The 1,153,433-nt window shown below is 35.8% G+C and overlaps 3 protein-coding genes, 1 long non-coding RNA gene and 2 other non-coding genes across 6 annotated transcripts; 3 read left to right on the top strand and 3 right to left on the bottom strand.

Annotated features, from left to right (window-relative positions):
* Positions 1-427,177: 427,177 nt before the first annotated feature.
* Positions 427,178-427,282, top strand: LOC125123760 (U6 spliceosomal RNA). Its single transcript, XR_007134145.1, has one exon. It is a non-coding gene; the product is annotated as a U6 spliceosomal RNA (small nuclear RNA).
* Positions 427,283-528,254: 100,972 nt separating this feature from the next.
* KCNH7 (potassium voltage-gated channel subfamily H member 7) lies at positions 528,255-1,016,616 on the top strand. The gene is made up of 16 exons (XM_047770438.1): positions 528,255-528,580; positions 530,253-530,483; positions 846,014-846,169; positions 873,417-873,845; positions 878,685-878,705; positions 887,394-887,608; positions 936,488-936,913; positions 954,839-955,238; positions 966,741-966,940; positions 986,156-986,408; positions 989,365-989,570; positions 992,217-992,316; positions 1,000,597-1,000,848; positions 1,006,626-1,006,794; positions 1,014,369-1,014,561; positions 1,015,934-1,016,616. The coding sequence occupies exons 1-16, from the start codon at positions 528,505-528,507 to the stop codon at positions 1,016,201-1,016,203; spliced, it is 3,597 nt and encodes a 1,198-aa protein (XP_047626394.1). The 5' UTR covers positions 528,255-528,504; the 3' UTR covers positions 1,016,204-1,016,616.
* An 8,194-nt stretch (positions 1,016,617-1,024,810) lies between these two features.
* Positions 1,024,811-1,063,623, bottom strand: GCA (grancalcin). The gene is made up of 8 exons (XM_047772748.1): positions 1,063,450-1,063,623; positions 1,058,595-1,058,768; positions 1,057,390-1,057,459; positions 1,036,572-1,036,615; positions 1,036,139-1,036,283; positions 1,032,750-1,032,863; positions 1,028,582-1,028,640; positions 1,024,811-1,027,677 (listed from the first exon to the last, which is right to left on the bottom strand). The coding sequence occupies exons 1-8, from the start codon at positions 1,063,474-1,063,476 to the stop codon at positions 1,027,651-1,027,653; spliced, it is 660 nt and encodes a 219-aa protein (XP_047628704.1). The 5' UTR covers positions 1,063,477-1,063,623; the 3' UTR covers positions 1,024,811-1,027,650.
* LOC125123835 (small nucleolar RNA U3) lies at positions 1,047,658-1,047,875 on the bottom strand. Its single transcript, XR_007134205.1, has one exon. It is a non-coding gene; the product is annotated as a small nucleolar RNA U3 (small nucleolar RNA).
* A 17,908-nt stretch (positions 1,063,624-1,081,531) lies between the features above and the next one.
* On the bottom strand, positions 1,081,532-1,093,375 carry LOC125123237 (uncharacterized). The gene is made up of 3 exons (XR_007134012.1): positions 1,093,051-1,093,375; positions 1,092,113-1,092,287; positions 1,081,532-1,082,251 (listed from the first exon to the last, which is right to left on the bottom strand). It is a non-coding gene; the product is annotated as an uncharacterized LOC125123237 (long non-coding RNA).
* Positions 1,093,376-1,093,752: 377 nt separating this feature from the next.
* IFIH1 (interferon induced with helicase C domain 1) lies at positions 1,093,753-1,148,125 on the top strand. The gene is given in 17 exon segments (XM_047772747.1): positions 1,093,753-1,094,457; positions 1,102,677-1,102,845; positions 1,107,425-1,107,565; positions 1,121,795-1,121,899; positions 1,126,668-1,126,888; positions 1,132,036-1,132,246; positions 1,133,365-1,133,582; positions 1,134,930-1,135,046; positions 1,137,200-1,137,323; positions 1,137,853-1,138,125; positions 1,138,495-1,138,754; positions 1,141,076-1,141,225; positions 1,143,189-1,143,285; positions 1,143,288-1,143,349; positions 1,146,567-1,146,757; positions 1,147,441-1,147,534; positions 1,147,639-1,148,125. Coding segments are annotated over 17 exon segments (3,069 nt in total). The 5' UTR covers positions 1,093,753-1,094,001; the 3' UTR covers positions 1,147,819-1,148,125.
* The last annotated feature ends 5,308 nt before the right edge of the window (positions 1,148,126-1,153,433 follow it).

Raw genomic sequence — 1,153,433 nt, 5'->3', positions numbered from 1 at the left:
AGTACAGATTTTTATCCTAGGTTTTCTACTGGGGTTCAAAGGGGAGACAGAAGAACTTTTGGCCCATTGGGACTGATGGGAAGTATTCTATAGTTAAGAGATAAGCATAATGGAATGAGATAAGGTCATAATAGTGGTAGGAGGAGCAGTGAAGAAAATGGGGATACAGAAAAATATTTCACAGAGGAAGTGGTATTTGAATAGGGCCCTTAAAGTAAAGGAGGGTTTGCTTGAACATAAGCATTTGGAGCAGAGGGGAATAGTATCTTTAGAAGCAGAGTTGTGAAAAGGTTTAGCTTATTAGGAAAGGAATTTACTATCATTAGATCAGATACAAAGCTGTTTATCCAGAGAATAGGCATTAGATAGTGCTACATTAGTATTGGTCCAACCTTTCCAGGCCGGGAAAGAGTCTTGATTCACACTTAAGTCAGCTCACAAACATCACCCTTTCAGCCACAGATTTTTGAGAAGACAGATGTAAAACACAGTCACTACCTGCATAAGCTGAGAAGACAACAGTGCACATTTTGCAGGGCAAGCCTCCTCCTCCCTCACTGATTAAAACTCATGACAATGCAGAATGGCTTATAGGCTACATGAAAATGTGGACTTCAGGATCTGACATATATGATCAGGCCATTACTTTACCAGTGGATTTTACTGTCATGAAGAACTATGCCTATATTAAAGATGTAGTAGGAACTAGAAGGCTGTGAATTATAGCTTTGTCCTATTGAAGACTGAAAAAACGCTGAAGTCAGGGAAATTAAGTGACTTGTCCAAGATCATACAATGTATCAGTGAAAGAGCTGGTACTAGAACAAGAGTTTCTGGCTCCCAGACCAGTATCACATCCATTCTATCATGTGCTGTTCCCATCAAATGGAGGTATTTGCTAATATATGAAGGGATTAAGAAGTTCAACACAAGACAGAAATGGTAAGGTCCCTCAGGAGCTTTGAAGTTAATAGACTTCTACTCACTTTTTTTCTGAAAAACCCTGCCTTAAATTTGTCCTTAATTCTGGATTCCCAATAATGCAAATTTGACTGAGTTTTCAGAAAGAAAAAAGTCATTCTTTTTTGGTTAATTAGTTACCATCTAGATACCATTAGTTTTGACCTGGTTGAGACTGACATTATCTGTGTATTCAAGGTTTAGGGCAATGTTAGCCTGAGTCCCAGTGAATAAAGAAAATTACACTTATAAAGCGCAATTAAAGAGACTTAAGCAGAGACACTATTTTCAAAGTAGGTAGTATTAAGGGAAACCAAGGAATGGTCAGTCGTGCTGGGACCAGCTATAGTAGGAGAGATGTTAACCACCTAAAGCCTAAAGAGGGAAGGAGGAAAAACTGTTCAGAATCTAAAGGGTATATTTGTAGATATAGGAGATGGCCCTCAGAAATAAACTGTGATTTTGTCAGTTTAGGAATATACTCATTGCCAATCTGAGGCACAGCAGGGAGAAAAACAGTGCTTATAAACACCCTAACTCCAATTTTTCCTGCCCTCTGCTCTCTTTTATGCCTCAGTTTGATCAAACCCAAAAGAAAATCAGAAAAAGACCATATAAGTCAGCCTCCAAGGGCACACAGGAGAATGGATAAAAGTGGGAGTGGATTGGGAGGAGGAAATATAGACTCTTCTAGGACAGAGCAAATAAAAAATTGTCCATGCCCTAGCGGAGGATCTCTTCAGTCCTCCCATTCCACAACCCTTTCTGGATGTGCAACTCTACAAACTGCTCTGATTTCAAAAAGTTTACCTAATACTACTGGGAGAATTATGTAAATATGAATAGTTTGGCTGAGCAGTGACTAAGGAGAGAGGGAAACATGACCTCCATCTGCAAGCAGTGGTGGGAATGGAAATGATTTCCTGTGGGAACTCAGCTGGTATTACTGTTAAATCATTTGTATACTGTTAAATGAGTTACGGGCTGGTGGGGCAAAGAGGTCTTGGAACTGTGTTTGCTGGCATTCTCCCTACCTCCATCATTGTCTCCAAGCATTTGAAAGGTTGGAAAAAACAGCAAGAGAAGGCGTTGATTCAAGGTGATAGAACCAGAAGTAGTAAGCTAAAATCAAGAGAAAAATATTGTAAGTTAAAATAATAAAATAAAAGTGCCCATAGCAGAAGTTAATCTTTTATTAGGGTATTCTAAGAGAATAAAATATTGGAAAGCTCTTATTTTGCATATTTAATCTCAGAGTGAACAATGCTCTAAAAACTCACTATTTAAGATAATCTTTTTGGAGGAAAAAACTATATATTTTGTTTTTTGTTTGCATATCCAACAAGTATACTTGGTAACATTAGCAAGCTTTAGCAAGCTTCACATTTAGGATATGGCTAATTGATATTTAGTTTTATGATCTGAAATATTATTTCTAATATTAAACATTAAAAAATCTCTAAAGATAAAATTTCTTTTTATTCCCCCTGGTAAAATGCTATACATGTAGTTTAAAAAAAACTTAATAAAACTTTATGAAAAGGGGTTTGGGTATGAAGCTTGCTTTCAAAGAATATATTTAAAATATAGTATAAGCCTTCCTTAGAATTTTCAGTTAAATTAAGCCTGTATCAGGAACCTGCTAAAACTGATATTTTTCCAGCTTAAGATTTTTTTAACCTAATCTGACAAATTCTAATGGACAAAAAGTGTTTATTTTTATTTCTCCTACACACCCAACACCCAACATAGTCCCTTAAGCATATAGTATAAAATTTGATTAGACAAGATATGTAATCACAACAATAATTAACGTGACTGATCATACTGTGTCAGATGTTGTTCTAACAGCATGAGATGTTTCAATCCATTTAAACCTCTTAAAAACTTTACAATTCCATCTTTGTAGATGAGGCTTGAGAAGCTGTAAAACTTGCTCAAGATCGTGCAAACAGTTGCTGAGAGAGCCAGGATTTAAACTTAGAAATCAGATCCTAGACTTTGAGTTTTTAACCATGATACCATACAATCTTAAAGGCCGAGATAAGATGGGGCCAGAACATAAGGAGCCTTGAATGGTAGGACAGTAGGTTGTCAACTCATAACAATTGTAGGTTTTTACAATGAAAATATCATGATCAGTTTTATCTTTTAAGAAGATAAGTTTGATGTCTTTTTTTGAGTTTTAATTAAATCATACAGAAACTATGTCTTAACTGTTTAGCTCAATGCATTGTTTACTTAACATTTATCCAGTGTCTAAAATAGGCTATGAGAATAAAGAAAATAGATAGAGCTTATTACATAGACTAGTGGTTTTTAAGCCATTAAAAAAAAACTTTGCTGTGGACACAATATGAAAAATATATTAAGTTTAAATAAATGCTTAAATATTTTATTCCTGTGATTCTGGGAGGAAAAAGTAAAAGTCCTGCTATGAAAACTGAAAACAACCAACCCTTTTCTCAATGGTTGTTACCTGTCGTCTTCGACATGTCATGTCTGGCTGACATGGACCTTACTAACCAGGGCAGACTAATTGCTGTAACAGACAACTGCGAAATTTAAGTGGCTTAACATGTCAAAGGTTTTTTTTTTTCTCCTTTCTCATCTTATAGTTCAGTGCAGGTTGGAGAGGGTAGGAGAGACCACTGCTCCACAGTTATTTAGAAAGCTAGGCTGATAGTGGTTCCACCATCTCCAATGCATGAAATTCAACATTAAACTAGCCAATCAGGAAAAGAGAAAGGACAGCAAAAGCACAGCCATTGTTAACTTAGCCCTGAAGAGATAAGTTGCTTCAGCTCATATTCGACTAGTGAGACCCAGTCTCACGGCTCTGCCCTGCTACAGAGAGCTGGGGACTGTAATTAAGCTGTATGTGAGGAAGAGAAAATGTGTGGAGTACATATCTCTGCCACACATCAATATTTGAGTACATATTCCAAATTGAAATGTCTTTTGAGTAAAACACTAAACATACAAAAGTGAGTCACACATGGTCCTTACTTCCAATGAGCTTTCTGTCTAGAAGTGGAATTTAGTGAAATAACTAAAGATGAAGTAATATCTAAACCTTCCAATGGCTTACAGTGTACAAGGAAGGGTTGTAAATACTTTATAAGAGTAATTCCTATCATCATTGAGATAGTATTAGCCCATTTCATAAATGAAGAAATTAGAGCAAAGAATAAGCTGTCCAATGAGGCATAGCTTTTAAGATGTGGAGTCTTGACAGGACTTGAACTCAGGCTGTCTAACTGCAATAGTCATACTTCTTAGAACAGGAAGCCTTACAAGCAAAATACAGTCATGATACATATGTGCCTTTTTTGTAATTACTTAATGAATTTTATTACATTTACAGGTGTACAACAATCATCACAACCAAATTTTACAGTATTTCCATCCCAAACCCTCAGTGCATCCCCCCACTTCCCAATCTGTCTCATTTGGAAACCATGAGTTTTTCAAAGTCTGTGAGTCAGTATCTGTTCTGCAAAGAAGTTCATTGTGGCCTTTTTTTCAGATTCCATATGTAAGTTATAGCATTTGATGTTGGTGTCTCATTGTCTGACTGACTTCACTTAGCATGGTAACTTCTAGGTCCACCCATGTTGCTGCAAATGCTGTTATTTCTTTCCTTTTAATGTCTGAGTAATATTCCTATGTATATATGACCACATCTTCTTTATCCACTACTCTGTTGATGGACATTTAAGTTGTTTCCATGTCTTGGCTACTGTATATAGTGTTGCAGTGAACATTGGAGTACATGTGTTTTTTCGAGTGATGGTTTTCTCTGGATAGATGCCTAGGAGTGGGATTGCTGGATCAAATGGTAATTCTATCGTTAGTTTTCTGAGGAATCTCCATACTATTTTCCAAGTGATTGTACCAATTTACATTCCCACCAACAGTGTAATAGGGTTCCTTTTTCTCCACTCCCTGTCAGGCAGTTATTGTTTATAGACTTTTTGATGATGGCCATTCTAGCTTTTCGCCATGAGAGTGATGTTAGCTCTGGATTTGTCATATATAGCCTTTATTATGTTGTAGTTTCCCTCTGTGCCTGCTTTCTGAAGGGTTTTTATCAGAAATGGGTGTTAGATTTTGTCAAAGGCTTTTTCCACGTCTATTGAGAGGATCATATGGTTTTTATTCTTCAGTTTGTTAATGTGGTGTACCACACTGACTGATTTGCAGATATTGAAGAATCCCTGTCATCCCTGGGATAAATCCCACTTGATCATGATGTACAATCCTTTTAATGTATTGTTGGATGCGGTTTGCTAGTATTTTGTTGAGGATTTTTGCATCGATGTTCATCAGTGAAATTGGCCTATAGTTTTCTTTTTTTGTGGTATCTTTGTCTGATTTTAGTATCAGGGTGATGGTGGCCTCATAGAATGAGTTTGGGAATGTCCCTTCCTCTGCAATTTTCTGGAATAGTTTCAGAAGGATAGGTATTAGCTCTTCTCTAAATGTTTGATAGAATTCGCCTGTGAAGCCATCTGGTCCTGGACTTTTGTTTGTTGGAAGTTTTTTAATCACAGTTTCAATTTCGGAACCTGTGACTGGTCCGTTCAGCTTTTCTATTTCATCTTGGTTTAGCCTTGGAAGATTGTACTTTTCTAAGAATTTGTCCATTTCTTCTAGGTTGTCCATTTTATTGGCATAGAGTTGCATATAGTAGTCTCTTATGATCCTTTGTAATTTCTGTGATGTCCATTGCTACTTCTCCTTTTTCATTTCTAATTTTATTGATTTGAGTCCTCTCTCTTTTTTTCTTGATAAGTCTGGCTAAGGGTTTATCAATTTTGTTGGTCTTTTCAAAGAACCAGCTTTTCATTTCATTGATCTTTTCTATGGTTTTCTTTGTTTCTATTGCATTGATTTCTGCTCTGATCTTTATGATTTCTTTCCTTCTACTAACTTTAGGTCTTGTCTGTTCTTCTCTCTCGAGCTGCTTTAGAAGTAAAGTCAGGTTGTTTATTTGAGCTTTTTCTTGTTTCCTGAGGTGGGCTTTTATTGCTATAAACTTTCCTCTTAGAACAGCTTTTGCTGCGTCCCATAGGTTTTGGAGTGTCATATCTTCATTGTCATTTGCTGTTAGGTATTTTTAATTTCCTCTTTGAATTCTTCAGTGATCCATTGGTTGTTTAGTAGGATGTTGTTGAATCTCCACGTGTTTGTGTTTTTTGCAGTTTTTTTCTTGTTGATTTCCAATCAAATAGCACTGTGGTCGGAAAAGATGATTGATATGATTTCAATTTTCTTAAAGTTACTGAGGTTGGATTTGTAGCCCAGGATATGATCAATCTTAGAGAATGTTCCATGTACACTTGATAAGAATGTGTATTTTGTTGCTTTTGGATGAAATGTCCTATAAATATCTATTAAGTCCATCTGGTCTAATGCTTCATTCAGGGCCTGTGTTTCCTTATTGATTTTCTGTCTGTATGATCTGTCCATGGCTGTAAGTGAGGTGTTAAAGTCCCCCACCATTATTGTGTTATTGTTGATTTCTCCTTTGAAGGTTGTTAGCAGTTACTTTATATATTGTGGTGATCCTGTGTTAGGTGCATAGATATTTTAAAATTGTTTTATCTTGTTCTTGGATTGATCCTTTGATCATTAGGTAGTGACCTTCTTTGTCCCTTAACATATTCTTCATTTTAAAGTCTATTTTGTCTGATATGACTATTGCTACTCCAGCTTTCTTTTGATTCCCATTTGAATGGACTATTTTCTTCCATCCTCTCACTTTCAATTTGTATGTGTCCCTAGAAGTGAAGTGGGTCTCTTGAAGACAGCATATATATGGATCTTGTTTTTGTCTCCATTCAGCCAGTCTGTGTCTTCTGGTTGGGGCATTTAGTCCATTAACATTTAAGGTAATTATTGATATGTATATTCTTATTGCCATTTCATTAATTGTTCTGTATTTGTTTTTGTTGCTCCTTTTTCTTCCCTTCTTTTCTTGTTCTCTTCTTTTGTGGTTTGATGACAATCTTTAGTGTTGTATTTGAGTTGATTTTTCTTATTTGTTTGTGTATCAATTGTAGAATTTGGTTTGCAGTTATTCTGAAGTTTTGATATAGGAGTATGTATACACACACACATACATGAGATTGTTTTAAGTTGTTGGTCTCTTAATTGCAAGTGCATTTCCAGTGTCCTGCATTTGTAGCCTTCTTTTCTCAGGATTTCTGATTTTGGTAACATCATTGTGCATGGATGATTTTGTATCTTTACTGTATATATGCCTTTACTGGTGAGCCTTGTCATTTGTGGTATTTTTGTTTCTGGTTGTGGCCTTTTCTTTTCTGCCTAGAGAAGTTCCTTTAGTATTTGTCATAAAGCCGGTTTAGTGTGGCTGAATTTTCTTAGCTTTTGCTTATCTGTAAAGCTTTTGATTTCTCCTTCACATCTGAACGAGAGCCTTGCTGGGTAGAATAATCTTGGTTGAAGGTTTTTTCCTTTTATCACATTAAGTGTATCATGCCACTCCCATCTGGCCTGCAGAGTTTCTGCTGAAAAATCTGCCAACAGCCTTATTGGGGTTCCCTTGTATGTTATTTGTTTTTGTGCTTCCTGGATTTGAGTGAGTGATTCCTTCCCCATGTTAGGGAAGTTTTCATTTATTATATCCTCAAATATTTTTTTCTGTCCCTTTCTCTCTCACTTCTCCTTCTGTCACCCCTATAATACAGATGTTGGTGTGTTTAATATTGTCCCAGAGTTCTCTGAGACTCTCTTCATTTTTTTTAAATCTTTTTTCTCTTTTCTGTTCTGCATCAGTGATTTCCACTAATCTGTGTCCTACCTCACTTATTTGTTCTTTTGCCTCCTGTATTCTGCTGTTGGCTGCTTCTAATGAAACTTTTATTTCAGTTATTGTATTTTTCATCTCTTCTTGCTTAAGTTTTATATCTTGTATTTCTTGGCTCAATGTTTCCTGTAAATTATCCATCTTTGTTTCAGTTTATTTCCAATGCCTTTTTATCATCTTCAGCATCAACAGTCTAGAGTCTTTTTCCTGGAGGCTGATAATCTCCTGATCACTTAGCCGTTTTTCTGGGTTTTTTTCTTTCTCCCTTATCTGAGTTATAGTTCTTTGCCTTTTCATTTTTATAGGTTTTTGGTGTGGTGACCTTTTTGCAGACAGTAGGTTTGTAGCCTCTCTTACTTCTGGTGTTTGCCATCCTTGTGGCTGAAGTAGGTACAGAGCCTTGCTGTAGACTTCCTGATGGGAGGGACTGGTGCCTGCCCACTGGTAGAGGGGGATAATTCCTATTCCTCTGGTGGGTTGAGCTTTGTCTTTGATTGAGATTAAAGGCAGCTCTGTGCTTGGGGGGTCTTTAGGCAGCCTGTTTACTGATGGGTGGGGCTGTGATCCCACCTAGATTGTTGTTTGGCCTAGAGCTTCTCAGTGCTAATGGGTGGGGCCAGATTTTTCCCATAATGGTCACCTCCAGAGAAACACACACTGATGTATATTCCCAAGAGCTTTGCCTCCAATGCCCTTCCCCTACAACAAGCCACAGTCTCTGCCTGTTTTCCCGGGAGATCCACTAAAAACTGCAGTCAGATCTGACCCAGATTCCTATGGAGACTTTGCTTTGCCCTGGGACACGTGCATGTGAATGTCTGTGTGGGCCTTTCAAGAATAGGGTCTCCCTTTCTCCAGTCCCATGGAGCTCTTGCACGCAAGCCCCAGTGGCCTTCAATGCTAGATGCTCCAGGGGCTGTTTCTCCCAGTGCCAGAACCCCAAGCATGGGCATTTGACATGGGGCTCAGAACTCTCACTCCTGTGTATGAGTCTCTGTGATACAGTTACTTTGCAGTCTGGGGGGTCTTCCCACCCAGGAGGTATGGAGTCGTTTATATCACATAATTGTCCCTCCTACCGATTGATTCTGGAGTAGGCTATCTTTTTGAAAATTTCCAGTCCTGGAGTTCCCGTCGTGGTGCAGTGGTTAGCAAATCTGACTAGGAACCATGGGGTTGCAGGTTCAGTCCCTGCCCTTGCTCAGTGGGTTGACGATCTGGCGTTGCTGTGAGCTGCAGACATGGCTCGGATCCTACATTGCTGTGGCTCTGGTGTAGGCCGGTGGCTACAGCTCCGATTAGACCTCTAGCCTGGGAACCTCCATATGCCGCGGGAGCAGCCCAAGAATTAGTAGAAAGACAAAAAAAAAAAAAAGAAAAAATTTCCAGTCCATTTGGTTGAAAGTTGCTCAGCATTTGGTTGTAATTTTTTTTTTTTATGAGAGAAGTTGAGCTCCAGTTCTTCTATTCCACCATCTTAATTGAACCTGAATGACAAATGAATGGCCGGAAGGCCAGATGGTTGGATAAATGGTGATACATATATGCCTTTGTGAGAGAGGAGTAGTTGTGACAGTAATAGGTCTCCACCAAACTCCAGAATTTACGTGGGAGTGCAGGATGACTGTTCAATAAATGCTAGTTATTTTTATTATGATAGTAGGTTACCAATAAAAGATAACATTTTGTAAATGATTTTAAAGGAAATGGGCCACTTGACAAATGAGAAATTAATGTGAATGGGACTTCTTACAAAGTCATAATAAGGTTTTTTAAAAAGGTACACGGACTAGAAAAACAAATGAAAAGAGTCTGAGAGAGCTTCATGTGACTGGAATGGGGAAGACAGATTTCTGTGTAGGCACATTTGCTCTTTCTTACCTTCCTATAAGCTTCTTGCCATTGTCTTTCTCTAACTTCATATTCAATCATCCTTCCATTTGCTTTCCTTCACTAGAAACTGGCCTAGTAGCTGTACACTGTTCTGAGGAAGTTTAAAATAGGAATCGAGGAAACAGATTCCTCTGGCTCAGACACTAACCCCCTCCCTCCCCTTTTTAAAATCTGGGGCAAAGTACTTAGACCCATGAGCCTCTGATTCATTATTTTTAAGAAAACATATAAAGCTCATTATTTCCATACCTCTTGCTAGTGTTATAATTCTTCAAAACGTTTGACATGATAGAATGTTAGTGTTTTGAAATTTTAGAAAATGTTTCTTTTGGCATCTCATTTTGGGCAGCCTCATGTGGTATACCAGATTAATTTTAAGATATAACTGTTTTCTATATGTAGGTGTTAATTCCAAATCTGAGTTTAAATATTTTGGTATAAACTGATTTTGTTATACTGCTAACCTTTCCCTTAATACATTTCATTGACATTCTGTTTTGTTTACAGGGCAGGATTTTCACAGTATAATTTGGCAGTGGGATCATGGAAATTTTTAGGATATGAAGACATCCATAGGACATATGAGTGGGAGTGTGTTTTCCTGAAGTTAATACAAACAATTTAAATATCAGATTGACAATAATGTTAAGAAATGGCACTCTTTATTGATGAAAGTTTCTGTGAGTATTTTAGTGGAAGATGAAAATTAGGATTATAATTATGTAGACCTTGGCTGTGAAAAGCAAACATTATATCATCTATTTTCTGTATTTACAAAACAGAACTGTTTTATCTATTAAGTGAAACTGCAACCTGCCATCATCAACCTACAACATGAAAGAAGTATATGAAAACTTCAGTCATTTTCATCTCAGCATGATGATACCCCCCATGTGGTTTTATAATTCTCAATTAAAATGAGTAGTTCCAATGAAAGAACAAGTCCCATGAGGGAAAATGCCAAGAAGGAATCCTAATGTTAAAAAAAAATCTTCCATAGTAAGCCTGATATGGTTGGTGATACTTCAGACATACCCATGCCCATAGTTGTTTTTTTTTTTATTCTTGCCTTTTTCTGGGGCCACTCCGATGGCATATGGAGGTTCCCAGGCTAGCAGTCTAATTGGAGATGTAGCTGATGGCCTACACAACAGCGATAGCAACACGGGATCCGAGCTGCGTCTGCGACCTACACCACAGCTCATGGCAATGCTGGATCCTTAACCCACTGAGCAAGATCAGGGATTGAACCCGTAGCCTCATGGTTCCTAGTTGGATTCGTTAACCACTGAGCCACGACAGGAACTCCCATGCTTGTAGTTTTTAATTAACATCTTAGCATAGTAGTACTATAAATAAATTCAGAAGCAGAAATTTAAAATGGATACTCTTGTACTAACAATTGCATTTTTTTCTATTAAAATTACCCTGTCTGATGAACACATCTTTTAGTTATTTTTATACACTTAGTATATGTGGCACTGGATTCATCGGAGCTGTGAATTTTTCTGCTTCCAGTTTCACACATTGTATTTGTATATCTGCTGTTTTTCTGCCATTTTTCTAGATTTTGCCATAAATGTCTAGTTTATTCCTCAGAATAATTCTATATTGTTCAAGCAAGTGAGGTGGCTTGACTAAAAAGCCACACAGGTGATGTGTTCAGGATTTGAGCTTAAATCCTTTAAAAGTCTTTATATAGTCAAACATTTTTAGTATTTTCAAACAACGAGTTCGCCCAAACCCCAAATTTTTGAGTGCATAGGCCCTGGATCAGATTTAAAGAAGGTATCAAGTGTATTGTTGGGTTACAAAGAATAGCTGGAGTAACCAGCTCTGCCCCTAAATACTAGGTAAGGTTGAAAGGCTAAAAGACAAAGCACCTTCCCTTGTCAGCCTTCCAGTAATTAAGTTTCCTGTGGAACAAAAACATGTCAAAGTCATCAGTTAAAATGCAAAAATGCTTCCTAGGAGGACAAACAAATTATAATCTTAACCATTAATACCTTAGTCTGAATTATTTTTCAGATTTTATCTCCAAATAGAGCCCCAAAGGCATGGAACATAGGTCAGGGGAAATGCAATAGTGAATTGAAAGATTCATAGTCTTGGGGGATGCTTAAAATTGAACATCTAAGAGGTTATCGAAGTGGGCTTCTCTCATGGTCACTGCTAGCATATATATAGCACCTTTTTGTGGATTTATAAAAGTTTCCCCTTTTTAAGGAAAAATTATAAAAAAGCACTCATTCTGGGTGGTTGAATTCCCGAAAGACAACTTTCCCTCCAGTAGCTTTGAGCCAGGGTACAAAGTTTGCTGAGAGGGTTCTGAGCTGTACTACAGCTCTACATATTCCTCCTTGCCTCAGTACCTGTGGAACAACTTATGCAACCTTACTTGGCAGCCACAGTTTTCCCCAGTGGATTTCATGAGATCACAGGCCCCTAGGAAAAGGAAGAAAAGTATACTTATTATAAAATTTAGAATCAAATTTTTTCATGACTAAACCTTCTTGTCTTTGATCCTGGCAACAAGGAGCTCTAGCAGCTTTACAAAGCTCTAGACTAACTGAGGCTCCACCCTGAAGGGTAGAAGCTGGAACTAATGTGAAAAATATATTTGGTTGAGGAAGAATCATAATTATTTAAAGATATTGTCAGGATGACCTTCCTCTGATATTGGGCCTAGAAAAGGATCTAGGTGTTTTTAGTTATTCACTAAAGGAGTATCAGTTATGGTGGAGTATCAGTTTAACAAGTTTCTAGGGACTGTTATAGCAGACAATGAAGATTTCAAAACTCTTTTAGAAAGAAGATACTATTTTAATTTCTATAAGGAGCTCCAAGTTTTTCCTTAGGCTGGGCTTGCATATATCTTGAACCTGTTATTTAGTTAACAGTATTACATATTGACATATCCTTTTACTATGTGTATACTGCTAGCAGCAGTAATCACTATAAAAATAATATATCTTGTTATATAAATTTTTGAAAATGTTGAGAATGTAATAGGAATTAATTACAATCCCATTAAGAGACACAAGTTTTATTTTGGGCTTGTATTGCATTCGTTTGTGCCTGGCAATTTTTTTCTTTCCCATATGGTTAAAATCAAGAATATGCTATGCAGAATCTAAAAAATACAACAAACTAGGGGATTAAGATGGCGGAACAGAAGGATCGGATCTCAACTTCTCTCCTAAAAACAACAAAATTCACAACTAAAGACTGAGCACTCTTCACCAAAATGGACCGGAAACCTTAAAAAAAGATACCCTACTCCAGAAGAAAAAGAGGAGGCCACATCAAGAGGTAGGAGAGGCGATTTCACGATATAAACAACCCCATACCTCCTGGGTGGGAAGCTCCACAGACTGAAAACTAACTGGTTCACAGAGACTCACCTACAGGAGTGAGAGTTTTGAGCCCCACATCAAACTCTCATGTGTGGGGATCTGACACAGGGAGAAAGAGCCCCAGAGCGTCTGGCATTGAAGGCCACTGGGGCTTGTGTGCAAGAGCTCCATGGGACTGGGGGAAACAGAGACCCCATTCTTAAAAGGCGCACACAGACTTTCACATGCACTGAGTCCCAGGGCAAAGCAAAGTCTCCAAGGGAATCTGGGTCAAACCTGACCGCAGTTCTTGGAGGACATCCTGGGAAAACAGGGGTGAACATGGCTTCTTGTGAGGGAAGGACATTGAAAGCAAAGCTCTCAGGAATATTCAGCCGCAGTGCCTTTCCCTGGAGGTGGCCATTTTGGGAAAATCTGGCCCCACCCATCAGTCAGCTGCTGAGAAACCCCAGGGCAAACAACAACCCAGGTGGGATCACAGCTCCACCCCTCAGTAAACAGGCTATCTCAAGACCCCTCAGGCACACAGCTGCCTCTAATCCCATCCAGAGACTAAGCCCCACCCACCAGAGGGATTAGAATTGGCCCCTCCTACCAGGGGGCTGGCATCAGCCCCTCCCATCAGGAAGCCTACACAAAATCCCCATACTGACTTCAGCCACAGTGGGGCAGACATCAGAAGTAAGAGAGGCTACAACTCTATTATCTGTAAAAAGGTCACCACACCAAAAACCTATAAAAATGAAAAGACAGAGGACTATAACTCAGATGAGGGAGAAAGGAAAAACCCCAGAAAAACAGCTAAGCAAGGAGGAGATTCTTAGCCTCCAGGAAAAAGACTTTAGACTGTTGATGCAGAAGATGATGCAAGACATTGGAAATAAACTGGAGGCGAAGATGGATAACTTACAGCAAACACTGACCAAAGAGATACAAGATATCAAACTTAAACAAGAAGAGATGCAAAATACAATAACTAAAATAAAAAATTCACTAGAAGCAGCTAACAGCAGAATACAGGAGGAAGAAGAACAAATAAGAGACGTAGAGGACAGATTAATGGAAATTATGGATGCAGAACAGAAAAGAGAAAAAAGATTGAAAACAAATGAAGAGAGTCTCAAAGAACACTGGGACAATGTGAAATGTACCAATATCCGTATTATAGGGGTGCCAGAAGGAGAAGAGAGAAAGGAGACAGAAAAAATATTTGAGGAGATAATAGCCGAAAACTTCCCTAACATGGGGAAGGAATCACTCACTCAAATCCAGGAAGCACAAAAACTACCATATAAAATAAACCCAAGGAGGAACACCCTGAGACACAAACTAATCAAACTGACCAAAATTAAAGAAAAAAAGAGAAAATCTTGAAAGCAGCTAGGGAAAAGAAAGAAATAACACACAAGGGAACACCAATAAGGCTGTTGGCAGATTTTTCAGCAGAAACTCTGCAGGCCAGAAGGGAGTGGCATGATATACTTAATGTGATGAAAGGAAAAAACCTCCAACCAAGATTACTCTACCCAGCAAGGCTCTCATTTAGATGTGAAGGAGAAATCAAAACCTTCACAGATAAGCAAAAGCTGAGAGAATTCAGCAACTCTAAACAGCCTTACAACAAAGACTAAAGGAACTTCTATAGGCAGAAAAGAACAAGAGAAGAAAGAAAGAAAAAAGAGCAGCAAAAACAATCCAAAGTAATTAATAAAATGGCAATAAGAACATACATATCAATAATTACCTTAAATGTGAATGGACTAAACGCCCCAGCCAAAAGACATAGACTGGCTGAATGGATACAAAAACGAGACCCATATATATGCTGTCTTCAAGAGACTGAGTTCACTTCTAGGGACACATACAAATTGAAAGTGAGAGGATGGAAGAAAATATTTCATGCAAACAGTTATCAAAAGAAAGCTGGAGTAGCAATACTCATATCAGACAAAATAGACCTTAAAATGAAGAATATTTTAAGGGACAAAGAAGGACATTACCTAATGATCAAAGGATCAATCCAAGAAGATGATATATCAATTTTAAATATCTACGCACCCAACTCAGGTTCACCAACATATATAAGGCAACTGCTAACAACCTTAAAAGGACAAATCGACAACACAATCATAGTCAAGGACGTTAACACCCCACTTACAGCAAAGGACAGATCATACAGACAGAAAATCAATAAGGAAACACAGGCCCTGAATGAAGCATTAGACCAGATGGACTTAATAGATATTTATAGGACATTTCATCCAAAAGCAACAAAATACACATTCTTATCAAGTGTACATGGAACATTCTCTAAGATTGATCATATCCTGGGCTACAAATCCAACCTCAGTAACTTTAAGAAAATTGAAATCATATCAATCATCTTTTCCGACCACAGTGCTATTTGATTGGAAATCAACAAGAAAAAAACTGCAAAAAACACAAACACGTGGAGATTCAACAACATCCTACTAAACAACCAATGGATCACTGAAGAATTCAAAGAGGAAATTAAAAATACCTAACAGCAAATGACAATGAAGATATGACACTCCAAAACCTATGGGACGCAGCAAAAGCTGTTCTAAGAGGAAAGTTTATAGCAATAAAAGCCCACCTCAGGAAACAAGAAAAAGCTCAAATAAACAACCTGACTTTACTTCTAAAGCAGCTCGAGAGAGAAGAACAGACAAGACCTAAAGTTAGTAGAAGGAAAGAAATCATAAAGATCAGAGCAGAAATCAATGCAATAGAAACAAAGAAAACCATAGAAAAGATCAATGAAATGAAAAGCTGGTTCTTTGAAAAGACCAACAAAATTGATAAACCCTTAGCCAGACTTATCAAGAAAAAAAGAGAGAGGACTCAAATCAATAAAATTAGAAATGAAAAAGGAGAAGTAGCAATGGACATCACAGAAATTACAAAGGATCATAAGAGACTACTATATGCAACTCTATGCCAATAAAATGGACAACCTAGAAGAAATGGACAAATTCTTAGAAAAGTACAATCTTCCAAGGCTAAACCAAGATGAAATAGAAAAGCTGAACGGACCAGTCACAGGTTCCGAAATTGAAACTGTGATTAAAAAACTTCCAACAAACAAAAGTCCAGGACCAGATGGCTTCACAGGCGAATTCTATCAAACATTTAGAGAAGAGCTAATACCTATCCTTCTGAAACTATTCCAGAAAATTGCAGAGGAAGGGACATTCCCAAACTCATTCTATGAGGCCACCATCACCCTGATACTAAAATCAGACAAAGATACCACAAAAAAAGAAAACTATAGGCCAATTTCACTGATGAACATCGATGCAAAAATCCTCAACAAAATACTAGCAAACCGCATCCAACAATACATTAAAAGGATTGTACATCATGATCAAGTGGGATTTATCCCAGGGATGACAGGGATTCTTCAATATCTGCAAATCAGTCAGTGTGGTACACCACATTAATAAACTGAAGAATAAAAACCATATGATCCTCTCAATAGACGTGGAAAAAGCCTTTGACAAAATCTAACACCCATTTCTGATAAAACCCTTCAGAAAGTGGGCATAATGGGAACCTACCTCAACATGATAAAGGCCATATATGACAAACCCACAACAAACATTCTCAATGGTGAAAAGCTGAAAGAATTCCCGCTGAGATCAGGAACAAGACAAGGATGTCCGCTCTCACCACTACTCTTCAACATAGTTCTGGAAGTCCTAGCCATGGCAATCAGACAAGTAAAAGAAATGAATCCAAATTGGAAAGGAAGAAGTAAAACTATCACTATTTGTAGATGACATGATACTATACCTAGAGTATCCTAAAGACTCTACCAGAATACTGTTAAAACTCATCCACGAATTTGGCAAAGTCGCAGGATACAAAATCAATACACAGAGATTGACGGCATTTCTATACACTAACAATGAAAGAGCAGAAAAGGAAATTAGGGAAGCAATCCCATTTACCATCGCATCCAAAAGAATAAAATACCTAGGAGTAAACCTACCTAAAGAGACAAAAGACCTATACTCTGACAACTATAAGATGCTGATGAAAGAAATCAAAGATGACACAAATAGATGAAAAGATATACCATGCTTGTGGATTGGAAGAGTTAATATTATCAAAATGACTATACTACCTAAGGCAATCTACAGATTCAATGCAATCCCTATCAAATTACCAAGGACATTTTTCACAGAACTCAAACAAAATATTTTAAAGTTTGTTTGGAAGCACAAAAGACCCAGAATAGCCAAAGATATCCTGAAAAAGAAAAATGGAGCTGGAGGAATCAGGCTCCCGGACTTCAGACTATACTCCAAAGCAACAATCATCAAAACCATATGGTACTGGCACAAAGACAGACATATAGATCAGTGGAACAGGATAGAAAGCCCAGAATTAAACCCACACGCCTACAGCCAACTAATCTATGACAAAGGAGGCAAGGATATACAATGGAGAAAGGACAGCTTGTTCAATAAGTGGTGCTGGGAAAACTGGACAGCCATATGGAAAAGAATGAAATTAGAACACTCCCTAACACCATCCACAAAAGTAAACTCCAAATGGATTAAAGACCTAGATATAAGACCAGACACTATAAAACTCTTAGAGGAAAACATCGGCCAAACACTCTCCGACATAAACAACAGCAACATCTTCTCAGATACACCTATCAGAGTATTGACAATAAAAATAAAAATAAACAAATGGGACCTAATCAAACTTAAAAGTTTTTGCACAGCAAAGGAAACCCTAAACAACACAAAAAGACAACCCACAGAATGGGAGAAAATCTTTCCAAGTGAATCAACTGACAAGGGATTAATCTCCAAAATTTGTAAACACCTCCTGCAGCTCCATACCAAAAAAACAAACAAGCCTATCAAAAAATGGGCAGAAGATCTAAACAGACAATTCTCCAAAGAAGACATACAGATGGCCAAGAAACACATGAAAAGATGTTCAAAGTCACTCATTATTAGAGATATGCAAATCAAAACCACTCTGAGGTATCACCTTATACCAGCCTGAATGGCCATCATCAAAAAGTCTACAAACAAGAAGTGCTGGAGAGGGTGTGGAGAAAAAGGAACACTAGTACACTGTTGGTGAGATTGTAAATTGGTGCAACCACTGTGGAAAGCAGTATGGAGATTCCTCAGAAAACTAAAGATAGAATTACCATTTGATCCAGCAATCCCACTCCTGGGCATCTACCCAGAGAAAACCACAACTCGCAAAGACACATGTACTTCAATGTTCTTGCAGCACTATTTACAATAGCCAAGACATGGAAACAACTTAAATGTCCATCTACAGAGGAGTGGGTAAAGAAGAGGTGGTACATATACACAGTAGAATATTACTCATCCATTAAAAAGAACGAAATACCAGCATTTTTTGCAACATGGATGGACCTAGAAACTATCATGCTAAGTGAAGTCAGCCATACAATGAGACACCAACATCAAATGCTTTCACTGACATGTGGAATCTGAAAAAAGGACACAATGAACTTCTTTGCAGAACAGATGCTGACTCACAGACATTGAAAAACTTATGGTCTCCGGAGGAGACAGTTTGGGGGGTGGGGGGATGTGCCTGGGCTGTGGGATGGAAATCCTGTGAAATCAGATTGTTATGATCATTATACAACTACAGATGTGATAAATTCATTTGAGTAATAAAAAAATGGAAAAAAAAAAAAGAAAATGCTATGCATTCATCTTCAAAACCAGGAAGTCTACTGTAGATCAGCTGTCAAGGCCAATTCAGTTTGCAAGTCTTTGATTTGTTTCCTGTTTCTTCTTTCATCTAACCTTGGATTTCTTGGCCCTTGTCTTCCACATATTCTGTTCATTCTTGCTAAGTTTTTTTCTGATAACCAGTTTTGTTGATAACAACTTGGTTTTCACTATGACTTTGGGAAAACTACTAGGGCCAAGTTTTATGAATTGCTTTGGTTCTTTCTGTAAGAATTTTCAATGATATCCTCTCCCAGTGGTTGGAAGCAAAGCAGTTAGGCTGTTAGTATGAACACAGCTTCATTTATTTGAGTGATTCATTTCAATCTACAAATCAAATATTGAGGGAGGCCCCCTTCCTGAGGACCTTTATCACTACCATTCTGAACAAAACCTGGAGTTTTTTGTGAGAAGGCATTAGAGTCAATTCTGAGTGGTTATGTGTAGAAATACATGTGTGGAATGGTAGAGGAGGGAAGGAAGAAGGAGGCATGGGGAAGGGTGGGATACTTAGGCTAAGTAGGCTTCAGGGAAGAATGCAAGCATTTAAATTTTTCTATTCATTGTTGCCTGGCATGAGTACTGTATGCAGATAAAAAGGCCAGAATAAGCATAAGTTTTATTTTAATTAACTCTCTAAGATTTGTCTACCATTTAGTTGCCCCCTCCCACCCTCATCTGTTATTTTATTCATTTTAGGGCCATAAATATTATTAATCCACAGAGATTTCTTCCTGCTTCCTTTAGTTAATTAAAGATACTCTAGAATTTATCTTAGGCTACCAGCAGGAGGGCACAAAAAGTGAAATATTATACTGCTAGATAGTTCATACATTAGCATAAAATAATCAGTGCAATTGTATATTGGAGTTTCAAATACCTCTGCCAGATTTTCTTTAAGGGACAAATGTAGTCAACATAAGAAAATAAAGAAAGAGAGGAGAAAAGGAGAGTAAAAAATTAAAGAGATAGGCAATAGAAAAGAAACTAACTTTTTAAAAAAAATTTGTTTTTTAATTTTTTAGAAATAGTCTCACTAGATTTTAGCCTGGGAATAAACTATAATAATTCCCTGCCCAGGTATCATTAGTAAGAGACACAGTTACTAAGTTTTCTTCATCTGTTTCAAGCTGTGTTGCTTAGTTTGGAGAAAAAGGGGGGCATCAGGGTAGCTGTCAAAGAAAACCCACTACAAATGATATGCTTATATTTTACTTTATTTTATATTAATGGTTTTATTACAAAAAGAAACTATGATGTAAACTTAATGTATCATTCACTTACAACATTTTAGACCAAACCAAGCAGAACCCAACACTAGACAGCTCCACTATTTATATTCCTCTAAGGGTAGCTCATCCTGCCCTCTTTTTCCACCCTCAGTGTTTTTCTTCCTTCAGGGAGAGATTCTATATCAGTGTTTCATTTCTCCTCTGGGTAGACTTAAAGGCCAGACACATTGATTATTAATCATTATATTGGGGTTTCTCTTCTTTCTTGACCAATGACACAATCTGCAGAGCATGATAGGTACACTGTAACTGACATCTGTACTAAAAAAAAAAATCAGGTTATGGCATGTATATCTGCACTAATAAAAAAAGCCATTTTTCAATCCTTCTTTTGAAAGTCTTACTAAAAAGACCTCTGTGTTACAAATGCATAGGCACTGAGCCATAAATCCAGTAACAGAGACATATCTAAAAGCCCATTTGGGGACATTCTTTACTTGGACTCTTGGGACACTCCAGGCTTAACAGGAGTCACTTACTCTTTTTCTAGGTTGTGCTGCTGATGAATACTAGGGAGAAAACTTGAAACATATGGGAATTTTTGGCTCTTTTAGCTGGCTATGCTGTTTAACTTTATCCAAATTGGTGTATATTTTTATTTGTGTAAATTTCTCAGCTTAATATTATTTTGCCATTCATACTTTATAAAATGCTTTGGCTTTCTGATGTCAGGACACATTTGAAATATATTTGTGTCTGTCAATTTATTGTTTCCTATAATAGGGCATGAATTTTCATGAGTTGAAGAGTTGTAGAAATCTAGTGTAATGAGTAAGAGCATGGATATTATTCAGGCTGACCAAGGTCTGGAATCATGACACCCAGCCTAAATGTGTGACTTTGGGCAGGTTACTTGACCTCTGAGAAGTTCAATTTTTCTAAGTATGAACTGGAGTCAACGTAATACAAGCCCTAAGCACAGGGTCTGCCTCACAGTACATCCTCAATAAGTGCAAGCATTATTGCTATTATTATTAGGATGGTAAAATCAGGATAATTTGGAGATAAACAGGGTCACTGTACGTATTTTTAAAAAATTATACTGAAGTAACAGGCATACACCAGCACTTCTTCTGAATATAGTGGGACATATAGTCAAGCTGATTATTGTAGGCTATAGACAATCTGAGTATGAGCATAGGAAATTAGATATTGACTTTCTTGTTTTGATCCAATGTTAAGAGGTTCATAGGACTACCAGAGTAACAAACCACCAGATAGGTTTTTTGGGTTTGCTTGTTTTTCATTTTAGTTTTTTGTTTGTTTGTTTGTTTGTTTGTTTGTTTGTTTTTTTGGTAAACCTGCTTTCAGTGTAGAAAGGGACAGTTTGTAGTTATACTTTTTAGTTTTGTTCATGCATACACACATGCAAAGGTAGTCCCTCATTTAGTTGCACCACTTTTGACTGTAAAGGACAATATGGATTTATGCTTGGTGACCTCCTGTAAATTTTCTTTCTTTGTTGCAAAATTATGGAGAACAACACCTTGATTTATTCCATGAGTTTTGAACTGCAATGCCGATAAGTAAATTGGTTCATAGTAATCACAATATTCACTTCGATTAAATGATCATCAATTGAGTTATTTGCCTTTTTGCATGTAATTTATTATGTTCTACCTTCCTCTTTCAATTAAAAAGTTGGAGTATATAATTTACTTGATTCTAGGATGACAAATAAGGGAACTAGAATTCTAAAATGAGTACCTTACAGATTTAACAATTAGAAATGTTTATGTTTCTTTATATTTTACTGACAATACATGAGTAGGAAATTATTTTGTTGTATGCAATCAAAAACAATTATTTTCTCATGCAAAAACTACCTCAGAAAAAGGAGAGATGAAACATATGAGAAAACACATTTTGCCTAATGATTTTCTTTCAGGAAAAATATTGCTATCATTATTCTTTTTAATTAAATAAGAATTTAGCACTTTTGCGTGTGCGTTCTTAATGTCAGACTCTTTGGTTATCACACTTACACCTCTGTTATTAATGTTAGCTATGGTTTGCAGATGAGGAAAAGCTAGTTATCAATGAATAATTCAGATTCCATAACTGTCAGACCTCATTATTTTAAATAGGGCCTGGTAGTTCCAGTTGTAACCAGCTAATTGCCTCCTTTAAACTTAAACTGTTAGACTATTTCACATAATTCCAATTTTTAAAAACTTTAAACACATTTAAAATTGCTGTAGCAATAAAGCAATTTGCTTTAAACAAATCTAGAAGAACAAAAGGCATTCTGCTCATGATATATCTTCAAATTAGAATTAAAATTTATTTTAATTCAATCTACTATCTGTCATGAAATGCTTATTTAACACAGAATGAACAAAATGCTTTTAATTTATGAAAAGTAAAAGAAGACTAAGATTGAATAATCTATTTAAAAATTGATGTCTTCTGTTTAACCATATTGCCAGATAGAAGTTCAAAACCAGAGTGAAGGTAATGGACGGGATAATTGTTATTGCTTTCACCTCCTGAATCCCTGGCATTTTAAAAACTACAATAACTATAACTTTACTGATGACTTAATCTGTAAAGTCTCTGTGGTGACAATGCAGGTGAATGGCTCAGATCTTCCTTCAAGAGAAACTGCTGCTAGGGGCACAGTTGGCCACACCTTCTGATCTGCCTAAATGTTCACGCCAAAGCCACATATTTCTTGGTCTTCTCCTAGCCAATGACTTAGCATGATGGAATACTACTACCAGGCTATTCCTTCCTATGATGGCAATCCTTTTTCTGGGACTCCTCCTTAACCTGTCCCAGACTTTCTCAGAACTGTGCTTCTCCTTTCCAATTATTCTTCATTCCCTCTATCCTTTTCTGGGCATCATCCCTGCACCATGCCCTGAAAGCTCACCATATCTACTCCTGCTTGGGCTTCTCTTTATCATTCATATGCATTTTCCCCAATAAATCTCTGAACATCTAATTTTGTCATGTTGTTTGCTTCTTGGAGGATGTGGACTAACATAGCAAGAATTCTACAGTCTCTTCATGGTCTAATAATTCTTTTCACAAATATAGTCTCTTTTATTTGTCTTTGATCTTCTTTAGAGATAATGATCTTTAACAAGGTATGTCCTCCCAATAATGAAGACCTCCATGTAGTAATTGAGGATCATGTAAATTATATTTTATTTCTTTATTCAGGCCAAATAACCTTACTTCTCTTAATTCTACTGTAACCCCAGTATATATATTTTTTCTATTTTCCAAGTCTTCTCCAAGTTCTCAATATATCTCAATACGAATAGATAAGACCTGAACATGAATATAATGTTTTTACATAAACACATCTTAAAGTCTGGTTTAATCTTTCTTTCAATGAGGTCACTGCTTTTTTGAAAAATAAATTTTATCCCAGGTCTATAATGTTATTTTGATGTGAATTCCACCTTTATTTTATAAATTTTGCCTAGGAACAATGTATTTCTTTGCACTGAAAAGTTATGCTATACTGAGGGGAAAATCAACAATTTTTATTTATTTATTTATTTATTTAGTCTTTTTGTCCTTTTAGTGCCACACCCGCAGCATATGGAGGTTCCCAGGCTAGGGGTCTAATTGGAGCTGTTGCTGCCAGCCTATGCCATAGGCACAGCAACGCCAGATCCAAGGCGCGTCTGCGACCTACACCACAGCCCCTGCCAATGCCAGATCCTTAACCCACAGAGCAAGGCCAGGGAGCGAACCTGCAACCTCATGGTTCCTAGTCAAATTCATTTCCACTGCACCATGACAGGAACTCCTCAAAACCATTTTTAAAATTCGGTAAAGCCTTATTGTAATTATGTAAGCTATTCAGCAAGTACAATTTCAGATTTTTGGGAAATATTTATTAAAGATCTATGCCTATGTTCATGGTTGCATAGGTATAGAAACAGAATAACTTTCATAATAAGGAAGAAGAAACACTTACAATTCTGCTTTACTATCTACTGATGTTGTGTGTTGTGTTATTCATTGTATATGTTCTTTAGCATTTAAAGTTTCTTTTACTGTTCCAAAGATAAGAAAAGGGCAGCTATGGGAAGTTACATGAGCATTTTGAAATAATGTACAGAGTTTTCAGCTAAGTTTAAAATAATGTTTTCAAATTTTAATACCAAGGTGTCGTCAACATTGTGTTGTACTCATTAAAAGGGTAAACTATGAGGACACACACGTTGACATGATTCAATTATAATACCACCTTCACACTAGCTTTGAGACTTGGCTTAGTCCAGACACTCTCTGGGTCCCCATTTTCTCACTTATGAAATCGGTAGTGAAGTGAGGCAGGGGGTGGGACTAGACAAATTCTGAGGCCACTTCTAGACCTTTGAGTCTCTGAGTTGAGAGAGTAGAATGATCAACACTTCTCTAAAGGAAATATTCTTTGCATATTTGAAGAGGATGAATCTTTGTTTACTTTTCTAATATAAATCCATATTGGCCAAAACATTAGGTTGTCCAAATTTAATATCTCCTTGTAAGAGATAAAAATGAAGTTGTTTTCCTCTGATTCAGATGTAGGGCATTTTTATTATTTTTTTTCACAGAGAAGTCTTCTACCCTAGACCACCATAGCATAATTAACACCATACTAAGTTTTAAGAAAGTGTAACTCAGGTTACTTTTCTTCTGTCATTTTACATGTAACAAACAACTTTTGTAATAGTAGCACATTCTGGAAGGTTTGTTCCTCTTTGTTACCATGTGATCTCTGAACAATGACTTGTTTCTGTCTGCCTGTAACATTCTGAACATATAATAGGGTACTGTGAAATAATATAGTAAATATTTCCCTTCATGAATTTTTATATTCTGACAGGTTCTCCCCACCAGAAAACCCAGTGAAAATGAAATACGGACCCATACAATTAATGTTGGTTAAAATTCATAGAAGCACACACTTCTCTTCCATTGCAATAACTGAACATTTAGAAACTGAAAGGTGTACCATCTGTAAGCTATGTGAAATCTTAGCTGTCTCAGATCAAGCTTTGTATTTTAAATATTGTCCTCTGAGAGAAGCCCACCCTGGGGTCTGAATGTCATGCTTGTGACCACACTCAGTTCCTACAGTAAAATGGAGGCCTTCCTTGTCTATCTTAAAACTCTGGCATTGGCTTTTCTCCTCTCCCATGATATATGCCTTTAATGAAGCCGACCATTATGTTTAGCAACTGACTGAATTTCTACCCCCCAAAATGTTCACCATGAATGTACTACATTTAACTTGTTTAGATAATTACATAAGTAAAACAATAAAGTTTGCAAAAGTTATACTTTATACTCTCTTCACTGGGGTTTAGAATTCTACTGTATAAGTATTTTCTTGTTAAAAGCACTTAATCTAGTTAATTTTTTGTTATAGAACAATAAAAATAGATGCTTTTGCTTTTCTTTTGCATTAAAAAAAATCCCATTAAATTAAAAATTTTAAACCCATTTTTATTGTGTAAAATTTGTTTTACTAGAAATAGAAGGTTTCAATTTTCCAGAAGAATAAATAACCCCATTCAAGTAGAGCAACATTTTGGGTTGTGCTATATACATTTGTCCACTATTTGGCATTAAGGAGAATTTGATAATGTAGGGCAAGTTTCTGAGGATTCAATGGACTTTATGCACATAAATCATATTTAAGTCACAGATTACTTCAAAATCACTTGAACCTGGTGGAGGTGAGAATCCTAAGAAATGCCTCACTTTCTGATATGTAAAAAAATTGGAATATCCTCAAAACAAAGAGTGGAATTTTATAGAGTGACTTCTTATGGTCATTGTTAATACCTGTTCCATAGAAGAAAAAGTCTTTTTATGATTATGATATTGTGATAAATGGAAAGTTCCAGGAAAAGAAACTGTGGTTTCCTAAGGATTGAGTCACACTTTCAACATATACTGGGTGCTTCTAACATATGGTACAGATGGAGTACAAGCTACACCTGAGAAATTGACTAGTCCTAGCATTCAGTGTTTATGTTGTAACTTTATTTTTTTTAATTTTTTTTTTATTTTTTGTCTTTTTTTGCTATTTCTTGGGCCGCTCCTGCGGCATATGGAGGTTCCCAGGCTAGGGGTCTAATTGGAGCTGTAGCCACCGGCCTACACCAGAGCCACAGCAACGCGGGATCTGAGCCGCGTCTGTGACCTACACCACAGCTCACAGCAACACCAGATCCTTAACCCACTGAGCAAGGGCAGGGACCGAACCCGCAACCTCATGGTTCCTAGTCGGACTCGTTAACCACTGCGCCACGACGGGAACTCCTATGTTGTAACTTTAAAATGGCCATTTATTAACTCTATGTGTGCGTAAAGGCAGTTAAGAAAAACATTATTTTTACTATTTAAGAGCACACCTGACTGCTATTTGTTCATCAGTGACTTAACTTTTTTTTTAATTTTAGTTGGTTTATAATGTTCTGTAATTAGTGACTTTTAATACTTAGTCAACATGAGGAATGGATGGCTTATGGAGATACCTTTTTTTTTCCCAATATTCTAAAATATAGAACTTACACCTTAGCTTTTTAAAGAATAATTGTTTCAATTCCCAAAACCATCGAGCAGCAATAACAATAGATCTGGCATTTATGATCTTGATCACTTTGACATTTAAAACCCTGCATTATCATTTCAAAATTTTTGTCCACTTGGAAACAAATTGAGATTTTAAGTCCGAAAAAATTAAAATTAATGTAATAATTCATTAATACATAATTAATACATATTAATTACATTCAGATTCCTGTTTTTATGAGTTTGGGTTTTTTTTTAGCTTCCACGTATAAGTGAGAACATATAGTATTTATCTTTCTTTTTCTGGCTTATTTCACTTAGCATAATGCACTCAAGGTACATCCATGTTGTTATAGTTGCAGGATTTCCTTTATCTTTTATGGCTTTGTGTGTTTGTGTGTGTGTGTGTGTGTTTATACATTTTCTTTATCCATTCATCTATAGATGGATACTTAGATTTCTTACAGGTCTTGGCTATTATAAATAATGCTGCAATGAATGTTGTGGTGCAGCTATATTTATGGGACAGTGATTTCATTTCCTTCAGATACACTCAGGAGTTAAATTGTTGGATCACATAGTAATTCTATTTTTTTTTTTCTTTTTCTTTTTTTTGGCCACCCTGTGGCACATGGAGCTCCCAGGCCAGGGATCAGATCTGAGCCACAGTCTCAACCTAAGATACAGCTGTGGCAATGCCAGATCCTAAACACACTGTGCTGGGCTGGGGATCCAACCCATGTCCCAGCACTCCCAAGACACTGCCCATCCTATTTCACCAAATGGGAGCTCCAATAATTCCATTTTTAATTTTTTAAGGAACTGTCATATTATTTTCCATAGTGGCTGGACCAATTTATATTCCCACAGTGCACAAGGGTTTTCTTTTCCCTACATCCTTGTCAGTATTTTTTGTTTGTTTGTTTGTTTTTGGTGATAGCCAACCAATAGGTGTGAAGTTTTTTGTTTTTTTGGAGTTATTTTTGTTTTTGTTTTTGTTTTTTTTTTTGCTTTTTATGGCTGCACCCAAGACATATGGAGGTTCCCAGGCTAGGGGTCAAATCAGAGCTGTAACCGCCAGTGTACGCCACAGTCACAGATCAGAGCCACATCTGTGACCTACACCACCTCTCAAGGCAATGCTGGATCCTCAATGCACTGAGCAAGGCCAGGGATTGAACCCACATCCTCATGGATACTAGTTGGGTTTGTTAACCACTGAGCCACGGTGGAAACTCCATCAACAGGTGTGAAGTTTTATTCCAAGAAATATGTCATCTTTCTTTCTGTGGAAAATGAATTATTACTCATTATCATTCTAAAGAGTTTCTAGTGTCTTGTGTAACTCTATTTAGGAACAGATCCTATAATTAAGAATTCAACCATATGTATAGTTCCGTCTCATTATGTGCTTGAGGGTATGTAGAAGATTTTTGTTTGTGAACATCTTCAGTGAGTCTATTTCTAGTTGTTGCATGAAGTAAGATTCTTTTAAATTTGTATTATTTCTACTTTTATGAATTTTAACTGTGGAAAAATTCAAATATATATAAGCAGACAAGTAAGGAGAATCATATCATGAAACTCCATGTGTGGATTACCCAGTTTTAACAATTATCAGCACCTAAACTACAACACACCCTCATGTCATACACAAAAATAAACTCAAAATGACTGAAAGACTTAAATATAAGACAAGACGCCATCAAACTCTTGGAAGAGAACCTAGGCAAAACATTCTCTGACATCAACCTTACAAATGTTTTCTCAGGTCAGTCTCCCAAAGTATCAGAAATAAAAGCAAAAATAAACCAATGGGACCTAATCAAACTGACAAGCTTTTGCACAGCAAAGGAAACCAAAAAGAAAACAAAAAGACATCTTACAGAATGGGAGAAAATAGTTTCAAACGATGCAACAGACAAGTGCCTAATCTCTAAAATATACAATCAACTTCTACAACTTAGCAAAAAAGCCAACAACACAATTGAAAAATGGGCAAAGGATCTGAATAGACATTTCTCCAAGGAATATATACAGATGGCCAACAAACAGTTGAAACAATGCTCAACATCACTGATTATTAGAGAAATGCAAATCAAAATTACTATGAGATACCACCTCACACCAGTCAAAACGGCCATCATTAATACGTCCACAAATAACAAATGCTAGAGAAGGTGTGGAGAAAAGGGAACCCTCCTGCCCTGTTGGTGGGAATGTACACTGGTGCAACCACTATGAAAAACAGTATGGAGGTACCTTAGAAATGTATACATAGAACTACTATATGATCCAGCAATCCCACTCTTGGGCATATATCTGGACAAAACTTTCCTTGAAAAATACACATGCACCCATATGTTCATTGCAGCACTATTCACAATAGCCAAGACATGGAAACAATGCAAATGTCCATCAAGAGATGATTGGATTACTACTCAGCCATAAAAAGAACAAAATAATGCCATTTGTAGCAACATGGATGGAACTAGAGACTCTCATACTGAGTGAAGTAAGTCAGAAAGAGAAGGACAAATACCATATGATATCACTTATATCTGGAATCTAATACATGGCACAAATGAACTCTTCCACAGAAAAGAAAATCATGGACTTAGAGAATAGACTTGTGGTTGCTGAGGGGGAGGGGGAGGGAGTGGGTTGGGTTGCAAGTTTGGGGTTAATAGATGCAAACTGTTGCCTTTGGAATGGATTAGCAATGAACTCCTGTGTAGCTCTGGGAACTTTGGTCGCTTATGATGGAGCATGATAATGTGAGAAAAAAGAATGTATACATGTATGTGTAACTGGGTCACCAAGCTGTACAGTAGAAAATTGACAGAACACTGTAAACCAGCTAGAATGGAAAAAATAAAAATCATTACATATTAAAAAAACTAATTATCAACACCTGATCATCTTCTTTCAACTGTCCCATTTACTCTCCTGCTGTTGTCATCAGATTATAGTGAAACAACTCTAAACATAACACTGTTTTATCCATAAATATTTCAGTCTGTATCCTTAAAATTAAGAACTTTTTTACATAAGATAATAGATTCATCATATCTAAAATAATTAAAATAATTCTTAGTATCACTAAATGTCCAGTCAGTATAAAAATTTCCCTTATTGTCGCATGTATATTTTTCCAGCTGGTTTCTTCAAATCAGAACTCAGACAGTTTCTCAACATTGCACTTGGTTCATATGTTTTTAAGGCACTTCAAATAATTAACTTCCTCTCATTCTTTTTTATTGAATTTTGTTTAATGAGGAAACTAGAATTTCCTCCATACTATATTTTTTTGCTGATTGCATTTCTTTAGTATCTTACATACTGAATTTTGCTGATTGCATTTCTGTAGTATTGTTTAACATGATTCTTTGTCCCAATCTGATCAGGGTGGAATTTTTTCAAGTAAAAGTAATATAGTATATTTTCCATTGCAATACACCAGGAATCACTGTTTGTCTCTTTTGAAATATTTGTATTAGTCATTGGATTTAGATATGCATTATCAGTCATATATGTGCATTATTCATTTTTGATTAGCTTTTCTTTTAAGTTACTCAATGAATTTTTATTACATTTATAGTTGTACAATGATCATCACAACCCAATTTTACAGCATTTCCATCCCAAACCCTCAGCCCATTCTACCACCCCCAACCTGTCTCCTTTGGATACCATCAGTTTTTCAAAGTCTGTGAGTTAGTATATGTCCTGCAAAGAAGTTCATTGTGTCCTCTTTTTAGATTCCACATGTAAGTGATAGCATTTGATGTTGGTGTCTCACTGTCTGACTGACCTCACTTAAGATGATAATTTCTAGAGTCCCTCCATGTTGCTGCAAATGCTGTTATTTCTTTCCTTTTAATGGCTGAGTAATATTCCATTGTGTATATGTACCACATCTTCTTTATCTCCTCCTCTGTTGATGGACAGTTAGGTTGTTTCCAAGTCATGGCTGTTGTATATAGTGCTGCAATGAACATTGGAGTACATGTATCTTTTCAAGTCATTGTTTTCTCTGGATAGATGCCCAGGAGTGGGATTGATTGGCTTTTCAACCAAAGGTTTTCATAGCCATTATTGATCACTGCCTAATTTCAATAGTTCCTTAAGAGGGCATGTCTCTTTTTGCTCTGTAATCTCTTTACATAAAGCACTATTTCAGATCATATGATACATTCCTTATGTAGACCAGGGTGATATAAGCAGGAGGAAAATGACATTTTGTAACATTTTTCTTCTAGGGATACATGAAAATGGAAGCATTTCATTTTGACACATTTTTGTGTGTGTGATTTCAATTAGCTATACTGTAATGCTATTTTCCTATATAAATGACAGTAAAGTCAACACTCCTAAAAATACTATGACATGACTCTAGCTATTCTGAAGAAAACAGCTTGATTTAGTTGCAAGTAATATTACCTACTCTAGGGCTAAATATAGATAATGTTTTTTTGTGCATTCGGCATGTCTCATTTATTTTACCATTCAATTCTCACAATGACTCTATGCCTTAAACAAGGAAAGAATAATTTCCTCTTTTACGGATGTGGAAAGTGATGTTCAAAGAACTGGAAATAGCTTTCCATTGTCATTCACCAAGCTGATGAAGGAGCTGGGATCAGATCTCAGATTCCTGACTCCAAATCCAGTGTTCTTTTTCTTGTGTAATACTTGAGTTATGTCTAGATTCAGGATTTTTGGCTATTTGTTAAATTCTGTGTAAGCCAATAAATTAATATAGAAATGACAGCATGCTCTATATGAATGAATAAATAAAATTAACTATGTGCATAAAATTAAAAGTTGCTTATAATTTTCATGGACCCATTAAAGAGTATCAGCTACCTACCAATTTTCATTTTTTATTGCGATTTTTGTTACATTAGCACATTCTCAAAACTTTCTTTAAATCTTTTTTAAATGTATGACAGATTCAGGGAATAAGATATTTTGTCTCCATAGGAGACCTTGATAACATGGTGCAAGGAAAGAGGATAAACCAATAATTATAGCATAGCTTAGTAAGATGATGGGTTTTGGGCTTCAACAATTGTCAATTTTGACTTGACCCTACATTTTGTTTTTCTCTTTACTGTCAGTATATCAAGTAACTTGTTCAAAACACATAAGATACATTTTACAAATACAGCTAGTGGCTTTTTGTACAAATAATTCTATTTGTTTTTAAGGGTCAGGCATGGGTAATTACACCTCTGAAATTTTCTTCGTATTTTTCCACCTGAGGAAATGACCTTCCCTATTTGGTTTCCAAAGGCCAACTCTCGGGTGGCTCCTGTGTCTAAGGATGGATTTAGTATTGGCCCTAACACCAAAAGGGGCAGGAACCAAGTGTAACCTACCTAGAGAGATCCAAATGTCAGAGCTGGCACAAAGCTGGCTTTCCACAGGCCCAAGCTATTCATTTATTCTTGGCCTTAAAAGAGTCTGGTATGCATTTAAATTCTAGCAGTTTTGAGTGTCTGTTTCTGGAGCATAATCCCTACAGCATCTCTGATAATATTTGATTCCCAGCATAATCCCTACAGCATCTCTGATAATATTTGATTCTCAAAGTTAAGGATAAAAACACCATTTTTAAGAAGTTCTTCAGACAGTGGAGGTTTATTTGAATGACTTAATGACGTGTTTTCTTTAAAAAAGCTAATTTATTCTCATTGAGGAAACCTGGGTTTTTTTGTTGTTGTTGTTGTTTAGAGTAACTAATAAGATGGAAAAGTAAATAATACCATGAAAAAAAAGTGAGAGAAAAAAATATGGACATGCTGTGGATACTCACATACTGAATTAGGTAAATTTTAATGTCATAAGTCCCTGGCCTAATGCCTGCATAGATTTGGTATTAGAGATGTTCTTAAGCAGATTGGAGAAGCAGCTATAAGATATGTTATTTTTCTTGATGTCTTTATCTTGTGTGGTACATGAGCAAAGTTTTTAATCTGTTGGAAACCTTGAGACCTTCCTGGTCTCTACATCATGGCAAGTTGTAGAGAATTGTCTGTACCTCCAAAGCATCTTATCTTTGTTTGCTAGTATGTCCTTACTTATATATTTGATATCAGTCAGGATACACTTATTAGCCATTTTATTCCTACTTTCTAGATAATGAAACCAAAGCTCAAAAGCTAAGTACTTAGGATATCTGAACAGGAATTAGGAATTTGATCTTCCCGACTCAAAAAAGCCAAAAGTTTTAACTTGTTCCTCAATTCCAAGAGATAATGTTACAGATGGGTACTCTTTTACTTTGTTTAAAAAAGCAGAGTGCCAAGATTATGCCAATTTTATGAATTTAGATTGAGATTAAAGGTAACATTTTGAAAAATATAATAAGTTTATCAAGAGATGTTTTAGGAATAAGTGCAAGGCTTTGCCTACTGTTTTTTTGTTTGTTTGTTTTATTTTGTCTTTCTTTCTTTTCCAGGGCCACACCCATGGCACATGGAGGTTTCCAGGTTAGGGGTCTAATCGGAGCTATAGCCACCAGCCTATGCCACAGCCACAGCAACGCCAGATCCGAGCCATGTCTGCAACCTACACCACCGCTCATGGCAATGCTGGACCCTTAACCCACTGAGCAAGGCCAGGGATTGAATCAGCAACCTCACGGTTCCTAGTTGGATTTGTTAACCACTGAGCCACGATGGGAACTCTATCTACGGTTTACTAGAATTGTAAATGCTTCTATAGAAGGGACATAAGGGATCATTCATTGGTCCAAGTTCCTTCCCAATGAAAGAGTTCTTTCCATGCCACCCTCAAGAGAAAGCCATACAGCTTTCCATGAAACATTCTAGTGAGGGGGGATTGTGCTTGGAGAAAAATGTGGTCTGTTCATTTTCTTGAATTATTGTAAGGTTCTTTTCTGTCTAACTGAAATCTACCTCCTGTTATATCCACTCCTTTCCCTTGGTCTGACTTTAACCATCATATATAAAAAATTTATTCCTTCATTTACACAGTAGCTTACTTCTTGGCTATACACGTTCAGTGTTTTTCAGTGTCCCTGAAACTCACTTATGTATGCTAACAAGACCAATTAAGTTAAAAAGAAACTGAGCTCAAGAAGGGGAATGAGGAGTTCCCATCGTAGCTCAGTGGTTAACGAATCCAACTAGGAACCATGAGGTTGCAGGTTCGATCCCAGGCTTTGCTCAGTGGGTTAGGGACTCGGCATTACCGTGAGCTGCAGTGTAGGTCGCAGACACAGCTCAGATCCCGCATTGCTGTGGCTGTGGCATAGGCCAGTGGCTATAGCTCCAATTAGACCCCTAGCCTGGGAGACTCCATGTGCCGTGAGTGCAACCCTGGAAATAACAAAAAAAGACAAAAAAAAAGAAGGGAAACGAGTATTGAGGAATCAAAGAACTAATGACCAGTTCAAAATGATGCAGGCAGATTTTCATCATCATTAGATAAGAATCTCCATTATTTTTAAAACTACCCATATTGTTGCTTCATAAACCATTATCAACAAGAAATATTTATTAAGAACCCAATGGGAAAATGACACTGTGTTAACTGAATTCATGAGATATTTTCAATGGCTTGTTTCCATATGGGAATCTCTTCTTGCCAAATGATGAGAGCTCTTAAGTACATTTGCATTAACATCATTATTTGTTTAAAAATGTAGTAAGAAGGATGATCTCTTCTTGAAAAGAGATGATCTTGTGTTTAAAGAGAAATATTTTTTTCTCATCAGACTGATATAGTTTACTTAACTGTGTTTTTCTTTAAGCACTAGTGTGCTAAATGGAATCATCATGGACTCACAATACTCACCCTCACATTTTTCTATAATATAACCTTTAATCATAAATCATTATGAAGGAATATCTAAACACAATTTCAAAAGATATTATTAGGAAATTTTCAGTAATTTCTAGGTAGCAGATACTGGAAAAGTCCACTCTAATTCTCAGAGCTACACAATTTAGCCACAGGTTGATTGTATTTTGAAGCTGTAAAACATTCTTTAGGAATCCTATATCGTCTGAAACAGGTGAAGTTCTGAAAGCTTTGCAATACCAAATCCTCATGGTTTTCAAATTGTATTTGAAAGGTTAATCATGAGTAAAACTTACCAATATAGTTAATCCTCATTACAATGTTATTATAATATAAAATCATCAAAATACAATAAGAAATTATAGATATGATTTATAATCTCTTATTTCTCTAAATCTCTTACAGTAGTTTCTAATCAGCAGCAAGGTGTATCAGTGTTTATAAATTATAAATTTATAAATGTTGAGCATACAATTGCTTCTTGATTCTTTAGTCTTTATTCAACCCAATAATGACATACCCAAGACAAGCACATTTCTAAGTAGAAGGAAAATGGAAGGGCATTGATTGTGGCAAAGGTGATAGAAAATGAGTTCATGCCTTTAAAAATTTAAAATGATGTGAACAACTGCACACAGATGAAAATAACTAAAGACTAGGGAAGAAAGTATAAATAACATACATTCAAAAAAGTTCATAAATAATGAAGGGAAACAAATAAGTGTTTAGAAGCAGGAAAGGTATTCTTGAAAGAATTTTGGGGAGGGGCTAATTTTTCAAAAAAGTGAATGGGCAGGAGTATTGTGTCTGTCTGTATGTGTATTTGTATGTGTATAGAGTCGCAGTGTTAAAAATAAGGAGAAATATTCAGTCGTAGTGACTACGACACAAATGGGGAATAAGAATGAAGATGAGTGAGTGTTAGCTGACAGTTGAAGCCGAACTTTATAGAGAAGCATAGTTCTCTTTAACCTCTAGTTATGTTGAACCATATGCAATTGTTGATATTTATCTATTTTAACCCGTAAACACAGCTGTTTCCTATAGTTCACTGTTAATTTTTTATTTGAGCTGTAAGAATTGCCCATATCAGAAAGGAAGCCATTTAGGAAAACCGTTAGGTCCCAAGGCAAGACAAAACTGCTGAAGAGGACTGTCTGATATTTTACATCTGAATTAGAATCTTCAGGTGATTTTTATGTATGCCACAGTTTAATAACCATCATTTGGCTCACAGAATAGTTCTAGTACTTCCCTTTATGCTTTATCCCACAGGCCCGGTACCATGATAATTAGGTGAATACATTCCCAACCCTAAGTAGCTATGAAATCATAGCTACTGGAGCCTAAGCTCTGCCCAGACATGTGAAGTGATGATCAACAGGCCCAATTATCTTCTCTTTTTCAGAACCCTTAGCCAGAAGTATAGAATAATGATCAATTAGTATGTATGTATACATAGTGGAGGTATATATGTAAACACAGCGGAGGCATATACAAAGCATATTTTCAGAGTATTAAAGTAAAAATCAAGGTTACTTACTTATTAGGAATACTTGTACATTTTTGAAATTACTTATATATGTTGAAATTATATTTTGGAATTTGCTATCTAACTGGAGCTATGTTTGGAAACTGAAGACAGTCTTGTCTTCCTAAAGCCTGGCAACATGGTGGAATTTCTTTGTGTATCATTAGAACAAGTTTATAGTATATTTAAATGACTGAAATGAGCTCTGTTCATCTCAACCTAAAGGGCAATCGGACATTAATGTGAAATCCAAACTAGGATTTTGAGGACTAGTGAAATGCTTTCGTTTTAGAATTTAGAAAGGGGAGAAGCCAACACACTGGTTATTTGACTGTCTAATCAGCCCTGAGTAACTGAGTTTAATATACCTTCAGAAATAGAGTGAAGTAATGTTAACTTTTATCCTTTTCCTCCCCACCGCCAATCTGAAAACACTAGAAAGATGTCCTGTCATCCTGCTTGTTAATTTAAAATTAGTCCACACAGCCCCAACTTCCCTTGAACTTAGGAGCAAAATCTCCAGTAATGAGGTCACAATTTTGAGTGACATTCTTCTTCCATTGCTTTAAATGATCAGAATTATCGTGATTAGGATTCCAGTTTTCTTTGGTAGCAAGCACAAGTGTTTAAGCAATAAGTAATGTTCACAGTAGTGACAGTGTCCTATTTTAGAGGACACATTGATAACATGTTAATAATTTGCCCGAAAAAAAGAGGTACTAAGGGAATACTGCAGTGGATAATATCACAAACATGCATATGCAATAATTCTTGGGGATAAAAATGTTTTACTTATTTTATTTCATGGCCTTTAAAGGCAAAAATTCCCTAGGATTTTTCCCACAACACACCTTCATTTAATTTTCATATGTTAGTCCAGAATCCTACTATGTACAATGGTGCCTGTGCTTTCCTTGATGTTATAAGCCTCTGATACCTTCTGTAAGGAATCTAGTTTCTGAGCTTTAAAAATGGTACTATTCAGTTGTTTGTGAATTTCAAAGCTTCAGAGGGATAAATCTATGATCAGTCAGAAAATACTGTAGAAGTCAGGCTCTTCTATCATTGCTGCCAACACCTAGTCTAAATCATAATATCTCTTGACAACAGGAACTTCCTAAATGGTGTCTCTCCTTTCATTTTTATTCACCAAAAACATTTCCCATAAAGCAGCCAAGTGAATTTTTAAAACTCTGTCTGATTTTCTCTCTCTCTCTTTCTCTCTCTCTCTCTCACACACACACACACACACACACACACACACAAAACCCCTTATATACTCAAATTTATTCAGTAGCAATCTACAGCTTTTAGAATAAAATCCAAATTTATCCTTGTGAACCCATCTCTATCTTCATCTCATGCAACTCACCCCATACTCAGCCCATTAGTTAAGTAAATTATGAGTCATATATATATATATATATATACATAAATTATTTTATAAATATATGCAAAATATATATATTTGTACATTGACATGGTAAAACCTTTATAAAATCTTGCTGAGAGCAGAAAGTAGTGGGCTGCAAAGCAGCATATATAGAAGTAATTTATTTACTTAAATTATGTACTGCTATATATTGATAAGGATATTTTATTATAGCTATTCAATATAATTCTGTCCCAGGAGTTCCTATTGTGGCTCAGTGGGTTACGAACCCAATTAGTATCCATGAGCATGCGATTTTGATTCTTGGCCTTGCTCAGTGGGTTAAGGATCTGGCATTGCTGTGAGCTGTGCTGTAGTTGCAGACATGACTTGGATCCTACATTGCTATGGCTGTGGTGTAGGCCAGCAGCTGTAGCTCCAATTAGACCCCTAGCCTGGGGACTTCCATATGCCCCCAGGTGAGGCCCCTAAAAAAACCAAACCAAACAAAATAAAACAAAATAAAAACAACAACAAAAAAAAACCCCAAATTCTGCCTGTGGTTGATTATGTCCAGATTGTGGTGTTTCAAGGGATTTTCTCTGTCTCTTTTCTAGCTTTCTCTATTTACTTGTTTTACAACCAGTGTGCATTTTTGTGACAATTGTAAAAAGTGGGAAAAAAAATTGCAGCAGCAAAAATACTGTTATAAATTGTATAGCAAGATGGGGAAATATTTAAGTGGGGGAAAAATGAAAGATTGCACAGCTATACAGTAATCATAATTATGTCAACATACATAAGGATTAAAGACCAAAAGGACTGGCACAAAAGTAACAATTATGTTGGAGTCAGTAGGATTAAGAATACTAATTCATATACTGCTTTAAAATTTTTAGTAATGCAATATGTGTACAAATAACAAATGCTAAAAAGGGTGTGGAGAAAAGAGAACCCTCCTACCTTGTTGGTGGGAATGTAAATTGATACAAACACTATGGAAAACACTGTAGAGATTCCTCAGAAAACTAAATATAGAACTACCCTATGATCCAGCAATCCCACTCCTGGACATATATCAGGACAAAACTACAAATCAAAAAGATACATGCACCTGTGTTTTCTTTTCTTTTTTTTTTTTTCATCTTTTGTCCTTTTAGGGCCACACCTGAAGCATATAGAGGTTCCCAGGCTAGGGGTCGAATCGGAGCTGTTGCTGCCAGCCTACGACACAGCCACAGCCACAGCAACACCAGATCCGAGGTGCGTCTGCAACCTACACAGCTCACGGCAACACTGGATCCTTAACCTACTGAGTGAGGCCAGGGATCAAACCTGCAACCTCATGGTTCCTAGTCAAGTTCGTTTCTATTGTGCCATGATTGGAAGTTCTTTTTTTTTTTTTTTTGTATTTTCATAGCAGCACTATTCATAATAGCCAAGACACAGAAACATGCTAAATGTCCATTGACAGATGAATGGATTAAGAAGTTGTGGTACATATGTACAATGGAATACTACTCAGCCATACAAAAGAATGAAATAATGCCATTTGCATCAATACAGATGCAACTAAAGATTCTCATACTAAGTGAAGCAAGTCAGAAAGTGAAGGACAAATACCGTATGATATCACTTACATGTGGAGTCTAAAATTTGGCACTAAATAACCTATCTACAAAACATAGAGAGACTCACATAGAGAACAGATTTGTGGTTGCCAAGGGGGAGGAATGGGATGGACTGGGATTTTGGGGTTAGTAGATGCAAACTATTACATTTAGAATGGGTAAACGACAAGGTCCTACTTTATAGTACAGGAAACTATATATCCAGTCTTTTGGGATAGACCATGATGGAAGATAATATAAGAAAGGGAATGTATTTATGACTGGGTCACTTTGCTATACAGCAGAAATTGGCACAACATTGTAAATCAACTATGATTAAAAAAAAGACAAGTAATTTCAGTAATACTATATTATTTTATATAATTGAAAGTATTTTAAAAGATGAATCTGCATATAGATATTGATTGACAGAATTTGGCAATTTGTAGAAGAGTTGTGGCTTGGTAATTTGGGTTAGAAGATTGGAATATCAAATATGCTATTATGTACATATTATACATTTAAATGAATTATTACATACAAACATATATACATTATCATGAAATAAAATGCAATAAAACTACAATATGTGAAGTCTGTAGAGAAGTAAAGTTAATCTTGAGTTCTAGTCTAGTATGTCTACACAGGTAGAGTTTTATTTTAAAGACCTCTTTGTAATCAGTAGACTGAAGAATTTCAGTATTTCACAATATAGACTTCAAAGCTTCAATTCATGCTTCATGGCAGAAGCACTCTTCTCTTACTTGGTTCACCACTTTGAACTATGTTAGCAACTAATCTAGTCACCTTGTAGGATCTAATGGGAGCATATATGCCACAGATAAATCTTGGTTCTTTAGAAGAACTTTGATCTTGTACTCTCTTTCATAGTGACTGAAAGAACCTTATGAATGAGTCTAATGGAAAAGTTGCTATGCAGAACAATTCTCACAAAAAATATTCTAGGTGCCAGTCTTATGTATCTTTTCTTCTGGATTTAATATAATAACAATTCCAACTATGTCCCTTGGAATATGTTCATCATGTGTCTGTTAGTTCATCAGTATTATTTATATCTTTGAAGAGTACATACCCTTAAATGTAATCATAATTACATATCAATAATCTGAGGTTGGCATCAATAATTAGTACTGTTTTAAAAACAATATAAGATATAAATCCATTTAGTTAAAGTTTGGAAGTAAAACTCAGATCTCACTCAACTGCTTTATAAATTGGTGAGTATTTGCTTATATTGCTTTTAAAAATAAATAAATGAAACTTTAGAAAGTCTGAAAAATGCAAGACAAATATCAAAGCACCCATATTGTTTTTATGGCTCTTTTAAATATGTTATTTCAGGAGTTCCCGTCGTGGCACCGTGGTTAACGAATCCAACTAGGAACCATGAGGTTGCGGGTTCGGTCCCTGCCCTTGCTCAGTGGGTTAATGATCCAGCGTTGCCGTGAGCTGTGGTGTAGGTCGCAGACACAGCTCGGATCTTGTGTTGCTGTGGCTCTGGCGTAGGCTGGCAGCTGCAGCTCTGATTCGACCCCTAGCCTGGGAACCTCCATATGCCGCAGGAGCGGCCCAAAGAAATAGCAAAAAAGACAAAAAAAAAGTCATTTCATTTTGAAGAAAATTAATTTTTCCCTTTCTTCATTATTTCTGTTATTGCTTAGTTTATATAATATCATAGTTTGGGGGCATACTGATTAAATATTAAATAATACAGTTCATACAAGGCAGTCATCTTTCTTATAAGCAGAACTAACAAGAGAGAGAGTTGAAACAAATGTTTACTGAGCTCTTTATACTAAACATGATGCTTGGCAATGAAAATTTCAGGATAATAAAACAGAGTACTGTCTTCACGGCCTACCAGGAAAGAACAAAAGCTCTACTTATGTGCAAACACACTGTGTAGTGGGAAGCTTCCAAAACATGGGAAGCTGTTTATATATGTGGGTGGAAGGACATAATGTAATGTAGAAAGTGGTCAAAATTGAGATTTGTGTAATATACTGTCTAAATTCATGAGGAAATGATTCATTTTATCTGGGTAACTATGGGAGAATTGATTCTCAGAGAAAGCTGCAAGAAGTGAAGCCATTTGAGAAGGACCTCAGATGATGAGTTAGATCATTCCTGGACAACACACAGCAGGATGTGAAGAGGAGAATTGATTCTACTATGTCAAGGACTACTTCATGTGGTAGAATAAAAATGCCAACTATTTTACTAATTTTAATTCAGTACAAACTCATATTACTGGATTGCTTCAGTGGTTTCATTTCTATCTCTTTCTAAATTCTACACCACCAAAATGTAATGGGGTCCTTTACTTTTTGTGAATTTGGCACTTTGACAGCAGAGGCAGCTGGCCATAGATAAAATGCATTGAAAATATATTCTGGTGAGTATATTCCAGTCATCACTGCAGAGGTTGATGACACCTTGTTCTTCATAGTAGGTCTTACCTTTTTCCACCTGGCACAGTCCAGTGGCTGGAGTCTGAAATGAGGAGAAAGGATTTTGATCACTCAACACAACTGGTATAAAAAATTCCCTAAGAAAATTATTTCCTCAGTTGGTTCTGTAGTCTGTTTCTGATCTCAGTGGCATCACATGCTATAATAAATCCTAGTATGGTTTAGTTTCTTCTAAAGTCTGGAAAGTGTACAAGTGCTAATAAATAATATGTTTTTGAGTCATGATCCTAAATCATAAGATAATGCAAAATGTTAGACCTTGAGAATACTGTATGGGGATAAAAACAAAGAGAGAACAAAATTGATGTTGATATTAGAATTAAGCTTATAGTACAAACTCATGTGGCACAAAAAGGAGCAATTGTGTTTAGTAAGGAAGTTGTGTGTGTGTAGAATAACTCTAGTTTTAGCTTTAATCTAGGTTGTTGAGCTATAATTGGCTCAGGGGTATTTCATAGTCTTAATTTACAACTGATAAGACACAAGAAAAACTCTTATTTAGGTACTTGTATTTGATCATTGCCAGGAGGGAGATATGTTTAGTCTGCCTCAAACAACAACAACAATAGCAATAACAATTCCAGGGAAATAGATAGAAATGTGACACTATAGTTGATAGAAACTTGTGTTCATTTTATACATCTAAGAGGTGATGACTTTTTTTCTTCACAAAACAATATGACTTTGGCATTGCAAAAAGTCTTATTTTACTTTGCTCATTAAATAAAATTTGAGAGCTACATCTAAAATTCTTAAGGGAGGCTAGAGTTGATTTTAGGTAGTAAAGGATTCCTGGAGCTATTCAGGATTCTGTAAATGCTGCTGTTCTTTGGAGGAGCTGTGAAAGCATGGCAGGCTGTTGGTGTGTGAGTAGCAAGAGCAACTGCTAATGGCTGAGAGTGCCATTGAGACATGTAGGATCCAGGAGACCTTGTTGTTCAGTGATACCTAACCATTCACCCTGGGGGTTTTCTTATATAATTTTCACTGAAGGAAGGAAAACAATAACATCCCACCAGGATACCAGACTGAGATTTGGGCTTAGGAACCAGGGTTGAAGATTGAAAGCAAGAATGGAGTGTAGAGAGAGAAAATTGGTCTTATTCTGGGCTGGAAATACGTGGCTTGTGAAGAAAGTAGAACTGAAATCATTTAACTTCCAAGCATTCTTTCATTTGATTTTTTTCCAAGTAGGTACATGGCAACTGTCTGCTTATCACTATCAGAACCAAAAGAATAATCTGTTGGTCTAGATTTTACCAGTCTAAACAAATGTCATTTTAACTAAGCTAATGTTATTATTAAAATCTCTATTTAAGTTGTTCATGTCTTTGAGTAGGCATAAAACAATTTCTTCAAAATCATTATGTCTTCCTGGAGTTGGCCAGATTTCTTTCCACACAGAATGGGAAACCACATTGTCTTCAAAACAGAGTGAATATAATGAGATTTAGAAAATTTCTATTTAAGGAAGGATTAAGAACAAATGTATTCGTAAGTGACAATGAGACTTTACCTGCCTACCAAATTCTTATAAAAATCTGAGTATTCTTAATCTAATAATGCTCCCAAATGATGATCAACAGAACTATCTAAATAGGACTGTTCTCAGAATGTTAATCTTGACAGAGGAGATATGCCAGGGTACAGATGGTTGCTTGTCTATAAAGTGGAACCAAAACTGTTTAGAAAAGACAATGCTTTTGTTTTACATAAATTTCCTGTGGCCCGATTCTATGTGGATGTGGGGACTATCAGTTAAGGTTTAAGTTGTACATAGACTTATTGTCATGGGAGGAGGAAAACTTTATTTTTAGCTCATTTAGTTGTTAAACATACGTATCTGCCCTTAATAACAGAATTTCAGCACTCTAACTTCTTGCCAGAATATAGTCTCAAATTTGCTACAGTGAATACTGCACAAGAAATATGTGGTCTATTTATCAAAATCAGTGTTTCACTGATTCTTTAGTCAATGCTCCTATTAATAAATATAAAATCTCATACTTTCATAGGCTCAAATCTTATCTATTGAGTATAATTATTTTCTGCATATTTTTGCCAATCAATAAGTTGTGTCATACTTTCTACTGATATTGTATTGTAATAAGAATATTATTTAATATTATCAATATTAAATAATATTTTAATTTTGAACTCACATTATGATTCATGCTCCCTTCCTGAGATACTTGTACCTGGTAGGGGGCAAGCCAGGTGGTGAAGGATGTCACCAATTGAGAACCATCCCTCTAGATTATCTTAAATACTCTAAATGTTAATTTTGGGTCTAATCAGGCCATCAGAGAGCTGCACAGCTCGCTTGAATTCCCCCCTACTTCTTCCTTAACTTGAAATGGAAATAAGGAATGCTTTTTTGATTTTTGCATTGATTCTATTGAGAGACTGGATAAACAAAAATTAGATAAAACTCGGTATTATATTTACTGTAGGATGTTGAGGATAGAATTCACTGCATTTTACATATCCTTTCCATTAATACATGAAGTTATATATGTGGCAGTGTAGGTGGGGGAGTGAAGATTTTACTTATGCTAAGAGAAAGTTTCATTTGTTGAATCTATGCGTGCATCCTATAACTGTTCTGTTTTCTTCTTTTCTTTGGCTGTAGGGATTCTGAGTCCAAACATAAACCCATTCCTTTTAACTTTATGTTAAAATATCATAACTATATGAGACTTTATGATGTACATTTTATGTAACTTAACCTCTTAGTATCCTTAATTTGTTCTCTTTAATTTCTCCTTTTATTTATGTAATTTTTAATTTTTTGTTACTTTGTCCTGCCCACCCTCAACAATACTTCTCCTGTCTTTAAGAATCTATGTCCTCCTTTTGATCTCTTTGCCCAAAACTTTGAGGCTATTTAATGTACTCAGTGGGCTATTAGATGGGATAAATTTGAGTTGAGAGTACTATCCATCTCTAAGGGAGCTAACTTGAGGACTGACAAAGAACTGCCTCCCATGCCTCCCACTCACTATCTGGGATGGTCTGATGATCCATTAGTATTTAGGACTGCCTCTGAAGAACAGGGTTTACCTTTTACAGCTGCCCAGTGTTCTCCATGGAGGACCTAAGAAGTGAGTTATAATATGAAAGCCGATGCATAGGTAGGGCTCAAAGCTAAAATAGAATGTTAACATATCTTAATTAGAATAGTTAAGTGCATCGAACTTTGTTACTGAGTAAAGCCAATTGTATATTTGTTTGTCTTCTGATAATATTTTTTGTCTTTTTTTTTTCTTTTAGGGCCGCACCCACAGCATATGGGGTCAAATTGGGGCTGTAGATGCCAGCCTATGCCACAGGCACAGCAACATGGGGTTGGAACTGTATCTGTGACCTACACCACAGCTCATAGCAATGCTGGATCCTTAACCCACTGAGCAAGGCCAGGGATTGAACCCGCGTCCTCATGGATATTAGTTGGGTTCATTAACCACTGAGCTACAATGGGAACTCCCCTAGTAATAATATTGATTAAGATCTTAAAAGTAGCATTGCGTTAATCTAAATACTAACCACGAGGGCATGAAACTTAGATTATCTTTTTATATACTCCTGACTGGAGGTTAACGAAGTTGTATTTAGAGCCACTATTCAATTTAAGCATACATTTTCTGAATGTACCTGAAGTAGGAATAAATAAAATGGAAGAAAATAACCATCAGAGGTAGTCCATCACAGATAATAGAAAAACATTTTAAAAAATTCTTAAAGTGATTTTCCTTGATAGAAATTTCTGAGTTTCTCTAAACATATTACCTTAAACTTGATCCTAATGAAATTTCATTCACATTACTCCACAAAACTGCTTTCACCTCAGTTACCAGTGACCTCCATGTGACTAAACACCATAATCAATTTCTGGTCTTCATCTTGAGTATCAGCACCATGTAATACAATTGATCACTTCTATTTTCATGAACTTTCCTCATTCAAATTCAGGAACAGTATACTTTATTTTTCCTACCTCACTGATTGCTCCTTTCTGATTCCTCCCCTTCTACATAAACTCTTTAGCTTTGTAGAACCCCAGAGCTCTGGCTTTGTATCTCTCTCCTCTGCCCTTACCTTTACTTTCCTGATGATCTGTTCAGAGATATTACTTTATATACTAACCATATGCTGATGAATTCCCAGGTTTTTTTTTTTTTGGATGACTTCCAAATTTGCATCTTCTTCTTTACTTCTGTGCTGGATTCTAGATTCATATATCTAACTACCTATTCAACATCTCCCTAACCATGTCTAGTAGTCACCTCAAATCAACATTCCTAAAATAGAAATTCCTGATCTCTCTCATCCTCAAACCTGTTCCTTTGCCTTTCTTGGCTCAGTTGACCTTCAGTCTGCCCTTCGAGTTATCCAGGCCAGAAACCTTAGAATGATATATTTCTCTTCCTTTATTCCTAATTTCCAATAGGAAATCCTATTGACACTTTATTCAAACTATTTTCATGATCTTATTATTTCTCATCATTCCCTTTGATAACACCCTAGTTCATGCCACCATTATCTCTTATCTGTATAACTATAATAGTTTCTTTAAAAGGACTCTCTGATATTATTCTTGCCCCCACTATTTTTTTCTCAACCCAGTAGCTAAATTGATACACTGAAAACATGTTAAACCATGTCATTTCATGCTCAAAAGTCATGTCTGGAGCTTCCATGTCATTCCAAGTAAAAGTGTAAATCATTACAATGACTCACAAAGTCCCTATACTCTGGCTATTTTCTGCCTCCATATCCTCATGTACGCCTCTCACCTCTGCTCACCCTACTTGGACCACACTGACAACGCTACCTCTTCTATAGAATTCTCTTTCCATGGGTATTTGTGAGACTAACTTTCTTACATCCTTCAAGCTTTGCTCAGATAGCTCATTTTGAATGAGACCTTTCTGACTACCCTTTTTAATACTACAGCCTCTCCCTCCTTAATCCCCTACTCCCATTCCCTGTTATCCTGTTTGACTTTCTCTTTTTCTTTAGCACTTAACACCATCTAATATACTATATAAGTAACTTATATATCACATTCATAATTTGTTATTTTTCTCACACAAATAAATGTAAGCTCTCTGGGGACTAGTGTTGGGTATTTAGTGTTTCCTTTACTTATTGATTTATTGATTGCAATTTTATGGTTTTTTACCGTAAACAACTTTGTTCATAAGTCTTTACCTGTTTAAAGAATTATTTTCCAAAAATAGATTCCTGCAGATGGGATTACTGGGAATAAGACCCTTTTCAGGCTCTTGATAAATATTACCAAATTGCTTTCCAAATGGAATGTCCCAGTTTACATTCTTACCAGCAATTCTAGTGTCTACTTCATTACATCCTCATCAGTATGAGTGCTGCCATCTTTTGACAGTTTATTTGCCAAAAATATTATATGCTGGTTATTTAACTGTAATTCTTGGGACATTGAAAATGTCTTCTTTATTATTTTTGTAAGTTGCCTGTGTTCTTTATACCTTTATAAGTCACCTGTACCTATTTTTGTCCAATTATCTATTAGTGTTTTATGTTTTTTTCTTGTCAGCTTGTCTATTTTTAACACATTATAAAAATTGATATTTATTTTACATGGGTAATTTTATCATGCTATAATATATAGGTATAATGTACATAGTTGTACATATATTGTCATAGGTGTAGTGTACATATATTGTCTTTAAAATGGAGTCTAAGGGATGTAAACTTTCAGCAGCTTTATTCATAGGTGTTACAGACAGAAAAAAATCTCCATGGAAACTTTTAAATGTCTGTAAAAATTTTTGCTATTTCACAGTACATGAATCTCAATGCATATCTCCAAATGAAATCTTTGGAGTATTTGTAGGAAAGGGTTTGAAGTATTTGTAGGAAAGGTTACTCTTGAGCAATGTCTAATGTCCCTACAAAAATGTAGCAAAAGCGCAAAGCAAGTGGAGCAGAAAAATAAACAGAGGTTTGGTGCATAGATGAGCACAGCTTAGAAATGTACTTCCATTGATAAACTGTCAGCATCAATTGTACTTTTAAATTTTCCTCTTCTTAGAATTTATTCTCTGGTACCAATTTCTAGCCAATGAGGATGACATTGATTGTAGATAATTGAGACTGAACTTTTGGGGTGATTTTAAAGGTGACTTTAAATCTCTTCATATTTTGCTTGTTCGTATTTTAAAGATCTAATAATAATGATCTTACATTTGCAGCTAGGGCAAACTAAAAAAAAATCTCCCATTACTGCAGAGACCCTGTCAGAGATAATTCATTCTATTGGATTTTTTTGTGTGCGTGTGTGGTATTTTTAGTTAAGAAAACCATATGACCTCTTTAACTTTATTACATTACATGTTCTAAAACCTTTACCCTAAAAGTGAATTTATCCTGATACTATGCAGAAGGATCAAGTTTTCACCACAGAAATACTATCATTCCCAGGGTTAAACGTGACCTCTGTTTAGCGCGTGCAAAAACGTCACACAACAATGTGAGACGAGAATGAAGAATCTCTTTGGACCCAAAGAGAATTTAAGTAGGCAGAAAGTAATTATCCAAGCTGGACTTAAGCCAGAATGACGGGGTTAACATCCTTACTAACATCCATCCTAATTGAAGAAAATTGAAACTAACAACAGCTACTTTCCCAAAATGTGAGTCACACACCTTTTCCTAGTGTCCTTCATTTTCTCTTTATTGATAGAGTCTCCCAGGCAAGAACTGGATTTTTACCTAAGTCAAATGTCTGTTGCCAGCAAAAACTGTTGTTCTTTAAAGATATAAAAATAAAATCTAGTCATTACTCAAAAAATTGTGAAATATGTGAAGTATAACTTTTCTTTTGGTTTCTAGTCTAAAACCAAAATAAAAAAACTATGCACATGGCATGAAATCCAAGTATGTAGAGTTTGAGATTATTTTATTTTGCTCTGATATTAAATCAAATAAAACAATACTTGGCTAAATCTATGGAAACATTAAAATATAAGATTCTGAACAATCTTAACTTTAAAAAAAGACTACAAAAGGTAGTACCATCCCTTTGATATCATTTGTTTGATTCATTTGCTTGCATTTCTTTCTTCATACACTAAAATGTGAACCCTTGTGGGTAGGAACTATTTTTTCTTTCATCTGAACATCATCCCTTAGCACATGCTCCTGCCACAAAATAGATGCTCAGTACAAATACTGAATACTTCTCATTTACTTGCATCATAACAACTTCTGATCCAGTTTACATGAAAGTAACAATGTAAAAATTGTCTTCTTTTTGAAATGTAGCTTTTTTTAAGATTCATTAATTCCTGCTTTTTCCTTTTATTAGAATATTCCCTACTCATACCATCTAATACTCAAATATTTTCTTATTTTTTTTCCTGTCTGGAAGCAATCAATATCCTATAATTAAATGCATTTAATTAACAAAGAGATTTTCTAATTCTTAAGATCTTGGAAATTGCTTAAAATTCTAATCCCAGTTAAAAATGCTGAATGCAAGAAAGATCTTGCTAATGTAGGGGCATATTAATTTATAGCCCAATCTTGCTTTCTGCTATTTGTTCTTCAAATGACTTTTTAGGCAAACATCACAGAGCTGCCCTCTGATAGGGGCTGGGTAGACAAGCAAGACAACCTGAAGAACTTCTGAAGGTGAACATCAAGGAAACAGTTATCTGCTTCTATGCTTGGCAGTTTTGAAACTCTGCTGTAAGACGGTTTGTATCCTATAGCAGAAAGAGAGAGAGATGTAGGTGTGATATGGTATTCAAGACCAGAAACAAAAGAACATGTGAAAACTGAAATAACATGGTTGCATGGATAACTTATTTTTTGAGGTTTTAAAACTTGTTTGTTACACTATGATAAGAGTTGAACAATTTGGCTTGAATAAAGTAATCTCTAAACTTTTAAATATCTCAAATTAAGTTTTGTTTTTGTCTTTGTTCAAAATTCAGAAAGTTTGGTAACTTGATGCTGCACATTGCATGAAGCTATGCATGCATGGTCTGAGATTAGGACAGGTGTCAGTTGGAAATATGGCACTACTGTAAAAAATGCTGTTCTTGAAGAATTTATAACCCGATTTATGCTTATTCATTCTTGATATCTTAAAGAAATATTTAGTATCATGGCATTTACAGCCCAATTTTCTGACTGAACAGGTTCAGATAATTTCTAAAAAGCTTATGATAAGCATCTTAGAATTGTGACAGAATTTGACTCTAGATATCCTTCTAGACCACAACAAACTACTGTAGTAAATGCTCCTTAATCCTAGATATTTGATTATTTCTATGTAGATGATTAATGACACATAGTGGACTTCTGAACTTCCTTCCCCAACTAGTAGGTGGTATGGGCTTAAGGTATTGCTAGTTTTATTTTATGTTTCTTAATAAGTTTAAGCATACCCAGAGTTAAGTTTGCTGTAGAAAACACACAGTGCCTTCCATTGTCAAATGTAAATGGCATTCATAGCATTGGCAGATAATTCACCTCTCACACACCTAGAGAGGAAGGCAAGGAACCTATATATGTCTAGTCAGGTGCTTCTACTCAGAGTTAGAATCTTGGGTGCATGAGACAAAGGCAATAAGTTCCATTGAAATTGTTTTTGTAGTGAAACTGGTGGTTTGAGGATTTATAGTTTGATCTTTTCAGAGTTCATAAGTGTCCTTAGGTGACATCTTAAACAGAAAGAGAGGGTTTTGGCTATTTTTCACTCCCTTGGATTCTTTCCAGGCCTGTTTTCTAGCCTTTCTGGTTATCATTCATGCTAACTTATGCCCTTTCAATAAATTCCTTTTCACTTTAAGTTAACCAGAGAAGATCTCTGTTGTTTGCAACTAAAAACCCTGACCAAAAAGTAGAGAAATATAATGCTATGTTGCTATGACTTGCTTTACATCTGAGATTGGCATCTTAAAACTGTAGATATCAAATGAATCTAAATTACTGTAAATCTAGTCTGCAGTAATTGCCCAATAAATATTAAGACTTCAATGAGGGACAATTAAAATGAAAGAAAACTCAATAGCATATACTATGCACATAATATGCAACATAAGCAGAGGGGTGGAAATTCAAAGAAAGAGCCAAAAGGGAATGCTAGAGATTAAAAAAACAAAAAACAAAAAGCAAAAAACAAAAAACAAAACCCAGTGTAACAGAAATAAAGAATGCCATTGTTGACCTCATTAGTAGACTGGACTCACTGAGAAGAGAATCTCTGGGCTTGAGGATATATCAATAGAAATTTCCAAAATGAAGGAGCAAAGAGAAAAAAAGAATGAAAAATCAGAATATCCAAGAACTGTGGGACAACTACAGAAGATGAAACATATATGTAATAGGACTATCAGAAGGAGAAGAAAGAAGTGAAGCGATATATAAAGCAATAATGACTGTATATTTCCCTAAATCAATGTCAGACACCAAACCACAGATCCAGGAAACTCAGAGGGCTCCAAGCAGGATGAATGTCTCAAAACAAACAAACAAACAAACAAACACAAAAACCCAAAAAACTACACGTAGGGATGTGATATTCAAACTTCAGAAAAATCACAGGTAAAAGAAAAATCTTGAAAAATCCAGAAGAAAAAACATCTTACCTATGGAGGAGCAAAGATAAGAATGGCATTTGACTTCTCAGAAACCATGCAAGCAAGAAGGGAGTGAAATATTTAAGATATTAAGGGGAAAAACATCAACTGGGATTCTGTACCCTGTGAAATTATCCTTCAAAATGAAGCAGAATAAAGACTTCCTCAGACAAAAAGTTTAAGGAATTTGTTGCTAGTAGAACTTACCTGTAAGAAATGTCAAAAGAAGTTCTTTAAAGCAAAGGAAAATGATAATAGGTTAGAAATATTTTTAAATTATTTCTTCCTATGTAGTACGTTTGTACATGAATATATTAGTCCTCAAATTATTTTTTTAAAAAGCAAAATAACTCATGACTAATTATTCAACCACTATAGATGAATTTATGACCACTATTTATGGTGCTTACAACTTGGATTTCCTTAGATCTAGTATTTTCATAGTTGAATATGTTATGTCCATAGTTGTCAAAGTACAAAGCAACATTTTCATTTAGCCATCTGCAGAGAAACACTACCTGGCATCTTCAACTTTCAGATAATTCATCACTTCTTTAAATTTCTCTATTAACTTATAGGAAATCATTTAGGGCCTGTTTTTTTTGGTAAAGTGAAATTAATCTACATACTCCCTCTATGTGTGTGTGTATCTGTGTGTGTGTGTGTATATACAATGCACATATACACATTCATTTCTATAGTATTTTATAAACTATGTACTTTAGAGCACTTTAGAGTAATTATAGTAGTAAAAAAAAATAATGTTCCAAAGTCAGAACACTCCACTCCTATAATTTGCCCTACTTTAGTCTGGTTATTTAATATTTCTAAGCCTCAGATGTCTCATCTATAATAATTTTTTGTACTTCATAGGCTACTCTAGAATTTAAATGAGATAATATATATAAAATGCTCAGTTCCCTGAGTATTGTTATTATTGCCTTGCTCTCACTTTGTAAGTTCCTAATCATCATCATTATCACCATCTAGTTTAGGCCTCAAATTTTTGAAAAGCAAGTTTTATCCTTGGGTCATCTTCTCCTCTGTCTTCTATTTCATTTTGTTAGGCTACACTGTGTACCCTTTGGACATTTCAAATGAACTCCTGTCATTACTGAATTTGTGAAAGTTTCCTACTACTGCCATTCTTTCCCACTGACACTCAACCCATCCCAATCTGGTACCTTTTTCTCGTTGTATTAAAGTTGATCTTATCAAAATTGCCACTAAGTTATCCATTGCCAAAATATGTTTTTAAAAATATTTATGTAGTACATTAATTTCCCTGTAATAATTGATTGTGGAAATAAGCATTACAGTGTTTTCTCCATTGGCCTCAGCAACATAACACTTGGCTTTTTCTCTTAATCTTTATGACTCACTATTGCAGCTCCATCACCTTAATTGTTTCACATTCTATATTTTTTTCCTATTGATACTATTAACTTGGTTAGCCTCATTTACTTGCTGTTTTATCATTTAAACTAGGTTCCCAGTTCCAAGGGCAGTTGGGTATTGCCACCTCCAATTCTCCAGTTCTCTCTGCTTCTACCCTCATATTAAATTGGAGACTCATTTATCATCCTAAGATACTTGCTAAGTATCTATCATGACTGTCTTCTGCAACAGTCTTGATTTAGTGCCTGCCAGTTCTTGTTTTTATTATAATAGCTTCCAACATCAGAGCTCTGAAAGTATCCAGTTAATTATGGCCAAACTTACACTTTTGTTACAACGAATTATTCAACACTCAGTTGCTTAAAACAGGAATAATTTATTTTCATAAATCAGTGGATCTCTGTGCTTGGCTGGACTCAGGGGTTTTGCTGATCTTGGCTGGCTTGTTTGTCTCTCTGGTCATTGGTTGATTGAGGCTAGGGTAAGGGGAGGGCAGTTTGACTCTGCTACACCTGTCTTTATTCCTCCTTCTAGAATAGGGATTTAGTCCAGGCATGGTGATTGTAGGGCCACATGAGTGGAAACAAAAACTCTGAAGGCTTCTTGTGTTCTAGGTTGGGAACTAGAAACTCACTATGCCTTATTTTATTGCTAAAACAAGTCACGTTCATTTGTACTCAAAGTCAAGGAGTGGGGAAATATACTGTGCTTCTTTTGTCATATGGCATTGGCTATGGATACAGGGATGAATAAAGAATTAGAACTGGTGATGCAATCTACCACACTGAGTAGCTTCTTCCCAACCCAATCTGTTCCTTATTACCACTGATGCCTAGAAATGTGAACTTTATCATGTTAATTCCTAGCCTAAAATCTGTTGGTTGCTTTTTGGATAAAATGCAGACTTCTTCCCTTGGCTCATCAGACTTTTTATCTGATCTAAATTCCTTTGCCAACTGGAATGCTCATCTGTTGTTTTGTCTGCCTAGCACTTCCATTTTCCCTGAGGAAATCAGTCACCTCTCCACCATTCCAAAGGATCCAGGAATGGGCATGGGCTGCAGGGTGAAAAAATCCTATTGCCCTTTCCCTTGCAACAGGAATTCTTGCATTGGTGGGGAATATTAGAGTGGGAGAAGCAAATTCTTCTTTTTACTGAAGTTATTACAGTCATTTTGTCACCTTATAAAGAGAGCCTGCCAGCAGAATAAAGGCATTATATACAAGAAGCAGAGCTGAGAAATGGAGAATAATAGAACAAGCTCTGAAAACATATTTCTTCTCCTGATCCTGGATGCAGCCATGCTTGCATCTGTGTTTAAGTAAAATCATTTGAATTAATTTCAGTATTACGTAACCAAAAACTCCTGGCCCAACCCCACATATGTATATATGGTCACTCACCCTTCTCCTATCAGACCATGAACCAACACTCTCACATGTTTTGTAAATGTAGTATGTTCCACTCCCCACTGACATTTGTTTTGTCAAAGTTTCCAATGATTTACTCACTGTAAAAACCCTGGAGTCTTTTTCCCTTTCTCCCAGCCAGAAAATGTTAGTCATTCTTTAAGAACAAATTCACTGTCAAATGTCATTTTTCCTATGCAGTATTTCCTAACCTCTCAGACAAAATTAATCTGTGGTTGTATGCATATTTAAAGGTGGTAAGAAGAGAGAAAAAAGAGACCCAGATTCCTGTTGCATGTTTCAAACTCGATAAGCATGAAGTTAAGAGTGATTCCTCCTATCCCCCTGTAAATGCAGGCAACTCTACCTTCAGAATTTACCTAGAATCAGATAACTTCTCATAACTTCCATTATCACCTCTCTAATGGATCATTGCAGGAGTGCCTGCTGGGTCTCTGTGTTTCTGCCCCTCTCTTCCTATACTTTATTTTCAACACATTATGTCCCTGTAATACCAAGTGGTATATGTTCACAAACTTGTCTCCAGGGCCCTGAAAAATCTGGCCCCTCTTCCCTCTTTTTGGTCTCATCTCCTTTCTCATTCTGCCCTGGATACAAGACCTTTCTGCAGCTTCCCACACCCATCACACATGTTCTGCAGGGCCTTTGTAATTACTGTTCTTGGAATTCTCTTACTCCAAATATCTGCCTTAGTTTCTTCTCGCCTTCTCATGTCTTTGCTGGGATGACATCTCAGTGAGGGCCTATGAGTTTAACATATTTGAGGTTTAGGCCTCTGTCCTCCTTCCTTGCGTTATATTCTCTATAGAACTTATAAATATATAATATATTGCATATCATACTTGCATATTTTGTTTTTTGTTTCTGCTCACTAGGATATAAGCTCAGTGAGGTCAATCAAGTTCTTGATTGTTTATTTATTTGACTATTTTATTCAATGTTATCTCTTCATTATCTAGAATAGTGTCTGACACACAGGAGGCTCTTAATAAGTTTGTGTAAAATAAATAAGTGGTAACAGATACTTTGGGTGTGTTTCACCATTGTTCAGTGGTGTGAAGGTCAGGGACCATATGAAATGTATCCTTTTCTCTGCCCCTTACCCCCATTGGACACTGGAGCACATAATAGGTTATGTGTTTTATGTGTTTTGTTTTTTGCTTTTGTTTTTTAGATGCCCACAACTAGTGAGTGTTAGAGCTGAGAGGGGAACTACATCTTCTAAAACTAAGTCTCTCCATGACTGTTTTCTTCTTATGACAATGAATCTCAGCCTCAGAAAAATCTGGTTGGAGAGGTCTGAGTGTTATCCTTTGACTTTTCAAAAACACTGTCTCATTCATGCTGATTTCCTATCAAAAAATACGTTTAATACTTGATTCACCTGTGAGAATTTAAGAAAATGATAAAAATCGGTAAAGAAATATTTGTTTGCCCCTTAAAAGCATGGAGAGAGCAATTATAATAGTTTTCAGGATCATTCAACATTTTTTTCTCAGAATCCTAGTCTTACTGTAAGGAGACTAATTTACTGTCACTACTATTACCCTCACCTCTGCTAGTGTTTGTTAACATTGCTGAGCTGTCTTACTTGCATATCTTATTAATTCTCAAAACTCTCTTTTGAGGTGGTTACTATTTGTTAACCTTATTTTGTGGAATAAGAAATTGACTCAGAGGGGTTAGGTAATGTTTTCAAGGTTGTTTTCAAAGCTTTTAGGATTTGAACACAGACCTGTCTTCTTTCTGTCTGAATGTGTGATATGAAGCTCATGACATTGCTGCAAAGTCTATATCCTAAATAATTGAGTTCTTCCAGGGTGCATTTTAACAATCTATTGAAGGAATTCCAATACAATTCAAAAAATTGATTCAATGTGTTATGTTAACACTTTGCTTTTATGTTAAAATTATGGAGTTCCTGTTTCAGTGCAGTGGAAATGAATCTGACTAGTATGCACAAGGATGCAGATTCAATCTCTGGTTTCACTCAGTGGGTTAAGGATCTGGTGTTGCTGTGAGCTGTGGTATAGGCTGCAGACACAGCTTGGATATGGCATTGCTATGGCTGTGATGTAGGCCAGCAGCTCTAGCTCCGATTTAACCCCTAGCCTGGGACCTTCCATATGCTGCAGGTATGGCCCTAAAAAAAAGAAAAGAAAAGAAAAGAAAACATTATTTGAGAAAATTTAAAAAGAGAAAACTGTAACAAGATTACAGGTGATAATAGGATTCTATATGTTCTTAAATTGTAATGATAAAGGAAACAATTCAGTGAACATTCTGAGGATAAAATAACACAAATGAGAAGGATTCATTTTGAAATCTGATCTACTTACTATAGGACATTATATGAACTACTAGGCTTAAAAATTAATAAATATAACTCTGTTTTCAGGAAAGATTAATTTTGTTCAAAGTAGGAAATCCTCCTTGAATTAGCTTTGAAGATGATTAAATTAGGAAAAAATAATAAAATTTTACAGTGCATTTTACATGGCAGATTTCAGATTTCCTCACAAAAGCCCTTGGAAGTTGGCATTTTATCCTAGTTTTAAAGATGAGGAAACTGATGCTCAGAGGAATTAAATAATTTGCTGAAGTTTTCCAAACCAGATAATTGCATAACCTGGATATGGTTTCCAAATTATCTACACATTGGCCAACTCAATTCTCTTGGTCTGTGTTGCTAAGTGTTGAGTCTATGGTGAACTAGAGGAGGAATGGTGGGGAATAAAATCAGATGAAATCAAGATTTGGGTCAGGTAAGTCCTTGTAGGACATTAAGAGTTTGGCTTCACTTTGAATGAAATGGAAAAGCACTAGAGGCTTTTGAATAGAGACACAACACACTCTGACTTAGGTGTAACACTACTACTGCTCTGACTATTCTCTTAAAAATAGACTAGGATAATAAGGGCTGAGACAGGGAGACTAATTAGGGACTATTGCAGTAATTTAAGCAGAGAATCTGATTTAAATCATATTCTGATGATAGAACCAATGGGATTTGCTGATGGATTGTGTGAATATTCACAGCATCATGCTGTGCAGAATATCTATCTTTTCTGCCTTCTCCTTCACCCTACAAAAACACATTACACTTTTGTCCTAGTAAGATTTATATTTTAGAAGGAAACCTGGGGAGAGAGTTCCTCCTGTGGTGCAGTGGGTTAAGAATCTGACTGCAGTGACCCTGGTATCTGTAGAGATACAGGTTCGATCCCCAACCTGGCTCTGTGGGTTAAAGATCCAGTGTTGCCACAGCTGTGGCAAAGGACACAGCTGTGGCTTGAATTCAGTCCCTGTCCCAGGAACTTCCATATGCTATGGGTGTGACCATTAAAAAATATGTTGGGGAGAAAATATTACATGAGAGTGTAACTAGAGGCAAGGAGACAAGGTAGAAGCCTGTTGCAATAATCATAATGATAGATCGTGGTGGCTTGAACCAAGAAAGTGGTTGAGGAAAATAGAGATAAATCTATAGATTTAAGATGGGAATTAGTGACTGATTAGTAATAAAGCATAAATGAGAAGAATGACTGATAGCTTTCTGAGTTAAGCAACAGTTTGGGTGACAATGCCATTCTAAGATAAGGAAATAGGAAACAGAGATTAAATGTGGGAGATGGGGGCAAATACTATGAATTCAGCTTTGGACATGTGAATTGGAGATTGGCACTTGCCATCTGCCTTTATATGGGTTGAATCATGAGCCACTGCAGCTGCTGACCTTCAGGACCCCCTGAAAAGAGCTCAGGGTGGAGATCAGGAGTGAGGCACTCTGTGCTCTGGGAAAACTGGCAGAACAGGTCTTTAGATAGATATTTTCAGGAGAAAATTTTATGAGCCCAATTCTTGTATATCCTCGTATCTAGAAAAGCACAAAAAACTTCATGGTGACATCTGCTCCTCGTGAATAGCAGTAACCTTCACAAGACTAGCACCTAAGTTCTGTAAAATGTGTGCTTGGTTGCATGTACCTCCCCCTTCACCGAAATTGCATATATACTGACATTTCCCTCTGCCTCTTTAGAGCAGTATTTCAGAGCTATCTGAAATGCTGCCTCCCAGGCTATCCTCATTTTGCCTCTAATAAAACTTAACTCTCAACTTTTAAGTTGTGCGTATTTTTAAGTGGACAGACACACTGAGTTCAGGATGCTTGGGGGGGGATATAGGTGGTTTTCAAGGGAAGAGTAAGTTTCATGAGTCTGGGCTCAGAGGAGAAATCAGACCTGGGGTTGGAGAGCCAGCCTCATCATTGCAGAGATAATTAAAACCACAAGAATAGTTGCTATTATCCACATAGAAAGTTTAGAACGGAAAGAACAAATGGTTGAAGACAGATCTAAGAGGAATACCTCCATGTAAAGAGTAGGCTAAGGCAAAGGAGTCCAAAAAGCAGGGTTAAAAAAGAGTTGCTAGAGGGAGTTGGGACAAAATTATGAAGGTTGAGTGTGGGAAAGCCAAGGGAATGAGAGTATGTGGTTAACAATGTCAAATGCAAATGTCAAATGTAACAGTCACAGTAAATCAAGGATTGAAAGTAAATCCAGAGGATTTAGCAACATAAAACTAGCCGTGACCTTACTAATTTCAGGGGTGAAGAAGAAGTATATTACTGTAGTTTGCCTGTTGGCCTGTCCACTTGACAAGGAGCTCCTATAGCATGGTGCTGAGTTCTTGAGTCTTTGTTCAATTCCTGCCCCTCTTCCCCACCTCATGGCTTATCAAACAATAGAGATTTGAGGTTTGACTGTCTGTCTGAAGTGGTGACTTAAACCATGGCAATAAATCATGGACTCCACATTGTATGTGCTGTGCCCCTTATGCTTCTTAAAAAATATTATCCTCAATTAATTTTCACTGAGCGACCAAGACAACTGGAATATATAGTATCTTGAATTGCATTTGTCATTTCCTGCTTAATCATAGATGTCTCATCTTATTTTTAGTGCCACTAAGAATTACTATCTTTGGGAGCTAATCGCTATAGTGTCAGAGTGTCAGTTATTTGTGACTTGTACATCTATTTTGATGACTGTACAACTTACATCCAAGGAATGCCACATTCCACAGTGTGCTGTGTTGGATGACAAGATCATTTTACACTGAATTCCGTTCTCTACACTCCACCACTAATATATCTGGATGTGAATACCCTAATTTGTGAGCTACATAACTCCTTTGTTCCTTTGCAATAGATGTTGTATTAAACTGTCCTTCATACCCCAAAGACAGTATTCCTTCCCTATAAAGCACCCCATTATACCCGAGTGCAGTGTAGGGCTTTTGTAGTCTCACTCAGACCTCCATTCACATCCTCTCTAATAAAGGCCTCTTTGTAACATGTGCATTAGTAGGACTCCCTAAAATCTCAGGTTCTTTGGAAGAATTCTAAAGAGAAGAAAGGGGAAACATTAGGTTTTATTTTGGTGCAAATATAAATAAAAGACTGATCCGTTCAAGATGTTATTCTCCTTACAATAATGCCAGTGAGATGAAGAATTTGTGTGCCTGTTTTCAGCACATTGTTCTGATGATAGTGCCTCTCTTCTTTGCCTGCTTTAATGTTGTTTACCTACTTATTTTTTCTACCTTCCACCTTTGGCCTTGCTTTTTCAATGCAAGAAACTTATGCACACCCAGAGACCAAAAAATTTCCATAAGCTGCTTTTTATCAAATAAAACATTTGTACAAATATAAGGATTTTTGGATTTTGGAGTTACCTTTCCTATCCCTACCTATACAACATTTCAAAGGAGATTAACTTCTTAAGCAAAAGCATTTTTTCCTCGATTTCGCCTATCTAATTTGATTTTTTGTCATTTTCTCATTTCCAAAAAAAAAAAAAAAGAAGGAAAGAAAAGGAAGAAAGAAAGGAAGAAGGGGAGGCAAAAGAAAGAAAAGAAGGAAAAAAAACCATAGTCCAGAAAAGTCAGACCAGAGATTATATTAGGCTGAGGCAAATGGTATTCACCTTTTATAGTCCCTATGTTTTATAATGAAGATACTTCATTGAAACAATGATGCATACTTCAAGGGTTCCCTGGAGAGCTGTGAATCCTGTTTGGAGAGATTCATGAATATGTGCATTAGCACAATCCAACTGGAACTTGCCCTTAAAAAAACGAACCACAAGAGAAGCTGATCAGTTTCCGCTTATGTATATAATCAGAAGGTTATCATATTATCTCCCTCTCCACGGGAAAAGCGGATGCATATTTTTCTACCACCTTAAGAGGAGAAATGCCAAAGGGAACAGCAATTTTTTACCCCCTCTGTGTGATGTTCATTACAAGAAACCCACACAGAGACCCTTTTTAAAACAGGTCTCCAGTAAAAAGAGCAGAAAATTAATATAGGCTTGATTTTTCAAAATGAGTTTTGTTTTTTGCATAAGTTGAATCATCACACAAACCTTCAAAACACACATTTCTGCCCTAATTTGCTGAAGGTCATTAATAAAACTGCATTGAGTTTAGAGATTGCAGATATTTCAGAGTCAAAGCTCGCAAAAAGTATGTGAAATTCTGTGCCTTAAAGATGACTAAGGGACACATGGCAAATCTTGAAGTAGTAGTTTATTTAAATTACAAAGAATTCCATGAAAACTGTTTCCAACCAGCAGTTGGTGCCCAAGTTTCAATAAAAATGGCAGACTACCACTAAGCTAATAACAGTGATATAGAGCATCCAGGTATATTTGCAGTTATCTATCAACTCCAAACAAAATGGAGAGTATAAACAGAAGGAAACCCCCCAAACCTTAATCATCACACGGCAACAATAGAGAAAAATTGTTGTTACCTAAAAACTGAAAGTTAAATTATCATCAATGCTGTGCCAAGCAGAGAAAGCATTAGCGAATGTGAATAAGCACTGACGAAAATGTGAGGTTTTTCTCCAGATTTGTGGAAAAAACCCTGCTGAATTACTTGGGAAAGAGCTTACATTGTTTTTTATGCCTTGTTATTTTTATTGTAACTTCTGAGTTCAAGCATGTTACTGTTCCCAGCATGTTATGCAAACACAGAGGAGCAAAATGATTGTTTCAAAAAAGATGAGTACAATTATTTTAATGTTAAAAACTACTTAATTCCTGTTTGGCAATTTCTTTTTAACTTGTCAGTTAGTCACTACTTAGGCATTTGGTAATGTATTGCCAGTAACAGTTTCAATTTATTATTTCTAGTCCCCACATTCATGGAGAAAACAATGTTTAAACTTGCTTATGTTCTCAGACCTCTAGATTCAAATGCTTCCTGGACACTTTAAGCTCTCCCAATGTGATCTGAGTCTGCACCATTCTCAGGATGTCGGGTGGGGCCCAGGGAACATTGTTAATTTGAGAGGGTACAAGGATGTAGTCATGCATTCAAATTATTTCTAACTTCCCACCAGAAATCAAATTCGTGTTTTGGAAAATTAGTACTTAGCCAAGTTCTGGGGAAGAAAGCATTTTATTTAATAATAGTTCAAATAATGCAGTAAAAATGCCTCTCTGTGCATTTGAACTGGCCCTGGTGGCCTGATTCAGTATTTTGCACATTTTCTTGACTTTTCAAGCTTCATACACACAAAAAGAAATTGTACAAAACATTTAGCACTATTTTTTTTTTCCATAGCTGGTAATGGGGCTTTCACAACACAAAGGCAAGGAAAAATTATTTGGAAAGGTGAACAGGATTTTAGAAAAACTAAAAAACTCTCCTCATACATTTTAGACTCAGCTTTCTGTCCCTTTCCTATGTGTTTTAAATCGAGTCACTAGATTCCCTGAAAGAATTATGCTTATGAACTTTAAATGCTGAATGTAATCATCCATAATTGACCCACAAAAACAAATTTCATAGAGAAGAATGATGTTAAAGACTGCTATTTACTGACAGTTTTTTTTGTGCCTCTGCTTACCAAACAGGTAAATAATCTACCCCTATATTGCCCAAACTATTTCAGAATTCACATATGCACCAAAGAAAATGTGGCTTTGAGCTCCTCTTGCAGATAGGTCCTATCCTAAGATCTTAGAAGTTTTATCTTGTGCAAAAAGGCAGTTTTCACCAGTAACACAGCCATCTGTTTAGTAAAAACAAGGCTAGCTAGTGAATTGCAACTTGTGTGTGAATGTGTGTGTGTGTGTGTGGTGTGTAGTGGAGGTGGTGGTGAGAGAAGGTCAAAGGATAAATTCCAATTGCTGTGACATATTTTTATGAGCTGAATCATACCCAGCTTTTAGCCTTGAAAGGGGAAGAGGATCTTAGAAAGGGAAGTAACATGAATGGTCAGGTCAAGAAAATCCTCAAGAAGAGCTCTTCCAAATTAGTGTTAATTGCTCCCCAACCTGCCATATTCATCCATTTGAATTTTATTTTATTGTCCTAGGACTTGAAAAGATCCATTTTCTCTTACAGGAATCCCAGTAAAATTTGGATTGTCAAAGACAAAGTTCTCTTAGAGGATTTACTTCCCTTTTTATACCTTTGGTATTTTTCTCCTTGTTGGAGGGGCGAGGGGTGAAGCATCCTCAAAAGTCAGGAAGGAGGAGGAGACTACGTGCACAGTTAGTTCCCAGCCCAAGGCTGACAAAGCACTGCTGCAGCAGGAGGGAAAATGCTAACCAGAGCGAGGGAGAAAAGACAGAAGGGGCCCCAGAATCCCAGCTTGCTTGGAAGCCTTAACAACTTCACCCTACCCTTCCTCTCTGGGCTCCCATCTCTCTGACAAATGTGGAGGCTATTTTCTGCTTTTTACAAGACGTACTGCCAGGATTAAAAACAAAACAAACAAACAAACAGAAAAGAAAAGCTGATTCTAAAATCAAGAAAGAAGAAGCAGAAGGGTCAGGGGCAACAGTCAAGGCAGAAGCAGCGGCGGTGGCCAGTTCAGCGCCGGTATCACCGCTCCCGCGGCGCTGTCGCGGGCAGCGGCCGCCGCGGTGACAGCCCCAGTGGCAACAGCTGAGGGGAGGCCAGGCTTCTCCCGGTGCCAACGCACTGGGGTCGGAGTGGGGAGTCCCTATCGCTACCATCTTCTGAGCAAGCACATTCTTCTCATTCCTTCACTCTCGCCTTCTCAGTGTCAGCTGACCGACTGCTCCCTCCCTTGCCTTGGGGATTGGCAAAGCCGCCTTTCTTTTTCTGCGATGCAGGAGAATGACACCCGGATTTGTTCTAGTAGGTGTCCCTGCCGCCTCAGGCGTGAGTTCCCAGAGCCAGTTAGACCTGGGCCTCCGTGGGCATCTGTCTCCCGGTTGGCTCATCGAATCCCAAGGCATTTTGTGGGTGAGATTGCCAGTGACTAAACAAGACCTTAAATTTCAAAGTTGATGGATATAAATCTAGGCATCAGTTGAGAGGGTGACCAGCTCCAAGGCACTGAAAGAAGATGAACAAATGAGGCAATTTCAGTATTATCAGAGACAACATTATGACCCTTTTTGTTGTAAAAGGAACACAAATGTAGCTACAGATTGAATGAAGTTATAGGCCATTAAAGGGCAAGAGAGAAGAGGGAAGGGATAATAGGCACTGTCCATTTCAGCCTGTTATACTTACTGTTTCAAATCTATTCAGACAGTGTTAGTGGCAAATACATAGTTTACCAGCAATAATAAATGAAGGAAGGAGTAAAGATAAATCTTAGGGAGTGCGGCAGTGCATTTAGAGTAGTGACAATTGCTATTTATTTGCTTTTCTCTTATGAAAACTATACAGGGCAAGGTTATATGTGCGATGCACATCTTTATAATATTTTTTTCCCATATTTTTGGAAGTCAGGGTGAAAGAAAGCATTCAACTTTATTTTCTTTAATTAGATATATGAAAAAATCAATAAGCCTTTTTTTAGTATGGATTTCTCTCCTCTAGTCAATGTTCAAGCAAAACTAATTGTACATTTTTTTACATTTATAGCCAACCTGTTTGCCTACCCCATATGACTTTTAAATTCTACCCTAAAATTTTACAATATTTCATGTATATGAACTTTAACTCTGCCATACAGCTGTGTATTTCTTCATACATTTGGCCTTTAGCAATCGAAGGGTTTAGACACGTTCACTTGCTGGAGAAATAAATAGAGTTATTTGTTTTTAAGTAGAAGCTCCTGAAGGGCAAAACTGGGGATTTCTTCATAGTCTGGAGGCTGCCAAACTCACAATTAGCTTTAAGTAAGTGCATTTTTGGTTGTGAAGAACAAATAAGTCAAACTTCAAAATTTAAACTGTGTATATAAGATAATTGGTTTTAATTAAATGGGGAAATTAAAAAAAATTTTAAGAGGGAAAGAACAAATGAACATAGTGCCTTAAATTAGGAGAGGTAATTATTTGATCTGATGACAAAAGTGTATAGAAATTTTGAAATGCATTACATTTTATTTTATTTTTTTTTGAAATGGAGTGGAATAATTACAAGTAAGATTACATTTGTTGCATAAATGAATGTGATCAAGATATTCATTTGTATTAGAAAAACAATTACACTACATGTAGATAAATTGTCTTACATATTTCAGTAACATAATGTAGCATTTTGCAAAATTTCAAAAAGAATTTTCTTAAAGATAATTAAGAGAATTAACCCTATCGACTCATTTAAGTACTTTTTTCAATGTGAAATCGAAGGATTTATTATAAATGATATGTGAGAGTAAGTAGAAACTTACACTGCATTTAGAGTATTCTTTAAGTGGCTTAAAAAAAGAAGAATGAAGTGTTTATACTTCTGTGGTGAGCTGAGTAAATGGAATTTTTGTGTCTCCAATTTCATTTAGACATTTTATATTTTTATAAAGTATAATTTTAAGATTTTGATGTAGTTTTTAATGTGTCACTTAACATGTACATGGGGTTTTGTTCTTCACTGGCTCTTTTAATTAAAGAAAAACCAAAGCTTTATTCATTCATCGATTGATTCCAATTTGTTTATTATTTTATCAAAGCTCTTTTCTAAACACAGTGACGTTGATCAAATTCATATTACAGTATTTTTACAAAATATAAAATGAGAGACTGATTTAACATAATAGAAACAAACTTCAGCATTACATAGTTTAAAATGTGTCATTTTAAATGTACACTAAAATTACATTTTATTTCTTTATAGTCAAACAAAAGCTCTCTGAATGAAGATTCAGAGATTTCTTGGGCTTTGTCTAAATTCAAAGTGCCCTCTACTGTCTAAAACATGTACTGCTGAGAAAGAAAATTTGACGGGTCTGAAATCAAAATCTAGACAGTGAGACACAGATGGAAGAAAACCAGGAGAGGTAATGGTACTCAGCCCTGGGGCAATTCAGTTTGGAATGTTCCATCAGTAATAGTTAAGCTCCTGCTCCAAGTTAAAAGTTACTTACAGTTATTTGTATTTTATAGCTATTGCCTTGTACTTTTCTTTTTTCTTAGTTTTGGTTTCAAAACTGAAATTTCACTTTGGTGTCACTATATGTTTTACTGTAATGATCTTAATAGTGTATTTTATAACTTCCAGGGTAAACGCTAAAACTACACATACCCTGATATCTTTATTCTATTCTCATAGAATATTGTTTAGGGGTTCTTTTCATATATTAAAATATTGAACAATTTTATTTTAACTATGGATTATATGTACTTAAAATGAAAAATATTCATCATTATTGTGTTAGAATAAAGCTGAGTAATCAGTTGATCCAGTGTGGGGGAAAAAAAAAATCAAGCTGACTTTAAAAAATACCATGCAAACAGTTAAGTGGTTGCCTATTTTATTCACTCTTAAGGTATTTAAACATTATGAAGACAGTTATAAGCATATGCTGTGTGCTTAAGTATAAGCTTGTTTCAATCTTTCAATTAAAATCAGTGACCTGAAGAAAAATTTGCCATAGGAAATTCAGGCTATTCCATAATATTAAGTTTTATAAAGTATTACAAAGCCATGGAACTTGAAATTTGTGGTAGATACAGGTGAGCTGTTTTAGAAATGTTTACTGACATGTTTTATTAAAACACTGGATACAATTATAACATATAAAAAGAATATTTTGATTGCACTTTAACTTTTTATAATAAAATCAATAATGTGAAGTGAAATTAAAGAGGCATTAAGATAATTGAGGGATGGAAAAGCTCACAATATGTCAAGAGTAAACATATATAACAAATCTTGGTTAAGTAGCTCCATGAAATATTTAGTCTTCATTTCAAGCAAAAACAAACTAGAAATATAGATAATTGGGGAGGGGAGAGAATTTCTAGAAAATCAAAGGCTTTTAATGTCAATAGTTGTAGTTTTTCAAGTTTCATCAACAACTAGGGATTTTAAGTATGACTGTTTGGTGGAGAAGCTCAGAGAGCTACTTTCCAATAGAGTAGACCTCAGGCAGCCTCCCTATTTCCAATGCTTTCCTTCTCTTTGCCTCTTCAGCACCTCTGGTTGGTTACTAACACACATCCCACATGTCCAAGCTACTTTCTGTGATGAAAAAGGGCATTCAAATAGCATTTAGTAGTCTTTCTTGATTTAAAGGGTTGTATCTAGCAGGGCATTTGTGTGCTGACAAATCAGCAAGTAGACAATGGACACGTGAATGAAAGAGAAGCAAACTTAGATCAGTGGTTCTCTGGTAGTAGAATTTAGAAGTGATTTGGAAAATGAGAAGCTTGTCTGGTAAAATATTATATGCCATCAGAGTTAAAGATTGGCTCTGTTTGAAGCAAACAGCACTTGGTCTTTTCAATTGTTTGAAGAATCCAGTAGATAGAGTATATCTAAATATTTCCTCTGGCTATTTTCAGTACTTCAGGGAAAATCTATCAATCCAAGTGTATACTTAAAGCTAATTTCTGTGGAATCATTTCTCTTGATCTGTGCTCAGTTATTTTCCATTCCTTGGAAATGAATTGGTTTTGTAATATTAATCCTAAATTCCACAAAAATGTGCCTACATTACAGAAAGTATAATTCAGTGATATACTAAATAACCAACTAAATGGTTGATGCTTTTCTTTCTGTTGCTTTTTAGGAATCAACTCTTCTGAGTTCACCTTGAGATCTAATCTAATCCAATCTAATCCAGTCTGATCTAATCTGATTAATAACAGATTCTTGGCATAAACACTATTCATCATTATGAGTTGAGTTAGGAAAATTTTAAATCAGGGAGTTTGATACCCTGTAGCCAATGATAAGCTAAGGTAGTTCCCATAGAACTCTTTCTTCTAAAAAAAGAAATTTTGACTTAAATGCTATGAAGATAGAAAAAATTATTTGCTCCCTGAAGAGATCATTCTTTATTTCCTATTACTTGGGATCTGGGAGCTGCTCGTACTTGTGTCCTTTTTGGGGTGCTAGTTGTCCACCTGTCTCACAATTTCTGTGGACTGCACAGTATCTTTCTGATAAATTCCATTTCTCTGCAAGCTAGCCAGTCTCTGTAAGCTTGCTTTTGTTGGTAACCAAATAAATCTATTTGATATAATGCGTGTATTTCACATTGAACAACTCATAGATTCATTGGTGATGTTTAAAGAAACCTCACAGACTTTCATTCATGATACAGAAGGTTAGTTGAGTAGAGACGTGGCGAAAGCAACACAGCATGCTTTTGCAAGGAAATGAAACTCAGTCCCAGCCTTCTGAAGGCCACAGCATTACACTGAAGCACCAATTAATCATGTCCATTCCCATGAGGTGCTGGGTTTTGTGCATAGTCTTGTTGACATACAGTCTTATCTTTCTCTTCCTTTCAGACTAATATTGAGAACATTGTTTGGATACATAAAAATAAAAATGACGTATATAATGGAGATCAAACCATTTTAGGAAATGAAATATGATAAATTTGAGTTATTCAAAAGTGAAATGTTGGAATTTCTGCTGTAGCTCAGTGGGAAAAGAATCTGACTGTGGTGGCTCGAGTTGCTTTGAAGGAGTGGGTTCAATCCCCTGAGCAACGTGGTGTGTTAAAGGATCTGGTGTTGCCCTACCTGTGACATAGTTCAGGGACGTGGCTCAGATTCAGTCCCTGGCCTGGGAACTTCCATGTGCCATGGGGTGAAGCCATTAAAAAAAAAAGTGAAATTTAGTGTATTTAAATAGGGGAGAGAACATGCTTGGATTCTGTATGTTTATATATCTGCATAAATAGCAACTATCTATTTGCAACTTGATAAGATGTACAATGAAACCCTTCTCTTTTTCTTATGATAATTGTTGCAGATAGAAGAAAGTATGAATTGTGGAAAATTGCCTTTCTTTAATACAACAGCAGTAACAAAGCATGTCACAAGCATTTAATAAAGGGATTATTGCAGACTTTCTACATTCCTGGGAACCAACAGAAAAATCTCAAGGGACAGATCATTAAATCTTCTTCCTCAGTGGTGACTTGGACAACAGCTCAGGAAACATCTCTGAGGGTGTGAGGCACTTATTAGAAGCATGTTTAAGAATCTCTGACTGTTTTTCAAAAGCCACTTCTGCAGAAAACAAGACAGTTACCAAGCATTTCTGGAAATCATGTATAACTGAGAAGATTCAATTCATTAGAAATATGATAAACTGTAAATGGTGAAGGCTGAAAAAGGGTAATTTGTGGCATAAATATAAATTAAATAAGAGAAGTATAATGTAAGTATGTTGATAACTCAGTATATATTACTTTACTATATTTATATTACACTTTTTGAGATAAAGCAGTTTATAACAGTACTATTTTATACTCCACTTACTTTACAGCGGAAAGAGCAAAGAAAAAAATTGGAAACAAAAATGTACAAACTATTTTTCTTACTGCTATTTTTCTTTTATACATTTTTATTTAAATATTATGTTTTTAATATAGAATGTTTTTATGGATGCTTCATCAGCTGTAATTAATTCCCATTACTTTTTTTCTTTTTGTAAAATGAGTATTATGGAAACCGTGGTTTTTCTCCCAAATCTTTATCTTTCCTTGATTCAGCACTTTATATTTTTTTCCAATGGATTCCAAATAATAAATACAATGTCTTTCACTTGTGTAGTGATTCAGACTTAATAAGTATTTCCACGGTCAAAGTTTCATCTGCTTCTCCTAAGGGTTCTCTTTCATTGTCGGCAGGTAATTTCTTGATAGGTAATTTGTTTATTTTGCTTTATAAAAAAATGAGGTGATTAGCCCAAAATAACCCACATATTTGGAGATTAGAGTAGGTATAAAGCTCAGATATTAGGACTCACAGTCTGGCACTCATTTATTCACTCATTTATTGAATCACTCATTTAGGTATTTATTTTTTCAACAAGCATTTGTTGAACACCTACTTATATTAGATACTCTTGCAAGCACTGCTCATGACTACTTTCTGCCTGGAACAGCTTTTCCTTGCCTAGGGGGTAAAACAGGAAAGTTTATTAGGTCCACTTGCTCCCCAGGCCTCAGGGGACAAATATTTTGCAACTAATTACCTTTAACTATTTTCCAGGAAAGATCTTTTTTATTGCTTCCTTTTTGCTTTTCAAAATTACTTTCCTGGACTCTCCATTTTGGAATTGATGCTTATTATGGTTCTGAAGCATCTAGGCCCAACTTTGCTCCAACCACTTTTGGACATCCGCACCCAGCTCTTGGGAAACTGGACATGTGGACATTTCTACTGTCATCCTCCACCACCCCTTATGTCACCACAACAACCACACACAGCTTATCTGGGAGGAGACCTCTCTATCTAAGGCCAGAACACAAGTAAATCTTTCTGAACTCCAGAGAATGTCAGATTCCTATGTATTCACTCTTTTTCCCACCTTTCTCCTCTGTGCTTTCTTGCTTCAGTAGGCTAGACTTTTGCCCAGTTGCCCTTTCATTATTTCCTTTTCTATAATCCCTACTTCTACCCACCTCTACCGTTAATTATATCATTTACATGTGCCAATGGGCAAGTCACTTAACCTCAAGGAGCCTGGTTTTGTTACCCAGATAAAGAGAAATCACTGTATTACAGAGCTGATCATTAAATAATACTTTTAGAAGTGCTGGACTCTTTTTTTATGTGGTAATTGCAACTGGTGAGTGCCTATGAACATTAGTGTTCCTGGGATTTGTGGATAAAACCTCTAGACACATTTTAAGGTAACTTGTGAGGTTGTTATAAGCAACAGTTCACTCCATGTAGACAATTTACTGTGTTCTATTTTATTAGTATTTTATACTCACTTCTTAGATATTCCTCTTGTGTTTGTGCTTATTATTGTTGTGATTTTTAATTGACCAGTTTCTTACATCTTAAAAACATTTGGTAACCAAATAGAAACTTGTATCTTTTTTCTTTTAACTTTAACATATGAATTAGAGGGATTAGGCTGCAGTATTTTCTATTTATAATCACTGGATATGAGATCTTACCATTTGCTCTAAGTTCCTTTTATATGCTGATAATTACCAGATTTTTACTCCCGGCTTAATCTAGTCCTTAAACTCCAAACTTACGTATTCAGCTGCCAAAGTAGTATCTCCATTTGATATTATATCAAGTAACATCTCTACTAGATATCCCAAACCTGTATGTCTAAATCTAAATTATTGCTGCTTCCCATAAAGCTTCTCCCTTTAAGATTTTTTTAACCTAATTATGTAGTCCAAACACTTTGGACTTTTTTCCCCCTCTCATTCTTTAATCTAATTTCTGATTAAATCCTGTCAAACTCAGTCTTCAAAATGTATCCCAAAGCAACCCTTCCAAAACTACAAGCCTCGTCCAATCCACCTTCAACCTTATCTCAACCTCTGTAATGCTCCTAGCTGGTATTCCTGCTTTCACTCTTGCCGCTCTACCGTCTGCTTTTCATATAACAGCCATAAGGATATAATAAATCATGGGCCCCCTCTCCATAAAACTTTTCAAAAGCTTCTTATATTTAAAATTAAATCCAGGAGTTCCCATAATGGTGCAGTGGAAATGAATCTGACTAGGAACCATGAGGTTGCAGGTTCGATCCCTGGCCTCGCTCAGTGGGTTAAGGATCTGGTGTTGCCATGAGCTGTGGTGTAGGTCTCACATGGCTTGGATCCTTTGTTGCTGTGGCTCTGGTGTAGGCTGGCAGCAACAGCTCCGACTAGACCCTAGCCTGGGAACCGCCAAATGCCGTGGGTGAGGCCCTATAAAGCCAAAAAAAAAAAAAAAAAAGACCAAAAAATAAAATAAAAATAAAATCCAAAGTTTTTATACTGGCTTTAAATGTTCTACCTACTGGACAGATAATCTAAATTAATGAGAAAAACTTCTGGCTACATCTCAAAGTTTATTTCTTACCACATTCTCTCACTTTTTTCCATGGGCTTCATTGCAGTTCTTCAAAAATATTCCAACTAGGTCCATTGCTCTTATTATTCTCTCTGTCTAGAATATGCTTTATTCAGATATCTATGTTCCTTGTACCTTTGCTTCATTAAAGTTTCAGTTCAACTATCACTGGATTAAAGACATATACTTTGACTACCCTGCATGTCCTATTTATCTAGATAACTCATCCTTTCTGCTTCTCTTGCTTCAATTTTTCTATTTCAGGTTTCCCTCTCACATTATTTCCTTTTAGTTTGGAGAACTTAGCATTCCTCTTAAAGCAAGTCTACTATTGACAAATTCTCTTAGGTTTTCATTATCTGAAAATTCTTTTATTTTGTTTTCATTTCTGAAGGATGTTTTCATTGGATATAGAACTCTGGATTGACAGTTTCTTTCTCTCCTTACTTTCTAAATGCTGTTCCATTGTTTAATGGCCACCACGTTTTCCAATGAGAAATTGAATCATTCAAGTAATTCAAATAATTCAATAATTCAAATCATTATTCCCTTTTTTGGTAACATATTCTTTTTCTTTGACTGCTCTTAAGGTTTTTTTTTTTTTGCTTATTTATTTGTTTATGTTTATCCTGTTTTGTGTTTGCAGAGCTTCCAACCTGATGCCAAATTTGGAAAATTTTTCAGCCATTGTTTCTTCAAATATATTTTATGTACCAATATATTTCTCCTTTCCATCTGGGGCTCTTATGACATGAATGTTAGACTTTTTGACATTGTTTTACAGATACCTGTGGATCTGTTCACTTTTTTTTTTAAAAAAAGTCTTATTTTATTATACATTTCAATATGAATAATTTTATTGTTCTATCTTTAAGTGTACTAATTCAATCCTCTGTTGAATTCTTCAGAGAATTTTTAATTTTCATTATGGTAAAACAGCAAGGCAAAAGAGTTTGAGAGCCTTCAGAGTTGCCTTTGCTGCCACTGCTGCTACTATAGGAATTTAGCTGTATTGCTGGCTTTTATTAAGAGGAAAGCCAAGAAAGTCAAAAGAACTTCATCTTTCAGGTGCTGCTGCCACAGGGCAGAATGGGGGAGAGTGTTGCCTCTTTGTTACAGCACGTATTTGAATAGGGCAGATCAAGATGTAAGTGCCCTTCTGCTGCCTTAGGGGAAATAGGAAGGGTGCTGCTTTGTTGTTAACACTCACCTAATGTAAGGTGGGGAAAGTTGGAAGGGATTGCCACTACCACTACCACAACCACATGCCAGTGAGAATGTGACTGGATGCATGACTGTCCTATCTTTTAAAGCCTCTCTGAATTTGTCCTCTATTTGCCTATTTTCTGTTTCACAGAAGTTATTACTACCTGAAAAAAAAAAATAGCAGCAACTAGATACTGGATGATAACATGAGAACACAAGGGGTGTTAAATAAGCCTGGCAATGGCCAATGCTGGGCTGCTGCTCAAATAGATAAAGCTCAAGGAGAGGGGATTTTTTTTTTAATGGGGGTACAAAAGACTTATTTATGTGTCCTGACAGAGAGTTGAGGAGAATGTGGTTTCTCTTTTTTTGTGTGTATATATTAGGGATTTTGGTAGGGAGGTACACACTTTTTTCTTCAGGAATGTTGGGTAACTGTTTTTCTTCCCATTGAGAATTTAGGGAAACTATTGAGAAGGGATTATAGGTTTAGAGTCAAATAAGAGAATCAACACATAAGGTTCTGGGTTTACTAGTATATATATATTGTCTGTTTGGAAGATACAATTCTGAAAGAATGGATCTTCTAAACAAAAACAGTGCTTATGTTTTTGAATAGTGTCAGGAAAAAGAATGTTGCTGAGAATAGGTAGGCCTAAGCAAAACTGCCACAATATATTTGTAAAAAACTAAGGGCCACCATTTTTCATATCTGAGCCATCTGGCAAGACTTTTCCACATCTTTCTTTTTCCCTGGTGAAAATAAAAATTTAAAAGTTAAGTAAATATTCTCCCTTCTAGGACATTTTTTTGGGGTGATCCTCAAATAATGAGTACATACCTAGCTTTTAGCAATTAAATGATGACAAAATTGCATTTATTAGACATTAAAATGGAGGATTGGTTATCCTTTGTTTTCCTTCCACTCTGCTGGTTGTTTCTGAAGCTGTAGTGGTTTCCTAGGAGACTAGGAAGGAATGAAACTTGGTTGGCTATGCTGGAAGAAAGATTGTTGGTGAACATTTTGAGAAACATTTACATATCAGCTGCACACAATTACAGTATGAAAAACCTTCTTGATAAACTAAAATTAGAGGTGGGAACAATAACCTAGTAGGTTGTTCATCTTGTCAATCCCCTTGTCAAGTACTCCTTTAGATATTCTCCTCCTTGCACAGTACAGTTAAGCTAAAGTCTATTATTTTAGCATAATTTCCCAACTGGACTATTTCTTTTACCAATTTGCTACATATTTGCTACTTATTCTACATCTTTCTTTTTTAAACTGATTACCTTGCAAGATTATCAGAGGATGAAAAAGATGTACAAAGAATGACTCCCTCAATATCTGAGCAAGAAGGATGCACAAGAGGGAGTAAAACAAGCAAGTAACAAACAGACATAACTCTAAATTCATGTTATACAATGTTCTGCAAAACTACTAGCACTGGATTCAATTTACTTTTAGGGAAATGGAGTAAAGCAGAGGATAACTTTAAGAGATTCACATACAGGAATCATTTACTTGAAAGGTCATAGATGGGAATACCTGACTCACAACAAGGCCAAACGAACCAAAACATCTGGAGCTTGGAGCAGAGAAATGTTTAGTGCATGGACATCCAAGGAGACAGGTGGCTCATAACCCCAAAATATCCCAAACTCCCTGAACCAAAATTACAAAGCATATTTAAAGGCAAGGTGAGGGAGGGCTTGGTTGGTTGTTGTAAACTTCTTAATGCAGAAATCCTTTGTTCTTATAGCTGTCCACAGAGGTCAGGTCATGATGTTCCTATAAACCTCCAACTAGATACATGTTATACCTTTAAAGAAGAGCTAAAACAGAGGATATAGTGGAAGAGCCTGCCCCAAGAAGCCCCTAAAGTGTCCTGTTAAGTTACAGGACCAAGGCTTCAGTTCTAACTGGTCCTTAATTTGAAAATGTATGCAGATAAGTAGCTTGTTTTTATAATTTTATTTCAAGATTTTTAGTACAATTTTTTCGCTGCTATCTACATCTGTAAATTTCATTCCAAAAATATTTTCATTTAGGAAGACGTTATCAGCACATTTTTTTGAGTAAAGAACTTCACTCTTTGTTGATAGGTATATATTTTCAAGGGAGAAAAGCAAAACGAAAAGAAAAACTAAAGGAAAATTTTCTCTGTGGCTTGATCTTGAAATTGGATTCTACAAACTATTTTAGGGATTTTTTTTTTGCTGTGTTATTTTCCTTGATTAAATTAGTGCTTAAATTCAGTGCTTACTTGAGAGAGGTTTATATTCCTCACACTGATAGAAGTGCAAAGAGAGAAGAATGAGGGCTCTAAGATAGCATCTGACTCAGGGGAGACTATTATCTATTTTGATAAGAATAAAGACAAGGACAGATGTAAAGTAGCATGTGATTAATGTTAAAAAGTCTGTCTATATGAGTATATCATTATAGCCAAACTGCAGCATAGTTGAAAGTCATTATGTAATATCAAATAGAGACTAGCAAAAAAAAAAAAAAAAAGAAAAACAAAGACAAATTCTTGACCACAAAAATTATTCCAATGGAGATTTTTGGACAAAATTTACTTTGGTATCTATGCAGCAATAATAATATTTATGTATTTTGGTAGTTTTTATATTGGCATTTGTATTATAAATTATGTCTCAGAAAATATTTCATTTCTTGGATGTTACTTTACATGTTAAAATATGGCTTAGAGGAAGACACCTCTAGGATTTGGAGCTGTTCATAAAATAGAATTATCAGGAGGTATTGAATTCTTCATCACTGGAAGTTTGGAGGGAGGGAATGAAAGACTACTTGTTGAGAATGTTGTAAAGGTATTTCATGCCTTAGATGATTTCAATGGATGATCAATGATGGCCTTTCAAAATCTGTGACTTCATGAGTCTATGATAGTCTATGACATACTATAACATTTAAATAGTGGCTCTTCACTGTGGACTAGAATAGTCTAGGAATTCTTAGGCAAATATGAAACATAGGCTAGGTTTTGAAAAACAGGCAGGATTTAAGTAGGCAGAAGAGGAGAATAAGGTCATTATAATGAGAAAGGAAGAAAGAGAATAAGGAAGAAAAAGGAAGGCAACAATGAACTTGGCATCTTTAGGGACAATAGGGTATTTTCTCTGACTAGAACATAGGATTTATGCTGGGGATTGTGGAGATAATAAATTTATAGAGGACAATCTAATCATAAAGGGTTTTCAGTACTAGGAACTGGTTAGGGAGAATTTTATTTATATACCATAGAACTTTTAGATGTTTGTCTGTTAGGATAATCTGTTGATAAATGTGTTGCATCAAGATAAAACTGACATTGCTATTTAAGAGAAGGGAGAAGAAGATATGTAGATAATTTGGGCATTAGCAGATGAGGACCTAGTTCTTAGAGAGTGCAAGTAAGAACAGTCTTTATATCAATAATTATTTGAAAACTGCTCTATTTATATTTAAAACAGGGAGTTCCTGTCATGGCTCAGTGGTAATGAACCTGAGTAGTATCCATGAGGATACGCGTTCGATCACTGGCCTCACTCAGCGGATTAAGGATCCAGCATTGCCATGAGCTGTGGTGTGGGTGGTAGATGCAGCTTGGATCTGGGCCAGTAGCTACAGCTCCAATTCAGCCCCTAGCCTGGGAACTTTGATATGCCATGGGTGTCACCATAAAAAGCATATATATTTAAAATAGACATAAACTGTTTTTCTTCTAGTGTAGAGTGAAATAATAAAGAGCTGAACATAAATTGTATTGCAAGAGCCAAAGGCGTCCTTTTAGCACATGTATTGGTCTGGATTATCCAGAGGAAACGAGGGAGAGAGAGAGATTGATTTTAAGGAATTGGCCCGTGCAGTTTTGATAGATGGAATATCTGAAATCCATAGGGCAGTTTAGTGGGCTAGAGACTAGGGTAAAAGTTGATATTGCAGCCTTGAATCTAAATTCTAAGGGGATCAGGTTGGAAACTCAGGCAGGGTTTCTGTATTGAAATCTTGAAGAGAATTTCTTCTTCCTCTGGAAAATCCCTGTCTGATCTTTAGGCCTTCAACTTATTGGATGAAGTTCACCATATAATGGAGGGTAGTTTAATTTACCCAAAATCTACTGATTTAAATGTTAATAATATTTTAAAAATATCTTCACAGCAACATCTAGACCGGTGTTTCACCAAATCTGGCAGCAGATTTTACAGATCCACATACAGATAAGCATGTAGTTGATTACTTATTAGAAAGAGCTGTAGAGAAAACATAATTGGTGGGACAATTTGGTTTCTCCAACCATCCACCACATAGTTCATTAAGACATAACTTCTGATAGCTAGATTAAGTGCAATGTCAAATGAAGCCTAACCTAAATAACTCTTTAAACTTACAAACTTTTGAAAAAATATATAATATGGAATAACAGGAACCCCCCACGCACACACCCAAAAGAAGCAACTAGATTCTCTTTTTTTGATAGTTTTCTCTATACCCTGTGTCTTAGAGAGAGGGGATGGGGAATAAGATAGCGTTGATCTTTGTAGTATTTACTTCATGGTTATTTGAAAAGTCACATTAATATTACTTTTTTCCCATTACACCTTCTGATCATTCTCTTTTCTTTGTTGATTTACATCTTTATATATACACATTCATAAGCCTTCTCTTCTGTATTTTTACTGCTTCCCAAGATTACTCCTCTTCACAATTAAATGATTAAGTGCAATTAGCAATATACTGATAGCTAAAGCCTTGGGATGGCTTGCTCTGATTTTCAGCAGGAGGGGAAAAAAGAAAGACATTTGGCTAAAAGTTAAATTCTTCTTCTTCTCCAGGGACTGTATTATAAAAGAAATTAAGAAGAAACTAGAGAATGAGTTTGGCATATGAAGACATAATTAAAGTATTACAGCTTTAAATAATCAGATTGGCATTCCTAGTGTGCTAGTGGGTTATGCTGTAGGGATACATCCTGGGCAAATGGTTTGGGGTAGGTAATTCCTCCTGAAATGTAACTGAAATGACTTTCCAAAAAAAAAAAAAAAAGGCAGGAAGGGAACAGAAGTGGTAGTATTCAATTTAGTGACCTCTGAGCAGAACAAATAATTTTAAAGTAAAATTAGCCAAAATGGAATAAAATTTGATGTTACATAATAAGATACATAGCCTTAAAGGAAGGATTCAGTTTGTAATAGTACTAAGAGAAAGTGTTCAACTGGGAAGAGTGTCCAAGTAGAAAAATTTACTAATGGGATGACCTAGAAAGAAGCCCAATAAACAAGTTATGAAAGAAATGTTGCTGACAGAGTAAGACGGCAAGCAAGATGCAGTCTGCTAAAAATAAATTTAAAAAAATTTAAAAATGCAACCGCTAGAAACAAAAACATCAGTCAATTTCACTTTCTCAGAAATTTATTCACCAAGAGTTAATGGTAAAATGATCTTGGTGAAGACTAACGAGTCAGGAATTGCTAGTTTTCCCCTACTCCTAAATGCAACAGTACCGCAAGTCATTTTACAATCATCTTTTTAAAAAAAGCAGTAAAGCAAAGTTAATCAGATTATTTACCTGTCCCATACAGTGGAAGTAGAAGGATTAATGAGTTAATTATTGTGAAATATTAAAACACTTTGGGATATCTGAATGAAAAATGGAAATAATTATTTATGGCTTTGATAGAATGTCTCAGTAATCATGGTTACTTTGTATATGGACTTTTTCCTTTCTGGTTTAGTTACTACTATATATATATATTTTTTTCCCCCACCCCACTAAAAATTAAACTTGTAACCTAATTTGGCTCCCAGAACAAGTATTTGATAGAACAAAACTACCTAGATAAAATAATGATAAAAATAATGTCATTGATTTCTCTCCTGATAAACGATCATTTTCTACTATTAACATAGTAATTTCTTTGCCTATGAATGAGTTTAGATGATTAGACAGGGAATATATAGACTAGTGCTCACTTCTTAAAATGGGATACATTTGTGGGTATTTGGTTATTTTCTCCTTTAGATACACTTGAAAACATGTTGAAACAATTTGATGAAAAATAATTGAATGGAATGAGTAACAACTACTAAATCTTACAAAAATGAAGTATGCTTGGTATTTGTTGAGCTGTATGCAATAGGAAAAGACAAGTTAAGCCTTGACAGATAAAAAGAGAAACAGAGGAGTGCATAGCCATAGAATTTGAGGGTTGGAAAGGACTTGGAGAGGTCATGGAGGTTACCACCTTTCTGGCAGGACTGCACTAAAAACCACTGAGCCTGTAAGAATTCATCCTAATGTTGAAAACAAAACAAAGTTAAAAACTAAAATCCTGTAGTGTGGGAGATAGATTTGGGTCTCCTGAATTTCCTTTATTTTTTCTTGGCAATTCTTTTCATGTTATTCTGGGTTTTAATCTTATGAGGTACTGACTACTTTGTTGCAAATGTACCAACTCTGTCCTTATATAATATTCACTACATTGGTTAAATAAAATAAAATCTTCAGGTTCAGAAAACAGCCTTTATGTCTCTCAGTTCACATTGGCTTTCATACTAAACCCTGGCAGTTTCTAATACGTTTTTTTTTTTAATCACTTAATAATATTTTCTAGATGGGGGGATAGGCATCCTTTGATACAGGTGTGACTGAAAAGTAACCAAGATCATTGTTGCTAGCAAACTGCTACTTATCAACACTTCTTTTCTCCTCTGCACATTTCTTCTCCTTTTTTTTTTTTCCATCACCTTCATTCTCTCTGCTCTATCCATTTCCCTTCTTCCTCTTATTCTCTTATTTTCTTTCTCCCTCCTTCCTTCCCTCCCTTCTTCTCTTTTTTCCTTCCTCTGCAAACCTTACCTTGCCATTAGCAGGCCTCCTGTTTATATGTAGGATTAAAAATATAAGCATGCCATAGTCTTGATATTCAAATGTGCTCTGAGAACCAATGACACTGACATCTCCTGGGAGCTTGTTAGAAATGCAAAATCTTAGGCCCTACCACAGAGCTTCTAAATCAGGATCTGCCTTTTAACAAGATCTTCAAATTATTCAGATAAGCATGTTCAAGAGGTGCTTTTCTAGAGTATGTAGATGTCCAAGAGATACCCCAAACTTCACTTTCTTTTCTTCCTTAGATAAGACTCTTCCTTTCCCTTATTCTCTATCCAAGTCAGAAGACTGTGTTCACAGGGTAACTCAAGTCAGAAGACTGTGTTCACAGGGTAACTCAAGTCAGAAACCCAGAATTCTTTTTTTTTTTTTTTGTCTTTTTGCTATTTCTTTGGGCTGCTCCCGCAGCATATGGAGGTTCCCAGGCTAGGGGTCGAATCGGAGCTGTAGCCACTGGCCTACGCCAGAGCCACAGCAACTCGGGATCCGAGCCGCGTCTGCAACCTACACCACAGCTCATGGCAACGCCGGATCGTTAACCCACTGAGCAGGGGCAGGGACCGAACCCGCAACCTCATGGTTCCTAGTCGGATTCGTCAACCACTGCGCCACGACGGGAACTCCCCAGAATTCTTTCTTGATCCTCACTTCCCATCTACAATATGTTATCAATCTTGTTATTTCTGTTTTCTTTCTCTCTCTCTTTTTTTTTTTTTTTTTGGCTTTTTAGGGCCACACCCACGGCATTTGGAGGCTCCCAGGCCATGCTAGGGGTTGAATCCGAGCTACAGTTGCTGGCCTACACCATAGCCACAGCAACATGGGATCCGAGCCGCATCTGTGACCTACACCACAACTCACTGCAACACCTGATCCCTGACCCACTGAGTGAGGCTGGGTCTCAAACCTGCATCCTCATGAATACTAGTTGGATTCATTTCCACTGCACCATGATGGGAACTCCTCATTTCTGTTTTGTAAATATCTCTTGAATATTTCTCTCTTCAGTGCATCCCCCCAACTGCTGCTTCTAAGGATCCCACTTTTTTCACATGAACTTTAGCATAACCTTTTAACTAGTCTCTCTGCTTCTAATCTCACCTTTCTCTAATACCATATCCTTGACAATTCAAAAGTATCTTTTTAACAATTTAAATCTGATCATAGACTTGCCATACTAAAAAAAATTTTCATATTTTCCTTTCCACTATAGGAAAAATATAGTTCATGTAAAATCATTCAACCAACTTCATCTACACCAGCTTCCTATCTTATTCCATATGCTGCAGTTATAGCCAATGACTTGCAGTTTCCTAAATATGTCATATTATCTGGCACCTCTAAATTTGTATACCTTTTCCTAGGACTGACATTCTCTTCCTCTAACTTGTCTACCAGATGAACTGCTACACAATATCCTAAGACTAGAGTCAAGTAACCCTTGCTTTGTAATGCTTTCCCTGATGACCTCTCTAGGCATTGTTAATTTTCTCCCTTCAGCATCTCCATCACAATAATTAACACACACTATGTTACAATGATTTGGTCACATGTCTACTCTGATATGGACTAAGCAGCTAGAGGAGATTATATAATGAACATTCTTGGTATCTTTGGTATTGCACATAGTAGCTGCTTAGTAAGTATTATTGAGTTGATATCAAATATAATTTTTGAAAGAAATGATACCAGTCAAAATAATTGTCCACAAGACCATAAGCTGCACATCACTAAATCAAATCTTTTGTGAAATATATTTTGACCTTACTAAATGTCATATGATAGACAGCTGTTTTTTCCACCCAGGAAGAATTCAGATGATTGATAAGAATGATGAAAAGCAAAACCAGAACTAGGTAAGATTGTTTGGGGCTTAGGTTTCAGGAAAAAAAAATCATTAAATCTATTTTCACTTCTGATTTTCCTTAATACCAGATAAATAGGTACAAATCCAAATAAATCTTCTAAGCAAATTTGTGTGCAGGTTTTTGTATAAGCATATATTTTCATTTCTCTCAGATGAATGCATGAGAATGGAAAAGGAAAAATTGTTAAAGTGGATATCATCACAGTACAAAATTTTTTGCTTTGCGAGGGAGAGGACAAGATGGCGGAGGAGTAGGGGGACACGCTCGCCCTCTCCCACAAACACAACAAAAAAAAGCACATCTACAGAATAAATGACTCGCACAGAACAGCAACCAATCGCTGGCAGAAGAACCTAAACTCCAATAACGGCAAGAAGTTCGTGACATTATGGGGCAGAACGGGAGAAAAGAGGAGAGTGAGAGAAGGTGAATCCAAGCGGGACGGGCGCTCCCGAAAGGGAACTGCAGAGGAGAAAGGGATCCCGCACCCTGGAAAGTCACCTACACGGGGGAAAGATCAAACGAACCGGAGGAATCTCCAGATGCAGAGAAGAGTGTAGCAGTAAGTTGGAGTACGGAAAAGCCGATCAAGAACCGAACGGACCATCTGAACTACGGGCACAGTCACCAAAAATTGAGACGCCTGGGTGGGGGCTGGGCACCGAGACCTCGGCTCCAGAGGTTAGTCCCCGGGCTGGGGAGAGCGGGTCGGAGCGGAAACTGCTTGGGAGGTCTAGAAACCGTTTGACGGGGCAGAGACTGCCTGGGAGACTAGAAAACAAAGCTGTCGCAGAGGAAGGGAGCAATACTCTAGGGGCGGGGAAGTGGAAAGCTGCATCAGAGGGAACCTGGGAAAAGAGCCTGGTCTGCGCCCGTGCTGGGGAGGGGAGAGAAGAAGGGGTGGGTCCCCACAGAATACCCCCCACGCCACAGCAAGCTTACAGGCCCGCTAGCTAGCTGAAAGCTGTGCTTCCCAGTGCATCCCCTCTCCCCACCCCCCGCCACCCCCTACACTCTTGCCGAACCTAGGGGCTGCCTGCCATCCAGGAGGGCTGGCCTCAACAATTGCCTGAAGCCTACCACCGCAGGGGCTGTCCCTGCACAGGCCTGCTTGCCCTTTGGAGGGGCTACACTTCCGCAGAGTAGCACCAAACACCACCAGCCCCCGAGAAAAGGCCTGCAGCCCAGAAAAGCTAGAACAAGCCTAGCCAGGCCGTGAATAGATCTGCCTAATTCCCGGATGGTTTTTCTGAGTCAGGGGAGGAGACTCTTCGGTTTCCAACGGCCCTGCTACCCGCCCAAGCCCCCAGGGGGTGCCCTAGTGAATCAGCTGTATAGGACTGCCAGCTCCAGGCAGGACTCCCTACAGCCCAGAAAAGCTGCAGCAAGCCTGGCCGAGTTGGGAAAAGATCTCAGACGGTCTTTCTGAATCGGGCTGCCCCGGGGAGGAGCCTTTTCGGTTTCCAACGGCCCTGCTACCTGCCCAAGCCCCTAGGGGGTGCCCCACTCCCGAGGAATAGCTGCTCAGCACCACCAGCCCCCTAGAAGAGCCCCTGCAGTCCAGAAAAGCTGCAACAAGCTTGGCCAGAATGTGAAAAGATCCGCCTACATTCTCAGGCCATCCTTCTGAGTTGGGCTGCCCTAGGGAAGAGCCTCTTAGGTTCTCAGTGACCCAGATAGCTGCTCCAGCCCCCAGGGGGTGCTGCACTCCTGAGGAACAGCTGCCCAACACCTCCAACCCCCTGCAAGAACCCCACAGCCTAAAAACACCAGAGCAAGCTCTGCATGACCAAGTGAAATCTGCTACCATCGTGGTGTGGACCTCCTAGTCCTGTCTGCCCTCAGGAAGTCCTCCTTTGCTTCAAAGGAACACTGTTAGCCCCATCAACACTCCAGAAAAGCCACACTGCCTCAAAAAAGATTGACCAACAACGCCAGCCCTCAGGAAATATTCCACGGCAGTGGCAAGGCAAACACTGCCTGATCAGGGAGAGTACAACTCCCTCAGGAGAAAGAAAACAACAAGCAAGATGAAGAAGCTGAGAAACCACCCCCAGTCAAACCAACAGGAGAACTCACCTAAAACAGTCAACAATGAAACAGATCTCTGCAGTCTGACAGACCTGGAGTTCAAAAGAGAAACAGTGAAAATACTGAAGGAATTAAGAGAAGATATGAACAGTAATGCAGATACCCTCAGAAAGGAACTAGAACATATAAGGAGGAGCCAAGAAAAACTAGAACCTTCACTTGCAGAGATGCAAACTGAACTAAGGGCAGTAAAAACCAGAATGAATAATGCAGAAGAACGAATCAGTGATATGGAAGATAGAATAATGGAAATCACTCAATCCGGTCAACAGACAGAAAACCGAATCAAAAAACTGGAAAGCAATATAAGAGACCTATGGGATACTATAAAGCGGGCCAATCTATGCCTAATAGGAATTCCAGAAGGAGTAGAAAAAGATAAGGGGATGGAAAATATATTTGAAGAAATTATCGCTGGAAACTTCCCAAATCTAAAGGATGCTGGGTTCAAGATACAAGAAGCACAGAGGGCCCCAAACAAACTGAAGCCAAATAGACCCACACCAAGACACATCATAATAAAAATGGCAAAAGTTAGTGATAAAGAGAGGATCCTAAAGGCAGCAAGAGAAAGGCAGAATGTTACCTACAAGGGAACCCCCATAAGAATATCAGCTGACTTCTCTACAGAAACACTACAGGCCAGGAGGGAATGGCAAGAGATATTTAAAGTGCTCAAAGGAAAAAAATATGCAACCTAGAATACTCTATCCAGCAAGAATATCATTTAAAATAGAAGGGGAAATAAAAATTTTTTTCCAACAAACAAAAACTTAAAGAATACTGCAACACAAAACCCAGGTTAAAGGAAATATTGAAAGGGCTTCTCTAAACCAAAAAGAAAGGAAGGAAAGGGAAGAAAAAAGAAAAGAAAAAAAAAGAAGAAGAGGAGAAACTAGGACTGAGGAAACCGCAATCAGAGAGCAGTCACTCAAATAAGCCAGCATACAGATTTAACCATGAACAGGCCTCAAACAAAATAAAATTAAAAAGAAAAAAATAAAAAAGAGTCATCAAAACCATAAAATGTGGGCAAGGGATTTTAGGAAGTAAATAACCCTTTTTGTTTGTTAGTTTGTATGTTTCTCTTCTTAATTTTAATATAGTAATGAAGTGTTTGAACTTACAGGACCATCAGGCTACAACACACAATTATGGGAAGGGGTTAGCATACTTAAAAAACAGGGCAACCACAAGCCAAAACCAAATATTGCATTTGCAAAAAATGAAAAAAAAAATACACTCAAGCAGATAATAACAGGAGACCATCCAACCAAAAAATTTTTTGCTTTGCAAAATCCCATGTAAAGAGAATGAAATTACAAATTCCAGACAGGGAGGAATTGTTGGTAACCACATACTGGTTAAAAGATTAGTGCATAAAATATGTGAAGAATTCTTACAATTGCATGTTAAAATCAAACAGTCCAGTTAGAACATGGGCAAAAGACATGAAGAGACAGTTTACCTAAGAGGACAAACAGATGGCAAATAAGCACATGAAAGGATGTTTAACATCATTAACCATTAAGGTAATGCCAATTAAAACCTCAAAGAGATATCACTACACATCTGTCAGAATGGCTAAAATAAAAAATAGTAACAACATCAAAAGCTGGCAAGAATGCAGAGAAGCTTGATCACTCACACACTGCCAGTGACAATGTAAAATTGTACAGTCACTCTAGAAAAATGGTTCAACTGTTTTTAAATAAAGCATAACATTCATATAAGTTTTTGGAAATAGATTGTAACCATCATATAGTACATTAATGTCAGAAAAATTCCACAGATAAACTTAATGGATTGACATTTAGTATCTGTGCATTGTAGATGATAGACCACATTCAGTAAAATAAATCTGATATACTGATATTGAAAATATATTTCAGTTAACATAGAAACCAGAACAGAGCAAAAGAATGGAAATGTGGGCATCAGTAATGTGATGGTGTTTTGCAGTTTGTAAGGTGCTAGAAACATGTTGGATATCACTGCTATTATTTATCTCACGGAGTTATTATGAGAATCAATTAGGTAATGTAGGTAAAGTCACTTTGAAAACTGGGAAAGTATTGTAAATATATTAGATATTAAGAATCATTTTGACATCACTAAATTCAATGTCAGTATGTAGAGATGTAGAAATTTTTTAAAATATTTTAATTACTCTTTTCTTCTCATTGATCTTTTGAAACTCCTTTGTAAATGGATCATTTTAATCAGTTTCTTTTACCTTGATTTGATGAATATATCAGTATCTACTTTTAAAATATAATCGATTTTCTGGATCTAGTAAATTAAAGTTATGATGCAGCTTTAAAATTTGGGGAAATTTAAAATCATTTCCCCATATCACCAAGGCCAAACCTTCAACCTCTCGGGACACTCCTTTCTTTTTATTGCCTTAGGTGTTGCCCTAGTCTTAGCTATCATCATATTATAGAATAGCATCTTAGCTGCTCACTTTCCTCTTGGCCTCTTTTTCAAGTCCATCCTTCCCAAAGTTTCTCAAAAACTGACTTTTTAAATGGTGTCATACATTTTTTAAAAAATTGCCTTTACAGGAACTGTGATAATATAAGAAAAAAAAATTAAACTAAGGGTAAGAAGAAAACATTCATTGTCATTTGTTGATTATGGAATTTATACCAAGAAACCTAAAATGAATAACTAAAAAAATTATAATGGAAGATGCCATTCAAAATGGCTTATCAATACCAACATGCTGGAGTAGAGAATGGAATCGTGAAACATTTCCTTAATTCTGTGCCTCATTTCAGAGATTGTACTTTGAAGAAGTTTTACTTTTGTTTAAATTCTCACAAAATTTCTTTTGATGACAAATCCATCAACTTCTGGCCCTTATTCTCTTCTTAAATCTTTTTCAGTAATGTGATATCTCAACACCTTTACGTCTCCTAGATAAGAAATGCCTTTAAAGTACATTCTCAAATATAGACAATATTTATATTCTTGCACCTGAAGAAATTCTAGTTTCCATTTCAATAGAAGATCTTTGTTTTTTATTTGTATCTCTAAAAGGACCATTAGTGTGGTTTTCTCAGAATAAATATGCCCAGGAATCTCTATCTCTTGTCAGATAAGAATTTTTTTTTAGTTTTAAAGTGTTTTTTATTTTTATTTTTTTCCTTTTTGGCTGCCCCACAGCATATGGAGTTCTAGTGCCAGGGATCAGATCCAAGTGGAAGTTGAGACTTACATCACAGCTGCAGCAACCCTGGATCCTCAACCCACTGTGCCAGACCAGGGATCAAACCTGCATCCCAGTGCCCCCAAGATGCTGTTGATCCCATTGTGCCACAGTAGGAACTCCTAAAGTGATTTTTAATGCATTTTCTATCTTCTACCTACAAAGGTTCCCCAAATCATAGGCTTCTAGCTCCAGCCTGAGCACCTCATATACTTGGTGTATAATTCAGTGTAATTTATGATTGCAATGTTTTGTTTGCCTTTATGGTAAATAGTAGCACTTGGGACAAGTATGTAAGTTTCTTCTTATCAATATTGCTTGTAAAATTGATTCTAAAGGATAGTGTCTCTTACCAGGATATCAGCCTAAGATACTAGAAAGGAAATTGTTTCTTTGTAGTCTAGCTGAGGAAGTTGGGCATAATGGAAAAGAGCCTGTTGTCCATGTCTATGAGTCTGTTTCTATTCTGCAGATGGGTTCCTCTGGGCCATATTTTAGATTCTACACATCAGTGATATCATATGGTATTTGTCTTTCTCTTCCTAACTTACTTTACTTAGTACGAGAATCTCTATTTGCGTCCATGTTGCTGCAAATGGCATTATTTTGTTCTTTTTGGCTGAGTAGAATTCCATTGTGTATATGTGCCATATCTTCTTAATCAACTATAATAATTTCTTTTTTAATTTTAAAAAGTTAAAATAAAAAGTGTTCTTGTTGCGGCACAACAGAAACAAATCCAACTAGGAACCATGAGGTTGTGGGGTTCAATCCCTGACCTCGCTCAGTGGGTTAAGGATATGGCATTACTGTGATCCGTGGTGTAGGTTGCAGACATGGTTCGCAGATCCTGAGTTGCCGTGGCTGTAGCATAGGCCAATGGATACAGCTCTGATGTGACCCCTAGCCTGGGAACCTCCATATGCCTAAGTGTGGCCCTTTAAAAAAAAGCAAAAAAAAAAAAGTAAAAAAAAGAGAAAAGAGCAAGAGTTTAAATTGAAAAAGGTCTAGTTTTGCATCACAGCTCTACTGCTTATGAGGTGTGTGGCCCTGCTTAATCTCCCTGAGCCTCATTTTTTTTTTCTATTTCTAAAGTAGGGATAGTAGTCCTACCTACCTCTCAATTTTCCGTGAGGATTAGAGACATAATATAAAGCATGTTGCATGTGATGTCTGGCATGTAGTAAATTCTGTATAGCTTTATTATTATTTGTGTTAAGTTTGGGAATCAAATCTGGTATGTCAAGAAAACATTTTTAGCAATTTAAAAATTGAAGGTCATAGAACATCTTTGACAAAAATTTGTGCACTAGGAAAAAAGATCTGAAACAGAAACTTGGGGGCCCCTCTTCTTGAAGTTGGGGGTCTTGAACCACACTTTCTTTTGTTCCCCTTCCCCTATTTCCTATTTTAAACAAGAACTGCTGTCCTCAGAACTAGATTCCTACCCCCCAATTGCCTGTACACCTATCCATTAATTTGTGCAGTATCTGCAATTCTTAAATGATTTGTGCAAAAATCCTAAGAAGAAGCTAACACCTCTCCATCCCTTGTTCCCAGCCTCCTGAGTCAAGACCATTCCTTGACGTGATTCATGCCAAACAGACTGCTATTTTTGGATAGATTAAAACCTATTTAAATCTCTAATCCTAGGTAGAGAGAAACAGTATGAGGGCCTTCCATGTAGAAAGTGGGGTTGGGAGACCAAGAAAGGAAAGATGAATGTATATCCAAGTCACTCAAGAACTTTTATTCAGGTGAAAAAAACTTATGTCGAAGTGGCCACAAGATTGTTTAATAGGAGACGGATAAATATATCTCCATGTTTACTGATAGAAACCAAAGCTTTGTGTGAAATCTTGAATTTATGGGGAGGAAGGGAGGGAAGGAAAGCACGTACCTGTCTGTTCTTTGCCTCATCCCTTCCCTTCATTACTGAACTGTAGGAGACTGAGCCCTCTTGTGCCTTGGTGACTCTATCTGGGGAGTGCTTATTTGATGGTTGATTTTGCTGTGCCGGGTACTTCTTTTCCTATTTTACCATCATTTTATAACACATATGCTGACCCTTTTCCCTTCCCCTTCTTTTCTCTGGGAAGATACAATGAATAAAGACTTACTGGTACTGAAAGAAAAAAATGAAAGTCAAAAAGAAAAGTTGCAGGAATTCTGTTGTGGCATATCAGGTTAAGGATCTGGCATTGTCACTGCAGTGGCTTGGGTGGCTGCTGTGGCCTGGGTTTGGTCCCTGGCCCAGATACTTCTGCATGCCTCTGACATGGCCAAAACAAAGACAAAATAACAACAAAAACAAAGTTACAGACATTAAGTAGAAGTCCTGAAGGGATAATCAGAAATGACCCCTTCTCTTCCAAACAAACAAACATAAATAAATAAGGCAATGTGTTAATGACTGCTTCAGAAAGAATTCTATTAACTTCAGTTACTTTTATGCATTTGGTGTACTGGGCTGCTTCTGGAACACCTTTATAAAGCTTTAGCATTAGACCAGACAGACACAGGTTAATATATGAGTGGGGTGATAGGTGTCATAAACAAATCAACTTGAGTTTTGTATATTTTAAGTAAGTTTATTTAGAATTTTGATATACACCTCTTGAGATTCAGAACCTGGTCTTTTGCAATTAACTTTGAACTTTCTAAAGTACTTGCTCTACTGGCTGCTCTATTTGATTACCTGTGCTATCTGTGATTATCTACAGCAATGATATCTTTTATTCCAGTTAGGTTATAGGAGAGTAGAACAATGCTGTAAAGAGGGGTTAGAAAACCATTTAGAGAAGGCACCCACCCAATAATTATCTAGTTACCTATATTTCCTAAAATATCAGCTATTTACCTTAGGAAAAAGCTCTTTAATTCTCTTTCATTATAATGTCACTGTCTCTTGCCATATGCTTCAAAGATCTAACATTCTGTATTCACTCCACTTTCTTAGACTCTGCTGTAATTCGTAGCTCATCTTATGCCATGATACAGCTATTAGTTTGCAGTTCCATGGAAAAACTTTTCAGAAGTCCATCCTACTTTGTGAATTACAGATTCCTTTTTTTGGTTCAGTTTGTATATAATGTCTTGACAGTCAATAAATGCAATTAATTTCAAAAAATTTAGAGCAGCTGCTATTATAAAGAACAAATGTACTATTAAAACAAGACTACAATAAAAACCTAATATGTTGTTTGAGAAAGTACTCGTAGTAAAAGTTGTTTTTTAGTATATCATATTTTACAGATAATAAGTCAATATTTTTCCATGTATTTGATGCTGAGGACATAAGTATTGATTGATAGCCAAAGTAACAGTTATGTGTATCACTCATGGATTTTAGATTTCCTAATTTTTAAATAACTCTACTATAAGGATAGTTACTTAATGTTGAATTCATAGTGATTCCAGTTCATCTATTTTTTTCTCAGAAACCCCAGATCCTATAATTATTATATTTATCTTGATAAGTCCCAATTACCAATATTAGTACTCAGAAAACCATTTTGTGTACTTGAGTATGAATGAATTTAGAATAAATTTGAATTCAAAATTTGGGTTAAGGAGGATTTACATGCGAAAAAAAGAAAAAAGCATATTAATGCCTTTGATAAATTCTTTCATAATCAAAGTGGAATACTGGAAAAATGCATGCAATTTGGAGTCAGATAGATTGGGGTTCAAATATAAACTCTTCAATTTATCAGTCATATGACCTTGGAATAGTCACTTGACTTCCTGAACTAAAGATTTCTCATCTAAAATGAGAATAATTTGATTCTGTGATGTGTGAAGGCTTAGAGATAAAAAACGTAAAACTTCTGACAGAGGCCTGGCTTATAGTAGGTATTCAAAAGTGGGTGCTACTGATATTAAAAATATTAATAATAATTATTAATAATAAAGAATCTAATGCAACATAGCAATACTAAAACTATTAAGTAGTCATAATATGTCAAGGTATAATTTAGAGTCAGTAGGTAATAACTAGTTCTAGATTAACACTCAATTTTAATATTGAAAATATAACTCTTTTTTCCTGTAAACCATAAAAATACACTTCTTGAATCAAGAATTCCAAGTTTCAACAATAAAGTTCCCTCATTTTCCCATTCATTCAGTTATTCAGCTTGAAATTTACAGCCCTTCATATTTGATGTTCTGCTACTTCTCTGAATTTTGGTTTTCTTCCCAAAGGGATTAAAAGGATTGCTTATGAGAGTCTTATTTAGTAGATGCTTATCTATCTCTTTTATATAATTAGAAAATACTCAGTAAATACAAACAGGTTTAAGATACAGAAGATTTCTGGTAAGATAGAGGGAAAAATTATTGTGATCTTAGGCTAGTCTGTTGAAGAAGAATACATTTTTATAGATATACCCATAGAGATTGATTAAATTTTAATTGATTATCCTTGTTTTTCAAAATGAAGATAAAATATTACTATCTGAAGGTTATTTTGGAGAATTAAATGTCTAAGCAATATAAGCAATTTTTAGTTCCTGGCAAGTAGAAAACATTAATTAATTATTTGTGATTATGATAATTATAGAGTGGTGGTGATGATGGTGATGATGATGGTGTAAAGAAGTACCAGGAGAGTTTTGAGGTGAGGATAAGATGATTTGACATGATACATTTAGGGCTTTGCAAAAATTTTCTAAGTAAGTGGTGTCATGTTCTGATATTCCTACCTAGAACAGATATCCAAGACAAACATTCTGCCCCTGGGTAATACATGTTTTAACATCTAATTATTCAGATGTACCACATGATTAGAAATCAGGGAGAACAAATCCATAAGTGTGTAAAAGATATAAGGGAAATTATCTGAGATGCAGCAATATAATATTCATACAATTGAAGCAGCCAAAGCATGATGTAAATCATTTTACTAAGTCAGATTAAAGGTGCTATTACTCATGGTTATGTAATACTATCTGTAATTTCTGTGTTAAACTTGACATTATAAATCCTTTAATCTGCGTATTTAAAAGCTGTTCTATGGCTCATTTTTCAAACAGATTCCCGTTAACACATTTACTGCTAATGAACCACTAACGTGTTCTCTCTTTCTTAGATAAACGCTGTTGACCAACATTATTATTTGCTCCTCATATAATTATTTTTTTGGCTTTTTAATTTAATTGCTTCAATAAAAAATACACCAATAATGCATTTTTAATTACACTTCCCAGGTGACCTATGTAAAAAGAGGTTTTATAATGAAGCCACAATAATTAGCCTGTCACAGTCCAGTTTGGGGCTATTGTCTAGTTGTCCTTTCCATGGCTTGTTGTGGCATGACTAGAATTCTAAAGACCTTGTGTATTATCTCCCATAATACTTAGGAAGGTATTAAAAATGTGTGCAATACTGGCAGAAGCAGGCTTTCTAATTATTGTCAGCTATTTCTAGTGTGACGTGGTAAATTCCCTTGAGAACAGCAACAACAGCCCACTCCAGGGTTTGTAATAGGCCCTAGAGCCTAAGTAGTTGTAGACAGAGCTGTTTCCCTCCGGATAGATAATTGGTTTACAGAGCAGCTCAACATCTGAACCAAATCCATTTTTTTCCTATTGTGATTTCACTGTTTACTTTAATATACATAAACTATTTTGTTATATTAAATAGCATATGACTCATTCTTTAATCACTGAGTAAATTTGCATGTTCTGCCTCACCTGGAATACTAATGATTATTATGTCTACCCATTTCTCATGCATGAAATATTAAATATTTGGTTTGTTAAGCACACATGCTTACTGTAAATAATGTATTCTGGCAACTTCTTAAGTATGATTATCCTCTAGTTTCATTTTTTTTTTTTATGAGTGAAATCTGGCTTTAACCTAAAGAGAAATGTAGATGATTTCCAAGAAATTTAAAGGATGGTTGTCCTTATTAGTACAGTACAATCAATTATTGAGAAACATTTGTTAATGTTTGTATACTACTATTAATAGTAATATAGTGTTATTTTATTGTGCAAAGAAAGTAACCAGATTCTCCTGGGTATGCAGATACTTTGCTTCATAATGATAAATAAATGTATCATGGTATATTGAAGTTTCAGTTAGACTTGGTTTTAATATCTCTGGTCTCTCACAGATAAACTGCTATTGCTGTTTGTTGTAAGCAAATCCTATTGTAAATGCTTTTCCTTTTAAATTATATTAGATGTTCAAATCACCACTCTTGTCCTCAATTCCAAAGCAAGTAAAGGGATTATCATACCTGGGAAAGCCAGGCTTCTTGAGTAGAATCTGGAAACACCTTCTACTGTTTTGCAGTCCTTTTTTCCAACCCTCCCTGCAATTAAGTAGTATAATAATCCATTGATGCTTCCTGTTTTTAGCCTAAATGTGACTCTTTTATATGTGTATTCATTAGAATCTTGTGTAAGGCATTTGTTATTACTCTAGGATAGATTCTCTTGCCATCAGTATTCCTTCTCTACCACTGAGGAAGCTTTGTTAGATAATTCGGGGACTCAGAATGATAGGATTACTTGGCCAAATTTTATTTAATGTCACACAAATGGGCATATAGATCATATGCTATGACATTCTGATTTTTATTTTCACAGAAATATACAAGTTATCATCAATTAAAAAGAATCTAAAATGGGAACTAAAACATTATGTTGTTTCACAGATCGATTTGTTTTCTCTTGTTTTGCCATCACGTCTAATAGAAAGAGAACCCTTCCCCACCTCAGGGTAAATGGTACCAGTAAGTGGCTCCATGAGTTTAAGCAAACTCCTAGTTGCTCTGACCCTCAGTTCTCATATATAAAAGGAGAAAAATAAATAACATCAACTTTATGAGGGGATAAAAAATAGGTTCTTTAAAGTATATAGCATAGTGCTTGAAACAGGATAAGCACTCAATAAATGCTAGTTCCTATTTCTTCAATAGATATTTTTTACATTCAATTGTTTTTAATGACATTAAGACAAAATGTTCTATAAATATATGACTATAATTTTAATTAATGGTGCAGAATTTGCCCTTTGAAAAATAATCTGCCAAATACTTTACTTGTTTGCATTTGGCATCATATGAAATGTTAATACCTATATTCCACTTTGAATTTTTAAATATCTGTGTTTGTATTTTAATAAAGATTCAATGAGGATTTATCCAAAGGTATTTTAGCAGATAATAAACATCTAGAAAATAGCAAAAAGAGACTAAGATTAGAACACTTTGCTTCATTTAAAAAAAATTTCTTAGAAGAGCAGAAAAAGTAAAAAAAAAATCAGTCATGTGAGTGGTCAAATATCACCTTTTGGCATCTAATAAACTGTTGCTTAGCTAGAAATATCAAGCTATTACTAATGGCTATTAATGTGTACATGCTTCATGTAATTTTATAGTATCTTATTTTAATATCTGTAATTTTAATGAATTGCAATTTAGGAAAGAAACAATTTTCATTTACTTTATATAACATAATTATGGATCAAATTAACCCCACACTAGTCTTAATTACATTTAGTTTCATTTGGCTGATCAAGCAATTAACATGCCACTGTATTTTGGAATTTAAAACCAAGTTGTTATGGTCTTTCTTCCAAAAAACATGTACTTGTTCATCTCAAGTGTAGCCACTGTGTGAAATTATTTCTTGGAGGTTTTTTTTGTTTTATTTTTTTTTGTTTTTTTGGTTTACTCTACACTCAGTATGTTGCTATTCAAGAATAGGTATAATGAGGAAGTACTGCACCTGGGAGCCTGTTATAGGTTACTGCTTAATAATCTTTCTTCATGCCACCCTTTATCTGCTATTCATATTGGTTTCCATGCATTTCTCTTCTAATTGGAACTAATTTTAGGTTTGCCATTACTTGTGATTAAACAGCCTCTTTACCACACATATATTTTCTTCCCTTTATGTATTGTTACTTTCACAATTTTCTTTAGAAGAGAATGATTTGTCAGGAAGAGACCATCTTTTTACTCCATTAGCTAAGTTATATCTATAAGGAGCATAATTTTAACAGCAATAAAAAATATTGAGTTTAATAATAATAGCATTCAGGACCCTCTGAGTATCACTGCAACTAATCCCTTTCAACTAATTGAAAATGAAAATGGCCCTTTGCAATATGTGTGTATTGTGAATAATCCTAATTAGGATAATGCAAGGTTATTTCAGCACAGTTCAGAGGCAGGGTACAGTCTCAGAAAAACAGCTTAGTTGAAGTGTAGTCCATTTAGAATTACCTTGCAGCCTATGAGAAAGCACAAACTTTGAGTTATGAACACCACAGAAGAGAGGTCCTTTAGAAAGCATGGTTCCTGATTGTATTTAAATAGGCTTAAAAACAGAAAAGGGCCCCAGATTGTGATTTTTTTTTTTTTCGTTTTTGATTGTGATATTTCTAATACTTTCCAGTGGAGGAAAAATAATTTCTAAAATCCATGATAGCAGCCTAATATCCATGATAGAATATATTTCAAAGGGCTAAATATAAGAATTTTGAACAAGTTCCATGATGATATATTATTTGCTTATATTCTAAAACTTTTGTTTTTATGTTTCATGATAAGTATGTTTTTGTCTGGATAGAGATAGTAGTTTTCCCTGTTTTCCTGTGACAGTTCATGTTGTGACTGGATTTGTCAGAGTGCATCAGTCACATTTGATTATATTGTACCATGTCAAGAAACAATGAAAAATAAAGTATTTTTAATTTTTTCCCATTAAAAACAAGACTCATAGTCCATCAGACTTCTTATGTAAATATTCCCTTTCACCATATAATGATAGAAACAAAAGTTCTTTAAGAGTAGTAAAAAAATGAAGGAAACAACGGCTGACAATTTAAGCAAGACATGTTCATTGTAACTAATTTTATTTCACTTGTGTGACAAAAAAATATAGCTTTATGTGTGTCTAAATCTATTAGTGATTTATTGCTTTTTAAAAATTATGGTTAGAGTTTGAGTGTTTCCAATCAGTACTGACAAAAGATAAATTTCTTTTAATTTGAGCAAATATTTTTGAGAAGTTATGTTATATTCACAGTGAGATTTTTCCACTGTTTCTGCTCTTCTCACTTTGTATTCGCAGTGAAATAGCTTCCAAGTAGATGCTTGTCAATAAATAGGGTGTTTGATTAATAACTGTATATTGACTACTTTAAATCAATTCAAAAAAGTGGCAATGCACAGTGGTCATTAGGTTTAGTTTCTCACTTAAAATGGTAAAATAGGAAAAAAAAAATGTGGGAATTCTCTTTTCTCTCAGTGACCTCTAGGCAAAGACTACCAGAAACACACTTGAACTTTATGTTGTGACTATTACTTGTTGCAAAAAGAGAAAACAAGGGGTGAGTGTGTGTGTGTTTGTGTGTGTAGCTGGGTTGGGATGGCCTACTGCCTTTGTGCCTTTGTTCAGCTCTTGCCCCAGGGCCATGGTGGTGAGAGTCAACATTAGAGCCTAAGGGCTTCCATGTCCCAGCTATTACTTCTTTATTTTCTGAGTCCTTTCTTGTTCTAGTCATTTAAAACTCACAACAACCCTTTGAAGTTGAAGCCTAGAGGTTAGGTCTATCACTCTGGGTCACACAGCTTGTAGGTGACTCTAGGGGTGTTCAGGTGATTAACTGGAAAGCAGCATCTAGAGGAGCCATGGAAGGAACCCATAGCCAGTGGGACATGGGGAACTCTCACAAGTCTGGGGGTCTTGAAAAGCACATTTGGCAAGAAGGTGCTGGAGAAGAGGAGTTCCTTGGATACTTGCTCTAAGCAACGCATCTGGGCTTCAAGGTGCTGCACCGGCTCCTAGCTCACGTGAGGTTGCCGGAGCACCATCTTCCCACAGAGCTACCTGCTCCTGCCCTATGTCCCTGAGGGACTTATCCTCCCAGACTATCTTATCACACTCGTGGGTGACTCAGAGGTTTGCTGTGCCAGACTTCCTCTGGAAGTGGGCTGGGGCTTTTGTGTGCCAGGTGGGGACAGCCAGATTGAAAAGTCCCAAGTCCCCAGTAGCCACAGAGTAATTAAAGGGCCTGGGAGGGTTCTAGCATCAGTCCTCCACTCTCCAGGAACTTAAGGGCTCTTAGGGGCTTCTCCTCACATTTTCAGTCAGACCTGAACCTTCAACAGAGAACTGTGGGCTTAATAAGAGGTTTTTAGAAAGGACTTGTAAAGTTCAAACTTTGGCTGTGTGATTTACAGGTGCTTCAAAGTGAGTGGGAGTTTGCTCTGGATTGGTTACTAGTATGTCAGCAAGTGGGGATAATTCTATGATTGGATATTTTATGTTTTTACTTATCAAGAGGGAAGACTAGAGTGAAGATGGTGGTGTCATTGGTAGGGAAGCAGCAGTCACTCATACCAGCCAGGATCAGGGATGTTTGATCATTTTGTGGTTTGGAAATGTTCATCTTTTATCTGTGTTCAGAAGTGATTACAGACTGGTCTTTGTCTTGTTTGTCATGATCACAGAGAGGCCTTGTCTAATGTTGATGTTCTGTGAACCCTTTATGCTGAACAGGAGAAACCAAAGCATAGCTGATAGAACCAGGCCAGCTCCTAATGACACCAAGGCCTAGCTGAGAGTAAGTACCAGACTACCAGTTCCCGGATGTCAGGGGCTGCTTTATCCTATCAGTTCTATGCTGTTTCATCTTGACTATACAGCTGGTCATGGTGGGTGCCTGCCCAGAAGAAAAGTGAGGAAAAAGTCCAGCTTCTTTGTTTCTACATAGCCTTGATAGGACAACTCATTCACTCTTGTGAAATTTCTGTGTTAGAAATGTCAAAATCTATAAAACAGTATGACTCTTTTCTTCAAATCTAAGCCTTTTTTTGGTTGCCTATTTCTTATCATTCACTCAAAGTTTTATTGTCTAAAATGAACTTCCATTTCTGCCTCCTCGGATTTGCTCTGCGGCATGACCATCCTGAATTCCCACCTCTCTCCTATGAATTACATCACCAAGACTTGTTTATTCTCCCTCTAAAATTCTGAAATATGTACTTTCATCTCTTTAGGAATCAGCTCAAAACTTCTCTGATTTCACCTGGCAGAACTAGTTACTACTTTGTTTACAGTATGTGTTTCTTTATAAGTGTGTTTATCATATCTGCTATGTTTCTTGGTTTTTTTTCACCACCTGGACTCTGATCTCTTTGCCTATGTCTTAATAATTTTTGCCTATTCAGGCTTTACACAAGAGAAACTACAGCATAATGGTTAAGACTATGGGCTTCAGAGTCATCCTGCCTACATTCTCTTTTTGGCTCTGACTGTTCCCAGCTGTGACTCTTGGCTGTATGACTTAGCTTCTCTGGACCTCATTTACCATTGTCTGTAAGATGAGGCTGTTAATAATGGCACCTGTCTTACAGAGTTGTTCTGAAAATTAAGGAGGCATGTTTTTGAAACAGCACCCAACACATAGTAAGCCCTTAAATGCATTAGCAGTCATTATCACATGCCTGCCACATACATGAGGCTTAATACATCTTTGTTGGATTAATATTGGATTCCCAATCATATATGGCATATATGTATGTGTATATGTGTGTGTGTGTGTGTGTGTGTGTGCAATTAATGTAGGATATAGGGACAATATTTCATCTTTAACTGAGTTATGCTAGGAAGTTTTCATGAGGGCTGGAGTCTGTGACCTTGGTACTCCACTGAAGAGTATTAAATCAGTGGGTACAATGATTTCGAAATCAGGTAGACCCAGGTTTGAATCTGAACGGAGTTTTGGTAAATTCTGTTAAGTGAGAATGATATCTAATTCACAGGATTATTTGAAAAATTAAATGAGTTAATGTATGTAAACTAATGAGTAAGTCACCAATCAGGTTATATATGTTCATTAATTGGTTTCCCTTAACTTCTCCCCCAATGTTCAAGGACATACCCTCCCACATACAACCTTCCAGAAAGCATGGTGAGGGGCTAGGAAGGGATATAAAACAATTCTCTGAGGAATGTCTTTGGAAGTTCCTACGAGATATTTCCATACATTGTCATGATACCTAGATCAGAAATGAAATCCATCAAGCTAGAAGTAAAGTGGAAACACAGGATGTAAAGTGAAATTGGATTAACTAGTAATAATTAGTGATAAACAAATAACATCAGGCACTGGTTAGGAGAGTTAGGCAAGAGCCAGGTCTGTGCAGAGAAGGCTATTTAAGGCAAGCATGGCAGTTTAGTTTACTGAGCATGGCTGGTATAGAATCTCTAGGATTTAGACAGAAAGAGGAGGTTAAGCAAGGCCTATTTTTGCTGGGAAAATAGAAATAATAAAAATTTCAAATAGAAAATTGGTTGAATCGCTATTAGAGGACTGGAAAGGAAGCAGAATTATATAAACACAGAGTAACTGCAGGGAACAATTACTTCCCTAGGATGTGGGGGCCCCAAAGACCCTCACAGTGAGTTATTGCTCTTCCATCTCTCAGATGTACACTCTCTGGTTCCTGGTGCTTATTGTTAAGACGCTGTTTCTTAGCTCCAAACTTACTCGTCTAGACTAAGCTTTGTGATACTGGGGCTGGGACTCTGCAAACTTCATCTCTCCTTTGCCAACTGTCTCCCTTTAAGTTCTGCTAATAGGGGGCACTAAAGAGAGACTACATGACTGAAGGAGGGAGAAGGGACTCACTCCTATTTGTTTTGCATGATGTTCCTATTAAAGGCACCCCAGCAATGGCCTTCTCCCTGAGTATTGGTAATTGATTCCAATTTCCAACTTTTTCCCCATGACCACTCAGAGCTTTATTATGCCCATTCAGAGGTCCCAGCTCTAGCTGGAGAGTGTACTGTCCTCAGAAGGGGCTTAACTCTGTAGGATTCTTCCTCTGAACTTTTAGGGTCTGGTACCTTCTATCTCTGAGCCCACATTTATAGAGAGGTATCCTCTCCCTGAGGTTTTTATCTCTTTGCTACCTGCATGTTTTCTTGTTGCTTCTCCAGTCCTTCAATATCTGTTTAACCAATTCTCAGTTTAAAATTCTCTTCATTTCTATTTTTTGGATCAGTTTCTAACTGACATATCATCCTACGCCATTATGAGATTTTTGTATCTGCACACAAAAAGTAGATGATGCACACTCACTGTTGTACAAATGGGATGTCTCGGAGAGTGAGAGACTCTGGGAGGGAGTTTGGGAGTATTATGTTCCTTGTATTATCTCAGAGAAAAAGCATCATGTGCTTTTCATTCCTACTCTTACCATGATTGTCATTCTTTGTTCTCTGTCAATCTTTCTTTCTATGTGGTACACTCTAGGAAGAATTTGATCACATGGCAGCCTTTAGCCTGGCACATAGGCATTTATTAAATATTTGTTGATAAATCAAATAAGAAAATAGGGCATGGAAATGTTTTCATGTATTTTCATAAAAATGATGACAACTTCCTATATCTAATACTCAATAAGGCAGTCATAAAATATATGCCTATTTTACTATTTTCTTCTATGATTTGTTATTGAAGAAGTCATGAAATTTATAGTTCCTTTGTGACTAGAAAGATGTGTAATTTACAAATACAGCCAAATATATTTGTCATAACCTTTCCTGGATATTAATGAAAAGAAATGAAGTTTATGAACTTTTTGGAGCCAGATTAACGTTGAGAAAATTTGAAGCAAATATATAACCCATTCCTATTGAATAGAAATGTATTTAATAGAAAATTCAGATCCAGATGGAATGTCACTACATATTTTACAAAAGAATGAAATCTATATCCTGTTGGATATTGTAATTTACATATTATTTTAAAACAATAGTTTAGAAAGTGAGTTTTGCTGGAAATTTAAGTTTGAAGTTTAAGACTTTAGAATTTGTTAAATTTGCAAGAGTATGACTTGGAGAAAATTATGCTGTTGGTGATACCCAAGTTAAAAGCGCATTTTACATACGTGTGCAAAAGGCTGGCCCTAGAAGTTCCAGGTTGTTTTCTCATTTCATACAGAGAAGACAATTGCTACGAATCCTCTACTATCAGTACTTACCTAAATGAAAGAATAATTTAAATAGTTGTGTATATGAAGTATGTGTGTACATAAGCTATGTTTTTAAGCCTGTTATGTAACTAAATGAGGTAATGTGACAGAGTGATAGAAATTATCCAGGACTTGAATAGTAAATGAATTTCAAGCCATGATTCTGGAGTGAGGGACACTGGAGGAGACTGAGAAACCTACGAGCCTAAATATTCCTCAAATAGATAGGATATTTATAGGGAGTAAACACAAAGCATGAAAGAGTAAAGGCATCACTGCTATGGAGGAAATAGGCTAATAATTCCTCCCACTCATACTGTAAACTTAGGGATGGAGAGAAATACTGTCTTGCAGTGACAGTATTCACAGAACACAGCTTGTTTTCCTTGTCAACTCTTGGGCTGAGTATATGGGTTATTGAATCCTTTATCATTAGGACCTGGTCATAGAAAAGCAAAATGGTTGAAGAAACGGACATGGTGCCAAACAAACTTGTTCTACCAGTTATATAAAACATCACATGTTAACAAGTTCACATGGATAATTTATGAATATTTTAAGAATAAATTGCAAACCTTCACAAGGTTGTTATGGATAATGATGATAATTTCACCTTCAAAAATACATGTGTGTGTGTTCTTATGTAGTATCTTTTAAAGTCCCATGACATTATTTGTGGTACATCAATTGAGAATACTACTTTCAGCTCTCTGATTTGTGAAGACAAATAAAGCTCTTCCAAAATTTTAGAGTGAAGCATTATTGAGATTTTCTACATGGTACCAAAAACATAGGTAAGAATCTCTTCCTGCAAATCTGCATGTGTAGATGTGTTCTGAGAATGCCTCCTGCATTCCAGGCCATATTATGAAAGCCAACTAAACCATTGTGAGAGAAGAAACAACATAATCCATTTTTATACTTTTAAAAGAATCTCTAAGAGAAAAATGTACTGCTAATTGTGGCTTGGTGATTTTGTGTAGGAACAGAGTATTATAATCTATAGTCTTAAAACCATAAACTGTTAAGGCTGGAGCCAATCAAAAAACAATCAAAATCCTTTTGGCTCCCAACTTGCTATATGGTAGTCATTTAGTTTATGTTAAACATCTAGAGACAGAAGTTTCATCACTTTGAGGTGGTCTACACAGTAACAGCAGTTACTGGGACAAGTTTGACCTCGTGAGGTTAGAATATGGCTAAACTCGTCTATGTAAAGAGAATGCCATATCATATCACATTGGAGTCAGTATTTCCATGTGAAATGCCCATTTTTCTATTAATTATTCCTCTTACATGGTTTAAAGTTCCTTTCTCATCCTAGCCAATTGTTTCAGAAGTAGGTAAGCTTTCCATTTACCCACCTTTCTTCTTGCCTCCTATGTTTAAAGATGCACCCAGCAGTAATTTTGTAGTTGTGTATTTCAGTGTTTCCCAAAGTGGATTCTGTGGAACATTATTCTCATAAGCATACTGTATGAAAGAAATTTCAAAGGACAAATATATTCAAGAAAGTTTGCAAATCTTTGTGCTTCTAATTGTGACTCACAGTGAATATTATCATACTGAATGTTCTAAGAAGGCCTTGAGAAAAGAAATCTGTTTATCTTTCTATAGTTTAGTATTCCCCAAACATTTTCGATCCTAGAATCCCTTTTAAAGTTAACACCCACTAGCGTTTCTTTGAACCAACTGTTCCCTAAAAACGCATGTTGAGAAATGCTGTCCATAAAACTATTGAGATGTCAAATTATAGGAAGAGGTTGGAACAAATATTTGGTAAAGTAAACTTTCACTAATGGAAGATGTCATGTAATAATAAGAAAAATCAACATTATCACCATGGTATCATTGTTTTTTGGTTTTGCTCACCCTGGTTTTTCCAAAGCCTTCCCTTCTGTCTCACTATTTTGTCCCTTTTTGTCTTGGTCTGTGCATGAGAATTACAGCTTCATATGGAACCAAGTCAGAGAATATTTCTAAGAGCTCTATGGAACCTTAAAACATCATAAAAAAGACCAAAACTGTACTGTCCTTTTTAAAAGAAGGTCAATGAATTAAGGAGAATTAGCCAGAGTAAATATTGTGAACCTTTGTCCTCCTTCATTATACTTTAGAACAAGTGGTTATATGGCACCAACTCCTTGACAGACAAAAATATTATAACCAAAACCCTCTATGAATATTTAATAATTAAAGATAGTTAATCTCAAATGACGTTTACCAAAGAAGTTGCTAGAAACTTCCTTTCATTTGGATGGCAAACTAAGAGCAATGTAAGATCTTAGAAAGGTATCACAAGAAAAGAAAGAATCTTGGAGTTCCCATTGTGGCTCAGTGGTTAATGAATCCGACTAGGAACCATGAGGTTGCGGGTTCGATCTCTGGCCTCGCTCAGTGGGTTAAGGATCCGGTGTTGCCGTGAGCTGTGGTGTAGGTCACAGACGCAGCTCGGACCCCGCGTTGCTGTGGCTGTGGTATAGGCCAGTGGCTACAGCTCCGATTTGACTCCTAGCCTGGGAACCTCCATATGCCACAGGTGAGGCCCCAGAAAAGACAAAAAAAAAAAAAAGAAAGAATCTTGTTTACTTAAACTATATCTTACAGGTAAATGCCAGGAATTGTGGCTTTCCATTGATAGTTCTTTGCTATAATTTGGTGATATTTGCAACAAGGGTTTAATACTTTTGACTTGTGTTTTATTACTTAACAGTAATTTCACAGCTAACAACCAAAACTAAAGCGAAATCAAAGAATGGGCACAAATATGTTAGAATTTACAGAGAATCCAGTTCATTTATCTCTGACAAGGCAATATAAAACCCCTTTGTTAAAATAAATGGTCACTCTCAAATCAGGGTTTTCTGGATTGTTTGATTAGACAATATTTTAAAAATTAAGAGAAAACATTACTATAATAATATGATGGTTTCATTGACTAGAAAATAAGATATCCTTTTAAAAATTTCCTCTTTTTCAGAACATTATCCAATACGCTCCATAATGGTAATTACTATATTTCTAAATTGAGAAAACTGGTAGAAAATAAAATCTCCTTTACTGGCAGTCAGTAAATGTTAAAAAAAAAGGCAAAATAAAAAAAGCCCTGAAAGCAGAAACAGCAGGATTCCTCAGAATGTAGAATTGAGAAAAGGGAATTGACTGAGAAGTTGCCCAACAATAATAATTTATGAAGTGTTTTATATGTACATATCACACACACACACACGAGAATCATCTTCAAGAATGTATATTGAAATTTGATAGCAGAAAACCCGTGAATGGGGTCTTCATTTGTTTTATGGTCTCTAAAATTGGAATTTATAAGAAATGAATTCATATAAAATACTAAGAAAGCAGATGAAACTATCTCTGCTTTATTTCAATTTTATGACTGAAACTAGCATAAAAATTAAAAGATGTTATTATGCTGATAGACATACAATAAATCATGTGATGAGTATTTTTAGATTGAGGAATATTTCTATAAATTTATCTAATCATAAACACCATCTCATTAGAGCTACCACCTTCCTGTCTTAGGGAGACATAGTATGGAATTTTTTTTTTTCGCTTTTTTTTTTTTTAGGGCCACACCTGAGGCATATGGAGGGTCCCAGGCTAGGGGTCGAAATAGAGCTGTAGCTGCTGGCCTACACCAGAGCCATAGCAATGCTGGATCCAAGCTGGGTCTGTGACCTATACCTCAGCTCAAGGCAACGCCGGATCCTTAACCCACTGAGCAAGGCCAGGGATCAAACCTGCATCCTCAGGGATGCTAGTCAGATTCCTTAACTGCTGAGCCACCACAGGAACTTGAGACATGGTATGAAATTTTGAATTCCAGTTTTGCCACTTATACGCTGTGTGATCATAGGCAAGTCATACACCCCTCTGAGCCTCAACCGGTGTTATCTGTATGTAAAATAGGCATAACAATGCCTTCTGCACTGTACTGGTGTCATGGTTAATATGAGATTCCAGAGTCTTTTTCCTTTAATAAATGTTATATATATTCTTTCCTCTCCTCCCCTACTTCTTCCTCCTCCTTCTTGTCTTCTCATACCCTTGATTTTTCCTTCTCTGTTATCATCTTATTATTAAATTCTCTTCTACTGCTACCCCATGGAGAATTACCATGTGATTTTAATTCTCCCTTGACTCCGACTTCATTAGATTAAAGGCAAATTTGGCAAAATGCAGTGGCCAAAAATAGACATATCTTGATAAGTTAATGGAAAGGAAACAGGGAAGAGAACTGTGGTACCTCAGTTTCTCAGCCTTTCTCCTTTCATTAGTTCCACCTTTAAGATATCTCTAATAATGCAGTGAAATGATTCTGAAGGAGCCTTTCAGAGGAGCAGGCTTGAAGATAATGATGGAAAGTATGTCTCTGTTTGCCTAGACTTTCTACCAGCAGAACTATATACATAGTACTCAGAGGAGGGGTTGTGGGCAGGGGATGTTGAGGAAGGAGTTAAGAATTTAGTAGCAAAAGTTGAAGAAATGAGGATTCTGACATTTAAGAATTTCTTTTATAATTTTTAAATGTCAGAGAGAATTGGAGTGGCTGTTAAGTCTGAGATCTTAGCACAAAGTTAAGTCAGTTTTATTTTGCTAAAATTGGCTTGTTTATTTCTAGCATGTAAGCATCACGTGCCAAAGTGACCATTTTTTCCCCTCATCTTTAACTAGTCTATCACTGGTTTTAAGACCAAGGGCCACGATTTCAAAGACAGAGCACTAAAAACAAAAGCAGATTCACTTTGTTGGCTGTAGGGTTTTTTCTCTATTAGGACAATAAAACAAGAAAGAAGCTAACATGTTTGACATGTTTCATAGCCAAATGGTTTTATTATTGAGAGTGTTATCAATAAGCAGCATTAGTGCATCTAGTCAGAGATCTCCCACAGTCACCTTTATAGTAATATTGGTATTTAGATTTAGATTTTCTATAGTGGTCAATTAGGTTGTAAAATGGTGTTTTTTCAAAAGTAAACCCAAAGAAGAAAATCCAGTAAGTTACATATTCACTTAATTTGCTATCAATGCAAGGCAAGAAATTTCTAAAATTTGTAATAAATAGCAAGTTACTTAGCATATGACTTGCTGGTAGGCGGGAAGAAATTCTGTCTGTATAACTGATTCTGCTCTTAAAATTTCTTCTGTGATCTTGTATGTATACAAAGAGTTTTGGAATGATTAGTTCCCCATATTTAAGGCTTGGTTCAAAGACCATATTCTTAATGAAATTTTCCAAGACTGCCTCAGGTGGGAGCATTTTCTCCCTGCTCTGAATTTCCAAAATGTTTTATCTATACTTCTCATGCATTTCCTATTAGTTTCTGCTGTATGCTGTCATTACTTCCATACAATTTGAATTTTTCCTATGTAAGTGTTGGTCCAGGAAAAGAGGGCATTTGTGTTGTTCACTTCTATATTCACCACACTGCTTTACCAAAAAATAAACATTCAGATTTATTACAATATATAAATGAATGAATGACTCGCCACTTGAGGTCTATCACTTTGGAATTAACTGCCAAAGTGAGACGTATACACTCCTACGCCTGCACATTTGACAGTTTTTCCATAAACAGACATTTCAGAGTCGAGTGATCCCAGAGATTCCTGTTTTCCACTCTTTGTTCATATTTCACTCATTAAGATGTTGAAGCTCAGAGAAACTGAATATTGAAAGCAAGATAAATAGTATGTCTAAGAACACATAGTGAAAGTGTTTTGGAACTAGAAGAAAACTTAGAGATTATATCGTTTGATACCTTCATTATTTTCTGAACTGTTTCTATTTATATATATGTATGTATATATGTCTGTATGCACACATGCATATATGTTTGTGTTTATTATTTTAAATAAATAACAAGCCCCAGGAAAGTGACTAGTAAAGGTCATGTCAAGAACTATTGGTAGAGCCTAGTCTAGAATATTGTTCTCCTGGTCACACATTATATACATCCTGGAAAGGTATTGTTTCTCTGATGCATGGACCCCCTAGTTACTTCTCCACTGGGCTCAAACAAAAGAGGTCACAGATGTTATATGGGAACTGGAGCTGTGTAAGAATGCCCCATATAAATAGGCCTCAAAGACTCAGGTGAGATAACATGGCTCTCCAAGATGGTAAAACAATTTAAAATTCAATGGCCTACCTTTTACCTTTATGTTAGTATCTCACTTTCCTCTTTTTTTCAAAGAACCTTTCTAGATGTCATTGCATTTGATCCTTACAACTGTGAGGAAGACTTGAATTCTCATATTCATCTCTCACTTTTAATAAGAAAGGGACAAGGGCATGTTTAAAGTTATAAGCTGAATTGGAGATCAAACCAGAATTTGAATCTAAATGTTTAAAATCATAGCCTATTGTCCTTTTCACTTTCTGTTGTTGTCTCCACATGTATGTGAATGAATGTATAAAATGAGGAATGATTATGTTTCTATAGACATGCTAACAGTTATCCTAATGAATACTTTTTAATTAAGGAAATCAAAATAATTTGTGAACGTGCAGCATGAAGATGCCAGTGGCCGTAAAGTTAGAGAAGGCCCCTTTGTATTATATTCTTTATCCAAGAAGAGACTCAAACTTAAACATTCAGCCTATATTTTTTTAGTGATCCTGTTTTTATGTTATTTTTTTTTTAGTATCTCAATAGCTTTTTATGTAACAAAATCAAAGACAGAAATATATATACTGTGTGGAGAGCTAGATAAGCATGGCTGAGTTTATGATATTGTCCCAAATCCTTTTATGCACATATAAACATATATCTAAACATATCATATAGGGATATTTTAAAATTTAACCATATGTGTATTATTCTATAACTAGCTTTTTAACTTCATACTATGATTTGTATAATGTATTTAACCATTCTCCTATTAACGGATATTTAGGTTGTTGGGTTTTTTTCCTTTTATATACTGATATGTAATGAACATTCTATCCCTTACAACTTCATAAACCTGTGATTATTTCCTTATGATAAAATATTAACTGTAGAATTGCTGGGTATTGCACTTTGTGTCTTCCAATAGCATACTCTAAGAAAAATATTATATCTAAGAGGTATGTTAGGAAGTGCTCACGGGTCAATGGCTGTGGAATGGGAGGGAAGGAAGCAGGACTAGTGAGAAGCTGGCTGCCATCCAGTGTTAAGAAAACCTCAGCTGATCCTCCAGGGAAATTTTAAGCTGGAATGGCCCATGGAATGGCTTGAGTTGTCTTGTGCTGGAGTGAGATAGATGATCCTTAAATTAATTGGTCACTGGATGCAGGCTGTCCAAGGAAGGAGGTTGGCCTGCTCTTGAACAAGGTGGCTCTCTTCAGACTCCTGAACACTGTTGACAGGTGAGGGCTGTCTGCCAGCAGCACTCCCAGCAGCTCTCCCAGTAGCTAGGGGAATGAATTCCTGAAAAGGGGTTTTGGGCAGTGCATCACTGCACTGGGTCAAAGCAATGGATGTGATATAAGTTGATACATTGATTGATTGATTGGCCACAACCATGGCATATGGATATTCCCTGGGCCAGGGATTGAAACCAAGGTGCAGCTGCAACCTATGCCACAGCTGCAGCAATACTGGCTCATTTTAACTCACTGTGCCAGTTTGGGGATTAAACCTGTGCCACAGCAAAGACAGTGCTGGATCCTTAACCTGTTGCACCACAGTGGAAACTCAAATTGATACATCTAGAAGTTGATAAATTGTATCACATACTATCCATAAAATTTGCTGAAATATGCTAATTCTATCAGCAGTGTGTGAGAATGCTTGTTACCCCAAATCCTTAACAACGCTAAGAACTATCAATCTTTATAATATTTGCCAACCTGATAGACAAAAATCCTTACTGTTGTTTTAATTTGCATTCATTTATTAGAGAGATTAATATCTTTCATATATTTAAAGGGCATGCATATTTCTTCTTCAGTAACTTGCCTGTTTATGACACTTCTGCCTTTTTCTATTGTGCTGATCTTTATACAGCAAGGATATTAACCATTTATTAGCTACATATATTGCTTTTATTTTTCTGAGTTTGCAATTTGCTTTTTAATATTATTTATGTCTCCTTCTGTGTGGTCTTTTGTATGGTTAAATCTGTAGATCTTTCCTTAATTTCTACCCTTTGTGGTAAAAAGGTCCTTTCTAATCCAAGAATATAAATGTATCTTCATATATGCTTCTAATACCTTATGGTATATTAAATGCACATTAAATTTATATTTATAAATATGTATAACATGATACTACAATTGAAGTTGTGTTAAGGTGCCAGAACACAATAGATACCTGCTAAGGTATCTAGAGGGACCAGAACATGATGCAACCATCACAATTTTATATTGCGGTGGTTGCAAGACTCTTCAACCTCTCAACTACATAAGGGATTGATAAGGGTCAGGAGTTGCTGGTTAAAGGAATTGATATTCTTGAGATAAAGCTCCTGGGGTCCAATGGATATCACTATATTGTCAGGAGAAGCGGTGGCATAGGCGGATCTCCTTTCACTTTAAGGAGACCACTTAGCAAGTTCTGTGTGACCTTTAAAGTTTCAGGACATGATGGATAGGTGTCTGATACATAATGGAGAACTTATGGGAAAAGTGACTAGCTTACTAGGTTCTTTGATGTTAGAATGAAGGGCAGATTGCTGCTCATTGGCTGATTTGCATTCCCTAAATTTCTCAGAACAGAGATTCCTGAGTGTTTCCTATGGTCAGAAGTTCCTCCACTATTCCCCTCAGCACAAAAGCACACCTTGTGGGGTCAGCTTAGGTCTTGTTCCTAAGGGTCACCAATGGGGGGAAATAGATATCAGCAGACTTCAGATCATATTTAAAGTGAAAACGAGGCAAGACAAAGTGAGTTTATAATTGTCCTGCTTTTTCAACATAACAGAGTAGTGTGAGAAAAGGATCTAACTTTTTTTCTCAAATGTTCCCAATTCTTGCAATATTATTTGTAAAACAATGCACCCTTTCATTCTTGGATCTGAAATGTCATCATTTTTTATGTAATAAATTTAAGTATCTACTTGCTCCTGTAATCCACATTGTCCCAAGAATATAATCGCTATTCTGCCTTGTGATATTCTTTTAGTAAAATGAGTTTATAAAATATTTCAATATCTGATTAAAGAAATCTATCATTTTCTTCTAAATGTTTCTTGTCTATACTTTAGCATTTCTCTTTTTTCCAAATGAACAAAATAAATTTTAACTTGAGCAGCCTCCCAAACTGTAGATACTTTATTGGAATAAATTTATAGAATAATTTTTGGGGGAGATTTAACATTTTATAAAATTTAGACTGCCTACCATATACTTGATATGTCTTCTTTTATGTTCCTTAATAACTTTTTACAGCTTTCTTCCTATATATCTGTGCAATTTTTTCTTTTTTTCCTTTTTTTAATGGCTGCCCCTGTGGCAAATGGAAGTTCCCAGGCCAGAGATTGAATTCAAGCCACAGCTGCATCAGCACTGGATCCTTTAACCCACTGTGCTGGACCAGGGATCGAACCTGGGCCTCCATAGTGAGCCAAGCCACTGCAGTCAGATTCTTAACCCACTGCACCATGGCAGGAACTCCAGTCTGTGCAATTCTTATATCCAGTTCTCAATATCTTGTATTTTAATTGTTATGGTGAATTTATCATTAATTAATTAATCAATTGCAAACTCCATATGTATATGTACATACATATATATATATAATTGTTATGTGTATACTGATAAATGCTTAACAGGCAACTCTCTGGAAGAATGAAAAAATCCCCAATTTTTAGAATTTGATTATTTTCATGGTGTAAATATTTCTGCCATGGTCATTTTAAGCTATCGGCATCAATGCCATCAGATGTGGCATTAGGAAACTATGTGAATTTACTCTTGTGAAGTTTTATAAATTTATTCCAGTACGTTACCATTGCTTACATCTTTTCTAGTCAATATTTTTTAAATGATACAATTACCTATTTGTAAAGTTCAAAATAAACTTTATAAGTAAGAATTTGGGATCTAAGAATTAGAATCTAAGAACCTGGGAATTAATATTTAGAAAAAAATCAAGATATGTTATACTTAAATATATTTTTCCTTGATTCCTCACCACTCTTTCTGTTCTACATTAGTTGTGGGGATGTTTATAATAATTTATCTTGGTCCCCCTGTTAGGGGCTCTTGATCTTGTGGTTTTCTCTCCCTTTGGTGCTTAGTTTACAGTTGGACTTGCAGATGAGTGTGAAGTGAGTCCACCAGACCCAACATGCTTAAAGTCTTCACTCAACTGTGCAAATTCTCTGTGCCAAGTAGACTTTGCGAGAAGTCACTTAAGGCACTGGGTTCTTGTGAAATTCTCAAAGCTTCTTAAATATGTTCTTTTTTTTTTTTTTTTTTTTAAATTTTCCCACTGTACAGCAAGGGGGTCAGATTATCCTTACATGTATACATTACAATTACATTTTTCCCCCAGCCTTTCTTCTGTTGCAACATGAGTATCTAGACAAAGTTCTCAATGCTATTCAGCAGGATCTCCTTGTAAATCTATTCTAAGTTGTGTCTGATAAGCCCAAGCTCCCGATCCCTCCCACTCCCTCCCCCTCCCATCAGGCAGCCACAAGTCTCTTCTCCAAGTCCATGATTTTCTTTTCTAAGGAGATGTTCATTTGTGCTGGATATTAGATTCCAGTTATAAGTGATATCATATGTTCTTTGTTGGAGCTGTTCCCCAATGTTCCTCCAGCATCTGCTGGTTGAATTTTATAGGTGTTTGCATCAGTTAAAAGTGGAACTCACAGTTAGAAGATTAGGAATACTGTGGAAATTAAGCAGAGTTCTGAACCTTTTGGTTTTAACTCATTTTTGTTATGATAACTCAAATTTACCTGTTATGATGCTAGCCTCATTCTCTATGTTTCAATCAAAAGCCATCAATATTTACTTACATTAAATGACACCTATGGATAAATGCTGCCTCCAGTTGCTTTGAGTTCAACTAAATTTGACTCCTCCATCATCTTTCTCCACTACCTTTTTTTGCTATCCCAAACTGAGGTTACAGCATCTTTCCAAATATGACCACATGCTTGAGAAAGTTTTTTGTTTGTTTAGAGAATGCTTCACTTAATTTTGAGGTAGGTCCTTTCTTTGCCAGTCTTAGGGGTTTTCTAGGGCTGCCATAACAAACTACCAACAGAAATGTATTGCTTCACTGTTCTGCAGACTAAGTGTCCAAGATCAAGGTGTCTTATTTCTAGATACCAGTCACTTTCTGAAGTATTAAGTGTTGGGCTTCAACATAAACATTTTGGAGACAAACAATTTAACCTATAGTACTGGGGTTGAAATTCAAACTATTGTCTATTAATTGGTATTTACTTAATCTGCCTCTTTGATGACACCTAAGCTGGTTTGCTATCTTTAAATCTATCTTTTTTGGAGTTCCCTTCGTGATGCAGTGGAGATGAATCCAACTAGGGACTGTGGGGTTGCAGGATCTATCCCTGGCCTCGCTCAGTGGGTTGGGGATCTGGTGTTGCCATGAGCTGTGGTGTAGGTCGCAGACATGGCTTGGATCTGGTGTTGCTGTGGCTCTGGTGTAGGCTGGCAGCAACAGCTCCAATTGGACCCCTAGCCTGGGAATCTCCATATGCTGTGCAGGTGCAGCCCTAAAAAGACAATAAATAAACAAACAAACAAACAAACTTTTATTTCCATACTTCCTTGGACTTTTCAATAGGATTTGGGGAAAAGGGGAAGATAAACATATAAACTTGAATTGATATCTTTTTATTGAAGTCTTTTGATGTTTTTCCAATGCCTGTGTGGAAAAAAAGAGGAGAGAGAACATATCATTAGTGATTGCTATAGTGTACTAATCTATCCTAATCTCAAAGGGTATGAGGTGTGAGTTTCCCTGTGCATGAATCCTCAGTGAAGAATAAAATGGAAATGCTATCACATTTCGTACTCATTTGAATTGCTCCAAAATGTTTATAGTCTACATTTTAAAATTAATTAAATTTAAATAAAAAGAAACATTAATACTATTTTTGAATTAAACATGATATACAAAGAGAATATTCATGAATTTTCTGAGATCATTATCAGAATATTACAGTAATACTTTTCCTGGGTACATATATATTTAAAATGTTTATGCCTAACTGTGTTTATTTTAATCTTATTTTCTAGTCATATCAAGGCATGAGTCTTTATAAACTACACAAGCATTGTTATCAAGGATGGTTAAAAATGGGTCTTAAGTTTTCATATTGTAAGAAGATTTTCTGTGAATGTATTCCATTCTTCTCTGGACACCTCAGCCTATACAACCTATACAACTGCTTCCTTTAATTAAAATGAGAAAATATATTACTTATAAAGGTTAGTCTTTAGCAAAGCCACATATAAAATCTATAATCCCTATAATGGGAGATGCATTATAAAATGATAAATTGATAAATACATGGTATAATTATTTGTTCCCTGTAGCTATCTATCATTTATCAATGGCAAAAAAATACAAAGGAATTATGATGTCTCTCTTTAATAAAAAGAAAACCATGAATTATATAACTTAGGAGATCTTACAGTTTAAAAAAGTTTTTGAAGTTAAAATTCTCCAGAGGTCTTTCCCCCTTGTCATAATCTTTTCCCTTCTATTCATAATAATTAACAGACTCCTTCTGGATAATATCTCCACTTATTTATTTCAGAAAAGCCAAATTATTGAAAGAAAAATAGTTTTTAATGACATAGACTTTGTTTTGTATTTGTCCAAGGGTGCTTTGGTCATACATTGGAAAAATGAGAATAATTGTATTATAAGATAAACTTTAGATACAAAAAAGTATTTCCTGAAGGGGAAGAAAAAGAAATATGAGCTGCTTACTCTGTGAGCTTTCCAAATCCTTTAATCTCTTTAAATTATTTTGATGCTGTTAATTTAAAGATTAGTGTTTTGTTGTTATGGCAAGCATGCCACAATTTGCCCTTCCCTATCTGTGCTGTTTGACAGTTGTTAGGACTCTGGAATCAGGATTTCCTTTCATTCCGCCTGAAGTACAGTTGGGTATTTCTACTTAATATTACATTTTTACTCAAGTGAAATTTTCACATTTCTACTCATAAAATAGATATTTCCTGAGGTGGGGAAGGAGGAATATGGTGACTGAGGGAATCAACCTTAATGGGCTACTGTGCTCACATGTATTTGATCATATGAATGGATGAAAATATTCTATGCCTCCATAGCCTTGTTTATGGGTTTCATCTTAAATGAAAGAGACACAGTCATGTAGAGTGCTATATTTAGAAGACTACTCACACTCAAAGCATTTTCAAGATGTTTCAGAGGATCTAATATGTATTTCATTTTAACTCTTTTTAAAATAAAGCATCAAGGTGCTACTCCACTTTAGTAGACTGTTGGCTTAAGTTTCTTTTTCTTTTTTTTTTTTTTGATCACACCCATGGCATGTGGAAGTTTTGGGCCAGATTGAGCCTGCACCAGAGCAGCAACCCAAGCTTCTTCAGTGAAAACAATGGATCTTTAATCCACTGTGCCACAAGGGAACTCTAACCCCCACTTTTTAAGGCAGGTTTAAAAATTCTTAAGTCTTCAAGTTTGGTCCTAGGGAACATATAAAACTAGGTTGAAAAGTTCCCCAATGGTCTAGTGATTAAGGATCTGGCATTGTCACTACTGTGGCTCAGGTCTGATCCCTGGCCGAGGAACGTTTACATGCCTTAGGCACAGCCAAAAAACAAAACAAAACAAAACAAAATAACTAGGTTGAATCCATCCTTACTCTAATGTGTCCTGCTTCTCTGCAATGAGAAACTGAATAATAAAAATAACATTAACATACTTACTGTCAGATACATTTCTCTATTTCTCATAACCCTTAACTACTCTATTAAGGTAAATTATTTTAATTACTTTTATAAAGTAGAAAAATGGACTTACAGAATAATGGTAGTGCCACAATTGGAAAACAAGGGTGATTATTTTACTCAAAAATTATACTGATCCAACTCATGTAGTTGTCTCAAAGCATCAGAAAGCCTGTACTGATTCCATGGCTTATAGTGACTGGTGCATATGAAGTCACAATAATTAGGGTGAAACACAGCTGAGGTGAATCACAATTCTCAACTTTCCTTTGGCTCTACCCAGGAGCTTCAGCCAAACAATTATAACCAAAGAAATGAATGAAAATATCTCTATATAAGTTATATAACCCACTGCTCAGTGTCTTCCCAACCAGGGTGCCCTGGAAATACCTCAGATGAATAGCAGACATGCTAAGATTCATAGATGAGGAATATCTGAGTTCTTGAAGTAGTGTATCTACATCCTGCCTCAAGATGCTTACCTCATCCCAGCCATTCTGCCATGCTTGTAACCATAGGAATCCTCTGCATTTCAAGAACATCCTTGTCTAGCTGCTCCAGTTCTGTCTTCTGCCACACTACATTTTGCACAGCAATATTGAGATACTAGCATTTCCAGGACATACCATGTTCTTCTAAACCATTGTCTTTTATCAAGTTGACCTCTCTGTTCGAGATGTTTATACCACTGCTATGTTCTTACTTAACTCAATTTGTCTATTTGGAGTGTCAGACAAAGATAGTTGTCTCTGTGGCTTCTTCTGTAAGTCCCCAGATAATACAAAAGCAATCCTTCTAGGCTCCTGCACACTTCGTATTTATAAAAGCAATTATTCAAATTAAAATGGTTTGTTTTGATCTTTCATGACTATCTTCTCATCATTCCCTTAAACGCATTCTGAAAGAAACAATACTCTCCCTGCCTAAATTGGTGATTGCATCAGAGTAGACCTTCACTAAAATTTATTTAATTAATTGTTTGATAACTAATCTAGAATATAAGGTTACAGTTTCCTCTTCTTTTTAGCTTTCTTTTGGCAAAGAAACCAATATTTATGCCATCCATGTAATTATTAGCAATGAAAATACATTCTCAGGATTTGTGCTACTGTGTACATAAAAAGAGTATGTATAGTATCAAGTTCTATTTGACAAGAAAATTAAGAAAACAGCTTTAAGAATCATTCTTTACTAAAAAAATTTAAAAGTAACAAATTCTGTATTTTAAAAAATTGTATTGGTTCCATATTTTGTTTCAGTGCTCCTTTAATTTAAGCACTTGAGTTAAATAGTAATGAGTGTAAAGCCAATGGACAGAATCTTTCCCCTTTTTATTCAATAGTAGAACCTACCAAGGGGAATTACTAAAGAGCTAAGCTATTTTTCATGAATTCCCATCAAAGGGGCTTTTGTATGCTACTTTCAATTAAAGTTCTAGAATTTATATACAGGAAAGCTGATGTGTTCTTTTGTTTATTTTTTGCGTAAGTTAAAACTTGAATTTGTTTAAAATATCACAATCACAATGAAATATTAAGAATATATCTAAAAGTGTTATCACTCAGGGAGTATATCAGATACTTGTACCTCCAACATAAATATTTTCCTGAAATGTCTTGGGATAATATAGCACTTGAAGAATTATTTCATAATAGTTAATTATATAGCGTTTTTTCATTGTACATAAACTTTTCCACTATTTTTCAAAGATATGTAAGATTTAATAACATAAAATAATCTCATAAAATTCAGAGAAGTTTTATTTTATTTATTTACTTGTCTTTTTGTTGTTGTTGTTATTGTTGTTGTTGCTATTTCTTGGGCCGCTCCCGCGGCATATGGAGGTTCCCAGGCTAGGGGTTGAATCGGAGCTGTAGCCACCGGCCTACGCCACAGCAACGCGGGATCCGAGCCGCGTCTGCAACCTACACCACAGCTCACGGCAACGCCAGATCGTCAACCCACTGAGCAAGGGCAGGGACCGAACCCGCAACCTCATGGTTCCTAGTCGGATTCGTTAACCACTGCGCCACGACGGGAACTCCCAGACAAGTTTTATACTCAAGCTTATAAATCCAGAAGCATTACTCACTGGATTATTTGTTGGGAATTAAAGAGTATGCACTTGGAGCCATCAAAGGAGTCATTTGGAAAAAATTGCCAAAGTTACCTCATTTCCCTTTGATATAAATAGTGCTAGGATAAAGATCCTTGTAACTACACTTTTTCTCACTTGTAATTTTTTTCTTTAGAAAATTACTTAGAATTTTGGGTAAAAGAATATGCAAAATAAGACTTTTTGATCTGTATTCCCAAGTTATTCTCCAGAAAGTTTTCATAAATTTTTACATCATCATCAGGATATGAATGTTTATTTTCCCATTCAAAGTTATGGTATTTGTAGAATCCCTACCACTTTGATTAATTAAAACAATCTTATTTAATTTACATGTTGATTTGTGATGAAACTTATTAAGGTCATAGCTACTTGTATCTGTGTGAGTGTGTGTGTGAACATCTGAATCTTTTTCCATGTGGAAAAACTGTGTGTTTATCTTTCTCTTGTGAATGTCAAAAGGTTTTTGTGTATAGTAGATAAGTTAACTGTTGCCTGTAATATATATTTTCAAATTCATTTTCCTACCTTTTTTTTTGATTTTTGACTTTATGTTGATTTCTGAGAAATTTAAAATTTATAATTTCAATTATTGTTTTCTATTATGGTTTCTGTGTTCATTTCCTACTTAGATTTTTTAACGTAGTAAGATAATATTAATGTTTACCTATGTGCTCTTGGAGTGTTTTAGCCCACTGTGATGAGGATAATGGCGTAGGTGATTATGTTCTAAAATGTGCCTTAGTATTGAGCCTAAACAAGCCCATGGTACCATTTTCCAATCACATGCAACTTTATCCCTAAAAGATCTTTAAGGTTTCTTCCACCTGAGGCACTTTCTGATCTTATGATTCTGCATTATTGCTGCCTATATAAACCTTCATTAATTACTTAATGCATTGGATATTTATTATAAATAAGTATATAATTTTATTTATTATAAATTACTTAATGCATTGGATATTTATTCTCTTTATAAGTTTTTATGGAAGTTCCATTTTTGATCATCCCTTCTTTGACGAGACTATAAAGGCAGTCTGTGCTTCCATTAAAGATTAGAAAAAATTCTGAAGCATCTTGGGTCTTATGACAGAGTGAGAAGTGAGTGTCTTGCCATTCAGTCTCTTGGCAGAGGCAGCAAAACGTACTAGCAGAATACTGCTTAGTAAGTTCATCATCGAAGAAAGAGTTGTATTCTTCTGTGCTATCATGTCAGTTCTGGTAGTCCTGTTTTATTTTGTCTCATGATTTTTCCCCTTTGATGTTCACCTTACCTCTATTTGCTCTCATGATTATTTTACATGAATCATAGACACAGGGACTATGGGGAAAATGACAGGTCATTGTATTCAGACCTCTGTACCTAGTGCATGTTATTGCCAGACACTTACATTATTCCCTTCAGAATTATATTTAATCTTTTTCTGAATGTCTTATTGATGTTTCCTCAATGACCTCTTTGGGTGGCTATTCCATTGTTAAACTGCTCTTGCTTTTAGGACACTTTCTCTTATAAGTAATTTAAACATGCCCTTCTTATTTCTTGTAAAACATTCTAAGTCAACCACAAATGAATCTTCCCTCTACAGTATATTATTTTTTTCTTCTCCAGTAAAATACCACATGTCATGGGAGACAAGCTCTCCATTCAACATGTAGGCCATTCACAAGAAACCTAATAGGTTTATTCCATTCCTTCATCTATAATAGGAACATCCCAATGTTCCTACAGTTCTTTCCAGCTCCAAAATTCTGTGATCCTACGATTCCTACATTTGGTTGTAGAATTTCTGAATTAGTCTCCTTTCAATAGTTTGTCATGCCTGTGAACTTGTAAGTCTTGTGTTCTTAAATTTATTGTTTTTAACTTTTAACCATCTATTAATTTTATCTTATAAGATTAATAATGCCTACCTTTATAGCATACTCATTATGTACTACTTTATATTACTGAAATATTTGTATATTTAAAATTTCTCTCCTAATATTTTGTAGAATTTTGTTGGAGCTAAATACATGTACACACATAAATGCAAACATGTAATATACATTTAATTTATTCCATTGGAACCATTACATTCAACACATCCTTTTTTTAAAATCCTTTTTTCCTCTCGCTGTATCACATTTTTCCTTTCTCTTTATCAAGAACTTCTGGAGTTCTCATTGTGGCTCAGCAGTAATGAACCCAACTAGTATCCAAGAGGATGCAAGTTCAATCCCTGGCCTCGCTCAGTGGGTAAAGGATCTGGCTTTGCTGTGGGCTGCAGTGTAGGTCGCAGACGTGGCTTGGATCTGGCGTTGCCGTAGCTGTGGTATAGGCTGGCAGCTGCAGCTCCGATTCGACCCCTACCCCAGGAACTTTCATATTCTGTGGGTATGGCCCTAAAAAAGAAAAAAAAAGAGAAAAGAATTTCTGAGGTTCTGAGTATCTGTCCCGTAGACTCTTTATCAAGTTCTTGTCCTATTCCCTATGACACTATTTTTCATATCTTTTTATTTCTTTATGGCTACCAAGAATACTTGTTTACTTCCACATATTTTTAAGAACTCTAAAGCTAACGTTTTCAAAAAAGAGAAATATAATTTATTCTTTTGGAAACTCAACTAGGAAAGTGGACTTTTAAATTGATAACCTCATACTGAATAGTTTCTTTGTTGTATGAAGTGGGTTTTTTGTTTTGTTTTATTTTACTATTGATTGGGTGAAGTCATCTGTTAATAATAGTGAAGAGATTGGACTCTCATACTGCCATCGTATGGCAAGGCCTAGACCTACAAAGGGATTTTTTTCGTTAATAATATTGAATCGAAATACATTTCTTAGTGTGCTCTTTAGGCAGCATTTCCAGATGTTTTACTGAACAAAGTAGAAACTAGCATGTTCTTAGAGCATCTGGCAATAGAAAATTGTCCCCAGCTTTATACTATGTACGTCTGCAAGCAAAATTAGTTCTAGCCTCTGTGTGCCTTAGTGATTTGGCATTGCCACCTAAAAACCACACATCTGTATCTTCCTTCTGACAGCCATTCCATCTCTCATTTTTTTGGAAGTTCAATTTCTGGAAAGGCTATTCAACAATTAGTGTTTTCACAGCCTCTCCTCCCAGTAATGTAGCTCCTCATTAAACTCATCTTCTCACCTCACTACCCTACCCCATGTTACCACTGTCTCAAACTGTCCTCAGCAACATGGGTTCTCTGTGTTTAAATCCAGTGGATGTACCCTAATCCTTATCCTACATGACCTTCCTGAGCAGTTGTCACTATTGACTATTATCTCATTTTTGAAACTTTTCCCCCATATTGGTTCCTGCGACATCATTTCTCTGGTTTTCATTCCTACTTAGATGAAATAGCATTCTGACTCTAGAGACATATTACTTGCTTTCACATTCTGACTCCTTCAATTTCCGTGTGAATGCAAGGATACCAATTAAATTTTCCATATAAAATAGGATAACAATGGTATCTACTTCCAGGAGTTGTGAAAATAGCACATCTAGGGACATAGTGAAATAGCACTTCTAGGGACACTAAGAATATTTCTAGGTATGTAGTAGGTATTAAATATATGTTAGCTATTCTTAATTTTCAGACTTATTCCTGGGATCTTCTTCCACCTTGCTCTTATTTTTCATGTTCACCATTATAAACAACAAAATCTTCTACTGTCAATGAATGTTGAATAATGCCACTGTAGTTTACAGTACATGGGTATAGAGTGGCTAGATAGTAAAACACTGCTTAACTGTGCAGAAAGGGTACAGAGGGCTGGGATGCAGAACAGGACAGAAATCTGTTAACACATATCAAATAACAGTAACGTATTTGAAAAGGTAAGACATAACAGCTAAGAAATGTCCCTCCATCATCCACTTGGAGGCCTAGAGTCCTCCCATCTGAATTCCTGTCACCATGGTCAGTCAGTAATTAATCACTGCTTAATCACTTATAAATGACCATCACTGTCCCTCTCCGCAGTCTGTGTATTCTGAGGACCTGTCCTTGCATGCTCACACACAGCTCCCTGAAGAGTGGAAATTACACTGATCTTGATTTGAATCCCATTCCAATTACAGTGACTTAACTGAGAGGGATGAAAAAAACAGCATCTTCATGTGTATGAGTTAAATCAGAAAATATTTCTGGCCCAGGATAGGAAATTTGGCCCTCTCCCCTTGCCACATTTGCTACTGTAGATGCTTTCTTGGTTTTACTGTCAAGTCCAGGGGTAGGTGGAGAGATTCTCTAGGCAACCTCAAAATTTTTGCTTTGTCTTGAATTCCCTATTATCTGCTACTATGGTTTAGGGAAAAGTGTAAATGGAGCAATTCCTCCAAATACACACGTGTTTTGCCCCGTGGCCAAGAAAGACGTTATTAACCTTGTGAAATTGCCAGGGTTCCCTCTTAATTGATTATATGAGAACAATCACTTCATGGGTGGGTAAAAGGCCATCGTGCACTCCCTTCCTCTCTTCTGGATGTCACTGTCATTTCAGTCTATATCATGGGTTTGTGACAACTGTCAACCTTTCCTGACAAAATATTGAGGTTCTTAAGACACATATTTAGGCCTTAAAAGTTATTTTCGCAAAGAATCAGTTCTAATGTTTGGAGTCAGTTATCTTTAGTTTTGTCAGGAAGATAAAACGGTATAACCAACAAATTACAAAAATTGGTCAAATGTAATAAAGAAACACCTCTGTAATCATTGGTGAAGTGTTTTCAGTGTTCAATAACTTCCAGAATTTGTATCTTCTAATGGTTAAGGGAAGATAAAACCCAGTAAATAATTCACCAAAGATGATTTTTATGGCACCTGCAAAATACAGCTGTGGGTTCTTTTTTTAGGTAACATATGTTTCTATGTTTTGGAACTGATAACCTGCTTTGCACTTCTCAAATAGCAGCAAAACAAAATTCCCTTAGAATTGAAGAAATTTTAAACACATCAAATAGTATGTGAAGTTGAGAATCCTCTAAGGCAGAAGAATCCAGTTTTTAAGAGGGGAGAGAAATAAGCAAAATGACCCAGACAGAAAACTTACCCTAAGAGAGAAAATAGCTGGGAGTGGAAAACCAATTCTTCAGAGGACAAAGATAGGAGAATAATTGGTTCAGAAGAGAAACTTCTAACTGAAGTAGAGAAAAAGCAGGTTGATAACCCTTGTGGAACTATGAAGGAAGAGAACCAGAGCTGTCTTCATAATCATGTAGGCTGGAATGGCCCCCAGTATTAGGGACTCTATTGTGGAAGTTAAAGGATGGAAGAAAAGGAAGTCATTGTTCACTTGGAAAGGAACTAAAATATTTTCAGACCAAAGAAAATTCAATACTGGAATTGAAACTATGAGAAAATAGAAAGATAAATGAAACATTAGATGGAAAACCAAAAATTAATAACTTTTAAATAATTAAAAGAAGGATAATGCATATTCTCCACATTATTGAACTTATTCACACTTCTGTTTCTATTAATCCTAAATATCATTTCAAAATCAGTGAAGAAAGTGATCATTTTTCTTTTTCCTACACTTCAATTTATAGGTATGTATTGAAGATTAACGCATATCAAACATGATGCCTGCAGAGACTACTCAATGCTGTGCGAGATATTTAAGCCGTTAAGCTTTGAGCTACTGGAATGGAGTAAGGGGAGTGTATATGTTTAAAGGTGTTGTGTTGATGATGGGATGGTATCTGAATTCCTTTATAATTATAGGAATATTTTCTGTTTGAGCTGCATATTGGAATTTTCTTCCTTTATTTCCAAAGGCAAGAAGAATGAAAACCCCAATATTGCTAATTATGGAGTTATATAAATAGAGAAATAAATTAGAGCATTTCAAATAGATAAGCAATTCTTGGAGAAAACAGGTGCCTTTAAATATCATTTTAAAGGTTATGAGTTAAAAATTGGAGAGTGAGGGTTTTTTAAAATAACTTTAGTGGCATTATGCAAAAGAGGAACCATCCAAATGTAGAAAGACTTTGGACAAAGGAAGTGGACATTTAGTAGAGAATCATTAGAAGCTGAGTAATTTAAGAGAAAAGTATATTTCTGACTCACTGTGTGTTATTTCCTAGCCATATCTGTACAAGGACTTTCTTTAAAAACAGTCAATGCTTTGTGAGTGTAAATTTAAAACTAAATAAAATATGCAGTTGAGAAGACATTGAGAGTTCCTTTGACCTTCAGAAATCTAGTGAACTTCTCTTGAAACTTCTGTTAATTCCAGAGCCAAAGGAAATCAAAACTCCACTGGAGTAGAGATGTTGGTCCCCTGCCCATGTCCCTTGTTTCAATTTTCAACTTCCAACATTTGCATATTTATCTCTATCTCTTGGGGGCAGAAATGCCAAGAAATACTCTTTGAGATTAGCTCTTAACCAGTAATTGACAGGAATGACAGATGAATACCCCTGTCCCTCAAGTATAATAACTCTGAGTTGTGTGTTTCACAATGGCTCCCTCTTCCCCAACAAGATTAAGTCTTGTCACCCACAGTGGTAGATGGCTTAATAGTGAACATTTTGGGGGGCTGCCTTTCCTTCCTTGTCTAATTCCCTCCCTTCCTACTGGTGGTTTCTTCTCCTCCCAATTGAACTCTTTGTATTAGAACCCTTGTCTCAGCATCTTCCTCTGGGGCTCACAAATTGTGACATTCTCTCTGCGATTTATACGTACTCCAGGGTCATTACATTTTTAGAGGCCCTGAATCTTCATAAGCTTACCAGGGGTGGAACTCAGCTGCCTCTTCCGTTCCCACAATGAATATTTACTCCAACAATTTTAACAAATTGAAAAAACATTGCTGAGAATTTAGTCACTTTGCTCAAAGTGCAGCTTTTCTCTCTCCTTTTTACCTTCTTCCCTTTCCTTTTGCAGATTGCTTGGGGAACCTCAAGTTCTTCTCCCTTCTATTTCATAGAGCAATTTCTTTTTATGGCTTAGTGTCAGCCAGCCAGAGTTTGAGAACCCCACTTGCTATTTCAAGACATTCTGCTCTTTTCTCAATGGTAACTCTCCCTTAAAGGAACTCTTTAACTCTAAGCAGTTACAATAATAACATTTTCTACACTGTGCTGTGGTCATGACCTCAGTGTATTCTCCGTAAGAACATCCCTATATTTTAAAGTTATTGTTATTCTTATATACAGTCAGAATAAAGTATTTATTCATAAGGTTCTTAATAGTTATTTGGATTGGATTTTCCCTACTCGATCAGGGTGGAATTAAGTTCTATTAGACTTGAAGCTTATACAATTTGGGATGTGCTTTAAGAAGAGAAAAATGCAAAGATACGTTGATGAGCCTTGAAAAGTCAAAAGCTCAGAAACAACTTTGACTAACTTTGCAGTGAATCAACCTTGGTATGTGGCTTTTGTACAAAGAGGTGGCAAGTTAGGAATGTAGCACCTCCTAAAATCACACCTTTTAAAGCAACCAGAACATTGAGTACTTAGAATCTTCCAGGCATTGTTCTAAGCAGTTTACTAGGATTAATTTATTTAATCAATTTTTATGCCAGATTTACAGATGAGGAAACTTTGGAACAGATAGGTTAATATACTTTATGGAGGCCATGCAACTAATAAATGGCAAAGCTATAGTTTGTACTGTGATAGTATATCTCTAACAGTAGTACATACAACCTCTGTGCTATAGTACCTCTAAAACCTTTTTCTTCTTGGCCCCTAAAGAGCTCACTATCTGTGAAAGGAAGTATATACCAAAGATAAATGCAGCCCGAATAATAAAACTTTATTTGCTACTTTCATATTACCTTCAAAAATCATTGGATCAGCCATATACTCAGGTGAGGGGCACCCAAAGATCCACTTATCTTACTGTTTTCCTCATAGAGGATTAACAGGAGGAGCAGTCACAACATTAGGAAGCTCACTACTTGTTTCCCTTCAAAATACAATAAAAGGTCCAATGAAGCCAAAAACAGAAATTAGCATAGGCCTATTAATCCGTACAATGTGGTAATAATACAATTACTACAGGTCCAAATATAGGCTGCTTCAGACAACCCATATTCCTGGGTTAATAAATGGACCCAGATTAGTGGGGTATAAAAGCCCTGCTAGGATTATAATAAATACCCCTGGAATATTTTTTCAACTTACAAATAGTCACTGCTGCAATAGCCTTTAGTCAGCTATACTTGGGTACATAATCAATCTTCCCATTCTAGTTGTTTGAATCAGAAGAGAACTCTTCAACCTGAGGGGGGAAAAAAATCTCTTTCTAGGGCATTCATAAGTGATTCTAGTATGTCCTTGTTTAGTTAGGAGCAACTGTAAACTTAGAAGTATGAAGTGACTCCCATTTACCCATGTGCGGTGGTGATTGAGAGGCAGAGAAAGCCAGTTTGCAATGAGAAACTGCCTGTGAAATTTCTTGGTTCATAATGTATAGCATTGTATTTTTTCCTATGGAGTTATAATATGCCTGTGTATCATTTATAATGTTGGGAATTTTCTCTTTGCTTTCTCATATCTTAATCTAGCTTGGGTTCATTTCTCTTAATCGCAATTTAGAGTCATAATTAATACAGAAATACAACCCAAACTTATGTTTATTTTAAAAATGCTTTTTATTGTCTGTCCCTATTCAGAATGGAATTGTAACTAAAAGTTGCCACAATGCTTTTCAAATATTATTAACAAAAGCCAGAAAGTTCAGATTAATCTATGACCAGGGACATATCTCAGGGTGAAGGGACCAGGACTGGTAATTTTGAATGCAATGGCGATTTTTCAAGTGAAATTGTATTAATGTGTCTTTACCAGATACTTCCATAATTTCATGTTCTCCTTTTAAAGATTGAGGTCATCTTATTTTTAGTTTCTTCAAGTCATTAATATATTCTGTGTTTCCTCTTCATAGAAACTTTTGATAATGAATCCTTGCTTTATTAGAGCTTGGGGCTTTTTAAAGGTCCAATTTTACTGTGAAGTCAAGGTCTTAAAATTTTCTTAGCACTAAATGATTTTTGCTTTATTTTCATCTCATTTACTAGATTAGTTATAGCCTTAACTAAACTTTGATTTGATATTTCATGTGTATATGAGTATTCATGCACATTTTCAGTACTCACTTATGCATGTAATAGTAACTGTCTAAAATAAATTATCATACTGAAAACATAGGCCAGTGAAGATTATTAATATTAACTTATTAAATAAAATAATTTATTCAGTTAATCAGGTATAATCCTTATATGGATATTATTTGGAAGTCCAAAGTAAGTCAAGAATTTTCTGGGGTACAGGATGTTCCCTTACTAATAATGCCTATTTTGGTTGTCTTCTGACTCTTGTTAGATTTTCTACTAATGAGAAATATGCAATTTTAGAAGAAGCTGAAATATATTTTAAGGAGAATGATGCCATTTGTTAATTTTTCCAAGCAGATGATTATGTTTTTGTCACAAAAAATTGAAAAATGGGGTTTGTATTCTTTTCAAATTTTGGTCTCATGAGTAGTTTAAAAGGTTTGGATTATCATCCTTATACCTTCAAAAGAACAATAAAACAAAATTACACAAAGCAAAACAAAACAAAAAAAAAGCCATAGATTTGACTCTTCCAGGAAAAGCTAATAGTATTTGCATGTTATTACAGTTGCCATTGTTATTTCTCTCTTGAAGCAGATATTTAAAATTGAAGCTATACTTGCTATTTAAAATAACATAATATAATAGAAACTGTAGGAACCCTCAAGCAAGATCTTTTTATGTGTCTAAACATAAGAATTTTGTCCTCTCATGACACTAGTAAGACTCACTAGGGAAAATGAGATTTTCTAATAACTGATTGTAATTTTCTTGTTGCAAGCTGAGCAAATCATATATAAAAAATTGGAACTACAGTTAAAGCTTAAAAAACATGCAGGATAGAGCAATCATTATACAATACATATTTTGCCTGTGGGGCCTGTCTTTTTACATTGTTGATTGTTTTGTGTAAAATATATCATACATGAAATACATAAAATGTATAGAAACAATTCACTTGTCTTTATTTATTGTTTTATCATGTATGTAGTCACCCTGAAATTATGTTTTTTATTTTTGAACTTCACTTTTTACTATTTTTGAATTTTTGAAATTTATTTTTTTGCTTTTCAGGGCCACACCTGCTGCATATGGAGGTTCCCAGGCTAGGGTAGAATTGGAGCTACAGCTGCCAGCCTACGCCACAGCCATAGCAATGCAGAATCCTCATGGCAATGCCAGATCCTTAACCCACTGAGCAAGGCTAGGGATTGAACCCACAACCTCATGGTTCCTAGTTGGATTTGTTTCCATTGCATGATGATGGGAATGCCTGAATTTTTGAATACTTTTTAACCTAAGAAAATCATTGATTAAGTTCCAAGAATTCATCAATAATTTGTAATGGATTTTCTTTGAGGGAAATTTCTTTGAAGGAAATTTGCAAGTAATAAGTTTAATATTTCCCCTCTAATTGGGAAGTTATATGTTGCAGTTTTATTAATTTAGAAAATTTATCATGCATGTAAAATTTAACAATCTACATTTAATAAAAATCTTTACCCTTCTCTCAAATAATGCTAGCATTTAGAATGCTTAAACTCTGATCACTCACTTCCTAATATGCTATTGTTGTACAAGATTTTTATTCTGTCTTGATTTTATACCAACCCCACAAAATAGTTGTTATAGTTTTATAGAGCAAATCTGTCTACTTTAAAGTTTTCCCTCATGCAATTGCTTTTTTCATCTCAGATCTCACTTCTTCTTGAAAGAAGTACATACTCAGAATTTCCTTTAGTGAGAGTCTTTTGCTTTTAACTCTCTCAGTTTTCTCCTCCTCCTCTCCACTCCCCTCACTCCCCAAATAAAATGAAGTGAGGGGCCAAATCAAGCAATTGTCTGGAGGAAGAATATTCTGGGAAAAGAGAATAGCCGTTCAGAGGTCCTGAAATGGGAACTTCTTGGCAAACATATTGGGAAGCTCTATGATAACACCTAAAGGGGAAAATAAGGAAAAAGGAAAACCTTTCCAGCAACTGGATCTATAGGAGAGGTCTGTTACTAACACACTTTTTTCCCACTTGACACTAGAATGTGTTTTTCTTTTTTTTTCTTTCAGTTTCATTCATATATAATTAACATACAGCATTGTAAAAATTTAGTGTACAGCATAATGATTTGACTTACTTCATGAAATGATGACCACAATAAGCTTGGTGAACATTCATAATGTCATATAGATAAACAATAAAAGAAAAAGAAAAAATTTTTTTCCTTGTGATGAGAACTTTTGGCATCGATATTCTAATTTTCTTAATGGAAAAAAATCTTTTTTTTCCCCCCTCTTTGATTTTTTTTTTGTTTTTGGCAGGATATGTAATTCATTATTCACAATTATTTTGCTAGTTGAAGAAATCATTTGATTTCCTTCTTTCCCTGTATTCTTCTTGAGAAACCAGTTATCCTTGCAATTATTATTTCTTGATAGTCTGTCTTATATTTGGCTGCTTTAAAAATCTTCCAATTTAGTGATTTCCCCTTTAGCCTTGTTTAAATTCTTTTGTTACTTCATGAACTTCTGATTACATTTAGTATGTTTTATTTTTTTCCAAAAATTCTATTTTGTGCTTTTTGAGATCTTCAGTCTCTAATTCATCACATGAATAACTCTGTTTTATTTTTTAAATATGCTGAATATTCTTATTTTATATTCTCTTTATATTTATTCCTCCAAACATCTGCAGGCTTTGTGAGTTTGATTCAGAGATTTTTTTTCTGCTTATATTCATTTATAATGTCTTTTTTCTATATATTTTAGTGACTTTTTAATGTATGAGGTCGTCTGTAAACATCATCTGTGGCAATTCGGGAGGACTGAGTTAAGGATAGACCTTCCATAGAAGATTTGTATAAGCTTCTACTAGGAACATGGGGATTTATTAACTATGTAACATTTTTTTTTCTGTCTTTTCGCCTTTTCTAGGGCCGCTCCCACCGCATATGGAGGTTCCCAGGCTAGGGGTCAAATCAGAGCTGTAGCCACTGGCCTACACCAGAGCCACAGCAACATGGGATCTGAGCCGCATCTGCAACCTACACCACAGCTCATGGCAACGCCAGATCCTTAACCCACTGAGCAAGGCCAGGGATTGAACCTAAAACCTCATGGTTCCTACTCAGATTCGTTAGCCACTGCGCCATGAGGAGAACTCCTAACTATGTAACATTTTAAACTAAAGATTTGATTTGGGATTTTGGGAACCTAAATTGGAATTCGAATTCCAGTTCCCAAACCACACAAATATAGAATAATCAGAAATTTTCAGGGGAAACTTTTTTCCCCATTTTTCTCTAAATGCACTCAGAAGCAAAGCCAAAACTGTTAAGCGTTCTTTAAAGTGACAGGTTTTTTTCTTAGGTCATTTACAAAAGGCTTCATACTTTTGCAGGGGTCTATATTTGAGGGAAGTATCTGACTTCCATCTAACTGCAGTCCTGCTTTTCCAGATGGCACCTTTGGCCAGGAAGGTCAGCAAATATCTTTAAAGCAAAAGCTTCAGGGCTTCCTTACTATTGTAGAACCTGCTTCTTATTGTTCCTCACCTCTTCTGAGAAATGTTTCTTTGCACATTTAAGCTCCATATTATGAGAAATTAAAGCCCCCCCCCCTTTTTTTTTCTTGTTAGGGCTGTACTCGTGGCATATGGAAGTCCCCAGGCTAGGGGTTGAATTGGAACTACTGGAACTGCAGCTGCCAGCCTACACCACAGCCACAGCAATGCCAGATCTGAGCTGTATCTGCAATCCACACCACAGCTAATGGCAGTGCTGGATCCTTAACCCACTGAGCAAGGCCAGGGGTTGAACCCACATCCTCATGGATACTAGTTGGATTTGTTACTGCTGAGCCACAATGGGAACTCCCCAAATTTATCTTCACAAAATTTAGGCTATTTGAGTGCATAGAAGATTATAAGTTTAAGCAAAACCATGATTCTGGCACCATTCTTTTTTGGTTCATAATTGTGCTTTGGGCATTTATTAATAGCATGCTCTTGCGAAAGTTATTTAACCTGCTTTTACCTCAGTTTCCTTTTGGGGTTAATATTAGTACCTATGTTATGGGTTGTTAAATTATTAAAGAAGTTTAATCATTAGAATGGTTAATTATACATGGTATATTTTCAGTAAATGTTAATAGTATTGTTGTTCTTTCTTATAAAGTAGGAAATATTTATTGTTGTCCTTTTGTTAAATTTGTCTGCATAGGCAGGGCTGGTTAAGTTAGGACAGGAAAAATCCATAAAATTTGATGTGTAGACTGAGTTAAAGATGAGGGTCTTATTAACAGTAAAAGCTAGAGCATGGAAGGAGGGGTTCCTATCTCAACTTGGAAGTTGTACCCTTTTTTTTTCCTGCTTTTTATGGCCACACTTGTAGGATATGAAAGTTCACAGGCTAGGAGTTGAATTGGAGCTATAGCTGCTGGCCTATGCCACAGCCACAGCCACAGCAACGCCATATCCAAGCAGTATACACAACCTACACCACAGCTCATAGCAACACCAAGTCCTTAACCCACTGAGGGAGACCAGGGATTGACCCCACATCCTTATGGATACTAGTCAGGTTCCTAGCCTGCTGAGCCACAACAGGAACTCTGGAAGTTGTACACTTTGATTATTATCTTTCTTTCTTTAAGGGTCAAGCCATTGAGATTCATTGCAGTAGGCTCACTACTGCAAATTGCCGGAAGGTCCTGATAAAAATCACTTGCATCTTTGTATCAAATCCTTATTTTCAGAACCCTTCCTTGGGGATTCTAATTCAATAAGCCTATGTTGGGTCCCAGGCAACTGTATTTTAATAAATGACTGTAAGGGAGGAAAAACCTTTCCTCTACCCTCTTGGGTTCAATAACTGGATATGGTAAATTAAGCTGACATAAGAGACATTAACAGGAGAGAAAATTTATTTATGAATGTAACATGCATATGCATAGAAGTGGTCAGTGATGAGTAACTCAGAAAATTGGTTAGAATTTGGGAATTATATACTAGCTTACTAGAGGAAAGATATGAGGTAGAAAATACTCCAATGGGAAGAACAAAGAAGTTTCTTTAGAAAGATCAAAGTTTTTTTCTTAGGAGAACAAATATGAGATAAGAAACTTTGTGATAACGCCTGTCAATACAGGTATGTGTGGTCTTTGTATCTTCCGCTGGACCATAAAACTCCTCTGGTAAAGGGATTTATGGTAGATTTACTCTTAGTTTCTCTACTAATAGTAGAAGCAGCCTCAAAGAGGCTGCCCTCATTTTCAGAAGTTTCTACTCCTAGTCGGATGAGGGAGGCTCTGAGGCTTCTTTCTGTGTCTGCTGAATCTCAAATGTCTCCTATCTAAAAATTTTTTTATGCCAACTCTGGAGTTGCAAGTGGGTTCTCACAGGCCCTTGGGAAATCTAGGAAACACAAACCTATGGCATCAGGTACTAAAATAAAATGCAGCATCTATTCTAGTTCTGATTTCTTTAAGATAAAAGACATTAAGGAAGTTATTTGCAGTTTCTTGCCTTTCATTTTACACAGATAATCATGTTAACCCATCATCACTCAGTTGAGAAAAAGTGGGTTTGAAATACATATGAGCATTTTGAAATGAAGTACCAAATTCAACTGCAGCTAAATAATTTTCTAAGGTATAGTTTTGACTCTCCTTTTGGTATTTGTGTATTTTAGTTATGTACTCTAAATGCATCCAGCCACATCAGTAACCCCTCCTTGATTCCACAGCACAATTTCCTCTTCTATAGTTTCGCTCACATTGACCCATACCTCTTTTTACCTCCTTAGAGATGTTTTAAAAATAAACAACTTTAGTGGTTTCACTTGGAAGGTGTGTGCTATATAGAGAGTGAGCTCATTAATAAAGAGCAGCCAGATCAAGTCATATCATACATGAAGGTGGTTGACTCCAATGTGAATAGCAAGATTTGTCGTCTTTCACATTGAGAATAGCTTTGTGAAGAGACAAGTTGTACCAGATTTCCATAACTCATAGGCAGAAAAATCTTATGCCTATTAGAAAAAGAGCTTTAACCACTAATGTAAAGATACAACCTTCTGGTTTATATTTAATATATATTCCTGATAGTACTTCACCATTCTTATGAGTTGAAGTTTTTTCACCATGGCTCTATCACTTTAAAATTTTAGGACTATGAGGCTCTAGATTCATATATATTAAAATAAAATATTCAATTGAAAATATGTTCCAAACCAATTAAGAAAGGTTGCAATATAGACATTTTCAGCCCATTTACTGAATGTTATGCATATTTAATTGAAAAATGGATAGGAAGATTTGTTTCCTGCCTTTCTCATTAATGTAATCTGGCTCCCCCAGTTCCACTTCCCCCCAACCAATCTCACTAGAATAGAAAAAGTAGAAATGACTTTTAATAAAAAGTACCTTATTTTCTCCATACATTATATCAGTTCTGATTATAGAGTAAAGCCCTATGGCTCATTTATATCTAGTATTGTGAGTTCTGAGGAAGGAGCAATTAGACTTCAACAATGGGATTCCAGAACATAATGGACAATATGCCAGGTATTTAGTTTCAGTATCTTCATTTTTATTCACATCTGTGTACTGTGTGATTTTTTTCCTTAATTTAATTTTAGTGCCATTATTGTATCTTCTGTTTAATTTTTTTATAGCTTGCTATAATTAAGCTTTTATTTAGAAGTCATTTTAAAACCACTGCATCGTTGTCATGGAATTGTTGGTAATATGTGATTACATTATGTTGTCTTTTGCCAGGACACTCTTGTAAATGAAGCATTATCCTCAGAGATTTTCTTGGCTGAAAATGTAAGTAATTAAAAATGTAAACAAATATTATCTGTTACATATGCTACAATAATAAATACTTCAGTATAATACAAGTTAATGTCTCTTTGGGGATACAGTTTAATTCTGCTACAACATGTTTTATAAATGGACAAATAAGCAGTTAAGCACTTAATATCTTATGCACTATGGCATGCAGATGCCCAGGACATTTATATGTTCTTTCTTTGTGTATTTATGCATTTCTTAAGAGATTTTACAAGAATATTTTAGTATTCATTTGTTATTTTATAACAATGCCAGCTGTAAAGATGTATGTAAAAATACAATAAAAAATTCCCAATTTATACCCAATATAAATGATAGTCTAGGAAAATAAGCACTCTTTGTCTATAGATTTTAGGACAGAAAATTAATACATCCTGTTTGGAAGGTAATTTGGCATTGTGTATCAAAAGGTTAAAAATGTACTACTTTCACCCATTTTTAAAGTTATTTTACTTATTTTTAATTTATTTTATTATTTTATTATTAGTAGCAGTTTATTATTATTTTAGCAATTTATCGCTTGGAAAATATCCTAAAATCATTGAAATAAACAGAAAAGAAAAGTATACATAATTTTCATTTTATTATTTCTAATATCAAAATATTATAAATAACCTAATCATATATCTGTAGGAAATTGGTTTAGTAGACTATAATAAATTCATAAAATGGAATACTATATAGCTATTAAAAATCAAGTTGTAAGGGAAAAGCAAATGATGCGATAACATAAAAGTTTGTATTATATGGATAAGTATCAACAATTAAAGTAGATTTAGTTGAGAACATCATTCCAGTGATTATTTGCATCTTCTAAAAAGAAGTCATATTGGGTACCATGTGAGCAGTATCTTGTATATTACTATTTTGTTACACTGAAGGAAACCACACAAAGGAAATTGTTAGATTGGGAGTTCCCATTGTGGCTCAGTGGGTTACAGACTGGACTGATATCCATGAGGATGTGGGTTTGACCCCTGGCCTTGATCAGTGGGTTAAGAATCCCGCATTGCTGTGAGCATTGCTGTAAGCTGTGGTGCAGGTTGCAGACTCAGCTATGATCCTATGTTGTTGTGGCTATGGCATAGGCCAGCAGCTGCAGGTCTAATTTGATCATTAGCCTGGAACTTCCATATGTTGCAAGTGTGGCCCTAAAAAAAAAGGCAAAAAAAGAAAAAAATTGTTAGATCAACTAGTTGAATAGACTGATTTTTAAAACAAATTAATATTTGGTATTCTATAAATATCTCAGACTTTTGCAAAACTTTCTCAGCCTTGCAATAACATACATGAAACAATACATTGTACTAAAAGTCCAGGCAACCTGATAGAAAAGCAGATTTTTTAAAGGCAGTAAAATATTATTAGGGGAGTTCCTTTGAAGTGTTTAGAAACTATCTTTTTTTGGACAAAGATAAATTTACCTAAGTTTGGTTACAATAGGACATGGTTTTTGACTCTGGCCAAGCAAGGCGATTATCATTTTCTTTTCTTCAAAGTAACTATAAAACTAGACAAAAACAACTATTTTAGCACACAGAAGACTGACAATTGCCATAAAACATTCTGAGAAGGATTCATGCTTGAAAATATGCTGAATTGGGGGCAATATTATTTGGAATCAATGGCATTCTGGCTGATACTAATTTCCTATTTCCCACGGCCCCCTCCCCCACCATCCACCAGGTACCTCTGCTAGGATGAGCTAATTTGGCAGCTTCTTTGCAGTACACTAGATTTGGAGTAATGGGTGGTGCCCATCCCCAGCAACATCGTTAGTGAACATGACATCCCAAAGGCAGGTGAAAGGAGAACCGATGATTCAGTGTAGCTAGCCTAAGGTCTCAGGCAGGCACAGCTTAATTCTGGTGATTGAGCATGCTTAATTCTATTGTGGTTGTGTACATGATCTGTAGGGACTGAAGAAGCTCCCAGATATTCATACACTCTTGGCCAACCTTGAGACTGTGCACACATATAGAAGACTTGAAAGGGCCCACACAGAAGGTAAAACCTAAAACAGATCTTAAATATTCTCATCAGAAAAAAAGAAATGTAATTGTATGATATGATGGAGGTATTAGCTAATGGTATGGCAGTAATCATTTTGCAATATATAATATCAAATTAACTTGTTGTGTGCCTTAAACTTACCCAATGTTATATGTAAATTATATCTCAATAAAGATGGAGAAAAGGGCCTAAATTTGAAAATGGCACAGATCTATCAGAAAGGCCAACAGCTATCCTAGGAAATCATTGACTGATGAGATTGAGATTCTCAATAAGGATACACACACACACACACACACACACACACACACAGAGGCATATTAGTTGTATATGCAATATCTAATATGTGTGTTTATATATATAAACATATACACATATAAACACAGAATTCACTATCTATCTATAAGAAATTCTGGAGTTTAAGAGTATAGTAGCTGAAATGAAAAACTCAGTAAAGAGCTTAACAACAGATTCAAGATGGCAGAAAAAAAAGAATAAGTGAACTTGAAGGTAAGTGAAGGAAAATTAAACAACCTGAAAAGAAAAAGAAAAGAGTGAAGAAAATTGAAAGGTCTTAGAGACAAGTAGGTGAACATCAAGTGTACCAGTATATGTATAATCAGAGTCCTAGAAGGACAGAGGAGAGAGAAGGGGCAGAAAAAAAGAATTGAAGAAATATTGACCAAAACTCACCCAATTTGGTGAAAAACATGATCTGTACACTCAAGAAGATCAATGAACCCCAAAAAGGATAAATAAAAGATGTATATACACATCATAAAATTTTGAAAGATAAAGGCAAAGAGGAAAGCTTAAATGCAGCAAGAGAACAACACATCACTTATATGGGAGAATAATGCCAATTAAAAGTTAACTTTTTAGAAACAATGAAGACCATTGTTTATGGAATAACATATACAAAGTGCTGAAGGAAAACAAGAAAACAAAAACAAACATAACTCTGTCAACCCCAAATTCAATATTCAGAAAAGATATTATTCAAAAATAAAAGCAAGAGGGGAGGAGAGTAGACATAATATTTCTATTCCTTCCTCTGCATACTGCTAAAAATTAAAAGTTATATATAAAATAAACATAAAAAGAATTTGAAAAATATAGACAATAAGGCACCTGACTAGAGATTCTTATGCTCCAAGGACTAACATAGTACTGTCTCATGTGGTTGATGTATATATCCAAGACTGGGTGCCAGAAAATGTGGAAGTGTTGAATGCCATTAGTCCCAATAAAGACTTATCTGTCTAACCAAAGAAGGGGGAAGTCTGGTAAGATAAAATATTTTTACACAATAACGATACTATGCCAGTCAAACATTATCCCCATCATGGCCAGCAAAGGTCGACAGAGAACCTAGACTTTCACCCTGGCTGGGTTGTAATGAGGTACCCAAACATCCCCTTCTCCTCATTTCCCCTTGCACTGAGGTGGTGTAAGAGAAAATTTATTGGGGAGCTGGGACTTTCATCTCCATGGAGTGACAAGGAGGCCCCCAGCCTCAGTGTAAGTAGAAGACAACATAGCAATAACAATGTGCCCTCCCTGCTCCCAGTATGGTGTATCAGTGGAAGTCTAGTGAGAAATCTCAATACATGCTTGTGCAGTAGTAAAGAGCTCTCCCTTCCAGGGGTCATTGGTGGCATTTTGGAGAACTTCAACCTAAACTAAGAAAGTGGTGGTGCCTCTTCCCCTGTCATATCTTTGTTGGAGGCCTGCTGAAACAAGATTGATTAAGATCAAAAGTCATATAATAATTCACAAAATGTCTAGCTTTCAATTGTAAGTTACTGATACAAATAACCAGGCAGATGTCCACTTGAATAAAAAAAGATGATCTTAATGGGTGCTAACACAGATGTTAGCATTATCTGACAATAATTTTAAGGCAGCTAATTCAAAATACTTCCACTAACAATTATGAACATACGTGAAACAAATTTAAGAAATAGAAAATCTCATCAAAGAGGTAGACTCAGAAAATAAATAAAAGATGAACCAAATGGAGAGTTTATTTTTTTTATTTATTTATTTATTTATTTATTTATTTATTTATTTATTTATTGTCTCTTAAGGGCCACTCCTGTGGCATATGGAGGTTCCCAGGCTAGGAGTCAAATTGGAGCTGTAGCCACCGGCCTAAGCCAGAGCCACAGCAATGCTGGGATCCGAGCAGCGTCTACAACCTACACCACAGCTCACAGCAACGCTGGATCCTTAACCCATTGAGCAAGGCCAGGGATTGAACCCACAACCCCATGGTTTCTAGTTGGATTCATTAGCCACTGAGCCACGACGGGAACTCCTTTTAACTTTTTTTTTTAAATAGAAATTTTAGAACATTAAAAACATTTCAGAACATTGTATAAAAATCACAATAATGTAAATAAAAACTCAGTGAATGAGCTCAGCAGTAGGAGGGAGAGAGCAGAGGAAACAATCAGAGAGCTTGAGGACAGCAAAATAGAAATTACCCAATCTGAAGAACAGAGAAAATAGACCAAAAAAATGAGCCGAACCTTAAAAAAAAGTTGTACTATAACAAAATATCTAACATTTGTGTTATCATAGTCTCAGAGAGAAAAGTAAATGTGTCTTAAAAAGCATTCAAAAAAATAATAGCTGAAAATTTCCCAGATTTTGAAAGAGACATAAACTTACAGATTTAAGAGCTAAGCAAACTACAAACAAGATGAACTCAAATAAATCGATGCCAAGACACATCTTTTGTCAAATTTCTGAAAACTTAAAGAAAAAAATCTTGAAAGCAGCTGGAGCGAAATCATGCAGTTTGTAGAGAGAAGAAACAAACCAGATGATAATGAATTTCTCACAAGAAACCATGAAGGTCAGAGGAAGTGGCGTAATACTTTTCAAGAGCTGAAATAAAAGAACTGTCACCTCAGAATTTTATATCCAATTAAAATATCCTTTAAAAACAGAAGAAAATTTTCAGAAATTTCATATTGTGAGAAAAACTATCCTAAATGGATGGCTAAAAGAAGTTCTTTAAGAGGAAAGGAAATGATGAAAGTAGGAACCTAGAAACATTAGGAAAGAAGAAAAAAATAAAAGAGCGAAATACTTAACAGTTTTTCCTACTCCACTTGAATTTTCTAAATTATGTTAGGTGATTTAAGGAAAACAACACTGTCTAATGTAATTACATTAAATAAAAATGGTTAAAATACGTCAATTAAAAGAAAAAATTGGTAAAGTGGATAAAACAAACATAACCAAAATATATGCAATCTACAATAATCTCATTTTTAATATATTCATATACCTAGGTTAAAAGTAAAAGAGTGGAAACAGATAAACCATGCAAATATATACTCAGAAGACAGCAGGAGTAGGTAATACCAAATAAAGTTCATTTCAGAACAAAGCAAAGAAATAAAGACATTAGATAGAGTAAAAAGTCCAAATCCATCGAGAAAAAAATATTCCTACATCTGAGTGCACCAAACAATAAAACTGCAATGTGTGAAACAAAACGTAATAAAACTGAAGTGAGAAATACCCAAATTCACAATTATAGTTGAAGATTTCAACACTGTCTCTCAAGAAATAATAGAAATAACTAAAGACAAACATAAGATATGCAAGAATTCAATAACATTATCAACCAGTAGGATCAATGCTGCACCCAAGTGTCCTCAGAACGTACATCAGGATATTTCATATCCTGGTCTATAAATAAATAAATAAATAAATTCAACAATTTCAAAGATTTCAAATCATACAGTTCTTTAGCCACAGTGTTAAATATCAGTAACAGAAGGATAATAGGAATATTGCCAAACATTTGACAATAAAACACATACTGCTAAAAATTCATAGGTCAAACAAGAACTCTTACTGTAAATGTAAATGTAAAAAAAGTACATTAAATTGAATAAAAATGAAAAAAGAACATCAAAACTTGAAGACAGCAACTAAAGCAGTGCTAAGAGGGAAATTTATGACGCAAATTACTTACATTAAAAAGAAGTTGGGAGTTCCCATTGTGGCTCAGTGGGTTAGGAACCTGACTAGTATCCATGAGGATGTGAGTTGGATCCCTGGCCTTGTCTGTGGGTTAAGAATTCTGTGTTGCCATGATCTGTGGTGTAGTTCACAGACATGGTTTTGCTGTGGCTGTAGTGTAAACTGGCAGCTGCTGCTACAATTGGACCCCTAGCCCAGGAACTTCCATATGCCCTGGGGGTGGCCCTAAACAAACAAACAAACAAACAGAAAAAAAAGAAATTTATGATCTAAGCTAACTCATAGAGAAACTAGGGGGAAAAAATCTATAAGTTCTTCAATTGAAAAACTAGAAAACTAGAAGCAGAATAAACTCAAAGCAAGCAGAAAGAATGGAAATAATAAAGAGCAGAAGTCAATAAAACAGAAAAAATTTAAAAAATCAATAAAACAAATAGCTCTTCTTTGAAAAAAAAAATCAATACATTGCCCAACCTCTAGCAAGACTGATGGAGAAAGGGAGCCCAAATTATTAATATTAGGGATGGAATAGGACATGTTACTACAGAGCTTTCAGACATCTGAAAGATAATAAGGGAGTACTATGGATTGCCCTACAAACATATATTTGATAACATTTAGATGAAATGGACTAATTCCTTAGAGAATATATACTGCCACAACTCACTCAATATAAAACAGATTATTTGAATAGCTCTCTAACTATTGAGGAAGCTGATTTCACAATTAAAAAAATGAATTCTCTGATTCTAGTGGTTTCACTGGAGAATTTTACTAAATGTTTAAAAAGGACTTATCACAAATTTCACACAATATATGCCAGAAACTATACACTGAAAGAACATTTATCAAGTCATTTTATGAAGCTAGGATTACACTGATACAAAAATCAGACAAAGATAATACAATAAAAGAAAATTAGGGATAAATATTTTTCATGAACTTTAACTTAAAATACTCATACAATATTGACCAATTGATTAGCCATGCATAAAATAAATGTATAAAATACACCAAGACTAAATGCGATCTATACAAGGTATGCAATGTAAATTCAACATTCAAAAATCAATGAAATCCACTGTAATACAAGGCTAAAAAGGTAAAATCACATGATCATATCAATGAATAGAGAAAAAAACCCTTGGCAAAACCCCTCACCTATCACAGTAAAAACCTGTCAACAAACTAATAATAGAAGGGAACTTCAGCAGTTCCCATCATGGCTCAGTGGTGATGAACCTGACTAGTATCCATCAGGATGCAGGTTTGATCCCTGGCCTCGCTCTCTGGGTTAAGGATCTGGTGTTGCTGTGAGTTGTGGTGTAGGCCGGCAGCTACAGCTCCAATTTCACCCCAAGCCTGGGAACTTCCATATGTGATGGGTGTGGCCATAAAAAGACTCCCCAAAAAGGAAACTTCATAATACTCAAAAAGGGCATCTAAAAAACTCCACATCTAACATCATATTGGATGGTGAAAGACAAAATATTTTCTTCCAACATTTGTAAACTAGGTAAAATTATTCACTTTTTCATTTATACTCAATGTTGTACTTAGAGGATCTAGCAACTAGAATAAAGCAAGAAAACAAATTAAGACATCCACATATTTTAAAGAAAAAGGTAAAATTGTTTTTGTTTACATATGAAATTATCTGGTCAGTATAAAATTCCAAGGAATCCATATAAATCTGTTATATTTATATGTGTTAGCAATGAAAGTAGAATTAATAAAATATTTTTATTTACAACAGCACCAAAAAAGCAAAATATTTATGAACAAAATAAATAAAAATGTTCAAGTCTCTTGTACTAGAAATTATAAAACATTGCTGAGAGAAATTAAGGGGGATCCATATAAAAAGAGAGATAGTCAATCTTCATTGATTAAAGTCCCAATATTGTCAGGATGACAGTTCTCCCCAAATTGATTTCTAAACTTATTGCAATCCCTATTTTATGATAGCAAGCTCTTTTGGTAGATTTGTTAAGCTGATCCTAAAATTTGTATGGAAATCAAAGTACCTAGAAAAGTCAAAATAATTTATAAAAAGAAAAAATTATTGAAAGAAATACATAATTGATTTTAAAACTTATTAAGTCTGCAGTAATCAGGACAGTGTGGTGCTAGCATAAAGACAGAGACAGATCACAGGAAAAGAGTTGAGAGTTCACAAATAAATTCTCACAGCTGAGTTCAATTGATTTTCTTTTTTTAAAAAAATAATGATTTTTTAATTTTTTCCATTATAGCTGGTTTGCAGCATTCTGTCAGTTGTCTACTGTACAGCAAGGTGACCCAGTTACACATACATGTATACGTTCTTGTTTTCTCACATTATCCTGCTCCATCATAAGTGACTAGATATAGTTCCCAGTGCTATACAACAGGATCTCATTGCTTATCCATTCCAAAGGCAGTAGTTTGCCTCTACTAACCCCAAATTCCCAGTCCACCCCACTTCCTCCCCCTCCCACTTGACAACTACAGGTCTTTTCTCCAAGTCCATGACTTTCTTTTCTGTGGAAAGTTTCATTTGTGCCATATATTAGATTTCAGATGTAAGTGATATCATGTGGTATTTGTCTTTCTCATTCTGACTGACTTCACTCAGGATGAGAGTCTCTAGTTCCATGTTGCTGCAAATGGTATTATTTTGTTCTTTTTATGGCTGAGTAGTATTCCATTGTGTATATGTACCACGTCATCTTAATCCATTCATCTGTCCATGGATGTTTAGGTTGTTTCCATGGCTTGGCCATTGTGAATAGTACTGCAATGAACATGTGGGTGCATGTGTCTTTTTCAAGGAAAGTTTTGTCCAGATATATGCCCAAGAGTGGGATTGTTGAATCATATGGTAGTTGTATGCATAGTTTTCTAAGGTATCTCCATACTGTTTTCCATAGTGGTTGTACCAGAGTACATTCCCACCAACTGTGCAGGAGTGTTCCCTTTTCTCCACACCCCCTCCAGCATTTGTTATTTGTGGACTTAATGATAGCCATTCTGACAGGTGTGAGGTGGTACCTCATAGTAGTTTTGATTTGCATTTCTCTGATAATCAGTGATGTAGAGCATGTTTGCATGTGCTTGTTGGCCGTCTGTATATCTTCCTTGGAGAAAAGTCTATTCAGGTCTTTTGCCCATTTTTCCATTGGGTTGTTGGCTTTCTTGCTGTTGAGTTGTATAAGTTGTTTGTATATTTTAGAATTTAAGCCCTTATCAGTTGTATCATTTGAAACTATTTTCTCCAATTCTGTACATTATCTTTTTATTTTTATTTTTATTTTATGGTTTCCTTTGCTGTGCAAAAACTTGTCAGTTTGATTAGGTCCCATTGGTTTATTTTTGCTTTTGTTTCTGTTGCTTTGGGAGACTGACCTGAGAAAACATTTGTAAGGTTGATATCAGAGAACGTTTTGCCTATGTTCTCTTCTAGGAGTTGATGGTGTCTTTTCTTATGTTTAACTCTTTCAGCCATTTTGAGTTTATTTTTGAGCACTGTGTGAGGGTGTGTTCTAGTTTCATTGATTTATATGCAGCTGTCCAGTTTTCCCAGCACCACTTCCTGAAAAGATGGTCTTTTTCCCATTTTATATTCTTGCCTCCTTTGTCAAAGACTAACTGACTGTAGGTGTCTGGGTTGATTTCTGAGTTCTCTATTCTGTTCCATTGGTCTGTATGTCTGATTTGGTACCAGTACCACACTGTCTTGATGACTGTAGCTTTGTAATGTTGCCTGAAGTCTGGGAATGTTATGCCTCCTGCTTGGTTTTTGTTCTTCAGTATTGCTTTGGCAATTCTGGGTCTTTTGTGTTTCCATATAAATTTTGGGGGGGATTATTTGTTCTAGTTCTGTGAAAAATGTCATGGGTAATTTGATAGGGATTGCATTGAATCTGTAGATTGCTTTGGGTAGAATGGCCATTTTTACAATATTAATTTTTTCCAACCCAGGAGCATGGAATATCTTTCCATTTCTTTGAATCCTCTTTAATTTCCTTGAAGAATGTTTTATAGTTCTCAGCATATAAGTCTTTCACCTCCTTGGTCAGGTTTATTTCCAGGTATTTAATTTTTTTTAGGGGGGTGCAATTTTGAAATGTATTTTTGTATTCCTTTTCTAATATTTCATTGTTAGGATACAGAATGCAGCTGATTTCTGAACGTTAGTTTTATATCCTGCTACTTTCCTGAATTTGTTGATCAGTTTGACTAGTTTTTGGGTTGAGTCCTTAGGGTTTTCTATATATATAGTATCATGTCATCTGCATACAATGATAGTTTTACCTCTTCTCTTCCTATTTGGATGCCTTTTATTTCTTTTGTTTGTCTGATATTCTTGTTGGATAGAGTATTGTGGGCTGCAGTTTTTTTCCTTTCAGAACTTTGAATATATCTTGACACTCTCTTCTGGCCTGTAGTGTTTCTGTAGAGAAATCAGCTGATAGCCTTATGGGGATTCCCTTATAATTAACACTTTGCTTTTCTCTTGCTGCCTTTAGAATTCTCTATTCATCTTTAACTTTTGCCATTTTTATTATAATATGTCTTGCTGTGGGCCTATTTAAGTTCAACTTGTTTGGGGCCCTCTGTGCTTCCTGTATCTTGATATCAGTTTCTTTTAGATTTGGAAAGTTTTCAGACATAATTTCTTCAAATATATTTTCAATCCCCTTTTCTTTTTCTTTTCCTTCTTGAATTCCTATTATGTGTAGATTGGCTCACTTTATATTATCCTATAGATCTCTTATATTGATTTCGTGTTTTTTCATTTGGTTTTCTGTCTGTTGCCCTGATTGTGTGATTTCCATTATTCTATCTTCCACATCACTAATTTGTTCCTCTGCATTTTTTGTTCTGCTCTTTAATGCCTTTAGCTCAGTTTTCATCTCTACAAATGAATTTTCTTATTTTTCTTGGCTCCTCCTTATAGTCTCTAGTTCCTTTCTAAAGGAATCTGCATTGATGTTTATATCTGCTCTTAATTCCTTGATATTCAGCCTTAATTCCTTCAGTATTTTCACTATCTCCCTTTGGAACTCAGTGTCTATTAGACTGCAGAGATCTGTTTCATTGTTTGCTGCTTCAGGTGAATTCTGTTCTTTTAATTCAGGTGAATGGTTCCTGAGCTTCTTATTTTGCTTATGTTTTCCTTTTTCTGTGAGTTTATGGAAGCCAAGCTATAGTCTTGGAGGGCTACTTCTATGCAAGAGCAGTCCTTTGTGTTTTGTGGGGGGTTACTATTTATTTTTGGTGTGGGAGTTTGAGTATTTGCTGTCTGTTTCTTCAGTGTGAGCAGGCTGTTATCCCCAGGGTTCTGAGTGTTTTTTCAGGGAGAAGGAGGCACTAGGTAGGACTAGTATTCAGTGCCAGGTTTCTGGGCTCTTAAGAGCAGCAAGGACCTGCAGGAAGGTGATGCAGGCTACTCCTGGTTGCAGGGCCCTGGGAAGTGGTAATGAACCTAGGCAGATTTACAAGGTGCCCAGAGCATTTGGCAGTGGCAGCAGCAGGGTGTGTGAGTTACCAGGGGAATAGGAGCCATAACAAGTAGTGTTCTATTGCAATGCTCTCTGCTCAGGTGATTGGAACTGCATGTAGTACCTGTTCAGGGACCCCTAGTGGTAGCAGGCCAGCCTACCTCTCGAGTCAGAGATAACTGCAGTGGTTTGCTCCCATCACCTTGCCCCCATCACATGCAAGATGCACCCCATCTCACCTACCCCTCACAGGAGGTGCTACGCAGGCTGCTCCTAGTTGCAGGATCCTGGGAAGTGACAAATCAAGTGTGTGGTCTCTGCCCAGAGTGTTCGGCAGTGGCCGCAACAGGGCTAGTGTGCTCCCAGGGGTGCGAGAGGAACAACAGTTGGTTTTTGGTCACAATGTCCTCCTCTGTGGTACCCTTGAGGTGATTGGGGCCACAAGTGGTGCCTGTTCATGGACTCTATGGTGGTGGGCCATGCCCATCTATGGAGTCAGAGATAACTGTGGTGGTTTGCCCCTACCACCTGCAGAGCTCACAAGAAGCACCCTATCCCGCTTAGCCCACACAGGAGGTGCTGGACCAGCTGCTCCTAGTTGTAGGGTCTTGGGAAGGGACAGTGATCAAGCATCTGGGTGCTGCCCAGAGCATTTGGCAGTGCAGCTGCAGGGCAGGTGTGTTCCCAGGGGGGTGAGAACAGTAACATGTGGTGCTTGGTTACAGTGCCCTTTTTTTTTTTTTTTCCAAACCCTAGGTGACTGGAACCTCAGGTGGAACCCACTCACAGGCCCCCAGTGGTGGCAGGCCACGCCTCCCTCTGGCCTCTGAGACAACCACCATGGTCGGTCCCTGCCACTTGTAGATCATGCAAGAGGCACGATGTTATACTTAACCACCTGCAGATCATGCAAGAGGCATGATGTTGCACTTCCCTTAGCCCCTCGCTGCCCTAAGCCTAACAAGAGGTTCATGGCCCCCAGCCACCCATAGCTTGCACAAGAAGTGCCCGGTTTCCCATAGCCTGAGCAAGTGGCTTCTCACCACCCATAGCCCGCACCAGAGGTGCCCTGCCCTTTGAGAGCCCGCACAGGCACGCGCAGGGAGATTCCTATGGCGGTCCCTCTTCCTCTTGTCCTCCCCAACAATGGAGGCTTGCTTCTCCTGTGGGTCCAGACCTTCCCCCAGGTTCCTTCTGCCGTGGTGTTCCACTCTCCAGCCCATAGCACACTGCTCCCCCACGCATGGCACAGTGCTCCTTAGCCCTTTAGGCTGTCCCCACACAACCAACCCTAGTCTTCTGCTCAGGACTGACCTCTGTAGCCTAAGTCTCAGTGCCCAGGCCTTACCCAAGCATCTCAGGCATGGTGTCCAGGGCAGTGGTATGGATGGTCTGTGCAGCTCTCACTCTACTTTGCCATCCTCTGTCCAGCTGCTGTGCTTTTCTCAGCAACTTTGAAGTCCCTCTGTCTTGGCTGAACTCCCAGTCAGTTAGTTGGCTTCCCAGGGTGTGGGTTCCTTTTCTCCTTCACAGCATCCTCTCAGGAATGTTAGTCCCAACCTGATTCCTTCTCTGTCTCTCTTTTTCTTTTGTTCTACCTAGTCATGTCAAGAGTTTCTTGCCCTTTCTTGAGGCTTAAGTTCTTTTTTTCAGCATTCAGTAGATGTTCTGTGCCAGTCATTTTACATGTAGATGTGTTTTTTTGATGTGTTTGTGGGAGAAGGTGAGCATGATGTCTTACTCCTCCACCATCTTGATCCAACTCCTCAGCTGATTTTCAATAAAGACAAGTCAGTGGGGGAGTTTCCATTGTGCTTCAGTGGTGACAAACCCGACTAATATCCATGAGGACGTGGGTTTAACACTCTGCTTCACTCAGTGGGTTAAGGGTACAGCTGTGAGCTGTGATAAAGGCCAGCAGCTGCAGCTTTGATTTGACCCCTAGCCTGGGAACTTCAATATACTGCAGGTATGGCCCTAAAAAGACCAAACAAACAAACAACAACAACAAAAAAAAACACAAGTTAATGGGGAAAGTTCAGCTTTTTCAACAAATGGTGCAGGGATAATTGGATGTGTACATGCAAAAAAAAAAAATACAACAAAACCCCCCAAAAAACAAACAAACCCATGAAATTTAGACTTTATCTTACACCACTTTCAAAAACTAATTCAAAATGGACCTTACATCTAAATGTAAGGGAAAACACTATAAAACTTCTAGAGAAACATAGGAGAAGCATCATCATGACCTTGGGTAGGATAGAGAGTTCCTAGATGTGACACTAAAAGCGTGGTCAATAAAGAAAAAAAATGATACACTGGATGCCATCAAAGTTAAAATTTTGTGTTCTAAGAGTCCCCACGGTGGCTCAGCAGGTTAAGAACCTGACTAGTATCCATGAGGAAGAGGGTTCAATCCTTGACCTAGCTCAGTGGGTTAAGGATCTAGCATTGCTATGAGCTGTGGCATAGCTTGCAGATGTGGATGGGATCCTGTGTTGTTGTAGCTGTGGTATAGGCCAGAAACTGTAGCTCTGGTTCAATCCCTAGCCTGGGAAATTCATATGCTGAGGGTGCAGTCCTAAAAAGGAAAAAAAAAAAAAAGCTCCAAAAGACATGATTTAAAAAATGAAAAGACTAGCTATAGACTAAAAGAAAATTTGGCAAGTCATATATCTGAAAAAGGAATTGTATGTAGAATATGAGTACATAATGACTCAGTTAAAAGACATACAATTCAATTTAAAAAAGAAGACAATATTAATAGAGATTACACCAAAGAAAATATATGAATTGCTTATAATAGATCAAAAGATACTGGACATTATTAGTCATCATGAAAATGTGAAATAAAATCGTGAAAGACCACTACAAATCCATTCAAATGGCTATAATTAAAGAAACAGACAGTATCAAGTGGTGATGAAGATGTGAAAAAAGTAGATTTCTCATGTGTTGGGCTAGTGGGAATGTAAAATGTACTAGAATTTTGGAAAACATTTTGAGAGTTTCTTAGAAAATTAATCATCAATTTACCACATGAACCAAATATTCCTTTTCTAGGCTTCTAAGAGAAATCAAAATGTATTCTCACACAAAGACATGTTGTAAATGCTCACGACAACATTACTCAAAATAGTCAAAGTGTAGAAAAAATCCAAAAGTCCATTAGCTGATAAATTGATACATTATGATTATCCATTCAATGCAATAGTATTTAGCAATTAAAAGGAATGTGCTACTGATAAATTGATGTTGAAAATATTATGCTCAGTAAAAGGAGCCAAAGGCAAAAGATTGCATTCCAGTTATTTGAAAAGTCTAGAAAAGGCATATTTATAGAGATAGAAAGCATATCAGTGATTGTCTAGGACTTGGGAGTGAGAACAGGGATTAACTGTGAAAGGGCACAACTTTTCGTGTTGATGAAAATGTTCTAAACTAGACTGTGGTGATATTTTTACATCTTTATAAATGATCTACCAACATTATTGAGCTGCGTGTTTACAATGGGTGACTATTATGATATGTCAATTATTTATCTCAATAAACCTGTTCAAAAATAAACGTTAACATTATTACATGTAGCATGTATTTTATTTGAGCAAATATAAAATAGACTATTGAAAAACACTAAGTCCTTCAGTCACACTTGTATGATCTGGAATTTTGATGATACTTATTTGTTTTGTTTTCTGTATTTTGATATGCAAATTGTATATGTCCTTGTTTTCAAGTGAACAGATTCACTTGATAAGTTCATAATACATTCAGTAAAATTTAACTTAAGAAAACTTAATGTTCTCTTTTCAAACTATGTTTTTATACAACCCATTGAGTCCATCAATTTTAGAAATATAGTTCACACTCTGGTGTTTCCTGACGCTTCAGTAGTTCTTTGAGCAGGTGAACACACAGATGTATAGCTATCTTTATTAGGAAACATTTGTTTAATGTTCACCTGTGCACATGTATATTATTACCCAGTTTATTCATTTTGTATTTTGTATCCTTATAGGGTAAAATTGCTCTAACAGTACTTTCTCATGCAGGATTCTAAAATTGAAAATTAAAAGAAGTATCATCAATGTTAAAATAGTGTCAGATGCAGAGCTAGAGAACAGGAAAAAGCTAGAGGAAAACTTGAAATCAAAGATACATTGCATGTCTTAAGTGAGACTAGAATTAAATCCTATCTTCTGGTCTTTAAATCAGCTCTAGTTTGTTCCTTTTCTTCCTGACAATGCACACATTTTACTTTCAATTTCTCATCACAAAAAAAAACCCTTTTAGTGTATCTTACCTGTACCTAATGGCATGCAGAACTGGTTAAACATATGTGGTCTTTGACCTTAAAGCAAATAGTTTAAAACAAGTAACATATATATGAAAGGTATATGAGCAACTAAATACACATGATTCTACATGATTCTAATATTATGCCTTAGGCCTTAAAAATATGCTTAGTTATCATTAATATTTTATGAAAATGGTGAATAGGCATTCATACAATGTCATTTTATTTTACATTAATCTTCATTCACTTTTATAGCTCCATATAAAGATCTCTCAGGCTTTGTTTTAAAGGAGTATAAAGAAAAGTAAGGGATATCATAAAGTAATTTATATAAGGAGTTTAAAATTAGGCTTTCTTTTTTTAGTTGTTAATTTTGAAGACTTTTTTTAAGTCTTAGAGAAGAGGGCCAACTAGATTTAGCGGCCCTGACAAATACCCAGTTGTATCCAGTAATGTTGAAAGTCTTATCTCTGTGCTGAATGCATAGGAGTTCATTGACCAAAGCAGTGACTCACACAAAGGAAGAGAGAAAGAAAACCTAATGGGACAGTGGAGTAAATACTGATTTGGGGGCCATTTCTCCACTGCAAAAGAAGATGGAAAATGCCGCCATTAATTAAATCCCTGTCTTATGGAGGCAAATTGTCTTCAAAGAAAGCCTAACAGAAGTGAAGAATTTCAATGAAGGGAGCATATATTCAACATATAGATAGATGGTTCTATCTCTGCTTCTCCAGTTTTGAAACCAATTTATACTTTAAGAGTTATAGGAATCTCAGCTGGCATCTGCGACTGCTATTTCAAAGCAATAACAAAGACAGCAAGGAAGGCACTATTAATCAGAAAAAGTTCTTACTTTTTTTAAATAAAAGAAAATGGCAAAATATATCAATAAAATACTGTATGGCATTTGTACTGTGTTCATTCACTGTCACAAATGCTTAGATGAAATTTAAAGAGAACGGTTAAATCACAATAATAAAAGTATCTCATTTTTGTGTATCACCTCCCAGTACAGAGTAGCCTTGATGAAAAAAAAAAAATAGTACCTATTTTCTAAATCAGCAGGAAGGATTTCTAAAGGATGTGGGCTTTTAGTCCTTATTAATTAAAAATTGCTATATTCTTCAAACTCAGACCATGCATCAGACATTAGCCCTCCTATACTCTCTGTTTCCTTTTCCTCCTTCCTCTTTGCTCTGTGGATGAGAAGGGATACCAAATCAATAGCTGAGTAGAAGAAGCAGATATAACATTCCCAGAGACATTGGAGACAGGGAATAGAAGCAACAATTCATTTTTCTGTCTCAGTTTAGATTGTATTTATACCACCTGCTATGCCTGTGGGAATAGAATCTATAGTAGTGTCTTTAGATACAAACTTTCTTTTAGTGACTTTCCTTTTTCTATTCAGTGTGATAGGATTTTTTTTTTTTTTTCCCTGGGAGAAGTAGCCTGTGGCACTTGGCTGAAGAGATGAGACTTCAATGAGATATGGGAGACAAAGAGTGACAAATTAAAATGACAAGGTTGTCTTATAAGATTGTGATCCAGTGAAATGAAGTATTTCTGGCCCAGTCAATGTAGACAGCATTATGCTATGTGGTAATAGATTGCAAGACCTGGGCAGCCTGTGTATGTCTTTGAGATAACTGAATTTGTCACTATCAACACTCTCCCAAATTGTGTCTTTCCTGGATTTTGAGGATAGGAGTATGGAAAAAGCTATACATATAAGTCAAGTATTTAGGAATGTTTTATTTTTCCTAAAGAATACTTTAAATTTTTAAATAATATATTAGTCATTTGCATGAAATTCATCCAAGGAGAAGCCTTGAATAATTAATAGCCCTGAATGTGACAGTGAACTTTGGCATTGTGTCTATTGAATGTCTTGTTACATCTGTTTCCTCATAACTCTACTGGTAGTTTACCACACATTCTCTCCTGAGCTATTGTCCAGCCTGCTAGACCTCTTTACCTGGCATTAACAACATCACTCCAAATTCAACACACATTAAGTAAAATTTGTAGACTTTCTTATTAAAAAAAAAAGCAGACAAACAATTGTATATTATAAGACAAAAGTTTATGTTTCATTTGTATTTAGCTGCATTTTTCTAAATAAGGAAGGGGCAGAGAATAGAGAATTGTAAGCATGCTTGAGTCAGATAAAATTTGGAATCATGTCTAATATGCCCTTCTTTGTCATCTCCTACAAAAAATTACAGTTGTTTCTTTGCAATATTTCTTACAAACAATTTTTCCCTTTCCAGTCCTGCCATCTTCCTCACCCTAGTCCTCATTCTTTTCAAAGTGTGAACCTTATATAATTCATTTAGGGACACTAACCATGTTATAAAATACTTTCTGTAGAATACTGAGAATACATAAAAGAGTAATATTTTGCTTATATCAAAGTTCTTTGTAATGATTGTGGCCAATTATATTATGTTAAGGAGCCGGGGCTAACCATAGTAGGTTGTATATTTTGGAAATAGTCTAAGATTTCTTGAGGATTCAAGCCAAGAAAAAGTTATCCCTTTATGAAATAGGTGATATCTTCAGCCATGGATGGCCATGTTTTTCATCTTTTGGCTGGTTGTAGATTTTTAGTTTCTTGTTTATTGATGCAATCACTACAAAAACTAGAGGATGGTCTGCTTTTTTTTCAGAGCTATGTGACACTTGAAGGATGATAATATTATCATATGTCTTCGTTTAAGTATCATACTCATTTTCCCCAGTTACACTCTATATTTCTTTTTTTAATTTATATAGTGTGAGGAATATTTAAGATGATTTCTGTTTTCCAAAACCACATTCTAGAAAGTTTAGATAATTAGTAAAAAGTTTAATGAATGAGTGATGTCACACCTTATTGTTGCATAAATATTAGACTCCCCATTGGGAGTCTTAAGATTGGGGCAACTCTTTCATACCCAGCCTTAGGAGTGTGTATAACAGTAGCCCTTTGGATGCAAAAAAAAAGCTTGAGTGGAGCAGTGTTTTGTAAATCAGAAACATAAAGGAAAGTTAAGATAGAGCTATTATTGGGAATAATAGTCTTATGCTGAATCAGGAAGCTTATATACATATTCCCATAGCATGAGGAAATAGAACTACCTCTCAGAGTCCCTCTCTTTACCCTCTTGTCTTATTTTTGGAAAAGTTAGATTATTTTACTTAGTTTCCATTTTTTGGATTTTCCCAGTGTGTTGAATAGAGGAAAATAAAATGTAAAACATAAAATTTCAAAAAGAAATTTAAAATACTGATAAAATTCAAGACTCAAATGTGGCTTACTTTTCAGATCCATGCATATAAGAATCAATAAATATCTTTTGTAAAGTTAAGTGTTTTTAAATTATATATTGCACAATATACAATTTTTCTTCTAGAGCCAATGGAAAGAAAATAGGTGACTTACTTCAAGATCAAAAATAACAGTATATGAATGAGCTCAATGATGGCCATAGTAGTAGACTCAATTGGGTTTAAGATGAATAAACAATTTCAATAAATTGAATTAATTAGATTGGGTTTACGTGTGCAAGCAGTTTGTTTTCTCAAATCATATGCAATAACTTGTTCAAAAAAGTGCTGGTGTATAATTGCCTGAAGTCAGAGGATAAAAAAAAGAAAAAGCTGAAAATCCATTATGTTCGTGTTAACAGTCTAACTAAACTAATTAACTGCTATCTGAATTTTCACACCTCTATTTCATGATCTTTCTTGCCTCAAACCTCCAAGCTTCAGAAGCAACAAATAAACAAAAAAAGCATTTGAAAGAGAACAGTACTAAATATAATACAAAGTATCACATTTTGAAAATAAGTTGCTCTTATTTTCTCCACCTTCATGTGTTTACATTACTTGACCAACAACCTTGTCGTATGTATGCTCTCTAAAAACTTACGTCTAATCTGTTACGTGTGCATAAATGAAATAATAAAATATTTTCTATACAGCTATCAACTGTGTCATGTATGTAGCTACTTTTTAAATTTAATACCAATAATTAAAATTCCTAACATCCTAGAAAATTTTGGAAGATCTTCAAATTCAAACTTTTAAAATAATTAAATGAAAATTTCAAATCCAATATCCAGCTCTTCATATTTGTTATGCAATATTGAAAATGTCTAAAACGTTTTCTTTAGGTGCTATCTGGATTTAAATATATTAAACACTTAGTTATAGCTAGAATCAATTTATCCACAAACTTCCCTAACTGGTTTCTTCTCTTTTATATGTAACCTCCCTTTTTCCCAAAAGCCCTCCTTGCAAATACCATCATACTGGGCATTAAGATATTTGTAAGAGGTCTTTAAAAAAAAAATTGAGGTATAGTTGATGTACAACAATTATATAAGTTTCAGGTGTACAACATAGTGGTTTACCATTTATAGTTATTATAAAATATTGGCTATGTTCTATTTCCTGTGTTATATGATATATCCTTATCATTTATTTATTTTAAACATATTAGTTTGTACCTCTTAATCTCATAACTTATCATGCCTTTCCCCCTTCTCTACTCTTATATTTATTTTTAAAAATGTGTTTCATTTTTCATGTGAAATGGAAACACTTTTTTTTTGTCTTTTTAGAGCCACACCTGCGGCATATGGAGGTTCCCAGGCTAGGGGTCTAATCAGAGCTGTTGCTGCTGGCCTACACCAGAGCCACAGCAACGCCAGATCCAGGATGCATCTGCAACCTACACCACAGCTCAGAGCAATGTTGGATCTTTAACCCACTGAGCAAGGCCAAGTATTGAACCTGCAACCTCATGGTTCCTACTTGGATTTGTTTCCTCTGCGCCATGACAGGAACTCTAGAAACACATTTTTTATTTTTTTCTCTTTCGTTTTTCTTTCTTTTTTTTTTTAGTTGTTATTTCCCAAATACAATTTTTTTTTCTACTGTACAGCATGGTGACCCAATTACACATATATGTATACATTCTATTTTCGCACATTATCATGCTCTATCATAAGTAACTAGACATAGTTCCCAGTGCTACACAGCAGGATCTCATTGCTAATCCATTCCAAAGGCAATAGTTTGTATCTATTAACCACAAGCTCCCCAACCACTCCACTCCCTCCTGCTTCCCCTTTGTAGCCACAAGTCTAATCTCCAAGTCCATGATTTTCTTTTCTGTGGAAAGGTTCATTTGTGCCTTATATTAGATTCCAGATATAAGTGATAGCATATGGTATTTGTCTTTATCTTTCTGACCTACTTCATTCAGTATGAGAGTCTCTAGTTCCATCCATGTTGCTGCAAATGGCGTTTTTTAAATTGAGAAGTTATGTGTAGGTAAGAGCAAAGTGACCAGCAGCCAGCAAAAATCAGACAAAGCTGTTATATTGAACCATATGAAATTTGCAAAATTGATTCTTTTTGTCTTATATAAATGGTTATTTAATATGGTTCAACCAGATTTTATTCTGGTTTAAATCAGAATTCCTCCTTTTCTTACATTCCAATTGATAAAGTCCATATAATAAAAAAATCTCCCTAAAGCCCTACAGTTTTCATTACTTTTTAATGTCATTATGCCATTTTTACCACTGAATATTTAGAAAACATTCTTAATATATACTGATCTTCAAAAAGCACTGTCTTCTAGACTTCTCACTGTGGCACAGTGGGTAGAGAATCTGACTGCAGTAGCTTGGTTCTCTGCAGAAGCCCTGATTCAATCCCTGGCCCAGTGCAGTGGGTTAAAAGATCTGGTATTGCCACGGCTGCAAAATAGATTGCAGCTGTGGCTTGGATTCAGTCCCTGGCCTGGGAACTTCCATATGCTGTGAGTGTAGCCAACAGACAAACAAACAAACAAAAAACACAAAACACTGTATTCTAAGTCACTATAATATGTAGTTTATTGAAGGTGAAATTGTTTACATGGTATACTATATTACTCTCTTGTAGAAAATATTCTGATATTGCTCAGAATTTGTTTTATAGATAAGTATTTCATTGTCATTTACTTTATATAATGTAATTTAGTTCAATTTCATTTATAAGAAGAGAAATTGATAGCGATGGTATTTTACATTTCAGTAAATATATTTGTATATTATTTTATGTAATGAAATATTTATATTGTGCATAAAACATCATAGCCATAATATTTTTATATTGATTATTTCTTTGTAGCTTCTGATGTACTTTACTGAATTGTAAACAAAACTACACATGAGCAATTTTCTTATTTTTTTTTTCTTTTTTGTCTTCTTTAGGGCTGCTCCCACGGCGTATGGAAATTCCCAGGCTAGGGGTTAAATTGGAGCTGCATCTGCTGGCCTATGTTATATCCGCAGCAACACCAGATCCTTAAACCACTGTGCGAGGCCAGGGATAGAACCCACGTCCTCATGGATATTAGTGGGGTTCATTACTCCTGAGCAACGACAGGAACTCGTTATTTTTCTTAATAAAAATTCTTTTCTGATGGCTTTTTATCCATGATTCATGAATAACACTGAATTTAGAATTACATCATCAATTTAAATAAAGGACTCACAAACCACAAATCGTGTTATAGTCTAAGTGCTGCATCTGCTACTAGTCAGTGTTATATTCATGAACTGAAATCTTTGAGAATGATCAGACCCTAATTTCTTGTATTACTATCCCTCTTTCATGCACTCTGGTGTACAGATTGTCTGGCTAATTTCTGCAGTTGAACTCTCACTGTGAAGTGGCATTGAAGTTCAGCAGGACACATTTCCTGTATGTAGCCATGGCTGGTTGTACAATTGGCGAGAACATTCAGCTAATGAATCCAGGGTTAGCAGTTCACTACTGTGTGCACCCATTTACTTTGTTGTATACAAAGGTTATGGATCGCACCCTTCATCACAGGTAACTTTTCTTGTGCATGTATGTTACTTGTCACTAGAGAGGTCCATGTGATGGTGTTTGGAAATGTTAAGGCTCTCTGCATTATTCCTTTTGGTTCTTGACCATGTGCAGCAAGGAATTGAAGCAGCAGGCATTAGGAATGTAAACAAACTCTTTAGGCGGGAGCGTTCCAGCTGGGAAGTGCCACAGCAGCATTGAGATGGGGCAGTGGTCAGGCCACCTCAGAACCAAAGGGAGCCTCCTTAAAGTGACGTCAGGGATGCAGACAGGCAGGCCCTCTAGGCAGGAGCATTCCCCTGGGATCTGAACAGCAGCTGGTCAGAGCCAGGGGAACCCTCTTTAAGCAACAGGGTCTCGGGTTGAAAATTACAGCTCTTGTTAGGGTGCTTTAAGGAGCTGTCCCCTGGTCTGCCTCTGCCAGAAGGAAAACACCTCCCCAACAGGCTGCCATGGAGATCACAATCAAGTCCAATCAAGTTAACAGAAACAAAGTACACAGCAGATTTGTTTATGCTCTCAGAGAGAACAGGCCACCCTGAAAGTAGAGACTGACCCTCTTCACAATTGGGTTTCCTTTTATATCCCCATGCTGTGGACTTGATTGGGGACCTGATTTCTCCTGCCCTGGTCTGTGCATAAGGGCTGAGCATTGATTGATCTCTGTATGGGGGTGCATTTTGATCCTCCAATTGGTATCAGGCAGAATGCCTCATCTGCATGGGGAACAGATTTTAGGGAAGGGGAACAGGTTTTAGGGAAGTGCCCTGAAGAGCCCCATGGTGTCTGCATGTGTTCTCATTGTTTGATCACAGGCCTCCTGTTTTGGTAATGATTGATGGCCTGTTCTGAGTCAACTGGATTTGATTCCATATTCTATCCTATCTAACAGAAGGACTGAAGCAAATCCATATGCATGGTTGGGAAAAGTACTCAAAGTGCATGTTTGCTTGAGACTGAATCAACATCTTCTTCACCTGGGAATCCCAATGTTCTGTGTTCTATGTTTATACACCCTCCATATTCCTCCATATCTCACAGCAGGGTAATGATGGGACTCTTCAAGTCTGGGGAAGAGAACCCTTTACTAATTACATTCTGCCACCCTCCTACACCCATGGTGATGGAAAAGTATATTTATCACTTAGAGTCAAGAATCTTGTTCTTCCAGTCTTTATGTATGGATTTTGAGTTTTAATTAAGATCATTAAGAACACAAAATTTCTCAGATCAAGAATCATAAGCTCCACATACTTAGGAAATGTTCAACATTATGAAAAAAATTATGAGTCAAAAAAAGCTGTTTTTCTTTCCAGTTATTTATAAAATCATTTTATAAAACAGTGCTTGTTATCACCACCTAGTCCCTCCTTTAAGACATAATCTCAAGTTATATATATATATATAGTAAAGAGAGAGATGCAAATTAAATCAAAGAAGAAAGAGGAAGAAGAGAAGCTTAAATGAACATGTTAATCTGACTCCACCTAAATTTCTAAGGATATTATTTTTGGTAAGTTTTGAATTTAAAATAAAAGTGAAGTCTGTTCTCAGAACACTCTTGATACCAGTGCATTCAGCAGATGTAAGTGATTAATTTACCTCATACTTTCAGCAGAGACACCACCAGTTCTCATTTATCATGTGCTTCTTACATTCTGGCAATGATACTTTCAGATTTTATTAATTCGGGGATTGTTTTTCTAATAAGGCTATTTGTGTGATGACATGCCTATGTGACTTTTAATACATTTGGTGAACTTAAAAGAGTACATTGTGCATATTGAGCTTGATTAGAAAAAGTGCCACTGATTGCCCTACAGCTAAACTCTTTATTAATTTGTGCCATGCAATTTCTAGTTTGAAATTCATAGACATTTAGAAAATTAATCCTTCACAGATAGAGGGTAATTCAGGTAGTGAACTTAGTAGAAGGAAGGCCTTTTGGGTATTTACTTTGGACACATTATCTGCAGCAGGCCTAAGTGAAGAGCACTCTCTGAATGATGTGCTCTAAAAATCCTTCAGCAAGGCAAGTTCAGATGTTGGCCTTCATCAGCTTATGGCGAGTGAATAACTCTGGCATTCACATGGTCCTTTGAAAATTCTTAAAGGGCTTTACACACTACTACCTGATTTAAGTGGGCAGAATTATAAAATCTCAGGGGCTAGGAACCATAATACTAACCTCACACACACTGCATTATATATATATATGAGATACATATAATATTATATATATTATATGTATATATAAACAAAAAAGAAACTACCCAGGAGTTCCCGTCGTGGCTCAGTGGTTAATGAATCCAACTAGGAACCATGAGGTTGTGGGTTCAATCCCTGGCCTTGCTTAGTGGGTTAAGGATCCGGCATTGCCGTGAGCTGTGGTGTAGGCTGCAGACACAGCTTGGATCCCGCGTTGCTGTGGCTGTGACGTGAGCCGGTGGCTACAGCTCTGATTGGACCCCTAGTCTGGGAACCTCCATATGCCATGAGAGCGGCCCTAGAAAAGGCAAAAAGACAAAAAAAAAAAAAACAAAAAAAAAGAAACTACCCATTCTTCCTCAGTGTTAGAAATTGGTGCTGACAGGAAAATCTTTCACCAAAAACCAACTCTGATATCACAAGCTTATCTTATCATAATGTAAGATTATGGGCAAAATTTCTGCCAGCCAACTATGTGGAAACTTCAAGCTCAATTCTGTTCTTGGTGATTTTGGTTTAATTCTTAGAGGAGCTTTGTGGCATAAATATCAAAGTGCAGAATCAACTTCAAAGCATAAGTACATGAAATAAAACCTGGTTTCGTAGAAAAGGCAGTGGAATGATTAAATTAAAATAACATTATTTAATAATTCCTTATTTCTTTCATATAACTCAAAGGGCCAAAAATAAATTCACAGAGCATTATTTTTTAATTTATTTTTTATTTTTTTGCTTTTTAGGGCCACACCCATGGCATATGGAGGTTCCCAGGCTAGGGGTTGAATTGGAGCTACAGCTGTTGTCCTATGCCAGCCATAGCAATGCCAGATCTGAGCTATGTCTGTGACCCACACCACAGTTCACAGCAATGCCAGATCCTTAACCCACTGAGCAAGGCCAGAGATTGAACCCACAACCTCATGGTTCCTAGTTGGATTCATTTCTGCTGTGCCATGATGGGAACTCTGATATTCACAGAGCATTATAAAATAGGTGGAAGCAAGGCAAGATGGCAGAAGAGTAGGGGGACGTGCTCACCCTCTCCCACAAATACAACAAAAAAACCACATCTACATGTTAAACGACTTGCACAGAACAGCAACTGAATGCTTGCAGAAGAATGCTTGCTGAATGCTTGCCAAAAATGGCAAGAATCTCATGACATAACTGGGTAAAACAAGAGAAAAGAGGAGAGTGAGAGAAGGGGAATCAGGACTGAACTGGCACTTGTGAAAGGGAACTGTGAAGGAGAAAGGGAACCCACACCCTGGAAAGTCACCTAATTGACGGAGAGCTCAACCGAGTCGGAGGGATCTCCAGATGCCGAGAAAAGTGCAGCAGCATGTCTGAGATGTGAAAAGCAGAGTGAGAGCCACACAGACCATCTGAACTACTGGCACAGTCACTGAAAACCGAGATGCTCAGATGGGGGCTGGGCACTGAGACCTAGGCTCTGGAGGTTAGTCCCCAGGAATAGGCTGGGGTTGGCAGTGTGGAGAGAGCCTGAGGGACTAGGAAACGGTGCATCGCAGGTGGAGGGAGCAATACGCCAAGGGCTGGGGAGTGGAAAGACATAACAGAGGGAACCTGGGAGAAGGTCTGGACCCACAGGAGAGACAAGGTGCCAGTGTTGGGGAGGAAAGAGAAGGAGGGGTGGGCTGCCATAGAATACTCCTTGCATACCAGCGAGTGCACTTGCCCACCAGCTAGTAGAGAGCAGTTCTTCCCAGTGTATCCCCTCTCCCCCACCCCACGCACACCTGGCCAGAGGCCACCTGCCATCCTGGAGGACTGGCCTAACCACTCACGGAAAGCCAGCCATCTCCAGGGCTTTCCCTGGCCTGGCCTGCCTGCCCAGCATCACCCACCTTAGGAAGAGCTCCATGGCCCAGAGGCAGTGGGGCAGGCCCTACCTGGCCATGGGAAGTCTGCCTCTATCACAGTGCAGACCTACTCATCCTGCCTGCCCTGGGGAAGTGCTTCTTTGCCTCAGAGCTACCTGGCTAGCCCCACCTGCCCTCAGGAGGCACTGCACTCCCGCTTAACAGCTGCCCAGCACCGCCTACCCCCTGGAGGAGCTCTGCGGCCCAGAAGCACTGGGGCAAGCCCTGCTTGGCCTTGGGAAATCTGCCTCCATTGCGGTTTGGGCCTGCCAGTCCCGCCCGCCCTGGGGAAGCACTCCTTTGCCACGGAGTGACCTGGCTAGCCCTGCCTGCCTTTGGGAAGCACTGCATTCCAGCAGAGCAAGCCACCCAGCACCACCCACCCTCGGGAACAGCTCTGCAGAACAGGAGTGCTAGGGCAAACCCTGCCTGGCCACAAGAAGTGAGCCACCACCACGGTGCAGTCCTGCCAGTCTCATCCACCATCAGGAAGTCCACTTTTGCTACAGAGTGACCCTGCTAGCCCTGCCCACTCTTGTGAAATTCCCCACTGCCTCAAAGAAGGCAGGCCAACACCACCAGCCCTCAGGGAACACTCCACAGCAGCACCCGGGCAAACTCTGCCCAGCCACAGTGAGTGCACTCCACCACGAAAAAGAAAATAACAAGCAAGATGAAGAAGCTCAGAAACCATTCCCAGTTAAACCAACAGGAGAACTCAGCTAAAGCAGTCAACAATGAAACAGATCTCTGCAGTCTTACAGACTTGGAGTTCAAAAAGGAGATAGTGAAAATACTGAAGGAATTTAGAGAAGATATGAACAGTAATGCAGACTCCCTCAGAAAGGAACTAGAAAATATGAGAAGCAAAGAAAAACTAGAAAATTCATTTGCAGAGATACAAACTGAGCTAAGGGCAGTAAAAACCAGAATGAAAAATGCAGAGGAACAAATTAGTGATGTAGAAGATAGAATAATGGAAATCACTCAATCAGGACAGCAGACAGAAAACCAAATGAAAAAACATGAAAGCGATGAGACCTATGGGATAATATAAAGTGGGACAATCTATGCATAATAGGAGTTCCAGAAGGAGAAGAAAAAGATAAGGGGATTGAAAATATATTTGAAGAAATTATCACTGGAAACTTTCCAAATCTAAAGGATACTGATTTCAAGATACAGGAAGCACAGAGGGCCCCAAACAAGTTGAACCCAAATAGGCCCACAGCAAGACACATCATAATAAAAATGGCAAAAGTTAAAGATGAATAGAGGATTCTAAAGGCAGCAAGAGAAAAGCAAAGTTTCAATTATAAGGGAACCCCCATAAGGCTATCAGCTGATTTCTCTACAGAAACTCTGCAGGCCAGGAGGGAATGGCAAGAAATATTTAAAGTGCTGAAAGGAAAAAATATGCAACCTAGAATACTCTATCCAGCAAGAATATCATTTAAAATAGAAGGGGAAATAAAAATGTTTTCCAACAAACAAAAGCTAAAAGAATACAGCAATACAAAACACATTCTAAAAGAAATATTGAAAGGGCTTCTCTAAATCAAAAAAAAAGGAGAACTAGGATGGAGGAAACCACAATCTTAAGAGAGCAGTCACTCAAATAAGACAGAATACAGATCTAATCATGAAGATGTTTAAAACAAAATAAAATTAAAAAGAAAAAAGAAAAAAGAAACATCAAAATCATAAAATGTGGGCAAGGGAAGTAAGGAAATAGATTCTTTTTTAATTTTCTTTTTAAAATTTTATTATGGTAAAGAAGTGTTTAATAAATGACACTTTAAAATATTAATAGGTGACACTTTAAAATATTTTCCCTTTTTCCTTTTTTTGCTTTTTTTAAAGTTTTATAGTTTTAAAGAAATGCAGTTGTGGTAATTTCTGCTTTACAACAAGGTGATTCAGTTGTGCATAATCCATTTTTTTTCCGATTCTTTTCCCATATGGACTGTCACAGACTATTGGGTAGAGTTCCCTGTGCTATACAGCAGGTCCCTGTTGGCCAGTCATTCCATATACTACAGTGTGCATATGTCAATCCCAAACCCCTAGTCCATCCCTTGCCCACTACCTGTCCCCTTTGGTAACCATAAATTTGTTTTCAAAGTCTGTGAGTCTGTTTCTGTTCTGCAAATAAGTTCATTTGTATCCTTTTTTTTAGATTTCAGAATGTTTCAAGTCTGTGATTTCTCCTTTTTTTTTTTGTCAGTGTGTTTTAATACTGCAGCAAAAGCTAATCATAAAGCCTGACGTTTTGGTTGATGATTACGGTACTCGTGAAGCTGCTGGCAATCAAAACGGTCTCCTTAGCTAGGAAAGTGACCAAGTATGCCTGTTTTCTTTTTGCTGTTGCTGTTTAAAGAAAAATAATTGGAACTTAAAAACAAAAATGAAAATTCCTAGTGAGAACCTACACTGCAGACTGTGTGTTAGTGTAAGTACAAACTAATCATTTTGATCAAAGTTAGGCAGTTGATTGACAATAGTTGGGTTGTACATAACATTCAAGGTGTGTCTGTGTGAGTTTTGGCTATTTACTTAATTAATAGTTTCTGAATTGCGTGTAAACCTCCCAACCTTCAGCTCAGTTTACATCTGTTACTATCTGCATATAGACCAAAGGGTCCTGATGCCTTTCTGATAATGAAGTAAATAGCTGAATATGACAAGCTTACCCCATGCTACTCTTCATGCCTAGCACTTGATTTTTGATACTTTTAAAATCTTAGTTTAAAATAAACTAGGCCTACTAATAATATGGTCTGCGATTTTCACGAATAAGGGTCCTGAGAAAGGAGTCAGTTTTAGAAATAAGTAGGTTAGAGATGGGGTACATTTGCACCTTAGGGCTGAAGCACACCTCTGGCCAATTCTGAATAGATTTCTACCACCTTTCAGCCATAGCCTCTGTGCTGTGCTAGCAGGTTTGTAAACATCCTCAAAATAACGAAGTGGTTAAGAGTGGTTGGGAATAGCAACCAGATTGTCAAAAATACCACATTGTCATCTTTTATTCCTGATATTTTAAAAAATGCACAGATTATTAATTTTCATAGCGTATATAGAAGAATAAAAGAAATGATCTAAATGTCTATTATCACATAGTATCTGGGACTATATTAAGGAGGTGCTGGTCAGCTTGGCTTCATTTGTACTCCAGATGCTGCAGAGATGTGAGGGCAGGCCAATTGGGGTTAAAGCAGGCAGGGAACTGATACAGCTGGGGATCGTTAAGAGTGATCAAGGGCCAGCCTGCAGAAAAAGTCAGCTGAAAACAAGGCTGAGCGCTCTTCCGGGCAGAGCAGCAGAATGGTGTGCATTTAGGAAACAGGCTAACCTCATTCAGCAAACTTTGTTGATTTAATTAGATTTTGTTTAAAATTCCAGAGTAGGAGTGGCTTGGTCAGCTTTGATGCGAAAATTGGCAGAGGAAAAGATTTGTTAATTTGTAAAAGTAATATTATTAGGGCATTTAAGAAATATTGAAAATCTTGTTCATAGTAAAAATTTATATATGTAATACGGCACATGTATATCTCCTTGCTGACAAAATATTATCATCTTTTCTTGACCAGTTAATACATAGGTTATGGATTTTTAGTTGGAGCCTGTTAATTTATGTACTTTTATGTTGGCTTTTTTCCTGTTTCTGGCTCACGTTTTTACTCCCTCACGGTACTTTCTGGTTGACTTTACAAATAAATTCTTTGCACTCAAATCCTTGTCTCAGAGTCTATTTGGTGACACTAATCAAGATGTACTAATCCTAGTAATGATTTAAATTTGATCCTTGCGTCACAGAGATATTTTGAAGATCACATTTGATAATACACACACACACACAAAGTTAATAGTAGAGTGCTACAAATAGGAAGTTATTCAGTTTCCTCCACTGAAACTATGAATTTTTAAAGACCAAAAACTTTATCTTTGTACCCTTGATAATTTGCAGAATTAACAAAATAGGGGAGGAATTTAATAAATATCCATGGAAAAATGCTAGAACTCTGATGCTTACTTGGACACCTAAAATATATTGAGAATTGAAAGAGGATTTGTTGTTCTTATAGGTACATATTTATGGGAGATGCTGCGACTGAGTTCCACCTTCTGTGGTTCTAAGAGGGTAAATGTATAATAACACTAGGGAAGAGGAGGCAATGAAAGGGACAAATAGTACAGTCATCCCTTTTCCCTTGGTATCCTTGGGGGATTGGTTGCAGGAGCCCTGCAGATATCCTCAGATGCAGAACTTGAGAACATGGAGAACTTGACTATATTAGCTAAAACTCTATCCTTACATATATTGCTCCTTGCCTACAAAATCACATCCTTGAGAAAGACATACTTCTGAGTCTTTAGAGTTCCAGTTATTTTCTAAAGATAGGTTAAAACCAATTAAGACGATAAAGAAGGAGGTGGACTCAGTTCATTTGCCGTATTTTTGTTGACTTTTCCATGGTGCCCTGAAAGTTCATCCCTTCTAGAATTTGCCTGTTAGGCACACTTACACAATGGTTCATGGACATCATCTGAGAACTCATTAGAAGTGAAAATTCTCTTTTACTCTAAATGATCAGCATAATAAGTCCAATTAACATCATTACCATACATGGTTACAAAATTTTTCTTGAGGTGAGGACTTGCAAGATCCATTCCTAGCTGCTTTCAAATATGCAATACAGTGTTATTAACTATAGTCACCATTCTGTACATTACATCCCCATTACTTATACATTTTGTTGCTGGAAATGTTCCCCTTTTGACCCCCTCAACCCATTTTGTCCACCCCCCCACATGACCACTTATTTGTTCTTTATATCCATGAGCTCATTTTTTTCTTTGTTTCCTTTGTTTTTAGATTCCACATATAAGTGAGATCATATGGTATTTATCTTTATCTGTCTGACTTATTTCACTTAGCATAATGCTTTCAAGATTCATCCATGTTGTTATAATAGGCAAGATTTCATTCTTGCTTATGGAGATGTATATCTCACATATTCTTTATTCATTAATCCTTCAATGTACAATTAGTTTGTTTCTGTGTCTTATCTACTATAAATAATGCTGCAGTGAACATGGGGATGCAGATGTCTTTTTGAATTAGTGTTTTGTTTTCTTAAATAAATATTCAGAAGTACACTGGTGGATCATATGGTAGTTCTATTTTTAACTTTTGAGGAATCTCCATACTATTTTCCATAGTGGCTACACCAAATTACATTCCTATCCACAATGCACAAATGTTCCCTTTTCTCCAAATTCTCACTAACACTTGTTATTTCTCTTGTTTTTGGTGATAGCTGTTCAAATAGGTATGAGGTGATATCTTATTGTGGTTTTCATTTGAATTAGGCTGATGATTAGTGATGTTGAGCATCTTTTCATGAACCTGTCAACCATCTGTATGTCTTCTTTGGAAAGATATCTACTCAGATCCTCTACCTATTTTTTAATTGAATTGTTTTCTTGCTATTGAGTTGTATAAGTTCTTTATATATTTCAGATATTAACCCCTTATATGTAATTTACAAACATTTTCTCACATTTGGTAGGTTGTCTTTATATTTTGTTCATGATTTCTTTTGCTCTTCAGAGGGAAATTCTTGAGCCCTATCCAAATGAGTCAGAAGCTCTGGACCTGGAGCTCAGTAATGTGTGTTTTAACAAATCTTCTAGGTGGTTTTGAGACACTCTAAAATGTTAGAACCTCTGGTGAACAGTGATCTTTTTAGATAAACTAGGTGCCTCTGGTTTAAAGTGAACATATCTAGAGCAAATCCTAGAACAAATCTACTCTCTTAAAATTCTATTAGACTAAAGCTTGCCTATTTCAGTTTTTAGATAATCTAAAACTGATGATCTTAGTTGCATTATCCAAGCTTCCACGTGCCAGGAAGAAACATTTAGGATTTCTAGGAACAGGACATTGGAAATCAGGTCCTGCAAAACTTGGTGAGGGTAAGGGAAAACAGAAGCCTATGCACATCTCCCAGGGAGGGAAAGCTAAGTTAGCAGTCAGAATGGATGTGTCTCTCTCAAATGACTTCTCAAAAGGTCAGGAAACGATACCTTTCTAGTACTGTCTGGAGAGAGAAAGAAGGGTCTTCCTGTATGTACGGCTTCTTTCTCCCAATACGTCTCAATAATACTCAAATGTATCACTTTCTTGGGAAAAAAAGAAGTCACTTATCTATCTCTCTTTTTTCTTTCTTTCTTTCTTTCTTTCTTTCTTTCTTTCTTTCTTTCTTTCTTTCTTTCTTTCTTTCTTTCTTTCTTTCTTTCTTTCTTTTTCTCTTTCTTTTTCTCTTTCTCTTTCTTTCATTCATTCATTCATTCATTCTTTCTTTCTCTCTTGCCACACCTAAAGCACACAAATATGGAAGTACCTGGGCTAGGGGTCAAATCAGAGCTACAGCTGCTAGCCTATACCACAGCCACAGCAATGCCAGATCCAAGCCAAGTCTGGGACCTACACTGCAGCTTTAAGCAACTCTGGATCCTTAACCTGGTGAGTGAGGCCAGGGATGGAACCTGGATCCTCATGGGTACTAATCGGATTCTTAACCTGCTGAGCCACAATGGGAACTCCCTATTATTCTTGATCTTGTTTACGTTACTTGATAAAAGTCCTGGCATGACCTCTGTGTATGGTGACCCACACCATTCTTAATAAATACTGCTTCTTAATTAAGTAACCCTATCTATATTTGGAAAGTACATGGAAATTGGGTATAATGGTAGTATTTGTATTTATTTTTTGTGTTTTACTGATTGTTAATATGTTTAAACTCAGTATCTCTATGGCCAATTTGATGTTTTTACCTTGGGTATTTAATTTGAGACTGTGTTAGCATTTGAGGTCCTCACATTAAGATTAAGCTAAATGTAGAAAACTAATGACAATGTGAAGGAAAAAAAAAAAGGAAATAACCTAAGGATTTGAAAGCAGACCAGTGAAGAAAGGTTAAGGGAATTCATATTAAAGAATTTAGAGAAGAGAAGCCTGAGAGACATCTTACCACTTTATCTCAAGTCTATGGAGAATAGTCACTCATAGTTATTCCCTTCAATGACAAGAATAAAAGGATGAGCTTAAGTTGCAGTACTTGGGATAAAGATTAACTGGAGTGACCTCTTAGAATTAGGATTAACTGGAGTATTACTAACTCATAATTAATAAAATTGGACTTCTTCAGTGGAAAACTGATCAGTGACTTAAAGGGAAGGAAGCCTAGGTATTTTCATTCCTATTCTATGTTTGGGAATGTTACTGTGGATTCCAGCTGTTAGAAATTCAGTAAATGGCAAAGTATTACAGGAAGTGACTAGTTCCATTATATTGATGGTTCAACTCCAGTTATCCATGGATATTAAAAGAGTATTTAAAATCTATAACATAGAAAAAAAAAAAAAAAGGAGTTCCCGTCGTGGCGCAGTGGTTAACGAATCCGACTAGGAACCATGAGGTTGCGGGTTCGGTCCCTGCCTTTGCTCAGTGGGTTAACGATCCGGCGTTGCCGTGAGCTGTGGTGTAGGTTGCAGACGCGGCTCGGATCCCGCGTTGCTGTGGCTCTGGCGTAGGCCGGTGGCTACAGCTCCGATTCAACCCCTAGCCTGGGAACCTCCATATGCCGTAGGAGCGGCCCAAGAAATAGCAACAACAACAACAAAAAGACAAAAAGACAAAAAAAATAAAAATAAAAAAATAAAATCTATAACATAGGAAGTCTTTGAGTCAGTGACCTACCATTTAGCCAAACCTTCATTATTTTTCTCTAAGTTTGACCATTCTATTTTCCACAATCTCCAAAGATTAACTATTTTTCCTTTACATTTTTTTCCATTGAAAAATAAACTACTGATATTTATAAAACTCATTTTTTTAAAAACTTATTAGGTTCCAATGGTTCTTTTATCAAAAGGGGTTTTTTTTTCATGATAGAGAGTGGGAATATTCATGTCTGAGAGGAGGATATACAGATGCCCACTGGCAGTCAAATCCATAAAATTTTAAACTCCCTCGCATCATATATACAAAAATAAATTCAAAATTGCTTAAAGACTTAAATATAAGACATGCCACCACAAAACTCCTAGAAGAGAATGTAAACAAAACATTCTCTGACATAAATCATACCACTGTTTTCATAGGTCATGTCTTGTCTTGTCTCCTAAGACAATAGAGATAAAAGCAAAAATAAACAAATAGGACCTAATCAAACTTATAAGCTTTTGAACAGCAAAGGAAACCATAAACAAAATGAAAAGACAACTTACAGACTGGGAGAAAATATTTGCAAATGATGCTACTGGCAAGGCTTAATTTCCAAAATATACAAACAACTCATACAATGCAATACAAAAATTAAATAAAATAAATAAATAAATAAGCAGAAGATCTAGATAGACATTTCTCCAAAGAAGACATACAGATGGGCAACAGGCATATAAATAGATGTTCAACATTGCTAATTATTAGAGAAATCCCAGTAAAAAGTACAATGAGGTACCACCTCATAGCAGTCAGAATGGCCATTATAAATAAGTCTACAAATACCAAATGCTGGGGAGGGTGTGGAGAAAAGGAAACCCTCTTAGACTGTTGGTGGGAATATAAATTAGTGCAGTCATTATGGAAAACAGTATGGAGGTTCCTTAAAATACTGAAAAACTAAAAATAGATTTGCCACTCTGGAGAAAACCATGATTCAAAAAGATATATGTGGAGTTTTCTAGTGGCACAGCAGGTTAAGCTTTTGATGTTGTCACTGTAGGGATGCACGTTTGATTCCTAGCCCAGAAACTTCCATGCACCATGGGTGTGGCCAAAAAAAAAAGATACATGCACCCCAATGTTCATTACAGCAGTATTTACAATAGCCAAGACTTGGAAGCAATGTAAATGTCCATGTCTGTCAACAGAAGAATGAATAAAGAAGAAGATATGGTGTGTGTGTGTGTGTGTGTGTGTGTGTGTGTGTGTGTGATGGAATACTAGCCAACCATAAAAAAAGAATGAAAGTCATTTGCAGCAACATGGATGGACCTTGAGATTATCATACTAAGTAAATCAGAAAGAAAAAAGACAAATATCATATCACTTATATGTGGAATATAGAATATGACACAAATGAACTCATATGTGAAGCAGAAACAGACTACAGAAATAGAAAACAAACTTATGGTTACCAAAGTGGGAAGAAGGTGGGGGAGGGATAAATTAGGAGTTTGAAATTAGCGTATACAAACTACAATATATAAAATAACTGCTTTATATAAAATAAACAACAAGGTCCCACTGTATAGCAAAGGGAACTCTATTAAATAGCCTCTAATAAACCATAATGTAAATACAAAAAAGGATATATATATATGTATAACTGAATCACTTTTCTGTACATCAGAAACTAACACTGGGTTGTAAATCAACTATACTTCAATTAAAAAAAAACTCAATAGAAAATTTGAAATGTGTATTTCAGTTTATTTCTCACATTATAAAGGAGTTGAGAAGTTTAATAAATTAATAACAAATTTTGTTTCAGTAAGGTAAAAGTTTGGTATTCATTGTATTTTCAAGTGGAGAAAAAAATTAATGCTTAAATTTTTTTAGCAGTTCCAGGGAAGCTGAAACTGTGTGTCTCTATAGGTCAGAGGGTGGCTAGGTATGTGCTTATGTTTGCATATATATGAGCACACACATGTACACTCATATTTCAAATTTCTGTGTAATTATATAAAAAATAATCTCTCAAGAAGATAATTCTAGGACATGACTGATGTAAATGCAATCTTGAGGCTTGAAAAATGATGGAACACTGAAGAAATACTGGTTCAATGATACTTTATTCAATCATTGATTTTTAAGCAGCGAACAGTCAGTATTATATAACCAATTGGAAAAGTATAGAATTTAAAACTACAGCGTGCTTCACCCTTAGAAATAATTGTATTTCAAGCCTATAAACATGTATTCTATAGTTGTAAGAGTTAACATAGAACTATTGCATGTCAATTTAGATAGTAATGATTTGAATGTGCTCGCAATTATCATTGCATTATTTTATTAATCTTTTCACATCTGTTAAATAACATTTACAACACAACTATATAAATCCATTAAATAGATAAATGTTTTGATTATATTTTATTGTTTATTTTTCATCTTCAGGGATTCATTACATTGACTATACCTTTCAAAACATAATCTACAGCTTAATTAAGCCTTGCAGTTATAAATTTTGAACCAACATATTAAGAGAGAAGTTATTGCTTTTGGGGATACAATATTACTAATGAATGTTTTGTTCTGCGACACCACTGCTGGTATACAATTCTAAGTCTATCCAAAAGAAACTGTCCTTGATTTCACTATTCAGAGATCATAAGTCAACTTTTTATGTACTATAAGCTTCTTAGGAATAAAATCCAAACCCATTGATGGCTTATGAGTAAATTTCACAGCTTGTAGAAAAGACACATATCATTGTAATGTGTGAAATTTTAATCAAAAATGTTATGAAGGAGAAAGGTAAACTGACTGCTATAATTAATGTGTTCTGACACAGAGATTTAGCAGGCACATTTGTGGACTGTGCTGTGCTATGTTAACTGTTCCATTGCTTAAGGACTGTCAGAGTTTGAGGTGTTCCTATGCTAAGGTTTCACCATTCGACACATTTTCCTAGAGAATCAGGTTTGCCATGGATTGAAATGTAAAGCCATTTCTTTCTTGGCTTTTCTATTAATATTTAGTTAGGTGTCATGTGTGTCTGGTGATTGGGTATGTTATCTTCTTTTTAAAAGAAGCTTCATTTAAAATTAAACTACATAAGCATAGCTTTTAAAATGAATCACCTTGTGTTTTCTCTTCTATTTAATGTTATCCAACGTCTTAAAGGTGAGGGTACTGAGTAAAAGTAATTGAGTTAATGAAGAAATTAGGAACCACACCCACATATAACACACCAAAATAAAATATTTTTATATTATGCCCCATATACTTCATAACTGAATAATACTTGCTTGACCTCACAAAGTACACAAAATATTTCTCCGTATAAGACATAGTTCTGGTGTGACTGGGTCTCCTTGCTGTACGGTAGAAAATTGACAGAACACTTTAAACTAGCTATAATGGAAAAAAATAAAAATCATTAAAAATTTTTTAAAAAGGAAATAAGCTCTGATTTTCAAAAGGACATTTGCTATATGTATATCTATAATTTGGAAGTAGCATCAGATTCATGAACTGTTTGTAAAATGCTGCTAAAATATTCCTTCATGCCAGACACTGAGTAAATAGTTAAGTTTCATGCCAGACACTGGGTTAGACGGTGGCTCTGTATTTCAGAGAGATTCCTCAGAAAATTATAGATTGGGTTCCTGGCTCTGCTGTGTCAATCTCCTTGCAGAGATCTACTGCAAACTCTCTCAGAGCACTGCCAGTGTGGTTGTGCAGTAGACAAAAGACGTACCTGAAAGGGGAAGACAGATATGCCACTTAAATTAAATAGGAAATGAATTGGCCAGCAAGTTGGCATGTCTGCTGAGACAAATCATGGACAACATGTCTCTCAACAACAAAACTTATTTGTTTTCTCTTGCCAACAGATTCATCACTGCCCAGGCAAAACAGGCAAAATACATTAGTGTCATGGTAAACTGATAAAGAGAAGTGCCTCAATCTAGCATCCTCAATGGCGAAAGTCTTAGGGCAGTATTGATCTGTGTTATATAAATCTTGTTTTCTGTCTGCAGAAGTGAATCAGGAATGACCCGTAAGGTTAACAAACATTGTAATGTCTTTCAGCTGGGGCAGATGCCTGTGAGTTCCACACATTGTATTTGGTCAAGTTCCATCTTGTCATTTTACCGCCAAGAAGCTTAACTAATTGCTGGCAATCATAAGAATGTTTGACGGAAGGAGAGAATTCCTACAATTTTTACCCCATCTCCCGTCTCCTCTTTTTTTTTTTTTTTTTCTTTTTCTTAAGTCTTAACAAGCAGTCAAAGCCAAGTAGCGGAAAACAATCAACACTGAATTAGTCAGCAGGAGTCTTCACTTAGCTGAAAGTTTATGTAATTGGCATGTCATGTTCCTACATTGCCAAGAACAGACCTGATTAAGCTGATGCACTTTGTTTCAGTAAAGTTTGACAAAGAAAGCTTCTCATCCTTTTGAGTTACATGTCAGGGTATGTGCTTAACATGATTTTCTTCTGTTCAGAAGGAAGTGAAAGCTAAATGTGTACTCTACGAACTGATGAAATAAAAATTCTCACCAAACTAAGAGTGAACAAAGTCAATGTTTTCAGGAAAAAGAGAAAATATTGGTAGTGAAAGGTAATAATCGAAGAAAATTGATTAGCAAAAATGAAATTACCCATAATAACTTTATTTTATAAACAGCAGACTCTTAAAGAAATGACAAATTCCATGTTATTTCATAGAGGAGATTAACCCGACAATACATGCTTTCTTCACATGTAGCGCCTTATGCTTTTACTTATTTAATAAATTTTCCCTGTAGCCTTAACAAATTTGTACAATGGAAGCTCTCTTTGGGGGTTAATCAGCCATCTGAATTTGTTCTGCTAACTCTTTACAGTGCTTTATTAGGCTGTGAATGATGAATTTTGCCCTTATTTGGAAGCTTAGCCTTTATGGTGAAAAAAAAAAACAAAAAACAAATGCCCAGCATTAGAAGAGACTATGTAAAGCTTACGATATTTCATTTGTATTTGCTCACACTAGTGTTCCTCTTGCCATAACCCTAAATCAAATGATAGATTTGAATGTGGCTTTAGATTATTAAAGCTAAAAGAGAGCAGTTGCTGAGGAAACAGTCCACGCATCTCTTACGTCATAGTTGACAGTATAAAGGCAAGATCCAGGGAAGTAGAGTTTTTTTCTCTTCTCCCTTTTTGTCATAGAAAGGTCAAGCTAGTTTTCAACATTTTTATGTATGTCATTCTCAATATAGCAACAGAATCTCTTATGGAAAACAATGTAAGTAAATGTCTCCACAATGCTACTAGTCACCTGATCAAAAGCCAATGTTGAAAAACACTTCTAATGACTGTCTCTTATGCATCAGTGCACCTACTAATGAGCTGCCAGAAAAGGCTTTGTAAAGCTTTGCTAAGATAGAGCAGGAATCTGAGAAGCCTGAGATATAACTTCCCTGCTGTGATCCCTGCCTTTCTACTAACAGGGAGCCTAGACTCAGAGCTGCTAATGAGCGTGCTGGAAAAAGTGTCCAAACCAATGCAGGCTGGAGACAATTCACCTGTCTGCTTTCAGATCCAGGGTATGATGCATGACAGTAAGACGCTCGGTAGTAGCTTTTCTTTAAATAATTTAGATATTTATTGATTTTCCCTCTCTACTCCTATATTTTTATTAAGTCCCTGCATTTTACTTTCCTTCAGTGATTTCTAGCACCATCAGAGAAAAAGAAATAAGGATTATTCCTATTACCTTACTTCCCTACCCACACACTTATGAAATTGTCATTATGTCATATAATAGCAATATGGGATACCTAATTAGTTTTCTGTAGGGAAGAGAAATAGAAGCTTTTCAGAGGTGGTGTTTACAAAGTGAGTCAGTTGAAATTAATTTTTAAAAAGCCAAAATATGGCCTATTTGAATTAAAGGAATTCAAAATATGACATATGTTTTGATGCTTAAAACAATGGACTGCACAAGTTAAAGACTTTTCTCTCTCTAGCAGTGCCTTGTTCAACATCTTTATCCATAGGCAAAACCCAGCAAGATCTTTATAAAGAACGCTTACTTAACTTGGTTGGTGGAAATTCCTGGCCTATAAATGAAATAGTTAACTGCAGGATACCTTTCAAGTTTAACGCTAAGCTGTTCACATTACACATTTTGATGCTATGCTTCCTTTGAGTTTTCCTAGAAGCTATTCTAATTACTTAATATATTTTTTTAGTCAAACAAAATTAAGGAATATAAACTGTGTAATTTTACCAATTTGCAATGCCACAGTTATCCCAGAAAGAGAACCAACATCCCTATTCATTAATTACAATCCTGACTATCTTCTAGCATCCCTGGAGCAGCCTGTGCGGTTCACATGGGCTAGTGCTATCTGTCCTTTCCAGTTGCCAATGTTCCTATTTTCCACAGCTCACCCTTGCCTTTTCTCAGGTTGATGCAACATGCCATGGGAAATCGCAGGCTCTGTGGCAACTGGGGAGATAAGAATGCTGTGTGCCTCGGCAGCCCCTTTTATCCAAGGATCTCCAAAGAGCTTTATAAAAATCTATTTTTTTAATCCTCTGGATACCCCCATGAGATAGGTATTAGCCTGACTTCACAGCTAGCAGAGCTGAAATCAAGGAGCATCTACCTGCATCTCAGTCCTGAACCCTTCTTGTCGTTGGATATAGTGCGAGGAGAGAGCTTGAATTCTGAACCCAATTCTGACGATGTGGGGAGAGGGTTAGAATACACATTTCCTGCTAAAAACTTATGGGACCTCAAAGAAATTAAGCTGCATATAAGTACATTTTTAAAAAAGGAAAATAGCCAAGAGAGATACAAATAATACCATAAGTATTTGAGGTAACAACTTATAATAGCCCTGATTTAGAACTCTGTTACCAAGAAATCCTTACCTTCTCCAACTTGGGACTCCAAAGTACCCTATTTTAATTCTCTATTTGGTAAACCACTTGCTGAAAGAGTATGGGCAATAGAGGTAACCAGTAAAGATTTTGGAGCAAATCTCAATTCTGTAGAGAGCTACCTAACGTAAAAATTACCTTTCTGCTCTCAGGAGACTTACAATCTAAAAAGAAAGAGAAGAAATTGTTAAGTTTATAAACATAAATTATGTCATTAATATAACCTGCTACTGCTATAAAGTTACATTTTGAGAATTTCACTATCTATAGTTATAAAATATTGAGAAAAGTGTCTCTTTTTCTGCTGTTCTTTGTGGAATTCTTTCATTGTATATTCACATCTATTGGAAAAATACATTCTTACTTAATGTAGTATTTTCTTATTAAGAAGTGACCTTGAAATGCCATGGAATGTTCTATTAAGCCTGCTAAGATACCCCAGGGAGCAAAGTAGATGTATTAATGTTTTTGTCCTTTGGAAGTTTACATAATTTATTAACTGTCTTTTATGTACGTGTCTGCTAGATGTTGAGGTTGTTAAGGAAATTGATAAGTTATTATTACTTGCTGTCTGGAAACTTAAAATTTTGTTGAAGTAATGTTTGAAAGTTAAGCATAACAACATGACTATGAAATGACTGGCTATTCTAGTGTATACAGTCAATCCAAGGCCATATTCCTTACCGTGGTTTGGTTTTTTTGATTCCTGACAATCAAACTTACATATATGTTTCTAGCATTTTTTTTTTTTTTTTTTTTGCTTTTTAGGGCCGCACTTGTGGCATATGGAGATTCCCAAGCTAGGGGTCGAATTGGAGCTGTAGCTGCCAGCCTACACCACAGCCATAGCAACATGGATCCCAGCTGCATCTGTAACCTATACCGCTCATGGCAACACCAGATCCTTAACCCACTGAGTGAGGCCAGGTAGGGAACCCTCAACCTAATCGTTCCTAGTTGGATTCATTTCCCCTGTGCCATGATGGGAACCCCTGTTTCTATCATTTTTAATGTGGTTATAAAGTTCCTCCAAAACAACATGGCATGTAATGTTTAAGTCTAAAGATATGTCAATCTTATGTAATGTGCATTTGTTTTACAATGTTTTTTTAAACCGTTCTCTTGAGGTTAAATATTCAACTTACATTTTTTTGACCCCTTTTGTCTGTTATGATCCCAAATACTTATGTTTTGTTCTTTCTTTTAAGTCATATAGCATAAATTCCAAATAGCTAAGTAACAAATCAGCACATAACAAAGTAAAACATGGCTTAGTTTTTCTACTTTTTCTTCTTGGGAATAATTCATGGAATAAGTGATGGATAGGATTATCATTTTAAGGAAACTGTATGTGTAGGGGGGCTGTTTGTTAAACCTCTAAGATAGCATAAAGGAGAAAACCTGCACTTTAGAAATATTTTATAAAGTGATAAGAAATGGAGAAATCAAGTTTTTGACCCATATGTACTATGTACTTTATACTGGTTACAAGCTATCTTTGAGGATATGGAATATTTGGAACATTTGTAGCCTTTATCAGAATACATCATGCAAACAACAAAATGTATATGCTAAAATTGAAAATGGTTTGCAAAGAAACAGTGAACTGTCAACATATAATAACGCTATGTTTACAGTTAATGAGTAGAGAATTCCACAAGACTGGCTGCCATCTTCTCCATGTAGCTTTGGCTTGAAAATGTTTCCTATATACTTTGAAAAGAAATATTTGAAAGCATAGAAAGACATAAAATTTAAAGTGAGTTTTCCTATCAACTCTTTCTGCTGCTTTCCTCCATAACACTAAATATTAAGCTCTCGATTCTATTAATCTGTCAACCATAAATGGCTTCTTTTAGTTTTTCATTAAGAAAGATAAAGAATTGGAGTTCCTGTTATGACTCGGTGGTAATGAACCTGACTGGTATCCATGAGGATGTGGGTTTGGTCCCTGTCCTAGCTCAGTGGGTTAAGGATCTGGCATTGCCATGGGCTGTGGCATATGTTGAAGATGTGGCTTGGATCCTTCATTGCTGTAGCTGTGGTGTAGGTAGGCCAGCAACTACAGCTCCAGTTGACCCCTGGCTGGGAACTTCCATATGCTGTGGGTGTGGCCCTAAAAGACACACACACACACACACACACACACACACACACACGAAGGATAAAGAATGGAGCTCACTAATATTTTTCTTCTTAAACTCCTTCAAAGTTTGTGAATATATTTTTATCTCTAGTTGTACGGGTTATGTCTAAAAATCAAATACTATTCTTAATCTATTATTTCTTGATCCAAAACTTTTTGATGTTATATATAACTCATCTGTAGGTAAGAAGACCTTGATACAGTCTCTTTCTTCATCCCTATTTCCCTTACCCCTCCCAACTTTTATTAGCTGTGCCATTAGTTGTATTATTAATTCTTTCCCTTCCTTCCTTTCCTTTCTTTTCCTTTCATTTCTTTTCTTTTTCCTTCTTCCTATTCTCTTTTTTCCTTATCTTCTTTCATTAGTGTATATTATATATATACATATAGTATGATATATATATACTATATATATTAATATAGTATATAATATAGCATATTTATATGAAATAATTTAGCTTTCTATACTTTGCATCTAGATTAATTCTGAAAATTGCTAATGATTAGTATCTGAAATATTATTATTATTAAAATAGTAATGTGTTTTGTAGAGTACAAAGTGCATTATGTATTCATTAGTTCTATAGAAAAGCAAGCACAGTTTTGGGAACTAAATCTATTTCTCTTAAAGAGGATAATCTAGATGTTAAAGTCAAACACCTTCTATTTTCTCTCAATCAATCAATGCTTCAAACTTTGGGGCTTTCTTGAACAGGTAGTTTCTAATTATATAGTTTTCTCCTTAAAAATAGAACTATATATTCTTTATACTACTGGATGCATGATGAAATTTGAGCAAACAACTTTCTAGGACTTAAAGTACTCCTGGATCGGACCAGCTACATTTCATTTTCATTTTCTAAAATATTCTAATTTTTAAAAAAGTAGATGAAAGGTGAATGGTGCCTAGCACTTTTTAAAAAAACAAACGAAAAACAAACAAACAAACAAAAACTACTTCGCTGATTTGCTGGAGCTGGCTCGTACCAGCTCTTAGCATCTTTTCCCAATTCTGGGGCTTCAGTTTTAGAGGATTGAAATTGGTCATGATGTATTTATTCCATAGAAATAATCAAATGCCACAAATCAAGTTGGGTATTTTCTTTGAGAGCTGGTTGTTAAGCTTTTCTCAGCATACCACTCATCCACCAGGTTGGGTATAGAATTTTAGGTTCAAAGTTCCTTTCACTACATGCACAGAAGCTCTAGAAAATATTCTTCTATTGGCTACTTATCTTTTATTGGTTCTTAATGATTCTTTTTCTTCTCTTATATTTTCATTTCTCTTTCTTTCTCTTTGAAATGCTTTAAAAATTGTTTATCTACTTAAATACAATATAAACTTCTTGAAGGCAAAGGTTCTCCATTTCCATTACCATGGCAAAAGCCATAAGCAAAATATTAAAGCTCTTAGTAAGCACTCAACATACATTTGACTAATGAATGCATCAAATCCTGTTAGAAAAATTTGTTCTTCCCAAATTTATTTGCCGTGTATTTTTACTTTTTACTCAGTGTTCAATCTCTGATGTTCTACTCTGTGTTCAAGGAGTTTTTCAGTAAATTCAGTAAATTGCTATTATTTGTTATTATGACTGCTACTACTTCATCGGCACATCAATTTCAGGAGCTATATCTTGTTTTCATAACAGCATGTTCTTATGTTTTGGTGCAATGTCACTTCAACACTGTTTGAGAGAGTACTTCTGAAATTCTTTTAGCATCCCCTTTCTTTCTTTTAATTTTCTTCATCTCCTCTGACATTAGTCTTTCTGTCTCTTTATCTCAGTCTTTTTCTTTTAAACTCCTAATATTCTCTAGGTCTTATGATTCTTTAGTGATTTTTATATGTGGATGAAGAAGTAGTTTGACTAATATAGATAGTTCATGTGGCTTCTCTTATTGTTGGCCTTTCACCTGATTAAGAGAATGGACCACAAAACTAATGTGAGTGCATACTTTGTTAGCAATTTAAAGGCTTCATTTTGATCTAGTAGACAAGAGCCTTGTCACACCTTACTCCATGTATGTATCAGAACTGAAAGGCCCTACTCTGAAGAATCAATAAATATATATTTATATTTTAAAATTAGCTAGCCCTTCTTTATCCATAGATTTGATTCCACATGCTTTCACTTTTAAGAGTTTACAGAATGGGAGTTCCCATTGTGGCTCAGTGGAAATGAATCTGACTAGGAACCATGAGGTTACATTTTTGATCCCTGGCCTTGTTCAGTGAGTTAAGGATCTGGCATTGACGTGGTCTGTGGTATAGGTCACAGACACAGCTTGGATCCTGTGTTGCTGTGGCTGTGGTGTAGGTCAGCAGGTGTAGCTCTGATTTGACCCTTAGCCTTGGAACCCCCATATGCCATAGGTGTGGCCCTAAAAAGCAAAAAAAAAAAAACAAAAAAAAAAAATTACAGAATGACTGGTCCTCTGATATTCCTATCCTCCTCTTCTACTTCAGAATTTTTAAATTTTTTTGCACAGTTATTCTCCATTATAGTCAATTCAATGAGTCTTCATGGGAGAAAGTAGTTAAAATGTGTGCCCAGTTCATTGTCTTAAATCATACGGTTGACTTACATCTTAACTTCCTCAACAATAATTTTGAATTCTATTTAGATTTCTTTCACTTCAAGGAAATAGATAACAGATATTTGTAAAGAATAGAATTTACATTATCAAATTTGCAATTAATGGTACTATATACATTCTGGGATACACTGTAAGTGAAAATTTTCTGCAGCACATCTTATGATCTTAAACTTAATACCTTCTTTGGAAAATGGGGATGTAGGAGAAGAGTTTGGCAAGTGCGTATTTCACACAAAGAAAACGTCTATTTAATATTAAAGTCCTATGTAGTTCATTCATTTAAAATATGACACTGGGCTCTTCCATGGAAAAATGAAGAATAGGTGTATTTTGAACATGGTATATTAAATTAATAATAGAAAATTAAAGCTGTTTCCTTTGAGATAGTCTCTTATAGATGTTTAAGTAACCATAATTGCTTAATGAGTTATGATGAGAAAACTTAACTAAAACCTCTAAAGTATATTTGGTGGCCTATTGTATTTAGACACAAGAGGAGATTATTAGGTGTTAAAATTCCTTATTGGCCCTGCTTCTAGAATTCCTGGAACTTTTCCTCTATTAATAAATGCTCTTAGCTTGAAATTTAACTGTGACAAATGATCACTGGCATATCTGTTCATTTCCAGTAATCAAGCAGGCAGTCTATAACTCCATGTACTATATATAGATTTGTTGTGTTATAACAATCTAATTATATTAATGCCATTCCTTTACAATTCTATATTCTGATTGTCATGTCTTCTTGCCTTCTGGAAAAGATGTAAGTCAATTACTTAATCCATGTATCACATATACAATGGTTTGGATTGCTGCCATAATCAACATGTTCAGAAAATGAGGACTTTTAAATATCTATATCTAAGAATCTAAATCTCTAAATTTTGGTTTAAGGAAAGTAGTTCTATGGCTCAGCAATATTATATTGATCATTCTGGGCTATTTACCATTTCTAGGTTCAGTGTCTTTATTCATCAATAAAACAAGGAAATTGTATTATTATTTCATATATCTTCTAGCTTTAAATTTCTATGATGATAAGACTCAAAGGTGATTACATATACAATAATATACTTATATATTAGCACATAACTGTAGAAACCTAAGAGGGAAATTTAAATTTGGATACATTGCCTCATATATGTTTAAAATTATAGGAACAACCCTCAATTAATGCTATAGTGATACACTTGATAACTCTTGAAATTACATTAATGTAAATCTTTCTTAAAATTCTTCTTTAATTTTGGCAAAAATTTAATTATCTTTCAATGTATTACTAAAGAACATATTATATGCCAGAAAAAATGATTAATAAAAGTTGAAATCATCTAGTAATTTCATTAAGTGAAATGGAAAATCAGTGGCACAAAAGGTGAAAAGTAAATGCCTCTTTCATGTTCTCATTTAACTCATAAATAATGCAATTAGAACTTTGTCATAAATGTTTATTGAGACCATGCTCTCTTCGAGAACTTTCAGACTTTTCTCTTCTTTGCTTAAATGTTCAATTTCATTAATATAGAGTTGGCATGAGTAATAAAGTATAAATACTTTACAGAATCAGAGTTCTAAGAAGAGACTATGAAACAGTTGGTGTGTTTCTTAAAGTAGTACCCTCCAAATTAATTTAAATTGGCTCTGGAATGAGCACTGAAAATTTGCTTAAGGACCATAGGAAAAAGGTAATTATAAATGGCAGAGCATCCCACTTAGGGGAGCTGTCTGGTGGGGTGTTTGGTGTTCATCCAAGTTTTCTCTAACAACTTTATTAATTATCTGGAAGAAGAAATAAACAGCATGTTAATTAAATTTGCAGCTGATAATAATTGGGAAATGTTTCCAACTCCAATGCAAAAAAAAAGAAGGAAAAGAAAAATGAAACCAAGAAAGAAATTACATGTGATAGAGGAAAATAAAAGGACAGAATGAAGAAACTCACTCATAAATCCATGAAGACATTAATAAACAATTTTAAGATTTTTATAGCTAGTAATATAATAAATATTTCTAAATTTAAATGTAGTAGAAAATCGTGACCATCTGTTATGCATTTGAATCTTAAATATAGGGATCATCAATGATCAATTTAATATACAAATGCATGAAATTTTGGTGTTTGAGATATGGAGAGATCAATGTGATGACCAGTGGTAAGAATATTGTGTATCAAAGTAAGTTATATTTAGACTTTCTTCTTTCTAATCTTCATTTGAACACTGTGTCAATTTGCTTTTACGCAGTCTTTACCTATTCTTGAAGGCTAACAATTGGGACTTTTAAAAAAATCATCAATTGTTTCTTTTTGAATGACAACTGTATGATGTACCATATATCATTCATACTGTCAGCATTTCTTGCTCACAAAAAATACTTTCTGACATATATTCAAGCCTAGGTAGCCATAAAATAGAAGAGAGACAAGGAAAAATAACAAGTAAATGAAAACCTTTGAGGAAAGTTTAAATAAAAATGCAGTTCTTTCTTTTCATACTCTCCATAGTCTATTCTCCTAGTCAGGATACCCAAATTACATGAAGACTTCATAGATTAAACTCCCATAGTGTCCTAAAATGGATACTTTACATTACTTATCACACTACAAGTGTATGTTTCTTTACCTGCCTCTCTTCACTACATGGTGAGATTCTTAAGGATAGAAACCTTATCTTAAACATATTTGTAATTTTCAGCATCTAGAGCCATGTCTGAGTTCAGATGAAGTTTACTGATTGCATATTTTGGAAACCTCTCTTGGCTACATCAGCTCTGTGACATTGAGCAGATTTTTACCTCTGAGTCTCATTCTTCTTATTCCTAAAAATGGAGAAAAATATCCTGTTTTACATGGATTTGGATATGGTGCTAATGCCTAGTCCAGCCCCTCCCTTTTATTTCTCTTCTTCTTTCTCTCCCTTTCTTTCTCTCTCTCTCTCTCTCTCTCTTTCTTTCTTTCTTTCTTTCTTTCTTTCTTTCTTTCTTTCTTTCTTTCTCTCTCTCTCTCTCTCTCTATCCCCCTCCCTCCCTCCCTCCTTCATTTCCTTCCTTCCTTCCTCTTCAGAAATCTTAACAAAACCAATCTGGGTAGAGATTATTCCTTAAAAATAAATTAGCTCACTTAAAAAATAGAATATTTATAAATATTTTAAGGGAATAGATGCTTCTGAGAGAGTTAGGCTTTATTTTTAAACAGCCATAATGGCCATATATTTTTTAATACATAGCTTCTTCTTGAAACTTGCAGTTTTCTTTTTAAATTTTAACCAAATTTTACGTTCAACTCTATATGCATTGTTAAGTAGGTGTTAAGTGACTTACCTTGACTTCTCATAATGATAATATGTGAAAAGATTTTATGATTTATGTATTTGGGAATTTTAAGACAATTATTACTTATAACACTATTTGACCACTCCATAAAAAAACACATCACCATAAAATAACTGCATATGGAGTATTTAATCCTGAACTTCTAAAGATGAAAAGTGAAAGTAGTTACAATAATCATTATTTTCAATTTTATGTAGTTAAGTGGTTTTACACAAAAAAATTAGCCTTCCAAATGACATAGTTATAATGCATTAATGGTAGCATAACGTGTTATTACATTATGCAACATAATTTCATGGATATTATGTATGGCATTTTAGAAACTCATGTACTTATAGTTATTAGAAGATACTCAATTTTTTTCAGACCACATTCTTCTTAATCCTATTACTTAATGTAATCGTTGAGTGGTTTCTCTGTCTTTTGATGAGGTCTTTGTATGGATTGTAACTTATTTTCTAACACTTCAACTTACTGCTCCCTAGTTACTTCATTATTAACTTTTTGTATTATTCTATTTCCATTTGAATACTTAAAATATTGTCTTATAGGGTTCTCAAAGTCAAGAAGTAGTAATGATCCAATGTACATAGTGTATAAAAAGCACTTTAATTTTAAAAGTTGGCTATTTGTACAGTAAATCTTTTTTATAGTAAATCTTAATACATTTTTATTGAATTGGATATTTCTTCTATCCCCATTAGCACCAAAATAATGCTTTATTCCTCATAATTTATTCAATTCTTTAATAGCAAATTCTTATTTATCAAAAGCTGAACATTCATTTAAATTCACTTTGCTGAGTACCTGCTTTTTGAGAGACTATGTACTTAGTGGTTAAAAACAGAACTTTCCTTGAAACAGAACTGTTTTGAAATACCAGATTTGACACTTTATTCTTGTGTGAATTTAGGCAAATTAATCTCTTCTTGACTCATTTTCCTTACATATAAAAGAAATTAAGTAATCATTATTTCAAACATTTTTTAAAGGATATATTAAAATAAGATAGCTAAAATGTCTGGCACGTGGTAGTTGTTCACTACATGATAACAGATATTGTGATCCTAATTGACAATTCAATGTGTCAAGTGGTAGTTTTACAAAAGTCAAAGAGGAGTTCATAATTTTATGAGTCTAGGAGCTGAAAAGATTACATAATCAGGTAGGATTAAAATTCTCTGCCCTCAAGAAATGCCATGTAGTATTTTTGGAATAAATTTAAAAATTGAATACAGGAGTTCCCACTGTGGCACAATGGTTAAGACCAACTGCAGTAGGTTTGATCCCCAGCCTGGTGCAGTGGATTAAAGGATCTGGCATTGCCACAGCTGTGGTGTAGGTCACAGGTGCAACTCAGATTCAGTCTCTGGCCTGGGAACTTCCATATGCCACAGGTATTGGCCATAATTTTTTTTTTAAGTGCAAAATTTGTATTGAATGATTATGGTTGAGGAGGATGAGAAAAGGCTTATAGGTTTGAATTTGGAGGATAAGCAGAAATCAAACATTTAGAGAAGGCTGGGAGAGTTTTCAAAGCCAAGAGAAAACCAGGGACAAAGTCATGAAAACATTAAATTATTGAATGTTTGCAAGGTCAAGATTTCTAGTATTTTATGAATGAGGTGCGTAGAATTCAGGAAATGGAACAAACGTTTGTGGAGAATTATGCTAAGTCATACTGATGAGTGGAACAATGTATGTGACTTTGTTATCTGCAGAAAATGGGGAGATATTCAATGATCAGAATTATCTCCCAAATTTAAAAGGTTTATCTTTTTGCATGTGTATGTGAAATACTTGTTCGTGAGAAATACAGTAGTGTTTTAGGTTCTATTCATAACAGCCCAGAACCTGCCCTCCAGTTTCTTGTAATCTGTTCGGACATTGATTGCAATAGATAAATGAAGGATGTGCATAAAGTGGTCTGACAATAATCAACATGTTTTGGATGGTAAATTAGAAGAAAGAAGGTGATTCTGATGAGTGTACGGACAGGGTAAAGCAGTACCTACAGTCTGAGAAGACCCAACAAAGATGAATGAGCAAGTGCCAGCAAAGATTTTATTTCTCAAAACACAAGTGATGATGGTCTTGCTCCTGGCTTCAGTTTCCTCTATTAGCTAGTGGTCTTTAATACAAGCAGGTGGTTTTTTTTTTTTTTTTTTTTGTCTTTTTGCTATTTCTTTGGGCCGCTCCCGAGGCATATGGAGGTTCCCAGGCTAGCGGTCGAATCGGAGCTGTGGCCACTGGCCTACACCAGAGCCACAGCAAAGCGGAATCCAAGCCACATCTGCAACCTACACCACAGCTCACAGCAACGCCGGATCGTTAACCCACTGAGCAAGGGCAGGGACCGAACCTGCAACCTCATGGTTCCTAGTCGAATTCGTTAACCACTGTGCCACGACGGGAACTCCCAAGCAGGTGGTTTTTACTCCAAGTTTGTTCTCTTCATTCTCTCCTTCAGGCCACTCTTTAAGTTTTGCTTTATTCCTTTCCTTTCCTGCTTTTCTTGGAAATGGATCAAGAAATGTCTCTGGCAAGAAGCCTAAAATGGGAGAGAGTGTCAAGTAATAATATCAAGTAATCCATATAAGGTATTGAGTCAGTGTGGTCTTTGAATCGGAGTCCCATAAACAGTTTCTTACTTACTATGCATGGTCTGAGTGGCCTCATCTGTACAATGGGAGTGTTAATACACCTCCTCTATAGCATTCCTCTGGGAATTAAGTTCAGTAATGACTGCAAAGAACTTAGTTCAATTCCTAGCATATAGTATGTGTTCAATACAACTTAACCTTTGTTATTATCTTGATGGTAAAGGCACTAGACTAGTATTTTTGTAAGAGCTGGTTTCTTTTGTCTTCACTACTCACAAACTACATACATTAGAGAAAGTCATTTAACACCTTTAACCCTCAGAGCTAAGTTGGTTAACATCTCACCCAGGTATTGTCAAGCACAAATAGAATAGTGCATAAAATATTGCCATTGGAACCATAGAAAGCTTTACAAATGTAAGACATTATTTTCATCAATGTGGTTGTTAATAGTAGTAAAACCTAATAACCAAGCTTATTTTGGGGTAACAGTAAGGGCTGGTTGTTATAGACCTGGCAATCCTGGTCCAAAAGATGTCAGCACACTTTACTAGTCTATTCAGCTGAGATTTTAGAGTTGTTTGTTATCACTAGCCTACCCTAACTTGTACCTTGATTCTAGAATATGATCACCAATCAAAACAGGTTGTTAATATTGTTCTGTGTTGTCTTTATCAGGTAGACGCATTATTTATTTAACCAGAGAAGTGACTTATCATAAAATATAGAGATAATTTACTAGTTTTTTATAGTAATGGTGCTAGTCTCCATGAAAATAAAATATCTTTGCTTTTATTCTAGTCTAGTCAACCATCATATCTGCCTTGACAATAAACCTATATTGATGTAATAAGCATTTTAAATAGTGCTAAGTTAAAATTGTTAGTGAAAATACATAAGGTAACATTCTTCTTTTTATACCACTCTTATAAGTCAATTTCTTAGAATTCATCAGTTAGTAAAGAGAATTCATTTACCTGCAACATTAAGAAAAGATCAGAATATATCTATGTTAATTCTACCACTTTGAGAGCCTCTGCTTCCAATTGATAATTTCTATTTGAGAAGCTCTTTAGCTACTAAAAAGTTTTCAAATTCTTCAAACCAAATTATTTCCAAGATTGATGTTAAATCATTAACTATTATGTGAATCATTCTGTGAAATTGTTTATGTGAAAAATGATGCTTTGTTATGATTTGAAGATTTTAACACTCTTTAGAGCATTTATTTTTTTTCTTTTACTTCTCCCTAATAGAATATCAATCAGATTATGAAGTTATTCTGTTTGGAGTTTCCCTTTTGTGATAAAAAATTATTGACCACAAAATTAAATAAATTATTTGAAACATTTCAGGCATTGTATATTTTCCCTCAACAAATACCTGAAGAGATGAAATCACCTGAAACAGCAAGTAATTTGTTCTGACCATCTGCTCTATTTATTTCAACAACTGTGCATCCTCATCGTGCCTTGATTTTAATTTTTTTAATGTGTCTTGTGAATAAATAAGCTGTACAACAAACAGCTCCTACTCCCAATGTACAACTGTGTCAAATGGGTAATCTTGTAAGGTACATTGATAGACTAAGGAGGAAGAATAAAGATCTCTTAGCTAAAAGCCAGGGAGCAGGAAACATGCTGCTTTGCTCAAGAATCAAAAGTAAAGATACATAATATTAACAACAACATTTATTTTTATTCAGTGATATTTAAAATATATGATTCCTTTAAGAGGAATTTATTTTTTATCCCTGAAAGATGACGCTGTTTTAAATTCATAAAAGCCAATGATTTTGTGGGCTGGCCTGGAGCCTTCATTACTACCCATACATTTTGTGAAAGAATCCATTCCAACTGACTCATACATTTTGGGTGTTCAATCTATTTCTTTGGTGGCAAGACTTACTATAATGCCTGGAAGTTAGATGTATGCCAATATAGTACCATTTAATTCAAATTTATGGGAACTTATTTCCTGCTCTTCAGAATAAAAAATGTTACCACTTATGGAAGGTTGATTTTGTTCTAGGCCCAATTCAAGACATTTTTCATGCATTCTCTAATTTTTTTCTCCACAAAATCACTGTGATAGGAACTATTGTCAGAGATGAGATAAACCAGGATGAGGAATGGATATGTAACGAAAAAGATTTATTCATTTCCATTATGAATGTGGGTTTCAAGAAGCAAAGAGATGTGTTTTTAAAATAAACTTTTTATAAGGTAAACAATTTTTTTCCCTCTCAGTCTACATTCACCATATATGTGTGTGTGTGTGTGTGTGTGTATTTAAGCTGATCATTATGTGGGACTTTTGGGAAAATAATTGTTTTCATGTCTTTCTAGGGCCACACCTGCAGCATATGGAGGCTCGGCTAGGGATCGAATCAGAGCTGCAGCTGCTGGCCTATGCCACAGCCACAGCAGCATCAGATCCAAGCTGCATCTGTGACCTACACCATAGCCCATGGCAATGCCAGATCCTTAACCCACTGAGCAAGGCCAGGGATCGAACCTGTGACCTCACAGATGCCAGTCAGATTCGTTTCCACTGAGCCATGACAGAAACTCCTGAAAAAATAATTTGTGTTATGTGGAATTTTATAGGGTTCCTTGCCTTGTACCTTGAGACAGAGCTGGGAAGTAGGACAGCTACTCCAAAAAGCCCACAGAATCAGGCCTGCCATTACTCGTGCCCTTTCTACCTGCTGTTCTGGACACCAGATGCTTCTCTCTGCTGTGTGACAGTTGGGAAGGCACTGTGTCTTGATTCTTTTCATCATCCTGCTGGGCCTGTTCCTGAACTTTTGACAGTAGCTGCTGCTTAATGACAGCAAGGCTGTTGGTGAAATAGCTGTTACTCGTGTTAAATGATCTATGAATCCATGATCAAACACTGTGGTCTGAAGAAAGTGGGTATGGAGTTAAATGTGGCCCAACCATTTAATAAGATGAATTGTGAAATGTTGTAAGGAAAACCAAGTGAAAAAAAAAAAAGACTTAACAGGATGGTCATAAGAATATAACGACTTTCTTATTACAACATGGGGATGACCTGGCTGCTGTTTTCAAATTTAGCAGTAAGTTGCATTTTGGCTTGAGTCTCAGAAGTCAGAGAGACTTCCTAATGAGTCCACTTTCCTAGCAGCCAAAAGCTAGTTATCTGACTCTCCTCTGGACACCAGAGGTCTCCATGATCTATGTTGGACAAAGCAGAGATTATTCTGTACTTTATAAAAGTTAGTTATTGAGAAGGTTTTATGTTTTACCATTTCTTAAAAGATTTCAAAAAGGCCATTGCAAAGAGCCGTGTGAATATGGAAAATGTAAAGATTAGAGGAGACAATCATTAGTTATTTTTAAGCCACAAAATCAATGAGAGGATTTGTACACTGAAGAGACTTAGATGAACCTCAAGACATTTTTCCTCTATTTCAATTTAAGCCCGGACTTTTTAGAGGCAGATAAATTTAAGATAGAAATAAATTCATGCTTTGTAAAACTCTGATGAAAGTGGATGCGCAAACTGACAAACTGGGTGCTGCTGGTTCAGCCCCTGTGGCACAGCAGACTGAATTCCTAATAAACAGTGGATGTGGATAGGGAAGAGCAATGTGACCCTTAAAGCCAAACCACCTGCAAGTTGACTGGGGGCATATTAGACCAGATCTGCTCTAGCAAAACGCAGTTAACCTGCAAGAGAAATGTATTGACATGAGGAAGTTACCTAATTCTGAAGGTAATTTTTTTTTTATTTTGTTCTTTTTCTTTTTGGCTGTTTAGGGCTGCACCCATGGCATATGGAAGTTCCCAGGCTAAGGGTCGAATCCAAGCTACAGCTGCTGGCCTGCACGACAGCCACAGCAACACGGGATCTGAGCCATGTCTGGGACTACACCACAGCTCATGGCAACACTGGATCCCCGACCCACTGAGCAATGCCAGGGATCAAACCCATATCCTTATGGATACTAGTTGGATTTGTTTCCATTGCACCATGACAGGAACTCACCTGAAGGTAATTTTTGTCTTGTATTGTTTGGATAGAGGAGTACTGGGGACTGCATTTTTAGACAGTGTCAAAGAGAGGGAGAAAATGAGGGGCTAGAAAGTGTTCCTCCTAACCAATTCCACAGCCAGTTGCTGGACAAGCAGGACTATTTCCATAAAATTTAAATGAAGCATTTAAATTGGCTCACTGTATAAATTACTCTACATAGGTATCCTCTTATCTGACATATACGCTGCTGATTTAGATTGATCTTGCTGCTACATGGAGTGTAGTTTATGTAAAATGGGTAAGGATTGAAAAAAAAAATTAGATGGTCCCAATGAGCAGGTTAAACTATAATAAGGGGAGAGAATACTTTTCCCAAAGCTTACATTATTTGTAAAATCAAGTGCAAAAAAAAATCTTACATTAATGAAAAATTAAGTTTGAGCTCTTCATTATGGAAATATAAGGAATTTACAAGTTACAATAGGATGATTCCTTAATAGGAAAAAATCTGGTTTCTGAGAGCATATACTGCTTCATTTGAGGAAAAGAAAAGAATCATCTGCAACTAAGGACAAAATGGAGCCTAAGAAATTGGAGATTAAATTTCATGACTCTTCTGAGCCTCATAGGTTTCCTCTGCTGAGAACTGGAACACTGTCCACGATAAAAGATGTGATGAGTGAAGGTAGGGAGTAGGATTACTCAATCATAGTCCTCCTTTGGCTTCCTGCCCTTCTCAAATACATGGAAGGTGATTTTTCTCTTCCTCTCCTTCCCTATCCTTGTATTAGAGTAAGTACAATAGCTCTGAATCTGAAACTTAAGTAGAAATGTCTGCTCTGAGGTCAATGTTAAAGAAATAGTAGGAGTTCTTAAGAATGAACACTTGGGGAGTTCCTGTTGTGGCTCAGTGGGTTACGAACCTCATTAGTATCCATGAACATGTGGGTTCAATCCAAGGCCTCATTCAGTGGGTTAAGGATTTGGCAGCGCCATGAGCTGTGGTGTAGGTCAAAGACATGGCTTGGATCTCGTGTTGCTGTGACTGTGGCATAGGCTGGTAGTTGCAGTTCCAATTCGATTTGACCCCAGCCCAGGAACTGCCACATGCTGCAGGTGGACCAGTGCCAAACAGAGACAGAGTTTTGGGTAAAGGAGGAAAAGATAGATTTATTGCTTTGCCAGGCAAAGGAACGTCACAGCAGGATAAGGCCCTAAAGACTGTGCCCCCCACCCCCACCCCTCAGAAGTTGGGAGGTGGTTTTATAGTCTGGGAGTGAAAAATAGGGCCAAAGATAAGGATCAGGATAGATGCAAGCTTTCGTTGTTTTTCAAAGCTGGTGATCCTTCTTTCCGGAATGAAGAATGCTTCATTAACATTTCCATTTGTTGGGGGTTTTTGTTCTGTGGAAGAACTCAAAAGATATTGTTATCCATATTCCTTCAGGAGGAACCAGAACCCTGACCCAAGGCTGCACTATTGTCTTTTGACTACTCCTCCCTGGTATCTGCATCCCCTCCCTTTCCTGATTAGCAACTGTTTGAACCTGCTTTTTGGAACTCAAGAAAGGTCATGGAGGCTGAATAAGGCCTATTTCCTAAAAAGCAATGGGGGACATAAGCTTTTGTGCCCAGGAGCCCCACAGGGCCCTGCTTGGTTTCAGCCCTAAAAAAGAAAAAAAATGAACACTTGTTTTCCTATATCATGTTTCATTATTAATATGAGAACAGTGCTTATAAAAGTATGTTTAATTACTCTGTTTACTGTTTTTAAAAATATGAGTTATTTCCTTATTGAAATACAGAAAATAAGTCTAATAATTATATTGATTATTTGAACAGAGTGTTCTCATATTTTTGATTCTCCGAAATATTAGAATACACTTTTCTCACAATACATATTTTATATTTTTAGGTACTTTAAATTTGTACTAGTAAAATATTTAGAAATTCATGTAGTAATCTTAATAACTATATTATATTCTATAATTGAATGATATAATGATAGAATGCCAAAGAACTAGGGGATTTTAAGGATATATACATTAATTTGATTACAAGTCAGATGTTTGATAATATCTGATGGGGTCTGGAACTCAAGATATCCTGAAATTGCTGGAGAGGCCATATAGATTCCAGAAATTCCAACTGTTACCTGTTAGGAGCTGAACTGTGTGTTTCCAAAATCCCTATGTTGAAGCCCTAACTCTCACTTCCTCAGAATGTGACTTTTTTTGAATATAGGTTCTTAAAAATGTAATTAATTAAAAATGAGGTTATTAGGATGGCCTCAATCTAATATAAAAAGTGGAAATTTAAACACAGACACATACAGAGGGAAGACCATGTAAAAATGCAGAGAGAAGACAGCCATCTACAAGCAAAGAATAAAAGCCTCAGAAGAAAGTAATTCTGCCAATATCTTGATCTCAGACTTCCAGCTTCTATAGCTGTACGAAAATTAATTTCTGTTGTCTAGGCCACCCATTCTATGGTTCTTTGTTATGGCAGCCTTAGCAAACTAATAAAGTACCCAGGGGTTAAGAAAGAGATAATGTCTTCCCCAAATTACCTTGCATACTTCTTGTTGCTTAAACTCAGCCTCTGGCCATTTGGTGCCAGAAACAAGAGTTTTGAGCAAAGGAGAAAAAGATAGCTTTATTGCTTGGCCAGGCAAAGGAAGCCACAGCAGGCTGATGCCCTAAAGACTGCCCTCCCTTGGAAGAAATTCGGAAATGGTTTTATAGTTTGGGAGTAGAAAATAGGGCCACAGACAAGGATCAGGGTAGAAGCAGGCTTGTAGTCTTCTTCATCATTGGTGTTTAGTGGCCTTTGGACTGGTTCTGGTGGTCCTCCTTCTTTCTGGAATGAAGAATGCTTCATAACATCTCTCATTTGTTGGGGGTTTTAGTTGTTCAGAAGAACTCAAAGACATTGTTATATATATTCCTTTAGGAGGAACGGGACCCTGCCCCAAGGCTGCACTAATGTTTCTTGACTGTTCCTCCCATGTCTCTAGATCCCCTCCCTTTCCTGATTAGTAGCTGTTTGAATCTGCCTTTTGGAACTCAGGGAAGGTCATGGAGGCTGAAGCTTATTCCCTAAAAACAAGAATTAGGCTTGTGCCTAAAAACACAGAAAGGCTTGTGCGCAGGAGTCCTGCAAGGCCCTATTCTATTTCATTCTCCCCATCCCCAAATAGTAAACTCTGAGACAATCTAGCTGATTTACTCTTTTAGTAATATACTAATTTATAATGTCACAAATAAGCACTAATTGAATATATTCTATCTACTTGTTATGTAGGATAGGATAGGGAATCGGACCTGTGTGATTCAAAACAGGCTGTTTCTCATTACCAAGAACAGGAGGCCTGTGATCAAACAATAAAGACACACACAGACACCAGAAGCATGCTTTTCAGAGCACTTCCCTATACAAATGAGGCATGCTTTTTGGAAAGTACTTCCCTATAACGTATTCCCCATGCAGATAAGACATCCCACCTGAAATCAATCAAAAGGCACCCCCACACAGAGATCAAACAACACTCAGCTCTTAGACACATGTATGGAGCTGGGACAGGAAAACTTTGTGGGCCTGGAGTGGGAGAATTGGGGTCCTCAAACACGTTGTATGGGGATATAAGGAAAGACCCAGTTACAGCCAGAGCCAGTCCCTACCCCCAGGATGGTCCACTCTCTCTGAGGGCATAAATAAAATTTGCTGTACACCGCTACAAACCTGACTGTTGATTGCGATCAGGATTGTGATCTGCAAGGCAACTGGCAGGAGCATTTTTTGCCCAGGGAGATGACAAAAATGGCTCATTAAGAGCACCCAAAGGAAAGGTGTAACTTTCAGCCTAAGGCATTGTCGGTTTGAGGGGAATTCCCTTCGAACAGAAGTGCTCCTATCCCGAACTGAATGCTCCTACATCCCTACACTTAAGACTGCTTGCTCTATCCCAGTGCTGCTGCAGCACTTCCCAGCTGGGAACCATCCCCCACCAGAGCACCCACACCTCCCAATCCTTGCTATGTGTGGAAAAGAATCAGGAGAAATAATGCAGAGGGACATGACACACTGGTTGCTTGCTAAATTCTGGAAGAATGATATCTTCTCAAGTAATTCACAGCTAGCAGGCAATACAGACATGCAGAAATAATTGCAGTCAATTTGGGAGATGTCAAAGTAAATGTATTCATTCCTTTATGCATTCATTCATTTTCCAAATCCAACACACACTTGTTGAGATCTTATTATGTGCCAGTACTGAGCTGCAAGAGAACTGGACTCTCATTGAGAGAGAGTTCAATAAATCACTCCATAATAATTTGTTCATCCTCCAATGAAGAAGGAAGTTTTTAGTCAATGTATTTTATTGACTATCATCTGGATATGTCACCTGTATCTCACACTAAAACCTCCATTAGCAGTTCTTATTGTCTCCCTGAGTTGAATCCGCTCCTCTTCCTGGTTCTCTCACCATGTTCTGTGACTTATCTATCCAGTCACTCAAGTCAAAACCTGAGTTTAACCTTGAGTCATCCTTTTACTCTTACCCCATATCTGTTGGATTATCAAGTCTGGTGACTCTTTTCAAATATCATTAAACACTCTCTCCATACCTCATTCTTTATTGCAGGCCTTCTTCACCTCTTGCTTAGATAAGTTGAAACTATAATTATTACAGCCTACAATCTATGATTTAGATTATTATCTTCTAGAGTTATATTTCTAAAGCAGAAATATGGGTATGTAACTTCTCTGCATGATATTTTCATGCCTACTAATGAGATGTAACATGAATTCCTTAACCCAATATACTATATCCTGTTGGCTTCTCCAGCCATACGTTCCATCATTAACCAGAACATATCTTATACTATTGTCATAAGAAAACTAAGATTTTGAAATTTTTAAATATAGGCTATAAGCCTGGATAGAAATGGGGGGGGGTGTTTCAGTTATTGTCACACTAGAAGGATGACCATCTTAGATCTTAGTATTTGTGTGCCCTTTCAATATTTAAGATTCAGTGCTATTAAAACACATGTTCTTACTTAGGTCCTACTTATTATCATCATCATCATTCTCTCTGCAATACACATAGAAGACTTTGAACAACATAGTAAATCAACTCAACATGTTTTCCCCCAATTGCATTTGATTTTCTTAGAGAAATCTGACTGTGTGAGTCATATATCTATTAAAAATATTTGCTTAATTAACAAATCTCTATACTCTTTTCTCATAGGATAAAGAATTTTCAAAGAACAGTATTTTCAAGGAAATTTTAAACATTCAATCATGTAACTTAGTGAAGGTAATAGCAAACATTGTATCATATTTTTCATGATTAGTAAAAGAAGTGTTACGTCGTATGACTTCCAAGTGTTTTATGCCTCATATAAACCCAGAAGCAGAATCAAGGAGTTACTGAATATAGCTAATAATGTAAACAGTTATTTCCCCCTACATTAATTAATTTGCTAAAATATAATTTCATGAGCCATTTCTTCAGAATAATAAATATTTGGAAGAAATACTGACATATTTTAAATCAGCCAAAGAGAAATTCTCCTAATTATTGAAAGAAAAAACAGACAACCTGAGTATTTATACATTGCATTCTTGTTTTCTTCCCATTGAAAATCAAATTACATATTTCTAGCTTCCCCCTGTGGCCTTGATAGAAACCAATAAATATTAAGGAATTCTTTCAAAAAAAAACTAATAGTTTCAGGCCATCCAACCATGCATATTGTCTTCAGAAGTTCCGGCCTTGTGGAACCAGCCATCATATTCATGAGTGTTCTGGAAGGGAACAGTCCAATGACTGCCAGGATGTCTGAGGATAAAGGCCCTGAACACTATGCTAAGAAGCACTGATCATCAAAGAGAGAAAAAGAACTCAGCTTGATTTTAATGAAATATTTTTAAAGTGCTGGTGAGGCAAGGAAGTGGCAAAAACATCAGTGACTTGGAAAGCAGGTTGGGAAGAGACCCCTTGTCTATTCAGAAGATAACTTGAAACCAGACAATAATTATTAGATAGTTTCTTGGAAATGAATTACTGGAGGACCCTTGTTCTGGGCTGGCTTATTCCTGTCCAAAGCCCAAATTATTGCCCAAACTGGATCTGTTAATACTCTCCTGCCTACATCAGTTGGGACCGGACACTACAGTCTTTTCATTGTCATTTCCAGAGCTCCTAAAAAAGCTTTTCCTACTCTACAGGTTTTGAAACTAAATGAAAGTTCCCAGCCTGTAGGGCTGCTAATTTAACAGCTTTTGCAAGTATCACAGTTCAAGGAAAATAATCCTTTTTAAAAAGTGTACATTAAGTTATTTCTCACTAAATCATGGGAAAGGCCTTCTCTACCAATTACTAAGTATTAAAAAGTTACCAATTATTAGGGGCTTTACTGACAAGGTCATTTATAAAAGAATCATCCAATCTAGCCATAAAAAAACCACCGCTAAGAGCACAACTAAAAATAATTCTTCAGTTTAAATTCTCAGGAAATTAATGTTTCTGTTATCTATATTTATGTTTAGAGAAGGAGCAGTGAGAATGTTTCATCCTTGAACTGAGAAACTACCTCTGAGCTCTTTGCAGAGAGAAAAAGAAGAAAGTTTGATTGCAATGGCAGGCTTGAACAGTTTGGACGTGCAGAGTATTGATTTCTCTCCTGTATTTATTCTATTCTTGTGTTAGGAAACGTTAAGTATCTGGAGAGGGATGGCAAAGTGGACATTTTTAAAAGAGTTTGACATGATTGAAAGTCTTCATATTTGTCAAGGTGTTTACCAGCTATATGGAATTGTTTTGTTTTCACATTTTTGTTCTCAATAGATGTCATATCCTTGAAATGTGGCAGATTCATGTCTCTGAAGTATCAGTTTTTCAGTTTAACACCAGATACAGTCAGTTGTAGACTAGGAAGCAGCAGCATGTTGATTTAACCACATGTTTTGCTCCCCTTTTTACTAATAAAACATTTGGCAAGTGCAAGGAATTGCCTATATTGTGCTGCTCAGCACATGGATCAAACATTGTCCTTAGCACTGTATTCTAACCAGCCATGGCCATTCTTTAGTCTTGTCTCAAAAGGTAACACAGTTCCCAAGTTGGTTTCTCTGGCAACTGTAGAGACAGTTGAATTATAATTCGTAATTGACCAGTCACTAGCCCTGGGGATTTTTCTTCATCCGCCAAGCTTCCATGTGGCCTGTGAAGTGTGGAAAGTGGTTGCCCCTCCCAGTTTCCTGAGTCCTTTGAGATAGAGCCAGTGAACCACAACCCTCTGTGTTCTGATCACTGGAAGGATTTTTTTTTTCCTTTACAATTCATTCACAACTACTTTGACTTTCTTAAAAGACTGTTATCCCAGGGAACAATGGTGCTTGTTTTGGATTGTTTTGTGTTCTTCATACCTGTTGAGCTGGAATTATGCTAAAGCTGCCAACTCACTTTATAAAGAGTCATCTGGAAAACAATTTGAAAATGTCACCTTTTTGCTTTGTTAACAAACTTCACTTCAGTGTGACTCTAGTATGGCCAAATGTAATGAGAATAATAACTTACTAGGCTCCTAAAATGTCTCTTTGATATGCCTCATGTGGAAGCCATTTCAGATAAACTGTCTTGAGTTAAAGAAATTATCAAAGACTATGTCTTAAATAATTTGTTGAAAAGTTCCTCCTCAGTCTATGAAAAAATATTTTGTATATTTCTTTTGAGGATTATGCAGTAAAAAGTTGTGGCATCTGAAAACACGCTAGTTAATTTAGGCATTGAGAGTCTGTCAAATTTGTCACAAATATAGAATAATTCCAAATAAGCCTGATATCAGGAAGCATTACATATTTTGGGAAATATCCAAGTACATTCCTCCATTGGTTGATGTTTAAATAAATTACCAAATTTTGATAACTAGGGTAGTTGCATTTAGAATTATAGTTACTTAGAGTTGCATTAACATTTTTTTTCATTTTCCATGAATATCAATTTGATCTAATTTGGTGAGGATGGTAGACTGATAGCAATCTTTACCTTTTAAAATTCACATCAGTGTCTATACAGTGCACAGACTAGTTAAGGGCACACGCTGTGTGGAATTGCCAGGCTTCAGAAAAACAGCCTGTAAGCACCAACGCCATAGAGAAAGCTCTAGTGCCACTAGAAGAAAAGCACTTCTTTTGCTTACCGTTGTCAGTCACATTATGGATCACCCGCACCCTAAGAAGAAATGTTACAACCAATGGTATAAACTAAGCCAGAGAAGTAACTCAATTAACGTGATTCCAGTGCCACAACCACTTTTTCAAGATGTGTTCTTGCTCACTCAGTGACTTTCCTATTTCATTGATTCTGGTCATGTGGGTTCCATAAGAATATATATGACCAAGTGCTCTTTCTTTTTGCTTTTATGGCTTACCATAGCACGAATTGCTGCAGATGTGAATGTTCTTATTGGCATACATGGAAGAATGACGTTACTTTATAGTGCTATTATAAAAGCACAGTTTAAACCAGCCTTTCAATTTTTGTGTGACAGAAGAAGGGGCTAATCTTATGGGTCTTGACCTCTTTCGAGCATTCAAACTATTGATGCCAGAGCATAAGGCTCTTTACATTCCTTGCTTGTCATTTTCTTGGCCTTAGATGACTTCCAACTCATTTCAGTGCATATGTCTTATTGACTTCCTACACTGGAGGGTACTGCATCTTCTTAGCCCCAACATCTCTGATCTACTCATCTGTAAGGATTAAGGAAAGAAACGATCTTACTTAGTCCCAGGCCTGGTTTTCTAGGTCTCCAACTCATAGCTGTAGAAATATTATTAGAGGTGTAAGACCTCTTGCCTTATTAATAATAACTAATCAATGCATTATTTCAAGCAACTAGTTGATCATCCAATTTCATGGCTCACATTTGTTCACTAAACTGGATATTCCTCAGAGACACCTTTAATTTCTTTTACAGCAGATATCCTCAAATTAGTTTTATATTTTTTAACTTAAGTTTCAATGAGTATTCCATCTACTGTGCTTATTCTTCCCTAGGCATTATCAATACTCTGTACAAATTTAAGCATGGACATTTTCTAATTTCTCATAAAAGTATACAAATGAAAAATATAAAATTATTAAGAAGGTACTAAATGCAGTACAAAAGAAGATATAAACAATACTCAAAGAGGCACCCTAAGCCATCTGTCAGTTTCATGGTTTTCCTTGGAGATTCCAAGGTCCTGGCCTCTCCTGTGTTTCTTCAGAGGGGTTCCTTATGCAGGTGACATCACCACTTTTACCACATACAATTGGTCCCAGAGTGTGTGCTAGATACAAAGGCACCCACAAAGAGTCTGGTCAGCAGAGTGTATATTGTCCTGGCGAGAGCACTTTCACCAACTGGCTTGCCTTAAAATGGATGAGAGTGACAGACCCAATCAGATTTTCATCTCTTTTGTGAAGTTTGAATGGGACATTCAAAGAAAGGCTGAAGACAATAGGGGAGTAAAGTTGCTCAGAGATACACAGAAAAGAAGCACTAAGCAGAAACTGTGGGGATGTAGGACTCAGGGCTAAGAAAACGCCTCAATAGAGAGGAGAATAATGAGGATCAGCTTGCAAGTGACAACAGGAACTGTAGATGGAGAGAATGACTGAGTTGGCGTGATGTGCAACACTACAGCAGGGAGGAGAGGGTGACTTGTGCTGAAGAAACAGCTTGGTTCTCTAGAGCTGTTTTTACCCTAAATGATTATCCAGTTCTCCATGGAACCTGACTGTGTGTGTGTAGGTATATTCAGAAAGTTGTTTCCATTACCATGAACTAAGTTAGGCATCTGTTTTGCTCGCCCACATGTCCTCATTTATCTTCTCAATAAACTACAGCCGGAGTAGATAGCTATTCTTAGGAAACAGGAAAAACTGGCTCAATATTTATAGTCATTTTTGGTGCAGTGATGGGTTATAGATGATCTCTAGCTTAGAGTACTTGCAAACATGTTGTTGAGAAAAGTTATGGATTTGGCACCAAAAAAAATCTTTTACATTAAAAGTGGTAGTAAAAGAGTTGTCAGGATAGGTATTTCCCTACTGTTGAGGAACACATATGGAGGCAATTCTTAATGAGAGTTTAGCATGAGGATAGTGTGCTAAGTTTGGACAAGATTTAGGGGGTAAATTAACTGATTAAAGGCTCTGTGAAGTCTTGCAATTAAGAACAAATATTACTTCTGTATAACCCAGCAAGAGAGAGCACCTTTTCATTTCATCAGCCCAGCAGATAATATCTCACCAAATTGTTTTTTTTCCTGTGGTATGCAGTTTTCAAAACTTCAATTTATATGAATGATCTTAATAACTACATTACATCTTATAAAAGATAGCTGTCCTTGAGATTGTACTCAGCTGTGAATTATTCTAAACTTTGGAATTTTTATTGCTTCCAATGTCATACAGGAGGTCTTAGAAATAATACTAAAGGTATAATGGTTATTAAAAGTTCTGTGAATAACAGTGTGAAAAATTTCTTCCTGTCTCTTCCAGCCCACCCTCTGGTTGTCTGTAGTAGAAGAAAATTTCCTTTGTGGATTGTCAATGCAGTTTAGAGGTTTTGTACATAAACTTTCTAACCTGAGGAAATTAAAAGAGCAATAAGAATAAGATGCGAATATGGTTTTCTTAACCTCTTTGAAACAGTGTGATAAAGACTGAAGAGACCAATGGGGTGGGATAAATTCATGTTTCATACCCGTTGTATGGCTATAACTGAATTTAAATACTACTTGACACAGGATATTAAAATGCTGAGTATTCTGAGATATACAGTTTGAGACAAAAAGTAAAATATTCAATTTTTACATTTCAATAAGGAGGATGGTAACTAGTACTACTTTAATGGGTCCACAAAAAGAAAAAAAGAAGAAAGGATTTTAATTTTAAAAGCAAATATTGGTTTAATCTAAAGAAGATTTTTAGTAATCTGAAAGTAGAAAATCAGTTGTAAAATTTTGTGCTATTGCTTTAATAACTCGGAAAATAAAATGGTCAGTGAATACAGTTATAGGCAATCTTTAATCTGATAGCTTTTAAGTCTAATAATATTTATGTGTAGAGTTGTGTGGGGGAAGGCAAATATATTAAATTTTTCTGATCATTGAAGTAATAAACGTACATTCTGAAAATTTGGAGCAGCATCATAAAAGGGAAATTGCCACCCACTCATAATTACACTATTTAGCATATTGACAGTTCTTTATTTAGCAGATATTTTCTTCCAGTCTATTTTATGAATATATCCTTTTATAGAATTGAGTTATTGATACATTTTTTTTCAGTTTTACCTGTGCTATTTTACCTGTGCTATTATTTTATCAAAATTTCCATATTTTCCATTTTACTTAACCCAATAAAGATGATCAAAAACTCTTTCCAACCGTCATTTTAAGAGTTACATAATATTCCTTTGAAATTTATTTAACATTTCTCCTACATTGGTTAATTCAGGTTGATTTCTATATGAATAATTTAAAATTTCAGTTCTACCAATAGTACTGTGAGGTGTGTAAATCTTTTTTTCTTTTAAAAGAATTTTAACTTTGGGATAGATTCCAAAAGGGCATTAATAGGTCAAATGTTTCAAAGCTTTAAAAGCTTGCAACATGTACTTCAAATATTTTGTTATAAATCTTGTAAAAATTTACATTCTGTTCTGTAACATACTAGAACCATTACATTTACTCATTTGCGAATTTCTTGTTCGCATTCTTTCGGCTTTGTGTTTTTCTTTTGATTTTATATGAAGTTTTTTCATATAATCTTTTATTTTGAGTATTAAATTGAAAAATTGGTAAATATTTTTCCAAATTGTTTGCCTTTATGTTATTTTAATAAATAGAAGGTTGACTGTTATGTTCTTAAAGTGATGATATTTCTGCCTTTTTTTTTCTTTTCCTTATAAGCTTAGTATATCTTCTTGTCTTAGGACATATGCAAATTAGGGATGGATCATCTCTTGGGGCTATTGTACTTGCTGAAGGAGAGAACTTTCTGAACATTTATAGAGAGACTAAAAATATATATATTATTATTTCTTTATTTCTTAGTAATTTTTTTGGAGGTGGGGTGATTTTCTGAACTTCTTATGGGTCTGTGGTAACATCTCATGAAAATTCTGAACTTTTGAGTGAAACCAGTTTTTTTAGCCTTTCCCAGAATCAGATAGTAACCTGCATTACTTTTAAACAGAGGCTTTGAACATTGAATTTTATAGAGGTTGTTTTCTTACCCCTCAGTGCAGACTAGTACTTAGAGAAAAAGGATGTAAATATGTATGTGTGACTGGGTCACCTTGCTGTACAGTAGAAAATTGACAGAACACTGTAAACTAGCTATAATGGAAAAAAATAAAAATCATTAAAATTTTAAAAAAGAAAAGAAAAGTAGCAGCTAGGAGTTCCTGTCGTGGCTGAGTGGTTAATGAACCCGACTAGCATCCATGAGGACATGGGTTAGATCCCTGGCCTGGCTCAGTGGGTTAGGGATCCGGCGTTGCAGTGAGCTGTGGTGTAGGTCGGCAGCTACAGCTTCAATTTAACCCCTAGCCTGGGAACCTCCATATGCTGTAGGTGTACCCTAAAAAGCCAAGAAAGAAGGAAAGAAGGAAAGAAGGAAAGAAGGAAAGAAGGAAAGAAGGAAAGAAGGAAGGAAAGAAAGAAAGAAAGAAAGAAAGAAAGAAAGAAAGAAAGAAAGAAAGAAAGAAAGAAAGAAAGGAAGGAAGGAAGGAAGGAAGGAAGGAAGGAAGGAAGGAAGAAAAGTAACAGCTAGATCTTGGTCAGACTTGCTGATGAAAAGTAAATGATAGTCACAGACTGTTTATTTCATCTGATTTATAATACTATCTCTTGTAATATATCAAGTCCTTTGCAGAGTTTGTTTCTAGACTATCTTATTCTACTTTATTAATCTGATATTTGTTCTTATATTATCACATGGTTTTAATTGTGTAATTTTATAATATAGTTTAAAATCTTGTATGACAAATTTTAAAAACAATCAGATATACTAAGCTTATAAGAAAAAGAAAAAAACCATAGAAGATAGCAATAGCTTGTAGAACATAATCATCAATCTTCTATTTATTAAAGTAACATAAAAGTGGAGTTCCTGTCATGGCTGAGTGGTTAACAAACCCAACTAGTATCCATGAAGATGCGGGTTCTATCCCTGGCCTTGCTCAGTGCATTAGGGATCCGGCATTGCTGTGAGCTGTGGTGTAGGTTGCAGACTCAGCTTGGATCCAGAGTTGCTGTGGTTGTGGCGTAGGCCTGCAGCTACAACTCCAATGTGACCCCTAGCCTGGGAACCTCCATATGCTGCAGGTGCAGCACTAAAAAGACAAAAGCCAAAAAAATAAAATAAAAAGATAAAATAACATAAAAGCAAACTATCTGGAAAAATATTAGGCTTCTTTTTTTTTTACTGTCTTCCTAACTGTTAATGCTTATTCATGTTATTCTTTCTGTAAAACATATCAGGTTCTAAAATCATCCTTTTGAGATTTTTATTGGATTATTATTAAATATATACATTAATTTTAGAAGAAAATTATATTATCTTTTAATAGATTGTATAACTCACAAAAGTCAAAATTTGTGTTTCTCTGAAGTATAACATTTAGTGGATTGTAGTTTCTTGTAGTGGAAAGAACAGTGGGTTAGGTATTAGGAGATCTGTTTCCTAGGCCTGGGTCTCAATTTTCTACCTTTGTGAACCTGGGAAAATTAATCCACTGCTCTATGGCTCAGTTTCTTTATTTGAATAATGAAGAGGTTGTACTAGATAAGTCATTAGAATGGTCAATGAGTTCCATTCCAAATTGTGAATGCAATGAACATCTGATGTTATTAAAAATAATTGTTTTGTGCCCACTGGCTACTTAGCAGTACCATCTTAGTTCAACAACCACTCTTCCTCCAATTTTAACACTCTTTTTCTAGGTACAGATATATTCTGCAGAAATGGATGGAAATTGCTATGCATTAGAAAATTATGCTTGCCTACAAATAGATTACCTAATTTCAAGCGGGATGGCACTGTGCACTATACATATCAAACTAGAATCCTAGCTTTGATTAGTTTAGTTTTTAGTAGAATAACCCCACTGTTCTTCTGATATCTTACATAGAATTCCAGTATACAGAGATTAATCTGAGGGGGAGGAAGTCATCAACAACCAAAAAAATAAAGCTGCAAAATAAACATAACTAGTAAGATGCTACAAAATGTATTTAATGTAAAACAATTTGGTTAAAATGAAATCCAGTATTTATTTTTAAAATATTTTTTATTTTCTCCATTATAGTTGGTTCACAGTGTTGTGTCGATTTTCTTTTGTACAGCAAAGTGACCCAGTCACACATACATATATATGTTCTTTATCTCACATTATCCTCTATCATGCTCCATCGTAAGTGACTAGATATTGTTCCCAGTGCTATACAGCAGGATCTCATTGCTTATTCATTCCAAAGGCAATAGTTTGCATGAAATCCAATATTTAAAGCACATTTATAATTTTAAAGATATCAACCTAAACTATAAAAATAATGCTTTAATAAATCCTAAAGCAAGACATGCAAGCTACAGTAACAAAAACATGATTCTCCGTGTCTTAATACAATTAAAATTTATTGCTCTCCATGTCATCAGCATTCAATGTGGATTTGTTCCTTGCTGTCAGTGAGAGACTCAGAGTTCTTACCTCCTGTGGATCCAACATCTCCTGGGTCCTCATTTTTCTCTGCATTTAATGGTATGGATGAGAATAAAATGCAGAAGAAGGCATATTCTCTCTTCACCACCTAAACCTGGGCATGGCATATCACTTCTCCTTACTTTCTTTGGCCTCAGCTGTATGGTTCTACATAAATGTAAGGAAATCTGGAGTAAAGAGTCCAGTAATGTGCCTAGAAGAACAGAAAATATTTAGTGGTGAAAATTAGCAACATCTGCAACAGTCAGCCATTCTAGGCATGAAATATTACTTACCTCTTTTTCTCAACATATAGAGCACACACATCCCTCTTCCAAGAGAGAACAATCCAATCTTGGTACCCAGCACTAAGCCTAGGATATTCATGTGATGGACAGCACTCTCCATCAGTCCAATTGTGGCTCTTCATTTCTGGGGATCTGTATACTAAACAGGCAAGTCTCCTGCTCATCTCATACCCAAGGGGCAGACGTGCTTAGTGTCACCTTGCCCTACTAATTGAGAATTTAGTGCTTTAGTTAGGCTCATACTATTCTCTGGAAGGAATTCATATGCCCATTGTTATTAGTGTCCCTCCTCTCTGACCTCTGCGAGTTTGTTCTTCATTAATTATTCTCCATACCACATCTGAGGTGGACACTGGGGAGTGTGTCCTCGCTGGAAGCTGTTCATTTTTGTATATTGTTTCTAATTGCCAGTATGGTTGGCAGTAGAGCTCTACTTCACAGAAAAAAAGGCTTCTTCAGCTGTTTTCTAGGACTTCATTCTCTCTGCATTAAATAGCTGGTTGGTAAAAGGGAGTGAGAAGAAAGTACACACATTTTTAATTGCCTTGGTCCAAGAATGATGCATATCACCTCTGCTCACAAAATATTGGCCAAGAATCCATTACACCACTGCAACAACTGCCCTAGAATCTAGGTGATGTATACTAGATGTATGTGCAGGAAGAAGTGGAATCCTGCTTCTCTACCACAAGCCTACAAGTTACTTAACAAAAAGGATAAAAATACAATATTTGTTAAATTTGTTGCTATCACTTCTTTCTGAGCTCAATTCACTTCTAATATAATATTAGAAAAGAGAAGAGTGCAGCAGTGATACAGTTCCATCTCTCTACTTTGTTTTAACTTTCTTTCTACATTTAATTGTTCAAGTATAGCAGCCCTACAGTCTGGAAACATCAGGCTTTCCTTTGCTTGCCATAACCCCTGAGCAATGACCCTACTCCATTCTTAAAACAAATTGTTGGCAGAGGAAGATGGCACTATTACTTGGCAGATGCAGGGACAAGAATAAATGATGGCTATTTTAGGTCACTGAGTCGTGGGATGTTTTCTTAAGCAGGAATAGTTGATTGATAGATTCCTTAACAAGTAACAAAATGGATTATGATAAAAGTTGCTTGCCAAAGGCAAGAGCCAGAACATGTAATCAAATGATTTTATTTGCATGATGAGCTTTATAACATCCTCAGTTTAAACTTAGTTTCTGTAGAAATCTACCCTATGCCACAGTTTAAGTTCCAAATAGTAAAGCTTATATATTTTCAATGCAAGCAGAATTAAAATGTTATTAGAGAATTAAGCTTTGTTTATGCTTTTTGTTATAGTTTTTCTAGAGTATACTTTAAGCATTGGCTACAAGCCACATTGAGACATTAAGTAATCACAATACTAACACATTTCAATATTCAGCTGGCAACAAGGCCTACAATTATAGTTAAGCTTTTATTCTCTGTGTCTGCAATTACCTAACCAGTGAAAGGAGATTTTCATGATTGCCATTAAGGGTTTAATTATGATGAGTCATATACAAGACTGTTGTCAGATAGACATCTATCCATCTCTGTGGGTAAATTGGCCCATCTGAGAGCAAGGCCTAGAAATATAAGCCACAGTACTAAAGTCAGCCAATCAGTTGCATTACTGTGGACTCAGGACACATTGCAGCCACTCTAATTCCCTTTCAGTAGCTTCCTATGGTATAAGCTACTTCAGTGGCCTCAGAGCCTTGAAAGGGCCAGTTGACCTCAGGTGAAGAACAGTCTATTGTCTGATGCAATTCTCTTGCTTTAGGAGTCTGGCTACTTACCCTGTAACAAAGGGTGAGATGAAAGAAAGTTCTTAGCATCTAGTAAGAGACAAAGTAAACACTTTGAGTTACTTGAAAATGAACTGGAAGACTGGATATCACTAACTCACTAGTTTTATTTATTGAATATTCCTGTCACTTTAATAGGTCATTTTTCAAATGCAATTCAACATTGACTATTTAGTGGCTTTGTTATAAATGGTATCGAACAATTTGAATCTAAGTATTTCAAAGAATGTCACTGGTTTCCCTAGATTTTTGACAAGTATGTTTGTTGGCAGATAATAAACCAAGAGTGCCATTGTTTTTTAAAAATCTGTGGAATCCAGACAACATTACGAACAAAGGAATAACTAGGAAATAGCAGAGATCAAGTTATTGTGGAGTGCTTTCAGAAGCAAGTTAGTAAAGATGCTAGATCATAATGGAACTAAGCAAAGGTGATCTTTTTATCTGTCTAAAGTACATATTGTCCTGATTAGATGTTTGTTTAAACAAGATAGTAGCGATTATAATACAGACAAAAAAATAAGAAAACAAAAACCCCTTCATGCTTTTCTTACATCAAGAAAAGAAACTTTTTTCATTGTCCATATGCTGAATTTATTTTAACAAGGATGTGTTGAAACACTTTTATAGCTCTAAGACATTTTCTTCTCTTCAGCTCAAACCTGTTCTACCATTTTAACTATTTGGAAAATAAATTTGATGAGTTTTAGAATATACTAGAACATAAAGGATTTTCGGTAGGAATTTTGTGCAACAACCTATTTTTAGAAAATGTTTAAAATTACTTTAAACCTGAAAAATGTGAATTTAATTTTTCATATTTAAAAATTTCCTTAAAATGAATTTAGTTTAAGCAGAATTTTTATTTTGTCAGTGATTAAGTTGAACAGAATCAGAATTATGCTTTAAATCAATTTAAAAATATTTACATTAGTATTTACTAACTTTGCAAAAGAGTATAAAGCATGACTATGTGATGTACTTTTTCAATAAAATTGCATATTAAAATTTAAAGTGAAAAATACACAAAGTAATGAGATACAGTGCATATGAAAGTGAAGAGGGCCACTCTATAAAAGTCTTCTAAAATAAACATCTTTTCTACCATACAGAATTTTAAAAGAAAGAACAAAAAAGCATGCGCTAACATAAAAGATGATTGCATCGCTCATTTATTTTATTATTTGCTTTTGTTTTTGTTTTTAAAACGTAATTTTGGAGCTCTCGCTATAACTAGGCACTAGTCACTAGCCAGTACTTTTCAGCATCAACTTATGTAATCTTCTAAGTAATTCTGTCAGGTAGGCATTGACACTACTACTGATATGCAAGACAGGTAACAGCTTGCCCAAGATCACAGAGCAGAAAATGGTGGAGGTAACATTCAAATCCAGGCAGGCTGATTCCAGAGTAAGTGTACAGAACCACTAGGCTTCACTGACTCTGGAGTAGCTCAAAAGTGGCCACTTCTTTGTCTACATATGTCACCCCACCTATTTTTGGATTTTCAAGTTGTTGAAAATGAATAGTATATATGCATTATTATATTATACTATATTAAATTGAACTCCATTCTCAGTCAACATAAGTTGCATGCTGTTCATTTTGGTATGTACTACTCAAACATGAGAAATTGTGGTTCCGCTGGTTGAATAAGATCCTAGTTTTTTTTCCCTCAATTTTTTCCTTTAGAAGAGAACATAACCTGTAACTGAGTTCTTCCAAAGTTTGTTCAGAGATGGTAAATTAGAAATAACAATCATCAGTGTTATTTTTGGATGATTATAAAAGTTACCTATAATCTCTATACTTTTTTATTTTACTTTATTTTAGGGCCACACCACAGCATATGGAAGTTCCCAGGCTAGGGGACAGATGGGAGCTACAGCCGCCGGCCTACGCCACAGCAACACAGGATCTGAGCCACGTCTGTGACCTACACCACAGCTCATGGCAACGCCAGATCCTTAACCCACTGAGTGAGGCCAGGGATCGAACCTGCGTCCTCATGGGTGCTAGTCTGATTAGCTTCCGCTGTACCACAGTGGGAACACCCTTTATATTTTTTAAAGGGCTTAAATACAGATTTACCTAATTATCTTTGGGACTAAAACCAAATTGCATTAGATGCCACTTACATAAATCTTTTACAGATTACTTTAAAAGACAAGATAGTGGCTGATTATATTATAGGGAACACATACTATCAAAATTCATTACTTAAAAAATAGATAAAAATAATGATAGCAACAACAGAAATCTTAAATTTACTTAGAATTATACAAATAGAAAGTTGTAACTTGGAGTAAAAGCTCCAGTGACAGCATCACATATTGATTCAGAAACTCTCTGTATCAAACTATCTGAACAAAAAGATACAGCTTTCTAGGAAATCTTTCCAGATGACGAAGCTCCAACTCAGTTCACAACAAATAAATTGATGTTGAAGATGCATAAGAAGAGTTTAAATAAAAGTGTTTCATAGAATATAAGAGCAGAAAATTAAATATAATTTTTAACATGTGGCATTAAATCATATATGTAGATAGATATTTAAAGGAAATACTGCAAAGAAACATCAGACTTTTTAATTATAATTTGAAAAGTTTATACCCCAAACTTTTTGTGGTTACATATGCTAATTATTCAGTTTATGGTATCTAAAATTTTAAGTGTGTATGATGTTAAAAATTTAATATTTAGAAGTTATTATTTTTATCTGCTGTCCTCATTGTTTGAATAGCAGAAATGAAATTAGGAAGTTTGCTTCACTAGATTTTCATATAATTCTATATTCTGTTGCGTGCTGCTCATGATTAAAACCTCATTAAATATTAAATGACAATGCTCTCTCTTGCACAGTATCTAAATATACCTAAATATACTTTTGAAGGTTGCATTAAATAATTGTACATTTATTTATATTAATATATACTTATTTCATAATTAAATTTTGTGCCTATACATATGTATACATATATATATTTGTATGTGTTTGTGTTTGTATCCTTCAGTAGTGATAGTTTTAAGGTATTAGAAGAACTGGCCTCATATATTTATTCTCTGAACTTGTTTCAAGTACTAACTAAATGTATTACACCATATGCTTGAAATGATTGGAAAGCACAAAATAATGAGACTATGATATTCTTAAGAAAAGAAAAACAAGCCCCCAACAACTTTAGACCATGCTTTGTGAATAATAATATTCATTAAATATTTTATGAATATTTCATGTAAGAATAGTGTTTATGAATGTGCCACAAAATGTAGGCTTATATGATGGAGGAACACAGATTTAGATTCATTCAAGATGACGAACTGTGGGAAGGAATTTAAAGAAATTGATTAACATCAATGAACAATCATTCTGGCTTTTTTTTTTTAGGGCCACACCCGTGGAATATGGAGTTTCCCAGGCTAGGAGTCTAATCAGAGCTACATCTGCTGGCCTACACCATAGCCACAGCAATGCCAGATCCAAGCCGCCTCTGTGACCTACACCACAGCTCACAGCAACACCAGATCCTTAATCCACTGGGCAAGGCCAGGGATCAAACCCATAACCTCATGGCTCCTAGTCGGATTCATTTCCACTGCACCACGATGGGAACTCCTGAACAATCATTCTGGGGGGCAGGGGGAAGGGGCAGATATCACAAGTATAGGGAAAAGGGCCTTACAAATGACAGAAATTCCCATGATATCTTTAAATGATAGATAATGGGACTTGTCTGGCTAGAGAGATATGGAAAAATAGCAGTATGTGTACGGGAATGTGTGTGTACATATATATACCAGTGTCTTGGAATAAAGATGGGATGGAGTTGAAAGTCAAATTAAGAATTTATAGGAGTTCTTTTTATGGCACAATAGGCTAATGATCCAGAGTGTCTGCAACAGTTTGGGTCACAGGTTTGAGGCACAGGTTGAGTTATAGGTTTGATCCCTGGCCAGGCTCAGTAGGTTAAGTGTCCTGCATTGCAGGATGGTTGCAGCTGTGGCTCTGATTCAGTCCCTGGCCTGGGAAACTCCATATACCACAGGTGCAGCCAAAAAAAAAAAAAATTGAATTTATTTTTAAACACACATAATGGGATTCCACAAAAGATATTGATTGAAAGAAAATACTTTATAGAAATAGTAATGGTGTGAAAATGGTCTTAAGTAAAATGATCCTTTTGATTTTGACTTTATGGCTGTGTATATAATGGACTAAAATAGAAAGAAATCAGATTCTAAGCAAAACAGAATAGCTGGCCATATCAGTGTAGAGAAGAAGTCCATTCATGAGATCATAAGAATACAAGAATGATGTCCCTTTTGGAGAAAAGTGGGAACAACATATACATAAATTGTCAGGACAGTAGGTATACTAAAGTTTTAATTTGTGATAAATATATAAAAAATCCATTGATAGGTTCCAAATTTGCATTTTTCTTAAAATTAAGAAAACTCCATTCCCCACTTCATTACCAGATTTGTAAGAAAAAAGTTAGATACAAAATCAAGATGATGGGAGTTCTCGTTATGGCTCAGTGGTTAATGAATCCAACTAGGAACCATGAGGTTGCGGGTTCAATCCCTGGCCTTGCTCAGTGGGTTAAGGATCCGGTGTTGCCATGGGCTGTGGTGTAGGTCGCAGACGTGGCTCCGATCCTGCATTGCTGTGGCTCTGGCATAGGCCGGCAGCTACAGCTCCAATTAGACCCCTGGCCTGGGAACCCCCATATGCTGCAGGAGTGGCCCTAGAAAAGGCAAAAAAAAAAGAAAGACAAAATTAAGATCGTGAATTTTATAAATCAATCACAGGCAAGAGAGAAAATGCTTAAACTCTTACTCCTAAGAGATTGGTCCATAGTGCCCCCTTGTGTTGATGACTCATTTTTGTTTTGTATTTGTTTTGTTTTGTTTTCAAAGACTAGTTTTCCTACTGCTGAACCACATGCAGGAGTAAATATGAGTGATTTTATACACTAATTTCAGATGAGTGAAGTACTGAAATATGCAGCAAATAAATATTTTAAAATAATTCTTGACCACTAGTCAATTTTTCTGCTCATGCTGTTGCATATTATTGTATTAATTTTTAAAATTAAAATGTGGTCAGTCCACTGGGGTCATGGAAAAGAGTATTGGGAACAGAAGGATTCTGTACTGAAACTATTGGTGTAACTAAACAAAGCATGTTCTTTTAAAGAATATGTAACCAAAGAAGGTACATGACCAGGGTATGCACATTCAAATAAAATGCTACAATTAATTTGCATTGGATAGTTTTTATTTATGTTTTTACATCTATTTTTTAAATGGCACAAATTACTGATACTTTAATTTAAAAATTTTTGTAAATGCACTGTTTTGAAAGTAATTGAAATAGGGACGGAATCAAATATATCTTTAACAAGTCTTTTATTTAGTCTTCATTATTTGAACCAACAATTGATTACTATTTTTAATCACCACCCAAATTGGATCTTATTCCATTAATCCCTGGGGAGCTAGTAGATAAAATGCTTGGGGAAAAAATCATTTAGACAATAAACTACTAGCCCTATTTTGAAAGCTACTATCCAAATTTGTTTCATTGCCTTCAAGTCTATGGATACTTTGCATTGAATACTTTTTTCTTCCTAGAAAATCACCATAGCTGTTTCATTGTTTTGTTTTGTTTTGTTTTTCCTATCTTCCCTTGTCTCAATGACTGATTCCTTTAGGGGAAAATAAGCTTGAATTGGCTTTTTGTGCTTTCCTTTTCCTCTTGTGGAATGACCTTTATGTCCTTAAACATATCCTGGTATCAAATTAGAAAGTAAAGATAGCATATGTAATTTATTTAGAGTGTAATCTACTAAGATTCTAGACCTATCCCTGAAAAAGAAAAAAGAATTCTCAGATTTGAACTTAGTTCAGTTTAACTGCTTAATTAAAAATTTAGACATACCAACATAAACCTGGAGTCTTGATTTTTTATAAAGAAACAAAAGGTTTAGTGTCTTTTATATATATATGTATGTGTCTTTTATATATATATGTATGTGTGTGTGTATATACACACACACATACATATATAAGTATTACAATGTTGAGTTATATAAAAACTTTAAAATATCAGTTTTAAGTGTATAGATAATGTTTGTGCATATATATAAATATATATAACATAGGTACAATTCTACTGAATACTTCGTATTTACATGGATGTGGGATGTGCAGTAATGGTATTATACATTCTATATCCTCAGTAGTATAGATAATGAGATTCTTAGAGTGTTCATTAGGAAATGATTACTACATATTATCTTGGGAATTCCTGTCATGGCTCAGTGGAAACGCATCTGACTAGTATCTGTGAGGACACAGGTTCAATCCCTTGCCTTGCTCAGTGGGTTAAGGATCCAGCATTGCTGTGAGCTGTGGTGTAGGTTGCAGATGCAGCTAAGATCTGACATTGCTGTGGCTGTGGTGTAGGCTGGCAACTACAGTTCTGATTCGACCCCTAGCCTGGGAATCTCCATATGCTATGGGTACAGCCCTAAAAAGACAAAAAAAAAAAAAGAAAGACATATTATGACCAACTCAACAGTATGTTTAATTACTGTCAAAGAATCTCAGCTCTTCATAAATGACAAGCAAGGAATTTGTTACTAACACTTATTCAGAATGTTATGTCTTTCCTTTTCATTATAAACATTTCTGACATTCCTTTGCAGAATGTATATTTGTGTCTATTTGAAGTACATTATTTTTAGGAGGAAAGCTGCTCAACAGATTAGGGAATTTGAACTAGCCAGTGGAGAACTTAACTACATAAACCCACTACACCTAATTATAAAAGATGAAGGTTTCAAAATTTGCATAATTGCAACTATTGGTAGGGGTCAGTAACATATTTGCATTATCTACTTATGTTCTATACCAACACTTTTAAGCACCACTTTAAACAAAAAAGTCTGCTAAGTCAGATGCTTGTAGGTGTCAGGATATTGTAACCTAAATGCAGGCAGTGCTTTTTTCTACCCACACCCCTGGGTTCTGACAGCTTTCTAAAATCAATTTCTAGGTTCTGGTACTGTTTCCTCTTCCAGATTTTGAAATAAATAGTCTTTTTATCCATAGCTGCATGCAGCGAGAGAAATGCCTAGTGCCTCTGAACCAAGTCCCAAGTACTTATGTATTCTTTTGCAAATAAGCATTCTGTTTACTATAATTCATAATAATTAATATTTACAAAAATGGCATTCACACAATAAAAGTACAGAGATAATCAAGAGCAGTGGTTGGTTATAAAAATTCCCCTTGTCTATCCAATAACACAAGAACATTTAGCTCTTGTTAGAAAATGCTTGTTTTATACCTTTCTAATATAATATTAAGATTTGATATTTGTGTTTTATGCATAGGAAATTTTTTAAAATTCTGCATATCATTAGAATACTCCAAAGGAGGGAAGGTGTCAACAAAGCATCTCAATCTATACAGATAATAAAAAACTAGAAAATAAAATTTTTAATTTTTATATTTCTCCTTCCTTAGCTTTTATGGAAACTAATTAGCAATAACTGTAAAAATATATTTGATGAAAGAAGCTAAATAACCTTAACACCAGGTAAATAACAGTCATCTAATTATTGTTTCCATTGTGGTTTTAATTTGTCTGTTGCGTTTTGGTAGTCTATTCTTAACATTTTCTTCTCCAAATATTCTTGGCACAGTTTTTAATATTTAATTGAAAGTAAGTGTTTTGGTTTATTTTAGTTGATCCATGTTAATAATTTACCTGTCATCAGAATAATTCTGTATTGAAATGATGCTAAAATTCCTATTTTGACTTTTTGCTTGCTCAGTTTTATGATGTTCCATAGAGCCACCTAGCTATCATTTATTACTGGTATAGTAATATTTAGTTTTTATTATCATACTCTAAGTTCTGCTCACTTCCTATTTGATATTTCCACTATGGCTATGGTAGCATGCTGCACAGAGCAGGTAGTCATTTTTAAGTAAGTGAAGACATAAGTGAAACACACTTGCTATTATTTTAAGGACAACCAATCTTATTAATAAAAAATATTAAAGCGATATGTCATATTAATATTAGATTATTCAGGTCCTGCCACTAAGGTATTATTCATAACATATAGTTTTAGAATTATGGGAAGAAGGCAATGTAGAATAGTGAAAAAACCATGGACTACAAAGTCAGAAAAAACAGGTTTAAATCCAGGTTTAATTTCTCTCAACCTTATATAAACTTGGGCAAGTTATTGAACTTTTATGAACTTCAGGTTCATCTTCTACAAAATAGGGGCAAAATTCTATTTAATTGGGTTTATTGAGAATTAGAATTACCATATGTAAAGGGCCTGGACCTTGCACACAGAAACTACTAAATTTATGGTAGCATATCATAATTTTTAACCCACTGCACCGCAGCAGGAACTTCTCCCTTTCCACTTTCTAGTTCAGTTACTGTAAATGTTACTTAGATATTTAAACAATAGCAGCTGCAAAGTGATGTTTATTCCCCTAAGATTCAGAGATTCTTTTTAGCCTCTTCTGATGGTTGCATGACCCTTACTAGAAATCATTTCATAGTTGAGAAAACAATTCTCAAGGCATTGGGTGATTTCCTTCAGCTGAATTGCGAAACGCAAATGGTGAGAATTGGAATTCAGGTCTTCCCGATTACTGTGCTAGGTGTCTTCTACTGGACTATGTTTAAGCATGTACCTGTGAAGCAAGTAAGGCTCATTCTCCTCCAGGATTATTGTGACTTGAGACAGCTAGAAAGTCTCTCAAGGAAAGTCCGGCACACACGTGGCCATCTCTGAAGTTTCTTTTGGCCTCTGCATTACTGGGCCTGCTACTTCCATCCTGTCCCCCAGGAGACTGACATGTACTCTTCCTGATGCAACTTTGTGTGTGAGGACTTGGTTGGAGTGTGCCCCCTTTGGCATTAGAAAGTTTCTAAGAGGGAATATTTTAATTTTAGTTTATACCAAAAAAAAAAAAAAGTGTCATTCTTGGCCAGCACAATGTTTAGTCAGATATAAAGACTTAGAGAAACAACTTAGGAAAGGGAGATTGTAAAAAAAAAGAAAATGGCATTTTATTTCCACAATGAGTCACATGCTTTGTAGAATAAGGTCTGGAGAGTCAAATTGTCTTTTTTTTTTTTTAACAATACAAATGTGACTGGAAGATAATTTATTCAGTCATAATGCTATATTCATTAAAAAACCCAAATAACATTTGCTTACAGATCAAATATGACAAGAAGCTACTGTTTCCCATAATTAAAATTGCTTGTGGGTATTCTGGCCAATCCCAATAATCAGAATTGCACAGGAAGTGAAGTTGTTTGAGCTGGCTCTTGGTGAATGAATACATTTACTTCACACTTACAGTAAATATTGAGAGTTTTCACTTGCATTGCCCAGGTTGCCTTCAGTTTCTGCTCTCCTGAGGTAACTTCCAAGCCCAGCATTTTCTGTAACTTGATTCCTCAGCACTTTCCCCGAAAGAAGGCTATCAATGGGCCTCTAGTTTTATTAACCCCTTCATAATAGGATAAAGCCTATTCATCATTTTTAGCTTTTTCATAGAAATAAAAAGAAAATATATAACCACATTTTCTTTTTATTTAATGTTAGACTATCACCCCTCAATATAATAAAATCTGCACTCAGATTTCTCAGAGTGAACATCAAATCTAAGTGTATGTGCATGTGCGTGCACTTGTGTTTGTGTACCTATGTGTGCCATATATTTCCTGTCATATCTTTACCTTGATAATAACGATAGTGTATGCCTCCACATGAGTGTTTTTCTCACCACAGATTTAGGTTTAGTGGTTTTTGAACTCTTGACAAATTTGGTGACACTGTGGCTGATCCACTTTATCCCTGCTTTGTTTGGGGATGGTCTTGCTCTCAGAGGCCCCACTTCCCCATTTTCATTGACTTCAGGAAAAGGTTCATTAAGCCTGATCTTTCTCAGTCTTTTTTTCTTCCTCCCCTTTCTTCTCTCTTTTCCACGCTGGACTCTGGGGCCCTTTATTCCTCAGGTCCCCTGTAGGTTAAGCCTAAGCTCTTATCCTCTCTTCTCTTTAACTCACAGTCAGCATTGGCATCTGTATTCTGTAACCCTCCATATGAATAAATAAAAGTAGGTACCAACCTCCCAAATCTTCAGGTCTAGCCAAACAGCTTGAGTCACAGCTACTGTCACAATTTTTTGTCAACCTTGGAGCAAAACCTCCCCAGTGGCACTGAGATGCATCTGACTACAACTTCAAATCCCTGTTAAGTTTGCCGGGTTTCTACAAAGATTCTACATAACCTACAAATAATTAACATCTAAAGAAAGACAAATTATGGACATAAAAGAAGGAAGAAGGTATGGATGTATTTGTGCAAGGGTTTCTGTGGAGATCTTTATGCTTTTCAGAGGGTCTGACCTGTCAATAGACAACCAGGGTCTGACCCAGTTTGAAAATTTGGAGAGGTAATTTGCATTTGTCAAGATTTTTCACTCTTTGTTCTATATATTCATGTTTCTTGCTCATTGTGGACATCATGCATTTGTTGATCATTGATTTGTTGATTTCTTTCTTTTTTTTTTCTTCTTCTTTTTAGGGCCACACCTGAGGCATATGGAGGTTCCCAGGCTAGAGATCTAATCGGAGATATAGCCTATGGCCTACTCCACAGCCACAGCAATGCAAGATCCAAGCCACATCTGCAATCTACACCACAGCTCATAGCAATGCTGGATCCTTAACCCACTGAGCAAGGCCAGGGATTGAACCTACGTCCTCATGGATGCTAGTCAGATTCATTAACCGCTGAGCCATGACGGGAACTCCGATTTGTTGATTTTTAAAAAATTCCTTTTTACCCCTGTTCCTTAACCACACCCATCACTCCCTGAATGTGCAACCATTTGAATATGTAGCTTTTTATTATATTGTGTTTTTTGTGTTTTGTGCATGTATTTCAACATAAGTGATATTGTTACATAACTCTGGTTTCTACCTTTATCATCTATGTTTCTAGTATCTAGCCTTGTTTTTAGATATACTACTAGTTCATTGCTTTTAACTGGTACATAATGTTCACGGTGTACCTACTGCATTTTGCTTATTCATTAGATGTGTGAGCTTCAATTTAGAGTAAAACAAAAAACAGACATATACTCTAAATTTGTTTCCTCCTTTTTTGCTTGCTCTTGGAGTTGTTCTTCCTGTGTCTATGCTGGGCTAAGGGGATATAATGACCTAATTTAAGGATGGAAAAAAAGAGAGACAGGATGTGATCAGAATATGAGTCTTCTAGAATAAACACGGTTAAGGCTAATGCCTTTTATTTTATTTTATTTATTTATTTATTTTTGTCTTTTGTCTTTTTTGTTGTTGTTGTTGCTATTTCTTGGGCCGCTCCCGCAGCATATGGAGGTTCCCAGGCTAGGGGTTGAATCGGAGCTGTGGCCACCGGCCTACGCCAGAGCCACAGCAACGCGGGATCCGAGCCGCGTCTGCAACCTACACCACAGCTCATGGCAACGCCGGATCGTTAACCCACTGAGCAAGGGCAGGGACCGAACCCGCAACCTCATGGTTCCTAGTCGGATTCGTCAACCACTGCGCCATGACAGGAACTCCACTAATGCCTTTTAGATTCAGTATCATGCAGTAGTCAGGTCTGCCAGGCATACATCTCTCTGTACTTGCAGAGGGCTAATCTTGGCTCATCTGCTCACCATCTCTAACCTTAGGAAAGTTACTTTACCCTTTGAATATCAGTTACCTCTTCTATAATATGGATATAAACATAAAACATTTCTTTTGCTAATCAAGATAGGTTATACTAGGTGGCTATAACAAACCTCTCCAAATCTCAAGGGATTAGAACTACAGAAGATATTTCTTGCTCATGTTACATGTCTCTCAGGGTCTGCTGGGGGCTCTGCTCTGTGTTGCTCTTATCCTCACTGCATGACCTAGGTCGATGACCACCATATGAATTTCTGGATACTGAGATGGTATGAAAAGAGAGCTCTGGAGTCTCACACCCACAGGTAACAGCTGTACTTTACTGCTCACAGGTTCTTGGCTATAATTGATCTTATGACTCTACTCGACTCCAGGTAGTCATAAAGGAAAATCTTTCTTTGGGTCCATAAGTTGGAGAACCTGAAATATTCAATGAAACATCCTAATGATTACCATATGCTTCATATAGTTGTCATAAGGATTAATGGAGTTATAGTTATGTCTTATCAAGTGGTTGTCCAACACCTAGAGCACAGTAGGCATTGAATAAATATTAACTGTTACTTTATAGTCTTTAGTAAGATGTATAAGGCCTTTCATGCTTTCTTCAAACTTTAACACTGAATTCTATTACTTATAAATCTTCCTTTTCCTCCTACATATCATTAGAAAAATATGCCAACACTTTGTTCAAGTGAGCAGTATCTTTCAGTACCTTGATTCTTATTCCATTTCTTTTGGCTTTCCTCACCATTGGCTCCTTGCTAATCTGTTATTATAACCACATCTTACCTCCTTGGATCTACTTGTCCTACCAGTCTTAGTGACAATGGTGACAATTACAGTGCCTTTACTATGGCTTTACTTATATATTTGTCATATAAGTAAAATTATTATACAAACTAGCCCTTCTTTAAACATACAAGGGGGCAGGAAGTCAAAACTGGGACTGTCTCAGGGAAACAAATAGATAGTCACTCTGTCAAGCTCAGCAATAAATTAATGAGCTGCTTTAATAGCTTCCTATGGTCCCCTTATTCCATATGGTGCCAGCTCACTAGGCTCATCCTAATTTTGAGGATTTTCTCATTTCTCAAGACACCTCAAGCATCACTTTTCTTGGGCACCCATTCTTAACTCCCTCATTCCTCCAGAGTTAGTACATTCTTCCTTTGTGTTCCCAAAGAAACAAGAGTCTACTTCATGTTGCATGAAAATTAATTATTTACATGTCTATCTGTGAAGCTGTGAGGTCCTTGAACACAGGGGTCTCACTTCATTCATCTTTGTATCCCCAGGAACCTTCAAGTCCTGACACACGGTCAGCAATCAATGTTTGTTGCATGGATGAATGCAGTCCTAGAAATGTAATACCTTAATTAAGAAGACCAAATCTTTAATGGGGTGGGAAATGGGTATTTCAGGCATTGTGGGAGGACAGCTGAAGATAGGTTTGAGGAAGAAGGGTATTTCAGTTTTTTATTAAGAATTCATTCAATCAGCTTTTTTGTTTACATATGAATGCTGATTCTAATTGATTTGTAGCATTTGGAGTCAGTTTATGAGAATTATAATACTCTAATACTATCTCTGTAGGATAGTTTTAGATATTCTAAAAAAGCAGATATTTTATTAATAATGAATTGCAATAATAGTCAAATAAATCTTTAAAGAATTTAAGGTCTTGGAGTTCCCTGTCTTGGCGCAGTGGAAATGAATCCAACTAGGAACCATAAGATTGTGTGTTTGATCCCTGGCTTCGCTCAGTGGATTAAGTATCTGGCGTTGTCATGAGCTGTAGTGTAGGTTGCAGACGCGGCTTGGATCTGGCATTGCTATGGCTCTAGCATAGGTTGGCAGCTGTAGCTTGGATTTGACCCCTAGCCTGGAAACCTCCATATGCCATGGGTGCGGCCCTAAACAAAGACAAAAGACCAAAAAAAAAAAAAAAAAAGAGTTTAAGGCCTCTAAATACCCAGAATTTTTTTAATTAAAAAAAAAAGTCCTGAATCCCATTTTTGACAGAAGTTAGGTCGCTTCTAAAACATCCCTCCCCCAAAAGCTGGTGGCAAACCTTTTTAAAAAGGCCAAAATTTGCACAACAGTTCCATAGCCTCTTTAATGCTCATTGGGATTCACTATCTTTGCCATGCTGCCTTCCCCCGCCCCACCTAGGACATTTCATTATTGCAAGAGCCTCCTAAGTGACTTCCCTAACTCTGATTTCTCATGCCTCTGAATTCATGCATCTGCTGTCGTATGGCCAGGGACTGCAAAATAATAATTAGAGCATGTGACTCCTTCTACCAAGAAGTATTAGTAAGGTGGATCCCTATGATTTGAAAATAAAAGAGTAGTATGTTCATTCAAAATCCCTCATCAATTAGACCTAACTTACCTTCCCAGACTCAGAACTGACTACTGTTCACTATAATTTCTACTCTTCATTCATGCAGTTGCCTGCCTGAATGTACTCTGAACTTGTGCAACTGTCTTTTTCATGTTTTTTATCTCCTTTCCTCATTTTACCAAAAAAAAAAGCCAAACTCTACTTTTTCAATATCACTTTCCTTCCATTTTATTTTCATATATTTAAGAGTTTAACTTAGATGAGCTTTTACATCTCCAGTGGATTTTCCTTGATAAAAAACTTTCATGTCCTGTTTGTCCTGTTCATTTTTATCCCTTTAAACTCCTGCAAACTGTAGGTATCAGTTTTTAAATTACAACTGAATTAATTATTGTAAAATAACTTACGGCATTAGAGTTCCAATTCTGAACAAATAGATAATTTTTTACACTGTCAGATTTGGAGGATGGAAGGAGTTTCACCAAAGTTTTATGTTTCTTAAATGATTTTACACAGGTTCATATATGTAGGCTGAGGACAATCTTTCTTATTCTTGATTTCATTTTCTTTCTATATATCAAGAGTTATAAAACAATAATGGAATGTGTTTTATAAAGTATAAAATGTTTTGTGAATTATTCACAATGATCATGAATTCAAAATTGTTAGTATTGTTTGACACTAAAATCTCTAATACTTTTAATATAAGATGATGTATTATGCCTATAATAGTGACATCTGGTGGCTCATAGGGAATGTTACATTAATCTACCAGTTTTAATCACTAAATGTGTATTTATTTTAGTAACACAGTTGCTTTTGTACTTGTAAATTAGTCCCAACTATTAAAAATATTTATTTCATCTCTTACTGAGAAAACTAGTATGTTTTATGTTTTATTCCCTAATATGCACAAGTTTTTAAGTTCATATTGTTAGTTAGTAACAATTGGTTAGGTTGCAGACGTGTGTTCTTTTTATGCCTGAAAGGGATAGAAAGTGGAAGAAGGTATAATAGTACCCACAATGAACACCACTGTAACTCTGAACTCAACAGTCCCTAAACAACCCTGGTCTTCTAGAACGTACACGTTATCATCTATACTTTGGAGCTGGTGTGAATCATTGGGGTGGATCAGAAGATTGGAGTTCCAGACCAACCCTATCACTACTGAATTGTGTGACCCTGAACCAGTCCTTTCATTTCTTGGGCCTCAATTTTCTCATCTAAAAGATTGAGACTAGCTAGATCTCTTTCATCTTAAAAATCCTTAATGACAGGGACCTAATAGACAGTAGTAGTTAATTACAATGACATAGCCCTCCTCTGATATTTGTCTTTTGGTGCATAGAGGATAGGTATTTTAAAAATGATAATAAAGCTTTTTTAAATTTATATTTAGTATTCACATAACATCCATTATCAGAGTACCCAATGGGATAACTCAAGAGTCCCAGGACCACTGGCAAGGAGCCAAAGCTATTACAGTTACATTTGTGAATAAATTAGAAACAGCTTAGGCTCAACTGACACTCAAGAATTGACTAAACGTACCTGCTGCTTTATCCCCATTTGGTAATTCCAAAGTCTGTCAGAGAATAGATTTATTAGAATGATCCAGTCACTTGTTAAATCTATGTCTCTCATGCTCCCCACTAAACCAACTGAAGGGAGATGACCGGAATCCACATTTTTAACAAGCTCTCCTAATAATAAGTATGCTTCTACTAGTTTGGATACTGTTTACTATCCTGACTCAGAAATCACATAGATTCAGACAGAAAGGGATATTGGCACCATCTAGGTGATGAAAGATAAAGTCCTTTACATCAGGATTTGTAAACTCTATAGGGCTCAGAGAAGTAACCTAAAAGAAAAACAAAAAACAAAAAAACAACAAACAAACTGGCCAAATAAAAATTAAGGAGAACACTAACAAACATACTCCATGTAATGCAGATTCCTTTAATTAGCTCTAGTGTCTGTCAGGAGGGCAAGCTTCCCAGGGTTGCACCATGCTTTGTAAAAAGAATATGAAAACAGGATTCTTACGTGAAATCTCCAATTTATAGGACTTGGAACTAATTCAGTGTGAGCTTAATGAAACACATATGTGCCTTCAGGTTTGTATTGTCTATTTTAGATTCAATGTTCATTTGCGCCCTTTAAATCACATTTCTCTCTTTATCAGCTCCACTTCATTTTTCAGTCTGATTCATTTAACCAGTCAGATGAATCTACAGAAAACTCTATGTAAAGTGGTTATTCCATCTTTTCTGTTGTCATGTCCTCTCAAATTCTCATAAAATTTGTAGAAACCATGTCCCTCCCATAAAGCCTTTCAGAACTTCACTCTCCAAACATCTGCAAATGTACTCTTTTCAGGTACTACTCCCAAATATTTTTCCATCTTTCATATATTTAACAATTACTATAGGTATTATTCATTTTCACATAGTAATATCTATTAAGGCTTTAGCTAAAATAAGTGGATATAATACTTCCAATAATATTTTTGTTAATCACTAAGTTATTATACACAATTAGCCTTCATATATAAATTAGAATTTTGAAACTTTATTGTTTATTCATTATTGAGTGCCTATCACTTGCTTATATTACCCTAATTCAAAGTAAATACTGTGCCTATCTCTTTTCTAAAGCAGGAGTCAGAAGTTTTTAAAATAAATTAATTAAAATAACCTTTCCCAATAAATCAAAAAGAGGCCTTGCAATGAGGTGTTCTCATGACCCTGGATCCTAAGGTAGCACGAGAGAAAGCCCCTGGGGCAGGTGGCAAGGCAAAGGACTTTAAAACAGAAACCCAGAAACTTTTCATAAAAATAAACATTACATCAAATGCTAGAATAGAGTTTTAGTAATTGTTTTGTTGTGTGTTTTTGGTCATGATGCATTGGTGGAGTGATGCTTCCAGGTGACAAGGAAATACCTGAAATCTCCTGAAGAGAAAGGAAGGAAAATAAGAGCATATTATTCTGAGAGAAGATCTGTAACAGTAGAGTGAGGAGTAAGGCACACCAAAGCACCATCAATTATCTCCACATATTCGAAGTGGTCATCTAAAGGAACTTAGGGATTTATTGTAACCTGGAACACATCCAAAAGCCACTATTTCTGAATATATGACATATCACCAGGACTCATATCATTGTAAAATGATATGACTCGATTAATTTGAATGAAGATAAAAGATATCTAAATTTTATGTCCTATAATAAGCATCACTTATATGACACATTAATAGAATTTATAGAGGGTGATGATTTATCGAATGTTAGCTATCATCATGGCCTTATATGAGATGATGGAGAAAGAATAAAAATAAACACAAGAGATTATCTTCTCTCTACAGTATCTTAAACTCTAAACTATTTGAAGAATACACATAAATACAGGCATAAAGATGCTTCAGAACACAGCAGAACTCTGAATGAATTGTGTATTTTAATGAGAACTTTGTCCACTGAGTTTTAGGGACATAATGATTCAGAGTACAGTGGCAATAGCTAGGGAAATTAAATAAGCTATTTTTAATTTGTCAGCATAGCTAAGTAACCTTGAGCCTTTTAAATTCATTCAATCATTTATTCATTCAACAAACATTTGTTAAGTGCTTCTCTGCATTTTTATTGAAAGGTAACACATTCACATGGCTCAAAAATAAAAGATATATTAAGAAGTTTCACTCCTTCTCCATCTATATATACTCCCATAAGTGATTAATTTCATTATTTCTTTCTTTTTATGGCTGCACCCAGGGCACATGGAATTTCCCAGGGATTGAATCCAAGCCACAGCTATGACCTATGCTGCAGCTGCGGGAACTCTGGATCCTGAGCTGGGCTGAGGATCAAACCCATGCCACTGCAGCAACCAGAATAGCTGCAGTTGGATTTTGAACCCACTGTGCCACAGCAGAAATGCCTATTAATTTATTTCTTATCTTTCTCATTTATTTATGCAAACACAAGGAAATATTAATGTGATTTAGGAGTTTAACCCTTTTGGCATACAAAGCGTTGCATATTATATACACTGGTCTTTACGTTACTTTCAGTATTATAAAAGTTCCCTATAAAACCTAATAACACTCTGAGTCATTGTTTAACCCATCCCCTACAGATGGATACAGGTTATATCCCACTTCTTGCTAACATCAGCAGTACTAGCATTGCTTCCATAATAGTCTTGTAGATGATATTGTGTTCATATTCCTTGTCTTTTCACACCAAACTTGCTCAATAGACTCTAAAACTAATAAAATGTAAATTCTTATTGATTGAAGAGAAAAGAGGGTTGGGATCTATCTATTTATCTATAATTTTATATACTCGTACATATGAGTATATAAAACAGTTATACATAATTATATATATTATATGTAAGATATAATTTAAAACTATATATGCTCTTGCTATTGGATATAGATAAGTCAGAATGACTTATCATTCATTTCCTTTGAAATAATTTTAAGAAACCCTAATGCAACTAATCTTAAGAGAAAGATGCTATTCTTTAGCTATCCATATCTCACACTATAATAGCTTTCCTAATAATAATCATCTTTTCTATCTTAATCTGTTATTGGTATTAAGTTGTGGATCATTACCCAGTCATAACATTAACTGAATCATGTCAGGTCCCATGGAGTTTTACCTATTTTGAATTTTCAGAACTTGACTTCATATAGGAAAATTAGAGGTATTAAAAATACCAAAGCTTAGGTTTTTCTCAAGCTCCAACAGCTTGAAAGGAACACCAACAGAGAAACAGAAGTAAAAGGAAAACTCTTGGAGCCTTCGCCCACCCATACAAGTCTAATTGGCAGCCTTCATAGGAAATTTGTCAGTCATTCAAGTTCTATACACTATATTCCTGATTAAATTTGAAAACGTCAGTGTGATACTATAAGTTGTCTCAAAATTAAAATAATGTTAGTTTAATATTTTATAGAAGTTTGCACTTAATGTGTACATTTATTTTAAAACACAGCCATAATATATTTATTATCTTTTATTTGTTTGAACTGTTGCTAGAGTATCCACTTCACATCCTAGTCCTTGTGCAAATTAGATCATGTTCATGATATTTTAATTCATGGATCATTTAGGAAATGTATCTTTTAAAAATGTCTCTATATAATTATAAAATATTTCAAAGCTCTTCTCAATGATGTAGGTACATAATAAAACACACTTGACAAGCACTTTTGGAAACTTGTAAATCCCTTGTTAATTGAAAAAAAAAATAATGCTGTACTTCAGAAGGTATAAAGGAACTTTCAAATCATCTGGTTTTAAAATCCTGTACCTTTGTGAGGGATCAATATTATTTTGAAGAATATGTGACTTCTGAAAGCTCAGAGTCAGTGGTGGAGCTCAAAATAGAACCAATGAATCTTGACTCTCAATTTGTGTCTCTAGCTAACCACATTAACTGGACAATTTTCTTTCATCTTTGTGTTATTAATAACATAATATCCTGTGACACAACAGACTAATAGCCTCTTTGGAGAATTACCTTAGAGTTATGTGGTACATGTTTTTAAAGAACACGTTATGTACAGATATATATAACTTATGGATAGTCACATAATTAAAGAAATGCTGGCTATTTAGATCACAATTTTCACTTCCAATAGTCTTAGCCTTATAACTATATATATGGGTCACTTGGAACAATGAAACATCTTAAATTTATAGAGTACCTTTTTTTCAGGAAACCACTTTTCTCCTATTCTGGTAACTCATGAAAAGGGAGATTGTTAGAACTTTCACATCCTATCTTTATTTCAGATTTGGAATAAGGTAGGTCTGGACTAAATAAACTACTGCTTCTGGACCCAAAGGAAATTAGTATTAGGTAGTATTTTGGGCCCAAGGTCTTCAAGTTCTAATCAAGACAAATGGGTTTTCCAACTTCTATGGCTTTTGGGTAATGTTATCACTGTTAGCTACTTAAGTATCATGATTACTTTTCTCTATTTCCTCACATTTCAAACTCTTCAATCCTTTAGTGGCAATCATAGTGTGCTGTCAGAATTTTCATTTTATTTCTCTATTTGTAATTTGTTTTATACCTTAAATAAAGATTTTCTTCAAAGATTTCCCCTTGAACTTCCTTCTTTCTTTCTGTCATAACCTTCCATGGCTTAAATTACTGATTATATGAAGCATATTCGAACATATGTAACAACAGCTTAACTTCACTCCTGAGATTTGTTTGCCTTCTAGTGATTTCCTCTTGCATTTTCATTAGCAGCTTAAATTCAACATGTTCTAAGCTTTCCTTAACTTTTTTATTCTTGAGGCTATCAGCCTCATATACTCTGTTATCCCATATAAAAATCCTGTTTCTTTTCAATATTTATGATAGTTATATCTTTATAGGTCTTTCATCCCAGCTAAGTTGCAGGCTCCTTGTGTTATATGAGTAACAACAGGGTGTTGTTCATCTTTGCTGTCCTGGTGGATAGCATAGTATATAGCATCTGGTAGATGCTCAATAAATTTTTGGTGAAAGAATGAGTGAAGAAATGATCATTGTGTAAGTTTTAAGGATATACGAGATGGAAAGAAATCCATTTCCTGCAGGAAAAATAATTTAAGCTTTGTTTTTAAAAATGTCGTCAGAGAGTAAATTATTAAAATCCAGTTTGTTAATATACTGAAACATTATTGCAATCTGTATTATTATTATTTAGTTTGGGGATATAATTTTAATAAAATTTCATTTTTTGATGGAGCACCTTCAGAAAGAGATGTTAGTCTCTTAAAGTGGGACTTATAAACTTTATGTTCTTTTATGTTTGTTACCAAAATGTTAGGTATTTATAATTATGAAGGAAATACAATTAAGACAAAAGCATTTCCAATCAAATAGGATTTGATTATCCATTAATGCTAAATGGGAGGTTCATGACCTGAGTCTAATGGGCCCTTTACAAGTTGTAGTGGACAATTAAACGACTCAACAGTGAAACTGACATTGAGGAGCCGATTTTGCCTGCCAGCCGCTCTCAGGGTTTGGATTTCACTGGATCATGTTCCAAAAGGTCAGCACTGGCCAGATGACCGGTCTAGAAACTGCAGATGGCAGTGTGGTCACCTGACCACTCTGGGGCTCCCCAACCTGCTGCACAGGCTCAAGTTCACTGAAAGGTCATGACAGGCGCTGTGCCATTACTCTGGAATACTATAATTCCTGAGTACTCTCTCTTCTACATTATGTGGAATAAAATAGATACTTTGGTCTCCCAGCCAGAGGATAATATAATGACACTGTGATGACATTCAAAAGATAGCAGCTTAGCTATAGAGATCAGCTCAGGGTAAGACAGGCTTCTTCACAGGAATGTTCATATTCTGTAAATGAAACAGCATTTACATACTCACCAGAAACTTGGGGGACATTCAAGACACCAGAGTTCAATATGACTACACCAATTATAAGCTATATGTCCTTGTGCCCATCATGTCATCTCCTTGAATCTGTTTTATTCCCAGCTATAAACTGGAGAAAACAATATTGTACCTATCCTGCCCTGCCAACTTCAGAGAGTTGAGAAACACAGCACGTAAGTCATTGGCAAACTGTCTGGTGATATCCAAACATACTATCCATTTTCTTCCTGCTTGAATGCGAGTCTTTTGTGACTTTACAGAGAAAAAAAAGTGAAAAAGTTTTTTTCTTATTTTTAAATCATGTGAGTTAAACTTAGTCAGTTTTTTAAAAAAGGATTTATTGCCCCTAAATGTTTTTAAAGAGACCCCAAAGGCGGACACAATATAAAAACATCTCGGTCAATGATTCTCTTGCTCAGATTTTGCTCAGTCTAGCAGGAAAAGAGACTAACTTTAATTTTGAGTATTTTTTTTTCTTTTTCAAGGTCAGAATTAAGGAATACATGTTTGAACATGACCTGGAACTATTGTATTATTTATGCCCAAGTAGCATTTTTAAAAAATCTTACGCAATACAATCACATGATCTTTCTCCATTGCTGTTATTCTTGACAAGACAGGTTGGTTTGACTGCAGCTCTTGCTGCCTCAATAGCATGGTTCATTTGCCCAGAGGCCCAGCCTCTTAGACATTACTCACTCAAGGTAAATGGAGCAAGATTATGTCTGTAATATGAAGTACTCATCTACACACGAGAGAGAGAAAGCTGAGCTCGCAATGGTGCTGAAATCTTAAACAATGAGCTTATTTTTTCTGAAAAGCCTCTTAAGAATAATCAGAAATAGATAGCAGATCTGGAAACTACCCCTATAACCCATAGAAGAGCCCTTAAGAGTGATTCTGTACTTTGAGCACAAATGTCATTAGGAAACAAATAGCTACTCTTGGAGGTAAGATTTTAACTTCTTCGTTTTAAATTGTAATGTCCTAAAGAAGGGCTTAAAATATTTGAACTTAGAACAAATGTGAAGAAAATTTAATGTGTTGGATTGAGAAAATTTTCACCAGATGAAAATCAAATTTGCACTAGTGCTTTCTAATTTTGCCCAGTTTTATTTTTCTGTGATGCATCAGCTAAGAGAACAGAGGCATCTGTCTGCAGCTAACATTCTCTGAAAGTTCTCAGGAAAAATAACCAAGAACACAATGAAAAAAGGGCAGATGTACAGTCCTCAAGCCTCCTGTTGGCTTGGCTTGGCTTGGCTTCAGGTCCTGGGAAATTGAGAGAATGCTGATTTGCATGGTTGATGCAGATCAAAGGGAAGGCAGAGTGCTCTTGCTTGTGTCTGAGTAAACACTGCTGGTTCCTTGGAGCTGAAGCAAGCAGACAATAAATAGATCAATTGTCTTCTAGAAACTATAAAACTAGAATTTCTACCTTGTTTTTGTGAAAACTTAATAACACAGTGAGTTTTGTAGCCTGCAGGAAAGGAATACAGTCCTTAGGATGGAAACAGACAGTTGTTGCTATTTAAGTGTCCCCTTTCAGCGTGGGTAGTGAGCATTTGGAGTAGCTTATGTTCTTTGTGTTGCACCTGCTCTCCTGTTGGTTTATAAAAACTATGCCTGCACATATGTGGCTAAACTTTTCTCTCTTGAGTGTCTCCTGTCTCTGCTGGAGGATTTGGCCCCAGGAACTTGGATTTCTCTTTGTTCACCTGTTCACCATCCCCAATATGGTACCCACATTCATGCCTCCACTCACCTTCATAATATCCAGTACCTCAGTTACCACCAACTTTTGCTGCCCTGGATTTATTTCCCAGAGGGAACTATTGGAACATCTGTGGGGACAAACTGTACTCTTTGACTCTTCTTTTATACTTTGCACTCAAAGGTACTTTGTTCAGAAAAACATGCTCTGTATGCCTAAAAATGCTCCTCTGGAGGCTGCTCTAGAAACAATTGAACTGTGTGCAAATCTAACATCCATTTCTGAAGCTGATTCCCCCCACCCCTTTTTCAGCCTAGGTATCTATACAGACCCACACAACCCAAACCTGGCTTGCAGGGTCAAGCTGTCCCTTAACAGTGGAAAAAGCTGATGAAAATCCTTCACACAGAGGTGTTAAGAGCTTAATGATGAACACTCCCTTGAGTATCTTCATTTTGAAAGAGATTGCCTGGAGAGGTTATTGATTTACACAGAGAAATGGATTTCTAATCTTGGAATTTTGTTTGGAGAAGGGAAAGAGATTGGGTGGGTATTTTTTTTTTTTTTGATAATGCCAGAAATTAAACAGAAACAGTCACTTGATTTGTCCTTTGGTGAAATGTCCCAGATTATACTAGTGCCTTTAACTCAAATATGGTAATAACCTTTGATAGAAAACACAGAGAAGAGAAAGAGAAGAGGAGAAAAACTAAAGAAGATGGGAAAGAAAAACTTGAAATGCAGTGTCACTTTACAATAATAGGACAGAGGGTTCCATAATGCCCACCTATGTGAGAAAATGTGTTTCTAGGCAAATATTTAGATTAATTTGACATAGTATTCTAATCATGGATTTTGACAATTGAACTAGACTGAAATGGATGTGTATTAGCAGCATAGAATACAAATAAATAAGTACTATCCAATAATTCAGAATAAATCTAATTGATTATAGTGTCCTTCTCTTGAATGTGTAACTGAGCTAGAGCCCAATGGAGCTCATAGGCACACAAGCCTTTCATTTCTTGTTTTTAGGGAATAAGTTTCAGGCTCCAAGACCTTCCCTGAGTTCCAAAGGGCAGTTGCTAATCAGGGAAGGGAGGGGATGCAGAGACCATGGAGGAGCAGTCAAGAGACAATAGAGCAGCCTTGGGGCAGGGTCCTGGTTCCTCCTCAAGGAATATACATAGCAATATCTTTGAGCCTTTCTGTAGAACTAAAACAGCCAACAAATGAAAGATGTTAACTACTCCAGAAGCATTCTTCATTCCAGGATGGAAGACCACCAGAACCAATCTTGGGGTCACTAAACACCAACTTTGAAAGACAATGTGGGCTTGCCTCTGATCTTTACCTATGGACCTATTTTCCACTCCCCAATCTGTAAAACCACCTATTAATCTTTCCTAAAGAGGCAAATTCTTTAAGGCATTACCTGCTGTGGCCCCCTTTGCCTGGCAAAGCAATAAAGCTATCTTTTTCTCCTTCACCCAAAACTCTCTCCGCATTTGTATTCAGCACCAGTGGACAGAGGCCAAGTTTCAGCAACAATGTGCTTCTAAAAAGTTTCACCTGCTAAAGATTATGACTCTAGAAAAGAAAAGAAAAAAGAAAAACCAGACAGACTGGGGCAAAATGAGATCACTGTAACTGGATATCAAAGGTGAGTTTTAAAAATAGTCACCTCATCTCCAGATCAGCAAAAAACAGAGTGAGTAGAATACCAGTAATATTGATGATATTTATTTAGGATAATGGTAATGGTAAGGATGATCACATAACATTATTTCAAGTCCTTAGAAAACTGGATCATTACAGCGATTCTATGAGAAAGATACTATTAACATTTTAGAAAGAAAAAAAAAAGGCAGAAGTTGATGGACTTTAAATCAGTGAATGGCAGTGCCCAGAATTCAGCAAAGTAGTTCTATGGTTTTTCTTTAGTTATTCTGAGGCTTCATATTAGCATTTCAATGCAAGCTTGTCCTAAACTTTTGCTGTGCTTTTGAGTCATCCTAATCCGCTCCTTTCTTTCTGGTGGTAGTTCCTGATGACAGAGCCCCTACAATGACACATCTTTACAATATTTACAAATCCTGCAAATCAGTACTTCAAAGGGAGTAGGAACCAGTTGCTTTGGGAAACAAAAATGGAGGACAATTGTTTAAATCATTCTCTCAATTGCCATAATTTTCTTTCATTAAATAACAATTGCAACCATACTATTTAAAATTCTTGGTTTTCAAGTTTGGAAGAGACACTGGAGAAAAAAAAATCTCCTCTGCCACTCAACCTTTACGGATGAGGAAACTAGGTCCCAATAATGGCATTCAGTAATTTGCTTAAAGTAAAACAACATGGAAAAGGACTAATTCTCCAAAAAGCATCTTTAAGTGGCATTAGCCATTGTACTGTGCAGTGATTTGTGGCATAGTTGACTGTATATTTCATATGACAAATGTGAAAGTAAACAAAGGACCTTTATATATCTGTTCCTCCTTTCCTCTTTTCTTCGTTCCCACCTTCTTCCCGCCCACCTTCTTTGCTCTCCTTCACTAAAGGATGAAAACCTTTTACAAGTTTTTTTTTTTTAGGGAGGAATCATTCTTATCTTTCCTTCCTTTACTTTGTTTTTCAAGAATGTTTCACTTCTAGGACCTACAAAGAAATTATGTGTTAGTAAATATATTTTTTACTTCTTTTCCTATAATTAACTCCCTAGTTCCAGAATTTTTTACTTAATCTACATTTTAAATTTGGTACTGAATTATGTGTATATGTGTATATATATATATATATATATATATATATATGCAAATATGTATGTGAATAATACATTTTATATGCGTGTATATATGTGCACATATGTATAAATATGTTCCTACCACTGCACACATGGAAGTTCCCCCGCTAGGGAATCGGAGCTGCAGCCTCTGGCCTACACCGCAGCCACAGCAATGCGGGATCTGAGTTGTGTCTGCAACACACACCACAGTGCACAGCAATGCCAGATCCTTAACCCATTGAGCAAGGCCAGGGATTGAACTCCCATCTTCATGGATCCTAGTTGGGTTTGTTAACTGCTAAGCCATGAAGGGAACTTCCTGGCTCCAAGTCTTAAAGGGCATGCAACTTTATACAATAGTCTTTGTAACTATCTTGTTTCTCCTTATTTAAATTAATAATAGCATTATTTTTTGGAGTGGTGCATATAGTAAGTGATCAAAAAATGTTACTCTTATTTTTGCCTGGCCTATAGTATGTGTTAAATAAATATTCTAGGAGTTCCCGTCGTGGCACAGTGGTTAACAAGTCCGACTAGGAACCATGAGGTTGCGGGTTCGGTCCCTGCCCTTGCTCAGTGGGTTAAGGATCCGGCGTTGCCGTGAGCTGTGGTGTAGGTTGCAGACGCGGCTCGGATCCCGCGTTGCTGTGGCTCTGGCGTAGGCCGGTGGCTACAGCTCCGATTCAACCCCTAGCCTGGGAACCTCCATATGCCGTAGGAGCGGCCCAAGAAATAGCAACAACAACAACAAAAAGACAAAAAGACAAAAAAATATAAATAAATAAATAAATAAATAAATAAATAAATATTCTAGTGTTATCATTGTTATTATCATTCTATGTCTTGGAAAGTTCACCATTTCTCTCACTAGCAGAGCAACGGTGCTTTATAACAACCACCACATAACTTTATTCTTCAAGTGCAAAACTAAGAGCATGTAATATACTTGTGAGGATCATCCATATACAACCACTATATAAAGTGCTCCATAAATGGTAGATACTTTTATGATTTTGCTTGCCAACATCATTGTTGTTCAAGGCTTGCCATGCACATCTTCTTTCCTAGCTGCTCTAGCGTCTTAGCTCTTCAATTCTAAGAAAAACAGAAAAACACCAATGATATGGAAATCTTAGTTCTGCCTATACTGCCTTTTGTGGCTTTGGTCAGGTCATTTATCTTCTTTAACACTGAGTTTTTCAGTCCTAGAATGAAGTATGTAAATGAGATCTTGAATGGACCTTCCACAATTTCATATAGAATCATTTTCTTGAATCTTTTATGTGAGTGAAAGCCATAAGGCTCTAACCATTCACCACAAAAACATGTGACTCACTACTTTGCTTTCAGAGTCTAATTTGAAATAATCCAATGAGATTTCTTATAAAAGAGACATATGCCAGTGGAAGTTAAATACTAAGTATCCCTGCTTTAAATACAGTTTTTAATTTCTGTATTTCTTCACTCCCTAATTTGGCTGCCTTGTACAAAGTCAGGATAAAAGGCAGTGTATACATTACTTAGACAGTGAAGATCTCAATGTGAGTCATTTCTTTTGTAAATGTCATTGTAAATTTTCTACAACATCAGCCTAGATATTATTTTATGTGGAACCATGAAAAGTCATAGTCTGATGAGCCATAAGCAAAGTACTTTAAATTTGTTGAGTAAAAGGCATTTAAGGTTGCTTGTTTTAGCACACGGTGTATAGTGACATCTATCGGAGATTGTATGTAATGAATGACACACAGCTAAAAATCAAGATTCTATGGGTGTGGTAAGCTTTTAGTGTGAGGAAAATGCATTAAATGGTAACAGAAAAATATAAATTCACTATTAACACCCAGGGTGGGTGTCTCTTTGAATTATTAAAGATCCTCAGTATATAGCCCATAAAATAAACAGCTTCAAATGACTAGGAGAATCGAGGGGAAGAGAGCAATTTCCATGGTAACCATATAAAGGGGAATTTCTAAAAGGAAGAATAAGGTGAAAAACAGATATTAAAAAAAAAGTTTGAACAAAAAGGAGAATACACCTGCTAGGAAAATAATAGGGCAGAAGTAGTTCCTTAGTTAAAATGTATATGTAAAATACTATTTAATTCTCTAAAACAATAATATTCATAAAACAACTGTGGATATAATTAGAGTTATGTTGGGTACTACACCATATAAATTATACTTCCAATTAAAAGTATTATGTCATTGACGGAGTTCGCGTCGTGGCGCAGTGGTTAACGAATCCGACTGGGAACCATGAGGTTGTGGGTTCGGTCCCTGCCCTTGCTCAGTGGGTTGACGATCTGGCCTTGCCGTGAGCTGTGGTGTAGGTTGCAGACGCGGCTCGGATCCTGCGTTGCTGTGGCTCTGGCGTAGGCCGGTGGCTACAGCTCCGATTCAACCCCTAGTCTGGGAATCTCCATATGCCGCGGGAGCGGCCCAAGAAATAGCAACAACAACAACAACAACAACAACAGACAAAAGACAAAAAAAAAAGTATTATGTCATTGACATGTCTGAAAAAGTAGTGGCAACATGACATGGACATAAGAGGGAACTGGTAGTCAAGGGTGTGGTTCCAGATACCAGGTCTGCTCAAACCTCCGTGTGAAACTGACAACACCTATGAATTGAACCTAGCCAGAAGCCAGATTGGGACTTGAACTCACGTTTTTTTTTTTGTTGTTTTTTTTTTAATTAGAATCACTCACCTGGTGTCTAGATTTACTGAAGTTCAGGTTATTTGTATCTCAGTGCAGAAGGAATTTAGCCAGCGAGAGACAAAGTGATAGGCAGGAAATAGATTAAGATAGACACTTGTGAAATATTCAAGGGTGCAGGCAAATATGCTCTGCTCAAGAATTAGGTGGGCTACATTTTTATAATCCAAGGAAAGTGGGAAGCGGAAAAGACTGCCTTCTTCCTCTTTCCTCAAATACAATAGTAGATGTCAGACTTAGATCACTACTCCTCCTTTGTGTCTGGTAAGAGAGTATTTGACTCTATGAGGTCAAACTAGGACTGTCATGGTGCTTATTCAAATCAGCAGAAGGGGGATAACTACACTAAAATGTGTTGAACCATCTCAGGTTTCTGTATAATGAGGATCTCCTACTTTCCTACTTTGGAATGTCATCTTTCCCTTAAATTCCTGTACTTGGTTCTAAGAATCATTATCTTGCTGAACTTGAATGGAGGCCTCATTTTATCTTTCACTTAAAGACCTGAGGCATCTAGTGCTTTTGTTTACAGTTTTATAGTGAAGCAAGCCTGTTTCATTTTGATGGCTTTCTCGAGGCAACCTCATGGTTCCTAGTCAGATTCGTTTCCACTGCGCCACAACAGGAACTCCTAAACTTTCTAATTCAATGAAGGTTTTATAACTATTTTATAAATGAAGATAATAACACTTTAAAAGTTTAACGTATTAAGCTTAAATCTGAATTAAAGTATTATGAACTCACACTCATTCTGCCTTTCTGTCACACATATATGTGTCAGTGTGTGTTTGGCACACACATACATGCATACACATAGGTTCACTTTAATTGGTTTCTACCATCATTATTAAGGTTTAGTCTTTATATTATGAGCTAATGGTCAGCGGAGAGTTCAGTGTCTATATAAAAAGGGTTAAATTAATTTTTGGGCAAACAAATGGCTGTATTTTTTATTTCTGGTATTATTGTTTGTCATGGGAAATAAAACTGCAGAAAACTTTATATGAGGTGAAGAAATATTAGTTACTACTGATAGAGGTGAATGGAGAAATTCAAGCACACTAAATTAAACTTAATCCATTTCTTTTGAGCAATATGTGTTAAAAATTTCATTTCAAAACTTTTTTTTTTCAATTTGGCCTTTTTACCATGGAGATTTTCAGCATATTAAAAATAGAACAATAAAATGAACCCCAACTAACAAAGCATATAAGCAAGCCTGCCTCAACCACAAATCCATTCACTTGCCTCTGCTATATTATTTCAAAGCATTTCCTTAGCATCACACCATTTCATTGTTTTAGAATGTGATACTAAGATATAAGGAATTTTGTAAAATATGATGATACATTTATCACACACACCTCCAAATAATTTATTATCAAATATTTAGTTTTTTGAAATGCTAATGAATTTTAAGAATGTTTCTTAGCAAATAAGATAGAAAGGAACTTTCTTAATATGTCAAATGATGTATCTTTAAAAGCTACAGCATATATCATAATTAATGGTGAACTACAGAAAGTTTTTATCTAGAGATCAAGAGCAAGACATGGATCCATACTATGACTGTTTATAGAAAACACAGCGTTTGAATCCTAGCAATATAAGAAATCAAGGGAAAAAAGACATTAGTTTGCAGTGCAAGAAATTAAGCTATCAGTTTTGCAAACAGCATGATTGTATACCTTGAAAATACAGATTCTTAGCAAGGTAGCTATGTAGCAAGGTAGCTATATACAAAGTAAATATTCAAAAATTTATTTGTAAACACTAGCAATAGGCAGATGGAAAATTAAAATTTTTAATAACATAGAAAATATGAAGTACCAAGTAAAAATTCCGTTAAAGTATACAAGACCTCTTCATCCAAAACTAAAAACACAATTGGGAGAAATTAAAGAAGTCCTGTGTAAATGGAGAGATGAACAATGTCCACGGATTGGAATTGTCAGTATTACAAATATATCAGTTCCATGTGACAGGCATTTCCAATTAAAAACACAAATTCACATCTATAGAATTTACATCTGGTTGTGTATTCATTTGAAGTATACACAAATATTGACAAAAATGAATTTATGCAAAATATTAAATTAGAGATAATATCATGGAGGTTCACAAACACAAGACAAGGCAAAGCCTGACAGTTTCAACTGGTAAAAATACAGTGAGCCAAAAAACACATGAAAAGATGTTCAACACTCATTATTAGAGAAACGCGAATCAAAACCACTATGAGGTACCACCTTACACCAGCCAAAATGGCAATCATCAAAAAGTCTACAAACAATAAATGCTAGAGAGAGGGTGTGGAGAAAAGGGAACCCTATTATACCGTTGGTGGGAATGTAAACTGGTGCAACCACTGTGGAAAGCAGTATGGAGATTCCTTAGAAAACCAAACATAGAATTATCATTTGATCCAGCAATCCCACTCCTGGGCATCTATCCAGAGAAAACCATGACTCAAAAAGATACATGTACTCCAATGTTCATTGCAGCATTATATACAATAGCCAAGACATAGAAACAACCTAAATGTCCATCAACAGAAGTGTGGATAAAGAAGATGTGGTCCATATACACAATGGAATATTACCCAGCCATTAAAAGGAAAGAAATAATGGCATTTGCAACAACATGGATGGACCTAGAAATTATCATGCTAAGTTAAGTCAGTCAGATGGTGAGACACCAACATCAAATGCTTTCACTGACATGTGGAATCTGAAAAAAGAACGCAATGAACTTCTTTGCAGAACAGAAACTGACTCACAGACTTTGAAAAACTTACGATTACCAAAGGAGATGGGTTGGGGGGTAGGGGGATGCACTGGGGGTTTGGGATGTAAATGCTATAAAATTTGATTGTGATGATCATTGTACAACTATAAATGTAATAAAATGCATTGAGTAATAATAAAAAAGATAAAATGAGCCCCATTTAGATTTACAGAATTTACTGCTTATGTGGACAAGAAGAAAGAAGAATAATCCAAAGATAGCAACTTGCTTGTATCCTTACCTACATATTAAAAAGGACAACACTGAAACAAAAGAGGTAAATGACTACAGTGCAAGTTGTAGAATATCATGTTACTGCGGAACCAATTCTAGATTGTAGCTAAATGGTTTTATATTCTGCAACTATGTACTTGGGGGCGTGGTGAGGCAAAAGCTCCACAACTCATCTGACTCAGGAGGTGATGAAAAACTCTCATGACAGCCTTCTAGGGGAGATAAAGAGATGAGTGGGCAGTACCTCACAGAAGCTCCTTGATGGCCTCCCACATCATATCCTCAGAAGATCATAAGGTGTACTGCCAAGACTCACATAAGCTGCAAGACTCAAGTCTTTGCCTATATGAATACATGCAGGGTCACCAAGGTGACATGGATGAGCCATTTCCTGAAAACTATGTTCTTTATAAAACATTTAGTAGACAAAGATATATGGACAGAAAATAAACCTATGAAAAGATACTTTGCATCTTCTGTCATCAGAGAATTGCAAATTAAAATTCAATGATGTATATGTACCCATAAGCAACAATAGGAACTCCAATATGTTTATGTGTATCCATCAGTATCCACATTAAGTTAACATTAATTCTTACTGATGTCCCCAACACAAATCTGTTACCACATGGATCAATCTCCTTGCTGATCTGCAAGAAAACTATTTCCTGCCATTCATCAGACATTTACTGAATTGTTCAATCTCAGTATCCTTGTGTACCAGAATAAGAATTCTTAACCTGTACCCTTGTAGGAATCAATATTATCAACTAGGGTATAGTACTGATGTGCAGTTCCTTTTTCCTTTGTCTTACAGGCTCCATTCATATCTATATATCGATATATTTATAGGTATATGTATATCCACAAATTAGTATACAAACTATTATTTGCTGTGTTAACTGATCAGTTCTAAAAGCAATGATCATGCCAGTTTCAGCAAGCACACCAAATGCCTAGATCTTGGTTTCTAATATTATTCTCTGATAAATAGAAGCATGCTCCTTGGAGGAAATAACTGAAAATAGGACAGGGGTAGAAAAAATACAAGATGAATTTGAAGCATCTCATTGTGCCAGAAAGTAAAAAAGTGCTTATTCAAACAAACAAACCCCTTCACATTGATGGGCGGTATGTCGAAGAGGCACAGGAGCCAACAGGACCCAATGAGAAAGCTGAAGCAATTTGAGCAACAAAATAAATAGATTATAACCCAAAACATAAACTAAACATTCATGAGTCTAAGTTGATACAAATTAATGATTCACTGAATGAATGATTACAAATAAATTTCGTGTATATTCCACAGTTAAGTGGGGAGCTTAGCTGTTTATATGGGCTGCACATAGTGACTTCCTTTCAAAAAGTGAAGTATGGTAAACCGTGAAGAGAGTAACTTTACTGTGGAGAGTCTGACAAATAAATAGTACTCAGTCAGGTGATCAAGGTCAATATCAACAGTCATAAATCTTATTGATAGTCTATATCCCAGATATGATGTGGTAAAAGTGGAACTTACCCACAGTGATCTTTTCCCCTCAAGGCCATAACCCCAAACTAATCATGAGAAAAACATCAGACAATTTTAACATTGAACATCCTACAATATATGCGACCAATACTCCTCAAAACCATACTCCTTGGAGGAAATTAAAACAAGGAAATTTAGAGAAACTGTCACAGCCAGGAGGAACCTCAGGAGACATGTCAAGTAAATATAATGTGGTATCCTGAAGTACAAACAGGATGTTAGATAAAAATAATAAAGAAAATCAATAAACTGTGAACTTTAGTTAATTTAAAAAAAGAATGGTATGGGAGTTCCCGTAGTGGCGCAGTGGTTAACGAATCTGTCTAGGAACCATGAGGTTGCGGGTTCGGTCCCTGGCCTTGCTCAGTGGGTTAAGGATCTGGTGTTGCTGTGAGCTGTGGTGTAGGTCACAGACGCGGCTCGGATCCTGCGTTGCTGTGGCTCTGGCGTAGGCCGGCGGCTATAGCTCCGATTAGACGCCTAGCCTGGGAACCTCCATATGCCGTGGGAGCGGCACAAGAAATAGCAAAAAGACAAAAAAAAAAAAAAGGGTATGACAAGAAAAGAAAAAAAATGAAAAAGAGAACTAATTTCATTAATTCATACCCACCCAGATAATTTGGGATAATCTCTCCAGGTATGTAATTTTAATCTCATCTGCAAATTCCTTTTGCCATATAAGGCAAAATATTTATAATTTCCAGAGGCTATGAAGTAGATGTGATTGAGAGGGGGGACATTTTTCTGCCTACCAAAGGAATCTAAAAGTAACCTTGATTAGGAAGAGAAATACACTATATTTCTGAACAGAACTATTTAATATTTTTACTGAATTAATCTGTATAAATGCAAAGCAATCTCAATACAAATTTTGGTGGATATTGAAAGAACTAAATAGCTGATTCTAAAAATGTGTATAGAAAAATGAGTGACAGAAAAGCTAAAACACTTTTGAAAAGCAAAAGCAAATGAAAGGAATTGCATATGATATTGAGTGAATCTAAAACATAAGTAAATGCAATGTTTTACTTGGGAAAGACCTGATAAACAGACCAATGGAAAGAAATTCCATGAATAGACCTTTGTAGATACTGAAAATTGGTATACCAGAGATATGGCATAACAAATTAGTGAAGAAAGGCTAAATTTTCTTACTGAAGGTGATGGAAAAGTTTCTTACAACGTGGAGAAAAATAGTTTGGGATGTCTAATTTACATCATTTAAAAATTTCTGGGAGATGTCTGGTGGCTCAGCAGGTTAAGAATCTAGAACTGTCACTGCTTTGGCTCAGGTTGCTCCTATGGTGCAAGTTCAATCCTCAGCCCCACAAATTCTAAATGTCTTAAGAGAGGCCAAAAAAAGAAAGATGTGTATTTAAGGGTAAATTAGAAAGCTGTTAAATCATATTTGGAATAGCCTTCTAATGCCATGATGGATCCAGATGTCTCACACAACATCTAAAAACAGAAAATGCAATGGGAAAAGTTGTGGGTTTGACTACATTAAAAACTATGATTTTTTTCACTATGAATACACATAGATTGACGGAAGATAGTTACAATGCCCCACATCAGAAGAGTATTAATAGTTGGCATGAGCAAATTCTCAAGTCAACTAGAAAATTATAGGAAACTCATTAGAAAAAAAAAATGGGCAAAAAATAATATAAATAAAAAAGAAATAGGAACTGCAGATGTTAAGCCTGGATAGTTAGCAGTGTTTTAAGTGATGCTCTGGCTCATAGTCAGAAAAGCAAGAATAATGCTTTCAGATTGGTAAAAAATTAGATGTTATTTTTTAAGTATTGAGAAGAGCAACCACTGATGGGGCCATTATATACAATGTTTTGACATTTTTTTTCTCTCTCTTTACAACAAGCAAACATATGTTAGATACATACTATATATGTCAGGATACAATTGCTGTCCTCATGGTGCTTATATTTTGGTAGGGATACATAGATCTATAAGCTGATATACTAAATATGTTGAAATTGGGCTTGAACAAGGATAAAGAAAACAGTTCATCAAATTAGATAAAATACGGCAAGGGCCTTGCACGGACCCAAATCATAGTTCTCCATGAATTATCCCTTACAAACATGATGTATCTTACCACTGTATGTCTGGGCTTGGAATTTACAATGCATTGTGCGACAAGATTTTAAGACGTATTAGGGAATAAGAGCACCTTAGAAACATAATTTTTCAATCAGTACACTGAGACATCATCTATTAAAAGCAGAAAAATCAAACAAAGTCTGGTTGCTGCAAAACAACTGAAATTTAGAAGGTGACTGCTAGCTCTAACTGTTCTTAGTGGTGAAGATATCCCTGGAGAAGTTATTCAAGACAACATCTCTGACAGATTTATAGCCACAAGAATCCCCTAAGTGGAATCAAGCACCTGCTCAATTTTATAGAGAAAAACTGCAAGTTTTTTCAAGGATGCAGGGGATTTCCCCCTTCAAATCAAGGATTTACAGTACTTGGTGTACAGAAAATATAAAAGAATGCAGGTAGCTCAACATGTCCTTCTCCTCCCAGGATATAACCCCCCCCACACACCAAAAAAAAAAAAAAACTAGAAAGAACCACGAGCAGCAAGATTTTGCAGACCAAAGAATTCATTTTGATTTGAGGCAGCGATTGAATAAATGGATTCCCCTAAGAATCTGCTGATCCTATCATGTGCCTTAAAATTTCTAGGTTCCAGTATGTAGTGTCTGTTCTATTCTCATTATCAAGGTTCATTTCTTTCTAAGAAGTCTCTTTATTCTCTTTTTGTAAATGCTAATTTTTATTGCAATTTCCCTCTAGTAGGGTGACTAAATTTTAATTTAGAGTTTGATAGTGAGGCCTTTTCCTGACCCCAGTTATAAAGCTCAAAACAAACAAACAAACAAAAACAAACAAACAAAAAACAAAAGGAAGAATAATGGATGTAACCTGGATATTGTAGACTCTGAGAAATGTCACTGCTTCATTTCTCCAATCCTTGGGTTGTACTTTGAGATGAATACTTTTGAACCTGTGTCTATAGTTGGAGTTGCATTGTGTTTTAGGTAGACAACGTTTGGAATCTTATAAATGTGAATAGATGGTTATATGTGCCAGGCAAAATATATATATATACAGAATAAAATATACAGAAATTCCAAATATACACTCTCCCAATCAGCTACGGTATGTGAATTTGGTGTTGGTAGTTAGAGTTGTCTCAGTAGGACTGAACGTGAGGGAGGATCTTTGCCAAGGTGATGTGAGTATAGGAAGAATGTGTCCATGAGGACCAGTGTCAGAATCTCCTTACTTGCTTCCTATCAAGTTTATGGTGCTCTGAAGAACTTTTTCCTGTTCAGATTAGTTAACTTTCTTTTTCCTCTCCAACTCCTTGCCAATGCTATTTGTTATGCTGTGTTATATCTAACATTGTTACAAATACAGAAAGTATAAAGATCATATGTTTTGGCAAGTGGGTTAGAGAAGCCCAAATTAAAATTTGTATTCTTTTTTTGTAAAGGCAATTAATGAAATGAGTAATCAAGAGACACAATATTTATTCCCTGGAGAAAATATTCACATGCTTCCATTCACATGTTAAAATGGGTCTTGTTCAAACCACATGGGATATTTTTGTATAATGGAAACATGAAGGTGACTCTGGCTTTGAAATATTTTGGTGAAACGGTTCAAAATATTTGCAGAATTTATCAATTAAAAATATACTATTGACTGGAGCAGTGGAGAATAAAGATTAGAATGTGAGTCCCAGAGTGAGGAGTTGGGAGAGAAACATAGTTGCTTCAAATATTTCTTCTACCCCTTGGTTTCTTTCTTCTCCTTCTGGTAATCCCATTTCATGTATGTTACATCTTTTGTTGGTGTCCCACAGTTTTTGGATATTCTGTTCCAACATTTTTTTGTTTTGTTTTGTTTTGTTTTCCTCTTTGCTTTTCATTTTGGGGATTCTATTGACATATCCTCAAGCTCAGATTCTTTCCTCAGCCGTGTCCAGTCTACTAATGAGTCCATCAAAGGCATTTTTCATCTTCTGTTAGTGTTTTTGATCTCTAGCATTTCTCTTCCTTTCTTAAAATTTCCATCTCTCAGCTTCCATTTCTCATCTGCTCTTGTGTGTCTACTTATTCCATTAGAGATCTTAGCATATTAATCATACTTGTTTTAAATTCTGACAGTTCTGACATCCCTGCATGTCTGCTTCTGATGCTTGCTCATCTTCTTCAATATGCCTTCATAATTTTGGGGGTGAAGAAAACTGTGGTAAATTAGCTTTTAATGGTGTAGTGATAAGCTGTAGGGGAAGGGGAAGCATTTTATAGTCCTGTGATTAGGTCTCAGTCTTTTAGTGAGCCCTGCCCCTGGGCTGTGAACTTCATAAGTGCTTCTCGGTTTATTTATTTCACCCTTTAGATGGTAATGGCTAGAGGGTGCTGGATTTCTGTTTTCCTTTCTCCAGGTAGTTTATTTAGGCTCTGATAAAACCTCAATAGGTAAAAGTTTCAGAGTTCCTATCAGGTCACAGTGGAAACGAATCTGACTAGGAGCCATGAGGTTGCAGGTTTGATTCCTGGCCTCACTCAGTGGGTTAAGGATCCTGCGTTGCTGTGAGCTGTGTTATAGATCACGGACGTGGCTCAGATTTGGCATTGCTGTGGCTGTGGCATAGACTGTCAGCTGTAGCTCCAGTTAGACCCCTATACGAGGGACCTCCATATGCTGTGGGTATGGCCCTAAAAAGCCAAAAAAAAAAAAATTAAAGTTTCTTTTGAGGTAGGCCTTATTAATAAGGATAGAATCCTCTCCTGTACTTCAAAAGTGGTTACTTTTTCCTCTCCCCCTGCTGGAAACCCAAGGGGATTTTTCTCTGATTTTACAGATTCTCCTGAACCAGTTAGAGCTCCAGGAGTCAAAATGCATAAGAATGTGGTTGAATCCCTCTGACTGGATTCCCCTGGAGTTTGTTAATTCCTAGGCTTGTCCACACTGTACCCCCAGCAATTTGTCAGTTACAGTTCAGGCTTCCCAGGGAAGCAGCTGCTGGTGGGTCTCTAGTAAATTGTGATCCTATATATCTGCCTGCCTACCTATCTAATCTGGGGGACAGTGGTTTGCCCTGTGGCCTCACTTCTCTGATGAATCTAAGAATTGTTGATTTTTTTTTTTTATTTGTTCACCTTTTGCTTGTTAGGATGAAGTGGTGACTTTTAAGCTTCTAGATGCCTGACTGGAAACCAGGAGTCCTAAACCTGTAAACTGTAAACTTTTTTTCTTTCCTTATATCTAATTTCATTATAGGATTTTACTAGCATCATAAAATTAGTTAGCTATTCCAGCATCTTCTTACCCTCCTTCTGTTTGAAGAAACAATTATTCATACCTTAAATGTTTGATAAAAATCACCTGCAAAATAGTGTGGGCCTGGTGTTGGTGGGAATAATCTTATGATTCTCTATGACTCAACTTAAAATTTTTTGAGTTTGTTAGTTCTTTGAATTCAGCCATAACATAAGAAAAACAATGGTACTTCAAAAAACTTTGGGTTATGGAGTTCCCGTCGTGGCGCAGTGGTTAACGAATCCGACTAGGAACCATGAGGTTGTGGGTTCGGTCCCTGCCCTTACTCAGTGGGTTAACGATCCGGCGTTGCTGTGAGCTGTGGTGTAGGTTGCAGACGTGGCTCGGATCTTGTGTTGCTGTGGCTCTGGCGTAGGCCAGTGGCTACAGCTCCGATTAGACCCCTAGCCTGGGAACCTCCATATGCCACGGGAGTGGCCCAAAGAAATAGCAAAAAGACAAAAAAAACAAAAACAAACAAAAAAAACTTTGGGTTTTGTACATGCTATCTCTTTTTTTAAAGTACATGCTATCTCTTTTTTTAAAGTACTTATCTTTTCATGTATTGTGCAAGCTAACTTTGATCATTCTTTAGTTTTCTTTCATTTTATCAGATGGTGGTGATCATATGTTATAAAGAACTATGTCTTCCAGAAAGCCTTCTTTGGTCTAAGTCAGGCTGCTCTGTGTTCCTTATTACACTGTATTGTCATCCACTGTGGATTCACTAGTATGTCCCACTAGTCCATAATCTCCTTGAAGGTAAGAATTACATCACTTCTTAATTCTGCAAAATCAACTTTTTTTTCTTCTTCTTTTTTGCCACACCTGCAGCATGTGGAGGTTCTGGGAGCCAGGGATCAAACTCGAACCACAGTAACAACCCAAGCCACTGCAGTGACAATGCCAGATCCTTAACCTGATGAGTCACAAAAGAAATCCAACATGTATTTTCTCAAAATATTTGTTAGATGAAATAATTATAATGCTATAACTAAGTTATGGCTTCAAAGAAGAGATAATTGACTTTCTGCATACCTTTGTTTTGATATTGACATTTGAGGAGAGATTTTAATCGGTCAGTGTATACTTTAAAGTAGATAACCACTACCATCTAGTGCCAGTTATATGAATTACAGCCATAGCCTCAAAGTGACTCCAAGTGTGTTCTTTTAAGCCAGTAGTTCTCATTTAAGGAGTTGAAAAATGAGATTAGAGAAAAATGAGTAGCAAATAATGTGTTTCTCAAAATAGTTAAAAGAGCAAATGTAACATTTTTAAAAGCATTATGGATATATTCAGTGGTAAATCTATAATTGCATATTTTACAATCCTGAAGCTCAAATATTCTTTGAAGATATTTTGCCAGATGAATACACATTAATTATTGCTATATTTTCTCACCAAATTAATTTTTTCATTATTATGAAATGTCTTTTATTTCTAGCGACACTCCTGGCCTTAAGTTCTACAGTGCTGTTAATTATAGTTACATCAGTTCCTTTTGATTATTGTTTGCAGGCAAGTCTTTTTCTGTCCTTCACTTTTAACTGATCTGTGTCCTTATATTTAAAGTTTGTAACTATCACTCTGAATATTCCACTGGCTCTGGTTTATATGTTGGGTAGAATTCTGGAGGCGCCTACACCTATCCTCTAGGAGGGCTTTCAGAAACGATTACTTTATCTCTTGCTTTCAACAGTAGGTGACATGATGTTATCCTGGTTTGGCCCTAAGCTGTTCAAAGCAAGGATGGGTATTCCTTGCGCAAACAGAATGCTGGTTTTGTTCTGCCTATGGGCACTTCCCTATTCTTTGCTGATGGCTGTGCAGGGAAGGCACTGAACAAAATCACACATAAGGAGAGTGTGATTAGAGCCTAATGTTTGCAGAGAAGACATGGGTGGAAGATGTGTAGTTTATGCTATGAAATCCCAAGTAAGACATTAAAGATGACCGAAAAAATGTTATATTTCACATTTCCCTGCCTACACTGAAAAATTATCAATGATGCTATTAAAAACTACTATTCATGGTCAGCATACTGGATAATGTAGCACCATAAATACTAGTATTAAATTACTAGTATTAAGACACTGAAGGAGTTCTCATCATAGCACAGTGGAAATGAATCTGACTAGGTACCATGAAGTTGCAGGTTCGATCCCTGGCCTTCCTCAGTGGGTTAAGGATCCAGCATTGCCTTGAGCTGTGGTGTAGGTCGCAGATGCAGCTTGAATCTGGTGTTGTTGTGGCTCTGGTGTAGGCCGGCAACGGTAGCTCCGATTAGACCCCTAGCCTGGGAACCTCCATATGCCACAGGTGCGGCCCTGAAAAGACAAAAGACAAAAAAAAAGACACTGAAGAGGAAAGATCTATATTGTTTCCATACAGACAAATTCAAAAAAACCACTATATCGTGATTATTAACAATGTTGCTCCCTTTTCCTAGATACTGGAAATATGAAGCTAGCCGGGGACAGCCATTTGACGATATAGAACGCTAAAAATAATTCATGAAGCTAAACAGAGATTATGCTTGGACATTGCAAAGAATTATCATGTGTGCTGTTAAATAAATACATAAGTGCATTGTCTTGGCACACTGTTAAAAATAACTCTATTAAAAATCACTGTACTCAAGATACATTTTAAAAGCATACTGTTGGTATAGAAAAGGCCCCACATAAAATATTTGCCTGATATTCTGTTCACCATAGAGATGAGCACTAGAAATGGCCATGTTTGTAAGCATCTCTAATTAGACAGAAGGAGACTTGTTGAGGATTAGGATCATGGAGGGGGAATACCCTTAAGTGATCAAGACAGATCTTCCTCGACTATGAGTTCTATCCTGATAAATCTATAATAAGTCGAAAATATCAGAAGTTGAAAATGCATTGATACACCTAACCTACTGAACATCATGGCTTAGCCTACCTTAAGCATGCTTCAAACACTTAACATTAGCCTATAATTGGGCAAAATCATCTAACACAAAGCCTATTTTATAATAAAGCATTGAATATCTCATGTAACTTACTGAATACTGTACTGAAAGTGAAAAACATCAATGCATAAGGAATAGTTCTAACCTTATCAGTTGCTTACCCTTGTAATCATATGGCTGATTGGCAGCTGCTGCTGCCCAGCTGCAAAAGAGAGGATTGTGCTGCACATCTCTAGTCTGGGAAAAATATCAAAATTCAAAATTTGAAGTACAGTATCTACTGAATGCATATTGGTTTTGCTTCATCATAAAGTGGAAAAATCTTGAAGTCAAACCATCATAAGTTGGAGACCATTTGTATAATTAAACAGAACATGTTACAGACTTTGCTTGTAGTGAGAGAAGTGATGGTAATGTTCCATAAATTAAGGGAAAGCACTGATTCGAGCTTTGGCAAAAGGATGGCTTAGTCACAGAACTCTGATCGTCATACTCTTCTGAGTTTTATTTTGTTTTTTTCCTTCACTAGAATAATGCAGTGTGGTATTCTAGAACAGGCAAAACTATGGGCATGGGAAATAATTCTGAGGCTTTATCAACAATCTACCTTATCTGAAAAAGATACTCAGGGTACTATTATCATTAAATGACAATTAAAACCGAGATTTTAAAGTGTGTAGTTACCAACAGGAGAGGACAATTTTGTTGACATCCCTCATCTGCGACCTACACCACAGCTCACAGCAACGCTGGATCCTTAACCCACTGAACGAGGCCAGGGATCGAACCTGCAACCTCATGTTCCTGTTGGATTCGTTAACCACTGCACCACGACGGGAACTCCCATTAATTGTTTATACATTATTTTACTCATTACAGTTATCACATAATATTTATTTAACATTTCAATAAGGAAAGTATTAACTAACTAATGGTTATTCATTACTGTGGAAAAGCATTACAGATCTTTTGTTGAGCACCTGCTACATTCAAGATATTTTGCTGAGGTGGAGAATTTAGAGCACATTTGAAAGCTGCCCTCAAGAAACTATCAATCAGAGTTCCTCTCATGGCTCAGCGGTTACAAACATGACTAGTATCCGTGAGGATATGGGTTCGATTCCTGGACTTGCTCAGTGGGTTAGAGATCTGGCGTTGCAGTGAGCTGTGGTGAAGGTTGCAGGTTGGTGTAGGTTGTAGATTATGGCTTGGATCCTATGTAGGCTGTGGCATAAGCCGGTAGCTGCAGCTCTGATTCAACCCCTAACCTGAGAACTTCCATATGCCACAAGTGTGGCCCTAAAAGGAAAAAGAAAGAAAGAAAGAAAGAATAGAAACTATCAAGCATTTTTCCTCTTCCATTAAGGAGGGACTAGGTTATCATCTGGACATATTCAGGCTTTGGATAGTTACATATATCAGGACTAATGGGAAATAACAGAAAGTTTAGCCCAATATTTAGTGTAAGTTTTTTCCCTTGATGTATTTGCCAATAGCATGTACTATCTGATAGGCTGAAAAGATGGAAAGCAATTGGTGGCTTAGTGTCCAAAAAATCAGCCAGAGCTTCTGATCTTTTCATGAGGCTAGTGGGAAAAAATTATGTTTCAAAGCAACCACAAAGGAGGAGGTTTGGCGAACACTTCAGGCTTTTTTTTTTTTTCATATACTGAGGGAATAAAGGAAATCTCACAAAATTTCAAGGGAATGAAATAACAGAGTATATTTTGTAAAGCAGTGATATTAAACTAAAATAAATAATAAAAATAAGAATACCTTTAAATATATGGAAATTGTGAAATATACTACCAAATATATCATAGGTCCAGAAGAAATGACAAAGACCATTAAAGAGTATTTTGAACTGAATGGCTATATAAAAATACCATACAAATATTTAGGGAATGCACCTATAACCTAACAAAGAAGAAAAGCTATAACCACACTTCCAGGGAAATTCATAGCCTTAGAGGCCTATGTTAGAAATGAAGAAAGACTGAAAAGATAATTTTAATATCCATCTCAAGAAGGTAGAAAAGGTAGTTAAAACAAAGAATAAAGTAATAAAGTGAAAAAGACAAAGCAAAAAATAATTAAATAGCAAACACAGAATAAAGACCTCAGAGCCAAAATTAGTTGTTTGAAAAAAAGGAATAAAGTTGTTAAAACATTAGAATGATTATTGAAGGAAAAAGAAGGCATGAAATGCCAGTATTAGAAATAATAAATGAGAGAGCAGTCTAGATTGTACAGACATTACACACATGATAGCACAGTGTAGTGAACAGCTGTGTGACACTGCTTCACAATATATTTTGTTATATAGATGAAATGGACAAATTCTTTATAAATCACAAATTACTAGAACTGGCATAGGGGAAAGAGAACATCTGAATAGCCCTACATGTATTAAAGAAATGCAATCTGTAATTAACATTTGTCAACTAAGAAAACTCCATGTATAGAAAGCTTTAATGGGGATTTCTAATATTTAAGGAGGAGAACACTCTGTAAGTTTGTTAAACTATTTCAGTAAATTGAAAGGGAGTAAACTCCCAACTTATTTTACAAAGACATAAAACTTTATGTAAACAGTTAAGACAGGGATGATTAGAAAGGAAAATTCTAAGCTAATTGCCCTTAACACAGATGAAAAAATTTTAAACAAATACTATCCAGTCAAGGTAAACAAAGTATAAGAATTAAATCATAACCAATTTTTAAGGCTAGAATATTAAACAGTTTGAAAAATAAATAATATACCTCATTAACAAAACAAAGAAGAAACATTATATAATCTTATTTATGGAGGGAAAAATATTTAATGTAGTTCAACACTCACTCACAGTTTGGGGAAAAAAACCCAACTTGTAGCAAACTAGGGTTAGAAAGTTCTCTCTCTAATCTAATAAATAGTACCTATAAAAACCTATGGCAATATTAGTAAAAATATTTTTAATGAAAAAATAATTTATCTTTGGAGTAAAGTTAAGACATATATGGATCATGGCAGTTAGAAAACAGAGCTGGGGACATTAAGAGAGGCTGAAATTAGAAAAAGTGAATTTGATGGTTTGTAGATTGGTCAAGTGTTCTTTTCAGGCAAGGAAACAGTGTGAGCAAAACCATGGAGGTAAGAAAGTACAGGGAATATCAACTAGTAATTCTTTAGTTGTAAGTGGTGCGTAGGGGTTTCAAGAAAGATGAGAATGGTGAAACAGGAAGAGGTTAGCCTGAGGAGGGTAGATACACTTTTATATGAATAGTAATTTTCCCTTTTGTCAATTTAGGACAAATCTCAGGGAAGAACTTAAAGTGGAAATACATTTTACTTACATTAATATTTATTTTTGCCAATTGAAAGAAATTTGAAGAGGATTTTCACTTTTATGAAAAGGAGGAAAAGTGAAAATAGCTCTCAACCTGTGTTTTGCAGCGAGCCATTGTAGAGGCAGGATGAACCTCAGCAGTGAAAGTGGCACAGCCAGGCTCCTTCCTCTGAAACTATGCTCAGCATCTCAGCATTAAGCTTTCATAGCTTTGAACTGTGTCTGTCTCCATTTATTTTGTCCATCCATTAGCAAGCTGTTCCTAAGGTGATGACTTCTTTGCTACACATCATTAGGAATGCTATACTTTTAGACAATTGGAAAAGCCTGTATAGATAACTTCTCTCAAATTCTATACAGTATTTCCTTTATTGGGTTATTAATTTTATATAGTACTTATAAATTTACATGAATGATAAGCCTCAGTTTTCTTATGAAACTCCTCTAGTTATAAGTAATTTATCCAAGAGTTACAATGTGACAAAGTCCAACATTCTTGAAAAATAGATATGAATACAGAAAAATGAAAGGGGGCTCTGAGGTGCTGGACGTTTTCAAAATGAGGCAGTGTGGACCCATGGCTGGAGCTTTGAACCCCATAAGCTATGATACCTTGTCCAATCTCATCATCTCTGCTGGTTCTCTAATTAGGAATAAAACTAAAGGATATTGTCTTTTTCCTAAATACCAGTTGAGCTGGTTAAAAACCAATTGGCTGAAAAATCTCAGAATCATTTTGAAATCTATTTTCTACCTCTATTTTCAAATCTAATCGAATTTTTTTACACCTGTATCTTATTCCTTTATTTTTATTCCTAATTAGAGAACCAGCAGAGATGATGAGATTGGACAAGGTATCATAGCTGATATCAAGCCATGAAAAGACATGGAGGAAGTTTAAATGCATGTTATTAAGTGAAAGAGGCCAATTTGAAGAGGTTACATAGATTTTATTCCAATTATACAAAATTCTGGAAGAGGCAAATTGTGGAGACAATTAAAAAAATATCAGTGGTTAACAGAGGTTGAAGAAGGGGAGGCCAGAGGATTTTAGGATAGTGAAAATATGCTGTTATGGTATGATAATGATGGATACAAGTCATTATACATGCATAAATGTTTAAACTCATAGAATGTATAATACCAAGAGTGAATAATGTAAACTATGGACTTTATATAATTATTTTTTCTTTATATATAATTTTAAATTAAAGTACTGTTGATTTACAATGTTGTGCCAATTTCTGCTGTATAGCAAAGTGACTCAGCCATACATATGTATACATTTTTTTTTATATTATTTACCATCATGGTCTATCCCAGAAGATTGGCTATGTTTCCCTGTGCTATACAATAGGACCCGATTGTTTATACATTCTTTTTTTTTTTTTCCTTTTTAGGGCTGCACCTGCAGCATAAGGAAGTTCCTAGATTGGGGGTCAAATTGGAACTGCAGCTGCCAGCCTGTGCCACAGCCGTAGCAACACAGGATCCAAACCACATCTGTGATTTATGCTGCTACTTATGGCAATGCCAGGTCCTTAACCCAGTGAGAGAGGCCATGGATTGAACCCACATCCTCATGGATACTATTCAGGTTCTTAAACTCCTGAGCCACAATATGAACTCCCTGTTTATTCATTCTAAGTGCAATAGTTTGCATCTATTAACCCCAAACCCCCAGTCCATCCCACTCCCACTTGCCAACCACTCATAGTCTTTATGACTATGAGTCTATTTCTGTTTTGTAGATAGGTTCATTTGTGCTATGTTTTAGATTCCATATATAAGTGATGTCATATTGCATTTATCTTTTTCTGACTTATTTCACTTAGTATGAGAATTTCTAGTTGCATCCGTGCTACTACAGATGGCATTATTTTGTTTGTTTTATGGCTGAGTTGTATTCCATTGTATATATGTACCACATCTTCTTAATCTGTTCATCTGTCAGTGGACATTTAAGTTTTTCCATATCTTGGCTATCGTGAATAGTGCTGAAATGAACATAGGGGTGCATGTATCTTTTTGAATTATAGTTTTGTCCTGATACATGCCCAGGAGTGGAATTGCTGGATCATATGGTAATTCTATATTTAGTTTTCTGAGATACCACTATACTGTTTTTCATAGTGGTAATCCCAATTTACATTCCCACCGACAGGGTAGGAAGGTTCCCTTTTCTCCACACCCTTTCCAGCACTTGTTATTTGTGGAATTATTATTGATGACCATTCTGACCAGGTGAGGTGGTACCGCATAGTTTTGATTTGCATTTCTTAAATAATTAATGATGTTGAGCATTTTTTCATGTGCTACTGGCCACCGGTATGTCTTTGGGGAAATGGACTTCTGCCCATTTTTCAATTGGATTGTTTGTTTTTATGAAGGTTCATCCATTGTAACAAACGTTTCTCTCTGGTAGGGCAATATTGATAATGGGGGAGACTATGCATGTATGAGGGCAGAGGGATTTCCTCTCAATCTTTCTATGAAGCTAAAACTGCTATAAGTATAGTCTTAAAATATCTAAGGAAAGAGGCTATATGTCAAACATCTATATCTTAGACATCTGTGTATTCTATTAATGCCTTAGTACAGTGCTCTACACAAATATTCTGCTTAACAAATATTATTACATCTATGTGCAACCCAAACAGTGTTATTCTGATTTCTCAGTCCATAGAAGGATAATTAATTTGAGAACTAAAGAGAGAGACGTTGCTAGAGGCAGACTGAGAAAAGTGATAATCAATAGCAAAATAATAAGAAATAGAATAACTATACAAAAGAGCAGTAGTTTAAGAAACCAAGGAGTAATTTAGTCATAAGTATAAAGAACAAATGGTCATCCCAACAACTTAATAGCTCATCAAGAGATTAATGGATTCTAGTATGGAACATTTTTGAAAGTGAGAGTTGTGCCCAGGAATCATTAAGAAATCTTCATAACTTAAAGCTTTTGCTTTTGATTTTTTTTTTTTTGTAAAATCGATTCATAAAAGAACACATTACAAATATGTCCTGTAGAGTCTTCATTATTTATTCAGATTGAGGTGGAGGTAGAGTGGGATGAGGTTTGAGAAATAAAAGATTGATCAGAATTTACATATACATATATAATACATTAACATATATTATTTATAATGTATATCCATGAATTATTATGCCAATTTTTAAAACCTCTTTGAAAACTTTTATCATTCTCACAAAAAGAATTAGCTGAAAGCCAACTATGCTTCATTTAAAAAAAAATCAGCTAATAGCCAGGGTTTGGCCTTGGGGATAATTTTTCTTCACGAGTCTATTTTTTTATTTGACCCTCTAAATCCTAACAGGGGCAGCAAGTACTAATAACTTCAGACCAAAACAAGAATGTATATTTGTGACATTCCCATTAAATACACACATGCACACCCACACACATCATTTTGGCAAACCAAACTTTAATGATGATGTTTGGATGATGAGACTTGGATACTATATTTCCCAACAATAGTAGATAAATAAGGTCTCATTGTATATATTATCAGCTGTTGAAATAGCTTAAATCATGGAACTACAATCACCAATTCTGTAATTTAAAATTGCATGGTTTTATTGGGAATATTTATTTAATTAATTATTTATTTAAACATTATTTTTCTATTCCCAAAGAGTCACATAATGCATAAGCATAAATCTTATCCATCATTTTAGAAAATTTCTCATAATTTATTGTTCCTCCTTTAACATTTTAACAAAAGCTACAATTTTTATCCTTACCTCTTCCTGCATCCCAATTTCTCCATTTAAAAAAGGGGTAAGGTTTATGTAGAATTATTTTTTTAAGTGAATCATGATTATGAGAAAACTGTGAAGTCATAAAGGAAGATTTTTCTGAGAAACATAACTATGACCTAGATTGAAAGTTTGCTCTATAAAGAAATGTGCCTACATTCTTGTGCTGTTAACATAACATTGCTATAAAAAGTGAGACTAATAAAATCCCAGTGGAATATGTACATTGCAGCAGTTGCTAAGGTAACCCCCTTAGTCTTTAAATAGAAAAAAATTAAAAATACATTCTTTGAGGGCAGATAAGTTTAGGCTGTCCCAAGGCTTTCTAAGATTATTTTTGTGGCAGCAGTAAATGACCATAAGGAAAATAACTAGGATCTAAACTGAGACATAGTCACAGGCAATTAGTAAATTGGCCAGTATAAATGAAATTAAAACGGCTCAGGATATAGCCCTTCTGAAGTTACCTTTAGGTGCTCACTAGGAAGAGTAGCCTCAAGGAGAACTAAAAATGAAGAAATTAAACTACATTGTCCTATTCATCCCTGAAGGTGAATTCACTATTAAGACAGAAAGAGCCTGGGAATCATTTGCTCACTATATAACTCTTCCTATTCAAACTTTATCTTTCCTCTGGGGTGACCTTTGAAACTATAGGTTTCTTATATAAGAGCCTAGAAATGCACAGAAAACAAGTTTCAGAACAAGATTAAATTATCTTTGATTCAAAAAGTCTACAATATCTAAATATATATTATTTGAAGAGGCAGCCACTGGATGTCATTGTAATGCCATGAAAATAAAACTTTTATAAGTAAACTTTTACTCCATAAATTTGATAGCATTAACATAGTACAGTCTGCATCACCTAAAACATCATTAAAGATTGCTTTCCAGATTTGTTTTATTTGGTGGTGACAATGATGAAGTATTTAGTAAAGAATTTAAATGCATTATTTATTTTTCCTTTTTTCTCTTTTATTTGTCAACTGATAAGTAGACCGAAAATATTTTATGGTCTTCTTGTTACCATACTTTGGATATTTAAGTTAAATTGATTTGTATTGTTTACAATGAACAAATATTTTATTGACTATGACATTATTATGGTTCAGTAGAACCAGAGAAAAAAATTATAAAGATTTGAACATGGACTTGGAAAATAGACTTGTGGTTGCCAAGGGGGAGGGGGAGGGAGTGGGATGGATTGGGAGCTTGGGGTTAATAGATGCAGACTATAGCCTTTGGAATGGATTAGCAATGAGATCCTGCTATGTAGCACTGGGAACTATGTCTAGTCACTTATGATGGAACATGATAATGTGAGTAAAAGAATGTATATATGTATGTGTAACTGGGTCACCATGCTGTACAGTAGGAAAAAAAATAATCTATTGGGAAATTAAATTAAAAAAAAAGAAAAAAAAGAAAAGATTTGTGGCTCAGCCCCATGACATGCTTTAGATTGTCTTGGGGCTTCTGGAAATGAATGATTCACAAGGACTGCAGGCATGGAGGGCACTCATGGAGACTAGGCTCTGGAACACTATATCTGCCAATGAAATTGGCCCCTAGACTACTTAGGATGTCCTGTTCAGAGGACCAGTTGGTCAGAAAGCTCCTGATAGGTTTCTAGTTTAAGTACAAATTTAACAAGTCAAATTGCATCGGTCTCTTTTCTACCCAGCTCAAAATTCTATCCCTGGCAGAAATACCAAAAAAAAAAAAAAAGGATTTGGGTGAGGTTATCTGTTTTCAATTTGAAGTCAGACTTAAAACCTTAGGTAATTAAGAAGGTAACTTATCCCTATCTCTGACATCCCTATCTATCTTAATAATAACCCCAAACAAATCTATTATTTATTTATCTAAATGAAGTTACACAATAAATTCAATGAAACCAGGTTTCACCACATTTTCTGTAAATAATTTTCAGTGGTCAAGAGTTAAAATCAAAATAGTTTATGAACCTCTTAGAACTTTACTATGAATTTTATAGTATAAAAACTCAGAATTCTTGCAGTAAATCACGCTATCTACATATGTTTAATATAGATTTTATTTGATGCCTTTTAATTCCTATCAAAATCAGTTCTAATATGTTGTCTATTATATCATACTTATAATTTATTAGTAGGTTTTCTAGAAAAAAGAAATACCATATTAAATGCACACACAAAATTTTTAACCAATTATAATGTTTAATTATTCCTGGACTTAAATGCTACTCTCTTTTTCAATAGAAACATTTAAGTTTCAGTCTAGAACTTCTTCACATTCTGAATTAAAGTTTTTCTGAATTACTCTGGGGTCAGAGTTGTAAGGATTTTTCTACAATGCCCTTTTATCATGTTCAGTTCTAATACACCATTTCGAAGATGGATGTTTTTCAGTTATTTGGAGTATTTTATTTCTACCATGCTCACATTCTGAAAGCTTTGGTGCAGATATCTTTTAATCTTACTGTTAAGGCAGCAGGAGAAAAAACCCAGTACACTATAGCTTTCATACTCTTTCCTTAAAAAACTGTTCTAAATTTTAGCATGAGTCAGATACACTTGGAGGGCTGTTAAAACAGAGGTTGCTAGGGGAGACACTCCCAGAGTTTCTGATTCAGAATGTCTGAGAGGGACCTCAATAATTTATATAGAACACATGCCTAGGTGATGCTGATGGTGTGGCCAGGAACAACACTTAGAGAACCACACCTTAGGTCTTCTCTAAAATGGTTTGTCCAAATGTTAGGAGATTAAAGGTGGTTAGCTGTACTAACAGGAGTAAAAAGTATGTCATAGGACTTTCTGCTAAACCGATTGGATGAATTGATTTTTCATGGAATGCATTAAAAATTTATGGATTGGTTGTGTTAACTAAACATCTCTTGTATGAATATTCAACTAAAGTTTACTAGTCTTGTATCAGCACAAAAATCTTAACAGTCATTGTTCATGCAAGTATAATCATACATTTGAGAAAAATATGCATTCCTGAGGTTCCTGTTGTGGCACAGAGGAAATGAATCCTACTAGTAACCATGAAGTTGCAGGTTCGATTCTTGGCCTCACTCAGTGGGTTAAGGATCTGGTGTTGCCATGAGCTGTGGTGTAGGTCGCAGATGTGGCTCAGATCCCATTTGCTGTGGCTATGGTGTAGGCCGGCTGCTCTAGCTCCAATTCAACCCCTAGCCTAGGAACCTCTAAATGCAGCTAATGGGCCCTAAAAAGTTAAAAAATATATATATTCCTGTATAACTTGACATTTAAAATCATATAAGATAGTAGGAGCAGCAATAAATGGCATCAAAGTGAAGCACTTCATTTCAAAACTGGCACTTTCTGAAATTAATATCTTTAACATCTTTAAGACTGACAGTAAGATTTTGAAGTAGATTTGACACAATGTTTTGCTAAATTTAAACTTAGTTATTTTCTTCATTGAATCACTAAAAGTCATACAGCTTCTTCTGAAAGTCAGATCTTAAAGGAATGGAAATATGTCACCAGATTGATATTTCTTCATAATGCACAAAATGTATCATAAATTCTTTTAGCTTTGAGAAGTCCATGGTCTTGTTGTAGAGATCTGGAATGTGTATGGTCTTTAATTGCATTGCCTAGAATTTGGCAAACAATTATTTTGAATAGATCTCAATGACAAAATAAAATACAACCTTATCTATTTGTGAGTATCTTGCATCTTGAAATTCTGAAAGTTTCTTGATCGTTTTTTCACAAGAAAATACAGAAATGTTGTTTTCTTCTCCAATAATAAGTGTTTAAATCCCATAACTATATTTCTGTGTTTTCCTTTTGTTTCAAAACTTCATTGTAATGAAAAAATTTAAAGGACACTTTAAATGACTTACGTGTACAAATATAAATATACATTATATGTGATTTTATCAGTGCTAATAACCTAAGTGACAATTTTTCAGATTCTTTTTATGCATATTTGACATAGTTACACCAATGACAACATCTTTTCTGTCTAGAGGTTGGTGTTAAGATGTTAGCAAATGTACATGCATGTAGATGAAATCAAGGAAATACAGTCTTAAAAAACAGGAAAATAGTGACATTTAATTCATTCTTAAAATTTTAGGAATTGGTAAATTTTTATACTCTGAGCTTTTATATATACATTTTCTTTATGTTTTTATAGACCAGAGATAGTGGTATAGGTTCTACTGTTGCTAGGACTGTACAGTGGAGAGCTTTTTAAATAACTATTAACTATTTCATCTCTTTAACTTAGCTTGAAATTATCTAAAGGAATTTGATTTAGGAAATAAAAATATCAAAACAATTCACAGTCTAAATAGCATGTAATATTACATGTAGATATAATGCAAATGTTTTATCCTCATTTTTATATAGACAAGTGAATATACTATATTTCTATATTAAAACAGCAAGGGGAAATTAAAGAATCATTGCATAAGAAACAATAAAATGCACAGAGACATAAACTTAAAGCTTAGTAATAGAAAGGTTGTAGAGATCATCTAGAACGTTTTATTTTACAGGGGAGAAATTTCTCATCTAGCGACAAAATGAATTTTCCAAAAGACTGTGTTCATAGATTATAAACATCATAAAGATAGTGACAAAGTCAGGACAGAACTTTTCTACCAAAGAACTTTTCTACTACATATTTGAAAGGAATGTCTCAATAATGTTTTCTTCTCAGATGACTACAGATCCCAAATATATTTTTCCTTCAGAGCTTTTCCTCTATGACTCCTTTTCCTTCTGCATCACTTGCACTCTTTATTTCTGTTTCATTCTGCATAAAGTGCACTTTTTAAATAGTGCAGAAGAGTGTGGAGAAGAGTTACCTTCTTTTTACCTTCTTTTTCCTCTTCACAGTTTTAATCCCTGAAGGTAGAAGAGATAATTTCCTAAGCAAGAAGTGGTCAGGTGGTAATCAGTAATGCCTCTGAAATGGGTGAGGAAGAAAAAAGTGCATTTAGGGACTGGAAGTAGGTGGACAGTCAAGGGAGTGGAATTTGATGCTGCTGAATTCAAATGTTCAAGCTTATCCATACAAAGTAAGCAGTCATTCCCTTACCTCAAGGAAGCATCTCAAAAGACTGCACTGTGGCATCTTATCCATTGTGTGTGTGTGTGTGTTTGTGTGTGTGTGTGTGTGTGTGTGTGTGTGTGTGTATGCATGAGAGAGTGGGGGATGAGTTTCATGTTTCTTCGGGTTGCAAAATCATGAGTTACCTATGGTTGTAAAAGGTCTTGGGATCACATAGCATAGTATTGAACACATAACAGGGACTTTGTAAATTACCTGCTGATTGGTTGATTGGTAATGTTATGTATATGTTTAATGTTCTTAGTTTTGGAGTAACAGGTTTGTATAATTATTTATTGTTTAAAAGCAAAAGAAAAATCAATTCATTATTTCATTTATTCAAAAACACTAATTGAATGCCTATTATGTGGTGCCAGGCTGGTGCTCCAAAGACTCTGCAGTTGCAAAGATGTTATTTCTTCTGCCACATCCTCCATCACCACCACTAATGAAGATGTCATAGCACTTGCTGCTGCTGATGATAAAAGATGAAGCTAATGGTTGCTAACATTTTTGAGTACTTATTATTTTTCAGGCATTGCTCTAAATGTCTTTTTCTAAAGTGTAGTTGATTTACAATGTTCCTTCAATTTCTGCTGTACAGCAAAGTGACCCAGCCACCCATACACACCCATTTTTTTTTTCATTTTCCATCAGGTTCTTACCCAAGAGACTGGATAGAGTTCCCTGTGCTGTACAGCAGGACCACATCACCCATCCATTCTAAATGTAACAGTCTGCATCTACCAATCCCAAACTTCCTATATGCCTTCCTCTCCCCCCTCCCCTGTGGCAAACACTAGTCTGCCTTCCATGTTTATGATCTGTTTCTGTTTTGTAGTCATTGGTGCCACATTTTAGACTCCACATATAAGTGATATATGGTGTTTGTCCTTCTCTTTCTGACTTACTTCCCTTAGTATGAGAGTCTCTAGTTCCATCCACATTGCTTCAAATGGCATTATTTTGTCATTTTTTATGGCTAAATAGTATTCCATTGTATATAGGGGACACTCTAAATGTTTACTCATTTAATCTTTAGAACAAACATAGGAAGTATCTTTGCTATTTATTTTCATTTTATATTTGAGAAAACTAAAGCAACTTGTTCAGTGTCACGGCACTAATAGTTGATGCACCTGCCATTAGGTGATGCATCTGGGGTTAGGTGAATCACCCCTAGCAGTGCAACTGCAGAGTCATTAGGCTAGAGAGAGGGTTTTGCCATCCATAAGATAACAGTCTGAGGGAGGAGCAAGATACATACAGTGGACATGAGAAATGCCAATTATGATTTGCAAATTAAGTTCAGTAATGCACAGACAGACATGTTGAGCCCTCCTTGAGGACTTGTGGAAGCTTTACAAAGCAGAAAGTATGAAGTAGCTCTAACATGAGTTCTTAGCGTATTTTTCATTTAGAGCCCTCTGGTAGTCTGATGAATTTTTCATAGAATAATATTTTTAAATGCATAAAAGAAAGTACATTTAAATTTAACTGAAACTATATAAAAATAAAGGTAGTTAAAATAAGTTTTTTCAGGAAGTAATAGATGTATTTCATTAATGCGTAAAATAATAATATCTAATGGTTGTTCTAATAATTACCCTAATTCAAATAAGTGAGGAATCTAAATGATATTTTAGCCACCTGCAAAAACCATAGCCTGTTATGAAAATATCTGTGATTTCCATTAATGATAAAATCACAGGTTCTGCTAATAATACTAAAATTTGTAGACTACATTTACTTTTGAAATATATGCTAAATTTCAGTCAGGGGTTAGCAAAAGTAAAGGTATAATTTTTTTCCATCCACACGCATAGACATTGAATTCTATCCATGATCTCTCTGGGGTCTGTAGACCCCCCAGTCAAGAAGCCCTAAAAGAATGAAGAAGCATTTATGATGTAGACAAGGTGGTATAACCCCCTATGTTATGATTTGGGAAATGTCCTATTGAGTGTTATCTTGACTTTAATCACAATCAAAAGTCCTTCCCCAAAGTTTAAGCAGCAGATTATTATTTTCACACTGTGGAGTGTAAGAATGGCCTGATGAGAAGCACCATTAATTAAGACCAAACAGTGAGCCATTTGCTCTCTTCAAACTTTGTTCCTTTGTCACTACAGCCTACTTAGAATTTATAGGATCATGCCAGCACCATCCTGCAGATTTCATTGTCTTATAGTTATATTACAAAGTAAACATTTGATGCCAATGAAGGCATAGTTTCTACGTGGGTAGCATATATAATCTGGCAAAAAGAAGACCCCAAAATGTGATAATAAAAAGAGTCCCCGATTGTGCTGGGACCAACATTTTGGCAACCAGTGGAATGAAAGAATTTAGTGAATATCCAAATTGGGACCCAGGAGACATCTTGGAAGTACTGATAGAAGATAAGAAAAAAGAGGGAATGGGATCCTTGTTCGCTTTTTGAAGGCAAGGTGCCCACTGAAATGTAATGGACATCACCAAAATTCAATGTTCAAATATTTGTTTACCACCTAGCCCCCTGCTGCCAGGTTTCAGTGTATGCTGGGAAGTTTTCCACAGCTCATGCAAAGGCTCCAAGTAGTTCATTAAGGCTTCTCACCTCTTTCTTGCTCACCCTCATCTTTGGAGGTGTAAATTAGAGAGGCAGATGTACAATCTGGGAAGTTTTCCAGTTACATATTTAGAACGTGGAGTGTTCAGCACTGTGGGTGTTGAGCAGTTTTTCAGTCTGTCACACATCTAGCCTTGGTGCCAAGGAAACCCCCCAAAATGGCCGTTCAGTGCTTTGTTCTAGAAGAAAATAGTAACCTTTATTGGGAAAGGCCGCAGTTTGCTTTTTAATTTTTATTGTATAATGAATTACCATTGAGCATAGTGAAGAAAAAGAGGATTGTGATTGAAGTTTGGGAAGCCCTGAGTTTCCCAGCTAAATGATATCTGTTAGGAGAAAGTTTTAAAGGGTCCCTTTCTTGTAATTTGCAGAAAATTCTTGTGCATCAAGAAGGACATTAGATGCCAGAAGACTGAAGTGGCATAAGAGCATACTTCCTTGTATTTGAAGTCTTTCCAGTTTGAAAAGTGCTTTCCTATATTTTATCTCATATTATCCTTCCTAAACTTCATATCTACAGGATGGATGTTATTTTTCCAAAATTTGATAGGAAATCAGACTCAGATTAAGTAGTTCAGCCAATGTTGTGAATGAATACGTTATGGTAGAATTAAGTCTTAATCTCTTCACTCATAGAACAGTTCAGTGACTGCCATTTGTCAGGAGAACATAGAGGGAAACAAAATAATACAGAACCCCACACCCATCTAACTTCTTCCACTCTCCTAAATAACCTAATATGGAGAGGACTCATTTGAGAAATAGGAATAGTCAATTATTGAATGAAGATTAAGGGAAGCCTCATGAAGAACATGGCAGGTGGGGAAAATTGTTCCCATGAGTGCTTAGAGTGCATAGAGATGTTTCCATCTCACACTCTTTTCAGCACAATTGAGTTCTCCCATCTTCCCTGCTCTTAATTTCTCTTGTCTTCCTTTATGCTAAACTGTGAAGGGTCAGAGTCCACTGATGGTGAAAAAGCTCTTTTCTTTTGTTCCTCGGGTAGGTAATTCTGAAGTAGGTTCCATAAGGCTCTTCAGAGGCTCCCAGTATTGAGGGCTTACAGAGATGACCAATTCAAGACCACATACTGGTAATGACTGTCCCTTGTTTTTGCTTCTCATTCTTTCCAACTTCTCTTGTTCTCTGGGATCACTTCCAAAAGAAGCCACTTGTGTACAGCTCTCATTTAAAACTCAACTTTCTGGGGAAAGTCTAGGTGAACACAGGGAAACTATAGGCCTTTGATTTTGTGCAACCTAAATTCCTCAGTTGGCTCTATGTAGAAAAGAATTCTGTTGCTATGTACTATCAACTCCAGAGATTAATAGTTGAGCCAAAACCTCTTAGGAAAGGAAGCAAATGCCATATGCCTCCAACTTTGAAAGAAACCTGAATGAGTAGAGCCCAAGTTTCAATTGCTCACAACCCACACCACGAAATTGTGAGAATGTTGCTAGTATTATGTCCTTCCATCTCTCCTAATTAGAGAGAACACCTCTACCTGCATGTTTTACCAGCACAGACACAGCCTTAAATCAGATTCCCCTTTCAATTATGTAGGCCCCCACCTGGGAACTCCACTCATGTCCCCCATTCTATTTTCTTTTTAAAAAATTTTTAATTTAATTAATTAATTAATTAATTTTTGTGTTTTTTGTCCTTTTTAGGGCTGCACCCATGGCATATGGAGGTTCCCAAATGAGGGGTCCAATTGGTGCTACAGCTGCTGGCCTAGGCCAGAGCCACAGCAATGTGGGATCCGAGTCACGTCTGCGACCTACATCATAGCTCATGGCAATGCTGGATCCTTAGCTCACTGAGTGAGGCCAGGGATCAAACCCGCAACCTCGTGGTTGCTAGTCGGGTTTGTTAACCATTGAGCCGCTATGGGAACTCCTATTTATTTTAAATTTTTTAAATTGTTTACTATTTTTTTTTTTTTGGTCTTTTTGCCATTTCTTGGGCCGCTCCCACGGCATATGGAGTTTCCCAGGCTAGGGGTCTAATCAGAGCTGTAGCTGCCAGCCTATGCCAGAGCCACAGCAACGCGGGATCCGAGCCACGTCTGCAACCTACACCACAGCTCTCGGCAACGCTGGATCGTTAACCCACTGAGCAAGGGCAGGGATCGAACCCGCAAACTCATGGTTCCTAGTCGGATTCGTTAACCACTGCGTCACGACGGGAACTCCTAAATTGTTTACTATTTTCATCATGAATTTCAACTTCCTTTTCTTGGTGAGATCCCTTGCAAGTGAATGTGCTAGGAATTTCCTATCCCCTTTGACTTTTCTATGGCAGCAGAACACATGTGGCCTTGTCCTTGACAGCCACAGGGCCAGAGGCACCTTCCCTTCACCACACATTACACACTCATCAGGAAGCAACGCCTTCTGCCTTTACCTTCTTTGCAGAGCGTCCTGCACTGACTTTGGGAATGAGACACAGTCTAATATCTGGACACTTCTGCCCCTAGTTACTCTAAAAAAAAAAAAAAGTGTATTTTCAAACCCCTTATTCTGTATTTAAATGATTAGTAGACACTTATTTTTCAGAAATACAGGGATAAGACATATGACTGACTTGCACGATGGCATCACTCACAAGAAGTTAGAGGGCAGGTCATCTAGCCACTGTCTCCATTCATGTGCTTCAGAGGAAGTCTTTATATGAAAGTTTTTATTTTCTACATGATACCAGTTTGCATAAAGAGCATAAAACATTTGGCTATTGTTTTTTGTTGCCTATTGTTATAAAAATTGAAGTTTCATTTTATTTCAATCTAAGGATATTCCCTTTTAACAGTCTGGTGGAGCCCAAGAAAAAACAAAAATATCAGACAAGGGGGTGCAGCAACTGCAAAGTCAAAATATTTGACACATTTTTAAATATTAGACAAGTAAGAAATCTTTACTTTTAGGTCATGGCAGTGTATTTGTTCAGGAGTGGACAAAAGCACTCTTATTTTTTGAACATGTGAAATGGCAGGTTTTGTGGTTTATATTCAGGGTGAGTATAATCATATGCACTCTTCCTATTTAAACAAAAAATCAGAGGAAAAACTTTTGCTGTTTTTTAAAGCTACCACTAGATGGTATGCAAATACTCTTTCTTCAATGCCAGTTATACTATTTTCACATTGTCAGAATATGAGACGGACCTGTGTGTGGTGTTCTGATTTAATTTTATTCTTGTTTTTGAGGTGGGGGGTACCCAGAAGGGAATTTTTCATTAACTATCATCAGCTCCACAGGACGAATTTTATTCTCCTACATGTTATTGGTGATTTTTTGACTTTTTTAAAATATAATTTTTCTCATACCATTTTTCCAGTATACCCAAGAAACAACTATTTTTTTAATTTATTTTTTATTTTTTATAATTTTTAAAAAATTTTTTCCTGCTTGTACAGCATGGAGATCAAGTTATTTATACATGTATACATTTTTTCCCCCACCCTCTGTTCTGCTGCAATATGAGTATCTAGACACAGTTCTCAATGCTACTCAGCAGGATCTCCTTGTAAATCTATTCTAGGGGAGTTTCCGTTGTGGTTCAGTGGTTAACGAATCTGACTAGGAACCATGAGGTTGTGGGTTCGATCCCTGCCCTTGCTCAGTGAGTTTTAGATCTGGCATTGACATGAGCTGTGGTGTAGGTTGCAGATGGGGCTTGGATCCCACATTGCTATGGCTCTGGCATAGGCTGGTGGCTGCAGCTCCGATTAGACCCCTAGACTGGGAACCTCCATATGCTGCAGGAGCGGCCCAAGAAATGGCCAAAAAAAAAAAAAAATTCTATTCTAGGTTGTATCTGATAACCCGAAGCTCCCGATCCCTCCCACTCCCTCCCTCTTTCATCGGGCAGCCACAAGTCTATTCTTCAAGTCCATGATTTTCTTTTCTGTGGAGATGTTCATTTGTGCTGGATATTAGATTCCAGTTATAAGTGATATTATAGAGTATTTGTCTTAGTCTTTTTGACTCATTCCACTTAGTATGAGTCTCTAGTTCCATCCATGTTGCTGCAAATGGCATTATGTCATTATTTTTTATGGCTGAGTAGTATTCCATTGTGTATATATACCACATCTTCCTAATCCAGTCATCTGTCGATGGACATTTAGGTTGAGAAACAACTATTAAATAATAATGTTTAAGGATTGCCTGCAAGTATACTTCATATCTAGAAGTTCTTTGGACTTGAATAACTAAAGATGTTTTATATTCATGATTTTTTTTTTGCCATACCTGCAGCATGTGGGAGTTCCTAAACCAGAATCAAACCTATGCCATAGCAGTTAAAACACCAGATCCCTAACCCACTGACCCACCAGGGAACTCCAACATTCATGATTTTCAAAAATTACTTAGAGATTTAAAAAACTACATAGTTACCAAATATAAATACCACCTCATGATAAGGAAAAAGAAAAACAAGAAGTGTTTTTTTCCCTATAAATTATCTAATACTTTTATTAGCTAAAATTAATTCCTGGTTTGACCTACCCAAATATCTATGCCTTTCAATATATGTGAAAATGCTAAATGTCCCTCCGTCCAGCTGAGATTCCGACCTGATTTCTTCTAACTCATACATAAAAGTAGTGGGCTGATATTCCCAATGAGGTAATGACATTCATCATTATATAACAAATCAATGGTGAGTCCAGTTCTTTCTAAAACAAGTACTATTTAAGTACCAATCAATTCGAGCTTCTAGTGTTTGATAGTGTGTTCACCATTCCAACTTCATTATTCCTGCTGTAATACAAGAGAGCTTCTCTGCAAGAGTCACCTATAGGTTGTCCCAATTGATCAAGCAGTGGTCCCCTCTCGATGAACGATTAATGAAAGATCAGCAAAGAATAGGGAAGAAAGTGAGGATGAGGTGGGATGGCTGTAAGAATCAACTGTCAAGCTTAAAATTAACCTTTTCTCAGAATAGGTAGCATAGTCCTTTGCATTAGTGCAGTTTCAGAGATAAAGAGCATTTGATCTCATTATATTATTTAGCTGCTTATACAACCACATATACCTACATTGTAAATGTAAAAAGCCATCCACACATGTAACCACAGAAATAGTATGGGACTGCCTTATATCTCAAATTATCATTCTCAGATAATTAAGACTTTATCATCAGCCTGAACTCCATGTTCATTTAATTGCTCTTATTGGTATATATATATTTTCTAAATCCTGAGCTTTTAATCTCATCCTTGCTTTCTCTGTTTTTGTTTTGAATCACAAAGTAATCCTGGAGGAAGATAGATAACCATGTACATTGCATGCAGTGTAGGGACCAGCTCAACAGCAACCTTCCTGCTTGCTAATTTACTACAGAAGACCCCAAAGTAATTATATTCTTTGCCTAAGTTCTAGACTCACTGATTTCACACATGCACTATTTGTGGATGAACTCACCTTAGGCTTCACTGAAAGAATGGAGACTCTTGGATCTATTCTCCTTAACCCAATCTCACATTTTCTAAAAAATAGTTGCAGGAAAAGGTGTAGCAATCCTTTTGATCTCTAATCACTTGCCTTTGATCTCAACATTTCCTGACATCGGGAAGTTATGCTCCTATACGTGATTCTGTATTGTCGTTTCTCTTAAGCAACCCCTTCTTCTACTTTAATACATGCTATTTCTTTTTGCTCTTAAAAGAGCAAACAGGGAAAAATGAATAAATCATCTCTTTGTCCTTCCACACTTATATGCAGTTACCAACTTTTATCATTTATTTCACTGAAAATGTGTCAACATTCCAACATTTTCATTCTTCTCTTTATCAACTGTAACCTCTGCAAATTTACATCCGGCCCCACTCTTCTGAAAAAATGCTCACTTTCTAATATTCCATTTGTTGCTACTTTTGATGACATTTCTTATCTGCTTTGACCTGTGGACTATGTTTTGTTCACCAAACTTTCTTTTGTGAACCTCCCTTGTGCTGTGACCTCAGTGATCACTACCTTGATTCTCTTCTCATCATTCTGATAGCATATCCATTTATTTGAGGTCACCCGAACCTCCTCTTTCTTCTTAATTATAAACATTTCTCAGAGCTCACTGCATTCTAATTTTGTGTTCTTCTATTTATTCTCTATTTATTTACTTTTTTATTAGCCCTTACTTTTTTTTTTTTTTACAGCGAGCATACCAATTTACCCATTCTAGTACTAAACTCTATTATATTTGCTTAGGGTATGACTCTACAAGGAAAAGATCATTATAGAAGAGCTCATTAGCAAACCAAAGAATGCTGTGGTTAGGAAATCATTTTGTAACCACATAAAGTTAAATATATAAGCTATGTAATCATAGTAAAGATTATAGGCAAAAATAATCAATGGAGGCTAAATCTAGAAGGAAATTTTGATGAAGTGAACTTAAGATATTTACATTATCTTAAGTTTTCTTTCCAAATATTTGCTAGTAGTTTCAAAAGCAATTATAGGAACCCTAAGGTGGAGGAAGTAAGCATGATCTTAGCTGGGTGATAAATTAGCATCACAAAAGGAGACAATGATGGACATCATCTGCCTTCAGGTATTATGCCCTGGTACAACATCATTTAAGTCATCAATTCAGCTTCTTTAGCAATTAATTGAGGATGTGCCTTGTGAATTCAAGGACTCAATACTGTGCCTGAATTATTGTAAGCATTCAATAAATGTTAACTTCTTCTTTCAAATTCTTCCACACTATGTCTTCATACAACATTTCTTACATTTTCTCTGGTTGTTCTTCATTATGTTTCTTCACTCAGGTCACATGTGTGTCCTCTTTCCCCAACTGTATTGTCAGGTAGTGTTTAGTAGTGTGTCTTACATAGAGTAGATATTGATTCATGTTTGTTGTTGCTATTGGTGTTTGGTTATTAATATATACATTATTATGTTTGATGAATTTGAAGAGTAAAGACTCTTCTAATTTATACAAAGTCTGTTACTATACATGCCACATTTTTCTCTAGGTTTTCATTTTTTTACTTCTCTCTATGTACTAGCAAATTATTTTCATCACATCTCTTTTTAACTTGATTTAGCTATATAATAACAAGCAAGAAACAGAATAATTTAATTTAAAAGACAGTCTAAATGCAGTACTTATAAATGATTGCTCTCGTAATAAATATTATCTAATAACTAAACATATTGGAAGATATATTTATTGATTGTGCTGTGAAGCATGAGATAACACAAAATTTTAAAGTAGTTCTTATAATAGTGACTAAAGAAGTAAGTTAAGACTGAGTACAAGATGCAAGTTAAATACTTTAAAATCTCATCAGTTACATTAAAACTGTATTGGAAAACCATGTTTATTGATTACACAGAAAAATACAAAGTAACTGTAGGTTTTAAACTAAAGTTATTTTCCAATTGAGTCTAAGAAGTATTTAAGGTGTTACGGTTTAATGCATAATTTATTTCCATTTATTTTCATTGGAACTTCGTCCTTTACATTAAAATGTGTTTGCCAAATTAAATTTTTGATTTAGAGACTAAGAAGAAATTTGTTTTATTTTTTGTTATTATATCTAGCATAGAGTTTGTGCTCATTAAAACATATTATTATTTGTCTATATAGTGGCAAGAAATGTTTCTTTGAAAACTCCATCTTGTCCTTCTTTACTTTATCCCATCTTCTTGCCTTACTTTATCCCATCTTCCTGCTTGGAAAAGCAGTCACAGTGCTGGTAAATGACTTATGCTTAAGAACAAAGACCTAAAGGCATAAGTGATTTAAGCTTAAGAACTGTTCTGTGCCTAGAGGTCAGAGTAAGAGCTTAACCTTTTGCCACCTAAGTGGCTTTTAAAATAGTAAAAGAACTTATATAACAGTAAACAAACCCTATATCATCCACCCATAGCCACTCCTCACTTGATCTCATCTAAAGAGCACAATAAAAGCAGTGTAGTTTCTTGAGGCAGGGCTCTTTGGTCCCTGAGACCTTGAGTCCCCCAGTTCCCAGTTTTACTTAAGATAAATGTCTCTGTGGCTTATTTTATGTTAACTTTTTTCCTTAAGTTCCACAGCACCCTTTCTTCAGCCCCATCCTGCAGAGCTGGTCTCAGCACTATATTATAGCATGAAATAAGAAAAGTTATACTCATTTGATACAAATAAAATGGGTGAATCAGAGTCAATTTAATATTTTGTGTAATCTTCTTAATTGATTGCTTGGTAATTTTATAATCGTATAGTGATTTAATTTTTTAATTGAGACAAATATTTTTAAAGCTTTTTTAAAGGCAACTTTAGTGAACATATTAAGATAATAAATGTTTTGGAAATTAGTATATGTTCTTCAATTAGAAAATCAAATGCTTGTACTAGAACCTGAATTCTCTGCATATACAAATCAAAGCAACTACCTAATCTAGTTAAAAAAATTCAGAAAAGAAATTAGCTTTATGACATCCTAATCCATAATATTTTGTAGCTTGTTTCCAAATGGAGGGTAGTGTTGAATTCTCAAGATAAAAAGCATTGAATAACATATAGAACAATTTTTTTTCTTTCTTTCATTGTATTTAAAGACACAATGCTATAAGGGACAATTAGAGAATGACATAATACTATTCTTTGCCTAATTTATCTGTAATTTCAATACCTATCAAATAATGAATAAAAAGAAGTGAAACATATGTAAATAGTACATTCAACAAGCCTACAGGATAAAGGAAGTATTATTTACCAAGATTCTATATCAATAATATTAATAGTCTCTATTTTTCAATAAATAGTACCTTGGCTACATTAATTTTTGCCTTAACTCTATCAGTTGTATTTAACAAGTAAGAAAATAGACTTATATTAGCTTTATTTGGCACATGAGAAAATAGAGACTTTCAGAGGTTAAATAATCTGGTCAAGGTCATGAAACAAGTATGGACAAAACCAAAATTCAAAAATAGGTCAGTCTAGGTTTTAACTGGTATGTATATTGCCTTCATGGATATGCTTATATTTCAAGTGTGAAGGTCAAGCAAGTTTTACTTTCCGTTGTTCTTTTTAAATCATGGTTATATTTTACTTTCTTCTCACCAGAAAATTGGTCACAAAAAAATATGAGATCTTTTACATAATGTATGATTTTTTTAATCTTCCATTGCATAGAAAGAAACTATGGATGCGAAGCTTAAAATGGTGATCTTGGTGATTCCTGTTATTATTTCCATTTTAAAGTGAGGAAAATAGTACCTATCCTCCAAGGTTGTTGTAAGCATTAAATGAGATGAGGCATCATGAAAGTTATATGTAAGAAATTACTCAAGTGTGCGCTACAGATGTGAGCATTATTTTTGCATTTCTCTATGCTTTTTTTTTTTTTTTTAGCTGTACCCACAGGATGCAGAAGTTCTCTCTATGCTTTTTATAAGTGCTCAACATCATGATTTAATTATAACTTGAAAAAGGAGCTTCAACTTTTGGATAAGTAAGTGCTACAAATAAAGTCTTAAGTATGCTACACTAAAAAGTTCTGCATTGCCTCTAGAGTATAAGGCAGATATGAGTAATTTAAGAAATCTAACTGGTATGCTGATACTCTGATACACTGCAAGCTTAGACACTCTGGGAAACTAAAAATGTTTCATGAAATATTTTATTAGAATCAAAGTTTGTGTGTCTTTGTTTTGAAAATGAGTACATATACACACATATATACATAAAATGAGTATTATGTGAATTGGTAGCATGCTCACCTGCTATAACAAGACCTTGTGAGATAACTGATACACATCCTTTTTTTCTGATATTGTATACTGCCATGTGTCCATATAGAAGGGCCCTTTGGGCAAGAACACAAGTAATACTTTCACATTTTTTCAGTAGAATGCAAATTCTACCACCTGCACATCTGGTATCTAAAGCTATGGATCTCTCTAATGAATTATGTGAATATTATCACTCAGATACTTGTCACAGAATTCAATCACGAATTGACTGTGATTTAATACTTGCCAAATCTTCACTTGAAGTAGCTAATGGTTTAGAGGTGGCCCGGGGATTCATTAAGTATCCATTCCTTAGAGCTCTCTAACTTCTCCAGATTTCCCAGTACTGTATCAGACCATCAGAAAGTAAAATTGGGTTTTCTTAAAAGTTAAAGCTTCTCATAAAACACTTTCAAAGTTGAGAAATAGGGGCCCAATCCCTATGGCTATAGATGGCCACATCCAGATCTTTATTCTTCTTCCTTCATTAAAGCAACAGTTTTCTGGAGTTTCCACTGTAATTCAGTGGTAAAGAACCTGACTAGTATCCATGAGGACGGGGGTTCAATCCCTGTTCTCTTTCAGTGGGTTAAGGGTCCTCTGGTGTTGCTGTGAGCTGTGGTGTAGGTCGCAGATGCAGCTGGGATCTGGCATGGCTGTGGCTGTGGCTCTCGCCGGCAGCTGAGGCTCTGATTTGACCCTAGCCTGGGAACTTCCATATGCCGTGGGTGTGGCCTAAAGAGAGAAAAAACCCCAAACAAACCAGTTTTCTTCTTTGATATGCAAAGGGCTTGGAATGCTTACTCCCAGGCTCACAATAAGGAAAAAAACAGAAAAATTGAAAGTCAACAACTCTTTTTAGAATAAGGTTACTGTGCAAATTGTTGTGCCATAATTGGAGAGGCAGGCTCCAATATAGGGAATCATGGTTATTGGGAGCAGAAGAAGCTGCTGGAGCCAGTGACTGCTAGGAGCACTTAAACAGTAATTGATAAAATTCTGGAAACTGAATATAGGCTAGATTCAGAGTTAAAAAGAGTAGAGACAAAATCATAGGGACCTCACACTTTTACCTTCTGGAGCCCCTCTAGATTCTCAAAATAAAGACTGAAAAAAGTCCTCCTGTACTTCAGGGAGGAGGAGGGAAAAAGCAACCATTTTTAAATAGGTCTAGAGCATTCTGATCTTCTAAACAAAGGTCCATCCCCAAGGGAAACTGCTTTATCAGAGCTCTATTCAGCCTGGGGGAAAGGCAGTAAACCAACTCCAGTCCCCTCTAGCCTTCCTGTCTTATGTTAAGTTGAGAAATAAAAAGAAGAAACTTTTCTGAAGGTTTCAGTCCAACCATTCTGCACTTGCTCTTCTCCCAAATGAAGATTTAATCACAGAGTTATAGAATGCATCTCCCCCCAATACTTCGTACCATATCATCAGGGCTCTTGTATAATTGCAGTAGATTGCATCTATGAGAGTTGTAAGACAAAGACTCCCTTTAAGGAGTTTCTAGGGAAATCCAACACAATCAGAATAAACAAATATGAGAACACTTCAGTAAAGTTGAAAATATGTAGATACTTCTAAAACTGAAATTCAGACAGAAAAAAACATTGAAAAAGAATAATATATTCAAGATATTGTGGGCAATTATAAAAAGATAATGGGAATGAGAATATCAGAAGGAGAATAAAGACAGAATCAAGAGAAATATTTGAACTAATATTGGCTGAGAATTTTCCAAAGTTAATGACAGACATAAAAACATAGGTACTCAGAGAACCCCAGCAGGATAAATGCTGAAAAAAGTACACCTAGGTGTAATACTCAAACTGCAGAAAACCAAATACGAAGAGAAAATCTTGAAAGAAGTTAGGGTAGAGAGCAACTTTATCTAGAGAGGAACAAGGATAAGAATTACATTGAGCTTCTAGTCAGAAACTATGCAAACAAGAAGAGAGTGAAGTGAAATATTTAAAGTCTTGAAAGGAAAAAAGAAAAATCAACTATCTTGGATTCTGTATCCAGTGAAATTATCCTTTAAAACTGAAGGAGAAATACTTTCCTCAGACAAACAAAACTGTAGGAATTTGTTGTCAGTAGACCCAACCTACAAGAAATGTTAAAAGAAGTTCTTTTGATGATATAGATCAGAGACTCAGATTTACATGAAGAAAAGAAACATTGGAGAAGGAATAAATGAAGATAAACTCTTTTAAATATTCTTAATTAGTTTGAGATAACTGTTCAAAATATTAATAGTAATGTATGGAGCAATTATATCTTATGAATAAGCAAAATGAAAACAGCAAGTTATAAAGGATGGGAGGGAACAGTTGAGAATATTCTGTTATAATCTACCCTATCCATGAAGTGGTATAGTTTTATTTGAGAGTGAACCTAGATTAGCTGCAAAAGTATATAGCAAACCCTAAGGCACCTGCAAAGAAATGAACTTGAAAGTATAACATCAAAGTTTGTGAGATGCAGCAAAAGCAGTGCTTAGAGGAACATTGAAAATAGTGAATGCATGTGCTAGAATAGAAATAAGATCTAAAATCAATCACCTAAATTACTACCTTAAGAAACTATAGAAAGAAGACCAATGTAAGCCTAAAACGTTAAAATAAAAGAAATAATAAAAATTACAGCAGAAATTAAGGGAATTGAAAACCTGAATATCATAAATAAAGTCAATGAAACCAAAAGCTAGCTCTTTAAAAAGAACAATAGAATTGATAAACCTCTACCCAGGTTAATTAAGAAAAATAGCAAGAAAACAATTTGTTAATATCAGAAACGTCAGGAGTTCCCGTCCTGGCGCAGTGGTTAGCGAATCCGACTAGAAACCATGAGGTTGCGGGTTCTGTCCCTGCCCTTGCTCAGTGGGTTAACGATCCGGCGTTGCTGTGAGCTGTGGTGTAGGTCGCAGACGCGGCTCGGATCTTGTGTTGCTGTGGCTCTGGCGTAGGCTGGTGGCTACAGCTCCGATTAGACCCCTAGCCTGGGAACCTCCATATGCCGTGGGAGCGGCGCCAAAGAAATAGCAAAAAGACAAAAAAAAATTTTTTTTTAAATTAAAAAAAAAAAAGAAATGTCAGTGGGTCCGTAACTACTGAGTCCATGATATTAAAGTATAATAAAGAAATATAATGAACAGCTCCATGCCCACAACTCAGATGAAATGAACAAATTCTTTGAAAGGCAAAAATCTATGAAAACTCAACAACAAAGAGATGAACTATCTAAACGGGTCCAACAACCTTACAAAAAAAGGAAGTATAAGGCTTAGGTGATGTAATTCGTGAATTCTACCATTTTTTTTTTTTTTTAAATAAAGGCAGATTGCCACATGCAGAATCTCATTTGGATGTCTGGAGTCTTGTAAGCTTGACTAGCCTACATTCTCTTATAAATGGACCTTGAAAGCTTGTTTGGTCTACAAAATATTTAAGGAAGAAATGATAACTATTATCTACAATATTATCTATAAAACTGAAGCAGAAAATATTAACATTATCCTAATATCAAAACTAGACAAAGACATCATTAGAAACTACAAATTGGAGTTCCCGTCGTGGCTCAGTGGTTAACAAACCCGACTAGGAACCATGAGGTTGCAGTTTCGATCCCTGGCCTCGCTCAGTGGGTTAAGGATTTGGTGTTGCCATGAGCTATGGTGTAGGTCGCAGACATGGCTCAGATCCTGGGTTGCTGTGGCTCAGGCGTAGGCCAGTGGCTACAGTTCCAATTAGACCCCTAGCCTGGTAACCTCTATAGGCCATGGGTGCAGCCCTAAAAAGACAAAAAGACAAAATAAATAAATAAATAAGTAAAAATACCAAACAACAACAAAATGAATAAAATGTGATGAATACCACCCAGCATGAAAAAACACAAAACTAGTGATAAACTCAACAATATGGATAATCTTAAAAGCATGTTGCTTAGTTAGAGGAATCAGATGCAAAGTACTACATAATATGTAATTCCATTTATATGAAGTTCAAGAACAAGTAAAACTAAACTAGTCAACTCAAAAGAGCTGCTACCTTTGGGGATGGAGTTAGGCTAGAAATGGGCATGAAGAAAATTACTGGGCTGTATCTCAATTGATGTAGGAGTTGTATGGGTGTGTACATTTGTCATAATTCTTCAAGCTCTACTCCAAAAATTCTTTATTTTTGCAAGAGAATTACACATCAATTTTTTAAAAAAATCTTCATCCTCACATAAATACTTGACTGTCATGCTATCTCCAATCTTATGCCTGTTAGTGCCACATCCAATCAACAACTTCTGGAAATCATCCTGTTCTGCACTGCTGCCTCATATATTCCAGCTATTATTTTCTCTCATATGGTTTATTAAAATATCTCCTACTTAAGACCATTGTCTGCAAATTATCTGAACTCTTTTTTTAAAATGCAAACAGATCATGTATCATTATTACTTAAAATCCTCCAATAGCTGTCTATAAATCTTAAGACAAACTCAAAGCCCTTTCTCTATCTTCATGACACTTTTGGGCCTGGACCCCTGTGTACCACTTCAGTCTCATCTTTTACTATTTACCTATTAAATAGTAAATATTATTTAATATTTATTAAATACCTGGGACTATTTAATTTCCACCCACTCTCTTAATTCTAGTTCTTCCCTCATGCTTTTTCTCTGACATGAAGCAATTCTATTTTTCTCTTACTTGACTAATTCCTACTACATCATCTGATTTCAACTTAATTAACCTTTTGTTTTAGGAGGCCATAACCTAGCCACATAGAATGTTTAGGGCATAAATGCTACCATAATATCCTATTCTTCTCATTTTGTACTTAATAATTTGTTTATTTGTCCATATATCTTTCTAGATTCTAAGTATATTTGAAGGATCACATCGGTCTCATTTACTGTGATATACAGCATTACAAGAATCCCTGGGCCATGGTAAGCTCTTAATAAATATATGATTATTTCTAAGTCACTGATTAATTGAATGAATAAATGGATTATTCAATGAATGAATAAGTGAACATTATATTCTTGGCCTTTTAAAGAGAGAAACTCTATAAAATAGCCATTTAAAGAATAGTTGGATGCCATTTACAAAACTGTAGTAAAAAGTTTCACCCATAAAATCTCATGGCTGCTTAAGTTTGCCAACTTTTGTGTCAGCTGTTGATAAAAACCTCTGCTTGATATAGGGCAAGATAGTCATAACAATTTCTACTAATAATTTCTGAAATATTAAATAAATATATTGTGACAAGGTTAAAACTGGTCTGTTCCTGTATAAATAGGACATAGGTTATCCTGTGACAATAACTCCTAAATAGTTTAAAATGAAAATAAACAGTTTATAGGTCAACTGCCCAAGCAAAACTCAAAGGAAGCATAGTTAATATCCTTTTATAAACCATGTCAATTTCTAATTAGAGAAAAATTCTCAGTAGGAAACTTGGAATGTAATTCGTGACACTGTTCAGGTAACACAAGAAAGCACAACTGTCTAATGATAACTATCTAAATTATTTCTTTTAAATGTATTGCCACATTATGATTTCTCATTATTTGTTGAACCTTCAGAGCTTCCCCAGTTGAAGCCTGGAAAAACCATCAGATATAAAACATTTGAGTGATAAATAAAACTTTAAAATAATTAAATGTTTGCCATCTGAAATGTTTTCAGCTCATTTTCTTTTTTTCTTTCTTTCTTTTTTTTTGTCTTTTGTTTTTTTGAGGGCCATACCCACTGCATATGAAGGTTCCCAGGCTAGGGGTCAAATCAGAGCGGTAGCTTCCAGCCTATGCCACAGTCACAGCAACACCAGATCTGAGCTGTGACCTACACCACATCTTATGGCAATGCCAGATCCTTAACCCACTGAGTGAGGCCATGGATCTAACCCGCAACCTCATGGTTCCTAGTCGGATTCATTTCCGCTGTGCTACGATGGGAACTCCTTTCTTTTAAAAAATTTTTAAAATTACTCAATGAATTTTATTACATTTATATTTGTACAATGATCATCACAACCCAATTTTATAGCATTTTATTCCCCAACCCCCAGGCCATCTCAGCTCATTTTCTGTAGTAATAGATTATGATGCTATTAGCCAGCATTTACCACATGGTTATTTTATGTCAGACAGTGTTCAGTTACTGACCACTGAGAGGTCTTATTTCATCTTCTGGAAAAAGCAGTTATGAAAATGAATGGTGGAGATATTCCTACAGTGTATTATTGGGAAAATAAGCATATTATTAAAAAGCTTACTGAGTACATTTCTGATTATTTACAATATTGGAATATGTTGTGTATGGTGTGTTTAAATGTAAAAAAGCCTAAGCAGATTCCTCACCAAATATTGACAATGATTATGTCTTAAAAAAATATATGCAGTGTTACAAAAGGCATTTTTTGATGAGCGCACATTATTTCATTTATCAGTAACTACCTCTCTTCTCAACACACATCTTCACTTTGAAGAGATATATTAGACTTTTTAAAATCATATTTATATTATAATCTTTCTTCTATTTCCATGTCCATAAATAGAAACCTTCTATCTCAAGCTTTATAATTCAGAGTTTCTTTTCTGTAGCTTCTATGTCTGAATCACAGTTTGCTTTTTTTTTTTTTTTTTTTGGAGCATGGACTATCTTCCCATTTCTTTACATCTTCTTTAATTTTCTTGATAAATGTTTTATAGTTCTCGGCATATAAGTCTTTTACCGCCTTGGTCAGGTGTATTCCCAGGTATTTGATTTTTGGGGTGCAATTTTAAAAGGTATTGTATTTTTGTATTCCTTTTCTAATATTTCATTGTTATATACAGAAATGCGACTGATTTCTGAATGTTAATCTTATATCCTGCTGCTTTGCTGAATTTGTTGATCAGTTCAATTAGTTTTTGAGTTGAGTCCTTAGGTTTTCTATATGGAGTATCATGTCATCTGCATACAGTGACAGTTTTACCTCTACTCTTCCTATTTGGATACCTTTTCTTTCTTTTGTTTATCTGCTGTGTCTAGGACTCCAACACTATGTAAAATAACAGTGGTGAGAGTGGGCATCCTTGTCTTGTTCCAGATTTTAGTGGGAAAGCTTTCAGCTCTTCTCCATTGAGTATTACGGTGTGGGTTTGCTGTGGGTTTGTCATAAATGTCTTTTTATTATGTTAAGATATGTTCCCTCTATATCCACTTTGGTAAGAGTTTTGATCATGAATGGATGTTGGACTTTGTCAAATGCTTTCTCTACATCTATTGAGATGATCATGTGGTTTTTGACTTTTCTTTTGTTAAGGTGGTGTATGATGTTGATTGATTTGGGTATGTTGAACGATTCCTGTGAACCTGGGATGAATCCCACCTGGTTGTGGTGTACGATCTTTTTTATATATTGTTGGATTTGTTTGGCTAAAATTTTGTTGAGAATTTTTGTGTCTATATGTATCAAAGATATTGGCCTATAGTTTCCTTTTATTCTTTCTTGGTGGTATCTTTGTCTGTTTTTGGAATTAGGGTGATGGTGTCATAGAATGTCTTTGGGAGTGTTCCTTCTTCTTCAATCTTTTGGAAAAGTTTAAGGAGGATGAGTTTAAGTTCCTCTTTGTATGTTTGGTAGAATTTGCCTGTGAACCCATCTGGTCTTGGACTTTTATTTGTAGGGAGTGTTTTTATGACATATTCAATTTCATTTCTAGTGATGGGTCTGTTCAGTTAATCTATTTCTTCTTAATTCAGTTTTGGCAGGCTGTAAGTCTCCAAAAAGTTGTCGATTTCTTCTAGGTTGTCAAATTTATTATCATCCAGACTTCAGGCAATATTACAAATTCACAGTCATCAAAACAGTGTGGTACCGGTACCAAAACACACATACAGACCAATGGAATAGAATAGAAAACACAGATATAAACCAAGACACCTATGGTCAATTAATCTTTGACAAAGGAGGCAAGAACATAAAATGGGAAAAGGGGAGTTTTTTAAGCAAGTATTGCTGGGAAACCTGGACAGCTGCATGCAAATCAATGAAACTAGAACAAACCCTCACACCATGCACAAAAATAAACTCAAAATGGCTTAAAGACTTAAATATAAGACAGGACACCATCAAACTTGTTAAGAGAACCTAGGCAAAACATTCTCTGGAGTTCCCGTCGTGGCACAGTGGTTAACGAATCCAACTAGGAACCATGAGGTTGCGAGTTCTGTCCCTGCCCTTGCTCAGTGGGTTAACAATCCGGCATTGCTGTGAGCTGTGGTGTAGGTTGCAGACGTGGCTCGGATCCTGCGTTGCTGTGGCTCTGGTGTAGGCTGGTGGCTACAGCTCCGATTCGACCCCTAGCCTGGGAAACTCCATATGCCGCGGGAGCGACCCAAGAAATGGCAAAAAGACAAAAACAAAGAAACAAAAAAAACCCATTCTCTAACATCAACCTTACAAATGTTTTCTCAGGCAGGTCAATCTCCCAAAGCAACAGAAATAAAAGCAAAAATAAACCAAAGCGACCTAATCAAACTGACAAGCTTTTGCACAGCAAAGGAAACAAAAAAGAAGACAAAAAGACAACTTACAGAATGAGAGAAAATCATTTCAAATGATGCAACTGACAAGGGCTTAATCTCTGAAATATACAAACAACTTATACAACTCAACAGCAAAAAAGCCAACAACCCAACTGAAAAGTGAACAAAAGACCTGAATAGACATTTCTCCAAGGAAAATGCACAGATGGCCAACAAGCACATGAAAAAACACTCAACATCCCTGATTATTAGAGAAATGCCGATCAAAACTTCCACAAGATACCACCTCACACCAGTCAGAATTGCCATCATTAATAAGTCCACGAATAACAAATGCTGGAGGGGGTGTGGAGAAAAGGGAACCCTCCTGCACTGTTGGTGGGAATGTACACTGGTACAACCACTATGGAAAACAGAATGAAGGTAGCTTAGAAAACTATACATATAACTACCATATGATTCAACAATCCCACTCTTGGGCATATATCTGGACAAAACTTTCCTTGAAAAAGACACATGCACCCACATGTTCATTGCAGCACTATTCACAATAGCCAAGACATGAAAACGACCCAAATGTCCATTGACAGATGATTGGATTAAGAAGATGTGGTATGTATACACAATGGAATATTACTCAACCATAAAAAAGAAGAAAACAATGCCATTTGCAGCAACACGGATGGAACTAGAGACTCTCACACTGAGTGAAGTATGTCAGAGAGAGAAAGACAAATCCCAGTGATATCACTTATATATTGAATCTAATATATGGCATAAATGAACTTTTTCACAGAAAAGAAAATCATGGGCTTGGAGACTAGACTTATGGTTGCTAAGGGGGAGGCAGAGGGGAGGGAGTGGGATGGATTGGGAGCTTGGGGTTAATAGATGCAAACTATTGCCTTTGCAATGGATTAGCAATGAGATCCTGCTGTGTAGCACTGGGAACTATGTCTAGTCACTTATGATGGAGCATGATAATGTGAGAAAAAGTATGTATACATGTTGTATAACTGGGTCACCATGCTGTACAGTAGAAATAAATTGTATTGGGGAAATAACAATTAAAGAAATTGAAAAAAGTTAAATGAATCATTTTAAATGGGATAAATTGTAATTGTACCTTGAGTCCTATCTCTTCTTCTTAGTATATAGCTAAACAAATTACTTTAGAAATATATTGGATTAAGACATCCCACCATAGTATAATAATGTAATCACTAACAACATTTCATTACTTTAAAAAGTTGGAAATGAATTATTTAAAAACAATAATTTCACATCAATAAACGGAATGTTTTGAAGATAAAAACTGAAGGTGTTCAAGACAAGAATTTCCCAGTGTTTAGACAAACAATACAAAATCTCTCCATTCAAAGTCTACTCAACTCTTTATGAAGCTTAGACTTGAGACTACAATTTGCACCTAATATATTCTAGTAGGCTCAACAAAATCTGTGAACTACAAAATCAGGCATTGTACTAGAGCCATCTAGAGATTTTCTTATTGCTTATACTTACACTTAAAATTTTATAGGTTTCAAGTTCCTACTTCTCCAGGCTTTAGGGAGACTTTAGAGATCATTTTGAGAAAATATTTGGAACTTACTCCTCCAGTGTGTCTTCTCACAAGAGTACAATGGCACCATACTTTCAATTATGTAATGTTGACAAAGTTACTTAATGAAATGTTATCTAAAGCAAAGGGAGTCTCGGTTTAACCATTTAAATAATTTCTGTTCTTTAGATATTGACCAGAGAGCTTCATTCTTCATTGACTCTTCCAAATCTCGTCAAACAAATATTTGAAACAAGTATTCCTTGAGAAAGAACATCCAGAAAACATGCTACTATCAGTAACCAATTGTGCTCACTTCCTTATGAAATAGTCACTTCTACAAATAAATCTTTTGAAGGTGATTTCCTACTTCAGATGGTGAAACTTAGGAATATGATCTAGTGAAAGACATGTCCCAGCTTCAGATGACAAGAACAAGTGAAATATTTTTAAGTCCATCATGGGCATTTTCCTGATTCTTTTTTTTTTTTTTTTGTCTTTTTGCCATTTCTTGGGTCGCTCCTGCGGCATATGGAGTTTCCCAGGCTAGGCGTTGAATCAGAGCTGTAGCCACCAGCCTACACCAGAGCCACAGCAACGCAGGATCCGAGCCACGTCTGCAACCTACACCACAGCTCACAGCAACGCCGGATTGTTAACCCACTGAGCAAGGGCAGGGACAGAACTCGCAACCTCATGGTTCCTAGTCGGATTCGTTAACCACTGCACCACGACGGGAACTCCTTTCCTGATTCTTTGAGACCTGGTTCTACTCTTTAATCCCATGTTTTGAATTAGCAACAACACTGAGGGCCAAAAGGTATCATGTCTCATCTTCTATCTTGCCTTAGAACTAAAGATGGTATAAGAGAATATTTTGTTTTACAACTAAGTGTTGAAAGTGAAGGGAGATAGTAGGGTAGTGCTCCAACAAATAAGCTTCCATCTTTTTGAAGATTTGCAGTTGATAATTGATTTTTTTTATAATATTTGTACAAGATATTGTGTTCTAGAAGATGATACATGTTTTTTACTTCACACCCTTTATTCTTTGGACCAACACAGAAGACCTTATTTGGAAATGTCTATTGACAGAAAGGAAAGATTTTTTTTAATGTCTATCAAGGATCAGTTGAGTTAAACAAATAAATAAAAGCAAAAACAAAACAAAAATTTCCCATCATATATAAATATTTAATGCATCTTAAGTAAATTGTTATTCTTTCTAATAGGAATAAGAGAGAAATGACAAATTTCTCTAACAATCTAGGGCAAGAAAATGTGTCTCACTTGACAATCTTTCTCCGAATTGCTCTAAGGATACAACATACATTCTCTGCTAATCATAGTATACCATGAATTAATATTAAATCACTGCATATGTAATTTAAGGACCCTATTACAGTATAATTCTATTTATGTCTCTCCTTTTCTTTGAGCAATTTTGTCATAAGTTTTATTTCTAAATATATTCCAAGCACCATAAACATTACTATTATTCATGACAATCACTTTACTTTTGGCAAATTTAAGAAAAAATATAAAAATATTATTTTGTATTTATTTACACAATTAACATTTCTAATATTTATCATTCCTTCCTATATAAAAGGATTTCCATCTGGAGTCATTTACTGGAGTCTCAGTCATTTAAGTTTGAGAACTTGATTTAGCCATATTTTAATGTAAATCTACCACAATAAGTTCTATTAGCTTTTGCTTAACTGAAAATGTCATTTTTTTTGCTTTAAAATTTTAAATATGTTTTTCCTGGATATAGCTTTTTTCTTTAATTTTTTTTTTTTTTGTCTATTTGCTATTTCTTGGGCCGCTTCCGAGGCATATGGAGATTCCCAGCAACGCGGGATCCGAGCCACGTCTGCAACCTACACCACAGCTCACGGCAATGCCGGGTTAACCCACTGAGCAAGGGCAGGGACCGAACCCGCAACTTCATGGTTCCTAGTCGGATTCGTTAACCACTGCGCCACGATGGGAACTCCTTTCTTTAAAAATTTTTACTGTTATTCCATTGTCTTCTGATTTATACTCTTTCTAAAGAGAAATAGGCCATATTTTTTACAGCAGTCCCACTGTCTGTAGTTTCTCTCTTATTATCAGCAGTTTGACTATGATGTGCCTAGGTGCATTTTTCTTTTTATTTATGCTGTTTTGGGTTTACCGAGTGTGATGCATCTGTAGGTTGCTCTTTTTGATGAAGTTTAGAAAAATTTCAGCCAGATTTCCTTTAAATATTTTTTTCCTGCACCTCTCTTTCTTCTTCTGAGACTCTAATTACGTATATGTTATATTGTTTAATACTGTCGCATTGGTCATTGAGGCTCTATTTATATTTCTCAGTCAACATTCTCTCTGTATTTTAGTTTGGATAATTTATCTTGACTTATTCTTGTTTACTAATCCTTTCTTCTCTTGTGCAGTCTGTTTTTAGTCACATGAAATGAATTTTCAGTTTTACATTTTTCATTTGTTCCTTCTTTATAGCTCTACAGCTTTTCTGAAATTTTCTTTTGCTTCACCAATTTCACCATATTTTTCTGTAATTCTTTTAACATGTCATAATTATGTTAAAGTTAGTTCTAACTGCTAGTTCCAAATCTGGGTCATATATGGTTTTGTTTTGTGAATTATATTTTCTGTTTCTTCAGTATCTGTTTTTTTTTTTTTTTTCTTCAGTAGTTGACATGCATTGTAGAGAATCTGGAATCTGTTCTTGTCTTTTGAAAAGTGCTATATTTTGTAAAAGCATGCAGTTAAAAAACATGCAGTTCTTTCAAAGTCATGTCATGTGGACTCGAGAATTCCCTCAGGAGAAGTCACATAAATGGGGATCTTACCCAGAATGTTTCTACTCTTTTGGGGTTAAACTCCCTCTAGTTTGTGCTTGTTTTTGTTGCTTCCCAGTTACTTTAAGTAATTGTATTTTATATTTCATCTATAGTTTATAATTGCTAATAGCAGATCAGTTAGTCTATTATAAGTTTTTCTATCATTGCCAGAAGCTAGAGGCTTTCTCTACTTTTATTTTCTTAATTTGAAAATTACTACTGAACTAGGAGATCTTTGAAATATTTTACTGAAATTAAATTCATTTGCATGCAAATTACCTCTTAATTATGTGACTGTTGGTACAACAAATGAATAAGAGCCTCGGAAATTAGATATGTCATTATTTTAAAGTAATTAGTCATTATGCAATGCGCACACTAAAACAGATAGTTGAAAAATGGCAATCAGGAATCTCAAGCCATCTTTATCTAAGTATTTAATAAAGCTGCTAACAGGTTTTCTAATGTCTATTGATTTTCTAATGTCTCTTACATTTTAGCTCTACAACTGTTTAGATTAATTTGCTTGTTTAAGGCACCATCAAATGTTTTGAGAAAGGATCTATGTATTTATTCAACATAAATGATTATCCTTAAGGACATCTCACATTCACAAAATAGAGTTTGCAAACAAAATTCGCATATGTTTACCTGGTTTAATTTTCTTAACCACACTCTGAGGTAGCACATCAGTATCTCCCCTTTATAGATTATAAAATTAGAATATTAAAGTGATTTTGGTGACTTTCCAAAACAAAAACAAAAATAAATAAACCACAGATAAGAGGTGATAGAGCAAGGTTCAGGATAGAGATATTCTGCATCCCAGTAGAGTTTTATTTCTACTAATCCACAGCAATCACCTTTACTGAGCCCTCTCTAATTCTGCTTTGGATCTTAATGCCCTTCTTGGTATAAGTCGAATCCTATGTGTTATTCTTGATATAATACAGAATAATACAGGATATTGGATGGTAACTTCAAGTTTCAGACTGGTTACTTTAATGAGAAATTATAAATTGGGAAAATGTTAAGTAGCATGAAAGATACATCAATCGACACAGTTCAGGTTAGAATTTGGGTATCCTAAATACTAAATGTTTTATAGCTTCATGCTTGGCATAAAGAGATGCATTCTGGCTCATTGTTTTCTGTTACTCATGTTTATATTTCTAAACTTTGATCAACTTCAAACTTAATACAAAAAATTAATTTGCACTTGAGCAAGAAAAACTTTGTAGTAAAGAAATGAATAAGTGCAATTTTGGAAATAAATGCTAGACAAAACCCCGTCTTTTTTAGCATCTAATGTCTTATATCAGGCCTGATGACAAATTAAAAAATTTACCTGCAAATATCCTTTTATTTCTGTAACTTATAACTAGTCTAGTTTATCTTTTGGAAAAAAAGACGAACGTTATTAAATTTTTTATTCACAAGTCTCATGGATTTAACCCACTTTGGAATTACACGATCTTTTAAAAAAACTTCTAGCTCTAAAAGTAAGACTTTAGGCTCTTAAGGCCTATACAATGTGCAGCATTTTGATGATATTACTGATTACTGTGGGCATCTCCTTCTATGTGACTTTTTTGAATTGAGTCTGACCTTAAGACATCTGCTGCCTGAATATTTCTTTGTCTTTTCCTTCTTCTATACTATAACTGCACTCTTACTTTGTTAGTAGGCACTACTTCTGAGGAGAGAGCTTCTGAGGAGCTCTTACCTTGCTCATACGTGGAAGGCATGTGATAGCAGAAAGGGAGCTACTTGAAAACTAACATGTGATTCTTGTTACCAGGAAACCGTATTCCTAGATTAAATCTATCTCACATATAGCCATTGCTCAATATAGACATATATAGATATGTTATACATACATATGTATATGCATACCCAAAACTTTGGACACACATAAGTTAAAATAAGAATGATCCTTACAGAGATATATGATTTCTACAAATCTAGTGGGACTTAAAAGCAGGTCGTTTTGAGATGTCAAGCAATCATCTTATTAACCCTACATCTTATATTGTTGACTTTAGAAATACACAGAATGCAGATTTAAGGAACAAAACAAGTTAAATTTGAAATCTTTCCAGATTCTGTTTCTTCTGTATTGAAAAATATGTATGGAGGGTAGTGACAAAAGGCATTTGGTTAACCTATCATAGGTGAATTTAGATATATTACTGGATTTATGAATTTACTTTCTTTTAAGACATTAAGAAAGACATATGTATATCAATGTAATCCATTTCCTGAGACTTAAAAAATGTTATAGACCATTTAGACAAATTTTCCTTCTATTACTACATTTTTAAATAAAATTACAGAAAGCTGCCTTTTGCAAATTAGTATAATGGTTAAGTGCATCTACCCAAATAATATTGTTCAGAAAACCTCCCCTTGTTGGGACTTTTCCTAAAATTAAACCTGACATCAAGTGACATTAAAAGGAGAATCATTTTGACCCAGTGGCCAGAATGACCACTGAGTTTCTTGGGATAGAAAGAAGGTTCCTCTGATGGGAGCTATCTTCGAGAGCACAATGATTACCAACTAGAATATAATTGAAGGAAGCGTTTTAGACTGGTGGCAATGTTTAACCCCTCCAGATTTGTAGGTCAGGTTGCAGATACACTCCCAGCCCTTAGGGAGATTAAGAGACTTCATTATAGTATATTTCTGAGTTATAAGGGGTTCATATGATATTATATGCCTATCTGAGCTTTAAGCAGTTCATGCATATGTGCTTTGTGTGTGCACACACACGTTTGAGTTACATTACCAAGCTGTAGGTAGTTGACCTAGGAAAATTTGTTCTATAAATATTGGTATGCAGTTGATACAGATTAATAAGAAAAATATAACTGTTTTAGTAGCTAGAAATGTGTATCCATTATACTAGTATTTCTGTGGCTTTGTAAGTTAGAGGGAAGAGTTGTGGTGGAAAAGTGAGTTGAGATTATAAATCTAAGAAGAGTGGGTAGTTGAGGGTGTTCAGATAGCATTAATGATAGAATTGTGAGGAGACAGTACTTGAGGAGGGCTGGAAATCACAGAATTGTGAAGTTTCTGATTTGGAAGATATTTAACCAGTCACAACACTCCGATTTCACAAATGTTTATGTTGTAGACCAGAGATTGATTGCTCAAGCTTTTAAGATGTAATGACAGAACCACAACTCTATCTTCACTCTCTTGATTTCTGTCCCTGTTATGTTGTATTGTATTCATAGGTGTGTACCCTATAGGCTCTTATGCAATTGCATTTCTGTTACTCTCATTACCTGAAGCAAAACAATCTCCTTTGAATGAGGGCCTAATCTTACATAAATCAAAGCGTCCAAATGCAGAGACAAAAGACTTCCATCAAGAGAATGAATGGACTTTGAGGGATCCTAGGTAGAGAATCTCTGACCATATAATTGTGAAGTTAAACATATCTACAAAGTTATGTGATTTTGGTTAAAAAATGAAAAGCTAAGTAATTTAACATTTAGAAAATATCCAGCCACTTAATATAGCTCAAATGCTCATTTTTCCTTTTCAGGAAGAAGTAAATGAAAGGAATTGAGACATTGACAAAATAACAAGTACAAAATTAAATTATCTTCTAAGTCACCTTTTAGGTATTTCTGTAAACTTCTGAAGTATAAATGATCTAAGTGGAATAAGTATTCCCAAACTGCAGAAATAAACTTGTGTAATATATGCATAAAATCAGATAGGAACTATAGTTATATTATCTTTGCTCTGAATTTTGGTTGGCTTCAACACTGCTTTTGCATTAATCATGGATGACTTGTAGGGATAGGTGTGGAAAAACCTATCTCTATGAAATATTGATCAGGAAGAAATTTATTTGGCTTAACTGACCACTTCAGCACTTTGAAAAACACTTATGGTAAGATAGACCTTTTTAAAACTATTTTTTTCTTTTGATATATATTAAGTATGACATAAAGTTGAGAGGCAAGAGAAAAGATCAATGACTCAACTAAATAAAAATAAATAAAAATGACACAACTCAAAAACAACATGAGCAAAGCTAAAATGTAACAAATTTTCAGAAAATGAGAGAAAAATTTTACATCATGAGTTACAGATTAAAGTGTCATATCCATAATATATGAAGAATGTTTATAAAACAAGGATAGGAATTCAAAAAAACTACTTTTAAAAAATGAGCAAACTCGACAAAAAAAAGTGAACAAATGAAATGAATAAAAATTTTCCACTGAAAATATAGAAATAGCCTTTGAACTTATAAAATGATATTCAACCTTATTCATAATAAGAGAAATGCTAACTAAAATTACCCCATGATATCATTTCTTATCTATCAGATTGACAAAAATTCAACAGTTTGAAAGTACAATTTTTTACCAGGGTTGTGTGGCAACTCTCACACGTCATACATTGCTGATGGGATACAAAAACCTAAAATCATTGTCAAGAATTTACCAATAGCAGAAAAATAATTACCAATGAAATTACTCTTTTACTCAGTAATCTCACTTCTAGGGATTTACTTTTAAAATACATCTTCAAAAAAACATGACAGGAAGTTCCCGCTGTGGCACAGTGGGTTAAGGATCTGACTGCAGCAGCTCAGAGAGGCACAAGTCTGATCCCAGGCCCAGCTCCAGTGGGTTAAGGATCTGGCATTGCTGCATCTGTGGCTCAAATTTGATCCCTGGCCCAGGAATTTCCATATGCAAGGGTGCAGCCAAAAAAAAAAGAAAGAAAAAAAGAAAAGAAAATAAGATACAACAAATATTCAAAAAGACATATATTGCAGCAATATTTCTAATAACAAAATATTTGAAATAAATAAAATTCTAATTTATAAAAAATTGGCTGAATAAAATATGTTAAATCCATACAAATGGACATCTAAGCAGATGTGATAAAATGAGGATGACCTCTAAGAATCAGCATTGCTTTATTTTCAGAGTATGTTATGAGGTGGAAAAAACAAGTTTGGAAAAATATATTTATTATAAGACCTCTGTTTAAGAGTGAAGGGGGAATACAATATTTATATATATTTTAAAATTCTTATGTAACAAAAAAAAGAAATATGGAAAGGAACAACTAGATACTAAAGAAAATGTTTACACAGAGGGAGTTTTGGGAATTGAGCAGAAGGAAATAGGTTGGGAATGAGACTCAGATTCTAACAATGTTTACACATTGGAACTACATAATTTACTGTAAACTATGTAAATAATTTACATATTCAAAAATAAGTCAAAAAGGACAGAAAAGAAGCAAAGACCTACATGAAAAAAAACAGAAACAAAGGAATGAAACATGATCATAAATGAAATATGCGATCCTTGATTGTATCATAGGTTGAAAGAAAAGTGAAATTATTGGGACAGTTAGGGAAATTTGAATATAGACTTGTTCTCACCTTCAGAAAAATGATGCTTGCATAATTTGACATTAATTTAAATAAATTATCCAAAAATTAAAAGTACCCAGGAAATATGGTCTAATTTGCCATTACTGACAACATATTTTATATAAACCTTTTTTTCTTTTTTTTTTTTTAATGACCGCACCTGTGGCCTATGGATATTCCCAGGCTAGAGGTCAAGTCAGAGCTGCAGCTGCAGGCCCGTGCCACAGCCACAGCAATGTGGGATATGAGCAGCATCTGTGCATCTGCGGCCCACACTGCAGCTTGCGGCAATGCTGGATTCTTAACCCACTAAGTGAGGCCAGGCATCAAACCTGCATCCTTATAGACACTGTGTCAGGTTCCTAACCTTCTGAGCCATGGTGGGAATCTCCTAAATCTTTTTTCTATATTTACCTTTTTTTGCATGGTTTGGCTGCTTCTGTGTGCACAATTTTTCACTTAATGCTATACCATTTCCAAATATCCTTGAGTATTATACTGAAACTTTGTTTTCATAAGCAGAATAATATTATATGATGTGGATATGCATCTTTATGTTTTAACTATTTTCTAGATTGGTTTAGCAAGGCCATTTTATGCTTAAGTTCACTTTATCAGGAGATATGATTTTTTCCTATGTTCTGGTGTGTATGTTTATAAATACTTTAAAACCCAGGAATGGTCTGTTTATGAAGTAAACAAAGCCCACAACCACATCATACTAACAACCTCACATTTGACTTGCTTTTCTTTGTAAAATATTAAGGGTCTGGTGCTTGTTAGCTGAAGACATACAGCATCAAATGGAAATGCTACTTGAAATGACAAGAGTGTTATTTTCCTTGCTACTATTTGTGCTTAGAAGAAATGGGGAAGGTTCTGATACCTGACCTGGGAACTGTGTATGCTGTGGGGTGGTGAAAAAAAGAAAGAAAGAAGGAAGGAAGGGAGGAAAGGAAGAAAGAAGGAAAGACAGAGAGAGAGAAAGGAAGGAAGGAAGAAAAAAGAAAAGAAGGTAAGAAAGGAAGAAAGAAATAGGGAAGGTTTTAATCTAGACTGCTGGAGGCACAGTTTAGGGACTGCACACACAAGAACAGGGTAACTGGCAAAGACAGTCTCTCAGGTTATTTTGCCCTGGGTTTAGGTACAATGTATCTCCCTGCTCCCCTGCCCTGGACTGGGGGCAGGGGTCTGGCAGTTGCCCTCACACCCTAGAATCTTTCCATCACAGCTTGTCTCCTAGCTTCTGAAATGAGATTCCATCTCCTCACACCTCATGCAGGCGGTGCTCATGCACTCGCACACTTTGTGCTGAGCCGCTGCTTTTTGTGGAGTGTTTATTGCCCCAGTGACTAGGTAAACACAGTTTCTTTGAAATCACTTACACACTAAACTTATACACTAACCAATCCAAATCCAGATCTGTAATTCACAAAAAACCTCACACTCTTTAAAATATTCAGTAGACACATGAAAATAAGAACTTAGCTTTATTTAACATATTTACTTTGAAAATATTTGGACATTAAAGCCCATTTATTTTTGTACATGAGAACAATACACTCTCTGCATATTATAGGAAAATCAGAGCAGAGCTTTCTGTGTTCAGGAAGCCAGCAAGACGAGTTCAAACATTAATACAGTTTATTTTTTTAATTTTAATTTAATTAACTGTGAAAGAAACACAAATTTAACTCTAATTTCCTTGTATTTTCCCCAAATATCCCCTACACCCCTTCCAGTATAAGGATAAGCAATTCTGCCCAGTAAAGTTGATGGCACTAATTATTGCTGTATCACTTTCAGCTGCTACATGAGGCTCACTGCAGCTATGGCTGGCTGCCAGCCAAAGGGCAGTCTCCCTTCTCTTCAACCTTTCTTATTCTCTCATTAGTTGCATGTGAAATTGTCACATATATTTTTATAAGAAGGCTTTTTCATGAGAACCTAGTTCATTCCATATAAATATCTAGCCTGAAATTCTGGCATCACACGCTTCTATGTATTTCAAGAAACTTTATTTTTAGCTTGTTCCTTTATGTGCCCTGTCAGCACTTACGGCTTTCCTCCCTCTGTAGTGAGGTGTTGAGGAAAGGCTATAAAGAAAGATCTATTCAGAAAGAGGAGACTCATGTATCCTTGGGATAACTATTTCTCTTGCTATGCCAAATATTTATATAGCAGCCTATAAATGACCATCATTCAATTTGGGTTCTTTCCATTGGCACCAAAGATCAATACTTGCTTTTATAGATTCTGCTTAAATATCCATTTACTCTCATGAAGCCAGGATTTTGGTTTCTGTCCCTTCATCATCCAAATTAATCCAGCAAAATGTAGTTCTGATATTCTGAATAAAAGGTCTGCTAGAATTTAGTCGTAATTCAGTCCATGAAATTGGCAGGCTGTCTCTCTCGTTTGTATTTGAAAAGTAGGGCTTCAAATACTTTGCTTTTAATGTGATTTTTTTTCATTTGAAAAAATTTTATTGAAGTATAGTTGATTTACAATGTTATGTTAATTTCTGCTATATAGCAAAATGATTTAGTTATACATGTACACATACCCATTCTTCTTCAGATTCTTTTCCCTTTGGTTATCACAGAATATTGAATAAAGTTCCCTGTGCTATAGAACAGATCATCATTGACCATATTAATTCCATATACAATAGTGTGCATATTTGGCAGGCTCTCTTGGGTCACCCTTCATCACTCTTACTCTGAAAAGTTTGTAAAACTGATCTACACACCCAGGAAATATAAATTACTTGTAGGCTTTCTTGGGGGTGATAAGGAAAAGAATTTACTTGGAGTTCCCATAGTGGCTTGGCGGTAATGAACCCAACTAGGATCCATGAGGATGCAGGTTCATCCCTGGCCTTGCTCATTGGGTCGGGGATCCAGTTTGCCATGAGCTGTGATGTAGCTCGCAGATGTGGCTCGGATCCTGAGTTGCTGTGGCTGTGGGAAAGGCAGCAGCTGTAGGTCGATTCGACCTCTAGCCTGGGAACTTTCTGGGTGTGGCTCTGAAAAAAGCAAGAAAAAAAAATAATTTATTAAGGTCAGTGCAAAAAATAGTGCTGTTACTACTTTTAGAAATTGATTTAATTTGAGCCTAGTTTTTTAGTTTTAGGAAGAAGCAAGGTTCTCTCACTCCAAGGTGTCTGCCTTGGGCTGAAGGACAAACCCCAAAGTCACTGATTAGTAACTCTGAGATGAGAAGATTTGAGACATCCACTGGCAGTGCTCTTTGGTGAAAATACTTAAGAAGAGATGAATGGATATATGCTCATTGGTTTCACAACTTCATCCTACCAAAAATCATAACAAGGAATTAAACGTTTAAGTCTAAAAATAATTTTCTTCTCAAGAAAAACAAAAGTGGCTAAAAACTTTTTACCCTTGTTGTCTACAGCTATACTCTAAAAGTAGCAGCATATTCCTCCAAAATTTTATACTGTGGAGTTTGAAAGCCAGTAAGTACCAAGACTTTATTCTTCAGAAGCTGTTGAAGTGGCCAGCAGGGAAAGTGCTGGAGCTTATCAGCTGCAGCCAATGTGGAATCAGGAGCAGATGACTTCAATCAGCACACAGAGTCAAAATGCTGATCTCACCAACCTAGCAAAAAAAAAAAAAGGTATGAAAAGGAAATTCATTAGAACTTTTAACAGCAGTAAATTTCCTACTGGTCTGTGTTTGGTGAGCTCCTTTTTCTTGTGTTCTTTTTCTCCAGCAATTTCTGATAAAACTATATATTCTTTCTATTCTTCTGGTGATTGATTATACTTAGAATTTTAACAAGTATTTTGAACTAAGTTTAAAGTTAATCATTATCTCTACTCACCCAACAACACAAGTGAACTAGTGTTATTTAACATGAACATTTTCTTCTGCCTTACATGGTATTTTTGTCTGTTATTTAAGTTTATTTTTTCTCCATTTTAATAGCACAAATAATTATTTTTATAGAGTCAATGTAAATATAGATTTATCCATGTTTACCAATATTTTGGCACATTTTTTTCTGTCTTGTCTTCTGAATTTTCCTTGTATACTTTTCTTTTTTGAAGTACATCTACTAGAAGTTTATTTAATGAGGCTCTATTGAAGGTAAATTTCTTAGTCTTACCTAAATATGTATTTTATCCTATTTATTCCTGGCTCTGCCCTCCATTCCCATTCAATTCTAAATATACTTTCCTCATATGCTCCATCTGATCTTTCTAAAATCAGTAATATTTGTGGGTTAATTCTGGTGATGGTTGTTTCTGCTTACTCACGGTGGTTGATTTTTTAGTGTATTTGATAATTTTGGATTGTGAGGTCATACGTAGGTGTTCTTTATTGAACTTCGGTAAGAATGGGTTGAGGTGTACCCTTCTAAAGAGGATTTGTGTTTGATACTCCTAGAAACTTGGGACCACACTAAGGTCTCAGCCTGGAGTTTCCTAGGACTTACAAATTGTATAAATTCAGGCCTACAACTGTGTGAAAACACCTCTGGCCGTGAATTCTCAGGAGAGACATTTTTCTTCCAGCTATAATCAAGTTGAAGACAGACAAATTATCTTCTCATTTTTAATTGCCAGAGGGAATATTTTTTTTAGTGTATCTTCCATTCCAGAGAGATTCCTGGAGGTTCTCGCATTTGGCACCTGCCTCAGTTTTAACTCAACATATTGCATGGCCCAAGGCCCTATTTTTCTTCTGTCATGGGAACAGTTGCTGTGTCAGCTTGAGCTTTCTATTACTCTTTCACATTATTTTCCTTTTTATTTTTTACCACTTAGGATTTTGTTTTTATTTCTCAAAAGTTTATCTAGGTATTTAAAAGGATATTTGTACTTATTTATTGAGAATTTCTGTGTTTTTTTAAAGGAAGTTTTTCAGGCTTTCTAACTTACCTATAGAACCAGATATTGAAGGTCACATTATTTTTTTGCAGTGTGATCCAAAGAATTAATGGAAGTAAACATTAAAAATATGGATTATCATCCTAAACTCATCATAGATACTCTGAATGTTCATGTTTATGAACAATGAGTAATATGCCTCTTTTCCTGAAATTTTTTTTTTTCTGTGATGAAACTAAACTTACTGGCTTCTCAGATCCAGATTCTGGGGCACTTTAGCATGCCTCAAAAATTCAAGTTTGATCTCAATTTTGAATTATGTGAGGAGTACTTTTGATAGCTCATTTTATATTAGACAGCTTATTTTGTATTGGTATTCATTTAACATTTTTCATTACCTGCGATTGCTCCTTTTTAATGAAAAGAAAGAGAACCCCAAGCTTAAAGCCAAATATATCAAACAACAGTATGGTGTCTAGGTAGGTTTTAAAAGCATTATTTTTATGATTATTGCATTTATTTTAAAATTATCTTGTATTTATGGCAGTTACTATTTTATTTTATAGTAATGATGTAAAGTTTCCTTATGTATTTGAGTTAGAAAGTGAGTCATTTTAAAGAAAATGAGTATATAATGAGCATATATAATATATATTATATACATAATACATATAATATATAATAAGTATATAGTATATAATGAGTATATAATAAATAATGAGTATATAATAATGAGTATGTAAGATGTGGACATGGTGAGACTTTAAAAGTGGTGTTGGGAAACAGGGATGATAAACCTTGATTAACCATGTACTCTGAGGTACCAGTCCATCAGTAACCATGAATTTGCCCTGATCTTAACCAAACTTTTTCATGTGCTTTCTCTGGTTATAAACAATTTATCTAAAAGGCTCTCAGTGAAAAACTTGGGGATAGAATATGGTTACAGAAAAGACTCTAATCATAACCTATGCCTTAGTAGTGTGATGATCTACCTGGGCAAGGTAAATAATCTGATTATAATTAGTTGGTGACTCACATAATTTAAATAATCAAACCACCTCCAAAATAAAAATCAAGTGAGAAGTCAGCCAAGGAGCAAATTAGGAAAATTAAATTTCTAGAGACGTCATTGCTAAACTATCACATTAGGATCACCTGGGAAGCCTGTTGCACTGTTCATGCCTTGGGCCCACACTGATGATGAAGTGGAATTTTTAGTGGTGGATCCTCTCAGAATAAGTTGGAAGCAAATTACTGCAGAGAAATGATTCTGACAATATATTCTTGAAATATATTGGAATTAATGCAGTATAAATTTTATTCCAGAGGAAAAAAAAAGACACGTTTTAGGTTAAAGGAAAGAAAAACAACATAGGACTAGGTGACTAAGAAATGAATTTTAGATATAACATATATACATATCTAAGTCATAAGGTATTTATATTTTTTTCTTGGTTTATATTATTAAAATACTCTATGGATAGCAACTATTTGGTTTTGCCATCCTTGTTGTGTTGCTCTGTATATTGGCTAAAGACCAACATTTATCAATTCTGAACAATTCTTCTGTTTCATTTTCAAAAGTTCAGTCATATGAAATATTTCTAGTTATTACTATTTAAATGAAAGATTTATAGCAAGTAGTTTTTGAAATGATTGGAAGAGTGGAATGAAAACAGGTTGTCCTTAGTAATTGTAGGCCATCTCCATGCTAATGATGTGTATAAAAAGTTTAATACATTGACAAATATATAAGAATATGTCATGGAATCCCTGTCCACCTGTCAAAATATGGTCCAAAATGCCATGTAAAACTCTTGCTCTCCAATCATAAAATACATACATATATACAGAAATATATAAAATATTTTAAATACAGATTAAACCCCCCAAAATAAAAGGTTGTTCAGAATTAAAATAATTTTAAGAGAGAAAGAGGATTTGCTCAGAAATTAGGTTGATTGTGTAGAAAAAGGAAATTATGACTTCATTACTAGTGCTGTTGACATCTACTAAAAGAGGGAGAACTTGGTGTTACATAATGTTTAATTTCATGAGTAGAAGCCTCACACTTGATTTAATGATTTCCTCTAACTCATTTCTCCATGAGAGAAAAAATAAAAAAGATAGAAAAGAGAAATTAAACTTTATAATTTCCTTTTACACAGACCTCATAATGTCATAACTATGCACATATTCCAGAATTGTAAATACTTTCAAGAATTTTATGATTATAAAATAGAGTATAACGGAGTTATCTCATCACAGGTCAGCCATAGAACATTTCTGGATTTTTTTTTTAACCTCCTCCTTTATAAGATGAAACAATGCAGAAATAGATAAGTAACATGAAAGTTCACCTTAGTACTATAGATTTTTTGTTTATTGTTCGTTTATTTTTTTGTTCTGGTATATTGGAGAACAAATTATAGAAGATAGAGGTTACTTATGCTGCTGTGAAATTACAGAAGTAACAGATACTAGAAATTATCTAATATTGTTTGCGTGCAGCAATAACATTATCTTTAAAGCCCTACCTGCAGGCACATACTCTGAAAATGGATCCCTTAGTAGTGTTTTCAGAAAATGTCTTTATTTCTTTTCAATTAGCTGTGGGAGGATCCAGGCTCTTGTGTTCATATTTTATATTTGTTAAAAAGAGATGAAATAAATTCAAACAATGGTTTTTGGTGGAATTCTAAATTTAACACTTTTTAAATTGAAGGTAAATATACCAGTGAATAAAATGAGATAGGAAGTCCTTATAGTCTACCTTTGATACTACTTTTGATATTATGCCAGGGTTTAAGAAACCGCTCCTGGTCATTTTCACTCCTCACTGTACTAACTATTCTTTTTAAGGATCAGACAATACTCAAACTAACTTGAAGGCATTTTCAGACTGATTAAAGAAGGGAGATCTACAACAATGAGCTAAGGCAAGAATATTTTAAAAATGTATGCATTAGTGCTAATTCATGCAGTACACACACACACACAAGGTTTAAGAAAAGGAACATCATTTTTTATGGTTTGGAAAAGGGGAAATGTGAGTTCTATTTTTAGAGTACAGATAAAATGTTAATTCAAGGATAGGTGGGAAGAGGACTATTATATTCAGGGGGATGGAGATGACTAAACAAAATTTATGCTAAGGAGATCAGCCTTATTGGTAAATATCTGTATTTACATATAAAAGCTGAGAAAATGAAAGCATAAAAATTTAGTAAATTCCTTAACATTACATATCTAATAAATGGCACTACCGGAATTTCAAACTGTCGCACTGCTTTGTCAATGCGGAGCCCAAGGTTTGCCCAGGGGAGCAGTGACAGACATTAATATGAATAGGAAAAGCTGGTCCTCTTCTAAAAATCTATTTGTCCAACTTATTCCTATTTCTCAGACTTCATTCTGCTTTCCTTTATTTCCAGTCTTTAATATTCTCTCCTTTCCAATTTATTTTTCATTTTTGTTTTTCTCAAAATAAGATTCTTTAACTTTATTTCAGAATTCTCTGGCCACTACTAGCGAAACAGAAAAAAATACGTTTTCTCCTACTGAGCTTTTTGTTTTTACCTCATTCAGAGATTTTCCCTGAGAATTAAGGACAAAGAGCAAGTGAAGAACTGCAGAAAAAACTGGACTGGCTGATTACCATTTCAAAAGAATCAGGTGGAAGGTGTCCCCCAGCCCCAAGTTCAGAGCTCAGCTCTTTCACAGCCTGTAGTCATAATAGTTCACACACATTTTAGAGCCATAGAAATTGCTTACACTCCATAGATCTCTGCCTTTCTGTCTCATTCCATCTCTGCCTTCTAAGCACCTCTCCCTTGCAATTGCCTAATCTTTAAATTTTCTCTCTCATCTTCTCATCTTGATATATTTCTCTTTGTTCTTACATTTTATCCTACTCCTATCCTACTCCCTCAAAAATATGTAATGCTTTTACATATATATAAACATATTATATATTAGTATATTTTAAAAATACTTTTTGAAATTAAAAATGCAAATTTATTTTTATTATTTATTAAAGATTACCTTTATTTTACAATTTGAAACATGGTTTTCTTTACCCTTTTACCTCTCAAAAAGAATTTATCTACAAGAATTTACCTTGAAACTCAATCTTATTAAAAGATAAACTAATGTGTATTAAATTTTTTTTTTAACTTTTTCAGCTGCACCTGTGGCATTTGGAATTTCTTGGTTTAGGGGTTGAATTGGAGCTGCAGCTACAGGCCTACGCCACAGCCACAGCAATACTGGTTCCCAGCTGCATCTGCAACCTATGCGGCAGCTTGTGGCAACATTGGACCCTTAATCCACTGAGTGAGGCCAGGGATTGAACCCACATCCTCATGGACACTGTGTTGGGTTCTTAACTGGCTGAGCCACAGTGGAAACTCTTAAAGAGTTTATTTGAACAAAAATTGATTGGAATTAGGCAGCATCCAATGTATCAGATAGAAAGAAGCTCCTAGGAACTGTATAAAATGAAAGACATAAGCAGAAGGGAGCAGGAGCAAGGACGTTTATATTAGACAAAAAAGCAGGTTGGTTATCAAAGGTTACTTTCCATAAGAGGATGGCAGGAGTCTATCAGGCAGATTAGCTAACTAGTGCCGCCAGTTGATTCCTGACTGGTTTAAGATTTCATTTTTGGGAGAGCCAAAACTGTATCAGCTTGGTGACATGGGATTTATCATAAATGACTCCATTTTGGGTCTTTTATCTTGTTTTTAACAATCTCCAACACTGTTTTTTCAGTATTTCAATTCCCTATAAACAAAAAAATAAAAAACCTATTTTCCTCTCTCCTTTATGGGCCATATTTGGAACTTTTTTTGGGGCATAGAAGAGTAGTCTCCCTTTCCCTTATAAAATCTCCTAAAAATGTATTCTTAACTTCTCCTATTTCAAGAGTTTAGAAAACACTACTGTATCTCTGCTCTGTCATCTAAATAATTATCTGGCCTTCAGTTTTTTCCCTAGCATGAGTCATTCATTACATGTTGTACCACACATATAGCCACAAAGCGAAACTTCAGTGCTGAAAGAGCAACAGATTGATTCACTAAGATTGATACTCAGAGGCTGTAATGTAATAATGCACACTGAATTCTCTTTAATTCTTTTTTTTAACAATTGAAGTTTTTCTTCCAGTTTGATTGGGGTATAATTGGCATACAGCACTGTATGAGTTTAAGATATGCACTGTAATGAATTATCTGACATACAACATGAAAAGATTATCACAAGAAGTTAGCTTAGTGAATATCCATCATTTCATATAGATACAAAATTTAAAAATAGAAAAAAAATTTTTGTGTGATAACTTCTATTATTTACTCTATAACAACTTTTGTATATAACGTAAAGCAGTGTTAATTATATTTATCATGTTGTACATGACATCCCTAGTATTTATCTTATAAATTGGAAGTTTGTACATTTTGACTGCTTTCATTCAATTCACTCTCCCCCCCAGCCCATGCTTTTGGTAACCACAAATCTAATTCCTTTTTCTTTGAGTTTGTTTGTTTTTAAATTATAACTGACCTAATTGGAGTTCCCATCGTGGCTCAGTGGTTAACGAATCCGACTAGGAACCACGAGGTTGTCGGTTCGATCCCTGGCCTTGCTCAGTGGGTTAAGGATTGGCGTTGCTGTGAGCTGTGGTGTAGGTCGCAGACTCAGCTCGGATCCTGTGTTGCTGTGGCTCTGGCATAGGCTGGCGGCTACAGCTCCAATTCGACCCCTAGCCTGGGAACCTCCATGTGCCGTGGGAGCGGCCCAAGAAATGGCAAAAAGACGGAAAAAAAATTATAATTGACCTGAAACACTATATTAGTTCCTGTTACCCAATATGGTGATTTGGTATTTCTATACATTTTAAAATGTTCACCAGGATATGTCTAGTTATGATATGTCACCATGTAAAGATATTATTTAATTATTGACTATATTCTTCCACTGTACATTTCATACCTGTGACTCATTTATTTTGCAACTGGAAGCTCTTATTCTTTAATCTCCTTCACCTATTTCTTTCTTCTCCTTACTACCTGCCCCCCTGGCAACCACCTGTTTGTTTTCTGTATCTATAACTTGGCTACCATTTTGTTATGTTTGTTCATTTGTTTTGTTTTTTAGATTCTACTGTGAGTGAAATCATACAATATTAGTCTTTCTCTGTCTGACTTTTTTCACTTAGCATGATACTGTCTAGGTCTATCCATGTCATCGAAAATGGCAAGATTTTATTCTTTTTTTATAGCTGAGTAATATTCCACTTGTGTGTGTGTTTGTGTGTGTGTATCACATCTTTATCCATTCATCTATTAATAGGCATTTAAATTGCTTCATATCTTGGCTTTTGTAAATAATGCTGTAACAAACATAGGGGTGCATATATCTTTTCTAATTCGGGTTTCTGTTTTCTTTGGATAAATACCCAGGAGGGGCATTGCTGGAACATAGAGTAGTTCAATTTTTAATTATTTGAGGACCCTCCACACTGTTTACCATAGTGACTGCACCAATTTACATTCCCAACAACAGTGCAGAAGATTCCCTTTACTCCACACTATGATAGAACTCATTATTTGCTGTCTTTTTTATAATAACCATTTGGACAGGTGGGAGGTGGTATCTTTGTGTGGTTTTGATTTGCATTTGCCTGATGATTACTGGTGTTGAACATCTTTTCATGTGCCTGTTGGCTATCTGTGTATCTTCTTTCGAGAAATGTCTCTTCAAATCCTCTGCCCAGTTTTTTTATGTTGAGTTGTATGAGTTCCTTGTATATTTTGATATTAATTCTTATCAGGTGTAATGTTTGCAAATGTTTTTCCCATTCATCAGGGTTTTTCATTTTGTTTATAGTTTCCTTCACTGTGCAAAACATTTTAATTCTTTCTTTTCTCCCCAAATTTCATGTGCTCTGCAAACATCCTGTGGCAAAATCATTCATTTTCCACATTTGTATATATATTACATAATCAAAACAAATGTCTATAAATAGTATTTATTTAACTGCATAATAAAGACAAAAGGAGTTCCCATTGTGGCTCAACAGTTAATGAACTCAACTAGCATCCATGAAGATGCAGGTTCGATCCCTGTCACTGCCCAGTAGGTTAAGGATCCAGCATTGCTGTGATCTGTGGTGTAGTTTGCAGACGCGGCTTGGATCCCACATTGCTGTGGCTTGCAGCTGCAACTCTGATTGGACCCCTAACCTGGGAACCTCCATATGCTGAGGGTGCAGCACTAAAAAAAAAAAAAAAAAGACAAAAGATTCTGTTAAACTTCTGTAAGAAAAAAATATTGAATCTGAAATAAGAAGAGCAGTATTGATATTATAGTGTTACCTAGAAGTACCTTAGAGAATCTATTAGAGAATCCTTAGAGAATATATGCTCCCTTGGTTCTTATATTAAGAGTTAAAATATAGATTAGATATAAACAGAGCTGACATACTCACAAATATAGAACATAAAATGGTTCATAACCATTTTTCCAAGATACCTTGAAAGGAAATTTTACTTGATAAGGATTTTGAGATTTAATTTAGAGATCCAAAAGAATAACATTGCTCTATTAATAATTGGCAACGTTCGATATTATCTTTATGGCACCTGATGCCTTTTTCCCAAAATGGAATTAAAATCTGATAACCATGTTTTCTCAGTATAAACACAGATATACACAAGAATACACAAGGATTATAACGAGATTGCTATGTCTGCATCAACTGAAAATTAATTTTTTTGAAATCGATAATTTAAATTGAAGAGCCTGACAAATTATGTTGAAAATAATATTTTTCTTATCCATGAGTTGCTAATGATAAAATAGTTATTTCTTTTAGGCACTCTGTTGTGAATGATTATTTAGATTTTCTCATTCTTGAATGGAAATTATGGTTTTGCGATTATAGACTTGGGTTCTGTGTTTGCTGATGGTTAAACAGATTTTTAATAAATGTGCCATATTCAAAATTTGTCATCTTTCAAATCATTTAAGCTTACCCTTGAAAGTGAGGGTCTGCTCCTGGTCTTCCACTTTGGATTGTCAATCTACATTAAAATTAACCCTTGCCAAAACTAATTAAGTTACTTTAACCTTTAGAAAGAAATATTAAGTGTAGTATCTGGTGGGATGATGACCTAATTTTTGAAACTTCAACAACACCATTGACATCTTTGCAATTAATACAGGATCAAGCTTCTTTCACAGGGCTTCAAAGAGATATGATGATAAAATCTGCAAAGACCTTCCAAGGTGGAAATTAGAAAATTAATAGAGGTGACCATGGGTTCAAGTCTATATTTCTATTTTTTTATTTGCTCCTCTCCTAGCTCCTACTGGGAAATCCCACGCAGAGATGTTAATCAAAATTCCACCAGAATTGCCTCAATCTTTTCATGATGACTCATCAATGAAAAGTCTAGTGTGTAGCGAGTTTGAAAAGTTAAAGTTAGAATGGTCATCTTAGAGCTGGAGAAAGGGGTGGAAAACTTCTTTAACATTATTCTATCATTTGATACTAACACTCTGGATTCACATCACAGTTTTATATTTTAGGGAACCTAATATGTTTCAAAAGCTTTATCTCCCTTTTTCCCCTTCACAGGATCATTTCAGCAGGGGCAGGAACTATCTCTTCTATTGTAAGAAAGGTCACATTGCACCAGGGAGCTTATAGAGAAGCCCGTCCTGTGTCATTCTAAATTTAGTAAGAAGATCCCACTGTGCACAGACATTTGGTCTACATAATTGCCAGAGAGTCCCAGGCTTTGTTACAGAAGCTTATGAAAACAAATGTAATGCTCCACTGCAGCAATGGCCAAGTACTCTTGAGCATCTCTAGGCCCTGTTTAATTGAAGCTTTCCACAGCCTGCTGCTTCAAACATGCAAAATTCCAGCTGTATCTACAGATAATAATCAGGCTGCAGAGAAGAGGAAGAGTGGAGAGACAGTCCCCAAGGCAGCCTGAGTTCTGTACCGAACCTAAAAGCTGGTACTTCTGCCAGGAACAGAAATAAAATATTCCTTTGACAATAGTAATTGGGAATAGTTGCTTAACTGTGTCCTCTTGAAAATGTATTTCAAGGTTGCCTTCAATGTGAAGAAATATCTGGTCTTAATAAGCTTCAAATAATAATGGGACAGTATTTTTATAGAGAATAACATAAGAACTATACCTGAAAAATGAATACACATATTATGAATCAGGAGACTGCAAAATGAATCCCCAAAACAAAATTATATCCTTCCATCTTGTCTTGTTTTAATTTGAGTTAGTTTCTAACATTTAAGAATTGGGAAGGTTTCACTGAAAGAATCCATTTAAGAATTGAGATGGGGAGTTCCTGTCGTAGCTTAGGGGTTAATGAACCAACTAGCATCCATGAGGTTTGGGGTTTTGTCCCTGGCCTTGCTCAGTGGCTTAAGGATCTGGTATTGCTGTGAGCTGTGACATAGATCGCAGATGAATTTGGATCTAGCATTTTATTTAATATGGTACTCATTGTGCTTCCTGGATTTGAGTGATTCCTTCCCCATGTTAGGGAAGTTTTCGGCTATTATCTCTTGGAATATTTCTTCTGTCCCCTTCTCTCTCTCTTCTCCTTCTGGCACCCCTATAGTATGGATGTTGGTGTGTTTCACGTTGTCCCAGAGTTCTCTGAGACTCTATTCATTCCTTTTCAGTCTTTTTTTGATTTTCTGTTCCACATCCATAATTTCCACTAATCTGTCCTCCACCTCACTTATTTGTTCTTCTGCCTCCTGTATTCTGCTGTTAGCTGCTTCTAGTGAATTTTTTATTTCAGTTATTGTATTTTGCATCTCTTCTTGTTTAAGTTTGATATCTTGTATCTCTTTGGTCAGTGTTTCCTGTAAGTTATCCATCTTTGCCTCCAGTTTATTTCCAATGTCTTGCATCATCTTCAGCATCAACAGTCTAAAGTCTTTTTCCTGGAGGCTGAGAATCTCCTCCTCGCTTAGCTGTTTTTCTGGGGATTTTCCCTTCTCCCTCATCTGAGTTACAGTTCTCTGTCTTTTCCTTTTTATAGGTTTTTGGTGTGGTGACCTTTTTACAGATAATAGAGTTGTAGCCTCTCTTACTTCTGGTGTCTGCCCCCTGTGGCTCAAGTCGGTATGGGGGGCTTGCTGTAAGCTTCCTGATGGGGGGAGCTGATGCCTGCCCCCTGGTAGGAGGGGCCGATTCTAATCCCTCTGGTGGGTGGGGCTTAGTCTCTGGATGGGATTAGAGGGAGCTGTGTGCCTGAGGGGTCTTGAGGTAGCCTGTTTACTGAGGGGTGGAGCTGTGATCCCACCTGGGTTGTTGTTTGCCCTGGGGTTTCTCAGCAGCTGACTGATGGGTGGGGCCAGATTTTCCCAAAATGGCCACCTCCAGAGAAAGGCAGGGCTGCTGAATATTCCCAAGAGCTTTGCTTTCAGTGTCCTTCCCTCACAACAAGCCATGTTCACCCCTGTTTTCCCAGGATGTCCTCCAAGAACTGCGGTCAGGTTTGACCCAGATTCCCATGGAGACTTTGCTTTGCCCTGGGACCCAGTGGTTGTGAAAGTCTGTGTGCGCCTTTTAAGAATGGGGTCTCCGTTTCTCCCAGTCCCGTGGAGCTCCTGTGCACAAGCCCCACTGGCCTTCAATGCCAGTTGCTCCAGGGGCTCTTTCTCCCAGCACCAGATCCCCGCACGTGAGAGTTTGATGTGGGGCTCAGAACTCTCACTCCTGTAGGTGAGTCTCTGTGAACCAGTTAGTTTTCAGTCTGTGGAGCTTCCCACCCAGGAGGTATGAGGTTGTTTATATCGTGAAATCGCCCCTCCTACCTCTTGATGTGGCCTCCTCTTTTTCTTCTGGAGTAGAGTATCTTTTTTAAGGTTTCCAGTCCATTTTGGTGAAGAGTGCTCAGTCTTTAGTTGTGAATTTTGATGTTTTTAGGCGAGAAGTTGAACTCCAGTCCTTCTATTCTGCCATCTTAATCCTGTCTGTCCCAGCAGGAAGTATCTTGAATTAGAGTAAGAAGACCTGAATTTTTTTAGGCCTGGCACTGCCCCTCTATAGCTATGTGACTTTGGTGCAAGGCCTTAAATTAGTCTCTTGATTAACATCCTTAAGATTCAGCAACTCATCTGTAAAGTACGTGTGCACGCGCACGCGCATGTGTGTGTGTGTGTGTGTGTGTAAACATATACTTGGACTTAGATTCTGGTATCAGCTCCTATCTCAACAAAGAATGGAGGACAGTTTTTGTGTGGTCTGCTATCCTTCTTCTCGTCCCTGATTTTCCAGTTCATTTAGGAAGCAGCTTCTGGTTTTCATGTTGTTTTGATTTTATTGCCATTGTTCAGCCAGTGTATCCTTAGCTGCCGGGGTCTGGGCTCTTCTCTTTCCCGCTGGGGTCACGTCCGGGTGGTGCAGCCACTGCTGGGCCAGGGCAGGGAGGGGCTGGGGCAGGGGGAGGAGCCACTCCCAGGCCTGGCATCTAGAATCCCACCTGAGACCAGGGAGCACCAGTAGCTAACCTGGCATATCTCCCTCATCAGGTACTCCCAGTATCAGGCAGACGCCTCCCTGGAAAAGAACCATGCTGGATCTAGAATTCTAGCATTGCTATGTCTGTGGTGTAGGCTGGTGGCCACTGTTCCAATTGGACCCCTAACCTGGGAACCTTCATATGCAAAAAAAAAAAAAAGAGGGTTTTACTCAATTTCTACCATCTCTTGAGTGTTCATCAATGGATGAATAGATAAAAAATTGTGATACACACACACACACACACACACACACACACACACACAGGAATGTTATTCATCCATTAAAAAGAAGGACATCTTGCCATTTGTGACTAAATGGATGTATCTTGAGAGCACTGTGCTAAGTGAAGCCATAGAAAGACAAATACTGTGTGATCTCATACATAAAATCTAAAACACTGAACTTAAAAAGAGAGTAGAATGGTGTTTGCCAGGGGCTGATTGGTGAAGAATATGGGAAAATATTGGTCAGAGGGTACAAACTTCCAGTTATAAGATGAGTAAGTTCAGCATAGTGACTAGTTAACAACACTTTATTGTATACTTGAAAGTTCTTATGAGAGTAGAGCTTTTATGTTCTCATTATAACAATAACAATAACAACAATAAAATAGTAATTAAGTGAGGTGAAGAATGTGTTAATTAACCTTATTGTGGTAAACATTTTGCAATATATACATGTATCAAATCATCACATTGTACATCTTAAACTTACACAAAGCTATATGTCAGTTATATCTTAATAAATCTGGAAAAATATATGTTATTTAAAATTAGAGGACCTGGCAATAGTGAACTCATATCCTTAATTTCAACAATGAACTGAAGCTTTCACCACCATATTCCCTGTACTGGGTCTGTTTTGCATGTCCCTTGGCATCTGAGTTTGTAAATCCTGCTCTAAAGGAAGTTTGAGATATAAAAACTGCCCCTGGATGTCACCTGGAGGCTCCAAAGTTTTTAGATCATTGTAGTTTATCACTATTTCTGCTTATAATGAACTAAAAAATAGGTACCATAAAACAATAATCTAATGTGAGTATATAAGTATTTCAAAGCCCATACTCAGGAATGACTGAGGCCCTGTGAATCCATACTCCTCACCCTGAATATTTAAGATTGCCACATACATTCATCTGCTCTGACTTTCGTTAATGCCCCAGGACTTTGGGAAGGCTCCTGGTTTAGAGTATGGTATAATGACCTGTCTGTATTACAGTTTTTCTCCTGAAATAAGCGGGGATTTCTCTTCGTTGAGATCTTAAGTTGTTGAGCGTTTCAGCCAATAACTACCTTGAATGACATAGGGGCACTTCATATGTGACAAATTATATACAATAAATTTTCATCATATTTTGCAACATTTAATGTGGTCTTACATGCGTTAACTCCATTTCCTAACAACTCTGAAAAGTTGGCAAGTCAGATATTTGCTACTTTTAACAGTCTCTGACAGTAAAAATGGCTTGTGTCTAAAAACAAAAAAATAATTTAAAAAGCCATGAGCAGAACTCTGGTTTATTTTCTACCAATAAGAAAATTTTAGAGTGTGTAATTTAAATATGTAAATTATAGATAATTGAGTAAATGTTATAGAGAAGTAGAATTGTTAATAACAAAGTTCTGGAATTAATAGATCTGGGTTACTACTCTGAGTGTGATGTTTAGTACCTCTGAGACCTTGGACAATTTTAATATATTTTTTAAGGTTTTGTTTTTCTCATCTGTAAAATATACAAAATTGTAGTTACCTTACAGAATTATTGTGAAAATAAATGTGATAATGCCTAAGTACTTGTAATAGTGCTGGCCCATGATAGGAATTCAATAAATAATACTTAAAATAATTTAAGATAAGTAAGAATATAGAGAATTTGAATTTACCTACCTGGCTGAAAAAGTGATTTAGGTTATTTTAATGTAACTTTCTCTCTATTAATTCAATAGCATGTAAGGAAAAAAAAAGTCAATGTGAAATTTAACTTAGGTAATTGAATATACATTCTGACTCTTATAAACGTGTCAGAATGTTACCTGGGAGATCTAATTTATAGCTTGGAAAAATCTATTGCAGACTTTGTGACAGCCTATATGGGGAAAGACTCTGAAAAAGAATGAATGTATATGTGTATTTATGGTTGATTCACTCTGCTGCACGCCTGAAACTAACACAACATTGTTAAGTCACTTAAACTCCAGTAAAATTTATTTATTAAAAAAAAAAAAAGAACGGTACTTTGAAAAAAAATTTCCGTTGGATTTCATTATTCTTTTTTGTGCTACAACATATTTTGAAAGTCATCTTATTTATTTATTGACAGGATATTTTTAACACTTGAAATGCTCTCAAGCACAATGCTTTTCATATTTCATTCTAAATTTGCATTGACAAATGGAAACTTTCTAAACTGATGCTTTCTCCATTACAAATGTGAAATATTTTATAAAGTTCTTGGAGAGTTGTAACCCGATTTTTAGTTTGAAACAAAGTTGACTTTTTGTTTTTCTCTCTGTCCTTGAGTTGCTATAATTCTCTTACTGGGTAATGAGAAACAGGCGTACTTGAGTCAAAACTCATTAAGATGAAAACCAACTGAGGCTCATATTTCTCTGAGTATCGTGTAACAGATACAGGGCTCTCACATTCAAATAAGTATCAATACTTAATTTGTTGCTTGATTATTGTTAATTAAAAATAGATCCTGATAACAAAACTGCAATAATATTGACTCAATATATGAACTACATTCCTAGAAAACAACAAAACTGCATATTCTTTACATTTCATTGCTCACACACTTTCCATGTTCCAAAGGCAACAACGCAGTCACCTCTAAATCGCTTTTAAAGTGCTCATTGAATATCATGTCTTGTTTACTATCTTTCATATTCCAGGATTTCATGCAAAATTCCACTGTTTTATATTTAGTTATTCAAAGCCTCTAAATCAAACTAATGAAATTTTGGGTGTCAGCTTAACTAAAGCACTGAAAGTTTAGGTCAATCCATCAGTTTTCAAGAATTTTGTTATTTTGCTTGTAGTTTATTTGCATACTTTTTGTGAAAAAAAATTAATACCTCTCAAAACTTGGTAGTTTTAAGAATTATTTATAAAAGTGAAACCAATCTTTTCTTTCTCTTTAAAAATCTTTTAAAAAGTTTAAGGATGAAATGGATTTTTATTTTGATGTGCAGCTCTCTCACATTCCAAGAGTGTAATCACAGCAGAAGCTCAAAGGGAAACTATAAAATCCTCTTTCAATTGTAGTGCTAATATTTTTAAACTGCCCTCTAATTAGCTTAATAGTTTATACTTCATTTCATGTCTCTTTTCACATGGTTATTTTTATATGATTCTAATTGTTACTTTTATATATTTCATTGACTGTATCAAACTGTTTTTCAGTTACTAATTATGCAAATTATTTATGTATATACATACTTTGGTCTTCATAAGATGTTTGTATATTTTGTGATCATACCAATAGTTTTTATTAAATCTATACCCATAATTAACATATTTTCCATTAAAAGAAAGGCTAATAAGTAAATTCTTAGAATATCTAATAAAGTTCAAGCAGTTCTATGAAATTTTTCATAAGATATATGCAGTGTTTATGCATATTATAAGAGAAAAAAAAGTGTTGTATAAAAGGATTTACCCAATGAAGCAGCATTAAATTATTACTTATTCTGATTCATTGCAGTATTTGTTTAATAAACATTTTTCACTGCAAGTCTCCTATAACAGGGACTAAAAAGCCTAAAAGCAATATAGAGAAAAACTAGTAGCCAGGAAAGAAAGTTATCCAGAGCTTAAAGAAATAAGCAACAGATCCTTACTGACTCCTTGTATAATGCAAGTTGCTAAAGGAAAACAGAGCCCTTATATTGTTTGCACACATTTTTTCAGAAATGTTTCAGAAATATGTAAACAGTAATATTATTGTTGATAGAAAGTACAAATAAAAAAATTGAAATTCAGATGACAGAAATATAATTTGGCATTATTGGCTATTGTTATATACATGGCAGTTTGTTTTTCTAGAAGTTGTTATATACAACTAACAATTCTAATCTTTATCTAAAAGCTATTTAAAAAAGAAAGAGTACCCACTATTGACAAAAAGCCATGAAGGGTCTGCATCTCTCCTTCAGGGGGTCTTTAGAGTAGTATAAAATAGTATAAAATATTTAATTACTTCTCTTAAAAAGACACTTTTTTCCTAGCCTGAAATTTTAAGTCTGGAAAACTCGAAGAGATCCTATTGTGGTTCAGTGGGTTAAGAACCCATACAGTATCCATGAGGATGCTGGTTCGATCCCTGGCCTCATTCAGTGGGTTAAGGATCTGGCTGTGTCACAGATATGGCTCGGATCTAGCATTGCTGCAGCTGTGGCATAGGCCAGCAGCTGTAGCTCCCATTTGATTCCTAGCCTGGGAGTTCCATATACTGTGGGTGTGCCCCAAAAAAAGGAAAGAAAGAAAGAAAGAAAAGAAAATTTTATACGTAGATTCTAAGAAGACAGAGGACAGAGTAGCAATGTATTTGAATCTTCAGCTTATCTCAAAAACAAATTGTATGAACACATTTTCTAACTCTCTATTGCCTATCCCCTTTTAGAATTTCTATTAAAAAGAAGAAAATGCATTTTATTGAATAAATCTGAAAGTCATATATCTTCCTTGAATTTCATAAAATAATTTGGATCACAGAATTTTACTACTGTGATGTTTTAAACTATATTGGTAAGATTATCCTAATTATTTGCATTTGTGCACTGGAACAAGAGAACTATTTCAGGCAACATATAATCATTACCAACACCACCATTATGACAGCTAATATTTCTAAAATACTTTCTATGTGGCAACCTTGTGCTTTAATACATTATTTCATTTAATTCTTACAATATCACCACAACATTTCATCAAATATAAGATGCCATCAATTATATGAAGCATCATCACTTTTTGTGTCACTGAAAGAAATGATGCTTCCAATTGAACCAAAGTTTCCACATGCTAAAAAGTCCCAATGCTAAAAAGCATAGTTCTAGTGCTAAAAAGTCATTGGTTGTAAGATACATCATGATTTTAGAGATGTGGAAATGTGGGGAAAATGCATTTAAAATCTATCCAGTATAACTACTCTAAAGAAATAAGGATACTTCCATAATTATTTCATAAAACACACATACACACACCGAGAGACATGCACACACTGAAGAAATGTCTCTTAGCATTTATAAAATGAATTGCAGCATTTTGGTCTAGTTGTCTTTTCAGTTACTTGGCAAAATTATAACTACATATCACTATACCATAGTTATCTGCTGTTTTGCCACCCATTTTCTTTTTTTTTTCTGTTAATGACACCCTAACTTTGCTTTGGGGGATCCCATTATGGCAATTAGATGCACTCTCCTTGGATTGGAAAGTATAAACAATGTCAAAAACACCAAATATAATAGATAGCATCCTGAAGAAATTGTCAGTTCCTTCCTCCCTGATTTTAAGAGGTGCTTTGGACCTTACACTTCCAAGACCAATGGATCAGTGATTTTTTTTTTCTTTCTTAAACTCTGTGAGCTATCTTACTTCTTACCAAACAACTCCTTTCATGTTTCACTTACTTGCCACTAACAGACCCTGAATTAAACCTACTGTAACAGCCAAATGATCTTCAATACATGATTTCATGGTCATTTGGATATTATAACAGTAGAGCAACAATCCAATGGAAATAGCAAATTGAATATATCTGGATACCTGTACACATCTATCTCTCAATTTGGTTTTAATTTTAAAAATTAACTTATTAACTGATTAATTAACATGGTAGTTTCTAATACTAGGAGGGTTTTTTTTTTTTTTTTTTTTTTTAGCAGTAAAGTCATCATCTGGGAACTTGTGACACATGAAGATGTACTGAATCAGAATCTACATTTCTATAAGGTCACCGTTCTCAAGTGTTAAAGTTTTTGAGAAGCACTGCTTTAGGTCTTATTCTGAGTCAAATGCATGAAATGGAATTCTGTCTGCTAACACAAATACAGGTCACTTTCAAAGCTATTATATCCATTACATTGAGAGACATCCATGATTATTGCAAAATGCCCTTGGAAAACCTACAGCTTTTCAAAGTGGCTAATATTCAATTAAAACTGTCTTGTCCGTTCACTATTTTAAAAAGTTTTTCTAGTTGAAGCATAGTCAATTTACAATGTTGTGTTAGTTTCAGGTGTACAGCAAAGTGATTCAGTTTTACTTACATACATATATATCCTTTTTCAGATTATTTTCCCTTATAGGTTATTACAAAATATTGGATATAGTTCACTGTGCTATACATTAGGTCCTTGTTGGCTATCTATATTATATATTTATATTATATATAGTTTATGTATATAGTATATAAGTGTATATATATAAGTGCGTATCTATTAATCCCAAACTCCTGATTTATCCCTCCTTCCTCTTTTTCCCTTTGGTAACCATAAATTGTTTTTTAAAATGATTTTATTTTTTGATCATAGCTGGTTTACAGTATTCTGTCAATTTTCACTGTACAGCAAGGTGATCCAGTTACACATACATATATACATTCTTTTTCTCACATTGTCATGCTCCATCATAAATGACTTGATATAGTTCCCAGTGCTATACAGCAGGATCTCATTGCTTATCCATTCCAAAGGCAATAGTGTGTATCTATTAACCCCAAATTCCCAGTCCATCCCACTCCCTCCCCCTCCCTCTTGGCAATCACAAGTCTGTTCTTCAAGTTTGTGATTTTCTTTTCTGTGGAAAGGTTCATTTGTGCTGTATATCATATTCCAGATATAAGTGATATCATATGGCATCTGTCTTTCTCTTTCTGACTTCCCTTAATATGAGTCTCTAGTTCCATCCATATTGCTGTACATGGCATTTTTTTTTATGGCTGAGTAGTATTCCATTGTGTATATGTAACCACATCTTAATCCATTCATCTGTCAATGGACATTTAGGTTGTTTCCATGTCTTGGCTATTGTGAATAGTGCTGCAGTGAACATATGGGTGCATTGATATCTTTTGGTATGAAAATTTTGTTTGGATATACATCCAAGAGTGGGTTGCTGGGTCATATGATAGTTCTCTATTTAGTTTTCTGAGGTACCTCTATACTGTTTTCATAGTAGTTGTACCAATTTACATTCCCACCAACATTGCAGGAGGGTTCCCTTTTCTCCACACCCTCTCCAGCATTTGTTATTTGTGGGCTTATTAATGATGGCCATTCTGACTGGTGTGAGGTGGTATCTCACCTCAGATTTGCATTTCTCTAATAATCAGAGATGTTGAGTGTTTTTTCATGTGCTGTTGGCCATGTGTATATCTTCCTTGGAGAAATGTATATTCAGGTCCTTTGCCCATTTTTCCATTGGGTTGTTGACTTTTTTGCTGTTGAGTTGTATAAGTTGTTTGTATATTTTAGAGATTAAGCCCTTGTAAGTTGTATCATTTGAAACTATTTTCTCTCATTCTATAGGTTGTCTTTTTGTTTTTTATGGTTTCCTTTTCTGTGCAAAAGCTTGTCAGTTTGATTAGGTCTCATTGGTTTATTTTTGCTTTTATTTCTGTTACCTTGGGAGACTGACCTGAGAAGACATTTGTAAAGTTGATGTCAGAGAATGTTTTGCTTATGTTCTCTTGACAAGAGTTTGATGGTATCTTGTCTTATATTTAAGTCTTTAAACCATTTTGAGTTTATTTTTGTGCGTGGTGTGAGGATGTGTTGCAGTTTCACTGATTTACATGTGGCTGTCCAGTTTTCCTAGCACCATTTACTGAAAAGACTGTCTTTTTCCTATTTATATTTTTTTCTCCTTTGTAGAAGACTAACTAACTGTAGGTGTCAGGGTTTATTCCTGGGTTCTCTATTCTGTTCTATTGGTCTGTATGTCTGTTTTGATTCCAGTATCACACTGTCTTGATAACTGTGGCTTTGTAATATTGCCTGAAGTCTGGGAGAGTTATGCCTCCTGGTTTTTGTTCCTCAGGATTGCTTTAGCAATTCTGGGTCTTTTGTGGTTCTGTATACATTTTTGGATTGTTTGTTCTAATTCTGTGAAAAATGTTCTGGGTAATTTGATAGGGATTGCATTGAATCTGTAGATTGCTTTGGGTAGTATGGCCATTTTTACAATATCAATTTTTCCAACCCAGGATCATGGAACATCTTTCCATTTCTTTAATCCTCTTTAATTTCCTTGATTAATGTTTTATACTTCTCAGCATTTAAGTCTTTCACCTCTTTGATCAGGTTTATTTCCAGGTATTTGATTTTTTTGGGGGGGTGCCATTTTAAAAGGTATGGTATTTTTGTATTTCTTTTCTAATATTTCATTGTTAATATACAGACATGTGGCTGACTTCTTTATGTTAATTTTGTATCATGCTGCTCTGCTGAATTCATTGGTCAGTTCGAGTAGCTTTTGGGTTGAGTCCTTAAGGTTTTCTATATATTGTATCATGTCATCTACATACTATGACAATTTTACCTCTTCTTTTTCAATTTGGATACCTTTTATTTCCTGTGTTTGTCTGATTGCTGTGGCTGTTACTTCCAATACAATGTCAAATAAAAGTGGTGAGAGTGGGCATTCTTGTCTTGTTCCAGATTTTAGTGGGAAGGCTTTCAGCTTTTCTCCACTGAGTATTATATTTGCTGTGGGTTTGTCATAAATGGCTTTTTATTATGTTAAGGTATATTCCCTCTATACCGCTTTGGTAAGAGTATTTATCATGAATGGATGTTGGACTTTGTCAAATACTTTTCCTGCATCTATTGAGATGATCATGTGGTTTTTGATTTTCTTTTGTCAATATGGTATATGATGTTGATTGATTTGAGTATGTTGAACCATCCTTGTGGAACCTGTGATGAATCCTACTTGGTCATGGTATATCATCTTTTTTATATGTTGGATTTGTTTGGCTAAAATTTTATTGAGAATTTTTGTGTCTATATGCATCAAAGATATTGGCCTATAGTTTTCTTTTTTGGTGGTATCTTTGTCTGGTTTTGGTATTAGGGTGATGGTGGCATCATAGAATGTCTTTGGGAGTGTTCCTTCTTCAAACTTTTGGAAAAGTTTATGGAGGATGGGTATAAGTTCCTCTTTTTATGTTTTGTAGAATTTGCCTGTGAACACATCTGGTTCTGAACTTTTATTTGTAGGGAGTGTGTTTATTACATATTCAGTTTCATTCCTAGTGATCGGTCTGTTCAGTTGATCTATTTCTTCTTGGTTCAGTTTTGGTGGGATGTTTAAGTCTCTAGAAAGTTTTCCATTTCTTCTAGGTTGTCAAATTTGTTGGCATATAACTGTTCATAGTATTCTCTTATGGTTTTTTGTATTTCTGCAGTATCCATAGAGATTTGCCCTTTTTCATTTCTTATTTTGTTTATTTGGGTTTTTTCCTCTCCTTTTCATGGTGAGTCTGGCCAGAGGCTTGTCAGGTTTTTTTCTTTTTTTAATTGTTTGTTTGTTTTTTTACCTTTTCAAAGAAGCAGTTCTTAGTTTTATGGATTTTTTTCCTATTGTTTTTTGAATCTCTATTTTATTGATTTCCTCTCTGTTCTTTATGGTTTCCTTCCTTCTGCTGACTTTAAGTTTTGTTTGTTCTTTTTCTAATTGATTTAGGTGGTGGATTAAGATGTTGATTTGAAATTTTTCTTCTTTTTTGAGGAAGGCCTGTATCACTATGAATTTCCCTCTAAGCACTGCTTTTGTGTCATCCCATAGATTTTGAGTGGTTGTGTCTTCATCATCATTTCTCTCAAGGCATTTTTTAATTTCTTTTTGATTTCCTCACTGACCCACTTGTTTTTTAGTAGCATGTTGTTTAGTCTCCATGTAGTTAGTTTTTTCTCATTTCTTTTGCTATGGTTGATTTCTACTTTCATGCCATTGTGGTCAGAGAAGATACTTGAAATAATTTCTATACTCTTAAATTTGTTGAGGTTAGTTTTGTTACTCAGTATGTGATCAATCCTTGAGAATGTTCCATATGAACTTGAAAAGAATATATATTCCTATTTTTTTGGATGTAATATCCTGAAAATATCAATTAAGTTGAACGTTTTTATTGTGTCCTTTAGGATCTCTGTTGCCTTATTGATTTTCTGTCTAGAGGATCTGTCCATGGATATGAGTGGGGTGGTAAAGTCTCCTACTATGATTGTATTCCCATCAATTTCTCCTTTTATGCCTCTTAGTATTTGTTGTAGCTATCTGGGTGCTCCTATATTAGGGGCATATATATTGATGATTGTAATATCCTCTTCTTGAATGGATCCTTTTACCATTAAATAGTGCCCTTCTTTATCTTTTTTATGCCTTCATTTTAAAGTCTATTTTGTCTGATATGAGTATTACAACTCCTGCTTTCCTGTCTTGTCCATTGGCATGAAATATCTTTTCCCATCCCCTCACTTTGAATCTATATGTGTCCTTTGTTCTAAGGTGGGTCTCTTGTAGGCAGCAGATTGAAACTTTTTGCTTTTTTATCCAATCTTCCACTCTGTGTCTTTTGATTGGAGCATTTAGTCCATTGACATTTAAGGTAATTATTGATAAATATGTATTTATTGCCATTTTAAACCTTGTTTTTCAGTTGAGTCTATGTTTTTCCTTTCTTCCTTTCTTTCTTCTTTTTTTTTTTTTGGTTGGGTGATTTCCATTCATTTTATGCTTGTGTACTTTTCTTTTTGGTTTTTGTAAATGTAATGTTTGGTTTTGATTGGTGGTTGCCCTGTTTTTGAAGTATGTTAACCCCTTCCTATATCTGCTTGCTTTAACCTAATAGTCATATAGGCTTAAACACATTATTAAAAAAAAAGAGTCTAGATTTTCTTACTTTCCTTCCCCACATTATATGATTCTGAAGTCCTTTTTTAACATCTTCATGTTTGTACTTGTGTTTATTGTCACTTTTACAGTAGTTTTTTTTTTTTTCTTTTTCCTTTTGGTTCTCTATGCTGGCTTACTTCAGTGATTGCTTTCCAGTTGTGGTTTCCTCCATCCGATTTCTTCTTAGATTTTTTTTTAATTTATTTTTTTTTATTTAGAGAAGCCCTTTCAATATTTCTTTTAGAATGGGTTTAGTATTGCTGTACTCTTTAAGCTTTTGTTTGTTGAAGAAATTCTGTATTTCCCCTTCTATTTTAAATGATATTCTTGCTGGGTAGAATAGTCTAGGCTGCAAATTTTTTACTTTTAGAACTTTGAATATATCTTGCCACTCTCCTCTTGCCTGTAGTGTTTCTATAGAGAAATCAGCTGATAGCCTTATGGGAGTTCCCTTATAATTAGTGCTTTGTTTTTCTCTTGCTGACTTTAGAATCCTCTATTTAACTTTGACCATTTTTATTATAACATGTTTTGCTGTGGGCCTATTTGGGTTCAACTTGTTTGGGGCTCTCTGTGCTTCCTGTATCTTTATATCTGTTCCTTTTAGATTTGGAAAGTTTTCAGACATAATTTCTTCAAATATATTTTCAATACCCTTTTTCTTTTCCTTCTGGAATTCATATTATGTGCAGATTAGCCTGCTTTATATTATCCCATAGATCTCTTATATTGCTTTTGTGTTTTTTCATTTGGTTTTTTATCTGTTGTCCTGATTGAGTGATTTTCATTATTCTATCTTCCAAGTCACTAATTTGTTCCTCTGCATTATTTATTCTGCTCTTTAGTGCTTTTAGCTTAGTTTGCATTTCTACAAATGAATTTTCTAATTTTTCTTGGCTCCTCCTTATAGTCTCTAGTTCCTTTCTAAAGGAATCTGCATTGATGTTTATATCTGCTCTTAATTCCTTGATATTCAGCCTTAATTCCTTCAGTATTTTCACTATCTCCCTTTGGAACTCAGTGTCTATTAGACTGCAGAGATCTGTTTCATTGTTTGCTGCTTCAGGTGAATTCTGTTCTTTTAACTGGGAATGGTTCCTGAGCTTCTTATTTTGCTTATGTTTTCCTTTTTCTGTGATTTTAGGTAAGCCAAGATATAGTCTTGGAGGGTTACTTCTATGCAAGAGCAGTCCTTTGTATTTTGTGGGAGGTTACTATTTATTTTTGGTATGGGAGTTTGGATATTTGCTGTCTGTTTCTTCAGTGTGAGCAGGCTGTTATCCCCAGGGTTCTGAGTGTTTTTTCAGGGAGAAGGAGGCAATGGGTGGGGCTAGTATTCAGTGCCAGGTTACTGGGCTCTTAAGAGCAGCAAGGACCTGCAGGAAGGTGACACAGGCTACTCCTAGTTTCAGGGTCCTCAGAAGTGGTGATGAGCCTCAGGCAGATTTATGAGGTGCCCAGGACATTTGGCAGTGGCAGCAGCAGGGTGTGTGAGTTCCTAGGGGAGTGAGTGCAACAACAGGTAGTGTTTGGTCACAATGCCCTCCTCTGGTAACCTCTGAGGTGATTGGGGCTGCAAGTGGTGCCTGTTCAGGGACCCATAGTGGTAGTGGGCCATGCCCATCTCTGATGTCAGTGATAACGTGGTGGTTTGCCCACACCACCTGTAGACCATGCAAGAAGCACCCTGTCCTGCTTAGCCCATACAGGAGGTGCTGCCACACTGCTCCTAGTTTCAGAGTCCTGGGCGGTCTCAGTGATCAATCATGTGGATGCTGCCTGGAGCATTTGGTAGTGGTAGCAGCAGGGCAGGTATGTTCCCACAATAGTGAGCAACAACGGGTAGTATTCAGTCACAGTGCCTTCCTCTGTAGTGCTCTTAAATTTGTTTTCTATGTCTGTGGTTCTGTTTCTGTTTTGAATATGTTTGTATCATTTTTTTTAGATTCCATGTATAAGTGATATCATGTAATATTTGTCTTTCTCTGTCTGGCTTACATCACTTAGCATAATAATCTCTAGGTCCATCCATGTTGCTATAAGTGGCATTATTTCATTCTTTTTAAGTTCCAGGAGCTTGCATAAAATCATGACATCAATAAGAAGTGTCTGATTCTTGGCCATCACCTCTCCACACAATATTTGATCATGTATTAGGTCATACTCAGAATGATGGCTTCTTTGCTTTTTTACAGTCAATATGCTCAGCCACATGGGAACATGGTTGTTTTCATCTACTTTTCCACGGGGGTCTCTGGGGACTTTGAGATTGAAATATGTCCATTTGCCTAGGTGCCCAGATAGCCATTTCTTCTCTCTTGTGCCATGGTAGCATGGACACTTGCCTCTCATATTTCTAGGCAGAAGATCAAATATAAGCCTTTCCTACTATCAGGTCTCTGAAATTAACCTAGCAGTTCTATTCATCACCTATGATAAGCACAAAGGCAGACATAGTGTCTTTTCTCAGCAGATCTTGCCAGTGTTTAACATTCTTGTTCCTTTCCCTGTTGCAGTAAATGCTATCATTTGCAGTTGGGAAAAATCTACCTATAATTGTCTCTCCTCAGTTCTAATAATTATCTCTTTCTTTTAATATGTATTTTTTTGCTTCTACTATTTAGTACCTTGGCCCCTCTAACTTTCAATAAAATGCCACTTTATCAAGTTAAAAAAGTTTTCTATTTCTAATAACCATTTAAAAAAATCTGTCAAATTCCTCATGGTATTCTCCTTGAAACTATTAATTTCCTTATAGGTTCCTTAATGTTGAGTCCTTCTTCATTTTTAGGACAAAGCCTACATGGTTACAATATTAAATCTTTTAGTACACTGTTGCATTCAATTTTTAATATTTTATCTAGGAACTTTACCTCTATGCTCGTAAGACTGTTCTACTTTTCTCTTTAATTTTTATTTTATTTTACTTTATTTTTTGTCTTTTGTCTTTTTAGGGTTGCGGCATATGGAAGTTCCCAGGCTAGGGGTTGAATTGGAGCTGTAGCTGCTGGCCTATGCCACTGCCATAGCAATGATAGAATCCAAGCCATGTCTGCAAACTACACCACAGCTCACAGCAATGTGGAATCCTTAGCACACTAAGCAAGGCCAGGGATAGAACCCATGTCCCTGTGGATACCACTTGGGTTCGTTACCGCCGAGCCATGACAGGAACTCCAAATTTTCTCTTTTATTAATTTTATGTTTTTATTTTAGTGTTGTCCAGCATGGTTATCAATGTTAAGAATATTATATGTGTCACTACGAAAGGACAAATGAATAGTATCTTACAGGGTACTTTGATTAACCAAATTATATATAATGGGGTGGGCTGTCCAGCCATCAAATTCCCATGGCTCTCCTTTGTTTGCATTCTATTAAAATTAACTAAATTTTACTAACAGGTATGCCACAAGTATCACTATTTTCTAAAGCATTTTTATATAACCATTATTAAACTTACAAAATGTTTTCATTGCCCACATTTTCTTCCCTTTTCAAAATCCATTTCCAATACTCATTCACTTGTGAATAATGTATCTTAATCAGGTAGAAGCTGGGCATATTTCCTTCCTGATGTTGATGATTTCAATATGATAAAAATCAACACATATTAAATAAATAATATAAAATATTAATATTTTGATATTTAATTTCAAAAGTACATAAGAACCTTTATTAAATAGTTCACCTTTGTATGGTGCTATAAAATGGGAAGATGAATCTTATGTTTTTTTGGGATCCTAGATAAAATAGTTTTTCTCTCTGAGTTCAAGGGAAAAATTGATAAATAGGCACAAAGCAACAATAATATATTTTTTACTCTATATGAGCATATGCACTATTTAAGAGTTTATTGAAGCAAATATTGTCAGTTGTAATTTGTAAAGAAAATGTATATATTTGTCATTCATCAACAGTTTAGAGTGTTTTAGTGTATATAACATCTTCAGAAAATTAAATGCGTCTTGGCTAAATATAGAGTTCAGGTTTCTTTGCGTCTACTTAGTTTCATCTGTCTTTGCAGAATGTATAGCTTTCACTCGTCTTAGGAAAAATTGCCTATGCATAAACACACAGACACACACATAAACTAATGTGACAAATAATTAAATGTACTCAACTAAAGTGAGTTAACAGAACCCACAAAAATATGAGGGATAGTGGAAACATTCCTTGTATTTCAGGATTTCTGAAATATGTGTTGGAAAATGTAATTTGATATGAAACAGCACTTAATTCCAGCAGCAAAAAAATACACACACGTCTCCCTGGTTGAATCTATTTTGGTCTACAGACTTCATTTTTATTTATATGCCAGCATAGCTAAGTTTAGTAATTCTCTCTCCTCTGCTACCAGCTGTAAAACAACAGTCTTGTGATAAAAATATGCTTTTCACTTTAACCTGTTTAATATTCATTTTTAAGTTTAGTTTTATCATATGATTCAAATATAAATTGATTTCTTTCAGGCAATAACTAGATTCCCAACTGCCTTTCTTATGCCTTTGCACTACATATTAACTCTAAGAAATGGCACAGAACCCCTAAGTATGAAGTATGAGGATGGGACATAAAAGAACTACTGAAATCAAATTTCCATACAGTTTGTTGGAATACCAGCTTGAAATAAAAATTAAGTACAATCATAGAAATGAAATATAGTTTTTATAGACATAAAGTTGTAGGCTGAAATTTATACCCTATGTAATCATACAATTTGTTGTTTTGTGAAGGGGAAGGCAAAAGAATGGACATTCTGGATAAGAACAACCTATGGAAAGTTGAACAAGTTAAACTGAGTATTTGCTCTTGTGCCCAAAGACCACATGGCCCTGATACAAAGCAGCTGCAAAACAAACTGTTATTGAATGTGCCAAATTAAGCACTGACACAAATACCTAATGAAACATTTTGCTTTTCTATATAAAGAACCTATGTTACTAAATTCAGTGTATTCATAAACACTTAAGAGATCTACCTGTTCAATTTTCAAATGCTGTTCATACATTCCCACTTGTGTTTCCTACCCCTAACTTAAAACATAGTCTCAAGTGAAATGGTGTTCTTTTACTTCACCAAATCCAAACTGATTTTAATTTTTTAGTTCTTCTGTATCCTTTCAATTATAGAATACCAAACATTCCATACGGGGTTTGAGATATATTTGCAACATTTTGGTTCTCTTAAACCAAAAGTTTCTCTATTTCCACAAACAGCTACCAAGGAACTTGGCTTATAGTCAGATATATATGATTCCACTCAGCTGATTTTCCTGTTCTTGGGCCCTTTCTTGGGCACCCATCTGGTATATCTACAGTATTTCTGATATACAGTGCCTATATTTCTCAAGAATCTTGTCAGTAACTTAAATCAATTCAAGATTTAATAAATTTAATGTTATAGCCTTCAATCTCTTATAATTTCTACATTTTAATTTTTCTAAATTTTCTATAATACAGCCCTTAAATTGATTTCCCTATTTTCTACATACTTATATGGTACTGAACACTGCTTTTTGGCCTTTTAAAAAAATATATTGGAGTTCCCATCGTGGTTCAGTGGAAACGAACCTGACTAGTATTTGTGAAGATTTCATCCCTGGCCTAGCTCAGTTGGTTAAGGATCGGGCATTGCTGTAAGCTGTGGTGTAGGTCAGAGACGTGGCTCACATATGGCATCACTGTGGCAGTGGTGTAGGCCGGCAGCGACAGCTCCAATTCGACCCGTAGCCTGGGAGCTTACATATGCCATAGGTGGGCCCTAAAAAGACCAAAAAAGAACCACAAACAAAAACGAAATATATTGGGATTTATACTTCTATATTTAAGCTTAATTTGCCTTTCTGTAAATTATTATTTTGTATTTGTTAAAACCTAGTTCATTCTATGACCTCATAACACTCCTAATAAAGACAAGTGGCTTTTCTCAACAAATGATTATGGGTCCTACTTAATTGACTCAGTAACTATTTTCTTAGTAGTTGGGATAAGTTTGACCTTTATATTTCAGATTCTATTCCTAGGACCTTATTAATTTATTTGTTCTTTTTAAGGCCACACCTGTGGTATATGGAAGTTCCCAGGCTAGGGGTTGAATTGGAGCTGCAGCTGCAGTCTGTACCACAGTCCCTTGGCAACATGGGATCCAAGCTGCATCTGCAACTTATGCAGCAGCTTGTGGCAATCCCAACCCAGGCCAGGGATGGAACCCATATCCTCATAGAGACAATGTCTGGTTCTTAACCCCCTGAGCCACAATAAGAACTCCTTATTACTAGGACCTTAAACAAATGTTTCAATGAAAATTCAAATATATAGTAGATACATTTTGAATTCTTATGACAATATGTTAAGGAAATAAGTTAAGTACTATATTTCAAATGAAATAAAACGAAGCTTAGTAAAGTAGGGCAATTTATCAAAAGCTGTTTAACTAATGGCACATTAAAAAAGAATATACAGTTTACTCTGAAAACTTGTTGGCCAAACTTCTGTTTCTCAACTACAACAATATCATACCACATGAATAGGAAATTAGTCAGAAATTCAGATTGAAGAGGATTTGCATTTTAAAATAGCTCAAGTGGAATTCTACTTAAGTAGCATCTGTTCCCACCCACCACTTCTTTTGATTTTCTTTCCCCAAAATTCAAAGAAGTGGTGATTGAGGATATTCAGCAATGCTTTTATGTGTTTTACCTCCAAATTCAAGATTTAAATTGAACTTGTGCTGTGAGCCACATTGTCCTATAAGGAACCAACTTGTACATATTATATAGTTAAAAATTCCTTACATCGAAATAGATGCTAAGTTTAAAAAAATTGAATTGGATATTCAGCTAATAATTTCTTTTTTTTTTTTTCTTTTTGCTATTTCTTGGGCCGCTCCCGCAGCACATGGAGATTCTCAGGCCAGGGGTCCAATCGGAGCTGTAGCCACTGGCCTACACCAGAGCCACAGCAACGCGGGATCCAAGCCGCGCCTGCAACCTATACCACAGCTCACGGCAACGCTGGATCCTTAACCCACTGAGCAGGGGCAGGGACCGAACCCGCAACCTCATGGTTCCTAGCCGGATTCGTCAACCACTGCGCCACGACGGGAACTCCATGGATATTCAGCTAATAATTTCTTATGGTAATATTATAACAAGGTTTTACTGAATATGCATTTGTGTATTTTTATTTTAGTAACAAATACGGTTTGTTTGCCAAATATATGATCTTCTCATTTCTGTTTTCTATTGCAGGGTTTTATTTTATTTGCATTTTGCATAGGAAGATGAGCTGAACACATCCATAATTAGCACCCCATCACCTACAAAACAAAACTACCAAAGCCTTTAGCTTATAAAATCACACATGATTCCCAGCTTTTTAAAAAATATGTATTACCATTTCTGACCAGTCATTATGGCTGTAGAACTCTCATAGATGTTAGGAAGCACCTAGATATGTGTAACCACTGCCAGAGCTGCAACTAATGAATATGGGCCTCCATGTGCAGTCTGCCATGCTTCTCTCTCCCCAGTACAGCTCTCTACTTTCTTCTGCAAGCAAGGGAGGCAAGTTTGGGTATTTATAGATGAGTTTCTTGGGATTCCATGGAAGTAGAAAGTAGAAGATGATGTCTTATTTCTCTACTAGTAAGCACAAGCTTAGCAAGACAACGAGTCTCTGATCAGTACCAGCATACCAGAGATAACATTCCGAGTCCTTGGTGCTTCCTTGAAGGTTTTAAGCACACTTCTGTAAACTAAAGACTAGGGCTTTTCTTCCCAGTGGCCAACATCCTGTTTCTCCTGCATAGAAATAAGACAGGTCTGAATCCAGACGAGGGCCCATAGAGTTTTTTGTTTTTGTTTTTGTTTTTAAATTAATTAATTAATTTATTTTTCCGCTGTACAGCATGGGGGCCAAGATACACTTACATGTATACATTTTTTTTTCCACCCTTTGTTCTGTTACAATATAAGTATCTAGACATAGTTCTAAATGCTACTCAGCAGGATCTTATTGTAAATCCATTTCCAAGTTGTATATGATAACCCCAAACTCCCGAACCCTCCCACTCCCTCCCTCTCCCCCTGGGTGGCCACAAGTCTATTCTCCAGGTCCATGATTTTCTTTTCTATGGAAATGTTCATTTGCGCTGTATATTAGATTCCAGTTATAAGTGATATCATATGGTATTTGTCTTTCTCTTTCTGACTTATTTCACTCAGGATGAGAGTCTCTAGCTCCATCCATGTTGCTATAAATGGTATTATGTCATTCTTTTTTATGGCTGAGTAGTATTCCATTGTGTTTATATACCACATCTTCCTAATCCAATCTTCTGTCGATGGACTTTTAGGTTGTTTCCATGTCTTGGCTATTTCAAATAGTGCTGCAATGAACATGTAGGTGCATGTGTCTTTTTCAAAGAAACTCTTGTCCGGATATATGCCCAAGAGTGGGCTTGCGTGGTCATATGGAAGTTTTATGTGTAGATTTCTAAGGTATCTCCAAACTGTTCTCCATAGTGGCTGTACCAGTTTACATTCCCACCAGCAGTTCAGGAGGGTTCCCTTTTCTCCACAACCCCTCCAGCACTTGTTATTTGTGGAATATAGAGTTTTTACTTGTGTATCTTTCCTTACTTATTCCTTACTTCTACCTCTATTTTCTCCCAAAACTTTTAAAAGATAAGAGATTTTTTTTTTTCCAAATAGAAGCTAAAATGATAGATAGTTCTCTAATTGGAGCATAGTGAAGTTTAGCTTGGACCAACAAAATTTCATGTTGGACACAGATTTTGGGGTATCTCAGAACTCAGAGTTTCCAAATTTGTCCATTAATTTTATTTCCCTTGATTTATCAGTTTTTTTCTACTCAGTAACTTTTAACAGGCATTTAAACTCCTTTATTCCTTTTAGCTTACTAGCAGTTAAGTGAGAAGAAGAGAATCTAACGTCTAAGCTGTCCTAGTTTTTTTTACACAGTCTAGAGGTGTTATCACAATCACTAAGTCAGTCCTATTAAATACACTGTAGCACAAGATTCGGATTATTTATTGCACATGGCCCGGTGAGAGAGTGAAGGTGTGTATGTGTCTGTGTGTACTGCACAGAAAGGTTTTACAAAGCACTAAAACCTGACAACGTATGATGGCAAAGATTTGGGAAAAAGCCATTTAAGTAAACATAAAGTAACCATTAAGCTCAATATCCACCTGAGAAAACCTTTTTGTCTTCATAGTTATATCACAATAGAACAAAGAAGTTATCAATAATTCAGTGGGCTAAGAAACATACATTTGAGTAAAGAATTATTTTGAAATGACATAATATTTTGAAGCATATGCAAGTTTACCTTTTGTAAAAAATATCTATATTCTTCCTTTGACATAATCTGTGTTTTAAAATGGCTTCCTGTTTCTAAAAAAAAACACGAATGCTTCAGGAAACTTCTCTCAGCTTTGGATGTTTTATTTTAAAAGTAGAGAGAGATTTCTGGAGATATTTTTGGTATTATTGACCACAGTCAGATGGATATGACCTACAAAAATACTTTTTTTTTTTTTTGGCATTTGTACTATTTGATGTATCCAAAAGAACAGCTGTGTAAACAGAATCAAAGTTAGTGCAGATAATGTCCCAACAATAGCTAATATTTATTGAGTAATTACAATGGGTCAGATACTATTGCAAGTATTTTATGCTTATTAATTTGGTAATCCTTACAATAACTCTAGTAGGTTATTTTAATTCTCCAAATAATTCATGTTGGTGGGAGTTTATATTAATTATTATTTAATACAAATCACCCTACTTTTTCAGTAGAAAAATTCCATCAAGCCTTATCTCTTTCAGTGCTATAATAATTAAATTATAAACAAAAAGTAAAATGATTAGTCAACTAAGTTAAACCAAATTAATTGAATCAAAACAAAAAAATCTGTGTTAAAAACGAGACTATCAAGTGACAATTTGGCATAATGAATCAAGAGATCATGATGGTGTTATGGTATTACAGTCATTACAATCATTTTCAATAGAAACCTGGTGTCCTTTGGAATTTTCCTAAAGGTCAATGGCTATGGATAGCTTTACTGTGGATTGGTAGAAGGCTATCTTAATCCATGAACTGATTATTTTGCTACTGATGAATAGAAAATTTTGTCCATACATAACACTTTTTTAGAAAAGGGACAATTTATTTAAGAAACTGACAATGAATAGTTATCATTTTGTGTGTAATTTGAAACCATCCTCACTTCCAAATTCCACTGCCACTTTCTTATTGTGAGTCACGTCACCAACCAGAACAATTACTGCTGATCTCCAATTCCACTCTTTCAATCCTGCAGTCATGCCTCCACTCAGCTTCTAAAACTGCCATTTTCTTGTTTAAAATCTTGCCTGGGAAAATGTCCAGCTGCAGAGTGTAATGACCACCTGTATCTGAAACTTTTCATACAACTTTCCTCAAACCACAAGATCAACAATGACAAATAAAACAACACAAATAATGAACACTACTAAAATTTTATTTGCCATGCTTTAGAAATACTAGAGGACAGATAATGCCAGGAACTTTTAATTATTTACAAGTAGAGAAATTAAAATTAATTTCAACATACTCTCATGGCTGGAAGAATCTATAAGTATGAAGAAGGAGGGAAGGCAGAAAAAGAAGAGTGGGATAGAAAATGAAGCTAAAGATAGATGAAATCACTTCCAAAAAGTGAAATTACAACAGTAAGTTCCAAAATACTAAACACAAGCTGAAAAACTGGCAATTCCCAGCATCAGCTATAAAAACTGGGCTTGAGAGTAAGCAAAACTACAGGTATTAGTCTTTTGGAAGCATTGCTCTGGAGGGAAAATCTGCCAGATAGAGAAAGACTGGCAGTGAAAAGAAAGAAGGAAGCAAAGGGAAGAAATAAAATGTTTTTGGATTCCACAGAAACCAAAGGCAAACATGACATTATCTCGCCTCTCTTCCTGCCACCATCCCTACCATCATCAATATAATCAAATTTTCAAAATGCATTTTAAAATACTCGTAGAACAGGGTACTCTTGAGCCAGGAAAATTATCAATAAAAGGCCTAGGATTAAAAAAAATTAATCCAATTTAACATAAAGTTCTACAAAAAGTAAACAGAAAATTCAGATTAAAATATTTCCTGTGATAGTCTTTCTAAAAATCAATGAGAGCAGAAGAATATTTCAACAAACTTCTCAATTGAATTAAATATTCTTAAATAAGCAATTAGTTTCAAGACAATTTTTAAAATGCATTGAATCAGAAATTAAAAAAAACTAATGACAAAAAAGACAATACACAGGAAAAAAATTCAATGAAAGTCAATCAAGCTCAGAAAAGAAATTGAAGAAAAAGACAAAGCCAGCCAGGAAATGAAGAACAAAGTAGAGGGTGCCCAAGGGAGTATAGATTGGAATAAAATTTTAATAAGAGACTTTGAGGAAAGACAGAAAACAACCAAGAGAATACATTTGAGATTTTTTAAAAAGCATAAAAAAGTTTAAGGATATGGCATTGCAATGCCAGGCAGGCAAGAAAAAAATATCTGCTCTTTATATATAATTAGAGTTACCGGAAAGAATAAGAAACAGAACAGAAATAATATTTAAATCTCTAAGGCAAGAAAACTATCTGGAAATAAAAAATACATGTTGAGAGGACCTACCTTGTACCTGGGAAAATGATTGAAAGACAAATGACTTTGAGAAATGTGCTAGTAAACTGATTCTACTTTAAGGAAAAAGAATCCTCTAAAAAAATAATCAAATTATCAATATTGAGAAGAATATTAGTCTAGAACCAACCTCTTGAGAGCAACATACAATACAAAGCAGTAGTGAAACAGCATTTTCAAGATACTCCATAGAGGAAAAGTTAACCAAAGTGTTTATATTCAGCTAAGCTGTCTTTAACATGTCAAGTCTATAAAGTTTCAATTGTGCAAGAATTCAGGGACTATTGTATAGGTGAGTCATTTCATGAAGAATTTAGTACAGGATGAGCTCATGTAAATAGCACATACTGAGGAAACCTTGATATAAGGATCACTGGTGATTGTTTAATATAATTAATTGTAAATCAAACACTAACACAAGTGAGGGTAACGGGTTAGAGAGTGATGTTTAAATGTTATATGTTCTTACTGTGCAGGAAAAATTCCATTAAAATGGGAGAGGGGAGGGAAAAGGGTGAAAAAGTTAACTGACTGTTGTTGTATACATGAGTTTCATGACTACCATTTAATATTACAGACAAGATAGTAAAAGATTATTTAAGAAAAAGGCAAATTAAGGGTATTGTAACGGCTGTAGATGTAAAGATTACTAGAACAAGACAATCTTTCCTAAAAAAACAAATAAAATAATAAAAGAAAAAGTTGTCACATTTATTTTAAATAAAGCACATCAATTATAGCATAAAATAATATTGGAATTGAAACCAAATGTGCTTAAAACATTAAAAGTACATGGGCAAGAATTCTCTCAACACTTTTATTTGACATTGTACTCGAAGTCCTAAATAGTGCAACAAAACAAGAAAAAGAAACAAAAGACATATAAAATGAATAGGAGGAAATAAAACTGTTTATGCAATCACTATCTATGTACAATAATCTACTAGAGCTAATAAGCAATTTTGGCCAGTGGCAGGATACAAGATCAATATAAGTCAATTGCAGAGTTCCCATTGTGGCTCAGTGGAAACAAAATCTGGCTAGAATCCAGGAGGACACAGATTCAATCCCTGGCCTTGCTCAGTGGGTTAAGAATCCAGAGTTGCCATGAGCTGTGATGTAAGTTGCATATGCAGATCAGATCTGGTGTTGCTGTGGCTGTGGTGTAGGCCAACAGCAACAACTCTAATTCGACTGCTAGCCTGGGAACATCCATATGCCTTGGGTGTGAGCCCCCCCCCAAAAAAAAAAAATCATCAATTGCTTTCCTATGTACCAGTAGTAAAAAAATGATGTTTACAATAGTATAAAAAAGTCAACACTTAGATATAAACATAACATATATACAGAAAGAATTTGTATGTGGAAAACAGCAAAACCCTGCTGAAAGAAATTAAAAATGAAGTAAATGAATGGGTAGATATTTCTGTTCATGGATTGAAAGAGTCAATATAGTCCAGATGTCACTTCTTTCCAACTTGATCTCTAGGTTCAATGCAATCCTAATCTAAATTCCAGGGAAATATTTTGTCAATATTGATAAAGTAATTCTAAAGTTTACATGGAAAGGCAAAAGACAAGCGATCCTATTTAACATGATCTTCTTTCATCAATTACCATGGTTTCTTTTAAAAATAGATTAATTGTATTCTTAATTCCAGACTTTCATTTTAGTAGAAACATGTCATTAATACCCCACAAAGGTAAACTCTTTATTGGAAAATTACCTTCGAAACCAAACTCAAGTGTATCACACTATGGGATGCACTTTTATCATTCTTAAGTAAATCAGCAGTTGTTGATTTGTGTTGCTTTGGGATTCCATTTTAAACTTTTCACCGGTTGTGTCCCCTTAAAGCATTACACATACCTGGTGGCAAGTATGCTGAGTGTGGACAATCTGATTCACTTCTTTGCTTAGATGTTCAATACTCATCATGGGAATATACAAATTGAAAATCACAATTCTCTTTTTGCTGAACATAAGGGACTTATCAATACTGACAATTCTTTTCATTCAGGCTTATGTTCCTGGTTCAGTCTTTGAGACAGCTGATCAATGACTGGTGCCATTTGAAAATCCATTATGATCCCCAAGGAGGACACAGTGCTGTTTTCTTTTTATAGCACAGGAAACTTCTGAAAAGCCTGCAACTATTCCCTTTGACTTCTTGACTGAGGATGGCCTATTTAGAAAATACAAACTACAAACCTAAAGAGAAAGACAGAAAAGAAAGAAGTAGGTTTCCTCTATTATAAAAATTTCAAAAGTCATATCAGATCTTTATAGAACAAAGTTAGTTAAATAGCATGATGGAATTAAACAATTAGATGAAAATTCATTAAACAAAAACAAAACTCAAGCTATTCAGTAGTTCAGTCTGGTAATAGAGTCTGTAAAGTCAGATAGAAATTCTATCCTTACCTAATCCTGCACATGAGTTGATTAGCTAAAATTTATGCAATCTACTATTACTGATCATTGTACTTACCTAGCAGAGCAGCTAAGTTTTTATTTGTAATCATAACTACCTAGATTACTTGTTAAACTAATGGATGGCCAAGGCTCTTCCCCCACAATCTTATTATATGAAATCTCCAGGGGACTGTCTTTTCTATTTTTAACTAGCTCCCCAGGTAATTTTAGAGCACACCAACATCGTGAATCACTAAGTACATAGTAGGCCCTCTAATATGGCGCATGACAGGAATTTACTATTGATTCCGCCTTATCTGTATCCAGTATATAGAGGATATTATCTTTTGCTGCAACTACACTTCTTTGCCATCATTTTCTTGGAATTTCACTTCACATCAATATATCTATCTTGTACTGGTAAGAGGAGGGAAAGAGAGATAAAATGAAAATTTGTCAATTTTTCTCCTCAAAGGTTTTGATAAAAGGAAGAATAAGAAATAGATTGAAATCAATTTTAAGAACTGTCTAAGGAGTCCCCACTGTGGCAAACGGCATCAGTGGCATCTCTGCAGTGCCAGGACGAATGTTCTACCGCAGCCTGGCACTGTGCATTAAAGGATCGGGTGTTGCCCCAGTTGCCCCAACTGTAGCTTGGATCTGATCCCTGGCCCAGGAACTTCAGATGTATGGGGTGCCCAAAAAAGAAAATAAATAAATACATAAATATATAAATAAATAATGAAATGATCTTTATGGAGTTTCTGTTGTGGCCCAGTGGGTTAAGGAACTGACATCTCTGTGAGGATGCAGGTTTGTCCTTGGCCTCATTCAGTGGGTTAACGACCCAGCGCTGCCATAAGCTGTGACATAGGTCACAGATGCAGCTCCAATTTGACCTCCACCTGGTAACTTCCATATGCCTCAGGCGCAGCCATAAAAAAAGAAAAATAAAAAAGTATTGTCTAGGAATTTTGTTATCTATACTCTACATATTTTTGGTTAATACAGATTAAGAGAGATGATTATATTGCCTTTGATACTAAATAGGCCCTAAAATAGATTCGAGTCATAGCACTGGAGAGTTAGCAATAGTCTCTGAAATTATCTAAATTACCTCAGTTTTTTGATATGGAAGCTGAATGATTGTTTAAAATACTCATACAGGCTTTCACTTTGCCTGATACCTGCTTCAAATGAATACAGATACAAGTCAGAAATAGAGTTAACTTTTTTTTCCTGCACCCATCGCATATGAAAGTTCCCAGGGATCAAATCCGAGCTGCAGCTACAACCTATGCCACAGCTATGGTGACAGCGAATCCTTAACCCACTGTGCTGTGCTGGGAATTGAACATGAGCCTCAGTAGTGACCCAAGCTGCTACAGAAACAACACCAGATCCTTAAACCAGCATGCCTCAGTGGGAACTCCTAGGGTTGTCAACTTTTAACAAATGAACATAATGTGAACATGCAGTCATCTTTACATCTCGTCAACCTTATAAAACATATTATAAAATATATCTAGTCTTGAGCCAACCAGTTTGAGAGAAGGGGAAAATCTGAAGAACAATTTGCAAAAAGGGATGTTGAAAAGAAGGAAAATGAAAAACATAAAGAACTTATAAGAAGGACTATCATGCAGGAGACTAAACATGTGTTTTGTTTTTCAGTTGGGGTAAAAAATAAAGAATATGTTTTAAATTGCTTCAGAAAGAGTTGGCCCTAATCTCTACTTGCAGGTTCACTAAACTGAGTACACCCTCATGCCTCACCTCTTTGCACATGCTGTTTCTTTGGCTTGATGCTATTCTCTTGCTCTTAATTTCTTGACTTCACCTACCATGTAATTTGCCTACTCTTTGCTTTTAATAGAGTGGGATTGAATTGTTCCTGCACTTCCTTGTTACATCTCCTCCCAGGCAGAGATCATATTTGATTCATCTTTAATTCTCCATTCTTATTACAGTGCATTGCATATACTGGTGCTTGATGTTAGCTGAATGAATGAAAAGTCAAATGGAAAAAAGAAAAATACAAAAGCTGAAAAATCTCTTGACTAAAGAGTTGTAGGCTGGAGTTCCCATCGTGGTGCAGTGGATAATGAATCCGACTAGGAACCATGAGGTTGCGGGTTTGATCCCTGGCCTTGCTCAGTGGGTTAAAGATCTGGTGTTGCCTCAAGCTGTGGGGTAGGTAGCAGACGCGTCTTGGATTTGGCGTTGCTGTGGCTCTGGTGTTGGCTGGTGGCTACAGCTTCGATTAGACCCCTATCCTGGGAACCTCCATATACCACTGGAAGTGGCCCCAGAAAAGGAAAGAAGACCAAAAAAAAAAATAGTTATAGGCTAACAAAAACAAGTCACTGGGAAAAACAAACAAACAAATAAAACCTTCTTCTATTATCAGATGGACTAGAAGGTAAAGCTTCTGTTGATTTCTTCAACCCTATCCTCACCTCTAAGGATACAGGGGAGGCAACAAGCAGGTCAGCTGTGGTGACCTCTGAGAAGCTTCTGTTTTAGTTAGATCTACCATTTTCTAAGTTTGAGCACAGAATCTGGAGGCAGACTGCTTGCAATGATACCTTACTTTGCAGTCCCTGAATGGCATGGACTACAAGTTGTACCCTCCTGTATCAGAGCAGCAATTTCATAGCATGAAACCACAATAGGCAGAGAAGAAAACACACTGCACTTTATTTTAACCAGAGCTCCCCTACGTTTAAAGTGTGTAAAATTCATGTAGGGAGCTTGTAAACCCACCTTCCCTTAACTGATTACTTCTGTAGGTGTAGGAAGCCACCCAGGACTGTGTAACTGAAAACCAGTGCCTTGTAATTCTAATGCAGTTGGTCCTTTGAAAATCACTGCTTTATATTGACTATAGGGGAAAATTCTTGCTAGTTATATAATAAAATTCTAAAACTTACCCAAATAAGTAAAAACGATTTAAAAATTTATTTAGTGTCTGTGGAATTAATCAAGTAATGTAGAAACTTTAACTCCCATTCTTTGCAAGATGTGGCATGTGGTATACAGTAGTTCAAAGATTGTGCTCTGGATTCTTCCTGTGCCATTGGACTACTGGGTGTTTCAGGGAAAGATGCTTAAATATTTTGCATCTTTTTTTTTCTTTTTAAAGAATGGGATTAATATAAGCACTCTCAGAGCTGCTGTAAGGATAAAACCAGTTAATATGAAGTGCTTAGTACTTGTACTGTTCCCAGGAGAAGTTATATAAAGGTTATGATGATGATATAACTTACAGTTTTGAAAGAGTAGGTAATACTTGGACAATAATAACTATAATATAAAGGGGATGGGAAAGAAAGAAAACATACCTAAATATCTATATTAGAACAAGAACAATGGGTTGTAAAAGGTATAAAATTGTCAGTTCCACAACACAAGTAAAGATATAGTTCTATGGAGGTCCAGAAGACAGAAATAGTTTATTCTACTGGAGGACAGAGCACAGAGATGGCATTGTGGCTAGAGCGACATTTGATTTGGGCCTTGAGGATCGGTAACCTATGAACATATGGACAAGAGCATCCCCCAAGGGGGAAACCTTGAGCAACATTTAGAAGCATTGAAGCACATGGTGTATATGTGTGAGAGAGTGCTTCTATTTTGAGCTTATCAGGGTAGTAATGAGAAATAAGATAGAAATGTTACACGAGTCTGAAAAAATGTAGAAATGAATGCCATTGTCTATTTGATGGCTTTTTTCTGCACAGGTGTTTCTATTGTGAACAGAGCAGCAGACACATTTCCAGCTTGAGAAGCAGTCCCAGAGGTGGTAACTGAAATGTCAATATCACTGCCTTTTCAAAATGCAACAGGTCAATTGGAGTCTAAAAAAGAGGGCTTTATTAGTCATGGATAAATATTCAACTGAGCCTGTCACATGAACCTAGCAAGATGGGAGGTTTCAACAGTATTGAACAGATGCAGCCTTTTCACACTGCCATCTCGAGCTTCTTTCTAAAGGAAATATTAAGAAAATGACAATATTTTTAACCAAAGAGAATGAACTACAGCCTTTGGTAATGAGTGTGATAATGTAAGCAAGAGTGCCCGAGTCCAATCATGGCTACAGCATTGACCCCTTCTATGGTTTGGGGTAAATTCTAAAGTAGTAAGGCCACTCTCCTTCCTGGGCTGTGACTCCTAACTAGATTGAAAGGAAAATCATTATAGTAAAAATATCTCAAGACCTTGCATTAGGCCAGCAAAATTGATACTAGTAGCAAAGAAATATTAAATTAGTACTCTGTTTTTGGACTTATGGTGCAAAAAATATGCTTTATACTCTCTTAATTCTATCAATACTGTAGAAATTGAAAATGAGTTTCTGAACTTTGCAAAGAAAATCCATATGTTAGCCATTCAGCCATCTCTTGAATATCAAGATACTAGAAGATAGTCATACTCATAATAACAATGTTCTGGTATTTTTTTTTCCCAGGAAAACCATATAACAAAAAAACTATGGAGCTGAGTTCAAATGCTGTAAATTTACCACAGGGACTGTTGGCTATGTTTCTCTCTACATCAGAAATTTATAGCCTTTAAATACATGTATGTATACATATGTGTATATATTTTATATATACATGTATGCACACATACCCACATTTTATACACACATATATGTGTGTACATATTTTATACACACGTGTATAAACAGGTGTTTAAAACGATAAGATAAATGTTTATAGGATTCCTGAGAGGATTTTCATTCATATATGTTAATGTGATATGATTAGAAAACCTGACACTATCAGGAATTTTGCCTGTTGTTCTGGGTAAAACTTTGAATAGACAACCTTAGGTGATTTCTACCTTATGCTAAAAATGAGCTGACCTTATGTAAAATGTAGGCCACATTATTGTTCCTGAAGTTAATATTACACATCAAGTGTAAGGGACATGGTTTGTTGAATGACCTTCAGAATTCAATATGGCAGCCATTAGCTTTGACACTTTTGCTGCCTAATGTACTCAGTGGTGTTATTGGCTTTTCTGATGACACATCTTTTATACTTCTAAAATGCATATATCAATTATTGACAACATCATCAGAATGACAATATACAAATACAATATCACCATAAAGATGCCACATAAAAAAGTTACCCAACTTATTAAAAAATTATCACTAAAAGAAGCATACATTAGTTTTAGTACAAAGAATAATGGTAACATGAACCTAGGGACAAATGAAGGAGTAATTTCTGTAAACATCTAACTCAATATCTGGTATAAAAAACTGAGGGGAGCGACTGGATAGATCAGAAAGGAAAAATCCCAAATGAATTTTGATTTAAATTATTTAATGAATTCTATGATTTTGTTATTGATAACGTTTATATAGAGAGAATAGGCCTGTGGTATTAAATAGCTTGGCAACCCACGTACTAGTAATATTTTTAAAATCACCTTTTATATCCTAGAATATTAATGAGTGAATATTTTATTTGAGAACATTTTATTACAGAAGTGATTCCAAATTTTCTTATCTTAATTGATAAAGTACATTGCCTGTAGAAACATGTGTCTTTTTAAAATAAGCTTAGGAAAATCCTAAGCTTATTTTTTTTAGTAATGTCTGCTTCTGCTCTGATAGTGAAACATCATGAATTTGGCTAGTCTTTCCAATGAATAAATTATGTCTGAGGCAAATTTGCACGCTTTGGGACTCTGAATAAACAAAATCATGTTATGTGTCTCTTTATTCCTCCTAAAACTCAATCCTCAGAGCTTGTAGGCAGAACTAAAATGGTTATTTAGTAATCATGTACCACCTTTTGTCATTTTATTGTTTTATTCTGTACATGCTGTATTTATAAAAAAACATATAGGAAACAAGGGGAAATAATTTACCATGGCCTAGAGCAATCTAGTTCAACAAAGATTTGCTACATACCCACTGTGAATCAAGAAATTTGTGTTTATATATAGTATTCAAGAGTTTTAAGCAGAGAAATTAATCTGGATGGACATAGACACATAGTCCATATCATTTAGCATCTGTAAATGATAGTGGAGTAAATCACTTCAGGAGAGAGTGGAGAGGAAGAATAAAAACAGTTTGATGGAAAAACCTTATAAAGAATATTAATGTTTGTGTCACAGATAGAATAAAAGTTACTATAAAGGAAACTGGGTGGAAATATAAGAAAGGTAGAAGAAGAACCAACAATATGGTTTTAGTGAAGCAAAGGAGTTTAGTGAATAACCAAGCTGAGTGTTCACTTAAAATGACGTCTCCCTTGGAGTAAGACACCTGCCTGACTTGTTCACTGCTGAATCCCTAGCACTAGAAGCAATGTCTGAGTCTTAATGGACACTCAATAAATCTTAAGTGGATGAGTAAAAAAGAGGTATAATGTGCATCGTAGAAGTTTATTCAGATAAACACTAAAATCTTACCATTGATGACATAAATGAGGACATGACCAAAGGGATTTCAATGAATTGGTGGCAGAAATCAAACTCTAAGGGAAGGTTACGTAATACAAGAGTAAGAGGAAGATAGAGCTTAAGATAATAAAAATAAAGCTTGAGATACAGAAGATTATCAGAAGAGAGTCCTCTAAACATCAGCATACAAAGGGTCAAGTCATCTTAAGTGGAGCATGGAAAGGAGAATCGCACCGCCAGACTTTAATTTCCTGATAATAGAGACAGTATCTTACAGTATGATTTTACTACAGGCTCTGACATAAAGCAGGTGCTCACATTGGGTGTGCTTGCTGAATCAACTCTACATAAGCTAACTTTACTCCAAAATAAAACCTTTATTGATTTGTACTTATTAGCCCAGTCCTTCCTCTCTCCTCTCTCCATTCTGCCACCTTGGCAGCCGAGAGAGAGATTTCAGGAGCTGGGCCCACGCTTGAAGTAAAAATGATTAGAAATGATCAGAAAGTATTAGCACTCTCTGCAGAAAGGGGCTTAATTATGCTCTGGTTCTGGGAGCTCTGAGGAAATGAAACCATTGCTTGTTATTATGAAATTAATTCTCACTCATGTAGAGAGCAGATGTGTTATACAGTACTTGAAAATTTTTTTGTAGGAGTCAAAGGGTTTGAATCAGATACTAAAACTATCTGATATTGACAAAAATACATATTTTAGAGCTACTTGGCTCAAATAAAAGTTTGTTTCTAGTGGATACAATTAAATAACTTTCATGTGTTTGCCTGTATATTGAAAAATAGTATTATTTTCATCCTGGAATTGTTTTTTTTTTTCTTCCTTCCTTCTTTCCTCCCTCCCTCTCTTCCTCACTTCCTCTTTTCCTGCCTTCCTTCCTTCCTTGCATCTTTGTCTTAGAATGGATATATGTGGAAGCTAGATGTTTCCATTTAGGTGATCATATCCCTATTTTGTTTCAAGTTTCTCTCTTGCCTTTACACAGCTAGTTTACAGTGTTTGAATACATTCTTTGGTATCTCTAGTGATTTGCAAAAATACTAGTTTATGGAGATTGTTATGTAAGTTACTGTTGCTCTGAAGACTGTGAGCATTTGGAGCTCTGTCATTGACAGTTGCAGATATTGGGAGCTGTTCTATCTAGATTTACAGGATGTCTCAGCGGATCTTTAATCTCATGTGATTGTGCCAAAATAACCTGGTGCCATGCATGTACAATATGTCTGTGCTAAAAATTCCCACACAAAATTTTGGATGAGTAACCTCATAGACAAAGTAACTGGGATCTGCTGTTTTAAAAACAGAACCAACATGATTGTGTTTGTTGTTTTCAAATAGCAAAAAATATATTACCACTAAATATGCTCAATTGCTTAACAGTCTTTATATAAATATGTGTTATGCTAGGTTTCCCTTAGAAAATGTCAATTTAACACACAGGTTCAAGTGCTTGTTTATTTTTTTTCATACTCATGACAGACCCTAGAGTCTCTATTGCCTATTTAAATGTTCATTTGTGTTGGGAAATTACTTACTATTTCCTAAAACTATTATTGACCACCTCAAAAAAAGTCTGTTTATAATCAGCTTTAAAATCAACTATAAACACCAAATAATTAACAAGAAAGAAGAGGAAAAGCATTAAGATTGGACTTGTGTTAATGTTCCTCAAACTTTCATGTGTGTAAAAGTCACCTGGGAAGCTTATTTAACTTACAGTTCACAGGCTCTGTCTCATGCATACTGGACAGGAATCTATGGGTATGGAGGCTGGACTAGGAAATCTAATAGCCACCTTTGTGAATTTTATGTCAGTGGTCCTAGACAAGAACTGTGTCCAGGCATAGTTTTAAAACTTTCTGGGATTCAATACAAGATTGTTTGTAATCTTAGTTTTTATATTTTATTTCAGCCTCTATTCATATTGGGATTATCAATAGTCTGGCAACCTAGAGAGAGTAAAGATCAAGAGACAAGATTGTTCAGTTATTTTTTTTAGTTATTACTACTTATAAATATGAGCCTGGAACCCATTAAAATATTTTAAGTTGCAAGTCACAGAAAATCTCAATCTAGCCTAAATAATAAAGATGATTTATTGACTACTCAAAGCAAATGTTAGTATAACTAATATTGTTTCAAAGAGGCTTGATCCTGGAATTCAAATAAGGACTTGGTATTATCCTCCTTATTTCTTCACCCAACTTACCATCACTGACTCTGTTCTGCAGGACCATCTTTCTTTGTGGCCATGAAACAATAGCCAGCAGTACCTGAAGTGAAGTTTTTCTTCTTATCCAGCAGGAAAGAGAAAACTTTTTGTTCTTCTGGAAGTGGCAGGATTAAAATCTCACTGGCCTAATTTGGATCGTCTTCCTGTTCTAGGGGCAGAATGGATGGTATGATGAATGGATGGTATGATGATGATTGGTTTAAATCAGGAAGAGCTCGCACTTGAAGGTAAGTTTCTCAAAAACCCATTGTTAAGGGAAAATGATGTTCATGGAGATCAAAATAATTTTGCTTGTGAGAATTCAGATTTCAAAGTCCCAATAGCCTTTACTATTGATTTTAAAAAAATATTTGCTTAGTCAGCTGGAGGTTTGTGATAACAAGAGTCAAAACGTGAGTAAGTAGGTAGACTGGTTTTACAGAAGAAAAAAAAATCCCATTATTCTCTTTTTTTTTTTTTTTGTCTTTTTGCTATTTCTGGGGCCACACCTGTGGCATATGGAGTTTCCCAGGCTAGGGGTCGAATCGGAGCTGTAGCCACCGGCTTACGCCAGAGCCACAGCAACGGGGGATCCGAGCCGTGTCTGCAACCTACACTACAGCTCACGGCAAGGCCAGATCGTCAACCCACTGAGCAAGGGCAGGGACCGAACTCGCAACCTCATGGTTCCTAGTCGGATTCGTTAACCACTGCGCCACGACGGGAACTCCCCATTATTCTCTTAATTCTGGCCAGCACTCTGACAAAACTTTACTTTTGATAACCAAAAGAACCAGGAGAGAGAGTGTGCAATATTTATAACAATTTATTTTTCTATTAATATATAAAATATTAACACATAAACTTATGATAAAAATTCATGATAATGAGATATATAGACAGTACATTTTATACCAGTAAGTCTTAAATCACTGATCTTTTGAGGACATGGTGGGCCATTTCTTTGGCTTTTTCCAGCCCTGCTTTCCAGAGCCTTGTTGGGATAAGAAAAGTTAGCCTCTTTGTAACAACATTGACAGTAGTTACTAATATACAAAAAGAATGTATTGGAAAAATATGGAAGCAGAGGACATATTAGGAGAGTAATTTTCATAGGTCTCCCTTAGAATTCTCCTATGCCAAAAGAAAAACTCTCTAAAGTTTAGGAAAACTAAGTTATCTTGAGAGAAACCATTCCAATTTTAAGAGCAACAGGAGTTTACACATAAAAGTAAGCATTAAAGTGCTTTATTCAATAAATGAGTATTTCTTAAGCAATATCTCTATGCAAAGTATTTTTTAAACATCTTATTCAGTTAGTGCAGAGGATAGATTGTACTTGGTGGTTTTCTTTTCTGTTTGTTATATTTATGGACCGAGAAGTCTTTCATCCCAAACTTTCTTTATAAGGATATTGATTTGCCTTTTGAAAAACCACAATTTTCAGTTCATATGTTTGGGGCATATTAACCATACCTCAGTTCTAGCAATGAGCCATGACTACTCCCCTGGACAAGAAAAGTATTCCTGTTTCCCTGTCCACAGTCAATAGCAGTTATTTCAGTGAATTTTGCTGAAACTATTAAGAAAGAGAAACTGGTATTACTTTTTACATGAACTACTGAGATAGAGGCTTTCAGCTTTGGGGGACTAACGCTGGGAAGGGAACTGGCTGGGAAATAAAAACAACATGGAAGAGAGCAGAGACAAAAGATACAGATGAAGATCTAGTCCTGATGATAGCACTTGAGGAGCTGTTATCATCAGTGTCTAAATGATACTACATATTTTTCAGTTAAAAAACCCTGTATGAACTCGCTCTCTTTTTTGTTCAAACCAGTTGGATTTGTGTTTCTTACACAATTAAATTATGGATTAACATAGTTGCTGATGCACATGTGTTTATAAATGTAAACCCTTTGTGTTATTACTCAAATGAATTGATTACATCTGTAGTTGTATAATGATCACAACAATCTAATTTCACAGAATTTCCATCCCACAGCCCAAGCACATTCCCCCACACCCCAAAATGTCTCCTCCGGAGACCATAAGTTTTTCAATGTCTGTGAGTTAGCATCTGTTCTGCAAAGAAGTTCTATCTGTCCTTTTTTCAGATTCCACATGTCAGTGAAAGCATTTGTTGTTTGTGTCTCATTGTATGGCTGACTTCACTTAGCATGATAGTTTCTAGGTCCATCCATGTTGCAAAAAATGCTGGTATTTCGTTCTTTTTAATGGCTGAGTAATATTCTACTGTGTATATGTACCACCTCTTCTTTACCCACTCCTCTTTCGATGGACATTTAGGTTGTTTCCATGTCTTGGCTATTGTAAATAGTGCTGCAATGAACATTGGAGTACATGTGTCTTTGTGAGTCGTAGTTTTCTCTGGATAGATGCCCAGGAGTGGGATTGCTGGATCAAATGGTAGTTCTATTTTTAGTTTTCTGAGGAATCTCCATACTGTTTTCCACAGTGGTTGCACCAATTTACAATCTCACCAACAGTGTACGAGGGTTCCTTTTTCTCCACACCCTCTCCAGCACTTCTTGTTTGTGGACTTTTTGGTGATGGCCATTCTGGCTAGTGTAAGGTGGTACCTCATAGTGGTTTTGATTTGCATATCTCTAATAATGAGTGACGCTGAACATCTTTTCATGTGTTTCTTGGCCATCTGTATGTCTTCCTTGGAGAATTGTCTGTTTAGGATGGGGTTGTTTGTTTTTTTGGTATGGAGCTGCAGGAGGTGTTTATAAATTTTGGAGATTAATTCCTTGTCAGTCGATTCGATTCACTTGCAAAGATTTTCTCCCATTCTGTGGGTTGTCTTTTTGTGTTGTTTAGGGTTTCCTTTGCTGTGCAGAAACTTTTAAGTTTGATTAGGTCCCATTTGTTTATTTTTGTTTCTGTTGTCAATACTCTAAGAGGTGGATCTGAGAAGATGTTGCTGTCATTTATGTCAGAGAGAGTTTGGCCTATGTTTTCCTCTAAGAGTTTTATAGTGTCTGGTCTTATATCTAGATCTTTAATCTGTTTGGAGTTTATTTTTGTGGATGGTGTTAGGGAGTGTTCTAATTTCATTCTTTTCCATGTGGCTGTCCAGTTTTCCCAGCACCACTTATTGAACAAGCTGTCCTTTCTCCATTGTATATCCTTGCCTCCTTTGTCATAGATTAGTTGGCTATAGGTGTGTGGGTTTAATTCTGGGCTTTCTATCCTGTTCCACTGATCTATATCTCTGTCTTTGTGACAGTACCATGCGGTTCTAATGATTGTTGCATTGTAGTATAGTCTGAAGTCGTGGAGCCTGATTCCTCCAGTTCCATTTTTCTTTTTCAGGATATCTTTGGCTATTCTGGGTCTTTTGTGCTTCCAAACAAACTGTAAAATATTTTGTTTGAGTTCTGTGAAAAATATCCTTGGTAATTTGATAGGGATTGCATTGAATCTGTAGATTGCCTTAGGTAGTATAGTCATTTTGATAATATTAACTCTTCCAATCCATGAGCATGGTATATCTTTCCATCTATTTGTGTTGTCTTTGATTTCTTTCATCAGTGGCTTATAGTTTTCAGAGTACAGGTCTTTTGTCTCTTTAGGTAGGTTTACTCCTAGGTATTTTATTCTTTTGGATGCGATGGTAAACGGGATTGCTTCCCTAATTTCCTTTTCTGCTCTTTCATTGTTAGCGTATACAAATGCTGTCAATTTCTATGTATTAATTTTGTATCCTGTGACTTTGCCAAATTTGTGGATGAGCTCTAACAGTTTTCTGGTAGAGTCTTTAGGATTCTCTAGATATAGTATCATGTCATCTGCAAATAGTGATAGTTTTACTTCTTCCTTTCCAATTTGGATTCCTTTTATTTCTTTTACTTCTCTGATTGCCATGGCTAGGACTTCCAGAACTATGTTGAAGAGTAGTGGTGAGAGCAGACATCCTTGTCTTGTTCCTGATCTCAGCAGGAATTCTTTCAGCTTTTCACCATTGAGAATGATGTTCGCTGTGGGTTTGTCATATATGGCCTTTATCATGTTGAGGTAGGTCCCATTATGCCCACTTTCTGAAGGGTTTTTATCAGAAATGGGTGTTGGATTTTGTCAAAGGCTTTTTCCGTGTCAATTGAGAGGATCATATGTTTTTTATTCTTCAGTTTGTTAATGTGGTGTATCACACTGACTGATTTGCAGATATTGAAGAATCCCTGTCATCCCTGGGATAAATCCCACTTGATCATGATGTACAATCTTTTTAATGTATTGTTGGATGCGGTTTGCTACTATTTTGTTGAGGATTTTTGCATCGATGTTTGTCAGTGAAATTGGTCTGTAGTTTTCTTTTTTTTTTGGTATCTTTGTCTGGTTTTGGTATCAGGGTGATGGTGGCCTCATCGAGTGAGTTTGGGAATGTCCCTTCCTCTGCAATTTTTTGAAATAGTTTCAGAAGGATAGGTATTAGCTCTTCTCTAAATGTTTGATAGAATTTGCCTGTGAAGCCATCTGGTCCTGGACTTTTGTGTGTTGGAAGCTTTTTAATCACAGTTTCAATTTCAGTTCTTGTGATTGGTCCATTCACCTTTTCTATTTCATCTTGGTTTAGTCTTGGAAGATTGTACTTTTCCAAGAACTTGTCCATTTCTTCTCGGTTTTCCGTTTTATTGGCATATAGTTGTATATAGTAGTCTCTTATGATCCTTTGAATTTCTGTGATGCCTGTTACTTCTCCTTTTTCATTTCTGATTTTATTGATTTGAGTCCTCTCTCTTTTTTGCTTGATAAGTCTGGCTAGGGGTTTATCAATTTTGTTGATCTTTTCAAAGAACCAGCTTTTCATTTCATTGTTCTTTTCTTTTTTTGTCTTTTTTTGTCTTTTTGTTGTTGTTGTTGTTGTTGCTATTTCTTGGGCCGCTCCCGCAGCATATGGAGGTTCCCGCGGCATATGGAGGTTCCCAGGCCTATGCCAGAGCCACAACAACGCGGGATCCGAGCCATGTCTGCAACCTACACCACAGCTCACAGCAACGCCGGATCGTTAACCCACTGAGCAAGGGCAGGGACCGAACCCGCAACCTCATGGTTCCTAGTCGGATTTGTTAACCACTGCGCCACGACGGGAACTCCTCATTGTTCTTTTCTATGGTTTTCTTTGTTTCTATTTCATTGATTTCTGCTCTGATCTTTATGATTTCTTTCCTCCTACTAACTTTAGGTCTTGTCTATTCTCTCTCGAGCTGCTTTAGATGTAAAGTTAGCTTGATTATTTGAGCTTTTTCTTGTTTCCTGAGGTGAGCTTGTATTGATATAAACTTTCCTCTTAGAACAGCTTTTGCTGCATCCCATAGGTTTTGGAGTGTCATATCTTCATTGTCATTTGCTGCTAGGTATTTTTTAATTTCCTCTTTTATTTCTTCAGTGATCCATTGGTTGTTGAGTAGCATGTTGTTTAGTCTCCACGTGTTTGTATTTTTGGAGTTTTTTTTTTTTTCTTGTTGTTGATTTACAGTCACAGAGCATTGTGTTTGGAAAAGATGCTTGATATGGTTTCAATTTTCTTAAAGTTACTGTGGTTGGATTTGTAGCCCAGGATATGATCAATCTTAGATAATGTTCCATGTGCACTTGAGAAGAATGTATATTCTGTTGCTTTTGGATGGAATGTCCTATAAATATTAGGTCCATCTGGTTTAATGTAACATTGAGGGCCTGTTTCCTTATTGATTTTCTGTCTGGTTGATCTGTCCATTGCTGTAAATGGGGTGACTATGATTGTGTTATTGTCAATTTGTCCTTTTAAGGTTGTTAGCAGTTGCCTTATATATTGTGGTGAACCTATGTTGGGTGCATAGATATTTAATATTGTTATATCTTCTTCTTGGATTGATCCTTTGATCATTAGGTAGTGACCTTCTTTGTCCCTTAAAATATTCTTCATTTTAAATTCTATTTTGTCTGATATGAGTATTGCTACTCCAGCTTTTTTTTGATCCCCATTTGCATGAAATATTTTCTTCCATCCTCTCACTTTCAATTTGTATGTGTCCCTAGAAGTGAACTGGGTCTCTTGAAGACAGCATATATATATGTGTCTTGTTTTTGTATCCATTCAGCCAGTCTGTGTCTTCTGGTTGGGGCATTTAGTACATTAACATTTAAGGTAATTATTGATATGTATGTTCTTATCGCCATTTTATTAATTGCTTTGGATTTTTTTTTGCTGCTCTTTTTTCTTTCCTTCTTCTCTTGTTCTTTTCTGCCTATAGAAGTTCCTTTAGTATTTGTTGTAAGACAGGTTTAGTGTTTCTGAATTCTCTCAGCTTTTGCTTATCTGTGAAGGTTTTGATTTCTCCTTCAAATCTGAATGAGAGCCTGGCTGGGTAGAGTAATCTTGGTTGGAGGTTTTTTTCCTTTCATCACGTTAAGTATATCATGCCACTCCCTTCTGGCCTGCAAAGTTTCTGCTGAAAAATCTTCCAATAACCTTATTGGGGTTCCCTTGTGTGTTATTTATTTCTTTTCCCTAGCTGCTTTCAAGATTTTCTCTTTGTCTTTAATTTTGGTCAGTTGGATTAATATGTGTCTCGGGGTGTTCCTCCTTGGGTTTATTTTATATGGTACTCGTTGAGCTTCCTGGATTTAAGTGAGTGATTCCTTCCCCATGTTAGGGAAGTTTTCGGCTATTATCTCTTGGAATATTTTTTCTGTCCCCTTCTCTCTCTCTTCTCCTTCTGGCACCCCTATAGTATGGATGTTGGTGTGTTTCATGTTGTCCCAGAGTTCTCTGAGACTCTATTCATTCCTTTTCAGTCTTTTTTTGATTTTCTGTTCCACATCCATAATTTCCACTAATCTGTCCTCCACCTCACTTATTTGTTCTTCTGCCTCCTGTATTCTGCTGTTAGCTGCTTCTAGTGAATTTTTTATTTCAGTTATTGTATTTTGCATCTCTTCTTGTTTAAGTTTGATATCTTGTATCTCTTTGGTCAGTGTTTCCTGTAAGTTATCCATCTTTGCCTCCAGTTTATTTCCAATGTCTTGCATCATCTTCAGCATCAACAGTCTAAAATCTTTTTCCTGGAGGCTGAGAATCTCCTCCTCGCTTAGCTGTTTTTCTGGGGATTTTCCCTTCTCCCTCATCTGAGTTACAGTTCTCTGTCTTTTCCTTTTTATAGGTTTTTGGTGTGGTGACCTTTTTACAGATAATAGAGTTGTAGCCTCTCTTACTTCTGGTGTCTGCCCCCCTGTGGCTCAAGTCGGTATGGGGGGCTTGCTGTAAGCTTCCTGATGGGGGGAGCTGATGCCTGCCCCCTGGTAGGAGGGGCCGATTCTAATCCCTCTGGTGGGTGGGGCTTAGTCTCTGGATGGGATTAGAGGCAGCTGTGTGCCTGAGGGGTCTTGAGGTAGCCTGTTTACTGAGGGGTGGAGCTGTGATCCCACCTGGGTTGTTGTTTGCCCTGGGGTTTCTCAGCAGCTGACTGATGGGTGGGGCCAGATTTTCCCAAAATGGCCACCTCCAGAGAAAGGCAGGGCTGCTGAATATTCCCAAGAGCTTTGCTTTCAATGTCCTTCCCTCACAACAAGCCATGTTCACCCCTGTTTTCCCAGGATGTCCTCCAAGAACTGCGGTCAGGTTTGACCCAGATTCCCATGGAGACTTTGCTTTGCCCTGGGACCCAGTGGTTGTGAAAGTCTGTGTGCGCCTTTTAAGAATGGGGTCTCCGTTTCTCCCAGTCCCGTGGAGCTCCTGTGCACAAGCCCCACTGGCCTTCAATGCCAGTTGCTCCAGGGGCTCTTTCTCCCCGCACCAGATCCCCACACGTGAGAGTTTGATGTGGGGCTCAGAACTCTCACTCCTGTAGGTGAGTCTCTGTGAACCAGTTAGTTTTCAGTCTGTGGAGCTTCCCACCCAGGAGGTATGAGGTTGTTTATATCGTGAAATCGCCCCTCCTACCTCTTGATATGGCCTCCTCTTTTTCTTCTGGAGTAGAATATCTTTTTTAAGGTTTCCAGTCCATTTTGGTGAAGAGTGCTCAGTCTTTAGTTGTGAATTTTGATGTTTTTAGGCGAGAAGTTGAACTCCAGTCCTTCTATTCTGCCATCTTAATCCCGTCTCGTTAACCCTTATTTTTAAACAAAGAATTAAAGAATTAAAAAATGTACATTATATGAAGAGACTATAGAAATCTACAGTGGATAATATGTTACATAGACACAGGTTGCTTCTACTTATTTGTAAGCAATTGAAATTTTCTGGAGTGTAGACCCAATTTAATTGCAAAGTTTCACAGTAGAAGCCATGCCCCTCCTTTATCACAAAAGATCTTGTATTTTATCCCCTTCATGGAAAGACTAATGCAGAAAAAAATCTCTGTTACTTATTTTGTTTTTAAATAAAATGTGCCTGTTTCTCAGAGGCGGCTCCTCTAGGGTCAGGGAATTATGTTACAGAGGTGACCTTGAGCATTCTTACCATTTAATTTTACCTTAAAGAGGTTAAACAGGGAATTTTAAATTTGTAGATTTTTGGTCTAGCATGTTCATCTAAGTGACTTTCTGTTTGTGACGTTTGGAAAGTGCAAACCACGAAACAACTGAGTGTTTTGATAACTCCTAAAATAAATGGTAAGAAACCATAAGAAGGTGCCAAATTGTGCACCTTTAGTTTAGGTTCAAGTTGGGAAAATCATTCTTTTCTTTCTTATTGGGGTAAAATTTGCGTACAACAAAATTTAAAAATAAAAACACACCCCCAAAGTGTATAGTTTGATGAGCTGTGATAAATGCATATACTAAATATACCATAATAACCACCACACCAGTGAAGATACAAAAAAATTTTCAGTTACACCAAAAAATATTCTGGTGTAATATTCCAGTCAAAGAACATCTGCAAACAATCACTGTCTCATTTGTTCTTTTTATTTATTTATTTAAAAAAAACCTTTTGGAGTTCCTGTTGTGGCTCAGTGGAAATGAACTGGACTAGTAACTAGGAGGACGTGAGTTCGATCACTTCCTCACTCAGTGGATTAAGGATCCTGCATTGCCATGAGCTGTGGTGTGGGTCACAGATGCAACTTGGCTCTGGCATTGCTGTGGCTGTGGTGTAGGCCGGCAGCTGTAGCTCCAATTTGACCCCTAGTGTGAGAACTTCCATATGCCGCAGGTGTGGTGCTAAACAAAACAAAACAAAACGAAAAACCAAAATTTTTTGTTTTATTTTACTTTTTATTTTTTTTTTTTTGAGTTTTTAATATCTGTAGATTATTTGCCTTTTTTTGAACACCATATGAATGGAGTAATGAAGTATTTACTCATTTGTGTCTAATTTTATTGGCTCAATTAACATTTTAGAGATTTATCTGTATTGTTGGGTCTATTTATAGTTCATTTTAATATTAACTTTATTGAGTCATGATTTACATAAAATAACATTTAAAAATTTTAGTGTATAATTCAATGAGTTTTAACAAATTTATATAGTCATGTAACCATCACCCAAACCATGATATAGAATATGTCTATCACCATTTCCACATACTCCCTGATGGTCAGCACTTTCCCTACCCCAAAGCCCTGCCAAACACTGATCTGCCTTCTGTCATTATAGCTTTGCTTGTTCCAAATTTTATAGAAATAGAGTTATTGATTGTGTAGTGTTTTGTGTCTGGCTTCTTTTACTTAAAATAATGCATTTACAATTCATTCATTTTGAAATGTGGTATTTTGTTTCTTTCCATTGCTGAATATTATTCATTGTATCTTATATGAATAGACTATCATTTGTTTTCTATTTTAGGTTTCTTCCAGCTTGAAACTATGAAGAATAAAGTTGCTATGAACATGCAAGTGGAAATATATTACAGATAAGTAATTTCATTTTTCTACTTATACAACTAGCTAGTTGTATAATTTGTATGGTAAGTTTATATTTAACTTTAGAGGAAATAAACTGTTTGCCATGTAGCTGCACCACCTTGTATTCCTGTTGGAAGAGGTCACTGAGAGGATTTGACAGCCCTTTGACCTGCAAGCTGGCCTCTTGGACAATCCGAGGCATTTCACACCCTCCTAGATCCTTGGAATGTATGTTCTGCCTACCATTTCCCACACTAGAAACTGTAGCAAGAGTGCAGCTTTGAGAGAAGAAGGTAATGTTGAGACCATCTGGACTGGATACAGTGACTGAACCTAGTTAAAGCCTCTATGTAAACTTAAGGTTCTTGTGGGCAGCTGTGGGATCTACCTGTCTTTTGGTCTTGAAAGATAAGTCTTATATGTAATTTCCCTTGCTTACTAAACCTGCCACCTGCCAATCTAAAGTGGCCTTTCTTTGGTCTCAAATCCTTGCCCTTCATGTACTGTGAGGGCTAGTTTGCAGACCAGTAGGTCTTACCAGCCATATATGAGTTCCAGTTTCTGTACTTGTCACTAATACTGCTTGGTACCATCAGTTTTGTGTGTGTATGTGTGTGATTTTTCGGTTTGTTTTAGCTGTTCTAATAACTGTGATGTAGCTATCTAATATTTTAAACTTGTATTTCTTCAATTACATGATATTGAACATTTTCCATGTGATTTTTTGCTATTTGTACAATTTTGATAAAGCATCTGTTAAAAGATTTTGCCTATTTATATATCTTTTTTTTTTTTGTCTTTTTAGGGCCACACCTGTGGCATACAGAGGTTCCCAGGTTAGGGGTCGAATCGGAACTGGTAGCTGCTGTCCTACACCACAACCACAGCAACGTGGGATCTGAACTACACCACAGCTCACAGCAATGATGGATCCTTAACCCACTGAGTGAAGCCAGGGATCGAACCTGTGTCCTCATGGATGCTAGTCAGGTTCGTTTCTGCTGAGCCACAGTGGGGAACTCCTTATATATCTTTAAATTCATTTTTCTTAAAGTGTGTAAATCCAAGTAATTTAGGAGATATGTTTTGCAAATATCTTGCTTTTTCATTTTTTAATACATTCTAAATAGCAAAATATTTTAATTTTGATGAAGTCCTATTTATTTTTAGGTTCATGATTTTGTATTCTAAAAAGTATTTACATAATCCACTTTTCTTCTGTGATATTTTTTTCTAGAAGTATAGCTTTTACATTTTAGGTTTATTAGCCATTCTTATTCAAAATTTGTAATGGTGTAGGCAAAGTTCGAGGTTCATTTTTGCATATGGTTATCCAACTGTTCCAGCACCATTTGTTGAAAAGGTTATTGTATTAATTTCCTACTAGTGCTAAAACAATTGTCAGAAATTTATTATCTTATAGTTGTAGAGGTCAGAATTCTAAAATTAATGTTACTAGGCTAAAGTCAACATATTGGCAATGCTGGTTTCTTCTGGAGATTCTGGGTGAGACTCCTTTCCTTAAATTTTTAGATCCTAGAAGTCACCAGCGCTCCCGGCCGCTTTCTCCACCTTCAAAGCCTGTCTAAGTTTACTGATTCTGCTTCTGTCATCATACTGCCTTCTTTCACCCTAAACCTTTTGCCTCTCTTTTATAAGAACTTTTGTAATTATATTATGCCCACCTGAATCATTACATTGTTCCCACCCAGAAAATAAAGCTCTTTAACAACATTGAGGTCCCTTTTGCTGTATAGGTAATATTTCACAGGTTTAGAGGGTTAAGACATGGATATCTTTGGGAGGGGGCATATTCATCCTACCATATGTATCATTTTATCCATTGAGTTACTTTTGTTGAAAGTCAATTGACCTTATATGTATGGGTCTGTTTCTAGACTCTGTTCTGAGCCACTGATCTATATACCCACCTCTATACCAGTGCCACACGTCTTAATTACTGTAGCCTTAGAATGATTACTGAATTCATGTAGGATAAGTTCTCCAACCTTATTCTAGTTTTTCACGCATTGTCTATTCTAGAGCCTCTACACTTCTTTGAATTTTAAAAGCAGCTTTTTAATGTCTACATCAAAGCCTGTATATCACTTTGAGGAGCATTAACAGCTTAGTAACATTAGATTTTCGGATCAGTGAGCATGAGATGTATATACCCTTTATTTAGGTCTTCTAATATTCCCTGATCAGTTATCTATAGACTTTACTATATAGACCTTGCACATGTTTTGTTGTTTATTTCTATGTATTTCATATATTTTATGATGCTAAAATGGTATTTGTTTTTACATTTTAATTCTCAAGTGTAGCAAGTATACAGAAATATACTTGAATTTTTATTTACTTTATATCATCATTTTGATAAATCCATTTATTAATTTTAGTAATTTTTGTATATTCCTTAGATTTTTCTATGTAGGCAGATTATTTTGACTAAAAGCAATTTAACTTCCTTCTTTTCAATCTGAATTATTTATTTATTTAATTTTCCCACTGTACAGCAAGGGGATCAAGTTTTCCTTACATGTACACATTACAATTACATGTTTTTCCCCCCACCCTTTGTTCTGTTGCAGCATGAGTATCTAGACAAAGTTCTCAATGCTACTCAGCAGGATAGCACAAATGAACATCTCCTCAGAAAAGAAAATCATGGACTTGGAGAAAAGACTTGTGGCTGCCTGATGGGAGGGGGAGGGAGTAGGAGGGATCGGGAGGGAGCTTGGGCTTATCAGACACAACTTAGAATAGATTTACAAGGAGAGCAATCTGAATTTTTTTACTATCTTCCTTGATTTATTGCTCTGGCTAAAATTTCCAGCATTATGCTGAATAAAAATTGTGAACATGTTTGCCTTGTTCCTAATCTTAGGAGATTTCATTATAAAATATAATGCAAATGAAGTCTTATGCAAATTCCTTTATTGGTTCTAGAAGTTCCTTTGTATTATTGGTTTACTGAGACTTTTTAATCTTAAATTTGTGTTGAATTTTTTTATATGCCAGTTTTGCATCTACTGATATACTACTTTTAAAAAATCTGTTGAGATGAAATATATTGATTTTTATCTTAAAACCCTAAAGAAATTTAAAATTCATCTTGCGTTCCTAGGATAAACTCACTAAGTCATGGTATTATCCCTTTTATATATTGGCTTTTTTTTTTTTAACTCTATGATTTTACTTATATGTAGAATCTAAAAAAAAACCCACATGGATTTGGAGAACGGGTTGGTGGATGCATAGGTGGGGGGTTAGGGGAGAGCAAAATGGGTGAAGGGGGTTAAAAAGTACAAACTTAGAGCTATAAAATAAGTCCTGGGAGTGTAATATACAGCCTGGTGAGTATAATTAATACTGTCTCATATACTTGAAAGTTGCTAAGAGTAAATCTTGAAAATTCTCATCACAAGAAAAAAATTATAACTTTATGATGATGTTAAGTGGACTTATTTGTATATTGAGAAATGATCACAATATCAAATTATGATGTACCCCTGAAACTGTTATATGTTAATTATGTATCAATTAAAAAAAAAAAACCTAATTTGAGCTATAACAGAGACAGAAGCTTTACACTCGTTTAATGTAAACCATGTGATGAGTTTGCCTCATTTTCAGTTTTTGTACTTAACTAAATTTATAGGCCTATGTCTGGGAAGAGGTCTTATATTTTCCTACTTGTCCTGTGTTTCACTGGCAGTTTCCCACATTGTTTTATTATTGTAAGTATGTGGGTTCCCCCCCCCAATGAAGATATAGGAGGAATTGGGAAGTTTATAATATCATGGTACAACAAGGTTGAGCCAGAAGCCCCCAATAAATATTACAGCTAGAAAGGAAGTGGTTGGGGAGCAAGGTGTTTCCCTGGTCTTAGTTTCTCCCCACTGACGGCTCATTAATGGTTAGAATTTCAGTAAAATAAATACATTCCTTGTATTCTGAAGGCAGAGGAGAGGCAAAGACCTACCCTATATGAACTCAGGATTGGGTACTGTGATGGAGTAAATATGAAGCCTCCAGACACAGCCCCCTCCATTGAGAAGCCCCACCTTCAGGGCTGTAGTGATACCAAGCCCTGGAGTTGGACCTATGTTCTGCCTTCACACTGTGTGTGGGGATGAATGGAGAGGAGCAGTGATTCCTGGGCCTTAGTTTCTCCAGCTGCAAAATGCAAGCCTTGAATGAGATGATCATCACTGACACAAGCCAATGGCCTCTCTTTCTGTATGCAAGGGAGCCCAGCAGACACGTGGTTGGCCAAGGAGCTTTGTAAGCAGCTGAAAGTTTTCGAAAATCCCAAGAGACTGATTCTCTGCAAGGCAGTGTTAATGGCCTGGGGTGGAGTCAACTTAGCTGACTGTGGGTGATAGAGCATGCTCAGAAGTGGGCCTGGATGACTAGTTACAGTCAGGGAGGTGTAGTGAGGGGCCCAGGAGCACGTTCCAAGTTGGGGAGAGCCATTGCCTCCTTCAGGAATGCTGGCCCATGTCCCAACTTCATGCATTTGGACCATTTTTTCAGGTGCCTAAGAAGGGATCCAGAAGAGCCTGCATTGTAAGTGTGGGTGCTGTGGGTGCTGAGGGGCTGCCAAGCTCAGCTCAGGGCTTCCTTGGCTGCAACACACATAGGTACATCTGGAGACCTTTCCATTCCCAGAGGCCCCCTGATTGTAAAATGCTGTAATAGATGAGGAGGCAGGGTGGCTGGTGACAGATAATAACCTCTGAATGGTCCATGAAATCTTGAACAGGACTCACTCCTAGGGCACCTGGAAGGGGGTTGTGGAGCCGATTTTCCCCTCAGCCTCCTCTCCAACTTCCTTTCCAATTTCTCCTTGATGCAATTTTCTGTTTTAAAAATTTAATTTAATTTTTAATTGTTTTTTCTTTTTAAGGCTGCACCCACGGCATATAGAAGTTCCCAGGTCAAATCTGAGCTACAGCTGCTGGACTATGCCACAGCCACAGCAACGTGGGATCCCAGCCATGTCTGCAACCTACACCACAGCTCATAGCAACACCTGATCCCTAACCCACTGAGGGAGGCCAGTTATCGAACCTGCATCCTCATTGATTCTAATCAAATTTGTTTCTGCTGTGCCTCAATGGAAACTCCAGTTTGATACAATTTTCTAACAGTTTGTAAATTTTTTTTATGAGTGTTGAATTATAGTTTTCTTATAGTATCTATGTTTGATTTTGAAATTAGGGTAATGATAACCTTATAAATTGAAAAACAGCTAGTGTAAAATTACCATCATTTCCCTTGCATGATTGATAAAATTCACCATTGGCTCTATCAGGCCTAGAGTTCTTTCTTGGAAAGTTTTTAATTATGGATTCAGTTTCTTTCATAACTATCAGGATATCTTCTTGATTTAGTTTGGTAATTTATAGCTTTCAAAAGATTTGTTCACTCCATGTAAGTAATCAAATTTATTGGCATAATTTTTTCATAAAATTTCCTTATTATCAGTTGTCCATGGTAATGCCCCTAATTTCACTCCTGGTATTGGTAATTTGTATTCTCTTCTTTTATCAATTTGTTTTATCCATTTATTGTATTTTTCAGAGAGCCAGTTTTTTAATTCATTGATTTTACTCTTTTGATTTTTTATTTCATTTTATATTTCACTGATTTCTGTTATTATTTCCTTATTTCTACTTATGTTAGATTTAGTTTGGTTTTTTTCCCTAGTTTCTTAAGTTGAAACTTAAATCACTTCTTTGAAGCTCTTCTTCTTTCCTAAAATGATCATTTAATTTAATGCTATAAAATACCCTGTAAGCAATGTTTTAACTATGTGCCTCATATTTTTGTATGTGATATTTTTCTTTTCATTCAATTTAAAATATTTTATAATTTGCCCTTTTGATTTCTCTTTCGACTATGAGTTTTTTCATGGTGTGTTGTTTAGTTTTCATATATTTGGAAAGTGTCCAGATACCTTTCTTTAATTTTGTTTTGTTCAAAGAACAATCTTATATGCAGTCAGTCCTCTTAAATTTCTTTTAAATGCTTATGGACCAGAATATGGTCTGATTTGATGAATGTTCTGTGTATACTTTAGAAGGATGCTTATTCAGCTAACATGGAAAGGAATGTTCTATAAAAGCCAATTTGGCAAAGTTGATGGTGTTCAATCCATCTTTTTCTTTATGCTTGTTCTATCAAATTTTGATAAAATGGTTTTGGAATACACAATTGAGTTATTTTCACAGTAATCAATTTAATTGTTCAGTTGCTAGAAGGACTCACACACAGGTTTCAGTTTTTACTGATAAAAAACTTTATTATTGAAGGTCTCAAACCATCACCAACCATCCTATAAGCAAAGCAGCTTCGTACCAGGAAGCTTGAGGTCTATAATGGTGAAGGCCTTTTAGAGTATGCTGACTCTGTAGGCATATTTTAGTTATGTGACCAGCCCTATTGCAGCCTCTATTACTGCCATTTATTGAAACCAGGTGCAAATCATAAATCCAATATGTATTTCTAGACAATACTGTAAAGCCATTAAATCTTGTTCTGAAACAACTCACAGGCCCATGGTTGCAGAATATTATTTATCTTTACAATAGATTCCATAGCATTGCCCTGAAGATAAGATGTAAGATATAAGATGTGAGATAAGATATAGCTCTGAAGATAAGCATGAGATCAATTGGGACCAGGTGAAATGAATCTGCACTGTACCAGTGAGGTGTAGATATCAATTTAAGAAGGCAATTAAACTAACATAATTCCTGTGAAAATTTTCCCAGAATTTTGCACCAACTTAACTATTCTCTTATACTCTTTGCCTACTGTAATTTGAACTTTATTGTAAACATATTCTTATGGCTTATAATAAATAACCCATTATTTATGAGATTTAAGTCATCTTCAGAACCATAATCTTCTACTGAGATTACATCCCAAGCAGATTTTTTTTTTTTTTTTTTGGTCTTTTTGACCTTTCTTGGGCCACTCCCGCGGCACATGGAGATTCCCAGCCTAGGGGTCTAATCGGAGCTGTAGCTACCAGCCTATGCCAGAGCCAGAACAATGTAGGATCCGAGCTGCGTCTGCGACCTACACAACAGCTCACGGCAACGCTGATCCTTAACCCACTGAGCAAGGGCGGGGATCAAACCCCCAACCTCATGGTTCCCAGTCGGATTTGTCAACCACTGCACCACGAGGGGAACTCCCCAAGCAGGTTTTTAACTCACTTTCCTAGTACATTTGACCAACTATGTCTGTATTATCATGTCTTATTTTCACCTATCAAATTGACATTACCAATGATCTCAGTGTTGTATGAAATTAAAATATTACTATGGGAGTTCCCATCATGGTGCAGCGAAACTGAGACTGACTAGGAACCATGCGGTTGCAGGTTTGATCCCTGGCCTTGCTCAGTGGGTTAAAGATCTGGCATTGAGGTGAGCTGTGGTGTAGGTCGCATATGGGGCTTGGATCTGGCATTGCTGCGTCTGTGGTGTAGGCTGGCAGCTATATCTCCAGGTAGATCCCTAGCCTGTGAACTTCCATATGCCGTGGGTGTGGCCCTAAAAACACACGCACAAAAAAAATTACTATGAATATTAGAAATATAATTACCAAAAAAAATCAGAAATTATGACTGTATAAGTTATTGTTACTTCCCAATTGAAATAACTATTTGTGCTGAATATTATTATGTACACAATTATTAACCAAAGACTGTATTTTAGTGAAATATAGAGTTATAGGTATTCTGGTTGAAGCTACCTTCCTTCATCACACAGGATAAAAAAAAATGGGCTTCAAATGAAAGGAGTCTTTTAAGAAAGCCCCTTAACTATCCCTTGGTAGTATTCACGTAGAGTTAAAATTTTGTTTGTATTCACAAGTCATACAGTTGGGATGTCTTATTCAAGTCTATTGATGTTGCTAGAGATATTAAGAAGACTGATGTAGAATATACTCCCCATTTGGAAATTTGTGTTAATGAGGGGATCAATATAGTTCCATGAAAGGACAATGTTTTGGCAGTTCCAATGGGATTAACTTTTTTTTTTTTTGGCTCCACTTGAAGTAATATGTCTGAAATTCCTGCTTGTATTACAATACGAAGCTTTTTTTCCTCTGTTGTATTTGGGTGTGTTGTCTTTGTTCCATTTGTAAAAACTATTTAGTTAAAACTGCATTATCAAACTAAACAGCTTGCAATTTTGTGTCTACTTCATAAGATTTGAATACTCCCCAAGCCACCTTTTTTTTTGCAAGATCTTTTTTTCTTTGTGAACTCTCTTAATTAAAGCAAATTCTGTTTATCTAAACATTCCTAGGCTTGCTCTTATTTTCCCTAAAGTGCTCTTTGAGCTGGTAGTAAATGTTTTATCCACCATGTATGTTGTTCTTACTATGTGCTAATTGCCCATGTGTAATTGGTAAACATATCCTGTAACCAAAACTGCCATTTTTCCAGGACAAAGTCACATGGGAAAGGAGTACTTCTGTGTATACCTTTGTGGATACCAAAATGCCCTCCATAGGTAGTCTTTTCAAATTGCAGATATTGTATTTCTGCTATATGAAAGAACTAGGTGAGCCACATGGATTGATCAACCTCAATAACACTAATGGCCGTTTAGTTTTTCCTTAAGGGTATGATTCTAGAACACTATGACATACTAGGCAAGTAGTGCTTATGGTTTTAACCTTTTCTTAACAGTTTTTCAGAATTTATAAGTATACAATGATTCTCAGTTCTAACATTAAACAGAATGCATGAGGTTTGACTTAGGGAAAGAAATTCCCATAGGTATTCTCTCATCGAGGGTCCTAATAGTAAGTGTAACCTGTGAAATGAGAGCCAAAGACATACCATGTTTGTATTGTTCCATGTAGACTTCATGAGGATTTCTGTTATTTCACTGACACATATGACAAAAGCCATTCCATTAATGATGTTGTTTAATGCTATTTCCCAGGTCATGGTATTTTGCTCTCGTAAGGATGGAGCATCAGCTGAAAAAATAAATAAATAAAAAAGTATTGAGTCAAAACTAAGAAAGGAATTTATTTTTTGACTATTAAGTCTTTGTCAAGATACCAAAATAGTGTTTGATGTTCCCTTGTGAAGAATTCCTTTGTTAATTCCTTTACCTGCAGTTATTATTTTACATTCTTTTCATTTACTTTAACTCCATTTTTTTCTCCCCAAGAATGCGCTCAGGTTTGGCTACTGTGCCAATCCACATTATTTGAAGAAATACATACCTTGCTAGTGCAGCCTCCTCTAACCATTCCTATTCATTTAAGTGAAGATTAGATAAATACAGGCTTTTGGATTATCCACCAGGTATTATATATATATATATATATATTTGGATTATCCACCAGGTATAATATATATATATATATATATATATATATAAAATATGTATATAAGGCACTTGACCTTGTTGAAGCCAGTTTTAGCTTTATATATTTTGAAGATTAGGTGCATCTATGTTTAGGATTTTATGTCTTTTTGATGAATGATTTTTTTCCTGTTTTATTGAGATAATTGACATATAGTACTATTTAAGTTTAATGAGTTGACTCCCATATATTGTGAAATGATTACCACAATATGTTTAGTTAACATCTATTATCTCATATAGATACAAAAAACATTTTCTTTTTCTTGTGATGGGAACTTTTAGGATCTCCTTTTAGCAACTTTCTTATATTCTATACAGCAGTCTTAACTACACTCATTATGTAGTACATTACATCCCAAGTACTTGTACTTATTTATCTTATAACTGGAAGCTTGTATCTTTCGACAGCCTTCATCCAATTCAATTATGAATTGACCTTTAACATTGTGACATATCACGGTTTATCCCCCATAATATTCCTTGCTCTAAAATAAACTTTCTTTTACATTTTTATTATAGCTTATTTATAATGTTCTTTCAATTTCTACTGTACAGCAAAGTGACCCAGTTATACATTTATGTACATTCTTTTTTTCACATTATCCTCCATCACATGTGATTAGATATAGTATTCCTGTGCTATACAGCAAGATCTCATTGCTTATCCAATCCAAATGCAATAGTTGGCATCTACTAACCCAAAACTCCTAGTCCATCACACTCCTTCCCTGTCCACCTTGGCAACCACAAGTATGTTCTCCATGTCCATGAGTTTGTTTCTTTTCTGTAGATAGGTTCATTTGTGCTGTATATTAGATTTCAGATATAGTGATATCATATAGTGTTTGTCTTTCTCTTTTTTTTTTTGTCTTTTTTGCCATTTCTTGGGCTGCTCCTGTGGCATATGGAAGTTCCCAGGCTAGGGGTCTAATTGGAGCTGAAGCCGCTGGCCTACGCCAGGGCCATAGCAACACAGGATCTGAGCCCCGTCTGCAACCTACACCACAGCTCACGGCAACACCGGATCCTTAACCCACTGAACAAGGCCAGGGATCGAACCCACAACCTCATGGTTCCTAGTCGGATTCGTTAACCACTGCGCCACGACGGGAACTCCCAGTCTTTCTCTTTCTGACTTACTTCACTTAGTATGAGAGTTTCCAGTTCCATCCTTATTGCTGCAAATGGCATTATTTTGTTCTTTTTGATGGCTGAGTAGTATTCCATTGTATTTATATGTACTTCATCTTCTTAATCCATTCATCTGTTGATGGACATTTAGGTTGTTTCCATGTCTTGGCTATTGTGAATAGTGCTGTGATAAACATAGGGGTACATGTGTATTTTTCAATGAAAGTTTTGTCCAGATATATGCCCAAGAGTGGGATTGTTGGGTCATATGGTAGTTCTATGTTGAGTTTTCTGAGGTACCTCCATACTGTTTTCTGTAATGGTTGTACCAATTTATATTCCTGCCAAAAGTGTAGGAGGGTTCCCTTTTTTCCACACCCTCTCTTGCATTTGTTACTTGTTGATTGCTAATGATGGCCATTTTGACCAGTGTGAGGTGTTACCTCATTGTAGTTTTGATTTGCATTTCTCTGATAATTAGCAATGTCAAGCATTTTTTCATGTGCCTGTTGGCCATCCATATGTCTTCTTTGGAGAAATGTCTATTCAGGTTTTCTGCCTATTTTTCAATTGGGTTGTTTGTTTTTTTGCAGTTGAGTTGTTTGTATGTTTTGGAGATTAAGCCCTTGTCAGTTGCATAATTGGAAACTATTTTCTCCCATTCCGTAGGTTGTCTTTTTTTTTTTTTTTTAATGCTTTCCTTTGCTGTGCAAAGTTTTTTCAGTTTGATTAGGTCCCATTTGTTTATTTTTGGTTTTTATTTCTGTTGCTTTGGGATACTAACCTAAGAAAACATTTGTACAATTGATATCGGGATGTTTTGCCTATGTTCTCTTCTAGGAGTTTTTATGGTGTCTTGTCTTATGTTTAAGTCTTTAATCCATTTTGAATTTATAAATTAAACTTTGATCATCTATATAGCCATTCCAACTTTGTTTTATTTTGTGCTTACATTGTCCATAACTTTTTGTCCTTTTACTTTTAATGTATCTTTTTCTTTAATTTAAAGTAGATTTCTTGGGGGTTTACTTGTGAAGAAGTGGGTTAAGGATCCGGTGTTATCATTGCAGTGGCCGAGGTCACTGCTGTGGTGTGGGTTTGAGCCCTGGGCTGGGAACTTCTACATGCCATAGGTGTGGCCAGAAAAAAAGTGGATTTCTTACAGATAACATATAGTTGAGTCTTATTCTTCTCCATTTTACAGTTGGACATCTAGGCCATATATATTTGATGTTACTATCAGTATACTTGCATTTAAGTTTGTAATCTTTTTCTTTGTTTTCTGTTTTGTCATGTCTTTTTTTTCCTTACAGTTAGTGAAACATTTTACTTATTTAAATTCTCTTAAAATATTTTTTAAAAAACATAATGTTGGAGTTCCCGTCGTGGCACAGTGGTTAACGAATCCGACTAGGAACCATGAGGTTGCGGGTTCGGTCCCTGCCCTTGCTCAGTGGGTTAAGGATCCGGCATTGCCGTGAGCTGTGGTGTAGGTTGCAGACGCGGCTCGGATCCTGCGTTGCTGTGGCTCTGGTGTAGGCCGGTGGCTACAGCTCCGATTCGACCCCTAGCCTGGGAACCTCCATATGCCGCAGGAGCGGCCCCAAAAAATAGCAAAAAGACAAAAAAAAACAAAAAAAACAAAAATCATAATGTTTTCCTCAAATACAGTTTTTGGCAGTGAATAAAGTTTACCATAAAGAATATTAAACCCTAACTTCCCATAGCAACTTTTAGTTTTCTCTAAAAAGAAAATCCATTTTCCTACAGATACATTCATTCAGATATGTGTTCTAATACACATGAGATTTTTTCCTAAAGTGCCAAAACTCAAATAATTTCCATTATTTTATGGAGAATTATAATAAGAAAAAGAATGCATCAGTTTAAATACTCAAGGTCATCTCAAATACTAGAGTCCTTGGTTTCTGTGATAGAGAATAATTTTGCTAGCAAATAGTTGGACTGAAATTCAAGCAATATGCTCTAAAATCTTCATCTTCTGATTTTTAATCTTTTAATATATTGCAACAGATTACTTATTCATATCTAATTATGTAGTAAAAAATACCTGAGAATATTTTGGTAAAGATTTGTTTTAAAAATTCCTACACAAGCTTCATTTGCCAATTTTCTTTCTTTTTCTTTTCTCTTTTGCTTTTTAGGCATGTGGAAATTTTCAGGCTACAAATCAAATCAGGGCTATAGCTACCAAGATATGCCACAGCCACAACAATGAGAGATCCAAGCCCAGTCTGTGACCTACCCCACAGCTCATGGCAACGCAGGATCCACGACCCACTGAGTGAGGCCAGGGATTGAACCTGCATCCTCCTGGATACTAGTAGGATTCATTTCCACTGCACCACACTGGGAGCTCCCTTGTTTGCCAGTTTTCCAGTCTACCATCTATATTTTTCCTTTGTTTTGTCTGTCATTTTTTTCTTTTTTCTTTTGAAAGCAAATCAGTATTTTATAATGAAAGAATGTCTTTTTTTCTTTTCACAAATTCTCAAGGATAATTCTTAAAAAAAAACCCTATTCATCTTATTGTTTGATTAGAGATAAATTAATCCCATAATCATGAGATCTGTGGCTGTCTAGAGTTATCAATCTAAAGACCAGAAGGCTTCCAGTGGTAAAAGCAGGGCAGTAGGGAGGGGTCTGGTCACTGTTTACTCCCATCAGGCTCAGTGCCTCCAGCATCATGACACTGAAGCCATTGAGCCACTGTTGGTTGTCTTCACTGAGCCACAGTGCCATAACCTTAGAACCACCAGAATATCATTTCCTTCTGTTCTGATGGGCATAGGCAATATCCCATCTCTATGGGATACTTTTATATGGGATATTATTATGTGGATATGTGTCCATCTAATTGCAGAAAAATAAAGAGGCAGGCAAAGTGATAAGTCACAGGAGTCCTTGAAGGCACACTAATGTTCCCCAATTAAATGTCAACCCCAAGGCTAATTGAGACCTTGTAATTCTTTTCATAAGCAGTTAGGTGATGCCAAGAAGTAAGGATGCTTCTTCCAGAGCTGTACATTTTGTTGTTGTTGTTGTTGTTGTTGTTGCTATTTCTTGGGCCGCTCCCACGGCATATGGAGGTTCCCAGGCTAGGGGTTGAATCGGAGCTGTAGCCACCGGCCTACACCAGAGCCACAGCAATGCAGGATCCGAGCCGCGTCTGCAACCTACACCACAGCTCACGGCAACGCCGGATCCTTAACCCACTGAGCAAGGGCAGGGACAGAACCCGCAACCTCATGGTTCCTAGTCGGATTTGTTAACCACTGCGCCAAGATGGGAACTCCCCGGAGCTGTACATTTTAATGTAAGTCCTGGTCTCAAACTTTAATGTGAAGTTTAATGTAAGTCTCAAACTTTAAAGTTTAATGTAAAGTCTCTTACTTTAATGTAGGTCCTGTGTCATTAATGGTACATCCTCTTCCATGTATCAGAACAGCTCTAATGCCAAAGGGGTATAATATGTATGAGTATGGAAAACAGCCTGGTTCAGAAGCCAAATAAATGCTCTAGGTATATGGCAGACACATCAGTCAGGTTCCAATGGGCTTGTCCAGCCATATGATGAATGGGTAGGCTTTAGAGCATGAGATGCCAAACCCGTGACCTCCAGTGCCACAGGCTAGTGGCTGCTGCAGCTGATATCTGTGAGAGTGGGATGCAGGTCAAGAAACAGCCCCAGTTCCAGAGCCATGCCTGCGTCCTGCCAAGTCCCAAGTGAGCATGTGTGGGTGGAGCTAGGAGGCATGGTCCCCTTGTCATGGGTTCTTTGTTCTTTTTTTCTCGTTTCCTATTTTATTTTGGATATTGAGTACTTTTACGATCCTATTTATCACCATAATTATCTTCTTAGGTCTATCTCTGTGTCTGTATTCTTCAGGAAAGCAAAACCAGTCAGACATATTAAGAGATTTATTTTGAGAAATTGGCTTATGTGATTGTGAGACTGACTATTAGGAATTCTGACGCTTCAGACAGGAGTTGATATAGTCTTGAATCTGAGATCTGTAAAAGAGGCCAATAAGTTGGAAATTCATGAGGGGTTTTTATGTTACAATCTTGAGGTGGAATTCCTTCTTCTCCAGGAAGCCTCAGTTTTTGTCTTAAGACCTTCAACTGATACAGAGCATATTTGTCATTGTGAAAACCCCTCATGTTGCCATTTTAGAGCCATGCCCACTTCCCTTCTGCCCCTAGCCTCTCCTTAACCACTGTCAATCACAAATCTGTTCTCCATTTCCATAACTTTGTCTTTTCAAGAATGTTATATAAATGAGATCATAGTTTATGTACTATTTGAGATTATTTCTTACACTTAGCAGAAATTCCTGGGGTTTTATTCAGGTTTCCTTATGTCAGATAATTCTAGCATTTTTGTCATTTTGATCTTGGCATCTGATGACTATCTTTTAAAAATTCAGTCTGGAATCTGAGTTGATGGATTGTTCTTGGTATGAGGAGTGAATTTTTTTTTAGTTGAAATCTGGATGTTTTCATGTTATGGTCTCAGAATTTGGATCCTACTCAAACTTCTGGTTTAGATTGCTTTATCTGTTCCATCAGGAAAAGGAGGGAATATTGCCTCGTTACTTTCAAATGGAAGTAGAAGCACCAAGTTCCCACTTGTCCTTTGTTGACAACCAAAAGAGTAAGGGATCCTTGTTACTTTTTGGTGGACATTGAGCACACGAGTTTGAGCTTGCCACGTGGTGTCCTCTTGTTGTGGGATTGTCTCATTACTGCTGTGTGAGAGACTTGAGTGTCTACTGGGTCTGCTATAACACCCCTGGGGAGGGACATCTTGTTACAGCTGGGCAGGTGTGAAAGTCTAAGCTGTGGTCTCCATTAACTCTGTAGAAGGCAGCTCATTACTAGATGACGGAGATGAAATCTTGGCTCCTTGCTTGATCTTCTCTGGCACCACATTGGAAGGGTTGTGAGAGCACTTCATTGTAGCCTCAAAGAGTAGAAGTCTAGATTTCCCACTCAGACTTTGCTGGTGTGGATGGGCTGTGGCCAGTTTTTTTCTTTGATTTTGATTGAATTATTTATTGTCTAAGCATTTTCTGTCTGCTAGATTGCCCTATCTTGGTACCTTGGCTAGAGAGAACAGACACTTATGGACACTTTTTCTGTCTGTACTCTTTGGTATTTGTTGGCTACCAGCTTCTTAAGCTCTAAGTCTGAGATATGAACAAAAGGAAATCCTAGAGAACTCACCACTGTGTTGTCCCTTGGGTCCTGAAGTCCCTGCTGCTCTACCTTCTTGTGACCTTTCAGTCTTCTTAGAGTCTCCCTCTCTTTCCCTCAGTCTCTCTCTCACACACACACTATCTATCTATCTATCTATCTATCTATCTATCTATCTATCTATCTATCTATCTATCTACCTATCTATCTATCTTAGTTTTCTAGAACTGTCTTAATACCATACACTAGATGGCTTAAACAATAGAAATTTATTTTCTCACAGTTGTGTATGCTCGAAGTCCATGATTAAGGTGTCAGCACATTTGGTTTCTTCTGAAACTTCTCTCCTTGGATGCTAGGTGACTGCTTTCTTGCTGTGTTCTTGCATTGTTTTTCCTCTGTGCATGCATATGTCTGGTGTTTGTGTGTCCAAATTTTCTTTTTATAAGAACACAAGTCAGATTAGATTAAGCCCACCACAATGGCTTCATTTTAACCTAACCATATCTTGAAAGCTGTATCTCCAAACACAATCACAGTTCGACTGGGGTTTTGGGCTTGAGCATACAAATTTGGGGGGGGGACATAATTCATACCATAACTCTCTCTTTCTCTCTTTGTATGTGTATGTCTAGCTCCAGGAACTTAGGTTGTACTTAGAGGAAGACATAAGGAAAAATACATGTACTCCATCTTCCCCGAAGTGGAAGTCTTTTGTGTTATTGGTCTTAATGTCATCACTGTAAAGATGGCATTACTTTCTGGTCTCCATTGTATTTAGTGAAATTTCAGTCAACATTTGTGGTTATATATCTATCTATCTATCTATCTATCTATCTATCTATCTATCTACCTACCTACCTACCTACCTACCTAGATACACACACACATTTGTGTTATCCTACTTTGTATTTTCTGAGCTTTCTTGTAGTTTATGTTCTTTACCAAATTTTGAAAAAAAAAAAAAAAAGCTCTTAAATCCTCATATATTTTTTTCTGTCCTGTTTTCCTCTCTCTAGTCCTTTTGGTACTCCAGTTACACATAACATATCACTTGATTTTGGGTCACAGATCACTGAGGCACTTTTGTTTTCTTGTCATTTTCCTATCTCTGTTTTTCAGATTAGATTATTTCTGTCAAACATTTTCTACATATATGGATCCTTTCTTTGGCCATCTCCAATCATCTGTTGATCCATTTCAGTGAAACTTTTATTTCAGATACTGCTTCTATGTTCTAAAATTTCTATTGGATTATTTTTTATATCTCCCATTTTATATCCTTCATATGCTCATTCATTTTGATAATTGTTCTCATTTGATTTTTAAACATGTTTCAAATAGCTGCTGTAAAGTTCTTTTCTAGAAATTCCAACTTCTGGGTAATCTTGAAATCTGTTTTTATTGACTATTTTTCTTTTAAATACAGGCCACATTTCTGTATATTTTTCTCATATATTTAAATATTATAGATAATAGAACTTTGGATTCCATTACCTTCCTCTGAAGAATGTTGATTTTTGTTTTGCATGTAGTAAATTATTGGCTGTTAATCTTAAAATATGGAAGCTTGGCTTTATGCTTTATTAGAAGATAGCTGTTTTGCTTTTATCTTTGTTCAAAATAGATATTTTAGTTCCTGCTACATCTTTAGTCTTAAGGCATGATCTTGTAGTATTTCTCTGAGAAGAACCCAAACTCAAGATTTTATTTTCCTTCTGTGGGAGGAAACTGAGAAATCTGTCCAGTTAATTCAGGATTCCACTTGATGATTTCCACTCTTCTCATTAGCGCCTTCTTCATGCATGCACAGTTTAGGGAACACCCATTGATATAAGGATGGTTACATACATCCTTACATAAAAAACATTGGAAAAAATTCTTTTTCAAATAAAATTTTTTTCAAAGAATTTTTGCTCAATTTCAAGCACTTCTGGCTTCTGAGACCTTAAACCAATGAGGCAGCAGTCTTGGGCCTGAGTTCTAGTCATTTCATGTAATGTGGACTGGAACATGCTTTAGCGAAAAGTGGAATTCACTTTTAAGATAATCCCCCTTAATTTTTTGTCATTTTTTCGATTGTCCATGCCTTCAAATACTTATTTTATTTTTTGTTTTTTGGGGCCGTACCTGAAGCATATGGAAGTTCCCAGGCTAGGGGGTCAGCTGTGGGGTCATCTAGGGTCAGCTGTAGCTGCCAGCCCACACCACAGCTACAACCACATAGGATCTGAGCTGCGTCTGTGACCTACACCACAGCTCATGACAATACTGGATCCTTAACCCACTGAGCAAGGCCAGGGATCTACCCACATCCTCATGGATACTAATCTAGTTTGTTACCACTGGGCCATGACAGGGACTTCAAATAGTTATTTTAAAAATATTTTGTTTTCGAGTTTATAATTGTTATCTGGGAGATTGTGAGGTTAGATCAATAAAAACTATCCCAACATACCAAAAACAAAATGTTCTTAGTTTATATTTGTAAGTAAAAGAATTATAAAAAATGATAAAAAGATAGAAGGAAATATAAATAAAAAATTATTTTCTTTTATTGGAATTGTATAGGTAATATGCCTTCCAGTGGGTTTTGAATTTTAATCATTTGTTTTTGTTTTTATTTAAATAAATGTTAAGAATTTCAGATAGTTCAAATGAACTATGAAGAGAGTTGATAAAAACAGAAAAGTTAAAGATATGTGGAATTTGGCTTTATAGCATTTTAAAACCTAATTTTTAAACTGAGTATCAAACCAAGTTTACTAATTCTAAGGCTACATGGAACAATTTCAGTTACTACATCTAAGACCTAAAAGGAAAAATAAATAATGATAAGCTTTAAATTTTCCTTTTTTTTTTTTTTTTTTTTCAGGGCTGCACCCTCAGCATATGGAAGTTCCTGGGCTAGGGGTCGAATCAGAGCTATAGCTGTCAGCCTACACCACAGCCACAGCAATGTGGAATCCGATCTGTGTTGTCGGCTACCTACACCACAGCTCACAGCAATACCAGATCCTTAACCCACTGAGTGATGCCAAGGATTGAACCCACATCCTCATGGATCCTTGTTGAGTTTGTTAACTGCTGGGCCACAAAGGGAACTCCCAACTTTAACACTTCTTAACAGATTCTGTAGAAAGCAAAATTTCTCTTCTTATGATTCACAGAATTATACTATCAATAATAAAATGTCAGGCAATGATCATTGTATGCAATCATAGCAAATTACATTTGTTAGTATGTAAGAATGCATTTAGTGGGTATTTGTGAGGAATGGTTGGTGTCAACAGATGTAATTTTTTGTTCTTTTCAAAATTGTTCTTAAATTCTTCAGAATACTTGCAAGCAGCTTTCACTGTCAGAGAGTAGAGTAATCAGCTAGTTCATCTTGACTGGGAAGGGAGGCTCAGTTTCATAAAGCCAAATTTGTACTCCTGTGGTTTCAGTTTTCTTTTGCTTCCATACATAATTTCAGGAATCAAAATTAATTCCTCCTTATAGCTATCCCTGTAAAATGTTTCTAGTAAATAGAATTAAATAGAAATACAATTATGTTCACAGAATAAAATAATTATCTCAGCCTAAACATTGAATTTCCTAACCATGTCAATGTTGTAGCCTGTCTTTTCTATTATTTAAGGTGGTCCTTTTTTCATAAGCCCTCTTTTTCTTGTTGAGCTTGCAATTAAATGGAAAGGCCGCCTCTAGGAGGATTAAAAAGCAATTTTCTGAGAAAATACTTTTACACAATCAAGTGCTTCTTTTAAAGATAAATATTAAGAATTATGTGCACAATTATAGTAATTTAAGCTAAGCTACTATACCCCATTGGGTAAATCTCTTTTCATACTTTATTTTTTTCACAATATTGTTTACAAAATAGACCAGAAATATTATACAATTCAAATTTGAAATATATGTTGTCTATAAGAAAAAAGTTAAAATTGTTTATATATAAAATTTTGTTTATATTTTTATTATTAGCATACATATTTTTTTCCTAAAAGTTTTCAGCTTAGGGGGATTTCTATGCAAAATACAATTGAAATAGTTATGCTAACTCAAAGTGGTGCTGGCCAAGAACTTTTTAGTATTGGTCATTTAGGTCAGATATTTGGACACTGTCTCTCTATGTAGCTCCATTATAGCTGTGAAGATGGGAATGAGTGTTTATTAGTATTTATCTTATGTATAATGTAAAATATACACATGTATATGTACACTTGTGTGTCTTTCTCTCATCTCTTAATCATATGCCTCTTGCACTCCCTCTCTCCCCTTCCCATCTCAGTCTGTCAATTCAATTTTGTAAGTGTTTATATTTGCTAGTGACCTTCTTTCTAATTCATCACACTCTTTAGGTAGGTGTTCATCATTTGCCTTTTGCTACTAAGTACACATCTTCTTTTCAAATCCTGTTTGCTGTCAACTTTATCACCCCTGATTGTCAATCAGGTAGAGTATATTGGACTTCTAGGTATTTCTTTTGCACCTACTGATTCAAGAAACAACGAAAAGGCATGTATTGGTTGAAGAAGAGGATACATATCTAACTGTGGGCTCTTTGGGGGGAATTGTTATGCCAGGGCTTCATCTTTCTTATTGTTTATTGTGCTTGTTGCTGTTTCTGCTATTTTCAGTATTTTGTATTTTGTTGAACTCTTATTGCAGTGTATAGGACACAAAGAATTTAGTTATGCTTTGGCTCTTATCTCCAAGTATCTCTTACTACATATGTTAGCGACTGTTCTGTATTATATTTTAGAATAGTTTAACACATATTTTATCTGACAGCTAAAATAATTTGTTCTATTTATAGAACAATTACATTGATAAAATTAAGCAGCAGCAAAATTTGATTGAATCATGTCTTGCTTATATTACCTATTCCTATCACCTGTCTGTCCTATAATACTTGCTCAATTTTGAGTTGCATTTATATAATGTGATTGAATATATTTCACACAAATGCCACAGACAATATGGCATTTTGTTAGTTGTAGCTTCCTCAGACTTAAGGGGGTGAAGTTTATTCCATTCATAGTTATCGAACACCCACAGATGCATGCCATTTATTATAATTTACTTGCCAGAGTGCTGCCTACCAGAGTTAGAGTCACATTTATCTTCTCGTTCAATTACTCCAAATTTGTTGAAACTTTAAGAGACAATGTCAATAATGGTTCAATTTTTTAAAAAAATCAATACCTCAGGAGTTCCTGTCGTGGCTCAGTGGTTAACAAATCCGACCATGAGATTGCTGGTTCGATCCCTGGCCTTGCTCAGTGGGTTAAGGATTTGGTGTTGCCATGAGCTGTGGTGTAGGTCGCAGACATGGCTCGGATCCCGAGTTGCTGTGGCTCTGGCGTAGGCTGGCGGCTACAGCTCTGATTCGACCCCTAGCCTGGGAATCTCTATATGCCATGGGAGCGGACCTAGAAAAGGAAAAAAAAAAAATCAACACCTCAGAATTCTCTTGTGGCGCGGTGACTTAGGGAGCCAGTGTTATCACTGCAGCAGCTAGAATTACTACTGTGGCACACGTTTGATTTCTGTCCCAGGGACTTCCATATGCCATGGATGTGGCCAAAAAAACCAAATTATACCAAGAGATGTTTGGCATGATGTACAATCTAGGTTATGGTTAGGTTGCACCTCTTGATTATGGGCCAAATCAACTCTATTAGCGTTGTTTCACTACTGTCCTGTGCTGAAGATGTCAAGGGTCTGTTCTTTCTCAAGAAGAAAGAGTAATGAATTCATGATCAAGGGACTAGAAATGGCAGCCCTTTTACTATTCACGTTCCAACATTGGTGTAGACCAAAGCACAACTGATTTACACAATTTATTCACTTTCCAAACAGTATGAGGCTATGAGCCCAGGACTTTAGTTATATCTTAAAATAAATCATTCACAGATGGTTAAACATCTTACTAAAGAGAGTCTAAAACAACAAGGTAAAAAATATTAAATAGTCTTAAATAAAGCAAAACTTCTTAGTGTGAAAGGCTGAAGAAGGACTAGCATGTACAGTAAGAAAGGATTTTTCCATGGTTGGAAAAAGAAACAAATTCTGTGGATTCCCATTGTGGCACAGTGGAAACGAATCCATCTAGTACCCATGAGGATTCGGGTTCGATACCTGGCCTCACTCAGTGGGTTAAAGATCTGGCATTGCTGTGAGGTGTGGTGTAGGTTGCAGATGATGCTCAGATCTGGCATTGCTGTGGCTGTGGTGTAGGCCGGCAGCTGCAGCTCGCATTCAACTCCTAGCCTGGGAACCTCCATATGCTGCAGGTGTGGTCCTAAAAATAATAAAAAAAAGAAAAACAAATTCTAGAAAAGTTTGCTAGACAGATATGAAAAATTATTGATAATTTAGTATTCCTAAATGAGGAAATTATTGAGGAAGAAATTTTGAAGTAGCTATAAATTCAAATATTAAAAATAGGAAAAACATAGAGATCGATGTTGGCTCCTGAGTTGGAAATCATCATTATCCCTACCAAATTATCAATCACTCAGTTTCTGTTGGATTCTGGGAATGATGAGAAACTCATTATCTCATGAGCAAGCCTATACCCTCCTTAGACAAATTTAATTGTCATTTTAAAAAATAGCCAACATTTTTTTCTACAGAATTTCCAGGAGTTCCCGTTGTGGCTCAGTGGTTAATGAATCTGACTAGGAACCATGAGGTTGTGGGTTTGATCCCTGGCCTTACTCAGTGGGTTAAGGATCTGGTGTTGCCGTGAGCTGTGGTGTAGGTTGCAGACGCGGCTCGGATCCCGTGTTGCTGTGGCTGTGGCATAGGCCGGTGGCTACAGCTCCGATTTGACCCCTAGCCTGGGAACCTCCATATGCCGTGGGAGCGGCCCTAGAAAAAGCAAAACGACAAAAAAAATAAAAAAGTAAAAATAAAATAGAATTTTCACATATTGGTAGACTTAAAGAAAATTAAATCAAATGGCAAGCTAAAAATATCACTCCTTATGTTTTATTATATGACTTTTTTGAAAAATAAAATTCTGCTTAATTTCTAACAGCATGAGGACACTGACATGAAAATAGATAGGAAAGGAAATAAGTAATCTAAGACAGTGACTTTCCAATTTCATCCAGGTTGGGTTTAGTTTAAGTTTGAGATGAAGTTATACATTTTCTTTTAATTGTGACCTTTCCTATTAATGAAGAATTCCATAATTTTTTCATCTCTTTTAATAAATAAGTATAAGGATACTAAATGTCAATCTTCTTGCTGAACAAATTTCAAGATATAGCTTGTAAGTGTATTATCAATCTTGAAAGCTGCCTTGAGGCCTTATTTGTTGAGAGGTTTATATGGCTAATTTAACTTAGCTCAGTTATTAAATGCTCTTTGTTGAATCACTTTTTTACCTTTTCTGACTGATAATAAAGTGACTCTGTGATGGTGCCTCAAACGGTGCAGGAGGGGATTGCACTCAATTTCCCCTCTATCCTTATCTCCTGCTTCAATCCATTAGTCTCTAAATGTTTGTTCTTTCTTAGAACATTTCAGAGGTATGCTTGTTGGGATTTCCAAAAGGCCCCCATAAATAACATCATTCTTTCCTACCCAGTTCTGAATAATTTGAGAAATAAGAAAAGAATGATAGCATAGGAGTAGAAGTAGTGCCTTTGTTATTGATAATGAACATGTTATGGTAGTAGGTCTGTTCATTTGGAAGACTAATATTCCTATCACCCCTGCCCTGCAGGTTGCTGACATCACTGGATAATTGAAAGAGGCACCATCCCAGAGATCAACACCCTTGGGAGCAGCAGATAGCATGCTCCCAAGAGGAAGGAAGGTAGAGGTGAGTCAAGTGCCTTGGTTAATTTCCTCAAATTTACACATCAAACAGATCATCTCGCTTTTCTAATGACAAAGAAAGGTGAAGAGTACGTTGAGAAAAAAGCTCTTCCTCAAGAAAGATAAGAGTAGGGGGAAAAAGGTTTTTCCAATTAATATGCTTAGTGAGAAGAAATGGGGATGGGGTCTTGCTGTTCTATCACAGAAGCTTCAGAGCACCATTTTCTTCTAAAAGGCTACTGCTTCAAAGGGATATCAGGTGAGGTTAAAAAATACTGGTGTACACTATTTTCTGTACCTTTTTGACAAGTTTCTTCTCTAGCTTATATACTTTTTTCTTCCAGGGGCAGTCACAAGCATTCAAACTCCTCAGCAAGTCCCTGGCATTGCCACTGTGTTCTGACACTTATGCTTTTGTAGCCATTTATTAACAGTTACTTCTTTTATTGTATTGTATTAGGACCACATTTTAGAAATCTCTAGTTTTTGGAAATGAAGTATTTATATCATGACGTCCTTAGAGCAAGAGAGGTTCTTAGTCAACATCTAACCCTATACTCACATTTTAAATGTAAATAAACTGCAGTCAAGAGACACAGACTTATGAGTTCTCAACATTAAGGTAAAATGCTTTTTAAAAGAAAACCACCACTTCCTGATTTTAAAAATGTAATAAGTGACTAGAACAATATACTTAAGAATATATTTATTTTATAAATGGATATGTCAATTGATACAACTCTGTGAAGTCTGTAATATTGTCCTAAATTTCTGCATAAGGAACTGGGGTTCAAAGGAATTATACTGGTGTTATAATAGAATAGTTGCTTAGATTTATAATATAAGAAAGGAGAGCTGGATTATATAAATTTTATCAAACTGGCATTCAACTAATTATTTCACTAATGTAGCCTCTTTGAAGACTTTGTAGGATTTGTTTGCGCAAATCGCATTGCTCTCAGTTTCCTATATTTTAGGTTTTGGTGAGTTTAGCTTTATTAGGGTATCCAATCAGTTACTACTATTTCCACAGCTTTCCAGCTTTCAACATTTGGTTGCTGTTTTCTTCTCTACTGTTCTTTGATTTTTAAATTTAACTTTCTTTACTTATAATTTAGTGAGATTTTAGTAGGGAGCAGAAGGAAGGAGGTGGGTTCATCTGTCATCTTTAACCAGAAACTATATTTGGTCAAGATTTAGGGTTTTGATTAAATTAATCCAATAAACTTAAATATTCTTCATAAATTATTTTTTCATATGTTCCCCATATTTTTCCTTTAGGTACTTAAAGAATTTGTTGTTGTAAACCTGTTGTATATTCTAAGAAGGCATTATTAGTATAGAAAAAGTTAATAATTTTCTCCTGTTCCCAAACAATTAAGAAAATTCTCCTTTAATTTCAAACTACTCAGTTTTCCAGATAGGTAATAAATCATTTGTTAATGATGTTTTACTTTTGAAATGCACTTTTATCTGATATTCAGTTAGATATAGACAATCAGCTGAGTTATGAAATAAACACCTAGCACACCCTTATTTGTCCTTAAGCAAATTACACAGCATTGAAATAGGTTGTACCTTTAAAGTTTACATACATTATTGATAAAACTACTTTTGGAAAGCATTCTTGAATTAATATCTTTTAAAAATTCTGCTGTTTATTGTTTCGATCTCTTTTTTTCTCTTTGTATAAGTAAATAAATATATAATACATGATATTGTATAAATATATAAAAGTATTATATATTCCATATATAATTATGGAAAATTTTTTCATTTTGCTTAAATTTTAAAATATTCTATGTGTAATTATGTATAATTTAAATTATAGTTTTTATAGTATCTTGCCTACATTTCTTGTTACATCTTCTGCTGATTTTATTTATATTATCTGTTTTTCTCCTTGATTAGATTTTCCAAATGACTGTATAATTTTTGGGGAAAAATTCTCACTTACATGTCAATTTTATTGCTTTTTAATTCATTTTCCCTGTTTTATCTTTAATATTTTCCTTGTAACTTTCTTTATCATTTGTTAATTTAATGAGTTGAATATTTATCTAATTTAATTATTCATTTTCACAATAATATAGTTAAAGAGAGTTTCCACTCTCAATTTGTAAACTAAGATTTCTTTAGATACAATGATTTTTATTCTATTTCTCTTTGAAATTTCTACTTTGGTAGGATGGGTTGTGTAAAATCTGACCAAATTTTTCAATTTTTTTCCTTCTTTAAAAATTGTTTTTCTTTTGTCTCTTTGAATTTGGGAAAATTCTTGAGATTGAATTTTCTGTAATATTTTGATCTTCTATAGCATTCACTATCTACACTATTTTTTAATATGGTAATTATGTTTTAAGTTCTTTAAAAATTCCTCAGAAAGCAAAATTGGGCTGCCATTTTTATCCTCTTATATAAGCAGTCTTTTTGAACCTTATTGAGGACACAAATCAGGGGTTTCTAATGTAATTTTCTACTTATTTAACTAACTTTTAATAAGAATTTCTATATCTTTCAAGAAGTCAACTTCTTTTGCTCAGTACTAACTTGTCTTCAGACATAAATAGACAAAGATCAGTAAGGATCTCTGCCCACATGTAAAGAAAAATTTTGTCAAGTTCTGTTTATGATTACACAAGAAAAAGTAAGATCAAGTGGTAATTTGCATATGGATGAATTCCTAAAAATATATTAGTAATGATATTAACTGAGAAAAGAAAAAAAAAGAATATTGTCTAGTTTGTATATTGAATAGTTGTGCTGCGAAATATATAATGCATCTGATTTTTTTGCATTGATCAGTGAATCTACCTCTACAATGAACTCAACTTTTCCTGTTTTATGAACTTTTTCTTTTCTTTTCTTTTTTTTTTTTTTGAATTGGTCTTAGGGGAAAATAACCCAATAAAAGACAATTCTGAAATATTCAGAATAGGCAAATTCATAGAGACAGAAAGTAGATTAGTGGTTGTCATAGGATGGGGGAGAGAGGACTGGGGAGTAACTGCTTACTATGTTTGGAGTTTCCTTTTTGAGTAATGAAGATATTTGGAGACTCAGTAATGGTGATAATGGCACAGCATTTTGAGTGTCACAAAATTGAACACTTTAAAATAGCTTTTATGCTGTGTGTATTTTCCCATGATAAAAAAAAAAGGATCTACCTACCAAAAAAAAAAAAAAGCCAATTCCTTTCTTTTAAGTAACAGCATCTATTATGCCACATGATAGGATTTTTCCTTCTCCGATAGACAAGAACAAGGGGGAAGCACAATAAGAGGCCAATCTCTGGTCCAGGGTGGGGCAGCTATGGCCAGCATGTTGATCTAAGTTTGTTAGGCACCCTGTGGTCTGGAGCTATCTAGCTTTACAACACATGATATAAATTGGTCGAAGAGAAACGCAATATCTATAAGGAAGGTACCTGCTTGAAAATAAGCAGAATAGGATCTGCAGCAGTGTCTTCTCCATAGCATATATTTCCTGCTAAATAGAAATAGTTAAGAGTGCCTGCCTGCTTGCCAGTGTGTTGGCCAGTGTGGAAGACAGGTCTTCTCTCAAGAGGAGGCCCCTTCTCCATTGTCCTCATGACACGACAGAGAGGGGCACTTTCTCCATCCACACTGCTTTAGTATTCCATTTCCTGTTGTGGTAAGTCAGTGGCTTTAGGATTGAACTTTCATAGGTCATTAGGTGTCTTCCAGCAGTAGAGTCTCCTCAAAAACTGAATAGGCTTCTATAATACTTATTTGTTGGGCCATTAACTACAACCAAAATCTTGACTACACTCCCTGTTCTTCCCGCATCTAACTTTTAGTTTAATGGCCTTTTCCTTGAGTCCAGGAGATTATAATGACAAATCAGATTTTCTTCCTGATCTAGTTTATTCATTCTGTCTGGTGAAGAATGCCTAATGAAGGAACTCTAGAATAGGTATGAGTCTCATTCTCTACAGTTATATTTTCTGCAAAATTGCTTACTCCCTGATTTTCTGAAGGTACAAGCTTCAGCTCAAGGATAGAGAAATTGGTCTTATAAACCTGGAAAAAGCACCAAATAAAGGGATTCAGTCTGCTTAGAATACCTCTTACCAACAGAAATCATGTTTTTTTTTTTTTAAGGTTGCATTTTTTCTCTTTCTCCTTTCAGCTCAATCTTCCTTAGGCTAAATTTTCCCTCTGTTGTATAGTCCCTTGCTGAAAGCTACAGTATGAAACCAATACACACAAACATTTTGAATTTTTCATATTATTTTTTCTACTTCTCTGTCTCTCTGGTAGGAGACATGTTATGCTAGAAATAAAGCAAAAGTGGTGGTGGTAGGGTGTGAAGATAGACAATGACTATTGATTAAAAGGCAGCAAAGTCTGCTAGATTCAGGTCTTAAATGTTTATTGAATTATTTTGCTTGGATTCATAGTTGCTTCTGACAACTCTTAATATTAGGAATGCCTTGTTATCTTAGAAATATTTTCTTTTTCTTTTTCTTTTCTTTCTTTTTTTATTTTATTTTTTTAGGGCCACACTTGTGGCACATGGAAGTTCCCAGGCTAGGGGTCAGATTGGAGCTGTAGCTGCTGGCCTATGCCATAGCCACAGCCACACCAGATCCAATCCATGTCTGTGACCTACACTACAGCTCACAGCAACACTGGATCTTTAACCCACCGAATGAGGCCAGGGATGGAACTTGCATCCTCATGGATATCAGACTTGTTTCCGCTGAGCCATGATGGGAACTCCAACAAATCTTTTCATAGTCTGTGTTTTTTTTCCCCTGGTGGTAAATAACACTGCATTAATTATTATGAATGGGCTGCCATACAAAACACCATTGGTTGAATGGCTTACAAAACCAGAAATTTATCTTCTCAAAGCTCTGGAGGCTAGAAGTCCGAGATCAAGGTGCCAACAGTGTTAGTTTCTGGTGAGACTTCTCTGTCTGGCCTACACATGACTGCCTTTTCCCTGTCTTTTCACATGGCCTTTTCTTTGTGCATGAGTGGGGAGAGAGAGCTCACTGGTGTCTCCTTCTTCTTCTTCTAAGGACAACAGTCTTATCAGAATAGGGCCTGCCCTTATAACCTCATTTTATTTTAATTACCACCTCAAGGGTCCTATCTCCACATAAGGGGATTAGGGCTTTAATATACAAATGTTGGAGAGACACAGTTCCATCCATAACAATCCCATTTTTAAGCAAATGTTAGTAATGACTAAGTTTCTCTTGGAATATCTGCTTTGCTCACTGTTAAAGACACATTACCCCTTACAAGTCAAAGGAATTGCTCAGTACTATTACTGAGGTGGGGAACCTTTCATATTGAAGCAGAGTTAAGAAAAATTAATATAGGGAGTTCCTGTTGTGGCTCAGAGGGTTGAGAATCTGACTAATATCCATGAGGATGTGAGTTTGATCCCTGACCTCACTCATTGGTTTAAGGATCCAGCCTTGGTGTAGCTGTGGTGTAGTTGCAGATGCAGCTCAGATCTGGCTGTGGCTATGATATAGGCTGGCAGCTAGAGCTCTGATTCAGCCCCTGGCCCAGGAACTTCCATGTACTGCATGTGCAACCCTACAAAGAAAAATTATTAATATAGAATGTATTTAGCAAGAGAGCTAGAAAGGTTTAATCATGTGATTAGTGAGCTTGAAAATGTGTGTTGAGTTGTTAAAAGTGGGATATGCCAAGCTGACAGAATGAATACAAGAGATCTTAATAAGAAATAGGAAGACGCAAGGGAGAATAGGAAGAAACTTTCAGGATTCTGCATTCTTATAACCAGGAAACTGAAGTATTCTGGGAGCTGTTATTAAATCTGACCAAGTGGAGTAAAGGTTTTAATTAAGAATAGGCTGTGCTGATTTCCTTCATGATTTCCTTGGTTAATGGACCCCTTTGCCAAGATAAACCATTTGTTACAGGTGCCTAACACACACTCGGCACTGAGGATACAGCAGTGAATTAGATGCAGGCAATGCAAGGACTGATGTTGCCTCAGCCTCTGACAGTGGAGGACAGTTCCTGTGCAGTCTGACAGCTTTTCCACTCAAGTGACTTTGCTTCTCAGTCTAAACCTTAGGCTTTCTTCAGGACTCAGGAAATTGTTCATCTCACACAACTGAGAGCCCAGAACTGAGAATTGAGCATTAACAGGAGAAATCCCCTCAATGAGAAAATTCTGATGTACCATCAGTTGTGTTATCATGCTTGTTTGGAAAATGTGAATTTTTTTCCAACACAGTATATTAAGGAATTATTTGAGCAGATCCCAAATATTTTGTTTGCTTATGTGTGATTTCTTCCATGAGAAACATTAAATTAGAGACTGGCAAACTCTGGTCCATTGTCTGTCTTTGTAAATAAGGTTTCATTGGAGCAGCACAGGCTTGTTTGTTTCTTTTAAAACCCTTTTTATGACTGTGGCAGCATCTATGTGTCCCTCAATATTGAAGATATTTATTCTCTGATCCTTTAAGAGGTGATAATCCCTGATTAGGTGAATGCAGAAAATAGCATGCAGCTGACCAAAGCCACATTTTAAAAAAAAAGGGGGGTGGGGGGCAGTTCTTGTCTTGGCTCGGTGAAAACGAATCTGACTAGCATCCATGAGGAGACAGGTTTGATCCCTGGCCTCACTCAGTGGGTTAAAGATCTGGCATTGCTGTGAGGTGTGGTGTAGGTCGCAGATGCTGCTTGGACCTGGCATTGCTGTGGCTGTGGTGTAGGCTGGCAGCTGTAGCTCGGAATTGACCCTTAGCCTGGGAACCTCCATATGCCTTGGGAATGGCCCTAAAAAGACCAAAAAAAAAAAGCACACACCTCGAATATATACCTCATGCACTATATATCTTATACACACTTCATCTTAAACTTTCTACCAGATTTCATATAATCTTTCCTTCATCCCTTTTCTCATAAGTAATTCACAAACTGCAACCCTTCCAGCATGCCTATCCACAAGCAAATATCAGGTCTTCAAAGAAAAATGCCATATTTGTTGTAGATTTTATGAATTTCTTAACCACTTAGCATGTGTGACACTGTGCTACCATTTTTAAGAATTCTATCTTTTTTATGTATGACTGATGAAGTTTCTGACTGTTGTGCTTCTAACTTCATTTCTTTCCATAAGCCCTGTGGTTTTTATTGCATGATTTTGTATAGCACAGTGATTTTTTTTAGGAACACATATGCCACATTCTATCAGAACTGACTGTACTTTCTACACTGTTTCTAAGTTCCCCAGAAGAGTGTCTCAGTTGGCCAATCAGTGACTTGCTTATTAACAGATGGATTAAATGGCTTTTCTCTCTTCCCTGCCTCACTTCTCCCACTCCCTTTTTTGTGCTTCCTTGGATCACCTTTCCCATAAACAACTTGCTCCCTCATCGTTGTCTCAGGTTCTAATTCTGGGGGAACAAATCAAGACAAGAGGTTCCTATCCTCATGGAGCACAATCCTACTTTGGGAAACTGTGATCAAGCAAATAAATGAACAACGAGAAAATAAGATAAATACTGGTTGTGGTATTTTATGCAGGAAATAACCAGGGTGGTGAGAGAAAGAAGAATAGGTGGAGGTCACTTGAGAGAGAATTGAGGGAAGGCTTCTACAAGGAGAGGACACATGAATTGAGCCATAAAGGATGAACATGAGTCAATCATGGTAAAATGGTAATGGTATTATAATAAGAGATACTAGAGCCAGACCACTAGATAGAAAAGAACCAGTGTGGTGCATGAAGTTAAGTCAATACTTGAGGATGCATTGGACACTGCAATGCTTATCATTTCTCCTGCTGGTATGACAATGACCAGCATAAGTACACTACATCTTTTTTTTTAAGTATACTATATTTTAATAAAGCCATCTTATACTGTGTGGATGGGACCACAGCCTGGAAGACTGAAGTTCACACTTAGCATTTGTCAGTCAGCACACATAGGTAGCAACTCACTGCCTCAGTCATTCTACCTGTCTTTTAGTTCTGTGAAAGTACGATTTTCAGAAAAAAGATAAGAACCAACAAGTAGGTTAAGAGATCAACAAGTGTGGCCTAAAAATACAATATGTGGTATAGATAAAGCATCTAAAATGAACCTGGGAATCCTCAAGCCTCCAGTAGAGGCTCTCAAGGAATAGTAATGGTTTTGACATTGTTTTGTTAGAGAGTGGTGATAATCATGATGCTGATTGATCATCAACTCTTAGTGTAGAAGAAAAAAAAAGAAATACATGCTCAATCATTAGACTTCTTGCCAATTTGAAAGAGACACACAATATGTTATAGCACTGGCTCCTAAGACTTAAGGTATCTTATCAAAAAGAAAGGAACAGAGGGAAGAAAGGATGGGTCAGGAGAAACGGCATTGCTGAGTGTCCATGTCATCACTCTTTGGCACATTTTACATGTTATCCTAATCATCATAGAGATTGTATAATTTTCCCAAGTTCACAGAGCTCATTCAAACCAAAGTTTATTGGCTGCATGTTAGAGAAAAAATATCATTACTAATGTAAGCTGAGTGGATATGAATTATTTTAAAGAAAAGAACAAACATGGAAAAATGAGTGCCAGCTTTGAGTTTAAGACTTTGTTTAGAAGAGGTTAGAAAGGAGAGAAGATAAGAAAGCCTATATTAGGACTTTAGGTAACCTCATTTGTATTGTATGGTCTTCAGCAGTGGCTTCATTCTTGTGGATCCTCTCATCTACTAAGATACACAGTATCAAAATTACTGTCAATAATTAAACATTTGTGCTGATTTTGAAGAATTTTATGAACAAAATAGGGAAGCCAAACTGATTTGTTTTGCTAATTGCTATTTAGCCTCAGTATAATGGCAGGTGTTTGCATTTGTGTATTTAGGAAGAGGGCCAGAATATCATTTGTAAGAAATCCTACATTAAAATTTGAGAAATGAGAACTATATCAATTGATCAAGTTCTGTACCATAAAGAATGTAGTTTGAATTTTTTCAAGTTTTAAAAATAATATTGGTAGTGTCTGTAGCTCTTCTTTACCCTCTTCAGGAGAGTGCACTGATCTAGATCTATCTATTGGGAGATCCCGTTGTGGCTCAGCGGGTTACGAACCTGACTAGGAACCATGAGGTTGCAGGTTTGATCCCTGGCATTGCTCAGTGGGTTAAGGATCTGGCATTGCTGTGAGCTGTGGTGTAGGTCACAGATGTGGCTCGGATCATGTGTTGCTGTGGCTGTGGCGTAGGCTGCCAGCTCTGATTTGACCCCTATCCTGTGAACCTCCACATGCCACAGGTACAGCCATAAGAAAGAAAGAAAGAGAAGTAGATCTATCTACATTCCTATGTATCTACTTACCTACTTACCTTCTTTTTGTCATACTTAGGAATGTGGCTGTTAATGGGCTAATGGGGATTACTAAATATGGAAAATCTGAAACTAGAGGAAAACTCATCAATGGTAGTGATTCTCCTCCATTCATCTCTTTGTCTTCCTTTCAGCTCTTCAATTTACTTTCAAGTTTAACTTTATAAATTTATCTTCATAAATTTATTTTTTTAATTCATTCTGTTTTAAAATCCTGTTCTTATTTACACTATGCTGTACTCCTTTACTGTACTTTGAGTTTAGTCTTCAAGTTAAATAATCTGTGACAATAGGGCTTCTCTGTACATAAATGTTGTTTGAAATCTTTTATGTTCTACTTGAAAGACAAAGCCCTATTAATGAACGAATGGCCTGTTGGTTGAATAGATTAATCAAGATTTCAAGAAGTTTGGGGAAATTTCTACAAACATACACTACACTGTTATTATTTTTTTCATTGCTTTGTTTTATCGATATGAAAAAGGTGAAGAAGGAAGCAACTGAGCTAATCTTTATCTGAATCATGTGCTTCCATGAAACATCAGTTAAAATATCCTCTCACCATTTTGTTTTCTAAAAATCTCACCATTTTGTGTTTCAACAAACAACTAATAACAAATGTCCTGCCCTCTTCAAAAAAAAAGGACTCATTCTACCCCCACCTTTCCTCAGTGATTCAGATTAGACTCATTGCTATTCTTCGTCATGATTCCCCTAAGACTCACTGATAATTTTCTTGTTTACCTGCCTTTTAAAGATTATTCTTCATTAATAAGCATTCTTGCTATTTCAAAAGCATTAATAGACCCAATCCTTAACTGTCCAGTGCCTTTTCTCTTTCACAGGAAGTTGAATGACTTGGAAGAGATACTTGAATTTAGACTTGACAAAGGCTTTCATTCCACTCATTCTTCTTTGTCCTTTAAGTAGCCAGATGGCTGAGGAACATAGCACATAGCATAGCTAGTTCTAGTCATAAGTTCTTGGCACAAATGTGGCTCATAAAGCAGAAGAGATGGTGTTGAACTTCATTACTACCAAGTGATATGAGTTGAGTATCATAGCATGATTGTCTACTCCAAAGTTTTTGGTACACACTCACAGAGCTAGCAAAGAAAACGTGCAAAAATTTTAGTTCAGTGACTAGCACACAGTGAATGTTCTGTAAACATTAGCACCTTTTACTATTATTGTCAACCAAGTACTCACATTTCTTCTAGTAAATTAAACTTTCATTTCTTCAGCTTCGAAGTTCTTCCATATCTGAGATGCTCGCTAGTGAATGCAAATCCTTTTGGAATGGGTGACATTTGAACCTATTATTGGAAAAGCTCTAGATTAGTGTGTATTACAATAACAGAGGAGCCAAAGCAATCTCTGTAGTAATGGGTGGCCAAGAAAGGAAAAGGCACCACAAACAATCTATTTATAATTTGGCCTAATATTGGCCGCTCAAGGTCATGCTACATCCTAGAGTTTCATGTTATTAACGGAGTAACAAATTTATACTTTATACTCAGATATGCACAAAAAACATACTTTGCTTATTTTTTATAATGTAACTTTCCTTAAAAACATCCTACCACCACATTACATATATACCTATTCTACTGATATATCTACATATTTGTATCTTTTTCTACTTGTATCTATTCTTGAAAAAAGCTAGCTAAATATAGCTCTATCTGGTAAAATCAATCCAATCTGATAATTTAGTCTCTGTATCTTTCAGATTTAAACAAATCTTGAAGATAGAGTTTCAATGAAATGGCAACTAAGGCTTACATGACATTGCTTTTTAGGGGAGTGGGGAATGAATACTGGGCCTTTGACCCACGTGGTAACTTTGATGCTCCCTGTTAACTACTGAAGTGTGGCCAATCTAGGCTACTCTCTTAATGGGCAGTTGTTGAGATAAGACTGATCCTGTTCAGCCATTAAAGCTATCTTGTCTTAGCCTTTATCCTTGTTCAGAAAGTCCTCACACATACGGGCTGCTGGTTCTGAGCCCAAGTCTCTTTAGACTTACCAAACTTATCAATTTCCCTGGGCTCTTCAACAAGGACACACAAAACACCTGAACTCTCTATGCTTCATATAGAGCTGAAAACCAGAAGTATTTCAAAAGATTTTCCTAGGCACTTCCTTCTGCCAGTGCTATACAGTGTTCCTGTGGTATATTAGCCGTGACTGTGTGGAGCTCCACCAGGAGGTTTGGATTCTTCCCAGAAAAATATACCCCTGGCCAGTGTCAACACACTTCAGCTCCCATCCATTTCTGGGTATTTCTCCCATTCTGTTTTCACAGTCTTCATTTCTAACCTTGAAGGATGGAAAGCAAGGACGCAAGTGCTGGTTTCCTATCTTCTTCACATATCTGTCTGCTCTTGGTTACCATACACTGAGGCCATAATGGGTGACACATCTTTGTTTTGCCATCCCATTCAAGGAAGAAGCCCCCAACATCCACTTCCTTGTCCCACTTTCTACTGGAACAATAGATCCTCAGGACTTCAAGAGACCCTCCTAGCTAGGACCAATGGGCATCTTCATGATAAGCAGCATGGGAGAAAAAAGGGATGGATTACTTTCAAATGTACTGAATGAGACTTTTACTATTTCACATGATTCTCTGGAGTAAACACCAAAAGTAATTGAGCTCTAATTTCCCAGCAGGCCAACTGGATGAGGGCTCTTTTTTGCCCCCCATTGCATTTAATTAAATTAAAAGAAAATAAACAAATAAGAAAGAAAGATATCTTTTGCAAATTTTAATTTGTGGATAACTCACATCTGCTACATAATGTTGTTCCTCTCCACTATAAGTTCAGTATTCCTGAGTTGCTTAATATTTGCAAGGATTAATGATATAAATTTAGAATTTGATACCTTTAATTTAAAATAGGCTTCTTCCTCAAAGTGTAATTTGAATTGATTTCAACCTTACATGCTCTTCATAGACTGTAACAGTTATTTATTCCTCTGGAGGACATTGAACTTTTGCAATTTACTATACTAGAATATCCTTGAATTTCCCGTCATCATATTGTATGATAAGTATACCATATTTTCTGTATCTATATTTTTAATAGTTGTGGCTTTTAAGAATTAGAGTATTTTAGAGACAAGACATACTCAACTCACACATTAATTCTTTATGCTGTGCAAAATACCTAAATCAATAAACACTTTAGAAGGAAAAAGATCAATACTGCCCAAACTCCAGTGAGTAGAACATGTCCTCGTGCTTCAGGTAAGTGCTGAAGATAGGTGGGGAAACTCACAGTTGGATTGATTTTGGTTCTGACTTTGTGATATGTCTTGATTATGATACATGCTATAGTACCAGTGTCACCCTTTGCAGTAAACCTGTGCATTCACATTAGAGCCCCATTTTCACTGCATATGTTTAGTGTGTAAGGGACATCTAGGGTCATCTGCATGAGTCATTACATGAGGAAGTGGCTATATAAGAACAAAATGTTAAAGGTGATTTGTAGACTGAAGACTTATTTATTTACTTATTTTTTGTTTACCAGGCCATTGTCATGGAGAACTATAGCATTTTACTTAATCCTGGAAAAAAGAAGGAACATTAGAAATAACTGAGTTCTACTTCCCCAGCAATAGACCAGATAAGGGCCCTACATTGACCTCTACTGAATTCAATTTAGTTAAAAGTAAATAAATAAATAACACATTTCCTGCAAATCTATCTCAGAATGTTAATGTAAATCTGTTATAACTAGATAAAGGAAGATAGCTATAATCCCATTAGGCATTAACCCCCCCCAATTATATTTCATCAAACATTAATATTGTTTCACCCTTTCTATGGTTTAGAGTCAGTTGTTTGAAAATTAGGCATCCCTAACTTTCCAAGCCAGCGTTGCTGCATGTGTTCTTTTCACTTATAATTAGGTGTCAGGGGGCACCCAGGTGAATCAACTGGGTCTCACAGGTATTGTTCTTCATCACCTGCGATGGACTTAATTTTATCTTCCTCCAAATTCATTTGTTGAATCCCTAACAGCCAGTGTGACTGTGTTTAGAAATGGAGCTTTTAGGAGATAATTAAGCTTAGATTAGGCAGTAAGGGTTGGGTCCTAATCTGATAGGTTGTTGGCCTTACTAGTAGAGGGAGAGAGATCTCTGTCCATTTTCATCCATCAGGGAAAAGATCTGTGAACACGCACTGAGATGGCAGCTGTTTGCGAGTCAGAAAAAGACTCCCCACCAAAACTCAATCACACAGACACTCTAATCTCATACTGTCAGCCTCTAGAATGGTGAGAAATGAATTTCTCATGTTTAAACCTCCCAATCTATGGTATCTTGTTATGGCAGCCTGAACTAAGACATGGCCATTTTGCAAAAGCACCCCTGCCTCTTTCTAATCAAGTTTTTTTTTTTTTTTTACCTTTGCTAATGTGATGATGACTCTTCTTGCCTGCTGGCCCTTGGTCAAAGGAATCCAAAGAGCAATGGTAGCAGCTGTAGCTTGTAGTTTAGTGAGTCATTGTGTCCCAAGAGTGCACCCTCTTTGGAGACTATTACCTCTTACCCCACAGAAACCAGAGTTGCCAGGATAGAACATGACTTTTTAAGTAGGTTTTTGGGAGTGATGGTAGCACCTTCAGTTCTCAGCTTAATGTATTCATATTGAGAACATAGTTCCATATACAGCTTTTTGATCTAATACATATACACTTAGTGCTGAATGGTGACACCTAAATTTTGCCAAATACTGCTTCTAAGCTGGCACTTTAACATTGTCTTCAGTAGGCCATCCTTATATTAGAGAAGACTAGCTGCTTTTGCATGTTGCAGCCTGAGATGTAACCAGTGGTTCTCAACCTTCTAGACCCATTCTCACACATTCTCTGCTATAAAATGGGGTCCTCTGGTTGGATACCGTATTATGTGGAATTTAATGCCTGAAGATCAGGCATTCCCTAAACCCATAGATAATGGTTCTGGCTGCAGCTTTGTAAGCCAGAAGGGCAAACCTGTGCCTGGAAGAGGTATCCATCTCTGTGAGGATAAATAACTGGCACTTCCAGGACATAAGGTCCAGTGTAGTTAACTTTTCATCAAGTGACCACTTGGTCTCCTTGAGGAATGGTGCCATATTAGTGGCTCAGTGTTGGTCTTTGTTGCTGACATTTTGGATGATCAGAGGCAGCATTAGCTAGACTGGCCTTGGCAAGTGTGCTATTAGGGTAAATTATATTTTAGGTAACTGCTCGCAGGGATTTGATTATTTTCTTTTTAATTATTAACATATCTTTCAGCCATTTGGTATCAGATTTCCAAAGGTTTTTTTGTTTGTTTGTTTGTTTTTTGTTTTTTAAAATCTATCCTTTTAGCATGCAGACTGACAAAATAACTATCAAATTGGAGAGGTGCCATGCTAAAAAGAATCATAGGTTTGGAAGAAATGTAAAGATTTTGTGCTCTGAAGCAAGAAATGTCACCAACTGACTGGGTGTTCTTTGGCACATTAATGTATATGTTTTCCCACATCAAAAGTAGGTGTAATCATATCCAACCTGATTCTTGGAAGTTTTATGAAAAATATTACCTAGTAGAAAACAAGGCACATTTTTTCTGTTAGTTTTTCAATGTGAAAATACTTTTTTTTATGGCTTAATAGGTACAGAATGTGAATATTTCTTCACTTAAATTTGTTATTGTTTGCCTTGATAAAACAGAATCTTTGCAGTTATTTCTTTGATTCGGGATTCTTTTTCACTCTATGTTCAAACTACTTCTCACATCAATTGGCTTTAAACTAATTTCAGCATCTGTCTACGGGGTTCTTCACTGTTTACTGTTTCCTCCATACATAGTTTCATCCATCTGTGAAAATCCCAGTTTTTCTTTTGCTGCCTTTTCCTCCAAGATAAATTTTCTCCTTCCTTTAGAGTAAAATTCATCAAGATGGATCTTTATTTCATTTAAAATATTTAAGCAGTAATGTATATCAATTTCTTCATTATTATACAAATTGAGTAGCACTGACATAAATATATATTTGGTTTGTTATTTATAAATGTAATATTTTACTATACCTTGCTCTGAATATCTGTTTAGTAATTTTAAATGTTTTGTTTGGCAGTGCAAGATACACTCTCTTAAGAAGCCACTCTGATGCTTTAGGAAATCTAGAGTACTGTCGAATTTAAATTCAAGTAATATTACTACAAGCTAATTGCTATATTAAGTGTAAAAGGAAAGATTTTTCTTTTTTAAAACTGAGAACAAATGTATCTCTTGAGGGAAGAGTTGTTTATAAATAAAATCTTTACTTTTTCATCACCCATTTATCCTTTATCTCAATCTATTTTGAACTTACCCTCTACCATTTAATTTCATTACCTTTGTCAAGGTCATAAATGTTTCCTAAATCCAGTGAACATTTATCAGTTCTTATTTCACTCAGTGGGCTTAGGTTTTCATAGTTGAACAATCCTCCTTTGTGAATCACATTTCTATCTTGACTTTCATGTTATCATATTCAAGTGTTTTATTTTTCTCCTTTCTTACTTCCCTGGCCACTATAATTTGATTTACATTTCTGGCTCATCAAAATGTGTTGCAATATTCTATGAAGCCTAATTTGGTCTTATATATCTTGCCAGTTATATTGGCCAGCTACTGCTGCAGAACAAACAAGTACAAATTTTCAGTGGCATATATTAAATTTTTGTTTCCTCTGTAAATGCCTGTGGGATTGGCTGGAGTGCTGTGCTGATCTTGGCTGGGCTTTTTCATGCATCCATGGACGGGGGGTTAGATGGGACAGATAGAATTAGCTATGATCAAAACTGAAAAATTTGCTAAGAAGGTGAGTGGCTCTGCTTCATGTGTCTCCCATTCTTCTAGACTATTTGGCTAGGCAGAACATGTTCTTCTTGTGAAGATGGCAGATGTGTAAGGTGAAATGCCAAAGCTTGCATTGTTTGTAAGGATTAGATTCAGAATTGGCATGCCTACCAATTCCACTCATATTCCATTGATCAAATAAAGGACAAATTGAAATCAAATTGAGTACAAATTCAAGAAGCATGAAGATACACTCTGCCTTTATACAAGGAAATACGTTATCATGTGACAAAGGATGTGTCTATAAAGATAAAAAAAATTGGAGTTAATAACTCGATCAACCACACTAAACTAACTTACTTACATTTTGATCATCAGTTCCACAAATAGATTACATTTTCCCCATATCAGGATCTTTGCACATGACATTCCCATTTTCTGTAATATTCTTCTTTCTGATATTTGCCTGTTTTATGCAAGGTTCATCTCTTCAGAAGTATCTTTTTTCCTGGTCCTTATAGAAAAATCAGCAATGTCCTCTCACTTTTTCATAGTACCCTATTGTTTTTCTTACAGCAGTGTGTAGTATTCTGTGTATCATTTTATTTGTGTTATTAGATGTTTCTTTCTCCAGAATCCAAGCTTCGTGAAAGCAGTGTAGGCTTTTCATGTTCATCACTGTTCCTCAGTACCTAACACAAGTTCTTGCATGTGGTGTCTATCAATAAGTATTTGTTGAATGAATAAAAATAAAAGTATGATTGGACTATTTGTTTTTTATTTTAATATTACAGAAATGAGGTAGAATCAAAAATATTATGCTTAGCTTTTTATGCCCTGGATATTTCTTTGTTGTGGTGAAAGGGAGAGGCTAGTAAGATGGTTAATAAGGATAATGAAGTCTTATTTTCCTTTCCTTCCAATATCTTCCCTTTTTGTTTCAGGTAGCCTGTTACTATTAGAAAATTTTCATTTTCTAACCCACAGTGAAATAGCATCTCAAAAGCAAAGCAACCAGTAGAATATTATTACAATGGTGGAGGTGAGATAATACTTGGAGTAGATTGGCAAAATAAATAGGAAATTTGGGAGGAATATGGTGAGTTCTACCTTGAACATGCAGTGTATAAGGGGTTTATGAAACATCTTAGTAAGCCATTGGGAATGTGGGTTGGAGAAAAGTATCTGGTAGGTCATCAGAAATAAATTTGTTAAGGAAAAATAGATAGTAATTGTAGCCATGGTGGTGGGTAATACCGTCTCTAGAGAATAAAGAGAGGGAATGAAAGATGCCCTAGAACTTTGTTATGAAAAGCTCTAGCATTTGAAGTTTAGACAGAGAAGATGAAATAAATGAAAGTGAGAAGACACACTTAGAAAGGTAAGAAGAATATTATGTTATCAATGATTACATCGGAAGACGGTGTTTTCTGAAAGGGAAATAGTAATCTAGATGGACCGCTGTGGAAATGTGAGAAGGATAGTATCCATTGGACATGGACATGTTGAAGACTTATTTTACACCATCATGAGCAGATCAGAGGTGTCCTGTGGGTGGAAGCTAGAATAGACTGCGCATTGAATAAGGCCAAGAAATAGAATCAAGAGGTGTAGAGTTCCCTCTGAGAAGTTTTTCCAGGAAAGAGAAAAAGTATAAATATAAAACAATTCCTCCATATAAGTCTTACATCACTCCTGTAATATCTTTTTTCCCCCTCCTTTGTCACATGGAGTAGTTATATATCTAGTGGACTACCTAGCCCTGGATTTGAATCTGAGCCCCACCAATTACCAGTTATTTTCCTTTAAACCTCAGTTTCCTAATATGTAAAAATGGGGATAGTAATACCAAATTTACTGATACCTGTGTCAAATAAATGATTGATGAGAATATGACTGTCATAGAGAACATGCTTTATAAAAATTTGATTTTAAAAAGGTAAATTACACATACTACAGGAACAAAGTACAAACTGAGGACCTTTTAAGATATTTAAAAAATTTATTTTCTTGTCTTTAGCTTTGGTATTTTGATCCTATACCTTGCTTTATTCTGTTGTGATAGTACTTTCATTTCTCTTCACTTTTCCTCTTTTTGTTACTATCCATTCTATCAGTGTTGGAAATTATTATGTCCTTTGTTCTGATTACCTGAACTTTTCTCCCTGGTCCACTCCAGTATCCTTATATAATGGTTGCTGTTACACAATGATGTAAATGATTGGGGAAGGTACTCATTGAAGAAAAAGAACATGCATTGTCTTGACACAGGTATATTTTACTATATTTTTTTCTCCTTGACACTATGCTGAGTTCTGAGTATTCAATGATGAATTCCACATAGTGTCTGGCCTTGTGGAGTCCATATTCTGTAAAGAAAGTATCCTTGATTGAATAATATTTCAGAGGAGGCAGGAGGAGATGGGATTTAAGCAGTGATGCAAAGTGTGGTCCAGTGATGGCAGCATCAGCACTACCTGGAGAAGGTACTCATGGAAGAAAAAGAACATACATTGTTTTGACATATGAATATGACTATAGAAAGCAAAATTGCCCCAGTTGAGAACAACAGGTCTACCACTGATCTATTTAATTGAGTTTTCCTTTTTTTAAATGTATATGCAGCCTTGGTTCAGTCATTCCACTCCACTAAGCCTCAGATACCTCATCTATAAAATGTGCGTAATAGTAGCTACTGCACAGGAGTGTTATAAAGACTAAATGAAATGCTGCATTGCGGCGCCTCTCACAGAAGTGTATCAATAATACAATTTGTTAACCTCAATTTCAGACATCTCTATTGTTTATTTAGGCAGAAGAAGAGAAAATGCTAAAGGCACCTGAAGGGTGGAAAAAGATCGTGCTCATTTCTAACTCTGCTACTTCTTTCCCACCTTGGCTTCACTTTCCACTTGATTTGACCTATCTTTGCTATGGAGCTAAAATTGGCCCCGTGTTAAGTAACCTTTATGCACCACCTGTCTCTTCTGGCAGCCTGAATTTAAAGAGAGACATGTCAGAAGTAGAAGGGGAAAAACAAAACACAACAACCAAAGTACACCAGCAGCCAGGAGTAGATGGAATTCTATAGTTAGAGAGAGTCAATTCTTTGTCCTTAGGGAATACAACACATTTCCTGGATGGCTTCATGATGTTCAGGTACCTAGACCAAACTTGAGGAATACTATTTTTTATATTTTAAAAATAATATTTCTTAAATGGGTAATTTAATCATTATAGAAAGTGGAATATTAAATATTCCCTTTATAACTTAGTAGATTAATGAAACTGCTGTGTAAAGTGAAATTATTCTTTAAAATTGTTTGATTCAGCAAACCAATTCTATCTTCTTATGGTATTGAAGCCATGAATAAAATATTACAATTACTGAAATAACCATGAATGCCTTAGAAATATAAAACCAAAATTAAATACATCAAAGGATGCAGATATGGGGTCCTTTCCCAGAGGATGTGGTAGCTCTTAGATGTAATGAAAAATCTGATAGACCAACAAAGTTGCTGTAGTTTGAGCTATACTTTTAACTTGAAGAGTTTTCTTTGCATGGGGTTTTCAAAACTTTCCAAATTGCTGTAAGAAAATCTTTGTACATTTTCCTGACTTAAGAAAAAAAAAAAAACCTGAGACATTCCTTGCCAATACATGTTCTTGAAATGCTTCAGGGGTCTTCAATCTCTTGAAGAATGAATAATGAAGAGATAGAAAACATTGCAGTGAAATACTCAGAAAATTATTTTTAAGACTGAATTCTAGAGATCCACTCATTTTCTTATATTCATTTCTGTTTGATGGAAAGCAAACACAAAAAGACCTAGATTGTTTAGAATGTATTGTAGTGTGTTGATTTTTATCAAAAAGTATAATTTAAGGGAGTTCCCCTATGGCACAGCAGAAACAAATCCGACTAGGAACCATGAGGTTGAGGGTTTGATCCCTGGCCTCTTTCAGTGGGTTAAGGATCTGGCATCACTGTGAGCTATGGTGTAGGTTGCAGACATGGCTCAGGTCTGGAATTGCTGTGGTGTAGGCCAGCAGCTGTAGCTCTGATTAGACCCCTAGCCTGGGAACCTCCATATGCCATGGGTATGGCCCTAAAAAGCAAAAAAAAAAAAAGTACAATTTAAGATCACTGGAGTTCTTTCTGAGATCATAAATCACTGAGCTGAGTCTACTTAATACGACTGACCTAAATTCCCAAGGGATTCTGGTTAAAATGTACAATATATTGTTCTTGTAACTTTTCCTTTCCTTTCTTTCTCCCCCCTCCCTTTCTTCTTTCCTTCCTTCTTTCTTTCCCTTCTTCCATCCTTCAATGCTTTCCAGATTCAACAAATATTTAATAGCTATGTTAACCTGTTTCTGATGATCAGTTTGATCACTACTGAAAAATAGTTGGCTGTCTCAATGCTAAAAAACAGTGTCTTTGACACTGAATGTGCTATAGACACCAAATATGTATTTTATAGTTACTAGACATCTACCTATTACTATCATTCATTTTAAAACAGAATTCAGTCATAAACTGCCACACAAAATAATTTGACACTATTTTATTTTTTCTCAAACTAATAATTTGTAAGACTACATCTGCCTTGATTTCAAAAGGATTAAAAAGAGAGAAAAGAAATAATCTTATTATTGGTTGTAAGTGGCAGATAAATTGTAACTGTCACCCTGCCTTGACACATACATACATATATACACTGAAACACAAATACACATAATCCTCCACTTCATACATATACTGGTTTGTTATATAAGGATTTTTTAGAATAGCTTGTTGTTCCAACAGAAAATTTCACTTAATAGAGAAAGCTCAGGTTTGTCTGTGACTCAAAGAGTTTTCTCCCTGTGGTTTAACTAATTATTTTTAATCAGTGTTCTTTCTGATTCCAACTACTCATTATTTTTATTTAATAGTCAACTTATATTTGCTTCTCTGATATTGCTCCAGCACTAGTATTTCTTTGACCTTTTGTACAAGAAACAAAAGATGAATTATTTCGCTTCACTTTCCTATTTTAGCTGTTTTTTTCTCTGTAATTCAAGAAAATTTGCTCAGAGTATATATCATAGACTTAATAACAAAATAAATAGGAATGGCCTTGGTCTTTCCCATGACCATTCTATATTGAAAATATGTTTAATTTACTGTCATTTAATTAGAATTATTGCAAATATTTCTAAGACCTACTTCAGATATCGCAAATACCTCACACACATGCAAAGGCATGATGAAAATTCTAGCTCAAGAATGCTAGCGGTGGAGTTCTCACTGTGGCACAGAGAGATTGGCAGCATCTTGGGAGCTCTGGGATGCAGGTTCAATCCCTGGCCCAGCACAGTGAATTAAGGACCAGTGGTCAAAACTGCGGCTCTAATCTGATCCCTGGCCCAAGAACTTCATATTCTGTGGGGTGGCCAAAAAGAAAAAAAAAAAAAAAGAGAATGCTAACTTAAGAATATGTAATTATATAATTATTTATTTTCAATGATATATGTTTGCACATATATTTGCAAATTGTACTTTTCAGTACACTTTATATATTTTGTAAGTATTTTTCATATGATTTAAACCTTAAATTTTTTTCTCCCTGCTTAATAAAAAAGGAAACAAAATACAATCTGGTTAAATAGCTTAAGGTCACATAAGCAGGAGTATTCAGCCTGAGACTAGAATGCGTCTGATTCCTAACCTCATAGCATTTCCACTACATGCTTTAGCTGGGTGGGGGTGTTATAACCCTAGTGAAGGCAAAACCCATAAAATTGACTTGTTTGAGCCCAGTTAGGTACACTGGAAGTAACCAATGTTTAAATCAGTATAACATTGACAAGGAACACTATTTACTTAAATTTCATTTTGTGCATATCTTTCCAAGCAACACAGGCAGGCAAATTTCCTTTTACTCTCTAAATACTCTTTTTTGGATTATAAATGTTTTGCTTCTCTATTCTCTTCACCTCCCCATCCTTGCATGCCCTTCTCCCCACCATTGCTTGCCTTTTTTTCTGGGCAGTGTTCCCAATTTAGGGGGTGTGTGCACTCACAGCTGACTGTGTCTGTGCGCATGTTTCTTTTTGTTTGTTGTGATGTACTGCATCCCAGATTCTGTTTTTGAGTGGAGTGCTTTATAAATTGTTGTTGTTAATGTTCTCATTAAAGCTCTTTACAAATAGAATGCAGTATTCAAGCATCATACCTGCCACAAAACAGGTAGATTGGGAAGCTAATTATTCATCTTTGCCTTTCTAGTCTTCCTCAAGGAAAAATAAAAGAGGTGTGTGTTTAGAAAACACACACAAAGGTGAACACAAAATGCTTGCTATTCTGAGACGTCAGCGAGTCAACTCAATTCAGGAATAGCTATGCAATATTCAAAAAGCTATTGTGCTGGGAAAGCAGAACTAACATGGTCATGCATAACAACTTTAAAAAAGCTGCTTCATATACAAATCTGCTATTGTTCCTTTATGTGAGAAGTGAGCTTGTGTAATTTGAAATAAGAGCCAGAAGTCTTCACTTGATCTTGAAAATGTGAAAGAAAAAAAATCTAAAACTAAAATAATTTTTTTCCTTTCATTTTACTTGGTGAGAACAAATTGTACAATTTTTACCACTTACTGAACAACTCTAAACTCAATGGAAATATCACTTAGCCTCTCTAACCTGTTGTGTAACATTTGAAAAAAAAAGCTGAGCCATTTGTGTAACTGGGCTGCTCTTAAACTGTGGGTGCTGGCTGTACCCACTTGGACTTCGGTCACAGAGGCCATATGTTGGAGCTCAGAGAAGTGTGGCTGGCTTCCAAATTTCTTTCTTTCTTTCTTTCTTCTTTCTTTCTTCTTTCTTTCTTTCTTTCTTTCTTTCTTTCTTTCTTTCTTTCTTTCTTTCTCTCTCTCTTTCTCTCTTTCTCTCTTTCTCTCTCTCTCTCTCTCTCTCTCTCTCTCTCTCTCTCTCTCTCTCTCTCTCTTTCTTTCTTTCTTTTGTCTTTTTAGGGTCACACCTGTGGCATATGGAAGTTCTGAGGCTAGGGGTCTACTTGGAGCTGTAGCCACTAGCCACAGCCACAGCCACAGCCACAGCAATGTGAGATCTGAGCCATGCCTGCAACCTACACCGCAGCTCACGACAATGCCAGATCCTTAAAAGATCCTTAACCCACTGAGAGAGGCCAGGGATCGAACCCGCAACTTCATGGTTCCTAGTCAGATTTATTAACCACTGAGCCACAATGGGAACTCCTGGATATTCAAATTTCCTTGTGTGATATTATTTCATAGAATTTTGTGTTCACTGTGACATTAACAAGACAGGGGTTTTAGTTTAAATCAGCAATCATAAATAAGATTTAGTTTTAGTAACATAGCTGATATTTCAATAAAAAGAATTTCCCATAAAATGTCTGAAGAACTTATTGGCTATATAAAAGACAATATATTAAATATTTTGTTCTTAATATCACTGATATGATAGATTTACACTGGTGATCTACTAAATCTTGCCTAATCTCTCAATAAAGCACCAATAAACACCCAGTGAACAATGCTATTGGACTCCCCCCTCCCCCAACTGGGAATATCAAGTACCTCTAAAGCTTTCCAAGATAGTTTTCTAACATTTTTCTTGGCTCTTATCTGATTCATGTCTTAATGACTTGAATCAAGGAGAAAAATGAAAAACTTGCCACCAAAGGTATCACAACTTACTTTCTGGAAACAAAACCAATATATCATCTAATTTCAAGGAATATAAAGAAAATTCTTCTATTTATGAGCCTGAGTACTTTTAAGCCTGACAGTTATGAAAAATATCATGATCTTGTGGCTACAGTCTTGAGACAGACAGTGTGAAGCAAAAGAGAATTAAGGAAATTAGACTATAGTGCAAAAAAGCAGCTCATTTGTTATTTTCAAGTTACTCGCTGTCTGAATAGTCTAGCATCAAAGATTGCTATAACCATGGGCATCTGGTAGATTAGCATGATCCCACAGATATGTTTCTTATGAATAGCCTAAATTCTGATAAGTCAATTCAACAAAAATTGGGAGGGCATCTAATTTATACCAGGCCCTATATGGGAGCTTATAGCCAGAGCTGCAGTTGGCTTGATGATGTTAAAAGAAGTAAAACACAGAGGAGAGGAATTGCCTTGTATGTGGTAGACTATTGAATATTCACATGGCCCTCACCAGCCTAATATTACAAAAGGCAGGGAACTATCAGCTCTTCTAATCTCCCAGGAACCTCATTCTGTATAAGCTACACTGACCACAAAACTTGGGAGGCCTTTTGTGAAGAGCTAGGGAAGTGAAATTGGGAAGTGAAATCTGCTTATTCATTTGCATCTTTATCTCATATTATTATTTGCACTATTTCTTTATAGTCTGCTAGTAAACCTAAGTGAGAGCAAGTCTGAATCCTCCTTTTAACAGATATTCTGAATGAAATAGATCTTTGTGGTTCACTTTGGCCCACATTTTGCTAGGTGATAATGAATGTACAAGAATATGGATTCTAAATGTGAAAAACTTAAAGCTTTGATATTTGCTGTTCAATTTATATCCAAAGATTTTATTTTGGTCAATTAAATGAAAGAATCAGTCAAATAGTTTTTTGTATGTTTGTTTGTTTTTGCATTGAATTAACTAGCTCCAGTTGACTATGTGAGTGCTAAATATGGGATTTATGTAGATAGATATGGGTAGATATGAGTCATCAGCTTTCCCTTTGAATTCTTTATGATTCCTTCTTAAGACCACAGTAGAATCAATCAAAATATCATATATAATTAAGCTCTTTTGGTTCATATTTTTGATATTTTAGATGGTATATTATCTTTAACAAATGGAAGTTTTTCATCTGGATTCTACTTTTAAATATAATTGTTGCATATTTGATGTTTACATAAAACATGCAAAGTATTTTAAAAAAAGAGCAAGTACACTGTATGCATAGCTGGTGATGTACTTCACCCTCTGGAGAAAATGTCCTGGTGCCTCATCTGTTGTTATCTAATATGGAACAGAAGAGTAGAATTATTTGCCCATGATAGCAAAGAGGCCATCAACCTAGTCTAGATTATAACTGAAAATTCTCACAAAGTGTTCTTTTTTATGTAAACCCTGTGTTGAGCAGTATGAATATATTTGTTTTCTCAAAAATTGAAAGCCAAATTCAACAAAGGCAGGGAATGCCAAACCTGAAATGCAATCATAACCAAAGCTAATTACATATCTTTTATAAAGATAAATTATAGTTTACTAGATAGCTTTATTAATTAGAATAAATATTTGTATCTGCTTGTGTAGTGTACTTCCCATGCATTCAAAGTCGTTGAATTCTAACTGGAATCAAATCTAATCTAGACACTATATAGATTTACCAAGAAAACTTAAAAATTCTTAAAAAAATCAGAAATTATATTATAAAGTCTAACTATGATATTTAAATACTTAAATCAATATTTATAGTTGACTTTCAATCAAATTCTAGATGTTCTCTCTTCCAATGTCCTGGAGCCCTTCAGAGTAATTCTTTCATGTAAGCAGGTGTTTTGCTTATTAAATTCCTGCCATTAATTTATTCAAGGCCACCAATAACCTATCTGGTCTCTTTAGAAAAAGGACTCATTCTGGGCAATTGATTAGGAAAAGGCACTCTCTTTTGGCAGAAGCACCCCCATGAGCACAGTACTTGGCGAGCTGAGCGCTGGCTAGATTTGAATCCCCGTTCACAGCCCCAGTTGGTGCCTTTGTGAAATGTCCAGCATGCTGAAGGTCCTGAGGTCACCCTTTCCACATTCTCACTTTAAAAATTTCTTTCTTTGATTTTAACAATCATGTCCTTTTGTAAGAGACATTGATAACCAATGCATGTCCTACCTTTTAGTTTTAAAGCAGCCCAGATTCCAGCTTTAAATATCCTTGGATTTATCAAGAAAATGACAGCAGCAAGAAGACAAAGCTAAACTCCCTAAGAGATAACTTTGCAGAATGTGGAAATTTAGAGGGAATACAAAGACAGAAATCGTCAGTGAGACCAAATAACCGAGACTATTAAATATTTTAGCTTAAATTCAATCCCATGAGGGCACACATGAAATATTTATACCTTAATGTCCCCAAAGTAGTTTAGTCTGATCTGCCAAGTCATAGCTACAGCAGAATACTGTGTCCCAGGGTCAGGCAATGTGCTGAACTCAGCAGGACGGGCCCAGTTTTCATGGACAAAAGTATATTATATGTCTTACAGGCTTTGGTGAAAAGACTGTAACCAAGCATCTCCCTCAACTCTCAGCCACAGGGCTCCCTTAGAAATGTTACAAATTTTTCTTTGATCTCTGGATTTGCTATTCCTTAATTGTTATTATTAGTGAGAAAGTTAATAGGATCTGCAGAATTGCAACAGAATTGCTACACACACACACATTAGCCAATTGTCAACAATTTCCAAGGACTGTCTATAATTAGAGCTATAAAGTTGCTTCAAAAATTTAAACATTATTACTAGCTAGTAATGAGGAGACTTTTTAAAAGGGATAGTGTAGTAAATCAATTTTAATTCATTTATCAGTTACTCAGAATAACACCATGATAAATAATTATCACCTAAACACAACTGGTTGTACCATTTCCTTTCAAGTGATATTTATGACATATTATCAGCATACACAACTTAAAAGCTTACATATGTTTTTCTCATTCATGTAATCTAATCAAAGGTGCAAACCCTGGATCTATGCCAATACAAACCTCCCTTGTTACAAGGTTGCAGACTGCAGGTCCATCTGGAGTTGCTGGTCTGCTTGATGTCAAATGACAGATCCTACCAGCATAGAAGATGAAAGGATGTTCAGGCCACGTGTCTGGGGATGACAGTTCTCTTTGTGATGAACCACAGAGTCACAGCTTGTTAAATAAGCCTGTGACAGTGATAAAAGACAAAGCCATCAGTTTACAGCAGAATATGGCCTATCTGCCCATGACAAACTGTGCTATCTCTACTCACACAGGCTGACATCTCATAAAGCATTCCCACAAGTGGTGGCTAGAAATAGTCACTGAAGACAGCCCCCAAAGAGAGTAATAGCTTGCTGCTTATCTTCAAGCAAATGAATGGAAAAAACCTGGAATGCACATTGTAGTTATTTTCACCTCCCAGATAAAGGTGACTTCTACTTAGGACATTTTGTATGGTTGGGTCTATTTCGCATAACATTAAAATTTTGAGCAGTATCATAAAGGTGGCCATGAGGCCTTTGTTTTTAAATACATGAGAATTTTGAACTCCTCTTCCATTGTTTTTAAGTCCATAGGCCTACTTTATAAGACTGCTTCTGTTTATTCAGAAACAATAACCAAATAGTAATTAAAAAAAAACAATAACAAGAGCTATCAGCTAGTCAACACTTACAATGTGCTAGGTGGAGTGCTAATCACACAACATACAGCTCAATGGATCCTATAGCCCTTATATTTCTTAAACACAACTGGAGGTACCACTTCCTTTCAAGTTACAGTAATGTTATACCATTTTGCAAGTGAGGAAACTGAGACCCAGAGAAATAATTTATCCAGGTCACTACATGGATACATCCAAGATTGAAATGTGAGATTCCTGATTTACCCTTCCTACTGTAACAGAATTGTAACAAATGTAGTGAGTAACATTATAAGAGTGGATGGAAGAAAAAGTATGAGGTCTATGGTCTTGTACCTGTATTTTGAGGTCCTATTCAAATGATTTAGATCAAGACTGAGAATTGAAATTGTTAGAGCCAGTTATCACAGTTAGGTTCAGATATGTCAAATGTAACTGACAGATCTAGTTACGTCAGAGATGATTGTTCTTCCAGATGTTCTGCAGATGTGTGGTTATTCTCAAAAAGAACATTTAAAATAACCCTTTCCCTTTGCTTCTTTTCCCCTTCCTCTCATTTCCCTAGTTTATTTCTAGCTATCTTATTTTCCTATATCCCATTTCTTTTCATTGGATTCACTCACACCTTAGACTGCCCATGGTACCTTTGAACTTTGGTCCCTTCTCTCCCTGATCAGCCATTTTACACCGCCCTCCCACAAACACACACAGAGGTTGATGTTAGGTTCCATTTAATCATAGGATGGTTTCATATAGTTCCATAATTATCCTATATATATAAATTATGCCTCCCTACTTTTCCCAGAACATTTCTTGAGGATGTAAATGGGTCATACACTTCCTTTGTAATTATATCAGACTTTGCATAGTTTTAGACAACTAGAAGACACCCAGTGAATGGTTACCCAGTTGAAGTACTTTTCTTAGTGAATTGATTTCAAAGACCAAAGAGAAGACTGAACCCCTAATGCTAAGGAACAATAATACCTGACAAATCTGAATTCTGAATAAGCTTCTCAGTAGCAATAGAAGCTTACTTTGAAAAAAAAATGACTTTTTCTAGTTCACTAAAATTGAAAAAAAGTCCTTTCACTCCAGGGGTTCCTACTGTTCTGAGGGGACTGACTGAATGTACTGCTATTTTGGTTTTGATGACCACCTTAATTCAAAGTGCTTATGATAGGCTTTTAATAGAATTTACAGACATATTAGGATGCAAAAATTAGTACTGAAAAACACCGTTTTAAATATAAAGTAACTAAATAAGAAATGTTTAGGCTGGAATTGAAGTTTTAAGCTTAATTACTTAATTTATCTTAACTGCTTCTCAAATTTGTATATTTCAGTCAATCAATCTATATATTTAATATACATATTAAAGTGAGACTTGAAGTGCCAAAGCATTTAAAAAATATTTTCAGGTGATTTTTATGTGTATTAAAAGTTAACCAGTGGGAGTTCCCATCGTGGCTCAGTGGTTATTGAATCTGACTAGGAACCATGAGGTTGTGGGTTCGATCTTGGGCCTCGCTCAGTGGGTTAAGGATCTGGCGTTGCTGTGAGCTGTGGTGTAGGTCGCAGACACGGCTTGGATCTGGTGTTGCTGTGGCTGTGGTATAGGCCAGCAGCTACAGCTCTAATTAGACCCCTAGCCTGGGAACCTCCATATGCCACAGGTGCAGCCCTTAGAAAAGGCAAAAAGATCAAAAAAAAAAAAAAAGTTAACCAGTGATCTAGTTTAACCACAGATTAGTTCTAGAGTCTCCTTTATAACACACCCTCCCAAGATCAAGCAACCTATTAACACCTTCAAGTGACAAAACAGTGTCAGTATACATAATCACTTTCATGAACTAAAAGGTCACTTGCAAAATATATTATTTACAACCAGAGAAGAGAAACTTGCTTCTGATTACAACAGACAAGAATCTTAGATCTCAAACTTAGTATTTTAAAAATCTACTTAGAATTAAAAAACACGATTTTGTTCTTTTTATGGCTGAGTAGTATTCCATTGTATATATACATCTTCCTGATCCAATCATCTTATATCTGGAATCTAATGTATGGCACAAATGAACCTTTACACAGAAAAGAAAATCAAGTACTTGGAGAATAGACTTGTGGTTTCCAAGGGGGAGGGGGAGGGATTGGGATGTATTGGGAGCTTGGGGTTAATAGATGCAGACTCTTGGCTTTGGAATGGATTAGCAATGAGATCCTGCTGTGTAGTACTGGGAACCATGTCTAGTCACTTATGATGGAGCATGATAATGTGAGAAAAAATAATGTATACATGTATGTGTAATTGGGTCACCATGCTGTACAGTAGAAAAAAAAATAATGTATTGGGGAAATAAAAATTAAAAAATCATTAAAAATTTGTAGTATTCAAAGTTAAAAACCAGTAGTATTCCACTGTATATATTACCACATCTTTTTAATCCATTCACCTGTCAATGAACATTTAGGTTGTTTCCATATCTTGGCTATTGTGACTAGTGCTGTGATGAACACAGGTGTGCATGTATTTTTTTGAATGAATGTTTTATGCAGATATACGCTCAGGAATGGAATTGATGGATCATATGGTAGTTCTATATTTAGTTTTCTGAGATACATCCATTCTGTTTTCCGTAGTGGTTTTACCAATTTAGATTCCCACCAACAGTGAAGGAGGGTACCCTTTTCTCCACACTCAGCCATAAAAAAGGATAAAATAATGCCATTTGCAGCAACATGGGTGGGACTAGAGATTTTCATACTGAGTGAAATAAGTCAGAAAAAGAAAGGCAAATATTATATGATATCTCTTATATGTGGAATCTAAAATATGGCACAGGTGATCCTATCTACAAAACAGAAACAGATCATGGACATGACAGGCAAACTTGTGGTTGCTGGGGGTAGAGGGGGAGGGAGTGGATGGACAGGGAGTTTGAAGTTGGTAGATGCAAACTGGAACATTTGGAATGGTTGGGCAATGGAGTCTGTGTAATTGGGTCACTTTGCTGTACAGCAGAAATTGAAGAAACATTGTAAATCAACTATATTTTAATTAAAAAAAAAAAACCCAAACAAACATATACCAGACGATATGACCTTCAACTCATGTCTTATTCCCTAGTACATTATTCTGGATGTTTGGCCATATCCTTTGCTTAGTTTCCAGGTTCCAGCTTCTAGTCAGAAAAACAAAAACAAAACCAAAAAAAACACTAGAAATCTGATCATATGTGCATACATGTGTGTGTTGTTTTATTGTTCAAGAACACTGGTGGACTTGGTGGGAGATGATCAAAACTCATTCTCAGGTCAAATCAACTAAAATTTATCAAATATCTATTATATGAAAGATGTTATTAGAAAAAAGGACTTAAATAAAGACAGTAGCACTAGCCAGCATATGGAGGGCCAAACAAAATTAAGCAGGCTTGTTAATGTGGACCAGTCAGATTTGAAAAAGACCAGAGGTAGCCTGTAGCTAGAGACAGAGGTAGAAAAACTATTAATGGCTGAGAGGAATGGTGAGAGCAATGAATAATGATTCCAAGTGAGATGTGAACTTGGCTCCTATCATAGAAGAAGAGTAAGGTTATTAGAAAATAATTACCCACTTAGGAAGATAAGCTTCTGAATGACTTGATAATATTCAGCTAATGATTTAGGCCTCTATCTTTTCCTAGACCAAGAATTATATTATGATCCCCAAATTGAAATTTAAAGAGAGGCAGGGAAGGATGATATTGCAAGTGGAAGATATGTGAATTTCAGCTGTAGTTATTTGAAATTCACATGGACAGGGGCCAAGAAGATCATCACAGACACTTTGCTATACATAATCAAAGATATCAAGGGGATTAGGGTATTCTCTTCCTTCCAAAAGACAAATTCATGAAGAGATAGTAAGAAACAATAAAGTTCAAATATAACAATAGAAGAGGTGTCATGAGATGCAGAATATTAATTGCACAGGAATGAGTTGCTCAGACAATAATGGCTCAGAGTCCCAAAGAGGTACAGATCCTTCAACTGAAAAAGCTAAGGAAATCTGAAGAACCTTGTATAACTAGAGGTAATATTCCAGGGAAGTTTTCTGACCTTAAATGCTTAGAGGTAGGGTCCTAAGTGAGTCATATTAAATAGTGTATTTGATAAATATTTGTCAAGGATAGCTAGACTTACATACTTGAACACATGCTGAATAGTTCAGACTTTATTTTGCAAACAGTGGAACACAAAGACCCTCCTTTTACAGAGGGAAGCTACTTGTGATCAAACTTAGCATTAGAGAAAATTGACTTGATAGTTTGTAGAGAGTGGACTAGAGGATAGAGAAATGAGAGGGCTGAAAATCAGTTTGGAAATCACTAGGGTTTGCCTTTGGATTGTGGCAGTGAAATAGAAAAGATCCAACGCAGGAGTTATTCTAACAAGTGAACTGAGAAGATGTTGTAACCACTTCTTAATAACTTTAAATGATACTTCTATCATTTAACCGTGATCAGAAGTCTCAAATGAGTTGATTTGGTGAAACATTAGCTCAGTTGAAATGTGTGACAATTTACCACTTAAAAGTTCATGCAAGTCAAACCCAAAAAGCTTTCTTATCCAGATATAATTATTCAAACACCATTTGGAAAGAGCATTTCACTTAGATGCTGCCTACCAAAATTTAGCCAGTCCCTTCAATTAGGCCTTTTCATCCATGGAACGTATCCAAGTCAACAATGTTCCTTGGCCTCTGATGTCCTCTCCACCTCCTATCTGACAGGGAGAGAACCCTCTTTCTGTACTGAAGATAGAAAATAGCATTAAATTCTAAGGCAACACTGATTCATTATCATTTAAAAGGCTTTTGAAAATACAGAGGTTAAGAATTTAAAAGCTTCACTTAGCTCGCGGGTGCTTTAGGTGAGAGGTCAGTTTTATAGGTGGCAAAAGCAATAACAATAACAACACAAAAACTTTAAAAGTACATAAAACATGAAAAAAGCCGCTTCATACCTGGATTTTTCAAATAAGTGAATATTTCCCAGGTGGATCCTGTTTATAGGTAATTACTGAATAATTAAATTTTGTTTATTATGGAAAATGCATGAACTTTGGAAGAGTATAAATATCTCATGAGGATCTATTATTAGATAATATAGGTAGAATCCTTAATTTTGTTCTCTTGGCCCTACATTCCTTGAGAAGTCCCAGGTGCACAAGGTGTAACTCTGATTTGTTGGTGGTACGCTACACTCTTTAATTTGTTCTATAGAGAACATTCTAGATTATACAGGCATCTCCAACACATCCTGAGATGATAATTCTTCACAGAAAAGTGACAACTTAAATTTGGAAACTCTTTTGGAAATTGTATAGCCAACCTCCCACTCAAAATAGAAATACCTCCTCTGACAAGGATATCCCTGACAGAAATCATCACCCAGACTGAATGCTTGCCCATATTCCATTCTATAGCAATCTACTCCAAAAAAGTCTTCCTTTTATTTTATGCTTATATAAGACATTTGTAAAATTGTTGAAAAAGCAGAGCCAAATGCTTACTCCACAGCAACAGAGAGCTATTAGAAATATCGCTATTCCTTGTTTTTTTTGTATTTGACCTCATATTGCCACCTTGCCTGCAATGAAATAAGAGATTGTAAGAACTAAGTTAATAGATACTTTTGAAGCAAAAGCATATCTAAAGAGAAAAATTGAGGCTCTCCATCTAGGGCATTCTCATCTTCCAGAGGAAATCCAACACCAGGGCATGATTTGTTCTTTGAGAATCCATGATATTTTCCTAGTTATCACCACTTTACCTCTAAAGTGCATACAACTGATCTATTTGATAACTTATTCTAGAATTCTTCCAGGGCTTAATATTAAATTCTCCAGAATTTATGTTCATGGTATAATTTATTGGTTCATTCCAGTTTGACAAATACCATTAAGCACCTACTCTATACCAGGTGCTAATCTGGTTTCTAGTAAGGTAATGATAAATATATTCTCCATATTCCAGGAGCTTATAGTCTAATGAGAAAAATAGAAATTTAAAAAGACTGGTATAAGAGATAAGAAATGAAATAGAAGGCTTTTGACAGCATACTTAAAGTCACTTACTGAGGCTAGGTTAAATTTTCTAGAGGAGTTCAAATCTCAGCTGAGATATAATCAATAGGTAGAAGTTAAGTAAAAGCAAGGATAATCAGTGATAATGTGGAAAGCCAGCATGTTCGAAGGTCCTAATGATAGACTTTCATTTCAGTGAAGAAGGCCAGAATATGTAGAGAAGAGAGTATTAGGCTAGGTTGGGGGACAGGTGGGAGATGAGGTTGTAGCAAGAAATGAGACAAAGGAGAACAGTACCCAGAGGAGCCTTAATATCCAAGGAATATACCACATACACACACATACACACACACACCTATACACATATTAAAAGTGTGTGTTTAGGAGTTCCCATCGTGGCTCAGTGGAAATGAATCTGACTAGTATCCATGAGGACACAGGTTCGAACCCTGGCCTTGCTTAGTAGGTTAAGGATCTGGTGTTGTCGTGAGCTGTGGTATAGGTCACAGACATGGCTCAGATCCTTCCTGCATTGCTGTGGCTGTGGCATAGGTCAGCAACTGTAGCTCTGATTTGACTTCTAGCCTAGGAACCTCCATGTGCCATGGATGTGGCCCAAAAAAGACAAAAATAAAAGTGTGTATTTAAAGCAGATAATGAGATATAGAAACCATAAACATAGAAGGAAAAGCTAAAGAATATGGTGGCATAACTGGGAAAGGGAGACCATTTTGAAACAGGAGTCAGTTATGCCAGAGGTATTTTAAGAAATTAAGCCAGATAAAGCTGAGAAGTGTTTACTGGATCTAACAACACATGGGTTCTTGGTAACTCTGTTGTGAACAATATTTAGGATATGCTAAATTCTAATTGTTATGGATTGAGGAGAGACCATGAGGAAAAAAAATGAGTATAAGTACAGAGGACTCTGTGGATAACTTTACTGTGAACAGAGGGTTAAGATAATGCAGTCGTTAGGAAAACATTTCAAGGGAGAATTTCTTAAAGCATGGAGATATTAAAGTGAGAAAATGTATAAATCTAGATATAGAATTATACCTAGGAGTAGAATTAGGTATAGAAAAAAAAAAGGAGCAAAATTTATATATCCTGGAGTTAAGGGACAATAAGATCAAAATCAAATGGATAAATCACCATAGACAAAAGAAGAGACACCATTTTATTTTATTTTATTTTATTTTATTTTATTTTATTTTATTTTGCTTTTTAGGGCTGACCCCAGCTAAAACCCTGGTTCTCAGGCTAGGGGTTGAATCAGAGCTATAGCTGCTGGTCTACACTACAGTCACAGCAATGCAGGATCCAAGCCTAATCTATGACCTACACTACAGCTCATGGCAATGTCGGTTCCTTAACCCACTGAACAACCTTCAACCTCATGGTTACTAGTTGGATTCATTTCCACTGAGCCACACTGGGAACTCCTCATTTCATTTTAAATAGGTAAAAAAAAAAAAAAAAAGAAAATATGGATGAAACTCAGGAAAGTTTATAAGTTTTTTCATAGCTATAGGAAATCAAGAAAATACTAATCTTGTGTCTTCTACTTTCTCAATAGCTTAAGTGGAAATAGGTGTTTAAATTCAATGTTTGTAATGTTTGTAAGAATGGAGAAGGCCTTGCAGCAAAGAGAACTAGATGTTGGAATGGCTTGCCTTCCAATTCATTGGAAATCTTGAGAAATATTAAAGTATTGAGACATCATGAAAATATTTTCTGGTAGCATTGAGGCCTCATTAGGGGATGATAACTATGAAGTTATAATTTTTGCAGTTTTGTGAAGTTTATCCATCAGGATCACCAAAGAGATTATAGACGGGAAAAAATGCTCACACTAGATGAAAAATACCCAAGAAATATTGGCTAAAGTAGAGTGAAGGTGAGGGTTATTAGAGATAAGATCAAAATACTAAAAGATAAGGTAATTGAATGAGTTGTCTTTGTGGAGGTAAATATGTTCCAGGATGATGGAAGAACTGGAGTGGAGGCACTAAAATCTCCAGTGAATGAGGAGTATAGAGAGGGTGGGGGTGTGTATTGCAGGGATGAGGAGGACTGTAGGCAAAATGGCTTGATATTATTCATCCACAAAGAGGGATTGTTACAAGGAAATAGAGTCAATACTGGAAATCCTGGTAGGGATGGGCCTTGAGATGTAGGGAAAATAGCAGTCCCCTTTTGAGGGGTCTGCAGAAGGGTAGGTGTTATTTTTACCTTATTTTAAAAAGTATAAATTGGAGTTGCAGCTCCAACCTATGGTACCTCTGTGATTGAGCAAAGATGAATGATAAGGTGGCTAAGGTGTCCAGGATCCTCATAGTTGTGACTGCTAAACCATTGTAAGTGACTCCTTAACTGTCACTAGCAGGTTTTGCTCCATCCCATATTAAAGAATGTTCTTACTCATATAAGGTATAAGCCAGACTAGAAAAGTGTGATGCTGACTGAAAAATAATTCTTTCTCACTACTGGTTATAATATAACAGCATGCTCCTAGCCTACTCACCAAGACTCTCCTGTGAGACAACCTCATCAAGACATATGTCTCTACACATGGCTTCTGGCTTTCATCACTTCATTTTGTTACTCTAGTTTTAACATCTGTGGAATACCCTGGACCTTGTTCTCAGCCACTATACCAGTACTGAGTGCAATAATATGGAGCAGAAATATAACTTCACTGCCTTCTAAGGAAATTAGAAACTTAGCAGAAGGCCAAATATTATCTCAAGGCTTCCTGACTTGTAATTGTATATGAAGATAACTGAACTTAAAAAAAAATTGATTGTAAAATGTGCTAATTGCCATTGAAGTATCTTTAAAATGCTGAAATCCCATGATTCTATGACCTAAACTTAGTAAACACATCTTGTTCTCCAACATGCTCCAGACTATTGTGAAGTTATTGAATTTGAATCCCTAGTATATAAGCGGGAATTAAGCCTCTTGGGGTTATGGGTACAGAAAACTTACAACCTCTTGAGGCTGATTGTGTATTGCAAGCCTGCAGAGCTTGATGGGCAAGTTATCATAAATGGAATATATAAATAAAATTTCTTTGGACATGAAGTAAACATTTATATATCCACAAAAAAAGATAATTTTCCACTCCAAAGTGGCAACTTAAATTTTTATTTCATTCACCCATTCATTCATAAGTATTTTCAAGTGATTTCTATTAGCAAGGAAGTTGGGAGAGTATAAAAAAGAACTTACAGACTGCAATTATTAAAATGATTTTTTCCCATAGGGAAGAATAGATAATAATGTGAATAATTATGATTTGTTAAAATATTATAAAGCCCTTAGGAATCTCAGCATAAATTTAGCTATAATATTTAAAGCTCACTATTCTCAATTTTTCATATATTGATAGATATAGGAAACTTACAGCAATTCTTTTTGGTGGTAGGCTGATAGTGGAAGAGTTGGAAGGAAAGTAGAAGAATGTGTACCAAAATCTTCTGGAGGCATGTGCAATTTTTAAAAACTTCCAAAAGATTAGTATATAGTGCTCCCCCCATGGGCACAAATGTGCATCTTCTGAGGACTTCCGGGCTAAACAAACATAAACTACTCTGAGATGTTTCTTAGTTCATTGTTTAGGAAGAGTATCTTGTGGCTGAGGGATTATTATTGGTTTTAGGAGCTTAACAGGATTTCGAGTTCACTGCTTATTATTATTAGTGAGTTTCCAAACTAGAAAATGTATTTAGTTAAAAATTTAAATGATTATTTTAATAACAAAGTACTTTTTTTCTAGTTTTTGTAAATAAAATTTAAAATATAGGTTAGATTCTAGGTAGAATAGGGAAAGTGTCTTAAATTTCAGGTTAAAAATGCACAATGAGTTTATATGAAAATAAACTGTAGAAAAGGTTAAAAGAGAAAACAACTAGAACTAATTGGGTGAATATCATGATTGTTATGGATCAAGAACAAAAATCTTACTAATTCCAAGGTGCTCATTGCCATGGCTTTAATGAAAGATTGAGCTACCACATTTAAGAGGGTTCTAGAACTATCCTTATTAGTCCTCTTTAACTCAAGTGCAAAATAGGATGCTGATGGAATGTTCCACTTGAGTAAAGGGAGAACTGTCTAATGGAGATACTGGTGTCTATTCAAGACCCTGTAGGAAGGTGAAGAAGGCAAGAGGTTTGGACTTGGAGCTCAAATGATCAGGTATTTAACAGAACAGTCCTGTGTTCTAGAAGGATATTTATCCATCCTTGATAGTCATATTGCAGATGCAAGTACATAGGATTAAGTGGCCAAAGATTTCTATACTTGGTAAGATTGCATATAAGGATAAAAACAATATCCAGAGAGGTTCTTGGTGTTTATCCATCTCTATGTGACAAGGCAAATCGAGTCCACAATTTCAAATACAATTATTTAACAAAAATGACTCCATCAGATTATAGACTTTTCTATTCTCTCTTTTTCCACCACTGTCCTTTCTTTTGCTTTCTTCATCTCTTCCTTAGTCCAATACTGTCAATCATTTCTACCAGATCTACAAAATTCATTTAATTTACGCCATATAGTTTGTGGCAAAAGACAAGGACAAAATAAAAATTGGGTCCATAAAAATACATACATACATATGTAAAACAAAACTCTATGATAGAAATAAAATTCAGATGATTAATTATAAAGTTAAAAACATCAGTACTTAAAAAATAAAATAGGCATTCCCATTGTGGCACAGTGGAAATGAATCCTACTATTGTCCATGAGGAAGCGGGTTGGATCCCTGGCCTCACTCAGTGGGTCAGGAAACCAGCATTGCTGTGGCTGTGGTGTAGGTTGGCAGCTATACAAATTCATCCCCTAGCCTGGTAACTTCCATATGCCATGGGCATGGCCCTAAAAAGCAAATAAGATAAAACAAAATAAAATAAAATAAAATAATAAAATAAAATACAAATAATAAAAATAAAATCCATTTACAACAAAAATATAAATTATCTAGAAATAAACATCGATATTATAGATTTATAGTAAGATAAAACTAATAAGTAAAACACATTTTACTACAATGTATAAAATAAAATGAATACATGAAGGCTACTGAATAAATGTTATTGAATTGAAAATTTCAAAATTGTAAAGATTTTAATAGCTGGTACATTGATTTAGAATTTGAATGAAATTACTGAATGTCAATCGAAGTATTATGGCATTTTTTTAATACATAAAAGAAAAATTTTTCCATTGTATCTTTTCAAAATTTTATTGCATATAATTACTTGCATATAATATTAAATAATTTATAGGATTGTTGCATCAAATCACTAACTGGAGACTAATTTGCCTCATAGAAAATTATGCCAAGGGTTTAAATGTAGAATGCAAAGAAAAATATAATGGCCAATGAACATGTGTAAGGTAAATATGTAACTTCCATAATATAAAATGCAAATAAAAAGATATGACATCCTTTTCTACTTCAGACTGAGTTTGAAACATTCCAATACTCTGTGTTAGTGAGGGTGTGAGGAAGCAGTCACCTATACTGCTGGTACAAACATAAGTATAAATAATGAAATCCTGAATCTTTAATGGCCCCTTGCCCCTTCCCCTGTGCATCAGCAATTCAACTTTCAGGAAATTATCTGAAGGAAATAATTGAATAAAAAAAAAAAGAACAAAAGGTATCTATGAACCTATTTGCAGTATAATACTTCATAGAGAATAAATCATCAATCAACATTTCAATTGATTTGTGTGACCCAGGGAAAGTTACTTAACTACCCAGGTCTTTATTTCTCCACCCTTGAAATGGGATCAAAACAGCTATCATTCAAGATTGCTGTGAAAACAATTATGATGATGTGTGTTAAACACATAGCTTATTCTGAACAGGGAAAGTGTGCTTGAGAAGGGCAGTTAAATAAAAATATATAAATATATAATCTATTTATACATATATCAAGATTAAACACTTCTGTGTGTATGTGCCTATAGACTTGTAATAGACTATACTTCTAATTTTTCTATTCAAATATAGCTGTGGTTATTTTTGTTGGTTTTCCTTCATAAATAGAACTGCTATGTAGGTGAAAATATCTTGGTAAATGATAGTCTGGGGGAAAATGTAATTCCTAAATATTTAATTTTCTCTACAGTCTCCCCAACCACCCCCTCTCAACATGCACGTACACACACACACATACATAGTGCTGAGGTATACAGTAATGTTTGGTCTTATGCTCCACAATTTAATGTTTATTGTTTCATAAGCTTTCCTCAAATCATCAAATGTATTCTCACAATTGCATTTATGCCTAACACATTCAGTGCATGCACTGCCACTTCTGTGGAGCAAAAATTTATAGACTATGACTCGAGATTGACTGCTTCAAGGAAGGACAGGTGTGATATTGTTGGCTCTTCTGTTCCATTTTTTTGTGTTCTTGGCAGAGCCACTTGCCTAATATAGCAGCCTGGGACTGTTTGATTGTTTACACACACACCTCATTTTAGTGTCTTACAAACTGCACTGATACCAAAGTCACACATAGCAGTGACACAAGTTAATTACACCATTTTCCAGAGTGTCAGAACACAGGGTAACGTGGGAGGAAGGCTACTTGAAAGAGAACTCTATTTAAACTCCTAAAGACAGCCAAAAGTAGGTTGCATACTCCTGTTATCACAACTCAAAGGAGTCAACATCTATATAAACTCCACTGTTTAAAAATCTTTCTGCAGCTTGGTTTATTTTAACCTAGAAATGATGCAATGCTGGTGCAAGCACCATGTCTCCTTTACATTTTCTTCAAATACAGAATTTATGTTTAATCCCTTAAGACACATATTTGGAAAAAAAAGGGATTTTTGTGTTGACCTAGAATGTTCTCAAATTTCTAACTAGACAAACTAGACTATTTCTTGACAAATTTATTCAATTTAAAATTTGTAAAGGTGACCTTCAGGCCACCTTATCTCAGATAAATAAATCCTTCCTAATTATTCTCCTCTTCTCTAGAGTGAAATGTAAGCAATGTGCTGCCCTATTTCCAATGTGGAGGCAGAATTCCTTTGTTTTTTTTTGTTCTCTTAGCTAAAAAATAAGCCACAGTAACCAGAAGTTCTTTCCCTGACTCTTTGCCCAACTATACTGAAAACTCTCTTGGTTATTGGAAGTCCGGAGCATAAGATCAATGATCTGAGAAACTGAATAGGATTGGTAAGAAAAAGCTCAACAGAATATGCCAGAATGTATGGTACAGTTTGTTAACCCTTTTATCACGTGGTATGGTGAGAAACAAAAGTCATTTTGCATTTTAATAGAACTTCTCCTGAAGAGTTCGTGCTGTCCCAGACTTAATGAGGAGAATTAGAAGTCTCCAGTGATCCCTGGGTGATCAAATGTCTCACTTAGAAAGTGACATCTGCTGTCTGTTTTTATAGTTTCCTTAAATTTTTCCTTATGCTTCAAATCTGTTCCTTCAGTTTTCTTCTATATTTATCATTATCATATCTATAACATTAAAAATGCTTTGATGACTAGATGCATTCTGTCTACTCCATTAACTTGCACCCATACAATAATTTGAAGCAAACTCTTCTTGAATATGTGATCTGTGTCATGGGTCTTTAAATTAACACATTTTTAAATACTCTGATCAGAGATTTCACCAAGAGGTAGACTGTATAATGTTTTTCACAAACTGCTGAGAACTTAGTAGTTTTATTGTTGGTGTTCTCTACATTCCATCAATAATATTTTTTATTTTATTTCATTTTATTTTACTTTACTTTATTTTATTATTTTATTTTTTGTCTTTTGTCTCTTTAGGGCTGCACCCATGGCATATGGAAGTTCCCAGGCTAGGGGTTGAATCAGAGCTGTAGCTGCCGGCCTATACCACAGCCATAGCAACACTGGATCTGAGTCGTGTCTGTGACATACACCACAGCTCACAGCAACACCAAATCCTTAACCCACTGAGCAAAGCTAGGGATTGAACCCACAATCTCATGGTTACTAGTTGGGTTCGTTAACCACTGAGCCACAATGGGAACTCCAATAATGTTTTTTTAAAAAACAAAATAAAATGATTTTACTTCTAAAAAAAAGAAAGAAAGTAAAACATCAGGATGCCATTATTTTAGCATTTCAGGTTTGGAAAATGACCTCCTATTCTTCATATGAGATGTTTCTCACTGTAATTATGGGGTCAGTTCACTTAGAATAGGTTGATGGGTTGACAGACCAAATTCCATTGTGAAAAGGGTTTTATTAAAGCTAGAACCCTTTGGGGTCTAAACTGAGGTCATATACAACTAAAGTATAAATAAGCAACTTGTTTATAGTATAGACATTCACATTTAAGAATAGGGGTAGACCGTTCCATGCATTGCAATAAATGTGGGTCCACCTTGAAGATATTCATGACCTGGAATGATCATCTTTGTTCCTAATCATTCATGTTGGGATTTGAAACATGTACATATTTGGGGCAACACATGTATCCTTTGGAATCATTAAAGTAAATCTTCATGTCAATTTGAGAGAGAAGGACCAAGAAATGTGATGATTAACAGAGAATGACTGATGGGGTACAAAATATTTGACTAGTTTGATCCCACAGTGAATAATTCACAGATGACTAAGAAGTTGGATTTTTTTTTGTCTTTTTTTTAGGGCCTCATCCATGACATGTGGAGGTTCCCAGGCTAGGGGTCTAGTCAGAGCTACAGCTGCCGGCCTGTGCCACAGCCACAGTAATGCCAGATCTGAGCCACATCTGTGACCTACACCACAGCTCACAGCAACCCCAGATCCTTGACCCACTGAGCAAGGCCAGGGATCGAACCCGCAACCTCATGGTTCCTAGTCGGATTTGTTTCTGCTGTGCTGCAACCTCATGGTTCCTAGTTGGATTCATTTCTGCTGTGCCACAACGGGAACTGCCAAAGAAGTTGTGTAAATCAAAATCCTTTATATTGTTACCTCTAATGTGATTACATCAGTTCTAGATATAATTAATTCAGAGAGCAGCCAGTCTATCTTCCTAATATATGGGGAAACTAATTGAAATAATTTGCACAATCATGTGACCAGAGGTAGGAATGGAATCCATAGATATTCTTCTACTGTAAAATTTGCTCAAGGACAAGGGATTAATCCCCCGAATATACAAATGACTCATAAAACTCAACAACAAAGAAACAGACAACCCAATCAAAAATATGCAGAAGACCTAAATAGACATTGCTCCAAAGAACATGTACAGATGGAGAGTACACACATTAAAAAAATGCTCAACATCACTAATTACTAGAGAAATGAAAATCAAACCTACAATGAGGTACACTGCTCAGAATGGTCATAATTAATAAATCTACAAGTAACAAATGCTAGAGAGAGTATCAAGAAAAGGGTCCTATAGTGTTGGGGGGAATGTAAATTGGTACAACCACTATGGAAAACAGTATGGAAGTTCCTCATAAAACTGAATATAGAATTACTGTATGATCAAGCAATTCTATTCCTGGGCACATATTTGGACAAAACTACAATCCAAAAAGTTACATGCACCCCTATGTTCATAGCAGCACTGCTCGCAATAGCCAAGACAGGGAAGCAACCTAAATGTCCATTGACAGATGAATGGATATGTGATATACATACACAATGGACTACTATTCAGCCATAAAAAGAACAAAATAATGCCATTTGTAGCAACATGGATACAACTAGAGATTCTCATACTAAATGAAATAAGTCAGAAAGAGAAAAATAAACACCATATGATATCACATATATATGGAATCTAAAGTCTGGCACAAACGAACCTATCTATAGAACAGAAACAGTCACAGACATAGAGAACAGACTTGTGGATGCCAAGGGAGGTGGGAGGAGGGAAAGGAATGGGCAGGGAGTTTGGGGTTAGTAGATACAAACTATTACATTTAAAAATGGATGGGGAATGGGGTCCCATTGTATAACTAATATCTTGGGACAGAACATTATGAAAGATAATATGAGAAAAAAATATATATATGACTGGGTCATTTTGCTATGCAGCAGAAATTGGCATGACATTGTACTTTACTTTAATTTAAAAAAATGTGGTCAAGGAGTTCTCTTGTGGCTCAGTGGGTTCAGGATTCAGTGTTGGCATGAGCTTGATCCCTGGCCCTGGAACTTCCTCATGCCGTGTGTGTGGCCGATAAGTCAGTCAGTCAATTAATTAATTAATGTGGTCAAAAGGCTAAGTTAGGACTTAAGAACCCTACATGAAACTTTACTAAATATATAAAATCACACACACAAATAGTAGGCAAAATAATGCTTCCTTAAAGATGTCCACATTCTAATCTCTGGAACTTGAAATATGTGAATATACTACATTACTTGGCAAAAAGGATTTGCAGATGTGGTTAAGGATAAGAACCTAGGACTGTTCAGGTGGTGCAATCTAATCGCATGAGTCCTAAAAATAGAAAACAATGTTTTCTGGCTATAGTTAGAGAGGAAAAAGGATCAGAAAATTGCTGCCTTTGGAGATGAAGGGAGAGAGTCATGAGCCAAGGGAAAGGGACAAGCTCGAAAAAGCAAAGGAATTTCAGTGTTTCGTAGAGGTTCCAGAAGGAAATAGAGCTCTGCTGGAAACTTGTTTTTAACACATGGAGACTCAAGTCAAACTTCTGACCTACAGAACTGCAAGACAATAAATTTTGTTGATATAAGCCATTAAGTTTGTAGTAATTTGTTACATCACCAATAGATAACATACTATAGATACACAGATTTTTAATAATGTATAATATATAAGAAAATCACTCCAAAGAAGACATACGAATGGCAAAAAAACACATGAAAAGATGTTCAACATCGCTCATTAGAGAAATGCAAATCAAAACCACTATGAATGGCCATCATCCAAAAGTCTACAAACAGTAATTGCTGGAGAGGGTGTGGAGAAAAAGGAACCCTCGTACACTGTTGGTGGGGTGGTAAATTGGTGCAACCACTGTGGAAAACAGTATGGAGATTCCTCAGAAAGCTAAAAATAGAACTACCATTTGATCCAGCAATCCCACTCCTGGGCATCTATCCAGAGAAAACCACGACTCACGAAGACACATGTACTCCAATGTTCATTGCAGCACCCTTTTAATAGCCAAGACATGGAAACAACCTAAATGTCCATTGACAGAGGAGTGGATCCAGAAGATGTGGTACATATACACAATGGAATATTACTCAGCCATTAAAAAGAACGAAATACCAGCATTTTTTGCAACATGGATGGACCTAGAAACTATCATGCTAAGTGAAGTCAGCCATACAATGAGACACAAACATCCAATGCTTTCACTGACATGTGGAATCTGAAAAAAGGGCAGACTGAGATTTGCAGAACAGATGCTGACTCACAGACATTGAAAAACTTATGGTCTCTGGAGGAGACAGTTTGGGGGGTGGGGGGATATGCCTGGGCTGTGGGATGGAAATCCTGTGAAATTGGATTGTTACGATCATTATACAACTACAGATGTGATAAATTCATTTGAGTAATAAAAAAAAGAAAAATCACACAAATTATAAGTATTTTAGCCAATGCTTTATCACAAACATCACATGTGTAGCGACCAACCAGATCAAGAAACAAGTGTCACAAGTGGTACAGAGCCCCTTTCACGCCCCATTCCAGGAACTACCCTGTTACTCACTGTAACTAATAACCACTAGTAACCATTGTTCTAACTTTTGACAGCATGCAGTTTTTGAACTTGAAATGTATGAAGTCACATACTATGTGTTATTTTTGTATCTTTCTCTTTTAATTGGCATTATGTTTTTTAGGTTCATGTAAATTATACTTATAGACTTTATTCTTTCTTGCTTCATAAGATTCCATTGTACAAATACAATACAATTTACTTAACCATTCAACTTTTAGGTATTTGGGTAATTTTTAGTTTGAGACTTACAGAAGTGCTCTCTTATGCATTCTTGTACATGTCTTTAATGAACATATACCTATATTTCTTTTTTTTTGTCTTGTTGTTGTTGTTGTTTTTGTTGTTGTTGTTGCTATTTCTTGGGCCGCTCCCGCGGCATATGGAGGTTCCCAGGCTAGGGGTCTAAACGGAGCTGCAGCCACCGGCCTACGCCAGAGCCACAGCAACGCGGGATCCGAGCCGCGTCTGCAACCTACACCACAGCTCACGGCAACGCCGGATCGTTAACCCACTGAGCAAGGGCAGGGACCGAACCCGCAACCTCATGGTTCCTAGTCGGATTCGTTAACCACTGCGCCACGACGGGAACTCCCATATACCCATATTTCTATGTCCATACCTAGGAATGAAATTGCTGGGTCATGGTGTATGTGCACATATAACATTAGTGTTGCTCTAAGTTTTTCAAAGTTTTGTACCTAGCTTCAGTTGTACTAGCAATGCATGAGAAATCCTAGTGCAGTACATCTTCTCCAAGTTAAATAAAACAACTTTTTTTTTTTTGTCTTTTTAGTGCCGCACCTGCAGCATATGGAGGTTCCCAGGCTAGGGGTCGAATCAGAGCTGTAGCTGCAGGCCTATGCCACAGCCACAGCAACGTCATATCCGAGCCGTGACTGTGACCTACGCTACAGCTCACAGCAACGCCAGATCCTGAACCCACTGAGTGAGGCCAGGGATCAAACCCGAAACCTCATGGTTCCTAGTCGGATTCATTTCCACTGTGTCACAACAGGAACTCAAATAAAACAAATTTTGATGATTTTTTTTCTATTATTTGTATGTTTATTTTATATTTCATCGATGTTTTTTCAGTTTTATTACTTGCTTTCTTCATTCTTGCTGATTGATTTTTTTTTTGTCTTGAGATGGCTTCTTAATTAATTTTTTAGTATTCTTTTCTACTGTATGTACTTATGAGTTTACATTTTCTTTTAAGCAGTACTTTAGTTCATAACATTCTAATTTCCATTGTAATTTCTTTTTTGACATATAGATAACTTGGAATTTCTAAGCATATGGAATTAATATTATTTTCTTTTTATTATTCACTTTTAGCTAAGTCTGACTGCAGTGAGCAAATATACTCTAAATGATTTCAGTCCTTTGATATTTGTAATACATTTTTAATAGTTTAAAACATGGTCATTTGGGTGAATGTTTTTCACAGTTCAAAAAATGTAGATGATATGTTTGTTGGGGGCAGTGTTTTGTATATGCAATTTTGGTCAAGTTTTGTTTGTATTATTTAGATCTGTAATCTTACTGGTTTTTCTTTTTTTTTTTTCTTTTTTTCTTTTTTTTTGTCTTTTTGCCTTTTCTTAAGCCGCTCCCACGGCATATGGAGGTTCCCAGGCTAGGGGTCTAATCAGAGCTGTAGCCACCAGCCTACACCAGAGCCACAGCAATGCAGAATCCAAGCCACATCTTCAACCTATACCACAGCTCACAGCAATGCCGGATCCTTAAACCCGCTGAGCAAGGCCAGGGATCGAACCTGCAACCTCATGGTTCCTAGTCAGATTCGTTAACCACTGAGCCACAACGGGAACTCCCTTACTTGTTTTTCTATCAGTTATGGGAACAAGTCTGCTAATTCTTCCTCTGTAATAGCAGAATTATCTGTCGTCTATTTAGATCTCTTATTTTCTGCTTGATATATATTAAATATATGTTATATATAATGTATATATTTGGGGTTATGATATTTTCTTGGTTGATGTTTTCATGTTTTAAAAATGTCTCTCTATTGTTAGTAGTGTTTCTTGCTTAAAGCTCATAGTTTCTATTAAGATCAATATACCTGTGTTCTTTTTATTAGTATCTTAATATTAATTCCTATCTTTCTATTTTTTAATATATCTGTATGTTTATATTCAAACTATTTTTCTTCTTAGCAGAACGGAGTTATTCTTTATTTCAACCTAACAATCACGGTATTTTAATTAAAATAGTAAATCCATTTACCCTTAATATAATTACTGATATAGTTGGATTTAAATCTACAAATGTAGTCTTAGTTTTCTCTCTGCTCCAGGTCTCCTTTATTCTTTTGTTTCTCCTCTTAAGTTTTCTTTTGGATTTGCATGATATTTTTATTTTTCTATTTTCCCTTTCTATTAACTTATGAATTATACATTATTTTTCTTTCAGTGCTTACTGATTTAAAATTTATCTTGAAATATTACCATTTAACACAAGTTATTAATAATTTCACTTCCCTATAATGGTAGCATCATAAAACACTTTACTTTCAATAATTCACCTTCCATTTTTGGATTGCTGTAGTAATGCATTTTAAATTTATATTTATGTTATGAGTTTCATAAGATATTGCAATTATTTTTTATACAATCAATATATGTATTCACTCAAATATTTACCACTTCTAGTGCTCTTAATTCCCGTTTATTTGCCTGGAATTATTTCACTTCAGTTTAAGAACTCCTTTTATATTTATTAATGATGTATTCTTAGTTTTTTTGTTGAAAAACATCTTAATTTCATGTTTGTTTTTGAAGAATATTTTTACTAGGTATAAGATTCTAAACAATTTTATTAACACTTTAAAAATATCAACTAATTACTTTCCAACCTTATTTCTGATGAGAAATCATCTATTAATAATATTTTTGTTATTTTAGAAATAATGTCCTTTTGGAGTTCACGTCATGGCGCAGTGGTTAATGAATCTGACTAGGAACCACGAGGTTGTGGGTTCAATCCCTGGCCTTGCCCAGTGGGTTGGGGATCTGGCATTGCCATGACCTGGTCGCAGATGTGGCTGAGATCCCTCATTGCTGTGTCTCTGGCGTAGGCCTGTGGCTACAGCTCTGATTAGACCCCTAGCCTGGGAACTCCATATGCCATGGGAGTGGCCCTAGAAAAGGAAAAAAGACAAAAAAAAAAGAAGAAGAAAAGAAATAATGTTCTTTTTATTTATTGCCACTTGGGAGATGTTTTCCTGGTCTTTAGTGATACACAACTTGACACTAACGTTAACAATTATATACTTTAAAATCTTGCTTGTTGTTTGCTGAGCTTTTATTTATAAAAAGCTGATCATTTATTTTTAAAAATTCTCAACTCACATTTCTTTCAAAGTATCCCTCTTCTTTTTTTTCCATTTACATGTATGTTAGAATTCTTGATAGAGTTCTTTTATGCCTTTTTTGTTGTTATTCTGTACCATGAATTGGATTTTTCCTATTGATCTGTCCCCTGTTTTGTCTAAACTTCTGTGAAAACCTTTGTTTTCTTAATCTTCAGACATCGTGCTTTTGTTACCACAACACCCCTATTATTTCTATAGTATATTGAACTTTTCCATATGCTACCAATTTTCTATATTTCCTGTATTTCTTGAATACATTAGTCATAGTCATTGCCTTTTAATCTCAATAGCAAGATCACTGAGAGTCTGATTCTATTGTCTATTGTTCCTCTTGGTTACTGATCATACGGTGTTATCTTTTTTATGCTTAAAGTTTTTTTTATATAATTATGAACATTCTGTATTAAAAAAACTGCAAAGGTTCATATTATAGATGCTGTTTTTTCACCATAAGTGTTCTGGGAAATGAAATAGATAAATGGTCACTTTAATCCAATCGGAGATAGGGCCTAGTCAAAACATCACAGGCTTTTTGTCAAGATGTAGTTCTCTACTTTGTCTTTATTTTTAGGGTACACTCACCAAGACCTTTTAATTAAAAGGCTATAAAGTATTTTTCTTCTCACTTGTGGGAGATTATTGGAATCCCTGCTCTGCTTTTCAGAGATTTTCAACTTGTGTGTTATGAAGTTTTTGAATTGCAATTATGAGGAAGTCTGGCTGTGTGCTTGACTGACAAAATTCTTGCTTGTTTCTTGTTTTTCAAGAATTTCTCTGCCAGGGACCAAGGCTGGCTTCTTTATCTCTAGCTGTATTCAGAATAAGCAAATATGCCAGAAAGAAAAGCTAATAGTAGAATGTGAGTGTCTGTTCACCACACTCTCCAGTGCCTTCAAAAATTGTTTCATGGACCTTTCTTTCCTCCAGCTGAGAGATGTAGTAAAAAATTCAATAAAATGTCCAAGTTGGTTCTTTAACTATTCACTCTACCATCTATAAATTATGCTCTTATTAGAGAAAATGGTGAAGTATTTGAGGCAATTTAAATCTCTAGCCCTGGATGACTGCTAGAAACTCTGTTGACTTTGTCTTTTATCATTGGTTTTCTCTGTAGAAAGCCCAGATTCTCAAACTCTAGGTCACATTCAAAATCTTTACATGCTTCTAAGAAAAGACAACTGAAAATACTGAGCTCACCTCTGAATATTTGTCTGAATATTTTCTCTGAAAGTTTAGTCCCTATAATCTTCCTTGCATTCATATCTGACACCTTTAAAATATGATTTTTATGATTTATATTGTTTTCCTGGGTATTCTCATTAAGAATGTTAGCCTCCTGAAAATTACTTCATCTTTCTCGGAAGTGAAATTCTCCATAGATATGTCTTCATTTTTATTTGAATACCAATAAAGAAAGCAATTATTCTCTAGTTTACCAAAGATTTGATGAGCCTCTATTATCTAAAATACATAGCCTCATACATTGTAGAGTAAGTTGCAACTACTATGCTAAAAGAAACTATACTTTTTCACCTCCTGTGCTGCCCAGTTCTTATCATTTTTTTTGAGATTCAATTCAAGCCAAACTCTTCTGGGACACCTTGCTTTACTGGCAAGAGATGTCTAACTTTCAATAAATTACTTAACATTACTATTCTCTGCCATTCTACTAAAAAAGAAATATTTGTAAAGAGCTCATATGCTCCAAAATAAAATAATATATCTATTGTTCCAAATAGTTTAGATATGAGTAGAGGACAGGAAAGAATGGCTTTTGACGCTTGCAAGTTTCATCTCATCTTTAAAAAGGAAAAGTTGTTTTAAAAGACTTTAATTGCTATAGATTGCATGGAAAATAAGCTAATAATTTTTGAAAGAAGCAGTTCTTGGAACACTTTGGAAAAGTTATCTTAGAAGGCTCCCCAGTGCTATCCTTTTCTGCAAACTAACAACGCAATAAAAGAAAGAAAGAAAGAAAGAAAGAGAGAGAGAGAAAGAGAGAGAGAAAGAAAAGAAAGAAAGAAAGAAGGAAAAACAATCATAGAAGTCACTTGTCCCTAATAGCAACATCAGATTTATCTAATTCCATTAACTTGTTCACTTGAATATTCCACTTCTGGCTATACTTAAAAACCCTCAAGCTTCAGAGTTGGGAAAAAAGCCTGCTATCCTATTAATTAATTTTATCTTCCCAGTTTAGGTAACAGCATCCATGTGTCCCAAAGGCAATCAGCTAGTGCCCTGATGCACACAATTTAAATATATAGTTACTAATGTTAATAAAATTATGGCTCTTATTTTGAAAAATAGCTTATAACAGTATTGATAATATTCCAGCAGCAGAATTTGAAAATCTAACCACAATACTTTAATATCAAATTCTGTATATTCAGTAGTGTACATTTATCAATACACCACCACATGATTTATTCATATCGTTCACCCAGTGTCCTCTAGCATTGATCTCAAGGCTCTGTAATGAAAACTCTAGAGCTCAAAATCCTGATCAAATGTCATCACTACAACAAATCAGAAATATGGCCTGTAGGGGTTTAGGTAGGATAAACTCTTTTTGGTTTGCATCAAAAAATCTTGCTCAGAGCTAAAGTTGAGAAATAGGGGGAAACAACTCAGTGAGTCAAAAGAATTACTGTCATCCTCCCCTTATCAGTGTAGATTGGATTTATCCTGAACCACTTGCTCCAGATATGAAAAAAAATGTCATTGAGAGGATTTTTTTTTGTCTTTTGTCTTTTTTGTTGTTGTTGTTGTTGCTATCTCTTGGGCCGCTCCCGCGGCATATGGAGATTCCCAGGCTAGGAGTTGAATCAGAGCTGCAGCCACCGGCCTATGCCAGAGCCACAGCAACACGGGATCCGAGCCGTGTCTGCAACCTACACCACAGCTCACGGCAACGCCGGATCGTTAACCCACTGAGCAAGGGCAGGGACCGAACCCGCAACCTCATGGTTCCTAGTCGAATTCGTTAACCACTGCGCCACGACGGGAACTCCTGAGAGGATTTTTAATTAGGATATGACTTTGGAAATGCACTTATGATGGAAAGTAAAAGCAAAAATCGTACAAATAAAAGAACTTAACTAAAACACTAAAAAAAATGTTTAAAATGTGTTTAATTTAAAATTGGAAATAGTAGAAGTGAAAACCTCATTAAATTTCTCCATTATTGATTGTTAAATGCTTAGAAAAGAGTTAGCTCCTGTTTGAATAAGTAATGTTACCACAGGCTCTGAAGCATGACAGCGACTGTTTCATAAACAAAAATGAAAAAATTCTAAGGAGACCACTGTAGTATTTCTGGTCAAATTCTTCTTTGAGGGTATCTTGTAAGCAAAAATAAGCATCCCATGAGACCTCTGACTATATGTGCAGTTGGAGATAATGGTGGGGTGTCACACTAGGCTTTTGAACAATAGCAAGGTACCTAGTTTCTATATTGCTTTATTCTAACAAAAATTTCTATCATATGTATTTAAGAACTGTGGATTGCCAATAAAGTCAGTCCTCTTGTTTATATTTTTACACTCCTATATTAACTATATATATACTTTTATATAAACGAAAGTATTATACATGAAAATAAGTAAGATTCCAAACGCAATTATTGAAGTTGACCTAGGGAAAATTAGACTGTAGCTATAACATTCACAAAACTAACATAATACCTTCTAGAAAGGAAAAAATCTCTGAGTTTAATTAATTTGTAAGATGTAATAGTATTTTCACCAAGATTAGGAAACATAGTTTAGTAATCTTAACTATATTTCATTGGTGAATGTTTCATATGGAATTATAATCCAGGTAACTGTATAAATCAGGATTAAACCAGAGAAGTAGAATCAGTAAAAATATGAATTAAGAGATTTATTGTGAGGAACTGACTTACACTATTTGGGGGGCTGGCTGAGCACATCTGAAATTGGTAGGGCAGGCCATCTGTAATGTCAGGCTGGATAACACTGCTGTCCACAGAATTTCTTCTTATGAGAGCCTGGGTTCTGCTTTTAACCTCTTTCAGCTGATTACATCAGGTGTGCCTTAACTATAAAATAATCTCAGTGTTTAATGTCAACTGATTATAGGTTTTAATTACATTTGCAAAAAACTTCACAGCAGCACCAAGAATATTGTTTGAAAGAATAGCTGGAGACTAGCTAAACTGACACATCAAAAAAGACTACCATAATAATACATAGATGTTGCAAATTTAAATGTTAGATGATTTCCCCAAATCTCAAAGATCATTAAAGATTACTCATTTGAAATTCAAGCCTTGATATCTTTAAGAAACAACTAAACAAATGTGATATATATCTCTGATATTTTCTTCTTACCTGGTTTTCATGGTAATTAAATTAAGTTAAAGAAAGCTCAGATATTTCTTACTATAAATTTTTGTCTTAGTTTTTTATAAATATAATGGTTCAAAGGAATTATTTCTGGATAAAGATTTTCCTATAACATAAAGCCATAAAATATGCCTTTCTACTATTCCTCTTTTAAAAAAAAATTAGAAAGGATGATTTTGTTAAAAGTAATTGTCAATAATGGATAGCATTAACATTGATGTATTGATATGTTAACAGAAAATTAGAGAATTTGTTTTCATAATCCTTAATCAGTATTTAGAAATCTCAGTATTTAGTAATCCATCAGCAGATAAAAGATATTTCATTTATAGAAGAAGATATACCATGGAGTATCTATAATATTTTAGAATGAGTGACATAACTTTATTCTTTTGGTTTTGAGATCTTCATTGTTTAAAATTATGTAGTGTTGTGCTCACTTTGGCAGCATAGATACTAAAATTGGAATGATACAGAGAAGATTGACATGGCACCTATGTAATAATGATATAAATACATGAAACATTCCATTTTTTTTTTCTTTTTGCTATTTCTTGGGCGGCTCCCGCGGCATATGGAGGTTCCCAGGCTAGGGGTTGAATCAGAGCTGTGGCCACTGGCCTGCGCCAGAGCCACAGCAACGCAGGATCCGAGCCGCGTCTGCAACCTACACCACAGCTCACAGCAACGCCGGATTGTTAACCCACTGAGCAAGGGCAGGGACCGAACCCGCAACCTCATGGTTCCTAGTCGAATTCGTTAACCACTGCGCCACGACGGGAACTCCCCATTTTTTTTAAATAAATGTTTTGTTGTAGGTGAATCGCACGGTAACCATAAATCAAAAAATTATAATAGAAACAGAAAAAAAGGAGAAAGAAATCCAAACATAACACTAAAGATAATCATCAAAACACAAGAAAGAGAGCAGAAGAAGAAAGGAACAAAAAAGAACTGGAAAAACAACCAGAAAACAAATATTAAAAGGCTGATAAGTACATTTCTATCAATTAATACATTAAGTGTAAATAAACTAAATGCTTCAATGCATAGACAATGAATAGAGTAGCTGAATAGATAAAAAGCAAGACCTATAGGAGTTCCCATAGTGGCTCAGTGGTTAACAAATCTGACTAGGAACTATGAGGATGCGGGTTTGATCCGTGGCCTTGCTCAGTGGGTTAAGGATTCGGTGTTGCCGTGAGCTGTGATGTAGGTTGCAGATGTGGCTCAGATCCTGTGTTGATGTGGCTGTGGCATAGGCCAGCGGCTACAGCTCCAATTAGACCCCTAGCCTGGGAACCTCCATATGCTGCCGGAGCGGTCCTAACAAAGACAAAAAGACAAAAGAAAAAAAAGCAAGACCGATATATATGCTATCTATAAAAGACTCATTTCAGGAGTTCCCGTCATGGCACACTGGAAATGAATCTGGCTAGGAACTATGGGTTTGATCCCTGGCCTTGCTCAGTGGGTTAAGGATCCAGCGTTGCTGTGAGCTGTGATGCAGGTTGCATATGTGACTCAAATCTGGCATTGCTATAGCCCTAGAGTAGGCTGGCAGCTGCAGCTCCAATTAGACCCCTAGCCATGCCACAGGTGTGGCCCTAAAAGGAGAAAAAGAGCAAAAAAAAGAAGACTCATTTTAGATCTGATGATACACACAGACTGAAAGTGAAGGGATGGAAAAAGGTATTCCATTCAAATGGAAATAAAAATAAATCTGGGGTAGCAGTACTACATTTGTCAAAATAGACTTCAAGACAAACTATAACAAAAACAATAACTGTAAACAGACTGTAGCAAAAAGCAATGAAGAATATTACATGATAAAGGATTAATCCAATGAGAAGATATAATTGTAAGTATATATGCACCCAACCTAGGAGCACCTAAATACATGAAACAAATATTAACAAACATAGAGGGGGAAACTGACAGTGCTACAATAATAGCAGGGAACTTTAAAACCACTCTTACATCAATTGGTAGATTATCCAGACAGAAAATCACTAAGAAAATACTGGCTTTAAATAACACCTTAGATCAAATGAACATAGATATATATAGGACATTTCATCCAAAAGCAGCATAGTACACATTCTTTTCAAGAGAATATGGGAAAGTCTCCAGGATACTCACATACTAGGTCACAAAACAAGTCTCAATAAATTTAAGAAAATTAAAACCATATCAAGCATCTTCTCTAACCACAGAGGTATGAGACTAGGTGTCAACCACAAGGAAAAAAGTGTAAAAGACATAAACACATGGAGACAAACAATATGCTACTAAACAATGAGTCACTCAAGGAATCAAGAGGAAATAAAAATATACCTGGAGACAAATCAAAATGGAAACATAGTGATCCAAAAATCTATGGGATGCAGCAAAAGTAGTTCTAAGAGAAATGTTTATGATAATTCAAGCTTACCTCAGGAAATAAGAAAATTCACAATCTAATCTTACACTTATATGGGGAACTAGAAGAGAATCAAAACCCAAAGTTAGTAGAAGAAAATTAATAATAAATTCAGAGTGGAAATAAATAACATAAAGACTAAAAAAAAAAAAAAAAGAAAATACCAATGAAACTAAGAGCTGGTTTTTGAAAAGATAAAGTTAATAAATATTTTGCCAGACGCAATAAGAAAAAAAGAGAGAAGGCCCAAATAAAATTAGAAATTAAGGAGTTAAAACTGACACCACTGAAATACAAAGGATAATAAGAGATCATTTCAAATAATTGTATACCAATAAAATGGACAATATAGAATAAATGGATAAAGTTCTAGAAATATATAATCTCCCAGGACTGAATCAGGAAAAAATAGAAAACATTAATAGACTGATTACCAATAATGAAATTAAATAGGTAATTTAAGAAGAATAACCCCCAATAAACAAGTCCAAGACCAGATAGCTTCAAAAATAAATTCTACAATGCATTTAAAGAGTTAACACCTATCCTTTCAAACTATTTCCGAAAAATTGCAGAGGAAGAAACACTTCCAAATTCATTCCACGAGACCAGTATCACCCTAACGTTAAAACTAGGAGTTCCCGTTGTGGCACAGTGGAAACGAATCCGACTAGGAACCGTGAGGTTGTGGGTTCGATCCCTGGCCTCGCTCAGTGGGTTGAGGATCCGGCGTTGCCGTGAGCTGTGGTGTAGGTCACAGATGTGGCTTGGATTCTGCGTTGTTGTGGCATAGGCGGACGGCTATAGCTCCGATTAGACCCCTAGCCTGGGAACCTCCATATGCCGTGGGTGCTAAAAAGGACAAAAGACAAAAAACAAAACAAAACAAAACGGACAATAAAATCACACAAAAATAAAATTACAGACCAATATCACTAATGAGCATAGATGCAAAAATTCTCAACAAAATATTAGCAAACTGAATTCAATAATACAGTAGGAGGATTATTCACCATCATCAAGAGGGATTTATTCCAGTATGAATGGTTCAGTATCTGCAAATCAATCAATGTGACATATCATATTAACAAATTGAATAATAAAAATCACATTAATGTCCTAATAGATGCAGAAAATATTTTTGAGAAAATTCAACATCCATTTATGATTAAAAAAAAAAAAACTCCAGAAAGTGGGCATAGAGGGAACTTACCTCAACATAATTAAGTAATAAAGGCCAGATATGATAAACCTATAGCTAACATCATACTCAATGCTGAAAAGTGGAAATTTTTTCAACATATACTTTTTATTCTCTAATCTTTAATTAATATTTGAATATTAAACTGCCTTACATTCTGAGGACAACTCCACTTGATATGGGGTATTAGTTTTCCTCTCTACTACGTCAGTGAACTTTCATCTCAGAGGCTCTCCACTTCCCTACCCTCTGACTAGAAAACCAGAGTTTTATTTTTCCCAGTCTGTTGCATACTTTTAATAATTGTGACTGCCTTTGAGACCAAGTGATGAGAGGATGGAGAGAGATAAAAAGTGATCATGATTCTCTCCATGCTTTTGGGGCCATAGTTCCTCTGGACAGAGATAAGTGTTCACATCCTCCAGAATTTTTAGTGCCTGTTCCTCTATTGATTCCATTGCTGCCCTCACTGCCATGGAAATGCCTGGAGCCAGAACAGGGGAGGATGGATGAAACAGAAACACAGGGCCTTTCCCTCACTCTCTCTGACCCATCAGAACTTCCTTTATCTCTCCTGAAGACCAGAAACTGAATCCTTTCCTTGGTATACTTTCTGTCTATTACAGTGTGCACAAATTTCCTTTGAGCCCAGCCTGGGAACTACCAGAAAAAAAAATAAAATGGGAAACTCCCCTCCAGTTCAGTGGTACTTCAAATTATGATTTTTTTCTCTCGACCACTTGCTTTTATTATTTGTCAGAGTTGTCAGAGGACTTCAGCATGCACTGTATTCAGAGATTTTAGCTGTATTTAGTGGGATAGAAAGAATAGAAAGTTCTTACTCCATCTTACCCAGAACCCGCACTGATGCAGGTTATTTTTTGGTAAACATAGTAAATAAACACCCTTCATGCCTCTGGGTACAATATATTTACTGTTATTATTTTACCTTAAATGCATTTTGGTCTTCAAAAGTTAAGATGGTCATTCCTCTGTACTGTTGAACTGTACAGATTTTCAATTTGCAAACTTCCATCCTCAGAAATTACAGCAGAAATTATCATAGATTTTAAAATAAAGAAAAAAGAAAAGTAAGGTATCTATAAATTGGAGGATTTCTAGGTTCATGGGCACTGCAGACTAAGTAGAGAATTATTTGTCATTCCTATACATAAGTTGTCCAGGAGCTACAAAAATGGCTATAAGCGTGGCTTCCTGGATCAGGCAGCACAGTTCTGGACAAAGAGAATGAGATAGAACACCTTGGTTCTAGACCAAGTAATGCCTTACCATACTATTGTGTGTTTGAATTTTCTAACGCTTAAGACTCCTATTATCTCATTTGATCTTCCCAACCCTGCTGTCAACCAAGAAGACTTCATATTATTTTCCCAGTTTTAGGAATGAGAAACAAAGACTCAAAGCAGTTAAGATCTTCTACTCTCTGTTAACCTGATTCTTTCCACTTGAATGTCACTAGTCAGATGTGTTATTAGGAAACTCGGGTTTTTGATCTGTAAAAGTAAAGATTTTTCTCTCATTTTTTTCAAGGCCATTTCAAGCTTGATCTTGTCACATTTTCACATTTTAGACATCTATCAAACATAATCTGTTACTTTATAAATGATTTTGTAGAAAATTTTTCATAATTTCTCAACCTATAAAATAGTCCTATATCCTGTCACTAAAATATCAAGCATTTCTTCTGATCATACTCCAGTGCATATGTACTGGCTGTGAATAAGGACAGCATATATCTTAGTATAGTTGAATAACATCTGATTTCTCATTGTGTTTACAGAAATATTTAATTTGAGAATTATGATCTATTTTAAAAGCTATTAAATGTTGTTGATCTCAACCACTCACCAAATTCATTCAATTTAATTTGTCTTTTAATATAAACATCCAGTAGAAAGGCAGAGGATATAAATGGACAATTCATTAAAGAGGAAATGAATTAGACTAGATAGATAGATAGATAACAACTTCACTAATAGCCAAGTAAATGCAAATTTAATAATGAGATACCATTTTGCACACATTAGACTGGAAAAATTATAAAAGATTAGTAACATACTGTGATGCTAAGCATACACAGAAATAGGAAGGCTCATATGATGGATTACTTGAGTTAATATTTGTTAAGCCCTTTATAGAGTGTCTGGCTTATGGTAAGCATTTAAAATGCTTGTTAAAAAAATCAATCAATAAATTAAATAGTTAAACCACTAGTGCAAATGCGAATTGCTTCAAATCTTTCAGAAGGTTATCTAGAAATATCTATAAACATTAACAATTCACTTAAACTTTGAATGAGCTTTGCCACTTTCGTAAATATCTTACAGAAACAAGAGCACTACTATTTAAGAATATATGTAGAAGGATGTTTATTTCAACAAAAATACTGCAAATATAGTAAGTGTTCATTAGCAGGGGAACAGATAAGTCATGAAAATTTGAGGAGAGTTTATTCACAAAAGGGATATTTTAAAAGTATAATAAGTATGTAGGGAATCCACAAGAGCTATTTCAATAAACTAGTTTTAGTAGAAATAGAGCTGTTACCCTTCCTGGGTCAAGGAAGAGAATTTGTGAAAGCTCAGAAGGAAAGTAGAGTAGAGGAAACCTCTATGGAAGAAGTGCCTTTAGTTGAGGGACACAGCCAGGTGAGGCAAACTTGCATGGAGGGAGCCAGGAAATAAATTCTTTTCCCTTGGAGTTCCTGTTGCGGCTCAGCAAGTTAAAAGCCAAACTAGTATCCATGAGGATATGGGTTCTATCCCTGGCCTTGCTCATTAGGTCAAGGATCTGGCATTGCCACAAGCTGCAGCATGAGTTGCAGATATGGCTTGGATCTGGAGTTGCTATGTCTGTGGTATAGGCCTGCAGCTGCAGCTCCAATTTGACCCCTAGCCTGGCAACTTCCATATGACACAGGTGTGGCCCTAAAAAGAAAAAAAAAAAAGTAAATACTCTTCCCTCAGCCTTTTTTCTGAGGATCTGGGTGGTCAATCAGAACATATCTTAACACAATACTGATGTCACATGGAAACTATTGAATGATGCACAGTAATGGAAAAGACATGAATTGAGATGGGTAGTCCATATAGTGGATATATGTGTCCATGTATGCTACATATTTGGGAAAAAATGGAGTGTAAAATTTTGAATATTATTCCATTTAAAAAACAATCATTGCATGTGTGTGTATATGTATATATACATGTATATAAATGTATAAAAGTATGTGTATATATATATAAACACATGTGTGAATATATTAGCTTTTTATCTTAGTGTTTCTGCAAGGTCCTCTTAAATCCAATAGGATGTTAAGAAGTCAGAAAGATTGTGATAGTGCAAAATGCACTTAGCATGTTTGTGGCAGGTGATTAATAATATCGATTAATTGATGGAGTGGCTGAAATATAAATATTGTCTATAATTCACATAAACTAAATTTTGCTTTCTAATATGAGTAGATAAAACTATTCAGATAAGTGAATCTTCAAAAACAGAAGATACCATTTCTATGTTTCTCTCTTATCCACATGACTGGAATTTAAATGGAGCAAAGCATGCTGGGATATGACCTGCTTTCTGAGTCAAGGAAACCTAACCATCATTTATAGTCAACTCCAAAGTGAGGGAATTCAATGAGGCCCTTAGCTCTGCAGCAACCTATCTCAAAGTCAAATTTTTACTTCCAAGTCTGGAACATTTGTTAGATATTTTCAGGTAACAAATTTGTTTTCTTTTATTCAATTGAGAATCTTTAAATATTTGGGAACTTTTTTGTGTTCAATAAGATTTTTATAAGCATCCCCTCCCCCATTGTTTAATAGATGCTTATGTTTATAGCACATTTCCCATTTTTAAAATATTTTGTAATGTCATTGTCTTTCAAATATTACCTTTTCACAAAGTAACTGGCAGACCTTGTTTTTTTGAAAAACATACGCCAGACTTGGACTTGCTACTGATAACACACCACGCTTGCACAGCTGTTTCATCAGCCTTACCTGGGATCATTTTCAAAATTCCAGGGCAAGACAGGAACCCCACAACCAAATGCCTGGAACACAGCCAGTCTCACAGCACTGAGTCAGTATGACACACAGACAGTGAGTCAAAGCTGTATTTGGTTCTTAAGTCTACAAGACACTAAACATCTGGTATTCTCTCTGTTCTCTATTTCTCTCTGTCTCTCTCTTTCAATCTCTCTCAGTCTCTCTCTCTTTGAGAGAAATACAGGTGCCCTGGCATTATGGGCACAGAATCTGTTGTGAAGAGTCCTAAGAGAGCCCAAGATTATGTTTGAGCTGTGTGGGAAGGGATGTGAGTCACTCTTGATCTTTTCAGGCATGGCTGCACATGCAGAGAGCACGGGCCATCATTAGTGCTGGCTTCCAATGTGAAAGGCAGAAATTCCATAGCTACGCTTTAAAAAGAAAAACTCAGGTGTGACAAAGAATCTGGTAAAAGGATATTAAAATAGGACTCTCACTTTTTAACTTGAAGGAGCAGAATCTTGCTTTGAGGATGTTTGGTTGGTGGACTTGTGTACATTAGCCTGAGGAGCAATTCCTTGGGTTCTAAATTCTGATTACTTAACATAAATGAACTATCACATGGAAATTATAGCCTTGACATTGTAGAATTACAACTCAAATAAACATCTCATAATTTATGAATGCTTTTTTTTTTTTAATGGCTGCACCTGCAGCATATGGAGGTTCCCAAGCTAGGGGTCTAATCGGAGCTGTAGCCGTCGGCCTATACCACAGTCCCAGCAATGCCAAATCCGAAACGTGTCTGTGACCCACACCACAGCTCACAGCAATGCTGAATCCTTAACCTACTGAGCCAGGACAGGGATCGAACCTGCACCCTCATGGATGCTAGTTGGGTTCGTTAACCACTGAGCCACGACGGGAACTCCCATGAATGCTACTTTTAATCATAAATTCTGTATAGCAAGGTAGACAGCAATGTTGAACAAGCTAGTCTAATAATTGCTTACTTTGTTTTTATGATTCATCTTGCCTGAAAGTGGTGATATAGGTAGAGGATCCTAAAGTGTCTGAAAGCTTTCATGACAAAGACTGAAACAAGTTAATTATTACTGAAAAACTTGCATAAATCAGGTCAAATTTTGAGAATCTTAATGTTTTCCCAGACCTCCAATACCCACTACTTTAGCACAGAGGAGGCTTCAATGCTGGTAGGAAATGGAGCAGAAAAGCAATGCAACAGCAAAATTGAGCAATAAAAAGTTAAGTGAATAAGTAACCAGTGGGGGTAAATCAGAGACCGTGACTATTTTGTGATGCCATGAAAGTTAGAACAAATGGCCACTAAATGATGGGACAAATTTTTAGTGAAATATAGCTCAAAAGCAGAATTATAGGTCAATACTATAGGTTAGGATGCTGGCAAAGGGATATTTAACTGAATAAGAATTTTTCAACCAAGTGTATTTTCTTCTCAGTCCATTTTCTTCTTTATTCCAACAGTGTTACCAGTAAAGAGGTTACACCAGGCAACAGTTTTGACAGTGTTATGTCATAGTATTGGAGCTGATAATCCTTATGGAGTTAATACTAAATTTTCACTGGCAGTTCATGACTTAATACTGACCCATAGATAAAAATATCTGTTATTTTCCCTGCTGCCTCTCAACACCACTGATTTTCTCTCACTGCCATCTGTCCTTTCCCACTCCCCCCATACTGTGGTAGCTCTTAAAGAAAAGCTAAAACTTTGCTACCCAGTTAGGGAGACTGTGGATTCAGAAGCAGAGGGTTATGTGAAGAGGTGAGAAAAGAAAAAGATATTTTAGGGGAAATAGTGTTTCATACTCTTAGACTGGGCTGATATGCCTACTTGGTGACACACTGCCAAAAATTCTTCATGAGCTAGCTGAATTTTCCACTTAGCAGAATATTGGGTAAAAGGTCCAAAGCCTCTTGCTGGGTTTCAAAAATTAACAGAATTATCTAATATCTGTTGAGTGACTGCTAAATAACAAGCTTTTTGATAGACATCTTATTCTTACCATCACCTTGTGAGCTATGATACTATTAATGAAATTTAAGATTCGAGCGAGCAGAAGCTCAGGAAAAAAGGTTAAGTAATTTACCAAAACCAGGGTGATGGAGCCAAAATTCAAAGACAGATGTCAGGCCCCAGCAAGTATCTCTGCTGCTGCTTCCACCATTCCACATTGGCTTCTGCACCTTAAGCAGTGCTTCATATGTTAACATGATTTAACTCAACCTAGGTCCATTCATTCAGCCAGCATTCAAGAAGCATTTATTGAGAACTGTGTGGATAACTGTGCTGCCTCCTGAAGCTTCCTAAGATTAGGTGCACTGAAAAATTGAGTTTGATGTGGGGGTGGGTCAAATGGTTGCAAGCTGATTATTTAGCTCAACTATTGATAGGCACTGCCTGATGAGGGCCCCTAGGGACTTTGTGGGTTGAGAATTGGAAAAGAAATAGGCAACAGAAAGCAAGAAGTTACTAAGGACTAATTTTACATCTTTTAGAATATTGCTGGATTTCAGAGCTTTTAAATATGTCAATTGACCTACATTTCACAAAATTCCCTACATGTTTCCAATTAGGGTGGGAAAGAAATATTTTCCTGAGGGATTTGGAAGGCAAGAATAAAGCAGCAACCAGTTTTGTCTTTAGCTCAGGTCGAGGGAGCTGCTTTTAAGGCTCATGCATGTTGTTTGTCACTGTTGGTTCACATTTGGATGAGTGAGAACCATTGCCTCATCTTCCCCAAATCCTTCTTCAGTGTTTCTGACTCTTGGGTCAGGGATGTGTTTAGCTCCATGACAAAGGATACCAGATTTTTGCTGCAGGACAGTTACTTCATCCAGGTTGTCCTCATGGAGTTCTGTCCTCATGGAGTTACAGCTAGTGGGTGCTCGTAGGTGTCAGCTGGTCCTTGTGCTTCCCACTTATAACCATTCTCTTCCAGACTGTCTATGAGCTGTGCATTTCAAGCTCCAGCATCAGAAACAAAGGCAGTAGTCTCACTGAGACTGCTTAGCCAGCTTCCACCTCATATGAGATCAAATTCCTATATCAAACCCAGCTTTTTTTTTTCCCCACTGTACAGCAAGGGGGTCAGGTTATCCTTACATGTATACATTACAATTACATTTTTCCCCCAGCCTTTCTTCTGTTGCAACATGAGTATCTAGACAAAGTTCTCAATGCTATTCAGCAGGATCTCCTTGTAAATCTATTCTAAGTTGTGTCTGATAAGCCCAAGCTCCCGATCCCTCCCACTCCCTCCCCCTCCCATCAGGCAGCCACAAGTCTTTTCTCCAAGTCCATGATTTTCTTTTCTGAGGAGATGTTCATTTGTGCTGGATATTAGATTCCAGTTATAAGGGATATCATATGGTATTTGTCTTTGTCTTTCTGGCTCATTTCACTCAGTATGAGATTCTCTAGCTCCATCCATGTTGCTGCAAATGGCATTATGGCATTCTTTTTTATGGCTGAGTAGTATTCCATTGTGTATATATACCACCTCTTCCGAATCCAATCCTCTGTCGATGGACATTTGGGTTGTTTCCATGTCTTGGCTATTGTGCATAGTGCTGCAATGAACATGTGGGTGCACGTGTCTCTTTTAAGTAGAGTTTTGTCCGGATAGATGCCCAAGAGTGGGATTGTGGGGTCATATGGAAGTTCTATGTATAGATTTCTAAGGTATCTCCAAACGGTTCTCCATAGTGGCTGTACCAGTTTACATTCCCACCAACAGTGCAGGAGGGTTCCCTTTTCTCCACAGCCCCTCCAGCACTTGTTATTTGTGGATTTATGAATGATGGCCATTCTGACTGGTGTGAGGTGATATCTCATGGTAGTTTTGATTTGCATTTCTCTTATAATCAGTGATGTTGAGCATTTTTTCATGTGTTTGTTGGCCATCTGTATATCTTCTTTGGAGAACAATCTATTCAGGTCTTTTGCCCATTTTTCCATTGATTGATTTTTTTTTTTTTGCTGTTGGGTTGTATAAGTTGTTTATATATTCTAGAGATTAAGCCCTTGTCGGTTGCATCATTTGAAACTGTTTTCTCCCATTCTGTAAGTTGCCTTTTTGTTTTCTTTTGGGTTTCCTTTGCTGTGCAAAAGCTTTTCAGTTTGATGAGGTCCCATGGGTTTATTTTTGCTCTGATTTCTGTTGCTTTGGGAGACTGACCTGAGAAAATATTCATGATGTTGATGTCCCAGAGTGTTTTGCCTATGTTTTCTTCTAGGAGTTTGATGGTGTCCTGTCGTATATTTAAGTCTTTCAGCCATTTGGAGTTTATTTTTGTGCATGGTGTGAGGGTGTGTTCTAGTTTCATTGCTTTGCATGCAGCTGTCCAGGTTTCCCAGCAATGCTTGCTGAATAGACTTTCTTTTTCCCATTTGATGTTCTTTGCCTCCCTTGTCAAAGATGAATTGACCATAGGTGTCAGGGTTTATTTCCGGATTCTCTATTCTGTTCCATTGGTCTGTCTGTCTGTTTTGATACCAGTACCACACTGTTTTGATGACTGTGGCTTTGTAGTATTTCGTGAAGTCTGGGGGAGTTATGCCTCCTGCTTGGTTTTTGTTTCTCAGGATTGCTTTGGCGATTCTGGGTCTTTTGTGGTTCCATATAAATGTTTGGATTGTTTGTTCTAGTTCTGTGAAAAATGTCCTGGGTCATTTGATAGGGATTGCATTGAATCTGTAGATTGCTTTGGGTAGTATGGCCATTTTGACAATATTGATTTTCCCAATCCAGGAACATGGAATATCTTTCCATTTCTTTACCTCTTCTTTGATTTCTTTGATTAAAGTTTTATAGTTCGCGGCATATAGGTCCTTTACCTCCTTGGTCAGGTGTATTCTGAGGTATTTGATTTTGTGAGGTGCAATTTTAAAAGGTATCGTATTTTTGTATTCCTTTTCTAATATTTCATTGCTGGTATAGAGAAATGAGACTGACTTCTGAATGTTAATCTTATATCCTGCTACTTTGCTGAATTTATTAATCAGTTCAAGTAGTTTTGGGGTTGAGTCCTTCGGGTTTTCTATGTATAGTATCATGTCATCTGCATACAGTGACAGTTTTATCTCTTCTCTTCCTATATGGATGCCTTTTATTTCTTTGGTTTGTCTAATTGCTGTGGCTAGGACTTCCAAAACTATGTTGAAGAGCAGTGGTGAGAGTGGGCATCCCTGTCTTGTTCCAGATTTGAGTGAGAGGCTTTCAGTTTTTCCCCATTGAGTATTATATTTGCTGTGGGTTTATCATAAATGTCTTTGATTCTATTCAGGAATGTTCCCTCTATACCCACTTTGGCGAGGGTCTTGATCATGAATGGATGTTGGACTTTGTCAAATGCTTTTTCTGCGTCTATTGAGATGATCATATGATTTTTGACTTTTTTTTTGTTAATGTGGTGTATGATGTTGATTGATTTGCGTATGTTGAACCATCCTTGTGAACCTGGGATGAACCCAACCTGGTCATGGTGTATAATTTTTTTGGCATGTTGTTGGATTCGGTTGGCTAAGATTTTGTTGAGAATTTTTGCATCTATATTCATCAATGATATTGGGCGATAGTTTTCTTTTTTGGTGGTATCTCTGTCTGGTTTTGGAATGAGGGTGATGGTGGCATCATAGCATGTCTTTGGGAGTATTCCTTCTTCTTCAACCTTTTGAAAGTGTTTAAGGAGGATGGGCACCCGTTCCTCTTTATATGTTTGATAAAATTCACCTGTGAAGCCATCTGGTCCTGGACTTTTAATTGTAGGGAGTGATTTTATGACCTCTTCAATTTCATTTCTAGTGATCGGTCTGTTCAGTTGGTCTGTTTCTACTTGATTCAGTTTTGGCAGGCTGTAAGATTCTAGAAAATTGTCCATTTCTTCCAGATTGTCAAACTTGTTGCCATAGAGTTGTTCATAGTGTTCTCTTATGGTGTTTTGTATTTCTGCTGTTTCTGTTGTGATTTCTCCTTTTTCATTTATAATTTTGTTATTTGGGTTCTTTCTCTCCTCTTTTGAGTGAGTCTGGCCAGGGGTTTGTCAATTTTGTTGACCTTTTCAAAGAACCAGCTCTTGGTTTTATTAATTTTCTCTATTGTTTTTTGAGTCTCTATTTGATTGATTTCTTCTTTGATCTTTATCATTTCCTTCCTTCTGCTGACTTTAGGACTTTTTTGTTCTTCTTTTTCTAATTCGTTTAGGTGGAGGGTTAAGTTGTCAACTTGGGATCTTTCTTCTTTTTTGAGAAAGGCCTGTATTGCTATAAATTTCCCTCTGAGCACTGCTTTCGCAGCATCCCATAGATTTTGGGTGGTTGTGTCTTCATTATCATTTGTTTGAAGGTAGTTTTTAATTTCCTTCTTGATTTCCTCATTGACCCATTGGTTTTTTAGTAGCATGTTGTTTAGTCTCCATGCAGTAGGTTTTTTCTCTTTCCTTTTCCCATGGTTGGTTTCTAATTTCATGGCATTGTGGTCAGAGAAGATACTTGAGATAATTTCTATGCTCCTAAATTTATTGAGATTAGCTTTGTGTCCCAATATGTGGTCGATTGTTGAGAATGTTCCATGAACATTTGAGAAGAATGTGTATTCTGCTTTTTTTGGATGTAGTATCCTGAAGATATCAATGAAGTCTAACTTTTCTATTGTTTCCTTTAGGATCCCTGTTGCTTTATTGGTTTTCTGTCTAGAGGATCTGTCCATTGATGTGAGGGGGGTATTAAGGTCTCCTACTATGATTGTGTTCTCATCAATATCTCCCTTTATGTCTGTTCATATTTGTTGTATGTATCTGGGTGCTCCTATATTTGGGGCATATATGTTGACAATAGTAACATCCTCTCCTTGGATGGATCCCTTAATCATTAAGTAGTGTCCTTCTTTGTCTTTCTTTATGTCTTTTGTTTTAAAGTCTATTTTGTCTGATATGAGTGTTGTGACTCCTGCTTTTCTGTCTTGTCTATTGGCATGAAATATTTTTCCCCACCCTTTCACTTTCAATCTATATGTATCTTTTGTCCTAAGGTGAGCTTCTTGTAGGCAGCATATTGAAGGTTTTTGCCTTTTTATCCACTCAGCCACTCTGTGTCTTTTGATTGGGGCGTTCAGTCCATTGACATTTAAGGTGATAATTGATAGATGATTATTTATTGCCATTTGAACCTCGTGTTCCAGTTGATTCTATGGTTCTCCATTCTTCCTTTCTTTTTTTTTTTTTTTTTGGTTGGATGGTCTCCTGTTATTATCTGCTTGAGTGTATTTTTTTTTCATTTTTTGCAAACGCAATATTTGGTTTTGGCTTGTGGTTGCCCTGTTTTTTAAGTATGCTAACCCCTTCGCATAATTGTGTGTTTTAGCCTGATGGTCCTGTAAGTTCAAACACTTCATTACTATATTAAAATTAAGAAGAGAAACATACAAAAAAACAAAAAGTGTTATTTACTTCCTAACATCCCTTGCCCACATTTTATGGTTTTGATGACTCTTTTTTATTTTTTTCTTTTTAATTTTATTTTGTTTGAAGCATATTCATGATTAAATCTGTATGCTGGCTTATTTGAGTGACTGCTCTCTGATTGCGGTTTCCTCAGTCCTAGTTCTTCCTCTTCTTCTTCTTTTTTTTTTCTTTTCTTTTTTCTTCCCTTTCCTTCCTTTCTTTTTGGTTTAGAGAAGCCCTTTCAATATTTCCTTTAACCTGGGTTTTGTGTTGCAGTATTCTTTAAGTTTTTGTTTGTTGGAAAAAATTTTATTTCCCCTTCTATTTTAAATGATATTCTTGCTGGATAGAGTATTCTAGGTTGCATATTTTTTTCCTTTGAGCATTTTAAATATCTCTTGCCATTCCCTCCTGGCCTGTAGTGTTTCTGTAGAGAAGTCAGCTGATATTCTTATGGGGGTTCCCTTGTAGGTAACATTCTGCTTTTCTCTTGCTGCCTTTAGGATCCTCTCTTTATCACTAACTTTTGCCATTTTTATTATGATGTGTCTTGCTGTGGGTCTATTTGGGTTCAGTTTGTTTGGGGCCCCCTGTGCTTCTTGTATCTTGAACCCAGCATCCTTTAGATTTGGGAAGTTTCCATCGATAATTTCTTCAAATATATTTTCCATCCCCTTATCTTTTTCTACTCCTTCTGGAATTCCTATTATGCGTAGATGGGCCCGCTTTATATTATCCCATAGGTCTCTTATATTGCTTTCCAGTTTTTTGATTCGGTTTTCTGTCTGTTGACCGGATTGAGTGATTTCCATTCTTCTATCTTCCATATCACTGATTCATTCTTCTGCATTATTCATTCTGGTTTTTACTGCCCTTAGTTCAGTTTGCATCTCTGCAAGTGAATGTTCTAGTTTTTCTTGGCTCCTGCTTATATGTTCTAGTTCCTTTCTGAGGGTATCTGCATTACTGTTCATATCTTCTCTTAATTCCTTCAGTATTTTCACTGTTTCTCTTTTGAACTCCAGGTCTGTCAGACTGCAGAGATCTGTTTCATTGTTGACTGTTTTAGGTGAGTTCTCCTGTTGGTTTGACTGGGAGTGGTTTCTCAGCTTCTTCATCTTGCTTGTTGTTTTCTTTCTCCTGAGGGAGTTGTACTCTCCCTGATCAGGCAGTGTTTGCCTTGTCACTGCCGTGGAATATTTCCTGAGGGCTGGCGTTGTTGGTCAATCTTTTTTGAGGCAGTGTGGCTTTTCTGGAGTGTTGATGGGGCTAACAGTGTTTCTTTGAAGCAAAGGAGGGCTTCCTGAGGGCAGACAGGACTGGAAGGTCCACACCACGAAGGTGGCAGATTTCACTTGGTCATGCAGAGCTTGCTCTGGTGTTTTTAGGCTGTGGGGTTCTTGCAGGGGGTTGGAGGTGTTGGGCAGCTGTTCCTCAGGAGTGCAGCACCCCCTGGGGGCTGGAGCAGCTATCTGGGTCACTGAGAACCTAAGAGGCTCTTCCCTAGGGCAGCCCAACTCAGAGGGATGGCCTGAGAATGTAGGCAGATCTTTTCACAGTCTGGCCAAGCTTGTTGCAGCTTTTCTGGGCTGCAGGGGCTCTTCTAGGGGGCTGGTGGTGCTGAGCAGCTATTCCCTGGGAGTGGGGCACCCCCTGGGGGCTTGGGCGGGTAGCAGGGCCACTGGAAACCCAAGAGGCTCCTCCCCAGGGCAGCCCGACTCAGAAAGACCGTCTGAGATCTTTTCCCGGCTTGGCCAGGCTTGTTGCAGCTTTTCTGGGCTGTCGGGGGTCCTGCCTGGAGCTGGCAGTCCTATGCAGCTGATCCACTAGGGCACCCCCTGGGGGCTTGGGCAGGTAGCAGGGCCGTTGTAAACTGAAGAGGCTCCTCCCTGGGGCAGCCTGACTCAGAAAAACCGTCCGGGAATTAGGCAGATCTATTCACTGCCTGGCTAGGCTTGTTCTAGCTTTTCTGGGCTGCAGGCCTTTTCTCGGGGGCTGCTGGTGTTTGGTGCTACTCTGCGAAATTGTAGCCCCTCCAAAGGGCAAGCAGGCCTATGCAGGGACAGCCCCTGTGGTGGTAGGCTTCAGGCAATTGTTGAGGCCAGCCCTCCTGGATGGCAGGCAGCCCCTAGGTTCGGTGAGAGCATAGGGGGTGGCAGGGGTGTGGGGAGGGGATGCACTGGGAAGCACAGCTTTCAGCTAGCTAGTGGGCCTGTAAGCTTGCTGTGGCGTGGGGGGTATTCTATGGGGACCCATCCCTTCTTCTCTCCCCTCCCCAGCACGGGCGCAGACCAGGCTCTTCTCCCAGGTTCCCTCTGATGCGGCTTTCCACTTCCCCACCCCTAGAGTATTGCTCCCTTCCTCTGAGACAGCTTTGTTTTCTAGTCTCCCAGGCAGTCTCTGCCCCGTCAAATGGTTTCTAGACTCCCAAGCAGTTTCCGCTCCGCCCTGCCCCCCCAGCCCGGGGACTAACCTCTGGAGCCTAGGTCTCGGTGCCCAGCCCCCACCCAGGCGTCTCAATTTTTGGTGACTGTACCCGTAGTTCAGATGGTCCGTTCGGTTCTTGATCGGCTTTTCTGTACTCCAACTTACTGCTACACTCTTCTCTGCATCTGGAGATTCCTCTGGTTCGTTTGATCTTTCCCCCATGTAGGTGACTTTCCAGGGTGCGGGATCCCTTTCTCCTCCACAGTTCCCTTTCGGGAGCGCCTGTCCCGCTCGGATTCACCTTCTCTCACTCTCCTCTTTTCTCCCGTTCTGCCCCGTAATGTCACAAACTTCTTGCTGTTATTGGAGTTTAGGTTCTTCTGCCAGCGATTGGTTGCTGTTCTGTGCGAGTCATTTATTCTGTAGATGTGCTTTTTTTTGTTGTGTTTGTGGGAGAGGGTGAGCGTGTCTCCCTACTCCTCCGCCATCTTGTCCTCTAAACCCTGCTTCTGATTCAGCTCTGACCAATACACTAGGAAAGGAGGATCTAAATACTTTCCCTCCCCACTTCTAGCTTGCATGACCTAACTGTATCTAATATTCTTTAAACCTCAAATGTTTAGGTGCCTCAGGGTTTACACATATATGGGCCCAGGAAGCTCTCACCAGACACTGAATCTGCCCACATCCCGATCTTAAATTTCCCAGTCTCCAGAACTGTGCAAAGTCAATCTCTATGGTTTATTAGTTACTATATTTTCAAGGACCCATTCTAAGCCCTTATGAGCTAGCAAGTATCCCTCCATATTGGCAGACCAAATTCCTCTTTGGCACTTCAAATTTGATAGACATATATCAAGTTGCCTACTGAGAAAGTCCAATTAGAGGTTCAACATGCAAACTAGGATTTTTTCAATATCGAATTTTATTACTCATTCCATACTCTGAAAAAATAAATGAACTAACAAACAAGCAAATATGCCTAATATCCTCTCAATATTTTTTCTGTAACTATTGGAACAATTACCAGGCCAGTGTTCAAGCCAGAATGCTAACAGTTTTCTTTAATTCCTTGCTGTTTCTTATTCTTCATGTCTAATCACACAGCCATAAATTTTCAAAACATCTATCAAATCCATTCACTTCTTTCCACAGCTACTATTTCAGTGGAAGCCACCCATTCTCCAAGAAATGGCTATTGTTAACAAGTGTGTGTATTGTAAGATATCATGCAATATATACATTTGCTATATATGCATTATTATTACATTTATTGGCAACATGTACTTTATAATATTTACATATATGAGATCATGTTACATATAGTTTTCTAAAACTTGCTTTTTTACTTAATATTTTGTATAGACTTTAGTGCAAAGTATAATGCATGGGTGTACCATTATTTATTTAAATTATACAACTACACACATAGTCAAGTTACATGCAGAAATCTATGAAAATAGAATAAAATTTTCCTTTTTCTGTAGCCTCATTTCCATTTTTTACTGAAACCAATGCTAAAAGTTTATTGTATTAATCACACTGAGTTTAATATTGAAGTTTATATCCTGTTTTTTAGTTTGTCGACATTAAAGAGTAACTATTTCCTGAAATAAGGGGTGAAAATTCATTCTATTTAGACCATCTTCCATTCCCCTGATACAAATTAGAGATTTTTAGATGATTTGTTTTCAGTTTTTCATGTAGTAATTTTATTTAAACTGTAGTCTTAAACTTTTATTTCTTTTGTCAATTTTAACAATATCTACTGATTCTACTTTATGAGAGATGAAAATTAATTAACCCACAGATCTTTGCCTAGGTCTTATTTTCTTCATTCCATATCTCGATTTTTGTTGACTAAATCACGATTTTTTCCAACATTAAGATTGATAATATGCCTCGTATGTTCTGTTACATCACAGTAGTCAAATATGCTCTCATTTATTTCTAGGTTTCTTCTCAAGCAACATTTGCTATACTCATATAAATACATCTTTTTACTGTACAACCAAATAAAATATTTGGACCATAAAAGGAGCAGTAAAAAGGGGAATAACTGGAGATTCTAAAAGGCAAGGCTCAGGGCTTCTCTTTTATTTCCTTTTCAGTTTCCTTCATTTCTTCTGGGTAATTTCTAAATACATTTTTTGGTATCCTGTGTAATAATAGTTCCTTGGATCACCAGGAACACTTCTGCTGCTGAACAAGTTGGGTTTATCACTTGTTATAGTAGAGAAGATACATACCCATGGGAACTGTAGGGCACCTCAGTAAGAGGGTATTAGAGTCAATTGACCATTAGAAATTTTCTGAGTTCCTGAATGTCCCCTAAGTTTTATTTTCTCCTCACACTTGGCTAATAATTGGACTTGATATAGAACTGAAAGCTTAGGCTTTGAAAGTATTATTTTGGTTGTCTTCTATTGCTCAGTACTGCTGATAAAAAGTCTGAGGTAAATCTGGTTTTCATTTCTTGATAGATATTTTTTACTCTCTCTTTCTCTCTCTTGAATCTTTCAGGGTTTATCTAGGTGAGGGTTTCTTTGCAATTTTTCTACTAATTGGAAAATTCACCGTTTTTGTTTTTGAAAATCATGTACTTAACAAGAACTTAAAATTTTTCTTTGACTTTCTTTTCTTTATCATTGTCATTCTGGTTTTATTTTTAAAATATTGTACCACTGGAAAAAATCTATGAAGTTATTAATTATATATTTTAATTTCCTTTTGTTCTTCTAATGATTTGTGCCCTAGGTGGTTTCATTATTGCTATCACTCAGAATGTTGATTGTCCTCAACTTTCTACTTAGTCTTGATTGCTCATTTATAATTAATTAAATGACCAAATTGACTACTATAGACAGGGAGCCTGGAGACCCATGCACTTGCCGGAAAGAAGGACTTGACTCTGGAAATGGAGCAGGATACATTATTTCCCTCAAGGACAGGTCGGAAATTTTTAGTTTCCCCCACCTTATCTGCTGTGTCAGTCAGGACTTGCCCAAAGCTCCAGATTGCTTCTCTCCTAGGACCTTAAACCCTCCCCAGACAGATTCCAGACTTTCTTTAGTTTATGTTAGGATTTTATCTAGAGGACAAAATATTTTGTGTCAACCACTCCCTTTTTCCTGTTCAAGAAAGGAAGGATTTCTACCCTCAGCTCTTTTGTTATCAATTAATTAATGACTTTTTCTGATGGTCCTAGGTCCCACTTCTGCTTTTAGAATTTGTTGGCTTTAATTTGGCACTCCTTGAGGAATCATTTGGGAAAACTAGGACTCCTGGATGTTGGGCTTCTGTCTCTGGGGCCTCTCTGGAAGTTCATGCAGGATAAACAGGGCATGAGTCTGTGTGAATGGAGACCCCTAGAGTTGTGCAGTTCACAGTTTGAAAACTGTGCTTTGCTATTTCATCTGCTCTGATTTCTTTGCCAGGCTCTATCTAGCTCCTGAAATGTCTCTAAATTCTTATCTTCATGGATTCCCAATGATATTCTTTTTTATCTTAAAAATATTAAGTATATTAATATGACTTTAGAAGGATGGAAAAGACAAGTATTCTTAGACCAAGACAAATTAGAAACCATACAGTATATTTATTTTATTTTTTCTCCTGAATATTATCTATAATTAGATTAATCCGTTTAATATTATTACTCTAAAACTCATATAAGGAAAAAGTCAAGTTTCTCACAATATTTATGTATAAAAATTTCAAATTTTATTTATGAATAACTATGACTTCCTCATGTTAACTCAGAAATAATTGAGAAATTTGGAGAGAACTGTCTTTATCAGCCTCTGATACTTTAAATGTAGAAATACATTAAATAAATTTTTATGCATATAAGTGAGAGAGTCACAAGGATGAAAATTATTTTTAAAAATAAATGATATTAAAAAAATTTTTAAAGAAATGATAATATTTATCTCTGAGAAGTTACCCTACTTAAACATTTAAGAAAAGATAAGTAAATTTGATTTAAGGGAAAAAGTATCAGAAACCTGTAGCTTAAGAAAGAAGAAAAAAGAGATAGGAAGGAATAAAAATGTGATTATTGACTATCTCTTTCTTTCCAATTGCAACAAATTCTGGGAGCATCTTCCTTCTATTAGTGAAAGGGGAGCTTTAAAAGAGGAGGGTTAGTCAGACAAACTAACCCCAGGTCCCAACAGCACAGTAGGAGATGTTTCTTAAAGTCCATAAATCTTGACTACAGATGCGGTGGGCTTAGTTCAGAATCCTAGTGGTCTTCATGAAATTCTCCCACTAAGTCTTGTCATAAAATCCATATAGATATTCTTTCCCACCACTATTATCTCTAATACCACAGGGTCTTCTGAGTCATATGACTACAAACCAAGCAACAGAGTTGCTTGCACTTCAGTCTAGAGTTGCTGCAAAGCCCTTTTCTGCTCTGAGGTCAACTCATAGCTGCCAGCCTTTTAGACACTAGCTATATCCCCAGATGTGAAATGCACTACTTCTGGGCCTACCTGCCACTATGTTCCATTCTTCATAGTAAGAGGCACAAAATGCAGTCATTTGTTCTTTACTTTTGAGAGAATGTCCTAACACACTAAGACTATAAACTTTTTATTAACTTGAGGGGCCTCAGAATCTTCATAGGATTTAGTTCGTACTTCCAGGACTACATATAGCTTACCGAGACTTAAATCATACCGGCTACTTCTTGCTCATGTGGTCCAATTTGAATAATGTCGTTTATATAATAGTGGAGTAGTAAAATGTTCTGTGAAATGTTCAAACACTTTGGATTTCTTCAAACTATGTTATGATAGAGGCCATAATAGCTACCATAGCCCTAAAGCAATATTCTCTTATCTGTTCCTTTCTTCTGACAAAGATACAAAAGAAACCATTCACCAGATCTAATCAATGGCCACTTAGCCAGTTCCTGAGGTCATACTAATCTGTTCAGGCAAATATACCACATCTGTCTCCACAGCAATAATTGGAGCTACTATTTTCTTGAATTTACAGTAATTTACTTTATCCTTCAATATCTATGGTCTTTGGTTTTGATTTTGGGTTTTTGTTTTTGTTGTAGGGATAAGATAGATATCAAACAGAGGTATGTTGACAGCTATCACTCCTGCACTTTTAGGTATTTAAGAGTGATGCTAATTTCTCTTATTCCCCTGCCATGGAATATTGTGATTTATTTATTATCTTAGCAAAGAGTATAGCTGGAGCAGTTTCAGAAATTTTCACTTGGCCTTTATAGCTCCTACACCGCAGGCCAAGAACCAAGCATATGGGATGCTGCTAAGCAGCAAATATAACCATTATACATTTGGAGACTCTAGAAATTACTGTCAGGTGAGCCTGCAAATCCAGTGGACCCACTGTGAACCCCCTTTGTTATCTATCCTTATATAACTCTGCTATAATGGAGGGGCCACAGTATACTTTAGGTTTCAGCATATCATATGATCTCATCATCATGTCATTGCCTGTGTCTAGCAATTCTTGAAATGTTTAGATATCCCTGTTTGCTTGATGTAGATACCTTCAGGTCCCTTTGGGATTAGACTTGGGAATTATAGCCAGGTACAATTTCTGTGGCTTGGCAGGGTTCTTTCTTCTGGTGACCTCATCTCTTTTTCAGTCATTAGTTTGAGATTTAAAACCTGGCTCTGAGGTGGAAACTGGGTTGTGACTTTTTATCAGTATGTTACCTTTACTCTCAGCTTCCTTATTTTTATTCTTGATTTTATAGATGGAGTAGTACAGTACTTTTTGGCTGCTATTATTACCCTCGGGATGCTACATTCTATTAACTATCTTCATAACCCTCTGTGACTTGTCTTTGTTGGCCCTTTGACTTAACTCCAATCTTTGTTTTTTAATTGAAGTATTGTTGATTTGCAATGTTTTGTTAGTTTCTGGTATACAGCAAAGTGATTCATTTATGTATGTGTGTGTGTGTGTGTGTGTATATTTACTTTTTCATATTCTTCTCCATTATGGTTTATTATAGGATATTGAATATAGTTCCCCATGCTCTATAGTAGGATTTTATTGTTTATTTTATATATAGTAGTTTGTATCTGCTAATCCCAAACTCCTAATTTATCACTCCCTCTTCCCCCTTTGATAACCATAAGTTTGTTTTCTATGTCTGTGAGGACAGGATTCCAGTCTTTTTAAAAAAATATTTTTATTATAGTTGATTTGCAATGTTCTGTCAATTTTTTAGTATAGTTGATTTATAATTTCTGTCAGTTTCTGTCAAGAATGTATATATTCTTTTCCTCACACTATACTTCATCATGTTCCATCGCAAGTGACTAGATATAGTTCCCTGTGCTATACAGCAGGATCTCATTGCTTATCCACTCCAAATGAAATAGGTTGCATCTACTAATCCCAAACTCCCAGTCCAGCCCCCTCCCCCCTCCCCATTGGCAACCACAAATCTGTTCTCCATGTCCATGAGTTTGTTTCTTATCTGTAGATGGGCTCAATTTGTAGATTCCAAATATAAGATATATATTTGCTCTTACAGAAAATGTGCTCATCTGCCTTCTGATGCTTCTGTGCTGCTACCTGGTCTCTATAGTGTTGGGTCCTATCATTCCCATCGCTCTTGGTGATCTCAGTTCTATAATGGTATTTTCCACTCACCTGGCCCATAGAGGAAAGCATTAGGTGAACTTCTCAGATGTTGGGACCAGTAAGTATTTTGGTATATGGTGAGCCTACTGGCCCTCCCATGGAACAGAATAGTCTAATGGGATTTTCCAACCTCATATAACACTTTCATCTCTTATTCCAATGTGCGCTATGATAATTATGACATTGCCATCTCACTTAGAATTCACATATAAGTGGAATGCTAGAAAATGTTACCTTAGTCATGTGTTCACATCATTTCCCAGGATCCTCACCAGGGTGATACATTCCATAATATTGAAGCTATTAACCAAATTGTTTTTTTACCATCACCCTTGGTCCAGCAGTTTCAGAATGCAGTCACAAAGCCTCCTCTTTCTACCTCATGCTGATACATGTTGGGTCAGGTCTTAGTGATCCTTTGAGGTTTAATCTCTTTTTTACTTTAGTAAGCCTAGTAGTTCCCTGCCTTGGTTGCTGTGAAGTTTTTCCTAAATTATTTTTCTGGTGATCAGAGGGGGGGAGAAGGTAGATACTGAAGACATGTTTCTTTTTAGGAGAAATACATTTGAATTTTGTTTAGACAAAAGAGGGTTTCTAATCCTAGTGAGGTTAATTGTGCCATTTTTAAGGTTCAAAGGGCTCAGGGAAATCTGAGAGTTTAAGATTTTTAGATCTATCACCTCAAGATTCCAATTCCAGGTGTCAATGCCTTATTCTTTCTCAACAGGAACCTGACCTTGGCATGGCACTTCTACTCTGTTTGGGAATTCAATCTCATTTTGTAGACTGGTGCTCTTAAAATTCAGTGCAAGTCCTGGTCCTCAGCATTCTCCGTCCTCTTGCTATTGGAAATGAGAGCGTCTTTATATCAAGGAGGCTCTCTGGTATTGACAATTAGCTTTTAACTGCTTATTAATCACTCTGAGCATACTATTTTTTTCCCCCAAAAGGTTGATAGAGCTTAGCAGGAGCAACCCAATTCTAATGTCCTAGGGTTACCATATTCTCAAATGTCTAATGCATCACCCAAATACAGTCTGTTCACAGTGTGACATTCCAGTTTGCTGCTGATGAGTTTTAATAATTACATTGTTAACTTATGCACAGGGGCTATCTGTGCTTACCTACTCTCAATGATGGGCTCCTGACTTCCATCACCAGACAGGGACAGATGATCTGGCTTCAAAATCCAGTAAACATCTGGTTTCTCTGACCATTACCAGTATAGCAGATTTGTTTCCCTGGGAAACTGACTGTGAAATAGAGATTGATGTACAGAAGCAGGTTTATTAAGGAATACCCTTGGGATCAATATTTGTGAAGGGAGGGGCAGGAAAGAAAAAGTAATTAGGTAGAGGAAGAAGTGGGCTGGGATAAAGTCCCATTGAAAGTGTAAGCGGGTACCATGGGAAGTTCTGGACATGTAATGGTCCATTTGAGTTGTATCAGCTTGGGACAAGGGAGGCTTTTTACTCCCTTGTTTATAAGTCTTTGTATGCAAGCTTTCCCTGGAAGAAAATATGAAGTTAAATGAAGCAATTTTCTTCAACTAAGGCAATTCCAAAAGAAGTATGAATTGCAAATCATCTTCCAGCAGTTAGGTAAAATATCCTTTATTCAAAAATGTGATCTAGAATGATGCATTGTAGCATCTATTACATGATGTGCTCCATTATAGCTGAGGGAATATTTTTCAAACTGAGGATGAAAAGAAAAAAAAGTCATGGCAAAATAATGTTAATAGTTTCTATTCTTGTTGTTTTCAAAATGTGACTAAAAAGCATTTAAACAGGAAAGATACTCATCTGTTATTCACCCATTTGCTTAAAAACATCACTTACGGTGCAAAAGAATCTTTTATTCACATGTGAATAAGATAAATAACATCCTACTTTCATATATAATGGGAAGGTATAGATACTAAATACATGTGCAAGTAAGTACATAGGATAATTTCAGGAATTTGGTAATGGGGAGTTCCCTTTGTGGCTCAGCAGATTAAGTATCTGACATAGTGTCCATGAGGATGGGATTCAATCCCTGACCCTGCTCAGTTGGACTAGGATCTGGCACTGCCACAAGCTGCAGTATAGGCCTGCAGCTGTGGCTCCAATTTGACCCCTAGCCTGGGAACTTCCATATACTGCAGGTGCAACCATAAAAAGAAAAGGAAGAAAAAAGGAAAAAAGAAATTTAGTAATGAACACATATTATTTGGATAATTTAATACATTTTATTGAGTACTAGTTCCATGCATATACTAAGTATTGAATGGAATACAGAAAAGAGTGCATTCTCTCCATAGCCTCTGTTAAATTAATTAAACATGCAGACCATTAGACTGATATGGTTCTGATGCCCTGATGGTCTTCACAAACAAACTGAAATCTAAGCCTACAAATGCTTCAAAATGCTAAGCACGCATAAAAAAAGAATAAAATATTGCCATTTGCAGCAAAATGAATGAACCTAGAGATTATCATACTAAGTGAAGACAAAGACAAAGAGCATATGATACCACTTATATATGGAATCTAACAAATGATACAGATAAACCTATTTATAAAACAAATAGACTTACAGATATGGAAAGAGGGAAGGGAGGATAGATTAGTCTTTTTGGATTAACAGATATATACTACTACATATAAAATAGATAAACAACAGGGACCTACTGCATAGCATGGGGAAGTACATTCAGTATCTTGTAATAACCTATAATGGAAAAGAATGTGTGTGAAAAATTGTATATGTGTGTGTGTGTGACTGAATCACTTTGCTGCACACCTGACACACTGTAAATCAACTATACTTCAATTTAAAAAAAAAAGACACAGGATAAATAAAAAAGGCTTCTTCTTTAAAATAAAAGAAATGCTAAAGATGACCAATCACAAACAGCCAACTAGACTTTAAGCTGTAGCCAATCAAATAACTTCCTCTCTTTGCTTCTATAATTTTTCTGTTTTCCCTGTCTCCTGCCCCTGGAGAGCTCCTAACCACTTTCTAGTTGGTGCTGTCCCATTTGAATAGATGTTTGCTCGAATAAATTGGTAAAATTTTTAATTTGCCTCAGTTAACTTTGAACACATGAATGAATTTAAAATCTCACTGTAGAAATCAAAGAGCCAAATATAGGCATACCTTAGAAATACTAGGGGTTTGGTTCCAGACCACCACAATAGAATATTGCAATAGAGTTACAGGAATATTTTGGTTTCCCAGTGCTCATAAAGTTATGTTTTCATGTAGTAGTCTATTAGACATGCAACAGCAATACGTCTAAATGTACATACCTTAATATAAAAATATTTCATTAATTTAAAAAAAAGACAGTTCATACCCAAGGGCCTATGAATTTAAATAGAAAAAATGTGCTGTAATGAGATTAATCTTTCAGGGAAAATTGGGAAATGACTATAAAAATGATTTTTGAACACAAATACACACATACACTCACAAATGCTTTATTGATCAAAATTGCTAAACACCATCTAAGCCTTCAGTGAGTTCTTTCTTCTAGTGGAGGGTCTTGCCTCAATGTTAATGGCTACTGACTGATTGGGGTGGTGGTTGCTGAAGGTTGAGGTAGTTATAGCAATTTCCTTTTTTTGAGGGGGGGGGGCACACTCATGCCATATGGAAGTTCCCAGGCTAGGGGTCAAATCTGAGCTGCAGCTGCCAGCCTACGCCACAGCCACAGCAATGCCAGATCTGAGCCACATCTGTGACCTACACCACAGCTCACAACACCACCAGATCCTTAATCCACTGAGTGGGGCCAGGGATTGAACCCATGTCCTCATAGACACGAGTCAGTTTTATTACTACAAAGCCAAGATGGGAACTCCCAGCTATAACGATTTCTTAAAATAAGAGAACAATGAAATTTGCTATTTCATTTACTCTTCCTTTGACTAAAATCCTTAGAGGCCATTGTAGGATTAGTATTAATTTTTTATTGAAGTATATAGTTGACTTATAATTATCTTAGTTTCAGCTGTTCAGAGTAATCATTTGATATCTAGATTTTAACTTTTATAGTTATTATAAAGTTGACTATATTTCACATGCTGTACACTGCATCCTTGTAATTTATTTATTTTACACCTGGTAGTTTGTACCTCTTGATCCCCTTCACCTATTTTGCTCCTCTCTTGGTCTCTCCCCTTTGGTAACTACTCGTTTGTTCTCTGTATCTAGGAGTCTGTTTCTCTTTTGCTGTATTTATTTATTTATCTTTAGATTCCCATGAGTAAGTGAAAACATACATTATTTATCTTTCTCTGTTCGACTTATTTCACTAACCACAATAACCTCCAGATCCATCCATGTTGTTGCAAATATTAATTGGCCTAATTTCATATTGTGTCTTAGGGAATAGGGAGCCCTAAAGAGCAGGAGAGAGATGGGGTAGCAGTCAGAACACACACAACATTTATCTATTAAGTTTACTATCTTATATAGGCCACATTTATGGTGCCTCAAAACAATCATAATAGTAATGTTAAAGATTACTGATCACAGATCACCATAACAAATGTAATAACAATGAAAGAGTTTCAAATTTTGTGGGAAATACCAAATGTGACACAGAGACCTAAAGTGAGCAAATGATGCCGGCAAAATTATACTGATAGACTTGTTCAAAGCAGGGTTGCCCCAAACCTTCAATTTATTAAAAAATGCAGTGTTTGTGAAACACAATAAAGTAAAATGAGGTATGCCAATAGAAAACCTGCAAACAGCAAATGAGTGTGATTGTGATCCAGATAAATGAACCAGATAATAACTGTTATGCAATGTTTCTTAAACTGCAGTTACAGATTCAATAGAGCCTATAACAGCTGCTCTTTTTTGTTAAAAGTACAAATTCTGGGGACGTAACTCAGAATTACTAAATCAGAGTTTTTAGAATGGAACCTGGGAATGTTTATTTTACTAGCATTGTAGTTAGTGCTGATGCACAGCTATATTTGAGAGGAACTTAGGAAAATGGCCATTTAGAAGAGGTTAAAATAATTGTTGGCAGAATGTAATAAAGAACCCAGGGAGTTCCCATCGTGGCTCAGTGGTTAACAAACGTGACTAGCATCCACGAGGACGTGGGTTCTATCCCTGGTCTCGCTCAGGGGGTTAAGGATCTGGTGTTGCTGTGAGCTGTGATGTAAGTTGCAGATGCAGCTCAGATCCCTTGTTGCTATGGCTCTGGTATAGGCCAGTGGCTAAAGCTCCAAATTGACCCCTTGCCTAGGAACCTCCATATGCTGTGGGTGCAGCCCTAAAACACACACACACACACACACACACACACACACACACAAGAACCCAGGACTATGAGTTTCAAGATGAATCATGAAGGTGGAATTTAGATCAATGAAGAGGGGAGAATGTGTTTCAGATAGGGGAGAACTGAATCCTAGAGATGAATAAAGGAGCAAGAGATATTTAAGATATATTGAATAGATAAGGCAGACTATAATGCTGTACAAATCAGCGAGCAGTAGGAAATGAAGTTAGAAATTGTGTTCGCATCAGGTGGTGGAGAGCTTTGGATGCCAGACTTAAAAATGTTTAGCTTTATTCTAAAAGCAATGAGGAGTATTTATTTATGCCAAAGGAGAGGATTGGTACGAGCAAAGTTTTTAGAACAGTAACTTGGTGTGGTGCATAGGATATCCTGAATTGAAAAGATACTGTCAGCAGTATCACAGTTAAGAGATCATTGAGATGACCAAGGTATGATATCAACAGCTAGGTCAGCAAGTGAAAAATAGAGAAAGTAGATGGCTATAGAAGAGATTACAGAAATAACACTTCATATATTTTCATTAACTTTTATTTTGTGAAAGCTGACATTTATTATTCTGAAGGATTCAGAGAAGCTTAAATAAGATAAATATGTCATATGATAAAGATAATGCTTGTGTGGGCCTAGTCTAGTCACTGACATGCAACTGGTGCTCATTGAATGTTGGCTCCAATAATGGTTACTCATATGTGGTACAAATTTGTGCTGTCAGGAAATGTTAATTGACTGGTGACAGGAGTTCTGTGTTCAAATGCTGGCAAGGTCTTGATTTTGCTGTTACATCTAGGATGTGCAGAAAGTTAGTTATACAAGATGGCTCTAAAATCCTTTAAAATTCTGAAATGCTATGACTTTAAGCAATGGTAACTTAATAGATATTATAATAGAGAGCCTATATATGATATATATCCTATATCATAAAACAGTTGCAATTTCTCGAGTCTTTTCTAGGCAGAGATAATTCCCTTTTCATAAAGTTTTTTTTTTTTAATTTCTTTATCTGTAGTATTTTCAGTATACAATGTGGCAGCTGAGTTTGAAGGAAAGTCTGAAGTTATTTAAACTTTAAATAAAAACCAAGTTTTAGTGTCCCATGAAAGAAAATAAACAGTGTGATATAACAAAGATTAGAATCGGGCATCTTTCATTTGCCTAAACCTGTAGAAATAATTGTAGAAATCATTTTAAAAATCCCACTTCTAAGGAAAAAAGGGCACAGAAGCATGAAGGAATTTACAGATGAACTTCCAAGGCAGAGACACGGTAGAATACTCATCTCTACATGTTGAGTTTAATAACCAAGAAATATGATTGTGGTGTATCTTTTACACTACCCATGAAGAAAGTGATAAACTGGCTTGGATCAGGCTTGCCCTATTGAAAATGTTATACTGCAAAGACAAGTATTTTTAAATATGGAAAAAAATTACTTTCTTCAGTTTTAAATCTTTGGTTTGTAATAAAGATGACTTGCTTTCCATGATATAGTCTCTCTAGCCAAAAAAAGTGGTGGTGGGAGAAGTATGTATCCCTTGTAATTAAGCATTAGGCAAGCATTTCTAGGTAAGCACATTTTTCTTTACTAATGTTAGTAGGCAACCTGTAATGAAAAAGTAACTTTAAAATAAGTTTATTTAATGGAACCCATGATAACTATGAAAAATTTTAGTGTGAACAAGGATTTGTTTTAAAATAGATTTGTTTTTGACTAAGAGGTACTCTGCCTGATGCATAATTAACAGATTAAAATTAGGATTTAGATTTTTAAAAGTTTGTCATTTTATGGAAATATTCACCCTATGAATAATTTAATAGCAAATTTCTCAAGTACATTAAAAAGAAATTCAATTACCCAAATGTATTTTATATTTGTTTTTAAGGTTTACATTTAGTGAGTTTATGCCTACATATTGAGTCCTAAGTGCTGAATCTTGAATATGTGAATTAGCTGCCTGGAATTTAACAAATAAATTGACTGCCCTGATATTATGCTCCAGCCAGAACCAGAATAAAACGTGTCCATAAGGCTCTTTTCATTTGTGTATTATTTTCACAATATAATGGTGTTCATCTTGTTTCAAGTCAGTTTTAGAAGTCAGAATAAATGTTCTTTCTTTTTATGTTTTATTCTCAAAGTTTCTTCTGTACTTTTAACCTAAATAATATAACTCTTAGATATAATCAATATGAACTATTAAAAAGCATATGGGATATGTAATTTCATCATCAGCTTTGTCTTTTGAACTTAGTCTAACAGCATAGTGGAAGAGAGGGAGATGAGGGAAGTGTGAGGTCTGTTACGTAGTCACTGGCAGGCACCGTTAGTGTGAGAAGTGCAAACAGATCACAGAGCCATTCCAGGGGAACACAGAAGAAGCATCTAGAAATAGGAGGCTTAAATAGATTTAAAAAAGGGGTCCTTCAGTTCTCCTTGGAGTATCTTAAGGCATCATAAGGACCCTGTGGCTGGGAGACTTAGATTTTTCAGACCTTGAAAAACACTTGAAAGTTCTCTTTCCTCCAGACGCTCTTAAGAAGAATCAGTCCCCCAAAACAATCTTTTGAGAAAAAGAAAGGAAAAAAATGATCCGAGAAGAATTTTAGTAACAAGTCAAGTAGGTTTTAAATTGAGAAGGCATGTGTCATAAGTAAATATTCCTATTAACCCCATCACTCTTAAAAGCAATTCCTAAGAGAATAGCGTGAGATGTTATGATTTGTAGAATGATTTCACATTTTCAGACCTTGCTTGCTTAGTTTTCCAGCAATGTTTATTCCGAAATAAATATTTGACAACATAGGGGAAGGTGAGCAGAAAGCTGTCTTCATTCTGTATTTTTCTTTATCAATTCAAGCCAAGAAACCATGGAAAAATGACAGTTAAGAGCAGGAAATCTGGGTCAGACATAAATGCTTGATGATAAATACCTGAACATGTTTGAATTATGGCATTTTGAATAGATTATGGAGAAGGGTTACTGAATTATCAACCTGCTTTTGCTGAAGTCTTAATTTGTCTCAGTTTGAGAGCCTAATTTTATACTGTGCTGTAAATTGAGAATTTTATTTCATTATATTGACTTAACTAGAGAAATAAGCCCATTGACAGGTGAGATGAACAGAGAAACAAATTTGTACCACCCCTTAGTAACAAAATTTTGGTTACTTCTCTTTTCTTTCCTTTTCATCCCAGGGTATTCATTGTACACTGAACTGAACATTTCTTAAGTTTATTTTGTTGAGTTTTATCTACATTTAATTCAAAAGTTCTCCCAATTTAGGGAACAAATACTGTGTAAGTATGTATAACCTCTATGTAATATAGATTTTGAGGCATGACCAGCAGATTATTTTCAAACCTAGAGATCCATGTTCCAAGGGCTGAGGCATGCATGACAAAAATATTTCATGTGTGGATACAAAATCCATTTGTTTTAGCTCCTGTTTTTTCTGATGAAAAACAAAGCCCCCCCCAAAATGAGTTTATGTTGCATGTAAGATCTGAAGTCAACAAATTGCCACTCCTTAACCAAGTTGAGGGTTAACTAAGCTGCTGCTCCCTGACCATCCCCTAACTCCTCTGACCCAAGCCAATTTTCAAAATTCTATTAAGCAGGGAAAGGCTGCTTCTGTGCAATACGTGATCACTATTCGGAAAACAAGTCAAAACACACTACTGGCTGATGACCTTCTGATAGTGAAGTCTTTTCATAAACAGTGTAACAAATTTATCTATGACTACTCTGATTTGTCTTTTTGAATTCTATATTCAAATACTAAACTCATTTGAATGAGTCTGTGGGTATAACAAAGAAAGAACAGGAAGCTGACTAATCAAAGTGCATACCTCTCCAAATCTGACTTTTAAGAAAAAATCACATTATCAATTTTGAGGGTTTTGGTTTGTTCTGTTTTTCAGTAAAACCCCTTTTGTTAGCCATTATAATCACGTCTTATATTTAATTCATGGCTTACATCAGTCTCGTAATTATCCCACTAGAAGAAGGACGGTATAAAGGAGACCTAGGGTAGAAATGTGAAGGAGTTTTTAGCAACATGACTGGACCTCGAAATTATCATGCTAAGTGAAGTCAGTCATACAATGAGACACTAACATCAAATGCTTTCACTGACATGTGGAATCTGAAAAAAGTACAGAATGAACTTCTTTGCAGAACAGATACTGACTCACAGACTTTGAAAAACTTATGGTTTCCAAAGGAGACAGTTTGGGGGATGGAGGGATGCACTGGGGTTGTGGGATGGAAATCCAATAAAATTGGATTGTGATGATCATTGTACAACCATAAATGTAATACATTCATTAATAAAAAAATTTAAAAAAAACCCCACAAAACTGGAAAAAAAATTTACATGTAGGATTTTTCTCTTCCTTATCAGCATCCTTCCTATGTTATCTGGACCACATTCCACAGATTTTAGTTGCTGAATCCCTAAAGATCCATATGAACCACCAATCTAAATTTAACCTCTCATAACATCTTCATTTTGTTGCTGAAATTCAGCCTCTTGTCTGCTGGTGCCAAATTGAAACAGAGATAGAACTTTGGACAAAGGAGAAAATGATAGCTTTATTGGTTTGCCAAGCAAAGGGGGCAACAGAAAGCTAGCGCCTCAAAAACTATGCCCCCCCCAAGAGATTAGGAAGTGGTTTTATAGTTTCGGGAGTGGAATAATGATCAGGGCAGTAGATAAGGATCAGGGTACAGGCAATCTTGCGTTGTTTCTCAAAGCTGGTGTGTTTAGTGGCCCCAGGACTGGTTCTGGTGGTCCTCCTTCTCTGAATGAAGAATGTTTCATCAAGTAGTTCTTCCGTTTGTTGGGGGTTTTAGTTCTACAGAAAGACTCAAAGATATTGTTATGTATAGTCCTTGAGGAGGAACCAGGACCCTGCTCCAAAGCTGCACTGATCCTCCCTGGTCTCTTCATCCCTTCCCTTCCCTGATTAGCAGCTGCCCTTTAGAACTCAGGGAAGGTCATGGAGGCTGAGGTTTATTCCCTAAAAACAATCAATGGAGGACACAGAAAGGCTTGTGTGCCTAGGAGCCCCACAGGGCACTAGCTCCATTACATTTTCTTTTTCCTACCCAAATCCTTTCTAATGGGCTCATGCCTTTTAATTTTGTATCCCCTTCAGAATATAATTTTCAGGAAAGCAGGTAATTTATTTGTCTTGCTTACAATTTTATCTTGATCTGATGTCTATAAGTAGATCAATACACTTTTACATCAATAATGATTCTTTCATTGCAACTGATTTGAGCTATTCATTAGAATAAACACTCCTGATTTAGCTCATTTTCAGCCACATCTCAAATTTGATCATAAAGGCAACTTCATTTCTAGGTTTTGAAGAATCTGATCCGTGACATTTGTTAAAGAGAATAAGGGAGTTCCCAGTGTGGCTCAGCGATTAATGAATCCCACTAGCATCCATGAGGATGTGGGTTCAATCCCTGGCCTCACTCAGTGGGTTAAGGATCCGGCATTGCTGTGAGCTGTGGTGTAAGTCACAGATGTGGCTTGGATCTTGCATTGCTGTGGCTATGGTATAGGCTGACAGGTACAACTCCTATTAGACTCCTAGCCTGGGAACCTCCATATGCCGTGGGTGTAGCCCTAAAAGACAAAACACGCACACACACAAAAGAGAGTAAGGAAGACTTTATTCAAGAAGGGACAGTGACAATAGGTGTAAAGATCATTGCAATGGGGTCTTGAAGTGAGGGAGCGAGATTGGGTTCAACTCTCAATACAACAAAGAAAAGTAGGAATTTATAGCCAAGGAGCAGGTTAGGGGGCAGTGGATGAAAAATTGCTAAGAGGAAACAAGAAGAATAAGGAGGGATTCTGGCCAAACTGACTAATAGTACTCTTGCTGGAAGTAGACCAGAATGATCAGACATCACCTGGGGGATGGTAGAAGATGAGGAATCTGATTAGATGTTGAAAATGATAAGATAAAGGAGGATGAGAGATTCTAGATAAAGTGACTTAGCAGGATTCTTGCGAAAATTGGACAATGCAGAGATGAACACAAAAGTCCAAAAGTCAAGACCTCCTTAAAAAAAGAGCTCAAAGGAACTTGAGTAGAGCCAAGGAGAGAATCTTTGTCAAAGGTCATCTCTAGACTAGTCAGCTAAGGCACTGCCTGAATTCTACAGTGGGAATTAATATAGCATTTCTAGTCTTGCTCAACTTTTGCCAAACAATTTCACCTTTTCATGGCATTTACTATCAGCAGACAAGAACCTGGGTTTGAATTTTCATCTTTCTCATTTTTCCAGAACTATCAATTTATGTATTTCTATGGATAGCCTGTCTTACTATATTATTAAGCTTTTCGAATAGCAGTATTAAAACATATAAACTAGTAGTTCCTGTCGTGGTGCAGCGGAAACAAATCCGACTAGGAACCATGAGGTTGCGGGTTTGATCCCTGGCCTCACTCAGTGTGTTAAGGATCTGGCATTGCCGTGAGCTGTGGTGTAGGTTGCAGAAGCGGCTCGGATCTAGCGTTGCTGTGGCTGTGGTGTAGGCCGCCATCTACAGCTCTGATTAGACCCCTAGCCTGGGGACCCCCATATGCCATGGGTTTGCCCCTAAAAAGACAAAAGACAAAATATATATATATACATATATATACATATAAACTATTACAGTTCTTTTAACACTTTTAAACACAAGATTTATATATATAGAAACTATTTATATATATATAAATAGTTTATACAAAGATTTATATATATAAATATATATAAAATACAAGATTTATATATATATAAACTATTTATATATATATAAACTATTTATATAGTCTATATATATATATATAAACTATTTATATATATATAAACTATTACAGTTCTTTTAACATTTTTAACACAAGATATTTCCCTCGCACCAGTCATATTGAATTAGAACACACCATAATGACCTTAATTTGATTTATCTGCAGAGTTCCCATTATGGCTCAGCTAAAATGAATCTGACTAGCATCCATGAGGACGCAGATTTGATCCTTGGCCTCACTCAGTGGGTTAAGGATCCGGCATTGCAGTGAGGTGTGGTGTAGTGTAGGTTGCAGACATGGCTCAGATCTGGCCTTGCTGTGGCTCTGAGGTAGGCCAGCAGCTGAGCTCTGTTTCAACCCTTAGCCTGGGAACCTCCGTAGCGGCCCTAAAAAGACAAAAAAAAAATTTGATTTATCTGCAAAGATTTCATTTCCAAATTAGGCCACATTCTGAGGTACTAAGATTTAGGACTTCACTATATCTTTTGGGTGGATGCATTCCAACCCATAAGGAAGAGCTCAAGGTAGCTTTAAATACCATCTTGGACTATTGGGATGCTAGGAAGGCCACTAATGAAACTGATGTTATAAAAAGAAGATGAGTTTGGGAATGAGAGAAACTTACAAAATAAACAGTTTATGGGTGGTATTTTCAGTGCTATCAATTGTGTTTGCCTGAGGAAACCACATAGGCTCTCAGTATTCTGTGGGTCAACAGCATTTTAATGAGTAAGAGGAGATAGAAAAAGAACCTAAGTAAGAATAAATGTAATCCTTAGAGAAAAATTAAGGACAGTTGTAATAAATTACAGGAAAATGGAATTTCAAAAAGGAGAGTGATCAATTATGCTGAGTTTATTGTTCCTCCTGGAAAGGAAATCTTAAAACAGTTTTGTTACAAACATATAATAGGTCATAATTAGGTACATATTTAGATTAAAGCAAAATTTCAATGAAATGACATTTAATATAACTTTAGCCCTAAACAGACATTATTAATTCTACATTGTACTGAGTAAATTTCTAACCTTATCATCACCATGCTTGTTCCCTTGGTTGTTCAATATAAGGTGATCAGAATGCAAATAATGAAGCCAGCTGTGTTTGTGTATATTTGTGAATGTGTGATATCTCAGCAACAACCTGGCCAAGACTGGACACAGGCAAACTGGCCCTCTGCCTCCGCCTGCTCTGTGGCCTCCCCAGTAACAATGAGTGCTTGCAGACCATGTCAGAATACAGAACCCAGCGTGGTTATTTTCATGAAATGAGTTTGTTCTGAAATAATAACTAAAGTTGCTAACTAGTTTAAAATTGCAGTTACAACCTAGAAATTTCTGAGCTTTGGTTTTCTTTTTTTTTTTTTTTTTTTTTTTAGGGCCACACCTGCAGCATATGTAAGTTCCCAGGCTAGGGGTTTAAATGGAGCCACAGCTGCCAGCCTACACCACAGCCACAGCAACACCAGATCCCCGAACCACTGAGCGAGGCCAGGGATCAAACCTGCATCCTCATGGATACTAGTCGAATTCATTTCTGCTGCGCCACAACTGGAGCTCCTGGGCTTTTTAATGAGTCACATTTAAAAGGCTAAAGTTGGAGTTCCTGTCATGGCTCAGTGGTTAACAAATCCGACTAGGAACCATGAGGTTGTGGGTTCAACCCCTGGCCTTGCTCAGTGGGTTAAGGATCTGGTGTTGCCATGAGCTGTGGTGTAGGTCATAGACGCGACTGGGATCCCCCATTGCTGTGGCTCTGGTGTAGGCCGGAGGCTACAGCTCTGATTCAACCCCTAGCCTGGAAACCTCCATGTGCTGCAGGAGCAGCCCTAGAAATGGCAAAAAGACTAAATAAATAAATAAATAAAATAAATAAAAGCCTAAAGTTATTACATGTTAAGAACAAAGGCACCATATCACTTTACAAATTAAATCTGGACTGCTTTTTGTTTTTCATCTTAAATTTTTTATAAACAAGGCTTTGCAATTCATTGTGTGGCTTCCTATTTGCATTGAGGCAGTAGAATGGAGTGGAATGAACACTGGCCTGGGAACTGGCATTCCTGGATTACCGTTCTGGCTCTGCTGGTAACTTGCTACATAAATATGAACTGATCACTTACCTCTATGAGGCTGAGTTTTGCTCATTTCCAAAAAAAAAAAAAGAGAGAGAGAGAGCATGCTTAAAAAAAAATTAAGGATACAGAATTATTCCTATGCTAAGGCAGAATTGATTTTCAAAGTATTAAAGGAAATGAATGTCAAGCTTTATGCTAAACATGGACTGATTATTCCCAGAGAGATTTGATATATCTTTACATTTATGTGAGCTATAACAGTAGTTTTAAAGTTTCTTCCAGGCAAATAAGTAAAAAAAATAATATTTTGCAGTGATTCAGTGACTTTTATATCCAAGAATTTGAAATCATTTTAGAAACTTAATGGGAAGTTATGACCAGCAAAGCAGGTTTTAAATGGTTTGATAAGAAAGGCCTTATATCATCCTGTCTTAGTAAGCAAATTGAAAACATAAAAACTTCCAGTTCTGTTTTGGATAGTAGGAGTCAAAAAGGAGAAATGTAAGCCTTCTGTCAATTAATACAGAAACTCAGTTATACCAATTAGAGGGAAGTAAAAATGACCTTGAATAGAATGGGAAATAACTGGGTAGTGAATTTAATAGTATACCCCATTAAGAGTTAACAGAATTGTTTCTACCAAAGCAACCATGGAGTTTTGAACAATAAGAATAAAAACCATTCATTCATTCATTCATTCAACTCAAAAGGATTCATTGAGATCTTTTATATGCCTCATACTCTTTTGGGTGCTGGGGATAAGAAAGTGAATAAGTAGAAAATGTATCTATCCTTATAAAAAGTATATCCTAGTGGAGTGACATAACAATAAATGAGGAAATAAATGATACAAGATCTTTCAGAGAAGACATGATTTGCAAAGAAATATACTCCACTGATGCAGTGGTAAATGACTGGTGATGTGGGTGATTTCTCTATGGAGGTGACATTTTGCTGAGATACACCTAGTGGGAATAAACCATTGTCAGTCAGGCAAAATAATAGCCCTGAAAAGTGTCCATGGCCCAGTTCTCAAAACCTTTGAATATGTTACAGTATATTTTAGATGTGACTCAATTGAAAGGTTTAGAGATAGTATCCTAGATGGGCTCAATCTAACCATATTAGTCCTTAAAAATAGAAGAGGAAAGCAGAAGAGTGGGTTAGAAAGGTGAGATCAGGTAAGGAATCAACCTGCTATTGTTATCGATGAAGCTGGAGGAAGAGGGGCAGGAGCCAAGTCATGAAACAGCCCCTAGAAGCTGAAAATAGCCCTTAGCTCACAGGCTGCAGGAAAATGGGGACCTCAGCTACACAGCTGCAAGGAACTTAATTTTGTCAACAACCCAAATGCTCAGGATTCTCCCCTAGAACCTCCATAAAGACATACAGTCTGCTGACATCTCAATTTTATTTATTTATTTATTTGTCTTTTTGCCATTTCTTGGGCTGCTCCTGTAGCATATGGAGATTCCCAGGCTAGGGGTCAAATCAGAGCTGTAGCCGCTGGCCTACACCACGGCCACAACAACGTGGGATCCAAGCCGCATCAGCAACCTACACCACAGCTCATGGCAATGCTGGATCCTTAACCCACTGAGCAAGTCCAGGGATCGAACCTGCAACCTCATGGTTCCTAGTCCGATTCATTAACCACTGAGCCACAACAAGAACTCCTGATATCTTAATTTTATTCCAGTGAAACATATTCCAGACCTCTGTCCTGTGGCAATGTAAGATAGTACGTTTGTGTCATCTAAGATACTTAGTCTGTGGTAATTTGTTACGGCAATGATAGAAAGCCCATACATCTAGTGCCTTAGTCCCTTCAAGTCTCTATAACAATATACTATCAACTGGGTAGTTATAAACAACAGAAATTTATTCTTCAGTTTAGAGTCTGGAAATCTGCAATCAGGTGTCAATGTGTTTGAGGGAAGGCCCTATTTCAAATCACAAACCACTGGCTTTTTGCTGTGTCTTCACAGGTGGAAAGGGTTAGGGAGCTCGGTGGTGTCTCTTTTATAAAAGCACTAATCTAATTCATGAGGTCTCCATCCTCATCACCTAAGCACCCCTGGAGCCCCACCTCTTACATCATCACACTGAGAATTAGAGTTCAACATTTGAATTTTGAGAGGATGCAAACATTCAGACCATAGAAACTTGCTTTGCAAACAATAAAGTTATATTTGAGAGAAGAGTATTCCAGTCAGAAGAAACAGCAAATGTGGAGGTCCCAGAACAGGAAGGAAAATCAGAGAAAAACAAACAAATTTCAATATAACTGAAGGGTAATGAGTGAGGGGGAAGTTGATGAGAGACAAAATCAAGTTAGTAGACAGGACAGGATTCAAGGGCTTTATTGGCTCTGGTAGGGAGCTTAAGTTTGTTCCAAATGAATTCAAAGACACCAGAAACCCTTAAATCAGTGTATGACATGACATTGTTTTTTAAAAAAGTATTAGTCTGACTGCTCTGTGTGGTAAGTAGATTGCAGGAGGCAAGAACAGAAGTACAAAGGACCACTAGGAAATAATGCAATCATCTATGTAAGATGATAGTGTATTGGGAAATAGCCATAGGTACAGAGGCATAGATGGATTTAGAATATCTTAGGAGGTGGAGTCAACAGCATGAGCTGGTGGTTTGGAGCAGGAAGTCAGTGAGGGAAAAAAGTCAAGAATGACTCATGGTTTTGCTCTAAGCAGTTTGCAGACCTTTTTTTTTTTAATATGGGGGAAACTGAAGAGGAAAATATAGTATTGAGTATTGACTATTGATGATAATTCTATCAGAAAGATAGAGTCTCAAACATTGATTGACCAAAACTAGTCTGGAAATATTTAAATTTCGTGTTTATTACTCAGGGAATGTGAGAGTCTCTCATCACTTTCTTCAGTACCATCATGAAACTTTAGAACATTTATTCAAGTGTTGGTTCCACATAACTCAACTTAATCCCTTTAGGCATCCCTGAAAATATGGCAACCAGAGCCCATATGCAGCCCATATGCTGTGGGCATTCTACCTCTAGCAGCTGTGGGATTTATTTTGCTTAGGAATATGGTATGCTAGCAGGTTTCTTTTTCCCTTGGACTTGGCTTTAGCCATGCTATTATTAGAATGAAAAGTAAACCAGCAAGACAGATTTTAAAAGTTGCTGTTGACTGTGCTCTCTGAGAAAAACTAGAAATGGTAATTAGAATAATAGTTATAATTTATTGAGATCTTATTCTATACCAAGCACTGAGCTAAGTGGTTTATCCTTTTATCTGAGGTATACCTTTAACTCATTTAATGTATACAACACCAATGTTTAGGGAGGTTAAGAAACTCAAGGTCACAGAATCTGCAAGAGTGAAACTACGATCAAACAAAGGCTTGCAATTCTCCATATTTTACATTCTTAACCTCACACTAAATATCTTTTCATTGCTGATACCTTCCTAATTAAATGCCTAAAATTCTACCATTTTATGCACATTTATTTTCACATTCATACACACACACCCCCTACAAAACCTCAATTAAGTATCATAGCAGCCTTTTAAGGAAAGTATTATAATTCCATTTCTTATCTGATAAAGTGAAGTTTAGAGGGCTTAATATGTTTTTCGAACCTCAGAGAGCTACAATCTGGAGCTTCTGGAATATGTTCTAATTCCAATTCTCAAGTTTGTTCTCTAGGCTTATTTCCCCAATATAAGTAATTTCCCCAATAAAGTAATGAAACTACAGGACATATATTCGAAAACTATGACTTCATGTTGATTTTATGGAAGCACTGTTCTAAGAACTAAAACATAATCTTGTTAAAAATCTAATTGCTAAGACTTCTGCTTCTCACTATGATGGAGTGATTAATAGCAGTCTTACCCTCCTGCCATAAACAATACAAAACTGGAGAAAACGTAGCGTCTGCTTTTCAAAGCATTGAATATCAAGCAGTGCAGTGTTGTAATCCTTTAGAAAGGAGAAAGACCTAAAGTGAGCCCCAAGCACTTCCAACTATCTGCCTGAGAGAATTTTCTTGACAAGGAAGATAAGTCCAAGGAGAAAATAGAAGTACTAGTAAGTTCAGAAGCCAAAGATCTAACTTTGGACTCACTGAAGTGTCTGGATTTTGTGCAACAGGGCAACCGAGCGAAGGGAGCAATGTGGAGATGAGTTCAAAAAACATGCTTATTGTTTTCCCATGTCCTGGATAAGGGCAGGACTGGGCAAGAGCAGGATGAAACTCACTGAGGCCTAACAGAACAGGTGCTATACAATTGAAACCGGAATATAACTATTAGAGATCACACCAGGCCAAAGCTGCTGAAATTCTGCCTCATTCAAAATGGAGGAGCCTCCCTGGGTACCCTGAGCATTCAAATGGAACTCTAGAAAGAGTAGATGTTAGGATTAAGGACCCCACCCTAGAGTAAAAGTGATACTTTAGGACTAAGAACAAAACTTACAATTTTCCATATTTTACATTCTTAACACCCCCCAATCAATTTAAAATTAAAAAAAGGAAAACTGACATTTTCAAAAGCATCTGTCATAATTTATCTACATGTCAGAACAAAAACACCAAACCTTTCCTAGGAAGAATACAGTACTTAGACTGCCAACTAATGCATTACCTACAGTTTCTAGCAATAAATTAAAAAAAAAAATACTAGAGGTGTGAAGAAGCAGGATAATATAACTAATAACTTAAAAAGGCAATGGAGACTGAGAAATGACCCATATGTTAGAATCCAGGCAAGAACTTCATAGCAGTTATTTTATACATGCTCAAGGGCCTAAAAGAAAAAACTAGATATCAAGTGAAAACATGAGTTCTCTTAGCAGAAAAGAGGATTATTTTTTTAAATAAGGTTTTATAATTAAAAACTAAAATATTGGAAAAGAAAAATCCAATGAATGGACTAATGAAAAGATTAGATACTATAGATTAAAAAAAAAAAACAGTCAGTGAATTTGAAAACAGACCATGGAAATTGTTTAAAATGAAGGACACAGAGAAAGATAATTTCATCTCCGGAATGTCTTCTGTAGAACTCCATCAACTCATGCCTTGGGTAAACAACAGATGAAAAATATATGTTTTTTTTTAATACAAACCATTTAAAAATTATTCAAAAGTGTGCACAGAAAATGAAGACACAAAATTACAAAATCTTGGGAGTAACAGTCAGTGTCTTTGGAACTTGAGCCACAGCCTATTTACCTAATCCTGTTTCAGTGTGACAGAAGTTCTGCTGTGTGTGAATGTGGCTGAGAAGATTCTTCTCTCCTCCTATCTCCTAGAAAAAGGATATTTTATCTCTTCAGGAAAAGAAATACGTCTCCAGAATTTTTTCTTTTTTAATAATGATTTTTATTTTTTCCATTGTAGCTGGTTTACAGTGTTCTGTCAATTTTCTACTGTACAGAAAGGTGACCCAGTCACACATAGTCTCCAGAATTTTTCATACCCCACTTCCAGTCTTGAGTTGCAAAGGCTAACTTCCTGATAAATATAGGCCAAAGGTATGTGGTTCCTTTTTCTCCAACAAGCCTCCACTCACAGAATTGTTGCCAGGCTAAGGATACTGGTGCCCTAATTATCTTCACCCTAGCTTACTCATATGGTAGAAGTTTCATGTTGGGAAAAGCAAGCCAAGAAACCAGAGACTGTCACCCAAACCCAAGTTACTGCTTATAAACTAAGGGTGTCATCTTTAGAGAAGCAGACCACTGTGCTCACACCTACTTCAGAGATTTTATCCAGGGAGAGAAGCAGGTCATAAGAACAGAGTTATCCAAAGTTCTCCCCAAAAGAAATCTAATTTATTTGAAACAGAATGTGGAAATTTTCAAGACTAAGGGCATTCTTAAAAATAATGATTTTTGGTAGTAAGCAATTAAGAATAGGCTAATGGCTCCATAGGAACTAAACTGTAGGCTTCCTAGCTTACCAGAAAGAATGTGAAAACCAAACCAAACCAAACCAAACCAAACCAAACCAAACCAAAACAAACCAAAGCAAAACAAAACACAGTTAGGAAAAACCCTACTAGAGTAAGAAAAAAGCCCCATTGGCAGGGCTTAAAAACTACCCATGCAGGGACTTCCTGTTGTGGCTCAGGGTAACAAACCCGACTAGGATCCATGAAGACATGGGTTTGATAACCTGGCCTTGCTCAGATGGTTAAGGATCTGGCATTGCTATGAACTGTAGTGTAGGTTGCAGATGAGGCTCAGATCCGGTGCTGCTGTGGCTGTGGTATAAGCCTGCAGCTACAGCTCTTATTCAACCCCTAGCCTGCGAACTTCCACATGCCACAAGTGCAGCACTAAAAACAAACAAACAAAAAACCAACCAACCAACCAACAAACAAAAACTACCTCTGCAAAGGAGCCTGAGTTTAATTGGATCAGATCATGGAGCAGTTTGTGTCCCAGGGCATTGTAGCAACTTGAATCAGCTCCTTCAGATTTATAATAATTTATTTCTAGAAAGATATAGAAATGTTATTCCTATATTCCTTCTTTTCCTCTTCCCCATTTGGTGCTGTTATTGGCATACATTTTATATCTATATATAATACAACCCTACAATGCATTTTTATAATCATTATTTTATATAATTGTATATCTTTTAAAGTTGAGATAAATAATTTTTAAATGAAAAAATAAAAAGGTATTAAAATATTGCAATAGAAAATATTTATTAATACAAAAAAAGCTGTAAAGGAAAAATAGGAACAGACATGAGACATTTAAAATACAAAAAAACTGTAAAAGAAAATAGGAACAGACATGAGACATTTAAAAACAAAATGACAAACATAATCCAAATATATAAAAAAATATTAAATGTAAAAGGATTGAATAATATAATCAAAGGTAGTAGAGACTGACAGCCTAGATTAAAAAATACTATCCTACTATAAGATGTCTATAAGAAAAACATCTTAGGGAGTTCCCTTCATGGTGCAGTGGAAATGAATCTGACCATTGTCCATGAGGATGTGGGTTCAATCTTTGGCCTTGCTCAGTGAGTTGGGGATCTGGCATTGCCATGAGCTATGGTGTAGGTCATAGACTTGGCTTGGATCCCACGTTGCTGTGGCTGTGGTATATAGGCTGGAAGCTGTAGCTCTGATTTGACCCCTAGCCTGGGAACTTCCAGATTATGCAAGTGTGGCCTAAAAAGCAAAAAAAAAAAAAAAAAAAAGAAAAAAATTTTAGATTCACATATACAAAGGTGGAAAGTTAAAGGATGCAAAAAATTATATCATTAAGAGTTCCCGTCATGGCGCAGTGGTTAATGAATCCGACTAGGAACCATGAGGTTGCGGGTTCGGTCCCTAACCTTGCTCAGTGGGTTAAGGATCCAGCATTGCCATGAGCTGTGGTGTAGGTTGCAGATGCAGCTCAGATCCCACATTGCTGTGGCTCTGGTGTAGGCCGGCGGCTACAGCTCTGATTTGACCCCTAGCCTGGGAACCTCCATATGCCGCGGGAGTGCCCCAAGAAATAGCAAAAAGACCAAAAAAAATTATATCATTAAAGCACTAATCATAAGATAGCTGGAATAGTTATACCAGTATCAGAAAAAATTATATTTTAAAACAAAAAATGTTGCTAAAGATGTATACCTGAATCACTTTGTAGTATAGCAAAAATTATCACAACTTTGTAAATCAACTATACTTTGGTAAAACTTAAAAATAAGATGAAGATAAACAGTCAATCTGTTAGAAATGTATAACAATTATAAACATATTTAAACCTTACAACGGAGTTTGCAAATACATAAAGCAAACCTGACAGAATTAAAGGAAGAAAAGACAATTCAACAGTAATAGTTGGAAACTTCAATAATCCACTTTCAAAAATGGATTGAACAACTAAGCATATGATAAACAAGGAAACAGAAAACTTTAAAAGGATTATAATATAACCAAAAAACTTAACATCTATCTATAGAACATTCCAATTAACCATAGCAGAATATACACTCTTCCTAAGTACACACGGATTATTCCTCAAGATAGATCATATGCTAGACCATAAAAACCACCTCAAAAATTTTAAATGATTTAAACCATACAAATCAATACTCTGATCACAATGGAATAAAATTAGAAATCAGTAAAAGAGAGAAATTTGGAAAATTCAGAAATATGTGAAATGAAAAAACACACACCTAAATAAACAGTGACTCTAAGAAGAAATCACAATGGAATTATAAAACACTTTAAAATAAATGAAAATTAACATAGAAAACACAGATAGGATATAGCCAAAGCATTTTTAGGGGGAAATTTGTAACTGTAAAAGCCTAGATTATAAAAAAAGAAATTATCAAATACCAATCTAACATCTTACCTTAAAACTATAAAAAGCAAACTAACTGGAAACAAGCAGAAAAAAACAAACAAACAAACAAATGATAATGACTAGAAAAGTAATGAAAAAGATAGTTAAATAGTAAAGAAAAATCAATAAGATAAAAAAATAGCTCTTTGGAAAGGTCACCAAATTGACCAAACTTTATCTAGACTGACTAAGATTAAGAAAAAAAGACTAATAAATCAGGAATGATAGAGGGAGCATTACTACTGGTATTACATAAATAAAAAGGATTATAAAGATCTATATGCCAATGAATTAAATAACTTGGATAAATGGACAAATTCCTAGAAAGACACAAACTAGCACAACTGACTTAGAAAGCAGAAAATTTGAATAGATCTACAACCAATAGAGAGGATGAACAAGTAATTAAAAAAAAGAAAAAGAAAACACAAAAGGCAAACCTAGAGGGCATCACTGGTGTATTCAAACAGACATTTAAAGAAGACTAAACAAATTCTTCATACACTCTTCCAAAATATAGAAGAGGAGAAAACACTTCCTTTCTATGAGAAGAGTATATACCTTATATGAAAACCCATTCTAGGTGAGTCAGTGTCATTCTATGAGGCCAATATAATACTGATTTCAAAACCATAAAAAGACATCACAGGAAAAACAAACCCCCAAAGCAACAGGCCAATATATTTTATGAATAGAGATGTAAAAATTCTCAAAAAAAGTACTAGCAAATTCAATCTAGCAATATAAAAAAAGATTTTACACTGTAGCTAAGTGGTGTCTGAGGATGCAAAGTTGGTTAAATATATGAAAATCAGGGGCAGGGCAAGATGGCGGAGGAGTAAGAGGTCACGCTCACCTTCTCCCACAAACACATAAAAAAAGCACATCTACATGTAAAACGACTCACACAGAACATCAATTGAATGCTGGCAGAAGAACTTAAACCTCCCAAAAGGGCAAGAAACTCTTGACATAACTGGGTAGAGCAAAAGAAAAAAGAGAGAGAGAGAGAGAGAAAGGGAATTAGGATGGGACTAGCATTCCTGAGAGGGAGCTGTGAAGGAGAAAATGAACCCACATTCTGGGAAGCCACCTAACTGATAGAAAGATCAGCTAAGTCAGAGGGACCTCAAAGTCACTGAGAAAAGCACAGCAGCAGGACTGAGGAGGGCAAAGCAGAGTGAGAGCCGCACAGATCATCTAAACCACCTGCCCGGACACCATAGCCTGAGACGCTCAGGCAGGGGCTGGGTGCTGAGACTTAAGCTCCGGAGGCCAGTCCCAGGAAGAGGACTGGGGTTGGCAAATGGAGACAGCCTAAGGGGCTAAGGAGAAGTGCACCACAGAGGGGGAATGGTATGCCATGGGTAGGGGAGGGGAACACCAAGGCAGAGGGAACCTGGGAGAAGGTCCAGACCTGCAGGAGAGGCAAGGTGCCATTGTTGGGGAAGGTGAGAGGAGGAGGGGTAGACTAACACTCTGGGCAGTGCCCAGAAGCTGTCCCTTTCCAGGAACCTGCAACTAGGAGCAGCTTGTGCAGTACCTCCTGTGGGGGCTAAGCAGGACAGGGTGCTTCTTATATGGTCTAGAGGAGGAAGGGGCAAATCACTATAGTTATCTCTGGCTCCAGAGGTGGGAGTGGCTTGCCACCAGTAGGGGTCCATGAACAGACACCACTTGCAGCCCCATTCACCTCAAGGGCACCACAGAGGAAGGCTTTATGATCAAACACCACCTGTTGGTGCTCTCGCACTCTTGGGAACACACCCTCCCTGCTGCTGCAACTGTGAAATGCTCCAGGTAATACTTTCACGCTTGATCTCTGTCACGTCCCAGGATTCTGCAACTAGGAGTACGCTTGTGCAGCACCTCCTATGTGGGCAAAGTGAGATGAGTTGCTTCATGCAAGGTCTACAGGTTGTGGGGCAAACCATCACAGTTATCACTAACTCCAGAGGTGGTTGTGGCCTGCTACCACTAGGGGTCCCTGAACAGGCACCACCTTCAGTTCTAATCACCTCAGAGTAGGGCATTACAATCCAACACAAGCCATTGTTGCTCTCATTCCCCTGAGAACTCATGCACCCTGCTGCTGCTACTTCTAAATGATCTGGTCACATTGTAGATCTGCATAGAGCTCATTACCACTTCCCAGGGCCCTGCAACTAGGAAGAGCCTGTGCCACCTTCCTGTAGGTCTTCGCTGCTGTTGAGAGCCCAATGACCAGGCACTGACTGCTGGCCCTACCCATTGCCTCCTTCTCCCTGAAAACACACTGAACATTCTGGGGATAACAGCCTGCTCACTCTGAAGAAAGACAGTAAGTATTCAAACTCCCACACAAAAAATAAATAGTAACCCCACAAAAAAAATACAAAGGGGTATTCTTGCATAGAAGTAGTCTTACAAGACTACAGTTTGGCTTCCCCAAACTCACAGAAAAAGAAAAACACAAGCAAGATGAAGAAGCACAGAAACCATTCCCAGTGAAAATAACAGGAGAATTCACTTAAAGCAGTCAGCAATGAAACAGACCTTTGCAGTCTGACAGACTTTGAGTTCAAAAGGGAGATAGTGAAAATACTGAAGGAATTAAGAAAGGATATGAGCAGTAATGCAGGTTTCTTTAGAAAGGAATTAGAAAATATAAGGAGGAGCCAAGAAAAACTAGAAAATTCATTTGCAGAGATGCAAACTGAGCTAAAAGCAATAATGAGCAGAAGGAATAATGCAGAGGAACAAATTAGTGGCATTAGGAAGATAAAATATGGAAATCACTCAATCAGGACAGCAGACAGAAAACCAAATGAAAAAACATGAAAGCAATATAAGAGACCTATGGGATAATACAAAGCAAGCCAATCTACGCATAATAGGAATTCCAAAAGAAGAAGAAAATGTAAAGGGGATTGAAAATATATTTGAAGAAATTATGTCTGAAAACTTTCCAAATCTAAAGGATACTGATTTCAAGATTCAGGAAGCGCAGAAGGCCCCAAAAAAGTTGAACCCAAAGAGGCTCTCACCAAGACATATATAATAAAAATGGCAAAAATTAAAGATAAAGAGGGGATTCTAAAGGCAGCAAGAGAAAAGCAAAGCGTTAATTATAAGGGAACCCCCATAAGGCTATCAGCTGATTTCTTTTGAGAAACACTACAGGCCAGAAGGGAGAGGCAAGCTATATTTAAAGTGCTGAAAGGAAAAAAATTTGAAACCTAGGATACTCTATCCCTCAAGAATATCATTTAAAATAGAAGGGAAAATAAAGAATTTATTCAACAAACAAAAGCTAAAAGAGAACAGCAATACTAAACCCATTCTAAAAGAAATACTGAAAGGGCTTTTCTTAAAAAAAAAAAGTAAGAATTAGGATGGAGGAAACCAAAATTGGAAAGCAGTCACTTAAATAAGCCACCATACAGATTTAAACATGAAGATGTTAAAAAAAAAAAGACATCAAAATCATACAATGTGGGGAAGTAAAGTAAGAAAATAAGTATTCTTTTTTTTACTTTAATGATGTGTTTGAGCCTTCTGAATATCAGGCTAATGAAAGCAGATATAGGAAGGGGTTAACATACCTAAAAACAGGGCAACCACAAATCAAAACCAAACATTACATTCACAAAAACTGAAAAGTACTCAAGCATAAAACAAATGGAAACCATCCAACCAAAAAAAAAGAAAAAAGAAACAAAGAATCAACTGAAAACAAGGTTTAAAATGACAATAAATACATATCTATTAATAATCACCTTAAATGTCAATGGACTAAATGCTCCAATCAAAAGACACAGATGGCAGATTGGATAAAAAAGCAAAAACCTTCAATCTGCTGCCTACGAGAAACTCACCTTAGGGCGAAAGAGATATATAGATCAAAAGTGAATGAATGGGAAAAGATATTTCATGCCAATGGACAAGACAGGAAAGCAGGAGTTGCAATATTCATATTAGATAAAATAGACTTTAAAATGAAGGCCATAAAGAAAGACAAAGAAGGACACTATTTAATGGTTAAAGGATCCATTTAAGAAGAGGATATTACAATCATCAATATATATACCCCTAATATAGAAGCACCCAGATACCTCCAACAAATACTAACAGACATAAAAGGAGAAATTGATGGGAATACAATCATAGTAGGAGACTTTAACACCCCACTCACAACAATGGACAGATCCTCTAGACAGAAAATCAATAAGGCAACAGAGATCCTAAATGGCATAATAGAAACTTTCAACTTGGGGAGTTCCCATCGTGGTGCAGTGGTTAACCAATCCGACTAGGAACCATGAGATTGTGGGGTCCATCCCTGCCCTTGCTCAGTGGATTAACCATCTGGTGTTGCCGTGAGCTGTGGTGTAGGTTGTAGACGCGGCTCGGATCCCGCGTTGCTGTGGCTCTGGCGTAGGCCAGTGGCTACAGCTCCAATTCAACCCCTAGCCTGGGAATCTCCATATGCCATGGGAGCGGCCCAAAGAAATAGCAAAAAGACAAAAAAAAAGAAAAGAAAAAAGAAACTTTCAATTTAATTGACATTTTCAGGACATTACATCCCAAACAACAAAATACACATTCTTCTCAAGTCCACATGGAACATTCTCAAGAATTGATCACATACTGGGACACAAAGCTAACCTCAACAAATTTAAGAGTATAGAAATTATTTCAAGTATCTTCTCTGACCACAATGGCATGAAACTACAAATCAACCACAGCAAAAGAAATGAGAAAAAACTGACTACATGGAGACTAAACAACATGCTACTAAAAAACCAATGGGTCAATGAGGAAATCAAGAAGGAAATTAAAAAATACCTCAAGGCATGATAATAAAGACACAACCACTCAAAATTTATGGGATGCTGCAAAAGCAGTGCTCAGAGGGAAATTCATAGCAATATAGACCTTCCTCAAGAAAGAAGAAAAATCTCAAATTGGCAACTTAACCCACCACCTAAATGAATTAGAAGAAGAACAAACAAAACCTAAAGTCAACAGAAGGAAGGAAATTATAAAGATCAGAGAGTAAATCAATAAAATAGAGATTCAGAAAACAACAGAAAAAAAATCAATAAATCCAAGAGCTGGTTCTTTGAAAAGGTAAACAAAATTGAAAAACCTCTAGCTAGACTCACCAAGAAAAGGAGAGAATAAAACCAAATATACAAAATACGAAATGAAAAAGGGGGAGTTACTACAGAAATACAAAAAACCATACAAGAATACTATGAACAATTGTATGCTAACAAACTTCACAACCCAAAAGAAATGGGCAACTTTCTAGAGACTTACAGCCTGCCAAAACTGATTCAAGAAGAAGTAGGTCAACTGAACAGACCAATCATTAGAAATGAAATTGAATAGGTCATAAAAACACTCCCTACAAATAAAAGTCCAGGACCTTTCATAGGCAAATTCTACCAAACATACAAAGAGGAAATTATACTCATCCTCCTAAAACGTTTTGAAAAGATTGAAGAAGAAGGAACACTCCCAAAGACATTCTATGATACCACAATCACCCTAATTCCAAAACCATACAAAGATACCGCCAAAAAAGAAAACAATAGGCCAATATCTTTGATGAATATAGATGCAAAAGTTCTTAACAAAATTTTAGCCAACTGAATCCAACAACATATAAAAAAGATCATACAACATGACCAGGTAGGATTCATCCCAGTTTCACAAGGATGGTTCAACACATGCAAATCAATCAATGTCATACACCACCTTAACAAAAGAAAAGTCAAAAACCACATGATCATCTCAATAGATGCAGAAAAAGCATTTGACAAGTCCAACAGCTGTTCATGATCAAAACTCTTACCAAAGTGGATACAGAGGGAACATACCTTAACATAATTAAAGCCATTTATGACAAACCCACAACAAATATAATACTCAATGGAGAAGAGCTGAAAGCCTTCCCACTAAAATCTGGAACAAGACAAGGATGCCCACTCTCACCACTGTTATTCAACATAGTGTTAGAAGTCCTAGCCACAGCGATCAGACAAACAAAAGAAATAAAAGGCATCTGAATAGGAAGAGAAGAGGTAAAACTGTCACTGTATGCAGATGACATGATACTATATAGAAAACCCTAAGGACCCAACCCAGAAACTACTTGAACTGATCAACAAATTCAGTAAAGTAGCAGGATATAAGACTAACATTCAGAAATCAGCTGCATTTCTGTATACTAACAATGAAATATTAGAAAAGGAATACAAAAATATAATACTTTTCAAAATTGCTCCCCCCAAATCAAATACCTGGGAATACACCTGACCAAGGAGGTAAGACTTATATGCTGAGAAGTATAAAATATTAATCAAGGAAACTAAAGAAGATGAAAAGAAATGGAAAGCTATTCCATGCTCCTGGGTTTGAAAAATTAATATTGTAAAAATGGCCACACTACCCAAAGCAATCTACAGATTCAATTCAATCCCTATCAAACTACCTGCAAAATTTTTCACAGAACTAGAACAAATCATCCAAAAACTTATATGGAACCACAAAAGACCCAGAATTGCCAAAGCAATTCTGAGGAACAAAAACCAAGCAGGAGTCATAACTCTTCCAACTCTTCTAGACTTTCAGCAACAGTACATAGCCACTGTCATCAGGACAGTGTGGTACTGGTACCAAAACAGGCATACAGGCCAATGGAATAGAATAGAGAGCCCAGAAATAAACCCAAACACCTATGGTCAATTAATCTTTGACAAAGGAAGCAAGAACATAAAATGGGAAAAAGACAGTCTTTTCAGCAAGTCTTGCTGGGAAACCTGGACATCTGCATGCAAATCAATGAAACTAGAACACACCCTAACACCATGCACAAAAATAAACTCAAAATGGCTTAAAGACTTAAATATAAGACAAGACACCATCAAACTCTTGTTAAGAGAACGCAGGCAAAACATTCTCTGACATCAACCTTACAAATGTTTTCTCAGGCAGGTCAATCTCTCAAAGCAACAGAAATAAAAGCAAAAATAAACCAAAGGGACTTAGTCAAACTGACAAGCTTTTTCACAGAAAATGAAACCATATAAAACAAAAAGACAACTTACAGAATGGGAGAAAATAGTTTCAAATGATGCAACTGATGAGGGCTTAATCTCTAAAATATTCAAACAACTTATACAACTCAACAGCAAAAAAGCCAACAACCCAATGGAAAAATGGGCAAAGGACCTGAATAGACATTTCTCCAAGGAAGATAAACACATGGCCAACAAGCACATGGAAAAATGCTCAACATCCCTGATTATTAAAGAAATACAAATCAAAACTACCATGAGATACCACCTCACACCAGTCAGAATGGCCTTCATTAATAAGTCCACAAATAGCAAATGTTGGAGGGGGTGTTGAGAAAAGGGAACCCTCCTGCACTGTTGGTGGGAATGTAAATTGGTACAACCACTGTGGAGAACAGTATGAAGGTACCTTAGAAAACTATACATAGAACTACAATATAACCCAGCAACCCCACTCTTGGGCATATATCTGGACAAAACTTTCCTTAAAAAAGACACATGCATCCGCGTGTTCATTGCAGCACTATTCACAATAGCCAAGACATGGAAACAACCTAAATGTCCATTGACAGAAGATTGGATTAGGAAGACGTGGTATATATACACGTTGGAATACTACTCAGCCATAAAAAAGAATTAAATAATGACATTTGCAGCCACATGGATGGTACTAGAGACTCTCATCCTGAGTGAAGTAAGTCTGAAAGATAAAGTCAAATGCAATAATATATCACATATCTGGAATCTAACATATGGCACAAATGAACCTTTCCACAGAAAAGAAAATCATGGAGAGTAGACTTGTGGTTGCCAAGGGGGAGAGGGAGGGAGTGGGATGGACTGGGAATTTGGGGTTAATAGATGAAAACTATTGCCTTCGGAATGGATTAGCAATGAGATCCTGCTGTGTAGCAGTGGGAACTATGTCTGATCACTTACGATGGAGCATGATATTGTGAGAAAAAGGAACTTGTACATGTATGTGTAACTGGGTCACCATGCTGTACAGCAGAAAATTGACAGAATACTTGAAACCAGCTATAATGGAAAAAAATAAAAATCAGTATATAAAAAAGAAAATCAATTAATGCAATATGCTACATCAATAGATTAAAAACAAAATCACATGATTACATCAATAGATGCAAGAAAAGTATTTGACAAAATTCAAAAGTTATTCATGATATTTAAAAAAAAAACACTCGACTAGGACTAGAAGGAGCATCTTCAACCTGACCAATATGATAAACAAACATAATATTAATAATTCCATTAAGTGTAAATAAACCATACACTCTAAATAGAAGGTAGAGATTATCATGGACTAGGGAGAAAAAGGGAAGAATAAATTAAGTATAACCTATGAGATGTATTTTAAATATAAAGCCACAGATAATTTAAATAAATTGTGATAGAACTACATTTGGAGAAAAAAGTTCACTGAGTATTATCTGAGTCTTTAAAAGTATACTAAAGTTTCTAGCTATTAAAGTATCTAAAATGTGCTTTTGCATTTGGTTCTAAAACTAAGGTAAATTTTCTTCCTTTCATAGGTGAATTTTACATAAGGTGTAAGAGCTTTATGATGGCTACAGAGTATTTTGAATAAATGTATTACTTTTCCTCTGTTGTTTTTAATCTTTCATCAGATAGATACTATAAAAATAATAATCACAATGGGAAATAATAATCACACAGAAACATCAGTTTTATTTTGGGGTGGTTGAAATAAATGTGGAGATGTGGTAACATTTTTCTCAATTATAATGCTAATATGTTCTTCTATAGAACAGTTATTTAATGACCAGTGAAAATATACACTATTTGGTAAAAACTACACACAGCTATACGTGTACACATACACAGACATGGAACTCCCTTATAATTTCAGAGTGATCAGCAAAGCACTGAAGTCCATCCTTGGACTCTGGATTAAGAATCTACCTTAAAGGTAACACCACATAGAAAGAAGACAGCTGCTATAGAGCGTATGAATTTGTCTGTATTCAAGAACGTAACTGAAGCCAAATGCTTTCCTGTCGAAGTTGTGCAGAATAATTTACTTTTAATGACAGATATGGTTTTCTGTTAAAAGGATATTTTAATCTTTCAAAGAAATTTTGTAAAATTCCAACAAGTAGAAATGAAGAGGGAATTTTGGTTTTTCAGGTTGAACTGGGAAAACCAGTTCCTATTAGGCCAACACATTTGTTGCCAAACAAACAAACAATATATTTATATTCACAGATTGGAATGTTCCTTTATTTGTTAAATGCAGCCATATTTGTGTGTATGTGTTTATGTGTGTGTGTGTGTGTGTGTTTGTATGTGTGTGTATACATGCTGAGGCTGATGGTAGACTTATGTGCTGAGGAATAAATACTGATCAAAACTGGATATATTTTCTGTCACATGAAGTTTAAAATGTAATGATAGAGATAGGCATTAATCAAAAGCTCAGTGAAATAATAACTAGATTGAAGGAGAGTGGTGCTTTGAGGAGAGCTTATAACAAGATTTTACATAATCTAAGGAGGTACAAAAGTCTTCCTTTTAAGAAAAAAAGTAGTAATTGAGCTTATATATGGAAAAAGAGAGAGAGTTTACACAGGTAGAGAAGAGAGAAAACATATTTCACCAGAAGGAAACTCTTATATGAATGTTTAATGACTGGAAGAATTATGAAATTGAAATCTTTCACATAGTATTCTTATTCTTTTCTACATATATAGAAGTGTCAAGAGGCAATTAATATACCTTATGTTATACTATGTCTGTAGTTTGGCAGTGTTCTTGCTTGCTCAGAGTAGTCTTGGTTACAGTTGGAAATATGTTATTAATAGCACCCCTTTCATTCTCAAAAGTGTCCATGTTTAGATGATGAATGGAATAGGCATCTATATCTCTTCTGCATAACTGTGGACCTTTACAAGTTTGATCTTTAAGGCTGTTTTTAGCTATGAGTACTGTTGCAATAGTTTTGATAGCCATGCATTTCTATTTCTGTTTCCTTGTAATTTCAAATTTAGTTTATTCTTTTATACACTGTGTATGTAATCATTGCAAATACATTCATTGACAATGATTCTACTTTATTCTACTGTCTAAATAGAAGTAAATTATTCTGCATGCTTCTGCATGTATTCATAGCTGCATTTCAGCATACATCATTGTATGTATAACCTATTAATTGTCACTACCTATATTTTCTGAGTATCCTAGTCTTTGATGATTAATTAATTCAGTGGTATCTTCAATTCCTTTTTTTTTTTTTAACCATTTCATACTAAAATGTGAGAAATTACATGGTAACCTTATACGTTTTCTCACTGCCACCTGGTGGCAAGAGTATAGAAAAGACAGCAACACAAAGATGGATGACTGACCAGATGGAAATGTCATTTCCCACAGCATAAAAATCACATGTTCTTAGACTTTTCTCAAAGACTCCTGGTAGAAGCATTTTCAATATTCGAGGTTTGGTTCTTTTGATGAACTGTATACTTAGCCCTAAGAAACAATAAGGAATGAAATTGTCTGATTAACTAATATATCTTTATGGAAAAAATGTGAGAATATTAAGATTTTAAAAGATCTATTTTAATGATTAACACATAACTTTGGAATGCTTCCTTTAGGTAATTTTTCAATTTCTATTATAATTTTTTTGAAAGTTTTTATTTTGTGTAGCTTTACTTTTTGTAAATAAAGGAAATCAAGTATCCTGATATTTAAAAATAGACAGTAATAAATACATTTTTGAAGTCAAAAGCTCATGACTTAAGTCATGACTTCCTTTGTGGTTAAAGTCATTTTCAATCAAAAATCCCCACGACTTAAATCACTGATTTTAGTGTTAGTGTCTAGTCTTCATTACTAGCCACTCTGATTTTAACCTTTACATCATGGTGGTACCAAGTATTGATGGCATTTCTCAGTGTCTAGAAATTTCATTATATGCTTTGAAATAATATGGACTTAAGAAAATAATAATAATGAATATCACTTTGACCCTTGCTGTTCACATTTGTCTGAAACATGCTTTTAAGGAAACAATTTCGTGGATTATCAGGGTTGACTCCTGTGGTCTACTCTTTCTATGTGAGGAATTTTTCAATTCAGGCTTTGCTATTTGTCTTAATTGTATGTATGTGTCTATGTAACAGATATCGTATTTGAGTTATTCATGTGAACTATAATGTATTTCTATAGAGTTATTTGAGTCCATATGTGTGTATACATTTAGCATTAATTTAGTGCTTTATGCATTTTACAGCTCTATTGAGATATAATTGACATACAACATTGTGTAAGTTTAAGATGTACAAAGTAATGATTTGATACATATCATTGCAAAATGTTTATCACACTGAGGTTAGTTAACACATTGTTCACCTCCATAATTTCCATTTTGTTGTTGTTAATGGTAAAAACATTCAGACTCTACTCTCACCGCAACTTTCCTACTTTTACTAAATTTCTTTATGTATTCTACTGGTTCTCAAAAAATTTGTGTGAGGGAAAGAAGGAGGAAAATAGGACTAGTTAACCCTATTCATAAATAAGAAAATAGAAACATAAATTGGTCAATTAGGGAATTATTGAACCTAGGAATTCTTATTCCAACTCCAGGGCTTGTTTCACTTTTATAACAAATAATGGGGTGATTCTTCATTGCTGCCTTTTGAATGTCCACTGAAATCTAATATGGCTAAGGAAATTTGGCATGCTCCCAAAGACACCCAGAGGAGGTATGAAAGAGGGAAAGAACATCACATTGGCTTTTGCTAGGTGTATAGCATGGGCTCAGCTGAAAAATTAGAATTATAACACATTCCCCTTCAGTTTCATAAGAGGATTAAGGTTAATTTATGTAAAGCTCCTAGCACAATGGTGGGCAGATAGTAGTTATTACAAACAGCTATTACTAAAAAGAAAACATGAAGCTCTTAAGATTCTTGCAGATCATCAGACTTTGTACAGAAGTCAGGTCCTCTAAGATAAACTGAATTGACAATGGATACCTAACATGTACTGCCAAATATTACTTCTGAATTTCAAAGCTGCCCCAGCTCCTATTTGGTGCCTAGCAATGACTTTATCACTATATTAGCCCTGATTGGGAAGAATATGTTATTACTGTTTACAAACCTAATTCCCTTATCTAAAGCTACATGTAGGTACAGTTAGTTTGGTTCCACCCAACCAGTACATGAGGGCCTATCTTATTTCTGACACTGCACAAGAAAGGTTTGTTTGTTTGTTTTTTTCTTTCTTTTTAGGGCCGCACCTGTGGCAAATGGAAATTCCCAGGCTAGGAGACAAATTGGAGCTACAGCTGCCAGCCTATGCCACAGCCACAGCAACACCAGATCCAAGTTGCATCTGTGACCCTATACTATAGCTCATAGCAATGCTGGATCTCTGACCTACTGATTGAGGCCAGGGATCAAACCCACAACCTCATGAATACTAGTTGGATTCATTTCCACTGTGCCACGATGGGAACTCCAAGAGAGTTTTAATAAAACTAACTAGCAAACAAATAAAACTCCAAACAATACCAAATGAATGTATCCAGTCATTATGAGAGAAGGAGTAGCAAAAATAAATAAATAAATAAATAAAAGATCAGACATAAATATATGATCATTTGTAGACATGGTGCATGTGTTTGTGTAGGGGTGTGTGTGTGATGTGTGAATGTTTGTGCATGCATGTGTATGAGTTTTAATGAGACAGAATTCATGATCTAATCACATAAGCAAAATCAAGCTATGTAGCATGCTGTTTGTAGGCAAGAGAAGTGGGTGGGTTTTGGCCAGGACTCAGAACTGAGAAGACACTGCCAGGTGCCAGGAGATTCTAACTAATTCAGTATCTAAGAAAAGAATGTTAGAGAGGGCAATAAATGGCCTGGGGAGAAAAACAGAAAGTGTCACCTAGTAACCACTTTACAGTAGCCTGCAGAGGCTAAAACATTCTCAAGATAGCAGGGACTTATGCAGTCTGGGAAATCATTAATGTAATGACAAGAAACTACATACTTCTATGCAAATACTGAAGTGGTGCATATTTTTATTCAATATGTTTACTTATAAATATACTCATGAATAGATGTAACTGTCCTTCAGTATAAATATTATATAATATAGAAATTACAAAAAATAAATTTGAAGATAATTGATTTTTTAATAAAATAAATCACTAAGCATTTTCTTTACAAAGTAAGTTCTGCTTTTGTGTTTAAATTTAATTTTCAAAAGATAGTGATTTGTAAACAACTGTGGTTGTGACATACAGTGAAAATTGTACCATAGTCTCAGGCATGAGAAGTATAATAAAATAAAACTACACACTCATATTGTGGTTTAAAGTACTACAGAAGTTCAAGCATTATAATGGATGGTCTACAAGTTAGACAAGGAAATTGCCTTACTAAAAAGAGAATATCATATATCTCCAGGCTGATAGGAAAATGAAAAAAAGGGAAAAGATTCAGTCTTTAGGAACCTGAGTCATCAAATGTTGAATTGTTGAACTATGATTCTTCTCTGATTCCATAACACAGAGACAGAAGTACTCAGTTCTTACTCAAAATTGATCTTTAGGGAAAAATAAACCAGCAGAAGATTGAATGGAGACCTCTGTTGTCTAGTTACAGCGAACAAAAAACTTGAACAAGAAGTGAACAGATCTACAGGAGGAAAGGCCACCTAATTGTAACTCAACCAGAAATATATGAATGCTAGATATACAAGTGAAAATTAGCTCATAAAAATGAATGTCTGGCATTAATGAATGGTTTATTTTTAAAGAAAATTTGTGTATATGTTGAAGGGTTGTGGATATGGATGGGTATTTTTCCTATAACTGTGATTGTCCATCCTGGCTTTACATATCACCTGGATCACCTGGAAAGCTTTTAAAAAGAGACATGCTGTGCCTCACTCTAAAATAATTAAATCGAATCTCTGGAGGTGGAACCTGGGCATTTTTTAAAAGTTCTCCAGATGACAATATGGTGCAGTCATGGCTAACAAACAATGACCAACATCAACAATAATTAATACTAATTCAATCTATATGTGTCAGGCACTGTGTTATATAATTGATTCATATTCTTTCATTAATCCTCACAATGGTGCTATGGGGTTGGTATGGTTTTTATTCCCATTTACCCAGGAGCAAATGGATGCTTTAGAGAGGTTAAGATCCTAAAGTATAGGCTTTGGAAAGGAGAAAAAAAAAGCGACTAACTGATTTCAGGAGGTTACAATTTACTTCTATTACCAAATCCACCAAATTCCTTCAGTTATTTTTTCACTCATTTATTTATTCAACAATCATGTTTTAACTACATATTATGTATTGGAATTTGGAAATATGGGTAAACAGGATGTGACACATACCCTTGGGGCATTCACTCCTAGAGTATTCCTAGCTTTTATGCCTGGAAGGTACCCATGATTACTGGTGTCCCTTTGCCTCTTGTGTATTTTTCCCATCTGTCTCTAACAGCTCTTCAGATAGGAATTTTACAGCAGCTGTAGAAAGACATTTCAAGCTGGTGCATGTGCAGCACTCCCTACTTGGATCTTATAAATCTAAAGTTTCTTCGGTAGCTTGTTGGCTAACTAATAAGTAATGCAAAGTTGGGTTTTAATGAATTAAACTGCCTGTCCAAAGAGGTGTATAGGGAAACTGTTTTAGCTGGACATACTTGCTAAAATATGTGTATATGTTGAAGGGTTGTGGATATGGATGGGTATTTTTCCCATAACTGTGATTGTCTATCCTGGCTTTACATATCACCTGGATCACCTGGAAAGCTTTTAAAAAGAGACATGCTTGTGCATTTTTATTTAAAGCACCCTGGTGTAATTCCTACCTAGTACATAAAATATATTGAATAACTTTGTGTCTAAGTAAACCAAATTAAGTTGGAATAAATCTCAAAATGTCTATCTGAGTTATTGAAGGACTCATAGTTTTAGGTTTCTTTTTCTTTTCACGGGCTTCGTCCATTCCACTCTAGACTTCTGTTAATGGTATTAGACGACTAGATGAGGGCATGGGAGAAGGCGGGATGGAAGAGGGCCTTATTTAGATAAATAATGGTCCTGTTTTGTGTCTTCTGCTCGGATCTATTTATTCCCATATATGAATTTGATCCAAATTCATATATTCACTGGGATGAAGGCTTATAAAAGTGCCATGTACCTTACTGAGTCCTTCATTAAATATTAAGCAGATAATAATGGAATTAAACATTAAACTGATTCCAGAAAATTAAAATAAGCACAGTCATCATTTGGTGGCTGGGATTTTCTATTTTAAAGTTTATACATATAATTACAGGAAAGATTTGGGGGCAATTAAAGCTTTTAACGTGGGAGAGAAAAGAAAAAGTTATAGTAAATTCTCTGATGTAAAAACACAAATGTTCCCCCACAGAAATGTTCGCTAACTCTTGAGATTTAAATGCTACCTTTTGAGTTCTGTCAAGAACTGTCAGTGAGAGATTCTCTCCAACTAGAAAAAAACTGGAAAAGAATAATCTTTTCTTCATGAACCAGTATTTTTCATGTCTTCTTCCCTAGAATCCAGGTTGGAGCCTTGAAAATGAAACTTAACCTTTTCTATTTGCATACAAATGAGTGTTGCTGAGTTTTACTTAGCAACGTGTGAGTGAAGGGGAAAAAAATTAATCTAAGACATTCTTCCTTGTGCAGATCTTATTTGAGCAGCTGGCATCATCAGTGTAAAGCTGTCAGAACTCTCAGATCTGATAGCAGGCACTGGCCACAAGCCTTCACAGCCAATGCACTGGCCAGTACATTCAATTTTAATTAAGTTCCCATGCCAGGAAAGGCTTTGGGGAAAAGCAGGCTTTGGGGGTGCCATGTGTTCATGGAGTTGCTCTGTATTCATGGAACCATTTGAAATAATTGCAGCTGGTGTAGGTATTTAACTGACCAATTAAAAGAATTTTATCATTTGACTCCTGCCAAACATTTGACATAACTACAAAATGATCTCTGAATTATGCACACCTTTATGGCTGTTTATTCTCCTGGGAGGTGAGGCTTTCATCCAGGATTACTGTCTCTCCTGAATTCAGGCCAGCTCATACTCTTTTAGATTCCTGTCACAAGTAATAAATGAAAAATAAACCATTCTATTCTTCTTGCAAAAACACCAAAGACTCAGAGGTAGTGTTTTTATCCAAACTCCAAAGACACGGAGGAGACCAATTACAGTTGTCGAAGCCAAGCTGGACTCGGTCATTGCAGGTAATAAGATATGTCTGACACTCACCACCTGCACCTTCATAGCCCCAGTTGCTATCAAATTACATTTCCCACAAATAAATTAAAGAAAAATCAAATCATACATGATATGTAGATCCATCTCTCCAGTATTATTTACGTTTGCCTTTGCTATTGTGACTATTAGGAGAAAAGACATTTGTGACCAGCTCTACGACTCAGTTATACCTGGATGACTCCACTACCAAAATATGACCTTAGGCCAATGATGCCATGTTTACATATTATTTTAATGTCTTTTCTGTTACCTTAGGAACAGATGGTCATAGTTTACTGAGCCATTTCTTCTTGTTCTGGCGTACAGAAGTTTTATTTGGTGGGGGGGCGGGGAGGCCACACCTGTGGCATATAGAAGTTCCCAGGCTAGGGGTCAAATTGGAGCTAGGGGTCAAAAAGCAGCTGCCTACTTTTGTGATGGTGATGTGGCCTACATCACAGCCATAACAAAGCCAGATCCACGCCACAGCTGAGACCTACAACACAGCTCACAGCAACACCAGATCTTTAATGCACTGAGTGAGGCCAGGGATCACACCTGTATCCTCATGGATTCTAGTGGGGTTCATTACTGCTGAGCCACAATGGGAACTCCAGAAGATTTTTTTAAAATAATTAAAAAAAATACATGCAAATTGGGAGTCCTATTACAAATAGTTCTCTTATGAGGCAAAAAGTTTGTGCAACAGATAAAGAGTGGATTTGGGGAAGCAATTACTTTTCTTAATAGCATTTCCCTGAAATAGTCAGAAATTTTCTTTTTTAGTTATCAGGCCGTAGTTTGCAATTATAGTAAGGAGATGAAGGAGAAGAAGTGTGTTAATTGGGAAGGAGCTTAAAGTCAAAACTCATTTCTTCATTGTGCCTGTTCATCTGGCTGCTTGTTTTTTGTTGTTGTTATGTGTGTGGGTTTTTTTTTTTTTTTTTTTTGCTTTTTAGGTCCACACTGGTGGCATATGGAAGTTCCCAGGCTAGGTGTCAAATTGGAGCTTCAGCTGCTGGCCACAGCCACAGCAATGCTGGATCTGAGCCTCCTCTGTGACATATACTGCAGCTCATGGCAATGCCAGATCCCCACCCACTGAGCAAGGCGAGGGATCAAACTCACATCCTCGTGCATACAAGTCAGATTCGTTTCCACTCATGTTAACTCGCTCATCTGGCTTATTGATCTTTATTCTCTCTTAGTACATTGCCTTTTTTCCCTATTTACACTTGCTCACTTCCCATCTCTGTTTACTGCAGCCTCCCTCATTTATCCTCTGCATTCCATTAAATTGAACCATCTCTCCTTCAGCGCACACATTTTAGTCACTGTGCTCTAACTCTCTCCCCACTAACATTTTATATCCCTTTCTTATTTAAATTCTAGCAATAGTCGCTGGTTCATTAATATTCTTTCTTGGTTTTCCTTCAACCTCTGTGTTCCTCTCTTCTCACTGCGTCAAGTCCATTCTCTCTCTTCATTCCTACTCTTGTGGCGTTAGTGTAGGACCTTATCATTTTTTATCTGTATGACTTCAAAACTCTCCTAATTAGTATTCTTCCATTGGTTTGTCGAACTTTCAGTCCTTCTTCTTGCTCTCTCTCCTGTAACCTTGTGACCACACTCATTTCTTCTCCCTTACCTTATTAAAACCCTACAATGGCTATTAGGATAAAATCCAAACTTGTTCTCATGTCCTGCCTCTGTCCGGGTAACTGCTTCCCAGCTTTAGCTGACATTCATCTTCAGACAGGAAACCATATCAGATTGTTTGCAGGTGACCTGACTTCTTCATTCACCTCATCATAGCTTAAATGATCTATTTCTTCTTCTAGTAAAGTACTTATTCTGCTTTTTCCCTGGGCTAATTCCTACCCATATTTCATGATGTATTTCAAATCATATCTCCCTGGGAAATCAACCTAGACACCATATGCAGACAGCCCAATATCCATCTTTATTGCTTCCTCTGCAACTTGTATATGCCTCTGTATGTACTTACTATCCTGTTTTGCAGTAGACTGTATCCTACCAATATCCTGTAGCATCATCTCTTTCTAATAATTGTGTTTTTTTATGGATGTATTCCTAGTATTTAGAATAGAGTCAGATACCAATCACTCAATTGTTAAAAGAATGTAAGGACATAAAAGAGGAGGAAAGGAGGGGAAGGAGGAGAAAGGAAGGAAGGCAGGAAGGAAGAGAAAAAGAGGGAAAGAGGGAGGAAGGGAGGAAGAGATGTATTATTCTGCCAGCCTGGCATTCATTCATCCATTCAGCCATCCTTCTGGTAATAGTTGCCTTATTAATCATCCTCTCCTTTTCCTAGTCCATTATGATTTGGGTGGAGTTAATTACACACTTGGCTTCAAGGGTGGACATATGGATTTTGAAAATATAAGTATTAATTTTGTCTGCCAATTCTGAATATGGAAGCTTTGAAATCTCATATATTTTCAAATAGAAAAGATTTGGTGTATGTTTTCCAAAACTATGTCAGATTGAAAGTGAAACTGTGTACTCTTTTAGCATACATATCAACAAAGCTAAGATGTCTACTAAATATCCAGCAGGTGGTTTTATCCCCAATCTCTAAGCTATGAATGAACTCATTACTTTCAATGATGTATAAAGGCATTTATCCATGCAAATGAGTCCTTGGATGCAAGTTTACATACTGTTTGTAAAACTTACTTGCATTTTTGCCTAGAACATCTTTATGTCTATCTTATATGTTGATATTCTTTTGTGGTTCATGACAAAACAACTATTTTAGATTCTTCCCCCCCCTTTTAATCAGTCATTAAATTCTTCCTATGAGATATCCTAGGAATTGTGTATTTCCTCCCCATCTCCACATTTCCTATTTCTACCATCACCTTTCTTAGCTCTCTGTGCTACCAGCTCCTGAGGAAAAGCAATCTCAACAATCTCTTTACCCAACAACACAGAGATGGCAAGTTGACAGAGCCAAAAACTGTATCCAGCCCACAGACGTATTTTTCAAAAGCCAACTTTTGACAGTTTGAGGATTTGACATAAAAGCTAAATTTGGGGCTTCTTTTGAAAAATAATTTCCAACAAATCTAGAGCCTAAGTTCTTACACGATATCTGTTGTGGTTTGAATTGCATCTCCCCCAAAGAGATTTAAGTCCTAATTCCTGGTACTTATGACTGTGATCTTATTTGGCAATAATAGAGACTTTGCAGATACAGTCAAGTTAAGATGAGGTAATACTGGATCAAGGTGGGCCTTAGTCCAATGACTGGTGTCTTTTTTAAAAAAAGGCAGATTTAGACACAGATACACGAAGAGAATACCATATGAACATAGACACAGGGAGAAGATCATTGTGATACAGTTTAGAGTGATACATCTACAACCAAGGAATGCCAAAGACTGCTGGCTAGGAGGAGGCAATAAACGGTCTTCCCCTACAGCCTTCAAAGAAAGCACAGACTTTCTAACACCTTGATTTAGACTTTTTTTTTTACGGCTGTACCTGTATCATATGGAAATTCCTAGGCTAGAGGCTGAATCCACAATGCAGCTGCCAGCCTACACCACAGCCACAGCAATGCCAGATCCAAGCCAAATCTGTGACTTGCTCTGCAGCTTGTAGCAAAGCCAGATCCTTAACCCCACTTAGTGAGGCCAGGGATCGAACCTGCATCCTCGTTGATACTAGTTGGGTTCTTAACCTGCTAAGCCAGGTAAATAAATGGGAACTCCTTAATTTAGACTTCTAACCTCCAGAATGGTGAGATGACAAATTTCTATTGTTTAAAGCCACCCAGTTTGTGGTACTTTGTTATGCAACCCTAAGATACTATATAGTAAAAATGGGCTAGAAATGAATAAAGGCTGCCTCCTTTTATTTATTTATTTATTTATTTGCCCCCTTTTAGATGGTGCTTGTGATCATCAGTTGGAGGAGTTAAGAATAGTTCCTGTCACCTCCTATAGTTTACGGGTCACTAAAGCTAAGTGTCAATTGCTATTTGTCATCTTACACTCAGTCCATTTCTCTTATTCACATGACATCTTTGGTCCGATAAGGCTTTGAGTTTGACATCTTACTAGTTGTATATGAATACTTTCATTTTTATTTCAAGTTGTATATTTTCTTTAATACAACTTTCAACAATATCATTTTGTTGCTGCTATTGCTGTTCTTGGTTGGTGTAGTTGTTGACATTTTGGATATTGACTTCATGGTGATAAAAAAAATTAAAAAGAGAAATATCTAGGTCTTCACCTAGGTATTGATATTTTGTGCTAGATAATTCTTTATCTTGGGGGAAGTCCTGTGCTTTGAAAGATAATATTGGCATCATAGGCTTCTATTCACTAGGTGCCAGAAACACCCATTGTAGTTGTGGACAACCGCAAATGGCTCTAGACATTATCCAATATAATAGAGACCTGGGTGGAGGGAAGCATGAAAAAAAAAATCTCCCTCACTGAGAACTACTGAGCCTAGGAAAGGCTATTTTTCCTATCCTGTCTTATAAAAGTAAACACAGTAGCATGCTATAACAAATGGTTCAACATAAAATGTCTCCCAGAAAATAATTCACGTGGCTGGATGATGCCAGAACATTTCTGTCTTGTCACCATCTGTATATCTTGCTGTAAGAATTCTCTTTTCATAGTCTATGATAAAAAAGTGTCAGTTGCTTCTTAGTATCTCATTGGTGTTGCCACCTTAATAAGAACACTGATGTTATTAATATATTTATATTACTTACTGATACTGACTTGGATGCATTACCATACAGATAAAAAGTCCTCTGTGGCCAGTGAGAATATGTGAATATGAGTTGGCCAATAAAACATGAGTGTGTGTGCCATGGGAAATTTTCAGAAGGTGCCATCAAAGGAATGGCTTACTCTTATTCAGTTCTTTTTGCTTCTTGCTGCCTGAAATTTGACTTGTAATGGTTGGAGCTCTAGCAGCCGTCCTGAGGCAATTCACTAAAAATAGGGGAAGAAACAAATCACAGATCTTCCTTGACTTATGATGGGGTTACATCCCAGTAAACCCTGGTAATAACAGGGTTTACTGTAAACCTTGAAAATAGAAATGTAAAATGCATTTAATACCCCTAACCTTCTGAACATCATATCTTAGCCTGGCTTACCTTAAATGTACTCAGAGCATTTAATTAGCCTACAGTTGGGCAAAATCATCTAACGCAAAGCCTGTATTAAAATAAAGTGTTGAGCATCTCTTGTAATTTATTGAACTATACTGAAAGTAAGAACAGAATAGTTGTAAGTATATTGGTTGTTCATCCTCCTGATCATGTTCTGACTGGGAGCTGGAGCTTGGAGCCTCTGTTCAGCCTCATGGGAGAGTACTGTGCTGCATATCCCTAGCTTGAGAAAAGATCAAAAGTCAACATTTAAAGTATAGTTTCTACTGAATATACATTGCTTTCATGCCAACATCAAGTTTAAAACTTAAGTCAAACCATTGTAAATTGGGGACCTTATTTGGCAGTCCTGGTCGCTGAAACAGTGGAGCTCTTCAAATAATTTTAGACTGGCTCCAGTAGGACTTCAGTCTGGGAGAGAAAAATTAAATTTTATCTTGTTGACTCCATTCTTATTTCAAGGTTTCTATGACATGAGATACCATCCATTTCTCATTAATACAGGTTCCATTCTAATTCTGAGAAGCTCTCCAAAGTTTATTTGATAATAATTTGAACTATTTCAGTATTGACTCATACATAGCTTTTTTTAAAGTTCAAAAATTGTCAAGGTGTTTCTTTGTAAAATGACCATAATAATATATACCTGTGTGAGTATGTTTCAGATCAGAGATAATGCATATAAATCATCTAACACTGATAGCTATGTTGCTATAATCATGAGGACAGTATAAACATTGTGATTATTAATATTATTATTATTATACCTGAGGATGTTTTCAGTTAGCATTTCTATTATCCAGGGAAATTATTCTAATGGTCTTTAAGGTGTCTTCTTTGAGAAGCTAGAATACCTGGCTAAGTAAAGAACATGTTTGATTATTTTTTGGCATGTTATATTAAGTATGATATTAAACACAAAAATTAATATTTTAAAAACTGTTTTCTTTGGCACGAAAATGTTATCCAAATAAATTTATTTCCTTCAGGTCACTATATCTGAAATCTAGCCTCAATAATGGTATTTTAGGACCTATAGATACCTGGGTACCACTTCTAGAGATACTGATTTACTTATCGTAAGGTGCATCCAAACAGTGCGGTTGATTAAATTTCACATAAAGTTTGAGAACCACTGCTTTAACCAGTAGTCAAGACAGACATTTCCCCCAGTTTTTTTTTTTCACCTTTCTTCTAGTTGTCAGAAACCAGGAACCTGGCACAAGGTGGGGAGTAAGCAAAAGTAGCTCTCCAGGTTGTCTGGATGCTAATCAAAGTAATCACATGATTTCCTTATTTTTTCATCATATTCTTCTCTTCTGGTATTCTGCTTTCTCTGTCAAGCATTTGTCACTCTAAAATAAAAGAGGGATTTTTTTTTACTTAATTAAAAAAACCCTGATGTTAACAAGAGTAACTATTGAAAAGAGGGATAATCATAATGACTTAGCCTCAGAATGGGTTTCTTTGGCATTTTTAGTCCAAATTGCCTTGACTCCCAGACCATTGCTTTTCTTACCTCCAGCATTGAACTTGCCATGATTTTTTCAACCTAAACTGAGGGACAGGTGGGGAAACAAAAAATAGAAGAAATTACTTTTCTTTTAACATCCTGGAAACTTAGCAAGTTAGAAGATGAAATAAAGCCATACAGAATGAAGGGATGAAACTCAGCTTTTTAAAACCTCTTGATACCTCTTAATACCCATTTTGTATGAGAAAATCATATATCAAACCATTGTTCCATCTTCTTCAAAATTGAACTTGCTAAAAAATTACAGTTTATAACAAGTAAAAATCCAATTCTTATGCCCAGAGGTTGGTTTTAAAATACACAGAAATCATATTATTGCTTGCCCTAAGTGGATATTATGATCTAGGATTTAAAAGAAAGCATCATAAATACCCAATAGCTTATGTTGAACAGGTTTTGGAGTAGTTCAGCTTTCATAATAGAAAATGGGATTTGAAGATTGAACACAAACATTTTCATTTGAAAAGGTCTAGGGTAGTATTCCTTTGACTTGGTTGTAAGTACATTCTTACCGTTGGGGAGGAGATGCTCTCATAGAAAGTGCATTAAAAAAGGCTATTTATAACAGAGGAACATCTGGGTTAACATCTCTCAAGCGTGGAGAAAATAGAATGTTGTCAGTACTCAGAGCCCCTTCCCGTCACTTCTCAACCCCTACCCTTCCCTCCAACAAAATGAAACCACTGTTCTAAATTTTATGACAAATATCTCTTTACTTTTCTTTATAGATTTACTGATTAAGCATGTATCCACAAACAGCAGAATTAGGCCTGGTTTATAAAATTCATCTATAAATTTATAATTTATATAAACTATATAAATTTTATATAAGTAAAACTATAAAATATATGTTCTTTTGGGTTTATCCTCTTTTAATCTCCTTTATGTTTGTGAAATTCACTCATATGATTTCCTATAGTCATAGTTTAATGTTAATGCTACATGTTATCCCATTGTGTTAGTATGCCACAATTTATCTGTTTTACCTTTAATATACATTAGATTATATTCAGTTTGAGGATATCACACGTAAGACTCCTATGAACATTTTTGTATATGTCTTTTAGAGCATCCAATAGGAACTGGTGTGACAGTTAAGAAGTTTGACATGCAAGGAGTTAAGGAGTTATTACCTGATGGGCAGCTAACAAGGATAGGGCTTAATTTATAGAAGGATGAAAGACTTGGAACCAGGGGGAACAAGGCTGAGAATAGCTCCATTACCTAACAATAAAAAGTCACAATTCCTTGCCTAGTTTCTGCACCTGAGCCAGTTCTCAGACCCCCAAATCTATTGACTGGAGAAATAGCTGTGTCCTCATGAGATAGGATGCAGTGACAACATGGCAGTTGTGTGTAGTAATAATTCTGGGTCTTGTTTTTTTTTTTTTTTTTTTTTCAGCTGTTCCTGCAGCATATGGAAGTTACCAGGCAAGGGGTCTAATTGGAGCTGCAATTGCTGGCTTACACCACAGCCACAGCAGTGTGGGATCCAAGCCCCATTTGTGACCTACACCACAGCTCACAGCAATGCTGGATCCTTAACCCACTGAGTGAGGATAGAGATTGAACCTGCTCCATCACTGATACTGGTCAGGTTTGTAACAGTCACATCAGGAACTCCATGAGTCTTTTTTAAAGGTGATGCATTTATGTGGGTTGCCATTCACAGGACAAAGATGCATGCCCAAACATTTTGCGAATTTAGGGACACAGGTCCAAAGTTGACCTGATACCATTGATACCAGGGCCCTGAGGCATCACCACGGCCTGCTGATTTGGGTAGAAGTTTATGTGGGGGCAAGTAATAAATTGTGTCCTAACTCAGACCTAGCTCACAGTGGGTCACCTGGGTTCACAGACTGAGCTAGTGATCATTTCTGTGTTCCTGAGTATATAATTGTAAAGCACATCATATTGTAGTTGGAAAAACCATAGCATTGGTTCCTTGGCCTATGGGGTAAGACCTAACATTAGTGCAGAATTCAAAGTGGAAACTGCTGGAACTGCCAACTTCTTCCTCTGGCAAAATAATTAATAAAAACATCTCCCATCTTAGAATATCAAAGAGCAGTGTCATCTTTGAATATCTATAGTGTGCAAGGGTTATATCCCCAACATATATCATTTAATTTATCTATATAACTCCTACAGAAACCAGACAGATCCAAGATAATATAATAGATTACTTCAAACTTGACCAGTTAATAGTTTATTTGCAACTGAGTATCATATGTAGTATCTTAGCTAGAGTAGATTAAAATAGTCTCAGGTATATAGCCAGTGATCTGGCAAATGTATTCTTTTTCTTGTCTATGGTAAAGGAGAACAAGAAATAGTTCACATTCCTATGGAAGAAGTGTATATTTATTATCTTGCCCAAGTGCTATATTAATTCCCTCAATCTCTGTCATAATATAGTACAAATGGATCTGAACCACTTGGACATTCCACATGACATTTATTCTCATATTAATGACATCAGTTAATCAGACCAAATGAATAAAAGGCAGTGACAAATACATTTGAGGTTATAATACAACACATGAACTTCTGCCACTTCAGACATATGACCCAGCAGACTCTCTGACATAAGAGGTACTTGTAATGAGAAAAGATGCTGTGTAGAGTTTATGGCAAGCCCCAGAATTACAGCACATACTCCTGGGGCTCTGGAGAAAGCAGAAAAGTATATACCAATTGAAAAACAACCTTTTGGTGTGATTCTGGGCCTTGGTAGAAATGGGATGCCTGACTAGGGGCCATTAAGCAACCCTGAAGCTCATCTTAAGCTGAGCTCTGTCAGACTCATCAAGTCATAAAGTCAGGTGGACCCATTAGCAATCCATCATAAGATGAAAGTGGCTCATTTTAAATTAGCAGCAGAGCAGAGAGCACACATACATTTCATGGCCAGGTAATCTAGACTGTCATGCCATACATTACTGTTGCATCAGAATCTTCTCTTTGACTCACCTCCATGGTCTCTAATAGAGATGATGAGTGTGGTGGGTAGAGTAATGGACCCCCAAAGATATTCTTATTTTAATCCTCAGAAATACATTAAGTTGAATATATTAGGTTATGTGGTATCGTAGTGAATTGCATAGTATCCTCTTTAAAAAAAAATCATGTCTATCTCCAAATGTGACCTTATATGGAAATAAAATCTGTGCATATGTTTGTTTGTTTATTTTTTGTCTTTTTAGGGCTGCACCTGTGGCATATGGAAGTTCCCCGGCTAGGGGTCCAATTGGAGCTGAAGCTGCTGGCCTGTACCACAACCATAGCAACTTGGGATCTGAGCCGTGTCGGTGACCTATACCACAGCTCATGGCAATGCCAGATCCTTAACCCACTGAGCAAAGCCAGGGATCGAACCACATCCTCATGGATACTAGTCAGGTTTGTTAGCATTGAGTCACAACAGGAACTCCCACCCGTGCATATATAATTAAGGTAAGAACTGAGATGAGATATTGGCTTTAGGGGCCCTAAATCCATTGAAAGTGTCCCTTTGTTTATTTATTTATTTATTTTGCTTTCTAGGGCCACACCCATGGCATATGGAGGTTCCCAGGCTAGGGGTTGAATTGGAGCTACAGCTGCGGGCCTACACCACAGCCACAGCAACTTGGGATCCGAGCTGCATCTGCGACCTACACCACAGCTCATGGCAATGCTGGATCCTTAACCCTCTGAGTGAGGCCAAGGGTTGAACCTGTGACCTCATGGTTCCTACTTGGATTTGTTTCTACTGAGCCACAATGGGAACTCCAAAAGTGTCCTTATAAAATACAGAAAAGGATACACAGTGATACAGAGAAGAAGGTGATGCAAAGATGGAGGAAGAGATTGGGGTGATACACTCAAGCCAAAAAGCATGAGGGATTGCCAGTAACCATCACAAAGCTAGGAGAGAGACCTGGAATGATTGCTCTTTCAGAGCCTTCAGAAGGACTCAACCCTGCAGATACTTTGATTTCAGACTTTGGCCTTCTAAACTATGAGAAGACAAATTTCTTTGGTTTTAACCCACCTGTTTGTGGTACTTTGTATGACAGCCCCAGAAAATTAATATACATAGCAAAAGGAAATTAAGGTTATAGGTGGATTTAAGATTGCTACTAAGCTGATTCTGGATTATCTAATAGAGCCCAACATTAGCACAGGAATCCTTAAATTTGGAAGAAGGGTGGAAGAAGAAAGAGCCAGAGATAGCAGCATGGGAAGGACTCTGCTTTTCTGTGATGGTTTTGAAGATGGAGGAATGGAACTATGAGCCAAAAAAGAAAAAAGAAAAAAAAAAAGGCCAATGGTCTATAGAAACTAGACAAAGCAAAGAAAAGACTTGTCCTTTAGAGCTTTGAGAAGAAAACCAGCCCTGCCAATACCTAGTTTTTAGCCCAGTGATATTTTTCATTCTCCCATGTAAAATAATTTTATATTTAAATCTCTCCTATACCTTTGCTCCTATTGGTACTTTTGCCTTGAGCTTGCGTAGCTTCCCCATCCAAATTTTGCCCTTTCTTCAAACATAATCCAAATCTATCCTCTTTCAAAAAAGCTTTCCTGATTGGTCACTTTAGTCTTTATCAAATGTCCCCTTCTCAAATGATATGCAATATTAATAATCTATATTAATACTATGGCACATTCTTATTTTTTGCATTGATTAATATATGCTAAGCTTGTCTATTCAAATAGATTTCAAGCAAATCAGTCTCAACCAGAAACAGATGGCACACACAAAGTAGGATAATTTGGGTAGTTTATTTACAAGGGAACATTTTACAAAGATGTGTGTATCGTGTAGATGAAGCATAAAGGGTTGTGGAATAACATGGGAATACTATTAGCAAGTGAATACCATACCTAGGCAAGAAGACATAAGAGAAAGGAATAGATACCAGAACTCAGAAGACAATAGTTTGTACTCCGCTACCTTGAGAGGAACAGTGACCCTTGTCTGAGAGAGACAATCAACCTTGTAAGGGACCTTGCAAAGGAATAAATACCTTGGTCTCACTCTGATTGGTGCTCTTATTGACAGACTCAGTCAGAATCACAAGGCAAGGGAGTCCTGTTAATGTAGTCCATGTGGTTCTGCCTTCAGGGGCAAAGAACAGGGTGGAAAATATTGGAGAATGGATTAGTGGAGGCAAATAGAATAAGGGCTTCAGTATCATTCAAAACATTCATAGGTCCTGGCAGGACTATAGGAATACTATATAAATATATACTTTATATATACTTTTTAATTGTATTTAGTTTAATACAACTATATTTTTAATATAATATGTTTTATGTAGTTGTTATTTAATGAAATAAATAGTTTAAAAAATACTTACCATGTGATAGGCACACTTCCTCAAGTCTTAAGGATATAGTGATAATAAAATCTGAAAACCACTGCTTTCTGGAGATTACATGTCAGGTATGGAAAGTGTATAATAGAGCTATAAAATACTTTGGTGTATGCCAAAGATGCACTGAAATAGATTTCATATCTCATAAGCAAAACCTTCATCTAAATAGTTTATTGATTTACAAAAGGTCACTTATGAGACAAAGTTCTATATAGTGGATAAATTTCTTTAAAATGTTTATATGTGGAAAATTTTAATATAAATGTTATAATTATGCAATATTATTTTTTAATATCATTAATTTTATATTAATCCCCACAGTGTTTGCTTAATACCGGATGAACATGTACAAATTTATATCTGTAGATTAGAGCCCTCAACCTTAAAACTCAAATGCATGTGAATGTGCTTTTATACAAATAAATTCTGCAGATGCAGAGTGCTTCATTTTTTAGCCAAACTCAAACCAAACCTCATCTTAGTTTAGCCTGATACATTACCTCTTTAATGACGATATTTTTGCTGGGAAAATTAGGTCTTAAATCCCTTAATTTTAACGTTCAATGATAGACCAATGGTTTCAAGAGAAGTTGTAAAGTTCTTCACATGTTGGTATGAAAATTGCATTAATTTAGTTACCATTTCAAAGCATTAATTTTTGGTATGCTTGTGAATATCTTGGCTGCTTTTATCAAGTCCAATTAACTCTCTACTTCCATGTTAAGTTTCCAGAAATCCTCTTTATCAAGGTATTCAAGGGTCGGTAAGTATTTATTAATCAAAATGTTCAACTTTCAAATCAAAAAGACTTAAGAACTTAGAATGAATCTTCATGGACAGGATCTTAAATGGGCATTCATCATCAATTATTTTCAGATAACCAGCCTATTGTTATTATTGTACACACCAAGTACATAGAAAGCACTATGTTAGCTACTCTGGAGGAAAAAAAGATACATATGGACTAGACAACATCCTTAAGAAGTTTCTGACCTAGTTCTAGAGAATACATGGGCAGAAGAGAACTGTAACTTAAAATTCCTGAATATCGGAGTTTAAGAAGATATTAACTGTATATAAATAACTAATGCTTCAGGGGAAAAAAAAACAAACATTTGAACTAATCCCCGCAGAATGAGGTTCTGGTTATTTGTTTTGTATATGTTTGCCTAAGACAGGAGGAGATAACATTTCAGGAAGAGAAAATAACACAATAAAAAAGCAGATATTAGAAAATTTGGGGTGTTTTATTCACCCAAGGCTTTTGGTTGGATGAATAAATCTGTTTGGTTTTGTCCATCAGGAAGAGACTATGAGGAATATTTCCAAGACCACTTTCTTCCCTCTCCAACTGGATGCATTTATATTATTTTCAGCCAGAATAATTATATTCAGTGGCTTCTTCTTAAAAGGTCAGATGTTACAAGATCAACCATTTGAAACTATTAAATATAATTGATAAAGAATCTGATGAAATATGAATTGTTAGCTATTTAATCAATTATAAAAACCTTCCCCCTCTCTTTTCATTAAAAATTTCATTACTCCTTTAAGGATTTATTTTTCCATGCTCACACCAGAATTTCTCTTATTTTTTTGTTTCTATAGCCATTTGTATGAGTTTCTAAAACAATAACCACATGATATTGTTGGTTAGCAACCTGAAGTGTTTCTAGGTGAAACTTGAAACTGACCAGGGCAAGGCGAGACCAAAGAAAGGCAGACTACTCCAGACTGGTAGATGACAGGTTTGATAAGCAAGGGAACTTACATATGAGGCTCCCTTGGGTGGCCACAAAATGAGGAGATCTTTGCATCTGCCCTCCAGAATCCTGGGTTTATATAGAGACCTTAATGAAGTTTATATTCATATACAGGGCAGATGGTCTCAACAATATTACCCTCTCAAAACTGCAACCTTGAAGCAGCTCCTAATTTGGGGACAATAAGCAGATCCTACAATTCAGAGATAGGAAGGGGGTAAGGAGTTTCTGATTGCCCGGGTCCAGCTCATGGGTCAAAGACAATCAAGTCCTCTCAATGACCTCCTCCATAATATATGATTTTAAAATTTACACCCAATTAATATTGGTTCATCTTGAAACATTTAGTTATTTATCAATCAATAAAAATTACATAATGTGTTTTCCTCTTTAATGACTAAAAGTGAAAACCTAACTTTTTTGCTCAGTCATAGGAACTACATTAAGCTAAGTAGTTGGGTGTATTGGTTTCTATTTTTATTTAAACATGTTTGTAAACTGTAAAGATGTTAATATATGTACTTGCATGTAGCACATATGTTAACATCATTACTCTAGTTTTAATGTAGTCTTTCTCAAACACTTGAGAAAATATAAATAATAAATTTCTTACAATTTTATTTATATTTTGAAATATATTGGTGCGTGTAAAATATCAGATATCTTAAGTACAAGAATGTCACCCATGAATAATTTTTGCACATTTATAATCTACTCTTTTCAAGTAATACAGTTAAAAAGAAGTTGACAGTTGTGCCTCTACTGAATAAATTATGAAAACAAAGAGGCAGAAGCAGAGAAAACTATTTTTTAGGACATACAGTTTTGCAAAAATTATTACTTAAATTAATCCATTTATTCTCTCCCAACAACTCACTGTAGGGCTTTGCAAACATTTTTTATAACTTTAATTGAACTTTCATTCATTGAAAAAGTAATAGCTCTTAAAGCTATACAGCTTAATAACCAAAGAGGTTTATGTACAAGTAGAGATAATCAAAACATTTCCACTGGGAGATATATTCTGCACTTCCCAAGTTATAGTTACTGTTTTTTGGTTAGCAAATAATGGACTATATACAACAATATTCAGCTGATAGTATGATTGACAGAGCAGCAAATATCCTGGACATATCAATTGTGTTACCACATGGTTGATTCTATGGCTGATTAACATCTGACACTAAATTTTGGTGAGAATAGTAAGAAATGATTATGCTACCTTGACATAATAGAACTTAAAAAGAAAAACTCTCTGGAAATCACAGTCTAGGTAAGAGTAGTTCTGTGTGTGTGTTTGTGTGTCTTATTAATGTGATTTGAGCCTTAAGATAATGGAGTTCCCATCGTGGTGCAACAGAAATGAATCTGACTAGGAACCATGAGGTTGAGGGTTTGATCCCCAGCCTCGCTCAGTGGGTTAAGGATCTGGCATTGCCATGAGCTGTGGTGTAGTGTAGGTTGAAAAAAAAAAAGATAAAAAGATTTGAAGGATATTTGAAAAATAGAGTTTTCTCCAAATAATTTCCCAGTATATTCTCTAAATTTTGCTACTAGCAATTTTTTTTTTTAAGTATTGAATATCCAAGGGCTTCTGAAATGTAATGGGTCACCAAACTTCTTAGAAAAATGTGCTTGCCAGAATATTTTCTTTAGGGATTTATGTATGGAATGAGAGTGTCATATAACCGAAGCACATATAATTTTCTTGGGGCCTTTGACAAAGAGGAATGAAAATGTGGTAAACTTGTCAGACATCAAACACAACTTGTTTAAGAATGTTTCTAGTCACTTCCAGTTGAGAATGTGTGGTTCTGATCAAGGACACAAGGGATAGTTTGCTAGTTTGCTAGGTGGGATCTCTCAGGTTTTTTGTTTTTTGTTTGTTTGTTTGTTTTTAAATAGAGGGCAGATTCATCTAGTATGCCCTTTGCTGCCCTTTTTGCCTCTCTCCTTTTTCCTGCTAACTCATCTTGCCTGGAATGATAATTAGAGTCTATATTGTAGCCATAAAGCAACAAACATGAGAAAAATAGTAAAGTATAAGATGTGATAACTCTGTATCTCTAATGGCATAGGCCTGAGCTCTCCTGCCCAGGACTCCCTAACAAGGGCTTTTTATGGCTTAACACTGACAGACTTCTATCCGAAGTCAAGCACATTAGTATAGAGTTTTCTATTGCTCACAGCCCAGTGTAATTCTAACAGATCCACTTTCAATCACGCCCTGTGGAAAACTGCCTCCTCCATTACCTGCTAATCTTGTTGCAATGCCAAAGTTGATGAGATAACCTGAACTCCCTCAGGAGAATGCCCATGTCGCATTGCTTCATATGGACACTAATGTTAGAAAGTCTTTGTAAAGGTGAAGGATTCTAGAACTATCCTAAAGGGTTATTATGGAAAGATAGTCAATATAAAACATGCAACACATGAACAAAATAATGCCCACGGTGGTTTCTTCATGGACTATTTAAACAATCATTTGGAGCAAAAAAAAAAAAAATCCCATTTTTATAATTTCTGTTTTCTCTTAGTTTTATTTTTGGTATGTTTTGTAATGTAGTGTCTGCCAGAGTGGGGAAGAAGAAACTATTTTGGCCATAATGGTGCATGACAAAATATCGTGAAACAAAAGTAAAAAGAATTGAAAGAGGAATTTCATGACCCGAATTTATTTTTTAGATTATGGTTGACAACATCATGAGAAATGACAGTGAAAAATGACCTGCCAGAGAAAATGATCCAGTATAATTTGCTACTATGTGGTATTGTGCTATGAAATAATAATTCAGAAAAAAAATGGTAAGGAAGTGAATCTTTACAAATACAGTAGGAAGAATGTACGTAGTAGATGAGAGTTATTTCCAATGCCTAAATCGGTCCAGGGCTAACAGCATTAATGACTAATTCAGTGGATCCCTGGTTTTGCTATTTAGATTAACTCCCTATATAAAATACATTAATGGTATTTCACAAAATAATTTAATGTAGAAGGCTTGAAATAAAATATTAGTGTCATACAGTTTCATAATTACGTTTTACTCAAAAAAGGACAGAATATTCATTTAGGCCAAATTAGAGAAAGATAAATGAAAATTTGTCTTTGAAAAGATTAAATATGTTCGCATTGGGTAAAAGCATCTCAAAGAATTTCAAGATCCAAAGTTCTGTAAAACATTACTAAAATGTGCATGAATGTGCAGTATGGCTTAGCTATGCAGTGTTGGTTAAAAAGAAACATTCAAATTAGTTATCAAATTTAGAAATTTAACAGATTTGGAAGAGGGAGTCTGTTTTAGCAGTTAGTAAGGGCATGAGATTCACATATTAGTTACAAAGCTGGGAAATGAACTGAGCTGAACTCATTTTGTGACCTAAAGCAGATCTCTTGATCTTAGTTTCCTTAGGTGTAAATATGAGCTGAGCTGAGAGAGGTGACAGTCCTTGTTATCTCACCTGTCTCACTCCATGGGGAGGAATTTCCCTTCAAAGGCAGATCAGAGAAAGTTGAGGAGGAAAGAGAACTCAAACCAAACACGAACGCATATGCAGTTGTGTGTATAGGCTCTACATATTACTGCTACAGTAACAACCACTTGCAGCTATGATTATCTTTGATTTATAGTCAAGCACAGCTATTAATTGCAAATATATATTTCCATTTATTAGTTTCAAGGTGGGATGGGTTTTATATTACCAGTAAGTATTTGACTTTATTGTATGCACATGCTTATTCTTCTTTACAATGTCATTAAAATGGATGTCAGTTTGCAGTAAATTATTTCTAGCTACCTCTATAATACCAAACATGTGATACAATTGTATGTCTACCTTAATGGAGCATGTCTGTGTTTATTTAGAAACAGAATCTTATTGATACTTGGAAATAAGATAGTTCTTTCATATTAACAGAATCTTATTGATACTTGGAAATAAGATAGTTCTTTCTACCTTAATGGAACATGTCTGGGTTTATTTTGAAACAGAATCTTATTGATACTTGGGTATAAGATAGTTCTTTCATATTATCGAAGTGAAACTGTTGGCTCAGGTTTTAGGAGGTGCTATTTTAAATGGTTATTGGATTGTGTAGTAACAGAGATGGCCATCTTCCAAAAAGATATGCCAGGCTCATGATTACTTTAACTCCTTATTCCCTCTTTAATTTCTTTCTTTCTTTTCCTTCCATCTCTCCTTCCTTCCTTTTACTCTTCTTTCAATTTTTCTTTCTCCTTCTCTCTTTCTCCTTATATTTGTCCACTTCTCTTCCTTCATTTTTTCTTTTATACATTTTTGCTTGCTCCATCCTTTCTCTTTCTTCCTGTTCCCTTTTCATATTCTCTTTTTTCCATCCTCATTTCCTCCTGTCTTTCCCATCTATCCTGACTCAATTCTAACCATATATCCTGCTTGCTTATTTTCCTTCCTTTTGTACATTCTGACTCCCTTCATCCATCCATTCACCCATTTATACTTTATGTTTTCCTTTCTTCTTTCTTATAACAAGCATTTAATGGGTACTTAATATTTGCTAGATGACATGCCAAATATTATGAATCCTGATGTAAATAGCCCATGATTTTCAAGGAAATGAATGTGTGTCCTTAAGGAGGAAAGATACATTTTAAACATTAATAAGATGATATAAAGGATTATAGAGAAAGAGGGATGGGTTGAAAAAATGAGGCTTGTCCACAATGTTCCATTTCTGTCACCATCTCTACTTTCCATAAGCATCCCATCCCTGTTACTTATTTATTTATTTATTGTTATTTTAGAGCTCTGCCTGCGGCATATGAAGGTTCCCAGGTTAGGGATCAAATCAGAGCTATAGCCACCCGCCTACACAACAGCCACAGCAACTCAGGATCCGAGCTGTATCTGCGACCTACACCACAGCTCACAGCAATGCCTGATCCTTAACCCACTGAGCGAGGTCAGGGATTGAACCTGCATCCTCATATATATACTAGTCAGATTCATTACCACTGAGCCACAACAGGAACTCCCTATCCCTGTTATGATTCACTGTGGTAGTTTTATCACAATTATTAAGAATTGCCCTCTCTGCAGATCTCAGTTCTTTCTTTAAATAGCCCATTACATTATCGTAAGAAAGTTCATTCCGAAGAGACCTTGGGTTAGTCAAGCACCAAAGACTACCTGCCTGAGCTTCTCAAACCTTATACATTCCCAAGAGAGGTCTGTCTTTAGGATTGGCCATTGGTTAGGCTTCTGGGAATTGATCTCTGAGTCTTTGAAATAGCTTACTTGATACTCTTATGTATTTGTATACTTGAGGCCTTGGGCATGCTGTGGTTTAATATGAGGTGGTGGTGGGCTGGAGACTGAGTAGCTGAGTTCAGCTACATGAGCATTGCATGACTACATGACAGATCTTCAATAAAAACTTGGAGTCCAAGTCTTGAGTGAACTTTTCTGGTTGGCAGCATTTCACATGCCCTCACATGGGTTTTTCACTGGGAGGGGATACCTGGAAATCTTGCACCAGGTTCTTCTGGACTTCACCCCACGTGCCTTTTTCCTTTGCTAATTTTAGTCTGTGTCCTTTCACTGTAATAAATTATAACAGTATAGTTTAACAATGAGTCCTGAGCCCTTCTGGCCAAACATTAAGACTGAGTCTGGTCTTGGAAATTCCAAGAGGTATTTTCCCTGTTCTGCCCTCTCTATAGACCACACATTGTGCTATAGTTATGCAATGTAATGTAATTGGGAACAACTGGGTGAAGGTTTATGGGATCACTATGTTTTTTTTCTTCCAACCATATGTGAATCTGCATGTATGATGATCTCATAATGAAATTTAAAAAACAACTTGGAATTCTATGCAGAGTTCAAAATGGGTGAGTTTTTTGTTGCATAAATTATACCTCAAAAAAGTTGATTTTAAAACTTCTGGATTCTGACACAAATATTCCAAGAACTAGAAACACATGCTATCAGTAAGAGGTTAAGATAGAGAAAAAGTTCTAAAGTAGAGAAAAGTTCTAAAGTGCTTTATTACAAAGTCCTAGTTCTTGCCCTTTGTATTGCCAGAAACATTGATGCATTCTCTCTATGTTGGCTGTTATTACTAGATCAACTTTTCATGCTTTTTCACTTAGGGTGAATGTTTTCCTAAGAGGCTTCTCAATCCCTCTCACAAATAGGCTTTTGTTCGGCAGTCCCATCTTTCTTCTAGAAGTGCTCAAACGTGCTGTAAAATCAGATGCAAACTGAAATCCTTCCTTCAGAATAAAGACTAATTTGTCTACTCCATCAACTCAAATATATTTATTGAGTGCTATTTAATGCTAATATTGTATCAGGACTTGAAGAAATTATCAAATTGCTACAAAAAGGATTAATATTTTCATGAGCATTATTGTGGCTCTGCTACTTGCTACCTATGTGGTCTCAGATATATTTCTTAATGTCTTTGAACTTTTAGTTTCTCAAATGTGAAACAGCAACAGTAAGAATATTGACCTCATAAATTATAAGAATCGAGTGTCAAAATATTATATAACAATGCAAAGAAAGTGCCCTGATGGGTGGCAAAGAGAAATGTATCTTAGGCTTCAGAAAAGAAGAGTAAAACAATAATTCAAGTGGTCAGGGAATTATGAAAATAGTGGTAGTTCAGTAACCTGTGGGGAAATAGAAGAAACATTAAACACTAATAACAAGGGAGAATGTTTGGCATTGGGCTAAAAATGATAGTGAATCTATAGGGTTATGTTGGGTGATGAGGATAGAGAGAAAAAGGGTAAAACTGTAGAAAAATTTACATAGTAAATAGAACTTAGATTTTTTAATCTGAGAAGTAATAAAAGGCTATTAAAATGTCTAATATGGGCACAATAAAAATTTGATGTTTCAAAGAATATGAATATGATATGAATTAATGGAATAGTTTGGAGTTATAATAGTCTGAAAGCAAGAAAGCAATTTATATAAACTATTTCATGATCCAGAAATAAAGTGATAAAATCTGAAATATTAAAATAATAGAAAGACAGGAAATAAACTAAGTATACCATTTTATTATAATAATTAAATTGATGCATTAGTGCATGGCAACAATATGATCTATGTGCTTTTTTATTTAATAAAGATAATATATGTTGACTTAATGGTTAATTAATAGTCCATAACTATTATACATATCATAATTTCCTCTCAATGGGGATTTAGGATTTTCATCTCAGCAGATGTGTGAAGACTTATCAGTAATGTATTAAATATACCCTGTTATTATTTTACTAAACTTGTTGCACCATTATCTTCAGACTACTCACTCATTCAAAAAATAATTGGGTCTATATATTGCATACTGTTTTGAGTATGGTAAACATATAATCTTTAATTGATAAGTTAATATTTTGAGAGTGGTAAAGTTTAAATGTACTATTTTTATTTTCATTTCCACAACTGAATAAAAATAACCCCCAATTCCTACATAAAACACCTCCATCATCCGAAAACGTTTCCTCTGGTCCCTCTGCATTCAATTCTCTTCTTCATTTCTAGCCTTTGACAACCACTCAACTATTTCTGTTCATATAGTCCTGCCTCTTTAAAGGAATTTTATTTAAATGGAATCACACAGTTTATATGTTTTTGTGACTGGCTTCTTTCAGTTAGCACAATGCTTTAGAGATGTATACATAAAGTTTAGTATATCGGTACAGCAGACTGTTCCATTTTTTTCCTGAGTTCTGTTCCATTGTGTGAAAAAAAAACCCACAATTCTTTTATTCATTCACCGGTTGTCGGACATTAGGGTGATTTCTAGTTTGGGTCTATTATGAAAAAAGCTCCAATAATTATTTAAATGCAAGACCTTGTGTGAACTTCAGTTGGGTCATTTGATAAAATGTGTATATGCTTTGTTTTATCAGAAAATCTTTATAAGAAACTTGCTAACTTTTGTAAAAAACTTATTTCAGCAGTGTTTATACCATGTTTTATTGCTATCATCAATGGATGAGAAGTTTAGCTGTTCAGTACCCTCATCAACAGTTGGTATTCTGAAACATTTCTTTTTAAAACTTAGCCATTCTATTGGGGATGAAGTAATAGTATTTTTAGGTTTGGATCTGTGTTTTGCTATTAATCAATAATGTTGAACTACTGTCAATTATTTATTGCTATCTTTATATCTTCTTTATTACAGTGTCTACTCATTCCTAAATAGTAATTGCTATTTTTATTGATTTTTATCCTTTCATTATTGGCTTTTAAGAAGACTTTATGTTTTCTGGATGCAGGTACTTTATTGGAGGTTTTCCCAATCTTTGAATGGCCCCTTCATTTTTTAATAGAACAAAATTTCTAATTTTGTTTAATTCCAATTTATTATTTTTTATAATGTAGGTTTTTTGTGTATGTGTGTATCCTGTTTAATAAATTTTTGCCTAGTAAAAATTACTAAGATTTTTATGCCATGCTTTCTTCTACAAATTTTATAGATTTAGCTTTTATATTTAAGGCTATTACCTATTTTGAGTTAATTTATGTGTATGGTGTCACAGAAAGGTTGAAGAGTTTTTTTTTTGTTGCTTTTTCTATGCAGCTTCTCATACCAATTAATTTGTTCTTATACCAATTAATAAAAGACTATCCTTTCTCTATTGAATTATCTAGAACCTTTTCGTGAAAATCAATGAGTCATATATTTTGGGGTCAATTTCTGAACTCTCTCTTTGGTTCCATTTATTTCTTTATTTTTCTTTTTTAATAGCTCAATCAATTTTATTACATTTATAGTTGTACAACAATCATCAAAACTCAGTTTTATAGCATTTCCATCCCAAAACCCCAGGGCATCCCCCCATCTCCTAGCCTGTCTCATTGGAAAGCATAAGTTTTTCAAAGTGTGTGAGTCAGTATCTATTCTGCAAAGAATTTCATTGTGACCTTTTCTAATTTTTTTAATTTTTATTTTATTTATTAAAAAAATTCTGGAGTTCCCCTCGTGGCGCAGTGGTTAACGAATCCGACTAGGAACCATGAGATTGCGGATTCGGTCCCTGCCCTTGCTCAGTGGGTTAACGATCCGGCGTTGCCGTGAGCTGTGGTGTAGGTTGCCGACGCGGCTCGAATCCCGCTTTGCTGTGGCTCTGGTGTAGGCCGGTGGCTACAGCTCCGATTCAACCCCTAGCCTGGAAACCTCCATATGCCACGAGAGCGGCCCAAGAAATAGCAACAACAACAACAACAACAATAACAACAACAACAACAACAACAAAAAAGACAAAAAAAAATTCTAATTGTTATTCCCCAAGACAATTTTTTTTTTCTACTGTACAGCATGGTGACCCAGTTACACATACATGTATACATTTTTTTCGTCATATTATCATGCTCCATCATAAGTGACTAGACATAGTTGCCAGTGCTACATAGCAGGATCTCATTGCTAATCCATTCCAAAGCCAATAGTTTGCATCTGTTAACCCCAAGCTCCCAATCCATCCCACTCCTTCCCCCTCTCCCTTGGCAACCACAAGTCTATTCTCCAAGACCATGATTTTCAAAAAGAAGGAACACTCCCAAAGACATTCTATGATGCCACCATCACCCTAATTCCAAAACCAGACAAAGATACCACCAAAAAAAAAAAAAAACTACAGGCCAATATCTTTGATGAATATAGACGCAAAAATTCTCAACAAAATTTTAGCCAACCGAATCCAACAACATGTAAAAAAGATCATATACCACGATCAGGTGGGATTCATCCCAGGTTCATAAGGATGATTCAACATACACAAATCAATCAACATTATATACCACCTTAGCAAAAGAAAAGTCAAAAACTACATGATCATCTCAATAGATGAAAAAAAGCATTTGACAAAGTCAAATATCCATTCATGATCAAAAGTCTTACCAAAGTGGTATAGAGGGAACATACCTTAACATAATTAAAGCCATTTATGACAAACCCACAACAAGTATGATACTCAATGGAGAAAAGCTGAAAGCCTTCCCACTAAAATCTGGAACAAGACAAGGATGCCCACTCTCACCACTGTTATTCAACATAGTACTGGCAGTCCTAGCCATAGTGATCAGCCAAACAAAAGAAATAAAAGTCATCCAAACAGGAAGAGAAGAGGTAAAACTGTCACTATATGTAGATGACATGATACTATATATAGAAAATCCTAAGAACTCAACCCAGAAACTACTTGAACTGATCAACAAATTCCACAAAGTAACAGGATATAAGATTAACATTAGGAAATCAGTCACATTTCTGTATACTAACAAAGAAATATTAGAAAAGGAATACAAAAATACAATACCTTTTAAAATTGCACCCCATTGTGACCTTTTTTAGATCTTTTTTTTGTATCCTTTTTTAGTGATAGCATATGATGTTGATTCTCACTCTCTGACTGACTTCACTTAGCATGATAATTTCTAGGTCCATCCATGTTGCTAAAAATGCCGCTATTTCATTCCTTTTAATGGCTGAGTAATATTCCATTGTGTACATGTAACACATCTTCTTGATCCACTCCTCTGTTGATAGACATTTAGGTTATATCCATGTCTTCACTATTGAAAATAGTGCTGCAATGAACACTGGAGTATATATATCTTTTTGAGTCACAGTTTTCTCTGGATAGATGTCCAGGAGTGGGATTCCTGGATCAAATGGTAGTTTTTTGTTTTTTTTTTTTTGTCTTTTTGCTATTTCTTTGGGCCGCTCCCACGGCATATGGAGGTTCACAGGCTAGGGGTTGAATCGGAGCTGTAGCCACCGGCCTACACCAGAGCCACAGCAATGCAGGATCCGAGCCGCGTCGGCAACCTACACCACAGCTCACGGCAACGCCGGATCGTTAACCCACTGAGCAAGGGCAGGGACCGAGCCTGCAACCTCATGGTTCCTAGTCGGATTCGTTAACCACTGAGCCACGACGGGAACTCCTCAAATGGTAGTTCTATGTTTAGTTTTCTGAGGAATCTCCATACTGTTTTCCACAGTGGTTGAACCAGATTACATTCCCACCAACAGTAAAATAGGGATCCCTTTTCTCTATATCCTCTCCAGCATTGATTGTATGTAGACTTTTTGGATGATGGCCATTCTGGCTGGTGTAAGATGGTACCCCAGAGTGGTTTTGATTTGCATTTCTCTAATTAGTGATGTTGAAAATCTTTTCATATATTTTTTTTGGCCATCTGTATGTCTTCTTTGAAGAATTGTCTGTTTAGATCTTCTGCCCATTTTTTGATGGGATTGTTTGGTTTTATTGGTGTTGAGCTGCAGAAGTTGTTTATAAAATTTGGAGATGAATCCCTTTTCAGTTGCTTCATCTGAAAATATTTCCTCCCATTCTGTGGGTTCTTTTCATTTTGTCTAGGGTTTCCTCTGCTGTGCAGAAACTTTTAAGTTTAATTAAGTCCCATTTGTTTATTTTTTTTTTTTACTGTCATTACTCTAGGAGGTGGATCTGAGAAGATATTGCCATGGTTTATGTTGGAGAGTGTTTGGCTTATGTTTTCCTCTAAGAGTTTTATATCTGGTTTTATATTTAGGTCTTTAATCCATTTTGAGTTTATTTTTGTGTATGGTGTTAGGAAGTGTTCTAATTTCATTCTTTTACATGTGGTGGTCCTGTTTTCCCAGCACTACTTATTGAAGGGGCTGTCTTTTCTCCATTGTTATATTCTTGCCTCCTTTGTCATAGTTGACTGTAGGTACATGGGTTTAATTCTGGGCTTTCTATCCTGTTCCACTTATCTATATTTCTGTCTTGGTGTCAGTACCATACAGTTTTGATGACTGTAGCTTTGTAGTACAGTCTGAATTGTGAGACCCTGATTCCTCCAGCTTCATTTTTCTTTCTCAGGATGGCTTTGGCTATTCTGGGTCTTTTGTGCTTCCAAACAACTTTAAAATATTTTATTTGAGTTCTGTGAAAAATGTCCTTGGTAATTTGATAGGAATTGCCTTGAATCTGTAGATTACCTTGGGTAATATAGTCATTTTGACAATATTGATTCTTCCAATCCAAGAGCATGGTATGTCTTTCCATCTGTTTGTGTCATCTTTGATTTCTTTCATCAGCATCTTAGATTTTTCAGAGTACAGATCTTTTGTCTCTTTAGGTAGGTTTATTCCTAATATTTTATTCTTTTTGATGTGATAGTAAATGGGATTGTTTCCCTAATTTCTCTTTCTGATCTTTTGTTGTTAGTATATAGAAATGCAGTTGATTTCTGTGTACTAATTTTGGTTCCATTTATTTATATCTCTATTTTTACACAATGCTGCTCTGTCTTTATTAATGTTTTCTTAAAGTGAGTATTGAATCAGATCATGTAAGTCCTTCCACTTAGTTCTTCAATTTTAAAATTGTTTTGGCTATTTTACATTTTAGGAATTTTATATAAATTTTAGAATTGGTTTGTCCAAAAAATTTCTATAAAATTCTTTTGGTAGTTTTATTTTGATTATATTGAATAGATAGATCAACTTAAGGAAAATTAACATTTTAACAATTCTAAGTCTTTTGATCTATGAAAATTATATATCTTTACATCTTTTTTTATGTTTTCTTTAATTTCTCTCAGTAGTTTTTGGTATATAAGTTTTATTTATAATTTTAAAATATATCCATATGGGAGTTCCCATCCTGACTCAGGGGTTAACAAACCCAACTAGTATCTGAATGGATGTGGGTTTGATCCCTAGCCTCACTCAGTGAGTTAAGGATCCTGCATTTCCATGAGCTGTGATGTAAGTCACAGATGCAGCTCAGATCCCTAGTTGCTGTGGCTGTGACATAGGCTGGCAGCTGCATCTCTGATTCAATCCCTAGCCTGGGAACCTCCATATGCCACAGGTGAAGCCCTAAAAAGACTATATAGATAGATAGATAGATAGATAGATAGATAGATAGATATAGATATCTATCTATATCTATATATATACATCTCCATGTGTATTCTATAATCTTTAAGCTATTTTAAGTTTTGATGAATTTTAATTTCCAATTATTCATTGCTAGCATATAAAAATGCAACTGATTTTTAAAATTCTTCCTATATATTATAAGCTTGATAAACTCAATTAGTTATAAAGCTTTTTTTTGTAAATTTGTTGGAATTTCCTGCCAAAACAAATCATTTAGTCTGTGAATGAAGATAGTTTTATTTATTCCTTTGCAGACTTTATGCTTTTTATTTCTTTTTTTCTGTCTTTCTGCAATGTCCATAATCTTTAATGGAGTGTTAAATAAAAGCTGTGAGTAAACATCTTTGACTGGTTCTTGATCTTAATGGGGAAATAATTTAGTTCTTCACCATTAAGTATGATATTTGAAAGGCTTTTCATAGATTCCTTTTGTCATGTTGAGGAAATTCCCTGGTACTTCTAACTTAATGATAGAGTTTTTTTTTTGTTGTTTTGTTTTTTAAGATAAACTGGTATTTGATATTGTCAGTTTTTTCTACATCTGTTAAGAAATCACTTTTTTTCTTTTTAATGTCAATATGGTGAATTACATTGAATGACTTTTAAATATCAAAATAACTTAAATTCTTATGAGAAACTCCACTCAGTTTTCTAATTTTTTTCTTTTCTTATTCTTTTTTTTTTTTAGGCTGTACCTGCAGCATATGGAAGTTCCCAGGCTGGGGCTGAATTGGAGCTACAGCTGCAGGCCTACCCCACAGCCAAAGAAACAGTGGGATCTGAGCTGTGTCAGTAACCTACATCGCAGCTCAAAGCAATGCCAGATCCTCAACCCACTAAGCGAGGTCAGGGATTCCACTCACATCCTCATGGATGCTAGTTGGGTTGGTAACCTGCTAAGCCACAACACGAACTCTGAGTTCTGTAAAATTTGAGTGAAGGGAGGTTTGCACCCATGTTCATGAAAGATATTGCTCTAAGATTTCTTGTAATTTTTTTTTGTGGTTGTAATACCTGATTGCTGTTCTCATAATCTGAGAACTTTCCTTCTTCTCCTTTCTGTAAAAAATTTCTATACAATTGCTTTTATCCCTCCTTTAAATGTTTGGTAGAATTTACCAGTGAATCCATCTGAGACTAACCCGCAACCTCATGGTTCCTAGTCGGATTCGTTAACCACTGAGCCATGACAGGAACTCCTCTACTTCTTTTTGAGTGATGTTCTTAATTTATGTCATTCAGAGTTGTGTGTATTTCGTCTTATTTGGTACACTTGTTGACATAAAGTTTTATATATATATATATATATATATATATATATTTTTTTTTTGGTCTTAGGGCCACACCCACAGCATATGCAAGTTCCCAAACTAGGGGTCGAATCAGAGCTGCAACTTCTGGCCTATACCACAGCCACAGCAAGACAGATCCAACCCACATCTGCAACCTACACCACAGTTCATGGCAACACCAGATCCTTAACCCACTGAACAAGGCTGGGGATTGACCCTGTGCCCTCATGGATTGTAGTCAGATTTGTTACTGCTGAGCCAAATGGGAACTCTTTTATAGTTTTTAAAATTAAATGTCTGTGGAATCTGAAGCATTGGTTCCTCTTTAATTCATGATATTAGTAATTTGTATTTCTTTTCTTCTTTCCTAACCTATCTGGCTAAAAGATTATCAATTTTATTACTTTTTTAAATGAGTCAGTTATTGTTTATATTGATTTTTCTCTGTAGTTTTCCATTTCTGTTTTATTATTTTTGTTCTTATTTTAATTTTATTCCGTAGGCACATTTTGTAGAGGTTTTATTTTGATAAAGTTTTTGGTTGTTGTCTTGGTTTTGTTTTAGGTGGGAAGCTTTGATTTTTGATTTGATATTTTTTTTTGTCTTTTCTATGGCTGCCTCTCATGGCATATGGAGGTTCCCAGGCTAGGGGTCGAACTGGAGCTGTAGCTGCTGGCCTATGCCAGAGCCACAGCAACGCGGGATCCGAGCTGAGTCTGCAACCTACACCACAGCTCACGGCAACGCCGGATCCTTAACCCACTGAGCAAGGCCAGGGATCGAACCCACAACCTCATGGTTCCTAGTCGGATTTGTTAACCACTGCACCACAACAGGAACTCCAGATTTGATAATTTTTTAATAAGAATTTAATTCCATAAATTTCCCTTTCAGCTCTGCCTTAGTTGCAACTTGCAAAGATTGATATGTCATTTTTTCTTTTTTTGGTCAGTTCAAATTATCTTCTAATTTTACTTGTGATTTCTTCTTGACCATATCAGTCAAGGTTCCATCAGAAAAATGTATAGGTAGGTAGATAGATAGATAGATAGATAGATAAAGATATTATATATAAAAATAATTTCATGCAGGGGAAAAGAATTGGCTTAAGTGATTGTGATGACTAGCTACGCAATTTCCACATCTATAGGGCAGGCCATCAGAAAGGGCAAGCTGGAACTCGGGCATGCCCTACAGCTGCAGTGCACAGGCAGAATTCAGTCTGTAGGGAAACCTCAGTTCCACTTTTAGAGCCTTTTAACTGATTGAATCAGTCTTACTCTTGTTATATAAGATAATCTTTCTTGCTTAGAAACTGATTATAATCTTTAATTACATCTACAAAATACCTTCACAGCAACCTCAATTAGTGTTTTATTGAATAATTGGGAACTGTAGTGTAGCCAAGTTAACACATAAACTGACTATCACATTGACCCAACAGTTACATAGAAGTATACTTTTAAATTTCTAAATATTTCAGGATTGTTTGTATATATTTCTTTTAGCATCATAATTTAATTCTGTTTAATCAATGAACATACTTTGTATGATTTAAATGTTTTTACATTTATAGAATTTATTTTGGTGATTTTTTTTTAATCTGGGTGATTTTTCCTTGAGTGCTTGAAACAAATGTGGTTTCACTTATTTTCTGGTAGAGTGTTCAATAAATGTCAAATAGCTTAAATTGGTTGATAAAGTTGTTCAGGTCTTCTGGATCCCTACCAAAGTTTTGTATACTTTTTCTTTTATTACAAGAAGAGTGTTGACATTTCTAATTATAATGATAGAATTGCCTATTTCTTCTTTTCCTTCTATCAATATTTTTGTGGATTAAAATTTTTGTAATAATGTTTTAAAGATACATAATTCACACACCATAAGAGTCATCCTTTTAGGTTGTACAATTCAGTGTTTTTTATTAGTATATTCATAGACTTGTGCAATAATCACCACAGTCTAATTTTAGAACATTTTTATCACTCCAAAAATAAATCTTATACATACTGGAGATTACTCTCCATTCCTCCCTCCACTAGTCCCTGGCAACCACAAATCTAGTTCATGACTCTAAGGACTCGTCTGTTCAGGACATTTCACACAAATGGTGTCATACATTATGTAGATTTATGTGTCTGGAATCTTGTACTCACAATAGTAATTTTAATGTCATTCACATCATAGTATATATCAGTATTTCATCCTTTTTATGGCCTAATAGTATTGATTGTATGAATAGATCATCTCTATTAGTTATTGATTCATGTATGTTAAAACTTATTATACGTGAATAGACACTTAAGACTGTTATATTTTCTTGGTTAATTAATGCCCAGAGTTATGAAATGTACTTCATTATATATGGAAATAGTTCTTTTTCTGAAATTCACTATGTCTAATGTTACTGTAGCAATTTCAACTTTTGAAAAGAGTTTGCATGCTCTACCTTTTGCCATTCTTTGATTTTAAACCTATTTGCATCTTTATTATTTAAAGTAGATTCGTTGTAGCCAACAATAGTCATACTTGATTTTAGGTTGTCAAACTCTGCCTTTTAACTAGAATATTTAGATTTAATATATTTATTAGCATAGTGGTGTTAAGTGTTTTACATAGCTATTTTTTGTTCTTGTCTGTAATTTATTTTTTTCTTTGCATTTGTTTCTCTGTCTTTTGCATTTCTTTTGCATTTATTTTATATTTATATTTATATTTTTATCTTTTCTCTTGACCAATTAGCTCTATGTCTTTATTGCTTTTATAGACATTGCTCTAGGGCTTGCAATATTTACTTTTAAATTATTACAATTTAAGTTCAAATAATATACTGTATAAGTATTGTAAGAAGCTTTCAAGAATATGCTTTATATTCCCCCCTCTTTTCATTTGTTTTGTTATTTTTGATATCATCTAATTCAATATTGTTGTAAATCTCAAAATTGGTTGTTACTGGTTTTACATTAAACATCGTTATCATTTTAAAAATCTTTTAAAAATTGTGGTGAAAGCTTTTTGTCTTGCCAACACTTTTATTGTTTCTTATGATCTTCGTTACTTTGTGTCAATGCAATTACACTTCTTCTGAGTGTAATTACCAAATTATTATATATGTATTGATAGTATATGTAGATAATATTATGCCTTATTTTTATTGAAATATAGTCAATGAATAATATTGTTACAAGTGTACAACATAGTGTTCACATTTTTTAAAATTTATACTCCATTTATAACTATTATAAAATGTTGGCTATATTCCCTGTGTTGTACAATGTATCCTTGTAGCTTATTTATTTGATACATAATAGTTTATACCTCTTAGTTCCCTCTGTTTTGCCCCTTTTCCCTTTCTTACTATGCCTTATTATGACATGATATTTATTATACACACAAATATTTTTCTCAGTATTAACTGTGTAACTGGGTTGCTTACTTTGTTTAAATCTAGAATGTGAAGAAAGCATTATTTATAAGCTAAGTCCAACATTATCTCCTGATATTCATTAAAATTCTAATTATACCAGGATTTCAAAATTTCTTGAAATGTGGACTACTAGTGATTACATACTGTTGAGTGATTTTCATTCTTGAATGCAAGTCTCTATTAGGAAAGCTTAGTGTGGTAAATTTCTTTCTCTACTCCTACAGAAAATTCACTAGAGTAGTCATACTGGGGAGGAGAATAGTTATTGGGAGGGAATGTAGAAGATCGTATCTTTCATGTGTAAGATAATAGGTTTTTGAATTTAAAATTCTTTTTTATCAAGGATGTATTGATGGAATGATTCACACTTTCTTTTACTGTAGCTGAATTGCTACAGAACACCTGAATTTGTCTCAATAATAGATATTCAAAGAAAAAAGTTTAGGAATTTTTGTGAATTACTTTATCACAACTGCTTAGAGATTTCCTAGTAAATGAAGTTTAGTAGTTATTAGAACCATCTTGAAAGAGATAGGCAATATTACTAAGTTCACTCTATGTCTAATTTCTCCTTTCTTCTAAAATAATGCCAGGACACAGTTTATTAAATATTTATCATGTTTGGTGTGTAAAAATGTAAAAGAGAATGCAGATCTTAAAATCAACAAGACTTTTTTCTTCTTTTTTCCTTTTTCTATTTAGGGCCACACCCGTGGCATATGGAACTCCCTGGGCTACGGTTCAGATTGGAGCTGCAGCTGCCAGCTTACGCCACACCCACAGCAACACTAGATCTGAGCCACATCTGCGACCTATACCACAGCTTGTGGCAACACCTAATACTTAACCCACTGAAGGAGACCAAGGATTGAACCCACGACCTCATGGACACTATATCAGATTCTTAACCCACTGAGCCACAGTGGGAACTCTGTAATCTCACCCCTTTTAAAAATGCAATAACATTCTGAAGGCTCTAACCAATGTGTTCCATACAATGTTAGGTTTTCCACTTTAGATGGTAGCATAGCAATTATTCCCAATCTCGTATAAGCTTTGCAATTGTTCTGTGCAATACTTTCCTTGGTTTTTTATTTTGGTCTTGGATAGTTTCCTTACACCCTTGTGAAAATCAGACAAAATTTAAGTTGATAGACAAAATTTGAGTTGATACCTATGAAGATATATGAACCTCTCATTCAGGGCAAATTCTTCCTCTCTGTGATTCTGCTCTGTAAATTCAAGCTGCATTGATTTCCCTGAACTTGAAAATATGTCTCTTCAGTTTAGTTCACTGAACTCTGATGGGGTTCCCACTTTATGCACTGTGATCTGGAAATTCTTTTTTTATCTGGCAAGCCAGGACAAGCACAAGGCTCATCTTCTTTTGCTATACTTTCAGGGAACATTATCTTGTATTTATTTGTTGTCCCATGTCTGAACACTGTTGTTTCTATATTGTGTCCAATTATATAGTGGTTAAAAGTGAGAAGTTAGCAGTTTCCACTGTGGTGCAGTAGGTTAAGAATCTGACTGCAGCAGCTTGGGTTGCTGCAGAAGCATGGGTTCCATCCCTGGCCTAAGAATTTCCATATGCCACAGGTGTGGCCATTAAAAAGAAAAGTGAGACGTTAATCCTGATCCCACTACTCTATCATGAGCAGATGTTAAAGCCCAAATGATGGTTTTCAAGTTATTTAAGTTTAGGAAAAACTGGTTCTTAGTGTACAGATTTGTTTAAATGTTATAGAATTTCTATAATAGAATAAATATGTCCACAGATATAGAAACACTTTTTAAAAATTACTAAAGTAAACTTCTTCCAGAAAAGAGACAATTAACTAAGTGTAATATTAAGAAAGAATATTTCCACAGGTTTCAAAGACCAATCAAATTAGGCTTAATGGATATGACAAATAATTAATCTGGATAATGATACAAGTGCATTTGTCAACTAAGAAATAATTTAAAGGTCTACTGATATAAAAGAAATTTCATACACTATCTTAGTCTTCAAAAAGTAATGTGTAAAAAGTGTCTCATCTTTTAAACCAATGTGTTAAATTATTTATTAAACTGAGTAAAGAAATTATCTCTAAAACAACCTTACCCATGTACTCAGTCAAATCTTTACTTAGATACACATACACACATACACATATATATATAATTTCAACAAACTTAAACTTCTAAATGTGTTTTTTTCATAAATTGTAAGAGCTCAGTTAGGCCAACTAGCTATTTTGTATGCCAATTATTGACGAATGTATGAATGTTACACTTACGCAAAGATTTTTTTGCAGTAATATGTGGCATGTTTTAGGGAAGTCTACCAAAACCTTGTTCCTCACAGAGAAGACCTCTAAACTTATAGTAAGACTTACATGTAATCAATGAGATGAGCCAAATATTAACCATTTGGATAAATACTATAATGTGGAGTATGTTATCGCAGAAGTATCTCAAGTGAAATGAATAATAGCCATTTGGATTAAATGTACAGTAGAAAATTGACAGAACACTGTAAACCAGCTATAATGGAAAAAATAAAAATATTTATAAAGTAAAAAACTAATATATAAAGCATGTTTTCAGAAAAGCATCTAAATTTTCTGAAGTGATATTCAATTTTCTAACTAGACATGTTTAGGTTACTATATTAGGAACAGTCACTGGTATCAGTCCAAATCACTTAGATGTATGAGTATGAGTATGCTTCCCCTACTCCATTCTATAGGTTATTTTTCATAGCCCCCCCCAACAGCTAGCATGGCCTTAATATAAATTAGTTAAATCCTAAATGGTGATGTTAATATTAAGAATTTACTAATTTTAAAAATATAGAGTGCTTAGATTTTTAGAGCAGCTGTTATTTAAATGTTCATTATTTGCTAGGGCTTGCACTAAATACTTTATATCTATTTTCCTAGTTATTCTTTATACAAACTAAAAGTTGGGGATTTTTATACTGATTTTAGAAATGAAGCTATGAGCAAGAGAACTTAAATATTTTCATTGGTTTCTGTTATAAATGGTAGTTTCAGGTTTGAACTGAGTTTTTTTCTACCTTTTTCACTAATCCATGCTGCAGAGAAATATTGTTGTTTTACCAGATGACCTCAAAGTTTCTGTCTCTGATGCTACTGTAGAGTTACAAATGATAATGCAAGCCAAACATTTCCTAACTTATAACTGTAATGTCAGATGTTTCTTAGGTTTAATGTGACCCAGTTAATAAGATAATACCCAGGATTCCCATAGAAGGCCACATTAAAATAACATTTATAATTCTGCATTTTGGTCATCATATCATTAAACTAATTTTGCCAAATTGAGAAAACTCTGCATTAATTTCATTGATTTATGTTCTGTGTTAATGAAAAATATGAAACAAATTATATTGTTTATTTGATCTCAAAAAGTTTTCATTCTATGTTGATGTAAGAATGCCACTTAAATAGCCCGTAACTGTTGCTACTCTTTCCTTAAAGATTCAAGCATTAATGTATGATACTTAAATAATTTTAAAGTAGGAGTCTTAAGCAGGGTTCCATTAATTCTTTGAGTTTATATACATAATTACATGTGTATGAAATTTATGGAGTATTTACTATGCGGCAAGAATTGTTAAAAAGTTTTAACATACTGTAAGTCCTCTACTATTTAATTTTAAAGTAACAGAGACAAGCAATCTTAAGAATGCATCTGAATTCCTTTTGTATCCTTGTCCATAATTATACTGTGTTTAGTAATACTCTGTAAACTTGATAGGATTTCAACAGTGGAACTTATGTGCTTTAATCAGTATTTAGACCTCCAAATAAAATGTCCCAAATTACTAAAAACTTATGAAAGCTGGCTTTGACACAAAATCTAAAGTTCATTTTTTGTGGGTTGGGGTATGCAGGGAGGGTTGATTTTCCAGGCAGCCAACAGCCATGATTGTCATGTTCTGGTTTGATTCTGTTATTGGCTGAATATAGATTAATGTACTTGTCTCCACTGTACCAATATATAATGCATGAATGCGATTACTGGGGTAATTTAGAAATAGGATGCCTTTAATCTTTTACTCAGATCAATCAAATATGATACATAGGTTATAGAATGTCCTATGATCTTACACTGAATCCTTAATAGAACTAATCTTAGAACTAAATGAGGTTGAGAAAAATGCGAAGCCCACAGTGATTGCTCATATGAACACAGACAATGGAACTTTAACCATCATGTGTTTAATTATCCAGAACAAATGAACATAGACCACACTGAAGTCTGTAGAGAAAGAAAGAATGCTTTGGAGAGCAGAAAGTCACTTTTCCTCTTGAAGAAGACACTTTTCCACTCTTAAGGTAGAATTCAAGGATTTCCAGACTCAATAATCTCTGAAATTTTCTATCAGACTCAAAACTAGAGACCTAATACACTGTCGTCATCTGCATGCCATGCCAGTATATCTTGTTATGTGACAGATAAATATGTGTTTCAAACTGCATTTGGAAATGCACATTTCCCTTTAATGCAATATTCCTTCACTGAATTTACATGTGATTTGAAAGAAATTGCCTTGTGAACTTGCCATAACTTAATGTTGTGTTATTATGCCTTTATAATGAGCATGAAGCCTTCATTACAGAGCACACAATGTGTGGTTTGCTCATTTTTTTTTTTTTTCTGGAGTCTTTGGTGCATTTTGGGAGGAATGTGTTTGAGCAAAGATTTAGTGAATAAGCTAAGTAGAAAAAGAAAGTATTTTAGAAATTGGATGCAAATAGTGTTCTGTGTTTCTGTGGGCCTTCAATGAAGACAAGTAGTATATGTGAATATATCAGGGACACTTGCCTGAGTTTGCAGTTCTATTGTCTGTGGCTGGATGTAGCCAGAGCAGCTGCTAACGGCAGAGTCAGAGTCAGCACCATGGATAGCTCCACACGTTTAATACCTGGGAGAGGAACTCTTGACAAGCCCAGCTGCAGCTAGGGAACAGAAAGTCTATTTATACTGAAAAGGGGGAGAAAATAAAGCTGTACATTTGAGAAGCGTGCCTTTTTATATTCTGAGAGAGAGAACTTTACGGATTCAGGAAATCTCAAGCTACCATAAGAGCCTAAGAGTTGTCGTAGATTGCTTATTTTTAAGTAAAACTAATTAACCGGAAAATTCAACATTCCCAGGCATTGCCTCGGATTTCTGATTTATTTTTATTACTCTGATACGAAAGATTACAAATTGCTTAGGTTTCTTTTTTTTTTTCTTGGCTTGTGTTTTCTGGACTATAAAAGTTATGTTTATTTCCTCATTATTTATTGCAATCCACGTGATTCACCATCCTAATTTAACCCTCCTCAGCCTTCCACAGTTCCATCCTCATTTTTTTTTTTCACTTCAGATGTTGAGGTTGTATTTCAGAAAATATGAACTTGACTGACTCAAGGAACAGACAAAGCAGGCTAATGGGCTGCAAGAATGCCCCAAACTATCATGCAACTAGGTAATTTTGGTAGGTACCTTATCACCAGTAGATACAAGAGGTTTGTTGGTGTTCTGGTCCTGAGGTTGTAGTGGTGGCAGATTCCATTTAGAGAAAAGCTTGTGGCTGACTATTATATTAAAGGAGGAGGTAACATAAATGAAGAGGAAAGAAGCTAGAAAAACAACTTAGAAAACATCCTCTCCTGCAATGGCTGATTTCTTAAGTCTCTAGGAGACTATTTGGACAGAAGTGTGTACACCTTGAGATTCCTGTGTTGGCAGGCTCTGAGAAGCAAGAAAAGAGAGGACTCTATTCTCCCCCTTGAACCCTTTCCCATCCTACAGGAGATGATTTCTTAGAAATGGTAGAACAGAGCAGAATGGTGCACCTAGTGTATTCAGGAGATGAGTGGCATGGGAGGTTACACCAAGGCTGGTAACTCTTAGCCCCACCCACCTTTTGTTCCTACCCCCTCTTGCCCAGCCTCGCCCATTTCAAACTCTTTCCTTGTTTTGTACTAGTTGCTCCCACGGTCTTTGGCCTTCTAATCTTTCTAGCACCAGGATACCCAATCACTCCCAACCTTACAACTCCTCAGGGGTTCAAGCAGTGAAACTGGGCATGCTCAGCGGCAGCGCCAGCAGCCTCCAGTCTTTGGGAGGTGCGGCTCTGCGCGCGGAGCTGGGACAGGAGTGCCAATTCAGCTTGGGCTTCAGCGCCCCATCTCCACCGAGCCCAGGGATTCGAGCTGCGCCCTGAAGTGAAACCTGCACCCTTAAGTGGCTCCTCCTCAACCTTCAACCTCCTGAACACCACCAGAGCTTAGAAATAGTCTGTATCGAGGGACTGTTTTCCCACCTGTCTTTTCTTTGCAGCTGAGGGTGTTTTAGCTACTGCGGCGTGAGGAGCTCAGGAATGGGGCCCTGTGGCTGGTGGCCGTGGAGATCACCTTCCCAGAGTAGCTGTTTGTCACTGAGTTTTGGAGATTTCTTGGCTGGCTTCCGCTAAAGCACGCTTGAGTAATCCGAGCTGTGGCGGCGCCCAAGCTCCCGGGATAAAGGGAGGGAGTGTGTGTGTGTGTGTGTGTGTGTGTGTGTGTGTGTGTGTGTGTGTAGGGGGAGAGGGCGGGGATAGAAACGTCAACCACCCCCCACCCCCCAGCCTCCTTTCTCCCCTTCCTGCAAAGCCTCACAAGTCCTCTTTCCCCCCTTCAGCCATCCTCACATCTCTGGGCAACCGCCAGGTTAAGCCCATTTGCACTGGGAAATTGACGCTGTTTGGGAGAAGAGAAACAGATCGATTGCCCTTGTGACTCCCCGCCCCCCTCCCCACCCCCACCCCTCTGCTCCCTCCCTCCTTCCCTCCCCCGCCACCTCCCCTCACCCCGCCTCCTTCCCTCTCCCCACCCCCAAAACCCTCTCACCCGCGCGGCAACCCGGTGCGAGGCCCCCTCCGGAAGGTGAGGGGAATGGATTGGACTCCGGTGGGGAAAGCGGGTGTCTAGAAGTGGTGCTAATGGGAAGAGATTTCTGGTTTCAAAAGAGGATGCTCTGCCACAAAGAGCGGCTCGCGCGCTGGCCTGGGCTCTAGCCGAGGAGAGATCCCGGGAGAACTCCAGAGCTCGTGGGGAGCGCTCCTCTGAAGACCGGGATCAACATGCCTGTTCGCAGGGGGCATGTGGCACCACAAAACACATTTTTGGGGACCATCATACGGAAATTTGAAGGGCAAAGTAAGTTCATTTGTTCTCTTCTCTCTTCCTCGCTTTCTGCTTTGATAGTGCACTTGGCGTCCGCTGCTCCTGAGCTGAGGAGCCGGCAACTCAGGCTCTGTCAAGTTAAGAGGCTGTGAAATCTAGCCAGGAGGTTCGAATGACAGCCCGAGTGTTCTCCCTGTGATATTAATTTTGATTTACATTTTAGATTATGGTCTCCATCATAGGAGGCAATTTGATCCTCCTCTCCCCTGCTTCGTTATCTGCCTTAATGTCCTACTCTTCTACTATCTTAAAGGGAACGTACTAGTATAACATGGGTTTATATTTTGTGGCTGTTTTATTGTAGACTTTGTGAAAGTCAGGAGCAGGGCAGAGCATACTGTTGGAACAAGAGAATGTAAATGGTAGCAGCGATGTAAATGGCTATGCAAACTGTATGTTACCTTGGTTAAATTACAAGGCTGTGGTGTGATGGGGATGCTTGCTTGCTGCTAGTTTATAGAAGCTAAACTTTGCATTGAATCAATGCAAATATATCCCAGGCAGGATAATTTGGAAAAAGCAATATCTGACCTGCGTTGGTTGCCAAGGCAAACAGTTCATTATTTAAAAAAAAAAAAATTTTGTCCCTTTATTAACCCCTTAAACTTTCCATTAGAAATTTTAAAATGGAAGAGAAATAAGTAAATCCCACAAAGACTGAAAGCAGAGATATTTAATCTTCTCATGTGGACTAATGATAAAGAATACATTGTTGTTATATAAATATATTAATTTAAAGTCCTTTACTTGTTCATTTATATTTGACATTTCCTTAAAACTACATTAGCACACATTTATTTTTGCACATTGTGCAGTTATTTTGGCACTGCATTTAGTGACAGGAGAATAAAGTACCTTGTGTAAAAAAATGGTCTTGTATATCCTGCTTCATACTTTATTTGGAAATAGTAAGTAAAATCTGTGATCAAAATTAATAAGCCCTTTCTATTAAAATCTCTACTACTACACAAAAATGCAAGGTCTCCCAAAGTAAAAGTGAAAAGGTGTTAACATGACATTTACTATATGTGTGTGTAAATATTTTTGTCTTCTGGGTAATATACATTATGAAAAGGTGAACCTTTGCTTTATTGAACTGCTAATTAATGTGAAATAGTTTCATTACTAATTGTTTCAGGGCTTTTTTTTTTTTTTTAACATGATGTGTGTAGTATGTCTTTTAGAGAGAGAAAAGCCAAATCCAGAAATAATAACTACTTTAAGAAAGTTGTACTCCAAGGGCCAGGGTTGAAGTGAGGAACCTGAGAGCTACAGCATGCTTCACTGTTTTGGCTTTGAAAATATTTGCTTTACAATTAAATGACATTCTGGAAATATCAGTGGGCCAGCTGCTTGTCTGAGTGTGCATTAGGACCCTTGAGGGTTTTAGGGCTTGAGAACTAGACTATTTGGGAAATGATGTTCTCAAAATTTGAAGAAAATCTTCTTAATATTTATTGTTAAAACTACTTATGACCAATTAATTTTAAATTTAAGGGGTTTTTTTACTCTTAAAAGTCTGGGTAGTTAGCAATTTGGGAAGCACCTGCATTTCAGATCTCCTATTATGCAACAAATTGCTCCAGTGTTTATGAAAATCTTAAGGAAGCTTTTAAAAAGATGCATTACTATCTTCTTATTACAGATAAAAAATTTATCATTGCAAATGCCAGAGTGCAGAACTGTGCCATCATCTACTGCAACGATGGGTTCTGTGAGATGACTGGTTTCTCCAGGCCAGATGTCATGCAAAAGCCGTGCACCTGCGACTTTCTCCATGGGCCTGAGACTAAGAGGCATGATATTGCCCAAATTGCCCAGGCATTGCTGGGGTCAGAGGAGAGGAAAGTGGAGGTCACCTACTATCACAAAAATGGTAAAGTTTATCTATTTAGAATTCCTTTTTTTTTTTTTTGTTCCAGTGAAATGAAATCTTTGACAAGATTGAAAGTTCAGAGGTAGAGGAGCCCCAAGTATTCAGTTGAAGGTGTATGATTTGCTTATATTGTTGCAGGATTCAAGAAATGTGGATACTCTCATAAGTAGACTAGGAGGGACGATTTCCTCTTTGAGTAGGGTATTCAGTACTTTCAAAAGTCCAGTAACTTAATGTCACTGTGGACAGAATGCCACAAATCAGTCTTATAACCCTTCCCTTTCTAAGGAATAATTTAAAGGCCAGTAATTTGTTGGTTACATCGATATGCATTTGGTGGGAAAGAAATACAGAATTTTAGTTGCTTGAACTTGAAATATTTCACAAAGTCTTGTAGAAAAATGTATATCTGGAACTAAAACTGTTATATTTATAGCTATTTCTTAGCTCTTCAGCTTTGATAGGCAATGCTGTTTGTTTCTTTTGATCCTTTTTAAAATAAGATTAAGGATGATATATAGGAACTTTTAAATTTTTCTAGTAAACTTATGTATGTTCAAGTAATTAAAAATGTTCATGTAGTAAAGATTTGTCCTAAAATGAGAAATGGAGAAAAAATTATGATATGTATAATTATTAATATTCATTTTTATAGTTGCAGCAAAACTGGCATCTCAAACTTAAGGTCATACCTCAACTTCAAGGGCACTCCTCCTTCTTTCAGGCTTGCTGTGGGAGCATAAATATGTTAGACCTATAACAGTTCTCAAAGAAATATGCATTTAATGAACATGTGTTCATTAAATAATGTATGTATATGAACTCACATGTATTAATATTTAGATATACCCATTTTAAAGTGTGTATATTATCAAATGTGAACACAATGATATTTGACAATTTAGAGCTTAAAGATAAATCAGTTAAAAATGCATGTTGTTGGTAGTTTTGTAGATATCGCATTATCATTTTCTTCAATTCCATTGATAGAAATCAGTGAGGCACAAGGCTATATAGTCAGATATTTAGGTAACTCTTAAAATTTGTAAATGAGTAAATAACTGATGTGTTATAGCCTGTATCATATAATGACTCATCATTTGGTAAAATACAATCTAACAGGGAAAAGTTTTAGCTCTTCCTCCCATTTTCTTATAATTCAATATTTTGTGATAGAAAATATATAATTCTTAATTACTATATTTTTCTTAACATCAGTTTGAGTGGGTATGAATAACAAAGTATGACTGGAACAGTTTTGCATAAATTTGGATTATTCTGGAATGAAATCAGTTATAGCATTATCAATCAAAATAGAGATAGTTTTTAAAGTTCCTCTCATCTTCCCCCTACTTTTCAATCAATAGTGTTGGCATACTAGAAATAGCCTAATTCCTCTGTTGTCTTGAAAACATTTCTTGGCTCTCACTACTTGAATACATCTCATCTTTTGAGTGTGTGTGTCTGATACCAGTGGTTGGACTTTTGGAATAATTTGAATATTTATTTATCATGAGGTCCACACAATCTGTATGGTGGTTACCATAGATCATTTTGGTCCACATTTGGTCTTTATGTTTTCTGGGACATTTCAGAATTTTTTCAACTTATGGAATTTAAGTATGAAATGAATCTGGTCTATATGGCTCATCTAGGTACTAACTATACTTTTCAGACCATGTTTTCAGATAGTAAACAGTGTTATTTATAAAACTGCAAGTAAAATCATAATATTTTGAAACCTAGTTTAACTTGTACAATGTAATTGTGTGAAATGATCTCAGAGCACCTTAAAAAAGCAATTTAATATGGAATTTCAAACATGATGTACAAATTTTTACAGTGAAGATGATTGTGTATCAACTAGCATGTTTTCCTTCAGTGATTTGCATCTTATCGTTGGTCATATGCTATTACAGTCTTTGGTTATATGATTTTACAGTCCTTATTTTAGACAAGAAAGCTTTATTCAAAACTTGTTTAGGTATGTAAATATCAACCTTTGGTAATAATTTTGGTTCTTTTGGCTTCATTTTCACATGTAACTCAATCTATAAGGACCTGGGTATCTTTAAAGTCAGTGCTCCTATTTTGCTTTTATTGGTATGGGCAACAGGATGTGATAGATCAAGTTTTTAAATTTTTTTCAAAGAAAAATATTAATTTGAATGACCTTTGTAGATTAAGAAAACATAGACTTATTTGAATGTAATCAACTTGTGTTTTTGCTACCAGTAGATACCTTGAATAGACTCTTCAGAGGCTATTGGTTTTATTCAACTGGCAACTGCAAAATCAGTCATAGCCTGTGAAGTTCAAATGCTTTGAAAGTCTTGTCTCTTAGAGACCTGCCATCCATTTACATTATAAAAGCAGGAAGGGACCAGATCACTAACATTTTCACTTGTTCCTCCAAGTTTCCTTAATTCTTTTTTATTGAGGTCATTTACTTTTGAGAGCTTCTTAGTTTCTTAAGTATATACAGGAAATGCTTACTTTACTTATTTTTCATTTAGCATTTCACAGGAGTATAAATCATGAGGCAATAGGCACAATGAACAAATTAACATAGAGTTGAGATATTTTGTTTCCATTTTTCGTATTCACTCATGCTGGAGTAGTAAGAATCTGAGCATGGCATTATTTCTGAAAGCTTGTTTTCCAAAGTGGTCCAGAGCAGTTTAAACTTTTAATCTATACAATAAGTTTATATTGATGTGGTGTAAGGTGCACTGCATGATCACCATTGTGAAGCAGCACTTCTTACAATAGTCATTTATGTGATTTTACCAGGTACAAGTGGGCTTGCTGTTTACCAGAATATCAATTTTTAAGAACCTAGTTATTTGCAGTAGGAATATTTGACAGCCCTTCCCTTTGAGGATTCTATTTTACAGCTTAAGTCATTATTGCATAAATCATTCTTGGCAGCTGTGAAATATTGCTTGAGGTGATAAAGCTGTAAATCTTTTGACATAAAACTCTAATTATACAATACTATAATTACGCTGAGGCTTATATAAGGATGGGCATGTATTTTAATAACATACTACATGTACTTTAAAAGCACCTTTTTAGCAATAGTGATTGATAAATAAACACTCATGAAGTAATTGAGAATAAAAACACTTTGGTTATTAACTAGCTCATAGTTTGGAGTTGATGTTAATAGTAAGGTAACAGGAAAAAAAATTAGCTTGCCATCCTTTAAGTTATTGCTCATTTGGTTTGGAGTGGGTCATAGAAGAGAGCTAGCTAGTTGAAGTGCTAAACTGCTTCAGTCAGATCTAGATATGTGATTTTTACTTTATATTATCAAGTCACTTTAAACGTTTGGAAAAATCAAAGTAAATTTCTCCAAGAGAAATAAAGGTCTTAACTCAGTAGGAAAACCGAACTTAAAAGGCCTTATTTTTAGAGGTCAGAGTGTTTCTGTATTTCTGCCATTATGCTTTCAGACATAATGCAATGGCAGTTTTTTAAAACAAATCAGAAATGTCCCTATCTTTGTGTTGCTTTTAAAGAACTAAAGAGTGAGAAGGGGCTGGGAAAGTCCTTTCCTCATCCAGTCACAGACTAGATCCAAACAGGGTACCAATCATGCTGGGGCCGGTACAAAATTCCAGAGGTATCACTTGACTCAACTAAACTCACAACAGATTTTGGTTAGGTAGCATTGTGTCTATCATCTCTAAGAGTTATTCAAAAAGACCTTATAGAAAGCGCTGTGTTGTTAAGAGTAAAAGTGAGGATGCCTACTGAGTGTCACCTCTCTCTAAGATAATATTTTAGGCACTAGAGAAACAGTGAGGCGATACAAAGGAGAATTCAACCTGATCTCTGCATTTAGCATGTTTGTATGCTAGAGTGACTAATGTTCTTTTCTATCTTCTAAATCCCAAGATGTTTTCTTGAAATTATTTTAAAGAAAAAAGCCTATATAGACTATGAAATGGAAAAGCTTTTACATAAATGAAGAACAGAATTTAGGGTTAGTCACTACTCTTCCTCTGTTCTCCCACTCTTAAAATAAACTTGTCTATATGTATTTTCTATCACCTTTTGTCATTTATACATAGTACAAACTTACTAAAGAAGCAATGTAGTTTAGTTAAAATTTTAATATTTCCCAAATAAATTGTATATTAGCTTTATATAAATTATATGGCATGTAAATATTCAGCTCTCTTAATTCCTGAATTGTGTAGAAGAGATAAATATGGTAGTTTTTAGAGAAAAATAGAAATACATTTCATGTGTGTGTAATTCAAGCAATAAGAAAGCGTTTCAGGAAGCATCTTGCCAAGATTTTGTTTTGATGTTCATTTAAACTTTCAGTTTATACGTTTTCATGCTCCATCCAATGGTATACAGTAACAACGGCAACATAAAATACATTTTCTTTTACATACCTAAACTTTATAACATTTCATGGACTCTGGTTATTGCACAGAATTTTTGTTTGTTTGTTTGTTTGTTTTTCGCTTTTTAGGGCTGCACCTGGCATATGGAAGTTGCCAGGCTAGGGATTGAATCAGAGCTACAGCTGCCGGCCTATGCCACAGCCACAGCAATGCAGGATCTGGGCTGCTTCTGCGACCTACACCACAGTTCACAATAATGATGGATGCTTAACCATTGAGCGAGGGCAGGGATTGAAACTGCATCCTCATGGATCCTATTCAGAATGAGCCATGAACTGCGGAACCACGAATGGAGCTCCCGGTTATTGTACAGAATTTGGATTTGATCAATCGTATTTGTTGATAAAATAAGAAGTCTCAAGAAACACTCCTCCTCACAGTTTGATAACTTTGTTTCAGTATTGTTCCAAGTGAAAACAAAATGTCCTAAAACTGTGGGTGGGCTCTGTTCATCAGTGTCTTTTCACCTCTGACCAGCACACTATACCTTTAAGTACCTTTGGGATTAAAATGAAGTCATGTTGTCTGTCAGCTAGGGAACTAACTGCTCAGTTACTTCCTCACCCAAAGGGCTTGAGAACAGGGTCTGTTTAGGGCTATGAGCATAGTGGGAGGAGCCAACTTCTCTGACTTCTATTGGATTCCAGTGTTGTTTTGTTTTTATTTTTTTTGCTATGAATAGTCACTAAATCAAATACCAGTGGTCAGCGGCAGAGAGAGTCCTAGGATAATTGATTCACAGGGAAGAAGCTGTTGTTGGGGTATGAAATGTTAAGACATGAACATTCATCTGGCCATCTAATCTAGAAACCTCAGGGTCATTTTCTGGTTTTCCTTCTCTCTCCTCCCTAAATGCAATCGGTCACCAATTCCTTTCAATGTTTGCATATGAAATACCTCCCAAGACCAACCCCTGTTTCCATCACTGCCAAGTATGGCGTTGAAACCCTCTTTGCCCTTCTTCTGAACTATTGAGGACTGAGGTTTCCTTCCCTCTGCAATCCTTTCTCCACAATCCCATCAGATATTATTTCTAAAATAAAAATCATACCACTGATGACTTATCAGAGCCAAGCATCATTGCACAAGAATTTTGTGTGTTAAATAAGGAATACAACAATCGCATAAGATGTATACTCTTATTATTCTTATTTTATGAGAAGTACACTGCACCCCAGAGAGATGAGCTTGCTCAGTCACACGGAAGTGGTGATGTCCCAACCCTTTAAAACTGTATCCTATTTTCTGCTCCATGTACCTATGTCATACCTTCACTTAAAAACCTATTCTTTAAAGGTTCTTTGAATTCTTTAAAGCTCTCAGGATAAAGTTCTAGACTCTTTAGCATGATACTTGGTGCCCTTCAGCGTTGAATTCACTTGAGCTTTCAAGTAGGGTATATTTACAGGAGCTAGCTGGATTCCAGCTCTGACAGTAACTAGGTGAACTTGATCAAGGTTACTTTCTCCCCCACCCTCTTTTTGTTTGAAGGGCCCTGCTCTTGTCATATGGAACTTCTCAGGTCCCAGGCTAGGGATGGAATCAGAGCTGCAGCTGCTGGCTGGACCATGCCACAGCCACAACTACATGGGATCCAAGCCACATCTGTGACCTACACCACAGCTCACAGCAGCAATATCAGATCCTTAACCCACTGAGTAAGGCAAGAGATTGATTCCACATCCTCGTGAATACCACTTGGGTTCGTTACCACCCAGCCTCAATGGGAACTCCCAAGTTTACCTTTTTGATGCTTCGGTTTCTTTTTCTGCTATGTATTTAGAAAGTAACATCTACTTTGTTAGTATGATTGAATGTTTTATATAGAACAAAGGACATGGCATTATTTTTACTGTGGTTTCTTGCCCATAATATGTACTTGATAGATATCAATTACTTGAATATCTTTCCAACTCCATTTCTCTTATGAATCTTATGTTCCAATAATACTTGATTGCACAGTTTCTCAAAGAGTCCATGTACTTTTATGTCACTAAGACTTTGTTCACCCTTCAGAAGTCTTTATCTGTAATAAACACTGCAAAGTTTCTGTTATTGGATTGCCTTTCCCTCAGCGTCTCACCCTAAAGAAGCCATGATCATCCTTCCAAAGACAGATTAAAAGATGTCCTTTCTGGTGCCTCATTGCCTATTCCAGAACATCAGCATTCCCCTTTGTCTCTATAACCCTTGGTTCTTGACTCCATTGTAGCACCTATAGTATGTAACATGTCATTATATATCATTGTAGTTAATTTTGAGCTCAGGCAAAGAAAATACCAAGTCTTATTAATTTCTATGTCCAGGAAGTATGGAAGACTGCCCAGTATGACTTATGTGCTCAATTATTATTCCCACATAGAATGAAGAGAGGATGAGAAATGGAACCATAGAGTTGGGGAGACAAGAAACAGATTAAGAACAGGAGAGCTTGAGAAAAGATGTTATAGGGAATGTATGGTGTTTTGTTTTTTCATATTTTCTAGAGAATGCCTCTAAAATATTCTTAAAGAACAATTTTCATCTTAATTGTATTAATGCACATATTTCTTTGCTTAATAAGCTAAGGTATTAAATAATCTCCATAGCCTGTAAGTATGCAACTAGCTAGAAAAATGTTTAATACAGAGAAAAAACTAGGGAGTTCCCATTGTGGCTCAGCGGAAACGAATCTGACTGGATCTGACGAGTAACCACGAGGTTGCGGATTCCATCCCTGGCCTTGCTTAGTGAATTAAAGATCTGGCGTCGCTGTGAACTGTAGTGTAGGTGGCGGATGTGGCTCGGATTTGCTGTGGCAGTGGAGTAGGCCAGCAGCTACAACTCTGATTTGACCCCTAGCCTGGGAACCTCCATATGCCAAGGATACTGTCCTTAAAAAAAAGAAAGAAAGAAAGAACGAAAGAAAGAAAGAAAGAGAAAAAAAAAACTATTAACCAGGAATTATTAGCCAGTTACCCATGTCACTCACTCACTCCAAATCAAAATGATCCTCATTGTGGTCTCTAATAAACTCCATGTAATAGCCAAACACAGAATTCTCTCTTCTCTCTGATTGGAATTTGGTGCTGTGTTCAACACACTTACTGCACTGACTACACAAGTTACACAGTATGGGCATTTTATATCTCTTAGAACATCTTATCCATCAGCATTTTCTTGAGAATTCTTAATTGACAATGTAGCTTGATCTCCAGGGCCACTCAATAATGACAGTGTTAAATCTAAGATAATAAAGTAAGCTTATTGAAATAATACAAATAATAATTATTAATTATTATTGTCAAATGAATGTTTTTCTCTCTGTATTATGCTTTCTACATTTAGCAAAATTATACAACTACCAAGAAGCCATAGAATCAGGCAGCAGTAAGACATTAATCACCATAGTGAGGAAATTTGTCCTATTACTGAACAATTAGGAAGGTCAAATTGGCACTTGTCACAGATGGGTTACAAGAAAACTGAGTACCAGGCTCCTCTCACCACGACTGAACATTTCCTATCTTCTTCTTGCTTTTTTAATTTATAGGAAATACCTGATTAGGAAAATCAAAGTACTCTTTCTGTGGACATCTTAAATTGCAGCTGAGGCAATCCCCGCACCCTTTCCTCACTTGAAGTAGATCTGAGTGTGCACAAACTCTCCTTTTTTTGTGGTTTCCACTGTTTTGTGGAATGTCTCACACTATTTCACTCTGAAATGGGTAAAATAGCCTTGGCTGGTGCTTGGTGGGTAAAAATTGGGAAGAAATAAGAGAGGACTGGGGTGCATTTTGGTCCTTAGTCCACTTGGCTTGTAAAATAACTTCAAACTGGACTGCACTGGTGGGCCTGGCAAGGCTGCCTGAGCCACCTTGCTTTTGTTTACCTGCTTTTTTCCTCTGTGATGCCTAATCTGAAGATGTTGTTATGGCAGGTGGAATATCACCATTGCTGGTTTTATTGTTTCCTTTTCATGTTTTTTTCCTTCTTTCCTGAGGATCATTAGGAGTGTTTCTATTTGTCATTCTTTGTTTTGAAAGGAAAACTTTTTGCATGTTGTCTGAAGTATGGTTTTGAGAAACGTATAAGTGCATGGGTTCAAGGCTGTGTCTTCTCATAATACCTCTATGCTCAAACTACCCTTCTTAATTCTATTCTGTGAAATCTGTATTAATGACCCAAGATGATGTGTGTGATGACAAAAATTAAAGTGTAAAATTGGTGGTGGTTTCATAATCAATTTCTCAAAGATCAAGAATGAAATCTAGGAAAAACTAAAGTATTCATATAAAAAAACTTATTTGTGTTAGAAAAAAATTACATACAAATCACAGTCCAAAAATTTTTGTAATATACCAATTAAGATTGCATTGATTCAGTAAAATCAATGGTAGAGCTATACAACATTGTACATTGTTTGAATAATTTTTAATCAGGCTCCCATTTACCTCTCTTAGCTAAATTAGTTAAAATTTATTCTGATTTTGCTAAAAAAATCCTGTGTACACCATCCATTTTCTTTAATAGTGTTAATTAGTTGGTGCTTAGCCATACATTTATTTAGGTCTTCTTTTTTTTTTTTTTTTTTTGGCTGTACCCACAGCATGTCAAAGTTCCCAGGGGCCAGGGACTGAACCCATTCCACAGCAGCAACCCAAGCTGCTGTGGTGACAATGCCAGATATTTCACGTTCTGTACCACAAGAGAACTCCTATTTAGGTCTTTTATACACATGGATATACACCCTGGGTTTTAATTCCCCTGGTTGTAGTTCTTGGACCATAGTCCTCTACTCAATGTAGATCTTCTCCCAAAGGATTAAAGTTAATTGAGTTCCAGTTCTGTTACTGGCTCTTTATATAGGTTACTTTATTTGATTTTCATGACAGCTTTGGGAGTAGATGTTATCCCATTTCACAGATTAAAGTGAAGTTCAGAGTAATACACTGATGATCACAGGGCAAAGTGGAGAGGAGGTTTAAAATCTAGATTTGTCTGTGCCTGCAAACTTTGTTGCCTCAAAATGATGCACTTTTTAAACCTTACCCTATCACGTCCTGTATGTCCTAATTCTAGTTATTAATCATAGATTCTTATTAATTGTATGAAGTGTGAATCTGATTAATTTGCTCCGAAAGGTGAATGAAGCAAGCTTTATCCTAGGTATTTTGTATTTAAAACAGGGCTGTATCATTCAGAATGAATCTCTATCTGGTGGGATATTTGATTTCAATAGAGTGTATATGCCTTAATCTTTGCATTATTATTAATGGCAATCTTTTCTCTTAAAACTGTCTCTGTTTTGGACTGTCAGCCTAGGTTTAGGGGACACTTTTACTTAAGGGCCCCTTGGTTACTGTTTTTCTAATCCTTATCCAGGAAGTCCAGGAGAAAACGCATATGGTAGTGTGGTTCAGGATTAGATGCTCTCTTTTGCATCTTATTAAGCATTTTGTGTGATGCTATCCTCACTTCTTCCCACAAAAAGTTGTATCTCCTGGCAAAATTATGTGATTTGACAAAATCCACCACTAGTATTTAAAAAGGAAATCATAAATTGACTGGTATGGAGAGAGTCTTTGGTTTATTTAAAACATCTTCAACTTTCCTCATCTTTTGTCAAATGTCAGATTCCATCTGTAATACACACCGTACTAACTTGTGCCTCTCATATCCTCTCAGAGACTACCACTCTCTCCTTTGCACAATCTCAAATTTATCAGGCAACCTTGTCCATAGTTTCTAACATTTCCCCCTCCCCCTTGTCTCTACAAGAACACTTATGAAATTATCTTGTAATAATTTGTTTCTGTGTCTGTCTCTTCCACTCAGAGTTAAAGTTTCTGAAGAGACTTCCTTATTTTAAAAATGTGGAAATGGAAGGAGAGCAAAAGATAAATTGAAAAGAAACCAGGAATATACCTGTTCACTGACGAAAACATCAGGTAGCACATTCTAGAGGAATAGCACTCATTCAACATCCTGTGCCTAAATAGGAAAGTTGTAAAAATTAACAACTTATGTGGTTTATTAATTGAGTAACATAACTTGTTGCCATATGGTTATATCTTATGAACCAATTTGTTCTAATACTTAATAACCTGTAGATTTCTCTAAAAAGACGTGAGAGCTAATAATCATTCTTCTTCAGTTCTCCTGAGAAGACAGAGGTGAACGGTTAGGCCAGTTCAGATAGATCCTTCATGCCTACATAGTCAGCTAATTCTGATGGGGCAACCACAGGCCAAAAAAGGGAGAATATGTCTACATGATATTTAATAATATATGCAAGTTTGCAAGCCATCCTAACCCTCCCTGGATCTCCCTAGTTGAATATATATGATAAAAATGCTTGTAAAAGCTTGCAATTATTCTGATGTCTTTTTCTCTTTTCTCCACACATGAAAATATGTGTCTTCAAACACATTTCATTCTTTTGCCTCAACTCTGAGTCATGGATTCAGACTGTAAGGCCTGTGTGGTATCAGCAGACACTTCATCAGTCACATCCTGATACAGGGATTTCACCACCTCAACAAGGACTTCATGTCTCTACTGTTTCCCAAAGTGATTTAACTCCACTGTGAAAAAGTTAGAAAAGGAGAAAAAAAAAGACCTATAATCTTGACCCTAAAAGAAAGCCACTGTTTAAATGATGGCATGTATTCTGTCTATAAATTTTCTACAAAAATACACACGTACACATACGCTCACACATGCACACAAATGTTTTTTTTAATATGATCAGGATAGCATCATATATATATGAAACTCTAGCCTGTTTTCCTCAATGAAAAATTTATCCTGAACATGTGTATGTTTTAATGATTTTTTAATATTCATTACATGGCTAGTCCATAAATTATTTAAGTATTGCATTGAAGGAAATAACATATTACCAACAATACCATCTTCTTGAACCCTACTATTTCCAACTCTTCACAGCTGTAAAAAGATACAGATTTTTTCCTTAGTATATACTCCTAGAAGTATAATTGCTGGTAAGATTGTATATCTTAAAAACCTTTGGTACCTCTTGTCAAATTATTGTCTACTTAATTGCACATTTCCTGTGTATAATAGAACTTTTTATTCATTTTAATTTTTGTTGACCTATAAAAATAGTGTCTTATTGTCTGATCACTGAAAAATCTTTATTGAAAAACATGTACATTGAGTTCCCTGATGGCATAGTGGTTAGGATCTGGCATTGTCACCACTAGTGTGGTGTGGGTTCTGTCTCTGGCCTGGTAACTTCCCACATGCTGGGGGTGTAACCAAAAAGCAAAATAAATAAATAAATAAATAAATAAGCCAATAAAAGAACAAATGAACAAAAACATGCTCAAAGTATTTATTTAGAGAAATCAGTGCTCAATATTACCAAACCTTTGGATCTGTGGAACTGTCCTGTTTAGACGCCCCTTCTCACACCAGGGTCCCTCTTCCAAAAACTGCTTTTCATATTCACACTTTCATTTGAGCGGATTTCCTGGCAGCTTTCCAAGCCTCAGATTCAGAACCTAGTATCAATTATTGACTACTTAGCAGTGTTCCTAGAATTTTTTTCTCCCTTTAATTTAGAATGAGTTGTTTTAAATTATTTTCAATATTGCTTATTATCTGCGTAAACTATGATGAAAATCTTGATTAGGGAAAAATTCATATTCAATAGTTTGCTTTTGAATATGTATACACATACATAAATGTATTTAAATTTTTATGGTTCTGCCTAATTCCAAATTGATAGGCATGAAAGTTAATAAACTTGTGATAAATAAACATTCAGCTAGGATATAAATGCATTCAACAGAAACAAAATGCATTTATAACCATAAATGGTATCAATTATTCAAAATTACACAATAAGTGAGGAAATATGTAAGCAACAGAAACAACATAGTATTAGATAAACTGTTAACTTTATCCCAATATAATATTACTGAAATGACTGCAGAGAAAGATCATTCTCTTCCTAGGCTGCCTTAATCAAGACATGCAGAGCCCAGGTAATCTGATCTTTCTAGCTGTGACTCAATTCTCAGGTCTTCCTTCCAGGTGTTCTTTATAATGAATGTCACTTAACCAAGACTCAGTAGGATTTATGGATTCCCAAACTGCTCTTCTCAAAATTTGCTCCCCCAGTGAAGGACTACATAAAATCCACTAATGATTTTATGGGGGCCACAAAATGATCCTATTGCCCTGTTTCCCGGCTTCAATTCAATTCTCACTCTAAAATTGCAGGACTTGTTTCTTAGCACAGTTCATGTTTCTAGAGTGGGCAGGTATCCTACTGAAATTTCATACCCACCAACATTCATTATTTTAAATATATTCACAACAATGTGAGCATAGTGTGAGTTAGTTATTATACAACATTTGTTTTAATTATTGGCTCCTTTGAGGGGGCCAGTAACTTCAATAATTAATTTCCCTCTGGAGCATAATTAATTTAAAAGAGTTCTATCAGTACTTTTTGTTATTAATCTAAATTTTTGGAAATGTGAGGGATACTGATTATGTTTTCTAGATTTTTACCAAGTAAGAGTTTTATAATATTCTTGATTTTCCTTCAGTAATAGAAAATAAAGCTAAATGTTCAGTTGAAGTACAGCTCAGCTATAGAAATGAAAATTAATCTTAAGTGTAAATGAATAGGCAAGAGTAATTTGATAAATACTTCCTATATGGCATTTAAAAAATCACTGGTAACACTTAAAAATTTTTTTTCGAAAGAGAGGGCTTAGAGATTTCAGTTAGAATATCTGAGAACATAGCATTAAAATATAAAAAATGAAGATGAAACATACCTTTTAATTATTTTAGCTGAATGTTGGAATACCTAGATAAAAACTAGAAATTCCAGGCATTTTATTGCCAATCCAGCAGAACTAATATGTGTGGATTTCAATTAAAGATTCCAAGAAACATGCACAAAAAAAACAGAAAATGTTGTCTGAAGTAATGACATTATAACATAACCGGGCAAGGCCTCCTTGCAATCGATTCCATTGTTCCAGAATTGGAATAATCACCTCCTCCCTATCCCCACACCTAGTTTAAGCATAGCTTAAGTGAAAACTCAGATCCTGGATTTTTTTCTTTTTGGTGATTTTAGTTTATTTATATTTATGTACACTGGTATCTTGATGATGAGTTTGAAGACTGGGCTTGCTAAATTATCTATGACAATTTATATTTATTCTATAACTATGTAACTGGGATGAATTAAGTAGCAGAGTATGTTACAGGCACTTTAAATGATAGTAATAATAACTGTCATTTATCAGGCACTTACAATGTGCCAGTACTATTCTGAAATTTTTTCCCAATCCTCATAATATCTTATTAAGTAGGTGTTTGATTATTCCTATTTTACAGATTGAAAAGATGAAGTCAGTAAGCTTTCCCAAGGCTACCCAAGTAGCATGTAACAAAGCTGTGATTTAAGTGTATGTAGCTTGTGTTCTTTCAGAGCCCATCCTCCCAGAACTCTCCTGTACCACCTCAAGCCACTCCTGCCCATTCAGGTTCTTTAAGACACATAGTGCATACATATTTGACATAGAACCAGTTCCATCTTGATGGAAAAATGTAAATTATTTCTAGGTTTTAGACATTTAAATGTTTTAAATTTGGAGGCCCCTGATCTTTCAAATCTTCTGGTGTTTTAGAAATAAGTTAAATTCATCTCTGTTTCTCCAGTGCCTAACGCAGTGCCTTGCCCAAAGTAGCTGCTCAACAAATAATTTAAATTAATTAATTAATTAATTAAACATGAGGCAGCCTCTCTTCACCGTTTGATCTGTCACTACTTCAATAATATGGAAGTTGCCACTTGCCTATTTAAAGGGATGATAAAGAAGGAACACAGCATAGTGGCTAACGTCATGGGCTCTTTAGTTAGGTGCCTGGGTCTCAATCTTGAATATTCATCTTGTGATCTAGTTATCTAACTGCCCTGACCTCAGCTTCATCATCAGTGAAATGGGGCTCTGATAATAGTAAGGGCCTACTTACAGGGATTTATGAGGACTAAATGTGCCTATTTTTATAAAAGCTCTTACTTACAAAATCTTCTGATACCTAGTAAGTGAAATGTAAGTGTAAACAAATAAAACAATATGAACATTTTAAAAAATGTGAAAAGAGATTGGGTTAAAAATACAAATGAAGTTGCTAGGCTCATGAGTGTTATGCTGGAAAGGAAATTTGGAGCCACATGTATGACTAAGTAAAAAATGTGAATTGAATTTTGACGTCAGTAGGTTGAAGAAAAATATTGGCAGTATTTCTTGAAAATTTAAAACATGAACTTCTGGGGACTTTATTTTGGTGATTATGGCCTCAATCAAATTCTGTATAATTTAATTTATTTTTAGACCTATTTTTAAATGCTGAAATTCATTTTGTTTTAGGTATGATTGCCCTGAAAATGTCAGCAGTCTGAGTAACTTAGGCTTTTACAATTTTTTTCTGAACAGCTATCTTTCAGCTACATTGTACCAATTCCAGAATGGTATTCCAGAAACCAGTGTATTTTGAAAGTAATAGCTCCTCAAGTCACTGTCAGGATTTAGTGGGAATCAATTTAGCTCTTATTTAAAGCAAAGCTGTGGAATTAATTTGAAGAAAATATATAGATATAACATAGGCACTATAGCTAAGGTGACTATATAATTTATAACACAAAGCAGGATTCTTTTTAAGGTAAAAGGGAAATTTATGAATAACTATGTCAGGAGAAGAGGAAAAAATCCAGGACTGTTCAGACAAATTGAATGTATGAATATTCTAAATACAACTATACCCTGGCACTGTGTATCAGGGTTTTCAAAGTGTAATCTATTCTATAGTATAGATTTTTCACAAATAATTCTAGGCTCCTGAAACTGAAGAGTTTAAAATTGTAGCCACTCATTCTTATGATGCCTAAAATTCTTACTGTGTAGACAAAGGTGCAGTATCCTACAATCTGGAGAAATGAGTCAGAATTTCTCTAAAGAATGTATTGCACCTGGTGACCTCTTCGAAATAAGACTGCAAATGAATCTCTCCACAAATACCATGTTGAAGGTTCTTGGAAAAGGAATTAACTTTAACCACTTTGTGAGCCATGGTGAGTCATGACAGCAGAATGGACCAAAGGTAAAGATTGAGTTTATAGGATATCTTTGACATTCAAACATCTTATAAAAGGTCTTTATCCTTTTTTTTTTTTTTTTTGCCTTTTCTAGGGCCATTCCCATGGCATATGGAGGTTCCCAGGCTAGGGGTCGAATCAGAGCTGTAGCTGCCAGCCTACGCCAGAGCCACAGCAACGCAGGATCCAAGCCACACCTGTGACCTACACCACAGCTTGCAGCAATGCCGGATCTTTAACCCACTGAGCAAGGCCAGTGATCGAACCCACAACCTCATGGTTCCTAGTCAGATTCATTTCCACTAGCCACGATGGGAACTCCAAAAGGTCTTTATCTTTGAGTCTGTTAGGGCATGTGTGTGCACAGGGTGTGTGCATAGCAATCTTTTTCCCACCTTTTCTGTTCAGCTTTAGTCATATGTTTATTTGTAATCCTGTGATAAAATTAGCCTTGTTTTGTGTGTAAAATTAATTGTTTAAAGGATGTGTATTAAGTAGGAAGCACAACTCCAGAAAAGTTGGGAGAGACAGCATTAAGCTGAAAGTTATCCACATTGTAATAAAAACAATTAAAATTAATTAGTTTATTAATTCATACTTTCAATACAAAGTGAACTTACCAGTTCTCATGAATTGAAATGAAAATCGATCCCTTCAAATTTAAGAAAAACAGTGCAGTTATCAGAAAACCAGAATTAAAGACTTTTTTTTCAAAGGAAAGTTAAATGAAAGCAGTACAGCTGGTATTCTCATATTGTTTGTATTTTTCCAGATTCAGTACAAACATTAAGGAAATCATCTTTGTGAAAATTGAGTTTGTAAACAAATTGAGCTTTTGTGTTACTACAATGAAAAAAGGGAAAAGAAGCCTAAGAATAACAGTAATCATAAAAATCATCTTTCCCTTCTATTCCTTTTAAATTAGTCCTGGTTGTTGAGATCATTGCCATGATGAAACACTACCAGAAGGGACTGGGCAAAATATGAAAGCATGAGAAATTACACCATCCACACTTACCTCTTTTTTAAAAATTTCTGATGTCCCATTCAGTTTATAATACTAAATGAAAGTTCATGGAATAAAGAAATACCTGAATAAATACACTGAAGAACTCATGTGATATGTGGAAATGAAAGTTGTCTTATTTTTTGCGGCATTTTCACTGAAAATGTATCTTTCATCCTTTTACTGAAATGGATGGAAAAAATGCATAGGATCTCAATCAGAATTTTGTCAATTTGGCCTTAAAGAGAAGTTAGCTATAGAAAAGAGCAGTGTATTCTTTTCTTGGTTAAGAAGCAATTTCTTCTAGTCCCTTACCCTGGAAAACATTGTCCTGCCTCCAAGCAAAGAATAATGGGTTAGATGGGGTAGAAATCTTTGGCATCTCAAAAGTATAAAATTTACTGCTATCTTACAAGTACAACCAAATTAGCATTATTCTTGCAAATTTATGGGAAAGATTGATTGATATGCCTAAGTCTGCTATTATCACTTCAGTTACAGCTTTATTTTGGAAAATATTAAGACCTACAGAAGAGTTGCAAATGTATTACAGTAAATTCTCACATTACCTTGACATAGATCACCTATTTTATAAGTTGCCACATTTGTTTTATCTCTGTCTACATTTTCTGTATAACATATATACACATTCTTATTTTATGTCTATTAACTTATTTTGCTAAGCTATTTGTAAATTATTTGCACCCTTCATCCTTAAGTACTTCAGTGTTTTATTCTTTACGCACAAGAAGTCATTTATGTAGCTACAGCTTAACTATCAAACTCAGAAAAATTTGCATTGATACAGTACTGTTTTCTAACACATCCTATCTTTAAATTTTTCTAGTTGTTGCAATACTGTCCTTTATCTAATTAGTTTTTAACAAACCAGAATATAAATGAGTATCATAAACAAGAATCATATTAATCTGAATCGCTTCCTCCGCCTTTCTTGTCTTTCATGACCTTGATATTCTTTAAAGGTACAAGCTCACTGTTTTGTAGAATGTTCATTTTGTGTTTTTTTGAAGAATCCTCGTAATTTGATTCAAATTATGGATTTTCGTCATATAAGTAAGTTATATTGTATCCTTTTTCAGAGCAGTCAGAAACACCTGATTCATTTTGTCCTATTATTGGTGATGCTAACTTTGATCAGTTGTCTTGCCACTTTTTCACATGGTTTGACCAATAATTGGAAAATAAAATTTAAAAATGCCTAAAATAAGCATCAGTAAAATAAATTTCACAGAAACCTGAAGACATCTATAGAAAAATAATCACAAATATTATTATGGAGCAAATAAGTAAATGGAGACATGGGCCATGTTCAGGAATTGGAAATCTCAATATTGTAAAGATATGCAGTCTTCCCAAGTTGATCTGCAATCCTAACCAAAATTATAGCAGATTTTTGATTATAAAGTAGTAAGCTGATTCAGAAATTTATATGAAAATGCAAAGGATAGAGAATACCTAAAAATATACAGAAAATAAGAACAAAGTTGGAGAACTCTAACCACCTGATTTTAAGAATTACTACAACGCTATAGTAATCATGACAATGGAGTATCAGCATATGTATAGAAAAATAGATCAGTGGAACAGAGTAGTTCATAAATAGATCATTACATATATAGTCAATTGATTTTTTATGAAGGCACCAGGGTAATTCAGTTGGGGAAAGGTGAGTCTTTTCAACACATGAGCTAAATTAACTGAAAAAATATATAGGAATAAATGGACCCTGACTCTTAAATTATACTGCACACAATTTGAGATGATTTATCGACCTAAACGTAAAAGTTAAAATTATAAATTTTCTAGAAATAACCCCTTCACTCAAATCTTTGTAATTTGCAGTGGGCAAAGATTTCTAAGAAAGTATACAAAAGGCACAATCCATAAGAATAAAAAATGATGAACTGTACACCATCAAATTCAAAACTTACATAGTACTTCAAAAATTCCATGTTCATTAAGAATATGAAAATTAACACAGACTTGCAGAAAATATCATCAGTGTATGTATTTGATTAAGACATTATATTCCATATGTGTGTGGATATAAAATATAAAAAATATATTATGTGGCTGCAAATCAGTAATAAAAAAGATAAATGACCCAAATAAAAAGGATGAGCAAAATGTATACATATTTCACAAAAGAATGATATACAGTGCCAATAAGCACATGAAAAGGGAAATATAATTTAAAACCAAAGATACTATTTAACACCCATCAGAACAGATAAAAATTAAAAGACTGACAACATTAAATGTTGGCGAGGATGTGGATTAACTGAGACTATCATCCATTGCCAGCAGGATTACAAAGGAGTATAAACACTGAAGAACTGTTTAATATTTCATTATAAAATTAAACATGCATCTACTTTATGATCCAGCAATTCCTCTTCTAGGTCTTTATCCAAGAGGAATGGAAATACATGTCGAAAATGATTTGCATAAATTGTTTACACCAGCTTTATTTATAATAGCCCTCATCTGGAAACAACCTGAATGTTTTCATCAACAGGCAAATAGCTAAATAAATTGTGATAGTAGCTACTGATGGTACACCAGACAGCAATGAATAGGAACAAACTCTTATATGAAAAAAAAATGCAAGTGGTTCTCAAAAACATGTTGGGGAAAAAAGCCATAAATAAAAGAATAAATACTGAGAAATTCCATTTATGTAAACTTCAAGATTAGGAAAATCAACTAATCTATGATGATAGAAGTTAAAACATGTTACCTATAAAGTGGGGGGAGTAGGAATTGACCAGGAGGGGGAACATGGAAGTTTCGGAGTGATGGACGTATTCTCTATCTTGATTGGAGTATTGATTATATAAGTCTCTATTTTGGTCCAACCTCAACAAATTATATACCTCAGTTTGCATTTCACTGTACATAAATTTTACCTTAATTCAATAAAGTCACAATTTACTTTCAGAGTCAGAATATTTGTTCTGTAACCAGACAATTTTTACCCAGACTTCAGGAAGACCTAAGTAAATGTATTAAAGTAAATATATTCTTTAAATTCTGGGCATATATTTTCACATATAGGGGAATTAGCATTATATTTAATATTCACTGGTTGGATTTTCATTATAACAATGCAAAAGCACAGTCCATAACTCATTTTTTGTCTTTTTTTCAAAGTTGAAAGATATTGAATAACCAATCAGGATTTATTTTCATGATTTAGGAAAAAGGGTTATGTGTTTGATTAGCAATTAATTTTGTTTATTTTCTCAGATTTTAGCAATGAAGGAACTAAATCTGCTGTTTATTATATGTTGGCCTATTTTTATCTACTTTCACCCCTTATAAAATTGATAATGTATAATTTAAATTCAATATTTCATCTTTTTAAAACTGTATTTGATTGCGTTTAATTCTTTCTTCCATTAGTGAGTGGTATCTCAGTTTCATTTAAGAGTATTAATTATTTTTAAGTGACAAGTGGATCTTCAGTTATCTGAGAGCACTTCAGGGGAGGGTGCCCTCTATTGATTTCTGCTTGTAGTTTCCAAGATTACATTATGGGAAAGGGCAGAAATGACCATTTTTAATGAGAGTCATTATATTTTCCTTAGATGCTAATTCAAAGAGTTCTACCAAAAAAAAAAAAAAAAGGGCAGTGAAGAAAGGAAACAAGAGTGGTATAAAGGGTTTCTTTGGTAGGGTGGATTTCTAAGTAGGATGTTTTTGCATTTTTAAAAGTTTTATTGAGGTATAGTTGTTTTACAGTGTTGTGATAATTTCTGCTTTACAACAGTGATTCAGTTACATATGTACATACATTCTCTTTCAGATTCTTTTCCCTCATAGATTATCACAGAATATTGGGTAGAGTTCTCTGTGCTATAGAGCAGATTCTCATTGGCCAATCATTCCACATACCTCAGTGTGCATATGCCAGTCCAAACCCCAGTTCATCATTCCTCCTCCCAACTATCACTTTTGATAACCATAAATTTGTTTTCAAAGTCTGTGAGTTTGTTTCTGTTCTGCAAATAAGTTCATATGTATCCTTCTTTTAAGATTCCACCTATATGTGATATCATATGATCTTTGCCTTTCACTGTCTGACTAACTTCAATCAGTATGATGATTTCTAGGTCCATCCATGTTGCTGCAAATAGCAATACTTCATTCTATTTTATGGCTGAATAATATTTCATTGTATGTATGTACCACATTTTCTTTATCCATTCCTCTATCAATGGATATTTAGGTTGCTTCCATGCCTTGGCTATTATAAATAGTGCTTTTATTTACAATATTTATTTATTTTTTATTTAGGATGCATATATATCTTTTTGAATTATGATTTTCTTTGGATAGATGTCCAGGAGTGGGATTGATGGATCATGTGGTAGTTTTTGCATAAAATTTATGAGAAAATTGTTTAATTCAAAGGATATATACATGCTACTCATATAGTCAGATGCATTTTTCTTCTTCATCAGAATACTGAAATCTAGAATGATAGAGTGATCCTCGAAAGTTGAAAGAAAGCATGTTTAAATGTATAGGTATGTTGGGGTTAATTTGGCAGCCCCAAAGATGATATTTATAGAATTTATAAATATGTCTTAAATAAAAATTTTATTTGTTCTACTGGAGATAGACCTGTTAGAGATGCAAACCTAACATTTTATTGACTTTGACATTGACGTGAAGGGCAACCAGTTTTCCTCATTGGCCATCCCTCAGTTGCACTTTGCTTTCCAATGTGCAGAAGCCATCAGGACATTCTGACTCAAATTTTGTATTTCCCATTTTCTTTTAGTCTTGTTTATGTTTAATATATCTTAAAATCAATTCAAAACTACACCTTAAACCTAGTGCACATATAATTGCATTGTTTCACAAGATTTTTCTAATGACAGTATATTTTCTTACATTCGTCATAAGGGAAGTTGAACTATATCCTGTTTTTTGTTTTTGTTTTTTTAATCATGTGATAGGCCACTAAAGAGAATTGAATACATATTTATATCTTTATTGGAAAAATCATACATCTCAATTTTTACTTACTCATCTGGTTACTACTCTTGGTTTGCCATATTTAAAACTTCACTGTTTAAACAGAGGCTTCATTTTGATATGATTCCTCTAATTATAAACTGAAATAGCCACGTTTAGAATAAGTAAGGAGATGAGATATAAATTCTCCTTTAATTGTAGTAAACACTAAATTAGTATATATGGTCTTTAAACTTGAATTATTTGGGGACATTACTTTCTGTGAAAATGGGATTTTTAGAGTGTAAAGACAAAGTTCATAGTTAATACTCAATTATTGCAAGGGGCAAAATCAGAAATAGAAAAGCAAAAAAAAAAAAGGAAGAAAGAAAGAGAAAAAGATTCAAATGCAGGAAAACAAAATTATGAAGTAAAAGGAAAACAAATATATAAGCCTATAGTGAGAAGTGAATAAAATAGGAAAACTGTTGCAATGCAATGAGGGAATAATGGAAAGAATAAAAAACAATAGACTGCTGCTTCCTCCCCTCAAAAGAAAACATTCCAATGAAATCTCAGACAAGCACAAGTTCAAGAGGGTTATCTGAGACTAGACACTATGATCCTAGAAAGATGAATTCTTCAGTCTGAAGAATATTTATTCCTTAGATCTGTTGATGTTCTATTTGTAGCTGAGGCCAGAGTGATGAATAATGGATAACAGGACACACTAATTGTCTCTGTAACAAAGGCAGCAGCACTGGAATTCATTATATCTTATTATCTGAGAACCATATATTGACAGTTACACAGATGAAAGAACTTCCCCTCTGTAGATAACAAGTCTTTGTTCCAAACAAGAGATTTACTTTTCTAGAAGTGGAAGCTAATACTGGGGGGCCTATTTTGCCTTCCACACCTCATCTCTTTGGTGAAGAAACTAGATTAAGCCTTGGAAAACAAGATAATAATGATAGTGGCATTTTCACCCTTGAGTCAGTTTAACACAGTACTACCTAGAGATGAACTGCTGCAGAATCACAAAATTTTAAAATGGCAAGAAACTGGGATCACCGATAATGTTTTCAAGGAAGTGGCACAGAGTAGCTGCCCCTAAGATGCTAATTAACCAGCTTTTTGCCTGCCTGCCTCTTTTCCTCAGTTTTCTCCCCTCCCTACCCCCTTCCTTCCTTTCCTTAAACAAACTTAGTTTTACAAATGTAGAAACCAAGGCCAAGCAGTAAGTCTAAGCTGATCATCAGGACCAGGGCCCCATCTTCCAGTTTCTAAAATGGGGCTGGATTTCCCATTGCGTAGTAAAAGCCTTGTCTTCTTTCTCATGCTCTCAAACAAGCAGTATTCTTATAAGTATGAATAAGATTTAGTTTCCTTTTCTTGAAGATGAGGAGAACTCTGCCTGAACTTTGAAACAGCATTTCTCACTGAGTTTGAGCAATTATATAGCTCTTTATTTCCTCATTGAGCATTTCATCTGCTCTTTTGCTGTTTTTTAAACAACCTTTCATGACATTCTCCTCCTCCCCAATATAATACATGAAGCGTATGAATCTATAAATTGATTTAAGCCACTTGAGAAAGGATGGTATTGTTTGTACAGTGTATTAAAATAGTAAGGCATCAGTATTTGCCATTAAATGATATTTCAATATCCTAAGAGAGAAACTCACATCTCTCAGAGCATCAGGGGCATTAGAAATGAAAGGAAATGCAGATCTATTTGAATTGGTGAATCTGATTTATTCTGTTTATGAACTCCTGCAGGTAGTTTTGGGTAATGAGCTGTTGCAGATAGTTTTAAAGAATGTTAGTATTTGTGTCCATATGAAATGCTAATATCATTCAGGCTTATCTATGCCATGGAGGCAATTCATGTTCACTGTGGAGAAAAGAAGTCAAATGAGGACAGTGCATTCTAGTTATAGATAAATTTTGGAGTTTTTGTGTTTTTCTGAGTACAGTTTCAGAAATTGAAAACAGTCCTTAGAGATCACTCCCTATCCAAAGCAACTCCATCCTGCAGACTGTTTTTGTCCAGTGCCCTTTTGGCTCCTGGTTGTGCCTAAGAGGACACTGGTGGGACAGTTACAGAAACCCCAGCTAGGGAGATCCCTGGTGGCTCAGTGGATTAAGGAATCGGCATTGTCGCTGCTGTGGCATGGGTTCGATCACTGACCCGGGAACTTTGGTGTGTCATGGGCACAGCCAAAAAAAGAGAGAAACCCCAGTTAATGATATTTTTTTTCCCTCTGTGCTCTGCTCTGCTGATTGCACTCTAATTTGAGTAATTTTGGAAAATAATGAAACATTTAGTTTCATTAAAACTCCATCTCTTGAGAGGGTATTTGGTTAGAGTTTTGAAAATTCCATCAGCCTCTACTTTCATTTGATAGATATCATTGTTACCCTGACATTTACTTGTGCATATGTGCTGTTGAGGTAGCTCTGCCTCAGTCTTTAAAAGAATAAATAACAGGAATTCCTGTCGTGTCTCTGCAGGTTAAGGACCCAACAGAGTGTCAATGAGGATGTAGGTTTGATCCCTGGCCTTGCTCAGTGGGTTAAGGATCCAGCATTTCCACAGGCTGTGGCGTAGGTTGCAGATGTGACTGGGAACTCACATTGCTGTGGCTGTAGTGTAGGCTAGCAGCTGCAGCTCTGATTTGACCTCTAGCCCAGGAACTTCCATGTGCCACAGATGCAGCCATGAAAAGACAAAATAAATAAATAAATAAATAATAAATAAAATATTGAATGAGTCATATTATCTATTTTATTTAAAGATGTATGTGTCTGTGGCTTGGTTTTTTTTCCCCAAATCATTTCTTTAATTCCTAAATAATTAGGAAAATGAGCTTTTATAATATATTTCAATAATTTAGTCCTTTTCTCAGTTATTATTATGTTGTACAGAGTATTTGAGAAATCTAGACATAGAAGAAGATCATTATCAAAGTAGCTTTTGATACAATTCTTATTAGGGATTTTCATTAGAAACTAATTATAACTCAGTATGACTGCCACTAAAATATAGTTTAGTATTTAAGAAGATAAAGGATTCTAAAGTTGGGAATCATAAAAATGATCTGGCTGTTTTTTTTACTTAACACGAGAAGAGGGATGAACTTTTAATTGATCTGTAAGACATGGACTTAAACCAAACAGCCCACTAGTCGTCAGAAAAGGCTACTTCCCAGAATAGTGGAGAGCCAACCAGACTAGGCTGGAATAGGTTCCTGAAGCCCCCTGATGTATCAGGAATAATCCCATAGTAGCGGGAGCATGTGGCAATTTTGGAGGTCTGGCCCAACTAAGGTGGGGTGGGTAATGTTCAAAGGGCTGTGATTAGTGACTGTTTGCCAAAGTATGCAGAAGTACTTCAGAATTTCATTAACAGGAATGACCATACTGAATGTAATTACCAGATTATCATATATGTATTGATCATGTACATATATCACATTATGCATTCTTCTTCTTCTTACTATTATTATTATTGCTTTTTAGGGCCATACCTGCAGCATATGAGAGTTCCCAGGTCAAAATAGAGCTGCAGCTGCCAGCCTACACCACATCCACAGCAATGTGGGATCCAAGCTGTGTCTGTGACCTACACCACAACTCATGGCAACACTGGATCCTTAACCCACTGAGCTAGGCCAGGGACCAAACCTGCATCCTCATGGATACTAGTCGGATTTGTTTCCAATGAGCCACAAGGGGAACGTCTACCTTATGCCTTATTTTTTATTGAGATATAGTTGATGCATAGTATTATATAAGTTAAAAGTATACAACATTGTGTTCACATTTTTATAGGTTATACTCCATTTATGATTATTATAAAATATCGGCTCTATTCCCTGTGTTGTTCAATACATACTTGTCACTTATTTATTTGATATATTATACTTTGTACCTCTTCATTCCCTACCCCTATTTTGCCCTCTCCCCCATTCTTATTATGTGTTAATATGAAATGCTCTTTATTACATATATGGATTTTTTTCTCAATATAAACTGTGTAACTAGTTTGCTGACTTCGTTTAAATCAAGAATGAGAGGAAACTATTATTTATCAGCTAAGTCCAATATTATCTCCTAATATTCACTAGAATTCTAATTATACCAGGATTTCAAAATTCCTTGAAATGTGGACTACTAGTGACTACGTACTATTACGTGCTTTTTCTTCTTGAGTGCAACTCTCCATTAGGAAAGCTTAGGGTGGCAAATATCTTTCTCTACTCCTACAGAAAATTCACTAGAGTAGTCATACTGGGGAGGGAGTTATTGGGAGGGAATGTGAAAGACTGTATCATTCATATGTGAGATAATAGGTTTTCATATTTTAAATTCTTTTTTATCAAGAATGTATTGATGGGAGTTACTGTCGTGGCTCAGTGGTTAACGAATCCAACTAGGAACCATGAGGTTGTGGGTTCGATCCCTGGCCTTGCTCAGTGGGCTAAGGATCCGGCGTTGCCCTGAGCTGTGGTGTAGGTTGCAGACGCAGATCCCGAGTTGCTATGGCTCTGGCGTAGGCCTGTGGCTACAGCTCCGATTCGACCCCTAGCCTGGGAACCTCCATATGCCACGGGAGCGGCCCAAGAAAATGGCAGAAAGACCAAAAAAAAAATGTATTGATGAAATGATTCACAGTTTCTTTTACTGTAGCTGTGTTGTTACAGAATACCTGAATTTGTCTCAATAATAGCTATTCAAAGAAAAAGGTTTAGGAATTTTTGTGAATTACTTTATTACAACTGCTTAGAGATTTTTTAGTAAATGAAGTTTACAAGTTATTAAAACTCTTGAAAGAGATGATATTACTGACAGTTCACTGTAAGTCTGATTTCTTCTTCTACATAATGCTAGGATGTGGTTTATAAAATATTTGTCATGTTTGGTGTGTAAAAACATAAAAGAATGCAAATATTAAAATCATATTTTCCTTACAATGGACTTAAAAGAATTCAGGTGAATTGTTATACTTGTAAAGCTGGATGAGCAGTGGTTTATAGTGGGATGGGAGATAATTCAGGCTCTCTGTGCCTATATAGCTTTTCCCACCAACAGCTGGAAAAGAGTGAATGGAACAGTGCTGATCTAAAGGTGTTAGAAGGTGGAATTCCTCTTATGGCGCAGTGGTAATGAACCCGACTAGTATCCATGAGGACGTGAGTTCAATCCGAGGCTTCACTCAGTGGATTAAGGATCTGGCTTTACCTGTAAGCTGTGGTGTATGTCACAGACACAGCTTGGTCTGGCATTGCTGTGGCTGTGGTGTAGGCCGGCAGCTATAGGACTCTGATTCAACACCCAGCCTGGGAACTTCTATATGCCGCAGGCTCTTCCCTAAAAAGCAAATAATAAATGAGTAAATAAATAAATAATATGTAGATGCTAGAAGTTTCACCAAGTTTTATTAAGCTTCACTGATCACTCCCAATGGCCGCCAAATATTTTACAGCCCCTCTAATAAAGTTTTCTTCCTTACTGTTCAGTGGCACTATTGTATATACAAAAAATTCACTGCATGAAGAAGACTGGCAGAGGAGAATAGTGCAAATTTGGCTTTAATTTTCATCCATCATTATTTTACTTTTCTTTTAATTGAGGATGAGTATGTCAGTTATGCCCAGACTTGCCTGGGTTCTGGGCAGAAAAGCTATCAAAGGTCACCACATTTTTTCATTTACCTTCTCATCTTAAACATTTCCAATCTTCTATTTCCATAGTCTTTGTCCTGTTTAACTCTGAACATGCAAAGACACTGCCTAAATTTTAGAAGGAAGGTAGAGAGGAGATGTAGTCTCTTCTGTCTTTCCTATCCTCTTTTTTTCCACCGAAGAATTCTTAGATTTCTTCTTCCTACCTTCTCTCTGCACTTCCTCAGTACCCTTTCCATCCTTGAGTCTCAGAAATCTTTGAATCCCGGCCATCCTAGTGAAATTGTACTCTCAAAGGTCACCATGGCTATCTTCACTGCAGGGTCAGCCTGCCTTCAGAATATACTCCAGACAACTCTGTTCTCATCTTTCTTGATATTGCAGTGCTCTCCTCTGATTGTTTCTTTGAGTCTCACCTTCAGCTGACTTTGGACCGTAATTCTTTATTATCATTTTGATTTTTTTCATCTATAGTTTAACTTAGTTCCTACCTATAGAACTATTTCTCCGCTCATAGTTAAGTACCATTTCTTTCTTTTTCTTTTGTTTTCTTTTTTTTTTTTGTCTTTTTGTCTATTCTAGGGCCATACCCATGGCATATGGAGGTTCCCAGGCTAGGGGTCGAATCGGAGCTGTAGCTGCCAGCTTATGCCACAGCCACAGCAATGCGGGATCTGAGCCACATCTGTGACCTACACCACAGCTTGCAGCAATGCCGGATCTTTAACCCACTGAGCGAGGCCAGGGATCGAACTCACAACCTCATGGTTCCTAGTCAGATTTGTTAACCACTGAGCCACGACGGGAACTACAAAAGTACCATTTCTTAATGCCTACTGGTTATTTCAGCTTTATGCCACTTGGGCCCTATGTTTTACTGCCAGTTTGATCTCTCTTTGGCCCTGTTTTCACTGTATCCCTTTTCAAAATATTTAAGGGCCTCCCATTTGTTTCTTCTTTCTGTACAAAGTCTCTGTTGATATGTTAAGTTTCCAGGTCTTCCATAAATTAACTCCACTCTACCGCCTAATGTTTATCAAACACTTTTAGCTATAACCAGGAAAAAAGTTATATTGCAGCTTAGTGCGTGCACACACACACACTCTGCTGTACATGCACATATTTGAAACAAGTTTCTTGAAACAATATTTACATGTACTACATTTACTCTCATTTTTCTATTTTATTTCCTTTAAAATATGAAACTTCTGAGCCTCTAAATTTATTATCCCGTCAAGAACTCATAGTTTGAAGTGGTTCAGCTTCTCTTATATTTCACCTCTTCATACTCTATCCTTAGTCTACCTCTGGCCTACAAGTACAAGAACTCTCCGAGTTTTCATTCATGTTTTTCTAATTCAAGTATCTTCTAATGAGGAGACATCTCTGCCAGCTGTGGCTCTTGAAGATCTTATGGTCCTCTAAAAGGCCACATTTCCAACCCAAGAGATTCTACACAAGATGACCCATCATCCTTTCCTGATTTTGCAGCATTTTTAACAGTAGTAAATTTTATCTTTTTTTAATATCTAGTTTGTAATCCAATTAAAGATAACAGTGTGTTTCCTATAGTACTCTAAGTAGTCAAAACAAAGATATCATGTACTTTTTAAATTGATAGGATAGTAGGTAATAATTAATTCACTTTTCCAATTGCTGAATCTGTAAGATAATATGAAAAGTACTTAGTTTCAGAAGTCTAAATACAAATCTTAGCTGTGCTATTTGCAAGTCATATGACCTTGGGCAAAATCCTTAACATCTCAGAAAATTGTCAAAAGGATAAAATGAGAATACTTGCGAAAACCTCTGGCATATACTAGATGTCCAGTGAATACAGGTTGTTAGATATCCTGTCCCAGTACATAACCATTTCATTACATTTCTTGCTTGGTTTCCTTTCTATGTGTTCATAATATTTTCAACTATAATCCTTTCTCTGGTCTCCTGCTACTCTTTTATGATTATGCCAATTACCTATTAGACACAGTTTTCTAAGTATTATGCTTGGGACAAAGTCTAACAAACAATAAATGAAAAAATTATGGATGCCTTCATATTCTTATCTCCCAGTGTGGTACACAATGCCTGACTCTCTAAGGTTCTAGAGAGCAAAGAGATACAATCAACTTTGATATCCTATTTCCTTTGTAGGAGAGTCTTTCCTCAGAAGATTTGCTGCCACCAAATCTGAAGGTTGATTATACCAAATTAAATTGATTTTAAAATGTTTTACTTAAAAATAAAAATTTCTGAAATAATAAGAAAATGTTTTAAGGTAATTCATCATTATTTTTGAAAAAGTGGTGGTTTGCCCTTTGGTGTAGCTAGTTATTTGACCAATTATGAGATGCTATTTTTTTTTTTTTAATTTGCTGAAGGAAGGTTTTATATTTTAAGATAAACTAGGACACTAAGTTTTAGAGGCACATATTGCATCAGATTTTAGAACTAAATTTAAATTCATTTTCGACTTTATGTGCTATGATATATGCAGATTAAAAGGAAAGTGACACACATAAAATCATGTCTGTTAAGCATTTTAAATCTAAAGAAATAGTTTTTTACTCATCAAGTTTTCCAAGAGTGGAATCTGCTGGCATAAGTTATCTAGCAACCATTAGATGATATAAGCTCATAGAGACTGATAGCAGATACAAAGGCTAAAGATGGGTGAGGTAAATAAACATGAATGTAAACATAACTTTCCTATTATTAGCTTACCTCTACCATCAAACTAAAGCAGCATAAATATTTAAATATTTCTCATATATATGTATGTGGTAACAGGTAACTTTTTATGTGATGATATATTTCTGATTGACCTTTCTACTGAGGCCTACTTCACATCTTGACCTCCTTATTCACTTTTTTCCTCATTTCAGTGATGTGTTCTTAGCATTATAAATTTATTTTCTATCAGTCTGATAAAATCATAGCCTCTGTTGGTTTTAGTTTATTCAACTAATATGAATAGTATGGTATAAATTTATTATAAATTGTTATTATTAGATTGTAGATATATATTGTAAGAATAGGTGAGAATAATCTACAAAATACATCTTTGAATGTATATAATCAAAAATTATAAAAAATCTTTAATAGAATCAAATATATATCAGTTAATTTTATTCTAGTTCCAGATTACCTATGCTCCCCTCAATTGATATGGACCATTTGAAGATTATCTTTAGTTTATAGATTTACTACCCCAAGAATATCTAGAAATGTGTATGTGATGAGAAATTGTTAGACCTGGGTTATCTTGAGTATACTAAAAAAAGATACTTAAGCTTTAATTCTTAAAATATCCAGTGGTCTTATTGTGCTCCCTAAAATATTTCTAGAAAATTTTGCTTCTGATATACAAGTCTGATATTCATTTCTTAGTAAAATGAGCAATGATAGTTATTACAGGAGTCATAAGTACTGAATAAAGCTTTACCTTCAACTAGGTTGAGTTAAATATCAATAAAGCATTGACCTTATTTGAGGAAGAGGCAGAACAAAAATTTCTGAAATGCCATTTCAATATTTCTTAGTGTTGTAAGTTAAAGGAATAGCATCTTCTGAAAAAATATAGTTCTTAATAAATTCATATTGTAAGAAAAAGGAGGATAAAGACTGTCAAAAGACATATAAATGTCAGATGTATAAAATAACAAGTTTAAAATCATATTCAGATGGCCTCAGAGAAAAGGGTGGAAACAGTAGCCAGGTAAATTTTTTTCTTTGCATTTTCTTTTACAAAAAGGGCTTTGATTCAGTTTTATATCATCTATAGTCAATTATAATAATCATCTTTAAGTTAAACTAACTCTTGGTTAATGATGGATCTCAAAAATGATTCCGTCCAAATGATGACTCAGATTTGTCTGCAGAATTCAATTATTAGTGGATTAGAAAAAAATCTGTTATGAGATTATGGATGATCACTAATGTGTACAGACATCCCTCACCCTCCAAGCACTGAGCTTTGCAGAGCGAACACTAGGCTATCTATGTTAGGACTAGCATAATGGATTATCTTGAGCGAAATTCAACTACCAGCTGCTGTATCTCACCACCCAGAGTCCTTCTCCCTATTGTTTTCTGTTGTATAGCTGCTTGTATTTAAGTACTGAAAACAAATTCCAAATTTACTTTATGAAAAATAGAATTACATACACGTGTATAACTATGCACATGTATTCATGTACATGTTTGTGTGCATGAGTATGTATGGTGCACTTCAAAATGGAAGCAAATTGAGAAATAGAGTATAAGACAGTGGCTCACATTTTCAAAATCTGTTAAGATTTGTACTCCATCGTTAGGTTTCCTCTTGACATGATCTTCTCATGGTAATTGACAGTTTCTAAGTTAAAAATATATTTTTAAAATAATAATAAATATGTATCTTAATAATAAAAATTTAGTTAAAAAAGACCAAGCTGACTATATAGTGTAAAGTAAAAAGTGTCTTATTTATCTTCCTTTGAAATCCAGCTCTACACCTTAAAAAATAACTCTTTTTATCTAGTTTCTTATGAATTCCTTCCATAATAAAAAGTTCTGTGGGATAAAGACTATCATGGATCCAGAGCCTTACATAGTGTCTGGCATGTATTAGCCATTCATGGAATATTTATTGAAAAAAATAGAATGGATGTCAAAGAAGAAATATAAATGGAGATATATTTCATGGATAAGATATCAGTTCTTCCAAACTTGATCTATAGATTTAATATAATCTTGATCAAAATCTCAGTAAGTTATTCTGTAGATATCAAAAAACTGATATAAAGGTTACATGGAGAGTTAAAAGACCAGAAGAGCTAACACAATATTGAAGAACAAAGCTGGAGGATGTACACTACCTCCCTTCATGACTTACTATAAAGCTGCAGTAAAAGGCAATATGGTATTGGCAAAAGAACAAACAAATAGATTAGTGGGACAGACACCTAGAAATAGACTCAAATAAAGCTAATGGATCTTTGACAAAATAGCAAAGACAATCGAATGGCACAAGGATAGTCTTTTCTTTTTCTTTCTTTTTTTTGTCTTTTTGGGCCACACCAGTGGCATATGGAGGTTCCCAGGCTAGGGGTTGAATTGGAGCTGTAGCTGCTAGCCTACCCTACAGCCACAGCAAAGCAGATCAGAGCCACGTCTGTGACCTACACCACAGCTCATGGCAACACCAGATCCTTAACCGGCTGAGCAAGGCCGGGAATCAAACCCACATCCTCATGGATACTAGTCAGGTTCATTAACCACTGAGCCATAACAGGAACTCCAAGGATAATCTTTTCAACAAATGGTTCTGAAGCAACTGGACAACTATTTGCAAAAAAAAAGAATCTAGACACAGACCTTACACCCTTCACAAAATCTATTGCAAATTGAGTCACACACTTAAATGGACAACAAATATACTCTACAACTTTTAGAAGATATCGTAGAAGAAAATCTAGATGACCTTAGGTTAGGCATTGATTTTTTATATGTAACACCAAAGGTATGATCCAAGAAAAATGAATTGATAAGCTGGACTTTATTAAAATAAAAAATAATCTGCTATTCAAAAGACGGTAAAGAGAATGAAAAAACAAAAACAAAACAAAACAAAAAAAAGAGGCACAGACTGAGAGAAAACATTTGCAAAAGCACATCTGATAGAAACATTTTTCCAAAAGATTCAAAGAACTCTAAAAACACAACAATAAGATCACAAACCAAACAATAAAAAAATAGGCCAAAGACCTTAACAGACACCTTACCAAAGAAGATACAGAGATGGAAAATAAGGGAAATGAAAATTAATACAACTACACACCTATTAGAATGGCAAAAATCTGGAACACAGACACTACTAAATGCTGGTGAGGATGTGGAACAATAGGAATTCTCACTCATTTAATGATGGGAAAGCAAAATGGTGCATTTGGCACTTTCTTATATTTTATATACTTTCATTTTATACTTATGATGTTTATATGTCTTTTGACATTCTTTATCCTCTTTTTTCTTACAATATGAATTTATTAAGAACTATATTTTTTCAGAAGATGTTATTCCTTTAACTTACAGTACTAAGAAATATCGGAATGACATTTCAGAAATTTTTGTTCTGCCTCTTCCTCAAATAAAGTCAACACTTTATTGGTATTTAACTCAACCTAGTTGAAGGTAAAGCTTTATTCAGTACTTATGACTCCTGTAATAACTATCATTGCTCATTTTACTAAGAAATGAATATCAGACTTGTATATCATGTGATACAAAAATCATGCTCTTTGGTATTTATCCAAAGGAATTGAAAACTTGTTCACAGAAGGACCTGCAAATGGATGTTTATAGCAACTTTACTCATAATGATCAAAACTTGGGAGCAATCAAGATGTCCTTCAGTGGATGAGTGATATATATATACTGTGGTACATCCATACAGTGGAATATTATTCAGTGTTAAAAAGAAATGAGCTATCAAACCATGAAACACATGGAAGGACTATAAGTGAATATTACTAAGTGAAAGATGACAGCCTCTGAAGGTTACCATATTCTGATTCCAACTCTGTGACATCTGGAAAAGACAAAACGATGGATAGAGTAAAAAGATCAGTGGTTGTCAGAGGTTAAAAGTGAAGGAGGGATGAATAGCCAGGGAATAGAAGATTTTTAGTACAGTGAAAATACCCTGTATGATACTGGAATGGTGGATATATATCATGCATTTACCCAAAGCCATAGAATGCACAACAGGAAGAGTAAACATTAATGTAAACCATTGACTCTGAGTGACAATGATGTATCAAGGTAGGTACATCAGTTGTAACAATTGTACCACTCTAATAAAGGATGTTGAAGATGGAAGAAGCTATGAGTGCCCAGGAGCAGAGGAAACATGGGAAATCTGTATACCTTCACTCAATATTGCTGTGAACCTAAAATTGCTTTAAAAAATAAAGCCTGTTTAAGTAAATAAATAGGAAAAAACAATAGATGAATGAATGAAAAGAATATAAACAGTAAGTGGTTTCAAGGTCCATAGTATATAGACTATTGAAACTCACTTCTTCACTTCATGTCTTCTTTATTTTCAACTTGCAGAGGGCTGTTAGAGTTTAGGTTTTACACATGCAAATAAACCCCAAAGCTTGTTTTCTGAATCCCCACTTACTGTTAAAATGAACATTTAGAAGTAAATATTTTATGTTTTTTTTTTCTATCATTTTTTTAAAACTCTTATCCCATGAGAACATTTATTATTCATCTATTACATTTCTATTACTACAGCTTCTTATGTTCTCTTTCCATACAGTTCAATTTCTGGAATTAAACTTTATTTCTGTGCTATAATTTCTATTTCTAATACTATGGTTTCTTATTTTAACGATTTTCCTTCTGTCTTTTTTTTTTGTCTTTTGTGTCTTTAGGGCTGTACCTGTGGTGGCATATGGAGGTTCCCAGGCTAGGGGTCAAATTGGAGAAGTAGCTGCTGGCCTATGCCACAGCCACAGCAAAGCGGGTTCTGAGCCACGTCTGTAACCTACACCACGGCTCACAGCAACACCGGATGGTTAACCCACTGAGCAAGGCCAGGGATTGAACCCACGTCTTCATGGATACTAGTCAGGTTCATTTACCACTGAGCCACGATGGGAACTCCTGATTTCCTATATAATGTTTTTAAACACATAGATTTCATAGTGTTCTATATTATGGTCAATATCAACCAGTTTACATAGTACTTTCAGTTTGTTTTGAGAGTTAATCTAGCTACTACTAATTATTTACTCATTCCCTATTTTGACCTCATTAAAAAACAATACTCCTTATTCCCATAATTTTAATTTTACTGAAACCACAAATTCCATTCAAACATCTAGTATTGCCAATGGTATGAGTATCTAATGGAATACAAAGTGTTTATTAGGACAACCTATATTGTCTCAGACTACTAGTATTTCTTCCATTGATGACCTTAAGAGAATGTCCTAAATCACAATGCAAATTTTAATACTGAATAGCTAAATTTGAGGACTACAAAGCCAAATAATTTCCTTTTTTTATTGACAGTAATGACAGCTCACTGGTAATTGCCTGCTCTCTACCCATGAATTACTGAGATAAGGAAGTCTGTAAACTACAGTAACAATTTATGTCAGTTACAATTCAAGGGCATTTGCTATTTTCTGGTATCACAGAACAGAGGGTATAGTAAGAACTCAGTAAGTTGTGAGTTATAAATAGCATTTTATTATCTTCATGCAAAAACCCTTCTATTCAAAATGAAGTATGAAGAGACAAGCTGTTATTCCTAAAATTGAGTTACCCAAACTTAGAATTAGTTTAGAATGGTTTTATAAATCTGCATAATTCTTTGAGGCAGTGCTATTAGAAGTATCATGTCTGTAAATTTAGGAATTCCCAGAAATAGTATAATCAATGCTGAGGGAGATGAAAATAAAATGAGGTTACTTTGATTTTTAAGTATTTTTGGAATTTTTTTTGGAGGTAACTGGAGACCCTCAGTATGTCTACTGAATGTGTAACAGCCCACGGGTCTGTTAACCAAGGAATGAAGACAAGGGGCATGAGGAAAGAGAGCACCCATGATTTGAAGTGCAGCTCTAGCTTGGGTCCAATTTCAGTAAATTCCTTTTTTTTTTAAATTGCTCTAAATATTTTTCTGTCAATTATATAGCAATGTAAAAGCTGTTCTCTTTAGGCACTATGATTCCAGAGGTAGTTCTCTGACTAGAATGAAATTTATAACAATAATTTTGGTTCCCAGATTATTGGCATGTGAATAATGGTCTTCACAAAGTGAAATTCCATGAGATAATGGTATAGGTTTTTACAGTAGAAGGACTTTAGGAGTTCCCGTCGTGGCGCAGTGGTTAACGAATCCGACTAGGAACCATGAGGTTGCGGGTTCGGTCCCTGCCCTTGCTCAGTGGGTTAACGATCCGGCGTTGCCGTGAGCTGTGTTGTAGGTCGCAGATGCGGCTCAGATCCCACGTTGCTGTGGCTCTGGCGTAGGCCAGTGGCTACAGCTCCGATTAGACCCCTAGCCTGGGAACCTCTATATGCCGCGGGAGCAGCCCAAGAAATAGCAAAAAGACAAAAAAAAAAAAGAAAAAAGAAAGACTTTAGGCTTGTCCACAGGCAGAAAAGATACATTTACTATCTCTATGTCTTTGAGAAAATTACATCCTTTAAATGGCATTTTCCTCATCTATAAAACAGGGATGGTAAACCTTTATAAGTGGAGAGTTAAATCCAATGTTATACTTAAAATATCGCATGGAAGTAAGTCAGTACAGATGCCTTAAGTTTATTGTAAGCATATTGTCAATGGCAGCTATTCCAAAAGTATTTTTAAATTCCTACTTTTGGAGTTCCCTGGTGGCCTAGCAGGTTAAGGATCTGATATTGTCACCACTGTGGCTCAGGTCACTGCTGTGGCACAGGTTTGATCCCTGGCCCAGGAACTTCTGCATGCCATGGGTGTGGCCAAAAACAAATTCCTATTCTTTCTTTCTCTCAAATTATATTAACAAATTAAATCCCTCAAGGAAATTGATCTAAAATTGATACAAATTCTTAACAATTCAGCTATTCCTTCTGAAGAAGTCTGTAGAGAAGTTTAGAATTTTATTTGTAAATAAACTGGCTATCTTATTAGTGATATTTAAATTGTAAAATTATATTCAAGTTAGAATCTAGTTTTCAAAATAGAAATCTTTGGGAAATTAAGAATAATAAATACAATTAAAAAGTAAGTTGTATGGGATCATTGAATTTTATACTTTCAACCTTGCTATATTATTATTTGAACAAAAGGTAATTTCAAGGATAGAGGATGGAGTTCTCCCTCTTCTGGCTTGGTGACATCACATCACTGAGATTTGCTCCTCTTCAAGCTGTCCTGTTCTTCCTCTGCTACATTCAGTAGAACTTGTGGGCTACTTTGGAGGCTCAGGAATTTGTCTAATATAATCACCTGTTTCAAGGCCTTCCTAAGTCTCCTGCCAAAAGAAACATATATATGTGGTTGTTAAACATATAGAACTGCCCTTTATGGCAACCACTTAACCATATGTAGCTAGCAGGATCTTGAATATCAGATTGGTATGATTGAGAAACTGCATTTTTTATTTTCTGTGTTTTTATTAGATTTAAGTAAACCTGAAGCAGTTTAAATACTGCTTTTTTTTTTTTTTTTAATCTTTTTAGGGCCGCATCCATGGCACATGGAGGTTCCCAGGCTAGGTGTCAAATTAGAGCTGTAGCCGCTGGCCTATACCACAGCCACAGCAATGCGGGATTCCAGCTATGTCTTCAAGACCTACACCAGGCTCATGGCAACTCAGGATCCCTAACTCACTGAGTGAGGCCAGGGATTGAACCTGCATCCTCGTGGATGCCAGTCACATTTGTTTCTGCTGAGCCACGAGGGGAACTCCAAACTATATTTTAACTTAAACCACTAAAAATTTAGCATCCGAATTGAACTGTGCTATTAGGTATAAAATGGATACTAAATTTCAAAGCTTTAATACAAAACAGTAGAATAATCACATTAACAATTTTTGTATATGTTATGTGTTGAAACAATATTTTTGATGAGTTAAAATATATTGTTAACATTTATATCATCTGTTTTCTTTCTAACTTTTTTTTCTGTAGCTAATAGAAAATTTAAAATTATACTTAGGACATTCAGTTTATTTATGTTGGACAATACTCATATAGAGAAGATGGCTAAAGTAAAAATACCACACTGAGAAGGAAATGCAGCCTCAGATAAGTCAAACTGGGCTTAAAAATGTGACCTGGGCGAGGAAGGATAGCTTGTGACAGAAAAGAACAAAAGTTGTTTGCTCTTAAAGATTCTAATTCAGAAGCTTCTGTAGAGTTTAGTGTTAGCAGCTAGTATATAAAACTGCCCTTTAGCTGTAGTGCTACTGACAGCTTTACCTAACCTGTAATAGCTTAGGTTTTCCCAATTCACTTGAGTGTTGGGAAATTTGTGATACTTTATCTCTCATTCTTTGGAAGAGAAACTAGAAATTTATTAAACCAGAAAAGTGATTATCAAAGTAGTCTTAGACTAACTTTATCAGCCTCACCTGGCAATCTTATTACAAAAGTAAATTCTCCAGCCCCACTCCAGCTGAATCAGAAATTCTGGAAGCAGGAATCAGAAGTCTCTAATTTGGGCACCCCACCCCCATGGATTCTGATACACTAATGTCTGTGGAACCACTGGAACCACTGGAATATATTTTTGTACTAGAATATAGTATTCTTGCTTACTGATGAATAAAATTCACTAATAGGTTGAGATATCAGTAAGTCAACAGGTATTTAGTTGATTAACTAACTATAAGGTCATACTTAAGCACTGAGGCTGTAAGGAACTCATTAAAGTACAATCTTGGCTCCTTCTTTCAGTAGCTTCTTGTATTAAATCATTAGTCTTCAGGAAGACCTCTAGATAGGGATTTTCCTGATTTAATATTTAATTATCAGTTGCCTTAATGGAATTTACTGCTTAGCATTTTTAAACAACTCCTGGTTTATTGTTATGTAAGTGAGTCTAATCAACCACAATGCTTTTTTGCTTTTCATAGTGTACATAGAAGAATTGCTGAATGGGATAATATGTTAGTTTTAAGGCACTCCAGTATGTTTCATCCGTTTTGAAAAAAAGCCATTGTGTTGCTTTTTGAGAATGTCAGAATGATTATGTAACTTTTATGGTGCTAAATTATTTTGGATGTGACATTCTTGGTAAAGAAAAAGGGTGTTTTAAGAAATTATTTCAGAATGTGACTGATTTTTTTATTCCAGGTTTTGCTGTATAAATTTAAAAAAAGAAAATTACTTTTTTTTTGGCTATCCCTGCTGTTAATTTTAGCACCTTCAATATTTAAGTCTGTATATTAAGAAGAGAAAGCTTGTCTGTTTTGTTATTCTAAATTCCCAATAATGCACTTCTTTATTGTTTACCTGTTTTTTGGATGGTTTTATTCAAGTCTATAGAATATTGTACACCTATTTTCTAAACGTATCTACTCATTTCAAGTTTCAGATACATCAAAATAAAATTTTTCTTTCTTTGAAAAATGGGCAACACTTTTCTTTATCCTCACATAAACCCAAATAGGGATTTAAAAGAAATAAAATGTGAATTTTACATTAAAGTATAAAATAAAAAGTCAGTATATGCATGTACTACTTGAATATAATTTCCCTTTCTTACAAGGAAAATCCAGTAAGAACTCTATTGTTAACTACCATCACCCTAAAGCCTGCCTTTCCAAACACTATTCTCAACACATAAGACAATTTTTTTAAATAAACAGGATGCACATATGAGGACACAAAATTACTTTTACCTCTAAAGCTCAGAGTTCTTCAAAGAGCTTTAGATATTATGAAGGTATCCAAAGCCAGCATTTTGGCATGGAACATCCATGTAAACATTGATGATTATTGTATTTCATAATCTAAAGTGTAAGGAATAATAATAGCTATTGAAGCTTTTCTCTTCATTAATGTTAACAAGTGTTATTCTTGTTCATGTGTATGACTAATACCTTCTCAAAATGTGGTATTTGACTCAATAATACTCAATTCCATTTTGAGTAGGTAATAGAGAAATAATACTCTTTTTCCATGACAGACAGGTTTAAATACTTCAAAGGGCACTTAATGGAGTGTTTGGAATCAGAGCTTGAGGTATCCTAGAGTTAAACTCTTTTAAAGTTTTTAAGTTGGAGATGATGGGTGAAAGAAACAAACTAATTAACATAGGTGATAATAGCATGTACAATAAAAATATTAAAATGCTAATGTTCTGCATGACTTGCGGTAAAACTATCTGGTAAAAGCCCTAGGCAAGCTCTTATTCTGAGTAGTTACTTATCATGTATTTGTACATATACATACAGATATGCATGGTATGTATATATGTGTCAACTTAAAAAAAAGTTAAGAGCTAAGTTGAGAGCTAAGTTATATTTGGGGCAAAATTAGGACTTAAGCCTGGAAGACAGTATCTCAGGTAGCCCTGAGAAACCTCTCCCAGGAGGTGAGGTGAGGAGGGAACTAGGATATATGAGTTTTTGCAAAAAAGGACAATTAGCAGGAACAAAAGAGGTCTAGGCTCACTGAAATCATTCCTTTGATATGCCTCTCAGCTATTGGGGCCAGTATCCTGAGTTTTCACAGCCCTTGGGGGAGGGCTCATCAACTCAGCCTTGGAGGTGGCTGCATTCTCAGATGACTGAAATGACCGCCCCAAAGAGGGAGGGGGAAATAATGTCAGTGAATGTGATAAAGGTGAGGGGAAGGTGCATGCAGACATGCACACATTTTACAAAAGTTTGTTGCTAGTCTCGTGAAGGTTACTATTAGGTTACTACAAGGAGTGAACATCACCATAAAGGATTTTAGTGTTTTTCTAGATATGAGGAGATGCAAGAATTGGGCATGTAAAGTTTCCTAAAAATATCTGTCTGAAGACCTCTTCTTCCAGTTTCCCAGAGCACAGAGTTCCTCACTCCTGATCTCCACCCTGCTCTGCTCAGGGGGTGCTGTGGGTTGGCAGCTGCAGTGGCTCATGATTTATCCATGTAGAGGCTGATGACAAGTGCCAAACTTCAGTTCACAATGTGTGTATATATATATATATATACACACATGTGTGTGTGTGAAACAAAGTATTTTATGTTTCTCATACAAAGCCCTTTCCCTTACACTTAGATAAGCTTAGGTGGTACAGAAATATAGAAAAGGCAAATGTATAATTGATGATGCTCTGGACTTTCAGAGACTTTGAAATGAAAACCAGACACTCAAATTGTTTTACCAAAAATGAAAATGTCCTCTTTTATGACAGCAGTTTGTTCCAGCTGCACCTGTGCTTTGTTATGATTCACAAATTGGTTGAAATTTGGCTCTTGGTATCCTTTTAGCCTCAAAATGTTTTAAGTATTTTAGGGAAAAAAGGGACTTTCCTATTTATATACTCTTCCTTGTGATTTCAGATGAATTTTATGAAGGTACTTTTTTGAAAAGAACTGTTTAATCAAATAAGAAAAGTTACTTATAACTATTTACAATGACACACAAAACAGTCTTCTACATATTTAAGCATGGGTTATAATGATTGATGATATTGATGTTTACCTAATCTTTTTTTTTTTTTGTCTTTTTAGGGCCTCACCCGTGGCATATGGAGGTTCCCAGGCTAGGGGTCTAATCAGAGCTCTAACTGCTGGCCTACACCAGAGCCACAACAATGCCAGATCTGAGCTGAATCTGCGACCTACACCACAGCTCATGGCAATGCCAGGTCCTTTACTCACTGAGCAAGGCCGGGGATCGAACCCGCAACTTCATGATCTCTAGTCAGATTAATTTCCGCTGCGCCACGACGGGAAATCCGATGTTTACCTAATCTTTAAGAAAATATTAATTCATTGATTATGACTTATGTTCCATGTCATTCTACATATAATGTATTATTAGCAGAAAATGTGTGCAATTCAATAATATAATACTTTTTTCCCAAAAATTAAAACAGGAACTTACTTTTTCCAAAAATTAAATGGAAAATTTACGGAGAGAAAAATAATATAGAGACCATTCAGATCCCTCGGTTGCTATATTTGAGCATAGAATTTGGCACTGAATTTCTTCACAGCTTAAGAAAAATGTAGAAAGGGCCAGTTAAAAAGGAGAAAACATCTGTTTCTCAGGGGAAGCAAAGCTCTCCCTAGTACTTAAAAAATAAAAGATATTTCTTCAGTGGGTCTTCACCCAGAAAGTCTTTGGTAATAGATATATAACTAAATCTGTTCACCCAACAGCAAACTTGATGAGAGAACACATTTCTTATAGGCCCATGGATGAAAATCACCAACAAAGCATTAACAGTCAACTCATTTTATTCCAAGGACAATATTGAGAATTTCTACCAAGAATCTTCTACTATTTCCATTTCTTTCCATTGTATTTTTGTTGAATTAGAGACCATTTAAACTTCTTTTATCTGACTAGAATTTGAGATACTGGAATAATCTGTCATTGATTGGGAACTAAATTTTATTTGGGGACAGGGTGGGAGATAAGAAAGCAAACCAAGAACATTGGCCATTATCAAAAAAACAAAAAATAGCAAGTGTTGGCAAGGATGTGGAGAAATTTGAACACTTGTGCACTGTTTGTGGGAATGTGAAATGGAGCAGGCCCTGTGGAAAACAGTATAAAGTTTCCTCAAAAAACTAAAAATATAACTATGTATGATATAGCAATCCCACTTTTGGATATTTATCCAAAATAATTGAAATCAAGATCTTGAAAGGATATTCACATTCCTATGTTCATTCATCACTCACAATAGCCAAGATGTGGAAAACTCTAAATATCATCAATGGATGAATGGATAAAGAAAAATGTAGCTTGTATGTACGGTGGACTATTATTCAGCTTTCAAAAACAAGGAGGTCTTGCAGTGTCTAACAACATGAACTAACCTTCTAGGAAAGTATGGTAAGTGAAATAGGCCAGTCACAGAAAGGCAAATACTGTATGATTCCACTTACATGAGATATCTTAAATAGTCAAACTTATAGAAACAAACAATGGAATAGTAGTTGCCAGGGGATGAGCAGGGAGAGGGAAGTGGGGAGTTGCTAATCAGGGGTGTAAAGTTTCAATCAAGCAAGATGAATAAGTTCTAGAGATCCACTGTGCAACATTCTGCCTGTGGTATAATATTGTGTTATACACTTGACATTTTTAAGAAGATAGGTCTTATATTAAATGTCTTTACTACAATAAAAAAGGAAATAATTCATCAGTATTCATCTTAAATGGCCATTCAGAGTTTCTTTACAAGAGTTGCACTCTTAAGTAGCAGATCCCAGACACATGACCTGTTAGATAAAATATGATGTCTGGTCTCCCATAGCAACTTTAAAGTTACCACTTATATTTCTGTCTCCATTATTGAATCTCAAATCCTTATGGATGGGAGCCACTTTTCATTCATTCACAGTATAGTTCCTAGCACATATTAAGTACTTGATAAGAAAAAACAAGAGTGTAAAGATCATTACAGTTCTTCCATCAGTACATTCTATAGGACATTTTTCTATTTTTAATTTAAAAAATTACATGTTTTAAAACAATATGTAAAAAAACATTTTAGAAGAAGAATTTATTCATACTGCCTAATTTTTTTAGGAAGTAGCAGAATCAAAAAGGGACATGAGGGATTTAATGTATACTGTTGATTATTTTGATTTGAGTCCAAATTTCAGCTATGATGCATTTGGACTAGATCTGTCATTATATTCCTGTACTACAGAAATAAAAATTTCTTAGAAAATAAATCCTAGAAGTTTATTCAAAATTCTATCACGTTGCATGTCGAGTGTGCAGTGAAGACTTGGAAATATCTATGTAAAATTTTCTAAAATTCATTTGTGTCTTTGAAAATCTTACCATATTAACACTAACTACAATGTAAATGAAAGCTTTTGCAAAAATTAGCTTGTTTGAATTTTTTTCCAAACATGTTAGTCCTGCAATACATCACTCTGGTATAGCAAATTCAAGGAGAATAAAAGGTAAATTTTAAAGAGCCATAGGACCAACCACTTTCATTTTCTTATTGAAATACTCTGTCTCTAGAAAGTTTCTAGTAAGGACAATGGAAAATTGCTATATACTATATCTATATTTAGTATATTTGTGGGCACAAGGGGACAAAGATTTTTACCTTTATTTTTCATTTACTGAAGGAAGATAAATTTATATATTTTTAAAGATTGTTTGAATGAAGATTATAAATAGTATTATTATTCTTGCCATTATTCACATTATCCTCTATTTGATCAAGTAGGAAAAAAGATAAAAAATAGTCTCCCATTTAATTCAGAAATGGCCCACTATAGACAACTAAGGAGACAATTGAAACTGCCAGTTCCGTAGTGATATACACTTGATTAATTTGCATAAGTTCATACTATCTCTCTCTCACCTTTGCTGTATTTTCAGAGCTATAATTTGGCCTGTAGGCTACTTACCAGCCTTAGTATAGTTAGGCCCTGCCTCAGGCAAAATGGTGAACTTACCTCTGGTGCTCAGGACTCTGCTAAGCCCTCCCTGGGGGTCAGACCTGCCAAATGGGCCATCACTTTCAAAGATCTGTATTGACAATTTCCTTCCCATGCCTTTACCATTTAGGTCACAGATCAGGGGTTTGCAGACAAAGTCCTATGGGTAAGAAGTAGTCCAAAAAATACTTCAGTTTATTTTCACTGTGTTCTTGACAATGTTTTGTTTGAATACCTTTGTGTCTATTTTGCCATAACCTCAGTCCAACTGGTTTTTGTTTTCACTTCCAATCTGTTACAGGCATTTGATAATAATCACTTGGGCCCTGAGGATATGTTAGTTCCTCATCCCTACGAAAGTTCTTGTTTTCTTCTGAGTAATGTTACCTTTCTCTGTGCAAATAAGAAATGTTGGAGTTCCCATTGTGGTGCAGTGGAAACAATCCAACTAGGAACCACGAGGTTGTGGGTTTGATCCCTGGCCTCGCTCAGTGGGTTAAGGATCTGGCGTTGCTGTGAGTTGTCGTGTAGGTCACAGACATGGCTCGGATCTAGCATTGCTGTGGCTGTGGTGTAAGCCAGCAGCTGTAGCTCCAATTTGAAAGCTACCTGTGTAATTGGAATGCAATTAAGCCATGTCTGAGGAGGAGATGTTTTTTGACCCTCTGTCTCTTGCTGCAACTTTACATACAAAGGGTTTCCAAAATTAAAAATAAAGCATTATTAATCAGTAACATGTCCTTTGTGTGTGTGTGTGTGTGTGTGTGTGTGTGTGTCTTTTTACCTTTTCTAGAGCCGCTCCTGCAGCATATGGAGATTCCCAGCCTAGGGGTCTAATTGGAGATGTGGCTGCTGGCCTATGCCACAGCCACAGCAACGTGGGATCCAAGCTGTGTCTGCAACCTACACCACAGTTCACAGCAACGCTGGATCCTTAACCCACTGAGCAAGGCCAGGATTGAACCTGCAACCTCATGGTTCCTAGTCAGATTCGTTAACCACTGTGCCACGACGGGAACTCCAGCAATAACATGTTCTTTAAAAAGTCCCAAGTGATGATTCAAATAAACTTGAGCACAGCTTATTTTATTGAAGCTACAGCTTTCTTCCAGATACCCTGCAGTTGTTAGTGCATAGGAAGTGTGGCTTGTAAATGTTCACACGTGTACTATACTAAACATAATGTAGAATATATTACATACAACTGCTACTGCTTAGCAACCGTAGGTAGTACCTGCCCTTGGAAATATTTTTCTGATAATGAGAGATGTGAAATACTATCTAAGACAAGCTGGGTAGCATATGACCATAGATCAGTTGTTTAACCTGGATTACATGAGGAGAAAACCTCTAAGTGGACTATCATTGGAAGTACTTGAACTAAAGTCACCTAAGGCAGATGATTGAGCATCTCACTGGAAAAACTATTGGAATTCCAGTGGGCTCTGGTTCACTCAGTATCAATAGGCAGATCTCCTTGCCAAATAATATTGGCTTGCAGCCTATTATGTGCTGGGCTTTTTGGCACCTTATGTACATTATCACATTCAGTCCTCTTAAGAACACTTTCAGGTTCATATTGCTATATCCACTTTATAGATGATAAAACTAAAGTTTAGAAAGATTAAATAATTTTCCCAATGTCATGAAGTTGATCAGTATAGTCATGAGATTCAGACCCAGGCCTCTCCGTGGTGCCCATACTTCTTCTTTGCTGCCATTCATGTTGTACATGAACAACTTTTCATGTTAGCGAAATATAGATGCTATTGGTATGAAGAAACTTATTTTATTTTTGGTCGTGGCATGCTGCAGTTTAATTTGGGTGTCAGTTCCCAGACCAGGGATTGAACCTGGGCTGCAGGAGTGAAAGTGCCGAGATCTAACCACTAGACACTGGGGAATTCCCTGAACAGATTTATTTTAGAATTTCAAATTTCCTCTTTGTTTGTTCTTTGGGCCTGATGATGGTTGTCTTTGGATTTCTTTTCCAAGGCATTGTTCTTACTCTGTGCTCTTCTTTGTTTCTTCTTTTTATCCTTTTTCCCTTCACTTCACAGAAGTAAAATAGCCGACATCTTCCTGTGATTCTGTGCACAGAGCACATGCATGACCCGGAGCTCTTAGCTGTGCTCATAGGAAGGACCCAGGATATTTTCCTTTCTCACTATAGAAATGAAACTGGTCAGAGCAAGGTGTTCACAATTATTGTCTTAAATTGCTTATGGACCCCACAAGTGTACACTCCTATTCTTGGCACATTTCAAGATATGATAGAGGGAAATTCTCCCCGTTCTACAGAAGAGGCTTCATGACGCTTCTCACTATGGCTAGAGGAGTCCTCAGTGTCAGGATCTGAATGCAGGCAGGGACCTCCTTCACAGCTTCTTTGACATTCTTCTTATTTGCTAGATTTGGAATTGTAGATTTCCAGAGCTAATAGTCAATGAATATCATAGTGTGAGTCCTGAAAGAGTTCCTGTTGTGGTTCAGTGGGTTAAGAACCCAACTAGTATCCATGAGGATGAGGGTTCGATCTCTGGCCTTGCTCAGTGGGTTAAGTATCCAGTGTTGTCATGAACTTCAGCGTAGGTCACAGATGGGCTCAGATGCTGCATTGCTGTGGCTGTGGTATAGGCTGGCAGCTGCAGCTTTGATTAACCCCCTAGCCTGGGAACCTCCATATTTCGCTAGTGGGGCCCTAAAAAGTAAAAGAAAAAAAGAAAAGGAAAAAAAAGTGTGGGTCTTGAAAACAGGATTCAAGAACTGTAAGGAGCCAATGGTGGGGGTTTGCCCACAGTGCACCCTATCTTAACCTGAGGAGCTCCATCAGAGAGGGATGCCCTCTGAAAATAAGAGCGTCCTTGGAACCAAAAAAAAAAAAAAATTGAACCACACTGGTGTAGTCTAGATTCCGCATAACTGTGGTTGCCCCTCCTCTATCTCCTCTCTTCCCCTTACCACCAAACTGTCCTGAATGTGTGAATTTTTACATAATTTCCTTCTAATGTATCCACTAAATTCTGTAATGATAAAAAAGATTTTAATAGAAAGTAATTATATTATCTAATGACTGAATCATATAACGTTAAGTCATTGATAACATGCAAGGCAAACCTTAATCTACAACTAATTAATGAGTCCCTTTATATCTATGAAATGAGTTAACTGTCCAAGAATATAGATTTTGTGGTTACTTATTCACTTTAATGATATTAAAAACTAAAGCACATTCTTAATTACTGACTAACTGGGCAAAATAGTTAAGAGTGAGATGAATAGCCTTAAAAGGAAAAAACAGCGTAATTTTACTGACTGATATGTATTTTACTCAAGGTCATGAATCAGAACTTTTAAAACTGTTAAAACTGTAGGGTATCAGGAAATAAAATGAATGTGTTTCTATACATATTAATAAGGTCATTTTTCCATGTCAAATTCTTCTATGACCTAAACCATATTACAGTTTGAAGTTAGGCTTTTTTGGAAGGCATTAGTATGTATTAATAAGAGGAATACATAAATGTTACAATAAAATTGGTTTGCTAAGTCTAATTAGTAGGGCTGCTTTAAGCAATTCATTCAAGTAAAGCCTCTCTGAGACTCTCTTTTCTCATATGGGCAATAGAAGTAGGCTTAGAGTATAAGTGTATTAAAGAACATATGAATGAGAGAAAAAGAGAAAGAATAAGCATTACAAGGATAGTGGTTGTTAAATACTTGTGGAGATTATTCTGGCAGTTAAGGTATTAGTACCACAGTGAATATATAGAAGCCATAGCTCTAATCTTTCTTTCAATGTCTCCCAGGATCTTTTTCCAGCTCAGCACTGAGTGGAGTTAGTTGTATTTGAGGAGGGTAAATGTAATACTATCTGCAGTGTACCTGTTCTTTATGGGCAAGAATAGTGAGTCATTTTGCGTGCATAGACATGAGGTCATGATACATCTGAGTTAGTCCCTGGAACACAAATGATCAAATACTTCCTTCTTTCTTTCCCTCCTTTCTCTCTATTCCTTCCAGCTAGCTAGATAGCTATCTATCTTTATTTTTTTCCTTTACCGTACAGTTCCATCTAATCTGAAGACTATATATATATTTTTTTTTTGGTCTTTTTGCCTTTTCTTAAGCTGCTGCCACGGCATATGGAGGTTCCCAGGCTAGGGGTCGAATCAGAGCTATAGCCACTGGCCTACGCCAGAGCCACAGCAACTCGGGATCCAAGCTGCGTCTGCGACCTACACCACAGCTCATGGCAACGCGGGATCCTTAACCCACTGAGCAAGGCCAGGGATGGAACGCGCAACCTCATCGTTCCTAGTCGGATTTGTTAACCACTGCGCCACAATGGGAATCCAAGACTATAATTTTTTTTAAAATTTCTGAAAATATGCCTGCAAAGTTCTGAAATTAGAAACAAGTAAATTTTGTTTTAATCATTTAGCCTAAAAAATTGAACATCTAGATAATTCTCAAAGTTAACACACCTCATGCTTGGTAAATTCAAATATGCTTATGTAGCTTATATTCAGAACGTTTGCTTAAAATGAAAACGTAGTTCAAAAATGCTTTATTTTAAATATACTTAAAATTTTGAAAACATTTTCAAGAACATTATACATTTATTTATTCAAATAAACTCTAAACTCTGGTTTTTTTTGGTGGTGGTTGTTGTTTTTTAAAAAAACTTGTTTTGTGTTTAATAGAAGCATGAGAGCTCTGAAGCCATACCCCCAGGTTCTGGATCCTGGCTCTGTGACACCCTCCTTGTGCAGTTGACTTGGGCAGTTGACTTGGCTCTGTGCCTGTTTCCTTGTGTATAGAATAGTGCCTACCTGCTGGTGCTGTAGTAAGGAGGAGTTGATAAATGTCGAGCTCCAAAAACAATGCTTGGCAAATAGTAAGTACTCTATGAATTATTCACATTACTTGTTTTGGTAGAGGTTTCCAGAACCATTAAAAGGGAAGTTCATTAAATAATTAGGAAATTAATAGCCCAATAAATATAGTACATCCACAACCTCAGTGTCTGTTCTTAGGAGGTTCTAAGTAGCACTGATTTCAGATTCTTTTCTAATAAAGATGTTCCCCAAAACCCAAATGACCCAAATAAACAACAAGCAAAAACAACAATGAAAGCAAAGCTCTCACGTACTATCCACCCCCTCCCCAAACAAAAACAAAAACAAAAAAACTCTACATGAGAAATGGAAATCAGAAGAAAAGAAAACCCAAAATATAGAAAGGTTTCCTTTTTTAACTCACTCATTTGAATGTCTGAAGAAAGATTTTTTTTTAGTGACTGAAGGCATAGGTTTTATTTTTATTTTTTTAATTGAAGTATGTAGTTGGTTTACAATATTATACTAGTTTCAGGTGTATTGCAAAGTGCTTCAGTTATATACATGTATATATTTTTTCAGATTATTTTCATTTAGGTTATTACAAAATATTGAATATTGTTCCCTGTGTTATGTGGCAAATCCTTGTTATCTATTGTATGTAGTTTGTATCTGTTAATATCATACTCCTCATTTATTGCCACCCCTCTTCCCTTTCCTGTTTGGCAACCATAAACTTGTTTTCTATGCAAGTCCATTTCTGTTTTGTATGTAGATTCATTTGCATTATTTTTTACATTCCACATATAAGTGATATCACATAATATTTATCTTCGTCTGATTGACTTCACTTAGTATGATATTCTCTAGGTCCAACCATGTTACTGCAAATAGCAGTATTTCATTTTTTTTATGGCTGAGTGATATTCTATTATGTGTGTGTACGTATATGTGTGTATATGTGTGTATATATGTGTGTGTATATATGTATATATTCTGCGTCTTTTTAAACCAATAATCCATTGATGGGCGCTTGAGTTGTTTCTATATCTTGGCTATTGTAAATAGAGCTGGCTGTGAACATTGGGGTGCATGTGTCTTTTCGAATCAGAATTTTTGTCTTTCTCAGATATATGCCCAGGAGTGGGGTTACTGAATCATATGATAGCTCTGTTTTTCATGTTTTAATGAATCTCCATACTGTTTTCCATACTCGCTACACCAATTTACATTCCCACCAACAGTGTAGAAGGGTTCCCTTTTTTCCATATCTTCTCCAGTGTTTGTTATTTATAGACTTTTCATGATAGCAATTCTGGCTGCTGTGAACTAAAACTTGTGATTTTGATTTGCATTTCTCTAATAATTAGTGATGTTGAGCATCTTTTCATGTGTCTGTTGGCATCTGTATGTCTTTTTTGAAGAAATGTAGGTTTCTGCCCATTTTAATTGATTTTTTTTTCATTATTGAGTTGTATGAGATGTTTACATATTTTGGACTCAGTTCCTTTTTGGTCATGTCATTTGCAAATATTTTATTTCATAGGTTATCTTTTCATTTTGTTCATGATTTCCTTTGCTGTGCAAAAGCTTTTAAGTTTAGTTAGGTCCCATTTATTTTTTATTTCCATTATTCTAGGAGATGAACCCCCCCAAAATATTGCTGCTATTTATGTAAAAGAGTGGTCTGCCTGTATTTTCTCTGAGGAGTTTTAAAGTATCATTCCTAACATTTACGTCTCTAATCCATTTTGAGCTGATTCTTATACATGGTGTTAGAGAATTTTCTTTTTTTTTTTACGTTTTGAATGAATTTTTTTCCCATTTTATTATTTTTTAATAGTTATTTCCCCAATACAATTTTTTCTGCTGTACAGCATGATGACCCAGTCACACATACATGTACACATTCTATTATCACACATTATCATGCTCCATCATAAGTGACTAGACGTAGTCCCTGGTGCTACACAGCAGGATCTCATTGCTAATCCATTCCAAAGGCAATAGTTCAGTCTTTTACATGTTGCTGTCCAGTTTTCCGAGGCACCACATATTGAAGAGACTGTCTTTTCTCCACTGTATATTCTTGCCTCCTTTGTCATAGACTAATTGACCATAGATGTGTAGGTTTATTCCTGGGCTTTCTATCCTGTTCCATTGATCTGTGTGTCTGTTTTTGTGCCAGTATACTGTACACTGTTTTGATGACTGTACCTTTGAAGTATCATCTGAAGTCAGGGAGCCTGATTCCTTCATCTCTATGTTTCTTTCTTAGGATTGCTTTGACTATTCAAATACCAATTTAGAATTTTTTTGTTCTAATTCTGTGAAAAATGCCGTTGGAAATTTGATAGGGGTTGCATTGAATCTGTAGACTATCAATAAGAGTTTTATTAAAGTGTTATATTTAAAGCCATTAATCTTAAAAAAGGGACATTGCTAATTGATATATTTATCTCCAGCTAAATGTGAATAACATCTGTAAAAAAAGACCGATAGTTTCTTGGTTTATATTGTTTCATGACAAGCTAATATTTTTCCGAACTGAAATATATATATATTCATATATATATGTGACAAGCTAATATTTTTCCGAACTGAAATATATATATATATTCATATATATATATGACAACAGTTTAGGTTAATATAAAAAAACTGGAAAATAATATATAAACTCTTTGCAAAGCAGGGCCATATTTATTGGACCCATGTCAGCTTTTATTGGCAAATTGTATGCACTCATACCAAATTGGAAGAGATCTAGCAGAACAAGGACTCTCTCCAAAACAACATCATCACCTCTCCCCATTCCCCTTTCCTCCTCTTATTGTAACACAGTGGAGATTAACTAGCAATTAAAAGGCATTATACCCCATTAAATCTAAATCAAAAGCTCATGAAATATTATTATTGATGACATGGGACAATTTTCAGACTCCTTTTTACATTAAATATTTGTTGAAATTATCCAAAACAATAGTACTACTTTTTGAAATCTTTAGAAAAGGAGGGGAACCTAATGTTTATTGACAGTCTGACTGCATTTGACCCTCACTGCAGTCCTGGGGGTAAGGTGATCTGACTGCTATTTTTGTGGATGAGGACAATGAAGTTCAGAGAGTCGCTTGTCCGGTGTTGCCAAGTTTCCAAAGGGTGAATGTGGAGTTATTTGGCTTAAATTCTTTCCACTACTTGATGGAATTAGAAAGGAAATAAATAAAATTGAGCACAAACCACTCAACTAGCAGTTAATTCTTCAGTGCTCGTGTCAGTGTTTATATAATTGATGTTTGGTGAATTAGTACGTCTCTAGTAAGGTTTAAATGAGAAATAAATAAATATTGGAGTCTAGTGCTTTTCCACACCTAGCATTGAGTTGAAGAAAGGAACGCTAATTTGTTGTCAATATGTCAGGGTCCACATAATGGTTCTGCTGCTCAGTGGTGCTAAGAATACATGCCAATTATTTATTCTCGGAGAACATCCATATTCTGTAAAGCCAGCACACAGAGTGATCAGAAGGATTAAAAAAACAGTGTAATAAAGAATCTCCAACATATATTAACTCAATAAATTGTTGTTGACTTTGGATCAATAGCATCAAGTAACATAAGTCTTTTTTTATCTTTAATTTGTTGAAGACTTCCACTCTTCTACAGTCTGTATTTCACAAAGTCCAAACACTGCATTGGAGAAATAAGGTAAATTCAGATTAAATGGGATTTTTGCTTGAATAAAAATTAAGGGAATTCCTCACAACTTGTTTTTTTTCCAAAGTGTGTATCTACATATCTTTTTACTCAGACATACCTGTTATGTGCTCTTTGAGTTGTAACTCAGATACACCTAATACATTTAGAAAGGAGAAACACTCAAGTCTGAAATCACTGATGAATAAATCAGACATTCATTTACATTTCAAACTAAAACATGTGTAAAGATTCTCTTTAATGTGGGTATCTTATATTTGAATCTGTGGTATTAATACAGAAACTTTGCTGAGTTTCAATGACAACACCTTTTTGTATTCATCATCTTAGAGATGTCACCTTTAGGGGATACAGCGAAAAGGGTTTGTGAAATAAATTTAAAAGAGGATATTTATTCAATGTAGTCTTACATTGTCTTTGCTTCAGAGTGTTTGCTGAGGCTTCAGACTGGCAAATACATCTCTGTCAACATCTGTTCTCATTTTCCAAATTGATGGCATTCGGAATCAGAATTTGGGATTGGATGTTATTCTTATACCTTGGAACAGGCTATAAACCACATTCTGTCTGCTGCAGAAAAGCCTTTCTGAAAACATCTCAAAACATTTTTGGCCTGAACCAAACATGTCCTACAAAGACTTATATTTATTTTACAAATTTTCCCAAACTTGCCAGTATTAGCTAAATTTATCAAATGTTGAAGCAAGTGAACAGTTTTCTGAAAATGGGCTGGATTGGGCAACTCCAGGCACAGAAGCAGAGTCACTAATGACTGTTATCAGATAATGGATTTATTGGAAAAATTAGGCCTTCCAAAATTATAGAAGGACCTGTGGAAGTGAAGGTCAGAAATGATAATTGGATCTGTAGAGAAACCATTGATCTGAGAAAACGTGCACTTCTGGCTACCAGGTTGAACTTCCAAAAAGAAGCTGGAGTGGGAGCCTGTAGGCAATTATTACCTCTGGTAAGTTATCACCTTTGTGGCTTCCCAGTGGAGTGCTCAGTGGTAGCCCTGGGCCACTCTTGGATAAGAGAATCAGTGACCAAGAAGATGCTGGATGCAGAGTGGAGGAGAATTAGGAGAGGCTGAAACCTGCCTGGTACCTCTGCTCTTGTCATCATGTCATCTGACGATGACGACCCTCACAGAGCAATGACTACCGTACTGTTCCAGTTCTACCTCTAGATCACGCACATACTCCCCCATAGCCAAGTGTATTTGGCAATCATTCAGAGAAGGGGGTTCAGGAAACAGGGTTTCTAGCCTAGCCAGGTACACATGCTCTGACATGCTCCTAATCACAGCAATGGATGTACATTCCATTGCTGGCTTGGTGAGGGATGTTTAGTCTCTTTATGAAGCTATTTGACTTTATTCTATTCTCAGAATAATGCCACAGAAACGCTTGGAACCATTGCTTTTCTTACAGCTTGGATGTTTAGTTCATTAAACCTTTTCAGTGGCTTTCTGTTTCTTCCTCAGTGGTTAAGCAAAGACCTTACAATGACCTAAAATGTTTTGAAGACTAAACTCCTGTGTCCTCTCTGATCTTCTCTCCTCCCCTTCTTTCTTCCCCTCCCTCATTCCAGCCATCCTTGCCCCCTCATATTTCCTTCAAAATGAAAGGCATTCTCCTGCCTTAGTGTCTGTGCATTTGCTGTTCATGGAATGCTTTTCTCCAAAATAGCCACATGACTCATTCCATCACCTCTTTCTGGTTTTTCTTCAAATATCAACTTCTCCGAAAAGCTTTTCATGACTACTTCATTTAAAACTGTGCCCCTGACTCCTTATTTATCTTTTCTAATCTGTTTTTCTCCATTATTTTTTTTCATTTTCTAACAGACTCTATATATATATATACATATATGTATATGTGTGTATATATATATGTGTATATATATATATATATATATATATATATATAGTGCTATTTTTTCCTCCCACACTAGAATGTAAGATCCATGAGGGCAGAAATTTGTGTCTATTTTGCTTACTGCTATGCCTGGTACATGGTGAGCAGATAAGTCAGTAGGAAGCCCACAAGTATTTGTTGAATATATTTGATGAAATAATCAGAGTTGCAAAATTGTTTGGTTCATTCATATAGAGTGTGAGGGATTTTGTGTTTTGAATGAAGGACAACTTTAAATGCTATATTTCAAAATTAATAACACTAGAAATATCTAAGTTTCAGTTTTTCATACTGAATTTTTATCTCACTAATAATGAGGCTTGTAACATCAAGGAATATTTGTTGAACTTATCTATGGTATCAAATTTCTACCTTTGTGACAACCAATCACAAAAGCATCTTCTCAGCCCTGAGAGTAATTTGTTTCCTCCTTACAAAGCCCTGAATTAGTCATTTTTCTGTTTCCCCTGAAATCTTAAGGACTTGATCTTAGAGACTTAAGGGAAGGACAGTTCAAATCCAAATGTCTAGATTTGCCTGTTGATTTTTTACATTTGACTGTGCAGCCACTAATCATTAAGAAATCCATGATCAAAAAGAGCTTTTGAAAAATGTATATAATGAAATCCAAAGATACCTTTACTTACCTATTATACCATTGCTTTCATCCTTTGCACTACTACTTTCATTTTTACCACTTTTAATCCAGTTGTTATCTGCCTCATTCTCTTCTGCCACATTTAGTTACTTTTATTCTCCTAGTCATGAGCATATATGCATAAATAAGATTGAGAGTTCATAAACATATGGGTTCAGTTAATAAACACAGGCACTTAATAAATATGTGAATTAGGATTAACAACCCCAATTCAGTCTCTTGCTTTAACACTTACTGCAGCCTAACATTCTGAAAATATTTTATTACCCTAAGCCTCAGCTGTTTAAATAATCACACGTAATAATAGAGTGTTTATTTATGAGGATTAGATGAGTAAACTACATAAGACATTTAGCACGTAACACATTAAATCCATGTTACTATCAATATTCGTTATCAATATTTAATTATAAATATTTAAAAATTACAGGTTATATGTGTAAATGGGCATGTTTAGATATTTAAACATATGACATAATCTTTATTGAATTTTCTTAAATTAATTAGGCAGTGATGGTGATGGAATATATAAATCATCACACCAGTTTATTATAGTCATTATACATTACATGACTGCTAGCTATTCCAACAGCTATTTCTTTTGAGAAGAAATCAAGTCAATTAATTTGAGACAGTGTACTCTTAAATTGTATATTTATAAAATTTTTAGTTTAATAATTAAATGTAATTTTTAGTGTAATAAGCAGTTGAAATAATATCTTCTGAAGGAAATCCCATCTTTAAAAATACATTCTGTCCCCAAATTTATAAGTTTGGAAATCCAAAACCTTTTACAAGGACATAAGGTTGGAAAAGAGGCCATGTTTTGGGAAAAAGTTAATTCAGTTAGGATAAGGGTTTAGATAAAAATGATTTTGTAGTCTAAAAGTTGTGTTTGGAAATTGTCACAGAACTTAGGGTGCTAGTGTTTCATTTTTATTTCATCTCAAAATATTATTATTTTCTGCTGTTACCCTTAGGACTCATTGTCTATTTCTAGGTAATGTACAACTACCCAGGCACTGGCACACTGCATTATTTTTGTTGAAGAAAAAGATTAGGGAAAGAAAACATAAGAATCCTTCAGTGGAGAATTTGTTAAACATAAACGAGGCACAACTGTGCAGTGAAATACTATGCGGCCCTTAAAAAGAATGAGGCAGCTTTCTGTGTACTTAAATGAAAACATTATTAAAACATGGTATTGTGGAAATGAAACCTGGCACAGAAAACTATGATTAATAGGCTATGATTTTGGTTGAGTATGTTTATGTCTGTGGAGTATTAATAACTGTTATTACCTCTAAGGAATGGAACTGCTTTTCTGGAATCCAAGAAAGTAGAGAGAGACTTATTTTGCTGTTCCTTATCAAAATTAATTCATAAGATACAATTTAACTTTGTTTTTTCCATCTCCTTGGTTACATTTATATGAGTAGGACTCTTGATATACTAAACAATCATGCACCAAAAAGGTTTTTATTTAAACATCAATTATAGCAGAAGGAAGGAAAAACAGAGGTATAGCTAGAGGAAATGGAGGCAATAAAGAGGGGAAGATGGAGAAGATTTAAAAAGACCCATTAGTACATTGAGAAATTACTTATGGTACAACTAATTAAGATGTGGAAAGGAAGAAAAGAGGAAAACATTGGCAACAGATTTTGCAGAACTTCCCTGAGGAGGGAGCAATCCTGGGGGAACATGGGTCAGACTATTTTCTGCCACCAGGTGGCATCATCAACCCAAGACAGTTTGGATGCTGTGGGTTAGTATGGGTTACCAGCAGTTAGAGGAAGGGTAAAAAGGAAATGGCTTTCACATTAAGAAGTGGAAAGCAGTATGTGAGCAACTAGTTGGAAGAAACATGTATGTAACACTTGTCTTACATTGATAGTGATTCTTATGAAAAAAATTATGTGTGTGTGCGTATAAAACTATTAAGTCTTGCTTAAAAGCTATTATTTTACTTAATGTTAAATTCATATTATGGCTTTTGAAAAAATATTTTTCGAAATAATTTTTCAGTGAAATCAAAGTGAATTATATATTAAAACAGTTGATATAAGTAATGAAGATGGCAACAGAATTTTTCAGTTGCATTAATATTTGAGGTGAATGACCTAGGAAGTTGCACCCTTCAGGAGAAGAAAAAAGGTTGGGCTTCTCTCCAGAAAGGTGTCAGCCTCATTGAGTCAATAATTGACAAAGTAATAAATTCACTCAACCCAGTGAGGAAATTTTCTATTGCAGATACATGGGTCACGTCTATTTCAGAATACCATATTAGGCAGTGATATCTGATGGCATATATATTAGTTTGAATATGAGTACCTAAAATATCAGTTTTATGTGATGTAAGTAAATATGAATTGTATCCATTTATTACGTCAACTCCATTTATATGATTTAATAATTTTGAAAAATCATGTTCTAAAATATATTTTTGATATCTATTTTATGTAGAAAAGAGCCTTATGAGAGTATTTATTCAAGAATGTTCCTGATTATCTACCCTGTGCCAAGCTCCTTGCATGCACTGATAACAAAATGATGAAAAAAATATACACAGTTCCAATGCTCATGGTATATGATTATGATAAAGTAAAGGATTTAGAGTTAGACCTTATTGGTATCCCAGGATGTTGCTTGTTAATCTTGTAAAGCTGACAAATTAATTAGCTTCTCTAATTCACCATTTACTCATAAGATATTTATGAAGGTTCTCCCATGTGCTCACTATAATTTAAGGTGGTGGGCAAGTGGGAGTGAATAAAACAAATGAAAATGCTTGATTAAGGAACTTACATATCAGCTTCTCCATCAGATAAAAAAAATGTAACAATAATAATCTCATTGAAATAAAGATTGAATGAAAAATATAAATATAGAGTAGTGAGATCAGTTGTAGGAAACAAATTGGCTGCCAATAAAGAGCAATTCTCTTCTTTGATTTATGGGCCTTTAGATATATATTTTTTTTCTATAAAGCCTCCTTTTGTAGGAAGGGAGTGTCTCTGTCTTTCCTGCCTTTGTATCCACCATCGGAATTCAAACAAAGTTTATCAAACTGTAACTTTTTTTAATCTATAGAAGTGGTAAGATATAACACTGGAAAGTTAAACAAGGGACAGAACTTGTCTAACAAATAAAGGAGTCTAAAGTTTATACTGTAAGCAGTAAGGAACCACTGAAGTGTTTTAATCCAAGATGTTAGTAGTTCAGATTTACGACTTAGAAAAATAACTATGTTTCTAGTTAAAGTAGGAAGAAAAGAAGGGAGGCAGGAAAAAAGTTAATCTTCTAGGGGGAAAATATACCCCAGCAGCTTATGATTAGAATAGTTTTTGTACTCAGCATTCTGAGAGTAGATAATTTTACTCAGGGACATCTTGTATAATGAGAAGAGATATGGGCTGAGAGCAGAGCCCAGGGGAATATCGAAGTGTCAATACAATTCTTATAAATGCTTATTGGGCACATTCTTGGTGCCAGATACTGTTTCAGGTGCTGGGGAAATAGCGATGAATGGATGGTTGAAGTTTATATCCTGGTGGAGGGAGATAATAAACAAAGAAACACATAAAAACCAGAAGGAAACATTAGTTACTGACAGGGGTTATGCAGAGGGTTGAAAGAAAATGATGTGAGAGAGAGTAATTTAGGGTGAACTTGGATTAGGTGATCATAGAAGGCTGTCTGGGAGATAATGGCTAAGGTGTATATGGCAAGAAAGAGCCTGACCTGAGAAAATCAAGATAAAGCATGCTTTGGGCAGAAGGATACATAGGGGTGAACAGAAAAGAGAGCTGGTCAAAGGGACTAAGAAAGAGCAGTCAGAGTGATGGAAGGGAAAGGAGTTCAGTTAGACTGTCCAAGAAGAGGGAGAAAAGAGTGCAAAGAAAGAGTGGCCAACACTGTCAAGTCAGAAAAATCAAGTCTGAAAACCCCTGTAGGCTATCAATTAAAATTATTTATTGGTGGATTTAGGGAGAGGAAAGAAAAGAGTGAGCTAACATTTATTATCACCTGCAATGTATATGCAGCTATGTTATTTTACAGTTTATATAACTACTTGATCTTCGCAATACCAATAATATTACTATACTCACTTCACAGATGAAAATATCCACAATCAGAGATGTTATCCAAGGTCAAATAGCAAATAAGCTGGTACAAGGACCTGGTTTTGTCTAACTACAAAACTCTCAGTATCTCCAACATGAGTGGTGACAAAAGAAGCAAGATTGCAAACTGTGCCTTGGAAGATTGGGGATTAGGATAGAGAGAAAAAGCTTTTTGTGTAGGTAATTCTTTCATGAAATTTGACCCTGAAAGCAAAGCTAAGGAGCAGGGCAATGACTCGCTGAATTAAATGTTTCATTAATATTTATTTTACTTATTAATTTATATAGGATATTGAAGAATAAGTAGAAGTTCTTATTTTTTGTTTTATTCTATTCCAGAGATTGATAAACTATGGTCTATGGCCAAATCTAGCCTGCCCTCTGTTTTAAGTGAAGTTTAATTGGAATATGACACACTCACTTATGTGAGTCTGTGGCTCACATAAACACATTGTCTAAGGCTTCTTTTGTACCTTATTGATGAAGAGACCATGTATCCCACACAGCCTAAAATATTTCCTGTATGGCCCTTTCTAGAAAAAAAGTTTACCTATTCCTGTCTTAAAGGGAAAAATGGTATTGTTGAAAGTTGTTAGAAAATGAAATGGATTATGTGGAACATATAAAATGGTGTATATATAAGCAAATTAACATGGTTGTTCATGCAGGGATGAATTTGTGGGGACTGATGCTCCTTTTGCAGGACAGATGTGATGGGAATCTTGCCAAAGTGGGGCTAAGCAGGAAGGATAGGTACAGACTTGGGAACTGATGGAAGGCAGGAATTGTGGCAGAACCTCAAAGGCTGATCCAAGGAACCTGGACGAATGAGCACAGAAATAAGGACATCAAGAAAGGAAACAGCGTAGGGGAAGATGGAAAAATTTATTTTAGAAATGTGTAATGCATTAAATGTGAGAGAGTGAAAAGAGCATAGACTTCAGATCTGAGACCTGGATTTGAGTCTCAGCTCTTCCACTTCACTTGTACACATGACACGTGGGAAAATAACCTTTCATAGACTGTTTCCTTATCAATAACATGAAGAAAAATGGTGCTCTGCTCTGGAGGGTTTGAAGAGATGCCATGTACTTAGCATTGTGCTTGGGACATACCAGATAATTGTAGTGATAATAAACTATTGTTATTTAGGCCCATAGAGCTGTTATATTTCAAAATACTATGAAAATTAGCCATCATTACAGGTATTACATTGCATTAAGGCAGATTTCATTTTCTTTTGTGTCAAAAGTGACCCCCTAGTTTAGCTTTGACCCATTTCTTCTTATTCAATCATCTCTTTTTATACTTCCTTTCTTAAGAGACAGCTAGACAATTTGTCATGTTCATGCCCAAGTAGGAAACACTCTAGCATAACATCAATTTCTTTGGCATTGAAGAATAAATTAAAATGATTCATTAGCATTACAGAATTATTTGTTGTAATTGGAGTAATTTTAATGGAATTATAGGATATGATCAGATTATTCTCTACTGAAAATTTGCTATTCCAACTTAACATTTATTCTTACTTTTAATAAAAGCTTCAACCTCACCATTTGTCTTTCTAAAGCTATCTGAGGGCATAATTAGATTGGCAAAGCTACCTGCGTAGTCACCCAAGAATTTTTCCAGATAATTTTTTTTCTTCTCTTTGCTGTTCTAATCTTTACTGATCATTCTATATTTTTTCCATATTATCCATGAATCAAATAGCAAAATCAAAATTAGATATTGCAAAACAACTCCTTTTTAATGTAACTGTCAGTTAAGAGGTCTTATACATACACGAATGGTCATAATGTACCGTTTAAAGTCTTGCAGGATTTTATGCACACATGCACAAATACATATCCATATATTATATATATAATCAATCTTAGCTATTAAACTTCTAGGAAGTAAAAAAGAATACCTTTTCTATCCTACCTGATTTAGAAACCAATTGAGAATTAGTTGTAGTGGTCAAATAGCAGGGTCAATTTTATTACTGATAAAAATTAAGTTTGGCAAGTTTGGCTTTTTAAATGCAAGTAAATAGACCTGTTAAATTGAACTTTAAGCATTGCCACTTAGAGGAGGATGAAAGGCCAAGAGTGTTAATCTAGCAGAAGTTTCTCCACATGGAAACATTAAAAGTAAGGGAGTACGTGTTTACCTGTAACCCGTTTGTTCTTAGAACTCTTTCTTACCTTTAGACATACGTGAGTAGAGGAATAGAAAGCTAAAGGCTCCCAGGTTGTTCTGAAGCAAAAGAATGCAGTGTTTATCTCACCCCATTTTGATATCAACTTTCCCTCAAAAATCCTATTTTTTAACCTTCTTTATAGTGTCTCCTCTGACATGTATCCTCTTATGCTTCAAGTATGTTCAGTTGTCCTGGATTCTGATGTTTACCACACCATTGACATAGGTGTTCATCTTACTGTTACTCTTTCATCTTTCATGCAATCATGATTTAACTTGTAGCATAATTTCATTTCACCTTGATGGGTACTCTGCTGGCTCACTGAGCAGTTGTAATCTGGCTAGGTATGCACATTGCTGTCTTTAGTGCACTTTGGTTCATCTTTTTAAGCAGTTAGCTGCTGCTGCACTCTTATTTTCAGATCTTTCTTGGTGCACATGCTGGGTTTATATTTAATGATTCTTTTACCTGAATACCAAAAAAGGATCATTATATAGGCCAAAGTTAAAGTCATTTTTTATTTTAGCAAATAACAGTAACCGGACTTAGAAAAATGATACCTGTGTTTAAAATCTGTTTCAACTTAATATTATATTCAGTGTGATAATACATCAATGTTATTTGAATTTATGTCACTAAGTTTCCCTTGTTTCACCCAAGGGACCAAATGAAGTATCTGGTGTGTCTTCTCTTATGCAATCCTGTTGTGAATTTACTCGGAGCCATGTCTTTTAACTTTGGTTAAAATCTAGGCTCCACTACTAACCCTAAGGCCATTGGTAAGCTGCTTCACTTTACTAAGTCCATCTGTTTTCGTTATAAAGTGATGTTGGAACAAACCTCACAACTTTGCTGGAGAGTAAAATGAAGTAATATAATTAGTATAGGTAAAGTACTTAGCATGGTGCTTAGCTTACATAAAACATGCCCAACACATGCTAGTCTCCTCAATTCAATATTTACTCTCCTACTTTTATTTTTTTATTTTTTATTTTTTTGTCTTTTTGCCTTTTCCTGAGCCACTCCTGCGGCATATGGAGGTTCCCAGGCTAGGGGTTCAATTGGAGCTGTAGCCACTGGCCTATGCCAGAGCCATAGCAATGCAAGATCCCAGCCGCATCTTGCAACCTACACCACAGCTCACGGTAATGCTGGATCCTTAACCCACTGAGCAAGGCCAGGGATCAAACCCGCAACCTCATGGTTCCTAGTTGGATTCGTTAACCACTGAGCCACGACAAGAACTCCAACTCTCCTACTTTTAATGCCACTAAAAGAGAATGTTGTATTGGTGATACTTGTTTAGTGAATAGTAGAATGATAATAAAGATTCCAGGACCCCATTGTATGATAAATCACTCAGCTTTGATGTATTGAATCTGAAATGGTGAGTAGACACTAGGCTCCAAGTACCAACTCTAACAACAGAGGAGTGAGAACAAGGAGAGAGAGACAATAGTTGTTGGAGGGTTTATATAGGAAACATCTTATAAAATAGCTGGCCCATGCCTGTACTGTCCCCAAGCCAAGAAGTTATTTCAGATTCATCTGCTCTGTATTGCCTTAGTTAAAGCTCTCTGAGGAATGAGAAACAAAACCACACCTTGATATCTTAAGTAAAAATGGAAGTGGTCTAGTAGCAGATATTATAAGGATATGAGAGTAAATCCTACTGTCATCCAAGATTACAAAGTATAGTCATACCTGATGGAATACGAAATGAAGAATTGATAAATTCTAGCCTGAGCTACTCTCTTTTTGCGACTACATGGTTTCAAGATTTTGTGCTTTCTTCCCCTTCCTCTTCTCTCTCCCAAACCACCCTTGCAACCCCTCTCTCTCCTTCTCTTTCTTTTCTGTCACCCCCCTGTCTTTTTTTTCTCACCTCTGTCTTGTCTCTCTCCCTCCAGCATTTTTCACCTGTACTTTGTTCAACACATACTCTTTAAATCAATATATCCTTTTAGGTCATCATCCAAGAATAACTGTCTCAGTATTTCACTATTTATGTCCCAGACAGGATCAAGTTTGCCCTATATCATTTATATTAGCCAACTGATTGGACTTCTAGACATGAGATTGAATAGTTGGAGTTGTGCTCGTGTGATATCTATATTAAACCTACCCTCCAGAGAATAAGTGAGCAGTTTCATTAAGAAGGAATCAGCTATTTTCTAGCACTTGACATAGAATCTTGAATGTAGTCTGTGCTCAATAAATATCTGCTGACCAAGTGATAATATTGATTCATAGCTTATTTTAGTAAGAATTTCAGCTTTGTTAATAACTGACAGCCACTCTGTGTCAGGTATTTATCATTAGCCAATCACTGTTTGATGTACATCTATGTTTCCTCTGTAATCTTCACAGCAGTCCTATGGGAAGATCAGGCACAAAGAACTGAATAACTTGTCCAAGTTTATAGAACTAATAAAGAACAGAGCCAGGTCTACAGCTGGCACTTACTCTCTAGTATCCACACTCTTGACCTCTATCCGAAGCTGACTCTAGGAATTCCCGTCGTGGTACAGTAGAAACGAATCCGACTAGGAACCATGAGGTTGCAGGTTTGATCCCTGGCCTTGTTCAGTGGGTTAAGGATCCGGCATTGGCGTGAGCTGTGGTGTAGGTCGCAGACGTGGCTTGGATTTGGCATTGCTGTGGCTCTGGCGTAGGCCAGTGGCAACAGCTCCAATTAGTCCCCTAGCCTGGGAACCTCCATATGCCACGGTTGCAGCCTTAAAAAGACAAAAGACAAAAATAAAAATAAAAATAAAAAATAAAAATAAACTGACTCTAGTCCTGCACTTTATTTCAGACAATGTAAAGTAAGTCTACATTAACTTATACCACTATTGATATTTTAGTACTTCTCAGTAGTTAAAGAAAACAAGAGAATGGAATTATATAGCAGTAAATTAATAGATACCAAGAAGGTAAGAGTTTCATGGTACACAATGCAAACACAAGGCTAAAAATCATAAATGCTTTGTTCCTAACACTCTGTTTTTTTTCTCCCTTTTTTCTCCTCTTAATGGATATACATCTCTACATTTTCTTTTCTTTTTCTTTTTCCTTATTCGTCTTTTTCCTTTAAATATACATTTTATCTATATCCATTTGACTATTCAATGTGATGGTTACTCTAGTTGTAAGAGCAATCTTTACTAAATTTAAGTTCTGTAGCCTGGAACCACAAATTGTCAATACCTCCCCAAAGGATAATATATGAGTAGAGAAGAAAGCATGGTAGACGATGAGAGGAAAGCCTTTTGTGCAACAAAGAAAAATCCCAATGACAATATCATCTCAAAAACTCAAAACATTATGTAAAATACAAAGACAATGAAATAAAATAAAAAGTACATTGTAGTTCAAGTTGAATTAGGCTTACTATTTATCAAAGAAAAACAAACTAAAAAGATATTCTTTAAATAAGTGCACTTTAAAAAAAAATGTTAACATTTCCCGATTTAGAAGAGGCATAAAGTAGTATATTTCTAGCAAACAATACGATGAATGACAGGCATTAATAACTTTAAAACATGCATTTCTCTTTCAAAAAAGTATATTCTGAGAAAATTATTTAAAGGGTGGCATACATTTAAGTATAATACTGATCATCACTATTCATACAAATTCATCTGCTGACAATTTAAATGTTCACTATGTAGGAAATGTTATATTAGAGATTGTGCATATAAAATATTATGCTATTATTAAAACAATATTTACTAAAATTTAATATCATTGTTAAATACCATTAAAGTGATGTTTATAAAAATTATGCTAGAGCTATACATGAATACAGATACATACACATTCACAAACAAGAAGAGACTCAAAAGAAATACACAAATATAATTGTAGAGTTTATCTCAGGGTGGTAGAGTTATACATTTCAAAAAATACAGTAGTTTTTTTTTATGTCTCTTTGGGGCTGCCCCCATGGCATATGGAAGTTCCCAGGCTAGGGATCGAATCAGAGCTGAAGTTGCTGGCCTATGCCACGGACGCAGCAATGCCAGATTCAAGCTGCATCTGCGACCTATACCATAGCTCAGGGCAACATTGGATCCTTAACCCACTGAGTAAGGCCAGGCGTCTAATCTGCATCCTCTTGGATACTAGTCAGGTTTGTTAACTGCTGAGCCATGACTGGAACTCCAAAAAATACAGTTTGAAATTCTAAATTTTCTACAACATGCAGGTTAGTCTGAGGGCAGTATTTTTCCATTAGGTTTATGTTTAAAGGAGTCTTCTTACTGCTTGACTTCTTACTACAGACAAAGCTAAAACTTTGTAGTAAGTTCTACAGTTCATCTTGGGAACAGGCTTGCTCTTGGTACATTTGGCCCCAAATCTTATGGCTCTAAGTTAAAAGAAACTGAGTTTGCCTGCCCTACAGTTAGGAAAAGAGTTATAAAATAGTAGAATATAACACCATTTAGATAAGCCCCTTACCAAGATGAAATTCATTGAGTAGGAGGCTGTTTAGGAAAAACATCTCAGCTTTTTTTCCTTTCTAGGTAGAGAAAACCCCAGAAAAACTTCCCTACTACATTTCTCTTCCCTGTATGTCCTCTTTACTACTCACATGGAACACTTTACTTCTGACACTTCTGATCACCAAATGTATGGAGGTTTTCCTCCCACAAAGAGCAATTCCCCGACATACATACCATCTGGGTGTCCTACAATGTAACTCAAATATGAGACCATTTACCCAGACATGGCATCAGATACCACAGATTAAGGGCTCAGTCCCAGAATAATTCTCTCCCCCCTACACACACTTCAGATACCAATTGCAAGCCCAGGTTATCTGACCTCTGACAAACTAGCCGTAGATCAGAGGTTTCAGCTACCCCCTTTTGGGTCCAATTACTTTGCCAGAAGTGCTCACAAAACTCAAGAAAACACTTACATTTACCAGTTTATTAAATGATATAATGAAGGATACAGATGGGCAGCCTGATCAAGAGATACATAGCGCAAAATCTGGAAGGGTCCTAAGCATAAGAGCTTCTGTTCCTGTGGAGTTGGGGAGTGTCACCTTCCCTGCGTGGACATGTTCGGCAACCTGGAAGCTATTCGAACCCTTACAATTGGGATTTTATGAAGACTTCCTCATATGAGCATGATCAATTATTAACTCCATTTCTAGCCCCTCCCCTGTCTCTGAAGAATGAAGGGTTGGACTGAAAAGTCCAAGTATCTAATCATGGTTTGGTCTTTCTAGTGTCCAGCCTTATCTAAGAGGCATCTGGGAGCCCACCCAGTGTTACCTCATTAAGAGATTCTCCTGGTACTCTTTTTTTAAAAAAAATTAAAAAATTTTTATTTTTATTTCCTAGTATTCTTATCATTTAGGAGTGTATAAGAATAAGGAGCCCTGTGTCAGAGAGAGCAGAGACCAGTATGTATTTTCTTTATCTCACAACAGCATAGAGACAAATGTCTTCCTCCAACTCCTTCTTATGACCATTCCCTGTTGAGGATAAGGGATCTCTCCACTTCTGATCCTTGTTTTGCTGATCATTATAAAAGCAAGTGATAAAACCAGTGCACTAGAATAAAGAGAACAAAAATGGACACACATTTAAGCTTAAAGTGAAAAATGAATATAAAATAAGAAAATATTTAAAATGATGATTTGAAATGAGGAAATTAAAAGAAGAATGGGAAGTTTCTCTTTATCTGAAAGGCTGTACCTTAATTTTTTCTTAAACTTGTATTTCATGATAAATTCTCTGAATTTACTCTCAAAAAAAGGAAATTAGTAAACTGTGACACTGCATATGAAGTTCAATTAAAGTAGCACCTCAAATTATTGTCTTTAATAAAAATGATTTATAACCAAAAATGTTCATAAATATTTGAATTCTGAAAATAAATTACCAGAGTTTGTGAAAACAGCAACAAACAATTTTTAGTATTTGTATTTTTAAAATAAATATAATTTACTGCTTATCATATCATTTAATTATTATTAGAAAAAGAATGGATGATAATCAGATTTTAAACATGTATAAAATAAATATTCCTCAGAATCAGTTTATCTTAAGTATTGTTTTGTGATGACACTAATTTTGATAAAGTTTGATTCTAGCTGCAAAATCAAGGATTATTTCATAGGTATAAATAAGATTGACTTCTACCCTGTTTTGGTTTTGTTTTTGCTTTAGGAGGTTTTTATTAATTTTTATTTCTCAATGTGGTTTCTGTTTTATTTCACTTGTGAGCCATAAGTTAACATGATTCTTACTTTTTTTCATTGTCCTTTGCTAAGAACTTCAATTCAAATTGACAAGATACAAGTTCCTAAAAACATTGTTGCTCCTTCTAAAGACATAATAGAATTGTATAGAATGATACTTCTTTTTGACTGGAATATTCAAAGGGCTTTTAGTTTGAAGTCGATGGAAGTATAGTCTATAATCTTCTTTATTATATACTTTTTTGACCATTAAACTTACTCCTGTCAGTTCCTTATAATGAGACCTAGAGTAAAACAGTAACTAAAATGTCCACCAAAGAGTTTATTTAGAAATTTTCATTTAACATGAAAGGAAGTATTTGTTCTGCAAGTTTATAAATTCCTGGAAGTCCAGCATACTCATTTCTTATTTGTCATTATATCCACAATGCCTATTTAATAAATGTGTATTAAGTAAATTAGTGAGATTCCAGAGAGACATGTCTATGAATTTTTGTCAAATTTGTGAGCATTATAATCTTAGAAATTCCTAGCTTAAGATATGGAATATATTTATTTGAGATAATTTTTTTTAATTTTTATTTTTAGGAAGACCTGTTATTTATCTTCTTTCAAGGACTCTTTTCCTTTGATATTCTCTTATTACTGCTACAAATTATTATTTGATTTAAGAAAACATCATGTTTGGCTCTATGAATTTTGACATGGCAAGAAAATTAACCAAGTACAGTTGAATATAAATGTATAAAAGGTCACTATAACAATTGAGGTGAGCTGACCAAATTGAGGTTAAACTTGTTAACAGTCATTTGGAAAAAGATAATTCAAAGCTTCAGCGAGACTGAGTAGTCTAGCTATGTATAGGGATCAATTTTTATGGAAGGAACGGAAATTTGTTCTCTTTGCTTTACTTGTCTGAGTTGTCTCTTTTCTCCACTGCATAAGCTCTCAAAGACAAGAATGGTATATTTCACCTTGGCATACACTAAATAAATGGTAAATGCACTGAATTTGTTGAAGTAGGGGAAAGAAAGGAGAGGCAAAATGCTGGAAATTTCAAAGTTAAGATCATATTTAGCTTAATTATAGCCCTAATTGGCCTCCACTATTGATTCTGTGGGCTTTGAGGATCTTGAGTTTGACTGATGTGTTTCCAGGTGTATCTGGGCCAGCTGCCCCAGTACTTGACCTTAGCAACATCTGCAGCCAATGAACAGTGGGGGAAAAGGAAGATAGCTTTAGTAAATACTCTAAGAGGTTAAAAAATAATTCATTTTTGTGAAGCCAAAGAGACAGTATAATTGTTGTTACTGGAGATGTTGGAAATTAAAGATTATAATGAGGCAGTAAAAAATGAATACAATGTGAAAGACATAGTATGGCAAAAAATAACAGTTTTTTAGTCAGAAAATTTGGGTTCAAGTTCAGATTTTCTTTGGGTTACTGGCTATGACCTTTGCAACCCTCACTTTTCTCATTTCTAAAATGGAGGAAATACTAATATTTTACTTACAGATTTATTGTCATGATAATTGAATGTGATAATATATGTTTCCTTTTTTTAGGAAATATTTGATTCAAAACCTTAAATCCATTTACTAACTCCATTTACAATGCTAAAATATATTACTAATAAAATAGGAATATATTTTTTAAAGAGTAGAAGAAAATAGCTAATCAAAAGAAGTAGAGCATAGCTCATAAAAATTTGAAAATCACTATAACTCTGTCTCTTTATCTACTTCTCTCTCTCCCTAAGATCTCACATCTATCATCAACTCATTTCTCTGGATTCCTGTGCTATTCTTTTTGTTTGGGGCCAATAGTAACATAATACCTCATTATAAGAGGCTTATACAACATTCATTAACTATATAACAAAAAGTTTGGAGGTAGAACAGGTCTAGAGTTGTTAACTCAGCAGCTCAGCTATGCCATCTGGACCCAGGTTGTTCTTATCTTTATGTATGTCTATGTCAGCCTGTTGGCTTATCCTCTCAAACTGGCCACTTTCCAGGTTCCCAGATAGATACCTCAGTCTCAAGCATCAGCTGTCTTCAGGAAGAAAAGGGCTGTCTTTCTTACACATTTATTTTTAAGATCAAAGATTACTCCTCAGGTATATCTCAGCAATAATTTTATTTGTAACTATATAGAATTATACAAATAGTTTTGAAGCTATTCATAAAATATTTAAATAGAAATATTCTGAAGATTAAAAAGTATGAAATAAGATAAAAGTTTGGAAAAAATAGAAGTTTCACTCTGAGACTTTATTGATAGATAAGAATTTATACAGAATCATGTATAAACTATTTAGATTTGTATAAATTTTATTCATTTCAAATACCTTCTATATTAAAGTTTATTGTAATATTTTCTATAGCTAACACTAAATTAAATCATAGATCTAAAAATCTCACAAGGCAATCAGAAATACAAAAAAATAAGAGTGATACAAAGTCAAATATAAGTACCAGAGGAAGGACCAACAAGGTCTACCTTAATGTGATGGAGAGAACTAAGAAAAACTTCATAAAGTGGCATTTGATCTCAAGAAGTTGGAATAGAGAAAGGCTACACATGCAAGGGAAATAGTAAGCAAAGACCTGCAAAAAGCAGAGCTGTAAATACCAGAAAGATGTTAGGAGATCCTGAGAAATTTCGCCTTATAAGAGTGATGAAAATAACAGTAACGTTTAGGCTGGATTTTGATCAAGAATTGCTCTGAGGATCAGGCTAAGAAGTTTTAGCTGTGTCGTTGGAAGCCAGACACCATCGATTGCCTGAGGAAGACAGTGCATGTGCTCTGGGAAAAAGCATTGGTCTGCACTATGTTGGAGAACTTGGAGCCCTGGAGACTCTCTGAAATAGTTTGAGCAAATTCATGACAAGAGAGTTGAATGGGAATGAAAATGAGAGGTCAAATCCATGAGACAGCTCCAGAATATCTGGATATAAGGAAGAGATAACTGAGATTTTTAAACTTTGGGAACTGTAAGAAAGATTGTGCCTTTAACCAGAAATATGGTAGAAGGTGGAGAAATTCAGAAGATGAAAAAAGTTGTTCAGATTTCAGTCCAGGGCATTTGAGATATCAAAAGGGACTTCAGTTGCACCTGGAAAATCCAGGTCTGGTATTTGGAAGAAAATTGGACTAAATTTAGAGATTTGTATGTCATCCCCATATTGATAATATATAAGAATATAAGAAGAGGATAAAAGTGAATTCAAAACAGTTGATAAGAGAAAAATAATAAAAACTGATTAGTTTCTCATAACAATATATATTATTGTAACAGCATCACATGATATATATAGTTTCTGCAAAATTTATATGTCTTGTCCTAATTGATTCTCTCAGAGACATGTCCCCAAGGTATTAGTATCATTGTTTTTCAGTGTGTACAACTGATACCCAAAGAGATTAGACAGTTTTCCCCAAATCAAGCAGTCATAAGGCAGAGATATTGGAATATTTGTGCTTATTTTTGGATTCAAAATTTCACCTTCAGTAATTTATAATTAACTGATGTTAATACAAAATCTATGAGTTCAAACATATTTCCTTACATATGTGAAATAAATATATATGTATGATATCCAATGGTAATTCAGGAATTATATATTTAAGGAAATAATCTAAACATCTTTACTATTTCCTTCAAATTTTGAATCAATAAAAGTTTGTTCATTCAGATTCAATGTGGTATTAAGATTAAATGAGTGGGTTTTGAGAATTCTCAGGCAAATATGTAATCAAGTTGCCATGAAATGAGGCTTAAGATGTAGTAGTACCTGTGAATACTGCAGTTGGCAAATTCAAACAACCAACCAACCAAATATTTCATGGATTTTACTAAAATTCAAACATTAAAATCTGTTCATTAGGCAAATGATGAATACATTTTAATGAAAAAAGAAGAGCATCACTTTGCTTTCATATTGCACTTTTCCAAATTCCCAAAGGGTTAGAAATACGGTAGTGTGCCTATATTCAATATCAATTTGTTTATAAGAACATCTGTGCCTTCTGCTTTGATTATTTGCAAATTAAGTTTGTATATTTACCGAATTTGACTGCTCAACCAGCAGATGCCATTTTTAATGTTTTGCTTCATTATTTTTAACCCCTTGGGTTTCTACTTTATGCAATGTACTTACAGCTATATATCCCCATATATTAGTAAGGCATTTGTTTCTTAAAATAAAACCATATTTTTCTAGTTTTACAGATACACATACATATACATACACATGTAGACAGATGGATGGATAGGGCATTTTTTTCCTTGAAAGGAAATCATATTTTTCTCTACCTTTCTCTTGGAGATAGCCCTTCTTTACTAAGGACTATGGGAAAGCCTTAACAGGCTGGTTTTAAGAGCAGTATGTGGGCAAAAGGACTGTTAATTCAGCGTATATTATTAGTTTATGAATATTCATTAATATGTTTTGAGCAGCAATTCAACTTTGTAAATGGTTGCAGCCAGAAAAAGCTCTAATTAGAAGAATTAATTAGGACTTGGAAAGGTGAACAGGGATTTGTGAGCATTTGGAAGGGGTGTATTTTCTGTTGAGAAAAATACCTCCCTGAGAGCTTGAAATGCAGTTTACATGTACACCAGGTAGAAAGAGAATGGAGAGTTTCAAATCCTAAGGGCACAAGAGAGTGAAGGTTTGTAGTTCAAGTTAGCTCAAGACATCTTGAGGATCACAGCATATACCTGAGTCTTTCTTTGGTGGAATTCAGTTTTAAAAGATCTTGTTACTAACATTCAAAACCCACATTTAACCCTAGTATAAAGTTAAATCCGGTTAAACAATAATGATCTGACTATGGAAACTATTTTCCCTGGTCAGTGTGGTGCTTCTTTCCCTCTCAGTTACCTCCATAATATCCCTGCCACCAGGAGCCCAAATGAAGCAGCTGTTCTGAATATGTACAAACAAAAGAAGCTGTTACTATAGCAACCATAGAACTCCATGGAAAAGCTCTCCCTTTAATACTAGTCAATTCACCCACTTCACCCCTCCCTCTTTTACTTTCATACACTAGCATAGACTGCCCTAGGACAAAAATGATGATGGGTGATTTGACTGACCATAGGGTTGGGGCAGAGTGAACATTTCAATTTGTGTTTACACTTTGCAAGAGCTCAGAGGCTTGCTCCTGGGCAAAGCTTAGGAAAAGGCTGCAGAAACTGTACTGGAGCACTTGGTTGCTTGATTTCCTAACTTTTCTTTATCCTCCTTTAAAAGTACTGCTGGCTTCTCTCATTCCCTGATTGATGAAGCAGTGATGTCTCTTTCACCTCTTCTGTTTTTGTTTCAGTTTTCCTTCCTAGCCCATGCTTATGCCCATGAGCCAAATACAGCATGGCTGAATGGAATCTGTGGACTGCTGATTCCACAGTTGCTACTGAATTGTACAAGATAGTACAATTTCGGCCTCAGAGGTAAACAGGTGGTTTCTCCATATGGTAGAAAATGCACGCATAGTTGTTAAAAATTAACACAGCTTTAGAAAATCTGTCCTGAATAATTGAAATTCAAGTCATTTCATCTCAGTCTTAATGTCCTACAAAATTTTGTTTTTGATTAATCTGTCAAAAATATCTTTAATTTACTTTCAAATCTCTTTTGGTAGTTAGCCTTCAAATAACTAATTGCTTGTACTCTAAATTAGTTTTGAAATCAATAATTCAGTTATTTAAGATTATTTTAAGTCAATAATTTAAAACTTGGAACATAATTTTGATATGGACACTCTCTACTAGCTATCCCTAGCTAGGTTATTTCTAATCTGTGCAGCTCAAACATTGGGCAGAAAACTGAAAAGAGATAGCAAGGAGGGGGACAAAATTATAACTGCTGTTGGACTTTCCCTCTTTCCTCCTCACATGTTCTTTGGCTGACGTATCCTTCTTGCCATTTTCTCATTGTTTCTATTGTCTGATTGATCTTGGGAGCAAAAACAGGAAAGGAATAACGTTGGTTAAGGATGAAAATCTTTTCCAGAATTCCTGAAGATAATTTGAGATTGCCCTAGGTCAGAAAACATATTTGCATAGGTGGATTTGTGGCAATATGTATTTCTTCTTCACTCATGAGTAAAAAGATGTAAAATTTGTTCAAGGCTGCCATGCATGCAAATAAGCTGTAATGTACTCACCTGAAACTTACCCCTCACCTTTGAGGCATGTCTGATGTAAGCCAAATATCACCTAGTACTGCTTTGTATTTAAGTATTTTTTTAAAATTTTATTTAGTATAGTTAACTTATAGTGTTGTGTTAATTTCTGCTGCACAGCAAAGTGACATAGTTATACATATATATTCTTATTCTTTTCCACTGTAGTTTATCATAGGATATTGAATATAGTTCCCTGTGCTATGCAAGGTCTTGTTGTTCATCCATCCTATATGTATACTATAGATTTGTATCTGCTAATCCCAAACTCCCAGTCCTTCCCTCATCCATCCCTCTCCCCTTTGGCAGCAACAAGTATGATCTCTATGTCTGTGAATCTGTTTCTGTTTCATATACATTTGTGTCATATTTTATATTACACATATAGTGATATCATAGGGCATTTGTCTTTCTCTTTCTGACTGACTTTGCTTAGTGTGATAACCTCTAGGTCCATCTGCGTTGCTAGCAAATGGCTTCATTTCATTCTTTTTATGGCCAAGTAACATTTTATTGTGTGTATATATATATATACTGTATCTTCCTTATCCATTCATCTGTCAATGGCCATTTAGGTTGTTTCCATATCTTGGCTATTGTGAATAGTCCTGAAAAAAACATAGGGGTACATGTATCTTTTTTTAATTGTAGTTTTGTCCAGATATATGCCCAGGAATAGGATTGCTGGATCGTATGGTAGTTCTATGTTTAGTTTTCTGAGGAATCACCACACTGTTTTCCATAGTGGCTGTACCAATTTACATTCCCATCCACAGTGTAGGAGGGTTCCCATTTCTCTACACCCTCTATAGCATTTATTATTTGTAGACTTTTTAAATGATAGCCATTCTCACTGCTGGAAAGTGGTACCTCATTGTAGTTTTGATTTGTAATCTCTAATAATTTACAGCTCTGTATTTAGTAGTTACTTGACAAATATTCATTGATACTGAGGATCAGAAATAAACCCACTATGCAGCCACCTTGACTCAGATCTGTATCAAGCAGACAAGTTGTCATTTCAGGGGTCTTTTCTCTGGAAAAATATCTGATTAAACTTTTAAAGAGTTACTACAATATACTCAACTATTTTTTAAGATTTCAAAATAGTTTACTAACTTCCTACTTTACCTGGTACAGACAGTTTAAAATATCATAACCTCAAGGATAAAATAATAAGCAACTTAAAAGTTCTACAACCGTAAACTATTTTTTGTAAGTAGGATAAAACTGAAATCAGGGTTTTTTGGTCATTTAATCAGTAAACTCAAACACTAACCTTTCTTCATGAGAGCTTGTACAAAATGTTCTGTTCCAAAAATCTCTTCAACAAGAGTTGCTAGAACAGGTATGGACTAAGTTTTTTCTAGATTTCATAAGTATATCTCAGTCATCTGATTTTTTAAAAATTAGAGTAATAGCTTCCTCTATGTTTATAGCCATTTTGAACCCATTAAATTAAAAAATAATTAAATATTTTGTAGAGTTAAGCATAGATTGTCTTGATTTTATGAAATGGCACTTTCAGAAAACAGTGTGGTGGAAAAGTGTGTTGTCAACAGCATAGGACCTATTACCTCCAGCCTCTGTGATGAGAACATTCAAGTACATAGCAAAGTACCTACCATATGTTGGAAGCCCTGCAGAATTAGAAAAATTGAAACCTATTAAGAATTATAACAGAGTGATGTTTAAGGTATACATACTCAGCCTTGACATCTTAGGACTCATTCTTCAACATGATGCCAGAAGTAAGCTGATGGATATTTAAATATTTAGCTATGTTACACATGTATATAGTTTTTGGACTTATACCAGGATTTAAGTGTCGCATATTGAAGGAGATTTGACATTTATATCTTCTATTGATTTTCCTTTTCCTGTACCTTGAGTTATGCAAGGTCTGTTCAGGCTTTCTTTCTCTTCTACCTTGCCCTCTGAAGAATAAGTTTTCTGTTGAATGTGGGTGTCAGTAGCAGGCTGGTCTATTTTTTGCTACCTGTATTCTTTTCCTCTCTCTGTATCCTTTTCCTGGTAAAATCAAAGAAAATAAAGTCAGTATAAATATTCATGTCAGCATCGTGACATTTTGATATTTTTTGAATTTATTTTTATGGTTCTAGTTGATGTTTATATGGTTATATATGTCTAACAATTTAAAAATATAACAGCTTTCAAAAATTATGTTAGCTAGCCAAAATACGTTGGCTAGGCTCTCTTTGCCTATTTAACATACCTTTATTTTGACTGGAGTAAATTATATATGATGCTTCATAACATGCTAAAATATCACAAATTTGGGAAAACAAATTTAAAGTTGAAACTGCATCTGCTTAGAGATATTTGTGTTTACATTGCATAAAATACTTTGGTTTTTTAAAAGTAATTCATAAATTGATTTTTTAGATATCCATATCCAAGCTTACATTATTTATCCTCTGTCAGTTTTATTCTAGCTGTTATACTTCTAGTAATTTGTAGAGAGTGATTATGTCTGAGAGTAATTCAAGTGGGACAACCGGTCTCTCTGACCATTTAAAAAAAATCATTTATATATCAATTTGCATTTTTTAGTAGTTGCTAATGATAACTTAGAATAATCTTGCTGGTTTGTACTAGATTTTATCAACTTTATCAACATTTAGATACTTGGGGAAGAACATATGATATACTGTCTAATTAGAAGAGATTATAAAGGAGGCTACATAGAGAAAAATATTCCCTTGGAAAGGATTTTCTTCTTAATACTTGTATAAAATATTGCTGTCTTGTGGCTTAAATTTTTATAGTCACACCAGCTATAAAATCAAAGCATCACCAGTGCTAGTAGATATTGATATTTTTCTTTTTTAAATGAAACTTCCTGAGACACCGTACTGACTGTAGATTTTCCACTTCCCGATTACCAGTCTCTGACTTGAGATTTACATGAAACCTTGGGGAATTTTATAGTCATAGTAACATATTATTTAAGGATATTTACCCACTTCTGATATGGAAAATATAGCAAAGGAAAAGACAACTATTTGGAAAGACAAACATGAGAAAGAAGTTTGCAAACACTGTCTATTGGTATAGAATCTTTTCCTTTAGCTAGAGACTCCTCTTGCCCATTGCCTCCAGCACATACACACCTAAACCCTAAAGCACCTTTATTATCTTCTCCTTGACCCGCTGTAGCACTTGTCACATTTTCTGCACATCTGTTTGATTAAAGACAAAAAAAGGGAAATTTTATCTCCAGAGACTACTATGGAAGTTGATACTCAGTAGGTACTGAATAAATACGCAATGAATGAAAGAACCAGCAAGCACAACACTCTTGCTTCAGTGCTTTCCTTCAGGTTAATTTTCTACCAGATAATCAATATAACTCAGGCAAAATTACCAGTCCTCTGATGTCCCTGGGCATTCATCTCTATTAGCCAATTCTTAATACCTCTTTTCTTTCCCTCTTATGGTTAAGTGAAACATTATCTACTGAAGCATCACACTCTGACCATCCTAATTTCCTACCAGCTTTGGAATGTTTCTGATCATTTTAAGTATCAGCATGGTGATAGAAACTAGAAAGAAGCATACTGTGTAACTTGCAGTTACAGTAACTTATTTTTGATAATAAAAATAAGCAGTGTATAGATGCTATTTGCAATGATTAAACAAATCTACTTGGTTTGTACATAGGAAGCAAAATGACAGTGGTAATTGATATAAGAATCAATATAGATGCAAGACAAAGTTTTTAGTGTTTGTTGAATACTCAGAATGGTGTTCAGTGGACTATGGTTGCTGTCTTAAAGGAGTGCACATTATCATATGAAAGCCAATTTATTTAATTCAGACAAAATTATAGAAGTTTAAAGAAATGTGTCATTTGAAGGGGATCTTAGTGCACAGTTCCTAAACTGCACTTAGAAGGGTGGATAAAAAATTGGACAGAAGAACAAATTATAGTAGTAGTGATGGATCTTATCATCTCTATTCTATCCATCATATAATAAAATGCTTTCAGGATGTCATTATAAATCTGTTATTTTAGCAGCTGAGTGTCCTTCTTTCCTCTAGAGTTGAAAAAACTGCTGAAATAATAATTTCTTAAATGCATAGAATATATTGACTACTTATTCTGGATAAAATACAGGTTAAGAATCATACCTCCCTTTCTTAACTATTTCTTTACAGTTTTCTTACCATAGTCATATTAATTATATAATTTTATATATCATAATTTTATAGAGTGCTCAGACTAGGAGTCAGTATACATACTGTGTAAACAATAAACGTGAGGCACAGAGATACTATGACTAAAATCTAACTCTCTTGGCTCCAGCAAGCTTTCTTCAGACTTCCTTAAAGCAGCCCAAATTTTCAAAAGGATGTAAAAACACATATTCTCGAGACATTAGAATAAGTTCTAAATGAATGATATGTACAGTACATCTAAGTATGAAGAGAATGTCTTTCAATTTGTACCACGGGCCCATCTTTGTGGATTCCTCCTTGGCTAATTAGACCAGAGTGAGTCAAAAAACTTCTCCCATTCATGGCACTCCTCCAGAAGGCATAATCTCCCCCTGCCATCCCTCACAACCTTATTCCTATCCTAGACTACTTCCTCCTCCAACAAGATCTTCATTAGCTCAAGTAATTTGTTGCCGAGGTATTATAACAGGGACTCATTCATGTATATATTATTTCATGATTTATTTAAAAGAAATTGTCTAGAGTGCAGACAAAAACAAAAACAAAGATCCTTAGGAAGTGAGAAAAGTCTTAGCCCTGAAAAGTAAAATGTTTAGCTAGATGGGACAGACCAGTGTGTATGTGGGAGAGAGAAACGGAGGGGAGGAAGGGAGGAAGAGGAGATGGAGAGAGAGATCTAAAGAAGACAGAGGGATGCAGAAAGAAAGGGGCTTCGCTGCCCTTGAAGGAGCTCCTAAGTCCTCTGTCCATCTCTAGGGGACTCACCTTTACTAAGCTTAATTTCTTTGGAGTAATAGCAACTGAACTCAAACTAGTTTAAGGGGGAAAAAATGAGATTTATTGGAAGAATTTGAGATTCTGTCAGAATTAAAGGAATTTTAAACAATCAAACAGTTGGAAGGGCAGAGACTGGACAGCTGGTATAGCCATAACTCAGAAGCAACAGGAATCACAGTCTCAAATACCACCGTACAGTCTTGTCTAATTCCTGTGTGATGTATATCGCATCCACTGGTAGGAAGGGAAATGTTGCAAGTGACCAGATTAAGATTGGACTGCTTTACTTCTAACACCAGACCGTCACTCATTTGCACTAAGGTTTGGGTAACAGCTCTAACCTGTAATTTCCTCACTTATGTAATATGGTGACGGATGACTAGGTTGTTTTAAGCATTTGGAAACTCACATATCAACTGTTGTTATTGTCGTTGTTGAAACATATTTGGCTTTGGGAACTCACTTCTCATATTGCTGTTGCCTGTGAGACACTCTTTCTTTCCTAGGTTCTGCATTAAAAACAGCTTGAGAAAATCACCAGTTACCCTGGGTATGTATGGTCATATGCTCAGACTGTAAGGATACAGGCACTTTGGAACTACCAGTCTGAGGTCAAAAGGGGAGGGCTATTTCCAGAAGAACAGATGGGAGGGATGCTGAGGTGATCAAGTATTGGATGCTCACCACAGACAGATATTGTCAATATCTATGCTAAGTCCACACAACATCTCCCTTCCATTATGTTTATTTGAGTAGGTCTCTAACTGAATCCCCAATATAGATATTGATGTAAAAAAGGTATAAATTAAGTCAAATAGAGACTTGCAGAGATTAGATAAATACTGCATGGTCAAAAGATGAGGGTTTTGACAATTTCTAGAGAATGAAGAATAAATGTATTTTTGATGTAATGTATCAATCTGATTGTTATATTATAGAGGACTTTTAGAAGGCATTGCCAAGCAATTAGAATAATATAAAAAAATAATTAACTGCTATTCTACATGTAAATAATTTATTGTTTATAATTGGAAGAATAATATCCTGTGCTTATTTTTCTAAGGAGTTTTATTACCTGCATATCTAAAGAAATTTTACGTGTTCTGTTTTAAAAAAGCATATTTATGCTTGCAATATATACTTAAAGGGAAAATCTTTCTTAAGCAAATGCTGCAATGAAATAAATGCAATAAGATAAAATATTGAAACAGAGCTTATTGCATGCATACCAGACACAATATTTCCAGTATTAGGTTTTAAAGACAAGTAACTCACTAGTTTTGATCATATTAAAAATATTAGTTACATGATCAGAAGATACCATCTAGGGAAGTAAAGGAGGGATCTTAATATTACTTATTCCTAAAGCAAAATTTGTAGTGTTTTGCACTTTTAATGGTAATAAAGTGATTATACTTTTCCAACTTGGGTACCACAGACTTTAAGGGTATGCAGAATTATCACAAATCCACATGAGAAATGAGCATTATCTGAAGACTGAATAAAAAATGACTTGCATACGTATGAATTATTTCTAATATAAAGAAGTTATTGAGATCAATAAAAATGTAAATTAATTACCAAATAATCATTTGGAGAGTGTTATCTCTTTCATCAGTACGTAGTAGAACAAAGTAGTATGTGTGCATCTGGGACATTTTCATTTATTTTTATTTTTTCCCCTTTTCTGGCCACACGCATGGCACATGGAAGTTCATGGGCCAGGGATCAAATACAAGCTGCAGCTGTGACCTATGCCACAGCTGCCCCAATGCCCTCTCTTTAACACAAATATTTTTAAAATATGTAAAGTTGCTCTTAAACTGGAAAAAGGTTAGAGGCCCCTGGTTTAGATTCTTATTGAAATGTAGCATATTTCTAAACCATCTCGATGTAATGCTGAAAATAAACGAGTGTTCTACATAGCACCATAAGCTATATTCATTTGTAGCATTAAGAAATTATCTGTTGGGTGCCACACAGCTAATTTTTTGAAAATACTAAAACACTTTCCACTTAAGCTACTTTATTATCTCTTATTTTCAGTAAACACACTGTACACAGAGTTACCACACATTGATTCTTCTGGGCTTTGCATTTTTTGAATAATTTAATAGGTGGCACCCTGAAGCCTAATTTGGCAATCTTAGTAGCAAAGTTGAAAACAATTAATGGAAACATTATCATCTGGAAAGTAATTACTGGTATATTTGTAACAGATTAAAATTATTATGAGTGGAGTTCCTGTCGTGACTCAGTGGTTAACAAAGCTGACTAGCATCCATGAGGGCACTGGTTCCATCTCTGGCCTCATCCAGTGGGTTACGGATTTGGCGTTGCTGTGAGCTGTGGTGTAGGTCACAGACACGGCTCAGATCCTGCGTTGCTGTGGTTCTGGCATAGGCTGGAGGCTACAGCTCCCATTCAGCTGTGAGCCTGGGATCCTCCATGTGCCTCTGGTGTAGCCCTAAAAGACGAAAAGACAAAAAAAAAATTATTATGAGTGTCTGGTTTTAAGAATTCTCAGTTTTCTTTCCTTTGTTTTTTTTCCTTTTTCTTCTTGTATATGTTTGTTCCCTCTTCCCTCCTTCTTTTGTTCCTTTTCTCCCCTCCCTGTCTTTCTTTCTTTTTTCCCTCTTTCTTACATTTAGTCTTTAGTCCAGTCAAACCTGTCTTGCAACTTCTTTCCAACCCACGCCAGTAATATGTGAAAGAGCAATTGCTTCAATTCACCTTTGCTCTTCTTGGGTTCTAGAGACCCTAGGGTTTATATAGTCTAAGAAAATGGGTTGAGAAGACTTTGACTGGCTAATCCATTATGGTCACCATTGAAGATGTACCTAGGCTTATCCTGGGGATGCACTTAAAAGATGGCATTTCTGCTGTCAAGTCAATTCTCTCAGTGTCAAGCTGGGAAGTTCTCCCCAGATTCCAACTACATTCATGTAGCTTTATTGCTCCTCAGGGGATGTCCCACTTCCTAGGACTTGTGTGTAAGGCTGGGTTGCAGGTCTTCACCATTAACAGAAAAGATAACCTCTTCACTTCTCTGGCTTGGACAGCTTCCTCTTATATCCAAGAACCCTAAGTCAGTCACTCTCTTGTATAGATAAAAAGAGTTGCATGATACCTTCAGAGATCTACATTTTCAAAAATAAAGGACTGTTGCTCCTGGAGATAAAATAAATCTTGACCCATTCCTTATCTACATATCTGGGAAAGGATAAAAAATTACCTTTTCTTATTTCTTGAAGAGACAGAAATTTCTTGGATCAATCTATTATACAGAATTTTTATTGGATCAGTCTATTATACTATGTTTGAATATTCTTTGTGTCATACTTTGCTTCTTTAAATAATTACCCATTTTTCTTTATATTTCTTTGGCCTCAAAGTGAGTTTTATGGTACCCTTGAATTTCCTTCTGGGCATAGCAAATCATGAGAATTCAACATTTAGTTAAAAGGTGGTATATTTTTTACTGCTTGCATGATTGCTTTCAGTTTTTCATGAAATTTCTGTAAACTGACTCACATTTATGTACATAGAATGAGTCTGTAAGGGGATTCAATGGCAAAACCTTTGGTATAGGGCATGATCCCTTTTAAATTTAATACTTTATCAGAGTCATTTGGATATTTTGGTATCTAAAGCATTCACACAGCTATGGAAATATTGTTTTAAAAACAAAAAACCCAAATAAACAAAATAAGAAATGAAAAAGAGAAGTCACAACAGATACTATGGACATACAAAAAACCATGAGAGAATACTATGAGCAATTGTATGCTAACAAATTTCACAACCTAGAAGAAATGGACAACTTTCTAGAGACTTACAGCCTGCCAAAAGTGAATCAAGAGGAAATAGATCAACTGAACAGACCCATCACTATAAATGAAATTGAATATGTCATAAAAACACTCCCTACAAATAAAAGTCCAGGACCAGATGGCTTCACAAAGAATTCTACCAAACATACAAAGAAGAACTTATACCCATCCTCCTTAAACTTTTTCAAAAGGTTGAAGAAGAAGGAACACTCCCAAAGACATTCTATGATGCCACGATCACCCTAATTCCAAAACCAGACAAAGATACCACCAAAAAAGAAAACTATAGGCCAATATCTTTGATGAATATAGACACAAAAATTCTCAACAAAATTTTAGACAACCGAATCCAACAACATATAAAAAAGACCATACACCAGGTAGGATTCATCCCAGGTTCACAAGGATGGTTCAACATATGCAAATCAATCAACGTCATACACCACCTTAACAAAAGAAAAGTCAAAAACCACATGATCATCTCAATAGATGCAGAAAAAGCATTTGACAAAGTCCACTATCCATTCATGATCAAAACTCTTACCAAAAAGGGTATAGAGGGAACATACCTTAACATAATTAAAGCCATTTATGACAGACCCACAACAAATACGATACTCAATGGAGAAAAGCTGAAAGCCTTCCCACTAAAATCTGGAACAAGACAAGGATGCCCACTCTCACCACTGTTATTCAACATAGTACTGGCAGTCCTAGCCATAGCAATCGGGCAAACCAAAGAAATAAAAGGCATCCAATAGGAAGAGAAGAGGTAAAACTGTCACTGTATGCAGGTGACATGATAGTATATATAAAAAACCCTAAGGATTAAACCCAGAAACTACTTGAACTGATCAACAAATTCAGCAAAGTAGCAGGATATAAGATTAACATTCAGAAATCAGTCACATTTCTGTATACTAACAATGAAATATTAGAAAAGGAATACAAAAATACAATACCTTTCAAAATTGCTCCCCCCAAATCAAATACCTGGGAATACACCTGGCCAAGGAGGGAAAGGCCTTATATGCCAAGAACTATAAAACATTAGTCAAGGAAATTAAAGAAGATGAAAAGAAATGGAAAGCTATTCCATGCTCCTGGGTTTGAAAAATTAATATTGTAAAAATGGCCATACTACCCAAAGCAATCTACACATTCAGTGCAATCCCTATCAGATTACCCATGACATTTTCCACAGAACTGGAACAAACAATCCAAAAATTTTTATGGAACCACAAAAGACCCAGAATTGCCAAAGCAATCTTGAGGAAAAAAAACCAAGCAGGAGGCGTAACTCTCCCAGACTTCAGGCAATATTACAAAGCCACAGTCATCAAGACAGTGTGGTACTGGTACTAAAACAGACATACAGACCAATGGAGCAGAATAGAGAGCCCAGAGTTAAACCCTGACAATGGTCAATTAATCTTTGACAAAGGAAGCAAGAACATAAAATGGGAAAAAGACAGTCTTTTAAGCAAGTATTGCTGGGAAACCTGGACAGCTGCATACAAATCAATGAAACTAGAACACACCCTCACACCATGCATGAAAATAAACTCAAAATGGCTAAAAGACTTAAATATAAGACAAGACACCATCAAACTCTTGTTAAGAGAATATAGGCAAAACATTCTCTGACATCAACCTTATGAATATTTACTCAGGTCAGTTTCTCAAAGCAACAGAAATAAAAGCAAAAATAAACCAATGGGACCTAATCAAACTGACAAGCTTTTGCACAGCAAAGGAAATCATGAAAAAACAAAACAAAACAAAACAAAAAGACAACTTACAGAATGGGAGAAAATAGTTTCAAATGATCCAACAGACAAGGGCTTAATCTCTAAAATATACAAACAGCTTATACAACTCAACAGCAAAAAAGCCAAAAAGCCAATGGGAAAATGGGCAAAAGACCTGAATAGACATTTCTCCAAGGAAGATATATAGATGGCCAACAGGCACATGACAAAATGCTCAACATCCCTGATTATTAGACAAATGCAAATCAAAACTACTGTGAGGTACCACCTCACATCAGTCAGAATGGCCATCATTAAAAAGTCCACACATAGCAAATGCTGGAGGGGGTGTGGAGAAAAGGGAACCCCCTGCACTGTTGGTGGGAATGTATGCTGGTACAACCACTGTGGAGAACAGTATGAAGGTATCTTAGAAAACTGTACATAGAACTACCATATGACCCAGCAATCCCATTCATATATCCAGACAAAACTTTCCTTGAAAAATACACATGCATCCACATGTTCATTGCAGCACTATTCACCATAGCCAAGACGTGGAAACAACCCAAATGTCCATTAACAGATGATTGGATTAGGAAGAAGTGGTATACATACACAATGGAATACTACTCAGCTATAAAAAAGAACAAAATAATGCCATTTGCAGCAACACAGTTGGAACTAGAGACTCTCATACTAAGTGAAGTAAGTCAGAAAGAGAAAGACAAATATCACATGATGACTTATATCTGGAGTCTAATATATGGCACAAACGAACCTTTCCACTGAAAGGAAAATCATGGACTTGAAGAATAGACTTGTCATTGCCAAAAGGGAGAGGGAGGGAGTGGGATAGATGGGGTGCTTTGGGTTAATAGATGCAGACTATTGCCTTTGGAATGGATTAGCAGTGAGATCCTGATGTGTAACACTGGGAACTATGTCTGGTCACTTATGATGGAGCATGATAATGTGAGAAAAAAAGAATGTATACATGTGTGTATAACTGGGTCACCATGCTATACAGTAGAAAATTGACAGAACACTGTAAACCAGCTATAATGGAAAAAAATAAAAATCATTATATTAAAAAAATGATTAAAATAAAGTTATAACTTCAAATTAAAAAGTATTACAACACTGTTTGGGGTCCTGGTTATATCAAACATAATTTTTTTTCAGTTTGACTAAATAGTTCATTCTCCAATACCAATATAATCTTCCTGCCTACACTGGATCCTATCCAATCTTTAATGCCTGCCCGTGAATTCAGGCCATCACCTCTCCAGGGAGAAAAGTTCACTTTGACCTGATTGCTGATGAAATGATATAGATTTATTGTTAGAATTCAAATCTGGCAAGAATTTGCCTGATTTTCCTGACTTTCCCTTATCTTAAGGAGTATGTCCCATGCTTCCTAGAACAATCAATTTGTTTACTCAGATCTTACTATGAAATGAGTTTCAGGGAAATAACAGAAAGAGTAGGTCGTTGTCCCTTTTATCCTGGTGTTAATGGACAGAATCTGCACTGAAAATCTATCTTTCTCATTGTACTGACTCTAGCTTTGGTTCTGCCCAAGTATAGTGAGCTCATTGAGAATAAGGACATCTCAATAGTACATGGTACAAACTCACCTGGGCTGAATGGTTGAAACCATGAAAACATAGCACTCAGTGGCAGTGTGTCTGACAAGTGCAAAATTATTGGAGAAATTGTATAACTTGACAATTGTCCAAAGAAACAGGGTCTTAAACTGCTTGTAACTAGAGCTAGAGTCCCTTGTTACCACCTTATGGGTAATCTAGGGTCTGATTCTAAAACATGAGGCTGGGGTGGGGGGTGAGGAAGACTTTCATCTCATTCTTTGTTGCATGTTTGTAAACTCAGAAGAAAAAATAATCTCCCCATTGCAGTTCCTTTATTTAGAAATTTTGGTAACTTCAATACGTTTGTGGTCAAAACTTCTAGAAATATACATGGGGGGATGTGGCTAACTCTCTAGTCATTTCAGAGCGATTTTATTTTGTATTTCTTACCAGATTTAAATTCTAGCAATAAAGCTATATTATTTCATCAGTAGTCTGATCAGGACTGCACTTTTGGAAAGGCAAAAATGCATCAAATAGACTAATTGAGGAACCTGAAGGGTAGTAATTAAAATCAGCTGCCTTTTCAATACACGTTGAAAGATTTGTCTGGGCGCCTTTCTTTCAAATGATACTATTTCAGTCATGCCTAACATTTACATCTCTAAACACTGATATTCCTATTTTAATTTTAGCTGGCACCAGAAGGAAATGGTAAAACAGCAGATGATTACCTCAGTAATTTATTCCAGATTTTCTAACAGCTTTACAGATTCAGATAAAAAATAATAATCTAAAAATGAAAAATACACAACTAAAATTAAACATAGAAAGTATTCTTAAACTAAGAGTTTTTTTCCCCTCATACTCTCTCAAATGGTAGAAAATAAATTCTTCAGTGAAATATAAACAGGACCTAATTTTACCACTGGTTCTGTTTTGATAGCTAACTTGGACTTTAAAAAAATGATATAGATTCAGGCCCTACTAATTTAACTTTTATGATTTTTTTTTTAAAAGGATTGGTTTGTACTTTTTTTAATTTGAATTACCTAAGAGCAAACTTTACTTCAGAAACACCTTATATACAAATTAAATTGTTCTTTAAGACAAGTCCTCTAAATGTTTTGATTTAGTTCAGTTAACAGTTTTAACTAAAAGCAGCGGAGATGAGGTTTTCCTCAGATGTAATAGAAAGCAGGCTGAAGATAGAGAAACGCTTCAACAAGAAGCATTTATTGAGAGTCTAATTTATGCCAGGATTGGTCCATGATTCCGGGGACAACAGCAAACAAGTGGGCTAGGTCTTTGCTCTCTCATAGTTTACATTCAATCCCATGACTTTTACTAAAACTGGAACCTTAGTAAGTTATTCTATCTCTTGTGATTATTTTTATAAATAAAATTAGCCTTCCATTTAGTTTATACTCTTGAAATTTTGATTTATTTCGAGAGGAAGATATATAAAATTGTATCAGTCTTTTGAAGTCTACTGAATAATCAAACTTATTTCTTTTTATGTGTATTTTAAAACTCATTTATAGTGACTAATTTATGAAAACTCACAAATAGAATTCTTTATTTTAGTCAACGTAATTAGAGTAGAACATAGCCCCTAAAATATGAAACACAGAACTTAAAAATGCCTCTTCTTTGACTTCCCTTAACTTAATATTTTGTTAATACTAAGACTTTAATTTACCTATCAAAAAAGCAGTTAGAAATAGGACTTTTCTAGTTGTAGCACGCACTGCTTCCAGATTTCTTTAAAACTCTCATTTAGATTTACCAAGTATATACCTATAATTTCAATTCCAGACATCCAAGTTGGTGACAATTCAGAATTAGTATTTAATGTCATAACATAAATAGTATTGAAAGGTTTTCATAAGTCAATAATTAAATGATAATATCTGTCTGGATTTGTCTGTGAGTTGAAATTTATGTCATTACATCTTAAGGTAGATATACTTTATTTCTTCCAAAATGTGTTTCCTGGGAACTGTTAACTCTGATCATCTTAACATTCAAATCTATAGTCACATAGCATCATGTAAAGATTCTAGCTAAATACTCCTAAGAAAAATTGTGTTAAAGTACATTAAATAAAGCCTAATGATAAAACTGGGGGGCTTTATTATGTAATAAAAATGTATTTAAACATCAACTGTATAAGAAAGACTATTTGTTCAAAAGAAAATTGCTTCCTTTGGAAAGAGTTTAATTTTTGTTGCTAGTTTTCTAGAGAAAAAAATGTTAGAGTATGTTAGACATAAATAAATAGGAAGAATACCATAAATATGAAACCCTTCATTTCCATTCAGACAGCTATGTAGCAGTTATTTTATTTTATTTTTTTGTCAATTTCAGGCCACACTCATGGCATATGTAGGTTCCCAGGCTAGGGATCAAATTGGAGCTGTAGCCTCCAGCCTATGCCACAGCCACAGCAATGCCAGATCCGAGCCATGTCTGTGACCTATAGCATGGTTCACAGCAGCACCAGATCCTTAACTCACTGAGTGAGGCCAGGGATTGAACCTACGTCCTTATGGATGCTAGCTAGATTAGTTTCCGCTGAGCCATGATGGGAACTCCACAATGTAGCAGTTATTAGATGTAGATTTCTGACCCAGCATGGACCTTGGTGGCCACATCATTCATATGTTTAATTTGGGCCAAAACGAAGTCCTTGTATTGTGATTCCAGTTCTGTGTATTCCACCAAAGATTCTTTCTCAAGTTTCCAGAAATTTTCTGTTTATTGACTCCAAAGGCTTCATATTTTTTTCCTTTGCATTTTATTCCTTTGTGTTTGAAGGGATAGTTGCATTCTCTGGGTTTGGCTCTTCTGAGTATCTTCTTTTCCAGCTGCTCTTTCTTTATCCAATTCTTAAATCTCCTAATCTCTAAAAAAGTAAATATAAATCCACCAAGATTCTTTCCCTGGATTTAAATCTTTAGGTCTCATTATTTCAGTAATTACATCTGTTATGTAATTTATAAAACTTAGAGACTCAGGCCTGATTTCTTGGATATCTTCAAATGGAAAGCTTATCCACACCTTGATCTCTCTTAATGTTTATTTATTTATTTATTTGCTTTTTTAGGGCCACACCTGTGGCATATGGAAGTTCTCAGGCTAGGGGTCAAATCTGAGCTGCAGCTGCTGACCTAAGTCACAGCCACAGCCCCATGGGATCCAAGCCTCATCTGTGACCTACACCACAGCTCACATTAATATCAGATCCTTAAACCCACTGATCAAGGCCAGGGATTGAACCTGCATCCTCATGGCTATTAGTCGGGTTTGTTAGTGCTGAGCCACAAGGCGACCTCCCTCACTTGATGTTTAAAATACGCTAATCACTAGTCGTTTTCATCATTTTCTTCCCAATGTTTTTCTTGTCCATTCACTAATTTTAATTTTTTTAATACTTTCCACACTCTCCCTATCCCTTCTTATGAAACCAGTCATCAGAGTTGTCAATTCACTTTATGCAGTGTCTCTTTCTTTTGTTTCCTTTTCATCTTCTGTCATTTTTACTATGTGGTATATGTTTTAGACTTCTGTCACCTGGTCTATTGCAGCAATTTCCTTCTTGTCAATTTATACCTTCTCAAATTCATCGTTTATTATTATGACTATCATGTGCTCAATTAAAGTTATGTACTCTGGGATAGAAAAGTTTATTTCCAAGCATATTATAGTGAAACAATACATATCATTTAATAAATAAATAAATAATCGTTATCATTCTCTTGTATTAGATAGTGTCCTATCTGGTTAAAAATGCTTTTATATACATAATCTCTATAGATTATTCTCAAGATTAAAAACAAGTAGTGTTATTTCATGTAATGTCCAACCTAAATTGAAATTCATGGGTAAAATATAAATGATTAACATGTAACATATGTATGTTTATGCTATTACTTTTTAAATAGGACTTTTACTACTTGACTGTATGGTAAAATGAGTTTGTTAAGCTTTTAAGGGGAAGAGAATGTAAAAAAAAGAAACTAAACAAGAAGCAGAAATAACTTTTAAACCCAGTCATTCATCTAGGAAATCTTATTAGCAAAGAAGGATGAGCAGCTTGTTTCAAAATAATTTAAAAATTATAAGATGAGATTGCCCCATCTGCAGCAATTTCTCTAGGATGCCAACTGAGAGATTATAGAATTAGAGCTTTTGGTTTCAACAGAACCCACTCCAAAGAACATAAGTGAGAAGTTTACTGAAGGAATATTAAAGTTTTACCAACTCAACCCAAAGTTGAATTCACTTTAACACTACTGATTAAATAGAAGAGAACATCCATTGTTTTCAGTCTCATTGCCTCTCTGCTCACAATTCAGATTCTATGAAAGGAGCACCTTAAATGTGGCCTGGTTTGAGTCATAATTGCTAACCTGTTTTTATGAGCATCTGTAAAATTACAAGGTATACTTAAAATATAGAAAGTAACTGTGACTAAAAACTGTTGAAGGAAATTGAAATTGTATGTGCAGATTTTCCACATCTCAGCAGGCCAAATTAAACAAATACCAAAAAAGTATTGAGAATGTTTGAGATGACACAGAGGATAAATGTTAGAACATTCCCTTACATATATTTTCCATCCTTGAAATGAATAAAGAAAAAGAGAAACAAAGATCAGGGCCAAATTATAAGCATTGGTAAAATTCAGGGTGGTCCTTTAATGGTTTAATGCATTCTTATTTTATTTTTTTATTTTTTGTCTTTTTAGTGCCGCACCCATGGCATATGGAGGTTCCCAGGCTAGGGGCTGAATCAGAGCTGTAGCCGCTGGCCTACGGCACAGACACAGCAATGTGGTATCTGAGCTGTGTCTGTGACCTACACCACAGCTAACAGTAACACCAGATCGTTAACCCGCTGAGTGAGCCCAGGAATGGAACCTGCATCCTCATGGATACTAGTCAGGTTAATTAACCACTGAGTCATGATGGGAACTCCTAAATGTATTTTTAATGGAGTTTAAAGAATTTCTTTAAAGATCAAAATAGAATGGACTATTATCAGGGTGTTCTTATCCTCCACTGTGCTGTGTGCCCCTTTGACTTTCTGGTAAAGTCTATGAAGCAAAATTTGGAATAATATTTTAAATCCCCCCAAAAAAGTTTATCGGAGACTAATTTTATTATTTAAATAGTTTTTAAAACATGACATTTATGATATGTAAATATGTATTTCTTCAATAACCTATTAAGTAAGAAGACCAAAAGTGATGAGTATAAATAATATTTTGGAATATTTACAGCATTGTAGTTGATATGAAGCTACTTTACTTTCCATTGGTAAAAGAGTTGAAGAAATTTTTAATGGCATTGTGGTGAAATTTTCCCCAGGGTGAAAAATCCCTGACCTAGAATAACTTCAAAGAATGATCCTGCTTGAACACAGAGAAATTACTTAGATAATTTCTGCTTAGTTGTTCTAGCTTGATGTTTTCAGTTGAAAAGTGACTTTTAAAGTTTTCAAGAGAAAATGATTAGACAAACATAGGGAGGATATTAGCTGATTTTTATTTATTTATTTATTTATTTATTTATTTATTTATTTATTTATTTATTTATTTATTTTGTTTTTTAGGGCAGTACCTATGGCATATGGAAGTTCCCAGGCTAGTGGTCAAATCAGAGCTATAGACACTGGCCTACACCACAGCCACAGCAATGCAGGATCCCAGCTGCGTCCTCGACCTACACTGCAGCTCATGGCAACGCCAGATCCCTGACCCACTGAGTGAGGCCAGGGATCGAGCCTGCATCCTCATGGATACTGGTTGGATTCAATTCCATTGCACCACAATGGGGACTCTGGTTTGTTTTTAAATGATGCAAGTTATATACTAGGAGGCAAACATATACTTAAAAAAAAAAAAGAATTGTATTTTCTTCTCGAAAATACTTCTGTGTTCTCCATGGTCCTGGGTAGTTAGACATTGGTTGGTGTCCTTAGAGAGATTTTTTTTATCATATTTTAGCATTAAAAATGTTATTTGTTTCTGCTAAAAATTCAATTGATCATAGAAGTATTTTTTTTAATGATTTTGAGGTAATATTTTACATAATGGATTATTTCATGACTGGCCTCTATCCTAGGTAAATACAACCATCAATAACTAAAACAATAAGTTTTATTGACTTATACTGTAGAAAATATAAATTGTGGCCAGAAAGAAACAGGAGAAGAAAAGGTAGTGTGGAACTTAATATAAACAGGAAAACCCAAATTCTCTAATTTATTTTGCTTAATCTCTTTTATATATCATTCTCGTAGAACACTGTGATAATATAATACTTTGGTGAAAATCAGCTTAGTTGCATAAAGAGTATCATGAATTGCCATTTCCATTTTAATTCATTCTTTGGAAAGCATGAATACCTTCCTCTTAAGAGAAAGGTTAAATATAATGTTAAATAGGATAAGAAATCTAGGACTTTCAGAAATCGGAAGAGCCAGAGTATCACACCAGTGGATACTACTCTGAGACCATATCATGCTTGCAGTACAAGTGTCTCAGGGAAGAATCATATAGTCAAGAAATAATTGGTAGTTGATACTATTGTCTTGATTTTTGGTTTGTTTAATCTTGGCCTTGAAGTTGAATATAAGTGAGTTGAGTCTTAACAAATTCAAAGGAAAACAAAAAAAACTAAGCCACTTAAATTTTTTTAAAGGAGATTTAAAAACATGTGCTTATTAAGTATAAAAGAAAGAGATACAGATTTTCAATGAGATTATTTCAGATATGGTGCATTTTCCCTAAAAATATTGGCAGGCATAATTTTTCCCCTTCTTATTCCCATTCATGAGAACTTGAGCAAAAATAATTCCAAGGTGACACATTCTTCCATACACCCGCAAAACCTAAATCAAACAAAATGTAAATGCTGATGGAAATTGTATAAATCAAACTGTTCTACAGTGTCAAATATGTCTATTAATCTGCCTTTTAACTTTTGTAAGTGGCTTAATGTATTTCTTGTACCTCTAAATTATCTCTGGTATGGGTATATCATACAAATTCATTTGTTAACTATAACCTTAACTTGGAAAATATTTTATAAACTATATCAATTCTTTCTCATACACTTACGAGTTTTATTACTTCTCTGAATTCCATAACCATTTTTTTATTTTAGCATAAAGTTTATCCAGTACTAGTCACATTTTATTCCTTTTAAAGCCTACTTAGAATTGCTTTTTTAACAATTTCTTTTACTACATAGGCTAAAGTTTTATTTAGTATTTGTTTGCTCACATGATTTTTTTCTCTTCTGTGAGATTAAAAATTCAGTTCCAAGACAGTCTCTGTGCCATTTCTGTATTTCCATCCACTACACAGTAAGACTTGTGGTTCTCTCTGTAGAATCCCATTGTCACCTTTTTCCTGTGGCACCAATGCCTTGAAGTGAATGCCCCAGGGTATTCTGTTGACTCTCTGGCTTTGCAAAGCCTAATATGCCATCATTAATAACTTTAAAGTTTTCATCCATATCTCCTCTGTGTTAATAGGTTGAATCCAGTTTTGTCATTCCTTTTAATTAATCTGATTAACCTTCCTAGGTTCACACAAATCCCCAGTGTAAATTTTATGTTTGAAAGTAGAGAAGCCCCAGTTTGAAGGTCTTTTCAGGTCATCAGTAGGATAAAATTAAGTTGACTCATTAAAAAGATTTACTCATTCCTATCAGAGCATTTCTTCCTTTCTTCCTTTAAACTCTAGTTAGCTCTCAGCAGGAATGTTTTTTTCCCTTCATTAAATCCTTATTATCATCTTAAATTCTAATCATTCCTGTGCTATACATTTCTTCAGCACCCACAGAGACCCACTATATTCTACCAGTTTGTTCTTTGAGATATATTGCTTTTTGGTATCTTCTATTCTGTTTAGTCTATGTATATACTTCCTGCCCATAACTGCAAGTGTCCAGGATATTGTCTAACTTGAGGATTAGCTAACCCCTTCAAATCTTTGCTCAAATGTCAGCTTTTGCAAAGTTCTTACTATTTCAAATGCTATTTGCTACTCACCCCTCTTGTCACACTTGTCATCCCAACATTCCTGAACCCCTTAGCCTGCTGTTTTACACATGACTTGTCACATTCTACAACACATATTGTAAAGTTTGCTTATTTATTATATTGTTGTTTACAATCTGCCTTTATCTCTAGATAATAAATCCCAGGACAGGGATTTTTGTTTATTTGGTTACTAATATCTTTTATGAACCTAGAAAAGTACTGAAAATATATAAATATGTTTCATAAATAGTTGTTGAATGAATGAATCATACCAGTCTTCTGCATCATGTCTTCTTATCATGCTTCTTAGTACTTAGTGCCATGTGTTTCCAAAAAGGAGGTCAACATTTAAATCAGACAGATATACAGTCAGAGAAGGAGGAGGAGGAAGAGGAGAGCAGGGAAGTGCAGGGGGAGAAAGAAAGGAAAGAAAAGGAAGGTGATGCTTTGTTACTTTATTGCTTTGTTAGCATCATATCTCCTTGGTTTACTGTCACATCTTCATAATTTTTTTTTCGTCTTTTTAGGGCCACATGCATGGCACATGAAGGTTCGCAGGTTAGGGTCGAACTGGAGCTGTAGCCGCTGGCCTATGCCACAGCCACAGCAATGCCAGATCTAAGCTGCATCCGCTACCTACACCACAGTTAACAGCAACACCAGGTCCTTAACCCACTTAGCAAGGCCAGGAATCAAACCTGCGTCCTCATGGATACTAACTAGTCAGATTAGTTTCTGCTGAGCCACAATGGCAAATCCCTTCATAATTTTTAATAGTTTTTTGAAAGTTATTGTGAAAAGAGTACAGCCACTTGTATACTAATATCAGAGAGTGATTCTGTTATGTCTGTCAAGATCACATGGGAAGGAAAACAATTATGAGGGGGAGAGAAAGAGGATGCATCTCTAACTAGCTATATCTGCTAAACCACTGAGACTATGCATTATATTTAGACAACCCTCAATGCAGAAAGAATCCACTATTTTCCTTTTATCATCAATGTGCTGGCATAGGTATTCAATATTTCACATATACATAATAGGGTCATTCATTAAACAGCTTGACTAGGCTGAAAAATGAGAAGTTATATGAATCTGAGGGAAGGCTTTAAAACCTAGTATATCTCATCTCAACAAAAGGACTATTGTTCTTGCTGAAAAATCCAATCTGGATATCACTGGGTAGCATATTGAATTTAAAAACTATACCAATGGCACTTAAGACACATTTTGCAGAAGTCATAACAAAATTCTATGGTATGAAGAATCTTATAAAATGTTCTGAGCATTGTTGTCCCATAGGATTTCCCTGAGGGCCATGAAATAATAAGGGCACACGGCATTTGCATTTCCTTTGTGCAAGTCTACACATTCTGTGTTAAGCATCTTTTGAGGGCTTTTCAGAGTAAAATGTTTTTTATTGATGTCCAAAGATTATCAATTCAAGGTCCACTATTTGCTTTGACAACCAGGCAATTACTCCAACCACACTGTCTCCAAACTGCAAAAGAGCCGTCAAGAAAGAGAAGAATGAACGATCAGAATGAGTGTTTGTTCATAGGAAGGATACACACGTGATATAAATGACTCCAGCCTTTTTCTGGGCCACTATAGGAAGTACTGGAAGTAGTTATCAAGAATCACTAGGTCATGACATAAAATATTGCCCCTTTCAGAAAACCAATCCAATGAATAGTGAGTGCATTTGAATATCAAGAATCCAATTGTACACTGAATGATAAACATTAACCCTGGTTAGTTTTGGTAGCTTTCCATCATCCCAAGGTGCTCCATTTTCTGAGAAGTCTTTAAATTCAGTTCAACTGTGACTTTGGTTAGAAGCCACTCTTCCATCTTGAACTAGCCTGTTGGGTGGGACATTGAATTTAGTTCTATCCACATATTTGCTGACCACACAATTACAGCTGCTCAACCTATACCCAAGTAGAATGTACAAGCAATACTTTTAAAATACATCAACTAAAAACAATAAAAATAAAAGCACTTTGTTCTCAGCCATGAAAAGTAAAGAATATGGACTTGCTTTTGAAACTCATAGGAATAATTCCTAAGAATGAAGATTCTGGCTTCTGCCTTTGTCAGTGCTAGCAGATCAAAGTTCTTAATTTCTTTTTTTAATTTTTAAAAGTTTTTAACTCTCATCACTGTTAAACTCTCAGAATCTAACCCCCATTTAGATAAAGTTTCTTTTTAAGATTCAGTTCTCTTACTCATTCAATTGCTATTCACACCTGATGGCTTTTTTTGCTACCTATGTTTAAAACTTTCTTCTTATCACTTCATCTAGCTCCTCCTCCATGCAATGGAATACTCAGTCAGTGACACTCTGAAGTTAAAGTTTAAAACTGAAAACAGGAGTTCCCATCATGGCTCAGTGGTAGCAGACCTGACTAGTATCCACAAGGGGACAGGTTCGATTTCTGGCCTCGCTCAGAGGGTTAAGGATCTGAAGTTGCCATGAATTGTAGCTTGCAGATGCAACTCAGATCCCATGTTCCTGTGGCCGTGGTATAGGCCTGAAGCTGCAGCTCTGATTGGATCCCTAGTCTGGGAACTTCCATATGCTGTAGGTGCGGCCCTAAAAAGCAAAACAAAACAAAAAACAAAATAAATGCATTAAGAATATTTTATGGGCCAGTTTTCATCTTTATCCAACAAAATGATTAAGAATTTTTTCTATTTCTTTTCCCTTTTTTGCTGCCTTTGTTATCAGTTCCATATAGACAGAAAAACCTAAATTTTTAATGACTAACGACAAGATCATTTGAAACTTCATGGTAATCCCAGAAAGATGAAGATGTGCATCTTTGCCTGTTGTTGTTTTTTTCCCCATTTCTTTTTCTGTGCTATTTTGAGAAGCTTTCTAGATAACTTCAAATTTTTCATGTTTGAAATGTTGTCTTTTAAATTACCTATGTTCATTATCTATCCTGTCCCTACATATAATCTGCAGAAATCATGATGTGCAAAGGTTATTTACTAATAAATTGATCCATTTTTAGTGTGTGGATTTATTAGTATTTTACCTGATTTCTGACTTACATACTTATTTTGGGTTTATAGAAAGTTTTATTAAAGTTTAAGGACTTTGGTGACTTCATGAAATTGGAGTTTTGAACAAATCTGGGCTGAATTTCAAGTTTGATTTATTATTTCAGGCAGAAACCATGTAAAGTTTGGCAGTGTGAGATGAGTTTTAAGTTTAAGTTTTCTGGTTCATTTAAACCTGGATCTCAAAGAAATCCTCAAGGGATAAGAACCCACAGGAACTGAAGGCACATTCACTATAAATATTTTTGAGATAAAAATACTTTCTGACCTCTAACTCAGATTCCTTTTATACATTAACACTCATAACATTACTGTCCAAAATCAGTCATCTTTTTACAGTCTTTAACTTTAAATGACAAATTACTACTTGAAGACCATAAATTATGCTGTTGCATTATTGAGGATGATTGGTCTGAAATGCAAAGTCAGTGAATTTTGTGATTATTAAACCCATTTTGCAAGAATAGTTATTTCTTTATTTATATTGCCATTTAGCTTAAAAATCTGAGAACCAAAATATCATAGGAAAGGGAGATTGAAGGCAAGTAATTGTTAGGTACTTGTTTTAAAAGATACCCAGTTATAGGAATTAGAACAACAGCCCTTTAACCCTGAACGTAGCAAGCTTATGAGTTTTGTTGTGCGAATTATACATACATAAAAAAATAGTCTAATAAAATTATATTAACTCTAAGTATCAATATGTTAACTGAGCTGGGAGGCAGCAGACTTTGGCTTAGTAGGGAAAAACTACAACACACTTAAGTGTTCTTTAACACCTTTTTTATAAAGAAACAAAAGCAGAGAAACTTTTTTTAGAAGAGAAAAAAAAAACTAAGAAAAAGGCAGTTATGAAAATTTTTTATCTTCTGTATGCTTAAAATAAAAATAAAATTATTACCCATTTAAAAATTTTTTTAGATATTCCCATCATGGCTCAGTGGAAACAAATCTGACTAGTATCCATGAGGATGCAGGTTCGTTCCCTGGCATCACTCAGTGGGTTAAGGATCTGGCATTGCTGTGAGCTTTGTAGGTTGCAGATGTGGCTCGGATCTTGAGTTACTGTGGCTGTGGCATAGGCTGGTGGCTGCAGGTCCAATTCAGCCCCTAGTCTGGGAACCTCCATATACCATAGGTATGGCCCTAATAAATAAATAAATAAATAAATAAAGTTTTTTTAACCTCCTCGAATGGTGATGAAAAAAACACACTTTAGGAGTTCCCATCGTGGCTCAGCAGTTGACTAACCTGACTGGCATCCATAAGGACGCAGGTTCAATCCCTGGCCTTGCTCAGTGGGTTAAGGATCTGGCATTGCGGAGAGCTGTGGTGTAGGTTGCAGACGTGGCTTGGATCCCGAGTTGCTGTGGCCCTGGCGTAGGCCAGTGGCTACAGCTCCAGTTGGACCCCCTAGCCTGGGAACCTCCATATGCCGCAGGTGAGGCCCTAAAAAAGAAAGACGGAACAACAACAACAACAAAAAACCCCCCAAAACCAAAAAAAAAAACCCACTTTAAAAGTAGGAAATGACATCCTGTTATATATGATTTAATTCTACTATGTTTAATAATAAGTTAGTTCCTTTAGGGAATACCTTTTTTGGTAAATGTTACATTTTCAAGGAATATTCTATTAAGGCAATAGTAAGTTATAATTACTATTTCTTTTTTTTTAGGAGAATTTTTATAGAAAAAATCTGGTAACACTCATATTTTCAAATCAAAGGAAAATCTCAATTAGGGAGTTTAACCTACATCATTTGATAGATTTTTCACCCGATATTCTTGGTCAATCACAATGAGCTTTTTAAAAAAAAAAAAAGGTTTTAGTTAGAAACAGTTTCATTTTGTCAAGCTCCAGTTATAAAAGGTAGGTCAAATACCTTTGGTAAGTGAACCTTCTTAAGGTAAATGAAGCTTAAAAACAGAACTGAGATTGAACTGACAACTGATTAAGTCAAATTGCTTCATGTTTCATAATTGTTGACAAGACCCCTATATGTCATCTCTGCCTACAAAATGGTTAGAAGCTCTACTAGTCAAGTTCCCAGAAGGTCAAGGAATTGTACAAGGATATTCTCAAATTTCACTATTTTAACATCTTTCAGAGACAAAATATTTTTGAGCATGTCGATAGGTAAAAATCAATGAGCAGTAGCTCTAACTACTCTTGCAAAATGTATGGTTACCTGTGGGAACCATCAGGGAGGTTAAGTGGGGTCTGAGTATCAGCAGGACTGCCACACCATTCTTTTCTTTCTGGAATTGCAGGTTATTGTGGTACTTAAAAGTTCTGTAAGTCAGACTGAAACTGTATGTGTAGAACTAAAACTGTTAGAACAGACCTAGTGCAGATGTGGTGATTAGAGGGATTGGGAATACCTGCGTAGCAGGGAAGCTTGTTTGCTTGGAAAGAATTTAATTACAGTGAATATAAAGAGAAAATACTAGTACCATGGAGGAGAAAAAGTCTGTTTTTTTATTCTTAAAAGATCATATGAGCAACAGTCATATATTTTAGAGAAACTATCAAAAAGTACATTTGTTTAATCCAGTAAGAATGCTACTGTTTTCCTGGGACGTTTGTATTTCGGGACTGTTTATAATATATTCACGATGGTAAGCCAATTTGGCATTTTTGTTTGTTTATTTGTTTTTGGTTTTTATTTTCTTTTTTCTTTCTTTTTAGGGCTGCACCCACGGCATACAGAAGTTCCCAGTCTGGGTGTTGAATTGGAGGTACAGCTGCCTGCCTAGGCCACAGCCGGAGCAACGTGGGCTCTGAGCCATGTCTTGCGACCTACACCACGTCTCATAGCAACACCAGATCCCTGACCCACTTAGCGAGGCCAGGGATCAAACCCATGTCCTCAAGGATACAAGTTCTGTTCGTTACTGCTGAGCCATGACAGGGACTCCCCATTATGGCATTTTAAATCCTCTATGATTTACGACATGAGTAATCAGGTGTGTTTGTCAGACTTTTCATAACCTGACAAATGGATGGGTTGGGATTACCGCTTTCCTATTTTTTATTAATCATTCTACCTCCTTTTGACTTCTGGGTTATCAACATTTTAGGGATATGGTGTACCCAAGAATTATGTGGAATTAGAAGTAAAAAAGTAGTAAAATTGTTCTTCTTGTAATATATTTCACCAGAATTTAGATGAATGTGAAGTTTAGTATATAATTTTGCAACAGTGGGTTGTCCTTCTAACACACTAGTACTCTATGTGAAGAAATGTTATACAATATGTTATTTCTCTTTATCTGCACTTCTCGGTAATATTGCTTACATTTGTTCTGTGATTAAGGTTTATATGAATGGCCCGGGCACTGGCATTCTAGAGGGGCATAATATAAATTTTAAGGACCTATTTATAGCCAGTCACTCTTATTTTTAATTTTGTTGTAATTGTCAGTTTGCTCCAGGCTACTGAAATTTTGGCCCCTAGTAATGTCCATTGGTCTACAGGGTTACTGCATTAAAACCTTTTGTCTACTTCTAATTTTTAATGCCAGAAATATGATGAGTCTGATATTCTGGTTGTTGAGGCAACATTCAGATTCCAATCCTTAACCAGTTTTATTTCTATTGGTAGCTTAGTGTTCCATCATTTTATCATTTTTTTAATTTGCTAGCATACTATAGTATTTGATATTTTGATTTTTTTGATTGTTAAATTTTTTGTTTATAATGATTTTTATTTTTTCCATTATGGCTGCTCTACAGTGTTCTGTCACTTTTCTACTGTATAGCAAGGTGACCCAGTTATATATACACATATACATTTTTTTTCTCACATTATCATGCTCCATCATCAGTGACTAGATATAATTCCCAGTGCTACATAGCAGGATCTTGTTGCTTATCCATTCCAAAGGCAATAGTCTGCATCTATTAACCCCAAATTCCCAATCCATCCCCCTCCCTCCCCCTCCCCCTTGGCCAACCACAAGTCTGTTCTCCATGTCCATGATTTTTTTTTCAGTGGAAAGGTTCGTTTGTGCCATATATTAGACTCCAGATATAAGTGATACCGTATGGGATTTGTCTTTCTCTTTCTGACTTACTTCACTTAGTATGAGAATCTCTAGTTCCAACTGTGTTGCTGCAAATGGCATTATTTTGTTCTTTTTTATGGCTGAGTAGTATTCCATTGTGTATGTATACCACTTCTTCCTAATCTAATCATCTGTTGATGGACATTTGGGTTGTTTCCATGTCTTGGGTATTGTGAATAGTGCTGCAATGAACATGTGGGTGCATGTGCGTTTTTCAAGGAAAGTTTTGTCTGGATATATGAGTGGGATTGCTGGGTCATATGGTAGTCCTATGTACAGTTTTCTAAGATACCTTCATACTGTTCTCCACAGTGGTTGTACCAGGATACATTCCCACTAACAGTGCAGGAGGGTTCCCTTTTCTCCATTTCCCCTCTAGCATTCGGTATTTGTGGATTTATTAATGATGGCCATTCTGACTGGTGTGAGGTGGTACCTCACAGAAGTTTTGATTTGCATTTGTCTAATAATCAGGGATGTTGAGTATTGTGTCATGTGCCTGTTGGCCATCTGTATATCTTTCTTGGAGAAATGTCTATTCAGATCTTTTGCCCATTTTCCCATTGGGTTGTTGGCTTTTTATGCTATTGAGTTGTATAAGTTGTTTGCATATTTTGTCTGTTGGATCATTTGAAACTACTTTCTCTCATTCTGTAAGTTGTCTTTTTGTTTTTTTTCATGATTTCCTTTGCTGTGCAAAAGCTTGTCAGTTTGATTAGGTCCCATTGGTTTATTTTTGCTTTTATTTCTGTTGCTTTGGGAGAGTGACCTGAGAAAACATTTGTAAGGTTGATGTCAAAGAATGTTTTGCCTATATTTTCTTCTAGGAGTTTGATGGTGTCTTGTCTTATATTTAAATCTTTCAGTCATTTTGAGTTTATTTTTGTGCATGGTGTCAGGGTGTGTTCTAGCTTCATTGATTTGCATGCAGCTGTCCAGCTTTCCCAGCACCACTTGCTGAAAAGACTCTTTGCCATTTTATATTCTTGCCTTCTCTGTCAAAGTCTTTGTCAAAGACTTGACCATAGGTGTCGCTATTTTAATTTTGAAGATAACTTCTGATTTGTCTTCCTTAATTTAATCTTAGATGCATTCATTTTTTTGTTCTTCCTCATTCTTTCCTCCCCTTTTCATTATGTCATAATTTAGGAATTGCTCTCTCTAGAGCTTCATTTAAATTATTAATTTATTCATTTTTTGGCACAAAGTTCAAAATGCTGAAAACAGTATTAAAAAATGCTCTCACCTCTGGTCTTTAGCCATCTGGTTCCAGTTGTTGGAAGTTGCCACCTGTAGCTAGTTACAGAGAGATGCAGATGTTAGACTATCATACAAAGTGATGTCATAAGGAACAGAGAGATAGAGAAACATAAATGACAAAAATTGACAGGAGCAGTCAATGAAATAGGAAGAAGCTGCAACTAGTGAGAGAATTATAGAACGAAAAATTGGACCCCAAACATGCAGACAACTAGAGTTTCTGCTGGGCCATCAGAAAAATAACATACCAATTCACCTAAAACCTGAATGTGTTACTTTTGAGATATTTCTTCCTCTTGTACTTTGTATTCTGACAGTAAACTACCACTACCTGATATAATTGCTCTAATCTTTGTGGCACAAGCAGTTAACATATATAACAAACAAGAGACATGTCTTTGCGAAGTTTCCAGTATGCCATCCACCACTGGGGATTCTCTCAATCTTTGTTATTCTCATCTGTAGCAGCAAGTTGATACCAGAGTACAGTGTGACAAAAGGAATGTGGGCTAAAATGAAAACATCTATACTGTTAATCACATGCTTAGTTGAATTGCAGATAATTTGTCTAAAATGATATTCTATTCTCTCTGAAGAAATATTTTTTAAAAATTTAATTTTCAAAAGGAAAAAGGAAAGAAAAAATAAAGCTTTTCATTCTTACCAAGGAATGAAATATGAAAAGTATAGTGTTCAAAGTAGTAAGTATAAGGGAAAGAGATTAAATATGTAAAACGTATTGATGTTATCAATAGACAGATTCAAGTTAACATTTAATTTACAGAAACAAGAAGATTTTTTTAATGTTATAGTCAATAAAGAAATGAGGGAAAATGTACATAATCTATAAAAATATAGAAATTAAACAAATTCCCTTTCCCTATCACTCTTTTTTTTTTTCCGCTTTTTAGGTCCACACCCACACCCATGGCATGTAGAAGTTCCCAGGCTATGGGTTGAATTGGAGCTGCAGCTGCCAGCTTATACCATAGCCACAGCAACATAGGCTCTATGGCAGGTCTGTGACTTAGACTTAGGTCAGTATTAGCTCATGGCAATACTGGATCCTTAATCTACTAAGTGGGGCCAGGGATTGAACCTGAGTCCTCATGGATACTAGTTGGCCACATTGGGAACTCAGTTCCCCCTCTGTCACTTTTATTACAAACATTGCTCTGGACCATTTTCAGGTCACCTTGATCTTAACTATTCATACTACTCCTAGTTCTGGATTCTTTTATTCTTTGGAACTGTGTCTTGGCAATACAAATATTTGGCCATGTAGCTTTCAGGCTCAGGGCTTCTGTCATAATTTGGACCTTTGACATTATCTCCTTGTCTTTTTTTAAATTTCTTTTTATTACTTAAATGAATTTATCACATCTATAGTTGTATAATGATCATAACAATCTGATTTCACAGGATTTCCATCCCACAGCCCAGGCACATCTCCCCACCCCCCATACTGTCTCCTCTGGAGACCATATGTTTTTCAATGTCTGTGAGTCAGCATCTCTTCTGCAAAGAAGTTCAGTCTGCCCTTTTTTCAGATTCCACATGTCAGTGAAAGCATTTGATGTTGGTGTCTCATTGTACGGATGACTTCACTTAGCATGATAATTTCTAGGTCCATCCATGTTGCTAAAAATGCCAGTATTTCATTCCTTTTAATGGCTGAGTAATATTCCATTGTGTATATATACCACGTCTTCTTGATCCACTCCTCTGTCAATGGACATTTAGGTTCTTTCCATGTCTTGGCTATTGAAAAGAGTGCTGCAATGAACATCAGAGTATGTGTCTTTGCGAGTCATGGTTTTCTCTGGATAGATGGCCAGGAGTGGGATTGCTGGATCAAATGGTAGTTCTATGTTTAGTTTTCTGAGGAATATCCATACTGTTTTCCACAGTGGTTGCACCAATTTACCACCCCACCAACAGTGTACGAGGGTTCCTTTTTCTCCATACCCTCTCCCACACTTATTGTTTGTAGACTTTTGGGTGATGGCCATTCTGGCTGGTTTAAGGTGGTACCTCATAGTGGTTTTGATTTGCATTTCTCTAATAATGAGTGATGTTGAACATCTTTTCATATTTTTTTGGCCATCTGTATGTCTTCTTTGGAGAACTGTCTGTTAGATCTGCCCATTTTTTGATGGGGTTGTTTGCTTTTTTGGTATGGAGCTGCAGAAGGTGTTTATAAATTTTGGAGATTTTTAATCCCTTGTCAGTTGATTCACTTGAAAAGATTTTCTTCCATTCTGTGGGTTGTATTTTACCTCCTTGTCTTAATGATAACATTTATAGTTCTCCATACGGTCATTTTGAACCTTATCCCATCACAAGTGATAAAATAAATATATTTTTGAAACAAAACATAGAGTTAAATCCAGCCATTCTCTGCATCCTTAAATGTATTCACAAGCAATATGATTGCTTAAAAGAAAATAAATTATATTGTCTACAGGAAACCAAGCCTTTTTGATCTTTAACCTGAATCTTAGAATATTATACAGATCTCACATTGCTTCAAAGAAATGGGAGAGTATTTTATAAATGGAACTAATGCATGAAAGTGCCTTAAGAAATGTGAAGTGTTTTGTAAAGTTTATATAAGTGTAGACATTTTTATGGTATCTACTGATAGCTATCCATATTTCTTAAGAAGGTCGCAATAGAGATTATTAAAGTTGAGATTTTCATACTTAGCTCAAATCAATTAAGACTACTGGCTAAAATGGAATTACAATTAGTCAGAGGCAAGTTGGTAAAACAGTAGTGATGGATAAAAATATATAATCTATAACATCTAATATGTAATTTAGAACAGAACGTATAGTATATATCACAAAATTAATAATATAAAAATATATAGCAACCTATTTAATATATAATTAGAATATATAACTGTTACAAAATGATTTTGCTTGTAATTTTTATTTTTTATCTTAACATGAAAATAACATAGGTTAATAAATATAGTGTTGCATAGCAGTATGCCATTTTATACTAATGACCCTCTCCTGAAAGAGTATTTGAATTTCACCTTCAGAAAACTCAGTTAATTTGTGTCTGGATATGCATAACCAGTTTGTTAATCATCAATATTTCTGAGGTCTTTATTGTGTGCAAAGTTTTGAAATAAGATTCTGAAAGAATGCCAAAGAATTCATGTCCTTGGAATGATTTCATACCCTCATGTACAGCAACCTGACAATTCTAGAAAGTCCAGAAAAATTCTTTATGGATATACAGTGACCACAAGAGCTATAGCATTTCTGATAACTTGGCAGGCCTTGGGAAAGTAACAGAAAGAGAAAAGGAAATTGCAGATGAGGTGCTAGAGCGAAGTCACAGAGACAGAAACAGCAGAAAGTTTGAGGGGTTGTACTAGATGCCATGATATAAGACTGGAGACCTCCCTACTAAAAATCTGGCCAGAAATTGAGAGGACTGGGATTGGTAGGCTATAGGTAGTAGTCTGAGGATTCAAAGTTGGTCCTTTTTGAGGCATCATCAAAGTCACTGAGTAGGAGTGTGAATATAATAATTTGTTCTTGTACCCTGTTGCCTTTCTTTTTAATTGGATGTAGTCATGAATCTCATCTGCAGAACCAAACTCATTTCCCTCCAGGCAGGGAGGAAGGTCAGTGTCCCTACTCCTCTATATGGTGCTAATGAAAGTCTAGCTGCACTATTAACCTTGACAGTGGCTGATATGCTGGGAGGAGCCCCAGGGTCACTTTGGCCTTTCACTCACAATGCTTTCTAACTCCTGTACATCTGCTTTGTTAGCCGTCCGGTGTCACATGTAAGACTGATGCATTGCTCCAAACCCATTTTTGCAGTATGTTTTTGCCTCCTTGAAGATTTAGCTCCTACTTTCTCTTTACTTTTCTTCCTCAAGTCACAGACATCAGCTGTCCAGCTTTTGTCTGGGTGCCTGACACAAAGGGTAGATCTCTCTGAGCAATGATGACTTGATGTTATCATCTGTTAGTTATCACTGCTTTTATGCACCATCTTTTGAACTGGAATCACCCACCATCTTTCACCCCAGGTAATGTCTAGATTAGTTTTTGATATCAAATGTCCCCATGTGTAGTGCTTTTTTTTTGCACTTTTTAGGGCCACACCTGTGGCACATGGAATCCCAGGCTAGGGTTTGAATTAGAGCTACAGCTGCTGGCCTGCACCACAGACACAGCAATGTAGGATCTGAGCTGCATCTGCAACCTACACCACAGCTCATGGCAATGCCAGATCCTTAACTGAGCGAGGCCAGGGATCAAACCTGCATCCTCATGGATCCTAGTCGGGTTCATTAACCAGTGAGCCATGAAGGGAACGCCTCCATGTGTAGTGATTTAATGAATAGGTACTTCTGGGGCTTGACCCCTAAAGTTCCCCATCCCTGCACTGTCACACTGATATTCCATATCTCATAGCTGTGTCTATTTTTATAACTGAATGATCATATCTTTAGAGGTAGCTACTCACCTCAGATTACCTATAGTAGAATGGGGCAGGAAGGAATAGTTTAGAATTCTGGCTCTTCCTTGAAGCCAGACCATGCTACACAGGAAAATATTGAGGAGATGCTTGCAATGACCAAGCTTTATGGAGAAACATGGCTAGGCCTGGAGCGTCCTCAATGTCTCCAAAGAAAAGACTTAGAAAAATTTTATGCAGGATCTGGGGCATGACATCTCAGTCACTTGCAATAGCCCAGAATGGTCCCCACTGATGCAGTGGCATAAGTGATTTAAAAATTTTAAACTAGCAGCTGGAAAAAATTAACCTGGTGCCCCAGATAGTAAGGCAAAAGTCAAGAGCATCTAGGAGCATGTGGCTGGCAATCCGGATGTTATGGACAAAGTAAAATGTGATGGTGATGAGGCCTCTGGGGATCTATGGTGGCAAGACACAGAGAAGCCAGTAGCCAGTTGGCCTGGAGAATAAATCAGCTGGAATGTGCGTCTCAGCCATTTAGCAGGAATTTGAAGCATGGTTCACAGCCTTTGAAACAAGAAGTAGTGGTGAGTGTAGTGAGTAGGAAAGTTAAAGCTGAGAGAGGGCAGGCATACAGAGGAGGTTTGGGAAGAGGAATTGAAAAAAAGGCAGCAGGGCCAGAAGTACATTTCTAAGAACTGGAGCACATGGGGCAGAGGAAGTCTGAGACTCCCAAAGAAAATAGGTATCTGTGTTTCAGAAGGGCCTGAATGCCAGCAGTGGGGGTGAGGTCAGGAAACATTGAACTCATGTGCAGATGTGGGTTAATATCCAGAAGTGGAGGCAGAACTAGGTTTCTCGGATTTCCTGTAGTGGCTCAGCAGAAACGAATCAAACTAGTAACCATAAGGTTGTGTGGTCAACTTCTGGCCTCGCTCAGTGGGTTAAGGATCCAGCGTTGCTATGAGCTGAGGTGTAAGTCACAGATGTGGCTTGGATCTGGCATTGCTGTGGCTGTGGCGTAAGCCAGCAACTACAGCTCTGATTGGACCCCTAGCCTGGGAACTTACATATGCTGCAGGTGCAGCCCTTAAAATAAAAAAGAAGCAAAAATAAAAAAAGAACTAGGTTTCTCAGAGGAGGAATCTGATGAAGAGGGATTTGGGACTAGGAATTGGGCTGGGCCTGACTTAGACCTGATGAAAGCAGTATTCTGCTTTTTACCACATTTGTGTTGCAACAGAGTTCAGCATAGATAGGGTGAAGTCAGATAGACAACTTGCTTATCTGGATCTCAATGAGAGGGAGGGCAATTCAGGCGCATTAGATGTTGCTTTATATTTATTATTTCTCTTATCTTCCTTAGAGCCCTCATTTTCTGTATTAGTCTCAGTAAAAAAATGGTTGGGATTTCCCACTGTAGTTCAGTGGTAACATATCCCACTAGGATCCATGAGGATGTGGGTTTGATCCCTGGCCTCGCTCAGTGGATTAAGGATTTGGCATTGCTGTGAGCTGTGGTGTAGGTTGAAGATGCTGCTCAGATCTGGCATTGCTGTGGCTGTGTTGTAGGCCTATAGCTGTAGCTCTGATTTAACCCCTAGCCTGGGAACTTCCATATGCTAGGTGTGGCTCTAAAAAAAAAGAAAAGAAAAGAAAAGAAGAAAAGAAATTGTTTAACGGCCATACATATATCAGAAAACAGAGCAAAACAATCTCTGAGCTCTATTTTTGAGCATTTATCCAGTGGGCTCTCTTGGCACCAGCTCTGTTCCAGTGTTTCCTTTAGGATTTTTGTTCCCCAGGATGAAGTGGGTCAGATTAGGCAGCATTCTACATGAAGCCAGTGAGTTCAGAGGTATCCTGACTAAGTTAGAAAGGCTTTGTCAGCAAGTTCTACAGAACTCTGATTAAATGAAAACTACCACGGAGAGCCTGTCCTTTGAAAAATGTCAAATTAGGGCACTGATCATCTTAAGATGTAAAGGCAGTGCTTCTTTTTGTTGAAGAACACTATCAGAACAGACCTCTTGGTTGTCAACAAGGGAGAGTCACCAAGACCTTGCTCAACAATGGGTCACACACAGATGGAGGGGCCATTGTAAATGAGGACCAGCAGGACATTTTTAGGTGTATATGTATATAGATACAGACACATACACACATGCACATACGCAAACACATATGCCAGTGGCTTGGCTACTAGAATTTTAATGTTACAATTCTTTACCATTAGAATTTAATTTAATTTAATTTATTTATTTTGCCATTTCTTGGGCCACTCCCACAGCATATGGAGGACCCCAGGCTAGGGGTTAAATTGGAGCTATAGCCACCGGCCTACACCAGAGCCACAGCAACTCAGGATCCGAGCTGCGTCTGCAACCTACACCACAGCTTACAGCAATGTCAGATCCTTAACCCACTGAGCAAGGCCAGGGATCTAACCCGCAACCTCATGGTTCCTAGTCGGATTCATTAACACTGAGCCATGACGGGAACTCTGACCATTAGAGTTTTAAAAAGGAAGTTATTATAAAAATATTCTACCTCATGGTAACAGGGACCAAGTAGAGCTATTTATTTTTTACAACTCTTTTCAAAAGCCAAGCAGTAAATATAATGCTCTCTTCGACCCTCTTGACCTTATAGCAGTAAAGTGCCATAATGGCAAAGCAAGCAAAATGTTTTAGACTCAGGCAGTCAAGTTCCAGAGTGCATTGGTGATTGACTTTGAGTATTGTTACTCTTGTCTCTGATGTTGTAGTTTCTATCAGTCATTAATATAATTTTCTTTAAATCTAGCATGTGGGAGTTCCCATGGTGGCTCAGCAGTGGCAAACCTGACTAGTATCCATGAGAATGCTGGCTCAATTCCTGTCCTCACCCCGTGGGTTAAAGGTTCTGGCATTGCCATGAGTTATGGTGTAGGTCACAGATGCGGCTCAGATCTCATGTTGCTGCGGCTGTGGCGTAGATCAGCAGTTGCAGCTCTGATTTGACCCCTAGCGCAAGAACTTCAATATGCTGCAGGTGCAGCCCTAAAAAAATAAATCAATAAAAATCCAGGATGTGATTTTCAAAGTATTATTTTCAAGTGTTACTCTATTTAGTCTTTGTACATATTTTCCCCATGAGAGATTTTAAATAATCTAAGTAGCTCAAATGTCTATATTTTCTCTCTCTCCTGAATGACAGCAGAACCTGACACCTCTGTCAGATATTCTGAGAATCCTTGGGTACTCAGACTTTCACAACACCCTTGAGGTCATGTCTCACTGCCTCCTTCCTGTTCTGATGATTACACAATGCCTTGTGCTGGTTACAAGGCAGTGCTCTCTTACTGTGTTGGTCCTAGAATGTGAACAGGGTCCTCCCTAAATCTATTAGCAGCTGTTCCCTTTGGGACTCGCAAGCTCTCTCCTGCAGCTCTGGGACCTCATGTCACTCAGGCAGAGAAAGCCAACTCATACAACTCAGGAAGACAGTCTCTAGGCCAACCACACTTAGGATTGATTACTTTTCCTTCCGAGATGCCTTTGATAGACTCAAAGAAGACATTAGAGTCCCGATTGAAGTACGTGTCTTTCACTCATTTCACCAAACACCAGTTATGCCACAAATAATGTGGGGATATTGCTGTTCACATTTTGGCAGCCCCAAACAAAAACAATGTTCTCCAAAACACTACACTTTTCTCACTAGAAACTGTAAAAGCAGTTTTCCTCTGAAAGGATTTCAAAGAATCATCTCTCTGTACACTCCATGTCAAGGTATAAATCCATAGGATGGTGAAAATTGGCTTTGTGCTTCACTGGGAATTTGTATACATTGTCATCTTACTGTTAAGTAGAAGATCAATTTCTAGGTCCAGAGCTGGTTTTCGATGAGATTCTTTCTTTGTTTCCAAGCTACAGAGTTTGGGGAATCTTCTTTCCAGAACTGTAACACTGCTTTTTGGGGTTTTTTTTTTGTTTTAGATGTCTGAAACTATGAATATAATTGGGTAATTAAAAGGCTCTCCTTCCCCAGAAAAGCTATTTTAATTTCTGAATCCTCAGACTGAAAATATAAGTCTTTTAAAGAAAGTGTTTCATTGCCTATCATTTTGAGGAAACACAATAAAAGTAATATATATGAGAAAATAACAGAACTCTTACAAAGTTTTTAGCAATGGCTCGTATCCTATGTCCTCTTTCTTTAGGAAGCCCCAATGCCTCTTGCTATCATTCTTTAAATTCTAAAGGTACTTCTTGATACCTTCTACATCCTCTCATTAACCGCCACTATCCAACACACCCATTTCTCCTTCTGTGACTTTATTTTCTGTTATTGCAGAACAGCACATCATTTATGATGGATGAGCTATTTAAATGTCCCTTAACCAAAAATAGGTCATTTACCTTCTGAGTAACTTCTAGTTGGCAACACACTTCTCATGCTATAACTTGTCACCTTAGCTTTACAAGGGAAGTCACCTTGAGTCATTTATTATACTGGACACTGTTCCATAAAAGCCTCTGTTTTGATTTAAATCATATCTGATAGGGCCCACAATGAAACAGACATCAAAAGGTGTAAGACCCCAGATGTTAGGAGTGAATGTATAAGGGGCAAAAAGTTTAGATCGCTAACAATGATACATTCAAAAAGTAACCTTGCTTGTTTTTTTAATAATTAAAATTAATTTTGATCATGGGCCTCCACTCTACTCAATTAGCAACTCATCATTTTCAGGGTTTTCTTGGTCCAGTTAGGACTTTTAGTCAGTGTGGAGTTCCCTCCCTTCTGAGGTCATGTCAGTGGACTCAGGGTGGGAAACCTTGTCAAGAGCCTTCATCCTCAGCTCAGTCTGGTATCAGTTAACAGATAGGGTTTGTACTGTTTTTGTTTTGTTTATTTTGACATTAACATCAATCCCAACAAATACCTATTCAAAGTGTCCATCTTTCCATTCTAAGTCATTGGCCCATAAACGTCACTCAGCATCCTTCTTCTCCTGACCACAAGCCTTTCAGATCTACTAGCCTATTTCTCAGTAACTCCAAGCTCTGTTCAAGGAAGGTTCTATAGGCTGTGAAATGATTGTGGGTACTTTAGCAAGCCTTGCTTGTTTAGGTACATCTCAGCCATTTCCTGCTATCTCATACCATTGAGATGGACTGTAAGGCTTTCCATCTCCCAGAGATGGAGACACTGATTCTTTAAGATCCCCAAATACCAGGCTTGGAGACAAAGCAGTACAAGGAACAGGGTTCAAAACTCCTTTGCAAAGACTTACATCAATAACTAAATCTTTTACTTCTGTTCATGACTCCTTTTCTTTAATACCACTTCCTCCTGTCCCTATTTGTATTTGTTAATTTTAAAAAGATTGAAAGAGAAATTAACCCCAACCAATCATAGGTTTTTCTATGACTATGGCTTATGGTATATGTTTTATGTCTTGAGTTCTACTGAGAAGTGGGTTTTATATTTCAAGCCATGATTTTGAAGTTTAAAAAAATTATTCTTCAGTTATCCATGTCACGAGTTTTAAAAGTCCATTTCAGGGGGTTCCCTGGTGGTCTAGTGGTTCGTATCTGGTGCTGTCACCGATGAAGCTCAGGTTCAGTCCCTGGTCTGGGAACTGAGATTCCACCTCAAGCCACTGCATACCATGGCCAGAAAGAAAAAAGAAAAAAAAAAGTCCATTTCAAAACTTAAAACACTTCATTTCTCTCTAAACAATCTTTCCCTGAGGCAAAAAGTGCCTGATGTTTAGTTTTGGCATGGGGGAGGACTTTCATATTAAAAAAAGATCACAGAGAAAGAAAAACAACACAGTTGTTTATTTGTTTGTTTTCTCCATGTTTCAAAATAACTCTTACCACCGAAGGGCAAGATAACTGCAGTAACAACAAAAAATGAGAATTACATTATAGTAACTTAATGTGTCTAGATAAAGATATTCCAGAGTTCCCACTGTGGTGCAGCAAGTTAATGATTTGTCATTGCCTCCTTGGTGGTGTGGGTTTAATCCCCACTTTGGTGCAATGGGTTAAGGATCTGGCATTGCTGCAGCTGTGGTGTAGGTCACACAGCTACACCTTGGATTCAATCCCTGGCCTGGGAACCTCCATCTCCTGCTGGTGTGGACAAAAAATAAAAAAAATAGGAGTTCCCATAGTGGCAAAGTGGAAACGAGTCCGACTAGGAGCCATGAGGTTGCAGGTTCTATCCCTGGCCTTGCTCAGTGAGTTAAGGATCCGTTGCTGTGAGCTGTGGTGTGGGTTGTAGATGTGACTCAGATCCGGCGTTGCTGTGGATATGGTGTGTGGCTGTGGTATAGGCTGGTAGCTGCAGCTCTGATTAGACCCCTAGCCTGGGAACCTCCACATGCCGAGCGTACCGCCCTAAAAAGACAAAAGACAAAAATAAATAAATAAACAAACAAATAAATAAATAAATAAAGATGTTCCATAAAATCAACATGTGTGGCCATTATCATTTCTCACAGAAAAATATTTTATCATAAATACATTAAAAAGTCATAATTAAAAATAAAGAACAGTTCTTTTTTTACAGTTGATATGGAACATTTTGGTGAGGGAAGTTCCATATTTTCCTATTTATATCATTTATCTATATCCAGGGGAGTGGAATGTAGCTTTATCATGGGATGTCACAGATCCATGAAGGAATCCAAAAAGTTAAGTAAAACTTAAATGTTACCACATTACTGAATAGAACTTTTTGAATAAGACTTCCTAGAATCTAGGCATTCCAGAATTGACTGGGCTTATGGAGTTTCCTGGTGGCCTAGTGGTTAAGGACTCAGTGTTGTCATCTCTGTGGCATTCGTTTGATCCTTGGCCTGGGAGCTTCTATATGCAGCAGGCATGCCAAAAACAAACAAAGAAACAAACAAACCAAAAAAACTCCATAAGCTTAGAACTAAAAAAATGTATACATACATATTTGAATACTGGCATTTGTCTAAATTTCTGACTCTCAATTTACTTATTTGAGAACTGGGAAGAATGCTAACCATACATTTAAGTAATATTGATCTTTTAAAATGAGGTAAAGTATGAAAAACACCCAACATGTGGTGGGACTTCAGTTAATATTAATTTACATCCATTTCATTCTAAATCATAACCTATGGACAAAACATTTATGTCATTTTTTATAACAATTGGATATTTTTACCCTGCTGTATATACTCCTCTTCCTCAGAACATTTAGATGTAGATCACTGGATCAAATGTGTCTTCTTTTTAGGTGGGCAAGAGATTGTTGTTGATGTTGGATAGAATAAAATGGCTAGAGGACCTAGGTGGATGTATGGTTTAGCTTAGGCTAAGCTGTGCTGTGATAGAATAGGACACCACAGTGTAAGAGCCTCATGATAACAATCACTTAACTTTGCTCATGCTGCATGCATCACATGAGTCTGTTTTACTCTGTTCCTTATCATCTTCATTCTGGGACCACAGAAGCAGCCACCACCTGGGGAAATCTTGATCTCTTGGCTAAGGGAAAAATGCATAAGGCAGAGCCACATGATGGCTCATAAATCTTCTGCTTGGTAGTGGCATATGTCCCAATTCATGGGCCACAGTAAGTTTTGTGGCCAAGTCAGATGCCATTGGGTTGTAAAGAAAAATCCTGTAATAAGGAGAAGTAATACATATGGAGAATAGTAACACAATCTAGCAAAGTGGGCAAAAGTAAATGAGCATAAAAAAGACAACATATCAACAGGACAGAATGATGGGTAGTGCTGGTAACTATCTACTCTGCTCCAGTTTATTTGCTGCCATGCAAGATCATGGACCCAGTGTTGCCAGATAGAGTTTTTCAAAAGAATCTGGGGTCTAGGAAATGTGCTTATTCATAGTTCTCTGAGTCATATCCAGCTCCTGGACAGGTCCTGACCCCCAAGAGCTCTAATACCAGGTGTAATATAAGAATATGCCAGGAGTTCCCGTCGTGGCTCAGTGGTTAACGAATCCGACTAGGAACCATGAGGTTTTGGGTTCGAGCCAAAACGCTGGAACCTCACCAGCATTGCCATGAGCTGTGGTGTAGGTTGCAGACGTGGCTTGGATCCTGCATTGCTGTAGCTCTGGCATAGGCCGGTGGCTACAGCTCCAATTTGACCCCTAGCCTGGGAACCTCCATATGCCGCGGGAGCAGCCCAAGAAAATGACAAAGAGACAAAAAAAAAAAAAGAGAGAGAGAAAGGAATGGACACTCACTGTTGCTAAACACATCGAATTTTCAAGACAAGCTGTGAATCTGAAATTTTATGTAAAAACTATATTTGCTAATATATAACAGAATCATTTTGCTGTCCACCTGAAATTAATACAACATTGTAAGTCAACTCTACTCCAATAAATTTTTTAAATGACAAAACTAAAAAATAAATTAATACAATAAAGTAAATTATAAACACAATGCCAGGCTCACAAAACATGGTTAGCACAAAATCTGGCTCACTGACCACAGTTTCTGAGGAATGATGATGCCTATAGCTTGGGATCCCTCTACTATCCTGATTTGGCAGCTCTGAGAGAGGGTAATTAAGCAGGTTGTCAGATTACTACATGATAAATGAGTAGGCCATTTTATTTTTCCATTGTCTGGGAATACCGGCTTCCTAGGGACCTCATTTTTGCATGACTGACATGTCTAGAATGTTTGGGTAGAAAGTGAAGGATTTGATTCACTACAGAAAACATTTACAGTGATAGAACTAATAAAATTGAACAATGATCAACTGATATTTTCAGTTCTTTCTAAATTTGAATATATGAATGTTCATAAATCCATAATGCAATGGAAATGTTTAAAATTTTGGAATTAAAAATATGGTTATCATTATTAATGCAGTTTTATATATAATGCATCATAATGCATACCTTAATGGCAGAAAGTTATATTAAACTGGATGTAAAACGCAGGCAGTCAAATGACTAAACAGCGACCCATAGCCTTAATAAGAAATCACTCACAGTAAATTAATAAGCTAATTGATATTCATTTTTCCTTTTATATCTAAAAAGACTTTGCACTTGGGTCTTGGGCACATGGGGGTAAAGATCTCCCCTCTTCCATATCTGTCAGTTAGATATCTAGTCCTTGCTGTATCTAGAAGTAGGACCACAAAGGCCATATTTGAGATGTATGAACATTTAGGTAAAGAGAAGATACTGCAGTCTCTCTATCTTTGTGTTTTCATCACCTCACAGTGTTTGACACAAAAATAGGTGCTCAATATCCTATTAAATGAGTTAATATTCAGATAACATATGTTCTATCAAAATTATTGCTCCCCCATTTAATATGACAATTATTTAACAACATAGATGCTTGACAACAAGAATGCAAGTTTTATTTTATTTTACTATTATTATTTACTAAATGAATGACTGGATTACCTAGAGAGAAGGATTTTAGTCACAGGTCAGAATGTGTATCTATCTATCTCTTTATCTAGGATCTATTATTCTATGTCTGCCTATTTATCGATATCTGTATGTAAATAGGCATAATAAAAGTACCAGTACAGAGGTTTTTTTCCCCAAATTCCATCATCTTTTCCCAATCTCATAGTAATTCTTTGACAACTGCAATTTCACTCTTGCAAATGAGGATGTTAAAAGTTCAAAGAAACAAAGTCACTTGCTGAGGTTAACATATGATTAAAAGTGCAGATCAACAAATCCCTAATATTATTTTCCTTCCATTTACACCTTGCATTCAGTTTAGTTCTACCTACTGGATCTTTAATATATGACTTCATAAACATAGGCTCTTTAACCAGTAACTGAAGAATTGTGTGTCACATTAACCAGTAAATGTGAAGAATTATGTGTCCACATGAACATATAAACCCCGGGGGAATCTATCCTTTCAAGAAAGATGTAAGAGAAAAAAGTGTGTGTGTGTGTGTGTGTGTGTGTGCATATATATGATTTTCTTTTTTCTGTATAGAGCCTTTTGGTTTCAAAGTTCCTGGATCATTTTTGGCATTCCCAGATATACTTTGAATCTAGAGGCTGTCACATAATCAGTGAAAGTAAAAGGTCCCTTTAACTTCTAATATCAGCTCAGGAGAGTAGCTTTGTACTGAAACAGAAAAAGAAAATCTGTATCTTCCTCACACACAGTCCCTCTCAATGGCTGTAGAATCTGCCCATTCCCAAGGCATCTTGCCTCTACCACCACCAAGGTGGCAGTGATGTTCCCATGGCTAAAGAGGAGAACAGGGCCCACTGCCCTGGGCATCTGTTTAGTGTCTATAGCTGTTAGCTCTGTCATCCAGCAGGAAACTCAGGTGCCTTAATTTTGCCAGCTTTATTGGCTAGCTGTCAGTAGTTCAGGTTTCTAAACCGATAGACTTTTCATATTTATATAATTATAAAATATTTCAAAAATAGACAAAATAAAAATAATACATCTGACATACCCATCCCCATAACCCAACTTTACCAAATTTAAATTTTGCCGCAATTATTTCAGTTAAAAACAAACAAAAACTCTCCCAATTCGTATTTAACTCCCCTCCATAACATTCACAGAGGTAATTTTCTTATCCTGAATTTTGGATAGATCATTTCCATAAATTTTTATGAACATTTATGCATGGTTTATATTCATAAAAACAGTAAGGCATTGCTCCGCATGTTTTATAAAATATTATAAAATGTTTCTGTTTTCTGCATGTGCATTTTTTGTTCAATATTGTTTATCCATATTGATACACATAGCTAAAGTTAATTTCTTTTAACCACTGCATAGTGTTTAATAGACTGAATATACAAGAGATTTTGCAATATTATGTTTATGGATATTTAGGGTTTTCTTTTTCTTTTTCCCCTTTTGTTCTTCATTTTTATTCCTTATTTCTTTTAGTTCATTATTTCAAAGTTACAGGAGCAGTTCTTTGTGTACATGTGCAAGCATTTTATAATGTACATAAATTAGAAGTATAATTGCTATGTTAAAAATATATACCTTAGGAATTCCTGTTGTGGCTCAGTGGGTTAAGAACCCAACTAGTATCCATGAGGATGCGGGTTTGTTCCCTGGCCTTGCTCAGTGTGTTAAGGATCCAGCATACCTCAAGCTGCACCATAGTTCACCAATGCATCTGTGGCGTAGGCCTGCCATGTAGCTCCAATTCGACCTCTGGCACAGGACTTCCATATGCTGCAGGTGTGGCTCTAAGAAGAAAAAAGAAAAACACACACACACACCCCTTAAACTTTACTAAATTTTGCCAAATTACTCTCTAAATGGATGCTATAGTTTTAGCAACAACAGTATGTGAAAAAGCACACTGCTCCACAATCTCAGTAATGATCAGACTTTTAGTTTGTTCATTATGATGGATGCATGATTATATCTCTTTAGTGAACTTAAACATCTTTTTATGTTTATTTACCATTTAGCCTTTCTCTTTCATGAATATCTTATTCATACTTTTGCCCAAATTGTGGAAGATAACCTCTTTGATTGATTTTAAAGGATTCCTTATATATGGAGCACATAAACGGTTAGTATGTATTACAAATAGTCTTCTCAGGCTTTAATTGTTTTTCTATTTCAGAGAGAGAAGTTTCTAATTATAATGCTGTGAGTTTCTAACATTTGTTTTTTTTTTTTCTTATTTAAGAAGTACTTTCACTCTGAGTTAATGAAGATTTTTCTTAGTCTTTATTATATGTTTTAATTTTCATACTAAGTCAATAACTTACTGCAGTTTAATTTTGTATATAGTATAAGAACAGACCCAATTTTTGTTTAGCTTTCCTTCCTTTACTATTTTGATAACCAGTAGTTTCAACACCTTTAATTTTGTTTAGAATTTTTGCATCTGTGTTTTTAGGTAATATCGGAGTGTATTTTCCTTTCTCCTACTGTCTTTGTCAACTTTTAATATCAGGTTTATACTAGACCAATTAAATGAATTACAGAGTTTCTCACTTTATTCCTGGTTTTTGCCATACTTTATTTTTTTCTTTTCTTTTTTTTAATGATTTTTATTTTTTCCATTATAGCTGGTTTACAGTGTTCTGTCAAATTTCTACTGCACAGCAAGGTGACCCAGTCACACATAACATATGTACATTATTTTTCTCACATTATTCTCCATCATGCTCCATGATAAATGACTAGATATAGCTCCCAGTAATATATCCTGTATAAGCAGGATCTCATTGCTTATCCATTCCAAAGGCAAGACTTTGCTCTATTAACCCCAAATTCCCAGTCCAACCTACTCTATCCCCCGCCTCCTTGGCAACCACAAGTCTGTTCTCCATGTCTGATTTTTTTTTCCTGTGGAAAGGTTCATTTGTGCCATATATTAGATTCCAGATATAGGTGATATCATATGGGGTTTGTCTTTCTCTTTCTGACTTTCTTCATTTAGTATGAAAGTCTTTAGTTCCATCCATATGGCTGCAAATGGCATTATTTTGTTCTTTTTATGGCTAAGTAGTATTCCATTGTGTATATATACCACATCTTCCTAATCCAATCATTTGTCAATGAACGTTTAGGTTGTTTCCATGTCTTGGCTATTGTGAATAGTGCTGCAGTGAACATACAGGTACATATGTCTTTTTTAAGAAAAGTTTTGTCTGGATACATGCCCAAGAGTGGAATTGCTGGATCATATGGTAGTCCTATATTTAGTTTTCTCAGGTACCTCCATACTGTTCTCCATAGTGCTTGTACCAGCTTACATTCTCACCAACATTGTAGAAGGGTTCCCTTTTATCCACACCCCCTCCAGCATTTGGTATTTGTGGACTTATTAATGATGGCCACTCTGACTGTGAGGTTGTACCTCATAGTAGTTTTGATTTGCATTTCTCTAATAATCAGGGATGTTTGGCATTTTTTCATGTGCTTGTTGGCCATCTGTATATCTTCCTTGGAGAAATGTCTATTCAAGTCTTTTGCCCAACCATTGGGTTGTTGGCTTTTTTGCTGTTGAGTTGTATAAGTTTTTTGTATATTTTAGAGATTAAGCCCTTATCTATTTCATCATTTGAAACTATTTTCTCCCATTCTGTAAGTTGTCTTTTTGGTTTTTTTCATGGTTTACTTTGCTGTGCAAAAGCTTGTCAGTTTGATTAGGTGTCTTTAGTTTATTTTTGTTTTTATTTCTGTTGCCTTGGGATACTGAGGTGAGAAAACATTTGTAATGTTGATGTCAGAGAATGTTTTGCCTGTGTTTTTTCTAGGAGTTTGTCTTGACTTATATTTAAGTCTTTCAGCCATTTTGAGTTTATGTTTGTGCATGGTGTTCCAGTTTCACTGATTTACATGCAACTGTCCAGTTTTCCCAGCACCACTTGCTGAAAAGACTGTCTTTCTCCCATTTTATATTCTTGCCTCCTTTGTCAAAGATTAATTGACCATAGGTGTCTGGGTTTATTTCTGGGTGCCATACTTTATGTAAGATTGCTAGAGATTGCCTATAAAACAATATAATTTGTCAGCAGATTTTGAGGGGAGAGTATTTGGGGAGAAATGAATAATTTCCAACTATTGATTTAGTTGTTTGAGTTGTCATCAGTTAAGTCAGGTTTTTAATTTATTTTTGTGTTGATCATATTCAAAGGTAAATGTGGAATTTTTTAAGAGTATTCTCTTACGATGTATTAAATCATTATGTCTTTGGTTTTGAGAAGTCTAATATTATTCACTTCTGTCTTCTTTGGTTTCCTTGACATATGGTCAGAGTTCTGTCTATTTTATTACTTTTTAAAAAAAGAATCAGCATTTGGTTTTATTAATTATTTGTTGACATTATAGTTCATTAGTTTCTCTGGTTTCATTGCTTAATTAATTTTTAGAAATTTCATTGGGTTTTCTCTGCTTTTCACAAATATGGAGTTGCAAGTATAGTTATTTACAGTTTATGATTTTCCAATGCAAGTATTTATACCTATACATATTCTCAATGACACTTCAGTTATATTCTGCAAGATTTAATTCCACAAATTTCTTGTGTAGTGCTTATTTTTTTAAGATTTATGTATATTTAAATTTTCTAGTTTTCTAACTTCTGCTATGACTTGTTTTTCCCTATGAGTTACGTAGAAGCAGTTTTATTTTGTAAAATTTCCTAATGTCTTTCTAACTCTATATTATTTTCAGTTTAATTACATGTAGTTAGTGAATACAAGTTGTTGTTATAAATTCTTTAGCTATAAGATTTTTGTTTTATTTTTTGCAAATAAGTTTTTTAACAGTCAATTTTTTTGTCTTTTTTGCTTTTTAGGGCCATACCCATGGCATGTGGAGGTTTCAGGCTAGGGGTCGATTCAGAGCTGTAGCTGCTGGCCTAGCCACAGCCATAGCAATACGGAATCCAAGCTGTGTCTGTGACCTACACCAGAGATCACAATAATGCTGGATCCTTAACCTACTGAGCAAAGCCAGGGGTCGAACCCACATCCTCAGGGATACTAGTTGGGTTTGTTAACCACTGAGCCATGTTAGGAACTCCCTTAATTGTCAATTTTTTACAAGTAAATAATTTCTCAATATAGCAATAACTTTTATAAACAACGGTTGGGTTGTCACTTTCTATTTTTCTGTAATGTTTGCTTTATACATTCTGAGGCTCTAATATATATTACTCATGTTTATGTTTAGACACAATTTTGGGAATTTTTTTTGCATTATGTAGATCCTCTTTTACCATATTATATTTTGCCTTAAAACAAATTTTGTCTAATGTTATGATTGCTATAACCACTGTTTCCTTTTTATTAGAATATGCCTTATATATATTTTTTTTACATTCCATTTCCATTTTTTGATTTGTATGTATTCTTAAGTATTTTAGTGCCTTTCATTAATGGTATATAGCAATTATACAGTTGTGCGGATATAAAATAAGCTTTGTTGTGTTGTTTAAAATAAGCTTTGTTGTGTTGTGTTGTTTATAAAAGTAAGCTTATTTTATATACATGTATGTCTCACATATTTGGATTGAGTTCAACTATCTTATTTTGAGTTTTTTTTTTCTTGTTGTTTCTTTTTATCCACTTTCCCACTTCCTACTGTACATGAGTGGGTTTTTAATCCTTGTTTAGTGAGTAAAATTTTATGGAATAAACTCTGGAAAAGTCAACTATAATCTTTTTCTATATTGACTCATTCTCCATTCTCTATTCTTTCTAGAAATATTAAAATCATTTGGATCCATGATTGTTTTTTATTTTTCTTTTCTTTTTTTTAATCTTTTGTCTTTTTAGGGCCGCATGTGCAGCACATGGAGGTTCCCAAGCTAGGGGTCAAATAAGAGCTGTAGCTCCCTGTCTACACCACAGCCACAGCAACGTGGGATCTGAGCTGCATCTGCTACCTACACCACAGCTTATGGCAATACCAGATCCTTAACCCACTGAGCAAGGCCAAGGATCGAACCTACAACCTCATGGTTGCTCATCGGGTTTTTTAACCACTGAGCCACTAAGGGAACTCCTTGGATCCATGATTCTTAATTTCACTTTTATATTTTCTATCTCTTTTTATTTAAAATTTTCTAGTTTCCTAATTTAGCTGTGTCTTATAAGATGTTTACATTACATTTTAAGTTTCTTAAATTAGGAACTCTAATACAATTTCTACAAATTGTATTTAGTTTTTTATCAATCAGCATTTTCATGATTTTTTATAGTTCAATTCTTTATTCTATATATAATACATTAAATCTACTTATTTTATAGACTTGATTTTATTGCTAAAAATAAAACCACATGATCATCTCAACGAATGCAGAAAACATTTTACAAAATAATTCAACCCCCACCCAGGATACAAAGTAACAGAAAACTACCAATAGAATAGTATTTTCTTAAACTTTAGGGCATCTTTAATAAAAAACTTTTTTGGAACTATAGTTGATTTACAATGTTGTGTTAGCTGCAGGTGTACAGCAAAGTGATTCTAGTTATATAATTATGTGTGTGTACACATATATTCTTTTCATAATCTTTTTCAGTTTGGTTTATTATAAGATATTGAAATAGTTCTGTGTTCTATACATTAAGATTTTATCTATTTTTATATATAGTAATTTGTATCTGCTAGTCTCAAACTCCTAATTTATCCCTTCCCCACCTCTTTACCCTTTGGTAACTGGAAGTTTGTTTTCTATGTATGTGAGTATGTTTCTGCTTTGTAAGTAACTTCATTTGTGTCATATTTTAGATTCCCCATATAAGTGATATCATATAGTATTTGTCTTTCTCTTTCTGACTTCTTTCACTTAGGACATTGCTGCAAATGACATATTTCATTTTTTAAAAGGGCTGAGTAGTATTTCATTGTGTGTGTATATTTATATGTCTTCTTCATTGCTTCTATGTCTTGGCTATTGTAAATAATGCTACTTTGAACATTGTGGTGCATGAACCTTTTTTAATTACAATTAAATTTTCTCCAAATATATGCCCAAGAGTAGGATTGCAGGATCATATGGCAACTCTATTTTTAGTTTTTTGAGGAGCCTCCATACCATATTCCATAATGGCTGCATCAATGTACATTCCCATTAACAGTATAGGAGGGTTCCCTTTCCTTCACACACTTCCCACAATTTTTTTGTAGACTTTTTAACAATGCCCATTCTGACAAGTGTTAGGTGGTACCTCATTGTAGCTTTGATTTGTATTTCTGTAACAATTACGATGTTGAACATCTTTTCATGTGCCTTTTGGCCATCTATATGTCTTCTTTGGAAAAATGTCTATTTAAGGTCTTTAGCCCATTTTCTGATTGGGTTATTTGTTAAAAAAAAAACAACTTTTAAATGACATCGTACTTAATGAGGAAAGACTGAATGCTTACTCTCAAATTGAAATAAAGGAAAGGATCTTCACTCTCATTACTTATATTTAAAATTGTACTGCAAGTCTTATCTATTTAAAAAGGTGTGTAAATGAAATTAGAAACATGCCAATTGGAAAAGAAGTAGGAATGTCTATAAATACAGATAACAAAAAAGTTATTTAAACTAATTTAAAAGATTAGCAAGTTTGTTGAATACAAGACCAATTTCCAAAAATAAATTATACTTAATATTAAAAACTTGGAGTTCCCGTCGTGGCTCAGTGGTTAACGAATCCGACTAGGAACCATGAGGTTGCGGGTTCGGTCCCTGCCCTTGCTCAGTGGGTTAACGATCCGGCGTTGCCGTGAGCTGTGGTGTAGGTCGCAGACGCGGCTCGGATCCTGCGTTGCTGTGGCTCTGGCGTAGGCCGGTGGCTACAGCTCCGATTCAACCCCTAGCCTGGGAACCTTCATATGCCGCGGGAGCGGCCCAAGAAATAGCAACAACAACAACAATAACAACAACAACAACAACAGCAGCAGCAAAAAATAAAAACTGAAATTATAGCATCAAAAGCATGAAATATCTAGGGACAAATTTAGCAAAATATGTGCAAGAACTGTTCACTGAAAACTACAAAAGATTGAAGAATGCAATATTGGTAAAATATCTGTTTTTCCCAAATTGAGTTGTAGACTCTGTACCATCCTAATCAAAATCACAATAGGTAATTTCAAAGAAATTGACAAGCTGTTAAGATATATATAGAAATGCAAATAACCTAGCATAGCTAAAACAAACAAAAAGACTCAGAGCACTTCAAAGCTTATTATAAAGCTATCCTAATCAAGTTAGGGAATATTAATAGAGGGAATATATATAGTCAAATAGATCAATGGAACAGTATAAAGTTGACAAATAGAACTACATATACATGGCCAATCAATTTTTGACAAATGTGCCAAGGTAATTCAATGGGGAAGAATAGTCTTTTAAACATATGATGCCGTAATGATTAGATATCCATCTGAAAGCAAAACCAAACAAAGCAAAACCTTGAGCTGTATTTCACCCCATATAAAAAATTAACTCAAAGTAGATCACTGACCTAAATATAAGAGGTAAACCCATAAAACTTCTAAAAGAAATCTTAGTTAAAATCTTTACACCCTTGGATTAAGCAAAAAACTTTAAAATAGAGCCAAAAAATGAACCATAATAAAATAAAAATGTGATACATTGAGCTCTACCAAAATGTTAAACTTGTTCTTTCAAAGACAGGAAAATAAAAAGGCAAGCCACCCACTGGGGAAAATGTATTTGTTTCTTTTTTTTTTCTTTCTTTTTCTTTTTTGTCTTTTTAGGGCCACACCTGCATGGCATAGGAAAATGTATTTCTGATAAATTTTTTTTTGTCTTTTTGTTTGTTTGTTTTGTTTTTCAGGGCTGCACCTACAATGTTTGGAGGTTCCCAGGCTAGGGTCTAATCAGAGCTGTAGCCACTGGCCTACCTCAGAGCCACAGCAACGCAGGATCTGAGTCATGTCTGCGACATACACCACAGCTCATGGCAACGCCAGATCCTTAACCCAGTGAGTGAGGCCAGGGATTGAACCTGAGTTCCCATGGATGCTAGTAAGGTTCGTTAACCGCTGAGCCATGATTGGAACTCCTTCTGATAAAATATTTTAACTCAGAAAATATAAAGAATACTTGCAACTCAAACAGATTTATTTTGGAACAAGCAAATGCTTGCAGGCGTTTCACCAAAAATAATATGCAAGTGGTCAAAGAGCACATGAAAAATTTATCAAGATCCTTAGACATTAAGGAAATGCAACTTAAAATCACAATGAGATGCTACTGCATACCTTCTAAAATGTCTAAATTTAAAAAAAATAAGTTCTAGCATTGGAAAGTGTATCAACTATACCTCATGTATTGCTGCTGGTAATGGAAAGCAATTTGAATGGTATTTTTTTTTTAATAATGTCAAGCATTCACTTACTATTTAACCAAGAAATAACCTCTCCTGGCTATCTTCACAAGAGAAATGAAGTTGTATATTATCACAAAAATTTGTACTTGAATGTTATAGATTTATTAATAATAACCCAAAACTTGGAAACAGCCTACATGGCTATCAACAAGGGAATGGATAAACAAACAGTAAATATGTCCATACAGTGGGATAATATTCAACTACGATAAGGAGATACAGTGTGGATGAATCTCAAAAACATTACGCTGAGGGTAAGAATCCAGGCAAAAAACTAATGAGAAAAAAAGGACACCTTTTTGAAACTTTTATTGAATTTCTGGATCTTAATTATTACTCGCTGTTGCTTACATCATAAAAAAAAGAAATGACTAGCTATCTCATATCACCTGATTAAAGTATACAACTGTACCTAAGAAGTAATAGTACAAATATCTGGAAGCTGAAACCAATTAATCTCTGAATCTCATGATCTAATCATAAAATATATATTATAGAGAGGCATGAAAAAGAGCATCATGAGGATATAAATAATAACACTCAACCTGGAGAAAATTCTTAAGAACAAATGAACCAGTTTAAAAAAATATTTTAAAAAGGGGATAAAATAGAGGATTCTAACTGTATAAATTAAAATGTATAGTTTAAAACCTACAGATCAAAATATATAACCTATATACCTATTAAATGCAATGGATGGACTTCATTGTATCTCAGTTCAAACTGATTTGAATCAGGAAAGTTTGCATGTTAATCAGATGTTCAAAAATATTAAGAAATATTGCAGTTTTTTAAAAAGCATTATAGTTATGTATTTTTAAGAAAATATTATTTTATAAACAGGTATGGAAATATGTGAAGATGGAATGATATAGTGTCTGAAATTTGCTACAGAATAATATGATGCTTGGGAGATATGGATAGGGTACAAAGGAAACATTCATTACCTGTCACTTGATAATTATGTAAGCTGAATATGGATAGCATCATATATTTTACTCCACTGTTTCTAATTGTGAATGTTATTAGAAATTTTTCACAATAAAAAAGTTTTAAAATTTTCACCTAGGAAAAAAAGTCACTCGTGCTCTATATACAGTATGAAAAAAAAAAAAAACAGATAAGACTTAAATGTGATAAAAAAAAAAAAAAGGAGCTCCCATCATGGTGCAGTGGAAATGAATCCGACTAGGAACCATGAGGTTGCAGGTTTGATCTCTGGCCTTGCTCAGTGTGTTGAGGATTCAGCATTGCCGTGAGCTGTGGTGTAGGTTGCAGACATGGCTGGGATCTGGCGTTGCTGTGGTTGTGGTGTAGGCTGGCAGCTGTAGCTCTGATTAGACCCCTAGCCTGGAAACCTCCATATGCCGCAGATGCAGCCCTAAAAAGCAAACAAAAATAAAAAATAAAAATAAAAAAATAGAAAAGAGAGAAAATCTTGCCTTCTTCCTTCAGATGGTCTTGTTACTGAATAACCTCAGAGTGCTTTGATTATTTTAGTATGGTGACATGAGATGAAGTAGGACAAGGTAATTAAGCCTCAGATAATATCGAGTACCTTTTGTGAAAAGAGGGCATGAATATATGAACATATTCTGAATGTATCTTTCAGAGTGCTTGTGGTTATCCTATGATTAAGGATTTTTGCTTATAATTTTTTTAAAGAGAAATCCTGCCCTAAAGAATGTTCATTATAAAGATATAAGCCATGATAGTAATAATTTTGTTTCTAAATTTAAATGTAACTGGGAAAATTTTAAGGAAGACTTTTATATCAATGTGATTTCACTTATATTTTAAAACTATTGCAGTCGGAAGTAATAATCAATGTGATGTAATATATAGAAGTGAATATTACCAGTAACAAATCTGTATTTGCATTATCTAAATCTTATCATATTATCAAAAACATTTGAAATAATCTCCTAATCAAAATACAATTAAATTGAGAAAATCACAGTTATGACTAACATTAGGTTTAAAACTTTCTTTTTCAATTTACAGAAATGTTCCTCAGCAAGCTGTTGGCTAATGTGACCTTAGCTTTTCAGAAGACATTCCAAAAATAAAACACATTTTCAGTGAGTCATGAGAAAAAAGTATTTTCCAGGGATGTTGCATGGGATTTAAGAAAAGTAACCCTTTCCTTTGATGCAATCAATTCCTATTATATCTATTGTGACATACTCATTTTTAATCCTTTCTGGTACAGACACGCACACACACACACACACACACACACACACACACACACACAGAGCGTAGATTTAAGAATGTTAATAGAGCTGGGAAATAAACTATTTTTCTCAGCTAGAAAGATAGTAGAAAGGCTGAATCTACTATGCTTCAACATTACTTTGAAGTTGTTGATTTGCTTTATCTTGTTTTCCAAGTTCAAGCTGAAACTAGAGTTATTAGAAAACTTTTAATTCTAACTTTTTCATCTGAATCTTTATCAAATACAGCATCATTCCAGTAAAAGTTGATAAGGATTTGTATTTGAAACTGTGTGAATTGGTCCTTAGTTATGATTGCAGCCTTCATGACTCTAGCATCAGAACTAAGATATCAGCGTTCTTTTATGTGCTCTTTTATGTACTCTATACTTCTTTGAAGAAGTTCTTCTCCACTCCTGGGTCACAGGACATTCTCTCTTCATAATTATACTTTTATCTCTTATGTTTGGGTTTTTAAGTCTATATAGAGTTCCTTCCTGCATATGTAGTAAACAGGAATTTTGTTTGTTCCATCCATACAGTGGCGTAAAAAGTCAAACACCATGTGATTTCACTCATATATGAAATCTAAGAAACAAATTAACAAACAAAAAAATCAACCAACAAGCAGAAAAGAAAAGAAAAAAAAAACCCTCATAGATATAGAGAATAGATTAGTGGTTACAAAAAGGGAAGTGGGTTAGGAGGATGGGAAAAGTAGAAGGGGGTCAACTATATGGCGATGGATGGCAACTAGACTTGTGGTAGTGGTAGTGATCATTTCTAGGGTGTACACATGTTGAACTATAATGCTGTACACTTGAATTGTATGTGTGTTTGTGTCTGTGCATAAACTTGTAGGGATCCATTCAAAACAAAGATTGTAACACAAAAAAGGTGGGGTATGGTAAGTCAGGGTGGAAAATTCAGGTAGAGTTTTTCTGTCTTAGGAGTTTTTTATTTGTTTGTTTGTTTGTTTTTTCTTGAACCTGAGGATGTTGATTAAAATAGCAAGCAATTTGGGATAATGAGTAGGCTGAAGTCATGGTTTTGTATTTAGTATCTAGCCCACATATTCCTATTTAAAAACAAGGTTGCAAAAATTAGGGCTTTCACTCCATCTGTTTAAAACTGGTATTTGCATAGTCAGGGTGTTCTTTTTTAATATCATAAAGAGCTTCTTGCTAAAACATGATGAAACCTTTATTCCTAAGAAATTAGATAGTTTGTGTATGCTAGAAGAGAATAGAATGCAACTCAATCCACTTCAGAAAAAAATCCTCTCATAAGTATCCTTTGTTATTTAGCATTTTGCCATGTCAATCTTTCAGAATTCAGGTTTGGACTTATAATATCTCATTCATCAACAACAAACAGACAGAAAACTCTGTAGCTTACACATTTAACATGTATGCCCTAAAAATAAACTGTTAACTTTACCATGTTTCATGCAGATTTATTACATTTTCCCAAAGAGAATGAAGAAAGAATAAATGTTAAATTTATAAGATATTTTGCAGTAAAGCTCTCTGAAGTAGCAAGCTTCCTGGAATGCACTGTATAAAAGAATATCCAAGACTGGAAGGGTCTGTGATGATTAGTCCTGCATACTACATCAACACATTAGAAACTGAGACCCACACAGTTAGGTATCTTCTCTCGGAACTAAGCTAGTCTGTTTCCACTTTGGAGACACAATTTGACTCATGTCTCCTGATGTCCCTTCTTTCAGTGTAGTGGATATTATCATTGACTTTAAAGACAGGTGGGAGATCATGAACCAGATTCTTTTCTTTTAAAAATATTTTTGAATACTTATATTTATTCTACATGTTTAGGGAAGGGAATATTCAGATTAACTGAGAGTTACCAGCTACTATACATATTTGTTATATATAATAAACTTACAAAGAATTAGAACATAAAATATGCTTGACAAAACTATATCAAACAACTTAATCTTTTAAAATAATTTAGAAAGCACTTAAGTAATTGCATTCCTTCTGAAACATCATTATAAATATAAATTTTAAAAATTTAAAGTGTGTCCTATGTAAAATTGGTGGAAAATTAGATTGAACCTTAACAAGTATGTGACATATTACCTATAAGTCTTAGATAAGAAAGAACCATGGGGAGTTCCCATTGTGGCTCAGTGGTCATGAATCTGACCAGCATCCATGAGGCCAGGTCTAATCCTGGACCTCACTCAGTCGGTTAAGGATCCAGTGTTGCCGTGAGCTATGGTGTAAGTCTCAGACCCAGCTCAGATCTAGAGTTGCTGTGGCTATGGCATAGGCTGGCAACTGTAGCTCCAATTTGACCCCTAGCCTGAGAACTTCCATATGCCACAGGTATGGCCCTAAAAAGGGGAAAAAAAGAGAGAGAAAGAGAAAACCATGAACATACAATTTGAACAGTATGGAAAGGAATAAACTGAAGTATGAAATTCAATCTTTAGAAATCTCAGCTCCTAGTCCTACTTTATTTGTTACAATTGTAAAATATGCATTGGCATGTCATATACATCCAAAGACCATAGTTTATATTAGGGTTCACTTCTGTTGTTATACATTCTATGAATTTGTTCAAATGTGTGATGTCATGTATCTAACATTATGGTATTATAAAGAACAGTTCACTAAAACTCCTCAGGGCCCCACCCCAACTTCTGACAACTACAGTTTTGTTTTTGTTTTTTTTTTTCCTGTCTCTGTAGTTTTTCCTTTTACAGAACCAATTTCTTTTCTGTATCTAAAATCTTATGACTTTCTGACTCTTAAAATTGGGCTGCTATATAGTATGACAGAAACATGAGCAAAATGAAGTTATCTACCTACTTAGTTAATATGACTTTATAGAGAGTAATTAAAAACATATCCATATGCAGAATCAGAGACATTTGAAATTAAAGGATACATGTAGACTGAAGAGAAAATATTTTATTCTAAACTCTGTATATATTCATTATGAAATTCACTGACATTTTTAAACATAAATCAAACATACCATTAAATCAAACATTAAAATGAGTGTTGTTCCAACCAAAGTAGTGATTTGGGGAGTCAATATCATAGTTCCTGTTATACTACAACATTCAAAAGGAGTCTCACAATCTAGTTTTGAAAGTTATTCCAGAGCCTCTTTATGAGCAATCAGTGAAAAAGGGAGCCCCATTATGTTCTAGTCATATCACTCTTTTGATGAAAAATTCATAAGAACTGCTTTGTTCATTTCATGTTCCCCACAGTCGGCTTTAAAAGATTTCTGGCTATTTCTGAGACCATGCCTACTCTCAATAAATAAAAAATCCATTATTGAGTATATTAAAGTTAAATTTTCAAGTTCTGAAGGTAATTGCTAAGAGTTGTAACAAACATGTTTGAACAATGGTAGAGTCATTGGAATCAGTGCCCTGCCTGTCAAAGGGTTGATTTCAAGGTGAAAGTACTACTTAGAAGTGGATTATCTGATACATTTGATTTAACACATCACATTGCTTCTCAGGAATACTGTAGGTTTTGCTGACTGTGATACAGGGTTTTAAAATCAAATATCAATGTCCAGAGTTTCTAGAGCTTCTTTTAGATATCAGTTAAGGAATTTTATTTTATTGTTTTAGGGATCATCTTTAAAATTGTTATTCTTTTCTAGTACTACTGAATTCATTTTCCACCAACAGCTACTATCTTATTCATTGATTCATTCAGATGCTTGGAATAGAGTTGAAACAAAATAGGCACTTACCTTCTGGTGGAAGAAAACTGGCAGTAAGCACATAAATGAATAATACCAGGTCAGGTGGAGAGATGAGTTATGAGGAAAAATTAGCAAGGTAAGGGTGCACTGGGCAATACCATTTCAGATAGTGTGATCAGAAAGGACTCTTTGAGTGGTGGACAAATGATCACAATCTGAGTGCATACCATTGGAACAAGTGCAAAGATCCGAGGACCTTAAGGAACAACAAGGTGTCAGTGAGACAGAATAGGAGTGAGCAGGGCTGGTGGTAAGAGCTCCTTTCTCAGAATGGTATATAGGAAAGGTGTCAGTGCCCTGGGCCTATATATTAGCTCCATCAATTATTATCCATATGTAATTGGCTTCACCTCTCCAGATCTTGAATCCCCAGCTGCCCCAGATACAAATAATAATAGCACCATCTCTTAGGTATGGCAAAGAACACAGCACATGGCACTATTAATGATGAAGTGTGCAAAGAAGGAAGAGACATGGAGACATGAGGTTGTGTCTTTCCAAAAAATAAAGAGTTAAATATCTGTTCACATATTGAAAAGGGAAACCTAAAAACAAATTAACCTTCCAGCTCTAGCTAATGATTAGGGATTTCTGAGCAGTTATTTTTTTCAACACTTCCTGCAACAGCTGCCATTTATTTGTTTTTAGGTTTAGCTCCTTTAAAGCAAAATCTTTATGAAAACACAACTTAAATGACCCTTTTTGTGCCTTTTTTCATAATCACAAAAGTATTGCATGTTTGTTAAGGGAAAAAAATCTCAAAGCAGAGAAATACAGATATGAGAAAACACCCATCATAGCTGTAATCAGAGAATATCTTTCCACATGATTAGTAAATCATGTAAATATTAGTAAATTTAACTATTTTCAGTGATTCAATATCGTAGTAAATATTTGATCATATTTCAGGACTTTATTTTTATGTTGACTTTTTTTAGCTTATCTCAGTTTTATTTTGCTTTATGGTACCATGGGGACCTAACCTTAATTTTTCTCTCAAAGGCAAAATATATCTCATTCCTAAATTGAGGAGCAACCTCTCTCAAACACTAAATCTATAAAAATTGATTGTGTATATTTTTGGACTTTCATTCTAGTCTTTTCCTGAACCAGTATGACATTATTTTAAGGATTTTATATTAAACATAAATGTATGTAATATGTAAGAGTATTTTAAACATTAAATATATTATAGGAGAGTCTATAATGCATTATTGCTTCCTAACATAATTTTCTTAACTGCTTGTCATCTATTACATTTCCAGATAAAGTTTATATTATATCAAGCCAAAAAATATTTTGAAGTCTTTTATTGCAATTGTGTTAAATTTATATGTGAATTTGGGAGATCTGACATTTTTACATTATAAATCTTTTCATCTGAGAAAATTCGCATGTCTGTCTGTGGGAGTGTGTGTATGTTTTACCAAAACTCAAATTTAAAAGAGATTCTTTATTCCTCACTTTTCTTCCTCCACTTCAGTGTCATTAGCTTTTATATGGAAATGCAAATTAAAACCACAGGGATTTGTTACTATACTGATATAAGAAAGGGTAATTAAAAAAACAAAAAGTAACACTATGAAATATTGGCAAGGATGCTGAGAAACTGAATCACTCATAAATTGCTGGTGTGAATGCAAAATGGTACAGCCATTCTGGAAAACAGTTTGCCAGTTTCTTTAAAAAAACTAACATGAAACTACCATACAACCTGGTAATTGCATTCCTGGGCTTTTTTCCCAGAGAAATGAAAACTTATGTTCACACAGAAACCTGTACAGGAATTTTATAGCAGTTTTATTCACTGTAGCTAAAAACTGGAAGCAACTCAGATGTTCATCAACAGATGAGTGGTTAAACAGATTGAGGTTCACCTATAACATGGAACATTACTCTGCAATGAAAAGAATGAACTATTTATCAATACAGGCAACAGCTTGGATGAAGCTCCAGAGAATTATGTTGAGCGAAAAAAGTGAATTCCAAAAAATTAAACACCACATGATTCCATTTATATATTCTTGAAATAATAAAATTATAGAAATGCAGAACAGATTAGTATTTACTAGGGATTATGGACAGGATGTGGGTACAGGTAAGTAAGTGTGGCTGAAAAAGGACAAGATGAGTAACCCTTGTTATGATAGAAATGTTCTGTGTCTTGACTGTATCACTGTCAATATTCTAGTTGTGATTGTACTATAGTTTTGCAAGTTAGCCTTTAGGAGAGATTAGCTCAGGGCTATATAGCATCTCTCTGTACTATTTTTTACAACTTCTTTTGAAACTACAATCATATTAAAAATTTATTGAAAAATAAAAGTAAGTACATGAGAAAGAAATTTTAAAATATATTCTTATAGATAATTTTGATTGAAATTGTTTTAAATTAATAGATTAATTTGGAACAATCACACATTTTTACATCATGAAGCTTTTCATCTAGGGACTTGTCTTTTCCTCAGTGTGCTTCTATAACAAATCATAGCAATTTTTATTAGTTTTATTGTTCCTTAAATTTCCCCCCACTTCTGTGCTTCTTATTCTAAAACTTTCCAAGCAGAATACTAGCTGATAAAATAGGTCTAAAAAAGCTGGGTTTCTATGTTGTCTTTTTTTCTATATTATCTTACCTAGTGTGAAAAATAAATCTTCTCTTTAAAGTTCTGTTTGTGCATGTTTTAAGATTTTAATTTTTAGAGCAGTTTTAGGTTCACAGCAAAATTAAGAAGGTTGTACAGAGATGTCCCATATACTGGCTACCACCCTCCCATCATGCTAAGCCTCCTCTGTTATCAGCCTCACTCACCAGCACAGCGTTTTACCATGAACGAGCCTACGCTGACATCATAATCACCCAAAGACCGTGGTTTACTGAAGTGTCCACTCTTGGTTTTGTTCGTTCCCTAATTTGGACAAATGTGTAATGACATATATCGATCTTTATATTGTACAGAGTGTTTATACTGTCCTAAAAATCCTCTGTACTCTGCTGATTCATCTTTCCCCCCAACCCCTACCTCTGGGAACCACTGATATTTTCATTGTCGCCATAGTTTTGTTTTTATAATAATGTCATACAGTTGGAATCATACTGTGCGTAGTCTTTTAGATTGGCTCTTTCATTTAGAAATGTGCATTTAAGTCTCCTGCATGTTTTTTCATGGCTTGGTAGCTCACTTCTTTTTATCATTGAATAATATTTCATTGTCTAGGTGTACCAACATTTATCTATCCATTCACATAATGAAGGATACTTCAGTTAATTCCAAGTTTTGTCAATTATGAAAAAAGCTGCTATAAGCATATGTCTGCAGCTTTTGGAGGGGAGATAAGTTTTCAGCTTCTCAGGGTAAATACCAAGGAACACAATCACTGGATCATATATGAGTATGTTTAGTTTTATAACAAACTGCTAAGGATCTTCCAAAGTGACCAAACCATTTTATATTCCTTCCAGCAATGAATGAGACTTTCAGTTAATCCATATCATCACCTGCGTTTGGTGTTTCAGTATTCTATATTTTGGCCATTTTAATAGAAGTGCAGTAGTATCTTATTGTTTTAATTTGCATGCCCCTGAGGACATGTGATTTGGAGCATCTTTTCAGATACACATTTGTCATCTGTATGTCTTCTTCTTTGGCGAAGTGTCTGTAATGGTCTTAAGCTCATTTGGTGGCTTGTTTTTTTATTCTCTTAACATTGCCTTTCATAGAGTAGAAATTTTTCTTATTAATTAAGTCCAGCTTATCAATATTTCATGGCTAATACTCATATCTAAAAAAGGCATCACTGTATCCAAAGTCATCTAAGTTTTCTCCCGTGTTACCTTCTGGTACTGTTATAGTTTTGCATTTTGCATTTTGGTCTGTTATCAATTTTGAGTTCATTTTTGTGAAAGGTCTAAGGTCTGCGTCCAGATTCATTTTTTTTTTCATGTGGTTATCCAGTTGTTTCAGCATCACTTGTTGAAAAGATTGTCTTTGTTCCATGTGTTGTCTTTGTTCTTTTATCAAAAGTCAGTTGACTACATGTATGTGAGTCTTTTTCTGGGCTTTCTGTTCTGTTCCATTGATCTATTTCTTTATTCTTTCATCAGTACCACACTGTCTTGTTTATTGTAGCTTTATAGTAAATATGCCCTAAAGTCAAGTAGTGTCAGTCCTCCAGCTCTGTTCTTCTACTTCAGTATTATGTTGGTGATTCTGGGTCTTTTGTGTATGCATATAAACTGTAGAATCTATTTGTCAATGTCCATAAAATAACTTAGTGGGGTTTTGATTGGAATTACATTTAATCTATAGATTAATTTAGAAAGAACTGACATCTTGACAATATTGAGTCTTTTTATCCGCGAACGTAGAAAAACTATTTAGTTATTCTTTGATTTTGTTCTTTTTTTTTTTTTTAATTCTTTATCAAGCTACTTCCAGTATGTTCTTGTGGTAACATTCAGGGATAAACACTAAGTGGAAACGGTCAAGCATTTTGCAAGTTTCTGGTTGTGTCACAACTAATAAACTGTTGGCCAAAGCAAATAACATGGCTGAACTCAGAATACTGGGCAGTGGAATATAGTGCAAATTTTTCTATAAAAAGCAGCAAAGTCATGGCAATGGGCATGAATATCAGAAAAGCTGAAGAACTGGGGCTATTATGTGATCAATCTACCACACTAACTAGTGACATAAGATTGGTGTGAAGAAGAAATACTTTAAGTGTATTATTTAAAAACCTTTAGTAAATTATATTTTGCACCTTTTTTTCCCCCATTTTATGGCTGCACCTGCAGCATGTGGAAGTTTCCAGACTAGGGGTTGAATCCTAGCTATACCTCAGTCACAGCAACACCAGATCCAAGCCACATCTGCAACCTACATTATAGCTTGGAGCAATGCCGGGTCCTTAACCCACTGAGTGAGACCAGAAATCAAACCCATATCCTACGTCAGGTTCTTAACCCACTGAGCCACCACGGGAACTCCAGAACATTCTGTTAATTTGGGCATTCTCATTATTAATGAGACATTTATAATAAAGCTGAGTTACTGTTGTAACTTTAGAACAGGGGTCAGCAAACATTGGTTTATGGGCCCCATTTGTCCTATTGCCTCTTTTTCTACAGCCCTCAAACTAGTGAGTTTACATTTTTCAAAGGTTGAAAAAATAAAATTTCAAGAATAGTATTTTATATCATGTTAAAATTATATGAGATTTAAATTTCAGTGTCTATAAAGAAAGTTTTATTGGAACTTAGCCCTGCTCAATCATTTACATAGTGTGTAGAGCTTCTTTTACACTACAGTGGTAGGGTTGAATGGTTGCAACAGAAACCACATGGACCACAGCAGCTAAAATACTTACTATCTGACTCTTTACAGAAAAAGTTTGCTCACCCTCTGTTGTAGAACACGTATACGAAGCTTAGATTTTTATTTTTTATGATTTTTGTTTTTTCCATTATAGTTAATTTATAGTGTTCTGTCATTTCTACTGTACAGTTGTGACCCAGTTATACATACATATATATTTTTTTTTCTTTTTCTCACATTCTCTTCCATCATGTTCCATCACAAGTGATTAGATATAGTTCTCTGTGCTATACAGCAGGATCTCATTGCTTATCCACTCCAAATGCACTAGTTTGCATCTATTAACCCCAAACTCCCAGTCCATCCTACTCCCTCCCCCTACTCCTTGGCAACCACAAGTCTGTTCGCAAACTCTATGAGTTTCTTTTCTGTGGAAAGGTTCATTTGTGCTGTATTTTAGATTCCAGATATATGTGATATCAGATTTTTAAACAGACATTCCTAAAGAAGTCTAGCATAGTTATGTGGGTCATTCCCGTAAGATCCTTCAGTGAATATTTGGAAGGGCCAGGAGCTACATGACTTTTGACTAGCTATACTGATAATATACCTGCTTTGTCAGCTTAACTCCTACCTTGTTCTTTTCCCTTACTGCTCTTTTGCTTTATTTAGTCCTCAACTTCACACGAGCTGGCTATGGCTCTGCAGTGTCCTTGCATCTCAGGTTTGGACAATTAACTGATGTGAGTCTCAATGACCAGTTGTTCCCTGTGAAGTTCATCTCAAGGAGAAGTCCAGTTCTGGAAGCACCCTGCCAATACTCCCATCTGTCTGAGGCAGCAAGAACTATAACGCCCCAGCTGGAGCTTCCTAGCTCTGCCCTAACATGTTAGGCTCCAAGTAGAAAACACCTCAGAAATAAGTGGACAGTTGGTAAAAGAAATAGCCTGGTACAGAGTTTAGGTATTCTGACTATAAACATGAGAATAGTGCTGTATCATTCTATAGAATGGTTCATTAGATATTTAGTTCATATTTACATTTTCTACTTCATCCTTATTTAAGATACGAAATATATAACATTTTGTTAGATAATTATGTGTCAGAATTAAGACCTTATATTTAATATGTTTATATATTCTGACTCAACTTTGACTACTTTCATTTATCTATATCTTTGATGTTATGAATAGTCACTAAACTAACATGAGTAATTTTATATAGTTCTGCTTTTATCCTCACACTTGATTATAAAGATTCTTTCTGACTCATTCCCATTTCTTACTTCGGATTAGCTTGTTCTCAGTGCTAACATAAGGTTCTAGGTGTCAATTTATCTGGGGATCAAAATACCATCAGTTTTTCCCACAGCTACCAGCCACAAGCATGTCTTCTGCCTATCAGATTTTCTGGCTCAGACGGCAGTTTTCTTATCATTTTTTTCATCTCAGGATTTGCCTTTTCAGTCACTGTCTTTCAACTGGTAAAGCAGGAAATTTCCATCTCATTCCTTCTCTTGACAGTGAATGACTTATCTATGACTATTTACTCTAGTCACAAGGAATTGTCATTCCAACATCCTGAATCAATTACTTGAGCTCTATACCCTTCTTTCCTTCCACATACTGAGAAAAAAGAGATTTGCGCCGTGTAGCAGTAGCTACATCTTGCAACAACAGCATTCAACTGGCATTTCATAATCCAATGTAAATAAATATGTTCCCCTTTACTTTAAATAAAGTAGGAAATATCTTTCTTCTTCCTGGTAAAGTTCAGGGAATTGCTCTGATATGTGATGTGTGAAATATAAAAGTTGAAGTTAACTTTGAATGCATTTTAAGGCAAGTTTAAACCATACATATTGAAAACTGATATCAAGTAGGTTGGTAGAAGAGTAGCATTGAGGCATTCATGTACCATAAAAAACCAGCATAGGTGTTTTAGAAAGCGTAAATGAACCTATTTCAAGAACATTGGGAGGATAGTGTATTCATTTAATCCTTCATTCTCCTTTTTGTTTGAAAATCTCTCTGATATCTATTTCAAATTGCTATTATTTTATACCATTCTGAGTCTAGACAAGTAATTTTATCTCAGCCACTTTCCGTTATGCAGCAAAAAGACCATTGCCTATTCACAGAAAGCACGAGAAAAGAATAGTGAAGGGGGCTGGAGAGAGGACCCTTGCAGAGCCCTTTTCCAGTGACAAAGAGGAGAGCTGCTTTATTGAGTGGGGTGGAGGTGGGATTTGGAGATGATAGTCAAGTAAAATGGGAGACATTCTCACAAAGAACACCGACATGTGTGCTTAGAGCTGAGGAGGGAAGAAACATTTTTCTGTGATTCTCAAAATCTGCTTTTGTTTAGCTAACATTAAAATTGTTCACTTTGTTTTTTAAATTCTAAAGATGCCAAAACTTCACTGGCTAAAAATATGATGGGAAAAGCCTTAATGAACAGTTTATCCAATTAAAGTGCCCAGTGAAAAGTCTTGCACAAAGAGGGCAAAGCACCTTTTGATCAAAGTTCAGGTCCTGTTGTGAAGCTTTGAAGAGAAAATGCAACATCCTAAGTGCACAACAATGAAAAAGGAACAGAGACAGATGGGAAGAGAAAATGAGGAACTTCTCTCCTTTTGTCTTCTCCTAACCCTTTACCCTTTCATATTTATTGCCTATAGCATGCATTTGTTTGGGTGTTTGTTTTGGTCCCCCCCCCACCTCCTTTTGAAGGGAATAGGTATTGTAAAGCTGTTTCACTGCAGGAACTGAGGCTTCTGCTGTGTGCTTCTTCTTTTATGGGAATAAAAGCACAGTTACAGTGTGAAGCATTCAGAACTTACTCTGGCTGTCTGACTTCTAAGTCAAGAGCATATCTTACCCTTTCCAAATTTTGAGTTTTTAATTGCTGAAGAGAAATATGACTCTTGGTCACTAGGAAAAGGTCCTACCAGGTTGTATGGGGCAGGCAATAGCTCCAAAGTCATTCTAATGAAAAGAATATGAACTAAATTCCTATTGAAGCCTCTCACTGAAAATGCAGGATGTGGGTAGGGGAGGGGCAATATTTTGTGACGTTCACTGAACACCACACATTTTAAATTAAAGGCTTTTATGTGTAGAACTTGTTTCCCTGCTTCACCCGTTTATACTTTATCAAGGTATTCCTCTTCAGAGACTATTTTCATAGTACCTCCTCGGCAAACGCAGAGATTAGTAGATAAATGGTAGCAATAGCAGCCTCAGTGAAAGAGTTCTAAAAATACAGTACCTTTCAAAATCTCTGATGATACAGAAGGCTCAGATATGATATCTGGGTATTGCTTTAGGAAAATATTCAGCCCAGAGGGCATGCACTGAATGAAATAGGGGCAAGAATATCATCCAATCTACATTTCCCCTTAAAAACTTCCGCCCCTTGCCTCATGGTTTCCACTTACCATTTCAAAGCCTTTCCTGTTATTTTTAGATAAGGATTTTTTTCAGCCATGTGGAAATGTATTCTAAAAGCCTAATGGTTATTTTTAATATCCGATCAGTAAGTTTTTTAGGTGGTTATTGAAATGACACTGAAGAGGGTCATGCTACGAATCCAAAGCAAAATTGTAAAATGGTGGTTTATCAGGCCATATATTGGGACCAAAGATATGTTCAGTTTGATCCATAATATTGTAGAAAAAATTTGAGCCAAGCTTTTTTTTTTCTTTTTTTTTTTTAGGGCCTCACCTGTGGTATATGGAAATTCCCAGGCTAGGGGTTGAATCAGAGCTACAGGTGCCAGCCTACACCACAGCCAGTGGCCTACACCACAGCCACAGCAATGCAGAATCCCTAACCTACTGGGTGAGGCCAGGGATCTAACCCACATCCTCATGGATCCTGGTCAGATTTGTTAACTGCTGAGGCACGTAGGGAACTCCTCAGCCAACTTTTAAATTCTTTAAATTTCACATTAAAGGTTTGGCTGGAACTAAGTAACAGCAGCTTCTAAAGGGCAGCTCTGGCCAGTGTTTGCTGGAATCCCTGCCACCAATCCACATCTTTACATAGTCCTTCCTCCTGTACTCCTTCCACTGCTCCTATGCCTGTCACCTGCTCTGCTCTGAGGGCTTGGGGTGTGGGGGATCCTTATTCCAGCAAAACATGAAGGTTGGAGTGAATCTTTTCCAAGCATTAGTAGATAATAGAGCTAATATGTTTGCACTCTCAGAGTGTATACGTGCGTAAAACCTGGTTTTTGATAACAGTTTATGCATTTCTAGTGCCTACTGTACTCAGCTTCCTATAGTATCAGTACGAAAAAAAAAAAAATAGGCATAAGTCATCAGCAAATCAGAAGGAAGCAAAATGAGCAGGTTCTAAACTAACCAGAATCTTGATCAAAAATATCTAGAAATAAACTAATCTAATTTTATCATAATGCAAATTTTGTGTTTTATGGGTTAACATTGTTGTTTCAAATCATTGTGGTGATAGTACTCTGGTGGCCTAACAGTTATGAATCTGGCATTGTCACTGCTGTGGCACGGGTTTGATCGCTAGCCCAGGAACTTCTGCATGCTACAGACATGGCCAATAAGATCAAAACAAAACAAAGCAAATCACTATGGTGGTCACCGTAGTCATTTTAGTGCTTTAGAGTCTATAAGGTATTGATTGGGATAATTCTGAGCAATTGGATTTCTAAGCTCCTTTTGAATCTTGGAGGTAATTTTGAATGTCAGATTCATTTCCTGTGACTGTGAAGCAAAACTGCTTAACATTTGACTACATCTGTTCCATGATTGGTATATTTTTAGCTGTCACTCTTTGAAACTACCGTATTCCTACTAATTCTTTTCTCTTTTTTTCCCATTTTCTTTCTTGTTTGATAATCATGCATGTACAGAAGGATGTTTCCTTTAAAATCCACTCATAAATGAACAAGGTTAATTACTTCAATGTTCACTCTTTAATGACCATGCTGTAAGCCTTCATAATTTTAACAACAATGCACATTTTTGGGTATCTGGTATGTATTGACACTCTGCATGGGAACAGATTTTAAGTTCAATGAACATTCCGAAGAGAAAGATATTTCTAAGGGTTGGGGCAGGCAAAGAAGTAATTAGGAACAGCTTGAGTAGAGCACTAACGCAGGGAATGGTGACTAGTAAGCCAGGCAAAGGTATTCTAAACACATGAAATGAGAAAAACAAAGTCTTAGAGATAGGCAGCTTGAGGTGTTGGGAAAAGTATGAACACATCTGTTGGCTGGAGTAAAAGTTTACAGGTGAAACTGGCAGCAGAATGTGACAGGCCTTCAATTCCAAGCTTAGGAGCTCAAAGTTTATTCTATATAAATAAGGAATAGCCACAGAAGACTCAGACCATGACATAGCTTTAATGCAACTAATGGGGAAACAGAGTTTATTCATTCAATAAATATTTACTAAGATCATGTTATGTGCCACACACACTGTCATAGGTGCTAAAAATTACAAGCATGAATGAAGAGATCAAAGTGTAGAATTAATCGTAGAAGAAAGAAATAAAACACAGAAAGACTAGTTAGCATATTCTTAAGGATACATAGCTCAACATCAAACACACACACGCACATACACACACACACACCATCCATGCTGTCTTGTCTTCAGCCATACTGAAGTGTTCTGACATCCAAACTTCACCTTCTACATGAGTTATTAAGAACCTCTGCTTTAATGAACCACTGTTGCCCATTTTATCCTTCTGTTGTTTTAGGGAATGGTTTTCAGGATTTTGCTCAATCACCAAAAAAAAAAAAAAAAAAAAAGGAACCAGCACCTGGGTCCAAGGGATTCTCAAATTTTGCATCATGTATTCTTTCTTTCTTTCTTTCTTTCTTTCTTTCTTTCTTCTTTCTTTCTTTTCTCTTTCTTCCTTCCTTCCTTCCTTCCTTCCTTCTTCCTTCTCTTTCTTTCTTTCTTTCTTTCTTCTTTCTTTTTTCTTTCTTTCTTCTTCTTTTTTCTTTCCTTCCTTCCTTCCTCCTTCCTTCCTTCCTTCCTTCCTTCCTTCTTTTTTCTTTCTTTCTTTCTAAGCCAACATTTACATAGTGATTACTTAAATCCAGACACTGGATTATCTTAAACATTAGTTTTTAATCATTCTTCATTTTTTCCCCCTCCAGGATTAGAATAAATTCAATTTAAACAATAAATCTATCTCATAGGTTTCATAGATTTTTATGTCATCAATTTTATAGATGATAAAATAAGGGCACATCTGGAACCTTATGGATTATTTATGGCTACCCTAATGACAAGCTTTAGCATATTATTGCCCTAATACTACCACGTAAATCCAACTTTCTTTAAATAGTAACAACAGCATAATGATAGGAAGAAAACTATAATGTATTTTAGAAGAAATATACTATGTTTGAACATTAATAAGAGCTAAGAAGTAAAATAAACGGGCAAGAGTGATAGGGAGTTTATCATTTAAAATGGGGCAATAAGGAAAGGGGTCACTGAAAAACAACATTGGAGGAACATTTAAATGAAAGTGCTTTCTGGGCAGAGAAGAAAGCAAGTCCTAAGGCCTCAAGACTAAAAGAGTACCTGGTTATTAAAAAACAAAAAATAAGGAGGTTGGTCTGGCCAGAGCCAACCTAGGGGGAGAGCCGTAGGAGGAGATGATGTCAGATATGTCAGATGATGTCACTTGGTTTCTACTCTATCCCACCCTGTCTTTTACCTGTTTGGGGTACTTGTTTTGTCTTTATGTCAAAGCTGTTTATACGCATGCCCCATCTCCTTTGAACATCATTTTCTTTACAGTCAGGTATAATCTTGTTTATTGTTATATACCCTACTTTTGTTTTTTCCTAAAATATATGCACTCGATCAATGTTCCTTTAATTAAGTTAATGACTTTAAATATGAAGCATTTCTTTTTGAACATAGTTAAAATTATTTCAATTAAATTTTTTCAGATGACATTGGGTTCCAGATACATAGTTTATGATAAAAACTATATAATTCATGTACTCCCAGTCTTAAGCAGAATATCTAAATTTGGTCATTATTAACTGATGTCAAAGTCTTCTCCTTAAAGGTAATGATTCTTATGCTTTTTACCTTTTTTTGAATTTATGAATTCTGTGCTTGATCTTTTAAATCTAAGGGAGTATTAAATGAGTTTCCAAATGTAACCTCAAATTTATAGCCAAGATAAAAAAAAAACTAAACAGAAATGGAATCAATTAGATCTTTTATAGTCAGAAAGATGTGGATTCTCTTCCTTTGATTTCTAAATGCAAGGAGGAGAAATAACATTGTCTAAATAAGGACCTTATTTAGGGGAAAAATATGGACTGTCAAAAAGTTGTGTCCTTGGGCTTAAGTGAATGCATATTCTAATGTGTTGTGAGGGAACACCAAGAAACTGGAGATGTTCCCTGGCTTTCAGAAATAGAAACCTTCCTCACTCCAACTGTGCTCATTAAAGTTCTCAATAACACACATTGTAAAAAATAAAGTGTTGTTTTAAATGACCAGACCAGCCTCTAGCTGTGGTTATTACCTTTTTAAGTATGAGAGGCAATTTAAAATAGTTTTTATTTCCTATGTGGACAAGCATGATTCCCAACCTGTTCCCTCCTCCAGTCAGCTGCATTTCAGAGGTGACTTCCCTGTGGGTGAAGGCAATTAGAGGCAAATAGTTATTAAGAACTCTGAAAGCATCTGAAATAAAAATATGTTGCAGATATTTTTAGAGATAGCAGATAGTATATTTTTTGAAGGAGTTTGAACACCCGTATGTAAAGTGGTAGGATGATCAAAGGTAAAACTTTGTAGTAAGTTGTAATTGAGCTCCTGATTAGAGTTTGCTGTGATCTTGTGAGGTTACCCAACACCTCTCCTCTTAGTCTTCTCTTCCGTAAAAGGGAGATAACAGGGGTACCTGCCTTAGAGTTTTTATAAGGGTTGAATAATGGATGTGAAGTATGTAGCAGACATTCAGCATATGAGAAAAGTTCCTATCATCACCATCATTCATATTGTCATCAAAGTCATCTACAAAATCATTAAAGCCATTTTTAAAGAGATTATAGATAGTACCCCTTCCCACCTCACCTCAGTTTTTCACTTTTGAGAAGGATCTTGGTTTCTTAATGTTTATGTAGATTAAAAGGTGAATTTTTAAAATATTTCCAGGGCTTACCAGGTTGGCTAAGTCATCTTAACATTGCAGCAGTGCACTGTGGTCTCCGGCAAAACTCTCTAAGTCCTCCTGTCTTTGGGTAATGGAGCATGAAAGATTTTACATTTAGCTGAGCACTCTTCCGTGACTCGAAAATGTACCTCTGTGGGCATGCACAGCAGAAGCTCAGCTGAAATATCAGGGATTTGAAATGTGAAGTCTGACTTTTAAATCAAGTACATTTGTGTAGAGTGTGTTTTCTTTCTAATGTTCTAATTTTATTGCATTATGAATGCTCCAGCTGGAAGCACTGGCTGACAGTTGGTTTAGAGATTTTAACTTAATTTTTAACGCATTTTTAAGGATTTTTCTAACTTGTCCCCCAACATTCATTGATAAGGAAAAGATTCGTTGACTTCATTATTAAACACTAGCTTCTTGCTGGATGCCCTCAGCAAGGTTTACATGGGCAAAGGCTAATTTAAAATCTGAAATTACTTGAGTTGCGTCTTGCTAGTCACTTGTAATACAACATAGTTCATTTTTCAGCCTAAGGATAACAGTGGGTATCATTAATTGAACAAATCCCAAAACACCAATTTAGAACATTTTCTACAATTTACACTACAATTAATTTATACCAGACGAGACATAAAAAAGTTATGTCTAGACATAGTGTTTCCCTTTGAGGCATGAAGCAAACAACTTGAACCCACCTTATTGTTTCATTACTCTGAAAAGGCAAATGTTAGAATCTTCACATAAGTGGGGAGAGTAGTTCAAAATTTGTAAACGTTTGAGCAGGATAATAAAATTGCCACTATATCCTTCAATTACTCCATGTTGCTATTTTTTAAATACTTAAAAACTGTGCTACCCCATACCTGCTTTCACTTAAACAGATATTATCTCTAGTTCTGTGTTAAGAAACAGGCATAGAACATGTGTCCATAGTTCCAGTACAACCCTGCTACTGAATATGCTGTATGATCTGTGTATAAATCCTATAATATATACATCCATTTTTAGTTATTAGATCCATTTGGGATAAATTTGCTTAATCGTTATGAATTTTTTACCAGTTTTTCCTCTTAATTCTAATATGATTTAATGATTCCAATATGAGTTTGCAAATAGAATATATGGTAATAGAAATGAATTGTGATTTACAAATGTAATTTACAAAAGAAAACAATCTGTAATGACAAACTTTTAAAAGTGCTGAGAAAATTAACTCGTTTAAGTTTTACCCATCTTAGTTTTGACAAAACACAGATTTTAAAAAATAGAGGATCTTTCTTGCTCTAAGGCTTTTTCCCCTGAATTTCTTCTTCCTTGCCTTCATTTCTACTTGAAATCAGTCTTTAATTAAGAAGGCAGATAAAATAAATATTGGTTTAGGTTTCTCGTATCTTCTTATAGTCTTCTTGGCCATAGAGTCATGTTGCCTTTAATCACCTAGAAATGTCAATTGGGGTTGGGATTTCAGAGACAGCTGGCTAATACTCAGGCTCAAAACAGCAGGAAACCTGGAGGGGGCTTGAAAGAAATTGTCTCTCCCATTGCCCAGTAGGGTTCTTTTCCTGTCTTAATGGAGCTGGAAACAGAGACTGGCTGGATGAGGCTGTGGAATTTTTTTTTTTTTTTTTAGAACCATGTATTTAAAAGTAATAACTCTTCCAAAAGACAAAAGCTTCAGAAATTTTGACCCTTAACTTCACCTAAACCAAGACAAACCAACTCATAAAATACAAGCTATAATTTCTGTACAACCATATTATGCATTTCAAGTCAGTTTAAACTCACAGGAGGAAAAATAATGCCCATAATGTCTTTCCCTGAGATTTCAATAATTTGATTCCTCCCCTAATTGACTTTATTTTTTTCATTGGACAAATTAAAATGAGAATAATGCTTTGCCATTATTTTGTGCCTTTTAATTTTCAAATCTGTCAACACCTGCCTACCCTGTAAACAGGCACATTTCTCTGGGGAGACTAAAGTATAGGAAATATGTGATTTAGTCAAGGTCAAACATAATTTCAGTGGCTAAGGAGGCATAACAGGATATCTAAAACTATATCTCTACTCTGGAAAATATTATCCCAATATTTTTCGTAAAGCTCACATACATAGTTATTTGCTAATATAGTTTTGATGGTAATCCTTTAAAATATATTTGAGTAGCAGAAGTCATAGTATTACTATAAACTGATATTTTGCACCTTTATATTTTTCCTTGTGAATAAAAAGTGTTCTGTTATTCTTTTCTGTCCCCTTTTCTAAGAAACTCAATAACGTTTTGAACAGTTGGCAGTCTGATTACTTTATTAAAGCACCTTCTATAGTTTCTGTCATTTTCTTAAGGTCATATGTGGTGCCTCAGAATGCTACAAGTTCTAGCTACAATATAAGTGAGTCACCATTTCAAATGGCCTCTGTTATCCTTCTAGTACCGTTATGACTGTGGTGACAGGTAACGCCTGTCTGGAAAAAGTCAATCTTAATCTTTGGCCAAATTGTGAAGTAGTTAAATTTATGTTTTATGCTTCTTTATTTGTTTCATAAATTTAAAAATAACCTGCTCCTTAAAAAGAGATTACTATCATGTAGACAGCTTATATAGGATTTAATATTATCTGTATTTAAATACAGATGTCTTTTGAAATTTTGTCATAAATAATGATAGAAACATTATATATTCGTCCAAACTGTTTCCTTCTCTGATATTTCATATTTCTGCTAGTCATATTCTGTCAAGTATGATGCCTAAATTTTTGATATATGCCTAAGCTTTTAGGTATCTCATGTATAGAGATCTTAATACTAACCACTTCATGGATTGTTATGAGGATCAAATGATATACTGCATAATAAATGGTACATAGTCATATCTACTACCAACTCTTATTATTTATCATTATTATTTACCTCCAACTACTACATGTAATTAGACATCAGAACTGCTCCTTTTTAATATTTATCATATCCAGCATTTTTAATAGTATTTGTACTACCCTAATGATAGTCCAGGTCCTTCCTGCCCTCTTAAACTACTGCTATCTATCATCTGTCTATCTATTTATCTATCTATCTATCTATCTATCTATCTATCTATCTATCTATCCATCTATCTATCTATCTCACTCTTACACAAGTGTTTATAGAGTTCCTACAAAGAGCTAGTATTTTAGGAACCCTAGATTTCCAAAAATTAATCAAATACCCTTCCTCAGGAAATATGCAGGCTAATTAGGAAGGAAAATTGACAGAGATTTACAATTAATATAACTAAAGAGTATTAAAAAAATAACCTGTTAAAAGTAACAGTTAAGAGAGGGTACTCTAGAAAAGACATTGGCTTGTTCTAAGGGGAGTGCTAAGAGAAAGAAGAGTTAGAAATGCAGTGCCTTTGATGCATGAATGATAATTTAACTTGGAATTTGACTTTTTTTCCTTAAAATATTGGAACACATGTCTTGTGTTCTTTCCTATCACATCTACAGAGTACTAGCTATTTGACAGATTGTCATAGGATAATTGTTGCAATTATTTTTAGACTATTTTCAAGCAATTCCAGTAAATGATGAGTAATATCATTTGAGGCACAGTATTTCATTGATTGCACTGAAGTGATAACCCATTATATTCAAGGTGGGAACCAGATGTCTCTACCTGATGGTGTGTCATTTATTTGACAGAACAAATTGATATCATATAACTTATTTTACTACTGTGGCTAATCTATGCATAATATAGTGTAATGACCTCAGAATTCAGTACTCTGGCAGGAAGGAGGGAGATACCAAATAGAGATCTGCCTTTGTCTGATTTCCAAGGTGAATATTGTGCCTATCATAATCAGTAATAACAATGACAATAAGAATATATCGAATGCTGTTTATGATACTGACTGATATTTCCCTTCTCATTTTTTTTAAAAAGGGCTTTATAATTTTGAAAATAATATTCACCTCCATGTAATGCCCCTTAGAAATTTGATTATACAGTGCTGATAAACACCAAGATAGAATCTTTAATTTGATATTGAATGTTTATGAGATTAAATTCTAACCCTTAAGCTTCATTTCAAATTGTCTAGTTACTGGCTTTTAGAGGTGTTTTGAGGAGTTAGGAGATTATAATTCTGAAGACAATGTTTTGTGTGCCCAAAATAGCCATTTCTAGTAGAAACTGATATATCTGGCCCCATATGTCAATATCGTCTTTTTTGGACACTTTGGTGCTGAAAACATAAGTAAAATTACTTTAAAGAGATTAAAATACTATATGACTAGATTTTAATCAGAATAAATTTTTAGAAATTTTTAGAAATTTTTATTTAGAAAAATTCTGAATAAATTTTTAGAAATGGTCTGTAAGCATTTATTAAGTATATCTAGGACATAAAATATATTACCATGAAAAATAGATATGTTTGCTAAATATAATAATTCTCCAGGTAACTCATCAATGATAATAGCATTAGTGAAAATTTTATTATACATGTTCCATAGAAAAAATGTTTTCAGATGTTTACACTAGATGAACTATAAATAAAATCTAAGCCACAAGAATGAGTATGTCCTAATTATTTATATTTGATAATATTGAGAATGTCTTTTTTTTTTTGTCCTCCAATGACTCCTTAAAACCATTATATTTTGGTGGTGTCTTTAGTAAAAATTTATGGACTGTAGTATGATAGTTCTGAAAGGGCCAGGAGTGCAATATGCTTGTCATTTCTTTACTGAGCATCTGATTATGGGAAAAACTGTTGGTCCAGTTAGTTATAAAGCCAATGCCCTGGCACAGAGGGCAAACACAAGAATAATTTCATTTGAAAAGAACAACCCCAAAACCTTAAAGAGAGCAACCAATATTTAACTATTTTAATAAGCCAAAACTCTGATTTTAAAGACACCAAAACAGATTTGTTGTATCATTTTCATCCAGGGGGAAAAAAAACTAACTGAATGAGCAACAATCTTCCAATTTGTTAAAAAGCCTTTGACAGACTCAAAAAAGAAACAGATTCTTAAATGTTAAGGAAAAAACTGAGAGCAACAGTTTTTAAACCTCTGACACAATCACTAAGAAACAGATTCTGTTAGCTTCAAGGAAGTTGGAAAGGATCTTTATTTTTCAAATATGCTGACAGTTATAAAGTAATGGATTTTTTAGAAGAAGAGGTTCCTTGCAAACATTTACATTTTTACATGTAGATTTCTGGAGTTGCTATCTGAAGAGCAAGGGATGGCAGTTCCGGCATATTTAATTCATCCCATTTTACTTTCCCACGAACACCAAAAGTGTGTATTTCCAATTATGACCTTTACAGAGTAGAAACTTTCCCACTGAAAGGAAAGCAGAGAAGCTGACCCATGAGGAACTTTCTCTGACTTTCAGCCTCTGAATCTGGTCAGCTTGTAGCATGAGCAGGGATTCAGAATAACATCTCACAGCTCCACAGCAAAACTGTAAATGGATGAAAGTGCTTGCTTTTGGTCTTTTCCTAGAATGATATTTAAAATGCCTTTTGTCTTCTCTTCCTCTTGGCTGAGACCCTGGGAGATGGTGTACTCCATCATGCTTTGTCTCCAGAAGTCACCACTTCCTCTTTCTACCGCTACAGCACTTGTTCCAGCCTGGAGATAGTCCATTTCAACCTCTGATACTCTGATATATTTACATGTTCATTGGGAACTCTCAAACTTTTTTTTTTTTTAAAGAAAGGAAATAGGTGAAGATTTATCAAGTTCAGTTTTTTTTTTTTTCTCCACCACTCCTAGAATCATATTAATGAGGCAGCTGTCAACTGAAAAACTGGTCATAGGCATTAGGTATTACTGTTGCTTTTAATGGATATATACATATATATTTCCCCTCCTTGGGTTCCTAGGCTATGTTATTTGTCTTTCTTTGTTCCCCTATCACATACATACTCCTTCAGAAAATGCGCAGTGGAGTAGAGCAGTAAGAGGGACATAGTCTTAGAGATGTAGATATAAGTGGTTCTTTCTGTGCTGTTCAAAGGAAAACATTTATTTTATTTTGAACATTTGTGAGAAAAGAATACATATTCACCAGAAACAGGAAAGACCATTTTTTTAAGTTGTTAGAGGTGATCATTGGCTTTTTGTCAGTTAGCCCTTACTAAGTTAAAAGCAAATAAAAGAGAGGCCAGCAAATCGCAAGCAGGCTGCAAATGTAGCAAATTTTAAAATATGAATGTTTGGGAGTTTGCATTTGGCTCAGTGGGTTAAGGACCCGATATTGTCTCCATGAGGATGTGGGTTCCATCCCCAGCTTCACTCGGTGGGTTAAGGATCCGGCGTTGCTTCAAAGTGCAGCATAGGTTGAAGATATGGCTTGGGTTTGGTGTTCTCATGGTTATGGCCTAGGCTGACAGCTGCAGCTCCGATTAGACCCCTAGCCTGGGAACTTCCATATGTCACAGGTGCAGCCGTAAAAAGAAAAAAAGAGAGAAGGAAAAGAAAGAAAAGAAAAGGAAAAAAAGAAAGAAAGGAAGGAAGGAAGGGGAAAAAAAGAAAAGAAAAGAAGCCATCACTGAAGGAAGTCAGTTGTGACATTACCAAATACATAACTGATACAGTTCACAATATCTTTTTAATCAGAGTAAATTTATTTGAGAATGAGAATAAAAATAAGTTAAAACTGTAAATATGCCTGACTGAAGAAAATATTTTTCTGCCCAGTAACTATTTCAGAATTAAATCTACTCTAGCATGAAACAAACTTGAAAATTTTAACATAAGCTTGAAAATTTTAATATTTAACAGGTAAGAGACCATAATTATCATTTAAAGGGTATATAACATGCACAAAATATTTTATTTATTTATTTTAATTCAAGTGTAGTGGCTTTGTGTATGTGTGTTTGTATAACTTAATAGTCCTTTTTTATTGCAGAGTAGTATTTCATTATACAGATATATTATAGGTTTTTTTTTAAGTTTTATTGGAGTATAGTTGACTTAGAACATTATATTAGTTTCAGGTGTACAGCAAAGTGACTCAGGATACATATACATATATTCATTCTTTTTTCCCATATAGGTTATTACAGAATATTGACTAGATTTCCCTGTGCTGTGCAATAGGTCCTTGTTAGTTATCTACTTTATATGCAATAGTATGGTATATATCATTCCCATCCTCCTAATTTATCCCACCCCCAATGGTTTTCCCTATGGTAACTGCAGGTTTGATTTCAAAATCTGTAAGTTTGTTTCTGTTTAATTGAAGTATAGTTGATACACAGTATTATAAGTTACAGGTAGGCAATATAGTGATTCACAGTTATTCAAGTTACACTCCATTTATAATATAGTGATTCACAGTTATTCAAGTTATACTCCATTTATAAAATAGTGGCTATATTCCCAATGTTGTATAATATAGCTTGTAGCTTATTTCGTACATAATAGTCTGTACCTCTTATTCCTCCACCACTATATTGCCCTCACTGGTAACCACTAGTTTGTTTCTATGTGTCTGCTTCTTTTCTATTATATTCACTAGTTTGTTATATTTTTTCTATTCCAGTTATAAGCAGTATCATACAGTATTTGCCTTTCTCTGACTTATTTCACTTAACATAATGTCCTCCAATTCCATCCATGTTGCTACAAATGGCAAAATTTCATTTGTTTTTATGAGTGAGTAGTATTCCATTGTACGTATATACCAGGTATTCTTTATCCATTCATTTGTTGATGGACACTTAGGTTGCTTCCATATCTTGGAAATTGTAAATAATGCTGCTATGAACATTGGGGTGCATATATCTTTTCAAATTATGTTTTATGTTTTTTCATATATATATCCAGGAGTGAAATAGCTGAGTCAGATGGTAGTTCTGTTTTCATTTTTTTGGAGAATACTATTTTTCACAGTGGCTACACTAACTTACATTCCCACCAACAATGTAGAAAGGTTCCTTTTTCTCCACATTCTCACTAACATTTGTTATTTGTGTTATTTTTGCTGATTACCCTTCTGACAGGTGTGTGGTTTTGATTTTCATTTCCCTGATGATTAGTGATGTTGAGCATCATTTCATGTGCCCATTGGCCATATGCATTTCCTCTTTGGAAAACTGTCTATTTAGTTCTGCCTTTTTTTTTTGCCATTTCTTGGGCCACTCCCACGGCATATGGAGGTTCCCAGGCTAGGGGTCAAATCAGAGCTGTAGCCACGGGCCTATGCCAGAGCCACAGCAACACGGAATCTGAGCCGCATCCGCTCAGCTCATGGCAATGCTGGATCCTTAACCCACTGAGCAAGGCCAGGGATGGAACCCTCAGCCTCATGGTTCCTAGTTGGATTCATTAACCACTGCGCCCTGACGGGAACTCCCTAGTTCTGCCCATTTTTTAATTGGATTGTTTGTGTTATTTGATTTTCAGTTGTAAGAGCTATTTATATATGTTGGATATTAACTCACTTACCAGTCATATCATTTGCAAATATTTTCTCCCACTCAGTAGGTTGTCTTTTCATTTTATCAATGGTTTCCTTTGCTGTGCAAATGCTATTAAGTTTAATCAAATCCCATTTGTTTATTTTTGCTTTTATTTCCTTTGCTTTGGGAGATAGAGGGTAAACAATTGCCACGATTTATGTCAAAGAGTGTTCTGCCTGTTTTCTAAGTGTTTTAAGTTTTCTGATCTTACATTTAGGTATTTAATTCATTTTGAGTTTACTTTTGTATGTTAGAAAATGTTCTAATTTCATTCTTTTACATGCAGCTGTCCACTTTTCGCAGCACCACTTATTGAAGAGACTTTCTTTTCTCCATTGTATAGTCTTATCTCCTTTGTCATAGATTAATTGACCATTAAGTGTGTGGTTTTATTTCTGGGCTCTCTATTCTGTTCCATTGAACTATGTGTCTGTTTTTGTGCCAGCACTATGCTGCTTTGATTACTGTAGCTCTGTAGGATAGTCTGAAGTCAGGGAGTGTGATTCTGCCAGCTCTGTTTTTTCTCAAGATTATTTTGGCTATTCAGGGCCTTTTGTATTTTCATACAAATTTTTAAATTATTTGTTCTAGTTCTATGAAAAATGTCATTGGTATTTTGACAGAGCTTGCATTGAATATGTAGATTGATTTGGGGAGTGTAGTCACTTTAACAATATTAATTATTCCAATGCAATTTTTTTTTGGCTTTTGTCTTTTTAGGGCCGCACAAGCAGCATATGGAGGGTCCCAGGATAGGGGTCCAATCAGAGCTGTTGCTGATGCCTGCAACAGAGCCACAGCAATGCCAGATCCAAGCCACATCTGCAAGCTACACCACAGCTCACAGCAATGCCAGATTCTTAACCCACTGAGTGAGGCCAGGAACCTGCAACCTCATGGTTCCTACTAGGCTTCATTTCCGCTGTGCCATGACAGGAACTCCTCCAATCCAAATATTTTAGATGTATTTTCTTACTTAATTTTCACAGTAATCCTGTGATGTTGCTCTTATAGTCTCCATTTTGTAGATGAAGTAACTGAAGTGTAAGGAGTAAAGTAATTTCCCCTCTAAGTAATGCAGAGCCTTAGAATGAAATACAAGTCTGTTTGACTCAAAGCTGGTGTTCTTTTTAATATCCAGTTATTTGAATTTTGCTCAGATACAACTGATTCTTAGGAGTCTCTAATTTTGAAATATTATAAAAAGGAATAAGAATCATATGAAATATAAAAGCTTTATTTTAGAAAAGAGCATATTAATAAGGCTTGAAAAGATTAATTTATGCAATGAAAATAAAAAAAGAGGTACATTGCAATTATCCTATGAAACAAAAACTTATCTTCACTGACTCAGAGTAAAGAATCATAGGCGGAAGGAATAATTAAAAGTGAAATTTAATGCTTACAAGTTATCATGGCTTTCTATCCATAATCTTAAGTGCTAGAGTACATATCATTTCCAGACAGAGGCATTAATCTAACAGGGTAAAATCTCTCATTGATATATATAAAATGTCATCTTGTAGGAATTAAATGTTTTATGGGTCGAAAGTAAAAGCAGAAGAGTAACAGGCTTAACAGTGAGGAGAGGGAATTGGAGGAAAAAAAGAGTTAGAGGCTATGGTTTTCAGTTTACCTATCTCAAGTGTCTGAGCTTTGAATCTAATTTGTAAGTGCTATTGGATACTAGTAGAATAATAGGATGGCATTAACTATAGGAAACCTAAAAATCTTACACTCAAACTGTTAACTTGGAGTTCCCGTTGTGGCACAGCGGAAACGAATCCAACTAGGAACCATGAGGTTATGGTTTCAATCCCTGACCTCGCTCAGTGCGTTAAGGATCTGGCATTGCCATGAGCTGTTGGTATAGGTCACAGACACAGCTCGGATCCCACGTTGCTGTGGCTCTGGCGTAGGCCAGCAGCTGTACCTCTGATTAGACCCCTAGCCTGGGAACCTCAATATGTCGCAGGTGCAGCCCTAAAAAGACAAATAAATAAATAAATCAAATTGTTAACAGTCTACAGTGGAAGAAAATAATACTCTTAGTTTTCATGGCCAGAGATTGAGATACAAGTAATGTGAAGTGATTTTTCTTAGCTAGGAGTCAGAAATATGAGATTAAAGATTGAAACAACAGGAATAAGATGCAGCTGAGATAAACCAAATGGATTGTCTGCTCACTAAATCTTTTCAGCCATAGATTGATAACTGGTTATTATTTTTATTTTAATACTTTATTATAAAATAAACATATAGAAACCACATGAAACAAATGCATAACGTTATGAGTTATTATAAGACAGATATTCTTCCAGCCCCACCTAGGTCAAGAATGTAGCTATAATCACCTACCATAGAAGTCCATTCCTAATCTGTACCAGTATCAACCCCTCCCTTTCCTCTTCCAAATAACCACTTCCCTGCCCTTCATAATCATTAATTCCTAGAATTTCTTTTTAGATTTAATCACCCCTGTGTGCATCCATCAAAAACATTGTTTATTTAGCCTTGTCCATTCTTTTTCATTTTAAAGTCTGTTTCAATCTACAAGTTCTCCTGGCAGGCCTTGGTTTCTCTTATAGTTTATTTATACTAGAACCAGTGGCATTTGACCTGTAGCATTCCCACAATCTGTGTTTTGCTAATTGCATACTTGTAGTATAGTGCAGCACGATGCTCTGTTCTCTGTATCTTCTGCAAGTTGCCAGCTGAGTTCAGAGACTGGATCAGACTCAGTTCCATCCCTTTGGCAACACTCTGGGTGGTGGTTATTCTTTTCCCAGGAGGCACATAGTTACCTCTCTTTTGAGAATGCTGAGTCACTGATGCTCAGTGCCTAGATCCATTAATTTATTGGCAGTTACAAAAATTCTGGCATTTACTTTTCATTTATTCATTGAAATACTTTTTTAAAGAGACACTTCCTCCATCTTGTATTTAGTTAGCAATAGTATAGTTCATAAAGACAAGCCTAGATAAATGGAGAGAACCAAGACTAGATGCTTGATCTTTTCCATTTATTTACCAGTTTTCAAAATAAAATGAATTGGGGTTCTATCATTTTCCAAAGACCAAGATGATTTGTAAAATATCATTGTGACCTATGAATTTAAACATATTTGAAAGGTTTCAATCCATTAAATTATTATTTTTTGAAGCTCAAATTGTCCATTTTTAATAGAGAAAGCAAAAGATACTACTGAGTCCTTTTGAAATAACCCTAATAAGTATTACTACCTTCATTGATATCTAATAGAACAAGATTTCTCAGGATCATTTACATGGTTCCTGCCTCAGACCTGGAATTAGCCATTTCTTCAAGAAGTCCTGGTTTCTTTTGTGGGAAAGAGTATTTCAGTGCTACAAGTTAAGTGCAAAGGATGTTCATTGATGGCACATTGATCATTATTTCCAGACTTCTTCAATAAATAGCACTACAAAATATATCTGTAAAAAAAAATATTTCATGAATTCCTATAGATACTTGTCATTCACATCAGGACTCTGGGATTTACTGTTATTATTTATTATTTAACTTCTTCTGTATCTTCCACTTCAAAAATTCTACTAGTGAAGGACTCAGGGGATGGTAGAATTATAATAACCTATAATTGCTCATTTAGCTTAGACCACATTACACATGAAACAGACTCAGTATTATAGTACTACAAGTATATATACTTTATGATTATATATGTTACTACAATTATAGCTCCTCAGATATTTATAAAATGCTTTATCATATTATTTTTCTCCTTCCTAAGTAACATTACATCTATGTTACCTAAATGTGTAGCCTTTTCTCTCCTTTTTAACTGCCACTTAGTCTTAATTCTACAAGCAACCATGTTCTTAATGATCACCTTATCTCTTTGCCTCCCTTGGTCATTTGACTTGTTTGAAGAATCTATTCTCTGATAGATTTAAGAAGAACTTATGTGAACAATATTTCTTTATGTGAAATTTGTCTTTCTGAATTTTTAGGAAGAGGTAGGGGTCAAGGTATCTTTTCTAATTATGCAGAGCCTTTTTATATTGTTTTCTTTCAGTGATCCAAAAACCACAGTGGCTTGATTTCCAAAATTTCCTGGAGCTGTTTCCCTCTCCTGCTTTTATATGGATCTTCTCTTTCCTTAATTCCTTTTGTTAACAACCAGTCCAGTTTAGATTCTCATCCACTAGTTTTCTTCTAGAGCAGGGCCCTGTCATGTCAATTGTAAGAGATACAGTGCCTAGACTGCTAGCTGTTTGTGCCCTGAGGACTTACCTAGCTGAGGTCTCTTGTACTCACTGACTATTGTACTAGGCAAAAGCACTCCTAGTTTCAACTGCTATTCTCCGGTTGGCCCACTGTACTTTCCAGCAAAAACCTCTTGACTATTTTGTGTTCTTGGGATCATCAGATGTTCTATCATTTCCTTTGGTTTATTCTACAAAGACTTAAGTAGCCTGTGCCTAATAGTAGTTTGTTCTCAAGCTTATATTTTGGGGTTCATGGGAATAACTTGTCACCTAGTTTTGTTGTATCTGATTAATTTATCTATTTTTGTGTTGCGATTCAGAGAAATTTGAAAACTATTCCATACTGATGACATTGTCATCCTTCCAAAATCCAATACCTGCTTATTATTGAATAGAGACATAAAATTTTTCCATTTAATAGAAGAAAAATATTTACATAAATAATATAAGCAATGGGATCACAATTTTCTCCCTTAGGAAAAATATGAAATTTTATTCCCTTAAATTCATTAATATGCAAAAACACTGCAAAGTAAGGATATCTAGATTTAGTAAAAATCTTCTCCACTGACTGAGGATATAATAACTTTAAGAATTTCAGGTTTATTTTGTTTTTTTATAATTCTAAGTTAGATGGGAATTGTATTCTAGGTAATCTCTTGGCTATGAGGAGTGCTTCTACTTCCCTACCTCCTCTTAGTTATTTTGTCATAATCTGTCTTCCATTCCTGGGACACAAGTTCCTTGAAAGAGCAGGAACCCATGATATAGATTCTGATGATGTATAGTCATTCCCAGAGACAGTGACACCAGATTCCTGAATGAGAGACTTAAAGAATATAAACTTATTTGAGCATCAGTTACACACGCGTGCTCACACACACACACACACACACACATGGACTTGCCCATCATATGGTTCTCTGAAGACTCAATACAGCAAAGATCTATGAATACCTACTGCCTTTCTGCCAGAGTGAAATAAAACTGCTAAAAGTTGAACTGCTAGGGTGGAGAAAGAAATAGGTTTTGAGTTAATGTCTCAATGATCTACTGTAGCTATCTTTCTCAATGATATTAGGTGCCTTTCTTTAGGTTTGTTGTAAAAGCCCTAGCCTCCAAATTGTAGCAGGAATCTATTCACTCTTTCTCAAGTTCTAATTTGCTGATGAGAGTTCTTAATAATACATGATATAAATAACTGAATGATAAGAGAGTTAAAATGGAGGTGATTAATTATAATTCCTCAACTGTTTTCACAATGACAGTATGTATATATCATTAAAATATGTAGATACTTGTTAATGGCTAGACTTTATGCTTGTGTAACACCTTTCTCTAAGGGACTTTGAAAACACTGTCTCATTAATCGTCACAGGATTTATTTATTAAATCATGAAATCACTGCTCCATTCGAAATTAGCAGCAATTGAATACAGTTTCTTCTACCTATAACATTTTAATTGACTCCTTATTATCTGTAATCTCCTCTGGGATGACAGCCAGTCTTTCTTTTTTCTATGTTTGTTAACATGAGAAATGTTTAATATTCATGTTCAGCTTTTAGGGCCACATATGTTTCAGAGATTTGGAAATTATTCTTTTCGCTCATTAAATCAGAAATGTCATCTGCTTTTATATGGTCTCAGTGTTGTGTTTTTCTCACCCACGTGATCAATAGTCTCCTGCCCCTCAGCCACCTTTTTTCCTTAGAGACATATTACCAATACCTCCGCAGCATCATTCAGCCTTCTACTCTTGCCTTCAGTGGTTTTTCCTCTTCCTTAACTATTCTAATGTGCAATGGATGTACATGCTCATGTCATGACATATTCACATTGACAGTGACCTTCCACTGACCTGATGCTATTTAAACATGGAATAATTCTGCAGTGTTCTCTTTCTCATTTTGAATGTTTCCTGAATATATGGCATTCTTCTGATGTGTGATTAGAACTGATATGGAGAAAACAGAGATCTCATGCTAGAGTTGAAAACTACTGATTTAAACTTATTCACTCACCATACCCTCCTTGAAAATGTAGCCACTTATTTTCCTTAAGCTATTTCTAGATGTTACAGAAGCAGATGTGCTGAATATTGTTATTTTTTTGGTGGTCAGTTTACTCAAGAGCTCCTTTATTTATTTATTTTTGTCTTTTGTATTTTTAGAGTCCTACTCGTGGCACAAGGAGATTCCCAGGCTAGGGGTCCAGTCAGAGATAGAGCTGTCAGCCTACACCAAAGCCACAGCAACTCAGGATCCAAGTCGTGTCAGTGACCTACACCACAGCTCACAGCAACACCAGATCCTTAACCCACTGAGCAAGGCCAGGGATCAAATCCACGTCGTCATGGATCCTATTCAGTTTTGTTAACCACTGAGCCACAACAGGAACTTCTCAAGAGTTCCTTTAAATTGAAGAATCAGAATTAAGCTGAAGGGCCGAAGGGATTTTTTTTTTCTGTTTATAACGATTTTTATTTTTTCCATTATAGCTGGTTTACAGTGTCCTGTCAATTTTCTACTGTACAGCAAGGTGACCCAGTTATACATACATGTGTACATTCTTTCTTCTTTTTTTTTTAAGAGTTAATAACAGAAAGAAATTGGGAAATTTTTTATCATTTATATATATATATATTTTTCTCTACTATACAGCATGGTGACCCATTTACACTTACATGTATACATTCTTTTTTCTCACATTACCATGCTCCATCATAAGTGACTAGACATAGTTCCCAGTTCTATACAGCAGGATCTCATTTCTTATCCATTCCGAAGGCAATAGTTTGCATCTATTTTTCCCAAATTCCCACCCATCCCACCCCCCACACCCCTGACAACCACAAGTTCTGTTCTCTATGTCCACGATTTTCTTTTCTTTAGAAAAGTTCATTTGTTTGTTTGCTTGCTTGCTTTTTAGGGCTGCATGTGTGACACATGGAAGTTCCCAGGCTAGGGGTTGAATTGGAGCTGCAGCTGCTGACCTACACCTCAGCCATGGCAACTCGGGATCCAAGCCACGTCTGCAACCTATGCCAAAGCTCATGGCAACACCAGATCTTTAACCCACTGAGTCAGGCCAGGGAATGAACCCACATCCTCATGGATACTGGTTGGGTTCATTACCACTGAGCCGCAAGAGAAACTCCTGGGATATGTTTTTCAATGAGCAATTTTAGCAAGTGAAAGGCCCTTATCAAATAGTCCATGTAAATAGACTATTTAGATTTTTTCCTTCTAAAAACATCTTTTCCTTACTTACTAAGCATATCAGTTTGCAAACTATTGGGTATTCTTAGCTGTATAGTTATAATTGAAATCTAACTATTTACCTTTCTAAATGAAGCAAAATAAATGACCATGCAGTTTTTCCTTCATTTACTTATTTAATTCTTGTCTCTGGATTACTTAAAAGTTTTCTTTGGAACTTTAGTACTTCTTTCTTATCAATATCTCTCTTTCTTTTTCACACTTTCTTTTCCTGGACTACTTGGATTGTGCTGGCAGCCTTACAATGTTCACTTTTATTGGATTCCATTTAGTTTTGAAGTGGCTTCCAGATTCTCCCATGTGGCCCCTAATTCTTGAACATTAATGTTTGTTTTCTTTTCTGATGATTGAATATAAAGTACAAATATGAACTTTTCTCAGCCTTTAGCAGCACACCTCAAATACCACTTTTGTCCTTAACGATGTTATGTCAGCATTTACTCTAAAATATCAGTAGAGGAAAAAAAATCAAATTATCTGGAGATTCCCTTGTTCCTACTGGATCTTTCTGTAAAACAATGAACAAGTAAACAATCTCTTCCCTGCTGTCACAGTCTTATCAAAATTTGGATACTATGCTTTTATTAAAGTACTCAAACACTTTAACTGACATTCAGATACAAAAATGTGTGTGTGTATGTGTGGTGTACATTGAGTGTGCGTGTGTGTTCATAGGGGACCTTAGAGAAGTCTTACATGGATTCTGAGATCCATAATTCATTGTGGTCATGATGTAACTTTGATTATGAAATCTAATGTTGTTCACCTCAAGATTAATTTCCCTTAGACAATGCCAATGTCATGGTGTTAATGATAAGCAGATGCAAACTATCATATTTGCAGAACTAAACACAATCAGTCATGCCATGATTCCAATAGGAATAAGAGTAGAAATTACAGGGGGGGAGAAGTAAGGTTTTGTTTTGAAGCTATCAAGAGATTATTATCCAGTCCTAACAATCTCAGAAACCTTGGGATTTGAAGTCTTTCTCAAAGGCCAGAATTGTTTCACATGCTTTCACATACCTGGTTTCAATTTTTAATTAATCGGTTATTTAAAGAGTCATAGAATAGTAATATTTGACTTGAAAAAAGTAAAGTGATCTGTTAAAATTAAAGGTATATTTTGGAGGCAATTGCCAAATTTTACAAGTAGTCTTGGTTTGCTATTTTTGTATTTATTTTTTTACTTTTCTTTTTTTATGGTTGTGTTCGTGGCATGTGGAAATTCCTGGGGCAGGGATCAAACCGATGCTGTAGGTGTGGGCTGCACCACACCTGCAGCAACACTGGATCCTTAACACACTGCACCACAAGGGAACATCCTTGGTTTGCTATTTAGTTGAAGGTAGGTGAAGAAAATATAAGAAAAAGGAAGAATATTTTAGCCTTATTGAAATGGAACCTCATGCATATGTGGAAACTCTAACCTCCTAGTCTGTTGTTTTCCACATGTAACTATGACTTGACTAATCAGATTATACCTGAACTTGTAATAGTGGACCATCTTAAGTTTTAAAGATTATTTTCTACATAGCTCATGATTTTTAATAATTTTCTACTGTAAAAATTTCCATAGAAGAATAATTGAGTTATTGAGGTCATGCATATAAAATCTCAACAGAGATGAGGACAGAACTCTTCCCCAGCCTGCTGAACAATGTCTCTTGGTCTGCTTTCAAATTAAGCTTAGAGGTAAAATTCATTCAAACTAAGGTCTCCACAGATTAGACAAAACAAATAAACAAACAAAAAACAACTATTGGCCTAAAGTGACAACAAATAGAATATAAAATATAGAAAATAAATAGCACTGGTGTAGGAAGGCAATTACTAACAATGATCCTAGGAAAAGAAAATAATTCAAAATAATCTGGAGGAAACCTCCACTTCACCCTCTGTATTGATTTTGACATATCAACATGTCTTTTATTATAATTAAGATGTATTTTCATTGAATCTCAAGTTTGATATTCAGAGAGATTTGGAATCTGTTGTTTTGATTTAATAGTCCATCTCTATCATTCATGGATGGAAATAACATGATTGGTGAAGTCTGTGGCCAGGAGGCCCTCAGATCTATCTAAAGATGAAAAGCAGGAGAAGCGGCAATTGAAATTAACCCAATATCTGCCTCACTAAAGAGTGCAGATACCAACCAGGAGATTCTAGCAAATGAAGGGTGCTAGAAATGAGGTAGACAATGGACTTCCTCTGCAGAAATAGAAAGTGAACTGTCCTGTGAAAATTTTCTCTAGCCAAATAAAAGCATAATTAAAATGCAATTATTTGAGACAATAATATTGACCAAATTCTATTGTTTGAAGACAGGGCTTCTTTCCTCCATTTCCCCCTTTGGAGTGTTAAAAAAGTCTCAGTGAGCCCGTCAAAGGCAGATCATTCTTATAGCCATTGCTTATGAATAAGGTAGCCATGCTTATCCCCCTCATCCTACTCAGGCATTTTATCTGAAAGGCATGTTGAAATGTTATCTCGTCTCTAACATATAACCTCTATAAACCACTTAGTTTTAGATTAAATAGTTCATGCCACAATAAAGAAATGTATGATGGATAAACACCTCTGTTTCCTTTACTTGAGTCAGTAAGGCTCTAAAAGGCAATAAATACATTTTAATTGGAAAGAATACAAGCAGATTTAACTGAATATTGCATATCATAGTCCTTGAATTTACTTATACTAGGCATCATATTTGTCTTTTCAGAAGCAAATATTTTTAAGATTGCCTAAATTATAACCCTAATAATTAAATCTAATACAATAATTAAGTATTGTCTTCAGTATTTAGTATCACAGGACTATAATAACAGATACAGTTTATTTAAAATGAACTCTGTGCCAGATATTGACTTGGAAAGTTGGAAAGCATTATTGCATTATTACTCAAGTTTACAATAACTCTGGTGAGATAGAGGGTGATGTGCCCATTTTGTAGATAAGAAAATTGAGGCTCAAAAGTTACATGACTATTAAGTGGCAGAGAAGGGATTAATCCCAGATAAAGTCTTTCTGACTTTATCTCTGGACTCTTTGCACTATAGCAGTTTATAAAATTCTGGGAGATAAGGTACTTAAACATACCTGTTGAATAACAATAAAATGGCATATGTTATTAAACTGCAATGAAGACAGCAGAGGCCCAAAAACAAAAACAGAGTTGGGACAGAGAAGTTAGTACTTAAAGAGATAATGACCTAGAGGCAGAGAATCACCTGAAAAATATCTATAACATGTTCAGAATTCATAACAGCAAAAGGTAGTGTTGCACTAGATTGGTTAATAAGTCATAACTCCATTGAAAAACTGAATTCACTTTAAATCGAATGTACTAAATAGAGTTAGCTCTCTATTCCTACCTAATGAAATGAAATAGTTTGGTAGGAACTATCAACCTCCTAATTGCTTAAAGAGTTTTTATTTCATTTTCAAAACTTTAATATTAGTCCTACATATTATAAACCATCACTAGTAAATTTGATTTTTAATTGTTCCCCTGTGCAATGAAATATGCTTTAATTAAAAATTTCTTGATGAAATGCTTGATAAAAGTAACTCAGATTGTGCACACAAGTAGCTCATATTTACCAGAAACTCATCTTTTGAATATGCACTTCTAAGATAAAAATCAGTCTGTTGATTATCATGCATGAAAAAGCTCAATGTTAAATTAACATATTCTTTATTCTGCCCCATAGCTCAGCCCTCACAATGGTGGGTCCTTACAAGTAGTATGCTAGTAAATGTTGAACAAGTGGTTTTCTGGCAGAGAAGGGAGCTCTGATTTGTAGCATTTGCCATTTTTTTGTGATTGATACTTCCAGCATGGCTGATCTCAAGCTACCAATGTGACATCACTTAACTTGGAATTGTAAAGAAATCTACAGTAATACACCTTAGAGAGTATTTTTACCATCTAGATACAGTTAACATAAATAATATCAAGAGCATAGATAATATAATAAAATGGTATAAAATAATTAGAAAATGTTCCATATGTTTGCACCTTTGTTTTAAATGTAATTTATTTAATTGTGAATTTATATAATTTCATTTTCCACAATAGCTATATTTAACCACTGTTTCACAGTCATCTTGAAAAATATAGTGATCACTTCTTGGGAGTTATTATGAACAAGGATGAGGTAGTATGAGCTACTGGTCCTAAGCACATCTTTTTCCTTCATAACTGTATAGCAATGCAAAGCATCAGGGTTTTGAAAATGAGGGAGTGACAAATGAAGACAATACTGTCTGGAAAATGATCCAAAGTTAATCAATGACAGTGAATTTCAAGGCTAAGTAAAGTTGTTATCAGCCATATTTTTTTCCTAGTGGACATTTTGATTGTTGGGGAAGGATAGCTGGACACGAAGTTCTTGGTTTCTCCCTGCTCATGATGACTCTGATAAATCAAGTCAAGGAATCCTGGGGAGAGCTAATAGATAAATTACTCTGATAAAATTCTTTCTTCTGAAAAAAAAAAAAAAAAAACTTTCCCATACTGAAAATTGGTTTTACTGGCGATCAGGACTCTGATAAATAGAAAATTGTTCATCTCTAACGATACAAGGGTTGAAATTTCATCTGAGACAGCTTGTATGCTAGGCAGGCTGATGACCCTTGAGAATTCGTACTGACCTAGGCAAGTTTGTTTATGAAGCTGGTTTGGACCTATAAGGCACAGGCACATTTTAAAAAGGGTACAATATGGAAGAAACTATAGAATTACAGAAGGGATTTCAAGGGAGACAAGGAGAGATCTTTCTTTTAAGGCATGCAGTTGTGTTCAGATTTTATATGAACCCCTTCCAGATCTCTTCCAAGGCATAAACAGATTTGCATCTCCTGTAAAGTGAGGTTTGCAAAATGTGACCCACATTGTATCCCTGGGTGCCTCTTATGTGACCAAATCTTGACACATATTTATAACATGACTAGCCAAAGTTTGTAATACTCTCTCTGGCACTGAAATAGAGGATAGTTTGCACTCACTGATCCTGGCTAATAAAAATTATTATTTTGGTGATGTTAGCAAAAACTCAGGGTGAAAAAATTGGTATAAGCATTCCTCTGGTTGACAAAAAAGTTAACCTCCTTGGTTAATTTGTTTTTTTTTTTTTTTTTTAACTCCAAGCTAAAGAAGAAAGCCAACATGTGTTTAAGTTCGAGTTTCGAAACTGGGAGATTGCTTTTAATGTTTTAGTACTTAACTCCTCTGCTATAAAAGAGGAGTGTAGAGAATGACAGCAAATCCTGTAAGATCATTTTATACCCATCAAAAGGCAAATATATCAGAGGTCTGATAGCGCAGTAGAAATGAACCTGGCTAGCATCCACAAGACGCAGGTTTGATCCCTGGCCTCACTCAGTGGGTTAAGGATCTGGCATAGCCATGAGCTGTAGTGTAGGTCACAGACGTGGCTTGGATCCTGTCTTGCTATGGCTATGGTGTAGGTTGGCAGCTGTAGCTCTGATTCAACCCCTAGCTTGGGAACTTCCATATGCTGTAAGTGCAGCCCTAAAAAGACAAAAAAAAAAAAAAAAAAAAAAGGCAAAAAAAGAAGCAAACACATTGCCCCACCACCATATACTAAACTTTTCCTGCTACCCTGAAGAATGCACTTTCCCACGTACTGTCTCAGTCTCTTTGACCTGGTTAGCTTCTTCCACAAAAACTAGCTTATAATGTGGGCAGCAATGTCAGAGAACAACTAAACTGAAGTGTTTTGATTCCACTGTAGTCCGATTATCAATTACCTGGTGAGGAAAAGAAAGGGCTGAGATTCAATGAGCTGATTCTTATTTTAACACAGGACATCTGTTTTATTGTTTTGTTCTGCTTTGTTTTCTCTTCCCTGACTGAATGAGTGACAATAAATCATTATTAAGGTTTGAGTAAATCAGTCTGTTTTTATTTCCTGTCTAATTCCCTTCCTCCTGATTTTTAGTGTTGTCCCTTTATTATAGTTCTGTGGGCCCACCCAATCCTCCTTGAATGACTTCCATTAGCCTTTCATCTGCATCTCTAATGTTCCACTTTGGCCTTATCTTACTTGTCCTAATACAGCTGAAATAGCCCCTCTCACCAGGCATGTCTGTCACTTTCCCAACCTTTGCTTCTGTTTTCTTGCTAATATAATATTTCCATCTTAAAAATCTTCTAGTCTTCCTGTACCACCTTGGTTCCAGCTTCATCAGAGAGGCATTCCCAATAATTCTAGCATTTCCTCTGACCATCCATAACAAGTCATCTTCTCACTACACATTCTGTCACCAGAGCATATTCAGTTGGCCTTTTGTTGTATCTTATCTTGTACTGTACCCATTTTCTAATTGGGAATTTTCTCTCTTAAATAACATGCTAATTTTCCAAAAGGTATGGTCCGTAATTTTTTTTAAATTGATCTTAACTGACTAATAATTTTTGAGATACCAAACTGGTACTAAAAATCACTTGTTGATACCAGAAAGTATGCAGATTGAACTAAAGAAATATTATAGCTAAATGAATTTAGCTGTGCAGGAAATGTCCTTTTATACTAGGGAATTAGGTAATTTCCTAATATGACCTTTGTCTCTTAGGAATGTTTTCACTGTGTCTTGCATTTGCGAATTTTGATATACTTAGATAGCTTACTTGAAACCTTGAGTTGCTTTCAATGAGGTCAGGTTAAGGATGACTTTGGTCGTTTACAGAAATGCAAAGAAAATCAAAAAAGGAAAGAAAAAATCAAAGGGGGAAAAATACTTGCAAAGAAAAAATTGTTGAAAGATATATTAGAAGAGGTTGATTGAATGAGTAAGAGCCATTTTAGACAAGATTAACAGAAAGATACCAGGCTAGGAATAGAACAAGATTCAAAAGTGGACTCTGCTTTTTAACATTTAGATAAACAAACCAGCTAATTTCTCTATCATCAGTGTCTTCATCTCAAAATGAGGAAATTATAGTTGATGAATCCAAAGACTATTTTAAGCTTTAAAATACCACAATTTCTGAGTGAGAAATTTTTATAAATGAGGAATTTTTGACTTGGAGATCTAAAGATATTTAATTTTTTAAATATCTGCACTCTCTGAATTAAGGAGTTGTATGCTTTGAATATTGAGTGATAGATGTGCATTTAAGAAACTTGATGCTCTGATTTGCTTTACAGAGGGATATAAATGTCTGCATGCTAAAATAATGTGTCCCTGTTAAAAAAGCATCACCTTGTCATGCATGCCCTGTGATAGCAAGTTCTGGTTCATTCAGCAGGAAAAGCATTATTACATGTTCCCCTATCCACAGTGCTTAAAGTTTTAGCTGTGTGCGTCAACGCTTCCTATTTCAATATCATCTTTCTTCTGTGCCTATTTTTTGATCCATGTCCTTGAGAAGAGGAATGCAAAAAAAAAAAATCTATACTTTCATATATTAAGCAAGCCAAGTTCAGTGCAAAGCACTATGTAAGAAAGTTTTTCTTAAGCTGAAATGTATTGATTGACAAATTATTTGTTGTTGGGGTTTTTCCTGAATGAGCCAGCAGGAAATGATGGTTCTCTTTGGTTCTATTAGTACATTTTCTCAAGGTCTGCAATTTAAAATTTACTGCTTCCCTCTGAGTATAAAAGCCCTTAATGTATCCTTATTTTAAATTGTAAATTCTAGAAAGAACAAAGTAAAATCATATATAACTTCACCACACAGAAAGAACCATGGATAACATTTTGTTGACTAGTTTTCCAGTATTTTATAATATCTGTGTCTTTTGAAAAATTAGTAACTATAACTTTATCAACCCATAGCTGTTTCTACAAAGCCTAAAATACAAATTGACTTAACTGTGACCATGATATATTAGACCTAAATATTTTGTTACAGATTTTCCTAAATTCTTATAGCCCTTCTCTCTCTCTTAGAAGGACTAGATTTATTAATAATAAATTAGTTCTTACAGTTGGCATGAAGTGAGTAATAGCAATAGCAGACTTTACGTTTCTAAAAATAGTTCTTGAGTAACAGATTTCTATTGCTGTATATGCTACATATAGTATTACCATTCCTGACTCTGTTGCTTAGAATAGTACCTGGCTCCTATTGGGCATCAGATAAATATTTCTTCATTGAACAGATACGTATTGAATTGAAAGAAAGGAAAGTCATCTATTCCATCCTAGCTTCATGGAATGGCTGTGCATTGCCGTGCACTGGTCCTGAACTGTAAGATCTGAACCATCACTTAGCAGGGTCAAAAATATAGTTTTATTACTTTATTTTTCTAAAAAAAATGATGGTGATAAATTCATTCTAACCATCCCTTTAAGGAGAAAATTAGTCTTAAAAAAAAGTACAAAAGAAAAAACTTTAAGTAAAAGGAAGAAAATGACAAATGTTAAAGAGTTAAGATTTCCAGAACTTTCCTTACCTTTTATGCATTTTGTTTATAAACCCATTTTCTCCCAAATGTACCAAAGCAAATTATGAATTATGTGCTGGACACTGTTCTAAGTATTTAACATGGAATAAACTTATTAAACCTTCAAATAGGATGACAAAACAGGTATTATTTTTCTCTTTTTACAGACAAGGAAACTGATGCACCAGGAGGGTAAATAACAATGATATTGAAATTAGGCCAGTTAGTTACCCTACAATGGCTCCTAAGTTCTCAGGTGAATGTAAGATTTGCATATTTCTCAATTTAAACAAAAAAAAATAGAAATGATCAATCTTAGGGAGGAAAGCATATTGAAAAGCTGAGATAGACCAAAAGCCAGGTCTGTTGCAGTAAGCAGTTAGCAAAGGTGTGAATGCAAAGGAAAAGTCTCAAGAGAAATGAAAAGTGCTACTTCAGTGAACATATGAGTGATGAGAGAAAGCTAAAGAGCCTTATTGCTGATATGAAGAAAGTTTTAGTTATCTGGATAGAAGATCAGACCAGCCACAATACTCCCTTCTTCTAGAGCCTTATCCAGAGCAAGGCTAGCTCTCTTCAACTCTGTGAAAGCTGAGAGAGATAAGGAAGCTAGAAGAGAAAAGTCTGAAGCTAGCAAAGGTTGGTTCATGAGGTTGAAGGAAAGAAGCTATCTCCATTACATAAAAGTGCAAAATAAAGCATCAAGTGCTGATGTACAAGCTGCATCAAATTATCCAGAAGATCTAGATAAAATATTGAATTAACATGGTTGTACCATATTTCAGCTTTCCTTCTTTTTATTATTTATTATATATATGGTAGAGAAGTCAATTTTTCATGAATAAATTTACAAGTTTCATTTAAAAAACATGGTTATACTAAACAACATATTTTTAAGGTAGATGAATAGCCTTCTATTGGAAGAACATGTCATCTAGGACCTTCATAGCTAGAGAGGAGAAGTCAATGCCTGGCTTTGAAGCTTCAAAAGATAGGCTGACTCTCTTGTAAGGTGCTAATGCAGCTGATAACTTGAAACTGAAACCAAAGCTTATTTACCATTCTGAAAATCCTAGGGCTCTTAAGAATTATGCTAAACCTGTTATGCCTGTTATCTGTAAATGGAACAACAAGGCCTGAACTACAGTGTATCGGTTTATAACGTAGTTTACTGAATATTTTAAGCCCGAGGTTTAGACCTTCTGCTCCCCCAAAAAAGATTTCTTTCAAAATCTTACTGCTTATTCACAATACACCTGGGCCACCCAAGGGCACTGATGGAAATGCACAATGAGATTCATATTTTCATGCCTGCTAGCATAACATCCATTCTGGACCCCATAGATCAGGGATAGTTTTGACTTTCAAGTCTTATTATTTAGGAAATAAATTTTATAAGGATATAGCTGCTCTCGATGGTGATTCCCTTGATGGATCTGGGCAAAGTAAGTTGAAAATCTTCCAGAAAGAATTTGTCCTTCTAGATGCCATTAAGAACATGGTTTGTAAGAAGTTGATTCCAACTCTCATAGAAGACTTGGAGGAGTTCAAGACTTCAGTGGAGGAAGTTAACTGTAAATGTGGTGAGAATAGAAAAAGAACTAGAACTTGAAGTGGAGCCTGAAGGTGACTGAATTGCTGCAAACTTATGATAAAACTTTAATGGGTGAGAAAGTTGCTTCCTATGGATGAGCAAAGAAAGTGGTTTCTTGAAATGGAAAATTCTTCCAGTGATGTTGCTGTAATTGGACTGACTCCAATTTTGGAGGAAGTTCTACTGTGGGTAAAATGCTGTCAAACAGCATTCTATGCTAGAGAGAAATCCACTGTGAAATGAAGAGTCCATCAATGCAGCCAACTCTCTTGTCGTATTTTAAGAAATTGCCACAGCCATCCCAATCTTTATCAGCCTTCAATCATATATATAGAGAGGCAAGACCCTTCACCAGCAAAAAAAATTATGATTTGCTGAAGACAGATGATGGGTAGCATTTTTTAACAATAGGTATTTTTTTAGTTAAGGTGTATGCATTTTCTTAGACATAATGCTATTATGCACATAATAGTTTACAGTATAGTATAAACATAACTTATATACATATCTGGGAAATCAAAAAGTTGGCTTGAATCACTTTATTGTAATATATGCTTTATGGTGGTGGTCTGGAACCAAACCCTCAATATCTCCAAAATATGCCTATATATATATATATATATATATATAGAATGGAGGCTGAATATGTGTTTACTAATTTCATAAACATCCAGCTGGTGTGTGTGAAAAATAGAAAAGACTTATTTCTCCTATATTGTATGTATCAACCCTATATAACTCTACTTCTTACATTCCTCCCCAGTTACTCATTCCATTAATGAGCAACCTATATGGCAACCGTATCTTTTATGTCTGTTTTCTCACATTTCTCTGATTGCAGGTTGCTTTTTCATCATGTCCCCTCTGCCTTCTCTTCTTCCTCAGGACTTCCAGACTGCTTATACTTGAATGAAAACGTTGCTAGAGGAAGTGGTCCATCATGTGATCACCACCCTCCCTTCCCGTCTTCTCTGGGAATACTTTTGGGACAGTTCTAGGAAAAATTGCTTCCTTTTTGGTTTTGATCCTGAAAAGTGAATCAGCACAAAATATTGAGACTGTAATATCAAATACTAATAAGCCATTAAATTTCATAATGTCATTTAGCTACATGTGGCCATTATTTATCTAGAAAGATACTGTATTCTTTATTGATTTTGTTTCTGCAGTAGATTTGAATATGGCATATTTTCTACATCTGTAAATAAAATTTTAATTTTCAATGTTCTTAAATTATGTAAACTCCAAAGATGCCACATAATTTCAGTGTTCTCAAAGAAGTTTTTAAAATGAGATTTCAAAAGCAAATTAAATCAAATTCAGAAAGATATTTCAGAAGGTCATTAAAATTGAGAAATATGGGGTGCAGACATAAATAAGGCATAATACATTAATTAACACAAAGCTGAACCCTGCCTTAGTTTTCACCTCGAAAGAAAGATAATTAAAAACAACACTGTGAAGTGTTTTACATATGACTTCTGGGTTAGCGAATGGATGAGAAATGAAGATAATGATATAAAGGAAAAGTTTAATCCGAGACTCATAACATAATAGGAAGAAAATGCATAGTTTAATGTTATTGTTCTGTATTTAACTCTCCAAATTGCTCCTACATTTTAAACTGCTCAGAGTGTTACAGTAATTAGCACATCAGGGATGCATTAATATAGAATGATGTCTTAACCCTGGGAGTTTTTTTAAGCTTTAGTAATCTGCCTTCCCCAAAATACAACATGTAAATAATTTAAAATAAAACAATATATCTCAATCATCTACCAATCCACTCTAATATATTAAATGCCCACATTAGCTTCTACATGCAAACCTGAAAATACTGCACTTTTATTTGTTGAACATTTCTCTGAGATGACTTAAAGGTAAGGCTGCATGTTAGCAATTCTTTCTATTATGAGAACTGCACAAGCAAGACTACTGTTCTGGAAAACTGCTGTTTGCAAATCCTATTGTATGGAGCTCTTTCCTTCCCTTTGTATCTCAAGGGCTTATTATTAACTTGGCTAAAAAGAACCACTGTGTTCCTGAAAACTGCACTCCAGGGTAATATATATATGACTGTTGTTTCCAACTTCACACCTGTGACCTGTTGTTTCAAATTTAACCCCTGCAGATATTTATACTTCTTAAAGTCCATGTTGAAATGTAAAATGCCTGGACTCCAGCAAAGGTATCCAGTATCTACTGTATTTACTTCAAATTCTTAGTCTAGTTTTTGACTGTATGTGTAATCATTTTTTCAATCAATCTCAAGGCTCCAGATTTTTTTCACTCAGTATTTGGATAAATATCCTAAATAAGTCTAATATTACCCCCACCCTCTAGGTATACCCAATATGCTAGGAAAATATGCCCTACCCCAAGAACTTTGAAAGAGCTTCTTGACTGTGACCTATAGGTTGTTAGATTACTCGACCTAGACATACATCTCCAAAGTCTGTTAACTTTAAGGGCTAAAGAAATTTCTTACTCACCAAGGCTTTAAAACAAAATCCACACAAAGTCTCCAGAATATAGTTATTTGAGATTGACATGTAACAGGTCCGATAAAGCTAAAATCTTCAGGCTGCCATCCTTCCCAGAGCATTCTAAACTTATTGGTAAACTTCACACATTGCTGTGTTTCCCCATTGTGCAGAGTTACATAAAGAGATTCTTTTTTGAAATACGTCTTTATTGTTGATAGAAAATCTTTAATCAACTACAAGTTTTTCCTTGGTTTGTTTAGATATTGAGGTCAGTCTCCTCAGGGATATCCTCATTCCTTCACATTGTTCTCAATGATTTAAACTAAAGTTAAATAATGTATTCAAAGTGAGAGCAGCTGCCATTTGTTGTGCTTGTACAACATGCCATATCTTCTTCTGGGAAATTTACATGTAGAGTCTTTAGTCTTTTATTTTTAAAAAAAGAATATTGCTAAGACACAATACATTGGGAAAACTTATAGTCTTCAGTTGGCCTAGAAAACTTCAGTTGTCCCAGAAAACTTCAGTTGTCCCATGCCCCCTCAACACACACACACATAATGTGTATACATAAACAAATATATAGGTATACAAATATTATATTAATTAATAATATAAAATTCTTTATACTTGTATAACACTCATAAATTTATAAACATCTTTTATTTACAGTGTCTCATTTTACCCTGAGAATAACTTGATGACAAGCCAATAAAAAATGAGCAAGACAGTGGGTTAAGGATCCGGTATTGCCCTGAGCTGTGGTGTAGGTCGCAGACGCGGCTGGGTTCCTACGTTGCTGTGGCTCTGGCATAGGCCAGCAGCAAAAGCTCTGATTAGACCCCTAGCCTGGGAACCTCCATATGCTGTGGCAGTAGCCCAAGAAATGGCAAAAAAAAAAATGAGCAAGAACACTTAAGCAGGCACTTTGAAAAGAGGTTACCCATATAGCTAATAAATGAAGAGATAATCCTCAGGATAAGCAAATTAAAACCATAAAGTAATACTACTATTCCATCACCATCAGAATGGTAAAAATTAAAAGATATAAAATATCAAATATTGGTGAGAATATGTAAAACTAGAACTGCTGTAAACTACTGGTATGATTATAAATTGATAAAACCAAGTTGGAAGGCTGTTTGGTAGGATCTGCCAAGCTAAGCACATGTGTAATTTATATCCCAGTAATTCCATTGAAACACATAATATGTTTGTAAAAAGAAAGGAACAAGAATGTTCACACCAGTATTATTCATAATGATTCTGTATTGGAAATGGTATATATGCTCATAAAGAATAGAGCAGATAGATATATTGTTGTGCACTGCGGATTATTACATAGCAATAAGAAAGGACAAATTACAACTTCATGCAACAATGTGGATCTTTCTATAAATACGATAATGAAGAAGAGAAGCCAGGCATGAAAGAGTGTCTAGGAAAGGTATATGTCTTCTGCAGTACTGGTAACATTTTGTTTCTTTTAATAACCATTTTTTTTATTGAAGTATGGTTAATTTACAATTTAAAATGTTGTGTTAGTTAGAGGTATACAGCAAAGTGATTCAATGAAATTCAGAATTTTGAGTTCCTGTCATGGCTCAGTGGCTAACGAATCTGACTAGGCACCATGAGGTGAGGGTTAGATCCCTGGCCTCACTCAGTAGGTTAAAGATCCGGCATTGCCGTGAACTGTGGTGTAGGTCGCAGATGCAGCTCAGATCTGGCATTGCTGTGGCTCTGGCATAGGCCAGTGGCTACAGCTCCAATTAGACCCCTAGCCTGGGAACCTCCATATGCCACTGGAGCGGCCCTAGAAAAGGCAAAAAGACAAAAAAAATAATAATCATAAAAGAAAGAGAAAAAAAGAAATTCAGATTTTTTTCCATTATAAGTTATTATAAGATGTTAAATATAGTTCTCTATATGTACAGCAGGTCCTTGTTGTTTACCTATTTCATATATAATAATATGTATTTGTTAATACCAAACTCCTAATTTTTGTCTTTGTCGATCTGACCTACTTCACTTAACATGATAATCTCTGTCCATCCATGTTGCTGCAAATGGCATTATTTTGTTTTTTTATGCTGAGTAGTATTCCATCATGTATATATACCACATCTTCTTTATCTAGTCACCTGATGATGAATATTTAGGTTGCTTCCATGTCCTGACTATTGTAAATAGTGCTGCTGTGAATGTCGAGTTTCATGTATTTTTTCTAATTAGAAATTTATCTGGATATATGCCCATGAGTAGGACTACAGGATCATACGATAACTCTATTTTTTTTAAGGAACCTCCATATTGATCTCCACAATGGTTGCACCAATTTACATTCCCACCAATACTGTAGGAGTGTTCCCTTTTCTCTACACCTCCAGCATTTATTATTTGTAGACTTTTTTTCTGTTCATAAATGTCTTTTTTTTTAAGTATGGTTGATTTACAATGTGGTGCCAATTTCTGCTATACAGCAAAATGACCTCATCATACATACATGCACAAACACACACACTCACACACACACACACACACACACACACTATCTATCTATCTATCTATCTATCTATCTATCTATCTATCTATCTATCTATCTATATGCATTCCTTTTCTTATATTATCTTCCATCAAGGTCTATCCCAAGAGATTGGATATAGTTCCCTGTGCCATATTGTAGGACTTCATTGCTTATCCATTCTAAATATAATAGTTTGCATCTACTAACTCCAGACTACCAGTCCATCACACTCCCTACCTCCTTTCTCCGGGCAACCACAAGTCTGTTCTCTGTGTTGGTGAGTCTGTTTCTGTTTTGTAGATAGGTTCATTTTTACCATATTTTAGATTCCACGTGTAAGTGATATCATATGGGATTTGTCTTTCTCTTCTGACTAACTTCACTTAATATGAGAATGTCTAGTTGCATCCATGTTGCTGCAAATGACATTATTTTGTTCCTTTTATGGCTGAGGAACATTCAATTGTATATATGTACCACATCTTAATCCATTCATTTGTTGATGGGCAGTTAGGTTGTTTCCATGTCTTGGCTATTGTGAATAGTGCTGCCATGAAAATAGGGATGCATGTAGCATGTATCTTTTGGAATTGTAGTTTTGTCTGGATATATGCCCAGGAGTGGGATTGCTGGATCATATTGTAGTTCTATATTTAGTTTTCTGAGGAATCTCCATAATGTTTTCTATAGTGGTTGTACCAATCTACATTACCCCCAACAGTGCAGGAGGATTCCCTTTTCTCACACCCTCTGTAGCATTTGCTATCTGTAGACTTTTTAATGATGACCATTCTGACTGGTATGAGGTGATACCTCATTGTAGTTTTGATTTGCATTTCTCTAATCATTAGTGATATTGGGCATCTTTTCATTTGCCTGTGGGCTAGCTGTATGTCTTCTTTGGATAAATGTCTATTTGGATTTTCTGTCCATTTTTTGATGAGTTTTTGGTTTTTTGATATTGAGCTATATGAGCTATTTGTTTATTTTGAAAATTAATCCTTTGTTGGTAGCATTGTTTAAAATATCTTCTCCCACTCTATAGATTGTCTTTTCATGCTGTTTATGGTTTCCTTTGTTGTGCAATAGCTTTTAAGTTTATGTCCCATTTGTTTATTTTTGTTTTTATTTCCATTACTCTAGGAGCGAAAAAAAAAAATGTTGCTGTGATTTATGTCAAAGAGTGTTCTGCCTGTGTTTTTCTTTAAGAGTTTTATAATACCTGGTCTTATATTCAGTCCTTTAACCCATTTTGCATTTATTTTTGTATATGGTGTTAGAGAATGTTCTAATTTTATTCTTTTTCTCATAGCTGTCCAGTTTTCCCAGCACCACTATTGAAGAGACCGTCTTTTCTATATTGTATATTCTTGCCTCATTTTTCACAAATTAGTTGACTATAAGTATATAGGTTTTTTCCCTGGGCTTTTTATTTTATTCCATTGATCCATGTGTCTGTTTTGGTGTCAATACCATACTGTTTTGATTACTGTAGCTTTGTAGTACTGTAGCTATGTAGTATGAAGTCAGGACATCTGTTTCTTAATCTAAATGTTGGGAAAAGGGTATGCCCAGTTTGTGAAAATTCGTTAGGTTGTATACTTATAATTGTCTCACTCTTCTGTATTATACATTTCCATATAATGTTAAAAAATTACATGACAGCACTGAAAAGATAAAGATTAATTATGATGAAACAATTAAATATTTTCAGAGTACATATTCCCAGACAGCTATACTTTCTGCTGTATAATCTGCCAAAATTCATAAGAACCAATTCATTACTTATAAATATGTAAATATTTTTATATTCAGTTAACCAAGTTGCTTGACATAATTTAGCAAATTACCAGATTAAAATAATATATCTGTGCTGTAAAGTAATATTTTAGAAAAAATTCTACATTTAGATTTAAAAAATATTTCTTGTATTTAAGCAGTGGTGCCAAAGGATTTTTTTGTTTGTTTGTTTGCTTTTGTATTTTCATAAATGATAACCTTGCAAATTGTCTAAACAGAGGTGACTTTCCCAGAGAAACATAAGATATATGAAACAAGAGAATGGGTATTCTATCACAAAATAAAGCCTTATGTGGTAGTCCAGAACAGGAAGAGTATACTGTGAAGTTACTTTGCAAAACTTCATTTTTATTTCAAATTTAAAACCCATGATAGTAGTAACTACCAGAGCTCTCCAAGGTACTTGTGTTTGTACAATTTAGTTCTGGATTTCTTTTAAAATTACTTCAAAAGCTCCAGGGAATGTCAGCTGTGGCAGTTGCATATCTTCTAGACATTGAAATAGAAGTTGGAACTGACTGACTTGCTAGTGAAAGTTTAATTTTGTTCTTTCTGTTTTATCCCTTTTTTTTGTTTAGATACTCTCTTATGCAACTATGTCAACAGGAGCAAAGGAACTGGAATGTTTGGCCTCTTTCTTGGTTGATTTCCTAAGTCCTATAGTCTAGAGGCTCCAAAATTTGTAATTATTTCATAAATGAATAAGAATATAAAATAAACCTATTTTACTTGTAAGGTTGTTTTCTATCTAATAGATTTGAAGCTACCTTCAATGAGATTTCTTACTGAAATACTGGAAAGATTCTACTGTTGTTTTTAAACCTTAAGAACTTTTTCTGAATATCCATGTGATTTCCTGTAGGTAGAACAGTGTTGGTTATAAATCTTCTTGCTTCCAAAAGATAGTCATTTAGCAGATTCACTACTATAAGATATCCAAGTTAATACTGTACCTACTCTTTTGGGCACTCAAGTTAACTTAAAATTTGAAGAGGGTGGTGTTTAGGAAAGGGCACTGTAGTTATAAGAATATTGTTTTCTTATCTATACATCTCTGTCTCTGCAGACCTTTATATTTCCCATTATGAAGAGCTATTGGAAATGTATTTATTCTTTTCCAGTAATTTAGTCTTACTATTTTACCCCATACATTTTTGTTTATAGAGTCAATGTTTTTGACTACATGCCTTTCCTAACAATTCTTTCTTTCATTGAAGGCATTCTTTCTAGGATCCTTTTTTCTTTTTTCTTAAGCACTTATTTAAACATTTTAGTGCTGGATTTCTCAGTCTCTAGACTATTGAGATATAGGGCCAAATAATTCTTTTTCGTAGGGGATTGCCCTGTGCAATACAGGATGTTTACCAGCATCACTGGCTTCTACCTACTAGAAGCCAACAGTACCCTCTAGTTATGATCAGATTGCTCCACATATACTAATTAGTCTTGAGGTGGGAAGATGCATAAGGAGGGGACCAAAAATTACTCCAGGTTAGGAACTACTGCTTCAGAGATGTCTAAGATTTTGTTTTTCTGAAAGATTTTTCTTTTGTCCTTGCTCTTGAAAGAGCTAACTGTATAGTTGGTGAATATACAGTTCTAGAATGAGGGTTGTTTTCTCTCAGCAATTTGAAGATATATTTGATGGACTTTTGGCTTGTAGTGCTGTTTTTGAAACTGTTTCCCTTCTTTTAAAGATAACATGTTTTGGCTGCTTTGGCTTCAGTGTCCTGTGTTTTGTCTATGATGTATTTAGGTGTAGATATCTTTTTATTTGTCCTACATTATATTAACTTTTATTTTTTTAATCTAAACAATCACATCTTTTAATGTTTCTAGAAAATCTGCCAACTTTAACTATTTCCTACCATTTTTTCTACTGGATATCCAACTGTAATTATAACTTCTTATTCTGTCCTCTATAATTCTTAATCTCTTTTTCAAACCTTAAATCTCTCTAACCTTCTAGGCTAATTTCTTTTTTTTTTTAATTTTTAAGTGATTTTTATTTTTTCTATTATAGTTGGTTTACAGTGTTCTGTCAATTTCTACTGTATAGCATAGTGACCAGACACACATATATATGCATTCTTTTTCTCACATTATCCTCCATCATGTTCCACCATAAGTGACTAGATATAGTTCCCTGTGATATACAGCAGGATCTCATTGCTTATCCACTCTAAATGCAATAGTGTGCGTCTATTAACCCCAGACGCCCAGTCCATCCCACTCCTTCCCCCTCCCCCTTGTCAACCACAGTCTGTTCTCCAAGTCCATGTAGGCTACTTTCTAGTTACATTTTTCATATATATATTTTAATTTCATTTTAAATTTTCTCTTTAGCTTTTATAATCTGCTGTTTAACATATCTATTAGGTTTTCACTTTCAAGTATTACATTTTTAATTTCTATAAGATTTTTTTCAAATTATCAGCCATTTTTAAGGGTTCTGAATCTCTGTATGAACTTATGATTTTTATTTTATTTTTTAGCATAATGATTATGGCTGTTTTATTGTTGTTATTAATAGTTCCCAAACAATATATTTCAAAATATAAATCTTCTCTCATTTTTTCCTACTTCCTCTATTCATGAGGCCTTATCCTTATTGTATTTTGTGGTTTTATTGTGTGCTTATAGTCAGTAGAACTTATCTGTGAGAGAACATTATGAAGTCTTGATGGGAGATTTATATTCTTTTCCAAAGAGGAGTAACTCCTGTTTATGTCAAGCACTGGGGAAGACTACAAAACTTGGATCACTTTATGTTGTGCTTAAGGTTTTGCAGATAACTCAGATAACTATTAATTTGGGCCACAACCCTATAGCGGATGGCTTGTGGTTTTGATTCCTTGAGGAAATTCTTCCCTCCCCCCACCAAACTAGTAGCAAGTTTAAGACAAAATTCTTAATTGTTGACTAGAATTTGCTTCAACTCTTGTTGAGCAGGTTTGGGGTAAGTATAGTCCTTTGAGTTACAAAATTCTATCTTGTCAGATTTTCAGCTTGCTAAGACTAGACTATCTTCCCTCTGCACAATGCAAATACTAAAACTTAAGCTTATCATGAACAAGGATTGGTAGATGCCATCAGGTAGCTGGCAGCTTCAAAGACTAGTAACATTTCTGGATTCTTACGTCCCTTATTTGGCCTCCTGGTACTTATCTTACTGATAGCTCAACAATAAAATTCAACATATTTTTCAATAATTTAATGAATATTTTTGATTTTCTGAAAAGCAAACATTAGAGGGTTTTTCTGATATATGCTGAAAATGGAAGTCAAATTTTATTTTGTTTTTAAACTCTAATTTAGAAATAAATCATTTTTATATAAATAAACTCAAGCTTAAGAATGCTGCCTACTTGATTCAGCCAATAAATATTTAGTGATCATCTATAATACTCTAATCACTGTTTTAAGCACAAAGATATAATGTGAACAGGACCAAATTTATACCTTCATTATGTAAATGAATAATTATTATAATGTAATAAATTACTATATTCTAGAGGGAGAATATAATACAGTACAGAAGATGAAATGAGTAGAGAGAGATAAAGGCACATGGCAAATAATAAAATATGTAGGAAATGTGAGAGATTTGGATATTTCAATAAGTGGACTATAGAATCATTTGAAAGATTTATGCATGGAAGTGACATTCTGATTTACCCTTCTGAAAAATAGCCTTGGCTGCTGTGTAAAGAATGTACTAGGATGCAGGAACATAGGTAGACAGGTTAAAATGTAGGTGACAGATGCGGCTCGGATCCAGTGTTGCCATGGCTGGATGCAGCTCCAATTTTACCCTTGCCTAGGACCTCCCATATGCTACATTTATGACTATCAAAAAAAAAAAGAAAAAACAGTGAGCTATAGTTAAAATTATGTGTTCCTAAATTGTGTGTTCTTATTAAAATTTGAGTAAATTTTAATTTTCTCAATTGTAGATAACTCTTTTTAATTTGTACATAAGCCAAACACTTTAATGCAACTTTGGATTTTTTCAACACATCTGTAATAAAAAGGAGGGTTTTATTTGTTTGATTTCTATGTTCTGTGGAGTTAAGAAAATGAAAGAGCACAATTGTAATTTGGCATGGTTTTGGCAAGATTTTTTTTTAGGACTACTTCAAATTAATTATATTCTCTAGAATTTAAGGAAAGAAATGAGAAATTGAGGATTGGAATATATATCAAAACTGTGAGTAAAATCCAACCAGGCCTTTTTCCAGTTTTTAATAATGCTTTTCTAAAAATAGAAGTATGCTTCCAAAGTAATCATAGGTGATGAAAAATCTGAGTTGAGGGTGACCTGAAAAAAAGATGTATAGAAACTTCAGGAGGAAGAATAGGGCAACTTTCCACATGTTCTGTCTATAAACAAGAGTGATATTCAAAATATTTGACATCCACAAATCTGAACTGGTCATAGCTGGGAACCTGCTGTAAGCCTTAATTCCTTGGGCTTGATGGATATCTTTTGAGAGGGACAGGCAAGCTGGATCATCCAGAAGAGCATTTAGAGAACTTAAGGCCGAATATTTTTTGGCTGGTAAGTACTGTTCTCAATATTTGTCAGCCAATATGTATATTCTACTGCATAATAGGTACAAAACAACATGGTCCATCACCACCTAACGCCTTTATGTAAAAGGGTGGTATACTTTGTATATGGAATAACTATTCATATTCCATAGTTCTATGGATAGTTCTACAGATGATACTTACTGTGTATAGGATAACTACACAAGCTCCAATTTATTACCTGTAAGTCTGTGATATATCAATTGTTTTTCTTCTCTGTGTCTCATTCTTCTCACTGCTTGTTGAGCTACAGTTGGAAAAGTATTTAGAATTAGATCTGGATTCACATCCTAATTCCGTTATACACTAACTGTAATTTTGAATAGATTATTTAACTTATGTACCATTCAACTTCATTTTCTTAAGATGGGACTATGAGGTTTAGAGACAAAGAATAGAAAACAGCATTGGGTGCATGACAGTTAACCAATGGTAACTACTGCAACTGTTTTGAGAATTGGAATGAGATTGTTAAAGCACGTATTCTTCATCTGGAGTTTACCCATGGTTGGTCCTTAGAATGGCCAATAATTCCCTAAAATTATAAGTAAAACAGGTTATGTGTGTATACACACCCCTCTGGGGAAAGGGTACACAGCATTTGTAAGATTCTTAAAGCAGTTAAGAAGAAAAAGCAATTGAAGAGAAGTTGGCAAAAAGAGGCGAAGGAATGGTATGGAAAGAGAAACAGATGAAGAACCAGAGACTAAGGACAGCAGCTAAACAAGGACTCATAATTTTAAACGGGGGAACTAATATGAAGAATTTGCAGAGAAAGGAGACTATAGTATTGATATGGTTTTTTTTTTCTTTCTTTCTTTACGTCTGTCTTTGTTTTTTTGGTTTTTAGGGCCATACCTGCAGCATATGGAAGTTCTCCAGGATAGGGTTCTAATCAGTGCTACAGCTGCTGGCCTATACCACAGTCACTGCAATGTGGGATCTGAGCTGCATCTGCAACCTACACCACAGCTCATGGCAATGCCAGATTCTTAACCCACTGAGTGAGGCTGGGGGTCAAACCCACAACCTCATGGTTCCTAGTTGGATTTGTTTCCCCTGAGCCATGACAGGAACTCCTGATATGGTCTTGAAGAGAATGTAGAGCTGGCAGAAATGAGTAGATGAGGTTAGACAAATTTAATACAACCAGGTAGAAAACATTGCAGCCTTGTAATAGGGTCTACAGTAAGGCCAGTGATTCTTGACAGATTCCTGGGAAGCTGTTATATTTCATATTGCTTCTTTTTTATCTTTCCTTGTTACTCAGAACCATTTACATAGTTCAGCTTACTGTATAATGTGTTTTTATATTGGCATTTCTACCTCATTTTGTGACATTTAAGCCATATCTTCACTATTATATTATCATTTGTTTGGTGTTACTTACTTTTAAAAACTGATACTAGAGTTTGATGAAGCTTATTCAGAGAGCTCTTTCATATGCAGGTTAAATTTTAGATTTGCATATAAATTTCTATTCTCTATGACAGTTGATCATTTGATTCTCTTGAACATTTTAAGAGTGGGTAAAAAATGTTAATGATGGTTTTCTGGAAGAGCAAACTAATCAGCTCTCAAACTAATCAGCTCCCTATTAAAAAGAAGAATTTAGTGATAATCAAAAGTATGTGTCACTTGGAGAGAAAAGTAAATAAGAGAAATTCTATTTGAGTTCATTATTATTAATAAATTATCAGAAATTGCCATCAAACATATCTTAGGACAAAACCAAATATGGAAATGAAACAGAAATGTTGATGAAATCATAGTAAGCAAAATTTCTTCAAATGTTAATTTTTTCTTAAAAATATATAACAATTAAAAAAATAAAAATAAATCAACTGAAAAAAATAAAATAAAATACAGGTTCACAATCCTTTAAAAAAATTAAATTAAATTAAATTAAATTAAGCTACATGAGAAGTATTACCATCATTATTAGCAAATGTACTTTCTGAAAATGTATCTTCAGAAAACACCTACTGCAGGTTTATTCCATGCCAAACACAGGCTTATAGGAATCATAACCTTTATCAATAAAATTTATAAAATTTTCATTACCTGAAATATCTTCTTATATAGTCATTTTGATCTGTGTATTACAATTCACACTTCTTTTTCCTTACCACAGAGAATGAGCCTCTATGGTTTCAACAATTGTTACACATAGCTTACCCAGATATTCATGATTTGGATGAGTGGAGATGTATAGATTCTCAGGTAAACAGTATTCTATTATATACAATGACTTTTTTATATATATTCTTGAATACAAAAACGTTATTAGAAAAATTAAATTTTCCCAACCATATTCACTTCTGCCTTGAATTTTGCTAAAGATGCCATATTGCAGATTCTGTTTAATATTTGGTTGATCTTTTATAAACCTTCATTTTCTTTACTCTCTTTCCTACAACTCTAAATTCTCTACATTTACAAATTCTTATCACAAAGAGCAACTTTTAGCATTTTGGTAAGCTTCTGCAATGTGGTGAGGTAAAAATTGATTTTGCTAAGAGGTAAAGATCTGTAGTTTTTACACAGATGGAACATTTCTCCACATGGACTGATGCAAGCAAAAGGTAGTACTTAGACTGTAGCACTGCTTGCTTGGGATATTGGGATCATAGTATAGTCATATTCAATCTTCACTGTGGAAGATTCCATGCTTCAGAGCATGTTAAAATAATTTTAATTTGTCATAATTCTTTAAGATATCTATACATAAAATTATTTTTAAATTATCCAAGGATAGATCCCTCTACCAAATTAAAGTACTCTATTATTAAACAGAACTTTCTTTTGTTGAGAATCATCAGGCACTCAGTTACAGTGAACATAAGACTTAAATCTCCTAGTATCTAATTGACTAAATCTTTATCTCAGTCACACCATTAAATAGCTACAAAAAATATATTTTTACCTTTTCTTGATCTTAATAGTTACATACTCAATTTGAAAACTATTGTATTTAAAATCAAACAGCAATGTTTTACAACATGTGTGTTTTTGGCTTGCCATCACATAAAAAAGAACTGAATTTGTTCCTAAAGTTAAAAATTGGAAGTTTTTGAATAGATCAGGAAGACGAAATACCAGGAAGGATATATTTCAACTCAATAGAATCACAGTCAATTGAATATAATTGGTATTTACAGAATATTTCATCCATCAGTAGCAAATCACACATACTTCTCAAGCTTGCATGGAACATTCAACAAGCCAGATCACATTCTAGGCCATAGAACACACCTTTAAGAATTTTAAAGAGTAGGAATTATATAGTTTCTGTTCTTAGACCACCATGGAATTAAACTAGAAATAAATAGAAGAAAGATAGATGGAAAATCCCCAAATACTTTTTTTTTGTCTTTTCTAGGGCTGCACCCATTGCATATGGAGGTTCCCAGGCTAGGGGTTCAGTTGGAGCTGTAGCCACCAGCCTACGCCACAGCCACATCAATGTGGGATCTGAGCCACATCTGCAACCTATACTACAGCTCATGGCAACACTGGATCCTTAACCCACTGAGCGGGCCAGGGATTGAACCCACAACCTCATGGTTCTTAGATTCGTTAACCACTGAGCCACAATGGGAATTCCACTTGAAGATTAAATAACTCATAGATCAGAGAGCATATCTCAAGAGAAATAAAAGATAGCTTGAGCTAAATGAAATTATAACTTCTCAAAATTTGGGAGATTTAGGAAAACTATATAGTGGTAAATTTATACCATTGAACACATATATTAAATAAAAACAATCTAAAATCAATATTCTAGGAGTTCCCATCACAGCTCAATGGTAATGAACCCAACTAATATCCATGAGGACGTAGGTTCCACCCCTGGTCTTGCTCAGTGGGTTGGGGATCCAGCATTGCCATGAGCTGTAGTTTAGGTCACAGATGCAGTTCAGACCCCACACTGCTGTGGCCGTGGCATGGGCTGGCAGCTGCACTTCCAATTCGACCCCTCATCTGGGAACTTCCAAATGCCACAGGTGAGGCCCTAAAAAGGCAAAAATAAATAAATAAAATCAATATATCTAAGCCTTTATATTCGGAAACCAGAAAAAGAAGAGAATCAAATACAAAGTAAGTAGAAGAAAGAAAATAATGAAAATTAGTGCAAACATCAATGAAATTTTTAAAAAGGAAATCAATAGAGGTCATTAACAAAACCAAAAGCTGGTTCTCTGAAAAGAGCAATGAAACTGGTAAGACTTTATTCAAGTTCACTGACAAAAAAAAAAAAAACTAATAGCAGAAATGAGAGGAGACATCACTACAGATCCTATGGCTATTAAAAGGATAATAAAGGGATATTATGAACAACTCTAAGCTTACAAATGTGATAACCTAGATGAAATGTACCTATTCCTGAAAAGATACAATCTATCAAAATTCACACACGAAAAAAAAAAGACAATAGGCCTGTAGCTATTAAATAAATTGGACAAATAATTAATAACCTTCTAAAAGATAAAGCACTAGACCCAGATGGGTTCACTATCTAATTCTACCAAACATTTAATGAAGAAATTATAACAATTCCTTATAATCTCTTCCAGAAGGTAGAAGCAGAGGGAATACTTTTTAACATTCTATGAGCTCAGCATTACTCTAATATCAAAGCAAAGAAAGACATTGTAGGAAAAAGTAAACTAGAGGCTAATAACTTTCATGGTCACAGATTCAAAATTTTTAAACAAAATACTGGACAATGAATCTGACAATGTTTGAAGAGAATTCTACACCAAACAGTTGGGATTGATTTCAGATGTGCAAGGCTAATTCCCAAATAAAGTATAAATTAATGGAATCTATCATATTAACAAGCTAAAGAAAAATCACATGGCCATATCAACAGATATAGAGAAAATATTTGACAAAATCCAACACTTTCATGATAAAAACTCTAAAAATTATTAGAGAATGACTTCCTCAACTTGATAAAGTATATCTACAAAAACATCTACAACTAATATCATACTTAGTGGTGAAAAACTCTAAGCTTTCCTTCCAGGATCAGAATGGGCAAGGCTATTCTCTCTCAATAATTCCTTTTTTTTTTTTTTGGTCTTTTTAGGTCTGCACCCATGGCATATGAAGGTTCCCAGGCTAGGAGTCTAATCAGAGCTGTAGCTGCGGCCTACACCACAGTCACAGCAGTGCAGGGTCCAAGCCGTGTCTGCGACCTACACCACAGCTCACAGCAACACCAGATCCTTAACCCACTGAGCGAGGCCAGGGATCGAACCCTCAACCTCATGGTTCCTAGTCGGATTCGTTAATCACTGAGCCATGATGGGAACTCCCTCAATAATTCTTTTGAACATTGTATGGAAAGTCCTAGCTAATACAATAAGACAAGAATAAAACAAAAGCTATACAGACTGAGAAGGAAAAAGTAAACTTTGTTTGCAGATAACATGACTATGTAAAAAATTCAAAATATTTATCAAAAATCCTCCTATAATCAGTGATAAAAGCAAGGTTATGAGATACAATACTAACATACAAGTCAGTCATTTTCCTATATACTAGCAATGATAAGAATTTTAAATTAAAAACACAGTGCCATTTATATCGTCATCCCTCAAAATGAAATACTTAGGTATAAATCTCACAAAATATGTACAAGTTCTATATAAGGACAATGTTAGATTGTTTTAATTCTGATGAAAGAAGTCAAATAACAACTAACAAAATGAAGAGTTATTCAAGTGTTATAGATAGGAAGGCTTTCCGATCTGTAGCAAAGATTGATTCAACATAATCCCAATAAAGTTTGCCACGTTATTTTGAGGCTATCAAGGCTGATTCTAAAGTTTATACAGAGAGACAAAAGACCTAGGATAGCCAACATAATATTGAAAGAAAAGAACATTGTCTGGGGCTCACACCATCGATACTTACTATGAAGCTACTGTAATCAAAAAAATGTCGTGGGTGTTCCTGTTGTGGCTCAGTGGGTTATGAACCAGGCTAGTATCCATGAGGCTGCGGGTTTGATCCTTGACCTTGCTCAGTGGGTCAAGGACCTGGCGTTGCCATGAGCTCTGGTATAACTCACAGGCATGGCTCAGATCCTGTGTTGCTGTGGCTGTGGTATAGGCTGGCAGCTGCAGCTCCTATTAGACCCCTAGCCTAGGAACTTTCATATGCCCATATGCTGTGAATGGGGCCCTAAAAAATAATACTGGTAAAAGAATAGACAAATGTATCAATGGAACAGAATAGAGAGTTCAGAATTAGACCGAAATAAATATAGTCCCTAGATCTTTGACAAAGGAAGAAAGACAATACATGAAACAAAGACAGTCTTTTCAATAAATTGTAATATGTCAGTGGAAGTTCATAGACGGTAACAAATGTACTACTCTGATGTGCAATGTTAATAATCAGAGAAGCTGTATGAGTGTGGAGGCTGAGGGTACATGAGAACTCTGCATTTCCTGCTCAATTTTGCTGTAAACCTAAAACTGCTTTTAAAAAAAGAAAGTGTACTTTTAAAAATTGGAAGTTGTACACAACTAGCCCTTTTTCTAACAGGAATGTGTTAGAGCTACCTAACACCTTTAGAGAGGACACATGCTCTCCAAATTGCCATAGTCCTTCCCAATTTATTTCTCATTTTTCTCATCTGTAGTCATTTTAATTTGCAACCTTTGAGCCTGATGATTAATCATCTTTGATATTCTGTATTTCTTTTAACCTGAATCTAGCTGAACAAACCATTGCATTTTTCGTGTATATTTTTCTACTCTCTTTTTTGATGCTCCTTAACAAACTTCTCACATTTAGCCCTTGATGCAGTCTGCTCACTTATTGGTTTTCTGCCATATCACCAAATGTGCCAACCAAAATGCGGTGTACTACTAACTGGCATGGACACACTCTCAGAAAAAATGGAAAGGAGCATGTATGATTTGTGGCCCTTATGCCCATCTGTCTGTCCTCATCATTATCACTAGAGCAGAGTAATGTCTTTTCACTCCTCTATGTATGTCTAATATGCTTTCAATCTATGATTTCTTTTCTCATAAAAATGATGGGTAGAAAGGCAAGGGAAAGCCTAGCAGGAAGAGTAATAACTAGATTCAAGAGACTCCTACTCTGAATGCTCACTCCTCATATGCTGAGTAATGCATATATATATATATATAGTATATATATAGTATATATATTATGATGTGTTTTGTATAGACTACTTTATTGTCTATATTATATTTTATAATAAAAATATTGCCACTAAGTTTTCATAGAAACTCGAGTCACTGGCTTTATTTTTTATGTGTTTCTCCAGAAGTATTTATCAGGAACAAAACAAGCATCATTTTATTTATTTATTTATTTATTTATTTATTTATTTATTTATTTATTTTTAACAAGCATCATTTTAGATTTCCTAGACTGTGTTTACAAAAAACTAAACTATCCACACAAGTTTTTTCAGTTCCAAAAGGGAATATATACAGTAAATTACAGTCTATATTTAAGAACTGTATACAGTACTATGGAATCTTTTTTGAAGGGCTTGCCACATAAAGTTATTTTTAAGTGGTTGTAGATATCTTTTTCTATGCATTATATTGTGATTTATGCCAGCTACTTAATCAGGAAATTGTTCTATTAAAATAAATACTACAATTGCTATTGTTAATATCATTATTAAAGATGTATCGGAAACTACATTGTGTCAGGCACAATGCTAAGAATTTACATACACTATCTTAATATAATTACAATAACCCAGAGTTCGCTTTGTGGCTGAGTGGATTAAGAATCTGACTAGTATCTATAAGGATGCTGGTTTGATTCCCAGCCTTGCTCAGTGGGTTAAAGGATCTGGCATTACTGCAGGCTGTGGCATAGGTCTCAGATGTGGCTTGTGTCTGGTGGTATTGTGGCTGTGGCTTAGGCTGGCAGCTCAGCTCTGACTCGACCCCTTACCTGGGAACTTCCTCATGCTGCAGGTGTGGCTGTAAAAGGACAAAAAGGAAAAAAAAATTACAGTAACCCTGTGAGCTAGTTTTATTCTCATTTTACAGGTGAATCGATTATCCAAGATTTCATAGCCAATGGATGGCAGAACTGGGATTATAACCTAAATATTGGGCCCTTAGGACTTTGAGTCCTGGTACTTTACAAATATTAAAATCCCATCAATAACTTCTGTTAGGTTCAGTAAAGTACTTATGTCAATGTACGAAAATCCAGTACATAGTTAGGGTGCATAGATTTTTCTAGTGCCAACATGCTGCCTTTTAAACCCAGAGCTTTAGGTATTACACTCGCCTGAAATCTACTGAAACAAGGTTAAGGACTGTGTTAGAGTCAGACGTCTCCTTTAAGCCTCAGTTTCTTCCATGTGAAATGGAGTTATAACTGGGTTTTTGTGAGGATTAAATGATATAAAAGCCCTGGCACACATGAGTCACTCAACAGTATCTGCAGCTACATTAATTCCAAAGACAAAATGAAAGGCATTACCTGGATCCAGATTCCTTCATGTCTCCCTTTCTCAAGTAGCTTATATATTTTCAGGGACTTAAAACAGATTGCTTATTATATAGAGAATAGCAATTGTTGAAAACCCTAAGAAGTACTTAGGAAACAAAGTATTTTATTTTGCTTAAGATTTTTTAAACAAAATTGTGTTGTAAGCTATTTCTCCCCCACATTGCACATATTCATATTTCAGAATTGATCTTGAACATAGAGGGGAAAAAAATGCCATGGCTTACTTTTTAATAAATAAAAATTGGTTAATATGAAGTTGGGCAAGGTTATTCCGCCAAAAAAAGTTCCTAAAACTTACAAGTCCTTCAGTATGAGAGTATGCATTTTTTTAAAGATAATAAATAATTTTTATTTTAATCTGCCTTATGAATACTATTTATGGTGTAGTTCTTTTCAGAATATTTTGCGGGAGGATGTGACCTTAGTTGTATATACCTCCCTGCTATGTGAAAGTCATAGATGACTCATCACACATTCCTCTGTTTATTTATTCACTCATTTATTGAGTATTGACGGAAAGCCTCCTACATGCCAGGTATTTTGTTGAGAGAGTGAATTTCAAAAGTATACATGGCTCCTATACTGATACAGCTGAGAGCCTAGTAAGGGACATATGTATTGTATAATCATACCAAAAAGGTGAAAATTGGCAACAGAACCAGTTGTATGAGGAAGTATACACAGTACTGTGTATGAAAGAAGTTGACAAGAGACGTTAACCTTGTCAGGAAGGTTGGGGAAGGCCTTGCTGAGGAGGAGATGTTTAAACCTGGGTCTGAGGAATGAATGATCAAGTATAGAGAGAAGAAACAAGTTCCCAACACAGTAGCAGCACGTGTGCCAAGCCTTCTTGTTAACTTCTTTCATACTAAATATATATATATATATATATATATATATATAGAAACATAGCCCTTAAGAGCATAACTGAATACCTGGATTCTGAATGATGAAGAATACCCACTCAAGAATTACAAATGAACTGCTTAAGTCATAAAAAACAGTCTTTGCTTCATACATATCTTTACACACAAAAAGGGATTTTTTTTAAACCAACCTATTATATAAACGTTTCAGGAGCATATCCATTGACTTGTGAGGTAACTATACTAAATGCCTTATGGTTGTGGAGAAGTGTGCATAAGCTTTAGTCTTGTGGAATTCATTAAAGACCTCACAAGTTACCATGATGTACCGAGAATTGTGCTAGATGTTAGATTCAAATAAATATAAGATAATGCCCCTGTGCTCTGAAAGACCATAATCTAACCCAAGATCCATTAAGCACAAAGAGTGAAATATCTTCTAATTATGCCAAGGATCAAACTCTTCAGCTTATTTAAGAGCCATAAAAACATAAAGGTGTGAGCAATTTTTTTTCCTTTGCTCTTCACTGCATTGTTTGGCTTTACCTAAAGGCCCAATATATTAGGACTGCATTATCTTATAATGCTATCAAATAATTTTTAAATTAACAAAATGATATATTAACATTTCTGTATAATTGTAAATAGATAAATGTAAATGCAGTCATGTTTAATTATGCTCTGTTACTGACCCAACAAAGAGAGCTATCAGAAGCCCTTTCAACTTGAAGTAAGCATTCTGAGTTGCATATAACCTCTAAAAATGACACTTTTTTTAAAAAAAATGAATGGCAATACATCATGAAAGAAGTCTTTCAATGCAGAAATGGGAAATTAAGACCCAGGATTTTTCTCAGGTTTTGGCACTGTCTTACTGAGTTCTCATGAGGCATCTCCTCTTGTGCAGGTGCCCAGAACAAGAAAGCACATGATGTACTACTGGTACAGGCAATGTGACTTCTCAGGAGAGAATGAATATTTAAATGACTTCAAAATAATAAGTGAATATTTAAAAATTCAATGAATGTAAAATAGTAGCAGCCAGTTGTTATTATAAACCTAAAGGTAAAAATCATTTTCAGATCTTTCTGGCATACTTTTTATTCTCTAACAATTTGCCATTTGTGTAGACTTGAGTTTTTCTTTAAAGAAAAAGCCTTGTGATATAATTATTCAGATATAACCTCTAAGAAATCTTTAGCATACAAAAAGAGGCTTGGTGCTTTTTATTTCAAAATACACTCATGCATAACAAAGAATCTTCTTCTGAGAAGGTTTTATCTTGAATAGAGTAGGAGAAGAAAACACTCAGGTGAATTTATTTAATAATTGATAGTGGAAATAGAGTCTTAATGAAATTTCCATCTTCCTGAAACATGAACTCTGTATTTATTACTTTTTATTATTACCTAATACTGATGTGTACAGTTACCTGACATAGGTTAGCTGCAACTCTTTTTAGCAATATGAAGTGTCTGCATTGGAATTTTTTTTCAAGCACTAATCTCTCTTCACTAATCTCAAATGATACCATACAAGCAGTGATGAAGAGAAAACTCATGATAGAAGCATGTGTTCCTGCTCAACACATTTTAATTTAAATGAGTATTTGCTTTTCAGAGACTGGGTATTATTAATGGTAATATTGTTATTTTTGCAGGTGTTCTGGGAAGTTATCTAAATTCAAAACCATCACTTTGCAAGTGGATTAATTTACACTTTCATTAAATAAAGTTCACAAAATAATCATTCATAGAGTCATAACATTTGGAAAGAATCCTCAAATATTAGAGCCTCTCCCATTCCAAGACTTTTTATTTTACAAATCTGAAGCTACTCAAGCCTAGAAAGAAATGAACTTCAATTCCCTAATGTTCTAGACTCACCATCTCAGAGACTGTCAAAGAAGAGTGTCTTTAGCACGCACCATTCCGAGGAAGTAACAACTTAATGTGACGGACTAGTGATCAGTTCTGCTAAGTACAGGGAGCCCCAAACTTCTCCTAACCTGTCTATTTCATTTCTGAACGACGCAATTTGTAACTTGTATTTACTGGTCCTTATTTTTCCCTCTGGAATCACAGTCATTCTTTTCTCTCTTGCACAATTATCTTTCATCTCTGGTTGTAGCTCTCCTGACCCTTTGGGAAACCTCTCCTGCCCATTCTTTAATACTTTTAACCATTCCTCATATGGATTTTTCCTTCCAAATCTAAGTCTTTTGTTGTTTCTTTCTCTTAGGATTGTAATGTATCAATTCCCCCTCCAAAATGTGATATTAACAATAAAAGCCTATTATAGTCTAATTTTGATTTCATTGGACACTATAGAGTTCAGAGAGGTGATTCTTAGTGTGGCCACTAAAATTTGTGTTATTATAATTATGTTGTATAATTACAATAAAATTATATTATTTTATTTTAGTGCTATCTTGTTTGTAACATTTCTTTAAAGCTAATCTTAGCTAGAGTATGATTATTAATGATAATATACATATTTGAGCACACTTTATAAAATTTTCATTTATTATATTTTTTCTGGGGATTTGAGAGATTTATAAGAGCTAAGTGGGATAAATTTAGGAACTGTAGCCAATTAACTACTTTGAGGATTGTAATACTTTAATATAAAAAAATCATTCTATAGCAATGTATGAAGTAGCAATTATGCAATTTCCTCCATTCAGGAAAACAGAACCTTTGTAAAGCCCAGATTATTGGAGCTTCCAATAATCCAGACATTAGCTGGAGGCATCTTGAAGGCTGTTAAATGTTCATTAACATTAATTCTTCTGAAAGAAAACTATACATTTCCAAAGAAGATGCCAATCTTTATTAGATTATTTAGGAATGACTACTCTTTCCTCTCAGGGAAATTTTTTAATGGTAATAAATAAAACTAATTGAGTGCTTATTTTATGCCAGACACTATGCTAAGTCCTCTGTATGTGTTATTTTTTCTATTTATTATAATATTTTGAATTATGTATTATTATTAAGCCCATTTTACAGATGAGTAAAAATAAAGTTTACAGAAACTAAGATTATAATTCTAGATAGTAACAAAGACAAGACTTGACCAGATAGGTCCGACATCCAAGGTCTATTCTTTGCATCATCCACCCACTACCTACCTACCTAATTAAAATAAATTTGCCCCTGGCGTTGACAAGTCTCAGAGATGTTAATATAACTATTAAGTGCAGGGTCCTAACAAACATGAAGGAATTCTGAACTTCTGATCCCAAGACTAATAGCCCTTTTGGCACTCCTAGGCAAAGATGGGACACTAGGGTTCTAATCTATGTGATAGACTAATTTCCTTAGTCCCTGTCTTGCCTTAGCAAAGCATTGGAACGGGGACATTTTACAATTTTTTTTTTTTTTTGCTATTTCTTGGGCCGCTCCCACAGCATATGGAGGTTCCCAGGCTAGGGGTCTAATCGGAGCTGTAGCCACCGGCCTACACCAGAGCCACAGCAACGCGGGATCCGAGCCGCGTCTGCAACCTACACCACAACTCACGGCAACGCCGGATCCTCAACCCACAGAGCAAGGGCAGGGACAGAACCCTCAACCTCATGGTTCCTAGTCGGATTCGTTAACCACTGCGCCACGACGGGAACTCCTACAGATTTATTAAAGAGAAAGTACATTTTCAGAGAGAGAGCGCTCACATGCACACAGATTAAAAGAAGACCTGCTCATTTCACAATTTTTCTTATACTCCCCCCAAAGTGGACCTGAGTGGAGACCAAATTTCTCCTGCTCCAGCCCCCTACACACTGTGCAAGGCCCAAGTGTTGTTTTGTCTCTGTGTGGGGTATATTTGATCTGATTGGTTTTGGGCAGGATACCTTGTTTGCATGGGGAACAGGTTATATAGCAGAGGGACTGAGGAATGGGCAACATTCCTTCCCTACCAGGCTGTTCAAGGAGTGGGGAAGGGGCCTTGCAAAGAGACAGGGCCAGAAGCTTTTAGGCTTAATCTCCCTAAAGGGAACTTGAAGACTATAACATATGCATCACACTTTCGCTCTTTTTGTACGGCATATTTTAGAATTCAAAGAAACCAACATATCATTTGCTCTCTATTTCTCCTAATATAGTGTTAACATTTCTTATGTGATTTCGCAAAGTTGTTTCACACGGTTCAGCTATTTTCACTCTTTTAAAGCTTTTAAATTTAAAATTTACATATTCTCAAAAGTATATAAAATCATTAAATACTTATAAATACAAATATTTCTTACCATTTTATCCACTATTTTATTCAAAATATGCAAAACATATTAATAGCATGTACTAAAATTTCAGGCCTAGTTGTAGCAAAACTAAATAAATGTCAGATATGAGAAGAGATTTTATAAACACTCATTCATTACCTGTCACCTCCTAATAGCATTTGTAAATTAGTGGTTTCTATTTAATTGTTCAGTCATTGACAAGAATGACATGGACCAGTCAAAACCTGGAGAAACATGTCTCAACATTTTACATGTAATAAAAGGTAAAGAAAAGTGAAATAACTGCTTAATAAAGTTAAAAACCATCTATTGAAGAGATTTAAAAGGAGATACTTTTTCCCACTTGGAAGAATTTAGGTAGGCTTCATGGAGAAGATGGCATTTGAACTGGACTTAAAGCAGAAGTGAGCAGACTTTTCCTATAAAGAGCCAGACAGTAAATAGTTAAGGCTCTGTGGGCCAAGAGGCAAACTTGAGGATATATGGAGGTTTACATAATATATTTACATGACCATCTGAAATGCAACTATTTCCTATTGTGGCTCAGCAGGTTAAGGACCAGACATAGTCTCCATGAGGGTGTGGGTTCGATCCCTGGCCTTGCTCTGTGGGTTAAGAATCTGTCATTGTTGCAAGCTACAGTACAGGTCACAGATACTGCTGGGATCCCATGTTGCCATGGCTGTGGCGTAGGCCTGCAGTTCTGAATCAATCCCTAGCCTGAGAACATCCATATGTTGCAGGTGCAGCCATTAAAGAAAAAAGGAAAAATAAAATAAAATGCAACTATTTTAAAATGTAAAAAACATTCCTAGCTTGTGAGCTAAACAAAAAACAAGTGGAGGGCTGCATATGGGTGCAGGGCACAATTTATTGGCCCTGACTTAAAGAATGACTAAGATGTTAAGACATGAATGGGTGGAAACGTTCTGGGATGAGAAAAGCATAAGCGAAAGCACAGAGATATGTGTTCTTTGAATATGAACAGGCATGGGAGGAAACAGATAAATCTGGAAATATATTAAAGGTCAGATCATGGAGAGTTTAGCATGATGTGTTAATGTTTAGTTAATGGGAAACACTGCAGGTTTATAATAGGTCATTTATTAGCATTTACTGAAAACCTAGTATGGGCCAATAATATGCCATCTGGAGTTTGACTCCAAATCCTGTATTCTAACCTCTATGGTTTATTGTTTCTTCTGACCATCATTGATTCAGCACTATTTGTTTAATGCTTGTTACAGGCTAACTAAGGATGTGACAATACATATGACATAGTTCTTATTCTATAGGTGTTTATAGTCTTAATGTATCATAAGCTGTGAGAAGTTATATCAATATGAAGAGCTTCTAAATTGTGGCCACACAAATTTAGAAATGACCCCTCACAGGTTAAAAAAAAATCATTGAATATTCTGTGAAAGCCTCATATGTAATAAGAGTAGCTACTGTATGCGTTACTTATAACTATCCTTCCCAAACACACTCAAATACACACATGTGCTTGTGAGATGCTGGTTGAGAAATGCATTTAGAAGACTGGAGCAAGGTCAGGGAGCTATAGATCCCTCAGCAGCTTGGGTCAGGAGGAAGTTAACCAATCCTAATGGCCCCATGTGCCATCAGATGGACACATAGACTGAGGCTCTCCACCATTTTGGTTTAGAACCAACAGCCTCTTTACTCTGGGAAGCCACAATTGAAGCCTTTCTGTACTTAATAATGCTACTGACAGACTTTAGACAAAGGCCATATGTATTCACTTTCTGTTGCTAAGTAACAAATTACCACAAACTTAGTAGATCATAACAATTCATTTATTACCTCACAATTCTGTAGGTTAGAAATCTGGATGGACTCTGTTGGATTCCTTGCTGAAGGTCACACAAAACTAAAATCAAGATGTAACCCAGGCTGGGCTCTTTTCTGGAGGCTTTTGAGGAAAATCATCTTCCAGTCTCATCAGGTTGTTGGCAAAATCCAGTCCCTCATGGCTGTAGGTCTGAGGTTCCTCTTTCTTCTGGAGGCTGTCAGCTGGGGGGTTCTCTCTGCTCCTAAAGGTCACTCCTTTTCCTTCTTTTATAGCCTCCATCAAGTCCCTCTCACCCTTCGCATCACTCTGCTTTCTCCTGCCATTGGTTAGAGGAAGTGCTCTGCTTTTAAGGACTCATGAGATTAGACTAACCAGCCACTTGGATAAACTCCTTATCTTAGGGTTAACTGTACTGTTTAACATAACATAGTCACTGGAGTGATATCTCATCATATACCATGTTTCAAAGATGAGAACATGACTTCTGTGTGGGGAGGGACCATTTCAGAAATTCTATCTAGCAGGTTATAGAGTTGGGTGGGGGAAAACAGAGACTAGAAAAAAATGAAGCAGTAAAAGAATAATAAAAAAGAATGAAGAGTGAATTTCAGGTTACTCATTGGTGCTCCATGAAGTGCATAATATGCCAGGTAAATTCATCCTTCTTTGTGATAGTGTCATGGATCTTGTAGATCTATGAAAAGCAGATGTGATCATGTTGAATTTTAGTAAAACCTTTTACTGTCTCCTACACAGAAATTCTCATTCACCTTCTATAAGGATAAAACATAGGTAAGTAGATTTGCAGAATATGGAGAGCTTATGAGACTCTATTCTTGTTCTTAATGGCTTGAAATCTCAAAACAAGACATGTTGTGCTATATGCATTGAGTTGACAAAACCAGTCCTGGTGAACTTTGAACACACTGATTACATTTTTTTTAAATTAAACCTCTAGAGGTTTCATGGTGTTTAGAAACCACTCATTTATGACTTTCTAGAATTAGATGGGTAAATAACTGTCATTGGCTTATCCACCTGGGAAATATGGATGATTCATATGAGTTGAAAGATGTGTCATACAAGAAGTTCAAATCCTCTCATTGAGAATCAATATAAAAACCTTTCTCAGGAAAATATACATTCTGTAGGTGTTACCAGAAATGCTAAGTGTTACGTCATTTGGGAAAGAGAGTAGAGAGCTTGAAGCAATGAAATACTCTACACATTCTACCTATATTCAGTGCATAATGAAAACTTACAAATTGACTAATCCTCCTTTGCAAGAGAAGCTACTGTCCAAGAAAGTAGGTAAGAAATGTGCATGGCTGTAGCCTTAGAAAATCCAGATACAGTTTTTCTAAGATTCCACATACCTGAAAAGAGTAATATCTTCTTTTAAGTTTCAGTCATAGAGGTGGTGGGGTACAGTATATGCTAATGAAAATTGAAGTTGATCTCAGCTGCAGAGAGTTGTTTCCCTGTTATATGGTGAAATGATAATACAGATTCTAAAAATGCTTCAGTAAATGAAAACTCTGTGAAGCAGAGGCGATACATAGTAATGCCATAGGGATTCTTTTTTTTATTTTTTTGTAATCTGAAGCAGATTAGTTTTGCTAAAACAGAGAGCAGAAAAGTTTTACTAACCGCAGAGGCCACACTATATATATGAATAAACAAAGTAGTAATTTTTAAAAATTAAGTTGAATTTATAGGATTATTCATTTCTACAATCAAGAAACCCCCATTAAATATACATTCTCTATTTAACAGTATCTGAGCTTTAATAAAGCAAGGCATTGAGTGTAGTCTGTATTTTCTGTAAGGGTGTTTAAAAGCTTTTAGAGAAGAAAAAATAACTAAAGAAGAAATAGGTCCATTGAAGAAAGCAGTTGGTGTCAGTTTATTTAGAATAGCAAAAGCAAAGTAGTCACTTCTTCCTAGGTATATGACACATTAGTACCAAAAAACAAGCAACTTATTCTGAATTGTGACTTTGCTTGACTATAAGTAATGATTAAAATGAATGTCTATTACTTTTCATTATAGAGCTATTGATAGATACAATCCTATATTTCTGCTTTGGAAAAAACTCTACTGTTATTTAGATTTCAAACTATTGACTTGCCTGTTTGTTCATACTGTGGAGAGGATGGCTTAGCTTACCATTTTGTTGAGAAAGAATTTTAGATATATTGTTATAGAAATTAAGGGAACTTTCTGGCTGATAAAAACAAGTATATCCAATATATAAAGCTATTGGGTATTGTTCTGAAATCATTAGTCAATGTTAACCTTTTACAACTTTACTTAAAGAAATGCTAAAAAGATACACCACCACCAATTCCCTCCTATATAAATGACTTCTTACTTGCTAAAGTTTCCTTTTGAAGCAAAAGACCATTAATACTGAGTGAGTCATTGTAAATAGCATAGATGCCATACATTTTTCTCAAGCCTATTTTTTCCTGAAGTTACCTAAAAGAACTTTTTTAAACACTTGACAAATAAGGTGAAGCAGGGAGATGCAGACAAGAAAAAGATATACAGGAGTTCCCATCGTGTCACTGTGGAAATGAATCTGACTAGGAACCATGAGGTTGTGGGTTCTATCCCTGGCCTTGCTCAATGGGTTAAGGATCCGGTGTTATGGTGAGCTGTGGTGTAGGTCACAGACACAGCTCGGATCTGGTGTTGCTGTGGCCATGGCTGTGGCTGTGGTCAGCAGCTGTAGCTCCAATTAGACCCCTAGTCTGGGAACCTCCACAGGCCTCGAGTGCAGCCCTAGCCCTAAAAAGGAAAAAAAAAAAAAAAGAGATATACAATAAAAAAAAGTAGGTAAGTAGAAAAAGAACAGTATGGTGGTGACTCCAAGGTCATACACTAAGGAATGACACCACCTGCCCACTGAAGAACTAGTTGGAGCTTTCCATTATTATGTCTCCCTAATCTTCTGAGAGTCAGAGCTACTATTTTCTTTTTTTTTTTTTCTTTGCTGCACCCGCGGCACATGGACATTCCAGGCTAGGGATTGACTCTGAGCTTCAGCTGCAACCTATACCACAGCTGTGGTCACGCTAGATCCTTAACCTGCTACACCACAGTGGGAACTCCTAGAGCCATTATTTTTAAAGGTTAGACAAATCTTATCAAATAGTGTATCAATCTAGTTTGTTAAGCATTCTTCTTTAAGTAATTAAATCCATTTCATTGTTTTCCATAAGTAAATGCATGTTTATTTCGACTATAACATTTTGCATATACTTTCCCTAAAATTTACACCTATATTTACTATGTAATTAGGGTGAAAGAATATACTCTGGAACATTTTTTTTGCAAATAGGTTCTGACAAATTGTTCAGCATGGTGTCTAAAACAAAAATCAATAGTCTGAATGATCCATCAATTAGGAATACACGGAGCCAGCTGGCTGCCCTGATTGATACAATAAATTTGGAAGGTAAGCTGGTTTAGCATTATTTGATGAAAATTACCATAAAAACACTGGGAGGGCAGTTCTTAGAGTCATTAAGATATTTCAAAGGAAGAAATCCCATTAGCTCAGGTTTTTCTTGGTAACAGCTTGGGCTCTGTACAATTTCAAAATTTAATTGCATAAATATTTCTATTTTCTCTTTATTGCACTCCACAAAGTGGCTTTAAAATTCTCAAACCATAAGCATTCTTTGATCTTACCATTCCCCAAACGTGCATACTTTGACCACTGTGTGTGCCTTATTAAATTGTTTCAGCATAATAGCAAACATATTGAAATATCGGGCACTTTACAAGGTTCTTTTCTGGTTACTTGGTGCTGCTCTGGCCTCCTGGTTATCCACTCTCCCTTCTATGAATAGCAAGAAAACAGCTGCATGCTGATGTGGATTTTAAAGTTAAACAAATGTCATTGCAGCCCTAAAGCACATTCGTGGCTTCCAGTAAACATGTGTAGGTATTTCTGCTGCCAGGTGCTCTCTTGTTACTAGGAATCACCAAAGTGATGCAAATGAAAGAAGCAATCTAGCAGCAGAAAAGATCCTGCCTGAATCATTCAAATAAATATTGACAACAATGTACCTTTTCAAGAGCCTGCAATGTATGCTGTACTTTTTCTTGGGAAAGTATTATTCAGAGCTAAACTGGAAGTCTTTTAGTTAATCACATAATTCAAAAATACATGCTGTATGCCTGTTGCACATAAAACATTGCAACAGAGTCATGATGGATACACAGACAAGATTTAGAGACAATAATTAATCTTAAAGATCTTACAGTCTATTTGTTTAAAAAAAGCCATGTGCAAATGAAATTAAATAGAATAAAAATTAAATGACAAGATAACAATGCATAAGTTACTGTATTCTAGCTCATACCTTATGTATAGGGGCGAGTCAATACATGTTAGTTGACATAATTAATATTTTTATGAGTCTAGACAGAAGCCATCACTGTGGAAACTTCAGTGATGAGCTGAACCAGTTTTTTGTGTTAAGGATGGGTAGAGCTTGAAACAATGAATTTAATCAAGGCAACCCACCCTCCATACTTTTTACTTACTAGAACTTATTGTATTCAAGAGACTAGTTCCACTTAAAAGAGATACTTTCCTTGACTACATCCTTGTCTTTGTTCTTTATGAGCAAATAAAAGAAAATGACCCCTTAGGATTCATTGAAATTGGAATGGTTAAAAAATATGCTTAAGATGTTCCAATTGTTAAACTTATCTAGATGTCCCAGACTTTCTGATATTTTTTATGTCATATTTTTAAATTATGCCTTTTAATTTTGTGATAATTATAAGAAATGTAGTTATAAGAAATGATACAGAGAGATACCATGAACATTTTATTTAGTTTCCTCCGGTGGTAGTGTCTTGTAAAACTATACTGCAAGATAGCAACCAGGATATTATCACTGATGCAGTCAGGGTAAAAAACATTTTCATCTCCTCAACTAGAATCCCTTAGGTCACCCTTATGATCACTTCTACCTCTCTCCTATTCCTGCTCATTCCTTAGTCCCTGAGAACCTCCAAGCCATTCTCCATTTCTATACAGACATACCTCATTTTATTGCACTTTGCAGATATTGTAGATTTGTTTTACAAATTGAAATTTTGTAACAACCTTGCTTTGAGCAGCTCAGTGGTGCCATTTTTCCAACAACGTTTGTTCACCTTGTGTATCTGTCACATTTTGGTAACTCGTAGTATTTCAAACTTTTTCACTATTATGTTTGTTAGAGTGACCTGTGATCAGAGATCTTTGATGTTATTATTGCAAAAAGATTATGACTTGCTGAAGGCTCAGAATACAGCATTTTTTTAGTAATATAGTACTTTTAAATTGAGGTATATACACTATTTTTAGACATAATATTATTGTAAAATTAATAGACTACAGTATAAACTTAAGTGTTACATGCACTCAGAAACCAGAAATTTGTATGACTCACTTTATTGCAATACTTTTTTTTCTTGTGGTAGTCTGGAACTAAACCTGCAATATCTCTGAAGTACACCTGTAATTTTGTCATTTCAAGAATGTTATATAAATAGAATAGTGTAATATGTAACCTTTTGGTATCAGCTGTTTCACACAGCATAAATTCCCTGAATATTCATTCATGTTTTTCTGTGTATCATTAGATTGTTTTATTGCTGAATAGTATTGCATGGTATGGTTGTACCACAGTTTGTTAAATCATTCATTTTATTTTTCTTTTTAGGTCCATACCTGCATCATATGGAAGTTCTGAAGCTAGGGGTCAAATCGGAGCTGCAGCTACTGGCCTGTGCTACAGCCAGAGAAATGCCAGATCTGAGCCGCGTCTGTGACCTACACCACAGCTTGTAGCAATGTCAGATCCTAAACCCACTCAGCAAGGCCAGGGATTGAACCTGCATTCTCCTGGATACTAGTCAGATTCTTACCACACGCAGCCACAATGAGAACTCATTTCTTGAAGGGCATCTGTGTTATTTCTGGGTTTTGGATATGATGAATTAAGCTGCTATAAATATGTACAGGTTTTGTATGAGCATAATTCTACACTTCTCAGAGGTGAATTTCCAGGAATGCAATTGCTTGATCACATGGTAGTTACATGTTTAGTTTTTAAGAAATTGCAAAACTGTTTTACAGAGTGGCTGTACCATATTTCACATTCTTACCAGCAATGTATAAATAACCCAGTTTTTCTAAATCCTCAATAGCATTTGGTATTGTTAGTATCTTGTTTTGTTTTGTTTTAGTCATTTTGACACATGTGTAATGGTATCTCATTGTGGTTTTAATTTACGTTTCCCTGATGGCCAATAAGACTGAACATCTTTTTATGTGATCATTTGTCATCTGTATATCCTCTTAGTGAATCATCTCTTCATGCCTTTTGTTCACTTTCTGATTAGGTTGTTTGTTTCTTTTACCATTGAGCTTTGAGAGTTCTTTATTTATACTACGTACTAGTCTTATGTTAAATATTGGTTTGCAAATATTTTATCTTGCTCTGTACATTGTCTGTCTTATCTTTTTTAGTTTTGATGAAGTCCAAATTATCAGTTTTTCCTTTAATGGGTTATGCATTTGGTGTCAAGTCTAAGAATTCTTTGCCTAATCTAGATCCTGAAGATTTTCTCTGTTTTTTTTTTTCTAAAGTTTTTGTAGATTTTGAGTCTGTAATAACTCAATTTTTGTATAAGGTGCAAGACTTAAGGTTCATTTTCTTCTTTGCCTATGGACAGAATGTCTAACTATTCTATCTCCATTTGTTGAAAATGTTATCTTTCTTCAGTGAGTTGCTTTTGCATTTTTGTAAAATGTTGCCAGAGGCCAGCTCTGGTGGCCAGGGAGTGTACACTTTTTCCCAAAGGAGAGGGACGGACGTCAGCTTTTGCAACGGAGACAGCTTCTTTGTCCCTTCTTTCAGGGCACTGGACTGCTCAAATTTTATTGGCAACAGTGGTTGATTATATAGACAGTTTTTCTCTACAGATTACATCACAGTGTTAAAAGTACATTGGTTAAATATTACATGGTACAGCAGCTATACATCATGTTCTAAGATCTTTGTTTTAACTACATTTAGTGAGTACAATTTAAGGGCAATTAGGTACAATACATCATGTGGAAAGGAGGAGACTCAGTACAAATGATCCCATGGCCAGCAAGTCTCCACAAGTTGAAGAGGTCACGGACACAAGAATTGGGCATTCACAAATCTTGTTTTTAGACCAATGTATATCTTTAAGCATTATGGCAGGAAGACAGTATAAGAAAATATAAATCAACTTAATTAGCTACCGCTTAGAAGCTTCTAAAATCAAGGACAAAACTCACAGCTGGGTTTCTTTTGATCAAGAATAATATATGTCTAACTTCTATAAACCTCATTAAAATCCTAACTCTAAAGTTTACTGTAACTAGTTAGTAGATAAACACTATATATTAATTAAGTTGGATATGAATAGGGAAAAGTCCTTCAGGATGAAATTCTTATATTATTGTTGTAACTTTGTTAAATCACAAATCACCACAGGAAAATAAGAATGGAAAATAAGAATAATAAGTAAACAATCAGGAAAGACTGAGGAAAACTGAGTAACAAATAAAACAGGAAAGACGAGGTCACCTGAGAAGCAATCCATGTTCTCCAGCACAAACATGGAAATTGTTTTCCAGGAAAGCCCCAATTCTTCCCCATCAACATCCAAATGAGAGCTGTGTAACCTGAGGCCTGCCCTTGGCTTGTACTGTACAGGCAGGCTTTTATCCCAACCAGAAGTCCACCTTTGGCATGCACCATTCAGGCAGGCTTTTTATCCTGACCAGAAGCCCACCTTCAGCTTGTACCGTTCAGATGAGCTTTCATCCTGTCCAGAAGCCCACCTTCGGCTTGTATTGTTCAAGTGAACTCCCTTTCTTGGTTAGGAACCTGCCTTCAGGGTTTTTTTTGCCATCAGGCAAGGTCCTTGTTTTGAGTCCCTGCATTTTCTCGGCTCCCTGCAGTAAAAAAAATTAGTAGGACATATTTCTGTGGGTCTGTTTCTAGGTTCCCTGTTCTGTTCTTTGATCTTTATGTTTACGTCTCCACTAATATCTCTTTCTTTATGACTATAGCTTTATAATAAGTTGTGAAATCATATAAAGTAATCTTTTGTACTTCATTTTCTCTTTTCAAAATTGTTTTTACTATTCTACCTTCTTTGTCCTTTCCATTTAAATTTTTTAATAATCGTGCCTATATCTACTTTAAAAAATCTTGCTGATATTTTGATAGGAATATGTTGAATCTTTACAGCAGTTTGGGGAAAATTGAAATATTTACTATTGAGCCTTCCAGTCTATGAACAAATAGATCACTCTTTATTTATAAATATTTATAATTTATATATAAACATTTGTAATTCGTATAAATACTTATAAATACATTTATTATATAATTTGTACATCTTCTTTGACTTTCATCAGGATTGTATAGTTTCCAGCACACAAGTTCTATACATGTTAGTTAGATTTACCCTTATTTCATTTTGTAGGCAATTAGAAAAGGCATTATGTTTTTAATTTTGTTTCATTGCCAATATGTAGAAATAAAATTGATTTTTGTATGCTTATCTCATATCCTGTGACCTTCTGAATGCACTTATTAGTTCAGGAACTTTTTGGCCGAGTCCTTGAAATTTTCTATGTGAATAATTATGTCATCTATAAAGAGAGGCAATTTTATTTATTCCTTTCCAATTTGGATTCCTTATATTTTCTTTTCTTGCCTTATTTCACTGGCTAAAATTTCTATCACTATGTTAAAACAGTTGTGTGAAAGAACATCTTTTCCTTCTTTCTGCTGTTAGAGGGAATGTCAGTCATTCAGATCCTCTGATATTTAAATTTTAGCATTATGATTAGATATTTTGTCAGGTTTTAACATTTTTTGCTTTTATTACAGATCACATTAAACTGTACTAAACAACTTTGTAATGTACTGCTTACATGTGTTTGCTTTGGGTTTAGTCAGAAGTAGGTATGATTCCATATTCTCTCTCCTTGGCAATGTTACTTTGGGCAAGTTTCATAACACCTTTAAGTCAAATAGCTTTAGCTACTATCATTATTATTGCTAAACCATGAATGTCAAATGAAAGATTTACCTATAACAATGTAGTTAATCAGTGATTCTCAATGGATGCAAGAAGAATGATCTTATCCCCAACCCAAGCAACATTTGGAAATGTCTGGAGACATTTTTGGTTGCCACAACTAGGGAAGGAGGTACGCTTGGTATCTAGTAGATAGAAGACAAGAATATTGCTAAACATCCTGCAATGCATAGGATAACCCTCCTTGGTAAAGAATTATCCAACCCAAAATATCAATATTACCAAAATTAAGAAAACTTGATTTGTTAAAATCTTCTTTTCCATTATATTTTATCATAGGACATTGAATGTATTCTCTGTGCTATACAGTAGGATCTTGTTGTTTATCCCCCCCATGTACAATAGCTTACATCTGTTACCCCCAACCTCCCACTCCATCCCTTCCCCAAACCCCTCCATCTTGGTAACCCCAAGTCTGTTCTCCCTATCCTTGAGTTTCATAGATGAGTTCATTTGTGCTATATTTTAGATTCCATATATAAGTGACATCATATGATATTTGTCTTTATCTTTCTGACTTACTTCACTTAGTATGATAATCTCTACTCATATTGCTGTGAATGGTATTATTTTGTTCTTTTTATGGCTAAGTAGTATTCCATTGTATGTATGTAGCACATCTTCCTTATCCATTCAGCTGTTGATGGGCATTTGGATTGTTTCCATGTTTTGGCTATTGTGAATAGTGCTGCTATGAACATAAAGCTACGTATATCTTTTTCTTTAAATTTTATTGGGGTAGAGTTGATTTTCAATGTTGTATTAGCTTTAGGTTTATAGTAAAGTCAATCAGTTTTATATATATGTATATATATTCTTATATATATGTATACATATGTGTGTGTATATATATGTACATATATTCTTTTTCCCATATAGATTATTACAGAAAATTGATTTGATGGATAATAGATTTCTATGTCTGAATGTGTTAAGCATGCAGGGACTATATATTTGAGATTAATTCCACTTGGCTAGTACACATTGCTGATAGTCATCAAATATGTTTCAGTAATTCTTCCTTTGACTTTGCATTTTTGGTCTTTAACTCTGGTTATTTTTAAAATTAATGCTTTTCTTTTCTTATTTTAGCAACTCCTCAGAGTTAATGATGTGACATCTAGTCTACCAACAAAATTCAGCAGCAGTGCTAGAAAATTGCTCATCTGCTTTAAAAATGCAGAAACCCATTTCAGTATATGCTTAAGTCATTAATATTTTCTGTTAGAAGCACCCTAAACAGCAATGCATATAATATGACTTTACATAGATATTCAAATCGACATTTGAAAAATTGATTCAAAATCAGTAGAAAAATTCGATGATAATCGAGTACAAATCCCTTTCCCAAGGGTACTAATCTAAGATGGAATCTGAATTTATGTAGCTTTAATTAAAGACTATTTTTGCCTGATATGAGATCTTCTACTGACCATTAGTACTTTTATAGCATAACCCGTGGTCTTTAAAGGTTGAAACAAATATTCAGAATTACCTTTATATCATGTTGGAATTTCTGCCTCAATATCAAAAATAAACTATTCGAGAACTTTATCAATCATCATATCTATAGCTAAAGTGTGCTACTCGTTCAATGATAAGCTTTAAGATATGCATCCTATTCCAAAAGTGCTCTCCCACAGACCTGCCATTGACCTAAATTCCCACCATCACAGTAACTACTCTGAGCTAAAACATTGTGGGACAAGCAAAAGATAATACAGATATAAGCACTAAGAAGAAATACACTAAAACTTTTCATCAACTTGCATATAAACTAGCATATTAGTGTATGTGTCTAAAGGGGCCAATAAATTATGTTTTTTTCCAATCCAAAATCAGATAGGGATTGCCCATCAGCTTTCTAACTAGTCAAATGGATTAGAAAAGAAATTTTAGATATTTGGCCACTTAGATGTATCTGATATGTTTCTTCTACTTATGCAAAATGATCCAAGGGATACTCTACAAAAGCAGATACTTGGCAAGCTGTAGGGGAAATCACTGCCTCAACTGACAGGTCCTGCTCAAGGAGACAAAGGGACCAGGTCACATAAACCAGGGATTAAGTGGTACAGATGGAGGCCGTAAATGTGGGAAACATAAGGATGAGGGTTTCCCCAGTTAGGGAAACATGGAAAATAGCATGATCAACTGTCAGAGACCAGAATAAAAGGCACAGAGGAAGTGTATTTTCATGTAGGTAAAGTGATGGGGGATTGTAAGGATTAAAGAAGACAATCCCAATGTTAAGTCCTCTTGACTGAGGCCATAATGAATTCCCTAAAAATAGACCCCTCCTGTAAGATTCTATCATGGAGAAGAATGGAGGTAAGGGAAGGAAGAGAACTGTCAGGTGATGCTTTGTTAGGTGAGGAATAGGTTGGGAAAAGGTTAAATGAAAATTAAAACACGAATGACAAAGATAAACTGTTCTCAGTGGTATGCATCAGACTGGCCTTGCAAAGCACAGTACAAGATTTGGGCAATTGAAGGAAAATAAAAGGAGAAGTTTTGTTTCTTGCCCTCAAGGAATTTATAGGTTAACCCATTGAGATTATTTACCCCCATTCATATCAAAGGAATATATTGCTTCCTTTTTTATGAATAAAAAAATACCTAAAAAGGAACTAATCATGATCAGTTTATTTAAAAATTCACTGTATGATGTGACATATGTAATATGTGATTATTATATCATTGGGCTTTTATTTGTTCAGTCATTTATTTGACATTAATTAAGCCCTGAATCATGCAGGGTCAGGAGCAAAAGAGAAAACTTTTATTTAGACACCGAGAAAAAGAAAATGTGAAAAAGCTGCCAGCACTCATTTTGCATGGATTAGGAAACACAATGAAGGTTCAACAAGTAGCAAAAAGCAGCAGTCAACATGACATTGGCTTTTTGGTTTACAGCACTTGGCAACAGTTATAATGAATGTCTTACAAAGAGACAGAGTGATTCAGGTAAAAGCTGGGAAAATCTTTCCTCAGAGGAAAATGAATGTTTAGATCCATTTAATCATTTCTTCTCCATTTCTGACATTGGCTGAGATTCTGATTCACCCCTTATTTTATCATGCTAATTTTAGGCTATATTCATAAAACAATAAAATGCCTCATGAAATGTTCTTGTGGCCACATTTAAAAATGTGCTGAATAAATACTACTAAACATCTATTTGGAATGGAGACTCTAAAGTACATAGATTCTAAAGTACCCCAAATCAAAGTATGTGCAAAAATGAGGCCCTGAAATGGACATGGCTATTCCAGTCAAGGTGAAGTAAGTTTTTGTTGTATTTTTTAAAATGAGAAACTAAATTATTCTTACTAACTGTGGGTGAAGAAAGATCCTACATAGGGGTCTATATTTGATAGTTTGTTTTTTTTTTTCCTGGTAGCAAGATGTTTCCAGAACCCCTCTGGCTAGTGGCTGAAAATTTGTAGGAAAGACAAGCTTTCTTTCACACAGTGAGGGAGCAACAGGGTTTGCCAGGAGCTTCTCACAAATGAGTAATTTTAAATGCTTAATAGCAAAAATTTGAACAGTTTTGCTGATAATTTCATCAGTGGTTATTTGGTGCAAAATGAAATGGGAGAATTCTAGGTCAAGATTTTCTATTTTTCATTAGGTAACAAAAACAAAGATGTGAATAGATCATTCCTGACACAGTTATTATCTAAAAAGAATTAGCAGAAATTGTGATTCAGATGTGTGCTGCAAAGGCAGCAGTTCTAGTCCTGTGTGGGTGGGTGTAAAAATCGACACTAAGATTTGCAAAACTTTAAGGCCAAAAATCAGAACTGAACTCATAAAATCTTAGGGCAATAGGTAATTCGGAGTACCCCAAATCAATATGAAGTCATCAAAAATTATACATTGGTGCAGGGAAAGAGACCAGAAAGAGTACAATGATCACTTAGGAAACAATTATTATTACTGTTACTTACTATTATTACTCCTAAGAATAGCATTTTCATTGTATTTGTTCCCCACTGGATTTTGAAAAAATCTTAGGAAGGAACTGTCTTACCTGTTTTTGTATCCCAATGCCTGGCTCGTGTCCTGGCACATGGTGCATGTTAAATATTCATGGAGAGAATGAAATTATAAAGCAACTCCAGAATATGAACTCTGGGTCATATTACTAAATCAACACTTTCAACAGAGATTTCTGTGATGATGGGAATTTTTGGCACTGCCCTTATGGTAGCTGAAGCCATAGTGTTATTAAGTACTTGAAATCTGGCTAATGCAACTGAGGAATTGTATTATTGCTTTTATTTAACTTTAAATAATTTAAACCTAAAATTAAGTAGCCGCATGTTGGATAGTATAGTGCTACCATTTGCAAAAGAGTAAGGGGAACAGGAGGTGTTGGGTTTATATCCTGCTACTTTTATACTATTTGACTATTATCCATCCCTCCTCTTTATTTTTCATCTCTCATCAAGTAAGAAATCCAAAAGGAAAAAATATTATATTTCAAGTTAGTTAAAAGTACTAGTCTTACAGATGAATGGATAAGGAAGATGTAGTGTATATATATATGTAATATCCCATTACAAATATAAATATTACCCAGATATTACCCAGCTATAAGTTTTTAGAATGATTCCCTAAAAACTTTCATTTATTCTGTGTAGATACTAATAATTTTTTTCTGTATCTTATCAATATATCATTAATCCTAGTCCCTGACATAAAGATTACAGGCATTCTACCAGGCCCTGCATGCTTTTGAGAAGGAAATTCCTATCTTACCGCTATCTTCATACTCCTGAAACAGAACCTGATATTTAAGTCAGTGCTTAAAAATGATTATTGAATTTAGAAAGTATAAAAATACAGTCTTCACTGCTTCTACTAATGGAAAACATGCAATGGCTTTATGATCCCAGCAACCAGCAATAACTATAATAGAAAATACGATAGAACAGAAAACATCCCATTAATTATACTACCATTCATCTCACACACAATACTATCACACACATGCAGTAAATAGGCAATCTAGGAAAATAGTTAACAATAAATGTGAAGAATATATGGGAATAAAATTATAAAATTTATATAAATGTATATAAATTATCAAGTGTGTATAAAGAAGACAATGCAAAGTCGACCTTGTTCCTGGGTGGGAAATGTTGTAAAGAAGCATAATATTTTTCAAAAATCAATTGTTTGTGGAGAATTTCCGGGAAATTTTACAAAATAAGAAAAATAAGCTTACCTTGTCAAGTAAAACAAATTACAAGACTTCAGTAAGTAAACTAACATAATATAGGTATAAGAATAAACAATAACTGGAATAAAACAGATGAATTCAAAATGACCTCTAGAGAAAATAAGAGTTTAACATAGGAAAAGGGTCGTGTATATGGACAAAAAGATTGGTTTAGCATGTCACTTCATGCTGTGTACCAGTATCCTGAATTCTATTCTATTCTAAAAAATTCTGGATGGATTAAGAGATTATATGCAATGGCACCAAGAAACAAGCAGAAAACCTTGTCTGTGTTGTGGGGAAGGCATACTAAAACATCAAAGAAAGTAAATCATGTAGATAGCAATGAACAGTTAAATGTCTATAGAATCTTTCAACTTTTTACCATCATAAACATATGAACAAATTTAACTGTATACCAAAAACTGGAAAAAAAGCTTTATACCCACAATGAAAGGGCAGTTGACAGAGTACTACAGTTAGGAATTCTTCAGCTAAAGCCCTCCTTTCGAATGCCATCAGAGTGACATAACTATGCAACATTAGGCAAATTATTTCACCCAAATTTATGTTTTCTTCTTTCATTTCTTTAAAATGAAAATTTGAAATACTATACTTCATTGGGTTAACATGACATAGAAAATGTGTAAAAGATCAGTGAACTATCTAAAACAGTTAAGAAGCTCAATAAATAGTAACTTAAAAATAACAAGGGGTTTATAGCCTTGCTATGTGGTTTTATAGGCTATGAATATTAATATTTCTCTTTTTTGGGAGTTCCCATTGTGGCTTAATGGTTAACAAACCCGACTAGTATCCATGAGGATGCAGGTTTGATTCCTGGCCTTGCTCAGTGGGTTAAGGATCTGGCTTTGCCGTGGTCTGGGGTGTATATCACAGATGCGGCTCAGATCTGGCATTACTGTGGCTGTGGCTATGGGTGGCAGCTGTAGCTCTGATTGGACCCCTAGCCTGGGAACCGCCATATGCCATGGGTATGACCCTAAAAAGATAAAAGAAAAAAATTATTATTTTTCTCATATAAGACTTTGAGATATTTTCCAAAACAGTTCCTTGCTTTCACTTTTTTGTTTGTTTGTTTTTTGTAAGAAAGAATTTTTAAAAAGTTCTATTTAGTCAAATCTATCAGATTTTTCCTTCTTGTCTCTAGGTTTTCCATTTCATTTAGAAAGTCTTCACTTCCGGAGTTCCCGTCGTGGCTCAGTGGTTACGAATCCATCTAGGAACCATGAGGTTGTGGGTTCAATCCCTAGCCTTGCTCAGTGGGTTAAGGATCCAGCTTTGCCGTGAGCTGTGGTATAGGTTGCAGACGCAGCTTGGATCTGGCATTGCTATGGCTGTGGCTGTGGCTGTGGCCGGCAGCTGCAGCTCTGATTAGACCCCTAGCCTGGGAACCTCCATATGTGGGAGCGGCCCTAGAAAAGGCAAAAAGAAAAAAAAAGAAAGAAAGTCTTCACTTCACTTCCTTTTCAACAGCCTTGATGTGATTGTAAAAATATTCTCTACTTTTATCTAGTATATTCATTTTCAATACTTATAAAATTTGTTAGCATAGGGCATTGTAGATGATCTGCTTGAATTCTAAATGGTTAACTGATTGTCACAAAACTATTTCTTGTATAGTCTATCCTTTCCAAAAAATTTTGAATGCCATTTATTCAAGATATATTAATATTTATTCATAGGTACTTTCTCTGGACTCTACTCTTTTCCATTGATTTTTTTATCTACTTATTAGACAACCTCCTGTTTTAATCTTTATGTTCTGATCTCTTTTAGAATATTGTTCTTAATTGAAATTTTCTATTCTTGGATTTTTTTATATGAATTTTAGCATAACTATTGGGTTCTATAAGCATAATGCTGAGGCTTTTATTGGCATTTACAGATGAATTTGAGGAAAAATGACATTCTAAAAAACTAAGTTTTTAAATCCTGGTCTTTGTTATATATCTCTTTAATTACTAAGTTATTTATAGCATAGCATATTCAATAAACTTGCAGTTTTCATCATATAATCACACATGTTTTCAATTTATTCTCAAGTATGTTATTTTTTGTTAATATTCCTATTAAAAATAATATTTTTTTCCCAATAAATTTTCTGATTGGGTATTCCTGCTTTTCACAGAAACTATTGAGTTTGATAAACTTTCTATCTTGCTGAATACTTTTATTACTTCCAATAATTCTCAGTTGATTCATATGGATTTTCTGTTAGAGAAACTTATCATGCTAACATATTAAAAGCTTTGTATCTTCCTTTCCAATATTTGTCCCTTCCTTTACTTATATTTTTCTTTAAATGAGGAGGACCTACGTATGATGTTAAATAGTAGTATTGTCCCTAATATTTATTAATGGGAATTTTTCTAATATTTAACCATTAAGGATGTTTGGGGTTTTTTTTTTTTTTTTTTTTATTTCCAAGAGGTAATCTTTATCAAGCTTAGGAAGTTTATGGTTTTTTTTTTTTTTTTTTCCCTTTTCAAACTGCTCTTCACCCTGGGGGCCATTCAGTTGGAGAAAGGAACATTGCAATTTCTGCCTGGGAGATTGATGCCAGAAAATGGGTAGAGCAGGTTCATGGAACATGGAGAGAAAAACTCTATTCAGTGTTTTTCCAAAAAAAAAAAAAAATTAAAATGGCATTCTATTGTCTTAACTATTTTACTTAATTAATGACATTTTGAAGCAATTCCTTGCAGTATTTTATGTTTCTTTCTTCAAACTACATTTATATTCCTCTTAATACTGTTTTTCCACTTTCTGACTTAAAATTCTTCCTTCTCAATGGGCTGTTAATTTTGCTATTTCTGTAACTCATTATCATCTAGTGTTTTTTCTTATAGTTCTTTTTTTTCCCTAATACTTTGGGGGTATTGTAGCTATATTTACCAAATTATATGAAGCAGAAGTCATATTATTCCATGACTTAAAAACAAGCTTTTTTTATCACACACTTTTTTCTGTAGAGAATTTAATATATTAAATGAAATATTATAAATTAAGTGTTAAAATAATATACTATATGCTGTACAGCAGAAGTTGACAGAACATTGTAAATCAACTAAAATAAATTTTTAAAGTAATATTCTATAAATTTATTTCAACTTCTCTCTTACTTGGGAGTTAGATATAAAATCTGTTTATTCATAAGAAACATTCTGATAAAATTTTCTCCAATGTTTTATGAAAGTCTCTTTCTTTTTATCTCCTTACTTTTTCTGCTTTTGTTAGACCAGCTTCTAAAATGAGCACATAAATAAATAAAATAAAATAAAATAAGCACGTCATATCTTAACTACTCTGTCAAATAATTATCATGGGGAGATATGGTTTGATAGAAAGATACTCAGAGATACAAGAAAAAAATGCAAATTCTCCAATGTACAGGAACAAAAAACATAATGTAAATGCCCAGAACTGATAACATAGTGGCACCTGCAGTGTATACTGGTCTCCATGTTCAGAAATACCTACAAACTGCTGTGAGGAGTCTCTCCAGGAATAAAGATTCCTTAAAGGAAAGAGAATGAATGTTCCCCACCCCACACAGAGGAAGAAGGGCATGTCAAAAGAATGGACAAGGTGCCAGAAACTAAAGAATCATAAAAATTCTTTGGTCTTCAGAAGTCTGGTCTTCAAACCCTTTCCCTGTTTCTGGTTACTATTACATCTCTTCCAGGAGGAAGGGAAGGATTAAAAACCTGATCTTCTGTGGCATCAATGATCTAGTTTCTTTGTTCCATGGGATCCTGGTAGGGTATGTTTCAAAAAGAGAGGGATGTTTTCTTTCTCTAGTATCACACTTCTTTAAAAACCTTTATGTTCAACATGATGTTTCCAAATTAAAAGGAAATAAATGTATTTCCCTCTAGTGCCTGAATACTCATAAAAAAGATTACCTACCTATTTATCTATCTGTCATCTAAAATTAGGAATCATTGAGGAATATGTGTGTATACAAATGTGTCTTGATTTTTTAACAACTTTAATTCATCATTTTTTATTTTTATGCAATTTGATGTTTTCAATAGAAACTGCAAAGGCAGTATACATATGTGACTTCTTTAAACCATATAGTCAATAAATCAGTCATTCTTTTGATTAACAATTTCCGAGTATCCATATGCACAAGTCTTAAAGTCACTATTGCATTCTGAAACTAAAGAGTACAAAAGATATGCTTTCTGGGAGTTCCTATCATGGCTCAGTGGAAACAAATCTGTCTAGCATCCATGAAGACGCAGATTTGATCCCTGGCCTCACTCAGTGGGTCAAGGATCCTCCACTGCCCTGAGCTGTGGTGTAGGTCACAGATGTGGCTTGGATTTGGCATTGCTGTGGCTGTGGCATGGGCCAGCGCTACAGCTCTGATTTGACCCTTAGCCTGGGAAATTCCATATGCCGAGGGTGTGGCCCTAAAAAGACAAAAAGAAAAAAGAAAGATATACTTTCTGCTCTCAAGGATTTTACTCACTAGAAAAATTTAAATATTGCCCACATCAATCATTCAATTAGCCAAATGTATCTTGGCAGTCAATGAAATGACAGATGTCATGTCCAGATTACTCCACAGTCCAGACCAACCACTAAGTCATGATGAGTTCCCTAGAAGCTCCATGTCAAAGACATTAAAATATCATTATAAAAACAGCGAGATATGAAAATCACTGGTAGTCATATATCCTTCAGTTTTTACTTTATTAAAAGAATTTTAGCCATGAATTTAAAATAATTTCTATAGACTGTATATTGTCTACGTCTTTATTACTCGTAAAGAAATTAAAGTTTTCAGTTATATCAGAATTTTTGTTTCAGTGCATATTTAGGAATATAGTTTATTCAAGGAGATGCATGTTAATTTAGCTTCTGTTGTACATGTATTTTATATTTTTCATGTATTTAACCATGGCTTAAGTTAATACTATTTTATTCACCATCAGACATGCTATGTTATTCACCATCTCACCCTCTCTGTTATACCATTTACAGACAGATGAGGAAATCAGCCACCAATCATGGACCTCTATAATAACTGCAGTTACCTGAATCTCAGAGTCCTCAGTAAATCTAGATTGCACTGCACTCTCTATCATCAGATGCTGGAAAAATCAAATCCCCAGGCTGAATGCCTCTGGCAGATGCGAGAGGATAGATTTTAATGTCCTCATAGATGTAAAAGAATGCATATGGTTGAGAAGCCTCTCTCTATGAGGGTACTCATTTACTAATTCAACAAATATTTTTGTTTGAGTGCAGTCTATGAGTATGATCTTTTAAGTTGCTACAAGGCAGGAACTCAAAAGCAATGTATTTTAAAATTCTTCTGTAACTGGTAGAGCATGGAGTGAAAAAGACAGTGCACTCTTAAGATTTTAAGAGAAATAATTTGGGATAAAAATTGAAATTTCATCAAATTATTTCCCCTGTATCTCCTATATTGATAGTTGACTTTTCAACTAATTGCCTTTATGTCTACAATTGGTATTATTGAGAATTAAGTTGTTAATTCTAATTTTTTTAAAAAAATATGTAATTAAAAAATCTTTAATGATGTATAATTGGTATAGATTCAACTTGTCTATACAGTGATAAGTAGTATCTACTCCTTTTTTTATATTTTACACATTATTTTTTTAAAAATTTTATTGAAGTATAGTTAATTTACAAGACTGTGATAATTTCTGCTGTACAACAAAGTGACCCAATCTTATATAGGTAGTATCTAATCCCAACAAATGTTCTGCTAGCCTACAATTCAGAAAAATCAGTAAATTAATCTCAGCTCAGGTTTTATGACTGAATTTATTATACCACAGGATCCATTACTCCTCAAACTATTTAGCTCACTCTCTATCACATATATCAATCACTTTTTTTGTATAGTCTAATGATTTGACTTACATACATCATGAAATTATTACCATGGTAGGTTAAACGAATGTCCATCATCTCATAAAGATATAAAAAAAGAAAAAGAAAAGCATGTTTTTCATATGAAGAGAACCCTTAGGATTTACTCTTAACAATTTTCATATATAATGTACAACAGTATTAATTATATTCATCCTGTTGTACATTACATCCCTATTAATGATTTGTCCTATAAGCGGTAGTTTGCACATTTTGACCACCTACATCTAATTCCCCCTTCTCCCACACCCCACCTCTGATAACCACAAACCTGATCTCTTTTTATGTTCCTTTGTTTTTGAAGTCTAACTGACTTACAACACTGTGTTTGTTTTTGGTACACAGTATAGTGATTCGGTATTTCTATACATTTCAACACAATCAGCACAGTAAGTCCAGTTATCATCTGTCACCATACAAAGATATTACGCAAATTTTTACTATGTTCCCCACACTGTAAAGTTCATATCTGTGGCTCATTATTGTGTAACTGGAAGTTTGTACCTCTTAATCTCCCTCACCTGTTTCCTTCTTCCCCCCAATCCCCTCTCATCGGGCAACCACTTGTGGATTCTCAGTATATATGACTTTTTCCTTTTTTTGTTTGTAGATTTCTCATATAACTGAAATAATAAAGTATTTGTCTTTCTCTGCCTGACATCTCCCTTAGCATAATACCTCTAGGTCCATCCATGTTGTCACAAGTGGCAAGATTTCATCACTTATTTTTGTAGGTAGGAGAAACTTTGGATCTTTAATCACAGAAAATATCAGTCTACTTTGTGTTCAGAATTCTAGTTTTCTCTCATTATGTTAAATTCTCCTCTTTTCTACTGAATAGCAACATCTTCCATTTTTAACATTTGTTTTATGAGAAATATTAATATTAAAATTATTTTATGAGACATTGGTCCTATATTACAAAGGGTATAAAACTAAGTGTTGGAGTTCCCGTCGTGATGCAGTGGTTAACGAATCTGACTAGGAACCATGAGGTTGCGGGTTCCATCCCTGCTCTTGCTCAGTGGGTTAAGGATCCGGCGTTGCCATGAGCTGTGGTGTAGGTTGCAGACGCGGCTCGGATCCCGCGTTGCTGTGGCTGTGGTGTAGGCCGGCGGCTAAAGCTCCGATTGGACCCCTAGCCTGGGAACCTCCATATGCCGTGGGAGCGGCCCAAGAAATAGCAAAAAAGACAAAAAATAAAAAATAAATAAAACCAAGTGTTTATATAAGGCCTTAGTGCAGATATGTCAGAACTTTCTGTGGCTACTCTGTGTTTCCAAATATTATTACCTTAATTAACAAGTGGCTTATGTTTACTTACATTTCTGCTCAGTTGTTTTTCCCACAATTAAAATTTTGTATTTGAGAATGTTATTGAAACTGCATACCATATGGATAGTATATTTTTATTGAAAATTGAGCTAATCAATCACATATTAATATAAATAAAATCTCCCCATGTTCATAGCACTTCACAGTTAAGAACAACTACACCTAAAGTTTAACCAGAACAAAACTAGACTGCCCTAGGGTCCCATTTCTATAGCAGAATCACATTCAAATGAATTCCACTTGATCAACAGGATTACTTTTTTTAAAATTTTAGGGATATACTAAGATTCCTACAGTAAGACTTTTAAGAAGCCTCTTTCCCCAGGTGACCAAAAACTTTCTTCCTCTTTCTCCTCACCCACAACTCAGTCAAGGCCTTCTTATTTCAACTCCTACTCCTATTTTCTTAATAAACTATATTTTTGTTGTTTCATAGCTTTTCCTCTTTCCAGTGTAAACTATCCAATGTAACCCCTAATTCTATAGCTCTTCCACAGAATACTAGAATGTTGAATAGGTGAGGTGAGGGAGTGAATATTCTTTAATTAATTTTTTCTTGTTATACAATTACATATTTTTAAATCACATGATAACTATAGAGCATCTTTTTCTTTAAAAGGAGGATCTTGCTGCCTAAAGTAGCTTTATCTCTAAGACTCTTCCTTCCCCCCCAGTCCCATACCCCCTTCTAGCTGCTACCTACATAAAGTGAAAAGATGTAGGCACATGTATTGAAGACTTAGTATGTGCCAGGTAAAGTTCTAAGTGTTCTGCCTGCATTTACTTATTTAATTTTCGCACCACTATGAGGAGGAGACAGGTGCTCTATGTTTCCTTCTCTTACAGGTGAGAAAATGAAGGCCCCAGGGTGTTAAGTAAATTGCTCGAGGCATCTGGACTAGTAAGCAACAGAGCCAGGAATAGAATCCTGGGAGTTAGATTTAAGAGTTACTCATTTATAACCACCATGCTACTTAACGCTATCTGAAACTTGATTTGGTATAATGAATCATTGTGCAACTGACCATGGTATTAGAGAAGATTTAGAAATAGGTAAAGAAGAATGTAAGGTTGTCGTATAAGGGTTACTAAAAATGATTAAAATTCTTTACTCTGGAAAGATGTGTATGGTAGCAGTCCCTAACAGTGAAATGATATCATTAAAATAAATACTTATATAATTAGTTTTTGAACAATAGCAAATATCAGACCCAGTTTTACGCTATGCATTTATAAGCATTATTGTTTCTCATTTTTCAAATGAAGAAACAGATTTAATGGAGGAAGGATTCAAATTTTCATTTTTCTGATCCTGCAGCTTTTACTCCTAATCCATGTGTTCTTCCACCTCCCAAAGACTCCTCAAATTATTGGGTTGAAAGATAATGATATTAGCTTACTCATACATAGTAAAAACTAGGCACATAAACTACTCAAAAAATTGTACAGGAGTTCCCTTCGTGGCTCAGTGGTTAAAGAATCCAACTAGGAACCGTGAGGTTGCGGGTTTGATCCCTGGCCTTGCTCAGTGGGTTAAGGATCCGGCATTGGCTTGAGCTGTGGTGTAGGTCGCAGACACAGCTCAGATCTGGCATTGCTGTGGCTTTGGTGTAGGTCGGCATCAACAGCTCTGATTAGACTCCTAGCCTGGGAACCTCTACATGCTGCGGGTGCGGCCCTGGAAAAGACAAAAAAGACAAAAAAAAAATTGTACAAATATTAGCTCATTTAATATTACATGGCTCAATTGGAAAGTATTATCTCCATTTTTTAGGAAACTGAGGTACAGGGAGGTTATATATTTTGCACATGGTGCTATGACTGATTCACAGAGCTGGGTTTTGAACCCACATAGTCTAGCGCTTAACCTCCATACTAGACCACAGTAAGAGAAATTTTAATTAGATTGGTGTTTTTCAGTGCAGAATTAAGGCTGCATATCAAAAGCAGTTCTGTAATCAAACTGGTTTATTTTTGTCAACATATCAGAACCTTTAATAAGAATATGTATTGCATAAATCTTACTCAAGTTTAAATTATCATCATTAGATTAAATTATCTGAAATCACTAATATTTGACAATTTTAGACTTACAAAATTGGCAGCAAGAGACAGATTATGATATGCAGGATCTTTAAGCAAATGGTTCAGTGATATTCAGGCATTTTAGAAAACTCTAATGTAATAAGCTGTAAGTGACAAATACTTGCTTCTAAAAGAAACTGCGGATATGGGAAGACATTTTCAACTTGTATAGGTTAATGTAATGGGAAAATCACCATTCCCTAGTACAAATCACCCCTTATCAAATACAGAACACAAAGCTGGATAATCCATGAAGTTTTTACAAATTGTCTTACCCTTTACAATGTGAAGGAAGTTTTCAAGTACAAAAACTCTTATCTATTATGTACTTCACCTAGCTAAGCCATAAATAATGCAGGGCTTTCTCTGAAGTAGACGTTTGCTTGCCCTTTTCCATCTTTGGACTAATAATGCTTTGCACTATTGATTAAGATCATAGGATAAAAGAGTGAAGTACTCTCCCAATGCCCCTTTGTTTTACAGAAGAGAAATCCATGAAACAACAATCATCCAGTAAAACAAAATGTATCAAAGGCAAAGCTAAGGCTCAAAGGACACATTCCATGCCAGTCTTTATTTGTTTCCTAATCACCTCCCCTGATAGCTTGTGCTTCTCTGGGAATCTATAATCAGCACTTTTTATCCTTAGGAAATCCATGAGCAGGTTTTATGACCAATTACAACTGGGCTTTTAGTGGCACATGCATAAATACAAATTGGAGAATTTATTATTGCATTCCAGAAGTCCAGGCATGAGAAGGCAAAATTCTAGTCCTAGAAGAAAACTGAAAGATCAATCCCATCTTTCACCCCCATCCTCTATAAAGTATAAAATTGAAACCAAGAGAGGCACTAAAACTTCCTTTGGCACATAGGTATTTAACTGTAACCATCCTACGTAAAGAGTAAACTAATTCTGCAGTTCCTGTTGTGGCTCTGCAGGTTGAGTACCCAATGTTGTCTTTGTGACATCAGCTCTGCATTCATATAAAACACCACGAGAAGAAGTATTGAAAGTGGGTCAGTACCATCTCGTCATCTGATTTTCCTATGATATTCAGTGTTGTCTCTGTGGCAACCCCAGATCCTTAACCCACTGAGTAAGGCTGGTGATTGAACCCAAGTCCAAAATGCAGGGCTCCAAAATTCGGGTTTGATCCCCAGTCTCACTCAGTGGGTTAAGGACCTAGGGTTGCAATCTGTGAGGTAGGTCACAGATGAGGCTCAGATCTGGCATTGCTATGACTCTGGCGTAGGCCTCAGCTGCAGCTCTGATTCAGCCCCTGGCCCAGGAACTTCCATATGCTGCAGGTGTGGCCATAAAAAGAAAAAAAAAAAAAGAATAAACTAATTTAACTTCCCTTGACATCTGCTAGCCTTAAAAGACCAATTTGAGACACTTGTTATTGATTTTCAATAACTAATGACCTATATAGTTATGTTAAAGCCAGAGAAACCATTTTGTCTGTCCTTTCCATTGTTATCAGGTGGCCAGTGTCTTTTGCCTCTCACTCACTGGCTCCCATAAGCAGAGCCCGAATATCAGATGAATATCAGATGAAGAGGTAGTACTGACCCACTTTTAATACTTCTTCTCGTGGTGTTTTATATGAATGCAGAGCTGATCACTCTCACAGCATGGCACGTGCCTATGAACAGCCAATACAGGAGTGTTGTATATTTGATAACTGTGCATAAGAATGGCAGTTAATTTCTTTAGAAGTTTAATTTAAGCCTTTCTGCAGTTTCTAAAAGTAAGTAGGAAAATGAATAGAACAGAATGTTCTCATTTTGCAGAAATAGAATAGCAAACTATATATCAAGAAAGAAATTAGACTGAATATTCTTTAAAAAGACTCACATGAGAAATAGCAAGAGGAAAATACCTTTTAATAGCAATTTTATCTTTGGGTATTTTGTTGGCTTTTTTATAAAGGTAATATTATGCCATGCATGTAACTAGTGATGATATAGAGAATAATGCAAGCTAATTCTTTAACAAATGTAACTAAATAATTTACATCTAGTTTGTGAAAACATCATATTTTGTGTATTGAACATCTTCTGTAAAATAAGATTTTATATAAAATTTCAGCCTCTGAATTTGAGCCTCCATGTAATATTTAATCTTTTTGCTTTTTCTATACATATACCCCCAGCACAGAGAAGGTACTGAATATGTACTTAATGGAATTTATTTGAAGTCTGATAAATCTTACATATTTTACACAAACATATGTATCACATATTATAGACATGTAACATTCTGGGTGATTTTATCCAGCCACAGAGTTAATAGTGTATAATCAGATGTTAAGACAAATATATGAAGCACAAAATATTTTCCAAATCCCAGAGAATCATATATAGGGGTAGAGCACATGGAAAAATGCTCCAATATTCTTCCCTACTTTAGAACATGAAGTGAGATAAGTACATAAGTTCCTAACTGTGGCAGAACAAAGGAGCACCCTTGGTTAAGAGGGGTGTCTGTGTGCTCTGGTTCCTGATTAGCTAGAAGGTTATTGCCAGCAGGAATACACTTTTAATGTCCCCTATGCCATGGATCATCTTTATATATTCTCTGACTTAAACAGTAATTTTACTCAGAATTTGAAACAGGAAAAACAAGAAATTACAAAATAAAATTATAGTATTGACTCCATAGAGGCTACAGTGTTAAAAATTACCAGTGTCGAGTGGAGGTAACTAAAAAAGTTGTTTACCTGGAACAACACATGCGCACAAAATATGTGTGAAATGGAAGATAACGTGGGATAAGTCAGTTGGTGACGACATTCAGAAGTCAGAGAAAGAGGATTGGGTCTGGGTCATTTCCATTTAAAGTGACCATATGTATCATTGACTGGAGTATTCCCAGTTCATGTCTGTTGTTCTAGCATAATATCCATCTTGAATAGTACATCATACCAATGTTAGGTATTAGAGGTGTTTTGAGTATTACTTAGCAAAGGAATTATGAGACATAGGGTCTGTGACAGGAAGATTATTCTGTGATTACTTGGCACCTGGAACAAAGGGAGGCAGGAAAAACTGTGAGAAGTTTTATCATTTGTATATACATGAGTCGATAATCGACTTAGTGATTAAGACACAAATAGTGAGGAGGATCCATAAGACCTCATAAAGGGGTAATTGGCAGAATTTTGACATGATTTAAAATAAATTATGATAGATAAAGGATCTCAAAAATAGATATACGTTGTGAATCTGGGAAACTTGGGAAATGGCATTGTCAATAATAGGGATGAAATTTGGAAAAAAATATTCTAAAGAGAAAATGAGGAGCTCACTATCTAAAATATTATTTTTTTGGAGTCAAGAAAGACAAGCCAAGGAAGTTGTGTCATCCTGTAACAGTCAAAAAGTAAGAGTATAAAAACAGAAAATACACATCTGGAACCATTAGCACATAGGTAATTTTATGCAGATCTTAAAATTTCTGGACCAAGTTGGCTTTTTTTTTTTTTTTTTGGCTTTTTAGGGCTGTACCTGCAACATATGGAGGTTCCAGGCTGGGGGTCAAATCAGAGCTGTAGCCACTGGCCTACACCACAGCCTTAGCAATGTGGGATCTGAGCCACATCTGCAACCTGCACCACAGCTCGTAGGAACACCGGATCCTTAAAACACTGAGCGAGGCCAGGGATGGAACCTGCATCCTCATGGATACTAGTTAGATTCATTTCCACTGAGCCACAATGGGAACTCCTGGACCGAGTTGACATTTAAATCTCTAGAAGGGAATGTAGAGATCTTAGGGTCCAATATCTTCACCGATAATGTCCACTTGAAGTCTAATATCTATGTTTACATTTTACCAGATATCTCCATCTGTCTATCTATCCATCCATCCATCAAAGGAATATGTAATGATTCAATGCAAGATCAATTAACTACAAAGCAGTAGATCTGAGGACTGACCAGTATTTTGGACTCAGTGTTCCATTATAATTTATCTGCTTCTGTAGAAGAAGTGGTGAAATTCCAAAAGCTTATAGGTATTAAGCTTAAAGTAGTGTACTTAATTTAGATATTTATGCAAATTCCTATGTCTTTTTAGAAATACAGTATAAAGGTGAAATTTGAATAATAAATAATAAAAAATTAGACTGCCAAGCTCTGTGCTTTGGAACCAGATCTCTGAAATAAGGTGAGTTTAATTTATCTGAAGCATCTTCCAAGATCTGGAGATTAACTTTCAATTGTCAACAAAGTCTTTAGTTGTCAGTGAATACTTGAGTTAAAAGAATTATTTCATCAATGATAGGGATATAGACTGGCTCATCTATTAAAAAGAGCCCTTTGGGGGAAGGATGTGATTGCCTTCTAGTGTGTTTTCAGTTTGTGAGGTCACAGAGGAAAACATTAATAGATCAGCTGTCATCTAGCATTGATTTTGGATGGTTTTCTAGAAGGAGATTAGGGAAAGGGATTTGTTTGGGGGGAAGAATTGACTATCCTTGACCAAAGGGCTAATTCTACTTGTTCTATTTTAGGGAGAATTACAAAAGATTTAATTACTTTTCCTCAAAGAACTTTTCAATATTTCCCTTGGTCTTTTGTCCTGACTGCCCAGAGGATATACCTAGTTAATGAGACTTGATGTTTTCTTATTTTGTCTTCATTCTCTTAGCAGTATATTTTCAGGCCTTTGTATTTGTTTGGAATATATTGTAATAAAGCAGAGTATATCATATGTAATAATTTTTTAAAAATTAGTAACTTTGTATTTTCCATGGTTAGTGACTAGATAGCTTAGCACAGGTCTTGGCACACAATAGTTAATGAAGAATAATTGAATGAATACATGAATGACAGATAGACAGATGAGCTGAACATTCAGGAAAAGCTGGTCAAGATTATAGTGTCCTAAAGAACAGGAACTTTTTTCTTGTCATCTCTCCATCCCTAACAGTGCCTAGAAGATCTGAATATGCTAATGAGCTATAGCAGCACTGCCTTGTCTAATGCCTCCTAAGCCAGCTATTCTGCTCTCTGCATTCCCATTTTATTAATCTATACAATAATGTAATTTAAAATCAGTTTGCTATGGATAGTTTTCCGCACCTCCTCTAGTGCACATAGAAGAGAATCAGAGACATTGATTAAGGTAAATCAGTTCATTCGAAAGGAAATCCTATTCACCCATCAACCTATTAATATCTACAACTATAAACTCGTAGATTTTATAAATCACAAGCAATGAAAAACAAAATACAGAAGAACTTTAAAACCACATATAGTGGTTTATAAAATATTGAAGTTGAAAAGATTATTTTGTCTTCCCAAAATAAAATTGGATATAGTTTTATTTCTAAATCAATATGTGAGGTTTTTTAACTAACAATTATTTTGTATACATTTAAGCTAAAATCCTGTGTGCATGTGTGTGTGTGAACTCTAAAATGATCTTTAAGGTGCAGATTTTATAATAATTATCTGATTTAATGATGTTATAAGATGTGTGTTATAAAATTCAGCATTACGGATGTAGGGGAGGAAGAAGTTTTCCTTAACCGTATTAGCTCCTGGCTGAGTCTGCAAATTAGAAAAGACAGATTAACAGGAGAAAAAGCATACAGATTTATTCAGCAGAATTTTTACATGACAGAGGATCCTTCACAAGGAAATGAAGACCAGAAGAAATGTTTAAGTCAGGGTGTTTTGTTGCTAGGTGTGGTGAACAGTCAGAAGATATGATAGGACAAAGGGTTAAATGCAATAAACTGGAGGGAACTATTTACAATACCTTTGTCCTCAGAAATATGGGTGTTCCTTTCCACCATGTGTACTGAAGGCACCTTTCACATGAGGCTTTGAGGACCTGCTTCATAAGAAAGTCAGTCCTCCTGACACATGCCATTTTCCAAATTTCTTCAACTTGAAATATTCAGTATGCCAAGGTGCCATATTCGGGGGTGGTGTGTCTTGAACCTTGTCAGGGATCAGGAGCATACTTTGGTTTTATCTGTCCTAGTTATACTACCTCCAAAAGCAATTCAGCATTTCTCTTGTACAAAACAAAGTAGCCTGAGACTAAATAATATAGGGAAAAATATAGGTAAAACTCTTGTAGCTGCAATAATCTATGATTAGATGACCTTATAATTATTTTACCATTATTATGTAGCATTTACTTAGAAAAATACAATCAATCTTTTTTTTTCATTATCTTACTTGATAGGATAAAGTAATAGATTTCTTTACTAAAGCTACGTTTGGCAAAGAATCTAAAAACATTATCATTAATTACTTTTCATTTTTTATTGTAAAAATAAACATAAATATTAAAATGCTCCATAAATTTTAGGCTTATGAGTATCAAAATTAAGAAAGCTAAAATTGTAAGTGCCTGCTTCGATGACCTCTATGAGCTTTAAAGAGAAAAAATAAATTAGGAAAAAATATTCTAAATAGCATATTGTTTTATAGAATGCAGGTTTTTTCTCCTTATTTATAAACTGAATTGCCTACTTATTATTGCAGTTATTTTATTTAGAACTAATTCACTTCAATTTCAAGGAGTTTTTGATCATTTTGTGCATGAATGACCAAATTAATCTATTGGAAAGGGTACACTCATATTGGTTGTAAGGCAAGTGTTCTTCAAACAAAATCTGTACATCTGATTTGAGACCAGTTAATGCTCTGAAAATCTTCAGTCAGTTCAGCTTAATATTTATGGCTTTGTATTTGTGTTTTTCTATCTTGCCCTTCATTCTGCTATCATATGACCCAGTGGAACCTCTGTTGGAGACTTGCGGCTTCAGTTTTTCTAATTTCTTAAAGCCAAGATATGGGTCTCGGCTCTGCTCCTCTCTCACATGGCTTCTCCAGTCCCACTGATAATGGACTCACTGGCTTCAATTCCATTGTTCCTCAATCTTAAAAGTCACCTTTCAGGACTTAATATACGTAGAGGCTCAGAAATAATTTTGCAAAGATAAAAAAAGAAACAACCGTACACAAACTGAAAGCCATGGTGCCAGCATAGATATGATTACTGAATTTTCCTCTTTAGATTGAATCTCCTAGAATGAGTACATATTTTTAAGCTGAAAAGTGAGTGTCATTTTGGGGGGCGAGGGATATAATACTTTTCTAAGTAGAAAATATATTTTCTTTGTAATATAAATTGTACAATTTTTTTATCATTTTATGTTTTTCCCATGTTAAAGAGAAAACTCAAGGCTAAGGGTCATCTTTAAAGTTTTTTTTAAAAAAGAAAACGCATTTCTGTGGTATTCTTTTTTCATTCTCCACCCACACCAACTGGTGTGAAGGTGAAGGTGAGGTCAAAGACAAATTCTATATAAGGACAAAGGGGCCAGGACAACTGATAACAGGGGAAGTCTGGGAGGGAATGGAAACATCCTATCACCTGAATGGCTCATTTTTGAGATGAGGAAACCAAGACTCAGGAGGCTAAAAGTGGTATTTGACCAAAGTCATTCAACTAGTTCATGACACAAGAGGACAATGATTCAAGTTTCCTCAAGTCCAAGTTCCTTCTCTTCCCCACCAGATAATGATGCATCGTGTGATTATTTTTGCACTTAAAAAATTCAACATTCTCAGAGTTCCCATTGTGGCGCAGTGGTTAACGAATCCGACTAGGAACCATGAGGTTGTGGGTTCGATCCCTGGCCTTGCTCAGTGGGTTAATGATCCGGCGTTGTTGTGATCTGTGGTGTAGGTTGCAAGACGCGGCTCGGATCCCGCGTTGCTGTGGCTCTGGAGTAGGCTGGTGGCTACAGCTCCGATTGGACCCCTAGCCTGGGAATCTCCATATGCGTGGGAGCGGCCCAAGAAATAGCAAAAAGACAAAAAAAAAATCAACATTCTCAAGTCTCATCCTTCTGCAAAGCCTTCAGGAATCCTGATGAGGAGGGCAATGTCATCCACTCTCATTTTCGGCCTCTGTGTAGGTTAACATGTGAAGAACATAGGGCTTATTTAATATATACGACTTAGAGGGAGGTGAATTTCACTATTTTGTTCCCTGGAGTCATAAACTGAACTTTGGAAATGGAGATCAAACTAATGTGGAAAAATTCAGTGATAGGCGATGCCTGCCATAGCCAGCACACGAGAAGAATCTTAGGATTTTCGGGGTTTTTTTGAAATATGCCTGATTTCCACTCTAGGCATACTTTGGATTTGAAGGCAGTTTAGAAAACCATAGTATTAGAAACTCATTTCAGCAACTTTCCTATCTCTAATTTGGTAACTTCTAATTTAGTATGAAATAGGAAATCATTTTGTTAATTACTTGAAAACTGACTTATAAGCAATCCAGGAAAAAAGTTGTACTTTTTTTTTTTTTTTTGCCAGTGTATTTAAAGTATGGGTCATTTGTACATTTTGGCATGTGCATTCATAATTATAATTACATTCATAAACATTTTCCCAGAGTTAGGACTTTCTGCTGATCACAATATTTTAAAAAGAACAAAAATATAGTAAAGCAATAGGAGAGTTTAATAACCTCACTGTTTTACTACCTTAACAATAAATAAAATGATTCTAAATTACTCTGCATTAAGAGAGTGCTACATAAATGATAAGTAATTTTAATTATGAGTAACAATTGATAGATAATCCTCTCTGTGTGTGCAGAGTGGTAATACGATTCTTAAAGGTAGGGTTATGACTTTGCCTTGTTACCTAACATTTGAGAACCTTAATGCATTTTTTAAGCCCCAGGAGAATTTGACAAAGAAAGCACAAGTCACCCTAACCACTCAGGCAAATCCTAGCTAGTGTTAAGTTGTTAATTGAGTCTTTTGAGCAATATGTATTTTAATGTCTCATGTAGATCATCGCAGAGTAAAGCAATTTCCTGTTTACTTACAATAAACATATTTGTAGACAATGTTTCAAGTGCTGAATCAGAAAATGAAAAGCATGTAATAATTAAGCTTGGTTCTCAGTGTAGGAGACATAGCACTTTTCTTTGTTTATTAGAATCTTCCTGTAAAATATCCTCTGATGATCTCCAGGCTGCCCGCACACTGGTGCCTAAAAAAACGCTTGCTTTGTGTAGAGATAGAACTCAACAAGGAGTATAAGTGACCAGAAGCCACAAGTGTTACACTTATGCTAGCTTGAGAAATTAACTGAAGACAATCTGAAGTTCTGGAAACTGTGAAAAACAAAAATCTTCACGTATGTTAAAGAGTGGTACACTTGAATGATCACTGACATTTAAACCATACGAATATAATTTTTATCTTCAATTTAAGATTTTTATCAGTGTATCTTTTTTCTTTTTTAATTATGAAATTCTTAAAACTTTCAAAAAGATATAATGAATTTAGTGAACACACTTGAAACTGCTGCTCAATTAAAGTAAACAATACAAATAGAATTCCTGAACCCTTTCCAATAGCGTTTTCTTTCTTTCCCACCCACCTAGTACTAGTAACTATCCTGAATGTGGTGCTTATCATTCCTATGCATCTATTTATACCTCCCTACAAATATGTGTATTCCTAAAGAAAACATCTCATTTTATATTATAAAACACTGTCAGATGAGATGCAGTTTTCTGCAAAATGCTTTTTCTACTCAACATTTTTAACAAATTTTCCACTTTGATACATTTACTTTTAGTTCATTCATTCACTCACTAAATATTATTAGATGTATGAATATCACACAATTTAGCCATTCTCTGGGTGGGAAGCATTTAGCTCTGATATTTTATTTTGTTTTGTTTTGCTACTACCAACAGTGCTACTGTGATTACTCTGGTATATTTCTCCCTATCTATGTATTTAAGACTTTGTCTAGAGCAGTGCTATTCAAAATGTAGTCTGGATTAGTATCAATGAATGGGTTACTAATTATCTATGATGAGGCAGGTACAAACACTGAGGGTAAGCAATTGAAAACTTTTGTAGCAATTTGACCTTGCAACAATATCTGCGCATGTGATTTTTGTATTTTTCAAAATTATTGTTCTGCAGTGGATTCCACATTTAAAAAGTGGTTTTAAACCATAGATAGTTTTTTAATGGAGTGTGAATTATTTAATCTTTAAGATATTGCCAATTCTTCATAATGGTTGTGGTGAATTAGATTCACATTATAAGTGTGAGAAAGGCTTTGTTCCTCTGTGATCTGTACACTGCTTTTATTATGCTTTTTTTTTTTTTCTTTTTAGGACCACACCTACAGCATATGGAAGTTTCTAGATTAGGGGTCGAATCAGAGCTGTGTCTGCCTACCCCACAGCTCACAGCAACACCAGATCCTTAACCCACTGAGCGAGGCCAGGGATCAAACTAGGATCCTCATGGATGTCAGTCAGTTTTGTTACCACTGAGCCACAAAGGGAACTCCTCTATGCTTATTTTTAAAACTTTCTTTTGGCACAGAGATTATTCAGTTTCTATTTCATTTCTCCTCTACTACAGAATCTAAGCCATCTATTTCTGTTCTTTTAGTGATGAACCTTCAAAAATTTAACATGTATACTTATCTACCATCATTCTGTTGCCTCTTTCATGTTACTTTTATCTAGTATATTTTTCCATCTCATTTTTTTACCATTCAAATTATTAATTATTGGTTTTTTTATACCATCAATGATTGTTTGTATCACCTAAATTTTAAGCATTTTTGCCTTTTGAGCTTCTTGTCTTCCTACTGGAATAATTTTATTCTTAGTAACTAACAAGTTTTAGTGCTTTAAAAATTTTTTTTCATTCACTGAAGTTCTGTTGATGGCAAATTCTAAGCTCTGTTTTGACTAAAATACATATTCTTCCCTTGAATAAAATTCTACATGATAGTGTTTTCTCTCAGTTCATAGAAGAATTGTTCCACTGTCTTCTGATTTTTAATGATGCTATTGAGGTGTTTACAGTCGCTCTAAGGATAGTTCTTTGGAGAAAGTCTCCCCTTCTTTTAGGCTGCTTTTGAAATACTTACTGAATTTAGTGTTTCATAGTTTCACTATGACACTATGTGTCTAGCTATGGATTCCTTTTTGATTACTTGATTGAGATTTATTAGCCTCCTTTAATCTGAAGATCCATGTTTTTTAATTCTGCAGAATATTTGTGATTTTTCCTCTCTTGCCTTTTCCTGTTATACTCTTTTTACCGGAAACTCAACTAGATTTTCATTCAGTCTTCTAAGTCCCTTAAACGCTCTGCCATATTTTTCATTTTGTGCCTCTTTGATAAATTCTGGGTAATTCTTTCAATATATATTATTTATTTGTTATCCCAAATAACAAATAGCTGATGTCTGTAGTAACCTGTTATTTAAGAAAAGAATAAAACATTTTTCTCCCTGTGATGAAAACTCTTAGAATATACTCTCTTAATAACTTTCATATATAACATAGAACAGTTTTTAATCCTATTAACCACTTTGGCACATTATATCCCTAGTTCATATTTATCTTATAAGTTCTTTTTAAAGTGATGATGCTCTTTTAAAAAGACATTGTTCTTTTGCATATTCGAGCCATTTTAAATATATTTTTACACTAACCTAAATTTTTTGGTGTATTTGTGGATCTAATTTTAATTAGGCACTTTGCCGATTCTTCCTCATATGTTTTCTAATTGTGGGCTTTAGGCTCCTGTTTGGAAGGGCTTTATCTTTGGGAACACTGAGATGTTCCATTTCCTTCTGCCAGATGTCATGGTACAAGATAAAGCAATCAATATCAATTGATTATGTTAATTTTAATTTTTATTTTTTTATTTATTTTTATCTTTTTGTATTTTTAGGGCTGCACCTGTAGCATATGGAGGTTCCCAGGCTAGGGGTCTAATTGGAGCTGTAGCCGCCAGCCTACATGACAGCCACAGCAATGCCAGATCTGAGCTGCATCTGCAACCTACACCACAGCTCATGGCAACACCAGATCCTCAGCCCACTGAGCAAGGCCAGGGATCAAACCCACAACCTCATGGTTCCTAGTCGGATTTGTTTCCACTGCACCAAAACAGGAACTCTGATTACGTTAATTTTTAATTTAGGGTCTCTGAGAACCACTGACCAAGTACAGATTTGAGCTTTAAACCCATGGGAATATAGGCTAATGGTAACAGATTTTCAAGAAGAGACTTTTTCCCCACTTAAGCTCAGGTCAAGACAGATGAGTTTACTTGTTATTTTTTCAAGTCCGCCTTTCAACAGGACTGTAATCTTTCATGGATCCTGGGTTTGCATAGTGCTCTCTGTTCTAAGCTTGTCTAACCATTAATACTCAGTCCTCCCAGCCACCAATCAGGAAACTTTTCCTAGGCAGTCATGATGTCTACATCAGCTTCCATTGTAGGTTGTAGCACACTTTTTACTCTTGATTCCTGGTTATTTCCCATCCTTTCTTGCAAGCTCAGTTCTGAGTCTAAAATGATTGCTATAATTTATAAAACACTTCTAGGTATTTTGTATCCATAGATATTTTCAAATGATCAAATATGTCTTAAGGCCAAAAATGGAAGTGAATTTCTATCCTGTCCTTTGTATTAGCTACACTCTATGTGCTTCTGACTCCACTCTTCCTGCAATAACTTCTTCCATTTTCCTGATTCCTGTGCATAAATTAAGACTCAACTAAATTTCTGCCTCTTTTCTGAAGCATTCCTTGACGATCCTACCTTTAAGTGAACCTCACAACATGGGATAGCAGTCAGATATCAGTGAAGCAATAACATTACCTAGATTTCTACACAATTTTATGTGTCTCAGGAGAGAAAATTGAGTGCTGCTCTTTCTCAGTGTACATCTGATACCTTGTTGTGAGGCAAAATTATAGGTTTAACTTATACTTTACTTATATGTACCCCAAAAATACAACTCTCTTTTTCTCCTATTACAAATGCTGACATTTCCCTTAACCTCAAGTATGTCTTAACCTTAGAACATTAACTTAATGCCTAATCCATTCAATTTTTTATCACATCTGTTGTTTTAATTAATCCCTTCAAATAATGTTTACTCTCTCTAGGAAAACATTTCTTAACATCTTATATCTCTTAGCTTATTATCCCTTTCTCAATCCCACCCCAGAATGGCATCAGAGTATTGGAGAGCAAAGTGTGTTTTACACAACTTGGTGTCAGGGAGCAAAAGTCAAAGCCTAGAGGTGTGGTGCTATCTGGCTACTCATGTCACAGGGCCAGATCTCTTGTTCATATGATTAGAGCTGGCCCTACTTGAACTCTTAGATAACGAATAAGGCCTGTGTAACTCAAGATCTTGTCTCTTTTGACTCTGGTTGGGAACCTCTGTATCATTGCTACGAACTTTATTTACCCTTTTTCCTGGTGGTTCACAGCATTGCCACCACTGTGAGCCCTATGGCGGGCCCCTTAACTCTCAAATTAGTCCCCATGCCAAGTGGGAATGAAAAGTTAAACCTTAGGGCCATCAGGTTTACATTCTTATTCTGTATCCTTAATTGATGAAAAATTTTATGTTTTTTCTTCCCCCCTTTCCCCCTTGGCCCCTACAAAGAGTAGAATCTGAAGTGCTTCCTCACCTTAATTATCTAATACACCTTCCCATTTTGGCCAATATTGTGTTTTTACTGAACCTGGCTTTCAAATATATTGTCTCACCAGTTTTTTTTTTTTTTTTGCATAATATTTAATGCCTTCTATAACAAATCCTAATTCTTACATTTCTCACTCCCTACCTTGAAGTAAGCATGGTGAAGGTCTACCACTAAGAAGGGCAAAAGGGAAAACATAAAATAATTTTCAGGAGTTCCTGTTGAGGCGCAGCAGTTAACAAACCCCCAACAGTATCCATGAGGACAGGAGTTCTATCCCTAGGCTCACTCAGTGGGTTAAGGATTTGACGTTGCTGTGAGCTGTGGTGTAGGTCACAGACATGGCTCAAATCCTGAATTGCTGTGGCTGTGGCATAGGCTGGCAACTATAGCTCCAATTGGGAATCTCCATGTACCGCGGGTATGGCCCTAAAAGGACAAAAATAATAATAATAATTTTCAGAATATTAATCCAATTACTATATCAATACCTTATCAAATTTAATAAAAATTTCTAAATCATTAGTTTTTACTTTGTATCATATTGCTAGAAAACTGGGAGTAGGAAGTTCCCTTATGGAGCAGCTGGGTAAGGATTCAGCATTGTCATTGTATCTGCTTGGGCCACTGCTGTGGTGCGGGTTCAATCCCTGGCCCAGGAACTTTGACATGCTGCAGGCATGGCAAAAAAAAAAAAAAAAAAAGGAACAAAGAAGAAAAAGAAAAGAAATAAAACTGGGATTAAAAATGGAAGATATTTTAACGAGTTGTGGATCACATGTAAGTTAATAAAATTAGGAGTCTGTCGTCTTCAGAAATACATACATAAAAAATAATCCACTGACAACTTTTATTTTCTGGCCCAATGGCAGGATAGCTGTAGTATTTAATGACTTGAGATGATCTCCCATCATCCTAGGCTTTGGGAGAACAGCACTCCACAGAGGCAATACTTCTTGAAATGATGTGGGTAGCCAAATCTAAGTGGGAAAAATAACTCATTTAGTTGTTCCTTAAGGAGCTGTGATACATAAAATAAAAACATAAATGTCTTCATAGGCAATCAGTTGAGGCTTCCTTGCCTGGGCTTTCTAACCTCTCATGTTATATTGCTGCAATATACATTCCCAAAAGTTGAGAACAATGTTCCAGGACGATATTAAAAAGGTATGGCACACTCTCTTAACTTTATTTCCAAGTTTTCGGTGAGGTGGTCCTGTTTTCCTTTCCAACTTCATTCTAATGTTCAGTTTAACTTGTTTTTTGTTTGTTTTTCTATAGATGTGCTGATGAGAGAAAAGACACACATTAAGTGTAATCATCCCCAAGATCCCCATTCTCTGAAGGAGAGTTTAGAATCTGTATTCCTAAGGATGGTCTGCTTTGATCCTAAATTAAACTGAATTAGATATAGATTCACACTCTTCCAGACTGTAACTCTCTGGCTGACTTGCCCCCAGCCCCAGCCAGCCCTCAATGTCTTGTAATGCTATGACACCCTCCCTCTGACCCTCCACTCATTTGAACCCTTAATTCTTCCAGAGTCACCATGACAGTCTGGATCTCTTTGGGGAGTTGCTACTCCACTCCCAATACTCCCCTCCTTTTCCTTTCCTTTCTACCAAATCTCCCTTCAAAAGCAGGAAAAAACAGTAAAAAGTTTACCTTAACTTCATTTATGCACTCTTAGCACTTTCTCCCTTAACTAACTCATCTTGCCTCTGGGCCTAAATACCTAAAATACTCTCACAGTGAAATCCAAAAGAAATATCAATGAAAAGGTTGGACTAAGTGATCTCTGAGGACCTATCCAGAGAAGAGTTCTGTGACTTCATATAAGGACAACAATGCAAAGGAAAAATCCAATCTAGTCCCCCCAAAAAGCTCTGTAAGTTTTGAAAATGCATTATTTGTGAAGTGCTGAGTGATAGAAGACTCCAAGAAAAAAAAAAAAAAAACAAACAAACAAAAAAAAACATTCCCTAGCCTCTACTCTATAACTTCATTATTAAGCATGGAAGACCTACATGCATGAAAGTTAAATATTTGAGGAGTCCATTCATTTATTCACTCATTCATTTATTCCTGAGTGATAAAGGGATTCACAGTCTTTCAGAGCTTTACTTAAGATGATGAAGCACACAAGTACAAGGGACCAAAATAGGGGAGGTAGAGCGTACTTGGGTTCATGTAAGAAGAGTACCTAAAATGTGAAGACTCTGTGCATAAGAGTGCATGTGTGTTTCTGTGTACTAACATGCCCAGTGGAGCCATGATTAAATTGAATCAGAGGGTACAATGATATGAACAGAGGGAATAGCAATTAGTAAAGGTGCAGGAATAAGGACACCTCCTTTTCAGGAAAACAGTAGTGGTTCTGTCTGGCTAAAGAATGTTTAAATAGTATAAAACCTTACCATAATGCACAAGTCAGAAGCTGTCCTAGAAAATAATAAGTGAGTTGCCAGTTGTGTGAGGTAAATAGAATGCTACACTTTTAGAGGTTGATTAAGAGATGTTGGAATTAGCTACACTCACACATGTGGGAGGATACAATGTTAAGTAATTTCTAGTAGGGTTAACAGTGTGATCAGAGGTAGTCAGAGAATGCATGAAATTTTCAATGAACTGTAGGGAGGTCTATAAGAAGAATCTGGATCGCTCCAAAGAGTCATCCGCTTGTGCACTAGGAGGGATAGAAAATTGCACTCACTTAGAAAATCAGAAAGAAAGACTTCTGAGGAGAAGTGCAGAATGGTGGCCACATTAGGCCCAGCAGCTGTCCATGCTAGAAATGCCCTGGTTATAGCCTGGAGTACAAACTTTAACACTCTTAAAAAAATTTTGTTTGGAGTGAAAAGTACCTAATTCTGCCAGCTGCTTGTTTCTCATCAGTTAATCATACCATCAGTCCCTTCCACAAAATCTCTATCTGCTCAGTGCCGAAGCAAGTCCTGTGGGTTGAGCTATTTGTTTTGTGAGTAGATATGGTCAATAAACCGAAGTCATATTCCATTTTTAAAATATGACTCCTTTTGTAAATACCCAAGCCAAATACAACCCCAAATACTAACTAGATTTGGGACCTAACATAACAGATCAACCTAAGTATAAGTATGTATTTATAAGGTTTAGAAACAGCTAAAGGAGTAAGTCAGATCTATCTGGTAAATTAAGAAACCTTGAAGGTAGCAAGTCTGTATTTTCAGAACACTACTATCATATTTATATCATCAAACAGGCTAAATTTATTAGACTTAGAGGAGATCAAATTTTTTTTTTTCACTTTTTAGGGCCACAACTGCAGCACATGGAAGTTCCCAGGATAGGGGTCAAATTGGAGCTACAGCTGCTGGTCTATGCCACAGCAACAGCAATGTGGGATCTAAGCTGCATCTGTGACCTACACCACAGCTCACAGCAATGCCGGATCCTTGACCCACTGAATTGGGCCAGGGATCGAACCCAAATCCTCATGGATACTAGTCAGATTCATTTCCACTACACCTCAATAGGAACTCCCCAATTTTTTTTTTTTTTTGTAAAGTAAAACCTAGTACTTTAAAATTTTATATTTTTATTTAAAGATATGTGAAATATAAAATCTTAATTGTTACATGTTCAGGAAATACTTTGTATAAGCTATAACATATTTAGTAAAATTTTTATTCAACTCAATTACATAATTAAAGACATTAAAACATTGTTAATAAAGATAATATCACATAGCTTATATTATTATTCCTTAATGTCTATTTGATGCAAACTAAAAACTAGGTAGTAATTCAAGGTTTTTCCTCTTTGTTTCAGACATGTTTTCAATCTCAAAATTTAGCAACTATGAAGTCAACTTCCTTTTGGATAACATACAAGCCATTTCTCTATTAATTTTAAAAAATGTTTACTTTCCTAATTGTAAAACTGATATGTTCATAGCAGATAAAGACATGAAAAGAACCATAATTTGTAATCTCACCACCTAAAAATAATCACTATTTATAGTTTGATATAGTCAATTCTAGTCTTATTTCTAATCTGTGTATACATTTATTTTAAAAATTGGGGCCATGGTATATACATATTATATCAACCTTTTTTGTATGTTATTCCAAGTCAATATATACTGTTGAAAAATACCAATTTCAGTAGTGTTATAATATTCCAAATGGTGAATGTACAGTATTTTAGTCATTCCCTAATTGTCATACATTTAGGTTGTTTTCAGCTTTTTTCCTATTTAAAGTGATATTTTAATGGATAGCTTTGTTTATTTTTATATCTCTTATTTAAGGTTCTGATTACTTTAATAAAGACGGATTTCTAGACCAATCACAAAATCAGAATAAATGTACCTTATAAGTTATCTTACCACCATCTCAGCAAGGTGTATTTTTTTAAAAACTGATTTATTCGCAGCTGTATGAGCCTGAAATCCTCAACAGCACTATGTATTTATCTTGGTTACCATGATAGGCAGAAAATGGTCATCTGCTCAAATTTACATTGATATGATAAAGGCGAGGTAGAACATTTTTCATGTTTATAAGCCATTTGTATTGCTTCCATTAACTGTTCGTATCATCCAATATGCTTCCATTTCTTTCCAATGAATTGAATAGGATTTAGGCTTTAAAACACTGAATTGAAAAAAAATTTTTTTAAATTGATAACAGTAAATGTCACCTTGTAATTAAATGAATACTTAAAAATAAATCAACTTTTAATTTACTGTCAGTTAACTCAATGAGGATTTTAATTAACACAACAGTTTTTAACTCAGTTTGGTTTTGTGGTTTTCTAAAGCTTGATGTTTACTTTTGAAATCCTAAAACAAATTTCTCACTGAAGATTTGAACATTGTTACAATTTTCTTTCATTTACTTCATGCCCTTTCTTCCAGGCTACATATCCTGTGCTACTTGCTCAAACCCATTACCTAGTAGCAGCCAAAAAGTATCTGGAAAAATGAAATAAAATTTATTGGTCAGAGAAATAAATCTTTAACACTAGAATTTAAAGGTGGTTTGATTTATTTATACACAAAGGGATCTTCTACAGTGTAGTCAGCCATTGCTTATAAAACCTGTACTGAACAGAATATTAATCTTTTTGGTCCAACTAAAACAAAGAAAACACTAAGTGTGCAGTTTGCTAGGGGAGCCTGCACTGTGCCCACCTAATAATCTAATAGAGAAGTACAAAATATTTTGGTAAATTGGAGTAAATTTTAAATAATTGTTCTGAATCTTAGTTGTATCCAATTATAAGTGGAATCTTAGATTGGGGGGAATTTTTCTCACTGACTTCGTCCAAGGTCTATTTTAAGAATGAGTAGAGCAAATTATCAAGCTCAGTAACAGGGACGGTGCAAGTTTTCAAAGGGAAAGGGTGAAAGCTGAAAATTGAAACTTTAAACAACCAAAATGTCTTCTTACGTTTAGAATATTTTTCATTAGAGAAATGATAGTTGTGCAAATCACATTAAAGAGGAATTTTGACACTCTCATCTGTTGCCTTCTAGACATCTAGAAATTACAACAAGGAAATTCTTTCAAAAGATTGGATGTTTTACATTTTCCTAGAGATTTTAAAAATAAAAATGCGTTCTGTATTCTTTTTTCAAAGGTCTCTAGTTGCAACTCTCTGTTTATTGCGGACCACTGGACCATTATAAGTTTGATAGCTGCTAAAACAAGAATCCTAATCAGATTTAACAAACCTTCTCTGAAATGATTTATCTTGTCACAGCTATAGAGCAGACTAAATTGAAAAACAAAATTAATCTGCCTCTATAAAGGTGAACTCTAGCCTGTCATGTAGCCTGTGATGGTAATTAATGCGGCTTTAGCTTTCTTTCTGTGCTCAGCACAAGACACCTAGTCATAATTTAGGTATGTGGAAAACTTGTGTTGAGTTTCATTCATTTCAACCACACAGATGAGGTGAGATTGGCATGTTTACATACTTTCAATCTCTCCCCAAAAAATGAAGCTTCTGATAGGCATTTCCTCTTTGTAATTCTCATCTCAGTTTCATTTAAGATTAGATACTTTCTATTTTCTGGTAGGAAAAAGAGAATTGATTGGGAACCTCTATGGTAGTTGTAAAAACACTGATAATAGGCTGATGATGTTTTAGGACTATTTATGAAATAATTCATAAATGTTTAATGTTGTTTTTCCCTGTGTATTATTTTTTAATACAGATAGATAAAAAACAATATTTTAAACTCTTAAGCAATATTCAATTCTGGTATACTACTCCTGAAACCCAGCTTTTTCTTTTTTTTTTTTTTTTGGCCATGGCCATGGCCATGGCATGTGGAAGTTTCTGGGCTAGGGATCAAACCCGCATCACAGCAGTGACTTGAGCCACTACAGCAACAATGCCAATTTTTAACTTGCTGTGCCACGAGGGAACTCCAAAAACCCAGCTCTTAATATCAAAAATTAGGGAGAGCGGTTCCTTTCCTGCTTTATAGGTCAAGGTGTTTGTTATTTTCCTTTTTTCTAAGACAAAAACCAAACCAAACAAACAAACAAAAAACCACCTCAAGTAATGCCTTAGCTTAAAAAAAAGAGATAACTCTGAAGGATTTACGGGAAATAAAATTAAAAAGTCAAGGAGTTCCCTAGTAGCTCCATGGTTAAGGATCCAGCATTGTCAGTGCTGTGGCTCTGGTTACAGCTGTGGTGTGAGTTCAGTCCCTGGCCTGGGAAGTTCTGCATGCCTTCTTTCTGCTCAGAGAAAATTTTGATACATAATACCAAGACATTTCCCAGGGAACCCTCCTACACTGTTGATATAAATGTAAATTGGCACAGCCAATATGGAAAATAGTATGAAGATTCCTCAAAAAACTAAAAATAGGAGTCCTTACTCTGGCACAACAGATTAAGAATCCAACTGCACTGGCTTAGATCACCATGGAGGCATGGGTTTGACCCCCATCTGGTGCAGTGGGTTAAAGTATCCGTGGTTTGCAGCTGTGGCTTGGATTCAATCCATGGCCCAGGAACTTCCATATGCTGTGGGTGTGACCATGAAATTAAGAAAAAAAAAACCCTAAAAATAGAGTTGCCAAATGATCCAGCAACACTCCCTGGCAAATATCTGGACAAAACCGTAATTCAGAAAGATACATGGACCCCAATATTCATAGCAGCACTCCTTACAATAGCCAAGACTATCCATCAACATAATGAATGGATAAAACAGATGTGATACACACATACACACACACACACACACACACACACACAATGGAATACTACTGAGCTACAAAAAAAAGAATAAAATAATGCCCTTTCAGCAACATGAATGGACCTAGAGATTATCATTCTAAGTGAAATAAATCACACAGAAAAAGACAAATATTATATGATATAACTTATATGTATAATCTAAAATATGACCCAAATGAACTTATATACAAAACAGAAATAGACTCACAGACCTAGAGAACAGACTTGTAGTTGTCAAGAGGGAGGGGGATTGAGGAGAGATGGATTGGGAGTTTGGGGTTAGCAGATGCAAACTATTATATATAGAAGGGATAAACTACAAGGTACTATCATATAGCATAGGGAACTGTATTCACTATCCTGTAATAAATCATAACGGAAAAGAATATGAAAATAATATGCATACGTATAATCAAATTACCTTGCTATACAACAGAAATTAATACAACATTGTAAATCAACCATGTTTCAATAGAATTTTTTGATAGAGATTTAAAAAAAGAAATAGATCTTAGAATACTTTACACCTAAAAGATCATGAATCCATAGGATTAAGTGGGACTAGCACAGGAGAATTCCAATAGTCTATGTATTTCTGCCCATTATCCCAATGGAAAATTATTAAATTTGTCTTATTTTAGGACTAATGAACAGTCCATTTTTGAACCAAAGAATAGGTTTTCTAAAAATGTTCATGTCTTCTCTTTATTATCCTTTCTGTTCATCAATCATGAACAACATAAATGTATTAAATTCTTAAAGAGATAAGGAGGCCAACAGCCATAATTTGGGAAAATGTGTGGTTTCTTCCTGAAACAATCAAATCTGAAAGAGAATACTGTATAAAACACAACCTTATCTAACTAAGGGATATACTCATCTTTATGAATGTGTTTGCTGCTCACATATTTTCATGTCAATAGAAAGAAAATCAAAAAGGCAAGTTTTCTTAATAATTTAAATTACAGTAATTTATGAATTGAGATTTTATTTTTAAAGTATATATTTTAACACTGTTAGTATTTTACTACCATCTAGTGAGAAATACAAGCAACACTGTAAATTTGTTTTATGTATATTTTAAACACAGCAGTGGAATAGATTATTAAGGATAATAAGTTAACTTATCAGTTTAAGGACTAAATCTTTTCATACTAGGAGAAGGCTAGACTAAGGACAGGGTTAAAATACAATGCATAGAAAATAGAAAAAAGGGAATTTGGAGTACACAGACATTTTCTGAAAGTTTAATTTGTTTCTAAATGGAAGTGTGTGGAAAACCATCTCTCTAAATATCAAAACTCTGTAATTCTATTATCTTTCTTGAAGATAGTAAATATTTCACAACCAATTTTGCATCTTTCATCAAATATTTGAAAATATACAATAGAAAGAAATACTTGGCCATGTAAATAATAAAAAATATGGTATTTATATAGAAACAAAAATCAATCCTCCAGAAATACAAGTCTAAGAACAAAGTGAGAATTTGAGAGCATCACCAATGCTCCCACAGAGTAGAGCTTTTTAAAAAAACAATAAATATTAAAACAACCGTGTTCTATTTTATTGTCATATTTTATCTTGCAATCTATAAATCCCAGAACTATAATAAACTTAAAATTATAATTTGGCATACATTTTCATACTGGTAGTATTTATAGTCCATTTGTTTTTGTTCTTGAACAATAGAATGCAGCAGAAATGAAAAATAACAAGACCCTACACCTCAAGAATCACAGAGTTGATAGCAAACCTCAATCTTAAACACCTAAACTCTGCCTGTCTGGTTCTTAGAATATGTCCTGAGTGTGATGATGCACTAGTCCAACCCTGTATGTTCCTGCTGTGGTGTCAAGTTGAATCCTATGTCATTGTGTAGTAATACAGCAAAAAGGGAACCCTAGCTTTCCCCAAAGCATTTCATTGTCTTGCTTCTGAAAGAATGACTTAACTCCTTTCTTTTATGACATTCCTTTGGGCTTTTCAACCCTCTCATCTTTTACCCTTGTTACTAGTTTCTCCTTTTCTGGCCTCTTCGTTCACTCACTGATATAACATTAATCTAATATAACAGTGAGTTGTAAAGCAGAACAATTCCGAGTAATGGGATAAATAATTTTGGAATGTTTTATATAGAGTGGTCAAGGGAAGGTCTTCCTGAAGAACAGAATTTGAGCAGAGACCTGATTCAAGCAAAGGAGTGATCCAAGTAAATACCTAAGCAAAGGGAAGGTAGAAGTGTAAAGGCCCTGCCTTGGCGACTTGGGTTCACGTGCTTAGGAGGCTGGGTTTCAGGGAGTAAGAAGAGCAGAAGACACAGTTCAAAAGGCAGCCAGAAGCCAGGTCATTCAGGGCTTTGTAGGTCATGGCGGCGGGGGGGGACTTGACATTTAGCACCTTCCTCATATCTCCAAACTTTGTGAACTTTTAAACAAGGTTTGAATTTTCCTACTAGCTAGCTGGCCTCAGGTTTCTGTGCTAAACCTGTGGAACAGGCTTCTACTGCAGCAGAACACTGAAGCTCCACCCTTTCTGCCTGTCAGTATTAGCTCTCACTGGGGAGATTCCTGTTGCAAATTTCTTTCCAATCCTCCTACTTATTATTTCTAGGTTACTGGACCTTGTTCCTCATCCATGTGGAAGTAGGGGGTAAAAGAAAATGAAATTGCATTTTATTCCAAAATTTCATAATAGGTTCTCTCATCTGTGTGTTCCCCACACCCCTGCCTCCTGTCACTTCAATCCCTTCCTCAGCAACAACCCTCACATCCTGCTGGACCTTACCAGTTATCATTCTTTTCCCTGTCAGACTCAGGAACATTTTAATTTTTCTGTGTCTGGTTTATAATATTTTTAATAGAATGCATTTTCTTAAAACTCTCAACAAAACCATTCTCACTTTGCCTCCTAAACTTTACATGAATCTACTTGTCAGAAAACATGAATTCAAAAAATGCTATAAACTGTTCATTCCTGATAAAAGTTCAAGGTCATGTCATGACATGCTTATTAGGGAAAATAAAGTGCAGTCTGTGTTTAACACATAAAAGGGGTCATACACACACCAGGTATTTACAGCATTTGATATAACTTGATAAAGTCCAACACTTAGAGTTGACTAGTTCTAACTGAGTGCCTCCTTCATTTGGACAGATAATTATATGAATTATTAACCTTCAAAGAAGACAGGCTATAATAAACTTTACCACTGAAGGGCCAAACAAAAAGTTAAAGAGGCTATCTGTGTAGTTCGTTAGGGAATGTGACATTTCAGTATAGATTGAATAATGACAAGATCACTAAAGGTCACTTGTGCCCTGATTTAAATATTTAGCCTGAGAAATGTTAAAAGCACCCCAAAAAATAACAGGACATATTTTTTTTTATTTGGGAAATCAGATGCAATGTACTTTAATGAAAAAAGTTAGTTGAATTCCCAGAACCTAGAAGGGTAGACTCAGATGGTCATCCTAAATGCACGGATCCCTGGTCAACTGATAACTTTTGCCCTTTTATCTGCAAACCACTGAGCACCGGTAGCTCACAAACTTTAACTTGATCATATGGAGCAAGAGTTCTCTTCTCCAACCAACTGGAAGAGCAGAACTCCAACTAGGTAGTGTTCTCTCAGGAGTATTAATGTGAACAATATGAGTTACTTTTTCTTTTTTCTCTTCCCTATTATCTGTGTTCTCATTGAATCTTATAGCCAAAGGGTACTTTAAAAATCACCTACCTTCATCAATAAAATAGCATACATAATATCTTTTCCCTCTCTCTCCTCATGGGAGACATCACTGCTCCATGGAACATTCTTTCACAGGAAATGGAATCCAGCTCACAATTTGCAGGAGAGCACTTAAGGCAGCCACTTCCAGTCAATTTTAGTATTCCAGGTAAAACCACCTACCACACCTAGTCCAAATTTTCACTTTATAGTGAAGGAAACAGAGACCCAGAATTAATTTGTGGCTAGGTGAGAGATTCAATCTATATTTGAATCTCTTACTTGAAAGTAAATTGAGCTTGAATCTCTCACCTGAAAGTAAATTGATCTTTACAGGAAGTAAATCTTTACTCTCCTTTGCTCAAGTGTCTGTGCCAAAACATAGGTAGAGTTGTTTGGTACAAAGCTGACAATTTGAAAAGCTCACATGATCATTTGTACCCTATGCACATATAATAGAGCATTAGGGAGTTGTCACTGAAACCAGTTATTTTCATGTGGACAAAATAAAGTTTCCCTAAATATGAGGCAACATGCTGCTTATCTTGCAAATCAAAAGAGTAGTAAATTTGGCAGAGGCAAAAATCTTCTGCCCTCAGACCTCCTGCTGTGACATAGTGGGTTAAGGATCCAGCATTTCAGCAGCTGTGGTGTGGGTTGCAGCTGTGGCTGGGATTTGATTCCTGGCCTGGGAACTTCCATATACTGTGGGTACAGCTGAAAAAAAGAAAAAAAAATCTTTCACCCTCAAATTATCTGGTTTATCCAAGAAATAATACTCAGGTAGGGTGCTCGAAGGGAAGACACCCACTAAGATGATCACTTTCCTGTGATTTGTCTCACTTAACTTGGCAAGACTTGTCATTTTCTTTCTTGGAGGCTCAGTGTGGGAAATAAGGAAATCATGAGAATTAACAGTAACACAACGTAGAACCATTACCCTTAAGCCCTTACCAAGTGATATTCTTCAGAGAGCAGACCTAGGTGCTTTTAACATTCTCTGTATGTGATTGATTATGAGCTGGAGGGAGTAGTCATTAAATTTGCCAAGTACATCACATCATAAGGATGGGTGAGCACCTTGAAAGACAGGATTAGAATTAAAAATGACCTTGACAGCTTAAAAAATGATTACAAGCAAATGAAATTCAGTTCCCTAGAATCAACTGTGCAGCAATGTACTTAGGATACCCTAGACTGTACAAATCAAGTTAGAAGAGGAGGAGTTGAGCAGGTGCTGGTTATTGCCTAGTGAGTTGTAAGCTGTACTTTGGTCAGCTTTGTTTTGCTGAATAGAAAGTTAGCATGATGCATAATGAAATATTTGAATAAATATAGTGTATATTTTTGTTAATTAACTGATGTAGCTTAGTCATTAAGTGACAGTACCCAAATTAATTTATGAGGTATATAAATTAAGATTAGCCTGGAAACTCTGGAAAAGAATCAGAGACCTAGGATAGAAATAAATACAACGAAAATAGAAAAAGTTAGGAAATGTTAACAAAAGAATTTGGCTATGTTGAGAGTATTGAGAGTACAAAGCTGTTCACTATCCAAAGAGAAGTGAACAGAAAATATGTTAAATAATATCGCAAAGTACTTAGGCCATAAATAAAAGATCTTGAATGTTATGAACTCTGAATTGATTTTGGAACATTATTTCATAGTGATGATGTCAACCTAGGCTGTTAATTTATAGCTTCGCCTGAATTCAACAGTGCAAAAGAACTAGGATTCTGTGATCTTGTAAGAGTATAATATTTATGTAGATTTTTAATATCTCCCCTTAAAGAAATGTTAATTTATAAGAATAGTTTGAGTCACATAACCTTTCAGAATAAGTGATTACAAAATTATTATTTCAACTATTGAGAAATTATAAAATTCTTTCAAAACTTTTCTAAAATCTTTGACATTATTTGATATAGAACATCACAAAGAGTATGTGATATTCCTTAGCAGTGCTGATTCCTCATCATATCTCTATTATGTAAAGCAAGAAAAACCAGTGTGGAATATTCTTTATTATCTGTGAAACTTCAATGCTAGAAAAGACTTTTGACCTAATCTCATGAAGCAAGTTTAATGTAGCAACAGCTTTAATAATTATGAATACCTGAAATCATAGCCACACAGTTCTCTTCAGTGTGCACAGTGACATTTCTTAATAGACCAAATCACTCAGTAAAAGTATCTTTAAATTTGCTTAAATGCACCTAAAATATATAGCTATACATATTTTTTTGAAGCTTTTTTTGTTTGTTTGTCTTTTTTTGCCTTTTCTAGGGCCATTCCATGGCATATGGAGGTTCCCAGGCTAGGGGTCTAATCCCAGCTGTGGTCACCGGCCTACACCACAGCCACAGCAATGCCGGATTCTTCACCCACTGACCAAGGCCAGGGATCAAACCCACAACCTCATGGCTCCTAGTCAGATTTGTTAACCACTGAGCCACGATGGGAACTCCACTATACATATTTTAAATACTTTTATTTTTCAATACCACAGTTCTTAAATATCTAAAGGGATTTTTTTTTTTGCCATATGTAGCACTGAATTTTAGCAGTTTAAAAGATTATTTATGCATTTAGATATCTATAGTTTATATCTGCATCTAACTTCCTTCAGATGAGTCTTTGTAAAATTAAAGGGATTTTTCTCACTGTGTTCTTAATTTATCACAAAATTAAAATCACTTTTTTTGCAAGATCCTACTTTTTTGCTGTATCCTCAGCTGATAAACAAGAAAAATTATATGGTAACTTCCATATTAACCTCATAGATGTTCTAAAGGAATTGTCCAAATTCCTCATTAGCAGGCAGCTAGATTCTAAACAGTTTAACTTGTGGGTACAGTGTTGGTTTCAGCAATTTGCTTACTGCAAGAGAAATGTGGGCACCTGTAGTTCTGGCTGTATCTATGCCATGGGAGTAAGAAGAAAGAGGGAGGAAGAGCATGAATTCTGGTACTGAGTGAACAAAGAAGCTGGAGATCGGCTAAAAATGGGATTTAGAGGTGGAAATGTTCTCTGGGAAATAGCACACAACAGAATTCTAACTTCAGTTTCATCACAAATTACACATCTGATCAGTGAATATCTAAAAATGTTCCCATTTCCAATAGTAGGGAAAAGTAGATTTTACAAATGTTAATTTGGTTTGGCTGCATTCCCTTGCCCTTTTCCCCTCTCCATGTCTACCCTCAGTAAGAAATCTTGCTTGGGTTGAGAAAGAATGGAATATGAGAAAGCAAGAGATAGACAGAGATTTAAAAGTGGCTGAAGCAATTGCATGAAGCCTGTAGTTCCAAAAGGAATAGTCACTGGTTATAAACTAGCATATCTGTGAGATAAACTAGTACTCTCTTCTGAAAGACAGTGATAGGGATATGCTCCCTCTCACCCCTGATTCTCAAGGCCTTCACCAAAGTACAAGTCTAATTTGGAAAGTGATGAAGTAAATGAATGCTATAAAACCAGAGAAAACTGCCACCAAATGAGAGAAGACCATATCCCAGTAGGTCATGGAAGACAGGACTTCCTGTTCAACACAATCTAAGGACATAGTCCTTTCTTCTTCCTTCATACACAGGATTAGCCAGTCAAGTACAAGTGCAAGACAGGAAAGATAACATTAGAATGAGCATATGCAATATTTGAATGAAAGTGTGCAATATCTGAGTGCTTAGCCGTGGATATATTGGGTCAATAAACACATAAATTGGTTTGTATTGGAGATAATTTGATTCAAGTCTCTCTCCTTGGTTATGAGATTGAATCTTTGAGGAGAATTATTAGAAACAAAAAAAAAAAACAGAGAAATTAGCTTCATTTTCATTTAGAAGTGAGAACTCTCCAAACTGAAAACTGCCAAATAGGCACACAGACCTATTATTGTCGTTATTAGTTACCAAGACTGAAAATTTGGCCAGAAATCAGAGCAAAAAAAAAGAGAGAGGGAAAATCATATCTCAGATGAGAAGTGGCAGTTCTCCACTGCCAACCTACTCCAACTTAACCAAAGAACAGTATTGAAAATGACATTTCAGAATTATATAGAGTGCCTTTTCTGGAAGCAAAAAAAATTTTGCTACCAATGTTAAATTGGGTCACTTTTTTTCTAAGATTTTACTAGGCTAGACTAAGATTGACTACATTACTGTGGGCATTTAGAAATGTTTAACATCCCTACTCTCAAAGTGAGCCATCTCCCCCAAATAAAAAATACCTGTCAATTCTGTCTGCCTACATTATTATCCCCATTATACTGGGAAGGAAAAGAAATGCTATTTGATTGTAGCAAAGCAAATTTTTAAGCATAATTTCCATTACTTATGCCAAGGGTCAGCAAATCAAGGTCTATGGGCCAAATTCAGTCTACAGCCTATTTTTAATATGACCCTAGAACTAAGAATAATTTTTATATGTTTTAAAGGATTTTTTTTAAAAAAGATTATGCAGTGACAGAGACCTTATATGGCCCACAGAAACTAAAATATATTTGGGCTTTTACAGGGATATCAATGATACAGTTCCTTTAAATGTATCCTAAAGTGGTTGATTATTAGTAAATTAAATGATTTGGATAAAAATGGAATGTTTTTAAACATAGAAAATAGGAAAGAAATACAAATACTCATTTAATTTTCAAAATGCCATGATATGCTTCTGATGAAAAATTAGTTTATATGATGTTAAAAACATATCAATATTTTGATATTGAGAAGAAAGAAGCTTTTCCATTTATTAACTTGACTGTCTCAACAGAAGATACAAAAAATTGACAAGGCAAATAAATAAATAAATTAGAGTTTATAAATAAATTAGTTTATTTATAAATTATAAATTTATTATAAAGTTAATTATAAATTATTTGGAGTTATACAGTAAAATAAATTAGAGTTACACAATAACAATTTTATACACACACATGAACATCATTGTAATATCACAGATATATAAAGTAGTGTTAAATTTTCCAGTAAGTGAATAGACTCTGAGGGTCACTGCAGGGAAAGACTGCAAGTTATAGCTGCAGCAAATTTTTACAGCTTTCATTTGGCTCTGTTAGGTCATCTAAGTCTTGATACCTGTTCTTGCTGTTAAATTTCTAAGCCTGTCCATCGTCCTAAGCCAAGAATCCATTTTCCCAAAGCACACTAGATTTTTGTGGGAAGAAGAGTCACAGAGAAGACCTGATAAAATGAAAATGCTCCTTGCACTTCTGTTCTCCCCCACACATGCCTGGGGGCTATATTTATTAGGCTGGACTCTCCAGTACTTAATAATGTCCTCCCTGCCCCTGATGGCTTCCAGCTCTTTTCTTGCCTGTGTACTTACAAACGCATCAGGCTCCTTGCCTTAATATAATTCTGGTCCTGATTGCAGATTGTGGGTGAAACCTTTGTCTATCAGGAGACTAGGAATAGATCAGGAAACTCAGCACAACTCTGAATTAAGCAACTTTTCAGCTGTGGGAGACTTGAATCACCCCACCAACCTCTCACACTATTCTTAACTGTTTCTTTGTCAGTGTTTTTTTTAAAGGGAAAAGGATAAGGCTGGCACTCGCGCTCTCTCTCTCTCTCTCTCTCCTTCTCCTTCTTTCCCTCTCTCTTTCTGTCAATCTAGTAAAAGGAAAACTGAAAATGAACTAAAATCCACTGATTGTTCATAGGGCTTTCCCCATTACCTCAACACTCACAAGTCTTTAATGGGTTTCTCAGAAAGTTATATGTAACCAGCTGCCTTAGAACACTGGAACCAGGAGTTTAGTCTGTAAATAGAAGAAAAAAGGAGTGCTAACAGGAATAACAACTGTTTTGATTTTTTTTTTTTGCCTTTTGTATTTTTAGGGCCATACTCGGGGCATATGGAGGTTCCCAGGTCTAATCGGAGCTGTAACCACCAGCCTAGGCCACAGCCACAGCAACACGTCATCTGAGCCACATCTGTGACCTACACCTCAGCTCACAGCAATGCTGGGTCCTTAACCCACTCAGTGAGGCAAGGGATGGAACCCGCACCCTCATGGTTCCTAGTCGGATTCATTTCCGCTGCACCACAACAGGAACTCCTGTTTTGATTCTTAATTGAGAAAAAAAAACTATTAACTATTAAATTTCAAAAATGAAAATAAAAATTCTTCACTACTTCTGTAATATGAAAAAATTCCAATTTCAACTTAAATTTTAAAATAGTAAACTATTCTGTAGATTTTATGTGACAGCCGAGTACTTAGAGTTACCTATTTTTGACATGGTGACATGACAAAACTATGAGACCTAAGTCACTGGATGACTCACTGAGAGTCAGTCGTTCAACCGCTTATGAACACTAACCTATGGGTTAGTTGCACCACTGTGAAGACTGGCAGTTCCTTTTCATGCTATATGTGGTTTCTATTTTTCTTTTTTATGTCTCCCATGAGATATATGCAGCTGTTTATTGGGGGGGGGGGGAATGACTTTTGTAAAGGTGGAATTCTGAAATAGGAACTGTTAGAGTTGACTAGAGATTATCTATTTTTTAAATAAATAATCATTAAGCTCTTGTTACATACATGTAATATGCTGGACACAGATATATGGTCTGCAGAGACGCATATGAAAGAGAATCCTTGTCCTGAGGAAATTATATTTTAGTGTGAGATACAGACCATAAATAATAATAAAAGAAATGCATAATTTGAGAAAATTGTTATGTGGATAATAACTTGAATGCTATATAAAGAAAATAACCTTGTTGGGGGAGGTGGATCGGTTGTTCCAGAAAGATGTTCCTGAGAGGAGGGAATTCTAATTGAGCCCTGAAGGTGGAGATGGAGCCTGCTATTGAAGAGTCAAGGAAATGCATTCAAAGGAGAGGGCCCAGCACGTGCCCCTTGGCAGGAAGTGGGGTTGGACACATTCCAGGAACAGAAAACTGATTGTGGCTGATACAGTGAGTGGGGACAGAGTGGTTAATATGAAGTCAAGGGCCAGATCATTGTCCTTACGAGCCAGGTTCAGGAGTTTGAATTTGATTCTTTGTTTATTGAGAAGCCATCAGAGGACTTTAGTGATATGCTCTGGTTTACATATTTCTAAAAATTACTCTGGCAAACATGCGAGGAAGGTAGGCTAAAGGCAGGAAGAATAGAAATGGGGCTATCACAGTACCCAGGCTTCAGTGGGTAGTCACTAAAGTAATGATAGTGGGAAGGAAGACGGATGGATGGATTTAGTATATGTTTTAGAATTATAACCTGTAATTATAAACCTATAACACTTGCTGCTGATAGATTGGACAGAGACTTTTGTGCTGATGATTTGTATGGTAGGAAAAGAATAAAAATGATTTGTGTTGGAGTTCTCTTATGGCTCAGTGGGTTAAGAATCCAGCATTGTCACTACAAGCAGCTTGGGTTGCTGCTATGGTATGGATTCAACCTCTGGCCTAAGAATTTCCATATACCATGGGCACAGCCAAAAAAAAAAGATGGTCAGTGTTTGCCTTGAGCATGAGCATGACTAGAGACATAGCTTCTTGCCTGTCTTCCTTTGCACTCTTTTCCTGGACCTAAGTTTCCTGCCTTCCTGTGGACTGCCTCCCAGTCCACTTCAGGTTAGGCATTGATTCATTAAGATCTCAATAACTCTAGTCCTTCCTATGTTAGAGCTAAAATGTGAATTGCAAAGGCTTTTTCTGTTTTTGTCTCCCATTGCAGCTTTTAAAATATTTGCATTTATTCTTTCCTCTCCCCAGCTGTTGCACTTAGCAGAGCTTCAGGAGGTGCAGCTCTCCACCCACTCAAAAGCACTAGGATAAACACCTAGTACAAGCTGTCTTCTTCTTTCATGCCATGCTTGTGATTAGGAACTTTCGAAATCACTTTGATTTTGGTAGAAAAAAACTATCTTCCAGTGTATTTCTACATAAAAGTCTCTAAAATGCAGTATTTCTCCAACTGTGTTTTTGTTCTATTACTGAATATCTTCTTTCTCTCCTCTACTCTCAAGTTCCATCCAGAGCTACACATTTAGTGCCCATCTAGGGTTTTATCACCTAATATGTTCTGCATTGAATAAGCTACTGTAACTTTCCACATCACATATGTTGTTTTCTCCCTTATTTTGCATATTTTCCCTTCCTTCATTCTTCAGTGTATCAGTTCTTACCTAAATGTACAAATATTTTAACAGCAACATCCTGCATATTTAATAGATTTTATATGCCTGTGGATATACCTCAGTAAATAATAGAAGTAATGGCCCTTTATAAATCATCCTTACTTGTTATCTTTTGTATCAAAAATGTGAAATCTGAAAATAGTTTCTTCTTATGTTAAACTCATAGTTTTAAAACTTACTTTATCACTGGAATCATTTCTCAGGCAGAAACTTATATGAAACCTCAACTCTCAATATATAAAATAAATAAGAGGTGAGCTGTTCTGCTGGAAGAGGAAGACAAGCCAGCTTTCAATCTCCTCTGTGTACCCTGCGATTATGCTTGAGACATTTATCCATATGAAATTTCACGCTCTACAAAATGCAATTTGAAACCTCAGTGCTAAATCTATATTCTGGATCTATTTCTTTAAAATGTCAGATTTGGGAACTTTCTTACTTGCTCTACTTGTATGACTAAAATTCACTAGTCTTGATGATGCATGTCACACAAACAAATGCATGCATGCACGCATGTGCATGTGCACACACACACACACACATGCACACACACACACACACACCTTAATCCTAAACTCATGGTAATGCGTTCAAGCTACTGAGAGGAATGTTCTATTCTCTCTTCTTGATAATCACGGAAGAGACTGCCTTCTTGGGATGTGGAGTTCTATTTAATAAATAATGAGGTCTGCTTTTTGGACCCTCCCTGCCACTCTCCTGATTCATGTGGTTTATGGTCTCCACTGGGGGATGTTTATCCCAGAAAGTTCTAGGGCACCATGGCTACATTGCCACTCTCCACCTAGAATTCTTATTACAGTTACTTCTACATCACCCTTGTGAGGTAAACAGGAATGAAATCTTTACTACATGTTCAAATGTGAAGAATTTAGACCACAATTATGGAGCCAAATTAACTCTACAGTTCATCTACTCATGAAAGTGTGATTGGAGTGAGGCACGGTATCAAAAAACTACATGGCCTATCACATGGGTCCTGGTTAGGCAAGCTTTACTCCTTAACTATAGTGATGCAGGTTTAGAATTATACCTGCTATTGACAACACAAAGGGAGAGACAAAAGGATAAAAAAGTCATTGTTATTGGATAAATGAATCTAGAATATTCCAAAGAAATAATGAATAAGAGAGCCAACTTTGACCTCAAAAAGAAGTTCATAAATTTATTATACATATCTCAAACTGATAAAAAAAAAACTAGCTTTTGATTTTGGAGGGTATTGGTGTAAGAGTAACATATTAATCAGTTAATGAATAGTGATAAATTCATGAATATTTAGATCTGGCTTCACATTAAATATGATAATGAAGCTTACAGAATCTATATCAAATAGAAATTACTTACTGAGTGAAGATAACATAAAAATATATTGTCTTTGATTTCAGAAAAATGGCTAAAATTCATTTGTGCTGTTTCTTAATTTTTTTCCCTGACGAGTACCATAATTTGGGTAATATTCAGAAGTGAGAAGGTGAGGGAATTGAGTTGTCATCACTGATGCTTCTTTTCATCTGATATATATGTGACAGTGCCTTCCTTGTCTATCCATAGGCTTTGAATAGTTCAGTGCAGGAGCAGTGGAAGGAAGAAGGGATGGTTTGCCATTGACTCCATTGTTGCTATTCAATAGCATGACTGGTTTCCTTGTCATAGCAGCAATTACAGATGTAAAGCTATTTCCTAGAAAATGTTCTTTTTGATATATTCAGTAGAACTTCTATGTATCTCTACTGTGCTATCCTGTATTGTTATATGTACCGACTCATCATGTGTTCTCAGGGTGTGAAAAAACAAAGACATAGCTAAATGAGTTTGGACTCTCATGGATACAAAGGCAATGCAAATGAAGGGAAACCTATATCATGGAAAGAAGCAAATGTTAGAACACTGCAAAGTTATTACCAGTCACTACAGTGCAAAAAGAAGCATAGAAATATACTTTTTTATTTGCTGTTTATCAGCACACATGCTAATGTCTTTTCTGGATAAAGCTAGAAAAAGCAACTATATAAACGAAAAAAGAGTCTCAAGAACACAAAGAGTATATGGATGACACAGCATATATGTGTTTTGCTAGTGCTTCTGCTACCTTATATTAAAAAAAAACTAAATAACAGAAAATAAAATAAAATCTAAGTGCTATAAGGACAAAGGATTCTCAATAAAATTGGCTATTAGTTCTTTCACTGTAAGCTTGTGATAGCTGGGGAGAGGGAGTTATTGTGAGTGCATGTCATATGGAATGCAGGAGGTAAACACGTATTTTAAAGAAAAACTTATTACACTGTATTCTAAAAGTTTTATTTGGTTTTAACATCTCAATGACAGGCCCCCTCCAAAAAAATCTAAAGCTTAAAATATCTCCCAACTAAAAACCAAATGCAGTTGAAGTGTTTGATGAAGCTTATACAAGTTTCTCCAGTAGGACTGGCAGATCACTCATAAATATGAAGTAAATAACATAATAAACAAGCAGAAAACTAAATATATAATTCGAAGACAAAAATTTACAGCCACACCATGATACAATTCATGTACATTATTAAGTAACATTAAGTAAATATTAAGTAACATTTAAGGAGTAGAAGTTAAAATGAAAAGCCACGAAACTATTCTTCCATAGAAAAGAAAAAAAATGTACATATAATGTAAAAATCAAATTTTAAGTTGGACACACAGTCTTGACTCAATCTTGGTCATGGCAATGATAGAAATATGCTCAAATAGGTATGCTCAAATAGGCTTTTATTGTGTAGATGACTTGATAAATAAAGATGATACCAGTGTTTATTATTTTCATTTTAAAATTTTAATGGGAGTTTATGACAGTGAAAATAATTTTTACTAAGAAATCCGTATGTATCACTCAATTTCTAATTTCACCTTAACTTGTTCTACTTTAATTTCAACAACTCTTGTTTTATGTTGATTTCAAAGTCCAACTTTCTATTTTTAGGAGGAAAATGAAACCTTTATCAACATATCAGTTATTTGCTTCCTCAGTTACTTAGACATTTCCATCATCTCAAATTTGGTGGCTTAAAGGAAGCATGACTTATTTGCTTGCAATTCTGTAGTTGGGCTCAGCTGGACAGCTGGACAGTTTTTTGGATAGACTTGCCTGGCATTACTCACTATGTTGCAGTCATCAAATCAATTGACTGGGAATGGGAAATCCAACATGGTTTTAAAGCCTGAAGGTTCCACTGGGATGGCTAGAATGGGTGAGGAGGCCGGGTCTTTCACTCCATGTAGTTCCTCATCCCAACCTTCTTCAGAGCCTGGTGCTCTCAGAGTTCTAGGTGCACAAAACAGACACTATGAAGCCTTTTAAGGTCTTATCCCCAAAGTTGCATAGTGTCATCTCCTGAATATTCTGTTAATGAAAGCAAGTTTCAAGAGCAGCCCAGATTCAAGAGGGTGAGGTAGGAAGAGATTCCACCCTTTGTTGAGCAGAGTAGGGATATCACCTTGTAGTAAGGACAGGAGGAATGTAGGGCCATATTTTGCAGTCTACCACAATTATCAAATTAAAAAAGGAATAATGCTTTGATATAGTAATATTAATCCAATCATGAATACATAGGAAGAAAATCCTGCGAGTTTAAGTGTTTATTTAAATAGGAAGGCTTTGGAGTTCCCGTCGTGGCACAGTGGTTAACGAATCCGACTAGGAACCATGAGGTTGCAGGTTCAATCCCTGACCTTGCTCAGTTGGTTAAGGATCCGGTGTTCCCATGAGCTGTGGTGTAGGCTGCAGACACGGCTCGGATCCCACGTTGCTGTGGCTCTGGCGTAGGCTGGTGGCTACAGCTCTGATTAGACACCTAGCCTGGGAACCTCCATATGCCAAGGGAAGCGGCCCTAGAAAAGGCAAAAAAAAACAAAAATTAAATAAATAAGTAGGAAGGCTTTTATTGTGTAAAAATCTATTTTGTATTCTGATAAACTGTTTTAAATATTCTGAGATTCTTCAAAAATCATTCTATGGCTTTATGAATTCACACTTTGTTGCATTTCTCTATGAAACATGTAATTCCTTCCTTTTAAAAAAGTATAGATAAGACTTGCCAACATGACCAATTCCAACACAATTTTAACCTACTTAATACTAATCTAACAGTGTTCCTAAAAATTTTTGCTCTAAGTTTTGATCAATAAAATATGGCACAGAAATTGTACATTATTTAATCTTTTATTCAGTTCTGTCTCTTTTATTTAATCATTTATCCAGTTGTGTCCATTTACACTAGAGACTATTATTTAGTCATATATTAGGGGATATTTTAGAAATGCTTTATTAATCATTCTCAAAGAATTAATTTAAATTTAATTTTCTTCCCATTCTGAATTATTAGGATAAAATTCTAAATGTGATTAGATGGATCTAAGTTTGGAAAAAGTGGGTTTTTAGATATGCTACATTTTTAAAGTTTTTATATGCTTCATTTTATTATATTTTATTAAACTGAAATAATTACTCAACTGTTGGTCTGTGAAAAGAAATTTGCCATGCATGGATCAAGAGTGAGACTCTGAGAAAGGTAATAAAGAGCAAACAGATCCTGGCCAAAAGAGTTTATAATCTGCCAGTAGGAAGATATAGGCACAAAAACAATGCAAAGATGTTCAGAAAATAGAAACCAAGAAACACACATGCTTCAAGGTCCTCATTTTTATGTTTCCAAATTGGTCACTTTTAAATCCCCAGGTTGAGGAGAACAAGTTAAGAAGGGAAAAAGCAAGGAAAAAGCCCACTCTTAACAGTTAAATCAACATCTGGAGCACTAGCACACAGGCCAGCCAGAGGAGCTAGTTTTTGCTGCTGCCCAGAAGCGTGGTGGTTGATGAGCATTCTCCCAGATTCTCATATCTCTTTTTTTTACAAAGCACTTACATTGACATCCACATTCTTAGTAAATCCTGCAACACTTAGTGAGACAGGTACAACCCTTGTTCAATAGATTAAGCAACTGGAGATGAATTAGGGAATGAAACTTGCCCAAAGCTAAACCAAAAAAATAAAATGAGACAGAATTAGGGTAAACCCTAGGCCCTGTGCTCATACCATTGTCTTATTTCCTCATGTGTGGAGCAAATTGGAAGCACAGTTGGTGGGTAAAAGCTTAATTTTTCAATAGCATCTGTTAGTTCCCAAACAGTACAAAATGCAATGGCTCTGAGCTATAACACTGTGACTATGAGATCTAGATTTCTCAATTTCCCCATGAGATAATGTTTGTAAAGACCAAAGGATGGGTTCTAGCATGTGATGTTTTCTCGAATACCTTCATCCTGACCATTTTTCTAGGATTTAGGTTACAAGACAAGACCAGAGCTCACCATTCTGTAACAAGCTCTTTTTGGTAATTCAAGAGCTAAACCACCTTGGGTGGTATCTGAGGTCTTCCTTCTCAGCTCTTAAACGTATTACATCGTGGTTCATTTCTCAGACTGGGGTCTTAGTCTCTTGGAAGTTCAAGGACATATTCTTAAGAATAAGCAGATGCAAAACAGGAATTATTTTGACCATACTGAAGTTGCTAATATAAAAATAATGGAAATTGACAATATAAATATGATGTTTCAATCCCATGAAGACCAAAAAAAAAAAAAATCTCATATTATGTTATATGAAGGAAGGTTTTACAGAATGCAAAGTAAATCATTGCACAACATAGTAGAGGCCTATAGGCACATTTCCACAATTCTAAATGCAGTAAGTTTTGAAAGCCAAAGAAAAAGTAAATACTTTTGACTAATTTGTTAGCAAAATTGACCTGTATAGTGCCGTGGGTGAGGCCACCTATAATTTTTTATTTATATGTTTTACTATGAATATGTATGCATATTATTATGCAGAGATATTAATATGCTTGATTATTGGATCCTGTCCTTTTCTAAAGTCTGAAAGACTTTGATTTCTGAAATAGATATTGCCCCAGTGGTTTCAAAGGATGAGTTATGTACCTATATGGTTGTGATACCACAAAGGAATCTGCATCAGGTAGACAGTGTGCTAATCTTTATTTTTAATGATACCTTTTTTAGACATTAGTACCTTATTCTTTTTTGTTTTTTGGCTTCTTTAGGGCCACACCCATGGCATATGGAAATTCCCAGGCTAGGGATTTAATCAGAGCTGTAGCCACCAGCCTATGCTACAGCCACAGCAACGAAGGATCTGAGCCATGTCCTTGACCCACACCATAGCTTATAGCAATGCCAGACCCTTAACCCACTGAAGGAGGCCAGGGATCGAACCTGCATCCTCAAGTATACTAGTCAGATTCATTTCTACTGAGCCATAAGAACTCCAAGTGTCTTATTCTTACTGCTGGTCTTTTCCAGCAGGAGAACACCAACCATCATATGTAATTACTGATATTCATTTTGATTGTGCTTTTAGTTTTGTTTGTATTAAACTTGTAAATGCATTTGGTTGCAAATGTGTTAAGAATTGTGAAATTAATTCTTATTTTTTTCTCTTTGTATGGTTTCTATATTATTATGATGAAAGTATTTTAGGTCAGCAATGCAAGGTTCACTAAATTTTTTTTCTTTGCTTGTTTAAAAACAAGCCTCTTAGGGAGTTCTCTGGTGGCTGAGCAGGTTAAGGATCTGCATTGTCATTGCTGTGGCTTGGATCACTGCTGTGGTAAGGGTTCAATCCCTGGCCCTAGAACTTCTGCATGCCATGAGCACGGCCAAAAACAAACAAACCAAGCATATTAATCATAGTTGAGAAACTTTATTTAACATTGTACTTAGTATCCTTGCTGTTTGTAACATTATGCTTAGAACAAGGATATCAGGGTAGTATTTTAGAGTGATTTTCAACCATTTTAAGCTTTTAACTGACAAAATTAGTGGGGGAAATGTAGCTGGGCCTAAAATATGACTGATATTTTGCCATGGATCAGGAAAAATGATTTTTACTACTTGTAACATCATCTATACTTTATATATAGTCTCTTTTGTATAGGAATACTTTATACATGTATATATACATCATTTATATGTATATCTGTACCGTAGAAAAATCCTGGTCTCTTTACTGTAGAAAATCTGTATCTTCTCTTCACAACAAACAAATATCAGACTATTTTTGCTATTGACCATCTGGTCATCTACCTGAAGCATCTTTAAGTTCTGGGAAACAAACATTTCTCTATATAGTAACCAATTACAAACAATTTACAGCTATTAGTCAGCTTTGTTTAAATAGTTAGGATGTTTTAAAACTTCAAAAATACGCCAGGAATGTAATTTTGAATTTAGCATTTACTGCAGAAGTCGTCTCCATTATCTATGCCAAAAAATAAATCATATATATCTCACTCTTACTAAGCAACTAAAAAGTAACATTTAAAATGCTACTTAGTGTGGGAATAATTATAAGCAAGCAATTATAGCAAGCTCCCATTGAGTTGTTGCTGGCTTTACTTCCTAGATACAGGTGTCATTTAATATCCAAGACAATGATCATAGAGCAATCTCGTGCAGTTCCTTTGATCTGAGGAAGAAAATGAGGTTTTGAGAGGCTTCGGAGATTGTGCATGATCACACAGCTAATTAGCGTCAGAGTCAAGTCCCTTCTCTTTGAGTCCAAATGTTTGAAGTTTTGTTATCATTTGCTAGGCTATGCTCTAAATCTAAGAAGGAAGTGACCTTATCTGCCCCAAAGCTTTAAGAGCAATTGTCCCCCAAGTGCCAAAACAGTAGCTGAGCCCAGGAACAAAGAGTGTGACTCAGCCAGACCCCCTTCAGCAGGGCTGGCTTCGAAGCTGAGTCACTGAAAATTAGATTGCAGAGTTAAGGCTCTGTGCGTTCCCAGCCTTGTCCCACAAGTAAAAGAACAGAAAGCTTCAACCAAATCATGAAATAGAGGAGGTTCTCTAAGGCAGCTTCCCACCAGTCCAATGCTTTATCCCTGCTAATCCTAACTAAAGGGTGAAATGCGAAAGTATCACACCATATAAGAAAGTTCAGGGTAATGCTTTCCAGGTTTATCATTATTATTATTTTTTGGCCATGCCTGAGGCATGCAGAAGTTCCCAGGCCAGGGATTGAACCTTCGCCACAGCAGCAACCTGAGACACAGCAACGACATTGCTGGATACTTATCCCACTGCACCACCAGGAAACTCCCAGGTTTATTATTTCAATAAGGGATTCTAAAAGAACTTATTCAGTCCTAAGAAAGAATGGCAGGTTGTTTAGGACAGCAAATCTCACCCTACCACTCCCTGCCCCACCAACCAACTATGTAGGCAGCTAACTATCTGCAAAGTCAAATGGAGTCTTACATCCTATGCCAGCAGAGATCATCTTGACCTTTTAGAATCACCTTTCTCATAAATTTCAAACTCCAAAGGGTGGTATTGTGCATCCTTAAAGGACCTGTCTAAATGGCCCTTTAGTTTATCCAGCCCATTGTGCTTTGCAAGCTGGCTTGTACATGGAGATCTCCCCAGTCCTTCCATCAGATGCTGTGCTTATCATCTTCAAATGAGAAGCCTGAGGAGAACAAATAAGATTCCAACACAGCAGTTTATTCTTTAACAATGTGTAGCTCATATCATCACTGCTTTTTATTTCTCAGGTCAGGTGGGTCCCTTTGCAGTAAAAAAGTTTTGAGTATCATTCTGAATTATTGCAGCTTTCTTAATTATAAATCAAACTAAATTTCAATCAATTAAGAAATGACATTACATTACAGTTTTACTCCTGGCATTTGGTGTTACATTTTTTTCCAATAATTGTATATATTACTCAACAAAATAAATAAGAATTTTCAATCAGTCTAGTAATCTAACAAGATATCATTATGTAAAATAAAATTTGCATCCTGAGGGAAAAAAAAATCTGCATTTAAATATATTTTTTTAAGAAAAAAAAAAACTGCAAGAATTGCAATAAAGCAAAAAGTAATTTTCCATGTCCTAGAAAGGACAAATAGGGGATATGACCTGCAATGCCCCTTCTTACAAAGTAGAGAAGAAACTCTCACCTCTAAAAGAACATGAACCAAATACCTTGGAAATGGATATAATAAAACAATCCAATAAAATGATTCTATTTCTGCTAAGCTGTTATAGAAGTGATTGTTGTATTGTTCAGTCATTCATCTATTTCGTGAAGTTCTGAAAATAGCTATCCATTGTTGTTTGATATATTAAAGTCTCTTCCATAACTTACAGATACAGAAGTGCAGTTGGCAAAGTAAGTTGTGCAGTGTACCATAGTAGATTGAAATTTAAAGAACAAAACAGTTTTAAAATATGAGTTTATTTTGTCTGTTGACTTGAATTTTTCATATATAAGGATACAACTTTATTATTTGAAATAAAAATGGAAGTTCTGCTTGTAAAATGCAGGGATTTACCAAATTTCGTTTTGCTGAAGCCTCACATCATTATCCATCATAATCACTCCATATTCCTCAAAAATTAGGAAAATCACATTGCTATATATCCCTTTTCTCCCTTAGTTTTACTTATAGTAAACCAGTATTCATGAAAACTCCATGACTGCCATTAAGTGCAGCCAACATAAGAAATTTTACCCTTTTCAAAAATATCCGTTTGTCCCACTCTCTTTTTACTCTGTAAGAGTATCACCCAGGCCTCTTGGCAGCCTGAGATACTTTCCATATAGGAATCTTTAAGGCTGCTTCTCTATGCTCATCGGTGCCCACAGGATGCTCTGCTTTAGGCTGTGCTCTCTGCTTTCTATGCCCAACAAAGTCTCTTTTCATCCTCCTTGGTACTGTTTTGCTAAAAGAGATTCTCCAGGGAGTTCCCTTCATAGCTCAACAGAAACGAATCTGACTAGTATCCATGTGGATGCAGGTTTGATCCCTGGCCCTGCTCAGTGGATTAAGGATCTGGTATTGCCGTGAGCTGTGGTGTAGGTCGCAGATGCGGCTCAGATCTCATGTTGCTGTGGGTGTGGCATAGGCCAGCAGCTGAAACTCCAATTCAACCCCTAGCCTGGGAACATTGATGTGCCACCAGTGCACTCTAAAAAGCAAAAAAGTAAAAAATAAAAAATAGATTCTCCAGTATCATCTCTGATGGTGAGATGTTTGGATCACTTCTCTTAGCAAGTCCTCTTTTTCTCACCCAAGGCATCCAATGCACTTCCAAGGTCTATGATATTCACAGAGGGGACCTCCTTTCTCCAGCAACACACGAAAGCTCCTATAATTAAAAGTTGTTGGGTTGACATCCCCCGCCCGCAACAGGAGGACACAGTGAAAAGGTGGTCGCTACAAGCCAGGAAGAGCTAATTGGGATTCACTGAAATCATGAGGGTGGAACTTTCATAATAGAATTAGCACCCTTATTAGAAGATACACCAGATAGCTCCCTTCCCTCCTCCCCATGAGAGGACACAGTGAGAAAGTGGTTGTCTACAAGTTAGGAAAACAGTCCTCACCAGAAAGTGATCCTGCAGATCCCTTGCTATTGGACTTCCCAGTCTCTTTTAACTGTGAGAAAATAAATTTTTGTTGTTTAAGCCAAAAAAAAAAAAAAAAAACTTTGGGTTGAGTTGCATTAGATAAAATTGAGGTGAATTTTGACTTGAGCGATAGAGCGGATTGGACTATAATGGGAGGGACTGAAATGGGATACCTTGGTGCTAATATCAAGGCTTCTTCCTTGAAGCTTCCCCCTTTGTACTCTTGTAGTGACCCCAAGGTTCACTTCTTAGGTTAATAGCTTCTTCCATGTTTTAGATCTTTTTATACCAATTTTAATTTTAAAAATCACTCATGTGAAGTATTATATCCTCTTGGAATATAGGAACTGGATCTTATTCATTCATTCCTTATAGGCACTTGGTAACTTTTTGTTTGTTTGAAAACCCAGCTTATGCTACTGCTAAGTGATGGACAAGAACAGTAAATCATAAATAATGTAAACATGTTAGCACTGCCAGAGAACAAGAGTTCAGCTATACCTTAGAAAGACTTTCCTGGCTTTGAGCTACAGTGTCTGTAACATAAGCCGGCAAAGGTCACAGAGTCGTATTATCTGAATATTTGAAGAGAATAATCCAAGAGTGCATGTGACCTGACCTTTAGTCAAGTCTGCTTTGAATGCAGGAAAACTACTATGTGACATGGCAGCAGTTCTTCATGTAGGTGTTTTGTTTTTTTTTTTTTCATCCACAGAAAATAAATTCTATTTTTTCATAAAGAATCATTTATAAATAATTACCAGAATATTTCACAAACAAGAAATCATTGTCTCTGTATATCTTTTCTTTTTCACTTTTCCAGTTGCTAACTTTTCTGGAGAAAACGTATTTTCTGTTTACCATTATGTCCTCTATCCACTGTATATCTGCTGTGGTAGCGTTCCTCCTTAAACAATGACGTCTCTTGTCATTATATAGACTTTCAGGAAGGCTGTGCGTGTCTCAGATGTGCATAGTGTGTGAGGGGTGAGCTGAGCAGGGGCAGTTTATCCATCAGCATCTCTGAACTTGTCCCTCAACCAACTGTTTTACTGCACCACCAAGGGCAAGAATTCTTACAGGTTTTTCTGCTGCAATTGAGAAGTCAGACATGAGGGAGATTAACAAGTCTCTAAGCTGCTCACTGAAACTGAGGAAAACCAAATTTTCATGTTGACATGGGAACAGGGAGAATGTTCCCTCCTTAGAAATGTAATTTCACTAGTTTTTTTCCATAAACTTCCATCAGCCAAGAAATACTGCATCTCCCTCTACAGGAAGTAAAGTTGAATAAACACACACTTAGACTGATGTTCTCGTTCTATTTCCTAAGAAGGGGTAAAGAATGGCTCAAGCCCACAAAGGAGTCAAGTGACCAGTTATATGTGATCCTGGTTCTTGGGAGTGATGATCTTCATACTCAGAAGCAGTGAAATCCCCCTTCAGCCTCATTCCTCCTCAGTCAGCACAAGTGAGAAATGCCTTTGCTTCTGCTAAAATAATTTGTATGGCTCTTAAGGATTCATACAGCCCCCGTAAGCCTTGTAAGTGACCCCAGAAAAAATTAATTTGACATACATTTATTTCAGTGTTATGGCTGGATTCCACTAAAAAATAGAATTATTTTATTAGTCAATCAGTCTAAGTGTAAGTATTTCAGAAGACAGGCAGATACAACATAAAAATAATTTCCTTACTATGTAAAAATCTCATAAGCCTGAATGAAAACTTAATTTTTGTTTTTAGTAGAACTGAAATAGTAGTAATTTGGTAGGACTATCCTCATGGGAACTCTGTTTTCCCAACTGATAGCAAAGGATGCTTATTAAGGGAAGTAGGTCCCACTTCCACAACCAGGAATTATTTTTTTTCCATGTGCAAATGGATATATTCCAACCCTTAGTTCCTATGCTATGAATGGGACAGTGCAATCTCTCTGGGTGCCATCTTCAGAGTTAGCCCAAGGAAAAACTCTTATGTGGGCAAAGTACTGCAGTTTCTTCTTTCACCGTCATCTAAGCTTCAGCCCTGGCTTCTTGAGCTCCCAGGTGTGATGCCCCACCTTGTATGCCATACTTGGGCACTGAATTGATCTGCAGACCCTGTCAGGAGCCCAAACCTGGGGATCAGAAGCCCTGGCTGTGTCACTGACTGCTTTGACACTGATTAGACACATTATTAGCCTCTATGACTTGGAAATGATAATACCTCCTTTACAGGGGCCTGGTGAGGACTGGCAGTGTATGTGTGGAACACACTCAAAAGCTTAAAGCACAAAACAAATATGAATATTTAAACACCTTGAAATAACATGTTGAACACCTGGCTCAATACTTATTTGCCAGATAAAGTTACTGTTCAGTAAATGTTATTTTCATCCCTCCCCCTTTGCTGTTGCCTAAGCTAGTGTTGAAGGGTTCACTGTTTTTCCAGAAATCACATACACAAAAGCATATATACATACACACACACTCTAGACTTGCAAGGTCAGTATTTTCTCATGACATTGATAGCATCCATTCACGTTTTACTTGTAATTATTTATTGTCTTCCTTACTTGACTCTAAGCTCTTTGAAGACCAGGAGTATGTCTACTTTGTTCATCTTGTCAGGACCTGGCATTCTGAAGGCACTCATTGAATGAGCAAATCAACAAATGAATGAACACACACACACACACACACACACACACACACACACACACACACTCACTACTCCAAAGCTCTCTCCGCTTTCTTTGCTTCATGATATTCTTCTATTTGGAAACAAATTATTTCACTCCAAATTATAGATAATGAATATTCCCAGGGCAAGTTTGCTTAACGACTAAATTTCTTCCCACTAAGATATAAACAATTAAAAACAGATGTCTCATGAGAATCACTCTGATAGGGAAAGATCAAAAAGGAAAAAGGCCTAAAAGAGAGAAAAGGTTCAGATTGAACCCCGGGCAAGAGTAAACACATGCTCACCTTCTTGACATATTTGCTCAAATCTACCTCATATTTTTTAAAAAAGTCTCTGCCTTTTGTTCTGGTGTGTTCCCAATCTTGATTCCACTCAGTGCTGGTAGAGGTTCTGAGTCAGCACCAAATAAATCAGTGAAGGTGACTGGAGAAGAGAATATCCAATGAGTGTCATGTTTTAGAGATGCTACTGAAACACTTTCCTATGGAATGTCCCAGGTCACTAAAGCATATTTGACCCTTGTAAGTATTACATCATAGGGACTTGTCTCAATTTTCCTTGGAACCAAATGGGCCAGTGTCCTAGTGGAAGAATCACAGACTTTGGATTTAAGCAGACTGGAATTATATTTTAGCTCAGCCACTTAGGAGCTCTATGACTGTGGGCAGGTGATTTAACCTTGTTAGGCTCTATTGCTTCATTTGTAAAATGAAAATAGCAGTGCCTACGTGGAAAGAACCTGGCACCAGTAATATAAATATATGAAGGGTTTTTTCCGTTCATTTAATCAGGAACTTGCAGAAAATTCTAGGGGGAAAAAGTATTTTTTTAAATAAAATTATGCTATCTTAGTAAGGATTGGGCAAGTCTACTCCAGGAGAAAATAAATAAATAAATGAAGTACTTTACATGACATAGTGTTACATGGTTTATAAAATTCTCTCCCTAGAAATCTTCCTTATCTAAATTAATAGAACTCTGTGAGTAAAGGAACAGGCTATATCCCCTCTATATATTTTTTCTTTTTTGGTGGCACCTGCAGCATATGGAAATTCTCAGTCCAGGGCGCAGACCTGAGCTGCACTTGCAGCCTATGCCACAAATGTGACAACGATACTGCCCATCCAGTTGCACCACAGCAGGAACACCTATATTCCCTCTATTTAAAGAAGTAATTGAAATTAGGTTAAATGCCTTGGCTAAAGTTTCAGGAAAATTCATACAAATGGCAAAGCTGGGTCCAGAGTCCAAAGCCCAAAGTTCAAGGCTTTTGACCAAAGACCCATCTTTTTCTCCCCCCCATAGTAGGCCAGCTTCTGGAGAAGTTTCCAGAGCAGCAAACTTTGAAATCTCTTTTGGTTTCTCAATACAGTCTACCCTTGCTTTCTTCCCTGTTTATGAAATTAAAGATGTTAATATAATTTGATGTGGCATTATGTGAGGGAGAGCGAAGATGGAAACTGCAGAAGAGATTACAACACAGTATTTTGCTTGAAAAGAGCCTCAGTTCTTCCCAGTCCTACCAGAGCCAGTTCAAGCTAAACTTTTCTTTCCTTTATCACTTCTTACCTCTTATCTCCAATATTTTTGGTCATCCACATAGTCCCTGCTAGCTCTAAAAAATCTATGATTCACCACTTTTTTTTCTTTATACTCTCTTGTCAAAAGGGAAAAAAACTACAAATATTTTTGTGGCCGTGGTGGACTTCTGAGGGAGGTGGGGTAAGGCACATTACTTAGGAAAAAAATAGATTTAAGGGAAAGATGGAAAAAGGTTAAAACTAGATAAAAAGAAGTGGCTGATTTTAATCAGCTTGTCCCAGGTTTTCTTGTTTTCTGCCTTCGAGCGACAGGGTACATTAGGAATGGGTTCCATTTTAAGTTCCCTGATTCCAAAAGACATTTCATCTCCTTCCTTCTCACTATCCTCAAGCCCCCAATTTTATAGATTGAGCAAAGGGAAGCTAGAGAGTTTACATGGCAAAGTTGGTTTCAAGCAAAGTTGAAAAGAAGTTAAAGGAGCAGCAATTTTTCTTGCCTTTTTGCCTCCAGAATGCCTCATTCTTAACCTCAAATAGTGTCAGAGAAAAACATTTAACAAACCAATGGTTAGTAAAGTCACAGGGAAAATTCCATGAGAGAATTTGAATTCTTCACATCAATTATGGAAAAAAAGAAAAAAAGAAAAAAAGCTGTTACTTGGTGTGCAGCCATGATCTCTCTTTATACAAAGAATAGATGTTGCTATTAGAAAAAAAAGCACTTTTTGCCAAATTCATACCTCTTTCAAATCCAGTGGGTTCAATTATAAATACAACTCAAATCATGTGGTTCTCAAAATCATTTAGGCATGGCAAAACCCCATTTCCTGCCAGTGAGTCAGCTATCTGTAACATCATTCATAATGCTCCAAGAACTTCAAAAAATAATTGTTTGGTTTAAATTAATTTTATAGTTTTATGGATAGCTGAGAAAATAAAATATCTCTGTGAGCTAGATTCAGATTTTTTTAAGCTAAGGTAGTGATTTGGTTTAAGAATTTTTTTTCCTTTGTACAACTGCACTGGAGACATATGGAATTTCCTGGTTTAGGGGCTGAATTGGAGCTACAGCTGGGGCCTACGCCACAGCCATACCAGATCCTAGCTGTAGCAGTAGCGCATCTGTGAGCTACACTGCAGCTTGTGGCAATGTCGGATCCTTAACCCACCGAGTGAAGGCTTACGGACACTAAGTTGGGTTCTTAACCTGCTGAGCCACAATGGAAACTCCAGGAAATTTTTTTGAGTATTGTTATTTCTCATATTTCCACCCACTTAAGCATAATACCCTTAGTTTCAAGGTAGAATATCGTACCCCTGGTGAATTCACAAATAAATACTATTGTTTTAAAAAGGCATAAGAAAATATTTGGAAATGTCATTGGGATATTGTCAGGCAGTGTAGTTACATGCAGAAGAAAGGCGCAGATGATAGTGGCCAGCTCTGAAATTTTATCTGTTCCCTGGGAAGGTCAGTCTCTAGGGTATCAGATGCAGCTTCTGGTGTTGGGAGAAGTATCGTAATAGAACAAAACATGCAGGAAACGGAGGCAAAGGCTGATCATCCTAGATGTCATTTGGCAGAGGAGATCCAACTGAAATTAAGACAGTGACTTGACAGGCAATAAAGCACAGTGTTAGGAATTCCAGGCCGAGGCTGTTAGTCTTGGGCACATCTGTCTACAAGTAGCAGAACCCCAGACAGTAGATAGAGGCAGAAGTCTCCCTTAGGAGACTATCCTGGAGGAGTAGAGAGCAAAGCAAGTTGCAAAGGCTGGAAATCAGACAAGAAGGCAGGAGTAAACATGCAAAGGGCCACAGAGTTGAGGAATAAGGCAGAAGGCCAGTTATTCTACTTGATCTTCAAGGTCAGGAGTAAACTCACAGCAGATGTGTTTTGATCCTGTGTCCCTGAATAGAAGGCTTTACAGCTCTAAACCTCCCACGCTCAGTCAGATTCCCAGCTCTGGATCCCAGGCTAAGCCTGCCTGCCAACTGACTTAGCTAGAGAGGAGGGGGCCGTGGCTGTCCTGAGGCCATGCCTGCCTGTTTTACCATAGTAACCGGAAAATTGGGAGAATGGAAGTCTCACGTGCCCAACACTTCCACTGGCATTTAATGTTCTATGCCAAGTTTAACACATGCAATATTTACTATTCTCATCTACCCAAGCATTAATATTCTACATGAAAACTACATGACCACAACAGAAACAACAGTTAATGTTCTACTTTTATAAACTCAGCCTAACTATTCTCAAAAAAATTCTTAAACCAAATCACCACTTTGGATTAAAAAAGACAAAAATCCAAAACCAGCTCTCAGAGATATTACACTGTAATAGAGAAAAAAAACATGAGTCTGCAAAGACTAGGCTTTATGGACCTGCTGGGACTGACTGTGGCCTCCAGGCCACCACCCAGATTTGTTCTTGTCATGTTCCCACTTGAAGGCTGAGTTCACAGGTTCCTTTCAACTCCAGCTTTGTATATTTTCATTCCAAAACCAGGGATAAACACTACTAAAGTATTGGCGGATTTATCTTCCAGACAGTTCACATAGCATTCATAACATCAAATACTCAAATGAAAAACAAAGGACTTTGCCCTTAATCGCTTCAGCAAGTCATTATAATCTATTAAGTAAATAGCCTACATTTCAAGTGCATTTATACAACTGTATTAAGAGACTATAATAAAAGAATATTACATTTCTATTGAGCCAACTTTCTAACAGGTATGTGATTGAGTTTTTTTCCTTTTTTTAAGAAAGAGAAGAAATTAAGACTGAAAAATATGCTAAAATTAAAAAGAGACTATTAAACCCTGAAATAATGAGTTGAGACAGGCTCTTCTGTCAAACTGAAGAATGACTAATGAAAAGTCATAACATACAGCTGAAGCTCTCTCGAGCAGTAACATCTGCACTGTATTAAACATTTACATGTCTTAATCTTTAGTGTGTATAGTTTGTGGTGTCTGGTGAAAAATATAAATATTGGAGTTGCCATCATGGTTCAGCAGTAACGAACCTGAGTATATCCATGAGGACATAGGTTTGATCCCAGGCTTCTCTCAGTGGGTTAAGGACACAACGTTGCCTTGAGCTGCAGTGTAGTTTGTAGACATAGCTCAGATCTGGTGTTGCTATAGCTGTGGTGTAAGCCGGCAGCTACAGCTTTAATTCGAACCCTAGTCCAGAACTTCCATGTGCCACAGCCCTAAAATAAATAAATAGATAAATAAATAAATAAATATCCATGCCACAGAGATGCAAACTACAACTGTATTTTGTAGACTTATGCAATGGATAGTCAGTGAGCTATGTGATTGAAGATAATTAAATACCAATATTAAAGACAAATTTCCAATTCCTGGAAACAATTACCCACTTAGGAGTAAGAAGTTTGATGATAATTTGAACAAATGACAAATTATTATTTACAAATATTCTTATTCTGCTCCTTTTATAACATATTCATAATTTATATAGCAACCCTTCCTCACAGGCATTTTTTTTCCCCAGTGGATATATGAAGCAATATACTTGCATATGTATTAAACCATGATACAAATATCTCTTTACATTTTCCTTAAAAGTTGAAACGTAAAAAAAAAAAATCAGTTCCTGTCTTGGCGCAGCAGAAATGAATCCAGCTAGGAACCATGAGGTTGCAGGTTCCATCCCTGGCCTCGCTCAGTGGGTTAAGGATCTGGTATTGCCATGAGCTGTGGTGTAGGTCACAGACGCGGCTCGGATCTGACGTTGCTGTGGCTGTGGCGTAGGCTAGCAGCTATACCTCCGATTCAACCCCTACCCTGGGAACCTCCGTATGCCATGGGTACGGCCCTAAAAAGAGAAAAAAAAAAGTTGAAACATAAAAACTTCCTGCTAATTAAATATATAGCAGTATATCTGTAAAATAGTTTTTTAACCTTATTGAACATGGTAATGTGTTGAGTAATTCTTCTAACCTAGGGCCTAGAATAATTTTTCTCATTTTAACTTAGATTTCTACAATGTAGACACAAAATAAAGGTAGCAGAAATACTTGTACCTATCTAGTGGACTGAAAAAAATAATAGTCTTCTCTGGAGACATAGTAAAATAATAAGCATTATAACAATTCTGTGAACACATAATAAAAATGTTGTAAATTCTCATGCAAAGTAATTGCTGTTTTCTGAGGTTTTTCAGACTGAATCTCTCCACTGAATCTCTATTAAATGGATTTTTTCATTTTTTGTCTGTTTCTTCGGGAAATATTTATTTAGCTTGTCTTTTGCAGGCACTGGGGGGCTAGATAAGGCTACAACGAACAGCTATTACGCCTACCCTTGAAGGTCTTTCAGCCGATCATGTCTTGATTTCAGAATTCCTGCATCTACTACTAAAATTTTCCTTTTCACTTTTCTATGTATGATACCATTTAAGATATTTGAGTTAATTTATATAGTTTTAGAGTTCCCATTATGGCTCAGTGGATTAAGAACCCGACATAGTGTCTGTGAGAATGTGAGTTTGATCCCTGGCCTTGCTCTGTGGGTTAAGACTCGAATGCTGCCACAAACTGCAGCATAGGCAGATGTGGCTTGGATCCTGCTTTGCTGTTGCTGTGATGTAGGCCGGCAGCTCCAATTCGACCCCTGGCCTGGGAACCTCCATATGCTACAGGGGCGGCCATTAAAAAAAAAATTCATGTAGTTTTTCCCCCTACCATTTCACAATATCTTTTGAAGGGGTTAGTTTCAGAGTTTATTGAGCTCATCTAAAAATTATTAGGCTACATTTATATTTTTATGACACTTATTTTCAGAACCCAAAGTTATGGCTTTTTTTAAATTACAGTTATGTTTATGTCATATGAGTAACATCTGAGAAAAACTGTAACAATACTATCAGAAGCCAAAAATGTACTTTTTAAGAAAGATAAGTATTTCTTATGCTGTTTGAGCTCCATTTATATTTGATTCTATTTTAAATAACTCTCATAAAATCGCTGAAAAATTTATATTCTTCTCACTACCTCTGGCTAGACTTCTTTCCTTTACATATTTCCTGTACACCTTTAGATTTTTTTTTCTTTTTATACTAACAGCTCTGACTTCATTCTTCGACCCATAGATGCCTAAATCATTTAGTCTGCTCACATGCAATTCAACAATAAATTCTGAACAAAGAAAAAATGCTTATTAAAATATCACTAACCTTTGCTTTATTATAATTCTTCAGTTATTTAATCAACTAGAAATAGGAATTATGCAAAGTATTTAATACCTTAAAGATATTAAAAGGAAAATGTTTTGTATTCATTTGTATTGTGCAAATCATTCTTTTCCTTTTTAATGTGAAAATTATTTATTAAGATTGTACTGTGTTCCAGGTACTATTCTAGCCAGTGAAAAACATAGTAAAAACACTTCTGTAAAGCTTACATTCTAAAGAAGAGAGGTCAACAATAAAAATAAATAAGTGAAACTTATAGTGTGTATGACTTACAGCATTTCCTACCATAATCACTCAGATGCTCCCCTTGGGCCATACTTGTTTTTAGCTTGAGGGTGGGGATAGGAGAGTACCATGGAGGGTACCATTAACACATACATAATGGTAGCATCTACTATTCTCACTTTTATTCAAGTCCAGCTCTTAATTGTATATAGATGCCTCCCTTGCTTAGCCTCACCTAATGGCTTTTGACTGAGTTATTCAGGAAGGAAGGAAGGGAGGAAAGGAAGAAGGGAGGGAGGGTGGGTTGAAAGGACCTGTATCATTTGTCCCTAACCATTTGTAAATTCCAATTTTACTAGAAAAAGATTTTTTGTTTTTGTTTTTGTTTTTTATTCTTTCAGTTTTATTGTGATATAATTGACATTATATCTTTACTTCATGGACCTCATTTCCCCAATACAATTTTTTTTCTACTGTACAGCATAGTGACCCGGTTACACATGCATGTATACATTCTTTTTTCTCCCATTATCATGCTCCATCATAAATGATTAAACATATTTCTCAGTGCTACACAGCAGGATCTCATTGTTAATCCATTCCAAAAGTAAGAGTTTGCATCCATTAATTCCAAGCTCCCAATCCATCCCACTCCCTCCCCCTCTCCCTAGGCAACCAAAAGTCTATTCTCCAAGTCCAAGATTTTCTTTTCTGCAGAAAGGTTCATTTGTGCTGTATATTAGATTCCAGATATAAGTGATCTCATATGGTATTTGTCTTTCTCTTTCTGACTTACTTCAGTCAGTGTGAGAGTCTCTAGTTCCATCCAGGTTGCTGCTAATGGCATTATTTTGTTCTTTTTTATGGCTGAGTAATATTCCATTGTGTATATATACCACATCTTCCTAATCCAGTCATCTGTTGATGGACATTTAGGTTGTTTCCATGTCTTGGTTATTGTGAATAGTGCTGCAATGAACATCCGGGTGCATGTGTCTTTTTTAAGGAAAGTTTTGTCAGGATATACGCCCAAGAATGGGGGTCATATGGTAGTTCTATGTATAGTTTTCTAAGACACCTCCATACTGTTCTCCATAGTGGTTGTACCATCTTACATTCCCACCAACAGTGCAGGAGGGTTCCGTTTTCTCTACACTCCCTCCATCATTTGTTATTTGTGGACTTATTAATGATGGCAGAGAATGTTTTGCCTATATTCTTTTCCAGGAGTTTGATGGTGTCTTGTCTTACATTTAAGTCTTTCAGGCATTTTGAGTTTATTTTGGTGCATGGTGTGAGGGTGTGTCCTGGTTTCATTGATTTTCATGTAGCTGTCCAGGTTTCCCAAGTATTGACTTCAGATGGATTTTAGAGCATCTTTCATCAAAGAGATAATTTTATAATTATCATCTTCCTCCCAAGGAATGCTGTATTTTTCAGTTATCTTGTCTTCTCATATGTTTGAGTACATGCCATAAACAGTTTTAATAACAGTTCTGTCTTTTGTTTAGTGAAAAAATTATCCTACTGATGTGTCATCAGTAGACTATATCCTTTGAATGTCTGAATTCTCCCACTCCTATTGAGCTGATCAAATCCTGCTCATCTTTTAAGACTAGTCTCCCCAAAAGTTATTTGAATGATAAAGGCAATTCCCAGCACTTACCCACCCAGATAGAATTGTTTCACTTTTTTTTTTTTAATTTTTGTTTTTAACACACACAGAATTCTTTTTTTTTTTTTTCTTTTTAGGGCCTCACGTGCAGTATATGGAAGTTCCCAGGCTAGGGGTCGAATCAAAGCTGCAGGTGCCTGCCTACACCACAGCCACAGCAATGCCAGCAACCTACAGCAACACCAGATCCTTAACCCACTGAGCAGGGATTAAACCCACATCCTCACAGTTACTAGTGGGGTTTGTTACCACTGAACCACAATGAGAACTCCAGAACTGTTTCATTTTTCCTTTGGGTACCCCTCTATTTCACACATAAATGAATTGTGCTAAAACAAAAACATTATTCTGGTGTTCATAGATTTGATCTCTTCCTGACCTTCACTTTTGCTCACTAGAATGACAACCCTTCAATAGCAATTACTGTCTTATCTTGGCAGCTTCAAGCAAAAAGTACCTGGTCTTTATTAGGTATTTGATAAATGAGTCTTGAGTAAATGAATAATGAATTAATGAATAGATGTTGTTAACTTAAGGTGGCAAATCAACAATCTCTTATTTTTCCTTCCTGTTCTTAATGATTATATTTTCAAGACAGCTAGTTCAATTTAGGCAGGTTGGTTTTGCCTACAGAGTAGACCATAGGGAACTTAGTCTGTGAGGAAGCCTTATTCTCATCGTATTATAAATAAATGAGCTGAAAATATACCTATGAAGCTTTTACTGAGCACCTGAAAGTTTCACAATATTACACTATCCCTAAATAAAATTGGACGAGGTCAGAGTGACCATGCTTTACAGAAAAATAGATTTGGAAAACATAATAAATCCAGGTAAGTGTTCTGATCATGATAGAGAGGAAAAACACAGAATAACAAAAAACAGAAGCCTCTTTCAGGAAGGAAAGAGTTGGTGCTCGTAGACTTCCCAGAATGCAGTGGCCTCTTAGGTTAATGTCTTTCAAAGACATTCTGTCCTCCACTGTGAGCATTAACCAAGCAGGGCATGGTTCCCAGATAGATGAAGATGACCTATAATATCTTAAAGCAATAAATAATAAGCTAATACATATTAATTATTTAGCATAGTAAGCACTTTATATCCTTTATTGTATTTCTCCCTGCAAACCCTTTATTATCCTTGTATTTTATGGATGAGGAAACAGAGGCACAAAAGACCCAGTAATTTGTCCAAGGTCAAATACCTTAGAACAAAGAAGCTAATATTTGAATCCAAGGTGTCAGTACATTCTTAACCACTATTCCACTCCCAAACTTAAAATATATCAAGAAAACTCTTCAGAGGATGAAATTTTTGAAACACAGTTTCACATCCCTTGCAATTATCTTGGAAGACTAAGGACTGACTTCAGATTTGCAGTGTCCTATGTGTGTTTAGAATCATGGGAACAAGTCTCCACTCCATAGCATCAGGGTCACTGAACCACCATTTAACAAATGACTAACAGGACACACTGAGATCTTTCATATGGCAACATAATGCTGACCTTTTTCCTTTCCATCTCATTTTACCATTCAGTAGAAATTGTCATCCTTTGGTACTTTTATCAAGTTATTTTTATGCTACTAATTTTTCCCAACATTTGTATGTAAAACATTATCTCCCAGTGGAGGAGTATACTAAATAATTAAAATCTGTTTAAATTGCCCATGTTGTCTAACTCATGTAATGGAGATGTTCCATAGGGCTAGTTTGTTGGTTTTTTTTTTTTCTGAACAAAGTAATTTATTTTCACATGTTACAGCAATGAGTGATGAACAGGAAAGAAATATATCTTGTGTTACTTTAGTCTAGGCATTATAAGAAAAGACCAAATGCAAACAAAAACAAAAACCCCAAAACCAAAAACCAAAAAACAACTGAAGCAAGGAAGCTGAAACTCATTCCTGGGGGCAATACTTAGATGCAGTGGCAGGCATTATGCCAGTCTAACAGATGGACATATTGAGGCCCCTACTTGTTGGTATGAAGTATTAATAGTGAGGGCATGATTCCAAGCTAAGAACAAAAAACAAATTAGTTTGGAGGTTAAGGGGATAGGCTATCACTAATCCATCGCTGAGCTGAATTAGCCTTCAGAAATAAAAATCGCTCCCCATAACATGTTTAACCTAAGGCTAAACTTATTTTAACCAGGTGGGGTTTTGGAGAGACTGTGGAAAGAGCTGTTATAAAATTTCTGAGTTCATCAAATATGGAATAAGAAGTTCAGTACAGAAGACGATATATTGATCTGGGGATGCTAAAAATAAAGCGAATGGGGATCTAGCTCTTAATGAATCTCGGAAGTAGAATCGAGTAGTAATTTTATGGATGCAAAAGTATTATGTTGTACTTCCTTAATCCTAAACCAATAATCCTTCTCATCCTTAATGTTACAAAGAATTAGTGGTCAAGGTCACTTATAAAATATTCTGCAATTTATAATGAAGGACAATAACCTGTATAAATGACTCCTTAAACTTACCACAAAGGGTCTTCCCAAGGTTTTACAAAAAGGAAAAGCAGAACGGATCAATTATATAAGCAATTTTAGGGGTTAGTGAATTCTCTTTCACCTCCCTAGACCTCAATTTCCTCAGAGGTGCATGGCCTGCTTCATGTTGGCAGAGCTAAGAAAATTCATTGAGAAGAATTCTGCAAATATAACATTCTCTTTCAAGATCTGTGCTAATGCTTTTAACTGAGACTCAACATCTGTGAAATTTTTGCCTTGTTCCTTAACCTTGGTCATGTCACTTAAACTCTCTGGGTCATATCTGTAAATCAAATAGAAAAAAATACAGGTCCTAACCATGCTACATAGTGATTCTGGAAGGAGACTAAAGGGGAAAAAAAGGTGAAAATGGAGGTGGAAAAACAGGATCAAAGAAGCAATAGACATAGAGTAATAATTGTTTTAAAATAAATTGTATGCGGAAAGGAGGACGTAGAAGAAAAAAATGTAATATATATGTTTTAAATTTTAAAAGAAAGTAGTTTTGAATTTTAATAGTTTTTTGCTATTAGCAAATGAAATATTTATTCAAGATAAATTTCTAAATCTCCAATAAGAATAGTTGTGAGTTTTATTGGGAAAATATATTTCTTTTTCATTTCTTTTTTTTAGGGCTGCATCTGCAGCATATGAAAGTTCAGGGGCTAAGGGTCAAATCAGAGCTGCAGCTGCCAGCCTGTGCCACAGCCGCAACAGTGAAAGATCCGAGCTGCATCTGTGACCTGCATCACAGCTCACAGCAACGCTGGATCCTTAATCCACTGAGTGAGGCCAGGGCTTGAATCCACGTCCTCATGGATACTAGTCAGGTTTGTTACCGCTGAGCCACAACAGGAACTCCCAGGAAAATATATTTCTTAAATAATTCCACAGTAAATCATTGTTGTAAACACCAGGTACAAGAGACTGTTAAGGGGAAGAGAGAAACAGGAATTAATATTTTTTTAACTTCACAGATTTTTAGATTCAGACACTTTATAAGGAGACAATGCCACGAAGTCACCTCTTAACGTCTAAAAGGATCTCATTTGCAAAACTCTAATTATATGCTTTCATCTAACAGTCAGCATGCTGGGTTAGTTTTGCTAGTTTGCACTTTATAAACTTTGAACTCAGTTTTTACTCCTTTTTTTAAAAAATAGTAGGTAAGCAGTCATATCTGGAAATTCAAGGACACAACACAGAAAGTTGTTGAGTCTTTGCAAAGGCATTTTTTTTTAATCTGATAAACATGCCATTTCATCCTAGATTTACCATTAACTACAAAAATAATCACCTTGTATTCCAAGCCATGCAAATAAAACTGCCTGGAAAAGGAGTATGTAAATTTCCATATTGCGTTCATCAAAAATTACAATATGAGATGGAGTAATTAAAATGTAAATGCCAGCATACCTTAGAGCTATTATAAGTTGCTGCTGACTAAATGGTACTGTTTATATGTCTAGCACTTCCATGTAAGCCATTATATGATTGCATGCTGAAAAGCACCCACAAAGGAGTATTAGCTGAGTTCTCAGATAAAGTAAGCAAGTTTCCTCAGATAATATGTAGCAGAGATCAAACTCAAATCCTTGTCAGTTGTCCTTGCCTGGGAGGTGCTTATCACTGCACATTTAAACTCAGTGAATATGCCATCTTTCATTTAGCGGCAGTCACTTAAATTACAAGCGTCAAGAAGAGTTACTGTATGAAAAGTGACCTTGTGTTTTTGAGTCAGATAAGTGACAGTTTGAAGACCAAAGCTCTATCCTTATCCTCAAATGTTAGCAATAGCAGTAGGAAACTCCCCTCGTGCAAGGACAGGCATTCTTCTCTATTACCATGGTCACACTGGGCTATGAAGGCACAAGTGTGGACACCCAGCTGGAAGATAGATTCTAGAAGGGATAAGTTTATGTTTGAATATTTAAATCAGACTTTGCTGAGGGCCCAGGAACAGCATCATGGACAAGACAACTAAAGTAACATGGACATTGAAGAGCCAGTTTACAAGATCTCATGCTATTTGGGATTCCCCAGCAAGCTGTTTCTCTTTGGCAGAGGCCACCCTTTCCTGACCACCTGGCAACACTCTCCACATTCTCAAGCCTCGGTCCAAGTGAGCAGGGCCCAGAAAGAGACAAGTCTGCCTCCCATATTCTGACATCTAAGCTAAGGACAGACCTCTTTTTTCTGGGTAGCTAATGCCAAAAATATCCACTCTTTTATATTTTGCCTTCACTGCAGCAGCCTGGAATCACCCCAAAGCCGCAGCTGAGCCAGTTCAGAGCACTAGGCAGGACGCCCAAACTCCATGTAAGAGATATATACAGTGTTCGTGCAACAGCAAATCACACATTGAAGGAGCTGTCTGCTACACTGTGAAACCCACATCCTTACAACCAAAGCCTGTTTCAATTAGCTAACTCATTAATTATATGTGAGCAATATTTTAATAAAATTTTTCAGATTTATAAATCAATAATAAATTGTAATTAAAATTTTGTGTATTGCAATCCAAAGCCAAACTTTTCATTTTCACTTAAAAATTTTAAAAATGTTTTCAAGAAAATGAGATGCTGATTCTTTTCAGCAGCAATTACAACTACTATTAATTACTTCATAGCAAAAGCAACAGCTACAACAAAAATATAAATAAATAAAAGGAAAGGAAAGTGCCTAAAGGAAAAGAAATGGGGAGCATGCACATTTCACATCATGGATTTTTAATATAAATTGGATGTATAATGCTGGTCTTACAGATCTGAGAGAAATCACCTACTGAACAAAACACTTGATGCTATAAAATTCAACAGCCAGTGGAAACAGTATTTTCAGATTGTAAAAAATTATTCTAATTCTGTATTTTAAATATGAAGCTGGCTGATTACCCTGGTTTTATATAAGAATCATTCCATTTCACCTTCTGGAACCTCACATACTAGAAAAATAGCCTCATACCTAATTATTTCAGGAAGCATGAACCAAGAGAATGAGCCACTGCCTGAAGAGTCACCTTTTAAAAAATCTTATCACAACCCCTTTAATTTTCTGTAACTCTGCAGTATTTTTAAATCACAAGTATTTGTAAAATAAAATTATTTCTGACATTCCCATTTTGGCTCAGTGGAAACGAATCTGACTAATATCCGTGAGGATGCACGTTCGATCTCTGCCTTCACCCAGTGGGTCAAGGACCTAGTGTTGATGTGAGCTGTAGTGTAGGTCACAGATGTGGCTTGGATATGGTGTTGCTGTTGCTGTGGCTGTGGCGTAGGCCGGCAGTGCAGCTCTGATTCAACCCTTAGCCTGGGAACTTCCACATGCCATGGGTACTGCCCTAAAAAGCAAAAAGTATTTAGAACAAACAGCTCATGAAATCAAGTTACTTTTATCTTGCGCTCCTCAGTATTGGAAGTATGACGTAGACATTAAAACTATGAGTTCCAAAACTACCTAATTCTTTTTCATACTTGACTGACTTCACTAATTCAAAGGCATAACACTTCTACCTTAAATACTGCAGGCAACCTTATACAAAGGTTAAACAGTCAGAGCTGGGGCATGACATATATTCTCTTCTGTCCATCTATCCCATTTTTAATCTTAGTTGCTGGTCACCCAGCTACATGCTGATTCCCAGATGTTCCCAGCCTGGCTAAGTGGGCCCTTCTCTTTCTACCTATGGTTTCTGCTCTCCCCTGAATTCTCCTTGAGGTCAGAATGGTGTGCTACGTTTGCTCTATGTTCTGTTGTTGTGGTTATAAATTAACTCAGTTGCAGGGAGGTGAATAAAACTTTTAGCATAGACATCTCAAGACCAGAGCCTTACATTCACAAGAAACTTTAAAATAGCAAAGAAATGCCTTAGAAATATAAACTTCCAAACACAGAGAAAAACTTGGTCCCTTGATTCATAAATTTTGTGGCATGGCAATTTGGCCTTTACGTCATTGAATTTGGGGAACATGATATTCTGACTAGTTGCAATGCAAGAATAAATCTGATACTTGGCATCCTCACCATTTTTTGGAGTTTTCTCCCAAAGAAAATCAACTTCATCAAAGACAAACATATAGGTCAAGTTTATAAGTCGGAAAACAAATATTTTAGAATGCTATAACTAATCCCACAGTGGGTAGCAGTTCCATCCTGTTTTGTTAACCAATATGTTTCTGTGATACAACTCTACATTGTAGTTTTTTTCATATATATTGGAACTCCATCTATTAAATATCATAATGACAAATGCACTTCAGTTACACACTCACACCCTTTGCCTGCCATTGTCCACACAGACGCAACCATAACTCAGCTGTACAGTCCATGCAGTCACATTTTGATGGACTACCTTACCACAGCAATATAAATATATCATCATAATTTCATTGGTCTCACTTGTTTTCTTATTGCAGTCGATGAAGCTTCATTTTTTTTCTTTTTAATTAACAAATTTATTTTTTGAAATAAATTTTATTCATGTATAGTTAACTTACAATATTGTGTTAGTTTCAGGTATACAACAGAGTTAATCATTTATATGTGTATGTGTGTACATGTGTGTATATATATATATATATATATATATATATATGCACATATAGGCTGTCACAGAGTATTGAATAGATAGGCTGTCACAGAGTATTGAATAGATTTCTCTGTGCTATAGAGCAGGTCCTTGTTATTTATCAGTTTTGTATATAAGTAGTGTATATATGCCAATCCCAACCTCCCAATTTATCCCTTCCCTCAACATTTCCCCTTTGGTAACCATAAGTTTGATTTCAAAATCTTTGAGTCCGTGTCTGTTTTCTGAATAAGCTCTTTTGTATTTTTATTAGATTCCACATATTAGTGATCTCTTTCTCTGTCTTTATTCAGTATGATAATCTCTAGGTCCATCCATGTTGTTGCAAATGGCATTATTTTGTTCTTTTTTATAGCTGAGTAGTATTCCATTGTGTGTATGTGTGTGTGTGTTTATATATATATATATATATATATATATATCACATCTTGTTTATGCATTCCTTTGTTGATGGACATTTAGGTCACTTCCGTGTCTTGACTATTGTAAATAGTGCTAAAATGAACACTGGGGTGCATGTATCTTTTCAAATTACAATTTGGTTTTCTCCAGATATGTGCCTGAGAGTAGGATTGCTGGATCATATGCTTGTTCCATATTTAGTTCTTTTTAAGAAATCTCCATTTTAAAGCAGTTACAGAAAAGACTGACAATGATGATAACTCAAAAGAACCAGTCTGGCAACTTGGAAATGATGTTATAAAGTGGTCATGGGTTTCTTTGTAGCAAAGTGTGAAGTCATAGAAATGGTAAATTTGGAGTACCCATTGTGGCACAGCAGAAACAAATCCGACTGTATCCATGAGGATTTGGGTTTGATCCCTGGGCTCGCTCACTGGGTTGGGGATCCAGCATTGCGGTGAGGTATGGTGTAGGCTGCAGATGTGGCTTGGATCCTGCTTTGCTGTGGCTGTGGTGTAGGCAGGTAGCTGCAGCTCTGATTCGACCCCTAGCCTGGGAACTTCCATATGTCATGGGTGTGGCCCTAAAAAGAAAAAAAAAAAGAAAAGAAATGGTAAACTAAGAGAAAGATTAGCTTTTGTTTTTTATATCCTTGCTTTTAAGCATTCTAAAATACAATAACTTTCCAGATAATTATATCAGTGCTAAGATTAATAGTAAATATTGAGAGCATTTTATCCAGCTTCTGGAATAATTAATCACTTTATTATTAATTCTGCCATTATTAATCACAGCTGACTCTTACATTGATTTTTCTCCAAATGATTCATTGAGATTCTTTAATATAGAACTCTTATAATTGAATTCTTTAGAAATTGTTCATTACTCTGGAGTCTAGTTCCTTAAATTCTTTGACTTGGATTCCTCATCTGTTAATTGAGGAGCCAAAATCTGATAAATACTTAAATGCTATGTTTCTAAGACATATAAACCATTTGATGTCAAAAGGCTTTTATGCCTTTCCCACTTATAGACCATCAATTTATTCTTTTAGACTGTACAACTGTTTTAGGAAAAGACTATTTTGTATTTTAGGTTTGTATCAGAACTTCATGCACTTTATTCTTATTCCCTTGCACCTTCTTTCAGTAGATCAAAACAAAAAGAAAAAAGTCAAGGTTGGGTATGAATTCCAGCAAATGCATACTTGCATAATTGTTTTTATTCTTGTTTGTAAATTTCCTATCCCAACACTATTTGCCTCTTTTACTTATTTACTTTAGGCCATATGCAAGACTAAAACTTACCTAAAATAATGCATAAGACCTCACAATATCTATAAAATGGTTCTTTTAACAGAGCTTGATTTATAAGAATTTCAAACTTTATTTTTTTTAAAAAAAGCACCAAATTTGATGACACGTAACAAGTGAGACACATAAAATTCTATACATATTTGTGTAAATATTTTTAAAAGACTTATTTTACTTTTAACCACATCTTCCACATTGCAGTTTGTGATCTGTTTACTCTCTAATTAATATAGTTTGATTTTTTTTTCAAATTTTTAATTTTGGAACAAAAGCAGACATTAGTACCATATCCCACAGTATGTGTAAGGCCCAGTGCTTTATGCTGCAGTGGATAATTGCAACTAGAGGGAGAAAATGGGTTTTTTCTGATCATCACCAGAACTGAGTTTCATAGTTCTGGAGGAGGTGGACAAGAGATAAGAGGGAAGAGAGAGTTAAAATCTTTTCAAAACTGCCAGAGAAAGTAGGCAGGTGACTCAGATCAAGAACACTACCATTTGGTAGAGAGATGGGAAAACCAACTGGGAAGAAGACGACCCATCTCAGGCATGTAAGGAGAAAAACTAATCCCAGTGCATTGCCATGGAGCAGAGTCCCAGGTGACATGCTCACTACCAATGTCCCTGAGATCATTACCCCCGCACTGTCCTGACTTGGTCGTGGGCATACATGAGGATAAATAACTTAGTTTTTACTTTTTTTTTGTCTTTTTAGAGCCAAACCTGCAGCATACTGGAGGTTCCCATGCTAGGGGGTGAATCAGAGTTATAGCTGCTGGCTTGCACCAATGGCCACAGCAATGTGGGATCTGAGCTGCATCTGCAAACTACACCACAGCTCAGGGCAATGCCAGATCCTTAACCCACTGAGCAAGGTCAGGGATCAAACCTGGGTCCTCATGGATGCTAGTCAGATTTGTTTCTGCTGAGCCACAATGGGAACTTCTGTTCTGACTCTTCTTTATATTTATTTCCAAAATTATTGTGTAATATATGAGGGGGAAAAACATTTATTTTAAAGGCACTTCTTATAAACTTCCCCAAATGACATCTCTATCAACCTAAGTAAATAACCTCAAATTATAATTTTAAAAAAGCATTGTGTTATTTTTTAATCAGTAAAAATGAAATGTCATGTTAATTTACCACATAAAAAGATCCCACATTTAAAGCACTAAGCTGATTTTAAGAATGCTTTTTAAATGTAAAATTGTTTTGCCAGGGAGTTAAGATGTCTTCTGTAATTTTAATAACATATTAAACAATTTGAATATCAAAAAAACCCACCTGTTCTCTCTAACAAGTTGTTAATTAGGAAGAGATTTTAGAAACTCTAATTTTATTTATCAACTTATATTCAATTCACAGCTGACTTTTCACGTTGATTTTTCTTCAAATGATGCATTTGTATTCTTTAATATAGAGCTCTTTAAATGTGGTCTTGTAATTTAGTTCTTTAGAAATTATCTATTACTCTGGAATCTAGTTCCTTAAATTCTCTGGGTCTTAATGCTTAAGTTAGGGTTGAAATGTTCTATTTGTTTCCACCAGTATTCACTCTACACCCTCATTAGTCTCCGGATAACTCTTGGGTATGTAGCTAAGATATGTCTTGTTATGTTAAGAAAGGAAAAGGAAAATTCTTAAATATGGTCTCTTTGCAGAAGAAAGCACCAATTAAAGCACTCCGTGTTATTCTTCCTGCACATACATATGTCTTATCAATATAATTTAAAATTCTCTTTACAAGTTTGAAGGTTGAAATCAAACTCCTGTGTACAATGCAACTTTAAAATAGTTGCTTCCCAAATATAAAGATAATTTTGCTCATGATTTAAGAGCTCTTTGATACATATTCATATGCAGTGTTATCTATTTTTAACAACATTCAAAAAAAGTTACCATATTCTTTAAATTAGGTAGACTATTAGTCAAAGAAAATAAATTCATTAAAATAATTATATACCCACACACAGACAGACTTCCCCCACACTAGTTTGGGAATTTAAAATCAAAACAACAAATTATCTGCAAAACTTTGCACCATCAAACTTACTATGAACTTGCTAGGGTGTCAGTACAGTTCATCAAGGGCAAGGGCTGTACCTGAGTCTTACTCATCTTTAAACACACCTTTGTGTCAGTGCTTGGCACACAGAAAGTTTGTTGAATGAATGAACTATTTAACTTCACCTAATTGCATGTAATACCTTGCCCTCTTTCACTATGATTGCAATCATATAAGGGGTATTTTCTTCATTTTCTGAGTATATCTGAATACACACCCAGGTTAACAGAAATTTAAATTTTAATCATTGCTTCTCTAAATTGGAGCTTGGGGAGATAAAGAATCACAGTGCAAGGGTTTGCTACGTATTAATCTTTGTCTATATCATGAATTAACCTATAAATATTTAATGAGCACCTATAGTGTATGAAGTTCTGTGCTAGGCAGTAGGAAATGAATACTTTAAAATATTTCAGAAACAAGAACAAGGAGTGGGTAAAAGGAACTTACCTCTAGGAACTTTCAATTTAGCCATCACATGATTCCTGTCTTGGATTTTAATAGACTGTATTATTGTTTCTAATTCTTTAATCACCTTCCTGTTACAGGAATTAAGCATACTTATCACATTGATGTTGAGCTCAACCATGAAATATGAATGTAAGTGGCATTTATCACATTTGAACAAAAGCTCTAAGAGCCATTATGTGCATTTTCCTCTGCCATGAGAACAATGTGCCCTGAACAGTGACAGCCCCTTTAGCCTGGATCCTGGAATAAAGAAGGATCTGGCAACAGAGCCAAAGACAACACATAGCTGCCTTAGTCTGTATTTAATAGGAGCAGCAAAACTAAGCAATTTTTGAAGTAGGCTACTGAGATTTGGGAATTTGCTTTATCCATAGTGTAGTCTTCCAAAAGTGACTAATATATGGACAAAGTTCAGCAGTAATTACCTAGGTAATTTTACTGTCAGAAAGGTATTCTCATGAAGTGACTTTGTCTTAAAATAAAAATACAGAAATTTTTACTAATTACATTGAAAAATAAAAACTAGGTCATTCTGATTCCATGCTTTATCTCCTATACCCAATTGTCTTTTTTGTGGAATACTGATGATAATTGTTGTAATAGAAGTATGAGGTGACATCTATCAAACACTCTCTTTGACTTTATTATACTTTTCTATTTAATCTTCCCATCAACTATACATGGAAGGTAATGTTATTAATATCTCCATTTTTCTTTTCCAAGTTAAAAAGATCAAGTTCTTTGCCCAAAATCACATGACTGTCTTCGCTCCTACCCACTTCTCATTCTTGTTTCTTGTTTCTCATTCTTCTTGTTTCTCATTCTTGTTTCTCATTCTTCTTGTTTCTCATTCTTGTTTCTTCACCTGAAGACAGAACTGTGTTTCACTCTCCATTACTGGCTGTATGAGTTTAAGGACATCATTTACCGTACTTATTTTTTAAGTTACTGATCCATAAAATGAGCTTGATATAGGAACAAAACAAGAAATATAAATTATAAGGTACCAAGATGTATGATATTGCCACAATTATGTAGAAAGAATGATCTTCCCTCTTGATTGTTAATTTTGTAGATCAAAAGCAATTATCCTCAAACATCTCATGGTATGACCAGAAATTTCTTTCTGTGGATTCACTCTTTACTTCCAACATATTTTTCATACTCTGCATACCTCCATTTCCTAATCACCAATAATCAAAAGAAAGAAAAAAAAAACGAAACAGAAAAAAACTGTCAGAAATGTAAAGTGGCATAGTCAGCTTTATTTATAATAATCACTGTCAGTTGGGAAGAGATCCACCTGTGGTAACCAAACCCATATATCCAGGAATTTAACCTTTCCTTATCAATGACATAACTTTTTTTACATCAAATATATTTTGCAGAGACTAGATGAAGGTTGCTTTTTAATCAACTGTAGCAGGTGGCCTTTTCCAGACAGCTGCACCAATACCTCCCTTATCTCCTATCTTTCCACTGTCCAATCAAAAGTGGCACCCTATCTTGCTACTCCCTTGAATATAGGTAGACCCTATGGCCTCTGTGAACAATAGCACATGAGAGAAATAATGCTCTCCTAGTTCCCAGCTTAGCCTTTCATTGGCTAGGCAGCTTCTCTCTGCCCCTTGTAAAGGTCACAAGAGAACACTCATTCTTGGAATGCTTCCTCTAGAAACTAAGGCAACATTCTCTGAGAAGCCCAACCCACTTGGAGAAGGTCCACATAAGCTTTCCAGTAGCGCTACTTAAGCTCCCAACCATCAGCCAGCTTCCACTGCCAGCCACATGAAATGCACCATCTTGGCTAGCCTTCAGAAGACTGCAACTGCAATTTAACTGAAACAGCATGAGGGAACCTAAGCTTGAACAAATTGACTCAACTTAACCACACAAAATAATAATAAATTATTTATATAGCATTAGATAACCAAAACACTATCCGTACATGATTTTTCCAAATGTGATTGTCAATTTTACTAAAACCAATATGATTTTTAAAATCCTTTAGGGATCCCATCATATTGATGCTGTAAACTAATTTTAATATGAAGACATTATTTTCAAATGTTTTGAAGCTTACTGTGAAAATTAGTTTTTAGGAAAAGATGGAATTTGTATGCAAAGACTTAAAACATCATTGACTTTTTATTCAATTATTTGTGTGGGGACTTCGGGATCTAAATTTAATTTATTTTAAAAAATAATGGATTTTGAAGACTCAGTAAAATAGGTTTTCAAGTATCAGTTTTCTTACATTTTAAATAATGTATCAGAGCAAGTAAATAGCAATCAGATGTTCCCAACTGACTTCCTCTTTTATGAAGATCTTTTTTTTTCAAATGAAAAATACTTTTATTCCTTTTTATAAAAATAATACACACTTATATTTGAGAATTCCAGCATAGACTGTAAACAAAGTAGAGGTAAGAGTCATTTGAATACTCACATCCCAAAGATAGTGTTAGATAAGTGTCTTTGGCAAATTATTTCATCTCTCTGTGATTCAGTTTCATCTACAAAATCGAGATAATAATAATTCATAGCTTGTCATGGAGCTATATAAAATGATACATACAAAATGTTTATAACAGAGCCTAGAATATAAGATGTATTCAATATGCTAGTTTTAATTAGTAACAGTTTGATATATAAATGTGTTTCCTTCCAGATTTTTATTCTAAGCATGCATAATTATATGGATACACTTTTAGCAAAAATTTATGGAATCATAAATGTTTAGTTTTCAAGCTAATGTTTTAACTCTTCACTATATCGCATGGATATAGTATTATAACAGTACATAGAAATATGCCTCATCCTTTCTTATACCACATTGTATTCTAATTTATAAAAGAAATAATATATGTAAAAACTACCCAAAATTCTATTTGATTTTTTCCCCAATGTGAGCTGGTAATAAAACACTGAAATAAATATTTTTAAAATTATCTTATAGGATTCTATAAATAACAAAACTGGAAAAATAATTATCTTAATATGTATTTAATTTTTTACTCAATTAGATCATGCAAATAAAGTGCTGTTGAAACAAATATATAAAGACCACAAAAAAACTAGAAAATACTAAAACCTAAAATCCTCATGATATTATCAGGCCTCCCAAATAATCAAGTTTAGTTTAAGAATCCAGGTGCTACAATAAGTTAAGCATGTCATAAAGAGAACCTTTATTTCATTATGTCATATAAGATTCAAATCAAAGACTAAGTTCCAAATATATGGTGAATATCTTAAAACAGAATTTGAGTAAAAATATCAAATCATAGATAATGACAAATTGAATGAAACAGGTATTAGCATGCTAACACTAAACTGACATAAAGATTAAAATAAAATATCAGAGAGAGTGAGTTATTTAATTGGTGTCAACCCCAAGAAAATTCCACACAGTGGAACCAAACTGCCTGTCTCATCTCTTCTTCTCCACTTCTTCAAATAGGATATTCAGGCACTAACAGCAGTAGACCCAAGAGGTTTGGCTTGACGGAGGAGAGGAAGGGAAAAATTAGGCTCCAGTAGTTTCATCAGCCCTTCATCTTGAATACTCCTCTAAATAAACATAAAAATTGTTCAAAAATATTAAACTTACTATAAAAACATAGTCCCGAAGTAAGTTTACTAGCCCTCACCTTCTAACCAAGTTGCCTCCTGTAAGCACCTCTCCTTTGCCTATTCTGGATTCCCCATTGACCCCCTAGCTGTTTTGGCAACTTTCGCTCAATAAATCTTTTACATGGAGACATGTGATGCACACATAAAATTATTTTACCAGAAATTTGTGGATTCTCAGTGTAGTATAAAATCTTCTCTTTCTAGACATCATATAGACAAAGATATATAAATAAATTATATCCTGTGTGGTAGGCTGAATAATGTCCCTGGAAAGAGGTCGATGCCCTAAACCCCAGAACCTGCAGATATATTATACATTGCAAAAGGGACTCTGCAGATGTGATTAAGTTTTAAGGATCTTGAAATGGGGAGATTTTTCTGGATTTTCCACACAGGCCCAATGTAATCACAAGTGTCCTTTTAAAATTGAGTCAGGAACTTCACAATCAGTGAAGGTGATGTGGCCCCAGAAGCAGAGGGAGGAAAGATGATGTAAAGATGATTAGAAATGTTATATTTACTAGCTTGAAAGTGGAGAAAGATGAAAAAAAAGAGGAAAAGAAAGGAAGGAAGGGAAGAAAAGGAAAGAAGGAAGGAATGAAGGAAAGAAGGAGGGAAGGAAGGAGGAAAATGGAGGAAGGGGCCATGAACCAAAGATGCAGGTGATGTCTAGAATCTGTAATAGACAAAGAAACAGATTCATCCCTTGAGCTTCCAGAATGCAGCCCTGACAACTCATTTTGGATTTCTGACCTCCAGAACTGTAAAAAATTAATTTATGTTGTTAGAAGCTACTACGTTTGTGGTAATTTGTTGTAGCATCAATAGGAAACTAGTACACTCTCCATGAAGTATGTTGTGACAAAGACGTCTATAGCTCATTTCTTCATAGTAAAGTATGTAAAAGTAATACACAGTACATAGTAAAGTAGTAAAGCCAAGTATATATAGTTTAAGAAGAGTATGACTAGCTAGTAACAATGTGCTAGAGTCTGATGAGAGCACAAATGTAATTATATTTTCTACCTCTTTGTAATCATCACTCATTTCCCTCTGTGTTCACACATAAGTTTCATTCCAGTTGTATCCTTCCAAAATTGTGCAAAAGGTACAGAGTAAATTACATCTTCCTTTTGTTGAGTTTTGTAATAATGATTTTTAACTATCTCTGTAGCTATGCCAAGGATGTTGTGATTTGTTTCTTGAATCCAGGATCCCTAATTCACTGATAACCCAATATTCCCTAAACCTTATAAAGAAGTACACCTGTGGTATGTAAGCAAACACAACCAACATAGTTACTTTAGGTCTGCCCCTACTATGAATTATAGCTATGCAGTTTCTGGTAGGACCTACTATTGGAAGTTTATTCACTAAACTTGAATAAAAACCTTTATGCACAGAGGGGTTATGTGGTTTTAATAAATATAAATCAAAGGAATGGCATAATTTTATCTTACACTCAAATTGGGAAGTTAACTCATACATGAATAACACAAGAGAATTCTGTGAAAGAGACTATCAGTGTACAATGGTGTAGTAAAGTGCAAAATCCTTTTAAAATTGCTGAGGAGATTCATATAAAAGGGTAATTAGAGCCCTTTGGAATTGCCCTTGACTCCTTTGATTTCTGCAAAGAAAAAGAAAAGAGACAGTTCTTAAATTGTGTTTTCTAGATGAGAGCAACATGTATTCCTCATTGCTGGGTCCAGGAAACTATGAGAATGAGATGTCTAACATGGCCAATTAGTCAGGGTTTTCATTTTAGACCTCCTTTTGTCACTGTCTTGTTAGGGAGATTTGTGTTTAAAAGGTTAATTACTCTTAGTCATACTTTTCCATTGGTTCCATAGTGCTTATAACAACTCCTGGAATAATTATGAAGTGTAAAATTCACATCCTGCATCAAGAATTTAGTAATTAAACACCCAGGTTATAAAATTGTAGTGAATGAAGAAACATACACAAGAGAATTAGGATTGTGAATTTTCCATATCGTGGCTTAAAGGTGATTTTTATTCTTTATATTTTGACATAATAAATCTTTCCAATGCTGGAAGTTTTTTTTTCAAATGTTAAAAATGACACATGGCTTTAGACTATTGCATGAATAATGAGCAAATGAATTAAAATATACCAGTGTACTATACAAAATTATATAACCCAGTTATCTGACCTCAGAAATGTGGGGCTCAATACTTTTAAAATGTGTCATGATTAGATGCATTAAGCATTTCTTGATATCCTTTGTAATTTCAGGATAACGTCTTAAAGTAACACATTTCTTAAATATACTGTCAGTTATGAATAAAACTATGTTTTAGTTTTGGTTTAAATTTTAAGAATTCCTTTGTGTAATGTTCAGAGGAACTACCTTGTTCTCGTTAAGACCTTTGAGGAGACCCAATTATAGAACCTCTTTCCCTACCAAACACTGATCTTTAGTGAAAAAAAATAAGATAAGAGAATACAATTCCTGGAGTAAAACTTCACCTTTCTTTCTCAAAAATAAATAAATAAAGTTTAGAATGGCATTTACTGGTTATATTTTGGGGAGGTTTAAACATCCTAATATTAAACCCCAGAATGAAACAGCCTTCTCTACCCAGTTAGAGACATGCAGAAAAGAAAATGTGCACTCTTTAATCAGGCTAATTCTTAAGAAGTAAAAAGAAGAGCTGAGTCAAGCATGCCCAACAAATTGTCCCAATTCTGCCAACCAGATAAATCACCCTACCTTCCCAAGGCAAGATTACCAAAGGGATGGAGAGGGGTTAGAAGTATCAAACTAACCTAACTTCCTGGACATGAAAGGAAACATCTGGAAAGGGAAAGAAACAGTGCTTCCTGCTAACTGGACTTTCAGATTCTTGCCAACTATGCAGTAGTTTTATTCATTTGTTTTTATAAACCTTCCTTAATCTTTAATTCTTAAGGTAAGGGGTATATTTGTAAGATGTATGTCCTCAGAAAGTTTGGCCTGTTGCTCATTAAAATGTTGCTCATTGCACATCTGGGACCTTGTCTATCATTTATGCACTTTCTGATGTCTTGTTAAGACGGATAATTCTTCACATTATTCTAGGAAATGTTTTACCTTATAGTTTTTACAGACCTTTTGTTTCTAGTTAGTTTCCAACACCTTTCCTGAGGATGCTCAGAAATATTGTTGGTCTTCTCAACAGTAGCATGCTGAGCCTTTGTTTATGGGGAGCAATGAACATGCTCACTGTAGCTCTTTAATGAATCATAATTGCTGGTTGAGAGTAATCCATTATCTCACAAATATCGTCTAGCTTAATTCTTCCTAGAATGCCCTGCCTTAAAACCCACACTAAAACTTTTTCTGCCATTTCACACCGTCAACCCAACATGCTCTCCATTCAATGCATTCCCCATGGGTCAAAATTCTACTATATACACAAACTTCCTATAATTTTAATGTTTGGCCACCTGAACTTTTGTAAAAATAGCAGATGAGACATATTCCAGAAGTAATTTCTGCTGTGTATTAGTTTCCTATAGCTGCCTGATAAAATACTACAAATTAGCAGCTTTTAAAAACAATGCCCACATATTAGCTCATGGATTTAGAGGTCAGAAGCCTGGGCATGGTATGGTGTGGCTGGATTCTCTGCTCAGGGTCTTAGGAGGCTGAAATTAAGCTATCATCCCGGGCTGCATTCTCACCCCAGCTCAGGTCTTTTTCAAAATCACTGGTGGATGTCAGAATTCATTTCCTGTGGTTGTAGGATTGCATCCCTGTTATCCTTTTACCTGTTGGTTCAGTGCCACATTTAGCTTCTAGGGGCTTCTGGTCTCAGCAGTTCAAACATGGGAGTTTGCTTTATTCTAGGCCAGCAGTCAGACTTCCCCTTCTGTGACCAGAAGAAACTGTTTTAAATGTTCCAAATGATTACATTAGACTTAACTGGATAATCTCCCTTTTCTTAAAGTCAACTCTGCTGTAGGACAGAAATGAATTGTGAGTTAAACCCATCATATGTACTGTGACTAGAATCACGCAGGGTGTGCATACCAGAGGCAGAAAATCTGGGGGATCAGCTTAGAATTCTATCTACCAAACAATGTTAAGTCCTAGACACAGAAATGTTTGATTCTCTTTTTTTTTCTTTCTCTCTCTCCTTTTTTTTTTTTTTTTTTGTCTTTTTAGGGCTGTACCCACAGCATATGTTGGTTCCCAGGCTAGGGATTGAATCAGAGCCATAGCCACAGCCACAGCGATGTAAGATCTGAGCCGCATCTGTGACCTACACCACAGCTCACGGCAACACAGGATTCGTTTCCACTGAGCCATGACAGGAACTCCCTTTTCTTTTTTTTGAATCAGCTTCTTAACTTTGAAAAATACTGTCCAAATTAGACTAAGATTCAATTTTTATAACCATCTAAAATCTCTGGTAAATTAAAATCTCTGTTAATTATTTTTTAATGTAAGTAATTCATTTAGAATTATTTAAATATTAACAGGCTTTTTAGAAAACAGCCATTGGACCTTAGCCAGCTAGTGATGTACTTATGGAGCTCTTTTAATCTGTCTCCCTGTGTAAGATGGAGACAGTAATTCCCACCTCTGGAACACTGTTCTTCTTTAATAGATGTGTTAAAATTCTTACCACAGTGTGAGGTCCAGAGGAGTCAGCTAACAATTTCTCTCCTTTTCCTTTGCTTTATTTCTATTTTCTTTTCATTTTGGTTCTCCTTGGTTTTTTATTTAAAGTCAAAAACCGCCAAGAGACCACATTTTGCCTTACACAAAAATGTTACCTTTCCACCAACACATTATTCTCAACAGGGTTTTAGTGTCCTATAATTTACTACTATTCTCAGTACTTTGCCTGGCATGGAAGAGCCCTAATCTGTTGATTGCTTTTGACATGCTTACCGTGGGAATCACATTGACCAGCAAATTAATCATCAAAATAATAAATAATATATTTCAGGCACCAGCACCACACCTTGAATACTTTAAATATTGATATGGGGAGTGATTTATTTATATTGTTTTTGGACAACACATTTAATGCATTCTAGTTATATAATGCGCTTCTAGAACGCCTCCATATCTAGTAGAATTTTTATGTGAGTTTCCTTTTCTACAGTGAGTAGAATTTCGGGGATCAAATTTGTTCCCCAGTGGATCTTTTTTTGTTTAATCGTCCAGTAACTTAATTGTTTAGAAATTCTTTGCAAATGTCCCTCAAATTATTTTATCTTAATTTTTTACACTTGACATTTGACTCTTACTAGGTTCCCTAATTCTTTTTCACAATTTCTTCACTTTGGAAAAGAGTCTTAATTTTTTGTTTTCTTCATTAAAGTTTATAGTCTTGCCACTTAGTCATGTAGGACTTGTGGTCAAATTACTTTCTTTGAAATACATTGTGGTGCTTTTAAGTGACTTAAAGGGATATTAATGGGTAGTTTTTTTTAAAAAAATGCTTTAAATATTCTATCAGTTTTAGCTATTTCTTTGTTTTCTATCATTAAGCACCTTCCTTTCGATGGATATTTTTAGTTTGCTTTGTTTTCATTAAGTGTTGAATTTGATCATGCTATTACCACTTAGCAATATGCCACTCTTCTTACCACTGTACAGAACTAAATCTGTTATATTTCATCCCCCTTGAAGTTCTAAAGGAATTTAATCTTGAAAAGTCATTCATCTTATCCAAATAACCGACACTCACATTTTGTCATGATTACAATTTCTGCCAATCTATATGGGGACAAATATTAGGCCTTACTATTACCTGGCCTAATTTTTAAGGTTCTCTTTGTCTTGTTTAAGGTATCCTCATTATCCCAGTATTTTGTTACATCTTTATTCCTTAAAGATGGAATGTCTGCTTAATAAGCTTCCACTTAACTTCCCTTGTCTGGTAGTATTTTTATCCTGCATGAATCTGTATTCAAATATGCTTTGAACTTTCAAATCAGGTAATTTGAAGAGTTAATGAAATAATCATTTATAAAAGTGCAATAAAGAATGGTTCAGTGTCCCGGACTCAGTAACAGTAGAGAACCATTAGAAGGGACAAGCTGGGGAGTGAGCATTACTGGAGTCCCAAGATAGAGCTTATGCTGAGGGCTGCCAGGAATGGAAAATTGGTGAGGGATGCATCCAACCCTCTGCAACCCATATTTCTTGGTGGAATTGGTGGAATTTCTTGGGAATTTCTTGCTGGAAGTCCCCACTGGCTAAAACCCAACTGGAATCCAGAGGATAAGGGAGTCCTCTCAGCATCTTCCCTTCATTCTGAGCAGGAGGAGAAGGATGGAGAGTAAGCTTGGAAGGAAAAACTGATGAACCCAGCAGAAACACCAAGACCACTTACACCCCCTTCTCAATGCCTTGTTAGAAAGGATGTGGCTTAGGAGCCAAATATGCCATTGTTCAGCTGGGCTTTCAAATACCATTTGCTGTCTAAGTATCTTGCCAAGTATTCCCTATCACCATGGCTTCTGAAATGAGTCTGGAAATATTTATGCTTTCTCCATTAAGATGCAATTTGACACCTCTCTGAGAAGCTTTCCATAAAATCCACCCAAAGACACTTTGAAATACATGATTGCTTCTCAGGTGCAGTTCTTAGAAGGAGCAGCGTTAAAGAATATCAATGGTGTTAATTGATATTTCTGTCAATCAAAATTTTGGAATAGGGCCTTCTTACTGTCTTTTTCAGCAGTGTTACTAGATGACTCATTGTTGGTTCCTTCCTTGTTCCTGTTTGCATTAATGGTATATAATTTGCCCATTTTCTTTGTCCCTAGAAATTCACAATGACAGTAAAAGAAATAAATCTAGGAAATAAATTCTTTTCATCTTGAAAGTTTGAATTTCTTCTCAAATGTAATACATGATAGACCAACCCTGCTAGTAGTTTTATAATGCCTATTGAAGTCTCACCAGTGTGTTTAATCCAATATTTTTTTCAGTCCTTCTTCACCATTTGAGGGACAATAAAAGTCTCCATTGCCATCAAAACATCTCTACCATTGGCTCACCACAGTGCCTGAAATTTCTATCTTTAGAGAAACTTCTCTGATAGAGGGCTTTGTCTCCAGGAAGCTCCTATCAAGTGGGTTTAGATTAACTAAGAGAGGTAACATGTTGACATACAGAAACACTAATCAGCTTCAAAGTCATCAGGCAAAAGGAAAAAGTCATTGACATTTAGATGGAGGTTCCTATTTAGAGAAGCTAACGGCTTAACCTTCAGCTGATGGAATTAACCCCGGCTTTTATGCCCAACATATTTCTAGTCGGGGGAAAGCCAAAGAGCAGAGGGTTTATCTGCCAAAAAGTTTCAAACACCAGAGTTGAGATTTATGTGGAAATTAAGCCCCAGGTATCTCTGTCAGCAAGGGCTTAGAAAAGACCTTTATTTAAATATATGGACTGGTAAGTTTTCATAGAAGATAAGACACAGAAGAGATTTAGGACAAGAGGCAAATTAGAGGCAAGGTCTGGGGAGGAAATTGTAAAGTTAGAAGCCAGAAGGACTGGAAATACAGAGTGTAGGTGGTCAGTTAGTTGCACGTAAGGGAAATTGGTATATTACATGCATATTTTGTCCCCCTCCTTCAACTTATAAAAATGATTGTTTTATCTTTCAGTCAATGGCTGCAGGACTCAAAATTATGCTTTGATCATCTCTTTATGATAATAAGAGCTGACACTTTTTTTCAGTATACAGGGCAGTGTTTTAAATTTTTTGCAGAGGAATTCCCATCTTGGCGCAGTGGTTAACGAATCCGACTAGGAACCATGAGATTGCGGGTTCTATCCCTGCTCTTGCTCAGTGGGTTAACGATCTGGCGTTGCCGTGAGCTGTGGTGTAGGTTGCAGACGCGGCTCGGATCCCGCGTTGCTGTGGCTCTGGCGTAGGCCGGCGGCTACAGCTCCGATTGGACCCCTAGCCTGGGAACCTCCATATGCCGTGGGAGCAGCCCAAAGAAATAGCAAAAAGACAAAAAAATAAATAAATAAATAAATAAATTTTTCGCAGACATTGGCGCATTTGATCTTCACAACAATTCCATGAAATAGGTAACATCATCATCCAGATTTCACAAATAGGAAATCTAAGTGTCAGAGCAGTTAAGTAACTTTAAGTTCAAGCATTTCGAACTGGCAGACCCAGGAATCAACCCCTAACAATCTGATACAGAAGCTTTATACTTAACCTTTAGGTTACACACTTTCTCATGGACACAGCAAGTACATCCCGCCCCTCAGATAAATATGTTGCTGTGTGCATCGCTCAGACTGTCCCATCCCATTTCTACCTGTGTGGTCTCAGCAAATAGCTGGACCATGGAAATCACTACTCTGTTACCTTGAAAAGGCATGAGGCTAGGTCGTGAATCCTGGTATGGGTAAAATACTAAAGCCACAAGAAGTGTGGTCTCGGTGAATTTTAAATAGAACATCTCTCTATCTTGCTGTTCAACTGAATTTGGAAAAATATATCCAGGGTAAGCTGAAAACCATTGCAAAGCAATCCCTCCATAAGGTGTCTGCTGTGGGTCCATGCCTCTGGCAGTCTTTGAGATCAGAGAACATCTGTATAGCAACATGCCCCAAAGCCTGGTGTCAAAGCCCGGGAGAGGGTATTCCCCACTAACACTGCCAGTGAGGAAGAAAAGCCCCGTTTTCACTAGTTTCCAGGACACGACATCCTTTCTGCTCCTTCTGCTATTCTGTAACAATAGCCTAGGCATTAAAAAAAAATAAATAAAAATGAAAATCACAAGTTACAATGGTCAAACAGGATAGATATTTTTGTTATAAGAAGGGAGGGTGAAATTACCTAGAGAAATACCTTTAATTTCAATTTTTTCTGCTTCTATCACTTTTGTCTCAGACAGAGCCTAATTTTAATCCCCCTCAAGGTCTGTGCAAACACAGTGAGAGCAAATAATATATAATTCCTTTCAACAGCCACGGGTACACCATGCACAGAGCATACCAGGCATATGCAGGAATATGGCTTTGTACAGCTCTAGTCAGCAATGACATTTGAATGGCGGTGCCTGACCTCAGGTTTCTAATTGTGTTTGACCTTGACAGTGGTGTGTACATACCACTGTGATGTACAGATTTGCTCATAGGCTGAGTCAATTCAGTTAGTTCAGTGTTAACAAGGTTTCCTGAATAAATGGAAGTTTGGTGGAATGGGCTTCCTTTAGATATATGTAGGATTAGGCCACTCAAGATGGCTCTTCTCTTCCTCTCTGTATACACCCTGCCCAATGAATGACTGCTTCACCTCTACCCTACTCTGTGACTGACCTTCTTACATACTAGCCCCAGGCCCCAGCTGGTGATTGTTCTGATCAAAGGGGTGGTGGTAAGGGGCATGCCCCTCCCTGGTTTCCCTGGTAACTAATAAGCCAACCTGACATCAAAACCGTAAATTTCCCCTCTCTCTCGAGAGTTAAGACTGCTTGCTGCTGCCATGTCCTGCCATATCCTACCCGCAGTCAGCCACATGCAGCAGGGTATCACTCCAGGACCTTGCTTCAGACATGTAAGCTCCTTCATCCATTAAACTGTTGGTGTCTCTGTCACTGACTCTGGGCTTTTTCTTCAGTCTTCAGGCTGAGCAAGTACAGGCCTTGTAGGTCTGCAGGGTGTATCCCAGCAATTGGTAGAGCCAGTCAGTAGACCAAGGACACTCCTGTGAGCACAAAGTTTTTGGGCAATGCAGGGCAGGGAATGGAAAGTTGTGAGGGACATCCACTAACATGTGGGGCCCAGGAGTTGCAGGGGTATCCTGAAAGTTGAGGGGTAATCCTAGGGCAGTTGTCCCTGATGCATGGAGGCTGCCAGGAGAGTGGGAGAACAATGGCCCATTTAATTCTGGCTCAGGGCCCTCCCTGGTGGTGGATGCATCTCTCAGCCAAGATGGAGTCTAGCTCGAAGAATTCTGAGAGGCTGGTTGTCTCCTCCCATTATTGGCCCTTCCTAAATTCTTCCAGTTAGTTTTACAAGACAATTACAGGCTGGCATCTCCTCCCTTTTTTTTGACCCCACCTGAATTCTCCTGGTTAGTTTCCCAGACAGTGCCCTGTTCCTTGCTGGGGCCTCCCATTGTGAGACAACTCATGCAAGCAGTTATCTTGTCTGGCCTAGGCAGGCAGTTGTGGTCATTGGTTCCCTAACAACTTTGTAAAAAGTTAGCAAAAGATTAGTTACTGAGTGAACTGCTGAATGTGATTATGTTTATTGGATTTTTTGTCTGGAATATTACTGGTTTTGATCTGTGTTTTCCAGATATAGGGAAGGCCTTCCCCTCAAGTTACTTGGGACTTTAGAGCAATTTGGTAAATTACACTTCTTGATAGAATTGAAACATTATACTTTTCCCTGTGCCTAATTGCTCCAGAAACTGAAAACTCTTGAGTTCCAAGCAGCCCTATCAGGTAAATGGAAAAGACTGCCTCCTGGGCTGTGCAGAAATCTTGATATTTCAGGGATTCTGGAAGAGAATCTACTGAGGTTGGAGCCTGATGGCAAGCCTTTGCATGGTTCTCCTGGCCTTAAAATGCCTTTGGGGAATTCAGTCTGAAACTCCTTATGTGGCATTCCACCACAGCCAGTTTGGAGGAGCCCATATAATCAATTGACTAGACTTGTTTTGCCAACAAATTAGTCTTGATTTGGCTGTGTTTAGTGGAGATGAGAATAATTTTAGGGAGACAATATTATGTTTCAGTGGATGTTAAATTCTAGTTCTGCGATTTGAGGTCTAGATTTATGAAAAGTTATTGCATTAGTCATATTTTTGCCTTCATGTTCAGAAAGGGAAGAAAATTATCTAATGGATAATTGCCAGTACCTGAGAAGGACCCTCATTGGTAAACAGGTGGTTAGGGGCATGCCCCTCCCTGGTTTCCCTGGTATCTAATGAGCCAACCTGACATCAATTCCCCCATAACTGGCAATTTCCCCTGATCCACAAGAGTGAAGTTTGCTGCCACATCCTGCCCACCAGTCAGCTGCACACAGTGGGGTGTCACTCCAGGACCTTAGTTCAGACATGTAAGCTCCCCCATCCATTAAACCATTGGTGTCTCTGTCACTGACTCCAGGCTCTTAAACTGGGCAACTACAGGCCTCACAGGCCTTAAGAATGCAGCCCCACAATATATCAAAAGTTTGGTAACATGGACATATGTCTTATAAAAAAAAAAGTTTGAACCAAATAAATATTTACTTGGGTGTAAAAACCACGAAATATTTAAAACTTGGCGCTAATATGTCCCAAAGTTCCTGATTACAAAGTAGACCTGATTTGACTGTAAATCATCCTCAGCTTATTCTAATACTCCTACGTTCCAATGCACTAATTCAACCCCAAAAGCTCAAAAATTAAACAGGAACCAAGGCTGGGAAGTGGGTAATCATAATAGTACATCTTAAGAGACAATCTAATTTATGAGTCAGACAAGGTGTAAGAATTTTTCTTCCTTATTTCAATTCCCAAATAATTTCTCAGTGGCTTATCAAGTAGAAAAAGACAGTTGAACTTGCTTTCTTTCAGCAGTCATTTATGAGTATGATGAGAATCTAACAGCCGAGCATTAATGTTAACAGGGAATGGATCAGTAGAAAGGAGAGTCAACAAGTAATTATAGGTTCACATATGTTCACATTCTGAAAATTAAGAGGAAAGACTTCCCAAGGAAACAGAGTGAAGGTATTTCCTCACAGATGTCAGTTATCTCATGCAATATCTCGTGCAGAATAGGAATGGATTATTGACCAAGGGCTTTCGTACTTTAAAACCTGATCTCTGTCAAATAGTATGAACCGGACCTGGTTTGCGAAACTCTGTATCATTTTTTATTTAGTGGTAACCTTCTAGCTTATGGGAAAAATCATTGTTGCAATATATGTGATCAGTTATGCCAGTGCTATTTAGTTGGGTTTCTAAGAGCTCAGATCAGGGCCAACACCAGGCAAAATACATTGAGTAGGTAACACTGGCCTTTGCTATTCTCTTTCTCTTCCTACTTAAGGCTCTTGACCGCTATAGTTCCTCCCTCTCCAATAAGCACCTAGGAATCCTATGATATTTACTCCCTTCCTCTGAGAAGGATGTCTTTATTTTTTTGTTTTTATTTTTTGCTTTTTAGGGCCAAACCTGGGGCATATGGAGGTTCTCAGGCTAGGGGTCGAATTGGAGCTGCGGCCTATGCCACAGCCATAGCAATGCCAGATCCAAGCTGCATCTGCAACCTATACCAAAGTTCAGGGCAATGCCAGATCCTTAACCCACTGAGTGGGGCCAGGGATCAAACCTGCATCCTCGTGGAAATTAGTTGGGTTCATTAACTGCTGAGCCACAGTGGGAATTCCAGAATGATGTCTTTAAAACTCAGAGAAAGCTGACACAATTCAGTGTTTTCCAATGGCATTCTAAGGAGCTGGATGTTATTGAAATAAAGTAGAATTTCAGAGTGAAATTAATTTGGGAAGTGTTGCACTTTAATCAAAGTAAATATATACTTGTTTTTACAGAACTTCTCAAAACTTCTAACACAATAATACACATTGAGTATCTTCTACTGGATCATTCACCGAAGGCCTTTTCCAGTAATATCAATTAACATCTCACTGTTTAGAAAAATGGATGTAGGAGAAAGAGTGAAAGCTGGAAAGGTCTGAGTTCAAAACCATTAGAACAGTGTCTGGCAGCCAAAGGATGTTAACCGTTATTATTACCTTTCATCCTAAAATGTGCTTTCAAATATTGATCATTGAATTCCTAGAGCAAATCCAGAAATAAAAATTATTTCACACATAACTACTATATATCAAATTCCATATCCTATGGAGCTTGTTAAAAGGGGCAGAGTTCTGCTATCACAAAAGTTACCTAGTACGTAGTATACTTTTTGTTGTTGTTACTGTAGTTGATTTGTTTTTGGCTGCATCTGTGGCATGTGGAAGTTCCTGGGCCAGGGATGGAACCCATTTCACAGTTTCAACCCAAGTCGCTGCAAGTGACAACACCAGATCCTTAAGCCACTGTGCCACAAGGGAACTCCAGTACATAATATACTTTTTGCAGACAATAGGACAGTCCACAGGGACAGAAAAAATATAGGAAAGAAACTGAGAACATTACTACAAAGTTAAGGAAACATTTTAAGATACTATAAGATAAAAGAATCTCCCCTCTTCTAAGCTCTCATTCTGTTCAAATTGCTGTTTGATGCACTTTCTCCTCTACAGACAAGGGGATTAAGCTGATGAATTTATCTCTGAAGTTCCATAAGAGTTAGATGACTTGATTTCATCATCAAACCTTTGAGGGAAGTTTAACCGCTATTTCAAGTTGAGAAACTATTTTTTTTCACCCCACTTAATAGCAATAACGCTTATTTACTGCTCACTTTCTACACATCAGGCTCCATGCTAAGTACTTTACATATATTGTCTGATATCACCTTCCCAACAACACTGTAAAGTGGGTTACTCTCTCTTCATTTCCTCATTTTATAGGTGAGGAATCTAAATCTTGGAGAGATTAAGTAATCTGCCCAAGGTTGCTTAGCAAATAGCAGAGGCCAGTCTGCCCAATTCCAGGGACTACACAGAGCTACATATCCAAGGAATTTACCACTCACTGTTTGCTGGTACTGCCTCAACATTTTCTGGCTTTAGAATTGTTTTAAATAATATTAAAAAATTAAATATAGGAGTTCCCGTCGTGGCGCAGTGGTTAACGAATCCGACTAGGAACCATGAGGTTGCGGGTTCGGTCCCTGCCCTTGCTCAGTGGGTTAACGATCCGGCGTTGCTGTGAGCTGTGGTGTAGGTTGCAGACGCGGCTCGGATCCCGCGTTGCTGTGGCTCTGGCGTAGGCCGGCGGCTGCAGCTCCGATTCAACTCCTAGCCTGGGAACCTCCATATGCCGCGGGAGCGGCCCAAGAAATAGCAACAACAACAATAACAAAAAAGACAAAAGACAAAAAACAAAAAAAACAAAAAAAAATTAAATATAAATAATTCATGCTATTCACATCTCGGACAGTGCTAGTACTACCACACAGAACATGATCATGACAACCAGGTTTGTGTACATTAGGCTAGTTCTTCATTTTTCAAATAAAAGTTGTTTATATATATGCATACATACATATATGTGCATATATATGTGTGTGTGTTTGTACGTGTGTGTGTGTATGAAATCTCTCCTGGATATTTAAAAGGAGTACTTCTAGTCCCATATTACTCTATCAAGTACCTCAACTACTTAAATATGTTCACAATTGTTATGATTTAATTATGATTGTTATGTTAAATCTATGCATGTTGGTGGCTATTATGATAAGGTTGTTTCTTTAGACCTAATGTATTATCAGAGGTACAGCTCAGTCTTTTTGTTAATAATGCTTCTGTATAAAGTGTTTTTATTGGGTCACATGAGTTCCTCTATGTTTTCACTAGACTCCTCCAGATTTAAGCAGATAACTGGTGAAACAAAAGAATGGGCCAGTACTGGAAGGCTTGCCTCCCACAGTCAAGTGTGACCCAGTCCACAAGGCCAAACAGTCAGTATGGGCTCAGTGGAACTACCTATTCCATTTATTCTTATTGATATGATATTGTATAAAAGTTATTAAGTAATCTTTCTAAATGTGCCTTCTGTCTCTTCAAATAGCTCCTCTACCTTTTCAAATTACTCCTCTAACACATCACCAAGGACCTAAAACAGCCCATGTTCTCAGTCTGTACATTAAAATACTTCTTCTAAAGATAACTTCATGCTTAAAACAAGCATGGCATCCCCAACATGAAAAACTGAATTTCAAGAACATAGAAGGCCATCAGAACATGACCACCTACTGCTCAAGCCTTGTCCATCACTTCTCAGTTCAACCTCTATGCTCTAGTATACTTTTAGTTTATCTAAACCTAGGTACTTAACAACCTAAAATGTTCCACATGTCCATGTCTTTCCAGTGACCAGAACCTATCACTTCCCTTTCTCAATCCATCCAATGCCTTCATATGGTCAGCCCAAGTCGTTGCAATGCCCACAAGACTTGCTGCCTTGGCCACTCTCTACTCCCAGCCCACTCCCCTACCCAGTTACTTCTCTGATCCTGATTTCTTAGCAGTTTCCCCTCAGCTTAGTCTGTTTTAGCAGACATGCTCCCTGCCCTGCATGCTCCAGCCTCAGGGCATCTTAGTCAGTTCAGGCTGCCATAACAAAGCACTGCAGACTGGGTAGCTTAAATAACATAAAATTATTTCCTCACAGTTCTGAAGGCTCAAAGTCCAAGATCAAGATACAAGCAGGATTTGTTTCTGGTAATAACTCTTTTCTTGGTTTATAGTGACAAGCTTCCCATTGTGTCCTCCCATGACCTTACTTCTTTTTGATTTTCCATTTTTTGTGGGGTTTTTTTTTAGTGCTTTCCCATTATTCTTATTTATTTTTTTATTTTGTGATTTTAATTTTTCCATTATAGTTGATTTACAGTGTTTTGTCAATATCTACTGTACAGTAAAGTAACCCAGCCATACATGTATATACATATGTTGTTTTTCTCACAGTATCCTCCATGTTCCATCACAAGTGACTAGACATAGTTCCCTGTGCTATACAGCAGGATCTCATTGCTTATCCACTCCAAATGCAATAGTTTACATCTACTAACCTGCATCCCAGTCCATCACACTCCCTCCTCCTCCCCTTTGGCAACTATAAGGCTGTTCTCCAAATCCATAAGTTTCTTTTCTGTGGAAAGGTTTGTTTATGCTGTATATTCGATTCCAGATATATGTGATATCATATGGTATTTGTCTTTCTCTTTCTGACTTATTTCACTTAGTATGAGAGTCTCTAGTTCCATCCATGTTGCTGCAAGTGGCATTATTTTGTCCTTTTTATGGCTGAGTAGTATTCCATTGTGTATATATACCACTTCTTCTTAATCCATTCATCTTTTGATGGACATTTAGGTTGTTTCATGTCTTGGCCATTGTGAAGAGTGCTGCAATGAATATGTGGGTGCATATGTGTTTTTCAATGAAAGTTTTGTCCAGATATATGCCCAGGAGTGGGATTGCTGGGTCATATGATAACTCTATATTTAGTTTTCTGAGGCGCCTCCATGCTATTTTCCATGGTGGTTGTACCAACTTACATTCCCACCAACCATGTAGGAGGGTTCCCTTTCTTCTAAACCCTCTCTAGCATTTTGTAATTTGTTGACTTGTTAATGATGGCCATTCTGACAGGTGTGAGGTGGTTTTGATTTTTATTTCTCTACTAATCAGTGATGTTGAGCATTTTTCATGTGCTTGTTTGCCACCTGTATATCTTCTTTGGAGAAATGTCCATTCAGGTCTTTTGCCCATTTTTCCCTTCCTTTTTAAGGCCACACCTGCAGCATATGGAAGTTACCAGGCTAGGGGTCGAATCAGAGCCACAGCTGCTGGCCTACATCACAGCCATAACAACACAGGATCCACACCACATTTGTGATCTACACCACAGCTCAGGGCAACACCGGATCCTTAACCCACTGAGCAGGGCCAGGGATCAAACTTGCATCCTCATGGATGCTAGTCAGGTTCATTATCACGGAGCCATAATGGGAACTCCCACATGGCCTTTCTTTTGTGTGGGCAGACTCCTGGTATCTTTTCCTCTTCTTATAAGAACATTGGTCCTGTTGGATTAGGCCCCACCATTATGTCCTCATTTAATCTTAATTACATCTTTGTAGGCCCTGTCTCCAAATATAGCCACACTGGGTGTAAGGGCTTCAACTTCTGAATTTTGGAGGGCACAATTCTATCCATAACAGTGCCTTTATTTGTATTGTTTTCTCTTTTCCTAGATATTCTCATGAATCACTTCTCATCTCCCTCAATTCTTTATTCAAATGTGACCTTCTCAGAGAGGGCTTTCTCACTCTACTGAGTTAGAAACTTTTCCCTGCTCCTGCCATTCCCTATCCCTTTTATTTTCTTCATGGTAGTCTAGATACTGTGCTATCACCATTTAATCTACTATGTATTTTACATATGTATTTCTATCTCCTGCAACTCCACTGGACTTTAAACTACACAATAGCAAAGATTTGAGTCTGTTTTGTTTGTTTCCTGCTTTAGTACTTAGGACAGTCAGTACCTGGCACATAGTGGCTTCTAAAAAGCAGTTGTTAAAGTGAAATTGTTTTGAGTTGTGTATGGGTTTCTTCTCCATAGAACGTCCTTCTTCTCCAAGTTTATTCCTGCTGTGCCTTAAAACTTAGGCCAGCATTTCCTGAACTCTAATGAGAGTAACACTAGGGATACCCAGTTTCTACATCCACCATATTATATTAAAATGTTCCATTCCCATGAACTACCATTTATTGAGTATCTATTATGTGCTAGTCACCATTCTCAAAATGCATCCTCTCATTTACTGCTCAGACTTTTTTTTTTTCACTTTTTATGGCCATACCTGCAGCATATGGAAGTTCCCATGCTAGGGGTTGAATTGGAGCTACAGCTTCCGGCCTATGCCACAGACACAGCAACGCAGGATGCAAGTCACTTCTGCAACCTACACCACAGCTCATGGCAACACCAGATCTTTAACCTACTGAGGGAGCCAGGGATCAAACCTGCATCCTCTTGGGTACTAGTCAAATTTGTTTCCACTGCGCCACAATGGGAACTCCTACTGCTCAGACTTTAAACACTATTGTCCTAAGTCTCCAGAGAAAATGTCAGAACACAGAGAAGCTAAATAACTTGTCAAACTTAGAATCCAAGGGTCCTTCTAACTCAAAAGTTATCTTATTAAGACCCACCATAGTCAGAAATGCTGCTCTGGCTGGGCTCAAGGGTCTTATCCTGTGGACAGATTTCCATGAGCTATCCCACCTTAAAGGACAGGTAAAAGGAGTCATTATTAATTTGGCAAATATTTATTGATTTCCCATTATGTGTTGAGCCTATATGCATGGATTGATAATATCTTGGCTTTGGGGAGCTTATAACCTAGTTATAAATATGCTTTAAAATGGAATGTTTCACTTCTCTTTTATTCTTCAAACCTGGGGATGAATTTTGAGAGTAAATTATGAATGAAGATGAAGTCTCTGTAGTGTTTTCTTATCATAAGTAGAGTAATATAACATCTGTTAAAAAATAACCAAATGAGGGAGTTCCAGTTGTGGTGCAGCCAAAACGAATCCAACTAGTATCCATGAGGATGCAGGTTCCATCCCTGGTCTCACTCAGTGGGTCAGGGATCCGGCGTTGCTGTGAGCTGTGGTGTAGGTCACAGACACAACTTGGATCCCACGTTGCAGTGGCTGTGGTGTAGGTCCAATTAGACCCCTAGCCTGGGAACATCCACATACCACAAGTGTGGCCCTAAAAAAAAAGAAAAAAAGGGTGGGGGGAGGGGGGAGGGATGGTGGCCTCATAGGCTGAGCTTGAGAGTGTTACTTCTTTTGCAATTTTTTTGGAAGATTTTCAGAAAAATAGGTGTCAACTTTCCTCTAAATATTTGATCAGATTTGCCTGTGAAGCCAGCTGGTTCTGGATTTTAGGGGGTTTTTTGGACTTTTTAATTTTTCAACTTTTGTTTTTTGGAGTTTTTTTGATTTTCTAATAGGCTTTTCAATTCAAGATAAACAATGCTGCCTCTTTGATAAGGCTTTTATATCCAGAGATTGCTGTTTTGTTTTTCTTCTAGGCCAGGTCTATAATTTTTTTTTTTCCTAATCTTCAAAGAGCCCCCCAGTCTACTAGAAAGAAAGGAATTTAAAACTCTGAGGAATTCACTACACCTGTCAGCTCAGAGAGGCATAATCTCCACTTAGTGCCCGTAAATACAAACAAATAATATAGCTTGTGGTTCCAAGAATGGTAAAAGGTTTAAGGAAATTACAGAGAGAAACTTGAGCATTAACTTGCCCCACTGGAGACCCTCCAACAAGAGGCAAAAATAATAGCTCACAGTACTGAGGTTTTGCCCCAGGTACTGTCCTAAGAGGTTTGCATATGTATGAGTTCTGTTGAATAAAATGAGGCTCAGACTGTGAACAAAATGCAGTTTATGTGTTTCTTTCATTATCCCATTAAACTTTATTCACCAGAGTAATTCACCACTGATTTGGATGGGGTTTGGCAGATCCTCCCTTTATTAGGTCACTCCTAGATAATAAAGTCTTTTATTTTTGTTTTGAAAATGGTCTCAATTGTAAAATTACAATTCCCAACCTATTTCAGATCCAAAGGCAATGGGAAGCCAGTTTCAACCTCCTACTCTTTATTCTTTCCCCACAATCTACAAGGTGTGGTTATTTGCTTCTCTTTTGACTTTACCTACTGTCCAACCCTATCCTACACCATGACCGCAAACACTGTATCAGTCACACTGGCTTTCATGCTCTTCATTGAGCTTACAACCATGCTTCGACCTAAAGGCTTTTATGCTGACAGTTTTCTCGGCTGGATTGAATCTTCATCCACAGAGGAACAGGGCCCACCCCACCACTTCCTAAATGTGTTTGCTTACATGTCATTCCATAAGAGAAACATTCTTTCACCACTGTTATTATCTATCACCTTGGTCTGCATTTTTTGCCTCATTGTACTTATTTTTACTTGATACATTAAATACTTACAAGTTCGTTAAATTATTTCTTCCCCAGTAGGATATAAATTTTGTAAATTCAGAAACTTGATTTTTTTTTTTTCACTGCTGTTCCTCTCATTACCATCTGAGAATTCAGGATGGTGCTTGATCCAATATTAGGTGCTCACTATACATTTTCTGATTTTGAGGTAAGGATACCCCATGAGTACAATCCATAGGAAATAAACATCTTTAAAGCAGCTCAAAGGGAGGAGTCTTGGTATTTCATTTCTAAGTGCAGCTAGGAGTGGTTTTTTTGTTTTTGTTTTTGTTTTTTTTTTGTCTTTTTGCCATTTCTAGGGCCGCTCCCATGGCATATGGAGGTTCCCAGGCTAGGGGTCGAATCGGAGCTGTAGCTGCTGGCCTACACCAGAGCCACAGCAACACGGGATCCGAACCTCATCTGCAACCTATACCACAGCTCACGGCAATGCCGGATCCTTAACCCACTGAGCAAGGGCAGGGATTGAACCCACAACCTCATGGTTCCTAGTCGGATTTGTTAACCACTGAGCCACGATGGGAACTCCCAACTAGGAGTTTATTAATAAATGAGTAATTATTCAGCTTACCCTGAGTTTGCTTGCTCAGTGGCTACAGTTAAAAATGAACATTGTAGGCATTTTATTAAAATGAACGTTGTTTCTTCTAATCAGTCTTCCCCACTTTGAGAATGTTTTCAATCAGGAGACAAAACATGGAAATGAACCTGAGTCTAACTGATATTAGTATAATTGCATGTATAATTTTATAATTATTGGGTAATGCTATTGCAAATAAGCTGCTTCTTTAAAAACATTGTTAATTTCATTTGTATACCAGATTCATTTCAATTAGACCTGAACTTTTTATTTCTAGGTGTTTTTTTTAGTTCTCTTATTTACACATTATTAAATGTGTCTATTTTTGTCTTCATTGCTAGATGAGTGTTTGCTGGGTTATGCTTCCATTATGCTTGCTTCCACTGTTGTATTCAAGAAAAATATTTAGGAGTATAATAGTAATGACTTCTTAGGGTAATGCTACTTTACAAAAATATTTTTTTTACAAGACTTGGAGTTTGTAGCTTTATGTAAGCTAAAATATTTTTTCACTAAAATGTATTTGATTCTTCTTTTATAAATTCCCTGCATCTCCTTTCAATATCTGCTTTCCAGAAGTCTATGCAAGATTGATGGAGGCATTAAATCCAAAAACTAAAAGAGAAAAAAATGTAAATGTGAATCTTCCGTTGACTTTAGGGGAGATATATTGCTTTATAGAAACATGAAGGGAACAATGATAGTGGGCAGTAAATCCCAGATTAATTGCACTTACTCAATATGCTATGGAGCCAATGCATGTAGCCAAACTTATAAGGCACTATAACTTTATGATTTCTTGCACTAGACAGTAAATGTACAAGTATTAGTGTTGAAAGACAGGATTTTGTCCCTTATTACTGAAAGCAAAATCGCTCTGCTCTATTACAAACCTATTAGATCTCTATCCCTACATCTTTTATTTATTGATTTCTCAAAAATCTGTGCTATATATTTTATTGTACAATCAGCAGTAAACCTAAATGTTGAAAGATTTGAAACTAAGTAACAAATATGTGAATTTACAATGATACCCTAAATGATCCAGGAAATGTCATTTTAAGTGGCAAAATCAATATATATTTTGGTTCATTAGCAAAATACATAATGGCTGTTTCTAGCATCTCCTCTAGACTCTCTGTTTAACCATTTTGTATCATGATTTCTGCCCCGAAGCAATTCTATTTTTAGTTCTAATGGAACAGTTTTAAATTGCTTATTTTCTGTTTACTAAAGTCATCCTGTTTGTTACCATGGAAACTATGGCAACTGCTCTAGCTATTTTATTAAATGAATTGAAGATGTAACGGAAGACTGTGAATGTGCAACATGTCATTCTTATACTTTCCAATAGCTGCAAAACTAGGGCCATTTCTATAGAATAAAGCAAAATTATGAATAAAGTCTTCTACACTTCAAATTGGGAGGCTTATTCACACTTAAAATCTGAACCATAACTAGCATAAAGGTATCCCTAACTTACAAAGACTACATGTTCTAAAAGTGTATTTGTAAATCAGTTCTCAGAAATTGGAACACATTAACCCATAGAAATAATGCCGTAAATAATAATTAGCTCTTCAGGGCCTCCACCCTCAAGAAGCCTTCAACATGCGATGTCTCAGATGTCTCAATCTATAGCAATATTAACAATAGCCTTTGTTCTCAGCTCTGGCAGCAGGAGCCAAGTTTCAGGGATGAGAAAAAAGGAAAGTTTTCTTTACTTTGTTTTTAATAGAGCATGCATTGAACACCATTTTGGAATATTAACACCCATAGTCCATTGTAGATGTTGGGGCTCCTATTGCCCCCTCCCCATCCTCTCAGGGTCCTCTTGTTAGCAAAGACCCTCCTAACTCATTCTCCAACAAAGGTCCTCCTGCCCCACCTGGTGTCCTTCAAGAGGAAAGAAGGAGACTAAGTTCAACTCAGAAGCAAAGGAAAGCTTTATTCTTTGATCACAGAATGTAGAGGTGTGAGCTCAAATTCTAGAGCATCTGCTCTCCCAGACCACAGGTTAGGCGATTGGTGGGGCTCCTTTATAGCATTCTCTTCTCTGAGGGAGGGGCAGAGTTCTGGAGGGACAGACACAGGCACAGGGTGGTGTTCACAGCTCCCTGAGATGGCAGAACCCACTGTTGGGTGATGGACACAGCAGTTCTGTGGGAGGAACTCTAATCCATCAAGTTACATGCAAGACCTCTGCATGCAGCACACTATAAGGAAGTGAAATGAGACTAAATAAAAAAGAGGTTAGACCTTTTTATCTTATCACCTAGATGCCATCTTATTTTTCCTGGGGACCCCTAGTCTTTGCTGTTGACACTCTCATTTTCTGACCTCTCACTCTGAAGTTTCATGCCAGACACATCTTGCTCTCCACCTGATCCTGCCTCTACATTGAACCATCCTTCTCCTCAAGATTCAAGATGGTATCAGTGAATTGTTAGAAAGGAAGGGAGGAAGGAAAGGAGAAACGAAAATACTTTCTATTGCCTAAACGATTGAAAAAAATCTTCCTGAACTTCTTACATTTTAAAAATACAGTATTTTTTTAATCCAAATAAATCCCTAACCTCTGAAATTTCTATCACCACAACTAAAGAAAGTATTCAGAGGGTAAAGGAGTAAGGAAACTTCTCTGAGGGAATACTTGGCTCTAGAAGGCAGGCCTAAGAATTTCAGTAGTCAGCTGCTTTAAAAAGAAATTGACTTCTTCACTGTATTCTCCTAATCCTGGATCTTAGGTTTTCTGTTCCAAGAAGAATAGCAATGATTAGTTGTAAACTGAGGCATTCCTTTGTTCATTTCCAGGCTGTTTTAATAAAATATATCTCACTAGCCCTGTAATTTTACCTTTAAAAGAATATCATCTTCTTGGCTGAAGGGATCAAATTAACATAATATAGACAAAAATTTTGTTCTTGTTTTCTAACAGAATACAGACCAAACAAAATCATTGTAATTTAGGCATTGTGAATTTTACACACAAAAAAAGAAAGAATCTTTAGGACATATTTAAGACAAGAGTCAATAATTTACTATTTTATGTCCAAGAAATGAACAAATAAAAAGGAAATAACTTGCTAAAATCAAACTGACACAAAATGAGTTATTTTCATTATTTATACATAGGTATTTCCTATAGATTCAGAATTAACATATATAGGAAAGGCTGAGTTAATTCTAGAAAATTAAAGAATGTGTCTTTTTTATTAAAGTGACAGATATAAAACAAATGAGATTTGATATTCTGTTTTTTCGTAATGTAATACTTGAAATTGCCTATAAAGTCTTTCCGGCAAAATCTGTGATTTTTTATGTAAATATATGTGCAATAAAATATGAAAATCAAATTTTAACTGAATTTCAGTGATCATTGAAGAGAGAAAATTCTACAGAGATTTGTTAGAATTTTAATATTACAACATTTCAAAAATAATGGCATTTTTTTACCTAACCCTCATTTTTTATCTCCTCAGGGTCCACTTTCATTTGTAACACTCACATAATTCCAGTGAAGAACCAAGAGGGCGTGGCTATGATGTTCATCATTAATTTTGAATATGTGACAGATGAAGAAAATGCTACTTCCCCAGAGAGGGTAAACCCAATATTACCAGTCAAAACTGTAAACCGTAAGTAAAAGACTGTATATTCATAATGCTCTTGATATTCTGCTACTGTACTAATTTTAATACAGGCTTCATTGTATTTAGTTCTCAAAATATGTTTTCATTTTAAGTAAAATGATTATGTATATATTAAAAAGCCATAGATGATGTTTCCCATCAGTGCCTTACAGAATTGATCAGCTGCTTTCAAAGCCATGTGATTGGGTTATGTCATAGGTAATTCAACTGGTCCCCTACTGATGGACATTTAGACTGTTTCTGGCATTACTATAAATAATGCCAGAATGAATTGTGCCTGTGTATCTTCATGTGTGCATATGCATATTCTTGGACAAAAGTATCTTCAGGGTATGGTTCTGTAAGTGGTATTCCTGAGTCTAAAAAGTAATGAATCTGTAATCTTTTTAGATACTGCCAAACTCCCCTACTTGTGGTTTGAACCGTTTTACACTAATACCAACAGTGTATTAGAACTTTCCTCCAAAGCCTTGCTAACAGCGAGTCAGTCTTTCAGTCTTTTTTTTTTTTTTGTCATGATAGGTGAGTAGTATCTCAGTTCCTTTTAGTTAGTTTTAATTAACATTTCTCTTGTTATGAGAGAGGTTTATGTATTTAAGCACTGTGGACATCTTTTTCCATTGATTGTCAGTTTCTTCTATTTGTTTTTGTCTTTTTTTTTTAAATAGTGGAGAAAGTGACAAATTGCTTCCCCAGCAAATTCTTTTATCTTTTGCCTGGTTTTGGTTACATGAAGCCTCTTTTTTTTTTTTTTTTTGTAATGTGGCCAAGTCTATCAACCTTTTCCTTTGTTGATTCTGAGTTTTTGAGTCATAATTAGAAAAGCTTTCATCATTCCAAGGTTGCAAATAAATTCATTTTTTTATAGAATTTATTTTTGAGAATTTCTGATCCATTTTAAATATAGCTTGGTTTACAGTGCAAGAGATATAGGTTTAATTTATCATTCTATCAATGGTTTTCCAGTGGTTCTGGCATCAATGATTAGAAAGTCTATTTTTTACCAGTAATATGAGATGCCAGTTTTATCACATACTAACTTTCTTATGTGCTTGATTATATTTTTGACTTTCTAGTCTGTTCTATTGGTCTATATGTCATTTAGAATCACTCTGTTTTAAGTATACAATTAATTTATATGACATGCTCCTTTTAATCCTAATTTTCAGGGTTTGAGGTTACTTTTTGCTGAATATTCCATAGAGACATTAGAAACAACTTGTCTGGATTAAAAAAAAACATACTTTTATTGAATCAGATTAATTTCATAAATTAATTTGATGAAAATTAACATCTTCATGATGTTGTCATTCTATACAAGAATATGTATATATATTTACATTTTTAAATCTGATTATTGTGTCTTTGGAGTGTTTTAAATTTTTCCATACTGTTTACTTTGTTACTTGGCATTTAACCTTTTTTGTTGCTGCTATCATAAAAAGGATCTTCTCGGAGTTCCCGTCGTGGCACAGTGGTTAACGAATCCGACTAGGAACCATGAGGTTGTGGGTTCGGTCCCTGCCCTTGCTCAGTGGGTTAACGATCCGGCGTTGCTGTGGCTCTGGCGTAGGCCGGTGGCTACAGCTCCGATTCAACCCCTAGCCTGGGAACCTCCATATGCCGTGGGAGCGGCCCAAGAAATAGCAACAACAATAACAACAACAACAAAAAAGACAAAAAAAAAGGATCTTCTCATTCATCATATATTATGATAATTTTTAAGGCTACCGATTTGTTTCTGAGTATGTTAATTTCGTGGTCTAGTATCTTAGTGAGTTTTCTTAGTTTGCAATGGCTTATACATTGTTCTGAGTTTTTCAAGTGTTCTATAATATCAAACAGAGATTACTTTCCTTTCTAATTCTTATACATGTAACAGTTTTCTTTTGTCTAATGCTGGCTATTACCTCCAATGTATTATTAAAAAGAAATTGATGGTGAACATCATGCCTTATTCCTGATATTTGTGTGAGTGCCACCACTGTTTCCTATTAATTCAAATGATGTCATGTGGTTGAGTGGAATGTGTTTTTATAATTTTATGCAAGCTTCCATTGACTTGTATTTATTAAGATTAGGTTGAAATTTTAAATTGCCTTTTCAGCATCTGTAGAAATGAGTGTGCTATTCTGTTTCCCTTTTTTTATGGTAAATTTGATTCATGGAATTACTAACATGAAACCATTCTTACATCCCTGGAAGGAACCACATTTGTACCTGATGTATTTCATCTTGTAATATTGACTTCTCTTCACCTAAAATTAATTTAGGATTTTGCATCAATATTCATGATGGAACCTTATATGTAATTTTTGAGTGCATATATGCAATTTCATTTGGCTTATTAAAATTATAATTACTTCGAAAAATAATGTGGAGTTTCTCCTCTATTTTCTATGCTACATAACCATTTAAATAGTTTGGGGATTATGGACTTTAAAAGTTAAAGATATGGAGTTCCCATCATGACACAGTGGAAATGAATCTGACTAGGAACCATGAGGTTGTGGATTTGATCCCTGGCCTTGCTCAGTGGGTTAAACATCTAGCGTTGCCATGAGCTGTGGTGTTCGTCACAGATGTACCTCGGATCTGGTGTTGCCCTGGCTGTGGTGTAGGCCGGCAGCTGTAGCTCTGATTGGACCCCTGGCCTGGGATCCCCATGTGCCACGTGTGCACCCTAAAAAAAAAAAAAAAAGTTAAGAATAATTTCCCTCTAAAATCGTCTAAACCTGGCATGTATTTGGTATTTGTGGAGTAGCTTTTTGACAATTTCTCTTCCTCCAGAAATTGGACTATTATTCAAGTTACCCAGTTCAACTAGTATCAGTTTTGCAAAATTTTATTTCTTGAAAAATTATTCATTTCATGTAGATTTTGTAAAAAAATTTGGCTACCCCATGGCATATGACGTTCCTTGGCCAGGGATCAGGTCCAAGCCACAGTTGCAACCTGCATCACAGCTATGACAATGCTGGATCCTTTAACCCACTGTGCTGGGCCAGAGATCAAACCTGTGTCCTGGTGCTGCAGAGATGTTGCTGACCCTGTTGCACCACAGTGGGAACTCCTCTCGGTTCTTTTATTTTTGTTTTCACCATTTAAATTTTATAATTCATTAATGCTTTTTTCTCTAAAGAGCTAAATTTTATTGGTTAATTCTATTACTTTTGAAACTCACAAAATTTTGCTTTTATTTTTATTCATTGTTTTCATCAGCTTACTTTGTTGCCCCTTCTCAATAAACTTGATTAATTTTCATTCTTTCATTTTTTTATGTAGATTTTAAGATTACATTATTTTCTCTAAGCATTGTATAAGCTGTACCCTGTGAATTCAGATATGTATTGTAGTATTTTCACTATATTTTTTTCCTAGAAAATAATATGCATGTTATCTTACTTTATAACTTGAGTTGTTTTATGCAGAGTTTTTCATTTTCCAATAGGAAAGGTACTTTTTAAGTATTGTTATTATTTTAGTAAATTCTTGCTTTATTGTCCTATGCTTGGAAAATGATGTCTGTACTTTACTCTTTGTAATTTACCAAATTTGCCTTGTGGTTTATTATTTGATCAATTTTCATGAATGACCTATATGATCATGTAAAGAAGGTGATATTCAAGAACATTAGGATAGAAGAATTGTTAGATATTTTGAAATTTTGACTTTGTTATTATGTTTAAGTCTTCTAATTTTCTGTCCTTTAGATATGTCTTAGATTAAAAGAACTTTATAATAAAGTCTTCTATTTTTAGGGTACTTCTATTTTTTCTTATATTTCTTTTAATTTCTGTTTTATGAATATTGCTGCTGTCTTATTTCATAAATATTCATATTTCATAGATAGTCATATAAATCACTTTATATTATTGCAGTAACAATATAAAGCACTTTTTAGATATATTTTTTATTTAATAATTTTCATCTAAATTATACTGTGTCTTAAATCATGACGCAAATTTTTTCTTGTTCCTTTTTTTTGATATATATTTAACCACCTTTTCATCTTCATTTGTACTAGTTGAACCTTTTTTTATACATTGTGGAATTGTTTTCCTGTTTTCTATAAGAAAAAATAACTCTTGCCTTTAATTGGCAGGTATTTACATTTATTGATATAATTAATATCTTTTTTCTTAGTATTAACATATTCTATGTTAAATATACTCTAAAATATTTCATTATATTTTTCTTTGCAAATTTTTTACTGTGTTATTTTGGTTTGTTTTATCTTCTTTTTGCTTTCAGTTTGGTATTTGGGAATGTTTGTGGGGTTTTTTTCCTAATAGTTATCTTTAGAATAACTTTTTTATTTTTTATTATAGTTGATTTGCAATATTCTGCCAAATTCTGATGTACAACAAAGTGACCCAGTTGTATGTATATATATATATATATATATATACACATTCTTTTTCTCATATTATCATCTATCATGTTCTATCACAACAAATTGGATATAGTTCCCTGTGCTACACAGCAGGACCTCATTGCTAATCCATTCTAAATGGAATAGTTTGTATCTGCTAACCCCCAAATCCCAGTCCATCCCTCCCTCTCCCCTTGACAACCACAAGTCTGCTCTCCATGTCTGTGAGTCTGTTTCTCTTCGGTAGATAGGTTCATCTTTGCATATTTTAGATTCCACATATAAGTGATATCATATGGTATTTGTCTTTCAAATTACTTCACTTAATATGAGAATCTTTACTTCCATCCATGTTACTGCAAATGGCATTACTCTGTTCCTTTTTATGGCTGAGTAGTATTCCATTGTGTTTATGTAGCACATCTTCTTAATCCATTCATCTGTTGATGGACATTTAGGTTGTTTCCATGTCTTGGCTATTGCGAACAGTGCTGCAATGAACATAGTGATGCATGTATCTTTTTGAATGAAAGTTTTGTACAGGTGCATGCCCAGGAGTGGGATTGCTGGATCATATGGTAGTTTTATATTTAGTTTTCTGAGGTACCTCCATACTGTTTTCCATAGTGATTGTACCAATTTACATTCCCACCAACCATGCAGGAGAGTTCCCTTTTCCTCACACCCTCTCTAGCATTTGTTATTTGGAAAATGATGTCTGTACTTTACTCTTTGTAATTTACCAAATTTGCCTTGTGGTTTATTAGTTGATCAATTTTCATGAATGACCTATATGATCATGTAAAGAAGGTGATATTCAAGAACATTAGGATAGAAGAATTGTTAGATATTTTGAAATTTTGACTTTGTTATTATGTTTAAGTCTTCTAATTTTCTGTCCTTTAGATATGTCTTAGATTAAAAGAACTCATATAATAATGATGGCCATTATTAGATGTTGAGTGGGTGTGAGGTGTAATTTTTATTTTCGTTTCTCTGATAATTAGTGATGTTGATCATTTTTACATGTGCCATTCATATGTCTTCTTTGGAGAAATGTCTATTTAGGTTTTCTGCCTTTTTTCAATTGGGTTGTTTGGGTTTTTGCTGTTAAGTTGTATAAATTGTTTCTATAGTTTGGTGAGTAAGCCTTGTCTATTGCATAGTTTGCAACTATTTTCTCCCATTTCATAAGTTGTCTTTTCATATCTTCAGTGTTTCTTTTGCTATGCAAAACCATGCAAGTTTGATTGGGTCCCATTACTTTTTGTTTTTATTTCTTTTGCCTTGGGAGACTGACCTAAGAAAAATTTGTACAGATGTCAGAGAATGTTTTGCCTGTGTTCTCTTCTAGGAGTTTGATGGTATCTTGTTTTATGTTTAAGTCTTTAATCCATTTTGAGTTTATTTTTGTGCGTGGTGTGAGGGTGTGTTCTAATTTCAGTGATTTACATGCAGCTGTCCAGTTTTCCCAGCACCGCTAGCTGAAGAGACTGCCTCTTCCCATGTTATACTCTTGCCTCCACTGTGGAAGATTAATTGACCGTAGGTGTCTGAGTATATTTCTGGGCTCTCCATTCTGTTCCATTGGTCCATATGTCTATTTTTGTACCAGTGCCACAATATCTTGATTACTGTAGCTTTATAATATTGTCTGAACTATGGGAATTTATGCCTCCTGCTTGGTTTTTTTTCCCCCTTGGGATTGCTTTGGCAATTCTAGATCTTTTCTGATTCCATATAAATTTTTGGATTGTTTGTTCCAGTTCTGTGAAAAATGTCATGGGTGATTTGATAGGGATTACATTAAATCTGTAGATGGCTATTTTAATGATATTAATTCTTCCAATCCAGGAGCATGGAATATCTTTCAATTTCTTTGGATCCCCTTTAATTTCCTTGATTAATGTTTTATAGTTCTCAGCATATAAGTTTTTTACCTCCTTAGTCAGTTTATTCCTAGGTATTTGATGTTTTTGGATGTGATTTTAAAAGATATTGTATTTTTATATTCCTTTTCTAAAATTTCATTGTTAGTGTACAGAAATGCAACCAATTTCTGAATGTTAATCTTGTATCCTGTGACTTTGCTGAATTCATTGATCAGTTCTTAGTTTTTGTGTGGAATCCTTAGGGTTTTCTATATGTACTAACATATCATCTCCATAAAGTAACAATTTTATCTCTTCTCTTCCAATCTGGATACCTTTCATTTATTTATTTATTTTGCCTGATTGCTGTGGCTACGACTTCAATCCTATGTTGAATGAAAGTGGTGAGAGTGGGCATCCCTGTCCCATTCCAGATTTTAGCATGAACTCTTTCAGCTTTTCTCCATTGAGTATTATATTGGCTTTGGTTTGTCATAAATGGCTTTTATTATGTTAAGGTATATTCCCTCTATACCCACTTTTGGTAAGAATTTTTATCATGAATTGATGTTGGATTTTGTCAAATGCTTTTTCTACATCTATTGAGATGATCATGTGGTTTTTAACTTTTCTTTTGTTAATGTGGTGTATGATGTTGATTGATTTGTGTATGTTGAACTATCCTTGTGAACTTGGTATGAATCCCACTTGGCCATAGTATATGATCTTTTTTTTATGTGTTGTTGGATTAAGTTGGCTAAAATTTTGTTGAGAATATTTGCATCTAAATTTATCAAACATATTTGCCTATAATTTTCTTTTTTGGTAGTATCTTTGGTTTTATTATTAGGGTGATGGTGGCACTATAGAATATCTTTGGGAGTATTCCTTCTTCAATCTTTTGGAAAAGTTTTAAGAAGGATGGGTATATGTTTGGTAGATTTTACCTGTGAAGCCATCTTGTCCTGAACTTTTGTTTGTAGGGAGTGTTTTTATTATTTATTCAGTTTCATTTCTAAGTGATACGTCTGTTCCAATGATCTGTTTCTTCTTGATTCAGTTTTGGTGGGCTGTATGTCTCTAGAAAGTTATCCATGTATTCTAGGTTGTCAAATTTGTTGGCATATTATTGTTCATAGTATTCTCTTATGCTTTTTTTGTATTTCTTCAGTATCCACTGAGATTCCTCCTTTTCGTTTTTCTTATTTTATTTTAGTTCTCTCTCTTCTTCTTGGTGAGTCTGACCAGAGGTTTGTCAATTTTGTTTACCCTTTCAAAGAACTAGCTCTTGGTTTTATTGATTTAATTTTTTTTTAAATCTCATTTATTGGTTTCCTGTCTCTGATCTTTATTATTTCCTTGCTTCTGCTGACTCTAGGTCTTGTTTGTTCCTCTTTTTCTAATTCTTTTTTTTTTTTTTGGTCTTTTTGCTATTTTTTGGGCCACTCCTGTGGCATATGGAGATTCCCAGGCTAGGGGTCGAATTGGAGCTGTAGCCACTGGCCTACGCCAGAGCCACAGCAACTCGGGATCCGAGCCACGTCTGCAACCTATACCCCAGCTCACGGCAATGCCGGATCGTTAACCCACTGAGCAGGGGCAGGGACTGAACCTGCAACCTCATGGTTCCTAGTCGGATTTGTTAACCACTGCGCCACGACCGAAACTTTCTCTTTCTCCAATTCATTTAGGTGGTAGGTTATGTTGTTGATTTGAGATTTTTCTTCCTTTTTGAGGAAGGCCTGTATCACTATGAACTTCCCTCTAAGAACTGTTTTTGTATCATCCCATAGATTTTGAATGATTGTGTTTTCATTATCATTTGTCTCTAGGTATTTTTTAATTTCCCTTTTGATTTCCTCATTGATTCAGTGGTATTTTGGTAAGCGTGTTGTTTAGTGGTCAGGTAGTCAGTTTTTTCTCATTTCTTTTCCTGTAGTTGATTTCTGGTTTCATTCCATTGTGGTCAGAGAAGACGCTCAAAATAATTTCTATACTCTTAAATTTCTTGAAGTTAGTTTTGTGCTCTAGTATGTGGTCAATCCTTGAGAATATTCCATGTGCACTTGAAAAGAATGTATATTTTTGGGTTTTGTGTATGTAATGTCTTGAAGATATCAATTAAGTCTAACTGTTCTATTGTGTCATTTAGGATCTGTGTTGCCTTATTGATTTTCCATGTAGAGGATCTGTCCATTGATATCAGTGGGGTGTAAAAAATCTCCTCCTCTTATTGTTTTGCCATCAATTTCTCCTTTTATTTCAGTTAGTATTTGTGGTATGCCTTTGGGTGCTCCTGTATCTGGGGCATATATATTAACAAGAGTAATATCCTTTTCTGAAATTGATCCTTGTGCCCTCCTTTGTTTGTCTGTCTGTCTGTCTTTCTGTCTGTCAGTCTGTCTGTCTTTTTTGTCTTTTTAGGGCTGTACCCATGGCATATGGATGTTCCCAGGCTAGGAGTCAAATCAGAACTGTACCTGCCGACCTATACCACAGCCACATGAAAGCCAGATCCAAGCTGCATCTGCAACCTACACCACAGCTCATGGCATGCCGGATCCTTAACCCACTGAGTGAGGCCAGGAATTGAACCTGTGTCCTCATGGATGCTAGTCACATTCATTTCCACTAAGCCACAGTGGGAACTCCTCTTTGTCTTTCTTTGTTTTAAAGTCTATTTTGTCTGATATGAGATTGCAACTCCCGCTTTCCTGTCATTTCCATTCTCATGAAATATCTCTTTCCATCCTCTCACTTTCAATTTGTATGTATTCTTTGCCCTAAGGTGAGTTTCTTGTAGGTAGCACATTGTAGGCTCTTATGTTTTTTTTTTTTAACCAATCTGCCACTTTACTGCTTTTGACTGGAGCATTCAGTCCATTGACATTTAAGGTAATTATTGATAAATATGTATTTATTGCCATTTTAAACCTTGTTTTCCAGTTGAGTCTATGTTTTTCCTTTGTATATTTGTTTTATGGTTGGATGATTTTATTTTATGCTTGTGTCCTTTTCTTTTTATATTTGTGAATGTATTATTTAGTTTTAATTTGTGATTGCCCTGTGTTTCAAGTATGTTAACCCCTTCCTATATCTGCTTGCTTCAGCCTGATAGTCATATAGGTTCAAACACATTCTTAAAAAATAAGAGTCCTGATTTTCTTACTTTCCTTCCCCACATTTTATGATTTTAATGTCCTTTTTCACATCTTCATATTTAACCTTTGGCTGTTCCTTGTGTTTATTGTAGTTTTTACAAATGGTTTTTTGTTTGTTTGTTTTTTCCTTTTGGATCTGTATACTGGCTTATTTAAGTGATTACTTTCCAATGTGATTTCCTCATCTATATCTTCATACTTCTTTCCTATTTAGAGAAGTCTTTTCAATATTTCTTTTAAAATGGGTTTAGTATTGCTGTATTCTTTTAGTTTTTGTTGGAGAAATTCTTTATATCTCCTATTTTAAATAGTAATCTTGCTGGGTAGAGTATTCTAGGCTGCAAATTTTTCTCTTTTAGAACTTTGAATATATCTTGCTACTTTCTGTAGAGAAATCAGCTGATATCTTTATGGTGGTTCCCTTAGTTATCTGTTTGTTTTTCCCTTGCTGCCTCTAGAATCCTCTTCTTATCTTTAACTTTTGACATTTTTTTATTTAGTTTTTTCATTTAGTTTTCTCTCTGCTGTCTTGATTGGGTGATTTCCATTATTCTATCTTCCAAGTCACTTATTTGTTCCTCTGCATCATTCATTATGCTCTTCAATGCCTTGAACTCAGCTTGTGTCTCTGCAAATGAATTTTCCAATTATTTTTGGCTCCTCCTTATGATTTCTAGTTCCTTTATAAAGTGATCTGCATTATTGTTCATATCCATTCTTAATGCCTTTAGCATTTTCACTATCTCTGTTCTGAACTCAGTATCTGTTAGACTTCAGAGGTTCATTTCATTGTTTGCTCCTTAAGAGGAATTCTCCTGTTCTTTTAGGTGGGAATGGTTCCAGAGCTTCTTCATTTTTTTTTTTTCTTATTCTGTGAGTTTAGGGAAAACAAGTATCTACTTTAATCTTAGAGGGTTGTTTATATGGGAGAGTGCCTCTAGGTAGCCTGTGAGGGCTTACTATACAAACTTTCTGTTTTGGCGTGAGGGTTGCGTTTGGTTTGGATGTTTGCTGTCTCTTTCTTCAGTGTTATCCCCTTGGTAGGATATATGCCAATGTACAACCTGCACTTGCTTCCAGAGAGATGGAGGCAATGAGCAGGTCCTTTAGCCAGTGCCTGGTTGCTGGTGAGGACCTCAGGGAATGGCACAGGCTGCTCCTGATTGCAGGGCCCTGGGAAGTGGCAGTGACCCTAAGGGAGGTGTAGGCAGTGCCCAGAGCCTTTAGCAGTGGCAAAAGCAGGGCGTGTATGTTCCCAGGGGAGTGAAGGCAATGGGTGGTGTTTGGTTGCAGTGCCCTCCTCAGTAGCAACTACTGAGGTGACTGGGGCTTCAGGTGGTGACTATTCATGGATCCCTGGTAGTGGCGGGCTGTTCCCACCCCTAGAGTCTGAGCTGACAGGGGTGGTTTGCTCCTGCTGCCCATAGTCCATGCAAGAGGCACTCTACCACCTGAGAGCCCACATGCCCATGCACAGAGAAAGATATTCCTATGGTGGTTCTGCCCCTCCTTTTCTCACCTTTCCCAGCAGTGATGACTTCCTTCTCCTGTAGGCCAAGGCCTCCTCCCACACTCCCTCAGCTGTGGTGCTCTGCTCCCCAACCTGTGGTGCACTGCTCCCAAGCCCCTAAGTCTGCCTCCACACAGCCAACCCTAGTTCTATCCCCAGAACTGACATCAGAAGGCTGAGTCTCAGCATCCAGCATCTGCCAGATTGTCTCATCCTGCATGTCCCACCCATGATACAAATGGTCTGTGTGTCTCTCTCTGCTTTTCCCTCCTCCATCCAGCTGATGTGCTTTTCTCTGAGGCTTTAAGGTTCGACCCCTGCCCCAGCTGATTTCCCTGTCAGTTGGTGGCCTTCCAGGGAGCAGAATCCTTTTCTGTTTCACAGCTAACTATCAGGAGTGCTGGTCCAGTCCCAATTACTTTTTTTTTCCTTTTGTTGTACCCTGTTATGTGGAGGGTTTTTTGTCCTTTTTGGAGGTTTAAGGTCTTCTGCCAGCATTCAGTATGTGCTCTATGCCAGTCATTTTACATGTAGATGGGTTTGTTTGATGTGTTTGGGGAGAAGGTATGCACCATATATTAACTCCTCTGCCATCTTGATCCCACCAGGAAATTTTATATGATATCCTTAATCTCTCCTCTTCCTCAAATACTATATTTTGATTCCATACTATGAGCAACAATAAAATTAGCTCTTTTTTCCTTCCCTTTCTACCATGCAATTTTAGTTAATATTATGTTTTAATGCTTATCTTTGCACTCCTAAGTACACTTAGTCTTCTACTATTCAGTGTGTCAGTTTAAATTATATCATTTGACTCTCAGTTTTTACCAGTGAGGCACTCTGAGGTTATTTTGTAATTTCTTCATCTTCCATTTTGTTTGGTTTTAGTATTTCTCCCATCTCAGAGGATATAATTTACATACTTCTCACTTTTGTTTTGGCCTTACATTTCTAGTGAAATATATTTGATACTCACTATTTCTCTTTTGCCAAAATTTCCCCCCCAAAAAAACTTTTTGGATAAAGTTCATCTTCTTTAAAAAATGTTCATGAATAAAATATTTGGAAAGTTCTTTTATGTTCAATACTATTTTTCTATAGCCTTCACACTTGAAGGACAGCCTGGGTAGATATAACATAGTTGGCCCACATTTTATTACCCTGTGAACTTTATAGACAGTGTTCCAGTCTTTTCTTGCATCAAATGTTGCCAATGAGGAATCTGATGCCAACCTACTTGTCTGCCCTTTGTAAGTGATTTTGATATTTTTCCAAGTTTCAAAAAATTCAGAAATAAGCTAATAATAGCAGGTTTTGATATTCCTCTTTCAAACCAAGATAGACTTTTAAAGTCTAAAATTTTTGCTTGCATATGTCTGGATTTGATGTTCTTAATCAGTTTTCCCAGATATATGATGGGGCTTTTTCATATATACAGCAATTCATATTTTATTTCAGGAAATTTTACTGAATTATAATTTTTAATATTTATTTTATTTCTTCTGGTTTGTCTTCTTCAGGGACTCAAATTAATATGGATGTTGGACCTTCTTTGCCTATCTTTCATATCCATCACATTCTCCCTTCTTTTTCCTCTCTTTATGCTATTTCATTTTCTTAGTTTCTTTCATCTCTAACCTTTGTTCTTATGGTTTGCTTGTAACACACGATTTTTTTTTAGATTATTTTATCTTCTTCTTTCCTGAATTTATTACCTGTATTCTTTCAGTTCTTGCTTTGTATTTTCTTATTTGTCCAGTTTTTATTCTATGTTTTGGAATTCCTAATTTATAATTTTATTTCTTATCTTTAATTACTGGTTTAAAATGTTCTAAATTTTTTGGGGGTATTATATATCTCTTCTATTTCATAACTTGATATTTAGCACACTTTTATCTGCAAAATATGTTTTTATTCCCATTTCCTGTTTTTCCCTTATGATATCTTTTTACAAATATTAGTTTTCTTATTTATAACTATTTATGACAGACTTTTATGTGCCATTACTAGCAAGAAACCTGGTGATGTGCAAAGGAAATAGGTCTTGTTTGAGTGCCTTTTAAGATTTTTTTTAGTTCAAAGGCTCATTCATACATTGCAAGGAGTTTGTAAATTTGAGGCATTTGTGGAGGGCTTGCTTGTTCTTTATATGTCACTGCCTGTTTTTGTTGTTTGTTGGATTGTGTTTTTGTCTTCCAATTATTCTATATTATTATATATCAGTAAGGGGACTTTATATTCATCACTTCCTTATTTCCCAGGGAATCTTCAATTCCACCTTTGAGGATCCCTCCAGCTCTCCAAGAAGTACTGCTTTTCCAAGGCTAATGTCTGGGGTCTTAGCACATTTCTAGCCATTTTCTGTTATCTTTTTAATAGTCAATTCATTGTCCATTAAGGTCACAGAAGTTCTCTATTTCTTAATCAGTGTGAATCACTCATTTTCTGAGAGTAAATCCTATTTGATATATGTTCCATCACTCTAAGGAGACTTTTGTACCTATGTTTTTTCCTCTTAGTTTCTGCCTAACTATTACAGAGTATTCTTTGTTAATCTGCTGGTCTTGGGCATTTATTTCCCTGAATACATGTAAATTGATGTTTGTAATGTCTCTTTCTCTAGTTACTCTTTAGGCATAGTTTATGGGTGTTTTTGCTTGCCTCCCTATTGATTTCCAGGGTTTTTGAGAGAGTCAATGAGGAAATGAAAATTTAAGTTACTGTTATTGTCTGTGGGAAGCTGGATGCCTTATCATGAAACTTTGTTATACTATATATAAATCATATATCAAAATATACATAAAAATAGTCCAAAAGTCTATGTTGTAAACCTAAACTAATACTAAATCAAATGTACACAGCTGAAATTTTTTCGTAGTATCAGTTACTTCCTTAGGTATTATCCTGTTAAGGCAATATTGGAACAAATATGTTCATGTTATAATTCATATATTATGAATATTTTACTCTGAGCAGTATTACACTTGTGGAAAAGTCTATCAAAACCTCCAATATGTCAGTCTCCCAGGTGACATGTTTAGAAACAAAATTGAACTACTATTTAAAAAACTATTAAAAGATCAAACTTGCTCCTTAAAACTGATGACTGCTTTTGATTTCTTTATATTTTCTTTATATATAATGTATTTATTTATATTCAATAGTGACAAATTTAGTCATTATTGAATGATTCCTGAGGGAGTATCCTTTAGGTAATGTCAGCCTGTATTTGGTCCTGAACTTCAATAAGATAACTTCTTTGGGGGGAAACCTAGTTTTGCTTCTTTGTTATCTTCAAAAAATTCTTCATTTCTCCCCAAGAATAGTTGTCTTTCATGGTCCATCAAATTGGCTAGGGAGTAGCATATAAGCAGTATGGCAAAAAGGGAGATTTTTTTAAAAAAATAATATATTCATTTCAAACTGATTACAAACAGATAATTGAAACTCTGATTTCTTGAATGGAAGATAATCTATACAGTAGACGCCCAGGGTATCATACATAATCTATGCAACTTTATACTTTGATTAAAATAGCATCTCTCATGCAAGTCATAGAAAATTCATTTGAGAGTGTTTCTTATTATGTGAACATGAGTGGTTTCCCTACACTGCAGCTGCCACTCAGACAGGGAACTGTTGGAGAGAATACAAATATGCAGATAAAACGGTTTCTAGAGCATTACAAAGGCCTGTTATTTACAATTATTATATTGGCTTTGATTATACCTTCCATCATTATATGCTCTAAATTTCTCTTGGTGTCAATTTTTGAAGAGTTGATTGTTAAATCAAGCAGAAAAGTTAGACAGAAACAAGTTATATTTGGTAGCTTCTGATGCTATCCAATTTCTACTTTATATCATTTATGTTCTTTAGCAACCTTCTTTTTTTCTTAAAGTATAATTTTATGACCTGTGTAAGATAATGATATTGGCTATTTCAAACATTGTCATTACATTGGTAGCCACTAAAACAAACAAACCAATAAGGAAATAAAAGAAAGTCAACTTTTGCTACATCCCTTTTTGCAGAAACATCTTAATCTTCAAAATGCTTAATTTCTTGTCTAAATGAGGGGTGTGTGTATGTGTGTGCGTAAGTGTGTATGTCAAGGAGGGCAGCATATGCATGCCCTTAGTTTTGAGATTTAAGTGAAAGTAATGGAAAAAAGGCAACTCTATTTAAGAAGACATAGGTTTCTAAAAATTTAACTGCCTCTCCTGGAATGTAGGAAAAGTAAAGGAAAAAAAAAAATAAGAAGTGACAATAAGAAACCTAGATGAAAAAAACTGAAGTATTAAGTTGAGAAAATTAAGTAACAGAAAAGGGACTAAATACACAAAAGAAGGAGTTCCCATCATGGCACAGTTGAAATGAATCCGACTAGGAACCATGAGGTTGTGGGTTAGATCCCTGGCCTTGCTCAGTGGGTTGGGGAATCCAGTGTTGCCATGAGCTGTGGTGTAGGTCGCAGACCTGGCTCAGATATGGAGTGTCTGTGGCTGTGGCATAGGCTGGCAACTGTAGCTCCGATTAGACCCCTAGCCTGGGACCCTCCATGTGCCACAGGTGTGACCCTAAAAAACAAAAAACAAAACAAAACCCACACACACACAATAGAAGAGATGCGTCATGAAAAAAAGGACTATGATAAATTAGGCTGAGTAAATACTGGAAACCTAGAGACCTATATTGAATTAAAAGGTGGATCAATTCTCAGTACAAATATCTAGTTCTGGGTCAGGAACACAGCGCAGCAAATGTGAGCAGCTTTCTCTGGAAAGAACTAATTTTTCACAAACTTAATCTCTGTCGAAGCTATAGGGCCAGTCACATTCTGTCTTCTGGAATGAAGCAAGTACATGAAAGATTATTATTCTGATAGGTCTATCAAATTAATAAGTTAACTATCAAATTAATAAATACTGCACAATTGAGTCAATGAATTACTACATAATAAATATAAATACCAAATAAAAGATACTATCACTGGTGGTTTAAACTCTGCAGTCTGAAAAATGGAAATGATACTGAGTGTATGAGAAAATTCTACTTTTCCTACGAACTAAAAGGGGGGCACATCTAAAGAAACTAACAGCGACGGGAAAATATGTTCCCTTTTTCTTCTGCTCTAATATCTGTTGCTATGAAATGTTTACACAACATGGAAGATAACCAGCTTATGTGTTCTTGTTTACACTATTCATTTCAAAGCTAATTGTCAAGTTTACGAGACTTTTATTTATATTAAAGTTTCATTTTAAATTATTGACAAGTATATTTAAATTTTATATTTCTTCTATTTTACAGCAGAAATCTAGGATAACCAGTCTGGTTCACACAGACACACAAATACATTTTAATTTGTTAAAAATTTCTTGAGAGAGATTGGGCAAACCTTAAACAAAAAATTCTTGATTTAGCAATATGTAACCCAACAGAAAGTAAGTCCATTTTAGGTCCTTAACATGTCTTAAAACCAGAGTCAGTTTGGGCAACCATAAATGTGGAACTTAAGCTCATATCCCCAAATATAAGTTATAAGTATCTGGCCACATGTTTGCAGTAAGCTAGAACAGAATACTGGGCACAGCATTAGATGGGATATGTACTCTCCAGATTGCCACAGTCTTCACCTCCCCATATTGTTTGTATGTGGCTTTCTTTGCTTTTGTTACTTGTCTCTCCTTGGATTTTCCACACCTATTCATTGTCTCCCTTATTTCCTTTCTTCCTCTGCTCACTGTAATAAGCTCTCTATATTGTGCCCCCAACATTGCCCCCTAGTATGAAAGTACCGTGCTAAATTCCATTTCCTTCTCTCCATCCTTTAATGTTCCATGACCCCATACTCATTTTCCGCTTTTTATCACTTTGACAATTATTTTAGTACCATTTTCTTGTTCCCCTTAGACAAGAAATTCTTAAACTCTGTTCATTTATCCCCTAGAAGCTGCTCTTAATGTTCTCTTCTTAGTCATCTTCTCAACACTCTGCTAGGGCAAACTTATCCATGACCTATAGGAAACAAACCACTTTCAATCACTATCTCCAAACACACCTCTCTCTAGACTTTTCTCATGACTTAAACCTTCATATATCCAACTTCCTACTGGGAAATATATTGGGGAAGATTTTAGCATTTCTAGAAATTTAGCATTTTCAAGCTAAGATTTGTCTTTCCATCTCCAGATTTCTCCAAAGACTTCCATCTTTCCAAAATTTTATTTGATAAAATATTCCATCCAGAATATTTTATTTGATAAAATATTCCATCCATCTCCTTCTCCCTAATTATCTCTTTTAGCAACCAAAGAATGGTCAGATTCTCTCAAGCATACCCAGTAAATAAATCTCTCACACAGCCCACTGTAATTGCCTACTCAGGTTCATAGCACATATTTCTTGGACTGATACAATGATCTCACAATTGGTATCTCTGCTTTAAGTTCCTTTTCCTCACAATCACATGTCATACTACTGTACATCACTCTTTATATCCTTTATAATGGTCCTCTATTGCCTGAAGGTATAAAACTCCAAAGCCTTGTGCATTAAGCAAAAGACCAATGTTCTGGGCTCAGATACCTCTTTAGCCTCATCTCCCATCACAAGTAGCACCCCCTCCAACCCATTGCTGTCACATCTCATATTTCAGTGGTGGTTTTTGAAAAAGACCATACATTTTATACCTCTTTGTTTGTATAACATATATGCTAGAGAAATAAGCCGTTATAGTAGATGCTTTTATTTCTCTAGCACACCTTCTCCAAAAGACTGTTTAACTATGGAGAGTTCCCAATTCACCCAGACAAATTTACCTGTTCTTGCTCCTGTGACATCATGATACCACATAGCTATCTCTACAACCACACTGGTCACATGTCTTTGCTTAGTAGACAAGAAACATAAATGACTAAACAAGACCAGGAATAAAAATAGAGAGCAAGAGGGATGAGAGCTGTGGAAAACTGAAGAAACCTATGTTATTTAAAGTAGCCAGGAACATTTAAGCTCTAGTTCATAGCAGGGATGTTGTATTTTCTTCCATATCCCTAACATTTTGCAAATAGTAAGTACCCAATAATATTTGTAGAATATATAAATTAATATGATATTTTTATACTAAGTAATTAAGTTCTGTTTTTTTTCCCAACTGAATGAACATTAGTCAGTGATTTTTCCATGAGTGAGGCCATCAGCATCATCTTGTAACATTCTTGAAATGCAAATTCTTAGGCCTTACACCACAACAACTGATTGAGAAAGAAATTTAGCAATCTATGTTTTGACAATCCCTTCTGGCCATTCTGATATGCACTGAAGTTTGAGAACTCCTAAGTTAATTAATATTTAGATAAAACCATAAAGATAAATTTTAAGTGAAGCTGAAAGTAAAGATAAATTCTGTGTTCTTTTATTTTCAGTTATTTTCAAAAGTGAACTTTTTAAATTTAATTTCATTAAGGCATTATAAAGGGGATTCCATTATCTTTGAAATGATTAAAATTATAGTTCCCAAATCAAAATTTTTACTTTTATGCTTACTAAAATAAAAGTTTGAATTACTCTAAAAGCTTCGACTGAAGCAAAGTCTATATGGACAAAATAAAGTTTGTAATTTAGGCAATTATCTAGCTAATTTAAGCCACTAAAAATGTATTCATATGCTTTTGGACTCAATATTCTGAGTAACTGACACATAAAATATATATTTGTCTGAATAGCTACATTATTCCCTCAAATTTGTATCTCAGTATTCAGACCTCAAACTAAGGAACAAAGACATTTTATGTATAGCTGGTTTATAAAAGTGTCTTCACAATGTTTCTACTCTTCTCCATTGGAGCTGAAAGTCATTCTTTAATTCAAAGATGAAGAGCTGCAGTAGTAATATAGAGTTTCCCACTCAGCAAGCATTATGGTAGAAACAATCTATTATTCAGATGAATTTAATTAAAGGTTTTACAACATAACTAATGTTTACTATTATCATGCATTTGGAAGTCTCCTCTTTTTAAAGATTAAATTTGATACAGAAAAAGGAACCGTGACATAGTTGCTGAAAGAATTCCAGGAAAAATTCAGTCATGAGTTGCAATCAACTTTATATCATGTTTCCCCCCTAGGATTTTGGCAAAATATGTTTTTTTTAAGATGAAGAAAATGACAGGTAGTTGAAAAAAACACACTTTATCCTTTTGTTAGCAATGAATGTTAATGATGGGCTAAATCAGCACATCCATATCAGAGTCCCCATGAGCACACTATTTGGAAGAATTTGCTGTCTAGCAACAACCAAATCAAGGGCAGTCCCTATTCCTATGGCATGTGGGCAACTGGTGTCTGTACCATTTGTGTTTGTAATACTCCATCAAGAGAGTCCCTTCAGCGTAACAACTACTTGGTCACCCCAGCTATGTCATTACTTTCACACAGTATGAATGGACTCCTTAACTTGGCATTTGGAAAAGAAAGAATTCTATCAGAGAGAAAAAAAATGATAACATTGTAAATCATACATTGATTTATTAAGCAGTTATCACAGAGAAATGGAAACCTAATAATGTACATATAATATCAATGTGTTTGCTTTCATTTCCAATGTCTCTCGTGGAGGGATTTTAACCTTGAATGTCTAAAAGCAGTCCCCCACCCTCTCCTGTTTTCTGCCTTATCTCCCTTGTTCTAAATCTGTGTTTTCTGCTGCTTTGCTCTCATGATGACCCAGCTAGTTTGGAAGCAGTGTCTCAGACATCATCAACATTTGTGAACTTCTTCCAGAAATTCTCTGCTGCTGCTGCAGCCCATGTGGTTGCTCTCATCCCAGCTACAGCAGTAACTTCCCCTGATCTCTGCACATGTGTATACAGTATATTGAGTCAATATATGCATTGCTTCGACCTGTTTGGCCCTACACTTACTGCTTTATTGTAAGATGTAGCTTTCTCTCTGGTATCTCTTGCCCTAGGAAATGTCCCAGGAGTCAGTTTTTTGAGGCAATACTGACCACCTGCTTCTTCAAAGGATCCCAAATTTAGCTTCAGGTTTACTAGGTCGATGGACTCCCTGGTGATCTTTTGTGGTCACTAACCTCAGAACTACATGGCCTCACTGCCCCATTTGTCACTGGCTAATCAGGTTAGCCAGGTCAGTACCGAGTTCACACTGAAAGATTCTTTTTCCCAGTCTAACTGCTAGCTGTTGCCTTCTTTGACAATATTATGTATTCCTCTAGCAGCCCATGGGCATCATTTTATACTTCCTACACAGTCAGTAAGGAAGACTTCTCCTTGCCAAGTGCCTCTATGGAAATTTCTTCCTAAAAAGAAAAGTCAAATATGTCAATTATCTTCCCTGTTTCTCCCATCAAATTTGATCTGTTGCTCTCCCTGACTCAGAGATTAAAATTAAATTTCTCTGCACATCCAGAGCTATTTGGTTGGAGAAAAGTCCCACAGTGATTTTAAGGCTTCCAATTTAAATGTCAGACTTGTGAATACCCTGATTACAGAAAGGTTCATTGATATTAATTCATACCTTCTTATTTTGCCTCATAGTAGACTTATTCAGAACATAATTTTTTTCAGGCCCCAAACTGGCTAATCTTCATCATCTGTACCATAGGCACTGTCCCTCAGACACCTTCCTCAGGGTAGGGACAGCTGCTGGAGATATTGGCCACTGCAGGAACACACCTCCACCCCTCACTGGGAATTGTAGTCAAAGGCAGGGAGCTGCCTTATCCAAGGTTATGGCTCTTCCCATAGGGTGCTGGACCCAGTGACTGGCTGCCATAGGGAGACAAAAGCCAGATGCTTTGACTTCATCGTGGCATAATTGTGAAGGGCTAGCCCAGCTCCACAGTTTGCAGGAGGACTGGCTGAAGCTTTAGCTTCATGTTCATAACAGTTTAACTTTCTGTGGCCAATCCTGTCTTCCTCTTTTCCTTGTAGGCTTATTTCCTGAAAGTATTTCCCTGAAACTCTTATATTGCCTAGTCTGTTTTCAGATATACGATCTAAGATACCTCCCATCACCCCTAATCCTTTGTGAGGGGAAATATCTCTGCTCATGGCCTTCACAACATCCCCCTCACACACAGATACATGTGTCCTCTCCTTAGCCCACTGTATTCTCTGGTTTGCATGACTGCTCAAAATTAAATTTGTTATATATATATATATATATTATATATATATATATATATATTTATTTTAGGGCTGCAACTGTGGCATATGGAGTGTCCCAGGCCAGGGGTCAAATTGGAGCTACAGCTGCCAGCCTACACCATAGCCATAGCAATGCCAGATCTGAGAGGCATCTGCAACCTACACCACAGCTCATGGCAACACCAGATACTTAACCCACTGAGCGAGGCCAAGGATCGAACCTTCGTCCTTATGGATGCTAGTCAGATTTGTTTCCACTGAGTCATGACAGGATCTCCTCTACTTTTCAGTTTATTATTCAGCTAAGCAGAACCAAGCAAGAGTAAAATGTTTCCAATTTATATTTAACTCAATTTTAATAGTAAAATTATGGAGAATTTTTCAGAAATATTTGGTTTTCTGCAAGAACTACTACAGTTTATGATGTTCCTGGGTATATTCTTAAAGTATAAAATTATTTCATGTAATAATTATCACGACAGTTTTCTTCCAAACTCTGGTAGATAAGAATCAGCCCCAGAGAAGACAGAGAGAGAGAGAGAGAATTCAGATTGATGAGGTCTTCTCAATTGAAAAAGTTTGGTAAAACATTTTCTGAAGTCCCATTACCACAGGAGATAGGGGTAGAAATATAGTTGTGATCATTATAATTTTGTGAGAAATGTGATTAGCACAAATATTTATGCAAAGAAACTCACAACTGAAAGGAGGATTAAGAGTCAACTAAACCTAGGGGATCCTAAGGGAGGATAATGGAAGGGTTTGGGTTGGAGGAGAAGGACTTTGTTATTCAGCTTCTGAAATCATTAAAAAAAAATGTGTGTATGCATTTATCTACATTTATTTGGAGGAAAGATTTATGATTCTCATTAGATTCTCATGTGGATATTTATGGCCCGAGAAAACACCAAAGCTTGGATAAAACTGGAATTAAATCAAGGAAACTGCTGTTTTATTCTGACTTTATCCTGATTTCCTATTTGACCTTGGGCCAAGTATTTAACATTTTTGCATGGATTGAAGTCATAATTCTGGGCTTTTTAAATTTGAGAGACACTGTGTGCCTCCTTGGTTGAGGCATAAAAAGCTCCTAGTTAAGTGTAACACAAGGTGCATGAAGATACAGCTTCCAAACTTGAATTCAGCAACTTCGTAGAAGTGGCATGTCCTGAGGAAGACAGTATAGTGGTAGTTAATTATAAGTTCATGTGTGTTAGAAACTATCTCCCAAGTGAAAATGATGCATTTAAGCAAAATTATATTCATGTAAGTTTATCAGTATTTATGCTTATTTTGGGGAATGTGTAAAAATGTGTTAAAAAGAAACCCTTAGTCTGTTGTTCTTATTTCAGATTTATTGAAAATTTTAGTAGATAATAAGCTAAGTAGTATCTATTTTAATTATTCAAGTTAGAAAGTAAATACAGTAAAATACAGAGACAACTGATAAGGGTGGTTTTTAAGAATCATAACAGGATTATATTCATCTACATTTTGTATTTCATGCCTGAAAGTGCTACATTGAGCAAAATTCTCAATGTGTATTCTTTCCGGATGAATTGCAGTTAGACAACTAAATCTGTAATGCAATATAACATGGTCATGTTAACCTAGTGATGCAGAAAAGACCATCTGTACCACCTTGGATATGACTAAACTGTCGGAGCAAACTAAATGTCTTGTGCAGTCATTAATTTGCGAAAGGCAGTGAATTGTTTTTAAAGGAGGAGGGCAATGTAACTGATGAAAAATGAATAAAAGTAGGCATTGACCTCAGTGCATTGTAATAAGCTTGCAGAATTGATTTGTAAACTGATTTATAACTCAATTCCAGGTACATTAAAAATGAATCAAATGACTTTGATGCAGTTCACTGATCTTTAACTTGGCAATTTACTTGACCATATAAAAGTTATTAGTAGAATTATGTAAGAATGCTTGCAAAATAGTTACTGTGACGCACTGTTATTTAATTGTATATGCACCCATTTATTACTTTCATCTACGTTTTATTAATCCAGAGTTTAATTTTTAACATACTTGGAGTTTGTGCACTGTGTCAGGTCTTTTGTGCACTGTGTCAGGTCTTTTTTGCAAAGGCAAATTCTATTTCAATTATATTTACCACTGTTAAACACTAGCACATAAATGAAAGCTTACAATAAGAAATTAGGCTTCTTATTTCTAAGTTTCTGCAATGGGTATTTTACATAAAATTCACTAGATGATGCAGTTTGAAAACTCTTTTGTATATACTCTACAATTAGGATGGTAACAATTAAAAAGGTAATATTTACAATAGGTATTGTATCAGATAAATATGGCATAGTACAGAGTTCACCATTTCCATCAGCTACTGGGATTAACCATTTTTTGGTAAATATGGGTAAATACATTCCAGGAGGTTAAGATTCTCTAATCAATTTGGTCAGAACAAATTAAATATTTTAGTTTTTCCACAGTCAAAATAGAAGCACATTGTTAGTTTAGAATCTGCTAGTGGAAATACATTTATTATTTGGACATTCTGTTAGAACTGTGATTTGGTGAGCAAAATAGACAGGAGCCCTGCCTGCAGTCCACTGAGGGAGAGAAATGTTAATCAGAAAATCAGCAAGTGTATAACTACTAGTTCTTGTGAAAATTATGAAGGGGATGCTAATCTAGTTCAGAAGGAAGGAAAAGGTTCCCACAGAAACGACTTTGGAGCTAAAACCTAAAAGAGGTACTAAGTAGGAAGAGTAAAATGTATCAAAAACAAGAAGTACTGAATCTCTAAAAAGCACAGGCCTCTAGAGGAATTAAAAAGTCCATATGGCTGGATACCAGAGAGCAAGGAGAAGAAATTAAGCAGCAGATAGTTGAGCTAGTGTTGTCTTCATGCCCAAAGCAGGAAGTTTTTTCTCATTTGCTGCCAAAGAGTGGGAAATGATAATCTCTTACTTTAATTTCCATTTTTTACTACCACTTTTACTGGGAACAGTAGAAGATTAAAACAATAGTTTTATGTGATCATAAGTTAGGTTTTGTGGGGTTTTTTAAATCATTTTTAAAAGTGCTTCCACAAATATGCTGCAATTGTGGAAGATGATTAGCATCCTATTGCAAGAAATCAGGTGAACCATGATAGTAGCTTAGACGAAGCTGAGAGCAGTGGAGATAACAGAAGTGAAAACATTAAAGATTCAGGAGGTGAAACGACCATAGTGCATTAATTAGATATGGGGGATGGAAGTGAGAGAGAACAGTAACTACTAGAATGGCCCTCAAGTCTCAGGCTTTACAACTAGATGGACTGTGATGCCATTTACTGACCAAAGAAAAAGGCTGGATTTGGAGGGATAGATCATGAGATCTGGTTTGCTATGAGACTTTTGAGGTGTCTTTAAGACTTCTAAGTAAATATGTTGATAAGGCCATTTCACATTCAGATTTGGGAGTTCCTGTTGCGTCTCAGCTGTACCAAACCTGACTAGTGCCCATGAGGAGGTGGGTTTGATCCCTGGCCTCACTCAGTGGGTTTAGGATCCAGTGTTGCCACGAGCTGTCGTGTAAGTCATAGATGTGGCTTAGATCCCACATTGCTGTGGCTGTGGAATAGGCCAGCAACTCCAGCTCCAGTTTGACCCCTAACCTGGAAACTTCCACATGCCTTGGGTGCAGCCCTAAAAAAGACAAAAATAAAAAAATAATTAAATGCAGATTTGGAGCTAAGAAAATAGATCTAGCCTTGAGTTATATTGGACTAAAGATAGGATTGAAATTATGTATGTAGATAAGACCGTCTTTTGGAAGAGATACTCAAATATAATGCAGAAAATTTCACCAGTTTTTAGAGTATACTTCCATATTTTAAAAGAATCCTCAATGCATTGAGAAAAAGTTCGTAATACGTATATTAAAGATAGTGATGAACATAACACCTAAAGAATATGTGACGGTAGATAATACTATAGCCCAGATACACCTACTAACTGACTTGAAGCACAGCATGTTATTGCTAAGTCATGGGGTGATGTGGACCTAGGCTGCTGTGCTGGTAATAGAAATTAGAATCTGCTTTTTCTTAAACACAATACTTAGAAAAGCTTTGAATCACAGTATTGTTTGAATTCTTTCTTTTTTTGTTTCTTCTAGGGGTAGAAGTTTTACCTTTTTATATTGTTTCTTAATTTATAAAAGAATGCATGCTCAAACAATGGAGATATACAAAAAGAATGCAATATATTTTACTTTCCATACTTCCAAACCCACTTAGCCAATCAGTGTTAAATTTTGAACTGGGCTCTTCCATGTCTTTCTCTATAGCCATACAACTTATGTAGGAAAATATAAGATTTTATTATTTTTTTTAGTTTTTTTTTCACTTTTTTTTTTGTCTTTTTGCCATTTCTTGGGCCACTCCCGGGGCATATGGAGGTTCCCAGGCTAGGGGTCCAATCAGAGCTGTAGCCGCCGGCCTACACCAGAGCAACACGGGATCCCAGCTGCATCTGCGACCTACACCACAGCTCACAGCAACTCCGGATACTTAACCCACTGAGCAAGGGCAGGGATCAAACCTGCAACCTCATGGTTCCTAGTCGGATTCATTAACCACTGAGCTACGATGGGAACTCCCCAAGGATTTATTATTTTTAATGAAATAATATTACCATAGGCGCATGAAGTTGAAACTTGCCTTTTCACATAAAACTGCATTAGAATAACCTTCCACTAAAAAATATACATATTTATTATTTCTTAAAAAATATCATAAGATTCCAGAGTGTGAAAGTACCATAGTTTATCCAACTATTCTTGTAATGGATATTAAGGTTGTATCTAGTTTTTGTGCCTTTGTAGTATCCTATAATTTGATTACTGAGTCATTTGAAAAGTGTATTTTTCCCTTTAATAGATACTATAAGATGACTTTCCAAAGAATCTGTAACAATTTGCAATTCCACCAGCAAAGCATCAGAATGTTTCCCAGAGTTCTTTGCCAGGATTAGATGTTATGCTTCTTTTTTTCATTTGCTGCCAAAGAGTGGGAAATGATATTCTCTTAATTTAATTTGCATTTTTTTACCACCACTAAGTTTGTGTTTGATAGCTAATATTTTAATTTTTCATCTCTACCTTTTAATGTTTATTTTAGTTGACCTTCTAAGCATCATCCACTCTGAGATATGTGTAACATTCCATGCCATATTCTTAGATTTTTGGAACAAAAAAAAAAAAAATCAGGAAAAAGAAATTCTTATGTTTACATCTCTTTCTGAAACCAAAAGCTTTTCAAGAACCCCAAACAGAATGAGGACCATTTTATACACATTTGACTCCACTTTTCCCATCCACACTTGATTAACAGTATTATCCAATACAAACCTTCCAGATATGCAGGCCAACTCCTTACCCCCACCTCATTCCATTCCTAGCATTTCCAATACGGTAACATCCCCCCACATACCCACATACACCCGCAATAATCTTTCCTGTGTTTGCCCTTTTTATACATGGTATCCTTTCCCTTTTTAAACTGTGCTCCAACCTTTAGTTTTTCTTTAAAAAAATGGATATATAGGACTTCCTGTTGTGACTCAATGGTAATGAACCTGACTAGTATACATGAGGATGCGGGTCTGATCCCTGGCCTCACTCAGTGAGTTAAGGATCCAGCATTAATGTGAGCTGCAGCATAGATCACAGATGTGGCTTGGATCCCACACTGCTGTTGCTGTGGTGTAGGCTGGCAGCTTCAGCTCCGATTGGACCCCTAGCCTGGGAACTTCCATTTGCCACAGGTGTGGCCATAAAGAACAAAAAGATAAAAATAAACATGAAAAGGATATATAGTATTTTTCATGTTATTAAAACAAAAACTGTGTCATCCAAATAATGCTTTTATGTCACTGGAGTATATCTAACCATCAGAAATATGATAAAATTATTTCATAATTTTCTTAAAACTCATAAAATAATTCATACTGGCCTCAGAGAAGTTTCCTACAAATACCTCATTCCAACTGCAAATAACCTGAGTATTGATTAAGAACTTTTCACATGATATTTAAATAGAAGTCAAAAATGTTTTGTTTGTTTTAAGGATATGGCCTTTGACTTATAACAGTGCCCTTTCCTGTCTTCATTTGTAGGGAAACTTTTTGGGTTCAAGTTCCCTGGTTTGAGAGTTCTCACTTACAGAAAGCAGTCCTTACCACAAGAAGACCCCGATGTGGTAGTAATCGATTCATCTAAACACAGTGATGATTCAGTAGCCATGAAACACTTTAAGTCTCCTACAAAAGAAAGCTGCAGCCCCTCAGAAGCAGATGATACAAAAGCCTTGATACAACCCAGCAAATGCTCACCCCTGGTGAATATATCCGGACCTCTTGACCATTCCTCTCCCAAAAGGCAATGGGACCGTCTCTACCCTGACATGCTGCAATCAAGTTCCCAGTTAACTCATTCCAGATCAAAGGAAAGCATCTGCAGTATACGGAGAGCTTCATCAGTTCATGACATAGAAGGATTCAATGTCCACCCTAAGAATGTATTTAGAGACCGACATGCCAGTGAAGGTATGTTTGCATTTTTCTTCTCTGTTGTTTTCAATTTTGACATTAATCCCTTTACCTTTAGAGAAGAAATGTGAGTACAACCTATGAAAAATATGAGTTCTACACTCAGAGTTGTTACTGATTTTCTCTTTGAGCCCTAGTACATAATTTGGTTTCTTCTGGCTTCTTTAATCTATGTTTCACAGGCAGAATGATCACTAATATCTGCTTACTTTATGGAGTGTTGATTAGTGCTTAGTATAAGATCTAAGTGATAACACTCATCACAAGCATGATTAACTGTGTTACATTTAGTAAATGGTGAAGAATTGGGGAAAAAGAATGATGTGCCATCACAGAACTGTATTATTGACCAACTCTTTCCAAGGGAAGAGGTGTATGAAATGCGATAATCCTGAGTGATCAGAAAGCTATAAACTAGGGGGTAAGCAGAGGGAAGAGGCTCAACCAAAATCAACTTGAGATGCAAAATCAAAATGCATTTATTTCTCTCTGGCCTCTTCACAGTCGTATTTCCGTATTAGCCAGCGATGAAATTTAGGGATGCTTAAAAGGCAATGACAAAAACATTTCATCATTAACATGATAATGAATAACATTTGTTGAGTATTTACACGTGTGAGGCAATGTAAGTGCTTGACACACATTAACTCATTTAATTCTCATAAAAACCCTATGAGTTAAGATCTGTTATTAAGCCCCATTTTATAGATGAGGAAACTAAGGCTTAGGTATATGAAATAAATAAATAGTCCAAGGTTGCAGAATGCCAGAGCTGCCTTTGAAACATAGGACCAGTCTCCTTATTCCATAATCCATCCATGTGATGCCTTTCTTCTTCACTCTCTCTGAATGGAACTTTGCTATAGGGGTCTGTTGAGTCCCTGAACCTTCTCCAGGGAGGTCCATGATTCAGAGCACCCATTGAGTGGATACATTAGTCTCACTTTTCTATAGATTTGGGTTCCTGAGAGGCTCACTGTCCCTCCTGGGGTATTTATTCCTGTGAGCGCCCATCATTACCCATACTGCTGACAGTTTAAAATGTAAGTCTTGATCTTGGGGCTCCTTAGTGTAGGGTATGAGGCACTTTTCCAGCCAACCACAGTTATTTTTGAGGCTTCATTTCTTGTCCCTGAAAGATTTCCTTCCCTACTATGTATTCAATCTACACCTGCACAAAGTTAATCGTCTTCTCCAAAAAAAAATGGGTCACACATTTTCTCTCACTTCTTTCATTTGTTCTACCAGGAATGCTTTTCCCTACTTTGTCCCTTCTGACACTACTACTCTTTCCCCTTCCTAAACCAGAATAATTAAATGGTTTCACACCTGAGTGTGCAAAGTAATGTTTAGATATATTGTAGGATTTATTACATTCTACATTTTTTCCACATTATATGTCTTTCATTCCTACTACATACACAAACAAATAATTATGTTGCTGAGATCTTCTCTAGCACAGGAGGTCTGGCATACTTGGCTCCACAGGCTTGGTCTCCAGCACAGTTGCCTGTTTCATGCCAGGAACTCAAAAAATATTGGTGTGACATTGAGAGAACTGTGCTTATGAGTTATGTTCTAGAACCACATATATCAGGAAATAATGCGTTATCTGTTCCATAACTCTGAAATTTAAACCAAAATCTTAGCTCTGAAATTTAAACCAAAATCTTAGCATTGAATCTTGTGGTGGTATTCATTGAATCATGTGGTAGTATTGGTGGGGAGGTTATTTAAAGGTCACAGGGAAGTAGAGAAGGCAGAAAAGGTGAAAGAAAATGAATTGGTAGGAAAAAATTCAGAGAGATAAATCAGTATCTCAGAAAAAAAGGAACAGTTTTCTATAAGATAGATTTGATAAACTATTATGGTAGAAGAGCAATTAGCACATCCATTTTAATCCAGAGTCCAAAGAATGTCAAAAAGAAAAAGAGAAATAAAGTCAAAGACAATTTTCAAACTGAATCACATCTAAGCCTCTGTCCCATCTGGGCAAGACATACTCAATGTCTCCTGACTAAATGAAACCTCTGAAATTTTATCTTTTTAGCAACAAGTCCTATGGGTGAACAATAGTACATCCAATATGGTAATTTGAATGATGAGCATATATTTTAGTTAGTCCAGTTAGTGTAGTCATCTTTTGGAAGCATACTGACTTTTCAGAGATTGGCCATATTGCCTAGAACCTGAGTTAGGGTTCAAATTTTACAATTTACATTCAGAAACAGTATTAAATGATAACATAGTCCGTGCATGGTGGAAATTTAGCCTGTTTTGACAGTGATGTTTGGTAAGGTTAGATCAGGTTTCACGATTTAACTTTATTGTTTTCAATTTTATGTGGTCTCCATTTAGTACACAGTCACTGATACAATCATGGGAAAGGATGTGTTAATATTTGGAGTTTCTTGGTACAGGTTCTATTTGTGGACACTCAGTGTTGAGATCATCCTCAAATTTCTTCTCCTACCCAAGCTCTGTTATTTTCAAAAACTGTATCACTTTCTTGCAAGATGCTAAAGTCAACATTTGGCTACCAACTGATAAATTTGGTATTCAGAGGGTATTTTGTACTTCAGTGTTAGAGCAATTTTAGCTACAAAATCACTAATTAGCATAGGAGAAACTGCCTTTCCTAAAGCCGTACAACTTAATATGCTTGAGAAACTGAGCCACTGGTAAAGAAAGATGGAAAACTTTTAAAATTGATTTTATGAATCTATGTGACTGGTTAACGGGTTAAATCCTACATGCACCAGGTTTTGAACTCAGATTTTTGTCTTTTCACTCAAGAAAAATTTCCCTCCAATGTAGGCTATCTTTATAGAACTTTAAATAATTTTTGAATATATTAGTGTGTAATATTTTTCATTATCTTTTCATTTAATCTACATTATCAAGTACCTTAAAACCGTAATTCTCAAATTGTTTGTGGTGAAGGACCAGAAATTTTTTTTTCCTGATCCATTACATACCAATACATTTGTAAATACAATACAAATGCACTACTAAGAAAATGAAATTTAAAAAAAAGTAGACATACAAAATATAAACTCCAATTCTTGTATTATTAAATTCAAAAGATGTAAAATTACAAAATTACTCTGTCAAACTGCTACAAGACTCCAAATGCTTGCTCTAATTTCTGCATTTATATTGTCATGGAGGAATAACAAGCAGATCTCAGCAATCATCAGCACACATACCACATGCTGTGCCTCAGAATGTCAAAGCAGCATTAACCATATAATGTAACTTGGGGGCATTTTGGTTTTTGGAATTTGCCGATCTTTACATGTGGTTTCCAGGTTGATGAGTAGAGTTATAATTTCTAACTACTTGCAAGCAGTTATTACTTTAGTAATGATTGTTGGACCCAGCTTCTGATGGAGATAATTAATTCTGTGTAATCAAGGTCTCTTCCATTAAGTCTATTTGCTAGTTATGGTCCCTCAAAGAGGGCAGAGTATCAACATGTAAGGTCACAATTTTATTTGCTCATCTCTGTCCAAGGCAATGTCTATACTAGCAATTCAATATACCCACTATTGAAATTGCTTTGGTTGTGATATTTGAAACAATTATGATATATCCCAAGATTTTAAATGTGAACAGCATTAGCACCTATGTCAACAAATGTTGAAAAATATTTCAAATCTTGGATATATTTGGAACAGTTTTCATACGACTTCATTTATATTAAGCTTGTTTGAAAACTAGTAATGAATATTTTGTTAGTAGCATATATGCAACAAAGAATCAGATGTATAATCTCAAAATAAATCTGAAAACACCATTATGAGATTTTCAAACAACCTATTTTAATATAAATGAATTTCCTAAATATTTAAGGTATTGCACTGAATGCATTGTGGACAACATAAATTTTAAAATTTCACATTACCTTCAAGTAGTCAAATCTTTCACTGATCTCTTATAATTATTTTTGCCCAAGAATGGCTCTTTGAGCACTGTTGGGTATTTTCAAAGTAAATATTGAAGAACATTTGTGGGAGGGACAGTTAACAAATCATGATTAACAATGTTAACAATGCAAGTTGGTTTATTAAGGTAAACAATTGTCTCAAACTTTCTTTTTTTTATTTTTTATTTTTTTTAGGGCCTCACCTATAGCATCTGGGAGTTCCCAGGCTAGGGACTGAATGAGAGCTGCATCTGCCAGCCTACACCACAGCCACAGCAACACCAGATCCAAGCCATGTCTGCAATCTACATTGTACATTGCAGCTTGCGGCAATGTCAGATCCTGAACCCACTCAGCGAGAGCGAGGCCAGGGATCGAACCCTCATCCTCATGGATACTAGTTGGGTTCTTTTCCTCTGAGCAACAATGGGAACTCTGGGAACTCCCATTAAACTTTTTTTATTTTTGATTAACATATTAGGTTAAATTCTATTAAAAACATTACTTAACATTCAAAATGCTGTGCAGTTTTTCTTTGTAAGTGGTGGCTGAAGCAACACTAAAATTGACTTCTGACAAGGTTGAAGGTTTTTATCACAGCTGCAGGCAGCTGGGTATGGCTTTCTCCAAACAGTCATAATTATAAAATCTGTGTCATGGAATGCATTTAAATTAAGCGAGATAGATGTTTCACATATTTGAACACAGAGGCTTGTGATGGCAGACGGTATTTTTAGGATATGCATTTTACTTGGTTAAATAGTACAAAATATTAACTTCAAAGATCAATTTTCAATCCTTACATCCTGTTTTCTCAGTTATTGTTACAGAGGTTGTTCAATGCATATAACAGAATTTTAGTCTTCTTTTTATATTTCTCTCCTTTTTTGCTTACGTGCTCAAAACAGACAATGGTCGCAATGTTAAAGGTAATGTATGAACTCGGCTTTCATCATCTGATGCTCAGATTGACCCTTGACTCGGCATGTTAACTTGCCTGCTGTATGCCCTGTTCAATGCAACATCATGCTGCCCTTAGCGAGTCCAGGTGCCTGGTGGAGACATCATGGCTTGATTTTGGTGGAGACATTGTTCCTTTCTCAACGTTGTCACCAAAATGACTATGAACTCCTTTTTCCTCCAAGTGTAAGCCTAGGTGGATAATGAAGACTTCCTAACTATTTAAATAATTTGGAAAGAAGCAAACATTAAGCTAAATATATTCCAGTGTGAGAGAGGCACATAAGTCTATTACAACCAAAAAAAAAAAAAAAAAAGAATCTTTTTGAGTACAAGTTTAGATAAAATAAGCAAAGTGCTATATGACAGCATCACTTCACTTGTTCCTCTTTTGTTTCCTTAAAACTAGTTTCACGTTCCTGGATGGCAGGGGGTATGGTTTTAAGCTTACTGTGGTAGTAAAATGTATATGCATGATAGTCATTTTCTATTTTTCTCTATTACATTTTTTTTGATTGTGTCCTATACAAGTCTGAAATCACTAGCATGACCTACAGTTACTGTAGGGTAATATTTAACTGGGCAATACCTCTGGATAAATCTGGATTTGACTAAAACTTTGAAATTGGCTTCAGTATTTCTACTATATTGTAGTAGATACAAACAATCACAAAATATAATCATGTGAATCTCAAATAATTGGAAACTGTGGGGGCTTAGTCCTTTAACATAGGCCATGCATGCTGCTGTGGTCGTGCATATGATGACAGTGACTCATTTATGCATGTGTGTTGCATGGACACGTCTCCACCAGTAAACATCATTACTTAGAATTCACTGTTTTGGCCTCTTCCGTATGTCACTGCTTCTCTGATCACTGTGAAGTTTTGTATATTGATTTCTCAAGTGCTTCCCTAACTAATTCAGAGCTGGTGGTGGTTAAGCATTAAGAGCACTAGAGATTAAGGAGGTTTTCTGGTTGTCATCCCAAGGTAATTTGAAAACAAGAAAATTTGTGGCAGCTTCTCCCCATCCCAACTTTATTTTGCAAGCACTTCAAAAAGTGTCTATGCAGGAGACCTCCAACAGCAGGATGGCACTTCATGCACATGATTATTCTGTACTTGTCCTGTCCGCTGAGATTTCTAAAAGGGAGCAAATTAATGTCAGCTGTAGGTAGTGATTTGAATTGATATAAGTCAAAACATCACCTCAAGAAACAGAATGCAGACACCCTCGCCAACTGGCCTGTGTGAAATAAGACTGGATTTAGCATTTAGTAATTAGCAATAAATTGAATCATTAGACATTAATTTTCCAGCGTTCTTTAAATGTAGTAAAAAATAAATCTAATTTTTCCTCCATAAATAGAAAATTGAGCTTTCTGATCATCCGGACTGGTAGTTCACATAGTTTCCGTTCAAACTACATTAATTTAATTTTTTATTAAAAACTAATCCATTTGATCTCCAACCTTTTATCATCAGTCCTCCATTTTTTAAAGCAGTAGTCTTTGAATAAAAATGAACCATAAAAGTCAGAATTTGGGATTAGGAAACTCTAAACCATTGTAGAAAGTTTTCATATATTAATATTTATAAAGTTAAGCTCCTAAATTAGATATAACGTGCAATTTAAGTGCCCTGCAAAGTCTTTATTATTTGTTCAGACTCTGATTTTGAAAACTATTTAAAAAATATTTGTGTCAGGCTCATTGAGACTTTCACAGAGAAAGTAATATACTTATTAGATATAAAATAATACATTAAGTGTGGTTTTTAAATTTTTTGACCTTGTTTCTAAACCACATTTGAATGAACATTTTTTAAATTAAAAAACAAATTTCTACCCTTCTTTGTATGCAAATACATAATTACAGGTTTTTTTTTTAATATCTAACTCAACCAAAAAAGAATTCTTTAACAAAATAAAATAAATGACTTAGAAATATATTTGGAAGATCTTTCAAGGTCATCTAGTTTATTCCCTTTAGACAAGAGCATTGGCTAAATCTCTTGCACAGGTAGTAGAAGCATCTTTATCTCTAGAGGATCCTATCCTTTAACTTTCTTAGAAAATCTGTATTACTATTTGTTTTTCAAAGAGCTAACAAATCTTTCTGGCTAAAATGTAATTTTTTTCCCTTCATCTGTCCTGAGTGGACAGTGATACTAGCTGGTTATTTCTGTTCTTGATGTAACATCACAGTATAAAAAAGCAAATTTGTACTCAGCCTTTTCTGCTAAAATAGAATAATTTTCATTTCACCTCCTTTCTTAAGATCGCCTTTCTCTTTAATAAATTCTCTTAACTTCAGAGATCTAAAAGTGTAACACATTGTCAGAGTGAAAAAGATAATTCAAATAAATTGTGTATGCCATTTTTAATGTGTGTGTATTCACATCATATTTTTAAACAATTTCTCTAAAATGTGAGAGGTGAACTTAATCCTAGTGGTTTTCTGTTTATTCTGCTTTCCAAGTCATCATAAAAATTAACCCCACTTACCCTGCTTAGTAAACAAGTCATTAATATAATTTTACCCCTCTTTGCTTCCCATCTCTTCATTGTCCCAGGTATCCCTCTGATAGTGGTATGTTCAATTTCCAACTTGTCTATGAATCTGGCATATGAGTCAGAAACAAAATTATCCTCAAGATTTATTACAACTTTCACCTCATCTCTAGTCATAAAACCTATCAGACATACAACGGAAATCAACTGATCTGATAACAGCTTGTATCTCATATGCTACATTGGCCCTTACCAAGTATTTGTGATCTAAGAATCTGCAAATTGACTTTCCATGGTGACGGTTTTCTTCTGTAAAGTCTATGTCATGCACTGAAACGAATAATATGAATATAGATTAGAAGTAATTTGGTAGTTAATTCTTATATATTTTTCTAAAGTTAAACTGGTTACCTTATGCTTATTGACTGTGATCCTTCACAAAATCCAATTACTAAACACTGCATTTGCATTTTCTTTAATGTTAAGACACATCCGCAGTTCAGGTTTTATTAAACTTTAGCCAAATAAACTCATGTGCTAAGAAATATTGTATAAAGACCTGATGATTTGAAAACAACCTTAATCTTTTTGATTTCCTTCTCTTCTGTCCCATTTGACTCTCAGGAGTATTATTCTTCTAAAAATGTATCAGATGTCCTTAACTATATTTCTAGCACCACTTAAAAGAGAAATATATTCTCCTTTAGTATCTTGTAACTCATGATAAATTCAAATAACCTCATCATAAAAATTTTAAATACCTTTAATCTAAAATTCTTCCCAGTTGTTGCTTTAGCCTCTGTCTTGATCTTTAAATGCAAGATATTTCTTTGTGGCTGGAACCTGGCCTATTTTATACCTAATCAAATACTTATATTAGAGCTTAATCCAGCCATTGGTTTAGTCTTCTTCGTCACCTGTTTTCCATCTTCTACTAGTATAGTGGAAAATTTAATCTGGTCATCCATTTTGCAAATGTTTCTCTAAAGAATATCAAGTCCTCCTAAATACTTTTGAGCTTTACATTCTTTTCTATTGAATCTATTATTTCCCTTTATTTCTGCCCATTTATTTTCTTTAAATTCATTTACTTTGTTTTCCAGGTTATTCTCTTTACTTTCATTAGAATTTTAAATGCCATCCATTTATGATCACTCTCAGGGAGGCTGCCTTTCACCTTTAAATCCTCAACAAAGGCCTCTCAGAATATAGACCTAGGAGGTAGGAAAGCTTGCATTCTAATTTCTGGTCCTTGATTCTTATTCCCTTTTGGCCTCATATTTGGTTTGCATGGGTTGCAACTGGTAAAAGGAGGGTATTACTAATACCTTTCCTAATTAAGTGTAGGAAATTATCTTCGTTAGAATTTAGATAGATTTCAGAGAAACCTAAGCTGACGTTGATTCTTTTGCAGACACTAACAGATTCCTGCATATAAACATCTGCTTCAAAATCAGTGGAAAAGAGCATAATGATCTTTGTTATACAGGATGAAATAGATTTTAAATGTCTTATCTAAACATGCATGGATTATTTTAAGTAATTTTAAGTTCTGATGAATTCTTTAAATGTAGTTTTAAAAGAAAACTTAGCATTAAAAAATTAGCGTAACAGTAAAGATTTTGCACTAGTAAATAAGAGAAGCTAAAATACAGATGGTAATGAAGTTGTAATATTCTAAGGCCAAATCTTAGTATGACGTGCATTGGCCAGGGGTTTCTCAGCCTTATCAGACTAATGTCCCTTTATTTCAACTTTCTGCAATACTCATTTTACTATTCTGAAATGACATTCAAGATGATTTAACCTATTTCTAAAAGATTAACATGGTTCCTTAACTATAATATAAAGAAATAAAATAAATCAGTTTATAATAAAATATTCTCTGAATATATTAATGTTCAAATATAACTATACTAGAAGACAATGTGATAATCAGGCATAAGAAAAAAAATGGCTTTAGGAGCATTAAAAAAATAACTAGTCCATAAAACTACTGGCTAAATGATAGAGCAGGAATATGGGTGGATAGCAAAGTAAAAGCCACTATTGGAATAAATAATAACAGATAAGACTTATTTATATATAATTTTTAATGTAGGAAATAATCAAAATTAAGAATTTCCATCGTGGCTCAGTGGAAATGAATCTGACTAGTATCCATGAGGATGTAGGTTCGATCTCTGGCCTTACTCAGTGGGTTAAGGATCCAGCATTGCCATGAGCTCTGATGTAGGCCACAGATGCACCTGGATCTGGCATTGCCGAGGTTATGGCTTAGGCTGGCTGCTACAGCTCCAACATGACCCCTAGCTTGGGAACTTCCATATGCTGTGGATGTGGCTCTAAAAAAAGAGAGAAAAAAAATTAAGTTAAGAATAATACCAAAATCAATTGGGAAAAAATGAGGAAGTGTGATATTTGTCTAAGTAAACTAGTCTTTGCTTTTAAGTGTAATGTCAAAATGATTCCCTATGTGATAACATGCAAAAGTAATGCATTGCACAGGAGAAAAGAAATCCCACTAAAAATGTCGTAACATATATTTATCCTCCAGTACTTAAAATAGACCTTGCAGATCAGACATCTTCATAAGGAATGGATTAGAAGAAGAAATGTCAGTTAAAACATGGAGAACAGAGATAATAGAGAACAAACTAGTGGTTACCAGTGGAGAGAAGGAAGGGGGGCAGGGGCAAGATAAGGATGAAGTTGACATGTATAAAACTATGTATAAAATAAATAAGCAACAAGAATATATTATATGACAAAGAGAAATATAGCTTTTATTTTGTAGTAACTTTAAATGGAGTATAGTCTATAAAAATATTGACTTACTGTGTTGTTACACCTGAAACTAATTCTAAATCAACTATACTTCAATTAAAAAAAAAAGAAAAGACATTATGGAGACATTGTGGTGGACCTCTAGGAAGTTATTAAAGTGAGACCAGAAAGCTACTGGCAGTCCTAAGACAAATGATTTTGAGTGTTTATTTTTTATCTAAAAACTAATATGTATTTATTTTCATTGTATCATTCGTCCTTTTACATATATAGGAGAACAGTAATATGAAATACATTTAAAGAGATTTTATTAATGATCTTTAGTGTGATTCCTATAATTATCTGCAATTTAATAATATTTAGTTCCAACACTCTTTCTAAAAAAAAAAAAAAAGACAAATATCTTTGCTTACACATTTGTGCATGAGAGCTATAAACACAGACTATAACTTGAAATCTGAAATCTTGTTTTGGCTATTCAAACAGCGCAGGTAGTGTAGCTATGAGTGATTTGGTTTTCCAAAATGTTGAACAACTTTTGATTAAATTCTGAGCAAAACAATGTAAAAATCTTCATTCTACATTGAAGTTCTGAAAAGTCAGCGTATACTAATATGTTAAAAGTACATTGTATTCTTTATTTGTGAAACAAGTTCAAGACTCAGATATTGTAAATGGGCTTTTCACCTGCATAATTGCCCATTGGGACATAAGGTCAACTTTTCAGGGCGAAGGAATAGACACTTCTCATTCCTGTGACAAACAAATATGCCCCTACACATGCCCCTTGGGTGAAGTGCTGTCACACTTGAAACCACTGGCTTATCAATGCAGCCAACCCAGTGGAGTTTATTTGAACTGGTCACAAGGACAGTCAAAGCATATATAATAGTGCCCATATTACTGTTCTGCCTTAATATCAACAGATAATCCATATTTTTACCTGATTTTTTTAAAGCAACTCTGCAGTCTGCTACCAAAACCCAACATATAGAAGGATAATAGAGAATGAGAACTGAAAAGTGGGCTTATGAGTTGGAAATATAAGTCTATACTTTAGCTCAGTGTTCTGTAATCTTCTGTTAGTATCCCTGCGGGCAGTAAAATTAACTAAGGAGTGAAAATATGACATTTGAATTGGGAAAAAGACAGTCCTGAAGTCCTAGACTATTTTACAAAATTTAAATATTAAGATAAAGATCTAGAAAGTAGCTATGGAATGATACAAAAAAAAAGGAAACACTAGGATGTTATAATAATAAATTAGTGGTGTATATAGGAGAGTTTTCCCAAAAATGGAGTTTCTCAGAGACCTCTCTGAAGGCTAGATTAATTTGATAACTTTGGGCTCTTACTTCTCTTCTTGTATAAATAGAAAAGAGAATGAGACTCTATATTCAAATGACAACATACTGGGCAATAAATGCCCAGAGAGCTTAAAGATATTTTTTATCTAGATGGACTTGGTCATCATCATCATGGATAAAACTGAGGGAATGAATAGAAATGTACTTCAAGAAACACAGGGTTTGCTATATAGATAAACAGTCTCTTAAAACCATTTCAATCTTTTATAATAACCAAATATAAACTTTTATAAACAAAAATAGTGTGATTTTTCTCTGGGGGAATATGAAGTGAGTGATGGGCATTTTTTCCCCCCCTTGGACTGTATTTGACCTGAGTTGATCATTGTGGTCCAAACTACACAATCTACAAATTTAATTTTCAAGAGTTTATACCTCACTAGGTACATAAAGCACATTTCGATATCCAAAATGTTTTAGTTTCATTCTGAACAAGGGAAAAAATAGCATAAGGCATAATGTGCTGACCACCAAGTGCATTTATGCAGTTTGTGTGTTTTAAACCCTCTTGAAGCAGAAAGTTAATGGCTACGTAGCACTAGTGGGCTCAGGATTTTTTTATAAAACTCTTTCTGATGCTAATTTTTAAGAGCTACATAATGGTATAAGTAACATTACTGATTGTGTAGGAAATTCTGTGGAGCACTCGACTCTCCATAAGCAACAGACAGTAGGTTCATCTCAAAAGAAGATGTAGCTGCTCAATGTATATATCCTCAACCCATTGGTCTTGGCCGAGACTATGGCCTAGAGTCTTGGCACCATGCCAAATTGTCTTTGTAAGAAATGAATTTAAGAAATGGTCAAAGTTGGTGAAAGGGTACAAACTTCCAAGAAAATAATTTCATAATAATTATTCCAAGGATAATTTCAAACTTTCAGAATAATTTCAAGATATCTAATGCAGAGCATGATTAAAAAAGCGGGGCGGTGGGGGGGGTCCCATTGTGGTGCAGTGGAAACAAATCAGACTAAGACCCATGAGGATACAAGTTTGATCCCTGGCCTTGCTGGGTGGGTTGGAAATCCCACATGGCCACGAACTGTGATATAGGTTGCAAGTGCAGCTCAGATCCATCACGGCTATGGCTGTGGCGTAGGACGGCAGCTGTAGCTCCGATTTGACCACTAGCTTGGTTCCCAGGCTACGTATGCCATGGGCGCACCCCTAAAAAACAAACAAACAAAAAAGCAACCAGATACTCTCAATCCCAGACAGGTCTTGCCACCTAGCTATGGTCACTTCACTTGTAAGTTATGTTTACCAAAGCATTCTTCTGCTATGTGTTTTACCCTCAAGAAGTAGTCAGCCTTAAATCTAAATAAAAGGGAAAAAAAGAAAGATTTTTAAATCCCACATAGAATCATAGAGTTTTCAATATAGCCCACACAATGCACATAAAAATGACATTTGCCCTTCTCAACCTTACCTGAAATTCCTCCGTCTGGACTTAACTCTTCCAGAATCTCTATGAAGCATCCCATACAGTTCATAGAAGAACCCAACTGGCTTGTCACTTGTCATGGCACGGTGAGGAGAGTAATACAAACTGGAGCAGACTAGGTAGCCATTCAGAAATTTCATGGCCGACATGATTTTAACCATAGGCAAGTCCTTCCCTGAATAGTTTCTAAATTACAAAAAGAAATTCTTGAGAAACTTCGAAGGTAGAATTTAGCCAATAAATAGGGAGTGGAGTCCTTTCTTCCATTCCAGCCTTTAAGGAAAGAAGCCAGTTAACTGATAAAACTGCTATCTGCTCTCTGGGTACCCACCTAGGACCCCATCTTATCCTTGGATACGTATATGCCTGCTCCATGTGGTGGACATGACCCTAAACCCTGTGTTCAGGTGTTTCCCAGCTGCATTTAGTCACAACTAAATCAGGGTCACAATGGTTGTGGATTACTAACAGGTCATTCAAGACCATCTCTTTCTTACTCTATTTTCCTGATACTGTCTTTACAAATACTTTCCAATTTTTTTAGGGCCTTTTAATCATATCAAGTCAAGCCTCCTGGGATCCACGTCGGATTCAAACCTCAACAAATACAGCACCATTAACAAGATTCCACAGCTCACTCTGAATTTTTCAGATGTCAAAGCTGAAAAAAAGAACACATCCCCTCCTTCTTCAGATAAAACCATTATTGCACCCAAAGTTAAAGATCGAACACACAATGTGACAGAGAAAGTTACCCAGGTAGGACACAATTTTACTATCAATTTTAACTGTTTTTAAGGTAATTTTCTGCCCCATAAAACTCATTCTTTCTCCTATTAAGAGAGGTAAGCCATTTCTGTGCACTCTAATTTATCTTCAGATGTTGGGTGTCCCTCTAATGTAATAGATAAATAAAACTACAGACTATGATTTTATCTATTACAAAATTAAGCAAAAATGGGCAAGCTTGATTTTTATGTTCCCTTTGTTGCAGAGGTGGTTAACCTGCTATTCATCATGTTTGGGCGTTTATTATTTTGTTTCCAACTCTTGCATTATTAAAGCATGTTTTTTTATATAATGGATATGTCGATTGAAGGTTGAAGTTACTAGTTGGAATTTGCTCTTAATTTGTGGCCTCCTTTCTTGCACTTACATTACTAAGTAGAGTCAGATATAAGTCAGTGAGCTTGGGGAAAAGAGCTGTGTTAGTTGATGAAAAGTGAGAGTAAAACAGTATGTTCCACTGGAACAATATTTTATTGTTTTTAAACAAATATTGTACATTGAACTAGGGTGAAAAGTTGCTATCTAGCAAGAGTCCTGCTTTAAGAATAGAGAGAAATGATTTGTACTTATTTTATTAGAATACCCACCTAAGCAGTACCTAGCTTTTGCTTAGTGTGCACTTATATTGTCAGAAATTCATGACTCTAAAATTTGTGTCAAGTAAACAGTTTTTTGTTTTGGGTTTGCTTTTTTTTTTTTAACAATTTAACCTTGTGTATTTGCTTACCAAATCTTTTTATAAACTGTCACAATATGAAGGTAAATTTGACCCCAATATCTATCCTAGGCATTGAATATTTTATATTAATAAATTTTGTAACTGTAATCACTACAAACAACACTACAGTAGTGTGTAAATAGTGTCTTACATGTGAGCTGAAATAGCTATGTATGACTGTGAGTTGGGTATAAATAGACCTGAGTAGTCTCTATTTATTTAAGATGAGAAATTATACATGCCAACCCTGAATATATATATTTTGACATTATATGGTAATGAGGATTTCAAGGATTTTTACTCTTGTATTTTGTTTTTCTTAGTAAACTAAACAGTAGTAAATGAATAGCCTACCGTTATTTGTATGGTATTGGCACTGTCTTAATAACTTTGAATTTTACTTGCAATTGTTTTTAACCTTAAAAGTCATATTATTTGTAGACCATAATCATCCTATGGATATATAAAAAGTAGGAGATTATAGATATTGCCCATAAGACCGTTTGCGGACGTTGGGGTCAGGGCCCTGCCAGTAGCATTTGTGAGTAAAGCAGTGGTGGCACTGCAAAAGGTGTGGTGGGGGCTACAGTGACCTGACCTCCCGACTTGTAGAGCACAGTGCTCCCCCTGCCCCCAGGGCAGATGGCTGCCACTCAGCTCCAGCCAACTGTGGTCATGCAGGAGGGCTTGACCAATGTTTTTAAATCTTCCAATTTTAAAAAGAATCTGGAAATCCAGAATTTAAGCTAAACTCTTAATTTCTGAAAATTGAAAAACTAATTCAAAATGCTTTTTCAGGCCAAAGAAAACACACCTTAAGGCCCGTAGGCAGCCCAGTTTGATCTCTGCAAGTTTTCATGAGCTTGGTTCACTACAGGGCCCTCCCCATCCAGCCATATTTGGCAGGTCTACTGTGCCAGGAAAGGGTGATGCATGCATGGAGAGAGGTGGCATCTGCACTAGAGACTTGCTGAGCCTGGGGAGAAAGGAAACATTTATACAAATACCCCGAATGAAGTCATAGTGACCAAAAATACAGGAACACAAGTTAGGGGGAAAGTAATTATACTTTAAGGGGGGGATTTTCTGAGAAGAAAAATAGATGAGATGGGACATTTAAGATGGATCTAGAAGGTTGCTTATCAAACTGGTAGTAGTTGAACAGTGTAACAGAGTCATATGCATATGTGCATTAACTCTGGCTAAGTCATTTATCGTGTGACAAGTATCATTTATTGTGTGACATTGAGGAAAGTTTTAGTGATGTAAAAACTGATTTCTTAGTGTTGATAAAAGAATAAAATAGAATGGTGTATGGAAAAGTGTTTATCATAGTGCTATGTACATGACAAGTGATGTCAGCCACTATTCTGTTTATTAATATTCTTGTATGACTTACCCCTGCCCTCCTTACCATTGCTGTAGGATCCTTCTATCTAACTTTGTCAGGAAATAGCAGTAGTATTAGGTTCTGGGAATTCATGTGAAAAGGCGAATTCTCTGCCTTCAAGAAGTGAGGGAGATAGATGGACAAATATAGTACATAAGAATTTTGATACAGTGTGAATTATTACACTACAGGTAAACTCAGAGGGCTGAGGATGCTAGGAAAGGGAGCCTTGCCTATATTGGGAGTTTAGGGTAGTGATTGAGAAATACAAACTCTTAGATGAGTTTTGAAACTTGAGAATTTTATGAAATTGTGAATTAGAATCTGGAATGGGGCTCACTAAGGGAACTATGAGTACCAATGAATGAATGAAGCATGACGCATATGTATTACTAGAGTGTTGCATAATACATAGCTACAAGAATCTTAAAAGACTCAGAAATAGATTACCAAAGGTATTGGATAAAGTTAAGCATGAGTAAAAAAATCCGCAAAGGAAATGCTTGCCTTCCAGATTCTTCCCTTGGCAAGATTCTGATTCTTACAGTTGTTTTAAGTCCAGAGATTCCTTTTATCTATCGGTCTTAGAGGCCACACTTCTGAATTCATCAATTCTTTGTGTCATATTCCATCTGACCTTCCTTGTTCATTGAAGGAAATAGAGAATAACTCTCACAAGTGGTGAATTTTTTTTCTTAACTACAGTCCACCTGGTACAGGCTGATGTATAGTAGGGCCCACTTTGGGGAAGCGGAGCCTTGCCTGGCTAATTCCTACCAAATTCCAGTGGAGTAGTAGAGAGAAAATAATTAATTGGAAGAAAAGTTGAGTGGGTAAAGAACAAAAATCTGCTTTTCACCATGTAACTATGGTTCTCAGTTAAGAATCAAATTCTTGTCTATATCTGCTCCCTTTTAAATAAAAGTAAACCAAACTTTTGTACTCTTGTATGATATCACTATTTCTGAAACTAATTCTAGTTCAAATGTTATACTAAGTTTTAGCATAAAATGCGTCATTTTGTTGTCATATTCAGCTTTTACAAATTTTGTACAAAGTCACTCTTCCTACAATGCATAAGAATGTCAAAAGGTTTAAGAAGACAGCAGTGTGGATTCAAAATATTTGTTGGCCAGTCACATGAGACTCTATCAATCAATGATGTAATAGAATGCAGGTAACAGAAGCCCAACTGAAACCACTTTAAGCAAAAAGTGAAAAGATACAGGGTCAGTGTATAAGGTTACATAGCTGAAAAGTGTAGGGTAGGGGCAGATCTGCTTTGGACTGTGGACAAAGTCATTGTTTGAACAGCTGATGACATTCTCTTCTTTCAGTCTTGCTTCCTTCTGTATTGACTTGACTCCAATCTGATAGAAGCAAGGTCCTTAGACTCTCCTGTCTTAATTCTCTTAATGCTCAGATTTGGTGATCTTGGGGAAGGGCTTTCTCTCTACAAGTGTCAATATCATTTCCCAAGAAAGTGGAGTCTGATTGGCCAATTTGAGTCCTGTGCTCATCCTTGTGGTGGAAGAAGTGTAGCCCCTTGACTGAGGACCACATCAGAAGAATGAGGTAGGGGAGGAGAGGCTCCAAGGAGGGAGAGCAAAATAACAGTGGCCAATTTCCAAAACAAAGACAGAAATTCAGACTTCTAGCATCACACACATACACACACACACACACACACACACACACACACACACGTGCGCGCACACACACACACACTTAATAAATGCACATTGTGTGCTGTGTAGGCACTAGAGACATAGAAGTATAAAACCTAGTACCAACATTCAGGGGATTATTAATTACTTGAAGAAACATGATACAACAAGATATACTAATAGCATTTGCAAGTGCTAATATAATACATGCTACCAGATCATATTATGAAACTAAAGGTAGTTTGAGTTTCCTTTATATACAGTACTGGCCAAATTATGAGCAATTACTTCTGCAACTTATTACTTTATTACTTAAAAAAAATAATCTGCTGAACTTAATAAAAACTCATATTGTGATCTTATTTAAAAAATGGGAGTTCCCGTTGTGGCTCAGCAGAAATGAATCTGACTGGTATCCATGAGGATGCAGGTTCCATCCCTGGCCTCATTCAGTGGGTTGGAGATCCAGCATGGCCATAAGCTCTGGTATAGGTCACAGACACAGCTCGCTCGGATCCCTTATTTCTGTGGCTGTGGTGTAGGCTGGCAGCTGCAGCTCCAATTCAACCCCTATCCTGGGAACTTCCATATGCTTGCTGTGGGCGTGGCCTTAAAAAGCCAAAAAAAAAAAAGAGAGAGAGAGAGAGAAAGACGTATGATGAGGAAGAATGACTACTAGTCCACAACTACAGTTTACCATAGCTTTGCTAAGGAAAATGTTCAAAATTAGTTTGGGGAGTAATCACAAAGAGACTGAGGTTACAAGAAAGAAATTTCTGAATGTTTAAGCGGCCATATAATTTTGAAATCTACATAGAATTTTAGACCTAAAATAGATTCCCATTATTTGGGATTTATTTAAGTATCTTATTGGCAGGAAAATAGAATTGTGATAGATTTAATAACAGCTGACATTGATTGAGCATTTATTATTTGCCAGGCTCAATGATAAGCAGTTTAACAGATTTTCAATTTTAATCCGCATAACAGCCCTGTAAGTCAATACTATTATTACCATCTCTGTTTCATAGAGGAAGAAACGAGCTTAGAAGGAAGCAACGTGCCTAGGTCACACAGTAAATGGTGAAAGTAGCCTTCAGACTGAGGTCATCTGATTCTAAAAGTAGTTTTTAATCTCTAAAACACATCCTCTTTAATTCTATTTTGTTTTCCTATATGTCCCCTAAATCTACTCGGAAATTAGCATGACATTGGGAAATACTTGTAACATTTGGCTGTATGGAAAACATCATAATCCAAAAGTTTAGTGTAACTTATTAGAAAAGTATATCTGCAGAAATAAGGAAGAGAAAGTGGTGTATTTTCTCTAAAACTCCTCAAAGTCCTCAAAAAGCCAAATAAAACCATCCTTAATGGGATGCGTTATCTTGTTTAAGTTCATATCCCAGTTCTCTTAAGTTAATTTTTTATTAGGATGGAGGTTTTGCTTTTTGTTGGTGACATGCCACTTGGTTGCTGGAAAAGCAAAATTTCTCTGATAATTACTGACATAAAGAGCTCAAAGTATACAGATTAATTTTTCCACTGAACTTTGTCCATTGTAAATATGCTTATTATCTCTTCATTTGATTAAATGACTCTCAATTTATACTTACTTTTTACAGATATCTAAAATGATATTTGTAATTCAGTACTTCTTTAGAAATGGAGATAGATTTATAATGGAGAGATAGCATTAACTTCATATTATTAGCTAATGTTTAAAATTATAAATGTATGCAATTTGTATATAAAAATTATACCTCAGTAAGGCTAAAAAATTATATATCATTTCAGGCTTAATAGTACAACATTTCTTAATCCTTTCTAGTTTCCCTCAAATTGGATAAACCTAGTCCTCAACTTTCTTCCATGACAGTATGAAAAAATATCTTCCAAACACAACTACAAATTAAAAATACTTTTCAGTAATGTCATTTTAATACTGATTCCAATTCAGTTTCTGACACTAGCTGGCTATTCTACATTTCAACTCAATTCTGACACAGTATCTGCACAGAGACGACATCAGATGCCACAGATTAAGGGCTCAGTTCTTCAAAACTGCCCTCTACTTCAGATGTCAATTACAAGTTCGGTTGTCACCCGTGTTTCTAACCAACTAGCTATAAATTGTAGATTCTCATGACCCCCTTCCTCAGTTAGATTAACTTGCTAGAGACTCAGAGAACTCAGGAAACTCATTTACTCACTAGACAACCAATTTATTACAAAGGATATTAAAGGATACAAATCAATAGCCAGAAGAAGAGACACATAGGGCGAGTTTCTGATGAAGGAGCTTATAACCTTGTGGTTTGGGGGCCCAGAATGGTGGTACCAGGAGGAGTTCTGTTGTGCCAACCTGGAAGCTCTCTGAACCCCCTCCTTTTAAGCTTTTCATTGAGCCTTCATACATAAGCATGATTGATCAATTCTTTAGCTATTGTCTGTGGATTCAACCTCCAGCCCTTCTTCTCTCCCTGGAAGTCAGGAGTGGGACACAAAGTTCCATCCCTCTAATCATGTGATTGGTTACTCTGTTTATATCTAAACCCCATCTTTAGATGACTTAGAAGCTTTCCAAAAGTCACCACATTGACATTAAAAAAAGAACCTTTTCTCTCTCTGCCCTTAGGAAATTCCAAAGATTTAAGAACTGTGTGCCAGGAGTGGGGACTAAGACCAAATATTTATTTCTTATTACACATCGCAATATCACAGTCATGAATTAAAAACAACACTTAATTGTAAAGTCTATTTTTAAACAGATACTTTTATAAAGCTTCATAGATTCTTCACTGTTGCAATTACAAAAAACAAAATTCACCATTCTACAGTATGATTTAAATATTTTCCTAAACTTCATTTTTTTGCCTAAATTAATATAGGTATCATGCAAAACCTCAGTAAAACTAAACAGACCAACTTGAACTGCCAGAAGTAGTAACAATCACAAAATTCCAAATCAAATTTGAAATGCAACACAGGAGTCCAAAAATTGCATCTGAACACTTCCAATTTAATATGACATTAGTTTTGCATCTATTATCTTATTTACAGGATACCATCAAACTTGGTTCAGCAAAATAGAAGTCACCATCCAATGTTTTTTCCATATTCTGGATTTGGTCTATATCTATATATGCAAACTGAAATGAAAAAACAATATATGTAGATATTGCAAGTAGGAGTAAAGCACATTTATCTGGATAATTATGGATTCAATATTTGTGAGTGCTGACTAGATATAGTCAAGGTGTTATGTACAACAGTAATAGGAAAATGTATGTCAATGTCCTTGCCTTTAGGAGACTTTGATTGAACACAAAGTTTTGATCTTTGCAGTCCTGGATTATGTTTTCTAGCTCTCCCCAGGCAAGTAAATATATTATATAATCTAGTCAATGATGAGAAAAAGATAAAAAGTGTAACTATAGACACTTAAGTAGCCATTGACTACTGCAAGCATGTTGTTTGCTGTACACATTATTACATATAAACTAAGGGTGTTCATTATTTGAAAAAAGTGTAATTTTAAAAAGTAACATCAAGTTTTGGAGTTCCTGCCATGCTCAGTGGTTAATGAACCCGACTAGTATCCATTAGGATGTGGGCTCCATCCCTGGCCTTGCTCAGTAGGTTAAGGATCCAGCACTGGAGGGAGCTGTGATGTAGGTCGCAGATATGGCTTGGATCCCATCCCACGTTGCTGTGGCTGTGGTGTAAGCCCGCAGCTACAGCTCTGATTCAAATCCTAGCCTGGGAACCCCTATTTGCCTTTTAGACATTTAGGGTATAGCCCTAAAAAGACAAAAGACAAATAAAGAAAAAAAGTTAACAACAATTTTCTATTTTCACTAATTACTATATGTATATCAAAATTCATCACTTGCAGATGTATTCTAAATTAAAATAAAATTTCATTTCAGTTTTAAACACCACAATTAGCTCAAAAGTCCCTCTGTATTGTAGATAATGAAAGAATAACATCCCTTGTAGCCATTGACTATGAATCATAGCTTGTAAAGCAACCATTTACGTATAATTGCTTTTAAAAAGCACCTCTTTAGTTTTGTATGCTCATCAGTCATTTTTAAATGAAAGGAGGAAAAATACCTTCTTCCTTTAAAAGTTCTGTCAGCCAAAGAAACCAGGTTGAAAATAGATGTTTGAAATAAAGAAATAAAATACCAGTGGTCAGAAGAGACAGGTAAAAATAATTTAGCTTAGCATACATAGCAGTAGACTGGTTGCTATGGTAACCAAGACAAAGATTGCAGTTATCTGTTGCCAAGATGGTTTAGTTTTTATTCCACTAGTCAGTATAGCTTTGGGTTAAAGTCAAACTCTGGAAAGAGAGTTCCTTTGCTCCTTTGCTCATTGTCTAAGTGTTCGAAGAAACATAGTTCAAGGTGAGTTGCCTAATGAGAGTGGGCAGAAGCAGTAAATGTTTTATGTTTCATAGGATGAGAATTAAGTAAAGGATTTTTATCCAGTATGGAAATTCAGAGCAGACATGGCATTTTCACATACCCAAGCAACCCAAGGTCTTATAATGTTGATTTAAGAAGTGAATTTGACCATGGATTCTAATTTGAAGGAAATACCAAATATGAAAGTAAAACAAAATAAACATACCCATTCCCAAATGTGAAAGTAAAATAAAATAAACATCCCCATTGTTACCTTGGTGGTGAAATTGTGGATAATATATTTTTCCCTGTAGCTCTACTTCTCAGTATTGTGCTAACCACATTCATAATGGAAAATATGTAGTTAGATAATAAGCCCTCTAAAACTCAATTGCTCCAAAAGAGTTCATTATAAAGCAGTTAATCTTCACTGAATTTTAAAATGTAAAGGAAACTTAAATGTCTTCTTCCTTTTTTTTTTAAGCTTCTTGACAGATGGAATCATCTGGAACTAACTCCCTTTCTCTCCCTCCCACCTTCCCCACCCCCTTCCTCTCTCTCACTCTCTCTCTCTCTCTCTGTCCTCCTACAACTTGCAAATTCAGTAAGTTTCAATGGAGCCTGAGGATTGTGAATTTTTAACAATTCCCATTTCATTTAGAGCCTCTACTCCCACCTTATTAAGATCAGGCAATTTGGGAAACATGGTGGTTGTAGCTCAGTCTTCCATTCTGCCTGTAAAGTTAGAGCTGAAAAGAGAACCCAGGAGAGACCTAGTTTTTATATTTCTTCATCATTATTATTATACATTGTCGCTCTTTCCATAGACTTCTTAATAAGCTAACTACTTCAGTTATCTATTCTTGTCATGTTTTCATTACAATATATTTATGTTTTAAATAAAGGCATGTTAATGCTTATTTACACAATTCATAGTAGAGAGACAGACTTACTTTTTCTGCAGAACTACTGAGTCCAGGGAAAGTTACTGCCATATTGAATTCCTGTGGAAATCCTCTAAGAAACAATGTCAAGAGAGTTTGTCTTAGCCAGAGAGCTTCAAGTGTCTTCTTTAAAACACAGTTCTCACAATTGTTTCCTAGAAGAAAAGTTTTCTTAGTCAAATAATATCTGCTTCCCCAATAAATTAACCTGGCAAATTAACACCTTAAAAGTTCTGAAACAGCCTAAATTAAAGAAAAATGAAAAAACTACTTTACCCAACACTTCTCAAACATTTTTGATGACAGAATTCATCAATTACCTTTTTTTTTATTTAACATCTACTGACATCCTGAGGAAATCATTTTTGAAGGATTCTTTAGGAAATACTAAGCCTAACAAAATGTTTTTCACAGATAACTGTGAGCATTATATGTTCAATTCAAACATCGATGTGTTAGAAATTTTGAAACTTTTACACAACTTTGTGAGTTATCTATAGTCCAATAAAATTTTTAAGAAAAGAAATTTTAAAACTTTTAAAGAAAGAAGTTAAAATAGTCATGAGTTAATAGTGGTGGGAAGAAGGCAGTACATAATAGGAGGTACATTTTTCGTGTTTGTTTTAATGAAGTCCACTTTGGTTTTTCTTCCAACTGTGTAACCATGTACCAAGTATAGAACTCGGTTTAGAAGAGCTGGAAAAAAATACCACATATATTTCCTTCTCTCTTTTAAATACCGTGTTAATTCCTTTTCTGTTTTAAGTATGTCTGCATCAAATACATCTGTATTTTGAAGCTGTTCCTTTAGAATCAGATAAAAATAGAAAAATGTGGGATGCAAGGTCACACTTAAAAAGTGTCTAAGTCTTTATTCTGAGAGTGATGTAGCTAAAGCTGGCCACAGAGCTGAGAATGGAGAGCACTCTTTTTCTGACCCTTATCCAAGTGCCCTGAGATTGGTGGCACTAAGAATGTAACTTTAACAGTGAGGCCTGTGGTGTGAGAACCAGGGCACAGGCCTATGCTTTTTTCCACACTTCCTTGGCTTCTCTGTTTCCCATTGGTGTCTCCATTCACCTTATCAGATGTGGCAGAAAATATATTTTTTTAAATGGTCTGCAGTCAGATGTAGTTTCTGGTGCCTGTTGATCCTTCTGTCATTTGAAGTAAAAAGTCAAACTGAGAAACCGCCATACCATTATTAGAAACACAAGCTTAACTTCAGGTCATGGCAGCAACACTAGGTGAGAATGAGCAACGTAAGTCAAAAAGGGAAAAAAATGTTAATAGAAATATTCTAGAGATGTTTCTTGATTGACTGGCAGCTGTCAATTGAGTTATACAATCCTGTTTCAGGTGATAAGCTGTCATTTGTAAATTATGCCCAGAGCTATATCCATTATTCGTGGGTTGGTATTGGAAAAGAATGATTTCAGATACCTAAATTTTCCTACCTGCAGGCACTCGAATTACTTCCGTAATTGACTACTCTATTACCTCTCATGCCCTCTCATTTTTTTTTAACCATTGTCAGATCCTACCAGTCTACTTTTGTTTCTAGTAAAGAAAGACTTCTCCTTTCCTTTTCCTGGATAAATCCCACTTGATCATGATGTACAATCCTTTTAATGTATTGTTGGATGTGGTTTGCTAGGATTTTGTTGAGGATTTTTGCATCGATGTTCATCAGTGAAATTGGCCTGTAGTTTTCTTTTTTTGTGGAGTCTTTGTCTGGTTTTGGTACCAGGGTGACGGTGGCCTCATAGAATGAGTTTGGGAGTATCCCTCCTTCTGCAATTTTTTGAAATAGTTTCAGAAGGAGAGGTGTTAGCTCTTCTCTAAATGTTTGGTAGAATTTGCCTGTGAAGCCATCTGGTCCTGGACTTTTGTTTGTTGGAATTTTTTTAATCACAGTTTCAATTTCAGTTCTTGTGATGAGTCCATTCATCTTTTCTATTTCATGTTGGTTTAGTCTTGGAAGATTGTACTTTTCTAAGAATTTGTCCATTTCTTCTAGGTTTTCCATTTTATTGGCATATGGTTACATATAGTAGTCTCTTATCATCCTTTATATTTCTGTGATGTCCGTTGTTACTTCTCCTTTTTCATTTCTAATTTTATTGATTTGAGCCCTCTCTCTTTTTTGCTTGATAAGTCTGGCTAAGGGTCTATCAATTTTGTTGATCTTTACAAAGAACCAGCTTTTGGTTTCATTGATCTTTTCTATGGTTTTCTTTGTTTCTATTTCATTGATTTCTGCTCTGATCTTTATGATTTCTTTCCTTCTACTAACTTTAGGTCTTGTCTGTTCTTCTCTCTTGAGCTGCTTTAGATGTAAAGTTACCTTGTTTATTTGAGCTTTTTCTTATTTCCTGAGGTGGGCTTGTATTGCTATAAACTTTCATCTTAGAACAGCTTTTGCTGCATCCCATAGGTTTTGGAGTGTTGTATCTTTGTTGTCAATTGCTGCCAGGTATTTTTTAATTTCCTGTGTGATTTCTTCAGTGATCCATTGGTTGTTTAGTAGCATGTTGTTTAGTCTCCACGTGTTTATGGTTTTTTGCAGTTTTTTTCTTTTTGATTTCCAGTCGTATAGCGTTGTGGTCGGAAAAGGTGCTTTATATCAGAGTTCCCATTGTGGCGCAGTGGTTAACGAATCCAACTAGGAACCATGAGGTTGCGGGTCCAGTCCCTGGCCTTGCTCAGTGGGTTAAGGATCTGGCATTGCCATGAGCTGTGGTGTAGGTTGCAGACACGGCTCGGATCCTGTGTTGCTGTGGCTCTGGCATAGGCTGGCAGCTGTAGCTCTGATTCGACCCCTAGCCTGGGAATGTACATATGCCACTGGAAGAGGCCCTAGAAAAGGCAAAAGTCTTGGTTGGAGGTTTTTTCCTTCATCACCGTGTTAATTATATCATGCCACTCCCTTCTGGCCTGCAGAATTTCTGTTGAAAAATCTGCCAATAACCTTATTGGGGTTCCCTTGTATGTTTTTTGATTCTTTTCCCTAGCTGCTTTCAAGATTTTCTCTTTGTCTTTAATTTTGGTCAGTTTGATTAGTATGTGTCTCGGGGTGTTCCTCCTTGGGTTTATTTTATATGGTACTCGTTGTGCTTCCTGGATTTGAGTGAGTGATTCCTTTCCCATGTTAGGGAAGTTTTCGGCTGTTATCTCTTGGAATATTTTTTCTGTCCCCTTCTCTCTCTCTTCTCCTTCTGGCACCCCTATAATACAGACGTTAGTGCATTTAACATTGTCCCAGAGTTCTCTGAGACTCTCTTCATTTGCTTTCAATCTTTTTTCTCTTTTCCATTCTGCATCTGTAATTTCCACTAATCTGTCCTCCACCTCGCTTATTTGTTCTTCTGCCTCCTGTATTCTGCTGTTAGCTGCTTCTAGTGAATTTTTTATTTCAGTTACTGTATTTTGCATCTCTTCTTAAGTTTTATATCTTCTATCTTTTTGGTCAGAGTTTCCTGTAAGTTATCCATCTTTGCCTCCAGTTTATTTCCAATGTCTTGCATCATCTTCAGCATCAACAGTCTAAAGTCTTTTTTCTGGAGGCTAAGAATCTCCTCCTTGCTTAGCTGTTTTTCTGGGGTTTTTCCTTTCCTGCATTTTTTTTTTTGAGATTTATAGTCTTCCTTTTTAATTGTTCAGGGAGGGATAATTCAATCATTCAGCAAGTGTTTGTTGACCACCTATGATATGCCAAGCACTCCTTTAGGACTCATGAAATTTGCATGAGACTATTAAAAAAGTGAAGAAAACAATTACATATATGAGGCAGTATTAAGTGCCATAGAGAAATATAAAGCAGAAAGAGGGAAAGAAATTTTCATTTTAAATTAGGTGTCCATAAAGTCTTCACTGAGATGGTGACGTGTGATTAGATATCTGAAGAAGAGAGTTCTGTAGATATCCAAGCAAAGAAATTTCCTCTGATCACTCAGCAAGCCCAACGATTAGTGAGAAGTCTTTTTACTTTTGCCTACAGTATTTGCTCATAGATAATTCAGTTAACAGAGTGAACTTTTTCTATCAAAAGATTCTCTTTTCTAGCCTCCATTCTAAGACATGATACTCCTCTCAACACCTTCGATTGTATGTCCATGGTTAACAATAACTCCTACTGATTATTGAACTCTAGAACAAGCTAGCCCTAACTCTAACTTTAACCCTAAATCTAATTTTCCAACTTTTCCAATAAGGAGACTGAGCCTAAGAAATATTATATAGCTTGCCCAGGGTCATATGCATAGTCAACTGAGCAGCTGCCATATTTAATTCCAAGTCTGTTTGACTCCAAAACTCACGCCCTACACAGCTCTACCTTAATATTTTTATCACCTTTGATCTAAATAAATAATAAATGCAAGGAAGTTTCTCTTAACCACCATGGATGTATTGTAAACAACATAAATTCAGACTACCTGTATATCCTTTTGTAATTCACTTTACCTCCTTCGTAATCATTTTCCTATCCATTAAATAAGGGGCTGAACTAAATTATCTGTTAAATCTGTTCTATCCACAAATGCTATCATTCTGCATTATATTCACTTTCACAATTTTAACATTTTTTAAGTCCTACCAAATCAATATTGTAGCCAAAAAACATGCATTTATTGCATTTTCTAAACCAGGCACAATCTACAAACACCATGACCCCAAAAATTTTTACTTCAAAATTTAATTATATGCTTTGGTATAGAAAATATAAAGATTTGACCTGAATTCCAGTCAAACCAACTCTGTGTACCTACTTTGCTTTGTGTTTTAACTTACAAATGCAGATGTATGATCACTGATTCTGGCAATATTATTGAAAAATATGTAAGAAGCTAGACTACCTTAAAGCATATGAAAGGACCACCTATTACCCCACTCCCTACTCATATCACCCTGTTTACTGCCTCCATCACACTCATCTCAATCACCAGCATTAGAAAACAAGTTCCATCAGGGCATGGACCCATCCATCTTGTTCCCCTCTATGCCTGTGCCTCCTGACACTGTACCCACTATACAACAGGTTATTCACAAATATTTACTGAGTGAAATATATAATTAAACTAATTTCAAAATGGAGGATATCTGAGTTTTAAGGAAACACTATCAGTTTTCAACTGACATCTTGAAATGGAGCAGTGGAGATTTGGATTCCCGCCCTGAACTGGTCTTTTTTTTTTTTGACTCTTTTTTTTTTTTAATTACTCAAATGAATTTATCACATCTGTAGTTGTATAATGATCATAACAATCCAATTTCATGGTCTGCATTTTGAATCCAATCTACTCCTTTAGAATCATTAAGATAGGGGAAAATAATTTAGGTTCAGGAAAGTTAAACAATGGGCTCTCGCTTTGGAGACACTTTTGTTCCATCCTGAATCTTCAAACACCCTTTGTTAAGTTCATGGAAAATACCGGAGACACAGAATCTTCAGTTCCTATATCATTTACATGCAATCATCTTCTCTGGCATATCAAATTGCCAGGAAAGGCATTATTACACATTAGATAAATTAGGGTTCATCCTGACAATTGTGGTCTGATTTCTTTGCTGTGGTATTGACTTAGCAATAAAGAAAAATAGAATGTGACAGAGAAAAATATCCCCTTTGAAGGAAATCTCTTTTACAAAATTAAAACTGTCTTAATGCCGTTGTTCCAATAGTTTTAAAACTTTTGTTCCTTAGAGTACTAGGTCCCAATAAGCAGGATAAGGCATTTGGACCTCCACACCACCCCAAATTCAGTCAGACCAGCTTCATCTTTTTTTTTTTTTGTCTTTTTCTATGGCTGTATCAGCAGCACATGGAGCTTCCCAGGCTAGGGGTCTAATCGGAGCTGTAGCTGCCGGCCTATGCCAGAGCCACAGCAACGCCAGATGTGAACTGTGTCTGCGACCTACACCACAGCTCACGGCAATGCCGGATCCTAAACCCAGGGATCGAACCCACCACCTCATGGTTCCCAGTCAGATTCATTAACCACTGAGCCACGATGGGAACTCCCAGCTTCATCTTACATGGCTTTATATATCAGTTTTCTCTGAAGGGTGTGTGTGTGTGTGTGTGTGTTGAAGGACTTGAAAGGATCAGCCACTCTAAACAAAGTTTGGTCTAGTTCTGCAATTTATTTTATGTTTTCCTTTACCAGAAGTGCTTAAACTTTTCCTTGATTCTGGTCATCAAGTTCTTATTTTTATAGGGAATTTTGAGTTAAGTGAATTATCCAGAATCCCACAAATTGTTAACTTCACACCCAAGACTAGAACCTTCATTTCCAGGCTTAGAGTCAGGGCCCTTCCCACTTGGCACTCCCACTCAGAAACAGGGCTGTTTTAATTCCTGCATCTTCTTTTCATCTAAACTGTCAGAGTCCCAGAATTCCATCAGCCCCCTAGTTCAACTCCTTCAAACCTCAGCCCTCTTCTCCACAAGAAAAATGGCTTAAGATATATAAACAGAGTCATTATCAGAAGAAACTAGAGTCTAGGCCATACCACCCTGAACATGCCCCCATCTCTTCTGATCTTGAAAGCTAAACAGGGTTGGGCCTGGTTAGTACTTGGATGGAAGAGGAAACTAGAGTTTTCATAACTAGTTAAAACCAAGAAATCAAACAGCGGACTTTTTCTTTTTTTCTTTTTTTTTTTTTTTTTTTGGCTGTACCTGTGGCACATGGAAGTTCCTGGGTGCCAGGGATTGAACCTACACCACAGCAAGGACCCAAGCCACTGCAGTGACAAAGATAGATCTTTAACCTGCCACCTCACAGGAGAACTCCTGCAGGCTACTCATTTGAATGTGAATAGCCTATTATCTGCCTTAGGATTAGGACAGAAAATTAACTTCATGGGGAAGCAAACAACTTTTTTTAACAAAGTCACTAAAATTTAGACTGCTATTACTTTTTTGTTCCAAGAATATTCTCAGGAAAAAAGAATCTTACTGCTACTTTTGTGCCAGCAAGTTCAAATGTAGAATTGATACTAATTGTCAGAAAGAGACACAATATACAAGAACATAAAAAAAGCAACAAAAAACAATGAACTTCCATTGTTTTTGCTATTGAAAAGTAGAATTCTTAAATGTTGTCAAGAACAGTAATTCATATTGCAGAATCTCTCTTTCATTGTATATAAAATTGAAATTCATATCAAAAGACCAAATAGCAAAATACAGAAATCCATGCCCCCTGGATGAAGGAAATAATGTGAAACATGATTTAGCTAGCATGGCCCCTTGTCTACAGTATTTGAAGTGGTTACAGCATAAATTTTTGAAATTATTTGTTTTAATGTAAGACATAAAAATATTTTTGTTGTGGTTAATATGCACATCTCTATTTCCCACTCATATGGAATATTAAAGTAGCTGTTTTAAAATCTATGAAATTCAAAAAGGAAATTTGAGAACATATTAAGATCAGAAATATACTTTGTTATTTGTTCTTCATTCTGTTTTTATTTCCATAGCTTGTGAAGAGTTAATTCCTTATAAATAGAAGCCCTTCCTCATCCTCAACTCTTGAGAATAAACCTAGAGCACAATTACTAGTACATAACACTTTTAGGAATTTTCAGTTACAACATGTGAAAATTAACCTGCTAATAGTTGGGATATAATTACATCAATCAGCACTTGATATTCAGTTTGTTTTCCAGAAAACATTTAAAATAGACTTTGAAGTTTGCAGGGAAAACTTCAAAGTAGTTTAGTGTAGTTTCCATTAGAGGAAGGAAAGATTCCTGATTAATCTATAAAGGCTGGGAGAACCTGCTTCTGCAGAATATTCAATTTCCCAAGTTTTGAAGCTGTAGAAAGCAGCAGACATCAATTATATCATTCTCTTCTCTTGCTTTGGCTTAATGCTTAACCTGAGTGACCTGCTGCGCATCTCAATTTGCTTCAACTTGTGGGCTTAATGTAGCTATTTAAAAGTACTGGACTTGTTTGAAACAGTAATTCCCAAAACTGTCACAGCAAACTTTATTTTAATGGGTTAATTCCTTTTCTGTACTAGAACCCACATGAACTCACTTTAATGTATTCTTTGGAGTCAACCTGGAAAGCAAATGTGTATGCATGCACGTGCACACGCACACACACACATACACACACACACCCACACACACACAGAGCAGAAGATGTTTGAATATTTCCTCTCCTCAAAGCCTTCTTATACTATGTGGCTTTCGCCTTCCCTGCTTCTTGTATTCTCACCTGCACAAGCACATACTGCCTGCTCTGGGAAAACTCTCCTCTAAGTTTTCACTTGTTCTGCTTACGACAAGACCTGGAGGTTTGTTTTCAGTGATTCCTAGGTTTGCAGTATTATCATCCTTTTCTCTGCATATCAAACCCTACCCATTTCTGCTCCAGGTAAATTTGTCAGGCTTCCCAGTTTATATTGACTTCCCCCATTTTTAAACTCTGAGAATACTTGGTTTATTTTTACAGAACTAAAAAATTTATTTACATGATGCTGTGAATCTCCTGGTAAATGGATAAATGAGATAGATAGATAGATAGATAGATAGATAGATAGATAGATAGATAGATAGATAGATAGAAAGATAAGTTTGTGTGTATGTGAGTATATGAATTTCTTTCATCTTCCTAACTATACCTTGAAACCTAAGATTTATTGCATCTTTTAAAAGTTGCCCCAAAGAACCTAGCATACTGATCAATTGGTAATCAAACTAGATAAAATGTCATTTTATATGGAACACTCTTGGCACACACAAAAGAAGACTCTAATTTCTTGTAATGCTTTTTTGATAAGAAGGAATAAGGACCTCATATGTCCATTCATTTAACAATTTTGTGTTCCTAATAAGTGCCAAGCAGGTCAAATAAAGCACATGAAAGTTAATTGTATTCCCCCTTTATACACTTTGTCCTTTTTAACAGTGAGGAATGAGGCACGAAATAATGGGGAGACACTGTGCTGGACAGCACACCTTGAGGGGGACTGTCTAGGCTGAACTGTAAGTGTTGAGACTCTGATACTATTAATTTCCAAGTGAAGATAAGAAAATGTTACCTGGATTCAAATTCTAGCCACCATCACCTATTACTGCTTATGTTCCTAGCAGCATTGTTCAATCCCTCTTTGTCTTGGACCCCCATTAGCATCTAAGTAGGGATAATATCTTTCTTGTTATAGGCACTCAGATGGAGCACCTACTCTGACAGGACACTGTGTGAAAAAGTCTGGTCACAATGGTGACATATCCCTGCCATCTTGTCAAGTGAGCAAAGACAGAAAGATTAACAGAACCCATAACAGAGAGTGACGAAGTTTCTACTTTGGAGAGGGGGTTTCTGTGAGCAAAAAAGGGGCATCAGACCTAGTCTGGAGGAGACAGAGGAGACAGTGCCTACGCTACAACATGAAAAAGGCCAGAAGGTGACGATGTCAGCCAGCTAGAGACACGGGCAGTAGGGTACACTGCACACACAAACATGAGTGCAGAGATTTTTAAACCTAGCATCTTCTTGCTGTATAAGGTAGGCCCTTCTACTTGGCCTTTATCCCACTCCATAATGCTCCTTCTCCATCATAGATGACTATCAGATAGGCTACCCATATGTTCAAAAGTAATATACAAAATTATATTCCTGATAGACGGAGTTTGTTTAGAAATAAATTCCCTGTTCTTCTCATTGTAATAAGAATCCATGTTTTCTGCATGTTGGTAATTTGATTAGAGTATTTCATATAAAAAGCTGCATGAAAAATAGAATTTTATTCTCACTGGGATATATTTGCATCTTGAAAGAGAAACTCATTAACTCAAATGAATCTTTTATTGATGGAATCTTTTATTGATGGGGGAGGGAGGTGAAGGGATAACAGGTGAAAGAAAAGATAGTTTTAAGAATCAGGCCTTCTGGAGTTCCTGTTGTGGCTCGGCAGAATGAATATGACTAATATCCATGAGGTTGTGGGTTCAGTCCATCGATTCATTCAGTGGGTCAGGAATGTGGCATTGCTGTGCGTTGTAGTGTGGGTCACGGATGCGGCTCAGATCCTGCATTGCTGTGGCTGTGGCATAGGCCAGCAGCTATAGCTCAGATTTGACCCCTAGCCTGGGAACATCCATATGCTATGAGTGTGGCCCTAAAAAAAGCAAAAACCAAAAAAGAATCAGGCCTTCTGGTTCCATCTGTATCCTCCCCAGTTCCCTGCCACTCTATCTCCTTCATGTACCACCCAACCTCCTTTGCCATAATCACCCCCCTTCCTCAGTCTCAAAAGGCATTAGGGGTTCAGGAAAGTAGGCTTCTCCTGAGGAATGGGTATTAATAGTGATTCAAACTAAATTATAAATGTGGTGGGCTTCCTGTGTTTACCATAGTCTGGACCTGAATTTGCAATATAATAACTGGTCAGGAAAACTAAGAAAAATACACACAACAGAGGTGGCTATTTAAAGTCAATAAACCTAGATTTTAACAAAATTCTTATATTAGCTCATCAGAACTTCATTTTTTATACCTTAATCGAAAGCCTATGCCTTCAACCAGAGATTTTCTTTCCTCTCCTAAGGTCTTGAAATAGCTTCCTTAAACCCTTGAGAAGTCATGGTCTCCTTGGCAAAATCATTCTTCACAGAATATCAAGTTCCATTTGCAATACCTTCAAAGAAAATTTAAAATGACATTGTTATGAAGCAGAAATTAAAATAAATTCCATCCCTCTATCTTGAGGATCAGGCTGCACTTATTTCCATTCTAAGAGTAGTGGGAAGTCAGGAATTAATAGAAAAAAGCATTAGTAGGAATTCTATTAAGATGTCTCCAAAAGTATCCCCAAGTAGGTAAAAATATTTTTATTCAGCTCTTAAGATCTAATTCCAGTCTATACCTCAGTCATCATACAAGTAGGAACAATTTTCACAACACACACACAGAGATTTCTCAATATTACATCTTGAATTTAATTCTGCTGCCTCTGTCCTTGGGAGACATCACTTACTGAGTACCTATGACACAAAACACTGCCTACCTGCTATGAACAAGCAGTGACCACAGTGACTTCCTCTGACGAGTCTAGGTAGGGAGACGCTAACATATGACACAATTAGAAAATTCATTACAGAGCTGTTTATAATTAAAGGGTAACATGTAGAGGCCAGACTATATTTGAAATTAGTCTTCAGATAAAGGTTTTATCCATGGAGTCAGAAGAAACTTCATGGAAAACAGAAGACTTGTTCTGGACCCTGAATGATGAGCAAGGTTTAGAAAAATATAGAGGGTGCTATAGACATGAGGATGAGGCTGGGCCAAGTTCCAGCAGTGAAACTGAGAAGAGAGCATGCAGAATATACTCTGCCCTCATAACAGTTGACATTATGACCTCATAGTTTTTATTTTCCATACCACCTTATCTTGGGTTCTTCACAGTTTCCTCAAATTTCATGCCCTGGGAGTGCTTATTTGTCCCATGACTATACATACAAATTTCATGCCCTGGGAGTGCTTATTTGTCCCATGACTATACATACAAATTTCATCTAATCTGTAAAAAATTAAACAAAGATCAAAATATATATTATTAGTTGATGTATGTGTAACTGAATTTTGAGTTGTGCTTTGCATACAGATCTTTTGTTCTCATTAAAAAGTAAATATGCTTGCTTGGAATCCACAAGAATGTGTAAAATTCATAAGCTTTCTACTTTGCCAGAAATTCCAGTTCTGATAGTCCTGTAACACAAAATCTTTGATTGATGTATAAGGGTATCTTTTAGTTAATAAATAATTAGCATTGGTTTTAAAAGAGAAATAATTTAGATTCAATTTATCAATAAATATTATATATAAATTCAAGCTACTGAATGACCTTTTATATAATTTAAAAGAAGACTTTTCGATCCTCATCTCCCCACTCCTGTTAGAGGAAGTTAACATTTTCCAGTAATTGAGTCATCTCCACTTACCTAAATTTAGAGTACACTACCTCTTTCCCCTCCCTCGTGATTTCTGTGAACAGATCTGAAGCTTTCAGAATAAAAATTCCCCACATGTTTTATTTGTATCAGTCCTGCTTCCTTCTTAAAAGCACCAGGAAAGCCCAGGGAGCTACAGTGATTAATGACCTGTTCTAGAGTTTACCTGCTCTATAAAATGTGCTGAATTCCAGAGCATAAAAGAAACTCTGAAGTAGGTCAGGAGCTTAAACTGCCCGAGGGCCTATCTTAGACCAAAGGCAAGCAGGATTGAAATTAAATTAACACCATAAATTGCAATGACTCATGATTCAGTGGCTTTGTATTGTACTGGAAGATGGGGAACTGCAATGTGTAATAAAGTCTTAAAAACCAAATTCATTCAGACTTATGCAGTTTTGAATTTGAATTAATTCAAATGATGACCTGCTTCGAAATAGTTTTGTGCATTCTCTAAAGTGGGTTGAGGTAGGGTGGAGGGGAGAATTTGTGAAATTACTTAAGGAACTATCTAGCCTATGAGAATAGAGACCAAAATACACATTCAAGGGTTACTTTAGAAGGGTCACAGAATGGATGTGCTAATTACAAATAATTCTTATTTAACTATGGACTTCCTGTGTGGCTCACAGCAAATAATTCTTATTAAACTTAATTTGTATACCAAACAAGTAGATAAAATCTGTAAGATGTCCCCCACTAAGGTAACACATGATGCTCTCTGACCTTAAGCAGGTCACAGTTGCTTGCAGGATAAACTGTTGGCCCACCTCCATCTCTGATACTCTGTAATACTATAATCCACTTGGGAAAACCACTGAAGCTCCCAAAAAGAACAACTAATTGAGAAGAAGTGAGATATTAATGGGAGATGAAGATAGCTTCTTATGGGAGAAACATAGATTCCTTGGTTCAGGAAATGATTGAGAGGCGCAAGGCAGTTATTCCAGGTGTGTGAGCCCTACCTGTCTCTAGTCTCACTCTATGTGCCACCGTATACCTTGCCCATTTCAGCTTAAATACCATTTTGTCAATATGCCTTCCTTAACTATCCCTACTCCCACCAGACTAAGTTAAATTTATCCAGTTTCACACTCTCATAGTGCCTTCCTTTTATCACTTATTACATGTATCTCAATTGCAATCAAATTAGTTACTTGTGTCTGCGGTCACCCACTCGTATGTAAACTCAGGAAAGACAGGGTCTGTGTCTTTTTTGCTTACCTTGATTTTCCCAGTATCTGATACATTGTAGGTACTCAATAAATGTCATATGGATTGATGGCTGGCTGGCTGGCAGGCTGGCTGGCTAGCTAGCTAAGAAAAATAGGCATATATTTGAGGAGGCAAGGTGGAGCCAGATTTCTACCAAGCTTCCTCCTAAATCTATTATGGCATTTGGCTTTTAAGAGCTGACAATATTTCATCCAGTGATATAAAGAGACAAAATAAGGAAATATTAGGACAAAATATCTTGGCATAGAGTTTATAATACTTTTGCTTCATTATGTGTGTCAGTATTATTCCTTGTGAAGACAGAAATGACAGGCTATTTTTTTTAGGGCTGGCCAACTGCAAAAAAATAAAATAAAACTTCCTCCATTTAAAATCTTTCCTTCTCCACTCTATCGATGAAGCCTACAGGGAAGACACTGTTGACTTTTTTTCTCAAGTCCGCCTGTTGAAGAAGATAGAACAGGAACTGGAAAAAGAGCCAAAAGAATAAGAATGTGGCTGGTGAGGCTGCCAGGCCCCTTTGTACTCCACAGACCCTGGGTCTTGGCTTTGCCTCTTGTACCCACTACTCCTTTACTCTCCAAAGGCTTCGTTAAGCTCTGAATGCTTGTGATGCCTGCAGGGCCTCAGTCTCCTGCTGAGTGAGTCCAAGCTGGGAGGTGAGCACTTCCAACCCTGAAGAGATATCATGGCCAGAAAATCTGCAGAATATCAGGAATTAGCATAAGCCCTGAACATTTAAGATACTGCCCTTAATTACTGTAGAGTCACAGACAAGAATTTGGCACCTTTCTTTCACTTATTTTTCTTTTCTTTGCAATTAGGGAATTTATCTTTACAAACAGTTTTAATAGGTGCTAGTGAATGACAACCTTTACATGGCTAGCCTGAGACTTAGATGCCCTGTTCCCTTACTCCTGAGGTAAATGAAATGGAAATGATATTCAGGGGTGCCTCTCCTGTTCATGACCAATGCACGTTTTTATTGCTGTACTAAAAGCTTGTATTGCAAATGTGGAACTTAATCATATGCATAACCACTTTTAATATCCGGGAAGCCATGTTTCTACTAGAGGTAACAACCGGATTTTACATTTTAAAGATTCAAATTTGCAAATATTCTCTGGAAAGTTATTCTTTCTTCAGCTTATAAAGAAATAATACATAGTGTTTTCTGCCATTCTCATTTACTAAAGATGGTATAGGCATTAACCTCTGTTTCAGATTATCCCAAAATTAGTTGTATTTAAAGAGGTTTTAAATGTATAATAAAATGCACTAATGAATGTGTCCTTTTAAAGATACAGAGCAAATGATATATAGCTTAGCAAAATAGAAATAATTTTAAATGAACTGGTAAGAAATCATTCATTAGTTTAAGATTTATAACCTTTATTTTAAATATACATTACATTAAAGATATAAAATATGCTATAAAAATAGCCTCATTTCAGCATCTGTCTTCATAACTAAGTAAATGATAGTTTCAAGATAATGAGTTTTTCAGAATTACTGAATGTATTAAAAGTGCTCTGAGGCATTCTTATCTGAGAGTAATCCAGGCAAATATTAATATTTTGATACAGCCTTTGATATAATGAATATGCCTTGGAAGATTAGCCTAGCAGTTTGCTTTGTGTATAAAATTCCAGTGTAATTTTGACCAGAAAGTTTAAGGACATTGTTTCAGCAGGTTGCAGTGAGAAAGCAGAGGACTGATAGATTGAACTTCAGTAATAGGCTCTCTACTCCTTTAATGAGATGCCAAGCTTCAGAGGCTTCATCCTGGTTCTAAATGTTCAGGACAAGACTTGCCAATTTGCTTTGCTAAAGGCAAAGAGTTCTCCCCACAAAAGGGTCTTCTCCAGTTGCAGTTTTCTGGGTTAATGTATTCTAAGCTGAATTATCTCACCCATTGATTGCTGCCCTAGGAATTTCAGTGCTCATACAAACTAACAAGCGTCCACCAGACAAGCACCAGCAATGCCCAGCTGGCTCTTTGTCCCCCATGGGAAATTTTCTCAGTCAGAGCCTGGTAATTGTTTAGTGCAGCTGCTGCAGTTTCAAGGGTGCCAGCTCATCTGAGCCAACTGTATGCACACAGCCCATGACTCATGAGACTGAGAAAGTACACATCACGGGTGGGCGGGGGCCTTCAAGGACTCCATTTTAAATTTGCCCTCTTCTTTGTCAGCTATTTGGGGGAGAATACGTAATGAAAGGCCATTATTTAAGGGTTATAAATATCCTATATACTCATGAATTTCAGCTATAAGAGTACATAATAATCTCATCTTTATCAAAAAGCATGTGCTCTTATTTCAGTAGTCACTTGGCTGTACTGTATGTGTTACAATAACAGCTATACGTAACACCTGTGGTTTCTTCTATACACCCAGATGTGGCATAAAGAACTAGCTTGATTGGAGTTCCCGTCGTGGCGCAGTGGTTAACGAATCCGACTAGGAACCATGAGGTTGTGGGTTCGGTCCCTGCCCTTGCTCAGTGGGTTAACGATCCGGCATTGCCGTGAGCTGTGGTGCAGGTTGCAGATGCGGCTCGGATCCCGCGTTGCTGTGGCTCTGGCGTAGGCCGGTGGCTGCAGCTCCGATTCGACCCCTAGCCTGGGAATCTCCATATGCCGCAGGAGCGGCCCAAGAAATAGCAAAAAGACAAAAAAAAAAAAAGAACTAGCTTGATATCCAGGGTGAGGTGCAATCCAGGTGGAGTCTGGGAATGAAAACCCCACTATGTGACTTCACGCCATGCTAGCTGGCATAAGGGTTCACTATCATGTCTTCCAAAATTATACTGGAAATACCAAAAATATATTTTGTTAGAAAAGTAGACAAAACCAGATTATTATAAGGTTAATTTGAATTCATCGGAATTTTACTGTCAATTAGAGGCAGTAACATCCTTATGGAAAAATCCTCCTACATAGTCTTCTCTACACAAATGGCATCATTAAACAGTGTCACCCTGCCTCATATATACCAAGTGTCTCCAGGGGCCTCTGGATATATGATGATTAGGATGAGTGTTTTCAACTGTTATCTTTTGCCAAGAAACAAATTACAAAACCTTAGTGGTGAAAACAACAAGCATTTGTTATCTCATCATGTCTGAGGGTCAGGAATTAAGGAGAGGCTTAGGTAAGTGGTTCTGCTCAGGGTATTTCAGGAGGCTGCAGTAAGGTGACAGTCATGGCTACAGGCATCTCAGAGCTGAACTAGGGAGGGCTCTGCTTCCAAGCTCACTTCCAAACTAGGGAGGCTGATGACTGGTCTCAGGAGATTTTCTGAGGTCACCATGTGGTCTCCCCACAAGGCTACCTCACACAGTGATGGCTGGCCTCCTCAAGAGCAGCAGTCCAAGAGAGAGTGAGAGAGCAACTGCATTGTGGAGCCACGGCCTCTTTATAACCTAATATTGAAAGTGGCAGCTTATCCCATCTTCCATATTCTGTCCATTTGAAGCAAGTCAATTTGTCCAGACTACACTCAAAGGGAAGGGATTTTATAAAGACCCTAATTAACTAGGAGACAGAAGTCACTAGAGGCCAGCATAGATGTGCCTTACCACACTTAGGGACTATTCTAATTCAAAGACTCAGCATTTCTCTCTGAAATTATAACTACCACCTCTGATTAGTCTCCGAGCCTAATTTTGATCCCTTCCAATCAGAGTATCCTTGCTATGGCAAAGTGGTCTTTAAAAACTGCAAATCTTGACATGTCATCTAAAAACTGCTAATTGTCCTCAGGAGCATGTCTAAGCTTCTTAATGGGACATACAAGACCTTTTATATACAGAGCATAAAGGCAATATTAGATGATCTCTAAGGTCATGTAAAACCAGGCTGCCTGGGTTCTAATCCTGGCTATACAATTTATCGGTTTTATATCCTTGGGCAAGTCATCAGTTTTATACCCTTGAGCTTTAATTTCCTCATAGAAACCTGAAACAATAATGATACCTGCTTTATAGTATTACTGTGAGAATTAAATTAAAATAATCCTTTTTCAGCCCCTGGCACAGTGCCTGGAACATAGTAAAACCTCAGTAAGACTAGTTGCGATTATAAACTCCTCAGATTATCTGAAGCCATTTCAAACTATGTAGTGTGCTTAACTATAGCAACTTATGGTGTAGAGGCTTTTTTGGCCTCTTGCAAGGCTGTTTCCTTTGCTTGAAGAAGTTTTTCTCATTATCCTTTATCTGAAGAACTTCCATTTATGCTTAAATACTCAAATCATTCAGCTTTCCTCTAGGAAACACACACACACACACACACATACACAAACACACACATATACCTCTGGGTTAGGTGGCCATTCTTGTATTCCCTCAGCTCTCATGCTTATCTCTGTTATGCTACTTATTACACTATTTTCATAGTTTATTTCTCTGTGGTCCTAACGAAATGTGAGTTCCTCTAAAGGAGAAATGAACCTTTTATTTCTAACATCTATACCTATTTCAGTGACAGACATAGAGTAGGTTCCCAATGCATGTGAATAATTTAATGAGTGAGTAATTTAAGGGATTTCTGATACAATGTCTTTTTTTCTCCTTTTCTTTTTTTTTTAGTTAATTTTTTTTAAGGGTTGCACCTGTGGCATATGAAAGTTCCCAGGCTAGGGGTAGAATCAGAGCCACAGCTGCCAGCCTACACCGCAACCACAGCAACACAGGATCCTTAACCCACTGAGCAACGCCAGGGATTGAACTCACCTCCTCATGGATATTAGTCAGATTCGTTTCTGCTGTGCCACAACGGGAATTCCTCGTTCTCTGTTTTTTGATGATATTCTCACCCACACTTACTCATCCCTTTATCCTGGTTCCACAAGTTATTTTTAGCTATGGCTTTGAAGAGACTACTGCCCAAATGAGTGTTTGTTTGGTAGTTTCCTTAGAGGTAGAGCATTGTATTAACTCTTCTCCTTTTTATCACCCTTTGCAATCTATGAGTACGTCCTAGCTTCCAAATCTCTAAAGTGTATTCTAAACCTGCCCCTTCCCTCTATCCCCCTCTAACACTGCCTCTCCAGGCCACCATCATCTCTGATCTGGATTCCTGAAAAAGCCTCCTGACTGGCCTTCTGTTAAGAGTTATTTAGATCAAAGAACATACTTCTCTTCATTTACAGCTCTTAAGACACAATTTAGATAAAAGTCTATGTTTCTTTCACAGACTTCAAGTTATTTGGGATTTTGAAGTCTGCAGCTTCATAATAACTGCATTGCTTCACAAGCCAAACTCCTCAGATAGGCATTTAAAACTTCACACAATCTGCTCCCCCATAGACTTCTTCATCTACATGCTTCTCCACCCCACCCCCAGCCTTCTTCTTCTGCCCATTCTCAAATCCATACACACCTCCACAGAAGCAAAACTATATACCAGGAGCTTGCTTCTTTGGATTCACTCTAGGTGCTTGTTAATATTCAAATTCCTGAGTCTCACCTAGACTCAGAGGGCAAAGAAGAAGAAATCAGCTTTTGACAAGCTTTCCAGGTAGTCTTTATCCATAGAAAGCCTTAAGGACCACAGCCCTTGTGCTGCTGAGTGATCTTGATGAGCATATCTCCAGACTATTCTACTGTTGTGGCCTTTTCCTGACAAGCATGTCATTTCCAACTGGAAAAAAAAAAAAAATCCCTGTTACCCTTCAAGATTTCCTCAAATAACACCCTTGTCAAGCATCCCTAGATGGCCGCACAGCTATTGATGAACTTTCTGGGCTGGCCCTTGGCACATTTTATCAAAATTATTACTTTGCACAGTCATTCCCCGGGTCAGTTCAAGAGCAGCTTGAATGTAAGGACCATCTCTAATAGCACTTCGGACACAGGGTCAAAAATAGTCACGGCTCAGTCAGTCTTGCCTGAAATTTTAGCTGTTACATTAAAATATACTTTTGCTCTCAAATGTGTTGTTTTTTATGAGGCTATGAGACTACTTTTTCTATACAAAATAAAATCTCATAGCAGTATTTAGTCATTATGTGCCATCTTAACTTTTCAAGTACCTTTAGTATACTAAAGAATAAATAGCTTGTCCAAAATATATGAATAGGATATTAAATTCTTCTGCCAAGACATTGTGTTGATAATCTTTCATAATTTGAAATAACTAGCTGCACACGAGATGTGCAAATTTCAGTTGTGTTGGCTTATTCGTTTATATCCTTAGGACAAAGGCATAAGTTCAAAATGGGTTGGCATTTTTATTTACATATATATGTGTGTATTTATTTTATAAGAACATTTTTGAAATTTTACTGAGGTGTAGTTTACAAGGTTGTGATAACTTTTGCTGTACAGAAAAATGACCCAGTCATACATGTACACATATCTGTTCTCTTTCAGATTCTTTTCCGACATAGATTATCACATAGTACTGGGTAGAGTCCTCTGTGCTGTACAGCAGGTCCCCACTGGCAAATCATTCCATATACCTCAGTGTGCATATGCCAATCCAAGATCCCCAAGTCCATCCTCCCCACCCCCCTACCAGTCCCATTTAGCAATGATAAGTTTTCAAACTCTGTTTCTCTTCTTCAAATAAGTTCATTTGCATCTTTTCTTTTTTAGATTCTACATATAGGTGATATCATAAGATGTTTGTCTTTCACTGTCTGACTAACTTCACTTAGTATGATAGTTTCTAGGTCCATCCATGTTGCTGCAAATGCCATTATTTCATTATTTTTATGGCTGAGTAATATTCCATTGTATGTACCATATCTTCTTTATCCATTCCTCTGTTAGTGAGCACTTAGGTTGCTTCCATGTCTTGGCTATTGTAAACAGTGCTGCAATGCACATTGGGGTTCATGTATCTTTTCACCTTATGGTTTTCTTTGGATAGATGTCCAGGAGTGGGATTGTTGGATCATGCAGTAATTCTCTTTTTAGTTTTCTGAGGAACATCCATGCTGTTTTCCATAGTGGTTGCATCAATATAGATTCCCAACAACAGTGTAAGAGAGTTCCCTTTTCTCCACACCCTCTCCAGCATTTGTTATTTGTTGACTTTTTGGATGATGTCCATTCTGGCTGGTGTAAGGTGTTAACCTGATAGTAATTTTGATTTGCATTTCTCTAATAAGTAGTAATGTTGAGCATCTTTTTGTGTGTTTTTTGGCCATCCGTATGTCTTTTTTGGAGAAATGTCTATTTAGACCTTCTGCTCATTTTTTAATTGGGTTGTTTGTTTTTTTGATATTGAGCTGCAGGAAGTGTTTGTATATTTTGGAGATTAATCCCTTGTCAGTTCTTTTTATTTATATTTTGGCATCCCACTTATTTTATTGCTTTAAGATTGCTGCTGAATTTTTCTTCTCTAACTGAAACTTGGAGTGTATTAAGTAGCTGTTTATCAGACTCCTCCAACTTAAGATAAACAATTGCCAAGATTCATAACCAAACACATTTAAATTGGGCCACTGCTGAGCCCACCACTGCCAAGGTGTATACTCTGAGATGAAGAGGATCAAGAGATGTGAGCACCAAAACACCTGAGCAGCTGACAGCATCGGCTCCTGGGTCGATGTGCAAGGTCACCAGCTGATCAAGCATGGTGGATTAAACTTAGAATTAAATTGACATATCAATTTCACAACCTTTGGTGACAGACTCACTTCCAGCTTCTCTGTGATGAAATGATAACTTCTTCTGCTGACAAAACTCTCCCCGAAAGATAGATAATTTACTTAGCCTTCCAGCCTTCAGTAAGTGTGGGTTCCTTTAGGCTGTATGGTTTTTCTTTGACTATTTTGTGATTTCCCAGAACAAAGCCTCCTGCTGTCATAGGAAGGAACTAAAATCCATTCTGAAGTCAAACAGTATTATTGGAAAGTGACATGCTGGTCATGGTAATCCACCTCTTTCCTTCAAGAGCAGACATAAGCAAGGGTTGATAAAGCAACACATCTCTTCATTTATAAGTGATTCTTTCTCCCTTTAATATCGCTAATTATTACTCTCTTCAATATTTTTTTTTGTCTTTTTTTGTTGTTGTTGCTATTTCTTGGGCCGCTCCCACTGCATATGGAGGTTCCCAGGCTAGGGGTTGAATCGGAGCTGTAGCCACCGGCCTACGCCAGAGCCACAGCAACGCAGGATCCGAGCCGCGTCTGCAACCTACACCACAGCTCACGGCAATGCCGGATCGTTAACCCACTGAGCAAGGGCAGGGACCGAACCCGCAACTTCATGGTTCCTAGTCGGATTCGTTAACCACTGCACCATGACGGGAACTCCACTCTTCAATATTTAGTATGTTAGAATTATCTGTCCTAATTCCACAACTAATTTATACTGTATAGTGCCCAGTTAAATTTTTCCAAAATTTACTAGCAATTGGATAATTCTGAGTATTTTTGCCAAGCAGCAATCATGTAAAGCCCATCACCAGTCCTCAAATTGAATGAGGAACCTGTTCAGGATGACAGCCTGAGCTGCCACTTTGCTTTAAGACAGATTTAATCATTTCTAATCTATAACATGTATGGTGCAGTACAGAAATGTATTTTTACTATACCTTCTGAGTTTTCTTTCATGATACAATATTACTAAGTAAGAATCTCCTAACACATTTAACATGTAGGGTCTCTCTTGCTATTTTCAGACTCTAGTCAACATGCCAACATCAATATACGCACACACGCATAGAGCTTATGGTCGCAAAGTAGATGCATTTAATTAAACAAAGAAAAATAAGACAGCACACCAATGAAATGTAAGTTTGATTTTGTGCAATACTGGGTAAATTCTCGTTACCTTCAGAGATTGAGCTTAGTTCAAAGGAACACTCTATAGAGAGAAATATTGAGGATGGATTTGAAAAATAATTGAATGGTAGCCAGTCTGTTATCTAGGAAAATAGATGCCTCCTCTGGATCCATTGCTACTTTAAAATGCATAGAGAAAAAGATGAAAATGAGATAAAGAGATTCATGACTGTGTAGCAGTGTGCACATTTACATGATACTTAGTGGATTTGGGGTAAATGCATAATATTAAAATACAGTTAACTATAGTCAGGTCCTACCTGCACCCTCAGCAAGAATACAGAGAACATCATTACTTTGCATAATTCACTTAACTGTCCCTGCACAGAATAATATCTTTACTATCAAAATCATTGTTCTGAGGCGGCTTTCACTCTAGGAAAGTGGTATTAAACATAGAATACATCTGGGCAGAAATCTCTGTTACTCAATGATCTGCTGCTGTTAAGTTCTGCTGTTCCAAGGCAAATGCCTGCCAGTAAGTATATAGGATAAAATCCTTATGTTTTAAAAAGCTCTATTTATATTTTGGAAATCTTCCCTCTCACAAGAGAGCTTGAATTCAATATCACCAACACAGTAACCACTCTTAATTAGTTAAGTAATTTACAGTGCAAAAAAGTACAGTAACAATTAGATACTTAGAGTATGTTAGGGCTGAAAGAGATTTTAGAAATCACTTAACCCAACCCATGTATTTTATAATTGAGATAATTTCTATGAAAGTGTTTTCGATCCCTGGTCTTGCTAGAGCAGTACTTGCTAGATGATATGGTTTGCACTGTCCACAACAAAATGAGAAAGATAAAACAATATAATAAGGTTTTCATAAAAACTGAATTTACTCTTTTAAAATTCCTTTTTATTCTAAGAATTTGTCCTTCCTTATATTTTTATTTTAACATATTTTTTGAAATTATGGTGATAGAAAAAGATAGCTATTCTCCCTAACATTTGTAATTTATTAAATATAAATATGAAAATCCTGTGATACACCCCATTCCTTTTTAATTTTACCAGATTGTGAAATCCAGGTTTTGAGATGCCAATATTAAATTGTATCTATTGACTCTTTTATATATAAGACAATTAAGCAAATTTATCATAAGGCAAAATTAGTATTAATGGTTATTTATGAGTTATGTTAAAGAACATTGCCCCTGTTTACCATGTAAAATGTGGCAAAATGTCTCAAAGGACATAATATATGTCTTTTGCTGTTCATATGTGTCCCTAACAACAGAAAAAATGTAATAGTTTTTAGCTGTATTTGAAAAAACTGGCATATTTTATCTATCAGTAAGACGTAAAAGCTGCCAGAACAAAATCAAGGAAATTGAAGCATGGACATAATCATATTATTACACATTTATTAGGGAAAAGATTATAAAGAAAGTGATATTTTTCATCAGGAGGCATAAACTGGCTTGATTTTTATTTGTTCTTTGTCACTTGCATAATCTTTTTTGTTTCATTTAGGTGTTGACAGATTCATGCCTCTCCCCAGGAGAAACAGAAAGGAGTCAAATATCTTAGTAGTTTTTTTTCAAAAATTTCTAATGAGATATAAAGTATTATATCAGGCAAAATGTAATTCAAGACCTTTTAGAATCAAGGTAAATTACTTCCTAGGAAGTTATCCCTGTGAGGTGATGCACAAAAATAGGACTGTAATAATCTCTGCTACAAAATTATGCCTCTACATCAAGTCTTCTAAATAATCAAGAGTGCCCAATTTATTTTTTTCCATTTATTTCAGATGATTCACATGCCCATTGCTTTAAAGTTATGCACTTAAAAGATCACATGTGGGAATTCTGTTGAGGCACAGCAGAAACAAACCTGGCTTGTATCTATGAGGATGCGGGTTCTATCCGTGGCCTCTCTCACTGGGTTGGGGGTCCAGCATTGCCGTGAGCTGTGATGAGGTCACAAACAAGGCTTGGACCTGCATTGCTGTGGCTGTGGGGTAGGCTGGCAGCTGTAGCTCTGATTTGACCCCTGCCCTGGGAGCTTCTATATGCCATGGGTACGGCCCTAAAAAGCAAAAATATATGCATACATACATAATCATGTGATTTTCTTGAATTAACTCACCCAGGATTCCTCTTCATGACTTTGAAAGAGATATTTTGATAGTTGGTTATTGAAGAAAGAAAGCTATCTCATTGACCCCCTTCTAGCCAGCATTTAGGTGTTAATCTCTCTTAGCTATGATAGAATCAGAGTCATACTTAATTTCAAGGTTTGTCATGGCTTTCAGTGGAACATTTGGTTTGTTTCCTCTCCTGGAAGAACAGATAATATAGCATAATTAAAAATTTAATAGCATTTTCAAAACTTCTCTTAATGCGCAGGTCTATTCAGTAATTTAGACTATAGAATGCTTTTTATTTTCCACCTTTTTTGTTGCCATTTTGGTTTTGTTATTTGAACATGGAACAGACTACTTGCCGTGTGGGCAGAAGTGCATATGGGATGGTTTAAAGTGCATAAAAATAGCAAATATGGTTAAGACCATTAGGTACTTCAGAATCTAGAAAATATTTTTATGAACTAATTCATAATTCCTCTCTGTAGAAATTTGACTTCTGTTAAAACTTTTCATTTTGGAAGAAAGGTAGGGAGGAAGGGAAGCTGGAAGGAAGAGGGAAAGAATTCAGGGTGGGGGTCAGGTAGAGGGAGGAAGGAACAAAAAAATAAAAGAAAAATTGATGATTTAACACCTTATTCTATAAAAGGCATCTTGTTTTACTTCTTACGGTTGTATTGAGTTGTCTATAGATATTCTAGCATTTTCTGTTTATTGCTCTTCTGGGGCCCTAATAAAATTTGTCAGACCTCCAAAAAGAACAAATCTAGGAGGCAAATGGTGGCCTTCCAAGAACTTGTTACTAAAGCAAGTGACTTCAGTGTATTCCTGCAATTAGAATCAGGTGTTACAGACTCTTAACTGACTCTTAATCATCAGGATGGCACAACCAAGTAAGACTTGTCAATTGCAAATTTGGTAGTAATGCATGGTTGCTAAGGCTACTTAGTAAATGGATATTCTCAACCTTGACAGGGAGGTATTTCTCATTTGGAAATTTAGCAGGAATGAAAAAACATCCTTGAAGCCAAGTTATTTAAAAGTAAAGGCTTAGAATTAGTAGACCAGTTCATCTTATAAATAGAGTTAACCCTTGAAAAGCACAGGTTTGAACCACACAGATCCACTTATATGCAGTTTTTTTAAAATAGTAAATACTACAGTATACATAATCTGCCATTGGTTAGAACCTTGGATACAGAGGAACCATGGATTCAGAGGACCAACTATAATTTATACACAGATTTTCAACTGGAAGCAGGGTTGGTGTCCCTAACCCCTGGATTGTTCAAAGGCCAACTGTACTCAGAAAATTTCTGTCAGTAATAGAGAAACAGCTCACTTGTGCTTCAGTCAAGATGCTGTCTTTGACCTCATTCTAACTTTGAGCACAGTTCCTACTAGTACTAGTGCCCCCCCCCATTAATTTATGCTTCATTTTCTCTCTAAACATTTCTCATTCTCTTTTGCCTCCTTTCTGTGTTATTCTTTCTCACTTGATATTATGAATGTGTTTATACTTCTGTGGAATTCAGAGACCCATAGAAGTTCATGTCTTAAGTCAAGATTTTTAACTATTATAGGTCCTAGGTGACTTTGAAAATCCAAAAAAGACATGAACACATACTCTCTGAGAAATAACCACCATATATCTTAAATTTTTAAAAATATTTTGAGATGTTTGCAAAAAAGCCAGCTATCACAGGGTAATATACACTGTGATAGATTATTATGTGCTTGCATTTTATATATATATGCATATATATAAAAACATATACATATACACACACACACACACATACACCTCTACATACACACATACACATCTATATTTCCCCATCATCCTAGAATTTTTTCTGGTTTCATTGAGAAATAATTGACATGTATCACTATTTAAAATATTTAACATGATGTTTTGATTTATATATATGGTGAAATGATCACCACAATAGGTTCAGTCAACATCCATCATCTCATATAGATACAATAAAAAGAAAAAAATCCTCCTTATGATAACTTTATCCTGAAATTTTTATGAAGAGTGTTTCTGATTTTTTTCCTTAAAGTATATTAAGCCTTGACCTGTAGATGATATGAACACAGTAAAGCTGCACTAATATAGTATAACTGAGTAAATAAGAAAAATAATAAAATAGCAGAATCCCAGTGATCATCTATACTGGTTTTGCTGTATATAGCATTTCTGTAGGATCCTTGGAAAGTATACTCAAAATTTAAAACTGACAGGAATACTACAAATATGTACTGAATTCCTTTTTAAGAAGTTCTGTTTCATTACTTGCAATAAAATAGAGAAATTCATATATTCTCTGCAGATACTCAAGTGTAATTTTCTCCAAACACCCATTAGATGTTCAAGTCCCTTTATGACAGGCATTCCAACCAGCCAACTCAATGTCTCCTAGTTCCTTGACATATCCTTTAGGAGGAAATATCCTATTGTTTGCTTAAACTGGGTCCTTTCAAAGTGTTTAAGCACTTTAGGAGTTCCCATTGTGACAAAGCAGATTAAGAACCCGGCTAGTATCCATGGCTAGTATCCATGAGGAAGTGGGTTCAATCCCTGGCCTCACTCAGTCGTTTAAGGATCCCACATTGCCACAAGTTGTGATGGAGACTGCCGATGCATCTCAGATATGGCGTTGCTGTGGCTGTGGTATAGGCCAGCAGCTGTAGCTCCCATTTGACCCCTAGCCCAGGACCCTCTGAATGCTGTGGGCATGGCCCTAAAAAGACAAAAAAAAATAAGTGTTTAAGCACTTAAAAAAAAATTGTTTATTTTTTAAAATTACCACCTTATGGATGGCCTGGTCAATATAGCATTAACAGATGTTGAAAAATAAAGAAAAAGTGTTCTCTTACCAGGAAACATGTATAAACAATAGGCACAACCATCTGTCTTCTGCTGTCTCACTCTTTGCATTATTATTATTATTTTTTTTTTTTTGGTCTTTTTAGGGCCGCACCTGTGGCATGTGGAGGTTCCCAGGCTAGGGGGTCTAATCGGAGCTATAGCTGCTGGCCTACACCACAGCCCATAGCAACACCAGAGCTGAGATGCATCTGCGACCTACACCATAGCTCATGGCAACTCCGGATCCTTAACCCACTGAGCAAGGCCAGGGATCGAACCCGCAACCTCACAGTTCCTAGTCGGATTCGTTTCCACTGCGCCATGATGGGAACTCTCTAGCTTTGCATTATTGACTTGCTCCAAGGGTCACATCAGGGAACTGGGTTCAGGCAATAATTAAAATTAATGCTGAATGTTATTTATAATTTAATTTTGAGCTGTTCAAGTTAAATATACCTAAAATCATACTCACTTATTTGGTATTTATAGTGAAACAGGGGTTATGTGTGGGACTTTATGTTTGTTGTCTTATAGCTTACAAATGCCTAAAAGGTAGATGTCACTGTCCTCATTTTGTTGTTAATAAATCTGATTGATACTCAGGGAGATCTTTGAAATGTTTACAAGAGACCTGGGATATTGTAACAGGGCCATCTCAGTCTGGAGTATGGCTTGTTCCACAATATTTGACAGATTATAGATTTATAGAATGAAATTATCTTTATTTTAATTTTTGGTTCCCTTCATGACCATCTAACATTTCTGTTTTTTCCTTCCTGTGTCCTATATCTGTGTGTTCATCCAAACATGTGGCATTTAGGCTCTTGGCAAGAAAGGGTTCTATATAATTCTCTTTATTCACTATTCTGGCAAAGGTGACTAAGATTTTATTAAAGACATTTTGATAACTTATAAACACATACAGACCCTTACAACATAATTTCTTCTTGTGAAAATGTATGTATAGTAAAAAACAAACAAACAAATGAAAACACAGACTTTATCCCCATGGAAAAATGAATCAAATACTGATATACTGCTGTAGATAAGAACACAGGCCCTATGGAATCAGACAGCTCTGGGAAGTTAGCTAGTATCAGTTTTCACATCTGTAGAGTGATAAACAATATCACTGTTATAGGAGTTCCCATTGTGGTTTAGCGGGTAATGAACCTAACTAGTATCCATGAGGATGCAGGTTCAATCCCTGGCCTTGCTCAGTGGATTAAGGGTCCGGCATTGCCAAGGGCTGTGGTGTAGGACACAGAGGTGGCTCAGATCTGACATTGTTGTGGCAGTGGCATAAAACAGCAGCTGCAGCTCCAATTCAACCCTTAGCCCTAAAACTTCCATAGGCCACAGGTACAGCCCTAAACAAACAAACAGAAAAATCACTGTCTTAATTTCCTAGGTTGTCATACAAATTACCACAAATTAGGTGGGTTAACAACAACAGATATTTATTCTCTTATAGTTCTGGAGGCTAAAAGTCTCAAATCAAGGTGTTAGCAGGAGCATATTCTCTTTGAAGTCTCAGGGGAAAAATCTGTGTTATTACTTTCTCTTAGCTCCCTGGTTGCTGTCAATCTTAGTGTTTCTTGGCTTATAGACACTCCCAGTTTTGCCTCCATCATCACACAGAATTCTTCCTGTGTCTGTCTCTGTGTCTCTTCTCTTCTTCTAAGGACACCAGTCGCATTGGATTGGGGCCCACCTCAAACCAGTATCACTTCATCTTATCTTGATTACTTCTGCAAAGACCCTATTTCCAGATAAGGTCCCATTCACAGGTACTGGAGTTAACACTAGGGGCAACACAACTGAACTCATAACAAGTACCTCTGCTGTAAAATTGTAACATTTAAATGTGATAATGACCATCAAGTCTTCAGTAAATAACAGCATTTGATAAAGCTAAGGGATATTATGACTGGTAATACTATAGTTGGCTTTGAGACCTCAGATAAATTATTCAGCCTCTGAGTCAATTCCCTTGTCTATAAAAATAGAGATAATAATGTTTATTTTAAAGAGCTCTTGCAAGAACTGAATATCATAATTCAATACTAGCCCTGGCAACTAACTCAGTGTTAACTATCCTCTTTCTCCAAGAGATAGCATTGAGGAGCTGAGCAGGAACTCTCTCAGGAGTCCAGTGTCATCAAATACACCATGTTTTAAGGGGAAAAAAAAGAACAAGCGTCAAAATGGGTTGATAGAGAACATTGAGGTGGGCAGCTCAGCTCCTTTCCTCCATGGCAGTGGTGGCAGCTGTAGCTATGAATTTGAACTTCCCCTGCCTAAGGAAGGAAGTGTTGGAGGAAGCACATAGTTGTTACCTAAAGGAGCATCCCTCTTGTCTTCGTTTTGGTGCTAGTGATGTTGGGGATACCTGGGCAGAAAGAACCTGAGTGAGCAAAGTGGGCATGAGCATATCTGTTCCTTTGTGGGGTTTTTTTGTTTTTGTTTTTTACCGCTTGTTTTTTTACCAGTTTGTGAACCAAACTGATGAGTGTCCTGGTTCATGTGGTTTAGCTGGATTTAGAAGAGGCTCTGTTGTATGTCTTTTATAAGTTGACACACTGTCATTGTTAACACCGGTGATGTGACTTGATGGAGCTAAACCTCAAGGGAGAACAGAGGGAAGAGGTGAGATATGCTGTGAACTTGATGTTTCTCTCCTGCCCACTTGAGGTCTTTGTCTTCTTAAAGATCCAAGTTAGGGAAATGCTAGCATCTAGAACTCGTAAATCTTTGTATCACTGTGGCTTATTCCAATATTATACTTTGGGCTCAAGTAATAGCAGAAGCTAGTATTCCTGTGCAATGAGTGAGTTCCTCCTCTTGTTAATCTAATGATCCCAGTTACCTACATTTGGAGGCTCCCCTATCCCATAAGACTTAAGAATCTGGAGCCTTGGAAGCATTTAGCTCTATGCTATAGAAATAGAAAGAGAAAACAGGAAAAGGCATACCTGCTTCTTGAAGGTTTTGGCCAAGAAATGCCACCCATCAGACACATGGCCATAGCTAGATGCAGATGGGGCTGAGTCATGTATTCTTGGCTGGACAGACACATTCTAGCAACAACTCTACTCTATGGAAGAGAGTACAACAAATTTTGGTGACAGCAGCTGTTTCTATCGTAATCCTTTCTCTCATGAATTTTCTGTGTTGCCATTTCCATTGTCTGTTTTTTTTTTTTTTTTTAAGCTACAAACATGCCCATTCAACTATTTTGGGTGCTTACTATGTATATCCAGGTAAAGTGCTAGGACCCAGGAATATTGCCTTACTTTTTTCTCCATCCCATATTTTAGTTATTTCTCCCTTTACACTCTCCTGGCAAGTGAGTCCACTTTCCAGAACTTTAGCCACTGCTTCTCAAGGATTTGATATCAAGTTCCAAACCTTCTGTCTCCTAGGCACTTCCTCCTATTAGTACCTGGCACATACTTTTCTGAGATTCTCCCATCTAAATGCTTTATTTCTCCCCTTGATCTCTAAGCTTGTTCTTTGTTCATCTGTGGTTTTGAACTAGAGTGCTAAGTGTTCCTTTTCCTCATTTCCATTTTTTCTTAAATTAGGTTAATTTAAAAACAAAAATAAAGGAAATGGAAAGAAGAGAGCATGCGTATAGTTTGCATGAGAAAGGAAAAAGGAGAGCCAAGGAAGCAAACATTAGGCCAGAAAGCATCTGGTGTCAGGAACAAGGTGATACCTGAAACAACTCAGAGCAGCATGGCACAGGCATGGGGCTGGTTCAGAATAATTTGAATACAGAGCCAGAACCAAGGGCCACTGTGCTGCTAGCCATTGGCATGGAAATTAAGGGGGGGTTATGGTTCTGGAAGAACCTACAATTTTATTATGGATATATTTGAAGTAATTTAAGAGTATTATAAATGCCTAAGATATTATCTAACCTATTTCTTTCATAGTCTGAGAATCATACATATTTTGGGAAGCAGATATTTTTCATATGAATATATACAGAAAATATAAAACACTAAACCTGATATTTAGCTAGATGACTTTTATTTTCACAAATTCATACAATCTTCCTGGCTCAATCCAACACTCAAACACAAAGGCATATGTGTGTACACATACACTCTTACACGTATAAATCACTGTCTACTTAAAACCTTCGAAAATTATTTGAGTACAGAATGCTTCAGTGATTCTACTACCTAATTTTAATATTTTATCTATTTAAAAAATGTTCCTATGCTACATATTTGATTTATTGTATGAATATTTTCATTTTTTAATTTATATACCTGGGTAATCATCAGTGTGGCTGGCTGTTACAGTGAAAATTAACTCAAGTTTTGCTTTATTTCTCAAATAAAATGCTGAAAAGCCAAGAGAGCGTAAATCTTTTCTGATGCTACATAATCTATCTGATGCACTTTGTCACTGACTACTCTTTTGATAGATAAAAATACAGCTAGCCTATTAGTTAACTGCAAGTCCTGAGTAAAGGATAAATAACAGATGAGCAGTCTCTACCAACACCTCAGCATGGCGTTTAACAGCTGCCAAAAGTACTGTATAATCTTTTGGAAGGCTTAATCGTTCCCTATTGCACTTTTCAAAAGAGAAGAGTAGTTATTAATCCTGGTGTTCGCACAAAATTTTCACAGTAGATCTTCATTGAATAAATAGTGCTATTTCCTATAAAGATTTTGGTTTTATATAACACTTTACTGTTCAAGGTTAAACAAATAGTAATGTGCTAGCAAGAAGAAAAACTGTATTTGGTAAAGAAAACCATATTTTAGGCTGTATTAAACTGTACATTTAATTGGTGGTTTGAGGAAAGAAATTAGAAGTGTCTTTCTGGAGACCATGGAGTTCCCCTTTTTAATGCAGCGAGGTTTCTTCCCCTCTTTTCTTTTTCTCTTAAAAGAAAATCCTTATAATGGTTCAATTAATCGTGTTTTATCGTTCTAAAGTGTGTTATTTCTCAGATGTGTGGGAGAAGTTGGCTCTCAACAAAATGTAATAAACTGTGTAGCAGACTTTTTCTTTTCAAGTCATTGGCCCCTTAGAATCCTATTTATGTTTTTAAAACAAATATTTACCTATCTCATATTTCATTTCAACAGAATGGCTCCTAAGAACTGCCATGATTAATTTTAACTTGTTAGGGACCTATGATTCATACATTTATCCAAATCCAAAGAAGTATGCGGTGGAGTTCCCTTGTGGCACAGCAGGTTAAGGATTTGGCATTGTCACTGCAGCAGCTCAGGTCACTGCTGTGGTGCGGGTTTGATCCCTGACCATGGCCCAGGAACTTCCACATGCCATGGGCACAGCCAAAAAAAAAAAAAAAAAGATGAGATATAAAAACTATAGGCATCTAGAACATTAAGATGGAAATAAGACAATTAAAACAATCTGTAAGGAAAAAGAAATAATCATTCTGAAATTCTAAATTCATGTAGTTTTTTGCAAGATTAAAAAAGACTAGAAGTAATGAAGTAACTCATTATCATTTTTTTGTTTGTTTTTGGTCTTTTTAGGGCTGCACCTGAGGCACATGGAAGTTCCCAGACTAGGGGTCGAATCAGTTACAGCTGCCAGCCTACACCACAGCCACAGCAATGCAGGATCTGAGCCACCTCTGTGACCTACACCACAGCTCACAGCAACATCTTTAACCCACTGAGCAAGGCCAGGGATCGAACCTGTGTCCTCATGGATGCTTTGTCAGATTTGTTTCCACTGAGCCACAACAGGAACTCCTCATTATCATTTTTTTAAAAAGAAAAGATATGAATCATTTTAATTTGAGAGATCATTTTTTCTAGAAATGAATTATAAACACATATATAATGCAAATATTAACAAAAATGATGTTAAACAACATAAACATTATATTTAGCTTTATGGGGAAAGAAAGCAAAAACATGCTTCTTATGTCAATCCAGAATGAAAGTTTGAGGTTTGAATATAAAATGCTAATAAAGTAAGAGTAATTTAATGAGAGGCTTAACCCGATGAGTCTTGAAAAGTGGCTTTATTTTAATCTAACCTGATGAGCAGTGTAGCTAAGTACACACAGAGGAATGGGCATCTGCAGACTTAGTCCAACTATCTTTTTATGATATGATTTGTCCCAGCCACCAATGTGACATAAATTTATACGGAAATAGTTCAAGGCTGGGAAAAGTTGGGACTGTATGCAGTCTGTGTGAGCAAATGAAGGTCAACATCATAGGAAGTAGATGTGCAGAGAGCAGAATAAACCTTCTGTAGCAGAAGGAAGGAGTCCTAACTTGCCTAAAAGGAACCAACTCAAATCTGGTAGGAGTGAGACCCCATGATGTGTGTAGACCCATCCTCATATTGTAGGTGTTTCTGACCGAGGCTTTATGATTATTTTTTTAAATATTGTGAATAATTTAAACATATTGTAAAAATAGAATGGTATATACCAATCACCCAGTTTCAATAAAAATCAACATACTTCTAATGTTGTTGCATATAGCTAGATTTTCTCTCACCTTTCCCTTCTTTCAATCTGGAATTTTATTAGAGCAGACTCCAAATATTATAGCATTTCATCCACAAATATTTCATTATGTATTCCTAAACAGTTAAGACTATTTTTAAAAACTTAAACACAATATTATTATCATACACAAAACCAACATGTCAATAATTTCTGTGATAGCTTATCTCAAAAATGGCCATAATTGATTCCTTCTTTCCACACTCCTGTCATTCCCCTATCAAAAGGTAAAGACTGGTTTCCGACTTTCTTGAATCAAGGCTATCTTATGACTGCTTTGGCCAGTAGAATATAGCAGAAGTAATGCTATACTAGTTCTAGTCGTAGGCTTTAAGAGGATAGATATTTCCGTTTCTCCCTTGGGAGTACTAAACCTCCACATAAGATGTCTTACTGCCCTTTTTGTTAAAGAAACCATATATAGAAACTCCATGGAAAGGAAAGACTATATGGGGAAACATGTATATTATATGTTATATAATATGATATTATATATAATTACCATATTATAATATATATGTGTATATGTGTATATATGCACATGTATATACACATATACCTATATATGTATACAGAGAGAGACAGAGAGAGAGGCGTTTGTTCCAGAATCTTGAGTGAACCCAACCTTCCAATTATTCCCACCAAGATACTAGACCTGTGAGAGAACCCTTTTTGGATTCTCCACACAAGCTCAGCCACCAACCAATTATTACTGAGTGACCCCAGCTGACACTATAGAACAGAAGAATGGTCCAGCCAAGACTTGTCTAAATTTCTCATACAAATAATCATGAATAATAACATGGCTGTTGTTTTAAACCACTATGTTTCAGCTTAGTTTATTTTAAGGAGTAGATAACAGAAACAATTCCTTAATATTATCGATGTCCAGTAAGTATTCAACTTTATTCAACTGCTTCATATGTTTCGGTTGTATTTGGTTTGTTCAATTCAGGATTTAAACAAATAACCATAGAACAATGAAAAATAATAAAAATTACTTTATGTAGGTATTTCCCACTTTATCAGCTACTTTTATAGAAAGTATCTCATATGATATGGTAGCTCTGTATAGAGAGGTGATTTGGTCAAAGATTACTATCCTTATCACACAGATGAGAAGAAAAAGATCCAAAGAGATTAAATGATTTACCAGAAAAATTGTATCCAAAATTTAAACCCATGTCTTCAAATTTAAACTCTAAGACTCTTTCTCTTATTCCAAACTGAGTTGAGCCTTCAAAAAGTACTATGATGATTGGCTCTAATAAGAATCATTATTAGAATCACAAAGAAATAAATGGGCCCTGCTGTATAGCGCAGGGAACTATATCCAATCACTTGTAATGGAACATGATGGAAGATAACATGAGAAATAGAATGTATATATATGTATGGCTGGGTCACTTTGCTATACAGCAGAAATTGACAGAACATTGTAAATCAACCATAATAAAAAAATTTTTAAATGTTTCTCCATTCTTCATTCTTAGACCCTGAGATGAATTTATTTCTGAAATATGCTTCTCCTCTCTACCTCTACCACCTGGTTCCTAGTACAGGATTTCCTTATCTCTGTTCATTCATCTGTGTTTCTTGGTACCAAAGTATTAACTGACCTGTCAGCCTTTAGTCCTATCCCTCTTTGGTTTCTCCTCCATTCCACTGCCAGATGCATTTCTTAAAACTAACTTGGCCACCTTGACCTTCTTGCCTAGTAACCCATAGCAATTCTCAAACTAATGTCCGCAAAAAGGAATATTCTCAAGGGCCCTGAGTTCTCCTGGAAAATATTAAAAATTCCTATCTCTTGGTAAAAACTTAAAATAATATAATAATCTTCTGAATCAATAACATAATCACTTAATAACAGAGTACTGTCATCTACCTGATTCTGGTACCTCTGATGGCATTTGGATTTATGAGACTTCATGATACCAAAGCATGCTATATGATGAATAAAAGTTTTTGAAGTCACTTGGTTAGTAAAATTCAGAACAAAATTGAGTGACCATATAACACAGATATAGCCATGAAGAAGTTTAAGAACTTATATCAAAACATTTTGTACTATACCAGTTACTACAAATGCATTATTAAAACACACTCCATTGTTGCACATGCCAAATTTCAAGGATTCAGTATCAATAGATATGATGGACATTAACAAATGAACTACATTTCTGATCCTGGTTCTAGAGATAATTTGATTAGATATTACATAGAATTCAGTAACGCTTCAAAGTTAAAATCAACTCCAAGGAAATAAAAACTTTTAGAGTATCAAGTAATACCACTTAAATGGGTTTTTGAAGCCTAGTAGGAGCAACATTTGAATTAAGGCTTAGATTATAATATCCTCACACAGCAATAAGATCATTGAAGTTTGTAATTCTGTTTTGACTACATCCTTTTGCAAAAAAAAAAAAAAAAAGTATTGCATTTAGAATAGAGACAGATATTTTACCAGCTAGATCAAACTACACATTATGGCCAAAGTTCAGTCTGTTTTGACTCAACAGATATGTCAAATATTGAATTAGTGATAATAGTGTGAATTCACTGGTTTTGTAAATATTTTTGTAATTCATTTGTTTTCATTATTTGTCATTGTAGTAATTCACTAGGGCTACCCTAACAAAATACCACAAAATGAGTGGCTTAAAACAATAAAAGCTTGCTCTCTCACAATGCTGGAGCCTAGCAGTTCAAAGTCAATATATTGGCAAGGTTGGTTCCTTCTGGAGTCTCTGAGGGAGAATTTGCTCCATGCTTTTCTTCTAGGTTCTAGGTTCTGGTGGCTGCCTGGTGTTTCATGATTTGCATCTCTATCTGGCTTCATTGTCACATCACATCCTCTCTGTGTGTTTTTGTATCTCTGGATCCAAATTTCCCTATTTTTACAATGACTCCAGTTATTGCAGCAGATCCCACCCCAATCTCCTATGACCTCATCTTTACTTGACTACATCTACAAAGACCCTATTTCCAAATGAGGTCACCCTCATATGTACCAGGGATTAGGACATCAATGCATCTTTTTGGGGTACACAATTCAACCCACAAGAGTCATATTAAGAGGTGTGAGCATAAGAAAATTTAACCTGGTTTTATTTTTATACATATTTATATAACATTACAAATAACAGTAATGTAATCATCATTGGTTTTCTGCCCTAAGCATCTTTCCCTTGAGAAGGAATCTGTGTTTTATTCATATGTGAGAAACTCTAACCTAAAGGAGAAAGCCTGAGATCCCTATCACATCACATTAGGTCTTCTACTGACATCCTTCACAACTCCTTCCTTGGATTTTATCCATCTGCAATATAAGGCAGCTTTAATTCCTCAACACACAACACATTTTATGCATCCCTACCTTTGTTCATCCTGTTTCCTCTGCCTGTGATGGCCTTACCACTTCAACTTAATCTGCTTCAACTACTTTCTATTCGGAGTCTCAATTCAAGTGCCATCTTCTCCTGAAAGTGTTTTATGAAAACTGCCCCCCGCACCCCAGTCAGCACCACTATCAACTCCGGGAATTGAGTGGACCTCAACAAGTCTCCCATTTTTTGCACGTCTCTCTCCCAATAGACAAAAAACTCTGTTATGTCAGGGACAGTGTCTTCCCAATTTTTCAGCCTCCACTCTCAGCGCAGCAGGTATCTAAATGTAAAATATTTGTTTGCACATGTGGAATGAAGAGTTCCTCCCACAGTTTTTACTTCTCAAGAGTAACTCCAAGGTGCTGGATGCATTTGCATTTATACTTCTGCTAAAGCAAGTGTTCAGATTGGAATCAGAAGCATGAAACTTAATCAGAAAGCAAGCTCAGACTTTATCCCTACATTTAAAAATAACTTTTTTTTTCTTCCCTTTGTATGATTATATACCCCACCCTTTTTTTTTAATGAGAGAAATTTGTGACTTCAGGGATTTGGGAAGATCTCAAAAATTTTAGCCACGTTTTGCAGAGTATGGTGAGGGCATGGAGGAATCTAATGGGACAAGGAAATGAAAAGATAGACTGGTCCATATTTTAGATGACTTTGAAAGTCAAAATAAGGTTTTTGGATTTTACTTTCTACATACTGAGTAGTCCCTGGTTTTTGAGAAAGGGACATTACAAAATGATACCTTGTAAGATCTTCCATTCCTTCCAGACCAAAATACCATATACTGTTTTCTATACTAAGCATAGCAAATTAGAGTTCTATTACTCTGCACTTATCAGTTGACAGATTATCCAAATATTATTCTTATTTGTATATTGGGAGTTAGATGTACATATAGGTAATTTCGTAAACAGTGAAACCTCTTATTTTCCAGTGTTCTTTTTTACTAATAATTAATTCCTATCATTTCTTATAGTAACTTAAAATAAAATTCCTTTTCCACCATTTAATAGTAGTTCAAATTTACTCTCAGCTGTACTCTCAGTTCTTTATTATTTTTTTCAAAAACTAGTTAAATCAGTTTAGCTCTTATCTAAAATTTGCCTATTTTAACTGGGCTATGGTTATATTTAAAAATTATGTTGTATCTCATTTAGGGTTATTTAATGTCAAGTTCTTTTCAAAATAGGAATGATAACTTATATGTGAAAAAAAGTATGGTATACAATGATGAAAATAAGGTTTAACATTGAAATTTGCCTAAAATAATTTATTATTATAATCAAGTTAAAAATCTATATCCATTGTTTTACCAAAAAATCAGAAATAATATGCTCTGACTAAGCAACGGAAGATTGCCTGAGATCCACGCTGCAAAGTTAATAACATATTAGCTATATTTAGAAAAACCTAGTCTAAGAAAATTTACTTAGTAAAATTGACTTTGAAATAGGGCCATTGCACATATGCAAGGTATTCATAAGAGTACATCCTATCTTTCCCTCAGTACATGCCTCAAAGTGCCATTTGTGGAGCCATCAAAAATTTTTAATTCTTTAAAACCACCATTAAGGCTAATTACATTTCCTGAGTAGCTAGATAACCTTTTTGTTTGACTTTTGTTCTTGAAACTTGATCTAAAATCACAGAGTCATCAAGTTTTCTACTGAGTAGGGTCACAGTGAAGTTTAGCTCTCATTTTTTCAGATAAACGAGGAACTAAAAGGCAAACTATTATAGTCTCCCCAATGCTTTATTAACTAGAATAAATCTTAGAGTTTAAGTACCCCTTGGTGGCTGAGAATCTTGAAACTTCTCCAGATCTATATTCTGCACATCTCCTTGTACCATTCTCTCTACACAGTTCTCTAAATGTGATGAAAAAGTTCGAGTGTCAGTAAATTTGTCCTAGAATATAAAATACTCCTTCAGCCTTTTAGGAACAATACTCCTTGTATTTATTTTAATCGCATGTCCCCTTTTTTCTAATGTTAAAAACAGATTTAGGAGTTCCCGTCGTGGCGCAGTGGTTAACGAATCCGACTAGGAACCATGAGGTTGCGGGTTCGGTCCCTGCCCTTGCTCAGTGGGTTAACGATCCGGCGTTGCCGTGAGCTGTGGTGTAGGTTGCAGACGCGGCTCGGATCCCGCGTTACTGTGGCTCTGGCGTAGGCCGGTGGCTACAGCTCCGATACAACCCCTAGCCTGGGAACCTCCATATGCCGCGGGAGCTGCCCAAGAAATAGCAACAACAACAACAACAGCAACAAAAAGACAAAAGACAAAAAAAAAAACAGATTTATAGGTGGGAAAATTTTCATTAAAGATTTGAATGACGAGTTTATCAAAGTTTAATTATAAATTAAATATATGTAAATTAAATGTGACCATGGATCCAAGTAGACTTTCTATTCATTACAGCCAATCATTTCTTAGGTTTGAAAATTGAATTTCTCTTGTATCAAACTGATTCTATGATTTTTTTAAAAAAGCTATATATTTTTATTTCTGAAAAGTCGTATGTTCCAAAGGAACCTATAACCATTCCTTAGTATCTCAGTGACAATATTCATTATTTTTCAGTGAAAATTATATTTATCAAGGAATACCAATGAAGTTTTCTGGGGTCAAATAGGGTTTATACAGGTTCCTTAAAATGAATGTGTTTCTCATACATACCTCGCAATTACATGTTTTTGTTCATTTTTCTAAAATATTGTGCTATATAATTGCCTTAATATTATTACAGCTTTGGAGATTAAATAATGGCATTTTTATGTAGTGTGTGGTTTTCTTTTCTCTGTTCAGGTTCTCTCTTTAGGAGCGGATGTCCTGCCAGAATATAAACTGCAGACACCACGCATCAACAAGTTTACAATATTGCACTACAGTCCTTTCAAGGCTGTCTGGGATTGGCTTATTCTGCTGTTGGTCATATACACGGCTATATTCACTCCCTACTCTGCAGCCTTTCTCCTCAATGACAGAGAAGAACAGAAAAGACGAGAATGCGGCTATTCCTGCAGCCCTTTGAATGTGGTAGACTTGATTGTGGATATTATGTTTATCATAGACATTCTTATAAACTTCAGAACAACATATGTAAATCAGAATGAAGAAGTGGTAAGTGATCCAGCCAAAATAGCAATACACTACTTCAAAGGCTGGTTCCTGATTGACATGGTTGCAGCAATTCCTTTTGACTTGCTGATTTTTGGATCTGGTTCTGATGAGGTAAGAACTGCTTAAGAATCTCATTTTCTGAAAGATTGAAATTATTAAAAGTGAATCTATTTTAACTGCAAAAAAGTGGTTGCCTTATACTTTCTGTATCTCACAGCTAAATTCATTTTCAATTGGAAATGCTATAAATGAAATGGAACCATTTTGTCACTGCAAATAATTCACAATTCTATTTTTGCTTAGAGATAGTAAAGACTATCCTTTAAACAACAAATTAAACTTTGAGACAAGTGTTTCATAGTATACAGTACATTCCTAGGATGTAAAATTTCTACATATTAACTTTATGTATATAAAATTATCAAAGATGAAGATGCCTCTTTCTTTCTTAACTCATAATTGTGATCTGTGACAGCAGGTACTTGTTTTATGTTCAGATTATGTGGAAGAGGCATTTTCTGAAATGTCTTGTTCAAAACTCTTTTTTTAAAAAAATAATATCTAGGTTGGAAAATAATTCTTGTGTTCCCAGTATTTCATAATGTTTGAAACTTTAAGGAAATCTGACAAGTATACATAATAGTGCATTTTGTAAGTAGAAAGTCCATAATTTTAATCAGATTCTTCTCAAAGGGGTCTCTAAAACAAGGTAAATTCTCCTAAATTCTGGCACTAATTCTTTGTAAATAAGTTTCCTGGATTCTATAACAGAAAAAATTTCTAGAAAGTGTGAAAGGAGTTGTAAGGGATTAGATTGAGAAGATAACTTTGATGTGTTGAATTTTTAAAATCTAGGCCCCTTTTCAACCAAAGAATCCCTCACCATCCTTTTTTTTTTTTTTTAAGAGGAGATCAAGTATCATAAATACTGTCTGTGGATGGTTGCTCCCTGACTAATTAAGGCTTGTGGACAAGAGAATCTCCTCTGCCAAGGGGAACAGTAGGTTTTGAGGTAAATTCTCTCCTACATAACACGCCCGCCAAACTGTGGATGAATTAAAAGCAGGGCAATGGAACAATCTATTCTTCCTGGATTCTGCCAACCTTAGACAAAGTCTCAAACTTGGCTCTCCTCATCTGTAAGGATGATAATAATTCTTTCTCCTCTTAAGTTCATTTTTAAATTGAGACTCTATTGAGATAACATACGTAAAACTCTTAGCAAAATACTTAAAAAATCAGCTGCTATTAAAGTAGTTGAATTTTTAATGTTAGATAACTCCTAACTTTGTTTTTTTAATTAAAAGGCAAGAAGTGAAATATTTCTTTATCAATATTTATCTTTATGAGTTTCTTACAATGGGTGAATCCATGTAATTACACCAGATACATTCTTATTGATAAACAATAGAGTAAAAACCTCACTCTGAAATTTTAAACTATATACACTAACAGAAAATTAGATTTAAGCTTAGCGAAATAAAAGAGTGGGTAAACAAATAAATAGACAAATAAGATTATTAGGGGGAGTTGATTTACTGATACTTAATAATAATCAAACCAGTTAGTACTAGAATATATTGATTATTCTAGGGTAATTTCTAAGATATAGCATTTGATTCATTCAGCCTCAGTTACTTTCTCACTTGAAAATAATGAAATTTATTAAAATATGTAACTCAGATAATCATTATTTCAGATGGAACTTCAAGTGAGCTTAAGCAAGAGAAAATTTACATGATTCAAATTAGTATAGATTGAAATAGCCTTGGAAAAAAAATGCTGTCTGGACCACCTTTCTCATGTCACACCAAGGAAAAGGTGAAGTTTGCCTCAGAGAAGGCAGCAATGCCACTTCTTTATTCTGATATCATTTCCTAGATTCCCCTATATTTCTAAAGCTGCTCTTTACTCTTTTTTTAAGATGTGATTTGATATGGGAAAGGTCCTGGCTTTGGAGTCAGATGAGGTGACCTGGGTTTGATTCACCTCTGTGCTACTTACTTGCTATATTTAAGCAAGGTATTTAACTCATATAAGACTTCATTTCTTTTTCTGGAAAATGGTGAGAGACAGGTCCTTGGGATCTTTAAAAATAAAAGAGCATACATGAAGAGATAAGCCCAATACCAGGTACATAGTTGTTGCTTACCAAAAGTTACTTCTTTCTCCTTCACATCCCTTTGGATTAAAGTTGCTGTTTCTTAATGAAGTCTTTCTTTAAAAAGTTATAGATTACCACATTAATCCATAAATATCTTAATTACTTATTCAACAGAGATTTATTGAGTGTCTATTATCATATCATAGTTATTAGATTAGCTAGTTGCAGCTACAAATTCTGAAGAAAAGAGATAAAAGAAATGTTATAAGGACAGCAATCGTGTTGGAAAGCACAAGAGCTTGGGATATGTGGTAGTGGATAGTATGTTCATATCAAGGACAACAAATGGAAAGGTGGGTCTGGAAGAAGTGTAAGGAATCAGATATTGGGCTGGTCAGCTATGAAGAGTAACAAGACCTGTGATGGATTGTACTATTTGATACACTTTTCAAGAATGACAGTGGAGGACTGGAGCTCACCTTCTCTCATTAAAAAAAAAAAAAAATTACAACCAAATGCTGAACAATCTTCAACCAAATGGACTGGAAACTTTCAAAAAAGATACCCTAATAAGCAACCCTATACCTACCGGGTGGGCAGCCCACAGACTGGAAAGTAACTGCATCAGAGACACTCACCACAGAAGTGAGAGTTCTGAGCCCCATGTCAGGTCCCCATGCCTGGGGATCTGGCACTGGGAAAAAGAGTCCCTGGAGCATCTGGAATTGAAGGCCAGTGGGGCTTGTGCACAGGAGTGCCATGGGACTGGGGGAAACAGAGAGCCCATTCTTGAAAGGCACACACAGACTTTCATGTGCACTGGGTCCCAGGGCAAAGCAGAGACTCCATAGGAATCTGGGTCAGACATGACTGCAGTTCTTGGAGGATCTCCTGGGAAAACAGGGGCTGACTGTGGCTCATTGTGAGGGAAGGACATTGGAGACAAAGGTCTTGGGAATATTCATCAGTACCTGTTCTTCTACAGGTGGCCATTTGGGAAAATCTGGCCCCACCCATCAGCACTGAGAAGCCCCAGGCCAAACAGTAATCCAGGTGGGATCACAGCACCACCCATCAGTAAACAGGGTGCCTAAAAACCCCCAGGCATACAGCCACCTCTAATCTCAACAAGAGACAAAGCCCCACCCACCAGAGGGATAAGAACCAGCTCCACCTACCAGTGGGCAGGCACCAGTACCTCCTCTCAGGAAGCCTAAAGCAAGCCCTCTTACCAACTTCAGCCACAAGGGGGGCAGACCTCAGAAGTAAGAGAGGCTACAACTCTATTGTCTGCAAAAAGACCACATCAAAAACCTGTAAAATGAAAAGGTAGAGAACTATAACTCAGACAAGGGAGCATGAAAAAAACCCAGAAAGAGAGCTAAGTGATCTGGAGATTATCAGCCTCCAGGAAAAAAACTTTAGATAGGTGATAGTGAAGATAATGTAGTACACTGAAATAGACTGGAGGCAAAGATTGATAATTTACAGCAAACACTGAGCAAAGAAATACAATATTTAAAACTTAAGCAAGCAGAAAGGCAAAATACAGTAACTGAAATAAAAAATTCATTAGAAGCAGCTAACAGCAGAACACAGGAGGCAGAAGAAGGAATAAGCAAGGTGGAAGTCAGACTAGTGGAAATCACTGATGCAGAACAGAAAAGAGAAAAATGATTGAAAAGAAATGAAGACAGTCTAGGAGAACTCTGGGACCATGTTAAACACACCAACATCCGTATTATAGGGGTGCAAGAAGGACAAGAGAGAGACAAGGGGACAGAAAAAAGTAGTTGAATAGATAATGGCCGAAAACTTCCCTAACATGCAAAAAGGAATCACTCACTCAAATCCAGGAAGCACAATGAATACCATATAAAGTAAACCAAAGGAGGAACACCCCAAGACATGTATTAATCAAACTGACCAAAATTAAAGACAGAGAAAATATTATAAGCAGGTAGGGAAAAGAAACAAATAACATACAAGGGAACCCTGACGAGGTTATCAGCAGAATTTTCTGCAGAAACTCTGCAGGCCAGAAGGGAATGGCATGATATACTTAATGTGATGAAAAGAAAAAACCTCCAACCAAGGTTACTTTACCCAGCTAGGCTTTCATTCATATTTGAAGGAGAAATCAAAAGCTTTACAGACAAGCAAAGCTAAGTGAATTCAGCACTAAACGAGCTTTACAACAAATACTAAAGGAACTTCTCTAGGCAGAAAAGAAAAGACCACATCTAGAAACAAAAATACTACAAATAACAAGGATCACCAGTAAAGGCATACACAGTAAATGTAGAAAATCATCCACACATAAATATGCTACCAAAATCAGAAATTTTGAGAAGAGGAGGGTACAAATGCAGGACACTGGAGATGCAATTAAGTGACCAACAACTTAAAACAACCTCATATATATGTAGACTCTTATATCAAAACTACAGAATAACTGCAAACCAAAAATCTACAATAGATACACACACATATAAGAAAAATCAATGCAAATACAACACTAAATATAGTCATCAAACCACAAGAGGAGAGAACAAGAGAAGAAGGGAAGAAAAAAGAGCAACAAAAACAAATCCAAAGTAACTAATAAAATGGCAATAAGAACATACATATCAAGAATTACCTTAAATGTTAATGGACTAAATGCCCCAACCAAAAGACATAGACTGGCTGAATGGATACAAAAACAAGACCCATATATATGCTGTCTTCAAGAGACCCATTTCACTTCTAGGGACACATACAAATTGAAAGTGAGAGGATGGAAGAAAATAATTCCATGCAAATGGGAATCAGAAGCACTGGAGTAGCAATACTCATATCAGACAAAATAGACCTTAAAATGAAGTATATTTTAAGAGACAAGGAAGGACATTACATAATGATCAAAGAATCAATCCAAGAAGATATGACAATTGTAAATATATATGCACCCAACATAGGATCACCTCAATATATAAGGAAAGTGCTAACAACCTTAAAAGGAGAAATTGACAATAACACAATAGCAGGGGACTTTAACACCCCACTTACAGCAATGGACAGATCATCCAGACAGAAAATCAATAAGGAAACTCAGGTCCTGAATGAAGCATTAGATCGGATGGACTTAATAGATATTTATAGGACATTCCATCCAAAATCAACAGAATACACATTCTTCTCAAGTGCACATGGAACATTGTCTAGGATTGATCACATCCTGGGCCACAAATCAAGCCTTGGTAACTTTAAGAAAATTGAAATCTTATCAAGCATCTTTTCTGACCACAACACTATATGACTGGAAATCAACAATAAGAAAAAAAAAACTGTAAAAAACAAAAACACATAGAGACCAAACAACAAGCTACTCAACAACCAATGGATCACTGAAGAAATCGAAGAGGAAATTTAAAAATACGTAGAAGCAAATGACAACAAAGATACAACACTCCAAAACCTATGGGATGCTGCAAAAGCAGTTCTAAGAGGAAAGTTAATAGCAATGCAAGCGTACCTCAGGAAACAAGAAAAAGCTCAAATAAACAACCAAATTTTACATCTAAAGCAGCTAGAGTGAGAACAGACAAGACCTAAAGTTAGCAGAAGGAAAGTAATCATAATGATCAGAGCAGAAATCAATGAAATAGAAATGAGGAAAACCATAGACGAGATCAATGAAACTAAAAGCTGGTTCTTTGAAAAGATCAACAAAATTGATAAACCCTTAGCCATAGTCATCAAGAAAAAAAAGAGAGGACTTGAGTCAATAAAATTAGAAATAAAAAAGAAGATACAGCGGACATCACAGAAATACAGAGAATCATAAGAGAATACTACATGCAACTATATGCCAATAAAATGGAAAACCTAGAAGAAATGGACTAATTCTTAGAAAAGTACAATCTTCCAAGACTAAACCAAGATGAAATAGAAAAGATGAATGGACCCATCACAAGTACTGAAATTGAAACTGTGATTAAAAAACTTGAACAAACAAAAGTCCAGGGGACCAGATGGCTTCACAGGCAAATTCTATCATTTAGAGACAAGCTAACACTGATCCTTCTGAAACTATTCTAAAAAGTTGTAGAGGAAGGAACCCTCCCAAACTCATTCTATGAGGCCACCATCACCCTGATACCAAAACCAGACAAAGATAGCACAAAAAGAAAAAAATTATAGGCCAATATCACTGATGAACATAGATGCAAAAATCCTCAACAAAATACTAGCAAACTGAATCCAACAAGACATTAAAAGGATTGTACATCATGATCAAGTGGGATTTATCCCAGGAATGCAAGGGTCCTTCAATATCTGCAAATCAATCAATGTGATACACCACATTAACAAATTGAAGGGTAAAAACCATATGATTCTCTCAATAGATGCAGAAAAAGACTTTGACAAAATTCAACACCTATTTCTGATAAAAAACCCTTCAGAAAGTGGGCATAGAGGGAACCTATCTCAACATAATAAAGGCCATATATGACAAGCTCACAGCTAACATCATTCTCAATGGTGAAAAGCTGAAAGAATTCCTGCTGAAATCAGGAATGAGACAAGGAGGTCTACTCTTACCGCTACTATTTGACATAGTTGTGGAAGTCCTAGCCATGGCAATCAGAGAAGAAAAAGTAAAAGAATCCAAATTGGAAAGGAAGAAGTAAAACTATCACTATTTGCAGATGACATGATACTATACCTAAAAAATCATGAAGATGCTACCAGAAAACAGTTAGAGCTCATCCATGAATTTGGCAAAGTTGCAGGATACAAAATTAATATACAGAAATCAACTGCATTCTATATACTAACAATGAAAGATCAGAAAGTGAAATTAGGGAAACAATCCCATTTAGCAGTGCATCAAAAAGAATAAAATACTTAGAAATAAATCTACCTAAAGAGACAAAAGACCTGCACTCTGAAAAGTACACTGATAAAAAAAAATCAAAGATGGTACAAACAGATGGAAAGACATACCATACTCTTAGATTGAAGAGTCAATATTATCAAAATGACTCTACTACCCAAGGCAGTCTACAGATTCAAAGCAATCCCTATCAAATTACCAAGGACATTTTACACAGAACTAGAACAAAATACCTTAAAGTCTGTATGGAAGTGCAAAAGACCTGGAATAATCAAAGTCATCCTGAGAAAAAATGGAGCTGGAGGAATTGGGAACCCTGACTTCAGACTATACTACAAAGCTACAGTCATCAAAACCATACGGCAGTGGCACAAAGACAGAAATGTAGAAGAGTGGAACAGGATAGAAAGCCCAGAATTAAACCCACACACCTACAGTCAACTCATCTATGACAAAGGAGGCAAGAATATACAATGGAGAAAAGACAGCCCCTTCAATGAGTGGTGCCTGGAAAACTGGACAGCCACATGGGAAAGAATGAAATTAGAACACTTCCAAACACCGTACACAAAAATAAACTCAAAATGGATTAAAGTCCTGAATGTAAAACCAGACACTAGAAAACCCTTAGAAGAAAACATAGGCCAAACATCTCCAACATAAACCACATCAGTATCTTCTCAGATCCACCCCCTAGAGTAATGACAATAAAAACAAAAATAAACAAATGGGACCTAATTAAACTTAAAAGTTTCTGCACAGCAAAGGAAACCCTAAACAAAACGAAAAGACAACCCACAGAATAGGAGAAAATATTTGCAAATGAAGCGACTGACAAGGGATTCATCTCCAAAATTTATAAACACTTCCCGCAGCTCAATATCAAAAATAAACAACTCCATCAAAAAATGGGCAGAAGATCTAAACAGACAATTCTCCAAAGAAGACATACAGATGGCCAAAAAACACATGAAAAGATGTTCAACATCACTCATTATTAGAGAAACGCAAATCAAAACCACTATAAGGTACTACCTTACACCAGCCATAATGGCCATCATCAAAAAGTCTACAAACAAAAAATGCTGGAGAGGGTGTAGAGAAAAGGGAACCCTATTAAACTGTTGGTGGGAATGTAAGTTGATGCAACCACTGTGGAAAACAGTATGGAGATTCCTCAGAAAATTCAAAATAGTACTATTTGATCCAGGAATCCCAATCCTGGGCATCTATCCAGAGAAAACCATGACTCCAAAAGATACTGTACTCCAGTGGTCATTGCAGCACTATATACAATGGCCAAGAAATGGAAACAACCTAAATGTCCATTGACAGAGGAGTGGATAAAGATGTATTACATATACACAATGGAGTATTACTCAGCCATTAAAAGGAATGAAATACCAGCATTGTTAGCAAAATGGATGGACCTAGAAATTATCATGCTAAGTGAAGTCAGTCAGACAGTGAGAACTAACATCATATGTTATCACTTACATGTGGAATCTGAAAAAAGGACAGACTGAACTTCTTTGCAAAACAGATGCTGACTCACAGACTTTGAAAAACTTATAGTTTCCAAAGGACACAGGTTGGGGGGTGAGGGGATGGGCTGGGGGTTTGGGATGGAAATGCTATAAAATCAGGTCATGATGATCATTGTACAACTGTAAATGTAATAAAATTCACTGAGTAATTAAAAGAATGACAATGATGAAACCCCTTTTATATACAAATTATACTATGTAACTATAGTGAGGCTTTTCAGGATGTTGTGGTTTTTCAGAATAAAATTTCTCCGAAAATATATATCATGTTATAAGAGCTTAAAAAATATTCAGCATTCATTTTGATTCTGACAAAAATAGAAAAAAGAAGTGTTCCCATAGAAAGAGATCTCGGAGTTCTCATTGTGGCTCAGTGGTAACAAATCCAACTAGTATCCATGAGGATGTGTGTTCAATTCATGGCCTTGCTCAGTGGATTAAAGATCCCACATTGCCATGAGCTGTGGTGTAGTCACAGACACAGCTTGGATCTGACATTCCTGTGGCTGTGGCATAAAAATTAAAATTATTCTTAATTTTGGTATCATCAAACATCATGCCATCCATAGCATAGCTGCAGCTCTAATTCAACCCCTAGCCTGGGAACTTCCATATGCCACAGGTGTGGTCCTAAAAACATGCACACACACAAAAAAAGAGAAAGAGAAGGGATCTTACATTCAAATGGGCTAATTTGGGACGTTTCATCATATGAATATGAAAAAAAAATAACTTTGGATTTTTGACCCCAAATTAAATAATTTCTAAGATCATTAAGCTAGCAGTAACTCTGATGAGGGATGATCTAGTCCAATGTTTTTCAAACTGGGATTTCATGGAGGTGCTTAAGAGTCTCAGAGACCCTCAAGATTTAATAGCAAAATAGGCTAAGACTCAGAGTATCTATCTCACTATAAAAAGAGTAGCTTTATTTTTTCTGCTTTATTGATTATTATTTCAAGTACATTTTCTATAAATTTTAATAAGAATTGACCTAATTTGTTTTGCTATTTCCAGAAAAGACTATGGTTAACCTCCTTAAATAGATTCTTTCAATTAGCGTTTATTGGGAACCTTCTAAATGCCAATGTACTAGACCCTGAGTTTAGAGAAAAGAGTGAGCTAAAGACCCCACTTTCTGGAAGCTTGCAGTCTGGACCAAGAGCAGTAGATGAGCAGTTAAGAGTACCTAATAACAGCCCTAACTGTACTGTGTATAAGACGACATGTGAGCTTGGAAGGGGAAGTTACTGATTACCAGTGTAAGTTTTCCAGGTACAAAGGTCACGCTAGTTAGAGGCATAGAGCTATAAAGTGTTAGTTTCCAGTCCCTATCAGAACCATGGGAACAAATATTTTATAACAACCCTGTCTGCCACTGTTCTATAAAAGTCATAGACAATGTAACATTCTTACAAACATAATTTCACAAAAATAATATATAATGTCCATGTTTAATATAAAGGAAAAATAAAGTTCATAATAAAATACCTAGTTGAATATATAAATGTTTCAGTCTTGTCCACATGAAAAGATATAATGAAGTTAACGGATGCTTGCACCTAGTGATAATGAGGATGTCCACATTTAAACAATAAATTTAAGGAGTTCCCATCGTGGCTGAGTGGTTAATGAATCCGACTAGGTACCATGAGGTTGCAGGTTCGATCCCTGGCCTTGCTCAGTGGGTTAAGGATCTGGTGGTACCTTGAGCTGTGGTGTAGGTTGCAAATGCGGCTCGGATCCCACATTGCTGTGGCTCTAGTGTAGGCTGGAGGCTACAGCTCCAATTAGACCCCTAGCTTGGGAACCTCCATATGCCCCGGGAGCGGCCCTAGAAATGGCAAAAAGACAAAAACAACAACAACAACAACAATAAATTCAATATTAAACTGCATATTGTTAGTTTTCTCTATATTTGCATTTTAATATAAGGCTTGAATATATATGTATATGCTTTTATATATGTGTGTGTGTGTGTGTGTGTATGCATATATTAACATTGAGATACCTAGACACACTGTGACTTGGTAACTATAAATGTAGACTGAAATAGCTGTCCTATATACCACATAGAATACAAATGCCACAAGATCTGCTGTCATTGAAAATGAATAGTGGCAATAACTGGGCTTGCCTCTGTCATTAATATCTTCCTGATGCTAATAGCATCTGAACAGATCAAGGAAAAGATTCTTTGTGTTTAATTTTTGTATCATCAAACATCATGCCATCACAGCAAATTACCTCAATATCATTGATGCAAAGGAACAATATTATTGGTTCAGTCTCCAGAAAATCAACTTCTCATTATCTGCCTCAGATTTTTTCATATTTTGCTTCTTTGTGGCAAATTTTACTTTCAGAGCTATTAGTCATTAGAATCTAGAGCACTCTGTTTAGTTACATGCTTCAGTAAACTTCCTTCCCTGAAAATTAGTAGTATTCTTTTAATTACTTGCTTTGTTAACCTCTCTCCTTTCACACTTCACTGTTATTTTTCATGAATTGTGAATACAGGCAAGGCCTTTGACAAAAAAGAGGGGTTTCTGCTCAAATAGATAAATTTGCTTCGTTAGTCTGATAGATGGATCATGCAATGGAGACAAGGAAAAACTTAGCAGGCCTCTGTATAGAAACTCTGATCATCTTGTCCACATTCTTTCTGAACTTGATCTCTACAATAGTTGTCATTAGTTTGTTGGAAATGAATTTCTAAAACATTAGACATACTCATGTTCAAATTTAAATTACAGAATATTTTGAAAGCCTGAATATATATATATATATATATATATGTATGTGTGCGCATGTGTGTGTGTCTATACATAAAGTAAGTATGTCTCCCATTAGATAATTCTTGGGAATTAAGCAAAATTTTCCACCAGCATGTATTTGAGGCTCTTGGTCATATCTCCAAAAATCTGTAGTGTCACAAGTGAAAGACACAGGCTCCACAGTGGAATAATTTTTAAACTAAGGAAAAATGATATTCCACCAAAAATTATTTTGCATTAAGTTGATTCCATATTCATTATTTATATATGATCTGCTGACTAAAATTTGCTAAATATGTCATAAGGTACAATATTTGGTTAAATGTTTCTCAGAAAAAGTCAAATTCCAATTTTAAAAATATAACAATGTTCATAATTGTTTGTTTACTGTAACATTTGCCTACTATTATTTAGAATCATTTGATGACCAGTTTTCCATGTTACTATAACTAAAGAAAAAGTGAGATTAAATTGCCGCAAAATGGAATGTTAATTATGAAACAAAATAAAAATAAAAGTGTTTCACACTAAAGGCTGTTAAATGTTGGGAGTTGTAAAATCTCTTTAAAGCCAGTTTGTGGAAGAATTTGTTATATTTGGTATAAAGAAAGAATAAGCTAGATGATTCCCCTAGAGGATTTTTACACACTCAAAATAAAGCTCTTTGATTGTATTAGTGAATATGTCTTTAGAAATATTTAAATAGTGTGACTCAGGCTGAACAAAAATCTAGAGACTAGTTTCAGTATAATTGAGTTTTATTGAGTAATTTATTGAATAATGTATACAAGCACCAGAGCTTAGAACAGAAATGAAATCTAAAACAAAAGTGAGGAGTTATGAAATTTATTACCAAGTATTCCTTTTTCCCCATTTGTACCCAAATATTACTTGACAAGCAGGACAGAAAATGGATTAAGAAGAAAGTTTCAATGACAATTCATTCTAGCAACCCTATAGGCAAAACCAAAGATCACATAGTTATATTTCTTCATTTATATAGTAGAATAATTCTATCTAGTTACTATAGGCAGAGATTTAAGAGAGTAAACCTTTGAAATAAAATACTTTTTTTTTTTTTTTGTCCTTTAGAGCCACACCCGCAGCATATGGAGGTTCCCAGGTTAGGGGGTCTAATCAGAGTTATAGCTGTTGGCCTACGCCACAGCCCACAGCAACACCAGATCCGAGCTGCATCTGCGACCTACACCACAGCTCATGGCAATGCCGGATCCTTACCCTACTGAGCAAGGCCAGGGATCGAACCTGCAACCTCATGGTTCCTAGTCAGATTCATTAACCACTGAGCCATGACGGGAACTCTGAAATAAAATACTTTAAATGTACGATTTTTGAAAATGCTTACTAAAAAGAAATTTTTTATTTTTTTATAGTTGATTTACAATGTTCTATCAGTTTCTGCTGTCCAGAAAAGCGTCCCAGTCATACACACATATACTCATATATAAACACATTCTTTTACTCACATTATCATCCATCATGTTCCATCACAAGTGATGAGACATAGACCCCTGGTGCCATACAGCTGTATCTCATTGTTTATCCATTCCAAATGCAATAGTTTACATCTACCAACCCTAAACTCCCTGTCCACCCCACTCCTTCCCCCTCCACATTAGTAATCACAGGTCTGTTCTCCATGTCCATCAGTTTGTTTCTTTTCTGTAGATAGGTTCGTTTGTGCCATATATTAGATTTCAGATATAAGTCATATATTATGGTATTTATCTTTCTCTTTCTGACTTACTTCAATTATTATGAGAGTCTCTAGTTCCATCCATGTTCCTGTATATGGCATTATTTTGTTCTTTTTTATGGCTGAGTAGTATTCTATTGTGTATATATACAATATATTCTTAATCCATTCATCTGTCAATGGACATTTAAGTTTTTTCCATGTCTTAGCTATTGTAAATGGTGCTGCAATGAACATAGAGGTGCATGTATCTTTTTCAATGAAAGTTTTGTCTGGCTATATGCCCAGGAGTGGGATTGCTGGGTCATATGGTAATTCTATATTTAGTTTTCTGAGGAACCTCCATACTGTTTTCCATAGTGATTGTACCAAAAATTATTTTTCAAAAATCATTTGAAAAATTCTTAACAGTAAGGTTTTCTCTTACTGATGATAGTTTCTCAGTTTTTAACTATAGCCAAACTTTTTCTTGAGTTGTTTACTACTGAAAAAAATTATCTATTCTAATTTCAGCTCTTCAAAAAGAATTCCACTTACATTGAGAGAGTAGTGCCTGAAATATTGGGAAATGTCTAGTAAAAAAAAATAACAGTTTTCTTGGGTCTGGGTCTCTACCTAATATATTGTTTAGAGTATATATTTTTAACATAAGCTTTAGTTAAGGAAGTCATACTTAATAGAGGATACTAACTTTTGCTTCATTCTTAAAAATTGTCTAGGGCTTTAATAAACTATGGATTTGGGTACATTTTTTAAAATTTGAAATTGGATGATATTCATCTGCCACTCAGAAATTTGAAGAATTAAATTTCCAGAGGAAGAGTCATTTTACATTTTTAAAAAATTCTGACAAAATAAAAGTCTTCAGTAGATTTCTTTATTGTGGCATTCAGGCAAAAAGAGTTTGAAATGTTATTCGGTCACAGTGAAGGAGTTGAATTTTGAAATGGCATGGACACTGATGAGGTGACGAATCTCCTTGTTAGATAGAGATTAGTGTATCTCCTGTGCTATATATTCATGGGCAGGACTAGGAGACAATGGACCTTGCTTCACTCTACGGCAAGATAGCTCACCTCTTTCTAGATCTTATGTACTATCATGGTTTCCTTATATTTCATCGTAATGATCATATTTACCTCTAGTGAGACTTTATGCCTTTTCAGTCTCTACCAAATGTAACAGTAAACAGACAGTATTTTTCTAATATCAGAGAAACGTTCAAGAGGTAACATCTAAGAGGAAATTCTTTACCTGTACTATTTTTAAAATTGTTGTCATTAGTTTAAGGATAGTTTTATTTCTGTTTTCAAAAGTTAAAAAAAAACCCACAAAGCTAGATTTTCATAATATGTCTGGATAATACATGGAATTAGACAGGCTGTGCGATAACTACACATTCTGAAAATATTCTTCTCAAATTCTGATGTTAATACCATTATAAGGTAATTGTTGGTCCCACTTTTGACTTGCAGATAATACGAGATAATGCAAAGATAGTCCATTGAATTCAACAATGATAACTAATAGTCTTCAACAAGTCGGAAAGAGGAAATTGATTATTTTTTAAGTCTACCTTTTCTGAAAATTTGCTGCAATCACATCTCTCTATTGTGTAACCTGGAGCAAAATGCCTTAAATCTTTAAAGAGCTATTTAAAGAGAAAAGCCTTGTCACAAGCCTAAGTGTCATCTACATCTTACTATCTAAGATGTGCTGTACACAACTGTAACTAAGAAAGAATGTCCAGGCCTGTTACCACCATATTGATAACAACAGAAATAAGGCCAAGTCATTTGTTACACTGTCAAACGAGCATATGTGGTTATGCTTGGGTACATGTTTTAGAATCTTAAAAGAATGGCTTTGACTGTTGAATTCAGTATGCACTCATCCTATGATGCAAATGAAAGTAATCTCTCCCCCGACCCCAGCTCTCTCTCTCTCTCCCCCACCTCCCCCTCACCGTTTCCCTCTCTTTCTCCTTCTGGTCCTCCTTCTGCAGCTATTTTATATCAGCTAACTGGAGACTTCATCATGTGTCTTATTTCTTAAGCATTTTTGGTCCAGAAAAGATGTTGTGTGTTATTATATGTTATATATATCTTTGTAGAGAACTTTACTATCATCTAGATTTTACTTCATTTTGACATAACTCTAGAAGAAACACCAGAAATTTCTTGGGGGTGTGGGGGAGGGCAAAAAGGAGAGTGGCATAAACAGCAAATTTGATTCCTTTTCTTTCCATGATATCATTTTTCTCTACCATCTTTGCAGCCAGAAAATCGTTAGTACTTTTTATCACAGTATGTTATTAAAACTGCTCATTTGTTTTGAAGCATTTCATTTCATTAGCCAGATACCTAGAAATGTCATTACATTCATTTTGAGGTTCAGAAAGAAATATTGTTGCTAAGAAATGCAGTTTTGATCAATAACCCTCAAATATTTCTGATTTCTCAGCATGAGTAAATAGATAACAAAGCTAGAAGGAAAATAAACATGCAAACCTAAGCTGTGAAGTGTAGAAACAGAGTTAACTAGGTTGAACTTGGATGATGTCCGTTACCAGAGTCTGAGCAGTCAATGCATCTAGATGATGTTCCTGTCTTTAAAATCTCTGCAGTTTCCTGTGAAGGCTGAATTCAAGGCCAATGTTGAAAAGCCTACATTTGGAATTCTAGATATCAAAGTAGTACATTTGTAAAATGTGTAGCTCTATTCACACTTCTTACAACATAAATTCCCTTCTAAGTGATGGGAATGAAAGCATATGAGATATTCAAACAAACAAACAAAAACAGTTACCTTTTACTGGGTATTACCTACAGCCCTGTAATGAGACATTACTATGCCCATTTACAGATGAAGAAATTGACACTTAGAGATTAAATAAGTAACTCATCCAAGGTGACACACTGGTATAGAATCAGAATCCAAACCTAAGTTTGTTCCTAAGATTTTTCCAAAGTTCTAACACAGAACTACAAAGTCAAAACATTGATGATACAAATAGTGGAAAGTTGAATTTTCTCCCATGGAACCACCTCATACTCAAACTCACCACTTATTCATTGAAGAGATATTTTAAATTTGTGATAAAAAAAACACTTTCCTTTATTCCTGCTGTGTAGCACTGGGAACGATGTCTAGGCACGTATAATGGAGCATGATAATATGAGAAAAAAGAATGTATATGTGTATGTGTAACTGGGTCACCATACTGTACAGTAGAAAAAAAAAATTATTGGGGAAATTAAAAAAAATACTTTCCCTTATTAAACCCTGAAAAATAATATCTCAGCATTGGAAACAGAGAAAATCCACCTCTCCACCCATCCCCCAATGAGCAAAGACCAGAATCCAATTGTGACAAGCATATCTCGACCACACAAGCTCCTCTCATCTTTAGAGGATTCCAATACTAATTGAAAATAATTCAGGGGGATCTCCCCTTCCCTTGGGACCACTCTGGCACAAGGAAAAAAAAACTGTAACACTTATGGAATTTTAAGGAAAACATTTTCTTAATATCTAGAGCTGTTTTGTGACCAAATTGATAATATAAAGATATAGAGTGATAGTTATACCATGTGCTATTTCTTAATTAAAACATAAGTGTTTAAACGCAGATGGATGTGCTTTGTGAAATAAACACCAACAATGAACACATAAAATGACTCAATAATTGATTTGTAAATACCATGTAACTATGGAATAATTATATGCCCTGTGAATTATATAGTACTTATAGTTGACATTATTTAGGAAACCTAAGAAATGAACTTGTAATTTGTACTTATCAGATTTCAAATCCAAACAACCAGTTAAGTATCCTGTTATTATACATAAGTGTCTTATCATTAGATACCTGGTCAGTAATAACCATGCAATTAGTTACCCCAAAGCAAAATACATAATATTGTTGGGGTATCAAGAAACAATTTGTCAATTCAACACACTTAGGAAGAAAAAATAAATTAAATGTAGTACCTAATTCATGCATGCCATCATCCAATGAGTTTCCCAGTTATCTGCTTGATGGGCTTCTTCTGATTATTCGAATCCTTCTAAATTCTAACATCAGTTCCTCAGCAAGACTTTCTGTGGCCTTCCTTTCTAAAGTGGTTCCCATCCCAACCCAAGCCCCTGAATATCTTCTATCATATCACTCCTTTTTATTATCATTATCACACTTTTCCCTCTCTGGAATGAGCCTCTTATTCATTTTAAAAATATCTCTCCCAGTAGAGAGTAGACTTTATTTCTGTTCATGATAAAAGAAACTTGGTCTAGGAAATAAAGGTCTTTTTTCTATTATAAAAAGTTACCTGAGTTCCTGTCATGGTGCAGCGGAATCGAATCCAACTAGGAACCATGAAGTTGCGGGTTTGATCCCTGGCCTTGCTCAGTGGGTTGAGGATCTGACATTGTTGTGAGCTGTGGTCTGGGTCGCAGAGGCAGCTTGGATCTGGCATTGCTGTGGCTGTGGTATAGGCTGGCAGCAACAGCTCCGATTAGACCCCTAACCTGGGAACCTCCATATGCTGCAGATGTGGCCCTAAAAAGGCAGAAAAAAAAAGACAAAAAAAAGGAAAAGAAAAGAAAAGAAAAAAGTTACCATGTCTGTTTGTTCAACACTGTAATCCCAGTGTGTGTACCACTTGCTGGGCACACTAGTAATGCACTGGAATGTTTGTCAGTGAATGAATGATTTACTGAGTACCTATCATGTGCCAGGCACTTGGTTAAAGTGTGGAACCAGGCAGAGTCTCTGTTCCATAAGTCTTAAATGCCAAGATACTGAATTAACATACCATACACTTTCAACGTACTTTCCAAAGCAAGTATTAAAAAAAAAAACAACAAACCTTAACACCTAACTCAAATATATAGTTATCTTCAGTGCTACCATGTTGTTACAACCTGTTTCCACTTACTTTCTTTCACAGGAACATACATTGAATTGTTTACCAACAGTTTCTGACCATGCTCATTTATTTCCACAGACAACAACATTAATTGGTCTTTTGAAGACAGCTCGACTCCTTCGTCTTGTGAGAGTGGCCCGGAAACTTGATCGATATTCAGAATATGGGGCTGCCGTTCTAATGCTCTTAATGTGCATATTTGCCCTGATTGCTCACTGGCTGGCTTGCATTTGGTATGCGATTGGGAATGTAGAAAGGCCATACCTGACTGACAAAATCGGATGGTTGGATTCCTTAGGACAACAAATTGGGAAACGTTACAATGACAGTGATTCAAGTTCAGGACCATCCATTAAAGACAAATACGTCACAGCACTTTATTTTACCTTCAGCAGCTTAACAAGTGTAGGATTCGGCAATGTGTCTCCTAACACCAATTCAGAGAAAATCTTTTCAATTTGTGTCATGTTGATTGGCTGTAAGTAGATTTCTCTTTTGTTATCTCTTTGGATAAAATAATATCACAAAAAATCGATGTCTTTCAAACATTTAAGAATAAGGCAAAGAAAACAATTATAGGAAATTGTAGAGATAATGAGATTAAATATATGGGTATTATATTCTCTCAAATCTGATTCTTTCTGTGAAGGAAAGACACTAAAGGTCTTTCTTGACCTCAGGGAACTACAAACATAAAACCAGAGTGACATGGGTCTTGTGATTCAGGAATTAAGACTTGCAGCTCACTTTTACTGGTATAAAAATGTGTCTGTAATTTATTAATAATGATTATTTTCTATTTCAAGCTGAGGCCAGATTAGAATGGGGAAGATTAGATTACATTACATTTATATATACAATATACACATATATATGTAGAGAGAGAAGTGATAGGTAGATATAAATATCACACTGCTAATGTAAGATAATATTTCATATATATAAATGCATACATATGCACACACATACATATTTATGTGTGTGTGTATATATGTATGTATATATATTTTTCCCCCGTCATTGACCAAAATTTCTTTCCCTGTGACATTATGCCAAGTGATTGCCCTTTACGCTATAATGGAGTGTATATATGTATGTATATATATTTTTCCCCCGTCATTGACCAAAATTTCTTTCCCTGTGACATTATGCCAAGTGACTGCCCTTTACGCTATAATGGAGTAATAGTAATTAGCATCATTTCAAAAGTATATTCTTTGGAATAAGAAAATATTCTGGGAGTTCCCATGATGGCTCAGCGAAAACAAATCTGACTAGCATCCATGAGGACATGGGTTCAATCTTTGGCCTCGCTCAGTGGATTAAATATCTGGGGTTGCCATGAGCTATGGTGTAGGTCACAGATGCGGCTTGGTTCCCATGTTGCTGTGTCTGCAGCATAGGCTGGCAGCTATAGCTCTGATTTGACCCCTAGCCTGCGAACCTCCATATGCTGTGGGTGTGTCCCAAGAAAGAGAGAGAGAGAAAGAAAAGAAGGAAGGAAGGAAGGAGGAGAAGGCAGTAAGCAAGAAGGAGGAAGGAAAGCAAGAAGGAAGGGACCTACACTATGACTAAGGAAGCAAGTCAGGAATGAATTACAAGAAGTAATGCGGAAGGAGATTGTACATTAAGTACAAGCAATCAAACTAAAAGAAAGAAAAAGAAAGAAAAGACGAAAAAAAAGAAAAAAAAAGACAGAGAAAAAGAGACGAACAAAACTTAATTCTGCTCTGAGCTAAAGATGTTTTAATGTTAATTTTTTTTTTAAATCATACTGTGGAACTACCAAAGTTAACCTTGCTGATACTAAGCAACTGTTGACAAAAGCATGATGGATTTTTAAAGCTTAAAAAAAGAGCATCAAACTTAGATTACATACAAGTTTAAAAATAGATCCAGAAAGTCGATTTTTAAATGTTAACATATTGACTAATTAAATGTGCTTAGATAAACTTTATTTATGAAACTTAAAAAGGTTCAGTTTACTGCTCACTGTATTTAAAATTTACTTTTCATATGTATGCCTTGCTGTTTTTATTTTCGGAAGATTGCAAAGGCAAATAACATTATATTTAAATAACTCAAGATCTTCTGCAAATTCAAGTTAAGTCTTGTTACTAACACAAAAATAGCATTATATTCAGAAAGAAATGAAAGCGGGGCCCACTGGAAAAGTTAGAAAAATTCATTCCAGAGAGACAATCTCTTAGAGCAAACACAGTCCTAACCACTCTATGATTGCAAATGTTAGTACTGCTAGTGAATACTTTGTAATGGTTGTCAATTTTAGTGGCATTGGTAACAAAGAAAAGAAAAAAGTTTGTTTTCAATTATTTATACACCTGTATAGAAAAAATACGTATATATATTATCATACACGCTTTTTTAAAAAGAAAACAAAATCTCCATCTTTAAACTTAGCTGCAATAAAGAATTTTTAAGTGCACTGAAGTTTAACATGTTCACCACTTAGAAATCCTTACTGCTTGTGAGGATTAAGTGAAATACATAGTAATGTTTATCATGTGAACTATTTTAAATTAAAGAAAACTCAGTTCTTTACTTGCTCTATACCCAATCTCTAATACTTAAATCAGAGGGTTATCGGAAGTTTTTCTTCCTGTCTTTTTCTTTCCTTCTTTCTTTCCTCTTTTTCTTTCCTTTTCTTTCTTTCTTTCTTTCTTTCTTTCTTTCTTTCTTTCTTTCTTTCTTTCTTTCTTTCTTTCTTTCCTTCCTTCCTTCCTTCCTTCCTTCCTTTCCTTCCTTCCTTCCCTTCCTTCCTTCCTTCCTTCTTCTTTCTTTTCTTTCTTTCTTTCTTTCTTTCTTTTTTCCTTTTTTTTTCTTTCTTTTTCTTTCTTTCTTTCTTTCTTTTTCTTCTTTCTTTCAAATCTTTCTTTCTTTCATTTCTCCGTCATTTTCTTCCTTCCTTCCCTCGTCGTTTCTTTCTTTTGTACTTCTTGATTTTTGAATTCCGATTCCTCTATTCACTTTTTTCTTTCTCACTTAAAACCGGTTATCATCCCGTTTCTTTATATCCTACCTAGCTACTAATTGAATTGACTATCATATCTTTTCTTAATCTGAGTCTTCTAAACACTTATTTCCAGTTTGCGTGCATTGTAGCTGTCGTTCTATTCTCTTTCTATATTACATCGACTCACTCTCTTATTTCTTTCTATTCTATTCTGTCTATTGCTTCTCATTATCTAATCTTTCTTAGTCTTCTTTCTCTCTTTCTTTTAATTCTTAATCTTTCTTTCTGACTTCTATCTTATCTTTCTTTCTTAATCTTTCTTTCTCTTGTTTTTCTCGTCCTTTTCTCCCCTTCTCTTCCTTTGTCTTTCTTTTCTTCTTCTTTCTCTTCTTCTTTCTTTTCTTCCCTTCCTTCCTTCCCTCCCTCCTCCAGTCTTTCTGCTTTCTTTTAAAATGTGGCACTAGACTATTTTTATTGCTTTAGGAAAAATACTTGTTTCCTGCCGGTGATTATTTTAAGAAAAGAGAAAACACTCTAGTTAATTGGGGAGAGTGAGATACATCTACATTCCACATAATATCTTTTATTGCAATAATATTTTATTGCTTTAGGAAAAACTTGTTTTCCTGCCGGTGATTAGTTTTAAGAAAAGAGAAAACACTCTAGTTAATTGGGGAGGTGAGATACTATCTACCATTCCACACATAATATCTTTATGCCAATAATGACTTGGTTCTACAAAACTATCAAAATGGGATTATATAAAGCTTTTGCGTCACAGAAAAAAGTTTATAGGTATACTGGAGAATTCTATCATGAGCTATTATTCCATAGATAAAGAAAAAAAGGGTAAAACTAAGACTCAACACACCAGCAGTAATAAGAATGCCCTGGAAATTTGCTTAGCCATTTGATGTATATGTGTATATCTGCACATGATTTTTCCATTTAGATCCAACCATACTAGAAAATAATTGGTTTTCTCTATTTAGTTATATTTTTTTTACACTAAGTACCTATGTCTCATTATATGAGTGGCTTGATTTGAACCTAAAAATAAAATATAATATTCAGGTTTATAAACATAAACTATTGTGTCATATACTAATCCAAGTTAAAGTTGATATAATCCAGTTATTATGTTGAACTCTCTCATTATCCCTAAGATTCTTTAAATCTAATATTCATTATGAAGTGAAAATTTGAGGCCAAGTTGTAGAAAACAATGCAGTTTCCCATCCCTCTCATAGCAGTATAATTCAAGAAAACTAAAATTAAACATAAAAATCTATCATCTAATTACATTCAAATAATTCAAATACCTTTAGATACATTTTTTAAAACTTCTATTTGTAAAACATTCACTGGTTGTTCTGCTGTGTAGAGAGAACAGTAACCAGAGAATTCACTTTAAAAAGTACACACAATTCAAGATGAAAAATATAGAAAAATGTAAGTATCCATTAAATAACTGCGAAGGTAAATTATTCTTATATATTTAAATTTATGGGTTCTAATATATAAGTTAATATCTCTATTACAATATTATAAATATAATATATACATTTAATTTTTAAAACACATAAACCAGAATATAAAGGCAAATGTATTTCATCTCTGACCTGCTTGACAAACATCTTGGGAGAGTTTTTTGTTCTTACAGCATTAAAAAAAAAGTTACTGGATTTCTGCTTCTAGTCATGATGGAGTAACTGAAATCTTGCCATACCTATCATTTTTTTTTAATAACAGAAAACTGAAGAAAAAGAAAATGTATAAGGCAACTGTGTTCAGACATTGTTAAAACAGATAGTAGGGAAGTTTGGCCCCTATGAAAAGAAAAACAAATAAGATGGGCCCAGTGATAGTCTCAGCTTTCTTCCTAGGGGTGCTTTCTGGATCACACTAAAAGGAGAAGCAACCTAAGTAGATGACAGTGGTCTCACTGAGTTAAGAAAATATAACCAGAGGTCATGGAGGCTGAGGTGCTAAAATTTGCTAGACAGACAACCAGAGAAGAGGCAGCTATGGCAAAGAAGAGCTCCAGCAATCTGGATAGGTATCCACTTGAGTCTACTGATGAATACTGAGTCACAAATGCATAAGGTAAAACAAAAAGAAGACTCCTCAAGGCTTGTCAAATAAAATCCAGAAGTACAGTAAGTTGAAAAATTTACGGAGTTCACCCAGATATAAGAAATATTTAAGTTCCTGTCAGTGAAATGGCAAGCTCTCATTGAATATTTGAGGGTATTCAATAGAAATTTCAGAAAAATAATGCCATAGTAGTAGTGCTAGTCTATCCCTAACAAAGCTTAAAAAACAGCCTCAAAAAGAAAAGGCTGGAGTTCCTGTTGTGGCTCAGCAGTTAACAAACCTGACTAGTATCCATGAGGATGCAGGTTTGATCCCTGGCCTCGCTCAGTGAGTTAAGTAAGGATCCAGTGTTGCCATGGGCTGTGTGTAGGTTGCAGATGTGGCTTGGATCCAGCGTTGCTGTGGCTGTGGTGTAGGCCAGCAACTACAGCTCTGATTTGACCTCTAGCCTGAGAACCTCCATATGCTGTGGGTGTGGCCCTAAAAAGACGAAAAAAAAAAGAAAAGGCTGATCTATAAGTATTTTAACTGCCTGCAATAATATTTAACATTTCTAAGGAAGACAAAAAACATTCAGGAATGAACAATGTTAAATTTGCGATGCCCGGTATCCATTAAGAAGTTAATATATGCATTAAGAAACAGGAAAATGTAACCCATAAGCAAGAGAAAAAAATTTTAAATCCAGAACGGATAAAGAAGCTGTGGTATATACACACATACATATACACATATGTGTATATACAATGAAATATTCAGCCATAAACATCTTGCCATTTGCAGCAAGATAATTGGACTTTGAATGCATTATGCTAAATTAAATAACTCATGTAGAGAAAGAAAAATACCATATAATCTCACTTATATGGAATCAAGAGAGAAAAACTCATAGATCTAGAGAACAGATTATTAAATGGGTGGAAATTGATGGAGAGTCAAAAGTACAAATTTTCAGTTATGAAATAAGTAAGTCCTGGTGATGTAATATACAGCATGGCAACTGTAATAACACTGTACTGCGTATTTGAAAGTTGCTAAGAGAGTAAATCTTAAAAATTCTCTTCACAAGAAAAAATTCTGCAACTATGTATGGTGATTGCTATTAACTGGAGTTATTATGGTATTCACTTCACAATATACCCAAATATTGAATTTATTGCATTGTATACTTGAAACTAATATAATGTTGTATGTCAAATGTACCTTAATTTTAAAAAAAAAAAAGAGGGAGTTCCCGTTGTGGCGCAGTGGTTAACGAATCCGACTAGGAACCATGAGGTTGCGGGTTCGATCCCTGCCCTTGCTCAGTGGGTTAACAATCCGGCGTGGCTGTGAGCTGTGGTGTAGGTTGCAGACGCGGCTCAGATCCTGCGTTGCTGTGGTTCTGGCATAGGCTGGTGGCTACAGCTCTGATTCAACCCCTAGCCTGGGAATCTCCATATGCCGCAGAAGCGGCCCAAGAAATGGCAAAAAGACAAAAAAAGAAAAAGAAAGAAACAAAGAAGCAGAATCCAAAGAGGTAATGTGACTAGCAGATAGTATCCAGCACTTGAATAGATAGATGTGCATGTGAACTCCCAAAAAATGGGTGAAGGAAGCAGGAAAATTAATTTTTTAAATGACTGAAGTTTTTCCAAATCGATAAAAACTATAAACCATACATCCAAGATTTTAAGCACATCGAGGTATATTATAATCAAATTACTGAAAAGTAATAGTGAAAATAAAAAGATCTTAAAAGCAACCAGAAGGGGAACAAAAGAAACATCATACACAGAGGAAAAACATCAGGTAATAGCAGATTTCTTATTGGAAACAATGCAAACCAGAAGATAATAGAATAAAATATTTAAAGTGCTGAAGGAAAAGCAAAATCTGTCAACATGTAAATTTCTGTTCAATTAAAACTATTCTTCAAAAGTGAGAGACAAGCAAAACCTGACATAATTAATCATAAGCAAACTATAAGAAATTATAAAGTTCTTCATGAAAAAGGAAAAAAAGTTAAAATTTTGGATCAATACAAAGGAAAGAACAACAGAAATGATAAATATATAGGTAAATTTTAAAGGTTTTTTCCCTCATTTTTAAATATCTTCAAAATAATTATATTAAATGTCCATTTAAACTCTTAATAAACTGCAGAAGTTATCAGACTATATCAAAAACAAAATAAAACCAAGGCTCTCGGCCATATGCTGTCTAAAGGAAACACACTTGAAATATAAAGGCACAGGTAAGAAGAAATGAGATGGAAGGTGTATATATAAACATTAATCATGAGAAAATCTAAGGAGCGATATTAATTTCAAAGTGAACTTCCAGATAAGAACTATTACCAGAGATATAGTAACCACCATCCTCAGTGTGGATGCACCCAATTACAGAGCTTTAAGTTGCATCGAGCAAAACCAGAACCTAAAGGAAAGATGGAAAAATTCACGTGGCAAAATAACAGTTATAATAGCAACTACAGCACTCTTCTTTCAGTATTTCAGAAGATAGGTTAAATAAAAATTTATTAAAGATGTAAAAGACTTGAATAATACTATCAATTAACTCAACAAATTGGCAATTACAGAACACCAGCAGAATATACATTCTTTTCTAGTGTATATGCAACATACAGGTCATATACTATACTACAGAAGAAGTCACCAAGATAGATCATATTCTGGATCAAAAGAAATCCTAATAAATTTAAAAGTATTGTATCATGCAATCATCAGAGTATTTCTCTGATCACAAGAGAAATTAGGGATTAATAAGGAAAAAAAGAAAAAAGAAGGCAAAAAAAACAATGGAAAGTTCACAAATATTTGAAAATTAAGTAACATACTTCCAAATAACTCACAGTTTAAAGAAAAAAATCACATGGAAAATCAGAAAAAAAAGTTTTAACTGAATGAAAATGCAAATAAAATATCAAAATTTGTAAGAGGTAACTAAAACAGTGTCCAGAGAGAAATATATAGCTTTAAATGTAGTTGCTAAAAAAGAACAAAGATCTAAAAATCAAAAATCAAAGCTTCTATCTTATGAAACTAAAGACAAGTAAATTAAACCTAATATAAGTAGAACAAATAATAGAGATGATATAAATTAGTAAAATAGAAAACATACAAACAATTGAGAAAATTAATGGGAGTATATTCTGGCTTTTTAAAAGATCAGTAAAATTGATAAACCTCCAACCTGACTCAAGAGAGAGAGAAAAGACTTAAGGTACCAATGTCCTATATGAAAAAAAGTTATTACTACCAATTCTAAAGATATTGGAAAGATAACAAAATAATATTATGAATTAATTTATGATAATATAATTTAGAAGTAATGAACAAATTCCTTGACTGATACAGATTACCAATACTGCAAAAACAAAAAAGCAGTTCTGACCCCCAAAGTAAAAATTGATATATTAGATTTCATCAAAATTAGTAACTTCTTTTCAAAAGACACTGTTAAGAAAAGGAACAGCTGATTGGAAGATAATATTCTCAATATTTAGATCTAAAAAAGGGCTTGTATTCAGAATATATCAAGAATTCTTACTACTCCACAATAAGAAGACAATTTAAAAATGAGCAGGAGTTCCCGTCGGTGGCGCAGCAGAAACGAATCCGATTAGGAACCATGAGGTTGCAGTTTCGATCCATGACCTCGCTGCTCAGTGGGTTAAGGATCGGCATTGCTGTGAGCTGTGGTGTAGGTCACAGACACAGCTCGGATCCGGCTTGCTGTGATTGTGGTGTAGGCCAGCAGCTACAGCTCCAATTAGACCCCTAACTTGGGACCCTCCATATGCCGGGGGTGCGGCCCTAAAAGGACAAAAAAGACAAAAAAAAAAAAAGAAAAAAACCAGAAGATTTAAACAGACATTTCCCCAAAGGTGTATGAATAGTCAGTAAATATATAAAAAGATGTTATCAGTCATCAGGGAAATGCAATTCAAACTCTAATGAATATTATACACAACTACAGTGGCTAAAATAAGGCAATACCAAACTTTGGGAAGGTTGTAGAAAGGCTAATATTCTCAAATATTGCTAATCAGAATGTAAAATCACATCAACTTTGGGAAATAGTTTCACAGTTTCTTATATTATTAAACATACCATGCAACTCAGCAGTTCTATTCCTAGATGTTTCAAAGGGAAATGAAAGTATATGCCCACACAAAGACTTGTACACAAATGTCCATAGCAGTTTTATTCATAATAGCCCAAAACAATGTACTATGTAGAAAAAGGTTTCATCAAGAGGAGATAAATGAACTATGGTAGAGTCATGTGATACAAATCTACTCATCAATAAAAAAGACCAAATTACTGCTATAAATACAACAGAATTAATTTCAAAAACAATATGCTGAGCAAAAGAAATCAGACACAAGTGAATATGTAGATTATGATTCCATTCCCATGAAACTCTAGGAAATGCAAACTAATCTGTGATGACATAAAGGAGCTCAGTGGTTGTCCAGAGTCAAGGTAGAAATGAGTGGGTAGGCAGCCAAGAGACACAGGGAACCTTTTGGGATAATAAAATGTTCTATATATTGATTATGTGTACAAGGGTGTATACCTTTTTTAAAAGTAATAGAGCCATACACTTAAAACAGTCATTTATTGTATCTAAATTACATATCACTAAAATTTTTTTAAGTTTGTATAATAGATAAAAAGGCAAGTGTATTTGTTCCATCAATATTTTTCACCTATTACTCCACAACTCTAATTCATTAGTTTGGTGAGCATATCAGATTTTGAGTGTGGCATGTTGAAATTTTAAATTATACCTGTTTTATTTTTCATAATACCTAAACCTAAAGCAAACCTTTCTGATGAAGGAAGAATTTCCTATTAAGGAAGACTAAACAAAATACTGAGTTGAGGAGAGAAATGCCTATATAATCTGCCTATTTGCTTTTGATTCATATTTTATGTCAGTTTATTAATTAACTAAAGAATGTGTACAGAATATAATGATTTTGTGCTTCTCTCTTGCGTACTACCTTTAGCTCCATTTGCTTCTTTAAAAAAACAGAAAAAAAAAGTGTATGCCTTCATTATAGTTTAAAAAGCCATCAGCATAGAATTTCCTTAGAGAAATGTATGCTATTCATATATTCAACTATGTACCTATCTAGATTTTCCCCTCTTGTCAATGAATGGAAATACCTGTTTATGATACAAACTATTTGATTCATTTTTATGACAATATGGAGATAAAACCACAGTATTTATTAAAACTAAGATAATAATGTTTTCTCTGGACTCTTCTTCAAGTACTTATGTGGTTAAGTAAAATTAACTAGCATTGATTATGTGCCTGCTGATTAAATCAAGTGAACTTAATCTGCACTAACTAAACTATTTCCTGAGAACATGAAAAGTACTTTGGACATATAACAGGAAGCATAAATATTTCCAACACTAAAATTAGGCAGAGTAAAACATATTTTTTCACATTAATCTCCTTGAGTCACAGAAATCAGTTTCAGGCAAGTATTTCCAACTCACTTCTTAATCAACTATTCATTCACTCAAATTAGGCCCGAAGTTTATTCTTCTATGGCAGATTTACAACATAAACAGGTTGTCTATATTAATGAGAATTACTGTCTTTCACAGATCCCAATTCAGCCTCACATAGATCTCCCCAATTTTCATCCCTTTATATAGGTGAAAATAAAGGGCCACCCCTTTCTCTGGGACATTCCCTTATGCTAAACAAGGACTGTGCTAACCAAGAGACAAAGATAAGATGGAAAAGAAAGCAAATGACCAAGAAAATAAGCCATTTAAAAAAAACGCATACTAAATCTAGCCAAAATCTATTTTAAAAATAGGTAATGATTTAAAAATAGGTAATAAAAACATGTTGGGGAAAAAATGCATTGATTGAATATAGTTGAATCAGACACTTCAAGATGTTTGGGGTTTTTTTTTCCCACCTTCTTGGTACATTGTGGTTCCAGTGCCTTAAACATGTGTTACCTCCTCTTTAAGTTTCTAACATATAACCAAATGTTGATATAGACCATGTATTATGATGCAACTCTCTGTACAGAACGTAGCATTTTTAAAGAATTATTAGAAACTGAATACAAATATAAAGACAAAGAGAAGATGCTTTAAAAGCTTATGTTAAATCAAAACTATTTAGCCTAGGAAGCAATAAAAGATTATTCTAGCTGTTGAATATGTTTGTTTCTTCCCATAGATGAAAGAACAAAGAGGTAATCTATTTTTCCCTACAAAAAATAAAACCATATCCTTATAGTCTAAGCCAGAGATATCTGTTTCTCATGTACAAACACTGTAAAAATGAATTTTAATAGATCAAAAATTATATACAAATAAACATTCTAAGGAAACTATGAGTTCCTTAAAACAATTTATTATACCTTAGCAAGCTCAAAATATTCTAAATAATCTTAAAATTTATGGTAGATTTTTAATATTAAAAGGTTGGGTTTGAGGCTGAGGCAGAGATTAAAATTTAAAAATTTAAAAATTTAAAAATTAAAAATTAACATTTTAACTCCATTTCCAGAAAATAAATCTGTGGTAACCCCATGACATACATTCATATTACATTACAAACAAAATGTTTATTCTAAATGCATTTTATCTCTAGTCAGTAGTCTAGGTTTATCTTGTAAACAGTCTGAATTTTTACTTTAGAACTCACGGTGAATTTAAATATTTTCCCTTCCAAGATTTATCATCAGAATTATAAATTTTACAATAGTATTGACTTAACTTCTTTATTCCCCAAGGGCCAATAGTAAAACCTACAAATGGATTGAGATTTTTAAAAAACCTACATATTTGAGGTTTTGACAAGATATAATATCCCCAAGTGCAGCCTTTCCCCCATAACTTTGTTTTTTATTCAATCTAGCACTAATGTATGCAAGCATTTTTGGGAACGTATCTGCAATTATCCAAAGACTGTACTCGGGAACTGCCAGGTACCACATGCAGATGCTGCGAGTAAAAGAGTTCATTCGCTTTCACCAAATCCCCAACCCTCTGAGGCAACGGCTTGAAGAATATTTCCAGCATGCATGGACTTACACCAATGGCATTGACATGAACATGGTATGTATTTCTGTTTTCCAAAACTGGAGCCCCTCAGGCATTATAGCTACAGCCAAAATGGAAAAGCCAGTCTCACCAGCTTTGAACCCCTTGCTTTTGTTTTCCTCTCTCAAATGTTTATTTTCTCCCCTGGAGATAGTCTCTCATTCTCAATTCATGGCATTGCATGGTGCTATATCTAGTTATATTGTGTGGCAAAGGCATTATAACATGATGCAAACTGATATAACTGTGTGTAGTAGAGCGCCCACTTCTGGTTAGAAAGAGCATTGCTAAGTCGAGACATGCTGACCTAGCTGGCTAGCTCCCCCAAAACTAGGTGGACCCATGTACCTTATGATATGACAAGTAAACAATAATAACTATAATGCCCCCAAACAGAAATCTTTTAAAAAATAGAGGATTTTGAGGATTTGTGGGAGAAGTTAAGGAGCTTAAGTATGTCATAGACAAGAAGTTTCATGTTTCTGTTAAGGACAGTTTTTCCATATTTTAATCAATTAACTTTGTGCCCTTTTACTGTACCTAATTTAATGAATCTTTCCTTTCAAGGGGGAAATATGGAATCTTTCATAATTCTTAAGCAAATTCAACATCATCAATCACTTTTCATATCCCTTCCCTCCTCTATCAATGCTCAAAAATCAGTACAACTAATAATATTAATGTGGTCCAAAGAGCTCCTTTTATTATTAGGAGAATTACATACAAACTTTTGACCTAGGTACTTGGTTATAGAGATTGATTACTAAAGGTAAATTATATGATAATTATAAATTCTATAGCATATCAGAGAACTATTTTAAAAAGGTTAAAATGATGATGCCCTCCCATCTAGCTACTCCTTTATTGAGCAAGGATCCTATTTCTAAGAATTCTTCAGAAAATAAAATCATTCACATTTAATTACATCAACAGCTTAATATAATTTTTGCATAAGTAAACCAATGAAGTTTTGATTGACATTTTTTATTTGACCAGTAATACCCTAACAACAACAACAACAACAAAAAAACCCAAAGTTTCAAAATTAGCAGTCAGGGTGCTGAGAGTATTGCAAATATTGCCCAGTTGAAAGATATATTTATATAAGATAACCTCATCATAGCTGTGCATGTTTTATTTAAGAATTAAGGGCATGCCATTATAAAAATTTTAATTTGAAGAGCTAATCAGTCAGCACATTTCATACAAAGCCATAAGTGAATTCCACAAATTATTTCTAATTATTCCAAAGTTACTTGTGAAAATTCATTTGCTAAATTGATCTCACCAAGGTAACACTGTAATCTCACAAGAAAGCACGTACAAATTTGTCACTTTTATATATTTTTATCCATATTATTATTCAATGAATATATCAGCATTCAGAAATGATTGGGGATTCTCTAATGCTGGGTTGGCTGAAGCAGTGTCGAGAATTTTAAATCAAAACACATGTCACTCAATTTTGTTGTTCCATACTGCCAGATTATTTCAATAACAGTAGGAAAACAATTATTTATTTTACTTCCCCTCTCCATATAACTCTAGTTTTGTGACCATTTTTTTGTGATGAAGTCTAATTTGTGAAAACTATTTACCTTTCATTGTTTGACTCTATTACCTATGAATATGGTTTATATACCACTTGCCTATTTACAATGTACTTATGAAAGATTTATCTCTTTCCTGTCTGCTTCACACCTTAATACATGGAAAAACAACACCCACCGGTAAGAACAGGAGGTATTTATATCCAATTTAATTCTCGTGTAAATTGTGGAGAACACCCTTGTTATCTGTTAGGTTTAGAGCTTGTTAAATTATTTCCAATGTTAGTTCTGATCTTCTTTGCATGATATAGCAGAGGAAATACAAAGCAAGAAACTTGGGAAGATAACCTGGAAGAGGACAAGTACAGAATAGAAATCTTTAACAATGACTTGACCTCTAATAATATTTATATACAATTTCCCCCTCCCTACAAAAAGTCATTTATCTGCCCCTTCCTCCACTGTGGTAAAGGTTATGGGTATACGGTTTGCATTAGATAATTGTCATAAAGAAATTGTCATTCTTCTTTATCATCCTCTATTTTCATGATGTAGATGCTTTTCTTTCCTCTCATTGGCATGCCTGTTACACGATCCTGGAGTGTGTGAGCTCTAAACCATGTGCCACTGAGTCTTGCATGTGGTTTTGAGAGCTTGACTTTGCACGAACTTCTTGTTTGTACACAGTGTCTACATTTCTCATCTGTGACTACAATGTGAGTAAAAAAATCAAAGTGCAAGATAATTCTGAAAACTCAGCAAATAGAAGATGCTTGCTAATTAAGCACAATGTACAAAAGAAAGTTCATTAGAAAAAAGCAACTGTACTCTTAAGACTATTGAGAAGTTAAAAAAAATCTAAGTGGATTTTTTTTACCTCTAACACCACATTGTTAAAATCCTTGTGTCTTGTTTATTGTTAACTAGATTTAATTTAATAGCAATTTAAAGTGATTTAAATTTATGTATTGTGATACATAAAAGCACATCAAAACTGTTGTATTTTACATCAGCATTCCATGTATTTCATTTAAGTATAACCTTAGATATAATTTTTCATGAAACATTTCAGGTCATTTTTGCTGTTCAACCATGTCCAAATGAAGTATAAGATATTCAGTCACACTCTGTTAATTGACCAACAATTATTTTTCATAGCCCAAAACATTTGATTCCTTGATAGATCACAAAAATATAGGAAAGAATTGATCTAAAACATGTAGCCATATTCCTTATTTCCTACGTCTTTTGCTTTTTGTGAAATAGCTATTGCCAGAATATTCCAAAAGCAAAAGCGAACACTTAGGAGCTCCTTCTCAGATGAACCAAATGGTTCAGATTGCAAAAGGAAAGGGGTCAGAATAATGAAGCTGGTGAAAGGAGGGTGTTCTTTTTGTATGATGTCAAGCTTAGGTATAGTAAAAATTAGCTCAAAAATGTCCATTGGTCAAGTTTGGAAAATCCATTCCCTTCTGCAATACTTTCTCAGGTTAGGATTGAAGACATCTCAACAAATTTCCCCAAATCGAAGCTGTCTTATAGCCCAAACTGATATTTTTAGTCATTATCCAATATAGATTTTAGTTGCACTATTGCCGAAAACTGAAAACCACTTTCCATGTCATTTTAGACTCAAGTTTCCTCACATCACACGAGGAGTATGGCTTGGATATATAAGGGCACCAGTAACCATGGTCTATACATCATTCTAGTTGAAGAGAAATAAATCATTTATGACAGAAACCACTCCATAATTTAAAATTATATTTGCATGGAAGAAAAGCTTCTATGAACTTTTAATGAAAAATTTTATTCCTTACCTAAAAATGCCCCCCGGTAATGCCTGAATAATAGGAAAAATATGGAATATGAATTTAGAAGACCCAAGTACAAGATTTTAATATGCCACTAATCTTGGACAAGTCACTTAACCTCTCTGAAATTTCAATAGCATGTCATTTTCAAGTATTTCTAAAGCACCAAACTTGCACTTGCTAAATGTGTAAAACAATTATTATGGGAGTTTTTCTACTTGAAGATGGAGATTCTAACATATCTGCTATCCATTCTCTTGCTCTATCTGAGTCTCCCTTATGGAACATCTGCTCTGGCAGAGTATTATTCCAAAACCACTGAACTGAGTGGTAGAATTGTGGATGGCAGAGAATTCAAGGGGACCATTTCAGGTAAAGACAAGGATAGGAGTAGAGGCATATATTTCAGACATCCAAGGCAGAATTAAAGCAGGTTTTCCAGAAACAACTTTGTAAAATTTATTTTTGGAAGAAAGGGAAACAACTGAGTATTTTTTTTAGCCTGGAACATTAATGGAGAAAATTTTGAGAAACAGATATGGAAAGAAGTTGGAATAAGAACCTAGAATAGAACCTTCAGCTGAGCATATAGGCAACGTTTTCTTAAAGACAGGCAGGAAAGAAAAGAAAAACGGTAAAGGCATTGGCTCTGAGGAATAAAGGAGAAGACTCAGTGATACTTGTACCATATGGCTCAGGCTCCTTGGTCAAGCAGAGATTAATTCCTCAGAAGGTGGAGGTTTATGATAGGAGAAAAGTTGAACAAGGGACAATTTTTAGAGATTTTAATTGAGTCAACCTAGTAGGCTAAAATTGCACAGAATCACAGTGGGACTCTGAGTGACAAAACATACACCTGCAATGGACCTGACAAGCAAAGTCAATCAGAATGGAACAGAAAATAATGAAGAATGACATATTGTTTAATAGAAATTCTTACTTCTGGGAGCTGATGTGATTTCTAAGGAGCAATCTGATTTCCTTTCCTTCCTTTATTCTTTTCCGGCTCCTCTATTATCTGTTACCTCTAACTGCTGACCTTAACTACTACTACTAACTGCAGTCTATTAACTAGTAACTACTAACACTAAACTGCATCTACATTCTGGCTCTACTCCATCAAAACCTTTGTTGCTCCCATTCTCTACATTTATTTAAATAATTCCATCCATGCCAGACCTTCACATTCAGATATACTCCACTCGTGTCCTATTTTGATACACCATAGTGAAATGTAATTTTGAGCTCTTGCAGTTATGTCCAGTTCAGCAACTCAGATAAAATAATCCTTGTGACATTAAACCCCATAGGAATAGAAGATAAAATTTACCAAAGAACTTGTCTCCACCATATTTTATCCTTCTTTACCTTTTCCTAATGATCCTTCATATAGTGAAATTGATAAATACAGTCAGTGAAAAACCTTTAACTGGTTCATCATAGAGCTACAATAAAAGGATTTCAAATATTGTGGACTTTGAGTCTGACTACCCCTCTGCTGGGCAAGGACACTGTTTCTAAGAATCCTTCAGAAAGTAAAAGCTCTCATATGTAAAGATATCAACAGAATAGCATAATACAGTTTTTGCATAGGTGATCCTACAATTTAGATTGATATTTTTTATTTGATCAGTGATACCTTAGCAAAAATCATCAGTTCAAAATTACCAGTCAAGGCACAGAAAGCCTTACAAATTTTGCTTAATTTGAAAGGCATATGCCCTTTATCTATACTTAGGTCCAAAGGACCTAACAAGTAAATCCACACACTTAGAAGGGGAGCATGGAGATTAGCAAAAATCTGCATTTAAAACATAATGACCTGGGAGTTCCTGCTGTGCACAGCTAGATACGAACGCCATTTGAGGATGCGGGTTAGATCCCTGGCCTCGATCAGTGTGTTAAGGAATTGGCATTGCCATGAGCCACACACACACAAAAGTTAATGACCCTTAGGATTGATGACATCTTTTAGTTTTCTGTAAAGAAATACTTAGTTATCATTTAGGAGTGGATTTAAAGTAATAGCCATCTACATTGTACTTTAAAAGATGTTTTCATCTCCACGCTAATTAGTTGACAGGAATTGCCTACCTCTGCAAAAACAGGATAGACAGTAAAATTTTGCACTAGCAGTGGAATTCCCCTTGTGGTACAGGAGCAGAAAGGAATCCAACTAGTATCCATGAGGATGTAGTTTCAATCACTGGCCTCACTCAGTGGGTTAAGGATCCAGTGTTAACTGTGAGCTGTGGTGTAGGTCACAGATGTTGCTTGGATCTGGCGTTGCTGTGGCTGTGGCATAGGCCGGCAGCTGTAAATTTGACCCTTAGCCTGGGAACCTTCATATGCAGCAGGTGCGGCCCTAAAAAGCAAAACAAAAAAAAAAAGGAAAAAAAAATTGCACTAGCAAAAAATCTCATTAGGACACATACTTGCCTACTTTGTAGCTAGCGCCTAAACAACAGGTGCTTAAGAAAGGGCAAGTCACATCCTTCCTATTTTTCACCAAGGCTGTTTATCCTAAAGTCTCAAAAATGCCATAGAGCACAATAAATACCATCTGGAGCCCCCTGACATGAACAATATCAAACTAAAGACAGGCATCTGGTATTTTCAGATTACAAATGGTATGTGCCCAATCATGTTTCACAAATGATAATGGTCATTTCATCCTGGTCTCCAAGCATCATCAAGAAAGACTTATTTACCTCTGGCCCCATGCTGCTTTAATGCAAAGCAAGTTCATCAACAGTGGCATCTGATATTTAGCAGATTCTAAGTCAAGAGAAATAATGACAGCATGGCCTAAGGCTTTACACATGAAAAACAGTCATTGCAGAAATACCACACTGAGGCAGTGAATACACTTCTATGCTTTGATTTCTCCATTTGTTAATAATGTTCCTCTTACAGTAGCAGGAGTGTGGAAATGATGTCTCAAATTGTTTTTTTAACTTTTAAAAATCATGGTGCTATTCAAACAGCACTCAAGTGCAATTTCTCATGCTGAAAAATTGTAATGTTTTCAAATACTTTCTTTGGAAGAGTAAGAGCACAGGAGTAATTCAAGCTATATTCAGTTTAGAATCACCTAATATTCAACATAGATTTAGCCAGTAATAAGAGAGACATCAAAGTTCACTTTTAAAATACTCTTTAGAAATACGACTTTAAATCCACTAAATTTGTAGTTCCTGTCCTAGCTCAGAGGAAATGAATCTGACTGGCATCCATGAAGACGCAGGTTTGATCCCTGGCCTTGCTCAGTGGGTTAAGGATCTGGCATTGCCATGAGCTGTGGTGTAGGTCGCAGACATGGTTTGGATCTGGCATTGCTGTGACTGTGACATAGGCTGATAGCTGCAGCTCCAATTCAACCCCTAGTCTGGGAATCTCCATATGCTGCAGGTGCAGCCCTAAAAAAAAAAGCCAAAAAGAAAAATAATCCACCAAATTCAAGTGTTACAGGAACTCAGTACTTATCAAACCGAGTGTAATCAAACAATCCACAGTTTCTCTCAAAATAAAATCTAATATTTGCTTTAGTGGAAGAATTTTCTGTACCAATAGCCTAAGAATTTATATTGAAAATGAATATGTAAAGTTCCACCCAATATACCAGATTTTAAAAATTATTTTAAAGGTGAAATTAAGCACAAATAGTTCATTTAACCCACTGGACACATAGTCTTAAGGCAGAAGACTCAGGAAAATTACATGTATTTTCATTGTTTTTCTTGGTTTAGACATATTGCTATCCACAGAGATAAGTGTGGATAGAAAAAATATATAATCATGCCTCTTTCATTCCAAATAGTCCCAAAGAAGCTTTCTTTAGTTTGGATCTTGGGCTCCTATTAGTCAAGTTGGCTCCCCTTAGCAAAACTTTACACTCAATTTAGACCCCGCCATTTGGGGTCCAGCACTTTAACACTCGGGAGCTATGCCAAATCATTTACATATACGTTGTAGATCATTTTTCCCACTCTACTGGTTAATTTCTTAGATCATAATGCTCTACAATACACACAGACCTGAAACATATCAGTAGTTGGAAACACCTACCATAGTGGGAGGGAAAGCCGAGATACTCCACATAGGTATAATTGGACATGTATCATAGAGGTTCATGACTAGCCATTATCTGGTTTTGACTATGAGTTACAATGTGTGGATGCTGACAAAATAGGGCCTTAGTAGTGTTTTCTAAGACAGGTGCTTTTGCCCAGATTCTAACTCTAATTTTACCTATGTTATTCATGAGCTATTCTTAATATCTAACAGTTGGTAACACCAGCACTGAGGTCAGAGCATTATAATACATTAAGAATGGTTAATCAAGATGTTTCTTCTATGAATTATCTATTCACAATATTTTTTGCAGAGTTTTGAGTTGACTTTTTCTTATCATTTTTTAAGAACTCTTTGTAATTTATCAACATTGATGCTTTATCTGTCACCTATATTGCAGTTTGTTCTAATTTCTTTTCAGTATGCTAGTTTTGTTTAGGATATCTTTTGGATTTTAAAATTTTGTCTTTTAACATGGTCCAATTAGTCAACTTTTCTAATATGGTTCAGAGATCCTGTCTTGTTTTACAAAGAGCCCACTAAACCAATGGATTTCTTAGATTTTAAGTTTTGATATATGATTAGGAAGAAAATACCCATAATCTGTTTGAAATGTAGTTTTTGTAAATTATTTTCTTCACATAAGTAGATGATAAAACTAGTAGAATTTAAATAATTAATTATTTTTCTATTGATTTTAAATACCACCTGCTTTATACATTAAATTATCAGGTATAATTGGGATACATATCTTTACTCTCAAATTGGTTCTATTTGTCCATTCCTATACCCAAGGCAATATAATAATACTTTATATCTAGTGGCTTTATGCTATACTTTAATATCTGACAAGGTAGGTCAGCTCTTACTAATCTCATTTTTCTTACTTTGGGGAGCATTTGAGAGTATTTATTCTTCCATATAAATATATGACTGTGTATTCAGTTACAACAAACACCATATTGGGCTTTTGAAATAATCCAAAAATCACATTGTCAAATCTGACTCACAAAAATAAGAACTTATAACCAATATCAAAATTAATAACTTCAAGAATATATGTAATCACAAGGTATAAGCAAAGCATAGAGATGCTTCTTTGCATATTAGGATGTGTTCTGTCTCAGATCTAACATGTGGAGGTCCCTAAACCATGTATGTGATGACATAATGCTTAAGCAGAATGAAATGGTTTTGGTGATTAAACATCCACATTTTATAGTCTAGAAGTTTCATAACTTACATGATATTTTCCATAAAGTTATGTCCTATAAATCTATTGATGAAATGTTTGTTTACCATATCAATTTAAACACAATACATCCTTTTGAAAACAATGCATAGATAGAAACTGCTCCACACTCATAGTGTGCTAGCCCAGGGTGGGTCACCAATGTTTGTCATTAGCTGGTCACTTTTTTTCCCAAGTATTCTTCAAAAAAGATAGAAAATGGCTTGTTAGCCTATTACTAACATTTTCCTTTCTATGAATTTTATGTTAACCTTTAGATAATATTGACATTTCAGTATTAATTTCTTTTTTTGAAGGATTTTTTATGTAAGACTTTTGTTTTTTCTATTAGTCAATTTACAATGTTCTGTCAATTTCTGCTGTACAGCAAAGTATTGTTCTTATATTTGCTGCACATTAAAGTCATCTGAAATATGTTAAATTTTAGTGATTCAGACCCACCCTACAATTAAACCAGAATTGCTTATAGCTAAGTCGGGGCATCGATATTTTTATGTCTATACTAACATGTAGCCGGAATTGACAGCCACTGATTTAGACCTCAAAAAATTAAATCTTCAATAAGATTTTATAAATTTGTTCTTAGAAATTCTTACCAATGTTGTAATTCTTTTAAATTTGTATAGCTCAGTCAAACAAATGAAGTATATTACACATTTCCATTTTTACCTGCTTATAAGTAGTATGTAGTTAACCTGTTTATCTTCTTTATAACCAGCTTAAATTATCTGTCTCATTCTTACTGGACTTTGTCTTTACTTTGTTTTAACTTCGTTTGGGTAGGTTTTGGAGGGTTTCCTTGAGGATTTACTCTTAAATGTTCTAAGTATATCATATCATATCATATCAGCAAAAAAATAGGTGGGGGAGAGAAATGCATCTTCTTTTTAAAACTACTATTTATTTTCTTAATTATTTATTAGATTCTTCAAAACAACCTTTGAATAGCAATAGCTGACTTCATAAAAACAGCTTCACCATTAAAACTAATACTTTAAAAATACCTTGCCTTCCTGAAATAAATCATACTTGGTTATAGAGTTTTTAATACTTTGTTGATTTTTTGGCTAGCAAATTACTTAGAATTTTGCATCTGTTTTATAGTGATATTGGCTATAGTTATAAGCTCTTTAAATGTTAGAAAGCAATCATCTGTTGAACCATGTGGTCCTGGTAGTTTTAATAGTAGATCTTTAATCACCATTGCCATCCCAACTCTACTGTGGTAATCATTTACTATATTTCGTTCTTCATCAATATTAGTAATTTATATTTTGTGAAGAACTTATCCATTTCATCTAGGTTTTCAAAATTGTTACAAACTTTCATCTAGGATTCTCTTTTAACTCAGGTACTCAGTCTTTTCTATATCAGCAGGTACATATGTCTTCTCATTCCTAAGTTTGTGTATTTTCTTCTTTTTAACAGCCTTTCTAAAGATTCATATATTTCATTGAATTTTTTCAAGGAGCTAGCCTTTGGCCTTTGGATTAATTTATTCTTGCTACTTTTCATAATTTGCCTTTATTTCCCTGTTTTATTTATTACTTTGGCTTGTCCTATTATTTTAACATTTGTATTAAGGTGTTTTATTGTTTGAGTCTTTCCTTCTGTAATAACCAAGACATTAAGATTATACATTTTCCTTTAAATGCATGGTTTTCTGTTTTCCACGGGTTTTGATATGAAATGTTCCCCTTTTATTGCTTTCTGAATGATTTCTTTTTTGATCCAAATGTTATCATAGAATGTGGATCTTAATTTTCATGTACTTCTGATTTTTTAGACACTTTTTAATAAGTTTTTCTTATTTTTTGGATTATAGTCAGAGCTAATGGACTATATAACTTTTATACTCTTATAAATGTTTAAGCAATTTATGATTACATTTTTTAAAAATAACTCACCTTTATAAAGGTTTTTCCAAAATATTTAGCTTTCTTTTCATTGAGATGTGGAAACCCTGCTCTATCTTTTCTCATACTTATTTCCTTTTCTTCTGTGCAATACAATTAAATTATATATTTTCCCGAACAAGTACAGATGACATAAATAGGTTTCAGAACATACACAGTTGGTTTGAAACTCAATTGGTATAAAATGAAATGTGTATGGAATATTCAGAATGTAGAGTAAAAAGAAATACATTTTACAGAAGGGGATTCTCATGGGTAGAAGAAGTAAATTTCTACTATTTTGAGAGCTTCTGATATTTTGAAAAAAGTTGTATAATACAATCATCAGTTTTTCTAGAAAGCAATTGAATTGTTGTCCAGCCTAAATCTGACGAACAAATACCCTAACTTGTACAAAATGAAAATGGCATTTATGGTACATTTCTATTCTGTGTTACTTATTGATAAAACAATAAGTAAAATGAACAGGAAACATTTTGTATTTTACCAGAAATACAAAACTTTATTTGTAAAGTAAATACAAAATTTTATTTGGAAAGTAAACACAAAACTTTATTTCAACTTTAGAAATTCAATTGATGAACAACCACGGCAAGTCAAAATAGTTAAAGGAATCCTGGACTGTTTAGAGTCTTAGTTCTTCCAAAAATAAAATCCCTTAAAGCATTTATACCTAGGCTTTCACATATGAAAAATGATGGGATCATCAATATATATTCCTTATATAAAATTGATAAACAAAAGATTTGATTCTAAAATGTTATACATGAGAAATTTTTCTGAAACATAAAACTAGATTCAAGTTCAAAATGGTATACCAAGTACAAAGTGGTACTTACCTCACTCTTTTCATCACCTGGCAGATTGTACTTCCTTTTCCTCACTTTGTAAGCAAGCTCAGGTCACGTACTATCAATTCATTGAGAAAGAAGTATTTGCAAAACATCCCATAGACTCCACTGTAGTTACATTCTGTGCATCCCTTCCTTAACCCCTCTCTCAAGTAACTGGGAGGTCGAGGGAAATCCCTCCTGTTATCTTTAAAAATCCTAGTGAGTAATAAGGTTTCCCCCTGAGACCTTTTTTCAGAAATCCTGATGCACCCCCTTTTTCTTTTTTCCTTTTTTTGGCGGCACCCACGGCATGTTCCCAGGCCAGGGGTGGAACCTGCGCTACAGCAGTGACCTGAGCCGCTACAGCAACAATACGGGATCCTTAACTCGCTGAGCCAAAAGGTACTCCCCTGGTGCACCTTTTTAAGTCAAGCTTTTGCTGATTTAGCAGAACTCCTGAGGCGGAGTAGCAAGAACATGTATGTAAAGGAATAAATCTCCTCTTCTTACACACCATCACCTCACTCCAGCTCATATTTGGCCCTAACTCAATTGGGGTCAGGATAAAGTCTGAGTATGTTCTGAAAGCAAAGGAACATCTCGTAGTTATGCTGTTAACTAGGGGTGGGAACTTCAGGAGAGGGAAGGAGGAGATGCAGAATGGAGGACTCTGTTCCATTTTTCAAGGAACTTTACTTGTACCAAAACTGGTTCAGAATTTATGACATTGTTTTCTATGTCCTTGTGCAGCAAGTTTTTGTTCTGCTCGTATATGTTTTTCCTAAATAATATAGCCATATGATGTATGTTGACAGGTTGCATGCAGAAAATTAGTTAATTTTAGTTAATTTTCCCAAGGCTTATAAAAACCCTTAGTCATGGATCCTACAATACCCTGCTTTGCTAGGAATCTGGACAGATATGATGACCTTATGCAATAAAACAATAAATAAATCAATTTTCATCAGCCACGTGAAAGTGAAATAAGTAAATGAAAAAGCAATTTGAGCTTTAGACTAGGGCTGTATCTTTATATATTTTTAAACTACCAAAAGAATCTACCTGTCTTGATCAGTGGTTAATTATATACTAACCAAGAAAACTTGATAAATATGTGCTTCCTATCCCTTAATGATAAACCACAACCATAGAAATAATATGATCTTGGATTACCTCAAAATTGTGGAATCCATTAAGGAAGAACATTAGCTTCTAGAAACAACAAAAGCAAGGTTCAGTTTCTTATAAGTGGTAAAGATTTATCAAATCTCAAATGGCTACATGGCAAGCAATAATTTTATTAGAATCAGAAAATGCTATAAAATATTAAGACTGTAGTCTAGGGCAGAGGTTTAAGATTTGATATATTGCTTGCAAAATCTATCTGATAATCATGCTTGAGGTTTAGTGTTCTATAGGAGGTGTTAATTTGTGTTTTGATTAATCCTAACTTGTCAAGATTAAAGTACATTTAATAACCCAAAGAATTTCCCCAGAAAATGTCCTAATGTCAGTTATCACAGTTACCAAAGTTGTTCATATGATTAATTTTCTGTTTAGAGAAACCGTTTGCCACATTTAGACTCTTTCTCAATGTACCATTTTCAGCCTCCTTTTAGGAATGTTCCTCAGCCTCCTTTTAGGAATGTTCCTCTCTGCAGCTATGCTAAGTAAAAAAATCAAAAATCATTCATTACAACATAGGTCAGTTTTCCAATTCTATCTGGATAGAGGGCATCTACTAGAAAACATATTTTGATTTTTCAAAAGCAAATACAAGAGTTCAAAACACTGTGGAAGGAGGGGTTTGGGATTTGGTTTTTTGTTGTTGTTGTTTTTGTTGTTTTGTTTTGTTTTGTTTTTTGGTAAAAACTCAATTGCTTATGCTCTTCCAACCGAACCTAGAAAGTGTACCCCCCAAAAGAGAAAGTTTTGCACTCCAGGCTCGGAAACAGAAAACATTGAATTTTGTAACTTAAATTTGAGGAAGGAATAATAGGATTTATTGTCAGTGTGTTGTGAATATTTAGCATCATTTGGCAATCTTTATTTATCATCATCCAAGTTAAAGTTAAATAAGGAAATGAATTTCTCCCTTACAACCCTCCCTTTTTTTAAATCTCATGGAGGTGAGGCCAGGAGTGTGGAGACCATATCATAGGAATAAAGGGAAGCCTTGAATAGCTGGTTAGAGAGACTCATGGGTTTATGACTGTATATCACCTGTCTTATCCATAAGACATATAGTTATTGTGAAAAGACAAGATTACTTTGAAATTTGACTATAAAAGAACTATTCCCAGAGCAAAATTTAGTATAAGCAGGCCCCACCTTGAAGGGTGATATAATGATGTCATATCAAAATAAAGAAAAATCTTGATTAATTAGGACATTCCTCTGCTCAGATTCTACTGACTTAAGCCCAGGACACATTTCTTTCATTGTAATCTATCATAGACCTGGGCTAAACTTTTTCCTTTAGGCCCCAATACATAAAATAGACAGCATAATTTTTTATTAGCATAAATATATAGGTTTAAATTTAAACATTATAAAGTTAATGAGACTAATGTCATTTTGATGAGTACACATATCAAATCAGAAATTGCAAACAATGTTAATTTCAATATCCGTTCATTTCCAAATTTTTGTACTCATTGCTCAATATAGAGAAAATTTGAAATCACACACTACATAATTGTTCATATGAATATTATAATATTTATGCCATTAGGTGTACATCTGCATATATACATTTGAGGAAAGTTTAATGTAAAGTTGAATATTTCTAAATTAATATCTGATCATGTTTGATAGATGCTCATTATGGAATAATTATTTCCATTTTTGCTCTCTCTTTGTGTAATTTCTTCACTTTTACTTTGACTTAATACTTCCGTCTTGTTTTTTGGTTATTGGGTGGTTCTTGTTTGAATGTTGCTAAACTTTGAGTAGTCTAGTACTAAGCTATGGAGTTGAATTCTTTTAACAATCACAGAAAGTGTTTTATATTCACTTAAAAAAACAACTGTCTCATTTGTCTTACGTAATTTGAGAGTTCCAAAAAGTTTTATCTACCTAAATTCAAGTAAAAGGAAATTAATCTTACATTTATAAAATATTCAAGTGACTTTATATCATAATTAAGACATGGAATTTTTATCAGCCTTGAAAAAAATTTAACTTTCAGGAACTTTAGGAAAGTGATATTAGAACTTTAAATTTACTGATACCCTGAGAGTTTCTTTGAACAACCATTAATATTATAAACATGCATTATAAATGTTGAAATTTGTTGTGAAAAATAAAGTGTGGGAAATTCAGATTAACCCTATATATATTTTATTTTTTTGTCTTTTTAGGACCACACCCATGGCATGTGGATGTTCCCAGGCTAGAGGTCTAATTGGAGCTGCAGCTGCCAGCCTACACCAGAGCCACAGCAACGCAGGATCCGAGCCATGTCTGCGACCTACACCACAGCTCACGGCAACACCGGATCCTTAACCCACTGAGCAAGGCCAGGGATCGAACCTGCAAACTCATGGTTCCTAGTCAGATTCATTAACCACTGAGCCACAATGGGAACTCCTTTTTTTTTAATTTTTTTAAATTTTTTATATATTTTTTTTAATCTTGGCATTGAGAGTCTTGAGGATGAGGTCTATTTTGAGAATATGTTTTATTCATTGTTATGATCTTACGCCTAGCATGGTGCCTACTGTATAGAAAATACTTGCTAAATAATATTTGCTAAAAGAATAAAGGCTGCTCTTCCGAGCTATAGGCCATGAAACTGATTCTGGGTGATGCTCCTTAGCCTTTGAAATCAGGCTAATTCCATGAAACAGCGGCTCCAGAAGTACAGTGAAAGGTGCTATGTATGCTCACAGCAGCTCTAGAGCTTGACAGACAAGAAGGTTGGGTAGAGTGTAGCAACATGACTATAATAATCACTAAACCAACTTGTGTCCTCGTTTGTGCTTGTGTACTTGACATAGATACTGTTTTAGCCAGATCTGCTAGGCCTGGTAAAATGCCAATATTTGAGTGCTAAATGAGGAAGTTCCAAGTCAGGTAATTTAGCAGAGGAACGAGGCCTGAAAAAAAAAAAAAAAGGGACGGTCTTGGGAAGCAAGGACAGGAACATGGCTGGGACCAATGAAAATGTGTACCTTAGATAAATAGCCACTTAAACCTACCCTTTCTCCCCATTCTTTTCAATGTTCCTCTACCACTGTAACAATACAGCTCCCTCTCTTCTAACTCCCTTTTTAAAATCCCTTTATTTAGAGATTTTTACCTGGACTCCAATGCTGCTAGCTTATTTAGGACATCCACACCCCTGAGCAAAGAAGAGATTAATCACTAAATCTTAACTTCTATTGAGTTTTACCTGAATGATCTATGTAAGCGACTTAAGAAAATTAAGAAAGTCGGTTAAGGGCTAGTAGCACAGGAGAAGTCCTAAATAAGTCCCTCAGGCCAAGAATTGTGCATCTTCCCCCTGTCAAACAATTGTGCATCTTTCCCCTGTCATGGAACTTTATGGTCCTCCCTACGAGAAGTTGTTCTCTCCGTGACTGTCACTTTTAATAGGGTGAATGTTAGAAGCTGCAACATATATACAAGGACACTTGAGAAGAGAGTGATGTTGAAAAACTTTCTCAAGTGCCCTTAAGGTTTTGTGGATGCTTCCAGGAATATTGGAATTCCAAGAACATATTTGTAAATTAATTTAGTAACTGATTACTTTCAAAAAGGATTTAAGACAACTCACAGTGAAAACTTACAAGCAAGTAAGCCAAAATCTTTAAGTCATAAACAGGAAACAAAAGTTAGAGAGACGAGAGCAAAAAGAATTCTTAAGAATTCAACTCTCTTGAGGCAATGGAACACAAAATTTAGTGGTGAATTTTTTATTCCCCAAAGAGACCAAAGAGACTATATTTGTCAATTTCTAGCTGGAAAGAACATATCAGTTCTTTAGGAACAATAAATATATGGGAAAAAAAAACAGAAAAAGTTGAAAGTAAACTTTCTATTGAATATCTACAATGCATGGGATTTATATTCATTTTCATTATCACATTTAATTGTGCACACAACCCTGTGAGATAGACATCATTTTTACAATAGAGGAAACTGAATCTCAAGAAAAGTTAATCGACTTGACCAAAGTCACAGATTGTAAGGGATGGAACTAGGACTTTAGATCCTGCCTATCTGATTCCATAACTCATATCACACCTAGAGAAGTAAATAATTCCTACCTCTATCTCATCTTCTTCCAACTCAAAGCATGCACACACACGCACGTACATGCATAATTTTTCCTTCTATAAGCAGGCTGTATTCTGAAAGTATACGCTTCAGGAAAATGACAGAAATAGCAGCTGTTTAATTTAAGCTCAGTATTCTCATTCCAACTACTATAATGATAGCAATATCTTCCCCATTTGTGACATATGAAATGCCATTTTGTACCATATTACAGCCAAATCCTAAGGAAAAATAGGCATATTTAATTTGTTACTTGATGTAAGGCTCCTTATATTTTTATCTGTATGGAGACAGCTGAGAGTTATACAGAGATCACAAAAGTGGGCTTCAAGGAGGGAACGTAAATCATGCAAAGAAGCTAGAGAACTTGGGTTTAGTCCTACTATAGCACCTCCAAATAAAGCCCCATTTTTTTTTGTGACCACAGCCACAGCATTCGGAAGTTCCCAAGCTTGGGACTGAATCCAAGCCACAGCTACTAACTATGCCTCAGTTGCAGCAACACAGGATCCTTTAACCTAGTGCACCAGGCCAGGGACTGAACCTGAGCCTCTGCAGTGACCCAAGCTGCTGCAGTCTGTTTCTTTAACCCACTGTGCCACAGTGAGAACTCCGAAGTGGTCCCATTTTTGAAAACCGTATCCAAACCTAGCTTACTTCCAACCTTGCATCCCTTGTCAAAGAATTCAGTGTGATAATTTAGACAGAAGGATAAGAAACCTAGAGGGTTGCTTCCATGACCCCAGTAAAGAGTGGGGAAAGGGCCTCGAGCTCCCAAAGGCAAAAATGGGCAAAGACTAAGCAAGTTATCATTTATAGGAGGTTTCCAGTCCAAGTAGGAAATCTGACAGGAGTCCAGTCGTGTAGGAGAAGCCTGAAAGTTACAGTTAAGGGGAATGGTTTCAGATGAGTGTCCAAGAACTCAGAGGAGAGCTCATTTCTTTTGGGTCTGAGTCAGGCAATACAGAGACTTCAAGATAAAAGTCTGAGTTTCCACAGCTGTGTGGAGCCAGATGAGAAGTATCTTACAATTGGCATTTTTATATGTATTGATAACTCATGACAAATTCTGGTATTGCAAAGGCTCTTATTCTCTGGCAGAGAAACACAGATAGATGAAGTGACTTGCACAAGCATCAACCTGTGACAAATTCATGACCAGAAGTCATATTCTATGGCTTTTCTTCTAAAACACCCTTGACCCAAGATTGGAAACAATGGCTGTTGTATTTCAGGTCCCTCAATGACCCTTTTGTATTTTATCACAGCCAGTCTGACCAATTGCATCACACAGTGGTCCTGCAGATGAGTATCCTTGTGGTTGTTTTGATAAAGTATTTAAAATAGTAAAAATTACAAGTTAACTTGAAAAATGATCTAATTTGAAGTTCCTCTGTGGGCCACATGCATTTGAATCATCTATACAAATAATTTATTATTACTTTTAGCCATAGTGGACAAGGTTAACCATCCCCCCCCCAAAAAAAAAATCCTAAAACTACATTATCAAGCACTATATAATGCCTCCCCCCTCGACTCCAAAGCATATTTAAATGGATCTATTTTTTTTACCAACAGTGGAAAGTCAACATGAGAATTAAAATATATATATTTATCACCCAAAATAGCTAAGACACATACAGAGAAGCAAGAGTTGAGTATATTTGACCCATTTATGCTAAAAATTTTATAAAATAACGTAAAATTTTATTCAGTTAAAATTGAGTAGCACTTGTCACAAAATATTGTTTAATCTTTCCTACAAGTTATAAATTAGTCACCAAATAGGTTGTCAGAACAGTAGAGCTATTAGAAGCTTTACGTATGCATTGTAAATTCTGGCACAATTTCCACTTCTGAAAATTGAATGAAACTTTAAAAGTATGTTTGTTCTTCTCCTTCCCTTTCTCTATTTTCAGTGCTTATCAAAATATTTAGTATTAATAATGTGCATATGAAACATAAGTATTGCAGGTATTGTTGGCTAAGAGCATTCTCTGGTATATGACATTTACAGATACCATGGCTATTTCAGGATCATTATTTTTATTCATTATATCTATGATTTATACCAGAGATAGCAATCCAGATCGCACTGAGATTCTTTCAAAAGGTTGTCTTTCTAGTTGTACCACCTTTCATTAGTTATGTCTTATTAATTGTCACATTGCATTATATCTGTCCACAGTATGATTCTACATAACATAATGCAGGACATGAGAAGCAGTGTGAAACTATTGTAGGCATTACGTTTTAATGAGACAGCATTAAATGAGACAGGGTTGAGTCTGAATGCCCACAGTTAATTCAGAGAATAAGTGTATGAGTTAAAATTCTGACATGTTTAGCAAACCAAGTATTCATTAAGATAGTAGAGGTAGAAGCATTTTAAGAACTCCTGTGTGACAGTTACTACACCTGCGGTTCTGTGAACAAGAAATATACTTAATTTCAGGCGGAGGTACCCTGTGCGCTGGTAGTATGAAACTCTTTATTTTTTTTCTTCAGGTCCTAAAGGGTTTCCCAGAATGTTTACAAGCTGACATTTGTCTACATCTCAACCAGACTTTGCTGCAAAACTGCAAAGCCTTTCGGGGGGCAAGTAAAGGTTGCCTTAGAGCTTTGGCAATGAAGTTCAAGACCACCCACGCACCTCCAGGAGACACTCTGGTTCACTGTGGGGATGTCCTCACTGCACTTTATTTCTTATCCAGAGGCTCCATTGAAATCCTCAAAGATGACATTGTGGTAGCTATTCTGGGTGAGTGTTTTAGAATTGGATGGTCACAAATTCAGTTATTAACTAGTGTGATGCATAGTTTAAAAGAGTACTTTCCTATTTATTTCTGAGTACTCTGATGAGTAATTTTAAAGCTTTATTTAAAATTCAATTGAAATCAAATTAACCTTGTGGAAAGTGTTTTCTTGACTGTCTCATTTTTGCTCTGTTGTGTAAATGCTTCCATTCTTGGCAGATACTTAAGCATCTGAGGCCAAATGTATGAAAGTATTCAGCATTTTCCTGTTCATGTAAGAGCATCTTGGATTCATGCTTGAGCCCATGTATATGTAGTAAGCATACTTGGTAGCATGTGCCAATGCCCTGTCCTGAACTGGGTTTATATTTTGATGAATTTCATCAAATTGCCACTTTACCTGCTGTATCCCGTCAAACAGAATTATAAGTCCTTAACTAGGTAATATAAAGCTAGGAATTTAACACCTAGGGACAAAGGTAGTGAGAAGATTAAAATGTGTAATAAGTTTAAACCGGATTGAATGCAAAAGAAAGCCCCTCTATTCAATCCGCTTCTTCAAAAATAAATTTAGTTAGTGTCGACTTGTAGGATTTCTTTGGAGTATTAAAACAACGGGGAAGAACAAGAGAGCACAAAGAAACGAGGTCCATTCTCCTCTCCTAACCCTGAGCCAAGAGGTTTAAGCCTCTCTCACCCCGATAGGATCACCCACCCCCAATGTTGGTGAGCATGTGCACTTCTTTTTTCCTGCAGATTAAATCTGATTCAGTTTAAATAATGGAGCATGTAATTCAGTGATTTCCTTTCACTTGATTATTGATGTCAAGGATATTCTCTGTTTCCTTCACTGCTGTGTAGAACCAGAATAGGCATAGCACAAGATCCAATGCATGAATGAAGATGTTTGAGAGATTCTTATATAGTTTAATATTTTATTATAATGAGAGCTTTTGAAAAAGGTTTTTTTTTTTTCAAATTTGACAAGATGCACAATTTGGTTTAGAATTCAATAAGCAGGCCAAGAATAAAATATATTCTAAATCACTTAGCAGTTACACAATAAAGTGGGGTTTTCACAAGATTTGGCCTTGACAGTTTGCTCTGGTATATTGCATGATCCTTCCCTGGCTCTGGTATATTGCCAGGGAAGGATCATGCTTTATGGCATTCTTGATCTTCCTACAGCCAGCCTTGACTTCTTTAGGAAGGTGACAAGCCTTCTGGCCTTATAAAATAGTAATTTTAGAGTGTGATTAAATTTTACACACTGACTGATTTACTCTTTACTCTTTTACAATCATGTAAGCTAATTAAATACAAAGCTCATGCTCAGTTTAGTTCAGAGCTTTTCTTTGATAATATCTATACTGAAATATCAAAATATAAAGAATTTTAAGAGATTTTCTTCTTCTGTCTCATTTCCATATAAGCCTACATTTAAAAACCTCAAAAAATATTATTCTTTCTGTTTTTGAAAAGGTAATTATTTATTTAAGCTAAAAGTAATGTATTTTCTTCAATATCAAGTTTTCTTATAGATATAGTATCTGATTTCTCTCTGTTAGTTACATTCATGTTTAAGATAAGTACATTATAGCATTTTTCTTTTATTTAGAAAAATATTGTTTAAAAGTGTTTAGAAGTGTCCACAATTTGGTACATATGAATTTTGAATTTGCCTACCAAAATCTAAAGTAACAGATCCAGGGAGGTTTTTTTAAATCTGAAAAGAAGCTTCAGGATGTATGTAAGCAGGTACTATTTTATACTGCCATTGGCTATCTTTAAAAGTTATGTAATCAATAATCTATCATTAGATATTACACAAGTATTCCTAAGTACGATTTTTAAGTATCTTGACATTCAGAGACAGAAAAATCTAAGTGGCCTTGACACTCAGGGAAAATATTTGGAGAAGATTAAATATATCAAGTGTGTAAAGATTTTGACTGGAGTCAGAATACATGGGATTTATTCATGGCTACTATTCTCTCCCTCCCCATCTAAGAAGGTGACCTTGATCTAATCCGTTTACACTCTTTAATCCTCTTTCCATATTTATAAAATTTGGATAATAATTAGTAATTTTTTCACAAGGTTATTTTGCGGATCAAGTGAGATAATGCACCTAAGCATTTGACGCAGTTCCTGACACCTACTTAGTCAGCAATGAGCATTTGTTATTATTGCTGTCATTATCATCCTCATCATTGAACGAGGCCTAGAAAAGAGGTGACATGTGGCAGGGAGAGGGGATGGGAAGGGCACATCAGAATCCTGACACTGAAATAACCCCAGTGTCTTGCCCCCTTTTCTTTGGCAAGAAAGCAAGAAGGACACACTTTTAGAATAAGGACCATATGGTAAGAAAGCAGAACTGTATATTCTGAGAAAACTATAACTAGATTTATTAAACAATTGGACAAATTCATTAAGGGCAAACCCAAAAGTGGTTTCTAAAGGAAACAAGGGGTGTTCAAGTGCTGAAAGTGTTCCATCATAATTCCATACTTGGCATCACCTTCAGAGACCATGCTGAGATAGAAAGGTTGTGAATCTGACTCACCACAGCTTTTGGCATATTTCTAGACTGACAGAATTAGACCACACCTACTATTGGTAAACCCCTTTTGTAGCAATATGTAGCATAGCAGACTAAAGCCATGTTTGCTACATTCTAGGCACTTAGCCCAAGAATCAAAACAAGGAAATAATGGGGATTTTGCCAAGACAGGTGCACTAAGAAGCAGAATTGCAGTCAGCAAGCAAACATGGCTAGGGCAGTGAGTAGGAGGTACTCGAATGTTGCCCCCATGTGACAGTCAGTGATGTGGTCTTAATTTGACAGTTTGGGTTCAGGGATTGATCAATGGTCCCCTTCTACTTTTAGAAAGAAAACATTAAGTTCAGATTCTTTTTACCTCCTTTTTTTTTTCTTTTCTCCTTTTTCTTTTTTAGGAAAAAATGATATATTTGGAGAGATGGTTCATCTTTATGCCAAACCTGGGAAATCTAATGCTGATGTCAGAGCTCTCACATACTGTGACTTGCATAAGATCCAGAGGGAAGACTTGCTAGAGGTTTTGGATATGTATCCTGAGTTTTCTGATCACTTTCTCACAAACCTAGAGTTGACTTTCAACCTAAGGCATGAGAGTGCAAAGGTATATGTCATCTGCTTATTTTTGTGCTTTGACATTTTATTTCGTTCTTGAATAAACTGCTTTCAAATACTTCTGAAAGATTAAGTGAAATAGTGTAGAAAAACTTAACCAATTCTGACTACTCAAAAGGAAAAGCCAACGTAATATTGGAATTTCTAAATTATGGGGAAGGAATTCAGTCTAATTACTTTCAAGTGTATTGAATAACTTTAGATAATTCAATTAAATGTGACCTTTTAGGAACTTTTAGATGACATACCTCATTTAAAATAGCCATGGTTGGGGAGTAACCATTGTGGTTCAGCAGTTAATGAACTGGACTTGTATCCACAAGGACACAGGTTCAATCCCTGGCCTTGCTCAGTGGGTTAAGGATCCGGCATTGCCACGAGCTGTGGTTTAGGTCATAGACGTGGCTTGGATCTGGCATGTCTGTGGCTGTGGCATAGGCTGGCAGCTAGAGGTCTGATTTGACCCCTAGCCTGGGAACCTCCATATGCCATGGGTGTGGCTCTAAAAAAAAAAAAAGACACAATAAAATAAAATAAAATAGCCATGGTTGGGAGTTCTCACTGTAGCACAGTAGGTTAATGATCCGGCTTATCTCTATGGCAGTGCCAGTCTGTGCAGTGGGTTAAGTGTCTGGTGTTGCCACAGCTGTTGCGTTAGTCACAGCTGGGGTTCAGATTCCATCCATGGCCCAGGAACTTCCACATGCCATGAGTGCAGCTCAAAAATAAAATAAAATAACCATAGTTTTTATTGAGTGCGACAGCTATTTATAATAAATGGATGATTTTAGGCTATTGAAAATCTCTTAAAAGAGTTTATTTTGTATTGAAGTTAAACTGTTCTCTCAGCTATTATTTATACCATACCTTGGTTAGCAATATCTAATAATTATGAAAAAATTAAACTCTTGGAGTTCCCGTCGTGGCACAGTGGTTAACAAATCAACTAGGAACCATGAGGTTGCAAGTTCGATCCCTGGCCTCGCTCAGTGGGTTGGGGATCCGATGTTGCCGGGAGCTGTGGTGTAGGTTGCAGACACAGCTCAGATCCCGAGTTGCTGTGGCTGTGGTGTAGGCCAACGGCTGTGGCTCCAATTGGACCCGTAGCCTGGGAACCTCTATGTGCCACAGGAGCGGCCCTAGAAAAGAAAAAAAGACCAAAAAAATTAAACTCTTAAATTTAGGTTCATATTTAACACAATTTCTAAATCACCAAAGTATAAATTAATCAGTCTTATACTTGAGTCAAAATAGTGTTACAGAATAGATAACATATACTCTAGTAGAAATAATATTTTTTGCCACCCCTATAGCTGCAACCAGAGCCACTGCAGTGACAACACCAGATCCTTAACCCACTGAGCCATGTGGGAACTCCTAGAAATAATATTTTGAATAATTGTACATATGATTTAACCTGGAGTGAATTTTGAGAGTATAGCCCTTATATCCCTTATTCTCTTCCACTATGAAAATGTGTTCTTAAAACCTACCAATACTCTAAGAATATAGATCTTATGTTGCAGCATACAATTTGTTACTAGGTTATTCCTCCATCCCCTTCATCCCAAACCCTACAATCCCAATGCTAATTCTAAATACTTTTTTGTCAGAAGCCAAATGTTTTGACACTTGCCAGTATATTTGAATGCCACCTAATAAAGGCTCTGGAAAAAAAGATCCTTAAGTCAATAGTTAGATAAAATATGGTAAAATTATTTCTCCCTGGAATTATAGTCATTCTCAGATTATTGTGAGAGACAAAGATTTTAAGGTCACCAGAGTACCATTCAATAACCTGAAGCACCAGCTCAGATAATTACTTCTTCTCAAAATGCTAAAAAAAATTGAAAAATAATTAGATGGTAAGAGGTTCAAGTTACCAAGAGTATATTTTTATAATCATTTTAATTCAGCACTGTATCAAATCACAGCGTACTGTCACCAACCTCATTCTGATTTTGCTTTGAAAAGCAACAAACATCTACCTTAGATAACTTATTTATGTAACAAGTTTAGGCATCAACCAAATAAATGAAACAAAAGCTTCCATTTCTTTTATTTATTTGGAAACTTCCAGTTTCATTTACAAGAGAGGGAGGAAGAAGGAACTGGGAACAAAAATAATCAAGGGTTCAGAGCATAGTGTTTATTGAATTCAAACTTATATTTATTATTGTGAAATTTAACCTTGCATCCATTACCATGTAATTTAAACATCATAGCTAATTATAATTAGTTTATACATTTTTCTCTACAGTAATAGAGATTCTGCAAAGTTTTTTTAAATTATTATTATTTTTATTGTAACTTCACCAAGTTACATAAAATACATTCCACATGAAGGTAGATGTTTTGTCTAAATGTTGACAACACCATCCTCAAACATATTTGATAAAATAACTTCCACAACTATTATTTTCCCATGAGATGATACGACTGCTAGAATTATTCTATCCATCTATTTTATAATTTAGAGACAACCATTAAGCAAAGTATTGTAGCTATTTGCCTGCAATCTAATAATTAAGTCTCAAATTGGTTGAAATGATATGAAATAGTAAAGAGTTTACTGATAATACGCTGTGTTCGATTGAATAATTTTCCATTTTATCTTCACATTCCATTAACAAAGGCTGATCTCTTATTACGATCACAGTCCATGAATGATTCTGAAGGAGACAACTGTAAGCTGCGAAGAAGGAAATTGTCATTTGATAGTGAAGGAGAGAAAGGTAATTCATTCTTTTCTAAAGTTTCAGTGTAGAGCATGTGGTTATTATTCTTACCTATATGTTCCTCATACTTCTGATTTCAAGGGTAAACGTCATTCAGATTTTAAGGCAACAATCCTTTGTGGGTTTTTTTTCAGTAGCTAATGATATGGTTTCTGATTAGTAGCTGTTATCAGTGTTTCTCAAGACCTGGTCCCAGGACCTCTTCTCTTCTTTTTCTCATTGTACCCATAGCTGAGTAATCTCATTATACCCATAGTTTAATTATATTTTCACACTGGAGATGTGCCTATTTACATCTTAACCCTAGACCATCTGAGCTTCAGCCTCATGTATTCCAATACCCATTAAATCATCTACCTGAAATCACAAAGGCGGCTCAAACTCAACATTTCTTCAATTGCTATAATGATGTCCCCCTGAAAATCTCTCTCTCTCTCTCTCCATCAGTTGCCATGTCAGTAAATGGTACCACCATTCAATAAATTGCACAAACTAGGTATCTATCTAGGTACCAACCTTCTCTCAACCTCTCTATCAACACTGGCAACAAGTCTTGTTATTGGTACCTCCAACACATTTATTCTTCAAATTAGGTACCTTTTGGTTCACTTTTCTCCATCTTCATAGCCACAACTCTGGGCCAACCTACCATAATCCATTAAATTACATTTTTTGTCAGTGTTAATCTTCAGTGATATTCAGCATGAACTCTTTCTTGATTTCTTCAAAAGTTTCTTTCTTTTATGAATTCCTAAAGCACTTTCCTCTCTTTATACAGTCCCCAACTTAATGATGGTTTGACATATAATTTTTTGACTTTAAAATGATGTGAGAGCAATACACGTTCAGTAGAAACCATGATTCAGATTTTTAATTTTGATCTTTTTCCAGCTAGAGATAATGTGGTAAAATACACTTTCATGATACTGGGCAGCAGCAGGGAGCAGCAGCTCCCAGTCAGCCCCACAACCACAAGAGCAACAGCCAGTATACTCACAACCATTACTGTTTTTCACTTTCTGTGCAATCTTCAAGAAATTGCATGAAGTATTCAACACTTTATTATCAAATAGGCTTTGTGTTAGATGATTTTGCCCAACTGTAGGCTAATGCAAATGTTCTGAGCATGTTTTAGCTAAGCTAGACTAAGCTGTGATGTTTGGTATCTTAGGTATATTCATGCATTTTCAAATTATGACATTTTCAACTTACAATGGGTTTATCTGGATATAAAAATCTGCTCTGTACAGTGCTTATGTATTTGTCCTTTTTCTCTATCAAACCATAGATTCCTTTAGCAAAGCATGGTTGATAACTATCTGATGAATTGGGCTAATTGTTGAATCCTCTGGCTGATTGCAGAATAATAAACCACCCACAGATAGGTGATAATTTATTTCCGCAAATGTCCTTCATTTTTCTCCTGGTGACTTTTTCTAAAATCAGAACCGTAACAGTCAAGCTGTTCTTCTATTGATTTAATCTAAATCCCTTTCCTGAAGTTAATCTCATATTTTGATCTCACTAGAAATGAAGAGCAGCTTGACAATATTGTCTATATAATAATGTCACCCATACAGTTGAAGATTCATTAAATCGCCTTTCAATCTTGTTTACTTTCCTCATTCTCAAGCTAAATAATCTAACATTTTTATCCCTTGATAAGGCCCTGAGAGCATGTCACAATTTATATTGTGCTCATGCAACTAAGCATTTCCATTGATTCTGAAAATTTTCCCTTACTCACAGGCTTAGTCTATAGGACCCATTTTATATAAAGTATAGATGATACAGAATTTGCCTGCCTGCAACTCTTTAAAGTTACCTGAGCTGTCAGTGTGTAAGCAAGATTTGGTCAATATGAAAATTCAGTTAACTCAAGTTATCCAGGTTGAGAGCCTCTTCCAATCTTTAGGGCTCCATGGAGCTATAATCAAGTTTAAAATTTGATAAAAGAAATTTAGTCCCAATCACTCTAATCTAAAGATCTGAATGGGGCACTCATTCTATACTTGATGTAGAATCAGTATCTGGAGAAAAGCACACATATAAGTAAATGTAAAGAACAGAAAATTTTCAGAAGATAATTGATACTAAATTATATAAAGGATACAAAACCTAAAAGCCATTCCATGAAATGTGTTGATTAGAGTTAGTTTACTGCTCATTTGAAACAATGCCTTGAAGGCAGATATCCAAGAATGTTGATGTCTGTGAATTAATCTTCAGAGACATGAAAAACCAGAGGGAAGAACATGTGGTTGGTCATTGAAGATAGACAGAGACTGAGCCCTACAATTACTACTCACAAACTACTTGGCAAAACACTGAACTCTTTAGGCTTCAGTTCCCATCTCTGCCTCCCCCCCTTCCCCCCGCCACACACACATACCGTGATGCCTACCACATGATGCTAAGGAGCTTACATTCAAAAAGAGATATTAAAATGAAAAGATGGAAGTTCCCGTCGTGGCACAGTGGTTAGCGAATCCGACTAGGAACCATGAGGTTTGGGGTTCGATCCCTGGCCTTGCTCAGTGGGTTAGGGATCTGGCACTGCCATGAGCTGTGGTGTAGGTTGCAGACGCGGCTCAGATCCCACGTTGCTGTGGCTCTGGCATAGGCCGGTGGCTACAGCTCCGATTAGACCCCTAGCCTGGGAACCTCCATATGCCGTGGGAGCAGCCCTAGAAAAGGCAAAAAGACTTCTCTCCTAAAATGTATTTGTTGATGAAAGTGGTTTGTCCTCATGGGCTTTGCATTTCTTCAGTTCCTAACAAGAAAGAGTTGGCAGCTCAGGTCAGAATTTGAGGGTAGTTTATATTTTTTGGAAATATCTTCAGGAAGGTTCTCTTTCCTTCCTAAAATTATGGCATGAAAGTACCCAGGACCTTCCCTACCAGACTAGGGTCGTTGTAGGAGAAGATGCTACAGATCCTGAGATGGAAGTAAAATGCTTTTACAGAAAGTGAAGAATAAAAGCATTATCTTCAATAACTTATTTAGTGATCACAAGCATTGATAAAATGCTTGGACTGAACAGAAATAAATGAAGTATTGCCTTTTGGAACATGTTGATGAATAGTCTCTAGATAGTCTTCGAAGTTGAATTGTACTTACTTCAGAGTGTGCCAATATGGTCTATTGGGTTATGGAAATATTTATTTTTAAAATTTGATGTTGTGTATATATTTTATAATATACATAAATTTTAGTACAATAATATGTATAATGGCACATGGTATACACACACAAACATGTATTTTTATTGATAGCACTTTTGTGACCACATATCTGGAATATTTTGCTCAACTTTTTCTTTGAACAGAAAGTGCAATATCAAAGTAGCTACTAATGGGAGTTCCTATGGTGGCTCAGTGAGTTAAGAACCCAACTAGTATCCATAAGGCTGCAGATTCGATCCCTGGCCTTGCTTATTGGGTTAAGTATCTGGCATTGCTACAAGCATGGGTGTAGGTTGCAGGTGCAGCTTAGATTCCCACATTGCTGTGGCTGTACTGTTTACCAGCAGCTGCAGCTCCTATTCAACCCCTAGCCCAGGAACTTCCAAATACTGCCCTAAAAAGGGGGTAAGGGGGTGGCCCTAATAAAAGAGGGATGGGGATAGGAAGTAGCTTCTAATGGCTGATTTGGGGAGCCAGTGACTTTTGGGGAGAGAATATCCAATGAGAATAGTAATTAACAGGCCTCCAAAACACAGAAAAAAATTAAAACATGTTAAAGATGTGACTCTGACAACCAAAGGGATGTAAATCAAGATGAAATGTTCAGCATCCTCTTTGCATTGGATTTAGATGATGCCACACATGTCATAAAAAAGGGGGAGGGACCTATTTTAAGAAACAAATACATCCAAAAGTATTTATTCTCTACTGCAATTTTCTCATTTTCCTACCCATGTCATTTTTATTAAAATGGGCACTTCCGTATATATTCAAGTGGAAAAATCTAATATTCCAGAAAATTGAGTGGAAAGATGAGAGGCTTGGAACTCATCATACCTGTGTTTCAAAGGATAACAATAACCTTTATCCTCTGTACTTTGGTAATATTGGGTTAGTGATTTCACATTGTCATCTAGAAGCCAGTAAAAATTTGAAAGTGTTTCTCCAAAATAAAATAACTTCTATGGAAGTTATTGAAGTAAGGAGTAAAAAATACACTATTAAACTTATTTTTACAGAATAAGGCTGGTTCAAATTCTAATTTTACAAAGTTAAATATTTTTTTTCCTTTTTGAGGCCACATCTGTGGTACATGGACGTGCCCAGGCTGGGGGTCGAATCAGAGTTGCAGCTACCAATGTACTCCACAGCCACAGCAATGCCAGATCCTAGCCTCACCTATGACCTATGCCACAGCTGTGGCAACACCATATCTTTAACCCACTGAGCAAGCAAGGCCAGGAATCAAACCCACATCCTCGTGGATAATAGTCAGGTTCTTAACCGGCAGAGCCACAAGAATTCCTGAAGTTAAGCCTTTAAATACAACGATATTATACTTTGGCATCTCTTTGGAATAAATTTTCTAATAATAAATAATTATTAGCTTTTGTTATTCATTTTAGTAAGACATAAATGTATCTTTCTTTAATTTTTAAGATAAAATTTTGATACATTTTAATTAAAATATAGTTGGTTTACAAGGATACATTTTTACCTGTATTTATATATTGAAAACTAATCCCATTTCAACATTCTTTAAAGCTAGAACAGAAGTAAAGTACTTGAAATCAAATGAAGAAATTTATTTTAGACTCCAATTTTCCAATGAAATAAATTTTTTAAAGCATTCAGCTGGAAAATGCTCCATTATCTTAAAATTGTCACCAGTAGGAAATTTTAAAGGCAAATGCTGAGAGAGCATATAAAATGTCTCTCTTTGACCAAAAGTGGGGTCTTCCTGTTGGGACTGACAAATGAAAATGATAAATAATCTGAGAGAAAGACTCCACAAAAAAATAGAACACAAGCATTTGTTCCCAGATTGTTTGAAATGTAAGAATTTTATATAATCAGGACATTCATTCTTCACTCTTGAATCCATTCTGAACACAGAGAGACACCCATGAGACAAATCACAAATGCTTTAAAATTGTATCCTGTGAGAAAAGGGGAAGAGATGACCTGTCAGCCTGCAGAAACAGGGGATTAAAAAAAAGTTTTCAGTCATCTAAATCAGAAAAATGTAAAGCTTAATTAAAAGGCAATTTTTTTCTTTGTGAAGTGATAGTAATAGGAGTGATTATACAATCTCACTTCTAGCAAAAGGGGAAATGTAAAAAATCGCTCAGATTACTGCCTTCAGAATATTATTTCTACATGGTGCTTAAGAAAATAGTATTGTTGGAGATTCCCATTGTGGCTCAGCAGGTTATGAACCCCACGAGGTTGTGAGTTCAACCCCTGGCCTCTCTCATTGGGTTAAGGATCTGGTGTTGCCCTGAGCTGTGGTGTAGGTCACAGACACAGCTCAGATCTGGGTTTGCAATGGCTGTGGTATAGGCCGGTACTTTGACCCCTAGCCTAGGAACTTCCGTATGTTCCATACACCACAGGTGCGGCCCTAAAAAGGAAAGAAAGGAAGGAAGGGAGGGAGGGAGGGAAGATGGGAGGAAGAAAGAAAATAGTATTAAGAAACAATAATAATAAAATAGCATTAAGAAAAAATAGTACCTAATGCTATTTAATGTCTCTCAAATAATCCAGTTTAACTAGAAAAAGAAACGGAAGAGGCCATCAAAATCTAGAGGTACCTGGAGACTAATTACAAAGCATTTCAGCCCAAATTCATGTATTCCATTAGCTAACTTCCAGCCTAAACCTGAGCAATTTCCATTTTTTAATCCACAAATAGATTGCCATTTCAACTGTCATTTTAAATGATTGAATATGAAACTTTGATTTGTCTAATATAGAATAGAAAAATATTCTTGCAGTTGAGCTATATCAAAGAAAGTGTTTACATGGCCTGGGTTCCAAAAAGCAGCTAGCTAATCACCCAGAGGCAATGAACACAGAAAAAAATGTGGAATAATTTTTGTTCCATATTGGAAAAATTCAAATATATCAAACTTTTAATCTTATTTCATGATGCTGCTTTTATTTGAAATTTTTGCTAAAGGACTTAGACACATGTATATGAAATCATCTTCTCTTAGAGAAGTACAGAACACTCACCACATTTTGTGAATATTTGTCCTGAGTTGAAATCAGCAAGTTATAATTCAACAATGTATGTTAACTAATGAATTTGTGCCTAAGCATCTAAAATCAAATCATAAGTTAGTAAACTAAGACCAAGGTTCATGTGGTAGATGGGACAGGACATTTTACTATGTGTGAGAATTTGCAAGTCTATAGAGAACTCCCACAGCGTTTCAAGTCAAAGAGACAATAATTAATAATTTGTGTCAAACATTCATTACAAATATCCATGTTAGCATTATTCTTTCTTAGATTGGAGACATATGAATTCAGTTTAATTCAGTTTACATTTGACTTTGCTGGAAAAGATTCCATGAAAGTGTTTAAAAGAAAAGCATTTTGGACAAGATGAGAAGCTTTTGCCTATTCAAATCCCATTGATGCCTAAACTGTGCAAAGGTTTACTTTTTACTTAGGAGCAGCCAACTGATTCAATTCACGAAGAAGGTATGAGGATAATTTAGGAAAGTGAAGATATTCCTTTTTAAAAACATTTATACTAGCATAAAATCAGAATCTATTATTTTTTGAGGAATAAAATAATAGGTGCATAAAGTGGAGAATGTAGATCAGATTTTCAGATGGGGAGAAGCTGAAATCAAAGAAAACAGGAAGAGATGACAAAAATGAAGTTGAGAGGCTTGAAGAGGGCTGTGTCAGTGAGACTAGAAAGAGGTCTGTGTAAGAAGAGCTGGTCTGGATATTTACAACCAACTAGTTTAGTGGTTGAGTACAGAAATGTAAGTATCACAGAGTAACCAACAGTGTCGACGATGTTTGAGATTGGAAAGGTCTGTGGTCTCCTCAGTAATGATGAAAACACTTAGTAAGTGTGAAAATCATAAAGGAAATAAATTAAGCAATCTGCTTTCACTATATTTAACTTTAATTGGCAGGACATAAAGTAATTCCTTAATAACCATTTCATATGTAGCTTTTTTTAAACTGTATCCATTTTTACTTTGGGCTGATTTTTACCTTATATTTTAAAATGAATTTTTTTTAAATAAAAGAAAAAATCTTTTCAATTTCTATGCCATATGGGAATTAAAAAAAAAACAGTCGGAAGTTTCTCTGGAGTGGCCTTAAATCAATTCATTTGGCCTTCTATAAATAACAGAGTAAGCACAACCAGGCAGAGAGTGGATGGGGACATTGTTTTAAACATTTCTCTAGAAAATGATATGCTCTCCGGAATATGTTGGTTAGTTATTAGTGGTAACCAGATGGAGAATTATACCGTCTCCCCAGGACACTAATGGAAACAAGTTCTGGGATTTGTCTCTGAATTTTTCCTACTGAAATATGTTCTAACACAACCTTCAGGCTGAAATTATCCTGACATTTCAGTATAAAACAGCCAATATGCACTACTGATTTTAATGTAATTAGGTAAACCTACCTTAATTACTGTATTTAAGCTTTATATTCTTCTCAATATGCTGCACAACCAAACTGCCTGGAATGTCAAGGCCATTAGATGCATTGAACTAGGGCCGAAATTCAGCCTGTCAGCCTTTACCACAAGGAGGCTTCTGGTTTTGACCTTCACAATGTGTGAGTGGCCACCACAGATGAGAGGGTGTGAAGGTTGAAAACAAGCAACAAGCTGCATAGTGGTGATATTTTAAAAGTGGGACACATTTTTCTCCCCTTTTTCATTTCCTTAAAGAAATAGTATACCAGATTTTAAGACTACAAATAACTGTTGCATATAAAAAAGGTTTACTTTATCCTACAGTTTTTTTTTAGATATAGACATTATTACTATTGCAGATATTCTTTTAATTTTTAAATGAATAATGTACTTCTTTAAGATAATCTAATGTCCTTTGAATTCAGAAAAAAAAAAAGTCTCCTTAAGTGGCTACATTTTCAGTAGGGAAGAAGAGAAAAAATACTTTCTTTAAAAAAATTCTGTTAAATTTGTTCAAAGAATATCACCAATAAAAAGGTAGCATATATAGAGCTAGACAGAGTAGTGTGCATAATCTCACATTTGGTTATCTTCTATAAAGTAACTTTTCTTTGATAGATTTTGGCAAAGAAAGCACAACAAATGATCCTGAAGACTCTATAGATACCATAAGACATTATCAGAGTTCCAAGAGACACTTTGAAGAGAAAAAAAGCAGATCTTCATCTTTCATCTCCTCCATTGATGATGAACAAAAGCCTCTCTTCTCAGGAATTGTAGATTCTCCTCCAGGAATAGGGAAAGTAACTGGACTTGATCTTGAAGAAACAGTGCCCACCTCAGGAAGAATTCACGTGGATAAAAGAAGTCACTCTTGCAAAGGTAATGGAGCTTCTCAAGAATAAGGTTGTCTCTCCTCAGTGCCAATCACAAAATGGTGACATTTCACAAGTAAAAAAACATACTACACATGTTAATCTAATCTTAAATTTCATAATATATTTGCAAAGAGTTCAAAGCTCAGGTCATCTACAAAGTGTTGGCAGGATGCTGAAATAGTGGTCATAATTCCCAGTGACAGCAATGATAGAGGTTGTGTGTGGCCTGTCAGACTTGACATATGTCACTTAGAACATTTGGGAATGTCCATTATGGTGATTCCAGAGAAGAGGGGATCAGGGAGTATTTGAAGAGAGCTAACCTGTTGATTCTTTTGTGTATCTTCTGTACCAGTTCCTCACTCCCAGTCCTATTGTTTTATAGCATGAAAGTCCGATACAATGGCAATACTATACACACCAAAATAATTTAAGCTTGCTGGGAATTAAAAGAAAATGGGTAGAAATGCCCCTAAATTAAGTATGCTCTTGATCCAACTCACTTGAAAATATTTGTTTAAAAGCAACTCCCAAATATGTGGGTTTTGTTGTAGAAAATAGGCATGAATTGGGTAATAGTGCTTGATCCTTATATCCTGATTTGATGCTAAAGGAGAGAAAACTCAGGAAAATTTAAGAACTATCACTTGAAAAAAACAACTAATTTAGCATAACAGGAGCTAGATCTATAGAATTTGTTAAATCTAGCTAAGTGGGTACAAGAACAGGTATGGGTCACACTGCTTGGGTTTCACCTCCAAATCTGTGACCTGCTCCCTTTACGTCTTTCAGTGAGTAACTTGATAGATCCCACTAAGATTCAGTTTGCACATCTTTAAAATAGGAAGAATATTTACTAACCAACTAGTCTGTTGTGATTATTAAACAAGATAACATGTATAAATTACTTTCCCTGAAATAAAATTCCCAACTCTGTTTAGTATTTTATTACAGTTTTTATTTTCAAACCCTTTAATCATTGAATATATTCCCAGATAAATAAAAATGTAGAAATGAAGAAGGTGTAGCAAAAAAAAAAAAGAAAGAAAGAAAAAGAAAAAAAATCAAAAGAATATAACAGAAATGAGGGGAAAATAGGATGTTCTTGACCTGGCTGGATACAAAATTTGGCTCAGAGTAAGCAAATATTACCTCTCATTGTCGGCATTATTCAAAGTCACTATGTTTGACAACAAAAGTTTTATTGAATCTAGGATATTTAGGCTTTATATTTTCCCAGAGTTACTTTCCCTATTTTGTCAAATCAGCTTTTGCCATGACTCCAAGTTGAAGTAAGCTAAGAATATATGCAAATGTTCTCTGGACAATCTAAAATCTTGATGAAGTGAATGAAAATAGTACCTCATTTATCACAATGGAAGAATGGAATATTAGATGTGATTACCAAATGTCCCATTTTAGTTATTTATGAAAACGGATTCTGGGAAGTGCTAAAAATAGAAAAAGGTTGTATCATGGAAGTTAGAAGTTCTGAAGAACTTGCTGAACCATCCTACTATCTCAAAAAGTCAGCAAAATGTGGGCCTCATTTTTTTAAAGTACTTTTTGTTGTTTTCCTCTTGAGTTTTAAAGTCTCAAGTGACAAGTCAGTAAAGACATATTTTGGGGATTTTATTTGACTTATTGACTCTTGCTGGCTCTCTCATGCCCTTCATCTTATATTTTTCTTTGCCACTTCTTCCAATTATTTTTAATTAGCTATTCTATATGCACAATAAAAGGATACTGTCCTAACAAATCATTTCAATATCTATAAATTTTAATACTCAAAAATTTACATACAGTCCATATTCAAACAAATAATTACCATTACAATTCATAGTTAAATAGGAATGTCAATTGAATAAGCATAATTAATGTTGTATGCAATCAATCAGTTTAACACATGATTGACCTGGATAATTAATAGAATCAACTAATGGAGAATTCTAAAACTTTATTCACTGTAAATTTCATTCCCTAATGATTTTTTAAGGTGTAATACTATGGAATGTTCAAGAATTTGAATAATATGTAAGATACAGCTGTAACTGCTAACTGGTGTGGTTTGAACTACTAAATCCCCTCAAATTTTTGTTTTATCATCATTAGGAAATGCCACTTACATTTCTAGCATTTGTCACACTGAATCCAACAGACAAGCAGCTTTAGACAAAACTAAAAAGAAAAAAACAAATTAAATGGATTCCAATTTTAGATTGAGGTCAAAGGTTGACTCTAGGAAAATTATGTGCCTAGAGTAAAGTGAAAGTTTATTTTCTATTCATCCATTTCCAGAAATGTGTCTTGCAGCTATAGCAACATTTTCCAAGGCAACCAAGTGCAGATTCTTTCTGAGCTATATTTAGAAAATATATACAAGGATGTTCATTTTGATTAAGACCACTAAGCAGGATTTCCCCTTTGAAATCCTTTTTTTTTATATTGCTGTTAAAACAAGCTAATCACATATATCCAGATTTTAATAAAAGAGTAAATTATAATCGAGGAAGCCTTTACCTAATAGTTTACATTTATTCCTTTTTGTTCTAAGATTATCAGGTTTTTTTTTCTTGAGTACTAAAGAAAAAATATAATCCTACATAATTTATTGTATGTGAAGATTCGCCACTATTATTTAAAAACCAATTTATTACATGATTTGAGAATAAGAGAGCTATTAGGGATAAATGGAAATTCTGTAAGCTTTCTTAGCACAAAACTTCTGAGCATAATATATAACTTCCATCCTATCAGTTTTTATTATTTTTGTTTTATTGTGTAGCAAAAGGCTAGCCAGGAAGAAACATTGGCATCATCTAACCATTTATATGTGTTCTGAATGTTTGCTTGGCTTTCCTTCTCCAAAATTGAAAACCTAGTATAACTAAGGCACTATGTTATTGTTTTACATTTTAAATAGAGTCACATGCCTGTGAATAATAAATCATACTTTTCAGTGAGAATCCGTTGATATATTACTTAAAAGCCAGCAATATCATTTTTTGATGTTCACTTTCATTTTTCGTGTTTGGTAAAGTACCAAAAGAAATTATATGTCATCATTCGTTTTTTTCTTTTTGCAGCTGCACCTGTGGCATATGGAAGTTCTCAGGCTAGGGGTCAAATCAGAGCTGTAGCTACAGCCACATCAGATTCAAGCTGCATCTGTGACCTATGCTGCAGCTTACCTTGCAGCGAAGCCAGATAGATCCGCAACCCACTGAGCAAAGCCAGGGATTATACTCATCCTCATGGACACTATGTCAGGTTCTTATCACTCTGAGCCACAAAAGGAACTCCCTGTGTTGTAACTTTAAAAACAAAAAACAGTGAGTTCCCACTGTGACCCAGCTGGTTAAGAATACAGCCTTGTCTCTGCAGCAGCTAGGGTCACTGCTGAGGCACAGGTTAGATTCTGGCCCAGATCAGTGGGTTAAGTGCAGCATCCAACATTGCTGCAAGTGTGGCTGCAGCTATGGCTAGGATTCCTGGCCCAGGAACTTCCATATGCTGCAGATGTGGCCAAAAACAAAACAAAACAAAACAAAACAGCAGGATTCCAAAGGGTAAGGAAGCCTTAATCACAAAGAACCATTCTGGAATTCATAGCAAGCTCTCTGAGGTCTACTAGCCATTTCAACAGAACAGATAATCCTGACCTTCCATTTTTCTAGTGCTGTTTTTGTATACTCCTTTCCTATAGCTTCACTCAATTGAGGCAGAAATTGTAGGTACCTTATTAGAGATTTCTGGGTATTCAGTGATAAAATATAGCAATTAAAAAAAAAAGTAGGAGTTCCTATTGTGGCTCAGTGGTTAACAAATCCGACTAGGAACCGTGAGGTTGCGGGTTCGATCCCTGGCCTTGCTCAGTGGGTTAAGGATCCAGCATTGCTGTAAGCTGTGGTGTAGGTTGTAGATGCGGCCTGGATCCTGCGTTGCTGTGGCTCTGGTATAGGCTGGCGGCTACAGCTCCAATTCAACCCCTAGCCTGGAAACCTCCATATGCCGCAGGAGCGGCCCTAGAAATGGCAAAAAGACCCCCCCCCAAAAAAAAAGATACAGAAATTTTATCTGCTACCTGGGGAAAAATGATGCTTTTGAGCTAACTACTTTTGGAGAACCTATAGGAAAAGAAGGGACTTCAAAAAGTCCTACAAATTCCATTCCTTATTTCTAGAATCATAGCTTAGCCTCCCAAATCAGTTACTTTATATCCAATTTTTTAAATAATCAAGGATATAAATTCCTTAACTTTATATAACTTACATCAGTGTTTAATCAGAACTACTTGTCCAAAAGGAAAAAAAAAAATCTTTCTATCAAACCAAAATAACTTTCTGTTATTCGAGTCTATTTTCATGTGAAAATGAAAGCAGTTCTAGATAGACTTTTCCTCCTGCTAGCCCTCCCAGAGTGGAAAAGATGTTCTTCTTTATCTCTGAAATAAACTCCTAACTCCACTAATATTTTTTAATGGGTTTTACTTTCAACCTTTTAATTGCTTTAAATACTCCTCTAGGTGTGGGAAATGTGGAGGGTTAAAAAGCATAGCAGAAGCCATCAAAAGAATATGACAGAAGTGAGAGGAAAAGTAAGATATTATATTTGACATAAAATACTATACCTGCCCTCAAATATTGACAACTTGCAAATACAGATTGTAGGAGAAACAGTAAATTAAATAAGACTCAGAAAATGAATCTCTGTAAGAAAAATGGTTAAAACCTTGCTAGACTGAATTCCTCAAGTGTGGGGCCTATGTCTTCATCTTTTAATTCCTCCACCTTTAGCAGCGTTTCTGGCACATAAGAGACAGGCAGAACTTCTGAAAAGTAGACTTGAACAGATAAGCAATATGTTTTAAGTATAGTAATGTAAAAATAATCTAAATAAAAGGGCCCCAAGGAAAAATATTGGAAATAAATATGAATGAATATGTTAAAGGACAATGCAGAAGGTGCTGCAGAGAAACCTTAAAACATGGGACTAGAGGACTTCCAATCTGTAATGGGGCATGGTTCTTTGGCTCTACTTTCAGTTGGGCTGGCCTCAGGGAATTCTTCTGAAGATCAGCTCTTCCCCTTGGCTCTCTCCTTGAGCCTACTCTGAATCATGAAGTATGAAATTGTTCTTTGAGAAAGAGCCCTAAAATCTTCAACCTGAAGTGAAGCAGTACGTGCAAATGGCGCTGTTTCTTCCCAAATATAAAACTCTAGTTGCTCTCTAACCAGAGTTTGGGGTTGGCCATCCATGTTTCCTCTTGGCACAAAAGAGAAAGAAGACAGAATTGGGGAGTTCCCGTTGTGGCTCAGTAGAAACAAATCTGACTAGTATCCATGGTGATGTGGGTTGGGGATCTGGCAATGGTGGTGAGCTGTGGTGTAGGTCACAGATGTGGCTTGGATCTGGCATTGCTGTGGCTGTGGCTTAGGCTCCAATTCCACCCCTAGACTGGGAAATTCCATATGTTGTGGGTGTGGCCCTAAAAAACAAAAACAAACAAGCAAAAAAAGACAGAATTGTATTCAAGACTCATAAGTGGCTGCATATTTTTAATCCTATGGAAATGGATAGGTGAAATGGCAAACAGGGTCAGGATAGGTGGGACTCAGTTACCAATTGGTTGTGGCCCCTGGACAGTTTCCTGAGTCACTTTGGTTCTCTGTTTTCCAGTTAAAATGTCAAGATCCCTTCCTGCTTGTATTGTGGATATCTGTGCATTATTGCTGCAAACTCTCATCCAACAAGTTGATTCCCATCTTGCTATTTCCCCAGATATTGCAGATACTAGAAGCTGGGAACGAGAAAATGCCGGGACTCAGGCTGATGAGTCAAGTTCCTCAGCACTTCAGCGAGCTGCCTGGGGGATCTCTGAAACCGAAAGTGACCTCACCTATGGAGAAGTGGAGCAAAGATTAGATTTGCTTCAAGAACAGCTTAACAGGTATGAGCAATAGCGAGGCAAAGGGAGCCCTTAGTTGGGAATCCAAGCCCTTAGTTGGGTCTAGCTTTACTCTTTGTAAATAGCAAATTCATCCTACTATAGATCTAATAGTTTCCTTATACACTTACTTAAAATAGGACTGGAAGTTGACAGAATTATTAATGTCTTGAAAGGAGCATTTATTTAGAACACATGCTTTTGGCAGCATGAAACATTTTTTTCTTTACTTGTTGTAAAATTAGTATATCATCAGCATTGGCTGCCTAAGAAAATTCCTTTTTTTAATCCCTTCAAAATAATTCGTATTTAGTTTATTGACTAACACCCTTCCTCTTTCCATTCCTCCTTTTATACTTTTTGGTGGTTCCTGGCAACAGTTATGTGTTACAGCCTTTATTTTAAAATATTGACAAAATGATTTAAACATTTAGTTATTCAGACAACTTTCAAAAATGTGATTGAGTTGAAAATCCCTCAGGGTTGAAGCCCAAATCTTCTTCATTTTCCCTCCATCCTTGATCTATAACCTCTTAAGATGAGGAATAAATTTTGGTTTTAGGAAGGATGGAACCCCTTAACCCAAATCTATGTGGATTCCTTAAAATTAAATTGATCAATGAGAGTCTGAAAAACAAAAAGTTGTAAGAGTATGATATAGCTGCTTTAGTTGTGTTACATGTGGAAGGTGACCTTGACTCCAAGTAGCTTTTAGGGAGACCACTAAACAAGGTATTCTAGTGAACACAGACAAAAAACTGCATGGATTAAACTAAAATGCTCTAACACAGGATTTACCAAGTCAAGTTAAAGCACACAGTGAGTGATATGGAGTCGAGATGGGATAATTAACAGATTTCTAATAAGTACAAGCCTGGTAAAAGGATCACACAACCTGAATCCCGATTTACCCAATATTCATATATGCCGCTTCAGCCTTCCCTGCCGTTGGTGTGGTTGCAAGAACCAGAGTTGAGGTTTGCACAAAAGGAATCCACAGATTTAAAAAAAAAAAAACCAGTGCCGGCAACACACCCTTGCTCTGTCACAGAAACATAAGGCCCAGCACACCTGGACACAGCTGTGGTGTTTCAATTAGCCTGCCAAGCAGCCATGTGTTTTACTAGCCTTTTTGTAGGTAAAGAATGTAAGGAGTCAGAAGGAATTTACATTGTGTGTGTTTGTGTATGTGTTATCAGTGGGTGACTAAACTTGGGGGTGGCAGTCATTTGCCCAGAGGTGACAGGAGAATAATTTGTTCTTTCCATCTCTTTCCATGTATAAGCCAGACTCCGGTTTGTTACATATTTCTATTCTATCTTTGGGATGTCTTGCAGGTTGCTAGCACGCTATCTGTATCTGATGCATCTTATGAATTCTGCCCATATCTAACAACCTACTTGCTTACTCATTACAATTAACATATTCTATGAGTTTTGTTTATATCACATAAACTAGTTATCTATGCTTAATTTTTCTTCTGTGTTTTACCAATGCTGCTTTTGGTTTTATTGCTTTTTTAAAAATCTTTATGCCAGAATTGAACAGTGACAAACAATACAGTAAACATAAGAATGGGTGAATACACACATATGCATTATCCTGAAAAATGAATTAGGAGTTACAGCAGACAAAAAGAGTTAGAAAACCTACAAATTTGTAAATTAAATTTATATGCCTTAATTTCAAAAAAAGCATGACAATATGGCATGAATTAATTTTGTATTTCTATTTTCATGTAATTTAATCAAAGTTTGAAAGTTAAAAAACTGAAGTCTATATCCCATTTCCAAGTACCAAAGGCAAATCTTATAAAATTGAAATGTATCTGAGAAAATTTAAACAGACTGTTTAGTTAGAGTCAGTAATTCCCAACTAAGGTATAAGAACTTCCCATGATAACACTTATTTTTAATCAGAGAAGCATATTTAGTTAATTAGTACATTTGCCATCTCTCCCTGCTTTTTTTTTTTTTTCTTTTTGCCTTTTCTAGGGCCGCTCCTGCAGCATATGGAGGTTCCCAGGCTAGGGGTCTAATCAGAACTGTAGCTGCTGGCCTATGCCACAGCCACAGCAACGTGGGATCCCAACCGCGTCTGCAACCCACACCACAACTCACAGCAACACTGGATCCTTAACTCACTGAGAGAGGCCAGGGATCGAACCGGCAACCTCATGGTTCCTAGTCGGATTTGTTAACCACTGCGCCACGATGGGAGCTCCTCTCCCTGCTTTTTATACTAAGCTACATTGATCTTTAGTCATAACATATATCAAAATATATACCACACACAGAAGAATTAATAAAAATAGGATCTCTGAACTTGAACTTTGATTTCCTCTGACTGATAAGCACTCATTCCTTTACTGCCAAATGTACAGTATGCATTCAGTTTCTTGAGTAAATGAAAAAGTGACTGAATGAATGGATAAATGACAGGGACAGCAGTCATTTCTTCAGCACAGCACTTGCAGTCAGTTAGTCTAAAGTCATAACTCTGCCACTTAACTACTAACAGGATGACTAGATCAAGTCATTTAAATTTCTCCAGCCTCAATTTCTTTATTTGACTTATGTGGATCTGCAATGCTGTTGTAAAAACTAAGCTAATACATGTGGAGAATATATATGCCACAAAATAGAAAGTGTTGTAGTTGGGTTGGATTTGATTAACAGTGAACTTCATTTCTTTTACTGGTGTTTGAGAATATTCTGTTTCCTGATTTGGACCTTTCTTCAGGACAAAAATTGAGATTTTTAACGTTGCCTTGTTGCCTGGTCATGGGTACCCAGCATTGCTGCTGCTGTAAACCAAAGATTGCTGAAAATACTTATCTTTAACATATCCTGGGGCTGAAAGTACAAACTTTTAAGGGCACATACATCTAGGACCTATTTGGTTCACAACTGCCGCTAATACTGATAGTTATTATTTGATAATGTTAGTTTTAATATTACTTTTATATGAAACTTTTTCACAGCTAAACTGCAACTACATCTATTTTGACATGTCCCTAGCATGTTCTTTACATCTTTTCTTTGATGACATTCTTTCTATTCAGCTCTGAAATTTTTACAAACATTTTATTGCCCAACTCAGCTTAGTCTCTTTTGGATTTAAGATCCAAAATATTACATTACTGCACTGCCATCTCCAAAGACCTCTTTCCTCCACTTTATTCTAGAAGGCAAAAGTATAGAAAATGAGTTTGAAGAGGGCAGCTCAATTTAGACTTCAACTTTGCAGGGTGAGAATCCTGGGCCACTTTCTAAAGTTGGGCCTACTCTGTTAAGCTTTGGCATTCTGTCCAATTGTAGAACTGTGAATTTCTCCCCCATTTGTTTCGTCCAAATACACTTATTAAGTACACAGTGCAATAAAAACAAATACCAATGGTCTATCTTGAATTGTCCTGCCTGCTGCTGCTCTTATGCCTTAACGGCCAATTAAACTATATGCAGGGTTAAAGGTTTACATAAGAAATATTCTTACGTATTTATATATCATGCCTACAGATATACATATTTAGGGAAAATCACTAACACTTGATCCTAAAGCAGTGCTTCTCAAACTTTAATGTGCATTCGAGTCACCTGGGGATCTTGTTAAAATGTAGACTCTAAGTCTAAGTCTGGAATTGGCAGAGATTCCACATTCTAACAAGCTCCCAGATTTGACCACACTTTGGTTGGGAGGCCCTAGAGGATGTAAAAGCTTTCAGTGCTGACTCCATCCCTTGTAGAACACAGTGCCTGGCACAATGTGAGTCTTTGAATAATTAAATAAAAGCATTCATTTTACGCAGCTGTATAAGCTACAGTGACGTAGGGGAAGAAAAACAAATTTCCCTCTACCCTACCCTGTTCTTTGCTGAAACCGCTATTTAAAAAAAAAAAAAAATTAACAAGAGCGAAACAAACAAATTTATTAACATGAATACCTTGTGTACACATGAGAGACACTCAGGGGAAATGAGTAACTCCTTGAGGTGGCTTAGAACTCAGGATTTAATGCCATGTGAACAGGGAAAGGGAGGGGATGTAGGTCTCTACAGGAGAGTAAATGATTTTTAGTATAGATGAAGCAGCCCTTAGAAGAACAGATAGGAGGTGTGATAGATAGTTGGTGACAACGTTTGTCTCAGCATGGTGCCTTCTAGACTTCTTCTTCTAGACTTCTAGACTTTTTCTAGACTTCTAGACTGCTCTTGTGTGACAAAAGTCGATCTTCTCTGGTTGTTGAAACTCCCAGGGAGGGGATTTATGACAATTGAGTTTATTTTGGAAGATCCACCTTTATTTAGGCAGATAAGGGAAGTTCAGAGAAAGCCTCTCCCTGCATTTGCTGATTTGCTGTTTTTCCCAGAGCCTGTAGCTCCAATGAATCAATCTGCCAAAGTGGCATATTTGAGGGTGGCATATGCTGCTAGCCTTCACTGACAGCAACTAAAAAAAAGTTATAAAATTGAGTTGTTCTTTGCTGTTTTAAAGACCAAGCTGGATTTTTTCAAAATTCTTTATAATTCCTCCAGAGTCAAGTAGGTTATTTAGTGTCATTCCAGTTAAGATGTTGGCCCCAAGTTATAAAACCTGAAAATACAACCTATGCAGAGTAAATAAATTCTTCACTAAATTTTCAATGTTGAGTCTTTTTGGACTGCTATAACAAAAATACAACAGACTGGGTGGCCTATAAACAGATATTTGGAGACTGGGAAGTCCAAGATGGAAATTCTGGGAGTTTTGGTATCTGGTGGGAGGGGAGCCAGCTTCCGGATTTATGGATGGCTTGTTTTCTCACTGTATCCTCGCATGGTAGAAGGAAGGGAGCTCTTTGGGGGTCCTATTTATGAGGGCACTAATGCCATTCATAAGGGCTCTACCTTCATGTCTTCATTATATCCCAAAGGCCACACTTCTTAATATCATCACATGGGAGGTGAGGATTTCAACATAAACATTCAATCCATTGCAGTGAACTTCCCGCAATGTCAGATTACTAATTAATAAAACCAAACTAAGTATTAAGAAATCACTGCAAGAAGAGAGATTGCCATCTAGACAGTCTTAAGTGTTACCTCAGAAGAGGAAGCAAGAAATAGGATATTTACTAGGAGTTTAGATCCTGGACCTTTCAAGGTGGGAAACTGAGTGGATCTGGGCAAAGCTCATAATACAGTATTTCAGGATTGATGGACACAGTGAAGTAAGGACCTTGAAGCAAATATGGATAAATAAAATGCTTTGAAGCAAGTTATTCATTCAAATAAATACCTTGCTGTCTCTCATTAGTTAATCTGTAGAAATTTCCTGAAGGAGTAAAGTTATTTATTTCCCTTAGACTTATTTTTCCCAAGCAAAGTTTTCCTGGAACAAACAATTAAGTCATGTTTGCAGAGGGTGTTCTATAGTCTTAGTAAGTCATGATGACACAACAGTCTCGTTCTCACCCTGTGCCTGCTGCTGCACCTGCACGTACTGATCTGGTGTTCAGGAGTCCCACTCAGCAGCATTTTGGTATTACTGAAGCCCCACTTCAAGTAGGTTTTTCCCTCACAGGCATTATTCAAATAGCTAGAATCTGTGATATAGAGATCTTGTTTCTTGGAAACCACTGCTGTTTGCCAAAATTTTTATAAGGACTCAAAATCATTGTGATAATTTTTGACTCTTTATTGGGTCTTGAATCCCATTTGCTGATGAAATTTTTGTTATTCCATTCCCCATCCATAAGTCATTTTACATGTAATGTGTAAGCTACTTTTTAAATATTAAATGCTGTTAGTGATAGGATGAATTCATACAGAAATATTTATAATGAATGTACAATTTTCTTTGGGGGCTTAGAGGAGAGAGAAATTAATTCTGAATAAGGGAAGATTGGCAGGTACAGATACCATTTGTGCTGGACCTTGAAGAGTGAAGGAAAATAGTTGACGCATAGTAAAATGACAAGTCCTCTCTGTTTAGTTGATACCATAAAAATATTAGATCCTGAACAGTGGGTAACAAGTAAATAAATAAACTAGTTGATAACAGATTTTTTGTTCAGTGTGTGGTTTTGACACATAAAAGTCCTAACTATGTATAATTTATAGCTGTCTGTTTAGGAGACACTAAGCCAAATGGCTATCTATATCAGATATAGAAAATCTATACAAAAAAATGTGTTTTCATGATTCTCAGAAGGAAGATTTGTAGTATCACTATTAAAAACTAGGACGTTCCTATTGTAGCTCAGCGGTAACAAACCCAAAGATTATCCATGAGGAAGTGTGTTTGATCCCTGGCCTGGCTCAGTGGGTTAAGGATCTGGCATTGTTGTGACTGTGCTGTATGTCACAGATGTGACTCAGATCCCATGTTGTAGTGGCTGTGGTGTAGGCTGACAGATGTAGCTCTGATTCCCCCACCAGCCTGGGAACTTCCGTATGCCACAGGTGCCGTCCTAAAAACCAAAAAAAAAAAAAAAATTTAACTAAAAAGAAAAATGATCTTTTCTCATGTTTTTTTCAGGTTTACTCTGTTTGCCCTCAAATCATAGGATAAGATCTCTCCACTTTGAATCTGACAAACATAGCATGTATATATAACTGAGCAAAATTAGTCTATGATTTTAACATTTTTTGTAAGAGTTACATTTTCTTTGCACTTTTCATTTGAAACAAAACAATAAGCACAAATAAGTAAACACTTAAAAAAAGTTTTCTAATGAGGCATATGGTCCAAATTTTCTGGTCTTAAATACACAAGATTCTCTCTTTTTTAATAATTTAACTCAGGCAAAAGAGGGGCATTAGACCCATTGTATTTTGCTATTTTTCTTTGAATTTTAATTTAAAATGAGAATGAAATTAACAGGCAAGTTGGCTACTTGTGAGCTTTGGGGAAAAAATGATCAGACTGGAATTTTTCAAGGCCAGATGGGTCATTGAAGCAAGTGAACTTTTACGTTTGGTCTGTTTCTTAAATACCACAGGCCTGAACTGTAGATGGGAAAGCAATTTAGCATCTGACGGTACTTAATGTTAAGGAAAGAATACAATGAATAATATACAACATTCGATGTGAATAGGAGAGAGGTAAAATAAAATGGAGATAATATAAATTTGAAACACATAGAAATTATTCAACTGCTACAATGTGAAGGAAATAGGCTATTAAATCTTTTTTAAAGAGTAAATAAAATGTTCACAAGAAACTGACCAAAAAAAAAAAAAAAACCTGATTAAAAAGCTATGAGAATTACTGATTAAAAATAGATTCTCAATGTGCTTTACATTTTGAAATTGATGAAGCTTAATTGTGAAAAGGTAATACAATTTTCGCACTGTGAAAATGTAGTTTCTTCATTCAGCTGTTTTTCTGTTCAGGTCTTGTTACAGGAACAGGAAAGCACCGATCCTTATCAGAGTCATTAGTGAGACATAGAAAGTGAGCATCTCCGTGCTCCCTCTCCTGTCCTTCTTGTTTAAAGCAGGACCATAATTCTGTTTGCTGCTGCAATTTCCTCAAATGCTTTGTAATTCTAGACTATTTTAGGACTGTCTTCCCCCATTTCTGTCTGTCCTGCAGACTTGAATCCCAAATGACTGCAGACATCCAGACCATCTTACAGCTGCTGCAGAAACAAACCACTGTGGTCCCCCCAGCCTACAGTATGGTCACTGCAGGAACCGAGTATCAGAGGCCCATCAGCCACCTAACAAGAACCAGGCATCCAGTGGCATCCATCAAAACAGATCGAAGTTTCAGTCCATCCTCACAAGTGAGTAGAAACAGTGTATAATCAAGAGTGTCTCTCAAAGTATGTTTCCGGGGGCTGCCTGGGTCAGTCAGAATCACCTGGGATGCTGTGGAAAATACAGATTCTCAGTCCTTTCTCTGTTCATACTCAATGAGAATTTCTGAGAGTGAGCTCTGCCTTTTGCATTTTAAACAAACCCCCCATTCCTTTTATTTTGGGGGGGGTCCTTTTAGGGCTGCACCTGCAGCATATGGAGGTTCCCAGGCTAGGGGCTGAATCAGAGCTATAGCTGCCGACCTACATCACAGCTGCAGCAGCACAGGATCCGAGCTTTGTCTGTGACCTATACCACAGCTCATGGCAATGCTGGATCCCTGACTTGCTGAGCAAGGCCAGGGATCGAACCTGCATCCTCATGGATACCAGTCAGATTCATTTCCACTGAGCAATGACGGGAACTCCCCCCGACCCCACCCCAATTCTTTTGCTCATTTAAAGCGTGGGAATAGTGGACATAGAAAAATGATTTTAAAACACTAGTATTTTTTAAGAAAAAATTTTTTTCAAGAATCAATCTATTTAACTTTATAAATGGTGGAGCTTTGAAAGCTATCAAATAGCCCCAGTTTGTAATTGTTCTCATGGCCAGAGGCTGTCAGAGCAGGGCCTTGAGAAGGAAGGGGTGGAAGAGTAACAGCTGGACAGAGAAGACCTCAGATCCAAACTCAATCAGACTAGTAACCACATCTGTGCCCCACCCAATCACCCGGGGACTTTTAACTTGTCGCCATTTTTAGAAGTTTGGGAATTGAGGGCAAAATGACCTGGGGAATGAAACTACACTAATAGCACAAGGTAATGTGCCAGAAGGGAAATAATGCACTCTTTTTAAAATATGAAAGTAGAAATTAATTTATCTTGAAACGGGTTTTGACTGCCTGGGAAACATGCAAAAGTATATATACATACTTTGTTCTTTATTTTCAGTGGATTCGGTAATATTTTCTGACAAGGGTTGGGGGATTTCCCTTCCTTTTTTTTTTCTCTCTTCTTATACTCTAACTGTACTTACCAAATGACTTACTTTTATGAACCCAATTTGTCTGGAATGGTGAATTAAAGGTCATCTGGAAAACTCAATGTGAAATATTATTTAAATAATAATCATCATCTGATATGACTTCAGAGTAAAATTAAAGTTCTTAGAATGGTTGTAAAGGATTATCTAAATTCATAACCAACCTCCACAATCTTGACCTGTCTTTGAGAGGAAAAACTTGGTTAATACAGATTTATGGGAAAAGAAAACATGCTTAGTTTTCATGAGTGTAATATTAGAAATATGCCCAAAAGAATTATAAAAACACATTTTCTTCTCTTTTCTTTCTACCAGTGTCCTGAATTTCTAGACCTTGAAAAATCTAAACTTAAATCCAAAGAATCCCTCTCAAGTGGAGTGCATCTGAACACAGCTTCGGAAGACAACTTGACTTCACTTTTAAAACAAGACAGTGACATCTCTTTAGAGCTTCATCCCCCGAGGCAAAGAAAAACTTACCTCCGTCCAATTAGACATCCTTCTTTGACAGATTCTTCCCTAAGCACTGTAGGAATCTTGGGTCTTCATAGGCATGTTTCTGATCCTGGTCTTCCAGGGAAATAATCATTTTGTACTATTTATTCCACATACGATGTAAGTGCTTTTAATGGCTGTTTTCCTTTTTGTATTTAAATCCTCTCTACTTGACTCAGGGGCTCACAAGATACCATTATATGCAAAAGTACTGTATATTTTCCTAAATTGAAGCTTGTAAGGTAAAATTGAGCAATTAGGATGTAAATATACATATGAACTCTTTTGTTCCAAATGTTAAAACTGCCAGCATCTCAAGGCACCTTATTTTTTATTTTTTTTAAATCACATGCATGTTAGGAAACTCCAATTTCTCTTGCATGGAGACTCCTATTTACTGCTTTTACGCAACCAGTACTTTGTTATGAAAATGCCTTCCAAGCAAATGAGAAAACAAAGGATAAAATTGTTCATGGATGCAACTCAGATGATTCTCAACTCATGGAAGTTCAAGAGGGAGAAAGGGAACTTAGTCACTTTTGAGGACAGATACCCTTTTTTATTGAGATGTTTATAGTTAATTACATTCATTCCACACATTGAAAAAATATATATACAGTTTTAGAGTTATAAATCTCTGACAGTTTAGGAAGCCATCTCCAAATACATATATAGGCCAGCTTTAATGAGGACAAAAAGGCCTATTTAAAATTCTGTTTCTAACTGCATTCACAAACTCCCTAAAATATTTTTCACTGGCACATTTCCTTGAATGCTTAGAAATAAGTGTCTCTAATTTTTCTTTTTTGGGCAGTGGGTGAGGAGGTGGGTAGAGAGTCTTCTTAAGAACTGCTAAAGTGCTACTGACACAAACTGATATCCACAGCTTTCTTCTGACTCATGTTTTAGGGCAATCCTGAATTTGATTAAATTGACACATAGAGTTTTCTTTTCCAAAAATATGCAATTTTAGTGGATTTGTGTGGCAAAACTGGCTCCTATTAAGTATCTGTTGTTCTGTGGCTTTCTAATCCCAGCTGTGGAAAAAGAATGTGCATTTGCGTACCTATAAAGAAAATGCACAAACCAGCAGAAAAAAATCAGTTTTATTTGGTTATTCACACACATTTGCTAATCAAAGATTAAATGAAACTCTATTATATATGGATTGGGCTGAATATTTATTGACCCTAGAATATTGGCACATACAATGGAATATATTTTAATATCATCGACTCTTAGATTATTTAGGGTGGGATACATGCCTCTCCTAAAATCAGGGTACAGAAAAAAATTACAAGTTAATTTGAGATTCTAATTAGTCAAATTCTAGTTAAAACTAAGAAGTTTTATTTTTCAATTCATTTGGATACAATTTTAAACTTACTGTGGACTGATCCATTGTATCCTTTCCTTCTGAACAAAATTTTGAAACTTTTTGAAAGTTTATCCTTTATTCATTCTTAAATGCATACATTTTTAAAGAAACATTATATCTGGATTAATTAAATGGATTAATTTCTATCCCTGCAGGATAGAAATGTAATCTATTGACTTTACTTTTGACACTGGTATAATTTCAAATACAAGCAATTTATTTAAATTTACGAAAAGCTTGCACTGTTTAAAATATGCCCGATATATTTTTTAATGGTCACATAAATTGATAATCTGTGTGGGAGGCAATCTATATGCATAGGCATATTGTTATAACTGCTTAATTTTTGAAAAACAAAAGCATAAGCAATCAAGTGCACATGACAAAATAACCAGTCAATTCAATAAACATATAATAATTTTAACCAGCTTTCCATAATTCCATTTGGTATTATGCAGACAGAAATATAAGGACTAGTTGATGCTTTCCTTTACTCATTAAACTTTTATGGGTGCCTCTCAGGGGAGAGAAAGAATGACTAACTCTGATTCAGAGGACAATTTAGGGATTTTATTTTCATATTTAAGGCAGATTTTTTGCAGCTGCAACAAATTTCATAAGGATTGTCAGTCCAAGCTCCAGGGAAATTCAAAATGAATTCACTAGAGAATGTTCATTTGTAGGGAGAGAGGATTTGGCAGGTGAGGAATTTAGATTTGATTGTTTGATTAGTGGATGCTTCAGCTGCAACATTTGGTATGACATGCACACAATTCAGCCTTTCACATAAAGCCTCCATATTTCTTTATAAAAACTAAGCATGAAGGAACGGGAAGATGGGGAATGGTGCGCAAGCATCCAGCTTGTTTAAATTCTAGTGTAACATAAACCTTTTCTTCTTAATTCCTCAAAATAAAAGGCTTGATATTAAAATCCAAGTCTAAGAGAGAATTGGACAAGATTAGGAAGATCTCTTCCTATAGGATATTAGCTTAAAGGAGCTCGAGAGAGAGATAATGTGGTACATCAGGCATAAATGTCAGAAGACTCAGTGGTTACAATGACTTAAACCAAAGCAATTGTCTTGATTTACAAAATCTATCTTCCTGTCCTAACCAAATCTTTAATGCCTAAAATCTCTGCCACTCTCCCCAGGGGCTGCGGCAAAACAGTCTCAACCCTTCCATCCTGGGACTCTGCTGAGAGCCAGGTAACTGCTGTATAGCTGGTAACAGCCATACAGCAGGTGCTCTCCTTCTAATAATTACAAGCATTAGCATAATAACACTTTTTGCCTTCCACCTAAAAATAATGTTCCCTGGTCTCCCTCCAGGCCCAAATAAAATGACATCTAATATCTAAAGTTTATATGAGTTACATGTTTTCCGATGTTGTAATTGCTGGGCAGAGATCTGAAAGGCTTGAGTTGACCCTTTAGGGAGACCCATACTCTCATCAGTTGATGAAAAAATCAGGAATGAAAAATGCTAAAGCAGTGTTTTTTGCAGGGGTTTTAAATTAATAATCACTCATTCAACAAAGATGGGTAGGCAGGAGCACGTCTGGGACATCAGAGTTTCTTAGGTCCATTATAACAGTTTGGTCATCAGAGTTGAACTTTCTGGCTCTTCTAGTCAGAAGAGGGAAACTAGGCCAGGGCGCATTTGCTATCAAGTTTAGTATGTGTATGAGGATTGCTCATAAGCTCCTTTTGGAGGTTGACTTTCAGCAATGGCCCTTAAATGCATGAAAGAACAATGTCCTTATCCAAATGTTATTTTAAAACCCACCAGATATTGTCTAAAGGATAAAATTTATCACCTTTTCTGCCTATCGAAAATAATAGCTATAAACAAGAGTATCTGTCCTCTGAATGCTTTTCATGGTTTTAAAAAAAAGGAATCTGATAGAACTAGTTACTAAAAGGAAATTAAACTTTTTCAAATGTTATCTATGGTTAAAACCAAAAGAAAATCAATTATCAAAGTATACTTCCAGCTGTAAATCAAAATGTTTATAAATTACAAAAAAATATTAAGTTTCTAATCATATTTTTTGCAGTAAAACAAATGTGTCTATCATGTGAGTTCAAAGAGGCACTTAGAAGACAGGATGATGTCCTTATATGCAGGCCTTGAATTAGCACTAGCTCCACCTGGTCACTTATTAGAAATGCATATTCTTGGGCTCCAACCCTATGTACTAAATCAGAAACTTTGGGGGTAGGGCCAGCAGCCATATAACAAACCCTTCTCCATACAATCCTGATGCACATGAAAACTTTGGAGAATCACCAGTGTAGGGTAAGGGCTCCACAGCCAGACCAACCTGAGTCTCAGCGCAAGTTCTTTCACTAATAGCCATGTGACCCTGAGCAAGTTAATTAACCTCCCTGAGTCATTTTCCAGAGATAATGCTATCTGCCCTGAAGACACTTAAGGAAGAAATGAGATTAATGTGTAGGTAAGTGCCTGGCAAATAGTAGGTGCTCAAAAGTGCTAAATTCTTTGGCTGTCATCCAGGAGTGTAACATTAAAAACAATCAGGAAGACAAAAAATTTTCCACAAATTATTACTTATTGTGCACATTTTGTACAATGTGCTATGTCGCTAACTAAACAGCTGTTACCAAGACTAAAGTTTTTTTTTTTGTTTTTCTTTGCCGCAGCGGTGGCATTCAGAAGTTCCTGGGGCCAGGAATGAACCTGTGCCACAACAGTTACAAGGCCAGATCCTTAACCCCCTGTGCCACCAGGGAATTCCAAGACTAAAGTTTTTAATTCAGAGAAACGTTAAATGTAGCTATTTCTTTCTCCTAAATGTATTTTGCACTATTAGGTTTATAGCTTTAAAATAATGCTTACTATTTACAATAATAGTGAGTATGAATCTCATTGTTAAAAAACATATCAAACTCTGAATTGATGTTAAATACCAAGTGTGCAGAGATGATCTGTCAAATTCAATATGGTTAGAATGCATTTTGTGAAGACTGGCTCACTGTGGAAGCCCCTCTTTAGATCCATGGTATAGTTCCCCAATGGATATTTATAATTTTCAAAATACAATTTTGCAAGAAAATATATTTTTTCAGAAAAAAGAATTTCATAGTTGTAATTTCATAGTTTCAAGCATCTAGGCCCACTCCCCCATTGCATAGATACATTATTCAGACCTAGCCTGCCTGAGCTCTCGTGTGGAAGGGTAGAAATGGCAAGAGATTCAGTGTGGTAAACCTGAATTCAAAGCCTACCTCTCCACTCACTCTTAAGACAAACCCTCAGCGAGCCCCAGTATCCAAAACTATCAAAGAAGAGGTAACATCTTAAATATCTTCAAAGAGTGTTGACGAGTCCCTGATATACATGCTGGAAGTGCTTAGTAAGCAGGAGCGCACCATAAAATTATAAGATCATGTAACTTACACATCATCACAAAGATGGTGGTATTGTGGTATAAGTCAGTAGCACTACTAATAGCTTCTAAAAAACCTTCCAGTGCTTTCCCCGGCCCAACACTGCCCATAGTTAGACTCTCTGACAAAAATCTGTAGATGATTCTCTCACAGCTCTTGAAGATCCATTTGCTCAGAGGAGGAGAATGCCAGCCTTAGCACCTCAGTATTTGTCAAATATTACCTTTGTCCAAGATCCATAAAATTACATTTACATTACAATTGTTTTCTTGTCTTACAATAGCTTCCTCTTCTCCCTCTCAAGTAAGTGTTCTCATTTAAAGTTGTTTTCTTGTGGTTCTAGTTAACATGAAGTGATGTCAATCTTTTAAAAACTAAAAGGATTGTATTTTTAAATGATTTTATAGAGTATTAGGTATTGTGATTGATCAGTGCCCAAGTGTCAAATAATTCACTACATGCTCTTGTGGTACAAGTACACTTTAAGAATATGCAATACAGAAAATCCATAGGAAGATATGAATTATTAATAATTGACAGCATGAAATTATTATAAGGCTTATTTATATAAGCTCTTTAATTGGAGGTTGACAGAAATGACTAACAAGTTACTTTAACACATAATCATTATGATAGAATAAAATCTATAGAAATGTAATGCTAACACAGAACTAATTGACCAATTTCATTGTTTTGTCAACCATAATGCAACTTTTAAATGAGAATACCAAGAATTACTACAGAAATGCTCCCAGTATTTTTGAGAAATGGCAATATTAACATGGTTACTCTTGAAAAGCTAACAAAAAAACAGATGAATTCCTAAACTGCAGTCATGGTATCTGTAACTTAGAGACGCAAAGTAATTTAGCACAATTGTGGTTTTAAAGCACTATATTTAGAGCCTATATTCTTTGTACTTCCACTGTCTGTATTTTAATGGTGTTTTTAAGTTGAAAATAATCTAACAACTATTACCATTTAAACTATTTTTAATACTGATATTATAGTTTGTATATTTGAGAAAATCTCATCGTTCTTATGTTATTTAGGAGTAAATTCAAACACCAGTAATCTTATATAATTAATTCCTCCACAGTCTCATCAAAACGGCCCTATTATTACAATAGCATTGAAATAATATGGTATTCTTTTTCCAAACATTAGAGAAAAAAAGATTAAAAATATTGGGGGAATCCCTAGTTTTTAATCTTTTAGGCACCTGCCTATTTTAGTTAAATGCATATTACCTATTTTTAGCTGAAATTTGTGTTCTGTAATTTTGATAGGAATATGTATACCAGAACGTTTGCCGGTTAAGTAATACATTTCAAAAAGTAATGTGTGTAATCACTCGAAAAACGTCAGTCATCTGAGATAAACCAGTTCAGTCACATTGGTTAAGTAGTACGTACCTTGGAATGCTTTAAATATAATGAAACAATCTACCAAAACACATATATTTCCTAGTCTTTATGCACATAATGTAGCATGAAATCATGATGCTTTTGAAATACTCTGTGCAGAAATATTTATTTTTTAGCAAATATTTTCTTCAGAGATTGGTATGTGATATTGACAGTGTAATCTACTTGCACACCTAGTTTTGCAATAACCTTCCACAAATAACTGTAAATAAGAAAAATGTAAATTTCATGTAAAAATGGTTGCAAATTTTTGGTAGCTAAAAGTGTACAAGTTGTATTGAAATATAGTATATATACATAATTTAAGAATGAAGCATATAATTTCTGATCTATTTATACATGAAAATTTAAGAATTTGTAAAAGAAATTATTTTGGGGAAAAAGAAAGTAAATCTCATTAGGTAGTTAGGATACTTTTATTAGAGAAGCCAACTATTTCCAACATTTTACGAGGTACAGTGATAGATCCCGGTAAGGTGGTGCTGATATTTCACTAAATCACATAATTGTAACAGTGCTACAGTTTTACTGAGTTCCACTTGGGCACTAGTAAGCTGGTCGGAGTGGTAAAAAGCATTAAATCTAAAATTAAAGATACATAAAAACACTTCACTTTTTGCCCCTCAAAAATAGTAATTTACTAAAGCATTTATTGTTTGATTACTTAAAATTTCTGATGGCTAATTAGTCTAACTTACATGTGAGACAAAATTTTCATAATGTATGCTTAAAACATTTTTCTGTAAAGTACATATTTATATTTTTATGCTTAGGGGAAAAGGTTGCCCCCCTCAACTGTAACAGAGTGAAAATATCAGGGCAGTATTATTGCCTAAGTTTCATACATTCTCAGTTGTTCCCCTGGAATCATTATTATTTAAGAAAAAAAATCAAACTGTCATCAAAGAAAACTTTTAAGTAAAAGTGGTTGATCATAATGTGGTATGTTCTAAACTAAGAAAGAGCTGTTTAATCTGTTTAGAGTTTAGATTACCCACCATTCATGTTTAAGGTTTAAAAAAAAAACCAAGAGAACATTTCCCCATTTGACAAAAAAAAAAACAAAAAAAAAAACATAGAGTAGCAGAAAGCACTGTATTGATATCCATAAGTGTAGCTTAAGTATGAAAAAGCTAAATATTAAAAAAAACAAAGTGTCTTGCCTTAAGATAAATGTGGAGGTAAAATACCTTTGGGAAATTAAATATGTATCCATAAGTTCAGTTAATCCTAAAATCATTTTTAAATGGCCTATAATTTTCAAAAGAATATAGATCTTTAATTAGTATGTTTCTGGAACATCCATATTAGCACAGTTCAGGTTATCCTTTGAAATTTCAGTAATCATAGCAAGGTAAAATGTGGTTAAATGCAAATGACTGTATGTATATATCTGTAAAGTACATATTTATATTTTTATGCTTAGGGGAAAAGGTTGCCCCCCTCAACTGTAACAGAAGAAGATACTAATTCCTGGCATACTTGTCTCATATGAATGTAGCTATTAAATGATGATCTAGACCAATTCTTCTAATCACCACCATCTCTGATGTTGCAAAGGGGCACAACTAAAATGTAAGTAGCATATGGGCAAGGAGGCTACTCAATCCCTAACTCTATGGCACATCATATGGCACAGTTAACGTAGAAGCGCCGTCAATGTCTACTTACTATATATTCAGATATGGCAGCATGTCTGAGTTTTAAATGCTCGAAAAGTAATACACATGAGCTGCATATTACCAAGCTACATGGGTAAAAAGAATGTTAAGTATTACAAGGCTCTTTGCTTTATATTTTTTAAAATAAGTATCTAGACATGGCAAGAAATAAGTAAAAGCACAGGCTTCCCAGCTTTCAAATAGCTGATAGTGACACAGAATTTTTTTTGTAGTTTCCCTTTTTTCTGGAAAGTGGTTTGTGCTCAGTATTCTAACTTACAGGACAATTTGAATTCAGTATGGACATATGTGATGTTAAGATTTCATTCTAGGCTACAAATTATCTGAACAGTATCCATTTTAAATCCTGCCTGCATTCATCACTGTAATAACAAAAGTTCTAAATATTTTTTCTTTTGAACAGTATCCATTTTAAATCCTGCCTGCATTCATCACTGTAATAACAAAAGTTCTAAATATTTTTTCTTTGCATCATCTAATTATTATTATGAAGTTATCTTAGATGATACCTTACTTAGCATTGTACATTTAAAAATGCCTAATTTGCTAGGAAGATGATTTAAGACAAAAAAATATGATCTTTTATTACATTTCAAAGTAATAAAACATCCATGGCTGAATTTTAAAGTTTAAAAGAAAAATATGCTAACCTAAAAAGTATTGAATTTTACTCACTAGATTTAATTTACTAGGTTTTAATTTTTTTATTAATTCCTAGAAAAACTGCTACAAAGAAAACATATCATTTATGAGTCTGTCAAACAAAAAGACAAAAAGAACACCTCTGACAAATAGTATTTATTTTGTTTGTCCGGTTTAGTAATGCCATATGATTACAAGTTAACTTGATTTGTACATTTTACATAAAGAAATCATCATAAATTAAATTTTTGGGTTAAAATGTGGGGGTGTTTTTTCTTTAATTACATTACAAAGACTTTAAACTTCAGTAATAAGCTTTACTTTCTTCCAGACTAAATGCTTTTTCTGGAAATAAACATATCACTTGGACTTTTTTTTTTTTAACTACTTTTTGTTTCTGAATGCATGCTTACATGGATCATACAGGCACAGTCTTTGAAATTACATTTAAAGTGGACCAAATTAAGTTTCCAATAGTATTGATGTCCCCTTGATGTAATTTAAAATATGTAAACTTCCACTCGAAGTAGAAGTGCAACACCTGAGATTAATTGTTTGGCAGTCTTTTAGGCATGGGTGAATCACTGCACTGTTATTTGAACTGAAGCATCTCATAATATATATGTTAACAGATTTTGTATGATGCAAAACTTTATAGCAAGCTATTTGAATGTTTACTAAAAATTCTCAAAATGACACAGAAACATGTTTACTGTATAAATAAAAGCACTTAGACATTAAGAGTGTACATTATTCCATAATTTACATCATCATAAAAAAACTGGGGCATGGGTTAACCAGTACAAACTCCCACACTATATTCATATCCTAGTCATATTCATTATAAAATTATTTAATTTTTACTTTGGTAATGGATGTCTGTTTACATCAGTTATTTTAAAAGCATCAAAAATGTGAATTGCATTTCAGTATAAAAATCCTAGTAAAAAATTCTAGTAAAATATTCTGTATGGTTAATGTGTATATAAATTTATCCATCTGATGTAAAATGCAAAAGAACTGTCAGACAATTGGGTTGATTTGGCGTGGAACATTAGTTTTCTTAAGAGAAAGGGTTCTGTGGTCAAAAAAGTTTGGAAAGAATTGGGTTAAATAAAATTAAACAAGATTTAAGGTACCTTCGGCTTTACTAAGCTCCCAGAGGAATGTAAGACTTTGCCAAATACGTTTGGTCATAGAGATACCTCCTTCATAGGAACAACTCTGGAAAAGGACGAGTTAGAGAATATAAAGAGTTTTGATACAAAGTATCATTTGGCAAAACTTATATGAATCACAAGCCATTTTTAAACATGTTTCACCTCAACTATGAGTCTCCAAATAAGGAAAATTATAACTGACCTCAGACTAGTACAGTAATTCAACCACCTATACAAATTCCATGCTGCTGAATCATAGCATCACCCTTATTCAACCTAAGTGATATACAGTGTGTTTATCTTTTATGGCTCAGTTAACATCCTCCTGCATTATCAAATGTATGTTCATGAAAAAAATTAACAGCCATAGGATGAAATTACCTGGATTATTTAGCCACGAATTTTTATAAAGCTGACTGAATATGACAGCTATTTATATAAAATTATCAATATTGACATGAATATATATTATTTCCTTTCTAGGATTTCGTAAAGTGAAAGCTGATTTAAAATTTGGTATGTTTATAAATTTTTTTCCAAGATACTGCCATTCATCCTCCCTTTTATGAAACAGTTTACTATATATTAATTTGGTCACCAGCTATATCAATTTACATTCACCTTCAAGCTAGAAGATATTCCGTTAAAGTGTTAGAAGAATAAGTGATTTATTAAATCTTCATTGAGAAAGGCTCAGAGGTGTTTGCCAAGAAAGGGGCTGGATTAATTACAACAGTTTATGACAGGAATCTTAAATGCTAAGAACATAGTAACTCCACTTTGCAATTTTCACAGTAACTCAGAAATGCCGCTGTGCTGCCTCCATGGCCCAGGACCCACATTACACTTCTTGGTAAAAACTTACTGGTAAAGACTTATTGCTTACTAATGCCAAAAATCACCCGCTAATGCTGTCAAGAAAGTCAAACTTCTAATTTCTGAACATTTAAACAAACACATCAAGATTACTTGATTTTTTTAAACTTTGTAAACAATTTAGTTTAATAAAAGAATAAATATTGACATTTCATTAAAATATGTGGTTTCCAAAAACTCTAGATTAGGAGAAAGATGCCATTTTAGGTTATCTATAAAGCACAAAGAGAAAAAGTTACATTTAATAAGAATTTTTTCCACAGAAGACAATAAAACAGTGAAGAAAAAATATATTGCAAAAATTTTTTAAAAGCAAAAGCAATGCCACCTGTAGTTTTATTTCACTATAGATTAATTTATGGTTCACCTAAGGTGGTTTAAGATAAAATTTTAGGAACTACAATTTTCTTCTTCACAAAGGCAATGAGTGTCTGTTCTCTGATTATGTGCTCAAAGAACAAACCCTATTACAAATATGGCACAAAATTTAGTTTTCCCCTCTGGCTTACTGTCAAACACCAAAAACCACAAACAAAATTTCAAAGTATAATTTGTAACCTTCAGGTAAGTATAAATTAGTTTATTTAGGCTTTCATCATTTGGCTTCTTATGTAACCTATGTTGTAATTAAGAAAGAAAAATTAAAGCTAAGAGGTTTTATATCATTTAATCATGTACCAATACTTATTATGCAGATATCTGTAAAGTTATAACATTACTAAAGTTATAACATTATTAAAAATTATAACATTATTAAAAGTTATAACATTACTCAAATACAAAAAGCATCTCTTCTATTGCTTTGCAATGTGAGCTAAAGTAAGAACACATGGAAAGAGAAGAGATTTAATAGGAATATGGGAAAACCTCAAAAGCTTAAATTCAAAGTAGTCCAGTTCATTTCTTCCAAGCAAGAGAAAATTCACAGTATTTCTTTAGTTTTCAAATTCTTGACATTCAAATTGTCATAGTGCCCTGTAAAAACTAATACATAAGGAAAATCACTAGCTGGTAACAACAAAATGGTTTTGGTCCTGATTAATCATATATTATAGAAAAATTTTCACAAGGAGAGAAATTTTTTGAGTTTCCAGGATTATAACTCATACCAGTATGTACTGATAAGGTTAAGTTTGACCCTAAGGCTTCTACATAAACAAAAACAAAACAAAACCCTGAAATATTGAGGCACATGTGAAATATAACCTTTCCTATAGTTTCAATTTAAAAAAAAAAAAAACTGTAATCAGATTAATAGCAACCATTTAAAACAAGAAATAAACAGATCCTGTATCTATCATAGATGAACATTTCTTATCACTCTTAGGAGAAAGATCATAAGTAAATTAGTCTTTATAAAAAATAATGGTGGGGAGTTCCCATTGTGGCTCAACAGATTAAGAAACTGACACTGTCTCTGAGAATGAGAGTTCAATTCCTGGCCTCACTCGGTGAGTTAAGGATCTAGCATTTCTACCTGTGGTACAGGTAGCAGATATGGCTCAGATCCCAAGTTGCTGTGGCTGTGGCATAGGCCTCGGATTCGACCACTAGCTCAAGAACTTCCAAATGCCACAAGTATGGCCATAAAAAGAAAAACAGAAATAATAATGGTAGTTTTGCTTTAAAAATGATTTGAGACAAACGGCCAAAAGCCTGTCATAAAGTTTAAAAGTATTTCTATGTTTAATATAGAATTAATATAATTCAAATTGGAATTTGCATAACTATTCAATCTTACATTTGCATTAAGCTGAAAAATACAGAAAAAGAATATGCCTCTACAATGTATTTTGAGTATTGATATCAGATCATTTAAATTGTTTTGATAGCTATAAACATATATAGAACACAGATAAATATCAAAAGTGTTACACAAAATACTCACATCATCATATGAGAAATTCACCATCCCTTGTTGCAAGTGGTCTCTTCTCCTAAAAAAATCTTTAAACAAATTAATTTTTGTTATTTAAAATCTATAGTTTTAAATACTTGGTGTCCCCAGATAAATTGAAAAATTTATACTCAACTAAATCTTACATGATTTATGTCCCAGGAAACTGAGATAGGAAGAAAACTTCTCAAAACAATTTTTCACTATTTATACTCTCACATTTTTAAAGCCTTAAAATGCTGATTAGATTTAATGGTGAATAAAGAAGGAAAACACATTATCAACTTTATAAAGAAAATAAGGGGAGAAGGATTGAAATGGTGCTTAGTTTTCCTCTCCGGCTTACTGTCAAAGGCCAAAAACCACAAACAAAATTTCAAAGTATAATTTGTAACCTTCAGGTAAGTATAAATTAGTTTATTTAGGCTTTCATCATTTGGCTTCTTATGTAACCTATGTTGTAATTAAGAAAGAAAAATTAAAGCTAAGAGGCTTTATATCATTTAATCATGTACCAATATTTATTATCAGATATCTATAAAGTTGTAACATTACTAAAATTATATTGAAAACACAACCATTCAAAATATATGGGAAGCCACAAAAGCAGTGCTTAGAGGGAAATTCATAGTGATACAGGCCTTCCTCAAAAAAGAAAAAAAAAAAAAATCTCAAATCAACAACTTAACTCACCACCTTAAAAAAAAATTAGAAAAAGAACAAACAAACCTAAAGTCAGCAGAAGGAAGGGAATCAAAGATCAGAGAGGAAATCAATAAAAATAGTGATTCAAAAAACAATAGGAAAAAAATCAATAAAATCAAGAGCTGGTTCTTTGAAAGGGTAAACAAAATTGACAAACCTCTGGGCAGACTCACCAAGAAGAGGAGAGAAATAACTCAAAATAAGACATGAAGAAGGATAAAGTTCAATGGATACTGGAGAAATACAAAAACCATAAGAGAATATCATGAAAAATTACATACCAACAAATATGACAATCTAGAAGAAATGGACAACTTTCTAGAGACTGACAGCCTGCCAAAACCAAATCAAGAAGAAACAGATCAACCAACTGAACAGACTGATCACTACAAATGAAATTGAATACATAGTAAAAAAAACACTCCCTACAAAAAATTTATATACAGGACCAGATGGCTTCAAAGGAGAATTCTACCAAACACAAAGAACATACACCCATCCTTCTTAAACTTTTCTAAAAGGCTGAGGAATAAGGAACACTCCCAAAGACATTCTAACACCAAAACCAAATAAAGATACTACCAAGAAAGAAAATTATAGGCCAATAACTTTGATGAATATAGATGCAAAAATTCTCAACAAAATTTTATTCAACCGAATCCAACAACATATAAAAAAGATCATACTCCATGACCAAGTAGGATTCATCCCCAGTTCACGAGGACGGTTCAACATGTGCAAATCAGTCAATGTCAAACACATTACCAAAAGAAAAGCCAAAAACCTTGATCATGTCAATAGATGAAGAAAAAGCATTTAACAAAGTCGAACATCCATTCATGAAAACAACTCTTACCAAAGTGGGTATAGAGGTAGTGGTTATAGAGGGAACATACTTTAACATAATCAAGGTCATTTATGACAAACCAATAACAAATATAATGCCCAATGGGGAAAAGCTGAAAGCCTTCCTGTAAAGACTTGGAACAAGACAAGGACACCCACTCTCACTAATTTTATTCAACACAGTATTGGAAGTCCTAACCACAGCAATCAAACAAAATAAATAAAAGGTATCCAAATTGGAAAAGAAGAGATAAAATTGCCCCTTATGTAGATGACATGATACTATATACAGAAAACCCTAAGGACTCCCCACAAAAACTATGGGGAGTCCTTTGAACTGATCAATGCATTCAGCAAAGTAGCAAGATACAAGATTAAAATTCAGAAATTGGTTACATTTCTGTATACTGACAATGAAATATTAGAAAAGGAATATAAAAATGCAATACCTTTTAAAATCACACACACACAAAATTAAATAGGAATAAACTAAGGAGATAAAAAGACATGCTGAGAACTATAAAACATTAATCAAGGAAATTAAAGATATTTCTTTTTTTTGTCTTTTTAGGGCCACATTGACAGCACATGGAGGTTCCCAGGCTAGGAGTCTAATCGGAGCTACAGTGCCGGCCTACGCCAAAGCCACAGCAATGCCAGATCTGAGCCACATCTGTGACCTACACCACAGCTCACAGAAACACCAGATCCTTGATCCACTGAGCAAGGCTAGGGATCAAACCCACAACCCCAGGGTCCCCAGTAAATTTGTTTCTGCTGTGCCACAAAGGGAACTCCTAAAGAGATTCAAAGAAATGGAAAGATACTCCACACTCCTGGATTGGAAGAATATTATAAAAATGGCCATACTACCCAAAGCAATCTACAGATTCAATGCAATCCCCATTAAATTACCCATGACATTTTTCACAGAACTAGAGTAAATAATCCAAAAATTTATATGGAAACATAAAAGACCCACAATTGTCAAAACAATCCTGGGAAAAAAACAAAAAACAAACAAACAAACAAAAAAGCAGGAAGCATGACTCTCCCAGACTTGAGGAAATATTACAAAGCCAAAGTAATCAAGACAGCATGGTACTAGTAAGAAAACATACATTCCAACGGAACAGAATAGAGAACCCAGGAATAAACCCAGACACCCATGGTCAATTAATCTTTGACGAAGAAGGTAAGAATGCAAAATGGGAAAAAGACCATCTTTTTAGCAGGTGATGATGGGAAAAATGGACAGCTGCATGTAAAGTAATGAAACTGGAACATACTCTCATACCATTCACAAATATAAACTCAAAATGGCTTAAAGACAAACATACAAAAGATACCATAAAACTCCTAGAAGAGAACATAGGCCAAAACATTCTCTGACATCAACCTTGCAAATGTTTTCCTCAGGTCATTATCCCAAGGCAAAAGAAATAAAAGCAAATGGGCCTAATCAAACTGACAAGCTTTTGTGCAGCAAAGGAAACCATGAAAAAAAAACAAAGAGACAACCTACAGAATGGGAGAAAATAGTTGCAAACAATTCAACTGATAAGTGTTTAATCTCTAAAATATACAAACAATTTACACAACAGCAAAAAGCCAACAACCCAATTGAAAAATGGGCAGAAGACCTGAATAGACATTTCTCCAAAGAAGATATACAGATGGCTAACAGGCACATGAAAAAATGCTCAATATCACTACCTACCAAAGAAATGAAAATCAAAACTACTATGAGGTACCATCTCACACAAGTCAGAATGGCTATTGTTAACATGTCAATTAATAGCAAATGCTGAAGAGCATGTGGAAAAAGGGAACCCTCCTGCACTATTGGTGGCAATGTAAATTGGTATAACCACTACAGAAAACAGTACAGAGGTATCTCAGAAAACTAAATATAGAACTACCATATGACCAGCAATCCCACTCTTGGGCATATATCCAGACAAAACTTTCATGGAAAAAGATACATGCACCCATACATTCATTGCAGCACTATTCACAATGGCTAAGACATGGGAACAACCTAAATGTCCATTGACAGATGACTGGATTAGGAAGATGTGGTATATAGACACAATGGAATACTACTCAGCCATAAAAAAGAACAAAATAATGCCATTTGCAGTAACATGGATGGAACTAGAGACTCATACTGAGTGAATGAGTCAGAAAGGGAAAGACATATGATATCACTTATATCTGGAATCTAATAAGCGGCACAAATGAACCTTTCCACAGAAAAACTCATGGACTTGCAAAACAAACTTGTGGTTGCCAAGGGGGAAGGAGTGAGATGGACTAGAACTTTGGGGTTAATAGATGTGAACTAGTGCATTTGGAGTAGATAAGCAATGTATAGCACAGGGAAATATATCTAGTCACTTGCGATGGAACATGATTGAGAATAATGTGAGAAAAAAATATATATGTGTGTGTATGACTGGGTCATTTTGCTGTACAGTAGAAACTGACAGGAACACTGTACATTAATTATAATGGGAAAAATAAAATCTTAAAATAAAAAAAAGAAAATGAGGGACATCATTCAAGGAAAAAAGTACATAATACTGTAGTGACAAATGGTCCATACCTGTCAATGCTCGAAGCTTCACACAGCAAGCAACGTAATCATCAAAGAAGATTCTGCCATTCTTGCTATAACGTTTAACAATAGCAGTTAATGTTTGAGGACTCAACCTATAACCTAAAAACAGGGATTGTGAGATTAAACTTCTAAAATTAAACATCATAAGAATAGCACAACAAACAATGTGTTTTTGTTTTTTGGGTTTTTTTTTTTTTGTCTTTTGTCTTTTTAGGGCCGCACCTGCGACATATGGAGGTTCCCAGGCTAGGGGTCTAATCAGAGCTGTTGCTGATGGCCTACACCAGAGCCACAGCAACACCAGACCCAAGCTGTGTCTGTGACCTACACCACAGCTCATGGCAATGCTAGATCCTTAACCCACTGAGGCCAGGGATCGAACCCGCAACCTCATGGTTCCTAGTCAGACTCGTTTCTACTGCACCAAGATGGGAACTCCCAAACAATGCATTCTTGTTAGTAAAGTTATAAGACAAATTAACTTTTAAAATCCATTACATAAAAATATGTTAGAAACAAAACACATTCCTGTTGATCAAAGGTTTTATTATTAATAGTGAAATGGTACATAAATATCACAATTCTAGCTGTGTAACAAAGTCAAAGCTAAGAAAAAAATTATCTTTCGTGTTTTTTTGGTTTTTTTACTTTTTAGGGCTGTACCCGTGACATATGGAGGTTCCCAGGCTAGGGGTCCAATCAGAGCTTCAACTGCAGGCCTACACCACAGCCACAGCACATGGGATCCGAGCCACGTCTGCAACCTACACCACAGCTCACGGCAATGACAGATCCTTAACCCACTGAGCGAGGCCAGGGACTGAACTCGCATCCTCATGGATAGTAGTCAGATTAATTTCCACTGAGCCATGACAAGAACTCCTTGTCTTTTAAAATGTAATTTGATTTGAAATAATGTCTAGTGTGTCACAGGTTCTAATGCATCAATATTTTGACCCTATAATTTTATAGTTCTTTAAAGAATATCAAAACAAAGATTACTAGTGATCCTTCCTATCATTCAAATCCTATATTTCTCACTGATTATAAGATACTTGAAAGCAATATATTCCAAGAAAATTTAAGGATCATCATGGTTACTCAGAGAAGGAAGAAATAAGAAAACCTTATTCCATTTTGTCCTAGAAACTTACTCTGTTACTTCATAGATTTTCATCTTAACCACAGCCTTCTCACTACCTTCCTTAGTTCTTTACAGTCTAGGCCCATGGGCTCCAAAAGTTTTTGATTGTGTTCTTCCATCAGAAAAAGTTTTTGGATCATTCACTCCCATTATATGTGTATTAATTTGGTTTTAAATTCTATACATTTTATTACTATTTATTTACATTTAAAAATATATATAAAACTGAAACTTAAAAATGGAGTAAAATTAGAAATATAAATAATATATTCTACTTGCTGCACCCCTACAAAAGGTCCTATGGATTTAATGAGATATGTACACTTTACTGTGAAGAATGCTAGCCTAGACTTATAGTCTTTATATATTACTGGATTAGTAGACTTGGACAAAAGACATTAATCCACTCAAAGCGAAAAACAAACAAATGCAACAGAAGATAATGCATTGCATAACTATAATGAAAATTAAGTAAGGGAAAGGTATAAATTAATAGAAAAAGTTAAATATACAAGCTAATGTAATTATATGCAAATAAACTGAGCTTCCTATGAAAGAGTTACAATCTGGGTGTGGGTACTGATAAAATTTATAAGATTTTCCATAGTGTTTTCAGCAAAAAAATTTGAATATCTTAAAATATACATGAAGGCATTTAAATTTGAATAACATAGAATACCTCTTTATTACACTCAACTGCCTATGTGAACTCTTAGGTGGTTTTCTTTTTTGCAAATGGTAATATTAATTTTCCAGCACTGTGCTAAATTAAGAACCAAGTTTAATTCATTAGGTGTGAAGACTCTATACTTGAATTATACATGTTTATATGGCCAGGCTTATCCCTAAAATGACCCATCTATTATACAACAAAGTTATCATGGCTTTCACTTTAAATGGAATTTGAGATATTTTGCATTTGGTTCTTATTTCTGAAAGTTAAAACCTTTCAAAAGTTTTATTACAAATACAACTTGTTTGGAAATGAGTATATATAAAATCACAGGATAAATGAGTAAATATATATAGTACAATTAAGAAATCCACTTAAAACTGCATTAACTGTAAGTTAAACATCATTTATATTATTTTTGGGAGAAAGGAGACTGAGAACTTTAGCTTATCAGAGAAATGATAAAATAAAGTTATATTAAGATATTTTAAAATTAGACTTGCTACTTTGAGGGTTTTTTTGATAGCTACTGAGTGTTCTACATTATGTTAAATAAAGAACCCCCCCCAAAAAAATTTCTACTGCTACAAGCTAGACTATTAATGTGGAGACCCGTAACTGAGAAAAGCCTTGCTGTCAAATTACAGATCTTACCAAGTTACAAAAGTATACAATGTAAATGGTGAGTATAATTAGAATAAAATTTACACATACTAAAAAGGAAATTCAGAAATTGTTTTATCAACCATAATGTATGGAAGATCATCTTTTGAAAAACTCATAAATAGGATGGTTTTTTTTAAAGGTCTTTAATCAGAATGTATCTACAACATTGAAATCAAATTGGGAAACAGCTGGTGAAGTAAGATACCTCTTTATTACTTAGTAAAATTAAACAATTAAGATTCATCTGGAGTTCCTGACGCAGCTCAGTGGTTAATGAATCCAACTAGGAACCATGAAGTTGTGGGTTCAATCCCTGGCCTTGCTCAGGGGGTTAAGGATCCAGCATTGCCATGAGCTGTGGTGTAGGTTGCAGACACGACTCGGATCCCCCGTTGCTGTGGCTCTGGCGTAGGCCGGCGGCTACAGCTCTGATTCGACCTCTAGCCTGGGAACCTCCATATGCCATGGGAATGGCCCAAGGAATGGCAAAAAGACACACACACACACACAAAAAATTAAGATTCATCTGATCAAAGGTAACCTGGATAGATTCTAAAGAATTTTAATATTCCTTAGCAACATGGACAGACCTAGAAATTATCATACTAAGTGAAGTCAGCCATACAATGAGACACCAACATCAAATGCTTTCACTGACATGTGGAATCTGAAAAAAGGACAGACTGAACTTTGCAGAACAGATGCTGACTCACAGACATTGAAAAACTTATGGTCTCTAGAGGAGTTTGGGGGGTAGGGGGATGTGCTTGGGTTATGGGAAGGAAATCCTATGAAACTGGATTGTTATGATCATTATACAACTACAGATGTGATAAATTGAGTGATACAAAAAGATATTTCCATATAAAAAAATAATTTTAAAATTCTTACCCATAGCAGCAATGGCTTGATTCAATTCATGATGCTCTACTGTGCCACTTCTGTCATGATCAATGTTTATGAAGTTTTGCTTCCAGGCATTAATTACTGCCAAAAGTTCTTTGAATTCATTAAATCCCATTTTTCCTGTTGCAATCTCTCTGATAGTTTTATTAACAAAAATAAATTTTGATACCAAAGATAATTTACCTGACCCCAAATTTCAAATAATTGACTAAAAACCTGTAAGTATGCTTCTGTAAGAACTAGCCAAATTTAGCATATAGATTTCTGTGTAAAAATGGAAAAGAATAAAATTCAACAGGATTTTACAAAGTATTTAAACCTCCTAGTCTATTATGATCATCTACATCTAATAATTGCCTTAATATTCAGAAAGTGATTATTCTATATTCTAGTAGTTTCTATTTTTATTCAAGGATACATCCAACATGGCAATCATAATTCTGCAGGTTTCCAAGCTGAAGGCTACAAAACATTATTTGTATTAAGTTCTGCCCAATTTATGTAAAGTTCTAACAATTTCTATTTTCCAAACAAAACACTTAAAAATTGCCAAAAACTCACAATCAATGAATAAACTGAATGTTAGGCATGCATAGTTAAAATAAAATAGACTAAAATAAAAATTACTACCTTCATACTACTCACACTTAGTAAAGGGATTTGGGTAATTAAATAAGCAATTATAAAATAACTGAAAATTAATGTTACAAGGAAAAAGGAGGACTTCAGTCTTCCTCACACAAATGCCAAAGTGGGTTTAAATAGAAGTTGTCATGTACTGAGATCATAAAACTTGAAAGACTTAAGAGATTTGGTTAAAACTTGGGGTATATGTGAAGGAGAGGCATACAATGACTTCAGAAGGCAGATGAGGACCAGGTCACAAAAGTCTTGAATGCCACCCTAAAGTTTTGGACCAAGGGCTGTCACTGTAGGACTTTAAGAAGCAGTGGGGGAGTTCCCGTCATGGCTCAGTGGTTAACGAATCTGGCTAGGAACTATGAGGTTGCGGGTTTGATCCCTGGCCTTGCTCAGTGGGTTAAGGATCCAGCATTGCCGTGAGCTGTGGTGCAGGTTGCAGACGCAGCTCGGATCCCGTGTTTCTGTGGCTCTGGCGTAGGCTGGCAGCTGGGATTCAACCCCTAGCCTGGGAACTTCCATATGCCATGGGGAGCGGCCCTAGAAAAGGCAAAAGGACAAAAAAAGAAAAAAGAAGCAGTGGGGCAATCCTAACGTTTTCATTTCAGAAACATTAGTTGACACAGAATATAGAGTAAAGTAAAATGAATCTAAATGTAGGTAAATCATGTGGTAATTTATTGCAATCAAGTAAGAAAAAGATGAATTTTAGAACTGAAGCAATTGGTTTGTTTTTTTTGGTGGGAGAAAGGAAGAAGAAATATAGATAATAAGGTTGCAGAGTGGAATCAAGACAGTGGAGAATAAGATGTGGCACTCACCTTCTTCCACAACACATCAAAACAACCCACCTACACAATGAGCCATTGCCATAGAACATCTACTGAACACTGGCAGAAGATCCTAAATCTCCAAAAAGAGCAAGAAACCCTCCACATAATTTGGTAGTAGAACAAAAGAAAAGAGAGAGAGAAGGGGGGAAAAAGGTATCACGACAGGACCAGCACTCCTGAGAGGGAACTGTGAAAGAGGAAAGGAATCTGCTCCCTAGGAGCCCACCTAACTGACAGGGAGATCAGCCGGGATGGAGGAAGAACCTCAAAGCCTTGGAGAAAAGCACAGCAGCCAGACTGAGGAGGGCAAAGAAGAGAGACAGCTACACAGACCACTGATACCACCACCTGGGCACCACACTTTGAAACCCTCAGTGGGGACTGGGTGCTGAGACTCAGGCCTTGGAGGTCAATTCCAGATAGAGGAATAGGGTTGGCTGTGTGGAGACAACCTGAAGGTCTAGGGAGCAGTGCAGTACAGGCTGGGGAGAGAAGGGTCACAGCTGATGGAATGCAGGAGGACTCCTGGGCCCTCAAGGGAAGCAAGGGTGCCATTCTGTGGGGAGTAGAGGGCTAGAGGAAGAAGGGAGGGACCTGCACAGGAATATCTTTCTCTGTGGACACTCAGGCCACAAGCACCACTTACATGGGCCACACCACCGCAACCATCTGAGATTCCAGATATGGGCACGGCCTGCCACGACTAGGGGTCTGTGAACAGGTACCAGCTGCAGCCCCAATCACCTAACCAGCTGCTGTCAAGGAGGGCACTGAAACTAAGTGCTACCCATTCCCCTCACTCCCCTAGAATGTACACGCCCTGCTGTTGCCTCTGCAAAAGGTTCCGGGGTGCTGCCTAGACCTGCCTAAAGATCACTGCTACTTCCCAGGGCCCTGCAAGGAGGAGCAGCCTGTGCCACACCTCCGCAGGGCCTCAACGCTGTCAAAGGCCCCAGCAACCAGGAACTGACTACAGGCCCTGCCCATTGCCTCCATACCCCTGGAAGCATATGCAGGCCATACACTGGCACACCTCCTATCAAGGGTTATAACAGGTTGCACACATTGAGGAAAGAGACAGCAAACATCCAAACCAAAAGCAGCCCTCATGCCAAAAAAACCAGTAAGCCCTCACAAGCTAGCTACCTAGGGGCATTCTCGAGTATAAATAGCACTCTAAGACTACAGTAGAGAGTTGTTTTCCATAAACTCACAGAATAAGAAAAATATAAGTAAAATGAAAGAAGCTCAGGAACCATTCAGTTAAAAACTCTGAAGGAGCAAATAATGAAACTGACCTTTGCAGTCTAACAGAAACCAAGTTCAAAAAGGATACAGTGAAAATGCTGAAGGAGTTAAGAATGTATATGGTAGTTCCCATTGTGGCTTAGTGGTAACAAATGCGACTAGTATCCATGAGGATGCAGGTTTGATCCCCAGCCGAAACTGACCTTTGCAGTCTAACAGAAACCAAGTTCAAAAAGGATACAGTGAAAATGCTGAAGGAGTTAAGAATGTATATGGTAGTTCCCATTGTGGCTTAGTGGTAACAAATGCGACTAGTATCCATGAGGATGCAGGTTTGATCCCCAGCCTCACTCGGTTGATTTGGGCATCTGGCATTGCTGTGAGCTCTGGTGTAGGTCCTAGACACAGCATGGATCCTGCAGTGCTATGGCTGTGGTGTACACTGGCAGCCACAGCTGTAATCCAACCCATAGCCTTTCAAACTTCCACGTGTTGTAGGTGCGGCCCTCAAAAGACCAAAAAAAAAAAAAAAAAGTACTGAAGATTACTTTGGAAAGGAACTAGAAACTATAAAGAGGAACCAAGAAAAACTATAAAATTAATCTGCAGAGAGGTAAGCTTAGTTAAAGGCATTCTAGAGCAGAATGAATAATGCAGATGAATAAGAAGGACTTGAAAGACAGAATGATGGAAATCACCCAGTCAGGACAGCAGACAGGAAACCAATGAAAAAACATGAAGCAATATAATAGATTTAAGGGATAATATAAAGTGGGCCAATCTATGCATAATAGGGATTCCAGAAAAGAAAAGGTGTTTGAAAACATATTAGAAGAAATTATGGCTGAAAGCTTTCCAAATCTAAAGGAAATGGATATCAAGATACAGGAAGCACAGAGGGCCCCAAACAAGTTCAACCCAAACAGACCCATACGAAGACATACTATAGTAAAAATGGCAAAAGTTAAAGAAAAGGAGAGGATTCTAAAGGCAGCAAGAGAAAAGCAAAGAGTTAATTATAAGGGAACCCCATAAGCATATCAGCTTATTTTTCTACAGAAACACTACTGGCCAGAAGAGAGTGGCAAGATATACTCAAAGTTCTCAAAGGGAAAAATTTGCAGCTTAGAAGACTCTACCCAGCAAGATTATCATTTAATCTTTTGTTTATTAAAAATGAAAACAAAAACTAAAAGAATACAACAATACTAAACCCATTCTAAAAGAAATAATGAAAGGACATATGTAGATAGGAAAGAAGAAGATAAAGGATGGAGGAAATCACAACTGGAAAATAATCATTTAAATAAGCCAGTATACAAGATGGCCAACAAGTACATGAAAAAATGCTCAACATCACTAATTATTAGAGAAATGCAAATCAAAACTACTATAAGGTACCACCTCACACCAGTCAGAATGGCCATCATAATAAGTCCACAAATAACAAATGCTTAGAGAGGGTGTGGATAAAAGGGAAGCCTCCTACATGGTTGGTGGGAATGTAAATTGGTACAACCACTATGGAGAACAGTATGGAGGTACCTTAGAAAGCTGTACATAGAACTACCATATATGTCCAGCAATCCCACTCTTGGGCATATATCCAGACAAAACTTTCCTTGAAAAAGATACATGCACCCACATGTTCACTGCAGCACTATTCATAATAGCCAAGACATGGAAACAACCTAAATGTCCATCAACAGATGAATGGATTAAGAAGACGTGGGTATATATATACAATGGAATACTACTCAGCCATAAAAAAGAACAAAATGATGCCATTTGCAGCAACATAGATGGAACTAGAGACTCTCATACTGAAGCCAGTCAGAAAGACAAAGACAAATACACTAATATATCACATATCTGGAATCTAATATACGGCACAAATGAACCTTTCCACAAAAAAGAAAATCATGGACATGGAGAACAGACTTGTGGTTGCCAAGAGGGAGGGGGAGGGAGTGGGAGGGACTGGGGATGTGGGGTTAATAGATGCAAACTATTGCATTTGGAATGGTTAAGCAATGGAATCCTGCTATATAGCACTGAAAATATGTCTGATCACTTGTGATGGAGCATGATGATGTGAGCAAAAAGAATGTATACATTTATGTGTGACTGGGTCACCCTACTATGTAGTAGAAAACTGACAGAACATTGTAAATCAGCTATAATGGAAAAAATAAAATCATTATAAGAAATAAGCCAGTATACAGATCTAAGAGGAAAAAAACCCCTATTTATAAAAGCAATGAGAAACAGGGAACAGCAAAATGACAAACATGAAGATGTAAAAAAGGGCATCAAAATCATAAAATGTGGCAAAGTAAGAAAATCTAGACTATTTTGTTTGGAATGTATTTGAGCCTATATGACTATCAGACTAAACCAAGCAGATATAGGAAACAGCATACTTGAAAGACAGGGCAACCACAAATGAATACCAAAACATACAATCAGAAAACCTAAAAAGAAGAAGAAACAAGCATAAAATAGTAGGAAATCATCCTACCAAAAAAAAAAAAACAAAGAAAGGAACAAAGGAGAAACATAGAATCCACTGGAGAACAAGATTTAAAATGGTAATAAATACATTTATAAATAATTATCATAAATGTCAATGGACAGAATGCTCCAATCAAAAGACAAAAGAGTAGCAGTCTGGATTAAAAAAAAAAAAACAAGAGCCTACAATATGCTGCCTACAAGAGACTCACCTTAGGGCAAAAAAAACACATGAATGGAAAGTGAGCGGATGGAAAATATATTTCATTAGAATGGAAAAGACAGGAAAGCTGGAGTCGTAATACTCCTATTAGACAAAACAAACTGTATTTTATTTTTTTGCTTTTTAGAGCCACACCCACAGCATATGGAGGCTCGAGGGGTAGGGGTCAAACTGCAGCTACAGCCACAGCTACATCAGATCTAAGCCGTGTCTACAATCTATGCCACAGCTCATGGCAATATGGGATCCTCAACCTACTAAGTGAGGTCAGGGATTGAACCCACAAACTCATGGTTCCTAGTTGGATTTATTTCTGCTGTATCACAACAGGCACTTCAGACAAAAAAATACTTTAAAATGAAGGCCATAAAGAAAGATAAAGGAGGACACTATTTAATGATAAAAGGATCCATTCAAAAAGAGGATAGATATTACTATCATCAATATATATCTGCCTAATATAAGAGCACCCAAATACGTACAACAAATACTAACAGACATAAAAGAAGAAATATATGGGAATACAATAATAGTAGGGTATTTTAACACCCCACTCACATCAATGGATAGATCCTCTAGACAGAAAATCAAAAGGCAACAGAGATCCTAAATGACATAAAAGAAAAGTTATACTTAATTGATAGTTTCAGGACACTACATTCCAAAAAAACAGAATATAGATTCTTTTCAAGTGTACACAGAACACTCTCAAGAACTGATCCACATACTAGGGCACAAAAGTAATCTCAACAAATTTAAGAGTATAGAAATTATTTCAATCATCTTCTCCGACCACAATGGCATGAAACTAGAAATCAACCCCGGGAAAAGAAATGAGGAAGAAAAAAAAAAATGACTACATGGAAACTAAATATGCTATGACAAAACCAATGGGTCTAACAAGGAAATCAAAGAAGAAATTAAAAAACACCTCAAGACAAATGAAAATAAAAACACAACCATTCAAAATCCATGGGATGCTGCAAAAACAGTTCTTAGAAGGAAATTCATAGCAAAACAGGCCTTCCTCAAAAAGAAAAATCTCAAATCAACAACATAATGTGTCCCCTAAAAGAAATAGAAAAAGAAGAATAGGAGTTCCCGTCAAGGCTCAGCAGTTAACAAATCCAACTAGGGACCATGAGGTTGTGGGTTTAATCCCTGACCTTGCTCAGTAGGTTGAGGATTCAGCATTGCCATGGGCTGTGGTGTGGGTCACAGATGTGGCTCAGATCTGGCATTGCTGTGGCTCTTATGTAGGCTGGCAGCTACAGCTCCGATTAGGCCCCTAGCCTGGGAACCTCCACATGCCACAAGTGTGGCCCTAGAAAAAGACAAAAAGAGCAAAAAAGAAAAGAAAAAGAAAAAAAAAACTAAACTCAGCAGAAGGAAGGAAATCAACAAAATAGAGATTAAAAAAAAAAAACCAGCAGAAAAATCAAAACCAAAAGCTGGTTCTTGGAAAGGGTAACCAAAATTGACAAACCTCTGGCCAGACTCATCAAGAGGACAGAAGGAACTCATACAAACAAAATAAATGAAAAAAGGAGAAATCTCCACAGCTACTGCAGAAATACAAAAAAAAAAAAAAAACTATGAACAATTATATACCAACAAATTTGACAACCTAGAAGAAATGGAAAACTTTCTAGAGAAACACAGACCACCAAAACTGAATCAAGAAGAAATAAATCAACTGAACAGATCACTAGAAATGAAATTGAATATGTAATAAAAACACTCCCAAACACAAGTCCAGGACCAGATGGCTTCAGAGGCAAATTCTACCAAACATCCAAAGAACTTATACCAATCTTAAACTTTTCCAAAAGCCTGAAGAAGACGGAACACTCCCAAAGACATTCTACGAAGCCATCATCAACCTAATACCAAAGACACTACCATAAAAGAAAATTACAGGCCAATATCTTTGATGAATATAGACACAAAAATTCTCAACAAAATTCTAGCCAACTGAATCTAACAACACATAAAAAAGATCATACACCACAACCAAATGGGATTCATCCCAAGTTAACAAGGATAATTCAATGAAGACAATCAATCATATACCACATTAATAAAAGAAAATTCAAAAACCACATGATCATCTCAACAGATGCAGAAAAAGTGTTTGAAAAAGTCCAACATCCATTTAAGTTAAAACTGTTACCAAAATGGGTATACAGGAAACATCCTAACATAATCAAAGCCATTTAAGACAAACCCACAGCCAACATAATACTAATGGAGAAAAGCTGAGAAGCTTTCCCACTAAAAACTAGAACAAGACAAGGATGTCCACTCTCACAACTTTTATTCAATATAGTACAGGAAGTCCTAGCCACAGAAAGCAGACAAAGGAAAGGAAAGGGAAAGAGAAAGGGAAAGACAGAAAGACAGACAGACAGAAGGAAAGAAAGAAAGAAACAAAGAAAGAAAAATAAACAGTATCCAGATTGGAAGAGAAGAGGTAAAACTATACTATATACAGATGACATGATACTATATATACATAGAATACCCTAAGGAGTCCACACAAAAACAGTTTGAACTGAACAATGAATTCAGCAGAGCAGCAGGATACAAGATTAACATTCAGAAATTGGTTGCATTTCTGAATACTAACAATGAAATATTAGAAAAGGAATATAAAAATTCAATACCTTTCAAAATCACACTCAAAAAATTTAAATACCTTGGAATAAACCTAACCAAGGAGGTGAAAGACTTCTATGCTGAGAAGTATAAAACATTAATCAAGGAAATTAAAGAGATTTCACAGAAATGCAAAAGTATCCCATGCTCCTGGACTAGAAGAATTACTATAATTAAAATGGCCATACTACACAAATCAATCTACAGATTCAATGCAATCCCTATCAAATTACCCATGGCGTTTTTCACAGAACTGGAATAAACAATCCAAAAATTTAAATGAAACCATAAAAGACTCCAAGTTGCCAAAGCCATCCTAAGGGAGGAAGAAAAAAAAAAAACACACAAGCAGGAGGCATAACACTCTTGGACTTCAGAAAACATTACAAAGCTATAGTAATCAGGATAGAATGATACTAGAACAAAAACAACCTATGACAAATGGAATGGTAAAGAGAGCCCAGAAATAAACCCAGTTAATCTTCAAAGGAGGCAAGAATATAAAGTGGGAAAAAGACGATCTCTTCAGCAAGTGGTTCTAGGAAAACTGGACATCTGCATGTAAATCAACAAAACTAAAACACACCTTAAAACCTGCACAAAAATAAACTCAAAATACTTCAAAGATTTAAACATAAGACACCAGAGTTCCCATCATGGCTCAGCAGAAATGAATCTGACTAGTATCCATGAGGACACAGGTTTGATCCCTGGCCTTGCTCAGTGGGTTGAGGATCTGGCATTGCCTTGAGGTGTAGGTCGCAGACACAGCTCAGATCCTGTGTTGCTGTGGTGTAGGCCAGGAGCTACAGCTCCCATTTGACCCCTAGCCTGAGAACCTACATATGCCATGGGTGCAGCCCTAAAAAGACAAAAAAATAAGACGCCATAAAACTCCTAGAAGAGAACATAAGAAAAATATTTTCTAATATCAGTAATACAAATGTTTTCTTAGGTCAGTTGCCAAAGGCAATATAAATAAAAACAGAAATAAACCAATGGGACCTAATTAAACCCCAAATTTTTTGCACAGGAAAGGAAACCATTAAAAAAAAATGACAACATACAGAATAGGAGAAATTAGTTGTGAAGGATGCAATCAATGAGGGCTTAATCTCAAAATATACAAACAACAACAAAAGAACCCAATTGAAAAATGGGCAGAAGACCTAAACAGACATTTCTCCAAAAGAGACATACAGACGACCAGCAGGCACATGAAAAATATTCAATATCACTAATTATTAGAGAAATGCAAATCAAAACTACAATGAGATACCTCCTCACACAGTCAGAATGGCCATCGTTAACATGTCGACAAATAACAAATGCTGGAGAGCATGTGGAGAAAAGGGAACTCTCCTTCACTGTTGGTGGGAATGTAAATTGATATAACCACTATGGAAAACAGTATGGAGGACCTCAGAAAACTAAATATAGAACTACCACATGATCCAGCAGTCCCACTCATGTGCATATATTTGGACAAAACTTTCACTCAAAAGGATACACGTACCCTATGTTCAACTGCAGCACTATTCACAATAGCCAAGATGCGGAAATAAGCTCAATGTCATCACCACATGAATGGATTAAGAAGATGTGGTACATACATACAATGCAATACTACTCAGCCATAAAAAAGAACAAAATAATGCCATTTGCATCAACGTGGATGGAACTTGAGATTCTCATACTAAGCGAAGGAAGTCCCAAACAGAGAGAGAGATACCATATAATATCACTTATATGTGGAATCTAAAATATGGCACAGGTAAACCTATCTACAGAACATAAACAGACTCACAGACATGGAGAGCAGTCTTGTGGTTGCCAAGGGGGAGAGGGAGGGACTGGGAGTCTGGGGTTAGTAGATGCAAACTACTACATTTAGAATGGATAAGCAGTGAGGTCCTGCTGTATAGCACAGGGAACTACATCCAATCACTTGTGATAGAACATGATAGAAGATAATATGAGAAAAAATATATATATATATATGTTTAACTGGGTCATTTGCTATACAGCAAAAATTGACAGAACATTGTAAATCAATTATAATAAAAAAATTTTTATAGTAAATAAGATGATAAGCTATAAGGATATATTGTACAGCACAGGAAATATAGGTAATATTTTATAAAAAACTTTAAATGAAGTACAATCTATAAAAATATCAAATCATTATGTTGTACACCTGAAACTAATACAACACTATAAATCAACTAAACTTCAATTATAAATTAAAATAAAAAATTTAAAGATAGTTTACTACCTTGAAAAATCAGGTTATTAGAATTATTAACACATTCATAGTTATAGAACTATAATTGAAGACTTACTAGGCAGAATTTAATTTTTCTAATCCTTATCACAATTACATTCAACTAGTATTCTGATGTATCTTAAGACTAGTTACATAATCCTGATAAAGGAGATACTATGTCAGTACAGTTCAGTCAAGTATCCAAATTCTTACTAGTAGGTCCTTAAAAATAAATGAATAAATTAGTAAAAATGCTTACAACTGTTTTATGCTATTTTATAAAATATTTTGAAATTTTTATAATAGAAATTATTTCAGCTACATTTTATGCCCACCGAGAAAAAATATCCACAAGTTAAAAGAGCTGACTGTCGTTAAATGATTCACATGGTGTCAACGTTAGATAGGTGGTTATAGCAGTTCCCGCTGTGGCACCTCTGCAGCACTGGGATACAGGTATGATCCTTGGCCCAGCACAGTAGGTTACGGAATTGCTGTTTCCACAGCTGTGGCACAGGTCACAACTGCAGCTTGGATCTGATCCCTGGCCCAGGAACTCAATATGCCAAAAGGTGGCCAAAAAAAAAAGTAATAGGTGGTTATGGTATATTCACACTACAATTCATCTAACATTGAATAAGCAGGTACTATGAGCCAGGTAGTGTGTGTTTCATGATTTCACATAGGTATGCCAGACCTATAATGTCCCAATTTTACAAATAAAGCAGCTGAGGCCCAGAAAGGTCATTTCCAAAGTTCATAGCGATAATATGTGGAAGAGTCAGGATCAGAGCCCAGAGGTCCTTCATACAGAAACTACTCAGGTAGGGAGCGGGGGAGTGGTAAAGGTTACATGAGAAAACTTTTTCCATCATTTTGCTGAGTAAAATGGCTTCTGCTTTAAAGTTAACATGGTACACATTCATTAACTGGGAGAATCTGAATATATGTTAAGAAGAAATGACAAAAATTGAGTCGTCAAATAAGCAGATCTTCGTTCTCAAAATACAACCAAGTCTATGTAAGAGTAAATATATCTGACAAAGAATGGTGGGAAAAAACTTTTCAGAAATTGACTGATTTTAGCTCTCTCCCCCCACCCCATTAGGATACAGAGAATTAAACTGAGAATTAAACTTCTCTCCCTCTTACTCTCCCAAAGGAAGAGAACGATCATCAATAGCAAGTGGCTGTTGCAGAAGCAATACCAAGAGCCAGTGTCACACTCATGAGAGAACGCTGTGTCTCCTCCTCATGATTTTGGGTGCTCTACACATTCAGAGAAACTTCTCTAGTAAGGGGAAGTGACTACAGAAATGACCCCTGCCACAGAAAAGAATAGAGAAAAAAGAATGAAAAGAGGAGTTCCGATTGTGGCACAGTGGAAAGGAATCCGACTAGGAATCACGAGATTGTGGGTTCAATCCCTGGCCTCACTCAGTGAGTTAAGGATCCAGCGTTGCCGTAAGCTCTGGTGTAGGTCACAGATGTGGCTCAGATCTAGCATTGCTGTGGCTGTGCTGTGGCTCCAGTTAGACCCCTAGCCTGGGAACCTCCATAGGCCGCGTGTGGGGCCCTAAAAAAGGACAAAAGACACATACACACACACACACACAAAAGAATGGAAAGAACTAAAGAGAGCCTAAGAGACATCTAGGACAACATTAAAGGTAGCAACATTTGCATCATAGGGATTCCAGAAGGAGGAGGAAGGGCCAGAGAAAATATTTTAAGAGATTATAGCTGAAAATTCCTTAATATTTTAGGAAAGGAAACACTCAAGCTGAGGAACCACAGAGAATCCCATACAGGACAAACCCAAGGAGAAACACAGTAAGAAACATACTAATCAAACTGACAAAAATTAAATACAAAGAAAAAATATTTCTTTGCAAATGATGCAACAAAGGCCTAACCTCCAAAATATATAAACAACTCATGGAACTCAACAACAAAAACACAAACAACCCAAATGAAAATGGGCAGAAGACCTAAATAGACATTTCTCCAAAGAGAACATATGCATGGCCAGCAGGCACATGAAAAAATGCTCAACATCACTTAATTATCAGAGAAATGCAAATCAAAACTACTATAAGGTACTACCTCACACCCACCAGCCATCTAATAATGGCCATTATTAATAAGTCTACAAATAACAAATTCTGGAAAAGGGTGGAGAAAAGGGTACCCTTCTTCACTGTTGGTGAGAATGTAAATTGGTATAACCACTGTGGAAAAAAGCATGGATGTTCCTCAGAAAACTAAATATAGAACTACTATACGATCCAGCAATCCCACTCCTGGGCATATACCTGGACAAAATTTTCATTCAAAAAGATACATGCACCCCAATGTTCATAGCAGCACTATTCACATTAGCCAAGACACAGAAACAACCTAAATGTTCATCAACATATAAATGCATTAAGAAGTTGTGGTACATACTCACGTCAGAATACTACTTAGCCATAAAACGACAAAATAATGTCATCTGAGGCAACATGGATGGAACTAGAGATTCTCATACTAAGTGAAGTAAGTAAGAAAGACAAATACCATATGTTATCACTTATATGTGGAATCTAAAATATGGCACAGATGATCCTATCCACAAAACAGAAACAGACCATGGACATAGAGGAGACTTGTGGTTGGCTAGGAAGTATGGGGGGAGGGAGGGAGGGAGTGGGATGGACAGGGAGTTTGGGGTTGGTGGATGCAAACTGTAACATTTGGAGTGGATGGGCAGTTGGCTCCTACTGTACAGCACAGGGAACTATATGTGATTGGTTCACTTTGCTGTTACAACAGAAATTGAAAAACATTGTACACTTTAGTATTTTTTTAAATGTAATACAGGAGTTCCCATTGTGGCTCAGAAGTAATGAATCCAACTAGTATCCGTGAGGATGCAGGTTTGATCCCTGGCCTTGCTCAGTGGGTTAAGGATCCGGCATTGCCATGAGCTGCAGTGTAGGTCACAGATACAGCTCAGATCCCACATTTCTGTGGCTATGTCGTAGGCCAGGAGGTATAGCTCCAATTTAACGCCTTGCCTGGAAACTACCATATTGCCAGAGGTACAGTCCTAAAAAGAAAAAAAAATAAATAAATTTTTTTTTTAAAAAAGAAAAACTATTAAAAGTCACAAGGAAAAAGCAACAAGTAACATACAAAGGAACACTTATAAGGATAACAGATGATTTCACAGCAGAAACTCCCCTAAAAGCCAGAAGGGAGTGGGAAGATATATTTGAGGTGAAGAAGAGAAGGAACCTAGACCCAAGAATACTCTACCCAGGAAATCTCTCATTCGGATTTAATGGAATAGTTAAGTTGTGAGCCACAGGGAAAGTCCAGATCAAAAGCTTTTAGACAAGCCAAAGTTAAGAGAATTCAGCACCTCCAAACCAGTTCTACTGCAACTACTAAAGGAACTTCTCTAAGCAGAAAAGGAAAAGCCACAATTAGAAATAAGTATGTAACAAATGAAAAAGTTCACTAGTAAAGACAAAGATGATATAAAAGTAGTAATTCACCTATTGACAAATATATCAAAACTAGCAAGCATGAGAAAAGACACATTCAGAACATTGAAAAAGCATTTGAAATTAAAAGACCAGTAACCAGAAACAATTCTGCATATATACAGATAGTTACATCAAAATATAATGGGAACCACAAATCAAAAACCTCTAATGGACACACACATTAAAAAAAAAAAAAAGGCAATCCAAATGTAACACTAAAGATGGTCAGCAAATCACAAGACAACAAAAGAGGAAGAGAAGAAAAAGACTGAAAATAACAATCCAAAAAAATTAAGAAAATGGCAATAAGTACATACTTATCCATAATCACACTGAATGTAAATGGATTAAATGCTTCAACCACAAGACACAGACAGGCTGAATGGATATAAAAACAAGATGCATATGTATGCTGCTTGTAAGAGACCCACTTCAGGAGTTCCAGTCGTGGCTCAGCAGAAACAAATCTGACTAGTATCCATGAGGATGCAGGTTCAATCCCTGGCCTCGCTCAATGGGTTAAAGATCTGGCATTGCCATGAGCTGTGGTGTAGGTCACAGACATAGCTTGGATCCCACATTGCTGTGGCTGTGGTGTAAGCCAGCAGCTGCAGCTCCAATTCGACCCCTAGCCTAGGAGCCTCTGTATGCCACAAGTGCAGCCCTAAAAAAAAAAGATCAATTTAAAAAAAAAAAGGGACCCACTTCGGATTTAAGGACACAAAATGACTTAAAGTGAGGAGATGGAAGAAAGTATTACATACAAATGGAAATCATAGAAAAGGGGGAGTAGCAATACTCACAAACAGATTTTAAAATATAGAAGGTCACGAGAGACAAAGGACATTACGTTATGATCAAAGGATTAATCCAGGAGGATATAGCAATTGTAAATATATACACCCAACAGAGGAGCACCACAATACATAAGGCAATTGCTAACAGCCATAAAAGGAGAAATCAACAGCAACACACAAATAGTGGGGGACATTACCACCCCACTTACATCAATGTACAGATCATCCAGACAAAAATCAACAAGGAAACACAGGCCTTAAATGACACAGCAGACAAGACAGACTTAACTGATATCTATAGAACATCCCACCGCAAAGCAGCAGAATATATATTCTTCTCAAGTGTACAAGAAATATTCCCCAGGGTAGATCACATCTTGGGCCACAGATCAAGTCGTGGTAAATTTAAAAACACTGAAATATCTCAAGCATTTTCTCTAACCACAATGCTATGAGCCTAGAAATCAATTACAAGGAAAAAAAAAAAAACAGCAAAAACCCGAACTCCTGGAAGCTAAACAATATGCTATTAAACAACCCACGGATCATTAAAGAAATCAAAGAAGAAATTAAAAGATATTTAAAGGCAAATGCCAATGAAGATACAACAATCCAAAACCTATGGGACACAGCAAAAGCAGTTTATTGTTTTGTTTTGTTTTTAGGGCCACACCCACAGCATATAGAGGTTCCAAGGCTAGGGGTCCAATTGGAGCTGTAGCTGCCAGCCTACACAGCAATGCAGGATCCAAGCCACATCTGCGACCTACACCACAGCTCACAGCAACGCTGGATCCTTAACCCACTGAGCAAGGCCAGGGATCAAACCTGTTTCCTCATGGATGCTTGTGGGGTTTGCTAACCACTGAGCCACAACGGGAAACTCTGCAAAAGCAGTTCTGAGAGGTAAGTTTATAGCATTACAATCTTATCTTAGGAAAAAAAAAAAAACAAAAAACCTCAAACAACCTAACCTTACACCTAAAACATCTGGAGAAGGAATAAAAGACAACATCCAAAATTAGTAGAAGAAATGAAATCATAAAGATTAGACCAGAAATGAATGACACAGAGACAAAGAAAACAATAGAGAAGATTGATGAAACCAAAAATTGATAAACCTTTAGCCAGACTCATCAAGAAAAAGGGAGAGGGTTCAAATCAATAAAATTAGTAATGAAAAAGGAGAAGTTACAACTGACACCACAGAAATACAAAGCATCATAAGAAACTACTACAACAAACTATATGCCAATAAAATGGACAACCTAGAAGAAATGGACAAATTCTTAGAAAGGTACAACCAACTAAGACTGAACCAGGAAGAAATAGAAATATGAACAGACCAATCACAAACACTGAAATTGAAAATGTGATTTTAAAAAAACTTCCAAAAAACAAAACTCCAAGATCTGATGCTTCATGGGTGAATTCTATCAAACAGTCATAGAAAAATTAACATCTGTTCTTCTGAAACTTTCAAACAACTGCAGAAGAAGGAACACACCCAAGACAAAGCGACCATGATCCTGAACCAAAATCAGACAAAGATACCACACAAAAAGAAAATTATAGGCCAATATCACTGATGAAGACAGGTGCAAAAATCCTCAACAAAGTATCAGCAAACCACATCCAAATATTTGTTAAAAAGATCATACACCATGATCAAGTGGGATTTATCCCAGGGATACAAGGATTCTTTAATATCCACAAATCAATCAGTGTGATACACCACAGCAACAAAGTGAAAAATAAAAACCATTTGATCATCTCAATAGATGTGGAAAAAGCTTTTGACAAAATTGAACAGCCATTCTTGATTTAAAAAAAAAAAAAAAAAAGACAACAACTCTCTAAGACTGGGTATAGACGAGAACTACCTCAACATGATGAAAGCCATATATCATATATACAAACCCACAGCTAACATACTCAATGGTGAAAAAGTAAAAACATTTCCACTAAAATCAGGAACAAAACAAGGATGTCCCACTTTCACCACTGTTATTCAACAAAGTTTGTAAATCCTGGCCATGGCAATCCAAGAAGAAAAAGAAATAAAAGGGATCCAAATTGGAAAAGAAGAAGTAAAAGACTCACTATTTGTAGAAGACATGATACTATACCTAGAAAATCCTAAAGACATACCAGAGAACTGGTAGAGCTCATTAATGAATTTGGTCAAGTTGCCAGATACATATTACACAGAAATTGATTGCATTTACATACACTAACAATAAAAGATCAGAAAAGGAAATTAGGGAAACTGTCCCATTTACCATCACATCGAAAGAATAAAATACCTAGGAATAAAAGTATCTAAAGAGACAAAAGACCTATACTCTGAAAACTGTAAGATGCTGGTAAAAGAAATCAAAGATGACATAGAGGGAAAGATGTATCATGCTCTTGCATTTGAAGAATCAATATTGTCAAAATGACTATGTTACCTAAGGCAATCTACAGATTCAATGAAATCCTTATCAAATTACCAATGACATTCTTCACAGAACTAGAGCAAAATATTTTAAAATTCATGTGGAAACACAAAAGACCCCAAATAGCCACAGCAATCCTAGGAAAGAAAAATGGAGCTGGAGGAATCAGGGTCCCTGACTTCAGACTATACCACAAAAATACAGTCATTGAAACAGTATGGTACTGGCACAAAAACAGAAATATAGATCAATGGAACAGGATATAAAGCCCAGAAATAAACTCAAGCATCTATGGTCACCTATGACAAAGAAGGCAAGAACATACAGCGGAAGAGTCTCTTCAATAAGTGGTGCTGGGAAACTGGACAGCTACATGTAAAAGAATGAAATTAGAACATTCTCTAACACCATACACAAAAATAAATTCAAAATGGATTAGACATAAGTGTAAGGCCATATACTATAAAACTCTAGAAGAAAACATGGGCAGAATGCTCTTTGACATAAATCACAGCAACGTCATTTGATCCACCTCCAAGAATAATGACAATAAAGATAAAAATAAACCAATTACACAGCAAAGGAAACCATTTTAAAAAATGAAAAGACAACCCACAGAATGGGAGAAAATCTTTGCAAACAATGCAACTGACAAGGGTTAATCTCAAAATATACAAACAACTCAGTAACAACAAAACCCAATCAAAAAATGGGCAGAAGACCTAAACAGACATTTCTGCAGACATATACAGATGACCAGGAGGCACATGAAAAAAATGCTCAACATCACTAATTATTAGAGAAATGCAAACCAAACTACAGTGAGGTACTACCTCACACGAGTGAGAATGGCCATCATTAACACGTCAACAAATAACAAATGCTGGAGAGGCTGTGGAGAAAAGGGAACCCTTCTTCACTGTTGATGGGAATGTAAATTGGTACAACTACAATAGAAAACAGTATGGAGGTTCCTCAAAAAACTAAATATAGAGCTATCTACCATATGATCTAGCAATTCCACTCCTGGGCATATATCTGGACAAAAGTTTCATTTAAAAAGACACACTCACCCCTACGTTCATAGCAGCACTATTCACAATAGCCACGACACAGAAATAACCCAAATGTACAGATAAATGGATTAAGCAGATGTGGTACAGGGAGTTCCTGTCATGGCTCAGTGGTTTAGGAACGTGGCTAGTATCCATAATGATGCAGGTTTGATCCCTGGCCTTGCTCAGTGGGTTAAGGATCCCGCATTGCTGTGAGCTATGGTGTAGGTCACAGACAGATGCAGTTTGGATCCCTTGTTACTGTGGCTGTGGTACAGGCCAGCAGCTGCAGCTCTGTTTCAACCCCTCACCCAGGAACTTCTATATGCCACAGGTGTAGCCCTCTAGAGCACACAAAAAAAAGATGTGGTGTATACACACAATGGAATACAACTCAGCCATAAAAAAGGACAAAATAATGCCATTTGTAGCAACATGGATGGAACTAGAGATTCTCATACTGAGAAAGAGAAAGACAAATAGCAATGATATCACTTATATGTACAATATAAAATATGGCACAAATGATCCTATTTACAAAATAGAAACAGATCATGGACATGGAGAGCATACTTGTATTTGCCAGCGGGGGAGAGGAGTGAGAAGGGGACAGTTTGGGGTTGGTAGATGCAAACTATTACATTTAGAATGGATAAGTAATGGGGGTCTTGCTGTACAGCACAGGGAACTATATCCAGTCTCTTGAGTTAGAGGATGATGGAATATAGTGTGAAGAAAAAAAAAAGAATCTATGTGTATGTATGTATGGCTGGGTCACTTGCTGTACAGCAGAAATTGAAGGAACGTTATATATAAACTCTAACAAAAAAAGAAAAAGAAGAAAGGAAAAGCTGAGAAGCAGAAAAACCCTGGAGAAGACCCCAAACATTTTAAGAATTGGCAGGACTTCTGAAAATGGGTGTGGATATAGAGATAAAAACAGAAGGACTGGCTGAATGTCTATGTAAGGAGCACTTAGGGCCCCAAATACCCTCCTTGCTTCAGCTCTGTGGATGGCACCCCATTCACTCCCACACCAGCAAATGGCTGAGGTTTTATTCTCTGTAGTGGTTTGTGTACTATACAGGCACAGTTGAGGATAGGGCTATCTACTAAAAACAAGGGAATTAAATGACAGTTTACAAAAGACTGAGAACCCTGCTGAGTCTACCCTCCTTTTTTCCAGACAGAATATAAACTTGACAACCAGCCCCAAAGGAAATCTGTACAGATCCTGACACCAAGTGTTGGAGGACAAACTGCCCAGATAAACCACTAGATTGTGTGCCTGTGTGCCTACAGTCAACACCCTGCCAGGCTCTCAGAGCTTCTAAACAGCATTTTAGTTAAATATGAGCAACCAAGGATTATCAGATACCTGAGAAAAGCATCTAACATAAAAGACATCCAAGCAAACAAACTGGGAAAAAAAATGGAGGAAATGGGTTACATAGAAGAAAAAAAACTTTAAAAAAATGCAGTAACAATGTCAAAGAGATAAGGGAAGATATTTCATTCATAAAAAAAGAAGGCCCTTGGATTTTTAAAAACATGACAGGAGAAATGACTCAACAGAAAATTTAGAAGATAATGCTGAGTGCTCAATTCAGCAGCACATATATTAAAACTGGAACGAGAAAGATTAGTATGGCACTAGTGCAAGGCAATTCATAAAGTGCTCCGTGTTTTAAAAAAAAAAGAAAGAAAGAAAGTTGATGAAATTTCCCCAAAAGTAGAAGAAACCAAGAAATAGGAAAGAAAAGATAAGAAAAATGACCTGGTCTCTTTTCCAGAAAGAGAAAATGGAGGAAATAGCACTGAAGAAAATACCCCAGAACTAAAGCAAGTAACATGACCACTGCATACCCTACATGAGGCATATCACTGTGAAATTTCAGACTTAAGGACAAAGAGGAGATCTTGCAAGCCTCCACACAGCAAACATGAGTGATATATAGGCAGGAAACAATGATAAAGCAAAGATGTAAGACAGAAAAAGTGGAATAATACCTTTGCAATTCTAAATGAAAACGACTTGTCACCTGGGGTTCTATACCTAGCCAATCACTTAATTCTGAGAGTAGAACGAAAGCATTTTCAGAAAAAGTCTCAAAAAATTTACCTCCCATGCAGTGTTTTACTAAGAAGCTAATTAATGTTACATTGTTTTTTAGGGTTGTACCTGCTGCATATGGAAGTTCCCAGGCTAGGGGTCAAACTGGAGCTGTAGCTGCTGGCCTAAACCAGAGCAACACAGGATCTAAGCCACGTCCGCAACCTATACCACAGCTCATGGCAACACCGAATCCTTAACCCATTTAGTGAGGCCAGGGATTGAAACTGATGGATACTAGTCGGGTTCGTAAGCCACTGAGCTACAATGGGAGTTCCTATTTTATCGAATTTTAAGACAGTACGAGATAGAATAAAGGGGGATCCAACTCAAGGGAGAAGAAAGTTCCAAAATGATGGTGAAGGAGTGCAAGCTGTGGGGTTCAACACAGAGCTCCGAGATGAGGGTTAATTTCATAAAAGGCGAAAAGTTACATTAAAAGGAAAACTAATCACAAGACTCAGGGAGAGCATTTAGATCATAACAATAAGGCAAATACTGCTGATCTAACAAAAATGACTCCACAGTGAGACTGGGTGAAAGAGCGGGGAGGGTCCTGTGCGGAGTGCGGAGATACAGCTAAGAGTCAGATCCTCACCGTCCACAATGAATAATCATCAAAACTGAAGATTAACAGTGATAAAAGCATGCCAGTTTGAGATATGGAGGCAAATTTCTAAAGAATTAGTTGAAAAAGTTGAAAGAGATTTCCTCTGTGAGGGGCCTACACTGGGGAAGGAGGAATGCACTCTAAGGGTATTTTCCTAACAAGCCTTGCAGAATTATCTAACTCTTTCAGCTATGAGCATGTATATATGTGCTAAAAATTTTTTTTAATATTTTAAGTATGGAAACAAAAAAGTCAGAAAATGAATTTCCTATTCCAATTTAACAGAGGGGGAAAAAAAGATCTCACGAGAATAAGTCCCACTAATTCCAGACTGTGTTAAACATTTCTGAAGTTCTTCAGCATCCACTTCACCATCCTGTTAAAAAAAGAATTATAACCTAATTAATAAAATCAGTTTATAAAAGCATACTAAAAAGCTAATTAGCTATTTTAAGTGAATCAATAAATATGTAATCTTCCAACTATCACTATCGTCAACTACAAAATTAGAGAGATAATTACTGACAGCAATGACATAGTAAAGAACATTGTAACAACAATGAATACTTTTTTACAATTAAATTTTATTAAATTATTCAAGCGTTTCAAATAAATTTATTTTTTCTACTTCTGAAAAACAGCATAATCACTCTGTCCTATAATGGCACAAAATAATATGCTGTGAGAATCATTATACCTCTACTTAAAACAGAAAAAAATGCTAAAAATGCTAAAGAATTCCAAAAACTTTCCTTTCATGTCCATTTTGAGGGGAAATTATTTCTAAAGGAATATTGACTCTAATTGGGAAGAGAATACATCTTTTTCCGCCACACCAGTACCCTCATTCTTCTGATTTTTGCCCAAATATTTTTGTTTGACCTTCTAATGGGAAAAAAGAAGTCACGATGGACGTGAAACAGGTTGAATACTCTAAGTTTCAGTACCTCATCTTATTTTCTACAAAAAATTAACAGAATAATTGGAAGTATCACATACGCTATCATAAATTCAAAACAAGAGCTTTGAGAAAGGATCAAGTGTGCAAATTTAAAACATATAACTTGGACAAGACCCAAGAAACAAAAACTTCTACAAACTACTTCTAAAAAATATTATAAACACTTCTAAAGAGTATTATAAGCAATACAAGGCAAGTGAGACTAATTTAAATTTAAAGAAGTTTAAAAAAACTGAGTAGTCACAAGAAATAATGTTTTAAGGCAATATTTTAAAAAAATTAATGCAAAACTCTGTGATCAACAAATACTCAGTTTTAAATAAAGGCTATGACCCTGTGCTTGCCCCATTCACCTCATCAGCCTCTTAATATTGACCCTGTAATGATGACTACCCTCATCTCTGATCTTCAGAAGAAAATTTGTCTAGATATGTTTAAAATACAAATTTCACATACATGTAAAATGATACACTACATTAAAAAGCTGACGTGTTAGAAATAGCAATCATTTTTAAAGACTGATATTTGTGCCATGTATTTAGCATTTCACCTGGCCAGCAACAGCAGTGAAGTATGTCCACATGGGGTCTCCGGCTGGGGGATAACTGTCCGAATAAGGTGGGTAGGCAGGGCATCCACTAGGGGGCACAGCTGGCCCTGCTCCTGGCACTGGCTGTCCCACATGCATATGCATTCCTGGCATAGGATTGCTAAAATTTCCGAACTACAAGAGTGAAAAGGAGAAAGGTATTAGCACAAATATGACTTAATAGCCATTAAAGCTGGTTTAACAGAAAATATTTATGAGAAGATGGGTGAAAAGCAAAAATCAAGTTACTGAAAGCTCCTCAATTCACCACCACCAAAGTTGTTAGCCTCAAACTGGCAGGTGCCTGCATTACCTAATTCAGCTCCTTAACCTGTCATCCAACATTTTTAAAAGTGTAAAAGAAAAAAGAAGTCTCTAGCCTTTAAAAATGAGGTGCACTTTTTAAAAGTGTTGACCATCATCACTGAACCAAAAAGTAAAAAATACAAGATTTCACCTATAGTAACACTAAGAAGCAAAATACCTAAAGTCATATATAGAAGAATAGAAGATAAATACAAAGAAACTGTAAACTAATCAGAGGGAACAACATAGGGTTGAAACATCCCCTGCATCAGAAAATATTTATTTTTTAAAAAGATACCAATGGCCAGACCAATAATGTGAGCATTCCAATAACAGTCCTCTTCAAAACTAATAATCAGGAGTTTCCGTCGTGGTGCAGCAGAAACAAATCCGACTAGGAACCATGAGATTGCTAGTTTGATCCCTTGGTCAAGGATCCGACATTGCCATGAGCTGTGGTGTAGGTCACAGACACGGCTCAGATGTAGCGTTGCTATTGCTGTGGCATAAGCTGGCAGCTACTCTGATTCAATCCCTAGCCTGGGAACTTCCACATGCCACGGGTTCGGCCCTAAAAAGACAAAAAACAAAACAAACAAAAAACCCCTAATACTCAGCATAACAACAAGAATACAAACAATAACAATACTTAGCAGCTAATACGTATTGTGAACTTTTTATATTGCACGTACGGTTCTATACTTTCCATTTCTTACGTGACAAAGTACCATGTCCTTTTTTCAGTTGAGGAGGTGAAACTTCAAAAGGTTTCCTGAATTGGTTAAAGTCAAATAGCTAGTAAGAAGTAAACCATGAGTGAAATAGAGATCATCTGACTGACCCCAGGACCTACATACTGTTTGCTTCCTGCTATGGCTCTGGTTACTATCTTCTTTTCACTTTGAAATCTGGTATACATTTTTTTATATATATCTTTACTCATGTTTTTAACGAGTCTGGAGAGGGAAAAAGCATGGAGATTGTTCGTTATTCCATTTGGAAAAATCCTGACCTTCATCTTTGAAGGCGTGATGGAAGCAGAAATTGATGGAAGGCAAAAAGACAAAGGAATCTAAGTGTAAAGGGAAAAAAGGCAAAAGGTAAGGAGCCTTTTGTAAGTGGTCTAAAAAGCTGCCACGTAGGAGGTGAAAAGGGAGGAAGTATGGGAGCTTCAGGAAATGTGCTCAAGAATGCGGTCAAAAACTGCATTATGAAGCAATGGAGGTACAAAAGAGGGGACAATAAATATTAAAACAACATAATGAGTTTTTTAAAAAACATTAATTGTTTAAAAGTTGCTTCTTGGAAAGGAGAGACTGTCAAAGGACAGGCCAGTTTCAGGAATAAAAAAGAGGAAAGAGGAGACTAATCACAAAGATAATTCAATTTTTAAAAATATCCGAGTGACCATCATGGCGCAGGAACCACGAGGTACTGGATTCTATCCCTGGCCTCGTTCAGTGGGTTAAGGATCCAATGTTGATCTAGCATTGCTATTGCTGTGGCATAAGCTGGCAGCTACTCTGATTCAACCCCTAGCCTGGGAACCTCCACATGCCGTGGCTGTGGCCCTAAAAACTGAAAAAGACAAAAAAAAAATTGATATATATATGTGATATATATATATATATATATATATATATATATATATATATATATATATATATATATCAGAGTTCCCGTTGTGGCTCAGCAGGTTAAGAACTCACAGTGTCCATGAGGATGTGGGTTTGATACCTGGCCTGGCTCAGTGGGTCAAGCCACTTGCTGTATATAGGGCACAGATGTGGCATGGATCCAGCATGGCTGTGGCCCTGGCATAGGCTGGCAGCTGCAGCTCTGATTCGACCCCTAGCCTAGGAACTTCCATATGCCACAGGTATGGCTCTTAAAAAAAAAAAAAGCAATAAATAAATAAATGCATACATAATATATATTAACATGCTTATGATCACCTCTTTACCAATACAGTTGAAAATGTAAGTGATATGGACCTTCTAAAATTCTACAAATTACAAATACTGACTCAAGGAAAAACAAAACTTCCTATTTCTAACTAAGGTAGACTAGGATATGATCAAGCTTAACAACAACAACAACAAAAAACCTCAAAAATTTGCATAAAATATTATTTTTTAAGTCACCAACTTCCAGGCCAATGTGTTGGGACAAGTCTCAACCCAGAGGTAAAAAGACTGGCAAAGTTCCCAAAGCAGTTTTTCCTCTGATGCAGTAACAAACACCCAGGCTTTGGCTTCCAGACCTCCAATGACGTGGAGGGTAATCAAAGCCTAGGGCATATTCAAGGCTAACCTAGAGACCCTCACCACCTTAAGGCCCACAGGAGGAAAATTAAGAAAACTTTAAGAGACGCCAAACTAAACACAAGTATTTCAGTGAAGCTGGTGCCAAAAGACCGGGTATAGCCCTCCACTGCAGTGTCTCAATTTGTGACAACATACTTGTTTTCTAACCAGTCAGTATTATATGAAGAAGCTGACCTTAGTAAAAACCTTCTATTACCTTTCCTTTCTGAACTGCAACATTCACTTCTCCAAAATCCTAAAACGTGGCAGCTTGGTGGTGGTCAGATTAAAGATGGCTGCAAATTCTTTGCTACTTTTCCCATGCAAAGGTGATGACTTTCTTTACTCCACTGAATCTGGGCTGGGCTGCTTCCAGCTTTATCCAGTAGAAAATGGTAGAAATTACACCACATTCATCGCAGGCTTAAGACTTTAAGAGGACTAGCAACTTCGGTTTCTCTCACTCAGAACATGGCCAGAATGAAGAAGTCCAAGACCCAGGTGGAAGGGCCTACACGGAAGGAAACTGGGGCCCTTAGCCTACAGACTTAACTTCTAAAAATAATTTATAATGAATTCATATTTCAAGTTGTTGTCCTGATAGTTTTAAATGAATCAAAACTAATCATCAGATCATCGTCATTACCTGGTAATGTGACTAAAAAAAGCCTTGGACTTAAAAAGTGTCAACAAGGTCATTTTTGTGTGATTTTGCACATTTTTGAATCTTTAGTATTGTCTTCTTTTCTTTTTACAGCCACACCTGCAGCACATGTAAGTTACTGGGCTAAGGGTGAATCAGAGCTACAGCTGAGGCATACACTACAGCCACGGCAACCGGAGATCCAAGCTGCATCTACAACCTACACCCCAGCTTTATGGCAATGCTGAATCCTAAACCCACTGAGAAAGGCCAGGGATCGAACCTGCATCTTCACAAGACACTGTGTCCGGTTCTTAACCTGCTGAGCCCAACGGTAGCTCCTCTTTAGTGTTATCTTTTAGCCTTGGTTTCTTCATAGATATTTTCAATTACTTGTCCATTTTGTGAAGGTTACATCTGTTAAACTAGATCATATGAGAGAATTCTGCTCATATAAACTGTGTAATAAGTCACAATAGGCTGAAAGGAAACGAGTGAGAGACCAACGCACAGAACGCTACCATCTGTACCTTATACGTTAGTGTTCTTCAAACACTTGCTCCCCTATCCCTAAATTAATGTTAAAAAGTTATATACCTTTCCCCACATTTTATACTGACATACTATGTTCTTAGTTTAAATAGAGAAATGCAATGCCTAATATACTATAAGTCTTGACATTTACAAATAAAGTTTTACATCACTCTTTGGAAAATATCCTTTGCTATCTAAATGCTATAATGATCTGATACTTGCTCCTACCTACTTAAAAAAAAAAGAGAGAGAGATAAAGCTTTTCCGAAACATTTAGAAATTTGCCTTTTTCTTTTTATTCTTGGAACTCATTTTTCATTCTATTTCTTCCATGAATATCTCATCTAAGTTTTCTATGCTTAAAACATATTATTACGCTTGAAAATACCGATGACTGTAATACTTACCTAGGTTAAAATGCATATAAATTGAAATTTTAAGTTTGTATTTCATGTTACTATAATGGATACTAAAATTACAACTCCCAACTCCCAAAGGTGATGCAGGATAAATAGTTTCGTAAGAAAGAATAACCCTCTCCACCTACTCGTCCCCCACCCCCCAAAAATTCCTTGGTGGAATAGTCAATGTTAGAAGATATCTGTCACGTCTTAGTTTATTCATAAGCAACAAAGAACGGAAAAGAACTGGTCAAAAATTCAGGAAGAGGATGTCCATTAAAGCTGGGGAAGAGATGGAGGAGAAGGGATTGACCACAAAAGATGACTGGAACAAGAAGGAAAAAAAAAAGATGCTTTGTTCCCTCCATTCCAGAGAAAAAAAACACTCCATCCCCTGGACTTCACACGGACTCGCTTAAGGGGCCCTCAGTGACCAGAACACCTGCAGCTCCCTGCGAGGCCCCAGCCCGGCTTCCAGCACTGCGCGGGGGCTGGGCGCCGCCGGGTACTAGAAGCAGGCGGAGGAAGCACGGACCGACCTAGGAAGTACCAGGCACGTTAGCACCACCCGCAGGGACAACACTCCCGGCGGAGGCGAGGGCCACGCTGAAGCAGCCAGGACTCACCCCTCCTCCGTATCCTGGGTAGGCCATGACAATCCCACCAGTGTCTCTCGTCACCCAGAGAGTCGGCGTCCGCTCTGCAGACAGAGAAGCGGAGGTGCAAGTGTAGAGGCAGGTAAGTGAAAGACGTCTTTGCCAAGAGCTTCAGTTCCTCAAGACCAACCCCTCCCGGAGTCTAGGCCCCGCCCTTCTCGTTTCGGATTGGCTGAATCCAACACTTCGGAGACCACACTGCGAAGCCCCCCCGCCTTCCAGGAGTCTAGTCCCACCCATCTCGTCTCTGATTGGCTTCACGCGCCCAGCCTTTCCTCCTCGGCTCCTATTAATTTGCTCAGGTCTCGCGCTCTTTACTCACTAAACAGTGAAGGTCTGTTGCTTTGGTAACTTTCACCGTCTTTGAAAAGACTTTCTAGGCCCGTATTTTTATCTTTAGAAACCCCAACCGGCCAGTCCATGACTTCTTTTAACGTATTCCTCCATTCCTTTCCTACCGAATACATACCTGTGAATTTCAAAACTTGCAGTTACCCTACACCTATTTTTGCGCAGCATTGATGTCACAAGTTCAAAACTTTGAAACCTTGACCTCTATTCCAAAGGTAGTGCTTCTGAGCTAAAATACTCTTGACAACAAATTTTACCAAAAGGCTATTATTATAGTTTGGTAAATAGATGGTGACTAGAGTTGCAAGATTTATGAAATAAAAATACAGCATGTTCAGTTAAATGTTTTCAAATAAACAATGAATTTCCTAAAAATACAAGTATGTCCCAAACATGGCACAAGACATAAATGCATACTAAAAAATTATTCGCTGCTCATATGCTGATAACATACAGGGCATCCTATATATTATCTGGCAAACCTACAGATGACTCAACATCTGGGAAAACTGTTAAGTATTGCCTCCTAATTATATCCACAGAGAGAAACAGCTGAGTTTTTAATCAGTGAAGAGTTAAATGCTCAATGACTTTGATTTATTTAATAATGGTCATTGACAGTCCTGCTTTTCTCTGGAGCTCAAATGAATTGTGTAGCTCCAGCTTGAAAAGGACAGGACACACACACACACATGCAAGGACAGGACAGCTGTAGTGTCAGTTTAAAAACAAACAGAAGGACCATGATGATATTCTGAGTTATCTCTGAAGACTATGACAACTGTTAAAAAGTTTTCTTTAAAAAAGGATATCTACTAGCAGATGAAATCAACTTGGCAAAGCTGAGTAACTGTCGCTCAATTACAATACAGAGGAGCAACATGCTGAAATTGGGGGAACCTCATTTTCTCAGGAAGAGGCAGAAAGAAAGGAAGATTGCTAAGGAACAAGCCACTCTTGAGAAAGTGTGGGTTAGTTCCCCTAACACAATAAGAAATACTTTAGCTGGAAAAGTTAAATAATGGCATAAGTAAATGAAGGGGGTTGGTAAAAACCTATTAAATATGAAGAAAGAATACTTGACTCATTAAACCATCAAGTGATAACCACTACAAAGCAAAACAAAGCATTGTGAAGTTTTACTTTGATTATCTACACATTCAAAGAAATGCTCGAAAAGGATAGAATGTTTTACATTCACACTCTGTCTAAATCTCTGGTTAGAATTGTGCATTTTTCATCCTACTAGCCTTACTGATACATTACATTTGTGTAGACTCCAAGAGTCCCTTGCATTTCTGCACATGGAGTTTCAAGATAGGGATGGTATTTTCCTCAAGGGCAGAGAAAAGATTTGCTGCAGGATAGCAAAGATAATCTCTCTTTCCAGGGCAAAGATTGCTTAGGTTTGCTAGCAGGACTTTCCTAAACTTAGAGTTTTCTCCGGGCTGATTCAAACCTGCTACTTCTGCATCATCCACCTAGTAGCTCCTTTTTACTCTGTAGGACTTGAGCACAAGAGGAATCTATGAGAGCCTGAAGCTTATGCTGCCAGTTGTGCTGTGAATAACAAAGTCCTTTGTCTCTTACGGAGGAATCTCATGACTTGTCAATTCTATGAAATTGTGGCAGGCTACTTGTTAGCTTGCAATTGGGATAAAATATCAGATCCTTTGAGCTTCTTAGAGAAAGAGCTACCCAGGGAAGTTCCTACTGAAAGGTATCAGAATATGCCACCTCAAAATAGGCCACTTTGGCATAAGGAATATTTGAACTGAAAACAGCTGAGAAGAAGCCAATACAAGAAAAGCTCTCTACTCTCTCTCCAGCTGCCTAAAAAGCAGGACAAAAGTGTCACTCTTCACCTCTCTACAAGGAAGTACAGAGATAAATACTCTGAAACAGGTTTAGGCCTTTATCAATAAAGAAGGCAGGAACTTAAATCTACTTATACTTGTTTATCCTACTTTTCCTGGTAACCTCTCCATAGCTAGTTTCCCCTTTTTTTTCTCTTTAGCTGAAAATGGTATTTAAACTGAAGTTCTAAGCCACCTCTGAGAATTATTCATTTTCCTTTGGATATTTTCCATCTATACATGAGGATACATGTTTGGTTTTTAACCTTGTTTCCTTTTGTTTTTTTGTTTTTGTGTGTGTGTGTTTTAGGGCCTCACCTGCGGCATGCTAGGGGTCTAATCCGAGCTACAGCTGCTGGCCTACACCAGAGCCACAGCAATGCCAGATCTGAGCCACGTCTGCGACCTACGCACAACTCACGGTAATGCCAGATCCTTATCCCACTGAGCAAGGCCAGGGATTGAATCCACGACGTCATCGTTCCTAGTCGGATTCATTTCCACTGTGCCATGATGGGAACTCCTTTAACCTTTTTTTTTTTTTTTAATGAAGTATAGTTAACTTACAATGGTGTGTTCATTTCAGGTGTACGGCAAGGTGATTTTTATACATAAATCTATCATGAGAATTCATGGGCTTTTTTTCATTATTCATTGTTTTTTATTATAGGAATGTCAGCCAAGAACTCAGAAGGGTGAAGGGAAATTTGTTTTACCTCCTCTACACTCCCATAAGAGATACAGAGAGCATTTTCAACACCACAATCTACCTTATCTCTCTCTAAACCTAGTATTTCGTGTTACAAAATTTCTAGTGCAGGAACTTAAAATTTCAAATGAATCAATAAAGAGGGTTCTTTAAAAGTAATTGTATGGTCAGGCTACTTAAGATGGCTGTCCTCTTGCTCTCTGTACATTCTTCACAGCCAGCACCTGTTTCACCTACACCCTATTTACCTGACTGACCTTCCTACGTACTTGCCTCAGGCCCCAGCTGGTGATTGTTCTAACTTTAGTCACTGTGATAAACTTATCAAAAAGGCAAATGTCTGTGCTGGTTTCCCTGGTAACCAATAAGCCAACCTGACGTCAATTCCCCCTATAACTAGCAATCCCTTCCCCACCCCCCATTTGCCCCAAGTGAAGACAGCTGTAAGATCCTGCTCTCCATCCACTGGTATGGCTCGAAGACTTGCTTCAGACTTGTAAGATCCCCCCATCCATTAAACCATTGTCTTTGTCAGTGACTCCAGGCTTTTTCTTTGGTCTTAAAGAGGGGCAAGTACAGGCCTTGCAGGCCTGCAGAGTGCAACCCAATAGTAATAGTATTGAAAATTTGCTCCAAGATTCAATTAGTATTGTAGGAACAATATTATTTTATAAAAAAAAGTACAAAAGCAATTTTAAACTATCCATTTTTTTTTTCAGAAAATACTCTATTATTCAATAAAAATAGCTATTTGTAGAGTGCCTGCTATGGAACAGTTTTGCTGTGAGGTGTTAGTCCAAAACCACTCCATCAGGTGTATACTATTATTACCTCAATTTTATAAATGCAAAAAGTAAGGCGAAGAGTTGTATATCACTTATTCATAATTGCATAGTTAGAGCAAAGCTGATTGTGGAATGTGGTCTCAATGCATTTCTCCTCTCTCCACCCATAAACAGTATTTTAAAATACAATAATTGTTTACACTATAAAAGGAGAGGGCTTAAAGAGAGAAAAATGGCACACCAATAACATAAGAAATAAACAAGGAAACGCATAGTTTTGACTAAGATTGGCCAATAATTACTTTTCTTACAAAGGACACATGTTTTCTGATGATACAAACTTTTCATGACTGTGTTTATGTATTTCTTCCAAATATGGGTGGCCTTTAGTCTTAATGTAAGTTTAGACATTTAATTAAATAATACATTGACTAATAGGGAGTTCCCATTGTGGCTCAGTGGGTTATTAGTCAGAACCCGACTAATATCCATGAGGATTTGGGATTGATCCCTGGCCTAGCTCAGTGCATTAATGATCCAGCATTGCTGCAGGTTGTTGGCCTTGCTGTGGCTATAGTGTAGGCCAGCAGCTGTAGCTCTGATTCAGCCTCTAGCCTGAGAACCTCCATATGCCACAGGTGTGGGCGTAAAAGGAAAAGAAAATAAAAACCACAGTATATTGATTAATACAATATAAACACCGAATTAACTGTGATTCCTCTTCCTGTATGTTGCCACCTTATTTTCTCTTTCCCTCTGTGAATTTTTTCTTTCTCCCTCTCTTTACAGGTAGAGAAACAGGGACGTGAAAGACAAGAGTAAATATTTACTGCTCCTCAGAAAACTTAAATTCCAGAGCCAGAACCTGCCTCCTCATACGAATCAGTTATATGCCAATACTATGACCAGACCAGCATTAATGGAATTAATGGAAAAACAGCATTAATAGAACTTATTTCATATCACTAAGAAATTTCACGTAGACTAATTCATTTTTAGTCAGCAAACACTTATGGAACGTCTATATGTAGTACTAGTTTAGGTGGAAAAAATATATATCAGTGGGGGTGAGAAGAATGTCTTTTCCCTTGCAGAGCTTATATTCTAGCTTGAAGAATAGACAATAAGGGAGTTCCCATTGTGGCACAGCGGAAATGAATCCCACTAGGAACCATGAGGCTGTGGGTTTAATCCCTGGCCTTTCTCAGTGGGTTAAGGATCCGGCATTGCCATGAGCTCTGGAGTAGGTCGCAGACGCGGCTCGGATCTGGCATTGCTGTGGCTCTGGTGTAGGCTAGCAGCTACAGCTCTGATTCAACCCCTAGCCTGGGAACCTCCATATGCCTCGGGTGTGACCCTCAAAAGACAAAAAACAAAAAAAGAATAGACAATAATAAGAATAATGAATAAGTAAATTATACAGTGCATTAGAAGATGATAAAATGCCATGGAAGAAAAGGGAAATGAATGCAAAGGTAGGGGTCAGGTGGTGAAGAGTGGTCCTTTATAGGCCATTGGAAGGATTTTCCTTCATCCTCTTGATGAGATAAGAAAACACCAAAGAGACTCCAAACCCTTAGCAAAACAATTTTTTTTTTAATTTTTCAGCCACACCCACTGCATATGGAAATTCCTGCATATGGAAATTCCTGGGCCAGGGATCGAATCTGTGTCCAAGCTGTGAGCTACACTGCAGCTATAACAACATAGGATCCTTAACCCACTGGGCCAGGCTGGGGATCGAACTGGCACCTCAACAGAAACAAGATGGATCGTTAACTCACTGTGCCACAGAAAGAACTCCTATAACTTCATTTTTAAAGCATCACTCTTTCAGCTGTGTTGACAGCAGCCTGAAGGGGCTTAGTGGAGAAGCCAGGAAATCTATTAGCAATCTGTCATAATTTAGAAATGATAGTGACTTACCATGGAATAGCTGTTGAGACGGTGAGAAGAGGTGAGGTCATTTTCTATTTTTAAATGATAGCCCCCAGGATTTACTGGTGTTTTGGATTTGCCCTTTAATAGCTTGGTGACAAAGATCGAGGTTCTTCTTAGCTCTCTTCTTGAGGAAGCCTTAACCTTAGCCCATAAAATCTTGAGAAACACTAACGGTTTCTGACAGCTCAGGGCTATACCCCTAGGATGACTCTAGCATCCCTTTAAAGTGCCTATCTGAGAATATTCATGGTTTCCAAGAGAAGTTACTGTTTGTTCCAGCCAACTTCTGAAGGTTGCCCAGTCTCTGTGAGAGGGGAGGAGCCTAACTCTGATAAGCTCCAGTTAGTAAACCTAGATGGGTTTCACAGGGACTAGACCCCTCTTCCTGATTGTTTTAATTTCTCACTTCCTTGATTCTGCAGAGCGCCCACTTTACCCTCCCTTTAAAACAGTCAGCTCTCTACAAAGCACAGTGGACTTCAGTTCACGCTGGATTATTTTCCTTATTATTATTGTCTCTATTAATAACAGTACATTAGCAATTTATACCATCCCTATCACTTTAACTAGTGTCCAGCTTTGTGTATCTTTGCCAATGGTGCAACTGAAGAAAGAGCTGTGTGGGATGGCCAAATCAAAAATCAATATTGGAGAGTCTCCATTGTAGCTCAGTGGTAACTTACCTGACTAGCATCCATGAGGATGGAGGTTTGATCCCTGATCTCGCTCAGTGGGTTAAAGATCTGGCATTGCTGTGAAGTGCAGCGTAGGTCATAGATGCATCTTGGATCCTGAGTTTGCTGTGGTGTAGGCTGGCATCCTTAGCTTTGATTCAATCCCTAGCCCAGGAAATTCCATATGCCACAGGTACGGCCCTAAAAAGCAAAAAAGGAAAAGAAGATCAATATTGGACATGTTAGATTTGAGATGCTGATGACAATGTCAGATAGTTTGTTGATCTGAAAGGCTGGCTGGGATGAAGAGTGCTTGCCAATTGCCCAGCATCTGCACCTTACTGAACCTTGCTATTCTCCACTGATATATATGCAACAACTTTTGAGAGGTAGTGAAGAACTCGGTGGGAGGTGTTCCTCCAACACGGCCCTAAAGTGAAAATTAATTGCTATTGGTGATAATGAAAGTGTGCAGGGCCCAATAAACCTATACTTTTTTGACACTGGTGTCCATAAAACTGAGTAATAGAAATAGCTTATGACCTAATGGATTAAAAGTATAGGTAATTAATTCTGGCAACCTTTAAATCCATATAGTTTGAGAAATTATGCAAACGCAATGTCTTAGTTCATGCTATGGTAACAAAATACAATAGATTGGATGGCTTAAACTATAGAGATTCATTTCTCACAGTTCTGGAGACTGAAAGTCCAAGATCAAGGTGCCAGCAGGGTTGGTGTTCCATGAGAGCTATCACCTTGAGTTGCAGGTGGCTGCCTGTATCCACATGTGGCCTTTCCTTGGAGGGATGAAGAAAGAAGTGAGTTCTCTGATGTTTCTTATCAAGGGTACTAATCTCATCTTGAGATGCATACCTTTATAACCTCATCTAAACCTTATTAGCATCCAATGACCCTTCTCCAAATACCATCACACTGGGAGTTAGCCTTCAACATGTGAATTTCAGGGGGATACAGCTCAGTCTATAACCCACAAGATCTGAAAGGTGAGGAAGAGGAGAGATACTTAGGCATAAGTGTCTGTTATATTGTCATCTTGGAACCACCCTAGAATTTATTTGATGCTAAAATGCATTCACATAGATTTCATGCCATTGTTTTAGTTGATATACATGCAATAACTATCATACTTTCTCTAGAAATTATTGTTTTTAACATGTAATAATGAAGGATCTATATGTGTTATTTGCATAAGGCATCAAAACGTGACCGTTTAAAATGAAGTCATCCAGTAATAATTTCATTGAAAGTCCAAAACTATCTTTTAGCAACTGCCTAAGGGTTCTGACTCCTAGTGAGGACAGATAAATAAACTTCCCAAATAAGACAAATATCATTTACCATTTGTTACTGAAACTGGCCACTTGACAAATTGACCTTATTTGGCTAGGCTTTCAACAACACACTTTTCTGTTTCTAATTCTGATAATATTTAGTCTTTTGGCAGAAGCACAAACTCTAAAGCAATTTGAACAGTAATGCATGTAAGAAAAGTATCAACAAGGCTCTTCAGGAAGATAAGGAATGGTAAGTTCTGAATATACACATCCTTACTTGGATTGTTAAGCCCTATTAAGCAATTTGGATTTAATGCAAACTTCTTCAGAGGTGCTATATATATTGTTGTGTATATATATATATATATATATATATATATATATATATATATAAATGTTGACCATAATGTGTGTCCACAGCTAATGTTCAAGAAAAGCAGCAACATGATCATTAATAGCCTCAATAAAGTAATCTGTGGCTAATATTGGAAAAATACCTGTCTTAAATTTTAAATGCAGGTTTCATGTTTGTGAATATCAGACTCCACATTAACATGAAATCATAAACTCATAAAACTATCTAGAAAGATATAAATAACATTGATACTTATTGATGGTGATTATCCTTTAGCTAGTAACTTGATTATGTATAATATCTGTTTGGGAAACAGCAGTGAGTGATGGCTTGAAGCGAGATCTTAATTTTCTGCTCAGGAATTGAACCTGGGCAGCCTGGATGAAAACCAGGAATCCTAGCCACTAGACTAGCTAGAGGCTAAAAGAAGAATTGCCCTTATTCTTGCTCTCTGTTGAAAGCAAGAATGTTTCAAGGAGGCAAAGACCAAAGGAGGAGTGAGAGTGCATGTGTCCTCCTGAAAGAGGGGCATGCCAGGTAATTTAAATCACTTATATAGGCCAGTTCTTCCCAGGTCTTTTTCTTTTGGCCAATTACCTTGTTTTTTTCCCTCACACCCAACCTGATCCAGGGCCCTCCCCGATATGCATGCACATCTTTTGGCCAAGATGGATTCCAGAGCAAAGTGCTATGGTATGGTTATCAGAACATTATGGCCTGACACCCCCTCCCTTTTGATCTCTATTTGACTTTCTGCACATGTGTAACTGGGGAGGTCTGAGCCTGGGAGAAATTGATGTGGTCATCTTTTTACTCCAGCAGATCTCAGTTCCTGCCTTTACCTCTTTGATGTGTCTAAAAGAAGCAAGGCCCAATTTACTCAGCCTAACAAGTTCCAGCTGTTCCAAGCCCAGGGGCCCATCTACCTCCTACCCTAAATCCCCCAAGAGACATGGACCCCAAAAAAATCTTTGTTGGGAAGATGAGGGGATGGTCCATCTTCTTTAGCTTCTTCAGGTTGGCAAGGGGCTCACTTATCTAACTGGGGCTATGGAGCATTCACATGTCTTATTAGGGACCCCAGGGTGATTTCTGCTGGTTATTCTGGCAGAATCTGTTCTGAGGAGTGGCTGGAGTCTCTGTCTGCATCACCATTATCTCTGATGTGAAACTTGGAATCTGGAAGAGACAGACTTTACAAGTAGACTAAAAAGGTAGGGGCCAAAGATTAATAAAGGAACAATCAGAAGTGTAAGAGGCCCAAGCAAGTGTAAGAAGAACCAGTTTATGTTTGGTAACATTTTAAACTGTAGTCTACATAGACTCAAGGCTTGAGTTACCCTGCTCAAAAAAATGAAGCCATTTAGTGTGGTCATACATTTTAACATAGGTTAACAAATACAGTTAGAAGTAATTGAAGGAGTGACAACCTGAATGTTACTAGATCTCATTTCTTTTTAGAATAAGCCTGATGAAACCCAATCTGGACCTAGTACTTCAGGTAGTTTTGTAGCCAGGTTGTCTAGTGTCGACTGAAAAAAATGCACAACCTGAAAGTTGAGAGTTAAGTTTTATTTGGGGTAAATTAGGACCTAAGCCCAGCAGAGAGCATCTCAGGTAGCCCTGAGAAACTGTTCCAAGGAGGCGGGGTGGGGGGGAGGGGTGCTAGGATATGTGAGTTTTTGCAACAAAGGGAAAGTAGTAGGAACAGAAGTCTCACAGATAACCAGATTTACAGGGTAAAAAAACTACAGAAAACTAGTTTCTATGGGAACATATAATAAGGGTCTGGGCTCACTGGAATCACTCTTTCCATATGCACCTCAGCTGTGGGCCAGTCTTGTCTCTTTCCTGAGTTCCCTCAGGGCTCACTGGCCCACCCTTGGGAATAGATGACCATGACATCTTTTGTTTTGTCTACTTAGCTACAGCCCAACAGGCAATATATCTGATAGCTCTGAATTACTGTCCCAAAGAGGAAAGGGGGAATATAAAAGTATTAAATCAGAAAGGTGAAGGGAGAGGTGCTTGCAACCATGCACACATTTTAAAAAGTTTGCTGCTGGCCTCATGAAGGTTATTACTAGCAGAAGACATCAGTTATCATTGAAGGATTTTAGTGTTTTTCTAGATATGAGGAGATGCAAGAATTGGGCTCATAAAATCTTCTCCTAAAGATATCTAATTATCTGAAGACCTGTTCCAGTTTTCCCAGACCCTAACTCCTGGTCTCCACCCTGAGCTCCACTCAGGGGTTGCTGTGGGTCAGCAGCTGCAGTGGCTCATGTTTTACTCCATGTAGAGGTTGATGGTAAGTGCCAAATTTCAGTTCACACTAGTTTTAGCTAAGTAGGTTTTAACCTTTACTATGGTACTAGCATATAAATAACAGGAGCTACTGGCTTTATACATGTCTCTTCTTTTGGTATGTATGATCTAAAGAAATTTCATTGTCTAAAAATGCTATAGTTATAAGAGGAGAGCTTGAAAACCTAAGTTTGCAGCTCCCAGCTGCTGGCAGATACTCCTTTAAGAATGGCTGGTGGCATCAAGTCTGACACAGCTCACAAAAAGTTTTCAGCAATACAAGGACTTGTGTGAAATCAAGTGCATAGTGTCACCTAGTATAACTTTGTATGTCTGAACCACAGCTACCTCACTGTGACTTTTAATAGTATTTTTCCTTGATGGCTAAGGCAGATGTCACTGTTAATGATTTTAGATGCTTTTCTATGTATGAGAAGATGCAAGAATTTGGGCTCATAAAAATCCTTACCTCAAATATCTAACTGTCTGAAAGGCTGTTATGTGAGTTTTTCACAGAGCACCTTATTTCTGATTTCTACCCTGAACTCCTTTCAGGGAGTGTTGATGGTCAGAAGCTTCAGTAGCTCATGATTTAATCCTTGTTGAGACAGATGACAAGTGCCAATTTCCAGTAGGCATGGCTTCCTCATGGTTATACATTTGACCATGGTTTGGGAGGCATTTTAGTTAATTTGTACTAGGCATGCCCAATCTCAGGTCTGGCAAAGATTTCATTGACAGACCATTCAGTGTTCTACCACTAGACTAGTCCTTACTCACAGTAGCCAAAAGACTCTGGACCAATTGTCTTACTAGTCTCTTATGGTCCAGGAAAATATTCCCTTTTGTTGCTTCTTCTCATATCTAGAGCTACATTATTATAATTATTAATTTCATATGGGACTATATATCATTTTATCAGAAACTCAGTTTACACATTTGGCAATGTAAAAAATAAAAATTTTGTAAAACAGTTAATAAAAAATAGCTACCAGTATTAGAAAAGTCATAAGTAAGAAATTTAAGGAAGCTTCTTTTAGGTGTAGCGTAGTATATTCCCAGGTTGTCTGGCTTAGTCCATATTGTACCAGTCCTTATTTTTAAGGGAAATTATATACTGGCATTGACAGCCCAATTTTCTAGTGTTCCTAGGGGTTATCCTTAGTATGATTTAATTGTTTCTAACTTAAGGAAGACTTTAACATAAATGATCATAGCCTGGTATTAACCACACAAATTTACCCCGTAGTTGGGGAAAGTTATATTCCTTGGCTGAAGTCTTGCTTGTTGCTCTGATTAAGCTAGAGTAATCCTAGAAGAAAATTTTTATTTATGGCCAGGGTCAGAGCAGGCTACTATTTACATTCCAGGAGATAGTCTTTTTACTTATAAGGATGCAAAGCCCAAGGCTCTCCAATTTCTGGAGTGACCAGGCAGAGAAAAAAAAAAAAAAGTGTTAGGATACCAAATTGTTTACCTTTAAGTAATTTGAACGGAAGAACTTTTCTATATCTGAAAAATAAAGATTAAAAACCAGTAATATGTCAACTCATACTTAGTTTATTTAATCCCATGTAATTAATTTTCGTTCTGAGTCCAGTTTGTCCATTAGTTCTCTTGACCTTGACTGATGATTGAGGATGACAGTGATGGAGGTAACTTCAAGAAGTTTTTTGAAATTTTTAAAAATTAATTAATTAATTTGCTTTTTAGGGCCACCTCTGTGGCATATGTAAGTTCCCAGGCTAGGGGTCAAATCTGAGCTACAGGTGCCTGCCTATGCCACTACCACATCAATGCGGGATTCAAGCAGTGTCTGTGACCCATACCTCAGCTCATGGCAACACCTGACCCCCAACCCACTGAGAGAAGCCAGGGATCATTCCTACATCCTCATGGATACTAGTTGGATTCATTTCTGCTGAGCAACACGGGAACTCCTTTTTATTTTTTTAGTTTTTTTGTGAAATTTTCTTAAGACTTGTAGTATTTGTCCACTGAAGCAGGTACCTTGATTACTGGAAACTACAGAAAGTATACCCCAGGTGGAAAACACATTTTGTAATCATTTCCTCTTTTTTTTTTTTTTTTTTTTTTTGCTTTTTAGGGCTGCACTCACTGCATATTGAAGTTCCCAGGCTATGGAACTGATTTAACATCAGAGCTACAGCTGCTAGACTAGGCCACAGCCACGTGGGATCCATGCCACACTGCAATGCCAGATCCTTAATCCCCTGGGATTGAACCTCCTCATGATGTTAGTTGGATTAGTTTCTGCGTGCCACAATGGGAACTTTGCTGTAGTCATTTCCTTTTCATGGTGAGGACACCAGCACTATAGCCAAGGAAAGTTTTAACCCATCAAATAAAAATGAGGTTTTCCATAATGGAAAAAATCTTAAAAAATAAAAATAAATAAAAATGAGGTTTTTCAGGGAACTCAGAAAAGCCAAGTGGCCATCTGGGGTTTTCCGTAGCCTTGACTATTTAATTCATAGCTATTGTTTACCCATTTGAAGTTTCCTGATTTAGGAGTAGACTATTGCCATGTTATAAGGACATCAGGATGGCAAAAATCTTGACAATGAGAGGTTAATTTTTCACAGAAGCAGAATGAACATGTGTCATAATCTTATTTGACAATGTTCCTCTATTTAATGTGTAAAGTAATCACAGATAGTTTAATTTTTTTTTTTTTCTGAGATGCCCCTGGGAGCACCTTAAGTTAGCTAGAGGTTGGAAGAATTTTTAGCAGAATTTGACACTTGGGAAGTTTATTAAAAGCATAAACAAGTTTTAAAATACTTGGTCAAATAGAATCATAGACCATGTGAATTAATACTTATTCACTCAACCAAAGAAACAAAATATCTTAAAGCATATATTAATCACTTAAAGGCAAAGAAATTCACACCATCTGTTACCAAAGGCAGCATTCTAAGAAAACCTTGTTTTCCTAACGGAGACTTAATCCAAGTCTTGCCTCAGACTATCCCCAGCAAAATCCATGTACCCAACCAAACTTCCCTTTTCCACAAACCTTTTACAACTTCCTGTATCCATATCACTTTGTTCTTTATTTTCCCATCCAAAACCACCAGCTGTAAGATAGACTCACTTTCTTTTCCCTTCATAAAATGGAATGCCATTCCTAATACCTTTTATTCAAAACACACATCCTACTTTCCCCAAGCAAGCATCATGAGCGGTCTTTTATACCAGCACTCCGCAGACTGGCAACATAAACACTAATAATTTTTCCTTTTAGGGCTGCGCCTGTGGCATGTAGAAGTTCCCGGGCTAGGGGTCAAATCTCAGCTGAAGCTCCTGGCCTACACTATAGCCACAGCAACAGCAAGGCCAGGTTGGAGGAGCTTCTGCGACCTGCGCTGCAGCTTGTGGCGATGCCAGACCCTTAACTGAGTGAAGCCAGGGATTGAACCCATATCCTCACAGAGTCAACTTCTAATCTTTAACCTGATGAATCACAACAGAACTCCCCAATAATTTTTTTTAAAACATGTGCTTTTTATACAGACTCTCTCATGGTAGCAACAAACATATTCATCAATAGTTTTGCTGTTTGTTAATTGATGTCTAATTATCTCATTATATTTATTTGATTTGTAATTGAAAGTGGTCTGATTCTAGAGAATATACCTCAAGAGGTGTATTTAGGAAATGATTGCGTTTCCCATAGCCAGAGCGCACGTGCGCACACACACAAACACACATGTAAATGCAAACATACATGCAAAGAACAAAATCTGGATTCCTATTGTGGCTCAGTGGGTTAAGAATCTGACTAGTATCCTTGAGGATAAAGGTTTGATCCCTGACCTCATTCAGTGGGTTAAGGATCCAGCATTGCCATGAGCTGCGATGTAGGTTGCAGACTCGGCTTGGATATGGCATTGCTGTGGCTGTGGCTGTGGCATAGGCCAGCAGCTGCAGCTCTGATTTAATGCCTAGCCTGGGAACTTCCATCTGATTCCTGCAGGAGAAAAACAAGAGTAAAGTCCAACAACTTTTCTTCCAGTTTTCTAGACAGGATTTCTCTTTTATAACCACAAACAATATGTAAAAGCAAAGATAGAGAATCATAACCACACTTGTCATGGCAGTTTACCTGGCAAATGCAAAACCAAAAATAACAGTTGGATAAGTGAAATTTACTTGCTTGAGTTTGAAAGCCTCTATTTTTGTTTCCCCTTGGCTCGAAGTTCTATGAATTAACCCAAAGTCTCAGGCAAAGTGGGCTATGTTTATATTTTAAGGACATGATAAGAGTTACTGGTAGAAGTAGGGGAACCTCAGTCTCCTCCCTGAGAGTTGGGAAAGTTAGAAAGGGATCTTTAAAATGTGAGGAGAGCAGGTCTCCTTAAGCATTTAACTATGGGAGCAACACAGAGTGAGAGTCAGATAAATGGCCAGAAAGGCCTGAATATAGGGAGCCTCAGTCCATTTTCCCATCCTGTAGCCATAAAGATATAGTTGTAAGATAGTAGACACATTTTCAGGCCATTTTTTTCCATCCCCAAATTATATAAAGGCCAGGCAGTGTTAAGACCTAAGCTTTTTCTTTCTTAGCTCATCTGCCTTAGAAAGAGGATATTAAGTAAACTGTAACACAGAGAACCCTCCTAGAAATGAAGTCCAGCACCTATCTACAAGGTGCTTCAAGGGGATTCAAAGCATCCCCTGAATTCCCTCTCATCCTAATTTCTGATGGGGTTTGGAGCATCCTCTACTCCCCCCACAGATTCCTGATGTCTTGTCTTGTCGTCCTTAGTTCCTTGAGTGCAGTGCCCTCCCTTCTTACCCAAAGAGGATATTTGTACAAGCGCAGAGTAGTTGCCAGGACTTCATTTGTAGGGGATCTGTAGTCTATACCAGTACTTGGGTTGCCAAGGCCTGATGTGATGGAGGAACTCCTGGAGGAATTGGAATTGGTCGCAGTGGAAAATGCTATGGGGGTCTGAACCTGAAGACCGGGAGTATTCCTACATGGAATTTTGGACCCAGAGTAAGGTCAGAGAGTAAAGAGCAAAAAAACCAAGTGTGTTACCTTGTTTGTTTGCAGGCTAAGGTAAAATTGAAGGGGACCTAAAGATTTTATCTGACATTGACAACAATGAATTTGATAGTGGTGAGAGAGCAGATTAAGTCTAGAAAATATTTTCCTAAGAAGGGACTAAAGTGTTAGGTGAAAAAGAAACCTTGCCACACGGGTAAAGTAGGAGAGAAAGTTGTAGAAGAGGGTGAGGGGTGGTGCAAGCTGGAGGGATGGAGTGAGTAATGGCTAGGAGGCTGTGGCGGGGTGGGTGGAAAGAGACACTCAAAGACAGCAACACAGGAGAGTGAGCCATGCCCTGTGGGCTGTTACCAAATAGGAGGTTGTAAGAAGAGCCCATGGGAGCCTGAGGTGTAATTCTTTATCCCCACTAAACAAAGCCTGGCACATAGCAGATTGCAACCTGCTGACGGTGGTACATGCTGAGCTAGGATTCCCAGCAAGTTGAAAATCATGCAGTTGATGGCGGTTGGGCACACAGCATACTGATTATTGTAGTTTGGTCAGAAAATGAAAGCCAGCAAGTTCACGTGACAGCAGGAAAAAGAGAAGCAGAGAGTGAAAGAAGACTCCCTGACTCCATGGTTAGAAACTGTGTTTCGACCAGGTCCCAAGGACAGCATCAGCTACTACCCGAATGTTATTTAGTGAGTTATCTTGGCAGTGAGACTGAAAGGAAAAGGTCTCTTAGCCACAGGTAGGTGAGACCTGCAGTTTACCTTGAAGTTCCTGGGTTTTGGCACCAAATGATTTTGGAGAGTCAGCAGTGAGTGGTGGCTTGAAGTTGAGCTCTTAATTCCCTGCTTAGGAATTGAACCTGGGCAGCCTGGATGAAAACCAGGAATCCTAGCCACTAGACTAGCTAGAAGCTAAAAGCAGAGTCATCCTGCTTCTTGCCCTCTGTTGAAAGCAAGAATGTTTCAAGGAGGCAAAGACCAAAAGTGTAAGGGCGCAGGCGTCCTCCTGAAACAGACGCCCGCCAGGTGATTTCAATCACTTATACAGGACAGTTCATCCGGGTCTTGGTTCTCCTTTGGCCAATTTTCCTGTTGCTTCATCACCCAACCTGACCCAGAGCTCTCCCCCATATATGTGCACATCTTTTGGCCAAGATGGATTCCAGAGCAAAGGGTTATGTGATGGTTGTTGGAACATATTATACTGGCGCCCCCTCCCTTTTTGAAGCCTATTTGACTTTCTACACATGTGTAACTGGGGAGGTCTCCCTGAGCCCAGGAGTGATTGATGTGGTCATCTTATCATTTTACTCCAGCAGAGCTCAGCTACCTTTTTCTTTGATGTGACTAAGAGAAGCAAGGCCCAATTTACTCAGCTGAACAAGTTCCAGCTGTTCCAAGCCCAGGGGCCCATCTACCTCCTACCTCAATATGAGTTTAAGTTACCAAATACAAAAATAATTTGATCAAAACCATAAAAGTGGTCCTGTTCTTACATGGATTATGGACTGCCTAAAAGCTGAGATCATTTCATCTCCACACTAATCCTCAGGTGTTTTTGGTGCATATGTGAAGATAAGATCTCCCCTTACCCCCACCAATGTCAAGCTATTGGTGGAAATAAGACCTGGTAATAAGAATGAAGAAATTACAATCCACTTATTTATACAGCACTGCTGCTTTTCACAGCTATTTCATAGATTATTGCATTTGATCTTCACGACAATTTGTGAAATAACTAGCACCAGTTACATTTTAGGAGGAAACTAAGACAATAATAAAGTGCATTATGAATGTAAACATAGATTAAAAGCGTTGCAAAATATTTTAAATTTCATTTTAATACATTTATTTGCTTCTTAGAGCTGTACGTGCAGCATATGGAAGTTACCAGGCTAGGGGTCAAATCAGAGTTAAATCTACCAGCCTACACCAGAGCCACAGCAATGCCAGATCTGAGCAATGTCTGTGACCTACACCACAGCTCATAACAATACTGAATCCCGACCCACTGAGGGAGGCCAGGGATTGAACCTGCATCCTTTCTGCTGTGCCACAACATGAACTCTCAGTTGCAAAATATTTTTAGATCAAAACACGACTTGGAGTTCCTGTCCTGGTGCAGTAGAAACAAATCCAACTAGGAATCACGAGGCTGCAGGTTTGATCCCTGGCCTTGCTCAGTGGGTTAAGGACCTGACGTTACAGTGAGCTGTGGTGTAGGTTGCAGGTGGGGCTTGATCTGGCGTTGCCATGGCTGTGGCATAGGCCGGCAGTAATGGCTCCAATTAGACCCCTAGCCTGGGAACCTCCATATGCTGCAGGTGCAGCCCTCAAAAAACAAAAAAGACAAAAAAAAAAGACTTGATTGATTTTCACACTTGAAAAATGACAACCCACACTGCTTCTGTAATTTTGAATGAGTAAATCAAGTCCCATGCCTAAAACTTTTTAAGGTACTCAAAGGCTAAGAATTAAGCTATAAAGCACTTTGTTGGAGTTCTCTCTCAAATTGGCAATTGAAGTAAAAGAAAAAGAAAAGAGGAGTTTCCATTTCAGGTCAGCAGATTAAGAAAACAACATAGTCTCTGTTAGGTTCAACCTCTGGCTTTGCTCAGTGGGTTAAGGATCCAGTGTTGCCCCAAGCTGAGGCATAGGTCACAGATGCTGCTCAGATCCAGTATTGTTGTGGCTGTGGTGTAGTCCTGAGGCTGTAGCTCCAATTTGACACCTAGCCTGGGAGCTTCCATATGCTACAGGTGTGACTGTAAAACGAAAAAAAAAAGTTTAGTACTTTCCTTGTAAAGTCCCAGAGGATAGGTAAGCGCCTATCCTCTGGGATATTATCATATAATGTGTACGAACAAAGATAACACCCATGATCAGTGATGGTGTCAGAACAACCTAGGTGGATGTAAGGATCTCAGTTAATGCACCAACCAAGATCTGTTCAACTTAGCCTATCTCAAATATTCGCTTTACTTTCAGGCCTTTATGCATAAAACTCAGTTGTTGGCATATCTACCAAAAAAAAGCAGCTGGCACACTCAAACACAGTAATTGAGGGAGTATAAGAAAGTCACTATTTACAAAGGTGTTGACATAGTAAGTAGCACCAATAAGGATAATACAGCATCTCCATGCAAGCAACAGTGAGGATCCATTACACACTTATGCTGAGCAAGCAAGACAAGGAATCAGTCACTGGAAGCTGGAGAGGGTGGCTGTGTGGAGAGGACCATGTGACATCTGACTTTCAGTAGAGAGAGCATGATGAACTGGATGGAAGAGAGCTGAGGGAAAAAATACCACAGTCTCACTCTCTTCCTTGCCTCCAATCTCCTGCGGGTGCTTCCATCAGCTGATCCCAGTGAGAAGCCAGAGGGAAAGGGAGTTCATAGACACAATTCATAAAGGTCAGCCTCCCAGGGAACAATTCAGTGTGGAGGAGGGTGGAGCCTGGATCTTTAGAGGCAAGTGGAAAAGATCAAACACAGAGAAGAAAAATAAGTTCCATAACTTACACTTACAATCCTGCCAAAATTTAACAACTCTCAGAGACTCAACTTATGTAATTTTTCTGTAAGGCAAAAACCCAGAGAAACTGCCTTAAGTAAGTATTTATAGAATAATTAGATTGAATGGTGAATCTCTTTTTAATTAAATCCAAATGCTTGATTGAGCAACTAGGCTATGTAGATGAGAAAAGAATGAGAAAGAACCTAGGTTTTTATTCAGCCTCCATGATTCCAAGACTTGAGCTACCCATTACAAGAGGCACTATGGCAACCAGCCCAGAAGATAAGGGGGGAGGGGGAGGAGAAAGAAGGATGTAACCTAGCAACAGGATCTTTAGGCCACAGTTTACTCATGAATTGTCAAAATGATAGTGATATCAGAAAACACAATTAAATCAAGAGGAAGTAGCAAAAAGGGGTGAGTGGGTATATAGACAGCAAATATCTAGGTATATGGATGAGGAAGATCAAATATTTATTTAAATTAAAATTCCTGTGTAAAATATCTTTACATCATTTTAAATAAATGTGCATATAATGTAAAAATAGTTTAGAAGGAAATCAAATTGATTTCTATTGGGAAAGCATGTGCCTAAAATAGAGGTTTTTCAATATGTTTGAAAAATTAAATGATTATGATCTCAGCCTTGAAGTATTAACGAAGCAAACATGAATCTTCAAGCTTAGTTGTTCGAGAATGAAAAAAATAGTTGATATTTAGATCAATTTTGACATTTCCTCCTGATTGATATCTGAGAAACGTTCACGTAGAAAACTATCAGCTAGCCATATCACGCAGATAATAAATTCATACCAATTTCAGAGTGACGACAATTCTCCTTTTTGAACTCTACTCATTTCACTCATTCACACAGGATCTCTGACTTCAAGAGAATATGTTGATCATTGTACCAACTTTCTCTTATTTTCTGTGAGATCAGGGGCCTCTCCAGGAAAGACTGCCCCTCCAGGACTAACCAGTTCTTAGGGGTAGCAAAAGACTCCCCAGGCAGTGTGTCTTTCATATGCAAACTAGCCAATCCCAATCCCAAACTCCGCCTTTTTCTGGCTCTTACTGGTCTTCCTCTGCAAGAATTTCCCTAGGGTCAGATACCAGGCAACCAGGGACGGCCTCTCTGCCCCAGAGCCTAAAATTATTGCTGATATCATCCAAACCATCTGACTCTAACCCTGCTTAACCTGCCCTTTCCCATGGAAACCAATATAAAGGCTCCTGCCTGTCCTTTCCCCTTGTTCTTCTACCTCTTGACTGACTTTAGGCTTCCCCTATGTGACTCTGGGGTCTGGTGTGCCCCCTCCTCTTGGAAACTGTAACAAAACTATTTTTTCAATGGTCATTATCTCCTGATCTGTTGTCCTCATTATACTGGAATAACAATAAAACCTACATTTAAAAAGTTCTAGTCAATATTGCTTTTTTTGTTTGTTTGTTTGTTTTGTTTTATTTGGCCGTACCTGTGGCATGTGGAAGTCCCCAGGCCAAGGATCCAACCCACACCACAGCAGCCACCAGAGCTGCTGCACTGACAACACCAGATCCTTAACCCACTATGTCACCAGGGAACTCCAATATTGTCTATTTTATAACTCTCGAAGGAACTGTATAATAAATATTTTAGAGGTTAAAAATTGACTTCAAGTTCATCTATTGGCTGTGTGATGTTGGATAGAATAATACAACCTCTATGAATCTCAGTCCTCTTTGGCAAAGTGGGAAAATTCCCTGCTAGCAGGTCAGTTAGTCCTCTGTCCTCTGTTTTTAGAAAATACAATACTTCAAGTTTATACTAAATTATCTTCTCACAGATTACCTCCTCTTTCTTTCATCTGTCAAAAAATCAATAATTGTACCTGGTTACAATTTTATTTACTTGAGACCAACCAAATCAGTTCTGATCCATTTCAGATTTGATAGTAAAAACCCCACAAGGTGGCGGCAGAGGTAACATCATCAGCCCTCAGTAGCAGGACAGAAGGGCTTAAGGGAGGAAGCAAGGATGTGGAAAGAGCTGAAAGTCTAGTTCTTGGCCTGTGTGGCTTTGTGTCTAGTGGCTCCCCAGAGGAGACGCTGTGTCCTCCAGCCACAGGCAGTGCTTGGCCCCACCTGAGCACTGGATCAGATTTCAGAATTTGTTTCATAAGGAAGCTCAGATTTTCTTTACAGTTCATCGTGGTGTTCTACAAATACTAAATGTTATTATTATCCTTAACTCCTAACAACACATAGCACATTTATGTGCACATAAGCAGTCTATTCCTGAAAAACAAAACATTTCTGAGACGTATAAAATCAGATCTCAGCATTCTCTTGTGGTGCAGCTGGTTAAGGATCTGGCCTCTGGTGGTGTAACTGCAGTGGCTCTGCCCTCTGCTGTGGAGCAGGTTCAGTCCCAGACCTGGGAACTTCCACTGTGTGGCAGGCGTGGCCAAAAAAAAATAATACTAATAATAATATGATCTCACAGTCATGCTTGCAGTCTTATTTACATTCATATATCTCTTAAAATAAAAAATCCTTCAAGTATTTTTAAATAGATCATTTGTAGTAACAAAATAATTTGGATCATTCTATCATAAATTTTTTTTTTAAATCTCCCACATAGGACATTATGTCCCTCTTGAGGTTTTTATTGCATTTGAGGAAGAAAAAAAATCAATGAAATGAAGCCATTTGTGCTAATTAAGTTCTAAAATTGTGTACCAGTTCTGAGGGGTGGGAAGCCCCCCTAAAGCTGTTGAATCTTTGTACTCTCAACATAAACATGCATATAGACATGCAAATGAATACAAATATGTTCTGTTTAGGAATTCAGAGGAGAAAGATTAAATTCTCTTGGGTGTAATCAGGGCATATTTTATAAAAAATATTTTAAAATGTTATTTTAATTTTCCCAGATGAGGTTGAACAAGGGGATCCTCTCCTTCTTGAATAATTTCTTATCCTGTAAACTAGTGTCCTTTCCATCACATATTTAGTGCCAATTTTTTTCTTCTTTGCTTTTTGTTGGTGATTTCATCATTTAAAATGGCCCCAAGAAGATGTGGTACATAATGGAATACTACTCAGACATCAAAAAGAACAAAATAATGCCATTTGCAGCAACATGGATGGAACCAGAGACTCTCATACTAAGTGAAGTAAGTCAGAAAGAGAAAGACAAATACCATAGGATATCACTTATATCTAGAGTCTAATATATGGCACAAATGAAACTTTCCACAGAAAAGAAACTCATGGACTTGGAGAATAGACTTATGGTTGCCAAGGGGTAGAGGGAGGGAGTGGAATGGACTGGGTGGGAGTTTGGGGTTAATAGATGCGAACTATTGTATTTAGAGTAGATAAGCAAAGAGATCCTGCTGTATCGCACAGGGAACTACCTATGATGCAACATGATGGAGAACAAAATAATGTGAGAAAAAGAACATGCCTATATGTATGACTGAGATACTTCGCTGTACAGCAGAAATTGACAGAACATTGTAAACCAATTATAATGGAAAAAATAAAAATCATTTAAAAAAGGAGGCTGGAGGGGAGTTCCCGTCATGGCTTAGTGGTTAACGAATCCGACTAGGAACCATGAGGTTGCGGGTTCAATCCCTGGCCTTGCTCAGTGGGCTGAGGATCTGGTGTAGCCGCAAGCTGTGGTGTAGGTTGCAGACACGGCTCAGATCCTGTGTTGCTGTGGCTCTGGTGTAGGCCGGCGGCTACAGCTCTGATTGGACCCCTAGCCTGGGAACCTCCATATGCCGTGGGAACGGCCCTAGAAAAGGCAAAAAAAAAGGGGGGGGGGGGCTTGAGTTTAAAAATAGGCAAACAAATAAACAAACAAACAAACAAATAAAAAACAGCCTCAAGCATGGTCCTGAAGTGTCATCCAGTGTATCCAAGCACAGGAAGACTGTAGATGTATGTCACAGAGAAGTGTTAGATAAGCGTCTGTCAAATGTGAGATATGACGTTGTTGACCCTGGATTCAATGTTAATGAATCAAGAATATATATTAAATAAGGGGTCTTTCCACAGAAACACACACAAAACAAGGTTACGATTTTATTTATTTTTTTTGTCATTTTAGGGCCGCACCCGTGGCATATGGAGGTTCCCAGGGCTAGGGGTCAAATTGGAGCTGTAGCTGCCAGCCTATACCACAGCCACAGCAGCGCAGGATCCAAGCCGTGTCTATGACCTACACCACAGGTCACAGCAATGCTGGATCCTTAACCCACTGAATGAGGCCAGGGACCAAACCTGCATCTTCATGGATACTAGTCAGACTCGTTTCCTCTGAGACACAACAGGAATGCCAAAACAAGATTATGGTTGATTGGTCTTAAGAATATTATGGCCCAAGGCTCATAAGAACCTAATTCTAAATGTCCCCAGGAGCAGTGTTCCAGGTTTGTGAATTCAAGAAGTCAAGGGGCATTTGCAGCAAATAATGAGACTCAACTCTACGCTATGTTGGCCCTAAACTAGCAGAGGCCCTTATCTCTAGTTCCCAACTCTAGCTGTAGTATGAATCACAGGCGGAATTGAAAGGAGAAATAACTGACAATAAAGTTCCAATCATGGAAATTCTGCTGCAATAGATAATTGTATAGATGTCTCCATGTGAGTCAAAAATGCTGTCAGGCTTGAGAATAATTTTCTGGCTCACTCTGCCACCAAAACAAGAAATTGAATGGTGCTTTAGTACTTCTTATTGGAGATGCTCATCTACGGCAATGTCTGCACTTACATTAGGAAAGCACCCAAAAAACAAATTTTTCTAGGCTTCCTTGGGTTACTTTTGGATTTTAAGTTTCAAATAAAATGGCTTGAGCTCCTACGACAAACTATGCCTTACTAGTAGAAATCAGAATTTTTTAGTGTTTTGAGCAGATATCACTTTATTTTAAGGGTGGTGGGTACAACCCAGTTCCAGCCAATGAGACATACAAAAAATTCTGAGAGACTCCTGGGACATTTTTTTTCTTCCCTGTGGAGAAGGAAAGATGGAAAAACTCCATGTTTTATCCCCCTACAACCAGCTTTTAACTGAAGTTGTAGGAAGAATTGATGTTTGGAGCTGTTGTAGCCATTTTGCAATCATGAGATAAAAGCCAAGAAAATGACAGGGCATATCCCAGAGTTCTAACCTCGATGAGTCTATTGGCTCTTTTTTTTTTTTTTTTTAATGCAAGAAAAATCAGTCCCTCTTACTGGACCACATTTACTCAGTTGTTCTTTTACCTTGCAGCTAAAAGCATGCCTACCAAGAAGAGATGGTCCTTCCTATCCTGGGAAGCATGGGAAATCTGACACAGTTCCTAAGACGTCTGAGGATTCCCAGAGAGAATCTCTTTGTCTTCCTTGGGTGGAATTCTCAGTCCATGCTCACTCTCTCACTTTCTACAAATTCAGCTCTTTTAATGCAGCTCCGCTCCATCACCTGCAGCTACTGCCTCTCCTTTGTTAATCAAAGCACCACAACACAAACCTATTACACCTGGCAGACATGCATGAAAGACCTGGGACCAAGGAGGGCCACTACAGCAAATGCAACATGGGAATGAACTTGTCATTCAATATGAGGCATTGCTGCTCAAATATCCTGTTCATCTCTGCCACAGAGAATCTCTCACAGATTCTTTCTCCCTTTGGAATGTCAATATGATCTCTCGATGGAGACCTCTTCCCTCCTGATCTCTTCCTCACAATTGAGACCATTTCAGCTCATTCTCTGTTGAACATGTGTGCATATACATATATACTTATGCAATAAAATATTGGTAGGAAATACACTTAAAATATTAACAATACCCATCTCTGGGTGATGGGGTCATAAATAATTCATATAATCTTCAATGGGATGTGATTTCCCTTCTGAAATTTCTGGAATAAATATAAACTATTTTTAAATAAAAATGAATTTTATTAAAATACTCAGTTCATAAAAAAATCTGCTGGACAGCATGTCTGGCAACAGACTTTGAAATATATTCAGGTTCCATGTGTTAACTTAGTATACTAACTGACATTTGTCACAAAGCAATAATAACAAATGTTTTACTTCCAAGATCTAAAAGCTGCATTCCCAGAGTTCCTGTTGTGTCTCAGCAGGTTAGGAACTTAACATAGTGTCCGTGAGGATGTGGGCTCCATCCCTTCCTTGCTCAGTGGGCTCACCACAAGTTGGGGTATAGGTCATGGATGCCGCTCAGATCTGGCATTGGTAGCTGTGGGAAATGCCAGCAGCTACAGCTCCAATTTGACCCCTAGCCTGGGAACTGCCATATGCCATGGGTGCGGGTGTGGGTGCAGCCCTAAAAAGACAAATAAATTAAAATAAATAAATATATAAATAAAAGCTGAATTCCCTTCTCCTCCTAGAGCTCTCTCTCCTTTTACCTCCACACCTTTCTCCGCTATTCTTATGATACTGCTCTTCAAATTTATCACAATCTGTAGTCCTTGAGAGGCGCTCTAAAGCTGCAGTTTCCAAGTGCTTCATTCTTGATCCCTATCAGCTAAAATATTTGAACAAGGACCCCAATAAATGTGTATATATTTATTTAGAAAATCTTTGTTACAACTATAATGACATCATAAAAAACCAAAATCTTAAAAGGGATCAGATGAAGATGAAATAGGATTTTAAAATGTAATTGATATAATCTAGTACATTAATAATACCAATAATTTGTAATCAATGCTTTATTATTTTTATAGCTTAGTTTAATCCTTTGTGATTTTAATTCAAAAGTTTGGTTCAAGTTATCTCAATATTTGATTTTAATAACTCATTCTACAGCAATAGTTCATGTCTCCTACTCCTACTTCAAGACTTGTCAGTTATTTAGGCACAGAGGTGAAATAAAATATTTAACTGATTGTATGGGGTGGGTACTAAGCACACAGAACAGCCACTCCTTCATCAGGATGGACACAGGCTGAGGCCTCTAACCCCATACTGTCTACCAGCTAAATGTCAGCCATTATTTCGAGGAAAAGACATGGCATTCCTCTTACATCTGACACTAGTTTGCTCTTAAGTATTTATTTATTTATTTATTTTGGGCTGTGCCCATAGGTATCGAACGCATGCCATAGCACTGACCCAAGCCGCTGCAAATGACAATGCTGGACCCCAGATCCTTGACCCATTGCACCACAAAGGAACTCTCTTAAGCATTTATTTTAAAATAAAGTAAAAGAAGCAGAGCCAATCTATGCCTTTGAGGCAAAGGTGTATTTTAAAGGTGTACAAACATGCAAGTAACTGTTTTCAAAAGGACTTAAGATATGGGTAAATCACTTAGAAAAACAGATGTTTTGAAAATGTTTCACTGACACCTGAATTTTTGTCAAAATGTTTCATTATGTAGAAAGCTTTTACATAGGCACACTTAAAACCAAAACTTTAACTGAATTTTTAGAAGTAATTAAGAAGGTAGGTATCATGATCTAGTAAACTTAGCCAGAATTTCTTTTTTTCTTTGGGACTGCTTTATGTTTTTGAAATATAAACAGTATCTTTTCAATAAATTTTTTGCTAATGATATCAGCCTATCAGCTTCTGTTCCCTTGCAAAACAGATCCTGTGTAAAAATTCAGTTAGATGGCTAGTTATGATATAATATTTATATGCACAACTAAGTTATTGCCTCTATCAATGTACAATTCTTTGAGCGCTAGCCCCATCTCTTACTCATCATTTGTATAAGAATGCTGGCCATCACTATAGGGCATGTGTAACAGGACAGGCCTGGTGCTAAGTTCTTTGAACAACCTTATGACATAGCACTGCTATCATCATCATTCTCACCTTACAACTGAGAAATGTGAGGTTATTTCCCTAAGATCACATAGCAATTATGAGGCAGTGCTGAGATATGAATCCTGATATCCAGAGCTCAGTCTGCTTAATCACAACTCTATTCCACTACTTCAAGAGCAACTAAATGACACAGAGTAGGCTCTTTAGTAAGCAAGCGAAAAAGCAGAATAACAATTCTAGAAGCATTTCCTCATCAAATTAAATTTACTGTCATTTTCTTTAGTAAAGGCCATTACTGCCATGTGTGGCCATTAAATTGTAGTTCTAGTTTGTCAAAGAAGTGGCAGCTATGATTTCTACTACTTCTTAATTGTAGAAAATTCAATTGGTACGTTGGATAACAGCAGGAATCTGTTATCTAGTACTTTCCCGAATTACTATTTTAAAAATAAAACACTTTTTAGCATTTTGACTTTTAAACCGATTGAGACTGAAATATTTCTTTATGGTTTAAAAAGAAAAGGCAGCTCTAGAAAAAAGGAAAAGCCGTACGTCAGCATGATTTCCTACCTCAAAGGAGAAAAGAAACAGAAACTTATATTTAGAAACAATGAGAAGGATGATAATGAAAGTTATTTGAAGAAACGTAAGAGAAAAGGCCTTATTAAAACATGAAGCAGAAAATAAACTAAATCATGATACAAAAATATAGATGAAGAGAAAGGATATATTTTGAGAAAGAATGGCTTGGCTTTTTTTTTTTTTTTTTTTTTTCTTCAACCTCTTTCCTCCAGAACTGGTCCTCTCAAGATTATGGTGGATTCTAAAAAAGAGGGTTCTTTCTATTTCCCTCGAGCATTCGCACCCATGCTCAGTCCTCATCATTCAGTCCTCACCCAGCAAGATGACTCTTAACTTGCGAGTAAATATGTACTGTTTCTGATGGATATTGTTGTGGGGTTTTTTTTGTGTTTTTTTTTTGTATTTTTTTTTCTTTTTTGCCACACAGGCAATATGTGGGAATTCCTGGCCCAGGGCTTGAACCTATGCCACACAGCAGCAACCAGAGCCACAGCGGTGAGAATGCAGGAGCCTGTTTCTAATGGATATTATGTGATGCTAATGCTAAGGGTCAGGAGAGGGTGTCTATATGGAAAATCAACCAGTGAAACTAATGTGCATTGTTATCTAGATCTTACCATAGTCCTCAGAGCACTAATCCTCACCGGGCACACTGTATATTTTCTAGTTATTTCTTTTCTGTCTTCACACTCCTATTAGAATATGAGATCCATAAAAGCAGGAACTCTGTTTAGTTTTATAAACTGTACCTAGAGCAACGCTGCACATAGGGTAGATACTTTATACATACATATATATATGGCTGCAGCCATGGCATATGCATGTTCCCGGGCCAGGGATTGAATCTGAGCTGCAGCTGCAGCAACACAGGATTCTTTAAGCCACTGAGCCAGGCTGGGGATGGAAGCTGCGCATCTGCAGTGACCAGAACCACTACAATCAGATTCTTAATCCACTGTACCACAGTGGTAACACCAATCAATATTTTTTAAGTGACTGAGTGAATGAATGATATAATCTAAAACAGCAAACATTTAAACTTCTATTTTTGACCCACTTTCACCAAGATAGCAATACTGTGGCCTTAAGAAGATAACATTATTCCCCATATTTAACCAGCAACTCCTTTTTATTGCCCAGTATTTGAAACTAAAGGACAGAAGGATGAGTACCAGGGGACAGAATGCTTTTTGGTTGGTTGGTTGATTTTGGCTTTACCATACTGAATAAAACTTGCCATCACCTGAAGGGATGAAGGGACCTTTATTATAACTGTCCTAAAAGATATCTTTGTAGACACATATCTAAAATCAATAATTTGAATACTTCTGTAGAAACATGTATTATGACTATCTTCTACCTACAAGATAAACTCCCCAAAGTAAGTAAAGATTCGGTTTTATGAAAAGACAGCAAAGAATAGCATCAATCAGGCTCACCTGCAAGACCAAGGTTTCTATTTCGCTTAACAACTTTCACTGCGTGTTTGACATTAGGCCAGCTGTCAAGGCAAATAAAATTCTCACGCAGAGGGAAAATCAGCAAGGGTCTTCTATTTGTAGAGTATTGTACGTCCTCTGTGTGCATACGTCCTTTCTTTTGCAGCATACAATCCTTGGGGAAGAAAAAGGCTTAGGTACATAAGCAGCAAATAAAATAAGACAATAGCTATAAAGTCCTCAGTTGGATGTTTTGTATGCCTCTGATAAATAAAAAGATTTGCTGTTTGTCTTATTTAGTCCAAAACACCACCAGGCTTCCCTGGCCTATCCAAACTTCGCCGAATGTGCACTGCTAACAGATTACTTTTTCTAAATATGTCTTTTTCATAGCCTAAATGACCCCTTCCTCCTCCATATAATTCTGGACCATGAGGTTCTCATTATGAAGCAGATACACTGCTACCCGCAGTCACCCAGGGCTGCAGAGCATCTGAGTGAGTAGCAAATTGAAGGACTCCCATTTCTGTGGCTTCTGCCCTGAACCGAAGCTGCCATTTTTCAGTATGGGTGTCTTTTTTTTTTTCCCTCATGACATAGACAAATGTTGATGTTTACTACAAGTTGGTACATTAGTTGCTAATTAAGTTCCTAGCTGCTTCAGCCAAAACTTGCTGTATTGAGTCCAAGAAAAGAATGGCAGCTACATCAAAAATAAGTTGTTGGGGATTTTGTTTTGTTTTATTAAAGGAAAGTTGTCTGTTAAAGACTATGGGGAACTTTCATGCTGGGAGATAGGGAACCTTCAGTCTTGGCCTCCTCCTAAGCTGAGCTGATAGTTCAAGTTTTCTAGCACCTGTCACCAGGCCTTGGTCAAAGCCCTGACTTTAAGTAGGCAATCTATGCATGACGCAGTAAAGTTAATTGTTTATCATTACCTGCTTCTTTTCATACCCACTCACGAATTCCCAAAGAATTACTTCTTGAGGACCCAAAAGTATAGGTTTATTCTGGAAAGCGTGTAGAGGTCACTTCATCCTGAGGTTCTTGGGGTTACACATCTCTGAAAAGATATCTTCTTAGCCTCATCTCTCTGCCTGTCCCCTGTAATCTTATCACTCAGGCGGGCTAGAGGCTGCCTACGTTCACAGCAACAACCTTAACACTTTTCTGTTGACATCAGGGTCTGTGGCAGTTTCTCTTCCCCTCTGGGCTGGGAAGTCCCGAATGAATCACGTGCTTGTACACGCCCTTCGTCTTAGTCGACAAGGGGTGATGCGAGATGGCTGTGGGAAAGAAGTTTGAATTCTGAGGTCGAACCCTGCAAGGTAGGCAAAATATCCGCTGGCATTGCTGGAGCGCTGCTGTCTAACTCGGCCAAAGAGAGAATTCGCTTTTCCTTTTCTCTTTCCCACGGTGTCCTTGACCAAAGGGCTCTCCTTACCAGACCAGACCAAAGGGTGGCTCCGCCCCGATGCAACACACACTCCCCGCCCAGCAGATTACGTGTGGAAAGTCCTGAAAAAGAGAATGGAAACAGAAACCCAAGTCAGGCAAACTATGTAACTGCCTGCCAGAGAGCTGGCCTCAAAGCTCCCATTTGACTGCGTAGCGACGGCGTCTTGGCCTCGGATCCCCGCGAGCACTGCACAGACCCGAGGGCCTGCGCCCTCCGGCGGTCGCCGCTTCCCGCCCACCTGCCCACCTGCCCGGGTAAGAAGCGCCCCCGCGCGCCCGCCTGGGGGTCTTGCGGGCAACCCAGTTGTCAGGCACGTCGCTGAAGACCCTGTGGCTCCAAAGCAACGGGGCACACTTCTCACCTGTGGAGCAAAGAACAGCAAATTGTTCTTCTCTCGAGGAGAATCTTTTCCCTCCTCTCAGAAGGAAAGATGTCGTCGGATGGGTATTCCGCGGACCAGAATTTCTGCTATCTCATATCGTGTTTCAGGGCCAGAGTGAAAAGGTACATTCAGGTGGAGCCGGTATTGGACTACTTGACCTTTCTGCCTGCAGAGGTGAAGGAGCAGATTCAGAGGGCGGTCGCCACCACTGGGAACATAAACGCAGCTGAACTGCTTCTGAACACTTTGGAGAAGGGTGTCTGGCCCCCCGGCTGGACTAGGATGTTTGTGGAGGCTCTCCGGGAAACAGGCAACTCCTTAGCGGCCCGCTACGTGAACCCCGATCTCACCGACTTGCCCTCTCCATCCTTTGAGAGCTCTCATGATGAGTGTCTCCAACTGCTGAACCTTCTTCAGCCTACAGTGGTGGACAAGCTTCTGGTTACCGATGTCTTGGATAAATGTGTGGAGGAGCAACTGTTGACAGGTGAAGACAGAAATCGGGTAGGTATCAGTTCAGATGAAGCTAGACTTTTAGGCAGATTTGCAGTTTGTGGTTGTTCCTTGGTTTTCCCCATCCCAAATAGTCTTTGACATCTTTGGGTAAATTTGGCTCCCTCCTTCCTTGAGAAGAGAATATCCAGGCTTTGAAAAACATAATTTTGAGGAGTTCCCTTGTGGTGCAGCAGGTTAAGGATCTGGCATTGCCATCACAGCAGCTTGGGTCCCTGGCCAATGGGAACTTCCACATCGCATGGGCCCCACCAAAAAACAAGCAAACAAAAACATAATTTTGAAAATTGAAACACAAAATGCCTGTTTTTCTAATTCTTTCACTGAAAAAAACGAAAAAGGATTTAACTCTAGAATAATAATGTATGCTAATAGATAACATTTATTCAGCACTTACTGTGTGCAGTGAGATCATTTGCAAAAGGTATTATCAGAGTTCATGCTCACATTAATCTATTGAGGTTTTAGACATTATTAACTGTGCTATTTTACAGATGAGAAAATTGAGGCAGTTTAAATAACTTGCCCAAGTTCTCTCAGGAAGACAGTGGCAGAACTAGGGATTTAGTTCCTAATGATGTGGAATTTTGTCTTATTTTATATAGTTCCATAGAATAGGAATCAGCAAACCATGACCCATGGGCTAAATCTAGCTCCAAAGCTAAGAATGGTGTTTAAATTTTCAAATTTTTAGTTAATAAAGTTTTATTGGAATACAGCCATACTCATTCGTTTATATGACTGCTCTTGTGCTTCAGGAGCAGTTGAACAGAGGCTATATAGTCTTGTTTGCCTAGAATATTTATTATCTAGGCTTTAAAGAAAAAACTTGCCAATTTCTGGCCTATATTATGCACTATGCCATTTATTTTTGGTCCAAGTGGGGAGATCACATAATACACACACAGAGACACACACACACTTTTTTTTTTCCTTTAATCAAGTTTTCAGCATTCTCTGGAAATCAAAAATTGGAGATAATTAATTGAAAAAATATGCTTCTAGTTGAGATTTCCATATTGGAGAGGAATTGTGGATTTTCACATGGTGTTTTGACAGGATGAATTTTACAGGTGTTTTACACTCAGTGTAACGTTTTATTGTTCATTATTTTTCAGTGAGTGAGGATGTATGGTGAAGTATAGACCTATTTGAATCTGACTTAGGGTATTACGTCAAAAGTCTTATTTTGAAAGGCATGTAGACAATTAAATCCATTTTGGGGGTCAAAGTCTATCATTTGTCATTTTCTCTCTTTCTGTCTTTCTTTTTAATTCACCCTCTGTTTGTATTCTTGTTACAAATTTCTGGGCGTGGGATGCCTATCAGCCTATCATGTGACTCAGTCTTTCCTGACTAAAGTTAATGCTCCTTTGTTGACTTGACAGCCATAGGCCTGTCCAAAGACCCAAGCATGCATCTAATTTTGATGACTGGTTTTCCCAACAAGCAAATTACTTGTTGTGTATAACGTTTATGTAGTTTTGTGTATTGAGAACCAGCTAGAACGCATTATAGTAGTCCAGCTGGATATGACAAATGTGTACATCACTGTGGCAGAATCTTAATTTGGAAGACAGTATGCAGCCTTCAAGCCAGCTGGAGATGGAAGATGGCATTTCCAGCCACAGTAGCTGTTAGGAAGTCCAGAAGCAACAGAGTCCAGTAACACCACAAAGCTGTTTATGTTTGGTGGGTATGATGTCCCGATTGCCAGCGAAACAGCACTTCTCCTTATTTACTCTAAATACTTCTGCCTATCAGCATCACTTTTGTCTTGCCTGGATTGAATTTCTGCCAGCTAGATTTTATCCAAGTTCTTGATTCTGGCAAGCTTGGATGCAACTAGCAGGAATGCAAGGGATTTGACACAAAGAAGATAAGAGTGAAGGGACATCCATGTACTGGTAGCGGTTAAGGCCAGAGCAACCCAAACTCTCCCTCAGATTCATATTTCAAAGGAGGCTCTGAAAGCTGGAAGAGCTATGTATTTGAGGCACCTTAAGGAGGAATAATGTCTGTATGAGTTTCTGGAATAATTTTTATATACCATCATTTTACATGTACCATCAGGTTTAAAAATAAGCTATGGTGAATGATGGGAAGGAAGCACTAGGTTTAGAAGAATCTGGAGTATATTGATATGGAGTCACTGATGAATGTTTATCTTATAACAGCAAAATGTAGTGAGTGGGGAAAAGCATGGAAATTTGGAATGGCAAGACCTGGATTTAAAATTTATCTCTGTTTCTTATAATATATTTATTTGGGCCCAATTATTTAAGTTTCCTGATCCTAAATTTACCCATGAAAATGGACATAATAATAATTTCTTCTCTCACAGTATTTGAATAAATATGAGTGAGAAATAATGTTTATGAAAAAGCTTTCTAAATAATAAAGAGCTGTTTTCACAAGGTGATGACTTATGTGATCATTTATTTGGTTACATTTCCTTGCGAATTTAAAGTTTCTGGGATTTAGATAAATATTGCAGGTCGAAATTGAGATCTGCCTTCTTAAGTCCCCAAATTAAATGGTGATTTGAGGAAGAAACTATGATTTCAAACTGGGATGCAACCAGAACCTAGCTAGGACTAAGTGTAATATTGGTGCTTAATTAGTATTGCTTGGACTTATTTCTAAAGAGTTGTCTGGAATAGGAAGTGAAAACACTTGATGTAATGAATTTCTTTGCCAGGCACTGGGGAATGGATGGATGAAGAATCTAAGATCTCCAGATTGGCTTTTTTGACATATTAAAACAGCATTTAACAAAGGAACCAGGACTACTGAAAATATTTTAATTCTTTTTTTTTTCTTTTTCAGTTTCTTCTCCACTATAGGTTATTACCAGATATTGAGTATGGTTTCCTGTGCTATAGGTTCTTTTTGTTTGCCTATTTTATTTGTAGATGTCAATCCCAAACTCTTTTTCTCAATCCCGCCCCCTACATACCACTATACCCTTCGGTAACCATAAGTGTGTTGTCTTTGTCTATGAGCCTGTTTTGTAAATGAGTTTATTTGTACCAAATTTTTAAATTCCACAAATAAGTGTTATTGTATGATTTCTGTCTTTCGCTATCTGAATTGTTTCACTTAGTATGATAATCTCTAGGTTCATCCATGCTGCTGCAAATGGCAGGATTTCATTCTTTTTTAAGACTGAGTAATATTCCATTGTATTTAGGTACCATAAATTTTTTTATCCATTCCTCTGTTGATAGACATTTAGTTTGCTTCCATGTTTTGGTTATTGTAAATAGTGCTGCTATGAACACTGGAGTGCATGTTATCTTTTAGACTTACAGTTTTTTCCAGATGTATGCTCAGATGTGAGATTGCTGTTCTCCATAGTGACTGTGCCAGTTTATATTCCCTCCAACAGTATAGAGGGAATTTCTCTACACCCTATCCAAAATTTATTATTTGTAGATTTTTTAATCATGGCCATTCTGACTGGTGTGAGGCAATACCTCATTGTAGTTTTGATTTGCATTTTTCTAATAATTAGCAATGTTAAACATTTTTTCATGTGCCTACTGGCCATCTATATGTCTTCTTTGTATTTTAATTCTTTTTCTATTTTCCAGTTGACATTTTCTACTTGGTCTGTTATTTTAATTTAGAATTCCCACTTCCACCTCCCAATCCCTGGTCACCTTACATCAGAGCTTCTAAAAATGATCCTAGATTTAGTTTTGTGACCAGCAAGTACCCCACCCCCCAAAATTTATTTAGCTGATTTATTATTCATTCATTCAGTTTAAGTTTATGGAGTGGCATCTTGTGCCAAACAATATGCTAGTGCTGAAAAGATTGGAGAATAATGTAGATACTGCTGTGCTTTCATGGAGTGTATTAAGCAGAGTAGATCAGTGTTCATCCTTCTAACAAATAGTTAAGGAGTGTCTTATATGTGAGGCACAATTGTAAACACTGGAGACTCAGCAATAAATGCAAGAATCACCTTAGAGACATTATAATGGAATTATCCCTAACACTAAGTGAGTACCCCTATACTGACCTGCTTCTGTTTAGGATGCTAAGTGATAGCTTAGCACATCTATTGACTTAGACAGCCATGAACTCTGGATTGTATAAACATTTTTATAGAGTCTTAATATCAGTCTGAACTGCATGTTTCAGTCTTGGCCGGTTCAGGCATTAAACATTTATTGTCCTGGAAGACCTCATATTCCTTTTGTTTACACAGAACCAGAAATAGGATCACTAGTACAGCTAGAAACCCAGTTCAGTTCTGTGTATATGGAATTGAGTTTCTGAGCCAGCTTCCCTCCAATTCATTGTGTTATCAGGTAAAATTAAGACAGATGATAAGAATTTTATTGGTGGAGTTCCCATTGTAGCTCTTCAGGTTAAGAACCCGACTAGTATTCATTAGGATGCGGGTTCAATCCCTGGCCTCGATCAGTGGGTTAAGGATCCGGCATTGCTGCAAGCTGTGGTACAGCTCTCAGATGAGGCTTGGATCTAGGGTTGCTATGGCTGTGGTGTAGGCTGGCAGCTGCAGCTCCAATTTCACCCCTAGTCTGGGAACTTCCATATGCCACTGGTGTGGCCCAAAAAAAGAAAAGAAAAGAAAAGAATTTTATTGGCCATAAAAGGTACTAAAAAGAAATTAGTTATGTTAGTATGAAAATACATATTCATTGAGAAAGACACAAACTTTGGGAAGGAACTTGTTCTTTACTTTTTATTTGTTTATTTTTTTCTTTCTACGGCCACACCTGTGACATAAGGCAATTCCCAGGATAAGTGTCGAATCTGAGCTGCGGCTGCCAGCCTACGCCACAGCCACAGCAATGCCAGATCCAAGCAGCCTTTGGAACCTATGCTGCAGCTTGTGACAATGCCAGATCCTTTACTCACTGAGCAAGGCCAGGGCTCAACCCCACATCCTCATGGAGACTCCTTAGGTTCTTAACCTGATGAGCCACAGTGGAAAATCCCCCAATTCTTTATTTTTAATGTGTGAATTTTGCTTGCTGATTTACTGGTACTGAGGGGTGAGCTCTGCTATAGCATAAAGTCACTATTATGTTTAAATAGCTATCTAAAGTCATTCTGAGGAGGAGAAAGCATTTTTATCAAACTTCACAACTGTGTTGGCAAGCCAGGGCCTAGAGGAAATATCACTGGTTTCTCCACTGATTTCTTTTGGAAAGAAAGACATTGATCAAAGAATTCAGAATATGAAAGCAATAACTTGTATTACTCACAAATTCATATTTATTTTACAACCCATAAATTAGTTAACAATGTATCCATAGACATTTTAAACTTCATATTCGGAGAAAACATTCAGTGGGGAAGGAACAGTAGAGGAAATTATTATAGGTCCTGTTTCAGTCTCAAGTCCAAATATTTACTTCCAAGAATTTCAGTTAGCAAGTGTACATATTGGAGTCTAATATTTTTCCTGTGTTTTGGAGAAGAGATTAAGTACAAAAAAAAAAAAGTATGTGTTACTTCAAAGGGAATTGATGTACTTTCTCGCACCCAACCTAGGAATATTTCTTAAAACTTCAGATTCGATGAAGCTCTAAAATTACACGGGTGTTGGATTTCCTGCTGTGGCAACGGGATTGGTGGTATCTCTGAATCACCAGGATGCAGGCTTGATACCCTTCCTGGCACAGCGGGTTAAGGGATCCAGTATTGCCACAGCTGCAGCAATCTGATCCCTGGCCTGGGAATTCCATGTGCCCGCAGGGTCGCCAAAAAAGAAAAATTACACAGATATTATATGTAGTTTCACATTCAAATAGTGAAAATACTTGTGGGAAATAATGCTATAATGATTCTCAAATGCCTAAACTCAGTAAGGGCAAACCAAGCTTGACAAATGTAATTCAACAGTAAAGATCAACTAGCTGATTAATAGTTAAAGGAAATTTAGCGGCTAGAATATGCTTAGGTTTTAAAATGAAAGTATTTATTACAGTGCTTCTCATTCATTTTAGAGAAATTCTTTGCGATTACTTCTATGGAATGGATTTAAAATTGATGAAAGGATAGGATAATTAAAAATGGAAATGTTTGAGTTAAAAGAAGATGCTCAAACTAGTCTCATTTAACATCTTTAGAAACTATTGCTTAAATTAGCATATAATAGTAAAGATGTTACAAACACCAGAGAAGACAAAGAATGTCTCTTAGAAAATTAACAAAGTTAGAAAAAAGTAGGAAATGAGCAAGAATTTGCTTGGAAATGCTGTGAGGGAGGTGGACTGAAATCACCTTAATTTTATTAAGTCAACTAGTCTTTTTTTTTTTTTTGTCTTTTGTTGTTGTTGCTATTTCTTGGGCCGCTCCTGCGGCATATGGAGGTTCCCAGGCTAGGAGTTGAATCGGAGCTGTAGGGTTCCCAGGCTAGGAGTTGAATCAGAGCTGTAGCCACTGGCCTACGCCAGAGCCACAGCAACGCAGGATCTGAGCCGCGTCTGCAACCTACACCACAGCTCACAGCAATGCCGGATTATTAACCCACTGAGCAAGGGCAGGGACCAAACCCGCAACCTCATGGTTCCTAGTCGGATTCGTTAACCACTGCGCCACGACGGGAACTCCTCAACTAGTCATTTTTAACCATTTCTGGTCAGAAAATGAACTTTAAATTGGAGACAATTACCAGCTAGAATTGTAGCTTAGGAAGGCAATATTTATCCTTTGAAGTCAGTTGCCTGGGATCAAATTCTGCCTTTACCTTTTACTAGCTTTGTGGCCTTAGGGAGGTAACTGGACTTTTCTGAGCTTTGGATTTGTGATCTATAAAGTGGGTTAATATTGGTTCCTTCTTCAGAGTTGTTGGCTTGATATATGCAAAGACGTTATAATAACATAATTACCTATTAGCTAACAAGATGAACATAATAGTTGGGTAAAAATCAAGCTGTACAATCTTGTACTAAGTAGTGTCTGCTGGTGCAATGTTGGTAAAAATAGATACTTTCCCCAGTCGTCCGTAATAGTCGTTAACACTGGATTTGTACTGGACATTGTTCCAAAAATGCGAGTTCCTGACATTAAAAGGTAATGGGATATATTTATGCAAGTAGAAAATACACAGATTTAAAGGAAACACAATCTAGCTGAACGGTCCAAATTACATAGGTAGAGGACAGGCAAATATTGAGAAGGACCTTTGAGAGTATGTAAGTCTATTTCTTACCTAAGCTGCTGATTATGGTCAAGAGATGCTTTTGAAAAAAATTTCCGATTTCCTAACATGGACAAATTAGAATTTCTAGGGGTAGATCTCAGATTCAGTGTTTTCTAAAGCTCCTTTGTGATTCTAATGTGCAGCTAGGATGGAGACACCTTGAAATTTCTTTTTAGTTGCTTCTTTTTTACATGTAGAAACTGAGGTCTGGAGAGGTGAAGTGGCTTGCCTAATGGCACAGCAAGCTGATGGTGTCCTGCCTGATTTCTTTCTGGTCTAAAAGTGATCTTTTCTCCAAATGTTTGCTGCTTTATTCAGAACTGGGGAAATGCACTGTGATAATGATTACACAAGTGATTCACATTTAAAAAGATTTACTAGATTAATCTAAAAGAGAAATTGAATGAAGGCTAAAGATAGTAATGAATGGATATAAAAAAATTCTGACACATACTTGAACAAAAGAAATGTAGAAATAAACTTGTCATTAAATAAATACAAATTAAGAAAAAATTTATTTTAGCAATACTAAATAGTACAAATATTAAAGAATATAAATCTGTGAGAATAATTATTTACTGCACAATAGTAATAGTGAAGAAAGAATGGTCAAATAGAAAAAAATGTTTGATTTCCCATTTATAGATTCCATGAGTTAAAAGGAAATAGTAAGCCCTAGCTATACAGAAAGGAATTGATGCAAGTATATGTAACATGACTAGAGATTAAAGACACCTTCTTTTGTACCCCCTTTTCAGAGTGGCAGAGATAAAACATCTCTTCCCTAAGTGTCAGGATTGTGTATCTCGATAGCTTAAAAAAAATAATGTCAATTTAAAAGGGGGATTGGCCCCATGATTTTTTCCCCCCAAAATCCAGAATTTCTATAAGTGGCATTGCTGTTTTCTTTAGTGCTTGAATATAAGCTTTTATACATAAGCTTCATTGTTCCATTTTTCTAAAGCCTAGTTCCTGTTTAAATTTATTCACAAGACTTATTTCAAGTTTTCTCTTAAAACAGGTTTCTGCTGCAGAAAATGATGGAAATGAATCAGGAGTAAGGGAGCTCCTGAAAAGGATTGTGCAGAAAGAAAACTGGTTTTCTACATTTCTGACAGTTCTGAGACAAACAGGAAATGATGCACTTGCCTGCGAATTAACAGGCACCGATTGCTGTGAAAGCAATGCAGGTATTGCTAATTCTGCGAAGGAAGGGTCTGTACATTTTGCCTAGTGACTGAGAATTCAGTTAAGCCTGTCGACACAGTGCCAAATAGGTAGAATATTTAGAATCAAGATTTCAAGCGATTTGAGAAATCTTTCTTCTCTTTTACAAATGAGGAGACTGCTGCCTGGGAAAAGATGAACTTCCCAAGACCACAGCACTCAGCAGCCTGGGCTCGAATATTGGCAACTGACCCCTCATCCAACACCCTTTCCACTTCCCATCTTATATGGGAAACAAAGTGACACTCAGATTTTTGTCAAGATAATTATAATGTTGACTAGACAAATACACTGGAAACAAGTATTTTAGTGGTTGTCATAACTCAGCTGCATAGTCTTCTGGACATTTAGATAATTCTTTAAGGATTTTATTGAACATTCGGTAAAAGGTTTATAATTGCTAATATATCACAATATCACTTCCTGTGAGTTTTTTAAAGTATTCAATAATAAGATAGCATTTTATAGCACTTTCACAGGTATTATTTGTAAATCTAATGTAAACTACCATCTTACTGTTCTTTACAGAGTATATATCCTATGTTTTCAAAAATGTCGTATATAAGACAAATTGAAATTTAATTGGTAATGAATGATTTCAATGAACTATAATCATTTTAAGCTTACTGCACATCTTTTATTCAGTCAGTCATTCAACCAACAAGTAATGAGTGCGAATTATATGCCAGACACTGTTCTAGATGCTGGGTATAATTGACTTAAATGAAATAGACAAAGTCCTTATTCCCATGTTTCACACTTTCTAATGGAATATATATGCAGTAAACAATTTCCTAAGTCATGTATGCAAAAGAAAAACAATTACTAAATTATTAAATAGCACATTATGATTTTATGTTGTATTATTTATGAAATACATAAAATATATATACACATATACAGCTATCTGTATATGTAATATATATAGATGCATAATAGCATGTATATCTATGTATATAGAGAGACAGACACACACATATATCTTTACCATGAGATATTAAAAAGCCCTCAAGTATTATAAAATGGCATTAATGGAACTGTGTGTAAGTAAATGAATCATATGGAATAAAGTATCATCAGTGTTTGGGGAAGAACTTTTTGCTTGGCCACAGAGCGAAAAGCTCAAGAGGCTCTCCCTTCTCTCTGAAATTATTTAGGGCTTGTGGGGATGGAGGGTAGGGCTTACTCAGCCAGAGGTGGTCAATCCAACTTTCAAAAGTCAGGCAGTAATTTCATGATTTGTACACAAGCAGGTTACCAGGCTACTACTGTCATTGTTTCTGATTCCACAGCAAAGTGTAACTGTGTAAAAAAAAAAGTCCTCTCAATAGAAAGCATCTTTATTTTGCTTCAGTTCTCTGGAGGAGGCTCAGTGGGGCCATTTTCTTGCACCATCGAGATTATGGTTTTTTCACTCTTATACATTATGGCCCAGCTATTATTGCCACAGCGTAACACTAAAGTCAGTTTTCTAAGTCTGAAGGGACTTCCCAACAAACTCATGTATAATGATGGGGCCAAATTTCTCCTATATACCTCAAGGATGAGCTGGACCACAGTCCAGATCACTCCATCTCATCATGAGTTCCCTTCAAGACCCCATGGGACCATTTCCATCCATGACAAACATTCTAACTTGAACTTCAAAGGGAAATGGCTATAGTCTCAATTTTTTATTTGTTTTTGTTTTTTGTTCACTGGAAAATTTTGGCCCCAGTGTATCAAAGGATATTAGAAAGGGTATCCTTGCAGATCACAAAAGGCCTTGTCATATCCATCTCCCCAAACAGAGGGTACCTACCCATTTTGCAGTTGTACAGAGGCATATTTGTTTAGGAAAGAGTCTAGAGATCATGTCTAAAGTGTCTTCTAGTTTCTCCTGACAGCGACAACATATCTAGCCATCTTTCTTTTCTTTGGAGAGTGGGGAAAAAACAAGTTACATACAACCTTATTTCTTCGTAAGATATTTTTAGTTCTACTTTTACAAGGTGCTTTGTTAGAAGTTTAATGTGATTTTTCAAATTACAGTTCTTTGACAATAGCAATCCTGGGTAAAGTATATACATATAATACATGTATTAAAACACACCTCATTACACATATCTATCTAATATTCACATACCTTCCTCTTCCCTTTCCTTATTCTAGGCCATAACTTTATGTTGTGATTAAGTCTTCAGTGTGACTTAGGGACTAGTTTCTCCAGATTCTCCTAGCCTGTGCACATTTATTGGCTGGCCAAGGCCAAGCACTTTCTAAAAGAGGGATAGGCCTTCTGAAAAGAAAAAAAAAGTAGCACCAATTGTCCATCCTTCTTTTCTTCCTCCCTGGTCCCTTGACAGGGTCTTCTCAACAGTTGGGGCTTATCCTTCTTTCAATCAAAGTGGGTGATGATGGAGGTTGCCCCCAGGCATGTGGGCTCTTAAGAGGGCAGGGGGCAGAGTAGAAAGGGGTCTCTAAGCTTCGTGTGAAAGTTGGCTGGAAAATGCAAACCCCGTCTGAGACTCAGCATTCATACCCTCTCACCACCCCTTTCAGCCATTAGGGTGCTTCTGACTGGCTTGTCCAAGTAAGTAGGGCTTACTTCTCTAGTCCTCAGGAATATTGTCTGCTGAACTGTACATCTTAGTAAGGGAATCTGAGCAGTTTTTGGCAGACCTCAATGCCCCAAATTAGCTGTGATTATTCATGTGGTAGGAGCTGCTGGGGACTGAATTGTGTCCCCCCTACAAATTCATATGAAAAAGCCCTAACACCCCCACTCCCACCCCTCCATGTGACTGTATCTGGAGGTGGGTCTTCAGGAGGTAATTAAGGGTAAGTGAGAGCAAAAGGGTGGGCCCCAATCTGATAGGACTGAGGCCTTATAAGGAGAGGAAGAGAGAGCTCTGTCTGTCTCTCTCCCCATCATGTGAGGATGCAGCGAGAAAGTGACCTCCTGCAAGCTCAAGAATGTGCTTTCACCAGCCATCCACCTGCTGGCACAGAGATCGTGCACTTTCAACCTCTAGAACTGTGAGAAAATAATTTTCTGTGGCTTAAGCCACTCAACCTATGGTATTTTGTTATACTGGCCACATACTGACCAGTACAGGAGGGGCTCTGGATCCTGACATTTCCTGAACCCCTGGATGTGTGGCTTTCACCAGGTACTTGACCCTTCTGTGCCTCAGTTTACTCCTGTGAAGTGAGGATAATAGTATTACATAATTACCTAAGGTTAGTTTGAGGATTAAAAACATTTGTAAAGCACGAAATAAAATAATCATTATTATTATATACCCCCAACATGCTTCATATGTACCTACAAACTTTTTTGTCTTATTTAAAGACAAACTTCAGGAATTTCCATTGTGGCTCAGTGGTAATGAACCTGACTAGTATCCTTGAGGATGCAGGTTCGATTCCTGGCCTTGTTTAGTGGGTTAAGTATCTGGCGTTGCCGTGAGCTGCGGTGTAGGTTGTGGATGCAGCTCAGATCTTGAATTTCTGTGGCTGTGGTGTAGGCCGGCAGCTGTACCTCTGATTCAGCCCCTACTCTGGGAACCTCCGTATGCTGCAGGTGCAGCCCTAAGAAGCAAAAATAAAATAAAATAAAATAAAAATAAATAAAGACAAGCTCCAAAGTTGTAACAGTTTGCTTCAGGAAATTTTCCATACAGAAAACACATTTTCTCCTTATTCTTTAAGATGGATTAATCAAAAATGATACTTTAAGAAATTTTCTTTATGGCATCAGTGTCTGACAGATTGTACTTCAGAAGGACAGAAATTCTTGTTTTCCTTTGTAACCCATATAAGCCTTTAAGAAAACACTCAATACATGTTGGTTGAAGGAAAAAAGCCCACATGAAAGAGATGGAGGGAAGCAGAAAGGAAGGCTACAGAATATTTCATTAAATTTTGAAAAAAAATCTCCCCAAATTCAGGATACATGAATGTAGGATGACATTAAAGCATATGTACGTCTCGTGTAGAACACACAGCTAGAGAACAAAATGGCAAGAGCACAAGCTAAAGAAAAACTACCACCAAATTTGCATTTTCATTAATTCAGCCTTACATGTGACTTTGTAACACGGAAAAGTGACTTACTTCCTAAAGATGATGGTCAAATAGGAAATCATTGCACTTTTCTTATGATTAGCATAATACTTGCTATTTTGGCTTTTTAGATCAAATTTAGTCATCCCAAAAAGAATTATTCACTGTGTTCATATTAAAAATAAAAATACTGTGTCAGAACAAAACAAAAAAAAAATGTTCCAAGCCTTTCAAAATGTCAAAGCATTGAAGTATATTTAGGCAGATCTCTGCTAAAGACCCCACTGGTTTTCAAAATAAAAATAGCTTTTTATATTGTATAAAAACTTGCAATGCACTTTACATTCTGTTTAGAATTTCAAACTATTTAAGTATATTCAAGTAAATCTCTATTAGGAACCCCTATTTAATTTTCAAAATAGCAATTACCATTTTGTACACTGTATAAAACCTGGCACGGAGCTCTTATTTACATTTTAATATTTTTCTTCATAGAATCTGACGATTTATTAGGAGAAAATGGTCCTGAAGTTCAAGAGCCTCTCCTTTTAGCCACAGATCAGCCAAGTCTGGACGTCTCGGACATAGAGAAAAATTCACTGGAATCATCTTTTGCAGATTCTTCTGTAGTTTCAGGTACTTGGAACACATACATACTTTACCCGCACTCATCACTACTTTCAGGCAAATCAGCTGGTGCATTGATGACATCAGGATCTATTCAACAGAGGAGAATATTTAGACTTTGGGGTGTTGTGAGCATTTTTAATTAAAATAACATTTCTGGAGGAGAGTAAATGCAAATAATTCCTCATTGTGGCTTAAAAGTGGTTTTAAAATTAATGTGATATTAGTATGTTCTGAATTTGTGAACACGCTGGTTTTTGGTTTTTGTTGTTGTTGTTTTGCTTTTTAGGACCGCACCCATGGCATATGGAAGTTTTTGGACTAGGAGTCCAGTTGGAGCTGCACCTGCCAGCTTACAGAGTAAGCCACAGACACAGCAACGTGGGATCTGAGCCACATCTGGGACCTATGCTGCAACTTGTGGCAAGGCCAGATCCTTAAAACCACTGAGTGAGGCCAGTCATCAGATGCACAGCCTCATGATTACTAGTTGGGTTCATAACCTGCTGAGCCACAGTGGAAACTCCCTGAACACACTGGGTCCTAATTTTACTCTATAAGATATCCATGGACCTTGTAATGTGATAAATATCGTAAGCATGTCCTGCATTTCATGGTTTTCCAAGTACTTTCAAGTACCTAAGTTAGTTTGACTCATCCAGAGTTGGAGAATTAAATAAGGCCATTATCTTTTCTGTCTTTGACATACAGGGTGTCTCAGAGAGGTTCAGCTGATTTACAGAGACCAAAAGCAAGGGCATAGACATGAAGGTGAATGGTTGCTAATCAAGAGTTGTCTTGAATTTCAGAAACTAAGTGGTCTGAGTACTAGATACCACCATGTCCACCTTTTTGACATGAAACAGCCCAGGAAGAATCAAACTAGTTTAATCATTTCCCCTAGTTTTCTCCTAATAGAAGAATGCTTCTCTCCTCTCCTCTGTCCTCCATTTGGCCACATTCTAGTTTCACTAGTAATAGTTACTTGAAGTCTATTTTGTGCTGGTAACTGTTTAACAAGTGGCTCTTTGGGAAAAGAAAAAAGACCTGCTTTGTAGCGTATGCCAATCTTCATGGTGTAAATACTCCCACTAAGGCTGCTTCCAAGCTCCCACGTAATATCTCTAAACACTAAGTTGGGAATAGATGTGCAGTGGGACGCCGTTATTTGTCATTTCCATTATACAGAGACAATAGGCTTAAATGGCCTCAACATCATTGATAATAGTCAAATCTAGTAAAATGACTAGAAAGTGATGAGTTTTAGGTATTCATTACCTTTGTTTCAATATGATTTATTTAGTAAGTCAGTATATAATTTAACTTGTAAAAATGCCCATGCTTAACCTTAACAACTGGCTCACAAAATTCCAGAAAATTCAATCATTGGTTCTTGTGGGCCAGTATGAGCTGATCCCATCACACTACTGCAAAATGTACTATTTTCCATACAAAAAGTAATACAGCTGCAGCGCAGGAAATTTGGGAAACATAGAAAAAGTCACTCATACTTTCACAGTAAGACACATTACGTTTCACATTTGGGTATCTGTCCTTCCCATTTCTTTACATACTTGGATGCTTATATTTAATGGCATTTCTCCTGTATTCATTAAATATTCTTGTACAGCAAGGTTCTTAATTGAATAGTAATTCCAAAATTGGATGCTTTATACTTATTTAATCAACTGTTGAGCATTTAGGATGTTTCCAAATTTCTACATCATGAATGATGCCACAATAACTCTCTTTGTATTTATGTGTCAATTTAAATATTTTTTTGGTCTTTTTTTTTTTTAGGGCCACACCTATGGCATATGGAGGTTCCAGGTTAGGGGTCAAATCAGAGCTGCAGCTACACCACAGCCACAGCAACGGGAGATCCAAGCCACGTCTTTGACCTATACCACAGCTTATGACAATGCCAGATCCTTAACCCACTGAGCGAGGCCAGGAATCAAACCTGTATCCTCTGGGATACTAGTCAGTTTTGTTTCCACTGAGCCATGATGGGAACTCCCTGTCTCAGTTTAATTCTTAAAAACATATTACATAATTGAAATTTCTGGAGCAGATGATTTCTATAATTTTAAAACACTGTGCTATTTCACTCCCGGAACTTGTACCAAATTCCATATCTTCTAATATAGAAGAGTACTTACTGCCCTGAAACCTCTTCTGTAAGAATGGGTAGTATTATTTTTAAACTTTACCAATTTGGTATTTTGCTACTTGAATTTGAATTTTTAAATTTCTAATGAAAATATTTTTACAAGTTCATTCTTTTTGTTGTTATTGCTAACTACCTATTTTTCTATTAGGTGTTTGTATTCTTGCTGGTTTATATGAACTAGCTAAATATATAAGATAGCAATTTTCTTGGTCATAAATAGTACCAATATTTTTATAGTTTGCCTGCTGATCAGCTTTGTTTAAGGTATTTGCTTCTTTAGTGGAATACTTCTGCCTATCTCACTTGCTCTCATGTGATGCTGATACTGCGAGTCTTGGACTGCACTTCAAGTAGCGAGGTTTAACTTATAGCAGAGCTTTAAACCTTAATTCTAAAAGGGCCATTTTATTTTCCATTTGAGCAGCTGTGCTTTCTTTCTTTCAGAAATCACGATTGTATAGGAATGCCAAAACTGCTCTCTGAATGTGGATCTTTCACATTTTAATAAACTTCCTTGGTAGGCTGTGGGGGGTACTGGCTATTTTCTAAATTCACACAAGAAAGAACTGAAGACAGGACTGAGGGTAGGAGGTGATCTGGCTTTTCATCAAAGGTTGCCAGCCTAACGCATCTTGTCAGCTTGTAGTTTATTTATCTTTGGATCAAATCTGAGTCTCATGAAGACAAATGAAATGTGAAACTTAAAAAAAATTATTTTCTTACTGTTTAATATAAAACTTAATGTTGCATCATGTGAAATAATCCTAATTATGGTCTTAAGGGACAGAGAGGCGTTTGTTTTTCCCTCGTGGGGTCCCTGCCCTCTCCTCTCCCTCCCTTCCTTTCACTTAAGGAAGTGAAGGAAGTAAATATTTGATTTAACCAATATTTATTAAACTCCTGTCATGTGCCAGGCATGCACTGTTCAGTGTCCAGCACTGTAAATATTGTGGTGGAACAAGAGAAAAGTGACTTCTGCCCCATGGAGCTTGCAGCTGATGGATGTGCCCAGCAAACAGAAATCACTATAGTAGGTGCTATGAAAGAAAAGTACAGACTATTAAAATGTATACTCATCTGAGAACATGTGAGAGTACAACAAACTGTACAGTAATCTGAGGACTCCATCCGATTCATAGATTCTAACAGTCTTCAGTCTGTAGGATTCTTCTGCTGTCTGGACTTCTGATGTAGATTTGGAATAGGTTGGTCCAGTCCGTTCTGGCCCTTTATAGAGCAGTAACTGATTTATGGAAACAGAGTGCCTTTGCTTCAGGCCTTCGGCCCTGTAGATTTTCCCAAGTATTTCTTTATTTTCTTGTTGCTCTTCAGAACTAAGAATTACTGATGTAAATGACTTGTAAAGTATCATTAGTAGCCTAAAGAAGTTATTGAAGTTCTTTTGACTGAAATTTTTGTTACAAAATTAACTGGAGAAGGATTTTTCCTAGGTGGCATATTTTGACAGAATTAACAGTCAAAATAAATGTGAAAATATTCAATAATCTCTAATACTCATTTGCATAATCTACTTTTGTGTATCTTATTGCTATTGATATGTGTACTTTTTTATTTTGAGTTTCAGTATATCAGGTTAAGATTTCAAATACAGTTAGTTACCAAAGTAACATTGAAAGAAACTTATTACCTAAGCTACACATATTCTATAAATATGAATTTTCGTATGTAAAAAGAAAAAATAGGACTTGAATTATTTCCAATTTTAAATTAAAACTGCTCTAATTTTTATTTCTGAACCATTTCTAAAATATTTTTTTCAATGCATAGTAGTCTCTGTACATACAAATGTTACTTTGTAGTCTTAATGCAAAGATTCTTCATATATTATTTTTAGCCCTTTTTACTTCTTAACACTTCTGACAGGTAAGACACACTAGCATTAATGACAGTGGCCCACCCTGAAATCAGTTTTAATCATGTCTTTCCTTCAGCCTGGGTGGGTAATTCTGGAGAGTGATTTTGTCATGTCTCCACATCAGGGGCTGACATTTCTTCTTCCTATTTCCAACAGCTTCCCATTAAAAAGTGGGGATAATTAAGATATACTAAAATGTTTTTTTGAATTTGTCTTTTTTCACATTAATACAGTAATCCTAAAGGATATTTGAGTAGTTCTCAGATTGTTCATAGATTTTAATTCTGGATGTAACAGCCCTGCTTTCTGAAGTCACTGATAATTTTCTAAAGAAAAAATATTAGAAAACCTTTGTGTTTATCTGGACCACACATCCCTAGAAGACCTCAGAGGACACAAAGCCCATGTTCATTTTCTTCTATTCAAATATTTTAATTATAGCAAATACACAGTTATCTGATTCATGTTACTTCTATAAGCATACAGTAAAATAAAATTGGTTGCCCAATCTTTTTTTCTTTTTATTCGCCACACCTGTGGCATATGGAAGTTAGCTCCTGGGCCAGGGGCAGAATTGGAGCTGCAGCTGTGGCCTACACCATAGCTTGTGGCAATGCCAGATCCTTAACCCACTGAGCCAGGCTGGAGTTCAAACTTGCATCCTCACAAAGACAACATTGGGTCCCTTACCTGCTGAGCCACCACGGGAACTCCACAATCATTTTAATTGTCTGCTATTGTTGTTTTGATAAAAAAAAAAAGTGAGTTGGAGTTCCCATCATGGCTCAAATCTGACTAGGAACCATGAGGTTGTGGGTTCAGTCCCTGGCCTTGCTCAGTGGGTTAAGGATCCAGCGTTGCCGTGAGCTGTGGTGTATGTCACAGACGCGGCTCGTATCTGGCATTCCTGTGGCTGTGGCGTAGGCCGGCGGTTACAGCTCTGATTAGACCCCTAGCCTAGGAACCTCCATATACCACGGGTGCAGCCCTAGAAAAGACAAAAAGATAAAAAATAAAAAAATGAAAAAAAATAATAAAGTGAGTAGTTATTTTATGTTGACGTTTTTATTATTAATAAAAGGGCAAATGAGGTTCAAACAAAATAATACAATTTACTGTATCTGGAATGAACTTACTTTTACGCAGAGTTCCACAGAAAATCCTTCAAACTTCTTTTATCATTCTTTGTTGGATCTCCCTGTTGTCAAACTAGAAAATGCAAGTACCTCAGATTGGCCAGCAGAGGGTGCTTTTACATTTATAAAGAGAATCGAAAGTCTGTTCCAGGGTGGACGATTATAATTTAACAGTGCAGTGTGCCATGTGTGAATACACAGTGCGCATGACTGTGAATGCATGTGTATATTTTGATTTATATATTCGTTCACGTGAAGATTTTAAAATTCCACCCCAGCTAATGAGCTTACCAACCTGCTTGTTTTCAGACTTTAATACCTTCTTTTTCATATTCCCCCATATGTTCCACTCCTTAGGTTTATCCGGTGACATTATGCTTTGGAATATATTGTGGATATATTTTGCATAGATCATGTTCTGTAGGAGGGGTTTAAAAATTGACCTTTATGAAACAGCCTCCTTCTTTCTGGCCCAATCTGTTAGAGCCCTTTTTTGTTGTTGTTTTGTTTTGCCTTTTTATAGACCAAAGTCCAATCTTAGATTTGGTCTATACTAATCTCTGTAAAAATGTCACAAAATTTATCCTTGCACTTGAGGACCAGAATAATGTTCTATAGTACTAACCTCTAGAAATTTGGAGGTTTTTAGAATCCCTAGAAATACACAGCACTAGAGAGCTTAGTGGAAAGATAATTGATACAGTAGTCTGCAATAAATAATACTGTGAGGGATCACCCATAGTATTACAGGCTTCCTCTGAATTAAGATAATGCTTTACGTCTATATTTTTTCTAAATTTAGTTACATTAATTATTGGGAACTAGACATACTACTAAGGCAATCCAAAAGGCAAATATTTATTTGTGCTCAGAAAGAGAGAGAGAGAGAGAGATGCTGTTGCTGATGCCGACACTGGTGTATGTTAAAGGATAATATTGTTTTGTATTTTATTTGAAACCTACCAGGAGCCAGCTAGGTTAGTTATATGACCTCCAATTTCATGGTAGTTCTAGGAGGGTTACTGTTCATGTCTCAGGAACGTGAACATAAGTATTTTGATGTGAAGAAAACCTCCCTACTATACAGCTAATACATGCTGGATTTATTTTCATGACATCTTTTTAAGACAAACCTAAAGCTTTTAAGCAGAGTTTTAGCAAAGGCGGTGATTTTAATTTGTCAGTACACCTCACTTTCTCTATTTTGGCATGTGAATGAAGACTAGAAGCCGAAAATGAATTGGTCAGGTTCTATTACTGAGAGAACCAAGACTGGAGTATTGCCTCCAGCCTCAGAGGGTTTATAATCCAGTTCAAGAAAACAAGTTTTGTGCGCCTGAAGAGAAACAGTGATCTATCTCTAGCCAAAGAGAAAGTATTAAAGTATGGGGGAGAAGCCTTGTGAAGGAAGAAAGACTTAGAGAAAGCTTACCACAGAGGAGGAATGTGAGACGTTTTACCTTCACCTTGAAGGTTCTCTGTAGGATTGGTAAACGGAAGTGGCAGCCAGCACTTCCGGTTACATGGATACTATGAGCGAAAGTGCAGGTATAAGAAAGTTTAGAATGTGTTGTGTGTGTGCCTGTGTGTGTGTGTGTGTGCGCGCGTGGAGGTTGATAATGGGGGAGGCTATGCATATGTGGGAGCAGGGGGGATATGGGTAATCTCTCTGCCTTCCATTCAATTTTGCTGCAAGCTTAAAACTGCTAAAAAGTAAAGTCTAGGATATCCCATTGTGGCTCAGCAGAACTGAACCCGTGAGGATGCAGATTTGATCCCTGGCCCCACTCACTGGGTTAAGGATCCAAAGTTGCTGTGAGCTTCAGTGTAGGTCACAGACGTGGCTGGGATTGTGGTTCAGATCTGGCATTGGTGTGGCTATGGTGGAGGCAGACAGCTGCAGTTCCTATTCGACCCCTTGCCTGGGTAATTTCCGTATGCTGCTGGAGCGTCCCTAAAGAGGAAAAAAAAAGTCTATGAAAAGTTCATCTACCTATAATATATCAAAATCGATCTTCAATAAACACAGCAAAATTCTACTAAAAATATGGGTAGAGGAGTTCCCTGGTGGTTCAGTGGGTTAAGGACCTGGCATTGTCACTGCTGCGGCTCAGGTCACTGCTGTGGCATGGGTTTGATTCCTGGCCTGGGAACTTATACATGCCCTGGGGTAGCCAACCCCTTAAAGTCCCAAAAATGTGGGGAGGGGAACAGTTGAATTAGAGGGGAGAATTGATGGAGAAGAGTGGAGGGATATAAGATTTCTAAGATCAGTGAGTTAGTGTATTTCTCCATGATTTTTACAAATGTTTGCCTTCAGGCAAAACAAAAATACTCTTAAAAGTTTACCATTCATTGTTTGGACAGTTATGAAATCTTAGCCCAAAGCATTTCTGATGATTTAAAATGGTATTTGGCAGAAAGTCCTTAGAGGACTATCCATTAAGGTGCTGAAACTGGCTCCTCCAGGCTTGTAAGAGCCCAGTGTGCAGACCTCTTCCCAGTTCCACCCAGTAACATCGTGCCAGAAGCTTGAAATCAGTCATGGTGGGAATATGAAAACCATCAATATTGGCAAACCCTTCCAAAGTGTTCCTTTTTTGTCCCCAAGAGCTACTATTGAACATTCGCCAGGAAAACCTTTAAATGCATCTCTCACCATACTTTGCTTAGGTCTGCTGAACTTGAATAGCTCTTTCTGAAGGGTGCTTATCAGCCAAAGAGGTTTCCAATCCATCACATTCTATCTTTGCATTGTCATTTTCAAGATTTAATTCCCATGTGGTCATTTGGCTGATCACTCATAACTGACCTAGCTCTCAAACTTTGTCTCTGTTACTGACTAGCAGTGAATGAATGGGTCACTCTACTGGGTATGGTTATCCTACAACCATGTACTTGAATCACAAACTTTTCATTTGAGACCAAGTCCAAAGGCTAAAGGGCATAAATAATGTGATTTAAACCAACATCAATATACACAATTCAAATTTAATTCTGACTGAAACATTTTGGCAGTGTGAATTCTATAAACAGGAGCAGAGGAGCTCCTTGGATAGCCATGTGGGCCTGTGGCTCTAGGAGATTTTTTTTTTTTTTTTCCTTTGGGGAACTCATTTCCTAGAAGCTTGGATCCAGGAGAGAATATGCAAGGTGGGTGGAGGTGGCTTCTCTCCATTCTGCGGGAACACATGTTCCCTGGCACAGAGAGCAGAATCTGACAGACCAAAATGTGAGCGTGTGTGTGTGTGTGTGTGCACGCATACACGCACAAATCCATATACATAGAGCTGAAAATAAAAGTCATCTATCCCCTCTCAAAAAAGATTATTTCGAAAGAAAAGGAAATATGTATTATTAGTAGTATGACAGTAAGCAACCTTAAGAAGCCCATGAGTGTGTGTGTGTGTGTGTGTGTGTGTCCATCTGTGCACATGTGTCTGAAGTTTTGGGGATGGTCTTCGATGTTCCATACTGTAGGGATTATGCAACTCGAGGGAAGGTAGGAACTGTGAAGCTAATACGCATCACGAGGTAAGAAGTAGAATAAACGTACAGTTACTTGGCAGGTGAAATTAGACTCTTGCAGACCCTGTAAGCACTGCCTCTTAAGAGAGCAGATCTGATGGTGTTCTTTCTCAGTAGGCACCAAGGCTCTGATTCCCTTCCTAATGCAATGCAAAACCACTTTCCAGGCAAAGAGGATGACCCCTAAGGTCAGGAGAAATCTTCTGTGGAGTGAGAAAAGCATCTAGGCTGAAAATAGGAAGGACACTAACTGGTAGGGATAGAAGTAAGAACCAATTTATATTTATATTTATAAGTAAGAACTAATATATTTATCAACTAATTGTTATAATAGCATTTTTCCAGCAGAGGGCATACTTTGCATTGAAATAGATCTAAAAAAGCCTCCGAGGAGGAGATTTTTTTTCCATTCGAAATTTTTAACATTAATTTTTTGGGCTTCTAAGTGGTTTAAAAATATTTTAAAGTATTTAAAATTCCAGAGGATGTTAAATATGAAATTTATCAGATTCAAGTTAATATTTTTGCCTTATTAGTAAACTATTCAATATGTGACTGTAAAATGAGGCAGTTTTTCCCCCCATGGCTTATGAACTGATCTTAGAAACTATTATTGGAAGCAAAGATGTTTTCGTTGTGTTGTTTACAAAATTGTTATAGGAAATCCTGTCTTTTAATTGGACGAATATTGTTTTCCTTCATTTCAATAGCGTTTGCCAGGAATGACCTCTTTTCTTCAACTGATAGAAATTACCAGCATTTTCTAAGCCATTTCATAGCTAGCTCTGATATTTTCCCTAGAGGAAATGACACCTATCTAAAAGTTAACTCAATGTATTATATAATCTAACTCTAATATTCAAAGCTCATTCAAGCAGCAACTTCCTGAGAATTTAAGATTTCTTTCCTTGATCTAACACAATCATTCTCACAATAAAGGAGAAAGTAGAAACTACTATCTATATTTTAAAAATGTTAAAAGCTTAAGTTACTTATTAGCAGTGGCTGAACTCAGAGCTGGAGACTAATCTGTTTGACTCCAGAGCACGTGTTATTTTTCATGGCAACGCCCAGTCTCCAGTTGACTATTTATCAGATCAATTTTAAAATCATAGACAACAGGACTTTATTCATTAGTGCATAAGAAATAGACATGCTAGGAAAAGTACAAAAAATGAAATACAATAATTCTGTATAATCAATTGTTAGAATTCTTAGCTTATAAACTCAATAAGGTTGTTGGCTTAATTTTATTATCACATAACACTTTTTTGATCTGGCTTTTTGGTGTGTGTGTGTGTGTGACATGATTTTTTTAGGGAATACAGGAGGAAAGTCTCTAGGGAAAGTATTCTCAATGTTGTGAGAAATGCAATATATTTTCTTTGATTATTAGAGTTATTTCCTTTATTTACTTCTTTTTCTATGAAATCAAAAAATATATCAGACACATAAGAATTTGCTTCTGAGGAAACAAAGTTATTTGTATTGAGAAACTTGAGACTTATATAGCCTTAAAATGACAAAGAAATGGATCTCCCCATATTCACTTTCATTTTCATAGTGCTCTCTAGCAGAATTATTTCAATTAATTTGATTCAACAAGATAGAAACGTTCCTTCTATTGGTGTGCAGAAAAAAGTTTAAAAATTAGCAAGATGTTTACAAGTAAAAGAAAGCCTATTGACAAAATCAGAAATGTATTTAACAAAATAAAACTCTCTCTAATTTTTTTTTCCTGGAAAGAGAAGCTGCTTCAAAATTGATAGAAATTTTGACATTACAATGAACATATCCATATACTTTAAAAACAAAGAAAAAAACTTTTCTTTTCATGTAACACAATGGATGCAGTATTGTCTGCTTGTTTACAAAGCTCCACAACAGATCATCAGCCATCCTTGGTATTAGGCAAAAAGTACTGAAATACCAGACGTATTCAGAAAATGAACCTCCCAGCTCTGGCCCATTCTAGCTGTGTGACCTGGATAAATCATTTAACCTCTATTAGACTTGGTTTCTCACCTATGAAATTGAGGTGAAAATGGGTATCTACCACATAGGATGTTTAGGGCTTAAAATATAATTTACATTACATCTGTGAAAGCACTCAGCTAAGTGTCCTCCTTTAATACATTGCAGATTTGTGTGTTAAATCAAAATAATCTAGATAATGAACTTAATAATATCCTATTTTGGTAGTAACTTTCTTTAATATTCATAAATTATTCTTGTACATTGTATTAAGTAGCTCCCCCAAACCTTATGTATGGTGGAAGAAAGCTTGGGGAAAATCTTGACTTTACATATACATGGAGGAGGTTTGAGATCATGGTTTAACTATTAGAGATTAGAAAATAAAATGAGGAGTTCCCGTTGTTGCTCAGTGGTAATGAACCCAACTAGCACCCATGAGGACGAAGTTTCGAGTCCTGGCCCCACTCAGTGGATTAACAATCGGCATTGCCCTGAGCTGTGGTGTAGGTCACAGACATGGCTCAGATCCCTCATTGCGTGGCTATGGCGTAGGCCGGCAGCTGCAGCTCTGATTTGACCCCTAGCCTGGGAACTTCCATATACCTCACATGTGGCCCTAAGAAAAGAAAAAAAAAAAAAAAGGCAAAAAAGAAAAGAAAATGAAAATCAAGTATAATTTCCATTTGGATTGGATTATACTTAGTGGGAAACTTAAAGATACAGTGGATACAGTGTTAGAGTGTAGATAATATTTGTTAGTATTTTTCAGTGTTTTTGGCATTGTTTTTAGTTCTCTATCCCACATTTAAAACAAGTAAAAAACATGTCAAAATTCACTTCCTTGCCTCAAAAATCTTGGTCTGTCTTTCTAGATCTAGAATTATCCTCTCAATGACATTTCCCCATCTCATTTTACACCTTGCCTTTTCCTTACAACTCATATTCTCATTTCATCAGTACATCTGCCCAGAACACTCTTCTACTTGACAGTTCTATCCTACACTCGCCTCTGAGCTTCTAACAAGGCATACCTCTGGGAATTGCAAAGTGCCATATTTAAAATCTCTCAGTGAGATATACAGGTTTTCCCGTGTGATCATAAGGGATTCCTCAAATCTGAGTTTCAGAGCTAATCTACGACAACTGATAAGCACAGTATTTTCACATGAGTATATTTGTGTTGTGCTAATATACTCAAACAGTATGCAAGTCCATTGAGACTTTTTTTTTTTTACAAATTTCTTATCAGCTTTCTTTTAACTTTCATTTTTTGCTTTTTTTTTTTTTTTTTTTTTGGCTGCACCTGCATCATATATGGAGTTTCCCAGGCTAGGGGTTGAATCAGAGCTGTAGCTGCCGGCCTATGCCACAACAACAGCAACACAGGATCTGAGCTGCCTCTGCAGCCTATACCACAGATCACGGCAATGCCAGATCCTCAACCCACTGAGTGAGGCCAGGGATCAAACCTGCAACCTCATGGTTCCTGGTCAGATATGTTTCCTCTGTGCCACAACAGGAACTCCTTAACTTTTAAAAAGCTGTCTTATATATTTAATTGGCATTGACTGTAATTCTATTCTATTTCTAACTGGACTTACCCAAGTTGGAAGGGACATGTCACAGACACACATCACAGATGTTCAGTGGGATACTAGTCAGCAATAAAAAGGAGCAAATTACTGATATAAATGACATGAATGCATCGTGAATGTTTCATGTTAACGAAGCCACATGTAAAGGCTACATATTACATGAATTCATTAATATGACATCCTGGAAAGGCAAAACTACAGAGACAGAAACCAAAACAATGACTGCCAGGAGACAACAGGAGGGCAGTGACAACCAAAGGGCTTAATGGGATTTTGAGGTGATAAGACAATTTTGGTTGTGATACTGGTTACAAAACTATGCACATCTGTCAAACTCATCAAACTATACACCTGAAAAGAGTGATTTTTTATGGCATGTAAATTATACCTCAACACAACTGACTTCAAAAAAGAAATACATAACAAGCTGAAGAAAAAGAAGATACTTGTCATTTTAAGGAGTTGTATTTTGTCCCTTTCCAAAGAAGTTTTATTGATAACATATATCTTTTTACTCATTTCTATTTCCAACTTAAATATGTGACATTGAGATTGGTTTCATATGGTTTACTTTAATAAAATTTGTTTGGTGCATTTGGGAAATTTAGCATGAAATAATTATTATCTCATAAGTATAGATATTATGAAACATTACTAATTGTTAAGACATTATTAAATGGCATTCTTGCTCTAGTTATATACCAGCTACTTGAATTTTATTTTATATTCCAATCACCAGCAATTAAACTTCAGTGCAAAGAGCTTGTTATACCTAATATTATGTAGTGGTTATCAATTCCTGTGAGGTAAATTGTGCTGGCCCCATTTTATTTTTTGTTTTATGTATTTTTTATTGAAGTATGATTGGTATATAGTATTATATATCCAGTTACAGGTGTACAATGAAGTGGTTCACAACTTTTAAAAGTTATACTCCATTTATGGTCATTATAAAATATTGGCTACATTCCCCGTGTTGTACAATATATCCCTGAAGCTTGTTTTATACATAATAGTGTATAACTCTCCTAACCCCGTTTTAAAGAAGGGAAAGGAAGTTAGGCTCAGAGCATTGCCAACAGCAAATTTCACAAGCCTTTCTGAGTCCAAAACCAGCATCTGTAACCATCTTTCATTTGTTTTTACCAGTTTAGCAATGGGTCTGATCCTTCTGGATGGGATTGCACAGATCCTTGGAAATAAACTGTAAGGAAGGAAGTCTTCCCTCGAGGGAAGGAAGGCTTTCAAAAGGAGTCAATACTGAGTAGAAAAAGAGAAAAACAGGATTAATAAGTGAAGGATTACCCTGGCCACTCATATTAGTTGCAGCTCTTTGATGGAAGCTTAGCTAATTATCGTAAAGGAAAAAATAATAATTCCAACATCACATAAGCTTCATACCACTGCAGTACCAGGCCTTCATGATATTCTGAGTAAATTCTTTGTGAGATTTTAAAGTTATGTTTATCACTGAACTGCTATTTTCATAACTCATCGGTAGACCCATGTGCTTCATTTATTCATCTGTTTGTTCTATAATTTATTAATTCTCTACCATTTTACATGAAAAGGACTCAGTGGCTTCAGTATAATACTTTTTTCATGTAAATAACACGATCAAGCCTCATTCTTCTTTTTTTTGGATAAAATTTACCCATAAGGGCATGACAAAAATCATAAACCCTTACAAATTTCACGAGCTCTCCTACTAGATGTATGGTGCTTTCAGTAGGTGGATATATGTATTTGATTCAGTCCCTGACAGCTGCTCATCCATAGTGGAGTTTTTAAATGTCGCTTGCCAGAAACTCTTACCTTTTATTTGTAATTGTCTGGGTGTGCTTTCTCCACTTGCATTGAACTGTATGTACTGTGTGCTGTAGAGGTGTGCAGTTAAAATACGTTTATTCTCAGAAATATTTTTAAAATATTTTAAAATGTTTTCCTTTGCAGAATCAGACACAAGTTTGGCAGAAGGAAGTGTCAGCTGCTTAGATGAAAGTCTTGGACATAACAGCAACATGGGCAGTGATTCAGGCACCATGGGAAGTGATTCAGGTACTGCCTAACTGTTGTGTAAACCTTAAAAAGTGTGAAATAAGACACCATATAGTGGAAAGCATGGGGGCTGTTCATACCCTCCCTAATGTATTTATGCAATTAAAGCAATTCTTTTCTACAGTTGAAGTAGTTCTGGAACTTTGCCACTCACTTTCTTGAAAAGTACAACTTACAAAAGTCTTTGAAATCAAGCTCTCTAATTTTGATCCAGTATATAGCTTTTTGGTCTGGCATATGCCACATTCCATAGGATCATGTAATCTATTTTATTTATGCAATCTGTTTCAATTAATCTGACTGCTTTCAAATTATGTACTCAATTTTGTACATTTATTTCCAAACCTTACTTTTTAAATTAAAATGTATTATAAGGAAAAAAAAATATCATCGATAATGCATGATTCTGTAGTTAACGGCATATAACAAGAGTCCCTCTTGAAATAAGAATTAGAATTTACACGTATAGTTATGAGAGTTTCAATTTGTATATTTACTTGAGTTTGCAAAATATTTTCATCACTAAATGAAAAATTCACTAGGTGTTTCCCACATGGCTCTTCATATCAGTTGAATATCCCACCAGCTATAAATGAGAGTGCCTTTTCCCAATTCCTACACTTTAGCAAGACTTCCTGTTTTCTGAACTTTTGTCAGTTTGATTGATTTCAAATATCTTCTTTCTGTGCTTTGAACGTGCATTTCCATTATTACTACTGAGCTAAAATGTTAACATCTTTGAAGAAGGGATGATGGGTCCTTAGATATCTGTTATACACCTTTCTAATGTTTGTCTGTATGTTTGAAATATTTTATAGTTAAATAAAAAATTAGCACAAACAAAAACAATGTTTTGCAATGTGGCCAGCTAAGAAGCAGCAGCAGAATGGCAAATTAAGAAACAAATTACTTTATTCTTCTTTTGTTCTGTGATTGAGTTGTAGAAAAACAATTAGAAAATATTGTATACTTCAGATTACCCCTCATTGTCAGAAGAATTATAGAAATTTACATCTACAATAGACCTAAAGGGGCAAAACAGTTTACTTAAAGATGATCACCTGTCCTAAATGTTTTCTCAGTTGGAATGTACCACCTCTTATTTAAAAGTCTTTTTCTGTTAACAACACTCTTGAATCCCTTAGAACAGTTGGTCTGGGGAAACCTGATTCATTAAATATCAATCGTAACTTTAATGTTAGTTAAAAGGGGTTAATTAAATTTCTGTTCAATTTAGTCATTGTTTATTAAGTTTTTACCATGTGAACATTTCTGCGGATTGTATTTGTTTTTTCTCTGCTTGTTATCAATTGTTAAATTTAATAATTGACATTTTTATTAAATGCTACTGATGCTAGAACTCAAAATATACTCTAGCTAATATTTAACATCTTTATGGTTGCTTTAAGCTTCTGAACCTCATCTTAATTTTTGGTTGTCTAAGTAAGGGCTTTTTGACCATATTCATTCATTTAATAAATATTTAATGAATATCCTCTATGAGCAGGGCATTTTGTCTGTTTAGGGCTATTAGCAAATGTAACTATTTACTGATTTTCAATCTTCAATGTGGCATGAAAGACTTGATAAATCTGAATGTAACCTTCTTTTAAAAAGCAAATACATTTTTAAAGGCAAATACATTTGAAGACAAACACCTTTTTTGAGAAGCGCTCATTGAAATTCTGGATGGTCAGTGTTTAGAAACAAAGTATAAAATTGCCTAATGGGTAGCAAAATTCTGAAATTATAAAAGTACGAACTTCCTTTCCCTCAGGTGTTTGGTATAGACTAAAGTAGAAATCAATTCAAAAACAGGATTAGATAAATTGCGAAGTGTTAAACACATACTGAATCACTGAAAGGATTACAGTGTTTGGAGTTATGTTTTAATCTCTGAGGTTGACAGCAAAGAGATCTGTTTCCACATGTCCTTTGTCCACCTTCAAATGTTCCATGATGGGCCATACAGAACAAGGATGTGACCCAATACCATGACCTTATGTTCCTTTGTAGAATTATTATGCCAAACTAAAACGTAGTTAGTGGTGCTTTTAGAGTTTAGATATTCTAATAATACTATGGGAGGTTTGTTTGTTTCTCATTCTCAGAGAGGTATACAGCTTCTCACAAAGTGGCAATATTTTTGGCAAGGTACATTGGCCTGATATGTAGAAAGTGTTTCCTTACTATTTCAAGGTAATAGCTATTAATATTTGTCCAGCTGGAAGAGTGTATTTTTCTGAGGTTACATACTATAGGTAAAGGAATATTTTGTCGATTTCAAACACATGCAGTGACAGACCTTTTCTCTCCAAGAATAACTCAGCTGTCAAAATCAATGTGAGAATGAAATTTGCCACATGGTGTAGTTCCAATAGAATGTTATTATTTAAGCCCTATTTGATTTCATTTTTTGACCATTTATATGGCATAGTATAATTTTAAGGTCTTTGATCAATATTTGTTGTAGAAGAAAGGCACAGAGTTAAAGCCTTGCATATTTTAAATATCATTTTCGTTATTGGATTTAATTGATTTTTGTTTTCAAAGAGAGCCAAAAAGAAACAACAGCAAACAAACAAAACCCAAACATTTCTTTCATAAAGGAAATTGGCTCTTGGCTCCTTGACACCAGCCCAATTATCTCCTTCTGGTGACAGAGAAGAGAGAATTCTCTTTTCATTGCTTATGTGGATATATTCTTCCCTCCCTGTGTCAGAGGATGTGATGAGGCAAGAATCGGGCTGAATATTTAGCACTTACCCAGCTCCTTTTCTTTGGATGCTGTTCTCACAATGAATCCAACTCTAGTTTTTTCCATTTTGCTCTGTACCTCTCTTTTAAACTTGGGACTACCCATCAAGTTTCCTAGGCTGGACTCAAAAATATGGAAGATATTGAGCTATCTTTCTAATAGCCTGATGTTTTCAGTGGCAGCGGTAGACTGCCTTAGCCCCTGACGTCCTTGTGTTCTTGGGAGTGCCTGGCATGTCCTAGGCATCCCGTAAATGTTCACTTCAGAGTGAATTAGTGGTACATGATTAGATAAGCAAAAATATGCATCATGAGTTTGAACATGATAGTCCTTTTAACATCTTAATTCTTCTAAGTTTATTAGGGCAACAAATATCCAGTATGCATAAGTGATATTGATGTTTTACTCATTTGAATTCATTTTAGATTCCTGGAAAAGAGATTAGAATATTGCTCTAAGTTTTTTTGTATTTTTGTTATCCAAAGATATAGTGCTAAGTATGAAAAACAAAAGGGGACAATGATTGTTAAAATAGAAGATGCAACTATTATAAGGGAAGCCATGTTTTATTATTTTTTTTTAAAAAAAATCTATGCAAAAATATACCTAGAGTGAAATGAAACAAAGAATTTGCTAATATCTTTCAATAAATTTCCTACCTCAAAGAGCAATTTAGCAAAAGTAAATTCCTGGATCTTGGTGTCAAACACAATTTAAAAATCCTCCTTTGCAGATATTCTGGCTCTTTTGGAAAAGTTACATGGCAAATGCTCATAATATGCATACAATATCAGAATTTTGATAACCTAAAATGCTGCTTAGCAGAGAAATAGTGATTTTCTTAAATTAGCTTGAATCTCACATCAATTTAATAAGATGATGAATTATTGTGATTGCTATAGAGTCCAAAACAAGCAAGGAAACTTGTCAGTTTATGTTTTTAGATGCTGGTGATCTTGAATGAGTTTTTCCTGAAAATCCTAGTAAATGAATCAGCAGATGAGCCAGTGATAACGTAAATGTGTTGCATCTGTGTTTACTCATCCATACAGAAGGCAAATTTCCTGCCAGGTTAGTAGATGACTCTTCCTTAAGTGGTAGTTGGTGTGAATTTTCCTACCTGTTCAGATAGTGCTATCACATCAAGTTAAAAACTAGTTAAATAGAATCATCCAGTCGCTGAAATGGAACAATCAGCAACTTTTTGAAGTTAATGGGATTATGTTAGTTTAGTTTTATTGCAATCATTGATAAGAGAAAGAAAACTTACTTCATGTGTTATTAAATACTGATAAGTAGTACTATCATTTCATTTTTTCTTGTGAGTACATAAACTGGTTTAAACTGAATTGTGAGTAAGTATTGCTTCTGTTAAATTGAGTTTCCTTAAATGGCAAAAATGGGATTTTGGGGGCCATTTTTAGATATATTTAGATAGATAGATAGATAGATAAATACGCTTTTTGATATTTGGTTTGTTGGGGTAAAGTTTTTCAAATGAAGGAAAGTAGCCTCAGCTCTACTATTTCTTTGTAGTAGAAGGTGAGGGGAGTATAGAGCAAGGAGAACTAATGAATTCTTACATTCCTAGTTCCTCTTGATTTGTTCGTGGAAAGGCTAAGAGATCAAGTGGGGCAGAATGGTTCCACAAAGAAATGGTCAGTCCGATGCATTAAGAACCACTGACTGCCAATCCTGCACTACAGCCTTTTCTGTCATTTCCCCTTGGCTTTGCCAGCTCTGTGAGACTCCTCTGTGTTGCTCCATCCTGCTAATCCTTCCCTCTGCCCTCTACCCTCACCTTCCAGGCCCTTCCAGAGCACTTGGTTGTATCCTGCAAATGCAGAGAGCTGACACTTATTCAGTACAGAAATTAAAAAATGGATTGGTTTGGACCACACATGAAATGAAGTTTAAGCTGCAGGAGGAATACAGTTCAGCTTCAGACTTCCTCACCTTAGTTATTTTGTTGCCCATTCTCTTATTTTCCTTCCTTTTAATGCCCTTCAGATGAAGAGACTGTGGCTCAAAGAGCATCCCCTGAGCCAGAGCTGCATCTCAGGCCTTACCAACTGGAAGTGGCCCAGCCAGCTCTGGAGGGAAAGAATATCATTATATGCCTCCCCACCGGGAGTGGGAAAACCAGAGTGGCCGTGTACATTGCCAAGGATCACTTGGACAAGAAGAAAGAAGCTTCTGAACCTGGAAAAGTTATGGTCCTTGTCAATAAGGTATTCAAACAGCACGCAATGGAACATGGTTTCTTTTCATTTTATTATCCTGAAGCATTTGTGTAGTGACATTTGTAACAGTGATTCACACAGATTTACTTTAATTAGGAACAATGTCAGAATAAGTAATTTATTTTAAATCTTTGCTTTTCCAGTTATAGATAATATCTAAGTTATTAGCCTTTAAAATAGATTTTTTTTTCTGGTAAACCAGAACATTAAATCAAATAGCTGTAACTGATGTATAAACAGTTATATTTACTGAGAGTTCCCATTGTGGCTCAGAGGTGACGAACGCTGCTAGTATCCATGAGGACATGGGTTTGTTCCCTGACCCTGCTCAATGGGTTAAGGATCCAGTGTTGCCATGAGCTGTGGTGTAGGTCACAGACGTGGCTCTGATCCCGAGTTGCTGTGGCTGTGGTGTAGGCCAGCAGCTGCAGCTGCAATTCGGCCCCTAGCCTGGGAACTTCCATGTGCTTCAGGTGTGGCCTGAAAAAAGAAAAAAAAAAAAAAAGGTATGTTTACCCAGATTTTCTTTAAGGTAAACTGGTACTAATTTACATTATTGTTGCATGTGAACATAAATTTCCTCAAAATATCACTGGAATCTAGGCTAAGCATTGTATTCAAATATATATAATTTGGTTTGAAGATAAAAAGAAAATTGACTATTTGGCTGATTTATATCAAGTTCAATAATTTTCAAATGTGTATATAAATATAAATGTCATTCAATGCAACTGAGGTTTTCTTTAATATTTGTGTCTTAGGATATTTGAAACCTATCTTCATAAGCAGTTGTTTTCTTAATTTTAAACAAAATCTAGTTATTTGAACTTTATTTAGATAAATCAGAGCTTATTCATTTATAAATTTGTAAATTGGGGGTATTAGTCTCTTCCATTTTATGGAGTAAAATTGAATACATTTTTCCATGACCAGAAATAGTCTTTTTTTCCCCATTACTTATGGTAATTCTCTCTTATTCCTTTACAGAAAATATAGTAATAGACTATATAACTTTTCTATGTACTTTTTTATTTCTACTATGCTGAAAGTTTTAGTTGCAACCTGCTTTTCAGTATAAAAAAAGTACTCAGATTGTACTCAGAATCCGTGATCTTGATGATTTCTATCATGTAGCTCCCGGTGTATTTCGTAGATACATGCCAACATGCCAAGCCTAAACACTGCTCCTATATACTTGGTTTGCTTACTATTAAAAGAGTTTTTGTGTGTGGTGATGGTGATACATTAGGATTTTTTTCCATAGTTTTTCACATATTTTCTTTGTTAAGGATATTATCTTTTGGAATTAAAAAAAAAAAATCTAGGTGTAAATATTATTCCTACCTACCGGTAACTTGACCTTGGACCAATCACTAATTTATCTTCCTTTAGTTTCCTCACCCATAAAATGAATTAAATAATACTATCTTGTACTAAAATTGTAGATTTAAATTAGTTAATCTCTCTAATACCTTAGAATGACTCAGTAATATTAGTTTTTTCTTCCATCCCTTCCTCCTCACCTTTATAACTAGGGCATCAGCATCCCTTAACCATTGAGCAGGGTCTTAGGTGCCAAGTGCAGAGAAACGAACGAAGTTAACTGGATACGAAGTCATTTAAGCTGATGCTCTTGACTGTTTAAACATTCTGCCATTTCTTCAAGTTCATTTCCTTTATCTACTCTCCCAAAGAGCTTTTGTTCCCTACTGATCTGTCTCTCCATTGGTTATACAACCTCTTCCAAACATGTAGCCTAAGCTTCCAAACCTCCTTTATCAGGTCCTAGCATCCAGTAGACTATTAGAATTGAAAGAGGCTTTCAAGACCCAGTTCTCATCCATTGCCAAGTCATTCTCTCACCTCTGCTGAGTGAGTAACTTCAAATATCAAGGAAGTCCCACTTCTGACAAGACAGCAAGACAGCTCAATCCCATTCTTTGAACAGCTGCCACTGTCAGAAAGCCCTACCTGTATTCACCAAAATCTGTTTCTCTGGAATCCACACTCATTGGTTAGAATTCTTTCCTCTGTGGCTATACAGATTAAGTTAAATCTTAAGTCTTCTGCTTATGACAACTTTTTACATAGGGAAGGCTGCAAGCATCATGCGACTCCATAGTAATTTTTCTTTTAGTTCCCTGGGATAAATATTTCCAGGTTCCTTTACATGTTCTTCATATAACATAGTTTCCAGACTTTTCATTATCCCAAGAACTCATATTTTTTCAGACATCATCTAAGACCCTGTTAAAACAATGTCCAGGGCTGGACAAATACTATAGATGTAGTCTTTTTGCAGAGTGTAGGAAAGATGAGATGTGACACTTGGCCCATGACTAGATTTGTCTTTATCACTAGTACTAATACCCACAGACTCATTTGAGCTTTCCATAACCTGAGAAGCCTTGGCTCCTTTTCATTTGAAAATCTCTTAAATTAGACCTCTCAAGTTATTTTTATACAGTTAATTTTTGAGCCTGATTGCAAATGCTTGTATTTATTTCTTCACATCATTCATGTTTTAAAATTATAGTTTATTTACAATGTTGCACCAATTTCTGCTGTACAGCAAAGTGACTCAATCATATATACATATTATACACACACACATATATATTCTTTTAAATTTTATTTTCCATCATGGTCTATCTCAGGAGATTGAATAATATTCCTGTGCTATACAGTAGGACCTTGTTGTTTATCCATTCTAAATATAATATTTTGCATCTACTAACCCTAAACTCCCAGTTAATTCCATTATCCCTCCCCAGTAACCACAAGCCTGTTCTCCATGTCTGTAAGTCTATTCTGTTCATTTGTGCCATATTTAGATTACACGTATAAGTGATATCATATGGTATTGTTTTTCTCTTTCTTCATACTTCACTTAGTATGATAATCTCTAGTTATATCCATGTTGTTGTGAATGGCATTACTTCTTTCTTTTTTATGGAAGTATAGTATTCCATTGTATGTATGTACTACATCTTAATCCATTCATCTGTTGAAGATCATTCATGTTGATTGATATTTTCAGGTCTCATGTTTTTGCATGCCCCTCAAAACACCTTCTTTTTGTAGACTTCTTATCCTCTCAGTGCTATGTTCTGGTTGTGAATCTTTCATCCTATTAGATCTAGGTGATTTTTACAAAATTCTTACATTTGTGGTCATGTTTAAATGTTAATTTATCCTGATTAATTACTCATATTTATTGCATTGTTGCATAGACATTTAAGGACATGTGTCTAATTCTTGATCTACTTCCCTGTTATTTTTCCCTTGAAATGGCTAGAAAGCCCTCCACTAGATCTTCCTTCCATGTCATACTCATTTATTTTATTATCCCATTTCTTTGATTTTAAAGTAACTTCAGCTTTAATTCTTTTGATTGGGTCAGGAAATCTCTGGCCCATTAAGTCAACATAACCTGCATTCTGTGTTTGTCCCAATGGCAAGGTATTATAACCTAGATCCTCTCCTAGGAAGGAGAAATCCTGTCCCTAACACCATTTACTTTCATCTCCCTTCCTCCATCTTTTCCAAAGTTATCACCTTCAAATGCAGGGAGAAATGAAAACACACCTGTGTTCCCAGACTTTCTATTTCCTATCTAGGGCTTCAACATCATGAGAGATAAATCTCAGGTTCCTTCAGATGCTATAATGCAGCCCCATATGATTCAGCAGAAGTGGGTAGCAGTTGGGTTTGATTAGTCTTGGCAGGCACTCTGTCACATCTCAGGAAAAGGCTCCAAGAGGACCACACAACTCCCAATTAATCACGTCAGGCTTGCATCTGGCACTCTCTGTGTCCTTCAGTAGGAAGTCAATACCACCCAAGTGAATCTCAGGATTTCCAACACCTATTGCCTCCTGTGACAATGACTTTTTGTTCTATAGACCAGAAGATGCTACTTCTTTGGACGATCTCATTCACCCCTTATGGGCAGAACCTCAGCTTTCTATGTCATGCCATAATATAGAGATTCTTAAATCATTCAGCAGCATGACGGTTTTAAAGACAAATCCAATGCAGATCCTGCCCTTAAGGAATCTATGGTCTAGGAAATGAGAGATGTGTATTAATATAATAATGAATATTTTATTGCACTTTATGTTATCTCATTAAAACCACACAGCTACTCTTGAAAGTTACCATAGTTATCTCTGTTTTACCAGTAAAAAAACTGAGGCTTTCAGTCTTTAATTGGCCTATCAGGGTCATCACCTCTAAGGTGATAGTCTTATAAGTCAAGGTCTTCACGAAGATTTGCATTTTCACCTGTTAGCGAATGAAAAGATACTATGAGTCATCAATCAGGTGGAGTCACCTCAGGGTCAATGTGCTCTCACTCAACAACACTCTGGAAGAGTTTTCACTTCTTTTGCCAAGTCTATTTGCTTTTTTGTTCTTTCTTAGCCGCCAAGGCTAGTCTAGCAGTCTGTCCCTTCACCTCTATCCATTCTCTTAGGCAATGTCTTGCTTCCTCAGTTTTGGTTCTCTGCTCTCTCCAGTTCTTTAGAAAGGTTGTGTCTGGCCTGATCTCTCCAAAACACAGGAATGAATCTACTCTACAGCAAAACTCACAAGGGTCCTATGAACTGCCACACTAAATTTAAAATACTCTGCTTTGTGTTCACAGCCCTTTGTAGCCTGACCCTGTTCTACAAATTCAAAATTTATTTCTTATTCGCCTTAGTTTCAATTTATCTCTTCAGTGACCCATGGTTTACAAGATTAAAATTCCTTTTAAACCCTCTTTTGAGCGGTCTTCTTCTTTTTTGCTATCGCTTTCTTTGTGTTTCCGTAGGAGAATTGGCACATTGTATTGTGATAATTTGTTTCATTTTGTTTCATCTTGGTTTCTGTGCTCAGCTAGAATGAGTTCCTGAAAGCTGTAAACCATAACTTAAACATCTTTGTGTCTCAGATGCAATGTCTACATGTAATAGGCATTCAATAAATGCTTATCGAGATGAATGAACTTGATGAATAAGCTGTTACACCTAATTAGCTGATAATGTAAACACCTCTGTTAATGCTTGATACATAGTAGGCCTTTGATTAATACCCCTTTAGTTTGACAAGGCTGTTTCTCTCTCACGTTTTTAACTTTGGTATTTTTAAAGGTACCATTAGTTGAACAGCTCTTCCGCAAAGAGTTCGAACCATATTTGAAGAAATGGTATCATGTTACTAGATTAAGTGGTGATACCCAATTGAAAATAACATTTCCAGAAGTTGTCAAGTCTTGTGATGTTATTATCAGTACAGCTCAAATCCTTGAAAACTCCCTTTTAAACTCAGAAGAAGGAGAAGACCCTGGTGTACAGCTGTCAGGTTGGTTGAAATGTTTATTTTGGAAAGATAATTAGTAGTAATAATGGTAGTAACAGAAGCTGTATTTCTTAGTTTTTAAAATGTTGATTTAAAAATTAATTATGATTTAGATTGTCTTCCATTGGTTTTTTTTTTTTTTCAATAAAACCCTTCTTCCTTGTGAAAGCAAATAAAAAACTGGAGACATTTTTAGTCAGATCACTTTATTCTGCATAAGAACATTATTTTTTTCCATCTTTTTGTCTTTTCTAGGGCTGCACCCATGGCATAGGTGGTTCCCAGGCTAGGGGTCCAATCAGAGCTATAGCCTCGCCAGCCTACACCAGGGCCACAGCAACATGGGATCTGAGCCAACGTCTGCGACCTACACCACAGCTACCGGCAACGCCAGATCCTTAACCCACTGAGCGAGGCCAGGGATCAAACCCAAAACCTCATGGTTACTAGTCGGGTTCATTAACCACTGAGCCACAACGGGAACTCCAGAACATCATTATTAAATCAAACATTTTCTAGACTTTGCATTAATTCTGTATTTCTAAGTTCTTTTTATATGTTAGTGGATCCTGTTAGATATGCCTTCTTCTCCAGAGAGTAAATATAATCTTTTCTGTTTTGTGGGGGATGGGAAGAAAAGTTAGGCAAGAGGAAGAGAAAGAAGTATATATAGTCATAATAATTAAATGCAAAGTTTAAACAAAGTAAAATGATTCCTCTTTAAATAGTGTTTTTCATTTGATAGAATGAAAATAAAATTCACCAACTTAAAATTATATATTTTATTAAAAAACAAAATTGCATTTCTGAGAGTTTCGGGGGAAAAGCCAGAGTTTGAAATCCATGCCATAACACTTTTTAGATCTATAAACTTTCCAAAACTCATCTATTAAATGAGCATAATATTTAACATGGATAATTTCCTGATTACTGTACATGAACTTATGTATTTACAGGTGGCTAGGATTGTTGCATTTGCCCTTAAAAAGTAAAAACTGCTTGTGTCAGTATTCTGCCCAAGAAAATACATCTCCAAGGCAGCTCAGTCTACCAACTAAGAGAGCCTTTTTTAACTGTATTTTGTCAGTATGGGCAAATAAACCATTTAAATTTTTTTTAAGACTTTTCTCTCATCATCATTGACGAATGCCATCACACCAACAAAGAAGCAGTCTATAATAACATCATGAGGCGTTATTTGAAACAGAAATTGAAAAACAATAAACTCAAGAAAGAAAAGAAACCAGTGATTCCCTTACCTCAGATATTGGGACTAACAGCCTCACCAGGTGTTGGGGGAGCCAAAAAGCAAGCCAAAGCTGAAGAACATATTTTAAAAGTAAGTCATTAACTTTGCTCATAACCAGAAAAACCAAAGTTAGAGCAAATGCCAATGCTTCTTGGGTAAGATTAGGTCCAGATGCCATGGAGTGCAGGAAAGAAGCTATTCCATGATCATCAGTTGAGCGAAATCTATATGCTTTAGTTAATGTAAATACACTCAGTCTTCTACAAAATAGAAATATTCCTTAGTAAATAACTATGACATGGAATAATAGCCCCCAAATTATAGAGAGCAAACGTAAGTATTAAAAAATTGGGACAAATGAAATACCTTCCTTTAAATATCTACTCCTATTTTTAAACTTAATGATCTACTTTATATAGAAATATGCATAAGCTAAGAAAGTTTCTAATTTCATACATACTCCATGAGTTTTAGAATTGCATATTTTCTTCTGAGCCTTTTTTTGTTCTGTGATTCTCAGATTCTAGGTAATTCAAATTAAATGGGAAAATGGAGATATGAGAATCTTTAAATTTGTTTTGTTTTGTTTTGTTTTTTTCTTTTTTGGCTGCCCTGTGGCCTATGGAATTTCTGGACCAGGGATCAGATCTGAGCCACAGCTGTGACCTACACCACAGCTGTAGCAATGCAGGATCTTTAACCCACAGGCCAGGGATTGAACCTGCATCCTGGCACTTCAGTGACATCAACAGTACTGTTGTACCACAACAGGAACTCCAAAAGTCTATATCTTGTCAGCTGCCTGCAGATGGTAACAATATATACAGTGCTTTTGTTGATCTCAAGCACTGAAAGAATTCAGAGTAATTCACAAAGTATGTTAGCACTAAAGCCCTTACTTTATGTTGAAGTCAGTGAAAATCATATAGAGTAGACAAAAGCACAATTATTGGTTAGAACATATAATTTATTACTAGTATTAAGGATTAACTGCAATTCAAATTCAGGCACATGGGCTTCAGCTGCTCCTAGCTTTGTAGTATCCTCTTTTATGTGTGGAAGAAAGTGATAATATGATCCATGGATATCAAGATGACCTTTAAAATGCCTCATGTAATATGGTTATCTCATAACCATTCTTGCTGATCTCTGCAGTTTGCTGTATTCTCTCCACATCGTTTTTTTCAGCTGGAAAGTGAAATTTAAGGAATGAAAATAAATATATTTCTTTCTGGAATTTTCTGCCAACCCAATTTCAAAGCACCTTTTTTACTCTATCAGGGTAGATTTTGTTGGCTAATCAGATCCACAGTAAGGCAATATTAAAATGCTATATTTAGCAAATTGTGCTACCTATTTCTTACATGAGAAAGATTTCTGCATTGAGTTAATTGAAAGGGAAAAGTATTTGAATATCAAAACCTGTCTCTTTTCCAGATATGTGCCAATCTTGATGCATTTACCATTAAAACTGTGAAAAAAAATATTGATCAACTTAAAGACCAAATAAAGGAGCCATGCAAAAAGTTTGTAATCGCAGATGACACCAGAGAAGTATGTGCTTAAGATTTTATATTTATTTACTTGATGACATCATACCTAACTGCAAAGGTCATTTTACAGTGAGCATCCAAAGAATATTATTTTAAAATTTTAGCAAAGAGTTACAGTTTTATTAAATTTTATTGATATTAGGCAGCAAGGCACTGCTGTGAATTCACTGTTCAAATCTTTTAGTTTTCTGAACTAGATGAAGAGTGGCTCAATAACTGGTTGATGGTTGATATATATGAACTGTGGGGTGGGAAGGATTGTGAAGCTAGAGGGGTTAACATAGTTTCTTTTATTCTTTTTACTTCCTTGGTGAATTCCAGTATTTGTTTCTTGACACTGAACAGAGCCATTTTTTGCTACCAGATTACAGTTGGTGGTGATAATGAGAGTCCTACCTAATTGGCATATTTACCTTCTTAAGAAAATACTTATGGTAAAGAAGTGAAATATTTACTTTAATGGTGTTTTTGGAATAAGTATCTTACTGATTATAAAAACCAACTTAGAGTCAGTTTGGACATTATGACTAGTACATTATGTCAATACATTCTTTTGCAAAATATAAAAAGTAGGATAAATTTTAGCTTTACTCACTTGATAATAAATTTAAGCTCTGTGTACTTGAGGTTCTGAAAATCTACCTCATAAGGATGTTGGATATGAAATATGCATAATAGATAACATTGTGCTTGAAATGTAGTAGGCGCTGAACTGAGGTTAGCAATCAACCTCCATAGATCATTTTTTTTTTTTGAAATTCTGAAAAAAGAGTGCTCTCTATTCCAGCTGAACTAGCACATTTAAAAAAAAAAAATTGTATTACAGGATTTCCCATCCTGGCGCAGTAGAAACGAATCTCAGTAGGAACCATGAGGTTGCTGGTTTGATCCCTGGCCTTCTCAGTGGGTTAAGGGTCCAGCGTTGCCATGAGCTGTGGTGTAGGTCACAGACGCAGCTTGGATCTGGCATTGCTGTGGCTGTGGTGTAGGCCAGCAGCTACAGCTCCGATTTGATCCCCAGCCTGGGAACCTCCATATGCCATGGGTGTGGCCCTAAAAGACAAAAAATAAATAAATAATTAGAGTATAGTTGACTTCATTTTTTTGTTTGTTTTGTTTTGTTTTTTTGCCAGCTGCCTTAGTGTCATGTGGAGTTCCCAGGTTAGGGATCAGATCTGAACTGCAATCTTTAACCCACTGTGCTGGGCCAAAGATCAAACCTGAACTCTGGTGTTCCAGAGACACTGCCGATCCCATTGCCCCACAGCAGGAACTCCAGAGCTAGTGCATTGAATATACTTTATTTTTCTTCAGTTTTTGTTATTTATCCAGTTTTGCTTGATAAGTTTAAGTGTTTCTACTCCAAATAATTTTTAAAAATCCACAAAATCCTCAATGTATATTTAAAAGAATTTACCATCTTACTTTTTACCTTAAGTTTTAGTGTACTTTTAATTGAAGTATATAACATGCACACAAAAAAGTGCAAATGCTTAAGTGTACAGACTGCTGAATTTTCATAAACTGAACACATCCATATAACCAAAATCCAGAACAAGAGAAACAATGTTGTCACAATCCCCAAAACTTCTCATTCTCCTCTTCAGTAACCCACCTCTTAGGGTAACTGCTGTCCTGACTTCTAGCACCAGAGGTGGGTTTTGACAGCTTCTGAATTTTCTATAAATGAAATCCTGTAGTATGTACTCTTCTGTTTCTGGCTTTTTTCAAAACCCTACCTTTAAACTTTTAATTTTGGTAGAAATAATACTGAAACCAGTTCTTCAAAAAGAAATGCTTCTTAAATTAGAATGCAGGCTTTCTGAGTAGTTGGGGCACTACTTTAATATATGTTTTTAAATTTACTATTAGCATTCAAGGTATGTATCATTCAGTAATTTTATTTTGTAAAATATTTAAAATGGAAATTCCAGCAGGAATACCTGGTGTTGGTGTGGTATGGCTTAAGGGTGGAGGCAAAAGGGAAGCTGATAAAAATCAGTGTACAGGGAGGTGATCAGAGTAACTTGTTACTTTTGTCTAGACAATGATCCTAAATCAGATTTATTTCTATATAAAAATTGTTTTAACAGATATAATGTTATTCATTTAACAATATAAATATGTAAGAATAAATGTATAATTTATTTTTAGGATCTGTTTAAAGATAGTCTTCTAGAAATAATGACAAACATTCAAACTTTTTGCCAAATTAGTCCTATGTCAGATTTTGGAACTCAACCCTATGAACAATGGCTCATTCAAATGGAAAAAAAAGGTAATTTGGGTTTTGCCCTAACACTTAATTTATCCCATGTTTATGCCAAGATTCCAGATCACATATTCCTAAGCACACTGAGAAGCAAATGCAGTAGCAAATGGAATATCTGTGTTCTAAGCAGCACAAGAATAAACATGTTCTAATTCCTTATCTAAGGAAAGAGACACCAATTCGTCCGTTTTCTTGTTATCTCCAGAGTCTTTCACTTATTATATATTTAAAATATTAAGATAAATATTGACAGCTCTGTCTCCAAACTGCAAAGTCAACTAGTTTTTTGTGCCGTTCCTCTGAGTAAGCATGAATCAAGTACATGTTTTTGCTGACACGGAACATAAGTAGCAAGTCTAGGAGTCAGAAAACTTGCCCCCTTTAGTGCTTATGGCACATTTTAAGCCTTAACTTGCTCGCTCATTTCAAAAACAAGGTGAAGCCTATTTTTGACTCATTATCATCAACACATTTAAGCCCACAGCACAGTTTGGGAGAGGGTTCTATTATTATTTCATAATATATTCTTTCATAGCTGCAAGAGAAGGAAATCGCAAAGATCGTGTTTGTGCAGAACATTTGAAAAAGTACAATGAGGCTCTACAAATTAATGATACAATCCGAAGGATTGATGCCTATAATCACCTTAAAACTTTCTACAATGATGAGAAAGAAAAGAAGTTTGAAGTCCTGGAAGATGACAGTGATGACAATGGAGATGATAGTGATAAGGATGAAGATGAGAATGATGAAAAGAAACCTTCAAAACTGGATGAATCAGATATATTTCTCATGACTTTATTTTTGAGTAAGAATCATTGTAACACTTTTGCATGATCTCATGTGTTAACCTCTTTGGCATGAACCCCCTGCTTCCTAAGAGCTCTCCAAAGCACCCTCTTAAAATAATCTTTCATATTGAAAGAAGAAATCCCACTCATATTGTAGCTATTTCTAATTGATGGGATCAGGCTAACCATGAGTTGTATAATGATAATTAATCATTTGGTCATCTGGTTTTATTGTCAAGATGACTGCAAAAAATGTATTTTAAAAACTAGCCTGATTATTAGATGTGGCACAAGATTAACTCTAGATGAACACCTTAGTACATCATTCTACAAAATCCTTCAGTGTAATTATTCACGTATTTTACTAATTTCAAGTATTTCTTAAGGAAACAAGAAAATATTGAAGAAGCTGGCTGAAAACCCAGAATATGAAAATGAAAAGCTGACCAAATTAAGAAACACCATAATGGAACATTTTACAAGGACTGAGGAATCAGCACGAGGAATAATTTTCACAAAAACACGACAGAGTGCATATGCCCTTTCCCAGTGGATTACTGACAATAAAAAATTTGCAGAAGTAGGAGTCAAAGCCCACCATCTGATTGGAGCTGGACACAGCAGTGAGTTCAAGCCCATGACACAGGTGTAAACGTCTTTTTGGATTTTTTTTTCTTATGTTTATTTCTCTTCCCAGATTAGTTGTAGTCCTTTCTTTTCATCAGTCTTCTCACCAACCTATGACTACTTTAATGGAAGGAAATATTTGTTCTTGAAAGTACATGTGAGTTTAATAGCAGTCTAAGCTGTGGTATTTGGTAGGCTAAGCATTGTTCTAGGAATAATTTTTTTCCCACATTCTTAGAGGAGCTTTTTAAATTGAGTTTCCTTTGCAAAAATGACTGACACTTAAACTTTTAGTAATAAAATGTGAAAACAGTTACAATATAATATCAAGTGGAAAAATCAAATTCCCACAAGAATGTGTGCATTATAATTAGAACTATGTAAAATATGTTTGCATAGGATGAGATCTTTAAGGGAACTTGGAATAATTAAGACATTGATGTGTTAGAGATTTGGGACTATAAGAGATTCTCTTTTCCTTTTTAAGATTTTGTTTTGTTTTGTTTTCAATTCATTATACCACTTATGTGTACAGTGAAAAATACTTGGGAAAGAAAAAGGCACTCAAGCGCTCACAGACATTATAAGCATAGGTAAAACAATGGCTTGTTAGAGTAAAATGTACTTCTGAAGTCATATTTGTCCTTTTTTAATTAAAAATATTCTTTTTTTTTTTTTTAATTTTATGGCTGCTCCCATGGCATGTGGAAGTTCCTGGGCCAGAGATTGAATTGGAGCTGCAGCTTTCACTTAAACTATCCCATCATTGCTGGATCTTTTAACCCACTGTTGGGGCCGAGGAGCAAACCAGCACCTCTGCCAAGACCCGAGACACTACGGTTGGATTTTTAACCCACTGCTCCATGATGGGCTTGAGGCTTTGAGCCTTGCTGGACAAGGGGACCCTTAAGTTCTGATAGCTCATCATCATTTGGTCCAATGGAGCAAATTAAATCTGTTTTAATGTTTGCTGAAAAGAAGTCATTTTGAAATTATCCACCATAACTCTTGATATGCTCCCTACATATACTTAAGTGAAAGATGCCTCTAACATTTATGCCAGGGAAAGAAAGCACTGTTTTCTTTAGGTATGGAGTTTACTTCTTTCTTTATAGTGTCAACTGGTTTACTTAGCATGTTTCCCTTTTTGCCTTAGCTTCTAGGTAACTCACAGGTGAAACTGAAGTTCATTCTCTCAGCTTCCGTGTTAACCCTTACAGTAACATACTTATATGCTCTTTCTCTCTTGGTACTGTTTTTAAGTTTCTATTCTATTAACTTTACCATTAGGACTTTGATTTATATGGATTCAGCTCCTCTTTGAAAAAAGGTGAGAACAAATGGAAAGTGTGCATTCAAGCTGCTTATCCATTTCAGACTTGGTGGCGGCATGCCAAAATATAGAACACACCCCCTTCCTCATTCACCACCTCCTCACCTTGTGAGTTTTCAATGGAAACATTGAAAGAGGAGTCAGACATATTTGGGATGTGATGTGTGCACCAAAGGCCTCTGGACCAACACATTTGATAAGAAATAAAACTACCCTAGCCACATCAAGCTAGGATCATGCTCACTCATTCCTCCTATGCGAGGTCAGAGTGCGTATTTAATTTCTTTACCCATATTAACTTTGAAAATTCAGATCTTTCACTTAAATGTAGCTGTTTTAATTATTTTTAATAACTTATTCTTTCATTTTATTTATATCTTCCCTTTGAACAGATAATACATTTACCTCTTTCAAAATTAATAAGGGATAGGGCACGGTCCTCCAGCCTTCCACTTCCCCTTCTTGGAGACAGCCAATGCCTTCAGTCTCTTCCAGGAATATAATTTCTTTTCTTTCGCTTGAATGACTTTTAAAGTAACCAAATGCAGTATACAGTGTATATTTTCTCTGTGACTCAAAATTCGACTATTTTTAAAAGTGCCACTGCATCTTATTCCCTATTAAAGATTCTGAAATCAGTGTAGTGAAAAGCAAAGTCCATTTTGGTTTCTCATTGCTGTATCCTCTTCTCAACTGAAAGCATCTCCTCCTGTCTTTTCTCCAAGTCACCCATCAATTTATTTCTTTGGCATAAAGGATGGCTTTCCCACCTCCAGACTGGAGGATGGAAATATTTTTGTTATTGTGTGGTAATCCCAGATTGGAAATCAAATGTTGTCTCACCATCATGTCTTTGTTCAATGCCAAAAACAGATGGCAGCAAATCCATGTATGATCTAATCCTTTGATTTACACTGACCAGTTGCAATTTAGTATTTCATTTCCTAATTAGAAGATTTTAATGTGTTTAGCATTACGACATTTAATTTATTAAAATGTTTCTACAGAATGAACAAAGAGAAGTCATTAGTAAATTTCGCACGGGAAAAATAAATCTGCTTATCGCTACCACGGTGGCAGAAGAAGGTCTGGATATTAAAGAGTGTAATATCGTTATTCGATATGGTCTCGTCACTAATGAAATAGCCATGGTCCAGGTACATTCAAATGCCTCAAATATGTTAATTTTTGACTTTCTGTTCTTGTTTTATTTTCTTTTAGTAAAACATCACACAGTTCTAAAAATATATCCATTTTCCTATGAAAAGGGGAATAAATATGTATACAAATATGTCCACAAATATTGAATTATTATGTAGTCCACTTGAATATAATAAAATGTTATATATAAATTATACCCAAATAAAAAATAAATGATAAACAGCTATGCAAAACTGCTTTTTATATTGTTTTGTTTTGTTTTGCTTTTTTAGGGCTGCACCTGTGGCATATGGAGGTTCCCAGGCTAGGGGTCAAATTGGAGCTGCAACTGCCAGCCTATGCCACAGCCACAGCAATGCCAGATCCAAGACCTGTCTGAGACCTACAGCAATACCAAATCCTTAACCCACTGACTGAGGCCAGGAATAGAACCTGAATCCTCATGGATACTAGTCGGGTTTGTAATCCGCTGAGCCACAATGGGAACTCCTGCCTTTTATGTTGTTATTTAATTCATATTACAACCAGATACCTATTATATTTTTTAGACCACTCTTCTTTGATTGTTATTTCTGTGTCCTAAGGCTTTTTGCGAACATGACATTTAACTCATTACTAAGAATTAAAATAAGCCTCCTTATTTCTAGGATGTCTGTGAAGCGGCATCTGGACCCCAAATCTGAAGCACAGTGCCCCAAAAATGTCTGACAAAGTAACAATACACTGAACCCTAGGGAGCCATGCTGTTTTGCACTTTCCCTTTTTTTTTTTTTTGCTTTTTTTGGGGGGCCTCACCCAAAGCATATGGAGGGTCCCAGGCTAGCGGTCAAATTGGAGCTACAGCTGCCAGCCTGTGCCACAGCCACAGCAATGCTGAATCCAAGCCGCGTCTGCAACCTACACCACAGCTTATGGCAATGCCGGATCCTTAACCCACTGAGCAAGGCCAGGGATCAAACCTGCACCCTCATGGATACTAGTCAGGTTTGTTAATTACTGAGCCACAAAGGGAACTCCCACTTTCCTTTTTATTCTTTCAACTTTTCTCTATGTTTGAAATTTTTTTTAATAAAATATTGGAGGGGAGCAGACACATCTATGCAAAAAAGAAAAAAGTAGTGAATTGTCCCATTTTTTATTAAATTTCACTTTATCTCTTACCCACACTATTGTTAATAATAATTGTTACCTTTTATTGAGTATGTATAAGATTTGTGCTAATTAATAAAATGAACTGGAGTTTTTTTTAATACTTTAAATTTCATCTTTGAATGGAAGACAAGTCATGAAGACTAAGATAACCATACAGCCACCAAATTAAGAAGTACTTATATTTCAGGAGTTGATGTGTTTATTCAGTGCCTCATTAAGCAGAATATATTTTTGAGGATCATATTATAATTGATAGGTTCCTGGAAAAAGCCATAACATTTTCTGTTACTCAAAATGTGCTTAAAAGAAGATAGAAATTTATCAGCATTTGAGCAGATTTTTAATGGAAAAATGTGCTCAATATTGAAGGTAGGATACTGGGAACAGAGTGATATGCTCCACAGCCTTGGTGTCAAGGTCAGACATGCCTTCTCACCATTAGCCCTCCTACCAGGCACTGTGAATGGGGCTCCCCCAGCTCAAATCACTGATGGTGGTCCCCAGGGTTTAAGAAGGGGGCTCTGGGGAGCAGAAAGGCTGAATGGGATGGTCTTATGTTACCTAGGCTTGTGAGGGCTGATGTAGGGACCCAAGCAGCATCCCTCTAGAACAGTGTTTCTGCACCAAAGTGTGTTTTGAATTTCAGAAAGCCAGCTTGTAAAGAAAGGATAATAACTAACTTTACTGAGAATAGGGGGATCATTTGAAGACTGGGACACTGAGCAATGAATATCATTCCAGGACAAAACCAGGAGAGTTCACAGCAAGGCATAGCCCTTCATTGACTCAATTTCTTTCTGTTCTCAGGCCCGTGGTCGAGCCAGAGCTGATGAGAGCACCTACGTCCTGGTTGCCCAAAGTGGCTCTGGAGTTATTGAACGTGAGACCGTTAATGATTTCCGAGAGAAATGATGTATAAAGCTATAGACCGTGTTCAAAATATGAAACCAGAAGAGTATGCTCATAAGGTATTGTTTTGGGCCAACTCTAGATTTAGTTTTCACTTTAAAATGACTGCATGTGGTTGCCATTGATATCTCTGTGGCTAAGTCTCCAGACAGAAATTGTGCTAAATTATAAGTTCCAGTTTGATGAGCTATGCTGAGTCCAAATTCACATAACAAGAATCAAGATCCATGGTGGGTAGAAATTGTCAGGGAGTGCTTCTCTACACTGATAAATTTAGATTGTCCTGGATCCAGAAAGACGAGTGCGACTCACTTATTCAACCCAACCTGGTAATTTTGATCTGGTCTCATCTGTTGATACAGGCACAGCTGTTTTCATTCCAGAAACATTCATGAAGTACTTACTGTGTGACAGGCAACATTCTAGAAACAGAGCATAGTAGCAAACAGCACAGATAGATCTCTGTTGTATGAAACTCACATTCTAGTATGTACATGGTGAGATTTGAGGAGGAGAAACAATATATAGAAATAAAGCAAGAATTACATCATATGGAAAGCCATGCTAGAGAATTAGAACAGGACAATGTGAAACAAGTCTCTAGATGGGCACTTTAGGTTGGGTGTTTGAGAAAGGCCTCTTGGAGGGAGAAACATTGACTAGCCCTGAATCATAAGAAAATGTCATCTTATGCTGCATCTCAGTTTACTATTGTAGCGTCATTTGTGTTGTGAGAAGAACACAGTGAAGGAAGAATGTATTTCTACAATATTTCAGGAAATCCCCCATACCACTGAATTAAAGACTGTAACTACTATAATAGCAAACAATCCATTTAGAAGAAAATTCACACCCTTGCATATGGGTGTGAATGTTAGTTTCTTAACATTGGAATTGGCTCTACCCTAAATAGAGTTTCACGAAAGGGATGCTTTCAAATTGGTGTGCATTGCTATAACCAACTCCAAGGTTTCCTGGCCAGGTTTCTACACGAATTTATATTTTAAAACCCCTTCAAATATAAGGCAAACCAAACATTTTGTGGTGTCAAAGCAAACATTTGTGGCCATATAGTACCACTGGAAAGTTATCACTTTACATTTAAAGTCCTAAATGAATAAATCAAGTGGGATGTTTTCAAAGATTGCTGTTTCAAGACCACTTGTTTGTGTAAGCTCTAGAACAATCTCTGGAGTGCATTAAGTCACATTTCCCAGATAATCTCTAGGGTAAGACACAATCCCTTTGGGAGACCCAGAATGCATTACCTTTTAAAAGTCTCCTTTGCCTAAGAGACCTGCTATCCTAAAATTACTCAGGTAGCAAACTCAGAGCAAGGATGGCAATGATGTGGGGTACTTGGCACCACTACTGTGTTCAGAGCCCCCAGCATACATTGATACCAGGTTAGAGAACTCCTTTCTTCTGATTTAAGAACCCTTCTCAATGCAATGTTCAGGCCACCACTGATGAATGGTGAGAGGTGGCACATAAGGTGAGGTCTTTTTTCCAGGTCATACACTGAGTTTCTACATCACTGAAAACTTTTTCAATCAAATCAGATTTCAGGAGCAAGTTGAAGATAAATTTTTTCCCTGGCCTTGACCCTACAACTTATGACACATTATTGTACTTTATTTACACTTAGATGGATGATAGCTGTGCCTCCCATATATGTACTATGATTTATTTTCTTTTTTGCCCCTCTAATTGTTTTATATTCTTTACTATTTTAGAGCTATTCTTTTGGTTTCTGGCATCCTGGTTACCTATCCAAACATTGACCTTGGTTTTGCTTTTCTTTCTGTCACACTCATAGGTGTTTCTTAATTGCCCACACGTATGGCATCCAATGCCAAATCATCTTTTCACCAACTCACTGAACCATAAATATCTTGCAAGAACAACCTAATTAAACTTTTAAGAACAGAATATTCAATTCATTATATTGTTATAATTTACATAGGTAATTAATCTTCATACTTGTCTGATTAAATAAACTATGATTCTGCTCACAGGTTCATTTGCAAGGTTTTGTTCTCTCTCTCTCTCTCTTTTGTGTGTGTGTATGCGAAATATGGTTGCTTCAAATCAAGGCCTAAAACACAGAGCCAAGAGCCAAAGACGTGGGCCTTTCAGCTTTGTTCATCAGGCTGATAATTTACTTTTACTGTAAACTTCCCTTTGGTCTTTAAAAAAACAATGTCTTCCTCCACAGCTTAATATAAATTTGTCATCCCCGAGAAGTTTAGTTTGGAGGTAAATCTTTTAAGAGGTAGGGCTTTCTACTGTGAAGATGTAAATGCATGAGAACTATCGAATCCCTATTTCAAGTTTTATATCTCTCATAAACTATATTGACTGTTATGAAATACATTGCTTCACTAGCCACAGAATCAGGAATATAAAATTGTAAGGGCTTATACTCTCACATAAAGTGTGTGGGCAACCTAGATCCACACAGTCAGTCACTCCATGATGTCATGAGAAAGCAAAAACTCCTCTCTCTCTCTTCTCTGCCCTTTTATTATTTGGCTTTCATTCTTAAGGTCAAAGCTTTTAGAATTTCAGCTGCCACGTGTTCACTTTAAGAAGGAAGGAGGAGGAAGATGGAAAAGGCAGAAGTGCAAATGCTAGCTATCTGATACTTAAGGGCCCTTTCTGGAAATTCCATTCAACACCTTATGTCTCAGTGGCTTGGAAATGTAGTCATTTAGCTAGCATACTTACATAAAGGCTACTGAAGGAGAAACTAATAGTTTCTGTTATAAATCTATAAAGAGGAGATTGACTAAGCAAAGGGTCTGGAAATTATAATGTGTAAAGAAAAATGAAAGAAACTAGGGGTTTATCATTTATAAGAAATAACTAAAGCTGATGAAGGAACAGTGTTTAGTTCTTTAAAGAGACTCTATCAGGAAGAAAGATTAGACTTAATTTATGAGACAGAATTAAAACTAATGGAGGTGGAGGTTAGAAGGAGAAAGGGTTTTTTTTGTTTGTTTTTTTAATTAAATACTGCCAAAGACTTTCTCACAATTGGACTTTTCTAAAATAGAATGGACTGTGCTTTGAACACTTGATGATTCCACATTTCTATGATTACAGGACAAGATTCCACACTAAATTCTTTGGGGGCCAGCCATCTCTTCATTGCTTTTATTTCTAGATCATGGATTAAGCGTATATGTTCATAACTATCTGAGATCTCTGGATTCCAGGAGACTTCAATGAAAGTATGAAAAAAAAACATTGCATATTCTTTCCTCTCTGCAGATTTTGGAATTACAGATGCAAAGTATAATGGAAAAGAAAATGAAAATCAAGAGAAGTATTGCAAAGCAATGCAAGGACAACCTATCATCAATAAGTTTTCTATGCAAAAACTGCAGTGTGCTAGCCTGCTCTGGAGAAGATATCCACATAATTGAGAAGATGCACCATGTCAACATGACACCAGAGTTCAAGTAAGTCCAGGAAGACTCAATTTAAGTTTCTTTATAAGGGATGAAGGAGGTTGTATTGTAAATGTTCTTCCAAAACAGTACAAATGAGAGTCATTATTTTTCAGAACTTGCCCTCCTTAGTCTCTGAATTATATACCTATTTCAAGTGTCCATTTTTCTTTTTAAAATTAATTTAATTTTTGTCAGTTTAATTTAATTTTTATTTTATACTTCAGTATAGTTGATTTACAATATTGTGTTAGGTTTCAGGTGTACAGCAAAGTGAATCAGTTATACCTATACATATATATATCCATTCTTTCTCATAGTCATTTACTATAAAGGTTATTATAGAATATTATGTCCATTTTGCAAATATACTGCATAGGTAAAGGAGGGAAAAAGTGTAAGACCAAAGCCATTTTGATACAAGGCACATCTGTTTGTGTATGCTCATATTTGTTCTCAAATTCTTGAACAACTTAAGCCCAGTTAAAATAATCAGCAGAAAGAAGCTACAAAAGGCAGCACACCCCTTGAGAGGTTGTATGTGAAAAGGGGGTATCTACTTAGAGATCTGACAGAGGAAATGAGCCTTAACGAATGTGTGTGGAGAAGTAGCACATCCAGCAACATGTACCATCAGCCATATACTGGTCCTGTATGAATTGTCAGGGATGATTCTGACTCCTTGATAATTTTAGGAACCTGTATATTGTGAGAGGAAACAAGGCACTGAAGACGAAGTTTGCTGACTATCAAACAAATGGCGAGATAATCTGCAAAAAATGTGGCCAAGTGAGTAAATTGTTGTGTGCTTAATTTTACTTTGACCAAAGGGAATTCTTAATTGAACATACATTTATTTTTTTTTTACTCTCACTCTCTCTTTTGTTTTCCAGGCTTGGGGAACGATGATGGTGCACAAAGGCTTAGATTTGCCTTGTCTCAAAATAAAGAATTATGTAGTGGCTTTCAAAAATAATTTATTTAAGAAACAATACAAAAAGTGGGTAGAATTACCCATCACATTTCCCGATCTTAACTATTCAGAATATTGTTTGTCTAGTGATGAGGACTGATGTTTGATTCCAGATTCTTTTAAAATATTATCAACTTGACCTTTCATAGGATTTTGATGACAATTTTCATTATACTACAGAACTGATGTAAGAATTAATAAAATCATTGCTTTATTCTGTGTTGAACTGTATGGAAGAAGACAATGTATTATGCTTTCCATTTCTATCTTGGTGGGCAGAAATGCTACCAGTAATACTCATTAGTGATTCTGGTACAGTGGAAAGAATACTGGGGCATAAATGAGGATCTGAGGTACTAATCTCAATCCTGTCACCAATTTTCGGAATAAAACGAATCAGTTCATCACTTTTTTTTTTTTTCTTTTTCCTCTCTTTTTCTTTTTTGGCCACCCCACAGCATATGGAGTTCCTGGGCCAGGGATAAGATCAGAGCCGCTGTTGTGACCCAAGCCACAGCTGTGGCAATGCTAGATACCCCACCCACTGTGCCAGGCCAGGAAATTGAACCTGTGTCTCAGCACTCCCAAGATGCCATCAATCCTGTTGTACCACAGCAGGAACTCTGAAAATCAGTTTATCTTCTGAACCAGTCTCCTTATTGGTGAAATGGTTATAGTGTTATCTGTCTTTGCTTTTATTAGCTTTCTATTGCTCTAACGAATTACTGCAAATAGTGGCTTAAAACAACACTCATTTATTATTGCACATGTTCTGTAGGTCAGAGGTCTAGGCAGGGTTTCAGAAGGCTGAAGTCAAGGTGTCAGCCAGATGATGATCTCAACTGGATACACTGGGGGAAGAATCACTTCCAAGCTCTTTCAGGTTGTTGTCTGTTATCTCCTTGCAGCTAAAGACTTGGATTCCTGTTTCCTTGATAGCTGTCAACTGGGAATCACTCTCAACTCCGAAGGCCAGCTTCACCATGTGGTCTGGTCATGAGGCCATCCACAGCTATTTGCTCCTTCACAGCCATCAGGAAACTCTCTCAAGTCTGCCAAGATAGTCTAAACCATAATCACAGGAGTCTTAACTCTAAGGTTTTTATAGGGAAAACATGGAGCGAGACAGACTTGGGTTTGGATCCTCACTAGTTTGTGATGTGAGCAAGTCACTTAATCTCTCTGAGATGGTAGGAAGCTAATACCAACCTTGAGGCACTGTTCTGAGAATTTAGATATTGCATATAACCTACCCAGTAGTTGGCAAATGCATTTGGTTTTTTGTATAATTTCCAAATGTCATACATGTATAGAGTGTATTAGTAAGGGTTTTCAGAAAAGCAGAAGCAGTGGTAGCTGTGGGTATAGCATAATAACAGTAAATTTTAGACCTACATTTGATTATAAGTATTATAAACATTCAGTGTTTAGCCCAGAGGGCTCGTCTCAAGAAGTAAGTAGTAACTGTAGTGAAACATGGTTGCTATGAATAGGCTATTCAGTGAAGTTAGTGGAAGTATTTAATGTTCAGATCTTCTACAAGTGCAACACAAAGAATACATTACCAACATAAATATAAAGATCAGCACATTTATTAAGTGACTGTAGGACTTAAGTAAGTCTGTCATATAGATACAGTTTTACTTAGTCTGTCTTTAGGTTCAGGAGGAATATAGTAATGGAAGCAAGATAAGTGTCCATCAACAGATGAATGGATAAAGATGATATGCTACATGCACACACACACACACAATGGAATACTACTTAGCTATAAAAAAAGAATGAAATTTTGCCATTTGCAGCAACATGGATGGACTTGGAGGGCATTATGCCTAGTGAAATGTCAGACTAAGAATAACAAATACTGTATGATGTCACTTATATGTGGAATATAAAAAATACAACAAACTAGTGCATATAACAAAAAGAAGCATTTTCACAGATATAGAGAACAAACTAGTGGTTACAATTGGGGGGGGATAGGGACAGTATAGAGTTGGAGTGGGAGATACAGACTACTGGTTGTAAGATAGGCTCAGGGATATACTGTATGACAAAGGGAATATAGCTACTATGTTGTAATAAATGTAAAGTAACCTTTAAAAATGTGTAACAATTAGAAAATATATAATAATATACTGAATAGGCCAGCAATTGCATGGAAAAGGAGAGAGAGAGAGGGAGAGAGGGGATTGCAGTGGAGCAGATCAACAGTAATTTTTGTCTGGCACAAATAGTGATTGCCTTTTATTTGTTTCTAATCCTTAAACTTTTTTTTTTCAGGTGGTAGGTTAGAAAGTATAAAATATATATGGAAAGCATTGCAGATATTTTTTATAATTTTTAGATATTTTCCACATAGAATATTACCAAGTCCCTTTTTATAGGAAATTAATTATTCCATAAGCATCTCATTTAAGGATGAAATTAGACCGTGGTGAGCCCTATTAGTTCATAAGTTTAAAATCCAATTAACAGCCACAGTCTAGGTGGGAAGAGCAACAGACTGGTTATTGGAAGTAATATTTAACCATGCAGTTTGAGCCACCACTTCAGTTGAATATATTTGATGAAATATATTATTTTTGGCCACTAATTTCAAAACTAGACATAATTTTGAGACTTAGGCAAGAAATTTAAATGTTTAATTCAGTTATATATTTTTAAGTAACAATGAACCAAAGATGAACATTTTTTCAGTTTAAATATTTCCTTCAAACCCTGCCCTCTGCCATTCTTAATGAGCACTAGTATTGAATAAACGTAGGATGAATGGACTAATGAATGGTTAATTCTTTCATTATGAATCTCTTAATGGGTCACGGAAATGATCATAATTCATTAAGCTATAAGGATTTGTATAATTACTAAAATGACTAAAAGGACTGATTAGTGTCATCTTGGAAGGGTTAACCACCTAATAGTAATATCATTTCAGTACCATACTGAGGTTTCTACTAAATTTACTTTTTTGCTTGGCATTTCACCTGAAGTTATATTTTCATTACTTGACTTTGCACAATTCATACTAATAACCTCTTCAGTTCAAAATTGCAACTTAATATAACTTTCAAAAGATTTACTACATTGAAAAAGCGAATCCCAAAACTTTCTCTCAAACGATGTTTCTTGTGTTTAATTAGACTAAATTTTTTTTTCTATTGAAAGCCACTAACTTCATGAGGAAAAATCATATCATCAAATATTTTAAGTCCTACCATGTGTAAAGTACTGTATTTTAGGCACAGAGAATAGTGAGTAAATAAGGATTTTGAGTATAGGATCTTTTACTCAATAATAAGTAAACTAAGGATCTTTCTTTTAGGATTCAGAGAGATTAGCCACATTCATAAACATCAGAATTACAGGAAAGACAGTGATCAATGCCATAAAAAGAACAAAGAGATTGCTTCCAACAGGGCTGGAAGAAAAAAGGTTGCATTGAATTGTGGACTATCAAGAAGATTTCTCAAAGTTCTTTTTGAGGTATCCTCTCTGGGAGAGGGTGTGTTAAGGACAGATAGCGTAGAGGTAAGAAAAAAGGAGAACATGTAACAATTCAGAAGCGAGAATTTCACCAGCAAATATGGTTAGATAACATTTCAATAGAAAAGGAAAATTTATTCTAACTATGCTTAGAATAAAATAGTTTTGATTTGCAGTGTATGATAAGTCTGAGGTAAATTTGTACATAACATTTGATTTTAAAACATTAAACATTATCTGCCTAAGTAATTACAAAATAATTAAACTTATATTAAAAAGATTCAACTCCTGTGCAAGTATTTGAAAAGGAAATAAGCTGAGGACAGAGGATGCCAATTTTTGATGTAACAGTCACGGGCGGAGAGGTCAGGACTTCTGTGAGTGGAGCTTGACGAGGGAGGAAAACTGCAAGATGCCTGGGCTCTGATCACATTCATCCTGTTCCAAAGATGCCTCAAGACTTACTCCTATTTTTCCAACATTCTCCTAGACAATGACATTAACAACTGGCCCAGCAGAGTCATAACCATTCTGAGGAAAATAAAGCCCAGAAAAATCATAGTTTGCTCTGGAAAAAGGATGGTGGATGGAGGGATGGATATTTGGTGCCATGTGCTGCTTTGTTTGCAACAGCCATTGATGAACATATTAAAAGATGTTTTTTAAAATGCTTGGTGGTATCTGTGTAATTTGACTGAACTACGTGATAGGCTAAGGAAAACTGACCCATACCAAATAAGCCTGGTAGATTTTCTTCAACAAAGAGTGAATTTGGGGAAATGAAGAAATAGATGTAATAAGTGTAGGTAGATTTAAATGGACATTGTAAAAAAAAAGAAAGAAAGAAATGGGGAGAATATTTTGAAAGGGAACTCAAAGCTTTCAGCCCATTTGCAGGCCAAGGAGTAAAAATCCAGAAACAAGGAGAAATTCAAGACTCAAGAAGGAGAGAGGATTAAGATGGCAGAATAGAAGGACTGGAGCTCAACTTCTCTCCTAAAAACAACAAAATTCACAACTAAAGACTGAGCAATCTCCACCCAAATGGACCAGAAACCTTAAAAATGATACCCTACTCCAGAAGAAAAAGAGGAGGCCACATCAAGAGGTAGAAGGGGCGATTTCAGGATATAAACAACCCCATACCTCCCAGGTGGGAAACTCCACAGACTGAAAACTAACTGGTTCACAGAGACTCACCTACAGGAGTGAGAGTTCTGAGCCCCACATCAAGCTCTCACGTGTGGGGATCTGGCACTGGGAGAAAGAGCCCCTGGAGCATCTGGCTTTGAAGCCTAGTGGGGCTTGAGTGCAGGAGCTTCACAGGACTGGGGGAAACAGAGACCCCATTCTTAAAAGGCACACATGGACTTTCACATGCACTGGGTCCCAGGGCAGAGCAAGGTCTCCATAGGAATCTGGGTCAAACATGACTGCAGTTCTTGGAGGACATCCTGGGAAAACAGGGGTGAGTGTGGCTTGTTGTGAGGGAGGGACATTGAAGGCAAAGCTCTTGGGAATATTCAGCAGCCCTGCCTTTCTCTGGAGGTGGCCATTTTGGGAAAATCTGGCCCCACCCATCAATCAGTGCTGAGACGCCCCAGGGCAAACAACAATCCAGGTGGGATCACAGCCCTGCCCCTCAGGAAACAGGCTACCTAAAGACCCCTCAGGCACACATCTGCCTCTAATCCCATCCAGAGACTAAGCCCCACCCACCAGAGGGATTAGAATCAGCTCCACCTACCAGGGGGCAGGCATCAGTCCCTCCCATCAGGAAGCCTACAGCAAGCCCCCCATACCCACTTCAGCCACAAGGGGGGCAGACACCAGAAGGAAGAGAGGCTACAACCCTATTATCTGTAAAAGGGTCACCACACCAAAAACCTATAAAAATGAAAAGACAGGGAACTATAACTCAGATGAGGGAGAAAGGAAAATCCCCAGAAAAACAACTAAGCGATGAGGAGATTCTTAGTCTCCAGGAAAAAGACTTTGGATAGTTGATGCTGAAGATGATGCAAGACATTGGAAATAAACTGGAGGCGAAGATGGATAACTTACAGGAACACTGACCAAAGAGATACAAGATATAAAACAAACAAGAAGAGATGCAAAATACAATAACTGAAATAAAAAACTCGCCAGAAGCAGCTAACAGCAGAATACAGGAGGCAGAAGAATGAATAAGTGAGGTGGAGGACAGATAAGTGGAAATTACAGATGCAG

This window comes from Phacochoerus africanus, chromosome 3 (genome assembly GCF_016906955.1).
Source record: "Phacochoerus africanus isolate WHEZ1 chromosome 3, ROS_Pafr_v1, whole genome shotgun sequence".
Lineage (NCBI taxonomy): Eukaryota > Metazoa > Chordata > Mammalia > Artiodactyla > Suidae > Phacochoerus > Phacochoerus africanus.
This window is presented reverse-complemented; position numbering and strand designations above follow the sequence as displayed.

Excerpts from the sequence above, each read along its gene's own strand:
- KCNH7 (XM_047770438.1), top strand. The coding sequence starts at position 528,505 with ATGCCTGTTCGCAGGGGGCATGTGGCACCACAAAACACATTTTTGGGG. Across the intron at positions 530,484-846,013 it reads CACCTACTATCACAAAAATG|GGTCCACTTTCATTTGTAAC; the intron begins GTAAAGTTTATC and ends TTATCTCCTCAG. Across the intron at positions 989,571-992,216 it reads TAAGGCATGAGAGTGCAAAG|GCTGATCTCTTATTACGATC; the intron begins GTATATGTCATC and ends CCATTAACAAAG.
- GCA (XM_047772748.1), bottom strand. The coding sequence starts at position 1,063,476 with ATGGCCTACCCAGGATACGGAGGAGGG. Across the intron at positions 1,057,460-1,058,594 it reads TCACTGCTGTTGCTGGCCAG|GATGGTGAAGTGGATGCTGA; the intron begins GTGAAATGCTAA and ends TTTTTTTAACAG. Across the intron at positions 1,032,864-1,036,138 it reads TCAAGCCATTGCTGCTATGG|GTTATAGGTTGAGTCCTCAA; the intron begins GTAAGAATTTTA and ends CCCTGTTTTTAG.